The 1047703-nt window shown below is 39.1% G+C and overlaps 2 protein-coding genes across 6 annotated transcripts; one reads left to right on the top strand and one right to left on the bottom strand.

The window, feature by feature from the left end:
• The first annotated feature begins 35951 nt into the window (after positions 1-35951).
• TAFA4 (TAFA chemokine like family member 4) lies at positions 35952-202331 on the top strand. Its single transcript, XM_087431308.1, has 8 exons — positions 35952-36203; positions 76648-76783; positions 81290-81363; positions 82429-82544; positions 183362-183517; positions 192100-192165; positions 194167-194250; positions 200950-202331. Exons 3-8 carry the CDS (start codon positions 81359-81361, stop codon positions 201024-201026), a joined length of 504 nt encoding a protein of 167 aa, XP_087287434.1. The 5' UTR covers positions 35952-36203; positions 76648-76783; positions 81290-81358; the 3' UTR covers positions 201027-202331.
• Positions 202332-329320: 126989 nt separating this feature from the next.
• Positions 329321-815174, bottom strand: TAFA1 (TAFA chemokine like family member 1). Of its 5 annotated transcripts, none has more exons than XM_087431302.1 (4): positions 787957-788088; positions 447721-447861; positions 352718-352842; positions 329321-329419 (listed from the first exon to the last, which is right to left on the bottom strand). In XM_087431302.1, the coding sequence occupies exons 1-4, from the start codon at positions 788063-788065 to the stop codon at positions 329321-329323; spliced, it is 474 nt and encodes a 157-aa protein (XP_087287428.1). In that variant the 5' UTR covers positions 788066-788088. The 5 variants fall into 5 exon arrangements, with proteins under 5 accessions (XP_087287428.1, XP_087287429.1, XP_087287432.1 ...); XM_087431303.1 differs by having other exon boundaries at positions 447721-447858; XM_087431306.1 differs by lacking the exons at positions 329321-329419; positions 787957-788088 and adding exons at positions 346675-346995; positions 815057-815174.
• Positions 815175-1047703: the final 232529 nt, after the last annotated feature.

Raw genomic sequence — 1047703 nt, 5'->3', positions numbered from 1 at the left:
CGCCAGTAGTAGAGTGCGGGCACTTAACCGCTAAGCCACGGGGCCGGCCCGGAATTAGTGTTTCTGTTTTGCATGTGAAGGAAATCAGATGTTGTTTAAGGGACTTCCCTAAAGATCACAGGTCTTCTGATTCCACATCCGTCATCTTCCCTTCATTTGCTCACTTGTTTGTTCAATAAAGATTGATTGAGAAACGACTATGCACCCGTTACTCTTCTGGGTTCTGGGGATACAGCAGTGGAAAGAACAGAAAGAAGTCCTTGCCTTCATGGCGTTCCCATTCCGGGGGCGACACATAAACAACATAAATAAATAAAATATACTGGGTGCCAGATGCTGATACATGCAATGGGGAAAACTAAGGCAGGAACAAAGGATGTGGAGCTCTGGGGTGAGGTGGAGTCCAGCACACTTAAGTAGAGGGTCAGGGAAGTCCTCACTGAGGTGACATTTGAGTCAAGATTTGAAGTAGGCAAGGGAGGAAGCAATACAGATAACTGGGCAAAGAGCAATCCAGGAACCCAGAACAGTATGTGCAAAGGCCCTGAGGCAGGAGCATGCCTGGCGTGTCTGAGAAACAGCAAGGAAGCCACTGCAGCTGGAGTGATGGAAGGGCAGAGGAGTAGGAGATGAAATCAAAGAGGTAATGGGACTGGGGTCCAGATGGCTAGGCTCTTGTCTGATTCTGTTGAGGGGAGTCATTGAAGGGATCTCAAAAAGGAGTAATGATCTAACTTATTTTGAAGAGGATAACTGTAGCTATTGTGTTGGGAATAGACTGTAGAGGCATGACTTACGTCATGTTCTCTAGAAAACAGAGTCTGGGGTGGAGATTTGTGTGCGGGTGGCTCATTGGGGCAGGGGCTCATGATCAACACCTGTGAAGAAGTGAGGGCTCGGGCTTGGGTGGAGGGAGAAATTGAACTGCAATGCGGTAGCAGGTGAGGCCGCAGCGGGGGAGCTGTAGAGCTGGGTAGTCCTTCAGAGAGGTCCCCAGATGAGCCGAGAGATCCTCACATCGAAGACTCATTAGATATGGGCCATCCCCACAGAGGGTGTGACCTCGGGCAGGGGGCTCCCTTCAGCGAGGACAGTTCCTGGAAAGGAGCTCCACTGTGACCCGTCGGCAGCCAAAATTCCCAGCAGTCAGAGGAGCATCCACCTGCAGCGTCCACCATGGGCGAGGGTGGTGCCGTTTGGCTTGTTCCGGTCTCCCTACTTCCTGCCAACTGAAGGTTAGATCTAAAAGCTTCATTAGATTCAGATTTTATTTGTTTTAAAGAATACTTATGGTCGATACCTTGACCTTCATATCGTGGAGGGCTAGAGGAGCTCTGTGGGCCATATGGGTTCTCTGTTGCATATTATTATTTGTTGGTCCCCACCTCCCTCCCCGACAATCTTTTAAAAATGTAAAAATCATTCTTCTCGATGTTTAAATAGACAGCAGAGAGGTTAAGGAATTTGCCCAAAGCCACACAGCTAGTAAGTAAGAGACAGATTGGATATAGGGCTTTCTTTGTGAAGGAATTTAAAGTTAAACAGGGAAGTTTACACATAAGAAGGAAGGAAGGAGAGAAACTAGTTGGGGGAGATAGGGAGTGGAGAAAACAGTCGTTTTCTTTGAAACGTAGTCGAAGGAGGGAGAATTTGGAAAATACTTGCTTTTTCTAAACTAGAAGCATATGAGCACATCAGTTCAGGTATGATTGCCTTAGAGAAACCAGTCGTTTAAAATAACCTCTTCCCAACCGAGGGCTATTGCCAGATACTTTAATAGCTTCCTTCTCTTTTAGCTTACGGGGGCACGTCAAAAGATGTCATAAGCATTCTCGTCATGAAAGAAGCGGCTCAGGTTGTGTGTGCCCTCGCTTTGGACAGTAATGCACATTTTGACCACGAGGTGGCAGGCAAGCCCTTCCAAATGGCTTCTCTGCCGCTGGAAGCCGGGTGTAATAATCTCATTGCAGATTCTAGACAGCTGAGCGCTAGAGTAAGGCCTTGCTTTGGTGTGTGATGGATTTTTTCATTCCTGATTTGAAGGAAAGTGGGAAAATCATCATGGACAGTTTTCAGATGTTATTGTGGAATTTCTTCGCTGCAGCCAATACCTGAGTCCTGGGTAATATCTCCTGATCATCTCGTGTGAAGAGCATTTGGCCCCGGGGAAGATGATTTCTGGTGACAGCAACTGTTGGGTGGGTGCATCCTCGCTGATGTGCAAAGGAATTTGCTGGGGACATGAGCTCTTTAGGATCTGTAGATAGTATATTAGCTTCTCAGTTCTTTTTAGGAGCTAATTTCTTTCTTATATTGGCTTTATTGGTTATCTCATACACAGTTGCTGTTATCACTTAGTTTGAAAGGAACCAGACTGAAAGCAGAGGAGTTCATTGAAGGCTAGAAGCCCAAGCATTGTGCAACATTAATTAAGGAGTGCTTTTCAGCATAAATAAAGAGCGTTAATATTGAGTCTTTGATGGGTATGACCTAATGCAGTTCTCAAAGTATTTGGTATCGTTTATTCTTCACAACTTTGAGCCACAAAATTTTGGGATGTTTTTGCTGAAAGGGACCTTGGAGGTCCTTCATGGTATTTGTCTATTCCACAATGGTTTGTTGACTACCCACCGGTATAAGTCACTTCCAGACCTAGAGGAGGGTTCCTGGGAGAGGCATGTTATATAGACCAAAGAACATGGATATGGAAGTATTCTCAGCCTTGCGACACCTATGCTGTGTGACTGTGGGCTTGTTGCCTAACCTCGTGGAGCTTCGATTTTCTTCCTTGTAAATTGGTGGTAATATCTAGTAGGCAGGATAGATTTAAGGATGAAATAAGAAAATAAAGTCACATTTGTTTAGTGCCGGGCACATGGCATGTGTTCAGTAAATGCTATTATTATACAATGACATATAGAATTAGTACTATTTAAGACTCTAGTTCATGCAGAACATTTAAATTCTGATCTCTAGGGCTCTCCCCAGACCAAGTAAATCATAACCTCTAGGGGTTCAGTCGGCTGACTCTATTTGGTCAGATGTCTCCAGGTGGTTCTAATGTACAGGAGTTGGGAGCTGCTGGTCCAGGAGACAGCAATAAAGCTGGTGGCACTAGACAGTTCATGAGGTCTAAGTCAGCACTTGTCAAAGTATCCTCCTCTGGGTATCAATAAGATGTTACACAGAAAACGGTTTATGTATTTAGGGGATGCTGCCTCAAGCCAGTTTATTGCAGGCCTTTCGTATACTAATGTGCACTGCGGAGCTCTAAACATGTGCTGTTTCCAAGTTTATTTGACCTGGATCTTTTTCTCAAGGAGCGCGAGGATCAGTGTTGCAAGAATCCCCCTCCAGGCAGGCTGCCATAAGCATTTGCCATGCACAGCCCCCCTCTGGGGAAAGAGGTACTAGGCAGCGCTTTCAACGTGAAGTCGTTCTAGTCAATTGCACCTTGTTTGTGAGTTAAATCAATTGGGCTACCTGGTCACAGCTGATTGGATCAGGGATCAATGGCTGAGCCAAAGTCTGTCCAATCAGGAGGCTGTGAGATAAAGCGTAATTAAGTGACCCACTCAGATCCCTTCTGCAGGGGACATTTGGATGTGAGATGCAAAGAGAATGCCAAAGTCATTGGTACCAAGACACCAGGTCTGAGCTACAGGTATTTCTCTTGTATTGAGTACAATTATGAGCCCCTTTTCAGTTATCCGTTGGGCCACTTGTACATTCAGGTCATGAATTGGATGATCTCTTCCTTACAGTCTGGAAGGACCTAACTAATACAGCCATGCCAGCACTTCACGTATTATTGTCCCCATACTACACCAGGGAGATGGATGCTAACTGAAGTTGACAGACTTGGAGCCTGGTCTTCTTACTCCCAGTGTAATGCTATCCAGCTACCCTAACGTGTCATTGCCTCGCAAGTTGAGGTCATTGAATCAGCAGGACAAGTGTAGGTGAAAAGTAATTGTAGTTTCCAGAAAAATCTGGAAAATAAGTTACAAGGACACGATTTAGTTGAAGCGCCTATTGTCTTGGGTGGAAATCTAAGCGGGGCCCAGTGTTAAATAAAGGCGCCAGAGAAATCAGGCCAGTTTGATCTGAGGCAATTGGATGAGGAATCGGCAAGGAGTAGATGAAGTCAAAGGTGACTGTCGCAAATCCCAGAAGAGCATCCTCAGTGAAAGTGGGACGGACATGTCACTAAAGCCGACAACAAGAGCCAAATTAGGGAAGCACTAGACACATATTGAACAGACCCCAGGTGAGGCAGGGATAGCCCAGGATTACATTTGCAAGCCTGCTAAAAAGGAGGCAGGAGGAGGAAAATGGAAACGCTAAGGAAACACGTGCACATCGTGTAGCACCCTCCAACCTCTCAAGGCCGGCGGGACATGGGGAGGAAAACCAGCACTGATTCATACAAGAGCAATTCTGCACTGAGAGAAAAATATAAGTCCTCCAGAAAAGTATCTTTGTCTGTATACCATTTTTCAAAAATGTGGGGGCTGTTCAGCAACTTTCAGAGAAAGAATTTACGCAAGATGCTTTTAGCAGTGTTGATGGTTCACCTTGTAGAAATGGGACCAGGAGTTTTTCCTCCTCCAGTTTACAAGGATGTCACTACAACTGCTTTTCTGTAAAATTAAAAATAAGACGTGATGATGGAGCATCGCATAGGACCATCACCAAACCGAAACGCGGAGCCGAGATGGAATTTTGGTTCGGCCCGTCAGGCATTTCTATGCAAATAATCGCCTTTCAGAAATCGCTTCGTAATACGATCATATTTACTTTTTACTAGATTATATGTTCTTGGATAGTCTTGCTTTTGCAATTCAAATAGCAGTCTATTGCAAAGAAGAGTTTTATGATGGCAGCTACTTGGTGCAAGCAATAAATCTGGAGGACAAGGGAATAAAAGTAATATGCAGAAAAAAGGCCCCCGTCCTTCTACGGCTTTGCTTTCAGGAGGGCCAACAGCCGGGAAAGGTGTCACCGTCTGCTTTTCTTCGTCGTTTCGTTGCTTCTGCTTCTTTTCCTTCTCCTTCTTCCAACATTAGCATTTTAAATTCTGCTTTCTTGGTGAAAGGAAATAGCACCCATCGGCCAGGAACCCTGCAGAAGGGTCTTGACTAGTTGGTTCCTAGTGAACAGTGTCGTGTTGCAAGTGATCACCCATGGCGGTGAGACACTGCAGCAGGTTTTGGACTTGCTCTGTTGGGCTGTGGCTGTCCCCGGGAAGAGAACCCATAGTAGCCTGTGGGTAAGGTCGCTGCACCCACTGAGACTTCCTGAGACCCACCGAGGGTCTTCTGTAAGGTGATGACTTTTGGCAAGTGAACGCACATGAAGTCTTACGAGAAATTAGAGGGGCTTTACAGAGCCATGACGGGAGGCGGTGGCGTCGAGTGGTGAAGGTTACAGGCTCTGGCCTCAAACAGGCCCCGCGCCGCCGCCTACTGCTGGAGTGACCCAAGCAAGCCACTTATACACCTGGAACCTCAGTTTTCTCATCTGTAAATGGGGGCTATGAAGGGAGCCACTTCAACGTTGCTGTGAGGATTTATTTATTTTCTATCTGCAACACACTTTGCTGGGAAAACATTGGTGAGGAATAGAGGAGACTGATAGTTATCAGATAATCACAGGACCGAGGGTATATAAACTGAGCTTAGCGCCCTGAAGGGAAGGAACGTGCTATAACCCAGGGAAATGCTCCAGACTGGGGCGTGGAGGTATCAGGGAAGGCTATTCCCGGGGCAATGTAAGATAACACAATGTCCGGCACTCAGGGAGGCCTCAATAAACAGGGAGAAGAGCAGGGAGACGAGGAGAAGGAGGAAGAGGAGGCCGATGACGAGGAGGAAGAAGAAGAAGATACGGACACATAGGAAGCCAGAGTCACATGCCCGTGAGCACCAGAGAAACCTTTGTAGGTGACAACTTTAATCTGAAATGCCCCCAGGACAGTGGCCACCAAGGTCGGCAACCCGGAATGCTCAGTCCAGCGATGGGCTGACTGTCGAAGAGGCAGACACCCTCAGGGAGAAGGCCGGTGGGAGACCAGACGGCAAAAGACACATCCCTAGATGGAGGCTCCAGGGCTGGAGAACTTGAACTTTCTTCCCGTTGAACGGGTTTGTCAACATCACCTGAGAACCTCACCAATCAAAAAGGCATGAGTGTTAGCTGTCCCTCTCCTGGCCTCGGCACTCTCAGCTGGTAAGTGAGGAGTTTGGACCTGCTATCTAAACTATGCTTCTGCTCTAAGTCTATGACTCAGTGGCAAATGGTACGTGGATATATGCAAATATATGCACACATGTAAACCCACAGTTCGGTTCTGTAAGGTAGCCTCGGGTGGGCCTGATGGGAGGGTGGTTCTTCTCGACCTCATCCTAAAGTCTTTTTACAAAATGTGTGTGTTCTTAATCCTGAGGGGGAGGGAGGAATTCATTCATTTGCTAAACTGTTTAGGAGTAGACTGAGACTTAAAGAAATCCTGGTATAGCCCGAAGTTTTCAATTATAGGTAGGAAAATGAGTACCAGGAGTGGGGAAACCAAAGCTGGTTTTTTTGTTTGTCTGTTTGTTTTGAGAAAAGAAATAAAATGAATCGCTGTTGGGTGGAGGAGAGGAGAATCCTTGAGGCAGCTGTTATCACTGATGCCCATTGCTCAGGGGTATGTGGTAGAGAAGGCTACTGACTGGAGGCTAGAGATTTGACTCAGTGAAGGTCCAGCCTGCCTCTTAAACACAGAAAAAAAGTTCTTGACACGAGTGGGAAGTGCCTAATGCATTAACGCCTCTGTGGATGGTGACCTTGATCGGTATTAAGCATTTTGTCACTCTGGTCCTTAACATTACCAAGGGCTCCTGGCAAGTTTGCTTGGTGGGCCTTGAGGCCTTCAGAAGGCATTCCCTTGGCCAGAAAGGTTTAGATTTGGCCCACCTGAGAGATACAGGGGTGGATGATGGTACCTTAGGGGCAGAGTGTGACTTGGGAATGTGTAGACAACCCATGCTAAGGACAACGCCCCCATGGCTTCGATCTGGATGCCTTCTTTTTGCCTCTCTTGTCTCTGGGTCAAAGGAGTTGAGTTTCTGACTTGAATGCAGCAGCAGCAAATAGCTCCCAAGTTAGAAACAAACAAACAAACAAACAAAAAACCTTCCCAAGCAAGAAAGCAGAATGGTTGGAAAGTGGTATTTTGTTGCAATCACGTCAAAATGTGGACTTATGTCTATCTTTAATTGTGAAGTGGGTGACATGTCCCACAGTCATGGCTGACTTTATCATATCGCTGGCCTCACCCCATTCTGCCCTCCACTCCTAAACCCCCACCCCTTTCTTCAGCAAGTCCCTGACCCTGACCTCACCCTCCTAGTGTTACCCACCATGGAAAGAGCAGCAACGTCATTCATCACCCTAAAAAATGCTGCACGGAGCCCAAGGGCTGTGTGCAGTGGTGATGTCAATGGGAACAATTCATTATTCCATCAAGCACTTGGCATGTCAGTCAATGAAAAAATATGTGCTTTAGAACTGACAGCTCAGAATAGTCTTTTCAGCAATTGGCATGCCAAGATCTTGATAGTATAATGAATTATTCTTTAAACCTATCATTTCAACCTATCAATTTGTCCATATAGACTCTTCTTTTTGGGGGGGAGGGGCAGGACTAAATCATAGAAGATATCTAAAATAGCAAGCAAAATATGCAACCTGGGAACGAAAGACTAGACCTATGAGAGGTAGAATGTTCCTCAGGGAAGATATTGAGGTAAAACATACAATTACAATTCACAAAAGTATAAGAAAAACTCCCTAATTTTAAATGACTCATGGGCATGAAAAATAGTTTATTCTCATTGGCCACCTGTAGAATGACACTGGAATTTCATCCTCTTTTTCCATAGCAATACCAGGGAAAATATGAGATAATTTATTATTCTGTTTGCATTGTGACGCAATTGCTGAGCAATATAGTTCCTGATTATTTAGGACATGCAGGTGTTTAGGGCAGTCTTGGATTGGACTTTGAGCTTAGCTGAAAGATCAATTTTTCCCAGTTAATCTCCATATGTAGATTACTTTTCCCACACTTGATGTATGGTTTTTCTTATACTCATGTGGCTAATTAATTCTGTTCATTCTCAAATCTGACCTCTTCAAAGATCTGTACCCATCTCTTCTCTGAGTGTTTTGAAACCAGGGTGAGAAATTGCACAGCTTGTTGGCTTTATGGGGTGTGTTTAACACGTTGGCACACATTTTGGGTGACTTCTGAACACGGCGAGAGGCAGGTTTGGGTTTCAGCTGGTCAAATTGCTTTCATCCGAAAATGTCAGCTTTATTTCTAGGAACAGCAGCTGCCACATACAGTTTTTTTTTTTTTTTCTCAAATATCTCCGCTGAATTGCTTGATGTAAATGGTTATTTTCTGTCCTGCTAAATAATGCCCCGTTGCTACAGCAATGGTCATTTTAAATACCGTCACAAAATAACAGCGACACCAATTTGTTCTCAGGATTGGGTCTTAATTGCTCACCCATTGTTTGAAAATAGAGAACAGCCTCATTAATCCACTGCAGAATATGAAGCATTTCATTAAAATATGGCCTGGAAAGGAGAGTTACTTCAAATCCCCTTCATGTGTCCTTCACAGCCTGCGATATGATCTAGTCTGCATTTTTAACGATCAACCTGAAGAAAACCTGGGTATCTGTGACCTTTTAATTTGTGCTTCAAAGAAAACATTTCTTGATGTTATGTAATAAATCAATCATTACTTGCTTAATAATCTTAACGTGTGTCTTTGAAGTCAGCGATCCACAAGGGAGGCTGGGATTTTTAAAAATTGACAACTCTCTGGTCATTTGATGTAAACTGTGTTTTATTGATCAGCTGTGGAACAGTACTCGGCATTAGCTGCGTGGAAAGCCATGAGATCGTGGGGAACAATGAAAAATGAAGACCATTACATACATATAAACACATATACGAATATTTATCTATAGTCTCTGAAGTGCATAGGAAATATGACTTTTTAGTAGTTTAGTATTTGGAATTTGTCAGATAATACTAATTCCCCTTTAAGTCCATCTTATCTTTGTACATGAACATGTTAACATACACAATATTTATATCTGTTATGGTTTGTTTAATCATGAAATCACAGTTTTTGCAACCATATTTTGTATGTATTCTATAGATCCATTATTTAAAATGCAAATTTACCCATGTTCATTCAATCCTCTTGTATCTATTTGCCTTGATTTCTTTTGTTATCTCAAGAATTTTTCAATTTAGACATTTTTCAACTTAGAAACAATATCCTAGTCAGTTATTATTAATGCTCTGTTTATCATACCAAAAAAAAAACCCCAATCCTGGATTTTTGTGTTATTTTGTAGATGAGCTTCAGATAACACAGTTGCAGATCCACTGCTGCTTTAATGACTAACTGCTGAATTATAGGTTTCCTGATTTGTGGTGTATTTAGAAAAAGCAGCAAAATGCAATTAATCTGATAGTAATAGGAACGGAAGTTAATATTGGCCTGAAGCTAAACTGCTCGTTGTAAACATCTAGCCTGAATAATTTACAGTCACAAAGGCTCACTTCTGGTTCCTAAGACAGTACTTTCCTTGCCGCCTGCACAACCCAGCCTGACCCTATTCCTCTGCAGAGAATTCTGCCCAGATATTACCAAGGTCCTATCTTAGTCACTAACATGACAGCGACAACACCTCTCTCTTAGCTTTCGTGTGTCCCTCTTCTCTTCGTGTCGGAGAGTCCCTGAAGCATGGTGGTAAAGGGCACACCTCATAATCTCAGCTCAAGGCTACCAGCTATGACCTTGGGCTATGACCTTGAGCAAGGCATTGAACCCCCTGGGCCATGCTTTAGGAAGATCTATCCTGAGGGGCTGCTGTAAGGGTCAGAGAATAACTCTTGGCACATTGGGGAGTTCCCAAAAGCTCTGGCAAAAAAGAGAGAGAAAATGTGCTACAATATTGCTCTGGTTTGGCAGCCTCCAGTTGGCATGTTGTTACCAATTGTAGAGTGACCCTTCACTCTCCTCTCTGCTCCGTTCCCCGTTACCTTTTCCGTCATTTCTATTCAATAATTAATACTGAAAGGCTTTTGTGTATTGAAACAATACTCCCAAAAGGTTTTTTACATCTTCTCCAGGTTATTTCATTTTCCTTTTATCTGAACACTTGAAACACATTTAGACAGAATAGGTTTTGTGTGTTATGTTTGTTTCTTATTTTTTTCTTTTCTTTGCTTTTTGTTTTTTTTTGAGGAAGATTAGCCCTAAGCTAACATCTGTTGCCAATCCTCCTCTCTTTGCTGAGGAAGATTGGCCCTGGGCTAACATCTGTGCCCATCTTCCTCTACTTTATATGGGACGCCGCCACAACATGACTTGATAAGCAGTGCGTCGGTGTGCGCCCGGGATCTGAACCTGCGAACCCTGGGCCACTGAAGCGGAGCGTGCGAACTTAACCGCTTCGCCACTGGGCCGGTCCCTGTTTTTTATTTTTTATGTAGCTACTACTTGTTCATTGTAGAAATATATGAAAATACAGATAGAGGAAATAAATCATTTGAAGGAAACCATAGTATTTATCATTCCAGACCTAGGCTGTGCATATACCCCCAACACTCCCTCAAACACATACACACAAATTTTATGCACACACACACACATACACATGTATATAGATACAACTTTTTTGATGCTAGGCTATATATATATTCATACTATGCATATTTCTGGGTAACCTGCTGTTTACTCACAGGATTTAATGGACACCTCCTTATTACCATAAAAATATTTACATCGACATTTTTAATGTCTGCAGATAATTTCATTAAGCCAATCTCATATAATTGGACAGACTCTTTCTAACTACTTAATATTATTAAAGAAAAAAATGCCATGACTTGAATATCCTGGCACATCCATCTTTGTGCATCCGTCCAATTACTTCCTTAGGATAAATTCCCAGATATGGCATGTTTTGAGAGATTTGATTATTATAAGTTGGCAGGAGGGTTTTAAAGTAGAGTTGCAGGATTGCTTTTACACAGAAACACTGAGAGAAGAGGACATATTGGATCAATCTGTGTTTCATGTATTGAAACAATTCTAAGCACTCTGGTTAGCTAGGCAAGTTGCAATACTGATGTTCGTGACAAGGATCATGGCTGAATAGAAAGTATAACCAGCTCTGGAGAGCTGGACCACACACTGGGGACTATTGTTTTGATTGAATAGACCCAATAAAGGAGCAGTGGCAAACGTTAGACAGCCCAAGTGGCTGTCACTTCTCAAACTAGGTTAAGTAAAAAAGGCTACACAGGTTAATTAAAAGATAACACCATGCAGTTGGACACAGTGCCTAATTGTTTCTTCCACTAAGACAAGTATGCAATGCATATTACAGAGGACTAGGAAAAAAATAAACTTGTGTGACAAAGATGAGACATTCGTATTTAAAGCTGGAGTGCTTGCCCCGTATCCCCATGTTAGGCGTTTATAATGCTGGATACATAATGGAACATTTTGAAACTGTCTACGAACATTGAATGGCTATCCTGATCAGTAGGCTTGGGTTGTTTGTAACTGTATGAAAAAGATGACATTACAAAAAAACCACTTTTTGATTTGTTAAGTTTCAAATATACACAAAAGTAGAGTGAATAGTACAATGAACACCCATGTACCCACCACCCACTTACAACAGTCATCAATTTATGGCCACTCTTGTTTCATCTACACCCCACCCCCTCCTGCCCTGGATGATTTTGAAGCAAATCTTTGACATTCTATCATTTTCCTCAGAAATATATTAGTGTATAAAAAAGGTGATTTTGAGTGATTGGTCCTAATCAATTTAATTTTCTGAATATCTTTGTAAAATATTGATTAATCGTACAACTTCAGCAAAATTACTTGACTTCTCTGAGCCCCAGTTTCCTGTTCTGTAAAAGAGATACTAATAATACTCAGACGTGGTAGCAGTATTGTGAGGATTACAAGAGACAGGTAGCATACCATCAAAGTGATGAAAAATGTTAACTAAACATCATCGCCATTATCATCACTAGAATTCAGATTTCATAGGCAAATGACATGTGGGTGCTTTGGAAAGCTGAGAGATAAGATGTAGGGGCTTAAGAGCCTGCTGGGAAAGAAGAAGATGGAAAATATGGCAGGTGTGTTGGAAAAAAATGAGTAAAGCAGGAGATAAATGAAGGAGCATCAGCAGAAATAGCCAGGAGCCCAGGCCCGTGGGAGGGTGAGGGCGTGGGTGTTCCGATGGTGGTAGCCACATGGCTGTGCTCCATTTCTCAGCAACAGGATAGGAACTTGAGAAGAGGAACATCAGTGGAAGATTGATGAGGAGGAGACAGAGAACTTGACTTTCAAAAATGTTACATTCTATTAAAGGTCAAATCCTATCAGTAATACATACTATCACAATGGAGAAGTTGAGCTATACATGGAAACAATTTTTAAGTCTTGCCTGATGGGTCCCTAATTTCCAGAAATGATTGATACTGTGAATTTATATATGACCAATGCATATGAGTTATCCCTTGCAATTTATTTTTGGGAATTTGATTGGTTTTCTAGCTGTGCTAATCTTATCAAATGAAGACGGTTAGATGATTTCCTAGTTGATTTTGAAATTTTGGATCTAAAGTGGCTATCTCCACTGTTCCATTCGTTGGACACCTTTGTAATTTTTTACTAGTATCAGTCAGTATCTAATTTCTTCCTCCAAAAATGGCATATAGGATAATTTCACAATATGGAATCTCTCCAGATGCTCAAATATTTTATGTACATCAGTAAATTATTTTAATTGTTAGGCATCAGAAATGGCTCCAGTCACTAACTTAGATAACCCTTGCTTTTTTCCAAAACTTGTCTATCCTGTGATCCATCCCCAAAGGGTCAAATAGCCACAGAGATACTTTGATGAATGAACCCCAGTAAAGGAGTTAATAGCTGATAATTTGTTAATTGGGGGCTACTCCTCTTAGACACCATTTGCAATTAACAGAGACTTCAGATGCCTTGACTGGAAGGAATGGATAATATGGTCATTTTACTGGCAATGCCAATGAGAGAAGTATGTTGGGGCAGGAGGGCATTTGGTGTCTTCAAATCAAATCACACAAGAACAAAATTTGTAAATCACATTAAAGAGTTTGGATTTTATCCTCAACAATGTGCTTCCCAACTAAAATGGGAAGTGACATAATCATATTTGGATTTTAGAAAGGTCACTCTGGATTCTATGGAAGCAAGACAGGAGGCGGAGGAAGTAGGAGAGGAGTGTAGAAGTCTATGACCTAGGACAGTGGCAGTGAGGATGGAGGGAAGTGGGTGACGATTAGGAGTTAGAATCCATAGGCCTTGATTATCAATTTATAGCAGAGGATGAGGGTGAAGGAGAGATGAAGGATGATACTCAGGATGCAGATCTGGACAACAGAGTAGATGATGGCTTTGCTTGCTGCAATAGCGAAGGCAGGGAGAGTGGCACGTTTTGGAGGAAAGATGGAGTTCCATTTTGGATGTGTTGAGTTTGAGGTGCCTGTGAGGTATTCAAATGGAGATGCCTGGTGGATGCAGGAGTCTTGGAGCTTGGGAGAAGAGATGTCACTGGCATAGAAATGGCAGTTGGAGCCACGGGAATGGATAGGATCAAACACAGCAGTCAATCAACAGAGAACAAAGGCAAACACGCAGGTGCTGAGCCCTGCTTACATCATCCCTCTCTGGTTTGCACTTTCCCCCGATATAATTAGTTTCTCCTGATATAAGAGCTCCTACTGTCAGGGAAGGTGTCAGAGTCATGGGGCCACCTTTCAACATTTAAGTTGGAAGAGATTCTCAAGATCTTGTGGCAGATGCAAGATGGCCACACATTCTTTGAAATCTCTCCCAACTAGAGGTGGGGTCTATTCCTACCCCTTTCTTCCTTGCACTTAAATCTGGGGGGTCTCTGTGACCATTGTGACCAATCAAACATGGTGGAATAACCCTGTGCCAGTGTCTTGGCCGGGATGTTGAAAGACCGGTAAAAAGACCGGCAACTTCCGATTCCCATCTCTCAGGGTACTTGCTCTTGGCCGCCACGAAAGAAGTCTGACTACTCTGCTGGAGAGACCACGTGGAGAGGCCCTGAGACAGCATGGAGAGGGAGAGGGAGAGGGACCCGGCTGAGCCCAGCCTTCCAGCTGTCCCACCAAAGTACATGTGAGCGAAGCTGTCTTGGAGCCTCCAAACCAGCCCCCAGCTGAACACCACAGAGTGACCTCTGTGATCCCGGACCCCAGTCAGCACCACATGGGGCAGAAGGATTGCTCAGTAGAGCTCCCCCTGAATTCCTGTCCCACCACATTGTGAGACAAAATGAAAGGTTTGTTGTTTTAAGTTGCTGAGTTTTGAGTTGTTTATTTGGCAACAGAGACCTGAAACAGTTGTCTGTGCCACACTCTCTCTTAATCCAACTTTGTAATGTTGGACTGATGTCATCAGCTGAGTGTTCCTTTAAGACAAAGAGACCTATACGTTGGGATGAAACTTGTGTTTTCATCTGTAAATAAAGGATGATAATACCTGCCATCCCTTCTCAGAATTATTTTAGGGCTCAAGTGAGATAATATGGGTGAATGAACTTCATAAACTATAAAACACTCTGCAAATGTAGATGAATTTATAAAGATTGTAATGCACTCTACAAATACAGTTTAAATAGAATTTTATTGTAAAAAGAAAGTTTTTAACTGTTATGACAAAATTTAAAAATATTGTTAAATATACAGTGTTAATTAGTGTACTCATAATTTTAACTTACATTAGGATTAGTCAGAATTACTTTGACTCTCCATAAATTGATCTGGAAACTTTTTATCAGTTCTTCCTGCCTATTTAGTATTTTGATTCTTTGTAAAAGGATGGAAGTTTATTTTCACCTCTTCTTTCACCTTGTGTTGGTCTAAAAAGGGCCTTATTTATTTAAGGAAATTGAGCAGATTCATTTTGGTCAAGAACAGGAGTAGAATTGGATCCAGTTTTACACACAGCAGGTACAGACTTCCTTGGATGGCTTGGTGCTAGTTACAGCTGACTAGCTTTTAAACATTTGTCACATTACCTCTTTAGTAAATTGAATTACCAAATTAGCATCAATTGCTCAGCAATCTGGTGATCTGGTACAGTTTTCTTTGGAGTAATTGAATTAATTTGTGTAATTTAAATGAACACCAATCTTGCAATTTTTCCATCACGATGCCTTTGAAAAAGTGGGTGGATGGAGAGTTCAAATTGAATTGTGATCCTTAATAGAAACATAGGGAGGGATGCTTTCCAGTGTTTACCTTTAGTTGTTTGACACATGCCTGTAATAGCCAATTCAAAGCAAAAGCAAAATAAAGTCAGATGTGAGGTAGTGGTCAGCTGGGGTGGTTCCTGTAGATGAGATTTTCTCAACCTTGACATCATTGACTGTTTGGGGCCAGATAATTCTTTATTGTGGGGGACTTATGCTGTGCGCTGTAGGATATGTAGCAGCATCTCTGGCCTCTACCCACTAGAGGCCAGTAGCAACTTCCACCCTTCAACTCAGTTGTGATGACCAAAAACGTCTACGTACATTGCCAGATGTCTCCTAGGGGCCCAAATTGCCTCCTGTTGAGAAGCATTATTGTAGACAATAGAATGTGTTTCTTATACTAGGGAGCAAACAAATTTTGCCCTAAACTCCTCCCCACTTCCCACATCTACCTCTCCAATCCACAGCTGTACACATCACATACATTTCTGCTTAATCAGCCCATTTCTGGTGTTATTTTCCAGGGCAATGATCTCTTGTTTATCTCCTTGATGTTGGACAACAGACTGTTCTTCATTAGACCCGCTCGGAAACTGACATCCACATTTGAAGGTGATTTTTTAAAGAAGCGATCCTTTTAAAGGTCATAAAACACTTGGCATTAGGTTCTTAGAGTGTGTGATGAATATTTTAATAGTTAAAAATGTAGTCAGGCAGCAAAGAAATGATTTAATGTTGTAAATAAATCTCTTTGTGGGATTTAATGTGCAAAAATGGACAGCAATGGCTTTAAAAAATCATTTCCCAAATGATGGGATCTATACAAGGGTGCACTCTGTATGTTGGATCCATATCTGGAGACAGTATTCACTATATCTTTCTTAGATATTGGAGAAAGACACTAAGATCATTTTCTCTCTTAGGATCTCTATTTCTTTTCCTAAGTACTAGAAGCCCGTAAGGTCAACTTTCTGGGAAATAGTACTGATGCCAGACCCTCGGAGTGTAGCATTCATCACGTTCCACCAGATATTATTAGATAATAATAATAAATCATAACATGGAAGTGGTGCTTATGATGTGCCAGGCACTGGTCTAAGAGTGTTACATGCGTTAATATTCAACCCTATGAGCTAATACAGGAGTTGGCAAACTATGGCCTGTGGGCCAAATTTGGCCTCTGCCTATTTTTATACAGCCTGTGAGCTAAGAATATTACATGAAATTCAGCAAAAGACACATCTGATACAGGACTGTAATCTGAAACATACAAAGAACTCCTAAAACTCAATAAGAAAACAAACAACCCAATTAGAAAATGGGCCAAAGACCTTAATAGACACCTCACCAAACAAGATGTACAGATGGCAAATAAGCACATGAAAAGATGCTCCATATCATATGCCAGGGAAATGCAAATTAAAACAACAATGAGCCACCACTACACGCTTATTAGAATGGCCAAAATCTGGAACACTGACAACACCGAATGCTGACAAGGATGTGGATCAACAGGAATTCATCGTTGGTGGGAATGCAAAATGGAACAGCCACTTTGAAAGACAGTTTGGGTATTTCTTACAAAACTAAACATGCTTTTATCATACGATCCAGCGGTCGTGCCCCTTGGTATTTACACAAAGGAGTTGAAAACTTAGGTCCACACAAAAATCTGCACAGGGATGTTTATAGCAGCTTTATTCATAATTGCCAAAACTTGGAAGCAACCAAGATATCCTTCAGTAGGTGAATGGATAAATAAACTGTGGTACATCTGGATAATAGAATATTGTTCCTAAAAAGAAATGAGCTATCAAGCCATGAAAAGACACGGAGAAGCCTTAAATGCATAGTCCTAAGTGAAAGAAGCCAATCTGAAAAGGCTACATACTATATGATTCCAACTATATAACATTCTGGAAAAGGCAAAACTATGGAGACAGTAAAAGATCAGTCAGTCCAGGATTAGGAGGGAGGGATGAGTAAGTAGAGCACAGAGGATTTTTAGGGTGGTAAAAATACTCTGTATGCTACTATAGTTGTGGATACATGTCATTATACACTTGTCCAAACCCATGAATGTACAACACCAAGCGTGAACCCTAAGGTAAAGTATGGACACTGAATGATTATAATGTGTCAATGTAGGTTTCTCCTTGGTAAAAAAAAATTGTTCTATTCTGGTGAGTGACATTGATAATGGGGGAGTCTATGCGTGTGTGTGGGCCGGGGGTATACGGGAAACCTCCGTACTTCCCTCTCAATGTTGTAGTAAACCTAAAACTGCTCTAAAAAAATAAAGTCATAAAAAATTATATGAGATTCAAATTTCAGTGTCCATAAAGTTTTATTGGGACACAGCCATGCACATTTGTTTATATACTATGTCTATGGCTGCTTTCACGATACCATGACAGAGCTGAGTTGTTGTGACAGAGACTGCACGGCCCTCAAAGCCTAAATTACTTAGTATCTTGACCCTTGACCTTGACTCTAGCTCTGCTGACCCCTGAGCTAGGAACTATTGCTGTCTTCATTTTACAGAGGTGGAGATGAAAGGACAGAGAAGGAAGTAGTTTGTTCAAAGTCATGTATCAAATATAAGGCAGAAATAGGATTGGAACTCAGTCTGGATTCAGAGTTCCTTGACTCCACTGTGGTGCCACAATATGGTGACAATAAAACTTGCCAGGACAGAACTCCTATTTTTAAAAACAAACCAGCAGAAACAACTCCCCATATTTATTATACTTTACATCAGTTTATCGTTTATTTTTGTACTGAGGTCCCCGAGCAGCAATTACTGAATGAAGTGAAGAGCGTTTTGCACTCCTCAGGCTGTATATATATTCCCTTCAAGATTTTTAAGGATAAGTGTTTATCATTCTCCTTTTATCCAGTGGAGATTCCAGCCATACAAGGAAGCACCCTGAGGTGCAGTGTCCCGAGGGCTGGGAATGTAGAGGGAGAACTTTTCCTGTTAACACGGGAACTAGTGCTGAAGGAGGAAATGTCAAGGGCAGAGGACACCTTCTAGGTCTGCTGTAAGTGAAGTTTTAATGTCTATGGAGAACAGCTAGGAACTTAGAAAAAAAAGAATCTCATCCCACAGTCTGGCCCAGAATTGGCCTTGCTTCATTCGATTTATCCATTTCAGAGGATGAAAGGCTGCATCATCCGCCAGGATTTAGCATCCAGTCCCAGGGAATCATTGTGTTTCTAATCTGATGTTGGGGCCATGACGCCATCCCCTCTGACTGCCGGTCAAGATCAGCTTCTTTTTTTGTTATGTTGTTAAAAGGCCCTGGACGTGGACTGGTTTCAAACAGCATTTGGCTCCATAGGAAACCAGCTCACAGGTCTTTGGTTTTATTTTATTCCTTTTGGAATTTAGAGGGGAGTTCATTCCTAGTAGCAAAGGGCTGTAATAACTCTCATTTTTTAAAACAGCCACACGCTAAAATTAAGAGTATGGAATGTTCTAGATCTTTATTGGAGTGATGGTTCTATGAGTGTATACATTTGTCAAAGCTCATCCAATTGTATACTTAAGATCTGAGCATTTTACCTCAATTAAAAGGGCATTAGAGAGGGAAAAGCATGGAAACCAGATTTAAAAAAAAAAAAGAGTGAGAATAGTTAATTATAGCACCTGTCTGAGGCTGAGTAAACCCAGAATTACTCCCTAGTAATCACTTCTAATTCTTTAGATTTCTTGAATCCCAGATCAAGGTATCTCCTTGTGAGAGGCTTAAATTCATTCCCTCTAATTTGTGTTTTGCATTCCTTTGAAAGCAATCATTCTCAGGCCACATAAGGATAACTGATATTTATCCCTATAAATAGTCAGTGTCAGAAAGGTAATCTTTATCTTTGAGTCTGTATGCTATGCCACATTGAATTTACAATTAAACAGTGGTGGAAAATCTACCTGGGATGGGGGCCGTGAATGTATTTGATGCTTATTTCCTCCAGCTCGTGAGGAAAGTGAAGTGTAAAGATAAGAAATATGACTTTAAAATAAAAAGTCTTTGGTTCCAATCGTTCATCATGCCTCCGATACAGATTTCCAGTCTTAGATATAAATATTTCAGGATCAAGATGCTTTCATCTTTCTCTGCCTTGCAAGAAAGGAAGATTGGAAACAATCTTCCTTAAAGTAAGCAGCTTTAATCATTGTTTCTAAATCAACTGAACTGTGTTGGAAAACAAGAAGATGTAAGGATCCTGTAATCCTTGGTTTAGTTGTAATAAAATTGTCCAGGCTGAGAAGGGAGCAGATGGATTTTGATTAATTTCTACTAAGACCAGCAAGTATCAACCTCAATATTCTTTATAAACTCGTCAGGGTAAATGTTATACAGTCATAAGAGGATGAAGAAAAAAAAGATATAAAATAAACATGAACGATAACTGGGTTATGAATAGTTAAAGGGGATATACTTAAAACACTATCCTCAGCAACATGTCAAAATTCAGATTCATTGAATCAGAGCAATTTTTTCCGAGACATTTTCAGATTTAATTCCTTAAAAAAATAAAAGAATTTTCTCTTTTTTCCCCAAGAGAGGTTCCGTTGCCCTAGGTATCCAGTAAAGTGGGCCATTACGTATCGTGGGCTTAGCGGTAAGAAGAATGTAAACAAGATTCAGAGAGCTGAGAAGCTGTACCTCGGATTCGACATTTATGATTCCAGGATGATAATTGAAAACAAAGATGAACTTTACCAAGACATAATTTGGAATGAACTTAGACAATTCAGTTGCCACAGTTCATTAGTTTCATGGTTGATATTTAGGGTGCTGAGGGGCACATTCTCAGCTTCCCCTGCCCTTTGCGGGACCTCCTCACTTCTCCAGTCTCTCAAAGAACCTGCTGGCGAGGGGATGCAGGGAGATCCAGAGGCTTAGAGATTTAAATTTGGTATTAACTTGAAATTAGAACTAAAGATTAAAAAAAGGCAAAGAAGGAACCTGAAGCAGCATCAGTCCCGCATGTGCAGGGGGTACGAGGTGTTCACCTGCAACAGAAAATCAATAACACGTTTTAGATTTAAAAATAATTCTGCTGACCAGCTTTGTCTCTTCCCAGCATAATTTGACATCGTCCATTTCTTTCCGCTTGGTCTACGAAGTGGGCACAGACTAAGAGCTGGCTGAACAAATAGAATCCTAAATATAACCTTTAATATCATCCATACTTTAAAAATTGCCCATTAAAGGCAGTATTCATCATTTAAAAATTCTCATTTCTCATTTAAAAACAAAACAAAATGAAACAAACTCCATCCTTGCTTTTCGATACTGGGAGCAAACGTGTGATCCTTCTGAGAACATATAGAAAATGTTTTCTCCTTCACAGCTATGGAGTGCTATGTTTACGTAGAGGAAAGTGAGGATTATTAATGAAGTGTATGATTGTTGTGTCATCAGCCGCTGGAATGTGGTGACTCGTTAAATGAATTAGGCATTAATTCAACACTAGATACTCCATTTGTTTCTGTTATTATCTTGTCATCGTAGCTGTGACTTGGAAATGGGATCTGCTTAGGACAAGGACACTAGGTTCACTGTAACGGAAACAGCCTGTTTGGGAAATCTGACGCGAGGATCGTGATTTTTACTTGATAGTAGCCAGCCCTCGCCAGCGCTTCTGTCCATTTTCTGTCTGTCAGGTGTAGGAAGAAGAGACTGCAACTGTCAGAGTCCTGGCAGAAAAACACCAGGGCCGGCTCCTCTATTAGGCATAGCAGGCACAGTGCATACGGCCCATGAGACTTGAAGGAGACCACAAAAATGTTTTAATTTCTTTTAAAGTCAGGAGAAAAAAATGGATATAATCTACCCTGAATTATATTCATCTTTATACCAACGCAGTCATAAAATATAATTTTTAATAGCTTTTTATGGAGGAAGGAGCTCATGAAGGTAGAAGTGCCGAGGGCCCAGAAAAGTCATCATGTGGACCTGGAAACTGATGACAAACTCAAAGATTTTAACTGAAGAGAATGCAGCCAAGGGGCTCTTTGCGAAGGTGTGGTTTGGGGTAGGAAAACCCACAAGGAGTGAAGTGCCAGGCCTAGCAACCATGGGAACCGTCACCATCTTTGGGCCTGAATTGACAAGGGCAGGCGACCACTGGCCAAACCCAACCAGAAGCCAGAGGGGAAGGCAGCCCGGAGGTTCAGTCTGTAGAGGTCAGCCTCGTAGGGCAGAGCGCAGGGCAGACAAGAGCAGGAAATAGATTGGGGATGAGAGACGGGGAGTCAACAAGAATAACCAGTACTAGGACTCATATTCCAACCACTCCCTGTCTCTAGAATTTTTAAGTGGGTGTAACTCCTGCCTTTGTGTAGGATTAATAGATCTATGCATGAATTATAGAAGGAGGAACTTATTTTCAGCTTCAAAAAGAAAAAAACAGATTCACAAGGATGGTACCCCATCAAGTGGGAAGTGACCCAACATTTTTGCTCATTTGCTTTAATTTGAAAGTATCCGTCTTTTAGGGTTCCTATCCCTTCGCAATCAGGGCTCAACCTCCCTTTCTAGCCCAATGAGGGGACATTTTGTAGAAGTGGTCAAGAAAAGACTTTTGATTCAGATTGCCTGGTCTAGGATGGTTATTGAATAGCTATATGACCTCCCTGTGCCTCAGTTTCTTCATCTGTAAAAGTAGGATAATGGTAGTACATGCTTCATAGGGTGGTAGGGAGGATTAAATGAAATAATAGTAGAAAATATTTATATAGTGTTTACTATGAGCTAACCGCTATTCTGTTTTATGTATGTTAATTCATTTAACCACTCAGAGAAAAGCAAAGATTAAAACATGAAGAGGGACAAATTCATGATGGTATTATTTGGGTATCAGGATACAGTTGTACTTGAAACTAAACTACCACTGGATTTTTCATATATGTGAATCAATACATAGTCCCTAAATTTTTGAAGGGGTTCTAAGCCACTCAAATTGAATTTCTGTCACTTGCAACCAAGACAGTTCCAATAAAGTAGATGCTATATAGATATGTATATGTATACATATCTGTGTATATTGTATATATTTATATATACATAAATACATATTCATTAGCTAAATAAATCAAGGAAGAAAAATGATAGAACTCATAGGCTATGTCTCTAAATTTGGGGGGATGCTGCTATAGAGAGTCTTCCATTAAGAGAATTAATGAAAATAAGCTCAAATTTGTTCAATATCTATGGTGCCAGGGAATTTTGTGTATCTTATTTCCAGTAGTCCTCACAACCACCCAATGAGGGCAGTATTAATACTATGCCCACTTTATAGAGGAGGATATGAAGCACCAGACAGCTGGAATAACTTTCCCAAAGTCAGTTAGCTAATGAGTCAATTGAACTAGGATTCAAACCCAAAGCCTGTGCTCTTTTCCCATGACAGCCTTCCTCCCCCTGTTGCACTCAGAGCGCGGGAATGGGTGGACTGTGGGTCTGAGCCAGTGGGGTTCTTGCCATCTTCTTTTACTCCATCCGAGAAGGCTGGGATAACTGCAAGAATGGCAAAGGAGGATGAGATGAGAATTGTGGCGATGAACACAGCCCATAATGGTAAATGAACTCTGTGCATCAGTTTTGAAAAGGCAACCATCTCTCCCGCAGAATAATTGAACCGACAAGGCTTTCCTCTACCTATTGCTACACGCTGTGTGTGCATTAACAGCAAAGCTCTCCGCGTTTACTTCTGCGGCAAACTGATGGAGCAATTGTCTTATGGTGCTGTGTGCTTCAGCAACAACAGAAGAGTCTGATGTGGCACTTACTGGCCCAAATCCGGAAGCTAATTTCTTGCTCATGATTCCTATTTGTTAACAATCTTTCTGCCCTTATTGAAACAAAAGGGATGGTGGGTGGAGGTGGGTGGGGTAGAAGAGTGGACTGTATTTCCTGGGCCCAGAGCTTACAGCCCCTCGGTTCTCCCAGGGTAGGGGTCAGGGGCTGGTGAGTCTTGAGGCCCACTCTAAGCTCTGAAGAATTCAGCCTTTCTCATGTCCTTCAAATCGGAAATGATCAAGGGAGGAACATCCGCAGAGCTTTCCATCCCAAGATTCTCATCTCTTGGGGCTAATATCAAATGATTGCCTGTCAAACTTTCTCTGACATTCCTTGGGCCCAATTCCTTTCTCCTTCCTCTGTGCTTCCTTAGTTTTAACAGAGCACTCACTATATTTTTCTCTAATACTTTTTCCTTTAAAAAAAAATCACTTCCCTCTCTTTGTAATCTAAAAAGTAATTACATTCTAGACCACTGGAAGAAGGAAAATACTCATAATTCCATCATCCCAAGAGAATCATTATTAACATTTGTACTCTCTTCCTTTGTTTTAAAAAATATTTTATTTTCTAGTTAGAAGCTTGTGACTCTGAACGGCAGCAATCTCTTTATATTTTAGGTGGCCAGAGCATGGTAGGTGCAATATTTGTTGAATCTAGCTGGTTGAGGTGAGCACAGGTCCAGTGTTGATTTTGTGTTGCTTTTTAAAAACTTTCCAATTAGTCACATCAAAGTTGCCTGGAAACCTCATCATTCAACTCATTCCAATAAAGTAAGGAGCTTCTCTTAGTGACTGAAGCTCCTGTACCTCTCAGTCTCCTGGTTCTTTTCTTTTGACTCCTTCTGTTATGTCTCTGCCCGCTTTTCTTTTTAAAGCTTTATTGAGATATAATTCACATACCAAAAAATTCACCTGTGTAAGTGTACAGTTTAGTGGTTTTTGGTATATTGACAGAGTTGTGAAACCATCACCACTACTTAATTTTAGAACAATTTCATCACTCTAAAAGGAAACCTTATACCCATTTACCAGTCACTCCGTGTTTCCCTTTCCCCCAGCTCCTGGCTACTGGTTTGCTTTCTCTCTCTGGATTTGGCTATTCTGGACATTTCAGATAAATGGAATCATACAATATGTAGTCTTGCCTGACTGGCTTCTTTCATTTAATAATAAAATGAAACAATGTTCTCAAGGTTCATCCATGTTGTAGCATGTGTCAGTACTTATTCCTTTTTATTGTTGCTCTGCCTGTGTTTTCCTGTCCATTGGTTCTTCACATTCTTGGAGAGCTCCCACAGGTGCATGTGTTCGTATGGCCCCTGCTATTTGATATCTGCCTTCTTTGCACAAGCAGTGTCACATCTAACACATGCCTTTGCTCAGAACTCCAAGGACCAAGTAACAACCATCTTAGAATTTGCAAGACTCTAAGAAACTCTGTTTATTTCAGATTTATGTAATGTACCCTTACACAACTGGATATCTAACTATTATAAAGCAAGTATGTTTGAAGGTAATCTTACACAGAGAGAGACATGCACATATAGAACAGTTCCAAAGAGTAGATAGGCAATCAGAAAAAGTAAAATAAAACCTCTAGATGAAGCTGTCAAATACTTTGTTAAAAAAAAGTATGAACCTGTAAAAGAATTTTAATTAACTGGGAGAAGGATTGGCATCAACTGGGTTCTAGGAAGTAGAAAAGATATATGATGTTCTAAATTGCGCTCATTTTCTAGGTATTATTAGAACCAAGAGAAATTGGTTCCAGGTTTATCTGGAGTTTTAAAGTCTAGCCCCAAATCAGTGAGTGTCAATTACTTCAACATGTGCTGGCAAGAGGGTCACTTATTATTAACGGGTAGTGAAATGGATCACTGGGATGTTTGGATAATTCTTCATTATGAGTTCTGTCTCTGAGTACGATTGAGTTGTTTTCCTACCTGTATTTCAGAGGTCTAGGATATTTCTGTACCTAATCAACTCATCACTCTTTTCCTCTGCATATTATTAAAGCATTCATTAGTCTTCAATAGCACTGCAGAAGTTGGCTTTGGTTTAAAATTGTGCCCATGGTAGAAAGAATGTTTCTACAAACCACTTAAAACATTATTAAGTTGTACTCTTTTCCCCCTCAGAATTTATTTAATCTCATTAAACCTAAAAAATAGCTAAGCAGTGGTTAGCATTTTCATTTTTTTTGTGCGAATCAAAACATGAAAAAGAATGCCAGCATTAAGAGGTAATGAACGTTGGATGCACTCTCTATTTTAACTGTTCAGACTTAAAGCAACATAAAATACTTAGATGTCATTATCTAAAATACTTATGATGGGGTTATTTTTCGTTGATAAGAAATTAATCGGTAATAAATCTGTGTTAGAGTGTAACTGGAAGTAAAAACAGGTTGTACCGACTTAATTTGGCTTCAGGGATAAAACGAAGCAGATGTTGGAATTAACATTTTTAAATATTATCCCTCTAAGTCAGCATTTGGAGGTGAGATTGCTTGTGGAATTTTGCGTGAGAGGTGGTAGATTCACTCATCCAAGGTCTCGTAGCCTTGACTACATTTTGGGAGACCTCTGGAATCTACACAAAACTGTACTTAGAGACAGAACTCATAACCAAGAATTATCCTAACATCCTAGTGCTTACAAATTTGCACTTCATCCGTGAGCAGGGGACATACTAATCTTTGGATTATTTCAATTTTGGCAGTATATATGTTACAAATGTGAACACTAATAGCAAAAAGTCCAGGACTCAGGTGAGGTGTGTTTTAGTCCTCTTTTGCTAAACAATTGTGTTGCCATGAGCAAGTCATTTAACTTCCCTGGACATCAGTTTCCTCATTGGTAAAAAGGCACAGTTGGTAGCTGCCCTGCATACTTGGCAAAATGGAAAGCACTATGGAAAGGAAAAAGCAAACTATAACTTAAACTGGTGAGATAGTAAACATTGTAGATACAGCCCCCAAATAGCAGTTTTATCTGTTAAAAAAATGTCTTGGGAATTTGTCCTAAGGAAACAATCAAAGAAATATATGAAGATGTTCATCAGAGCATTACCAATGATGGTGAAATAGTGGGAATAACCTAAATGTCCAGCAATACGGGATTGGCTAATTAGATTATGGTGTGGCTATGTTAAGGAATGCTATACCTCTATGAAAATTCATGACATGTTGTGAAGTAAAAAAACTGCAGATTACAAAACAGTATAACATGTGGTTATATGACCCTATTTTTTGGTTTTGTGGAAATAAAATACATATATAGTAAAAATTGTGTGTAAATAAAACATTAACAATGATTATTTCTGAGTGGCTAGAGTATAGATGATTTTTTTATTTTAGGTGTGATTTTTTGTGTTTTTAAAGTTTCCTGTATAAAGAACCCAAGTATAACTTTTTTATTAGAAAGATACATGTGTGTATGTGTGTGTAATTCTCTCTCTCTCTCTCTCTCTCTCATTTTATCTCATTGGTTCTTAGTTGGGGGCAATTTTGCCTTCTCTCCACCCCACCCCCAGTGGATAGTTGGCAATGTCTGGAGTTATTTTTGGCTGTCACAAATTAGAGGTACTACTGGCATCTAGTGGGTAGAGGCCAGGGATGCTGCTAAACATCCTACAGTGCACACGCAGCCCCCACAACAAAGGATTATCCAGCCAGTGTCAATAATGCCAAGATTGAGAAGCCCTGTGCATTTCCATCCTAGGTCAGACTTGTGTTGTTGGTCTTACACAACTCAGAGAGAGCTGTCCACGGTGGTCTCTCTAGGTAACACTCACCCCTATCTTGCTTCTTTTCCATCTGTCTTCTCTTCCATCCAGCTTATGGAGTCTGTACCTCACCTGAAAGCTAGAGGGGAGGCTATTCTTCCCCAATATAATGTTCAGGGTATGCTGTGGCTTTTTCATAGTCAAAAACCTGGCTTCTGGGACTCAGAAACTCTTTCAAAACCGTTATCTCTGGCATGGGTTTCAGCGGCCTCTTTTGAAGCTCATAAGCCTTGGCTTTGTCTCTTTGTTCTCCGAGTTTTGCTTCGGTGTATTTTTCCCTAGGGTTGTAAGCCTACTGTCTAGCTGCTCAATTTTGCTGTGGCTGAGGATGGAAAGAAGGGTCATGGCGTAAAAGGAAGTACAAGGGAATATTTTAAAAATCATCCCAGCACATTTATTTATTCCTTAAAGTTTATGTTGGTGTGTGCTAATAACCTTACAAAAATAAAGTGCTGACATGATGAATCATACTTTACTTTTTATTTGCTGCTGTTAAAAACCTTATTACAATATTAGAATGTTCTGAATTCGCCAGGGGCAAAATCAACTCAGTGTGGAACCTTGTTTATCAAGACTGGGTGAAAGTGTCGCCTTCGGGGTCACCATATTCAACCTGACACCTACTCCTTGATGTTCTCCGCCTCCTTCTTTTCAGCCTGGCCCTAAAGGCCTGTGCTAATTTGCAAGGTTTGTTTTAGAAATTCACATGTAGAAGGGAGATTCTCTTGAATTTTTCAGACTGGAAACAATGTGAGGAGGATGCAACAAAAGCGTGGCAGGACAATTACCAAGTGTTGGAAAACAAACTGTTTGAAGTCTCTTTCATTTTATGGCACCTAGAAGCATGATCCCGGTTATCTCTACTAGTTGCACCTCAATCTCTCTTTTGCTGATAGAGTACATAGTGTGCAGAGCCCCGCACAGAGTGAGTGCCCGAGATGAGGGCTATCACACTTATTCCCTGGCTACGTTCCTTCACTTGGCAGCCTCGTTCCCTTCCATAGCTTTAATGAGTATCTCTAAGAGTCTAATTAGATGATTTCCAAATCCGTGTCTCCAGCCCAGATCTTTCTCTGCTACTCAAGGTTCTGAGGCAACTTGGAGTATATGGAAAGTGTTCTCGACTTAGAGAATTTCTAGCTTGAAAAATCACATTGAGGAAGATCAGATAGGTTCTCTGAACCTCAGCTTTACATCTGTAAAATGGAGAGAATAAAGACTTTCTCATAGAGTTACTACAATGAGGAAATGAGATAGTGTGAGTAAAAGCACTAAATGTGTTAGCTGTTTCTTACCTAGATACTCTACTCATATCACAAAATTTCCAGGCAGTGGAACTCCCAGTAAACTGAGTCAGCAACTCCCTCTCTCTCTCTTTCAGAGGTGATGTGGTCTCAGAGTCAGTGCTTCTCTCTGCGTTGATCTCTAGTGTCTGTAGGCCGGCTTCTTCATCACTTCAATTGCACATTGCCAATAATTGTCGGTCACGTCATTGATTTCAACTGCCCCAACTAAATGGCTCCGTCTCTTGGGCTGCCATTTTCAAATTCCAGGGGGAAAGGTCTGATTGGCCCATGCCACTTTTCCAGCCAGGCCACACGAGTCAGAAGTATTGGATAGATGGACAGTTCTTGGCTTAGAAGCCCAGACTAATCTAATTAGCTGTTGTCACATGGGTTGGTCAATCAGGGCAGTGGGTGGGGCAAGTCTCCTGCAATGGATGTTAGTTATCATTGTCTAACACTCCTTCTTTTGGAGGAATTTATAACTGTGTGATTAGGGTGGGACTGCCACTCACCTCCTCTGCCCAACCTGGGCATGGATGTGGGCTTGTGAAACAAGCTGGGCCAGATTTCTTTAATTTGAAGCCAGAGGAGAATTCTTGTTGCATTAGGGGTCACATGGCTTGGAGCTGTTGAAGGACATCTTCCTTTCCTTTTGGAAAAAGCCTCCTTTTGGTAAGAAAGAATGAGGCCAATCCATACGAAAAAACAAAGCCAAGAGATGGGGAAGACATACCTACACATTCATGCCCTTCCTTGAGTACCAGTATCCAATTACACTCCTAGAGCATCTCAGTTATATAAACGGATAGCTGCCCTTTTTGCCTATGTCAGTTTGTGTTGAGTTTCTGTTACTTGCCATCAACGGTTCTGGCTAGTCTGCTTTCTCAGAAGGGGATGTTTGGCAGGCAGGCAAATGTCTAGTACTGCAACTTGCTTGAAATCTATGGGATTTGAGGTCAGACTGATAGATTGGCTTTCCTGGTGGATAAGTCCCTGATCAAGAGTATTCCAAATGTCAGATATCCAAGTGAAGCCTCTTAAATCCTACTTTAACATTCATGACCTTTTACTAAATAATGTTTCAAGGTAGAGGCAAAAGACTCAAGTCTAAAAATAAAAGTCAAGCAGCATGTGGTTTTTGTTGCCTATATCAAAATAGGGTAGATGAAAAGAAAGTTGGAATAAAACCCAATGCTTGTTTTTCTGCTTTCTCCAAAACTTTGCACTAGAAGTCTAGGGGACTAAGTAGGGCAGGTAAGGACCGGAAGTGTGGTTACTGTTTGCACCCTTAGTTTTCCACAATATCAACGTGCATGATACAAACTCAGCACACTCAGAACCCAAGTTCCAGAGATATTCAACCATCTTCCTCATCTAGACTAAGTCTTTTCAGAAGAAGCTGAGTTGGCAAATGGGGAAGGAAGAGATTCTCAGTACAAGTCATCACTCAATGTAATGTGGGGTGGCTGCCTCCAAGAGTTGCAGAGTTAGAAAGAGAAGAGAACATTAACAATGGAGCCAGGCTAAGCCAATGGTGGGATATGAAAGTGACTATAAACCCTGTATTTCCTCAGAATATCATTCTTATCAGCCTATCACTGGTCAAGCATTTCTGCCAATAAGTCACTCCTGTTTTCACAAATGTCAGCCTCCTTTCTGAGTTTTTTGGGCCTTACCTTCCCAATTTTGCCATATGCCTAAATTATTATTATTATCATATATTTTTCTTTAATTGGAATCACCTTTTAATTTAGCCTCATTCTAAGTAACAATATGCATGAAACCACAAGTTCGATGTTCTTGTTTAACTTTTTTTCCTAATATACATTAAAATAAATGACAACTATTAAAATAATCCTTCTGTGATTCAGCTAAAATTATTTTCCAAACCATCTGTGGGATGCAAACCACATTTTGGAAAAAACTGGGTTAATATATTATTTCTTGTGTTACCGCACATATATGTTACAAATATGGGAGGGATCACAGTCAGAAGCTTTATATATGGATATTATTAGTAGACTTCAGAAGGTCACGTGTTAGAGTCTAGAAGGTAAGAACCAGTAAATTTTGATGGAGCAGAGAGGTTAGAGAAACAATAATTTCTTGTTTATTATCTTTTTCCCCTGTAGACTGGCAGCCCTGTGAGAACTGAATGTGTCTATCTTGTTCACCAATGTATCCTAGTAGGTGGCAGAGAGCCTGGCACATGGTAGGCACCAAATAAATTCTTATTGGAGGAAGAAAGTATGAACTGAATAAAGGATTCCATCCAGGTCATGTGGTATAGTTTTGTTAAGTTCTTTGAGGTCAGTATTATGAATACCTTTTACAACTGCATCTCAAGTGCCAAGTACAATATCTAGCACCCACACACAAAATTGAAACAAATTTTTGTCTACATGAAAATATGTTTAGTCTAAGTCTGGTAAGTTGTGATACAAATTGAATCACAACTCGCATTTTAAGCTTTAAAATTTTGCCATTTTAGATTGATCTAGAAGAATTTTCGCTAGTTTTTAAAAAATGTTTTAATTGTGGCAAAATAGGTGTAACATAAAATTTGCCATCTTAACCATTTTTAAGAGTACAGTTCAGTGGCATTAAGTACATTCATGTTGTTGTGGAACCATCACCACCATCTGTCTCCCAAACTTTTCATCTTGTGAAACTGAAACTCTGTACCTGTTAAACACTAACTCCCTATCCTTCCCTCCCCGCCATCTTCTGGCAACCACCATTCTAGTTTCTGTCTCTATGAATTTGGCTGCTCTAGGTACCTCATATAAGAGGAATTATACAGTATTTGTCTTTTTGTGACTGGCTTATTTCATTTAGCATAATGCCTTCAAGGTTCATCCTTGTAGTGTGTGTCAGAATTTCCTTCTTTTTAAAGGCTGGATAATATTACATTGTATGTCTAGACCATATTTTGTTTATCCATTCATGGACACTTGGGTTGTTTCTACCTTTTGGCTATTGTGCGTAACGCTACTATGAACATGGATGTACAAATACCTCTTCGACAAACAAAATTTTTAAATGAATTAATAAAAGAATCAATGAAAGAGTGAATGAATGAATGACAATCGCAGTCTTCTGTGTAGCTGGGGGCAAAATGACCACATTGGGAGATGTTGGCTGGAAGGAATGGGAAGAAGAAAGGGCACCAAAAGGAACATTATTTCTTTGATGATTCTTCCTGAGGCTGGTCCTGCTTGGAACTAGCTTGAATTGTTCCATGCAACAGATCTTGTGTGATCTCTAAAAATGCCCTCCCGCTGTGGTTTCATAAATCCTGCTTATGCTAATTTGCCCTGAAGTGCTGTTCTTTTCCAGGGGCATAAATTATTGAAGCAGTTGTGGTCAGCAAAGGGAAGGATAGTGAGACCCACCTGAGCCTTCCAAAGCGCGTGGCCAGACACCTCGTCTGAGTTTCAGAAGTTTAAAGCAAGCCTGACCAAGCCATCCCAGGCAGGAAGTCATTTAACAGCTAAAACGGCTGCCCACTTCCTAAGTGAGGCGGGGGAATCCGGGATCCAATGAGGGATACCTCACATCTTTTCACCATTGCAAGTTCCCTGGGCTTTCTCCCTGACCAGGACTGTGGGGAAGCCACGAGAATAGAAAGTGATTCTAAACGACCAGCTGAAGCCCTTTTTAGTTGTTCACTCTCAGGCAGGAGGATCTATTAGTATCTGTGTAAAGAGGTCCAGAGCTGGCATGGTGCATGGCGCACAGCATTTGGTCTGGCAGGGGGCATGATGTTCTCTATGATTTGAGTGAGGGCAGGGACCCCCTTTGTGTTGGGGAGCTGTCAATGTCTGAGATACAGATGTATGTCAAAGTAGGCTGAGCTCTAAGAAGCTTCACTCACATTTCCTCAGAGGATGCTGAAAAACAGATAGGCTGAAAACAAAAAATATATCAGTTGTTTCATTTATCAAAGTTCTTGTAGTTCCCAGTTTGAAGCAAGGGAAAGCAGAGCAAATAGCTGGCTAGAAAAGTGAACTTGAAAGCTAGAGGGCTGGCGTAAATTTAAAAAAGTTAGAAAACAGTGCTTTGAAAATTTCAAAGACAAATGCAAAGGAATAGACAAATGCTTTTTGCTTTCTGCTCACCCACCCCAGCATAAGCCTCGCAGCTAAAGAGACCGGCTCGAGGCATAAATCTGCCATTTAATAGTGGGTTCAATAGTGGGCATATTATTTAACCTCTTTTGAGCCCCACTTTGCTGATCTGTGAAACGGATGTTATAAATAAGAGAATTTACCTTGTAGGGTTATGAGGATAATAATCCATGGGAAGCACTTAGCATAGTCAGCCACACACAAGCTCCCAATTAATGTTAACTATTATTCTTATTGGTCTCCTAAGTAAAAATTATATTCAAAGTACATGAACATTGCAAAAATTTTAAAACTGAAGCTTCACTTGATACAAAGAGGATTTTATAAATAGTCCTAGGAGAGTTGCAATGTTCCTTCGCAGGCACAGTCAGCCATCAGCGTATTGATTAAGCACCAGGACATACCCAGTAGTGTTTCTGGATGTTATACAAATGAGGAAAATAAACACAATGTCCAAGTCACGTGGCCTCACTACTTACAAATACGGAGGCACGTCAAGAGGTGTTTTGTGAGTGTGTGTGCGCAAAAACCCTGTTGGCACGACTTTCACAGGTTCTTACATAAGAAGATAAATTTGACCCCATTTTTATGAAACAGACATTGATTGATTTTGCACAACCTCAAAAGATGCAAAATCGGTGGCAAAGGGAGAAAGGAAGGGTGTTATATAATGAATGGCAAGGATATTTTCTTACAAGAGGAATTGTTATCTCTGCCTGGAACAATTTTTGCCAGATCCTGGCCTGGATGGCTTTTTGTCATTGAGGTCTTGGCTCAAATGTCATCACCTCCTACGGCCCTTCCCTGGCCAGCCAACCTAAATTAAACTCATACCCCATTCTTTTAATCTTCTAGCCTTATTTTATTTTCTTTTAAGCACTTATTCTGCTCTGAAATTACCTTGTTCATATATTTGTTGATTTGTTTAGTGTCAATTCTCCCCATAACAATACACACAAGTCACATGACAGCAGGAACCACATCTGCCTTTGTCTGTCACCATATCCCAGAGCCTGGCACATAGCAGGTATTTGATAAATAGATGATGAAGAAATAATTGAATAATTGGGGCTCACTTAGCCTTTTTTTCCCTAATAATTTGCCTTTTCTTGTGGTGATTTGGTTAGTAAATCTCAATTCTTGCTATTGCACAAAAGACATCAGGCCATTGGAAATTTGTAGATGAGTCGCTTATCTGTACCATTTTACCATAGAAACATACTTTTATTAGTTTGCTAGGGCTGCCGTAACAAAGTGCCACAAACTAAACAACAGAAATTTATTGTCTCACAGTTCTGGAGGCTGGACATCTGAGATCAAGAAATTGGTAAGGTTGGTTCCTCTGAGGGCTGAGAGAGAGAATCTATTCCATGCCTCTCTTCTCTTCTGCTAGTTTGTCTGCAATCTTCGGCATTCCTTGCCTTATAGAAGCATCACCTCGATTTCTGCCTTCATCTTCACAGGGTGTTCTCCCTGTATGTCTGTCTCCAAATTTCCCCTTTTTATAAGGACACTAGTCACGTTGGATTAGGGCTTACTGTAAGGACTCCATTTTAACTTGATTATCTCTGTAAAGACTCTATCTACAAATAAGGTCACATTCCAAGGTATTGGAGGCTAGGATGTCAACATATGAATTTCAGGGACACAATGAAACCCCTAGAAATACTGAACATCCAGGATGGGAGAATATGGTATTAGGTTGAGCCACACAAAATTGCTTACATTTTTTTTCCCCCACCAGGACAAGAAAACTTCAGTCCAGGGAAACTTGGAGACATGAAAAACAGCAGGGTTTAAGTAAACGCACAGACCCATGCCAGAACCATAGCGTAGAATCAATAAACATTTGGTGAGTGAACACACGTGGAGTTCTTCTAAATAACTTGCTCCCTTAGCTCTTGCAAGTCTTTGTTGAACTGTTACCTTCTTGGTGAGAACTGCCTGACTGCTACGTTTAAAATCACAGCCTCCCAGCTCTCATGTCCCTTTCTGCACTTTCTTTCTCTCTGTAACACCTTCTACCCTACTCTGTACTTCACTTATTGCCTGTCTCTCCTCACTGGAAGTTAAGGTCCACGGGAGAAGGAATTTTTACTGTTTTACTTCTGTATATACCAGCACCTGTTACAGTGCCTGACACAGAGGAGGCCCTCAATTTCATTCAGTGAACGAATGAATGGCGTCAGGAGAGAGCTCTGGCATCTCCTTGCATGTAGTTTCAGGTTTTCCTTGGATCTGCCCTGTCCTTCATAGAATCTCAGTACTGAGGGACAGCTCAAAGATCAAGCCTCTGTCTCTGATGCTTGATTCTCTCTTAGACTGGTGACAACTTGGGAACACAACTGTCTTTGGCTGCAGAGCCCCAATTTTGATAATAAAAGAGCAAAGGATTGAAAATGTTAAATGATACACAAAATAATATGGTATGGGGTAAGTGCATATAGAACAAAGATGTGGGGAACAGAGACAGGAGACCTGCCAAAGATTAGTTCAAGCAGTAGGTTCAGAGAAGGGCAAATATACTTTGGAGTGCAACTGGCGGGATGATGCATAATTTTATATCAATGCAGAGTAAAAGGACCAGAAGATTATAAGACAAGCCAATGACAGTGAACAGCATAGTGGTATAGAGCAATGCGTCTTTAACTTTATGCATATACTAACCACCTGGGGATCTTGTTAAAATGAGATTCCGATTCCCTGGTGGGTTCTGCAAGTCTGCATTCCTAACAAGTTCTCAGGGGAAGCCTCTTCCAGACTACACTTTGAATATCAAAGAGCATGGATTCTGCAACCAAACTTCTGGGTTCAAATTACACCCAGTTACCACCGATTAATTGTAATCTTCAGTAAATTATTTAACCTCTCTGTGCCTCAGTTTTCTTATCTATAGGAGATCACATGAGGTATTCTCTGTAAAATGAATACTATTTAAGTGTCACGATTATTAGTGTTACTTCACTTGGGGGAGGGAGAGGCGAAGAGGGTTTGGCCTGAGGTGCAAGTCAAAGAAGTTTAGGCAGTACTTTTATAATTTTTAAAATAAGAAAGTATTCAGTTATTGACATACGTACGGATTTTCCTCCTCTCCCATGTAAGCAAGTTACATAAGAAGCTGGATTAGTTATGCGTCTGCTACGCTCAGGGCGGCTAAGAAAGCCTGTTTGCAAACTGCTTTGGGTCCTCGGACGGATTCGCTGTGGGTGGGGATTGTTTTCGATTGAGAGTAAACCCCAAGTTCCTCTCCTCCATGCGGGGCTCAACGTGGCTCTCAGGTATTCAGAAAGGATACCTTTCCCCAGCACCTGCGGAGCGGTGGCCACAGCGCGGCGCTCAAGAGAGGCGCCGGGAGCCGAGCGGCGGGGGCGCGCTGACCGAGCACGAGTGCGGGGCGGGGAGAGGGCCGGCCCACGTGGACCACCGGGCGGGCGGGGGCGGGGGCAGGGGCAGCCGGCCCGCCCGGCCAATCAGCGCGGCCCGCGGCGGGCCCGGCCCCCCCCGGCCGGCGCGCTCGCCCGGCTCGGCTCGGCACTGCTAGCTGCGCGCAGCCTTGGACGGGGCGCACGGACACGGACGCCTAGAGTGGAGTCGCAGCGGCCGCTTCGGCAGATGCTGCTTCTCCTGCAGCAGTTTCGGGCTTGTCTTTGGAGAGACGTGGGAACTTCCTTTCACAGAGAGTCTGCGGAGGTGATGGGCCACTCCCAGGGCGCCCGCGGGGAGGCGGCACGGTGAGCGTCCCCCCGCTCCGGTGCGGAGATCGGTGCCTTGCCCTGGAGGCTGCGGGTCCGACTTGGCTGCCGGCTGTAGTCGAGTAAGAAGGGTTGCAAGGGGAAAGGAGGGGACGGGAAGATGGGGTTGGGGTGGTCTTGACCCGGTGCTCAGTCTGTCTCGTGGGCAGCAGCTGCCTTTCGGGCGGATACCGATTTGACTCAGGACAGCCCCCCTCATCCCGGCCCTCTGGAGTGCGGGAGTGACTTCCTGTGCCGTAGTTGGCGTGCACCCCGAAGTTGGATGCCGCGCTTCGAAGTGAGGATGTGTGGCTGGAGAGGGGCAGCAGCCGCTTCCAACTTCGGGGTTCGTGTCTGCCCTGGATGCGGGAGAGGCCACTTGATGGATTGGTATGAGGAGGGGGAGGGCGAGCTCTTGTTTTGGAGAAGCCGGCTTTGGAGCTTCATCCCTCGGGTCTGAGCCAGGATCCTTGTAGGAGCCGGCGGGAGGGAGCAGGTTAGCCTACACCTGAACCCCTGGTTGCAAGGCTCTTGCTGGAAGAACGCCGCGTGCGTCCGGGACGCGTCTTCCAGCTGGGAGCGCAAAGCTTCCCGCCGTAGTGGAGAACTGGAGTGGGTCTGCAAGTTCCGTCTCTTCCCAAGTTAGGTACCTCGGATTTGTCCACCAAGCCGGCGTGTCTACATTTCTTCCCCTCTTTTTCAGACCTTCTCTTGCATCATTTGCCATGTCAATCCACTCCTGGAAGGGAGGGCATCTTTAACCCTAAGCCATGAGCTCATCCTTGGGGAGGATGGGAAGTGGAAAGACTGGTATCCCGCTTCTAGGGAGGCAGCCCAGGCCAGACACGGTGCCACTGGTGCGTTTTTCTCCTGAATCGGTATCATTTAACTGATTTAGGGGCGCCAAGGAGCCCTCTGAGAGCCTTAGCCAAGCTTTGAATCAACTCCCCAGCAAGATGTGTATGCACAGGTTCATGGACTCACTGAGACCTACCCATGTGCCCATGCCCCACCAAGATTTAAGGACACCCCTCCCGTGAAGCCTCTGTGTCCCTCTACTCTTTTCCTCTTTAACATTTCAATGGCCCTCCCTCCAAGAGGAGCAAGGTTGATGTGATGTGATAAGTGATCCCGGTGTGTGGGGATGGGTGTGTTGGAAGCCTTAGTCTGGTTCTTTCTCTAATATCCTTGGTACAGGGATTGTCCACAACAACCCGAAGCCCCCCACCTGCAGACTCAGACACCCAAACTTTCCCACGTTGATGGCTTAGCTTTCTGATCACACTGGCCCCCTCCAGACCACTCTCTGAGGGGTGAGGAGGTGAAGACAGTTCGTCTGTGTGTCTGAGCCCAGTTCAGGCAGGGCCTGATTTAAAAAAAAAAGGGGCTAAAATAATTTAGGAACATCCATTTCACAATATAATGAGTGTTTTCCACTCAGTCATTTGATAACAGATGTATGACTTGAAGAATTCTTCAACAGCTCACAGTGGGTTTTACAGTGAGAAGCATTTCTGCCAAGTTTGTAGTCATAAATCAGTGTGCAAGCCCAATACTTCCTTTGGATTGGAAACACAGCTCTTAATAAGGCAGCGTGTGAGCAGTTTTCAGACTCATTATGACTAACGATGACTTATGTCCTCCCAAACTGACCGTGGGAGTTGGCATTGCTCATTTGTGCAAAAAGCTTTCTTCGTAAGTGTGGACGTTTCTTGATCAATATTCTCACAGCTGAAAGCTCTATTTCAAGGTTTCCTTCCTCAGTTCTTCTGTCTCATTGTTCTGCTTTGCATGACTTTGCTCTCTACCCTCTGTACCATCCTAACTACCCTTTGACACTTTAAAATTTATTATAAGGTTTTAAGTCATGATTTGCCTTGGCCAATTTTCCCTGTTAAAAGATAGGAAAGTTGCCCTTCCCAGAAAAGCAGTGGCTGCCAATTTACTGATTTTTGAATGACTTTAATTTTTTTACTTCTTCCCCAACACACAAAAACACCTACAAATATCTCTGCTTGATTATTGAATATTTTCCATTGGAGGCAACCTTTCCATATTTCTAGTACTAGAATGTTTTAGGTCACTTGAATTTCAATATTCATTTTTTGCTCTTTTTAGAGATGTGTATTGTTTGATGACCTAGTTCCATTTAGTTAAAAAAAAAAAAGTCTTTGCTTCGTCCCCCCACTTCCTTTTCAGTGGCACATAGCCTTTCTCTAATAGCTGCTTTTATCTGCACAGCTCATTTATTGTTATACTTAATATAATACTTTGTTATGTAAATTATGTGTTGATGCATATGATATTAAAACTGCATTCACTGAGGATTAACCCATGGGTATGACATCATCACCAGCCAATCCTCTATCTGATTTGAACATGCATTGACAAAAGTCACATTATCATATTGAGCAAGGGTTTCTATACTGCCTATGATGAATGAGAAAAAGAGGGAAGTCTTTTTGGCTCTTCTTAACTCTCAATTAGCTGCCCGGTTGGAGAGTTTTGGGGATTTCTATACTAAGAAGCTTAGCTTAATAAGAAAATTCTCAGATTGCAGTTTTATAGATCTCTTTAGTATTTGCATAAGTACATTTTTCCTTTTATGCCTTCTTCCTCTTTGTGAGTTTTTCACCCTGCATTCTGGCTCTATTTCTTTACGTATATGGAGAGATGTCATAGTAAAGGGACTAGCCTTTTGATTTTTTTTTCTGTCCTCGAGATAGGTGGAACATATAGATGATGGACTAATTTGTTTGTGTACGTGTGTGTTTCATCAGGTGTTGGATATAAATCTGCTGGGATTAGCAAAATGACTTCAGGTCCTGAAGCCAGTCATAGATGATGGGGAGATCATTCAATGTGCTTTATTCTAATTTGTTAAGAAGATTCAGGATTGAGGATGGAGGACAGGCAGTGGGAAAAAGATGTCCGTAAAGGGATTGGTGAAGTGATCTTGGCCACATTAATCATTTCAGAATTATTTGTTTTGAAAATGTTATTAGAAAAAGCTCACTTGGGTCCTAGGCAGCCCTTACTTATAGATGTCAGCTTCAGCCTTTGTATGCAGTTGCACCTTGTAATAATACCCCACTCAGTTTGTGATCTCCAGCAACCCACCTCTCACAAGATAAAATTAACTTTGGCTTCCCGTCTATTTGATATTTGTTGAAAAAATAAAAATAACTCTTCCTGTTTTACAGTTGCCATTCAAGTTAAATCCATTTCCCCCCATAAAGTCAGTTAAAAGGGCTCTTGTGTTTTTTTTAAACATAAATTTAATTGAGCAATCTGGTTTAAAGAAAGACTCAAAGGCTTGCAGAATTTTAAATCTGGAAAGTATCTCAGAGTTCAGTTTTCTAGAAGATCAAGGGTAGGAGGTGTTGACTTGAATCGTTATGGTATAAAAAGAACTGAGATGAAAATCCCGGGGTTCTCACTCCTAGCCCAGTGCCTTTTCCAATAAAGACCTGCGGGGAACGGCTCTTGTGATGTGGTGGGACCCTCCATTTCAGCCCTCTCTCTAGAGGAGCACCACATCCTTTTCTTTCACTGTCAAGGCTCAGTCTATTAGAACATTGCACTAGTTGAACCCAGCTCATGGATGTGACAACCTTATGCATCAGCTAGCTTCCAGTGGCTGTCACAGTATCTGCAGTTCCAGAGGAGACATTTAAAGGGGAGCCAGCGGCGGAAGAGGATTGGGTAGAGTGACTCAATTTGGACCTATCTGAACACATGGGAAAAGACACGGATGTTAAAATGATGACAAGGCAGTTTTAGGTAATGATTTAAGATTTACTAGTGAAAGTGAACTCAGAATATTAATTGTGTGATAGTCTCCTCTTTCATACTTTGTGCTTTTTAGTTGCTGTAAAACCAAACTAATGGTTGGAATAAAACCCTATTTCCTGGCATGGTTGCAAATAATGAGAATGGCATCCTACATTTGTTGACTATTTAGCGTGTGCCAGGTGTAGGCTGTTGATGCTAGTGACACATTCTGTTTAATAGATGGCTTTCTCTATATGGATGAACTACTGGTTTTCAAAGAGTCGTAAATGTAAAACAACGTTGAACCTTTTTTAGTCACTTTTTAATTCAAAAGATGTCAGGATCTTACAGTAGCAAGTCATTGGCATGAGCATAAATAACTTTAATTCAGAAGTATGGTAGTGTCAGATATTAGGGGGTTCTTGTTGATAAAATGGCAAATAAAAAGATGCTGTATTTAGAAAGATAAAAAGATAGTAAAGATGTGGATAATTTGTCTCCTTTTATGAAATTGTGTTTAATATTGTTAGTGCAGAAGAGTGAAATATCCCTTTTAGAAAGATACGAAGATATCCTTATATTTCTTATAATGTAAAGATAAAACACTAGGCTTTTTTTTTTTAAAATAAAGATATGCCATTGCACACAAAATACTCTCTTTTGGCTTTGTTAGTACTATAAGTTCATTCCAAATTAGAAAGCAATTGAACGTTTTTCTGCAGCATTTCAATTTTCTTAACTAAACGTGAAACTGTCAACAGCTAGAGTTATCATTATTACTTTTTTTAATGGCCATTGAGTCTGCTTGGATTCTCTTAGTTTCAAATCTATGCCTTCTGCTTAAAGTTTTCTCTGAACATTCATGGTTTTATTTCTTTATTTTATTCATTTTCATATCATTCTTTGCTTAATGAATCTTGAAAATATTGACGAGTGCTTGATATACCATAGGTACCTCCTATGAATCATTGGGCTTAAAGCCTCAGACTTGAGATACAGATTCTAAAATGATCAAAGAAGGTTTCCAGCAAGAAAGAAGCTTAAAGGTCATCTAGTGTGGTAGTTCTCAACTGGGGGCAATTTTGCTCCCAGGGGACACTGGGCAATGTCTGGAGACATTTTGGGTGGTTACAACTTGGGGCAGGATTGGGTGGGTCTCTAGTGGGTAGAGGCCGGGGATGCTGCTAAACATCCTGTTATGCACAGGACAGACCCCACAATAAAGAATTATCCGACTCAAAATTTCACAAGTGCTGTGGTTGAGAAACCCTGCTCTAGTGCACCATTTTGGGTTCAGAGTAGTGAAATAGCTTATCTAGTGTCCCATCTGTTTTTTTCTAGACAGGAACCCAGGTCTCATGCATAAGCCAAGATTCTTTTAATCACTCTAAGCTTCCGTTTTGACGAGTTCTTTCTTCTTTTTTAATTTATAAAGATAATACATGTTTGGGGCAGAAAATTCAAACACTATAGAAGAGTATAAACAGGAAAGTGAAATACGAACCCAATTCTGCCATGGAGACAATTCCTTTTCATATTTCAGTAAATATATTTCCAATTCCCTCCCTCTGCTTTTATCTACATGTAGACATTCAGACGAAATCGTTTTAGGTAAATGGGGTCATATATCATATAATCTATGTCCTGCGTTGTTTACTTGGCAAAGGGCCACTGGAGGGCCTTTGGTGAACCCGTGGCTGGGGAAGGAGGCTGACATGCCTGTGGTCACATGAAATCCCTTTGATTGTGGAGACCTCCTGTGCAGTGGTGGCCATTTTCCGTGCATTCCTATGAGACTGTGATATGCTCTGGAGCCATTCTGGGAAGGATGAGAAATCAGTGAAAGAGCTACATGTCATTTTTGTTCATGGCTGTATGTTATTCTATTTAAAAATTCATCTTAATGTTAGTCATAAAACACCCAAAAGTTAAAAGGAATTTTGAGTTTCTTTTTTTTTTTTTTTGGTGAGGATATCAGCCCTGTGCTAACATCTGCCAATCCTCCTCTCTCTCTTTTTTTTTTTAGTTGAGGAAGACTGGCCCTGGGCTAACATTGGTGCCCATCTTCCTCCACTTTATATGGGACGCTGCCACAGCATGGCCTGCCAAGCAGTGTGTCAGTGCTCGCCTGGATCCGAACCAGCGAACCCCGGGCCGCCGCAGTGGAGCGCACGCACTTGACTGCTTGCACCACCCGGCCAGCTCCTTGAGTTTGTTTTTAATGCATTCCTCTTTGCCAAAGACAGCAAGTTTCATAATGTCAGTATTGGAATAAGTCCTTCAGTTCTACCTTTGCTATTGGTGTACAGTTTAAGATTTTAAGTAGCTTGAAAGCTAAAAATATTTCTTATAGTGGGGTGTTTAATTAAGGCCATCCAAAGAAAATATTATTGAGGTGAATTCTCTGCATGTGTCAGTGGGGGCAACAAATCTCCAGGGCCTGCAATCTTCCTTACTATTTAAATCATTTGGCAGCTCTTCCAGAAGCAGCCGGATTGTAATGTAAACATCTGTTACCTTTTCTCTGCTTTCAGAACTGATTATGCAACCCGGCTTCACATTGGAGACACACAGCTTTCTTCATCTATATTTTTGGATTAATTCCTTCTCAGCACACACACACACACACATCCACAGACACAAATCAAAAGAGCCATAAAATTGGTTACCATGGGCCCAGCTCTCCCAGGATAAGACTCGCATGTTCTTTGCACTCTCTCCTGCTCTTTGCGGACCATCGGGTCTGCTCAGGACACAGAGCTCTGTTAAGCAAGCTGGGGAATGGCTGTGAGTCTGTCCCTTGGTACCAATCTCGTTCTCTTTATGCGCTGAATTTCCACTCACCTCAATGCCTAGGGCCTGATGCGCAGCTGAGGAGATTTGGGAAGCTAGCTTAAACATCCCCAGTAAGGCCTCCTAATACCATTGGGGGTGGAGGTGGTCAAGGAGACATTTACATGGAATTGGATGTTAGACAACAAATGTCTCTTTCACTAGAGTTTTCTGTGGGTACTTGCCATTTTTTACATCAGGGAATGTTTGTTAAATATTTGCTTTGTTGATCTTTCAAAAAATTTATAGTAGCAACAATAGCTGTTGTTCGTTGAATAAGGATGTTGCTGGGTATTGCGCTGTTTTTTAAAAATTGTAGTAAAATACAAATAACATAAAATTTACCTACTTAACCATATTTTTTTGGTGAGGAAGATTGACCGTGAGCTAACATCTGTTGCCAGTCTTCCTCTTTTTTTGCTTGAGGAAGATTGTCCCTGAGCTAACATCTGTGCCAGTCTTTCTCTGTTTTGTATGTGGGACGCCACCACAGCATGGCTGGATGAGCAGTGTGTAGGTCTGCACCCAGGATCTGAACCTGCAAACCTTGGGCTGCTGAAGTGGAGTGTGAACTTAGCCACTACGCCACCAGGCCAGCCAGCCCCTACTTAACCATTTTTAAGTGTACAGTTCAGTGGCATTAAGTACATTCACATTGTTATGCTGTCATCACCTCCATCCATTCACATAACTCTTTTCATCTTGCAAAACTGAAACTCTGTACCCATTAAACAACGACTCGCCTTTCCCGCTCCCTCCAGACCCTGGCAATCACCATTCTACTTTCTGTCCCTAGGAATTGAACTGCTCTAGGTACCTTATATAAGTGGAATCATACAATATTTGTCCTTTTGTGACTGGCTTATTTCACTTAGCATAATGTCTTCAAGGTTCAGTGTTTCAGTGTGTGTCAGAATTTCCTTCCTTTTTAAGGCTGGGTAATATTCCATTGTATGTGTATTGGCTTCACATACAGTGGAATGTATTTTGGCTATTGGCTATTGTGAATAATGCTGCTATGCACATGGATATACAAATATCTGTTTGAGTCTCTGCTTTCAAGTCTTTTGGGATGTATACTCAGAAGTGGAATTGCGGGATCAGATGGTAATTCTATTTTTAATTTTTTGAGGAACTGCTATACTATTTTCCAAAGAGGCTGTATGATTTTACTGCACTAAACATTTTTACACACTATCTCATTTAATCTTCCTCCAAGCCCTACAAGGTAGATAGTCATCATCTCCCTTCTGTGCACGAGGAACGTGAGGCACGTTGGGATGGAGCCACACAGGTAGCTTGTGGTGGAGGCGCGATTTGAACCCAGGCAGTGTGGTAGAGTAAAGCTGTCAACAGATCATTCATTCTTTCAATTCAAGAAAGATTGACTGAACTCCTCATCCATTTGGCTCAGGTATGGTGGGGGATAAGAGATAAATAACAAACACGTTTATTCCAAGGAGAAGCTCTGAAAGTCCTCATCCTGCCACACTGAGGAATTTAATTGAGACACGGAGTTTCCGTGGGTCAAACACTCATTGTGAAATTGGTATTTTATCCAAATAGTAAGAGGCCAATAAATATACAGTGTGGTTATTTTGGCTGTTAATATTAGTGCTGCCTCAAATCCTCTGGCAGTTAATAACCAGGCAGCCCACGGTTTTTAAAATGCCATGCCAATTTTTGCTTCTCATTGGAGGTGGAGGGTGGTGGTGGGTTGAGACAGTACAAGGAAATAATGGAGACCAAGATAAGCCTGAGGTAGGATCTGAGTGACGACTGTAGTTTTACTTTACAGAGACAGTGCGCAGAGGACATGGGCATCTTTCCCACCAAAAAACACAGCTTAATGGAGTCATTGCAAAGGAAGGCACGTTTAGTCATTTATAGAATTAACAATTGATCAGTTTTGTGGTGCCAAGTCCTTTATAAGCACGCCATGTTTATTCATTATTGTGATTACCCAGTAGAAGCAGCTCTACTTGATGTGATGAGCACAAGCAAGATGCGAAGACATTTAAATACACTTGAAATTAACGTTTGCACAAATAGGCATCTGACGGGGTATTCTAATTTGATTCTAAAGGCCTAGAAATAAGCCTGTATCTAGGGGGGTTCCTCTTGGAATCCTAAGTCAGATGTGTGTAGCTCATTTGCAAGGTTCTGTGTTATTTAAAAGGAAAATGGCAGTTTTCCTTTCCTTCCTGCTCACCTTCGTCATGGGTGAGCACGGGGAGCAGAGAGGACCAGTAATTGCCATTGATCCTGGCCTGGCATATTGGGTCACCCTTTTACGATGGAGTAGCAAGCTCTGGTGTTCTTGACAGCAGGGACAAGTCAGCTTGTCCTGATATATTCCCGAACAAAGTACACTAATGATCCTACGGAAGTATTAGTCAGGAAAGGAGAATACTCTTCAAGTCTGAAAGTTAAGGTCACCCTGAGAAAAAGGACTGGCAAGATTCCTAGAAAACTCTATTTCTTCAAGACATTTTGATTCCGAATTTACTCTCTTCGCGTTTACAAAAGACTCAAGATCCCAAGTGTAAACTCAAATTCTGATTTGATGTGCAAATATTTCTAAACCATAGCATAAATAGACATGAACTTACAAGCAGTTGACTACATCCATGTACGAGTTTCATGGTCCTCATTTACTTATAAGTAAGTAATGAGGGGAGATGAATGTAGGATTTTAGGGGATTGCAGTTTTTTTTTTGTCCTCTGCAAATTCTGGATTTTTAAAGTTTATCAATCTTGTGTGGTCTGCTTGTCCCTCAATTCCACTATTATTGCAATTCTTAATATTATCACTTTGATCAGTGCATAAGAATTACCTGGAGGGCTTTGTTAAAACACGGATTCCCAGGCCTCACCCCCAGAACTACTGATTCAGTCAGTCTGATATGGAACCTGAGAATTTGTGTTTCTGATGAGCTCCTTGCTGACAAGCCTTGGACCACATTTTGTTCAACACTTCTTTTTACAGCTCATCTTCCAGAGTTAAAAAATTTTAATATGGAGATTTTCATAAAACAAGTTCATTTTGATTAGGTTGTGAGTTGCTCATTTTGTAATACACTGATAAGCTGGTCTAAATAGTGTGATTCTGAAGATTGATTTAAATTACTGAGCCAAAAATACAAATTAGTTGTTTGTGGGATCAGTGTTATGTATGAGAAACTGAATTTGATAATGTTCCCGAGTTTCTTTTAGAGCATAAGATGCATTTTCTGTAGTTGAGGACTTTAAAAAGAAGAATTGTATCGTTGTTTAAATGGATGTTGAGGCAATTCTGATGCACGAAGCACGTAACCAGCATATTGCCTACTTCTGTCATCTGGCTGATGTCTATATTGACCGGGAAAAAAAAGGAAGCTTCTATTTACATGTACTTTTGGGTCTGATTTAAATTGTAATCCTAACGACAGGTAACATACAGGAATTTCGTTTTTGTTCCTGTAGAGTTAAGACTCAGCAGATGTTAAAAGCTGATGTGGATTTAAGATTTCATCCGTTCTGGGAATAATTGAAGATTTAGCCAGGACCGGAAGATGGAGTGGTAGATAGAGTTATAGGACTTGAGGGGGTATGGAAAGTTTTTGCACAGATGCCTGGCTTGTTGCGTTCTCCTGCCACTTGGAGGAATAAGTTATCTTCTGTGTTTGCCTAAATGAGAAGCTTTCAGTGGATTTTACTTTGTCTTGCACTATTAAAAAACATTTAAAGTTTGTAAACCAAAATCGCTTCTGAATGAATAACAAATGTAAAGAACTTTATTTTTTTTGTAATCCTTACTCATTTTTAAAAATTGGGGTTTTGTAAGATTTTTTAGAGATAGTCTGACTTATAGAAATGTGTGGGTGTTGTCAGGAAGGTAAGAATTGGCAACCCCTAAGAAGCGTGGATGGGCTGAGTCAGTCATTTAACCTCCTCCGTCTCCAGAGCTGTGTTTTAATTAGACGGCTGGTTTGTGGAACTGTGGTGTATTGCTTATGACTAGGTTTGTACTAACATTTCCTTGGGTCCTGTCAGTCACTGTTGTCCCTTTGGCCAGTTTTCACTTTGGTCATCTCTGCCCAACTGTCGAGATGCTACAGCTCTCCTCCCTGGCTGCCTGCCGTTTTGCCCTTTGTCCCCGCTCCAGCACTCAACTCCAGACAGTTAGAAGATGAGGCTTCCAAGTTGAGTGGCAGACTAGGGCATGAAAGAAGATAGCTTACATGGAAGACTGAACAGCAGAAGCATCCAAACAACGAAATTGCCCTAATTTTTTTTTTAAGTACAAATGTCCACTTAAAAAAAACATGGCATTTGATTCACTGTAGAGCCTGGTGCGGGTGGATGGTATTCTCTGCCGGCTGGCTTTGTATCATATGGACGGTGATGCCACGAGTCGTAATACAGATCACAGTGACTTGGTGGAAGCCCCACTGGTAACATGCAAGTTGTAAAAAAAGTAAAAGAAAATTAGAGTAAGATAAAAAGAGCATAGATCACCTTTAACTATCTCTCCAACCCATTTCTATCCCTCCCTGCCCAAATACTTTTAAGAGTTTGGCTTATATCCTTCTGCACGTATTTAAAATATTTAATATACATCATGTCTCAAAGAAATCCAAACATGAAGAGGAGGAATGGACTGATGGTGTCCTGGTGGACTCTCTCTGCCCATTTGAAGTTGATTGGTCAATGCTCAGAGATCAGCAGAGGGAGGAAGCATATCTAGCATTTAACTTTATCTAAAAAGTATAATGTGGAAACATCAAACATCTTTTCTATTTATTGTCCTGTAAATATGTATGTTTACTAAATACATAGTATTGTGTGTGAATTTTTTCACTTAGATAGTAACATACTATGTATACGCTGGTTCAGTAATTTGCATTGTTCACTTTCTGTTGTCTTTGAGATCTATCCATGCTGATACATAACATAGCTCTTGTTCATTTCTTCAACTGCCATTGATCTTCCATTATGGATGTACTACATTTTATTTAGCTGTTCCCTACAGATGGGCATTCAGATTTTTCCATTTTTTTCTATTTCAGAGAGTATTGTGAGAACATTCTTGAACAAATTCATGCCTGACACTGAGAGGCAGTATTTACTGTTTGATGCTCTCTCATAATGACATATCTCTTTGTAGCTAAGTGCTAATGTTTTTCTGGAGTAGAAGTGGAGTCGCCAGGTCAGAGGGGGAGTTTTAGAGTCTCAAACTGCTCGACAATGCGTCTGGAACACGTGGGGACTGCAGAAAGTCTCTTTCATCATTATGTTCTCTTGGAATTAAGATATATAAACTCCAGAACAGATAAACAATCTCTTAAGTTCCAATAGAACTTTCTGCGATGAGGGAAATGTTGTAAAATCTGTGCTGTCCACTGTGGCAGCCACTAAGCCACAGGTGACTGTTAAGCGCTTGAAATGTGGCTGTTGTGACCAAGGAACTGAATTTTAAATTTTATTTAATTTTAATTAATTTAGCTTTACATTTAAATAGCCACATGTGTGTAGTGGCTACCATTTTGGACAGTGCAGGTGGAAGATATAAACCATCATAGGAGGTGCAGCTACTGTTGTACTTCGGTCCCAAAATGTTTTAGAAAGTGACTCATTGAGAGATGGCAGTGTAGTCTGTTTTGTTGAATAAGAGGCCCAAGACTCTTTCACTGAAAATAGATAAATAATGCCATGAAAACAAGACGGTGTCATTTAGATTTCTCAGGCATTTTCCTTCCCTCGATTAGAGACTCCTGTCTGTTCCGCCCTGGCTGGGCTGTCTGATGGGAGCCGCATGGTCCTACTGGGGCAGTTCTTTGTAAGGTGAATTGATGGCTATGTAAATACAGCCATTAACCTTAAGCACCTCAGACAGCTCCTTGGGCGCCACCGTTTTCTTGCCCTTGAAAATGCCGGTTGATGGATGCCAAGATATTAAAAAAAATGTTTTTCTTTTCCTCTAACTATTTGAAGCAGTGGACCTTCCAAGTTACAGGCCAAGGAACCAGTGAAATTGAGGGCCTACCAGGCATAAATACTATGGCAGGGGTTTGGAATTCTCTTGTTGCAGAGGGATGTTTTGAAGGTTTACTTTAGATATATAAGAAATAGGACCCTGTGTATTTGTATGTATATCTTATTTTTAAAAATACACAAATTGAGTTATAATTTGAAAGCACTGGTTAAAGGGAGTTTGTGGAAAATTTGCTTTTAAAGCAAATGGAGTTGTATAATTCTGCAATATTTTAAAGTTAGGCATAGTCTGCTATTAAAAAAATACCTTCTTTTTCTGTTCTTGAAAGATAGTTTGAGAAGTAGATTGAGTAGGGGTGGTGGAGACAGACAGAAGATAGATAGGATTCGCATGTTGAAAATGCATTTGGTTGTAGGAAAAGTAGCAGTTGTATTAGAAGTAGGGTCAAAAGATGGCAGCTGCCAGTGTCTTATTTTCTCTCTGATATCGTCTGAGCCCTCTCCCCTGTGCTTACTCTCCTGTAACCACACTGGCCATCTCTCATTTCCTAGAATCCACTAAACTCATTCCTTCTTCAGTGGCTCTATACTTGATGTTCCTTTTCGTGGAACGTGCATCCTCAATTTTTTTCCGTCTCTTTTTTGGCTGGCTCCTTCTTATCCTGTAAGTCTCAAATGTTATCTCTGGTACGTACGTCCCTTTACCTACTCAGAGCAACAGCACACTAGCCTCCTATAAAGCGTTGGTGGGAGTTTCCACTTGCTGACTATGTGGAAGTGCTTTGTAAACTGCAGCTCAGTGTATAAATGCACGTTGTCATTATTCCTGAAATTCTGCCAGAAGCCATGTGCCTTCTGCCATCCTGTAGTGATCTTCTGTAAGGCTGGGCATCAGAGTGAAAACTCAGAGGTGTTGAATTCAGAGTTGGGCTTCTACCTTCTCATCTGATCCTCGGTAAATGCCATCGTTTCTCTGAGCTTTCAGTTTTTTCCACATTGACACACAGGGGTGGAGGGCTCCGATTCTGCTCTTGAGTTTGGATGCGATAGAAATACTCATGGTTTTATAATTAAATTTCACAGAAAACAAAACCTCAAACCACAGAACACCTTAGTCTCATAATAAGTGCACTTGAGGTACTAATTACCTCTGAAATCTGTTATTATGTAAACATGATGAGGGAGGATGCAATACTGACCAATCTGAGGAGAAATGTCCAATCTGGGAAGAAATACGTCTAGTGGTGTATGTTGGAGTGGAATCTTTTGGGAGCTTCCTTGAAGTGATAGAAGGCGCCATGTTGGAGAATCTACATTTCGTTCATTTATTTAATCACTGATGGTCCATGTATATAAGGTGGATATATACAATGCAGAGTTGTGGAAGAGATGCTGGTTGCCTGCATAATATCCATCCTTCCCCCTCCCTTTGTAATGGAACCCTGATTTCTAGCCAGCTATATGCTGTACGGAAAAGGGACTGTTTTACGATGTTTCTGGCACTAGGGTGGCCATGTGAGATATATGGAGAATTGTTGGGTGGGGGATATTTCTGGGGAGTCCTCCTAAAATTGAGAGTGGAGCCCTTTGTGAATCTCTTAAGTCCTGGAATGTGATGTAGTAGTTGGTGCTCCATTAGCTATCTTGTCCTATGAGGTGACCTTGAGGGTGAAACGCAGATGGGAAGAAGGCAAAGCAGGAAGGTAGAAGCAGCCTGAGGCCCTGATGATTCTGTGGAGCTGAAGTACCTGCCTGAACCTGGCAAGTCAGGTCTACCATTGGACTAAGTCTACCATTGGACTTAATTTTTGTAAAAGAGCAAGCCATTTTGTGTTGAAGCCTTTATTTTCTATGTCATTGTTACATGCAGTAAGATGAAATGATACAGGCAGAATGCAGTGACAAGTAAGGTCAGAACCCAACCCTTAATGAATTCATAATGTGGTAGAAGGACGTACAGTCTGTAAATCCAGAATGGTGGGAGTTATGTGTAGACATAGCTTTAGTTCTGGAAAACCTGAGTGATGGGAAGGCAAACTAAAGAACAGATTTGAAACTGGAGGGATGACTATGACACAGATAGATACTCAGAGTCATTTCTGGGGAGAGTCAAACGGAGATACTCTGTGCTTTGGGGGCAAGAAGTGAAGAAGACTGCCAAGGTTGTTAAAAGCCATCCGAGAATTCTCCAAATTGCCAGTATTGAAGTTAGTTACAACTCATTCTCAAATAAATTGAAGTCCTATTCGTTTGATGTGTTTTGACAGGAAATGTATATTTACTGCCTGAAATGACTCCAATTGCTGAGCTCTGAACCACAGTATTTCATAAATGATTAACATTAGACAGAGGCCGTAGGAACCTCACACCTTTTCTTAAACAGCATTCCACAAGAAAGAATTTCTCACAATTGCAAGGTCTTTACTCTATTTCCAAAAGTACACATTCACCTGGGTAGGTTTGAACTTGTCTGTCAAAAACAGTTATTGCTTTTGCAGATAGGGAAATAGTCACTTAAAATCTAAGGAGATGAGCAGATAAATTCAGCGTATCTTGATCAATTCAATATTTATTGAATAACGATAGAACTTCCTCTAAGTTTCTTTCTTCCTCTATGTATTTCTCAAATCCCTATTTTGCATAAAGTGAAGAGGTGGGAAAATTCATCTTCTGTCACTGTTTCTTATCAGCCAATTCGTATCCCAATTATTTTCTGTTGGTAGATTTCCAACAACAGCCTTAAATGTTTATACTTTAAAGATACACAAATGGCTTGAAAACAGAAGAGTTGGTTGGCTTTTAAGCAAGAACTAACCCGAGGGCACAGTAAACATTCCAGAAAAAAATGGACAATTTTACAATGTGATACAAGAAATTCATAATGTTCGCTCGTGATAGTTTGTGGTTGTATTGTCTTTTGTGGCGAGGATCTTCTGATAGGCTCTGGTTACCATTGGGTCAGAACTCAGAGCTCGGACACATACTGTGAGCTTTACAAAGTCAGAATTTGGAGCCAAGGAGCTAAACACGGTCGGTTTTGAAGAACAGCTTCTCAATGAGAAAGGATTAGAGGAGTATGTGACTTGATGGGGCAGCATCCGTGGCAAAGGTGGAAGTTATCTGCTAGAGCTGAGATCAGCAAACTTTTTCTCTGAATGGCCACGTAGTAAAGATTTTACGCTTTGTGGGCCACATGGTCTTTGTTAGAGCTACTCAGTTCTGCCGTTGTAGTGGGAGAAGAGCCAGAGACAATATGTAAATGAATGAGCAGGGTGATGGTCTAATAACACACCACTTAGGGACATTGGAATTTGAATTTCATATAATTTTCATGTGTCAAGAAATATTATCTTTTTTGGTTTCCCCCAACCATTTAAAAATCTAAAAACCATTCTTAGTTTACAGGTTGTACAAAAGACAGACAGTGGGCTGGCTTTGGTCCTTGGTGTAATTTGTCCACCCCTGGACTAGAATAAAGGCCCATTTGACTCCCCTCCCTGGCTGAGGCATGCACTGCTCCATAGTCTAGTGATTTTCAAATTTCAGTCATTCACACACTGCCTTCATGTTGTTATTGTTATTTGTTTTGGTGAGAAAGATTAGCCCTGAGCTAACATCTGTGCCCTTCTTCCTCTATTTTATATGTGGGACACTACCTGCCACAGCATGGCTTGATGAGCCGTGTAGATCCACACCTGGGATCCGAACCCGCGAACCCCAGGCTGCTGAAGCGGAGCGTGTGTACCTAACCGCTATGCCACCGGCTGGCCCCTCGTGGTTTTTTTTTACCATATTTTTCTTGAAATAGACTTCTATTCAGTCTCATCTTAAACAATATCTGTGAAATAATGAGTTTGATGTTCTGATTAATCAAATACAGGCTAAATGCATCACTACTTAAATAACCTTTAAAACCATTAATTACTAAAATGGAAAAAATTTATCTTTGCACATAAAATCACATGTACCATACTGACTCAGTACTTTTTGTTAATTTTTAAAAATTGAGGCATAACTTATAATAAAGTGCCCAAATCTTAACCGTTAGAGCTTAGTGAATTTGCATATACATACACATCCATGAAACCACTACTCAGCATGCAGAATTGGCAGCACCCAGATGGGTCCCTTGTCCCCACTCCTAGTCATACCACTCCTCTCAGGTGACCACTAGTCTCCCTCTGCCAGCAGAGCATAGTTTTCCCTTTTCTATAGCTTTATATAAATGGAAACATACTGTATGTATTCTTTCCTGTCTGAGTTTTTTGGTCAACATTATGTCTGCTGTTGCATGTAGCAGTAGTTCTTCACTGCTGTGTAGTATTTCATTGTATTAATAGGCCACTCTTATCCATTCTAGTTTTGAACATTTGGGTGTTGTTTAGGTTTTGGCTACTATGCGTTAGGCTGCTATGGACATTCTCATACATGTTTTTGGTAGACGTACATACTTGTTTCTGTTGCATAGCCTTGTTTTTTTCAGACCGAATGAGCCAGAGCTATTTCTTGCCAGAATTGTTAGATAATAAGAATAAAACATAGTTAACACTTCTATAGCACTTATCATGTGCTAAGCACTATTCGAAATCCTTTGCTTGCATTAGCCCATTTAATTGGGGTGAGTAGGATTATTGTCATCATTTTACAGATGAGGAAACTGAGGAACAGAGTGATGAAGCATCTTGCCAGGGTCATACAGCTAGTAACTTACAGAGCTTGAATTTGTTTCTGTGTCTCATTGAGAATGTCTTTCAAACATTGGTCAGATTAGTAACATTGATTTCTCCAAATGGTCACCATTCTGTAGGACCTCATGCCGAGAGAGGGCGAGTGAGGAGCCGCACTGTAAACTGAACGCCAGCAGCTCATGACTTCAGCTGGAATTTGAACCGAGGCGGTCTGGCTTCAACGGCCCTGCTCGTAGCCATTCTGCTAAATAAAACAAGCTTTGTCTTTGTCAGCCTTTCTCTGTCCCTTCCAGGTTATCGTGTGCTAAGCACTATTCCAAATCCTTTGCTTGCCTCTTCCTGGGCTCTTTGCTGCCCCAGCTGCTGCTGCTGCCTTCCCGGTGCCTTCTATTCTGTTCCCTGATGGCCAGCTTTATTTTGCAGCCCTGCTCGGTCACCAGGTCTGAAAGTGGCAGAACTGGGTGGCCTTTAGAAAGTTGGGTCCTGGAGTCACTCACCTGGATTTAAATCTTGGCTTTAGTCCTAACTCTCTGTGCAACCCTGGGCAAATAATGTCAGCCCTTTCAGACGTCCTCGTCTATAAAACAGAAGATATCAGATGATAATTAGATAGGAAATGTATGTTTCAGGAAGTTTTCATTAGATATAAGCAGCCATTGTATTTTTTATTATTTATTTTGGTGGTGGTTATTCAAAATGAGTGTCATTAGGGCCGTTTAAATGAATGACTGAGCAGCTGAAAGTCTCTCATGGTAATTCTTCTAGGACAGACAAATCCTTCTAAGAGTTGATCTCTAATAGTCTGGCTGGGGAAATATTTGGGGGCAGGGTTCCTTCCCCCAGTGCCTTCAGTCACACCTTTCCCTGCAGCCACCCTGCCTTAGGAACCTGGATGAATACCTTGAACCCCCAAAGTGAGACCCACAAGTGGTTTAACATCTACCCAGAGGAAAATGTCAGAGAACCGAGAGTCTTTTCCTCTGACTTTGTTCATCTCTAGTGGTTTGCTGAAGCCCAGAGAGAGTATTCTTAGGGCTTTCCAATTTTCAGGCTCTAACAGAAGAAAAGCTGGGTTTGATCTCTTGGGGCTTAAAAAAAACGCCATGAGTCTGGGAGCACTTGAATGGGAGCCGACGGCACCTTGGTTCTCCGGTTTTCAGCTAAACCGGTTATTAATTCTCTCCGAATGCAGCGGCACACGCAGATGAGTGCGAGTTGATTAACAGCACGCTGCTTCCTTGCTCATCTGGTCCCAAACACCTCGAAAATGCAGCGGGATGGGGGTGGGGGAAACCAGAGGTGTTCATTGTGCAGAAAAAAAGAAGCCCAATATAGTGTTGCTCGTCTCATTTTGCATTAATGCTACTATTTTGCATTTAATTAATGGCCAGTAGTTAAGTCAGCCATCTAACCGTTTGGTTATGTCCTTGAGCTGCAATCTTTTAATCATGGCAGCCCCCCATCCCCTCTTCTTTTGATGTACTATTCTGCAGGCAAATAAAAAGACCCAGATTCCATGGGACTGGTAAAAGTGGAAGGGAGATTTTGGTTTGTAGGTCTTTCCTGATATTTCATGATTAAAGGGGCCCCGGCAGTTGTAGAAAAGGAAATTGGCTCACATACCCTTTAGGAGTGGGCTTTTCTTTAATGTCTTGGGAAGTAGGAAACAGACAACGGGGAAAATAATAGAATGGAAATAATGGAATAAAGGTGCGGGAAATGTGCTGTGAGCCTAGACCCAAAGAATGAAGGAGAAGGATCAGTGATTCGCTGGAACGTAGCGGATTGATCCAAGGGGCTTACGGGAGGGGAGTGATGCCTCGGAGGTGAGGTGCGGAGAATTGAAATGATTTCACAGCGCTTGGGCTGATGATGTGGGCAGGAGAGCCCTCTGCGTGGGTAAGAAACGTGTTACTACCAATAAGGGTTTTGAGCCAAGGCAGCCCCACCTGCTGATACATACATCCCAACTTACAGACGCCCTTCCCTGGAAGCTCTGTGGCATTTTATTTTTCTGTTTAACCTTTTCTGACATACTGCCGTAAATTAAGCCATCTTCTCTCCCTATCCCCTATCCGCTACCCCAAGACTACAAGTGAACTTGTATTTTTGTGTCTCTAGGTTTATCGGTTCTCTGGTTTATTTATAAGCCATGCGGCGGCTGGTGGTGTCCAGCACATAGACTTCCAAGTATTTGTTGAACAAATGATTAGTTTTGGGGATTCTGCTATGCTGGAGACATGCTCTATATTAAGGGAGTCCCCTCTGAAGTTCTAGTTTGCAGTTCCGGTTTGGAGGATGTGTGTAGTATGTGTATGTGTGTGTATATATGGCTTTGGGCAAACCATTTAACCTCTCTCGCAGCTTCTGTGTCTCCATTTGTAAAACAGAGTTGATCATACTCATCACCTGGGTGGATGTGAGGTATAAATGAGCTAGCATAGGGACCTTGTCCAGCACGGTGCCCGACACATAATGTGCCTGTTAATGTCCCCTTTCTCTTTACCCTCTTAATCCAAAATCCACAGGGAATGTAAATCTTTTAAAAAAGAACATTTGGCTCTTATTGGACAGCACCTTTTAATTGTTGATATTTTGTCTTTGTCTTATGAGAAGACGATAGAGACGTGGGGGAGAGCAGTAAGAAATCTCCAATGCAGTCTTCTATAGGAAAGAAAATGGATTATGGAGGATTAATCTGTACAGTTCATTTTATTGATTGGCTTGGCATAATTGCTCTCCTCTCCAAAATCAGCAGTGTCTCTGCTTTCAGCAGCAGGCTGCTGAGAATGTGAACAGTGCCCTTAACATGTTTTGGGGCTATAGTTATTGAAATGTGAATTCAGTGGAAGAGAAAGATACAGAGTTTGACCCTCTTTTTGGGAATGTGAAATTAAAATGAGCAAATATTTCAGGCAAAATCTATCATCAGATTTTTTTTACATGTTTAGTAATTTAATAGGAGGGAAGAGTTGATGTTTATCAAGCAATTAAGTACCGATCATTGTGTCATTGAAGTTTTATTAGGACAAACCTATAAGGTTGGGACAATGTAATCTGATTGCACATGGATTTGGTGCTGAATTAAGTGTGTAAAAGAAAAGTCATATATAGTCAGAATTAGTCCCTGAAAAATCCCATAAAATATTTCTGCCTACAACTGTGTAGAAGAGTTCTTATCCCTAAAGTTTGAGAAAGACCGAGCTAGTCCATAGGAAGGAACAAAGGAATGTCTACGTGCAGAGGTGTGGGCATTCAAATTTGTTGAATAAATGAATGTTGAATGAATTCTGCTTATAACTATCAAAGTTCTATAGATGGGTGATGGGCGGAGAATTCTTAAGTATTTCTCTGGCTTAAAGGGTTGGCTCGCTTCTCTTTTAATCTCAAGCCTCTTTAACCTAAATCTATCCCACTAGATTTGTTGTTGTGAAGTTTAAATGCTATTGTGGAGACAAACCTGACCCTGGTTAAATTCTCAAGTGAGTTTATATATTAAATGTGCCTCTAATGACTCCATTGTGCTATTAGAGGCCTCATTTTTATGGAGGAGAAGCTAGAGTGTGCCAAGTGACTCACTGTCACATACAGACACTAGGGTGGCCCTGCATGATCCCTGCCTCCTAGCAGTCACACCTTTGTGTAATTGCCTTCCCTTGAATGTGGGTGGGATCTGACTTGCTTTTAACCAATGGAATACAGCAAAGGTGATGGGCTGTCACATCTGTGATTGTGTTACATTATATAAACTCTGCTTTCTAGCAGGCTTGCTCTAGACTCTCTTTGATGTCTTGGAGAGGTAAGTGGACATGTTGGGGAAGCCCATGTGGCAAGCAAATGCAGATGACCTCTAGGAGCTGAGGGCAGCTCTGCCTGAGAGCCAGCAAAAAGCCCTGAAGCTCTCAGTCCTGCAACCACGAGGATGAGAAACTGAATGTTGCCAACAACCGTGAGAGTGGGGAAGTGGATTCTTCCCCAGTCAAGGCCAGATGAGAACCTAGCCCTAGCTGACACCCTGATTGCAGCTTCCTGAGATCCTGTGCAGAGCACCCAGCTAAACCGTGCCCAGACTCCTGGCCCACAGAAACTGTGAAATAATACCTGTGTGCTGTTTGAAGTCGCCAAGTTTGTAGTCATCTGTTATGCAGCAATAGATAGCTACTGTAGTCACACAAATAGTGTCAGGGTTTAAACCCCATCCCATTTGATGGTAGACACAAAGCTTTTGCAGATCTGTAAGGACCTTAAAGGCCTTCTCGTCCAGCAGCCTTTTGGTGGACGCCTGATCTTTCACAGTGTTCCTGGCAAGTGGTCAGCCAGCTCCTGTGGGACTCCTCCAGACTGGGGGAATTCATTGTCTTTTGAGGCATTTGTATTCCACCGGACAGCTTTCTATTTCATTGGTTGATTGATTCATTTACTTATTCAATAGAAGTATTTCCTGGGGGCCTCCCCTGGGCCAGGCACTGTGCTAGGTGCTAGGCAGTGAGTACGATGGCCATGGGTCCTGACCCTTAAAACTGACATTGTCATAATTATTAGAACTTATTTCTACATGGCCATGAATTTTATCTTACTGTAATTTCTCTCTCAAGTCCTAGTTCTGCCTAATGGGCTCCAAAGACTAGTTCTAATCCCTTTTCCATAAGACAGCACTTCAGATATTAACTATTGTTGTCATTTTTGTCCCCCTGAGTCTTTTTTTCAGGGTTTCTATCTTCCCAGTTACCATTTGGCATAATGCTTTGTCTAGAGTTCTGCAGCCCAATACAGTAGCCACGAGCCATAAGCGGCTACATAAATTTAAATTGATTAGAATTAAATAAAACTAGAAATTCAGTTCCTCAGCCATACTACACATGTCAGGAGCTCAATAGCCATGTGGGGAAGTGACTACGGAGGTATAGAACATTTCCTCACGGCAGGAAGTGCTACGGGGAGGGGCTGGGCCAGCACCCTGGCCATGGATGCTGAATGAAACCTGATTTGTCCGTATCATCCTTAAATTGAACTGAGTAACATAATATCCTTCATTCTGGTCTGACTAATTCAGAGTATAACCAAACTATCCCTTCTCTTGTTTTAAGTAATATACTTTTATTAATGAAACATAAGATCAAAGTAACATTTTAACAGCCATATTTTATTCCTCATTTTAAATTTAAAGTCAATTAAGACATTTACAAGCAATCTTTCTCTGTGTGCTAATGGAGAGCAGTGTTTCTTCCATCCTGTACTTGTCCATTTATGTTTTTAGACCCAAGCTTTATATTTTGCTTTTACCTCTAGAGAATTACGTTTTGTTAACTTTCAATGGATTGGTCACGTTATTGGAATTTTTTCAATTTTGCTTCCAACCTCTCAGAATCGTTGTTTTCCTGCCTAGCTTTAGGTCATCCCCAAATTTGAGTGGAATGCTGGCAACATTGGCATCCAAATTATTGATAAGAAGATCAACAGGACAGGGCTTGGATAGAGCCTAGTGGCATACCACTAGAGACTGTACTCTAAATTGACATAGAATAATTAACCAGCACTTTGAAAGGAAAACTTTTAGTGGGTCATCCATCTACTTATTTTCATTATATCTAACCTGTGTTTCTTTATATTTTTGCATTGAAATTTTATGAAAAACTTAGAATGTCTCGCTGAATTCCAGATTTTATGACTGACTGACTCTAACAGTCTCTTCATCATCAACTTTGGTGAGTATGAAAAAAGGGAATGAGCATTGCCTCGTATAAATTATTCTTAGTGATCCATGCTGATTCCAAGTAATCATTTTTGCTCCCTGCCCCCCATGTTGATTAATGGCCTTGTAAGGATTTTTTGTGAGATTGGCAGATGCTTACTGATTTCTGATAGGCAGAGCCTCTGTTTTCATTCCTTTTCATTTGCTGGTACAACTCCTGTTCTCTAGGATTTTTCCGAGTTTGCCAACGATGGTTTTGCCACCTCACACCTCGCACCATCAGTAGCATGGGGTTTAATTCATCAGGGCCAGAAGCCTCAGACTTATTTAGAGAGGGCAGGCACTCTGACAATCGCACCACCTATTTTGGACCTCAATTCCCTCTAATGGGTGTCCCCTCTACCCCTTATGGAAAGCATCTCATCCCTCCTGACAGAACACAGATGGGGACTGGTGGTTGAGTCATTCCACTTGCTGTCACCCGTGAGCATCACACCACTCTCTCCAAGCCTGAGACCTACGTCGTCGTCTTGTTCTCCGTGCCCTGAGCATAACAAAAATAGCCCTTCTGTAGTTCTGCACGTTTTCTGCTGGGCTCAGCTCATTCCAGCCTTTTGCCTTCCTGACACTCGTATCAGAAGCTGGAAGATTTTTCATTTGAGGATCGAGGCATTCTCCACAGCAGATGACTTTCAAGGAGCCAGCTAGATAGAAAGCTGTTGTATTGAGAATGACAGTTGGTGCATATCTTTGCCTCCACCTTCTGTTCGGACAATGAGCATTAATTTCTTTGACTACTTTGGGTATTAGTGGAGGATCAATTTCTCTAAACCGTCTCTCCCTTGCCTTTTTTCCTCTCTCTTCGCTAGAATCACTTTTTTGAGACCGTTTCATGGTGGGTGTAGTATACTGTGGAAACTGGGTTTCAGATGGCAGAGTTCTGTACAAGATACAGGCAGGCTTCCAGCACCTTCAAAACACCGTCACCACGGAAAGTCAGCTGTGCAGTGAACACGGATTTAACAAGCCCCGGAGCTTGTGGTTAAGAGAAGGATTCTGGAGTCAGACGCTTGCCAGTTCAAATCCCAGCTTCCCTACTTATCAGCTTTATGACCTCGGCCAAATGATTAACTTTGCTGTGTTTGAATTTCCTCTAAGGGGGTCCCTCCCTCAGAAGGCTGTTGGGAGACTCGAATGAGTTACTGTATATAACAAGTTTTCAGCCTAGTATTTGGCACATAGTTAATGCTAAATAAAAGCTCTCTAATCGCAACGATTATTATTTGCATACTGAGCCGTTCAAGGCTAAAAGGCTCTGAATAATTGAAATTAAAGGGCAGTCAGCTGGCGAGATCTTCAATTCTAATGCCCGGGGAGGGACATGTGAAATCAATACCTGATTTTCTGTTACGTCAATCAATGTATCATTGCCCAGGACATGAGGAAGAAACGGAGAGCAGAGCTGGCTGTGCCATCCTCAGGAAGGAAACATGCCCTTTGAGGAGCGTGCCATCTGCATCCTGCGTCCTTGTCTGGCCTGCTGTGTACACAGAACACTGTTTCGCCTCACATGTACCTATTCCCACTTGGCTTCTTATCTTCTCTTCTTGAGATGTGAAATTACTTTGTGGTTTACTTTCGTTTTTTGCTTTCCAAAATGCCCTGGGACCACAGGCAGTTGGGGATCTTTACTTTGGTTAGAGCCTGGTTAACACTGTGAAACTCTTAAGTTCAGTGATCTATGGATGAAAATGTGGTGAGAAAAAAGAAAAAAAAAGAAAAGGAATACTTTGGTTTGGTTGGAAGTTGGCCTGAAGTCAGGGCCTTGTATATTGTACATAACTTGTCACCATCTGAAAACGAATTTTCGCAGTATGCTTACTCCCTGATGGGTGAGAACTCCTGGTTGTAATAAATGCTCGCCTTCATCCACCCTGTGGGAGACTGCACTGACTAGCGCTCTAGCTGGCTTCTTTGCCCCTCAGGGCCTTTGGACGTGCTGTTCCCTCTGTTTAAAAGCTCTTCCTCCACATGTCCCACCGCTGGCTCCTTCTCATCATTCAGGCTTCAACTCAAAAGAACAATTCCTGACTACCCTTGCTGAATTATCCTCTCTGCCCTCTCCTCTTCCCTCGTCACTCTTTCTCCTATCATCTCTGTTTATCAATATCTAGAATACTCATTTTTCAGATGGCTGCCATCAGAATACAGGGTGTATGAGGGCAGTGACCTCGCCTGTCCCGTTCATTGCTGTGTCCCCGTGCCTGAGGCACGGCCTAGCACATAGCTGGGGCTCAGAAATATTTGGTGAGTGAATGAATTTTAAAATTCAAGGCAGGGGAAGCTACTCGAGAAGAAAAAAGCTCACATTCCACATTTGCCCTGGGCGGCAGATTCCTCTGATGTCTCATGTCATAAACCTCAGCCCCCACAGCTGCAAAGGACTGTTCCAGGCAAGTTCAGAGGTGAATCTGTGGGGAGCTGAGGGATGTAACAAGGTACCAGCTGGTATGAGTTCTGTCCCCAGCATTGGCCAGGCATCCTTCCGCTGTCTACCCGGGGCCTTCTCCAACTCGATGGTGTACAAGCAAAGGCAGCCCAGAAGAACCCGGGAGTTAATGTCCCTAATGGAAACCTGGTGGATAAATGCTTTCATCTCCTGTCCTTAAGTGGATGGTTCTAGAAGCCGTTCTCTAGGCTTCTTGGGAGGCCCTGGTGGGATCCAGCTGCCGTTGCTCCCATCAGCGACCTCAGTCATGCACTCTTGTCTTACATCTTTGTCTCAGGCTGTGCTTTGGGGAGAACCCACCCTAAGACCCCATTCAAATTGACAACTTCCCTGCATTGTTGCCTACCCTTTGCAGAGCCCGCCTAGACACTTGTGATATAAATTGGGAAACCTTTTATGAACCTCTTTATTAATCTTTGCCTGCTTGTATGTTTTATCTCCTTCAGGATGACAAGGGTCTCTTTGCCCTTGGACTTTGGACATCCGTTATCCTAAAGATCTTTGAAACCTCACCTCCCTTTTCTCACGGCTGTTCTTTGAGCCATCCGCTGGCCTCCAGCTCTCTCAGTTTCTTTCTTGAAGACACAATCACGGCATCCAGCTTGCTGTTATTTTCTCAGGCCATGCGTATTTACAGCGCTGGCTTTGAGACTGCGGGCTAACTTTCAGAGGTGCCTGCTTTGAAAGAGAATTTCTGAAGGACCTCTGTGGGGATAATGAGGCCATTTCTACACTCACGCGTTAGAATATATTAAGAAGAGTGGTTGCAAGAAGGGCTTGAAACGATGGTGCTTTCTATGCAAGGCAAATTGTTTTTTTTTTTTTGACCTTCCAAAAATCATTCTGCAACTGTTCCCTGGTGCTTTTGTGGCTGGTTTATGCCTTACACAAAAGTCATTGCATCATCTGTCCGTTTTCTTTCAAACTTCCTGTGTCCGTACCGGCGGAATTGGTGGGTGAAAGGTTCAGCTTACGTAGGGTGGGAGGGAGGAAAGAGAGAGAAGGCAGCTGTGATACTGCACGTGGATGAGAGGGTCCTGCCAGCTCTGCGGATGTAGATTCTTTAACCTCTTCTACGCCATGCGTCCCTTTGGAGGTTTGAAGCCAGTGGATCCTGTCTCTGTTTTAAACACAAAACAAAATTCATAGGATTACGAAGGAAGCCAACTATACCAAAATGTAGTGATGAAAACATTAAAGCAATCTGTGATGTAGAACGTGGGCTTCTGTATTAATACATTAAACAACACGATCTACAGGCAGATCCATTAACTATATAATCGTGAGGTTGTGATGGACACGTATTTTGAGGTATCTGCAACAAACTGTAATCTGACTTGAAAATACCTGTGGTTTCTATTTGTGATCAAGTCATAGGAACTACTGAACACCCCTGTGGTTTGTTGCCCACATACCTAATGGAAGGAAATGATGAATTTCAAATAGAGGTTAGTGAGAATAAAGATGTTATTTTTTTTCCCCTCATCCCGGTTCACAGATCACTGAATTCTCTCCAAGGTCCCCAGATTCAGAATCCCTATTCTCAGGGATTGGCAGTTGCTTTAAGGCCCAGGCGGAAGCTCCTGTTTGCTAGGTGAGTGGTGACCCTTTGCTGCAGCATCTGCCTCCCAAGAGATGCTCAGCAAATGTGGGTTGCAGGGAAGCTATGCCCAGCACCATGCCTGCCGTTATCACAGGTCAGATAAATGTTAAGGACGAGACTGGTGATGCTGAGATGTTATTGCTCAGGATTCCTGTCCCTGCTCTTTTTTTTTTTTTGGCTCCTTTCATCTATTATAGAAACGGCCATTGATTGGGAGAACCAATGATGTCTGAAATTACTTATTAGATTGAAAATACTTTGGAAAGTGATTTTACTAACTTGGGTTGTCAGGTTTTCTCAGGCAGGATCTGTTTGCTGATTACTACCTTGCATAATGTTGTAGGGTGAACAAGCCTGCTTTTTGTTTTGATATCAGGTGTTTTCATGTCCAAGAAGGTTCTCATACCCACATACGAAAATATACACATGCAAAGTAAAAATATTAGAAGAGAAAGCTCCAAGGACAAGATTATGACTAGAGTGTGCACACACAAAGTGAATGATACAAGTGTTGGCTGAAAAAAATGGTGGTGGGGTAAAAGAGAGGGAGGAGTGAATGCCCATTTTTAGATTTTGGAAAGGCAGTGTTGCCCGGTGGTTAGGAGAGAAGACTCTGGAACCTGGGTTCATTTTCCAGTTCTCCCACTTGGTAGCTGACCTTGGGCAAGTCACATTACTTCCCTACATCCAGATTTCCTCTGTAAATGGAGGTGATGATAGCATCTACCTCAAAGCATGTGGGGAGGATTACATAACTTAATGCATAGAAAACTCTTAGAGCAGAGCCCGGCATTTATATGGGCTCAGGAAGTGGTCGTTAGCTGTTGTTGTTTTTCATTCTAACAACTCATATTAAGTTCGGTGCCGTTTACAGAGCCCTTCCCTGTCCCCTGCCTCATTTGAACTTCACAGTAACCCAAGTAGCTATTTTAAAATCCATTTTTGAGATGAAGAACTTGAGGTTCAGAGAAGTCCAATGATTTGCCCGTTGAAAGGATGTGAGGCAGAGGAGACCAGAACCCAAGGTTTAGGATGGCAAGACCTACCCTTGTTCAAGTGTGTTCTGCTGCATTTAGTATATTGGCTGCAGTGAGCTTTTGCAGGTCATTTCAGATTTTTACAAACGAAGAGGACAGATCCTTCAGGGATCCAGCACTGTCCAGGAGAACTTTCTGCAATGGTGGAGATGTTCTGTACAACGCCATTCACCACATGGAGCTATTGAGCACTTGAAATGTGGCTAGTGCCACTGATGAACTCAATTTTAAATTTTCCTTCATTTAAGTTAGTTCAAATTGAAATGGCCACACGTGGCTTCTGCTCCCAGTCGGACAGCGCGGACAGAGTTGCTCTTGTGTCAGAAGGCTTTACCTCGGGAAGATAATTTCTGGGGGCTCAGTTTCCCTGTCTATGAAATGGGATAATTTGGATTCAATTGAAAACTCACTTCACCTAGGCCAAACAGAGATGAGAATTATTATTTTTTAAAAAGTTATAGAAGTTCCTGTGGAACCCAAGAGAAGGGAGGAAGGCAGGCCAAGGAAAAGCTAAAAATAGAACGACTTTCGGGGACTGGGTCATGCTCTCCTGTCTCATTTCTGCTCCTTGCACGTCTGAGTCAAGCTTGTCTTTGTGAAAACCGGCTTCCTTTGTTCCCCCTGCACGTGATGAGAGAAAGATGGCCACTCCACAACTCGCACATTTCTATCTCCCTCCTTCAACGCCTTATTACAGACTAGCTGTCTCTCAGGCTCAATTCTAAGTTCCAGGAAGAGGAAACTTCACTTGGCTTGGCTTGAGTTAGCCATGAGGGCTGAACTACATACCAAACTGTGCAGCCCTGCCTTCTCGTATGAGGTTTGATGGGGGCTGGAATGTTCTCAGCAAGAGCGGTAGTTGTGAGTTGGGTCCACACCGAAGAGTGTCTCCAGGTAAACATTTTGCCACAAGGTGGAAACTGTGATTGAGAAACTAACTTTGTTAGGGAAAGGAGGTTGGACATCCTGGTTAAATTTAGGTTTTCAGATTCATTCATTGATTCAACAAATGTTTGTTGAATGCCTGGTACACGCCAGGCTCTGTGCTAGGTCGTCTACTGAGGGCTAGAGATGAGATGCAGTGCTGAGACAAGACACCTGATCTTTGTCCTCTTGGAGCTTCAAGTCTCATGGGGAAGACCCATATGAGTGTAACAATGCAATTCTCAAGAATCAGGAGGAAAAGACTAAAATTTAGAGATTGTACTTAGTAATTAAGAGAGTATTTCCCTGAGGAGGTGATGATTGTCCTGAGATATGAAGATTAAGCAGGAATTAACTAGGTGGAGAAGGAGAGAAGAGTGTGTCTGGCTCTGAAAAAAAGGAATGGCATGTGCAAAGGCCCTGTGGGAGGAAGGCTATGAAGGACTGGAAGAAAGAGCAGGAATTTCATTGTTTCTGCTCCCTTTGGCCCCAGTTACCAAAGGTACTTTGGAATTGAATATAATTGATGAGTTTTCAGGTGACTTTATTATGTTATTTAAAGGTTAAAGGTTCTGAAGCTCCCAAAGATAAATCTGCATTTCATGTATTAACTTTTATGTTGTGCTGCAAATTATGATAATCTTAGTTTTTACATGCATTTCTTCCTTTGGAGGATGGATAGTGTGTTTATTGCCTTGAGGGCATAAACTCATGACTAGAAAGCGAGGTCATTCTTCTCAGCCTCCTGTGTTTTTCAGCTTTAGAAGTCTCCTAAAGCATGTGGTCCATCTCTTGTGTGTTGGAATTATGGGATCCTGACCTAATATTTCCTTATTTGGGCGTACTTGCTGCCAGAATGTTTCCCTGATGCCCAAAGTGTGATTAGTGAATTCTTGTGTGAAAATGTGGACTCCACATAGAAATTTCTTAAAACTCAGGTTCTGGTTGTAATGCATTACAAATGTGAGCTGTTTCTTTTTTAGATCCTGAATAAGAGGAATGGCTCACAGGCCTTTATCTGAGTCAGTGCTGTCAAAGCAGAGGAAGAAGTTAAAACAACTGCTGGGAATGCCAAAAGGTTTTCCAAATGAAGAAAAAGATAATCCAGACTCTATTGTTGTCTGTGGATGACAAGTGTGGTTACACCCATATGCCTAAATTTTTTTTAACTGTTGTAATACATTTTATTTACCCACTATATCTAAAATACTATTTCAACATGAAATTAATATTAAAAGTTGTTAATGAAGTAGTTCTTTTTTGGTACTAAGTCTTTAAGATCCAGTGTGTTTTTTACACTTAGAGCACATCTCAACTCAGAGGGTAAATTTTCATTGGAAATATTTGGTAGATATTTCATTTATTTCATAGTGTTTACATATGAAAAAGTAGCTATGTGGCTGACATTTATGAGGTGGGTTCTTTCCTCAACTACGGCCCGTTGTTGGGAGGACTGCTTCTTTTTTGCCAACTCCGTGCTTGACCTGGGAGACGTTCCGAGTAGGACTTACTATGTCGTGCAAACTCCGCTCTTCAGCCTTGACTGACACTACCTCCAGCCCCCTCTCTGGTTTTCCCAGACCTTTTCTATTTCACGCTCCCTTTTCCTCCCAGAGGGTGGAATCTCCCAGCCTAGTTTGGAATCTTGAGTCCATCACTTACCTGTTCCGTGCTCTTGGGTAAATGAGTGGAATTACTTATTTTCTCCCCCGTTAAATAGAGGTTTAAAATGAAACGAGACAAAACTGCCTTATCAGGTTGTTCCGAGAATTAAATGAGATAAGTCAAGTCCCTGGTCCAATGTTTGCCCAGAGTAGCCATCTACTAAATTATCATCTCCGTTTCAGATTCTTTGATTCTCTTCTCTTGACTTAAACAAGATGCAAGCAATCATATGGTTTTCTAGTGTTTCTAGGGCCCATGAACATTTTTCTGGGTTCTTGGATCACGCATAACATGATCTTAATGTCAGATGAAGTGATTGGGTTTGAATCCCTGCGGCCCAGGACTGATCTTTGTTGAAGCTGTAAAACGTGCGTCCGAGGGGTCCTTTCCCGTCCCCTCCCCTTTTCACCGTGTCCCTCTCTGGGTCGCCTGACTGCACTCCCTTCCCTGTGCTGCACTCACTAGACCTTGTTCCTCACTTTCTTAGTTACCTAAAAACAAACCTACCAGTCCTTTGTCCCGTTCTCTCACACCTTGCAGTCTATCAGGAAGTCCATCAATGGATCCCAGTGGGATTCTTTGCCTGTTAGTTCCTGTGTGGTATTGTCTAAGTAACATTTTCATTTTATTATTTGGAAATAATGCTTTACCCTGAGGTAACTGTGTCAAGGTGGAAATGTTGCGTTTTGGTCTGGCAAGTAGGATGGGTAGACGAAAGGGGAGTGTATGAAGAGACAGGACAAGTTGAACCTTAGAGCTGTTAAAGCGTATGGTGTTTTCTTTATATACTTGTGTATTTATATCTGTCCCCATCAAAACAGATTTGAGAAAGCCTTTAAAAATATGCAGTGAAGTAAGAGATAAAGGGAAAATAAGGATAACTAAGCATAAGGTTAGTATGTAAAATGCATGATGAAAGGTCCTATTTACTTACTGAAGATAGACTATAAATTTGGCACTGAGCTTCCTAGTAGCCAAAGTGAAGAGTGAAAAACAATCAATTGTAGGATGTACAGTGTCCATAAGATAAAAACTGGTTTTCTTGCTACCAAGACCTGAGACTTGAACCTTACAGGCTAGTGCATTAGTTTGGCTCCACGTGGAGTGTCTGAGATACCCAGTGGTGTATGTGAGAGGACATCTTCTTAAAGAGGTCTGACTTTATTGGTGCTCTACTCTTGAGACAGCTGGCCAAATTCATTCCCTTGTACTTGTAGGTTGAGACCTTAGTCTGTGCCAAACAAGCAGCTGATAAAATGTTTTGCCAGTTTTTCTTCTCTTGAGGGCACGGATAAGGCAGTTAGTAATTTTGCTGCACTTACCTGTAAGACAGACACCAGGCCTGAAGGGAATTAATGAAGGGACAAATGAGAGATTGCACAATGGGAGTTTGCTCACTCACGTACTTAAGCACTCATTCATTCATTCATAAACGTTTCTGAAGAACCTGTCGTATGCTAGGCGCTGTTTTAAGCTTTGCAACATCAATTTTTCTTAGGCTCGTCTGTCACCTGCTTCAAGCCATCGCCATCTCTTGCTTGGATGCTTGCGGTAGTCTCTCAGTTTCTACTCTTGCCCCCTAGAGTACGTTCTCCACCCAGCAGCTGGAAGGCTCTTTTGAAAACCTAAACCACCTCCTATTTCTCTCTTGCTTAAAACTCACATCCCATTTGGAATAAAATCCCGGCTCCACACTACGATCTGCAAGCTCCCGTGTGATCTGCCCCTGGGACCCCTCTGACGTCGCATCTCTCCTCTCTGCCTTGCTCTCTTCCCTCTGGCTGCTCAGACTGCCTCCCTGCTGCTGACCACACCGAGCGTACTTTGGCTTTAGGCTCCTGCAGGTCCGTGCTGTTTCTCTGGGAAACCTGGGATGCACTGCCCCGGAAGTCCACGTTGTATCATTCACCATCGTGGCAGAGTCACCTCCGAGAGGCCCTCCCTGAACACTCGCTCCACACAGCCTCTTCTCCTCCGGGCCCAGCCAGCCTCTGTCACACTATCCACTTTGGTTTTCTCTGTAACACTTATCTCAATCCACAGTTATCTTATTCGCGCTTGTTCACCTGTTTCTCTGTCTCCCCAGCTAGAATGGAAGCCCCAGGACACCCGGCGCTTTATCCGTCCTCTGTGCCAGCACCCAGCACAGGCGTGGTGTGGAGGAGTTGATCGAACAATACTTGTTGAAGGATTCATGCAGAGGGGCCCCACTGAACATGGAGACAGAACATGGGAGATTGCGCTCAGCTTTTCTGTATGACTTCCACGTGGTCAGCCCCCCTTACCTACCTCCTCTCCCTTCCTACTTTCTCCAGGAGCGGCCCTTGCACCTCCCCCACCAAATCAAATCAGAACAAAACAAAACAAACTCGCAAACACATACAGATCTCTCCCCCCACCAACAATAGACAAAAACAAAAATTTAAAAATCTCAAAACACCTCTTTGCTCCTTTCCCCAAACACTCCTTTATCCTTTTACTCCTCTCTGTTGTTGCCTATTCCAGGAAGTTTTCCTAGATTATAGCAGTCCTCACTGATCCTTCTCTTCTCGATGTTGTTCAAGTCTTTATTTTTATTATTCCAAAAGACAATGCCAGATATTAATGACCTTCTCTCTAAGTTGCTCCATGGATGTTTCTCTTTTCCAATTAGATTGTCACTTCTGGGTGGACAGGGGTTGGTCTTGTTCTTCATTTCCCCAGCATGTCCCGGTATAGAGCCAGGAATGTCAGTACATGCAGGATGAGTATTTGGAGCGTCTTTAAACAGCCCGGGGAGCTCTGATAGCTTGTAGCATGGTCTTGTGTTATAGAAGTAACAGGGAGAACCAACGAATACTGAATCCCTTTACGCTTTTGTGTTTCTTACGTGTAGTATCCTACATAAATAATTACCATTGCATTTAGAAGCTATTAGTATATTTGGATTTAACTTCTTTTGTAATGCCATTTAGTGTGATATTGTTGTTTAAGTTATATAGTATCTTATGTTTATTTAAGGAGAGTTTGTATTCTGTTGTAAATATGGCTTTATTAAAAAATTAAAACATATCCTTACAATAAAAATGTCATCAGTTAACGTTAGCACTGTCAAAGGACTTCCCTTTTTTGCCACAGGAGGGCACTGTTGTCAAACAAAAGATGATTTTAAGGTTGAAAATTTAATAAAGGTTTAGCTTAAGCTTTTAAGAAGCATTTATCCCACTAATGGATTAAAATGGCCAATATTGTCAGCAGTGGGCATTGTCTTGCTGTAATCCTGCTGCAGCTGAATTTACTGTGTCTTCATGTCCATGAGCTGTATGTTATCAACAGCTGAATCATACTGTATTTTTCCTAAAACACTCTGTGAGCCATTGTTACAGCTGGAAAGCACCTTAGTGGTCGTCTGGTTGGATTATATTAGTTTACAAGTGAGGAATTTGGGGAGCATAGAGGTTAAATGGCTATTCATTTGGGAGTGAAACTAAAGACTTATATTTATTCACCAATTTTTCAAAACATATTTAACACCCATGACATGCAGGACATTATGTTAGAGATTAGGGTAGAAGAAAAATAAGGTATCGTCCCTCCCCTCAAGAGACTTACATTCTGGTTGTAAGTGAACTGACCCCCCAACCCCCCATCCCCCATCATAAGGCTTAAAGTTATAGAGGTGCCATGTCAATATTTATGTCCAACTTACTCTATTTTTATGACTATTCTTTATGTAGAAGTTAGATCTAATATCACATAAAAACTTTTTAGCTAAAAGTTCAAGTGCTTGGCAACTTGTGGCTAGCCTCCAAAATATTATGTTGGTTATTTATTATGTTAATAAAATCCTTGGACACTCTGTCTTGATTATTTGAAAAATGAGAAATGAGAGGAAAATTTCCAATTAAAAACTGATCTAATTAAAAGAAATAAAGCCTCTGCAGTAAGGATAATTGGGCCTTGAGAGATTTATGGCTAAATTGCCATCAACGTTCACGTTTGCTCAGCCCCAGACCTGGGCAGTTTCTCTTGGACAGTGAGCTGTGGAGTCATGCTGGGTGTCCCTGAATTTGGTGAGTGCATTTTATCTTATGTAACTTGCCAGTTTGTTTTCTGTATACCAGCTCCAATGAACCGTTATTACTTGGTGATGGTTGCTCTTGTACTCTTCATGGTTGCGGGAAGGCTAGAGTTTTTCTTCATTAACAAAATGCACTGTTTGCCTATGCTTCCATTAGAAAGGAAAGTGTCACTGCACTTAAGGATGCTGTGTGGTTTTAAGGAATTTCTCAGTTCTTGAAATGACAGAGTGTGAACTTTATAAAAGCACAACACATCTGTTTAATTTATTTAAATCATCTCTGACTAGAAGAGCCTTTTTAAAGAACTCTCCACCACCTAATTTAGATGAGATGGTATTGGTAACACTTGAAATTAATATGCTATTTGTAAAATCCTTTAATATTTAATAGACACATTTATTGTCTTTAATGGCTCATTTACAACTTGCTTTAGCTTGCTGTAAAATAGTTCAGTAGTAAATTCTTCGTAGATGTTTTTAAGCAAGCAATAAAAAAACAACTTATGATGTGTATACCACGTTTTGGCAGAAAAATGTGCCCAGTTTAACACATGATGGTGAACATGCTGTAAATTATGAAGTAATTCCATGCATCGTGTGGTAATTATAAATGACAGCTCAGTGGAGGCATCAGCCAAGTATTTGTGCTTGAAATACGTCCACATAAGCATCAAGACCTATTAAATACATTTACTTTCATCAGCACACTCTTAAATATAAGAAGATCATTAACACTTGTCTTGTTTCAGAATAAATTTGTCGAGAGAGGTTACATTTGGTTTTGCATACTTTTGTGGAAAAGCTGTTTGAAAATTTCCCGAAGGCAATTCAGTGTGGTTGTTATTTAAGCAACTGGAAATGGGAACATCTTTCCTCGTTTCTGTCTGAAGAAATGATGAATTATTTTATATCGGCGATTTCCATTTTGACGTTTCCATTGATTATCAGACAAGACTTCACTCCTTGGGACCACCTTTTTACCCCTTTTCCACTCATAAAACCCTTTTTTACTCCCCAAACCCACGTTGCTAATTTTTGAAACATTGCTCACTTCTATCATCTTCGGTCTTGGTTGAGTGGAAATTAGTGTGGAAAAATGATTTACCACAATGTCTAAACTTTTAAGGGTGCCACCTCTTACATCATTAGCTGAAAGAATTATTCCTACTTGCGCCCTGTCCTTGAGGGGCTGAGAACCGGAGTCACAGCAGATCCCACCCCAGGAGGTCAGATGAACTGATGGTGAGTCTGGAAATAGCTAATTATTCAAACCTGCCCACTCTAGAGGTGATGCAAGATGGAGCTTTGAAACCTCCCCTGCGAGCAGTCAGGCAGGAAAGGGCAGTGCTGGTTAGCAGCATGAGGACTGTTTGTCTTGTTATTAAGCCGGTGTCTGACTTGTATTGTTGCAAAACTGCGTCTGAATTGGAGTTTGTCAGGAAATGAGTCTGAGTGGATGCACAGACAAAAATCCATTTTTTTTGGTTTTGTTTTGATGCTGAGTTCCTTTGTAGAAATCAACAGGAGTAATTTAGCCTTCCTGTATTATGTTCTGGCTCTGCTGTGTCTTCTCTGGAATGTTTTAGAGGGGTTCTGAGCTGAGTGCAGTTGTTTTCCATCTCTTTGGACAATGGCAGCTTAAGCGTTCGAGGTCTTTAGGATTCTTGCATGTTTGGTCTTAATTTGGAAAATGACATAAGCCTTTAATAAATCTACAGCAAATCAGGATCACTGTTTTTTACCAGCTTTGCAGAGATGAGGCAAAATTTTCTAGGGGTTAATATAAAACTTCTTAGGCAGCAAGCCAGGATCTGCTAGCAAATTCAGTCTAATTGCCTATACACATTTGTCCACAGACAGAATTTTCATATTCAGATTGATGATCAATGTCTTGAATCCCTGAAGAAAAATAGGTTTATTTTCAATCTGTTTACTAAAGCATGAAAAGGGACTAAGACTTTTTGGAAGTAATTTTACTGGCATTGAAACAGTAGGTAGCTTGGTGCCAGATGGCTTGAATTTTAATCCTGGTTAGCCACTTGCTGGCTGAATGACCTTGGGCAATTCTTATCCTCTCTATGCCTTGCTTTCCTTATCTGTATATCAGGATATAAATAAATCCTATATATATTTTTTTTTGGTGAGGAAGATTAGCCCTGAGCTAACATCTGTTGCCAATCCTCCTCTTTTTGCTTGAGGAGGATTGGCCCTGAGCTAACATTTGTGCCCATCTTCCTCTATTTTGTATGCGGGATGCTGCCACAGCATGGCTTGACAAGCAGTGTGCAGGTCCACGGCCGGAATCGGAACCCACAAACCCCAGGCTGCAGAAGCGGAGTGTGCGAACCCAACCACTACGCCACCGGGCTGGCCCCAGGAAATCCTATTTTTAAGTGAGTTAATATTTTAAAGTGCTTGACATAGTGCCTGACCCCTGGTGGGCACTATGTAAGTGCTTTTTAATAAAAAACAAAAACTTTCTCTGGGGGCTTGGGTGAATGCTCAGAGAGTGGAATTAACCAGAACATTCCAGCTATCAACTCTCCTCATTGTTTACGATTGGTAATAAACTCTAAATCATTTTAGTATATCTGATAAACTGAAGCCTTTTAAGTAAATATTTAATGTCTTATTTTGGTATAATTTCTGACTTAGTGAAAAGTTGATAGTACAAAGAACTCTCATATACCCTTTCCCCATATCGACCAATTGCTTACATTTTGCCCATTTTTTTTTTGTATTCATTCATCCAGTCATCCATTCGCTCTTCTTTTCTCCTCTTCCTTTCTATTTTTTTTTTTCTCAGAATCATTTGAAAATAAGTTGGAGACATTTGCCCATTTATTCTTAAATATTTCAGGGTGTATTTTTTTTTTAGGAAGATTAGCCCAGAGCTAACATCTGTTGCCAATTCTCTTCTTTTTTGCTGAGGAAGACTGGCCCTGGGCTGACATCCATGCCCATCTTCCTCTGCTTTATATGGGACGCCGCCACAGCATGGCTTGATAAGCAGTGCATAGGTCTGCGCCGGGGATCTGAACTGGTGAACCCTGGGCTGCCAAAGCAGAGTGGGCTAACTTAACCACTATGCCACTGGGCCAGCCCCTCAGGGTGTATTTTTTAATAACAGGACATTATCTTTCTTAACTACAGTGTTATGATCAATATCAGGAAATTTAATGTTGATACAACACTGTATTTAGTCTACAGGCCATATTTAGAAATTGTTAATTGTCCCAGTAATGTCCTTTATAGCTATATGTGTGTGTGTGTGTGTGTGTGTGTGTATATATGTATGTGTGTGGATATGTGTGTGTGTACGCAGTTTCTTCTGAGAATGACTCTGTATGTGTGTATTTTTCCTGGACCAAGATCCAATGTGGGATCACAATGGCATTTAGTTGCCATGCGTCTCTCCTTTATTGGGAGCAATTCCTCAGGTTTTTTTTGGTCTTTCATGACTTTGACACTTTTAAGAATTCAGAACAACCTTGTTGCAGAATGTCCCTAAATTTGAGTTAGTCTGATTTATTCTTATGGTTAGATCCAGGTTTAAGGTCATTGTATCTTTCGATTTTAAAGGGAACTGTGATATTTCATCACTGTAGATTTTTATAGTGAAAATATGAGGAGAACTTGAGGCTGTACAGATTGACATGCGTGCAGTGAGGGGAGTGTACAAAACTGACAGGAGAGAGATTCCGAGGGGGCTCAGCTACAACAAGTAAATAACTATATTCCAAAAGAATAATCCTCTTAGGGAATTCACCCCACCAGTGGTGAAGGCAACTCCATCAAGAGAAAAGAAAGGTAAAACCTTGCTATTTCCTTGATAAGAAGTCAAGTGTAGGCAGAATTCTTTCTTGCGTACAAGAGAAATAAATTAAACATCTGAAGAATGTTCTCCTCTGCCTGGGAACCTCAAAGTTTCTTGGAACCCGGATACATAAAGAGGCATTCTGCTCTTTTGTTGTAAAAGAGTGACTGTCTCCACGTAATACCAATACGTAAGGGGAAAGGTGGAGAATGGAGCCCAGCATTCAAATGCTGAGTCTTTTTAGTTCTTTCTGAGAATGACTGGACACATTAAAAATTTTTTTTTTTTTTTAGTCTAGATATGGGCAATGTTTTTCATCATTGAAAACACTGAGACTCTAAAAACAAATGGCTTTTGAAGGAGACTGATAGAAAGGACTGTGCTGTTGTTGGGAAACAACAGAGAGAAATGAAACACAGTAATTGCTTTTGGTGCCGTGCACAAAATTATTGATGGTCTTGAATGTACTAAAGTTTAGAATTGATAACAAAGAGTTAATCCTTTTAAGCAAGTACCTTGGGTACACTCTAGGAAAATCTGACAGAGTGAGTTGCTGCTTAGCCTAAAATTAAACTCCTGGCTCCTTGTCTGGCATACGAACTATTAGATCACATTTCTTTTCAGTGATGGATCCATTTTTTAATGAATTGGAAAAGAATCCCCACTGGTTCCTTTTGTGTGAAGAAAACAAGATAAATATTAACTAGGAAAGGTCATTTTGGTTTCCAATATGTCGGTAGTTCATTATGATGGGTTCTGATAAATTATACTGTGTATTTCTTTCCAATAACAGAAGGTCACATTGTGCCCTTGGATGGGCATCAGGACAAACATAGTTAATAAAGTTGGAGAATCTGAGGATGAATAATTTCCAGTGTTTTTTTTTTTTTTTTTTGAGTACCTTATATTTATACAGTTATTCAAAGCCACTTCCCTCTTGTTGAGCTAATCACTCAAAGCCCACTCTCTCCTTTAGCCCCAAAAGGATGGGTCTTCAAGTCTATCACCCACAGTGTTCTCTAGGCAAACGTGTAATTATCTTCAGGGGCATCTAAATAGGAGAAAAATCTTAATTGTGCTTTGTGGTGGATTTATAGTGGGCTCAACAGGATTCTAAAATAGACCGTGTTGCAAGGATTGTTTTTATATCATATTTGCAACTTTAATATTTATTGATGCATATCATTATTTCTCTCTGACCTCCACCACTGGGAGGGATGTATTTAACTTAGCAATGTTAAAAATGGTCTAGTTTCATGTTCCTTTTTTTTCTTGGGATGTCTTTGGTTTGGAGTCATCTGAGGCTTTCTTGTAAAAATGTTTTCTCTGAGTAGAAAAGTCCTTTTAGGTCTGTGCATTAAAGGAGTGTGAGTGTCAATTATGGCATTAACAAGTGGTCTTTGTATTTTGGTATGGTCTTTTATATTGGAAAGACTTTTGCCCTCTGCCTCCCATTAACCTTTTTCAAAACGCATCCTTCACAGATTGTTTAGCATCGTCTTCAGGTTTATATCAACCAAAGCTAGGAACTCAGATCTTCATGCTGGCTTTTCCATTGCTCTGTGAACTTGGGCAAGTTGTGGAACTCTTGGGAATGGATCATCTCCAATTCTGTTTTCATTGCCTAGTTAATGAAACGGGAGAGTGAAATTTTGCATCATGAATGGTTTGAGACTCTGTCAAATTTTGAATGCGTTTGCTGCTGAGGGAACGTCTACTTTAAAACTATATTCTGTTAACTAATATCTGGCTAGTTAATACGTGCAGAATTCTGTATCTTTTTTCTCCCTGTATATTAGGACACTTTATAAATGTGGATGTGTTTGACTATCTACCACTCACCTGAAACTGCAGGTGTCGTAGTAAAAAACATTATTTTGCTACTGGAAATTTGTATTATTTCAGCATTAAAATGCTAATGGCTTCCTGTCTTTTTTGTTTTTTAAATAGGTCTTCCAAGCTAAGATAATTTTTTGCAGCAGCAGAAATGGTTGGTCCTAGCTACAAATGGGAATTTGGAGTCACTCTGAAATACGTCCTGTAATAATTGTGTTTGACTGGAACCAAATCTTATCAAGTCTCCAAGGTAAAATGGCTTTAACACACGCCTAGAGATGATATCTTTACGAAGCGTTAAGAATTTAGCAAAACCAACTATCCTGGGGTTGATGATCCTTTGTAAAAGCCTTCTTTTACATTAAATTTTTGGAAATTTTGGGAATCATCGTTTTTTTAATGTTAGCTCTCATCTTTGAAATTATTTCAGTTTGTAAAGCAGTGTTTTGGCTATTCAGTAGGGTGAAAGGTGAGATATTTAAGGTAAACCAATTTTGTTTTATGTTTGGACAAAAACGTTCAATGTAGAAGAAATTGAACTTGAAGTATCGTAGTAGATGGTGGTAGGTCAGAAATCCCATTACTGGGAGTCTGGATTATTGAATAAAATAAAGAACTATTGCCAAATAGCTGCCCACTCGTCCCCAGGCATTTCTTCAGGCAATCATAGCTATTGTTAACTAAAGACTCGTTCTAGGCCCTGGGAACTTGTTGCTATTCACTCAGGTACGGGGTACATAGAATTGTTCATGTAAGCAGACAACGGGTCAGAGATCATTGCCTCAGATTTGGAAGGGCTGCCCTTGAGACTTTTGATTTGGGGTTTGTGTTGGGATTCAACCAGGAAAGCCGTTCTGATAATGTGGAACAGAAGGAATTGAATTCAGAGAACTGGTTGCACATGTGATGGGAGAATCAGAGAAGTCAAGCAGAAGATATGGAGGCAACCCAGAGATTTGTACTAGCAGGAAGCTGCTACCATCCTAGGGCTGGTGGGACAAGGGAAGGAAGTAGTGTTTGCCAGCGCCTAGGGGAAGGGACCTTCAGTGGGAGCAGGAACCATTGTGGGCCCTTCTGGTAGGAACTGGCCCCATAGAGGAGAAATGGCCACTTCATAGATCCTGCTGAAGACAGAGAAGATGGGGAGAGATACCCTGGCCTTTCCTTTCCACCCTCCAGGCTCTAGCCAGCGTCTTCTATTGGTTAAACCCAGCCAAAGGCCAGCTGACTCAGGAGCCTGGGAAATCCAGCCTAGAGGAAGGGGAAAGAATGGATCTGAGGGCAAAACAGGCCCAGGCTGGGATAGGGTTCATATTTTAAACCTCTTCCCATGACATTTTAATGAACATGGCAAGCACTTTCTATACAGAAAATGGGTCTTCTCTTGAGGATGACTCCCACAGCCCCATAAATTATGTGAATACCATGGAACCTTCTTTTTGAAGATGGGCGGTAGTGGACACTATGATGCACTGCCCAGATCCCACTTCAGGAATGAGGGATTTATTCCCTCAGCTGTTGGGAGTACTGCAGAAGGTGGCTTACAGCTTCTTTGAATTGTCCTCAAATCTCAGTGTCTCACTGGGGCCACTGAGAAGGGGCATCTTGGCTTTGGAACTCTCCATAGAGTTATCTGAGGCCTTTTCCTCCTCTGTCCTGCCTTCTTCCCTCCCATTCCCTCCCCTCCCTTTCCACAGGTGATGTCCTAAGAGTACCCCTTAATTAACCTCCTGCTCACTGATTTCCATCTCAGAGTTGGCTTCCTAGGGAACCCAAGCTCTGGGACTCAGATGATCTCAGATTTACTGTCCAAATTTGGTAAAATCCATCCAGAGAACTTTAGGTGATGCAGGGACTGATGAACAGATGGAAACTTGATTTCACTTGTAGGTTAGGTGGGTGAGATTGTAGCTCACCTGAAAGACCTAGTCTGAATTTGGAGACTCTAAATTGGATGGGACATTGTGGTTAGAGGCCAGGGGAGCCAACCCACTAAGCAGGAAAAAGTGTTTAATGATGGTCTGTGGAGGATAGAAGAGTTAAGAAGCCAATGGGAGGCCTGGGCAGCTGGAAATTGATTAAGAACAAGAAGGTGGATTTCAGAACCTGGTTGAATGAGATGGTTTTAACAAGGAGAGAGATCAGCTTAAACTCAAGGTTCTCAGGTTGCTCATGTCTCAGAGAGCAGATGGTGGGTACATGGACTGGGCAGGGGGTTGCTGATCTGAAGATCTGTCTGGGTCCACCAGAGGATGCTGGCTGAAGGAAAGGACAGCAAGGGAGAGTGCTTTGGCTTTGGATAACGTTTTCCTCAGAGTCCATTTTCAATGTAAATCTTGCCATTAACCTGTGTCTATAAACACTTATGCCAAATATATGGATTGAATACCAAGTTGGAACTTTGTAAACCAAATACATGGATAAACTTTTGTGAATGGGTTGTTTGCCCATTTTTGGTAGACAGAATTCTAAGATGGCTCCTAAGATTTGCACCCTCTCCTATCTATACACGGCCTGTGTTAGCTCCTCCCCTTGAGTGTGGGGAGGTTTGTGATACATAAGGTTATGGTTATATGGCAAAGATGAAGGGATTTTGTAGATGTAATTAAGGTCCCAAATAAATTGATGTTGAGTTAATCAAAAGAGTGATTATCTTGGGTATGAGTGACCTAATTAGGTGAACCCTAGCAAGGGATTGGCCTTTTCTGGAAGAAGAGATTCAGACTGAAGGGGCCTCTGGAGGGGCCACGTGGCCAAGATCTGCATGCCGCCTCTCAGAGCTGAGAGCAGTTCCTGGCTGATAGCAAGAACATAGGGATCTCGATGGTACAGACCTAAGGAAATGGCTTTTGTCAACCACCTGAGGGTGCTTAGAAGCAGTCTTTCCCCGGTGGAGCCTCCACATGAGGACACACCCAGATGACACTGTGATTTCAGCTCTGTGAGTCCCTGAGCAGAGGACCCATCTAGAATGTGCCAGACTTCTGACTTACGGAAACTGTGAGATAATATGTTTATGTTGTTTAAAACTGTTAAGTCTGGCCGTTTGTTGTACAGCAGTAGAAAACTAATACTCTGATTAGTTTATCTGATTCATTAAAATTTTCCCTTTTGGGGCCACTAATTGCTACAAACTGGAAGCCAGGGTGCCTGACCCAGCCTGCAAATGTGTTTTGTTTGGTCTGCATTGTGGGTTTTTTGTTGTTGTTGTTTGGTGAGGAAGATTGGCCCTACACTAACATCCGTTGCCAATTCTCCTCTTTTTGCTGAGGCAGATTGTCCCTGAGCTAACATCCGTGCCCATCTTCCGCTGCTTTGTATATGGGACGCCACCACAGTGTGGCTTGATGAGTGGTATGTAGGTCCGTGCCTGGGATCCGAACCTGCGAACCGGGCCACTGAAGCAGAGTGCGTGAACTTAACCACTACGCCACCGGGCTGGCCCCTGCATTGTGTTTGTAAAACAAAACAAATGGATTTAGTTGCCAACATATAAAATGTGCAGATTGCGTATCAGAATCCAGTTTCTCTTGAAAAGTTAGTCCTGGTGCCCCTGGGCTCGCATTTCTGCACCGCAGTAGCAGGCTCGGGTGGTAGCAGCTGCCCCTAGACAAGTCTTCAACATTCTTACCGCTCACCAGTGCCTTAGGCCCAGCCAGCCTGCTCATTCTCTTGTAGGCATTTGAATTTTTGACCCTTGGGTAAGAGAGATAAGCCTTTGTAACAATTAGATCAATAACTGAAATTGGAGTTAACAACTGGAATTTTGAAACATTACGGGTGGGACAGAGCACCTCATTCAAAAATTCAGCAAATATGGAATTTTGAAACTTCATGCTTTCCCTAATAAGTGATAAATTAATAATCACTTCCCTAAAATGACAATATAATTAAATAATAGCCCCTCAAGTTCACGTAGGCCCACATATTTTCTTTGCCACCTTTTGAACTGCTCCTAGGGTTTCTGTCTCCTGTGTGTGCGCTGAGGCGGGGGAGGTGGAGGAGAGACCCGGTGTTTCTGGTGCTTCCCTGTCAGTTGAGAGTGCTTGGAGTTTCCAAGGCGAAGGGCAAAATGTAGCCAATGCTTTGTGTCCGTTTTAACACCGAGTTCTTCCAAGACGATCTTAGAACCTTGTCTTGGCCTGGCTTCTTCAAAGGCAGACTGAGTCTTAAATCAGTGAGCAATATGATACCTTTTCAACAAGATCTATTTGACTGAATGGTGAGAAGCCGAGAGAGGGGGCTGGCGGCAGAGCCTGCTCCCCAGAGTGTGATGTGGGCACTAGGTCCCTGAGGCTGTGCTGCTCCTCAAGCATGGATTCAGGGTTCTTTTTTGAGACGCTGCTGGGTTGGCAGCCATGGGCCGCTAGACCCTGCCTTCCACGACTTCCTCAGAAGCTTTGCCTCTAGTCTCTCCAGAGCAGGAATCTGACCCTGTGGGCCGTGTCTGTATCATCTGCCCAAGAGTGTTTATACATCTTGTGTATATAAAAAGGGGGTTCCTTTCATTCACTGTGGTGGGTCCTTTTATCATAGACACCATGAGACATGTGCCAGGCAGACCCTAATGTCCCTGGAGTTTCAAATGCCAAGTGCTCTGACTTTTGCTTGAAAAAATTAATTAAAAAAAAAAAGCAGATGAAAAAGTTAATCAGGTTCTATCTAATTTCCCTATAATATCAAAAAGGTCAGAAAACTTAGGGGGCAATGCGTTTTTGATATTTTCCTTTTATTTATTCTTTTTTGTTTGTTTTAGAATAGACCACATAACCACATTTGTGAACTGAACTGTCTTTGAGCAACTATTTTGATACTGTCCATCCATATGAAGTTAAGTTTATTGATTTATTTTCTGGCTTTATTGAGATATAATTGACATGTAATGTTGTATAAGTTTAAGGTGTACAATGTATTGATTTGATACATTTATAATTTGCAAAATGATTATCATCGTAGTATTAGCTTCAACCTCCATCCCATCATATAATTACATTTCTTTTTTGTGGTCAGAATATTTAAGATCTTAACAACATTCAAGTGTATGATACAGTATTATTAACTATAATCACCATGCTGTACATTAGATCCCCAAACTTGTTCATCTTATAACTGGAAGTTTATACCCTTTGACCAGTATCTCCCCATTTCCCCCAACCCCTGGTAATCACCACTCTACTCTTTCTCTTGAGTTTGTATTTCTTAGATTCCACATTTAACTGATATCATATACTTATTTGTCTTTCTCTGTCTGACCTATTTCACTTAGCCTAATGCCCTCAAGTTCCATCCAAATTGTTACAAACAGCAAGCTTTCCTTCTTTCTCATGGCTGAGTAATATTCCATTGTTGTTGTTATCCATTCCTCTGCTGACATCCATATGACGTTGTTTATTTTGTATCCACCTGTACTTGCCTATATTCCCACCAAAGTTTGAGCTTGCTTTAATAAACCGTGAGGCCAGTCTTCCAGGCCAGAGGACCTTAATATACAGTCAGAGAGACCAGGAGAAAGGTCTTGGGCTGGGTGTGAATATTTCTGTGGTTTCTTTCAGAATCCAGCTCTAAGTGTGTAGCTTGTTAATTTCGTAATATACAATAGTATATAACCCTCATGTTCTATCAGGGCAACTCAAACTACACCCTGGGGATTCATAAGCAGACTTCTCACCGAGGCATGTTGTCAACTTGGAAAAGTCTTAATTATAAAAGGTGTTTATTGAAAATTGGGTTGATGCACAGTGCGGATAAGGTTTGATCAGCCTTCAGTTTCCTTGGGGGAAAAGAAGTCCAGCACCAAGCATCTCCGGCTGCTTTCTCCCACCTTCCCAGGATTGTATTTGCCAAAGAGCTTCGCCTCATTCAGCCCTTGCTGACTCCATCCTGCTCTCTCTCCAGGATGAAAGTCTGTGCTAAGTCAGTGTTGCTGTCACACTGGCTCTTTCTGGCCTACGTGTTAATGGTGTGCTGTAAGCTGATGTCCGCCTCGAGCCAGCACCTCCGGGGACAGGCAGGTAAGCCCTTTCAAGCTCATTATGCGCCGCTGAGATCAATTAATAAAACCCTTTCAAACGTCAGAGTCCACGTTTGAGACACAGGTAATTGACAAGAGCTTTTGATGATGTATAAATAACCAGAAGAAGCGTGGAATACAGCAGAGTAAAGCAGGTGAACGGTTTGATGCTTAAAGAGTGTGGTTCTGCACATCTTTTTAAGTTGTTCTCCAGGTTTTTCTTTCCCTGAATGCGCTTCCATTTTTGCAGTGATGTTTTCAAGGAATCCCGGAAAACCAGCAGCACTTTGTGTGTATAACTTCTGCAGCTGCCTTTGAAGGCAGAGCATCTTTATTGATAAACTTAAATTAACATTTATAGGGCTATAGCGAAGGGAGCTTTCAGATAATTCAAGACCCTTTTAAGATATGTGAGAAAAGATGATGAATGATTAAAAAAAAAAAGAAAGGAAAGAAAAGCAGTGGTAATTTTGGCATGGGACCTAAAATGGAATGTGTCTAAAGTTTTAGAGAATCATTCTGATCATTTCTAATGAGACCCATTTTTATGCTTTGCCTATTTCTAAAGAAAGATTAAAATAGTTAAGCATCTCTGTGTGTGTGTATGTTTCTTTCCCCCTTTCCCTGTTACATCTACTTTTTTTTTTTTTTTGTGAGGAAGATCAGCCCTGAGCTAACATCCATGCTAATCCTCCTCTTTTTGCTGAGAAAGACCGTCTCTGAGCTAACATCTATTGCCAATCCTCCTCCTTTTTTATTTTTTTCCCCAAAGCCCCAGTAGATAGTTGTATGTCATAGCTGCACATCCTTCTAGTTGCTGTATGTGGGACGTGGCCTCAGCATGGCCGGAGAAGCGGTGCGTCGGTGCGCGCCCGGGATCCGAACCTGGGCCGCCAGGAGTGGAGCGCACGCACTTAACCGCTAAGCCACGGAGCCGGCCCTACATCTACATTTAAAGTGACACAGACTTGGAAACTCCTCAATGAATTGTACTTTCCTTAATAATTTGAATTGTATTTTCCTTAATAATTCATATTTGTCAGCAGACTCATTGCCAAACAATTAATTTACTGTCTCTGCTTGGGTAATTCGAGGCGTGGCAGTGCCAGGCATGCTTCAACTTTTTAGTGAAAGAGTGAAGCTTGAACCCTAAACCGTGTGTATGTCGGAATTGTAAAGTCTTTCTCCCAGAGGTCTTGTGTATGGAGAAGTTGATTAGGTATCCTTCCCCTCAGTCCTATAGCAAGTCATGCTTTCTATTCAGTTATTCTCATATTTTAAGGTTAAGACATAATTTTAGGCTTAACATCATTTTTCAAATCTCTCATGACTCAATTTTCCTTCCTCAAGCGATAGGTTCAAGCAGACGAGAAAAATAATGATTGAAATTTGAATGAATCAGCATAAAATCAATACTATTTGGCTGCTGTGAAGTGCCCACAGCTAGCTGGTTATTGTGCTGTGCATCTTTTGATGAGCTTGTTGTCGAGGATGGAGTGTTCGAAGTCATTCATCTTATCTGTTGAATACACATCTCTTTTCTTGGGTGCAGGTTGAGTCAGGGTAGCAATCAAGTGAAGCATTTCAGTGGGGTGGGTTATCAACAGCAGATTTCTAGATTTCTGGGAACTAGGTTTGAGGGATTGTGTTGAAAAGTGATTAGAACTTGAAGGAAATAGAGAACATGATGGAACCTTCCATCTTTATCTGTGGGGCAGTCCTCAAGTCAGACCATAACCCTTTGAATTTGGAAAAGATAAAACTCTAGGGATAAATCTAAATTAAGGTTGGAATTGTATACACAAGAAGTGCGGACAGTATCTTTCATATAGGCAAAGACTTGACAGCAACAGGGATGGTGACCAAAGCTGTGGCAAATCCTGCTAAAAAAATGAAATTTTCGGGGCTGGCCTGGTGGCGCAAGCAGGTGCACACACTCCGCTGTGGCGGCCTGGGATTCGCCGGTTCGGATCCCAGGCATGCACCGATGCACCACTTAGCAAGCCATGCTGTGGCGGCGTCCCATATAAAGTGGAGGAAGGTGGGCACGGATGTTAGCCAAGGGCCAGTCTTCCTCAGCAAAACAAAAGAGGAGGATTGGCAGATGTTAGCACAGCGCTGATCTACCTCACACACACACACACAAAGAGAAATTTTCACCTTAGAATTTCCAGATGATTTTATTTGGATTCTCAGCACATGTCCTTCAGCTTTTGGTCTCTCTTTGGCTTTTGGGGGATTCCTCCTGCTTTCACCTTTGGAATTTAAGTCCCTCTCACCCTTCATCTTAGCAACCATCAAAGGAATCAGAACTGGTTCCTGCCTGCAGGGGGCTCTGTTCTCTGACTGGGCCTGCATGCTGCCTGGAGCATCTTCACAAAACGACCCTTTTCCTAACAGCGAGGACCTTCATAGGGGACCTTCTGGCCTTCTGCTGACAGTGTACCTGCTGAGAGTGAGGGCTCCTGAATCCTACTGTGAAGTCTTACCTACAGGTTGCTTAAGCTGTCCCTGATGCCTGGAATATAGTGGATGCTAAATGGATATTTATTAATAGGCTGATTAATTTTATCCATTTGTCACTATGTGATCAATTAGGTAGTTTTAGGCTGCTGGTGAAAATCCCAAACAATATAGGCAAGTGTGAAAGATATCCTTTTAACTTTTTGTTGACTTTGTATTAGGGTTTTCCAGAGAAACAGAACCCATAGGAGAGATATGTATTTATTTATTTATTATAAGGTATTGGCTCACACACTAGAGGCTAAGTCTCATGATCTGCAGTCTGCAAGCTGGAGACCCAGGAAAGCCAGTGGGGTAGTTCAAAGGCCTGAGAGCCGATAGTGTAGATTCCAGTCCGAGTCTGAAGGCCTGAGAACCAGGACACAGACAGCAGAAGATGGATGTCCCATCCCAGCTCAACAGCCAGACAAAGAACAAATTCAACCTTCTTCTGCCTTTTTGTTGTATTCAAGTCCTCCAGGGATCGGGTGAGGCCCAGCCACACTGAGGGGGGCCATCTGCTTTTTACTTAGTCCACCAATTCAAATGCTAATCTCTTCCCGAAACACCTTCACAGACACAACGAGAAATAATGTTCAATCAGATATCTGGGCAGCCCATGGCCCAGTCAAGGTGACACATCACAACTATTCTTCTAGAAAAACTGAATGTATATACCAGTATGTGTGTGTATGTACATATGTATCACTATGCATGCCGTTTTGATATTTTCCCCATTTAACAGTAGAGTTTGAGATCTCTTCATCTGAGTACTTAAACAGATCTGTATCACTCTCTGTAACACTGCACAGTCATCTATTGTATGGATGTGCCGTAAATTATGTGCTCACTCCCAGTTTTGGTGGATTTAGCTTGTTGTCTTATTTATACGAATATGAGTGTCCTGACTTCAGGTGAATTCCTAGCAGTGAAATCCTCAAAGTGCATGTGAAGTGTGAGATGGCTAATTGCTGTAGCAGATAGACCACATATGCACAATGGCTCCAACAAAAGTTTTATTTCTTGCTCGTGAGTCCTGGGTGAGTAACTATGTTGGCCGGCTGATCCTCCGCTACTGCAGTCTTTTGGGACCCTGAGTGGAAGGAAGCTCTATCGTTTTCAGCCTGTGGCTTCCAAGGTTGTTCTTGTAAGGTCTCCATTCCAGCCAGCTGGAGGAGGAGTGAGCATGGAGGGTCCATAAGCACAGGGAGGTGCTTATGAGCGGGACTAGGATGTGGGCTGCCTCACTTGCGCTGTCCTGCCACTGGCTAGAGCTTAGGCCTTGGCCACACCTGCTGCTGGGTGGCTGGAACATTCTAGTGGGCCGAGGTGGTGGGGGGGTGCAGGTAGAAACGGAGAACGTGAATTTTGGTGAGTATCCTGCAGCCTCTGACACAGCACATTAATGTTGTAAGAGTGCCACAGCGCCCTCCAACACGTTTGCACTTATTTATACTTCCACCAATGATAATAGTATGATAATGCCCATTTTCCCTATAGCTTCATCAACTCTGGGTGCCATCAAGTTATAATTTTTTGCCAATATAGTCATGAAAACTGTTGTCCGATTGTTTTGACTTGCATTTCTTTTTGACTAACGACTCTCTTCATGAGCTAGTGGAGTATTTTGTTTTTCTTTGAGCTGTTTTATCTTGCATCCAATTTTCTCTTGGCTCCATTGATTCTTTACTTGTTGATTTGCAAAAGCTCTTTGTAAACAGAGAACACTCTGACCATCATTTTCCTTCTTCCTTCCTGCTTGTCCTCCTACCACTCCCATTCCAGTAAGGCTGTGTATTCCAGGCCTAGTGTGTGTGTGTGTGTGTCAGTGGGATGAGGAGTGCTGTGAAGCTTCTCTAATGACCTTCAGGAGAAGAAAGTCCCTGATCTTTGCCATGGCCGTGTGCAGTTGTCTTCCCAGAATAGTGCTCAGCTGATGGGAAACTCAAGGATCAGAGCCAGTTGGAGGCTGTGCACTGAGATGCTGAGAAATTCGAGTCAGGCTTTTACTCCGCTGTGGGTGTATCTAAGGGCGCCTGACAGCGGGAGCAGGCTGCAGAGAGTTAACTGCAGAAGCCTGTGTGTGAGTGTCCAGAAGGGCTCCTGACACCGTCCCAAGGGCTTTGTGGTTATGCTGGCCAATTAAAGGAAGTGTGGCCCTAGGAAACCCTAGTTAGACGTTTATTGGATGCTTTAATGGTTTGTGTTAGGAGAGTGGCTTGTTGATGGTGTGTATAAACAAGGACATTTTTACAGCCCCGTCTCCACCCACCCCTCTAACATAGAGACAGAGGGGAAGAAGGTGGGATTCACCCCTACTTTGGGGAGTTGGAGTGTATGGTGTGGATTGAAGTTTCATTTTTGTTCAAGCATTAAAAAACAAAACAAAATAAAAACACCTATTTCACAGGGTGGGTGGTGGGAATCTTTCTTTAAGGCAAATGGCATTGATAAACTTCCCCCAGAGTCCAGAGGTAGTATTTTTTAAGGAATTAGAAAACACTAAGACCACTTTTGTTGTTTTTAAAATTCTCCTTGACATAATGATTGAGTAGGAGACCACATGGACTTCTGTAGCCTCAAGCCATCGATAAGTTGAAGGGGCCGTTTGGTAGGTCAGTTTCTTTTAAAAGGAAGGCAGAATTAACTCTATTATTTCTTCAACTAGCAATTTGTCCTTTTGTTCCTTTTTTTCTTTTCCTGTAAGCAGCATCGTTTCCCCACAAGAGGTCAGCAAATGTAACCAAGTGGAAAGATGCTGGCAGTGTCAGACATTTGAGTCATGTGGAATTAATTGTTTAGGGATCTTTGTGAAAGTTTCATCCGATGTCGACATGATGAGTCTGGGACACAAAGCACCCTACATCCTTGAGATTTATCTCTGGGAATATTTGGACACTTCAAAAAAATATAAATTTTCCTTTTTGAAGACAGAATCATAGTTATTTTTCTGATGTGGCTGAGAGACTTGGGAGCCTGGGTGCTGGTGGTTTACAAGTTCATTTTACTAGGTCTATTTCCCCAGAGAGCTTTAAGTATGACCTGGTTTGGGGTGTTTCAATTCCACCAAATGCTGTGATGCCCAGCTACTATTTAATATAATCTCTTTCAGTGTACAGCTTCCTATTTAATGAATTCTGGCCAGATGTAAAGGCCCTGAAAATCTGGAACACACTTGGGCACGAGGCAGTAAAGAGAATCAGGAGTTGGGGCTCTGGAGTCAAACATCATCCTGGTTCTGCACATCCTGGCTGTGTGACCTCGTCCAGGCCACTTAACCTCTCTGAACCTGCTTCATCATCTGTAGAAATGGAATGATATATATGCCTACCTTATGGGGTTATTGGGATGACTAAATAAGAAAAAGTAAGTGAAGGGTTAGCACATAGTAAACACCCCAAAAATGGTAGCTATTTTCATATTCAGAGGCATCTAGAATGAGGAGTGTGGAAACTTCCACATTCAAGGAATGGTTGAGGACTATGGGTATATGTAGGGAGATATGATCGATGCCTTAAGGGGTTGAAATTTTATCATGTACAAGAGCCAAAGATTCATTTTTCATTGTTCTAGAAAGCTGACTGTGATGAAGAGAGTTGCTTTATGAAGACAGGTTTCAGCTCAACCTTAAGAAAGAGGAGAGGAGCAGTTGCTAACAAACAAGGCTTCAACAAGCTGGGGACAGAGCCACCCAGGGGTGCGGAGAGCTGTTTTACACCCTGGCCTGCAGCTCGATCTTCTGGAGAGGGGGCACCTCACTGGTCAGGAGCTGGGTAGGTGTCAAGCAGTGTGAGTCTGAGATCTCTCAGAACCTGAGATTTCTGCCTACTTGCAAGCAACAGGTTAGCTGGTCACAGTTTCCCGGATCCTGGGAGAAGACACGAGACCCCTGGGTCAGAGACAAAGGATCTTATTCCTCAGGGCACAGAAAGGCATGAGCTTCAGGTTTGCTTCAGTTCTCCTTTCACAGTTGGGTTACTTACCAGACCTCTTTGGGACTCGGTCCCTTCTGTGTAGTGGGGATAATAAAAGATAAAAATATCTTCATAGAATTGTAGAGGAATCAGTTAATAGCTAGAAAGTGCTAAGAATTGCATTTGCACAGTAAGCGCCCATAAATGTTAGTCACCTTTGTTGAGATGTGCCTTCTCCTTTTGAATGTATTCTATCTTATAGAGGTTCTGTACTGTTTAAATTTATGGAAATTTAGGTTTTCCGTTTTCTCTTATAAATGATAATGCAAAATATGAGTGTTGTGATTGTGTGTTTTGGTGCTGTGTGTTATTTTTAACTTAGGATACATTGTTTGAAGTGTAGTTGTTGCTTCCAAGTTTGGGCCCATGTCTCTGTCCCCTCTAGTAGCTGAAATTTTGTAGGAATCCTGCAGATAACTTTTGATTGGAATGACTACTTTCAGCCTAATTTTCCATAAGAAACCTCTATTTCTTTCAGAGATAACAGTAGGGCGGGGAATATAACTTCCACTACAGGAGGTTTTTGTGAGGCTTAAATGTGATGTGTTATTTGTGAAAACTGCAAATAATAAAGCTGCATATGTAAGCTGCTATTTTTACTTTGCAGCCTAAAATGAATTGTACTTATACAGATGAAAAATGATTTGCTTGCATTGCCTGAGTTCCAACACGAGGGGGCAGGCAAGGCTTAGAAGAGTTAAATAGCAAGAGGCAGGACTTGATAGTCCGATGCATCGCCTTCCAGTAGAAATATAAGAGCCACATATGTAATTTTAAATGTTCTATAACTACATTAAAAAAGTAAAAAGAGGGGCCGGCCCGGTGGCGCAGGCGGTTAAGTGTGCCCACTCCGCTGCGGCGGCCCCGGGTTCGCCGGTTCAGATCCCAGGCGCGCACCGCTTGTCAAGCCATGCTGTGGCAGCGTCCCATATAAAGTGGAGGAAGATGGGCATGGATGTTAGCCCAGGGCCAGTCTTCCTCAGCAAAAAGAGGAGGATTGGCAGATGTTAGCTCAAGGCCGATCTTCCTCACAAAAAAAAAAAAAAGAAAGAAACAGGTGAAGTTAGTTTGACTAATATATTTTATTTAACTTAATGTATCCAAAATATTATCATTTCAACATGTGGCCACGGCTGCATTTCAAGTGCTCAGTATCCACCTGTGGCGAGAGGCTGCTGTGATAAACAGCACAAGCTAACGAATTTGGTCTTTGCATTACTTTCTGAAAGATTAGAATTATGAGTTATTCGTATTCATGGGTCAGTCATAGGGCACGATGTTTTATCTCTATTTCACTTAACTTCTTTTTATGTTTTCTTTTTTCTTTTTTTCCCCCCTAAATGACTACTTCTAAATTTAGGGAAAGTGCCGTGTAAGTGGGGTTTGTAACCTCAGGTCATAAGGAATGGGGAAGATCGTTCTGTTTCCTACTGAACTGTCTATGTGATCATTTTTTACAAGAGCATATTTTTGGGGAGAGAGAAGTGGCAAAATAATTTGAAATAGAGTGTGTGTGTGTGATGGCTTTAGCCATTAAGTCTTAAAGTTACTCCCTGTGAAGCTTATTTTGACTGATAACAGTATTTACTCACTGGAGTAAAAGCTGATGATACAATTTTTTTTTTTTTGCTGAGGAAGACTCACCCTGAGCTAACACCTGTTGCTAATCTTCCTCTTTTTTTTTTTTTTTTTTCTGCTGAGGAACATTCACCCCGAGCTAACATCTGTGGCCAGTCTCCCTCTATTTTGTATGTGAGCTGCTGTCACAGCATGGTTGTTGAAAAGTGGTGTAGGTCTGTGCCCGGTAACCGACCCTGGGCCGCTGACGTGGAGTGCGCCGAACTTAACCACTAGGCGACCAGGGCTGGCCCCTATGATACAATTTTAATATGGTTTCCTTTATAATTGTCCCTGTCTTCCCCTTTATTAAAAAGGATGTGGAATGGTCATAAAGCCTGTGTTTTGGTAATGATTGAAAAGGGCATCTGTGTGAGGATACTTGATTCTCTCTCCAAGGAGCTTTTACACTAAAAGACAGAGGCCCCACCATAGCTATGTTGCATCTGGATCTTGTGGTGTGGAGCCCAGGCAGCTGTGTTGTGTAACAGCTGCACTGGTGGTTATTCAGACCTGCAGCCAAAGATGAGAACCACTGATTCAGAAGGAAAAATATCAGAAGTTTGCCTCAAGCTCTTGTCAAGCTACAGTTTGATCCGACCGGTGGCGAGTCTCCATTTCAGTCTCACTATGCCAGACGAGGCTCAGGAGAGGTACATTTTCTCCCTATGAAAGTGACCTCCATCTCCAGCTCTTTGGAAGGATTGTGGAAATATTCATTTTGCCCTGGCATGGCCCTTCCTGGATGCTAAAAGCCTCTAGCGTGAGGGATTCCATTGACCTCCTTTGTACCCTACATTATTTTTCTCCAGTGCCATCTTGATGGGCTCATCACAATCTCGGCGTTTAATAAGAAGGGGAAGGAACAGGTTCTATGAGGTGTTAATATTCGGCTTCTTCTCATCTCCTCGGCTGCAAGTTCAAGTCCTAGTGCCATCGGCAAGGTCAGCTTTGCGAAATATCTGACAAATGAGCCTGCTTCACATCCTTTTTCGTGGGAAGGGAGAGTTGTTTCACTGACAGGGGAGCAAAGAATCTCAGTTCCTTAAATGAGCTTGTGAGCCATCCTGCTTGGCAGCAGGCTTCTTCTCTCGCCCCTTTTAGAGTCTTGAAGGCAGGTCAGGCCTTTGAAGAGTCCTCTGGGTAGTAAGGAAAAAGATTCTCCTTTCCCTTGAGAAGAAAGTTCCTCTTTCTTCTTTCAAGCCATGCCATTAAATTCGTCTAAACAAACCTACAATTTGGGTTTTAAAAAGCCACAGGTCAATATCTCATCTGTATGTCAGTGCTCTACGAGGAAATCAGAATCTTTTGTCCCATGTAAAGAAAATAAAATCATTGGTAAAATGCATCAGGAGGGGTAGAGACGGGGCAGGAGGAAAAATGAGGTTTTATATTTTCCTAGGCGTAGCATGGGTGCTCGCAATATTTTGGCCCGTATGGTGGTCTCAGAATAGCATTCTGTAAATAACAGTATTGAAGGGACATTCAAAAACCCATTATAAAGGATTAATTGATTGTGAGAAGACTGTGTGTGTAATAGTTAAAAACCGTTCCACTGCTAATGCCGTGTGCCGTCAATGCTTATGTTTTAGGGAATATCTGAAAGCAGATAAGAACTGTAACCAATTTAGATAGGACTAGGAGGGCCTGAAGGCGGTGGGCATCTCCAGCTGGGCTCTCTTTTCCTGCTTCTTAGCTGTTGTGGAGAGAGTAATGGGATCCTGGAGGCACAAAAGGAAACAATAGAGAACTTTGTTTTAGGAAAAAAATAATATGGGCATGAAATGAAATAAATGAATAAATCCACAGTATTGTTAGAAGCAGGTCGTTTTCCTGTGGTTGGTCCCTGATGCTGCTTAGCTACCTGCTAATGGGCTGGAAAGACATACCAGCAATCCAGGAGTGTGGGGGACTTGAACAGCTTGAACTTGGTCGTGAATGAAGGAGTACAAAGTCAAGGTGTGTGTTGTCTTCCCGGAAAACAAACAGAGGTAGAGACTTTGGTGTCTGGAAAGCATTTGCAAGGGATGGTGGAAGGCACTTCTTTCACGAGGACTTTTGAAAGCCTGGTTCGATTTGAGTCTGAGAAGTGAACGTATTGCCGTTTGCTCTGCTCACGCCTTCCCCAAATGTCCTGCAGTCGTTTACAGACTTCCAAAGACGTGTCGACCAGTGGAGGACAGTGACTTCTAACTGGGGATATTACATGTGTTTGAGCTGTCACTGGTCAGCCATATTTGATAGGAAATAATGACCATATGTAAAGTGAGAAAGCAGCAATCAACATCTAGTATTTCTCTAGTTAGCGTCTTTTTAGGGCACCATCTAGAAATATGAAACGTCTGCAGAATAGCTAGATCTGCATTTTGGTTGCCAGGTATGTGTGTGAGTGTGTATGTGAGTGTGTGTCTGTCTTCTCCTGAAGAAAATTTAAGGTGTTTGCTCTCTCCAGGTGGGAGCAAGGCTATCAGCCTGTCTCTTGTCCCCTGTGTTGTGCTGATCTTGAATTTGTTTTCCCATGAGCCTGACTTGCGACTCTTGGGTGTGTGACACGTCAGAACCTGGATTGTTTTTCTAAATCGCTGAAACCCTAATTTGAACCCTATTAATTTTAGAATTGGTGATGATCCTGAAGTGATAGGGCTGACATTTACCCATGTGTTGTCTGTGAAAAGAGATTTGCTAAGCAAACAAATAGTGTAAATATATTTGCCTGGCTGCTGTTTAAGTTAACTTAAAAAATTGTCGAGTGCTTCGGAAACATTTATTCAACATAAAATAAAAACGCCTGTGTCTTTGCTCTGTAAAGTCCTAGCTATGTGAGTTATTAGTTATTCAATCTCTCTGAGCCTCAGTTTCTTTTTCCTGGAAACGGATGTAAGAACATCCCCTATCTCAAAGTGTTTTCGTGAGGTTTAAGTGAAATAGCTCATATAAAGAGTTTGGTATTATGTTTGGAACTTAATGCATTTATTTTAATTTTTTTAACAGCTTTGATGAGGTGTGATTGACATACAGTAAACTGCAAATATTTAAAAGTGTATAATTTGATAAGTTTTAACATATATACACACCTGTGAAACCATCACCATGATCAAAATAATGAATATACCCATCACCCCTGGAAGTTCCCTCTGCCCTTTGTGATCCATCCCTCTTGCCCCTCACCCCATCATCCTAAGGCAACTACTGATCTTTTTGTCATTATAGATGAGTTTGCATTTTTTAGAATTGTGTTTAAGTGGAATTATACACTATGTACTCTTTTTTTGTCTGATTTCTTCCTGCATAATTGTTTTATGACTCATGCGTGGTGTTGAGTGTATTGATAGCACATTTCTTTTAAATGCTGAATAGTATTCCAACATATGCCATACACCGTTCATCCATTCACCTGTTGACAGACATTTAAGGTGTTTCCAGTTTGGGCTGTTACAAATAGAGGTGTTGTGAACATTTGGTACCAGTCCTTACGTGACATAGGCTTTCATTTCTCTTAAGTAAATACCAGGAGCAGAGTGGCTGTTCATATGGTAGATGTATTTTTGATTTTTAAGAAACTGTCAAACTGTTTTCCAAAGTGGTTGTACCAGCTCACACTCCCACCAGCCGTGTATAAGAGTCCCAGTTCCTTCACATTCTTGTCAGCACTTGGTGTGATCTGTATTTTTAATTTTAACCATTTCACTAGGTATGTAGTGATATCATATGGTGGTTTTAATTCACATTTTCCTAATGACTGATGACATTGCACGTCTTTTCATTTGCTTTTCTGTGTATCTGTGGGAAGTGTCTGTTTAGATCATTTGCCCGTTTTTTAAAAGTTGGGTTGTTTTCTTAATATTGAGTTTTGAGAGCTCTTTATATATTGTTGATACAATTCCTTCATCAGATATATGAATTGCAAATATTTTCTTCCAGTCTGTTCATTCTTATAACAGTGTCTTTTGAAGAACAGAAGTTTTTGGTTTTGATGAAGTTCAGTTTACCAATTTGCTCTTTTATGTATTGTGCTTTTGATGTCTTAGAAATGTGTTCACCTAACCCAAGGTCACAGAGGTTGTTTTCTCTGAAATGTTTTAATTTTAGGCTTTACATTTAGCCTGTGGTCCATTTTGAGTTAATTTCTGTATATAATGCACTTAATGCATTTTTAGTAGGTAAAAAAATATTGCTCATTATAAATTCTCCTTTTGTTACCTAGGTGAAGTTGCTGAGAGTACTTGAAAATAATAAAATCATAGATTTATTTTTAAATGACTTAGGCATTTTAATGAGCCAGATTGATAATCCCATACTAGTCTGAATTAGTGAGTTAAAATAAAGGGTGTGCAATAATTTAAACAAAATAGCTTTTCAGATAGGAATATTTCCAACAGATCACATCTATGCAGCTCTGAAAAATGAGAAGAACGCCAACCCAGAAGCCAGGAGACCAGCTTTTCTTTCAGACTTGGGCAATAACCAGTTGTGTAGACCATGACAAATTACTACGACAAGTTGTTTAATCTCTTGGCCTCAGTTTCTACAGCTGTAAAGCCCGGAAGATAGATGAGTTTTTAAGTTCACCATGTGTAGATTTGCATACTAAGGGTGAGGTAGAGTCTTACGGGTCCTTATATCCATCTTGGTACCAATAATTGACTAGATTGGATGGATGTCCCTTATCTGTATATACCTCATTTTTCAAGCATGTATTGATGGCATTTTGATGGAGAAAATAGAGACTGATTTAAAAGGGCTTTGACTTCCTATTAATGCTGTGTCATGTATGCATTTTCGTAATCAAAGGGTACAACAGTGCAACCACTCTCTGGTTGGGGATATACTGTGAACGTTATTCTTACTAGTAAAATGTAGTTTTAGTCATTTTAGCTGGTGAACCTCCAGCTAAATGATCGCCTGAGGTTCTTTCAAGCTTTGAGGTGTAATGAGGCCATGATGTAACAAATGGGTCAGCAGTTGTGGCTAGTGGGTTTCAGCATTGCTGAGATGCTGTGCGTTCAGATGGTTCCAGCCCAAGGTGACTAAATGACTCAACTCTGCTACCTGGCCCTGACAGCGTTCCTCACCCTGCTCTATCCGTGCCACTGATGGCTCAGAAGGCGGCGTGGGTGGTAGATAGAGGGATGCATGTCACTATTAGAATGTATTTGTAGTCCGGGCCTTCCTGAAGGGTAGAGTCAGATTCTCTCTAAGTGTCCTATTATATGTGCTAACTTGGAAACCCTCAGGAACGTGTTAATAAACAGGTTAATTAGGGTAACAAGAAACATCCTTGTAAGGACTGTCATCTGGTCCATATGCTGCTATATACCTATTTTTACCATCAGCTACATGTCTACACACACACACACACACACACACACGCACATGCCATAAGCGATATTTACAGACTGCTTGGCTTCTTAACTTAGAGTATTTTAATATAGCTGATTTCCTTTGTAATCCTATGAATTTTATTTTATGCATTCGTAATATTTGTTCTGAGAGGAAGTTCATAGGTTTCAACAAGGCATAAAGAAGATGAAGAATTGCTGTGAGTGTTTGCAACTACATCTCGGCCTACCTGCCGTTATTAACAAGCCCCCTAACTTGGTGAGGGTTGCTGGCAGCACAGGCATCCAGTGGCATCATCAGAGACTGTTTCCCCACAGGGATGTGATTTTATGGTCACGTGGGAAGCCGCTGTGCTGTGACCTCAGGTGTCTACAAAGATAAGCTTGTCCTGGGGCCAGCTGGGAAAGGGAATAGAGGAAAAATAGGCCAGCAAGAGGCAGAAGTGGAATCACTTGCGTCAGCTTGCAGCGTTGGGACAGGGAGCTTCTGTGTGACCAATTTGGGGCACATTAGGGAAGTTTTTGTTGCAGCATCCCGCCATCATGTGTCCAGTATATTGAATCTCCTTTACTCACCTTTGTCTTCTCAATCTGCGTTTCCAGCAGGTGGGCATCAGTTGACGGGTCACAGATGGCTTGATTTTCTGGTGAATCCTAATGTCCCTTTCTCCCCATTTGTGGAGAGAGGAGTAAGTGAATACCTGAAAACCTCCAGGGCCATGGTATTTTCACTGAGGGTGCAGCGCTGGGCCACAGGGAGGCAGGCTCACTCCCCTGCAGGCCAAGTTTGAGCCGCGTGTCCTTCCTTCTCCCGGCGTCCTGTGGGGGAGCCAGTGCCTTTGGTGCTTTCATTGCACGGGTATGCACATCTTCTGCGGCCTTTGTCACTGGGTATGAAAGTGATTTGTGTCTGTTTCTTTCCAAGGCAAGAGTTCCTCAAGGATAGACACAGGTATCTTATTTTTGTTTCACGAGGTACCTGGCTCAATATGATTTTTTAAAAAAAAATCTAACTGAATGAGTGAATATTGAATATAATAGGATATTTTCTTTCCTAAAGTAAAATTTCCCAGGGCCTGTCATCTCAGCTTTTCAGGATACAACTGGGAAAGATTTTGCTGAGTTAGTTCCTGATAGAGAACAATGAATGCGCTAAGATTCCAATGGCTGCGGAATATTCCATAGTGAACCCCCACCACAGGGGACTTCTTCATTTTCTTAGTAGTGGACACTTAGGTTGCTCTAGCTCTCCACTATCCCGAAACAAAAACAAACAGCAACAACAAAAAGGCATTGGCGATGATCCCTATAAATGTCCCTGTATGGATCTGGTCAGGGTGGGATGTATGTACTGACAGAAGGGATTGTTGGGTTGTAGGGGAAGGGAGTTCATACTTAACATTACAGAATACTAGCAGATGGCTAGCCACTGTGGCCATCCTCCTTTACAGTCCCAGAAGCTGTATGTGAGATGTCTTCTTCGAAAGGAAGGCATTTGAAGGCAAAAATTTTGGAAAATAATTTCTGTGCTTCGCTTGATCAGTTTCAGGGTCACCGCCTGGTGATTAGCATATGCAATTAGCATATTGGCTTAGGGACCCACGTGCTAAATAAGTACTTGTGGACTTGAACTATCTTTTAGAAAATTCTTTACAACTACGGGGTTCAAGCATTCTATGTACATGTTAAACATACAGTTTTAATTCTGTAGTATTATAAGAAAACCTGAAGCTAGGCTTGCCTACATGGTGGGTATTTGCCCCTGTGATTGGAATAGTAGATTCTCCTTTCATTAGAGTCACAAGTCTCCACACTGGTTGGTGAGCTCTCCTTGCCAGGCTTGTTTATGGGCCACCGTCTTGGTGCTACTTTCACTCCTCGGACGCAGTGCAATTCAAGGTTGATGCATGGTTGGGAAGTTCTGCCTAAATTATTTCCATTATTTCCTGAGTCTCAGTCCATTAACCAACTTGGTCAAAAGGCCAGGAAGAGAAATGGCATTCTTGAAATATTATTAGCATTTTGCAGTGAATGCTAACTACTGTACGTTTACAGCCGATTAAGTTTTGCTCTCTCTATTTTATTATGGATTATGACAGGGATTTTGAGACTGAGTTCTGTTAAATAATAAATGGAACCAGCAAGGTCATTTTCTACCTGACCAAAGGAAAACTTTGCAGCAAGAAGACAGGAATTAAGCAACAGGTTGAGTTAAGTGTCTCAAGGGATTCAAGGAATTCAGGTTTTCAGAGCTGCTCAAAAAGATATTGGCAATGAAATGTGAATAGTACCGATTATTTCTTGCCAGTGATTTGATATATTCTTTCCCACCAGAAATTCAGTTAAAGTATGGTTTGAAGCACAGGTCTTAAAGTGGTGCCCACATGTAATTGAGGCCCACAGATGTGTTTTGTTGAGCCCAGGTTATGTTTAAAAAGTGATTTTAAAATTGGTTGCATTGTTTGAAAACCACAAGATTTCACATAAAATCCAGATTTGGGGCAACTAGGTTTTATTTTTGCACTGCAGCAGTTTGCTGTAGCTGACTGCAGGCTGCCCCTGGCAGATGGGGCATTTTTCATTCTCTGTCACCTGCTTCCATCATTTATGTTGACTCCCTTGGCTCTGCAGTATAAGCATTGGAGTTTGAGAGCCTTGATTCACATGTTCCAGAATGAAGATAAAAATAACTAGAAGATATTATTTCAAGTTTCAGGCGTCTTTGTCACTTTATAGCACAATGGTTACGAGTTTGGACCCCGGAATCAAAATTGCCTGGAAACAAGTGCTGATTTCTCCCAGGCTAGCTGTGTGATTTTAAGTAGGTTACTTAACCTCTCTGAACACTAGTTTCCTCAGTTAAATCTGACGGACAGCAGTTATATCTGTCTGATAAGGTTGCTGTGAGGAGTCCATTTGCATCTGTGTGGATGTGTATCTATTAAATACAAAGACATCCAGACCACTTAGAATACTGTCCAGTTCGTACTAATCCATCAAATATTTTTATATACAATTTGGTTGGAAAAGAAAATTTAATTGGTAAATAAAAGGATAATTTCTCTTCCTTTTCCTGTCAGCTGAGAAAGGCAAGAAGTAGTATTTTTGCTTCACACAGGTGTTCCTTAAAATGGCAGGTACGCTAGGTTGATAGTATTATTAACTCCATTCTAACATTCATAACTATAAAAAGGAAAACTGTGAAAGCTGATGGACGTTGTCCTGTCCTTGATACCCTTCCAAGCGGTGAGACTTGAGGGGATGGTACGTATATACAGGATGCCAAGCATTTCTACAAAGCATTCTGTTCATACGGGCGAGCCTTGTTCCTTACTTGTGAATCAGATGGCTTCAAGCTCTGGCCTCCGCGCTCCACCTGAGGAGATGGAGATGGTGCCGCCCTGATTGAAGCGAGCGGGATCTGACAGTCCACAGAGCGGAGGAGAAGCGGATCGCTCTCAGTGGAGATGGCGTCTTGTGGTGCTGTTTGGTGTTTGATAAGCAGATGGAGAACCAGAAATCAGATTTAAATCGCTGGATGATGGAACGAGATGGAGATAAATTGGCCTGCTCCAGTCATTACACCCTCTCTTGACTAGAATCAGAGCTTAATATATTGTATTTCTTCAGCTAATACGGCTTTTCCCCATCCCCTCCCTTTTTAAAAAAATGTTATTGCCTTCCAAAGCTATTTAGCGTTAAAACTAAGTGCTATTTCTGAGGAGTTTTTGTCTCCGAATGAAAATGAATAACATTTAACTATAGTATGTGTGTATATATGTATATATAAAAATATATATACTATAGTTTGTATATATAACTATAGTTATATATTATAAGTAGATGTATATGTATTTACATTTTACAATGTACTTCTATATAGTTTATTTTTAGGTAACAATTAGTAAAGCAATCATGGTATGTAAAAGCCATTTTTAATTTCAATGATTTGAAAGAATTTTGATGTCAATTAAGAGCATTATCTGAGTAATTAAAGGTTGCCATTCATGGGTTCTCATTAGCTAACGTCCAACATTATTTCTTGTTTATCCTCTTTTCAAATTGGTTCCATACCTTACGGTACAGGCATTGTTTTTCCATCCTTGCGATGCTTGATGTATGCTTAATGTGCTTAGCCAGTCAACAGGCCGTGATGTTCCATTATTAAGGGAGACTTTGTCCTTTAGATGTGCTGTATTATTTAACAATTGTGCCACCAATATATGTGAGTTTTCAGAAATGGTTCCGTGGCAACCTTTGACAGTGCACGAATTGGAAGAAATCATTGAATGCCATTGTGAAAGGGAATCTGGTTGCCACACTTGGAACATATAACAGGTGCATGAAAGCTGATAACAAGAATGCTCAGGGAGATTAAGTTTAATTCAAGAAGAGTGTTATTTACATAATGATGAATTTAATTAATAGTAATAATTATGGCATTAATAGGCAGTGGGCCAAATCCTTCACCCTGTGAGTATCCCCTTTGACTTCCTCCCTGATCCTGGAGGTCTGTGCTGTTATCCTCTCATATTTGCACCGAGGCTCAGACCTGTTTAGTGACTTGCCCAGGGTCACACAGCCAGCAGGAGGTGGAGCTCGGGCTGGAGTGGTGCCGGTTTCCCTCCAGAGCCCATCTCCTTCCCCTCCAGAGCCCATCTCCTTCCCCTCCGCACCGCAGTGCTTCAGCAGTGATACGTTTCGTTCCTGTGTTGTGGTTCTCACCTGCACCTCCCTGAGAATGAGTGAGGGATAATTATTATTTATTCCATCCATATGAATGCTGAAAACTATATCTTGGGTTGAATGACTTTCCCAGGACCGATTGGTGCTGGGAGTGAAAGTGGAACCATAATATCTATTTTCCAGCTCAGGGTTCCTGCCTGAGTCCTTCTCTTATGAGTTAATTTAAAAATCGTGTGAAGGTTACTGCTGCATGTGGAGCCTGCAAAATCTGTTACCTCAAGGAGGCTGCTTAATGGGTTGAAAATATAGGTCAAGAGAAGTTTCCATAAGACTCTGGGAGAATGTTCCGAGAGGGAATAGTCAGACAAGCTAGGCGTGTTGGGGAGCATCTAATCTTTGGAGACAATGTTGTGTAAGGCAACCCTGGAGGCTGTCTTATGCCTCTGTCCCATATTAGACATGGACTCTCAGAATGATCCTCTATTTTTTAATTAAAATATAGCAAATATCTTGAATCATTTAAAAAGATGAAGCAGCCTTAGACCTGCCATCCTCTTCTCCCATTGTGCCCCTACCCACTTTTCTCCTCGGGGTAATCACTGCTTTCAGTTTAGTGTATTAATCACTTAGGATTGTGCTCATCCACATGTAATCAACTAAATTTAACCAAAGCAGCTTATGCTTTTCCTCCTAACAAGCAGTGAGGCAGGGGAAGAGAGGGGTTGGCCAGAGCTGGTACAACTGTGCAAAGACTCAGCCTCCTTCTTCCTTTCTGCCTCACCATCCTTAATTTGTGACTTTTATTCTCATGGTGGCAAGATGGCTGCTGTAGTTCTAGATATCGTGTCTGCATTCCAGGCAGGAAAAACAGGAAAGGGCAAAGAAAGACAGGTGCATGGCAGCTAATTCTGGTCCCTTTTGTCAGGAAAACGGTAGCTTTTCTGGTAGCCATGCCCAGTGAAATCTGCTCCCATTCATTGGTCAGAACATTGTCACATGACCACTGTGGAAAAAAGTCATGTTTCTGATAGTAAGGAAGATGGGGTGAAGGGATGTTGGGTTGGCATGTACCAGTGTCTGCTTATCCGCTCAGTCTTTTTCAAGGAATTTATGTACATGTATATGTACATGTAAAATCTCTCTTTTGAACATAAAAGACTTCTACTCTAGATATTGTTTTTCAACTTATTTTTCTCTGCTTGTCAGTTTGTTATGTTAGTAATTTATTGGGCTTCATTATAGAAATCAAAATTTCTTCTTATCTATAAAGTACAAGAGTAAATCAAGCTGTTCCTATCATATACCAAAACTTGGCTGATTTTAACCATTTTGCGTAGAAATCCATCTATACTGTATTTTACTGTTTCCTTTTTTTGTAAATTAAAAGATACAGAACATAATCAAACTCTTTGGTGTCAGCTACTTTGGAAACATGTAATTTTGAGTTTTGTAGTAGCACTCAGCACAGTTCTGTTGTGACATATTTTTTTCTTACTTAGGTTTCATATAGTCCTCTGTTACTTATCATTGTCAGTGTTCTGGCCTCTAAGAACTCCACTATCCCTATTATGATTTTTATTCCACTGTGGGTTTAGGACCAAGGGTGTTAGGATTGTATGTTAACCAAGAGTGAACTGGTGTGTATCCAGATAGTTACAAGTAAAATATAGAGATTTTGTGTTGGGAAGTTATGATTGATTCCTGGAGAGCTCAGTAGAATGTTTCTTGTTCTGTTTTTCAAGGCTGTGTTCCAGAAGCTTGAGGTTGATGGAAGGTGGACTTTTGTGAAGGTGAAATTGTTGTTCAGCTTTCTTTGAAAGTTGGTTAGGAAAAGAAACAAACCAAAACCACACACACACACACACAAAAACCATAGATAACATATTGGAGGATACTTGGTGATTTTTTTTAAACTGAGTCAAATGAGAGGCAAAGATCATTCATTCAATCAGCAAGGCTTTAATCATGTATCTGTTCCTTACTCCACGTAAGCTGTATGAGATTCCAAGTATTGTAAGACGTGGTGCATGCCCATAAGGAGCTCAGAGAACTCACAAGAGCAACTAGTGAACACACAACATTTTGACAATCAATGAAAATGTATATGATTCTAGTATATTCTCCATGGAGCATATCATGTCACTCCCTTGCTTGTAACCCTTTAGTGGCTCTCCGTGATCCTTAGAATAAAGCCCCTAGTCCTTCCTGGGACCTCCAAGGCCCTGGCCACACCCCTGACGTCATCTCCTGCCGTTCTCCTCCTTGGTTGCTTTCTTCCAGCCTTGCTGGCCTCCCTGCCATTCCTCGGAGAACATTCTCATCTCAGGCTTGTGTTCCCTCAGCCTTGAACCCTCGTTCATGTTCACTCTCCCATTTCACTGAGGACTTTTCTTAAATGCCCTCTCTTCGGGTGTCCCCTCTCCTGCCACATCATTCTCTCTCCCCTTACCCTGCTTTATAATGTGTGGAACTCATAATTGTCTGATGTCCTATTATATTTTCATTTGTTTTTCTACTGTTTATTGTTTTTCTCTCTCATTGAAAAGAGAGAGTTCTCACAGTTGTACCCCCTGAATGGTGCCTAGAACATAGAAGGTGCTTAGTAGATATTCATTAAATCGGTGAATGGATTCTCAGCTAGGAAAGTCACTGTGCCCTATTTATTTCTGTATTCCCTGAGCCCTGGAATATGCTTAGCAATAGTCATAACAGTAACAGCCAACATTTATTGAGGCTTGCTACTCTCCAGGCCCTGTTCCAAGTGCTTTGCAAGTATTAATTTATTTAAAAAGCCATTGAGGTAGGTCATACTACTAGCTTTATTTGTACAGATGTGGAAACTGAGGCGCGGTGTTTGGGCACCTAGCCCACAGTCATGCAGGTAGTAAGTAGAAAATTCAGAATGCCCCAGACTTAGACATCTTCCATCCATTAATCACCTCGCTGTACTGCCTTTGCCTAATAGTGGGCATTCAATAAATATTTATTGCATTGAAATGAATAACTAATGAAGGGCCGTATCATGGAAAACGATGGTCAGAGACTAGAGGAGAATATAGAGGGGTGCTAATTGTGTTGTATAAATTAGACGTAGGACAGGAATTAGCAAACGGAGTGATCTGGCAAGCAGAGGTCATGGCCCAACCCCTCCCTTAGCCCAGCTCCTCCTCAGGGGGGGGATGGGTCTCACCTGGATTTTAAGAGCAAGTCTCTTCTAGTAGGCAGAGAGGAGGAAAGGTGAGCATTCCAGGAAAAATTAATAATAAATGATAAATTGTGCATTTAAAATATTACTTAAAATAGACCTGAAGGTAATAGAAGAAAGATGGATATTATGGAGTCACACTTTCCTGTATTAAAAACACAACTGACTCATATCTATTTTTAGAACACTAGCAGGGGAAAAAATGTTTTTTTCCTTAACTCAGTAGTAGTTGATAATAATAATTAAGGCTAATAGATATATAAACATTGTGACATTCCAACTTTATTTGACATCGTAAATTAAAGTATAATTTACTTTTTCAGAAAGCACATTGCTTGGTACGTTATTACATGTTCTTGCAAAAGATTCAAGTGAATTACAATTGAACCTTCACATTTCTTATTTAAGAACCCTCAGTTTTCCTTTGAAAGGAGAAGAGTTTATTAAGGAGGAATTATTTCAGAACACTATTGGGAAACAGGTAGGGTTTTAAGATACAAAAGGATTATCTAGTCTGATCATGAATATGAGATGAGAGAGTTTTTCTTTTTTTTTTCCCCAGGCTCACAGGAACTGAGGGGCTCAGCCTTGCTGGTTTGCTTTCTTTTTTAGTAGATGACAATGCTAAATTGAGGGTGGTAGAAAAATGTTTGGGAATTTTGTTAATGAATTTCAGTGACTAAGGATTCAAGATTATTAAACCTGAAAAGAAATTGATCACAGTGTGTGTTGTCTTTTATGCTGAAGCTTGGCCAATTCAATTCAGAACTTTTAATTGGAGTTTTGGGAGGCCTGGTAAACTGCATCCCCTGCTCTAGGTCTGAACTGGTGGAGAGAGAGCCACAGAGTCAGGCAAGCAGAGATGAGCACATTGTGTTGTGCACTGTTACAGCTGGCTGGAGAATGTGCCTTCAGGTCTGTAGCCAACGGGGCTTGCTAATGCTTCTCCCTGGAGTTAGAAGGGCTTCTGTACCCTGTCGCTGGCAGAGTTGGACAACCACAGGCCCATCGCACAAGAGTAGCCCTCACATGGCTCAGAACTGACCAAATACAGGTATCGTATGGGAATTCAAGCCCCAACGAAGGCAGAAGGAAGGGGCTGGGCTTAGTTTATCCTCCCAAACTCACTAATTCATTTAGTCACTCCTCTTCAGATGTCTGGTCCCTCCTAATCTTATCTGGCATGAAATGGTCACTTCCTTCTAATTTTTTATTTTATTTTATTTTATTTATTTTTTCCCCAAAGCCCCAGTAGATAGTTGTATGTCATAGTTGCACATCCTTCTAGTTGCTGTATGTGGGACGCGACCTCAGCATGGCTGGAGAAGCAGTGCATTGGTGCGCGCCCGGGATCCGAACCCGGGTCGCCAGCAGCGGAGCGCGTGCACTTAACCACTAAGCCACCGGGCCGGCCCAAGGTCACTTCCTTCTAAAACAGCTCCTCTTGATCTCCCTATTTCTGTCTCAGCCTTACTCTGTCTTGGGACTCAAGTGTCAGTGCTGACTCATCATTTCTTTTCATCTTTCTCACTCAGATTATAGGATCTCAGTTAAGGATTCTCAAAGAGTGGTCTGTGGCCACTCGCATCAGAATCACTGGGAAGCTGTTAAAACACACATTCTTGGTCTCCTGCTCAGATATAATGAATCAGAGTCTGTTGGTCTGAGCCTAGGAGTCTGAATTTTTAAGATGGTCTCCTGGTCATTCTGAGGCGTGCTGAAGGTTGCTCACCCCTATCCTGTAGATATGACCTTGATACTATCTCCTGAAACTGTTTCCCCCTATTTCTGCTGCCTCCATCCCACGGTCCAGTCCCATCTATCTCTCCTCCAGGTTGTTTCACCTCTAGTCTTGCCTTCCTTCGATCTTCCACATCTACTATGACCATATCAGTGAATTTGAAGTCAGATAACCCCATTTCTAGCATACCCCTCAGTGTTTAGTCTAAATGAGTTGCATTTATTTGAAAGTATAAGAGCCCTTAGAAGATCAGATGGAATTTGAAGAGGAGGGCATAGATTATGGTTGTTTCACAGTGAAAGAGGCAATTTTGCAGTCCAATGGTAAATGGCAGCCAGCAAGCCAAAGACCCTCTGGAAAGACTGAAGAGTGGAGATGGCATGCAATTAGATGAACCTGTTGAGGGCTGATGAATGAGCTGTTCCATAGCGGATCCTTTGGGAGAGAAGAGGCCGGGTGGGACAATGTGAATGAAACTTGGGTTTTTGTGGAAGGACTGGTGTTCTAATTATTTAATGTTATGTAACAAACAACTCAAAAACTTAGTGACTTAAAACAGCCTTTTATTATATGTCATGATTGCAGGTCAGAAGCTCAGGCATAGTTGGTACGGGTTGGTTCTCCATATGGACTGGGTAGCTTGGTGCTATTTAGTTGACATCTGGGCTAGTCTGAAGGATTCAAGTGGCTTCACTCACGTTTATGCCACTTTGGCAGACAACTGGAAGGCTGAGCTCAGCTGGATTCCTTTGCATGTAGTCTCAGGACCTCTCCACGTGGTCTCCCCAGCCAGGTTATTGTACTTCTTAATGGTGGCTCAGGGCTCAAGGACAAGCTTTCCAAAAGCCAAGGAGAGGAAGCTGTCAGCCTCTTGAGGCCTGCGCCCAGAAACCGGCACAGTGTCATTTCTGCCATATTCTGTTTTTCAAAGCCGTCAGGGAGCACATTCATCTTCAAAGGGTGGGGACATAGACCCCATCTCTCCCTCAGAGGAGTGTCAAAGCATTTCTGGCCATCTTTAATTTGCCACAATGAGTTAACACCACCTTTTAGATCAATCTATTGGCCAAAAAGAGTTTAAGAGATCTGAGAAGAAGGAAATCTGGGTTTTTGAGCAAGAATCCTACTAGAATATTAAAGAAAGATACATAATAGAAAAACTATGTATGCATTATATTTGTCAGCAGGAGTTTTCATTGCTCCATTTCCCTGGAAGGATAGCTTGTGTTAAGAGGTAGGAAATCTATTTAAGGGAGAACTTTTAGAGAAGTGTCTTTACTTTCCTCCTTAGGTTTTTTTTTTTTTTTTTTTTTAAGTTGGCATTCTCCTTGGCAAACTGTTCTAATGAATCGAGTTGATTTTTGTTGGGTGAGCTAATGAGGTGGAAAGGAGACAGTCTGCCACATTCCATGTACTATGAGCTGTGCATATTCCCATCCTAAGACAGTCATGCTTGAGAAAGTGGCAGAGGGGCTAGGGATCTCGGTCTTGGGTAGGGAGTGGTGTAGTGCAGGCTTCATTTCCTGTGGAGCCAGCAATAGAAATTGTTGCCTGAGCCATTGCCACTGGATGTGGGAGATGTTAAAAGGGCATGGGGACTGTTGAAGGGATGCGGAAGTAATGCAATTCAATATGCCTGTCCATTTTTATCTTTAATCCAAGTTCATGGTACCATTGCCACCAGGGGGAGATGACCAACCATGGTCCATGCAAAGGCTGAACAGTAGGATGTAAAGGCTGCTGGAAGTTTCTACCTTATTGATTTAAGATACCTGTTTCCTAGGGAAAAGGAATATAGGTCACAGGAAACTCCAGTTACATCTTGTACTTAAAGGACTAAAAAATATGAGGCAGACCATTATTTCTTTTGCTGATACATAACTGAGAGCAGAGAGAGGACACTGTCTGATTCATTTTCTGTCATCTCATGTCTAGCATTAGAGCCATATGCAGGGTAGGGCCTCAGAAAATGCTGGACAGGTTAACTTTGCGTGTGTTCCACTTAAATATGGAGAAGATGCATTTCCACAGGTGTCACAAAGTGATATAGTATAGCAGTTAATGACACAGGCACTGGAGCCCAACTTCTTCTGTTCAAATCTTGGTTCTGTCATTTAATAGCTGTGGAAACTAAGGTTAGTTACTTAATCTTTCCGTGCCTCAGTTTCCCCAATTATAAAATGGGGCTAATAATAGCATTTACCTTTTAGTAGAATTGTGAAGATTAAACACATTATTGCATATAAAGTGGACATAGTGCTATAAAAGTGATAACTATTAGCAGCAGTATTTATCTTTTCTAGAGCAATTCCTAACGTTAATTCTTGGCACAAAGTAGGGACTTAAAAGTATTTGATGAGTGAATTCTGCATGTGTTTCACTTAACCTTTGGAGGACAAGTTCAAAGAAGGAACTGCATACAAAGGTGGCACATGTTTCCGAAACATGCTGTACACCTGGGAAATTAATGTGGATTTTATGACCAAGTGATCTCATACCTTACTTTGCTCAGATCCACTAATTTGGAGCTGGTGGCCTTTGAGAAGCTCAGGTCCTTTTAGACCCTTGTAGTAAATCAATTGGAGGTGACAGTGCATGAATTGTGTAGGGTGACAGTCACGCCTTGTGATTTCACTTGGGGGCTGGTGGCCTTCTGCTGTCAGGGAAGAAAGGCAAGAACAATGCCAGACAATTGTGGAACCACAGAGACTAAATGCAAATTAAAAGTTTTGTGTTTGTGTGTGTGTGTGTTTTGTTCTTTAAGACCGTCTTCTATTTAGACTTGTAAAGGAAGGATGGAAGCCTTTGAATGGTGTTAGATTTTTGCACTGATTACACTGTTATTGTCTTGACAGCACAGCTGGGAAACGTGAGTCAGGGCAAGTCCAGGATTAGAAAGAAACCACACTTAGTTCAGTACTTTAGGAAGTAATGGTAACTGAAGCAAGAGTAGTCGTTGGTCAGTCTAGCCATTGTTGGGGCAAGAAGCGTGGTGTTTGGCAAGCATGGTGGCGCCCAGGGGCAAACCATGAAAGGTTCCTCATGCAGGAAGGGTGTTTGCTGCTAAACCAACTATAATTTTTCCACACCGGGAAGGGCCAGGGCTCTATTTTCCCTTCTCCATTGCCGTATTGGGTGTGTATCAATGTCATCAGCCAGCTTCTCAGCTTCTGTCTTTGGGTGTTGAAGAAAACAGAATTTAAGAGTTTTAATTTATTTTTTAAAGCTATATATGTTGTATCTCTTGAGAATTTCTTGGAGAGAATACTTACCTAGCCTTAAAAATGGATTTTCTAAAACCAGTAAGTGACAAAACCTTGATTTCTGGCCAGGGGACGTTTACTGATGTGGCCCACACTGGCCACAAGATCCTTCTGTTTCACAGTCTCCATCTTTTCTTGAGACTTTAGCCTAAGGAAACTTAGGAGAAGAGACAATATCATATCGTAGCTTCTACCCGGAATCCAAGGGAGGTGAAGAAGAGAGTCTAAGAAAGCTACGTTTTTTTCTCAAGCTTTCTGTTGTGTATTAAATCTGTGGCCAGTGCTTCATTTTCATGGTGACCCATCAGTGGTCTCTCCCATTGTCTTCCCATCCCAGGCCAGTGGCTCTGTGACTACTGTAGCCGATGGTCTGTACTAACCTCTGAAACTTCTAGCTAGTTTACGGAGTTGCTCTCTTTCGATTTTCCCCCTTAACTGTACCCCCAAAGACCAGGCACCTCCTTTGCTACGAACTTCTGTAGTGAGGATCAACTGATCTCAAAGTTAACACCTCTAATGGATGAACGTGAGGTTGGAAAGCAGAGCGGCAGGCCATATGTCAGGGAAAGGAGGAATTAGAGTGATTTTTTACGAGGCAGAGGACCATTTCTCAATATGAAAAGGTTGTGAATCGCATCTGGGTGTTAATGAAGCTTGAGCTGGTGCTGACTTTTCCAGGACCTGTTTGAAGCATTCACATTTGCATCATGTCGTAGAACTTTCACTGCCTGCTTTAACTATTAATATTTGTGGCCTGAAGCCCATTTCGTTATGAATTACTTTTGTTTGTGTGTTTTGGACATTGTTTCCAATGTTCTCAAATGGTGTTATTGTTATTTCCCATGCTGATAATTTAACTTGAGCAAGTCTTGTAATATTTGAAAGAGGAATGCTCATTTCCTCACTTATTCAGGTCTCTGCTTAAATGTACCTTCCTTCGCGACTGTTTATGAAAAGCCGCCTTCTGCTTTCGCTCTTTATCCCCTTATTATTTTTCTTCATAGAACTTAATTGCTATCTACATTTTACTGGATTTATTTGTTTATTATATGTGTCCCTCTGCTATAGTATAATCTCCATGAGAACAGGGACATTTGTCTGTTTTGTTTACTGCTGTAGCCCCATCATCTAGAATAGGGACCAGTAAACTCCAACCCACAGGCCAAATCTGGCCCATCACTTGTCTCTGTACTGTCTGAGAACCAAGAATAATTTTTACATTTTTAAAGGGGTAAAAAAAGGGTAAAAAACTAAAGGAATAATATGTGACAGAGACTATATGTGGCCCACCAAAACATTGGCCCAACTCCTGACCTAGGACAGTGGCTGGCTGGTGAGCAGGTCCTCAACAGATGTTTGTGCAACGAGTGAATGTTACTGGGGTTGCTCAGTTTTAGACTCTTGCTCTACCTAGAATGATGCCTCCTCAACATCTGATGTTCAATGAAATTTCTTGAATAGGGCCATGAAGACATAAAAATGAATTCTTGTCACTGAAAACAGTGATTGTGGTAAAATATTTTTGGAGCTCAGAGTTATAGCATTTAACCCATATATAGCCACGGAGACACCGTGAGTCATTACTTTATGATAAACTACTGCCGACAAATCTGCTGGTGGTATTTTAAGTATCCAAAAGATAGCGATGGACACAAATGATACATCTTTTGCCCCAACTCTATTGGATATACAAGTATACTCTTTGAAAGTGATGTTTCCAAAGTGATGTCCCAGAGTCACTTGGGTCTGAATCTGCTCGAGAGTGAGTACTTGTTTAAAAAATGTGGATTCTTTGGCCCTACCTCAGACTCACTGCATCAGAATCACGGGAGGAGGCCCCAGGAGTTTATGTTTCTGACAAGCTCCGTATATGATTCTGATGTTCACTAAGTTGGAAAATCTTTGTTCTGAATTGAGCTATTGGCTAGAGTGGTAGGAAGGGGAAAGTTGAAATTTACCATATCAGTATAAAGTAAGAATGCGTATGTGATCATGGGCGCACGCCGGAGCAGTGTTTCCCAGGCTTCCATGTCATACAGATCACAGTTGGGGATCCTGTTAAAATGTAGATTCTAATTCAGGTCTGGAGTGGGGCTTTAGATTCTGCGTTTCAAACAGTCTACTGGGTGATGCTGATGATGCCTATTCTTGGACCTCATTTAGCATAACACGGGATTAGAGTAGGAGTTGGCAAATTTTTTCTCTGGAGAGTCAGATAGTAAAAGTACTAGGCTTTGTGGGCCATACAGCCTCTGTTGCAACTACTCGGCTTTGCCGTTGTCTTGTGCAAGCAGCCATAGATTATACATAAGTGAACGGGTGTGGCTCTGTCCCAGTAAAACTTTATTTGCCAAGATAGGTGGCCAATCAGATTTGTCCTGTGTTGCCAACCCTGGATTAGAGAATCATACCTATTATTATCACTGTTCTGCAGAATTATCCAGCACCTTCCATATGACAGGTGATTTGCGAGGTGCTTTCTTTCATTCATTTGCATCTTGTTGTAATGCACAAAACTAAAAATCTGGAAGGTTAAGAAACTTTCTCAAGGATGCACAGATACCAAATGGCACAGTCAAGACTTGAACCCTGACCTCTGGACTCCAGTCTGAGTGTTCTTTTTCCTATACAAAGTGGGTTCCACATTAGCAATAAATCTTGCTTTGGAAATAACTTCTCTTTTGAAAGACTACCAGAATGTAACCTCCATGAGGACAGAAATTTGTATGTTTTGTTCTCTCTGTATCCTCCCTGCCTAGAAGAGTGCCTAGAACACAGTAGGTGCTCAATAAACGTTTACTGCCTGGATGGCTATTTCATGATTTCCCACCTCTAATATTAGTGTGCTTATAGGAAGAGATTTCAGAGGTAAAGTAACACAACAAATGATACAGTGAATGAACCTCAGCGTAAGTCCTAGGAACCGGATCTTTTACACGGAGGCTCCTTCAGACTCAGTGATTCACTTCAGTTTGATAAGTACCATTTGCAGGGACCTAAAACGTTACCTTGTGGCTTCAAACAGACATCACCCCCTCTTAATTTTGAGCCTTCACTCCCTTCTCAGCATCGGGAATAAAGTTGTGTTTGGACAAACTATCCTGGTGAATGGAGGAATAAAGGATTATTCCCGAGGTAAGAGATCCCAGACAAAACCCCTGTCGTCTTGTGGTGGGGAGTTCCTCCAAGACCAAATCAGTATCTCATGCCACCAGTCAGAAGAAATAAGGGCCCCGACGTGGGGGTAATACATCCTTTTCTTCTTTTTCCTCTGTAGTATGTCATTTTAGGACACTTAATAAGATTTAAAAAATGAAAGCTGCAGACCTTGCTGGAATGGGTTTCTTGGTAACAATATTGCATATTATTAGAAAACACACTGTGATTTGCATGTGGTTCTTCTGACACAAAGTGAAGGGCAATTTGGTAGGTGTGTTTAAAGCATCACAGATAATTTTAGAGAGGGGTCTCTGAAGAAGGCAAAATAAAATGGCTGTCCTGAAAAGGAATTGACTGAAGTCATAGTGCTGCTGAGTGGCTGAGAGGCTGGCTCTTGATCCTGAGGAGGCAAGAGGGAAGGCACAGCTGCTGAGCTACAAGGAGACAGATTGGAGAAGTCATATAGATTTCTTTATCATTTCTAAGCATTCTTGTCCCCAGTGACCTAATTATGTCACCCGCAAGCCACCTTTGTACCTGTGCAAGACTGCCGCACGACAGCTAGGCTCTGTAGTGAAATTTCTCACAAAAATTTCCTCTCCGTGCTGCCCTCGAGCAGCTGACTTGACTAGTTTACCTTAGATGGAGAAATCACGACTTTACAATTTTGGGATTTATTTATTCGTAATATTTATGATTATCCTGCCTTCTAGAAGCCAGCTGGCAAGGAAGAAATACATTTGTTTCTGTCATGTACCTCTGCCTCATTCATTCATTCAACAAATATTTGAGTACTGACTGTGTATCAGGTGTTCTCATGCTGGGGAAACAAAGTCTTTACCCCCAAGGAGCTTTTAATGCCAGTGAGTGGAGATAGACAATGAACAAACAGAACAAAGTAACGTCAGATGCTAATGAGTTCTAAGGAGAAAAATAACTGACTCGAGGGATTGGGGGAGCAGGGGGTGTGGGGCAGGTAGCTATTTCATATAGGGACATCAGGGAAGGCTTTGCTGGGTGGTGCCATTTAGATAAAGACCTGAGGATAACTGGGAGCAAGTGTTCCAGGTGGAGGGCACAGCAAATGCAAAGGCTGTGAGGGAGGAGGGAAAGGAGTAGGTGTAAGTCCAGAGAGGTAAGTAGAGTGAGTGGTGCATTTCCTGCCCCTGGGCCCTGGGTGGGGGTGTGGATAGTATTGGGCCTCATAGGCCTTTGTGAAGGCTTTAGTTTCTACCCTGAGTGAGATGCAAGATCTTGGAGGGTTTTGAGCAGGGGGAGACATTATCTGACTTAGACTTTAGAAGAATCACTCTGGTTGGTGTGTTGATTTGTAGGAGGGTAAGAGCAGAAGCAGGGAAACCAGTTAGAAGGCTGTTGAAATACTTCCTGGCAAGAAGTGAGGGTGGCTTGGATGAGGGTGGTAGCAACAGAGGTGGCAAGAGCTGAGTAGATTCTGAAAAGGTTGTGAAATGGAGCCAACATAATTTTGCTGACAGATGGAATGTAGATTGTAAGAGAAAGGGAGGGTGCAAGGATGATGCAAATATTTAGGCTTGAGCAACCAGAAGGAAGGAGTTGCTGTTTCTGAGATGAGGAAGTGTATGGGAGGAACAGGTGTATGTGGGGTGGAAGTGGAAATTAGGAGTTTGATTTGGGGTATGTTGAGTTGAAATGCTTATTAGCTACTCAAATGATGTCAAGAAGGCACCTACAGTGGTGAAGATCAGGTAGGAGGATTCGGAAGATGATGACGATGGTAGCAGTAGCAGTTGGCGTCGGGTGTCTATTATTTGGGTTGTATGAGGACAATAAAAAACATTCTCTTCTATGTGTTTGAATTCAGAACCAAGTGATAAATTAAAACAAAGTTATACAGGTAGAGAATTGAAATGTCAACTTTATTGCCAATAATGGCAGGATTCGAGAGGGTGGCTTTGGGTCTGTGGCAAAGTGGACTTGCCCATACTTTACTCTTGAATCAAATGGGCTTATCTACTAGGCATAGTTGAAGTGGGATTTTTCAGGAGTGGTCCCTCACTGCACGGAACTGAGCAGATCAGAATGTCAGCCTCTGTTCAGGTAAGCAGATCCTAAAAGAGAGCCTACCACAGACAGACCTTCGAATGCTTGCTTCCTTCTCCCTAAACTTGCCAATCAGCCAATCAGCCAATTACATAAGTCATTCCTCCTCCTTTAGAGAGGGGTTCCTGATGTTTGGGGAGAGAAGCCAGGGTGAGCATTAACTCTGGCTAATGGAGTATAAGGAGTTGGGAATATGTCTCCCCCACCCATCTAACTGAGTGTAGATGCTTTACGCTAATTGTTTCATGTAATCTTCACACTGTTCTCACCATTGTATAGATAAGGCAACTCAAGCTTAAGGATGCCGCCTTACCTAAGATCTTATAGCTCAGAACCGGAAGACCTTGGTGTGCATTTGAAGCTAGTCTTTTATTCCTCTGTTATATTTGTAAAGAAATGAACTGTGAAGGGGGTGATCGTTTATTTTATTTTTTTAAACTATAGACATGAAAGTGTTTGTTTTTTGTTATCATTGATGGGGTGCTAAGAGTGGATGTCAGTTAAGGGAAACCTTGATTCAAAGTCACAAAAGAATTAAGAAAAATAGTTTTTAACCAAATTAAATATTTATATGCAATTTAAATGAACAAAAAAGATTGGACTATTTTTATTGGACTTTTTTTTTTTATTGATGTTTTAATGGTTTCTAACATTGTGAAATTTTGGGTTGTACATTTTTGTTTGTCCATCACCATATATATGACTCCCTTCACCCCTTGTGCCCACCCCCCACCCCCACTGCCCCTGGTAACCACAGTCCAGTTTTCTCTGTCCATGTGTTGGTTCATATTCCACATATGAGTGAGATCATACAGTGTTTGTCTTTCTCTTTCTGGCTTATTTCACTTAACATAATATGCTCCAGGCCCATCCATGTTGTTGCAAATGGGACGATTTTGTCTTTTTTTATGGCTGAGTAGTATTCCATTGTATATATATACCACATTTTCTTAATCCAGTTGTCAGTCGAGGGACACTTAGGTTGCTTCCACTTCTTGGCTATGGTGAATAATGCTGCAATGAACATAGGGGTGCATAAGCCTCTTTGGATTGTTGATTTCAGGTGCGTTGGATAGATTCCCAGTAGTGGGATGGCTGGATCATAGGGCATCTCTATTTTTAATTCTTTGAGGAATCTCCATACCGTTTTCCATAGAGGCTGCACCAGTTTGCATTCCCACCAGCTGTGTATGAGGGTTCCTGTTTCTCCACATCCTCTCCAACATTTGTTGTTTTTTGTCTTGGTGATTATAGCCATTCTAACAGGCGTGAGGTGGTATCTTAGTGTTGTTTTGATTTGCATTTCCCTGATGATTAGTGATGTTGAGCATCTTTTCATGTGCCTATTGGCCATCTGTATATCTTCCTTGGAGAAGTGTCTGTTCATTTCCTCTGCCCATTTTTTGATCGGGTTGTTTGTTTTTTTGTTGTTCAGTTGTGTGAGTTCTTTATATATTATGGAGATCAACCCCTTGTCAGATGTATGTTTTGCAAATATTCTCTCCCAGCTGGTTGGTTGTCTGTTCATCTTTATTCTGGTTTCATTTGTCGTATAAAAGCTCTTTAATCTGATAAAGTCCCACTTGTTTATTTTTTCTTTAGTTTCCCTAGTCTGGGTAGGCATGTCATCCGAAAAGATTCCTTTAAAACCAATGTCAAATAGTGTGTTGCCTATATTTTCTTCCACGAGTTTTATAGTTTCAGGTCTCACCTTCAGGTCTTTGATCCATTTTGAGTTAATTTTTGTGAATGGCGATAGCACGTGGTCCACTTTCATTCTTTTGCATGTGGCTGTCCAGTTTTCCCAACACCATTTATTGAAGAGACTTTCCTTTCTCCATTGCATGTTCTTAGCACCTTTGTCGAAAATTAGCTGTCCGTATATGTGTGGTTTTATTTCTGGGCTTTCAATTCTGTTCCATTGATCTGTGTGTCTGTTTTTGTACCAGTACCATGCTGTTTTGATTACTATTGCTTTGTAGTATGTTTTGAAGTCAGGAATTGTGATGCCTCCTGCTTTGTTCTTTTTTCTTAGGATTTCTTTAGCTATTCGGGGTCTTTTGTTGCCCCATATAAATTTTAGTATTCTTTTTTCTATTTCTGTGAAGAATGTCATTGGGATTCTGATTGGGATTGCATTGAATCTGTAGATTGCTTTAGGTAATATAGACATTTTAACTATGTTTATTCTTCCAATCCACGTGCATGGGATATCTTTCCATTTCTTTATGTCATCATGGATTTCTTTCAATAATGTCCTGTAGTTCTCATTGTATAGGTCCTTCACCTCCTTGGTAAGATTTATTCCTAGGTATTTTATTCTTTTTGATGCAATTGTAAATGGTATTATCTTTTGAGCTCTCTTTCTGTTAGTTCATTATTAGCATATAGAAATGCAACTGATTTTTGTAGATTGATTTTGTACCCTGCAACTTTGCTGTAGTTGTTGATTGTTTCTAATAGTTTTCCAACAGATTCTTTAGGGTTTTCTATATATACAATCATGTCATCTGCAAATAGTGAGAGTTTCACTTCTTTGTTACCTATTTGGATTCCTTTTATTCCTTTTTCTTGCCTAATTGCTCTGGCCAAAACCTCCAGTACTATGTTGAACAGGAGTGGTGAGAGTGGGCAGCCCTGCCTCGTTCCTGTTCTCAGAGGAATGGCTTTCAGTCTTTCCCCGTTGAGTATGATGTTGGCTGTGGGTTTGTCATATATGGCCTTTATTATGTTGAGGTACTTTCCTTCTATTCCCATTTTATTGAGAGTTTTTATCATAAATGGATGTTGTATCTTGTCAAATGCCTTCTCTGTGTCTATTGAGATGATCATGTGGTTTTTATTCTTTGTTTTGTTGATGTGATGTATCATGTTGATTGATTTGCGGATGTTGAACCATCCTCAAGCGCCCCTGGTATGAATCCCACTTGATCATGGTGTATGATCTTTTTAATGTATTGTTGTATTCGGTTTGCCAATATTTTGTTGAGGATTTTTGCATCAATGTTCATCAGCGATATTGGCCTGTAATTTTCTTTCTTTGTATTGTCTTTGTCTGGTTTTGGTATCAGGGTGATGTTGGCCTCGTAGAATGATTTAGGAAGTGTTCCATCTTCCTCTATTTTTTGGAATAGTTTGAGAAGGATGGGTATTAAATCTTCTTTGAATGTTTGGTAAAATTCACTGGAGAAGCCATCTGGTCCTGGAGTTTTATTTTTTGGGAGGTTTTTGATTACTATTTCAAGCTCTTTACTTGTTATTGGTCTATTCAGATTCTCCATTTCTTCTTGGTTCAATTTTGGGAGGTTGTATAAGTCTGAGAATTTATCCATTTCTTCTAGATTGTCCAATTTGTTGGCATATAATTTCTCATAGTATTCTCTTATAATCCTCTGTATTTCCATGGTATCCGTTGTAATTTCTCCTCTTTCATTTCTAATTTTATTTACTTGAGCCTTTTCTCTTTTTTTCTTAGTAAGCCTGGTTAAGGGTTTGTCGATTTTGTTTATCTTCTCGAAGAACCAACTCTTTGTTTCATTAATCCTTTCTACTGTTTTTTTGGTCTCAATTTCATTTATTTCTGCTCTGATTTTTATTATTTCTCTCCTTCTGCTGGCTTTGGGCTTTGTTTGTTCTTCTTTTTCTAGTTCTGTTAGGTGTAATTTAAGGTTGCCTATTAGGGCTTTTTCTTGTTTGTTAAGGTGGGCTTGTATCGCTATGAGTTTCCCTCTCAGGACTGCTTTTGCTGCATCCCATATGGTTTGATATGGCATGTTATCATTTTCGTTTGTTTCCAGATAGTTTTTGATTTCTCCTTTAATTTCATCAATGATCCATTGGTTGTTCAGTAGCATGTTGTTTAATCTCCACATTTTTGTCACTTTCCCAGTTTTTTTTTCATGGTTCATTTCCAGTTTCATAGCCTTATGGTCTGAAAAGATGCTTGTTATGATTTCAATCTTCTTTAATTTATTGAGGCTTGCTTTGTTTCCCAACATATGGTCTATCCTAGAGAATGTTCCATGCGCGCTTGAGAAGAATGTGTAGTCAGCTGTTTTTGGATGGAGTGCTCTGTATATGTCTACTAGGTCCATCTCGTCCAGTTTTTCATTTAAGTCTACTATTTCTTTATTAACTTTTTGTCTGGATGATCTATCCATTGCTGTAAGTGGGGTGTTAAGGTCCCCTACTATTATTGTGTTGTTGTTGATTTCTCCTTTTAGGTTTGTTAATAGTTGCTTTATGTACATTGGTGCTCCTATGTTGGGTGCATATATATTTATAAGTGATATGTCTTCTTGATGGAGTGTCCCTTTTATCATTATATATTTCCCTTCTTTGTCTTTCTTAACCTGTTTTATCTTGAAGTCTACTTTGTCTGATATGAGTATGGCAACACCTGCTTTCTTTTGTTTGCCATTGGCTTGGAGTATTGTCTTCTATCCTTTCACTCTGAGCCTGTGCTTGTCTTTAGTGCTAAGATGTGTTTCCTGAAGGCAGCATATTGTTGGGTCTTGCTTTTTAATCCATCCTGCCACTCTGTATCTTTTGATTGGAGAGTTCAATCCATTTACATTTAGGGTAATTATTGAAATATGAGGGCTGAATGTTGCTGTTTTGTCACTTATTTTCTGGTTCTTTTGCATTTCCTTTGTTTCTTGTCCCATTTGTTTTGGACTGCCAATTCAGTTTGGTTGTTCTGTCTTATGACTCTTCTAGTTTTCTCTTTGTTTATCATATGTGGTTTTGCTTTGATTATTTGTTTAGTGGTTACCTTGAGGTTTGGGCAAAAAATCTTGTGTATGAGATAGTCCATTATCTGATGGCCTCCTATTTCCTTATACTAAGTCAATTCAGTCACTTTCCTCTTCCCCTTCTAAGTTGTTCTTGTTATACCTTATTCTATCTTGTGTTGTGGCTGTGTGTTTACAGTGATGAGGTTAAATTTATTTTTGGTGAATTTCTTCCTTTGATCTTTGAATTTAGTATTTAAGTGGTTGCTAACCTATTCCGGTAAAGATCTACTATTTTTCTGAGTTTGTCTACCTACTTTTCTCCTTCCTCCAAGCTTTGTGTTCCCTTTCTCTTCTTTTTTTCAGGCCTGAGGGCCTTCTTGAGTATTTCTTGTAGTGGGGGTCTCGTGGCCATGAACTCCCTTAGCTTTTGTTTATCTGGGAGAGTTACTATTTCTCCATCATATTTGAAGGATATTTTTGCTGGATAGAGTATTCTTGGCTGAAAGTTTTTGTCTTTCAGTGTTTTGAATATATCATTCCAGTCTCTTCTAGCCTGTAAAGTTTCTGTTGAGAAATCCGCTGAGAGCCTGATGGGAGTTCCTTTGTACGTTATTTTTTGTTTTTGTCTAGCTGCCCTTAATATTGTTTCTTTGTCGTTGACCCTGGCTAGCCTTACCACTAGGTGTCGTGGTGAAGGCCTTTGTTTGTTAATATATATAGGTGTCCTGTTGGCTTCGCTTACTGGTATTTCCTGCTCCTTCCCCAGATTTGGGAAATTCTCAGCTATTATATCCTTGAATAGGCTCTCTGTTCCTCTTTCCCTCTCCTCTCCCTCAGGAATACCTATAATTCTTATTTTACATTTTCTAATAGAGTCAGATATTTCTCGGAGTCTTTCTTCATTTCTTTTTAGTCTTAGTTCTCTCTCCTCTTCCATCTGGAGTATATCTGTATTCCTATCCTCTAAAGTACTAATTCTTTCCTCCATATTGTCAGCTCTGTTCTTTAAAGATTCCAGATTCTCCTTTATCTCCTCCATTGTGTTCTTCATCTCCATCAGCACTGATTGGTTTTTCTTTATGATTTCAATCTCTTTTGTGAAGAAACTCCTAATCTCATTGAATTGTTTGTCTGTGTTGTCTCGTATTTCGTTGAGTGTTTTTATGATAGCTATTTTGAAATCTCTGTCATTTAGTTTATGGATTTCTGTGTCTTCGGGGTTGATTTCTGGGTGCTTGTCATTTTGTTTCTGGTCTGGTGATTTCATATATTTTTGCATTGTGGTTCCTGTGTTGGTTTTGTTTTTCCTCATCCTGGAAATCTCTGGTTGCAATTTCCACCTGCCGCCACTGTCTGGTGGTAAAGGGCTGTGTAGTCTAAGCCCCCTGCCCTCTGCCCCGGTTATTCTGCTGCGATCCGCAGTTTTGTTTTTTTTTTTCCCCGCTGTGATCCACGGGTCCAGTCGTTTGATCAGGTCTGCCACGGATCGCTTGGTCTGGTCTGTCGCGGATCACTTGGTCTGGTCTGCCGCGAATCGCTAGATCTGGTCTGGTCGGTTGAGCTGCGGAGTCCGGTTTGTGGGGAGGGGGGAGCTCTCTCTTTTGCCCTCTGGGTCCCTGACGTGGGAGGCTTCTCGTTTGCCCCTCTTTATCCGCTCTCTGGGGTGCTCAGATGTTGATGGTAGCCCTGTGGCTCCTCTGAGTCCTCTGTGTGGGAGTTTCCCACTGGCTGAGAGAGTCCGAAGAGCCACGGTTTCCCCGCCGAGGGCCGCCCCTCCTCCCTCTCTGGGAGCCCTGCAGACGGGATCGCTGATCTGATGGGGAGGGAGCGGAGTTCTCCTTACCTCTCCCCACTTCCTCTGGGGGCCCAGCACGTTCCGCTCTCAGATGTGTGGCAGTGTGGATCCCTCCGCTCTAGCTTTTCACTGTCTGGGATTCCGTTGTTGGTCTGTGACTGTTGCTTTTGTTGTATCTTGTCGGGGGAAGAGTTCACGGGAAAGCTCACTCCGCCATGATGCTGACGTCCTTTTATTGGACTTATTTTTAGGAAAATTTCTGATTTTCACTTTTGTTCCCGAGTGCCTGAATGCTTTAGATATTCAAAATAATCTTTACCTTGGTGGTTTTATTGGGGCTCCTTACGTAGACATGCTGCTATAGATTTGGGTGCTATATATCGTAGAAAGTCAAGTTTGAATCATAGAAAATTCTAGACTCTCTGTACCTTTGCTGAATCTGTGATTATTCTATGGTCTTTTGAGGAATAGGTAACTTCCTTTAAAATGGAAATCTTTGGAAATAATATAGAACTTGTTATTTTTTTTTTCATATCTGGTTGCTCTCATAATATTACTGAGTAAGAAGGAGGTTGAAGTAGAAAAGTAATGAGTCTTCAGAAGGAATGTGGGTTTTCATTCTTCTTGAGCCTCCTCAGACTATTGAGAATAATATTCTATGCCTCCTCTTCCCCTTCCTTTCCAGGTAATGCTCCCCCTCTGTGATCCTTCCCTCAAATTCAGATGAACGCTTATGCGGGCTCACTTAACATTATTTTACAGTCACACAGCACATAACAACATTTCAGTCAAGGACGGACCGCATATATGACGGTGGTCCCTTAAGATTAGTACTGTATAGCGTAGGTGCGTAGTAAGCTCTACCATCTAGGTTTGTGTAAGTATACTTTATGATGTTTGCACAACAATGAAATCGCCTAACGACGCCTTTCTCAGAACATATCCCCATTATTAAACGATGCATGACTGTATTTATTTTGCACGACATCCCTCTGAATTAGCCGCCCTCTTATCCCTTTTTATGGAGAAGAAAACTTGGCATAATCAAGTATTCGTGATGACACAGGTAGTGGCAGAACTGGCTCCTCAATCTTAGCCTTCCGATTCCACGTCCAGTGTTCTGTTCTTCTTATCTCACCTCTTCTTGTCAGCCCAAATCAAGCTCTTCCCTGCGCTATGCCATGATTTCCAGCCTCTGTGTTCTGTTCCTGCTTGACAGCCCTCCCTCACCCTTGAAAACCCTCTTCATTCTGCAGAGCTCCCTGCCTGTTCTGAAGGTCCTCCTGGTTAAAAGACGCTTAGCGATGTTGACCCCTAGCTTGGGTCTCTGACAGTGTCCCTACCTGTCTAATAGTTGGGTTTACACTGGTTGATTTCTACTTATTTCCTCTCGCACCCCTTAGGTTGTAAGCTGTTTGAGAGCAAGGATGCACACCTCTCTGTGTCCCCAGTAGAATCCAAGATAAAAGTCTTGCACAGAAGAGCAGAAATGGTCATTGAATTGATCTGAGATAACTCGTAGGAGGCTTCACAGATATCAAAGGGCATTCCCTTCAAAGGTTGCATTTTCGTTTTTGTGAGTTATAGGAACCAGGTTTATTGAAGGATAAAGAACATGCTAGGTGAGCCTCTCCTTTTTGCTTCCTCTCTACTCTGAAGTGTATTCATTAAGATAAAGTTGATATTGGATAAATAAGAATAAAATTCAGGGACTGACTGGGGACATGCCAGTGAAGGTACCAGGCCCCCAAAGGCCATGAAAGACAGCACTGAACTTTGCATCCAAGAGCAAATGAGAATGGATCTAAAGAATGTAAGACAGCAAGTCTTCACTTATCCTTTATCCTCTGTAAAGCATCTGATCCGTAGTAGATAGCTGGTGTTAGAGTCTGGTGGCTGAGAAGACTGAATCCTGTTTCTGCCCCTCCCTGGCTGTGTGATCTTGAACTCCGAACCCAAAACCTCAAAATTCTCATCTGTTACACTGAAGACGATATTTTCAAACTCATTCGATTGTTTTGCTATGTAAAGCATGGTTGGAAATATGTTTGTATGGTAGACAGAATAATGGTTCCCCAAAGACATCCATATCGTAATCTCTGGAACCTGTATGTGTGTCATCCTTATGAGGCAAAAGGGACTTTGCAGATGTGATTAAATTAAGGACTTGAGATGGGGAGATTGTCCTGGATGATCTGGGTGGGCCCAGAGAAATCACAAGTGTCTTATGCGTGAAAGAGGGAGACGGGAGGGTCAGAATCAGAGAAGGAGATGTGATGACAGAAGCAGAGGTTGGAGTGATGTGATTGTTGCCTTTGAAGATGGAGAAAGGGGCTGTGAGCCAAGCAATGTGGGCAGCTCCTAGAAGCTGGAAAAGGCAAAGAAATGGCTTTTCCCCTATCGCCTCCAGAAGGAACATGGCCCTTAACCCAGTTAGAGCCATTTTGGACTTCTGACATCCATAATGGTAAGATAATGTTTGTGTTGTTAAGCCAGCAAACTTGTGGTAATTCGTTACAGCAGTAGTAGGAAACAAATACTGTAAGTATTCCAGAATGATCTGTCTTCTTGTTGTTGTGGTTATGTTTTGAATAACTTAGAGCAGCCACTAATCCTCTCTAGGCTTAGCTTCCTCACTGGTACTAGGCATGACCCTGCACCACACCACTGGGGTTCTTTTGCTGAGCCATGGACCCCTTTGGCATTATGTATAGCCTGTGTACCATTCTTATGATTATATTTTCAATTCATAAAATAAAATCAGTTCTACAATGAAGGAAATCTATTATATTGAAATAACAGTTATCAGATATTTAAAAAGTGTGCATTAAAGTGATATTTGAACTTTAGTAATGCCTTAAAAAAGATCTTGTGGGCAGGCCTAATAACTCCTGTAATTTTGAAGTAGTAATGAGCATAAATGATATTTCAACACGTCTATAACAACTATGAAAATACCTCTGATTTCTTTTGGTGACAAAATCGCAGGTAATGCTGATACTATTGCTTTTCATTGCCTATATTCGTCATTGAAGGAACTGCTGGATTTCAGTTCTAGTTTAGTGGAATAAAGACCTATCCAAACTCACATCCTCCCCCCATGGCCCCCCCGCCCCCTACTTCTGACCGTGGACCTTTTGGGGCCCAAGGACCAAAGGTATGAATCCCTGGGAGGGGCATTGTGAAAAAACCGCAAGGAAGTGTGGTGAAGACCTTAATATTTATATTAAGAGTCACTATATGTATTCTGTAAATCCTTGGGGGTTGATGCTGCGATAGGTCTGTTAGGACAAGGAAGTGACTACTTGGCTTCATTTGGAAAAGGCCAACAGTATTCCTGTAAACCTGACTGAGTTTATTTAGGCCTCATGGTATGGAACATTATTTGTAAAGCCAACCTACCAGGAGAGAAGAGCTAGCAAATAAACGAGGAGCTAGCAAATAAACAATTTGAGAGTAGGGTAGGCTGGTGAGAGTGAAATTAATTTCATATTAGCAAAGCATTAAAAGACAATGAAAAGATTGAATAGTGTTATAAGAATTTCAGTGAACTTGCCTCTTAGAGGTAATTTTGCATAAATAATAGTGGTTAGAAAAATTTTCTTGACCAAGAATGAGTAAGAAGTTCCAGTAAATTGTGCTGACTATTGTCAATGAGCCGTATACACAACTGAGTTTCAATCAGAGTTCATAAGAGAGTAGCTTATTAGATAGCATATCAATAAAGTATTTGGTGAGTGTTTTTAGGCTTAAATCAGGTGCATTGCTTTGCACATAGTAGGCATGCAAATATTTGTTAAATTGGTTTGACTCAATAACATTTTACATCCTATTCACTGTTTGGATTACATTTTTTAGAAAAGTCAATATTTGTTTTCACTGGGTAATTTAGAAAGACAGCTATGGCAGCCACAAGTAAATGAGTAGCTTTTCAAAGCTGTCCACACCTGCCATATAAAAAAAAGCAAGCATAACATTTTAATTTTGTTAACATGTGGCTCAATAGGATTGCAAAATTAATACCAGTAGAGCTTTTCTACAGGCGGTTTCCGTTGCAGATTCACTGGAGAAGCACTCGCAAACATCTTTGTAAGTGATAGATTTGACAGCCAGGTCTTTAAATAGGAGACAGAGAGCTGTTAGATACTTACATGGTTTAAACATGTCAATATGTTCTCATTTTTCTTTAGGGTAAGAAGTTACATACGGGTAAAACACCTGAATGAAGTATAGTTATTAGGATTGTGCCCTCATGGCTCCACTCTTTGTGGCAAGGTTCAAAATTCAGGGTGGCAGTGGTATGGACTGCGGGGGGCGGTACCTGAGGAACTCACATAGTTCATAATGCACATCATCCAGGACTTGTTTTCTCCTGGAAAAAAAATCAAACGGGGTTGTCTTCATGGCTCGTAAATCTACAACCATCATATCTTATTGTTGCTTTGATTTGTTTATTTCTTCAGTGTTATCTCTTATAGCTCTGAGTTTGCACCTAAATTAACAGCATAGTATATTTTGGTGGTTTCAAAAGTTATTGATTTTGACCACGTTTTTCAGCATCAGTGAATGTGTGGATGAATTTATTACAAAATTTTAAAAAAGATTTTAATTTATAAATATTAATTGTTACAACAACAGCACAATAGTGAGTAAAATAATTTGCAGAATCGGTGTCCACAGTACTATCAAAGTCTGTAGGTATCTGCATACCAGCTAAATTGGCACCATCATGTGGTGTAGCATAAACACTTTATAATTCCCAGGGCTGGCCGGCCCCGTGGCTTAGCGGTTAAGTGCGCGCGCTCCGCTGCTGGCGGCCCGGGTTCAGATCCCGGGCGCGCACCGAGGCACTGCTTCTCCGGCCATGCTGAGGCCGCGTCCCACATACAGCAACTAGAAGGACGTGCAGCTATGACATACAACTATCCTCTGGGGCTTTGGGGGAAAAAAATAAATAAATAAAATTATATAATTCCCAGGGCTCACCAACTTTAAAAGGAAATTCTTCACATTTTGTTTAATTGTAGAGGGTTTAAGTTGTTTCTAATTTTGTACATAAAGTCAGACTTTAATAACATTTCATAATTTTCTGTTTCAAATTTTATATTTCAAAACTGCAAAAAAAAAAGTGCAACCAAATTATACTGGCAACAAATTATATTTCTAGACAAATAACTCTATGCCCCATACTGTTATAGGGAACTTTAAATTCATGTGCACATTATTTTGTTGTACTGAAATTTCATTGCATTGGTTAACTAAATTTGAAAATAAAGCCAATTCAAAAGAGGCTTTATTGGTTTGATTCATACTGATCTACTGTGGTTTCAGGGTTTTGACTTGTACTTTAAAATGTTTAAATCCACTGTGACCTTGATATTAGCATAGAATACCTACAAATGGCTTGTTGCTGACCATGAAACTTGTGAGGGTATACCTAGGAAGTGATCACTGACTATGCAAGTTGATTCAACTATTGTAGATTTTAATAGTATTTCAAAATATTTGTTGCCCCCCCCACCTCCTGTCTCATTGACATCATGTTTGGTCATATGGTTTACTTTGGCCAATGAAATCTGAGTGGAAGTGAGGTATGTACCTCCTGAGCAAAAGTTTAAGAGTTAGTTGAGGTTCCCATGTTATCTTTTCCTTCTGCCGATGATGAGCATCAATGTTTCAGATAAAGGCTGCTCCCTTAATTTGTGTCCTAGAATGAAGACAGTATGGAGCCAGAAGCATTGTTGATCTGCACTGGACATTTGACATAAGTGAGAAGTAAACTTGTTGTAAGCCACTGAGATTTTGGGGCTGTTTGTTCTAGTAGTGTGCTTTACCTTATTCTGACTGCTGTGCCACACTTAATTGCTCCCTCTGGGTTTTTAGAGGAAGAAATCATCACTTAGGGCTGTGCATATGGGATTTGAATTGAACCATAAGGGAAAATGCAGAGGTTAGAATTAGAGGTGAGAATGGGCTTTGTCATAGGGAAATCAGAGGCCAAAGGTGTGAAGGTGGGATTTGAGACTGCTTGTGACCTATTTAGGGAAAAAAGTAGATTAGGGTGGCTCATTTGAGGGCCTGGGTAGGCAATAAATTATGTGGGGAAGGTAGATTGGGTCTAGATTGTGAACAGTTTAAGGCAACTTGGAACTCTGGAAAGCTTTGAATAAGATGAAGACGTTAGTAATGCTGCATTTTAGGACAATTGTTATGGCAACAGGATGGAGAGAGGAGTCATGAGACAAGGGGCAAGAGGTGTTTCTGATGGCCTGACCTACGTGGGAGGGTTGAGGGCCCAGGACCTGCTGGAAGCTGTGAGTGGAAGGGCCATTTTTATTTTTATTATTATTATTTTTGGTTTTACTTATTTATTTTTTTTGTGAGGAAGATCGGCCCTGAGCTAACATCTGCCAATCCTCCTCTTTTTGCTGAGGAAGACTGGCCGTGGGCTAGCATCCGTGCCCATCTTCCTCCACTTTATATGGGACGCCGCCACAGCATGGCTTGCCAAGCGGTGCGTTGGTGCGCGCCCGGGATCTGACCCCGCGAACCCCGGGCCGCCGCAGTGGAGCGCACGCACTTAACTGCTTTCGCCACCGGGCGGGTGGAAGGGCCATTTTTAGGGGCTTGCTCATGGATGTGAATGGTTCTGTCTCGTGATACCCCGCTTCTCCTTTATGTTCCTTTGAAACCGGCAAACAGCCATTGATGGTTAAACAGCTAGTAACTATGGGATATGGGAATTTGCGAACTCAAAATGTCTCTGCCTGAATGACATTTTGACCCCCACCCCCACTAACTGACCAAAGGAGTTTGGGATGGGAGACCTGCCTGCAGAAAAGGCCATTACTATAGACATCTCCGGGTACCTGGGTGGTTCGTGCTAAACCCATTCTTGGTTCTAGTTACCCTTTATGAGAGACATTTACATTTGTAAAGAAAATTTCCATTTGTAAAGGTATCTTCTTCCCTGTACCGGAAAGAAGGGGGATGGCCTTACCTAGAAACTTATCAGAATCAAAGGCAAGGACTTAAATCTGCATGATAAACTTACTCATTGTTAACTGTGCTGTTAGGTTCCTATAGATGACATCTCCCTGGAGCCTGGGTTACCATGGTAGTGGGTGTTTGAGCTATTCTTTTTAGGAACTGAGCCCCTTGTCCACTTCAGGCTAGACTGAGACCACCAACCCATCAACTGGGCCCTTTTGACAGCAAGAGGTTGGAACTCCACCCTCGGCATGCTAATGCTGCCATTCTGTGAAGATGTGTCCTGCGAAGAGGCATGAAGGCTGACGCTTGCTCAGATCATCAATTACCTCATCTCTCCTCACCTCCAATCATTTCAGACCACCTTGCCCCCTTCCCCATAAATACCCCTGAGTCCCTATTTTCGGGGAGGCGGATTTGAGACTTGTTCTCCCGTTTTCCTTACTTGGTTGCCTTGTGATTAAACCCTCTCTCTCTGCAATCTCGTCGTCTCGGTAATTGGCTTTCTGGGCGGCGCGCAAAAACAGACCTGGTGTAACACCTTCTTCTCTGTTCTGGTTTCCTAACCCCTTTCTGTTCTATGCCAGTGGTTTTCAACCCCAGTAGACACAACCCTCTTTTTCCAAATGAATATTTTGCAGCACTTCCTTTATCGTTCTAAGCAAAATTCACAAATAATATTATCTACTTGTACATATAATTAAAAAAAACCCTTCCAATATAACGCCTTACTCTATTATAAAGGAGAAACAAAAAAGAATAAGACAGTTTGTATTTCAGTATGTAAATGCTCAGGCGCATGACAACACTAGGGGACACGATGACGTTATCAGACACTTGCAACGCTGTGTAGAATCTCTGAGAATGCAGAAACATCAGATGCAAATTGGCAGAGGCATATTAGGTTGGAGAACTTAATACAAAGCAGTCTTCTGTAGGTGATAGGTCTACCTGAAATGGCGAGCATTTCTTGTAAAGCTCTGAACAAAACGAAACAATCCTCGTTAGATTTACATAGTAGTGTGTTCCACCTTTATATGCAAAGTTGAGTCAGACTCTAAGCCCTGATAATTACAAACAGGTTTACATCTACATGATTGTCCTGCAGGGCACTAGAACTCATGCAGACCTCAGGACAATTCCTCATTATGCAGAACTTCAGGAGCACTGCAAGATATCAGGTGTCATTGTCCACTCAATTCTTGTGACAACCTGAAATGCCCCATATGTTTCCAAAATGTCTACCTGTGGCCCACAGTTGGGAATTATAGCTCTTCATCATTGCTTCTGCTTGCTCACTGTTTCTGCTGCATCATAACATCAACTTGCATTTGCCTTCACAAGGCCTCAGTATCCTCTCCAGAGAGAGAGAGACAGACATCATCAACTGTCAGCTTCAGCCGCCATTTCTAACTGCCTTTGTCTCTTGGTAGTACCTAGTTCAAGTCGAAGAGATAGAAGAAGATAAACCTAACTTAGTGTTGTTTTTAATGTCAGGCCAAAGGTCTTAGTCACTAGGCAGCCTATAGATTAGCTGCCTTAGACCCATCAGCTGCAGCAAACGAGGGGCTCATGATCAATTGAACACGAGCAGAGGGAGTAAGTGAGCAGGCCTCATGATTGACATGTCTGATGTGCTCAGCTCTTCTTGTCTGTCACTAAAGTGGAAGCTCATTGAGTGCAGGGACTTCATTTTGTTCACTCTCCTATTCCCAGCTCCTAGAATAGTTTCTGGTCCATGTTAGCACTCAGCAAACAAGTACTGAATGAATATTGGTGACATTTGTAAAAACCAATATCTTATATACTTTTGGCCAAGTACTGGATGTTAAGCTTCTATTATAAAAAGCTTAACAACAGGGTATATAATACGTGGTATAGTTATATAATATAGAATGATATATTAAATGGATGGGGCTTATTTGTTCTTCCTTAGAAATGTCACTTGAATTAAAACATTTTTCTTGTTTGTTGCTTTTGACAATTTTTAAAGCAGACAATTACAATGTGTGGAAACCAGTAGAAGTATCTTCTACCCACTAGTGAATTTGAAGAAAACTATTTTTCTCCTTACTTAGAAAGAAAATACCATGTCATAGACTTCAGAGAAAGTGTTTTCTCTGCCCCCTGATCACCAGGGCATAAACTATAAAATCAAATACTGCCTAGGTCCCTGGCATATTGTTTTTCTACAGTGTTCAGAATGTTTTGAGGTGCTTAAGGTCATCCACATTCAAGACACTGTATTCAATTTGAGTTATTTTCTAATAATCATGTAATATTTTTTTGTGTAACTAATGCCTTTTATGTAATGATTTATCCAGAGACCATGTTTTTAGGTGCCTTTGAAGTATAGATTAGTAGTTTCCGTAAAGGGTTGAATTGAATTCATGATGTTTCTTGGAAAAGCGGACCTGTTTTCAACTCATGGTTTAATTATATATAATGTGAAAAAAAACAATCAGAAGTAAAGATCCTGGAAGGCTCTGAGCTTCTTGAGGGCAGGAATCTTATTTGTTGGGGCTTGAGAGGTACAATGAATCACATCCCTCTTTCTTCCCACTTACTAAATCTATTGGAAAACAAACACAGGAGGCAGAGAAAAATCAACACATCAGCTTTACCTCTGGTAAAACTGGATTAGAGCATGAGACTCAGACCTCCAGCCCAGATGGACTTCTTGATACTTCTCTCCCCACCCTGAGTTTCTTCCTTGGGACTCACACGTGGTGGAACAGTTACCCAGCAACCTACATGAAACATCATGGCGGATCATGGCTTTTGTCATACCCCTTGAGCACAGGAAGTCCACATCAACAAGGTAATTGTGAATAAATGAACCTTGCGCAGGACAGAATTATGGACCAGTGGATGTTGGATGCTCATCATTTCATCAATCAAATCAATTCCTCCTTCTCCCATTTGGAAGACTAAGTGTGAGAAGGCAATAGTTTCAAACCAATTCTGTGGAAACACAGGGAGAGGAGTATTGTTCTCTCTAAATTATTATTATTTTTTGTGAGGAAGATCAGCCCTGAGCTAACATCCATGCCAATCCTCCTCTTTTTCCTGAGGAAGACTGGCCCTGAGCTAACATCTGGCTGATCTTCCTCCACTTTATGTGGGACCCCGCCACAGCACGGCCTGACAAGCGGTGCATCGGTGCGCACCCGGGACCCGAACCCCAGGCTGCCAGCACCAGAGCACGAGCACTTAACTGCTACGCCACAGGGCTGGCCCCTCTCTAAATTATTCATCTCTGTATTTCTGGTTATCTAGCACAGAACGTAATAGCCATTTATAAATAGATGGATGGATCTCACATGTATTTATTTATTGAAGCTTGGTAACTACAAACTATTATGACTGTGGCAGCTGTAGATATAAAATGAGCTACCTTTGTAATTCAACAATGAAAGGAATTTTCAATAAAGATCTCTTTGCGTGGCATTTCAGGTACTCACGTAGAAGGGAACAAGGAAGAAAGTCACAGTGCCTAGAGAAGGGTGGAAAGTTATACTTAAACTAAAGCAAACCATCCCATTAGACTTCTCCCTTGCATTGTACAGCTCTTCATCTTAATAGTAAGCTTGGCTTTTGACAGCAAGTTTCCAAAGAAGAAAGCACTTGAATTTCTATTTCAAGCTCTATATTGTGAAAATGTGGTAATTTAATTGAAAGAAAGGCTAACTTCCTTGCCTTGTAACTTTTAAAAAATGGGGTTGCTATATGTGTTACAGCTGCATGGAAAAGCTAGGTGATGTCTCAGATGTTCTACTATGTTTAGAAATCTTACTGTATGGGGGAGGGATTCTCATTCTTCTGTACGTGTCAGACGGTTCTCTCTGTGCCCTGTGTTGTTCAACACTGTTATATCTTGGCTGCTGTTCAATGCAGAGTACTTCTAGGGCTTACATATTTATGATAACTTCAGGCCATCTGCTGCTTGACTGCTATCAGAATGAAGAACAATTTTCAACTTAAACAAAGCCGTACTCATCACACCAAAGCACTTTTCACAGTATTTATCTTCCAATGCACTAGATTTTGTTGTTCTAAACTCACGTTGAATTATTACTTGCTCCTTTTTTTTTAGTATTATCCTTCCTGCCACCCCCCCAAAGAAAAATTAACATGCTGCCTTTTATTTCTGGGCCAATGTACAGGGCTCTAAACATGACAAAGATTCATTATGACCTTCAGATTTAGCATGTAAATTAGGATACTTGAAGCAGAAGGCTCCATATTTTCTTCTAGTTCATATGTAATGCTAACAGATTGGTATGAATCAAAATGGAACGCTTAGAAGCAGATACCATTTATAAAATGTCAATTAGATATGGCAAAACTGCATATAAAAGTTAGCTAACTGGTGATATTAATTAGAATAGTTTTCTCTATTGCTTAAAACCACTATTATCATTTTGCACCAGAGTAAAAATATAATGTAATTTCCATTCTGTTATTTTGAAAAACCTAATGAACATAGGTGTGTATCAATATTCCTTAGTAGCATTTACCTGCAAAATCCCCTGAAGATATCAGTGGCTTGTTTGCATGTTGTACCTATTATACTATAGATTTCTGGATTTGGGGGACAATACTACATGGAATTTTGTGTAAAGAATTTGAATGATTAAGGGACTAGTTCACAATTCAAATTATAGATTTTTCTTTCTACCTGTGAATAGACTTTCGTAATTATCTAGATCAGAGGTTGGCAACATATGGCCCTTGGGCTAAATCTGGCCCATTGCATCTTTTTATAGGGCCCATGAACTAAGAGGAATCTTTACATTTTTAAATGGTCACATTTTAAATTATTATTTAGGCATTGATGTAATAGTCTTGATTCTGCCACCTGGCCCTCAAACCCTAAAATATTTGCTATTTAGTCTTTTAAGAAAAAGTTTGCCAACCTCTGATCTAGATTATGGTGATGAGACTTTGCCTAATTGAATTGCCATGATAGATAGGTGGCAGGTAAAAAAATGCCTTTCTGGGCCACATTCATATTGTGGTCAGCAGATATTTTGTAGTAAGCAAGCCACCACCACGGTTTGTGCCCTGAGTGGAGAAGCTTTAAGAACTAAGAAGCTTCTTAATCTCAGTTTTTCACAGGAGCCACTGAATGGCCATCAGTGGTAAACAAGTATGAGTGGTTCCCAACCTGGACCTGTATATTCCCCGCAAAGGTTGCAGCAAAATTCTCAGATATTCCAGCGCTCATTCATAGCTACAAGGTGATGGTCATTTAGGCAAAGACAGAGTAAAATAGGGTTGCACCAGCAAAACGGTAATTCTTCCTAATAATTTGGCCAAGGAAGACATGGGTGTGAATTTCACTTGGAAATCTACATGCAGATGACAGTAAAAGAAAACAATATTTATTAAATCTCCTATCTTCATAAAAATAAAGCTAACGACCCTGGCTTGGTGGGTGACCTTTCCTGGAACTTAAATTCAGAACAGGTCTGGCTGGTCTGGGGTCTTGAGGGAGTGAATGATCATGCAAGTTAATGGTGGACTCTGCCATACCAGGCAGCTGTGGCCATTCGACACTTGAAAGCCCAATTAGCTTTGCAACTGTCGAAGGGGTGGCATCTGCTCTCTTACCCTTGGAGGTTTGCCATACGCCCATGGCTTTGGTCACAAAGCTAATGTCCTATCATTTTGATCTTATAGCTTTGCCCTCTCCACATCTCGTTAATGATGATTCATTTCTTTACGCGCTTCAGTTCTCATTAAAGTTGTGGAATACGCACCTGGCAGAAGAACTTGCGTCTCTTTTTCCCTTTAAGTTGTGACAGGCTTTCAAACACACCTTAATGAAATTCTTCAAAAGCAGCCTCTTCATCCTGGTGCCAGGCTCGGGAGAGCTGAGAAGCAAGTGTGGAGCAAACCTGTTAGAGGTGAGTGTGAACTGGGAGGTAGAGAACTCACACTTTCTGATTTGGGGCCGGTCACTTAGCCACTCTGTGGCTCAATTTTTTCATATAAGCAAAATTGGGGGCTGGACAAGATCCACTCCTTATTTCCATCTGTTTTGAAAGATTTGATTCCGTGACACTAGAATAGAGTGTCTATATGAAAATTGGCCTTATACCACAAACCTAATTGCTGCAAACAACACACATTTATCATTTTACAGTTCTGGAGGTCCTAAAATCAAGATGTCAGCGGGGCTGGTTCTTTCTGAATGCTCCAGGGGAGAATCCATTTCTTTGCCCTTTCCAGCTTCTAGAGGCTGCTCTCATTCCTTGGCATGTGGTCTCTCATCACTTTGCCTTTTCTCTCTCTGCTTTACTTGTCACGTTGCCTTCTCTCTGACTCTGAGCTTCTTGCCTCCTTCTTATAAGGACCCTTATGATTACATTGGGCTCACCCAGATAATCCAGAATAATCTCCCTATTTCAAGAACTTTAATTATACCTACAAAGTCCCTTTTAGCATGTAAGGTAACATAGTCACAGGTTCTGGGAATTAGGATGTGGACATTTTTTGGGGGCAGGGGAGGAGGTGGCTTTATTCTGTATACCATGTATTCCTAGCATTTCTCTGTTCCCAAACCCTAGGTTCCCTGTTGCCTAGAAAGTCAGGTATTTTCAACATGTGTCTTTCTTTTAAAATAAAACAAACAAGGACTGCAGTAACACAGATGGCAGTTCATTTTTTACCCGGATTACCAGAAAGCCCAGTGACATATTTAAACTTAATTACAATAACCATGTTGAAATTTAAATGTGCATATTTTATTATTTTCCTTAGTCCTATTTTATTTTGTATAACTTAATTTTACTAGTTTCGCCTCTCTGAAAAAGACAGTTTAAGATTTTATTCTGTATATGGATTTTTTGAATATTGGGTAGCACCCCTGTATTCTTTTTGGAAGTAGTAAGGTATCTGAACCCTATACTCGGGCATTGTTTCTCTACAGTTTGGCCAGTTTTTCTTTTTCAGCTTCATTCCCTAATCAGTGACCTACACTCCACTACAACCATGTGGTTTATTTAGGATCTGCAGAACTTAGCCTGGGCTTTTTATAAATTTGCTCATATAGGTCCTTATTTTGCTTAGGTCTCTTTCCACGAGACAGAAACTCACCCAGTTTGTCTCAAGCAAAAGGAGAATATGGTGGCTCTTGTGAAGGCTGACCTTGCTCTGGTTATAGCCTGATTGAGCTTCAAACAATAGCTCCAGGATTCAGTTTTTCTCTCTTTTTTGCCTCTGATTTCCTCTGGATTTTATTTTTAGGTTCCATGTGGTGGCAAGATGGCGGCAGCAGCTAAAGCTGCCGTTTGAGTTTCAGTGGCATGAGACAGAGCAATAAACTCGTCAGTTGGGTACAAGACCAGGTTAGCTCTGACTGGGCCTGCTTGGGTGGGCTTGAGTCATGAACTCATCACTAAACCAATAATTGTGACTGGGGGCAAATGCAAGGCATTGATATGTAGGTCTGGGTCATAGGATTTGTAACTGGAGCTGGAAGGTAGGACCGTACCTGAACCACAAGATTGGGAATGAGGAAGGACCTTTTACTAGAGGAAAATCAGGCTGTTACTAGTGTTGAGGGTATTGGATGCTGGGTGGCCCCCAAACTAACGACTGTTGAAGCCATCCCCATCTAGAATACTTTCTGCCCTCTGTCATTAGTATCTGCATCTGTTCTTTAATGTCAAGCTAAAATTTTCACCTCTTCTCTGAGTCCTTCCTTCAGTAATCCATGCTCAAAATGATCTCTAATTTATCTGATTATCTGTGGAATCTACCCTTTCATTTAACAAACATCTAAAGTATATTCATCTCATCAGACCTTGTGTGCTGAGCCCAGAAAGATTGATCATTTCCTCTGAGGGACTTACAATGTAGAGGGGGAGACTGGCATTTCCCTGGTAATTGTGGGTGTGACGAGTGTTACAAATAGAGGTGTGATGAGAGAGTTTAACAGGAACATTTAGTCTGGGGGTTCCAAGAGGGCTCCCACGAGGAGGTGTTATCTAAAATCCTGGAATTACCTAGACACAGGTGAGGATAGTTTAGGATAAGGGGAATGGAATATTACAGATTGAAGGAAGTAGGAAGGCCCAGAAACTTGTATACACCAGGCGTCCCAAACTCCTCTGTCTGGGAGGACAGAGAATCTAAAGAATCAGGCCAGAATTAGGACATGTGGTGGCAGGGGTTGTGAATCGAAAGGCTAAAGCCCATTTCAAGTGGCTTTGTCCTCTCAGCTCCACTCCAGGACACTAGATCTTCTGATTTTTTAAGAGTTTGTCATTCCATATTTGCCAATTTAAAAATTTTGGCAATTGATCAAAAATTTAAAAACACTGCATTGGCAAAATAAAATTCTGCTGTCTAAAGTGCTCCTATGTCTGGTTTGTGACTTCCACTACACGAACATGAATCTGTTCAGGTAGCTAAGAATTGTAATTTATGGACTCCACTCCCAAGAAATTCTGACTTGTGATCTCTGGGATGGGGCTTTATTTATCCGAGTTTTTAACCAGTGTTCCGTGTGATTCTTATGCCAGTGTTTTCAAGCTCATGCTTTGAAAAAACACCATTAAAGGAAATGATTTTAGATTGTAGAGCTTGAGAAGAAAAGAGCAGCAGAGTCTGGTCCTACAGGCCTGGTAGGATATGGCGAGTACTTTGGATTTTGTCCTGAGCTGAATGGGAAACCATTAAAGGATTTGAGGAGGGAGAAATGAGTGTTGTGCTAGAGTGGGCTATATACTGGCTTGTGAAAGCTGATTGTTCCTTTTTCAGAACTTTTGCAAGCAAGTTGTTAAACCATTGGTAGCTTGAAATCTGCCATGGTGGGACTGTTTACACCATGGAAATGGGCAAATGCCCTTGAGATGGTTGTTAAACACTTACCACACACCAATGAGTATTCATCAAATATATATATGTATGTGTGTGTATGTATATAAATAAAAATGTAAATATATATTTATATGTACATATAATATATATTAATATTCACACACATGTAAAATTTCAAAGATCATTCTGGATGCATTGTGAAGAGTGGATTGGAGAGGGCAAGACGGACGATCCCCCACAGCCCTCCCTTATCTGTGGGGGATGTGTTCTAAGACCCCCAGTGGATACCTGAAACCGCAAATAGTACTGAACCCTGTATATACTGTGTATTTTCCTATACATAGATACCTATGATAAAGTTTAATTTGTAAATTAGGCACAGTTAAGAGATTAACAGTAACTAATAATAAAATAGAATAATTATAATAATACAGTGTATTAAAAGTTACTGTAGATCTTAGCAACCTCAGCATACAATTTTTTTCTTTCCTTATTAAGTTCAAAACTTTTACTTTTTCACTTAAAGGAAGCACTTTATGGCTTCTCTTTGGCAGATCTGAATTGCCAGCAACACCGTTCTTGCACTTTGGGGCCATTATTAAGTAAAATAAGGGTTGCTTGAAAACAAGCACTGTGATGCTGTGACAGTTGATCTGACAACCGAGAGGGCTACTAAGTGGCTAATGGGTGGGTAGTGTATACAGCGTGGATACGCTGGACAAAGGGATGATTCATGTCCTGGGCTGGATGGAGAGGGTGGTGCGAGGTTTCATAATGCTACTTAGAACAGTGAGCCATTTAAAACTTATGAATTGTATATTTCTGGAATTTTCCATTTTATATTTTTGGACCACGGTTGACCATGGGTAACTGAAACCTCAGAAAGTAAAACCTCAGATGGAGGGGGGATTATTGTAATAGTCTAGGTGAGAAATTATGGTGGCAGAGGAAGGAGATGAATAAGTGGATATATAAGATGTAACTTCAAAACATGTGGCTTAAAACAATGGCCATTTGCTTAGCTCACAATTCTTCTGGGCAGTCCTCTTGGTTTGTGCCAGGCTCAGCTGAGTTTGACTGGACTTGCTTATGTGTCTGTGGTCACGTAATGGGTCAGCTAGGGGCTGAATGATCAGGATGGTTCCACTTACATGTCTGAAGTTGGCTGGCTGTTCCCTGAGTGATGGGGTGACTGGGGTTGTTCACGTGGTGACCCGGTTAAAAGAGCAGCAAGAAGGCAAACCCCAGTGTGCAAGCACTTTTCAAATGTTTGCTAGTATCCCATTAGCCAAAGCAAGTCACAAGTCCAGCTTTGATTCAGGGGTAGAAAAGACTCCACCTCTTGATGGGAGAACCTACAAAGTTATCTTGCAGGGACGCAGATAAAAGGAGGGGAGGAATTTGTGGCCAATTTTGCAATCCCCCATGATGGATGTATGAGATAGTTAAGGAGGTAATATTGTCAGGACTATTGGTGACTGACTGAATGTGGGAGTTGAGGGAGAGGTAAGAGTGAAGCATAATTAATTAGCTGGTGAGTGCATCTAATCTGCTTCCAACCAGAATATAAATGTAGGATAGGGAGCATAATGAAGTACAAAGAACTGTTACCCAACACCTTGGACAACGTATTTGTTGTCCAATTAAGTAAAATCATTCTCTTCTCAATTTTGCCACCTGCCTGGGTTTGACCAAGTCGCAGCACCAATGTTGCCACACGTGGAGTATTATTCCATGTTCTTCGTTTCTTTCCAAATAATCCTTGCTCAAAGTCTTCCCTGTTTCAGAAAGTCGTACCTGAAAAATAAAATCTGTACACCCTGGTTCTTTCCGCCATGATGCATTTGCTAATCTTCTGTTGAGACCTTACTCTTTGGCCTCAGTCCTTTGTGTGTGTATTTGTATAGGTCAAAATGGTTTGTAATTCTAATGATATACAGTGTTGTGATGTCCATTGTTACTCTCAGATTCATCCAGGGAATGGAGTAGAGAAGACTGTTTGCTCTGTGGGGACGGGGACCAGGTCTTTGCTGCTCAGAGCTATATCCCTTGTGCTTGTACAGCATCTGACCCCCAGTGTCTGATGCATAGGAGCCTTCAAATACCTACTTATTGAAAGAGGGAGCCCTTGGAATTTATTTTGTAGTTCATGCACTCAGATATCTGACTTGATTCTCTAAACAAGAGATGCGAAAGTACTTTAGAAAATGAGCCTCCAGTCTAAGTCTGCTTCCTTCAGTTCCTTGCTCTAATTCCTCCGTAAACTCCACATCTGAAGAAACACTTCTGCCAGAAAAGTGTATTTTATGCTTATTCTTTCTGTTACCTGCAATTCTTGTGCAAATCGCTATACAAACCCATGTAGGTTTTTAAGTGCTAGTAAAGCAATTATAGCACTATGAATTTAATTTTTCAAAATTAATTGTGATTTTGCTATTGAAGCATAAAAATGATTCAAAAGCAAAGGCTTAGTTTATGCTTTATAACTCTTGGTAGAGTATGTTTTTTCATCTGTATCTACACTTGGTTCGTCATTGGCTGTATTTTTAAATTCTCTTTGTCTTTTTGAAGGGGTCGGTTCCTTCTACTCTTTGCCCTAGTGGTGTTAAGTGGATGATTATTAAAAATAATAATGAAGAGAATCAGAATCGTTGGGTCATATTCAATAATCGGGTTATGTCATGCTTTGTGAGGTGTGGAGTGTATATAACCCCTCCCACTCCAAATGATTGACAAAGATATCTTCTCGGCTGTCAGTTGCCTGCGCTGATTATCTGCACGTAGGCCTAAGCTGTTCACAAGTGAGATCAATACATAGTGCAGAATTTTGCAAGTGTTGGGAGAGAGGGAGAATCTCCCTCTGCCCTTTTCCTTAAGGTTCTTATGGCTGGCCAAATAATTAACAAGACAGGTTAGCAGGAGAAAATATTACCAAGTTTAATAACGTATACATGGGAGAAACTCAGAAATGAGCAACTCGTCCCTCTGTCTAAGCTGCTTGCTTAAGTATTGCAGCTAAAGGCGAGGAATGTGTTGGGGGTGGGTAGTGGTCTGGGACTTCAGAGGGCAGGAAGACAATTCTTTTCAGGGTCATCTATAGGTAATGTGGTCAGGGAGAGACAGAGTTTTTGATAAAAGGGGCTTGGTGCCTTTCCTGTTGTAACCTCTATCCTACATTATCTTTACAGCCATCATGATAGAAGATCTGTTCCAGGAAGAAGCCACCATGTCAAATTCTTTAGGCAGTTAGTGGGGGAGGTCAAATGTCCCTTAGAGAAAACAATCAAGGTAAAGAGATATATTTCAGGGTGGCCAAATCTTGATCTCCCACACAAGAAATGTGAAGAAAGGAGGGAGCCATGGAAATCGGGAAGAAGTGACATGGAAGTGTTAAGGAGGTAGGAGAGGAGACCAGTGGTCAGTGGGGTGGTGGGAAGAAGAGAGTCATCTGAAGGCCAGAGCTGTCTCTGTTATTTTTATTTAATTTGGAGTGAGGGTCTTGAAAGTCGTCTTGGGTTACCTTGTTATAGTGCAGCATTATTTAACATGAGTAAAATACAGTGATCTTTACATACCCTATGGCTTTTAAAATTACAAGGGAAGAAATGAAAACAGCCAGGGTAGAAAACAGACCTCTCCGTGTTAATGACTAGTTCTCCAGGAAGGGGTAAGTAGAGGGGAAAAAAAAAATAACACAAATTAATTGGTGTCATCTTTGCTTAGCTTGTGTTCATGGACAGTCACTTCTTATCACATGAATTCAATGTTCTCATTGATGGCAAAGTAAATTGTCATATGCCTACCAAAGCTTGGTAAAACATACTAGAATTTTCAAGAACACCTTTTAGTCCAAAGAGAGGAATTTGAAAAAATAAGGGGTTACATAGGTCAGGATCCTAGCAGCCCCCCAGGGAATAAAAGGTATTTATGTCTCATTGATTCTGACAACCTGCCCACTTTTAAATGAGTCATCAGGGATGGGCTATATCTGGAGCAGCTTCTCAATTCCAGTGTCTTGACACATTTTTTGATTACACCATTAAACGTAGTAAGGCTCCATCTTGCGTTACTATATAGATCGGCAGGTAGAGATGGCGTTTTCTGAATTTCACTGTATCTGATTTGGAATCCCTCTTTATGTGCCTACGTTTGATTCATTGTTACAGAGTGAATTAAACTTGCGTCGTGATGAGTTTTTTAAATCCCTGACTCACACACAGCAATAAAAATGGCAGCTCCCTTTTTTAAAGAACTGGCTCAACGCCTCATTCCTGTTACGAAAGATTGTAATTGTTACTCTCCATGAAGTTCAGCTAACTGTTACAGGAGAGAGCACTGGTTCATGCTAAATGTTTTTAATGTTCTCTTGCTCAAATATAAGCTCAAAATTAAAATGCCATTTTTGCCATTTAGCTTTATGACTAATCATTGCATAAGTGGCAGTTGGATTTCCAAATTGGGCTGCCTAGCTATGAACCACCAAATGAGGTTGCTTATCTGAAACAGTTTGCTGCAAAACCAAACCCTGAAACGAATTACAAGTAAGCAATTAAAACAGAGGGCGTTTTTCAGTAGAGCAATGATCATCTGAGTACAGTTATTGGCCCTACATTCTCTTAATTATGCAGTCTGCTTAGTGGAATTTAAAAACAATAGGCCAATTTCCTTTTCTACTTAGTAAATGTTGGGGTTATGCAAGTGGACCATCTCTTTCTGAATTGAATCAGATGATCACATTCAAAGATCTGTCTCCCACTGTGGGATTTGGATAAGTCAGTTTCTACTTCCCTGAAATCAGAGAGCTGTTAACTGCCTGTATATGCCTGCCAAGGTTGAGATACTTCTCGAACTCAAGAATAATAAAAGCAGAAACATAGCAAAAATGTAATCCCACTATTAAGAGACAATATAACCCCTTGATCTCACAGAAGCAATAGTGCAGCTGTACAGGGATAATGAAGGGAATGAGGAGGCTTTTTACCTGTGTGTAGATGGCCATCAATTTAATAGAAATATGAAAGTATCAAACTCATTTCATTTTAGTGTTTGAGATTCTGCCTGAATTTAAGATGAAAGGCCTGAATTTCATTAGGAATGGAAACAAAGTTGTATCTATCTCCAGAACACATTTTGTTAGTAATAAGTGGCATTCTTTTAATCTAGTTAATTTGAAAACGTCTTAGATGAAAATTATTGCCATGCAAAGAACAATAATTACAAAATGACATGGGCAACTTTAGACCAATTTAGGAACCTAGAAGATTTTCATCAACCGAAATCAGGGCAAGAGACAGCATAAATTAATCTGATTTTTTTTCCTGAAACTTTGAAAGCTTCAAGGAGATTATTTTTGGAGTATATCATGTTTTGAATTTGAAATAGAGAATGTTATCCTAGTGTTAGAAAAAGTCCTTCATTCTGTTGTCTATTGTAGAGGTTTGCAAACTTTGCTGCAAGCCAGAATCACCAGGGGAGATTTTAAAAATCCCAATGCCCAAGCCATGCGCCGGACTATGAAATCAGAATATGGGCCACCAAATTTGAGATTTCAGTTTTGTTTCTTCTAAAAAATTTCCTTGACTCATTGAGAGAGAAAATGATTATCAATGGGTGTGTCCATATATGTAATCATAGCTAATGTTCTTAACCAAAAATTAGAAATAAGATTAATGATTGATAATTTCCCTCTACTAATGATGATGAGTTGAGTTTTTTGCCCATTACCCTCTTATCCTTGATAAATACTATTTAATAATGTGTTATTAGCCCAGCATTTCATTTTATGAGTGAAATGAGCTTGCAAGGATGGATGTTGATGGCATGTTTCTAAGAAAAATTAAGATTGCTTAATAACTTCAGAAAACCCAGACAACTAGTGAAATCCATTGGTAGGCCATTAAATGTTAAAAGTACTGTGACGTTTCTGCCATTTTCGGAGTTTGTTAGAATTTGAATCTCTGCCTTTGGGTGCAGGGGTGTGATTGACAGGAGGGATTGTAAGCTCGTGGCCGTGTGTGGCCCAAATGTGTGCTTCCTTCAGCCTGTGCAGTGTTTCACTGTCTGGGATTATCATGTCAGAATCCTAATTTCTAGTTTCTAACAAAAGATTAGCATATCTAGAGCTGAGAAGCTGTTGCTCTGTCTAATTGGAGACAGGGCTCCCATTTGTTTCTGTGCCCGATTAGGTTATATGGCTGCTTTTCTCATTTACCTTATAATCTTCTAAGCTTGAGATCTTTGCTCATACCAGGCAGTGAGGCAGGGTATGGTTTATTTCTTGGGTGTCTGGTCCTTCTGATGGAAAAAAGCCTTCTCTTCTCTTTTCTTCTCCCTGCCCTCCTTCAAATGATGGCATGTTCCAAAGAGAGGTATTGTTTTCCACTGTAGTAGTTTCCTACGACTGCCATAACAAGTACCACAAACTGGATGGTTCAAAACAACAGAAATTTATTCTCTCGTGTTTCTGGAGGATTGACGTCCGAAATCAAGGTGCTGACAGGGCCATGCTCCCCCTGAAGCCTCTAGGGGAGGATCCTTCCTTGCCTCTTCCAGCTTCTGGTAGCCCCAGGTGTTCTTTGGCTCCCTGGGGCTGCACTTTAGTCTCTGCCTCCTTCGGTACACTCTGTCTCTGTCTTCACATAGCATTTTTCTCTTATTAGATTAGACTTTATCTTAACTCGATTACATCTGCAAAGACCTTATTTCCAAACAATGTTACATTCATATGTGTTGGGGGTTAGGACTTCAACCTAACTTTTGGGGGACACAGTTCAACCCACAACACTTCCGATGAACAGAGGAGAACCAGAGTGTCCAATGGCCCCTGGGCCATGTGTAGTCAGGTGGCTAGGGTGCAACTCTTTTCTGGACCATGTGGTCTGAAATCAATCCATAGTAAGGAGGTGACTCCAGCACAATGACCTTGTTTTAGTTCTTTACCATGTTCCTTCCTATTTCGGTCACATGTCTTATAGAGTCTCCATCCATACACATCTGCCTTATCCTCCCACTAAGCCAGTGCACACATTGGGGGTTGCCATAAATACTTCAAAAGGAAGTCAGTATGCTGTTAGGAATTGGGCATGGATGCCAAAGAGCCAAAAATTACCAAAGTAGGGTTTCTGAGGCTTGCTTCCTTTCTTTATTAGTGCTGGGGTGGTACAAAAGGTAAGAGAGTTCCTTTAAGATTTTCACTGCTTCTCATTCATGCTCTCCGCACTTTCCCCAAGTTTGCAGATCCAATGATTGCAGCCATTCTGCTTTATTACTGGCATTGTAACAGTTTGTTCCCTGGTTGTGATGCGTCTGCTCTCATGTCTGATTTGAGTTCATTTGCACTATTAAGTCAGGGTATTCCCATCTCCATATGAATGTTGACACTTACATTCCACCTGAGAAGTTACTGTGTGATGCAAGTCACTTGATTATACTCAGCATGATTCTATTCCTCAACATGTGAAGGGTTCTTCTTATTTTGTTATCAGTATTCTCATTTTATCCAATCTGATAGCCTCTTTCTTTTAATTAGGGTGGTTAGATAATTTACATTTAATGTAATTATTGATATATTTGGACGTAGGTTTACTGTTTTGTTGTTTTCTGTTCATTACCTCTATTGTTCCTTTGTTTCCCTTTCTTGACTTCTTCCTGGGTTATTTGAATAATTTTTAATATTCTTTTGCAATTTATCCATTGGTTTTTGGCTTAGATATCTTTGTATTATTTTTTAGTGGTTGCTGTAGGGCTTAAAATGTACATATCTAACCTTTCACAGTGTACTTTAGAGTTAGTGTTTTGACACATTGAGCAAAATGTGGAAACCGTACAGCATTAGATTCCTTTATTCTCCTTCCATTACATTATACTTGTCAAATGTATTACATTTACATACATTGAAACTGCAATCAGATGTTATAATTTTTGCTTTTAATAGTCATACATATTTTTAAAATTTTAAGAGGAGAAAAATAGGCTAATTTACCTAGATATTTACCATTTCTGTTGTTCTTCCTTCATTGATGAAGTTCCACATTTCCCTCTGAGATGATTTCCCTTCAGCCTGAAGAAAATCCTTTAGCATTTCTCTTAGGGCAAGTCCGTTACTGATAAACTGTACTCTTATTTTAGAGGTGTGAGGTTACCACAGTTTCATTGATATGTGTGGAGTGTGTGTGTTTCTTCCCCACGGATACTCCTCAGACAATTGGTGATAGAGCAGTAAACACAACAGAAGAAAATCTTTGCCCTCTTGAGGCTAATCTCGTGTGTGTGGGAGATAGATGATTAATACGCAAATAAAGCATGATGGGTCAGATGTCATGAGTTCTATGGGGAAAAATAAACCAGGGGTAAGAGATGGACTTTTAAATTGGGTGGTCAAGTATGACCTCTCTGAGAAGAGAATGTTGGAGTCGAGACTCGAATCAGGTGAAGGAGCCAGCCCTGATGATATCTGGGGGACAAGTGTTCCAGCTGAGGGAATAGCAAGTACAGGTGTCCTGAGGCGGAAGGTGACTGGGATGTTTGAGGAGCAGCAAAGAGGCCAGTGTAGCCAGAGCAGTGAGGAAGGAGGGTGGTAAGGAATGCAGCAATGTGGCCAGATACACGAGGCCTGGGCCGTAGAGATGCTACTGTGAAAAAGAGGTGAGAAAGAGCAGCTATGTGTTACACACCACAGCACGAGAATTACGTAGGGCAAGCTGTTTTTGATTTTTGACTCTTCTGGCACTGTCACAGGGGTCAAAGAACTCAAACGCTTACGACTAGTCTTGTCTCTTATTGAAATATGTAAATGTAGGTCAAGTGTTGCAATCTTCCAATTTTACCAGACAAGCTGGAGACAGACCATCTAGTTAACATCTCTTGATCAAAATGAAAAAATTAAAAATTTTTAAGGGCCCTGAGACAAACACAACATCTGTGGGCTGGAATCAGGCTACAAGTTGCCAGTTTTTGAACACTGGCCTAGATGTTTTATCATACAAGCAGCTCCTTTCCATTACTCTTGAAGGAAAGCAGTAATATGTGCATGGATTACTTGAAATCTGATCTGTGTTCGTTATATCCTCTTTTGTTTAATTGAATGTTGTAGTCGAGGTCTGTGTACCATAGTGAATAACTTGGTGAAAAATATTTTATTTGCAGGTGTTGCTGCTTGTAGTGGAGATTAGATGTGACCTGGTGGTGTGAGGCCTAGGGCTCTGGTTTGCCAGTGGCTCAAGGCCGAGTCCCATGATGCAGCTGGGCATCTACCCTCCGCCCTTCTTTCCTGTTTACGTGGCGGACTTTGGACATTTATCTGACTTTATTGCCTGAGAGGTTTATTATACTTAGCACAGCTTTCTCCACAGCCTGGTGGTACAATTATGATTGTTATCTTCTCCTTATCTTTCCTCTCTCTCCCTTTTATGAGATGAAACCCTCTGGTATAAATATGTGACAGCGAGGGCATGGCTTTTTCATCTTCTCAGCCTAATGGATGAACAGCTGGGAGTTAATGAGCTTTTAATAGTGAATGTAGGGGGTTAGTTTGTTGCAATTTCAGTCTCCAATGAATACTCTGAGGTCTTGTTGTTTTTCTGTTTCCCCTTAACATTAGCTTTATTGATACCTGCAAACACCTGTTTAAAATTCACTTAGCATGGAGGGAACATATTTCTCTTTGGATCACCTTGGCCTCAACTGGCTCTCTTTTAATTATGATGCTCCTGTGGAACTTCACATGAGGTTTTTATCTTCGTTGTTAACGACCTCAAAAATGTTATATAGGATTAAATTTTAATTTAGCACACAAATGTAAAAAAAAAAGCTTTTGTATGAGCTTTTGTGTATTTTTCTTGACTCTCTATTTTTTTCTATTCTGACCTTAAAGGCAAAACAAGACAAAAGCCTTCTTCCACTAATACATTTTATAGCAATGTTCTTAGCCTTTATTTCTCATTTATCTTTTCCCCCTAAATTAAATTTTCCTCAGACCTATTCATTGTAAATCCTGGGTCATAAAATGATTTCCTATAGCTAAAACAAAAATCATGATTAGCAATAATACCTAACTTTTATGCAGTTTATGCATCACTGTATAAAGCTTACAAATCACTTTCATGCATCTGTATTTTCTCATTTAGTTTTCACAATGGCCTTCTGAGATGAGCTGGACAAGTATTATTAGCATTTGAGAAAGTAGAAAACCAAGGTACAGTATGTTATTAGTCAAGGTTAAATGGTTGTAAAAGCTAATACATGTACATGGTAAAATTTAAAACAGTACAAAAGATATACAAAAGTTTCCCTACCTAGAGGTAACCATAGTTAACCATTTTCTTGCGTTTCTGCCAGTAGTTTTCCACACACATTCAAACTTGTATCTACTTGTTCTTTTTAAACACAAGAGGAGAATGCTCTACATACTGTCCTGCAATTTGCTTTATTTATTTAATTGTATAGGTGGAAATGAAACATATATGATATCAAGTCCTGCAGATCTCCATCCTACATTGTGGGGACTTAGTGTAGTTTATTTAACCAGTCCCCTATTGATGGACATTTAGGTTGTTTCCATTTTTTTCGTATTACGAAAGAATACTGGTCTAAACAGACTTGTATATGATTTTTGTGTACTATACACTGCAAATATGCCTGTTCTTAGACAATAGAGAAATATGCAAATTCCTACAAGTAGAATTGCTAAGTTATCAAGTATGTGCGTTTAAAATTTTGATGCATATTTCTAAAAGTGTCTTAATACTTCATTACAATATTTACACAGTATAACAATTTACACGAAAGATTGTGCTTGCCCTCACAACTGCTCTAATACTTTAAATCATAAAGCTGTTTTTATTGCCAGTCTGAGTTGTTTTAATTTGCATTTTTTAAATTATTAGTGAGGTTGAACATCTTTTCATATGGTTATAAGTAATTTGTATTTCATTTGCAGTTCTCTGTTTATTCATGATTCTTCGGATTCTCAATGATCTTTTCTTATTGATTTTAAGAACTCTTTACGTATTGAAGAACATAGCTCTTTCTGTCCTATTGCAAATATTTTCCCTAATTTGTCTTTGTGTTTTGACCTTTTTTTCATTTAAAAAAATTAATTTTTATTGTAAGAGTAAACAGGATCATTATAAGATTAAACTTGGGAAAAATCTGAAAAGCAAAAAGAAGAAAATTAAAATCCCCATAATCCTGTTATTTAGTGACAACTACTTTTGTTATTTTGGTATGTGTTCTTTCCATTTTTTCTGTGTGTGGGGGGGGTGGGGAGGAGAGAGAGAATTCTTTTTTAAACTTTATTTTATCTTGCAAATTCTGGACCCATCTAGGGTGTCAAAAATCTTAAGGTGGGAAGCTCTGAAACAGACAGATCTCATCCACTTGTCTGTATCACCTCCCCCTTTCCATTTTCTTTAAGAAGGAAAATCCTCTGTGCTTGCAAGGATCCTTTACTTGTTTCTCTGAGTTCGCTCCTGGGAGGTGGTAAATGGGCCTCCCCTTTTTTAGACTTTGGTCACAACACCGAAGCTCCCAAGCTGGGTGGAGCTCCTTTGTCTGTGTTTGTTTACCTGATTCTGAGACTGCCTGCCCTTGTTTTGGTTTGTTATTGGGATGTAATTACTGGATTTTAGGCTCAATTACAGAGTGTCTCTCAGCCTGCATTTTTTTTCAAAGTTGGGTTTATTAAGACACAATTTACATATATAGAATCACCCTTTTTAAGTGTACAGTTTGATGGTTTTGATAAATGTATACAGTAAATGTAATCATCACAATGAAGACACAGAAAATTTCCATCACCCTCAAAAGTTTCCTTGGGCATGTTTGCATCCTACCCTCTCCCTCAATACCCACCTCCTGGCAACCGCTGATCTGATTTCTGTCCTTATAATTTTGCTGTTTCTAGACTGACATGTAAATAGAATCACATAGCATGTAGCCTTCTGCATCTGGCTTCTTTCAGTTAGCATAATGCATTTAAGAATCGTCTGTGTCGTGTGTGTGAGTCGTTCCTTTTTATTGTTGAGTGGAATTCCATTGTATGGATATACCACAATTTGCTTATCCATTCACCAGGTGATGGAAATTTGGGGTGTTTCCAGTTTTCTACTATTAGGAAAAAAGCTGCTATAACCATTCACATGCAAGTCTTTGTGTGGAAACATGTTTTCTTTTCTCTTGGGTATATATCTAGGAATCAGATTGCTGGGTTGTATGATAACCACATTCTCACCAGCAGTTGCTTTGTCATTTTTATGCTTTCAGCCATTCTAGTAGGTACCTACTGGATCTTATCATAGTTTTAATCTGCATTCCTCTGATAACTGTTGATGTTGCACAGGCTTTCATGTGCTTATTGGCCATTCATGTATTTTCTTTAATGAAGTGTCTCTTCAAATCTTGTGCCTATTTTGGGGAGGCAGCAGGTGTTTATTTTTTTGTCTTGCTATTGAGTTGTAAGAGTTCTTTTTTTGCAGGGAAAGATTCGCTGTGAGCTAACATCTGTTGCCAATCTACCTTTTTTTCCCCCTTCTCTCCAAAGCCCCAGTGCATGGTTGTATATCCTAGTTGTAAGTTCTTCTAGTTCTTCTATGTGAGCCGCTGCCACAGCACGGCAACGGACAGATGAGTGGTGTGGTTCCACGACTGGGAAGCGAACCTGGGCCACCGAAGTGGTAAAAGCACCAAATCTTAACCACAAGGCCATCAGGGCTGCCTCAAAGAGCTCTTTATATATTCTGGATTAAAGTCCTTTATTAGATATGTTTTACAAATTATTTTTCCCACTCTGTGTCCTATAATTTCATTTTAAGCAGTGTCTTTTGACGAGAAGTTTTTAATTCTGATAAAGTCCAATTCATCTATTTTTGTTTTGTTGCATGTACTTTTGGTGTCATATATATAATCTAAGAATCTGAGGTCATGAAGATTTGCCCCTCTGTTTGCCTCTAAAAGTTTTATAAGTTTCGCTCTTTTGATTTGCTTGTTTTTAAAAGGATTTTTCACATCTATGTTTATGAGAGATATTGGTCAGTAATTTTCTTTGCCTATAATGTTTTTGTTTGGTTTTGGTATCAGGGTAATGCTGACCACATAAAATGAGATAGTAAATGTGCCCTTCTCTTCAGTTTCCTGGAAGGGTGTGTGTAGAATATTGGTATTCTTCCTTAAATGTTTGGAGAAAAATCAGCAGTGAAATCATCTGGACATCTAGTTTTCTCTGTGGGTAGGTTTTAAAGTAAAATTTTGATCTCTTTATTAGGTATTAGGTACTCTGGTTATCTGTATCTTTTGATTGATCTTTGGTAGTTTGTTGTTTTTCAGGGAATTCTTCCAATATGTTATCAAATTTATTGTTCATAATATCCCCTATCCTTTTAATGTCAATAGGATCTGTAGTGATGTTTCCTCTTTTGTTATTGATATTTGTATTATGTAATTTTTGTTCTCTATCATTCTGGGGAGATTTAACATCTTAATTTACCTTTTTTCATATGTGCTCTTATTGTAATTTTCTTCCTTTGGCTTGCTTTGGGTTTAATTTGCTTTCCTTTTTATAGTTTCTTAATGTGAAATCTTAAACTTTAGACTTGAGACCTCTCTTCTTTCTTAATGCAAGTATCTAATTGTATAAATTTCCCTTTAACACTGAGTTACCTGTGTCCCACAAATTTTTGACGTTATGTTTTCATTTTCTTTTCATTCAAAGCATTTTCAAATTACTCTTGTGATTTCTTATTTGACCCATGGATTATTTAGAAATGTGTTGTTTAATTCCAGTAGTTGGGATTTTTCCAAATATCTTCCTGTTATTTATCTCTAGTTTAATTCCTTTGTGGCTGGAGAACATACTTTGTATGATTTCTGTCCTTTTAAGTTTTTAGAGATTTTTTTTTTATGGCCTAGAATATAATCCCTCTGGTGAATGTTCCATGTGCACTACAAAAACTGTGTATTTGTTGGATAGAGTTGTTTCATAAATGTTATTCAGTTGCTAATTATTTGTTTACTGATTTATTAATCACTAAGAGTAGAGTTTTGAAGCCTCCAATTATAATTGTGTATTTTTCTCTTTCTTCCTTTAGTTCCATGAATTTTTGCTTTGTGTACTTTGAAACTTTGATATTAGATACATACACATTTAGGATTATTATGTCCTCTTGATATATACTGACCCTTTTATGATCATAAAGTTCCACTTTCTACCTCTAGTAATATTCCTTTTTCTGAAATTTACTTTATCTAGTATTAATATAGCCACTCCAGCTTTCCTTTCATTAGTGTTTACATGGTATATTTTTTTTATCCTTCGCTTTTGACCAATCTATATCTTTATATTTAAAATGAGTTTCTAGTAGAAAGCACATAGTTGGGTTTTGTTGTTTATCCGTTCTAACAGTCTCGCCTTTTGATTGGTGTATTTAGATAATTTATATTTAACATAATTATGGATATGGTTGGGTTTAAATCCATTATATTACTATTTGTTTTCTACTTCTTTCATATGTTTTTATTTTTTCTCTTTTCCTGCCTTCTTTTCAATTAATTATTTTTCATGATTCTGTTTTTCCGTCTGTTATTACTGATTATTTAGACCTCTTTGTTTTACCTTTTTTTTAAAAAAAAACCTTTTTAGTGGTTATTGTTGGTCTGCACTGTCCAATATGGTAGACACTATCTATATATGGCTATTTAAATTTAAATTTTTAGTTAATTAAAGTTAGTTAAGTACAATTAAAATTTCATATTCCTAGGTGAACTAACCACTTTTGAAGTGCACAGTATTCACATGTGGCTAGAGGCTGGATGGTGCAGATATGGAACATTTCCATCATCACAGAATGTTTTCTTGGAGAGTGCTGCTCTATTAAAATATGTAATTTTAACTTCTCACAGTCTACCTTCAGATAATATACCGCTTTACGTATAGTGTAAGAGCCTTAGAGTAGCGTGCTTCCATTTCATTTCTCTATCCTTGTGTTATACTTTAAATCCTTTAATACATACCATTTTTGCTTTAGACAGTCAGTTATAACTTAAAGAGATTAAAAGTAGGAAAATGTCTTTCATACTTGCGTACATTTCTACCATTTCCAACATACTTTATTTCTTTGTATAGATCCACATTTCTATCTAGTGTCATATTCTTTCTGCCTGAAGAAATTCCTTTATTATTTCTTGTGTTGATCTGCTGGCATTAATTTCTCTTAGCTTTTGCTTGTCTGAGAAAGTTTTTGTTTTGCCTTCTTTTTTGTTACCATTCATGTCAAAATCTTTCAAATTTCTTTTGTGATTTCTTCTTTGACTCATTGATTATTTAGTAGTATGTTGTTTTGTAGGATTCCAAAAAGGAAATCCAACTCCAGTCTCGGGAAGGCGCGGACCCACAGACACAGGAGACCGAGCTTGATGCAAATGCACGAGGTTTTATTAAGCGGAGCTCCGGGTCGACACGTATCTCTCGCAGGAGACAGAGGGGTCGACCCCGAACCTTAAGGGGCAAGCTCTTTTATAGGATTCGGAAGCATAAAGCGGGAAAAGGTTGGCGCGGTCTTACATGATTGGCTAATTTAAAACATTTAAACAGTTACATTTTATGGCGCGAATTGCTATGGCGCGAAGCAATTATCAGGTTACACACACGCGTCCCCATCTGGACCCCCTCCACCCCGACCCTCCCAAACTTATCCCTCTGGAGCACTCTCTTGTTCTCAATTTTCCCCGAACAGTTTAGGGCGAGTCTTCTATGAATAGAGTCAGTCAGGATCGATAAACGTTCCCTCCTATACCAGGAATCCTTAGGGTGTGGAGGTGCCTGTCTCTAAGGTATTAACTTTTAAATTTTTAATATAATTTACTTCCTTCATTCCCCACTTCTTCTTTTGTCCCTAGTTCTAATCTTAGAACTTAGTTTTCGGTGTCTACTATCAGTGGCTCATTGCGTGGGAGAGCTTGGTAATGGCGTTGGAGCATCATAGCATGCACTGCATTGACCCTTTTTCTTATGAAAGCAGTAATTCTATTGAAAACACACGGTCCGAAGACCAAAAGTAGACAAAGAATCAGCAAGGGTCCTGCTAGGGAGGATAGTAAGGTCGTCATCCAGGGGGACTTAGTGAACCAGGATTCAAACCAGCCCTGTTGCGCCTCCCTGCTTTGCTGCCTCATGTCTAATCTTTTCTTTAATCTTTGCATTGAATCTCGGACTACCCCTGTGTGATCTGCATAGAAACAGCAGTCTTCTTTAAGGGCCGCACAAAGTCCTCCCTCTCTTAAAAACAGCAGATCTAATCCTCTTCTATTCTGGAGCACTACTTCAGACAGGGAAGTGAGGGACTCTTCTAGTTTAGAGATGGACTGTTCTAAGGTCCTGAGGTCTTCATCTATAGCATTGCTCAAGGCAGTTAATCCCCTTTCTCCTGTGACTAAGGCCGTAGTGCCAGTCCCTACGCCCGCGGCAACTCCCAGTCCCAGGAGTACAGCCAGGGTGAGGGATACTGGTTCTCTTTTCCATAATCTGGATCTCTGGTCAAATTCATCCTCGAAACTATTGGCAGTATGATAAGAAATTCTAGGCACCAACTGCACAAGCACGCAAAAATCTTGTGACGAATTGAATACGCTAGTTGAGATGCAGGGGGTTAGGCCCGTGGTGCAGGCCCACCACCTATTGGGTCCTGGTACCAAAAAATGACCAGGAGTAGTCGGAAGGCTGACTTCAATCTTATTACATAGAGCCTGGTAGCCTGGGGGAATTTTTCCTAAGCATAGTCCTGAACCGGTCCCCGACACATCCGTTAGGGTTAGCCGCCCTTCTTTGCCCCAAAGACAAGTCGTGTGGTCTGGGGTGTTATTATAGACCCCCATGGTGGCAATTCCTTCATAATAAGGGGGCTGACCGCTAGGCATAGCCAGCATGATTCGGTCATTTCAGGGTTGGAATCATTCAAGGCGTAGTAAGCTCCCCATACTAAGTTAAACAGTCTGTGCCATCTTTGCTCAGTAGGTACTGCGGGAGGTGGCGTAGATGGTGGTCGCAGAGCAGATCTGGTGACCATATCTACGGCCCCATTTAGGGTTATGGATTTTACCTGGGGGGGTTTGGGGCTATTTAACCCTATCGGTCTGCTGGCGGGGGATTTTTGGGACAGAGGGGGCCTCTGATCGGCTAGGATCCCGTTTGGCCCTATTGGTCTGCTGGCGGGGGGTTCTATTTTTAATCTAATAGAGAAGGTCAGGCCATCATCGTACCGTTCTTTGTACAATCTTATTCCCCATGAATGACCATTCCGATCCAGGTTTTAATTGTTTTTCCCTTCCCTGTGAACTGAATGGTTAAGGGGTGGCACCAGGTATTGCATTCTGAGCCCCGACTCATCTGGTGGCTATAATTTGCTCTAACCCTGATTAAATCCCAAGAAGAGGAGGGTTCCCAATAAGTAGTCCCACTGGTTTCACATCCCCAGTTTTTACAGTAGAAGTCTTCTTTGCCCCCGCACCAGGAGTCAATTGAACGAGGTCTGTGGTGACCGGGCACACGTAAAGGGGTATGCCTTTAGTTTACCCTTGCGATGGGGGAGTGGCATCCTCCGGCTTGTTTTGCCCCCTTCGTCGACCCATGAAATCCCAGTCGGGGTTCCTATAGCCAGTTTACAAAGGTCAGGGTGTAAGTCTGGCCACCATGTCCAAGGGGAAGCAGTTTTTGGATTGACCAGGTTATATCTCCTACCTGGGAGACGACTTGCCACGTGAGCAGTTGAGGAGCGTGGGGATTAGGATTGACGACCTGCTCGCCCGTTCCCATGACGCAAACGCAGCTTAAGAGGGTTATCAGTCTTTTCCACCTTCCAGAGATCTGCTGCATTCTGGGGTGCCTTCTTTACGTGTGTGGCGTGAACCCAAGAGGTTATACCGTCCACCTTGACTGCTGTGGGCGTAGTGAGGAGCACCACGTAGGGCCCCTTCCAACGTGGCTCTAATGACCCCGTCCGATGTCGTCTCACAAGGACAGAGTCCCCAACCTGGAATTGGTGCGGGATGAGCAGATCACCAGGCTGGTAGGCCTCTTTTAGCTGGTTCCAGATGTCGCGCCTGACGGCCTCGAGTGCTTTCAAGCGGGCTGACAAAGGTATAGAAGGTATAATGTCAGGGTCATGTATCCCTATTTGTGCCAAAGGGGGAGGGGTTCCATAGAGGATTTCAAAGGGTGTAAGTTTTAAGGGTCCCTGTGGGGTGTTCCGGGCGCGGAACAGGGCAAAGGGCAGGAGGGCTGTCCAGTCACTATCGCCGGTCTCTATGGACAATTTAGTTAGGGTCTCTTTAATTGTTCTATTCATCCTTTCTACCTGGCCTGAGCTCTGGGGTCTATAAGCACAATGTAATTTCCAATTGATCCCCAGTTGACTGGCCAGTCCCTGACTTACCTGGGCAACGAATGCAGGACCGTTGTCAGATCCAATTACCTTTGGGATCCCGAATCTCGGGAGGATTTCTTCCAATATCTTCTTGGCTACTACAGAGGCAGTCTCTTTTCGGGTGGGGAAAGCCTCTACCCATCCCGAGAAGGTATCTACAAATACTAGAAGATATTTATTTCCATACCGGGCCGGTTTGATTTCAGTAAAGTCTATCTCCCAAAAGGTTCCGGGCCTATCTCCCCGGAGTCTATGTCCAGTGCGGTATTTGGTAACTGCAGCATTTGTGAGAGCGCAAGCTCTACAATCCTTATAAATTTCCTCAGCCGCCTTTCTCAAATCTGGTACCTGGTACGGGAGGCCTCAATAATTTTAATTAGTTTCTGAGGGCTCAAGTGGGTTAGCCGGTGTAGATGTGATAGATATTCTCGCCCTTCTGCAACGGAAAGGACTTTCTCTTCTTTAGTTAGTTCCCCACCGGAGACAGTTTTGTTGACCTTAGCTCCCTGGAGAGTCAGGACCATAGGTCCTAGTGCCGCCCGCTTGGCTTCCAAATCTGCTAAGCGGTTCCCTTGAGCTATGGGGTCGGTGCCTTTCTGATGACCTGGGCAATGGATGATTGCCACCTTTTAGGCAAATGTATAGCCTCTAGGAGGCCCAGAATCTCTTTTTATTTTTGATATCTTTTCCGGCCGAGGTAAGCAGCCCTCTTTGTTTATAAATAGCCCCATGAACATGGGCAGGAGCAAAGGCATACCTGCTGGCCGGGGATATATTCACAGTCTTATTTTCAGCTAACCTTAACGCCTGTGTCAGGCGATAAGCTCAGCCTTTGTGCAGAAGTCCCTTCCGGCAAGCTGCTTGCCCACAGAGTCTTTTTCCCGTCTACCACAGCAGCCCCAGCCATCCTCTTACCTTCTGCCATAAAGCTGCTGCCGTCCGGTGTACCAATTAGGGGCCCCAGCCCATGGCTCATCCGGCAGATCGGGTCGGGTCCCCGCTTTCTGATGCCAAGATGTCGCCGCATTGGTGAACAGGTATTTCATCATCTGCTTCGGGCAGTAGTGTGGCCGGGTTTAAGATGGCCGGTGGGGCGAAGGTAATTCTCTCAGTTAGGAGCAGACTTTGGTAGTGAGTCATCCGGGCGTTAGTCATCCATCGATCTGGAGGCTGTCTGATAATGCTTTCTAAGGCATGGGGGGCTACTACGGTTATCTGTTGGCCCAGAGTTAACTTATCTGCATCTTTTACCAGCTGGGCAGTGGCGGCGATTGCCCTTAAGCAGGAGGGCCATCCACTGGCTACGGATCCAGTTTTTGATAGATATGCGACTGGGCGCTTCCAGGGCCCAAGGGCTTGAGTTAGGACTCCCGGGCGATTCCCTTTCTTTCATCTACATACAAGGTGAAGGGCTTGGTCAAATCTGGTAGGGCCAACGCTGGTGCCTCTAATAATGCCCGCTTTAGAGTCTCAAAAGCCTTCTGGTGCTCTAGAGTCCAGACAAAGTTCCCACTTTCCTTAGTCAATGGGTACAGTGGAGCAGCCAGGGTAGCAAACCCAGGGATCCACAATCGGCAGAAGCCGGCTGTCCCCAGGAATTCCCTTACCTGGCGAGCGGAGGTTGGGGCCGGAATCTGGGTCACAGTCTTTTTCCGTAAGGCCGGTTAACCACCTTTGGCCGTCCTTTAGTGTGTAGCCTAAGTAGACTACTTTTTCCTGGCACAACTGTGCCTTTTTCAACGCCCGGTATCCCAACTCACCCAACTCGGCCAGGAGGCGCTTGGTCCCTTCTTCACAGTCTCGGGGTTTCCGCCGCCAACAGTAGATCATCTACATACTGTAAAAGAGTCACTTGAGGGTTTTTAACCCTATAATCAGTCAAGTCCCTGTGGAGGGCTTCATCAAACAGGGTAGGGAGTTTTTAAAACCTTGAGGTAGTCTCGTCCAAGTCAGTTGTCCAACGATCCCCATATCAGGGTCGCGCCACTCGAAAGCAAAAAGTAATTGGCTTTTTGGGTGAAGCCGTAGACAGAAGAATGCATCTTTCAGGTCCAAGACAGTGTACCATTTTCGTGATGGGGGGAGGGAGCTGAGTAGGTTATATGGGTTTGGCACGGTAGGGTGTAAATCCTGCACTCTCTTATTTACTTCTCTCAAATCCTGGACCGGCCTATAATCATTAGTTCCAGGCTTTTTTACAGGCAGGAGGGGGGTGTTCCAAGGAGACTGGCAAGGAACCAGGATTCCTTGTTGGAGCAGCCTCTGGATATGGGGGCGGATTCCTTCTCTGGCCTCTTTGCTTATTGGGTATTGACGCACCCTTATCGGGAGGGCTCCGGCCTTAAGATCTATCACGACTGGGGGAATTCTCGTAGCCGTCCCTAGTCCCCCGCTTTCAGCCCATGCCGTTGGAAATTCGATCAGCCACTTATCGGTATTGAGCCGAGCTCTAGGCTTAGGCTGCTGATGGAGCCGATATTCTTCCTCTAGCTCCAGGGCCAATATCATGGTGGTAGGTAGGTGCGGACCAGGATACTGTAGGCCGAGGTTGAGCAAAATCTATTTGAGCTTTCAGTTTGGTTAAAAGGTCTCGACCTAGCAACGGGGTCGGGCATTCAGGAATCACTAGGAAGGAATGGGACACCCTTCCTTTCCCCAAGTCCACTGTCCGGGAAGTAGTCCATGAGTATTGTTTCTGCCCAGTGGCTCCAACAACCAGAGTCTTTTTAGTTTTTAATTTCCCCAAAGGTTGCTTCAGTACTGAATATTCAGCCCCAGTATCAATCAGAAAACTCATAGGGGTCCCCTCAACAGTTAGGGTTACCCTAGGCTCGGGGGGGGGGCCCGAGCCCCGTCCCCGCTATTCTTCGTCCTCTCCTAAAGACAACACCTTGGGTGTGGCCCTTTTCTTGGGGCATTCCCTTGCCCAGTGTCCTCTCTCCTTACAATAGGCACATTGGTCCTTGTCCAAGGGTTGCCGTCTGCGTGAGCCTGGTCGTGGGGCGTTGCCCAGGTTCCCTGACTGTCTGTGATCTGGCCCTGTCGCTTTTATCACTGCGGCCAGTATTTTAGTTAGTTTTTTTTCTCGTCTCCTGTCTCTCCTGTCTTCCCTCTCCTCAGCCTCCCTTCTCTCTCTCTCGCTTTTCCTCTTCACTCTCCCTTTTATGATACACCTTTTCAGCCTCCTTTATTACGTCCCGCAGGTCGTAGTCTTGCAGCCCCTCTAGCCTTTGTAATCTCCTCTTTATATCTGGGGCTGACTGTCCAATAAAGGCCATAATGACAGAGGCCTTCTGCCCTTCCGAGGACGGATCAAAGGGCGTGTACCTGCGGTAAGCCTCCATCAATAAACGGAGGGGGGTTCAGTGGGTCCTTGCTGAATCTCTCTTACCTTAGCCAAATTGGTGGGCCGCCTTGCGGCTCCCCGGAGACCCGCCACTAGAGCCCGGCGGTAAGCGGACAGCGACCCCCTACCTTCAGCCGTGTTATAGTCCCAGTTGGGTCGGTTGTGCGGAAACCCTTCTTCCGCCTCAGCTATCGTTGCGGGCTGCCCGTTGGTGCCTCGGATATTCTTTCTTGCTTCCTGTGTGATTCTTTCTCTCTCCTCCGTGGTGAAGAGTGCCTGTAAGAGCTGTTGACAGTCATCCCAAGTGGGCTGATGGGAAAACATTAGGGACTCTATCAGGGCGGTTAATCCGGCGGGGTTTTCTGAAAAGGGGGGATGGTTATTTTTCCAGTTATACAGGTCTGAGGAAGAGAAAGGCCAGTACTGGAGGGGTGACAGCTGGTTGGGCCCCGCAGGAGCTCCATACTCTCTTAGCAGGAGCGCCACCGTGGTATCAGGCCCGTCCGGAGTGGCTCCGCGGCGGCTTCGGGTTCCAGCGGAGGGACCCGAGCCAGTCGCCCTCCGCCCTGATTGCGATCCTGGAGCGGGGGAGGGGTAAGGGGGAGGCGAGAAAGGGGGCCATTCGGGAGGAGGCTCAATCTCAGGGTAGACCCCGGGGGGGGCTGAAGGGGTCTCCGACTCCGCTGTTCGAGTTGATTTCGATTTTTGCCGTGTCTCCGCATCCTGCAGCGCCAGGACTCGGGGGCTTAGTTTTTCTGCTTTTACCCATGGCTTAACCCACGGGAGTGGGTTCTGCACCAGATCCTGCCACACTGTAATATATGGTCGTTGGTCAGGATGGGACCCCGGTCTCTCCTGGAAAACAATAGCCCTCACCGCGAGGATAACAGTTAGATTAAACGTCCCCTCAGGGGGCCAACCCACATTGAGGGAGGGCCACTCAGAGGTGCAAAAAGTCTGCCAACGCCCTTTTTTTATTTCTACCGACAAATCGTGCGCTCTCGCTCTCACTTCAGTCCAGTGGTCTAAGGTCAAAGAGAGGGGGGTCGTCATAGTCTGTCCCATCCCGTCAAATGAGGTCCACGTAACGAACAAAAACAGAACAATGAACATCAAAAACACAGCAAGACAAAAACAACTTTGCCCGGTTGGTGTCTGTACAAGCCAACCGAAGGCGGTTTCAGACGGGAGGGGGTTTCGTGTCCTCCCTGGGAAAAAGAGTGCCGCTTCTTTTTCTACCTGAAAGGGGTAGTCAGGCTTTCCTGACTCCTTGCCCCTTGGGGCCNCCCCAGGGTTGCAGCCTGCAGTTCCCAGCACGTCTGCCACTGCAGCCGCTGGGCCCTCTCGGCCCGAAGCGGCGGCTGCCCAGATACCGAGACCAAAGCAATGCTTCGCGGCGCCGCACACACTCGCACACCCAGTCACTCAGGCTTACCTCCAAGGGGTCTTCGGAGTCTGGGGTGACCGCGCAGATCCCGGACGAGCCCCCAAATGTAGGATTCCAAAAAGGAAATCCAACTCCAGTCTCGGGAAGGCGCGGACCCACAGACACAGGAGACCGAGCTTGATGCAAATGCACGAGGTTTTATTAAGCGGAGCTCCGGGTCGACACGTATCTCTCGCAGGAGACAGAGAGGGGTCGACCCCGAACCTTAAGGGGCAAGCTCTTTTATAGGATTCGGAAGCATAAAGCGGGAAAAGGTTGGCGCGGTCTTACATGATTGGCTAATTTAAAACATTTAAACAGTTACATTTTATGGCGCGAATTGCTATGGCGCGAAGCAATTATCAGGTTACACACACGCGTCCCCATCTGGACCCCCTCCACCCCGACCCTCCCAAACTTATCCCTCTGGAGCACTCTCTTGTTCTCAATTTTCCCCGAACAGTTTAGGGCGAGTCTTCTATGAATAGAGTCAGTCAGGATCGATAAACGTTCCCTCCTATACCAGGAATCCTTAGGGTGTGGAGGTGCCTGTCTCTAAGGTATTAACTTTTAAATTTTTAATATAATTTACTTCCTTCAGTTTACTTTCTAAACAGTTTCCTGGTTGTCTTCTTGTTATTGGTTTCCAATTTAATTAAATTGTGTTCAGTATCATGATTTTTATGATTTTAATAGTTTTAAATTCATTGAGACTTATATGGCACACAATATGGTCTATTCTGATAAACTTACTATACATGCCCAAAATAATGTATATTCTGTTGTTGGATATAGTGTTATACAATATTAATTAAGTCAAGTTGGCGGATAGTGTTGTTCTGATTTTCTATGTCTTTGTTGATTTTGTCTTACTCTATTAGTTGCAGAGAGAAGAGGGTAAAAATCTCCAAGTATAAATTGAGAATTATCTATTTTTCCTTTTAATTCCGTCACTTTTGCTTCATGTATTTCTAAGCTCTGTTGTATACACTTTAATGATTTCTATATCTTTCTGTTAAATCGACCTTTTTATTATAATGAAATATTCCTGTTTATCCATGGTTATGCATTTTGTTTTGAAATATATTCTATCTGCTATTAACATAGTGATTCCAATCTTATGCTTAATTTTGCGTGGTATATCTTTTTTCCATTCATTTACTTTCCACTTTTCTGTTTCTTAATGTTTGTCTCTTATAGATAGCATAAATTTGGGCCTTGTTTTTATTTTGTCCATTCTGACAGTCTCTGCCTTCTAACTGAATTCTATAGTCTGTTACCGTGTACTCTAATTATAGATATGTTTGCGTTTGAGACTACCAGTTTATTTATTGTTTTCTTCTTGCTGCTTCTCTTTTTCTGTTCCTCCTTTCTCCAATTCCTGCCATTTTGAATAATTTTTGCAATTCTACTTTAATTTTCCTGTTGTATTTTGCCTTCATTTTTGTACATAAAATTCTGGGTTGACAGGTTTTTTTCTTTCAGTACTTTAAAGATGTTGCTTCTTTGTCTTCTGGGTCATTTTTTTCTTGACTTCTTATGTGTGTTTCATAATTTTTTATTGGATACGAGACGGTGTGTATAGAACAGGAAGCTGAGATAAATGTTATTTACGACCAGAAATAGACTCATCTCTTCTTCTATCAGGCCATGAGACGAGTCAGTCTAGTCTGTGGTTGAGCTGGATTTTTTTGTTGTTATTGTTCTTGTTACCCTCAGTGCCTCATGGCCTTCCTATCCCTTGAGCAGTGGACTGATGCTACCTTGTGCTTAGTGTGGGAGCTGTGTGGAGACGGTCTCCCTCCCTGCCTTGGTCCTCTCTCCAGTGGTAGACTGAGGTTTCTCATTACTCAGTGCAAGTCTGGTGGGGAGCAAGGATGTTTATGGCTCTTCTGCTCCAGCATCAGTCTTAGGCAGGCCCTGTATGCCTGAGCCTCAGGGGTGGGGCCTTCTCAATGCTCTTGCTCTGCCCCTCCCTCCAGGGGCAGCTGAACTTGCCCTTGTATCTGTTAGGGGAGGTAGTTTGGGAGGGAGCAGGTTTCCTGCTTTTCTTCTCCCCTCTCTCTCACCAGTGGCAGCAGACCTCTGCTTTTCATCATTATAGGATCCTGGGAATGAGTGAGTTTCCCTATGTTGCCTCCAGTGGCCAATGGCTTTTGTCTGGTGGCAGTGTGGGTAAGGGCACTGAGGTTTTCTACCTCCTTGACAGTGATCAACAGCCTTTGTCTGAGACTGCAGATAACTTTTGCATAGTATGTGAGAATGTTCTAGGATAATGAGTCATGTGTTGTTCCCAGTGACAGCTGATCACCCATCTCACACCTGTACAACCTAAGGAGTCTCTCTCTGTTCTACCCTGTCCCCAGTCTTTCTCTTGAGCACCCAGTGGAGGACTTTGGAAAGAGTGAGTGCAAATTTCTCTTGTGTCTGGGACTCCCTGCTCACATTCGGCCTTTAAGGAATGGGGAAAATTTCAGTTGTGTTCTTGTTACCTGCTTTTATGACAGGCACCTTTCCCCCTATCTTCTGACGAAAGTCAAATAGTTCACATCCTCAAAGGTACTTGCCATCCTTTGGAATTCAGTTCACTGGAATCCTTTGTGATTCTCTGACAGGCTCAAAAAATGTTATGATTCTGTAGATGATCTGGCTTTTTGTTTGTTATGGTGAGAGGGTTTCTTTTGTAGTTTTCTACATCCTAAGCACAAGTGGAGCCCCCTCCTGTGTCCAACTCTGTTTATTTTTATGTTTTTGCCACATGATTTCCTTTTCACACAGTCGGATATGTAATTTTTCTCCCTTATGCCTCTGAGTTTTATGTTTTGATTAGAAAGGGCTTCCCTACTACAAAATGAAAAAAAAAAAAACTCTCATTTTCTCATAATGCATTTATATTTTATTATTTTATGTTTAAATTTTCATCCACCTGGAGTGTGTATTGGTGTATAGCATTATATATTAATTCAGCTTTATTTCTTTCCAGGTGGCTATCAGGTTGACCCAATACCATTTGTTGATTATTTCATCTTTGCTCTACTGCTTCTCACATATGTGCTATTAAGGGGTAGAAGGCAGGATTCAGGTTGCATGCTTAACCTTCACTGGATTCCCTTTAATCACATTGTCTTGGTATACTTTCTGATGTTGTTGCTTGAGAGTACCGAGCATGGCATGGAGAAAGTATTCCTCTCCCCAAGCAATGCCCCTGTGTTTGTGGTCTTCTCTTTCTTTCCTTCCAGTTCAAGAGCTATTTCAAATGAGATAATGTGTATTAAATACTCAGTAAAGTGTAGTCTCCTAATGAAGTATGTGGTAATTACCACCTACCTAATCCTTGCAACAGAACAAAAGAATTCTGTAGTACTAACAATAACTGTAAATGTTTGGCATAGTTTGTGAGTTCCAGTGTTTTGCTGCTGATTGAGCTTAGCAGGTATTTCTAGGAGTGAACTCCTCCTTCCAGAGGCTTCCTTTCCAAGTATTGCGACCTCTCCTAGGACTGGAGCTTGGCAAAGGGATCCCTGTTTTTACTGCTAGCCCTTCCAATGTCTACCGCTAGGCCTAGCATGACCATTCTGGTTCATCTCCTAGATGAAGAAGCAAGGTCCATCTCTGTTTGGTATCTCCCCCCAGATGCTTTGTTTCTGGATAAAAACTATTCTTTTGGCAAAGACGTTGACAACACTGTTCTGATCTGAGGCCATCATTTACTCCTTGATCCAGTTCTCTCATTTGCTCTGTTTTCTTTCATCACTGTTCTCAGTCTTCCTTGCTTTCCTGTCCTCATTCCCTTTTCTTAAGCTCCCATACTCTTAATCTTCTCTCAACCCAAAATTTCATTAAAAATTTAATGAAATTGTATCTGTTCCACAATTTTAATTTGCCTGTTGTGGTATTGTTGTTACGTGCCGTCAAGTCAGCTCTGACTCCTGGCGACCCTATGAATGAGTGATGTCCACAGTGTCCTGTCCTCAGCAGCCCTACTCAGCTCCTGTAGACTCACGCCTATGGCTTCCTGTATGGAGTCAAGCCATTTAATATTTGATCTTTCTCTTTTCCTGCTGCCGTCTACTTTTCCCAGCATTATTGTCTTTTCCAAAGAACCGTTCCTTCTCGTGATGTGCCCAAAGTAGGACAGCCTCATTTTGGTCTTTTTTGCCTCCAGTGATGGTTCAGGCTTAATTTGCTCCAAGACCCAGCTGTCCATCTTTCTGGAAGTCCAGGGTGTCCGTGGAGCTCTCCTCCAACACCATATTTCAGAGGAATACATTTTTTTCTGTCAGCCTTCTTCGCTGTCCAGCTTTTGCACCTGTGAATAGTAATTGGGAACAGGAGGGTGTGGATAATCTAGGCCTTGGTGTATAATGACACTTCCTTACACTTGATGATCTTTCCTAATTCTTTTATTGCTATCCTTCCAATTCTCAGTCTTCTCTTGATTTGTTGGCTGCAGTCTCCATTTAAATTGATGACTGAACCAAGGTAGACAAAATCTTTAACAATTTCAATGTCTCCTTGTCTACGTTAAAGTTGTATAGCTCTTTTGTAGTCATGATTTTTGTCTTCTTGATGTTCAAATACTATCTTGCTTTGGCACTTTCTTCTTTCACTTTCGTCAGAAGTCATTTCAAGTCATTGCTGCTTTCTGCAAGTAAGAGAGTGTCATCTGCATATCTTAGATTGTGATATTTCTTCCACCAGTTTTCACTCCTGCTTCATCTGAGGCTAGCCCTGTTTTTTGTATGATAGGTTCTGGATACAGATTAAATGGATAGGGAGATAAAATGTACCCTTGTCTGACACCTTTGCCTCTAGGAAACCATTGTCTTTCTGTATTCTGTTCTGACGGTGGCTTCTTGTCCACAATACAGGTTGTGCATCAGGACAATCAAGTGATGAGGCACTCCCATTTCTTTCAGAGCAGCCCATAGCTTTTCATGATCTACACGGTCAAAGGCTGTACCATAGTCTGTAAAACATAGACTAACCATGTTCTGAAATTCTTTGGAGCACTCCAACAGCCAATGAATAATCATGCTTAGATCTTGTGTGCTTCTCCCTTTTCAAAATCCAGCTTGGACATCAGGCATTTCTTGCTCCATATAAGGTAAAAGCGTTTGTTGCAGCACCTTGAACATCACTTTCCTTGCATGGGAAATTAGAGCACTGGTTCTATAGTTACTGCACTGTTGTGGTATAATAAAGAATATATCTGATCTTTGTTCCTGGTTCCTGGCACAGGGCTTCAGCAACCCTTGGAATTTCCTGAGTGATAGGGCTTTGTTATGCTAATGAGGTGACTCATGGTGGGCCCCTAGATAGCTTCAGAATGGTGACTGGTCACCAGAGAGACCAAGCAAGTGATTAGAAGGTTGGAACTTTCGGATTTCTGACCTCTGGGTAGAGGAGGGGAGCTGGAGATCAAGTTTAGTGGCCATTGATTTAATGGCCATTGATTTAATCAATCATGACTATGTAATGAAATCTCAATAAAAACTCTGGACACTGAAATTTAGTGGAGCTTCCTGGTTGGTGAACACAGTGATGTGCCAGGAGGGTGATGCGCCCTGAATCCAAAGGGAGAGGGCATGGAAGCTCTGCATCTAGGACCCTTCCAGACCTTGCCCTATGTGTATCCTTTATAATAAAAATGTTATCACAAATACAGTGCTTCCTTGAGTCTGTGAGTTGTTCTAGTGAATTATTAAAGCTGAGGGGTTTGTGGGAACCCCTGAATTTGTAGCCAAGTTGGTCAGAAGTGCAGGTGACTGGGCTGAAGTAGACACTGTCTTGTGGAGAATTTAATCTTTATCCTGGGAGACTGTGCTAACTCCAGGTAAGAATTGTATTGCAGTGTGCCCCAGGTGGGGTAGAAACAGAGCACCTAGTCTTATAGAGGATCCCTCCCTGTAATAGAGGATACTATGTGCTCTTTTGGGGATGACTGAGCTAAGTTAACTGTGACTTTCTTTTTTCTTTTTTTGTGAGGAACATCAGCCCTGAGCTAACATCCATGCCAATCCTCCTCTTTTTTTTTTTTACTGAGGAAGACTGGCCGTGAGCTAACATCTATTGCCAAGCCTCCCCCGCCGCCCGCCAAAGCCCCAGTAGATAGTTGTATGTTATAGTTGCACATCCTTCTAGTTGCTGTATGTGGGACGCGGCCTCAGCATGGCCGGACAAGCGGTGCGTCGGTGCGCGCCTGGGATCCGAACCCGGGCTGCCAGTAGCGGAGTGCGCGCACTTAACCGCTAAGCCACGGGGCCGGCCCCCAACTGTGACTTTTTATTTCAGTAGATGCTCTCTTCTCTAGGTGATTGAGAGCAGTAGTTGTCTGGTTAACTGAAAAAGTCATTTAGAGAAGGAATTATTTAAAAAAGATAAGATAAAACATGTCTTAAATATTTTATTTGAACTTACTATCTATAAATGTACATTCATTTACCAGTCATTTGATGTAATATTAAGGTCATTTCTTTGCGCATGGATCTAATGTTCTGGATTCCACATGGTCTTGTTTTCATAAAGCTCACCTATTCTCTGTCACTCCTGAATTCCAGGTTCTTTGTAAAAGTGGAGTGTAGACCTTAGACACTTGTGAAGCCTTACAGAATTAAGAAAAAATTATCTTTGTGCTCGTGCCACATGTCGTTTGATTGCTTTTTTCACAGCTTGCCTTTGCCTCTTTCCAAGCACTCGGCTTACTTTTGGAGAAGAAACAACTTTCTTGGTTTACATAATATTCAATTAGGTCACATAATTCCAGTTACGGTACAAATGGTGTCAGTATTGTGGGGGCCCAGGACAGGACACCTCAAGTTGTCCCACAATAGCATATTGACTATTTTGAGTTAAAGTTACTTAAAAAGCAAAAAGGGCTTTCTGACACTCCTGTCTCTGTTCCCCCTGAAAGCAGGAAATAAATCTCCCATGTGAAAGGTGCTCTCCCTGCATCCTTATCACTAGAGCTAGGGAATTCAGGGCCAAGAAGCCTGAATAAACAAACCTTGCTGATTTACTACCTCAAGCCTAAACTCTGCTTGAATTCCTCACTAATTACATACCCCAAACTTAAGTTTCTTTGTCCTGTCAATTTGTCACAAATTTATGTTTCTTTGTGTCAAAGATACATATACTGCCTTTTTTGTTCACCCTCTGAGCATCATTTCTTTGTGGTCTCCAATACGTATGTATTAAACTGGGTTTTTCTCCTGTTAATCTGGTCTTGTGTCAATTTTAGTATCAGTCCAGCCATAAGAACACAAGAAGGGAAGAAAGGGGATTTTCCCTGCCTCGACAGTATGTTTGGTAACAAACTCGCAGTTTTGGTGAATATGCAGCTCAATTCTTGCTCCCTCTGTGTGAGAACATTCAGTGTGCTGTGGCAGTCCATCAGAATATTCTAGAAACTCATTGGGTAGTGTAGTGGTCTTCACACTTAAACACCTTGGAACACCTTTGCACATTTTAAGGTGACGTCTGAATTCTTCCTCATCAGTAAAATTTTATTGGAATTTCATCTGTTAATGAGATGAATATTGGGGAGGGGGCTTTCAATGACACCAAATTTCAAACTCACCTTTTGTTGGGTGTTAATGTAGAAGTGTTCACTGCTAGTACTATAGTGAGATATGGGTTGCACAAAAGTTATTCTTTCTTTGTAAAGTGGGAGAAGGTGAGTTGGGTCTGGAGAGCAGGCGTGTGTGTGCCTCCATCATAGGCACATCCTATATGTTTAGGTGAAAAACAAAACAAAACAAAACAAAAACGAAAAAAACCACAATGTATGGAGAATAATTTGGAAATTGATTCCTTTAAAGCTGTCTGTGGGTGTAACTTTTGGAAAGTCTTTGTGTATTTCTAGAGGTTCACATACTCTAGTTTGTGTGGGAGATCAAGATTTGGCCATCCTAAAATATATCTCTTTACCTTGATTGTTTTCTCTGAGGGACATTTGACCTCCCCCTCTAACTGCCTAAAGAATTTGACATGGTGGCTCCTTCTTGGAACAGATCTTCTATCATGATGGCTGTAAAGATAATGTAGGATAAATGTTACAAAAGGAAAGGCACGAACAAGCCCATCTTATTGGAAGTTCTGTCTCTCTGGCCACATTCTCTGGATGGCCCTGCAAGGAGTTGCCAGACAAACATTTACATTTATAAGGGAAATCTCCATTTGTAAAGGTATCTCCCTCTCTGTTTTGGGAACAGGGCGGGATGGCCTCATTTCTAGAGGCTTATCAATGTGGAAGGTGAGGCCTTAAATCTGCATAATAACCTTACTCTTGTTTACTGTGCTTTAGTGGTAATCTCCTGTAACTGACTCCCCCCACCCCCAACATCCTACTTTGTCCTTGGCTGAACATGGTATTTAAGACGAGAATTTCTGCTATTGTGTTGAGAAACGCAGTGTCCCTGCTTTCTCCCATGTATACATGTTATTAAACTTGGTATTATTTTCTCCTGCTAACCTGTCTTGTTAATTATTTGGCCAGCCATAAGAACCTTAAGGAAAAGGGCAGAGGGAGATTCTCCCTCTTCCCCCACATTTGAAAACTGTTGTTTCAGAACATTGGTTATGAGAGCTTCTACTTTTTCATTTTTAAAATGGTTTTTATTTTCTTTAATTATAAAATCAATCCTTGCTTATTCCAAAATTTCTCTTCCTCAGAGATAATCACTGTTAGCAGCAGTGGTATGTTGTACTAGATTTTTTCTGGGCATTTCAAAATGTGTTATCACCAACTTGTCCCGGGTGGTCACAAACTTCTACTCTTACAGCATTTAAAATGCATAACCCCCACAAGAACCCTATTCTTACCCCTAATTGGACATCGTTCCTAAAGCCATCATGTTTTTAGGAGGGAAGCATTTTTGAAAAAGTGTTTTTCCTTAGAGTTTTATTAAAAGCAAACAAAACAAAGATCCAAAATGAACTAACAAATCAAAATCCAGGCTATAGAAGGTTTGGCGTTTGAATAGGATTATATTTGGATTTTTTTTTATTTAATGAGTCTGAATCCATGACTAGCCTAGAATACAGTCACTCAGGCAAGGAAGTCTTTCCTGGGTTTTCATGATATAAAGGTATTTACTGGCTCAAGTTTGTAGGCCATTGATGAAGATTTTGTGTAACTACTATCTTCTAGTATTAATGTAAGCCATGTATGAAAAAGAGGATTAAGAGGATTAGTTCTTTCATTCAAGAATTTACTGCTTACTATAGGGATCCAGTCATGAATAAGGGAGTTGTGTTCCCTACCCAGATGAAGCGTATTGTCTAAGGGATGGTCATGCTCAGGAAAAGATGGTTAATATCAGTTAAATATCATTATACGTTCAGTGGGATTTCCACTTTAGTCTTAGAGGTTTTAATCAGAGTTTTTAGTCAGTATTTTCGTAACGAATTGTGTGTGCACGTGGGTGTGCGACTGCTTAAGTAAATGTGAAACATGCAGCACATAGAGATATACTATTTTTTTACTCGAAAATAACCTTAACATTATAGAAAAAACTTACTAAAAATAGAAAACTTTAGACATAGTTATCAAAGGTAAAGGAGTCAATTCTTATATGTGTATGCATATGCATAGGTATGTGTATGTATATGTATGTATGTATGAAAGGACTCAGCTCTGAATGTAAGATACTGTGGCTTTGGAAATCATCTGGGTGGTTAGGATTTCAAAATATGTAATTAAATTTATCCAAGTAATACTGGTATACATTTGAAAAATCAACTGGCTCACCTCTCTGTATCCCTAGTTCCACTCTCCAGCTGCAACTACTGTTTTCCTTTTTTATATCTCAGATCTATTAAGACCGTATTTCTGTATAATACACATATACTGAGATACTGATTTAATCCATTTTAGATCTTATCTACTAACCTTCTGTTATGACAGAAAGGAAAGGTGATCTTTATCTTGGTCAGTTTTATTCTTTCTAACTGCTTTATTTATTTGCATGTATAAAATATTTTTAGCTTAATGCTTCTTACCAGATTTCCCTTTCTCCTGAGATCTCTGGCTTCTTCTATTCTGGCTAGCTGAAAACGTGACCCGGTGGCTTTGTTTCACCGATCTTTTGGATTGGATTCCTTCTTTTCCCCTGTCTCTCTCTTACTAGCTTTACTCCTTTATTTTGCTACAGCATATCCTCCATTAAATTCCTAAATAATTGGGTTCGTGAAAATAAAAGTTTAGAGACAATGTCTGAAATACATTTTGTCTCACACTTTATTGATAGTTTTGTTGGGTATAGCAATCTTTTCCTTTAGAATTTTGAAAGCATGACCCCATTGGTTTTTAGCATACAGTCTTGCTTTTGAGAAGTCTAATAAAATTGTTTTATTCCTTTTTCCACATGTTAATATTTCTCCTCCTGGTTTCTCAAAGCTCTTATTCTGTTTATTTTTTTATTTTGTTGTTGCTGTTATTCTGAGAAGTTCAATTTCGCGGGGCTGTGTCTTGGTGCAGGTCTGCTCTTCATTCTGTGTTTCGGGGCACTGATTGGATTCAGGTCCCTCTCGTCTTGGACGTGTATCATCTCTTTGGTGATATCCTCACTGTGTGAAAACACAGTGTTGTTGTTCTCTATCTCTGGAGTAGGATATTGGGCCATGGGGATTGTTTCTCTAAGTATTTCCTGTTTGCTTTCATAATTTCCATCTGTTTGTCTTTTGAATTTTCTGAGAGATTTTATTTGGAAAAATTATTGGTTTCAGCTATTAAAAAATTCTCAAGAGTACTTTTATGTTGTCTGATTGATTTCATTGTCATAGCATTTTGCAGTATCAGATTATCTGGATTTGACATGTGTTTTTTTTTTGATTATTTGATGAATGACCTTGTGAAAATTTGTCTTTCTCTTATCTTACCTATTGTCAAAGATTTATTGAGAATATATATATCCGATAACTGTGAGATTTCATACATATTATAATTATATATATAAAACCAGTAAGGATATATATGTGTTTATTATATATTATATATATTAAAAATTAACAAACACTTAGAATACCTCACACATAGTGAGTGTTAATCATCTTTTCCTCCTTCTCTCCTCCTCTTTTCCTTTTGGAGTCATACTACTACTATTAGTAATCTTAGGTCCTTGTTTATTCCTTGCATTAACTTTCTGTCTGTCTTCCAGTTTTATTTTTTCTGTTTGTCTATTTTGGTCTTTTTCATACTGGAGATTTTCTCCAAATGTTGGACCTCATTATGGAAGAGTGGAATCTCTGACAATGGATAGGTCTCGGTGATAAGTGGAATTTGTTTTTGTGTATACTGGTGGTCAGCCAGGCTTCCTGCTTTCAGCCTCATGCCTTGAAGGACCTATTGAGGTTCTTGGAAGTGAATCACTCTTGTGCCCCCACTTCTGCCTGTATCAATCATCCATCTACTTTCCAATCAATCCATCTACTTTCCATCTTCCAAAACACTGTTAAATGTCTCCCAACTGCTGATAGCTCCACTTCTGTTCTTTGCCCTTGGGAGTTTGGATCTTTTGTCTTCCTTTGCTATTGTATTAGTAGTGTCTTAGGAAGGAGAGAAGATCAACATAGGTGGGTATTTTACCATTTTTAACTGGAATTAAAAAATTAAAACATCTATTGAAAACTGGTTTGGTTAAGTGCTGTTAAGGAGAGGTCCATGGTGCCATGTGAGGGTAGCAGTCTGATATTTTAATTCTGGGTTCAGATACTTAATGACATGCATAATTGTATCAACAAAAATAATGTTTATAAGAGAGTGTTTAAATAGCATCTAAAATATTGTTTAGGTTATGATAAAAAAAACATTATGCAGCATATTGCTGGAGTCTATTTTAGTTAGAAGTGAAATAGAACAAAATTTCCTAAGGGAAAAATGTTAAAAATACATATATACTTTTTATATTTTAAATGTACAAATGGAAGCTTATCACCAATTTCTACATTATATGCACATAGATTTATTTATTTTTGTCCACTGAGATGGTTTCACATGCAAATTTAGTAGAACACATAAGAAATCTATCCAACTGTGTATGAAATGTTGTTGAAATCACAAATACAGATATTGAAAAGGACTTGCAGGGACTAAAACAAGTCCTTGTGTTTATTTTTATCTTTTAACTCTCCATTTGGCTTTATTCTAACTTTAGTATATGTATAGTTTTTTAACAGGTTTTTTGAAGCTGAATACAGCAATTTCACTTCTCCTTCTGTCTCCTTTTTCTTTTGATAAATCTTCCACTTAGCTGTCCCCCTGACTTGTAGGAGTGCTGGGAAAGGGGGGCGGGCAGCTGACTGAGGCTGAGAGAGGAGGTGCCAGTGAAGCATAATGTCAGTTCTCTGCTTCATCAGTTACCTCCAAATGGAGAGGCTTTTTGCAGTCTCTTCTATGGCTTTGCAATTATGTTCCCCTTTCAGAAGAAAGGTGATCAGTATGATGCACTAAGCATGGGGAGCCGCTTCATTTGATTTCCTGTTCCCCAGTGGTCCTGCTGAGTTGAAACCTTTAAAAGTAGTAGGCAATAGTAAAACCAGAAGCCAAAGAAGCAGAAACTGGAGTATCTAGTATAGTCCAATGCCGTAGGGCTGCGAGTCATGACTCACATCGTTGGAGATGCCCTAAATTTGGAATCGATTGTTTCTATGGGAGAGCTCAGGGTTTAAGGAGGCACTGGATTGATACTTGTGGGGAAATAAAAGGATTCATGTGCCAGGTGGGAAAAAATTAAAAGAAGGATTGCTGACTATCTCTAATCTCAAATTCAAAGAATATCGGTTGGGTAAGGGGCCGTTGCAATGTCAATTTTCTGCTCCTAGAAGGCATTTACTTTTTCCTTATTCTGAGAAGTATAAATAATAAAAAAAAAAAAGAATCCAATTCTTTGCATTTCTTCCTAGATCTTTCTAGTTTAATAGTTGTTGAAGTAGTCTATAATAATATTAGCAGTAATAATAGTTATGATCATATTTATTTTTAATTATTATTACTACCACTAATATTTATTGAGCACTTTCTATACACTGGGCACCGTTCTCACCACTTTACATATATTACCATTTATCCTTTCACATCAAACCTCTGAAGGTTTGTTATTTTGCAGATATGGAAACCAAGGCAAAGAGAAGTGATGTCACTTATTGAAAACTTTACGGAAGTAGAGAGGGCAGAGTAGCTCTTTAAACAGAGGAGCCTGGGGTCTTTACCTCTCTAATGCTTTCTTTATTTCTTGTAATGTTGGCTTTTCCTCCCAGCTTCTTATTTGGAAACTTTTGAAATCTAAAGAAAGTTTGAAAGAAAAGTACAATGAACATCTTTATATCCCTTACTAGATTTACCACCTGTTACATCCTATTGTGTTAGAACTACCAATTAAAAACCTATCTGCCTATCTAGCTGATTTTGTTTTTCTGAATTATTTGAAAGGAAGTGGCACACTACATGTATTTCCTAAGAACAAGACCATTCTCCAATACGATTTGGCATTGTAGTAATCTACGTTACTATAAACTAAGGCAGACTGGGTCCAAACTACCAACAGTTGAGGACAAAGATCATGTCTTATAATTGGTATTTCCCATTGCTCTGTAATGAACTAGGCTTAAAAAGCTGATTTACAGCACACACACATACACAGGTACACATGGAAAGAGACTTTTTCAGAAACGTGAGTGATCCCAGAAGATTTCTTTTGCCCAATCGTGTTTCCAGCGTGACACCCCTTGATGTGAAGCATGTCACCTTTTTTTAGCCTATGAAGTTAGAATTAATAAGTGACAGTGTATTAGTCAACTCAGGCTGCCATAACAAAACACCACAGACTGTGTGGCTTAAACAACAGAAATTTATTTTCTCACAGTTCTAGAAGCTAGAAGCCCAAGATCAAGGTGCCAGCAAATTCGGTTTCTGGTGAGGGCCCTCTTCCTGGCTAGTAGATGGCCGCCTTCTCACTATGACCTCACATGGCCTCTTCTCTGTGAGTGTGTGGAGAGAGAGGGAACTCTGTGGTATCTCTTCCTCTCCTTATAAGGACACCAGTCCTATTGGATGAGGGCCCTGCCCTTAAGACCTCATTTAACCTTAATTCCCTTGCTAAAGGCCCTATCTCCAAATATAGTCACATTGGGGTTTAGGGCTTCAACATATGAATTTGGGGGAAACACAGTTCAGTCCATAACAGACAGTTTGATGGACTACTTCTGAAATATGGGAAGGTTTATCACACTAAGAAGTAAGTGATAGCTCAATGTAACATTTGAAAGTATATGTTTAAGTTTTAATTAATAAATAAATTTTTAATTAATAAAGCCAGCTTTTATATTATAATTAAAGTGGGAGTATTTTGTGTGTGTATATGTAGTCATATTTATTTATGTCATGCCTTCAAAAGACCAAGGTTCATTTATAATGAGATCCTCTCAGAGCGTTTATTCTGCGGTGCTTATCGTCTCATATAGATATGAATCTTCTAATTGAGGGTACTCTTGGTAAAGAATGGTAAACAGATAGCAGACTTTTGATTAAGAAAAATGTGGAGGGAAAGTCCTTAGAATAGGCATTGTTTTGAGTGGTGAGGGAAGAAGAATATTTTTGAGACTAATTAGGACTGCTGAGTATAGAAAGTTTTTAGGTATCTTAAAAACTTAAGGTAAGAGACAGGGTGTGTTGGATTAGAACATATTCTTCTTTTGTTTTGCCTTTCAATCAGTTGTTGAAAATTTTTGTTTGTAATATCTATTAGAATAGAACAATAGTAATTATTCCTACAGAGACAGAGTGTTTAGGCACTCTATAAGAATTTTTTCCCCATCAGCATACACGTATGCTGTAATAATTTCTCACATCTTAAAAAAATTTGCTAACACCTGTATACCCCATCAGTTACATTCTCATTTCTCTCCTTCTCTTTATTACACAATTTCTAGCATATTGTCTGCAATTTCTCACTTTCTGCTTTCTCTGAAACTCATTCCAATCGTGATTTACCTCCACTTTTCTACTGACATTTTTCTCGTTAAGGCCACCAATGACTTTAATATTGCAACATCCAATGGTCCTCATGTTACCTGAATTCATAGTAGCATTTAACGTGATTACTCCCTCATTCTTGGTACCTTTGTCCACTGGGCTTCCAGAACACTACACATTCACACTTGTTTCTCTTTTTAGGCCACTGCCCACTCCTTCTCTTCTTGCAAGCTCTTAACATTGCAGTGATTCTTTTCTTTATCTTCTGGCTACAAGTATTCCCTTGGGGATTTTATCCAGTCTCATGGCTTTAAATACCATCCACATTCCAATGATGAGCAAATGTCCATCTTAAAACCAGACTTCTCTCTTGAACACCAGACTCAAATGTCTAACTGCTTATTTGACCTTCCTCAGATTTCTAATCGGCATCTAAAACTTAAGAACCAAGCTCCTAGTTTTGTCTCATTTATTTAAGGGACAACCCCACCCTTCTTGTTGTTCCAGGCAACAACTTCGGAGTCAGCAGTGACCTCTCTCTCTTCCTCTCACATCTTACATTTAACCAATTGATAAATCCTGTCACCTCTTCCTTCTAAATATATTCAGAATCCAAACTTTTCTTACCATCTCCACTGCTGTGACCTTGGTGCAAGCCGTCATCACCTCTCCCTGGATTATTGTGACAGGAGTTGTGTCCCTGCTTCCATCCTTGCTCTTTTTTAGTCTGTTCTAATCATAATAGATCCTTTAAAAATGTATGTCAGATGGGGCCATTCTAAGTTCAAAATTTCCAGGGGCTTCCTATCTCATTGTGAGTAAAAGCCTGAGCCCCCACAGAGACCCATGAGGCCCCGTGTAATCTGCTCATTCACCCTCCATTATCTTTCTGGCATCATTTCCTATGAATCAATCTTCCCTTCTCTCACATAGCTGCAGTTATGGGGGCCTCTTTCCCTTGGATATGTGCAAGGCTTCTTCTCTCACCTGCTTTAATTTCTCACTCAAATGTTAGTTGCTTGGGCCCTCTCTATTTTAAATTGCATCTTTCCTGCTTTGTGTTTCTTTCATCGCTAAATGTGAAAGGTCCTTGAGCAAAAGGATTTTTTTGGCCTGTTTTGCTCAGTGTTAAGTTTCCATGTGCCAGGCAGAGTAAAGGCTCAACAAATATTTATTGAACAAATATGTAAACCAAAGTCACTTATTCAACATCTGTAGTGTTTCAAGTAGCTCACTGTATTCGTTAAGCACTTTAATTTAAACTTTATAATCATCATGGGAGGTAGATAATATACTACTTATGTATGAGAAAGATTGAGAGGCTCGCTAGAATTACCCAAGCCTAGAAGCTGGTATTCCAGCTCAGCAATTCTGACTCCACTCCAGTGCCCTCTACTTTGTCACCAGCAGGTAAGGAGAAGTCCATTTCCACCTTAGGAGAATTGTCCGATATTTCTACTTGTTGAGACCAGAGATGTGTCTCTCCTCTCTCCTTTATGGCTCTGTCCTCAACCCCAGCAGAGGGGCTGACACATGATAGGGGCTCAAAAGATATTTGTCTCTACAGCTAAGTTACCAAGTTTGTCCAGCTGATGGTTGCATGGCCACCAGAGTCTTAACTTCTCTACTGTGACGTCTCCATTTTTGACTGAAAGCCTTGGGGCAGGGATCAGGGAAGAAAGTTGAGAATTATAAGGGAACCACAACTAGGAATACTGGGCATATTTGCCCAAGGCAGTGACCATCCATGGCCTCATTTTCTGCTTTCATTTCATGAAATCTTGTTTTCAGCCTTTTCTTTCCTCTCTTCTGCCCCCATGGAGAGAAAGACTGAGAATGCCACAGAGAAAACCACACTCAAATCAAATAAATGCCTTCTAAGAAGATCACTGGAGGGTGAGGCTTCCCTTTGAGGGTGTATTTTCTCATGCTAGCAGGAGGAGGAAGGGGAAAAAGGATTTGAACAAAAGGAAAAGGATCTAAGAGAAATAATAGCATGAAGAAAGTCACCCTAACCTGATGCCTTCTGTCTCTCTATCAGCTTTCAAGTAGTTTCAACTGAAGAACTTCTATTGCAAATGAGGTTTTGTGTTTTATCCCTTTTACAATGGAAAGGCCCTGACTGCACTGGAACAAATGGGTATTTTCTCTGTTGTTTGCAAGGTTTCTTAAAAGCATATTGAATAACAAAAGAAAGGTATGCATTTAAGCAGTTTCCTCTCCAGATAAAGTTAATCCATCCTCTATAGCAATCCCAAAGCAATCAATTTTTGTTGTAAGGATCATCATAACACTCTCAATGGTGTCTACATTAACTATTTGGGTGAGTGGGGAACCAGGCATCTTACATTTTACAGTCCTGCCAATATTGTAAGTCACCTTTTCTGAGAAGACAATATGCAACCCGACTGCAAGTTCAGCAGGGTGGAAAGGAATTAAGGAAGAGTTTCAAGTTTTCCCACTTATAAATATGTCTCCAAGAGCACAGAGAACAGCATCTGGCACATAGTACACTGTATCTAAGTGTTGGTTAAATAAATACAACTAAATGCCCTCCCATCTGCCTTCCCAGGCAAAACCGGAAGGGAAATGGCCCAGCAAGTGACAAGGATGAACAGACAGCGCAAAGAGGAGAGTGTTTTGCTTTCTCTTTGGCCAGTTTCTTTCCAGAGAGCAGCTCCACTTCTGGATAACTCAGTTTTACCTATTCCAGTGCACACCTGGAAACTCTCAAGTAATCCCCATACGAGAAGTTTCAGCTACAACCTCTCAGTTATTGCGTGGGTCTTATGTACATGTATTGAGCTTTAGTTTTCAAGACCGTTGTCCAACCAAAGTGTTGCCTGCTGTTTAAGAGGAAAAATGCATCTTTGTTTTAAGTGAATTTACTCTAACTGGCCACTCTATGGTGCTAAGCCGATTGGACAAGACATCCCTCCTGTACCTTTTCAGAGAACCAAGTTTACCACGAAAGCCATTAGTTTCTTGTCTGTTTTCAGCTTTCATTTTTTCCCATCTAGCAACACTATACTACATAGTTGTGTGATGTTTGTGACCGTTAATTTTTTATGTCAACTTGACTGGGCCACGGGGTGCCCAGATATTTGGTCAAACACTATTCTGGGTGTTTCTGTGAGTGTGTTTTGGATGAGGTTAACATTTGAATTGATAGATTGCCCTCCCTAGTGTGGGTAGGCCTCATCCAATCAGTTGAAGGCCTGAATAGAACAAAAAGCTTGACTTTACCCTAAGTAAGAGAGAATTCTTCCCGCTTTTGAACTGGGACATCAGTCTTTTCCTGCCTTTGGACTCAGACTGAAACGTCAGCTCTTGCTGGGTCTTGAGCCTGCTGGCCTTTGGAGTGGAACAAAAGCTCATGATGTTCTTTCCCCAATACCATTGACTCTACTGGGTCTTGGACCCTTGGGCTCAGCCTGGAACTAAACCATTGGCTCTCCTGAGTCTCCAGCCTCCTGACTCACCCTGCAGATCTTGAGAATTGCCAGCTTTCATGATCAAGTGAGCCAATTACTTATAATAAATCACTTTGTGTGTGTATACGCATATCCTGTTGGTTCTGTTTCTCTGGAGAACCCTGACTAATACAATGTTATAACGTGAGCTGCTCAAGCAAGTATAATCATTGATTTCTGTGCATAGCCCACACTGGTTCCCTCTCTTCTGCCATCATTCCTAGAGCAATTTTAAGTACCTGTTTCTGAGTACCTATTTCCTGTGCCAGGAACTGTAGATTACAAAGAAATGAGGCACATCCTTATTCAAAGATCATAGTCCAGTGTCAACAGTAGAGAGATTTCTAGAGAGACTGCCTATCTGGAGCCCCACAAACAGTCATCAGGTAGAAAAGATGTTTTCAGTGGGAAACTGAGATGTGCCTTGTGACTTGCTGAGGCGGAGCTCCCATTTTGGTGCTACTTGGTGAAATATCAGCTACCATGGCTGCTACCCACCTCCCACCCCCACCATCCTGTGAGAGCATAGACACTGCCTGGGTTTGACTCTCTCCTCTTTCCGATTTCTAGTTGTGTGACCTTGGGCAAATTAATTTTTGTACATTTTGTTAAATGTAAAATAGAAATAAAAATAGTATCTACATCATAGCATTTTTGTAAGATTACATAGGATAATATTTGTGAAGAATTTAGAACAGTGCCTGCAACCTACCGTATTTTATCAAATCTAAGATGCTGTCAATTGTGAGATATGCTGCTATTTTGTGTATTTCTAAGAAAGAAAAGCAATGCCAATTATAATGGGAAGATGCTATCGGTTGTGACACCTCCTGACATCTTAAAAAATGAAAAAAAATGGATCCTAAAATCAATGAAGTACCATAGTCGGTGCTGTATAAATGAATAAAATCCGAGACCAGGCAAGCTGATTATTCAGAGACAAGTTTGAATAGAAAAAAAAAAATCTATTTGCATTTGTGTATGGTTATCTAAATAGCAACAAAATTCTAAGCAAACTATAATATTAATGAATGTCCAGAAGACTTCTTGACTATTCTAAGAAGTTACTAAAGCATATTTCTTTTATTTTGTTAATGAGGTTTAGAGCTGCCTTCATTGTAGACTCTCTAGGGTCATTTAAAATCTAATTAAGGCATGATGGCTGTTATAGAATGTTTGTGTCTCTTCCCCACCCCCTAAATTCGTATGTTGAAGCCCTAACCCCCAAATGTGACTGTATTTGGAGACAGGGTCTGTGAGGAGGTAATAAAGGTTAAATGAGGTCATAAGGATGGGGCCTTAATCTGATAGGGCTGGCTGGTGGGTGTCATTATGAATAAAAAGAAGAGACATCAGAGTGCTCTCTCTCTGCCATGTGAGGGCACAGTGAGAAGGCAGTTGTCACATGTCAGGAAGAGAGCGCTCACCAGGAACTGAATTGGCCAGCACCTTGATCTTGGACTTCTAGCCTGCAGAACTGTGAGAAATAAATGTCTGTTGTTTAAGCCACCCACTCTGTGGTACTTTGTTATGGAAGCCAAGCAAACTGAGACAATGGCCAACACAGAGGGCAGTCCTTGAGAGAGGACTGAGGATGAATTCACCCTGTTTCTCCCACATGGCTAGTCATTAGTTGTTAAGGAATGTTTGACCTGAAGGTGCTTATTTGCATTTGGAAACCAGAGAAAGGATCTCCCCATGAACTCTTCCCAGGCCTCACTTTTCTGCTTACTCAGTGCTAAATTCCCAGGCTACTTTACTGACATTGTAATTACTATTTTTAGTTACTTTTTTTTTTTACAATTGTATACAACTACCTATGGGAAATCAATTTAATTAGATTTATAGTTTTAATCACTTCTTTCATATTTATGCTTCTGTAGTAGATTGAAAACTTTCTCTCATGCTAGTGGTTTGATTCTCAGGGTACTGGTTCTGCTTTTATGTGTTTTACAAATGAAACTTTGCCTTAGTATTTGTTCTTGCCAGTAATTGAATTTTGCTTCCACCAACATTTAAGATAGTATGAGAGGAGAGGGCCAGGAAAAATTCAGAATAATATAGAGTTATTTTGTGGAAGGCCTGTCTTTATGGATTAAAAGGCTGAATTATGGAATGTTTTTAAATTAGTTTTGTTATTTGAAACACATGCACCAAACAACAGAAACCAAGCAAAGCACTAACCCATGAGAATCCTTCGGAAAACCTGTTTTAATGAGTAGATGAGATTGCTTGTAATTCACAGAACAATTTATATGTAAATGGTGTATCTGAAAATCATGAGGGTGCTCAAGGGTGCTTGAAAAGGTTGTCTCTCATTAATCATTTCTAAACATTGCCTCTGCAATCTTGTTTACATTGTTTCTATCAGAGCAAAGATAAGTCTCTCCATCCTGGTATAGCCAGAGTCGGTGTATTAGTTATCTATTGCTGTGTAACAAATTAGCCCAAATCTTAGAAGCTTAAAACAATCAACATGTATTATTTCACACAGTCTCTGAGCATCAGGAATCTGGGAGTGGCTTAGCTGGGTGGTCCTGCCTCAGGGTTGTCGGATTGCAGTTAAGCTGTTGGCTGGGGTTACAGTCTTTGAAGACTTGACTAGGGCTGTAGGATCTACTTCCAAGCTCACTCATGTGTCTAATGGCAGTAGACTTCAGTTCTTGGCCACACAGGCCCCTCCATAGAGCTGGACCCAACACAGCTTCCCCCAGAATGAGTGATGAGCAAGCAAGCAAGTACACCACTGTCTTTTATAACCTAACTGTGGGAGTGACAAACCATCACTTCTGCTGCTGTATGCTATTGGGACACAGTCCAACCCTGGTCCAGTGTGGGAGAGTGTCTGCTTATCAGCTCACTTATAGGGCTGTTGGCAGGAAACTTCAATTTCTTGCCGCATGGGGCTCTCTATAGGGCCATCCATTCCATGGCTTCCCCAGAGTGAGTGATCTGAGAGGCACAGAGAGAGTGGCTCCCTAATCTTGGACGTGACATACCATCACTTCGGCTGCATGCGATTGGTCATAAAGGCCAACCCTGGTGCCATGTGAGAAGGGATTGCACAAAGGTGTGGATACTAGGAGGCAGGGATGATTGAGGACCATCTTAGAGGGTGGCTGCCACAACTGACGTGACCTTGAGCAGAATGACAGACTCATAGAGTAAAATTATTCACTCAGGGCCAGCCATGAGGATGGTTCCACTTACCAGTAAGCTAAATTCTCTCTTGGTTCTACAGTCTCCTGATCATCTTCCAATAAGTTGTCCTTAGATTAAGGTAGCTCATATGGGTTTTTGTTGTTATAGCAAAAGACTCCTAACTGATAAAATGGATTCCAATGTAAAGTAAACTTAAACTATTGTCTGTTTGTTATAGGACTATGGAAGTCAAGTTTCTCATTATTGGTGATGGGAGATACAAATATAGAATTGGGGAGAAAGTAGCAAGAACCTGCGGTGCTAAGTTGGAATTGGAGGTATCAGTGTGAAGTTATGTTGAACACACACACACACTTCCTACATCTATCTACCCTTTCACCCAAAATCACTCCCTAGTAGCAATGAGTAAGCCTGTGTGCCAAGACCTTGGTTTCTATATCTGTTGCCCAACTGAAAATAATCAGGGTTCCTTGCAGAAAAATGGTGAGGGCAGAGAAAATATGAGGTGATTCTAGTACATCTTTTGAGCTAGAAAGTTAAGAAGATGTCAAAGAATAATGGGGATAGGTCAAAATGACACTGCTCTCAGTTTGAAGGGTCTCCTCCTGTCTAGATCTGAGAGAATATGAATACTAATATAGAATCAGTTTTGCAACCATCATAATAATTGATTCAGGTGGAAATCATTAATGCATGATAAAAATAGTGGGTAAAAGTTTGATGAAGGATGGGATATTTATATACTCTCACTATATCTCCCCGTAAAATGCTTATTAATTACAAAGGGAAAAATAGTACCTTTACAAATGGCAAAACCTGGCAAGAACCACCTTAACCATGTGATTAAAGGTAATAGGACCAATAATGGGACAAATGGACATCATGTGATCATGTACTGAGAAGAACATAGTGTCACTCTGGTGTATTCTGCTAAGAAGGTGTTACCTTAATCTAATCAAGGGGAAACATCAGACAAAAGCAATTGGAGGGATGTACTAGAAAATAACTGGCATGGATTCCTTAAAAATGTCAAGGTTAAGAAAGATAAAAACTGAAGAATAGTTTCTGTTTAAAGAAGGCTAAAGAAATGGGACAACTAAATGTAATGTAGCCCATGGGTTGGATCCTGAGCAGGGGGAGAAATGGCTAAAGGACATTATTGGGACAATTGGCAAAATTGACTATAGGTTGTAGATTATGTAATAGTATTGTATCAATGTCAAATTTTCTGATTCGTAAGAGAATCTTTGTTTTAGGAAATAAACACCGAAGTATTTAGGGGTAAAGGGGTAACATGTCTGCAACTTACTCTCAAATGGTTCAGAAAAATATGTGAAAGAGAGTGAATGATAAAGCAAATGGGGTCACAGCTAACAATTACTGAATCTGGGTAAAAGGTCTTGTGTTAGGTTGCTCTTGCTGCTGTGACAAATTACCACAAATTTAGCAGCCTGTTTCTGTAGGTCAGAAGTCTGGCACAGTGTGGCTGGATGGTCCGCTCAGGGTTTCACCACTGGGTTAAAATCAAGCTATCAGCAGGATTGCATTCCTTTATGAAGACTCTGGGGAAGAGTCCACTTCCAAGTGTGTTCAAGTTAGTGGCAGAATTCAGTTCCTTGTGGTTCTAGGACTAAGGTCTCCATTTCCTTGGCTTTTGGCTCCCTCTGTCTTCAAGCCAGCAGTGATGCTCTGAGTCTTCCTCATGCTTTGAATCTCCGACTTCCCCTTCGTGTCTCCGTTTCTAAGCGTTCATGGATCACATTAGCCCCACATGGATAACCCAGGATAATCTCACTCTCTTAAAATCAACCAATTAGTAATCTCAATTACATCTGCAAAATCTCTTTTGCTATGTAACGTAACATAACATAACCATGGGTTGAAGGTCTTAGGGGCCAAATTTCTTTCTACTGTAGGTTTCTAGGAGTTTTTTTCACTATTCTTGCCACCTTTATATAAATTTGAAACTACATCAAAATAAAAAAATTACAAAGATTCATAAGCATAGCACAGGAAGTTGGAAACCATAGTCTTGATGGTTCACGTTCTTGGTGGTTTCATTTTCTCCTAACAGCACTGTGTCTGTTTTTCTCCCCCAATACTTACCAGGTCACCACCAGATCAAGCAAGGGACCTGTGAGGTGGTCGCTGTGCACAGGTGCTGTAACAAGAACCGCATAGAAGAGCGATCACAAACGGTCAAGTGTTCTTGCTTCCCGGGACAGGTTGCTGGCACAACTCGGGCTCAGCCTTCTTGTGTTGAAGGTAAGACCTTTCTGGTCAGTTGCTCCAATATTGCACAAGGACCTAGAACTACCAAGAACCCCCCTACTTTACTATCTTTGCAATGCAAAGAAAAGTAGTTTCCTTCTAGGTCAGTGTCATTCCAAAAGTGAACATAAATATAACTCCACAAATTTCTTGATCAGTAAGGTAAGTTATTAGTGATGTCTTTCAAGAGGTACCAATGGGGAGTTCCATTCCCAAAAAATCAGGAAGATGTGCTTTGATTTCTTCTGGCCCAGCTGTCTCTGCAGATCTTACCCATCAAAGCAGTTTCTTCCCTAGACACGCTCTTATTCCCGTTCTCAAATTCTGTACTCAAAAAAAAAAAAAAAAAAAAAAAAATAGCAGCCTGGTTCTCTCATCTCATCTTTAATGTTGTAGATTAAAATTCTCTTAATTTCTGGTTTATTATTTTAACAAACATTTATAAAACATCTTCTTTGGAGCAACATCTCTGTGAATGGTTTGGGATCATGGATCATTCATTTGTTGTTTCCAAATCTTCCAGCAGACTACTGTGCCAATAGTTAAAAAAAAAAAAGAATGAATGTTGAATGTTGAATGTTGATGACTGTAGGTGGAGGCCTGAGATTGATTCCTTTTGATGCCCCTGGCTCCTTCCAGCAGATGCCTTGTTAGAAACAAGTATTAGTCCCCAGGGGAACAGATACAGGAGGTTAAGCCTTGTAGCAATTTCTCTACAGTGGTGTGAAACCTCCCTGAAAATGAACACTTCCAGTTTTATCTGATGTATGTCTAAAGATCAACAGTTAAAATACACACACACATTCTTAACCCCAGATCTTATTGCAAAATAAAAAATAATAGCTGACTTGCCCGCATCGCACCTCCCCTACCAAACACGGACACAAATTTATGGGCTGTATGATTACCAGTGGTGGTGTAGCAGCCTGATCTCAGCCACCTTTAAAGCCGGGAAGTGCAAGGGGAAAATTCCCCATTTATAGTTCCTTATCAGAAACCCTGGGGGCCAGATGTGTTACCAAATTCGAATTTTGTCATATTTTATAAAGGTAACGTACTACATATACCATCTATTACCTAACAAACCTAATGTCTTCTCCAGTGGTATCCATAACCACAGATATTAATATTTCTACAGTGAAATAAATGAATATTCATACAGGATGGGATAAAGCAAGGTGAAGAACCTCGTGTTAATTCAGGTCAGGTTTTGCTGCCATCTTACAGAAATCCTTTCCATTTTCAGAGCTTTGGGGATTTGGGGGTTATAGATAAAAGATTGTGGACCTATAAAAGAAGATAAAGATCTTTAACGTTAAAAAAAAAGCATTTAAAAGAAATTTGCTAAGTTCCTATCCCCCCAGCTGGGACAGTTTAATATATTTATTTTCTTCATCAACGAAATCCAAATCATACCCATTCCGTCTCCTTGCTCTCTCTCAAATCAGTCCACTTTTCTCTACCCCACGGTGACTTCCACAGTCTAGGGGCCAACATTACATCTTGCTGAGGTTACTCCTCCTAGTCTTCCATTTTCCACCCTGTAGCCAGAATGATCCTCCTAGAAAACCAGAACTGATCATTCTTTTTTTTTTTTTGTGAAGAAGATCAGCCCTGAGCTAACATCCATGCCAATCCTCCTCTTTTTGTTGAGGAAGACCGGCCCTGAGCTGACATCTATTGCCAATCCTCCTCCTTTTTTTGCCCCTCTTTTCTCCCCAAAGCCCCACTAGATAGTTGTACGTCATAGTTGCACATCCCTGTAGTTGCTGTATGTGGGACAACGCCTCTGCATGGCCAGACAAGCGGTGCGTTGGTGCGCGCCCAGGATCAGAACTCAGGCCGCCAGTAGCGGAGCCCACGCACTTAACCGCTAAGCCACGGGGCCGGCCCCTCACTCTCATTCTTAAAACCACACTTCAATGACTTCCCACTGTCTTTAAAATCAAATCTAAATTCTTTACCATGGCTTCTGAAGCCCTGCATAATCTGACTCTGTCTCACTTCTCTCTTTCATCTACTTTACTCCATCCAAACTGGGTTCCGTTCCATTCCCTTTCATCTCTGTGCTTCACCTGTCTATACCCTTTGCCTGAATCGCCCTCTTCCCTGCAACGTACATTTTGTCTACTTAATTCCTACTTTCCTTTCAAATCTCGTGTATGTCCTTGTATTTCCCCATACTTCCAGTTCATGACATGTATCTCATTTTGTTGTAAAAACTTGTGGAATGTGTGCCTTCTAGTTAGTCTGCGAGTTACTTGAGGATAGGAACTGGGTCTCTTATTTACACGTCCCCCCAGTTGGCTGGAGCATGAGTGAGTTTTAGCGCCGTGGAGAATTGATTCACCTTCACTAATCACCAATTGTTTTTTAAAGATAACAACTGCGTTTGCTTGCCTCTGTATACTATAAACTTCTACAGGAACTTATGAATCATAACATAAACTATATTTATACTTTGTCTTGCCTAAAATCTTTGGATATAAAAAGTCATATATCTAAATAATGTTTTACGACACTCAGAGCACTTTTTTTGGTACTTGGCAAGTACAGATAGGGTAGAGATTACTATTAGCATCTTGCTCTTAGTAAAGGAAATATTAATACCTTACGCTAAAGTAGCTTGTTTGTATATAGACAAAATCACCTTTGGCCACCACCCTAGGGGTAACTACATTTATCTTTTTGGTCAATATATTTTTCTGTATATTTGTATATTTAAGATAGGTCTGTAGAAAATGTGGTAGATTTCAATATGAATGTGTATTGTACACAAATGATATCACATTGGATATTTCTTAATCCAACCTGCTTTATTCCTATTAATATTAGGTTTTTTTTTTAATTGCTCCATAGCACACCATTGTATGGATAGGTCATAATTTATTTAGCCATTCCTCTACTGAAGGACATTTTGGTCGTGTCTACAGCAAAGCAAACAGACTCGCAGTCTAACTAAATGATTTGCCTATTGCCATAGGATTAGTAAGTGATGGAGACCAATTATTTGGTGTCTGAGCAGAGTCTGTGCAGTAGAACTTTCTGTGACGATGCAAATGTTCTTTCTATGTATCTCTATATCTGTATGTGATGATGTGTATGGGTCCGGTATGATTGGAGTCACAAGCCACATGTAGCTGTTGAGCATTTGACATGTGACTACTGTGAATTTAAATTTAAATGGAAACTTGTGACTAGAACCTTCTCTGTTGGACAGTGCAGGATAAGCTTTATGTAAATAAGTTTAGTGCCACATTTGTGTCCAGACAATACGAAACCTCTGAAAGATGGGATTGTGATTGTGTCTTCATATTTGTGCCCTCTGCACCTAGCATTGCCTGGCAAACAGTCGGTGTTCCATAAATGTTTATTGCATCAAAGTCACTGAAGAAGGTATAGAAGGTTGTAGTTGAGGCTCTAGTTAGGATTTATGTCTGTTTTCATATCCCGATGATCTTCTGTGCCTTATCTGAATATGTTTCCATTAGGGCTTTTTAACTTTACCTGCTTAATCTTTATCCCATAATAAGTATGCAGTATCATGCTGCTAATTGGCATGTGGGAAGACCCAGTCTCTGCTGATATGTTCCTCTTATCTTATTTGTCAATAAGAATAGAGAAGATCTAAAATATAAAATTTGCTTGAATTTACATTTAAATTAAAACAAAGACAAGAAGATGTTGGAGTGGGGCAGTAATTAATGTTGGCATAGAAATTGGAGTATTCTTAGGCATTTTTGTTAATCCACACCACAGATACTTATCTGGTGTTTTCATTGCTTTTCCATAAAATCATAGCTTTTATTTAGTTAAATAGGGAGAAAAACTAGCTGTTCCCCCCCCCAAGCTTTTTAATTATAATTAACTAAGAAATCTCCCTAAATTATTGAAATGTATCTTTAATATTCATTTGGGATTTGGGAGAAGGGATGGGGAATTATTTGACAGGATATGGTTACTTGGTCCTAAAACAAACAACTATTTAGCTGTTAAGAATTCTTCCCTTTGAATCTTCTACTGGTATGTACAAGGCTGTTTTGTGGTGGGAACTGTATTCTACACATTTATCAAAATACAGCTCTTTAGAGATAATGCTGAATGGTTTTATGATAAAATGAGATAAATATGTAATACAGTGAAGCTTAATTTATTTTGTCAAAGTGAATGCTTTCTAAACAGTGCTTTTACAAAAGATTAATAAGACAAAATTTCAGGAACGGGAGGCAGTTACTTTTTAAAGCTATTTTTTTTCTTTTGATGATGCCCAAATTTCTTCTATTTTTCTGAGATGTCAGAATTTGCTTAGTTAAGGCTGAGAGTAGCTGTTCGCACTGCAGACAACTTGCATGCCTTTATGGACTGTGTGATGAGACACAGAGCTGTCTTTAAGATGTAATTTCACAAGGTTTTCTTACTGGGTCTGTTCTCTGTGCCACCAAAAATATGAAGCAGCTTTTTGAGTCTTCTCAGAGGCCATCAGGTGAAGCACAGGGAGGTGTACTTTACCAAAGCACTTTGGGAGTTGGAAGGAGATGCACCTTGCCTATGTTGGTTCCTTCATCGTTTTAATTTAGCACCTTTGTACTTGGGATGTCCTAGATGCTGGGGGGTGGAGGAGGATGTTAATTAGACTCAAGTCCTGCTTTCAAGGAGCCCACAGTTCACTAGGAAAGATACACAAATTAAGTCTAGTAAATGAAGGCCTCCAGGAGACAGTAGAGAAAGGGATCAGGGATGGTTCCCCTAAGAAGCAATGGGTCTGACTTTACCAGGTAGGAGGGAACTAGAGAGCACAGCGGTGGAAAGCTTGTGAGCATGAGTGGGGCAAACCCGCGAACTGGGTGTAGCTCACGCTGGCTCAGAAACGGTAGAAGACAAGGCTGGAGATGTTAACAGAGCCCTTGATCGTAGAGGCCTCAGATGAAATAAAATTTTAGGATCTAATTCCTGCCTTGTGGGAATTTGTATTCTAGGAGAGTGGATGAAGCAGAATGTGCCAATAAGAAAGGATATGAAGTGCTATGGACAAAATTCATAGAAAGTACCCTAAGATTTCCGAGAAGGAAAAATGTGACCCTGAATTTGACAGGTCACCTTGTCAGCATAGGTTTCATGGCTAGTTCAGGATTAGCCAGGATTTGTGTGTGTGTGTGAGAGAGAAAGAGAGAGAGAGTGCATGCATGCAAACTTTAGACTTGTGGAACTGCCCCTGCTGGGGGCAGGAAGGAAGACATGACTAGTCCAGGCATGGAGTTTACCATGGATTAGCATTATTTTCACAAGCCAAAGCTTTGATGAGGTCTGATGAACTAGCACAGTCTCTTATTTTGGGGTTAGTACATCTGTGTAACCATAAATCAGTGTTTCTCAACCAGGTAGATTTTGCCCCCATGGGGACATTTCACAATATCTGGAGACACTTACGGTTGTGACACTGGGGCAGAGGGTGCTACTATCATCTAGCAGGTGGAGGCCAGGGATACTGCAAAATATCTTACAATGCACAGGATAGACTCCCACAATAAAGAAGTATCTCGCCCATGGGGCTGGCCCGGTGGCATAGCGGTTAAGTGCGCGCCTTCCGCTGTGGCGGCCCGGCGTTCGCAGGTTCGGATCCCAGGCGCACACTGACACACCGCTTGTCAAGCTATGCTGTGGCGGCGTCCCACGTGTAAAGTAGAGGAAGATGGGCACAGATGTTAGCCCAGGGCCAGTCTTCCTCAGCAAAAAGAGGAGGATTGGCATCGGATGTTAGCTCAGGGCTGATCTTCCTCACACACACACACACACACACACACACACACAGAAAATAAAACCCCCAAAAAAGAATTATCTGGCCCAGAATGTCAATAGAGTCAAGGTTGAGAAACCCTGCCTTAGAGGCCCCACTCTACGTGGATGCACTTGTGTGAGATGGTATTTAGTTGAGAGGACAAACCTAGATCACAAAAGATCGGTCTATACATATCTGTCCACTGCCACACTCAGTACTCCATGTACTTTGTGGAAATAACAACACTGTGTTATTTGTGAAATGTGTGAACAAGTAAAAGGCTCCTTTAAAATAAAATCAGAGTGCTCTAACTACTGCTTTTATGTGTGTTACCCGGGTCAGGTTGGAATGGACTCTTTCCTTAACGAGAAATATAAACTAGCAGGGCTTTCCACCTACCTATCTTGAAAGTTAATAAATGGCTTAATTTTTAAAGAATGCAGTGAGCACCTTGAAGTAACAGTGAGAAGAGCAAAATAGCTAAAGATAAAATACATTAATATCTCACAGCATATTCTTGTGACCATTCCCATTTTCTAGCAGATATATATTCTAGGAAGATGTGTTCTTAGTCTGACTGTCCATGCTTTCAGTATAAAAATACACTTTTCTTTAGAAAAGCTTTCACTCTGCGTAAATACAACTAAACTAAGTCAACAAATGAGAGACCAACTCTTGAGAAGTGAGCCTGTTTTTTTGTTAGTCTTATTTGAAGGTGGGCTTGTCTAAATAGCTATATAAATACATATGTGTTTTATTTAATGGGGTGATATTTATATGGGACTGGGATAGGAAAGAAAACTCAATCTATTTTATACAGCAGAGAGTAAAGGAAATGTACCAAAATAGCTAGTTAGTCATGTTACATTTTCACCTACAAAACATTATAGAAAGTACTAATCGCTACCACAAAACCATGGCTTCACTCTTTTTCTTCATTTTTGCATAAAACTAGAAACTCATTACAGGTTGGCAGCTTGAAGATAGGGATATTTTGTGTTTTCATAAGTCAGGAAGGCCTGGGGCTTTTTAAAGAATTTTATTTTAAAAATAGAAGTGACAAGACACTTTCTCATTTAAAGTACTATTATGGCATTTTGTAACAGAAAAAATATATAGATGCCTCCTACAAACTTACTTTCCTGTGGAGACGAGGCTCAGTTAAGTGGGCAGATGTTCTCAAGAGTTATTTTAATAGACTCCTACTTCTGAGGCCTTTGTCTCTGCTCATAGCCCGGCTCCCTATACACTCAAACCTTAAACTTCTGGACTGTTTAATTATCTTATTCACTGTCAGGTCAACCCTGGGGTTGGTTCTCACCTTAGCTGTGAGTTCCTTAGTCAATCTTTAACTCATTAAGGAATTTGAAACTTTTGTTTTGGCTACTGTGGTGACTGTTATTATGTCTCTCTTTTCTGAAAGAACATTTGTTATTAAGTGTTTCACAAAGAAACTCTATCATGGATAGTCTATCTACTTATTGAGGCACCTCACTCAATGTATTCTTCCATAAGATCTGAAAATGATTTTTTTTTCTTTGCGAATAGAAATATTTTAAATTTGAGGGCAGCTTGCTATTTTAAGGAGCCTGTTGTGAATCTTTCTTTAGAGAAATCACTCCATATTTTCTAATTAAATGAAAGAAAATTAGTAAATAATTTTATAAGCACTTGATCATATATGCTTCCTTTTATTTATTTAAATAAATTTAAATCTTTAAACAAAATACTAGGCAAATAACATTTTTTTTTTTATAGTTAAGAATTGACATATTTTTCTGTCATGAATGCCTGAATCCATCAATTTTTTTCCCTCAAGCTCCTTTTCTAGGTTTTGGCACCAGAATTATCTTGGGTCCCCATGAGTCCGGTAAGGAAGTACTAGCACTTCTCTGCTGTGATGTTGAGATAATCTGATTCCTTCTATTTCCTCTGCAGGGAATTTGTTCCCAGATTTCTCGCTCACACCTGGATTGGTCTTCTCTTTCAGACTCCTTTCTGTCCCAAATTCTTTCGTCATCCTCTGCCAAGCTGACTCTTCTAGGCTCACACGTTTCCCTGGCTGATTGCACTACCTTGTTCACAAACCTTCCACAGCTCCCCACTGCTGAGAGAATCAAGTCTAATCTTGACTTGGCCTTGAGAGCCCCTATAGGTTGCTTCCCAGAGCACCTTCCTCAGCTGAGCGTCCAGCGCTTCCTTGCCCACCCTCACTTCGGCCACACGGGGCTACTGGCTTCCAGGTGGACCCTTCACTGTCCCCACTGCCCCTCCTGCCTTCACTGGGACAGATCACTAGCCAGCTGTCGAGGCTTCCTTTGAATCTTCCATGTAGCTCTGATCCCTCTCAAGACGACATAGGCTCCCACTGCTGAGTGGAAGAAAGTTTGTCTAAGGAAGACTTTTAAAGATAAAAAAAGTATGTTAAATTCAGCTTTAACTCTGTGTAAATATAACTAAGCTCTGTCAACATTTATATAACTTTTCCAGTCCTGCAGATGGTATTTTAAATTGAGGTTTGGGAACCATCTCTTATTTATCTTTTTATCCACCTGGGACCAACCTAAGGTATTCAGAAAACAATGAATGACTGGTCAGCACTGTGAATATGGTCAGACTCGATGTAGCACTTGAATTAATCTTAACTATTACTGTAAATTGTGGTATAGTAGGACTGCTGGGTAGAGAGTACGAAGATGTAAATTCTAGTACCTCCTCTTTCACTTTACTAACTTTGCAGAAAGCTGTTTTTTTTTTTTTTTTTTCTGGAACCATCTGCCTCTCCTTGCTGCTTCTGAAGGTTGTGGGACAATGAAAAGAGCAACAGTAGGTGCTTTGAAAATGACAGAGCTCATACAGTTTTCAGGTGAGATTGTTGTGATATTTGGGGCTGAAAAGAATATAACCTTCTCAGGCTTCACCCCAGTGTGTCTGTCTACTCCAGTTCAGTGGCAGTCTCTGACAAAATAAATAACCCATTTAGCTATTTCCCTTTCTCAGTGTTGGCACCTTCTGATTTAAATAGCAAATGGTTATCCTCGATCAGTATTTGGCTAGAATCAGGAACGGTGGTGCATGTGGAGAAGAAACAATGTCTGGCCACTTGAGTCGATAATGAAACTATCCTGTGCCCTCATCATGCCATATTGCATTTTCTCCCATCAGACAGAGTTTGGAATGCACTGGCTTGCTGTTACCTACTTTGGTCGCTGCTTCTATACAAGGAGTTCTTTCTCCTAGAGATCTCAGGTGTGAGGGAGGGGTATGTATTTAAGGGTTGGAGGTGGGCTCTAGCGTTAGACTGCTCCATTCAGATATTGCTTGACTGCTTGCACGCTGTGAATTTGGGCAAGTCACTCAAAACCTCAGGGCCTCGGCTATCTCTTCTCTATAAAATACAGAAAGGTAACAATTTTTAACCTCCAGGTTGCAGTGAGATTGAAATTAGAAAAGGCAGGGAAGACAATTAGCAGGGTACCCAGCCCTAAAGAAAAAGTAGCTCTTAGCATTTATAAAGATTTGTTTGAACTTGAGTTTCAGACTTCTCAGGCAGTAGTAGTTAGAAAACAACCCCCAATGGATTGGACTCAATCAAAGTTGGTGTTTCAAAAACAAAAAAACTGGGCTAAACTACCCACCACTTCCAGCCCTGGAGCTCTGTCCCGGACCAGCCCATTGGCTGGGCTCACCTTTAAAAATCAACCTAAATCCTTTTTGTCCTTTGAATCTGTGAGAATAACCAACAACGTTAGGAGTGTCTCTTGACTTCTCTTCATCTGCCTCCAAACCAAGAGAACTGGGGTGCTAGTTTCTGCTTTATAGGCTTAAAACATGAATCATTTTATTGGCAGGGATGGTGAGGTAAGGAGGAAAGTGAACTCACAGGTAACCTAACTAGTCTAGTGTATCGGCATGTGAGGGAATACCAGGTCCTCCCATCTTCATTTCACACCTAGTAATTGACTTCAAGTTACTCACCACTTGCTGGAATGGCATGGAAAGATGGACACCACGTATGATGGAAATGTTTACCGCTTTTGGTCTTTGCTACTGACAACAAAGAGTACCAAATATAACAACTTTGCAATATCAAGATCCACCATTGTAACCTACAACTAAAGATGATGACCACAATAATAGCATCATTTTCTGACAACATAGTGACTGGCCCCAAGTCAGCCAAGACTTTCACATGGGTTAGCTTTATCCTCTTGATATCCTGGGGCCAGGGTCTGTTTTTATCCGCATTTTACAGATGAAGAAACTGAGGCTGAGAGGAGTTAAATAACTAGTCCAAGGTCACTGAAAAAAAAGTAGCACAGCCACATTCACAGGCAGGCAGGCCCACTGTAGAGCTTGCCAGCTTATTAACTGTATTACCGTTAGTTACCCAAGGGCAAAATGATATTTTATAGATTATATGGCTAATTGCATTCTTTAAATTTACCTATGGTGAAATAATTCTTATTAGCAGTCTTTTTTTTTTTTTTTGTGAGGAAGATCAGCCCTGAGCTAACATCCGTGCTAATCCTCCTCTTTTTTCTGAGGAAGACCGGCTCTGAGCTAACATCTATTGCCAGTCCTCCTCCCCCCCCCGGCCACCCCAAAGCCCCAGTAGATAGTTGTATGTCATAGTGGCACATCCTTCTAGCTGCTGTATGTGGGACGCGGCCTCAGCATGGCCGGAGAAGCGGTGCGTCGGTGTGCGCCCGGGATCCGAACCCGGGCCGCCAGCAGCGGAGCGCGCGCACTTAACTGCTTATTAGCAGTCTTTGAAGTCAGTTTCCTAATCTGTATTGAACTTTACGTTGTCCATATTCGGAGGAAGAAACAGGGTCACAAACGTTTTTTGGCCTTTCTTTTCTAGCTTCCATCGTGATTCAGAAATGGTGGTGTCACATGAATCCTTGTTTGGAAGGAGAGGATTGTAAAGTGCTGCCAGATTACTCAGGTTGGTCCTGTAGCAGTGGCAATAAAGTGAAAACGACCAAGGCAAGTATAGACAAAACACAACTATCACTTACAACTTCAGCACATTATTAGCTATGGGGTCCCTCCTTCATTTTATCCTGCCATCAAGAGGACAACATGATTTTATGTTGATAAACTTGCTCAGGCAATGCCACCCTATGACTCTGGCCTTCTGAAAAGCCCATTTCCCAGTGTCACCCTTTATGTCAGATTTCATAGAACAGTGATTTGGTGGGTGAACTTGTTATTTTAGGTAGGGCCACTAAATTCATTGTAGCTCCTTCTAAAGTTAAAGTTTCAGAATTGACAGGCCAGTGTATCATAATAGCATGGCAAGAGTCCATATACAGATGATTTGCTAAAGTAGAAATGCCTACTGCCTGAAAGGAGATTTAATGGTTGAAGACTCTAAATCAAGTCTTACACGTCAACCGTTTCCTCCCCAAATGGTCCTCTTTCCAGTTCTCCCTGTCTGTGAAGGGCACCATTGTCTCTGAAGGGCACCACTGTCTACCCAGTTCTTGAGCCAGAAATCTAACTTCTTCCTTATCTCCCCAGGTCCAATCTATTATTTTGTCCTTAGGATTGTTTCTCGCAAATCTCTCCATGAGTCTGTGTCACCATACTTACAACCCCCGTCCCGTCCACACTGTGTCTCATCTGGACTATTGAGTTGTTGCCTCACATCCGCTCTTGCTCCATTCTGGTCTATTCTCTACACGATGACTACAGTAATCTTTGTGAAATACCAGTCTTCTAAGCTTGTCCACTCCCGAATCTTTCAATGGCTTCTCCTGGCTCCATGGTCCACTAGCCCCTGCCTTCTGGCCCTTAATCGATAACCTGGCAAGCCGTCTCCCCTTCATTCTTTCTGCTCCAGTCTCTGTTGTACCTCTTACTCTGGTGCCTTTGCAGTTGCAAAGGAATGTGCTTCTCTCCTTTCTTTTCTAGTTAACCATTATTTCTTCCGGGAATCCGTCCCTGCTTGGATTCATGTCCCCTGTATCTCTGAGCATTTACCATGCTTACATTTTACCTGGATTGGTATACTATTTGCTTAATACCTAGAGCTTTCTGTCTTAGGGGAGAGCTGTGAAGTCAGGGCCCTTGTCTGTTTTGCTTACCCTGATAGTCCCAGAGCCAGCTAGTGTGTCAGTGACTATTTCTTGAATGGAAATTAATAAAACAGATCATTCTGGGGTTATTAGTATTAGACACACCGGAATGGAGTGACTCTTTAGTTCTGGTTTTTATCTAAGCTTTGCCCCCTTAGGAAGTATAATAATTCTTGAATGGCTTCTCATCTTGCTTACCTTTCCCCCTTTATGAGTATTTTGAATTACTAAACACTTAGAGTTCTCATTCATCTTCAGTCACTGAGGTCAAAAGCAGGTGAGTTCTCACCCTAAGTGTGTGTATGAGATATTGTAACAAGCAAGACTTTATAAAATATATATTTAAATATAATGCCATGAATATAATAAAAGATATTAAATCCAAAACATAAAATACTAGAAAGCAAGATTTTATAATAAATTTTAAATTAAATGTAAATTTCAGCTGACATTACCATACCCAAATTTATCAATAGTGTAGAAAGTCAGTTGATTAGTTCCTTATTATCTGGTTAAAAATCAAAATTTTGGGGTCGGCCTGGTGGCACAGCGGTTAAGTGCGCATGCTCCACTTCGGCAGCCCAGGGTTCACGGGTTCGGATCCTGGGCGCACAGCAATGTACCACTTGTCAAGCCATGCTGTGGCAGCGTCCCATATAAAGTGGAGGAAGATGGGCATGGATGTTAGCTCCAGGCCAGCCTTCCTCAGCAAAAAAAAAAAAAAAAATCAACACAAGAGAGGAGGATTGGCATTGGATGTTAGCTCAGGGCTGACCTTCCTCACACACACAAAAAATCAAAATTTCAAAATCAAGACTATTTTCAACATTAATTACAATTATCAACTAACCTGTCCTTGTTAGTGATATCAAGATGACTAAGATAAATGACCTGATATATGCTTTTATATCCAGGGCAGTGGAAGTTCATGGAGTCATTTAGTGGCGGAGGAAGGAAGTTAACACTCCCATCATTTCTAGCAGCTCCTCTTCTAAGCCACTCCCAATAGACTTCCAATCTGTGTAAACCCAGGTGTGCTTGCTAAACAAACCCTGCCTTAAGATAATTCCACATCCTTTCTCCATAGCCCCTTTCAGCCATTATTCCCTTCCTGAATAAAAATCTCGTAGTTGCCAATGAGGTAGGGTCTTACATCCATCAATGATAAAATTTTTCTTTCATTGTATTTCTTGTAGACTAAGAAATAACTTTTTGGAAGATTATATTTTTATTGATTCTTCCATATAAATATAAAATAAGATCATGAGCACCAGCCAACTGAGTTCCGGAAAAGCATGTGTCTAATCTCTTGCTATAACAGCTGCTTCTCTATTTATGTGCAGTTAGAGAGGGCATTTGCAGGAAGCAAACCTTTAGGGGCATTTGGCTCTGTGTGCTGGGAATACGTGTGCTCTAGCGAAATCCTCAACGGCAGTGACATTTCATTTAGCACTTTGAAAAGCTGAAGAAACAGAAGACAGGTCCCCAAGCCATCGTGATACTTAGCTGGTTTTTTAAAGAATGATACGCCGCTTGGGAATAATCTCGAAGTCGTAAAACTTTGTTTCCTTTATTAATCCAAGTCCGTGTGACTTGAACTGCATAAAACATTTTATGCCTTTTGTGGATCTTATGCACATAGAGTAAATTCATCTGTGGAGCTGTGACTGGCTTCCATGAAGAGCTTGGTGCCCACAGAAGCTCTATCTTTTTCTTAAAATCGACACTGACCTTACACCATAGGTGAGACAGAGGTCCTATAAAGGCAGAGCAGTTGCCTCCCTAGCGGGGTGTTAACTATATAACAAAATAGTTTCCATTTTCCTTAACAGTTCATGCATAGCAGCATCAAAACACAGAAAGGCTAAGAAGTAAGACTGTCTGCAGTAAGCCACCTATGTCAGAATTTTATTTTCCATTTAAATGCAAATATGAAAAGAGCTAGCAGTCAATTTGAGATATTAATAGCCTTACATGAAGATATGAAAATGAGAGGGGACAATTCCCTAACCAGTCATCTTGTCTTTCCCAAGTATAAAAGGTTGGCATGAAGTTTATTCTGCCTGTATAATGTTTAATATCCCCAGAGAGGGTGTAGCTACTACTTTTTTGTGGAAAAATACAACTAAGTCTCTGTCGTCCTGCCTCAATTTTCCTCTTCTTAATTTAATTCTGAGTCTTACTACATACACTGCGCTAAATAATTCTTCTGTATTTGAGTTGTGAGTATTAAGTCTCTTAACAAGTGCACAATGTCTTCTTCACACCAAAGCCAACCATTTGCCAGGGTTTTTTGTTGTTTGCAAGTAGAAGTAAATCGCATTGAATTTTGAAAAATTTTAGATTTTTTAATGTTCTTATTTTTAAAACATCTACTAAGGGTGAAGAGCTATGTCTTTAGAGCAGTAGTTCTCAACGAGAGGCAATTTTGCCCTGAAGGGGACATTTGGCAATGGCTGGGGATATTTTTAGTTGTCACACCTTGGGGAGGGGTGGGGTTCTACAGGCATCTAGTGGGTAGTGGCCAGGGCTGTTGCTAAACATCCTAAAATGCACAGGACAGCCCCCATCACAAAGAGTTATCTGGCCCCAAAGGTCAACAGTGCTGGGGTTGAAAAACTATGCTTTAGAGAATATTTTTTTCAGTGGCTCTTTGCAAGCATCCTAACTGTGATTGTCTTACTTCATTTTGTTCTTCCAAGTTCCCATTAAGTGTCTAAATGTTTCCAATATTTCATATTGGAAAACTAAAGGTAAGAGTTAAGAATTTAAACAACAGGCTTTCTTTTCAGTACCTCCCTAATCCTCAAGATCTAAGATGACCAGGTCCTTCTGGTATCTTCCTCAAATGGCTCTGTGTCTGTTGGGCTATCACCATAGGTCATCCTTATCCTCTTTTACCTCAATGTTAGAATTATTTGATCGTATCAGTGGCTACAGAAAAATCATCATGGGAACTTGTTAAAAACACACTGTTTTGAACCTCACTTCTAGGATATTCTGGTAAAGTCAGTCTGTGATGGGGATTAGAAAACCATACTTTTAAAAGGTTCTTAGGGTGATTCTGATGACAAGCACTATGCAGGAACCACTGGTTTGACTGAGCTCCCCACCTGCTCTCTGTTCTTGCCTTTAACTGGCTTATACTCGGCTTTCTGTGCCACCAGGGCAAACTCCTTGCCCAGATTCCTCGGCTGCTGAGAGACCATCAGTGGAGTCTCATTGGTAACTGATAGAAAATACAGAGTATAAGCATCTTGGGATGGGCCTTTACTGCCATGTGCCAAATAAGCCATATATTTCCATATCTCATTGCCTTCCTCTTCATCTCCTCCCTCTTCTAAAATTCCACTTGTCTTTCAAGATCTAGATGAGATTGCTCTTTACCCTGATGTCTGGTCTTTCCTGATCCCTACAGCCGGAGCTTGAAATATTCAGGGCACCCTGCCACATGACAGCAGGGCTAATATTGACATGTCAGCAACATTTTATCCACCAAAATTCCAAAATAACAATGAACTTTCCATATACAATCAGAAAAATAAAACTTGTAAGGGAAAATAAATCTGAAAATATCTTATCATCCAACTTTAATTGTAGATAGGCTCCAAAATGAGCTGGGCATGGAGAATGAGCTTCCTCAAATGAGATGCTTCTGAGAGTTACATCCTAGAGGTAGATTGATACTTGGCTGTAAAAACTGTTAGGTTGTATAGGATGCATGATAGATCCAGAGAGAGCTAAGATGACACTAGCCACCGTTTCCTGAGTGCTAACCCCATGACAGGCACTGGGCCATGTACTTCATTTCACGTATTTCATTCACTCTGACTGAAGGGGGTGGGTGCTATTTTTTCCATTTAACAGATAAAGAAACCAAGGCAGAGAGAGACAGTCCTCTCCATCTCAGAAGATGACCAACTCCATCGTCTGGTTACTCAATCCGAAGACCTTGGAGTTGTCCTTGATTCCACTTTGTCTTAGATCCTTTATCCTTCTTGTCACAGGTCCTGCTGGCTTCACCTGTCATCACTTCAGCCAAAGTGACCCCTTTAGGTTGACAGTCTGGCCATGCATTCCTTGTCTCATCGTTGTGCCTCAGTCAGAGAAAGGCCCCCTTGCATGGACCCTTCCCTGAACCGTTCTTCCCCCAGATAGTCAGGGATCCCTCCTTTCCTTCAAGTGTCTCCTACAAATATCTCCTTTCCCGAGAATCCTCTATGTAACAGCAGTCTTCTACCCTCCCTGCCCTAGTCTTTCTTTTCTCCATTATATTGCTTTACTTGTCTCCATAGCACATTTCACCTTTGGACAGACTATTTATTTACCTGTTTTTCCAGCTCTTTCCTCTAGAGTAGGAGTCAGGAAGCTATGGCTTGTGAGCCAAATCCAACTCTTGTCCTGGTTTTTTTTATGGCTTATGAGCTAAGAATGCGTTTTACATTTTTAAATGGTTGGAAAAAATCAAAAGGAATATAATATGTCGTAACACATGAAAATTATATGGCATCCAAATTTCAATGTCCATAAATAAAGTATTATTGGAACCCCAGCAGTGCCCATTAGTTTATGTATTGTCTTGTCTGTGGCTCCTTGCATGGTGTGAAGGCAGAGTTGAGGAGTTGTGACCGTGACTGTATGGCCTGCAAAACAGAAAATATTTACTGTGTGGTGTTTAAAAAGTGTGTCAATCCCTACTCTAGCTGAACTGCATGAGGACGGGGTTCATGTTTTGTTTGCTGTGGTATCCCCAGCACAAATAAAAGAGCAATTATATTGTAGAATATATAAATAAAGGCCATAGGTCAGTTAAAAGCAAATCTTTTTAATAAATACCTGATTGGGTTGAAAGCCCAGGCATGATGGCTATGCTATCAAATATAATTCACTTTGCAAATATTTTCATGGTATAGACATGTTAAAGTCTTATGCTTTTATTTTTCTTTTTCTAGCTGTGTATTGATTATCTAACCTGTAAAATTTCTTAGATGACCAAATCAAACTGCAGGTGTTTTCTTATATCATAAGTAATGACCCTGGGTGTTTAAAAATGGAAAAAACAACAACACATTTCTTAACGGATGTATGTTTCCACTAAATATGGAAGTTTTATAAAATAACCTATTTTTTAAGATGAAAGTCGACTGCATTAAGAACGTAACAAAGGCAACATTTTGATCTTGACATACACTGATTTTAATCAGCATTCATTTGAAAAAATGTTAGAGCCATTAACAAAGCGTGCTCAGCATGCATGAGTTAACTTGATGGGCAATGAATGTACCTAATCTGATGCGATTCTTATAACCCCACAAAATTCAAAGCTGGGTTGCATAATACCATGTTGTGGAAGCCTTTGTGCATGTTTTCTTTGCAACCTAAAAGCAAGAAATGTAAAGAATTTGATTTGAACAGCTGATTTGGTGAGGTTGGTTACAGATAAAGGTGCAAAATGCTCAACTCTGTACAAATGACACAGAACAGGAATGTACAGGTCCAGTAGCAGGAAGGATTATCTTTGATAGATATGGGATGTGAATGCTCACTTGTTTAATTTGTTTTAGGTAACACGGTAGCAAAGAGAGAGATGTGCTTCAATCTTGGAGGAGCAACGGGATGCAGCGCTCTCTTGTTTGAATGACAGTCCTGGCCAGTTTGCAGGAAATTGTCTTGGATTTCAGCAACATCACATTTGCGTGTGTGTGCTGTGAGGAGTGGCATTCGGTTAACTGTCCCGGCCCTCTCTGCTTTATGACTTTATCACATTGAATTATAACCATGAGCTGCCACGCAATTGACATGCTATGTGGATTCCCAAGAAACATACCTCCGAGAAACTCTGGAGGAGCAAACCAGAGACTTCAAAATGGATCGCCACTGAGGGAATATTTGCTTTTCAGCTTCCTTCCGCCTCTACAAATATATGTTTCACAGGGTCCTCCTTCTGTTCCTCTTTTGAACTTTTTCTTTAGCCCTTGCATTAAAGTGGTTTGAAAGGGGTCTAAATAACAGAACATTTTTGCAGATGTAGATCAGTGAACTCTGATAAACTGGTGATGAAAACTTATTTTATAAACTTTGAATAGAAGGACTTATTGTGTGTGCATTTGTATTTTTGCTTTTGGTGGTTTAAAGTGTTTGCATTTTAAGTTCCATTGTCAAGTTAGCAAAAATAAAATGGGAGCATTTTAACTTCAGGGCACCATTTTACCGAGCGCTAAGGAAGCTTATCAACTGCAGTATTTTATAACCAAAGCTCTATCATGACATATTCACAAAAGAAATAAAACCTGTTGGGATTTTTATGGCTGATGTGTAGTCATAGAGGTAAATCATTTAAAATATAAAGCAGTCTCTGTTTAGATCAAGAGTGATTTCTTAGATCCAGTTTCTGTCAAGTATATTAAAATATTTCGTTAACTCCTAGAAAGGAGTCTTTAAATGCAGAATTTTTAAACTGTAAATGAATTATTCTTAGCTCTTTTCCTACTTATGTGTTAGTCATCTTATTTCTTTAAATATAAGTAAAATCTGAGTCATTTTTTTTCTTGGTTTAATGATTTTGCAGCAGACATGTCTCCACATATTCTCAGATGCTGTCATGCAAAAACATATTACAGATGAAAAGCAACTGACCCAGATTTTAAATGCATAATCTTATTAAAACACATACTACTGTAATATTATGGGATAGATTTTATATATTAAGAAATGCCAAAAACATACTTTCTGCACTAAGTTATCCCGGTCCTTTCACAATTATGGGGAAAAATAGTACTATAATATTGTTTATAGCAGTAACAATTACATCTATTTGATTTTATTCTCGCAGAAGGAATGGAAATTGGCAATATCCATTTGTTTGCTAAATTTGGTTTTAGTTTGACTGATTAGATGCTTACCAGAATTGTTACTCTCATATTAAGTAAAAAATTGATTCTGCTGATAGCATAAGTTTTTGTGATTATTTCATACCGTAAGACTTTGTGTTAACATCCTAGGCTTGCAAATTTTAAATGTAAATGTGAAAAATAATTTTTTAAAAAATAACATTTAACTTTGGGGTTGGTTACTGTATGGCAAACTTGGTACCTATATATAGATCGCCGCTTTGTTTCTTCTCCCAAATCTATATAGCATTAAAGAGAATTTAAAATCTAGGGAGATTTAATTAAGTTTAGGCACATTGATGATTATTTACGCATACTCTGCTGCCTTTCGTATAAGACCTTACATTGTATGAAGAGAGAGTTAAAAAAAAAATAAGATTTTATGGTATATGAAACGTCTTAGTTTTTAGCCACACATCTGATGTTGTACCCTCAATAAGATCAAGTAAAAATGATACTGCTTCACCCTGAGGTACATTTCTGAGGTGTAAACTACTTCCAGGGAATAAATAGTCCATTTGGGAAAATGGCAGATAGCAAAGCTGTCATTTCATCCATTATTGCTTTAAAGTGTACTTTTTACCTAGTTCACAAGTTAGCCCTGAAATGGTGCCTTCTTTGAGAAGCATTTTAATGTTATCATTCCTACTCCTTTCCTGTAGGGAATTGGATAAGAGACTTTTCTGTATTTTTACAGAATTTAAAGCAAAGATACCAAGAGATGTCAGTCATGTCAGCATTAGGCCCTCTACTTGGGACATGTATGGTCTCAACACCCATGAGACCTTCAATTCTTATGTCTTAGAACATGGAGCTGCTCAGCTAGGACTGTGGGCTCAGCCTGAGTCTCTCCAAAGGGACTAGCCACCTTGTAGGTTTTAGAGCGCTCCCTCAGGTCCCTATCTGCTGCTCCAGACCATATGCACCTTGTTAGCACCTGCCCTTGGAAAAGTGGAACTCTATTCATATGTTAAATTCAACAAACAATGAATGAACCTTCCCCAGACCTCCCATGAGTTGTTGGGGGAAATTCTCCATCTTTATACACTAAAATCCATTTTTCTACTCAACCTGGGAAGTCTTTGTGAATATTCCCATATTATAGAAGAGAATTTAGGACCCAGTAAAATTAAACTTGCCCAAACTCTCACAGCTAGTTATTATTGGCAATTATACAATGAGGAGTCATGAAAAAAGATAGGAAATTGTAGATTTATGTTTGAGTATATTTTAAGTAACGTCTATTATTACCTGCTTTATCAGGGTCAGATTTGTTTGTGTCCAGCCCCTGCACTCTGCCACTATCTCAGAATGTGCCAATACACTGATGAAAAACATCATACTGCTAACATTTTAAAATTGGTAAAATATTCACAGTTGGATTTCTACTTGAGTTTGAAAAAGTAACCATATTCTTTATTTATTTAAAGGATACTGTTGGCCTGGGGTAATATGAAAAAAAAAATTGAACGGCTCAGTAGTTGGACTTAGACTATAAGCACCTTTAAGGTTATATATCCCCCTGTGTGCATTGGCAGAACACCAGCCCTTCTCTACACCATCTTTTGTCAGAGGCTACATGAGGGCAGCTGTAGCCCTAGCATGGGTTACGTGGATTTCCAAGGTTTCTTGAAGAAGATGATGCAGCAACTGAGCGCGTATTCTCCCACATCAACGCTATTGGACAGAGAAGAGGCAGTGGCCCCTTCAGTGGGCGGGCACTTTACAGTCCAATGCCATGACTCGTTGGCCAGCTCCCTCACTGGAATTTTTGCCCATACTATGGAATTTTTTTTGGAAAGAATTTGTTGGTGCACAAGCTTAAGAATTGACTCCTGAAAATGTCAATGGAAACAACCTCACCAAAATGCCTATTTCATAGATAAATTCTCCAGGATTGGAAAATATTTCTTCACAAAATTCTTTATGATGGGCTTTTAGGGACCCACTGACCAAGGATGAATCCAGTGCTAGTCTGGTGACTAACTTCACCATTTAGGGTCTCTCTGAAATAGGCAAAGCAGTATTAAGAGTTTTACCTAAAACACGTGGATTCTTCTACACTAGGAGTTGGCACACTGTGGCTGGTAGGTCAAACCCAGCCTGCCTGGTTTTGTAAATAAAGTGTATTGGAACGCAGCCATGCCATTTGTCATGTGTCAGCTCTAGATTTGCACTACAGCAGCAAAGTGGATTAGTTGCGACAGAGCCCACAAAGCCTGAAATATTTACTCTTTAGTCCTTTACAGAAAAGTTTGCCAATTCCTGTTGTACACGGCAGAAGAACAAGTTGTTTTTATGGGTTCATTGGAACACTGTAGGATAGTGGCAAAGAGTTCACGTGCTGGAGGAACACAAATCGAAGTTTGAATATTGGCTCTGCTCCTTAGCTTCCAAAGCTTTCTACACTCGAAGTTTCAGTTTATCTGTAAAATAGGGATAATGATATATATGCCTCACAGGAGTTTTTTGGTAAAAATTTTGTATCCAAAAAACTCTTAGCATGGTGGTTAGCAAATACTAAACTCTTAATAAAGTTATGCCTCTTGTATGAGTAATTTGTAATCCAAGTCGTTAACACCTGGAACAAAAAGAGAACCAAACAGCAGGCCCTCGTCTCAAAACTGGGGCACAAGGTTTAAGTGGTCACCTCTGACAGAAAACTGGGACCAGATAAGACTAGACCCGAAAGTGTTTTCTCGTTGTTTCAAGTCACTGAGGACTTTGAGAAAGCAGAGCGAGGACAAACTCAGAAAACTCAAGGAGCACTGCTTCCCCGTGACCTTGGCTGTCAATTTGGCAGAATGTTGAAAATGCTTGCACACTCTCCTCTCTCATGGACTAGTAAATGTCTTGGGCCTGTAACATCTATCTCGTGGAAGTCGGAGCACCACTGGAAAGAAAGACGTAGTACGCAGGAATCCTGATTTGAATCTGCAGCCTGCGATGACAGATGCAGCGCGCACACACACACTGTTCTTTCAAGTTATGCAAAAAACTCAAGCCCCATCCGGCAGCCATGTGAAAGGAAACAATCATTTTAAGTTACGAAATAATCTTGTAAACAGAAACTTTGAACAAAAGAGCCCGGTAAATAATTGATGAACAGTTACTGAAGCATGTTGGGCCGTCTTCGTGGTATTGATTTTGGGCTGTGAACAAAGCCGGGCTCTGCAGGCTAATAGTTTAGACCTTTTCTCTCCTGTTTGGTACTATCAATATTCAGAGCCTGCTTACATGTTAGGAATGTGAAGTGATGCTTCTTTTATGTTGTTCATTGGGGCCTTTTCTCTCTATGGATAGGGTCTCTGACCCATCCTTTAATTATCAGCTTTGATTCTCTTAATGAGGGGTTATCAAAATAGTTCATAACACTGAATTATTAATTGAATAACTATAACTAATGATCAAGGAATGAAAGCAAGCAAACGAACTTTGGTCCTCTACTTCCAAATCCTAAATCTACTCTCTATAGTTCAGTTTGGGTCTCTGAACTTCCCTGCCCTCTTTTTGAATTGCATCTCCACCCTTGCTCTGTTACCTATATTAAGTTCAACGTTCAGTGTTTTATAGACCATTCACAGACATCATAGAAAATAAAATCATGCCCTTGCTATTTTAGCATTGCAATAACTGAAAAGAAAACATAAAAAATAATCCATAGTTTCTCTCTTAAACACTCCCTCAGACACAAATCAATAGAGCAGAATGCTTAGGTCAGCTCAGTGGGGGCACAGGTTGAAATAGGAATCAGGACAATGCTTTGGAATATTTAAATATTTATGAGTGCTATATATCTCACAGAGAACTGAAACTGATTCTTAACGGCACAGTAAAGAAAGTAGAGTAAAACCACTAAGTCTCAGCTTGAGAAAAAGTTAGTGACAACTCTTGAAACTGTGAAAGTCAGAAAAATTGGTATTTGATGCTGTCGTATGCTATTTCAATCACTGTCTTTGCTGATTCACTACTAGAGCCCAGATGAAGAGTGGAATAGGGGAGATCTTTAAAAGATGCTATGTCTGACATTCTCAAGGGAAAGGGACCTTGCCTGTGGAAAATCAGTGCAGGTGACTCTGACTTGGTGATAGGGGCACTTGGGCTGTGGTCACAGAGAGTGAAGTAGAAAGAGATTTGAATGTGTTTTTGGAGGCCTCTTATTTCATTTCTGATTAGAAAAAAGACTAGTGTAGAAGGTCTTCCCCATTTGTTACTCATCTTCCTGTGGTGTAAAGAGAGCTCTGTTACTTTTTCCTTTCCCTCTTGACATCTCAAATGCAAAAAGGGGTCAGAATTGGAGAGGGGTCTGTTCAGGCTCAGAGTAGGGTCTAGAAGGCAGATCTACTCAACAGGAAAATATTTGTAAAAACTGATGAATTTGACTACATAAAAAGCAAAACCTGTGCATGGCGAAACCACATAAAGCAAACTAATGGTCAAACTGGGAATCATATTTACAGCTTATATGGCAGAAAAATTATTAATATCCATATATACAAAGATTTTACAAGCCAGTAAGCAAAAGATGAACACCTCAATAGAAAAGTGAATAAGAGATGTAATAATTCATAACATAAAAGAAAAAATGCAAAAAGGCCAGTGATTTGCAGTTTTTGAGGAATAGTTGAGATTGAACAGTCTTTTATGTATCAGTTTGGCCAATATTAAAAATAAGAGAATATTTAACAAGAGTTGCAGGGGTGTAGTGTTACACTGTACGTATTGCATATCAAGATCCTTAGCAGTGTAATACTTCTTGACTCAAGATTTCTACGTATAGGAATTTAATGAATTAAGAGGCCAAGTGGCATGAGCAAGAATATGAATCACAGAATTTTTCATAAGAGCAGAATATCAGAAATCCTAAATAACCATCAAAAGGGGCTGTACTTCTGGTTCTGAGCAAGGTGCATCCCATTTTACTTCTGCTAATCGCAACAAAAATCCCTGGACTAAACACATAAGTCACCTAGCAGAGGACTCAAGGATGGAGGAAAGGCAGACTGGCTAGGGATCTTGGGACTCAAGGAACAACCTAGCAATGAGGTCCTGGGTTTTTTTCCCTTGTGTCCTGTGTCCCTCAGCTGGAGTGTTGGAGAAGACTGCAACCCAGAAATGCCAAAAGGTGCAGAAAAAAAATAGCCCCCCTAAAGAACCTGCTTTCTTGCATGCAAAGGATGGGAAAAGGGCAACCCAACAGTGTAAAAGCCCTTAACCATACCTGCCTGTTCCTATGTGAACACCATGAAAACCATCTGCAGCCACCCCTTAGCCCAATGGGTACTACAGCAGGGGAGTCTGCAGGTGGAACTCTGTCCTTCATGCCCCTCTCTCACAGTGTGGAGTCTGTCCCTCCCCTGCAGGGCCAGTGGAAGAACTTGGACTTCCACTACCCTCTTGCAGTAGCAAGGAGGTGTGCCTCTCCCCTGTGTAGCTTATGGGCAGAGCCCTGTCTTCAATATCCCCTACAGTAATGAGGCAGCACCCCTTCCTCACAGAACCTGTGGGCAGAACTCTGAATTCCATGTTTCCCACACAAAGTAATGAGGCACTGCTCCTCCCGTGTGGGCAGAACTCCGACTTTTACCCCCACTCCACCACTACAGTTAACGAGAGGGCATCTCTGCCCTATGGAGCCTGTGGGCAGAATTTTGGTTCCATCTCCTCTGCAAGAACAAGGTGACCCTCTGCCAGGTGTATCAGTGAATAAAACCCTGTCTTCTGTCTCTACCCTGCCATAATGAGGCATGTCTTCCCCCTTCCCACCTCCTAGCTACCACTTGGGATATTGTAGGATTGACTCCTGTCATCTAGGTAACACACAAGTGGAGTTGAAGAGAAGAGCACTGCAGAGGCTTTATAAATTAAATTGGCATTTGAACCATGATCCACAAGAGTGAGCCAGGACATGCATTTTGAACCTGATAGGTTGACTAGCTCCCAAAATAGAAAATCTAAATGGGAACCAGAGTCTGATTACATAATATTCAAAATATCCAGGTTACAGTCCAAAATTACTCATCATATCAAGAAACAGGAAAATCTCGACTCAAATGAGAAAATATGATTAACAGATGCCAACGTTAAGATGACACAGATGTTGCAATTTTCAGACAAGGAATTTGAAGCAACTGTCATAAAAATACTCCAACAGGCAATTATGAATACTCTTGAAACAAATTAAAAAATAGACTATCTCAACAACGAAACAGAAGATATAAGGAAGAACCAAATCAAAATTTTAGAACTGAAAAATACATTAACAGAAACAGAAAAACCTCTCAGTGGGTGGGTTTCATAGCAGAATTGAAATGAGATAGGAAAGAATCATTGAACTTCAAGATAGACCAATAGAAATCATCCACTCTGAACAACAGAGAGGAAATAGACTGCAATAAAATAAACTGAGCCTCAGGAACTTGTGGTACAATGACAAGAGATCTAATATTCATGTCCTCAGAGTCCAACAAGGAGATAAGAATATGGAATTCAAAAAAATACTTGAAAACATGGCTGAAAACTTCCCAAATTTGGCCAAATACATAAACCTACAAATTCAAGGGTACATGTGAGAACATAAGTTTTTATTTCTCTGGACTAAAAACCCAGGAGAACAATTACTAGGTTGTATGGTAGATGTATGCTTAACTTTATTAGAAGAGTTATACTCAGACTTTTCCCAAGCTGCAGTACCATTCTACATTCCCACCAGCAATGTGTGAGAGATCCAGTTACTCCACATCCTCACCAGCATTGTACAGATGATTCTTGTTATTCATGGTATCTATGATCTATCAAGACACCACACACACTGAATTAATGAATACCTAATCATTGCTCCTGTGGAAAATACAGGACTATGTTCCTATGAGCCTTTGGTCACAACATTTTCATCAAGTGATCAATACATTACCTTGTTTTATGTATATTTCTGTTTAAAGACACCTTATTTAATATATTAATGTTGACTGATTAACATTGAACTCATGGCCAACAGCACTATAACTCGCGGCACAATGAAGCTTCTTTAACACATGTTGTCTCCATAAGGCATATTGCAGCCTTTTTATGCTTAGAAGCACTAGCCAGCACTTCAGTACTATGTTTGGGGGCCATCTTAAACTGAAATCACCAACAAAAAGCACAAAAATGCAAGAAAGCGTTGTGCTAAATAGACCACATAAAGGACACTCGTTTATGGTATGAGAGCTGAAACAACAAGACAGAGTGTCCCCGGGTTCAACCTCAGCCGGGAACATTCACGTTGAGTGACTCAGATTTTTCAACACTCTGTGCAGGCACATGTCCAAATGACTGTGAAAGCACTGTGAATATTGATTTTGAGGTCACAAATTTTAGCAAGTAGACGAATTCACAAATACAGAACCCACAATTAATGAGGACTGATTGTACCGCTATCAATTTTCTGGTTTTGACAATGTACCACAGTTATGTAAGATGTTATTGTTGGAAGAACCTGGGTAAGAGATACAGCAACTTTACTATTTCTGCAACTTCCTGTGAGCCTTAAACTATTTCAAAATAAAAATTTATTAAAAATGGGGAGATAGCTAAATATGTTATGATATCTCCAAGTAATGGATTATTTCAGAGCATTAAAATGGTATTGATTTATATTGGAGCCCATATAATCCCATTTTATTAAAATACATGTATAGCTTTCATATATAAATTGTTAAAAAGGAGGATAATGTGTGATTTTAACTTCCTTTTTTTACACTGTCCTTTTTTGAGACAGGTTCACTAATATATTTAATCTCCAACTGGGCTCCCTTCAGATATTCCCTTCGTTTACCTAGTCCTTTTAACTTAAACCCAGTTGTTATTTCAACGCAGGCAGGACAATCCAGATAGCTAGAAATGACATTCTGTTTGACTGTCAAGACTCTCTGAGATGATCACTCTTTCAATTTGATCTGTCAAATGTGAGTCTCGCCAACCTAGAGACGTCACATATCAGAATGTTTGGAAAGAGATTGGTGTAGCCATCAGAATTCATCTATTACCTTTCTGCCTGATCCCCTACATTTTAGGTTTTGATGCAAGCCTGAGACACCTTTGGCTCCAAGGTGCAGAAATCGCTAGAGAGAAAAAGGCAACTGTTATCTACTGAGCGCCCACTATGTGTAAGGCACAGCATAGTAGTGCGCCAGTATTTTCCAGATGAAAAGACTGGGTCTTAGAAAAATTGAAAAGCCATCTCGAAACTCACAAATAGTGTCAGAGCTGAGAGTCACACCTCTTGCTATGTTCCTCCCTAGTCTTTCTCAGAGGCTTGTAGTTTGAGAGTAAAGGTTAGTAAATAGTAATGTCAAAAACCACAAGTCATTCTCAAGACCTTAAAGCTTGAGCAAAAAAATGCAGAGATGACACTAAAAATAAAGCCATATCAGGGTGGTGATATTGGAAGTCAAAAGGAGAGAGATTTGGAACCTAATGCTATAATTAATTTTGTAATTACATAAGACTGTCCAGAACTGGGAATTCTTAAAAGTAAATAAATTTAAATGAGAATTACTTAACTAAAAATTTGATAAGGCACTAATTGATTTTAGTAAAAAGACATTATGCAAAGTGTAGTCAGCAAGACTGCTAAAATGAGGAAGAACGTGTCTTGGAGTTTAATGGAACATCAACCCAATTGCCAAGACGCTGTCTCAGCAGAAAATAGGAGGCAACAGGATGCTATTAGATAGAAGGAGGTTGTTTTTCACTGCTAAAAAGCCGGCAGGGCCTGGGGGGAAATCTCTTCTGGTTTTGCAGCTATGCCATTGATGACCAATTGCCTTCTGATCTGACTGCCAAACACAGGATTTCCTTGGTTAGTCCAAGGTTTCTTTGGGTTAAAGAAAGGTATCCCTTAAAGCTGGTCCACTACTCCATGTAATGGGCCAGAGAAGTAATGACAAAATCAAGGCCTGAGAGAAAAAGAGGCATCTCTTCATTTGGTCTCCAGTGGAGCCTTGAAGCCATTTATATTTTTCAATTAATATCCTCATTCTACTTTCTCCCAATCTTTCTCTAACAAAGGAAAATTCCCTTTATCTTAAGTTTCTATCTGAAAAGTTCTTCTTGTCAGAAAGAAAGTAAGTACTGTTATGAGCAATATCAAATCAGTTCTAATGACTGTGTTTGGAATAAAATATAGACAGCAGAAGGGCAAATTATAAAATCAACTCTATTTTATGGCATCCCCATGGAGAGACCCCAGTGGTTGTTGATTTACTGAATCAAAGTAAAGCATTTGTTTGTAAAAGTGCCTAATGATATATAATTAGACATTTGATCATATGTAACTGTTTGAGCCCTGTTTTAGTTTTTCAACGAACACGTAAAAGCAATAGTAACTCTTTGGTTCAGAGTTTAAAAAAACAGGAAGGGTCAAGAAACAAAAACATTTCTTTTACTTTTATTTTCTTGTGATCTTTGTAATATCTGTGGTGTGGTACAGATCAATTGCTAGAGATGCCTTTATACATCCGATGTATTCAACAGGTACGTTTTGATTCAGTCATTCAGAATAATTCTGTGCTCATCTAATGGGAGGTTAAGATAGCACAGCACATCAGCTTCAGTTTCCCTGCAGTTTTCATCCTCCAAATGTATCTGAAATTTAATTGTCTAGACAGCCCCAAGACGCTGAAGGAGACGAGTAGCTAATTTGTCCATTAGAATCTGAGATGTTTTGAAGGGTAGACAGAGATCATTCCCAGGAAACTTGACTCTTCAAATAATAGTGAAAGTTGTTAGTAAAATGGCATGTTGACAATCAAGCCCCACCAGGGTAAATGGATTTCCTTCGGATTTTATTTTTTAACTTTTTATTTTGAAGTAATTACAGGAGTTGCAAAGATAGCAGAGATGGGTCCCTTGTACCTTTCACCCAGATCACCCATTGGTTCCATGCTACATAATTATAGCACAATATCAAAATCAGAAATTTGACATTGGTACCATGTGTGGGTGTATGCTTTTAGATATAAAACTACTCCATTACCACAAAGATCTCCCTCATGCTATCCCTTTTAGTCACACCACCACCCTTGCCACCCACAATTCCCAGTCCTTGACAACCACTAATCTATCCTTCATCTCTATAAAAATTCAGTGTAATGCCCTTGAGATCCATCCAAATTGCATGTGCCAAGAGTTTGTTCCCTTAAAAGCTGAGTAGTATTCCAGGGTATGGATGGACCAAGTTTGTTTAGCCATTCATCTATTAAGGCATAGTTTGATTGTTTCCAGTTTTTGACTATTACAAATAAAGTTGCTTTGAACAATCAATCATGTATAACTTTTTTTTATTGATGTTTTAATAGTTTTTAACATGAAATTTTGGGTTGTGCATTTTTGTTTGTCCATCACCATATATATGACTCCCTTCACCCCTTGTGCCCACCCGCTACCCCCATTGCCCCTGGTAACCACAATACAGTTTTCTCTGTCCATGTGTTGGTTTATATTCCACATATGAGTGAGATCATACGGTGTCTGTCTTTCTCCTTCTGGCTTACTTCACTTAACCTAATACCCTCCAGGCCCATCCATGTTGTTGCAAATGGGATGATTCTGTCTTTTTTTAATGGCTGAGTAGTATTCCATTGTATATATATATCACATTTTCTTGATCCAATCGTCAGTCGAGGGACACTTAGGTTGCTTCCACTTCTTGGCTATGGTGAATAATGCTGCAATGAACATAGGGGTGCATAAGCCTCTTTGGATTGTTGATTTCAGGTTCGTTGGATAGATTCCCAGTAGTGGGATGGCTGGATCATAGGGCATCTCTATTTTTAATTCTTTGAGGAATCTCCATACCGTTTTCCATAGAGGCTGCACCAGTTTGCATTCTCACCAGCTGTGTATGAGGGTTCCTGTTTCTCCACATCCTCTCCAACATTTGTTGTTTTTTGTCTTGGTGATTATAGCCATTCTAACGGGCGTGAGGTGATATCTTAGTGTTGTTTTGATTTGCATTTCCCTGATGATTAATGATGTCGAACATCTTTTCATGTGCCTATTGGCCATCTATATATCTTCTTTGGAGAAGTGTCTGTTAATTTCCTCTGCCCATTTTTTGATTGGGTTGTTTGTTTTTTTGTTGTTCAGTTGTGTAAGTTCTTTATATATTATGGAGATCAGCCTCTTGTTAGATGTATGTTTTGCAAATATTCTCTCCCAGCTGGTGGGTTGTCTGTTCATCGTGATTTTGGTTTTGTTTGTCTTGTAGAAGCTCTTTAATCAATCATGTATAACTTTTGTGTGAACATTAGGTTTTCATTTCTCTGGGACAAATGCCCAGGACTGCAGTTGCTGGGTCATATGGTAAGTGTATGTGTACTTTTTCTTGAGAAACTGCCAACTATTTTTGGAGAGTGGCTGCACCATTTTATGTTCCACCAGCAGTGTATGTGTGATCTAGTCTCTCCACATCCTCACCAGGACTTTATCAGTGTTTGTTTTTAATGTTGAGTTTTGAGAGATCTTTATGTATTCTATATATGAACCCTTTGTCAGATATGTGGTTTGCAGATATTTTCTCTCACTCTGTTGCTTGTCTTTTCTTCACTGGATCTTTCACAGTTTTTGATGGGGTCCAACTTATCAGTTTTTTCTTTGATAGATCATGCTTTTTGTGTCATGTCTAATAACATTTCATCAAGCCCTATGTCCTGAAGATTTTCTTCCATGTTGTATTCTCTAAGTATTATAGTTTTACATTTGAATCTATGACCCATTTTGAGTTAATTTTTCTATAATATGTGAAGTGTAAGTCAAGGTTCATTTTTTGCCTATGGATGTCCAATTGCTCCAGTACTGTGTTGAAAAGGCTACCCTTCCTCCATTGAATTGCTTTTGCACCATTGTCAATAATCAGTTGGCCATACTTATGTGAGTCTGTTTCTGGATTCTCTATTCTGTTCCATTTATCTTTGTGTCTATCCCTCCACGAAATATACAGTCATGATTACTATATAGTAAATCTTGATATTGATAGAGTGATTTCTTCTGTTTTATTCTTATTTTTAGCTATTCTAGTTCTGTTGCTTTTCCATATAAATTTTAGAGTAGTCTTGCCTACATCTACAAAAATATGATTGTGTTAAACCTGTATATTAATTTTAGGAGAATTGGTCTTTACTAATTGGAGTCTTCTAATCCATGAACATGGAATATCTCTCCATTTATTTAGATCTTCTTTGATTTCTTTGGTCAGCACTGTGTGGTTTTCAGCATACAAGTCCTATACAGGTTTTGATAGATTTACAACTAAGTATTTCATGTTTTTGGAGTAATTGTAAATGGTATTGTATTTTTAATTTTGTTTTCCAAATGTTCATTGGTAGTATACAGAAATACAAGTGATTTTTCTATGTTGATCACGAATCCTGAGACTTTACTGAATTCACTTGTAAGTTCTAGGGGGTTCTTTTTATTGGCAGATTCTTTGGGATTGTCTATGTAGAACATCATGCCATCTGCAAAAAGGGGCAGTTTTATTTGTTCCTTTTTGATATGTGTGCCATTTCTTTTCTTTTTCTTTCCTTATGGTGCTAGTTAAAATTTCCAGTACCGGATTGACTAAGAGTGGTGAGAGCAGTCCTCCTTGCTTTGTTCATGATCTTAGGGAGCAAGCATTTAGTCTTTCATTATGAAGTATAATGTTAGCTGTAGGTGTTTTTCTATATCAATCTGAGGGAGTTTACCTCTATTCCTATTTTTATGAGTTTTTTTTTTCTAAATTACAAATAGGTGTTGAATGTTGTCAAATGCTTTTTTATGCATTGACTGATATGATCTTGACATGTTAAAGAAGCTTTAATCTGTTAATAGGGTGAGTTATGTCAATTGATATTTAAATATTGTGATAACCTTCTATCATTAGAATAAGCCCCACTCGGTGATAGTGTATATTTCTTTTCATATATTATTGAATTCTATTTGTAAATATTTTGTTAAAGATTCTTGTGTTTATATTCATGAGGGATACTGGTGAGTACTTTCCCTTTTTTGTATTGCCTTTATCTGGTTTGGTATTAGAATAATACTAGTTTCATAAAATGAATTGAGAAATGTTCCCTCCTTTTCTGTTTCCTGGGAGAGATTGCTTAAAGTTGGTGTTAATTCTTCTTTAAATGTTTGGTAGACTTCTCTGGTGAAGCCATGTGGGCTTTGAGATTTCCTCGTCTACACCTGTTGGTGTTTCCAGGTTACTGGTTTCTCCAGCACCCAGTCTGAAATATATATGAGGCAGAGAGAAAACCTTATTTTTTGAAAAAGTTGTTATTTCCTCCATTGAATTGTTTTGTCACACTTGTTGAAAATCAGTTGACCAAAGATATATGTTTTTTTTTTCTGGTCCCTCGATTCTATTTCATTGATTTTATGTCTATCCTTCAGCCAGTACCACATTGTCTTGATTTGCAGTAAGTTTTGAAATTTGCAAGTGTGAGTCTTACAATTTCGTTCTTCTTTTTCAAGATTGTTTTGATTATTCTAGGTCTCTTGCATTTCCTTATGAATTTTTGGATCAGCTTATACATTTCTGTAAAACAGTCTGCTGGGATTTTGATATACAAATTCAATGAAATCTCTATCAATTTGGGGAACATTACCATCTTAACGATATTAAGTCTCCTAATCTATGAACATGGGAAAACTTTCTACTTATTTATTTCTACTTTTTAAATTTCTTCCAATAATTTTTTGTGGTTTTCAGTGTAAAAGTCTTACACTTTTTTTGTTAAATTTATTCCCAAGCATTTATTCATTTTGATGCTGTTGTAAAAGGAATTGTCTTAATTTCATTTTTTTGATTGTTCATGGCTATAGCATAGAAATGCAATTGAGTTTTGAATATTTATTTTGTATCCTGCAAACTTGTTGAACTTGTTTATTAGGTATAATACTTTTTTTTGTGGATTCCTAGGATTTTCATTATTCAAGACCATGTTACCTTCATATAGAGATAGTTTTACTTCTTTCTTTTCAATCTGGATGACTTTTATTTTCTTGCCTAATTGCTCTGGCTAGAACCTCCAGGACAATATTAAATAGAAGTGGCAAGAGTAGACATCTGTTTCTTGTTCCTGATCCTAGGGAAAAAGTTTTCAGTGTTTCACCCTTGAGTATGATGCTAGCTGTGGATTTTTCATACATGCTCTTAGTCAGGTTGAGGAAGTTTTCTTCTACTTCTAGTTTGTTGAGTTTTTTTTCCCTTCCATGAAAGGATGTTGGAGTTTATCAAATGATTTTACTATGTTGATTGAGATGATATGTTTTTTTCCTTCATTCTGTTAATATGATGAACTACATTGATTCTCATATGTTAAACCAACCTTGCATTCCGGGCATAGATCTTGCTTGGTCATGGTATACAATCTTTTTTATATATTGCTGGATTTGGTTTGCTAATGTTTTGTAAGGGACTTCTACATCTATATTCATAAGAGATTTTGGTCTGCAGTTTTAATTTCCTGTGATGTCTTTGTCTAGTTTTGGTGTCAGGGTAATTCTGACCTCATAGAATGAGATGGCAAGTGTTCCTGTCTTTTCTCTTTTTGGGAAGTGTTTGAGAAGTGTCAGTGTTAATTATTCTTTAAACATTTGGTAGAATTCACCAGTGAAGCCACTTGCTCCTTGGCTTTTTATTGTGGAAAGTTTTAGAATACTAATTCAATCTTCTTACTTGTTATAGGTCTTTTCAAATCTATTTTCTATTTCTTCTTGAGTTAGTTCCAGTAGTGTGTTTCTTTCTAGGAATTTTTCCATTTCATATAGATTAACATATGGGCATATAATTGTTTATAGTATTCTGTTATAATACTTTTTATTTCTGTAAAGTTCATAGTAATGGCCCTTCTTTTATTCATGATTTTAATAACTAGAGTCTTTTTTTTCTTGGCCAGACTAGCTAAAGATTTGTCCATTTTGTTGACCTTTTCAAAGAAACCACTTTTGGTTTTGTTGATTTCCTCCATATTCTCTTCTGCTCTCTATTTCACTTATTTTGGCTGTAATCTTTATTATTTCCTTCCTTCTGCTTCTATTGGGCTTACTTTGCTCTTTTTTCCCCTAGCATCTTAAGTGTAATGTTAGGCTATTAAATCAAGATCTTTCTTTTTTAATATAGATGTTTACAGCTATAAATTTCCCTCTTAACTCTGTGTTAGTTGCATCCCATAAGTTTTGGTATGCTCTCTGTTTTTGTTTTCATTCATCTCAAAGTTATTTTCTAATTTCTCTTGTGATTTCTTTTTTGGCCTGTTGGTTATTAAGGAGTGTGCTATTATATAACCACATATTTATGAATTCCCCAAATTTCCTTCTGTTAATGACTTCTAATTTCATTCCATTATGGTTGGAGAACATACTTTGTATTGTTTCAAATCTTTTAAAAATTTTAAGACTTATTTTATTGCCTAACATGTGGTCTGTACTGGAGAAGGTTTCATGTGGACTTGAGAAGAATGAATATTCTGCTGCTGCTGGTTGGAGTGTTCTATGGATGTCTCTTAACTTGGTTCATAGTAGTGTTCCAGTCTTCTATTTTCTTGTTCATCTTCTGTTTACTTGTTCTATTCATCAGTGAAAGTAGAGTAATGAAGTACCCAACTATCATTGTTGAGTGGTATATTTCTTCCTTCAGTTTTGTCAGTTTTTGCTTACTGTATTTTTGGACTCTTTTTAGGTGCACCCCTCTCCTCTTGACACACTTTCTATCTTATTGACTCTGTTGTGACTTAAATGTAGATACAGAACTATTCCAAATGTATTTTGTATGTAATTGTCTTTAAAAAGGTAATTTAATAACTAATGTTCTAGATCAGGGGCCAGGAAACTTTTTCAGTAAAGGGCCAAATAATACTTTAGGTTCTGCAGGCCATATGGTCTCTGTCACAACTACTCAACTCTCTGCAGTTGTAGTGAGAAAACAGCCATAGACAACATGATAACAAGTGAGTGTGACTATGTTCCAGTAAAAATTTATTTATAAAAACAGACTGTGGGCTGGACTATATTTACCAACCTCTGGTCTAGATAAATGTTTTTTGGCAGTGTGATTTATTAACAGGTTCTTTTATCAATATTATTCTTTGTGTTCTTTTGGGCTATTTCCTTTGCATAATTCCAGCAAGTAATTTGATTTAGTGAACTTTACTCATATTACAGAGATTCTAATCTAACAACTTGTGATGAATTTATTTGCAGGAAACAATTCCTCCTTCTATAATGTCTTCAGTTCTGAAACATGGATATGAAAATATATTCCTATTTTCTTTACCAGCCATGTCTATGTTACTGGAAACTTGAATATTGACATTTGATGTATAATGAATCTGAGACAACATAATATTCTCATCCCAAACCAAAACATCTGCATGTGTGGATTCGAATGAGTCACATCTGTGTTCAGAGTAAATCCCTTCAAATCAATTACAAAAGAGCATCCTAATATGTGTCATATTTAGCTGAGAATGCATGAAACTGTGTGTTAGAAAATATTTGGCACGTATTGAGCCTTCAAGATTCCAAGAATACTCCTGAGGTTTCAGAGGTGCAGGGCAAGGAAATTGTGCCCATTCCAACATACAGGTGTGACAACAGGAAAATTGAGTGCTAATTGATTACTTGCTGTTCAGCGGTATGAAGCAATCTGTAGCAGAGTCCAAATGAATAAATAATCAAATCCCAGCTATAAAGTAATGGAATGATAGATTGCTCAGGAAGGGTCTGTTATCAAGACATGTTAATCAGAGCTGCAAGAATAACTTTATGTTCTGGGAGGAAACAAGAGACATGGATGTAAGGTATTTATCGCTATATGATTATCACATGACACATTTCTTCTAAGAATCTTGAATTGCTGCCACAAACTTCCTCAGTGAGAGGAGATGGAGGGGGAGGTTATCTTGGTTTAACAGACTTTGAAATGATGGCCCAGAGTGGCTTAGTGACACACTGGTGAGCTTGTTTGCTTCAGCTCTGGAGCCCCTCCTGGGATAAAATCTGGACAGCTTCCCAAGCTGCCTGCCTTCAACTGTGTTACGGCAACAAGTGTGTATCTGGCTTTGGCTGTGCCTGGTGAGGAGGATAAGGAGGATAATAGCAGCTACAGGTTGTTGCAAGCTTATCTGGTACCAGGCCCTGTGTTAAGAGTTTGACATGTGTTATCTCATTTATTCCTCACAAATAACGCTGTAGAATGATTAAAATGATCCTCATTTTAAAGATGAAGAAACGGAGGCTATAAGGGACTTGACCATACTGAACCTTCTCTCTCTGACTCCAAACTCTCTTTAAATACTCTCCACAGTTTGCTAAGCCAAGACTACTATTCTGGTCTGCCTGGCTGTTATATTTTGTGCCAAACAATAATGATGTCATTCTGGCTTACTGGCCAGTCTCTTCTGAATCTGGGCAGCCTAAATTAGGCTCTCAGAGCTGAATAGATGATCAAATTAAGTTACCAAAAAACGATAGAGGTGGCTTCTTATGACTCACATGAATGGACTGGTCCTTGGTGGGCAATAGCTGCCTACTTCTTGCCCCCTTTTCCCTTGAGTACAGACAATAACTGCTGTGGGAGGTTCTGGAAGGCTACATGCTATGGGAGCTTGGAAAACAAATAAAGTTGTGGAAGGCAGGATTCTAAGATGGCATCCCTGAGATTCCTGCCTCCTGGGACACACACCCTGTATAATCCCCTCTCCTGGTGTGGACAGGATCTCTGAGTATAATGGGATGGCACTCCTGTGATTAGGTTATATGTCAAAGGTGAAGGGATTTTGCAGATTAATTAAGACCGCAATTCAATTGGTTTTGAGTTAATCAAAATAGAGATTGCTGGGTGGGCCTGACTTAATAAGTGACTGGACTGTTCTGCAGAGACTGATTCTCCTGCTGGCCTTGAAGAAGTAAGCTGGCGTGTTGTGAGAGAATCGCATAGCAAGGAACTGCAGGTGCTGAGAACAACCCCCAGCTGACATCTATTAAGAAAACAGGGACTTCAGTCCTATAACCACAAGGAACTGAATTCTGGCAACAATCACCTGAGGTTGGAGGAGGATCGAACTCCAGAAAAGAATGCAGCTCGGCCAACACTTGGATTGCAGCCTGGTGAACCCTGAGTAGAAGAACCAGGTAAGCTATGGGAGGACTCCTGACCCACTGAAATTGTGAGACCGTAAGTGAATGATGATTAAAGCCACTAAGTTTGCATCTGTCTTGTTATGCAGCAAACAGATAACTAATACAGAAGCTTTCTTGGAGAAGGAGTGTATTAGTCAGGGTTCCTTAGAGAAACAGAACTGATAGGATATATATATCTCCATATATGTATATATATATATTTATTATAAGAATTGACTTACATGACAATGGAGGCCAGCAAGTCCCACAATTTTCTGTCTGCAAGCTAGAGAGCCAGGAAAGCTGGTGGTATAATTCAGTCCAAGTATGAAGGCCTGAGAACCAGGGGAGCTGATGACCCAGGGCAGGAGAAGATGGGTGTCTTAGCTCAAACAGAGAGTGAATCTGCCCTTCTTCCACCTTTTTGTTCTGTTCAGGTCCTCATCAGATTGGATGATGCCCACCCACATTGGTGAGGCTGATCTTCTTTATTCAGTCTACTAATTCCAGTGCTAATCTCCCCTGGAAACACTCTCACAGACACACCCAGAAATAATGTTTTACCAGCTATCTAGGCGTCCCTTAGCCTAGTCAGGTTGACACATACAATTAATCATCACGAAGAGCTTTCTCGCTTCTCTCTTGTCCCTCTCCAAACCCATGTCCAAGCTGCAGCCAGAGTGACCTTTCAAAACCGTACAGAAGATCATGTCTCTCCTTGCATAAAACCCTTTAATGGCTCCTTCGGAGCAGAGGCCACTTTAAACTCCTCCCACAGCTACAAGACCACGTATGGTGTATGACATGGCCCTTGCTCTGCCTGCATTCACTGTGCATTCTCCTCGCTGGGCCTACGTTCCAGCCTCCCAGGCCTTCCCTCACTTCTTACAAGATATCACCAAGCACTTTGCAAATCCAGAGCCTTCACAGATGTTCTTCCCTTCGTCTGAAATACTCTTTACCCTGCACTGTATCGCTTCATACTCATCATTCAGGCTACTTTTTCATAGAAGTCTTTCCTACTTCCCTATCTAGATTACAAGCCTTTATTTATAAGTCAGTTATTCTGTCCCTTAGGTATGCAACCTATATATTTGTGTGTGTATTTTTATTGTTATTTTTTTGCATAAAGAAAAAAGAATATTACATAAAGGTAAGCTGTGTTCCAAGAATGCAGAATCATATAGTCTAAATTAATAATAATTACAATTTATTGCTGGAAATGTGATAAAATACTTCATAAATATAATTTCATTCAAAGTAATCATCCCTATTTTACAGATAGGAAATATAAGTAGAGAAATGTTAGAAACTTACTCAAGGCAGAGCCAGGATTTGAACCCAAATCAGTCTCCCTCAAAAGCCCAGTTTCTTAATCATATTTAAAGCTTGGCTTAGGAGGGTGTGTATTTTTAATGATCCATCCTCTCTCCCTCATTAAATTCTAAGGTCCATGAGGACAAGGCACATGTCTACTTCATTTAGCACTGAGTATCCAGAACACTGAACAGTGGTGGTGTGTAATTCATTAGTGCTACTCACTGACACTTTTGTTTCTCCTCCTACAAGATGGGACAGTTCTATCTGACCCCTGGAATCTAGACGTGGACATGGGATTTACTTGGGCACATTAAATGTGAGACAGCATGGCGATTATTACTCCTGAATAGAAGCTTTTAAGGACCAGTATATAAGTATCCATGTTTCTCCTCTGGCAGCACATGATGATCTGGACTTATACTCTGCAATACAGTAGCCACTGGCCAATTGTGGCCATTAAAATTTAAATTAATTAAAATTAAATGAAAGTAAAAATTCAGTTCCTCAGTCACATTGGCCACATTTCAAGTACTCAATTGCCACCTATGACTAGCAGATACCATTTCGGGTGGTGTGGATATAAACCATTTCCTTCTTCACAGAAAGATCAATTACAGAGTTGCTATAGATGCTGGAGACTCTGTTTCTGAGTGAGGAAGCCATGGAGCAGAACCACTAGCCGACTCTAAGAGACATATTGTACAAGTAGGAAATAGTCTGTGTTATCATCAGCCACTTATATTTCAGGTTTGTTTGTTACTGCAGCAAAATCTAGCTTATCCTAACTGATAAATATAGTCATTAAATAAACATATGCTTAATAATTGAATTTCTCCTGGGGGATTCGGATGAAGAAGGGGGAAGGAAGAGCTTTCAAGGGAAGTGAGCAACATAACCAAAGGCTTGGATCTGGGAAAATAACAAGATATCTGGGAGTACTAGGGTTTATGTGAGGAAGCTTCAGATAAGAGAGAGGCCTGGAGAGAAGCAGAGAAGCTAAGGCTAAGAATTGGTGCATAGAAAATGAGGAGAGGGTCAATGGTAGACCCCAAACCCACATCTAACTCCTAGATCTATTGAGCAGCTATAGGTTACAGAGCCTACAACTTGAACCCATATCTGCCACTGCTTTGCCCATTTAACCACTATAGTATAGATAACTATAGTATGCTATCTTCCTAAACCACCTCATCTTTCAAATGGAGATAACATGCCTACTTTGGAATGTTATTATTCATTTGCTGAAGAGAACATATATAAAGAACCTGGATGATGCCTAGTACCTAGGAGGCTGTCCTGTTGTCCCAGAATTGTGGCTAAGGCCTGCAGCTGAAGAAGAATCCAGAAGTTTACTATGTACTAAAGTCAGAGTGAAGAGAGCAGCTATCTCTCTGCAGTACTTGCTTGCTTAAGGGCGCCATTGCAGAAGAACTAGCCCCTCCTCCCTGACTCAGCCTTACCACCCCGTTAACAAGAGAAGTCCAGCAAGAAGAGCTATTGCGTCTGCTTCTCGCCAGGGGTGTGTGGTGGGACATACTTCCTCACCTTGGAGTCAAGAGACAGTCCTCCAGGAAAGTCACTTTTAAAGCTTGTGAGTGACAGAACTATGGATCTCATAGGTTGGGGACAGGTTGGAGACAGGAGATTCTCTATGTTGGTAAGATTCAGGACTGCACACTAATGGGGCAAAGAGGAAAAAAGATCAGAATGACATTTAAAAACAGCAGGGACTGAATCTCAATACAAATTCAAAAGAAACTGTTGGAGTAAGTAGAAAACACCTAAAACTTATGGAACTGGGTTGAGTTACTAAGGGCAATGTTACTCAGCTGGGAAAGAGTGGAGGAGGTTTTACATATGCTCCTTGAAGGCTATTATTAGGAAAAAGTTTTCCCCTAAAAGTTATCCCTATAACTTGAGACTCTTCAATAAGCCAATTTACACTAGGATGATGCTGGCACCTAGCAAACCCTTGATAATCTTTCCAGGTGCTGCAGCTGGTGAGATGCTTTAAAAATTGGCTCTCAAATGCTCTTCACTTCCATCCCTTAAGCTCCGAGTTGATGAAACATAAAGTTGTCATTAAAAGAAAGTATGGGGATACAATTTGATATTCTTAGAGTATTTCTAGTTTTATAATTAATTCATGAATGAGAGAGCCATTATACTATAGCGTCCAGAAATGTGGAAACTATTCGTTTCAGACAAGCACCCCTGGTCCTGTTATAGTTTTTGATTAAAATGAAAACTTACCAAGTTATATTTCTTAAAACATGATAGCTTCATGGGCAATTGAAATCAGCTAGCTCCATTGTTGGGTTTCTAATTCCAGGGCTTATAATAATATTTTTTGGAGTCAAACATGACATAATGCTAGAACTCCCGGAGCTAGCAAAGATGATAAAGTGTTTTAGCCTCAGCAGGTGCCCTGCAAAATCCTTTATTAAAAAGAGCTGCCAGACACAGGCTCAGAGTGTGATGGATTGTGCCGAAATTAAGAGTGACATGCTGTGAATTTACAACATTAATTTTTTCCCCCTAATTAAAGCAATGGGAATGGCCTCCAAATGGAATCTGGCTGGAACTGGACAAGAATGATCGTATTCCCCAGGACTCCAGAAGAAGGATTCTTGACCCAGTGCTCTCACAATGAGAGCGCTTGAATTAAACTATGAGCTGGCGGCAAAGGTAACTGACATGATTTAATTAAAAGCCTCTCTTTTCTGTTATACCTTGACTCCTATTTTCAGCTTGATATGAGGACATTTTCCTTTTCTTAATGTGTGTAATTAGACTTGGTGATGTAGCTGTCCAGTTGACAGAGTAAAACCTCCTAACAGTAAGGGTGGCCGACTTCCAGCCATCAGAAGGACTCACAGAGTAATTCAGACTGGGACAGTGTGTGCATCAGCAGTGACTAAGAAAAGCTCGACAAGCAATATCTACTAACAACTCCATGATTGCTGGGGAAGGTGTTGAATGACTTTGCTTTATCTGTATGTTCATCCTTGCACAGAGGGAAACGAAGGTATGTGCATGTCTCCTGCAGGAGGTATTTAATGAGCCACAACTACGATGCAGCAGCAGACAAACATATTTTTCAAAGCCTTTGGAAGAAAAAGAATGGGCGGCCAGCTACCCAGGCCAAGTGAATCACGTCTGGAGCAAAGAGTTACTCAGAAACAATAATATACCCAAATAAATAATAGACCCTGCAGCTAAACAAGCTCGCTTCTCCCCAGGTGTTTGTTCACCTCCTAACTGTCAGTCAGGTCTTTCCCACACTGATCCATTCGGGGACAACTGAGTGTTTCCTTCTTCCAGGAAATTTGTAGTTTTTTTTCCCTTCCGAACTCTGAGGAGGACAAAAATAAGAAAACACAGACTGGGGTTGCCCAGTGGCGTAGCGGTTAAGATCGCATGCTCTGCTTTGGCTGCCCAGGATTCACAGGTTCGGATCCCGGGTGCGCGCCGACGCACCGCTTATCAAGCCATGCTGTGGCGGCGTCCCATATAAAGTAGAGGAGGATGGGCATGGATGTTAGCCCAGGGCCAATCTTCCTCAGCAAAAAGAGGAGGATTGGCAACAGATGTTAAGTGCTAATCTGCCCCCCTCCCCCACAAACCACAGACTTTTTATGTTTCCACACCACCCCCCACAAACACAGCAGATTTTAATTTCTCACTGTATTCCTTAAATACACTTGTATTTCTCATCCCCAAAATCATTTATTTTAATTACCTTTCTCTACTAGGGTGAACAGCATTGTTGTTATGGACTTCAGAGCCAGGCAGCTCCATGGTTTCCTAGCTGGGTGATTTTGGGGCAAGTTACATACTAAGTTTCTTTTGCAGAAGGAGGATGTTAGTAGTATCTATCCTCAAAGAGTTGTTATGAAGATGAAATGAAGTTACACATGTATATCTAGCATATGGGATGCACCCGGTAAATGTTAGCTATGAATATTTACCATCATGATAATTATTATCAATGTACTGAGACCTGAAATCACTCAAGCTAATAAAAAATTACGTTTGCAGAATGCTGAAATTGGTAATAAATTATGAAATTCCTTAAGGAAGACAAGAGAGGCCTCTTTCTTCTTATACTCCTCTTTTCAATAGTCTTAGTATTAGGGATGGATATGTCAGAAAGAGAGGTCAAGAAAAATGGGAAGAAAGAAAAAGTGGAAAAGGTGAATAAGTGAGAAGACGAAATGGAGAGGAGATTCCAGAATAAGAAAGAACTGGAGGCACTTAATTCTAAAACCACATTCTTATCTTTTCCCCCAAACCAGCAGCTTCTCTGACTGTTCCCCTTATTTTAATGAGGCACCAGATTCCTGCTAACATGCTTTTGAAATCTTTTCCAAATACTTTCCTATCACTATGATTTTAATGGTGTCACCACCAGACTTGAAACATCCTTCTTGCTGTGAAAATCCCATCTACCCGTTAATTAGTCCATTCTCTTCAAACAACTGTGACTTCTTCGAGTCCACAGTCCAACGATGGCAAATAGAGTTCATCTCAGACACCATCTCCCGTTGAGTGGTTATGGCCGTTTGCATTGCTATATTGAAAAGATTTCTGAGTCCATGCCAGGGTACAGCAGCAAAGAGGGACGTGATTCACGTTATATCTACCTTGAACATGGGAGTGGGGAGTGGAGGCAAGGTTGTCATGCATTGCCGTCCCTCGTGTGACCTTTACCATCCATATCATTACCTCAGTTGATTATGAATCCCATCCTTCCTTGAGTTTACTCTTGTGTAAGATCATTTCACCTATCCCCCAATTTTTTTGAGGAATTCAGAGAACAAGAGTAGTTTTTCTCCCTTCTATTAACAGTTCCATGTGAATGATTTGCTTGCTGTAAATACTGGGTAGTAATATATTGAGTGGTTGACACCCAGGAGCAGAAATTAAGGTGTTTGAGTAAGTAGAGGCAGCCATACGATATCGTCTCCTTTCTTCTAGAAATTTTTCTCTCTAATCACCCAGAATGTAAAATCTCACCAGGTTCCTTGGTACTTTTTGCAAAAAGACACTCATATATTTAAAGGAAGACATGTCTGCCAGTGTGCAGATTCAGTCGCTGGAACACAGAATTAACTGAATCTGTAGAGTTCAGTATTATTTTCTCTGTCCTGTAAGCCACTGAGAATGGCAGGCCAGAAAAAAGCAGACCTCTTGAAAGGGAATGTACATCCACTCATCTCCACGGGAACCACATTGAAAAGGGTGTTCAAAGGCAGAGCACGCAAGAGCTTAGGCTTGGCGAGAATCACAGCTAGCTTGGAAAGCAAGGGACGACTCATAGTGGTGCCATTTAACATTCCCGGTTCCCCATTGCTTCTCTCATTGAGCTCATTCAACAGCCACAATGAAAACAGGGCAGGGGTGTGCTGTCAGCAAGTTGGAATAATTAAGGCAACTTTTGGGCTGCCTTGATGTAGATGAGAGAGACAAGCTCTATGTTGAGGTTCACGAAGTGAGAGACAGAGAGTGTGTGTATGTGTGTGCCTGTCCACGTACCAGTGAAGGTGCAGATGGGATCAGCTAAGCCACCTCAAATTCTCAGGACTCTTGCTAATTTAGATCAAGCCAGAGAGGTATGCAACATCAAATATGTAGCTGAGATGTTGCTTGGGTAGCTCTGATAAGATCTAACAGCTAGAGGAATATGGATGTCCACACTTAAAGTAAATAAAAGGAATTTAAATTCTTCAGGCTAGACCAGGGATTCTCATCCTTGGCACTATTGACAGTTTGGGACAAATAATTCTTTGTTAGAGCGTGGGGCTGTCCTGTGCGTTGACGAATGTTTAGCAGCATCCCTGGCCTCTCTACCCACTGGATGCCAGTAGTCCCCACCCCTTAATTGTGATAACTCCAGTGTCTCCAGATATTGCCAAATGTTCCCTGGGGAAAAAAATCACTCCCTGTTGAGAACAACTGGACCAGATCTTTCTCTTTGAGTTATCAGAGGATGAGAGAGACATCAAATCAACATAGTATCCATTGGTGATAGTTTCATAAATTATATCATGTAAATTGTATTTTATCACTCTGTACTGCCTTAAGAGAAATTTGTATCTGTCCCAAGCAGCAATTGTGTTAAAAATGTCTTTAGTGTATTAAATACTCGCAAAGAACATAGGATTTTAATTTTGGAACATATCAGCCTACATTAGTCAGAACATTTTCATGTAGATAGAAGTATATATCCAAACACAAAGAAGTTATAACCATAAATCATGGCATAACTAAATAGGAAATGAGTCTGCAAAATGAATGAAAACAAAAACATATTATAGAATAAGTATGTCCTTTACTGCATGCTTTTTGGGATTGCTATAAATTGGAAAGAAAGGAGAAATGTCTACAGTGGGAGTTAGATTACAATACATTCCACGTGTCAAAATATACTAACACAAATAGATTTATAAGCAGGTGTAGCTAACTGCTGTCGTCATTAATCTGGATTTACAAACATCTTGACTTTCCAACGAAAAGGTGAAGAAAAGTAAATGAATTTCTCATCAGCATTAATTGGATGACAAAGCCATATTAAAGATGCACTGTATCACAAGCTTTCAATCAAAATCTTTATACCTTTCATTACTAGATAGTCCTTCTGTTTGTTTAAGAGTTGGCTACTACTAATTAGCTTATTAGAAAGACATGGTGTGAAAAAGAGGCCAAAGATGGGCAAATGACTTTAAGAAAGCTTTCCAGTTCACTATGTGTTTTCTTCAGCACAAAGACAAGCATTTAGTCCAATTGTTCTTGCCAAGTAAATTGACTGTTAATTTAGTATATCCAAGGCTCGAATAAAAGTTGTGTTAAGTATCCTTATCACTAAACAAGAGTTAGAAACACACAGAGTCACCTGCATATTGTACTTAGATTGGCTAATTCAACTGAGAAAGTAGTAATTCTATCAAATTCAATCATTGCACTGTTCTTTCCCACTCTAAAAGCAAGAACATTTTCTACCCAAGTTAAATTTATTCACAGACTCCCAACAGTTCTCTTGTGCTCACAGTTGAAGTCGTTAGTTCTTTTTCATTGTAAGGGAAAGCCTTCTTACTTTGCTTGATAAAATTGTGGCCTGTTTTATTCTTAATATATTTGGTATTTTGCTTGATAATTAAGCATCTACATAGAGGAAAATAATCCCTGCACTAAATTGGCACTCTGTTTACACTTCTATTGTGAAAGATAATCCCTTATTTCCTGAAATATCTGCCATGCCTCCATTCCAAGCATCAGCATATGAAAATACTGATGGAGTTTGCTCTTTCCAAAATGCAGCCAGTTAGTCCAAATCAACTGCTAATAAACTTGTGAAAATGTAAGGCATTTTATTTTGCTGACTGATGTTAATGTCTTCCATGAATCTGTACACATGATCAAATGACCAGAGATAAAAACAGAAGTCATCCCTCCAGACTCAGCTCAGAGAATACTGCTTTTATAAACCACCAGGGGAAGTGAGTCCATTCTTTCTCCGTGCTGTACCATTTTAAACATAACTTCTTTGGCATCTAGCCCATGGAATTAGGATTATTTACTTTCCTGTCTTTCTCCCCTAAAGACTATGAACTACTTGAGAGCAATAAACACATCTTATTCATTGGTGTATCTCTCAGAGATTGTCCTTTCATAATCATGTCCTTAGCATGATGATAGCAACTTGTCTAGTGCCTGTCTTCCCTGATAGTCTGTTATGAGGTGACAGACATTGATAATAATAACTTATACTTACATGGAACTTAAAATGTGCTTGGCACGTTGTTCAAAATGTGTTCATAAAATTAATTCTATCCTATTTAATAATCACAACAATATACGAGGTAAATACAACTATAATCTTGTTATAATGAAGAAACCCGATTCCAGAGAAGTTAAGTAAATTGCCTAAAGTAATCCAGCTGCTAAGTGACAGCGGTAGGATTACAACCCATGTAGTCTGGCCCCAGAAGCAATTACTCTTAATCATTACATTATACTGCCTATCAGGGCCCTCAACAATATTTAGTAGATGAACACAAGAAGAAAAAGGGAAGAAAAAATGGAAGGAATGAAGAAAGGAGCAAATGAACAAGAAACAGGTAGTCATTAAATGTTTGCTGAGTAACTGAAGAGTAGAATGTAATTGCCACAGCAAGAAAAACTAAGTATCACAAAATATATATATATAAAAAAGGGCCAGTCCTGGTGGCCTAGTGGTTAAGTTCAGCGTGCTCTGCTTTGGCAGCCTGGGTTTGGTTCCCGGGTGTGGACCTACACCACTCACTGGCAGCCATGCTGTGGTGGTGACCCACATACAAAATAGAGGAAGATTGGCAACAGAGGGATGACTTAGCTAGCTAGCTCAGGGTGAATCTTTCTCAGCAAAACAATAATAATGAATTTTAAATAATTAAAAAAGGAGAAAGTTTCTATATGCCCTAGTATAAATATAATATCCCTAAATGATGAAATATTGAACTGCTATTAAAAAAGATACTCTTGAAGAATTCTTATGGCATACAAAAGTGCCTATGCTGTAATGTTAAGTGAAAATAGAATATAAAACAGTATATATCAGCTGTCTAATAGAAATATTATGAGAGACACAGATGAGTCACATAAGTAATTTTAAATGTGCTCAAAGCCATGTTTAATTAAAAAAGTGAAAAAAATGAGGGAAGTTAATTTTAATAGTTTCTTTTATTTAATCCAATATAACCAAAATATCATTTCAACATGTAATCAACATAAAAATTATGAGAGATTTTACATTTTCAAAAAATAATAAGTCTTCTGAATCTGGAGCATATCTTCCACTTACAGCACATCTCATAAAAGAGTATCCACATTTCAAATGCTCAGTAGCCACATGTGGCCAGTGGCTACCATACTGAACAGTGCAGTTATAATTGTATGATTACTATTAAACATAGTTGGTTTGGTCAGCCCACCCCTCCATTTGCATAAGAAAACTGTTGGCAGGGAATGCAGTAATATGTTCGTTGCAGTTATCTTTAGGCTGAAGAGATATAGGTACTTTTTCTTCATTCTTTTTAAAAATATTCAAGAGTTATTATGCTCAGAATCAAGAAAACCATTATAGTCTTCACTTATAGTCTCTCAGGAAATACAAATGTAAAAAACGAGTAAAATGAACATGTGAGACACGGAAGAGTGAATTCAACATAAATGTCCTGAAACTAGCACAGTCAAGGTTCTGACAGAGTATGAGAAGGAGGAAATGAAAGAGCCACAGATGCTTTTGAGACATTTGGCCCTCCAAAATGGAAAAACTACTAGGGACTCCAAATTTTGGTAATAGAAAGCTAGCTTTTCCAGACACATTCTCCTATGAAAAACAACAAAAAATGCTGAATAAATTATAAAATAAATCCTTTTAAAAACAACAAAGAGAAACAGAATAGTAAGAAATTAGCAGGCCAAAATTGAAAGGAAAACTCAGAAGTCATAGAATTAAGCAGCAAGTGGAAGCAATGCCCTTGAAGTTTGAAAGGCTCTCAAGGAGAAGACTAAGTGAAAATGAAAACACAATATACCAAAACTAAGGGGACGCAGCAAAGCAGTGCTAAGAGGGAAATTTATAGCTGTAAATGCATAATTTAAAAAAGATCTCAAATCAATAACCATTTAATTGTACACCTTAATGAACTAGAAAAAGAACAAACTAAACCTGAAGCTAGCAGAAGGAAGGAAATACTAAAGATAGGAACAGAAATAAACAAAATAGAGAAAAGAAAACTGGATAAAAATCAATAAAACTAGGCGTTGATTCTTTGAAAAGATCAACAAAAATGATACATCTTTACCTAGATTGACTAAGAAAAAAAGAGTTAGAAAACTCAAATTACTAAAATCGGAAATTAAAGTGGGGATATTACTACTGATTTTATAGAAATAAAAAGGATTATAAGAGAATACTATGAACAATTGCATACCAGCAAATTGGATAATCTAGCTGAAATGGATCAGTTCCTAGAAAGACAAAGGCTGCTAAAACTAACTCATGAAGATATAGAAAATCTGAATAGAACTATATATAGTAAAGAGATTGAATCAGTAATCAAAAACTTCCCCGAAAAGAAAAGCCCGGGACCAGATGGCTTCACTGTTGAATTCTACAAACAATTAAAAAGAATTAACACCAATCTTTCTCAAACTCTTCCAAAAAACTGAAGAGAAGGGAACACTTCCTAACTTATTCTATGAGGCCTGATACCATTACCCTGATACCAATGCCAGACAAAGACACTACAAGAAAAAAACCCAAACAACTACAGACCAATATCCCTAATGAATATTAATGCAAAAATTCTTAACCAATTACTAGCAAACTGAATTCAGCAACATATTAAAAGTGGGATTTATTCCTGTAATACGAGGATAGTTGAACATACAAAAATTGATCAATGTAATATATATTAACAGAATGAAGAAAAAATCCCCACCTGATCACCCCAATTGATGCAGAAAAAGCATTTGACAAAATTTAACACCTTTTCGTGACAAAAACACTCAAACTAGGGAGATTTCCTCAACATTATAAAGGTCATATATGAAAAACCCACAGCTAACATCATATTCAGTGGTGAAAGACTGAAAACTTTTCCTCCAAGATCAGGAATTAGATAAAGATGCCTGATTTTGCCATTTCTATTCAACATAGTACAGGAAGTTCTAGCCAGAGCAATTTGACAAAAAAAAAAAAAAAAAGAAAAGGCTTCCAAATTAGAAAGGAAGAAGTAGAATTATCTCTGCTCTCAGATGACATGATTTTATATATAGAAAATCCCAAAGCTGTTAGAGTTAATAAATGAATTCAGCAAATTTGCAGGATACAAAAATCAACACACAAAATCAGTTGCATTTCTATATACCAGACATGAAAAATCCAAATAAGATGTTAAGAAAACTATTCATTTACAATAGCATCAAAAAGAATAAAATACTTAGGAATAAATTTAACTGAGAGGATGAAAGATGTACACTGGAAACTACAAAACATTGCTGAAAGAAATTAAAGAAGACACAAATAAATGGGAAGACATCCTACGTTCATGATTTGGAAGACTTAATATTGCTAAGATGACAAAACTATCCAAAGCAATGTAACAATTCCATGCAATCCCTATCAAAATCACAATGGAGATTTTTTTGCAGAGAAGGAAAAACATATCCTAAAATTGATACGGGATCCTAAGAGACTCCAAATAGTCAAAATAATCTTGATAAAACACAGAGTTGGGAGATTCACACTTTCAAAACTTACTACAAAGCCATAGTCATCAAAAACAGTGGTACTGGCCTAAGGACAGGCGTAGAGACCAATGGAATAGAACAGAAAGCCCTTATGGGGCTTTTAATTGACCTCACATGTACGGTCAATTAATTTTTGACAAAGAAGCCAATACCATTCAGTGGAGAAAGGACAGTCTTTTCAACAAATGCTGCTGGGAAAACTGGATATCCACATGCCAAAGAATGAAGCTGGACTCTTAACTTACACCATAGACAAAAATTAACTCAAAATAAATCAAATCATTCAAAATGAATCAAAGACCAAAGATAATAGCTAAAACTACGAAACTCTTAGAAGAAAATATAGAGGAAAATCTTCATGACATCAGATTTGGCACTGACTTTTTGGATATGACATCAAAAGCACAAGTAGATAAGTGAACAGAAACAAAAGAACAAATAGATAAATTGGACTTCATCAAAATTAAACACTTCTGTGCATCAAAGAACACTATCAAGAAAGAGAAAAGGCAACCCAAGGAATATGACAAAATGCTTACAAATCATATCTGATACGGGATTAATATCCAGAATATATAAAGAACTCAACAACAACTCAACAACAAAAACACCAAACAACTCAATTCAAAAATTGGCAAAGGACATTGGTAGCTATATCTCCAAAGAAGATATGCAAATGGCCAATAAGTACATGTTAATATGTTCAATATCATTGATCATCAGGGAACTGTAAATCAAAACCACAATGAGATACCACTTCACATCCCTTTAGGCTACTATTAAAAAATTGGAAAATAAGTGTTGGTGTGGATGTAGAGAAATTGGAACACTTGTGCATTGCTAGTGGGAAGGTAAAGTGGTGCAACTGCTGTAGAAAATAGTTTGGTAGTTCTGCAGAAAGTTAAACATTCTATTCTATTAACATAGAATTACCGTATAATCCAGCTATTCCACTTTCAGGTATATACCCAAAAGAACTGAAACCAGTGACTTGAATAGATGTTTGTACATCAATGTTCATAGCAGCATTTAAAAAATAATAGCCAAAAGGTGGGAACAACCCAAATGTTCATCAAGGAATGAATGGATAAACAAATGTGGTGTATCCATACTATGGAATAGTATTTAGCCTTAAAAAAGGAATGAAATTGTGATATAGGCTACAATACAGATGAGCCTTGAAAACATTATGCTAAGTGAGATAATCTAGACACAAAAGGACAAATATTGTATCATTCCATTTATGTGAGATACTCAGGATAAGCAAGTTCAAAGAGACTGAAAGTATAATAATAGAGGATACCTGGGTCGAGGGGGAGGGTGAGTGGGGAGTTATTGTTTGATGGGTACAGAGTTTCTGTTTGGGGTGATGAGAAAGTTCTGGATATAGATAGTGGTGGTGGTCATACAGCATTGTAAATATACTTAATAGTTGATATCTTTGTTGTGGTAGTGGTTATATGGATCATGCAGTTGTCAAATCTTATCAATGTGTACACTTAAAATGGGTACATTGTATTGTATGTAAATTTTACTTCAACACAGTTATTTAAAAACAACTTAAAGAATATTTTTTACCCAAGTAGTGTATTTCAGAATAAGGCATTATTGTAATAGACAATTGTGAATCATTTTGGCCATGAATGAATGAACCCCCTTCCTAAGTATGGAAAATTCCTTTATCTGGTCAAACAGAGCTTCTTTCCCACTATAAAAGATTCTCACCTGCAGCTAGGAAATGGGCGTATAAACTAGGATTGGCCCAGCATACGAATTCCCTAGCCACACCTTTCACACTACAATAAGTGCCTTTAAAGATTGGCTAAAGGAAGTTCTTCAAATAGAAAGGAAATTAAAAGAAAAAGAATTTGAGAGAGTCAGGAATGAAGAGTAACAATGGGAAGAACAGAAATAAAGGTATGTGCAATAGACTATTGTTTTCCTCATGAAAATAGAAATCATATCTGAAGGCTGAAACAAAAATTATAACACCATCTGATATTCACCACAATGATAATTAAAAATGGGAAGGTAAAGGAACCTAAACGAAAATGAGGTTTCCACAATTCACTTGAAGTGGTAAAATGTTCATACCAGTGGACTTTGATAACTCGTATATGTAAACTGTAATACTAAGCACAACCACTACAAAAATACACAAAAGGATATACTAAAAAACATTATAAATAAATCAAGATGAAATTCTAAAAAAGTTCAAGTAACCCATAGGAAGGCAAGAAAAGATAAACAGGAATGAAAGTCAGAGGAGACAAATAGAAAACAAGTAATAGAATGGCAGGCTTAAGTGCTAGCATATCAATAATTACCCTAAATGTAAATGGTCTAAATATACCAATCAAAAAACAGAAAGTTAGAGTGCATTTTAAAAATACATGATTCAACTCTATGCTATTTATAAGAAACCCACTTCAAATTCAATGACATAGGTAGGTTCAAAGCAAAGGAAAGGAAAAAGATATAACATGCAAACGTTAACAAAAAGTACGTATGGCTATATTAATATCTGATAGTGTAGATTTTAGAGCAAAGAAAATTACTAGAGACAAAGAGGGATATCACAAAATGATAGGATTAATCCACTAGGATAATATAATGACCCTAAATGGTATACACCAGTCAAAAGAGCCTCAAAATACCTGAAGCAAAAGCTGATAGCACTAAAGGAGAGAGAAAAATTCACATTATAGTTAGAGACTTCAACACTTCCCTCTGGGCAACTGATAGAACTACGAGACAAAAACCCAGCAAGGATACGGATTTGGACAATATAACAAACCAACATGATCTAATGACATAAATAGAACACTGCACCAAACATCAGTAGTATATACATTTTTTCAAGTGTCATGGAGCATTCACTAAGATAGGCCATGTGCTGAGCCGTAAACAAATCTCTACCAATTTGAAAAAGTTAAAATCACGTAGAGTGTGCTCTCTGACCATAATAGGATCATACCAGAAATCATTAACAGAATGACAATTGTAAAACCTCTAAATATGTGGAAATTAATCAACACACTTCTAACTAACATGTGGATCAAAGAGGAAATCTCGAAAGATTTTAAAAATTACATAGAACCAAATGAATATGAAAATACAACATATCAAAATGTGTGACATACAGTTAAAGCAGTGCTGAGAGGGAAATTTACAACACTAAGTGCTTATACAAGACATGAGGAAAGGTCTCACAGCAATAATCTAACTTCATACCTCAAAAAACTAGAAAAAGAAGAGTAAAATAAACTCAAAGCAAGCAGAAGAAAAGAAATGATAAAGAGTAGAAATGAATAAAACTGAAAAAACTATAGAAAAAAATCGATGTAAGAAAAAGGTGGTTCTTTGAAAAACAATTGATACAATTGATAAGCCTCTAGTAAGACTGCCAAAAATAAAAGAGAGATGACACAAGAAGAACATCAGAAATGAAATAGGAGATACCATTCCAGATCCTGCAGCCATTTAAAAGATAATAAAGGAATACTATGAAATATTTTATCCTCATAAACTTGACAACTTAGAAGAAATGGCTCAATTTCTCAAAAAACAAACTACCTAAGCTCAACCAAGATGAAATACATATTCTGAATAGCTGTATAATCATTAAACAAATTGAATTTGTAATTAAATAACTCCTCAAAATGAAATTTCCAGACATAAATTGTTTCTCTAGAGAATTTACCCAGAGATTTAAAGGATTAACAATTTTAATCCTTTCAGGAAGGATTAAATGTTAATCTTTTCAGGAAGAGATTAACAGTCTCTTCCTGAAAATAGAAGAGAAGGGAACACACTCCCCAACTCATTTTATGAGGCCAGTATTATCCTGATTCAAAATCCAGACAAATACTGTATGAATACAGAAAAATGCAGACCAATATTTCCCAAGAACTTAGATGGAAAAATCCCCAAGAAAATATCAACACAATGAACACAGCATCTTGTAAAAATAATTATATACCAAGACTAAATTATTAGGTATATAAATACTTATATACCAAGACTAATTTACTTCAAGTATGTAAGGATAGTTCAACATTTAAAAATAAACTGATATAATCCACCATATCAACAAACTAAAGAAGAAAATTCATATAATCATATCAATTGATGCAGAAAGACATATGACAAAACCCAACATCCATTCATGATGAAAACTCTCAGCAAGCTGGCATAGAAAGGAATTACCTTAACTTGGTAAAGCACATCTGCAAAAAAGACCTACAACTAACATCATACTTAATTCTGTCCCCCTTGTCTTCCTAATATCAGAAATAAAGCAAGGATATCTGCTATCACCACCCTTATTCAACATAGTACTAGAATTCTAGCCACTGCAATAAGGCAAGAAAAAGAAATAAAAGGCATACACATTGGAAAGGAAGAAGTAAAATTATCCCTATCATAGAAGATATGGTTGTCTACGTAGAAAACCAAAAAATCTACCCCCAAAATCCACCCCTCCACTATAATTAATAAATAGGTTCAGCAAGGCTACAGTATACAAGAACACATACAAAAATCAGTTGCTTTTCTATATACTAAAAATGAACGTGCAGAAAATGAAATTAAAAATACAATACCATTAACAGTCACAAAAAAGAAAGATAGAAAGAAGAAAAAAGAAATATTTAGGTGTAACTTTAACAAAACAGGTACAGAATTTGTATACTTAAAATTACAAAATGTTGATGAAAGAAATTAAAGAAGACCTAAATAAACAGAGAAACATATCATATTAATGGATCGGGACACTCAACATAGTAAAGATATCGTTTCTCTCCAAATTGATCTATATGTTTAGTGCAATTCCAATCAAAATCCTTGTAAGGTTTTTTTTTGTAGATACAGATAACACTATTCTAAAATTTATCCCAAAAGGTAAAGAAACTAGAATAGTTAAATAATTCTGAAAAAGCAGCATAAAGTGGGAGGAATCACTCTGATATTAAGGCTCACTATACAGTGGCAATAATCAAAGCAGCATGGTTTCACAAAGAGGTGGACACATAGATCACTGAAACAGAAGAGAGAAACCCTAAAATAGACCCATACAGATACAGTCAACTGGTTTTTGACATAGGAGCAAAAGCAATTCAATGGAGGAAAGTCAACCTTTCAATTAATAGTCCTGGAGCAACAGGACATCCATAGGCAAAAAAATGAACCTCAATTTAAACCTCACCTCTTATATAAAAATTAACTCAAGATGGGTTACAGACTTAAATGTGAAATGTAAAACTACAAAACTTTTAGAAAAAAACAGGAGAAAAAATTGGGATATAGGGCTATGCAGAGTTATTAGACTTGATACCAAAAGTATGTTTCATAAAAGGAAAAATAGGTAATTGGATTTACTTCACCAAAATTTAAAACTTTTCCTCTGTGAAAGCCCATGTGAAAAGGATAAAAAGACAAGCTACAGACAGGAAGAAAATATTTGCAAATTGTGTATATGACAAAGGACTAGAATTTAGAATATAAAACAACTTTCAAAACTCAACAGTGAAAAAACAAAGACACCAATTAGAAAATGGGCAAAGGACATAAAGAGACATTTCACTAAAGAGAATATACAGATGGCAAATAAGCACATAAAAATATGTTCAACACCATTAGCCATCAGGGAAACGCAAATTAAAACCACAATGAGCTGTTACTGCAAGCCTATCAGAATAGATAAAATAAAAAATAGTGATTATACCAAATGTTGGTGAGGATGCAGAGAAAATGGAACAGTCATACATGCTGGTGAGGTTGTAAGATGGTATTGCCGCTTTAGGAAACATTTCAGCAGTTTCTTATAAAACCAAACATGCAATTATCATATGACCCAGCAATTGCACTCTTGGAAATTTATCCCAAAGAAATGAAATTTAGGTCACACAAAAACATGTACATGAATGTATAGCTTTTTTCACAATAGCCCCAAACTGGAAACAGTTCTGATGACTTCAACAGGTGAATAGTTAAACAAGCTGTGGTACAAAAATACCATGGAATATGATTCAACAATAAAAAGGAACAAACTATCGATAAATGCAACAATTGGATTGAATTATGTTGAGCAAGAAAAGGCAATCCCAAAACATCATACACTGTATGAAGCCATTTATACAATATAATGACAAATTTTAGAATTGGAAAACAGATTAGAGGTTTCTTGGCATTAGGGATGGTGGGGAGTAGGGTGGAGACGGAGGTGGGTGTTGTCATAAAAGGGCAACCTGAGTGATCCTTGTGATGTTGGAACTGTTCATTATCTTGACTGTGGTGGTGGATACACAAACCTGCACATTTGATAAAACTGTATAGAAATAAACACACACACACATACATAAATATGTACATGTAAAACTAGGGAAATCTGAATAAGATCAGTGGGATTATATCAAAGTCAATATTCCGGTTGTGATATTATACTATAGTTTTACAAAATATTACCATTGGGAGAAACTGGCTAAAGGGTACATGAGATCTCTGTATTAATTCTTACATCTGCATGTGCATCTACAATTATCTCAATGAAAATTTTAAATTATGTGTTGTTTTTGATTAGTTTTGAGAGAAAAATGGCTAATAATGTAAAAATAGACTTAAAGGAATATAAAATTTGAGAAATGTAAAAAAGATAAAGGCTATTATGTTTGAAATATTGATCGAAGTAAGTTTGTTGTCCTTTTGGAATAAGGATAATTTTTAGTAGAAAAAAACGAGTTGGCAAGATGTTATCATTGAGAGAAACTGGGTAAAGAGTACATGGGACCTGTCTGTATCATTTCTTACAACTGTATGTGGATCTGTAATTACCCCAAAATAAAAAGCTTAATTAAAAATTAGTGGCAAATTAAAAAAAAAGATGAGACCTCATAGAGAAGGAGAGAAAATAGGAAGATAATACTATGAGAACTGCCAAATATTTTCAATAATGGGAAAGAGAGAGAAGCAAGGAGCACAGCTCCAGTTTGACCAAATAGAGAGAGCGAGAGAGTTACACCAAAGACTAAAGAGTACATATTGCATTCTCAGTTGCCTTTGAAATGGCCCAGATTTTATGATAATGATACCATAATAAGAAAAGTCATAGGCAAGTTAGGTAAAAAGGAAATCAAAATCAGCATGAACTGGAGTCTTATTACCAGTAATAATTATTGCCAGTAATTAGAGGTGGAGTATCTTATGTAGTGCCACACCTTGGGATGAGTTGGGGAGGCCTTTGGGCTGCATACAGAGGAAGAACTTGAGTTTATAGACAGATTCTATTGAGACTGTATGCCTCAATGTTTCTGGGCATTCCATATACCTGTATCCCTACAGGTGCAGTGTCAACGAGGGACAAAAAATTATGCAGCTGTAAAGCTGTTCTGTCATGACTGTACTTATAGCCGTCACTGAGGAAGGTACTTGGACAGAGGGGTGGGAAAACTCATTGTCCTGGTGACCTGTATAGACTTGTTCCTTGAGTCTGCCCAGAGAAAAAGAGGGGTACTAGAATAAAAAAGTCAATAGAAAATCTCAAAAATGTTTCTGAAGTAGAAGCAGTACAAGGCACATCCAAGTCCTATAACATAGAAAAGTTTAGCCAATTGGAAACTAAATCCTCTAATGATTCTTAGGTTAAAGAGGAAATCAACAGTGATTACAGATCTTTGGAAAGTATTATCAATGAGGCTTGTACTTATTAAAGCATATACGACACAGAAAAAAAAAAACCTCAAAAGAAAAAAAAATCCTAGCCTTCAATAGTTCCACTGAGAAGAAAAGAACAGCATCAAATAAACATTCAGTTCAATATAAAAAGAACAATAAAATAACCAACAGGAAGTTTGAAAGAATTAAGATTCAAGCAGAAATTAATCAATTAGAAAGCAAAACAGGCGAGAAATCTGTAAGAGCTAGATATGTAAAGGGCCAATAAAATATATCAGATTTTTACTAGTTTGAATTAAAAAAAAAAAATAAAGACAAGACAACTTTGGAATGAGAAAGAGCTAATAGCCATATCTGGAAGAGATTTTTAAATTATGAAAAAATGCCATGTAAAGTTCATGTCTATTTAAAAATCTAGGCTAAATGGATGATTATTTAGAGAAATATCATTTAATAAAATTGATTCAAAATCAGCATGTCTGCAAAGCAAGTTAAAAAGGGTACAAAAGATCTATGTGCTACAAGTGAAGCAGGAGAAAATATTTTGTTGGTGAGTCTGTAAAATTATTTAATATTTTTCAGAGTGCAGAAAAAGATGGTGTCATGGACTAAATATTATCCTTCCTAAATTCTTATGTTGAAGCCCTAACCAATAATGTAACTCTATTTGGAGATAGGGCCTTTAGGAGGTAACTAAGTTTAAATGAGGTCATAAAAGTTGGGCTCTAATCTGATAGGATGGGTGGCCTTACAAGAGGGACGAGAGAGTTCTCTCTTGCTCTCTCTCGGCCATGTGAAAACACAGCAAGAAGATGGCCATCTACAAGACAGAAAGAGAATCCCTCACCAGAAACCTAATGCACTGCACTTTGATCTTGGCCTCCACAACTGTAAGAAATAAATTTCTGTTGTTTTAGCCACCTAGTCTACGGTATTTTGTTATGGCAGCCCAAGCTGACTAATACAGATAGAAATCTTCTCGATTTATTTTTACCAAAGTAACATAATAGTGATTCCAAAATTTGACAGACAATTGTACCAAAAACTGATAGACCAATCTCCTCAAAGGTTTAAAAAGCCTAAAGAAAACATTACCAAGTGAATTCAGCAAAGTATTCAAAGAATTAACACTATGACATTGTAGTGTTTATATTAAAATAAGAATGGTTGAAGTGGTAATTTTATTAATCTAATACGTGTATGAATAGGCTAAAACAGGAGTCAGAAAACTTCTTCTGTAAAAGACCAGCAAGTCTTTTAGGCTTTAGGAGAAAATCAGTCTCTGTTGTGAGTATTCAACTCTGCCAATGTAGCACAAAAGTATGCACGGATAATATGTAAATGAATGGGTGTGGCTCTGTTCCAATAAAACTATTTAAAAAAACAAGCAGTGGGTTTTCTTGACCTTTGAGACAGGGGAGGAAAAAAAAAAGATTTAATAAATTTAGATGCTAAAAAGGAATTTGATGAAATTTAACATACAATACTGTAAATAGAAATCTTAGAAAAACAATGAATAAATTACTTTCATGAACATAAATACTGTATCAAAACCAGTCATCCTTTCCAGGGAAACACAAGAAGTACAGCCATTTAAGTCAGGAAAAAGGTTACTCACGCCTGGTATTATTGTTATTATTCAATGTTGTACTGGATGTCTTAGTCAATGGAATAAGACAAAAAATAAATAACAAATATTCTAATTGAGAAGATGACTTTTATGCAATAAATTATTCTATCCTAAAATACATGAAAATCAACTGAAAAATTATTAGAACAGACACAGAATTGGATTGTGTGATTGGATAAAAGATAAATATACAAAAAAAAAATCAGTAGTGTTCTTCTTTATAAAAATTGAGGTAAAAAGACTCCCAAACAACATCATTCTCCTAAACCCTGCACAATTGTGACAGGCCCACTGAAGGGAAACACAGATGTTGGGAGCCACAGTTAGGTATGAAAGTTGGCTGCATCCTTCAGATGGGCTACATAAAGAAGCAACTATTGAATATCACTTAAGAATGTAAAGAAGCCATTAATCAAGGGAAGTATACCTAGTTTCCCTGGATGGAAATATAGGCTGTTATAAGAATACTTAGTACAAAAGCATGCTTTTGAACTAGAAAAATCATTCATTCATTCATCAAATGATTACTTTAGTCACTCTGCTAGATACTTAGATTCATTAAAGAATAAAACAGGCAAAGGTCCCTGCCCCTGTGGCTGTTATATTCTACTCAGGCAAGATGAGTTATAAACAATAAGCATAATAAATAATATATTTTAGAGGGTGATGAATAAAGCAAGGAAAGGGAGATCAACAGTTTAAGAGCAGGCAAGGGAGTGCTGGGTTGCAATTTTAAACAGGGGGTTAAAATAAAATAGGTGTGCCCCTATTGAAGAGGCACATTTAAGCAAAAGTTTGGAGCAGGTGAGGAAGGGAGTCATGATGATGTCTGAGTGGAGGAACATCCCAGATAGAAGGATCAGTTAGTGCCCAGTCTCTAAGGCAAGAACAAGAATTAGAACAAGTAACACCAGAAAGAGCAGTGGGCAGCCTGGCTGGAGTGGAATGAGCATGTAAGGGACAGAAAAGTAAGAGATGATTTCTGAGAGGCCACAGGAAGGAATCGTATGGATCTTACATCATTTTGTGAATCTAAATAAAATGGTAATCACTAAATAGCACAAAATATGTATTACTGGAAATAGTTTATTCTAACATAGAAATTGAACCTGTTATGTAGCAAGTAAGTAAAAGGGCCTTAATAAAACAGAAGAAATAATGTAGAAGGAGAACCACATAAGTTTGATAATTTAGTATATGATAGATTTGGTGTTTCAAATTTAGAATATCTGGCTGTTTGGAAAACAAAAGTCTAGTTTAACCATAACCGTGGAAGAATAGGCAGGAGATTCGAAGTGTGAGATGGAAGTGACCCGCCATTGCTGGTTTTGAAGACAGAGGAAGCAGGTACTAGCCAAGACGTGTAGGTGGTCGCTAGAAGCTATGAATGGACCTGAGCAGACAGCAAGGAAACTGAGACCTCAGTCTTACAATTTCAAGGAACTGAACTCTGCCAACAACCTGAATGAGCAAGGAAATATTTTCCCCTAGAGCCCTGCCAACAACTTGATTTCAGCATGATGAGACCCATGTCAATTTTTCACCTACAGAACTGTATGATTAATAAATTTGTCATTTTAAGTCAAAAAGAAAAACATGAATTCCATCTGAGTTAAAGAATTAAAGATTAAATAATTTCTAGGAGAAAATATATGAGAATATGTTCATAGTGTTGGTAATGGAAGATCTTTCTTGGAATAAAAATAAGCTGAGAAATTGTAAGGCACAGGATTTCTAGTTGGACTATATGTAAAATAAAAATTTCTGACATAGCAAGTGGTATAATAAACACTAAGTTAAAAGAGAAACAAGAGCCTAGAGAAATTTTGCAGTATATATTACAATGTATTAATATTCTTAAAAACATAAAGAACTACAAATAATCAAGATAAAGAACAATGTCTCAATAACAAAATGCACAAAGGTAGAAGGTGGAAAGTTATAAAAGAAAAAATACAAACGGCCACCCATAGAAACATATTTAAGCTCACTAATCATGAAAGAAATTTAAATTAAGTAAAGTTTTTTTTCCTATCGGATGGACAAAGATTCAGAGTGGCAATCATGCTCAGGAATGGAGAAGGTGGAGGAGATGGGCATTTGCACAAACTGGTAGGTTGGTGATTATTTAAATTGATACACCTTTTCTTGAGATCATGAGGGCAAGGATGTCAAGATTCTAAATGTGTAGTTGATTTAGAAATTTCACCTCTATAAATTTATCTTAAGGATCAAGTATATAACTCTGTAGACATGTAAATTTTGTGAATATAATAAATTGTGAGTAATAGTAAAAATCTGTAAAAGTCCTAAATGTCTATCAATTAGATAATGGATAATTAAATTATAGAGCATTCATATAATTAGATTAATATGAAGCTATTAACAATAATGAACTAATTTTACATGCATTATCAGATAAATTTTTCCTTTACATGTTAAGTGAAAAAAGTAGGTAAGCAAGTAGTATGAGCACACTTATGAAACAATATGAATGTTACACATGTGATTACCTATGTATACCCAGTCTGAAACGGGACAGTCCTCAAATATGAGAAATATTTGGATTTGGGAAAAATAAATACCAATAACAGCAATGATCTCTAAGTGCATTGTATTGAGTGTTTCCTTTTTTCTTTTCCTGTATTTTCTGATTATTACTTAATGAAATATGTAGCATTTATAAAAATTATTTTATATAAAAATGTGTTAAATAGTAAGGAAGGAAGTGAACAGATGATAAAATATTCTAAGAAATCAACTATTGAATGCGTTGGGAGGCAGTGGGACTAAGGGAAATTTCTGTTTTCTTATTTTTCCTTCTCTTTGTTCTCTGATTTGTTTCTACATTAGGTACATATTACTTATGTATGTTGAAGGGGAGCAGAATATGCCACTTCAACATGTACCACTTTGGCAGGTGGATTATTTTGAGCTGAAGGGAATCAAAACCCAGCAGACTCAGGAAAAGCTCTTTACCCCTCCCTGAACTGCCTAAAAGAATTTAGATAGGGGGCCTGTACCAGAAAGAGAGCTATTACCAGACAGAACTTTTTGTGTGTGTGTGAGGAAGACCAGCCCTGAGCTAACATCTGCTGCCAATCCTCTTCTTTTTGCTGAGGAAGACAGGCCCTGGGCTAACAACTGTGCTCATCTTCCTTCACTTTATATGGGATGCTGCCACAGCATGGCTTGATAAGTGGTGTGTAGGTCTGCACCCAGGATCCAAACCCGTGAACCCCGGGCCGCCGAAGTGGAGCATGCAAACACAACCACTACACCACTGGGCCGGCCCCCAGAGAGAACTTTTTTATCTGAAAGACTTATCCACATGGCAGGGCAAACATCTGCTCTTCTCATCTCCTTGTGAATCGCCTTCCGCCCTTCTGAAGTGCCAGGCCCCTGACCCTTTCCTTCACTCAGGATAGTATATAAGCCTCCACTGCCTGACTGCCTTTGAGTTTCATATTTTTATGAGGTTCATGATATTAAATTTGTTTTTCTCCTGTTAAAAAAAAAAAAAAAAAAAAGAAAAAAAAAAAAAGAAATCAACTATTGCTGTATACAGTAACCTTGTTAAATACACCCAGAATTTGGGCAAAATAAACAGGTAAAAGTAGTGGGAGAAAAGGTTGGATACATGAATAAACACGTACGAGGAATCCCTGACAGACAATAGAACTGTTGGAGCAGAATGAGTAACAAAGAAAATCCCAGCTGGCAATTCTTCCATCTTTAAGAAAGGCCTGAAGAAAAACTAATGAAAAGAGATAAATGTCTAGGCTTATCCTGGGGCATCTTTTGAATTTTATGGATTTAAACAAGCATCTTATAAATAACCAGAAATAATGTGACTTACAAAGGAACAAAACTCTAGCTATATGTAGACTCTATAATACTAAACCTGGAAAATAAGTGAATCACCTATAACATTTGAGAAAAACATTTAATTCAAGAAATCCACTTCTGGCTAAATAATTTTTCACCTCTGAAGACAATAGCAAGATGGTCTTAGACATTTAATGGCTCAGAAAGTATACCACACGTATATCCTTCCTGAAAACAGTTACATATATACATGTATATAAATTTTCCATGTACATACACATTTAAATTTAGATATGTATATAAAACTTACATACGTGTAAAACCTCAAAATGAAATAGTTATGGTATAAGAACAATTAGCACTGAAATAAATAAACAGGAATTCTACATAACCATGGTTAATGTGGTCACAATACAAAGAAAAATTAAAAATAGATCTTGAAAGAGATTTATAATATTTTAAAAATCAATCCACTTTAAGGTCTAAGATATATTGTTAAAACTGGACAGCGGGTAAAGAGAATATATAAAAGTATGCTTAAGGACTCATCTACATAGAGCCAGATATTTTTTCATTTTCAATATTGAAAAATTCCTAATAATAGGTTAATTTTTTTATGTTAAAAGTAATCATTAGTTAGGGGGCAGGGAGGAAGAAAGAGGAATTCATATTATGCCTTACGATAAAGAAAATGTCAGCAATTTTCCAAAAGTTTTCTAAACACCTGTGACTACATAATAGATCTAATCCAACCAAATAGATGAATATTTATATTTCTCTTCCCACTGGTAATTAGAGTAGACTGTGTATTGTGTACTATTGTTTTTCCAGCAGATTTATTGAGTTGAGAATATAGGAATTTTTACCAATTATGAATGATGGAAATGATCTTAAACATTCACTCATGGTTCATTATCAATGAAAATGTCCAATAGGTAAAAAGAAGTAGAAGCCAGGATTGGGAGATTTGGTTAGCTGATGCCGGTTTTTCTCCCAAAGTCAACCCACCTAAAGGTGTGACTAGTGCATAACTGTAAAATAGGCTGACATAGAGAATTATACATTTAAAACATCTATAAAAACAGCAATAAACAGAGAGGATGTTTGGATGGGGCTTGCTTTTTCAGACTCTTGAGACCAAAGAGAAGGTGTTTCTGAAATGGTGGTAGGTAAAAGATCCAAGGATGGATTTTCAGACAACCTGTCTTCAAATTCTAGTGCTTTTCAAGGAGATAGCTCTTTGATGGAAGGAGTTTCAATCTCCATAGATGCACTTCTGACAGATATTTAAAAAGAATACAGAGAGCTATGTTGAGATCATATAGAAGGGAGTATCACTTAGAGAAGCAGTGTTTATACTTTAAAGAGTAAAGATCATTCCTAATTTTATGAATGTCAATTAAATGCATGAGTAGGCTTACATAAATGAGAAGAGGTGCTTATTTTGAGGCATCTGGACCTGAAAAGTCCTGCACTAAGAGAATTGCAAATTCCAAGACCTGGCCTAGGAGACTTGAGACGCCCACAGTCAGAAATCAGAAGGCTGGCTTCAGTTTCAGTGATGTTACTGGATGGCCCTGTGAAAGTTAAGCAGCCTTTCGGGGCCCTGGTTTCTGCAAACCCTGTCACTGTCTACTTTCTAGACACTCCAGAAAGAGCCACTGATCACACATCAGTGCATGGTACTGGATAGGAGCCTGGGGTTTTCATGTCCAACTACTTTAGCTCAAATCTCAATTTGACCACAGGGTACCTGTTAGACCATGAGCAGTCATAGAATTGATCTCTTTGCTTTTCATTGTTCTCATCTGCAAAGAGGGCCATAACTCTCTCTCTTTTTTTTTTTTTTTTTTGTGAGGAAGATCCGCCCTGAGCTAACACCTGTTGCCAATCTTCCTCTTTTTGCTTGAGGAAGATTGGTCCTGAGCTAACATCTGTGCCAACTTTCCCCTATTTTGTATGAGGGTCGCCGCCATAGCATAGCTTGATGGGTGGTGCAGGTCCGCGCCCAGGATCCGAACCTGCGAACCCAGGCCACCAAAGTGGAGTGTGCAAACCCAACCACTATGTCACAGGGCCAGGCCCAACTCCTATTTTATAGGTACATTTGGAATAAATAGATTTATATTACACATTACATAGTCTGAAAGTTAGATGTTCAGTAATTTAGTCTTACTCTCCTCCATTTTAGAAGGAAGATATTCTTGAAATAAGAGAACAATACTAATAAACACTTTCTTATTTGTATGGCAGGCACTTAATTAGTACCTACGACAACCCCATGAGAAAGGTTTTATTAGTCCCGTTTTTCTGAGCAGAAAACAGCCTGGAGAAGATAAGAAACTTGCTCAAATAGTAAATAGAAGCACAGAGGGGCCAGCCTGGTGGTGTAGCGGTTAAGTTCGTGTGCTCTGCTTTGGCGGCCCGGGGTTCGCTGGTTTGGATCCTGGGCGCAGACCTACTCACAGCTCATCAAGCCATGCAGAGGCGGCGTCCCACATCAAGGAACCGGAACCAGAAGGACCTACAACTAAGATGTAGAACTACGTACTGGGGCTTTGGGGAGAAAAAAGAAAAAGAGGAAGATTGGCAACAGATGTTAGCTCAGGGCCAATCTTCTTCAAAAAAAAAAAAAAGAAGCACAGAACTTCTATTACATCTCATGTCTAACTTATTCCAGGGCTCAACTTTTAGCCACTACCATTTAACGCCTTAACGACTATCTACAAATGTAAGATATTTTGCATACATTACACATTTTACCTAAAAATGACGCCATTAAAATAAAGTCTCAATTTTCCTTTCCTGATCTTAAATTGAGGTGACTAGTTAGATGGTGTGCAAAGCTGGTTCCTTAGAGAGTTAGAACAATTATAAGGCTCTAAGGAATCAGTAAATGGTGAAGTTTGTCAAAAAGTGAAATACAACAAAGGCAGTTGCTATTAATTTTTAAATAATTGCTGGATCCTAGTTCCATCAGCAAGAAGCGACATATATATTCTGCCTAATTTGATAGGGCTGAACTTCAAAAACAGATTAAGTCTTTTTAGTTTTTCACCTCAAACAAAGATAATTAGCTTGAAATACAGGAGATGAGAATAAATCACAAATACTGTTATTTCAAAGACATTTCCTTTCACTTGGTCCTGATTTGCTTGACGTCTCGATGCATAAAAAGTAATGTTCCATCTGTACACAAGTTTTGCACATTTTGCTCAGAAATACCATTCTTATATTTTAGCCCCTCGACAGTAATTTCCGAGGTTTCCTCTCTTCTCATGTGACAGATATTCAGTGATTGCTTGGAACCCGATGAGTATAAATAGCACATAAGGAAATGTGGTAAAACTGAGAAATATCAGGAGCTCACAGATGACGTGAGGGAATTTTTCTTTAGAAACTTGAGAGAAATGGTTAGTTCAATTTTCCTCGCTGTGTTGAAAGACCAGGAGCCACTCGTAAGCCTTTCTCCTGTGGCTTGCTTACCTCAGCTTGAGCTCTTGCTGGCCTAGAAGGAACCTCAAGAAGATACATATGTCTGCCTGAGAGTTTCAAGCAAGCTTTTACCCTATATAGCAACACGGCCACCTGGGCAGTGCTTGGAAAATTGAAATAAACCTGTGTCAACAAAGCCCAAAGTTTGCCTTAAAGGACTACATTTTTTAAAAAGTATTATCTCATTTCTAGCAAAACCTCTACTTTGTGACCATGTCTAGAGGCCCTAGACAAGGTCTAAGTTAATTTCTCCCTTGTGGCTTTGCCTGATGGGTCATACATCATTTCCCCTCCTAACTTGTTAACCCCGAGTTAACGTTTATTTTAGCCATCTAAAGAATTACTCCTAACATCACTCATGTATTTGATTCTACATATCACTAACAAAACACCAAATGGAATAATTTTCTCAGTTTGTCATTCTCATTGGATTCACCAGCCACGTACTGACAAAAGCATTGGTATTTGGGTCTACAGTGAACAACGAAGGCAAAATAGTAGTGTATACTTGCTTTGGAAAATTAGCCACCCTTTCACAGACTCTGGCTGCATATTGTTAATAAAACATTTCAAATATGACCTAACTGCTGGAAAGAATTTGTAATAAAAGCTTGCTTTTTGAATAGCTTCCCATTTTTTACCTCATTACTATGAGAAAAAGTGTATTAGTGTCTGAACATCTCATCAATTCTGAGAACTGTAGCTGTAGGCAGTTCATAAAATGGAAATTGGTAACTGGTTAGATTCCTTATTTGCATACGCACCACACCCATAACTGCACTGAATTTGTACACTGTGCTCAAATCTTAGTATGTGTACTGGGCCAGGAGTAAGGGGATGAGGGGTTGGTTGATGGTGGTGAAAGGAGTTGTTTTAATATAGTTTGAGAGTTGATTTGGGGTTGCTTATGCAATGGGTAAAAAACTAAAACACTGCAAAATATTGAATTATTCTAAAATAATATCTTACATGTCCTCAATTTTTATTGAGGTATAATTGACATGTAACATTATATTAGTTTCAGGTGTAAAACATAATGATTTGATATTTGTATACATTGTGAAATGATCACCACAATAAGCCTAGTTAACATCCATCACCGTATATAGTTACAAAAATTTTTTTTCTTGTGATATATATCTTCTTCTGATATGACTGGTATTTATATTCAAAATTCATTCTAGGTCTACATTGAGTGAATTATCTCCCTGTATGGATCAGACAACAGAATCATTGCCTCATTGCATATTTGAAATGTTTGTGTGAAAAACAAAATTGATCTATCAAGGTGAAATTGATCCAATTTCAAGAGGAGAAAAATCCACCCTAGTGAAAGAACTTCTTAAATACTAGGATTGGGTTAATTGCCTTGAGGGGATTGGGCCAGGTGGACTCATGTTTTAGATAGATACCAAGCTACTATTTATCTTGGTGTTGAGAAAATAATTCTTTTGTTATTTCAATGAGATTCTACCTTGATTTTTTTTCTCTCCTGTACCTTGAGAGAAGCAGAAAACTTATTCCATTCAATAGCCAATCGGCCCACAATTACTGGCTGACTGAGCCTTCGTTAGATTAGCCTGGTCACCCCAGGGAATACAAAACCATGATCCTCAAAGTGATTTCATCTGGATGGAAAAGGAAAAACCTTATACTCAGAAACAATGAAAGAACAATTACGTTTTACGAATGTTTTAGAAGAGCATTGCGTTCTGGGGCAACCAAAAAAATATTTCATAGAGTGTAAGGAATTGAGCTTTGAAAACTAAATAGAATTTAGATAGGCATTTGATTTATCTATTTATTTTAACATTTGGCTGGTTACACCATAATTTACCTGGTTGCATGTTGCTCTCTCCTCCTGGAAAAGCGAGCCTCAAACTTTGTGAGCATTGGAGTGATCTGGGGAATGTATTAGAAGTTCTGTTTGGGGCACTCTCTCAGCTACTTATGTGCCTCCTCACATTCAGAACTCGCTCTGAGCCTTACTCAGGTTACGTTCTCTTTAGAAGATAGTCAGGAATTATAAATAGTAACAATTGCTCCTCTTATAAACATTTAGCAATATTAATTCATCTCCACTACGACAAATGGATTGGAAATCTATCGTTCAGATAAAGATCCTGAGTCTGGGTTGTTCATCTTGGGCAGCTGGCACGAGGCTGGGGAGGAGCCTCTGGATGGGTTGCTGCTGAGAGCGAGGGGAGATGCCATAACTGTGGACGGCTAGATCAGGGAGAGAAGGGAAGGGACCAGGGGAATTTGGTGGGACAAATTTATGTCGGAAAGTGTGAATACTACAGTCTCTGTGGGGTTTGAATCCTGACTGCCACATCCTAGCCACGTGACCCTGCACAAGTTCCTCAGCTTTTCTGGACGTCAGCCTTAGATAACTAGATCTCAGCACTGATCTGAAATTGGTATTAACACGAGCAAGGTTTACTCAAAAGGGTTGTTGTGCGTGTTAAATAATTTAACATCTAGGAAGCTTGGTGGAATGAAAATCAATTAGATTTATTTTGTGGTTTTAGTTGATTTTAAAATTTTCAAATATCCCATATCATAGGGTTAAATTTCACTATATCATTAAAAAGTTTATATGGCACGTAGTACATGTGTTACATTTTCAATATTTAAAATTTTTTTTAATTTTAAAAAGGGGAAAAAAAACGAGTGCAATTTCGTGTGCCTTATCCTGAGAGACTCTAGTCTAGGAGCTGCAGGGTGGGCCTCAGGAACTTGCCTTTTGGAAGTACTCCAAGTATTTATAACACGGATGGTCCCCAAGCCGCCTTTTGAAAAAGCACGTATATTCTCCAAATTTCTCATTGCGAAGAGTACTTCGCAAGCCACTAGTATATCCTCAGCAGCTAGTACAGAACATGACGCATAGTAGCTGCTCAATAAACATTTGATGAATGACTGAAGGAATGAGCAGTTGAATAAAGAGGAATGCTAATCCAAATCAGAGTTTCCCAACCTCAGTGCTACTGACATTTTGGGTCAAATAATTCTTTGTTGTGGGGTCTGTCCTGAGCATGGTAGGATGTTTTGGAGCATCCCTGACCTCTACCCTCTAGATGCCAACAGCACTCTCTCCAGTTGTGACGACGAAAAATGTCACCAGACCTTACCATATATCTCATGGGGGCCAAATCACGCCCAGCTTAAAACCACTGTCCTAGGCGGATGCAACAGCATCAGGGAAAACCTCTAGCACAATGAGTGGTACATAACAAGCATTAAACAAACACTGGTGCCATTGCCTAAAACCGTTATAGATATTGAATCCCTGCAGATGAATTAAAGGAAGCTCAGACGAACTTTCGAAATTAAAGTGTTGTATGTTCTGCAAGCCTTCTTGTAAGTTAGATAATTATTTTCTCCTTCAGAATGGTCATCTGAGTATGTCATAAGAAAAAAATGAATTTGATTTTGAGCATCCCTAGAGGATGTCTGGCTCTTAATTTAAAAAAATATTATGTGTTGTAATTTATCAGTTTGATCCTATTAAGTCAGTGGGGAGTCAATGAATAAATCCATACATAAGACTTGAAAACGTAACCTCAGATGTGATCCACTTGTTACATTAATGAGAAGTATAATTGATTTCCTGTGTGTAGACACATTTTTTTCTCCCTCTTCCCCTTTAAAAATTTAAAGCCACACACACTTTGCAAAAGGAACTCACTTTGTCAAGAAAGCAAATCCAAGAGATTAGTGTCATAAACCACATTTTTACTTCATTCTTTAAACATATGGCCACTCCTATAGCTTCAAACAAACATTTGAGTTTCCCTGGGGTCAGGGGCAACTGACAACTGTGGCTGTGATTTGAACTACACGTAGATGTCACTTTGTGCTCTCCTTCATCAGAGATAAAAATGAGGATTAGTATCTGCATAGAAGCACGCGTGGATATGTGTCTCAGAAGGAATTCTGCCTTTTCTTGGGGCTCAAAGCAATGAATTGGGAACTTTAGTAAGAGAGGTAAAAAGAAAGAAATCCTCAATAGGGGATCTAACATGAGTCCTGCCCAAACTCTACAACAGCAGCTACTGCTGTAACAACAGTATCAGCAGCAACTGCAACATCAACAGCAGCCACAAGACCACAAAACACCACTGTCTCTACTACAAGAATGACCGCTAGCGCTACAAACTTCTGCTCTACTCCTGCTAATCCTGCACCATCACAACGAGCACTGTTACCGCTGCGTAGCTGCAACAGAAACATCGACAATGACAACAGTAACAACTCTGTTACTATTACTACTACTCTTCCACTATTGCTAGAAAATAACCGTAGTGAGAACTCATGATATTCCACGGACTTCAGACAAGCCTATGAGGTAGGTATTTTAACTCCATTTTCCAAAACGGAGGCTTAGAGTTGGACTAATGTGCTCACTGAATGCAGTGAATAAGGGTCCCAGGGAGTCCACTCAAGGTGTGAAGGTGTGATTCCGGATCTCCGGTTCAGTGATGTGCTGCTATGCATCCCAGCCAGATGACTTCACCTTCCTAGAACTTGGTCATCTTATTTCTAGAATGCAGAGGATGGATTAGATAATGTATAAGCAGTTCCCTTTCTTCCTTCTCAGACTAACTATATTACCATGTTATGCGAGCAACATGGCATTACACAGTGACATATAACTGTTCACATGTGTCCTATGGGTTCCCATGGGGACAGCTGGGTAGAGCTGTGACTCAAGTCAACAGGTGATAATTGAATTTGTCCTCTCCTGGCCAATAGGACAATGTTGAGATTAGGGTCCCCAGTGTCCTCATTAAGGCTGGCCGTATAGTAGACCATTTGTATTTGAACTTTGAGCTTCAAAAACATGGTGATTGTGGAGGCCCCATAGGTTAGACACCTTTCAAAAACATGCTTCCATAAAAGAAAGCCTAAGGGAGGATTAGAGAGTAGGAAGAACAGTTTTAGACCTGTTTGTAAATAACAGAATTGTGAATGACTGCGATATTCCTTGTAGTGTTGCTTCTTATAGCAAAAAATTGGACACCACTTACACGCCCATCAGGAGGGGGCTGGTTAAATAAATTATGAAACCTCTTTACAACACAATACTGTGCAGCCATTAAAAATGATGTCTAATTCTACATTTGACACAGAATGATACTCATTTTACATAAATGAAAAGATAAATTATCATAATAATCCCATCATGAAGAAAACTTCTCATTTCAAACAATATCAACAAGGAAAATTAAAAAAAAATAACAAAAATATAAATCACAGATTACCTCTTGGCAGTGGGATTAAACTTGATCTTTATTTTTGTCCCTATAAACTTTTAATAAGCAGAAAAAATGATATAAAGCTATTTCTAATTAGGGGAAAATCTATTTGTAGGAGGCTACAATTATATTCTAGTGGCGACTTTCTATCTCAATTTTGCAAATTGTCTATAGATGTAATTTACTTACCCTATTAGAAAATAAGTCCTCTTTTTAAAAACCCAAATCTCCTATCTGATCAGCTACATTGTTTGTTAGCTTTGATTCTGCACGACTGGTAGCTTCTTGTTCAAGTCAAATCCCCCCAGAAGGAGATGTACTAAGGCTGGGGCTGTCAATATGTTCTGACAGCGGCTCTTGTGAACATCACTAGAATAAGTGCTCAACTTCAAAGGCAACTAGTTTGAAGGAAACAATGCTTATTTGGATACATACATTATAAGGTGTGAGGTAAGAAAAGCACTTTTTTTTTTAAAGCACATATGTGAACACATAGAAAGATACAGTCAGCCCCCTTTTAGCATAAGTTTTATATGATTTTCAAATTAAGTCCTTCCAATCTCCAGTCTTGCCTCTCAGACCCGATTTGGTTTGCCGATCTATTTTCATCCTTCAATTTTCTCTTTGAGTACGGTGCATTTTGGGCTCATCTTTTCCTAGAGGCCTGGAGGCATTTTAATAGGATGAGTCAACAAATGAGCTTAATTGATCCTGTTGGGCCTTCGTTTATGTAAGAAGAGTGAGGAGCTGCTAGCTCAGTCCTCTTCTGAAAATTATAACTTTGGAAAAATTCATTTCCATCTAATTTTATTAGCTGAAGGGATAGTGATCTTTCTATTATTCAACATATATTGACCACTAGATTACAAGCATCCTCGCTTTCAAGGTCACGTTTCGCCAACACTGCTGGTATTAATGCTAGAACACCACTTGGTGATTTATAGCAGCTCTTCTCCAAAGAGGTTCAGTGGCTTTCAAATACCTTCTCACAGTTTCCCCCCAGAGAATCCTGGTGGTGTGAGGGCAAGGAGGAAAAAGCTTATTTACCAGAGGATTAACAACTAGCCCAAGGCCATATCAAACTTAGACCAAACGGTACAGCAAGACATTTTTTTCAGGTGCCTCCCAGTTCCAATTCTGCCTGCCAGGGTTTGCCCTCTCCACCATTCTCTTAGGCTGCCAAGACTCAGTGAATTCCTTGGTCTGTCCTGAACACATTCCTCAAAACAATGTCCAGTTCTGGAGATGTTAGCCTGTTTCCCTTCCTCTTAGCACACACACAGAAGAAAGTGACTTGATCATTTTCTTCTTTCTTTACCCATCATCTTGCGTTAAGCCATGTTGCCTGGCATTAGTACCACATTGGTTCATTCTCTCAGTTGCCTCCTGATTCCTCCCATCTCAAAATGCTAACGTCTCCTGCTCATCCCACTTAGCTGATGACCTTGCTGTTTCCTTCTTTGAGAAAATTAAAGCAATAACAAGAGAACTTCCACAAACTCTCACCTCCACATGGACTCACCTTTCTGTATGCTCTGCCTTCCTTCCTGTCACTGTAGGTAAGCCACTATGCTCCTCTCCAAACCAACACCTTCCCTTGTGCACAAGAGCCCATCCTCTCTCTCCTGCTCAAAAACACTGCTCCTGCAATTCATCCTTCTCTCTCCTACATCGTCAATGCTTCCCTCTCTGCTAGATTGTTCCCAGCTGTGTAAAACGACTGACGTATCTCCCACCTTAAAACAGTCTCTCTCGATTCCCTTTCTCCTTCCTCCTAGAGCTTCATTTTTCTCCTCACCTTTAGCAAACCTCCTGTCCGAATTGTTTTTGCTAATCATCTTCATTTTCCCTCTGAACTTATTCCATCAGTTTTTCTAGGCTTTCATCCGGACCACCATCCTGAAACCGCTCTCAGTAATGTCACCACCCAATTCCTTGCAGCCACTTCTAATAACCTTCTAACTAGTCTCCCTTTTTCCATCTTTGCCTCCCATACAGTATTGTATTTATTTATTTATTTATTTATTTATTTATTTATTTATTTATTTGTGAGGAAGATCAGCCCTGTGCTAACATCTGCCAATCCTCCTCTTTTTGCTGAGGAAGACTGGCCCTGGGCTAACATCTGTGCCCATCTTCCTCCACTTTATATGGGACGCCGCCACAGCATGGCCTGCCAAGCGGTGCGTCGGTGCGCGCCCGGGATCCGAACCGGCGAACCCCAGGCCACCACAGCGGAGCATGTGCACTTAACCGCTTGCGCCACCGTGCCGGCCCCTCCCATACAGTATTTTAAACTCAGCAACAGGACCTAAGTCAAATCATGTCACATCTCTGCTCAAAACATGTTCGTGGCGTCTCATTTTATGAAGTCCTGATAATTTTTTACAAGGTTCTGTGTGATATTCTCCCCCACCCCCATTAACTCTCAACCCTCATCCTCTCCTATTCTTCCTCTTGCTCACTCTGCCCCAGCCATGTCACCTCCTTGGTACTCCTTGAATAAGCCAGGCACACACCTGCCTCAGCCCTTTGCCCTGGTAGTTCGCTCTCTGGTATGCTCTTCCCTCAGCGGCATGCTGGCATACGCCCTCAGAGCCTCCAGGTGCCTGCTCAGATGTTACTCTCCCATTGGGGTCATCCTCTCTACTCCATTTACAAATGTACTTTATCTCCGCTCCTGGGACTCCCCACATACCACCCCCCCAATTATGTTTGATTTTTCCCCATATCACTTACCATATTTTATTATCCTATATAATTTACTTATTTATTGTTTATTGCCTGTCTCCTCCACTAGAATGAAAGCTCCTTGAAGGCAGTGATGTTTGTATTTCAGCTTTTAGAACAATTCTTGGCACGGTACACGGTCAGTAAATAGATGTTGAATGAAGGAACTAGCGGCAAAGTGACCAGTAGTATTCTATGGAACTGGGTCTCAAAGTACTTATAAAAAATGCAAATTCTTTGGCTCCTCACATCACTACTTAATTATAGTCTCTGGAGGTGGGCCTTGAGAATCTAGTTCATTCCTATGCACAACAATTCCTTATAGTGATGATTCTAAGAAGGGTAAGGAGCCAGAGCTACAGAATTCTGAATGGCTATTTGGGAGTAAACCAGGGAGAGGTAGGCCAGTCAAATGACTTGACTAGGCCAATTACCTCAACCAGGGGTAATTTTGCCACCCAGGGGACATTTGGCAATGTCTAGAGAAATTTTACTTGTCCAAACTGAGGTGGGGGAGTGGGGTGGAAGGCGTGCTACTCGCATCGAGTGAGTAGAGGCCAGGGATGCTGCTAAACATCCTATAGTGCACAGGACAGCTCCCAACAATCAATAATTATCTGGGCCAAAATGTTATAGTGGTGAGGTTGACCTCGGACTAAGCTGGTTCCATATCCTGGGCTCTTCACTTGGACAACTTCTGATCCCTAGCTCCAAACAAGAAGCTTGGCAGAGATTAACAGAGGGAGACCAAAGGTAATAAGGCAAAAAGAACATTGTTTTAGGACTAATCATACTGAATTCCCATCTCAGCCCTGCTTTTAATTATATGATCTTGATTATCTCACCTATTCATTCTATTTGGACTGGGTTATGCACCGAATTGTGCCCCTACCTCAAATATCATATGTTGATGCCCTAACCCCCAATGTGGCTGTATTTGGAGATAAGATAAGGTTAAATGAGGTCGTAAGGGTAGGGCTCTAATCCAATAAGACTGGTGCCCTTATAAGAAGAGAAAGAGACATCATGACAGTGTAAGCACAGAGAAAAGGCCCTGTGAGGACATAGGGAGAAAGTGGCTGTCTGCAATCCGAGAGTAGAGGCCTCCCAGAAACCAACCCTGTCAGCACCTTGATCTTGGACTTCCAGCATCAAGAATGGTGAAAAAATAAAAATAAATTGCTGTTGTTTAAGCCACCCTGGTCTGTGGTATTCTGTTATAGCAGCCCAAGATAACTACTATAGATTGCAAATGGACTTTGTGTTTATGCTGCATAGCATCCACTCCCCTTTCTTCTCATGGCAGCATCCTGATTTTCCTTTGGAGAACCACCTCAACTCTTAGATCACTCCCTGTAGTTCAAATAGAGTCCACTTCCCACCTTGGTCCCAAGGGCAGAGCTATGAACTAGGCTTGGCCGATCAGAGTATCTTATTCTCTTGACCACAGTGACTGAAACTAAGCGACAGAAATTCTGGTATTTTTGTTGGATCTATTGGAAAATTGGATCTTGGTTTTTGCTGGCTCGAAGCTGGGAACATGTGATACTGCAGCTGCCAGGCATCTTCACAAGGCTGCCTAATAGGAAGGCAGAACCAAGATACAGAGAGAAACCGAGTCCTGACAACTTACAACCAACTAAGTCCTGCCTCAAATTTCCTTGAATGTAAAATAAGGAGGTAGATTTACCTTACAGTTAAGAATTGATAGGATACACTAAATTGGATTGAAGAGCCAATTTTTTACGTCTCTGATGATAACCAATAATGATCACATGCAAGTTGAGCCTTTGCCCCCAAAGGAATGTGCACTGTAAATAAAGTTTGAGGCATACGGTGGAGATTAGAAGACATCGCAGGACTTTTGTCTTTGGTGAAGTGGAAACTAACGTTTGTGAGAAATTGAAGTTCGGTGGTGAGGCAAGCCAACTCTGGCCTAGTGGAAGAAGACAGAAGAAACACAATAGTAGTAAATTAGTATCTAATGCGTGCAGGCCAACTGGCTTTGCCGGTAAGGAACAGTGTATTACATAGAGTCCATGATGTACCCAGTGTGGAAACAGGGTTTATTGTCCCCAGGAGAAGACAGTCATAATTCAGAGCGATTAACAAAAATAATAGGGCTGGGGCCCTGAGGAGCTTTTCTTAGAATGCCTATGCACGTTCCACCTCACCTAATTTAAGCGATGTCATGAGTCAGAGCAGATCCCCATCAAGTCTATCATGCTTGTCATAACACGGCATTTGAGTAGAAGACATCCCTTCCCAAGAGATATTCCCGCTAAGGAACTGTGTTATTTAATGGAGTTTAAAGATTCCTTTTAAGTTTCAGGGCCTGTTTGTATGAAATTTGCATTGGAAAAAGCAACCGTTGGCTGAGCTCCAGTTAAAGGGAAATGATCTTTCTCCAGGCTAGGATTTGGAGGGCAGGCTCCACAGCCGTAATTAGCTAATGATGGCAAGGGAGCATAGCAGAGAAAGGAGGGGGGACCCTGATTTGAATTTGGAACAACAGATATGGTTTTTTAAAAGCTACCATCTGTGATTCTGAGTTACTTCCAAAATAACCCTGTGGTTATTAATGACAATGTTTGTATTTCATGGTGTCACCCCTCTGGATGAGGTGATTGGACCAGAGGTGGACATCTGGCCCAGTCTGGGCCATCAGATTCTCTTGGGATTTGGAAATGAAACACAGAGATATTCTAGTCTGTTTGTGGTTGTTTTTTCTTGAACTTGGGACATATATATTTCAAGAGACATAGGCTGATGGAGACCTCAGTTCCTCATTTCCATTTAGCTTGGAGGAAGAACAGAGTCCGCTTTGAAGCCTTTGAAGGAAGCCCTAGAAAAAGCAGAAAGGGATCTAGAGAGAGAGAGGGATCCAGTGCACCTAGAAACTATAGTCTCTGGTTTTCAGACCCATAGCAGATTCCTTACCAGGTTAATGATTTCAAGACTAGTCAGTCTTAAGGGAAAAAAACCTATCTAATTACTGAATCCACTTTATATATGCATTTCACAAAGCAGCATTCCAAATTCTTTTCTTTGAGTTCCTACTGGTAAAAAGTGACAGAAAAATAATGTTGTTGGAGTTATTTAAGCAGAGAATTGTTAATGCATCTTAGCCTACCCATCTTTAAATTCTTTCCTTCTTCCAGTCTAGACCTTTTCAAATGATAGTCACTTAAGACATATTTTTTGACTTGAAATGTAGGGAAATGAAAAAAAGTTGTGCTAAGTAAGAAATATTGCCAAAATGGCACAGTAGGATTCACCTTATATAATTCATGGAGAAGGATATCTGCTCACAGAAAGGTAGATATTGATTACAGACACAAAAAGACTAGCTTGGTACGTCAATCGTACCCATATATTGCTAGTTCCTAAATATCTGCACTCATCTTGATGTCATGGGCTGGGTCAGTATCCAAGTGATTCTTTATTCCTATGGACATAGCTTTCAAAGTTTTTGGCAGGGAAGTAACAAAAGAAATTTACATTTTTCACATCAGGAAAAATTTGTGAATGAAATGAAAACTGTCATTAGCGACCTTCTTTTCTAAATGCTCTGCCATATTGACTAGAAATAGTGCCAGCACATCATTCGGACCTTACACTTAGACTTCAGCTTCCCTTGATTTCTTTAATCCCTTTAATTTCTTTAATAATCATAAATTCGATTCCCAATTAATTTCTCCAAATAAAGAGGAAGACCACAAAGCCACCCCACTCCATCTAATAAAACACTTTATTTGGCATCTACTGAGAGTAACAGGCTTAAGGTGTTAGCTGGCTGGGCTGAGTAGATTAATAACTTGCCCTGGGTTATCAGCCAAGTCTCATCCATAAATAAATCCTGTCTGATCTCTGGGTACAAGCCATGAGATTATTCTATCTAGTCTAGAGGCGAGGATTTTTTGCCTTGCAATTGAGCAGCAAAATGACTCTGACTAAAGCATATTTTGTGAATCTCAGGATTTGGCTAACTTATGAATCAAAATCCTGGGAGAAAGATGGCTTGCTCACTGTCATCAGAAATTTTATGTTCAAGGAGCATATGATCAATCTAGAGCAATGGTTCTCAGCTGGGGGCGATTTTGCCACCCTTCCTCCACCAATGGGATATTTGGCAATGTCTGAAGACATTTTTCATTGTCATGACTGAGGGGAAGGGGTACTACTGGCCATCTAGTGGGTAGAGGCCAGGGATGCTGCTAAGCATCCTACAATGCACAGGACAGCCCTACAACAAGAAATTATCTGGCCAAAATGTTAATAGTGCTGAGATTGAGAAACCCTAAGGTAAATCATAAGCAGCCAAAGATGACACTTGGGCTTCCAGTTGGGTAGAATATTTTCTTAAGCTCACAGCAGGAAACACCCCTCTCTTTGGCAGAGGCTACTGATGAGGCCCTTAGTCCTTGTATTAGTTTCCTATGGCTGCTGTAACAAATTACCCTAGACTAGGAGGCTTAAACAATACAAATGTATTATGTTACACTTCAGGAAGTCAGAAGTCTCACTATGTACCTCTGGAGGCTCTAGGGGAGACTCTGTTCCTTGGCTTTCTCCATTTCTAGAGGCTGCGTGCATTCCTTGGCTTGTGACTTTCTTCCATGTTCAGCATGAGAAATCTCATTACTCGGACCTCTGCTGCATCATCACATCTCCTTCCCTGACTCTCTCTAACACTCTGCCTTGGTCTGAGAAGGATCCTTGTGATTACATTGAGCCCATCTGGATAATCCAGGAAAATGTTCCCATCTCAAGACCCTTAACTTAATCACATCTGCAAAATCCCTTTTGCCATATATAGGTAACACATTCACAGGTTATGGGGATTAGGACGTGGATATCTTTGGGAGACCATCATTTTGCCTACCACAGCCTACTTCCTTGGCTAGAAAAATCTATAGCCTGTCCCTGTTGTCTGAGACACCTCTGCCCAAATTCCCCTATATTACTGTGACCACAGAAAAATAAAAAGCAGTTCTAGAAAAACAAAACAGCAACATCCCTAACCAAAAAAAAAAAAAAAAAAATTCTATTAAAGAAGTTTCTGTTCACTTGTTCAAGCTACTAAGCTATTTCCACATATGGGTAAATACAACAATGATTATAATTTCATTTCATATAATCCAAAAAGATGAGACTGTTGAACCATTCTTTTGGGCTTCCATTTTTTCTTTATATATAGAGATTTGCAGTAAAATCTTATTTTTAAAATTTGAATCTCTAGTAGTTTTTATTTTATCAGTCCTGCTTAACAAAAATTTCCAAGAATGTAGCCACTATTTTGGTCTATATTAACATCAATGTCCAATTCAGTCCTTCATGGCTCCCCAAAGGTAGATGCTGAACTTGAAGCTCAGAATTCCCTGTGGAGTCTGTATTAATTGCATTGATCTGAGCACCTACATGCTTACCATTGTGCTTTGGAGTGAAAAAGTGAGTACCAGAGAAATGCCAGACATTCTTCCAGTGTTCAGGAACTTAAAATGTATTTGGCTCCATTTGAGGGGTTTAGGAACTAGAAGAACAAAATTTAAGCCAACTGAGTGTACACTTATGGAACATGTGCTCTACACCAACTTGGCATGAAACACTAGGATATAAAGATAAATACACAAATGCTTTTCTTGAACTTAGTACCCAGAAGGGATTTGCCCTAATCTTTCTCACTAGACTGTCTTTTCATAGATATTTCCATAATAGCAAGGCTTGAATTTGTCCCCACCTCTAAAAAAATTACATCTCTACCTAAATGTGACATGGTGCAAAAAAAATCACGTCACTTTCCCTATAATTGAGCCTTTAAATCCTAGAATTTCTCTTCAGGAAGGCACTGTGACATGGTGGAAAGTACACAGACATCAGGATGAACCCCAGTTTGGCCCCTTACTAGGCAGTAGGACCTTGAACAAGTCATTTACTATCTCTTAGTTTGTTTCCTCATTTGTAAAATGGGGTAAATAAGAGTTCCAACTCAGACACTTTAGTAAGGACCCGAAAAAATATTGGGAAAGACTGTACAAAGGAGCAGCCACATAGTGGGTGGTGGATGAGTGATGGCTATAATCCTCACGCAGTCTCTGGTCACTAAACACACTGCTTACATGCGGATTTCCCAAGTTCAAGTCAGTCACATACTTACCCTTTATGGCTTCCTCACCTCCTTTATGGGCTTGGAAAGAGCTTACTATGTGGACCAGTTACAGTTGCTCAAACTTCTCAGTTCACATTTGGAATAATTTTTTTCAGTATCTTTAAATGTAACTCACTTGTCATATAATTGGATGCTATAAAAGCCACTTTTTAAAAAGTTATTATTACCCAACTAAGTATCTTCTGGAAGGTGCTGACTCTACAGTTTTTAAAACCTATTACTAATGGAGTCATTTTTCATTTTCAAAACCATCCCTCATTTTCATGGAGTGCACAGGGCTGGCCACACAGCCAATTGGGAGCTTTTACAACTCTCTATTCCATTTATGCATCTCCCATTTGATATTATTTTGCCTAGAGAAAAAAATGGTACTGACATTTTGGATCCATCCCCTGCTTCTAGAAAATTTGAACATTGACATCTTCATTTTATGATGCAATATTTATGTGGTTTTGAGTTGGTGGGCAATTGAGAGATTGGGATCTGGAGTCAGGGAGGATATAATTTGAATTTCAACTCTGCCCTTACTAGCTGTGTGGCTTTGGGCAAGATACCCTTTCTGTATCTCAGTTTACTCATCTGCAGAATGGAGATTATAATAGAACTTCAATAACAAGGTTTTGTGAGATTAGACATAGTACTATAGTGCCTAGTGTGTATATTATTATTATTGCTGTCATTATTATTAATAATATCATTATCATTTATAATTACTATCTTTTATATTGCTATCATTTATATACTATTATACTTCATTTACTATGGTTGGGATGGATTTAGCTGTTAAATGTAAAGTGCTTAGCATAAAGTCTGGCACAAAATAAGTTCTTAGTAAAAGGCAAATATTATTATTATTTATTATTATTATTATTCACTTTTACTTATTGAAGGGTTTTATAAATGGTAACTTATTTAATCATTATCCTATATGTCGGTTCCATTATCCCCATTTCAAAGGTGGATAAACTGAGGCACTAAATGGCTAAATATCTTGCTCAGAGGCACACAGATATTAAGAGGCAAAACTGGGATTTGAACCCAGGCAGTATTTAACAAAGATCAGTTTTATTCATTTGGCTACAAGATTCTGCTCCATCTAAAAATGTCCCTGGTGTGTCACTTAAGTCATGGCCATGCTGAAAGGTGAGTGAAATGATCTAGAGCCAGGCAAGATAAATGAGATAATAAAAATATTACTGGGCTTAATGTGGTCCCTCCCCTTCCAGGGCAGCACACCATCTGGATGGCCCAGAGAAGGAAGGAAGTCAAATCCTTAATAAACTGGCTCCCTCACTGTGGAACACCATGAATTAAGCATCTATGGAAATGAGTGAGACACCCACTGACTCAAGCAGACCAGTTCTTTCGTAAGAACGACTAAACCTTTTAATTGTTTGGATGGCAATTTAAATAACTTCTAACCAGCAGCAGCCTCACTCTCTTAAGAGGAAAGAAGACCTTAAAAGGGAAGATGTGATTTAGGAACACAACATCTGATGTGAAGCTGAAGTGAGAGATTACATTATAATGCTGATTAGAGCCACTTGAGTTAGGGTGATTGGCTGAGAGAATTCAGAGGGTTCTTGGAAATCAGTGGACTGGATTACTCAATGCAAACCAACATGCTGCTTCTCCTAGATAACACTATTTGGCTCAGTGCAGTCTGCTATGCATGTAGCCCCAGCACGGTAGCCACTGCACGTAGCCAGTGCAATAGCAATGATGGATTTGACAATATAGTTCTTAGTGGATACCATTTATTGAGCATTCACCAAGTGCTTGGCCCTCTCCACACTAAATCTCACTGAATCCTCCCACCAGCCATCTAAAGAAAGTAGAACTCTTTTCCCCATTTCACAGATGAGGTAACTGAGACACAAAAGCTTGAATGCTCCCATGTAACAGAGTCAGGATTCAAACCCAGTTGGCCTGACTCCATCACCTGCTGGTCTAGTTACTCAGCCACACAGGCAGCTAAGGATGGTGGAAAGAACCAGATCAGAAGAATTTTAGCTAGCCAGGAGGTTTAAGGGATGGCACTTTGATTTTCTCATCTCTACAATGAGCAGTTTGTGTACAAAACATCCTTGCTCAGTCTCTTTGTCCTTCATAGAGATGTCCTGAGGAAGAGATATCGTTATATAAGTCAATATGTTTTGGAAGTATAAGGAAGGATTCTAATTAAGGCAACTCATCTGCTTTTCCAACTATTAGAACAAAAAGATTAAAGCTGGGATGAGGAATATAAAAACCAAATTCAGACCAGTTTTACTAAGAAAGGTATAGATCGGCTGTGGTACTGAAAACTCTAGAACAATTGTACTTGAGTTATACCAGCTGATTTTCTATCAGCTCACTGTATCAGTCAACAGCAGTGCTTCTCAAACTTTAGTGTGTATTTGAATCCCCCAGAGGGCTTATTAAAATGTAGATTGTTGGGCCGCATGGACAGAGTTCTAATTCAGGAAGTCTGGAGTGGGCACACAACAGTTGGCATTTCTGATCAGTTCCCAGTTAATACTGACTCTGCTAGTCCAGGGACCACAGGTTGGAAGCCACTGATCTAGAGACTGTAGTATATTTCAGGTGAGGCTTCATTCAGAGTCACACACAATGTCGCCAACACCCAAATGGCTCTCTTCTATTCTGCCATCTGCAGTTTCCTTCATCTTGGGGCTCTGCATTTGCCTTTAGCAACTCCTCCCTGTCTCTAATGGCAGCAGTATTTCTGAAGCAGCAGTAGATTCCATTATCTCACACCTCACTGTATAGGGGCTGAGAAAGCAAGGAAACACTCTGGAAAGACTCCCTCTTCTTCTAAAATGTTTCCTGTATCTTATTGGCTATGATCTGGTCAGGTGCTCATTTTTGAGCCAATCCCTTGGAAAGGAGGGTTGACTTAGGCCAATCAGAGGCTCTGACTGGAAATAAAAGTGTGAGGTGAACTCCACCTGAAATACATGGCTGAGAAGGGCTGACGGATGAATTCCCCAAAGAAAAATCAGGAACCTGATTTTTGGTGGGGTGGAGTGGGGATAGATATTGGAGAGATAAACAACGTAGTCTCAATTTTATAACATAATGGAATCCCTTGAGAAAGCCAGTGCTGAGGCCAGAGCTAGCCCTTGCCATACAGGTTATTTTGAATAGGAATTCTTTTAGGCCATACGCCTGAATCCATGAAGGTCTGCTCCATTTTTATCACTTAGTAAGTGGATATCGTGTGCTCAAAATAAATTTTATCTCTTCCTGCTTACATGGCTCCATAGCACTAAGAAAGAAAGAGACTTTATGATCAAAAGGTACAAACTTCCAGTTACAAGATAAGTAAATCCTGAGGCTGTAATGTCCAGCTTGCTGTCTATAGTTAATACTGTATTGCATGTTTGAAAGTTGCTAAGCGAGTAGACCTTAAAAGTTCTCATCACAGGAAAAAAGAAAAAAAGTTGTAACTATGTACAATGATGGATGTTAGTTAAACTTATTGTGGAAATAATTTTGTAATATATACATATATCAAATCATTATGTGGTAACACTTAAAACTAATACATTATATCTCAATTAAAAAAAGAAAGAGACCTTAAAAACTGGCAGTGTGACCAATCTTTCAGCCTACAAAAAAATCTCAAAGTCTTAAAGCACTTGCCACAGCCTTGACAATGACTGGTGTAAAGGAGACCCGTTGCTCAATTCCAGGTAATTATTTAGGCAATAGGCATACTTACCATGCAGCTCAGAAGGGTCCACAGACCTCAAATCCACTGTCAGAGCAAGGAGGAGAAATGCTTTACTTCAGATAGTGCTTTGGGTAAAGGGAAGGATTGCAGTTTGTTTTCTGTGTTCATTGCACCGGAGGTCAGCCTCTCAGGAGGCAGCCCTGGTGGGGACAGCTCAGGCCAGCAAGGGCTTCTAGTTCTGTTTAGGAGGCACCTGAGTTAAACAGGTAATGAGGTCTTTACTATGAAAGGCATAAGGGTGAGGAAACAAATAGTCCAGACTAAACACTATGCGTGTAGGTGAAATGAGAGCAAACGAAGGAGGTAAATGATAAATAAAATTACTAATTCCTATTTCCCGGGTAGAGAAACTAAAGTAAAGAAGTTAGTACTACTTGCCTAACGTCCCATAGCTAGTAAGTGGCATATGCTGCTTTCAGTCTTAGATTGGTGGTTCTCAAACTTTAGTGAGTAACAAATTCCCCCCTGGAGTGTCTGTTAAAACACAGATGGCGGGACCTCATCCCCAGAGTCTCTAATCATGTAGGTCTGGGATGGAGCCTAAGAATTTATATTTCTAAGTTTGCAGGTAGCACTGATGGTGTTTCCTAAGGGCCATACTCTGAGAATCATGATCTTAGATAGACAGATTCTGGAGTTTACACCCTTAACAAATTTGGGGTGAAAAGAATATTCATTGATAAATTATGGCACATGTTGCTTTGACTTTTACATTTTACACTCCTGGCATAGGATCCCATTTTTATGCCCAGGTACAGGTTATTTTCTTTCTCACCTCCAAGACCACAAGCATTCAAGTTGTGCACTACCTCAGTACTTTGTGTAGATTTCCCACAGCTGTAGTGTGATGTTGACTTTTCGTCCCTCGATTATTCATTCTCAGGGTAATTTGCTACAGTGGCCTAAGAAGCCCTATATTCAGTGGCCATCATTTAGTGATTGGCTAAATAAAAGTATGTACATCTAAACAAAGGAATACTACAAAGCTGGGGAAGAATGGTAGTCTTCCTAAAATCTATTTTCCACTTTTTATTGGCTGTATGGCTGGTCAGTTAGATAAATAATTTCCCAGCTTTGCTTGCAGCTGGAGTGGCCATGTGATGAACTGCTCCCCAGACGAGATGGAGGCAGCTTTCATTTTACTTTCTTTGTAAGAAAATTGCTTGCCACGCCCTTCCTTATCTTCTCCTTTCTGTGAGCTGAGATATAGACAGGAAAGCAACTGGCTTTGATCTCACAGATGATGACAGTACCCTAGGGGATAGCAAAACAATAAAACAGGAGGAGCCTGGGTCCCTGAAAGACTGTGTGGAGCAGAGCTTCCCTACCAGCCTGGGCCTCACATCTCCAAACTATTTTATGGGAAGGAAACAATCTTCTCATGTAAGTCATTGTATTTTAGGATTATCATTTCTTTGTTATTAGCCTTTGCAATAACTAACACAAATGACATATGATGGTATAAACTAGTTATCTAAAATTACCCCCAAACTTGGTGGCTTAAAGCAATAAATGTTTATTATCTCAAAGTATCTGTTGGTCAGGAATTTGGGAGCAGCTTAGCTGGATGGTTCTGACACAAAGTCTTTCATGAGGTTGTAGATAAGATGTTGACTGTGGCTGCAGTTATCTGAAAGCCTTACCAGCACTGGAAGATCCATTTCCAAAATGACTCACTCGTATAGCTATTGGCAGGAGGCCTCAGTTCCTTGCCTCTCTGTAGGGCTACTTGAGTGCCCTCCCAATATGGCAGTTGGCTCCCCTAGGGTGAGTGATTCGAGAAAGAGCAAGGAGAAAGCCACAATACCTTTTATGACCTAGTCTTGGAAATCTTACTTCATCATTTCTGCAGTGTCCTATTGGCACACAGATCAGCCCTATTCAATGTGAGAGGGGACTACACAATAGGAGGGGACTGCTGAGGGTCATCTTAGAAGAGTGCTACCACATGGTATGAAATTATCTCCAGGATAAACTCTTAGCAAGTAGAAATGAATGGTAGGCACAGTAAGCTGTCATTTGTTTTGGTTTTATGGATATACATGCATATCTGCATACACATACACGCGTATGTGCCTAGAGACTCTTTCTGAAAGGACATCTAGCAAACTGATAACAGACATTGCCTCTGGAGGTGGAGTTAGGGGACTAAGGGTGTGGAGTAGAAGAGGAATATCTATTATAATATATCATTTTGTACAGTTTGATCTATATATTTATTTGTAGCCAATGTTTAGTGAAAACAATATTTTTGTTAAAAAGCCAAACAAAATCGAAATAAAATGACAACAAAACAAAGAAAAATGGTTATCCAATTGTTATCCAATCCACACAACCATTCGTAAAAAAGCAAGCTAGTATTAAAATTCAACATTGCTCCTTTTTTCCCCTCAGACTAATAACTTACTACGAGTTAAACAGTATGTTTTTCTCTATGTAAAAAGCAGTTTTCCAAAGTGACAGTTTCCTTGAAGAGTTAATGTCCTTGCTGTAATGCACAAATATTTGGAAGTTGAAATTAGAAGTGCAGGAAAATACACAGTATTTTCAACAGTAAATGTATGCAGTAGGCAGAAATAACCAAGAAACATAATGAACTCCATATTTTACTTTTAGAAGAACAACTTCTTTTATGTCACCAAAGGTATTTAAAATGCTCCTAATTGATATAGTTTGTGTCTTGAAACAAAGCAGCCCATGTCTACAGAATCACAAAGTTGTTTGCAAACAATGAACAAACTGTTCCCTGGGAGGTTTTACTGAAAGTTCATTTTAGATTGTGTTCTTCAGAGGGAAAAGGGAGATTTTTTAATTAACTACAACAATGAGCAGAAATAATAACAATTCTTTGTTTAGGACATAAGGGTTGGAGTGATAAATGGGGTTTATGTAAATAGCTAGGAAAAGGGGGATCCACTTGTAACCATTCACAGCCTGTTAGCCACATCAGTGCATCTCAAATGATCAGTAGTGAGCAAAGTTTTTAAAACTTTCCAATCTATCTGTGACTCACCAAATAAGTTAGGCAACATCCAAACCAGCCTATTCCCTTTAAAACAAGGTAAGCCCAGTGAATACATGCTTGGATGTCATGGCAATGTCAAATTGCTATGGAAGTTTCTAAAAGCTTACTCTCTATTTCTATACTTATCGCATCCTAAACCTTGTCAGACAGTTCCCGAAAGGCATCAAGTCACCGGGCCAGACATTGAGTAATGCTGAGGTAGATCATAGTTAATGGGTGGGAGGTGATTTGGGCCAAATGAAAAATGGTTGGTTGTGGGCCTGGCGTCATGGCTAAGTGGTTCAAGTTCCTCAAGCTCCGCTTTGCTGGCCCAGGTTCGCGGGGTTCGGTTCCCGGGAGCAGACCTACTCCACTCACCAGCCATGCTGTGGTGGTGTCCCACATATGAAGTAGAGGAAGCTTGGCATAGACATCAGGTCAGGGCCAATGTTCCTCAAGCAAAAAAAAAAAAAAAAAAAAAGAGGAAGATGGGCAATGGATGTTAGCTCAGGGCAAATCTTCCTCAGCAAAAAATAAAATGGTTGGTCGTGTTTGTCTCGTATACACTGTTGTGTGTTGAATTGTGTCCCCCCAAAAAATACGTCCATGTCCTAACCCTGGTGCCTGTGAATATGACCTGATTTGGAAATAGGGTCTTTGCAGATGTAATCAACTTGAGATGAGGTCATACTGGATTAGGGTGGGCCCTAAATCCAATGGCTGGTGTCCCTATAAAGAGAGTGGGAGATCTGAAGACCAGAGGAGACACAGGGAAGAAGGCCGTGTGAAGAAGGAAGCAGGGATTGGAGTTATGCAGCTGCAAGTCAAGGAACACCATGGATGGCTGGCAACTACTAGAGGATAGGAAGAGGCAAGGAAGGATCCTCCTCCTCTAGAGCCTTCAGAGAGAGAGCCCTGCTGACACCTAGATTTTGGACTTCTAGCTTCCCGAACTACAAGAGAATAAATTTGTATTGTTTTGACTCCCAGTTTGGAATACTTTGTTACCACAGCCCTAGTAAACTAATACGTATATCAACAGTGGATTCTGTGGAATAAAATTTTAATATGTATTAGTTCAAAAAAAGTTTTTACAGCCAAATAAGTTTAACATTAAAATTAAACAGAAGAAAAGAAAAAAATTAAACAAAGTTGGAGATTTAATCTCTAGAACATTTCTCAGGGCTTTTGGCATAAAATTAGCAGCTCCTATTGACTAAGTGCTCTCTTCCCAGAAGGTGTGTCAAAAATGTTAGGCACATTAACTCATTTGATTGACACAACAACTCGATGAAGATGGGGAACATTACTCTCCCCATTTTACAGGTGATGAAACTGAGGCACAGAATGGCTAGAGGACTTACATAACTGGTGAGGAGTGGTAGAGCCAAGACTCAGAGTCTAGAAGTCTGAGTCCAGAGCCTGGGCTATCCTGGCATGTAAGGGGCCCTGGGTATCTCTAAGGTCTCCCACAGTGAAGGCAGGATCTTTTTTTGTGCAGAGGATTCATGAGATGAATGTGTAATGGAAAATGACTGTGGATCTATCATTGGACAAACGTTCTACTGCTGAGAGTATTTCAGAATTCAAGCAGTTTAGGGTCCCTGGGGAACGAACTGAGGTGATTATCAATGGCCTCTAGTGGAGCAGATATAGTCAAAGAGCTGAACAAGTTATCTTTATATCTAAATATTCCCATTTGGAATCAACTCCTTTTTTTAAATTTTTTCCTGTAGGATTTGGGATTTGAGCAGGGAGGCACACATTGGTTAGTGACAAATACAGCCTGACAAGAGCATAAGAAAAAAACCTGCGCCAGTGAATGGAAGGAGGAGTTGAATCAATGGGCCCTGAGAATTGAAGGGAAACGGACTCAGGAGTAAAGAAATGGCATGGTTGTGAGCCAAGCTACGTTGCCAAGAGAGTGAGCTCATTTAAAAAAATGAACAATACAAAATGGATCAGGGAGACCCTGACACGGAACCGGAGGGATACAACTATTGGAAAAGGGAAGGAAAGTGAGAAGTGGCCAATCACAAGCATTTAAAATCTACACATTCAGAGAGGAAAGAAGTCCGAGGTGACTACAAAGGAGTAAAGGATTATGCTCTTGGTGTTGGCAAGTCAAGATCTGTTTTCCACTCTCAGATGATGACCTTGCTTTTCATTTCACTGAGAATATAGGAGCAACCGGAAAACAATTCCCTCATATTTCCACCACCAAATCTACCACCCACCTGCATCTGTACCCATTTCTTCACTCTCTCTCCTGATACATGGGATAAACTGACCCTTCTCATATCTGGTCCCTCCCCCTATGCACTAGATGCCATTTCTTCTCACCCACTCTAGAACTGCCCTCCTGTAATCTTCTCTCCTTTTTGTCATTATTTTTTCACTCTCTACAGGATCACATTAATCAGTTTATAATCATACTGAAATTATTTTCCTCCTTAAAATGCTTTCCCTCGACTGTATTTCTCCCTCCAGCTACAACCCCATTTCTCCTCTTCTCCTTTATAGCAAAACTAAAGAATTCTTCAAATACCCTTTTTCCACTTCTTTACATCCAATCTATCTTGAAAACACTCCAATCAGGCTTTTTACTAGACCATTCCACCGAATCATTCTTGTCAAGTTGGCAATGACTCTGTCTTACCATACCTAATGATTACCTCTCTGTCCTCATCTCATTAGACCTTTCAGCACATTGACATGGCTAATCACTTCTTCTTTGAAACTCTTTCTTTACTGGGTTTCCAGAATACCAAACTCACCTGGTTTCTCTTTTCTTTTTTCACTGTTGTCTTCTTTTTAATCTCCTTTGTTAGATTCTCTTCTTTCTGACCTCTAAAGGTTAGGGCTCAGTCCTTGCAACTCTTCTCTTCTCTATCTATACTTGCTCCCTAAGGGCTCTCATCTGGTCCTATGGCTAAGTTGTTGTCTCCCAAATTTGTATCTCCAGCCTTGACCTTTCCCCTGAGCTCTAGGCTCATATAGAGAATTGCTTCCTTGACATCCCCTTTTAGCTGTCTAATAGATACCTTGCACATATCCTGTCTAAAACAGAACTCTTAATTTTCCTCTGTCTCTGCTCTCAAACCTCCTCATGCAGGTTGGGTTCTCTGGAAGTAAATGTTGAGATGGAGTTTGGTGATCAGGAAGTAAATGTTGAGATGGAGTTTGGTGATCAGGGTATATATTAGGGATCTACATCTGTGGGTGGGAAGGTGGAGAAGGGGTGAGAAGCAGAAATGAGAAAAGGCAGAAGTTTTATTGTGAGTCAGGCCCAACAAAGACTTGGCTCACCCCATGGGGAGCTCTGGAGTGCATATGAGCCATTAGAGTTGTCCCAGGTTGGGCCAGGCCTTTATACTCCCACTTCATCAGTTAGTGAATGTGGGCTGCCCTCAGAAGGGTGTCCTGTTGGATGATGCAGCTCTCTGCTGCTGAGCAAACCAAGAAGGCACTGACAGTTGGAGGTGTGTATCTCTGACTCAGTGTCTTTGTCATCACTGGAACCACTTTGGGTGACCTAACAATTTTCTAGAGCATATCTCCTTTGTATCCTTAATTTAACATGCAGCCCAACGTGAATCCAGGTATTTTGCTAATTTTGGATATTTTATCACAAGCTATAAGTATTCTTTGCATAATATTAGGACACTGTTTTCCCCACTCATTCTGCCATGATTACATTTTGATCTCGCCAATACCACTACCTACTCTACTATATTTTAAAGAAATTTTTAAAAGGCCCATTTATGACATTGAAGCTTTGCAATTGTAAAGGTCATACCTCCAGAAATGAATACTCAATCTGTGTATAAAGACAAGCAGAAATTAAATATAAGTAATTAATTCTGTACAGGGGCCTCTGCAAGTGTCTTAAACTAGAATTGATTGAAGGTCTTTCAGGCTAGGTTTTCCTCAAATGATACTTGCTTGTTCAAAATAAAGTAATTGAGAAACTTTGTAGGGACTTGTATATAAGGCAATTCCCTATTTTCTGAATGGTGAATTTTGAGGAAAATATCTTGCCTTGTATCAGGCACGTATGTTATTCAAAACCATATAAAAATGAGATAGATAGATCTGTCACAGTGGTTGAAGTAAACTTTACTCTATATACTAAAGCCAATTCCATGCAGGCTCAAACAACAAAACCACTTTTCTTTAAGCAACACATCTTGAGAAAATCCTGCATTCCTGTTTCACCTCTATTTCATTTTCCCCATAAAGCTCCTCTTGAAAACACAAGCACCTCATGGAACAAGTGACAGACCCTTAATTCAAGGCACAGACTTTAGTATTCCACAAGTCATGGGCCTAAGAAACCAATTTCATATTTTATAACCTACTTTTAGAAAACTTGGCCTATCTGCTTCTCTTCTGGGGTTGGTTTCCTCATCCAGGACATTCAGGTTGTCTTCTGAAGTCAAGAAATAATAATGAGAGTGCCTGGGGGACCCTTTGCTTTAGCACAGGTCTCTGAAGCCCACACAGTGCATTCGCATTCCAATGGAATTTATGGATATTCTGCCACCTCATTCTGCCACCTCACAATTTGTCAAGACCTCAGAAACAGATGAATATAGAATCGAGAAATGAACATGCAGAGTAGACATGTTCCTGATTAGTAAGTGTTATTTTAAAAGTTCAACAAACGAAAAACGTTTAAGCCATTCTCTACTTTTTAAAGCTATCTATTAAAAGAGACAATATTGTTTTCTGTTTCATTGCTGCTCTTTCCCCAACTTCATTCTGCCTGCTATTACCAAAATCTTAAATAGTAGTATCACAAATAGGAATTGATAACATGGTTTAACTTTATTCCATGATCTCCCAAGATGGCCTGAGGTCACGTGGACCACCAGACGGCATGATTGGAGGTCACCACTGCACAGCCTCATTTTCACATGACTTGCCTCCTACTTTATATCTCTCCCATAAAATCTTTTCATTTAAAAAGTTAAAACCCCAGTCATTATTGCAAAATAACCCAAAGAACATCAGCTATTAATTATTGACTATATATTATGTTTCAGGATGCTTTACTAAACTCTCTCTTTGTGAAGTAGACACTATTATTAAGCCCATTTTCTAGATAAGAAAACTGAGACTTAGAGAGAAGTCAAGATGGTGGTGTAAGCAGACTCTGAACTCACCTCCTCTCATGGACACAGCCAATTTACAACTACTTGTGGAAAAATTACCCCTGAGAAAGAACTGAAAACTGGATAAGAGGAACTCCTGCAACAACGGACAATCCTAACTGAGTTAGAAGAGGCAGAAACTCCCTTCTGGAGAGGAAAAACGCCACCTTCACAAGCCGCAGTGCCTCACAGCCGCCTGGGAGCAGCCCACCCTGGAGGTGCGGGGCCCTGAGCCGGGGAGCGCCCCCGCTGTGGGCATTTTGTGGACCCAGCACAATCGAGACAAGTGGCATAATATCTGACTTTGCCTGCTACTAAAACATTGGGGAGTACCCCCAGAAAAGCTGGTTCACAAAGACAGTAAAACCGGCTCTTAATGGGCCCACATGCAAACTCACCTGTTTCAGAAAGCAACCTAAAATCACCAGAAAGAAAGGTGCATAGTGCTTTGGTGAAAAGAGACTCACCTGATAGGCCCTGAGTGCATCTCGGTGAGAGGTGAGACCTCTCCAGGGACTGGGACATTGGTGGCAGCCATTGTTGTGGCCTGGTGAGAGGGACAGACGCCATTGGAGTTCTCCCTGAGGCCTGCTAGCCCAGGTCTGCCCCAACCACTAGAGCACCAATTTAATCCAGCTCAGCCAGGGCAAGCAGCCCTCCCTAGAGACTGGCCCCACCCAACAACAAGCCCTCAGGCAACTTGTGGGCCTGCATAGATTGGTGACTGGATTCTCTGCAGCCTGGCAACCGAGCCCACTTCAGTGGGGCAGGGCGTGCACAAGGAGCCGGTGGAGAGTGTGGGACGGTGGTGGAGTGTGTGGGGCTCCCGCCGTGGAGAGACTGGGTCGACTGCAGGAGGTCGGGGCGATAAGAGGGTAATGGATACAAATGCACAAAAAAGAGGTTAGATATGATATCAAAAACATAAAAGGAGGGAGGAGGGGAGTTAAAGAGTAGAGTTTTCAGACAGAGATCAAACTAAAGAGACCATCAATTCCGTATAGAAGGAGAAAGGAACAGAGAAGGACTACTAAAACACTGAGAGAAAAAAAGTTAAAAAATGGCGGTAAGTACATACTTATCAATAGCTACTTTAAACGTCAATGGACTAAATGCTCCAATTAAAAGGCATAGTGTGGCTGATTGGATAAAACAACAAGACCCATATATATGCTGCATACAAGAGACACACTTCAGACCTAAAGACACTCACAAACTGAAAATGAAGGGATGGAAAAAGATACTCCACGCAAATGGCAATGAAAAGAAAGCTGGAGTAGCAGTACTCGTATCAGACAAAATAGACTTTAAAACAAAAACTGTAAAAAGAGACAAAGAAAGGCATCACATAATGATCAAGGGAACAATCCAACAAGAGGATATAACACTTGTAACTATCTACGCACCCAATGTAGGTGCACCTAAATATATAAAGCAATTATTAACAGACATAGAAACAGAAATAGACAGTAACACAATAATAGTAGGGGACTTTAACACTCCACTTACACCAATGAATAGATCATCCAAACAGAAGATCAATAAGGAAACATTGGCCTTAAATGACACACTAGAACAGATGGACCTAGTAGATATATACAGAGCATTCCATCCGAAAACCGAAGAATACACGTTCTTTTCAAATGCACATGGAACTTTCTCTGGGATTGATCACATATTAGGCCACAAAACGAGTCTCCTTAAATTTAAGAAGATTGAAATAATACCAAGCATCTTTTCTGACCACAACAGTATGAAACTAGAAATCAACTATAGGAAGAAAATCAGAAAAGCCACAAATACATGGAGATTAAACAAAATGCTACTGAACAACGACTGGGTCAATGAAGAAATCAAAGAAGAAATCAAAAAGTACCTGGAGACAAATGAAAATGAAAATACGACATGCAAGAATTTATGGGATACAGCAAAAGCAGTTCTAAGAGGGAAGTTTATAGCAATACAGGCCTATCTCAACAAACAAGAAAAATCTCAAATAAACTATTAACAATGCACCTAAAGGAACTGGAAAAAAAAGAACAAACAGGGGCTGGCCCCATGGCTTAGCGGTTAAGTGCTTGCACTCTGATACTGGCGGCCTGGGTTCGGATCCTGGGCACGCACCGATGCACCACTTCTCCGGCCATGCTGAGGCTGCATCCCACATACAGCAACTAGAAGGATGTGCAACTATGACATACAACTATCTACTGGGGCTTTGGCAGAAAAATAAATAAATTAAATTAAATTAAAAAAAAAAAAAGAAGAACAAACAAAGCCCAAAATCAGTAGAAGAAGAGAAATAATAAAAATCAGAGCAGAAATAAATGAAATAGAGACTAATAAAACAATAGAAAAAATTAATAAAACCAAGAGCTGGTTCTTTGAAAAGGTAAACTAAATGGACAAACCTTTAGCTAGACTCACCAAGAAAAAAAAGAGAGAAGGCACAAATAAGTAAAATCAGAAATGAAAGAGGAGAAATTACAACAGACACCTCAGAAATACAAAAGATTATAAGAGAATACTATGAAAAGCTATATGCCAACCAATTCGACAATCTGGAAGAAATGGATAGATTCTTAGAATCATACAACCTTCCAAAACTGGATCAGGAAGAAGTAGAGAATTCGAATAGACCAATCACCAGTAAGGAGATCGAAACAGTAATCAAAAACCTCCCCAAAAATAAAAGTCCAGGACCAGACGGCTTCCCTGGTGAATTCTACCAAACATTCAAAGAAGACTTAATACCTATCCTTCTCAAACTCTTCCAAAAAATTGAGGAGGGGGGGATGCTCCCTAACTCATTCTATGAAGCTGACATTACCCTGATACCAAAACCAGAAAAGGACAACATAAAAAAAGAAAATTAGAGGCCAATATCACTGATGAACATCGATGCAAAAATCCTCAACAAAATACTAGCAAATCACATACAACAATACATTAAAAAGATTATACACCATGATCAAGTGGGATTTATTCCAGGTCTGCAGGGATGGTTCAACATTCGCAAATCAATCAACGTAATACACCCCATTAATAAAATGAAGAATAAAAATCACATGATCATCTCAATAGATGCAGAGAAAGCCTATGACAAGATACAGCATCCATTTATGATAAAAACCAAATAAAATGGGTATAGAAGGAAAGTACCTCAACATAATAAAGGCCATATATGAGAAACCCACAGCTAATATCATCCTCAATGATGAAAAAATGAAACCTATCCCTCTAAGAACAGGAACCAGACAAGGATGCCCACTGTCACCACTCCTATTTAACATAGTACTGGAAGTCTTAGCCAGAGCAATCAGGCAAGAAAAAGAAATAAAAGGGATCCAAATTGGAAAGGAAGAAGTTGAAACTCTCACTATTTGCAGATAACATGATTTTATATATAGAAAACCCTAAAGAATCCACCAGAAAACTTTTAGAAGTAATAAACGAATACGGTAAAGTTGCAGGATACAAAATCAACATACAAAAATCAGTTGCATTTCTATACACTAACAACGAAGTAGCAGAAAGAGAAATTAAGAATACCATCCCATTTACAATTGCAACAAAAAGAATAAAATACCTAGGAATAAACTTAACCAAAGAAGTGAAAGATCTGTACACGGAAAACTATAAAACATTGCTGAAAGAAATTGAAGAAGACACAAAGAAATGGAAAGATATTCCATGCTCTTGGATTGGAAGAATTAACATAGTTAAGATGTCCATACTTCCTAAAGCAATCTATAGATTCAATACAATCCCTATCAAAGTTCCAACAACATTTTTTACAGAAATAGAACAAAGAATCCTAAAATTTATATGGAACAACAAAAGACCCCGAATAGCTAAAGGAATCCTGAGAAAAAAGAACAAAGCTGGAGGTATCACACTCCCTGATTTCAAAATATACTACAAAGCTATAGTAACCAAAACAGCATGGTACTGGCACAAAAACAGACACCCAGATGAATGGAATAGAATTGAAAGCCCAGAAATAAACCCACACATCTATGGACAGCTAATCTTTGACAAAGGAGCCAAGAACATACAATGGAGAAAAGAAAGTCTCTTCAACAAATGGTGTTGGGAAAACTGGATAGCCACATGCAAAAAAATGAAAGTAGACCCTTACCTTATACAATACACAAAAATTAACTCAAAATGGATTAAAGACTTGAATGTAAGGCTTGAAACTATGAAACTTCTATAAGAAAACATAGGCAGTATGCTCTTCGACATTGGTCTTAGCAACATATTTTCAAGCACCATGTCTGACCGGGCAAGAGAAACAATAGAAAAAATAAACAAATGGGACTACATCAAACTAAAAACCTTCTGCACAGCAAAGGAAACCACCAACAAAACGAAAAGACAACCTAACAATTGGGAGAAGATATTTGCAAACCATACATCTGATAAGGGCTTAATCTCCAAAATAAAGAACTCATGCATCTCAACAACAAAAAAACTACCAACCCAATTAAAAAATGGGCAAAAGACCTGAACAGACATTTCTCCAAAGAAGATATACAGATGGCCAACAGACATATGAAAAGATGTTCAACATCATTAACTATCAGGGAAATGCAAATCAAAACTACAATGAGATATCACCTCATGCCCGTCAGAATGGCTATAATTAACAAGACAGGAAACAACATGTATTGGGGAGGATGTGGCGAGAAGGGAACTCTCATACACTGCTGGTGGGAGTGCAAACTGGTGCAGCCACTATGGAAAACAGTATGGAGATTCCTCAAAAAATCAAGGCTAGAACTACCATATGATCCAGCTATTCCACTGCTGGGTATTTATCCAAAGAACTTGAAAACACCAATGCGTAAAGATACATGCACCCCTGTGTTCATTGCAGCGTTATTCACAATAGCCAAGACTTGGAAGCAACCTAACTACCCATCAAGGGACGAATGGATAAAGAAGCTGTGGTATATATACACAATGGAATACTACTCAGCCATAAGAAACGATGAAATCCAGCCATTTGTGACAAGATGGATGGACATTGAGGGTATTACGCAAAGTGAAATAAGTCAGAGGGAGAAGGTCAAATACCATATGATTTCCTTCATTAAGTAGTAGATAATAACAACAGCAAACAAACACATAGAGACAGAGATTGAATTGGTGGTTACCAGAGGGGAAGGGGGAGGGGGGAGGGCGAAAGGGATAATTCGGCACATGTGTGTGGTGATGGGTTGTAATTAGTATATGGGTGTTGAACATGACGTAATCTATGCAGAAATAGAAGTATAATGATGTACACCTGAAATTTATACAATGTTATAAACCAATGTTACTGCAATAAAGAAAAAAAAAAAAGAAAACTGAGACTTAAAAAGTTAAGGAACTTCACAGATAAAGCTATTTAAGTGGAAGCCTTGGCCTATCTGCCAAAACCCATGCTCTTAACCTCTGCATATTGCCTGGTGCTCAGAGCTAAAATGCACCTAGCAGATTCTCTATTCCAGCCGCCTCATTTTCAGGCCAACAAAATGGATGCCCAGAGAGGCAGAGTGACTCATTTGAAGTTACACAATGGCTGGCCTAGATCACAGCCTGGATCTTTCACAGTTAAATCCTATGTTCCAGGTACAATATGATGCTGCCTCCAACATGATTAGGATTCTGGGAAATAAGGGATACTGGCTTTTGACTCAGAGAAAACTGGCTTGAAATTGTAGTAGAGTTATGCACAGGCAGCCACTTAGGAGAGAAAGTGGTGACTGTTTAGTTCCAGTTACTTTTCAGCTTCTTTTAATTCATTCCCATTATGCTAAATTGGCACCCTTCGGTGACACCTATGTAAAGTACTCTCATTGATTTGCTGTCTAATTATGTGGATATTTGGGTATGACTAGGAGGAAATCCTTTTTGCTCATCTCATCTTTTAGGACTCTGCTCTAACTTCACTCATCAAGCTTGTTTAGAAAGTGAGACCAATAGAGTCACTAAAATGAATTTTTGAGATATTTTGCGTGCTGAATCTTAATGATAATTTTTCAAGGATATATAGAACATTTTCCCCCTTCAAGCTTCATCCCTCCCTCCTTCCTCCCTCCCTTCCTTCCTTCCTACCTTCCTTCTTACCTGTACTTACATTTTTATTTCTGTAATGGCCACATGAGAAAACAGATTCACACACCAAACCAAGTGTGATAAAAGAGCTGCTTGTCTCATAGAGTTAATAGTTGACTTTCTACATACTCTCATTCAACCATGTTTTTGCTAGACTTTTGCTAAAACATTTTATTGAGCCTGATGCAGAATTTCAGAACCACTTCTGCAGTTGACTGCCAAACTTATGAATTAATAAAATTAGCAAGGACAGTGACTCCATGCAGTGTTGGCACAAGAGAGGCAATTTCACAAAGTATGCCACAGATTTTGATCTACAAAACTCTTTAACAGATTGCTTGGCTAGAGTTTCAATTCTTATTTGCCATGGCATTAATGTATACTATCTTTCATGGATGAAAACAAATAATTGTGTTGAAGAATAATTTGCCACCTCTTCTAGTGGAGTTTTATAGAACTATTCAAAGCCATGTGATCAATGAATTATTCATAAACTACAGTACTAACGTCTGGTAGCAAAGCTATTGTTAAGGGTCTGTCAGCCTTTCCAACAGATCTTGGCCTTTTTTTCTCTCCCTGAGTGTGGATCACTTGCCCATTTTAAATTGTAACAAGTGGAAACTTTGTGGAGAGAATGACATTTTATAACAAAAATTGCCAATGGCTCAGTAGATAGCAAAGAAAATTGCCCTGTCCCCAGTCACATTTAAACCCCCAGGCACACAAAGTTTGGAGATAAAGGAGTTGGAATAAGTATACATTTTTCTCAAGATAAAACCAAGGTGGTTTATTATCACAGAGAATGATATAACATGTTTTTATATAATATTTAAGGTAAGGTGAATATACAAATAAAATTCTGGGCAAACTCACTCTCACACTGCACTTTCCACGTTCATGGGCATCACTGTCCCCTGTCAAAGTCAGACCTACCCCCTAAATTCTCTCAAGGAAGCATTTACTAACATCTCCTTTTCTGAACACTTTGAACTGCGCAACATTAAGATGGGGAAAATGTGGTGCTCATGGCCATGGCAGACATCACTAATCAACTGCAGCACTATTACGGCCCTCTTTGCTGCTGAACCGGTCTTGGCCAACACGTAATTAACCTTTGTTAAACACAGATTGAGCGCCTGCCAAATGCCAGGCTTCATGCTAAGTACCAGGGAGCCAAAGTGATTAAGAGTCCCTCTGCTCAAGAGGGGAGAGTGGAGACATATAAACAAATAACTGTACAGAATGGTGTAGCTGGTGCGAGTAAAGTACTACAGATGATGACGGAGGAGGGTGCAGTAAATTCTGCTTGGGATGAGGGACTTGGAAAGCTGTAGGGAGGCAGCGACTGTATTGTAACCACTGATCTACCTGCCTCACTCCCTCTCTAGACCACCTTCATCTTTGTACTCCCAGCATCTAGTACAGGGGCTACATGGACACATAGTAGGTGATCCAGAAATATCTGTAGAAAGAATAAACAATTTGGACCTTAATGGATCAGTAGGAACCAGGCAGAAAAAATAGTGAGCACAAAGGCATATTTATAACTATAGCTCACACATTTCCTTGGCGATTCAGAATAAAGCACTATTTTTTATGCTTTAAATAAAAGAAAAACCTTTGTTAGTTGTCTATACACAGGTATTCACTGAGGGTTCACTCCACTACTCCCATTTTATTGGAAAGGTAAACAAATTTTTAAAAGTTACAAAGCTAGGACTGGAAGCAAGGTCTAAATCCTATTTCAAATCAGTTTAACAACTCTTCTAGGCATAATGGGAGAAGACAAGTATTATCCCAGTGCTCAGTTAGCTCACTAGACCACCACTCTACCATCTACCTACCTACCTATCTATCTATCTGTCTATCTATCTATCTATCTATCTATCTATCTATCTATCTATCTATATCTATCTAATCTATCTATGTATCTATCTATCTATCTAATCGTCTACCTTTTTAGAATGAAGGGCCTAGTTCATGAACGTAAAAGCACAGATGCTCAATGAATAATAGGAAAGAATAGAATTTGGACAGACAGGTCATGCCCTGGGAGTTTGGTTAAAAAAAAGTGGCCACTGTAGGTTAGAATGAATTGGGTTTCCCTCATTGCTCCCCAAATCCCACCAAGCCTACCATAATCTAGGCCATCATCATCTCCTACCTGGAATAATGCAATAGCATCTTAACTCATGAACTCTTAACCTGGGTCCATGCATAGAATTTAGGGGTGGGGAGGGGGTCCTTGAACTTCAATGGAAAAAAATACATCTTCATTTTCCCCAATCTGTAACTGAAATTGAGCATTTCCTTTAGCTGTGTCTATATATAGCAAACCACAGTACTGCAGGTAGAATCTGTGACCAATAAAAATCACAGAAATTTTCATGTTACAGATGTTGAAAATATCTCACAATAATCTTTGTGTTCATCGTGTCTTTGAAATTTTTGTAGATTCACCACCAGATTCAGTTATTTAGTGTCTTCACAAAGAGACATATATATTCCTCAGTGGCAGTTTTATTTTAATATTTTGCTAACTTCATTTTGTAGAACTGTTTTCTTTGTAATCTGATGTATTTTACAAACATTTGAAAACATTTTTCTGAGGAAGGGTCAGATGCCAAAGGGACACAAAAATTTTAAACTCTTGCCCTTTCTGGTTTCTGTTTTCACCTGTGCTCTCTGTAGTTTATTCTCCATGCTGCGATCTCAGTGATTCTTGTCAGAGGTTAGCTATATCATATCTCTCCCCTGCTTCTACCCTTCAATGGCTTCCCATCATGGGTGAAATCTAGAATCCTTGCCATGGTCTATACAGGACTCTATGTGACCTATCCCCCATCTTCCCCATCTTCTCAGATGTCATCTGCTATGTCTCTTACTCTCGCAAATCCCTCCACTTGAGATCTCCACATTGACCACTTTGCTCTTCCTTTGCACTTTCTCTTCCCTCTGGCTGGAAACCTTGTCCCCTGATTATCCTCACCACTCCCTCCTTACTTCTTTCAAGTCTCTGCTCAAATGTCTCTTTATCAGAGGGACCTTCTCCCACTACCTTATTTAAAATAGCACCTCCAACTTCACCACTCTCTTTCCTCATCCTGCCTAATTTTCTTCATTGTTTTAACACCACCACCGTATTATATACTGTTGGTCTCCCCCACTGGATGCCAGGCACTCAAATTTGTGTCAAAATAATGAATGGGTAAATGACATAAGGGAAATGAAGAGGTAAGTAATGCACAAGTAAGACACAGCAATGGGATGCCCAAGGGCCAAGTCAAGGAGTCTCACTATTTCTCCAGAGTCTCCTCCAGCCAAGGAGAAAATTCAGGTGATATGTACGATTTGACAATAGGCCAGGGGATTTTACCTGGGTCCTTAGCAAGGGGAATTCTGGGAGGTCTGAGCAAAATGAGCATGTGGCCTGCAAGAAGGAGGCATAAAATTTTGAACTGGGATGAGCTACACAACCTCTCAAAGGCCCACCTTTCTCAGCTGCAAAATGGAGACAATAACACTACCTAATCCTCAGGGCAGTTCAAGAGTAAGATGAGATAAGGCAGGTAAGAAGGTTAGCCCAGTCCCTGGCATGTGGCAAGTCCTCAGAAAAAGATCAATTGTTGCCAGTCTTATTCTTGTTTTTATTATGGAAATGAATCATCTATCTACTCTTTAGACCAAGGCTTCTTCTCCTGGGAGCTTGCAAAAGGCTTCACAGGAGGTTGTGATTGCCAAATACTTTTGGCATGAGCACATCTAGAATTCTTTAGAAAAGAGAGTATGATAAGCCCTTTCCCTTTCCTGTCTGCTGCTCACCACTAGAGAAGTCCAGCATCAAGGTGAAGACATAGGAAAGTGTAAAGGGTGGCATGGTGAGGGATGCACAAAGCTGCTGGCTCAACATAGCAGATGATCATCAATTAAAATAAGTACTAGGGGAAAATATTTTTCTCCATGGATCAAATATATTTTGGAATAAAAGACTAAATATTCATGAACTTTAGAGAGAAAACACTAGAGTTCAAAGAAATTTCCTACCATGGAGGCTTAGGATGATACTCCCATGTCCCCAGAGGGTAGAGGACCACTCACGGCTGCTAATGGGTGCAATTTAGTATAAGAGCGGGAAATCAACAGTGGTGTTTACATTTTACCGCATACCAAAATTCTCTGCAACGTGTGTTAAAATGCCCAGAGAATCTGATTCAGTGGATGAGAGGCGAAACCCAAGAATCTGCATTGTAATAAGCACACTAAGAAATTCTGATACAGGTGGTCTAAGCCCCACTCTAAAAACGAAGGGTTGAAAGGAAAGAGGTTAAAAAGCAGGCCTCTTAGCATATCTCAGCCCAGCTCATCAGGATCAGAGAGCATGAAGATTCAGGGCAAACTCTGTAGGTAATAATAAAGATATACATTTGCATGGAATATCTTTTCTATCTACAGTATTGGAAACCCCTGAGGTGATGGGAGGCTAGTTAAGGCTTGGAGATCTTTACTCTCTCCTCTTTGGGGACCTTGCTCATATCCACTACATTTTCTATGATTCCTTCAGAGTCTTTTTTATCCTGAAACACATTTTGCTTTGTCTAGTAATCTACACGTACGTTCTGAGTTGTCTCATGTAGTACTGGATTTAGAAGGAAGATCTAGGGTGCAAATGCTGCCAAAGAAGCAAAACAAAGTGTGGTAGGTTAGATTATTATCCAGCAAACAATCACTTGCTTGCACTCCTCCCTGGTCTCCATGGGAGTAGTATATTTCCTGCCCTGTCAATGTTGGGTTTGATCTGGTGACTTGCTTTGGCTAATATAAGGTTTGTAGATGTGACAGTGTGTGAATTCCAAGGCTATCCCCTAAGATTCTGCATATTTCTCTTCATCTCTCTGTGTGTTAGTTTTCTGTGGTTACTGTAACAAATCACCACAAACCTTACTGTTTAAAACCTTACTGGCTTAAAACAAAAGAATTTTTTTCTTTCACTGTTCTGGAGGCTGGAAGTCTGAAATCAAGGTGTCAGCAGGGCTGCACTCCTTCTCATCTCTAAGGGAGAATCTTCCCTTGCCTCTTCCGGCTTCTTGTGGCCTCATGCATTCCTTGACTTGTGGCTGCATCACTCCAATCTGTCTCATCTTCACAGTGCCTTCTTCTCTATGTCTGTGTCGTCTTCTCTTCTGTCTCTTATAAGGATGTTTGGTCATTGAATTTAGGGCCCAAATCTGGATTACAAATGGTGTTATCTCAAGCTCCTTAATTATATCAGCAAAGACCCATTTTCCAAGTAAGGTCATATTCATAGGTTCAAGGGGTTAGGACGGGGACATGTTGTGTGGGGGCCACCATTCAACTCATTACACTCTGGCAGCTTCTGACTTCTACAATGAGAAGAACATGCCCCAGTTCTCCAGTCTGGATCTCTATAGACCTGAACCCAACCCAGCACACCAGCCAATCTGTCAAAACTTGAACAAGAGATAATTGCTGATTACTGTGTGCCACTGAGACTTTGTGGTAGCTCATTATGCAGCAAAAGCTGACTAATACACGAGGTGTGAAGAACATACCCATTTATTTCCCTCCTGGCAAGAGGGAATTGTAAACTATGTCACAGACACAGCAACAGTAAGGAGTGACTTCGTGTCATGGAAGTTATTAGGGATGGTGGTTTTGGGCTCTTGTACCAGATGATTTACCCCTAGATTGGACTGGGAACTTTTGTTCTGCCTCAGGACTCATGTACAATGATATAAACTGCGAGTTTGGAGGGCGAGGAGAGGACATGATTTTAGCAGTTCTTACACACTTGCTTCTCAACAAAGCAAGCCACAATTGCAAACAGTGATAAGGATCCTTAGGATCATTTGCATTTTTCTTTACAGAGAGAAACAGGCTTTTTGAAATCTGATTATATGTATCTTGCTGCGACACACTTTTAGCTGAATATATACCATCCGTGGCTCTGCCATAAGAAAGGAGTTATTAGTCAGATTAGGGAAAGTAATGGATGAGACTGTGAAAAATGTGTTTGCCACCAAGCAAACAGGAGGCAATATATAGGAAGGGTGGAGGGACGCAGCAGTGGAATAAAATTAAAGCCTCACTTTCAACACATGGTTCTTGCCCATGGACTGAATTAAATAAGACATTTACTCATTTTCACAGCAACCTGTGAAAATAGCTCTGCAGAGTCTGTGAATTGAAAGAAGGGACCAGATTTTATTCAACTTTGTGTCCCCAAGACCTGACCTCAACTAAGTGTTAAATGGACACACAGGAGCCAGAGTGAACCTCTTAAAATGTAAGACCTATTGTGTCATTCCTCTGCTCGCAACTTTGCAGTGGCTTCCATCTCACCCAGCGATAAACTCAAAGTCCCTTTGATGACTTTCAAAGCCCTACATGGTCTGACCCAGAAGTCTCACTCTAACCCCATCTATCTTCTCTTCTCTGCAACTTACTCATTCCTCCCTAGCCACACAGTCCCCGCCTATGTTTCTCAAACTTACCAACCATGCTCCTGCCTCAAGACCTTTGCATTTCCCCACTCCTCTACTTATATTGCTCTTCCCCTGGATATCTGTATGGCTCACTTCTCCACTTCCTTGTGGTCACTATTCAAACGTTTCCCTCTCTGTTTAGCCTTCCATAATGACCATATATAAAATTGCAACTCCCAGCCTCACTCCTGAACGCTTCCTCCTTCTACTTACTGCTTTATTTAATTTTTTCTTTGTTCTTAACCCAATATAACAGTGGATATTGGTATATTTCTGTCTCTCTCCAGCTAGGCTGTAAGCTCTCCTGAATGAAAAGATTTTTATATTTTTTTGTTTATTGCTCTATCCTAAAACAGTGCCTGACACAGAGTAGTCACATGATACATATTTGTTAAATGAATGATAGAATGGCAGTTTGTACCACACATTGGGTGGTTCCATGAACAAAGAAATGCACCTTGGCAATGAATGCTGTTGCCCCAGTTTAGGACCAGGACTGTCTTCGCAGAACTCACTTGAAAGGAATGCTAGTCTTAAGACAGGTGGAAGGCATGTAGGAGATAATTCTTCAAGTTGTGATTATCTAACCTTGACAGCTGGAATAGTAAACCAACTTGGTGCTAATGTGCAGTGTAGAGGTAGCAAGTGTGTTTTAGCTCAATATTACAAACCAGTCTACAACTTTGTACTGGTCAATAGGAAACAGCCAGATGAGTGTTATAATTTATTAAATATATCTCCCTAATTAAGATAAAATATTTGACGCATTAATATTTTTTTTTGTCTGCTGCCTGAGTCTTAGGAAGAAGAAATCTAGTGAGAGATAAGCCCCCCAGATTCTGCAGAATTGCCTTGGAAGAGTGACTTGTGAAAAGCTGATTCTTTTCTGATGGAAAGGAGTAAGGAGAGACACTCTAAGAGTTCTGAGCTCTGGAAGAGAGTGTGGCTGCATCTCTGCCACTATAACCAGTCATTAGAGTCAGGCTCTGTGAACCAATGTTACCTCTCTGGTTCTCCCTGGATAGAAAAGATGGGGGCCCAGGTAAATGGTTCAGAAAGTGACATTAACATAGCATTCTTTCTAAGTCAAACAAAACCCTAGGGGAAGGAACCCCAGAGACTTATCTACCCTAAGCGTCTTCCATTTTGGGATCAGGGAAGGAGAAGAGAGGAGAGGGCTGAGATATCAGTTTTATCTTTACCATTTCCTGTTGCACACACATCCACACATTCCTTGTATAGGCTTTCTTGAACACTGGGGTTAAAGAATGCTTAATTTCCTAAAACAAACTGATGGGTTAAAGAGAACTCAAATGCACTGTAAACTAAAGTAATTTTGAAATAATCCAAATGATGGTGTATAAAATGATTAGGGATGTAGTATACAAAGGGAAAATTCCAATCTATCAAATCCTGGGGCATGGAGAGGAGGTTGCTCTGGAATTCAAGGAAGTGCAGATACTTACATTTATTGAATATTGGCAATGTATGGGCAAGGTGCATTAGGAACATTATCTACCATAATTCTCATTACAACATCATTAAGCAGGTAATATCATTCCAATTTATTGATAAGCATCACAAGGTTAATATAACTTGATTAAATTATTGTAACACTTTTTACCAATTAGGAAACAGTTGTAGTGAAGTTAGGTAACTTGTCCAAAGTTAAACATTTAGAAGCAGCAGAGCCATGATCTGAACCTGGGTCTTTCTCTTCCCAAGTCTTTGTCACTATACTACACTACTTCACCAGCAGCATGAGAGCATTGAATTGATAGCACCTCAAAGAGATAAAATATTACATAGACAATAGCCCATTGTAAAACTCATTTACTAAAAGCAGTATTACTGGCAAGCTCAAAGTTTTAAAAAAGGGTTCTGGATAAATTCAACTCTTACCCGTATCTTTGACTGTGAATAATATTTTATTTAACTCTCCAGCTGAATACTGTTTCTCACATTTCTCATCTCCATGCCTCTCCACGGACCTGGTTCTTTCACACTGGTTGCTTCAACTTTCAATCCAAATGCTACATATTTTCCAAAACCTAGATAAAATGCTTCTTTTCTTTGAAGGTATCCTATATTTACTCAGAAACTTAGGTACTTGCCTCTTTTTACACCTCATTGGGAACCAGGTTTGTTTCTGATTTATTGCTATGATGCATGGTAGATACCCAGAGCATGGTTATAAAATGAATGCATGAAAATAGATTACAACCTTATACTCCATAAGAAATGGAAGCCAGAGCTACTTTTGAGGACCTCACAAAGCATCCCAGATCAGCACCTTGGGGAGCAGCCAGGCCTACTAATATTTACTAATAACCTGGCCATGTGCGGGCCACTGGCCTCATCTCCTCTGACATCTGTGCATGCCCTTCTAAAAACTCTCTCACTTGTTATTAAGGAGGTACAGGTAAAATATAGAAGAAAATTTACAAAGCTGGAATTTTTTACCCATTGCAAAACATCACGTGCATTAAGCAATGTTCTGCCTGTCCTGGTTCATGTCCACATATGATATGGAATTCAGAGAAATGCTATTCTCCTAGAAGCAGATGAGACAACTTTATAGAAGGGAAATGACAAAGACATAGGAGTCAAGAGATCTGGGTTATAATCCTAGACATGTTACTCTGGGAAATCACTTAATCTCACTAAGCTCAATTTCCTCATTTGTAAACAAAATTGATCATATTTTCTCTGCTACTTTGGAGGGTGATTCTGGCAATCATATAAGAACATATTATGTCTGATCACTGTATAAGCATGGTTAAAATTTTTGTGCTAAGTAACAAAAACTCATAGCTTTTGTTAAGACAATCTTGATCCCACAAGCCCCAACATGAACTGACTAATCAGCCCGTTAGACAGCTGGGATTGTGTGGGGAGAGGATATCAAACCTATCACAAATTAGATTTCTTTTAAAAAAGTCATTCTGAATTTGCCTATGTACTAGTAATACTATGAGATTAAAATTCACAAAAGCTCTTTTTTTTTTAGGGTTTAAATATCTCACGGGTGGATTGAGAGGAAAAACAACTCCATGTTTAATGTGGTTACTGCTCCTCATGGTTCCAAGTCAGCATTTAAGATGCTGTCTCAAAAACCTTAATAGAAGATGAAACTATGCTAATTAGGATAATGGGAATTTTTGTATCTAAGTGTAAGGATCCTTTGGGGAAGGGGAGAAGCTTCCCTGGGCAGCTCCTCACACAGGTGAGAGTGGAAAAAAATACATTAGGAAAGACATAAAGGTTTACTACTCCATGAAAATATATTTAAAAGGCACTATTTTGCCCTCTGCTTGGGGAAGATTTAAAGGTGTGATGAGGACTCTGAAGGATTTCTCAAGGGTCTAAAATCAAAAGATACTCCCTTCTCCCTCAGGCTCTTGTGTAATTCTTCCTTTTCACACACACCCACACAGCCCCCACTCTGCAATGCCCTTTGGAACTCATTTTCCCCTTTAAGCCTGCCTGCATGAGGATAGCCCTGCATGTCATACAGAGCTTATGAGCCCTCTTTATCACCCTTTTTGTTGTTCCTCCCAAGAAAAGGGAATACTCATTTTATCGGTCAGATTCTAGGATACTGTGGGGCAAATTTACTAGTGATTGGAGTCACCACAATTTAAGAGGTCATACAGATGGTATTGAGGTATAATATCAAAATTCTTAAGAAAGTTCAGTGTTAAAATAGACTTTGAATGAACTAAAGCAGATTCTAAATCTAGAATTCTACCCCTAATATCTGTCTCATGTCTGCAAAACTAGATCTCTTTTAGTTGTCAGACAATGGCAGAATGAATTTTCTTGTTTTTCTTTCCTTCCCAGATAACTGGGTTTGATTTTCTCCTTTATTCATACTTTCAGCTCTGAGAACTAGTTACAGTGCACTGTAAGCAAGGATTTAGGTGTGTAAGGTGAATATGAATAAGTTTTCCTGTCTAGGAATTTATATTTTTGAGGTTTTGTTATTGGGTTCCAAGGAGTTTACTCTTGTATCTTTGAAATTTTAAGTGATATGCTTTCTCAGGCCTCCACCTCTCTCCATTCTGTCATAGAGACGTGGGTATTTACAGTCTTTGGCTGAAGGAGTTAGTGGGAGAGAGTTTGTTCCTTGTTATCATTTTGGAGTTTATAAAATCCTTGTGAAAGCCTCTCTCGCTGAGTCAGCCTGGGATTGGGACTTTTCTTGACTCTCATGACATGGAATATGCCACGTGGGAACAGCAAATCCCAAGTTCTGCCTGCCTAATGGTCTCTCTCTTACAGACATTGACTAGTGGGGAGAAGGTGGCACATGGATTTTGTCAGACAAGGCAGTTGGCTGTAGCTCTGTCTCTGCTTTTCTCTCTTCTTTATTTTACTTCCAAGATGGATGTGCATACAATCACTGGAGGGATTTTGTTAAAATGCAGATGCTGGTTCAGTAGCTTTTGGGGGAGGACAGAGATTCTGCATGTCTAACAGGCTCTCAAGTGATGCAGATGCTGCTGGTCTGTGGACCACACACAAGGACAGCTCTAAGCTTCATCTCAGCTTGCCAGGGAGTGCAGGCCTCGCTAGCATAGCAGGCACAAACCCACCTAACAGTCAACTGGTATTTTGCTTTCTTCCACTTCTATCCCTTGTATGTACAACTCTCTCAAGATTTTTTTTGTGAAGGGACGAATAGGAAGGTAGGTAGAATCTCCTGGTGCAAATACTACACTGATACCTTCAGGATGTTACGACTATTCCTGTATTCTACCATTCCATTTAAACTTCTAGATTGAAAACTCCAGTAGTGAAGTACTTACTATCCAGAGGATGAAGGCTGGTGGCCAGAAGGATATCACTGTCACTTTTATTCTTTTTCCTTGATTTATGTGTAAATTTCTTAAGACATCCAGTCTCCCTGGAAGCCATCATCAGTTAGCTTGCTGATATTTTTGGAGACTCCTGCGCAGGGGCTAGTAAGAACTTTTTCAAACTAATGACACTTGCATTAAATAACATTCACAAACACAACTTTACACACAAAATGGAAACTCAGCAAAGCTACAGAGGCACATCAGCCTGCTTACCAAGGCAGGCAGGGAGATAGAGAATTATTCTCGCTGGACTGAGGATGTTAGCAGCCTCTGTCGCATACCTATTCCTTGGTATCAGTAATAATACTGAATTCTCTTCCTTTATGGGATGGTTCTTCTATAAATGCTACTGAACATCTGCTTTGTGGCAGGGACCAGGTGAGGTACTGTGGGCATAACAAAGATAAATAAGTGCCTGCTTTCTGGAGATCTAAATGCAGGCCAGAACTAATATATTAATAACATGAGATTTTAAAGGATTTAGTAGGCCATTAATGTTTTCATCTGATAGATATTTATTAAGTCACTACCAGGTGCCAGGCCACAGTGGTGAAAATAATAAATACAGTTCCTTCTTCAATAAAGGTTATTAAATAGCCAATCACACAAAGAAATACGTGATGGGAAATTGATGAAGGATAGATAGGCTATAAGGAAGAAAAAAGAGGGACCTGGTTGAGAATGGGGTCACAGAGAGCTGCTCTGAGGAAAGGACATTTCTCCTGAGACTCTGAAGGATGAGGAGGAGTTTGCAAGGTAAAGAGATGGGAAGACTAGTTCAGGAAGAAAGAATAGTATGAACAGAGGCCCCGAAGTAGGAAAGAACTTGGAACCTTCCAGAACTAAAAGCAGGCCAGTGTGATCAGATGGCTGTGAGGGAGAGGGAGAGAAAAATAAGATGAGGCTGGACAAATAGGCAGAGGAAGCTCATGTTACAGCACACTGTAGGACCTCTTATGGAACCTGCATTTTCTTCTAAATGCAGTGGGAAACCCCATAATCCAATTTGCATTTTGAGAAGCCGATTATGACTGCAGACAGAAGAGGGGCACAAGGCATAACTGAGGGACCAGTAGGAATTGTCAGCTGGGTCATGCTCATCATCTTCTTCGAGAAGTTTCAACACTGACTCAACTACCTGAAGTCAATTTGGACACAAGTTTGGTCAGAATGTCTCATTCACTCATTTGGTAATTATTTACTAAGTATCTCTTATATGCTGGGCACTGGGGAAACAGAAGTGAATAAGATAGACAAAAATTCCTAGCCTCTTCCCTCCCTCCATCTCCTGCTCCTCCCTTCCTCCCTGCTTCCTTCCTTCCTCCCTCCCTCCCTCCCTTCCTCCCTTCCTCCCTTCCTTGCTTTCCACCTCCCTTCCTTCCTCCCTTCTTTTTTCCTTCCACCTTTCCTTCCTTCCTCCCTAAAATGTTGATTAAGTGGCTTTATGTGCCAGGCAGTCTATTAAGAGCTTGTGAATACTTCTTTACACGGAAATTCTTTGACTACATGTACCATTGGGTGGATCAAATCCGTTAGTCATTAACATCTACATTGGAATATAATGGGATGGTATTTCCTATAAATGTTTATCATTATTATTAATTATCATCAATTCCCTTGTTTTCCTCTGTATTTTCAGATCAGGTCCTCTGTGGGAATATGAGTTGGACAAAGAATTTTAGAGCATGTCCTCCAGTGAAGAATATGGGTTCTAGAAATGACCTAATTTTTACAATGTTATAAACCAATGTTACTGCAATAAACAAAAAATTAAAAAATAAATAAATAGAAGCTGTCATTTAAAAAAAAAAAAAAAAAGAAACGACCTAAAAAATATACAATAAATCTTAAGTTATCCTTTCAGGCAAGAACAATGCACCAGGTGTTGGGGGACTTGAGTTCCCATTCCCATTCAACTATTTGTAAATTGTAATCTTGGGCAGAATGCCTATTTTTACAATGTATAAAGTAAAAACATTAAATTGTGTAAGCTCCAAGGCCCCACTCAGCTATAAGTTTCTTCTGTAGAAATCAACAATGGGATTTAGAATCAGAGGGCCTGATACTTCACTAGCTTGTGACATTGGCGAGGTCATTTGATGTTCCTGAAGCCAGGTTCCTTATCTAAAAATGAAGAGAGAAATGATGCTATCTAGAATTGCAGACCCAGCATCTTAGCACAATGCCTGGCACTTAGTAGGAAATAAAAAGCTATTTTTCAATGGATGAATACTTTTCTACCTTGTAAAAATTAAAGGCGATCAGGCATGTGAAAGAAGCTTGGAAACTATATAGCACTATTTCAATCATAGTTTATATACTTATTATGAGTTTCGTTTACGTTATTAAAAAAAAACTTTCCCGTGTTCTGGGCTGAGCATGGCTCTTTATCCAGCATTATTTGTTAAAATGAGGGTACATCTCCAAATTCCTCAGCACACATTAAAACAGCAGAAAGTAAGCTGGAAAAAAATGAGTGGGCATGCCATTTAATGAGCTATTAAACTTCCCATCAGAAAGCCAGAAACCCAGAGGGAGTCCAAAATAGCAACTTCTGCATAACCAGCCAAATAATAAGCTATATTTAAGAGCCAGCAATCCATTCCTAACACGCCTACAGGATAAAGTAAACAGGAAAAAAAAAGCCAGCTTTGGCTCGGAGACTTCCCTGTAAGGTAACTTTATTCATCAACTTTAACACTTCCAATTTCCAGGCAACAGTCTCTTAATATGAACTTGCAGGTTTCATATGAGAATGACAAGTAATTTAAGGTATGAAAAGTTGACTCTGTTGCAGAGTATTTGTGTCAGGTTGGAATTTCTTTGATATGCTGGTTTGATTTCGACCTGTCAATGTTATTTAAATGCCAGGGTGGTTGTCAGTCTGGTCCCCACCCTCTAGCCCACCACTCTAGTTTTTCAACTGCTGCTTTCTCATTCTTGAAAGAGTTGTAGAGGGGACCAGCTATAGTTTGGTCTGGCTTTGATGTTCAGTAGACTTCTCATGTTTCCCATGAATGATTTCTCTCATTGAGAATTACTTTGAGCTTGAGGTAGAGTTCAATGTTCTCAAAAGACTAAAAAAAATTCCCTTAGGTATGTGATATAAAGAAAGAACATTGCCTCCTTATTTCTGCCCCAGTTCATCCATCCAGAAGGCAGGCCAGTGGGAAGGCTGGAACAAAGACCAGGCTAAATTGACACTCTGGTTCCAATATTTGCTATTTATATATTACACTAGGAAACCTGCTGGTGGCTTCCTGAGTGGGCTGGAAAGGAGAGAAGGCAAAGATGGCTGTGAGTAAAAAGGGCATGGTAGATAAAAGCTAATGTTTCCTCAGTGGGTAGTATGTGCCAGATAGTTTTTTAGTAAGAACAGCAGCAAAAATAGCAGCAACACCAATAACATCAAAGCAGCTACCATTTAACTGAGTGCCTAGTATGTATCAGGTACTATACCAAGGTTCATCATATACATTGACTAGCTTATTCCCTGAAAAAAAATGTGAGATTTTCGCAGATGAGGAAATGGAGAGGTTAGGTGATTTACCTAAAGTTCCATAACTAGAATAATACAGAACTGGGATTCAAACCCATCTTAGTCTACAGCCCAGGGTCTTTCCATCCCATCATGCTATGGAGTATCAAGAAGGGTCTCAAGGAATTTTGAATGGTAGCCTTATCTTTTTTAGCTCCCTTGATTTCCGGGGTCTATATGAGGGAAGACGGAGTTGGCTCAGGGCTGACAGTGTGACCCCTTTTTGCTAAGAGAATGAGAGAGCGTGGATTTTTTTTTCTGGTTTAAAGCTAAAACTAATCTGAATTGTGAAGTGTTGCCAAAAGGAAAGAGGAGTGATACTAAAGGTGGAGAGCATCCTGGTCATGTTTGCAAACTAGTAGCAGGTGCATATAGACCAGGTGCATACATGCCCAAAGGGAAAACACAAAGCCCATCCAGGCATTAAAGCAGAGATAAATTATGTCTGGTAGGGTGGAAGTGATGGGCCCCCAAAAGGCTTCATGGAGGAGGTGGCATTTGAGCTGTGCTTTGAAAGGAAGGCAGAATTCTGGCAGGCGGAGATGAGTATATTTCAAAAAGTCAAACAACGGAATTCTTATTAGTTGCATCCCAGCAAACAACATGATTTTTGGTAGGAGAAACTCACACCATTAAGGGAAACATCTTCTTGGCTAATAAAAAAGGTTGGCCCCAGCAGTCTGTTAGAGTAAATAGCACTAGACTCTAGTAGAAGAGCCTTGAACTTAGAGTAGAAGGCCTGGTTTCAAATTCTAATTCTGGCTTTGAGGTGGGGCTTAACCACTCTGAGGCTTAATTCCTTCAGCTGTAAAGCTGTGATAACCTCTGCCTTACCTTCCTCCCAGCTTTTAGAAGGTTCAAATGAGATAAAGTAGATGAAAGTGTTGCAAATGTGAGGAATTATCATTTTCTTTGGAAGATTTTTTCCCCATTCTGGATATTTTTGGGGACAGTGGCTTCCACTGGAAAGTTCCTTCAGGTTCCATTTGCTAAACGACTTGCCCTAGGCCATTTAATCATCTAAATCAAAGGTCACAAGGTGTTTGAATTTCTCAAACAAGTAAATGATCAAGATAAATTTTGAGCACAACTTTCTATATATCAGAGTAGGTCTTAAAAAATCCATCACATTTGCACACAAAACACACGTAGATGTGCACACACAAACACATACACACACTACGGTTCGTCCTCACCAGTCTTCTGTTAAAGACAGACATTTGGATGCCAAAAAGTAGGGAAGATATAACCTCAGTAAAATGTCAGTCCTTCAAATGGAATAAGTATGCCTTCATGAGAAATTCACTGCGTTATCCCTCTGCTGCAGAAGGTGAAAGGCTCATACTTTGATGGCATCCAGTCACATGGGACCCAATTTCAAACGTCCCATGGATGTTTGCTAGCAACAGTTTATTAATTTATTTTGGTGGTGGTTCCATAGGCTTGAGGATATGATTTCTAGGTATTGTCCTTCTGTAGGTTGAGGTGAAGTTTAAGACTCTCAAAGTATCTTTTTAATGTGCCTTCTTTCCTAGCTCCCAGCACCGTACCTGAGATGGAGCACTGAAGACAATGCAGGGGCATGGGGAGTATGAAAGAGAATTATTTTATTTATTGTTTGAAGTTTTTACGGATTTAGCAGGTAAAATAGGAATTATGGTGGAGATGGAGCATGCATGCACTTAATTTACAAGCTGAATTTAGACCTAATCTTTCCCAGCACCACCTGTTCCCCACATCTAGATTCTACTCCATCATCTCCTCAAATAGGTTCAAGTTAGGGAGGCTTAATGGGAAAATGGTACAAATTCTGAATGTGTAGGGGCATTTTATTGAGTTGTTCCACATACCTCATTTACTGCCAAGGATTTTCTAGTTACATTAGATGCTGAAGGATTTGAATGTCCAAGTACCCATATAAAGACTTTTCTTTTGTTTCTTCCTTCAGGCGTCCTCAAACTCTGATAAGCATATCGTTATAGAGTTGTGTACACAAAATCATGGATCTGAAATTTGGGGATAATTTGCACGTTTTTCAAGGGTATTTTTAATCAGTCATAGTTTCTGTCTTAACACACTGACTATAATGCTTTGCCTTTCCCTTCGAGCCAAATGATGGATCCACACTGTGAATCATTGGCGTAAACAACACAGGACTTGGAACTTTACTGGCAAGTAGAGTTCTTGCTAATACTGTGCTGAGGTGACCCAGCAAGTTCAGGAGGAGAATACTGAGACATTCCCTAAGAATTCACATGGAAACTGAAAAAGAACCTCTAGTTTGTGTTTGTGGTGGTGTATTAATCACCTATGGCCACAATGATGCCATGTAACAAATTACCCCCAAGCTCAGTGATTTAAAATAACATTCACTGGGGCCAGCCTGGTGGTGGAGTGGTTAAGTTTGTGCATTCCACTTTGGCGGCCTGGGGTTTGCAGGTTCAGATCCTGGGCGCAGACCTATGCACTGCTTATCAAGCCATGCTGTGGTGGTGTACCATATAAAGTAGAGGAAGATGGGCACAGATGTTAACCCAGAGCCAATCTTCCTTAGCAAAAAGAGGAGGATTGGCAACAGATGTTAGCTAAGGGCTAATCTCTCTCTCTCTCTCTCTCTCTCTCTCTCTCTCTCACACACACACACACACACATACACACAAATAACAATTACTTATTCTCACGCACTTGGGTCAGTGGCTCAGCTGATCTAGGCTGTGGTCATCTGGGCAGATCTGCCTCCAGTTGTGGGTCAGCTGGGGCTCTAGGCTTGGGGTTGGGCTCAGTTTGTTCTGTGGCCCAGGGTGAAAGGGCAGGAGCTATCTGGAGCATGCTCTTTTCATGCAAGAGGGCAAGCCACGTGAAAGCACAATTCAGGTTTATGCTTGTACCTTCACTAACTGCCTATTGTCAAAACAGGTCACACAGCCAAGTACAAAGTCAAGGGCTGGCAAATGCATTCCGACTACCGTGAGGCCATGGCAGAGGTGTGGATGTATAATTCTAACACAGAGGGTTAAAGAACTGTGATCAGTAACTTATACTACCCCAGGTGAGGAAGTCCAGATACACCATGGGAGGAAGGGTTTTGGAGGCTAAAAGGACCAAACGCTGCTTGGTGAGTTAAGTTCTCCTTCAGACTGTTAAGTAAGCACTCTTTCTCAAGGCAGTGGCTTGATGTTTTTTCTACTAAGTTTTACTTTCGTTGCCGGATCCAGGCTCTAGAGGCCGTGATTCACTTCCCCACAGCTAACATGTCACATAGGTAAGCGTGGAATAAAGGTTCACCCGTCAAACTGTGGAAAACCCAATCCTTCTTGATTTCTGTGATCCAATTCCTACCTCCAAAATAGAGCACTGATAACTTGAGACAAGTTACTTAACCTCTCTACGCCTCAGTTTCTTTATTGATAAAACAGGTCTAATAATGGTGTCTATTTCATAGGATTACTGAGAAGAAATAATAAGATAATGCAGGTGAAGTACTTATAATTTCTCAATAAATGCTTTTTTTGCTACTAATATTACAACAACTCTCAGGAAGTATATCCTACAGATGGACAAAGGAGAATGTCTCAGAACATATTACATCATGTTCTCAAGATGACTGGAGAAGAGAGAATACTTTAATGGTACTTTCAAGTGATATTGTCTGACAATAGAGCAAAAATAGATATCAAAATACAAGGACTCCGATCAATGTGGCTGCTAAAAATCAGCAGCTTCTCATTTCTGCATTGCATTATTATTTTACATGTTGGTTACATGCTCACTTCAGGAAACATTTGCTGAACATGCTGTCGGAGTTTTCACTGGAAGAACGAAGTGGCAGCTGGAAACGCTGTTCATAGGAACCTCTCAACTTCATCCTTTATTTTGCCAAGCTCGAAGCATTAAAACTTCGGAATGTGTTCATTAGTCTGAATTTGTAAGAAGTATCATTCTGGGAAATCTTTTCATAAGTCACAAACCTGTCTGGGTATGATGACTTAGGATATGGACAGCTCTCAGGCAATATCAGAGCTTTCTTCTAGTTTGCAGAATTTTGACCAAATGCTAGGCTGGGAGTTTGTGTACCAATATCACAGTCTATATGTTATTATCCCAGGAGCAATTATTGCTGTTTGAAATGAAAATCAGGAGTCCAGGGATAGTCCTTATTTTAGTGGTTCTCAAAAGGGATGTCACAAGATTACTAGTGTGCCATGAGTCCTTCATATGTTTGCCTTCAAATTTTGATCAATGTGTACAATTAATTTTTGTTACAACTGAGGGTACATATTATTATAGTGATTTCTGTCAGACATAATGTTGTGCTGAGTGAGACTTAGGAAGCTGTGTAGAGTAGAGAAAACCTGCTGATTGTAAGAAGAGGCTAATCATGATCTCAAGACAGCACTCCCAAACAGCTTGGGAGCCAGCCCTGATGGCCTAGTGGTGACAGTTTGGCATGGAACCATACCACTTGTCTGTCGGTAGCTATGCTGCAGTGGCAGCTCACACAGAAGTAGAAGGACCTATAACTAGAGTATACAACTATGTACTGGGGCTTTGGGGAGGAAAAAAAAAAGAGAGAGAGGAAGATTGGCAACAGATGTTAGCTCAGGGCAAATCTTTCCCAGCAAAAAAAAAAAAAAAAAGCATGGCTTTCTTGAAATACTCAAGAACTTTGCCATGTGGGTATTTTAGGGAGCTTAGTCAGGGAAGTAAACTGTTCTTCTAAAACAGTCTGCATTGGGTTGAAGGACAGTCAACAAAGAGGATAAAATGATAGTTATTTTGATAAACACTATGAAGTTTTATCCAATTTTAATAGAATTGTACTGTAGTTGTTACAGACTTATTTATTGTTGCTTTCAATCTCTTAATTGCTTTACTGTGTGGCCAAAATTTCTGGTATTTTAAAGATCGAGAATCACTAACTTAGCACCATAAAACCTTATCCTTTCAATGCTGGAGGGAGAGAAGCTCAGTATTTACCGAGTGAATGGGAATCTAGGATCTATGTGCTTATGTGTGGAATGTTCCAGATTCTCAGGAGGGCTCTGAGATTTGAGGAAGCAAAAAAATATCTGAGGAATGGCAAGTTTGGAACTTCTTCATATTAAAAAGTTGAGGGGAGTGATGACAGGATATCAAAGGTCTAAAAATAATAAAGAATAGTATGCAGCTAATAAAAAATTGCTACATAGAGGACTTCAAAGGGGCAGAATACCAGAGGTTGAATACATATTTGTACATATTTGTTGACTAGATAAACGAATGAATTAGTCAATGAATAAATAACTCTTACGATATATTGCGGATTGACTACGTATCATATATATATATACGATCTTACTTAAGAAGGCAGATATTATTACGCCCATTTTACCATTAAGAGTTTAAAGCAAGAAATTAAATAACTTGTCCAAGGTGAGCTAGTAAATTGTAGAGTTGGGATCTGAACTCAGAACTATCTAATCACCAAAATCTATTACATCAAGCTATTATTATTAAGCATAAAGCCACTGATCTATTCACTACATATGAGCCAAAATTTAGCCTTTAAAAAGGTTAAACATGATTGTGTCCTTCTCCTACTAAGGCCCTATGATGGCTTTTCATCACTCAGAGATTAAAACCCAAACTCCTCACCTGGGCTGAAGATCCCACATGACCTGGCCCCTGCCCACCTCTGGGGCCTCATCTTTTTTGCATTGGACTCCTCCGGTTTTTCTAACCAACCAAGCTTGTTCCTGCCCCCAAAGCCTTGCATTTTCTGTTCCATCTGTCTGGAATATTCTTCCCCCAAATCTGTTCAGATCTCTGCACAAATGCCACCTCTTAGAAAGGCATTCAGTGGTCACCCTGTCTAATCATATGCCCTACTTCTTTACCTTGTACTCACTATCTGACATTAGGTGTTTTTGTTCACTTGTTTATTGTCTCTCACTCCCAGTACTATGTGAGTTCCAAAGATTCCCTCCGTATTATCACTGTAGTCCTAGGGCCTAAAATAATGCCTAACGTATAGTAGGTACTCAATTAATACTTAACTGAATGAGTGGATTCATTGTCTGAAGCAAACAAAGACCTAGTGCTGCTTGTAATCATAAGAATATTTCTTTGTCTGGAAGACAAGTGACACCTTGGAGGGTTAGGGAGGTGAAAAATAATGTCTGGATAACATTTTGTCACTTTATGAAAGCACAAGATTGATCAAGGAACATAACCCCTCAGCTTATAAGAACAAGACAGCAAAAAAGATGAAGTTGAAACACAGAATCGAATGGGTTGAAAATTTGTGGTTATATTCTCACTGCTCAGGTTAAACTTCATGACCTCAAAATAGTGCAGGTAAAAATGAATTTTGGCCAAAGTTAGTTGATGACTAATGTGGCTGCAGGGTCACAAGGCAGGCACAATTTTAATGTAAACAATGTTCCATAGCGAGGGCAGTGTCTTATTTGCGAGTGAGTCCAATATAATATTTTAAAGGGCTGCAGCAATTTTGGCCAGACATAGAACTATTCAAGTCTCTAGCTAAGTTTAAACCACTGCAGAATTCAAAATTTTTCATCTGAGTGTCAATTTGCACACTCTTAGCTCTAGCAAGTTTTAGAAGATGACAAATCAATTCCTATTCAGCTACCTGTCCCAAGGTTAAGGTATCTCTGAGGCAAGATCTTCAAGACTCAGATGTAGTTTGGAATTTAACAGTTATTGTTTCAGGTTAGAAGTATAATCTAATGAAGTGTGCAGTAATATCCTGTGGTGAGCACCTGAACGTTAATCTGCTTGGAATAGGGCAGTGGATCTCATGCGACCTTGTCATCTGTATTGAATTTAATACTCCCAGTGAACGCATTTCAAGCAGCCCACCTCAAATGGATGCGATCTATTTCGATTTTCATTCTTCCTCCTAATAGTTTAATACAGCTGAGTAACTCCCGGGGCCTCGGTACAAATCAGCAGCGGTGCTTCCCGCTGCCAGTTATGTGCTGGTACATGATGTGGCTAGAAACTGACCTTCATACAACACCTCTCTATTTCTACCACTGATCCTAAGTCCAGGAGGTGATTGAGAAACCCAGCAGCTAGCCAATTCTACCCCAACGGTCTCCCCCAACCAGCCCGTGGAGGGCCTTGGCAGATGTTGGATATGTGAGAGATAGGAACTGGCAACATCTGTTTCCTTTCATAATTAAAGCTAAACTGCTTTAAGAAGTAGTTTAATACTGTGGGGTAACATTATGCAGTAGTTTCTGGTTTCCATATTTGGTAAAGCATAGCGAGTAAGGCATAATTCAACACTGATAAATTCCATTTTCCCAAATGAGCTGGTTACTGCAAACGATAAGACATGGCGTTCATTTTTCAGGATATGTGCATGGATTCTACTTCAATAACCCATTACAGACCCCATCTGAAGTGTGGGAAGAATAGCCTTTTTCTACACCCCAGCCAAGTAAATATGAGATTATTATTTAACTAACGTTATTACATAGGTAACTGGAGAATCTAGTTCTCAGGAAAAGGGCTGCTTACATGAACTCTGTTGAGAATGAATGTTAATCCAGAAAGAGGAATGGGTAACTCTGGGCAAAATACTCCCTTTGGATTTTATGGGGATATGATATTCTCTTTGTACAAATCAGATTAAAAAACCTCCATTTCTTCCTGATGTAGGTTACATAGTTTTACTCTCTCAGGCAAACAACTACAGTTTACCAACTCAAAAAGACAGCAAAAATGGAGCAAAATGTCACCTTAATCATTTATGGAGTATACTATGTGCTGGACCCTGAGCTAGGTTTTATAGTTAAGTTTCATGAAATCAAGTCATTTTAGAGATGAGAAGTGACTTTGCCAAGGTCTCACAGCTGGTCAGTAGCAGCACTAGGATTTGAAGCCAAGTTCTTTCTGACTCTAGAGTCTAATGTTTTCCCAACATCCATCTGCAATTGAGTTTTGAGGTACTATCCACCAGCAATGGGCTGACTCCCTAAATAGATGAGCTATTTCTGAAGTAGGGGCTCTGAAGTTTCCTCAGAAGATACTACATTATGCACTGAAATACTTTGAGGATCATTTCTGTACCCTCTTAATTAATTTCCATGAGGATGGGAATTCCTGTCTGTTTTTTTCACTATTTTATTCCTAGTATCTGGCAAGTAGCAGGAGCTTAATAAATAACTGAGTGCGCAAGTAAATGAAAGAACGAATAAACAAATGGCCCACACACGCAGAGTCTAAAATACTTTCCTAAGTAGGAAGATGTTAGATGATCAGATCTGAGTAAGGCACGCTAAACTCAAAAGCAGGAAGCAATCAAGAATATCCTTAGTTCAGGCTATCATCTCTGCCTGGATAACTCTACAAATCTTTGCATATCCGGCTCATTCTCTCCCTTTAGCACTCATTTCCAATACCATCTCCTCAGAGATGCTTTCCTCGACCCTGACTAGAGTTTACCTCAAATCTAGTCACTTTTTGTATCCTGATCCTGATTTATTTTCTTTATGGAGCTCATCATCGAGTCTATCTTGATTATTCATTCATGTGTTTTCTTTCTTTGTGTAATATTTTTTCCCCACCTTTACAATGCCAGCTGGCATCCTGCTTGTTTTCACCCCTGTATCTCCGGTGCCTATGCACACAGTAGCCACTTAATAATTTCTTGAATGAATGAAGCCAAATCCTGGAAAATGGGCTCGAATCAGGATTTCAGTGGTCAAGGTCCAAGAGAAGGGTCAAGGTCTAAGAAGCCAAGGATTAATTTATGCAACAGCACATAGCTGATTCCCGAAGCCCTACATATCTGTCTCTCTTGGAGCTGGGGAGTCTCCACACCATCCCCAGCCGTCTCTTAGAGTTAGCTTGCTCTCTAGCTCATCCTCCCCACAAAGACTGCTTGGACTTAACTATCTTCATCACTTAGCCTTTCAAATTATTCCCCAGTAACTGACACAGGGGTTCAGTGGTAGAAGAGATTCCACTCTACGACAGCAACATCTCCTGCCCTCAGTTCAGACGGGATAAGGTATCCATGCAACCAGTCTTTGGCTGGAGAGAACTAAGAACCTCGTAGGAGATACAGTGTGTAGTTTCTGTGTCCCTGAACTCCAGGAAGGTATCATTCTTCAGAATCACTCCATCCGGGGTCATCATCTTCTCTCTAACCGTTATTACTATTTTGATCCTTTTGGTTTTCTTTCATAAAATTCTTTTCATTTATTTCTCACAATCCTTCCCAGAGGAAGAAATGGAGGCTCAGAGAGGTAGGAGAACCTGGCCCACAGTCACCCAGCTGGAAAGTGAGGCTGGAGGAATTTGAATCCAAATTAATCTGACTTCAAGGATCATATTTTTCTGCGTCAACATGTAAATGAAAAGCTACACAGCTTCCTGATGCTAAATTTTTCGTTTTAGCCACAGTTACAAGAAGAGGCTGGAGGGGTAGCCTTCAGCCTACTTCAATCTGTGTCTTTTAAAAAATGTATCCTATGTATTCTGCTTTTTCCTTTAGCCTTAAGCTTCCTAACAGCACAGGTCATAAGATCCGACCAATTTTGAGGCCAGGATGCTGTAAAGTGGGAGGATTAGATAACTAAAAAGCCCCAATATTGAATCGTCAAAGGGTAGTTCGGCAACTTTCCCCAGGGATGATTTTCCTACACAGATCCAGCGTCAGGGGCGGGTTCCTCATGCAATGGAGCCTACTCTTCTCTCTTCCCCTTCCCTTGTTCCCCAGCCAGACAGATGGCTTCATCTTCCACTTCTGCTATCGCGCTGCGTTTCTCACCGCGGGATTCAATAAGTGAGTCTAACCAAAGTGAATCTGAGTAGGCTGACTCTGTATCAAGGCAGGAAGTACTGCTGTCTATCATTGTCTGGGCTTTTCCTGAGAAAGGCTGCATGTTCAGGGGAGAGTCTGTCATTTTCTAAAAGGCACATTCTGTTCTTCGAGGCAAGAGGGGAGATTTGTTTAAATCCAGATTGCCCTCGAAATAGTTTTTTTCTGGAGCCTGACAGACTAGGAACAAATAGGAATGTGTGAGTAGTGCATCGCTCATACAAGGTGAATTGATAATAATGATGATCGTGGTTAGTGTTGTCATTGCTGACATTTATCAAGTGCTGATTAAGCACCAGTCTGCCCTTTACATGACTCACTGAATCCTCATACAAACCTTCTGAGGTAGGTATTATTATCCCCATTTTCCAGAGGCTCAGAGGAATCTTCCCAAAGCCACACAGCTAGAAAGAGGTAGAAGTGGGACTGAAACCCAAATATGATATTCTACAGCAGTGGTTCTGAGCTGAAGGTGGTTTTGCTTCCCAGGGGACATTTGACAGTATCCGGATTTTTTTAAATTAGCTTTTTATTTTAGAATAATTTTAGGTTTATAGAAAAGCTTTGAAGATAGTAACAGAGTTCTCATAGATCTCACACCCAGTTTCTCCTATTAATAACATCTCTCATGTTAATAATTAGTATGGTACACTTGTAACAATTAATTAACCAGTATCAATACGTTATTATTAAATACGTTCTATACTTTATTAAGACTTCATTTGCTTTTATCTGAGGTCCCGCTTCTGTTCCAGGATCTCATCCAGGACACCACATCATGTTCAGTCATCTGTCTCCTTAGGCTCCTCTTGGCTGTGACAGTTTCTTGGACTCTTCTTGTTTTTGATGACCTTGACAGTTTTGAGGAGTACTGGTCAGATATTTTGCAGGAACATCCCTCAACTTGGATTTGTCTATGTTTTTCTCAGGGTTAGACTGGGGTTATGGGTTTTGGAAGGAAGACCAGAGAGGTAAAGTGTCATTCTCATCACGTTATATCAAGGGTACACACTGTCAACATGACTTATCACTGTTGATGTTGACCCTGATCACCTGGCTGAGTAGTGTTTGTCAGGTTTCTTCACTGTACTCTTGGGAAGGAAGTCACTATGTGCAGCCCACACTTAAGGAGTGAGGAGTTACACACCTCGTCCTTGAGTGTTGGAATTCATCTTTGAGGAGACTTGTCTATTATCTCCATTTATTTAATTATTCAATCATTTATTTATATCAATATAGACCCATGAATATTTATTTTATACTTTAGGTTATTATCCAATACTACTTTATTTTGTTGCTCAAATTGTTCCGGCTTGGGCATTTGAGAGCACTTCACTTGGCTCCTATGTCCCTTTGACATATCCCCGTCATTGATTTTATTTGTGCATGTTTTGATAATTTCCCTTTTTCCTGACACCACAAATTAGACTCATCTATTCCATCCAGACTCATATTCCTTCCCCAGTCATAGAGTCAGCTATTTCTCCAGAAACATTTTTGATTGTTGCGGGGGGAGGGTGCTACTGGCATCTAGTGTATAGAGGCCAAGGATGCTGCTAAACATCTTGCAATGCACAGGACAGCCTCCACAGCAAAGAATTATCTGGTTGAAAATGTCAACAGTGTCAAGGTTGAGAAATCCTGGTCTATTTCCAGAAGTTAAAACGTGTCATCTTGACAATTACTGCCTGCTCTTTATCCAAACCTTCTGAGTGAAAACGTAGGAAAGGTGGAGACACAATCCATGGATGCCATACACTATTCCAACCAAAATGAAAACATCAGGCTGATTCAAAGATTCTTTTGTATTTGCACAAATTTTTCTCGCCTTTCTTCTTGCTTTGAAGAATGAGATATATTTGACAAAAGGGGGAAAGATTTTTAAAGTAGAGAACATAAAACAGAAGGAGCTATGAATGAAAACATGAATTTAGCATCTGCTAAATTAAAAATAAAAGTTAGTGTCCCTGGAGAAAGCTCTGTTACCTTTCCCTCTTTCCCTTCTAGCAAATTCTCCTTTGTAAGAAGAAATAAGATGCCTTTCCAATCCTCCTCTGTGTGAAGACATTTTAGAATTCACCCTGGAGAAATTATACGGCTGGAAAATACAATGCGGTGTGTGGCACGAGGAGCAGGCCAGTGGCTTGTTTGTGCCTTTCTTGATTAAGTACAGTTAGTTCAGAGTGGGCAACAGTTACTGCCGTGTGTTTGGTTGTCACAAGTTCCTAACACTTGTTCACATCAAATTTATGTTTGGAATTGATTTTCATGTTATAATACTTTCGGCTGATAGAGCTTGCACGTTCTCTCTCATGTGCGCTCTTTCTCTCTCGTTAGAATAGGATAATTACTCTATGCGTCTTCTTTCTCCCACTACTTCCACTTATAGAGCATGCAAATTGTTGCAAAGAAAAGAATAAAAGGACAAAACTATGACTGAAGACAAAGCCAGGTCATTCAAAGAAAGTTAGAGCTTATGAAGTATGCCAGTTCAATCTCTGGGACACCCGAATGTGTCCTTAGCAGATCAAAACAGATTCAGAGAGAACAAACGACCATCTGATGTGGATTATCCTTACCCCTCACCCTCACCCCAACACACGATGATTCATGATTGAAAGGCAGCTATGTGCAGGGAAAGGCATTGGACTTAGATAACTTTCTATAGAAAATTTTCTAGTCTGGCTTGGTCACTGCCTAGCTGGGTGACCCAGGGCCAGCCACTTAATCTCTCTGAGCCCTTTGGATACTCATTCGTAAAACTGGGGTCTTTTAGCTACCTCACAGAGTTGTGAGAATTCAATGAAATAGTGAATATAAAGCTCTTTTCATAATGCTACATGTTGTTCCATAAATTTCACTGATTAGATGTACCTCTATACACACTTTATACCGATATGGTGATTCATAGAGGAATACATTTGTGAGAAAAAGTGAAGTTCAGACAAGTTAGTTCACTGCTATTGATCTTGGTTTCTTTGTTTTTAAAGGATAGGGTGGGACAAGATGATCTTTACACTTCCAGAGTTGCTAAAATCCTAAAATGCTATGATTCTATTAAACATGCATTGAAATAATGAGCATTAGCCACTTATTACTGATATACATACAAACATACATAATTGTTATTACTACTATTTATCATAGGACTGTCCGTAGATCTGACCCATCGTCATAGCCCCCAAAGAGAATGCACAGTTTCCAGCAGAAATTCTCTCTCCACACCCCCCTCTTTGTAATCCACTCCTTGCCTTCCCAGCCAGGAGATCTGGTGATGCAGATCTGGGAAAGGGCAGAGAAGGGCAGACCCATAGGGGCACGGGTGGAGGGGTACGACTTGGTGAGAGGGTCAGTGAATCCCCACACTGAAGCCATGGGGAAGAGAGAAGGCTGGATTTGCAGAGGGTGGGGAGGGAGTGGACGGCAGGCAAATGAGAGCGCCAAGGAGTTTCAAGCGAGCGGAGAGAAGAGGTAAGGGGATATAGCAAATGCTGAAAGTTTTGAATCAGATCTCTTGAATTGTCTTATGAATTTAGGTAAAGGATCACCTCTTCCTTTGAACTTGAAACAAGTATATGCGACTGCCTGCTCTATTGTCTTAGTCCATTCAGGCTGCTGTAATGAAATACTACAGACTGGGTTGTTTATAAACAGCAACGGTTCCTACAGTTCTGGAGGCTGGAAGTCCAAGATCAAGGTGCCAGCATGGTCACTTTCTGATGAGAGCCCTCTTCCTGGTTCATAGCTGGCACTTTCTTGCTGTGTCCTCACATGGTGGACGGGGCAAGGGATCTCTCTGGGGTCTCTTTCATAAGAGCACTAACCCCATTCATGAGGATGCCACCCTCAGGACCTAAGCACCACCCAGAGGCCCTGTCTCCTAATATCATCACATCCAGGGTTTAGGATTTCAACATGGGAATTTGGGGAGGATACATTCAGACCGTAGCATCTACTTTGCCACTTTGATATCTAATAAACATTTTAGCATCACCCGTCCAAAACTGAATTCCTAATCTTTCCCCTAAACCAGCTTTTCTCACCATCTTTCTTATCTCAGTTGGGGGCAACTTGATCCTTTAAATTGCTCAGGATAAAGACTTAGAGTCTATCCTACTATAATCTTTCTCCTACACTAATATCACATAATCAGAAAATTAAGGCAGTGCTACTGTCAAAAACTAGTTATGTGCCATAACTCTGGGTGTTTCTGTGAAGGTATTTTAGGATGAGACTAACATTTACATTGGTGAACTGGGTAAAGCAGATCTCTTTCCCTACTGGAGGTGGGCCTCATCCAATCAGTTGAAGGCCTGAATAGCACAAAAGGGCTGACCCTCCCTGAATAAGAGGGAATTCCTCCTCCCTAACTGCCTTTGAACTGGGTGAGACATTGTTTTTTTTCCTGCCTACAGACTCAAACTGAAATATTAGCTCTTCCTGGGTCTTGAGCCTTCTGTCTTTAGACTAGAACAACACCATTGGCTCTCCCGGGTCCCCACCTTGTCAACTGTGGATCTTGGCACTCAATAGCCTCTGTAATCCATTAGCCTATTCCTTATAATCTGTTTCTCTCTCTCTCTCCACACACACACACACACACACACACATCCCGTTGGTTCTGTTTCTCTGGAGAATCCTGACTAATACACAAAGTAAAATCCTAAGTTGTGACAGTGGTGTATAAGGCCCCCATCCTCAGGCCTCACTACCATCTGCTCATCCTTTAGACCAGGGATCAGCAAACTGTGGCCTGTTGTCTGTGGCAGGTGTCACACCACAACAACAGAGTTGAGTGGTTGTTATGGAGACTGTATGGCCCTCAAAGCTGAAAATCTTTTACTACCTGGTACTTTACAGAAAAAGTTTGCTGACCCCTGCTCTAGTCTCAGACTGGCTTCCTTGTAGTTCTAAGAAAGGCCCAGCACACTCCCACCTCAGGGCCTTTGCACTTACTCTTCTCTCTGCCTAGAATACTCTTCCTCCAGATAGCTGCATGACTCACTCCTTACTTCCTTCAGATTTTTGGTCCAAAGTCATCATCTCAAAGAGGCCCTCCCCTCTCAGTGCTCCCAATTCCTCTTCTGCTGTGCTTTTCTCCTTGTCACTTATCATGTAACTTATTACACATTTTATTCATTTTGATTTTCATCTGTCTTTCCCCACTCAGTGTAAACTCCACGAAAGCATCTTTTTTTTTTTTTTTTTGGTGAGGAAGATTGGCTCTGAGCTAACATCTGTGCCAATCTTCCTCTTATTTTGTATTTGGGATGCTGCCACAGCATGGCTTAAATGAAGGGTGTAGGTCCACGCCCAGGATCCAAATCCACAAACCCCGGGCCACAGAAGCAGAGTGCGTGAACTTAACCACTACACCACTGGGCTAGCCCTGAGAGTGTACTTTTGGTTTAGTTTGTTCACTGTTGAATGACTAGTGCCACGAATAGTGGCTGGCATAGAAGATGTTCCGTAGAAACGGTGAATGAATGAATGGATTCCATCTTAATCTATTTCCAGGCTGTTGAACGGTGCCTCCTGAGTAAGACACCACAGGCCAAACCACAGGGGTCACAGATTCAACAGGACTTCACACGCTTACCTAGCCCATGTCAGTGTGGATGAGCACAGAATCACACTGAATGAAATAGCAGCCCGAACAAAAATATAATAGAAATATCTTCCATTTCCTCCGAGGACACAAAACACACAGAGTGTATGCTTTAGGCATTACAAAAAATTTTCTTTAATCTTTTTGTGACCCTTCTCCCACTCTCATAAGCACGTGCTGTCCTTTGCTTACTCCCTTGACTCTCTGACCTTCCTTGAAATGACTACATTTGGTTTTCCTGGTCTTATTATCTTCTGATCCTCTTCTATTTATCCAGACCATCTCAACTCTAATCCTTTAATTTCATTTAGCAAATAGGAGTGGAAAGAATGAGAAAGAGGGATAAACCTCAAGCACAGAGATTGCGGACAAAAATAAGTTCTCACGAGGCACAGACGTTTGTCTCTTTTATTAAACAGCTCCCGAGAGTCTGCTGGGCAACTTTGCACAGTTGCTTCTTTTCATGGAAGCAGATATTCATTCATGTTGCGGATGGATGGAAGGATTGCACGGATTTGGTGACCTTTCTCTGAGATCCTTCATTATATTCATATTTAACTATTTGTATACTATTAAAAACCAATATATTTGTGTACCTCTTTCCTGAATGCAGTGCCACACCCCTATATATAGATACAGGTATAGACACAGACATAGATGATATATAGAGAGACGATATATATGATATACCTATTTATCACATAGATGGTGTATATAATCTATATCTATACCTATAACCTTAGGAATTCTATATCCCCCCAAATATTTATCAGATTGTGTGATGAATCAGTATCAGTAGAAAATAAATTCCAACTTCCCACGTGCTTTATTTAGTCCTTGCTGATTTGTATGGCAAGAAACTTGACTCAAACTGGTTTAAGCAAAAAGGAAATTTGTTGGCTCATGTAATGAAAATGTCCACTGGATGACTTCAGGCACAGTGTGATTCAAAGGCTCAAACTGAGTCAAATAAGCCCCCAGTTTCTTCAGAACCCTAATAGGATGACAAACCAAATTCCATGGTAGCAAAAGCTATAGTGGCCCACCCAGATCTCCCTTAGGTCTTATTTCAGTGCAGCAGGCCCTGATTTCCCAATCCTAGCACCTGTACCTTTTTGCCTGCGGTCATCCTTTTGTGGCTGAAACATCCACTCTGCTAGTACTCAAGGGCAGGCCAGAAGTAGCAGGGATGAACACCCCGAGGGACAGCCCTCTACCAATGACTGACCAATGACTGTACCTCTCTGGTGGGCTAACTCTGAGGCTCTTGTTCTACACTGGCTCCCAGAGACCCCCAGCAAGGTGAAGCTCCAATCTCCCTCAGCTGTAACTTGCTTGATAATATCAACCAGTATTTCCTGGAATCACTTCTCAAACAAACCATTTATACCCAAATCTTTGTCTCTGATTCTGCTTCTGGGGGCTTCTTCCTGGTGGAACACCTCATAAACCTTATCCTGATTGGACAAGTCGGGACTGCTCCCCATCTCTGCACTAATCGCTGTGGCTAGAAGGATTGCTGTGCTCATTGGTTAGACTTGGATCATATTCTCTACTCATGAGGCCAAGAGTCCAGCCCAAGCAAAAGCATGTGTACCGAGAGTGGAGTAATGGTTGTTCCCAAAGGACATCAAGGGAACTAGACTGTAAGTAGTCCAGAAACAAAACCAACAACCCCCACTGTTACTTACGTCTACTATATCCATCAGGCAAGTACATTTGTATGCCCACATTTTAGGCAACAAGTGTAATGTCTAATGGCCAGATCGACCTTCTTTAGTGCAGATAAGATAGACTGGAGGTTGGCAAACCATGGCCTATGGGCCAAATCCAGCTGCTGACGGTTTTTTGTAAGTAAAGTTTTATTGAAACCCAGACACACTCCTTTGTTTATGTAGTCAATGGCCGTTTTCATGCTATAACATTGGAGTTGAGTAATTGCAACACAGATCTTATGGCTCACAAAGCCTAAAATATTTATGATTTGGCCTGCTATGGTGTGAATTTTGTGTTCCCCCCACCCCCAAATTCATATGTTGAAATCCTAATCCCCTTATAAAAGAAGCCCAACAGAGCTCCCTAGCCCCTTCTGCCACGTGAAGATACCACTTGAAGTCTGCTACCTGGACGAGAGCCCTCGCCCAACCGTGCTGGCACCCTGACCTCGGACTTCCAGTCTCCAGAACTGTGAGAAATAAATTTCTGTTGTTTATAAGCCACCCAGTCTGTGGCATTTTGTTGTAGCAGCCTGAACTAAGAAAAACATGACCTTTTACAGAAGAAATTTGCCAACCCTTGAGCTACAGGGTAACCAATTTGATTTCCAGAAGTTGTCTCCTTAGTTCCAAAACAGCACACGAAGAATTGTTATTCTCAGCTCTTCACTCTCCTGTTCTGTTCCTTCATAGCCACCTCCTTTTAAGGAGTAGCACCAGAACAAATGGCGATTAATTTAGCAGACTCAACTGTCATACTTCCTTAAGCAAGAACTACGCATTAAATCACACAACCCTCCAGCGGATCTTTTCAGTAACTCGGTACCCATGGTACTGCTAATGGAATACGCTTAATACCCAAATACACTCTGAGTTCCTCCAAACACAATTGTCACAGATATAATTAGTTCAGTGAAATTGTCCACATTCAGTCTGAGAGAATGAGTTAGTGAAAGGCAAGAGTTAGTGAAAGGAACCTCAGGAGACAATCTCAGGTGTGCAAAAATTAACTTTATTTCTACGAAACTTTTTGATTTTCTGCCTCAAGAATCCCTCAGAAAGAAAAGTTAATCTAGTCTTTTCCAGGACTTTCTCAGGATTTCCCAGTCCAATGCAGTATTTAAGTTACTTCTGGGTTAAAACTCAGTATTGTTTGGAAGATCTCACACAGCCATCTTGAGGTTTTCTCCTTCTCCCTAATTCAGTCCTTATTTTAAACATCCCAGGGCTAAGACAATTGCTTCAAGATGACACTGGGGAGCCAAGTCCAGATCTTGGTCTTACTCTATTTTAGCACTTTGTTGGAGTTTTTTTTTTTGTGTGTGAGGAAGATTAGCCCTGAGCTAACATCGCTGCCAATCCTCCTTTTTTTGCTGAGGAAGATTGTCCCTGGGCTAACATCCATGCCTGTCTTCCTCTACTTTATATGTGGGATGCCGCCACAGCATGGCTTGATAAGTGGTGTGTAGGTCTGCACCCGGGATCCAAACCTGCAAACCCCGGGCCGCTGAAGTGTAGTGCACAAACTTAACCACTATGTCACCCAGCTGGCCCCCTGGAGTTTTTTTTGTTTTTTCTTTTTTGAGGAAGATTGGCCCTGAGCTAACATCTGTTGCCAATGTTCCTCTTTTACTTTTTTCTCCATAAAGCCCCGGTACATAGTTGTGTATCATGGTCATAGAGTTGTAGCTCTTCTATGTGGGACGCCACCTCAGCATGGCTTGATGAGTGGTGAGTAGGTCCGTGTCCAGGATCCGAACTGGTGAACCCTGGGCTGCCAAAGCGGAAAGCACGATCTTAACTGCTGTGCAACTGGGCCAGCTGCCCCCAACCCCACTGGAGTTTTTTAACATACAAAACTTGTCTTGCCTGAGTCTTGGGTGAGTTATCCAGCAACACTGCATCTTCAGATCTGTCTGTCTTTCTCTCTCTCTGACTCTACTTCCATAATCACATCTTCTTCTCTGACTTTAACTTCACGGCTAAGGTCATTGGTTTCTAGCTACTCTGTCCCCTGAGATGTTCAAGGTTTTGCCCTAGCTCTGATCCTTAGGCCCTGAGGTCATTCTCTGTCCTTTATGTCCTGCCTCCAGACTCATTAAGATTTTTCAGCCCAACTTAAGTCCTTCAGAATTTCTCCTATAAGTATGATAGTTGTCCCTCATCTTTTGGAGGTCCACAGGAGAGGTACAATTGCTCTTTCCCCCAACACCTTACTCCTAACTCTTCCAGACTACTAATGACCAGAGTTTGAGACAGAACAGGCAGGGTGCCAATCTTCTCCATTCCCAGATCCCCCAATTAAAATCACTTGTGAAGTGGTTTCCCATCTCCATCACCAGGGTTTATTCCAGGGAGTGGAGACAGAGTAAGTGATCTCTGCAATGTTTCTTCTCTCTTCTTATCCAAATTCTTTTCTCCATCTGCAGCTTAGAGGATCTTTTACAGAATCTAGAGACATGAAGAAAACATCTTTTCCTGCTCACTGTTCCATTTGGAGGCTAAGGATGTCACCTTTGCTCTCAGCAGTGGACGGTCACTTCTGCAATGGGTGTTCATCCATGTGGCTGCTAAAGATGGACGGTCAACAACTACATTGGGAGGTAGTAAGTAGTGCTTCAGTTAACACTTTGAAATATTACTCTGCTATATTGAGTAATGGGTTGCTTTTGACATCCAGAAAAGGCAAAGGATTATCCTAAATGATAATTATAGTTAGCATTTATTGGGTGCAAAGAATATGCTAGACCTTAGACTAAGCTCTTCATAAACATTATTTCATCTAAATCTCACATGTCCCTATGGACTAGGTGTGATTATAATCCTTATTTTTAGGGGGGAGGAATTTTGTTTTAAGTCATTTTTCTCTGGCATTTATTGTATTTAATAAAATACCTAAATGTCAACCAAATATATAAAAATGTATCTAAATCTTCATAAATGGCTAAAACAGATTATTCAGGAACAGATATAATGCAGACCATAATAATATAAATTGATACAATTTTTGTTTTCCTCCCCATGACAGAAGTAATTAGTGTTTGCTTACGAAGTTTTTTGTTTTTGTTTTTTCATTTTTTATTTCTTTTCCACTGTATTAAGGTATAATTGACAAATACGGATTGTATATATTTAAGGTGTACAACTTGATGTTTTATATACATATACATTGTGAGATAATCACAACCATCAAGCTAATTCACATATCCATCACCTCACATAGTTGTCATTTTCTTTTCTTTTTTTTTCTGTGGTGAGAGCACTTAAGATTTACCTTCCTAGCAAATTTCAAGTACGCAATACGGTATTGTCAACCTTAGTCATGTTGCTGTACGTTAGATCTCCAGAACTTACTTATTCTGCATAACTGAAACTTTGTACCCCTTAACTGACATCTTTTTATTTCCCCCTCCCCGCTGTCCCCGGCAACCACCATTCTAAGCTCTGCTTGCATGAGTTTCGCTATTTTAGATTCCACGTATAAGTGAGATAATGCTGTATTTGTCTTTTTGTGTCTGGCTTATTTTACTTAGCATAATGTCCTCCAGCTTCATTCATGTTGTCATAAATGTTAGGATTTCCTTCTTTTTTAAGGCTGAATAATGCTCCTGCCTGTGTGTGTGTATGTCTGTATACATGTGTATACACATGTCGACAGACACTTAGTTTCTTTCCATATCTTAGCTCAAATGTGAATTATGCTCAAATGAACATGGGAGTGCAGAGATCTCTTTGAGATACTGATTTCATTTTCTTTGGATAAGGGGGGAGGAGTTTGAGAAGGTTAATTTAGGTCATTTAAACAAGACCACATGAGCTCTATGTTGCAAAGATGTAGCCATATAAGGAATACATGGGCTTAATTCCAGGTCTCTGGCTTTCTAATGAGTGTCCTTAACTGCTAAGGGGCACTGGCTCCTCAGAGACACTATGGTCCATGTTTCTCCTTTTTACAGAAGTGTGCCTTTGTAGAGAGCTTTTGTGGATTCCAGTAAGACCTAGTAAGACCTGGCAGATGGCTCTTTCACATGTGAGAATAGCATCTATTACTATGGATCAATTGTTAGGTTTATATATGTCTGCCCTTAAGAGTGTCAGTTCCTCAGTGGCAAGAAAGTAATTTATCTTTATGTCCCTGGGACCTGGCGTGTAGTAGGTAGACAGCACTCGAGCGTTGCATGACTGAAGAAGTCAAGCATCAATAGAAGAGGCTCTATGAACTGCAGGCATCCTCACCTCTTGCAGAACTGTGTTCACACTTGCTGTATATAAACTTTGGAAACACCTTTTTAGCCACATTAATGCATTTGTTTAATATGGCAATGGATGCTATCATCTTCAAAGAGGGGTAGCAATGACTCCAAACATTTCATCCTTCTATCTATCCACTGAACTTCCAATGAATGCCTACTATATTCATGGCGGTCCTGGGATGGGTGCCAGCGACATAAACCTTGCCCTTGAGAAGCTCTCATTCAGTTGGAGGATCCAGAAAGGTAAAGAGCTAATTTCAATACAATATGATAAGTACAAAAGAAGAAATACGAATAGGTGGCAATAGGAACCCAGGAAAGGAATGGCTCCTTGTCTACGGAAATGTTCATGACAAGGTTAAAGAAGGCAAGTTTCCTAGAGAAAGTTGACAAAATAATATAGAAATTAAGAGCACTACTGTGATAGGCTTCCTAAAGATGTCTATTCCTAAATCCTGGAACCTGTAAATATGTTTCCTTACGTGGCAAAAGGAACTTTGCAGATGTGATTAAATTAAGAGTTGAGATGGGGAGATTATCCTGAACTATCCAGGTGGGCCCGACATAATAACAAGGGTCCTTATAAGAGGGAGGCAAGAAGGTCAAAGTCAGAGAAGGAGATGTGACTATAGAAGCAGAGTCAGAAAGAGAGAGGGAGAGAGATGAAAATGCAACAATGCTGGCTTTAAAGATGGAGGAAAGGGCCCTGAGCCAAGGAATGCTGGAAAAGTCGAGGAAACAGATTCTCCCCTAGTGCCTCCAGAAGGAATGCAGCCCTGCCAGCACCTTGACTTTAACCCAGTAAAATTCATTTTGGACTTTTGACCACCAGAACTGTAAGATAATGTTTGTGTTATTTTAAGCTTCTAAGATTGCAGTAATTTGTTACAGCAGCAATAGGAAACTGATACAGCTACTCTGGAGTCAGAATGCCCTGACTTGAATCCACTGCCACTTCCTGGACATGTAACCTTGGATGTGTATCACTTTCCCGAGCTCCAATTTGCCAAGTCTCTGATTCCTTCTTATGCCTAATAATAGTACCACGTCATAGGGCTCTTGATCATCACAGTGCTGGGCATACAGCATGCAATGAACAAATATGAGCTAACAAAGTGGTCCTTGACTAAAGCCTTGAGGCCTCCATAGGAACATCCCAGGCGAGGGGAAGAGTATACACCAGGCAGTACATCATGGGCATGCGGCGTGCAGTGAAACCATTTCTAGGGCTGCAGCGAAACATGCGCGGTGGGAAGAAGCCAGATATGAGGCTGAAGGGGTGGGAGAGGAACAGATTGTGAATGCTTTGTGTGGTATCTTAAGAAGTTTCAACTTTTTCCAGTTGACTAGGGAGCTACCAGTGATCTTTAAGAAAATGGGGGCAATGATGATCTTGGGTAATTAGAGAGACGGCTGTTTTGTTGGTGAAGAGTATAGGAGGGGGAGACTTGTCTGAGGGAAATAAGAATGTAAAATGCCCGCAGCTTTACAAATAATGATACAAATACAAAATGCAAGTATTTCTTGAGTGCTTACTTTGTGCAAGACACTGTGCTAATTGCTTTCTAAAGCTAATCTAATTTAATGATCCCAACAACCGAATAACTTGGGATATCATTACCCTCAATATATAGAAGGAAACACGTATTTAGAAAGGTTAAGTGACTTGCCCAAGGTCACCCAACTATCAAGGACTAGAGAAGAATTCAAGTCCAAGCCTTTCTGATGCCAAGGGTTATTGCTTTACCAACTGTGTAATTTTTCCTTTCTGTCTCTGTGGAGCCATCTTTTGATGAAATCCTTGGGTCCTTAAAAACTAAATACGGCTTCATGAGGACCCTTGCCCTATTCAATTCCATTCTTTCTAGATCCACACAAGAGCCAGTTTCTAGTGTAATAGTTTCTCTATGAGCTCATTCTTCAATCTAGCGGTCATATATGCTAGAGACTATTTAACCACTGGACATCTTTATTGCTGTGGATTTATGCCCTCCTCTGCATTCAGCAGATGAAATAACAGCCATTGATGAACCAGTGAAGCACTGCTGATGTTGCCACTCTAGAAATATAGCCAATTAAATTCATTGGGTAGAAATGAACCCTATCATAACTGTTGCTGGTGATAGAGACTGCTGTTTGTCTTGGTATAGGAAATAAATGCAACCAGCTTTTGCTTTCTAAAAGTGCATCAGAGACAGTATCTGCCTTTCTGGGCACAGAAGATGTTGTGATAGTGACTTGGGATCCTTCCTTATGGGAAATGGGTGAGATAGAAGATTAATGGAAGACCCTTGGGTTGGGGGAATTGTACTTTATTAGGGATTATTATGGAGAGCTTGCTCACCTTCAGTTTTACACCCTTAAACAGCAAGTGTACCCAAACCCCAGATAATCAGAAGAAGAAAGGAAAGTCTGAAATCCAAGTTTGCAAACTTAAGGCCAAAAGATATTGAGGAGTGACTTCAAAGACAAGAGAGGGCACTTATGGTTTCTAATACTGAAACATATAGAATAAGTTGAAAAACGAGAATTAGAAAAAAATTAAAAGGAGAAATAAGGAATTAAGGACATTAAGAGGTGAGTGGGAAGTTTTAGCTCATCTAGTCCAGGGTCAGCAGGTAGATGACATTTGGTTCATTGTATCCCATGCAATGTGCAGGGAGGGATCTGGGAATCAATACTCTGACCTCAGTTTTCTTCCTCCTTCCAATTTCCTGCTCATGCTGTCTGTTGGCTGAACCCAAATGACAGCCAGGAAATATGGAAACTTGCTAATGTCATAGATACAGGTTAGCCTTGAGGCAGAGAGGGGGTAGAGAGTAGATACAGAGGGGCAAAAGTGAGATATCTACAACTTTGCCTGAGAAATTGATCTCTAGTCTAACAATTAGAAAGGGATCCTGAGTCCCTACCGTAGTAAAAGGGGTGGGTGAAGCCATCTGATGACCTGTGTATTCCAGATATGTAAGCTGGACACACCAGGACAGAGACTTAGCTTCTTGGTAGCATCTCCCTCCTCACCTGTAGAGAATCAGGTAGCAGTCTGAAACTTCTCTCTTATTAAGCCAATAGCTCATCTCAATAAATACTTGGTAAGATTTTACTGTTATGCGTGAGCTAGACCCAAAGTCAGATCCAGCTGGTAGAAAACCATGCTGAATAAGTTACAGGGCCCGTTTGCCTTCCACAGTTGACAGCTCATGAGCTTCAGACATTTGGTCCCCACCACCATCTCCCCTCAGCCCTCCCTTCTTGGAGATTTCCTCAACACATCTCTACCAATCTATTGTCTCCTTTGGGTTAAGCTCTGTAGCCGTTTTCGAACATAAGAAACACTTTTAAACCTTTTGAGAAGAAATGAAATACTACCACATAATTCATTGAGCTGTACACTTATGAAATGCACACTTTTGTATATGTATGTATGCACACTACACTTCAATAAAAAGTTAACATTAGCTTGAAAAAAGGGATGTTTCCATATAAAATGTATACATACATTGTTTTGAAAATATACATTAAAATGTGGGTAATTTGATATGGGTAATCTAAGAGGATATATTTCTCTTAGAATCAAGAAATATGTTTACAGTGGACACATATATTTTTATCTCCTCAATTCTACTTTATTTTGAGGATCATTCCTCCTATTTTCTGTATGATTTTGCATGTGGCTGCCCCTGCTCCGTGAGCCCAAAGATGAGCATGTAATCAGTTCTGGCCAATACACCCTCTCCCTCTGGCTGCAGTGAGTGGTGTGGGGATGGATACTCAACTCAGATAGGCCAGTCACAGTCCTCCTTGGACATCTCTGCTGGAATTTTGGAGAATATGTATCCTCTTTTGCTTTGATCACAAATTGTGAGAAAGACTGACATACGCATAGGACTGTTGGCTGTAATCTATCCAATTACACGGCAGGAGAATAAAAAGGAGGCCAAAGCATATTGGAAGTAGAACTAGAGATGGAGAAAGAAAGGCAACTGAACATCGTCTGAGCCCCTGGAATCTGCTATGCCCAACATGTAATATCTTCTATGCCTGTGTCCACTCCTGGACTTCACAGCTAGATGAGTCAATACCTTCTCTTTTTGAGTCATTTTTCTGCCATTCTACCAAAAGAATCTGATCTATATAATGGTATTAGTAGTGCTACCATATTTAAAATTATTATTAGTGTTTTTCTCCCAAAGGTAGAAACATATTTTGGGTTTCTCCCTTTTCTTGGAGACAAAAATTAAATAATAACTGTCCCGATATCCTCCAACCTCATGGTGCCTCTCATTGAAGGGAAAATGGTCTTATATGCCTTGGCATACACTAAGCCCAGTTTCCATATCCAAACATCATTATCGTTTTAAAGGTAGATAAAGCCCTAACAAAGTCACAGAACCTTCTGGGTTTCAGATTCTCCCCAATGTTCTTGAGACTCTTGACTCAGAACTTGCCTCTGATACTATGTCTCTGAGAAGGCATTTCAACACAGTAGAACTCACCTCAACTCTCTGGGATTTCGAAAGAGAAAGAGAAAAGCCATACTCTTTCAGTTGGAGAAGCAGAGGAACGCTGGTGTGTGCCCTCCACTGATAGTCGAAGAAGTCAAGCCCACCAGAAAAGAAGACTCCTGAGTGCCAGGCAGAGCTGCCCCAGTCTACTGAAAATCAGCCCTCAGGAGCTGACCAAGAGCCTGTCATGACCACACCTGGCTGTTTCTTAGGCTCTGCCCATATCTACCTTCTGGCTACTGCCCAAAAGCCCTACTCTCTGGGAACTTCCTTGTTCTTTGGCCTAGACCCAGACTCTTTTTATTTTTCTGTCACAAAAAATTGCACATATGATTGGACTCTTTCTTGGAGTAGCTGCAAAGAGAAACCTTATTTCCTTCTCTCAGTTTGACTGGTTTTACAACAGGGCCTACGACTAACCTTCTAAGATGACACTTCATGAGAATATGGCCTTGATCTTAAAATAGCTAATAAACGTCTACCTTAAAGATGTTTACCCTGTAAGATATGATCTCAGACATTAAGACTTATTTTTTAGGCTGACCTTGGTCTTTCCCTGAGATCTGAAGATTCTTCTTGTAACACATTCTCATCATTTGTTGAATGAGAGGGAGTTGTCTATTGATCAGTGTGATGGAGTCTCAAAAGTGGTTTTCCCCTACTCTGGCTTTCTAGAGCATCCATTTCTTACTCTCTTGTCTTCATCAGTTCAGGCTGCTATAACAAATTACCATAGACTGGGTGGCTTAAACAATAAATATTTATTTCTCACAGTTCTGGAGGCTGGGAAGTCCAAGATCAAGGTTTGCCAAATCTGGTGCATGGTGAGGGTCCTCTTCCTGGTTTGCAGATGGCCATCTTTTCATTGTATCTCACATGGTGTAGGGCAGAGCGAGGGACTTTGTATTTCCTCCTCTTTTTTAAGGACATTAAGCCCCCACCCTCATGACCTGATTTAAACCTAATTATCTCCCAAAGATTCAGCCTCCAAGTATCATCACATTTGGGGTTAAGATTTCAACATACGGATTTTGGGGGGATACAAACATTCAGTCCATGATACATCCAACTGCTACCCCCTAGTTCTGGGCCACCATCATATCTTGCCTGGGTTGTGATCACAGCCTCCTAACTGGTCTAACTGCTTCTATTCTTGTGCTTATGTCTCCATGGTCTATTTTCAACAAAGCAACCAGAGGGATTTTGTTAAAAGGACATCAGACCATGTCCCTCTTCTGCTCAATACCCTTTCATGGCTCCCATCTCACTTGCAATAAAAACCAAAGTCCCCATTATGACCCACAGGTCTCACATAGTACAGGTCCTCATTATCTTTCTTTCTTTTTTTTTTTTTTTTTAAGAAAGGAAGACCATTCTTTTTTTTTTTTTTTTGTGAGGAAGATCAGCCCTGAGCTAACGTCCATGCTAATCCTTCTCATTTTGCTGAGGAAGACCGGCTCTGAGCTAACATCTATTGCCAATCCTTCCTCCTTTTTTTTGCCCCAAAGCCCCAGTAGACAGTTGTATGTCATAGTTGCACATCCTTCTAGTTGCTGTATGTGGGACGCGGCCTCAGCATGGCCGGAGAAGCAGTGCGTCGGTGCGCGCCTGGGATCCGAACCCAGGCCGCCAGTGGTGGAGCGTGCGCACTTAACCGCTAAGCCACGGGGCCGGCCCTCCTCATTATCTTTCTAACCTCATCTCCATTACTCTCTTCCTCATTCACTTTGCTTCTGCCGTGTTGATCTGTCTGCCATCTTTGAACTTCCTCAGATTTGTCAGGCATACACCCACTTTAGGGCCTTTCCACTTGCTTTTCCCTCTATCCAGAATGCCTCCCTTCAGATATTCTCATGGCTAGCACCCTCATTTCCTAAGGGTCATCTCTCAAGAGTCACTTTCTCATTGGGGCTATCTACGACCACCCCATCTCCATTTCAAGCCCCACCATCCGACATTTCATATTGCCCTTTCTGGAGTCATATTATATTTCACTTGGTTCTGTTTCTTCTACTAGAATGTAAGATCTATGAGGCCAGAATTTTGGTCTGTTTTTTTCACTGTTAAATCTTCAGGGACTGGAAGAGTACTTGATATATAGTATGTGTCAAAAAATATTTGTGGAATGAATAAACGAGTGGATGAATGTTTGAAATGGAAGATGGGGACATGTGGTTGAGAGCTAAACTGAAGATGTGTGGGGGAGATTTTTCAGAGAAGGTGTTGCTCCAAATTGAAGAGGGGGCAATGGCTCTATAGAGGCAGGGAAAATAGATTATGTATAAGATGCTATTAGAAGTTAGAAAAGAAGAGGCTGAGATAAATATGCTTACTCGGAACAATCTTCAAGATATACTATTAAGTAAAAAAAGCAAGTTGCAGAGCAATGAATAAATGTAAATTTATTTATATAAACAAATAAAAAATAAAACTATAGATATCTGTATGTCCATTTGCGTGTTCATATATGTATACACACACACACACACTCACACACATACACACCTAGAAAAAGGTCTGGACGTCTATGCCAGTGGTTAAACACTTTTCTCTGTAAAAAGGTGGACTATAAATATTTTAAGGTTTTGCAGGCCATATAACGATTTCTGTTGCGTATTCTTCATTTTTTTTGTTTTTAAATGTAAGAAAATATTCTTAGTTCATGGAATGTACAAAAATAAAATCTAGCCTGTGGGCTCGTTGGTTGTGCGCTCCTGATCTAGGGTTTGGTTGGTTATGGTGAAGATAGTGCCATTGGGAAGAGTAAAGGGAGACTTTAGTTTTTCCTTTATATGCTCTCTACTGTTTCAATTATTTTTTTCAGGAAATGTATGGGAAAAAATGTGCAATAAAATAAATGAATGGGAAAACCCCTGGTGCACAGTAAGTATTCAAGAAAAATTTGTTGAATAATTGGATGAATTTTAAATAAATGTATTTTAAATAAATGAATGAAATTTTCAAATGAATGAATAAATGCATGGATTCATGTGTTTCCAGTTCTTTTGCTATTTTTTGTGTGGAAGCAAGGAAGTGGTTTCTCAAGTTCTACTGCTAACTGAGCATGTTCTAAGATCACATAAGATTCATAATCCGAGCTACTAACTTTATAATTTTCATCATTATCAATTCTCATAATATTAGTACTGGAAAACCTGTCAAAAAGTCAATTCTTTGCAATAAAAACCCATTTACCTAATGCATTAATCTTTGATTTTCATCAGGTTTTGGTACAATACACCAGGGAAGAGTTTAAAATAATATGTGGTTCCACATTTTGTTCCAGACTTAAGTGGGCATTGGGCCACAAATCTTTATTCTTATTAAACCCACTTGTCTAGGTCGAGCTGCTTTGCAGGCTCAATATACCAAACATTTTGTGGAATAAGCATTTTAAAACTTCTTGGATTTTTCAAAAAACTATTGTTCAATGGCTTCTTTGCTAAAAAGCAAAACAAAACACATACACATCTGTGTATCCTTGTGGAGAGAGGAGACTGTCTTTACTTTTGCTTTAAAATGCTGTTTATATAATAATGGTGTAAATTTCAAATTGTCCTTGAGATTAGTGTCTAAATTGCTAGTAATTGTTTAAAACATCTCCCTACCATGGTTTGGTACCTGTCCCATGTGGTTTCACAAAATAGCATATTTATCATCATCAATATAAATCTCCTTAAAGACACACATTAGGCACCCATCTGTACACTCTGTTTTGGTGCTGTGCCAAAGGATTCTGGGAAGAAGGAAACCAATAATATAAGTCTGGAAAGTCCTTTAAAAGTCACTATCAAGATTTATTTTAATTCCTGCAAGATTTTAGTCTCTTAAATATCTAGATTTTTTCCAGTTTTATTCAGATCTAATTGACATACAACATTGTGTACATTTAAGGTGTACAACATAAGGATCTGATAATTAAATATCTAGATTTTTTTCCCCATGTTTGTAAAAAAGTTTTCACTTTCTACTCAGTTGAGTTCCTAATTTTGTTTTCAAAAAACAATTTGACTGAAGTCCACCTTTCACTGTTTTAGGCTAGAGTTACTGTTGTCACATGAGAGTTGCCTTGGGCTTTAATAGAGGCTGTAAAATTTGCTGCATTGAATGCCATTTAAAATAAATGCTAAAACACAGTATGAACTATCTATCAGCAAATATCTTACTACAATATGTGAAGTACCTAATATTTTCTTATCATACTAAAAAGTGTGAATTAAATTATAATAGAAGGAGAAACTAGCAGTTTGTAGTAATTCCAAATGTGGCAAATCTTCATCAGTGCATAAAAATTTTCAGTGACTGTGTAAAACAGCAGAACAGTTTGAGCCTTGAAGCTTTCTCCCAACAACCAAAAAAGACCCAAAACAAGCAAGCATAGCTAAGCATTTCATCCTGGAAGCAGCTTATTGAATTAATAAGATAAGTCAATTAATGTAATGCTCTGTTGCTTCAGGATAAAACATGAAAATGAAAAAATGTGGAGCTGTTTACCATATTGGGATCAAGCAAACAGGAACACTCTGAACAAAACATCCTCCCTTCTCTAAGTCTTAAAGAAACTTGATATGGCTTCTGCTATGGACTGCAATATGTTCTCCCAAAATTCTTACATGAAGTCCGAACCCCCAACGTGACAATTGGAAATAGAGCCTATAAGGAGTAATTAAGTTTATATGAGGTCATAGTAGTGGGGCTCTGATCCAATAGGGTTAGTGTCTTTATAAGAAGAGACACCAGAGAACTCTCTCTCTTCGCCATATGAGGACATAGTGAGAAGGTGGACATCTACAAGCTAGGATGAGAGATCTCACCAGGAACCGAATCAGCCAGCACCTTGATCTTGGACTTCCCAGCCTCCAGAACTGTGAGAAAATAAATTTCTGTTATTTAAGCCACTCAGTCTGTGTGTTTTGTTGTGGCAGCCCCAGCTGACTCCTACAGCTTCCAAAGGTCTTCTGTGCAGTGCACTGGAGGGGAGGTTGTGGTGAAGACTTGGCTGGGTGTTTGCCATTGGGTCTTTTTTCCTTCCTGGGCACACAACTGGACTGCGTTTCCCAGCCACTCTTGCAGTTAGATGGGCCGGGAGCCAGACTTCTGCTTCATGGATTGTGGCAGTTGTATTTTATCTTCCAGGCCTGCCCCTTAACACTCCAGAATGGGCCTCTGTGCTTGCTCTCTCTTCCTTGACTGCTAGTAGGAAGCAGAGGCTCGAAGGAAGGTTCCACAGGCCCAGAACCTGCAGAGCCCCTCAGGTAATTTTAGCTTTGAGCCCATGGACTGTTAGTCAATAGATAAAGTTTAAGGAGTCTATAAGCTTGGTTAGAGAAATATTACATCTCTATTTTCATGAAACTCTAACTTAAATTTAACATTTCCTCCTATTATGAGTGTAAGCAAATAACCACAATGATTTAAGCATGACCTATGACTTTGTCACCTAGAAAAATCACAGAGACTTCTCATCACATTACAGTTGTTGCAGATATTTCAAAATTGTTTTACACTTAACACTGCTTTAAAATTGTGATAGTTATTAAACCTGCTGCTAGATTTAGTTATTTAATGCTTTAATAAAGAAGCACATATAGTACTATATCTCACTTTCTAAAAAATATTTTGATTACTGAATTTTAATATAATTTTCTTTAAATCCTATGTATTTTATTTCATGCATTCTAAAACTACTATCCTGAAAAAGCATTGACAGGCTTTCTAAAGGGTACAAGACACAAAAAGGTGAAGAATCTCAGTGCCGGATGGAAGGAGACTGTGACATGAAGGAGAAATGAACATTTGTTGGCTTAAGGAATGGTTTTGGCCATTTGTCTCTTTCTTATTTTTTTCTGCTTTTCACTTTTCTTTTTTCTTCCTCTCAGTCTCTCCCTCCCTCTCTTCTCCCCTCTGTCCCTCTCCTCTTCCCTTCCAACACATATTTATTGAGAAACTACTGTGTGCCTATGAGGTACTTTTCTGGATGCCCTGACATTTGTATTGGTTTGCCTGTACATTGTCGTAAAAATTCTCAATTATTTTCCAACATATAAAAATAGGGAGATTTCACTGAACAATTAGAGGAGATGGTGACACTGGATGTTGCCACATGGTGACAGTCAGGTACAACTAAGTAACAGGTCCCCTTACACTAGGAGGGCGAGTTCTTTCTGCTTAGCCACATTCTTACTACTTCCAAACAACTTACACACGCCTAAGTCTCTCATGTAAGTGAAACTTTTCACCCTGTAGAAATTTGAGCTGTGACCTCCTACCTGAGCCACTTTTAAGAAAAATTTCCTATAATCTGCACCTTTCCTCTCAACCTGCAACTAAGTGCCAAATTCTCACATGAAAGCAAGATACTCTGTCATCATCTATATGAAAGGTCTGCAAACTATTGCTCACACACCAAATCTGGCCTGCTGCTGGTTTTGTAAATAATTTTATAAATAAATTATATTGGAATACAGTCCTATTTGTTTATGTATTGCCTATGCCTTCTTTCACGCCATGTTGGCAGAATTCAGTAGTTGCCTGCAAGTCTAAAATAATTACTTTCTGGCCCTTTACAGAAAAAAGTTTGCTAACCCAGGATCTAGCTATTTGGTGTAAGAAACCTGCATATCTAGACATCTGTTAAAACCTGGCTGATTTCATTTTTAGCTTTTCATTCAGATGTTTCATACTGTTGTGGCATCCACTTACTTCCAGGTAGCCCATTAAGCAATCCAGAGGTCCCTGGGTCTCTACTGGGAGAGAGCAGCTTCTGTAATAGGGAACAAATGTGGAGAGATGTTACTAGCATCTGTTGCTATTCTTTTACTGAAATACCCTTGCCTTCATATTAATTTGAGTCACAGTCATTTTTTTTCCAGTCAATTGTTTCTTTAGAGTCGCTAAGAGAAACATTATATTTCATCTTATTATGTAAATGTTACTTTACTAGGAGAACAAAATCATTGCTTGACTTTTCAGCACATTCCGGCTTATTCCCTACCTCACTGAACCGTACTGTGTAATAGGAACTGTGATGGAGGAAAACAGGGAATGGTTGAAGAGCATTAGAGCATTAGCACTACGATTGCAGCTAATCTACTTGAAACATGCTTAAGATATTATGCTTGTTTTATATCTCCAGTCAGCAGGAAAAAGATGCAGTTTATTGAGTTAGAGCAAAATGCTTCACAGTGGTAAGATACCTATCACAGGGCTTAATCTCTCCCAGGAAAAGCTAGTCTGACCTGAAAAAAATTTTTTTAAAGTCTCCTCTTTTATCTCCACCTTATTCCTAGTTCTGCTCAACCAAAAAGGGCTTGTTGAAATAAGACTTGCTCTCTATAAAGTGCTCACTCTGAGCACCTTCTCAATCTTCCTCCATCCTGGGGAATGGACTTTTTGATGAACTTTATGGACTGTGGTTCTAATCAAAGGAATATATAGCATGCTATAATCCACCATGTTGGCCCAAACCATGAAAATGTTCTGTGGGAAGGAGTAATAGTGTTGATTCAATCCCACATTTGTGTTTTCTAGTATCAAGAAGGTGCCTAAGATTGTTCTCAAGATTGTGTTGGGAATAATAATAAGGATGATATGGCTTAGAGTTATTAAGATAGTGTTAAGAGCCCTGAAATTAGAGGACCTGATACCTCACCACAGCTCTACTATCAAGAAGCCCTGGTGATCCTGGCAGAGTTGCTTCATTTATCTGGGCTGTGTGTCCTCTACTGTTCAACATGGACACCACCATGTACCGTCTGAAAGGTCGCCTCCAACGTTACTATGACTTTGGGTGAGTCCAAATGAGATGAAAGAGTGTTAGCACTTTGTGAAGCACTCTACAAAGGGAAGTTCGTAATCTGCTGCTCAGAAAGCCCTTGGAATTCCTACTGAAATTCCTTTCTGGTTTGCCTTTAAAAGTCACTAGTAAGACCTCAATAAATTTCACTTGGCCAAAGATGGAGCAATTCAAGCTTCAATAAGGACAATACATGCAAAGAATGAAGACACATCAAATATTTTTTACTTCCATCAAGTCATAATGATACTAAAAAATTCATTGGTCACTTCCGGGCATGCAAGTGAAACATCTCAATATTTTGAAAGCTGATAAACTAAGAGAATCAAGCATTTATCACGCCTTCTTATAAAATCTGTACCTCTACATAATGATGAGGAAAAATTCCTCTCTAGAGAGGTATTCCAGCTAATAAACAAAGAAAGAATGATAGAATTAAAAATATCACTGTCTGTAACTGCTAAGAAATTAATGGATCTGAGCAGTGATCATTGATGATGTATACTTCCATCAGGAGGCACATAATGTCTGGTTGTCTCTTTTTGTGATGTCATTGATCACCACGTGATCATCAGTGATCACATCAGAAGTATACATCTTCGCCTGTGAAGTAGTCTTGCCCAAACAAAGAAAGAATTAAAAAATACAGTGTGAATCTGATCCATCCTCTTGATCTAACTACTAACTTATAGGAAATTCAAGAGACAGAAGAATGTTTTAAACAATAACCACAAAGATGTAGTTCAGAAAATGAACACTTTGGGAAAATTCTACAGGACAGGGACAATCTACTTCTTAAAAAATTTTTTTCAAGGCAAAAAAAGCAAGACGGAAGAGAAACCTATAAAAGAGACTGGGGAAACATATCAACCAATTGTCATGTACAGAACTTATTTAGATCTTGACTCAAGCAATTTACTGAAAAATTATGAGACAATCAGAAAAGCACAAATATCACTGACTTGATATTTGATGATATTAATTACACTGTTAATTGCTCATTAGTTTTGATAACCATATTGTGAATATGTTTTTTTAAAGATGCCTTATTTTTTACAGTCCGATATATTTACAGATGAGATGATAGGATTTTCTTCAAAATAATCTGGGGTGGGGAGAGTTGGTGGGGATGTGGATGAAATAAGATGGGCTGTGTACTAGTATTTGTTAAAGCTGGGTGATGGGTAAACAAGGGTTCATTATACTATTCTATCTACTTTTGTTTATGCTTGAAATTTTCTATAATAAAAAGTTAAAAATGGGGCTGGCCCCGTGGCTTAATGTAAGCGTGCGTGCTCCGCTCCTGGCGGCCCAGGTTCGGATCCCGGGCGCTCACCAACACACTGCTTGTCCGGCCATGCTGAGGTGGCGTCCCACATACAGCAACTAGAAGGATGTGCAACTATGACATACAACTATCTACTGGAGCTTTGGGGAGAAGAAAGGAGGAGGATTGGCAATAGATGTTAGCTCAGGGCTGGTCTTCCTCAGCAAAAAGAGGAGGATTGGCATGGATGTTAGCTCAGGGCTGATCTTCCTCACACACACACACGAAAAAAGTTAAAAAATAAAAAAAAGAAGAAAAAGAGCTCCAGCATGGAACAAGAAATAGACCTAGGAATGCTCCTGTGTGTTATGGGTGTTATGGGCTTAGAGCTGGCAGTTCTAAGAGCTGGCAATTCTAAGAGCAGACAGGGTAAGGTGAGGGCCTATAAGAGTCACTTTTCTATCAAGTGCTTAAACTAGGTTTTGAGTTGTCAGATCTGAAATTCATAGAACTTCAAAGCTCCCTCTATAAAATCCCTGTGCCTCACACACGTACACATCTCAAATGTCACTGAAAACTGTTAAATATCTCATAAGTTATAAAACGAACATAATGATCATCATTTCTTGCAAATTGAAAGATGCTCCCCAATACATCTTTAGTCCATCTTGAGTTTCTCTAATAGTGTGTTTGATCTGACCCAAATCTGTTATTCTTTTTAGATATAATCTTGAACCAACATGAAATGCTGCGTGATCAATTTGAAAGCTAGATTTCACTTAATTCAAAGAAATAACTAATTATATGTTGAGATTAAAATATTTGACAAAAAAGAGTTTTTATTTACAGTTGTAGAATTTACTGTGCTTATGTTAGGAGACCAAATGGAATTACTAAAAATGCCTCTTTTCTCCTCTGGGACTATTGTCACTGTTTAAGCTGAATAATTGTTTCATCAAAATCCCGCCCCACAAGTGGGCATGGTTCACAGGAGGCTGTAGAAAGTCTTCTTGCTGTGGTATTGGCCAGTGCCCAGCAGGCTGGGATATTACTTTTGAGAAAGTCTGGGTTGCATTGCCCACCTCTTCTAAGTTACTCCGGGGGCATATTTTATTTTGAAAAAGATTGCAAATAAAAATGAAGTACTTGGAGAATTTTAGACTCTCCTTGAAACTGTTAGAGACGTCCTTGTGTGTGCCCAAATTTGGTTTAGGAATCACTGACTTAGATCCTGGTTTTAAACCTTCTGCACTTGCAAGGGGCCACTTCGTGAAAAGAAAAACTGAAAAGATTCTTTGCTGTTTTTTGTGACACGAGCAGCCCATGGTTCTCCTTCCATTCTGCAAGCAGTCAGCTACTCAGTTTCACGTTTGAAGCCCTTTCCATGCCTTGAGGTCCTCTTAACTGCTGTTTTTAAATGAAAAAATAAGAACAAAACATCTTTGAGAAACAGGAAAACATTCTAAATAGCTTGGAAGCTTTTATTTTTTGCTTTGTTTTTCACCCTCTATCTCAAAGTACCATTCAACTATAAAGTTGTTGAACTCCTTGAGAAACACACTATTATTGAACCTTAAGGGATGCTGCAAAATCTGAGAAATACCACACATCCTAATAATACTTATTTAGAAAAAACCTAAACAGAATCCTGCAAATATTTCACGGATCACTGGACAAGAGTACATTCTGCCCTGCTGTCTTAAAAGTTGGATGGAATGGGAGGGAGAGCAGCTGAAAGGGCCAACTAATACAGCTTGAATAGCCCTTGAAGTGGTCTCTAAGTGGTGGTAAATGGTGGCTCGTCACCAGTTTGGAAATCCAGAAAGTTGCAATGCAAGTTATTGATAGTTTTGCTTATTTTTGCATGCTATTATAACAGTAGTTCTCAACAAGGCCATTACCTTATCCTCTAGGGCCATGTGGAAATTGTCCAGTGATTTCTTGATTGTTACAGGGATTGTGGGCTGCTACTACTGTGTGGTGGGCTGGGAGAAATGCTATATGTCCTGAAGTGCATGACATATTTCTGCTCAAGGGAGAATTATTGTCCCAATGAATTATTAATTTTGCAGTGAGTGTTAATGTAAGTGAAAAACCTGTTTATAATGGTCTGAATCCAGAAGTGAATTCAGATTCAAAAAAGTAATTTTTTGTATGTTTTTAGAAAAATTGAGGCATAACTAACATTCCGTAAAATTCCCCCTTTTATAATTTTATTTATTTATTTTTTCCCCCAAAGACCCAGTAGATAGTTGTATGTCATAGCTGCACAACCTTCTAGTTGCTGTATGTGGGACACGGCCTCAGCATGGCCGGAGAAGCGGTGCGTCGGTGCGCGCCCGGGATCCGAACCCAGGCCGCCAGCAGCAGAGCGCACGCACTTAAACCACTAAGCCACAGGGCCGGCCCCAAATTCCCCCTTTTAAAGCAGTATACAAGTCAATGGTTTTTAGTATATTCATAAGATGCAACCGTCACCACTAATTCCAGACCATTTTTTATCAATCCCAAACAACCAATTAGCACTCATGCTCCCATTCTCTCTTCTCTCTAGCCCCTGGAAACTAATCTACTTTCTGTCTCTATGGATTTGACTATTCTAGACATTTCATAAAAGTAGACTCGTATAATATGTGACCTTTTGTGTATGGTTTCTTTCACTCAGTGTACTGTTTTCAAAATTCATCCACGCTGTAGCATGTATCAGTACTTCATTTCTTTTTACAATTGAGTAATATTCTGTCGTATGGATAAGCCCATTTGTTTCAGCCATTCGTTAATCAATGGCCATTTGTGCTGGCATGATTTTGATCTACACTAAAATTACTCAGGAGTACAACTACCACGTAAAGGGGGAAAGATTGCCCTGTTTTTTTTCTGCATGTTATCAACAATTAGTTGCCATTTTAGAAAAATTGCATTACTAATAGGAACATGGATTGTGGATTTGAGTCAGCAATAAACCTATTTGTTTTAGTTTTTATTTACAGATGTTGCATTCCTGGTTTTATATATACACATCTTTTCTTTTACTTAGTCTGTATTTTAAAATATAGTGTGTCAACTTCATCTGGGTAAATTTTACTTCTCTTAAATCTAAACTTCGTCATTATAAGTATGCTCAAACCTTTAAGTATTTCATTATATCTTCTAACCTTATGTGGAAGAGAATTTTCAAACTAAAATAAATATTTATTTATTTATTTTTTTGGTGAGGAAGATTGGCCCTGAGCTAATATGTGTTGCTAATGTTCCTCTTTTTGCTTGAGGAAGATTGTCGCTGAGCTAACATCAGTGCCAATCTTCCTCTATTTTTGTACATGGGATGCCACCACAGCATGGCTTGATGAGTGGCGCATAGGTCCGCACCTGGGATCTGAACCCATGAACCCTGGGCCACCGAAGCCGAGTGCACAAACTTAACCACTATCCCACCCGGGCCAGCCCCTAAAATAAATATTTATAAACTGATTTTCTTTCATTTCTCTTTTATATTATGTTTGTGAATTATATTACTTTCTTGGAATTACATGTATAGGGAACTTATATTATCCATGAATTTCATTTCAGGAGGGTAAGGTGATGTCTAAAGGGGGCATCGGATCTTGTAGGTTGACAATCACTGTATTAGGGCAGGATTAGAAAGAGATTATTTGTGGAGTGATGTCCCTCTGACATAGGCCACACATTTCCTTGGTGGCGTTTGTGTGCATGCAGGCATCATTCACCACCTTAGGGTATTTGGGACAAGTGATCTACATTTTGCTGTCAGACTCTAGGTAAATTTGCCACAGTGACAGGTTAATTAACGAAGGATGTGGCACCTTAGTTAAACACTGACTGTTCCCATTTAATGACTTTCTCCCACATAAGGAAAACAAAACTTGCAACAGAGCAAAGGAATATCTGATGGTCTTTTATTTAGATATTCCTGGAAAGAGCATTGAGCTTGTAAGTAGCATGTTAAAACTGGAATGAGAAATGGAGTTGAGAGACTTTTGTCTAGATGAATTTTCATTTATTGAAAATTACTACTCATACATGTTATTGCCTTTTAAAATCTAGTATATAATTAGATGATATCTATAGTCTGATAAATCATTGTAAAGGTAGTAGAGACATCCCTGGCTAAAATATTGAGTGACTTGTTCAATTTTACTTTTTTTTTTTTTTTTTTTGCTGAGGAAGATTCACGCTGAGCTAACATCCATTGCCAATCTTCCTCTTTTTTTTGCTTGAGGAAGATTAGCCCTGAGCTAACATCTGTGCCAATCTCTCTCTATTTTGTATGTGGGTCGCTGCCACAATGGCTGATGAGTGGTGTAGGTCCATGCCTGGGATCTGAACCCATGAACCTGGGCCACTGAAGTGGAGCATGCCGAACTTAACCACTGGGCCATGGGGCTGGCCCCTCAAGTTTACGTTTTTGAACCAATTCCTGCCTTCAACCATTTTGTTTTTGGTCCGCTTCCCTGTTATCCAACTTCCAGCTAGTTCATCCTTACAGTTGTAGTTATACCTGAGCGAACATCCTGAAGTCTTTTGGCCAGTCTCCATAACAAAGCGCTGTTGGTTTATTATAAAATTCCTATGACTCCAAGTTCTTGACATCATCACCCTGTTGTTACTGTGACTGACTGATTAATGCTCAAACTAACTTGCTCCAGGTGTGGCCGACTTACTTTGAAGAAACAGAAGCTGCTGAAATTGGGAAGGAGGACCTATTTTTGATGGTAAGCAATGCTTCTGGGGCCATTAAGGGACATCTGTACATCTGAACCAAGCAATCTGGATATAGGCAGTTTGAGTCGCTCTTCAGAATTTAAGAATTTGTTGTATCATAAAAATCTGACATTACAGAGCATCTCTAATTCTATTTTCCTATATGATAAGAAATCAGGCTCAGATAATCTCAAATTCTGAGAAGTGCAAGATTGCCTAGGCATGAATCCTTCTACAGCACTCCTAAGAATGAGTTCTTCTGGTCTATGTTTGAATACTATTCCTAAAAAGAAACTTACTACCTACTAAAGAAAGTCTACTGGGTAAATTGTTCTTATATTAAACTGAAATATGTTTAGCTATAAATTCCACACAGTCTTTAGAAACTAATTTAATCCCTCTTCTAAGTGACAGACCTTCAAATATTTAAATGCATCTTCTCATTCTTGATCTGCTTACTCTTTTCCCACAAATCTAAACATCATGTCCTTCAACTGTTTCTAACCATCGTAACTGCTTTCCTCTGCTGTCTATATGCTTGAACTTGATTTAACCATGCTAGGTTGTTGACTGTAGATCATTTGCAAAACTGGTCTGCACAGCACGTCAATACCCTCTTTCACACAGTTGATAATACAACACTGCACGGGACACGGCCAGGACAGAACTCAGGATTCTGCTACTAGAAATCTTTCTCCAGGATACAATTATTCTGTGAATTAGAAACATTTGAATATGGCTATTCATTATGGTTATGAGCCCACACAACTTTTAGTATCATCCAGCCTTTTCCATAGTAGACCAGAGGTTGGCAAACTTCATAAAGGGCCAAATAGTAAATATTTTAGGCTTTCTGAGTCATAATATCTTCATTGCAGTTATTCAGCTGTTGTTGTAATTTAAAAGCAGCAATAGCCAACATGTAAACAAGTGGCTGTTTTACAATAAAACTTTATTTACAAAAACAGGCAGCAGGCCAGGTTTAGCGTAAGCGCCATAGTTTGCCAATCTTTGGCCTAGCCTCATACTCTGCTAAAGTCTAGACATATTATGTCCATCAATTTTTAAAAATCCTTCAGACTAGTTAAAGAAAACAGTGGGGCCAATGGAAAAAAGTATCTAGGGGGGCTGGCCGGGTGGTGCAGTGGTTGGGTTCCTGCACTCTGCTTCTGCAACCCAGGGTTCGTGGGTTCAGATCCTGGGCATGGACTTACGCACCGCTTATTAAGCCATACTATGACAGGCATCCCACATATAAAGCAGAGGAAGATGGGCATGGATGTTGGCCCAGGGCCAGTCTTCCTCAGTGAAAAGAGGAGGATTGGCAACAGAAGTTAGCTCAGGGCTAATCTTCCTCACCAAAAAAAAAAAAAAAATGTATCTGGCGTTATTTTTTTCCTCAGCAAACCCAAGTTGGCTCCTGGTGATTACCGTTTCCCTAATTATTCATAAAAATTCCTTAAATGACTTACTCTGGAATCTTGCCCCAGGCTGACCTCAGGGTCACTGGTCTCCAGTTTTCAGAATCCACTTCCTCTTTTTAACAATGGTAACTATACTTAACTAACACTAGACTTCTAGTGGCTCTCCCAGAGATCTCAAAATTCCCTGGCATGAGTGTGGTAATTTTTTGGTAGTTTTTTTTTGGTGCGAGGAATGTGATTTCTCTCTTGCAGATAGCGATGTGCTGGAGCTGGCTCTCCCGGCTTGTGAGAGCCAATCACACACATCTCTCCCCAACTTCACATTGGTAGCTTGAAGTCAGCCATGATGGGAGTGTTTACGCCACAGAAATCAATACATAATACAAACCAGGACTTTCCTTCTTCCCCCATCACTGCACCCAGGCACTTGAATCATTGAGGAGAGCTAGATACTGTCTTACAAATCTCTTCTCTTATCTTGAGTTTATTTCTCTCTTAGCAATATTCCTTCCAGACTTTTTTTTGTCAGAAGATAATTTTTATTGACATAGAAAAGAGAAAACAGAAACAACACAGTTGCTTGAGAAAAACCTGAATTCTCTATTTTCTATACATTATTGGCTTCAGGCAGTAGGTGTGTCCTACTTGCTTTGAAAATAGCTACAAAAAGTTTTTTTAGGTTGATGGTAACATTTCTGGAAGTCAATTTTAAGTCATAAGTCAATTTAACCTTCCTACTATATTTTTAGAGGTCTCTGTCACTCTTATATATAGTCTTTCCTGATTATTCTGCCTTTGGCGAATCTTTTGCCTATGTCCTTTAAAATTCCAAACTGGTCCTTTAACTAGTTCATCACTTTTTCCCATTGTTATGATTTGCTGTCGTCTACACAGAATGCCATTTCTGAGAACCACTTCAAGAAGTTTAAGTGATTCCTTAAGTCAGGACTAGAAATCAGGGTTCTTTTAGTCCAATGCACTTTCTAGGTTGCCATGCTTGTTGTACCATTTGGTAAAAGAAAATACTAGATTAAAGACAAATTTGAAATTTTCTCATTAATAATTCAGTTTGAACTTTGTTCATCGACAATGAGGCTAGGTTTCTAGGAACAGGCTGAATCATGAGGGACTAAAGCTTTCTCACTAGGACTTACCTCTAAGAGATGCAGCACAGCCTTACTCTTGTTTCGTCAAGATGGCCTTAGATGACTGAGTCTGCGAAATGGCAATTGACTGATATAGCTGAGACTTGAATCTAAGCTGTCAGCTCCTCTATAAAAGGAAAAGCATGATTTACTGCTCTGTCCTCAGGCTTTGACAAGGAAGTGCTGCACGTATGTTTACTAAATACTATAACAACCTCCTTTCTGGTCCCCTCAGTTCCACTTGTGTGCCCTTCTCATCTTTCTCCATTTTGGAAATAGAGTGGTCATCTTAAAACATTGCCTTAGGTGGGTCTTTCTGTAGGAATGCTCTGAGACAGAGATTTCAATGCAAGTAGTTTATTTGAGAGGTGAATCCAGGCAATGCTGGTAAGGAAGTGAGACAGAAAATGAAAGAAAGCCAATAAAATGTGTGTTTATGAGTACGTTCTTACTTTGGGCAACTGTGGCTCAGCCACTTGGCACCTCTCGAAGACTGAACAGAACTGTGCTATCCAATAAGGTAGCCACTAGCCACATGTGGCTGTCTATTAAGTTAATAAAATCAAATCAAAGTAAAATCACTTTGTATGTCATAGTTGAGGCATTTCAAGTGCTCAATAGCCACATGTAGCTAGTGGCTACCATACCGGACATCTCAGATATAGAACTATTTTCGCATTGCAGAAAGTTCTGCTGGACAGTGGTGGTTTAGAACACGCCTTGGAATTGTCCCACTTTGGAGCAAGGAAGTTGGGGAATTTATACATCAAGTCTCATCTGTCAATGGTTAACAGTGGCTCTCCTGATTCCTTGGTACATCTGGTCTGCCCTGCATGTGTATGAAACTAATTGAGAGGATATGGATGGACACCAACGGAGTCTGCTATAAGGATAAATAAGATTGTGTCACCCCTTGCTTAAAAAACTGTTTTCATGCTTCCTGCTACAACTCAGATAAAACCCAAACTCTTTATCATGCTCAATGTGGTCCCATGATCTGACTCCAAGGTTACTTTCCAATGTCAAGCCACTTTGCTCTAATCACACTGCTTTGACAGCAAACTGAAAGAGACTTTCTCTCAGTGTTGCAAATATATCGAGGTCTTCCTTGGCTAGGGCCTTGGCACATGCTAATCTGTCCGCCTGCAACACCCCCACCTCTTCACCCCCACTCCCCATTGGCTCTCTGTGTGGCTGTTTCCTGCTATCTTCCAGTTCTCAAACTAAGTTCTCAAACTAACCTCTGCCAAGAGATGTTCCTTGACTATCCTACCTACAGTTCATGCTTCCCTTCCATTATTTATGTTCTTGGGTCCTTTTGCATTTATTTTATCATGATCTATGATTATTTATTCTCTTTTGTTTTTGTCTGTTTCCCCTAGAATAATATGAGGTCTGAAGTCATCCTCAGTATCTAGTACTGTGCCTGACACATAGTAAAGCTACAAGAGGTATTTGGTTATTGACTGAATGAGTGAATGAATGCATGAAAGCAGTCTTTACCAGTGAGGTGGGTGTAAGAGTGGGCATGAAAGGTCTTACCTCTGCAGTAACTAAGGTTATATGTGAATTTTCTTGAACGATTAGCCTGAACGACAAGAGGGCTGGGTGTGGGGAAAGAGTGGCCTGGTGATGGCATTATGTGTAGCTGCTAAAAATTGTCTTACACACCAGATGGCTCAGGCCATTAGCAATTCAGCTTCTGGATAAACATTCTGGACACCAGCAGGGTGCTTTCTCCAACATGTAATTACTTGCTTGTGTCAATGGCATTGATCAAATGTGGGTTATATTGGCATTTTCCAGTGGCTTAAAAACTTTAGCAGTGGTAACAGCAAATGGGGAATTCTACAAAGTTAGCAAGAGTCTGTCTAGTCTTTGAGCTTTCTAGAGAGAGAGTGTGAAATAGTATTTTGGCTGTTTTTTCCAAGTTTGTTTTTTTGTTTGCCTTGAGTGGGGCTAGCACTGATGAAGGAGCTTCTAGGTGACACACAGGAGGAGTAATCTATAATAATAATAATAACAGCTTACCTACTGCTTTGCATTTATAAAACATTTCCGTTTTCTCTATTTCCCTAATCCTCCCATAACCTTTAAACTTCGTACAATGATCTCCATTTTACAGACATGAAAACTCAGAGAGAGAGGGTACAGGCTTTTCTGGGTTGTAAGTAAAGGGCAAGGACTTGAATCTTTGGGGAGCTCTTTTGGCTTGTAATACTAGGGTTATTTTCAATATATATAGTGATTTTTAGGCCTGAAATGTGAAAGGGAGAAGAGGAACTATGACAATGGTGAGGTGAATGGCAGAGGTGAGAGGGTGAGAAACCTCGAGAGCTTCTCATTCTGGCCGTCTGGAGGAGGATCCAGATCGGGGACAAAGTAACCAAGAATTCACACACGTGGGAGGGTGTGTGTGGAACGTGGAAGCAGAGAGAGAAGGCCATTTTGATTGGGCAGCCAGTACCTAGCATTCTTTTAACTAAATGCACAAGCTTCTCAAGTCTTTTAGCACCAGCTGGTGGGATCTTCTGACCTTATACTGCATCTTTCCAGTCTCTAAACTTTGCTCCCACGCTAGCTTGGTGACTGCAAAGTTGGCATCTATGGAAGTTAATCCGTTTACTCTATTCTAGTACAGTGGCTGACCGTTTTTTGCGAACTTGGCATGCCCCCAGTTGAGGAAAACTGATGTCTATTCTGTACCCACAGTATTCTCAGAGGCAAAAGTAAGACAGGCTGCAGGTTATGTGCAATGGACTATAAACTAGCTCTATCTCCATCATTTTTTCTACCACCAGAGGAAGCACATGAGAATGCAAATCCATGAGAATAATGTAATTTTAGGCCAGATTTGCAAACTGGTATCTCATAGACAGAATAGAGTCTTTTTTCGTGTGTGTGAGGAAGATTAGCCCTGAGCTAACATCCGATGCCAATCCTCCTCTTTTTGCTGAGGAAGATGGCCCTGGGCTAATATCCATGCCCATCCTCCTCTACTTTATATGGGACGCCGCCACAGCATGACTTGACAAGTGGTGCATCAGTCCGCGCCCGGGATCTGAACCTGCGAACCCTGGGCTGCCGAAGCAGAACCCGTGAACATAACGGCTACTGGGCCAACCCCAGGATAGAGTCTTTAGCCATATCTTTTGACAAAAGTTCAGTGGCTTATAAATATGTAAAATTTGGAGATTTCATATAAACATCTGTGTTTCTAGATTTTCCTAAAAAAAAAAAAATTGGAAATTGGGCCACTCTAGTCCTCTAATGTTGCATGGCAACAATAGGGTGGGACCAAATGCTGGCTTCTGGAACCCTGCAGTGTGCCAGGTGTCTACCCTCAGCCCTGTGTGCTTAGGCACTAACAGGTGACCCTGGTTAACTAACTTGTGTTATCTGGCTAGCTCCTGTGGGCATATATGTCTTTTAGGCGCTGATTTACAACTACCCTTGAGCAAATTATAGTTCCTTTAAAAATATACTTGCAGACTTGATGAATAGTAAGAAATCACTTGCAACCCACTCCATGATGTACAGCCACATATCCATGTGCCATGGCCCAATGGTTGAGAACAACTGTCTAGTTTTCTTCATGGTGTGCATGTGAGTCTTTGTGGTTTCAGCCTCTTTAAGCAGGTGAGATAAGCTGGATAAACGTGGCCTGGTCTGTAAATATAGTCAGTTATGGTTGGTGTCCCGGCTTTCATGTTTAGTGATCAGTTATTATTATTTTAATAATGAACTAGCTACCAAAATAAATAAATGAGAGCGTAACATTTTTTGAAAATGAAACAAACTACCAAAATAAATTGAAAAAAAATGAGAGCCACTTGTGGACTTATAATGTGAGCGTGTTGTAACATCCACTGATATGCTCCTGAGATCTTTTACAGGGAAAAAAAATTCTGGCCTATTCAACATAAAAATTTTAAATCTTTAATAGCAAGGGATCTTTGGGAGGCATGTGTGTGCAATTAATGGCTTCCTCTTTATTTACTTTGAAATGTGAACATGATTCTATGTTATCCCTTTTGTATGCCCACAGGTACTAGGATATCAGATTCTATCACTGCTGCCACTGGTCCTGAGTCCTCACATTCTTCAGTATACTTTTTATCTTTTCTTATATTTATAAATGAGATGGAGGTGGCTTGAGCCCTAGAATTTGCTAGACACTAAATCTTTTATTTAGAAGGTAGACAGCTCCTGGAAAGAGACATGACATACTTCTTTGTCAAGCTAACCCTAACAGATTTTGAAATGGGACTGTCAAACCTAATTAAAAGAGAAACTCATATTATGACAGATATTTAACCTTCCAGGAGGGAGTACGTATGCCATGCTGGTGAGGAATGTGTGGATCTCCTCATATAAACAATTTCTATATCCTCCATAACTTAGAATATCAGCGACAATGGCAAGTTGGCATAATATACTGTACTATAAAATCACTATATTGCTTTGTGAAAGTTACACTGGATTTGATCAGAAAAGGATTTCGAATTGTGTGTGGGTGAAAACATTCTTCATCATTCTATAATGGAAAAAAGCCAAGTAGTAAAACTTCTCAATGTGCTTGCCAAGTCCATTAATAGATAAATCTATTTACACACCAAAAAAACAACAAGTAAGCTTTACTTTACTCAAAAATCCTTGTCTTACGAAATAAGCCATATTTTCCTTTTTACCAAAAGAAGGGCTCTGGATGAAACCCTTTGCATTTGCTCTAATTATGTTATAACATTATTCATCGTACTTGATGAACAAGCTCATATCAATATTAGTCATACCCCACTGAGCTCTTTATTACCAGAAATACGTGATATAAGTTTTTAAACCATAAATGTTCAGATTCAATAGGCAGATGGTAGCTACTGAATTCCCCAAACTGGTGCAAGATAAATTTAAACACAAGTGGATGGTTCACACATTTGTGTAAAGGACTTAGATAAATCCAAATTGAATTTGAAGACATTTACAAATATTTGCAGTTTTACTGGATGGTTGCTAGATTCTTATGTGGTCTTTTTTCTCCTTCTCTCTTTTTTCAGATCTTTCCAAGGGAGGCTATTGCATTAAGCGACCAATAGGAAATAAACAAACAGACTTGGACCTCTAGACTAGCTCCTTTACTGACTTACAGGCTCTGGTTACAGAATAGGAAAAGCTGTGAGCTCCACATACTGTGAATTATAAGAGGGGTCTGTATGCATAAGGCCATAGAAAAGAGAATGTCCTTTTTACTTCTCACTGGATTTTCTTTCAGGACCAACACTTTTAAACGGTTATTCCAGAAAACACTAATCTGACTGATAAGGCCACATGGTCAGGGAATTTTGGGCAACAACGATGCTTAGAGAGTTTTTCTTTTGTGTGTGTGTGTGAGGAAGATCAGCCCTGAGCTAACATCCGTTGCCAATCCTCCTCTTGTTGCTGAGGAAGACGGGCCCTGGGCTAACATCCGTGCCCATCTTCCTCTACCTTATATGGGACGCCGCCACAGCATGGCTTGACAAGCAGTGCATCAGTCAGCGCCCGGGATCCGAACCTGTGAAGCCTGGGCTGCTGAAGCAGAGTGTGCCTACTTAACCACTGCGCCACCAGGCGGGCCCCAGGAGTTTTTTTTTTAAAGGAAATAATCTCATTTTAGTTAATCTCATTTAAGAATGTTAGGAGATTTTATGTAAAAATACAAATTTCTGGTTCTCTTGAAAAATTGAAGGTATGACAATGCAATGAATATATCCTCACACAGAAATAATTTCTTGTAGCTTCCCATTAGGCAGGGAATGTGCTCTCCATTAGTGGAGTAAGCACCCAACATGCCTGGATTCTGGAAGCGTTTTACTTGGTTTCCCCTGTTCTAGTATTTTTTGAAGACACCGTGTCTTTTGGTGTATTAAAGGCTCTGAAAATTCCCTCAGTAAATATTTCTATTTTATTTTATTTAAACTTTTTCCCAAATGTATTTGATGATAGAAGTTTTTTCCTCCACATATTTAGATGTACTGTTCTAGATAATTCTTTGAGTTTATGATATGAGTTTTTGCTTCAAAGTTTACAGATGAAAGTCATTTTTTGATATTTTACTTGATACATGGATATGGACCATAAATTCAAGAAATTTTGATTTGCTGGTATGAATTTTATGCTACTTTCTGGTAAATATTTGTGAAAGTGTTTGGGAAGCCTAGATTTTGCAATGAGGATTCCATTTCCTTTTCTGGATGCTTTTATAGGCATTCAAGATGCAGAATCAATCTATCTAGTTAGAGTGTTGGTATATTCAATCAGACTTCAAGCTATACTGGTAGAAATGAAAGAGCTTCTGGATCCCACCTGAGGTTTAACTTAAAAAATTCATAACAGGGGACCCACCGTGCTGCTGATCTAATAACAGGCCCTAACAACATGTATTCCAGAGAAACGGCTTTGGAGAAAAAACAGATACACTTGCAGTATGATAGGGTAAGTAATAGGAATCTATAGTAATATTACGCTATGCTAGGTAAACTAGAACGTAAGTAGATACTTCCTTCTTATAAGCATCAGCTGAATAATTCTCAAAAAGAGAAGATGAACAAAAATTTCTTTTTTGGGAGGTGAGCCCCATATGCGACCACTACGGAAGCCCAATAACGGGATTTGACATTTAATCTCACTGACCAAGGACACTGCAGTTATAGTAATGAATTTCTGGTTTTGAAAATATTAGGGTTGGAAATATTGGCTGTGACAGCAGCAAAGACCTTGTGGAAAAAATTCTGGCTGACTGTGAATCTCTGAGTGGGGTGTTCTCTGAATTTGGTTAAAGCTGATTCAGGAAAAATAAATGACAAATAAAGAGGACAAGTAGGTTTAGAAAGAACTAATTTACCACTTTAATAGGGCTGTCCAACATTTGGTCACATAGATCATTCTGAAACCTAATTGCTTTAATGGTCTTCCTATCTCACCAGAAGAGATCTAAATACTCTTAGAAAAAGCAAATCAAACATAGAAAGAGGTGCCATGATAAGACTTGTTGCTACAGCACTATAGTACTTAATGATGCCAGACTTTGGATTTAACCAGAGGACATTTCTGCAGTCTAGGACAGCTATACAAAGCCTTAAGACATTGTATTTACAGAACTTATTAATACAGGGATCCATATTCTACTATAACTCTGCCAGAGTCTTAATAGCATGGTGGAGCAGCTCCCTCAAGAATCCTCATTTTCCTATCTGTGGAAAAGCTAGTAGTTCTAAAAATATTTTCCCGGAAGAGGTTAGAACGGTTATTATATATCAACTGAATATAAAGTATGGTTATGTAAGCCAAGCTTGCATGCTATTATTGCACAGGGTAAACAGCAATAAAACAGGACGAGGTGCTTCCTTGTGCCATCTGGTAGAAACAGAAGGAAGCTCTTGATTCCATATTGTTATGATGTCTCAGATTCCAGGAGTCCACCTGTAGCTGGCCTTCCAGTGGGAGTGTCATATTGAACTCTCAAAAGGGCACGTCTTCCTTGTGGATAGAAAAAGAAATGGCAACAAAACAAAACAAAACATTCAAAACTCAAAAAGTTACACCAGCCGCCTCAAACTGTGGTATTGTTCATTTCTTGAAGAGAATATATAATATTTCAAAATATTATATATATATATACATATATTTCAAATGGTACAAAGTAACTATAGATCCAAATTAGAAGATAGTTGATCGTTCTTCGTAATCCCCAAAATTTTCATTCAGAAAACTCTTTTTTTAAATCCACTTTCCGTGGTGTTGCCAAAAGCTTCGAGTCTTCTCACTGTGGGATACTTCGTGACACACAGTACAAGTATTATGATTATCTGGTAACCAGTCAAAGTGCAAATAAGAAATCCATTTGGCTTGTAATGTGTTAGATGTTTTAAATCCTTAAAATGTATTTTCCGCAGAGTTGGTTTTCCTTTACTACCACAACAAATGCTTCCCTTAGGTTCTTGGGTGAATCTGAAACCAAAGAAAGAAAGAAATTTCAGGGAGAAAAGTACAAAATGAAGGCACACAGAAAAGTGATTAGGCAGAAAATAAGGACAGCTTGAATTTTTAGGATGTTGCTTCTTTCAAGTGATCTGAAGTCAAAAATGTTCAAGTCTAGAGCAGTAGCTCTCAACTGGTGATTAAAGTGCATTGACAGACCACCATGTTTTTATCAATTCATTAAATTAATTTTGCCACAACTAGGTGATAGACTCTTGGAGCAACGTCTAACCAGAACCGGCTTCATGGGCATGGGACCTGCACAGTTGCACAGAGCCCTGTGGTGAAAAGGGCACTGCGCTTGGTTTAATGACCTGCTGTTGCCATTTTGAAATTATTAGTAATTTTTGAACACGGGACCCCATGTTTTCATTTTGCACTGGGCCTCGCCAATTCTGTAGTTAGTCTAGCGTCTATCTGATAAGAATTGGAACTAAGTTATTCCATGGCCTTGTCAAGTTGGCCTGTTGTAAGATTTAAAAGGGTGGCATAAGGTGAAGTCATTGCCAAGGTTAGACCGATTTGTTTAGGAATATAAGAGACCTTTGCAAGGTGAGGAAGTGTTCCACTCAAACAATGACAGAGGGTTCAAGGGCAATCAAGAGCATACTCCTGTAATTGTTGATGCCATTTAAGCCATTTGAATATGGTCCCAAAGACTCTACTATTTAAAAGGATGTGCGCACAGAGAATCTCTAGTTTAGAGCATCAATGACGATTCTAATAGAGTTGAAGCTTCTACTTTAGAATTCTAGGACATAAGGAATTTTTCTTCATCATCTCTTAATTCTTTATGGTCTTAGAAATTGAGTATTCTGAGTCCAGGAGTGGAGTCCATTTAAAACTTTCAGGGTTAGGTGGGAATAGTAATAAAAGTTTGCGTTCAAAACTTTGGCGCCCTGGTTGGGCCAGGGGCAGAATGTATGAGAAATCTTCATGCATTTATTTTTTTTTCTCTCCATAGAAATAATAGATCCTTCCAAACCTTGATTTCCTATATTTCAGTAGTGTTTACCACTTTCTGTTTTCACCGTCTTCTTTTTCACCAAAAGGAAGGAGAAAGTGACATTTACAAAACTGAACTGGAATTGCCTTTCTTTTATCTCTACTGACTCTACCTGCCACCCCCACCCCCACCACCCAGCCTTAGGCCCTATCCTCCATGGAAGACCCGGGGCTCTGTCATGTCCACTGTCACATCCCTAAGACCTTAATACACTAACTTTAGATAGTAGAGGCTTAAATATATTTATTAGCTAAAGAAAGGAATAATTTCACTTGCAACCAGGGGCAAATGTAATAGCATAAGTTCGTTTATTCTTCCTTGCTGCAATCTCTAAATATGTCTATTTCTGTATTTTAAAGGCATTTCATGCAAAATGGAGTAGAGATCAGGATTGTAAATTTTCTCAAAACACTTTAGACCTGCAGAATTTTGAGTGAAGATGCTGGAATGTGTCAAAGGTGGTACTTTACCCTTCAGTAACATAAAAAACACCAGCGGTGATTAGAATGGGGAGACATATGCAAAGTCAGAGTCCCCATTAGGACGATGAGTACCAGGAGGGTGTAGACAAATGATTGTGGTAGATTTGTGTTGGGCCAGTCACATAAAACACTGATTTGACCAGATGGCTACTATAGTTAGGTGTACAACCTGAGGTCTGCTAACTCGTCGTTTTAGGGAATGAAACTTGACCCTACATTGGGCACTAATTCTTGATTTTCTCACTAGTCTGAAAGACATGAACATATGGGGTTCAAGGAAATCCAAAGTTGCTTGATACTTCCCCAGGTATTATGCCAGTTATGTTCTGCTATTTTAATCTGCTAATTTTTCTTTCCAAGTGACTCGGTTTTCTCTTTACTTCATTCCCTTCCTTTTCCTGTCTCCAAACAATATTCACTCTTCACATATGAATTATTACAGCATTGTCAAACAAGTTATTTCCTCTTTGGGGAGGTCTGTCTTTTTTTTTTTTAATTTTTTTTTGCAGGGGAAGATTCGCCCCAAGCTAACATCTGTTGCCAATCTTCCTCCATTTTTTTTTCTTCTTTTTCTCCCTCAAAATCCCAGTACATAGTTGTGTATAGTTGTAAGTTCTTTTGGTTCTTCTAATGTGAGCCCCTGCCACAGCATGGCTACTGACAGATGAGCGGCATGTTTCTGCACCCAGGAACTGAACCTGGGCCTCCGAAACGGAGCACGCCAAACTTGAACTGCTAGGCCATCAGGGCTGTCTCCTGTCTTTCTAAATTAAGCCATTGTTTCTGAATACACAGAGTATAGATTTGTTCCTGAAAGCGTGAGATATAGCCTCCCCAACTTTCAAATTTATGTTTTTGGTATCTAAGTTTAAAGAAAAGAAATAAAGCAATAAGTATCTAAAACCGTAGGAAAAAATCTCTAGTCAATATTTAGATTGGTTAGTCTTGCTACAGACTACCAACAAAGTAATTTAATACAACAAGTGAAGCAGTGGTCAAGCAGAGACAGGGTTAAAATTTAGCCACGAAATGTCACCCAGATGTAACAAGCTTCTCCCCAGGAGGGTGTCTGTCACTCTCCAGCTACTCCAGGGCTGGGTTTTCGAAAACCTCTCAAGGGTGACAACTTCCTCTCTATAGGGTAGAATTCATTCAGGAAGGTTCTTCTTTTCCTAAGATTTATTCTTCCAAATGTCCTGAAAGGAAAGCCTTTGCCTAATTCTACCTATCTTTTCTCCTTCCTTCTGTGGGTTTTATTGTCACTCAGATCTAATTTCCCCAAGGTTTTCCTTTAGATTGTAGCCTCTTATCCCAGCTAGTCCACATTTTGGGGTGTCTGGTTGTTTAACTGAAACAGTGAATTTCTACTTTCCAACCTCCTTAAAAAATGAACATGATAAAAAATTAAACTAGATCACACTTTGAAGCATCTCTTGTTTATCTACATTTCAAGACTGCTGAGAATTTTTGTTTAGGATGATTGTTTGCATAGTAACCCATATCATAGCAAGGTTTTGAAAAAGAAGGATATCCCAGGAATCTTTCTTGCAAATATCTTTTCATTGGAGTTACTTTTTAAAATAGCTGTATGAAGGAAACTCTCAGTTGCCATTAACAATCTGGGTATGTTTCTTCAGTTTTTTTTTTTTTTTTTCCTGAGAGCACTTTTCCTTAAATTAATCTTACACATAAGAACAAAAGAGGTGATTTTCTCTACTTTCCCTTTTTACTTTGGTAAGAACTTGAAGAATTTTTTATCCTAAAAATTATCTCTTAGATAAGAACAGAATAGTAAGAATATATGATTCATAATTAAAGTACATTTATTAATTAAACTCTTTTAAAAGTTAAATTGCTAGAGTCAATATTTGAGGTGTGTAGGCATATTTATACTCTGATGAGGAAAAATACATAGGGCATGCCAGAAAAATTAATATAAAACCTACTTTTAGAGCATGTGATCTAAGGACTTGTGTTGGCATGCCATTTATACAGAATGGAAAGCTCCTGTACGTGTCATCTGGACTTAGTTGGTGCCTTTTGTGTTTAAAAGTGCTTATTTCATTGTGAATTTCTTGTTAAGGAAGGGGGAGAAAATGTAAGTCAGTAGTAGTGTCTGAGTCATCTCAAGGTTTAAAAAGTATAGCTTTTTCTAGTGTCTTCTTTTTCCTTCTCTAAAGACAGACTTGAGAATTCTTAGTTGACTGATGTGCTGCTCACATGGCTGTAGAGAAGTCTCTTGTTTCCTTGCTTGAAATGGATGCACACATCAGAACAGGTACATCCTCTGCTTTCAAATCAAGTGCAAGGGAAATTTATTTCTCTTGTACACTCAACTGTATAGGTTGCATTCAGCCCACCCAGGGCGGTAGCAAACACAGTGTGCTCCAGCCTCTATTACAATGATCAGGTTCTGCACCATATTTCTGTGATGCCAGAAAATGTTTAGGATGAATTTACAACATGCCTGATGGTTTTAAAATATACTCTACAGAGGCCGAATAAAAGAGCTACACAGGTCACAAAAAAGTAACATTAACAATTTCTCTGTGTTTTTCTTGTTTGTTTGTTTATATTCTATCTTCCAAAGAGTCTCCTAGTTGGCACTCTTGGAATGCCACATATTTAAATCCTAAAATAATTTCACTTGCATTGTTGTTCTTTACTGAATTTCAAGTCTGGAGGCACCATGATAGCAGGGCTTACCTTCAATAAAGGATGAGTAGTTATCATTTGGAATAGGGATGAGATTTGGCAGAAAATATATCAGCAACGTGTTTAAAACAATAGTTATTGGATTCCAATCATAATGGCCATAATCCAGAGTAGCTTAAAAGTAATTTGTGAGGGCATCTTCAAATTATTTGGTAAAATCATTTTCAGGCAAAATGTAACCAAAAGAGAAATGTGAAATCCATATTCCACCAGCTAATTAAGATGCTTTCTGAGGGTAAGTGGCCCGAACGAGCTCATTTTTGAATACTCTCTTCTGTAGGTAGTTCGTTGAAATGATCGTAATCCATGCTGAGCTTGTCAGGTGCATGCAAATACATGTTCACAAGCTAGGGTGGTTCAGGAATCCCTCCTGGCTGCAAGCCAGGGAGGTATGGCCATTTCCTGGTTAATATGGTCAATACAGGCAAGTAAATTTGACACACACAGAGTCTCCACTTATTTTACGTAAGAAAAAAAATGTTTTATAAGGTATTATGTTTTCTGCATCACAAAGCTTCAAGAACCAATTTTTTTTTTTTGAAAAGATAATGCTGAGAAGAAAGATCAAATTAAGACTCAACACAGGGGTTGAAATCAGAAGATGTTCTTTTAAATTTGAGTCACACTTTTGGAAGACCACTAGTTCAACATATTGGGATTTGTAACTGGTGGAGCTTGCTTTAAAAAATACCCAATGCATCAAAATACATACGTACATAACAGGGCTGATATTCACATGGTATGTGTACATATGACCATATTGGTTATTAAAATGTTGACATCCTTTTGCACTAGTGAATAAATACCATCTTAAGTGCCCTGAGCAACCCTCGCTACCCACCCCCTATAGGACTCTCAGATTTTCCTATGGTCAAGTATCTATAGGGTCAATGGCTGACCTAGCTGGGCCTCTCCCACCCGCTCCAGCATCATGACACCAATTCTGATGGGTTGGGTAGCCTCACCACACAATGGTGTTATATATTTTGAAGACAACTCTTGATTTAACTACAGAAATCAAGGAATGATTATTCACATCAAAAAACCTTTCACTTCCCTAAAAGGTGATCAAGGAATTCCTTTAAACAACCTTTAGAAAATGGCTGTACTTAAATGCAGATCTTTTTAGCAAACCATCTGGATGAATTAGGCAAGATCCTTATTTTATTATCTACTCTGAGCACTATAGACATTGGATGAATTATCTGAATAATTTTCTCACTGCTCCTCTTCCCTTTGGCTATGGCAACCTAGCTTTATTTATGAGCCAGTAACGGAAACACTAAACTGTTCAGTATGGAAAAGTCAAGTTCAATCTCCGACTTCTTGTTGATGGATGGACACTGATCTGAATAGTGAAGAATGGTTCTGTCAGGGAAAAGGCTTCCTTCCTTCCTGTTCAAAGCTTCTCTGGGTGCTGTTTGTACAACACAAAGGCAAATAGTACAATTTGTAACATGCGTGAGACATTTGAAATAAATGAACTTACTCTTGTGGTCTTAATTTTATTGCCTGTAGCGCACATCCATCCGGAATTATCGGGGAGAGTCTTACATTCTTCTCCTTCTAGACAAGGCTCCATCTCACACCACCATTTCCCAATCACTATGGAGGCTGTACAAAAACAGGAAACAAGTATGTTTGTCATTCGTCCAAGGAACCTGGGCACTGGTGCTGTCCCTCTGCGGATGTTAATGCTCTTTGAAACACATTAGGTCCTCTTTAACCTTCCATGACTGGCTAAGAACACTCTATTATGAAGAATAAGATTTTAGTTTATAAGTCTTACAATGCAAATATGATTATGCTGTCTGGTTTCATCAAACGACATTTTGTCCCAAATCTCCTTGTATGATGAAAACATATGGAATAGGGAGACTTACTTTTTGGAGGAACTTTTGTGTTGTTACTTTTTATAGATCAAGGATCTTGCACTGTTTCTTTTCTATGAAGGGGACAAAAGTCCTAAATGTTCTTCAGAGTGACTGAGCTATTCTTTTCAGAAAGGCCAGTTTATCCACCCAGCTTTAGGGTTTATCCCCCAGTCTAGGACCTTTGAGAATTTCAAAGGCCAACCAAAAGAAAAAATGAATTGACCAAAAGTACAAAAGAAAATGTGCAAAATAAAAACCGAGAGTAAAGATAAATGAAACTATTTGTTTACGGTCAAAAGTATATTTGATATGAGCTGTGGTTGCCTTTTAATATGTTTGATATCATGTGGGTAGAACTTTCAAAAGCTGAGCCTCTGACAAAACAGCCCTACTTTTCAGGGTGATAGCAAGGATGACCACCATAGGAAGCTGGCAATGAATTTAGTGGAGGTATTTATAGCACACCTCTTTTTTAATAATGAAATTTTATAAAACTAGTGACTAGATTCACTCAATACAAATCAAGAAACCCCACATCTTCTTTAATGCCCTGAGTGAAAAATTATTTCTGCACAAGCATCAGTCATTTCTGAAGTTCCTCAAGGCATTAGTTTTTCACAGATCCTCCTGGACGTCTCCATTCAAAATCCTCAAAATGTCTGCCAATATTTCTTTTGTGAAACTTTCTGATTGGCTGTTTTTACACTGGACCGAAACTCAAGTTCTTTAGATATTCACCTCTCAACCCCTCACATCCCAAAGATGAGTCCCTACCATGGTGTTTAATTCTCCCAATGACAAAGAAGCCAAATGACATCTGTTAACATCACAGAGGATTAATATTAAAATGGAATGGAGAAAACCCTGCAGTGAAGCAGAGAAACATTAAAATTCCCTATCTATCCAGTGTTCACTAGAGGGATTAGATTGCTAACTTAAAAGCAGAATGGTTTAAACATCTAGACATCTATCTGCACTCAGGTTTTCCTCCTTCTACACTCTCCTTACTTCAGTCTTTCCTTCTTTCTACTTTGAGTAAAAATTGCTATGCAGGATTATATATGCAAAATCATATCTACTCTATTATAGGGTCAATTTAAGGACTTTTTCAAGGGTAATGTTGCCTATATTTGATTTATACCTTATATGTGGACTGGACAAAACCATGTAAAATGCAACTTGATTGGATATGGCAAGCAAGTATAGGAAATAGAATCTTGTACAGTTGTGTGTCGCTTAAACGAAGGGGCTATGTTCTGAGAAATGCGTCATTAGGTGATTTTGTCATTGTGCGAACATCATAGAGTGTACTTACACAAACCCAGATGGTACAGCCTACTACACACCCAGGCTGTATGGTACTTATCTTAAGGGACCACTGTCATATATGTGGTCCGTGGTTGACTGAAACATCGTTATGCGGCACATGACTGTAAATAGTTCTATCCATGTGCAAGACAACATGATATTTTGGCAAAACAAAGAGAAGTAACAGAAGACACAAATTCTCCCCAGGGTACAAAATGACTATGAGAGTTTTGAATGTTTTCCTTTTTAATAACAGGGCTCTGCATCGGGACATGGAGTAGGGGAAGATTCTAGTCATGGGTAAAAGAGGCCTTATTTATGTGAATCAATAGGTGACAATTTTAAATAAGAGAAGCATGTATTTGGCAGCAAGAAAAACATATGTAGTGTTGAAAGGGAACAAAAGTAAATTGCAAAGCTTCTGGTAAAACATGAGATAAAAGTCAGGGTCTGGCAGTGTTTATTGAGAGCCTACAATCTGAAGCTCCTTTGGGCTTGTGCTCAGTCAGAAACAGGCCAGTCACATTGGCCACGCTTGTCCCCTTAAAGCCCATTAATATGTCAACATTGCCACCCTGAGTCTATGCCACGGAGAATGGAAACCCTCCGATTTTAGCTCGGAGGGGAAACTGCCTTTCCCAACAGACTTCAATTTAGCATTTGTCACTCTTTTTCACAGAGGAACACGAACAATGAACCACTGCTGGTGAGGTCAGCCTTTAGCATCTTTGCCTCCTTCTAAAGGACCCCGTTCCTTCTTCTTTAGGGTGCTCTCTGCCCTCTTGGAGCTGACCTACTTTGTCGCAAGCTAACAAAGCAGTTTCTCTCTCTCTTACGTATTATCTCCTAAATGAAAATGCAGACAGTAGGAGAAAGAATATGTCTTGAAACCCATTTATCACCTTTAATTTAAGGTTGTAAAGATCCACTGGCTCATAGGGAAACAGAAAAGGCTCTCTAAGAATAAGAAAGTCCCAGACCTGCCCATAGTCTCTACAATTCATCTTATAGTTGCCTTTTCTAAACAGAATTTGATGATTTGGCACTACCCTCTGTGGAATCTAGTCCATTCTCCCAGTGCTGCTTTTCGCAAGACGCCATTAGACATACTTGTTTCTGATTTGTGCATTGCACGGTAATCTTTTTTTTTTTTTTTTGCGAGGATGATTGGCCCTGAGCTAACATCTGCCAATCCTCCTCTTTTTGCTGAGGAAGATTGGCCCTGGGCTAACATCCATGCCCATCTTCCTCTACTTTATATGGGATGATGCCACAGCATGGCTTGCCAAGCGGTGCGTCAGTGCGTGCCCGGGATCTGAACCCACCAACCCTGGGCCACCGCAGCAGAGCAGGCGCACTTAACTGCTTGCACCAACCCATCTTAATACATATTATTTCATGTCCTAGTTCAAATTATAGTCTCTCATCTTAATTTTTTCATAAACTCATATTCCCTGTAATATCTTTAAAAAAATTCACAAAGAGAAGATTTGAAAACTGCCTCCTCTTCTCCCAAACTGGAAGCTACTGAAAACCTTCAGACAATTGGAAGAGGAATGATCAACTAGATTAATAAATTAATAAAATTAATAGATTAATCAAATGAGCTATTATGAATGTGATTTAACTTTTTATAAGTTTTCTTATGGAGAAACTTAAACAAGAAAAATGTAAATATAAATCATTCTTAAATGTCTTGAATTATTATGCTCAGTTCAATAATGGTATATATCAATAAAGATAACTGACATTTCTGAATGCTCCTTATGTGTTTCTGTATTAGGTACTTAAAATATATTATCTCAATCTTCAAAGCAACCTTATAAAGTGGGTATTATTATGAATTCATTTTATACATGAAAAAGTTGAAGCCCACAGAGGTTTAGCAACTTTCCCAAGCTTACACAGGTAGGAAGTGCAGGAATTAACATTAGAATTCAGGCCTGCTTAACCACAACATCCACATTTTTCATTGTGATAGGGCTAACTCATTCTAGTTTTGTGTTCAGGATTCATAGAGCTCTAAAAAAGCATTTATTGACTGCTGAGTGAATGAATGAATTCTCTCTGCTATATTATTATTGAAAATAAATTTCACGTCAACACACTTGTAGAAAACAGACATTTAGTTTCCTGTAACATTAAGTTTACTTAAAAAAATTAATTCGACCAAGAGCCAGTTTATATCACATTTGTTTCTTCCTAATCTGAGCTACACAGTGTTTGATTTCATTAGTTATAGCGTTTTAATAGAAATTTCCACTAGTGAACACTTTCTGAAGCCATGAGAAACTTGTGACGTAGATGCATAGCTGCTGTGAAGACTTTTTATCCTCCAGAACTGAGTTAATTAGGTATCAGCTGTAAACACCAACTCTCTCTCATCTCTCATCTGTAAGACCCCCTGAAAGAGGGTCTTAAAGGTCCTTTTTAACCCTAGGGTTCTGGGATTCACTCTATAAATGTGCCACGTTCAGGAAAATATCTGATCTTCAGCTATCTCAAGAATGTTCATCTTTTCTTGAGAGATTCTTAAAATCACTAAAGCCACTTTAATCACAAGGCTTGATTTCCCCCTTATACCAGGTCATATTGCTGTGAGCAAAAGTTGACTGTAAAAGGAGAAGCATCCATCTTTCAGTGATAAATCCTAAAAAGAGCAGAAATCCTTTTTTTCTCATTGTTGTTGCTCACTCTGAGGCATTTTCCCATGGGAATAGAATAAGGTACTAATAAGCCACGGGCTTAATAAACACAGCAAATACACATCATATTGTCTAAGACCTGCAGTCCCTTTCTATCATTTCAATAGATAACATTTGAGCCTCAATTGAGCAAACGTTCATCAAGCACTTTCAGTAGTCAGAGCACTACCTGATGTGCTGAGAGGGATCACATACTGAACCCGACATAGTCCCTGCCCTCAGAGCCTACGATTCAGCTCAGGGTTTCTCCATATGGGCGCTCTTGGCGTTTTGCCATGAATTACGGTAAGAAGGTATAAATGAGCGAAGTACTCCTCCAGCAGGAAATACGTCATTGTGCTAGAAGAGAAGGCTCACAATGGGGAGTGGGAAGAGAAAATCTTAGTAAGATTGTGGAAGTTCTTGAAAGCAAGGAGCTTGGGCTTTTTTTTTTTTTTTTAATGTAGTTTTTTAAAGGAATGGTAAGTCACTAAAGATTCTGTATTTGGTGAGCAAAGGGTAGAGATGATTATGGAGGTGGTTGGGGAAGGTGAATTGTGCAGTGAGGTGTAAGATGGAAGAAGGAAGAAGCAAGCAGCTGAAATGCCAGTTAAGTGCCACTGCATTCAAACACAGAAGGGATAAGCTCTTGATTTGGGTGCCTACTCTCTAATTGTGAAGAAGGGCAGAGCTGCAACTGAGGAAGCACTATGGCCAGTCACTCAACCACATTAACTCTAACCCTAACCACACTGGATTGTAATTATTAGCTCAGGTGCCTGCCTACGCACAAGGCAGCGAGCTCCTTGAAGGCAGGGATCATATTGCACGCATCTTTGAATGGTTTAGAGTAGCTCAAGACAGTTTTGCAATTTATGAATAAAAAAATGAAATAAAAAGAGAAAGAAAAAAGTAGTGTCTATACTAAAGGATTGTGAGATTACATGAGAAAAAAGCATTCAAATCACTTAGCAGAGTGTCTAGCATTCAGTAAATTTTCAATAAACTTTATCATCATCAGCGTCATCATTTTTATTATTCTAAAGAATAAAATCACTCCAAAACAGAAAAGGCAATTCTTCACAAAGTTAGAGAGTAAACCATTGCTCTTCGATATTATGCCAAACTCTCAGCTCGCTTCTATGACTTATGAGCATAAATTAAATGGTCGAACATATGATTGCGTTCACATTCCCAGAAGTAGGTTATAAATACATCAATCAAGACAAATTTCCAGGCTCATTTTTGTGCAACCTGTCATACAATTTAAAGCAATGGCTGGAACTCCATTAGCGGACTGGGACAGCTCTCCAGCCTCCATTTCTGCACAGGTTGTTGGAACAGCTGTTACAATACTCTTATTCAAAAGACCTGCAGTGACTCTCTGTGTGTTATGGTCTTTATCAAAGCAAACAGAAAATTCAAGGCATTGAATACCATTGCCCGCAGTCATTCCCAACTCCTTCTTTCTTGTGAGCTCACATTCAAGGATAGGATCCATGTGGAGGCATTATATAATGCTTAAGACCTTAAGCTTCTGGGTGTGTGATAGAGGGATCTGGATTTGAATCTTAACTCCACCACTTACTGGTAGTGTGGCTTCAGAAAGTTGCTTAGTTCAAGTCTCAGTTTCCTAAGTTATAAACGGAGCTAATAAAAATCACAACTGGTTATAGTGACTTTTAGATGAGATAAAGTACTTAACACCTAATAAACTTTATACTCAACACATGGCAATTGTTACTATTATCCATATGTCCTCTATCCAGCTATATAGGCATCCATCCAATTATCTTCATAGAGAGTTAACACCTTATATTTAATGGAAGCTTATACTAATACTGGGATGCATAGATTCATTTTTTACTGATTAGACTGTATTTCTTTGTAGGATCTACAATATATTTCAGAGACATACGTGGAATTAAAAGCAGATAATGGGATTGATTAGCACTGCTTTTCTTCTGCAAATTTTATTCTAGTGCTTTTCAAACTCAGGGAATTTTACTTTGGTGAGATAGAGGTGAGGGTGTGGATTGAGAAATGCGCAGTATTTAAAGACACAAGATAAGTGTGGTACAATTTCCTTGAGTGGTAATTTTCCTTGAAGGTATTTGAAGACAAAAGTTATCTTTTGTTCATTCAAAAGCTATTCATTGACCACTGTGCTGGGCATAAAATAGACACAGTTCCTACCCTCAAGTGGCAAACAGTCTTTTATGGGAGATAGACACTAAATGTCGTGATGCAATAATAGACACTGACAAATTGTGATATGGAAAAAGATATGATGTGCCATAAGGGAAACTAATAGGTGGATTTGATTTAGATTGTCAGGGTGATGGCAGTAAGAGAAATTTTCATTGATGACAACTAAGTAATCACAAAATTGTTTTCATTTTAAAGCAAATAAGTATAAATATTATGAGGTAACAGGCCAACTTCACATGAATTTTAAGATAAAACACAAAACATAAAGAAATCTTTTACTTGTCATGGGCTGCTGCAAACTGTCTTATCAGAATGCAGGGGTATAGTTCCCACTGCTTTGAAAAAAGTTGTCTCCTTTGGTGAGAGGAAATTTTCAGAGACTTTTTGCCAACTCGAGGGAGCACTGCTAATTGCCATCAATAATAATATTTTTTATTATGGGCTGGACACCTGGAGTCCACAGCTTATTCTGCACTTACAACACAAGATAACTGTATCCTCACATCCACTTATAAAACAAACCCTGGGTGTTGGTTTTGCTTTCACTAAATCGATGGTTTTATTTTAGAATTAAATTCAGCTATGTATTTTTTTGCATTTGTGTAGGTACATAATTTTAAATATACAGTTAAGAAGGAACACAAAGAACCATGGTTATTAATCAAATTTCCTACTGTGCATTCCTAGTATTCTCAAATATAACATTCTATGTTTAAAACATTTAAGAGTAACCTTTAAGTTTATAGATGGTAATTTGCATTGGTTTAGACACAAACATTTTAATGTCCTTATTTTTGCCAACCATTGACAACTTCACATTTTTCCTCCCTAATTTTAAAAGTAATATATATTCCTTTCTAAAGTTCAAAACATACAGATAATTAGCAAAAGGAAAATAAACAATCGCATTAGGCAGAGGTAGACTGCTACATTTGGGTCTGTTTTTCCCAGACTTTCTCTCTGATTATTTCTGACATATCATCCAGAGTGATCTTTTAAAATGCAAATAATTTCATATCATTCCTCTGCTTAAAACTCTCCAGTGGTTTCCATCACATAGAACAAATTCTAAACTCTTTACTACGGCCTTCAACATCCATGTCATTTGGCTTCTCCCATCTCTCCAACCACGTTTTCCACCATCCCCACCCCCTCCTCCCATTTGGTTCCAATCTCTAGGCCCCTCTAGCTGTTCTGCACACCTGTAAGTCTTTTCTGACTTAGCTCACCCTCTGTCCCGGCCTGTGTTCTCTCAGAATTGACATTAACCAGGTCTCAATTCAATTGTACCTCTTCAAATTGGCCCTTCTTGATAACTTATCTAAAATAACCCACACCCACCTGACCCTGCCACCTTCCCTTATATTTTGCTTTGGTTTTCTTCATAGCATGTAATTCACACAACATTTTTAATTACCTAGATATTTGTCTTTTCCTCCCAGTTGATTGTCGGCTCCATGAAGGTTTGGATTTTGTATTCCCAAGTGGCTAGAAGAGTGCTGGCACATTGTAGGTGTTCAACATATATTTTTAAAATGGTTGAATAAATGCATATACCAACACGTTTATAATATAAATTTTTTTGATAAAAGTAAGATCATACCACACATACTGTCTCCTTTCTTTCTTTAAAACCTAACTACTGGATCATAAACACTTTTCCATGCCTATAAATGAATGAAATGCATCATTATTTTAATGCCTGCATAATATCCCCTAGTAGGCTGCCTCTTAATTTATTTAACCAATCCCCTACTATTGGAAATTTAAGTTGTCTTTTTTTGTTGTTGGTTGGTTGTTTACTATTAGAAAGGATGCTTATATGAACACTCTTGCACACATATCTTTGCAAATGTATTTAATTATTTCTCCAGAGTGAATTCCAAGAAGTGAAATTTCTGCGTCAAAGGGTAAGTTTAGTACTTGTGAGATATATATGTATATGTGTCATCAAATTGTCCTCCATAAAAATTGTACTAACTGCTATTTCCCACCAGAGGTAACCATTTTTTCTGCACAGCTTCACCAATACTGCTTAGAATTCTTAATGATTTCAGTGATGTATGGATTTTACTCGTCTTTTCGGGTATAGAAACATGTTGCTTAACTAGCTAATGAACCCAGCCAACTGCTAGCCTTCATATTCCATCGTGACCACCTATAGAGTAGACTTAATATAGTAATAGAACCTCAATTTCTTTGTGAATAATTCCTCCTCAAAGAAATCCAAATGAGAGGGCGATAACAGAATAAAGAGAGAATAAAGACATCAAGAATAGTGAAGGCTCTAAGCCCCAAAAACCTATATTAGATTCCTTAGTGTAAACTGGTATTCCTTGGAGGTCCCTAACGAATGGGATGTACCTACTACACACATACGTCTTAGGTTTAGCCAACTCAGTGCGGAGAATCTTGCTATTTCGGAATAGAAAATGCATTTATGTTTGTTCCTTTGGAATTTGGAACCCCCTGTGGTTGTCACTTCTATTTGATCCATTTACATCCATGGCAACAAAATGGGGAGGGGGAGTAACCTGGATGTGGGTGTAGAGAAGAACTCCAAAACGGCTCTACATTTTAAATCAAACAGAAAATCAGATTAAAAAAATATATTTACAAGCAACTTTTAAGCCACATGCATGTAGATATATATATATATATTTTGAGTGCTAGCTCTCTGTGACCTTAAAACTTTAAAAATAGCTGCTGGGAGGAATATATTTGTATACAAGTATTTTCCAAATTTGAAAAAGTATGAGGTCATTATTAGATTCTATAATATAGTTTTTGCTAGAATTGCTACAGATTTATCATAATCAAATAATGTTAAAGTACACTTTCCTCTTTTCATATGTAAAGTAATCCCTTTTATGGTTATTGATATATTAAAATATCACTTTTGGTTGATTCCACTTTGCAGCTGATCCCAAATATTAAACTATTACCAGAAAATTCTTGGCATCAAGTTCCTTTGCAAACTAGTGCTGGCAATCTTGGCAGTAACGGGAAAGTTGTACACTGATTGTAAGGTCTTTCGTTTTATTCTCTCTCTCACTAGAGAAGATTGATATAAATAAAATTTAAATAGAAAACACATTTCAGATGCCAGCAGTGAAAAAGACTTTGTCAGCCTAATGAAAAGGTATCAATTTTCTCTACTTTATTCAATAAATTGTGAGTCATTTTCTAAATGGATTAGATTAAAGGAAAGTTCAGACTCCCAGTGAGATGCTCTTGGCGCTGATGGAGACTTTAGACAAGGGAGAAAGAACAGAGCACGCAAAACCTGTTAGGCCTCTTCAGATCTATAAAAATTGATAGCAAGTAGGAGAGAAGTGTCTTTAACCCTGAACTCACCTATTGTCTTAGAAGCCAAATCCTGGGGAATTAAATGAGACACACTGTTTCTCTTATTTTATTAGCATGTCATGGGTGCTGAGTGAATTACAACTGAGAACATGGAAATCTTAGGAGGGGTGAGGCCTGGATGAAAAAGCCTGTGACTCTCAATGCTTTATATGCCTGTCTCACAGATGTCTGATAAAATAAGAGAACAACATGCTATAATGCTATTATGCTCATACAGTCTCTGGGGGAGATTGATGCCTTCAGGTTTTTTATAATTAATTTAACTTCAGAAAACATAACCTGACTTTCATGTAAGGACGAAACGTGTAAGCCTTGATCACAGAGCACTCTTGGATCTAATTTTATTTGTGTGTCTGTGTTTGAAATGGCAAAATAATTTAATAATTGGTTATTTTTGTAATTTGGCGAGAACTGCCCAATAGCTCTTTGGCATGAGCCTTCGCTCACCAGCCCCTTGAGGAGTGGAAAATAATAATTAGCTGCTTTCTTTCTTTCCCTTACACAGTGCCACACAACTAGCATGGTTATTTTTGTGCAGTTGTCTGGATGGTTTGGAAGAGTTCAGCTTTATTTATCAGAAAATATTTATAGACTATCTACTCTATGCTTAGCACCACTTAATAAAGGCAGTCTGAGCCACATAAAAGCATGCCAGAGCTTTCATACATGAGTTTTAAAGTAGATGAGCAAATGAGAGATGATATAAAGTCCTTATTTTTAAATACTTAATTTCAATAATATCAAACAACTTTATTTCAACAACCAGAATGACCTTTTAGAAACTGCTAGCATACGTGGGAAAAGAAAACTCACAATTTGGCACTTTGCAATTTGTTTTGTTTATGTCAATGATGGCATCAGGAAAGCTAGAAAATCAAAGGAGACCAGGAATATAAATGCAGCAATGTTTCTGATGCAGCCATTTGCAAAAAGTTCAGAATCACAGTTCTACTGCCTCAAGCCACATATCTCCTCCTCTTCCTGCTAAATTGAAAAGTCGTAAGTTTAGCTTGGAACTAAATTGGAAGCAGGATGTAATGTGTTCCCGAAGTTCAACAGCAAAACCTAGAACATTACTTCCCAATCTGAGAGCTAAGGATCTCTGAAGGAGGTGGGAAGGGTTGTGTGGTCATGGTGCTTTGAAAATCTTTTTAAAATAGCAATAATGATTTAGTAATGCTAATTCATTTTTATTTTTCGTATTTACCTTCTCTTTACGTCAGGCGATACTAATTTTCCATTTTCCGATTATAGACATGGCCGCAAATTCTTCTTCTCCCTCTATGTCCACCCCTTTGCAATGTGACTTTGCTCCCCTCCCATCAAGAAGTGGAGTCTATTTCCCGAGCCCTTCTGTCTGGGTTTGGCCATATGCTTTGTATGGCTGATTAGAGATTACCAAATATAACACAAGAAGAGGCTTGAAAGTGCCTGTGCTTGGGGCTTGCTGCTCTTTGGAACCCTGGACTGACCAGGATGAAAGGTCACGTGGAGCAGAGAGCAGCTATCCCATCTGAGGCCCTCCTGGAGCAATCAGCCTGCCAACCATCAGATAAGTAACTGAGGCCATCCTAGACTGCAGCTCCACAGAGTCACTGCTGCCCTGGTCCACTTCCTGTCTTGAACAATTACATGACAGCTGCAACTTTAGTAGCTATCATGAAAGAAAGTTCAGGAGAATCACTGCGATGCTGGGACTTATGGCAATGAACCAATGTCACCAAACAATGTCACCACCTCTGGACTTCTTGTTATCGAAAAATCAATTTCTATTATTCAAGTTACTACAGGTGGGCATTCTGCTATTTGATGCCTAACATAATCCTAAGTAACACTGAAGGCACTCAATAAATATTTGTGGACTAACTAAATGAATGAATGAATCCAGATGTTTGACTACACCAAGGCCAGATCACTACCATTTCTATCCACTTAGTACTGAATATTCACAACGGCAGTAGAATGATTTTTATTTTTGACATTCAAATTCAGAAATTGAATTGACCTATAGACAATCCTGAGAGCGGCTTTCTGTCCTCATTATATGTCTCTCCACTTTGCATGCACAATCACACCGTCCTTCACAATGCACCAGATGCAGGGGATACAAAACTGGCATAGCTGTATGGAAATTAGGCATTTTCCCAGAGCACTTCTGTGTCAGTGGTAATGTTGAGTTTTCCTAATTACAAACGAGATATGCTCACAATGGAGTAATACTAACTGTTATGGTCTAGAGAAGCTAAATCCAATTTTACTAAACCATTAAGATTCATTTGGATATCTCTAGTTCTATTCGGACAAGAAGAGGAGAGCATATAGAAATTGCTCTCATGGTGAAGTATTTTCTGAGACTTGCTGTAGCACAAGAAAGAAATTAGGAGAGGACTGAAAATCAGCCATCAAAAGAAAGAGGGGAAAATAGCAACTAAAGAAAAGGCTTCTAATATTTATTGTTGATTTAAAATCATTTTCTGTCCTACCAGTAGCAGGCTGAAATCTATCTCTACCTGACAATGAGCGAGGGGGACAGAGTCTGAAAATCTTTTTGAATTGATGTGATTTGGGGAGAAGACAGGTCTAAAGAGAATGTTTTTTTCTTATGCTCTGAGTTTTTTATGTTGGGTCTAGCCCAAGTGCCAAGCTCTAAAACCATTTTCATTTCACTTTCTGAGATGACAACTTTTCTCAAAGTAAAAACAATCACCAGTGCAACATAGCTTAACATGAAATTCTGAGGAAGGGCTTACTGTTTTATATTATAGGATTTTGTTGGGTCATAAGAGCCCCTTTCTACAAGAAGGAAAATACCAAATTTACTTCCTTTTAATTATGAATCTTATTATGCAACTTGTCCTGAATAATGTCCCCCCTCGATTCAGAAAAGTAAATCATATATAGTAAGTCTATAATACATACATATCCTAATATCAATTCATTTCTGAAATGCATCATGCTCTGCAATGTAGTTGATACAAAACTATGAGGCAATCATCAGTAGTCTCCTAATTAGCCACTCCCTAGATTGTAGTTTAGACCAGGAAGCTCAACATCTTGAAACATATAGACACATGTATCAACTCATATTATTTGGGAATGGAAGAAGAATTATTGGTATTCAAAAACTAAATTTAGTCTCATCGTTTATAGTCATTACTAAAGTTATTGCCATGCAAAGATCCAAGAAGCAGGCTTTAGGAACAAATAAAAATTAGTCTGAAACCAGTGTTGTTCTTGTGTGTTATTGGGCCTCCCCAGCAATAATTCTGCTTTTTTCCTCCACTAGTGCTACTTGAGTTTATATCTGGGAACACAACCTCCTCTCACTCTCTTAATTCACGTGGTCACGTGACCCAGTCCCAACCTCTGCGTATTCCTTCCCCTTTACCTCAGTGATTGGTTCAGGTGTGAATGAAACTAGCCAATGAGTCAGTCCTAGGACTTTGATTGGCTCTTTTGGGAGACAGAAGCTCTCTTTCCCATGAGGTTGCTAGATTCATATCGTAAACCTGAAGTGTCCAGGATCCCTACATAAAGTGGTCCTGTTTGAGAATAAAGACAACACACAGGAAATCACAGCCAAGAGATGGTGACCAAGAGACCAAGTCTTGAGCGCTGCTTGATAGCCTGAGTCCAGATGTACCTGAAGCTAACTTGACATTTGGACTTTTCAGTAGGAAGCCACTAAATTTCCTGTTTTGTTTAAGTCAGTTTGGTGCCTCTGTAACTGACACATGGAAAGAATCCAGATTAATATAATTAGGACAGTTTTGATGCAAATAGTGGTATCACTGTGAGCTTTATTTAAAAGCTTATCATCCGAAATAAATTGACAACAATCTATCACACATACCCATAGATATCTACCTATTATATGAATTTCCTGAGTAGCAAATCATTAAAGCGTAGTTGTTAAGAGTGAAATCCGTGGAGTGAGATTCCTTTGCTTCAAAACCTGGCACTACTGTATGATCTTGGTAAAAACATTAACTTCTTTCTGCCTCAATATTTTTATCTCTAAGATGGGGATAATAATAGGACCTAGCTTCAAGAATTGTAGAATTGGAGAGATTAATAAAGCCCCAGAACAATGCCTGGTCCAAAGTAAGTGCTTAAAAACCTTAGCTCTTGTTATTATTGTATAAGTAAGCATCAGCTGACCTCATCCAGATGCAATTCAATTAAACATAAATGTATTGCATTCTTGGAACTATATTGGAGCTGAAGACAAACTGAATAAATTTCAGTCCACGCCTTTAAGGAGCTCTTGGTTTAATAAAAGATACTGTAATTTAATTGCAATCAATGTGGTCAGTGCAACAATAAATAATACTTTGAAATCATAACATTTATGGAGCACGTACGGTGGGTCAGGCACTGTGCTCATTGAATTGCATTGATTCTATCATTTAATCCTTATAATGGTCTTGGGTTGTAAGCACTATTATTATCCCATTTTAGAGAGGAGAAAACTGAAGCAAAGTGAGGTTACATAACTTGCCCATGCTCACACAGCTAGTAAGGGGCAGAATTGTGAATTGGCCAAAGCAACTTTCCCCAGAGCTGGTTAGAGGTTGGAAAAGGGATGTCTGAGAAAGTGCTCAGGCATGACTAGCAATTTGCAAAGTAAGCAAAGCAGAAATGGGTAACCTCAGCGGAGGTAAAGCTGTGCACAACTCAGAGCTGTGAGCTAGAATGCTGTGTCCTGGGAATTATTAGTGGTTCAGCATTCTGGAGCAAAAGTGTTTCCTGAGTGTTTGTGAGTGAGTGAGGGCAGGTGAGGCTGGATGTATTTTAAGTACTGTGGAATTTGATCACAGTCTTCTTAATTAACTAGGCTTTACACAAATGCAACTGCTATAGCAAATCAAAGATGCCATGAGGATAATGGAAATGATCACTTTTGATCTGGAGCAAGCTCTTTCTCATCTCAGGTGATACTGTTTCTCCATCAGATGAATTTCCCCTCCTGGGCTATGATTCTATATTTGGAAACTACAATTTAGTAGATGGCGCTGAGAATGAATTAATTCATTTGACAGAAGCAAGCAGTCTGTCCTCATCGAAGATATCCTTCAGTGCGGATCTCCATCAGATGTAGCCTGGAGGGTGCTTGTTCAGCATTTGTATCACTCCTCTGGTTTGCAGGCCACTTGACTACAGGACTGCACAGTCTTATACCCAGGTTGCAAAACTAAGTGGGGAGTCTCAGTTTATAAACAAGCAACCAGGGAAAAAGAAACTGCATAAGACCATGACCCAAGTAGAGAGCTCCACCTGAGTTTTAAAACATAGGATGTCACTTTTAGGAATGGCTTCTTTTACTTAAATGAACGTATATAAAAAGGAAACTTTATTTCCTTGCTATAAGTGGAAAATTGATATCATTTGCTTTAAGGTCAATATAAAAATAAGTACAATAAAAAAACTAGGTAACTACTAATTGGAAAAGATATATGCACCCTTATGTTCATTGCAGCATTATCCACAACAGCCAAGACTTGGAAGCAACCCAAGTGCCTATCAACAGATGAGTGGATAAAGATGATGTGGTATCTATACACAATGAAACACTACTCAGCCATAAAAAAGATGAAATTGTGCCATTTGTGACAAAATGAGTGGACCTTGAGGGTATTATGCTAAGCAAAATAAGTCAGACAGAGAAAGACAAATATGATTTCACTCACATATGGAAAACAAACAAGCAAACACATGGATAAGGAGAATAGATTGGTGGTTACCAGAGGGTAAAGGGGTGGGGGAGGGTGAAAAGGATAAAGGGGTACATACATATGGTGACAGATGGAAACTAGACTTTTGGTGGTGAACATGATGCAGTCTATACAGAAGCCGAAGTATAATGATGTACACCTGAAATTTACACGATGTTATAAACCAATGTGATCTCAAACAAAGAAACAAACAAGAAACCAAACAAACAAGGTTACTGAATCTAATTAGATACTATTGTCTTCCTAAGGTGAAGTCCTCAGTTTGTTTTTATTTATTTTTTGTGTGTGTGAGGAGATCAGCCCTGAGCTAACATCTGCCAATCCTCCTCTTTTTTTTTGCTGAGGAAGACTGGTCCTGGGCTAACATCCGTGCCCATCTTCCTCCACTTTATATGGGACGCCGCCACAGCACGGCTTGCCAAGCAGCGAGTCGGTGAGCGCCTGGGATCCGAACCGGCGAACCCCAGGCCGCTGCAGCGGAGCGCACCCACTTAACCGCTTGCACCACCGGGCTGGCCCCCTCAGTTTGTTTTTAAAAATTGGCAAAAAGCACATTTTAGAGAGGTGTTAAAGACATGATAGTAGCAAACTGAGATCTTCTCAAAGATAATAGACAGATTGAAGGAAATTGAAAAAGGAGCACTTATTTATTCTGTACTTCATTCTTATTTAGTGCCACGTCTGTTATTACCCAAATGACCTCCTTTATCATCAGTGGTATGACCCCTACACACTGAACACAATGAAACAATCTCTCTCTTGCTTTCTCTCTCGCTCTCTTGATTCCTTTTATTGCCTCTTCTAGTAGCAGAAGGGAGAAAGAACTAGTGCTGTCCTTAGATGCTACACAATATCCTGATTGCTTTCAACCCAAGACCACTTTTTTTTTTTTTTTGTGAGGAAGATGAGCCCTGAGCTAACATCCATGCCAATCCTCCTCTTTTAGCTGAGGAAGACCGGCCCTAAGCTAACATCTATTGCCAATCCTCCTCCTTTTTTCCCCCTTTTTCTCCCCAAAGCCCCAGTAGATAGTTGTATGTCATAGTTGCACATCCTTCTAGTTGCTGTATGTGGGATGCCGCCTCAGCATGGCAGGACAAGCAGTGCGTCGGTGTGTGCCCAGGATCCGAACCCGGGCCGCCAGCAGCAGCGGGGGGTGCGCACTTAACCGCTAAGCCACAGGGCCGGCCCCCCAAGACTGCTTTTATTTAGAGCAAATTTGAGAATTAGACCCATTATTGAAGAGATAAATAAATGAAACTGTAAAATATGAAAGAACTGCAACATAAGTGGCTTAAGCTTTTCAGCTGGTGTTCACATTAAAATCTGTATAAACCAAGGCTCACATTTCTTGAAAGACAACTCAGTTTCAGCCGTGTCTCCATGATGAAAAGCACCAGACTGAGAAGTCATCGGTCTGGTATTTTAAGACACATTTAATCGCTGAATTTGGAAGACAGCTTCCAGTATCTGAGTGTCCAGGAAAAAATATTAAGCAATCAAGTTTTATCAGTGATGACCCATAAAAGAGGAAAGCTAAATTCAGCCTTAAATTTCATTATTAAGATGGGTTAAGTGACCTCCAATATTCCTTAAAAGACCAATGGCCTTGAATGCTTAGGATTCTGAGGGAAATGAATTTTGAAGATGAAATAGGAAATAGCATGTCACTGCAAAGATGCACAGAGGCACTCTCTCACATGAACAGAGACTAAACTGTATCTGCTTTTATTGATCAAAGTGAACAATGTAAATTGCATTTTGAGAACTAATGGCCGGTGCAGCCTGTAAACAATGCTTGGTTTCTCTACATTTGAAACATCCCTAGGCTACTACATTCCATGCCACTATCAAAGGCATGCTAGTTTCAAGGGTAGCTCATGTCTACAGTTTAAGAGGTTTCATCAGGAAAGAAAGAAAAGGGAACAACATTCGTGGAGCAAACCTTAAGTTCTTTATATACTGTACTATATCTAATGCTTGCAGCAACCCTGGGCAGGTTATTATCCACATTTTATAGACAATGAAGGTAAAGTTCAGACTTTAAGTAATTGGCCCAAGTTAGTGAATGACAGAGTTAGGATACAAATTCAGGCTTTTATGAGACCCAAATTTTTATGTATTTTTATTCCATACTGCTTGTTGGAATCACAGGTTTGGTGAAGCTAGCATCAGTTTGTAACATAGCTGTTGTTTCTACATAGCCAGCGCCTTCTGGCAATAATACCCTAATTTTCCTTTGGGGAACTGTGGGTTTTACAGCGTTAGTCAGATGCTCCAGATGGGGCTAGCCCCACCCCTTGGAAACAGAGATGGCACATGACCGGGCTTGTCCAATCAGATCACTCCATCTCTATGAAGATTAAAGATGGCTGCAAAAATGAGCTACTCCTCTCACTGGGAAGTGAAGTATCGTTTTCCTTCCTGCTGAACCTGGATGGCCCTAGTAACTTGCTTGAGCAACAGAATGCAGCGGAAGTGACACTCTAGGATTTCTTAGGGTAGGTCATAAAAAGCCTTGCAGCTTCCACCCGGCTCCTTGGAATCCTCTCTCTGCGAGTCCTGAGCCACCTTGTTAGAAGACCACTGCAGGTCGTCAACCAATACCTATGCAAGACGGTGACAGGAGTGTATCTGTGCTTCTGACGGTGAGTAAAGAAAATTGCAGAGCGCTAATGACACTTGTATCTAATTTTTTTTAAAGTACATTTTCTTAAGCTGACTGCTCATTAGTCTTCATGTTGATAAATAGTCTCTACTTTTAAAAGTTAATCAACGATGTTTTTTGAAGAGTAAGTTTTTGGAAGTGCCTTGGTTCTACACTGTGGGGAATAAATCTAAGTCCACCAAATGATGAAAGAAACAGAATGAAGTTTCTAAGCAAATCGATGGGACTAGTTTTTGAGGTGCTGCTCTCCCGCAGAATGGAAAATTGTCGGTAACTGTGGAATCGGGGAGGCCTAGGTTTATGTCACCTTGATTAAGTCAGGTAACTTTTGTAAACCTTGGTGTCCTCTTACATCAAATAGGGATAATCACAGTGTTCCTACCTCATGGAGGTGTTGGGAGGATTATAATTAAACATCTAATATAGAAAGAACTTAGAAGAGAGGCTGTTATATATAATGCAATATATATTATTGATGATGAAGAGGATAGCCTCCATCATCTTTTATATTACTTAGAACCATTCCTGGTATATAACAAGTGCTTACTTAAATATTGGATATCACATTATTATTTACTGTAATTCTAAAATGATATATTTGGTTTTAATTTGAATAAGTAGAGTATATTTAGAGTTACAATAAAGACAGACAAATGATTTCAGTAAATTAAGTTTATGGCAACTAAGACTACCAGGAAAAGGTTGAAAGATTTTAAGTCTGATGAATATTAATTTGTATTTAACTAATAATATTCTTTTAGAATTTAAAACTACATTTTTTTTACCAAATCATTCTTCTTCTTCCTTTTTTTTTGGTGAGGAAGATTGGCCCTGAGCTAACGTCTGTGCCAATCTTCCTCCATTTCGCATAGGGGACGTTGCCACAGCATGGCTTAACAAGCGATGTGTAGGTCTGCATCCAGGATCTGAACCCACGAACCCTGGGCTGCTGAAGCAGAGAGTGTGAACTTAACCACTACACCATCAGGCCAGCCCCTACCAAATCATTCTTAATATTTACTTACTTAGAGTAAGTAAGAGACTCCTTAGAATCATTTTAGAGCATGAAAAACTCATCATATTTACTCAGCTCACACCCCATTGACTCTATTCGATTAATTCAGGTTTTATTGTTTTGATATAAGAAAAATGGTTACCTTTTCCAGTGTCTTTCTAATTGAGCTCTAGAAAGGATAAGTTATTTCAACTTGTCTGCCAGTAGAAATATATGATTAGAAGCCTACTGAAGCTATGAAGATAATTACGTTAACATTTGTGGCAACTACATTTGCTAATAGTATTATTTTCACATTCGTTTTCAGACCTATTCCTTCATGTTTAAATTCATCATGGCCAGAGGTTGAGCCTTATTTCCATATTTATTGCTATCCAGATATTTATACTATATGTTTATTTAAAAAACAGCAATGGGTATAATCTTGAAGGTGCAAAGCAAATGAAATATGATTGCAAAAGATCTAATGAGTTTTTTCCCCTTTCAGGGGCAAGAAGACAGCTAGCAGAGCGAAGAGATGCATCTGCGTTTGAGTCTTTTTAATATACTCTCTGCAAAATCAATACAATAGACACCTGCCCTTCCTCTTGTTCTTCTGAATAAGCAAGAACAGACTGAAAGCAGCAGATATAAAATCTTAAGGACTGTAATGAGCTGGTTTACATCAGGGAGCAAATTTCTAACATATTTACTTGATAGCCAAAGAAGAATAATAACTTGCCTATTTCTTCCATTTACTTTTTTGTAGAGCTCAATAAATCTGTCACCTTCCTGCATTTTTATTTTTGTTTTATTCATTTTTTCCCTCTGCCATGCAAAATGATACAGTGGAAAGAACATTGAATTGGGAGTCAAAATTCCCCAGTGTAAGTTGATACTCTGTTGTTAATGAACTGTGTCACCTGGTTTGACTTAACTTTTTTGAGTTTCAGTTTCTTTATCCTAAGAAGTGTGTGAACTCTAAAGTTTAGATGCAATATAAAATTTGGTAATATTTTATGGACAGTCAGGAGCATAGACGGCTGAGGCTTATGCGCTGAGACGTGCAGCTGGGAAACGTGGTGTTGCACCCGGTCAACTGTGGGTGACTCTCTGGGTTAGCAAGGATGCAAGCTACTCTTCACGAGACAGGAGGGTTAAACTGTGCTTCCTATAGCCCAAGGGGTATGACTGGGCATGAACTCTCACTTTGGGAAACTCTGCTTTCTGAGTGGAAGGAAAATATCAAAGAGGGTTATGTATAGCTCTATGTCTGTGTAAGAGTGAGTGTGTGTATGTGTGTGTTTGTGTGCATGCTCAATCACTTGATCACCTGAAAGCCTGCTAGCTAGTACCAGGCAAAATGCTAAGCCCTGGGGATGAAACAGGGATGGCCAAAGCACTGTCCATTCTCTTCCTTTTAGTTGCTCAGAGTCTAGTAGGGGTGACAGTCAAGTTAACAGGCAATTGTGGTTTAGTGTAATAAGTTCTGTTGTAGATTAACCAATGGATACTAAAAGCAGCACAGGCGAGGGGCACTAGACTCAGCTTTGGAGGGTGATTAAGGAAGATTTCTGTTAGGAGATAGTGATACAAAGTGGGATAAGAAAGAGCACTGGAGGTAGAGGAACCAACCTTTGCAAACGCCTGAACATGAGAGGAAGCATGGAGCAAGGAGATGGGGACACATCATTAAGAATCATAGAAGGCACAGTAATGGCATTAGACTTTATCCTGGGATAATGGGGACTCAAAGTTACGTATAATGTGGGTCTTCCCCACCTTGAGTCCAGAAAGGGCATAAACTAGGTGTAATAGCCCTCTGGAGCCAGGTGCCTCAGCAAATGGGTCCAGTTCCTTTCAGCCCCATTTTATTCTCCCTTTCAAGATCCTGTTTCTAACTGGTGTATCCCCCATCCTCTGCCTCCCAGGTGGTGTCCACATTCTTGGGACTGTGCTTTTCCTTGAGTAGTTTTCTGTCATTCTCTGCAAATGATGGAACCAGTAAATTACTTTCACATGGTAATGGCTGATAATGACTAGATGCATTACCCTTTCAAGGGGCTTTGGGTTTTAAAAACAAGGATGATAACAGTGATTTAAAAAAAAGTCTCCTATTTTTCATGGTCTCTCCTAGTCCTTGCTCATAAGCACATCTAATTTTTACATGATTCAAAATGAAATTCAGATAATATTTTGAATCTTTTTTGTTCACATAAAACTAGGAATGTTTTCATTTTATCTTGATAATGGCTTAACCTAGTGGACAAATGGAATGTGGAATTTCAGGAGACAGGGCTATAAGGGAGATATACCAGGATAGGACCATGACAGAAATCTGGCCAGTGTCCTTCAATTAGATCTACAACTGCTTTTTCACTTGACCTCTGTAAAGGGTAGAATGGACATGAAATGGACTCTAGTGAGGCAGCATGTACTGATGATATCTCACTGATTAACTTGTGTTCTTTCTTTTCCTGTGGGACCACACAACACAGGCTTTCCCCAGGCTTCTTTGGTAATTTATTTGTGACAATTAAACACAAGAGTACAAATAAAGCACCTCGCACTACACCTGACACAAAGCAGCTGCTCAATAAATATTAGTTCTCTTTTATACCTAGAGATTTACGATGACACATCAACACCTAGAGGCCTATGTGACAGTGATTATGAAGTTCAACTCTTGGGTTAGACTGACCAGAGTTTGATTCTTGGCCTCACTGTTGATCCTCAGACACACCTACCATGCTCCTGTCTTCAGGCCTCTGACCTTCTCTTTCTGCTGCTTCTAATCTCTTCTCCTGTTCATTTGCTTGGCCAAGTCTCACATCTCCTTCTAGTGTTTGCTCAACTCTCACTTGCTCCATAAGCTCTATCTGTACCACTTTATTTAACATTATTACTTACCTCCCATTCCCCCAGCACTCTGGATCTACCATAACCTACTCTATTTTTTCATGCTCTTGTAATTTCCTAATTTAGTATATATTATTGGTAGTTTTTTCTTTTGTCTGATTCCCCCCATTAGAATGCAAGCTTTCCAAGGCAGAGGTCTGATTCTGTTTTATGCGTGGATGTATCTCAGGTGTTTAGAACTGTGTCCGGTCACAGAGGAGAAGGTCAAAAATATTTGAGGAATGAATGGTTCCATCATGAGGCATGTCATCATTGGGCAAGACGCTTGACTCTTCTGAGCATCTAGTAAATGGGGATAATAAGAATATGTACCACATAGGGTTGTTATAAAGATTAAATAAGATAATGAAGAGGTTGACACCCAGTGAAAGCTCAATAAACATTATAAAACATGTAAAGGTAAACCCAAGACATCTTTCTAGACACTTGGGATTTTTCCATGTTGTTATGAGCTGAATGTTTGTGTCTGCCCAAAATTCATAAGTTGAAGCAATAAGCCCCAGTGTGGCTGTATTTTAACGTTACATAAGGTCATAAGGATAGGGCCCTTATATGATAGTATTAGAGTCCTTAGAAGAAGAGATACCAGAGAACTCACTCTTTCTGTCTCTGTGGGCATGCATTGAGGAAAGACCATGTGAAGACATAACAAGAAGGTGGCCATCCATAAACCAAGAAGACAGCCCTCATCAGAAATCAGAACCTTAATCTTAAACTTCCAGCTTTCAGAACTATGAGAAAATAAATTTAAGTCACCTAGACTATGGTATTTTGTCATGTCAATGTTGAGCTGATGAATACATATGTGTTTAGATTTTTTTTTTTGTATATTTCACAAAGGGGAGCTTCTAAATAAATATTACTTTGCAATAATATGACATCATGTTTCTTGCAGGGTCAAAACACTTTCTCATGACTTAGTTTATGTACCTTCACCATCTCCCCCATGCACTATAGGGGTCACACATTATTTTATCCTTAACGCCATTTTGCATATGAAGAAATGGGTTGAGGGAGGTTAAGAGATTCATATAAGGTCACACAATGAGAGATGCTAAGAATCTGGGTGTCTGATCCAAGGTGTCTTTACCACACCACAATGCTTCTTTAGGCAATTTACGACAATTTTAGAGTCTAAAAATCTGTGAGCCCCATAATCATTTAGTAGGACAATATCTGTTTCTCATTACAGATATTGCATTTTTCAGAATAGCTCAGTTGAATGGTAAGTATAGTTAGAGAGTACACTGAAAGGGAGAAGAGCTGAAGAATTCAGCTACTAGTTTTAATCACAATTGTTTGCTCTGATGTGACTATCTGGTAATCATAGATTATAATTTAAAAAGCATACTGATATATCTCATTTTTTCCATATAAATATTTCAACAAAATCTTTTTCTACTTTATCTCAGTCACACCAGTAGCAGAGATCTCTGGCTCCATCTGATATCATCATTGTTCTCCATCATGCTATTTGCTTTTGAGCAGATTATCTCATCTTTAGTTCAAGTTTGGGGTCCAGAGTTGGCTCCAGGGTAATGTAGGTTATGTAGCTGTCCAGATAATGGATAGCCAACGGGCTTTAACTCAAGTTCTAATCTAGTCATTGATAGTGGCTGCCTGGTCACAGTGTTTAAGATTCCAAAGCTGGGTCTAGACTTGAGGAGAATGAGTACTGTGACTGATTATCATGTCTGCCATGGGTGAGCAGGACAGAATGGCAACATGAAAGCTATGGGTTTGCTATGCATGGCCTACAACATCAAATATCCAAGACCCTCCTGGACCAGAGTCTTGCATGAGGCCATAATTAACACCCTTCCAGCCCAGAAAAACAATGTAGAATACTTTCTTGCTATAGGAGTACATGTTTCTGATTCATTTGCAGTATGGCTGCTTTGGGGAATCATTCAAATGAAATGAATGGGTATATTTCAGTCATTTCAAAAGGAAGGACACTTTCAGAAACATTTTATCTGGCAAATTCACTGAAATGGTCATTGTTAGGTACTAAGAGCAACCTACAAAATTAACTTCTATGGAAAATATTTAAAAATATATAACATTTTTTCAGTGCAAAAGGAGTTATTTTACCCTTATTATTATTGGGTATTAATGAACCAATCAGACCACAACCAAATGCAGACTAATGGAGCTCAGTATTGTCCTATGTCCACGTAGGGTTTATACCAACTCTCAGACAGTGGAAACTACCATGGAGTTTAAATTGATACAACGTATTTTCTGTATGTGTAGTGTGTGTGGGACACACCTTAAGGTGACCTAATGATTCATGTCCTTGTGGAATCTCCTCTACTTGAGTGTGGGCATGACCTGTTACTTGGTTTTAAGAAATAGAACACAGCAAAAGGGAGGGGGATGACCCTCCCATGATTATGTTTCGTTATATATGACTCCATCTTGGCAGACTGGAGAGAGAGATTCTCCTTCTGGCCTTAAAGAAGCAAGCCACCATGTTGTGAACTGCCTATGGAAAGCACCATGTGGTAGGGAATTGCAAGCAGCTCCTAGGACCTAAGAGTGGCTTCCGTCTGGCATATAGTAAGAAGCCAGGGCTCTCTGTCAGACAGCTGCAAGGAAATAAATTCTGCCAACAGCCTGAATAAGCTTGGAATTGGATTCTTCCCTAGTTGAGCCTCCCGATGAGAACATAGCCCAGCTGGCATTTTAAGTGCAGCTTGGTAAGACACTGAGCAGAAGAACCAGCTAAGCCAAGCCTGAACTGCTGACACACAGAAACTTCGAGTTAATAATTGTGTGTTAAGTTGCTAGATTTGTAATTTGTTATGCAGAAATAGAAAAATAATATAAGGTGATTGAGATGAATTTAAAATGGGACCCTTGAACTTGAATAATGTGGTCCTAAGGTTACTATATGGTTATTAATTTGAGTACAAGGTTATAGGTTAAGGTTATATCAAACTGTCAGGGAAGGTGAGAAAACCTGTTCAGAGACAAAAGCAGAAGACGTTGGAAGAATGCATCATGCACAGTCATGCATCACTTAACAATGGGGATATGTTCTGAGAAATGTGTCATCAGGCGATTTTGTCATTGTGCAAAGAACATAGAATATACTTACACAGTCCTTGATGGTATAGCCTACTACACACCTAGTGTATATGGCACTAATCTTATGGGGCCACCGCTGTATGTGTGGTCATCATTGACCGAAACCTCATTATGTGGCGCATGACAGTACAACTATCCCCTAGACAAAGGTTCTTAACTTTTTGTGTTTGCTAAACACTTTTAAACACTAGAAATTTTAGTTAAACACTTGAAAGGGTTTAAACTGTCTCTATCTCTGCAGTTATCTCATTATGCACCTGGGCATCCTCCAAAACCTTGTCGCTGTTTGAGTAGAGCCCTTTGCTGTCCTGACTCTGCTCTTTATATACATAGGTAGTAGCTCTCCCACGTTTCAGTAAACACACTTTTGCCTTTGACGTCCGAGCAAACGGACAGCGTGGAATGCCACACTTCTTAGCTTTTACTTGCAGCAAGATGCACTCTGTTTCCAATAACTCACAAATTTTACAATCTGGCAGCCTTTTCTTGTACTTTTGTTTTTGAGTAGATATCTTCAGTTTTAGAAGGAGTATTATTTACTTCTTGGTCATATTTTGATCCTTTGAAGGGATTGTGGTACACCTGAGTACCATAGCACAAGGCTGAAACCAGTATCCCTTGGCCTTGCTACCTTTGGAGACACTTTTATTTTCCTGGCCATTAATATTTTTGTTGATGCAGATGGGGAAATTTTAAAGCTTATTAGCTTAAATGATAAGAGGTTGGATGGTAAATTTTTAGTAAATGGATAAGAAAAGGATTGATAACCACAATTCGGATTTGGTAGAGGATTTCCTTCTCATTTTAAAGATACTGAGTCAGATGTGAGGACCCTTGACATGGGGTGACATGACAGGGACAGCTGCAGGTCTCTTGTGATTATGCTCTTGTGTAGACCAGGTGGAAATAATCAAGTCAGCTGAAAGTCCCAATGGCAGACACTGCAGGAACAATGTGGCTGTCACGCTTCGATCCTGGTGACAATCCTAGTTAAGATGCTCCAGAAACACAACCCGAGGCCAGGGAGCTCCTTCACAGTGCCCTGCTTTGCAAACAATCTATGCTTACAGTAACTCAAGTTAGGATGGCAGCAAAGGAGCCCTGCTGGTTTTCAGAACAAAGGCCTAGCAAACAGTTTCTCTCCGGCTCAACCTGGTGAGCTGGGCAAGGGAAGCTTGGAGGTATAGAAAAGATCCTTTTGGAAAAATGCCTCTAACAGACTAAGGGGATAAACCAACTCCATGGCTGGGAAGATTTACCCTTTGCTTTTTGTTTGGTTGTACATAAATGAGACTAAAATGTGGCTATTCATCTTTTCCTTATCCCTTCACCACAAATGTAATCTTTAAATATATAACCCTTAAAAAGAAAGCAATTAAGTATGCACTAAAATTCAGTTTGCTATATATTGGATTATTTTTTTTCTGTGATTATCAAGTTTATCCAGATTAGATGATGATGATGACGAACATAGCCATCATTGTCTTGGTGGTCATCATCATCAACTATTTACTTAATCATTCTATCAGCATTGAGCATTTAGTTCAAATACAAAAACAAATCTATCAGTGCTGTTTCACTGGCTTCCTTTCCAAAATATGTATTATTAGAAAATAATGCCTCTTTCTGGGGAAATGAACACGTATTAGCTTTTTACCAGAAAGGCCTCCCTATTAGGAATGATTTTTAAAAAATTATTAAGGTAAAATACACACAATTAAAACACACCTTTTTAGCCATTTTTAAGTGTACAATTCAGTGGATTTTAGTGTTTTCACAATGTACAACTATCACCACTATCTAGTTCCAGAACATTTTTATAATCCCCAAAGGAAACCCTGTACCCATTAAGCATCACTCCCCATTCCTCTCTCCCCACAGCCCCTGGCAACCACTAGGCTTATTTCTATCTTTAAGGATTTGCCTATTCTGGACATTTCACATAAATGGAATAATACAATATGTGGCCTTTATATCTGGCTCTTTCACATAACATAATGTTTTCCAAGGTTATCCATGTTATAGCGTGTATCAGTACTCCACTGCTTTTTATGGCTGAATAAGATTCTATTGTATGGATATACCACATTTGTTTATCTATTCATCCGTTGATGAACATAATAGCCTTTTGGCTATTATGAATACTATGAACATTTGTGCACCTTTCTTTCTGGTGATTTTAGGATGCTTTCTGGAACGGGTGAGTTTGTGCGCGGGCCCTTTAAGAGCCAGTTTTAGTTTCTTTGTGAACCGGGTTTTCTGGGGGTGCTACCCAATGCTTTAGTAGCAGGCAAAGTCAGATATTATGCTGCTGGTCTCAATTGTGCTGGGTCCACAAAATGCCCACAGCGGGGGCGCTCCCCGGCTCAGGGCCCCGCGCCTCCAGGGAGGCTGCGTACCTGTGAGCTGCTCCCGGCGGCCGTGAAGCTGGCGGCTTGTGAAGGCGGCGTTTTTCCTCTCCAGAAGGGAGTCTCTGCCTCTTCCACCCCAGTTAGGATTGTCCGCTGTTGCAGGAGCTCCTCTTATTCAGTTTTCAGTTCTGTCTCAGGGGTAATTTTTCCACGAGTAGTTGTAAATTGGCTTTGTCCACGGGAGGAGGTGAGCTCAGAGTCTGCCTACGCCGCCATCTTGACTCCCCTCTCTTATGTATATGACTATGAACATTTGTGTAAGAGTTTTTGTTTCAAACATGTCTTCGATTCTTTCAGGTCTTGGAATGATTTTAAGGCTTGATTTTGAGTCTTTGGACCTGGTTTTGACAACACTATAGCTTTTTGCATGTTGCATTTCTAAGAGCATCAAGAAAAAGCTGTTTGATTTGGGAGGATGAAGATGAAATTACATGTGGAGGAGTCAGGGAAGGAGAAGGATGCAGGAAAAGGAGCCTGGGTCCTCTCTGAAGTTAATATAATTTCTCATAATCTGCTATATTGGTAGTGTTTAAGATGTATCTGCTTGCCTATGATTATCAGTCTAACTGTCTCTACTCATCTGTGTTTCCAGGAATATGTTCTATGTCTATCAAGTTACTCAATGTTTAGTAATCCGTCAGTTGTCTGAAACGATTAGGACTAATGATCACAAATCAGGATATCTGGGCACTGTAGCCCAGGTTCCATTAACAACTATTTTGTGTTTGATGACAGTCTTTGTTTCTGTGTTGTTCTAATGCACAAGAAGACCCAAATTTATTTTTCCCTGGCAGACAATAGAAAGGGTAATTATAGTACTTATCTGTAAAATGGAGTTAATAATAGGGTTACTGTGGGGATTAAGTTACTTAATACGTTTAAATTGCTTAGAACATTGCTCTTAATATGAGTCAACCATTATCACCATTATTATTACTCATTCAATACACAGCAGCAAAAGATATTTTAAAAAGCAAATCAAACCATGTCACCCACTTGCTTAAAACCCTTCAATGTCTTTGCACTTTACTGACTCAGTACAGAATTTGCAAGTACTAAGGCCCTGCCTGAAAATTTGACCTCTAACTTCCAAAGGTTTTTGGAGTATTTTTCTTCTTTCTTACTCTGCTCCAACCGCATGGGTTTTCTTTCCTAGAACAGATCAAGATTTCCCTGCCGGGGGACTTGGCATCAGCTTTTCCCTCTGCTTGGGATGTTTGCTACATTCCTTTTGGCTAGTTGCTCCTCTTCTTGTGGAACTTTGCCTAGATGTCACTGTCTCGTAGATGCCTTCCTTGCTAAAAGAGATCTTCCATTATTAATCTCTATTTCTACTCCTTTTTGCTAGAGGCAAATGATACCTAATTATAACTTGCAGTTATTTTATTTAATTACCCACTGCTTACAGTTTTGTTTTCCTTTCAAGTCTCTTAAAAGAGCACAATGTTTAGATATTCATGGTATATATCTATTAAATATTTTCTAAATAGATATAATCTCCAAATAGTTTTCATTTCCATTTCTGAAAGGAGAGTTAAATAAGTATTTAATAAGTATAATTATTTTATACACTCTCATGGTAGGTATCATCAATTTTCTTATTATAATAACATTTTAAAATAATTTATTTAATCCTTTGTATATTTTATTCCTCTTCATCCCACAAAGGATTTGAGATAACAAATTCTACTGAGTCTTGGTTATGGCCTGAATTCACTTAGGGCATGTTTTGACTTTGCAGTATTCATTTTACATAGTAATTCATTTTTAAGTAGAGTCAAGAAAAAAGGAAATTAAGAGTAAAGAGATCTAAATTCTGTACTAGATATATTCTTCCTTTAGAGAATCATCCCATTCCTATTCTCCATCCATGCGCTCCAGGAGTAGGCATGTGACTTTTTCTTGGCCAATCATAAATCATGATCATCTGGTCACAGTGATTGCTTAGAGTAGGAATTGGCAAACTTTTTTCTACAAAGAGCCAGATAGTAAATATTTTAGCCTTGCAGGCCATATAGTCTCTGTCCAACTATTCTTTCTTTATATCATGAAAGCAGCCTAGACAATATGCAAAAAAATGATGTGGCTGTGTTCCAATAAAACTTTATTAACAAATGGTGGTGGCCCAGATTCAGTCTGTGGGTTGTAGTTTGCTGACCCCTGACTTAGAGCACTGCTTCTCAAAGTGGGACTGTTTGTTACTGCTCTGCAACAAGATAAGTACAGAAATTGAGAATAAGTCTTTAGAAAATTGTATACTAATTTGACAGAGTAATTTTATGTCTGTGAAGTCTAATAATAGTTTGGGCTTGTATTTTATAAATCTGTTTCCTTTGTTTTCATTTTTATACTAATTTGTTTTTAATTGTATTTTATAATATTATTGGTCCATGGATATTTAAAAACATAATAAAAAGGTCCTTTATGATGGAGAATTTGAAAAGCACTGGCTTAGAACACTATGACTTAAGCCAAACTTATCAGCCCAAACCAAGCTGGTCCCAAGACTAATATAAAAAGACTCATTTTCACCCTTGGCACTTAATCTCAGAAAAATGTGAGCCTGGAGCTGTTTGGGGCCACCTCAAAGAGTCGAGGAAGGAAGGCAACATAGCAGAAGGAGGATATTTCTGTCCACCAGTTGTTGAGTAGAGATTGAGCCTGAGGACGTTGACGTTATTTGAGACTATGCCTTGATAAAACCTGCAATTTACTTGTTACTGTTTACTTGCACTTTGTCTGTTTCCCCAACTAATAAGTTTTACCATTGGACTTTACTTATATATAAGCCAACAAATCTCTCCCGCTCTTAACAAAACAAAAGAATCAGTTTGAATTGAGTGTTCTGTCACTTATAACCGAGAGAATCCTGACAAATATAAATGTTCTTACCTTTTGCTTCCATTATCTAACTGTAAGATATTGGGAAAATCACTTCCTTTATTCATTTATTCATTTTCCCAACTACAAAAATAATGACGTTTTACCAAATAATGCCTTAGTTCCATTAGAACTTTAAAATGTATTATTACACTTACATTTTTATGGTTAAATTAAAGATATTTAGGTTCCAAATTTAAAATGTGAATTCAAGAATTTTAGTTTGTAGTGTGTATTCTAAGAAAGAAAGAAAGAAAGAACCTCAAAACAATAAACAAAAACAAAAATCAAAAATACCCTCCCTTCCAAGAATTCAAGATTTGGTTAAGTCATGCCATTGTCAAAATATATTAAGAATGATTTGAATGCTTCAATAAACAGTAGTTTTCTTTTTTAAATTAACATATAAAGAGTTCCGTGGAAAAGACTGCCGCAGATATTTGTTATTCCTATCAGTTTGGCCCTGACAAATAAAATGAGTTGCTTAGTATAAATGAAAATTATGCCTGAATCTCAAAAGATATTTTAATACCCAGGCTGCTTTATGAGAGGTGGGAGAAAATGTATCTCTTCGGTGATTTCTCCAGTTCCGTTTTAATGACATGAAGTTGACTACTTTAGCTTCTACCAGGATAAAGGGAAAAGATTGCTGCAAAAGTAGGAGAGAGAAAATTTACTTCTAGGCTCCAGCCGATTCATGTCAAAAATCCCATTTGCTGGAGACAGGCTCTCAAGGCTTCGTTTCCCTGTAAGTGTTAAAAAATATCTCCTGTACTCATGAAGGTCCCTGAGGACCATCTCAAAGTCAATCACCCTGGCAGTCGACCCTCCAGACATAGGCACTACTTCAAATGTTTCCTTCTGCACGGTGGCTACTAAAATAGTTTTCTCTCTCAAAAAAAAAAAAAAGCCACCAAAAAACTTTTAGAGGCATTTTTATGATCCAAAATAGGCTTTTTAAAATCCTGCACTCGAATCAGCTTTCGAAGTAAAACTATCTTTGTGTCCTCAAGCTGTCTTGCATTTCCAGTGACATCCTGGGCTCTGCAACATCACGTTTTCAGTCAGAGGTCGCCTTGGCCTTTTTTTCTTCAAATACTAAACTTCTCTGCTTTAGGGAGATACTTGGCCGACTTAGCCACAATGTGCTTTTCTAATTGGGCATTCATATTTTGCACAGCTGCAGCACTGTGCTTGGTTGCCAGCACCCGCTTATTATCCCTGTGATTTATAAGCCAACACTTGTAGGTTATAAGTATCTTTGAGAGTAGGGACATGAACTAATGCATCTTTGAATCCCAGTGTCTGGGTCAATATGTATATGTGAGATAAGTGATTACAGAATCATAGTAATTATTATTATTGAGGACTCCCTCCATTCTGCGTGCTATTACAAATACTTTCCATACTTCTCATCCTCACTGCAACCCCATGCCCATTTTACAGATAAGGAAACAGAGGCACAGAGAAATGATTTTTCCAAGGTCATACAACAACCAGTAATTGCTGAGCCAGGATTCAAACTCTGACTCAAAATCTCTAAACTATTTCACAATACCAAGGACTGAACCTCAAGCCACTGTTGGTGAAGAGTGTACTTACTACCAAGCAAGGTAAGCAGAGTTACCGATAGGTTATGCTCTCTAGAACAGCATCAGATCCAAATGGAATTTTTTGGAAAAATTCAATTAGTTGGCTACTAATCAGGGATAATTATCTAATGGTAGGTGACTCCTGATCATTTCTTTCCATCCCTGCCACCACTCTGTAATCCAGGTTATTATCCTCTTCCTCCTGGGCTGTAGCTATTTCCTCCAATGTACATACCTTCCAGTACTCTCTATATAGAGCAGTCAGAGCCATCTAAACAAACAAACACACCATTCTGACTATGTCACTTCCCTACTTTAAAACCTTCACTATATTCCAAATACCCTTAGGAAAAAGTCAAAATCCTTATCTGAGTGTGGAAAGCTCTTTGTGAGTGGCCCTGCTCACTTGTCTAGCTCCTGTCAAGCTTCTTTCCCTATATCCAGCCACACACTGCCTACTTTCATTTCCTGGAAGAAGCATGCTCTTTCCTAGCTCAGGACATTTCCTCAGGCTGATTCTTCTGCCGGGCACACTACCATCCTATGCCTCTACTCACTAAACTGTGTCACTTTGACCTGCTGGAACATTTCTACTCATCCTTCCTTTTGGTCTCAGCTTAGCCAGAAAGAATTTTCTTGATACATCACAAATGCCTGATCATATTAGATTCCTCTAATTTATAGAAGTATAGCTTTGTCTTGCTTTTCTTTTTTTTTTGTTTGGTGAGGAAGATTTGCCCTAAGCTAACATCCATTACCAATCCTCCTCTTTTTTTGCTTGAGGAAGATTAGCCCTGAGCTAACATCTGTGCCAGTCTTCCTCTATTTTGTATGTGGGATGCCTCCACAGCATGGCTGATGAGTGAAGTAGGTCCACGCCCAGGATCCAAACACGCCAACCCAGGCTGCCGAAGTGGAGCACGTGGAACATGAACCACTAGGCCACGGGGTCGGCCCCCTTGCTTTTCTCTTTTTTAAACTCTCACTGTACCCTAATAATTGCTAGTTGAATGTCTGCCTGCCTTCCTTGCCATATCCCCAGTATCTATCATAAGGTCTGTCATATTGCTGACACTCCATATATAGTTGTTGAATGAATTAATGATCATATGTGAAATAATTAAACCTGTTACTTCTAGGAACCATTACCTTAGAGATGGTAAATGGTCTAAAACACATCTTAAAAATTTGAATAGTTGGTAGAGTACTGGAATAGTTTACCCAAGAACACTGACAATCAGAAAAAAAATTGTATTATAATAATTGCTAATATATGCCTAGCATTTATTATATAAAAGCCACCGTACAAAGTGGCCATTTTTGCTTTTGTTTTTCATGAAGACCTAGTCAGAGATCTGTCTCTTTCCTTCTAAAAGCTGGTAAGAAATAACAACAATATCAAGAGTAGTGGTAGTGTTGGTGGTGGTAATAGTAAAGATGATGATGATGACGATGTTGGTGGTGATGTCCTACTATATGCTGTGTTTCTTATATGCAGCATAATCATATGTGGTCCTAAGGAGCACCCCATGAGATAGGTAGTATTATTACCCATACGATAGAGATGAAGAAACTGAGACACAGAAGCGTTAAGTAACTGTCTACATTTACATAGATAATAAGGGCAGAGTCAGGATTCACATCAACCCAGGCTTGACATTCGGAGCACACACTCTTAACCACTATGCTTGATAACATCTATTCCAGTTATCTATTGTTCAAAATTTAGTAGCTGAAAACAACAATATGATATCCCAATTTTGTGGGTTGACTGGGCTCAGCTGTGTGTTTCTTGCTTGGGTCTCTCATGAGATTGCAGTCAGTTGTCAGTTGGGGTCATCTAGAGGTTGGACTGGGCTAGACATCCATGATGGCTTATTTGCAGGGCTGGCAGCTGATGCTGCTATTGTCTAGGAGCTCTTTGAGACTGTTGACTGGGGACCTGCACGTGACCTCTCCACATGGCTTGGGCTTTTCACAGCATTGAAGCAAGATTTTGATAGGGATCATCCCAATAGGAACATTCCGTGATACCAGAGGAAGCTGCAAAGCTTCATGTTACTTGGTCTTGGAAGTTTAGAACATGACTTTTCTCATAGTCTATTGGTCAAGCAAACAGTGAGGATATTCCAGGTTGAAGGGGAGAGGAATTAAACTCAACTACTCAACATGGGGAGCAGCGTATGTGCACACAGAAGGAAGGAATTGATGAAGGCCGTCTTGGCAATTATCTACTCAACATGCTATCTTTTTTCCTAATTTATTCACACTTGGTACTAATACTCTTTAATTCTTATCATGCTGGGTAAGAAGGTAGGCCTTGCTACCCTCCTTCCAGATCTCATAGGAGAACAATTTCAGGCATTCTTTGGACAAACGATAGACACAGTGATATGTGATTTGAGAAGGTCTGTTGTTTGTCTTTTTTTGCTTGAGGGAAAGAAAGTTCACTATCATTCTATTTCAAGAGGCAAGTGGGAAAATCCTGCAGAACAAACAGGAGCACTTCAAAGGATGCCTCTTAAATCACTGTCCACAGAGATCACTTTTCTCTCTAAGCCTGTGAAGGAAGTTTGGCGTTGCCTAACTTGCTTTGATGTAAATTCCTTCCTCGATTTCCTTTCTTTCTTGATCCACGTGGGGCCAGGGGAGCATGTGTCCTGCTGCACCCTCACAGTCAACCCTGAGTTGCTTTAGATATCTGTCCTTGGGCTATGCCTGCAGCACTGTGGACTCTGGATGGCATTGAAAATGTGCCTCCTCATCCAAAATGATGGAAAATGGTAGTTAGAAGTGAGGTGAAAAATTCAGTGAAAGCAATAAATGACAAGTTGATACATATACCTCCTATACACATTAGTGTAACTTTAAACAACTAAATGGACATTTATTTGCCAATTTTTAAATGTAATGCCAAGGACTTTTCTTGGATTAAGAGTCCAGATTTTGAGGTTCCAAGTAGTCATTCTTGCAGAAGCCACATTTATTATGCATCATCCTTGATGCCCAGTTTTGTTTTCTTTAAAGTAAAATGAGAACTTAAGGCAGAGCACAGAATACTTCCAAGTTTTTTAATGATTTTTCCCACATGCAAAAGGGTAATGTTTCTCCTTTATTTAGCCTTTCCACATAGTAAATTACATATTTTACATAAAATTAAATGATGTATTTCAATAGCAAATACAACAGGCATGAACAAGTTTGGAAACACTGAACCTTGCTAAGTATACAACTCAATTGGCGAGAACGGAAGTACTCAGATGAACTAGAAAGTGGCCTGCTAACCAGAAGTCTCACTGTGTTGTTGGTTTCCATTGGGATGTTTACAGAGGGAATGGAGAGTACCTGTTCACCAGGTGTGTTGGTTAGAGGTCTGTTAAGAGAGCTTCTGCTGTGTTCCTTTGTTTTTCACTCTGGTTGTCACTTAACCTCATTGAAAATCACATTGTCCACAGTCCAGAGGAGAATCAGCATGATCTTTTTGTAAAGTCCTGTGGAATCCAAGCCCAGTTTATACAAAAATTATCATTTTTTAAAGCATGTTCTATGTGCCAGGCATTGTTATAAATGTTTCACATGCTTTATCTAATTTTATCCTTACAAACCCCTATGAGGTAGTATAACAATTAGGAATTGCATTAAGTTGCTAGTGCAGGAGAAACGGGGGCTTAAAAAGAAGTTTAGGTCTCTTGTAAGGAAAATGACTTCAAAGGTAAACAGCTCAGGGCTTGTGTGGTATCATTAGGAATTCATTCATCATATGTGACTTCCATTTTCAAGATTTTTGTGTGATTCAAGATGACTATTGGTGTCTTCACATCTGTTTTCTGGCAGCAAATGGTAGAAGGGAGGAAAGTTCCCTGGGAGACTTATCTAAGATCTAGAACTTACATTGCAAAGGCCACACTTTCTTTGAGGGAGGTTGGGGTATAATTTTTTAGCTGTGCCATTTGATACTCAGCAAAAAATCTGGGTTCTCCTATAAAGAAGGTAAAGATATTGGGCATCAACTAGCAGACTAGGACCCATATAATTCTTGTTACTATCTCTATTTTATAGAGGAGGGAACTGAAGCTTATCCAGGCTAAGATCTTGATCAACAAAGTAGTGACAGGTCTGAAATTTAGAAAAAGTGTGGTATTATATTTGACCCTTACCACCAACCTTGTGAGGATGATAATATCAGCCCTAATTTTCAGGAAACTCAAGCTTAGAGAGGTTAAGCCCACAAACAATTACACGGCAAGTAAGATCAGAGACTGAAATGAAATCCTGATTTATCAGATTCCAAAGCGGGAGCTCCAAACCATTATACCACACTGACTCCACTGGATGCTTTCAGGAAGAGTCAACACAAATCCCATACACCAGCTCATACCTCTGTGCATGAAGCCCCCAGGGAATGTTGCTCAGTGCAGGAAAACATCACGCATTTACAATATGCAATTAGCAAGATGGTTCACTATCCTTAAATCTGTTTTCAAACTTTCCAAGCACACAGTATCCAAATTTGTCTGATCATAAAAATTACCTGAAGTATTTGTCAAAAAAACAAATTCCTTATTCTTTTCCCTAGAGATTATAGTCAGTAGATCTGGGGTAGAGCCAAGAAATCTATATTCAAGAACTGCTCCAGCTCATCCTTATGATCAGGCTAATGTGGGAAAGTATATACCTTTTATATGGTTTAATCAAGTTCTTTCTCCTTTAATGCTGAATTCACAGAGAACTTGAAGGTGAAAATGTCTTTCCACAATAGGTTTTTTTTTTTAAGGCTTTCCTTCCAACAAAAAGAAAAAAAACCAAAAACAAAATATTGTTTATCCTTGGTTTTCTCCTATTTTCTCTACAGAATAAATATGGAAACATCACAAGCAAACTGTCATTCAAACTCCAAAGTCACTTATCTTGAAGCTTCAGGATTAAAAAGTCATCCATGAATAAAGTCAAGAATGAAAGTCTACAGTGAAACAACAGAGCACTTGAGCAAACACTCCTTTCTGATTCATTCATTGGTTTCTTCTTTCATTCATGGAGAGATCAGATGAACTCAAGAGAAACTAGGGAACATACACTATCAGAGAAGCAGCTCACTCAGAAATTCTCTCTGTAGTCTGGCTTCCCTGGGCTTTGCTGCCTTAACTTTTATAAAAGAGTCTCAGTGACATAGAAGCCTGCACTGAGTGTTTTGGAAAAGGCTTGATGCAGAAAGGGGCACTGGTTGAAACAGAATAGGACCAGAAAGAGGCAATGCTTCCTAATTTATCAAAGCTCAATCACAAGAGAGAAGGGAGTTTTTACGAAGCCTTTTTATGGAGTAATGCAATTATGACTGGAGACCCATATGGACCAGTCTCTACATATTGGTGCAATATATAGAACAGAAAACTTCTCATCCTCTAATTTTAATTTTTTGTGCATGTTTCAGTTTTTTGTCTAGAATTCATAAAATATTAGTATAGAAGAGCTAGAGTATAGACTAAGTATGTGTACATGAACTGAGAGTATATTCTCAAATTTTTTTACTAATAGGTAGGTGATCAACACAGTTTGCTGTAGAACAATGCTTTATCTTTAGTGAGCTTCAGAACAACCTGAAAGTCTTGTTAAAATGCAGATTTCTGGGACCTGCATCTAATAGATTCTGACTTGGTAGGTCTAGGGTGGGGCCCCCGAAACTGCATTTTTAACAATTTCCCAGGTGGTGCTGACAATGCTAATTCACAAACAACACTTCGAATAGCCCTATTCTAGAGCAGTGGCTATCATACATTTTGGTCTCAGGGTCCTTTTACACTTTTAAAAATGGTTGAGGATCCCAAATATCTTGTTTATCTATTGATACTTACTAAATTAGACATTAAAACTGAGAAGTTTAAAAATATATTTATTAATTCATTTAAACAAATAATAATAAACTCCACACGTTAACATAAATAGCAAATTTTAATGAAAAATAACTATATTTTCCAAAATGAAATAATTAGCGAGGAGAGTAGCTTGTTTTACAGTTTGTAAATCTCTTTAATGTCTAGCTTAATATAAGAAAGTTGGAGTTTCATGTCTGCTTCCATATTCAACCTGTTGTGATATGTTGTTTTGCTTGAAGTATATGAAGAAAACCTGGCTTCCATAGATATATAGTAGGAAAAGGGGGGACTATTATATTATATGATAATATTATAGTATCATAAGAGCCTTTCAAAATAATTGTGGATATTCTTCTTTGATACTCAAAACTCAAAAAGTAATTGTTTCTTAAAGTTTAAGTGCAATGTAGCTCTGAACCTACATCAGTGAACTTTTCATACTCAGTTACATGAGAATTCATTGGTCTGTCTTTCACTTTGAATGATCTTATCTCCATGCAAGATTCTGTAATATCATGAATTATCCATTGGAAAATATTGATTCGCTGAGTGAAGCAGATTTTCCAAATGTTGACGTTATTATACTGTGTTAAAAACTCACATTTGTTAATGTAACTACCAATCACACCAGAAGAGTCTTTAAGTATTGGGAATCTGTCAAACCTAAGTTTTCCAAAATTTTAATTTTTCACTTGAAAGCTTGAGCTTTGTCACTGGCAACAAATATCATCAGTTGTTTTCTTTGGAAGTGACAGGCTCTTTTTTTGAGAAAATGTCTGCCAAATACCAGATCTGCATAGCTATAGTTTGTCAGATGTTTGTTTAGGTAAAAATGGTGCTCCGTAATAAAGGTGGCCAGTTCAGATTGCCATTTTATCAATTACACTAGTCCTTCTAGGGAAAAGGACTTTATATAAACTTACCATTTCATCACAGTGACTATTTAAAAGATATGTGCTCAAAGGTTTAGATTAAATAAATGAATAATTTTTACTGCTTTATAAAGGGCATTCTTAAGTAAAACTGGCATCATTTTATTCTACGGTGAGCATGTGGTAGTGAATAAAACAATGGTTACTGCTATGTTTTGGCGAAACTGCCTTAATTCATGCTAAGGCAACGGCAATTTTACCCACCACTGCTTTTGCATCCTTAGTGCAAATGTCAACACAATGGAAAAAATAATATTTTATTATTATTGTGATAATAGTTTTAAACTTGCAGCTCCCCTGAAAGGATCTTAGGGGACCATCAGGGGTCTACAGATCGCATTTTGAGAACGACTTTAAAGAATAATATAGACCCAAGATTGCAAATTGAACTTGGCCTGCAGATACATTTTCTTTGGCCATCACAGTGTTTAAAAATAAATTGAATTAGCTGTAAACATTTAATAATCAGGAGATTTCATATCAAAATCTGGGTTCCAGACTTTTCTTGATAGATTATAGATCTGATAGCACTGGATCCTTATTCCTTCACGGTGATCATGAGTGTTGGCTACCCCTTTACACAAGGCAGGCTCCTCCCCAGTTGCCATAGTTCCCACTCAGCTTATTTCATTCATTCCATTTACCTTCCTAGGTACAAAGCAATTTGAGTCTGTAAATCGTGGTATTATGATAAAATGGTGAAATGCAAAGGCTTTGAAGTTAGGTAGGTAAGAGTTAAAATCCCAACTTTTCTACATACTAGCTATGTGACTCATGAAGTTAGCTCAATCTTTCTTAGTCTCAGTTGTCTTATCTTCGGAATGGGGATAATAATATGAAAGTTATGAAGATTAAGTGAAATTGTGAAAGTAAAGAATTTTTTTTCAAATCCATAAGTGCATAATACATGTAAGTTCTGTTGGTGATGCCAATTATAACTGAGCCATGTCTCACTTAATCTTCACAGTGACCCTAGAAGGTATGTGATCTCACTTTAGAGATGAGGATAATGAGGCACAGAAAGGCAATCAATAAACAGCAACTGTTCAAATGCCATCTCTAATAACAATGAGACAACAACAAATGCCGTGTACTGAGCACTTCCCATATTGCAGGTATTGTGCTAATTATCTACAACCATCATCTAAGTTAATCCTTACAAATCTCTGTGATGGAGGTATTTTATTACCATTTGACAGATGATAAAAATGAGGATTGGGGAATTTGAGGAATTTGCTCAAAATCAATGGTAGAGCTTGGATTTAAACCCAGATAGGGCTCCAAAGCTTTTTTTCTTAAGAGCCCCAAGTACTGCCTTCCATACACAATATTGGTATGAGCTGAAATATGCTTATAACCATCTCTACTGGTCACTGATTATCAACGGATGAGGGTGTCTACAAGGAGGAAATCCATGCTACTGACAGCAGGCCTGTGACTGTCAACCCACAAAGATGCTTCTTTCTGTGGAAATTCTCCAATACACACCAACGAAAAGAACAAGCAGAAACATCCACAGGCCTCGAAACGTTTCAATAAGATTACTCTGTAATTTATCACATCACCTTTTTGGTAGAGAGAACAGTTTGACACTGACAGAAGTTGTGACATTTACAGAAATAAACACACACTTGCACTTTCACAAATATGCCACCATTTGTGAATCATATAACGAAGCATAATTAACTGGCTGTGAAAAATTAAAACTGTGAACATGGTTATTTTTTCTTTTTGTCAAATATAGAGATTTTCAATAATGAAATAAATTCATAGTATGTTAACAAAAAAAAGATCTTGCTAGTTCCTGACTGTAATTAGAAGCACCTGAACTTTGCTGTAGAGTACTATCAAGTTTCCTAAAACCTTTCCTGACATTATAATATTTTGGATTTAGGTCACATTTCTGGGCAATTGACATTTTCTCTTATTTGCAATTAAATTCTCAAGTTTTCAAACACTCTCTGACCCATCATAAAATTTCCATCTTTTCATAAGTTTAAGAATGACCTTGCTTGGGTTAATTGGATCCCAAAGGGCTATAATTTCTAGTATTTTACTTCATTTTGTCCTTGGCTTATTGCCAAAATTTACTGAAATAAAGCAGCACAATAAACTCATATTTAGTTTTAAATGGTTTCAGACGTAACCATACCAACAACACATACAGTGATGCCAAACTGCCACTGAAAAGCTGTGTAGAGCACTGGTTATGATGACAAAATGCCAAGCAGTCAGATGACAAATAGGTAACTCAGCAGTCCAAATGCCCAGATGTCAAGACATCTGGGTAGTTAACTTAATGCTTACCTTTCATAAGGATTATTGCTGTGTTGATAACAGCAAACAAGGGCTCATTTCACAGATTTGAGAGGTCATCATCGTTAAATGCTTTGCTATGTGCCACGCACTGGGTAAGCACAATGCATTATCTCTTACAACAACTACTTTACACAAAGATGAGTTATTCTCATTTGATAGACGAGAAAACTGAACCTTAGAAAGATTAAGAAAGTTTTTGCAAATCTCTGAGCTAGTCAATGGCAAGGGTGAGATTTGAACCCATGTCTGTTTGATTCCAAAGCCCAGGCTTTGCTTATAGTGGAGGCATGGTGGCTCAGGGGCTGCAAATGGAAATGCTCCCAGGGGCCAGGCAGACAGCCTGAGCATGTGAACATGATCGTGTCTCAGACCACAGGGAATGGCCAGACCTTTAAGGAACTGCAGATTGCATGCCTTGCTAGATAGCTTTCAAGTCCTAAGTTCTAAAAAGCATTAAGTAGGAAAAGAAAGCATTATCACCTGCTCTTCCCAGTTCTTTAGTTTGCTGCTCCGACAGAGATAAAACAAGCAAAAACCACATAAATCCCATAAATACGGGTTTCTTTCTTCATTTAGCCACTAGTTGTGTAGGCAGCCAAAATTTGTTTTAATAAGAACTTAGCAATGAAAGAAAGGTTTCCATGTTACCAAATTTGAATGAAATATAGGCTAAACTTTCTAAAGCAGTGCCTGGAGTAGAAGTCAGTGATTCTGAGCTCTCCTCTTAAATCTTTATACCAGCTTTTTACTGTAGCAAAACGCACATTTTAGTATTTAAAGTTTCCTAGAAGTTATAGTTCAAGGTGCTAATCAGTGGTGAACTGCCCTCAGGCAAGTGGCCCATGAGAGGGTCTGAATCATCTAATGAATGACTAGCTGGACATTCCAATTTAATTGACTTGATATAGAATTCTTTATCAGGTAGACATAAAGCCTTTTACAATAATTATAATTTGCCTACGTTTATTGGAGTGTCAAGAGACAGAGAAGAATGAAAATATCTTAGCAGTTCCCTGGTAAATATGGTGAATATAGACTGGGTTTTAATATTGCACAAGAAGTAGTTTAGTAAATTTCCATCAGGTACACCAGTCTTATTATCTAAAACCCTACTTTGTCAGCAGGGGGAAAAATGGATTGATTGACTTTTCCTAATTCTCTAAGGAAGCCTGTGGCAAAGTACAAAAAACATTCAGATTTATTTTGGCCACTGTTACACGTGTAGTGTGGTTTGGGATAGAGTAACTTAATTCAAACAAGTGGTTATTTTGAAAACAACTGGCTGGAATCAGTTAAACATCTGGTAAAGCCAGCTGGCGAGTTGACAACATTTACCCTTCTCCCCCAGCTGGCTTGTGTGTGATAAAGCATTGGAGTTGACTACCAAGAGAGATTTTGTAGCCTGTAGCTGTGGAAATCGTTCAGAAGAAAAAAGACAGTTATTTGTTCTGGGTTAGAAGCCCTAGAGGCTGGAGACTGCAACCAATGAGCCCTTTCATGGCTTCTCCGCGTGTGTAGATACAGCCACACCTACGTCCTTGAAATTTCAATAATCCCTCTACGTTTGCAAGAGCACGTGCGGCCAAGGAAGGTAATCAAGGGATGGGTTAAAATAGTCCTGGTTATGATTCTTGCCTTGAAATTAAACCCCAGCAAACAAATTGTTTCCTTTTTCCCTGAGAAGATTTGAAATCCAATTTATTTGAGGTTTCTATATAAATTGAAAATACTGTAGCATCTCATGCAAAGTGAAATCAATCTCTTTAGAAATAGGAGGAGGAGAGGGAGAAGGGGAGAATGTGGGCCAAGTATATGTAGATTAAAACTTGCTTTTTCAAAGATTTTGAAATATGAGAAACTATTTCTGCCTATAAGATTGATGATGGATCCTTGGGACAGAACCACTCTGTTTCACTGCTTTCCTGGATGCCTAATAGCATCTCAAACTTAATATATCTAAACTCAAATTCCTTATTCTGCTTCTGCCTAGCTTCATTCTTTCCAAGGCTTTGGTCACTCAGAAAATGGAACCAACAATCTAGCTGTTTATATCAACCCCTAGAAATCATCTTTGATTATTCTCTTCACCTTACTCCTCAAGTCCAATTCATTAGACTTTATCTCCACAAAACACCCCAAATTGATCTCTTTCTGCTACTATTACCCTGGACCATCCCCTTTCATCTAGACCATTGCAACAGCCTCCTAAGTGGTTCCCTTACTTCCCATCTTATTCTTGAGAGTCCATGCCCTACACAGCAGTCAGAGTGACCTCTCTAAAACAGCACTATCCAACATGGCAGCCACTAAATCTAAGTGTCTATCAAGCCCTGGAAATGTGGCTAGTTCCAACTGAGATGTGCAGTACATGTAAAATACATACTGGATTTCAGAGTCTTAGTGCAATGAAAAAACAATGTAATATATCTTGTTAATAATTTTTATATTGATTACATGTTAAAATTATGATATTCTGGATGCATTTGGATTAAAGAAAATACATTATCAAAGTTAATTTCACCTGTTTCTTTTTACTTTTTGCTGTGGCTACTGGAAAATTTAAAAACACGTGTGTGACTCACATATTTCTATGGGACAGCACTATTATAAAATACGTCAGATCATGTTCCTTTCAAATCCTTTAACGGCTTCCCATGGCATAAAATGCAAGACTTATACCATGACCTACAAAGCCCTAAGTGACCTGGCCCCTGACCTCCTCTTGTGCCCTTCTATAAACTCTAGGTTCCAGTCACACTGGCTTTTTGCCCATTTTTTAAACATATGAGAAGCAGTCTTCTCTTAAAGTCTTTGCGCTTGCCGTTCCTTCAGCTGGGAAGTCTTCTCTGCCGGGAATTCACCTGTCTCAGCCCCACAGAACCTTTTCTCGGAGAGGTATTTTCCAAACCATTCCAGCTGAAGTAAGCCCCTGATTTCTCCAATCACGTCCCCCTGCTTGCCCTTCTTCACAACAGCCAGCGTTGTCTCCAACCGTCTCGTTGTTCAGTCATTTGTTTTCTGTCTTATTCCTCCACCCCACCCCACCCCACCCTACCCCGACGGGGACAAACAGCAGGACGGTGTGTGTGCTAAACGTAGCTTCACATCTAGAGGCTGCAACAGAGTCTGTTGTATAGCAAGCCTCAGCAAATATCTGTTGAATGGACTAATGGGCCATTTGTGAATGTGCTTTCTGCCCCACGAAGCGTTATATAGATCAGGTATTGGCTAACTATAGCCCACAGGCCAACCTTCTCCCACAACACCCCCCTCCCCGCTCACCGTTTTGTATGGCCCACACACAAAGCCACGCTCATTTGTGTGCATGCTATTTATCGGCTGCTTCCGTGTTACAAAGGTGGAGTTGAATATTTGTGGAAGAGACCATAAGCAGCCTCTTGGCCCACAAAGCTGAAAATATTCAGTATCTGGCCCTTTACAGGAAAAGTTTGTCAATCTCTAATATATATTTTAAAGTTATACACCATCCTTTATGAGCTGTGCCTTGTCTTTCTCAGCAATATCTTCTCCAGTCACTCCCTCTCTCTCATCCTATCCTGCAGCCAAGCCAGATCACGTGTGGAGGCCTGAGAGACTAGGAGCACCCTAGTCTCTCAGGGGCGTACCTTCCTATGTGTTTCCTTGGCTAGAAATGTCTTTCCTCCCTACATCTAGCAAAGTCCTATGTTGGTTGCAAGAGACAACAGAAATGGCCCTGATTGGTTTAAGAAAGAAGTTGAATTCGGTGGTTCCATTAACTAAATAGTCCAGGGATAGGACTAACTTTAGGTATTGCCCGGTCTCGAGGCTTAAACTGTGTCAACAGGATCTGTTTTTCTTTCTCTCCATTGCTCTGTTCTTGGCTCTGATCTCAGGCAGATTTTCCACTTGTGGTTGCAAGAAGGCTTCCAAGAGCTCCCAAAGCTGTAAGGTTCCAGAAGTTCCAGGGGAATAGTTACTGAATTGGTTCCAATTGGATCATATGCCCATGCCTGAACCTATCACCCTGGCCAAAGAATGTGTTGTTTTAATTGGCTCAGAACTAGGTTAATTGTCAGCCTGCAGAGTGAGGTCTGCAGACCATTCTACCAGAAGGCAGAGAGTAGGGAAGGTGATCTTTCTGTGGAAAATCAGGACTTCGTAACGAGAAGCAGCAAACAAAAGCTGTGTGGCAAAAATCATGGGTGTCTGCTACCTTGTCCTTGACGTCTTAGTGGAAACGCCATCTTCTTTTGGGAGTGTTCATGGATCCCTTCACCACTATTCCAGCTGAGTCTTATACCCAGTCTGGCCCTCTGTGGCCCTGGGCTTTCCTCTATGTCAGCACTGCTCACAACACATGGTAGTAATTGGTTAACTTGCCTCTCTCCTGCAGAGGCTTCTGGCTTCTTGAAACAGGACTTTCTCCTTGTATCCACGGTATCCAAACATAGTTCCTGGTATACAGAAGGAGCCCACTACATGCTGAACAAATGTTTATGAACAAGTACTTTAACCACTCTTTTCTTGAGTAAGGAATAACTAACTGTACAAAGGTTGTATTTTAGCAGGATTACTCTGGTAGTGACTTGTAGGGTAAGTTTGGGAAGATTGCAGCTAGAAGGCCATTACCACATACTGGAGTGAAATGAAGAGGGATGAGAGGAGGGGCTGGGCCATGGCAGTAAGAAAAGAGATGAAGGAACTTGATGTCTAGAAATTCTCTCTCCATATCACTGATCTAGAAACAAATTTCTAAGTTATTGATCAAAAGCTTAACCAATTTAAAAAGCTACTGTTTATTGATACTTGCCTCTGTGCTAGACATTATGTTATCTGCTTTATATAAATTAACAAATTAAAGACTCTCAATACTCCTTGAGGTAAGCAATATTCTAATTTTAGAGATAAGGAAAGAGTCTCAGCAACATTAAGCAAGCTCTCCAAAGTTATGCAGTAAGTTGGGGTAGATTCTAGATCTGAATGAAAATCTGTCTCCAAAGTTTCACTGTTGATAAGGCCAAAAGAGGTATGCAAAGTCACCCAATTCTTCTAAAGCTCTTTTAGTTCCCAAAATGAGTGACTTTGAGATTGAGGGTCCACGTCAGTTTTAACAATTTGTGCAAGACATCACTTGTTTGGGGTAATACTCTTCAGAAAATTAATAGATTAAAACACCCACTGTTATAGGCTCTCCAATGTCTATTGGCATAGTAAGGTCTCAGGAAACTTCTCTGGTGTATTCCAGAAAAGTCAGAATTCAGATCACGGTCATGAGTTGAATAAAGAGCTTATGGCTTTGTTGTCACTGGATCAAGTCTCAGATCCAGCAATCAAAGACCTATTGGAAGTCAATCATGCAGGTTGAAAAACATAATTGTTTATAAGGTAGCCAAGCTTATAAGAGATTCTTATAATAATTATGACCTTATCATTTGTTATATGAAGCAATATCTATTGACCATTAATTGGATTTCTGGCCTACTTCTTGCTCTCAAAATCTTATAAGCTAAAAGGAAGAAAAGAGACACCTAGGGTCTTGAGGATTTGAGAGGTTCATAGAACATAAGAGATGGAAGAGATAGTCCAGATCATTTAGGCCAATGGTTGTCAAACTTCAGTGTGCTTCAGAATGACCTGGAGGACTTTTTTGAAACACAGGTTACTGGGCCCCACCTTCAGAGTTTCTGACTCAGTGGTCCTGAGCAGACCCCGAGAATTCACATTTCTAACAAGTTTCTAGGTGATGCTGATGCTACTGGTATGCAGACCATTCTTTGAGAGCTATTGATTTAGGCCAAGTATCTCATTTTGCAAATGAGATAATCCAAGCCCAGAGAAGTAAAAGGCTTGTCCCAAACTATGTTAGCTAATGTCATAGCTGAAAATGAGGCAAATGGTAATTTGCGGGCTCCTCTCTTAAAGTCGAGGTGTGTGTGTATGAGTTTGTGTACGTGTGTGTATGTGTGAATGTCTATGTATGCGTATATGTATGTGTATGCTTATTTTTATTTTTTTTGGCCTATGAAGCATCCATTACTCCTTCGGGTCATAACATTCCTCCCCTCCTCTTAGTTCCTATGATTTGAGTGGAGTTAATATCTTGCCCACCTGCAAAGACAATCACATCAAAAAAGCCTGGAAATGTCTTTAAAATTTATGTAACTACTCTAATTGAGCATGTACATTTTCCAGAATTTGTCCTAAAAATATAGTCTTATATTATATAAAGACATCAAGTATAGAAGTTCATTCCAGCATTGTTTTAATAGAAAAAAGCAGCAAAGAACCAAAAGGTCCATCAAGAAGAGAGTGTTCAGGGGTCGGCCCAGTGGCGTTGTGGTTAAGTTTGCATGCTCTGTTTTGGCAGCCCGGGGTTCATGGGTTCAGATCCCAGGCACGGACCTACACACTGCTCATCAAGCCATGCTGTGGCGGCATCCCGCATGCAAAATAGAGGAAGATTGGCACAGATGTTAGCTCAGGGCCAATCTTCCTCACCAAAAGAAAAAAAAAAAGAAAAAGAAGAGAGCGTTCAGATGAATTTTGGTAGATGCCTGTAATGGAATCTTATGCAGCCAGATCAAAAATAAGAGAGACATACTGACATTGATTCATGAAAGTCTTGCAGAACTCTCATTTAAGACACTGAAAGAACTACAAGATCTAAGAAGTGAAAAGATATAAGCAAGATGTAACAGTGCATAGAGCTACCATTTATATAGGATATAGAAATATATGTATTCACATAAATACATACATAGCACAAAGTGTATATGTGTGTATGGAGCCACCATCTGTAGGCTATAGTAATATATATATTCTTATGTATATTTATATACATATATACACACAAATATACGACATATTAATGTATATGTAATTACTATGAGGTAATGTATATTTAAACATTTTATAAAATTAATTTTATTTTTGGAATTTTATAACATAGAAGTGCAGAGGTTGGTATTTGCATTCATGACACTTGGATGCATTTTTCAGGAAATCATTCACTCAATATTTTTTAACTACTATACACTTACATGTTATAGTTCAGGTTGACTTTATGTTAATGAAAAAAATGTGTTGTTTGCTTCAGAGTGGAACAGAAGCTGAGGACCACTTGTAATAATGTCTTAGAATTGATAGGTTCAATCTACATAAACTTACATTTATTCATCATTTCTCATAGCTTATAAACTACCATGGCACAGAGATGATTCCAGAATGATTATTTTAGCTTTTAGCATCTTATGGGAGGTGAATAAATATTCATCAAGAAAGAGTTCCATGTTTTGCAGATTCTAAACCTTACTGAAAATAATTTTTACTTGTCTTTTTTCTTACTTCTCCTTCATGTCATAGAAGATGCTAGATGTTTTTTTTCCGTCAAACAGAGTACTGAAAGTCTTGCATTTCTCTCATTTAGGAAGGGCCTGCTGACTTTCTTGCTGAGGAACATGAGCAGACCAAATAAACATGCACAAGTGTCCTGAGCACATAATAAGTATCACTGAGAATTCTCCTCAACTGTTCTGTCACTTTGCCACACCACGTTCTGATATGTTAGACAAAGAAAGTGGCAAAGTTGGGAGTACTTAACTAGACAGCAAATGCTGCTGCTGACACCTATGAGAAGTCAAGAATCACAGGGAATGTGTCTGCTCACAGCTCCCAGGACCAACTTCAGTCTTGATCTCTGAGACTCCTTCCAGCTCTAAAATTCCATCCTATGATTTAAAATGTTTCCCCCTTTTCTAGTGAATAAGGCACAAGATCCAAATCTCTCGTGAATAGACGAATGATCCCCAAGCCACTGGTAGAACTGTTTCCATGTCCCTGATGGTCCACGCTCATTCTAAACTCAAATTTTAAAACTCAAATTAAAATGACAGTGAGATACTATTATACAGCCAGCAATATGATTTAAAAAATAAATCCTAAACCTGATCATACCAAGTATTGGCAAATATGCGGAGCAATTCAAACTCTCATACACTGCCAGTAAGAGTATAAAATGGTAGAACCTCTTTGGAAAATTGTCTGGTAGTATCTTCTAAAGCTGAAAATATGCATATTCTTTTACCCAGAAATTCTACTCTTAGGTTTATATCAAATAGAAATATTCACATATGTTTGCCAAAAGATGTGTATAAGAATGTCTATAAATGTACTATTCATAGTAGCCTCAAACTGGAAGCTATTTGAATGCCCATCAAGAGTAGAATCAATAAAATGTGTTATGTTCATTCTGTGGAGTACTATACAGCAATGAAAATGAAGAAACAACTATTATACCTAACAATATGGATGGATCTTACAAACATAGTAAGGTAAAAAACAAACATAAAGGAGTATATACTATATAATCTCATTGATATAAAATTCAAAAAAGAGTTAAAACAAATATATGGTGTTAGAAGTTAGGGTAGTAGATATCTGTGGAGGAAAGTAGAAGTTGAAAGGAGACACAAGGGGGCTTCTGGTATGCTGAGAGTGTCTGTTTCTTCATCTGGTTGCTGGATATGTGAGTGAGTTCACTTAGTGTAAATTCCAGCATCTTTTTAGTGTGTGTGTTATACATTGATAAGGATTAAAAAAACAGTAACTATCATGATAGAATTCACTCATTTCATTGTATTAACTATACTGAAAATTCTAATAACTATAACTAACATTGATATAACATTTTTCAGGTTAAAAATGTGTTTTATATCTCCTTTAAAAAAAATTTGATCCTGGCCAAAAAAACATCCTATGAATCTGAAAGGCCACATATTAGGAAATAATCTACTCAGGGTTAATTGAGGTGAGGCCCCAGGTCATACCATATCTTGTAGCCTCAGCTATTGAATAAGCAACAAGTGTCTCACTATGAAGTCATCCTAAGCCAATTCAGAAAAATGATATTGATTGGGATTCCTTAATCATGTGAAAATATTCATTCTTACTCCACACTTTCAGATATATAGTGAATGGGGAATAGGTATAAAATTTAAGATGGTTAAACCTGAATTCTTCACACACTTAACATATCACCTCAAATTCTCCAGTGCCTGGTCTCTGGATTTTTAAAGACTGCTTGAGTTCCATGCTTCCCTTTCATAACCTTTGTGCCAAACAGGACAGGTTCCAAGCACTTTCTCACTGTGTTGAATGGCTGCTGGTTTCTGAAGACTGTGGCTATCTCAGACTTAACAGCTTAAGGTCAGGCCCTTCAAAACGAGAAGCCAACATTTAAAAAGTTGCTCTAGAGGGTGGGTCCAGAACCTTTTCACATCTGACCCTCAGCAAGAGGGGTTTTCAATTCCAACATCAATGGCAAACTCAAAGGAACAGAGCCTCTTTGATAAGGAAGTAGGACCTTAGCTAATCGGTTCAGTAGATCTTATCCCAGCTGTGAGAAAATCTCCACATTTCTAATATTCAACAGGAAACCCATAGTCATACCAAAACAAAACAAAACAAAACAAAACAAAACCCCAAAAGACAAAACCACGCTAATGTGATAAATAAGAACTTTGTCCCAGGCGTCAAAGTTATCTTTGCCACTTTCATTGCTTGTCTCTCTTGTGCTATTTTTTCACCTCTGCTAGAGACCATATCTTAGTGATGGTTTATTTGGCTCCCTCTGCCTTAATCTCTTGTATGCCTTTCTATGTATGACCCCTACCTAAATTTGTTCTCCATGGAAAAATAACAGAAATGGTCGCAAATATAGTTAGGGAAACAATTTTCATAAATTTTTAATTTATGAAACCAAGAGGCCGAACCTGCAATACGCCATGTAAACTTAGTTCTCTTGACAACCACTGCTCTCTGGAAGCTACATTTAACTATTTCTGGTCACTAGAGACCACATCTGCATAGTGAGACCATGCCTTACTGAGCTCGACTCTGGTGGCTTCTATCAAACAACGTCTAAAGCTTCTGGATGTGGATAAACTTCTGGCAGCTGGATAGCTCTGGCTTGTTCCTATGGATGGTACAGCCAACTCCCCAAAGTTTGCAGTAATGGGGCACAGATGTGGAAGTCCAACCTTAGGGAAAGCCTCAGATTCTCAAATGGATGGGTGGACAAGTGCTTCATTCCTATTGCCACCCGTGTTCGTAGGCCCTTCATAGTGGAGTAGTGGTGCAAATATAGGCTCTGGAAACATATAGACTTATATCCTGAGTAATTTTAATAACCTTGGTTTAGTCACTTAATCTCACTAGCCTTTGTTTTGTTGTCTGTGTATAAGATCAATAATACCTACAGAGTAGCATTATGATATAGAAAACACCCACAGAAAGTGCTTAGGAAATGGTTTGGCACTTAAATTGTAGAAAAGATTTATAATGATAGCTTGGCATTTTATTTATTTAGAGTGATACATTTTCTTGCAAATGTGCCATTTCATACTAGGCTGTAAGCTAGTTCACTTTGCCCATGATGACCTTCTCCATGAAGTCTTTCTTCATTCAACAAATATTTATCCAGCACCTTCCATGTTTCAGGTGCTGTTAGGCATCGGAGACGTAGAGTAGAAGAAGTTAGAAAAGATTATGCCCCTTGTGGAGATTATAGACTAGTGGGGAGGAGATAAAGAATAAACAAACACACAAATAAATAAAATGATTACAGATTGTGATACGCTCAAGGAAGGCAATAGACAACAACAATAATTATTTGATAGAGAAACTGAAGTTGGGGAACAGGCATGCTAACTTAAGGAGGGAAGAGCTCTCTAAAGTCTTTTCTGTGCATGTAGCAAACTGGAAGCCAAGCGATGGAGTCTTAGAATAACATTTTATTTGCCTGGGGCTACTTGCTTGCCTAGCCTAACACGGCAGACAGATTGCAGACCTGAGGCTCCTTATCTCAGGTAATCATTCTACCTTTGGCAAATTCCACTTGAGAAGGAGGCAAACCAAACAAGTAAGGCTGTTGCTATCTGGTGGCAGGTTTCAATAAGACCCCTAGATCTTTAGTGTCTGGTGATAAATGCCAAATATGGAAGTAGATGAAAAAGTTAAAAAAAAATATCTACTTAGCAATTGATGCAACCAGAGTCATGACAGAAAATTCTTCATTTTCTATCTGTCCTGGATTGTCTGTCATTGACTCACATCACAATCATCTTCATTATCATCATCATCATCATTGTTGTCTTCGGTGTCATGATCATCAACAACCATCGTCATCCCTTTCTACATTTCCTCTTTGTCACTGGGAAGAAGCTTAGAACTATATTTCTTAGAATCCCGTTCTCCATGTGTTTTCTGGTTAGACACAGTCAAAGAGACATTTGAGTTAGTTTTGGAAGTGTGAAGAGAAATAGAAGCAATTATTTTCTGATAAAAGTTTCAGGCAGACAGTTTAGATCAACAGCTTGCCTGGGCTACTGAAGATTCCCAGGCAGCTGAGATAATAGACACTGGTTTGCTTTATCATCTGTGGGTTCTTCTGAAAATCACCACTTTGGTCTTGAAAGCAGATAAGATAATTGGTTCTGACTTTGCAATTGCTTCAAGATTTCTTGAAAGTGGTCTCCTAACCATTTCCGCACTGCCCACACCTTAGCTTTCATATCATTTGGGTAAGCCTGTAATTCCTGTACTAAATGTCTAGCTAATCAAAATATCTAGAGTGGCTTCTATTTTTCTGTTCAGATCTTTACTGATATGTCATTTCTCATTTTGTATGTTATTGTGTCTCATACAGGAAGCAATTTTATTAGTGAAAGTAATTTATTAGCTAAGTAGGCACTTAGCTTAAAAGTGGCTATCATTTATTGAGGACTTACGATGTCCCAGGCATTGAGCTAATTACTTTATATGCACTTTATTACTTTTTAATTGAGATAATTGTATATTCACATGCAGTTGTAAAAAATAATATAGAGAGATCCCATGCACACGTTACCCAGTTTCCTCTAATAGTAACATTTTGCCAAACTATAGTACAAAATCACATCAGGATATTGATATTGATACAATCTATTGATTTTATTCAGATTTCTCCAGTTTTACTTGTATTCGTGTATGTATATGTATGTGTGTGGGTATTTAGTTCTAAACAATGTGTAGCACATGTTATATTATAGGCTTGTATATTCACCACCATGGTCAAAATACTGAACAGTTAGTTTCACCACCACAAGAACTTTATATGTTCTTTTAAAGTTCAATCCTTACAGTGTCCCTCTAGGTGTTATTATTATGTGATTTTCCAGATGAAAAAACTGAAGCTTAGACAGCATAAGTCACTGGCCCAAGGCTATGTAGCTAATAAGTATCAGAACCAGAATTTGAATCCAAGTTATTTAACATCAAAGCCAGTGGTTTGGCCCAGTAAGAGAGTGAAACTACCCCTGTAAGACAGTCACTGAAGTTCCCAATATCTCATTGAACATCTCTGTGAATTTTCAAAAGAGAAAATAGGAGAGCCAGCCTTAAAAATGAGCAAGAAATGATGGATGGATGAATTAAGCTTTTCCATAATTGACATGCCTCCTTTCCATTTGCAGAGCAAGTAAGTCTCCTGACCGTTCCTTATCAAATTCCTTCTTTCAGCATTTTAGAATACTAAAACAAAACAAAACAAAACAAAAATATTCCAAACGCATTCTTCTCCCTGATCTTAAGCCTTTGCAAGTTCTTATCTTACAATTGCTTGGAAAAGAGCTTCAATTCGAAGCATTGTGACATATTACTTACTTGTTTTTTTTTTCTTCTGTGACTTTCCAATGAACTAACCACTTTGACAAGGAATAATTTGACACCTTGTGGAATTCATTTCTTACTAAAAATGATGTAGCTATTGATGAGTTGGCAGTTTTTAAAGTCATGCAGGCAGCAAACATATGTCTTTCTTAGAAACCAAATTTGAAGATAATAGAAAAGTGCTGATAATGTGGGCCCATGCTGGGTGTAGCTAGCCAGTGAAGAAGCATCATAAATCTCAACACTATTGCCAACTCAACTATTGATGGTAATGGGGGTCTAGGAGAGCACAAATACTGTAATTGAAATCCACTGATAATCTAGAAACTTCATTTTATCCAATAGTTGCTGTGCCCTCTTGGGCCAAACTCTTGACAGGAATGGATAACCAGTAGTCAATGTGACTGATTTGAGTTTCATCTGCTTCTTCCTGTCTTGGCACAACCTAGCAGGAGAGGTGCTCAGCCTGGGAAAATGCAGAATGCAGGAAGCAGAGCCTGTCACTGAGAGGCTGGGAGCAAAATTTGGCTCATGTCTCACAAATACAAAGAACCTCAATTTAGACTTTTAAAAACATCTCTAAATAAAGTGTTGTACACATAGTCCCAATGTAAGATTGAAAGAAAAATATGTTCGTCATACATATTTAAATTTCCATGCTATTTCTAGATCACCATCTCCCTGGTCTAGGTACCATGAATTAGTATTTTTTATATTTCCTGTTATTATGGTATGAGTAACACAATTATATTGTGTTACTTTCATTTTGCATTAAAAGCTTAAACTATCAAATATGTCTTTAAACTATTCCAAAATTTTTGAAATGTTGTTTTAGTATCTCTTGAATTTTTTGTGTATCAGAGCCATCAAAAAGTAGAAGTGGCCTGTGGCGCTGGAAGAAAATTTAAGACAATTTGTGAGGGACTGGATAATCATTTCTTGACATCACAGTAAAGTGTATAGTTGTCTTTACTTTTCAAAAGACAGAGGTGACCCTCATGAAATCTTTACTTTAGTTATATAAGGTTTATGAACCTGTCTAGTTTTGGAATACTCATCTACCCATAGGCATGGTCTTAGTATGATTGTTCAGTGGTTAATGAGCTAGTGTTAAAATAAAAATATTGAAATTAAAGGATGTGAGGGTCCAGTAGGACTTGAAAAACATATAGTTTGTGCAACAGTATTTATTTTTAGGATAAACAAGTAGTTCAACATTTGAATCGGAGTGTAGAAACTGAAAAGATTCAAGTTTCCTTATCTAAACAGGATCCAGTGTTTCAAGGGGTGTGGTCTTTGACATGTCATCTACCTTCTCTGACCATATGAAAAATAGGGATGGTAATATTTACATTTCAGGGTTGTTGTAATTTAAGAGAAAATACATCGGTCAGGATTCCTGGGTCACACCAAGAGAACAAACAATACCAAAATCTCAGTGGGGGCAAGGGTACTGGAATTACTATGTTGGCTTAGGGCATCATGACTCCTCTCTCAGGGCCGGGGAATGGGTTGTCCTTCCTTGTGAGCAGACTGCTGCCCAAATAAAATCAGAATTCTATAGATTAAGGAAGAAAGGGTCTGCCTCAGTAGTTTAAGAATCTCTTTGATTTCTCCTCTACTTTTACACTTAGCAAGTCACATAGCACCATGCTTTTTTCTAAATATATAGAACTACAACATGAGAGGGTAGAGAGAAAGGAGATTTGATTACTGCTCTGCCTTTCATCCGTCCTCCTGCCTTCAACTTATTCTTAAACAGCAGACATTGGTTACATTGTTTTTAAAACAAATCATATAATGTTACTGCCCTTGTTTAAAACCCACCAGAAACTTCCCATTTCATGGATAAAAACATTCACATCTCTGAACCTGTCTTATGAGGTCCCACACTGTGTAACTTTGGCTTCCCTCGTCTCATGCCACCCTCTCCTTCTCTCACTGTGCTCCAGCCACAATGGACTTCTGAGTATTTTCCAAAAGTCACAAACTCATTCCTACCTTGTAGATTATAAACCTGCTGTCATGGCTCTCCACAAACCTTTACCTGATTGTCTCCTTCGTCTCCATTCTATTCTCACCTCAAATGAACCTTCTCTGAGAGATCTTCCCTGGCCATTCAGTGTAAAGCAGTTCCCTCCACTCCAACTCTTTATACCTCTATCTGATTTTGTTTTCTTTGTGGTAATTTCACTACTTAAAATTATCTTATTTATGCATTTATTAATTTTTTGCATCCTTATTTATTGTCCTACCCCCACTAGAATGCAGGCTGGATGAGAGCCAGGGTGTTGTCCACTTTCTTTACTTGCATAGCTTCAGCAAATAGACCAGTACCTGGTACACAGCAGGTGCTCAACAAATGAATGAAAAGTTGAGTGTTGGTGGTGGTATTCATGGATCATCCCTACCTGGCTGAACAAAATGACATAAAATCAAGTTTCCTTCGCCTACAAAAATGAAATGACGTCTTAGCTCATCAAGAGTGTGCTGACTCAAATCTTTGAAGGGTCAGGTGAAGCATAGTTGTTATTTTTGAAATAAACTGAAAAGCATAAGCCTATCCATTCACTTAATGAGTAACGCTATTTTTAATCCATGTAGCTCTCTCAAGTTGTTTAAAAACCAATATTCTTTTATTTTTTTGGTAACAGTGTGTATCTTATTAATGATGACTATTCAAGAGGCTATGAAATTGCCTGTTCAACTATGGCCCATTATTGAGCAGAAATGGCTCAAGGAAAATACAACTGCATGCCAATCCCTCAAATAAAAAAAAAATATGTCATCAGATTTTAATTTCACCCAATATGATACCAAACATCAACTGGCAGAGCTTGTTCTTGGGTATGTGGACACACTCAGTATTTTATATTGAGTTGGTCTTTTCCGTATAAATCTAGAACACAGGATGCAGATTCAACATGGAGATGGAAAAAGAGTTTTCAAGTGACAACAATGGAAAAGATAAGCAATCAATTCAACAGGCATGGATATCTGGGGATAGATCCAGGGAGAAAACCAAACTGATTATACAACTAAAATTCCCATTTGTCAAGAAAAAAGGCTAATCAAAAAACCAACTAAAATAAAACCTTTTGATAAAAACCTTGTCAATGACTGCATTTGAAGTGCAAGTTGTTTGCATCTACTCCAAGAAGAAACAGTGGTTTTTCCATTATGCTCCAGGAAATAGATGCTTGCTAAACAACTTCTTTAACTTTTCTCTGGCATCTATTGATTATATCCATAGAAATTAAGAGAAAAAAGCAATTAAGTTTAACATTTAATGGTGTTCTGCTGCTGTTAATTTACTGGCTGACTCAATCGATGAGTCACCCTGGATAGAAATCTATGCCCTCCTCCCATGTGCTAGAAAACTCTATGATGCCCTTTCAGCTAAAATTATAATAATCACAACAAACCAAAGAACTAAGAAGCAGGTACCATACAAAGAGGTGAGAGAGTGACTACCGTTGCTTACAACAGTCTAATCCATATTTTGAAAGAGGCCACTTAAATTGAAAATAACAAACCTTTCGGGTTTTTTTGTTTATCTCACTACTTGCCAATTTCGGAATTCACTAAATGGTACATAAGCTACACTCATAACAAAAGGTAAATTTTCCCTACCAATGAGAGCTAAAATATATATGTGCCATGGAATTTCAATTTGCTTGTCAGGAAATGAAAAGAAGTCCTGGGTATACGTCAGGATTTAATCTGAAAAATGCATGGCTACTCTCAAAGGAGATTATTCCATTTATCATGAGATATTAGCATATTAGATGAGCTCAAAGCTTAAACAATTCACTCTAGGACAATGAACTTTCTTTGTGATACAATTTAAGACAAAAGTAGTGGTAATCAGATATGTCTTACTTATTAGATTAGAAGTTCTTACTTTCCACAAAATGTATCTAGGATATGTTATGTATTATGTTTACCTAACTTTTGTTTCCTTTTAAATCATATTTTATTAAAAATTGTCTATGTATTTATGTACATGTATTCACAAATACTCCAAAATACACAAAAATGAAAAAAGGGAAAATCTTCTATTCTCCTAAGCTCTCTTTTTCACCTACCATTGTATTGAGAATTTTCCCACTCAAAGGCTTCAAAAGTGTAACTTTAAACAGCCAAAATATATTCTGTCTTATAGAATAGGATAGATAGCCTCACGATCAGTCATGTTCCTACTGCTACATAGTGTGATTTTCTCACTTTTGCTACCTTGAACTTTCTTGTTGCAACCCAGAAAATGGCTCTAGGAGTGATTGTATCTTTTTTCCAAAAGTATTAACCCATTATGCATTAACAGCCAAAAGTGCCCCAGAACTCTGGCTGTCATGGGCAGAGGAACCAGAAAACCGGCAGAGATGGATGTATTTACTGTCCTGCCCTGAGTCACAGGATGGTGCCGCTGGAATAACCTGCCATGATTTGAGTGAAGAAAGGCAAATAGGACCACAAAGACAACTGTCTCCTGCTTGAGAACAGATGAACATAATGACCGATCTAGGTTTTCATTCTTAGCGACATGATGATGATATGTTGTGGTAGGTTTGTGCTCTAACTTTAGAGTTTCCACAAAAACCATAGAGGCCATTCTATACAGAAGGGGTATAGAAATAAGGTGAGGGAAGTGTAGGGATCAAGGCTTCAATCCCTCTTCAACCTGTCACTTCTACCAAGGTTTAGGGACTCAGTGAGAATAGGCAAGGAAACTGAGAGCAGATTGGATGCTGGTAGGAAAAAGAATTGGGTTGCACAGCCAGATACAAGTAGCTAAATATCTTCACATGGATGTGTACATATGTGCAGCATAGTTCGTGGGGACCACCTGAGGACCCTGTGGCCAGGTTATTTGTACTCTTTCTCATCTCTGCCTTGGGCCCTGAGAGCAGCTCTTCTTTATTGGCTTTATATCTTGGGTTTTGGAGAAAGATTTCTTTTTAAGATATCTTCCTCTTTTTAACTATATTTTAAAAATTTTTTCAAAGTATTGTGGTTCTCATTGTGGGGTCCCCAGCAGCATCAGCATCACCTGAGAACTTGCTGGAAATGCAAATTCTCAGGCCCCAGCCTAGCTCTATGGAATCAGAAACTCTGGCAGTGGGGCTCAGCAAACTGTGTTAATAAGCCCCTCCAAGTCCTGCCGCCTCTTGTCCCCAGCAAATGTGTGGATGAATATTCATTCTCTGTTTTTCTGGGCTCCACTCTTGGGAAGGGGCAGGGGATGCTTTGAACCCAGAACGCAGAGAAGAGGAAGACATTCTCACAGAGATCTTGCCTCTGAATGCAGTTTCTAAAAATACAATCCAACTTCTTTTATTGGGATGGTTATGTTCCTGCTGGCACCTACCCTGTACCTTATTATGCTAAAAGTCTGTCTCTTCCCTAGGCCTGAGTGACAGTATTGAAAAATAAAAATCCTTTATTCGTGGAGGAACCAAACCCCAGCAAGTGGGTGTGAGGGGAAAAATAAAATCATCCTGCCCCCCTTGCATTCATTTCTTCCATGAGGTAAGAAAGAACCTTGATGCATCAGATGGGCTGGGATGGGACAGGATGCTCTAATATTTCCTTCCAATTCTGGAATTCTGAGGTTTGAAAATGTACATTTTGTCTCTCCCCCCACTCCCTTTTTTTTTTTTTTTTTTGTGAGAAAGATCAGCCCTGAGCTAACATCCATGCTAATCCTCCTATTTTTGCTGATGAAGACCGGCCCTGAGCTAACATCTATTGCCAATCCTCCTCCCTTTTTTCCCCTTTTTCTTCCCAAAGCCCCAGTAAATAGTTGTATGTCGTAGTTGCACATCCTGCTAGTTGCTGTATGTGGGACGCCACCTCAGCATGGCCGGACAAGCAGTGTGTTGGTGCGCGCCCAGGATCCAAACCTGGGGCGCCAGTAGCGGAGGGCGCGTACTTAACTGCTAAGCCACGGGGCCGGCCCCTTGTCTCTTCCCTTTTTTAACTCCACTACTGCCACCTTTAACTAATTTCTAGCTAAATTTTTGCTGTAGGGAGAGCAGGCATTTAAAAAAAAAAAAAAAACAAACCCTCATTTCCCATTTCCTTCTGAGACTTAAAAAAGTTATTTCTTATACCCAGTTGGAGATTGGGGGAAAGATCCTACAGTGTTCCTTTCAGAGATGATGGGGCAATTAATTGTCCCTCTCTCAAGTCCCAATAAAGGGTCATAAGTGCATTTGTTTGCCTAAATAACAAACCAGTGGTTAATTACTGTGTGAATCTGAACAAATTAATATTGAAAACACAGCCCAAGTTTAAAGATAATGAGAGCAACACAGCTTCATTATGTTTTCCAGCATTTCAGGTATCTCTAATTACACAAGAGAAGTTTATTTTTATTTATCATTTTTTTTTCCACTGGGGATGATATTACTTCATGAGGATTTGACTGGGGCGTCTTAAAATGAAAGTCTTACATGGGCAAACAGGGAATTAGGAAAAAAGCAGCAACGAGATTTCTTTGTATTGATCTTATCACTCATTTCAAAGAGGAGATAATACTTTCTATCAACTGCAAACATTTTCATTTAGCTCCCATAAAACTAGTATTAGTTCCATTTATTTTATCCTCAGAACCAGGATTTAGTTATATTTATTCAATTCTCAGAACTTCTATTTTGCAAAAATGAACATTCAGGGCTGAATCATTGCTTATTTCTCCTAGTTCATTAAAAGATAAAGAGAACAAAAAATCACGTGTCTGAAATTAGTCCCTGCTTAGAAATTTTTTTCTCTCTCTGAGATATAGATTCTGAACTGAAGATCAAAGTATAACAATATATTAATTTTTCAATAATTTCAACTGCCCTTAATATTCTAAAACGGGTCTATTATTTTTCTTTTTAAATGTTGTTCCTTATTGTCCTAAAGATTAGGAACTTAATACTTGTGGTGAATACTGTTGTGTGTGCCACCTGGATCCCCCATCAAGACCAAGATGCTCATTCTGTCAGTTCCTGAGATGGCTGATGGCTCACAAGGAATTGTTCTCAGCTGAAGGGAGCTTCCTTACCCTAAGTCATACCCCCTCCCAGAGCGCACCCTGCATTCAATGACTGGCAAATGTGAGGAGAGAAGGGCCTGGTTCCTTGCCTAAGTGAGAGCAACCCTGAAGAGCTATCCCAGTGGGATGGCTGAGGCTTTGCTGTGACTGTATCTCTGCTCAAGTCCTCCCTCTGCCATCCTTGTTTCCTCGCCCCACCTCTCCTACATTGTGGATCCTGAGGATATTACTCAGCACAGGAAGTATATTGAGTAATGTCCTTAGGACAATACAAGCAAATCTGTCTTAGAGTCTGTTTCTCAGGGAACTCATCTAACATATTACTTAATATAACATGGTTTTCCCTTTCCTGTAGGAGTGGTGATACAGTTCTTAAAAAGGTAGACGACACTCTTCAAAAATGTCTTTACCCCAACCAGATAAGATCTCACCCAAGCACATTAAGTGACCTACATATGGAGGGTTTGCACATAAGACATCTGGAAATGTCACAATAGTAGTTGCCATCATGTTATTTGTTCCCAGTTGAGAATCTTTAGAGCCTTTTAAGAAGAGTGGGGTGAATGATAAACAGAATCAAAATCCTGTGTCCTAGCATTGAATTGAGTCGATGTCTTCAGGCAGACCACTTAACTTTCTTGAGCCCTCTTGAAAATGATAAAACAGTGAGCAAGTAAGTGATCCTTGTGAAAAACAAAGCTGTAACTCTAGCTGATCAAATATTCATCTACTAACTCATACAATATGCTGCTATAGTAAAATAAGACCAGATGATTAAAATGCTTCATGGATTCATCTTACTCAAGAGTGATAGGGTAAACTCTTTCAAAGCATGGTCCACAGGAAAACTTCATCAGAACCACCCAGGATACTTGTTAACAATGCAGATTCTTGGACCTCCACCCCCAGCATACTGAATCAGAAGCTCTTGGGGGTGGTTGTGGGGGTATAGCTCAGGGGTGGAGCATTTGACTGCAAAATCTCTGGGGGGTGGTATTAGGGATATAGCATTTTAAGTAAACATTTTTGGTAACTCTTATGTAACCTGAACAGGGGTGGGTGTGGCCCAAAGAGGGAGAAGATCTGAAATAACGCTGTTATGGATTAGCAACAACAATAACAAAGAATTGCCACTGACAGCTCAGGTGGGGGTGGATGAAATGGTTTTACATAGTGTCCAAACAGCCCAAGACTTCTAGTACTTCTTAGAAGCTTGGGAATCATGTTGAAGGTAATGAACCCCTCTGTTAATCCAGACCTGGGAGCTTTATCAAATAGAATACAGTGAGGGAAAGTAGACATGGGCCGCCAAGTTCACAGTTCCTGTGCAAGGCTGTTTGAAACAGCTGATGCTGAGATCTAAGACTGGGGAGGAAAGACATGGAGACCAATCAGGGGTTGATAGATTGGGGAAATAGGGCGGGTCCAAAGGGTTCCCTGTGGTGGTAAAATCAAGTTCAGTAGAAGCGACAGAGTAGATAGAAGGAACAAAAGTTTAAAGACAGAGAACATTTAAGAGACAAAATATATGTGGCGACCCTGTTTCTTGTAAAGAGAATCCTAGAAGCCTGGAAAAGCTGCCACCATTCTTTTGCAATTCCCTGGTTGACTACAGTAGATCTCATATTTTGAAGTTGCAGAATGCTCACCTGACAACACAATAGCAGTCACTGCTATCAATTTATAAGTTGCTGTAGGTACCCCATTGGTACCAAACATCTGTTAACCTGATTCTGCTTCCATGAGCTGTGCAAAGAATTAATTTTTCATTTCAGTCCTTCTCCTTAAGTGTTATTTACTCAGATGCACCTGAGAGTTAAGTTCAGATTTCCAGCAGAGTGCCAAGGTGGGAAGATGCAGAAGTTTCTGCATCTTTATTAAAAAAGAATAAGCATGCAGAGGATTATGGGGTATGTGAATGCCTTGACTGCAAGGTAAACCTGTAGCTAATTGTCATTTAAATCATGGGGTTGATGAATAACATCCCAGGAATAATGAGTATTCAGCTTGACAAATAGTTCTTTAAAAATTATCTAACACAATTTTGGCATATTGCTGTTTGTCAAATTATTCCTATGCCAGATGCTTACACAAAATCTTTTGCCCATTGCCAAATGGCCTAGATGCACATTTTCTCATTAGATAGCATTGATATTCTATGCAGAGAATGTATCAAATATAATTGAGGACAAAGACATTCATATTTGTAGTCTACTCCGACAATGCCTGTTGCCACTCCACACCTCCACTCACCTGCTGGTTCAAGTCCACTAATACCCCATCCTCTCATTGTGGGCATCCAGAATGTACCAGCCACTGAGTATAAGACTACAGCTTGCATTTTGGTTATAAGGGGAGTGAAAAGTGCCTTGACGAAGAGTTGCCTTTATAATGTGCACCATTTCTGTCATGTTTGAAGCATGCTGTATTTTCTGATTGGAGACATTTCCACATCCTAATATAGGACCTGTCACTCCCCAGCACAAATTACATGAGGGTGAAAGGAGTCTGCAGTGGCTCTCTTGTCAAGACAGAGGGTTTTCGGCACCACCTTTGACCCGCTCAAACTCCATCATTCTTAAAAAGAATTCAAAAATCCTGAGTCGGGTAACTCTCAAGATTAGCGAGCGCTTACGTCTCTAGAAATTAATCTCGTTTTTCAATCTTAGTGAAATGAAGTAATGCCATAGCAGTGAGGGAAAAAAAAGAATATCTGGCTATATGTAGTGTTTCAAATGAATTTATATTATCATTCAGAGAGGTGAGTAGATGAGCCCATGACTTACAACTACAGTAGTCAACATTTGTAATTCCCTCTTCAGGGATATTCAGAATCAATTGAAAAAGAATACAGTGTTTAGGAACTACTCAAGGGTACTTTCAGTAAAATGCTTTAAAAAATGATTGTCCAAAGCTTGCTACACACTTTGTAAATGTCAGAAACACATTAAATATGTTAAATGGGCATGTTGAATATCTAGGAGACAACAGAAGTGATTTACAATTTCACACATGCTTAGGAATGTCTCCCTGATGGAAGACAAAAATGTCCTCCGATTGGGGTGCACCAATCTCAAGTCTTCATTTCGGTACAGTATTTAAGTTCACGTGGCTAGTCAACACACAATGTGGGGCATCATCTAGAGAGAAAGTTCTATGCTTTGGGGCTGAATAAAAGTTGAGTGTTGAGTATGGATAGTAGTAGATCCCGTTAAAAGTGGAGTGAAAGAGAAGGTAACTTGGCTCCTAGAAGTTAAATTTCTGTTCTCTGACCACAGCCTCTTGTCCTTCGTGCTTTCTTAGGCTCTTCCTCTCACCATCTCTACTCTTCACCATTATCAAGGCACTCAGGCAACTTGGTCCCTTTATTTTCTCCCAGCCCATCATCCCCTCCCTGGCGTCTCACTCTTTCTTGGGTGACCATCTGAACCACTCCCTCATAAGCCATCTGGATTCCTTCACAGTTCTATCTTACCATCACATATGTCCAGAAAAACCTTCATGCAGAAATAGCACTAAACTTTCACCATAAAATGTCTGGTCTCCAATCTTAGTTAGGTCATCAGAACTGCCCTTTAATCCTTTTATTTGTTGTTAGCCAAATCTGTCTCATTTTGGAGTGGTCATTGACTATTCCAAATCTCACATCTCTCCTCAAGCCTGCACAACTCTCCCTTAGCAGATGGCTCTGACCCCTGTGTCATGGGAAGAGTCTAATTCATCAGTATAGTCTTTCTTGACTTTCCATACTGTATCTTTATAGGTCTTTATACCTGTGGACACTTGCGCCTCTGTTTTTCCCGTTTCAGAAGTTGAGTTTTACTCCTTTTTTTCAAAGCCAACTCCTCTGTGCTTAGAACATTATAAGTACTCAATAAATATATGTTGATTGTACAGATGAATGTACAAATGGAGAGAGAAAATTATAGGAATATGAGTCTAGGGATAAAGGTCTAATAGCCTTTATTTTCTTTGTGATGTGGGAGTGCCTTCAAAACCATCTCTTTCTGCCTCTTTTGAGACATCACTGAAGTAGTCATTTACTTTCACCTATATTCCCTCAAGTTTATCCTCTACTGACAACTTCCTTTAAGTCTTATTAATATGTTCAAGTCTTTACCATGCTAGGTACCAGTCAATTTCTCTTCTCCCCTCATAATTAACATTTCACATGTATTCATTTAACTAATGTGTCTTGAGAGCTTATGAACTGTGAGACACTGTGGTTCCAAGAATTGTCTAGGGTCACAATATTTATTTCCTGACTGCCCATTCATCACATGAGTAGAGTGATCAACAGATATAATTTATCATCTCAATTCTGGAAAGGAATTTCTTCTAGGATAGGATGTTGGGACAACAGGCATACACTGGGTCACCCTATTTACTACTCATTGAAATATGAAATGATAGTCTAATAGTAATGAAATCAATAGCCTTGACTCTGAGGTAGACTGACTAGGTTGGAAACTTTGGCTCCATCACTTACTTACTGTGTTTCCTTGGGAAAATTATGCACACTCTCTGTCCCTCAGTTTCTTCACTGTAACATGGGGATAATCATAGTACATATCTCATGAGATGATTGTTTCAAACGAGTTAAAATGTAAAGCACTTAAGACTCTGCCTGGCATGTAGTAAGTGCTATGTAATTATTATTGTCCTTATAACTCTACTGAAATTGCTTTCACTAAGCTTAACAATGAATTTCCAAAATGGATGGACTGTTGTCATTTCACTTCTTATTGCATTTGACACTTCCTAAAAATCTACTTTCTTGGCCTCCATAATACCCTCATCTCTAGATTCTTTTCATTCCTGTCTGGTTCTTTTTTTTTCTGGGTCCATTTTGTGGGATCTACTCTTTAAATGTGCTGTTCCCTGGGCATCCACCTATGAGCCATTCTTGAACTCAGGCTTTCCTTGACTCATGGAATTCACTCTCATGGCTTCACCCACCAATCATCTGCTGCTGACTCAGTAAATTCAAACTTTTAACCCAGATCTTTCTGCTGATTTTATGTGCACATATTCACCTTGCTACTCAATATTGCTACTGTGGGTCCCAACTTTACCTCCAATTCATGTCCAAAACTAATTTCATCTTCTGCACCCTAAATCTGCCTTTTCTTTCTAATTCCCTTGGTTGATTGAACTACCAGCCGTCTCCAAGTACAAAGCAGAACGCAGGGAAATCATCCTTTTCCTCTCTTACCCTCAAAGCCAATGAGTCATGAACCCTATGATTACAGCACCTATGGATTGTTTGAATCCACTTCTCCTTTCCCCCCTTAGCACCATGGTTGTAACTCTCACTCATATCATTCCTTGCCTGGATCATAGCAATCACCCAACCGTTCTCCTTGTCTCCAGTTTTGTTCCATGAAATCCATCTTCCATAAGTCCATCAGTCCATGCTGTCCATAGCTAGAGGAGCTACAAACTCAAACGTCAAGCTTCAGGCAGGTATTGTGAGTTAGTGAGGAAGGCTAGAACAAGAAAGGAAATATTGTCTCTCCCATTTTTCTTGAAACGCACGGTCCTCTTGGTCTATCTTTCATTTTCCCACTTTTGACACAGACTTGAGTGCAAAGAAATATTTCTTTACTATAAGAAGAATGCGCTGTAAGCCTGGTGATAAATGACCACACTCTTACCATTCATTTGGCTTAGCACTGGCAAGGAAACAGAGGGTGGTGGGATCAAGGCCACTTGGAGAGCCCAAGTCCAGTCTTAGTGGGATAGTCCCTAGTCAGCTATGGCCAATAGACGGCGTGTGGAATCAACTCGGAGATGTTGGATCTTTCAATTTTTTTGGAGGGAAGGTAGTCTCCTGATTTTTAAATACAGGAAGAATTTTAAAAATTCAATATACTGGCAAAACACATACATAAGCAAGATGTTTCCAGAGGGTCACTAATTTGCAATCTCTTTCTAAAATATAAATCTGGCCATATAAATCACCTACTTGAAAGACATTAGGGTTTCCTATCCCCTATGGAATACTGGCCAAGATCCTTAGCACAGCAGGTAAGAACTCCCGTGTTCTGGCCCCTACCTCTCCCTTCTTATCTCTCAAAAATCTCTCTCCTCTCCAGTACACATCGTGTTCTGTCAATGGCAGACGGAGTCTCATTTCCCACATACATAAGCCCATATCTTACTTCTGTGCTACTTGTTATGCTGTCCCCTCTAACTGTAACATCAATACCTCTTGCTTTGCCCAACTAACTCCTATTCAACCCTTAAGGCTTGATGCATCACCTCCTGCAGGAAGCCTTCCCTGCCTCTTCTTTGTGCATTTCCTTTTCACTGCACTTCCCTTATGATTTTATGGAGATGTGTCTGTTTTTCTCATAGTAGACTCCAACCTTCTGGAAGGCAGGGGCCTGTCTCATTCATATTTGTACCTTAGGATGGAAGCTATCCCACTGTGGACACACAGTAGGCAATCAATAAAAGTTTTTTTTGTGTGTGTGTGAGGAAGATCAGCCCTGAGCTAACATCTGATGCCAATCCTCCTCTTTTGTCTGAGGAAGACTCGCCCTGAGCTAACATCCGTGCCTGTCTTCCTCTACTTTATATGTGATGCCGTCACAGCATGGCTCCACGAGCAGTGCGTCAGTGCGGGCTCAGGATCCGAACTGGCGAACCCCGGGCTGCCGCAGTGGAGCACATGCACATAACTGCTTGTGCCACCGGGCCAGCCCCAATAAAAGTTTTTTTTTAACAGTATGAATGAAACCTAAGTAACAGGCAACTTGAATTCTTGTACTACCTTGTAGCAGCTTCTGAAATAATAATCATGGCCTCTTAGATTTAATAAAGGGTTTTATATTTTACAGAGTCATTTTCAACTGTTATTTTTTTCTTCTTTACATCAGTACTGTAAGAGAGGTTTATTCCCATTTTACAGTGAGAAAATGAAACCTCAGAGAGGTTAGGAGACTTATTCAGGTTATACAATTACAAAGAAGTTATTAAATTCTACTTCTTCTGCCTTTCATATCCCGTTTTCCTTTTACAACATCAGAGCTACTCTTAATGCAGTTCAAAGTTTCAGTGTATTGAATTCAGAGGGTTTGTGACCTTAAAAGGGAAAAAAATACATCTTTACTTTCATTAACCTTTCACTAAAATTTAGCATCTTTTTCAATTATATCACAAGGCAATAAACCACACTAGAATCAGCAGCACCTGTGACTTGGTCACAAGTGGGAATCACAAAGATCCTCCTATCACAGCACAGTTGCTGCTGATTCTTTGAAATATTGTTTCTGCCCTTCATTATTTCAAAACTATAGCTGCTGTTAGACTCACTCATGGATCTTGTTATTTACTTCATTAATCAAGGAGCATGTGTATTACTCTTTCTGAAATTGACTTCTAAAAATATTTGAAAAACTGGATTACAATATACTTGACTTTCCTAGTTACCCCAGTCTTTTGTTTTACGCATTTAAAACATGGTTCTGGGAAGGGGTCCTTGGGTCTTACAAGACTGTTAAGGGCTCCATGGCATAGACACGACTAAGAAGCCCTGACACTTCCTTGTTACGTTGTCCCTTCACTAGCAGAGTACCCAGGGACGCAAAGGTCTGTCACACGCTCCCCTGCTCTCTCTGACGGAAGTGATCAGCCTCCATAGAGTCTGCAGCAGACTTCCTGGGCTCACATCCCAGCTCTGCTACTTAATAATACTGAATGTGTGGATTGGACAAATCATCTAACCTTGGTGCTTTAGCTCTCTCATTTGTATCCATCTTATTGGACTGTTGCAGGATTAACCAAGTTAATATATTTAAAACACTAATTTGAAAAGATATATGCACCTCTATGTTCATTGCAGCATTATTCACAATAGCCAAGACTTGACAATAACCTAAGTACCCATCAACGGATGAGTGAATAAAAAAGATGTGATATATATGTATATATACACAATGGAATACTACTCAGCCACTAATAAAAGATGAAATCTTCCCATTTGTGACAACATGGATGGACCTTGAGTGCATTAAGCTAAGCGAAATAAGTCAGATGGAGAAAGCCTAATACTGTGTGATATCACTCATATGCGGAAGATTAAAAAACAGTACAACAACAACAAACAAACACATAGATACAGAGATTATATTGGCAGTTACCAAAGGGGAAAGGGGGATGGGGGAGGGGTAAGGGCAAAACGGGTAAAAGGACACATGTGTTCGGTGATGGATGGTAATTACACTTTCGGTGGTGAACATGATGTAGTCTACACAGAAATTGAAATATAGTGTTGTACACCTGAAACTTATATAATGTTATAAACCATTGTTACCTCAATTAAAAAGAAGTGAATATTCCAATGATGATGCCTCAAACAAAAAAGCATTTAGTTCCATACGTGGAAAGTTGTGCGAGATGTGTTGATTCTTCTGATTACTATTTATAATATTCTTTCCTTACATAGAACAAAGCTTCAGAATCCATCTCAATAGAGCATTGCAGCAGCTACTAACAATTGATCAGAGGTCATTAGGGAGGTGAAAATTATTTGTCAACAGTGGAATTATTCAGGTTATGGGCCTGGGCATGCTTCTCTGTTTTTGAGGTACACTACACTATGAAAACATATACTTTTTAATTCTAAACTACCATCCATCCACCTATTGTCTATATCTTTGGAATGAACTTTCAGCTTGTGAATGATCACACCAGAAAGTAGAGAGTTTAGGAGCAATGGTCACAGGTACCTGGCGCAAGGGCATTTTCTGTAGAGTAGACAAGAGGCTTACCAGGGGAACACGTGGAACCAGAACAAGTGATGCATTATGGATGAGTCTAATCATCACATCCAGAAAATTTAGGGGTGGGAATTTGCATTGGGCAGAGCAGAGCAGCCAACTGGTTGGTAGTCCATAGTTCAATCCTGGCTCTGGCATTCACTAGTGGGGTGAACTTGAGCAAGTCCTTTCAGCTCTCTAAAGCTCAGTTTTCCTTTCATTTAGAATGGAGTAATGCCACCACTAACGTCATGAGGCTGCCATGATGTGTATTGGAGCTGATACAAATAAATATGAAAGCAGAACATGGCACATTTAGGGATATTCAACAGATGCTAGTTTCCTTTTCTGTCTCTCTCTCTTTTTTTTTTTTTTTTTTGCTGAGGAAGATTCACCCTGAGCTGACATCTGTTGCCAATCTTCCTCTTTTTGTATGTGAGCCACTGACACAGCATGGCCACTGACAGACAAGTGGTGTAGGTCCATGCCTGTGAACTGAATCTGGGCTGCTGAAGTGGAGTGTACCAAAGTTAACCACTAGGCCATCAGGGCTGTCCCCTAGTTTCCTTTTCTTTACCTCACTTTAAAGTAGAGGACATCATCCTAATACCATATAAATCCTTTTAAAATTTCTTACCTAAATAGTGACAGCAAATGACCCAGCACTATCAAAGAGAATCTGACTCCTCAACCTTTATTGTTGAACAAACTCAGAAATGCAATGGACAGATATGTGATGCCCCTGAGTAAAGTGCAGTGATCAAATCTAAGAAGATACTAGAATGGTATAGACCTCTCCCTTCTGACTATTTCACTCCACTGAAGATGACCTCATGGAGCAGTGATCGTATTCAGATTATTTGGTTCTGTCCAGTGGACACCATGTTTCACTTCTCTTGCTTCAGCTGCAGATAAGCATGTGTGTCTAATGCGCTGGACATGGCAGTGAACCGTCCATCACATTGATGGAGCCCCTCTGTCATCTGAAAAGGGAAAGCTAACCCCTGTGTCTTTTCCAGGACTGAAAGGTGTGAGAGGAAAGCCAACTTTGTGGTCCTTTTTAGATGTAAGTCTTCTATCCATCTAGTAGAAATTGGGTACTGAAGTGTGTAATTCAATTCCCTTTAATTTTCACTCTTTAATGACAGGCATATATAAGTGATTTGTCCTTATAATTGACTGTGTTGCTGGTGAGCTCATAGCTAATCCCTAACGCAAGCAATAAAGGGAACTTATATGAGGTACAGAGGGAAGGGAAGGGGCCAGGTCTCTTGCCATCCTCTTCCATATTCACTTTCCTATTCTTTAGCCAGGGGTCGGCAACCTTTTTCTGTAAAGGAACAGACATTAAATATTTTTGACTTTTCAGGCCATATCATCTCTGTTGCAACTATTCATCTCTGCCGTTATAGTGTGAAAGCTGCCACAGACAATGCACAAACAAATAGGGGTGGCTGTATTCCAATAAAACTTTATTTATAAAAATAGATGGCGGGTCAGACTGGGGGTGCAAGATGTAGTTTGCTGACCTCTGCTTTAGGCTAGTGGTTTTCACAGTAGGATCTCAAGAGCAGCAGCAGCAACATCACTTGGAGATGTTTAAGAAATGTACGTTTCTGAGCCTAGCTGTACAGAGTCAGAACCCTTGAAGAGGAGGTCCAGCAATCTGTTTTAAGAAGCGCTCTAGGTGACTCTGATGCGTGAGAACCATCACTTTAGCCTACGGGACCATATGTCTGATCGAAGTAGAATTCCCTCCTACCCAGTTTACAGCAGGAACTCATTTCAAAAAATGTTTATGCTGAATGCTAATTTTAATGTCTGCAAGTAAACTGGTATTTATATATTTGTTCACTATAAATTATCCATGGAGAATTTCTCAGAAAATTGGTTTGCCCATACTTCATTGCATAGATCATTTGTCCATTTGTTGACTGATTAAAGCAATAACCTTGTAAAGCAGATAATCCTTCGGTGCCAAATTCTACAAAGGTGCACATCCTACTACCACACAAATTTGGATCAAATTATGCACTGTTTGGTCCCCAGTCAGATTTTCTTCCAATTGGATTGGAGTGGTTGATATCACATTCACAAAGTGCAAAATTAAAAATGGCAGACATAGACAATGTATTATATATAATCTGCTAAGCAGGTGTCTTAGGAAATCAGCTAGTTTTGCAGTAAAAGAAATAAAATGCTCCAAATGCAGAGTTTATAAAGCATGAAATGCCTTAAAGATGTAAACATCAGCATGGCCTAGTCTTGTCTAGTTATCATTGGATTGCTACAAAAGCTAAACACAGATAGTGGCTCTAATTATCAAGATAACTTTTCACACATTTTAAATTACTGAACAGTTATTGGTTAGATAAATACATCATTTAAATATATCACTCAATAAAACAGCCATGTGAAATAGGTGCTGCTATCAATATTTTATACATAACAAAATGTGATATTCAGAAGAGGTAGAGCAATGCTTGAGATTATAGGGATTGCAAATGGTAAAGGTGGAATTTGAACCCAGATCCATCTTAACTAAAAGAAGAGTTAGCAGCAGTAGCATTTTATATTACATGTACATAGCGGAACACTCATATTCCTTCAAAGAGTCTTAGGGAGATATAGTTCAATGGTCAGCTCCTCCCTGAAGATTTGTACTGCCTTCCATGTGTAGTGCTTTTACTGGAAAGGCCAGACAAGGACTACATTTCCCAGGCTCCTTTCATTTAGGAGGGGTCATGTGACTACTCCTGGCCAATGGCATGTGAGTGGAAATAATGTGTGTCACCCGAGGGTGAGAAGCAAAGAAATAGAGCCGACTTGAGAATTGTTTCTAGGAAATAACACTGGAAATGATCACTGGGAGGTAGACGTTATGGGGAAAAAATAGATCAGAAGCCTTCTGAGTGTTTGAGGAAACTGTGTTGCCCCAACAACAAGAAGATCAGATTTTTTAAAAAAAGTATTTAGTTGTTTGAGTTTAAAACAACACTTGGGCTCCCAAATTAGTGTGAATAAGAAGTATGCTATGAAAGCTATAGAGCTCCAATAAGGGCACATTGCCTGACACTCCCTTCAGATGAGTCCATGAAGGATGATGGACAAGGAAAACCTGACAGAGGGCAGAGGCAGGGCCATGGAGGGAAATAGACCAGGGAGTTCTTCCGACACCACCAGGGCAGGGGTCCCTACAATGCCCACCAGGCAGGATTTCAGATTGTTAGCAAATGGTGACTGCAGTGTCTTTCTCTTTCCTCCCTGCTCTGACAGGGAATTTTTTTGATTGAATCTGCCCCTGTTACAACACCTATATGTTTGATATGTGGCTGGGGTGAGGGATGGATCACTCATGTTATGGTTTCTAGGAGCCCAGACTATGAGGAGGAGTCTCATCTAGACCTGATGAAGAAACTACTCACAACCTGGAGACTCCGGAATTTGGGTTGTCTCTTTCAGTGAGCGGAAGGGTGTGCTCTGTGTATGGGAAGATATTTGGTGGCTGGAGAGAAATATTGTGGGATAGACAGCTAGCTGCCTTCCAGAGCTCCATGTTCTGATCTTATAGAGGAAGGGTATGACTGCGAAGAGGCTGCCTTGCCAGGGACACTATTTTCTAGCTCCCTTGCAACAAGATGGGACCACTCACCAATGCAATATGAGTAGAAGTAATGTGGGCCATATCTGGGCCCAAGTGGATAAGAAGTAGGTTGACCTTCTACACTGCCTGCCACTTGTGTGACACCCTCAGTAGCCACACACGACAGAGCCACAACATGGAAGGATGGAGGCTTCCTGAATCACCACATGGAGGAGAACCACATGCTGTTCAGGTACGTGTGAATCAGTTTTTACGTGAGAAGTAAATTTCTATCATGTTAAGCCACTGAATCAAGCAGCTGGAGTTCTGTAGGAGTATAACATCAAATTACTGCCCCTCAAGTCTTATCAGATGCCTGGTAGAGAGAAACAGTCTTTAGGGAAGATTACCTATGGGATACTTAATCTATTCTCTTCTCTAGGCACTAAAATCTATTTCTGGTTCCATCAGACTAGCTGAGTGCTGATGCCTGCACCAGGTCATTTTGCACACACAACCTCTAGAATTTCTTTCATTGAATTGTGGGAGGCCATCAGCCCATGTTGAGGAATGTTGGCAAAGCATCTCATGAATTTTGTGGTCTATGGTACAGGTGCCCCCCCCAACCCCCAACCTTGCTCCTTCTTTCTTCTTCTTCCATTCACTCACTAAAGATGTATTAGGAGCCACTATATATCATGCACTGTATTGGGGTGTTGGGATGGGATGAAAATATTACTATTTTACACAGTATCCTCTCTAAACCTGGAGATACTTCTCTCTAGCATTGTGCTAGAAATAGCTGTTTCTCTCCTAAGCAATAGCCTGGATTAAGCTGGGAACCTTCTAAATCCTGTAACTAATCTTGTTTCCTTCTTTACATCGCCTGTTAGAAGGCTTAACGCCAATTTGTGGCCCACTGCTGGCATATTTATAGGCTCACATGGCCTTCTCTTGGTGTGTTCGCTTCTATCTAGGCCTCCTCTTAAGTGTCCTACTCTCATTTTCCCTGTATCCTGACTCCTTTCATGTCCATATTACATTTTATCCTTCCCTGCTGTGTTGAATACGTCCTTATAAGTTACATTTAATATTTTTCGGAATATTTGTAAATGAGAAAGGAAAAGAACAGTAACAATTTTCAACACCATTTAAAGGTTCCTAATAAAGTGGGCCAAATCTGGATAGCAGAAGTGGAGTTGGCTTGATCTGTAAATGAGAGCCAAGGTGTCACAAAGATGAGCATCTGTCTCCCCAAGCACCAGGGATTATTAACACCCAGTGACTCGCTGTTCATTCCTGAAGCTCTGCGCTGATTTAATCTCAACTTTTCACAGAGACATCTGTTGGTTCCACATTTGTGTTAAATTCAAATCAGAGCTCAAGTTTTGGAATGGATTGTGATCAGTCCTTTAATTTATTCTATTTTGTAAAATATACATCTGCTTGCCTCACATTTGCAGTATATGTTATTAGATGATCAATTAACGAACACTTGCTCAAATTTAAACATTAGCCTGGAACTCAAGAAAGCAATTTGGCCCCAACTTGCCTTTCTAAATGTTTTTTCCCATTACAGGCATATCTCTCTTTATTGTGCTTCGGTTTATTGCGCTTCACAGATATTGCGTTTTTTACAAATTGAAGGTTTGGGGCAACCCTGCCTCGAGCAAGTCTGTCAGTGCCATTTTTCCAACAGCATTTGCTCACTTCATGTCTCTGTGTCACATTTTGGTAACTCTTGCAATATTTCAAACTTTTTCATTATTATTTTTGTTTGTTACGGTGATCTTTGATTTTACTATTGTAACTGTTTTGAGGTGTCAGGAACCACACCCATATAAGATGGCGAACTTAGTAGATAAATGTTCTGTGCGTTCTGCCAGCTCCACCAACAGGCCATTCTCCCATCTCTCTCTCCTCCTGGGGCCTCCCTATTCCCTGAGACACAACAATATTAAAATTAGGCCAATTAATAACACTACAATGGCCTCTAGGTGTTAAAGTGAAAGGAAGAGTCGCACGTCTCTCACTTTAAATCAAACTCTAGAAATGATTAAGCTTAGGGAGGAAGGAATGTGGAAAGCCGAGATAGGCCGAAAGCTAGGCCTCTTGCGCCAAACAGTTAGCCAAGTTGTGAATGCAAAGGAAAAGTTCTTGAAGGAAATTAAAAGTGCTGTTTCAGTGAACACATTCATGATAAGAAAGCAAAAGAGCCTTATTGCTGATATGGAGAAATATTTAGTGGTCTGGATAGAAGATCAAACCAGCCACAACATTCTCTTAAGCCAAAGCCTAATCCAGAGCAAAGCCCTAACTCTCTTCAATTCTATGAAGGGTGAGAGAGGTGAGGAAGCTACAGAAGAAAAGTTTGAAGCTAGCAGAGGTTGGTTCACGAAGTTTAAGGAAAGAATCCCTCTTCATAACAAAAGTGCCAGGTAAAGCAGCAAGTGCTGATGTAGAAGTTGCAGCAAGTTATCCAGAAGATCTAGCTAAGATCATTAATGAAGGTGGCTACACTAAACAACAGATTTTCAGTGTAGATGAAATAGTCTTCTGGTGAAAGAAGATGCCATCTAGGACTTTCATTGCTAGAGAGGAAAAGTCAATGCCTGGCTTCAAAGCTTCAAAAGACAGGCTGACTCTCTTGTTAGGGGCAAATGCAGCTGGTGACTTTAAATGGAAGCCAATGCTCATTTACCATTCTGAAAATCCTAGGGCCCTTAATAATTATGCTAAATCTACATTGTCTATGCTCTGTAAATAGAACAACAAAGCTTGGATGACAGCACATCTGTTTACAACATGGTTTACTGAATATTTTAAGCCCACTGTTGAGTATTACTGCTCAAAAATATTTCTTTCACAATATTACTGCTCATTGACAATGCAACTGGTCAGAGCTCACCCAAGAGGTCTGATGGAGATGTACAATGAGATTAATGTTGTTTTCATATCTGCTAACACAACATCCATTCTGCAGCCCATGGATCAAGGAGTCATTTTGACTTTCAGGTCTTATTATTTAAGAAATACATTTTGTACGGCTATAGCTGCCATATATAGAGATTCCTCTGATGGATCTGGGCAAAGTCAATTGAAAATCTTCTGGAAAGGATTCACCTTTCTACATGCCATTAAGAACATTCGAGATTCATGGGAAGAGATCAAAATATCAACATTAACAGGAGTTTGGAAGAAGTAGATTCCAACCCTCATGGACAACTTTGAGGGTTGGAACCTTCAAGACTTCAGTGGAGGAAGTAACTGCAGATGTGGCGGAAAGAGCAAGAGAACTAGAACTAGAAGTGGAGCCTGAAGATGTCACTGAATTGCTGCAATCTCATGATAAAACTTTACCGGATGAGAAGTTGCTTCTTATGGGTGAGCAAAGAAAGTGGTTTCTTGCTCTACTCCTAGTGAAGATGCTGTCAAATTGTTGAAATGACAACAAAGGATTTAGAATATTACATAAACTTAGTTGATAAAGCAGCAGCAGGGTTTGAGAGAATTAACTCCAATTTTGAAAGAAGTTCTAGTCTAGGTAAAATGCTATCAAACAGTATTATATGCTACAGAGAAGTCATTCTTGAAGAGTCAATCAATGTGGCAAACCTCATTGCTGTCTTCTTTTAAGAAATTGTCACAGCCACTCCAACCTTCAGCAAACACCACCTTGATCAGTCAGCAGCCATCAACATCGAGGCAAGGCCTTCCCCCAGCAAAAAGATTATGACTGGCTGAAGGCTCAGATGATGGTTAGCATTTTTTAGCAATAATGTTTTTTTAATTAAGGAGTGTACATTTTTTTTAGACATAATGCTGTTGCACACTTAATAGACTATAGTACAGTGTAAACATCACTTTTTTATGTACTGGGAAACTAAAAAGTTCATGTGACTTGCTTTATTGTGATATTTGCTTTATTGTGGTGGTCTGGAACTGAACCTGTGGTATTTCCGAGGTATGCCTGTGCTCCCCGAAGCACCAGCCAAATGAATTAGCGCCCCTGGAACATGCCTTGTGATTTCCATCTCTCTGTCTTTGTTTCTCCTATTAACTGCATCTGAGTTAAGAACAATAGCTTATGTCTATGGAGCACTTATCTGTCAAGTATTTGCACATCACTTTACTTGTTAATTTATTTGATCCTTGCCTTGGTCTTATCAGGTAGATACTATTATTGTCCCCATTTTACTGATGAGGGAACTGAGGGCAGAGGAGTAACAGCTAAATTCCTTTCACGTCTATGTTAGATTTTATCTTCATCTTGCTGCGTTGGATATATCCATATACGCCACCTTTAATGCTTTATGGAATGTTTACAAACAAAAAATTAAAAGAGCGAAAATAATTCCGTTTCCAGCGAGAGCTGGAATTCTAACTCACACTGCCTCACTCCCCAGCCCATTCTTTTGGCCACTACATTCTGGTTCTTGAATCACTTTAGTATCTCTTGCGGAGCTTTTAAAAAATACAAATGGCCAGGCCTCACCTTAGCCCAATTAAGTAAAAATACCTAGGGATGTGGTCAAGACATTGATATTTTTACGACCTGTCTAGGTGATTCTAATGTGCGGCTAGGTGGAGATTCATTGTACTCTTCTGTCTTCCTAGCATGAAGTATTTCCTCTTTCCATAGTTAAGACATCTTAATCCCAGTTCTTCTCATTTTTTCTCCCTACATGGAATCAATTCTCCCCTTGCCATAGTGATCTTGATGCATTCCCAGAAGTTTTCATGAAGAACTTTGGAATCTCATCCAAGACCTTCTGAATGTGCACAATGAGGGGCTTTCCAGTCATATGGCTAATTAGATGCTAGGATTTCCTCTGGGAGGCACTTCCTCTTGCATAATCTTCACTTTAAGTTTTTGCTAGCAAAACTGTGACGTACCTTTGCTGACTGAGCATTGACCTAAATATCAGAAACGACCTGCATTCTTTCTGGCATTTCTTGGGTTTATTCTCTGTGTGGGGTAGAAATATGGGCCTAAGTATAATGAATAGCGGTTATAGTAGAAGCAATGTCTTTAATTCTTTTGCTAGGTAGTGATACACTCTAAGGTAATTCTAACCATATCCTTTATCAGCAGGAAATGCTTTAGTGCCTGACTTCATTGCTTTTGGACAGAGTTTCGATGCCTCAACATGGCGACCAGGGTGCTGCCTGAGCCCATCCTAATGACCACTCTGGTCTCACCTCTTTCTAGACCTATCCCATGTTCTTCTCTCCCCAGGCACACTGAACATCTTTCAGTTTCTTGGATTCATCTGGCTCCTTCTTGACTCTGGACTTTTGCATATACTCTTCCTTCTGCCTTAAACACTCTATCTCATCATTTACCTGGATATTTAGTGTCTCAGTTTGGAGGTTAATTCTGCTGGGAAGCCATCCAGAGCCCTCTCTCACCATGGATTAACACCTTCACCTCTGTTCTCAGAGCATCCTGGGCTAATCCCCATCACAGCACACTTTTGAGATCACACAGCAATTTGGAAATCACCCACTTACTATTGTCTCCCCTGGCGCTCACAATTGTCAAAGCAGGAACCATGTCCTATTGGTCACTCTATCTCTGATGCTCAGCATCTAAGAGGAGAGTCAGTATTTGTGGAATGAATCTTCTCATTTGGGCATTTTCTTGGGCCATTTGATGTGTCATTTTTGGTTTAGACAGAGGTAGTATTAGACAGTCTTCTCTTGAATGCTACAGATCCTGCAAGATGAAATCCTCAAAAATGACAGGTTTTAGACAAATGGTGCTTTGAAAAATATACCAAAATATCAGTTAGGCAGCAGGCTGCAAGGCCATGTGTAGAGTTTACCCATCTGAATAACCACTGAGTATATGGAATAATTCCACCTTTGATGAAAAGTTCTGTGTAAACTTCATCCTTATATATGTTTTGTCTCCACCTGAAACATCAGAAACAGTCAGGGACAGAACACACTTCTGCTTGAGCTCTTTTTTGTTTGCATTAAAATGGAATAAAAAATTCTCAGCATATGAACACATGGAAAGGGGTAAGTAGTGTCAATCTCTTTAAGGTACTTTAAAACAGTCATTTTAAGTGCAGGATCTGATGAGTTTCTATGGATGGATCTGTTTATATACCATTTCTTGTAAGTAGCAGCCAAGAGAATATTTACACTGTCTTCTAATGAGTGTTGCTTGTAACAAGCTCATAGCTAGAAGAGGCTGCATTTAGATAAACTTCCACAGAATAGTCCCGTAATTGCTGCAAAAACTAACTTAGCCCATAGCAGCCCCAAGTCACCACAGCACAGAACACCAGCAACTTGAAAGTAACAGGTATAAAAACTGAAGTTTATTTATTTCAGGTTAGATAAATGTTTAAAAGAGTTAATTGTCAATTTAATTTTGTTGATAGTGATTATTATCCCCTCTATGAGGTTATAAAAGCACCTGGCTTCTGACGGGCCCCATCCAGTGCAAGGACTTCATTTTTCGTCTGCTTTCTCCACGGGAGAAAATTCAAGGAATACAGTAGTTCAGTTGAATTTGTACAATACTCAGGTCCAAAGAATGTCTTGTTACATATAAACAACACATACTCAGATGTAGGTCTGGGAGTTGTTGCTGTGTTGTCTTTATTTCTCATATTAAGAGAAGAGAGCCCCAGAGATGGTCCACCAAATCTTCACCCCATACCAATCCTCTCAACTCTTAGACTTAGCACTTCTTGATAACTAATTCTGTGTTAAATGCTCTACATGCATTTCTTCAAATAATCCTCATGATCACACTGTGAAGTTGTCTTCTTAGAATCCCTGTTTTCAGATATGGAAACTGAGGTTTAGGATTATAGTAGAGCTGGGATTGGAACATAAATCTGCCTGATCCCACTACCTAGGTGCAAAAGGCATGAATTATTTGAAGATCTATTCCATGCATTGTGCTGGGCACTGGAGTACAGCCGTGAACAAGACCTGCATGTAGCATCTGTTGTAGAGCAGTGAAGATAGTATTGAAATGTAATTTAAAGTGAGAGTTATGTTATGAAAAGGGAAAAACAAAACATGCTGGTAGCATATGTCAGGAGGAATTAGATTAGTTTCTGGAGGCCACGTATGATAAAGGCTTCAGGCAGTAAGAGGGAAGATCTTTCAGTAATCAAGGCAAGGCATGACAATGGCCTGAGCTAGGTGGTTGGAAGTGGGGATGGAGAAAAGGGAAAAGACTGGAGAGATGTTTAGGCAGGAGAATCAAGGAAGTCTGATAGAATGGATGTGGGCCATGAGGAAGTGAGAAAAGGCAAAGATGTTTCCCAAGAGGCTGGCTTGAATAAGGAGCAGAGGCTTGTCTTAGTCCTTTCAGGATGCTATAATGAAATACCATAGACTGGGAGTCTTATAAACAGCAGAAATTTATTTCTCACAGCTGGAGGCTGGAAGTCCAAGATCAAGGTACCAGCATGGTCAGGTTCTGGTGAAGGCCCTCTTCCAGGCTGCTGACTGCTGACTTCTCGTCATAACCTCACATGGCAGAGAGAGGACTAGAGAGATCTCTGGGGGCCCTTTTACAAGAGTACTAATCCCACTTATGAGGGCTCCACCCTCACGACCTGATTACTTCCCAAAGGCCCCACATCCTAATACCATCACCTTGGGGGTTAGGATTTCAACATATCGGGGGACATAAACATTCAGTCCATTGCAATGCAGCTGCCATTTACTGATTGGGAACCATGCTTGAGTTACCAGGCTGGTAGCGATGTGTGCTCCATTTTGGGCATAATGAATTTGGGTGTCTTTGAGAAATCCAAATGGAGATGTCTAATAATTGCCTGAACGAAGCACCTGGAGTTTGGAAGAATGGATTAGGCTAGATAGGAGCTCTTTGGGTCTCTGAAGCCATGAGAATGAATGAATGAAGTCACCTCGGGAGAGTATCTATAGTAAGAAGAGAAAAGTCAGCCCTTGTGTGAGGGCTGAGAGAAGACCAACGCCAGGGCTAAGTCACTCTGTACCTAGTGAACCCTGTCTTCGATGAAATGCATACGCTTTGTTCCTTTCTGAAATCCATCATGCATATGAGATCTTTTAATCTCAGAGATGCTTGTGCGTACCAACAAGTACATGGAAAATGAGTGTCTTCTCTTACTTGGACTGGGATTAGAAGACGATGTCCTCAATATCTTCACTTCAGAATGGACAACAAGCATATCACACTTAACTTGTCTTCTCTCTTCATGCTTCAGACTGCTGTATCATGATCCAACCTGCTTTTGTTTCCCTCTACACATTTTCAGAAGCCTAAAAGCCTTGTTTTATGTTGGAGGTAATCAACTGAGGAAGAGGTATACCAATATAGGTATTACAATCAGAATTGCAGGGCTGATTCATGGTTTCTTATTTCAAAATCTAGAAATGCACTCATTAATAAAAATACAAATTTAGTATTGTTTTCTTAAAATATCCATGAGTTTATTTTGGCTAACATAATTGAGGACTCACTATATGCCTGGAGGTTGAATCACAAATTTGTGGTTTATATGAATTTTCTTACTTAATATTCTCATCGACTCTTTGACGTCACATTCTTTTCGTTCCCCTTTTACGGATGAGGAAACTGCAATTCAGGGAGAACGACACGCTGAAAGACACGTGACTAATCAGCGGCAAAACTGGGATTGAAATCCAGGTCTGTGTGTGCTCAAAGCTACAGCGATTCTATATTGCCATAGAAATTTTCCATTTGTCTGTGTGGAAACAAATGGAATCTTAACATCTTACATGGGTACTGCTATCGGACTGCTGAGATTGAATCCTGGCTCTACAATCTGGTAGCTGTGTGAAATTCGGCAAGCCTTTCTCATTTTGAACCTCAATTTCCTTATCAGTAAAGTGGGGATAATAATAACAGTACCTGTCTCATGTGTTGTAAAGATTAGATGTGAAAATGCTGGTAACATTCTCAGTGGAGCACCTGACGCATAGTGTTCAACGACTCTCAGTTCTTGCAGTTATTATAATAACTTTTCTACATGGGCTGTTAAATACAGTAGAGAATTTTTATAGTGTACATGTGGCCTTACTACATTGTTTCTCAAACTCACGTGCTTGAAGATTTTGAAGGGAGCGGGACTTGGTAATGTGAGAAACAACCATTTCTCCATTATCTCCTTCTTCATAAAATAGACTCATATAAGGCCTGCACACCCATTTGAATTTTACACACTACCCAGGATTTCAGGAATGGGTTGGTCAGGCATCCTTTGGTATAGGTGTTATGGAGGCTTTTTTTTTGGCTACGTAGAACATGGCATTTTCAATTCATAAAGAAATGAGTTCAAGTCAAGGAAGCTATGTTAATCAGGAAGAAAATAAACTGACATGAGCCTATCATTATCCACCACATTTAAATATATCCCCAGTTATTAGCCCTTTATCCTGATGCCCCTCCGTGTATAAAGAACCTACTAGTTAAAAGAGTATCTAAAGTCAGACAGTAGAATTGAAAAGCATTGACTTAAAATTTCTATCAGAAGGTTTTGTTTGTTTGATTTGGGTGTGTTTGTGAGGATCTTTGCCGCAGTGCGAGTGGTTGAGAGTAGAGAGAGCATGAGACATTCAGGTGACAGCGACCATGTGGGTAACAGCGTGTGTGGAAGGCGGCGATATCAAAAAGGCAATTTGATTTGTTTTGCTTTGGCACTGTCTGAAGTGTTAGCATAGAGGTTTTGAAAACTGTTGTCAGACACCACATACGGAGATTTTTGTCTCTGTAGAGGGCTTTCAATGCTGTCTCCTCACTCACAAAATTCCAAGTTGATTTACCTTCCAGTTTCCCACAGCACATCCTGCATGGCTGCCTTCTGTAAGTATTTGAGTAGCACAACTCAGTTTTAGGAAACGTATTAGGAACTGGAGATACATAGCTCAATTATGACACTATTGGTCGGCCTCACCTACACATGCCTCCTCTCACACATGATCTTATTGTTCTTTGGCTTTCAGCCCCAATGGTTTTCTCTCAAGTTCTTAATCACAACCCAAGGCTTTTACCCATGCTGTTCTCTACACCTGGAATGCTCTTCACCCAACTAGCTTGAGTCTTATCTCACATCTCAGACCTCTTGTCACTTCTTCACAGAAGTCTCAGCTTCCCCGACTTCTTCAGACTCATTGTTAGCACATCCTCTCAAAGAACTGAATTCTTTTCTTGCTGAAGGTACAGATTCTACTTGTACATTTTTACGTCTGAGTAGATTCAGGTCTCTCTCCCCTGCTGAACTGTAGTCTCCACGAAAGCAAGGGGTTATCATTGTTCGACATTGTGTGATCAAGTGTTTGGCATAATTCATGACACACAGTCAACACTCCGAAAATAATTGTTGAATGAAGGAATGAATGGGTGAGTCTCCCTAGCAGAGGAGATCACAAGTTAACAAAAGATTATAATACATTATGGTAAGTTATGATAAATGTAGTATGGGATGTTTCAGGGATGCAGAGGAGGGCGTCTACTAGCTTTGGGTGTGGTGGTTTGAGGGAGGATCTCTGGACTTGGTGATATAAGTTGGGTAATGAAGTCAGAGCCAGATGGGGTGGGGAAGGGATGTTAAGGGCACGTTTTAATCAGAGGGATTAATTAGGGTCAAGATAAGAGTACAGATTATGGCAGTACTGAAATTGGGGAATGCAGAGAAATTGATGTATTTGAGATATATGGGACATGAATGATGATGGTGTATGTGTTGGAGGAGACACTTAAGTAAGAGTCTAGCATGCCTGAATAGTGTCATTCTCCAAGGAAGGGAATACAAGAAGTGAGCATGTACTCTGAACTTCTCCTACCTGTGCTTCTGATGCTGTCTCCTACCCATCATTTATAGCAGTTCCTCATTTGGGGTCCCAGATCTACTGCTACCGTGTCCTGGAAGAAATAGTTTAACGTCTCTAAGGCATCAGGTTCCTCCTTTATAAAATAGGGGTAATAATAGTACCTATCTCATAAGGCTGCTATTGTGAGAATTACCTAGAGTAATACATGCAATACACAGGATTTGGCACATAGTAAGGACTCAATAATTATGAACCAATACAATTAGCAGTTTTAAACTAGTACTATAACTAGTGTCCCATAGAATTGAGAAGATCATTGCCAGCTGACATGGACAGATTTAACCTCCCTAGTTTGCAGAGAAAAGATAATGAGGCAGATATCCAGAGACAGCCCAAGATGAAAGGTGACATTATCTGTGAGACAGAGCTATGGTGAACACACATGGCTGGGCTCAGTTTTGGCTGCCTCAAGGCCCGCTATAGACTAGTATCTGCTCTTGAATTCTGTGACCCCAGTATATTCTCACAACAACTTCTCTTTTCACTTGAGCCACTTTTGAGAGGGTTTAGGTTTCTCGCACCTTGAAGAACAGTATGAGAACAGGTACTCAGCATAAAGCAAAATTATTGTGTAGTAACAAAGGGGATCATGAATGACAACTTCGAAGTTGGCTCATGTAGGAGATTCTAAATTTGAAGGAATGTGACCTTTCTTTGAATGAGTGGCTGGTTAACCACCCAATCATTTTACCAGCCTAAGTAATATTAGTTGACATTGAATTTTACTCCACTGAATTTTACCGTTACATTTTTTCAATGATACAATACTGAAAATACCAAATAATATCAGGGAATAGGAGTGAAATAGGCGGTTGGGGAAGGTGAGAACATTCCACCAATGTCTTAGCTCAGTTGGAGATTTTGACTCCATCTGGTCTTGTGTAGTTGGTGAATGAAATTTCCTCTGTATGTCCACCCCACTCATTAAGGAGCCCAGGTCCCTCCTCTTTCTTCCTTGGGTTTACAGGTATTCTGGAGGTCACTCTGGCAGGGTGGAAGGCTAAGGAGGCCTTAGGACACTGGAGGTTATAACTCCTGTTGGACAATCAGTATACAATAGGCTAGTTGCTGTTCATGGATGGTCTTCACTGGAAGGCAACCAAAAGGATGTGAGGGGGAGTGTGCTGAGCTATCATGTATGGTGATCTCTTGGTTGTTGGCTAGAGAGGGAGGTCTATAGGTGGTGACACAGCTCTGGTAGTGTTGGCAGAAAGCCTTTGCTCAGTGGACCTGATTTCTCCTACCCATGTAGTCCTTTATCTCCCTCCCTCAGGCCTTGGCAATCATATTAGTCTTGGAGCAGGAAAAAACCAACTCTTCAATCTTATATCTGAGTCTCTGAATGGCTTTTGAACTTAAGTACCAAATATTTGGTCTTCTGTTCTCTGGTTAGTGGGTGATTCATGTCTTGTTTGGGCTGGGGGTTGGCCCTCAAAAATTCAAGGAGCTTGAGAGGATGGAGGAACGAATCATTAATTTTTCCAAATATTATTCATCTGCATAAATTTCTACATAGGCCTCAGATGGGGACATGGTTTTACCACTTCCTTAGATAAAGTTATCAGAATCTTCCACATAGAAACGTACCAATAGCCTCAGCAGGTTCCAGTGCTGTTGCAGAAGGACAGGGCTATAGATTGTCCTGGAAGTGGGAAATAATTCACAAGACTTGCTCATTATTCATATGGACAGCACATTAATAACACAGGACCCTGGAATCTTGCCTTATCTATGCTAGAGCCCAGCTAGAGGGATGAGGAGCTGACTCTTTAGATTTAGAACATTTTTCCCCCTTTCTGAAAAAAAAAAAAGAATTGATTAAAAGTGCTCTCATATCAGACAAGAAGAGGTCTTTGAAAACACCTGAGCTCTTTGAAGATAAATGGAAACCAATTACTTTGCAGCTACTTTAGGGAAATTTTCTTATTGATGAATTTGGAATTCTGTGTAATCAAGAACATCCCAACTAGGGGCCGGCCCGGTGGCGCAGCAGTTAAGTGCGCATGCTCTGCTTTGGCGCCCGGGGTTCGCAGGTTCGGATCCTGGGGGCTCACTGAGGCACCGCTTGTCAAGCCATGCTCTGGCGGCGTCCCATATAAAGTAGAGGAAGATGGGCACGGATGTTAGCCCGGGGCCAATCTTCCTCAGCAAAAAAAGAGGAGGATTGGCATCAGATGTTAGAACATCCTAACTAGATAACTGACAAGGATTGGTGTGTGCCGTACCATGATTACACACACACACACACACACACACACACACACAACATACATACCATGACAAATATCTGTGCACAAAAATTTGTACCTCCCAAGTAACTACATAGATGGGCTTTACAATGGGACATGCTATAATTAGGTTGAAGAATTTGCACTAAATACACTTTCATAAAAACTTTTCCCACTGAAATGACATAAAAATCCTTACAAGATTTCCTAGATGATATCCAGATTCATGAACCTGATCCTGTGGAGGAAGTGCACGAAATTATACGTCCAAGAACTATTGCTAAATAAAGCCGTTGTAAGCTGTTACAATGCATGTAATTTGTATCATGTTCCCCAAACATCCAGTCTCATTACAAAATTTCCTATTTATTATATTCCCTTTTGGTGAACCAAATAAAGAAAAGTGGCTAACTAATTGAGTTTGTAAGTCGTTTATCACTGAGTATGATTTATATGTAATTTTTCTCTCCTGCCTCCTTAATACTGGGTATTACCAAACTTTTCATCTCTGCCTATTTGATTGATGAAACATTACGCTTCAGTGTTTAATTTACTTTTCCTCAACTGAGTGATGTTGAGCAATTTTCCCATGTTTACTAGCCATTCTTTCACCGAAAGAGTGAACCATTTAAGATATTTCCTTATGCTAAAAAATATAAGTTCAGACCATTTTTTATAACATGAGACCACTTTGATTTATCAAGTTTCATGTGTATGTATCCACAGGGCTGCATGTACGTAGATAATTTCTGTAACGATACACAGAAATCTGGTAACAATGGTTCTTTCTGGCATTTAAGATGTGAGAGGGTTGGTGGGAAATGGGAGGAGAAGGAGGATTACTCTTATTTTATTCTTTCTTTGCTCTTTTTGTATACATACATTTCTATTTTCACCAGGTTATTTACATTACTTTCATACCAAAGAGCAAATTTTTTTCCAAAAAATTAATTGGCTTATTAGGTTGAGAATAGTAGAGAAATGATTCTACAAGCCAGGAGCCATTCATTCCGCTGTCTTCAGGGATCAGGCAGGTAACATCGATGTGCCAGAGCCAGGGGTGATAATAGGGAGTGGTGAGGCCTGTGGAAACTGGAGTGTTCCATCCAAAGGCACACAAAGTCAATTTTTCCATTACTCTGCCAACCTAAGGAACAGGGCTGAGGATAGTTTCTGCCAGTGGGCTGTCAATTGGCAACTGCTCTAAACTAAAAAAAAAAAAATGATATTCACCCTTAGAGGTGTGGGCATATCTGAAGACTGAATTCATGTTCTCTTTATTATGAGAAGGGACAAATACAGAGACAGACTTTTTATTAGGAGATATAAAAAGCTTTGTCAGCTCGTGTCCATCCCTCCTCTCATTCTTCTTACTAACGCAGACTTGGATCCCTCACACAGGGATTAGGTGCCAAGTAGGGGAGCAAAAGAAAATTTACATATAATTCGGAAACTTTGCCTGAAAATGCCTCAGTTTTACTAACGATGCTATAGAAGACCCTTTTCTAGAAAGAACAATGGAATCTTCTTTCAGAAATGCCTCCCGATGAAGCCAATGGAGCTCAGCATTCCATTATTAAACAAGCTAGAGGCGGACTTGAAAGAGCAAGGCAAGTTTCAAACAGAGACAGTAATGAAGGGACCACAGACTGCTGCTGTGGCGTGCTTCCCCGATCCAACACGGCAGTTCATTATCTTGGTATTTCTTTGTGTGTGGACGACACGTAACAAATGGCAGAACCAAAATAGGTCATCTTCCCTGTCCCCTAAAATGTTTAATATTTGTGAATAAAAATAAGGGCTTCAGCTTTTCAATGCTATGTTTGCTCTGGAAGGTCCCTAGATGATTTCCAAACTGCAGTCAAGCCTGACACGTCACTGAGGTATTATAAATCACATTACTACCAGGACACATTGTGCAGTGTGTGGTCAGTCAGTCTTAGGAAAAACACTGAGCTATTGGCATAGGAACTATCAGTTGGTCTTGGAAAACCTAAAAATCATGCTTAGAAGCAAAAACAAAAACATAGTCCATATAGTCTATACCATCATGGCCCAAAGTCCATTTCACAGAACACTGGGTCTGCAGGATGTGAATGAGTATTACATAGACAAAGGTTCTGTGGTCAAAAAATGTTTGGAAAATACTGGGTTAAAGTTCAACAAGTTGCTTATCTGCAGAACTTCTCAGACCCTTTAATACAGTATCATGTTTTGGAAGGCTAAGAAGGGGCTATTATATGCAGTCTTTCTTATATATATTTCATGCTCTGCTACAGAAAACTGTTGCTGAATTTCAAATTTCCTTCAGCTCTCAGACCTTATTCTGCACCACAGCCATCTCTAGGGAATGTGATGGTGTGTAGTTAAGAAAATTTTATCATGTATTTTCTAAAGAAGCAGTCTCCAGAATCAATTTTTGCGGAGATTCTGGTTCTGGAATCTAATATAACGCAACTTGAAAAAAATTTATCTCAATCTAACAAAAAGATTTTATTTGGTTAAAATTAGTTATAAACTGTGACACTGAATACAAATAGTTTTTTTGGAAAAATGAATCAAGCCATTGTGTGGACAGATGTTTTAATATTCCTTCTGTGTGTCTATTGACTTATCTCTTTCTTTTACCACACTTTCTCTCTGATCTCTCCTTCATATCTTTCTCTGTATGTCCCTCTCTCTTTCTGTTAGTCTGTCTCCTTCCCTGTAAGTCAGTCTGCCTTCCTGGGTATGAGTCCTCGTGTATCTTTCTTTCTGTCTCTTTGTTCTTATCTTGGAGGCTAGTATGTGAGTCAGGAGCGGTGTCCTGATATATTATGAGTTTTTTTCTTCACAGAAATAGCCAAGAGTATGATGACTTTTTCATTATATTAACTGTACATTAATAGCTAAAAACAAAAAATCCGGGGTTTCCATAGCTATGAAAGTTAGAAAGTTTTGGAGTGTAAGCTGGCCTATTCTTGCTGCTCTGTCTGGCTGGTAATCTAGTCGAAGAAGACAAGAACACCAGGTAAAGTTTGCTAGGAATTAGAGTCACTGAAATAATCATAATTTACACTGAGTGAGAAGGAAAAGCCTATGAACTTATCATGGAGGTTTTTCTTAATTAGAGTGATGCTAAAACCTGCACTGTATTCCAACGGACCTCCCCTACTAACCAGTAGTTGAAATGATTTTATTTCACATATTTGTCCAAGCTAGAAATGGACATAAATTATACAAGAATAAAACCCTAAATAGAGAAAACTGCATGAAAATTTCCCAATAAAACAGTCATTTTATCCCCTCGTGCCTTAAACAATGAATCTTCAATCATCCTATAAAACTGAAAAAACTATTTACAAAAAAGTTTCTAATTACTTTTTGACAATGACCTTAGGAAGGACAATCAATCATCTCTATGATACATAAGGGGAAAGGGCAGGTATTGCCCAAAGTACTGGATGTTTCTATCAGTACAGTCGTGTGCCACATAACTACCTTTCAGTCAATGATGGACCGCATATATGATGGTGGTCCCATAAGATTAGTACCATATAACCTAGGTGTGTAGTAGGCTATACCATCTAGGTTTGTGTAAGTACACTCTGTGATGTTCGCACAATAACAAAATCTCCTAACGATGCATTTCTCAGAATATATCCCGTTGTTAAGCGATGCATGACCGTATCTACGTGGTTGAACTTTCTTCTCCTTCTCACTCATATATTTTGGTATCTTGCAAGAAAACCTTTGGAATATAACCTGTGTTTATATTAGATCCTGGTTTGCCTATGCTTGACAAATGGAAGGCCCTGGAGGTAGATAGCCCAGGCTGACCTTCTGGCTCTGCCACTATTGACTGCATGATTTTGAGCAAATTATTAAATCTCTGTCTCAGTTTTCTTATGGATAAAATGGAAATAATAGAAGGATACACCTTATGGAGTTGGGGTTAGAATTAAATGAATGTACAGATTTGAAGGACTTGTAAGAATGGCACATGATAAGCCTTCAAGAAAATGTTAGCCATTGTTTTTATTATTGTTATCATTAGTTATTCATTATATCCCATTATTTTTAAAACTTTGAGATTGATACTATTTTTATGCCATTATAGATCACTTAGAATAATAAGCTCCCTAAGAATTTATTTTTGTTTGTTTTACATCGTCTGCTTGGAAAAATTCTTCCCTTAAATAAATAATTATGTTTTGAGTCATAATCTTCTTGTTTATGAGTCTTTGATTTTAACTTTTAGTGCATGGGAAGTAATTAGAGATTACAGAAAGGCTGTACATTATATTTTTAGCTGGTCTCAACCAAAGATATTGAATAAGGTGCTCTCTCCTACCTCATTTTGGGTTAATTAATAAAACACAACAGGTTGTGAATTAGAGGGGAATGACTTATATTCCTTCAGAATAGTGCTAGGCACAAGTCTAAGTGTATAATGCTTTTTAAAATATTTATAAATGACTATCCAATCATTTAAGTCGTTGAGTGTGTATTTTGGTGTTTTTAGTTATTAGGCAATAGAATATCATTTTTAAACTAAAAGTGCACTCCTTAAAAATTTCTCCAAATATCATATGTTTTACTTTTGAATAAGTTGCTAAGATTTTACCCCAAAATCTATATCCCATTTTACATAATCTGGTCTCAGATTTTGAATCTTGAAACAGTCCAATATATGCTTTTTTAAAATCATACTGTTCCTCTGTTTTTGAAAACACTGTAGAAGGCAATTGACCTGCAATTTCCGAGGAAAGCAAACAACAGCAATTGGAACACTTACCACGGGAAATGTGCTATTTGTGACAGAATATGTTTAGGACAAATGTGGTGTATGGATTGTCAACTGTTGTCACGGAGAGAAGCTGGTTTCTATCCATTCTTAGGTTGAGAAAGAAAAATGCACAAAACATAGTAAATGTGCCAAAGTGGAGGGAATAGTTAAATAAATGGTGGTGTATCCACCCCGAAATCCTACGTAGCTGTTAATAATAATGTTTTTGAAGAGTATGTATTAAGTTGGGAAACGCTCATCATATATTAAATGAAACAAACTGTTGATAAAACAGTACTACAACATTTTAGTTCCATAAAATACATACTATGTAAGTTTTATTTAACAATGAGTTAAGCCTGGAAGGACATATACGTGTTACTTACAAAGCAATGATAATTTCTAAGCAATAATATCGTGGGTGATTTTAATGTATGGATGTATTTCTGTAGTTTTCAAAATTCCTATAATAAACACGCACTCCTGAAGGTGACTTACCAGCATTAGTGATATCCAGCATAGTTAGTTAGAAGCAGTTCCAAGAAAAGACGGTGCCTAAAATGCCACTGTGTTGAATTAATATGAAACAAAACTCTGTAAAACAATGTCTGTCTCTAAGCATTACCCACACATATTAGTAAAACAGGAAATAGATACCACCATTTAGTAAGCACTTGATGGGTACAAGACATTATACAAAGCACATTGTACACATGATTTCCTTAATCCTCACTACAACCTTATGAAGTAGAAACAATTATTATCCCCATTTGACAGATGAGGAAACAGGTTAGAAAGCAAATGTGACCTGCCCAAGGTCATTCTATTAGTAACTGGTACAGCTGAGATTCTGCTCATGTCTGTTAATTTCACAGTTCGTGATCTTAATAACTGCACTTGAATTATTAATTTATATCTACACTTCATATTTAATTTGCATGTAGAGATCTAGGCCATGAAAACAATTTTGATCGTAGCCTATACACGCCAGTGGATTGAAGGATTTTGGAGGAATGCTATGGAAACTATAAACAATCAGCTTGAAACTAAAGAATACTATATACTTTACTGACTTTTGTTTGAAAGATAGAGACTAACAGCCTCTTGTCTGAACCTACCACACTAAAGTGTTCAGAGTTTCCAAAGTCAAACAAACTTGTTCTGAGAGACAAAATGTTACCAATATGTGACTTAACTTCTCACAGAAAGTTCAGGCCAGATGCCATTTCCCCCGCTGCCAGCATAGACAGTGCATTGCTCTCAGTGTCTTGCATCCAAATCCTAAAGGTAATTCTATTTCTAGATCATTAGAGATAAAAATGAACTGGAAACAAAATGAAGATTTATAGTTTACAGACTCAATGCTTTCTTTGGCAGAGAACATGAGAAACTATCATGGTTTTATAATGTTCATTGGCTTCTAGCGCCAAGAGTTTCCTCTGTGAAACGGGTGAAACGGCTTTTCTAGTCTAGCTGCCTACCTTCCCTGCACTGGAATTGCCTTACTCTGTTGACTCTGATCTAGAACAAGTAACTAATAATTGTGCAGGTTTCTCAACCTCAGCTCCACTGACATTTGGGGCTGGATAACTCTTTGTTGTGGGGGCTGTCCTGTGCATTGTAGGATGTTTAGCAGCATCCCTGGCTTCTATCCACCAGATGCCAGTAGCATTCCCCCAGTCATAACAAATGTCTGCATCAAAAACGTCTTCAGATGTTGCCAAATGACCCCTGAGACTTTCCCTGATTGAGAACTACTGATCACAGTGTATTTCCAAACCTGGCTTTTTCATATCCTTTTAAAAAAGCTTGACATTCCTATGGTACAGAATGGGCAGTTGTACATGCCACGTGAGTCTGTCCCTCTGGCTGTGGCTGATTGGGCAAAGGTTGACATGTGACTCAAGCTGGGCCAAACGTATTTAGTCTTTTTGGAGAATGCATTTAAGACACAGGAATTGATTCCAATATATTTGGGTTGTACCACGATGCCGAGTGAGATTGGAGTTGGCACCGTGGAAATAAAAGCCTCACACTAGTCCCTAAGTTATAGGGGACCAAAAGCTAAAATCCTTAAAGAGGGAACCAATCCACACAGAGGAGAATGAGGGAGACAAAGATCAGACACAAAGAAAATAAGATTCCAGCTGCCTGAAGAATTTATGAATCCCACGAGGTTTGGCTGAATTTCTTGTAATTGGGTTCCCTGTGGTTCCTCTGTTTCTTAAAAAATAACTTCCTCTTTACTTGGTCTAGCTTGAGTGTGTTTCTCTTTCTAACCACCTAATGATTCATAATGAAAACACATAACACAAGCCAATCTAGAAGGTATTCTTTCTCATCTATATCTAGAGGCAGAACAACGAACCAAGAGATTCAGGTTCTAATTCCTGCTATGTGACCTTGACCAATGGGCTCACTTCTCTGAGTTCTGATTTTCTTACTGGAGAATTTGAAGATTAACTCACACCTGGCTCTAAAATTATGAAAGATAAAGATGGGGAGAGATATTTTTGGTAACTTTAAACCTTGGACTCACTTTTTAACAGAGCATCTAAAGTTGTTTTAAAGATAGCGGTCATGACTTGGTATTAGAGTCAGTTACTCTGGGCTCAAGAGTCAGTCAAGTTCAACTTACCAGCCATGAGACCAACGAAACATTACTTAACTCTTCTAAGCTTTAGTTTCTTCATGTTTAAAATGGGAGAGAAAGTGTATCTGCCCCAAGGATCGCTATCTCCTGCTCTCCTGGCCCTTGTGGTCTACTCCCACACTGAACATAGGGCTACTGGTATAACCAATAGGATATTGTGGACACAATGAAGTGTAACTTCTGAGGTTAGATCATAAAAGGTCTTTGTGGCTTCTGTATTTTTCTCTTCGATCACTCGCTCTGGGGGAAGCCGGCTGCCATGGTGTGAGGACACCAAGCTTCTACGGAGAGATCCACGTGGCAAGGAACTGAGGCCACCTGCCAACAGCCATGTGAGTGAGCCATCTTAAAACCATACTCCAGCACCAGTCAAGCCTTCATATCTTGACTGCAACCACAGGAGAGACTGTGAGCCAGAACCACCCAGCTAAGTTAAATTCTTGACCCACAGAGACTGTGAGACAGTGCTTGCAGTTTTAAGGCTGCTAAGTGCTAGGGCGGTAATTTGTCATATGGCAATAAATAACTAGCATAGGATGGTTGGGAGGAGTAAATAAAATAAAGCATGAGAAGTGTTTAGGACAGTGCTTGGCACACAGTGAAAACTCAGGGTATTTCTATCTGCTCACGAATGTATGGGAAGCGCCCAGAGCAGTGCCTGATATATAGTAAATGCTCTTTAAATATGTGTTGAATGAATGTTGGATATTGTTATCTTTACCACTATTATCACCATCATCATCATCTGTCATCTCAATCCAAAATCACTTCCCAAATGAGCTGGACCCTCAAATTTCTTGACTTGAAAAAATTCCTTTACTTAATCTTCTCTAAAAAATGTCAAAATAGAATTATTTGAAAACCCCAAAGCCAGAGACACAAGAATTCAAACTCTATGCTGAGGGCTGGCATTTGTATAACTTTCCAGCACTTTGGATGCACCTTGTTCATTATCCTGAGCCATATTTAGATGAAACAAGAGAATACATTATGCGTGGTGAACACTTAGAGAGAAATGTACAACCAGCTACTTACCATCGACACAGGAAGGTCGGTTTCTTGTCGTTCCAGCCACTTTCCCAGGTAGACAGGAACACTTTACTGTTTGTGACCGCTCTTCAATGCGATTCTTATTACAACATCTGTGTGCTGCTATCACTTCACATGTCCCTCCTTCTGGCAAGAGAGAAGGAACAGGGACACTGATTAGAAATGACTCAGTGGCTATTCAGGCCTGTGGGAATATGTGTGGAGGGGTTAGAGAAAGTGAGAGAAATTATAGAAATAGTTTCCATGAAGTATAATTACTAAGGGATTTTCTCACTATATACATATGCATATATATATGCATATATATACATGGTGTATGTATACACGTATACAAGATTATATACAAGGTATGTGTAATCTTGGAAAAGGCAGGCATTACAGCACTACACTTCAAATCCAACCAAGAGCACCAATGAATAGCTCTCAAGAGGTGACAGGTCCTTGCTGCATGTACTGAGAGGCAGTGGAGCAGTGAATGCCTGGAGCTAACACAAAATAAAGATGCTCCGTGATTTAAATGCATTATATTTTGGGAGCTCACTCCTGTGTTATCTTTGCATTTAGAATTCTCTGAGCTCCCGCTAATGACAAACAACTGACACTCCAGTGATACAGAACCTGCAGAGGCAGGAAAACTGCCCAGAAATTAGCTCTCTCTCCCACTGCCTGCCCACTCTCAGGGGGCTGAATAGAAAATGTCGTTGGAGAGTCATTTCCCAAATCCAGATCTCATCCAAAAATGATAGAAGGAATCACTGGAGAAAATGGGTCTGTGCTTTAAATGACATCTAAAATTACAGACCTAGGCACATGACTCTACTTGTGTTCCAGGTCAGCCACGCATTCATCAACATGTACTGGCAACCTAACGTCTGTCACTCTCCACTAGGTTCTTAACAGGTGCACTGCTGGGTCTCTCTAAAGGTTGGTGAGCATGCAGGTGGGTCTTGCCAGCCTGCAGGACATCAGCTAGGCCAGTTCTCCAGGGACACAAAAGATTCTCCAAGCAATCACAAACCAGGAATTATTTTCCCAGCATGAAGTTTTGCATGCAGGAAGAATGTTTTTCATTTGACAAGAATGGGTTGAGAACATCTAGGATTCTTGGCATTTAGGATGCAGTTGGCAGAAGTTCAGCAAGCATTTCTTAAGCAACCACTATCTACAAGTGACCGTGTTATCAACCGTGTTATCAACCGTGTTGGGATATGTATCCCGCCCATCCATAGTGGGCACTTAGGAAACACTGGAAAAGAGGAGAAGGAGGACGGGAACAAGGAAGGAGGGAAGACTTAAGACACAGCTCCACCCTGTCCTGAGAACTTTTAGTGTAATGCAGTGGTTCTCAGTGCAGAGGTGGGAGGTGGGGTGATTTTGCTATTCTCCCTCCCTACCATTCTTGGCAAAGTCTGGAGACATTTTTAATTGTCATTACTGGTGGAGGGTGGGTGCTACTGGCATCCAGTGGGTGGAGGCCAGGGATGGCGCTAAACATTGCACAATGCACAGGAGACCTACCACAACAAAGAATTATCTGACTCAAAATGCCAATAGTGCTCAGGTTGAGAAACCCTGGTTTCATATGAAAGAAACACTCACAAGAATCTCTGAATTAAGGCAGACTAATCCTGCCTCCCTCAATGGGAGGGAAGAGTTTAGGCTTTCAAACCAGCCTGTTTTAGTCTAAATCTCAGCTCTATCACTTACTACCTGAGTGCCTCAGTTTCTTCATCTGTAAAATGGGAATAAAAATAACACCTGCCTCCTAGGGTTGTGTGAGTATAAACCAAGAAAATACAGGCATAGGGGTTAGCACTGAGCCTAACACATAGTAAAAAGTCCATATATGCTACCTATGATAAAAATATCCAGTCACATTGATGTTATATTTCTTTGGGGATGCCACCCTCTTTTCTGCCTCAGAAACTTTGCAAATACGATTTCTCCTGGAATACTGTTTCCTACCTTCCATCCCTCCATCCTTCATCCCTAACTCAAATGCATTCACCCAATTAACTCTCCTTTGAACTGAATGCAAAGGTCAGTTCCTTAGAGAATGTCCTCTCGCCTTCATCATTGTTCATTCTCTGAGCACCCTACACATTTCCTCTTGCAATTGTAACCACATTGTAAGGCCAGGCAGACTGTAAGCTTGGTCAGGGTCAGGGTTTTGCATGTTTCCTCACAGCCCTAACATTAACAACTGGTGCTCCATAACTGTTGGTTGAATGAATAAAAGAAAGAATAAGTGAATTAACTAAAATTAACACTATAATTTAGTACCAAGTTCTGTGGACATCAGTAGAGGGGGAGACCTATTCATTTTTGAAGATCTAGGAAGGCTCCTTAAGTTATGAGTTGAAAGGTAGGGCTTCACAAGGCAAAGATGAAAGGGAAGAAATGCACTAATGTGAGAGGCTGGAGCATTTTTTTAAAAAGAATCTTTTAATTATAGAACAGTTTTAGATTTACAGAAAATTTGTGAAGATACTGCTGAGAGTCCCCACATATGCCATGCCCTATTATTTCCTATTTTATTCCCCTAATATTAACATATTAGTATGGGACATTTGTTATCATTAATAGGCCATTATCGATACATTATTATTAACTAAAGTCTACGCTATATTCAGATTTCCTTAGCTTTTACCTAATGTCCTTTTCGGTTCCAGGACCTCATCCAGGATACCACATTACATTTGGTTGTCTTATCTCCTTAGGCTCCTCTTGGCTGTGACAGTTTCTCAGACATTGCTTCCTCTTTTTAAGACCTTGACAGCCTTGAGCAGTGTTGGTCAGGTATTTTATAAAATGTCCCTCAACTGGGATTTATCTGATGCTTTTCTTGTGATTAGACTGAGGTCATGTGTTTTTGGAGGAAGACCACAGAGGTAAAGTGTCATTCTCATCACATCATATCAGGGGTACATACTGTCAACATGACTGATCACTGTTGATGTTGACCTTGATCACTTGGCCAAGGTAGTGCTTGTCAGATTTCTCCACTGTAATGTTACTCCTCCCTCCCCTCAACCCTGTCCCTTTTCACACTGTCCTCTTTGGAAGGAAGTCACTATGCACAGCCCATACTCAAGGGGTGGGGAGTTAAGCTCCACCTCCTTAAGGTGGAAATCTACATGAATAACTGGGAATTCTTCTGCATGGCAGATTTGTCCCTTTTCTCCCGTTTATTTACTTATTCAATCATTTATATCAGTATGGACTCACGGACATATGCTTTATACTTTGGGTTATAATCCAATACTATGTTACTCATTTTTTTGAATAAAGTGTTCCAGCTTTGGCCATTGTGAGCTCTTTCAATTGGTTTCTGGGTCCCTCTTTTTTAGAGGTGGGGAGGACTTCCTTATTTTCTGGCCCTAGAAGATGCTCCAGGCTCATCTTGTACATTTCCTGCCCCAGTCGTAGAATCAACCATTTCTCTAAGGAGCTGGTCAGGGCATTTTTAAAAACACATTAGAGTAGACGGAACTAAGGACCTGAGATAGGATTTAACTGGAGAGGGCTCGGTGTGATCTTATGTTGCAAGGCAGCATGATTGGGGATTTTGAAGCGAAGGAGTGATGTGATCTGGATATTACTCTAGAGTGACCGCCCCGGCCTCTCTGTTCAGGAGCACTTGGAGAAGTGTGAGGTGGCAAAGCAGAAGGAAAACAAAGGCCATTGAAAATTCTGAGCAGGAAGTAAGGAGGCTTGAACTTGGATCCTGAGAAGAGTTTCTCACTCTCACCATACGCCCATCACTGGGAGTAGAGCTAATAGAACAATGGGGCTAATTGCACATTGCACTCTTTAACCCAGACACCTGCCATCAGGTCGCTCTAGCTTATAATTGTCAGCTACAAGTACCCTAAGTCAAGTCAGGAATAGCTGGTTCTCTACTTCACGAGAAGACCACTAATTTTAAAGTCACCACTTGGCTTTAATACAAGACTGGAGCAACATTTGTGATTGAAAATAGCACAAGGCTTATGAAAGCTCCCAGGACGTATCTTGAATTTTATTCGATTTATAGTCAAGCCAGCAGACATGGTGACAGACACGCCAGATCGTCTGAGCTACTGCACTGAGTTAAATAATACAGAAGACAAGGTGGCCACGCAGGCCCCAAGGCAGTCCCTCACAGCACTGTTGTAGGTGAGCCAGAGGAACAGTTCCGTGTCGTCGCAGTGCTCACTGACATTTAGGAAGCTCTGACTTGGGTGCTGGACAGTGTTTTCAGAACTTGACCTACATTAATTATAAAACTCCCAGCAACTGTACAAGGCAATGTCCCCACTTTACATGATGCTCCTAGAGGTTGAATAACTTGCCCAGAATTACACGAGCGTGACCCAGGTTGTGATGGGTTCCAAAACTCATGCTTTTTTTCATCCTGTCACAAGTAGTTATTCTCTGTTGATGAAAAACTTCCGGAAGGATGTCTAACACTTTGCTTAGGATAGTTATCAAGGTTAAGTATCTACCTTGCCCCTACCCCCCTAAATCCTGTTTCTGACCTCGTTAGCTACCACCACTCTCTCCTTCCCTCTGCTCCAGGGACACTGGTGTCCTTGCAGGCTATTGCCTGAACATGGCGGGCATGATCCCTCTTGAGGGTGGCTCTAAACCAGGGGAGGCTTACTCTAAACAAGAGGCTTGTCTGGTCTTGACAAGTTGAACTACATACCACGTGGGACACTCTTCTGGGAGATCTGTGGCTCCTTCCCTCATCTCCTCCATATCTTTGCCCACACGTTATTTTATCACAGGCCCACATGACTACCCTATTTAAATCGTAATTCCCTGAGCCAGCACTCATGATCTCCCTTACGTTGTTCTACGCACCCCCGCCCCGAACTCCAGGGTACCTGTAACTCTGAAATATGGTACATAATTTATTTATTTATTATACTTACTGTCTATGTGTCTCCCACTGGAATATAATCTCAAGGACAGGGATTCTTATTGTTTTATTTATTAAACATTGTCTGGCATATTATTATTAGGGTTTAAAAAGTACTTTTAATACATATTTCATTTAATCTGCAAAATAGTTCAAAGATAGAAATAGGACTACTGTCATCACCATTTGCTAGTGAGGATGCAGACTTAGAGCAGCCAAACGACACAGCCACATAACTAATGGTAATAATAATAGTATTATAGGAGTTAACCATTTATTGAATATTTCCTATATGTCTGACACCATGGTAGATACATTATAAACCCTCAGTTCATTTTATGCTCACAAAAGCCCAATGAGGTTATGATTACTCAGAGAAGGCAACTGAGATCAAGACTTAAACGCTTGCCCACATTTTACCTAGCAAGTACATGGCAGCATCTGGACCAGAACCCAGATCCTCTGACCCCATATACAGTGCTCTTTCCCCAGTCCCACCATGGCACACATGCTGCCATTTCTCTGAAAACAAGAGGAAAGCTTGGTGACTGGAAATTGACAAGTGTTCCATTTTCATTAAAATCTTGTATATAAAGTCAATGACCCAGACCACATCTTCCTCTGGCTCACAGATGATGGATTTGCACACTGAAGCCAGGTAGGTATTGCTCTAAATAACAAGCTCATCTGGTCTTGACAAGTTGAACTATGGCTTCAATTACAGCTACTGCTCAGGTACGCCAATGTGGAGCCCAGAATCAGGTCTGGCAGGCCCACAGGACCCTAACATTTAGAAAGTCTGATTGGCCCCGCCATACCCAAATCTCTTGATTCCCAAGGTTTACATTTGTGACTGACCTAGCCACAGTCAATCAGAGCAATTTAATCTTTCAGTCTATCCTGACCATGGAACCCTGGTCCACTGACTTGAGTTGACAAGGTAAAAATATCAGATCTTTGATGGGAAAAGGCTCTCTTACATCTGTAGTCCTTTGCTCAGAGGTTTTCAAGTTACGCTTTGTGGGGCTCTATGGATTATCTGAGTGAGCTCAGCTACGTCCACCGGAGGAAAGTAGTCAGCAACTCTAGTTATGTCATTTTTAACACTGAGTATAATAATCTATTCTTCAGAGGGATTCCTCTGCTAAGGAAAAAGTAAAAACAATTGTACTTAGCTAATGAGCAGCTCTCTAAAGCTAATATCAAATGACAAGTATTTGTTGGATAGATGGATAGATGGATGGATGGATGACTGAACAAAATGAAAAATGAATTACAAATCTGTCAAGGATTTATGCACAATCAAATAATATGGAATGTACTGTTTCTTGAGAAGCTTGGATGTCCTTGGTATAGTAAGCTTGTAAGATATACTCTCCTCTCCCAATTTCTATGTGTTTTTTACTTCTTGACCGTATCAGGAGCCCACATTTACTCTGATCCACCCAAGACACCGTGAGAAGCTGATCAAATTCTGTGAAAAGAAATAAAATTCTATACTTCTGTTATACCCACAGGAATAGAAATTTTCAAGACCCTCTGGAACTGACTCTAAAGTCTTCCTTACCTATTGTCCTCATTAGCTGGCTGCTTGAAAAGGGGACAGGAAACCAAAACGTTCCCCTGCTTTGTCCCCAGTGAAAGAGAAGAGTTAGGTTTGTCATAATCCTTTCTGGGAACTAGAAAATTGGGCCTTTAAACCTATTTTATCTGCATTTAAGGATTACCTAGTGAACCGTCCTTTCAAACCTAACTGCCATGGTTACTGCAAAATCCTAATGATAATATTTGTCATGTAAATGTCTTTCAGATTTTTGTTTGGCGCCAACACCAATCCATTCTTAAATTTTGTCTCAATCCAAGTCAAAATGATTTCAAGATGATCTATAGCCTCTTAAAGCAAAGTCAATTAAGTGCTTCCCAGTTTTGCTTATGGATTATTTGGAAAATGGCTTCTTTTCTGGATTTCACTTAGCCTCTGTAGATCCAGCAAATAAGGCACGTGAAGTAACTTATTAGCTAATAGTAGAGAACGTGGCACAGAGAACAAGCCAGTATGCAGGTTGTCTGTGCTATTTACTATTCAGATTTTCCAGATTATTGTTCCTATTATCACTTTACTTTGTCTAGAGAAAACAGATCTAAGATAAAATATTAGAAATTAGTCTCATACTCTAAATCTAGCCTTATAAGGGGTCCCGCTGTTTTTTTCAGATTAGAAGGTAAATGCAGTAATTATCTGGCTAATGCAGGCCAATCTGAAAAAATTAGACAGACATCAATTTCCCGGTTCTTCCTCTACCACAAATTTTCAAAATGGTGGCCTTGCGTCTCACTCCCGTCGCCCACGTTGGCCCAGGTGGCAATGGGAAGGTCCTCTGCAGGGAAGCTCCACAGGACACGTCTCCACTTCTTCTTCTCTTTCTCTTGGGTTTGTTGGGGCACTGAATACATTGTCAAAACCTATTTTTAACGGGAAAAGCAAGTCTAATATCCAAAAAGGGAAAAAAAAGACAGCATTTCAAGATTATTTCTGGCAGCAGCAACTCACTCGGAACTGGAGAAGTTAAAAAAAATGCCAATCCCCATATGCTCCTAGCGATGATCTCTCCTTCCCAGCTCAATGCATCACTGTCTTGCCCTGTACAAGTGAGGAAATACAAAGAAGATGAATTGCTAAGGATAACGTTTCTTTTAAATGAGTCCCCACTGATGACAATTCTATGTCGTGATGGAAAAGGCAAGATGAGGTTAGGAATGACTGGCAAGCACATGGCTAAAAACTTGAAGGCTGGCATCGTAAAACAGAGTGTGCTCCCAGAATGGACATCTAATAGAATAGCACACACCAACCAACTGGATTGCTCTGGCTACAAACTGGGTCAACCGTTTAAGAAGGGGCATTTGTGGGAAATTGCTAATGTCTAATCCTTTTAATCTGCCAGCGAATTTGACGTTCAGTAGTATATTTTGGTGTTGATGGCTTCCTGTCCAAAACTAAACATAGCCAAGAGATTCAAAATTATCACAACACCAAGTTTTCTGGGAAAGAAGATGCTAAGGTAGAGTGTAAAGTTGGAATAGAAGAGAATTATCTTAAAAATAAAAAGAAAGTTAATGTCAGGCTAAACCCTGGACATTTTTTTTTTTGGCCCCTGTAGTCATAACTCAGTCTTCTTTAAGTGGTCTCCTTGAACCATGCTGTAAGTTAGATTCCCTTGTTGTATGATCCTACAACCTCATCTAATTATCCCACAATAATATTCCGAATGCATGATTTTGGTATTTTTAAACGATGTCTTGCTTTTCTTGTAAAGGCTAAGGGCAGCAATTTTTCTGTTTCATCACTGTCCCTAGTACTGGGCTTGGAATCTGGCCCATGTTGTTCTGTAAATATTTGTTGAATGAACCTCTTCCCCAAAGGCTAGATTTGACCCTCATTGTATGCTCTCTTAGCAAGCCAAATTTCTCTTTTGCAGCATGTCTCCCAGTTGGAATGATTGGTTCAGTGCCTGTCTACCCTGTTAGGCTAGACACTCCATGATGGCAGAGACCACATCTTGTTTATTTCTTTATCCCTACTGCCAGGTGTGATAGTAGGCATTCATGCATATGCTAAAGGACTGAATGATTAAATGACTGAATGATGGAAAAAAGGAAGAAAAGGAAGAGGCAGAGGAAGAAAGAAGATAGGGAAGGAGTGAGAGGGGAGAAAGAAAGATGAAGAAAAGAGAAGATAAGAGAAGGGAAAAGAAGAGAAGAAAGACTGAATATAAATTAATCCTCTTTGGGGAACTTTTCTTAAGTATCCACTATGTGGTCTTTTCCGAAAATGAACTTGAGTGATAAATGTAGCTTTTGCAAGGAAGTGACCTTCTAGTACACCTTCTACAGAAAAATCAACTTGGAACCTTGGTTTGGGGTAGATCCAAAATGTACAAAGGAAAAGCTTTTTATTCTAAGTGAAATGACTTGAAAATGAAACAACAATTAAGAGTAACCATAAGGAAACTTCAGTCCTCATTAATAGTAAGCCAGGATATATCTGCTTATAGTCAAGGGCAACTTTTGGAGGAAATGAATAAAACGTGATTAAGGAATGTTAAGACTGACATGATTACATGAATCCTTACATTTTCACTTTATTGCAACTGGTTCCTTTCTTTAAAAGCCGTTATGTGTAAGAAGAAGCACAGGTCTTTTGAGATTCGCTTTTCCAAAACTTCTTGATCAAGCCCTTATGAATAGCTCTCTTGAAATCTATTGTAGCGGATGTCAGAAATGCATATTTAAGACTGTGTTAAAAATGCTTTATTGACCCACTGGACTGGAAGGAAACTCCAAGTGTCTTTGTCTGTAAATCATTGACAGGAGAGATACTAATGGAACTTTAAGCATGTTTTGGTTGAGGAGGGCAAAATGGCTGCTTGATTTGTTTATGCTCAAGATTAAACAAATTACCATCTCCTCCCTCTTAGGGCTCTAAGGTATGCAAAGGACAGACAAATGTAGGCAAAAGGAATACATTCTGGGCTGGACAGCCATGTTTGAGGCAGGGTAGCATAATGAATAAGATTACAGATTCTAGAGCCGGGCTGCCAAGATTCAAATCCTGGATCTGCTGCTTCCTATTACTTTCCATTTTATACCTCAGGTTCTCATCTGTGAAATGTGGATAGTAATAGCCTTAACTTCATAGGACTGTTTTGAGGACTAAGTGGGTATGAGAAATAAATAAGTACAGGCAAAGTGATTATAATAATATCTGGGTCAGAGCAGGCTTTAAAAGATATTCTGCTGTTAGTACTATTATTGGAATCATTACCTTTGATTAGATCAGGATTATTACTGGGGAAAAAATGGACTCCTCATTTTTTCCCTCTTTTCACCAATGTGGACTATTCCTGACACCCATATTCCTACTCTCACTCCAGGCCAATTACTGGGAAACTAATTTTAGACCTCATTATCCCCCTGAAATAAGATTGCTAAAAGTAATAAACAATAGACAATAAAACAATAAATGATAAAAGTAATAAACACAACAAACTCAGTATCTATCCCCTAGATTTTTTTTTTTTTTAAACATTTTACTTTTTTTTTTTTTTTTTTTAAAGATTTTATTTATTCATTTTTTTCCCCCCAAAGCCCCAGTAGATAGTTGCATGTCATAGGTTCACATCCTTCTAGTTGCTGTACGTGGGACTCGGCCTCGCGTTGGACGGAGAAGTGGTGCCTCGGGGCGCGCCCGGGATCCGAACCCGGGCCGCCAGCATCAGAGCACGCGCACTTAACCGCTAAGCCACGGAGCCGGCCCTAGATTTTTTTTTTAAAGAAGAAAATGGCTTGAACATTGGATATGTTGAAACTCTACTGCAGAAATCATTTTTAATAACTGCTCTAACAACATGGAAATAAATTTTACTCAAAGATGCACCAATGAGGTTACAAGAAGAACATTCTTGATTCTTTACTGTTCTTTGAATACTACAGAACTTCTATTCTTTTCCAGCAAGGATGCCTTAGATAGTATTAGCGAGGGGAACCCAAGTAACGGTTTGGGTATCGGACTGCTTTTGTGCTATTCTGAGATCTGTCTGAGAATTTTTGTTAAAATAAGGCTGAGAACATAATATATCCATTTGTTTATATTCTGTCCCGAAATTTACTTGCCTGATCTGCAATTAACTTCAATACATTGCAAATTAATGCAACCTTGGAAGTGACTTATTGCCCAGCAGGGAAAGCCACTCAAAGGCTGAGTGGCTGCTCAAACAATTGAAGAGGAAGCTTCTATCTGAAAGTGGAACATTTACCCTGGATGTTGATGTAAGTTTCTGGAAACCGAATCACAGCATCAATGCCCTTCAGCTTCCTAGGTTATGATCTAAAATAAATAAGTTGTATTCTACTATTGTGATTAGGATAAGTTGGAATGAAATAAGGCTTAGAAAAATAGCAGTGCCTACTGTCCCCATCTATGGTACAACATTCTCAATCTAAATCCTGCCTGGATGTCCCCCAACCCTATGCTTACAACAAGATCACTGCTCCAGCTGGATGATAGTTTATCAGGTTTTTCTTCTCCATTGTTAGCCTTCAAGGCTGGGAAACAATTTCTAGAAAAGAGACAGGCAACCCTACTTCATATGAGCAACTCCTCTGGCTATCTTAATTTCCCTAAAACCATGTGAAACACTGACATGAAAGGTTGAATATATTAATATTTAAATGATATTTCAAGTAATTAGTATCATGTGGGTTACTAGCTGGGTGACTTAAAGCAAGCTGTAATCTCTAAGCCCTGTTCCCTCATTCCCTCACAAGTAAAATGCCTAATTTAAGGGATGCTGTGAGCATCAGAGATTGTATATAAAAAGTAATTAATACACTGAGCAGCACACAGTAGGTACACTATAAATGAGAGCTGACTTTTTTTTTTACTGAGGAAGATTCACCCTGAGCTAATATCTGTTGCCAATCTTCCTCTTTTTTTTTTTTGTATGTGAGCCGCCACCACAGCATGGCCACTGACAGATGAATGGTGTAGGTCCGCCCCTAGGAACTGAACCCCGGCTGCTGAAGCGGAACGTGCCGAACTTAACCACTAGGCCACTGGGACTGGCTGGAGAGCTGACATTTTTCTTATTATTATTAACACAAAAAAAGAAACCCAATTTCAAAAACAACACTGGAGAAGGTTACATCTGATATGAGTTTTGAAGGAAGGATAGAATTATGAAAGGCTGGAAAATGAAGGCATTTACCTTTCAGGCTCCATGACCTTCCTGCCAAATGTCTGAATTGTTCATGCAATGGTGGGTGGTCTAATACGCTCTCTACATTGCATCCTTGCTTTGTCTGTTCTTATGTCTTTATTCATTTATGCTCTAAGTTTCTGCATGACATTTATTTTGTGGCATACAAGCAGGAATATACTCTGAGAAGAAAGCCCAATAATTATGAACTTTCTAAAATTCTCTTAAAATGAGATTCTTCTGTTATGTTTCATGAGTAAGTGTAATGGATGTTAAAAGGAACATAGGCAGTGATTATACACAAACTCCATTACAAAAACATAAAAGTGCAGCCAACAAAATAAAGCAGGCAATGTGATGACTCCAAATCCATCCCCTTTAAACCATAACTATTTTATGACATTTTTTTTCTTCCAGCTAAACAAAACAACATGCCCGTGGAACAACATTGCTGAGTCGACTCAGAGGCAATGACAAGAATATCAAAATAAAATTGAGATAATCAAGGGAGAAGGGGCTGCATAATACTGTCCCCTGGAGGAAGCATTCTCACTTTAGGATCAGATGCCCAACAGTGGGTCCTCTTGCTGAGTCATAAATTGGTCTTAAATTGTAAGTCTTTCCTTCGGTACCTATAGGAGAACCACATAAAAATCCATAGATGTTAGCTTTTACTTCCGTCTATGGGCTAATTACTAGTAACTTCCTAAATGAATTATTAAGCATTATGGAAATCTGTTATACAAACACTAAAAGTAGTGTTTTACTTGTATGTACTGAATTCTATAGTTGAGGGTTGGTGAGGATGTGGTCTCTACAGTATCAGTGCCTGGGACTTTTGTAAGTCCCAGAGGGTCTACTTGTGGTAGGATGATTGAGGATAGTGTTTGAGATTGTATTTTGGAGCCATATTGGCTGGGTTTAAATGCTGCCTCCTCTCTTTATTAGCTGTATTTACCTCAGAAAAATCAGTTAAGCTTTCTGTTCTTAGTTTCTTCATCTATAAAATGGGGAAAATAACAGTACTTTCATGATGAGGTTGTTGTGATAATCAATGATTGATCACTGGCAAAGCACTTAAAATAGTGCCTGCAGTATAAGAACAACTCAAGTGTTTGCTATTAATATTCTTGCTATTATTAGCTTTAGCTGTGGTAGCCGTTAGGGCTGCTAAATGATATCTCTGGCTCTCCACCTCCTGGGCTTATGGTAGTTCCTAGTTCCCTTGTGGGAGGTGGAGCCATGTTACTATTTCTGTGTTAATCAAAGTGATGTATCACTTCCATGCTGAGCTTTTAACTCCCTGTGCAAGACCCTCCAGGGTTCTCTTCCTGCTGGTGTGGCAACCAGAACTATTTTAGATCAGGGATCAGCAAACTTTTTCTATAAAGCTCCAGATAGAAAATATTTTTGGCTTTGTTGACCATCTGGTCTCTGTGGCAACTACCAAACTCTGCTGTTTTATCATTAAAGCAACCATAAATGATATGTAAATAAATAAGTGTGGTTGTATACCAATAAAATCTACTTACAGAAACTGAAACTTGAATTTCATGTACTTTTTATATGTCTCAAAATATTCTCCTTTTGATTTTTTCCAGCCATTTAAAAAAGAGACCATTCATAGCTCACAGGCCATATGAAACAGATGGTGAGCCAGACTTGGCCTATGGACCATAGTTTGCCCACCCCTATTTTAGACGGTGGCTGCTCCAGCCGTTCTAGTCCCTGAGTAACTCCTACAAACACAGCCCCACTGTTGAACCACAATGAGCATGTTGCATGATCAAGAAATAAACCTTTGTTGTTTTAAGCCAATGTTATTGGGGGTTATTTGTTGTTGCAGCTTAACACAGCCTAATCTGACTAATATGTTATTCTTTAAGAAGATGAAAGTAAAAGAGGCATATTACTGCCTTAAGAGTGCTTAAGTAACTTCTGTAAACATGTTTAATGATAACTAGGATGGAACCATCTCCAAGGCTTTTACCCATGAAATACAGTGTTTCAAATCTATGCCTTCCATGACGAACTAGAATGAGACAATAGCCACTTAACTTCCTCCCCTGTGCATAAACCTCATCCAAGCCAAGAATCTGGCCCTTGTCATCTCGGTATTTTACTGGTTTAGCTGAGAGGTAGTAATAAAAGTATATATTTATATCATGAGATTGTGCCTCACATTCACAGCCAGGGAGATCAGAAAACACACATTTAGGGGAAAAGAAGGCAAACAGAAACTCTGATTTGTGTTACACATTGTAGAAGTCATTAACTATGACTCAGGTAGAAAAACTTATTACTTCTCTTTTTGACAGTGATGACAATTTAATAGTATTTGACTCTACCGTGATACACACAGCATCTAGAGGCATTGAAAGGGACAGTTTATCAGGATGATAAACAAGGTTTCATTTCCTCCCTGGCTGCATGGATGTGATCAGAAGCCTAAGGCCATCCGAAATCACTTTAGTCTGGCCACCAGGCAGACGTTACCTACTCAGAACCATCTGCACTTGAGATGAGTTGCACTTAATGGACCTTCTCTGAGCAGGTCAGCCCTGATGGAGACATGTTTGTGTGAGTTCATGAGCACCGGGGCACTCAGCGCAGACTTAGGGGCTGAGGAAAGGGTGTCAGTCCTACTGGAAAGCCTGCTCTTCCAGAATCTCATACTCACAAATTTCAAAACACAGAGCTACTTTTGACTTCTGGGTTGGGTAAAGCAGGTTGGATAAATTCTCAATATGCGAGGAATGTAGAATGAGTTTGCATGGGTAAGTATAATAAAAAACACTTTTATAAATTAAGCATTTGTTGTTAGTATTTTTTCTACATTATTGTTAGCTGTGGCAGTCATTAATGCCACTTGTCATTTCTACTCCACAGTAGAACCCTGTTCTTTCTGTCTGCCTAGCAAACATTCCCACTTCTATTGGTGACTGTTTCTTGATTTTCCTTGGGGAGTGGATGCCTTCTTTCCCGTTCCCAGCTCATGAGTTTGGGAGGTGCTGGTTCTACGTCTGATCCAGGAGAGGGCACAAGACCCAGGACTAGCAAAGTGGATCACGCATTCTCTAGTGACCAAGTGATTGCTACAAAGGCTGGTACTGGCTTAAGCCATACACAGTAAGATCCAATTGTAAAACTTTTATTCTTGGGTAAATATCATGTTTTCTACAAGTGTTTCTGATGAAAAGATGTAAATCTGAAGCTTGCCACTATCTTAGTACCATAATAGAAAAGCCTACAAGTGAATGAAGTCAACACAGAGGGAAGCCAAGTGGAGAAGTGGACTGGTTCCTGACACCATTTTTAGTGCTGCCTGATGCAACTGTGCCTGAAGCCGGAAGCTGAACTTTAGCCAGTACATGTCCTTTTTTTTTTTATTGAGTTTGAATTAGATTTTCTGCCACTTGCAATAAAAAGAGTCATGAAGTAGTTATACGAAAGGCATCAAGAAGATTCTCTGCATTTATCTTTTCTATAAATTTTATTGTATGAGGATACTATGGTAAGTGCCAAAATTGAACTAGATACCACCCTGTCTCAGTGCCAACTCCTTAGGGAAGTCTTCCTAACTTCCCTGATGAGGTCACTTATACCTCCTCCTTCCCATTCTTGACTCTCAAAGCACTATGACCTTTTCCACTTCAGCACATTACAACTGCAATTTTAATATGTTTGTCAAATACTTTTTATTATTGTGTGCTTCCTCTAATAACTTAAAAGCTCTATGAGGCAGGGGCCATATTTGTTTTCATTGACCATGTTATTCTGAGTGCCCAGCACACTGCCTAACTGGGAAAATCACTGTTACCAACTCAATACTTATTCTCTTCTTTTTCATAGAGCTAGGACAATAATTTTGATCAGAGTGACCATATGCCCACACTTTCAAAAATATTTTTCTTTTCTCCTTACAGCAATGGATGGACATATGACATAGTTCTTGTTAATGGGATATAAATGAATGGCTGCTGAGGCTATCCAGGAAGACTTTGCTTTCCTGACATAGTAACTGCTCCTTCCTCTTTACCATTTTCTGCTTCTTCCTGCCTGAAATGCAGCCTTGATGGCTGGAACTACAGCAGTTATTTTGTGCCAGTGATAGAAAATAAGGTCAAAGAGAATCACAAAGACTTTAACCCTGAGAGTGTTGGGCCACTGAGCCAATGCCACAAAAACTCTACCTCTAGACTCTCTATTGCGTGAGAAAAAATAAATTGCTTGCCAATTTGTTTAACTCACCATTTAGTTGGGGTTTCTATTACTTGCGAACAAATGCAGTCCTGATACACTGGCACATGTTATGATTTTGATAAATATTTATAAAATGTATGAACGAATGAAAGGAAGGAAGTATACTTGGCTTCAAAGATCTAGTCAGAGAGTTTAGACATAGAGAGAAAAAAATTAATATTTCAAAGTAGAAAGTAATAAAAATCTTGAGAGCCTAGGGATCATTATTGGAGGTTTCTGAGGAACCAGAAGATAATACCTTCATCCTAATGGATTAAGTAAGACTTGTAAGTATTTGATTCAGATCCTTGGTTCTTCGAGGATGATTTGTTCTTGTGGTGATGGGAAATGGGCATTTTAGGCAGAGAGAGCAAATTGAGCAAATGCCCAAGGATGGGGCCTGTGACAGGCAGACTCTAGAGTGGCTCCCAGTTCATGCCTGTATAATCCCCTTCCCCTCAGTGAGGGTGGGACTTTTAGAATGTAGACTATAGAATAGAATATAGCAAAGGTGACAGGTTGTTGCTCCTGTGATTAGGTTACATTATGTGGCAAGGATGATGTGATGTCACTCCCGTGATTATCTTTATATCAAATCTCCTTACTATGCACTACAGAGACTCTCCCTCCATTGCTGGCTTTGAAGAGGTAAGCTGTGAGAGGGTCTATGGAAAAGTTCACGTGGCAAGGAATTGCAGGCGGCCTCTATGAGCTGAGAGTGGCCCTAGGTCAGGAGTCGTACAACCACAAGGGGATGAATTCTGCCAACAACCTAAGGGAACTTGGAAGTGGATATTTACTCAGTCTCTCCTCTGATGAGGGTCTATGTGCCTGTCATCTCATTCCTACCTAGTTCACATTCCCTCAAATGATTAGGGATTAGTTAGGTAATTTCAGGTAAAAATGTCTACTACATTTGATATTTGATTCCAGTTACCAAGAGCATCTTCCAAGAATCAACAGCATTTATAAGATTTATGCAATGAAAATATAGATTTTGCTCTTTAAGAATCTGTTTGTTCAGGGAAGAAAAGAACTTAGTAATTTTACTTTACTAAGTCTAAATATAACTCTTTGTTCTCTTTAAAATTGTGAGGATAAGATAACGGAATGTCAGATTACTGGCATTCAAGTGCTGTTGGTTCCTTAATCAGGATTGGAATAAGAAGTAGAAGCAAGGAAGTTCTCTGGAAAATCTTACTTGTGTAGACTTAGTTTCTAGAGATTTGCTATGGTTTTGTGATTACCCTTAGAGTCCTTGGCTGGAATATTTGCTTTATGTCTTATTAATTGGTAAATTTGGACATGTCACTTACACTTCCTGACCCTTAATTTACTTGTCTATAAAATGGGGATAATGGTGACTATCATTTTCTGTAGTTGAAACCCACTGTTTTGCTTGCCTATGTCTCATTCCCTCTTCTTCTGATAACAGCATGTCAGGTTTCCTTTGGGGAGTGACCTATTTTCAGTCCATCTAGTGCAGGTGAACAAAGGCTCCAGGGGTGGAATTGTAACCTAGACCTGGCCAAAACACATAGTCCTTCCCCCAGTCACAAAGATTGGTTTGAGGATGGGCTTGTGATCCAAGTTGGTTCAATCAGACTAAACCTGAGGGCTACATGGAAATATTGGAGAAAAACTTTCTTTCTGATGAACTTGAAGATGTGAGCTGACCTTTGGAGAGATGCTGTGTGAGGTTGAGCTGAGGTGGAAGACAGTGGAGAGAAGAGATAGAGAGGGACCTATCTCTCATAATGCGTTTGAGCTGCTAGATCCAAAACTGTTGGCTCCACCCCTGAACTTTTTATTTAAGTGTGCCAATATATTCTCTTCCTTTTGTTATATTTGCTTTAGCCATTTAGAATTCTATGGCTTTTTTCTCATGCCACTTCTCCAACTCTCCTACACCAACTGTTATCCAACAATTCAACTCGATTCAATTCTGACACTAACTACCTGGAGTTAGTGCAGACCCCACAGGTTTAAGGGCTCAGTCCCACAAGACTGACCTCCCTTCAGACACCAGTCACACACCAGGTGCCCAAACCACCTGCACCTCTGTCTGACTTGGTGATTAGTTTGGGGGTTCCCATGACCCCTCCTCAAATCCAATAACTTGCTGGAATGACTCAAAGAACTCAGGAAGCCAGTTTACTTATCCTTACTGGTTTATTAAAAGCATACAACTCAGGAACAGCCAAATGGAAGAGATGCATAGGACAAGGTATGGTGTGCATGTTGCAGGGAGGTGGTGTTAAGTGGACCTTCCACACTTTTTCCGAGTGCTGCTACCGTCCCAGCAACTCAATGAGTTCACCAACCCAGAAGCTCTGCAAACCCTGTCATTTTATGGAGGTTTCGTTTCATAGGCATGATTGATTAAATCATTGGCTCTTGGTGATGAACTCAATCTCCTGCCTCACTCTTCTCCAGAGGTGGCCAGATGAGGCTGGAAGTTCCAACCTTTTAATTATGCCTTGGTCTTTCTGGTGACCATCTCCCATCCTGAAGCTATCTAAGGACACCCAGCCACCAGTAATCTCATTAGCAAACAAAGGAAACTCTTACTACTTCAGAGACTCCAAGGGTTTTAACAGCTGTTTGCCAGGAACCTGGGACAAGGACCAAATATCTTTCTATGATACCATGAGAATTAAGTTTTAGGGTTCTAACATTGTGTTTCATAGAGTCTTTGTGAGGACTGAATTTAAAAAATGCACATAAAGCATTTAACACGGTATCTGGAACATAATAGCACTCAAACTGTCATTTTGGTTACTATTATTGTTATTATGATAATTATTATCATATCCTTTATTATGAAGTGACTGGAATTTTATTATGCTAATATGCATATGGGCATGCAAGAATTGCTGAATATCTCTAATTTACTGAGAGCAATTGGGAGAGAGAACCAATTAGATACTGATTTTCTGGGACTTCTATAGCAGGCAAAGTCCAAGTAACTCACCATATTGATTCCTAGTAATTGATAGTTAAACAATCAGTTGAATTGATTCATAGTCAACTGGATGATTGAGCCTCGGTTGTTAAGAAATTCCAAACAGCAGAGCCATGAAAGGATTGGTAAAATAGTGTAGTAAAGTCTCTTGGGCTCAGTAATCTGCCAATTATGCGTTCAAATCCCAACTCTACTGCTTTTAAGTCATGTAAAATGGATACATTTCTAAAAGTCTCTGAGCTTTGTAAAATGGGATTATAAGAGCACCTCCTTCATACGATAATTGTGAAGAAAAATGGAGTAATAAATATGAACAGCTCATACAGTCTGACTCAAATGGTAAAACTTCATAGTCATCATCAGTTTTAATGTTTTAATTATATCAACTGACATGAATAAACTAGTTCAGCTCTAAAATGACATAAATTAGATCTTAACATTTTTATGGCCAAACAATATTGATTAACTGTCATTTGAGCAATGTAGATGCAATTGCATAGAAATAGATTAATTTAGACTAAGTTGTGTAGACTAAAGGAGAGAAAAATTTTCCCCCCAATGTAAAAGAATGCAATCTTTGAGATATTAAACTTATTCCTTTAGATAAGACGTACGTAAGGAATGAGTGACCCTGCAGTGAGAAGCCCGTAAAAAAAATAATCACCATTCTTCTTTGGTGAGATGTCAGTTTATTGGCAAACATGGGTGATAATCTGAAAAACAGACAAAGGTCACCAAAGTTGAGTCCCCTAAAGAAACAGTCATGTAAGCTGATGATTGTAATGAAATAACATTAGGGAAAAGCTGGCTGAAAAGTACATAAATTTCAACCTAAGGCTAAAGTTTTCTTCTCACAGCAAATTATATTCAGGTTAATGGTGTCAATGTGGGAATTGAGGCTACTGAGGAGGCCTCCTCAGCTCATACTAAATTTCCACTGTAGTCAACAAAGCATGAAAGACATGTAGAGGGGTGCTATTTCCAGGTAGTATTCGTGAAAATGCAAAGTCTTCACGAGAAGGGTCTTACAGAAGCAATGCTTTCTCCCTTTTTCCTCCACAGTTTTGTTTAGACCGTTGTCTCAGCCTAGAACGTTTTCCTTCCTACACAACCATGTCTCACCTTCCCATCCCCGATCCCTAATCTCACCACTTTGCTTTTTCTTTTCTCAGAACATCTTTTTTGGAAGCTTAGAGAAGCAGTAGAAAATGGGAGTCAAGAGGACAGAATCTGATCATTCAGGGTGCAATTTCACTCCCAGTTCTGGGACTAATTTAACCATGGAATCCTTGATAAATTATCCTAACTCTCGTTTTTCTTATCTGTTAAGTGGAGTTGATTTTAAAAAGCATGTAGAGGAAAAGGCAGAAACCACATTAGGTCAAAATTACCTTAGAAAAACATTAACTTGTTTGTTAGACTGGAGAGATGCTTACAGTGTAGGAGGCAACAAGAATTAAGAATAAGTGGAAAGGGCCGGCCTGGTGGCTTAGCGGTTGAGTGCGCGTGCTCCGCTGCTGGCGGCCTGGGTTTGGATCCTGGGCGCGCACCGAGGCACCGCTTCTCCGGCCATGCTGAGGCCGCGTCCCACATACAGCAACTAGAAGGATGTGAAGCTATGACATACGACTATCTACTGGGGCTTTGGGGGAAAAAAAAAATAAATAAAATTATAAAAAAAAAAAAAAAAAGAATAAGTGGAAAGCACAAGTCTCAGGACTCCCAAGATGTTATTTAAGCACCTACACAATATCCTCAATGTTGCCTTTTGGCCCACAAAGCCTAAACTATTTCTATCTTGCCCTTTATAGAAAAAGTTTGCTGATCCTTGTTCTAGCTAAATTCAAACTCTAACTTTGTACTTCAGCACCGGATACATGGAGTGATAGACAGAGGGAAATGAATATTTTTGCTGCTAAGTGGAAAAGGCCTGGTCTGTCCCACCCTTCCTCTATCTCAGAGAGTGTGCCTGAAGCTACAGAGCAATAATGACCATTAACACTGGTAGATCACAGTGGTTTACCTTTCAGACTCTAGTTTTTTTAATCCTACAAAAACTCTAAGACTTAGTCACTGTTATTACCCATTTTATAAATGGGAAAACTGAGACTCAGCAAGACTTACCCAAGGGGAAAGTCAGTACGGCTTGGAAATGGGACTCTAACCCAGGTCTATCATCTACAGCCAGCCATGGTAGTGAAGTGATGCAAAGTTATCATCCACTTTGGATTAAAATTTTAGCAGTTATTTTGCACAGGGTATGTTTGGTTGGAGTGGGGAGAGGATTGGGAGTTGCAGAACGTAGTAAGTAAGCCGTGTCAGAGTGGAGAGTAAGGCAAAAGTGAACGTACAGAAAGAGACATGCTGCATGGGAAAGTTGTAGAAATTCAAGTAGAAGAATTAAAATTTCATAGGTCCTTATTATTAGCCAGTGTTTCTAGGTACTGAGGCATGTAAGTGACTTTCATCTGTGCCTTTACACAATCATTTATTCATTCAACAAATATTTTGATGACTATCTACTGTTTGCCATCACTGTTCTAGGCAAGATGATACAACAATGTAAATATCCTCAATGTACTTACAGTTTGGTGGGAAAGACAGACAAATAAAAAAATCCACTACAGTGACATAAATGCTATGATATTGATAAGAACTTGAAAAGGAACTTAACTCCAATTTGGTGGGTGGGGGAAGACTTCTAAATGTTTTAAGACCTGAAAGACGGGCAAGATTTTGACAGGGCAAAGAAGAGTTGAGAATTTTCCAAGCACAGTATTCAAAGAGCTTTTGCTCCAAGCAAAATGGCAAGTAACTGATGTGGCTGGAAATTAGAGTGCTAAAGTCAATATGGGGGAAGGTGCTGTTAGAGATGGCAATAAGGAGAGAGGTGAAAAGATAGCCTGATGTAAAATCCTTAAAATCCATGTTAAAATATTCTCAGTTTATTCTAACTAAGGACATTGAGTAAAATGACATGATCGAAGCAGTGTTTTAATAGAATTGCTTAAACTTGTATGGAAAATTGTTATTCCTCTTCTAAGTATATACCCAAGAAGAATGAACACATTCATCCAAGATATGTTCAAGAATGTGCATTGCAGCTTTATTGATTATAGCCCCAAACTGGAAATAACTCAGATGGTCACCAAGAGCAGAACCAAATCATGGTGTGTTTATACGGTAGAGTACTACACTGCAGTAAGAAGGAGCCATCTACCGCTACATGCAACCAAGTCTATAAAAGCAGCCAGACAGAAACAGGATATAGTATATTAGTGAATTTAAATAAAAGGGTGTTTTGTTGTTTGCTGTTTAAGGCAAGACTAATCCATGGTGTTAGAAATTAGAAAGTAGCTACCTTGGCAGAGGAATCACTGACTGGGAGGGCTCACCAGGGATACTTTTGGATTGCTGGTAATGTTCTGTTTCTTGATGTGAGTTGTGGTGTCATGGGTGAGTTCAGTTAATGAAAATTCATTGAACTGTTCAACCATGATTTGTGTGCTTTTCTCGATGTATATTAAGTTTCAGTTGAAAAAATTATTTTCAAAAGAAGCAAACACTGGAAACTTGTAGATTTCCTACTTTATAAGACCCCCATCTCAACAGGGTTTTTACTCTAAAGTAAACAAAAAAATAAGAAGGAAAACAAAGACCCTCACTTATAACAAGGAAATGTAAAGTAAATCTAGAAATGTTTTTTCCCTGTCAGTTTGGTAAAAATGATAAAGAAGGCTAATATTCAGAATTGATGAGAGTATGCAGGAACAAATACTCTCAAATGCAATTGGGGCAATATTTACAGACTTTTTTTTAAAGAATACAATTTGGCAGTATTTACCAATATTTAAATGGACATACCCTTTGACCAGATAATACCAATTCTAAAAGTCTTTTCTACCAATAGCCTTGCAGAAGTTTACAAAGTTTTAGGTACAAAGATTTTCAATGTAGCCTTATTCATAATAGGTAGAAAAATGAGATAGCTATTAAAGATGATATAAAAATGAATAAAATATTTTTAGTTACAAAGAGGCCAAGCCAATGAAAGCTTTTTTTTGTTTTTCTTTTTGCTGAGGAAGATTTTCCCTGAGCTAACAACTGTGCCAATCCTCCTCTATTGCTTTTGTATGTGGGACACCACCACAGCATGGCTGGTGAGTGCAGTAGGTCCACGCCCGGGATCCAAACCTGCGAATCCGGGCAGCCGAAGTGGAGCACACGGAACTTTAACCACTCAGCCACGGGACCAGGCCCCAATGAAAGCTTTTTATGTGACTCCTCTGGTAAAAAATATATGAGCTTTAAAAAGCCCTGTCAAATGCCTACTATTGTTCACGCCACTCATGTAAACAGTAATCTTTACTATACATATTAAAGATTTTGTTCTTATTATCTTTAAACTAAATCAGGGTACAGGGCATTGCTCTGGTCTCTGATGCATATCTAGTAAAATAAAAGATCATCAGGATTTAAGACCAGATGGCTGCCCCACCTGAAGACCAGATGTCTGTCTCACCTGGAAACCAGCCCCCTATACAACTGGCCTGGAGTCTTTGTTCTGTAAGATGGTTCTTTTTTTGATATTAGTCAACTATCTTCCCCCTTGCTAGCAAGCTGTAATAAAACCCTTTCTCTCCTGTCACCTTGCCTCTCGACTATTGGCATGTCTTGCGGCAGGCAGATGACCCCTCCTTGGGTGGTAACACTATGTTTAGGCATAGATGGAATACCTGAAAAATCAAGGCAAAGCATATCACAGTCTTACAACTATACACAAAGTCTCCTTGACTCAAGGAAGAGATTGTCCAGGCTTGTTTTCCAGGATAGCTACCTACAAGTACAAACTTGGAAAATACAGAATTGTCCTTATCAACATGGACCATGTGCTAGTTGGCAGAATCCACAATTTTATTTTTAATTAAAAAGTTATTTGTACCCTTTGACCCATGATCAGAAATAGTTTCCTTACTTTCATTGAAGAAAAGGTTCACACAAAAAGTATGAACAAAGTGACCTGTATCATGGTTCCTTAACATTCATGATAAAAAAAACCTTTTCCAAACCACCGATATACTATGACTCTCTTGGGCCAGAAGCCCAGATAAATATCACTTAACAATGCAGAACATTACAACCTAATTTTCTACAAAACAGATTTTCGAAGTCAAGCTAAAGCATTGATGGCTAATCACATGGAGATCTATATTTCAGTGTGATAGAATTGTTGGCTAATTATTAAGGTTTAGAAAGACCATTCATGGGCCAGCCCTGTGGCTTAGCCGTTGGGTGCGTGTACTCCAGTGCTGGCGGCCTGGGTTCGATCCTGGGCACGCACCACCTCTCCGGCCATGCTGAGGCCGCGTCCCACATACAGCAACTAGAAGGATGTGCAGCTATGACATACAGCTATCTACTGGGGCTTTGGGGGAAAAAAATAAATAAATAAAATTTAAAAAAAAAGACCATTCAAAAGACGCTTTTACCCCTTAAGTTTATATTCAAAAGAAATCAGGTGCCATAAACTCTTTAAAAAGGAGCGTATGTTTATTAAGGATGGTTTGGTTAGTGGAGCTGTTGGTCATTTTCACAGTTTTGGAATATAGGCCCAAAGGGGTCCAAAGGAACTTGGCATGATGAAGATCCAGTTGGCACACTCTCTAAATCTGAAGATGATGGAGATTTTTTAGAAAGAGCAAATAAATAGGATGCTGGTGGTAAGATCCAAAAAGAAATTCATAGGCAGGATAATGAGCTGAATACAGCAAAAAGGAAGTAATAGAGGTAAATGTTAGATATGACACGTTAGAAAAAAAGATGCAAAAGTGTAGATGGAAAAGAGGTTTAGCAGTAGAAACGGCTTAGAAAAGAGAGCAAAGTTTAAATTGACAGTGAATTCAGAATGAGGTCTCTGTGTGATGTGGTTACTAAAATTTCTAATGTGCTTTTGGGCTTCATTAATAAAAGTTTAGTACCTAGTTTAACAATTCCAACCATTTTTTTCTTTAAATCCATACTACCTTTTTAAAAAGGTAAGATTTAAATCTAGTGATTCTAATATGCATTCATTCAATTGCATATCTCCTACAAACCCCTTCTAAGAACAATTTCTTTGCATATCTCTTCCAGCCAAGATTTCTTCGACTCTAACTTTTTATAATGTGAGTTAAGACATCAGGAATTCTATTCTATTTCTAAAAATGACATTGTATTGAAATGCTGAATATGCCTTTTCCAACTATATAGAATATGCTTATTATGTGATTAATGATTAATATTCATTCATAAAATAACACAATTTCCTTTGGTGGAGTGGGGAAATGTTACCTTGAATCTCAGGAATTAGTTTTAAGGATCTATCAGAAAAGGTTAGATACTTTAAAGAATACAATGATAATTGTTTTGTAGGAAAATCTAGAGCTAAATGGAGTGCATATTATAAATAACTTTCCAAAGTGGTGGTCTCAGAAAGCAGCCATGAGCTCCTCCACCAAAAAAAAAGAAAAAAGAAGTTTTTTATCTCACTGTCGGAAGCTGCATGTACTACTGATGATTCCATATGGGAATTCTTAACTACGGCAGAGAACTCACAAATGATGTCCTGAGCGGGAGGAAAAAGAAGACTTGCTAAAAGAAACAGAAAATCTGGGATAATAGAACAGCCTAATACACCCTCACACTTTTGTTTCCCCAGCACCATCGTAATGTCAGGTACAGAGTTATTTCTAAGTAAATGTTTGTTGAAGGTTGAACACAAGGTAAAATCATACCAAGACTCTTCATTAAGGAGTAAAATTTCCATGGTACACTGTCACAAATTACCATGCACAAATGTTGCCTGGATGGCATTATTTAATTTAATTCAATATAAAAAAGTATAAATAAAAATTAGGCTTTATAAACATTATATTTAATAAATGATCCTAAGGAGATGCTTTTGTGTAACTGGAAAACTCCAAAATCACTTGACAATCTAACGATATCTTTCTTAGTGTTTTGAAATAGGTCCCTTTTGCCAACTGAACTACAGACTGCCATTCTGATCCTAGCACAGAGGATATCAGATCTGTAAGAAATCTAATTATCACTGGAAGTACAACGTTTGGATTTATAGCCACTAGAATTTTTAGTCCTGCTTTCAGGCAAAAACAAAGATGGCCTTTGAAGCTGTAGATTTGAGATTCATTTTACCATACTCTTCTTATACTTAAGGGCTTAAGAATCTTTAAGAAAATGTCTGTATACAGATACCACAAAAGGAACATTAAGGCCTAGAGTGTATGGATTAAATTTCTACCTTTACAAAGAAGATTCTGAGTATGCTAGCTATCTAGATGTAGGGCAAGTGTATGTATTTCCATATCAAACCAACATACACACTAGAGAATGATCTTTCTTTCTGAACTGAAGGGTCTTGCAAATTGATCTCATGGGAAGTTTTTCCTAGGACCTAATTCTTATGCATATATTTCAAAAGTAAATCAAAGGGAAATGGTACATTCTCAAACCAAATAAGCTCCTGGCAGGCAAAGCTTTAGACACTTGGCCTTTCAACTGGCTCCATACCTGCTAGCTACTGAGCAGACATCCAAGAGGCCAACAAGAAAGAAAGCCGCAGTCTACAACACTAATTCATCAGCTACACAGCTGGCCTTCTGGAGGCAACGCTATTGGTGAAGGCAAATACTTCCCTCCTGGGAAGGGGAGGATGGTTGTCAACAAAGACAGAGGTAGGAAAACATATCTGTGGCCAGACCAGACTTACCCACACTTCTCAGGCTAGATCAAGTGCATAGCATCCTGCATGAGTTCTCAACACAGGTGAAATTGAACTGATTGGCCTGAACATGGACTTTTCAAATATGTACTCTTTGTGCTATATGAGATTAAAGTAAAACAGTAACTAGTAACTACCACAGTCACTATATATCGCTAAAGAACTACCTAACATAATCTAAGAAGTATGATTAGGAATGTGGATTTTGAAGCCATCAAAAAGTGGTTCAAGTTCTAGTTTTGTTATTTACTAGTTGTATGACTGGGCATTTTACACAATAACTCTGAGTCTTTGCTTTTTCTGAAGCAAATAGAGATAACAATAGTACCTACCTAGTATTACTGACGGAAAATATTTTTCATGCTGTGGGGATTAAATTTAGCACAATGCCTTGCTTATAACAGAGGTCAGCAACCTTTTTCTATAAAAGGCCAGATGGTAAATATTTTAGGCTTCAGGGGCCATGTGGTCTCCCTCGCCACTACTCAACCTGCCATTATAACACAAAAGCAGCCAGAAAAAATAGGCATGATCGTGTTCTTATTGAACTTTATTTACAAAAACAGGAGGTGAGCTGAATTTGGTTCACAGGCCACAATTTGTAATGGTTTACAGATATGCTTAATAATAATATTATGAATAAACCTAATGACATCAAATATTTGAAATTGTTTACAATATGCCACATATCATGCTAAGTGCTTCACGTTGATTAACTTACTCGGTTGTCATAAGGTAGAAACTATTACCATCTCTATTTTGACAAGATGAAACAGGCCCAGAGACATTAGGTAACTCACGCACAATTACACGGCTAATAAGCTGAAAAGCCAGGATTCAAACCCAGGTCCTCAGGCTGTGGAGTCTGCCTTCATAGTCACTTCTTATGACATTGACTAAGTAGGTAATTACCTACTAACTCTTCTATTAGAAAGCAACTAAATGCCAGGTGAAAGCCAGTTTGTAACTGAAGTTCAAACAAAACGCTAATGTAGTTCAATTTTGAGAAGATGCACCATCCATAATTATGATCAAGATCAGGTAGGTTGCGAGTTTCAAAGAATTTCAATTAGCTTTATCTTTGATTTCTACCATCACTACATAGTTTTCCTGGGCATGTGTTTTACGTCTAAGTCACTCTGTAAGTTTTCTCGATGTTGTGACATTATCACGATGATATTGATAAAGATGGAGAGGGCTGATCTAAATTATTTAAGTCAAAGAGAACTTCAAGAATGATTTATTATGGAGTATACCCCCTTAAACAAACAATGTATGATAGTTGATAATTTGTTTAAAAACACATAATAACTTGATTTACCAAGGACTTTACCCTTTGACCACGATTTATCCTAGAGACACCACTCTTTTTATAGTCATTGGAAACGGTTTCAAAATAAGCAAAAGATTTTCCTTCCTATGAGAAACAACTTGGAGGGCAGTTCTTTCCTTGTTCTTCATAACAGATTAGATGCATGCATTATCTCATTTAATCCCCAGGGGAGAAAAACCAGTAAGGTAGGCTCTATCATTACGTCCATTTCACAGATGACGAACTTGAGGTTCAGAGAGGTTAACTTGCCCAAGCTCACACAGTTAGTAAATTATAGTGCTAGGATACAAACCCAAGATATTAGATTCCAAAGCTAAATATTAAGGCACTTAAACTCTGCTGAAGTGTCCCTTTTCAGCTCAGGAATGTCATATAATCGAAAGACATTGAGGACTTGGGGCTCAAAGGCCCACATCCTGCTTAAGACCAGAAGACAAATAAAAGATACAATTTGAAATGGAGTGAAAAGTCATTGGAAAACATCATCTGATTAAGATAGCTGTTCTCAAACACTCACTGGGCAGTGTCTCCAGGAGGCTTTAAAAACATGTAGATGCTTAGGCTGCTTGTCCTGAGATTCTCATTCATTTTGGACTGAGATGGAGCTAAAGGCAGAAGTTTCACCCTCAACTGCACATTGGAATCATCCGGGGGATTTATATATATGTATAAAAAATAGGTTACAGTAAGGCTCTTAAACTTGGCCACACATTTGAATCACTTGTATATGTAAAGTATTTAGCACAGAGCCTGATATACAGAGAACACTCAAAAATGTTAATGATTATTATTGTTAAGAATGTTAAAAATGATGAAGCAGATTTCGTATCTGTTTTAATGAATTGAGTTAAACAAGGAAAAATGATTCGTAGTGCTCCTTGGAAATCATCTATAAGTTAATCTGATATTGACTTTTCCCAGACATGAGAGTTGACTGAACTTGTTTATATACAGAATGTATAGATCGTGACTGCCTTAAGGTCAGAGACAACATCTGATTCCTCTGCATTCTTTTTTGCTCAGTGACTTGTATGGAGTAAGTACACAATATAGACTCACTGAGTTGATTCCAAATGTGCTTTCAGGAAGTAAGCACTATATGATTTTAATGACAATAGGTTTAGAAATTATTCGCACGGTAATAGGTAATAGAAAGTCCTGATAGACGTTGTCATAAGATAACATTATTGACTGGAGTAGGACACACAATAGAAACCAGGCCTGTCCCGAACAAAAGGAAGCTCTTGCCTTTGATGACAAAGGCTGATCAGCAAGTGGAGTGAAAAACAGGAGGCAAGAAAGTTATTTATGTTTGGGAGGATTAGAGTTCAGGTGGGAGCACTGACAAAAAATCCCGTAATGTCAAAAGAGGATCATCTTCTACAAAGATTCAGTTTTGATAAGGTCAGGACCAGATAAATTTATCCCCAAATACAATTATTCTGAAATGTGATTAACCCATGGAGAGTCCATGATGCCATCACCAAGACAGAAAGGTGGTAGAAGTTAATGTTTTTCTTTTACTTTTCCACTGGAGGATGATTTCACAGGCAGGGAGATAAGAGGTGTTGAAAGTAACGGGATCCATAAAGAATGTATAGAGACAGAGCTCCTGAGATCCTTGAGATAACATGAAAAGGCTGAGCTGGAGTTCCTAGCATGGATGGGGACATTTATCTCAAAAGAAAGTATAATAAGTAACTAAACAACTAAGAGACCTGGAAGCAAGTGACTTTTGTCAATACAAAATCATAAGGTGAAGGCTTAACATGATGCTGGCATGTTGTGGTGATTTTTAGAAATAGAGGGGGTGGAATTATATAATATGGAACAGTTGTGGGAGTTTTTAATAGTCATTTTATGCATCAAGGTACATTAATTCTAGAGTGTTCAAAGAGCCAACTTGTAATAAATACGAGTCTGTTAAAACCTTTACAATCAGAAAACTTTCACTTCAAATTCTACTCTGTATTTGGTTGTACACAATAAGGATATTTTTATTTTTATACATATATACAGATAACAGCATAGATGGCAACCAAGAGTACTTAATCTGCTAAGAGCTCACTCTTCCTCACTCCCCTCTTCCTTACAGAGACAAGCCCCTTACTGCTCTGCTCTACTTATATGTTTACCGTGCAAGCAACCTTATTCATAAAATATGACCCCTGCCTCCCTAGTTTCAGTTGATTGGCCAGGACTGGACAACTCACCCAAGCTGGACCAAAGGGGATTTGGAATTCCCGCATCTATCTAGTTGGTCTCCTGAATAACTGGATTTAATCACAGAAGTTATGGATAGCTATGTTTCACCATGTGGGTTGAGAAGCAGAGAAAGCTAGTTTTCAGAGTAGAGAGATGCAGAGAGAAGAGTGACCCCATCTTTGGCCTGTTCCTGGGTGTTAGATGCATTCCTGCCCTCAGGTTCGAGAAGACACTGTATATCCTTGTAATAAATTTCCTTCTTGTGTTTTCTTCTTGCTCGAGTGGGTTTCTATTCCTGTCAAACAAGTCTGAACTAATACAGAAATGGGCTCTAGCTGTTTGCAGAAGCCATTCGCTTTTACTCAGGAAAGTGAGTCCTAACAAAATGAATGTTTGCTAGGCAGTGACCCAAGTTTCAGTTTGAATGCTGATAAGCATTTCCCTCTCATTGGAGTTAAATTTGAAAATCTTGTCTCAAATTAAGATTGGCATATCTGGTCTTCCAGATGGTGACTCGTGTCTTGATGTAAAATGAAATGACTTCTGTCTCTTATGGCAGCTCTGACATCAGCACTCATTACACAGCCAGAGCATGCTGGCGGCTGCTGCGTAAAACATGCTCAAAAGGTATTGTTTGCTAGGGCTTTGGTGAGGAAAACAAAGCAGGTATGGGGACTGTGGTATAAGGGCAGACAGGTTGGAATAGATTACCTGGATTTAAGTTTTCCGTTTCTTTGAATAGTTTAAGCCACTCCGTTTCTTTGAATAGTTTAAGTTTATTTGGGTGAAGCTAAACAGAATAGTATAAAGAAAGGTGTATGCTTTTAGAGTTAACTAGCTACCGATTCAAATTTCACTTTTGCCACTTTCTAGTCATGTGACTTTCAGTTCCTCACACTTTCTGAGGCTCAGTTTCCTCATCTCTAAACTGAAAATCCTACTATCGTCTTCTCTTCTAGAATTATAAGAAATACTGTAAGACCTGGGCACATAGTAGTTGTTTATCACACAGTAATTACTGTTATTAGGCCAGATTGAGCTGTTGGATTCAATGCATTTTTTAATTCACTTACTTATTCATTCAATCCACAAACATTTTTTCTGTGCCTACTATGTACCAGGCACTGTGTTAGGGGCTGGAATTGCATCCATGAACAAAAGCGATACCCATGTCTTCATGGTGCTTACAATTCAGTGGGCCTAAGAGACATTAAACGAACATAATGGAGGATCAAACTTCTTGGTCTTTGGAGACCCCGTCAAGGTAGAGACACCCTACGAGGTCCTGTCTGAGCACACAGTGGCCTCTCTTTGCCATCATTTTAAAGGCAGTGTACATAGACATACTTTTTTTTTCCCCTCTCGTGCTCATTCTTCAACCACTTGTATGAGAGTTTAACTATTTGGGCAATTTTCTCTTGGCCACAGCGTGCAAGGCTATGATCTTTATCTTCTTTGTAGGCAGCACCCTGGTACTCAATAAATGGTAGTGGAAGTGTACAATTTAAAACTGGAAAGATATATTAACTATGAACTTTACATACAGAGAGACAAATTTTTTTCCTACTGAGTCTGAAGCCAAACAAATCCATTTCCATCTTCAGTGGGAGATTTGCCCGCGGGCAGATTGGGGGCCTTGCACACTGGCTTCCTTTATAAACCTTGACAGTTTTTCAAATAAGTTTTGTCTTTTCCAACAAACTCCTGGGTTTAGCTTCTCATTGAGGTTATTTCTTTGCGTCTTTCACTTCTTTTTTCTAACCACCGATTTCTTCAGTGCTGGATTTATTTTTTTTCCATCTGATTGGTTGTGCTATTTCATTTTATTAATTCAATCTTTGTTGTATGCAGGTCTTTGCAGTTTATTCCCCAAATTGTGTTTTTCCAGTTCAGCTTTCATTTACCTCTATCTGACAACAAGGCTATGCTGTATTATGCCCTGAGATTTCTTTACTCTGCAATTTTGTATCACCTGCCGGTTCCGTACTGGGTTATTTGTCATGTGATTAGCAATTGGTAAAAATGGCATTTTGAGCACATGCCCAGAGGAGCACCAAAGATTGGTTAGTCCATCTCCAAAGCCATCCGGCGCTCTTCATCAAAGTGCTCATTAACTCAGAGTTTGGGCTTCCCTGCTCTTAGCTTCTAGGATTGATTATTGTCTGTTCGAGTCCGGATCAGCATCCATGACAGTCTTACTCTTTACTTGCATGTCCATTTTCTCACCAAACCATCACGCTGTCACCAGGGTCTAGAGGAGCTCCCAATAGTGCAAGGCTATGTTCTTCCTCTGGGGTTGGCCAGACCACAAAATTATCAACACTGCCCTTGTCGTATTTCAAAACAAATGACACCTAACTTGTGTGTTTCTTTGATCTCTTATTTTCAAGCTCCGGGGGCATCTTAAATAACTTAAATATTTATCCCATAATTTAGATAAAAGTGAGAGAAATAAGGAGGCATATTTGTTAAATACCTTCTATGTGTTAGTCTGCAGATCTCAAACTTCCTACAAAGCATTGGTCCATTAGATAGTGGCCTGCCTTGAGGTTTTCAAAAGTTAGAATTAGTCACAATCTAATTTCTAGTTTCTCTGAAAAATATGAGAATGTTTGGCAACAATGTGTCCCCAAGTCGCAATGGGAATAATTAGCTGGTGCTTATCCTGACTAGTAACTACTACCGCAATTAAAAATAGTATGTGCGGGGCTGGCCCATGGCTTAGCGGTTAAGTGCACGCGCTCCGCTACTTGTGGCCCAGGTTCGGATCCCGGGCGCACACCGACACACCGCTTCTCTGGCCATGCTGAGGCCGCGTCCCACATACAGCAACTAGAAGGATGTGCAACTATGACACACAACTATTTACTAGGGCTTTGGGGAAAAAAAAGGAGGAGGATTGGCAATAGATGTTAGCTCAGAGCCGGTCTTGCTCAGCAAAAAGAGGAGGATTAGCATGGATGTTAGCTCAGGGCTGATCTTCCTCACAAAAAAAAAAAAGTAGTATGTGCTAACCTGTTTACCACAGTCTTCACCACTCCCTTTTGTCTCCAATTTGGCCACTTTGGTTATTTTTTAATTTTCTGCATCCTGTGTGCATTTGAGGTTGCAACATCTGGATTAGGTGGTTAGCTTCATAAAAACCCCAAGACAGAAGTATTGTCTGTAGTTTACCAATGAAGAAACAAAGGCTCAGAGAGGTTTTTTCCCTAATAAGAGTGAACTCATGCTTATTTATATTGTATCAATGGGGAAAGGGAAAAAAAATCACAATCTTCTCTTAACAGAAGAGTCAATAAGAAAAAGAAAGGGTTTCTGGCTTGCTTGGCCTGTAAATGTCTTTTCTTCACTGATTTCTAGATTATTACTTTAGTGCAGTGTTATAGTTAGAGGGAAAAATAACCAAAAATAGCTAAAGGAGGGAAAAGGAAAAGCGGTGTAATGGAAGATTACACTCCAGAATATCTTCTTCAAACCAGAAGATTCAACGGCATGATGACAGTCAATTAAGTTGATATAGATTTTTTTTCTCCCTCCACTGGACCAGGCTGCCCAGTTTGTTCCTTCATTGGCTAGAAATTGGAACTGACTGGCAGGTGTCTTCACATACTATGCAAGGGAAATTATGTAAACCTCCCTTTTAAACACTCCTAGCCTTCTCCCTGGTACTCCACAACTTATTCAGTGATTACAGAAACCAGACAATTAAAAAACAAAACACAAAAAAAGGAAGGAGGTTTAACAAAGAGATCGGCCAAACTCCAATTTTCTAAAAGCATTTTTGTGGCTCTTACATGTGGTTTCATGAAGATAACTTCACATTCTTATAAGGTTTTCAACACCACTTTCCTTCTCCCACATATTCAAAAAAAAAACAACTCCATTACTCCATTTGTAACATCTATTTCCTTAAGTAGTCACCAATCTATTTAGATTTTTTGCAAGCAAAATTCAGCTCTTTCACTTTGGTTAAATTCAGGCTGCAAAACGTGTTTTTTTCCCCTTAGGAATGTTCTGTAATTTAAAGCAAGTATTTATTCAGCCATTAAATCTCTTGAGTGTTTTAAAAGCATATGGGTGGTCTTATTTTCTTTTCTATTGCCTTAAGGAAGGATTCTCTTGTTCTTGAAGGGGTGGCACTTGCAAATATTTTGAGAAGAAACCTGAGTTTGTTCTTAGTAAGAATTCTAGAAACAGGAGCTCTTGTTTAACAAGAAGAGTATTTGGAGAAACAATGCAAGAGGCAGAGCCAATTATATTGAGATTGAAAACAATGTGAGAGTGAGTGATAGCAAATCCCTAAGAAATTGAGGATTTAAATGGAACAAGAGCTATAAAAAGAGAATCAGTGAAGGGAGAAAGATCATTCAGAAACCAGATAGGACAACTGTCTTTGAACTGTGACTACTGTTGGCTAATAACCAAGGGGATAAAGTGGTTGGCAATACTAATTTTTAAATTTGGGTCTCATAAATATTTTGCCAATTTAAATCATTTGTTTAAATATATATACTTTCATTGCACGCATGATTTCTTTGCAAAGAATAAAAATTCACTTTATTTTTATACAATTTAGTTGAACTTCAGCGTTAACATATTGACATGTAATGCAAGCCAATACATCACCTTTTTCTTCACATCCACTATAAAAGAGATCTGATCTAAGGATTCGTCAAAAGCTCATCTCAACTGTTCCAATGGTTGTTGGTCTAACAGCCTTCCATTACAAAACAATTTATATACTAGACTCTTTACTTTTACTTTTGTTTGGTATGTGTGTGTGTCGTGCGCACACTTGCATGCTGGACTGATGTCCCAAAACGTCTTTCGCTTGACTAGGCGTGTGGTATTGAAGTTACAGCCCACTTTAGAGAAGTGAAGTCTCTGCTATAACAAAACACATGCTACATATTCTGATAACATCAAAAGTCCATATCAAATAATAAAATAGCTATTCAGATATATTTTTGATATCTGCTACTCAATAAATTTTATTTTCATCCAATGTTTTCCTTAAGTGATTTCATAACTCTCCATGACACACTCGTCCTAGGTCTACTAGGAAGTTACTCACAGAGGAAACAGGAAAGAATAAGTGTAAGCCATGAATCCAGAACACATTTCATGTGCGACGATGTCTTGTTTCTAAATTGTAGCTAACTTTACTGATTTGTCCCTAATTTCCCTTGGGTCCAGGCGAGGGGTTTGTTGGGGGAGATGTTGGTGGCACAGATGGAACAGATTTTTGTTTTGTGTTCTTCTACCCATTTGTACCTGTGCAACTAAGTAAATCTAATAACGATTCTTAGGACTTGAAGGAGAGAGTAGAGAAGACCGTCTACAGTTTCCATTTTTCATTACAAAGAACACTAAAAATCTCAAGACAGTCTCAGGTTACTTGTCAGCTTGACAGTCCAGCTGTTCTTATGAGGCACTTTGCTGATTTTCTGTAGAATGGGGTGTTCTTTCCTTAGACTATGTCATCTTTATGGGACATAGAGATGTAAGGGCTTTAGGCCCATCAGAAATGATTTCAAGGTCTCGTAATAAGGTCATCAGTACTTGTGACTCCAAATATTCTCTCTCACTGGGAACTGAGAAACACCTATTCTCTTTATTGGACCAAATTCTATAATGCAGTGCTTCCCTTGACAGAATGATGGGTGACCAGAGGAAATCTACATTAATCTAATGTTAATCTATTAGGTTTGTTTCATCTCATAAGTTTAATTTGATCAAGAGATCATAAGAGACAAGGGTGAGGTTGAACACATCTTCAAAGACTACCCAGGTGGTCTGTCACTTGGGGGAAAAATTACTGAGCTTTTTCACTTAGGAATGTGGACAAATTGAAAATTCCAGATAATTAACTGGCAGAATTGCATGTATATTTACACATAGGATGGCTTATTTTTCATAGTAATTAGCTTTCAGAGCATCCCTAGGGATTCAAATAAGTGTATGGGACTGTGTTCATATAAATGAACTGTTTGCATTTGAGTTAATTTGCTTCACCACCAGATACAGGCAGCAGCTAAGTGAGCCACTAATGTTAAACATTAGTTTTACAGACAATAGAACCACTCCCTCCATCCAAGCAGTTGCCCTTTGTTTTTTTTTGTCTGTATCCTAGAATCTGCCTTATTAGAACTTTTATATCCCATTTCTTAACCTTGGCTTAACATTGGAACCATCTGGGGAGCTTTAAAACAAACAAATTGCACCAACCCCGGTGGCGTAGTGGTTAAGTTCGGTGAGCTCTGCTTCAGTGGCCCGGGTTTGGTTCTCAGGCACGGACCTACACCACTCATCTGTCAGTGGCCATGCCGCGGCAGCGGCTAAAGTACAAAAAGAGGAAGACTGGCAGCGAATGTTAGCTCATGGAAAATCTTCCTCAACAAAAAACCCAGAACAAATCAAAAACAAACATAAAAACAAATAAACAAACTGATGCAGGGCCCCTACCACAGAGAACCTTATATTTTCTCTGGGGTATGGTTGGGCTATACTCTTATTAAAAAAAGCTTCTCAGATGATTCTAATGTGTGTCTGAGATGGTAGACCAAAAAATCCCAACTTGAGTTTCATCAGATTTTAGGAGCATCACCTTGATGAACACAGCTGTTCCACCATTGCCTCCTTGCTTACAGGTGACTTGTGGGGCCCTTGACGTGTTTATCCTTTGCCTCCTGATGGAGAAAAATTATAGCATATGACCTTTGATAGACACTGCAGAGGATTAGAATTTCATTTGATCTAATTTTTGTTTCCTTTTCCTCCATTTTAACCCCACCATTGCAATATTATTAAAGCCTAAAGAGACCTTGCACACTTTCTAAGACAACTGTATCAAGTTAAGCAAGGGGCTGCTAAATGGATCAAGATGACTCAAGAGTGGCACTGGTCATTTACAAGAATTCCGATTTTCAAAGGGGGAACCAGAAGGCAATAGACTCTGAGAGACTTCTGCGCCAGAAACATCCCAGTGAAAGCTTCATAGAGGACTTAAAAAATAGACAACCTGACCATCTATGTGCTGGCATTGCCCAAAGTACTTTAGTGTCACAATTCACTTAGCAATTACAACAGTCCTGTGAGGTAGATTACTCCTATCATTCTCCCTGTTTAAGAGGTGAGGAAACTAAGATTAACTTAGAATAAGTGGAAGATGTGGCCGAGAGTTCTGGAATCTTTGACTGAGTCATGGTCAATGTCCAGGGTGTAATAATTGACAAGTCAGAATATACACATCTTTGAATATGATCTGGCTTTAGAGAGGCGGACATGATTCCTGGTTTTTTATTCTAAATCTTGCTTCTAATAATAACAATGAGTCCTATTTTTTGAGCACATACTATTCGTCAGACACTGTACTAAGTACTTCATAGTCATTACTTCATTTAATTTTCACAATTCAAATAAGTACTATTATTCTTCTTGATTCACAGAAGATACAATTTAGACTTAGAGAAGTTAAGTAACTTGTCCAAAGTCCAAAGTTGAGTTTGGACTGTTTGGCCTTGAAGCTTGCGTTTTGAAACTCTGCCACATACTGCCTTGCTATAAGGAAGGGATTAAAACATTTGTATCCATTTCATTACACTACTTCCTGTGTCTTTACATTGCTACCCACTGAAGTCTCCATCTCCATTTTAAACATTTCTGCTTGAGAAGAATCAACACCACATTGGGTAATGGTTTCAAAACAGCGACTTGGTGTAAGGATGTTAAAGGAAGGCTATAAATTTCGTGTAATGGTTTGAAAACAGGGACTTGGTGTAAGGATGTTAAAGGAGGGCTGCAAATTTCTGTGCTTACACCAGTCTCATAGTGCCTCTTGCCCTTTCTGGAAGCCAGGATTCAAGCCCTTTCGCTTCATACTCACCCTGCAATAGTTCTCTGTCTGGCTCAGCTACTATTGCAAGAGAGAAACTGGAAAGGACACTTATCCATCTTTCTTTGAAATGTCCTGTGTGGGTAATTCACATTCTTGATGTTCTGGGTCAGTGTCCCCTCTCCTCCCTCTGCAACTTGCCCATGGTCAAAATGTTTCCTACATTCCATTTTGTGAGCATCTAAACCACCTGCCTTGCTCTGTAATTTGGAAGTTCCACAAATACTTTCAGATATAGACATGCCCTTGGTAGCCATTGTCCTTGCATTAGAAGTCACGTATAGCTGTTGAGTCTGAACTCTTCCAAGCATCAACGTTAATTCCCTAAGAAGCAACAATGTGGTGTCCAGAAAAAGGGGCTTTGCAGTCAGACAGACCCATAGTCAAAACCTGGATCTATCATTTACTATTTGTCTGATTTTAGGAAAGTTACAGAGGATCTTAGGAAAGAACTTCAGTTTCCCCATCTGCAAAATGAACCTAAGCATACTTACTCCACTGAGCAATTAATTCATAAGAAAATGCATATGAACAGCTAAGCATAGTGCTTGCTGCTACAATAAAAACAACTGCAGTCATTATTACTCTCCCATCCCCACCCCCCAATACAGAAGTCTTTCAGCTTTATGATCAAGTTTAAGGGCATAAGCCCTTTATAGACAAGCTGATTGTCATCCAAAAGAAAGGTATGTGTAGCAGAGATTCCAAAGCCAGATGTCGGGGTTCAAATCCCTGCCCTTGCTTTTTCTGTGTGACCTTTTATAAGTTACTTAAATTTTCTGTACCTCAGTTTCCTCATCTATAAAATGGGGCTAAAAATAATATCTACATTGTAGGATTGTTGTGAAGATTCAAAAGTTAATAAGAAAATTAACATATGTGAAATCCTTAGAATAGTGCCTGGCACATATTAAACAGTATATCAGTGTTAGCTATTTTTGTTATTATTTCAGTTAATTTTACCCCAAATTCGCAAAGGCAGGAAAGAATTGAAGAATATATAGTCTGTGATATTCTTAGGTATCTATCTAAGTTTCCCTAGAAACCTGTATGTTTATAGACTATAAACTTATATGCCTATAAGTTTGTAAGATAAATACATTTCTCTAGAAATATGTTTCCCCTGAAATGCATCCTTCTTTTTATTATCCTTACACTCTTTAAGTCTTTGCTTCAAATCCCTCTTTAAGATGCTCTTCTTTTCATTTTTAGCTTACTTTCTGAAATTTTAGAGATGTGTCTCTTGAGTCAAACACAGTATTTAGGCTACGAATTGTATATGAATTGCCATGGATCCCTGTTTCCTAAATTGTCTGCCGGGAATCACTGAAAGTGCTTGTGAAGTATTCAGACTACCTGGCCTTTCCCTGGGAAATACAGGCTCAGCAAGTCTGGGTTGGAGCCCAGTGATCTGTATGTTAAACAAACACTCCAGGATATTCTTATTGCTGGATCCCTCTGTCCTAACGGCTGAGGTGGGAGACAGCAACAAGGACTCCGGTTACATTTCATTCTCATTTCACTTCCTGTTATCACTCCAGCCCCACCGGGTACATTTCTCAGCTTTTTCCTGTGAGCTATTACTCTCAAACACACTGTGCAATCTTCATTTCCAAGATTCCTAACCTCTAGTAGCTCATGCTTGTGAGCCCCCCAAATCCATCAGCTAGAAACAATTATCATGGCATGTTGAACAAGACAGAAGCAATGAGACTCCTGAGATTCTGTAGAGAAGAGGAAAATAGGTAAAAATCTTATGTTGGCATCATTGTAACCTTGATATATCCAGCGAGGCCACCTGTATCTTAGTTTGGGTAGTCATAAGGAAAAAGCTGTAACTTGCCTTTCTGTTTGGATGCATTGGAGAATTTGGTTATTACAGGCAAGAAAAAGAGCCAATGCTTTAAAAACAACCAAGACAAGAACCAGGATAGGTCTTCTAAAGAAAATCAGGCAGAAGGAATTTAAAAAATTACAAAAATTTTTATTGTTTATGTTTCCTTCAAATTGTCTTCTCTCAGGAAATGATTAGAAGAGGTAAGGATTTCTTCCCCTTGCTCTTGGTAGGACAACATAGCTTAGAGGTCAAGAGTGTGCCACATTTCCATGTACTAGCTACGAAACCTTAGAAAAGTCATTCAGCTTCTTTGAAGATTGGTTTCCTCATCTATCAAGTGCGGACAATATTACCAACCTCATAAGATTTAGTGTAATTGGATTTTGGATTTAGACAATTCTACAACTCACTAGCTCTGTGAACTCAAATTCTTTACCCTCTCAAAGACCGAGTTTCATGTGTAAAACAGGAATAATAAGACATACCTCATAGTTTTTGCATCATCAACAAATGAAATAACATGCAAAATCACCCAACACAACAGGTTATAAATAGCATGTGCTCATGAAATGTTGGTTCTTTCTTTCACTTTCTTTCTTATGTTTTACCCAATTTTGTTGTGCTATAGTTTAATCCTGTTTATTCTTGCTCAACACCTACCTAAGTCAGCCAGTGGATACGGGCGACCCACGTACAACTATTTAAATAACTGAAGACTATTGTGAGATCATTCCTCAAATATTAGTAATTAATTTGAGTTTTCAGCAAAACTGTATTTGGCCTTATTACTTCTTTAGCATAAAATTGTACCATGCATTTGTCCATCATCATAATAGAAAAGTCTGGAAACAACATTTATTTCTTGTGAACGTTAAACTTATTGATTTAAGCCTCTCATCAGCCCTTTTAAACATTCAGTAAATAAGAACTGACATTAAGAAATGTTAGTTTTCACTAGAGTACTATAACTTTTTTCATGGATGCAATACATTGGCAACATGCTAATGTATAGTACAGTGATTTCTGTTTTAGTGTAAAATGTAAGCATTTCCATATGAGTCAATGATTTTAGCATTGTTGTGTCTTCATATGAGGCCAAGCTGTGAATTTAAATAGTAGCATATGTCATACTTATGTGTACAGACAGTATTTCAAGTGACTAACCATGACAATATTAGCGATACCAATTTGAAATTTTCAACCTACTGAGTCAACATTTGTGACTTTAAAAATCTAGACTAAATGACATAGCCACTGAATAACTAATAAGGTGAATTTTGCCCTTTTCCTTCTACCCACGGTCCCTTTGTCTGTAAATGTGTGTTGGGTGACAAGTGGAGGTGGCATCCTGCTCTGGGAGGAAAACTTGAATTACTTATGCCAACAATAGTGCTGGGATGCCATGATGTATATCGTGTCACATATTATGGCCGTAACTAGGCAAACAGCCTTGCAGAGAGGATAAGCACCTATGCTCTACTAAGCATTTAAATTGTAAGCATAAAAGCTTTGCATTTGTTAAAGTGGTTGCTCAAAAGAGCTGCTATTAGTGGTGCAGTCAGGATTCTCTGGATGCTGTAGACCTCTATAAGGATCTGTTGAATAAACATTCTCTGCCAAATCACCATGTCATTTAGCATTAGGAGGCGTGGAATTGAAGAGCCATTGAAGTTGGTTATTTACTCATATTGTTTAAGGGGGGAAATCTGTACCAGTATTGCAATTATAGCTGTGAATAATACACTGGCACGGATTGAATTCTGATAATATAAATTGGGGTCTAAAAAGCATACACAACTCCCAACCCCAGAATGGTGAACCCTGAGCCCTCTTAATGTAAAATTTTACAAGTGAGCAAAAACTTGAATTTTCTTGTTCTATTTATCAATGTTTTATTAATTTGCCTCATATCAAGGTCCCCACTAACAGAATCTACAAAGTGGCTCATTATGAAAATAGAAAGTTGTTTCCTCTGATGGAAAAAGCCCTCTGCTTTGACATTGAAATAATGTTTAGCTCCAGCCACGATTTGGTAATCTATGAAGGGGTATTTTGTGGCTGTATTACTTTCTTATTGCTGTCATAACAAATTACCACAAACTTTGAGGTTTACAGCAACACGAATTCATTATCTTACAGTTCTGTGGTTCAGAAATCCAACATTGGTCTCACTGGGCTAAAATCAAGAGGTTGGCAGGGCTGTGTTCCTTCCTGGAGCCTGTGGGGGAGAATCTGTTTCCTTCCCTTTTCCAGTTTCTAGAGGCTGCCCATATTTTTTGGCTCATGACTCTCATCGTCTCTCATCAAAACCAGCAACAACAGATTGAGCCCTTCTCGTGTTATATCCCTCCAAATCTCTCTTAGGCCTCCCTTTTCCATTTTTAAGGACCCTTGTGATAACATTGGGCCCACCCAGATAATGCAGGATAACTTCCTTATTTCAAAGTCAGCTGATAAGCAATCTTAATTCTATCTGCATCCTTAGTTCTCTTTTGCCATTTAAGGTAACAAATTCACAAGTTTCAGGGATTAGGAGGGGTGGTTATTCTGCCTATCACAGTGGCCAACCCAAGAGTTACTGGAATCTGGCAATTTCTCACAAACATGATTTTAAGAATATTTGCCTTTTGCCAGAGAACCTATAGGAAGAATTGCACATACATGCACTATGTGTGAGCAATAAAAATGGAGCTATTTCCATGGAGAAGGGTCCCATAATTGATATGCATCTGGTCTAAGAGTAGGCAACAGTGCATTGGATGCAAAGTTTATGCTGTCAACCAGTTTCATGCAAGAAAGATTTTTTGTTAGTGGTGAGACCCAGTTATATTTTAGAGGTGGATTAACCATAACCTTGATAGAAGAGGATACTCGATTAATTCCATAAGTTAAAGGAACTTCTGCCTTCAGCAGGATTAGAGGTAGATTGAGGTCTGGAAGCAGAAAATCAATTCAGACCACTCAACGGGTGCCAACAGCTTAAAATAACAATCGTGGAAGGATTATTGTCTTCTCCGTAATGCTATTGTGAGTTTTCTACACCTATATCTAAGAACTATAGCAATAACACGAATATACGCTAGAGGGGCTGTAATTCTGAAGGCTATAAGATTTATTTTAAAAGAGGGACAGCATTCACTCATAAGCAGTAACCACAGCTGAGGGCACTAGTTGGCTGCAGTGATGGGGACAGAGTTGACTAGAGATTTGGGGGTGGAGGATGAGGGTGATCAGGACAGGAATTGGGTCAGTCCAAGTTGTGGGGGAAATAATGAGACATCGATATGATGGAATAATATTCAACCATTTAAAAAGGGAAGCCATATACTATAGTGTTTTTGAGAGTCCATCAGCTGCTAGGTGTGCATCCTTGAGTAAGTTACTTGATCTCTCTAAGCTTCAATTTCTCTGCCTGTAAAATAGAGATAATGATAAAACTAGGATAATCCCTCAGATTTATTGAAATGTTAATATGATAATTGGTGTAAATATCTCAGTACAGAATCTGATATATGGTATGTCCTTAATAATTACTAGCTGTTTTGGGCATTAAAATTATAAATATTACTATTAGATCAATAAGAAGACATGGAAAGATACCCAGGATATAAAAGTAAGGAAAATAAAGATATAGAATCAGAATGATTTTAATTTTTTGATAAAAACAACTCAAAACTATGTATGGAGAGAATACATGTAAGTATAGAAAAATGTCTGAAGAAACACACCCCTAACTGTTAATAATAATTCTGGCAGTAGGATTGAATACAGGTATCTTTGATGTTTAGCTTTATTACCATAGTAAGAATAAAAAGCTTTGTTGAATGCTGGCTCCCTGAAATATCACTAAAACAACCTGCTGATAAGACAATCTACTTGACAAATACATAATACTTTTGTAAAAACAGCAACAAAGCACATAAACCAGCATGTTAAGTGTATCTAAGCACTTTTGTGTCATATTTGACGTCTTTCATAATCTGATATCATTCTATCATCTTTTTTTTTTTTTTGTGAGGAAGATTAGCCGTGTGCTAACATCTGTCAATCCTCCTCTTTTTTTGCTGAGGAAGACCAGCCCTGGGCTAACATCCGTGCCCATCTTCCTCCACTTTACATGGGACACCGCCACAGCATGGCTTGCCATGCAGTGCGTTGGAGCGTGCCCGGGATCTGAACGGCGGACCCCGGATCATGTGCACTTAACCGCTTGCGCCACGGGGCCGGCCCCTCATTCTATCATCTTTTAAAGACAAATCTTCTCCCCAATTTCCAAGATTCAAAATCTAAAATAAAATGGAGCGTCTTCCTTATAATTCCTTGAGAACCAGAACAAATGCAATTGGAAATCCACAAACTCAAAGAATATTTACATCTCCAGCTGGAACATAAAAACGCCTGGTCATTCCACCCTCAGGCTGCCTTTTGCACAACAAAGTTAGAATGCTTGGAAAGGATGCAATTGCCAACAGCCATTTTCCTCCGTTGTGTTCAGTCTCAGTAACACTTCTTTAACTAACCAATTGTTTAGCTCATTGTAATTTTCTACATGGCTGGCTTAGCAGAGAAACTTACATTGACTAGTGTAGGGAAATCTATCTTCACAATAGCAAGGGTGGAAATTGCCTAAAAGTAAATAAATGTTATCATAGCTTTTTAAGGAATTGAACAACAACAATAAAATAAAACCAAAAAATTACTGCTGGGTCCTATATCAGCCAAGTGCCTTTCTTCTTCCATATAGTCCTAGTTATCTCTCTGAGAACAAACAGACCTTTCCACCTTGACAACAGGCATCTATCAATAATTAAAGTGATAACAAATATGAGTGTAATGCATAAGGAGCATTGCTTTGCTTCATGAAGATGCACAAGGTTCTACTGAAGTAATTTGCTGAATAAGAAACATTTCTCGGTCAATCTGTCCTTTCAGGAGATTTACCTCCATTTACTTAGGCAAATAGTTATTTAATCCTTGTATGTTCTGTACAGTTCTGGGAGACATAGAAGAAAAAAATGTTACAGATATAATTCTTGTCTACTAAGACCTTACAGTACCATTGGGAAGGGGAGAGATATAGTTGGCATCTTTATCTCTGCATGACAAAGGTCATTGTGACATCACCCTTAAAGATTTTGCTCATGTGTCTAGAAGCACGGCGGTCAAACACCTGGTACTAGTCATCCAAACACTTGCATAGCTGGAAAAACCCAGGACCCTGTCACCGTAGCCGAATCAATGAACACAACGACCAGGGATCGAGGAAAAGAAAAATGGTTTAATTTTGCCAGCAAAACAAGGTTGTGGTGGGGCTTATGCCCCAAAACCCACAGTCCTCCTGAGGCATTCGGAGTCGGGGTTTTTAAAGGAAAGTCTGTGGGAAAGAATGTATCCTTGGTGACTGTGATTATTTCTTGGAGGAGGTATCCCAGCACTCTGGTGCCAAGCCAGCTGTTATCTCTATCTATAACAGATTTAGGGCTCCATCAGTCAATCTTCTCACATCACCCGAAATTTGGCCTTGGGGAGTGGATGGCAACTGCCGCCAATTAATGATTACAAAGTTTACAAGGTTTTAAATGGGGAGGGGGAGCTGTGGCTTTGCAGTCCTGTGTCCTCCGTTTGTCCATCCCTGTGATGAAGGGTGGATTAGGCGCCAGGAACCAGGAGTTGGGGAGCTTCAGCTTCTTGATAATTTCAGGATATCAGTCTCCCTGTAACAAACCTCAAGAACTGGTAATTAGCCAGAATTTTAGTTTGTAGCCACCTGGGCTTTTAACAATTTATTACCTCCATTTGTCTTGTGGAATTCAGGGACACAAAGCGTAAAACAACCAATATCTAAGTGTGAATGTAACTTAGAGAAGCAAGGAAGGGGGAATGAGTGCTTTTTGGTTTTAACCCCATAGATGTTGGGTTCAACGCAGGGAAACACATATCAGGGCCAGCATCACTAGGGTCCCAATACCGGCTGAGCTACTTCCTGCGTATGATTAATTAAACAAGGTATTTAAATCTTCAAAAATTTTTCTCCTGTAAAATAGCTATAGAATTTAATGAGAGGATGCATTAATGTTCTTAGCACAGTATCTGTCATATGTAGTAATCCCTATATATTAACAGTTATAAATTGCAATCATCGTGAGTCAAAAGAATTGCATTTGAATTTTGTATGCATCCCTTTACAACCTTGGGCAGCTCATGTAACCTCTCTAAGCTTCAGTTCCCTCAGTATGAGGACAGTCTGAGTAGCCACCTCACAGGATGGTGGCGGAAATTAAATGAGATAATGTGTGCAAGGAATTTAGCTCAGAACCCAGAACATGGTTAAGTGCTCACCGATAATAGCTATTGATTTTGGAAATATCCATCCTACTCTTTGGGAGGCTGACACCAAGTAGCTGCTTTGCTGTACTTGAGATTGCTGGTTCTACGTCTCCTTCCCTTCAGCTAAACAAAGAACCTGTGCATCTGTGAGTCTTGCTTTCTCCCAGACTCTGAGCCTGAATTTTTTCCATTTACACTTATAATGACCCTCTGGGGCAAGTTTTAATTATACAGTCGGGGAAACCGAGAGTCAGCAACAGTGCTTTGCCTGGAGCCATGCATGAGACTAGAATCCAGGAGCCCCTGGGTAAGTAAGCTTCATACCACTCAGTATCTCAAGTTTTTTCTTTATTCCTGTTCCGTGCTTCCTGGACTGGCCTTTCCCAAGTAACCAGATTCAGAAATCCGTACAGGACATCCCTCTACAATATGCCATTCAATGGAGGATGGAAAGGTTCTATGTCTGCACTGTCTAACTAGCCATTCGTGGCTATTGCTATTAGCACTTGAAGTGTAGCTAGTATGATTGAGGAGCTGAATTTTTCATTTCTCTTTTTTATTTTTGGTGAGGAAGATTAGCTCTGAGCTAACATCTGTTGCCAATCCTCCTCTTTTTGCTGAGGAAGATTGGCCCTGGGCTAACATCCATGATGATTTTCCTCTACTTTGTATGTGGGATGCCTGCCGCAGCATGGCTTGATAATGCGTGTAGGTCCATGCCCGGGATCAGAACCCGTGAACCCTGGGCTACCAAAGCAGAGCACGCGAACTCAACCACTACACCACCAGGCCAGCGCCTCATTTCATTTAATTTTGAACAACAAATTTAGATACTCACATATAGCTCATGGCCACCAATTTGAACAGCAGATCTACAACATCCCTGGCTGACAATCATCCAGTCTTTGCCTGAACAACATAAGTGACAGGTTGCTCATCACCTGACAAGCAGCCCATTCAATTGCTTTCTATCTGTGCACATAAGAAAGGCCTTCATCATGTTGAACCAACATCTGTTTCCCTCTAACTTTTACTTACTTGGTCCTAATTTTCCCCTGGAGCTACATAAAGTATGCTTAATCAATTTCACAAAATAGTAGCCCTTAATATACTTTGCCATGTACAAATCTTCATAATTACAAAGCATGCTGGGATCAGGGTCTTTTTATGAGGGTACTGTGAGGATTCAGTATACTGGGATGATAATAATGGTAATAATCATTACCATGTACTAAGCACTTACTACATACTAGGTACTATTTTGAATCCTTTACATAGATGAGCTCATTTATCTATTACAACAACCTTATAGACTGGGCTCTATCTTAGCCCAATTTTAAGAAAAGGGAACTGAGACAAAGGGAAGTTAAGTGAATTGACCAAAGTCATACCCTTGGAAGTGGTGAAGCCAGAATTTGAAACTGGGTAGTTCGAATTCAAAGTCCATGTGCTTAACCACGTGGCAATCTGGCTTATCAAGATGCAAGTTAAAGAAACGAAAAGAACATGAAAATAGCACTACATTAATTGAAGGTTTGAGCTCAGAACTCCTATATTCAGGCTGAGAGGGTTTAAAAAGAAAGCATTATAGAATCAGTCTGCAAGGATCTCATATTTCCCCCGGAACCCTGGCTTGGCTGAGAAACACCGATTCCTCTAATGGCCACAATGAAAGGAACTGGAAAAGCTGCTCTTGCCCAGAGGTTTCAAATCAAAACACATACAGAGGCCAGGAAGTTCATGTGAATGAGTGAAGTGGATTGGTTATTTAAATCTATCTTTATTTTCTCAAATTCATTCTTGGCCATTTTTTCTGGAAACTTGCTGTCAGGCTGTCTTTTGATTTCTCACTTTCCATGGAGATATGAGTACAATGAACGTTCCATAGCCTCTTGATTATACTACAATTGGAGGTGCCAACTGATGCTAATGGCTACTGTCACTTGGTCCCATTGTCTGGGAAGCAATAGAGAGTAGAGGAGACTTGTGGCAAATTAGAGGGCATATGGCCTATCTAAAGGGGCTATGATCAAGCTTATCAAGCTATGCACACAGGGCTCTTGTTGTCAGATCACCTGAGCTTTCAAGGAAAGTGTGAAATCTGGATCTTTTATGAGAAATATTTCACTTTTAAAATATTAGCAATGAATTAGATTTAAAAAATCACGCTGTATAAATGCATTGTGGTATCCTAAACTAGATCTTGGGATAGAGAAAGGACACTAGTGGAAAACAAATGAAATCTGAGTAAAGTCTGGAGTTCAATTTTTAAATAAGTTTAAAAAAAGATCCTGTGGCCAAAACTTGAGGGTCAGTTGATTCATATGCAGCCCTCGGGCTGCTAATATGCCGCCTCTAATCCAGTCCAAGTACCACATTTAATGATGAGGAAGCTTAGGCCCAAACTCACATGCTTTGCTTTGTCGTATGAATTAGTTGCAGCATTTTGTCTAGAAACTCCATTTCACACTGCTCGGGCCAGGACTGATTAATTCTGGAATTGTAATAGAACTTTCTCTTTTTTAGTCCCACTTGGAATAAAACAGGCCTCATGGATTTCACTTGTGAAGTTCACCACACGCAGCAATGTCCACCTTGCTGTTGATGAAGATGCTTCCTCTTCTTCCTTCCCCACTGGTCTTCCTCCCCCACTCTCTGCCTCAGGCTTGATTTTCTATTTATCACCTTTTCTTGAATATTTAGAGTTTTTCCTTTTATTGTTCCCTATTTCCCTGTAGCCACTGTTGCATGAAAAGCCAGATAACGTGGCAAATAGCGGCTATGAATACAAAACAACGCTCTTATCCATAAACCTGGTTCAGAAACACCCATTCCATTAAAGCATCAAGAAATTTTCAGACCACCAAATAAGAATTATTACTATAGTGCTCATGCCACACTAGTCACATTATATGCTTGTGCAACCGAGCATAAAACGATAAGGCCAGGATCACCTATAAATGGTGAACAGGATATATGTGTCTTCACTTAAGGAACCAAGACTCCCGCATGCAAGTCTATCTTGACAATGTGACTCTTAGGGAACAGAGAGAACTTAAGAAAGAACAGCCACAGACTTCTCTTTTGTCTAAACATGGACCAAAAGGTTTAGGTGAGTTACACAAAGCAGTTGGGAGACAAATGAGTGAAAAATCAGAGCCTGGGATAAGTGACTTTATTCCAGCAGAGGAGAGCAACACAACTATGGAGTGTGTTTTCTCCACTGGGCATAATTCAAGACCTGATAAGAGAATAATCTTATTTGTGAAAAGGCATAATTTTAGGGGGACAAAGAAGCTGTTTTCCAAGTGTGGTGGTTTACTACTTGGTCAATTTGGCTAAGCTAGAGCTACATTTTCCAAAGTCTCCTTCGCTTCTTGACGCTGAATCAGAGTTAGTTAGAAGAGAAGACTGAGTGAGATTTTGAAGGCTGTCGTGATTAGAGGGGGTCAAAGAGAGATGTGGGCTCCTGGTCATCCTCACTCTCCCCTGCTCCACTTCCGGTGATTCTTCCGAACTGCCAACCCTGCTGATCACCAGTGACCCCAGGCCCACCACTAGACTCTGGGACAACAGCCTTCCATGGGCTTCTCCTCCAGTGGCAGTGACAACTACCTTCCCATATTCCTGTGCCAACTCCTACTTGTCCACATTCACCAGAGCTTCGTGAGGGCTGGTTAGTGACTTTTCTCAGATCTTCCAACTCCTTCAGACCCTCACTTCTCCAGCTTCTCCCACAAATGTGTAGCCTTATTCCCATTATACATCCCATATTCCTTAATACCACTTCATAGTGGTCCTGCCTCCCACAATGAACTCTGCTTGATACACTAAGCAGCTCTCTGGGTAGTGTTTTCCCAAATCTACCTGATCACAGCAGTCACCGTGGTTGCTTATTAAAAACACAGATTCCCAGGACCCAGCCCAGGCTCAATGGATTGGAATGTTCAGGAGAGGGGCCTGACATCCTGGTTGTTTGACTAGCATCCCAGGTGACTCTTGTAGTCAAGTAACTTTTTGGCTGCACATTCAGTAACTTTGACTGCTCATTAGAACAACCTGGGGAGATGGAACAAGAAATACTGATGCCTGGGTCCCACATCCAGGGATTTGGATTTAGTTGATCTGGAGTGGGACATGGACATCGGGATTTAGAAGCTCCCATATGATGTCAACGTGCAGCCAAGGGTGAGAAGCCCTGCTCTGTTGGAATAAAGGTGAGCCATCTATTAAGAGGGAATAATTTTCTTCCAACTCGCTAGCAAAATATGACAGGCACCATATGCTCCAGCATGAGAACACTTTCATAGAATTTTAAAGTCAATGTTTCAGCTATAAGGGCCTCAGTGGTCATTTAGCAATGACCTCATTTCTGTCCTTAGGTTAGAATACTGAGGCCAGAGAGGTTAAGCGGCTGGTCCAAGGCCACACAGCTAATTATTAGAAGACCCTGCACAGAGTTCTTTCTGCCACGGATAAGCAACCTCTTCATCAATGCTTAATTGTGTCTGGAATAAATGCTCTTACACGTAATTGACTCTGTTCTGAAGAGGCATCCTACAGCTTCTCTGTTAAAAAGGAGTTTACATTATATCCAATAAGCAAACAGAAAGTATAATACCTCCACTTGCTTTATAGGAGTGGTTTTGCAAATTCTACCACACATAAGAAACACCTTGGAACCTTTTAAAAACGCAGATCTTGGACGGCTGATTCAGGAAATCTGTGGTGTGCCTAGCAATCTGCAGTTCCTATCCAGTTATAAGCATGCATCCCTCCTATTCCCCATAATCCTAATGCAAATAGTCCAGGGGCCAGACTTTGAGAAGCTCTGTCCTGTCATTTGATTCCAAACACTGGTGTAAAATATTTAAATGAGAACAGCATCTGGCTCTCATTATATATAACACAATACTCGACGTTTTGTTTTTCCAAATTTGTGCAGAACATTAAACTCGCAGCTCTTCTAGATCAGAGATTATATTCACAGCTTCTAAAGTAATGCTCTATCAAACAAAGCCAATTTAATCACTGACTGAGTACATATAAATTTCTTCCTAACTGCAGTTCTTGCCATCCACACTTTGGCTTACCAGATTTGTAAAATAATGTTTGCTATTTATATACCAATATTTTTGCGCATGCATGATTCGGTTTCCATCCCTTAAACCAGTCATAGACTCCAAATCCTACAAAGGCCAGAGAAGTAGTGCTAATGAATCAAGCCAACTGAGCTTCATAGGAAGCAGCAGGGACTGTGGCAAATTTATAGCTCAGGCTGTGTCTAAAAAGAACGGTTGTTATTTGGCTCAGAGCTATTATAATGATGTGGGAATATGGACTCAGAGGTGCTGATCTTCTGGTGTCTGACCCAAAGAGAAGGTGATAATCTGGATCAAGAGTTTACAAACAAAGACCTAAGAGCCAAATCCAACCCCTCATCTGCTTTTGCAAATAAAGTTTTATTGAAACACAGCCATACTCTTTTATTTACATATTGCCTATGGCTGTTTTCTCCCTACATGGCAGAGTTAAGTGTTTGCAACTGAGAACTATGGCCCTCAACACCTAAAATATTTACTATCTGGCCCTTTACAGTCAAAGTTTGCTGATTCCCTATCTAGATTTTTGTTTGTGTGAAATTTTAAAATGCCAGCTCAAATACTAAAAACACTGCATGTCCAAATAAAACAAACACACTGAAGGACTAAATAATCACTACTATTCACCCTTCCTCTTGCCTATATAGGTGAAAATATGATTCTATAAAGTACAGCAGAGACAGGATATTTATTTCTGCAATACCTTTTCATAAGAGAACATTGTGTCCAGAAAAATGGGCACGTAAGTACTGTGACATTTGTTGGGAATTTTTGGCAATTAGAAAGCATTTTGGTTGTGGAGACAAACAAAAAAAGCTGGCATAAAGGAGTTTTCAATTTGAAGACGGTGAAGACTGATTTAAGGGGAAAAAACCCTCAAAGAAAAGGTACGATCTAGATAACAGGGCCTGTGAGACAATCTACCTCAGATTTTATGATGCCCTAGAAAAATTAGCAAAATTTCCTGACCACATAGAGAATGATTCAGAAGTTTCCAGAAAGAAAAAAAATCAGTCTCCTATAAAGGAACAAGAAACAGGTTGGCATCAGCCCTCTAATAATCTTTTAACATCAGAAATCCAGTTTGTTTTAGAAGCAAAAGCCTTTTAGAACTTTTATCAATCATGTTTTAAAATTATTAAAAGCCATTTCTATTGCTTTTCCCCCAACCCTCTATTTTGCAAAAGTCCTTGATCTCTTCTACTGCAGTTTTTCCAACCATGCTACTTTTTATGAAGGAACTTGATCCCTGTGGCTGTTGGGGGATTGTAGTAATTCATTCTTACATTTCACGTTGAGTTTTAAAAATTGCTTTCAGAGGTTTTGGGAGTGGAGGAGAGAGGGAAGAAAACAAGGGTCATAAAGAAGCTCGGGTTGAAATATTTCAGGACTGTAGCAAGATGGAAGTCCTCTACAATTCATGGGTGTTTCAGGAGCCAAACTGAAATTTAACGAATAACTCAGAAAAAAAAAGTCCTGACTTGGGTCTTATTGGCCTAAATGTCCCTTCCTCTAACCTCTCAAACAGGGAATAAAATCAGGAAGATAGGTCTCTGGTAGCTTGCAAATGGTGTTCCATCCCCTAAATTTCTATCTCAAGAGAGCACATGTGTAAGATGAAATAAGCTGTTATTCAAGTAGTCAAGTACATTCGATGGTAGAAGACAAGATAAACAAGTCAAAGTACACTAGCAAGAGAAAGTTTAGATAAGGAAAAACTAAGACATACATTGTGTCTAAATCTGTACTCTGGCTCAGAATTTATGAAGCCTTCCACCAACATAAGTATATGGATAACTAAAAATAATACTTGTTAGTATAGATTATGTACAAAGCTCTGCGGTGAGCACTTTACATACATTATCTCATTTAATTCTTATGAGGTATTAATCTATCTTACAGGCAATGGCACTGAGGTTTAGAGAGGGTAAGTAACTTGCTGTAGATATGGCTCACAAGAGGTAGAGGCCAGAATGAAAAACTCCCACTCTTCATACTTTCAGTTTTCTAGAAGCCCTGGGAGGTATATCAGTTTTACAGATAAGGTGTGTAAACACTCTAAGGAATGAACATCATTGAGTTGGTAAATGCGAGTACCAGGACTGGACCCTAGGTGCTCTCCTGACTTTGGTGCTCTTTCCATAATGCCACAGCATTCCCCATCTGAAAATCTTCCAGTCAGTCATTACAAACAGAGACAGATACAGAGAAAGAATCTCAACAGGAGCGTAGCTATTTAGAGATGTTACCAGTGAACCAGTTGCAGAGAAGGATGGAAGTGGAGACCTCAAAAGGGACCCTTTCCAAAGGCAGATCATGGTTAACTATGGCTAGAATATATAATGTGATTAAAAAGTAAGGCTTTTACCCACACACATACAAAATAATGCCAAAGCTAGTGATTTTAGAGTGGTGATCACAAACTGTGGTCACATGAGCCAAACCCATCCCCATGGGCCAAATGTAGCCTAATACCTGCTACTGTAAATGAAGTTTGATTGGAACACAGCCACAGTTGTTCATTTACATATTGTCTATGGCTGCTTTCAGGCCACAATGACAGAGTTGTGTAGTTGTAGCAGAGACTCGATTGCCTACAAAACCTAAAATATTTACTGTCTGATCCATTACAAAATAAGGCTCCCAAGCCTTTTGCTAGAGAAATGCTAACTGTGTCATCCAGGAAGTGTTATGGTGCTGTACCACAGAGGAACCATTTCCACCTTGGACCTGAAGCAGGAAGTGAGGTTTCCTGCAAACACAAACAGAATCAAAAACTCTTGCTCTAGCCCTGGAGGCCTGGAGAGCACTCAGTCTCTGTAGATTGAGAGTGAGAGAGGAGGAGAGAGGACGCATGCAGGTGCTGTGGCATCATTCAAAGCACCCCTGTTAATGCGTAAAGCAGACAACTAGTATTTGCAGAGTGTGTTAAAAGGAAGCAAAATCTTTCATAAAGACTCGACAGTGAGGATTGTACATTCTACAAAAGCGTAAGCACTAAGAACATTCCAGAGGAATATGATATATAATAACAGCCATGACTCAAGAATTGGACATCTCAGTGCAGGGTGGCATGGGATGAGAGTAGGATCCCAGAACTCAGTGGGGAAAACAGACTGGACCAATGCAAAGACCCTTCCTTAATTAACAGATGTCAGCAGTTCTCTCGTAGGAAGATCTGGAGATTTTTACCAGAATTTATTACATGTTTTCTATAGTCTAATCATTTTTGTGCATGGGTTTGAAAAGTAAAATGTGTCCAGTTCTTTCTTTCTTTCTCTGTGCCTGAACTTAGAACTTGGGAAGTTACATCTGTAGGGGATCAGAATTGGCCACCCCAAAATGTGTCTCTTTGGTTAAGGACAAAAGAGTGAAAGAAACTTTGATCTTCTCCCTAACTGCCTAAAAGAATTTAAGATAGAAGTCCTGTCCCCAGGACAGGCCATCACCATAGATAACTCTGGGTATTGATAGACTGTGAGGGTCCTTGCTAAGCCCATTCTTTTTTTTGTGAGGAAGATCAGCTCTGAGCTAACATCCGTGCTAATCCTCCTCTTTTTGCTAAGGCAGACCAGCTCTGAGCTAACATCTATGGCCAATTCTCCTCCTTTTTTTCCCCCCAAAGCCCCAGTAGATAGTTGTATGTCATAGTTGCACATCCTTCTAGTTGCTGTATGTGGGACATGGCCTCAGCATGGCCAGAGAAGCGGTGTGTTGGTGCACACCCGGGATCCGAACCTGGGTTGCCAGTAGCGGAGCACACGCACTCAACCGCTAAGCCACGGGGCCGGCCCACTAAGCTCATTCTTATCAAAGTTCTGTCTACTAAACATTTGCTTTTCTATCTCCACGTGAGTTACCTTCCTCTCCTTTGAAGTCCCAGACCACTACCCCCAACACCCTCCTTTGTCTTTAGCTGAAGATGCTATTTAATGTGGCAGCTTTGGCCATTCTGGCTGAATTACTCCGATTTCCTGGGTTTTTCCCACATATACATGTTGTAAAGCTTTGTTTGGTTTTCTCCTATTATTCTGTCTCACGTCAATTTAATTCTTAGACCAGCCAGAAGGACCCAGAGGGTAGAGGAATTGTCTTCCTCCCCTACACATCTCACAGATCTTATGTGATGATACCATTTTCATCAGTCTTCCAGCTGCTTTTAACATTTTGCATGACTTTACTCCAACAGGCTATAAAATACACATATAATAAATAACATATATACTTTATGTTATATTTATATTATAGATACTGTGTTTTATTTATAATATATATTTTAGATTTTTTTATATTTATATATTTTAGTATATCATAGATAACATATTCATTATATCTAATTTACATATAAAATAAATATATAAATATATATTATATAATAAAATATATAAATAAAAATAATAAATATATTATATGTAATAAAATATATATGTAAAAATATATATTTTTTCTCTGTGTCTCGTGAGGGAAGGAAGTTAGGAGACTGGTATAGTTCATTATTTAAGACTATGGAGCAAGTCTAGTCAGAAAATTTAAACCTGTGCAACTTAACTTTGTGGCTTGAAACCTCTGACGTCTGCTTTGGCATTTCAATGGGATAATGCATATCAAGCTCTGTGTACAGTGAGGGTCAGGCAACAGAGGCTCAAAAAAAGGTTAGTAATCATTCTCAATCAACTTTTCTGCTGTCTTCATAAAAATTGCGACTTAAAGAACTCTCCAAGTGCTGTCCCTTGGAGATATTTATGCTGGGAGGTCCCTTTGTGACTATGGTGGTCGAGAATCTGGGGCTCAGAGAAAGAAAATGCCAGGTAAACTGCACCTTCTGCTGCATACTGGCTTACAAAGCTTAATTCCCTTAGGTGGGCTACCCATTCCTCTAGTAGCTTTAAATATTTTAGTATCTCAATTAGACAAATCTGGTCTATGTGCAGCTAGTGAGGTCCCAGAGAAACTGGGCATAAAGAACAGCAACTAAACAGCCAGCCAGTCCTTCTAGAAAAATTCTAAGCAGATTTTTGGTTGGTTGGTAGAGCCAGGCATGTAAGTTAACAAGCTGCTCTCCCTTACCAGTCTTTCCCATCTTTGTCTCTAAGAAAGAGAAAGTACATTTCATTATCAAGTATCCTCAGTACATCTTCTGACTCACTTTTTCCTACCTCCACCCTCTCCCACCAAAAAAATAGTGGTACAAATTTCCAGTGGCATACCCCCGGTTTTCCAGAATCTTCATTTAAAAAAATTCCAACACTATCATCTGGTAAATGTGATATTTATTGCTGAGGCCCATTTGTTTTTAGCTATAAGAACATTTTCCAGGCAAGGGCAAAAACTTGAATGAGATGGTATCTCTCTGCATTAACGAAATGTTTGAACATGATCTCCTGGGTCTCCCTGACAAGCTTAAATGTCACTCTACTGTTCATGTCAATGTATTGCTGATTTCTCACATTTTTCTCTGACTTCTTACACTCTGAGTGCTGTTAATCCCTTTTCTATTTTCCTTGAGTCAGAGGATTTTCCTGTGTAAAAGAGCAGCTCCCCTTCTATATTTGTCCCAGTGTATAAGGAGGGGCTGCAGTGATGAGAGCTACAGGCAGATGGGAAATACACAGCGGTGACTGCATGGTCCTGGATTCAGGTTTCTTCTTCTAGGCCTCTTTGCCCAGACCAGGTGGAGATTACATCTGGGCCTGGTTGCCCACTTTGTTCCAATCCATTGTGGCCTCCTGCCTTGATGACAGGTCTGCAGGGATTTAGCAGGACAAAGACTGTCTCAAGAGGTCAATAGTTGGTCTGGTCCAAAATAATGGTCTCTTCCAGACCCTGGATATAGGCTGTTAGTGAAGGCTAACATTTTATTAGACTCCAAATGATACCAATCTCTTGCAACCTAAATATGAATGAGGCACTTGATTTTACTTTTTTATGTTAAAGACTGTAAAGGAACTTAAATCAGTTTAGGTATCACTCTTGTAGTTAGTGATTAAGAGCATAAGTTCTAGTTTTGAATAGTCTGCGTTCCCTTCACCTCCCTATATCTCAGTTTGCACATCTGTGAAAGAGGAACAATAAAAGAACCTAACTGAGGGATATTTGGAGATTAAATAGAAATAATGACACAAAACACTTAGAGTGCCTGCCAGTTAAATGCTCTGTAGATATTTATCGCTAGTTTCTTTCTTATCTCTGTTATTAGCTAGGGTAGACTCAACTAAAACCTAGAAACACAGAGAAACTAAGTGACCTAGCCCAAGTCACACTGCTAGTTAGGATCCAACTCAGGGCTATGATCAAGGTTACTAGATATCCAGTTCAATATGACCATTCGTAGTGGGAGGAAAACTCTTATGCTAATCACTCAGACCTGAAGAGCCAGCTCACATACACACCTGCACTCTGGAATTCCTTGATAAGAGGATGATCCAAGAAGCATGTCCCAGTAGACAAAGCATGGAGAGGTAGGGAGCCTTGAGTTCATATTTTATTTCCATAAATTCATGTATTAAGCCAGAGGTTCCCAAACTTGGTCAGGTTGCATGGCACCCTTAGTGTCTCAGTAGTTTCTTCACAGTGCATGCTAGGCCCAAAGAATACTTACCATTTCCATTTATCAAATAGTCACTTCAAACAACTTAATAGATATTTATGTCCAAATAGCTTAGCAACCATTTTAAAATATAATACACAAACTGTGAAAGATAAAATATTATAAAATATATCATTTTATATAGAGTAAAATTATATAAATATTTTACATATTATATAACATTTAAACATACAGAATATATACAATATTATATATAATATATACAATATAAATATATATAAATATGTAAACATTATAAAACATTATAAAATAATATTGCTACACCACTTCTTAGAAGTTGGAATGAGATTAGACACCATTACTCTTATTTCTTGTTCCACATTGATTTTCTCATGGTACCTGCTTTTAATCGCAGCAACTGCTGACAACTCAGCTATACAAAGATACAACGACATCATCAAAGATATGTAGCAAAAAGTACAAAAGGTATGCAGTTTGAAATTGAAGTACCTTGAGCTAGCAGTTGGCTCAGTGTTCAAGAGATGTCAAGTGTCACTGTATCTTCATAGAAAATGCAAAATATCCTTTGGGGCTCTGTGAGATCACTACAGTGCCCAGGGGTGACTCAGCGCACAGTTTGAGAACCACGGACTTAAGCCACTCTCAGCCTTGTTGTCCTTACCTACAAATCTGGGGAGGCTGCTATATATATAGCATTTGTGAGAATAAAATTAAATAGTGAGACTGCCAAGCACAGAAACCAGTGGGTCTCAACCTCTAGTATGCGTAAGAATCACACGAGTTCTTTTTTTTTTTTAATGTGAATTACTGGTTTCCTATCTCCAGAAATTCTGACTCACTAGGGTAGGGGAGTGCCCCACGAATCTGCATTTTTATTCTCACCAGGAGACTTAGGTATAGGTGGTCTGAAGACGACACTTGTGGAAAAACTGCTTGAGATGTAACATTTATTTATTTGAGATGCATGAAAATGCCAGCGATTTAGAGAAGCGAGTTCACCTATGACATTTTCCTCTTAATGGGTAATGAGAAAGCTCAGAATGACTCCAGGGCCTTGCTAAGTAAGTCTCTTTCATCCAATTCCCTAGGTAATCAATCTATAGATTCTCACCCATGCTTACACGGGCCGCCCGATAGCACTTTGTTAAAACAACTAACCTATAGGAAATTTGATCCATGAATAATAAAAGGACTTGAAAGGAAAAAAGATGCTTTGAGTGTGTGAAGAATCTCCTATTAAATCTTAAAGGCTGCACTGCATAAAGTGAAATTATTGTTATTAAATTCTCCCCAGATTACAAGATAGCACAGCTCGTATTGTAAAGGCCAGATTGGGCCTTTGTGAGCCTAACGTGCTAAGTACAAGGGAAGCAGACTTTGCCTCTTGAAGGATATTTGCCTATAGCATAATACCAATAATGGAAATAATATCAGATCATATAAAGTTGAGGCTTTTATTCTCCACAGAACTGAGAAATGATGAGAGAAGTACTCTGGGAATTTTCCCTTTAGATTAAATATTTGAATCATGACTGTCTGAGACAATCACATTCAGCTCGAAAATTACTTTGCTATCTCAAGCATGCTGAGGATAAAAGACACTTTCGGTATCACAATTAAGACATGAAAATCTTATTTTCTACGGGATTTGTACAGTTAAGAAAAGAGAAAAAAATATTTGAATGGTATTTAACGTTTTACTAAATTTAACTAGCTCCATCTTGCTGCAGTGATACAGGAATAAACAACTTCGCAGTTTTCAGAGCTGATTGATCCTCTGTGGAAGCTCCCATCAGTTCTAAGCAAGATCGGACAAGAGAACAGAACAAAAGCCAACAGGGCAACCACTTTGTTGTTCTGCATGAGGTGCCAAACCTAAGGTTTTCCAGCATCTTCTTATGTTTACTTCCAAACTGGCTTGGATCTCAAATTCCACTGACATGTTATTACCAAGGCCTTGGAGGGCAGAGGCAGCACTTATCTTGTGGGTTTATTCCCTCTATCTTATTTTTGCCAGGGTCATTTGTCATTTCTTTTGGAGGCCACCCAGCTTTCAGAAGAATTGGTCAAAAGTGTGGACACACTCCATCCTTTCATAGCTCAGCTAGTCTGTGTGACCAGCCTTAGGAGAAGGTGGAAACCATTTGATGATGCGATTTCTTTAGCAAGATTTCCTTCCCAAAGTGTGCCCTCACTCAACTCTCAAGGCCGTTCATTCCCAAAACCACCTTAGTACTGAAGGTCCTTTTATCAAAGGTAAACTTTCATTCCATGTCTCTTCTTTGCCCCTTTTAAGCCCTAGCCAAACTGAAGAGCCAGAATTTTTTGGTGTGTATGCTGTAGTTCCCCATCTCCTTACCTCTGTGACTCCTTCTATTCTGGAAGACTGTCTCACTCTTTCCCAACTTCTACATGTTAACTTCGTACCCATTATTAATGCTACCTCTTCCAGGAAGGCTTCTCTGATTCCCAGCACCCCCACTGCGAAGTCTCTGTTTTCTTTTCTGGATCCATAGCACTGATCTCAATGTGCCCATTACTTTCCTCCTGATGTTAACGGAAATGTGGATATATAGGTCAGATTCCTGTCTTCCTCATTAGATAGTAACTTTTTAAAAGATCAAATTCACTTTTGCATCCTTCCCAACATATAAGACAGGGCATATAGCATGCTGTCAATGAGCCATAAATGAATTAATGAATTAGAGAAAAGAATTGATAAGCAATTACCCCTAGAGATCCTTCAAAGACTGTAAAGTGTCTAAGGTATAAATGATTGAGCTTTCCTTTTTCTATGCAAGGGAATATTCATGGAAAGAGACTAGGAGGGGAATACATAGAATATGAGGTCATCATCCAACTCTGGGGTCAGAGGTCAGTGGCTATGGAAGAACAGTAGCACAGGGAGACTAAAGGTAAACTTTACCTTGTTTAATTCTTTTGCTTAACACTTGGCAAAGGAGGGCCTATTTTGCGTCACTCAAATCCATGTCCATCCACATGAAAAATGCAAGAAGGCGTAGATATATCTCATATTGACCACATTCCCCAATGTAATCAGCAGTTATCTGCATTTCACATAGCCCACCTCAGATGGAACTGGCAGGTAGAAAAGGAGATGTCCTCCTGGTCCGCTGAAACCTTGGCTATTTAAGTTCAAAGTGGACATTAGTTTCTTTCTTATACCGTGAAGAACATGTAACAGATGACATGCTGTGATATCCTGTAATTCTATACTACATTCCAATGTAGAATGTGTAATTTGCATGTACATCAAAAACACAGTGGGTTGTTTTCCAGGCTACAAGCACAATATTTTCATACTAGTTTTCAAAAATCACTTAAGCTTGATGCATTGTTTTGTTGGTGAATAACAACAAACTCAGGATATATGAAGGAATAATTAGAAAAAAATAAAAAGGGTCAGAAACTCCTCAATGGAACAAACAGTATTATTTATATTAGGAGAGGTTTGTAGCAGCTGGCTCAAAGCAGCATTTTGTGAGTTGGTTGTTAAGCCATTGGTAAATAGAAAGCAGCCATGGTGGGAATATTTACACCATGGAAACTGGCAAACGCTACAAGTCAAAGCCTTTTTTTTTTTTTTTTTTTTGGAAGAGCTGGTTTACCAACATACCACTGGGTAGAGACTAGGAGGGTTATAGTTTACAAAAGAAGGGGGTAAAAGTAAACTGGGATATTCTTATTGATATTTTATTTCCTCAAACATCTACATTAAGAACAATATCAGTGACTACATATTTAAAAATACTGACAATGTTTAAGAAGAGTTGTACACATGGAAGAAGTACGGTGCTATTTGGAACAAGAGGATTATAAGTCATAACCCTACCAAATAAAGCATCAAAAGAGCTTTTAATAAAATGTCTTTTCAATAAACAAACGAATTTCCCCTGTTCCTCTTGTAGTATATTTAATATCTTCAAAGAATGAATGAATCTTAAACTTACTTTCTCTGTCATATTTGGTTGGCCGTTACCATTCATATTGTTATAATCATCTTTAAACAGTAATCATGGTATATATTGAGGCTGCTTCTAATAATACAGTTCTCTTTACCTTTATGACCAAATTTTCTGTGGTAAAAATGCTATGAAATGATAAAAGAATAATAATAATGATAACAAAATAAAATCCTGCTATACTTTGTAGACAAATACAGCTCTTCTAATACTGTACTCACTGGCATCCAGTCACATTTCTTTGACGGCGAGAAGAAAAGGAAGGGTTATTCTGTTATATTTAATCATTGCTGTGATTCTTTACACACCTGTCCCTCTCCCAGTAGTCACACTCATCTCCATACTTCCCATCACACTAATGTTGGTCTTGGCCATACAGAATGTGGGTAGAACCTACAGTGTGTCTCTTTTTAGTTCAAGAGGCACTGTGTATTTCTCTTCTGTTCCTGCCACTGATCACGAGAAGACCACGTCCTAGGAAGCTGCCATTCTTTAGCCTGAACCCCAGAATGAGAAACACGGCACAAACTTGAATCCAACCTACAGCCTGGATCCAAGCTCAGACAAGCCCAGCTGAGATCAACCAAACTCTGGGCAACTCACCAATCCATGAGTGAACAATAAATGCTATTTTAAGCCAGTGAGTTTTGACATAATTTGTTATGAAGCAGTATAGTAGCAAGAGCTGACTAATATAGTTACCAAACATTAGGCAGAAGTAGAAATTATTTGAATCTTCTTTTATGACAGTTTATATAAGTCAACCTATAACAGGTTTTGGAATGAGAAAACAAAACTTTGAATCCAGGCTCAATTATTTACAACTCTTCTAGCCTCAGTTTTTTCATCTATAAAAAGAGGACAATAATAAGAATCTGATACATAATAAAAGCTCAAAATTGATAGCTATAAGTACTATTTTTATCAAACAGCATTTATTGAACATTTTCTGTTGACAAATGCACTAATACTAATTGAAATCTGGAAGAGAAGCCACAAAGCATGTTTTTGGTTTAGAGTCAGAAATCACTAATAAAACAAAACCACCTGCAAGGCAACATATTCAATATTGACTGTAGAACACAGCCAAAGGCAATTGCTTTGGAATTAAACACAGTTTTGGAACAGGAATTTGTTTTTTGAACACCACTAAGCACGGACCATATCAAAAAGTCTCTGTAAAATTTGATGGATGAGTTCCATTACATAAGTAAAAATTAAGGCATGGCCTTATCCAAGTGTTGTTAACAACAGGCACTAAAGATCCATAACAGGTAGCCCGGAGCTCACCGGGGAGGAGAGTTTTCAACATCAGCTTGCACAGCAAAAAACAAATATCCACATCATTAAATGAACTCCAAGCCAAAGAACTTGAAGCCTTGTACTTTAACACAGCCTAATCTAATTTGACAGAAACACACTAAGTGATTAGAAAACTCAACCATGTGGTCTTCAGTGAATTAATAAAATTGGTGGGGGACTCAGTGTCTCAGACATGCCCTAATGCTCTTTTTCAGAGGGAAGAGAGAATACAGGTAAATAGTAGAAAATGTGAGGTTTAGGTGGATGGGTATCTCGCTTCACACAGCAATCATTCTGCTTAGAAGCCACAATGTGCCCTGTTCTTGTCTCTGCCAGATACTGTTTTCTGATTACTTTCAAAGGGCGGTACTTTAACTAGTCTAAGTTATCAACCATTAGAGGGCACAGAATCACCTGGAAAGCTTATTTAAAATGCATATCCTGCCCGGCACCCAGGTATCCAGAGTCAGTGGTCTGGAGTGATGACTGGGACTTCCCTTTTTTTGCCCATGTGTGTACCAGGTGATTGTCAAGCAGATAGGGTGAGGACCATACTTTGAGGAATACTGAACTAATTTTAATCGGAGGTCACAAACTCGTGGACCATGGCCAAAGATGTGCTTTCTTTGACTCACAGATTTGTTTTATTTAGTGTTTGCCAAAAAGTAAGAAATTGCACATAAACAGATTTCTGAATTTTCTTAAAAAATAAGGAGATATAGCAATTCCTGAGCCAGGTTTCTGCATGACAGAAATGCGCTGGAGGTGAGCAGTGTCAGGGAGGTCAGTTGAGAGAATTCTGAAAGCATGAAAACAAGAGACCAAAGGGATTGTCCCGGTAGGACAGGAGGTCAGAGCTAAGGCTTTCAGACTAAAAGCCCAGATCACATGGCATTGTAATAATCGTAGCTAGCATTTAAAGAATGCACGCAACCAGCTGGGCCTTCTGCTAGATGCTTTACATGTATTGTTTCTAATCCTCACAAACACCCTGCAAAGCAGATATTATGTTCTTTATTGTAAGATTAGAAAGCCAATGATCAGAGAGATTAAGTGTTTTACCTAAGGCCACACAGCTGGCAAAGGCTGGTGCTGGGCTTCAAGCCCAGGTCTGCCTGGCTCCGAGGCTCCCCTGCCTTAATGATCCATCTCTTTTCCAACCCAGTATATTAAAGAGGAAGAGAGGTGCAGAACAAATGTTGAAAACCGCAGGCTGGGATTCAGGAATTGCAAAAAAGGTTTACAAACCAAAACTTGACAAAGCAACTAAGAAATGTTTTCCATGATTAAACCTTCCATGTTGCCAGAAATATATCATGTAACTTTGTTCCTTTCTAAGGGCATTTTTGTTTGAGCACATAATTCAAAGACAACTTGGTGTTCATTCTGACTATTGACACCATCCATTATTTATCTTGTAATTTTTAGAATTAATGGAAATTCTTACAATAGGGGGACTCAATGACCTGTCAAGTTTGGAATATAATTATGTGTCCTCTGATGCCATTATGTGTGTTTGTATGTGTGTGTAAAACCATATGTCTTAAATCTTGTAGGATATCTTCCAATTTAAAAAAACTGGTCCCCTTCGGCCCATAAACCATTGGAATGGCATGGAAATTTCAGTTATTCAGCATCGACATTCCATTCTAATTCAACTGTTTTAAAACTAAAGGGGCACAAAATTCTTTGTAAGATCATGGTACTAACCATGGGTATGGAAAAGTTGCTCTCTGTATGGATAATCCATTCATCACTTGCCATTTGTCAGAGTTAGAAATGGGTAGTGGTGATATGGAAAAATTCACAAAGTGGAAGCCAAAATAATTGAATTCTAGACTTGATGTTCCCTTTCTGGAAGGAAAAGTGATTACCTTCTTTTTATGACTCTGACTCCCTACTGCTTAAATAAGAGGTTTGGAAATAACTTTTGCAATTCTTTTCAGTTCTAAAACTCTTATCAGTCTCTCAGAATTATTAGCTTATCCTATGAAGAGAAAGAAAAATCACCCCAAACTCTCTTGTAAATAGAAGGCATGTAACTAAAGATTAAGGCAAATGTATTTCTTGTGACATTTGTGAATAACTGGCATGTTCACATGATGAAACCCCATGCACAGTCCCTTAACATAAAACGTTACTAAGATTCCCTAGTATATGGTTCTGCTCTCCTTCTGAACATACACAGAACTACATTTCTCTGCTCCTTTGAAGTTAGGCATGCTCATGGGATTAGTTCTGGCTAATGAAATGTGATCAAAAGTGACATGGGACATCTTGAGGTCAAAGTATTTAATTGCTGTTGCTCAATTTTCCAACCCTCCCATTTCCCATCCTCAGATGGTTCAACTGCGAGGTGGTAGATGCTCTACTGATATGCGTCCCTGAGTGACTGTAGAGCTGAGTATCTCAGTGAACCTGCATCAGACATGTAACATGAGTAAGACACATAGCATGAATGTGCTTCAGAATTAATTTCTCCCCACAGCAAAAATGAAAGTGTGGGGTATGATCTAGCAGCTTTGGTATCACTTGGGAGGTTATTAAAACTACAGAATCTCAGGCCCCACTTCAGAACCACTGAGTCAGAGGCTGCATTTTCATAAGATTACCAGGTGATTTCTATGCACATTAAAGTTTGAGAAGTGCCGAGAATCTATTTTGATTTATACAATGCTTAAGTAATTTGTCCAATGTAGGTACATTTGAAAGATCAAGCTTTCCCTAGTAATCACGTCTTCTCTATTTAAGGATCTTCAACATGTTCCAAAGCTCTCTCACAAATGTGACAGATGTAACCAAGAAGTAAGTGAAATATAGCATGTCAGCACTGCGTCAAATACACCTAATAGTGTGAATGTTTTCAGTCCCCGTCCTGAAGAATCAAGGGAAACACATATCAATGGTCTTACTCTCACAAATTTCTTAATGACCTCCTATAAGACCAGTAATTTGGCTTCAGGTTATCACAAAGAACATGTTCCTTTGCAACAGAGGTGAGTAGAGTCCTAGTGACCGACTTACCTCATAATTTTTAAAAAAGCCTGTTTTCTCACTAGTATCCACTCATTTGTTTATTCAACAAGTGTTTTTTGAGTACCTACTATGTGCTTGGACTATTTTTTTTTATTGGGGTAAAATTCACACAGCATAAAATTCACCAGTTAGCCATTTTAAAGTGTTCAATTCAGTGGCATATAACCCATTCACCGTGTTGTGCACCTGTCACCACTGTCTAGTTCACGAACAATTTCATCACCCCAGAAGGAAATCCTGTACCCTTTATGCAGTCATTCTCTATTCCTCTCTCCTTGCAGCTCCTGGCAACCACCAACCTACTTGTTGTCTGTATGAATTTGCCCATTCTGGATATTTTATATAAATGTGGTCACACGATATGTAGCCTTTGTGTTTAGCTTTTTTCACTTAGCATAATGTTATTTAGGTACATTCCTCGTAGCATGTATCAATACTTTATTTCTTTTTATGGTTGAATAATATTTCATTGCAAAGATATAGCACATTGTTTATGCATTCATCAGTTGGTGAACATTTGGATTGTTTTCGTCTTTTAGCTATTGTGAATAGTGCTGCTATGAACATTTTACACAAATTTTTGTTTAAACACCTGTTTTCAATTCTTTTGGGTATGGAATCATTTTTAAACTGTGAGAAAAATACAGATCAAACTCCCTGTCTTCAAGGGACTTAAATCTAGTAAGGGAAAAAGATATTTAGCTATTGAAAGTAGAAAATGTCAGAGCCACTTAGATTAAGACCATTAAGGTAGTCTTTCAGTTAAATATCTCAGAGCTAAAAATCTCCAAAGTTAAATAAAACAAACAAAACAAAGTTAGAGGCTTAGTAGTTAGTTACACCTGATTCCAGGCCCAGTTCCCTCACTTATTAGCTGTGAGACTCTAGACAGTTTACTTAATTTCTCCATCTAAATTTCCTTCTTTGTAAATTGGAAATAATGATAACATATCCTGTTTCATAGGGTTGTTTTGGGGATTGAATGTGATAATACATGTAAAGAATTATAAGAGCTTAGCAAGTGGTCATTATTGTTATATGCATTTGAAAGCAAAATTGGGCTTAAACAAGGTAAAGTGAAAACATATGGAGGGGACCTGGTGTATTTCTTTCTCCAGGGCTCCTTCCCTACTTGATTACTGCAATTCTCTATGCAGTACGTAATGCATTTATGTGGTTTGATGAGGCTGGCCTCACTCACCAGTCACCTGAATGGGCACCTGAACCAGCTTGGCCAGTCTGAGGACTCTTATCATCTGGCCAGAGGGATTGCTTCAGGGAATGGCATGTGACCCAAACTGAACTGGAGTCTAACACAAGATTTTTTTTATAAGGACACTGGCAGAGAGAGACTTCTCTAGCATCTAGAACCATAAGGAGGATGTAACCTGTAGCTTCTTTTGTCCATTTGCCCATATCGTATGGACAAAGCCAGTTGTGGTAGGAAAGAATTAGGCCAACACACACATATGAGCGGTACTGAAAGATGGAAAGAATCTATTGACATCCTTTGAGCCTCTGGATTCAGCTATGTTCGCAATTAGATATTCATGAATGCTTCAGTACTGGAGTTCGTGTATGTATGTATTTACTTATTTATTTTGCTTAACTTAAAAAGCCAAGACTAATGCAAAATTTAACATAGCACCAGGTAAATTAACTTATTTACATAATTCTAAATTCGTGAGGCATGAGAAATCTGCTACTTCTCCATCTCTGCACAGAGTATCATCATAAATACGATGGTTCAGAGGTTACTCACACTGCCGCAGGCTGACTATAGTTCTCCTGTTTCCAACTTTACACATGTAAAACTCTTCCAAAGCATAGGGTTTATCAGCAGCTGGTACTGAAGATGTGTGCCTGGAGCCCGTAGAAAGCCAATGGTCAACATGCTAGACTGAGGGCACTAAAAATAAAACAACAGGGGCCGGCCCGGTGGCATAGCGGTTAGGTGCGCGCGCTCCGCTGCAGCAGCCCGGGGTTCGTAGGTTCGGATCCCGGGTGCACACCGACCCACCACTTACCTAAGCCATGCTATGGTGGCGTCCCATATACAGCAGAGGAAGCTGGGCATGGATGTCAGCCCAGGGCTAATCTTCCTCAGAAAAAAAGAGGAGGATGGGCAACAGATGTTAGCTCAGGGTTAATCTTCCTTAAAAAAAAACAAAACAAAGCAGCAAACACATGGGAGTTTGAGTAAAGCAAAAAAGCTCTAGTAGTCAAGAACTGTGTCCTCTGAGCTTTAAAGCCAGTCTCCAAGGGGCCATTAACTATCAACACCTAGTGCAGATTTATCCTGTGAAAGAATTTGCTTTGAATGGCTGTGCTGGCCCAGATTATCCAGGAGGGGCAGACTTTGGAAGCTGATGCACCAAAATTGGTAGATTAGTCATTAAGAGTGGCCGCAAGCAAGATTATATTCTATTCTTCCAAGGAGGCTTGAAAGAAGTAACTAAGGGAATAGATAGCATCAGAGTACTTAGCAACATCACAGGGTTATATGCTGTATTTTATCCACTTTACACAAAGCTCTGAACCAACCCGCATCTTTTTTTTTTTTTTTCGTGAGGAAGATCAGCCCTGAGCTCACATCCGTGATAATCCTCCTCTTTTTGCTGAGGAAGACTGGCTCTGAGCTAACATCTATTGCCAATCCTCCTCCTTTTTTCTTCCCCCCAAAGCCCCAGTAGATAGTTGTATGTCATAGTTGCACATCCTTCTAGTTGCTGTATGTGGGATGCGGCCTCAGCATGGCCTGAGAAGCGGTGCATCGGTGCGCGCCCGGGATCCGAACTCGGGCCGCCAGTAGTGGAGCGCGCGCACTTAACCACTAAGCCACAGGGCCGGCCCAGCAAACCGCATCTTGCTTTTGCCTTCCTACTTGGGTTTTTACTTCATGACATTCTGTCGCCCCTCTTGGTTTACCACTAACTCTTCTTAGCTTCTGTGTCGTTGTTTCCTACCATTGAGCTCCAATTTCTGGTTCAATATCATTTGTTTCTGCGCTTTGGAACTGTAAGGCTATGGACAGATTCATTATATATAAAGAGCTTATTTTCTGAAATGAATGAAGAAATAAAGAGTGTACAGAATGATGCTCAAGCAGAGTGAATTCCAAAGTAAACTGCACAATAAAAACTGGGTAATGTATCCAGGCCTCATGTGAGCTTGCTGGTTTATGCAAGTCCCTGCAAAATGCCCTAAACAATTTGTGATAATCTACCGAAGTTGAAATGTGCACAGGGCAACCACACAGGTTTGTTAACACCTCTCAGAAAGCAGCCAAAATGCTTAGAGTAGCTTCCCAGCCCAGCAGACACTTTCCCCAGAAATTTCAGCTCAAGGGGCTTCAAAGCTGTGAAATAACTACTTTCCCCAAACACAAATCTGAAACTAAATAGGATCATCAAGAAGAAGAGAGTGTCCTTCTGAAACTGGGGCGGCAATTGCCGTGTTCAATAGAAATAGCATCTTACACAACATCAAAAGCAATTTTATGAAATTGGTAATTTCAACACTCCACACAGCCCAGGCCAGACACAGGGGAATGTATTTGTGCGAGTGGCACAAAATCCCAGTTGATCATCAACCAGCCAATTCATAAAAACTAGGCATGTAGAGAATATCAAAATTGAGGCTAGCTTTCCAGTTGAGCCAGATGAGAAAAATGAGATGCTAGGCAGCTAGGAGTACCAAAGAGTAATATGCTTTTATACCAACAGATTCATAGGTTGATAACCTATGTTAACCAAGATGAGCAATGAATATGCCCTGGAAGACACCCTATTAAAAAAGTTAACAACCCTGTAATCAATTAGTCATTTCAATACCCAGATACCTCCATTTAAAATTTTCCTCAGGGGCCGGCTCCGTGGCTTAGCGGTTAAGTGCGCGCGCTCTGATGCTGGCGGCCCGGGTTCGGATCCCGGGCGCGCCCCGAGGCACCACTTCTCCGTCCAACGCGAGGCCGAGTCCCACGTACAGCAACTAGAAGGATGTGAACCTATGACATACAACTATCTACTGGGGCTTTGGGGGGAAAAACTGAATAAATAAAATCTTTAAAATTTTCCTCATATTATGAAAACCTATAGTAATAAATCTCAAGGATTTGGAGGGTATCTAGTTTGTAGATTATCTTGGTCCATGTATTTCTCCTGATGGAGACTGATAGTGGAGTATTGCAGCCCTATGTCTTGCTTTAAACAATATGACCCATTTGAAAAGACTTTTTTAATGAAAAGTCCTGTCACTCATGAGAGGTTGGAGGTGTTCATGCATTTTAGTTAATTACAAATAAATAATATGGAACTGTACACAGAGCAATAATAACATCCCAACTAATACCCTTGGTTGGGTATTTATTCTCTGCCCAGTGCTGTACCAAGGATTTATACTAATTAACCTATCTAATCTTCTCAACAAGCCTATGAAGTTAGTATTGATATTTCTACTTTACTGATAAGAGAATTAAAGCTTAGTGATGTTAAGTGTTTTGACCACAGTTTCATGTTGCTAATAAGGGGTGAAACTAGTACTGAACCCAGCTTGGTCAACATCAGGGCTGATACATAACTCATATTCCCTCTCATCAGTTATACATCCATTTCAGTTTCAAACTTTTGTAAAATTTATTTTTTGCTAAAACTCTAAATGGTAGGCCTAAAATTCCTGAAATAGTCTCCCTGTTAAAATCCAAGTACCCTTGGGAGAGGAAGAAGTTTTGGCAACATAGTCTATAGTCCAGAAGTTGGAACCTTATATTTGAAGATGCCCAAACTCTGTTTTAAGGTTTTGGGTTTGTCACACAATGTCTTTCAGCCCCTATTTCTTCATCTTTTCAAAGGAGATGATAATATGTACTTCCTAGACTTGTGAAGATTAAATGAGATAATATTCACAAATATCGCTGGTATTGTATGTATCCAGTAATAAGAGCTCTTTAAATTCTAATTTTCTTTCCTTCTGCCATGATCACTCTTATTACATCTCAAGATGAAAAGTTTATATATCTTCTCAAATATCAGATTCTGATAATGCACTGGCCATATAGATGGGGCAGTTAGCTAAAAGGAAGTATAGCTTGAGCAGGGTTATGCAGGACAGCAGAAAGGGTGTGTTGAATCAAATTCTCAGGTAGACATGCCCAAGACTGATGTGAATATACAGATAATTTGTATGGGATATACCTATGCAGCACAAATATGATTAGTGAACCCAACAAATTCCCAATGGTTCTTATTCTGTCTATTCTGTCATAATCCCTTCCCCTTCCTGGGCTTAATTTCCAAAGGTAATTGTCAATGACCACAAAGCAAAGCTCATTTAAAACAGCTGCAGAGGGTCGGCCCTGTGGCATAGGGGTTAAGTTCCACGCCCAGGTTCGTGGGCCCGGATCCTGGGTGCAGACCTACACCACTCATCAGCCATGCTGTGGTGGTGACCCACATACAAAATAGAGGAAGACTGGCACAGATGTTAGCTCAGAGCTAATCTTACTCAAGCAAAAAAAGAGGAAGATTGGCGATGGGTGTTAGCTCGGGGCAAATCTTCCTCAGCCAAAAAAAAGAAAGAAAAACAACTGCAGATACTTTTAAATCTAAATGTGATACAAGCAACACTTTACAAACTGGTTTTATTTAAGATTAGCATCAGCAAACAGGAAACCCAGTATTCTCTATCAGCCTGGAAATTTCCATTCCCTGTTTGTCATGTAAAAATAAGTAGCTTCAGGAAAACAGCATTTGGGATTAGGGAGTACAGTAAATTCCACTAAACTCTTTACTTATATGTTCTTTGGAATTGCCATTTTCTTGGGTTGTCAGACATTTTAACATGTTTCAAGTCTATTTCAAATGATCTCTTTCAACAGCTAAGACCAAAAATCTCATTACACCTATTGCCTCATATTGAGCTCTTCGTGTAGCAGCTCCACAATCACAGAGGAGTGATTGAGAGTCTGGGATCTGGGTTCGAGTTTGCTTTATCACCAGCAAGGTATGTGTCATTGGCAGATAATTTAACCTCTCTCGAGTCTCAGTTTACCCACTCAAAAAAGAGGGCTTAGAAGAGCCTTGGGAGCCTCAGAGAGTTATGAGAACTGAATAAAGTGATGAATTCAATATATGTCAATTATTACATATGATTAGTACAACTATGGATCTCAAAACCTCAACTGATTCATCTCAAACTCACTGCCATTGCAGCTCCTAGAGGGGAATTCATGAGGACGCCCAGCCCAGCATTTGAAACATAATAGGTGCACAATTAATAATGACAGTCATCTGCATAATCACCATCATCCTACTAGATACAAATGTACACTGAGCAATTCGCCCCCCTTCCCCTTTAGCTTAAGACAACTATGGACGTTTCAGCCTTGAAAAATAATTTTGATGGCCCAAGTTACCTAGTTACACATACCAGGACAGGCAATTCAATAAATTTTGGCCACTGAATTGTCAATCACTGACCTACAGTTAACTCAGATGCTCTTGCTTCCTCTTTGTAAAACTCAACATTTTATTTTGTTTGGTTTGGTTTCTAATTCCACTCAGGTTTTCTTTGCATTTGTGTTGGCTCCTATTTTCTGACTCTTCAACCGTTTCCAAGTTCTGGCCACTTGAATCTAGTCATTTCAGTGAATTTTACACAGCTGGGTAGGTCTGCAGGTGGCAGCTAATGTATTATTATACAGGTGGCTGCATAAATCCTGATTCATTTCATCTGGAGGAGATAGCGTCTGTCCCTGGGATATGTTTGGTTCACCTCGATCTAGCGCAGACAGCCTGGTCATGCTGAAGCCAATGTTTAAGGTGAGATGAAACTTAGCAAAATTACATTACCATTTTAGATAAGATTTATCTTTGAAAATATCTTTTAATATAAGCAATGGTACCTCTTCCCAGAAATTATGATTATAGGCCCTGATTTCCCTGGAGGTAGTGAGGCTGTGTGGTGTAATGGGAAGGTCTTGGTTCTTAGAGCCAGATACTTCACTTGTATCCAAACTTTTGTCTCTAACTATATAACCTTGATTGGGTAAGCCAAGTGACTCCTCCAAGTCTGGGGTTCCTAATAAAGTAGAGACAACTGCACTGACGTATTACAATTGTGAGAATTAACTAACATGATGACTCGCTGGGACTCTTGAGTGAAGTGTGTGTCTTTCTAAGGGTATATGATGGTTGTGAGAGGAACAGGTAGATATGGGCACAAACTCAGCAAATCTTACTGAAGCATCAATTTTGTTTTACTTAAACATTGAACTTTCAGTAATTTAATTACTAAATATTTTAAAATACTATTTTTATATTAAAATAATTATTATAGCATTGGAAGCAAAATGTGAATGCTTTCAATAAAGATATCTATAATACCGATCACAGAAAATTTTCACTTATGTAGGTAATTTTGGCTTATGGTCTCAGGCCCATGAAATTAGAAAAGTAACCTTCTCTGCAAATAGATATAATTTATAAAATTCCTTTGTATTTATAAAATACTCTGTGAGGTTCTGGAACAATCCTAAAGTATACATGGCTGTGGAAAAAGATCTCTCTGCCCTTGGGAATGGATGTGGTTGAGATGCATGGGAACTTATTTTAAGATGGAAATATATCTTTTATGAACGACATTAACCAGAGAGAGAAGAAAGTGAGTATTCATATTTAGGACCTTTCAGAAAACCTTGATGATGGCAGTTGGCTATTTTCTTTAAAATGGCAGACAACGTCCTCCTGTAGTTTTCATAGCCTCAAATTCCAGATGGAGATTGGAGTGGGCTGACAGAGGTAATAAAACTTAGAAGGCCAGGGGGCAGATGGGTCAGAGAAGCAGGGACCTGGTCAAGAAAAGAAGATGGGATAGATAAATAAAAGCAAAAATGGCTTCCTGTTAGTAGAATACTTAGAAGGCATGCGGCTTCCTGAAAATCCTTAGCATTTTAAAAATTTCAGTCCTGTTTTATTATTATATGACATTCTTTACTAACGATTCTTAGATAAATCAGAGCTGCTTGCTTAAGCCTGCAAAGAATAAAGGGTAAAAAGAAAAGTCTTGACTATTTGGTTGTTATATATTGAAAATTTTAATTTACTTATTTATTGACATACTTTTACTTCTTTCTTTCTCTCCACCATCAAGGGAACTATTGATTAAAGACACCTCCAAATGAGGTGACAAGAATAATAGCTAATTCATTGAGCATTATTTATGTACCAGGCACATACATTATCCCATTAAATTTTTTAACTAACCTATGACGTAGGGGCTAATATCATCCCCATTTTACAGGTATGATCAAAAAGAATAATAATCAGAGTAGCTATTATTATGGGGGGTTTCCCATGTGCTGAACAATGCTATAATTGCTTTTGTGTATTAGACTACATGTACCTCATAGGAACCCTATGAATTTGGCCACATTATCCTGTATTTTATAGAAAGAGATCTAAGTAAAGAGAGGCAAATTGACTTGCTACATAACACGGCCAGCAAGAGGCAGGTCAGAGATTTAAACCCAGACAGTCTGGCTTTGGAGTCCATTCATTTAAATATGGTCTATCTTGCCCCCAATGTGGAAGAAAAGTGGAAACTTCTATTCCAATTTCCTGGAGGAGATAAATGGGGTAGAGCTTCTTCAGCTTCTCTCTAGCACCTTCTCTCTTTGACCCTGTGGGAAGAGGGGGTCTTATCTGATCAGAGAACCTAGGGGAAAGAAATGAGCAGGAGCACTTCTTGCTCCCACTGAGGAAGAGCCTATTATCAGGGTGTGGACTTGCTTTTCTCAATTTCCTGCTCCTGTGGGACAACTTGGAGTTCTGGGTGACAGTCTTTAGAACAGGGTTTTCATCGGAAAACTGGTTACAGAGGTGAGGGAGGAGGTGTGAGGCCAAAAAGGAGAGGGGGATTGGCAGTAGCAGGGAGCCACCTCTGGCCCTGGGTCGGAAGGAGAGTGGGAGGTGGTGTTTTACTGGGGCCTAAGTCCCGGAGTCTATCAGTGGAAGCTGGAATGATGGCAGGCCTCTTCTACAGGATCTGGAACCATGGAGGGCATAGAGCTCCTTCAGAAGACATTGCAGAGGCAGAGATGGAGAAATACCCCAGTTTCTCCTTCCCCAACACCTTCCAACCTCCCATAGTGCTCCACATTGTCTGAACCCAGCTGGCACAGGAGCCAGGGAAATGTGGTCTGCGGTGGACAGCCTCACTACACAGAGCAGAGCAAGGGAAGGGTGATGAGTGGATCTGAGGGCAGAAAGATCCAGGACCCACACGGTGGGTACATTCAACCCAGAGGGAAAGACACAAAGAAGCCAGACTGTGGCCACATGCTTAAGCCTTGTTCTCCACTTTGCTTTATCATTAGCAAAGCTAAAATATTGTTATAATCTTCATTTGTATGACATATTATCTGTCAACTGACTTGGAATTTGGGGGAGACGAGAAAGGGTTTCATTAATTATTACCCTTCATCCCCAACCCAAGTGGCAAAACTTATGGTTAAACTGTAATAACTGAAGGTTTTTCTCCTTTCCATATATATACAGGCATAGCTTGTTTTATTGTGCTTCGTGGATATTGTTTTTTACAGATGGAAGTTTTGCAGCAACCCTGCATCAAGTTAAGTCTATCGACACCATTTGTCCAATGGCATTTGCTCACTGGGTGTATCTGTCACATTTGGGTAATTTTCTCAACATTTCAAAGTTTTTCATTATTATTATATTTGTTATGGTGATCTGTGATCAGTGATCTTTGATGTTAATATTGTAATTATTTTGGGGTGCCATGAACTGCACCCATATAAGACATCGAACTTAATCGATCAACGTTGTGTGTGTTCTGACTACTCCACCAACCAGCCATTCCTCCATCTCTCTCTTCTTGGGCCTCCCTATTCCCTGAGACGCAACTATTGAAATCAGGACAGTTAATAATCCTACAATGGCCTCTAAGTGTCAAAGTGAAAGGAAGAGTCTCACATCTCTCACTTTAAATCACAGACCAGAAATGTCTGAGCTTAATGAGGAAGGCATATGGAAAGCTGAGATAGGCTGAAAGTGAGGCCTCTTGTGCCAACAGTTAGCCAAGTTGTGAATGCAAAGGAAAAGTTCTTGAAGGAAATTAAAAGTGCTTCTCCAGTAAACACGCAAATGATAAGAAAGCGAAGTAGCCTCATTGCTGATATGGAGAATGTTTTAGTGGTCTGGATAAAAGATCAAACCAGCCACAGCATTCCCTTAAACCAAAGCGTAATCCAGAGCAAGGCCCTAACTCTTCTCAATTCTATAAAGGCTGAGAGAGGTGAGGAAGCTTCAGAAGAAAAGTTTGAAGGTAGCAGAGATTGGTTCCTGAGGTTGAAGGAAAGAAGCCATCTTCGTAACATGAAAGTGCAAGGTGAAGCAGTGAGTGCTGATGTAGAAGCTGCAGCAAGTTCTCCAGAAGATCTAGCTAAGACCATTAATGAAGGTGGCTACACTAAACAACAGATTTTCAGTGTAGTCAAACAGCCTTATATTGGAAGAAGATGCCATCTAGGACTTTCATTGCTAGAGAGGAGAAGTCAATGCCTGGCTTTGACTTCAAAGGACTTCAAAGGACTCTCTTGTTAGGAACTAATGCAGCTGGTGACTTTAAGTTGAAGCCAATGCTCACTTATCGTTCTAAAAACCCTAGGGCTCTTAAGAATTATGCTAAATCTACTCTGCCTGTGCTCCATAAATGGAACAACAAAGCCTGGATAACAGCACATCTGTTTACAACATGGTTTACTGAACATTTTAAGCCCACTGTTGTGTACCACTGCTCAGAAAAAAAGATTCAAAATTCAAAAAAATCCTTTCAAAATATTACTGCTCATTGGCAATGCACCTCATCACCAGCTCTGATGGAGATGTACAACGAAATCAATGTTGTTTTTATGCCTGCTAACACAGCATCCATTCTGAAGCCCATGGATTAAGGAGTCATTTCAACTTTCAAGTCTTATTATTTAAGAAATACATTTTTACAAAAAGACAAGAGGAAATCACAGAAGAAATGACTGATATAGTTAAAGACATAAAAATGAAGAATGTCATATCAAAATATAACATAATGGATAGAAAGTAGATTGCTGGTTGCCTAGGTCTGGGAAAGCGGCAGGGAATGGGGAGTGACTGCTAACGGGGACAGAGTTTCTTCTTGGGGTGATGAAAATATTCTAAATCAATTATGGTGATGCTTGCACGACTCTGTTAATATGCTAAAAATCATTGAATTGTACACTTTAAGTGGGTGAGTTGTATGGTATGTGAATGATATGCCAATCAAGCTGTTGTAAAAAATACAACATAATAGGGCTGGGCCGGTGGTATAGTGATTGAGTTTGTGCCCTCCACATTGGTGGCCCGGGATTTGTGGGTTCAGATGCAGGCATGGACCTACACACCGCTTGTCAAGCCATGCTGTGGCAACATTCCACATACAAAGTGGAGGAAGACTGGCACAGATGTTGGCTTGGCAACAGTCTTCCTCAAGCAAAAAGAGGAAGGTTGGCAACAGATGTTAGCTCAGGGCCAATCTTCCTCACCAAAAAAAGAAAAAAACCCCAAAAAACCCCATAAAATAAAAATGCAAATAAAAAAGCACCCATAAAAAAAGAGAAATACATTTTATAAGGCTATAGCTGCCATAGATAGCGATTTCTCTGACGGGTCTAGGCCAAGTCAATTGGAAACCTTCTGGAAAGGATTCACCATTCTAGATGCCTTTAAGAACATTTTTGACTCATGGAAAGAGGTCAAAATATCAACATTAACAGGAGTTTAGAAGAAGTCGATTCCAACCTTCATGAATGACTTTGAGGCGTTCAAGACTGCAATGGAGAAAGTAACAGCAGATATGATGAAAATAGCAAGAGAACTAGAATTAGATGTGGAACCTGAAGATGTGACTGAATTGCTGCAATCTCATGATAAAACTTAACGAATGAGGAGTTGCTTCTTATGCATGAGCAAAAAAAGTATATTCTTGAGATGGAAACTACTCCTGGTGAAGATGCTGTAAAGATTGTTGAAGTGACAACAAAGGATTTACAATACTACATAAACTTAGTTGACAAAGCAGCAGCAGGGTTTGAGAGGATTGATTCCAATTTTGAAAGAAGTTCTACTGTGGGTAAAATGCTATCAAACACCATTGCATGATACAGAGAAACGTTCGTGAAAGGAAGAGTCAATTGATGTGGCAAACTTCATTGTTGTCTTATTTTAAGAAAATGCCACATACCCCAACCACTACGCTGATCAGTCAGCAGCCATCAACATTGAGGCCAGACCCTCCACCGGCAAAAAGATTATGACTCATTGAAAGTTCAGATGATAGTTAGCATTTTTTAGCAATAAAGTTTTTTTTTGTTTGTTTGCTGAGGAAGGTTCGCCCTGAGCTAACAACTGTGCCAATCTTCTTCTATTTTGTGTGTGGGATACCACCACAGTGTGGCCGCCAACCAGTGGTGTAGGTCTGTGCCTGGGAACTGAACCTGGGCTGCCAAAGCACAGTGTGCCAAACTTAACCACTAGCCCATAGGGCCAGCCCAATAAAGTATTTTTTAATGAAGGTATGTACATTGTTTTCCTAAACATGATGGTATTGCACACTTAATAGACTGCAATATAGTGTAAACAAAACTTTTATATGCACTGGGAAGCCAAAAAATTTGTGCTACTCTCTTTATTACAATATTTGCTTTATTGCAGTGGTCTGGAACCAAACCCACAACATCTCTGAGGTATGCTTATATGTATATGTATGTATGTATATATATACCTATTTATTCAAATTGGACATGAAGTATCAGGTAAAATCATCATTTTAGAAGAAACATTGTTTTAGTAGTATTCTCATTACTTGCTTTATCAAAGCTAAAAACCATTCTAATGTTACTATGAAAATTCCAATTATTTTTATGATAATGAAGACTTTAAATAGCTCAGTAGGATAAATTGGATCCAAACCATGGCTTAGCCAGTTCCTTCCATCTTTGGAACACTAAACTAGAATGAAGGATTTAATCCTTCTAATACGGAAACGTCTCCTTTGAACTATAAAGAAAAAAAGATACTTCTCTCTCTCTTTTGAGGATGATAGATTAACTTTGAGATTGAGATGTGAACAAGTAATTTTAACCTGAGGGACAAAGCCTTAGTCAAAATCCTTAGTGGTAACAATGACAGACAACAGCAATGCGTGTCCACGTGATAAACCACACCCTCCTTGATGCCTTGGTTGGAGCCCTGAGGTCAGGGTGTCTTAACCTCACAGGAATTGACATTTTGGGCCAGGTGCTTGTTTGTTGGAGGTGGGGGCTGTCTTTTGTAAAATATGATGCTTTTCAGCATTCCTGGCCTCTACCCACCAGATGCCAGTAGCACTCCCGACTCAGTCGTGACAACCATGTCTCCAGACATTGCCAAATATCTCCTGGGGGGGGGAGTAGGGGGGGGGAAGTGGGGCAAAATAGCCCCCAGCTGAGAGTCACTGCTCTAGAGATCTACAATTGTCTCACTTATGTTATCATTGGTTGTGACTCTTTGCCACTTTTGTTGAATTAGTTCAACTTTTAGCTTTAAAAATCATACATGTTGAACTGGATTCTACTAGTGTAGAAATCATACCCAAGGATCAAATCTCTTTGTTGGATTAAATCTTTTCATAACTATCTATTATACATCCGTAACATGAACCAAAATTTCAGTTTCAGCATGCCTAATGGGACCCAAGACACCTCAAGTGAAAAAGATGTATTTGCTGAGGATGCTTAGGTAGGAAAGGAAGAGGAGGGGAAGAAAGAATAATCTTCACATAAAATGCTGTCTTCCGAGATTTCTGCATTAGAGTAATTCCTTTAAGAAGTGGACATTCGTTCATGTTGTAAATTCCGTTTGCTAACTATGAATTTAAATATTAAGATCCATTCCTTTTATGAGTAGGTGCATTACATAGTGCATCTTTATTGAAGAGGACATAATTCAAAAGGCTTCAATTCATTAATTCTCAAGTAAATAAGACTACTTAGACCAGATTACCTTCGAATCTGTTTAAGCAATCATAAGGAAAGATATATTCTACAGATGTGAAAAGAACTAGGTTTCACATTAAACAAATTTCTCTGACAGTTTAAGAAAAATATTTACCCTCCCCTGCAACTTCTAATGGAAACTGGAAACAAAAAGCAAATTAAACATTCAAGGAGGAATGAAAACATAACAAGAAATCAAAACAGTATAACATTAGAGAGACGATCAGGAGAGATGGATTCTTGTCAAGTATGTACCAATACACTATGGTATGACCACAGATACATCACCCTGTTTCCATGGGTTTCAGTTCTTCAGCAGTAAGAGAAGATAGTCAAATTAAAAGACTGCAAGGAAGGGAACCAGGCAGCTGGTAGGTCATGGGGTGGGGTTCTCAGGCACATGTGCAGGTCTGCACTCGCCAGCAAGAATCCCTGTGCCTGAGCAAGCTGGACATTAAATAGCAAATAAAAACACCACGACAAAGATAGGGGAAGGGCGGGAGAGAGAAAGACAGAAAGAGAGAGAGAGAGGTTGGGGGAGAGAGAGAGAGAGAGGAAGAAAGGAAAATACTTTATATTTTCATAACTCTGTACGTTCTCCCTCATTTTCTGAATAAAGGGCTCTGCATTTTCATTTTGCACTGGGCCCCACAAATAATGTAGCTGACAATGTAATCAAGAAATAGCTACTGAGCATCTGGCATGTTCCAGGCACTGTGCTAGGTACAGGGGACCTGATGGTGAGCAAAACAAAGCACACTCCAGACCTTGGAGAGTTTTCAACGATCTCATCATTATTACCCTACCTCCCCACACCTGATACTCCTTGTCAAGACTCCTTATAAAGACGTTCCTTATATGCTGGTGAGAAATTAGCAAAATCAGTTACTGTAGATTGAGTTACTAGCTTATCAAATATCTAATTTCCATCCCTGGGTATCCCTCCGATACCCAGGCAGAAATATACCTCGTCTCCCTAGTGAACTCAAGAGTGGCCATACAACTTGCTTTGACCAACGAATTGTGGGTGGAAGTGTTGTGTGTCACTTTGAGACAGGGGCTTGAAGAGCCAGCACATAGTTCACCAGGTCTCTTTTCCTTCTGCTGCAGTGACTGGCAATATTCTTATAGATGTTGGTCCTTTAGCCTGCGTCCCGAGAGGGAGGTGACATTGAGTAAAGCTGCAGCTGACTTGGAGCCTAATTGAAAAATATACCTTGGTTGTGGCAGGTAACTGACATACAGGAGTTGTTAGTTAATGTAGCATAATCTAACCGACTCTAGTCCACCAATTTATGGCATTTCACATGACCCGAAGAACCTCTATAAAATCCCCAGAGATTTAGCACAAGAGATGGGCCCTCTAAACACATAATGTCTCTACTACATTGAGAAAACAACAATCCTTCTTTTTTTTGTGTGAGGAAGATTAGCCCCGAGCTAACATCCATTGACAATCCTCCTCTGTTTTTGCTGAGGAAGACTGGCCCTAGGCTAACATCCATGCCCATCTTCCTCTACTTTATATGTGGGATGCCCACCACAGCATGGCTTATTTTAGCGGTGCATAAGTCCGTGCCTGGGATCCGAAACCGCGAACCCCAGGCCGCCAAAGCGGAGCACACAAACTTAACCACTACACCACCAGGCCAGCCCCAACAATCTTTTAAACATTGGGATTCTTTTTCCTAATAATCAGCTCCCTACCAATCATCTTTACAGCCATCCCCTTCCACAACTCATTACCAAATTATTGATTCTTCAATTAATATGTAGTTAGTGTGGTTAATTTTTTATCTTATCTAGAACTACCTATTTCAAATGTTAACTTGGCTCTGGGTCACTCACATGCCACCATCACATTGCAATGGAAAAAATATAGAAGGAAATAATGGAGGTATAAGGCTATTTTTCCATGAATCAAAACACTTGAGAAATGTTCATTCATTAACTATGTTCTCTCTACTTTTTCTCCATATGTTGGAAAAGCAGACCAGGAATTGACTAAAGCTACTGAATGCAAATACTGGCACATAGTTCTACTTCACTGATTCGTTCCACACATATTTATTGAGGCCTAGTATGTGCCAGTCACTACTGATCCCCCAGTGCCTAGTGTAGTATCAGGCATGTACAAAGCAGTCAATAAATATTTGTTGGAAAAAAATGGGAATTTAGTGAATTTAATATGCACTCAAACAACTTCATAAAAACTATAACATTTTTCAATATGTTTTCTAGACTTATTTCTTTGCCTTGTCTAAAAGGAAATGCCAAGAAAAAGGAAAAAGTCCAGACCATTGCAAGTTAGCAACCTAAAGGCAGAATGTTACGAAAAACCTAAACATTATAAACACATTATTCAGCAGAAGATTTAAATCTAAAGCAACATGAGACACTACTGGTAAAGAATTAGTTTTGTTTCCTTTTCGCCTGAGGATACACTCTGAGATATTTTAGGGCAGGTGAATTTTCTGAGCTACTGTAATTTTATTTAACCATTTTGGTCATTTCTAAGGGAAAATGCTCTCTCCAGTGGGGTGAACCTCCTCCTCACCTCCCAGGTATTGTTCAGTTTTGTCAACTTTACAAGCCAAGCAATAAAATGCATATTTAAAATAAACCACTTCAATATGCACATTAGTAAGGTAACGGAACAAAATAGTCTTTACTCAGCTTAGATTAGTGAATACCTCATTTAATTACAACTGGAAAGGTTAGAAACTTTTTTATCATACACACGTATTCTCTGGGAATTATCTGGCTCTGAAATATAATTAATCATCCTTTGTCATGCTTTCATTATATGCACTGCTCTCCAGAGCCTTGCTTTCTTCTTTCTTCACTCATATTCCTCTGACCTTCCTCCTTACTGTTACTCCAGACCTCAGCTGAATTTCGTCAACTGCTTAGAAATGACTGGATATTGTTAAACCCATTTGTCAACCACATTATCAGCTCACAAACATGAGATTTCTGCATATGTTTAGCCTTTTCCATATACAGCAGTCCAGGCATTAACATGGATGGCATCTGTCAATGTTGACAAAAATTAAATTTTGAAACTACTGTAAATAATAAAGCAGTCATACAAAGATTAGTTCTCTGGAGCATAAGCTACCAGTAAACACGATTTGCATATTGTGCTTACAGCTGTTTCAACATGAGCTGTTTGCTGTGGTTCATTAAAATGAGTTGATTTGTCAGATTTTAGGATAGTTGAAAGTCTGTATGTAAAATTTTTTAAGGAAGTTTACTGAAATTTTTGATTTTTAGAGTTGTGCACATACGACGTAAGAAGAAAAAAGTGAACTGAGTAACGCGTCTCCACGAGAAATCATTAGGGTTTTAAGGTATAAGAACTCATCATTAACTTAATTCCAAAGGGCTTCAGAGAAAACCAAGTTCTCTGTCCCAGCAAAGCTCACACACTTCCCACGCACAGCTCAGTGGAGTAGGATGGCTCGGTTACACCATTCTCAACTCAGAGTTGTGAGAGGACATGATGGTCTTCCATATCAACAACTGAACACGACAGAATCAAGCATGTGTTCACCCACCTGGGAACCATGTAAACTGACAGTTTTCTGTGGAATTGATTTAATTTGATAATTCTACAGCTCTCCTATTCCATCACTTTCCAATCAGAAATCATAAAATCTAATTGCTCAGTGGAATTGATAAAGGACACGGGCGTTGGCCTTCACTCCTCCAGGAGGAGCAGAACTAACTGTCTTAGAAAAATGGTTGGAAAGTCTGGTTTTCATGAATTCTAGGGAAGAATATTCCATGGTTTCTTACTTATTGAAGCCCTCTTTAACAGAGAAGAAAGCCTTTTTTTCATGTCTAACTGATGATTTTCTTAATATATTTTATTCTCTTATTCCAGGTTGATATACATATGTATCACTATCACCATGTATATAACCATCCTGAGACTCAAGAACATCCAGAGTAAGTCAAGTTTTAGCTGAGTTTTTCAAACTATGGACCTGAGTATTTCTTTAAATATCATTTGTGATCTTTTCAGTGCTGGAATTCTCCTGTTTCATTAAGATAAAGGGGTCAGGCTTTCTTTCACCACAGGTCACGTATTTAAAAAGGACTTTTAAGATTTCAAATGTAAAAGCACTTGCTAAATGCATTTCACACATGAAGTACTAATATCAGCGAAAAGTGACTCTCATTCATTGATGAGCAGTCGTAAATAGTGTTCGTGTGTGCGTGTGTGCAGTCATGTTCTCTCTTTCAAAAATCAATTCCATCAAAAGAAAAATTTACCAATTTTACCAAAATTGTTTTCACTGTATTGAATGATGTGTGATTTTGATATAGGAATAATTATTTGTAGACACCCATTTGTGGAGCATTAATAGCAGGAAAATCAAGTGTTGGGGACTGAGAAGTGACAGGAATGATTAAACGTCAGTAGCGTGACTTTGCTGTAACTCTGCTGCAAACAGGTGGATATTAATTTCTTTTACGAATAAGTATCCAAAGACAGCTCATCTCTGAACATATGATCAACTCCTCTACAGACGGGAACAGGTGTTCCTATTTGAATTTTATAAAGAAATGTGCGCGTGCCTACTCACCCACGTGTCAACTATTGCTATCTAATTGGAGGAGGTGTTTAATATACAGGGTAGTTTCTTCTTAAAGATCTTTAATGGGCTATCATAGGGAAAACAACAATCAAACACCAAACTAAACAAAACCTTGAAGCCTAGGAAAATAAACAAGAAGGACTGGAGTCATTTTAATCCTATGCAAGGAAAATCAGATATAACGGAGTGGAGACTGTGGTTTTGCTTAATGTTGAAAAATGGATTCCTTCCTACATTTCTACTTATGTTTGTAATCAGTCCTGCAAAGCACATTAGTTGTTTCTATAGGCTAACTTCACACCCCTTTCTTATAGTGGAAACATCCCTACACTCCTAGTCCGTGGGCTTCTACTGAAAGCAACTTTAACCCCAGGCCCTGAGAGTAGGCACAAGGCTCATCAGAATAATCCATGCCCCAGCCACAGTGATTGATTTAGGAGAAAGACCTAATTCTGGCCATTTAGGGCCAAATAGAGTGAGTAGTGGGACTTTTTCTGCACTCTTTTCAGGGCAGTTGTATACAGTTGTCCAGGTTGTGCACTGAAGAAGGGCATTAGATCCCAGGGGGTACCATTCATAGTGATACATCTCCATTATTTTGACATTTTTTCTTATTTTATCATAACTTCATTAACTCCAGTATAGGTGATTTATATCTTTATCTTAATTTTTTTTGGAAGATGGTGCTAAGCTGTCTTGTTCTAAGAAAATCAGCATATTAGGACAATTTTCCAACAGATGAAAGTAAAGACTATTGTTCTAACAGAATATATATAGATCATTATGCTTTGACTTATGAAAAATAAGCAAGTTTGAGAATTGAGACTGCACCAATATAGCATCAAAAATAATGTGTGATTCTAAGCAAGGAGCTTAAAAAGGAGATAGATTCTGGAATGCAAGACAAGACTATACTTCCAAAACTATTCACTTGCAAACGTATTTGTTTAGTATTAATTTTGTGTGATTTTTAAACAAAATTAATCTTATAAACAACAGAATGAGCAACCAAAATTCAGCATACATAAAGCACTTGAAAGTACTAAGAAAAATAAATTCTTTGAGGAAAGATGATGTGATGTTTTAAGTATACATACAATTGAGGCCAGCCTGGTGGTGGAGCGGTTAAGTGCACATGCTCCACTTCGGTGGCCCAGGGTTCGCAGGTTCGGATCCTGGGCATGCACCGACGCACCACTTGTCAAGCCATGCTGTGACGGCGTCCCATGTAAAGTAGAGGAAGATGGGCACGGATGTTAGCCCAGGACCAGTCTTCCTCAGCAAAAAGAGGAGGATTGGCAACGGATGTTAACTCAGGGCTAATCTTCCTCACATACACACACAAAAATACATACAACTGAAGGTATATAAATGTAAAATATTTTGGCATTAACACTGACTTCTTCAGCATAGAAAATATTAGACTCATTTCAAATATCATGAGTATCATGATTACACTTTCTATGATCCAGAACTAAATTTTAAAATACATTTCTTCTTGCATTATATTTTACATCAACATATTTTTACCTTTTAAAATACAAGTTTATAATAGTTTATGATACTGTTTGATTAGAGGTAACTTGAAAAATTGCAATGAACATAAACTACTCCAACAATGTAAAATATAAACTTGAAAGTGACCAAGGAATGTGATACTGAGGGGACATCAGTACATGGGGAGCTAAAATTATACATACATTTCTAATATTTAGAATGTCTCTTATTGAAGTACTGAAATATTTATGGTAATAATTCACCAGACAAATTTCCAAATGCTTCTATTTTGAAACATTTGGGATATATTTAACTTAGTCAGTATTGGTCACTAGTCAAGAACTTGGCTTCTCAAAAATAAAATGAAAACTACTTATGGTCTCCACTCTTACTGAGAAAGATGGTGAAGTCTATGGTATGACTGTTGGTACAGATAAGCTTGAAACTATCATATTTTGTTTTTCTGAAAGGAAGACGTAATTGTTTTACACCAAGTGATATGTAGTAGTGTCTTTGTATTCTGAATTTTGTGATTAAAAATTTACATATTCTACTATTTTATTTTCAATAGTATGATTTGCGTTATTTTTTAGAATGCTTTATGTATGTTCCAATAATTGTTATTGATAAATCATACACTAACACTGGAAATTTCCCTGAGAAAGGAGTTCCTTTCTCTAATTTGCACAAATGTGCCATATGGGCTGGCAGCAACCTGACTGCTGGGGAAGCAAACTTCCTCTTCCCACTGACATGAAAAACAATACATAATGCCTGGAGCTTCTAGAACTACCCACCTGCCATGTTAACATCAAGGAAATGGAGTGTGAAAATTGAGAGAAAAATTGGGTCCTGGTGACATAATTTGAGCACTCGATCAAGGCTCCTTTAAAGCCATCCCTTCAATCTGTTCAATTTTGTGGGCTGATACATTTATTTATCTTATTATATTTTTGCTCAAGAAGATTTAAGTGGAAATTTATGCTACTGCTACCAAAAATTCTAAATGATACAAATACCATGAAGAATATTCATTCACAAAATAACCATTTCTGGTGGCCAGAGGGAAAAGTGTTAGGTAGGTAAATTTGTCTTTGAGTCTCCCATTGTGCATATTCTGGGTTCCTCCCTACATTTGTGCATGATGTTAATAACATGGTTTTGTTATAAGATAGACATGGGTTCAAATCCCTCTTGGTTATTTATTGGCATTGTGGCACAGAGTTGATGTGAGAATTAAATGAGATAATTTAGGCGTAATATCTTGGTTTTACTAGGTGCTCAGTAACTTATAGTCATTATTATAGCTTATTTCTTACTTTCCTCCTCAAAATACTAAGTATCCATGTACACGCTATGATTGATTACTTATTTTACTATTGAATTATAAATTCATTATTACATTTGACAAATATTCCTTGATCACCGACTATATACTTGGTATGTTTTGGACTGAAGATACAGTGAGTAGGATAGACAAACCATGTTTTCCACTTTCACAGAGCTTATGTTAGAGTGGGTAAAAATGAATAAGAAAGCAAACTAACAAATAAAACTTCAAAGAGTGATAAACACTATAAAGACAATAAAACAAGATTGTGGGATTAAGAGTCTCGGCGGGGGTGGGGTGCAGCCCGGTGCTATAGTGGTTTAGTTTGCGTGCTCTGCTTCAGCAGCCTGGGGTTCACAGTTTCGGATCCCGGGCACGTACATACACAGCACCTATCAAGCCATGCTGTGGCAGGCATCCCGCATATAAAGTAGAGGAAGATGGGCACGGATGTTAGCCCAGGGCCAATCTTCCTCAGCAAAAAGAGGAGGATTGTCAATGGATGTTAGCTCAGGGCTAATCTTCCTCACCAAAAAAACAAAACAAAACAAAAGAGTGTCTGGTGTAATGAGTACCTTAAATTGAGAAGAATTTTGAGCTTCCTCATAAGTGATGAGGAAGAAATTAGCCATGTGAAGATCTATGATGAGAGCATTCCAGATCAAAGTCAAGGCTCTGAAGCAGGCTTGGCATTCTAGGGACAGGAGGAGAATGGTATGGCAGTTAATATACTGAGGAAGCAAGATGATAAAGATGAGACCTCTAGGCAGGAAGAAGAGCGTTAAAGCCATGTAGGCTAGGATACAAAATTTGGATTTTACTTTAGTATAACCAATGCTTTTCAATGACCTGCTACTTTCAGGTGTGCGTGTGTGTGTGTGTGTGTGTGTGTGTGTGTGTGATCGTTCAGGCTACTTACTACTTTCTAATAGCCCTTTTTTCCCTGTGTCATTGACAAACATATGCTCAAAATAAATGAGCATTATCCTCTTGATGGAATCATTTGGTGGGAGTGACAATTTTCTCATGCCAATGTGGGGGTTAATGGAAACAACCCCACCATTGCTGAATATAGAGTGTATCATGAGGTTTTATGAACAAACTGGCAAATGGGATTTTCTTTTCTACATTGTTATAAAGGCATCTACTTACTACCCTATCCATTTTATGTGGTCTGTGCAGGAGACAGCAAATTCACTGTGAAAGGTAGGAGGGAGTATAGGGAAAAATAAAAGTAGAAAAGTATTTCTATTTTATTATAAAATGAGTATAAGCATCTCTTTTTTCCCTGCAAAATAAAGGACCAGTAACTCCAGGGGTGGCAGTATTTTGATGAAGCCAGAATGCAACAGACAAGGTGGAATTTTGGATATCAAGCAGTGTATGTGAGATAATTACCTTAGGTATGAAGCCTTCCTGGAGCCTCTGAATTCACACAATTTATTGGTTTGTAAATCCTAGGTTTTCCGTACCTAAATGTTTCATCATTTTTAGGATTACTTTCAAATTAGAAAGTGAAATTTCTATTCAGATCACCAAGTATTAGACTTGGTATTTTGGGGAATGATCACACATATCTATTCAACACTTGGCAATATTAAAAGTGAGCACTTTCCCTTTAAAATAGATAATTACTTTGAAACATTTAAGAAGGATAACATAGTCCTATTAGAAACCAATGAAGTGACAGGGCAATTATGAGCCTCTGGTGCAATGATTAGCCATTTCTTAGGCAGCTTCACACATTCCCAACCCTGACCTCAGACTCACCTTCTCACATGGAGTTCATCCCCTCATTATGTCTTTCCAGTCCTGGGGAAGCCACTCTGTCATGAGTGCTTATACTCTCCAGATGAAACTAATATGCTAAATCAAGAAAGGAGTCTGGGGTACTTTCAAATCCCCAGTCCTTTCAAATGTTTTGCCCTGCTCAGCTAAACAAAGTAACAATCAGATAATAGAGATAAAATCTGAAAATTGTTTCAAGGAAAAGTAGAGGCAAATTTCCAATAAAAGCCACAAATGAGAACTGGACAAATCCATACACCCAGTTAATCTGAGAAAATGAAAATGTCATATTATGTATATGTGTAGTTGAATGTTACTGCTGAATGTAGTAGATGGTACTGATCCAAATACCATATTGCTGGAATTGTAGAATTTGTAGTTATTCTGTATCTATATACCTGGAGATTACCTTACCTACAAGATCATTCTAGATTGGCAATGGTACTAGAAAAATTGTTCAAACCATCCATCTTATTTTTCATTTTAAATTGCAAGATTCGGCAAATATTTCTTACTCAAGCTAATGGAAACAACTCCCAATTTTTGAATAATGAAGTACAAATAAATAATCTAAGTAATTTCCTTTCATCATTGTATTATTAAATGGACTTTGGTCTTGGAAAATGTGGGATGAGAAATAATAGCTACAGTTAGCAGTGTTGATTATGCACATTGCTATGTGCTGGGCAATGTATTAAATTTTTAACATACATTATCCCAATTATACAATTATTATTAGCATTTTACAAATGAAGAAACAGAAGTCCATAGAAGTTAAATGGCTTTCCAGAGTCATATGGTGGAGCTGGCATTTTACCAATCCTTGCTGGCTTCGAAGATCGTGTTCTTCACCACTATATAATCTACATAACGCTGCCTTGAAATGTCACCAAACATTTACAGAAAAAGGCGTGCAAATATTTGGCAGAAAGTGGTTGAAAATATGCAAATTATACCATAATTTGTCTCATGGGGAAGGATGCGGTGAGGTGGTGCTGGAATGTGGACACTCTAGAGAAAGATCCCTTCTCTTGAATAGTGGAGATTCAGCACCAAGGATAGTAACCCAGGTGGTATCTTGGGCAACCTGGTCCACAGGAGCCTGCAACTCGATTCAGACACTGTAGACAAATAACTCTGTGGTTGAGACAAGTTTTCACATAATATAGTTCCAGAGACCAGCTGTAGCTCTTCCGAGATCTGGGCCTATCCAGTGGGGAGACTCGATTTGTTTGAGATCAAATGTAAACTGTTCAATCAAAATATATTTTTGACAGTATGTAAATTTAAACACACACAAACACATGTACAACTGTATGTTTGAATTCAAAAAGAGTGTTTCTGCAAGTTTTAAAACTAAACTCAGGCAAACTTGGGTAATATACAAGTCTTAGATGTTCCAAAGTTAAAAACAGCCTGATAAGCACTGTCATTTAATTAAATTTTTGCAAGGTCAAAGTCAGAGTTTCTTGTTATTTCCCTTTAGGCACTAAGCCCACTGGGAAAAAGAAAAAAAAAACAGTAAAAATGAGATACAATGTCTTAAAGAAATGCAACCACCTAGGTACAAGCCATGAGGTCTCTCACTAGACAATTATCGGTTACCATTTAACTACCTCCAGTGTTCTCGCAACTGTTGGATCTTCTCTCGGAATCTGAAGTTCCCTAGTTTATATTTTCCATGAAAGAACAACTTCAGATATCTATCCCTACATGAAATCACACATTTTCCTCTTGTCTCTCTTCCCTTGTTCAATCATCAAAGGGCTTTAATTAGTAACTCACCCTAAGCCATTGTTTCCAAACACATTAAATCCATGCCTTACACAAGGTATTCTTCTAGGTATTGTATTTACCAATTTAATACTCACAACTGCCTTGTACTATTATTATCCCCATCTTACATGAGGAAACTGAGGCATGGAGACATCACGTAATATGCCCCAGTTCACATAGTTAGTAAGTGGTGTAGCAGGATATGAACCAGCCTTTTTGTCTCTTTAGTTGTGTTCTTAACCACTCCACTCCTGCCTCTCAATATTCATAATATTATGTATGGTCTTCTCCTGGTGATATTTATAAACCCTCTAGAATTATGTCTCCTTTTCTCCATTACCTCACCTAACTCCCACTCAAGAATTGTTGTGATTATTTGCTCTAGCTAGGAAATGTATTAGTATATACCTATAATTCCCAGGGATCTAAAGTGCCTACTACTTTCTTCTAGAAAATTATTCTTTCAAGGAATTTCCCTTTTCCCTAAGTCTTTGTTATGGGTTGAATCCCACCCCCCTCAACTCCCCCAAAAAGATATGTTGAAGTCCTAATCCTTGACACCCGTGAATGTGACTTTACGTGGAGATAGGGTCTTTGCAGATACAACCAAGTTAAGATGAGGCCATTAGGGTGGGTTCTAATGTAATATGACTGGTGTCCTTATAAAAAGAGGAAAACACCAGATGAAACAGACACACGGGAAAACACCGTGTGATGACAGAGATTGCTGTTAAGCAGCTGCCAAGTCAAGGAATGCCAACAATTGACGGCTACCACTAGAAGCTAGAAAGAGACAAGAACGACTTCTACCCAGAGTCTCAGAGGGAGCACGGCCCTGCAGACAATAGGATTTCATATTTCTAGCTTTCAGAACCGTGGGAGAGTGAATTTCTGCTGTGCTAAGCCACCCACTTTATGATACTTTGTTTCGGCAGTCCTAGGGAACTAATGCAGTCTTTCGTATTCTATCTTTGCACCAGTTTGCATGAGGAGAGGAAAAATGGAAGTAAAACCCCTGATAGGGATTATCTACTACGTAGTTTCATGCGGTCTACTCCTGTGACTTTTTGCCTGGCCGGACAAAACACACAAAACAAATAAAAATACACAACCAAACAACCAAATAAACCTTCCTTGGCAAACTTTTTCCCCAGTAACTCCATTTTTACTTCCTCTTATGAACTGACCAAATAATTCATTAACATCAAAAGGAATTTTATTTTCTTAGTTCTCCATTTTAAAACTGTGACCCTTCCAAGTTTCTCTTCAACTTCTTTAAGTAATTAGGCATTTTTCTATTATATTTCAGTGGCTGTTCGAAAAGAATAAACTGGAACAATGTTATACAAGATTTGTCTCACTTCCTGGGTACCACAGGAATGGCTATCACTCCGTTATTGGTACAAATCCTGGGAACAAGGTATTATCCTCAAACTTTATGACCATGCCAATTTCTGGAGGGGATAGGACATACTGCAGATCCAAATCCCACTTCTCATTCATGTTATTTAGAAAAGAGTTATATACTGAAAAATTAGCAATAATGAAAACATAAAATGATAACCAGGAAGACCTTTTGGCTCAGTTCAAATATAAAGAAAACTTCCAAAAGGTTTCTGAATGTGGTTAGATATTTGCTTGTATTGACTTGCGCTTTTACAAATAAAACCCTACAGTATTTGAATTTTGGATATTTTATTCTAAATGCAACCTTCTTCTTAACATATGCTCACATCAGGCATATATCATTTAAATCACACAGCTATTGAATATTTTCTACTTTAATGTGCATCAGGATGAAAATATGGTCAGAATGCTTCCATATGCTTTTAGACACCTTCATTTTGCCGTATTTAAATATCCAATTTCAGATTTCTATCATTTTGAAATAGCTCTGCCTTACTCTTTGTGGGTAAAACTATTACCGTACACTTCAATTTTCCACTAATATAATGTCTACCTTTGTTAAGCAAGCACTATATTGCAAGTGCAGCCCTAATATTTGAAATTCTAGTGGGTATATTTCCAGGGTAACACAAGGAAATAAAAAGCTTTTATTTTTTTCTTAAAAAAGTGGTTTTTTTTTTTCCCCCAAAGCCCCAGTGGATAGTTGTATGTCATAGCTGCACATCCTTCTAGCTGCTGTACGTGGGACGTGGCCTCAGCATGGCCAGAGAAGCGATGCGTCGGTGCACGCCCGGGATCCGAACCCGGGCCGCCAGCAGCGGAGCGCACACACTTAACCACTAAGCTACGGGGCCAGCCCTTAAAAAAGTGTTTTAATAAGGGGAAGCATGGTGGTTTTCTAACTGCTTTTCAAATGCTTGTCAGCAGACCAGTAGCTTTCTGTGTGAATTTCACGTCTTTGTGACATGTTTTGAATTCTTCTTAAGAATTTCCATAACCAGGAGAGTTGGACCAAAAGGCATTTTCTTTGTCCCCTCTTCAAACAGAGTAAATGGCTAACTTTGAAGCATTATGTTAGGGTCAATCAAAAGCCTCTTTTCCCAAAATCTCACTCCATTAGGGTGCCGGTATTTGGAAGGATCTTCATTATATCTATGAATTTGGCTGAAAGCACCAGGGTTCTAGAAGTCTCCTGCTGGAAGACAAATGTGTATCCTTGAGAGAGGTAACATGGTAATCTGGAAATAAATACCCCTGTAGCTCTTTATGCAGTAAAAGCACTTTCCTTCACTATATCTCATTGGATTCTCACAATAATGCTGGTAACAGAAGTGGCTACTATTTGTTGAGCGCTTACTGTGTACCGGGTACCCTGCTACAGTCTATGAAGGGAAAATGTTGTCCTCCCGACAATTCTATGAGGGAGATTATTAATATTTTCTCCATTTTAAAAATGAGAAAACTGAGGTATAGAAGTTTAGTAGCTTGCCCAAGATTATACACAGCTAGTAAGTAGTAGAGCTGGGATAGAATTTAGGTATTCTGACTCTACAACCCATATTTTGGGCCTGAATCATTAGTCTCATGTAGCAAATGCAGAAACTGAAACTTAGAGATTATTTTCCCTGCTGGTTTATATAGTTAGCAGATGTCAAAGTACGGACGGGAATTCAGATCTCCTGGGCTTCTGGTCAGGTGACCTTTCCTGTAGGCCAGACTGCCTCCTCTATCCCATTCACTCAGAAGTGTTTATTGAGCACTTGCTATGTGCCAGCCTTTGCCTTAGATGCAAGGGATGTGACAGTGGAGGAGACAGACAAGGACTCTTGGAACTTGCATTTTCATGTGTGAGGGTAAGTGGTGAGTAAACAAATAAGAGAACAGAGATTCAAAAAAAAAAAAAACCCAAAAAGCTAAAAATAAAATTTAAAAACTTGATATAGAAGTGGCTGGGAAAGCTCATTGCCATTGTCACCCACCACTACATGAACTCCACTCATTTTTCAGAGTGATTAGCTGTCATTTGGAAGTGCTCTGCATGACAAGGTCATCGTAAATTTTGGTAGGAGAGATTGGGGCATTCTTTGAGTAGGAAATTCCATCTTGGATATGTATGTGGTGCCTGACACATAAAAGATGCTCAATAAATATTCACTGAATTTAACTGCCTTTCTAGGGAACTCTTGGAATCTCTAAAGCAGTAAGAGATCACTGGGCTGGCCTGGGAATAAACACCTCTCCATCTCTACTACTGTTATTAATGAGTTGAGGTTTAATGTAATTATTACATTGGCCTTTCAAATTCCAACTAAAGATATTTATTTCCTCCTTTCAGTCAGGGAAAAGAAAACATCTGATCTTTGGTAGTGACCTTTGAATGTATCTTAAATGGATTTACTTTGTGTTAGTTTGTGTTAACTATGCATACATGCTCAGGAAATTATGGAATAAATTCTGAACACTTTTTATTTATCACAAAAGATTAAAAAATAAAATAACAATGAAATTTACAAAAAATGAACTAAGAATGAAAAGTTGAATAAAACTACCCCAAAAAATTTATCTCTAAAATATATACATTTAACTAATCCTATCGTTGTGAAATATAGTCTCTCTTTCAACTTGGCCTCGACAGTTAAGTGATGTTCTTTCCTGCTTTCCCACACAAGCACCAACTGTCAGGCATCTCACAGACTTCTGATAGTTGTCAGAGGGCTGGCTGAGTCTCCAGACCAGTTTTTAACTCAGTTATGACCCCATTATCTTAAATAGTTCAGGTGATGTTCTCTTTGATTTAAAAAAAAAAAAAATTTCCATCTTTTCAGCACAGAGGTGTACTCCTGCCTTTAATTCTGCTTTCTTTTTCCTGCTCCCAGCCGCATGGCCACTTTGCTTCTCACCATCTGGTCGAGCTGCCCCAGTTTACTGTGCACATTTGAACAGCTTCTCTTGAGCTTTACTGAGACTCTTGTTTTGTAAGGGATATTGCTTCTTGGTTTTTTGACATAGAAAGCCACTCCAAGATTGCCCAAGTAAATGAAAGGTGTGGGGTTTACCCAATGGGCTATTCTGCACCTATAAAAACACAAGGAACTCTTTGCGTGAAGATATGAAATGATCTCCAACATATATTAAGCAAAAACAGCAAGGAGCAGAATAGTTTATATAAGTGAGCTAACTTTTACGTAAGGAGGATAAAAATAAAAACATGGTAATTTTGCTTGTATTTTCAAGAAGAATGAATGGAAGGAAAACACAAGAAAATAGTAAAAGTGACCATTTATGGGTCAGGGAACAAGACGAATGGGGGGGGTTAGAATTTAAACATTTCACTGAATATCTTTAATATTATTTCGGTTTTTTAACCTTGTAAATGTATTACCTTTTAAAAAAGATGCAACAGATTTTGGTGGTGGTTACACGAATCTACACATGTGATAAAATTCCATTGATTTAAACAGCAAAAAAAAAAAAAAAAAAAAATGAGTGCATGTGAAAACTGGTGAAATCTTGGCTTGCTTACAGGATTAAAGATAGGCTAGTGGTGGTCTGAGTAGTCCCAACAACCTTGGTTAATGAAAAGGAATACCCTGTTGGAATGGGTATTAGAATAAAGATCAGATGAGATTGAGATTAAAGACTCAGAATACAGGTCACCATTTGTGACAGAGCCTACCAAGTCGACAGGGTCTGGCCCTGCCTATCCCTCCTGTATCATCCTGTCTTATACTCCTGCTTGTTCTCTAAGCTCCAGCTACATGGGCTTTCTTTGACTTCTTTGAATTTTCCCTGCTACCTTCCACCTCAGAGCTTCCATATATGCTGTCCCATCTACCTGGAAGTCCACCTTCCTTTTCTCTCCTCTGGCCCAGTTAACACTTTTTCATACTTTGGGTCTCAGTTCAATCATGGAAGTCTTCTTGACCTCTCTAATTAGACAATTCCCTTCCTAAAACTCCAATGTCAGTTTTCCTCACCTTTATATGTTACTTACCAAGGTTAGATTTGTCCATTTGGTCATTTGATGCACAGGTCTCCCCAGTGACAACAACTTCCCTAAGGTAGCAGCCATGTCTGTGCTTGTTCACTACTGTATCCTGAGCACCTAGCAGTGTCTGCACATGGACTGAATGTTTGTGTCCCCTTAAAATTCATATGTTGAAGCCTAAATCCCCAATGTAATGGTATTTGGAGGTGGGGCCTTTGGGAGGTAATTAGATCATGAGGGCGGAGCCCTTACAAATAGGATTAGTACTCTTATAAGAAGAGACAGGAGAGAGACGATTGTTCTCACTGCTCTGCCATGTGAGGATACAATGAGAATACAGCCATCTACAAACCAGGAAGAGGGCCTTCACCAAGAACCTGAGCATGCCAGTACCCTGACCGCAGACTTCTAGATTCCAGAATTGTGAGAAATAAATTTTTATTGTTTAAGCCACCCACTCCATGGTATTATGTTACAGCAGCCTGAACTAAGAGAGTAAGCATTCAATAATTATAAGGTATATTAATATAAAGGCACACAGGTGTGCAAGTTGTACATTGAAAAAGGGAGTGCTTCCATCTGGACAAGTCAATTCAACAGAGAACTAAAAGTAAGTTGGCTGAAAGCCAATACACGAGCTATTTTTGAGTAGATGTCTTTCTGAGCCCTTAAAAATCACTTGATACCTTATATTCTTTTCAAGGATAATCTGAATACATAAAGTTGATTCTGTCTTTCTGTGGCTGCTTAGCATGAAAACACCTAGATGGAGTTTCATCAAATTCCAAGGTAATGTTTGAGATATGTGGTCTAAATAGAGATTTCAAGGCATGTGTGACAGAAAATCATTTAGTGGGCTCTTGGGAGCAGTTCAACCAAACAGGCAATAATTTTCCAGAGAATCTAAAACTAAAATTCAAGAAGATATACACGTGGAGAGACATGTCCCATGTTTTAAAAGGCTGTAGATAAGAACAACAAACATGGATGCCAAATATGAACCCAAAGAAAAAGTTATGAGGACAGATGATCCAGATTGCCAGTACTAATTTGTGGTGGGGCTGCAGCTCACATAGGCCACTCTATAGAGCTGGGTTCCATGATGCGAAGTAGCTGTGAGTTATTAATTTCTCCGTACTAATTCCCATGAGCAAAAATGGGGCTCATTTTCCAATGGGCATTAACTTGATCTCTTATTGATGTAGAATCAGAGCCTTTTGCCTTGTATAAGATGATTTTTTTCATCAGTACTGGTTTTTATAACAAAAATAATACATGTTCTTTGTTCAAACTTGAAATACTAGATAAGTCTATAAAATAAAACAGGAAAGTCTCTTTCTTTTTCCATCCCTTTCTGTGGGGGTAAACAGTCTTAACAATTTGGTGTATATCTTTTCCAACACACACACACACAGACACACACAGACACACACAGACACACACACACACACACCCCACTGTGACCATATTGTCACTTAAACTCTTCTTTAAAAAACTTAAAAGTCTTTTTTTATTTAAAAAATACATCTTGAGAATTTATAATCGAGATGAAAGCATTGATTTTCCTAACAGGAAGTACAAAAAAGAATTGCTTTAAAAAGGTACCAACCCACTGAATCCTTTAGGATTTATAATCACCATTGGCAATAGAGGAGACGATTTCTTTCTACCTCTACAAATGTGGAATCTGATTCAAAATCCCTAAAAATTAACTCTCTCCATATCATTAAATTAAAAATACCTTATGTTTACATTTCATTTTACAGCACTTCCTCTTACATCATCTCATTCAACTCTCACAATAAATTTATAAGCTTAGGGGGCTGGGTAAAGGGGACATAACTGAGGCTCAGAGAAGGTAAGCAAGTTGCACAAAGACACACAGTAAGCAAATAGGAGAGACAGGATTCAAATTGAGAGCTTCTGACTCTAAATTCACGTTCTGTCCCGTAAACTTGTACTGTCTAATATGGTAGCCACTAGCCACCAATACCTAATGTGGCTATTGTGTATTTGAAATGTGGCTGTGTGACTCAGGAATTGAATTTTTTTGTGTGTGTGTGAGGAAGATCAGCCCTGAGCTAACATTCAGTGCTGATCCTCCTCTTTTTGCTGAGGAAGACTGGCCCTGGGCTAACATCCGTGCCCACCTTCCTCTACTTTTATATGGGATGCCACCACAGCATGGCTTGACAAGCGGTGCATCAGTGTGCGACTGGGATCTGAACCTGCAAACCCTGGGCTGCCAAAGCAGAGGACGCACACTTAACCGCCGTGCCATCAGGCCGGCCCCAGGAACTGAATTTTTAACTTTATTTAATTTAAAAATGTAAATTTATAAATGGAAATAATATAAAATATCTTTCCTCTAAACACAATTTAATTGTTTTGGCAGAACTGCATTTTACTTTTGCTACTGAAAATTGAGTGTCAGAATATAGATGCATCGTAGCGTAATAGACACACTGGATTTCAAGACTAGCTATAAAAATAAGAACGCACGATATCTCATTAATAAAATTTTGTATTGAGTATATATCAAAATGACATTTTGGATATATTGGATTAAATAAAATATATTATTACAATTAATTTCAATTTAACTTTTGGCTACATAAAAATTTAAAATTACGTATGTGACTTGCATTTTACTTATTTTGGGTACTATTGCTCTGAATTACACTATCAGTTCCTTTACCACTGGGAGATTTGTGTATAGAATATTAAAATTTGAATTTTTGTTGTTTATTGCATACCTTGACAATTACAGATATTCCAAAGTATTCCCTAAAATAGGGGAAGACCCAAGCAAGAATCAAATCAGAGGCAATTTTCTTAACTGCTAAGAGTATGTTTTGGTAATGTTCCTCTGAATGTATTTCACTGTAAATGAACAAAAATCCTAAATCTTAATTGATAGCTTTGCAGAGAGATTCTCTATGCTTTGATCAAGTTCTGCTTCTTTGTGTTTTTTTGGCAAGGTTTGCTTTTCTCCCTGACCTCATTCACAAGAGGGCTGGAGGGAGCATCCCCTGATGGGCCTTGAAATGAAATATAAAGGGCCTTTCCCACCACAGTTCTTGACCTGGAAATTGCTCTTCAGATTCTCCCAAAGGTCTCCAAAGACCAGCTTCTTTGCCCTGGCTTCCATTCCCACGGAAAAGCCTGAGACACTAAATAAATACAAACGCTTTACAAAGAGAATAGTAGCTAACACTGATTAAGTCCATGCGCCAGGCGACATGCTATTCTCTATTATATGTAATATTTCATTCAATCCTTATTAAGACCCAAAGATGTAGATGCAAATATTAACCATGGGACTAGGAGTGGATAGTTTGCCCATGATCACGTATCTAGAAGGAGGCAAGGATGGGGTCTGATCCTATGTCTATCTGATCCTGAGTGTATACTGTGAACAGTAGAGTGTCTACACACTCTCGTCAGTCCCCAAGATAGGTGAGGGGGTTGCTAACAGAGGTTCTTGGATAAATATCAGAAAGTATATGAAGATCCTGGATGTTGTTGCTACATTTTGCCAGCGTATGATGATTTTTCCTTAGGGAGAGGATCTAGAACTTTCATTACACAATTAAAGGGTCCAGTCAACCAGGAAAGGTTAAGCACCTTTGGTCTACAGAGAAGTGAATCTTTCAGTGAACTTTTTTAGCTATCAGGTTACAGTTGTTAGTAAAACATAAAGCATTTAAAAAGAGAAGGTCATACTTTTATACTAACAGTTGAAAGAAGGAACAAAATTGAATATGTAGCTTTCTGGAATTCATGAGGGAGTGGAAGGGAATTCATCAAAGAAATGCCTCAGTCTAACCTGTGGATGAGAATGGGGAAGTGATTATTTTTTCTTAGGAGCTCTCACAAGATGGAGAAAAAAGAGAGAAGCAAAAGATTATGAAAACACATGAAACCTAAACTACATGTATACGAGAATCTCAAAAGTTATATTTCTGGGAAGATGTATGGTAAATGAGCAAAAGAACACCAAGAAGAAAAGCCATGGAGAAGACAGTATGGGAAATGTGAACAGATGTCTGGCCCTTCTTTAAATCTCTAGGTAGGCAAGACTGAATGAAGATCTGCACACAGCTGCTAAGAATTATATATATGTAGGTAAACTAAATGTGGTTTAACGATGCATATGGATATCTAGAATATACAACATTTGATGTAATGTGTATGGACAAAACTATAAGTGATGCCTAGGTTGATTTTGGTTGGGAGAGAAAATAATAATGAGAGAGTATATGACATGAATAAAAATTGAAACCATATTTGCACAAATACAAAAATAATGTTCTAAAGATTTTGAAGGGTAGATTTCTCCGAAATTTTGCTGAAATCATTGTTACAATCCTTATAAAAGTTACAAGCCAAGGGAATCATGCAACTTTTTAAAGAATTTTGAAGAACTGGTTTTCCATCAAATGTCAAGTTCCTGTCCTGGGAACCTCACTTTTTCTCTGACTTCTGGTGGATCTGCCTCCAGACAGGCTGACTACCTGGAGTTTCCTCAGAACAGATGCTTAGTACATATCGTACTCATCTTCTTGTGGACAAATGTAGCTCAACTGTCCAATTAGCTTACCTCTTCTAATTTTATCCAGATGAAGAGCCATCTCTCCTAAAACACCTTCCATAAATGCCCAAATTCTCATTCACATTCCTCAAGGGTGGTTTTGCCACCTCATGTTTCACCTGTGGTTATATCCTTTTCTGTGTTGGTCTAAAATGACCTCATTCATGTAGCCACCGCCCATATATTTATGGAGAAAATATTATATGTCTAGCACTGTATTATCTTCACACTAGATTATTAGCTTTTTAAAGGCAGGGAAACACATTTTATTTCTTTTATTCTTTGGCAGCTGACCCAGGATTCTCTAAAGAAACATATGTTTATTTGGAAGGAAGTATTCAGTCTAGTGGGATTTATGGTTTTAGGGACATAAACATCATTCTGGTTTGTAATATTTTAAAGATTCTTTTTTTTTTTTAATATGGGAAATGAGATTGTATTTTTTATTTTTTGATATAGCAATTAAAGAGCATTCTAGATTATTTTTAAAATATTAGCCTTTATAATGCCAATTGTTGCTGAAAAGTGTATTGTATAATTTCAGCAGATATTAATATCAAGCTGTGAAAAACATTGTGATGGTCAGCATCTTGCTTTTTGAAGGAATTTTTTGTTGTTGTTTATTGAGGTAACATTGGTTTAGAACATTGTATAAATTTCCGGTATACTTCATCATACTTCTATTTCTGCATGGATTACATCATGTTATCATGTTCACCACTCAAAACTAATTACAATCCATCACCGCACACATGTGCCTAATTATCCCTTTCGCCTTCCTCCCTCCCCCCTTCCCCTCCCCGCTAACCACCAATCCAATCTCTGTCTCTATGTGTTTGTTGCTGTTATTATCTACTACTTAATGAGTGAGGTTATATGGTATTTGACCTTCTCCCTCTGACTTATTTCACTTTGCATAATACCCTCAATGTCCATCCATGTTGTCACAAATGGCTGGATTTCATCGTTTCATATGGCTGAGTAGTATTCCATTGTGTATATATACCACATCTTTTTTTTTTTTTTTGGCTTAAAACAACAGGAATTTATTCTCTCACATTTCTGGAGGCCAGAAGTCCAAAATTAAGGTGTGGGCATGGTTCGCTCCTTCTGGAGGTTCTAAGTGAGAAACTGTCCCATGCTTCTCATCTAGCTTCTGGTGTTGCTACAATCCTTGGTGTTCATTGCCTTGTAAACACATCCCTCTAATCTCTGCCTGTCTTCATATGGTCTTCTTCTTTGTATCTCTCTGTATTCTCTCTTCTTAGAAGGACACTGGTCAATCGATTTAGACCTGACCGTAAATCTGGGATGATTTCATGTCAGGATTCTTTTTTTTTTTTTAATTTTTTGTTTATTGCAGAAACATTGGTTTATAAAATTGTATAAATTTCGGGTATACATCATTATACTTCTATTTCTGCATAGATTACACCACCCAAATACTAATTACAACCCATCACCACACACATGTGCCGAATTATCTCTTTCGCCCTCCTCCCTCCCCCCTTCCCCTCTGGTAACCACCAATCCAATCTCTGTCTCTATGTGTTTGTTTGTTTGTTGTTGTTATTATCTACTACTTAACGAGTGAGATCATACAGTATTTGACCTTCTTGCTCTGACTTATTTCACTTTGCATAATACCCTCAATGTCCATCCATGTTGTCACAAATGGCTGGATTTCATCGTTTCTTATGGCTGAGTAGTATTCCATTGTGTATACATACCACATCTTCTTTATCCATTCATCCCTTGATGGGCACTTAGGTTGCTTCCAAGTCTTGGCTATTGTGAATAACGCTGCAATGAACACAGGGGTGCATGTATCTTTATGCATTGGTGTTTTCAAGTTCTTTGGATAAATACCCAGCAGTGGAATAGCTGGATCATATGGTAGTTCTATCCTTGATTTTTTGAGGAATCTCCATACCGCCTTCCATAGTGGCTGCACCAGTTTGCACTCCCACCAGCAGTGTATGAGGGTTCCCTTCTCTCCACATCCTCTCCAATATTTGTTGTTTCCTGTCTTGTTGATTATCGCCATTCTGACGGGCGTGAGGTGATATCTCATTGTAGTTTTGATACGCATTTCCCTGGTAGTTAATGATGTTGAACATCTTTTCATGTGCCTGTTGGCCATCTGTATATCTTCTTTGGAGAAATGTCTGTTCATGTCTTTTGCCCATTTTTTAATTGGGTTGTTAGTTTTTTTGTTGTTGAGATGCATGAATTATTTATATATTTTTGAGATTAACCCCTTATCAGATGTATGGTTTGCAAATATCTTCTCCCAATTTTTAGCTTGTCTTTTTGTTTTGTTGATGGTTTCCTTTGCTGTGCAGAAGCTTTTTAGTTTGATGTAGTCCCATTTGTTTATTTTTTCTATTGTTTCTCTTGCCCGGTCAGACATGGTGCTTGAAAATATGTTGCTAAGACCGATGTTGAAGAGCGTACTGCCTATGTTTTCTTCTAGAAGTTTCATAGTTTCAGGTCTTACATTCAAGTCTTTAATCCATTTTGAGTTACTTTTTGTGTATGGTGTAAGGTAAGGGTCTATTTTCATTTTTTTGCATGTGGCTATCCAGTTTTCCCAACACCATTTGTTGAAGAGACTTTCCTATCTCCATTGTATGTTCTTGGCTCCTTTGTCAAAGATTAGCTGTCCATAGATGTGTGGGTTTATTTCTGAGCTTTCGATTCTATTCCATTGATCTGTGTGTCTGTTTTTGTGCCAGTACCATGCTGTTTTGGTTACTATAGCTTCAGTAGTATATTTTGAAATCAGGGAGTGTGATACCTCCAGCTTTGTTCTTTTTTCTTAGGATTCCTTTAGCTATTCGGGGTCTTTTGTTGTTCCATATAAATTTTAGGATTCTTTGTTCTACTTCTGTGAAAAATGTTGTTGGAACTTTGATAGGGATTGCATTGAATCTATAGCTTGCTTTAGGAAGTATGGATACCTTAACTATGTTAATTCTTCCAATCCAAGTGCCTGGAATATCTTTCCATTTCTTTGTGTCTTCTTCAATTTCTTTCAGTAATGTTTTATAGTTTTCCATGTACAGATCTTTCACCTCTTTGGTTAAGTTTATTCCTAGGTATTTTATTCTTTTTGTTACAATTGTAAATGGGATTGTAGTCTTAATTTCTCTTTCTGCTACTTCGCTGTTAGTGTATAGAAACGCAACTGATTTTTGTATGTTGATTTTGTATCCTTCAACTTTACCATATTCATTCATTACTTCTAAAAGTTTTTTGGTGGATTCTTTAGGGTTTTCTATATATAAAATCATGTCATTTGCAAGTAGTGAGAGTTTCACTTCTTCCTTTCCAGTTTGGATCCCTTTTATTTCTTTTTCTTGCCTGATTGCTCTGGCTAGGACTTCCCATACTGTGTTAAATAGGAGTGGTGAGAGTGGGCATCCTTGTCTGGTTCCTGTTCTTAGAGGGATAGCTCTCAGTTTTTCACCATTGAGGATGATATTAGCTGTGGGTTTGTCATATATGGCCTTTATTGTGTTGAGGTTAAAGATTCTTTAAACATGATCCAGATTCTTTTTATGGGGAATGGACATGTCATGTCAATGTGTAGATCCTTCTCTGCTTCCACTCTTTTCATACAATGACTTATTTTCATAAGATTCTTTCCACAGTAGTACTTAGAGTGGTTAAGAGTATGGGTCCTGCAGGCCGACAGACTTAGGTCAAAATCCGCCTCCCCCACTTACTAGCTCTTTGGTCTTGGGCACATTACTTGGAGTCTCTAGGCCTAATTTTGAATTGTTTTTGATGTAAAATGCAGTCAACAATACTGTCCACCTCACAGGGTTGTCGTGGAGATTAACTGAGATCATGCCTGTAGAGGCTTAGCACAGCATGGGGCAAGTAAAAAGTCCTCTATACATGGAAGCCATAATATTGTTTTCAGAAGTGTCTTCTAGATCCACTAATTGTTCATAGTTATGTTGCCAATTGTATCTAAGGCTACATAACACCTTATGGCCCATGACTCTGTTTCTAAATATCTCTTAGTCTATTAATGTAATAAGGGAAACGTCAATGTGAGTTTTACGTTATTTCAATTGAACAGCTATTTATTGAGCCCATATTGCTGTCAGATCCCAAAGTCTTTATAACTGAGATGGATAGATGGCCCATTTTACATGGGCCAGATTCTGTTATCATCTTTTTACATGCATCTTTTTTATTTGATGTTCATTATGACCCTAAAACTATTATTTTCCCCATTCTCCAGATGAGAAAAATAAAGCTTAGCGGGGTGAAATAAAGTATGCAAGAATATATAGCTATTAAATAGAAAGTCAACTAGATCTTGAGGAAAAAAGGAGAGTTTGTTTTAAAAAAAGGATTCAATCCATTTTGAGTTGCAGTTTTTAGATTTATCTATTGTTGACATTATTGTGGTTGATAAAATGTGTAATTTCTTTTTATAATTATTTCTCACATGCAGATCAAAGGTTACAAATTAATAGTTAAACATACTGGGGAAGTGTGTATTCTTTTTAAAGCTGCAATATAGATATCAATTAAATAGCAAATTAGATATACCTTTTGACTTATGTGCAAAGTAGAGAATTACTACAATATTAAAGAGTTTTGAACTACGGGGTAGTCAGGTAATTAGGAAGCTGTCAAAGCTTGTTATCTTATCTTGTAGCAGTTGGTGTTCAGAATATTTCTTGCTACTCCTGTCTGAATGGGATGTGGTTAATATGCAGCTGCAGTCAACAAAGTTTCAAAGGGGACAGTTTAATTACGACTCTGTAACTTCTTAATTTTCAATTATTATGACATAGGGGAACTGCCCTTGAAAGGGCAGTTAAAAGACATTCTACCACTCTCATAAGATTGCAGACATAGACAAATCTAAATAAGAATAATGTTTACTGGTTGCATATTTTTTGAGCAATAGAGTCTCCAGTGTGGGTTGTGTGTGTGTGTGTGTGTTGTAACATGTTAACATGGTGATAGATTGAAGAACAACTTTTCCTAAAGATTATTCTACAGAACACTAATACTAGTTTTGTGGGATCTTAACAGGTCTTTCTCTAAGAACACTTTTATGGAAAAATAAATTGGAGAAATATTGGGTTAAATAAAGCAAAAGAAGTATTTTTTTCTTGCAGAATTTCTCAGAGACTTAAGTAATGTATATAATAAATCATCAAGGTAGTTAGCATATGAAATAACCCAAATTACTGGACCAGAAGATCTTTACTTTGTTTTTTGTAATACTTTGAAACTAGAGTTCAATGGAATATTCTCTGGGTTATGTTAGTATAATGGAAAAAAAAATCCTAAACATAGGGTCAAAACACCTAAGCGCTCTAGTTCTACCACTAACTTGCTTATTTATCATGGACAACTCCATTGGTTCACTCACTCATTCATTCATCTCCACTTAGATAGTCATCTCAAACTTAACTCGAACAAAACATAATTCTTCAGTTTGCTCTACAAATCTTTTCTTTTGTCTGCTCAATCATAATCAATAATACCATCACTTACCCAGTTGCTCAAATCAAGAACCAAGGATGCATCCTTGATTTCTCTTTTTGTCTCAGCCCCCAATCTGTAAAATCTTCTAAAACATATCTCAAATCTAACCACTCCTCTTCATTTTCACTGTCACCACCCAAATCCCAGCCATAATCATTTCTCATCTGAACTACTGAGGCAGAATATTCAAAATGTTCTCTCTGTTTCAACTCTTGTCCATCTTCCATACAGAAGCCAGAAAGGCCTTTATAAAATATATGCTAGCTGTCAATGCCTCTTCTAAGAATATTCTAGTGGCTTCCCATGGCTCTCATGCTAACAATAAAATAAATTTCCAGGTGAATCTAACTATGAAGGACAAGTGGTAAATTTTCTAAGAAGTCATAGTGGAGAGTATCTTCATGATTTTGGGAGAGGAAGAGATTTTTTTAAATAGGATACAAAAAACACTAACCACAGTGGAAAAGCTTGAGAAATTGGACGGCAATAAAATTAAGAACTTCTATTCATCAAAAGACAGCATTAAAAGAGAATATGCAGGGGCCGCCTGGTGGCGCAGCAGTTAAGTGCGCTCTCTGCTTCGGCGGCCCGGGGTTTGCAGGTTGAGATCCTGGGCGCACACCGACACACTGCTTGTTAAGCCATGCTGTGGTGGTATCCCATATAAAAAGTAGAGGAAGATGGGCACGGATGTTAGCCCAGGGCCAGTCTTCCTCAAGAAAAAAAGGGAGGATTGGCATCAGATGTTAGCTCAGGGCTAGTCCTCCTCACAAAAAAAAAAAGAGAATATGCAGCCTACACAGTAGGCTTTTATGAACACATACCATAGACAGGATTCATATCTAGTGCTTGTAAAGAATGTATAAACAACAACTATAAATCATATAAGTAGTGGAAACATCCCAGTAGAATATGGACTAGAGGCATGAATAAAGCGCCTTAAAAATATACTATTTCTTGACCATGGCAGTTATACACTTTGTGTTAATTCATTGAGCTATATTTTTATGGTATGTTGTTTCCACTTCAATAAATGTTACAAAAATGTTACAAAAATTTACATACCCAAGTACTTTAAGACATGAGCTAACTTCCTTGGAGACTGAAGTAACTTGGCCTAGTTTCAATACTTAGTCATCTCTATAATGGTCTTCACAAAGTAAGTCATTTTTTCTTTGAAAACATAGACATATTTCCTTTTTTTTCCCTACAGGGTAGTACTAGCAGAGCATTTCTGAATAAGAATTGCATGATTATATAAAGCCCTAGCTCTCCATATCATGGAACAGTCATTAATAAGTCATTGAATTGGCCCATACAGTAGCATTTAATACAAATGGAGGCTCACTGTTGTGTTTTGCATAAGATGAATAAACAAAGAATCAAAGAGCAAGGAGTATTAATATTTTAAGTATGATATTTAATTTGAAAAACAGGACAGGGAGACATTAGCATTGAAAGCAGATAGGGGAAAATGTCTGGATGAGAAATGGCGAAGAGACATCATTAAAAATGTGAGCTAGGTAAGAATACAAATACAAAGAATTCTAGTCTTGCTTGACAAACAGCCACACTACCTTGGTGCAAATGGTGACATAATCTTCCACGGGCCACTTCTTCAGTAAGCCGAGCCAATGAAATGGAAATTTCCCCGAGTCAATCTGCATTTTATTTGCCTCATTTCTGCTTTCCCTAACTCCTTTAGATTCGCCGCGGATATGAGCCCAAGGATAGCTCCATCTTAGCAAAGCTGCTTAAAAAAATAAATGTTTTTTTTGTGCCTGTGGCAAGGTCAGGGGTCACACATGGGCGCAGAACCATGTTCCGTTTTGCACTGTGACAGGTGAAGAGCAGCAAATGTGGGAGAATTGTTACCTCAAGGAGCGTATTTTTCTATTTCTGCTAATTATGGATTAGAAACAGCCATGAACTCAGCCCTGCAAGGAGAGGGGAGATCATCCATGACCAGAGGGAAAAGTAATGCGAATTGAGAGCAAAGGAGCTTTCAGAACCCAAGGAAAGCGCTTCACTGAAGAGACTCTGCGCTGGCTCCTTCACAGTGTCCTGTGGAAATTAGTGTTTGAAAAACAAATAAATAAAAGGCCCCCAATCATTTTGGGGTTCTAAGAAAAATAAAAAAGCAATTCCCTTCCCCCAAAAGCAAAACTGAAACCCACCCCCAAACAAAAATCTTCCAGACAGGAGAAATGTGCCTGGGGCAAGATCTAAAAATGTCGTTCACTCCAAGGAAATACGCAGGTTTAATTAGATTTCACAAATGGACCCTGCTTCAGGGCACGGCGGAGGGAGGGATAAACAGTCCTAATTGGAAGTGTATATAGTGTGTGACACAAGCCAGGAAACATCCACTATGAGAATCATTTCCTCGGATATGTTTTTAACACACTTGCATCTGGAAATATTAGGAGGGATCTTTAAAGCCCTTAGCAGGAGGGACAATGCAAAGCTGAGGTCCTTCTGTCTGAAGAATGTGATAAGATGGTCTCATAGGGTGCCCATTAGCCAGGTGTCCTGTTCTGGACTTCAAGGGACTTAATGCTGCCTGTCCCATGAAGGCAAAGAAAAAAATCTTGTTGCCTCTAACTCTGATTTTCATGCAAAATAACTTCAACTCCAAATGGAACTCATCTGTTTGCTCATGGAGGAGGGTGGGGGAGCAGCCAGGTCAGGGCAGAACAGCTGCCATTAAAACAAAGCGGCTCGATTAGGTTTTCATAGTTAGCAGGTGATGAATGAAGGGCAAAGAGAAGCCTGTTCCTCCTGTAATAGGGCAATAATAGGAGTCTCATTTGGGCTGCTATACTCCACTTTGGCTGGTGTCAGCTTTTCCATTACACACACAGCTTTTCAGGAAGGTGATAATTCAATTCAGGAGTCAGGAAAAATAAAACGAAAGTAAATTAACTGCGGGCCGAGACTTGGCAAGTGGGGTCTCCAGTTGGGCACGCAGAGCCCAAGGAAATATGAAAGCGGGTCACTTTTAATTCTAGGCTGGAGAAATGACTGTTTTCTGGCATTTTTCTTTGCAGTGTGGTCAACTGCAGGGCTCTGCAACTGCTGAGTTTTCCCAGCTTGAAATGCACTGAGCCTCTATTCCAATCACAGAGCACGAGTATGGCCCTGTTCAAAGCATGATGCCAAGGGGCCTCGCTCTCCTTGTAGGGTGGTCTCCTCTTGTTATATCAGCACAAGGAGTAGAGAGCTCTTTCAAATTTCCCTCACCAGCTCACTCTTCTTTCTCTCCTATCCTGCTGGTAAGAGTTCATACTTGATGTCTTGATTGCCCTACATTTCTGTGACCCTGTGCTTGCCCCCTAGTCCCCTAATAGTCTACTGGGACAGCCCCAGGAAGGTATCGGCAAAGATCTCTCAACAGCCCAATCCCAGTGCCTAGATAGTAGATGCCCAGAAAATGTTTTCTGAATGAGATTCAAAAGATGCCTCTTGCAATTCTTTACTTTCTTGAGCTTTCTGCCTTGTTCCTCCTAGTTCTCCCTCATTAAGCCTTCTTAGCGTCCTCTAGGAATTCTATTCCCTTCGTCTACTCTTTGAATGTTGAGGGTCTCCAGCCTCTGCTAGCCCTTTCGTTCACTCCAAATATTCTCCTTCTTTGATCTCTTTCCAACTCAGAGCTGTGACTTCAAGGAGTGGAAATCCTCAGATCTTTCTCTCCAGTCCCGACCTCAGTGATGAGCTCCTGGCCCACATAGCCAACAGTCTCCTCCTAAATGGCTTGTTGGAACTTCAAGCTCTGTTTCAAAAAACGGACTCATTAACTCACCCCTCATCCCACCATGATACTGGTCTATTATTTTTGTGCTACATATTTCAGTCACCGAAGTCATAAAACTGCGCTTCATTCCTAAAATTCAAAGTTTGGCCATTCTTGTTTCATCTCCTTTCTCTCTCTTATTGGTTGAAATATTTAATGCAAATCCCAATCACTCTATCATTTCACCTTGAGTCACAATATCATTATCACACCCAACAAAATAATAACCCTTAATATAATTTAACAATCAGCCCATGTCCATTTTTCCCCAATGACTCAAAAATATTTTCACAGTTTTTAAAAAAATCAGAACCCAAACAAAATCCACATTAATTGCATTTGATTGATATGTCTATTACATCATTTTTAATCTGTAATAGTTACCTCTTACTCCCTTTTTTCATGCCACATATTTTTTGAAGAAAGTGGGTATTCAGAATGTTGTTCATATAAAGTCGCTAATTTCTTGTGATATATCTTATATTAATAAATCTCTTCTAGTACAATAGATAGGAAATTTGGAATTTTTTGAGGTATAAGGTGGATATAGCAAAATCTAAAAATCTTTAAAGCACACCTTCATGAATGTTTACATATGAATGTATAATATTGGCACCATCCAGATCAATATTTAGAACATTTTCATCCCCCAGAAAGTTCTCTTGTACTCCTTCACAGTAATCCGCTACCCCCAGAGGTAAATACTGTTCTGACTGCCATCAGCAGAGATTGTTTTTGCCTATTCTTATGCTTTATGTTGATGGAATTATACATTATGAACTCTTTTGTACCCTGTTTCTTTCATTCAACACAATGTTTTTGAGTTTCATCCATGTTGTTGAATGTATTTGTAGTTTTTTCTTTTTTATTCCTGTGTAGTTTTCTATCATATGAACATATTGTAATTCATTTATCCATTCTCCTGTTGATGAACACTTAGTTTCCAATTTTGGCTATTGAATATAGCTGCTAAAAACATGCACATTCTTTTTGAAGATATCTACATTAATATCTTTGGCCAAATACTTAGTTGTAGGATTGCTGGTCTTGGGGAGGCATATTTTTGTTGTTGTTGTTAAAGACTGCTAGTTTTCTACAGTGGTTCACCATTTGACATTCTCACCAGCAAAGTATGAAAGTTCCAGTTATTCCACATCCTCACCAACACTTAATATTATCAATCTTTGAAATTTTGCCCATTCTGAAGGATGTGTAGTGCTTGATGTAGCATTTATTTTTAATTCCCAAAGCCCTGAAAAAAATTTAGAATAACCCAACAACTTTTAGAAATGTTGAGACTTAACTAGAAACACACTCTTTCAAGTGATGTCTTCTAACATCAATAGCAGTGTAGTTAAGGTTGTTGGGACTAAAAAACATAGAAAGAGAAAGATGCGAATCTCATCTCATTCTTCCCCCTTTCAAAATTCTTTGGCGGAAGTGGGCATCTGTGCAGATTCAATATCAGAAGACTGATGTCAACTCGGCCAGTTGTAGATACCATCACACAGAGCAGCAGGTGTTCACCTAGGGAAATCGCAGGTCTCGGCTCCTGGTTCAAGCTGATGTATCCATCCTTTTACTTATAGCATTTACCTAACTTGACAAGCTGTGCAAAACTGCACAACCATTATCCAAGAGGAGTCAACTAATCAATGAGTATTTTGCAAGTTATGCAGCTACACAACATATAAAAGCAAGGTAAGGGCAATGAAAACAGCTGCATGCTCTTGAACCTAGGAATCACGACCCATTCCTGTTTTGTGGTGTGGGACAGGCTGTGGGGATGAGTGAGCTGGGAAGAGAAGTAACCTTTGCTAAGTACTTACAATGTGCCAGGCATTATGCAAGACCTTGAATGTAGATATAGTCTTGAATCTAATTAGGTCCTCACTGAAAGACTTCAAGGTGGGTTTTATTACTCCATTTTACTGAGAAGGAAACTGAGGTTCAGAGGCATTTAGGAGCTCTCACTGTAAGTGCCTGGGCCAGGATGCACCCAGCAATGCAGTAATGCCGTGGAGTTTTATCTTACAAAGTGGATGGAGAATATATTAAATTTAAAGAAAATATGAAAATTATGCATAAGTTATTCTAAAAAATTCTTTGAATTGCCCACAAAGTAAGGCAAAGTGGCTTAGTGTATATAACCTTAAATAGTAATACTTATGCATAGTAAAGCTTGAGAATCAGTAAGTTTGACTAAAAGAAAGAACAAAAGATATCATATGTGGAATTGGTCTCTCTGCCTTTTTGCATTTGAAGGTAGTTATAGAATCCCTAGTGACGAATAAGTATGGCAGAACAGTCTCAAGCATTCCTGCTTGTGTGAAGGGTTTACTCATTTGGTTTAAATAGTAATCCTCTATAATCATAAAACACATCACATCTGTTTGTTGTTCTGAGAATTTTACAATGTAGTGGAATCACAGCTGCAAGGAAGGTTATCTTCCAAATTCAGCCAAAAAGTAAAAAGTGTATTCAATATGATTCCTTTGTATTCCTCTTGTATTATGAATAAAACTGATGTTCAGAGAGATTTAAGGTATGTGCCCAAAGCTCTCGTATGTGCCAGACAAGAAAGTGAACCCAGTTCATCTATTGTAAGTTCTAAGTTGAAGGCTCATTCCACAAATCAGCTGGCCAGTGGTTTAGCCACAGCAGACCTGGAATCAATTAACCTGGAATTTGATGTACTTCAGACTGTCTCACTGGAAACAAAAAGTGGAGGAGCTTACCCATGAAATTGTTTTGCACATTGGGCAAATACTTGATTCACTAGAGAATGAAGGTCCACACTTTACTTCACAGACAAGGTTCTTTGGCACAGCTCTTCCCAGCCTTGATTCTACTAAGATACTCATAAATGGATGGTGCTCTCCAGGGAGCAGGACATGCTGCCTAGTTTGTACCCAGGTTGTGGATTCCATGAGTTTGCTCTAACTACACCCCCTTCTCTCACACTCCAGAAAGCACATAAGAACACAAGGTAATTAAAACATCATTACCGACGGAACCTCAAAAGTTCTCAATTTTGTATTAAGAGGTGAGTCATCCACAAATGGCTGTCTTTTAACTACTATTAAAGATTATTTTATCTGACACATCCATAACTTATCAGGACACAGAACCTCTAGCTTTATTAAATGTGGCACCCATTCCTGTGACAATGATACTCCCATATGGACTTTAAATGGGCAACCATGAATCCTTTGAGGACAAGCTAAAGAAGAGAGAATAGAGTCAGATTTCTTAGGTTTAAATCCCAGATCTGTTTTGGATTACCTGTTAGACCTTCGACAACTTAGTTAAACTTTCTAAGTCATAGTTTCCTCACTTGTAAAGTGAAGATGACAGTCATACCTACTTCATAAGACTGTGGTGAAGACTGAATAAGAGAATATAAATAACATGCTTAGAGCACTTAGCACATAGCGTTAAAAGTGATGAGTAAGAAAATGGAGTATGGGAAAAAACAATTAAGGGAGTAGCTAGGAAAGGTGGATGTAACTTGCCATCTTACATCATTAAGAAGCAGCTACCTTCAGCATTAAAGAGGCAGCCTATGCATTGAAAAGGCCCTTAAAATAGTTTTCATTGTCCTGATGCACAAAAGGGTGGTTAGAATGATTTTGATGAGAAGGAAACCAAGTAATGTCAAACATATGATCATAAGGTCTCACAGGATCCTAGGGGCAGAAGAGATTTCCTCTGTAAGTACAGGGAGATGCCCATAGCTTTGCTTTATATTATTTCAGGAGACAGAGTAATCTAGTCCCTAAGAGAATGGGTGTTGGAGTTGAGAACTAGGGTATGAATCCCAATTCTACCACTAACCTGCTGTGTAAACTTGGGCAAGTCACCAAACCACCCTTTATTCTCAGTTTCCTCATCTGTAAAATGGGGATGATAACTGTAACTACCCTATAAGGTAGTTGGGAGGATTACGCACAAATATACATACAGTATTCAGAACAGTTCCTGGTCCACAGTAATTTCTCAATACCTGTTGTCCATGATCATCTCCCTCAGGAATAGGAATGAAACAATAGCAAAGTGATTTCACTCCCTTGTGTGGATCAGAAATAATATTGATAATTTATTTGAATGGAAAACAAAGAAGTAGAATCATGGGGCCACAAATGCATCCAGTCTTTCAAGGATCTCAAGCAATAGAAAAACTTCCCATGGAAGAAAAAATGCAAATTCGTCTACTCCAACAGAGCTATCACATCAAACAAAAGGTCTCCCTGCCTTTATTGAATGTTAGAGCTGATGACAGATTCTGTGTGAACAATGGCCCAGATGACTGAAGAATCTGAATGTGAACTCTTAAGTTGGTTGCAATTCACCTATATCACTATTGTGCTATAAATGAATAGAAGTAAATATCATAATTGCATTCTCCTGGTCTTCCTTTCACAACAGTAGCTATATGCTTCATTAGAATGGCTAATGTGGAAATTGGTGCCCAGCACAATCAAAACATCTTAAATCACTGATTCTAGGGCTTAATATCACAGCACGTTTTCAGCATTTCTGATCTGAAAAACACTAAAAATAAAATCTTAATATGGTATAAAGATAACATGGTATAAAGATAATCTCAAGGGCAAAATGGGGTAGTAGAAAAAGCACTGGGTCAGAAACTGAGGGTTTTCTTCCCATACCATCATTCCTTTTTGTGCCACTTTAAGTTGTTTTGAAATGTATAAGACTGCCAGTGTATAGCCACTCTTCTTTTTAACCTCCCTAAGCCTCCATTTACTCATCTGTAAAACCTCAAATAAAACATTTATCATGTCTATCATATAGGGCTGCTGCAAGAATCGAAGGGGACAATGTATATAAACTTAAAATGCTAACATCTTATAGAATATTTTATTAGAAATTGTATGGGTTTCTTATTCCATAAGAATACTCCAAAAGAATAGGAAAGAAGTTGCATACCAGCATCAAAATATATCTAAACATCCCACTGTGCAGCAGGGGAAAGACAACCAAATCAAGGAGCTGCTCAATGCATAATCAACTCCTTTAAAAGTGGAGGTAGAGTTCTTTAGTAATGATATGAAATTGCCAGTTTATATCCATGCTTCCCTTTAACCAGTATGGTATCCTGCCTAAAAATGACTCTTTACCACCTGAATTCCCTAATTCACTTACCAGGCTGCATTCATCAAGACATAGAACGTTGAGGCTGCCTAACAGTGAACCACAAAATAGGGCAGAAGGAATGCCACTAACTTTGTAACTTACAAAGAGTGATTGCCAGCCAACATTGTTAAAGGGATCAATGGTATTGAAAGAATGAGTTGTGGTGAGCAGAATATTGACCATTGAAAAGAGTGATGGACAATTACAGTCCCAGTCCAATATCAGTGTTATGAAGGTCACTGCTGAAAGACGTCTCAGTTCCCCCTTTTAAAAGTCCTTTTATGCTTGATTACAGTTCTTTTTCCTCCCCATTATTCTGTTTTCTCAAGTAGTTCTTTCAGAATCTTAATGACAGTGAATAGCACCATCCAGCAGATGGTAAACATATCACTTACATTATTAGCATCTCGTGATTTTTACACTGTATAGAAAGCTATATAGAATGAGAATTTGGGAAAATAAAAATGCTATGCAACACTGCAATTGGCACATTACATAAAATGCAAAAACTACAGTTGTACATCATTAAGGCTACAAATTGAAATTCCCCCAAAGAAGGAAGAAAGTTATGGTTCTCTAGGTGGTGTTCATTTCCCCACTGTTGTATGTACTGCATCATAAAGAGCATGTTGTGTTATACTTACAAACCTAGCTAGTAATCGAGAATACAACCCACGTACAAAGCCCATATTGTGACTTAACGTGTACATGGAAAACCATCACATTGGCATTTCTATGCTTTTGTGAGATTTCTTTTCAAAATGGGAAATTTCCTACTTGAGTAAATGTTTTGAATTTAACTTCCAAAAAGGAGGAAACAGAGAATGAGAAGAAAATCGTTTTCTTCTCTGACTTCCTATAGGTGTTAATTATGTTTGTTTTTTTTGTGTGTGTGAGGAAGATCAGCCCTGAGCTAACATCCATGCTAATCCTCCTCTTTTTGCTGTGGAAGACCGGCTCTGAGCTAACATCTATTGCCAATCCTCCTCCTGTTTTTTCCCCAAAACCCCAATAGTTGTACATCATAGTTGCACATCCTTCTAGTTGCTGTATGTGGGATGCGACCTCAGCATGGCCGGAGAAGCGGTGCGTCGGTGCGCGCCGGGATCCCTACCCAGGCCGCCAGTAGCGGAGCGTGCGCACCTAACCGCTAAGCCACGGGTGCGGCCCGTTAATTATGTATTTTTATGTCTATGTCTTTCACCAGATTATCAAGTCTAGAGAAGCAGGATCCTCTCTGATTCAACTTCTGGTTCATCTCTGCATGGCCCACAGCATGCAGCACAGTCAAGCAAAAGGTCAATGCAAATACGTGTGTCTTGATAAAATGGATGGTTTGGGGAGGACCAGATGAATCCAAGAAAGAACACCTGTGCATCATCTATGGCATGTAAAGTAGTGGCTCCAACACTTACCCGTGCCCCAGAACTGACAAAAGAGTTGTCTGTAAAACAGGTTCCCAGGCCCCACTCCAGACTCAATGAATCAGAATTTCTCATTGTAGGGCCCCGGAATCTAAATTTTAAGAAAAGTTTCTCAGTTGAATATTTTGCAGCCAGTCTGGTCCTAGTCTGTGGAGTGGTATTTAGGAATCTTTGAGATCATGGAAGCCCTTGTTTCTAGGTCAAAACCATCTCTGGTAGGGGCCATTGCAAATTTGGTCCATGGACCAGCAGTATCACCCAGAAGCTTGTTAGAAAAGCTGAAGTTCAGGCTCTGCAGCAGACCTACTGAATCAAGATCTGCGGTTGAACATGATCCCCAGTGATTCATATACACATTAAAATTTGGAAGCCCTGGTCTAGAAAAATGCTGACAAAGTGTGATATGTAGACAGGCACCCTCAGCATCAGCTGGCAGGTTGTTAGAAATGCAGAATCCTAGGTGCCAGCTCAGACTTACTGAATGAGAATCTATGGGGGAGGGACCCAGGAATGTGCATTTTCACAAGCTCTCCAGGTAGGCCTGCTAAATTTTGGGAACCACTGGTTTAAAGCACTGTGCTGAAAAGAGTTATAAGGATACACCTGGGCTTACTGCAAAAAGATGTATTAATCAATTAACGTCTACCCGGGTGCCAAACGGAAAAAGTGATGAGATTCATGCTACATATTTATTATCTCTGCTCTAGATAGAAAACTTGACTCATGGATATGATGCTTTAAAACCAAATACATAGGATTTTGGAAGAAATCAAAACTGGCACTTGGATGAGATATAAAAGATGAACAACCAAAAAAAGGGGAAGGGATGGCAAGAAAAATAAGAAAATGGTTAAACCTCATGCAGATAAAACAAGCATGGCAATATACTGGTAGTTGTTGTAGCTGCATGATGGGTAATGGGAATTTATTATACTATTCATTGTACTTTTGGGTATATGTGAAATTCTTCATAATAAATTTAAAAATAAATCAATCCAGAGATACATTATTGCCTATGTAGTTAGAAAACATTAAAAGATTGATAATATACATTGTTGATAAAAGTTGGGGAAAAAGAAACTCACATATATTTTTGTTGGGAGTATAAATGATTATGACCTTTTGGTAGGCAATTTGACAGTAAATATTAGAAAGTTTAAAAATGTTTCACATATATTGACCCAGCAATTCTATTTCTAGAAAGCTTATGTACAAAAGAAGTCATCCATTTGTGTATGTATACAGTACAAAGACATACACTGTGGCTTTATTTGTAACAACAATTTAGAGAGAGTCTATGTATCTACTAAGATAGGACAGTTTAATAACTGTGGTATATTCATAGTGTGGACTATTGTACAATTATTATTTCTAAATGACATCTCAATGTATTGATCTGGAAGGTTGCCAATGATATATTGTTGAGAATGGGAAAATGTCTACCATATCTTTTTAATGGGAAGGAAAAAACAAGCATGGCAATGGGAGAGTCCATGTGTGTGACTCTCATTGTAGGTACATAGGCAAGATCTGGAAATCTAATTCTAAGCAGTTAATGGTCACCTTGGGGAAAGAGCATGTCTACTTTTGGGAAGATGTCTATCACTTTTCACTTTGTACAATTTTGCACTATTCTTTTTACCTTTTGCATCTTGGTCCATGTGACACAGTTCCAGCCAACAATAAATGGTTGTCTCTGGGAAAGCTCTTTTAAGTTCTGGGGTGGTCAGATGCAGGTGGCCCCTGCCTTTTGCTCTTTGCCCTTCCCCTCTCTTCCAGTTCAGAACCTATATGTACACCTGAAGAAGGAGTAGCTGTTTTGTAAGCATTGGGCCAATGGCTCCATGCTTAGAAACGGCACAATGGAAAGCCAGATGGGGCTTCGGCTCCTGACAGAAGTAGGACTCACTGAACCAGCCCTGAATGGTTCTCTTTCAAACTTATTAATTTATAAATAAGATAAAGCCATTAATTTAAGTTAATATTTTTCAGGTTTGTGTCACTTACAGCCAAACAATTCCTGGCCAAAGCATTACTTAACTATCCAGGCGTCCAGGTTCATCTGGTAGGATATACATACTAATATATATGTAAACAGGCCTCAGCTAAAGAGGCCCCTTGTACATCTGTCCACCTTAAATTCCCAGCCTAAGCACAGTGCCTGGCACATAATTTAATGAAGGAGTAAATGAATCTATAGGAGAGTAATAGACACAGTTACCTCTAAATTGTGGAATTATGGATGATTTTAATTTCCTTTTGTATACTTGTCTATGTTCTCTGAATATTTATAATAACAAAAAACAAAGCTATTTTTAAAAATTATTAAAACTGTATAGGAAAGCTGTGTAGTACAGCTTAACGATCAAGTGAAACTGTGTTATTCCACAGATTTCAACATATTGCAAATCAAACCTTTTTCCCCCCCTTCCTCCCTCCGCAGACTACTTAAAAGATAGAATAAAATTCTGATAAAACTCAATATACAAGATGAGTATTAGTCTGATCCCCCATCAAGATGATAAAGGAGGTTTACTCCACAATTATATTACATATTTATAAAGAAAAATGTTGAAAGTGGTTTCTTTTACATTGATGGATGTCTGAACACTCACTATAAAAAATAATAAAAAATTAAGCATCTTTGTTTTCTGCTGCTAAGAATGCATGTATGATGTACAGTATTTCAATGCAGGGGACGTTTATCATACCTCTCGGGAAAACTTTACACACAAATCAGCTGAAACCCCTCTGGTGACACAACAACTTCTGCAAAGTTTTAGTAAGTGTCACGGCATTAATATTTCTATGCCAGTGGTCTCAATTGGGCCATATGGCAACATCTGGAGACATTCTGGGTTGTCACAACTAAGGGGATGCTACTGGTATCTAGTGGGCAGGGGGGCTAGCGAAGCTGCCAAGAAATGCACAAGGCAGCCCCCATGATAAAGAATTATTTGGTCCAAAGTGTTAATAGTACTGAGGTTGAGAAACTTTGCTTTATACTATTTTTATCCCTGTCTTGTTATTTAGGCTGTATCTACCCCTACAAGTAATTTGACTGCTGGATTTTTTTATTGGGTTATTAGATTGCTAATTGGCTAAATGAATTTCAACATTTAAAGTTATTTTTCTAGTCTTAGAATTTTAACACTTGGTATGTGGCCACTTTATCTTAGAGATTTCTACGTGCAAATTTTTACTGTCTGAGAAGTATTAGACATTGCCCCAGGCATTGAGTGTACAGAAATGTGTGAGCAGACATGGTCCCTTTGCACAGGTACGTACAGTGTAGTGAAACAGAAAACGCTCCTAAACCACAGGAAGCAGGAAGCCCCGATAGGGGATGGCATTCGAGGGCAGTGAAACGAACTCTGAATTTTGCCTCAAGGGCTAGGTCCAAATTCCAGTTAACCATTTCCTTCTTTCTGTTCATTAAACAAACAGCACAGTCCTGCCTCCCGGCCTTTGAACTGTTTACTTTTCTGCTGGAAACAACCTTTCTTCAAATCTCTTCTGTTGGATCTTTTGTGCTGTTCAGGTCTGTGCTCATATGTCACCTCCTCAGAGAGAATGTTCCTGATCATCCCAGCCATTGTCTCCTCTAAGTTTTCTCTGTCTCATTTCCTGTTTCATATATTTTATCTGAAATTATCTTGCTCGCTTGTTTAGTGTTTGTCTCCCCAACAATAACTTTTATGACTTTTGGAAAAAAGTCCCATAATCCTTCAAGGTCTTGGATGATCTGGGGTCCGAGGACATGGGTGGTCTTACTTGAACCCGTCCTTCTTTCCTTCTTTCTCCTTTCCAGCCACACTGGTCTTGCTCTGCTCCGTCACCAGAACATGCTCTTTCCAAGCCTTTGGATGCTCTTCTCTCTGCCTGAAAGTCTCCCTTCTGCCTCCTGGCTAATGACTATTCATCCTTCAGCAGTTATCTTTAAACACGACTTCCACTATCCATCAGGAATGCCCTCCATGTTTATCCCCAATATACTTATTACATTTTAATTATTGGCTTCCTTTGCCAGCCTTCTCTTTTGGCTATAAGCCCTACGATGGCAGGGCCCTTGTCTTCTGGTCCACTGCTACCACACCAGAGCCCACACAGTGACTTCCTTATGGTGCGCACTCCATGAACATGTATTAACTTACTCCATCCTGCAGACCTGAAACTGGTTTTTAAAAATTAAATCTAATAAAACATTTAATAACGCTTTTATCTTGTCCGCTTTTCTCAAGAAATCCTAACTTTATGGACCCACCTCTGCTATGCTTTTGCAAATTGCATGTGGACTAAATATTAATTTTGCAACGACAACAACAGAAATGCAAACAAGGGCTTTTGCTAACAGAATCATTTCTAGAGAATATAACTAAACAGGGGAGAAAGAGCAAAAAAAGAGAGAGCATGCACAGTCATAATCTCATTAAACTGAAGCAGAAGAACACAACTGAATTTCTGACTAAGGCTGGTGACACGCGTACAAACACCCCCTGCACACACACACACGCACGCACACACACACGCATGGAGTTATATGTGAAAAAAAATGCAAACACCAAAACCCTCACAACTTTTGTGAAGTCTCGATGATATGATTTATGGATGGTGTATCTATATAGCCCCCCAAAGTCCTCCCAGTGGAAAATATCGCTTCCCACAGCAATCCAGGCAAGTTCCTCCAGCAGCCAAAGCAGGCCATGTCTCGCCCTTGAGGATATTAGCTGCAGAACGATTTTTGCAGACCACAGTGTGAAGCTCACATTGATCTGCCAGCAGCGTTCGAATCCGCAGGCAGAAATGAACTTTGGCTTTTTCTCGAATATATGGGCATCCCACACTGTTTTGCTCTTCTATTAGTTTACCATTTTTATCTGAACACCAGAAAGAAAAATTTTGGAGGAGGTTTGGAGAATTTTCTCTTTCTAATTCCTCATTTAATAGAACTTTCATCATAGCTCTTTTTAATCTTCTCTACTTCTTCATGAAAACCATCGTCCTAAACACCATAGAGTGAAACTTAACATTCATAATCCAGACCTATGAAATTTATAGTCTGAGTTTGGAATTGGAAATTCATTTGCGTACCTGAGTGGACCATTTTGAAGCCATTCTGAGTCTAAAATAAAGAGGATAACACCATTTCAAGGTCAGCCAATCCCACAGTTCTCAGTGAAAGCTACGCTAACTTCTTATTTCTTTGGCCTGTCAACATTCCTGCATCTCTGCCTTGGGGGATGGCTGGGCAACTGGTGAGAGCAAATCACTGCATCCTACCAAAGCCTAATGGATTTGATGGACGGGTTGATCTGGCTTAGAGATATTTATAAACTGGAGCAAAATGTTGATCTAGGAGAGTCTTTACAGGTTGCGTTCTCCATGCTCTTGTTACAGCAAAATTGAGTTCCAGAGATGGAAAGAAATTTAAGCAAGTACCACAGACAGCGGTAAGGGTGAAACATTTCTTCCCGTGTGTTATACTGTCCCACCTAGTTTATCCCACCATCACCGCTTCTCTGGATTTCTCTAAGAGCTTTCTAACTGGTCTCCCTGCTTCCGCTCTTATATCCTCCAATCCGTCTCTCTATAGTCGCAAGACTGGTTTTAAATTATAACTTGTAGCACTCTAGTCCCTTGCAATATCGTCTCAATGCACAAAGAAAACAATGCAAGCTCTTGACAACACTGCAAGGTTATGTATGATCCAGCCCCTTCCTTTCTCCAATCACATGTCATATTACACTCTCTCCTCCACTCACTACGCTTCATCCATACTTGTTCAGTTCTTCAAACATATCCAGATCCGACTCACCCTGGCCTTTGCTCTTCTCCCCTGTTTGGAATGATCTTCTTTCTCTCCTTTGCATGGTTGGATTCTTTTTACTCTGTATCTTAGCTTAAGTGTCACCTCCTTTTAGAGGCCTTGCTATATGAGAATGAGGCTGTCTCCATTAGTAATACTTCTGTTTCTCTTGCTTTCTTCATTTTCTTCATAACATGTAGCATAATTTGCAATTATTTCTCTGTTTCACATTTTTACCCACTTCCCCTGGTTAAAACATAACTGTGCCTAGCACACAGTGAGGAACAGAGCAGGCCCTCATTTCATCCTCATAGAATAAAAGAATGAATGTGATGTGAATTCAAAGCTCTGACCTTTCAGACAAATGCATATCCAACTGTATGAAGCTGAAAGTATTAAAAGAAATGCATGTTTAATATTTTAGCAGTTTAAGCCACTACCAGATCATTGCTTAGCCTGACATAAAAGTTAGCTCTGTTTCAAAAACATTCAGGGTGTTCTCACAGTGCACAAAAACTAGAGCTACCAGAATGTTTTACAGAGAATTTTAGAGTTTTAAAGTTTGAGAGGATCCTAAAGATCTTATTTGAATCTCTTATTTCATAGATGAGGAAATTGCAGCCCAGACAGGTGAATTACCACAAGTCTCGCTAACACTGCTTATTTCCTTAACCTAACATCTGGTCTGTTTCTTTCAAATTCTGTCAGTTTCTCAAAAAATAGAAGTACTATTTTGCCTAACTTGCATTGAATTATTATAGTCCATTTACTGCATTCCCATATACCAAATAGCCACATAATTGCCCATCACCAATTGTTTTGCCTTTATAATACGGCAGGTTCCATATTTCACGTTTTACGGGTTTTATGTTATTTTGTCTTCATAACTCTCTACGTTTTAGGTAACTTCATTACAGTCATTGAAGAGACGAGGAAACTGAGGCCTAGTAAGTGAAGCAGGTCACCCAGCTGAGAAATGGCCAAGGATGAGAACAACATGAGGGTAGATTTGTGCCCAAGTGGGTGATTGTAAGCCCGCTACTCCCTGCCTCCTTGGATGGCACTCCAGTGGCCCACAGGAGCTAATGTGGTTTTCCTGAGTATTGTGCTTTATTACAAAAGGGCAGCTTTTCACCCAGTGAGAATAAGGCTCTTTTTATGTAAAGTGATTTTTATCTTTGGCAGAAAGCAATTGCAATACAAAGTCATATTTCACTCTGCTCAGAGCTCAGATCTCCTCATACATCTCCATAAGTCAATAGGATTGGGGAAAGAGAATTTTCCCTGAGCATCTATTTATAGTTACACAGTGCAAATTGCTATATACTTGAAAACCACTTAACCACATTTCAATCATTTGAGTAAAACCCTCTAGCTGACATCATATCCCCGTTTCTGAGGTGAATAAGCTTATTGTATGCATGTAAAAAGTGATATATGTATGTATATATATGCATATATACACATATATATACATACATGTAAGTGTGGGAGCAAAATCTGATAAGGAAAGTGACAGACAGAATACAGGTAGCTCTTATCCAAATGTTTCCCCCACCCCCATCTTCTGAATTATTAACTCTTTGGAAACTGTAAACTATTTGCCAAAAACACCTTATTTCTGACAGACATAGGGAATGCTGCTCATCCTCTTTGTTGCAAAGTCTTGGACTCTCTTCTCTTGTTCAAGTTCTTGAAAGGAATATATCACCTTTATTCCCTTCTGGATCTTAGAAATCAATTTTTTTTCCGACCCACAATTCATTCATTCTTTTTCTTGGAACAATACCCTGATTTTACTAGGGAAATCATCTCTGTTGCATTCTCAGTTATGTGGTTTGAGTGGGCCAGGCTTGGCCAATCACAGGTAGACAATTCCATTCCCTGAACCACATAATTGGTTGAGGGATGAACGTACAACAAAACTAGGCCTACCAAACTTGATTCCAGGATTTCTAAGGGTCCACCTGGGAAACAGGAGTTCTGTGTTTCATTGGAATTGTATGACCGGGTAGAAAATAGACCTGGAGTGGCTAGTGGCCATCCTTGCTACTGCGTGGAGAGATCTCTCCTGAAATGGAAACCAATCCAGAAGAAAGCAACACCAAGAGATGGAAGAGGGGAGACAGAGAAAGGGGGTGGGGAGGGAGGTGGAATATGACACTGTTTGATCCATTGCATCCTGCCATGTCCATGTCCTAAACCGGGTACATCCTTGCAAATTTCAGTTACTTACCCCAACAGATTCCTGCTCCTTTTTATTTTGGCTTAAGCAGTTTTGTTTTCATTTCTACCATTTTCAACAAAGACTCTTCATTCGCATGGATTGAAAATCGATGTTTTTAAGAAGTCTTCAATAAAAACAATAAATTCAGTTCTCTTTTCATCACTCTGTGAGTTCATTTTCTATAAAGCTCATCTATGCTAAATGGCTCCCATGTGCTTCCCCAATAAATTTTAAATTGAGGGTTGACTTTCCTCTACTGTTTAATCCATAACATACCCCATAATTGCTGATGGGTTAGTCTACCACACCTCCCAGGAAATGAAGTTACTTTTGACTTTTCTTCTGATGCCTTCATCCAAAAGATCAGCTGTCATGACAGAAGCTCCAGGCCAAGGGGAAGGGTACTTTTGGTTGAGAAAGCCTTTGGGTAGCCCCAGTGTATATTGCTATACTTGGCCCACAGATAACCTGGATCTCTTGAAAAATCCTTTCTACCTACAGGAAGCAAATTCCAAATGATTGTACTGACAGAGGAACCAGGCTGCATAAAAACATCAAGGGACTTGTGAATACATTGAGAAGTGTCTAACTTTTGTCCATGTAATATAACACTAAACATTTTATAAAGCCACGTATCCTCGCGATGCGAGAGATTTTGGAATGTTCTCTCATCTTCTTACTGGACACAAACACACCAAATTTGACAAGAATCACCTCAAAATATTAACAGCTCATATTTCTCAACTCCTGTGTTTTGATGCTTGTGAAGGGCCTTCACTGAGGCCCTTCCAGAGCCCCACTATGTAATTACTACCTCCACCTTCATTTTAAAAGGGCCTTAGAGATGTTACCTAAGAAAGCGATGGAGCAGAGATTCAAACTCACTTCTGCCTGAATCTAGAGGTCTTAGCCGCTTCAATACTGCAGCACAGCAGAAGGGAAGAATACATTTGGATGTGGTTCCCTGCAGCCTGCCTTTCAGGAGTGGGGAAAAGGGGTCACAGATTTCCCAGGGTCGGCATGGGAATTACTTCACCGAGTGAAAATCTAAGCAACAGGTTCTGGCAGGGCCTTTGGCTGTGTTTAAAACTGGCTATCTCTAACAGCACTAGGAATGAGTGGACTATTGTCTTGAAACTTCTCAAAGTGTGGTCCCAGCATCAGCATCACCATCCCGTGGAATACTGATAGAAAAGCAGAATCCCAGGCTTCACCCTAGACTTACCAAATCAGATTCTGCATTTTAATAAGACCCCCAAGTGATGCATTTGCACATTCAAATTTGGAATAGACTGGTCTGGAACATGCTATCAAAGTGTGGTTCTTGGACAGGCAGCATTAGCATCAATAGGCAGGCGTGCCTTAGAGATGGAGAAGAAAGGAAGGGAGAGAGGAAGGGAAAGAGAGAAGGAAGAAATATCCACCTTAAGTGGAAACTCTTACCTTCCTGATGTACTGGGGTACTGGAATTAAGGTTAGTTCAGTCAGGCAAGACAGCTTAGTGTAATGAGTTAGTGTCAGCCACTCTGAAAGTTTACATCTGTTTTAATGATCATGATTACCCAACTGACTGGTTTCTTTCTAACAGCACGAAAGTGCAGGGAGCGTGTAAGTTGAACAATACTAGCAGCCCCTATAGCACATGCATAAGGACAGCAGAGTGGAAATGTCAATCAGGCAAGAGGTGGATATTTTTGGGTTTCTGGAAGAAAACCAAAGGGCTTCGTTTGACCCTCTTCTCCCAGTGTCAGGGTGTCTGGCCTCTATCCACTATTCATCCATTCTTTTCCTCTCTATCCCTTTCACTTTTCATTTTCTCTGCCATATTTTCTCCCAGTGGGGGGAAAAACGATGATAATGCCCATCAAAGAGAGGTCAAGTAGCACAGGAAGAAAATATCTCAAGGCCTCTAATATTTAGCTGACAATTGAATTGCCCACCCACCCCCCTCCACTTCTCAGCACTCACAAGGGGTTGAATCATGGAGGCCAGGCATTTTTGGTCTCTGGTTTGGATCTGTTAAACCTCAAAATGTCAAAGTTTAGACAGTACCTTAAAATATATCTGTCCTTATTGAAACTGAAGTGGTGTCTCTCTTCTCTTATTTTCTTATACCCTGACCTGGCTGTTCTTTTTTAGAATATTATCTTTTGGAGCCAAAACTTTGGGCATCTTCTCAGAATAAGAAGGTCTCATAATGGCAGTCAAATACCTTAGAACTTTATTGTTGGAGCTGGTGCTATAAAAAAGAGCAACAGAGTGATTCTGAAAATATGCCTCACCTCTTAACACCTCTTAAACAGAGTCAGAAAATTTCAACACAAAGAACAAGTAAAATGCATTGTCTGGACTGCCAACAGCAAGAGAAGGGACTATAGCTCTTCTAATGAGTTCGTGAATATGAAAAACTCAGGAACTAAGTTATCTTTGCCAGTTCATATTCACAGCAGCATCTAGCAACCTGAATAATATCTGACAATTGTCTAGTAGAGATTTATCACATTCGGAGTCTTCCTAGCTAGCCTTGGTGGTCTAGTGGTTAAGATTCGGTGGTCTCACTGCCATGGCCTGGATTTGTTTCCCAGTCAAGGAACCACACCACCCGGCTGTCAGTTGTCATCCTGTGGTGGCAGTGTGTTGCTGTGATGCTGAAAGCTCTGTCACCGGGGTTTCAACACCAACAGGGTCACCCAGGGTGGACAGGTTTCAGTGGAGCTTCCAGAATAAGACAGACTAGGAAGAAGGACCTGGCCACCCACTTCCGAAAAAATTGGCCATGAAAACCCTATGAATAGCAGCTGAGTGTTGTCCGATACAGCACAGGAAGGTGAGTGGATGGCACAAAAAGGCAGGACAAGGTTCTGTTCTGCTGTATTACAGGGTCACTAGGAGTCAGAATTGACTCGACGGCACTAACAACACAATAAAGTCGTCTTCTCACTGCAGAGCACTTGTTTGAAGAAATAAGAGGATTCACAGAAAAAGCCCTCAGAAGAAAAGTTACATACTCAAAGAGTAATATAAGGCTTGGAACTCCCCACCCCCACCCCTTAAATATTAAAAAAGAAATCCTTCAAACCTGTGCAGGTAGAACAAAATTTCCAGGAGTTGACACAGATATATATATATATATTTTTGGTGAGGACTATTAGCCCTGAGCTAACATCCATTGCCAATCTTCCTCTTTTTTGCTAAGGAAGATTGGCCCTGGGCTAACATCCATGCCCATCTTCCTCTACTTTACATGGGACGCCGTCACAGCATGGCTTGACAAGCAGTGTGTTGGTCCGTGCCCGGGATCCAAACCTGCAAACCACGGGGCCCAAGGTGGGGTGTGGGAACCTAACCACTACGCCACCACCAGGACGGCCCAACACACACAGATATCTTCAGAATCAATTATCCTTTCATGAAGAAAAGTCCCCACACATATAATACAAAATTCACTTAAATCAAGGTGTTGATAGAATGCTTTCCATCTGTCGGGTAGGATAATTCCAGTGACTGCAAGGTACACAGGCTCTAGCATCCCACAGCTGCACTTCAAATTTTGGCTTCACATGTGGTTTTCTGTGCGAGTTGTGTGAGTTACTTGCGCATTTGGAGCTCAATTTCCCTACTGAAACAATGATGATATATCCACCACGATCCTGACACAGGACTGTTTTATTTGAATACAATAATACATGTTAAGTGCTAAGTATATAAGTATGGGTTCAGTAAGTCTTAATTGATGTGTTCTGATGGACCAGTTTAACCAATGGGTGGGAATAAACTGGGATTATTGTGAGGGGAAACTCAGTTTTCTCTTGTTAATTTATCCCCTGGGAAGGAGGATCTTTTGCATGCGGGAAGTCTATCACTGAGAAATCTGCTTTTATTGGCACCCAAAGCTCCCTGGACCTTTGGCAGTATTCACAGGAGAAACTCAAGTATGTTAATCCACAGAAGCCTCTTTTGCTTGACTGAGCAGGCTGGATGTGCCTCATTAAAGACCAGTCAGGCAGGACACATAGCTTCAGATTATGGTAACAAGCCAATTAAAACCCACACACTTACCCTGGGAGCTGGGCAGCCTCCCCTCAAGAGGAAGGTTGCAGAAGACAGAGAAACTGCTGGACAAAGGCAGCCAGATTCTTTGTCATTCCTTGCCCCATCCTCTGCATGTCACAAGAATCTGGGAACTATGCTTGTCTCAGCTGTTGCCATGGACCCCTGACTGTGTGTCTCCTGGAATGCCCCATGTTCTCAATCCACATAAAATAGTTTGCAGCCCTATGAGCTAGGAATGCAGAATTTCAAACCTGAAACAAGTCTTGGTTAAGGGAGAATAACAGTACTGTGTACGCCAGAGACATATAAAGATTAAACGAGTTTCTGTTTGTGAAAGCTCTTTGTAAACCACAAAAAATGAGCCAAATGTCAGTGTCATTATTGATAATACTGAAGGGGGGCAGAGATTTACTTAGGGTCAACCTGTTCATATCTCCTCATTTAGGTCAAGACAGTAGTTACATGGCTTACAAAAATCGTCAACTTCACAACACAGGTGATACAGATCTCTTCAATTAAAGATTTTTTAATATCTCAATCTCATTCTTTTAAGCCAAAGATCAAACTTCACTCTCCACCCACTGCAGGGACACCTTTATTACAGGGTATAAAAGTTTAAATGACCATCCCGGCTATAAATTAAATGGCACTACATGAAAAAGATGACAATCCACTTCTGTCTCAATTCAGCCCCAACACTGGCCACCCTCTTTCATGTTATCCTTATCACGGATGCTTTCTTTTCCTTACAAGGAAATGCTTTATGTCCTAAAGTGCAGCAGCCAGGCCCGTGAAAGAAGAATGAGAACTTGCTGACTATCTGGGGAGCCTCATCTAACAGCGCCATTCAATTTAGGAACGCAAGACATTAGCGTTCCACTGACTATATAATTTTCTTCTTCTTAATATTCAGAACATTTACTTCCAGGTATAAACCCTTTAAGACGACACACCAGAGCTATGAGGTGTCCCGGAGAAACAGCTCAATGCTACTCAGGGCTGGCACTTTAATTGGCCATGTCACAGCCATGCAGCCAGGCCTTTCCAGAGGGTTGATTTTGCTTCTTTGGTACTCAGCAGCGCTCACGGACCATGGGAATGAAGGGACTTGGGTGTCTGGGGCCAGTTCTATAACAAGCCTCACAAGACAGCTCCTTCAAACTGGCTGCGAAGCTGTGCTTTTCCCTTCATGTAATCTTTCTCGGGCCCAGAGATGAACCCACTTAGTTCAGGCTTCACACTGCATCTGTGCCCCAGAAAAGTTTCTCTCCCTACAGGGACAGATCAGAACAACTTTCTGAGGCTTTAGCATTCATAGAAATTCCCACTGGAAACATCAAGTGTGATATGGCCAAACCTTGCCAGGAGTCAGTAGGCTGGTCTTGGGAGGATGCTGGGCAAATGTGCTGGATCATCTGTAATTAACGAATGAGTTGCCCTTGATGATGAGAGTTGTTTTCACATGAAAGGACCTCTCAAATTAGGTTGATGTTGAAAGCAGCAGGGCCAGGGCCCCTTTGGAATACACAGCGAGAATGCTGTGGTTAGATTTCCTAGCAAGAAATTATTAAGACAAAGAAAATGAAATCAACACATGTTAATAATGACTGAGGAAAATTAAACAGGAGATTGAGATCTAAGTGATCAGAGCCTCAGAAAGGGTTTTTGATGAGACTCTTTTAAAAAGAGATTCCAAGTTAAACAGAACCATGATGAGGTGAAAAAAATTGGGATGATGGAAATTATACTAAATTGAACACATTTCTTGCATTGCCAGCTAAGCAGCATATGAGATTCTAACTTCAATATTACATAAAAATGCCCCCATTTTTGTGTACATTTTCATATAAATATGCTAATTTTATATGGAGAGACATAAATTATAGCAGATCTTAATAATTATCAATAAAATCTTAATGTCTTTTTTCAGCTTTATTAAGGTATAGTTGACAAATAAAATTGTAAGATGTTTAAAATGTACAACCTGATGGTTTGATATATGCATACGTTGTAAAAGGATTCTCCCTGTTGAATTAATTAACATATTCATCACCTTACATATTTATCTTTTTTTCTGTATGAGAGCACTTAAGTTCTACTCTCTTAGCAAATTTCAATTATACAATACAGTGTCATCAACTATAGTCACCATGATACACATTAGATCCTCAGACCTTTGTGATAAACTGCAGATTCTGACTCAGTGAGCGTGGGCTGGGGCCTGAGATTCTTAAATTCTAAAAAGTACTGGTTATCTCTGGACTGCATTTTGAATAGAAAGGTGCTACGATATCTTTGATGATATCCTAAGCAAAACATGCCCCAAAGGAGGTAGACTAGAAGGCTTCCAATATTAGGCATAAATTTATATAACTGTTATATGACTGAAACCACACCATCGGCACCTGGTCTCTCTTGTGCACTGGCATTAGCGTTATCTGGAATTTCGATGTGAAAATATTCACTGAACACTTAGATGCACCATGACAACCACTCAGTTAAACATAATGACCACAGTCATATAACAGTTTCTTAGGATTCTGAAAAAAATTATTTTAAAGAAAATACTCTAGCGCAAATAGAAAGATGGTTACAGGTTTTGTTTTTTTTTTTTTTTTAAAGAGACAGGGACGGTATAGCATACTTTTAATTTTCAAAATAGTCAACAACATGTCATGCAGCAGCTCTGACCAATGGGAAAAAATATGCTACGTCAACCTAAATCACGGCAGCTGTAAACAACCAGTGTGTACTAACTAAAGGTCAGCCCTGGTTTCTGATCCACTGTGGCTATCTTTAAGAATTTTTTTTTGTTTTGGAATAATTCTAGATTTACAGAAAGTTGCAAAGCTACTAAAGAGAGCACTCGTATACTCTTTACTCAGCTTGCACCAATATTAACATCCTATACAACCACAGTACATTTGTCAGAACTAAGAAATTAACATTGGTATATTACTATTAAATAAATTACAGACTTTATGTGGATTTCACTAGCTTTTTCACTTTTCTCCTTTCCTTTTCCAGGATCACACCTTGTATTTCATACCTAGTCTCTTTAGTCTCTGATCTCTGTTTCTCTGTCTTTCCTTGTTTTTCATGATCTTGAGAGTTTGGAAGAGGTATTTTGTAAAGTGTCCCTAAAATTGGGTTTGTCTGATGTTTCCTCATGATTAAGCTGGAGTTATGAGTTTGGGGGAAGAACATCATACAGGTGAAGTGCCTTTCTTATCACATCATATCAGGAGTCCATGATATCAACACATTAGCACTGGTTATATCGACTTTGATCACTTGGTTAAGGCAGGATCTTCCAGGTTTATCCACTTGGAAAGTCACAATTTTCACCATTTTTTTCCAGTCCATACTCTATTCTTTGGAAGCAAGTCACTAAGTTCAGCCCATGTTCTAGGGGAAGGGTAGCCACTTTTTAGAGGGATCTAACAGTCTATGTTCACTGTGTAAAGATAGATCATTTCCTCACTTGTAAAGTGGGGATTCTAATGATAATTAACTCAAAAGCTTATTCTGTGTATGAAATAAAATCATGAGTGTTGTGCACTTAGCCCAGTGCTTGCCACACAGTAGGTGTTCATTTGTCCATGCATTCATTGATTCAACAACTAGTCATTGAGTGCCAACTATGTCTGAGGCATTATCCTGGGAGTCAGGATACACTGTCAAAAAACAGACACAGCCCTTACCCTTATGGAGTTAATTGTCTACTGGGGAATACAGTTGTTAAACACATAGAAAAACATAGCACTACAAATTGGAATAAGTGATACAAAGGAAAAGGTCGGTATGCTAGGTCACAATGTTAGATTAATGATGGGGAAGGCTAATTTAAATTCTGCGGTGGGGTGGCTGGGCTTCAAAGAATTGCTAAGAAAGTTATGTTTAGCTGAAATTTAAAGGATAAGCAGGAGTGATGGAAAGTGTGAAAAGAAGATGTCCCACATAGAACAGTATGTGCATGTATTCAAGGGCCAGAGAGAGAGATGGCATAGTCAGAGTGTTTTGAGTGAGGGGAGATGAGAGATGAAACTAGAGAAGGAGGCAGGAGCTTGTTGCTTTCTATTTATCCAAAGTCCAACCAATGAGTGATGTAAAGCATGAGAGTGACATGAGGTGGCAGACACTCAGAAGAAATCAGGTGGGCTGCTGTGTGGAAAACAGACTGGCGGAGGCACAAAGAGTTGCAGGAGCTGTGACTATTGCGGCTAGTACAAAGATTCAGGGTAAAGATGGCCGCAGCAGAGAGAGAGGGAGAAGTGGATGTACCACTTGAAAAACACATAAACATACATCGTCTCCTCTACTCTTTTTTTTGTCATATTGCCTGGCTTGATTTATATTATAATTAACCCTCCAGGCTTATAATTCTAGAGTTGAATTTGCTGTTCTCCTGTCCCACAGTCTCCAAATAACATTCTTCACAATGCCAAGGCATTAAACTATGTATGAGATTAGGTATGTTAAAAAATTCAAAATAATTTTACAAACAGAATGCTCTCAATGACATCTTTATCTCTTAGGGTAGACACCTGAGACTTTTAACAAAGAGCACTGCTAATTAACTGAATAGGGAAATTATTGTCTCAAAAAGAAAGTAACAGCACATAATAACACCACAGGTCAAGCACTGTTTAAAATGTGACTTTATATTACAATGCAAAGAAACAGGTGCAAGGATCATCCCCGCTTTACAGATGTGGTAACCGAGGCTCAAATATATTAGTTAACCTAATCCATGTCTTGGTCTCACAGTCAGTCTATTTGCTCTGAACCAGTAGGACATATCTCAGTGCTAAGGGATAAACTAAGGGAGTTTTGGTTTGAGAGAACCCTTGCATTTCCCCTGTGGCTAAAGGAAGACATTTGGAGATGAGGAAGTCTATTTAGCAAATGTGGAAACTGTTTAGCAACCAGGCGCTAGGACCTCCTGCCAGAGGTCATCCGAGACCAAGTGAGAATAAAAATTATTTTATTCTACTCCGCTCCTGAAAGGATTGTTATAATGCCCCAACGTAAAGGTAGCTGGAGTAGCCATCTGGCCTGATGTTAGAATCTAATATATTTTAACACAATTTTCTGGTTTTGATAAATAGTATGTATTGTAGCAGTTAGAGCTAGCATTCTGAAAGAGAGCGACATTAGTAAGTAGATTCATTAACAAATTGAATCATTAGTAAATGGATTCATTAACTCCTTTTCTGTTAATTAAAAACATGTTTGTTAAAACTGAAATGACCATTTTTACAGATTTAACTGCCCGTCAGTGAAAATGGACTAGTCCTTCGCTCCCTATCAGCCTGCCTCCAGTCATCCCCTCTGCAGACACCTTGACAAAAGCAAATACCAAGAGGCTCTGGGTCCCTTAAACAAATAAATCATTATTCCTCACAAACAAACAGGCAAACAAACAAAAAAACTATCAAGATCTCTGCTGTGGGCTTTAGTTCTCCTTTAGTGATTCCCTATGCTGCGGCCATCGATCCTGGTATCCTCTGAATGGACATATAGGCAATAGTTAGTTGGCAATGCCAGAAATAAAGTGGGATATATAGGTTCCTTCCCAATAAATGTCACATTTAAGGAAAAATACTGGTAATTGCAGATTATTCACCAAGATCTTAAATAAGGTCCTCAATTCTCAGTACTTCTTTGGTACACTGAAGAGTTGGAGAATATTTTTCATTATCCAGATTTAATGATTACTTGCAATCAGAACCAAACCAATAAATGTAAATGGATTACATTTTTCTAAATTGGACACAAACAAGATTTATAAGATACAGGTTTTTAAGTCAAATTTAATAAAAGAAAAGCATAATACTTAATAGAAGGTCATTTGGGAACTAAAGAGTTTTCTTTATTTCTTCTCTACCCAGTCACATTTCTCAGATTGGATCATATTACTTTAATCTAATAGTTTGGGGTTGTAGATGACCTAAAGATGAATGAATATTCTTCATCTGTTTCACTAGTACTTATTTGATTTATTGCTTCCTTTTTGGCAAAATGGCCACTCTTTGGAGAGGTTATTATTTCCTATTGTAAAACCAAATATCTTTTGAGTGACAAGTAATTCATTACAGAATTCATTTCCTCCCCACCTTTTCAATTGGGGCCAAGTGGCTGCCACTTCCAGGGCTAGTTTTAGCTAGAGGATCAAATTACCTTTTCTATTTATTGCACTATGTAGGCTGGCACTGTTGTTTTGGCTTGCTGCCAGCAGAATTAATTTGGCATGCTCTGATCAATCAAAAAATCTCATTACCCCTTCTGCCAGCATGACACCATGGCCCTTGGTAGAGGAGAATCAGACATGAATATTCTAGAAGGTCAATTTCAGAAAACTGGGACTTAGATCCACTGCTAAAACCTAGAGTTATTTGCAATATTCCTATATATCTTTACTTTCCTCTACAGAGGTAATAACTATATCACAGGATCTCTTTGGTTCCCATATGGATGTATTCCAGCAGTAGTATTATAAAGTGGCCTCAGTAATTACAGCCCCATTCCCCACCATGATGGCATGTGGAAAAGTGTTTTATTTCAGAGATTTATGCAAATGATGGCACAGGCATCTTCCTTTCAGGTTTAAAAAATTCTTCTAAGATTTGACTGAAATTTAGGCAGGCATTCACTGGCATTAATGAAAAAGTATACTTTGAACCTTCCATCTCCAGTAACAGTCATCTTAAATGGTTCAGTTTGGGTGTAATTTATTTTCCCACTTTCCCAGCAACTATTTTCATCATTCCCATTGCATAATCTAATATATGTTGTATTCTCATGTTTGTCTTTTATCCATGTTGAAGACCAAGGCCCAATATGAACCATATTCATTTCTTAACATATACATACAGTTTCATGAATAACTTTCAGAACTCCAAAGAAACAGACTCCCTGGTCATTTTTACAAATTTGCCAATTAAGTTTGTAGCTTCTATACGGTAGGAACTAAATCACAACACAGCTGTCATATGATAATAACCTTCAATTTGAAACTAGTGTCACACAGTAATGACCTTCAATCCATATAGGTTCAATCAACCTATATTAGAAGAGGTGAAAAAACTGTTTTAACCCCATAACTATATTATTTATAACTGGCTACCTATTTCAATATACCACAGATTAGACAGAAACTTGACCTCCTAATTTGGTATATTTGGCAAAGAAGTGTCATGATAAAATTCTTCTCATGAGATTTCAGAAAATAAATTTTGTACTGCACAGCATTGGCGCTATCTGCGAGCAAGTTGCAACATGACCCAAACATCACCTGTCTTGCATCTCCATTAGGATTCTCCAATCTGTTTAAAGAGATTAAAGATCAGCACAAGAGAGTTAAATAGCAATGCAAAGGAGTAGATGAGTGTACAACACGTGGCATGAAAGATCAGAGCTAGAGGTATGGAGAGTAGTGAGAAGTGATGTCCAGCCACAGTGGCCAGTGAAGACTTCATAAACGGGTGAGATTTGGAGTAGACCTTAAGAGATGGGTAGGATTCAGTGATCACAGAAGACTGGATCCTTCCCATTTGGGAAGGAGGGCAGGGAGACAGGATCGTTAAAGGCGTGTTCAATTTGACAAGTATGCCAACTTAACCGATATGCAGCAGGAATTCAGAACAGAACCTCGAAAGTTAACCTTTATTGAGTGCTTTCTATGTTCACCCTTTGTTCTACATATTTTGCATGTATTAATTCATTTAATCATCACACCAGGGATATGAGGTAGGTGTCATTATTATTTACATTTTACAGGGCAGCCACAGAGATTTTAAGTAAGTTGCCAACATTATAAGATCAGTAAGTGATAGAGCTGGAATTTCAACCCCAGTAAGTTTAGCTCCAGAAAGTACTTATAGCCACTATTCTTAACTATTGCAAAAATATGTGTCAACGACTGCGAGGACCAGACAGGTTATGCGTGATGCCTGCAGATGTTTGACCGTAGGAAGTGGTGGAATCTGTGGAGAACTGGAAAGCTCGTGCTCCACACGAAATGGGAAACCACTGCTCAGCTTCAGGCTTGTGGGAACATGGGCTCAGTGTTGTCAGATGTGATTTTTTTAAAGAGAAGCCAGTACTTACTTGGTATGAAATTTTTTTTTTTTTAAAAAAAGAGCATATGGTCAAAATACAGCCTGCAGGTGACCAATTTGAGATGTCGAGGAAGAAGAAGGGGGGAAATTGCAAAGGGAGGCTGGTACCAGATTGTTGAGGGTTCAGAAATCTTGAGAAGATGCAATATACACAGCTGCAAGTTCAAATGGTAGCAGGACCCATGGAAAAGAAGGAATACAGCCCATGAATTTTATAAGGAATTTTTAATTGGATCTGTGACCAGAGGGGGAGACTGGGGAAAGTTGGACGAAGGAATAAAGTGAGAAATAATTCATCTGAGATTTTGAGTGATGGGATCTCAGTAGAAGAAATAAGTTAGTTTCAAGGGTTAAGCTTATTTATAAAGGCGATAACAGAGCACACATTCATGAAATTTTCTATTGAGTAACTGAAAAGCTATTCTGTGATTATGGATGATTAAGATTTTGGAATTGCATAGACCCCTGTTCTGGCTATGGGCTTCACATATGTAGATATCAATGAGTTACATAACATCCCTTTAGGTTTCATTTCTTTGCAGGTAAATTATGTCACTCCCCTGCTGTTATCCATGTATGGCTTCCCATTATTCTCACAAAGAAATCCAGAGTCTTTACCTGGCCCACAAGGCCCTAGTCCCCTCTTCCAGCTCATTTTTCTCCTACTCTTCTCAGCACATTTCATTCACAGAGGCCATGCTCTATTTTTCACAAACAATGTTTCCTCCTCAGGACCTTTGCCCATGATGGTTCCTATGTCTGTGAAGGGGAACAAAATTTGTCACCCTCAAATGTGTCCCTTTACCATGAAGATTGTTTTAAGCTGATTATTTTTAAGAAACAAAAGACTCAGAAAGTTTTTCTTGTTACCTCCCCCTTAACTACCTAAAAGAGTTCAGATTCAAAAAACCTGTCTCAGGAGGTGACTTATCACCTTAGCATAATAGAAACTAGGTAGTAGAAAGGGAGGAACCTAGAAAAGCTTGTTTATTGGGCTTCCCTCTGAGTTTCTCTGTTTCCGTGTGGCCAAACAAATGCTTGTTTTCCAAATGTTTGCTCCTTTTCACCTACCTGTGAATTGTCTTTCTTCCCTTCGAAGTCTGTGACTCTCCCCACCCACAACATCTTCTTTTGTCTTTAACTGAGGATGGTATTTAAGATGAGGGCTTTGACCATTTGTCAAGTTACTCAGTTTTCCTGGGTTTCTCCCATCCATACATATTATTAAACTTTTGTTTGTGTTTTTCCTGTGTGTCATTTTAATTCTTAGACCAGCCAGAAGAACCTAGAAGGGTAGAGGAAAATCTTTTCCTCCCCTGCAGTTGGCTGCCATGAAGGGACAAACTTAACTGGCTGGATGCTGCTTTGCTTCAGGGCTTCTGCAGCTGAGATACCCTGGACCTCTGACAAGAGGTGGCAGAGGTAAGCATTCTTACTACGTCAGTATCCTGGATCTCTGCCTGCAGGGTCCCATGGAAGTGAGAGTGGTGAGTTTTTTCTCTTCCTAAATTTAGAAGAGTAGCAGAAAATATTTGTGAAACTAGTTCCTTGGGCTTTTACTGACTCTGGCAAACTTGGTAGAGTACTCTTGGCTCTATTGATTTTTCTCCTCCCAAAGATGGTCACTGTTTTTTGTCCCTGTCTCTTGTGTTGTCTTGTTCTATGTCTTGAGAGCTTGATTTTGTGACCAGTGAGAATATTCTCTCTGATCTCCACCAGCCAGACGATGCACATACTGGTGTGCATCTTGGTGGCCAGCCAGATAGACTGGGGTTCCAAGACACACGGCACTCTTCAGCCATCCCAGCTCTCAGGGGAGTTTGTCATAAGGGTCCCAGTCCATAAAGGGTCTTTGCCATCTCAAACTTCATTGCTTTGTTAGTATGGAAAAAGCCCTTTCCAGTAGTGCCTGCCTGGTGTCACAGATCGGCGCGTTTGTGACTGGAGGTGTCTCACATTTTTGTGGGAGATCAGAGAGACTGTTTCACTATACCATCCTTACCACCTGTGCAATGAAGATCTTTGCTTTCTTAGACTATTTTGGGAGTGAACTTTCTGGATCTTATAAGGGCTGCAACTTTCGCATGCTTTTGTGGGACACCTCTTGTGTCCTTGGTTAAGTCAGAAAGAGGCTTATTGGTTTGAGTCACTATTAAGATCCTACTCATCAATGGACGGATAATGGATCCTTTGAATTGGCTATATTTGAAAGAAAAAAAATTTTTTTAGAGAGCTTTCATCATAAACAATTATTTTATTGGTACCTATGGAAAGACCAAATTAAAAAGGTAGTTACAAAGAAATACTATGACTAGCCTTAAAAACTTATTGAATTTGCAGTCTCAGCTTCCCCTCATGGTTCTTACAAATGCTAATGAAAACATTAGGTTAATTAACAAGAAAATGGGAAGAAACCAAAGGGAAAATGAAGGGACTCTTCTCAACAAGATGAAAAAATTTTTAAAGGATTATTGAGAAATAAGGTGAATAAAGCAAATATTGAAAGAGGTAAAACAAAGAGAAATCAGAAATCAGGAATCATGAAATTTGTCCCAACAGGGTAGAAACCTTTAGACGGTTATTTTAAAAAGTGGGATGAATAAAATGGACATTGATGGGGTTAAAACAAAGGTTTTTTTTTTTTTTTTTTGAGGAAAATAAGCCCTGAGCTAACATCTGTTGCCAATCCTCCTCTTTTTGCTGAGGAAGATTGGCCGTAGGCTAACATCCGTGCCCACCTTCCTCTACTTTATATGGGATGCCATATAAAGTAGGGATGGTTTGATAAGTCATGCGTAGGTCTGCACCTGGGATCCGAACCTGTGAATCCTGGGCTGCTGAAGCGGAGCGCGCAAAACCAAATGCTACGCCACCAGGCCGAACCCAAAACAAAGGTTTTACTACAGCACTGCCTAAAGTTGGGTGGGCCAAAGGGATTTCCTGCTGGTCCCCCCAACATTAAAGGGCCCCTAACAAGTCTGCTGTATGTACCCCAGTTTGGAGAAATTTAAAAAGCTGTAAGGCAGAAATTAGAATGAGAGTGAGAAACGTGGCTAACAACTACTTGGGACAACAGTTAGGTCAGTTAATCAAGTTAAAGATTGACAAAAGGGCCAGGGTCCCTTGGCTTGACCTCTCACTGGGAGCCCAAAGCCTTTCATACAGGAATGAGTAAAATGACCTGGGGATGGGGAGGAGAAATTTCTAGGACTCTTCGATGTGGGAACCCCACAATCTATGATACCAAAACCCATTGGTGGTACCCAGACTCAGGCTACAATTAGACTGAGAAAACATCAGAGTGTAAGGGTTGATAAGATTATAAAGTTTGGAATGTGTGAGTGAGTATTATGTAAAGGGGTTATGTCAACTTCGCCTGAGAGTTTTATGGGAATGGTTGTTATGTCTGGCCAGGAATGCTTCCCCTACCCAGTGTTATAAGACTGAGACTTATGGTGGGGTCTTAATGAAATCTATGGTTAGAGGTATAAGAGTCAACGGAAATAAGATGAAAGTTTGTAGGAGAAGTAGTGTATTTGAATGGGCTTCATATGAAGTGGTTGTATCTCTTTTGCCTGATTGTATTATGGGGATGGACGTCGTGTCTCACTGGGAAACATTTCCTTTTCCTCTGCCTGGTATTATAAAACAGAGGGCATGTAAATCTGCCCTTCAGGGAATGTTAATTAAATGTGCTCAAAGAAGGAAGTATTTGAAAATTGGGCAAATAAAAAACTCTTAAGTGTCCTCTCCACAAATATTAGTAAAAAGCTTTAGCAGGTAAACTTAACTTTTTCCAATTGCCAAAACAAAATTTGGATCCACCTGTTCTTTTATAAGCTAGTGAGTTTTGTATTGTACCTGATTTGTAGCAAAAATTTAACAGAAGATGTAGGGTCTCTGTCTGTGTCTGTCAGTGAGTTCATTATGTCTCTCTCTACATGTGTTGTACATTTGAGATATTTTTCTACCTCTGGATAGTATTGCCAAAGTTAAGAGCTCTATTTAATTGGGATAAAAGTCAAGTGCTTGTAAGGATTGGGCATTTTAAAGTTCTCAGAAATATAATACAAACTAATCCAAATATTTTTTCAAGTTAATGTGATATAAATAATCTTTGGTAAATAAGAACTAGTTTAAGTTTGTTATAGGCATGTCCTCCAAGTCATGCATTGGATATAATGCAGACATGCAACTTTTGTTCTATCTGAGTTATTAACCAAATAAATTCATTATATCTGTTATAAAATTTGTCGGAAAAAAATAAATATATAATAGCTTAGAATGGTGGCTGATTTTGTCTAATGTCTCAAGAAGTTTTGTGGGTGATCTAAACATAATTGTTGGGAACAAATTATTTATATAGATGTGAGATAAGAGTTTATAGATAAACGTTTTAGGAATAATTATATTTTATGGCATGTGTACTTAAAATAGCTTCCAAAATCTCTTTGGTAACATTTGCGCTTTGGTAAAGCACAAAATTTCTTGTACTTTATTGAAAGATTGTACATATGAAGTAGTATATGTTTCTGGAAATTATGAAAAGCAGTTATAAATTTGCCAAGCCACAGAACGTTAAAGTAAAAGATAGTTCATAATTCTTTACTTCTTTAGTTTTCACTAGAAATTAAGGTTTTTAAAGGTTAAAAATTCTAATATGAAGATATCTTTGGTTAAGGGAAGTGAGGGTAATCTATCTAAACTAGAACTTCTGGTTTTGAAGGACAAAGCTAAATGTATACAAAAAATTGAAAAGACAAAAAGAAAAAGAGACATTTACCTTGTGTGGTCAAGCTGGCTAAATATTGAATTATTATTATAAAAGTTTTAAAATTAAGCTTTAATATCAATAGTGTACTTGTGTAAGACTAGAACTTAATTTTCTTTCATCTGCTAAAAGGGAAGTTTCCTTACCTTTTTAAAGTGATCTGCCTACAAGACAAAGATTCTATGTTTTGTCAAGATAATTCCCTATGTTCAAAAGCTGAGGCCTCTTTATTACTAGAGCTAAGGTTTTTTTTTTTTCCAACTGTTTAACTTTCTGTGTTTGCCTTTAACTTTTTCTACTGTCACTTTGGTTAAATGGATAACTAAGCACTGTTTCACAGTGACCTATGATCCTATTTGACCAAGTGTTTTAAAACCTTCTGATATTTTTGACAAACTTCCCAAAATTCAAATTGTAAATAAAGTATTTTTTTGACCTGAAAATAATTGAGAATTTCCCAAGGGCCCTTGCAAACTCTCAAAGAATTTCTTCTGTCTTCTTGTAAAAAGGGAGATATTAAACTAATTAAGCTTATTGGATATGTTAAATTACATGGGAAGCATCGTCAAATAAGTGATGATAAACCTTATAAACCTTCTTGAGTTAAATTGCATGGGTGAATGTTACTAATATGTGTTCTAAAAATTATATGAAATTCCTGAAAATTTACACATTCTGGTATAATGTTATCAGTCATAATTTTAGTGACTATCTTAAAATGTGTGCTACAGAAATAACCAAATTTCTTTGTCAATTGTACTATAATGAAACATTTCTTATGTTTCATTATGTTTCCATCATGTTTTTATGTCTTTTGTCATTTATAGAGTTATTGTTTTACAAAAGTATTCCTGCAAAAATGCTTCCTCTTAAAAGAAATTCATAAAAAAAGTTGACATATACAGGTTTCTGATAACTTTCAGATCATAAAACTGAAGTTGGTAAGAAATTACAGAACTCTAATGGAGAAACGGATGACTTCATACAACTGCTGAAAAAAGATTAAGATAAAGTAATGATTACATTGGATTGAATCAACTGATGAGGATGATTAGAATTTTTAAGACTTTTTGTTTGAAATTTTGATTTTTTAAATGTTTTATCTTTCCAGATTTAAGGAAAACTTTTTCTCTTTTCTCTTAAGCTATGACTTATAGCAATTTGGTAAATTATACTTTTAAAAGCATAATTGAAACATTTATTTTTTTCTCCGTACCTGATCCCTCCAGAATTCAGAAACTCTTATTGAGTATTCCTATATTTTCATGGCAATATAGTTATTTACATAAGTTCTCTAAAAATCTCTTCTTGTAACAGGACACAATTTGAAACATTGGTTATATTACCAAGGCTTTCACTGGAATGTCACATTTGAGAGAGAGATATGCATAGACTCAGATATGACCAGACAGCTTTAAGGAACTAAGATTGACTCCGTGTAAGCCAATAAAGCCGCTTGGAAATACTGGCCTGGAACCTTGCTTACAGGGTTCCCAGCAATATTATCACATGAGTACAGAATGTCACTTTCTGGCAGGTGCAAGAACCTCAGGATATTTTGGGGATCAAGATGAGAGAAATTCACCCAAATCTAGGTAATGCAGGCAGAATCTGATGATAAGTCCTTGGCATGGCTTTCTTGGTCTCAAGGGGCCTTTAAAAGCCCAATCTGAGATTTCTTATGAAAAGTTCCAGGAAAGCAGATTTAAAACAACCTATTTGACCAATTGCTATTCTTGCTCACTTATGTAAATAATTGGGCCAAGTATATTGAAACTAGACTTATTTAGCAAGCAAATTAATCTTAATTTGGCTATCTTTGGAAGAAAAGGGGCGAGTTTAGAGAGAAAAATTATGTTTGAGTGGCAAGTATAATACATATTTGTCGATATTAGATTTTAGTTCTGTTAGTTGTATTTGAAGTTTTGTTTTCCACCTGTAAACTGGACTGGATCCTGAATTCTTCTAGTTTCTTCAAATATTTGATTACAACTCTCAAAACTAACACTTAGTTTTTCTCTCACTTTTGACTTGGAATCATTGAGAACTAAAGCTGTCCTTTTCCTGAAGCCCTGCAAACGAAACTGAACAGCTTAATATAAACTTCAGAGATCAACAAAACAGCCTATGTTTAGACAATCTTCATGCCTATCAAGCCACTCTGAAAGTTATCTGAACACTCGATGACATCATCAGAGACATTTCAAACCGCAAAAGATGCATCGACCCTGACATCTAGAAATCTTCTTGACTGGCTGCCCCCTGGGCTCAGAAACTGGTTTATAATTTGCTCCAACCATTAATCTTTATTTTCCTTTTGTTTCCATAGAAGTGTCTCATTAAGTACCTGATTGCCTGCTTACACAATATAGGCCTAATGTAGGAGCCACCTACATCACCGCCTCTTTAAATGAATTTAACTGGACTGACCTATTGTCAGGACTAAGAGACTGGTTCAGTGAGAAACAGCAATCTATCAACTTACCTCCTGCATTGTGAAACTTCTTTTTTGAAGTTTTAAAGGCAGGCCTGAAGGGAAACAAAATTTGCCATCCCAAAATGTGCCTCTTTAACATGAGGATTATTTTAGGCTGATTATTTTTAAGAAACAAAAGACTCAGAAAGATTTTGTTGTTACTTCCCCCTTAACTGCCTAAAAGAAATCAGATAAAAAAACCTGTCCCAGCAAGTGAGCCATCATCTTAGCAGAACATGAACTAGGTGGTAGACAGGGAAGAACCTAGAAAAGCCTATTTGTTGGGCCCCCCTCTGTATTCGTCTGTTTCTGTGTGGCCAAATACTTGTTTTCCAAAAGCGTGCTCCTTTTCACTTACCTGTGAATTACCTTCCTTCTCTTTGAAGTCCCTGACTCTCCCCACCCACAACATCTTTTGCCTTTAGCTGAGAGGATGGTATTTAAGGTGAGGCTTTGGGCCATTTGTCAAGTTACTCAGTTTTCCTGGGGCTCTCAGGAAATGTACACAGGAGGTATACATGTTATTAAAATTTGTTTGATTTTCTCCTGTTAATCTGTCTCATGTCAACTTAACTCTTAAACCAGCCAGAAGCACTTAAAGGGTAGAGGAAAATTTCTTTCTCCTCTAAACCTGGAACACTTCTTCCCTGAGTCCATACCATTGTTTCATTTAGGTCTCTGCTCAAATATAATCTCTTATCCCTTCTCCTTCTCCTTCCACTTATTGTCTTTCGCTCCTACTAGAATGCAAGGCTTTGTTTTCCTCATTGCTATATCCATAGCACCTAGGATACTGCCTGGCATTCAATGAGTATTCACTGAAGGGTATGAATGAATGGAATGCAAATGCCAAAAGAAGGGAACAATAGAACCCGTAACAGAGAAGTGGTATGTAGATTAAATGAGACAATGTATGCAAAGGACTTAGCATATAACCATAGGAAAAATTTGTGTGTGTGTGTGGTGTGTGTGTGTGTGAGGAGGAGTGGCTCTGACCTAACACCTGTTGCCAATCTTCCTCTTTTTGATGAAAAAGATTAGCCCTGAGCTAACGTCTGTGCCCAACTTCCTCCATTTTTTGTACGTGGGATGCCGCCACACATGGCTTGATATGTGGTGCATAGGTCTGCGCCGCAGATTCGAACCTACCAACTCTGGGCCGCCAAAGCGGAGTGTGCAAACTTAACCACTACGTCACCAGGCTGGCCCCACAAGCATTTTTTTCAATTGGCTGAGAAGGATAGAAAATGTCAAGATGAGAGCAGGGAACTGGAGGTGAGCCCTGGAGCTTGGATCTGAGATTTTGAACAGGCTTCTGGGCAGGTAGATCTGTATCCACTGTCACCACCCAAACTCTCAAGGGTCTATCATCTGAATTCTTGGGGAGAATTTTGAATATTATCCAATGAGAAGTTACTAGCCACAATGTTGTGTTATTAATAATTTTTTTTGTTTTGTTTTCTTGCTTAAAGATAACCTATAAACTGCCACTTATTGCTGATTTGCTGATAAATTGGAGATTTGGGAATGGTAGGTATTAAACTAAAAGCGATGAGAAGTTGAAAGAAAGCAAATAATTTTACCATATGCATTGTAGTTCTTTCAAAAATTACCATTACATTACCATAATAAGAGAAATAGAGTTCCTTTTCTGATTCTTATGTAATTATGCCCTTTATGAATAGTAATTGACTTGAAAATAGATACTTGTCTTGCAGGGTCAGGCTCCAGGGAAGAAGGAAATTGCTAGAAAAATGACTAAAGGATCACTTAGGCTTGCCCAATTTGGCTACAAAATTCTTTTTCTTCTCTGAATCCCCACTCAAGCAATTTTAAGTTTGCCTTAGGGGCTGGTTGCCTGGAAAAGAAATAGTAGATAAGAATTTTAAAATATGCAAGATAACTTGTAGCTGAGTCCATCAATGTTTTGAGAAGAGAGCCAGTCTCTTGAGCATAGGAAATATCATGAGTTATTCCTAGGAAACCTGGACAGACAAGGTGGCGGCCATTCTCAGAATAAAGTGTGTACCAGGGGCCGGGTTGAGATAGGAGTAGTGTAACTCCTGGTGAAGTTTCCTAGCCCCAGTATTGAGCATTGGTGTATTATATCTTCTTGCAATATAAGCAAGGATGTCTGATTAGTTCTGAGACCACTTCCAAATGAAGCCAAAATGCCCCAACAATCATTACAGACAATATGTACTTACCCTCTGTCAGGTACTGTGATAACACACCTCTGTAGGGGGTATTACTATTATCACCATTGAACAGATAAGCAAACTGAGAGCCAGTTTTTCCCAGGGTTACATAGTTAGCAGGTGCAGAAGTTAGAATTAGAGTCATTACACTGAAAAATGAGGCAGCTATGTGACTATAGGTGATGAGAGGGCATGATTATTCACTGAAATACTTTTTCCCTAGAATGAATTTATTGTATGCTTTAACATTAATAAAACAGTCTCAATGTACATTTGGGAGACAGAGAAAGCTGAAAGAACAATAAATGTTTAGAGAGCCATTTTTCATTGTTTGGTGCTATTCAGATATGCGGCCTTTGGAGGATATATGATTGAAACACATACATCATACTAAGGTGGTCCACACTTGGCTCTGGAGGGTGCTCACAAAACACCCAACAAATCTCCTAGTCAGGGCTTCACGTTGGGGCAATGCTGTGCCTCCGTGATCTTTGGCAGCCTTAATTTAATTCTGCTCCTTTACATCTGAATGGGTGAAACAGACCTCAGGGGGCCTTTCTCATTTTCCCTTTTCAGTTTCTTTTTCTTTCTGGGCCCTACTTGCTCATAGTTCTACCTTCTCCTAACCTATGCCTTTCAAATCCAGCCTCGGCAGATGGGGGCGGAGAACATCCGTGTTGTTTTTGTCTTCTGAGCAACCATTTCTCCTTTTTCTCTTGATGAACCTCAATTTCCTCTTGAAAACAAGTCTTCTAATCTTATGCCATTTGATACAAGGGACGAACAGCATTGAAATCAAGCCCTGACAATTGTGATGCTCTCAGGGATGGTCATTTGACCAAAAGCAGGTAACTGAGACTCAGTTTCAGCACCATTACTCAGACACCTGGGAAAGATATTTTCCCCCAGGCAGAATTGCTGAGCTAGTGGGGCTGAAGCCTGGAACTCTCCAAATATCCTATGACTTGATAGGAAGGTTCTGCCCAGGAGTGAAACCCACGTGAAAAAGGCAGAGTCAGAGGCTGGGAGAGATCGAGTCCCGATATCATCGAGTTCCTGGGTCTGCTTTTATTTCTGGCCTATTTTAGTCACTTGAGCTACTACATTTCTTTTGGAGCTTAAGCCAATTTGAACTGGATTTCAGAAGGCAGGTGGGTTGTGCGTGGGTTAACTTCTGACTAGACGTGTCAACTGTATTTAATAAGCTATTTACTTTGATGTCTGGTTTCAATCATTTTACGAATTTTTTTCTTTCCAAGAGATGTATTTAATCCTTAATCTTTTCTTAATAATTTAGTTTTATTTCTAGAAACATCAAGCCTAAGGCAAATTGAATTCTCCCTACTAATGATCTGCAATAATGTAGCCTTATCAAGTCTTTCCACTTAGTGTTTCTTATTATGGTTTTGTATTAACCAAAGTGGGAATTTCTTAGATTTATAAAATAAGTTGCCCCTCCCTCAGACTTTACAAATAAATCTTTATGTGATATTGCCACTGCATAATAGTTATTAGAAATTATGATGATGAATATTTTTAGTGTTTTACAATCATTTTAGCTTTTCAACAAGCATGCATTGAAAGTCAGTTATGTTCTAAAGGCTCACATTCACCCTATTCTCAATGCCTAGGTCCTAAAAAGACTTTAAAATGAGATTTTTATCCCCAACGGTTTTGCAACTAAGTATTCCAGAAAGAGTCATCTTTAATTCTGCCATTTAGCCAATAGTGGGTAGATACTCAAATTATCTTCAGTTTATAAAGAATATAAACCACAGCCTGAGAATTTGTCACCTTTCTAAAGTTATACTACATTGTTAAGAAGGACAGAATTTCTACTCATTTCCACACAAATGAAGAGAAAGAGTGATCAGGTTGTTGATCTGGGCTCAGTCAATGCGGAAGGCTGGAGAGAGCTCAGAGCCCAAGATGCCCACCAGGACTTGATTTAATCATCCAGTGGAGGGACTTTCTCCTTCACATTCTGTGGTGGAGTCACAAGCTGTGTTGCTGTTTTTAAAAAAATTATATATATATATGATATTCGTTTCTCTCTTACAGGGCTGCCTTCAGATCGTGGCTAAAAGGAACTTCCAAAAATGGAAAGAATCCAAAAAGTGTAAATAAAAATGGTGAGGGCAGTGGTGAGGGACAAAGTGAAACACGACCACCCTTACAGCTCTACAGAACCCAAGGACCCAGTGTGCATGGATCCTGACCAGCCTGTCACCTCCAGGCCCCTCAGTAAAACCTGTAGCAGGAGGGACTTCAGGTGGCTTCAGGCAAAAACCACGGTGAAATCGACAAGGTTCTAAGTGTGTCCATTTGAAGAGGTCTGCTAGAGTTCACCAGAGCTGGAACTAGGAAAGGTGTTAGGTCTGGTGACATTTTGAGACAAGAAAATAGAACCCTTGCACATGTTTGTTTTTGTTTTTGTTTTGAGCTTAAAGCAGGAGGAGAAGAAATTAGTGAATTCCTAGCAAAAAGAGAGAGAGAATTTCCTCCAAAGAATGCATATGAAAGAAACAGATTTAGTTAGTATCTGAGGGAATATTCCAGGTGGACTTTTTTCAAGATGATACACAACAAAGTTTTTCCTGTTTCTAATTACAGTCATCTTTTAAGATCCTGGGAGGGGAAAGGGAGGAAGGAGAGAGAACTGGGTAAGATAATAGGTACAGAGGGTAGTTGGAGGTTTTAATATTGGTAATATAATAACTCATATTTACTGAAATTCATTATGTGCAGGCATTTTGCTAATCATTTTATGTAATTTCATTTCATTCTCACATCAACTCCATGAGGTAAGGATCATCATCGTACGGCATTTAACCGACAGAGAAACTGAGGCAGCAACGAGCTCAGTCAGCAGCAGGGCCAATATTTGAACCCAAGCAGCCTAATTCTATGTTCTAATTTTATCATCATTCTGAATCCTCCGATTTACCCCATCTTACCCCCATTTTGCATATGGAAAAAAATGAGGCTTTGCTCATTTTCAAAGTATTTTAATCCTTGCACGAAAGCTAAGATTTGAACCAACCTGAGCAGAAGCAAAGCTGTGGTACCACTTCATTGATAACAACAGTAACAATCCTCCTTAGCATTGGGGAGAGTGCTTTGTCATCTGGAAAATCCTTTCACTGTAAGGTCTCATTTGACATTTACAACAGACCAGAGAGGTCTGGCGTTATTTCCTCTTTCTACACAGAGAACATTGAGACCAAGGGAGAGAAAGCAGATTGACCAAGATGATCAAAGACTCTTTTTTTCTTGGTTCAATTTTGTTTCCCCAGGAAGGCTGGGACCACTTGGGAGGTTTTTTGGGCACAATGAAGGCAACGGATGCCTGGGGTATGGGAGCATTGCCTTAGGAGGGAGTATGAGGTTTCAAGGCACACGTGGCTGATTTCACTACCCTAAAAGCTCTATGTAGAGATGTGGAAACAGGAATCAAAATAACAGACTGAGGAAAGCGCCAAGACATTGCTGCTGACTGGAGGTAGAGCAGAGAACCAAACACACAGTCCCCATCCTCAGAGAGCTTCCACTACCGGACACCGTTGTGTGTCACGTTAACTTTTACCCATGCTTATGTCTTGCCTGCTGCCCTAGATGGGTCCTCTCTCGGCTCTTGTAAAAGACCCACATAGTTACTCTTGCTTCCAAAAGACCAGCTTATACATTTCACAAAACAAGAAAACAACAAAAGCTGAGAGCAAAGCATTTATTTCCTTTGTGATCTGCACTCGCAAGGTGGGCAAGTTTAGAATTGAAGGCTGCTCAAGGTCGTTCAGCAAGTAATCAGCAGAGGAAGCAAGGCAATTCATCTTCTGATTTTTGCTCTATCCATGAGATTTTCTATTTGCAAAAGGTGACCAAGTACCAAATGTTTACGAAAGAAAGTAGAACTATGGTAAAACCCCCCTAACCAATTTCTTTCCAAGCAACATATGGCGCTAGGTGACTCTTTTGCTTTAATATGCAACATCTAATCAAGTCTCCATGAAATGAAAAGAAGCACATTAGAAATATATGTAAATTGAGGGCGTAACATGTAAATCACAAAGAAATCATTACTACTGGTTAATGTCCGGGAAAATAGCCTATCAAGGTTTTTTAAAGGAATTAGAGACTCAATAAATAAGGAAAGTCATCCTTAGCTACATTCAAATGAGCCTGAACATAAACCTCATACCTTTTATGAAAGTTAACTAAAAATGGATCATGGACTTGAATCCAAAACATGAAACACTGAAATTTCTAGAAAATAAATAGGAGAAAATCTTCAGGACCTAAGACTAGGCAAAGAGTACTTAGACTTGACATCAAAAGAGCAATCAATGAAAGGAAAAATTGATAAATTGGACCTTGTTAAAATTAAAAACTTTTGCTCAGCAAAAGATTCCATGAAGAGGATGAAAAGAGAAACTAGAGACTGGAAGAATATATTTGCAAATCACATATACGACAATGGACCTGTGACTAGAAGAGATGAAGATCTCTCAAAACTCAACATTCAAAAACAAACAACCTAGTTAGAAAATGGGCAAAAGACATGAACGGATATTTCACTGAAGAGGATATACCTAAAGCAAATGAGCACGTGAAAAGATGTTCAACATCATTAGTCACTAGGGAAATGCAAATTAAAACCACAAGGAGATATCACTACATACCTATCAGAATGGCTAAAATAAAAAATAACGATCACACCAAATGCTGGCGATGATTCAGGGAAACTGGATTACTCATACATTACTGTTGGGAATGTAAAATGGTACAGCCACTCTGGAAAATAGCTTGGCAGTTCCTTTAAAAAACTAAAATGGAGGGGCCAGCCCAGTGGCACAAGAGGTTAAGTGCACGCGCTCCGCTGCGGCGGCCCGGGGTTCGCCAGTTCGGATCCCGGGTGCGCACCGAAGTACCGCTTGGCAAGCCATGCTGTGGTGGCGTCCCATATAAAGTGGAGGAAGATGGGCACAGATGTTAGCCCAGGGCCAGTATTTCTCAGCAAAAAAAAGAGGAGAATTGGCAGATGTTAGCACAGGGCTGATCTTCCTCACATACACACACAAAAAACTAACTAAAAATGGACTTATCATCTGATCCAGAAATTGCACACTTGAGTATTTTTCCCAGAGAAATGAAAATTTATCTTTATTCATAGTATCTTTATTCATAACAACAAATAACCGGAAACTACCCAAATATCCTTCAGTAGGTAAATGGTTAAACAAACTGTAGTATATCCATACTACGGAATATTACTCAGCAATAAAAAGGAATGAACTATTGATACACACAACACCCTAGATAAACCTCAAGGAAATTATGCTGAATGGAAAAAGTCAATCTCAAAAAGTTACATACTGTATGATTCCATTCATATAACACTTGTGGAATAACATAATTATAGAATAGAGAACAGGTTAGTGTTTGTGAGGAGCCAGGGATCAAAGAAGGAGGTGGGTGTGGCTATAAAGTGGAAGCACAAGGAAGCCTTGTGACAATGCTAAAATTAAGTATCTTCATTGTGGTGGTGGTTCATGAAGCTACCCATGTGATGAAATTGCCTAGATCTACACACACACGCATGCACGCACACATACAAATGAGTGCACGTATAACTGGTGAAATCTGAATAAGCTCTGTGGATTGTACCAGTGTCAATTTCTTGGTACTGATATTGTACTATCATGAAGCACTAGGTTAATACTAGGGGAGGCTGGGTGGAGGGTGCACGGCACATCCCTCTACATTTCGTTACAACTTCCTGTGAATCTATAATTATTTCAAAAAAAAAAGTTAAAAAACTATGTTGATTTCAGTATCTTTAGGTAAGCACTTTCAAAGGCCTCTACTTTTTTTTTTTTTTTTGTGAAGAGGACTAGCCCTGAGCTAACATCCGATGCCAATCCTCCCTTTTTCTCTTGAGGAAGATTGGCCCTGGGCTAACATCCATACCCATCTTCTTCTGTTTTACATGGGATGCCCCCACAGCATGGCTTAACAAGAGGGTGCGTCGGTGCGCACCTGGGATCCAAACTGGCGAACCCCGGGCCACCGCAGCGGAGCCCACGCACTTAACCGCTATGCCACCTGGCCGGCCCCTCAAAGCCTTCTACTTTTATATAAAGTTCCAGAGTGAAACCTGAAGCTCACTGGTGCCAGTGCTGTTCAGGAGAGTAAACATCAGCCTAAAATGCTTCCTAGGAAATAGGAGACAGAAAATGGAGTTTATTTCATCACAGTTCTTCCATTGCACATGTACACACATCTCACATCGTTGTTTAAGTCACCAATGCTAAGTGTTACATACAACGCATATAGCGAGAGATACTTTATGTAGTCTACATCAAAATTACAGTTTATATAACAATAATGTCTGCACTTAATTCTCACCAATAATACTGAAATAGGAAAAAGAAACCACATTTTCAGTTCTGTAACTAAATTTGTGATGTTAGGCAAATCACTTCAACTCCCAAAATAGTTAAGATGGTGATTAAACTAGGTAATATTAAAGATTCTAACTATAATTAAATGACACCTAATTACTAGGAGTGAAAACTCATTAGGCTCAAGCGCTAGAGATGTACTACGCTTAACGTACAGTAAATCTCATTAATTTAGACTCCACTGATTTAGAACTTGTGATAACTTAGGGTGGTTGCTTTACATATCACTATTTTTAATATTTAAGCAAAGAAGGATTTACTATCTAAACAAATCGTGCAAAGAAGAGTCTAAGAAGAACATTTAAACAGTGCAAATTTTTTAAAGTATCAGCGACAGCTTGAGAAGTTCTCGTGTGTGTGCAAGAATGGAGGGGTTTATTAGAAACCCTTCTTATCTGTTCATTATGTCATAGGGGTACTAAGGATAGTGCAGGAGCTGGGACGAAACCTCAACAAAAGATTCTCCTAAACTGTTCATGCTAACAGAATCCCCTACCAGCTCCCACCTGCTGCCCTGAGAAGTATCTCCAGCTTGCGGGTCTATTGACCTGGCCTTAGGCTGTATTACTGCACACTCAGGCAGAGCAAGGGGTTGGTCAGGCCGAAAAACAGGGCTAACAGCGTAAAAAAACAAAATTAACATGACAAAATGCACAACAAAATCTTTGCATCCAAATTTTTATGTGGCACTACTCAGCTAATTTGCAAAGCTGCAGGCTTTTCCAATTACCAATTTTTTTATGTCTTCCTCTCACCCTATGCTTCCTGTTGGTCCTGCTTTTAGCTTTGGCTCCAAAATTAATTGGACTTTTTGGGTTATCATTTCTGCTGGGGAGGGATATATAAAACCTTTGAATCAAGCATTAAATTGAGTGTGATGCCCATGTGTCTGCCATGTTCTTTCCTCTGCCCATTCATATATTTACCTAGCTGTTGCCCCCCAAAGAGGAGTAAAATTGGGTCATTCTCCTAGAAAGAGTCATAAGGAAGTATAATGATCAGTTCATAGGAAATTAAGATGCAACAACATCCCACCCAAGCAATGATGGGAGAAGACTTATTACATCCTTGGAAAAGCACATTTATTTGGAGTTTAGGGTCCTGTTCTGTGTTTCACTCTAAAGTGCTAATTTCTCTTTGCACTAATTCATTTGTAAGCTGAAAAAAATTCTTTAAAAGCCATGAAAAGATGGACTTCTCAATTTAGTTTCTTCCATTACATACTGAATCCAGAGAGCCTTAAAAACAAAATCCCAGTGAAATCATATTATTTGTCCAAAAATATCCTCAGAAGAGAATTGTGCCATCTCAGGCTATCTGGAAAAATAGCAGAGAAGATCACCAAGCAACTACTGCATTCTTTTTCTTCTATTTAAATCTGTAATAAAGAGAGTTCACTTATTTTGTGCTCTTTCCGATAGGACCAAGTAGCAAAACTTTTAGATAGAATAACTATTTTAATTGGCAATTTTATGAAAAACATAAGTATTATTTTGCAAATCCAACTTTTTCCTTACACCTCTGATTATTGACCTAAGCATTGTGAAGACATAAAAATTTCATACTCTAGTTTTAAATAGGCAAGCAAGATGGTTTATATCTGTGGAGATTTTTTTCTCCCTCTTAATCAAAGAAAAATATGAGAATATGGACATCAGAGCTGATTTTATAGTCTCAAAGCTTTCTTTGGCAGAGATAAGTGTGGCCAAAACTCAGAATTATTTAATACTTCTTACAATGCTGTGTCCATGGCTAAGTTGCTCTCTGTCTCTCTGCAACAAAGCCTAGACTGAGAAACAGAGGCATCTCTGCCTTTTTCCCTGGTAGTTCAAATCAATAAGAGACTGTCCATGAGTTCTTTGGAAAAAGGTCTTTGTAAAAACATACAGCAGCTTCAGAAGGCACGTTGAACTCTAAAGGAGGGATACAACCAAGACTTTTCCTCTCCTTACTCGTTCTACCTTGCTTCTTTCCAAAGAAGAGTGATAAACACCTGACGGCTCAGATTCCAGGACATATACGTCTGGCACAGAATGGTCCCTGCATACCAGTGGGCAAGGCAAGACTTGCCTTCGTGTTGAAGAGAAAGGGAAAAATCCCCTTTGCCCCTAATTTATAAGAGTTCTGACTTGCTATTTTGTACATGCTCAGCCTCACATGAAGTGCTATTGTGGTCTTAAGCAACTTCCTCTGTTCATCTGCCTCTTATGGGGGCACCATAAAGTGGGGTGGGATCGTTGAAGAGAGGATGTGAGTATTCCTGGACCCTTTGGCGTAAAATATCCAAGAGCATCCCATTCCCTCCTTCGTTTCTAAAAGCACAGTAGAGAGAGCACTGGACTGCAGTCAAAAGATGGGAAGTTCTAATCCCAGTTCATGCACAAACTTGGGCAATCACTTTATATCTGTAATACTCTGTTGCCTCGTTTGTAAAATCACCCGTTTTACAAAAGAGCTGCTGTGGGCATTATATTTCAGAAAGCAGAAAGCCTGTTAGCGGTAAAGCACTATTTATTTATAAGGTGCTATTATGTATTTAAAAGGCAAGTACATTTCCAATGAAACCATCTGTCTTCTCATCTATGAATGTGTCAATGAGGTTGTCACTGGGACATGGGGCCTGCAAATGGTTCTGACTAATTGTCTGAGGGATTCGGTAGATCAGTTGGCTGCTCTAAATGGCACAAAAGAAGCAGATGGACTGTTTCTTTCCCCCTGACTAAACCTGCTAATTGTTTTGGCAGCTAAGTCTCTGAGAGATTAGAAGATATAAAATGCTACTTGAACTCTTCTACGTATGACTTGAGAACTGTCTAAGAGCATGGACTCATATTCAAATACTAGTAATATCATCATCATGGTTACTGTTTTTTATGTGGGGCTGGGGCAGGGAGAGGGGGATATAAATCACAGAGAATTTCAGATGCCTCTCCTGGGTAAAGAGTGGAAGCCTGGAAAAAAATATCCTCTTACTGAACATTACAGAAGAAAGAATGTCATCTGTTTTACCATAAGTTGGAAATTCAGCACAACTGAGAAATGGAAACTCAAGCATCTTAATTATAAATAACTGTCTGAGTTTAGATTCAGGACTCCTGAGTTCTAATGCCTTATTGATAAACTTTCTAACATCAGCTTAAATCCGCACTGTACTAATTCTTGGCCCTTACTTTCTTTATTATATTTATTAATACTAATTTCTTGACAAATGGAAACTGAGATAAAAAGGAGAAATGGAAAACTAAGAGGATTCCTTACTTCTCATTTGATCGAGGTATCCATAAAAGTTAATTTGGTTCAAATAAGTATAAATACACATCCCTACCCTGATTCAAGTCTATGACTCTCAAAATCACTCTCCAGCAAAAATTTAATAAGCAAAAGGCAATGTTTAGCTAAGGTATTTACATCTGGGGAAAACCTTGGAAATTAGCCTAAATAAATCCTTACAAAAGAAAAAAATAGGATATGTCTTAAGTTTTCACCCCAAAAGAACTCCATAGACCATTAATTTCATGTTTCAAATTTAAATATCTATCTAAGGCAAACTAAGCTTAATCTGTAGATTTAAATACTCATTAATAAGATAACATTTTCCTTCGCTGTAAATTTTCTCTTATAAAATTAGGTATGTATTGATTAGGGCCATGGAGAGAAGACAGAAAAAATGGATTTAATAGTACAGTTGTCTGAAATGTCCTTGTTTCTAAGATACTACAAAATATTTAATTATCAGCCATCAATTTGGCAAAGGAAGGGATTAACAAAACAATTCCACTCTTCCCTTTGGTATTTAGTCACTTTCTGCCAGCATTTGATTAAACAGTCTCATTTAACCCCCTACCAAGTTGTCATCATCAGAAAAATGAAATTTTCAAAAATTAGCTGAATTAGTGGATCACACAATGTATTACACACGCAAGATTAAAGCTTCATTTCCAGACGATTCACCTGAAGGAAACGTGTTAACTAGTGGTACACTCTCGCTGCCTGACCAATTCCTCTTCAGAGAAAATCCTGAATTTCTCCTCTACCCAGTGCATGTAACCAACAAGGAAAAATAGCTGGTAAAATTAAAAAGGTCCATGAAACTCAACAAGGTCTAAGCCAAGGGGACGAAGGTTCTCCTAGAGTGCTCAATCTCAGTCGTAAGGGTAGTCACTGCTCTTTATATCTGTTATTCCGATATTATTTAGGGTTCTCTTTAATTCTTAGTAGCCAATCCCTTGATACTATAATCTCCTATTAGAGTTTATAAAACTTTGTATTAAACTTCCTATTCCAATTCCTGTATGGCTTCTCTTTTCTAATTGGATCCTGACTAATTTGATATCTTTGTATAGACTTTTACTTTTTTACAATGAGAAAGGAATATATTTGCAATTGAACAAAAACCAACAAAGAAAAGTTTTAAAGCGAAAAAAAAACAATGGGTAGGTAAGAAAAATAAAGATCCCAATTAGATGCTTATTATTATGATATAATCTGCCTCTAAGATGTATCACTGCCAGAATGTCATGAGTCACATTCATGAGCACATGTATGAATACATACATACCTAGTTTTCCATTTTCACCTGATGCGTGAGTATCATTTAAAACAAACCAACTGGGAGTCTATTATCTGCTTGAGGATCAATAGTCTATGTTATATATCCTGTCTTACAATGCTAACATGTTTGTGATATTATTCAATGGTTTACTGTTTAGTAAACACAATCTCATTTTGATTAGAGCAACTAAGTCATCTCAGATTCCTGTTGAGGCCATATTAATTCCAGCACACGTTTTATGAGCTCCTATTGATGTGCTGTCAATAATCCTCCACAAAGGATTCCATGATCATGATCTCATGAGAAGGTGTTACTTTCCCAACATAACTCAGCTGGGAGGTCCAAGAAAGTTGTTTAAGGAATGTCCTTCCATGAAGCCACGTTTTTGTGACCAGACAGGGTCAGTCTAATGGACACTTAGTTTCAGGAATAATTAAAATCGACTTTAAAATGTACATTTTCCCATGACTAATATTAACTCACTCAATATGAAAGACTGCAATTTAAAAATTCAGTGCAATAGAGATGATTTCGACAACTCCACTCTATCATTTTTCCCACCACGTACTTGGCTAGATAATATCAGTCTCCTGAGTAGGTTGGGTCCATTACTATTTTCTTTCAGCATATCTTGTTGTCAGTATAACTTTGTCAGAGAGTACATTATCAAATAATGAAAGGCAGTGATTTTCAGTGGACTTAGCCCAGTATTTGGTCTATATAAGAATGCCATATCTAATTCCACTAATAATAGTAATTTATAATTTCATTCTGAATGAGCTGGTTTGTGGAAATATATTTTTTAAAAGTATAAATTATTGAAATCAACCTATAACCAAAATAATCTTTCTTGTTAGAATAGCAAATAAAAAGCTTAGAATATTACCCAATATGACCTGAGGAGTTAGAGGTGTGAATAATTAAGTGGCTCTAGAATTCCCATCTTTCTCGTAAAGTGACCCTTCCCCTTGGTTCTATTCTGCTTAACTACGAGCTTTCAGGTGTTCGGTCTTTATTGAGCATCAACCTCATACAACAAGGATAGATTAGCAGAGGAGGGTGGTGTAGTGGTGGTTTTACTACAGCAGTTTGTTAATCAAAACTCCCAGTTGCAGATGCCAAAAACCCAACTCAAACCAACTTAAACAAATACGGGAATTTATGGTGCTCTTAATGGAAAAGGCCTGGAATGGTTCTAGTTTTAGAGATGGCTATAATATACTCAACCCATGTGATAAGGATTCCATCTTTCTCTTTGTCACACCTCAGCTCTACTTTTCTTTGATTTATCCTCACTCTCAAGAAGTTTCAGTATGTGTAGTGGTTCTTGGAAACTCCAGGTTTATACCCTCACAGCTTTAAGTCCAGCTGAAAGACAGTTTCTCTTTGCCAACATATATACAAACGTCCCAGGTCTGAGTCTCACAGCTACTATGGGTCAAAGGAAGCTTTGATTGGCCAGGCAGGCTTCATCTACAGAGTGAGGGTAGGATCAGCACCATCAGATCATAAGGACTCCCCGCTTTCTGGGAAAAATGGAAACAGATATTCCATAGACACAAAGGTCTCTATTTCCAGCAGTTGTTATTTATTTTAGCTAAGTACTAACCTATAAAGCAGCATTTAATCCTCACAATACCAACTGTTTCTTAGAATCATATATATATTTACAGATGAGAAGGTTGGCGCTCCAAAAAATTTAAACAACATGCCCACAGTTTCATAACTGGTAGGTTAGAGGTGCTATCAACATAATAGAGACAACGTAATTACTTCTGAAGAGCCCCGTCCATAAGGATGTGATCTCTAAACTGCTTTCTATGACTAATGTGGTGCAGTATGGAAGGGGGAAGTGTTTAACTCAAAATAATTCACTTATTTTGATTTGAATAACATATTATTTCTACCTAAGTAACTGAACCTAAAGTCTCTCTACTAAGTTGCCCTATTTGAGGCAGTAAAATACTTATGACCCTGACAGAAGCAGCAAATAGCCCCTTCCCCTTGAACTGAGATGAAAATGCATATTGGCCTCTAAGAGTAAGACCTTCAAAACTCCAGGGAATGTGTGTGTGTGTGTGTATGTGCACATGCACGTGTGTGCACATTTGTGAGGAGGCAGGAAATCAGGAATGTTAAAATGTTTATTCGAGACAATAGAGTATTCCTCTGTACTCCTCATTCACTCACTCAAGGGTGTTTACTGAGCATCAACACCACCAGGAATTCAAAGCAACTTGCAGCAAAGAGACATTCAAGCTACATGTCTTGAATTAAAAGTGACCTGTTCTGGAGGCCGACCTGGTTGCATAGTGGTTAAGATCACGCGCTCCACTTCAGTGGCCCAGAAAATTGGCAGCGATGTAGGCTGGTGGCCAATCTTCCTCACCAAAAAAAAAAAAAAAAAAAAAAAGTGACCTGCTCTGCCACTTTGCCTTCAACCATGTCATTTTCAGGCACTGAGTAGTCAGAGGAAATCTGAGTACATTTACTGCAAACATCACTTATGCTGTGTTTGTTTGTTTGTTTTGTATTGAGTTTTTCTTTTTGTTAGCTCCCCAAGGCTGAAAATAAAGTACGGGAGAAATTAACCTGTTAGTGAAAAATGTGGGCAGAGATGACTCCATCTTGGAAAGCCAAGCAGAGCTTGGGTGGGCCGTGCAAAAGTCGTGAAAGGGAACCCAGAGCAGTGTCACTTGTGAATGAGTCAGGAGCCAATCTTTTTGGAAATAGAAAAGTGGGAACAGCGGCTGCACAGCATTTGGAAGGACTGGTGGTTTTTTATACTTTCATCACACCCAGAATGGATGAATTCTAAACACTCTCCTTTAGGTTAACATTGACAATTTTATCTCCAAAAGAGAAGATACTCAACATGCGAAGGTTGCATTCCTATTGCTCCCACCCCCATATATATATTTAGGGGATTTGATGTGAAACAAACCTAAATCTGTTTGCTTGGATGCCTGCCATAGAAGCAACGTCCCTCATCACCCGCGAAGCCGGCATCTAGCTCCTTTCTGTAGGAGGCCAATACAGAATGCAGTTTCCAAACACCTGCCATTGCTGTTCTTTGATTTCACTCTCAAATGCCATAGTGCGGAATCTATTCAAGCAATCACCACTGGATAATCTGTACATATTCCCCCATCCCATTCCACTGTTCCATGGAGGTACAGTGATATTCAGCAAAGCCAGCCTTGGAGCAGTGAGCAGAGTGATGGACAGAAGGGGTCTCCTGGCTTGATTCCACTACTATCATGGTTTTCCAGCCACTTCCAGTCTTCCCTCCTCCTCTTGATTGCCTCATTATTTCTCATCAATAAAATGGGAATGATTTAGTGCTCTAGGCATAAGGAATCAGAGTGAGCATAAAGTTAAAAAAAATTACAGAGAGATTTTTCTGTGCCATCTAACTTCTGCTTCATGAAAAAAATTAGGTCCCTCTAGTTTGGGACAGTTTCTTCAAGATCTTTTCAATCCTGGGAGTCATAGGATAGGAGCACCCCATGAAGACTTGTTATATTGGTTAAAACTTAGGGCCTTTAAAATCTATAGAAACAAAGTAGATTAGTAGTTGCCTGGGACTGAGGGTGAGAAGAGAGAATGACTGCAAATGGGCATGAGGAATCTTTTGGGGAATGATGAGAATGTTCTACAACTGGAATGTGGTGATGGTTGCACACTCTGTAAATTACTAAAAATCATTAAATCGTACATTTAAAACAAGTGGATATTATAGTACATAAATTATATCTCAATAAAGCTGTTAGCAAAAATAAGATGGATTGATGGATGGATGAATTGATTGAAATGTGGTAAAGCAAATATAATAAAATGTTAATTGTGAAAGCTATGTGTTGGTAATTGGTGTTCATTGTACAATTTTTGTACTTTTATGGGTTTTTGAAATGTTCATAATAAAATGTCAGTTAAAATATATGCGTACAAAAATTGTTATCTCTGGGCTTGTTGGAAAAGATTAGACCTTCCACTTTCTATATTTCTGTGTAAATATACAAACACATACACATATATTTAAATAAATAAATATGTGAACAAACCCTTATTGTCTTTGAGAAAAATACACTAAATATGTTAAGATTCTTGTGGTTAGAGATGGCACTCAGTAAATAGCGTATAAATGATATTTAAACAATTACTTATTAAGCCATTATTAAGCCACTACTATATCTCCTGTGTTGTTCTAAGGATTTTACATATATTATCATATTTAGTTGTCATAAATAGCTGCTTGAGGCAAGCACTAGAAATATCTCCATTATATAGATGAAGAAGCTGAGGTTTATGGGCTTTAAAATGCACGTGTATGTGGAGGACTTAGAACCTGAAACAGATCTGACCGGAAAGAAACAACAACTATACTCTGGTCTAATGGATGCACATTGAGAGCTGCTCACACACCAACGATCACAATTTTATTAGTCTACTTTTTCATCCACCCACCAAAGAGTATGTTTAATAATGTAAAAAAAACCTCAACTGTGTTACAATTAGTTTGGCCATGCTGTATTTCCAGCCTATATTTCTCCATTTTCCACATTAGAAATGTATTTTGCATCATTTACACACACACACACAAAGGTGTTCTGTGCTACTGCTTTGGTTCCTGTGGAGTATTTTTGCCCATCTCAACCACAAACCAGTGAGAATGTTTAAGACATGATATATTAGACTGTAGAGCAGCAGGTATTTTTATGTTTTGGAATAAGATATCCTAGCAAGAATTTACATTTTTCAGCTAGCATACAAGAATTTCTTATACACGTTTATTCACAGAGGTGAAACTGTTGTTTTTGAATACTGAAAAAAATAAGAGCGAGCGATAGGAAACCTTAGTTATCTGCTTGACTGCCAATGCAGAAAACCAATGAGGAAACATTCATTATGGCTTCCAAATATATCCCAACACAAGATGTTGCTAAGACTGTTGTGCCTATTTCGTTCAAAAATCTAAAGTCAGTAGCCAAGATTTCTCAAATTTGATGAATATCAAGCCACTGTTTTTCAAAAGTTGAGTCAGCTGCCATATTTGGAGGGGGCAGGGAGTGGGTGGCCATGGGGTTAGAGGAGGAGAGGTGAGTGGGAAGCTGTCTTGGGCAAAATGCACTCTTTGGGGCAATCCTTACACTTTAACCCCCACGGTGTCCCTTTTTCCTTCCTCTTCCTCCCAGTTCTCCCCCTTTATTTGACCTTCACTTAACCTTAGATCTTTAAGTAAGACTCCGTGTAGGCAGAGAAAGGGTGCCATTCTGGTCTATTTCCCTTGCAAGTTCAACATCAGATCAGATGGTATTATTCAAGTCTTGGCATATTTCCCAAAACAAGTTTTACTAAGAAGCAAAGAATTGCTGCTTTTAAGTCAGTTAAACTTGTGTACACTGAGAACTAGCGAGCGCCGAGCTCTGTGCTAGGCACTAGGAGTACAGAGACAACAGGAACACACCTAGTTCTTGAAACATTCATAATATAATAGGAGGGATGGGCAGGTAGACAAATTACTAGCCAGTTGATCCAGAATGAATGAAACAAGCAAAAGGACAAAGCCATATGGTACTGCTATATAGAACAGAAAATATATAGCAATAACGTATTTATTTTCTACAGAAATATTTTTGAATCTAGTTATTAGGCAGGCTTGACACACTACTAGTTAACATTTATTGAGGGTTTACAACATATCAGGTTAAGTGATGATGCTTTCTAGGCATTATCTCGTTTTATCTTGACAATAACCCAGTCAGATCACTACTTATATTTCCTCCATTTTTACAGATGAGCAAACCCCAAATGCATCAGCTGAAATAAGCTGTGTTCTGTCTTTCCATCCTGGAGGCCCAGCTGCAACCTGGGTGCTAAGCACTTGTCAGCCTGTCTCCAAGTTCAACCCTTGTCTGTTTTCTCCACAAGGCAGCCTCCAAAATAAAGTACATGCTCCCCTCTAAGTTAGAGCCAGTGATAAAAGGTTCCCTTTTGGGGAATCGCTTTTCACTGATAATATATAAACCTTGCTCCATGGAACATCTGTTGTGGGGAAAAAAGAATCATTTTAATGAAATAAAAAATCCCAGATGCTCCCAATATTGAGTGATAAATTCACACCCTGTTTGGGAATTCACCAAGGATTTAAGCCAGATCTGGAGAGAGAAAGTTAGTAGTTCTGACTGAAGTTGGAAAAAAACACAACACTCTCTTCTATACTAACACTCTCTGTATTATAGATACAGAAGTGATCAGCATTATTTTTCCCATTTTCCACTCAGCCTTTCACTTAACTTTTCCCCTTGCATTCGGTGGTCTTTTATGATCCAATATTTTCCCCGATATTGCTGTATGGAGTCTGGCTACATGGGAGGTGGCATTCTGAGACTGAAGTACTCATTCTCCACGTTCACCTGGAGAGGGGCTGTCTATGACTTGGCAAGGATTAAAAGGACCTGGCTGAATTCCAGCCCCTGCAATTATGTTCTAATCTGTCTTTATTCTCTCTCATTTTTCATGTAATGTTCTTAACACAGCTCAAACCACAATTTCATTGCTTTTTATCAGGAAGGGATATTAATGGATGTACTGTGAGATTATCTAATGACATATGATTTATTTTTAGTTCTACTCTTGTTAGATAAAACCTAAACAGAGATTGCTAGGATACAAGCTAATCTACATTTAAAAAAACATGTATTTTCTGTATGAATATTTGCAGATAAGTTGTACCTACTAGAAATATTTGCCTCCTGTTCAAAAAAAATTTTTTGAAATATATCAAGACTAAGCTGCATCAGTATCAATGACCACTTGACTTCAGGCTTGCAACAGCTCATTGGTTCATATGTGTGCATCTTGGCTCCTCTGTTGTAATAAACGCTCTCTAAATGACAGGCCAAATCACCTTCTCTTATGTGCCCCGCTATACCTAGGACAAGGCTGGGTACTCTTTTCTCCTCTGAACTTCTAGTCCACTTCCCAGTGGCACTCATTGGTGGTTGCCGTCTTTTCTAAGAATTGTTTTCCCAAGTATGTGCATGGCAGGTGTGGTAAAATCAAGAAGCACTGGCATTAGGAGGGGACTGAGCTGGGAAGTGACCAGTCTCTGAGAATTATTGGTTCTGTGATGTGGGCCAAATCACTTCTGAGCTTCAGTTTTCCAGACTTTAAACGAAAGTCAATAATTCATGCTCTGCCTACATCTCAGGGCAGTTGAGAGTCTTAAGTAATGTAATATACATGAAAATATCTGGTAAAATGTGCTATACAATGGAAGATAATATGAGGAAGAGGAGGGCACAGGAGAGGGGAAGAAACGGTTAGGCCTCCTCTCCCATTTAGGTTGCAAGCATCTTGAGGTCAAGGATAATATATCTCAAGTTTTGTTGTGTTAGTCCCTTGTGTCTCCCTATATTAGAACCTCACAGAAAGATAGACATGGGAGTAGATGGTGGAGGGGAGGAGGGCAAGTAAACATTTTGAAATGATAATTATAAGCCCATATAAAATTATGTCCCTGAGAAACATGAGCGTCATTCATTTGAACACGAAACAGACGGGCAGAAAACCTGTGGTTGTGATAACATAGTTGTTCCTCTCGCTTTGTTAATGGGCATGAAATCATGTCAAGCACTTCTGAGCACGTCGGCCTGCCTACAAGCAAAAAGCGTTTGTACACGGCACAGAATCATTTCATTTCGAGCTATAACCTGACCCCTTGTTTTTAATCGATCAAGAAGCACTAAGGGACGGTGGGGAAATGTAGACGGCTTGAGACTGAGAAAATCACATTTTTCCATCAATCAGTCTTTCTTTGAACATACGTAAATTGAACTCTGAAAATGGAAACTGAATCTCAATTCTCTTAATGACTGCATGCCAAATAAGTGTTTTGTTATAAATACTCCTTTTTGTGAAATGATTTTTTCAGTCATGTCTCGACTATATGCTGTAAATTTATACACGACAATGTCTCATCTCTCCATATTGCTGAATGGTTTTCAAAGTATTTTCATATGAATTATGTTTAGTTGGTGCTCATGGCAACCCTGAGATTCAGGTATTATCATGGCTTCCCTTTCACAGGTGGGTTATCTAAGGCTCAGAAATATTAAAAAACTTGCTCAAGATTCCGCAAATTGCCAAGTAAGAATAAAGACAAAGAGGAATTTAAGATGTGGAAAGTCAAGCTTGGAGAAATGAAATGGATTGCCCAGGGTTTCAGAGTTAGTAAGAGTAGAGGCAGGACTTGAACCCAGAGAGACTGACTTCACACTGTACTCTCTTACAGATGCTGGATGCCTGGTACAGAGTAAGTGCTTAGGAAATACATATTTCCTATCACTATTGGTATCTATGCCCTCAGAAAGAGAGGGTGGACATGTTTAGAGGAAATGTGACCTCTTCAAGGTCGCCAGCTGGTCCTCCTTCTGTGGCACATATTGCCACTACAGGCAGAAACCATAAGATCATCTATTTTAACTGTTGCTCTCAATGGATTCTTGTAGTATGAGTAAGTTTATTTTAAATGCATGACCCTGTATTAGTTGCTATGAATATATGGGCACAGGATCCTGATTAGACAATAGAGGTTGTTGAAAAATTCCCACTCCTGCTTCCTCTTGCAAGCAGACCACGCTAGGTTGAACCCAGTGAAATAAACTGCCGCCCAAACTACTAATGAAGTGCCCCACCCCAAAGGTTTCTGAAATGTGAAATACCAAGGAGCACAATCACAGGCCCACTCAACTGTGTCTTCACTACACTACACTTCTCTACTGTGTCAACCGCCCCAAGTCCAGAATCCCCTCTTTCTAACATTGACTATTAACATGAGTTAAAAGTCTTTCAGAAATCATTTGGGCTAAATGTCTCATTTCACCGATGGGGAAACTGAGGCCCAGAGCAATGAAGGGAATTGCTGAAAGTGAGAGCCTGTGAACTTCATCTGGGAGGATGACTCTGGCGGCCAGTCTTTCTGTCTGATGCTTTCCTTTCTGCCACGTCATGTACTGATCCTCATTTTGAAAGCCACAGGCCACAAAGTTTTCAAGAAACAAGCACACATCTCCAACTTAATACCCTTCTAAATTTTTGGATTTCTAGAATTCCAAAGGCTTTGCCACAGAAACTAAAATTAAATTAGCAGCCCTTCAGCTTAGATTACAAGAATTTTCAAAATAAGAAGATTAAAATGTATTTAATTTTCTGTGATTTCCTCTGTTGGAGCCTGGGCCCTAAAGGTTGGGTGATCAGAATAATCTCCTATGTTTGAAGAGGAGCTAAATAAGGTGGGAGTCAGAGTACTGAGAGGGAAGACCACTTGAAGGAGGTGTCATGGATAGTCTTAATTCTTTTGTATAAGTTAGTCTTAAATTTGCCTACATCTACCTTTATTTACTGAAGGTAATTCAGCCATGCATTTAAACCTTTCTAAAATATTTTAGATTTTATGTTGAATGTGAGCAGCAAACCATTAAACGTTGGTCAGGCAGGGAGATATAAAACACCCTAAAATACTAGCAGTTTGCCAAGATTCACATGGTTGATGGCTATAAAATTTGTGCTCAATAAATTTTATTCTCATTAACTGCATTTTGGACAAAGAAAACAATGGATTAAGGTTTAGTCAAATTAATGTATTTGATGTTGAGGCATTCACATAAACACGGCTGTATGGCCTTGCATTCTATTTTGAATGCAAAAGTTAAAAGAAGCTGGGTAAGACCCAGAAAGCTTTGATTAATTACAGATTTCAGCCCAAAATTGCTAACAACTTCAGGTGTGTCATGAATTACATTTTCCCTGACTAGCATCAGTAATGGCTTCAGATAAATAACTATTATTGCTAAGACACTGCCATTTGTCTAAATTTCTTTATCCCATCAATGGGCAAGGGAAAAAACCCTGGGATGGCTGAATGTTTGGGACATCACTTAGGGAGCTTGGAGGGTCTCTCAAGAATGGTATGTTACCCATTTCTTTGCGGGTAAAATTCTGTGAAGACTTAGATTTTTATTACAAGGGCACAGTGGTAAGAAATGTGCATAAGAGGCTTACGTGTACGTGTGTGTGTGTACACACATGCACACATACTCACTGAAGAAAATTAGAAATAGTTTTAAGTTTGCTTTATTTCTATGGCTCAGCTACCTTGAGTGTAAATATTGGATGATACTACTGAATAACGTAATATGTATAAAGTACTTAGCATAGTGTCTGGGACATAGTTAAGCGCTAATTTATTGAAAAAACACTTTGAGTGGGAACTCCACCTTTCTTATCGGCAGAGATTTCCTTTCAAGTGCATGTGGAAATATTGAGAGGCTTGGTAAGCTATCTCACTCTTAAGTACTACGGAAGTGACTAAAAAAATTATTTAATACGGCCTCAAGGAGATCACATTGATTATTTTAGCTGGAAAGAGGACCACGCATCCTGATCACCTACCTTAGCCACCAACTTGGATCTGAAAGACTTGCTTTCTTCCAAAAGGGAAATCAAGCCTCAAAGGATGAAATAATGTTATAATTAAGGATGTTCAATAGAATGTGAATCATATTTTAAAAAACAATTCTCCCTACTCCTCAAAAATAAGAATTCTTAAGGTATGATTTAGAGCAATGATCCCTCCATTAGAATGAGTGTTTAATCTGCCACATTGAGAGAGAAGAAAGATCCTGTACAAATAAACTCTGGAAAGTTAATTCATCCAAATTAATTGATCAAATAGATTCTAAATACCCTGCAGGTGGGAAAAAAAAAAAAAGACTAGGCTAGGAACGGCGGGGGTGAGAGGGCATGGAAATACAGAGAAAATTAGCCCCACCCTTCATAGAACTCAGAAGCTGTCAGAGAAGGAGACAATCAGGTAAGAAAGCTACTCTAATAGCCTTACTTTAAACTCTGCAAATAAAGATATATCAGAAGAAGGGATGGGAAGGACAATGTAGTGCTTTCCTATCTAGCATGAAATTTATCTTGTGAAAAGCACAATTATCTAAAGGCAGACTTCTTTCTAATGACATCGGATAAGGTTTGCTCTAAAGGGCAAGATAAACTACATCAGCCTTTACTCCTTAAGTATGTTGCAGTTCTTCTAAAAATGCATGGCATTGTATGTTGAACTTGCAACTTGTAAATCAGAACCACAAGCTTAAATAAGTCAGGCTTTCTCTTGCATTCCTCTCCCCCTCAAAAAAATCATGAAAATAAAATGAAAAAGTTAGAGGATTTGGGGCTTGCTCAGAACCAACAGTCATTCATCTGAGGGAATAAGCTCTCCACAGTTAGCCCCAAAGCATCTTCCAGATGTCATTCTCTGTTATATTTCAGTGTTCAACAAATATATCACGAATTCTCATTCTACTACAAAAATAAGTAACAATTTTTGTGTTCAAACTATACTGTAAATATTATGATTTTTAGTGGTGCATCTGAAGGGATTAAAAGAACCAAAACAGCACAATCCCATCATGTTTATTGTGTATCATATTCATTGAAAATCTTCCCCCATGTGTTTGTTCATTCTGTTCTCTTGACCTAGATACACTGCTAGTTGAAATACTATTTAACCTTCTTTGAAAAGATTTTTAAAAACATTAATATGCTTTTCTTCTTTTCACTTTGACTCTTTTTGACTTTTATCCCAGTTGTTCTAGTGCATCCATCTGTTTGGAGGTAGAAGAGGGAGCATATTAGGAGTGTAGGAACGGGAGGAAGAGGGGAGAAAGGTAACTTTTTGCTTCTGACATTTAAACAAAAAAAAATCAATGTTGTTGCAAAACAATTGCCTTACAAGCCAGGCTATTTTCTTGAGAAAATATAATTGAAATTATTTTTCTTCTCATTTAACATATCAAGAGCAATCTAGTTTCTTTATGTTAGGGTTTTATATAAGGAAGATCCAGACAAGCAGAGGAATAGATATAAACCCACCGTTTTTTTTAGGCTCTAGGAAATAATGAGAAGGAGAAAAGAGAAGAGAAGAAGAGCAAAATTGGGTCCCAATTTTGTTCACTCTAGGCCAAAGCCCAACGAGTGGAGTTAACTAGATAGGAAAATGAAAAATGGCATTTGGTAATGGAAGAAGATGGTCTTTTTTGCCATTTCCCACATCAGTTTGAGGACATAGTGTGTCACAAGAACAGGTAGAAGGAAGACCTGAGTCTTAGCATTCCTGAGCCACACTTGATTTTTGGGTGGTAGAGACAGACCACAAGCTGCTAAGGATCTGACTGGGAGGCTTCCAACAGGGGTGCTATAGCAAGAGAAAGGCAGCTCTGTCGCTAGGGCTATAAAGCAAACCATTGAAGCCGAGTCTTGATGGAAGTCACCGCCAGCCTGCAGAGGTGTCCACAGTACCAGGGGAGACAATGTAAGGTTGAGTCAGCCAGAAGCTCCATGCTCCAGTGAAGCCAAAAGAGGCCCAAAAGTCAAGAATACCATCAGCCATCCCCAAAGCCAGCAGCACAAACAAGAAAGAGATGAAGAAGGGACAATTCTCAGTGGACAGAGGAGTCAGAGAATACCATGACACAAGGGCGTCAACCCATCTTCTCCACAAAGAGACTGAAAGAGCCATACCCCTTCACCCACACATCTGGACACCATCTTGGAGAATATCTTGGAGGTGGTGGTAGAAATCTGAGATGCTAGGCATTTTTTTTTCGTGATCATTTTTGTACAAGAGACTGAACTCTTTCTAAAGAGACAATTTGTTTAACATATCAAACAGACCTGGAAACCTGATTGGACATTCACTCATAAGTATTTTTTTTCCCCTTCACTAACGACAGGGTGAAGGACTTGGGAAGAAGACTGTATTATTTATAGATGAATTAAAGAAAGTACATCTTCTCTGCACATCAAGTTGTAGTGAGCATTAAATTTGTTACCCTGCTCTGCTCCCAGCCTCAGCACAAATGCCCCCACAGCTACGAGAATTAACTCAGTTTGAATTAATCACTTGCTCATCTGAGGTCCACAAGATCTCACTTTACTTTAGCACTGACTTCATCCAGCCTTGTACTGCTGACAATGCTTAGATACATACCCATGTCACAAAATTATAAGTTCTTTGAGGGCACCTATTCCAGCGATCACATAATGTTTTGTCTTATTGAGTTAATACATTAACTGAATTTAGAAGCTAAATCGCCTTCCTTTCTAATTAAGAATGTTTTGTTTCAAAGGTCTAATTTGTGCTCTACTAGAGTTCATACTGTGACTTGCATAATTAAGTGGGGCCATGTAAAACTTACAAACCGATTTATCATATTAAATCCACAAACGATCAGAGAGGACATAACCTTCTTAGGCTTTGGTAACTGTTATAGCTCTTGCTTTCTGTTTGACCAGTATGTACGAGGGCTCCTACTTGTTCTGGTAACAAAGTATAATCTCCAGACTCATAACCCATGCTGAGCCAAACCTGGCACCCATCTGTGATGGGCAGAATTGAAGGTGGCCCCCAAGGTTCCTGCACTCTGGTGTACACACCTGTGGAATTTCCTCCCCTGAGTGTGTGCAGGATCAGTGAATACAAAAGGATGGCATTCCCTGGATTAGGTTACTAATCAGTTGACTTTGAGTTAATCGAAAGGAAGATTATCCTGGATTAACCTGACCAGATCAGGTGAGCCATTTAAAAGATGAAGCATGCTGCCTGGAAGAACGCAAACAGCCAGGTGTGAGAAGAGGCAGCCTCCTGAGGGCTGCGAGTGACCCCAGGCTGACAGCAAGCAGGAAATGGATACAGATGTAGAGGCAGGACCAGAGTGACAGGTTATAAAGACACCTGTATTTATGTACAATTGCTGTTGGAAGCTGAAAAAGAAGAATGACAAGGTGCTACAACATCACTACTTCCCAAGTACTGTGCTTTCTAAACTATATTTTGATATTTGATAATGTCTCTATTGGTAAACTACATTCACAGGTGGATTTAACTCCTCTGGGTTTTATTTTACTATGGTTCTTGTCAAATTAAAATACTTTTAAAAAACGTCTTTGGGTTATAAGGAAACCTCTTCTGGAGAGGAATATAAATTCATTCCTCACTGTCAGGCTATGCCTAAGATTTATTTTTTTAAGATATAATAGCTGCAGCCATATTTCCCTAGTGATAAAAAGAAATCCCCTTAGTAATCCCTACAAAATCCTACAGGGCTAAAATGCAATGAAGAGGATTTCTAATGGTAAGTTATAAATCCTTTTAGAAAACATCTTGGTTTAAAATAATTTCAAAAAAAAAAAGAATGCTTAGGAATTGGGTAGTACTATTTAGAAATCCTTCAGCCACTTCAAGGACACTCAAAAGAATCTCATATTCAGAGTTAAGAAGAAGAAATGAAGTTATATTTGTGATGGTCGTGGGCACTAAGAAACTAAAGTTACCAGAGAAACAAAATTGTACACTCTCAAAGCATGATGGAAGATCAGGGGCCATTCATTCAGGCCAACCCAAGTTCAGATACTCCTCTACACCAGCTATAGCAGCCAGAGATCTCCTCACCTCACACAGCAACGTGTGCCTCAGATTAATTAAGGAGAAATTTAACTCAATAAAGCAAACTTGATATAAGTTTTGCTCCCTGGCACTCTGGTGAATAAGTTCTACCTCTCATCTTTCTGGATGCACTTCCAATAGTCGAAGGCAGCTGTTACCATTCCTAGCTTGCATAAACTGAATCCGTATAGTTCAGGCAGGAAATGGCAACATAGATATAAAGATACAAGACAATGGGAGTGATGAGCATGGTGCAGAACTGTAAGACCAACACCCCATCTAACAGGGCAGCTGTGCTCAGTCTTCACCCACACTTTGTGACTTGGGAATTAGTCATAGCAAACCAGAAACCTGGATTATCAAGAAAAAAATTTTCCCCTTTAAAAGCTGTAATTAATTAACCTATACATTAAGAAGTCACATTTGGTCCTCCTAAACACATTCTTACATTAAAACATGCTATAAACTGAGACTTTAGAACACCATTTATATCTTAAAGCCATTTGTCATTCAGTGTTGAGAAGATAATCTGAAATCTATATCTACTTAAATACATAGAAATGGAAATCCTGGGACCCATTATTGAGTTTCTACAGTTGTGATCTGAAAGGTTGGAATTTTTTATATTGAATTAATGCTGGAATATTGAAACATCAAATCCTGTGGGATGCAGACTACATCTCTAAGGAACATATTGTGTAAAGATCCATCTGCCATAAAGATCTGAAGACATGGTGAGTGCTTTCGACACTCTTCCCAGAAAGCCATAGAAGTACATAGCATTTAACATATAATTTCTGAGGTTCAGCCATCTCCTTGAACGGTATTCATTTTTCTCCAAATCTAGATACCCTTGAAAAAATAAAAATGATAAGAATAATAAAAGCTAACACATATTAGGCAATGCAAAGGGTTATTGTGAAGATTACATGAGATAATAAGTGCACTTATCTCAGATAGTTGTAAAAATGAAATAAATCAATAATGTAAAATTTGGGAATGTATATTATCTTAATTATCATGCCAACCCTCCATTTAAAAAAATTAAATTTTTATAAACAGTATTAGATTTTCAGAAAAATTGTGAAGATAGTACAGAGTTCTTACATACTCCACACCCAGCTTCCCCTATTATAAATACCTTACATTGGTATGGTATACTTGCTAAAATAATGATTCAGTATTGATAAGTTATTATTAACCAAAGCCCATACTTTATTAAGGTTTCCTTAAGTTTTTCCCCAATGTCCTTTTTCTGTTCCGGGATACCATCCAGGATACATTACAGTTAGTCATCATATCTCCTTAGATTCCTCTTGGCTGTGAAAATTTCTGAGACTTTGTTTTTGATGACTTGGATGGTTTTGAGGAGTACTGGTCATATAATTTGTAGAACATCCCTCAATTTGGATTTATCTGATGTTTTTCTCATGATTAGACTAAGATTACGGATTTTGAAGGGGAAGACCACAGAGACCAAGTGTCATTTTCCCCTCATTATATCAAAAGTACACACTATCAACATGACATCACTCTTATATTAACCTTCATCACCTGGCTGAGCTAAGGGTTGTCAGATTTCTCCACTGTAAGCTATTCTTTTCACCCCCCCTTTTCTATACTGTTCACTTTGGAAGGAAGTCACCATGTACAGCCCACACTGAAAGAGGGGGAAGTTAAGCTCCACCTCTTTGAGGGTGGAGTACCTACATAAATTATTGGGAATTCTTCTACATGGTAGATTTGTCTGTTCTCCTCCCCCTATCTATCTATCAATCATTTGTTTATATCAGTACGGACTCATGGATATTTATCTTAAACTTTGGATTATAACCCACTACTGCTTTACTCTGTTGCTCAAGTTTTTCCCATTTTGGTCGTTGGGAGCTCTTTCAGTTTCAGCCTGTGTCTCTTTTACCCCATCAGTGTGGGATGTTTTCTTTTTTTTTGTGCACTTCCTCACTTTCTGGCACTACAAGGTGCTCCAGGCTCATCTGGTATATTTTCTGCCCCAGGCCTTGATCTAGCCATTTCTTTAAGGAGCCCTGGATCCTTTTATCAGATAATGGTATTAGAAACCAAGATCTGGGCACTAGGTGGGCTCACTGCTACTGCAAGGAAATATATATGTGTATACCAACCCACGTATGTACACATTTAACCCATAACTTTATCAACCAGAATACACTGCTTACGTACACTTTCTTTTACCTTTTGTTTTAGAAACTCCACTTATTTCCAAAATTCCTCATCAGCATTGTTTTCTCCCACTTTTTTCAGTGAGGATGTTTCACATATTTTAATGTGGTTAGGTGTGGGTTTTTTTGGTCACATTCTGCATTCATCCAGGATTCCTGACCAGTGAAATTTTTTATATTTGCATACATTAAGGTTACTCTTTTTTTCTGTAAAGTTCAATCAGTTTTTTTTTTTAATAATTTTATTTATTTATTTTTTTCCCCCAAGCCCCAGTAGATAGTTGTATGTCATAGTTGCACATCCTTCTAGTTGCTGTATGTGGGACTCGACCTCAGCATGGCCAGAGAAGCGGTGCATCGGTGCGCGCCCGGGATCCGAACCCGGGCAGCCAGCAGCGGAGAGCACGCACTTAACCGCTAAGCCACGGGGCCGGCCCAAGTTCAATCAGTTTTGACAAATGTATAGTGTTGTCTATCCACAACTACAGTGTCATACAGAATAGTTTCACTGCCTTAAAAAAATCCCCTGTGCTTTACCAATTCAACCAGGCCCCCTCCTGAATATCTGGCAACCACTGCTCTGTTTACTATGTCTAAAGTTTTGCCCTTTCCGGAATGTCATATAGTTGGAACCATGCAGTATGTAGCCTTTTCAGACTAGCTTCTTTCACTTACATGCATTTAAATTTCCTCCATGTCTTTTTGTGATTTGATAGCTCATTTCTTTTTATGGCTGAATAATATTCCATTATGTGGATATACCACAGTTTCTTTGTATATTCACCTCTTGCAGGATATCTTGGTTGCTTCTAGTTTGGGGTGATTATGAATAAAGCTGCAATAAACAATTACATGCAGGTTTTGGTGTGGACATAAACTTCCAAATCAGTTGGGTAAATACCTAGGAGCATGATTGTTGGATCATATAGTAAGATCATGTTTAGCTTTGTAAGAACAGGCCAAACTGTCTTCCAAAGTGGCTGTACCAGTTTTAATTTCCACCAGCAATGAATGAGAATTCCATTTGTTCCACATTCTTGCCAGCAATTGCTATTATCAGCTTTTAGGATTTTAGCCACTCTAATGACTTCTTGTCCTTTATTGGGTATTAGTTTTGCACATATTTTCTCACAATCTGTTGTCTTTCCATTCTTTTGACAATGTCTTTTACAGAGCAGAAGTTTTAATTTTAATAAAGTCTAGTTTATCAATATTTTCTTTTGTAGATCATGCTTTTGGTGTGGAGTCTAAGAATTTATCCCCAAACCCAGCATCACCTAGATTTTCTCCAACCCTCCGTTTTTCAAGAATTATATATTCCTTTTTTTTCAGACAGCAAAATTGGGATGTGAAGAATAAACAGGCCAAGCTCACATAGCCTGAATTTCAACTCAGATTGTCTGACCCCCAAGCCCTACGTTCTCAGCACATTTTCATGCCTTTTGAGAACCATGTTGTTTAGTGTGAAGATTAAATAAGATAATGCATGGAAAGTACTCTGGGCGTATTGGGTACAAGATATCTTTCTACTTATTATTTTTGTTGTTTTGTTGTTATTATTATTATTCCTGTTAGGCATACACATTACCCCAGGTTTTGATTTCTGTTATAACCACACTAATTCATAGTGAAAGCTCCTTGGCATACTGGACTAACGATGTGTCACTGAATTTAAAGTAGTTTCATGGAGCTTTATATTGATATGATTAAATAATGCAGAAATCTGCTTGCCCTTCATTTCACAGGTCAGCAACAGTATACACAACCTCTAAGCAAAACTATTACTTTCTTCCTTATAAAGACACTTGAGCTAAGATTGTAGAGATGTCTCCACTTACTCCCTGGGGTTTCTCTTTCCTTACCACCTTCAAAAGATAACATATGGCATTTATTATTTAAAAGGCAAGGGCAATGGATTCTCTTTGAATGCAATAAATAACCAAAGATGGTTTGTATAAGAGGAGACAAGGAACATCCTGTGAAGCATGTTGTAAGGGCAAACTGAAGTTGCTGCTGATAACTTAAAACAGTTTTTGATCTCTTCTTGTGTGCTAGACACAGTAACAAGAACTTAACACATATTACTTTACTTAACCTCAGTTATTATTATATAAAAACCTGGAAACAGAGGCCTAGAGAAATTAAGTAACTTGTTCAAGGTCACAAAGCAAGAAAGAAATGGCATGAGGATTTGAATTCTGGTCTCTGAACCCAGAATCTGTATTCTGAAGCACTGTGCTCTTCTGCCCAATGGATATCATGTGTTTAGAAGGCCAGAACTTTATCACGCCAAGTTTCTTGCAAAGGGAAAGACCTCACAGCTCCTAAGAAATTGGATGGGAGAATTTTAGAAGACTACCCAAAAAATTTTACCTATGCCACGTGGCCAGGAGAGTGACAAAGCATCACAACTTCTATACACAGAGTTCAGTTCCTGATCACTTTAGTAAGTAAGCTATATTGTTCCAAGAATGCTTGGCAGGTTAAGGAAATGATTGTTTTCTACAAATTAGTAGTAGAAGGCATGAGAAGGACAGACAAGCATCTGGATCATGTTGAATGTTGTCCATGTATGTCAAGGCAAAGACCAATGGCCTAGTTGATCGATTCTTTCTAACAAGCTAATCCAAGAAACCAATGCTAATGTGTTTGACTGGGATAGTCAGAATCAATGCAAACACAGCTACAATACTACCCAGTGGCAGAGCACAGTGACACATATATACACAGCTGATATTGGGAACGATATTACCTAATTTGAAGGTAACTCTTTTTCATAGTCATATGTTTTGTGTGTAATATACCCCTCTGAAGTCAAGACAGGCAAAAGTCAAAAACTTTTTTATTAAAATCAAGGTTGAATTGATTCAATATTGAAAGCATGTGCTAAAGACTTTTCTGGATTTATGCAAAACTTTCCAGATGGCTCCAACGGTAAGAAGATTTAAGCTGGGCACACCCTCTGGTCTCAAGTATTTACTGTGGGTATAATTCCTAAACTGGGGGTGATTATGCAGAAAGATATGGCACGTGACTTCTTGTAGTTTACTGATCAAATTACCCTGAAAATGTAAGTTGGGTGTATTCCTGGCTGAGTGTGGGATTGATAGAATCCACAGCCTTGATGACGTTTTCCCTAAGATTTAATATTGTTCATGTATCTAATACCCTACTTCCCAACCCTGTAGAGATTTGGGGGGTAGAAGAAGGGAAAATAAAGGACAAGCATGACTTTTGGTAACAGCACCCTATTTCCTTTTGGAATATTACTCCTCCAAGCCACTGCCAAGCTAGATGTGCTCTCTCTTGAGATTTTTAATATGAAGAAGAATGATGCAAAAAAGAAACAACAACAACAAAATGTGGTGGAGTCAATTCATTCCAGAAGTGACAACTTGAAGAGACTGTGCACTGGATGCCACATCTTAAATCGTGGACGGATGGTGATTTCTGGTTTTTGATTTTTGATTTTTTCCTTAAAGTTGTCTTTCCTATATTCCCTTCAATTTTCCAAGTGTCCTGTTAGTGATCCAATAAATTCATTTTCAACTTATATTAGGTGGTGTTGGTTTCTTTTTTATTGGTGACGAAGTATTGAAAGTGATCATATCACCCAACAGAATCAGGTACCAATTTCTGCTGAAGTGCAGAGGAACTGGTAAACTCACTAGGTTTGTGTCATATTTTTTCTCTGCCTAAAATGGTTTTTATAAGTATCACCATTTACAAGCGAAGGTTGCTGTACCCTGAGGAGGGTTATTGACAGAGAAGGCAGAATATCCTGGGAGCTTCTAAAAATGACAATTCCCCCTTTGGCTGGATGGTGTGCTGTAATCCCATCTAGCAGCTCAACGTCTGATCAACCACAGGGCTGAGCGTGCACAAACAGAACCAAGCAAAGAGGCTTACCTGGTTAAGGGATGAATATCTCCATAGCAACCACCCCCTTTCTCCAACCTCCCCACCATTGCCTCAACTTCTCACTTTGGCTAGCCAGGTTTAGACATAATTTTAAAAAAGTGATTGACGTATGGATAACACTAAGAAAAAGAACTCCAGGTAAAGCACAATTCTGAGATGGGGTAAAGTCTAAGAAAAATGTAAGAAATGAATAAATGGAAACACATTTATCATATTGTGTGAGTGATCTGTGGTTTTAACAATATTCTACTAGGAGGAGGAAAGAAGGGTGATTGCACATTCTCATTCTAAAGCTAAAGACATATGGTCCTATAAGGAGACAAAAAGAGGAACAAAGATATCAGCAGTTGAAACTCACCATCCATTTTCTACCTAGTGGCAAGACTGGTCAACCCAAAACGTGAAGAACATCATGTTGCTTCTCTACGAAAAACTTCTCAGTGGCTCTCGCTGCATTTAGAAGTGACCCACAGGATCCTAAGTGATCTGGCCTTTCTCTGTCTCTCTAATTTCATCTCTGCCTCTCTCCTCCCTACTCACACTGCTTCAGCCACGCTGATCTTTTTTTCGGTTCTTAAACAGTCCAACCTAGTTCTCTAATGGCTCCTGTCTTTGCTCTTTTCTCTGACTTGCTTCTCTTCTCCCCCCGCCCCACCACTCCCCATCTTCTCATCACAGTTTCCTTAATAATGTTTTTGGTCTTACATTAAATGTCATCTCTTTATCTGTGGCTACCCTATCCTATGTAACCTCCACTTTCCAGTTATTTTCTATCTCAGCACTTATTCATTTTCATTATGACATTCATTGTAGTATTGGTTTACTTGTTTTAGAGTCTCTCCCCCCTAGAATATAAGCCCCATGAGCGCAGGCATTCTGTCTACCTCAATCACCACAGTATCCTTGGTGCCCAGAATGGTGACTGGCAGATAGTATAATGTCAGTAAATATTTTCAAATATCCAGATTCAGGCAGATTCAGATGTAAGCATCATAAACGTGAAGGCATCAATCAGTATGTTCAGAATCTGCTCTCTTAGGTACATCCTTCAAGCCAGGAAACTTATCTAATAGTTGAGAATAGCATACAGAAAATATATTTCTGAGCAAAAATTGTATGGTATTCCTAATATACATCAGGATGTCATCTTCCAAGACAGCCTCATTGATTCTTCTCACCTGGTATTCATGCCCTTGTGTGGTCTTCTCCCACGTTGAATAGAGCTAACATGTATAACCAATAAGATATTTTAGAAATGGTGGTTTCTACATGATTTCTAAGACTAGGATATAAAATATAGAGCTATGACTGCCTTGTTCTCTCTTAGATCACATGCTTTGAGGGAAGCTAGCTGCCATGTTGTGAAGAGACTCTAGTAGTCCTGTGGAGAGATCCAAGTGGTAAGAAACTAAGGCCTTCTTCCAATAACCAGCATCAACTTGCCAGTCAAGCATGTAAGTTTTCTTAGAATTGGATCCTCTAGCCCCCATCAAGCCTTCAGATGACTGCAGCCCCCGATGGTATCTTATCTAGCACCTCATGAGACACCCTGGGCTGGAACCACCCAGCTAAGCCAGTCTTGGATTTTTGACCCACAAAAACTGTGTGAGGTAATGTTTGCTGTTGCTTTAACTGCTAAGTTTCAGGGTTATTTATTATGCAGCAATACCTAACCAATATATTACCTCATAGTGTCTGGAACATGATAAATATTACAAAAATGGCAACTAGCAACAGCTGCTGCATTAGTAGTAGCAGCAACAGTAGGTAGATACCTGAATGGGACTGGGGAAGAGTGGGTACATGAGCAAGGAAAAGGACTTTGGGGTATTTACAGTCCCGGTCAGCCCTGAGAAGCTGGGACAATGTGGATTGGACGTCAAAATTGACTACCTTCCTTATGCCAGGCCAAACGGTAGAGTTGACACAGTGGAACTTCGAGATGACTCACTCTGTTAGTGGGGTAATCCCATCGGACATGATCAGCTGGGAGCAAGGCCCAAGACTCCATCCCTCAGACTTCACTACTGGATGAGCAGCTAGCAAAGCCCCTGATCACAAAAGTGCCTAACGAATGTGTATTAATGCTGATGATCATGGTGATAATACCTAGATTCTCAGGGTGGACCCCTGAGTTGACATCTCTGTGGGCAAACTTTAATTTAGAGGAAAAACCCTAAGAAATAGGCCCTGTGACAAGTTTGGCTTTCCTGACTTGAGATATTTGTGATGAAGTCTTCTAAGTTAGATTCGGTTTCTTCAGGTTCTGATAACTGAATCACACTTCTAAGGTAAAACAAATGAAAGGTGTTAAATAACAGAAAAATCTTCAAAAATAGGACTTGGTGGTAATAGGAGAGAGAATTCCAATTATTTTCCCCCTTTCTCTTTCTCTCGAACACAAGCTCATTACAAATCCAGGACAGCAAAAAGAAAAAAGAAAAAAAGATTTGTCATGAAGTTTGATACTTTCAAATCATGGTTAACCATGCTTAACAAGAAAATTTAAATGATGTTGAGTTTAAAAGATAGACCAACAATTTCAGCTACCATAGGTTTCATGTCTATTAACTTAGACAACATATTTTTGAATTTCAGTCTGAGACAACAAATTATATATAAATTGTTTTGGGTTTTACACTTTTTATTACAGCTGTATCTGTATTATAAAAAAATTAAGTTCTCTAACACAGGAAACATGAACACTAGAAAGAAAAAAAGTCTCAAGGATGTTGCAGTATTTGTTGACAGAATGATAGTATTTCAACAATTCAAAAAAATTAAAGCATGCTATTGCAATTTTGAATCAATGTCTAAACACATTGGAAGCCAGAAAATCATGGACTAAAACTGCAGAGAACAGACGTATAATATAATACTGCATGTGGGAGCTGGCATGTAAACTGGTTAAGAAGCAAGAAGGGACAATGATAATAAGATATGCCACCCTCTTAATTTAATTGTCTATGAGAATCACAACATTTCTGTGTTGCATTCCATTTGTTATGAAACCACATTATCCAGGTTTTGTATAAGAGTCTTGGAAATTATTGCTACATAATGTAGTATTCTGGATGCAGGGTGAAGCACGTTCCAGATAGTTTTCTATTGTTGCGTAACAAATTACCACAAACTTAGTGGTTTAAAACAACACAAAGTGACCATAACCTCACAGTTTCTGTGTGTCAGGAGTCCAGCACGTCCTCTGCTCAAGGTCTCACACAGATGAAATCAAGGCATCAGCTGGCAGTGTCCTCATTTGGAAGCTTGACTAGGCAAAGATCTGCTTCCAAGCACCCTCAGGTTGCTGGCAGAATTCACATCCTTGCAGCTGTATGATTGAGGTTCTCATTTTTTGGCTAGCTGTCAGTTGGGGACTTCAGCACCTAGAGGTCATTCTTGGGTCCTTTCCATGTGGCCCTATCCATTAAATAGTATCAATAAACAGGAGGTGTCTCTGCAGCTTCAAATTTCTCAGGTTTTTCTGTCTTTGACCATTAGAACCTCTATTTTGTTGTGTGTGAGGAAAAGTGGCCCTAAGATAACACCTGTTGCCAATCTTCCTCTTTTTGCTTGAGGAAGACGAGCCCTGAACTAACATCTGTGTCAGTCTTTCCTCTATTTTGGATGTGGGTCACCGCTACAGCATGGCTTGATGAGTGGTGCAGGTCTGCGCCTGGGATCCAAACCTGTGAACCTGGGCCACCGAAGTGGAGCATGCCAAACTTAACCACTGCACCACCAGGCCAGACCCTGAACCCTCTTTTACAGGGGTCACCTGATTAGGTAAGGCCCACCCACCCTCAAGAGGAGGTGATTATACACTAGGAAGTGGGGATCTTGGGGGCCATCTATGCCTCCCATGGAGGTGCACACTTTGGAGGGAATTTTGCACAGAAGGGCAGCGCATACTACAAGCACGTCTATGCAACTGGGAGAGCTGGCTTGGTGTTTTTTATTTTTTATATTTAGGGAGATGAGCTTCCTGAGACATTGAAAAGATGGAGGTTAAAATATTGTTCAGGGACAATTGACATTACTTTCATCTCAAAACAAGAATGAGGCCTTGCTGGGGCTGAGTTCAGCTCAAGAGCCAGCCATTCCCTTAATGCAAGAATCCAAACTGTCTGAGTAGCTACTCCCAATTAGTGACAAAGGGACAGCGGTGCAGAGAGGATTTGGGTCTTTTCTCAAAGCCTGCAGGACTCTACCCACACAGAAAGGGTTCTCTGGAACTGTGCACCCTGGAGGGGACTCAGGGCCAAGAGAAAAAGTTGTGCCCAGATATACCGCACCGATAATGCCTGCTATAACCACCTTGCTGAAAGGAATGGGAACCAGGCTAAACCACCAATCCAATCAACATAGTGAGCTCTCATGTTAGAAGTACGTGATGGGCTCTGCTGATGCTGCATGTTACTGAAATAAAATGACCAGGTCTGCACTGGTGCTCAGGTCACAGACACTCTTAAACCTTAGTGTGCATCAGAATCACCCAGAGGTTTTGAGTAAGCGCAGACTATGGGACCCACTCCTCGAGTTTTTGATTCAGTAGGTCTGGAGTGTGTCCCTGAGAACTGACACGACATGCTCATGATCACTGTCTACTCTGAAATTTGTCACTAAGGGGATAAGGGACTAAGAAAAACAGTCAATCCAGGTAGTCATATGATATTCTACTGCACAGGTAAACTCTTAACATGTGATCATGGTTTTCACTTTTATGAGTTTTCCTGATGGTCTATAGGAACAGTGCCAGTTTTAATTAACAGTGACATTTTCTTTTCATTTCATTTGGAAAACGCACGGAAAGCATAATGTGTTGGATCTTCAAGCCCTGCTTCAAGAACAGGAAAATTCCAGACAACAGTAAATGTATGGATCTCAGTTACTGAGAAGTCCCTCCATTTTATTAAATAGAGGGCAGTTCCTCGTTTTTCGCTTATTTGGGACTGAAAAATATTTTCTAAAAACCATTAATGGTACAGTTTGGTAACATTCAGGGTAGTCCTCACCAGGCAACGTGGTATTAACCTTGACCTCAAACCTTTAGTTTACTAAATACATAAAATTTCTGGATTTTATTGATGTTAAACTACCCCACCTTCTTGGAAAAAGCATCCCTATCACTCTGGGGGGCAAGTCATCTCCGCTCTTTGAATGTGGTTTGGGTGTGACTGACTCCCAGCGTCCGTGGAGATCCTGGGACCTAGGTCAAGCCCATCAGTATAATCCATTCTCCCAACTACACTAGCTGGTTCAGGGACGGGCATGTAGCCGAAGTTGGTCCAATGAGATACACCAGCACTTAGCTTGGAACGACTTGAAAAAAAAGAAGTTCTTTTGGGCTCAAGGCAATTAAGACAGAATGTAAATCAGGAGCTGGGGATAGCTGTCTTGTCTTCATACAGAAAGACGTTGCCAGACAACAAGACCAACTCAGAGGATAGCAGAGCTCAGAGATGGAGTGTGATTCATGGTGACACTGAGCAACTGGATCCAACTAAACCTGAAGCCATGATATATTTTTTCATACATATGAGTCAATAAATCCTCTTTTTTTCTTTAAGCCAGTTTAAGCTGATTTTTCTATCTGCAACTGAAAGAGCCCTGAATGTCAATTGGAAATTATTTTTTTAATAAAACATGAGTGACAATATCAACATATATTGATAAGATTTTATAGCATTTCTTGACAAATCAGAGACATATTAAAGAGAAAAGAACTTAACATTTATTTCATTTTAAAGCTGTCAACTAGCTATTACCTGTTTGCCACTGGTTGTCATATTACATATTCATTTTTTTTCTGAGACAGTATCATATTCTCTACATTGATAGTGAAGTAAATTCAAATTAGCCATTATCTTACTCCCTTAATAAACACAGAGTGTGTCTCTTTCTTATGTCATAATATTAGACATAGTTCAAAATCTACCCCCAATTTTTTTATTACTCACTAAGGACTGCTGGTTATTTATGTGTAAATCTGTGGTTTTAAAATAAAACACAGAACAAGGAATGAAAACATTTAAAATCATTCCAATCTCCAAGTGACATGTGGAATGATAAAGGAATTTTAGACCATGATCTTAATCATATGGTTGCTGTGTCAGAGTAACTATATTCTCACTCCCACTGCAAAGGATTCCAATGCACTGTAACCACAGAATGTTTTTCCATGTCTCTTGAAAGCTCAATTTAACTGAAGAGAAAATCTGTACCATATTTAATTTTTACCTTTTCTCCATGTTAATATTTTTCTACCGAATATATTTTCTTATTAGTGTGAGGAAGACTTATCTTACGACTAATTGCTCTTTTTCCTTCATCCATCTTTAGGTGAACAGTAATTTTGGTTTTCTGGAGCACAGCTTGTAATAATTTATATTTCACTTATAATCTCTTCCTGTGGAAATTCACATCGATTACAAACAAATGTAGTGGTTTGAAGAAAAGATTATCTAGGCACGCTTTTCAGTTTCTGTGAGTGTCAAGTCAGGCTAAATTCACCTTTGCCTGGTTAGGGTAATTTGGCTACCAAATACTGATGGAACTGCCCAGCATGTGTGCTCTAAATATCCACACTTTACAGGTGCAGAAAGTGAGACTCAGAGATCATGCGCCCTGCCCAGAGTCACAGAGTCCTGACGGACTCCCAGGCCTATGTTCTTTTCCATCCCACATCCTCCCTCACAGTCATTTACCTCTCCATAAAGCTTTGAGGACAAAGTCTAGAGTATTGCCATGGATACTGGCAGGACAACATAGACTGTTAAGAGGGGCTGTGAAATGAGCACCGCCAGAGCCTCGTTCCTTGCAATGATTTCCATTGGGTTTATCAACTAAGAGTTTCAGCTCATAAAGCACAAACCCCTGATATTAAACTAATTTAAATCATCTCAGGTAGAGTGTGATGTCTAAAAATTACCCGTATCTTATAGAATAAGTTAAAAGAAATCCTCCCTCACATAATCCTTGCACTGCAGTGTTATTAAGTCATGGTTTGTTTTCTTGGGCTTACTCAGGTTATGGAATTCCAACACGTTACATACAAGGTCAGTTATATACTCTATGTAGAACTGCAATTGGCCAATCTACTTTATAATCCTGTAATAGGATATGATTTACTAAATGGAAATAGTTATGCTTGAAGTAAAATGAAAAAAAGGAAGTAGGTTTATAGGGCATCTGGGAGGCCAAATGATACAGTGGGAATAGGCTCTAGACCTGGAAACTGTAGATTTGGTTATCTCATAGATTAGTCATTAACTTACTGGATGACCTTGAGCAAATATTTCAACCTTGAGAATTTCCACTGCTCATAAGGGAGTTGGAAAAGTTCACCACCGAAATCAATGAAAACTCCATGCAAGAAGCTTATTAGAGGGAATATAGTGGACATCTGGACATCTGTGGTTGTTGCTTTTACTTCGTCCTTCCTTTTGGGATCTGCCTCTTTTCCACTCCATGTGAGTCAAATGGGCTGCCAGTTTCAGTTATACCGTCCCTGCACCAGTGATGGCACATGATTCAGGCTGAGCTATCAGAGTGTCTCTCTTTCTCTCCCACTGGACAGAGGCACTTTTGGAAATTCATGATGAAGGGATGAAAGATTGGACTATCTTTTCTGGGATCAATAATTGTAAGGCCAATGTAAGCATGGGCATTCCCAAGACCATCTTTGCTACCAGGTGAAGAGATTCTGTCTAAGAATTAAGCCAACCCAGAGGAAAGCAGAGATGAAAAATGGAAACAGAGAGGCAGAATCCAGGTTATATCATTAAGACCTCTGGATTCAGCTATACCTGAGGTCATATCTCCTCCTCTGAACTTTCCAAAAGATAATCCAATAAGCTCCCTTTCTTTACTTACAATAATTTGAATTGGGTTGTAGTCACTTACTACTGATAGAGTTCTGATTGGTTCATTCAGAAATTATGTTATTTAATCTCTAGAACCAAGTACTGTGCTACAATGAAGTAGTTGCTCATTAAATATGCATTGATCAATTGAATGAATGAACATATGCTATGAATGGTTCTATGATTCTAGGAAATATGTGTATGTCCAATAAATTTACATTATTAAGAAACATGTAAAGGTTTTCATTTTAAAAGTCTAATCACCATTCATTCATTCATTGAGTATTTATTGAACAACTTCTCCATGCTATGTATGCCCTGAGGATGCAGCACTGAACAAAACAGACAAAAATCTCTGCACCCACTGAGCTAACATTCTAGCAGGATTGGAGTTACATTATATTTAATTACATATAACACAAGTTTCAGAAATGTTCAATCTACCTATATTCAGGACCAATTAAACCCAGAATGCAAAATAATACTATCTAACTTACAGATCTCAGCTTTTCAAATGCTTTTCTCCCACCAGTGAATTTGGAACCAAGTTTACAATCAGAGCCTGAAGGTACATATTTGTTAAGTTTTTAAACAAGAGATCCTGCTTGCTGTTTTGACAAAGATATATCCATGCCTTGTCTGATTGCACATTTCTGTAGGACAATTTTTGAGTAGTCTCTGTCAACTAAAGTTAGATTTAATACAACCACCCTGCCAGCAATGAAAAAAAATGCATTGACATTTTCTTCTTTATAATTAGATGTTGCCACTGATATGGAGAACCAAAACACCATGGTACTGAATTTCGATTGTTTCCTGTTGTAATGCTCATTGCATTTCTCAAACCCGAGAGGAGCATGTCCTTCTGATTGAACTGTCATAAAATCTACTAGGTAAAAATCAGGTAATTCCAAAAGATACACCTGATCCAATGAAGGCATATACTCCATACTGCAGGGGAGAAAGAAATTTTCTTCTACCCCTCTAGGTTCTTCTGGCTGGCCTAAGAAATTAATTAACAGGAGAAAATCAAACAAAGTTTAATAACATATATACATGGTAGAGACCCAGGAAAACTGAGTAACTCACCAAAAAGACCAAAGCCACTACCTTAAATATCATCTTCAGCTAAAGACAACAGAGGATGTCGGGGGTAGTGGTTTAGGACTTCAAAGGGCAGGAAGGCAATTCACATGGTGATGGAAAAGCAAACATTTGGTAAACCAGTGCTGGCCATGCCATGCAATGGGTCATGGAGAGGACTCTGATCTCTAGGCCCTGCCAGTCTCCCCCACCACACTAAGCCCATATTATACTATAGTTATCTGTGGTGATAGCTCCTTTCTGGAACAGGCCTTGCATCTTACATTCTTTTAGGCGTTAGGGGGAGGGTCAAAGTTTCTTCCTCAGTCTTTTGTTCTTAATAATCAGCCCCAAATAATCCTCAAGCCAAAGAGACACATTTTGGGTTGGCAAAATCTGGTCCCCTACAATACCATACCCACTTAGTTCTCTTAAATTTCACCATTTTATTGTTAAGAAAAGCAATACAGTATGCTGGGAAAACATATTTTAGCAGAGCATAAATGTTCTGTTTATGGGCTAGGAAATTTTTCATGCACTGTGCTGGCAAGTCATCCTAAATAAACCAACGTGTTGGCAATACCTAACACAGTAAATTATTACACATCCTCTTCAGTTGGTGGCTATGTATATTCACCACTTACTGCTGGAGTATAAAGCATGATTCTAAGCCTTGTAGAAGAAAGGGGAAGTGACGCATGACGAAGATGTGATAGGATATCTGATACACTGGACATCCACTATGCTCTCTTGTACAGCAGTCTTTCCACACTTTCTCCTAGTGATGAAATGCCTCTTTCTTCTCTGAAATCCATTCCATGCAGTTGGCTGTGCTGTCTCTACCTCCCCTGTGGTTGGCTCTGATCAAATGATCTAATCCCCCTGGCCAAAGTGATTGATTCAGTTGCTGGTAAGTGACCCAAACTGAATGAATTCAAGTTCTTCTTTGGACTGTTGTAAAAAAGTTATGGGGCATGATTACTCAGCAGAACTGATGGTGGCCATCTTGCCCACCAGGTCAAAAGAGCCAGTCTGCGAGATGGGCAGAGATATGGGGCCCTGACATCAACAGTTTGAGCCCCTGGTTCCAATCACAAATGAAATGTAACATAGAAGAACAGAAAAAGGAGGATGAATGAGAGTCAGAAATATGACAATATATTTTTACTCCCCGTATGCAATTACACTCTGGGTTTTTGAAAATATTTGAAGCAATATACCTCCCTGTTTTCCTTAAACTAATTGGAACTACATTTCCTCAGCCAAAAGAATGATGAATGTATATTGGGAAACAGGTGAGCCAGAACAAAAATAACCCTCACATAAGTATCATCCAAATTGACTGATTGATTCATAGATTGATTGACTGCTAGATTCATTCATCCATTCAAACGCGTACCAAACACCCACCACGTTCCAGACTCTGGGGAAAATAAAGATAACTTAAGATATAAACCTTTTAGAGTTCAATGTGGAGAGGGAACAGCAGACATACTAAGAAGGTATTCTAATATAATGTGATGACAGCTTTAATTGCAGTGTGCAGAGTATCTTGAGGATTTAGGATCTGATAAGAGTATCCCTGGAGGCCAAAGCAATTAGGGAATGCTTCTAGAAGGACTGGAGCACAGAACAATGAACTAGACACAAGTTACCCATTGATATAAAAATATTACTACCATTGCACCCCTTTTGAGGGCTTGGGGGAAAGTAACAAGTGATGTAAAACACAGGAATGTCTGGGCCCGGTGGGGCTGCTTACATGCAGATGCAAAGGACAGAACCAGGTCCCCAATTCTTGACCAGCATCTACTCTGCTCTTGTTCAAGGATGATTTTTTCCCAAAACCTCAGCTCTGTGATGCGTGACCTACCTTCTAAGAACTCTGCTGTCTCTGAAATTATATGCATTTCTGATGCTATTTAAATCACCAGAAGAAAGAAAATATTTGTATATCTGTGAGTGGCAGAGTGACATGGGTGCAGGTCATTTTCATAGCAGTAGATTCTATCCATAAACAGTTACCGAACATTTACTACTTTCCAGGATCAGTGCTAGGAGCTAAAGAGAACGCAAAAACACATAACATTATATGGTAATGATCCTAATGAAAAGTAGAAATCTCTATGGCCTGGTACAAACACAACTTGATCATCTTGGGCATGGCTTACAGCAGGATTTCTCAACCTCAGCACTATTGACATTTGGGCCAGATAATTTTCTGCTATGTGGGGCTGTCTTGTGCATTATAGGATGCTGTACAGCATCCCTGGCCTCTAACCACTAGATGCCAGTAGCTTCCTCAGTTATGACAAACAAAAACACATTGTCATATGTCCCCTAGGGGGTCAATCACCCCTGGTTGAGAACCACTAGCCTAGAGGTACTGATGTTTAGAAACAGAAAGATCATATTCTGGAATCCCACCTAAGACACAGTCATAAACATCGGGGTTCAAGAAATTCTTCACCTCTAATTATTAAACTAGGATGTTGATAAGCCCAGGAGTTTGTAGAGTGTACTGGGGGTAGGGAGAACGTATAGGAATGAGAAGTCTCATGCTGTATCTTCCAAGGGAATGGACTTCCCTCTTCAAGATTTAAAAGGAAATTAAGCAATTTAGGTAGTAAATCAAAGCATTTACATTTAAGCAACTGCACATATATTACAGGGTAAACCCAAATTTAGTAGAAGCTTAAAAGAACATTTCTAAATGCTGTGGGCTATTTCCAGCTATAGTCCCAACACCTTCAAATACACTTTCACCCTCCTCTGCCATCAAGAGAACATTGAATAAGCACATGAGGACCCAGACACAGATTAGCATAAAGGGGACAAATCCACTTTACAGAGGTTTATAGGAAATTAAATGGCTGTACTTACAGACTGACTATTACAGAGAAATCTGGGAGAAGACAACTACCACTGATTGATGATGATGATGATGATGACAATGACGATGACAACTACAATGACAAAGCCTTACCTGAAATGAATACTTCCTATATGCCAGTCTCTATGCTACGTACTTTACATACAAAATCTTACACCAACCCAATGGGACAGCTACTGATGTCACTGCCATTTTAAGGAGAGGAATCTAAGGTTTATACACTGAAGTACTTTGCCCTAGGGCTGCCATAATAAATTACCACAAACTGGGTGGCTTGTAACAACAGAAATTTATTTGCTTACAGTTCTGGAGGCTAGAAGTCTGGAATCAAGTTTTTGGTAGGATCATCCTCCCTCTAAAGTATCTGGGGAAGAATCCTCTCTTGACTCTTCCTAGCTTCCGGTGGTTACCAGCAATCCTCGGCATTCCTTGGCTTGTAGCTGCAACACTCCACGTTCTGCCTCCCTTTTCACACGGCCTTCCTCCTCGTGTGCGTGTCTAACTCCAAATCATCCTCCATCCAAGTCCAAATCATCTCCTTATAATGACACCAGTCTCCTTGGAGTCATTGGATTTAGGGCCCACCACTAATCCCGTATGACCTCATCTCAATTTGATTGCATCTGCAAAGACCCTATTTCCAAATAAGATCTCCTTAACAGGAACTAGGAGGTAGGACTTCAAGATATCTTTTTGGGGGACACAATTCAACCCACTATGGCAAGAAAATGGCAGAACTGGGACTCTCACTTGGGACTTATCTGCATTCTCTACTTGTAAGCCCTATTATTTAGCAAGCACTTATTTTTTAACAACAGTAACAATGTGCTAGACCTTTTTCTAGGCATGTTCTAAGCATTCCTTTTGTTAATCCTCCTAACAGGCCTGAGACCCAGGTGCTATCGTTATCCCCACCTTACACAGGAGGTATCTGAGGCACAGAGAGTTACAAAACTTAACTAAAGTCTCCCTAGTCTGGATCTTACCCACTCTGCCATCCTGACTTCCCAATTTGCACAATGAATTATAAATTACAATTGAATTCTCTATGGAATTCTCTATGGAATTCACCTATGGAGGATCACTGCAGGTCAAAAATTATGTCTGAAAAATGCAATAAGAGTGTCTAGGTACATGGGACACATGACTGACACCCAACAAAACTTAATTCCTTTTGTTTTCTCAGCTCAGCTAACCCATAAGGTGACTCTTAGTCCTGACCATACCATTAGCATTTTTAAAAGCAGTATCACTCTCTTAAAGAGAATTTGAAGAATAAATTTATTCAGTACTAATAAAGTCTAGTCATGCTTGCTCACTCAAAAATAATACTCTTGACTTTGTTTATTACTCTGTGGGACTCGTAACTCAACCTTAATCCTGGTGAAAATGCCTATAATAGCTAAAAATGACAAGCTTGTTACTTGAAACAGGCTCCTGATGTTATATCATCTCTGAAAATAATTTATTTCTGATTTTACATTTCGAACTGATTTACTGTGCACAAATATTCTTTATCTCTGAAAGAACATTCTTTCTTAAGTGGATATTATGTGGCAAATGAAATCATATCGCTGGGCATATGATTTAAATTCTTTGAGTGCAATATATCTTTGATAATGATAGCACAGCATTTGCTGTTTAATCAGTTGTCATCAGATTTGCCATTAGCATATCTGGAAAGATAATTCTCTGGTTAGTCAAATCCTTTTAATTTTTTTTATGGTGGTTAAAGTGTTCCAATTTGCACACTGGAGTAATCTAAGTGGAGAAGGCAACAGAGACTTCCATTTAATGATAATTTGGCCACGAAGGTAGATTATATTGTTGTTCCCAATGCCTTACTTTCTTTCTGTGATGGAATTGTACATGCCCTTTATCATGTGGCTTGGTAGTGAGTCCTCTAACCAGAGACATAGTATGCATCCCTGTCCTGTTGACTTGGGGCTTGGCCATTTTACTTGCTTTAACCAGTGGGCAGAAACGTCAGTGTACCAGTTCTAAGCCATGGTTTTAAGAGGCATTGGAGGATTCCACCAGTCCTCTTGAGCTTCAGCCCTTTGCCACAGGAAGAGCACACCCCAGATAGACACTAATCTTCCCTAAGTCTCAGAATGAAGACATATAGAGCCAATCTGAACCTGACACAAAGCCTGAGCTACAGCCTAGCCCAGCTATATTCATCTAAGACCAGCTGAACCACAGCTGAACTGCAAACCTATGAACCTGTTGATAAATGTTTACAGTTGTAAGAAACTGGGATTTGGAGGGTTGCTTGTTACACAGCATTAGAACAACGGAAACTTAACATAGCCACCACATACAGCAGATACAGGGGAGATCTGTTCCTTTTTCACAACCCAACTTTAAAGCCTACATCACCTGGGAAACTTGGGAAAAACAGAATTCTGTAAATATAATTATGTTTTTCTATTGACTTACATAATCATTTCAGAGTTTTCGTCTAGGGAAAAATGTTGTCTTCAAAATGATAATGAAAGCCTCACTCCCAGGAATGCAGCAGACTCACCCAATAAAGCTCTGCCTAAGTCCCCGCGCTTGGCCCCGCAAGAAACTATTGAGCATCAATAGGCGCCAAGCGGAGGCGGCTCTTTGGAAGAAGACATAGTCTGGCTTTTTTGTTTTCTTTCTTTAAGTTTCAAAGGTAACTGTTCTGGACATATTTTCTTTCTGTAAATTCTATTCAACTTGTTGGTCTCTTTTTTGACATTTTTGGTGAAAATGTTGAAGCTAGGGCACAATGCTTTACTGTCTCTTTAATTTGACATTTAAAAAACTCTTTTTAATACAAAAGTAACATATGTTTGAAGGACAGGGAAGTACCTGAAATAAAAATAAGACATCTCTGTCTTACCAGATTCCATCCCCCAAGCACCACAGTTAATAGCCTGGTGTATAGAATTAAGACTTTTCCAAATCTTCTATTACCCTGACAAAGGCAGAAGTTTATTTTTTATTTAGGAGGAATAGGCAGGTACTGTAACTAATTTCTCATGTTTAAAATACTTCCACGGCTTTTCATCCCCAACAGGATAAAGCTCAGAATCATTAATAACGTTTAAGAACTCCTACATGATCTGTCCCTGCCCACCATCTGGGCTCATGCCAAGATACTCTCTAGTTGACTTGTACTATTTGCTTTTCAGCCATCTTGGACCTCAGATCATCCATCACAAACACCAGGACCACATCTTTTACTTCCTTAAACTAGATAAAGCCCCTTGCTATATGCTTTCAGAGCCCCCCTCACTTCCTTACTAAAACATTCATTATAATTTTAATCACATTTGTTTACTTTTTTCCAGCTTTATTGAGGTGTCATTTACAAATAAAACTATAATATATTTAAAGTGTACAATCTGATGATTTTATATATGTATACATCATGAAATGATTCCCACCATCAAGTTAATCAACACATTCATCACCTCACAGTTACCTTTTTTTGCTAAGAATGCTTACGATCCACTCTCTCAGCAAATTTTGAGTGTACAATACAGTCTTATTACCCATAGTCAGCTTGCTGTACCTTAGATGCTCAGAACTTATTCATCTCATAACTGAAAGACAGCTGTTCAGTTTTAATCGCAGTGATATCCATGAGAACAGAAGCTGCGTTGCTTATTCCCCTATAGACCTTGAGTCTGGCACATAGTAGTCACTCAATAAATAGCAATTGGGCTAGAGTAAACAGAACTCTCATAGCTCAGAAGACACATACTCAGGAATTAAAGCTATTGATACATTTAGGCAAGGATTTGGGAAGGAAGGGGGCAAAAGCAGAGAAACCAAGAATATGGAAGGAGAATTCACCTAAGAATGGTTGAAGCAAGGAAAATGCTTTCAATGGCTATTGTGATGGTGAGGAGATTACTAAAACACCAGTAAATCATGTCCTGGATAATGACTACATGAATCAGGCTTCCTAAATTTCCCACGGGGAAAACCAAATACTCATTATCACGTGGTTCATGGACCCATGAGTATTTACCCTAAACACATATGAAATAAAGTTTACCTGTCATGTTGGGACCTTAAGCCAAACAGTGGCCCCATTGTAAAAAGTCCTCTCTCCCCTTCTTGATTCTACTGTCTTTGCGTTAATAAAAAATTCTATGGTGACTGTAGAATTAGGCTGAACAGATTAGTGAAGTCCACCTTACTAGTATGGAACTTAACCTATCCATAAGCATTTCCTCAGACATTTCCTTCCATCAGTTCTACAGGTAACCACACTAAAACCAAACCAAAAAGACCCAAACGCAAACATATAGTCAGCCCTCCGTATCCGCGGGTTTCGCATCTGCGTACTGCAGCTGGCCGAATCTGCAGAAGTGAAACCCGAAGATGTGGAGGGCCAACTGTATTCATTGTACTAAGCCATTTCATACAACGGACTTGAGCATCCGCAGATTTTGGTATCCACGGGGGTTCCTGGAACCAATCCCCTGTAGATACTGAGGGATAACTGTAACTGGATACAACTTTAGCTTAGCATCTTTAGTGAAACCACAAGTTTCAGCTTCAATTCACCTGTGAAGGTGAATTGTAGACTTTGACTACAGTCATGGTTTTCCACTGCTTGAACAGGCTTAATGAATGTTTCCATGATGACAGTCCTATGTGTCCTGTGGGAAATGCGTTTATACTCTAAGTTAATGATACATGCTACCCTGAGTACTACTCAGCTCTTTGCCTTGTTGTTGGAGAAAGTACACCATACAGATAAAAAGTATTATAATGTGTTTGCCATTGAATTTAAAAATGAAAAAAACAGAACAGGGCAAAACTAAAACAAGCTAGATACAACACAGACTCATCATAAAACAGCTTCACTACTCCATTCTCTAAGTGTAGTTTGTGGTCCACTCACAAGGGGTTTCCTTTCGGGCATGTTTGAAGTCCCCACCCCAGACTAGCTGAATCAAAATTCTTGAATTCAACCAGCTATGCAGATGAGTTTTTAAAGTCTCTAAAACATTGAGCACTATAAAATAGAAACTATTAAGATGTCAATGCGAGGTGAGAAGTATTTGCTAAAATTGTGTCTTGGGATAGATAGTTTATTTATTTCATTCATCCTCTGGTCTCACTGGAAGTTCATATTGCTTTGTTTGAGGACGCCCCAGATACATATTAAATTAAGAATAAACGAAAAATTTAGATTTTCTTGGTTCATAAAGATATATTAAGAAAAATATTAACAGCTCATGTGATGAATTTCCTATTCCGCTCTCACAAACTCCTCCCAACACACACACATTTCTTCACTACAGTCAGGGGTTAAGGCTGTGGTTCTCAAATTTAATGTACAGCAGAATCACATGGGTGTCTGCTAAAAATGCAGACAGAGCAGAAGCAAGAAGACTGGGGCACAGCCTAGGATTCGCATGTTTTACCCGTATCCCAAATGACCCTGAGGCAAGCGGTCTGAAGAATGTATTTTGAGAAACACAGAGCAGTAGGGTGACAGACTCTAAGAGAGTACTACCTCCACCTCAATATTTTGTCTTCAGACAACAAAAATCATGGAAACCAAATTCAAATGGCTGAGTGGAACCATCTTTAGGAAATATTTGGAAATATTTTCCCAGTGACATGCTGGTCTCATCTAAAGCTTATTCAAAAGTGTAGCCAGCTTCCCCATATCAGAAAGACTGCCACGCTGTAATGTAGTGCACGCTAGACAAGTTGTGATCTAATTAATCATTTCTTCCACTACAGGGTAATGTAGCCATAAAAGAAGCTTTTGGTGACTGACAATGAATACTGAAGGAAAAAAAAAGAATGACAAAATGTTAGAATTCGTTAGTATCTCTTTCTGACACCATTCAAAGAAAAGAGCAGGCTGATTCCACATGACTAAAAGCAGTTCTTTTGACAGGATGTCCTTCAAGCGGAGAAAGACAACCACTGTAGCTTAATATAAGTATCTGTGAAGCTCGCCAGCTTCTTTTGTTCTAATCAATCCTTACCAAGCAATCTTCTTCTCTGTAACTGGGTCTTCAAAGTCCCCTCACACACCAGGAGACATTCCCCTGTGCAGGTGACTAACAGCACCAATGGTGCCAATAAGAATCACAGAAGGGGCAAGAACAATATTAACGGCAGTTCCCTTTGTGTCAGGCCCTTGTTGTGCATTATCTCATTTCATATTCAAAGCATCTCTATGAGGGAGGTATAATTATTACCCTTACTTTAGAGATGAAGAAACTGAGGTTGAGAGAGATTAAATAATTTGAATGAAAATCACTTAGTAATTAAGTGAATGGGCTATAACTCAGGCTATTTTTACCCAAATCTAGAATTGACCTTCTGTAATTCTTATCTTGCTCCCCTTTCCTTAACAGAGTACCGCTCATTGGCTCAGTTTGTGAACTTCTAAAGGGCCAGTTCTGGAAGTGGGAAGCTCTCACTGAGGCCATGAAATCAGGATGTTGGGTAGAGCTTTGAGTGGGCAGCCATATTTAATATGTGAACTGAAATGGGTTGCCAGCCCCAGAGCTGATATTTAAACTGGGAGTACAGAGCCAGGAATTGATGAAACAGAGATAATAAGAAAAAGGGGAGGGTTGAAAGTTATTAAAGATCAGTACAAAGGAACATTTAAAACAAAAATTGCTCTTTAGGGCTAGATCTCTCTTGCCAGGAAACAGTGGCATGTGCGTGAGTATGCTAAATTGAAAGAGCCAAGGATGAGACAGACATTGCTAGTTATTATATCTACTACATCACTCATTTTTTCTTTCATTGAGCTAACTTTTATTGAGCACCTACCATGTGCCTAGCCATTTAGAATACAATGATAAACAAGATGTAGACCCCACCTTCATTGATCTTCCATTCTATGATTTTACATTCCAAGATTTTAGATCACTCTCCAAAGATTTTATTTGGTGTGAATCAACCCCAGAGAATACAATTACTAGTGGTAATTCCACTGGAGAGTCTATCTAAAACTGATGACTACAGACTGGACCTAGAAATACTCGAGCACAGTCATAAACACTCTCCATCCCAAGGCATATGCCTGCTCCCACATCAGTTAAGGAAACAGAAATGGCAGGCCACAAAGAATATCCTTGACCAAAATTACCTTGAATAATAAAAATTAACCAAAAGTAGTTTCACATAAAATGTTGGTCACCGTCAAAAAGTCATCTTTCCCTACTCATCCATGGCTCTCTCCTCAGTGCCAAAGAGCATGGAATTCGGAGTTAAGAAAACCTACTGTCCTTTCTCTCTAAACCACACGATGCTTAGTGGAAACACAAAAACTGCTTTGCAAGATCCAGAGTTGCTTCTGTAAACATTAACACAGATATAAGAGATACTAGTTTCAAATGGCTATATAGAAAAGTATAGAGAGAGATTGCTTAAAAACAGGAAAGAACTTTAAAACATGCAGAATAGGTGCAAAGGGAAAATAATCCATTGTAAAATTCTTTACTTATGCCAATGACTATTAAAAATAATTAACCTAACAAGTGATGTGGGGAATCAACATTGCAAACTTACTCTTACCAATGTCTAAGAAAATTAGGGAGCATGGAATTTAATGTTTCCTAACTTAGAATTTCCTAAACAGGATGCAAAAGGTACTTATAAATGTGACTGTATTAAAGTTAAAAATTTCTATTCATTTCAAAAGCAAGCGAGAAATAAACACCCTTGAGACAATGAAAAGGCAATCCACAGAATAGAATATGCAACACAGATAACAAAGGTCTTGTATCCAGAATATAAAAGAACTTCTGCAAATCAATAAGACAAAGCTAGACAACCAAGTAGAAAATGAGCCAGAAAATTAAACAGAAATCTCACAAAACAGACTACCCCAATGGTCATTAACTACAGGAACAAGTACTCAACTTCATTAGTGATTAATAAAATGCAAATTAAAGCCAAAATGCTACCACGATATTCACTAAAATGGCAAAAATTTAAAAGACTGACAGAACCAAGTGGTAGCAAGAATGTAAAGCCAAAAGAATTATCATATACTGCTTCTAGCATAAATATAGACTTGCAGAGTATGTTGGAAAACAGTATTGGCATTTCCTACTAAAGCTAAGCAAATGCTTTGCATATAATGACACCAAATCCCACTCCTAAGGATGTACCCAATAGGAATACGTGTTCCCAAAAGACATACAATGAAGTTCATGGCATTTTTATTTATAACAGCACCAAACTCAAAGTTGACGTTACAGAGGATTTCTAAAAACTGTCATGTAAACATACCATGCATTGATGAACTACATCACCCAACATAATCAATTTCACAAACACACTACTGAACAAATAGAGCCCCAGTGTCTCATACAAAGTTCAAAAATAGACAAAGCTAATCTGTAGAGTTAAAAGTTAGGATAATACCTTCGGCCAGGGGTTTGGGTGATTAGGAGGGGCGTGAGAAAGGCTTCTGAGGCACTGCTAATGTTTTATTTATGGATCTGTGTGTGTTCACTTTGTGATAATTCATTAAGCTACACATTTATGATTTGTACACTTTTCTCTTTGTGTGTTGTACTTCCATAAACAAAAATTTGAAAGATACTTTGAGAGGCTGCTTATACACAGAAAATGATGTCAAATTATGTGGGGAGTAAACAAAGAGACAACACTCATGTTTTATTCTTTATCCACACCAAATAATGGTAGGCAAAATGAATTCAGCATGGAACTCAGGGCTTCATTACTGCAAAGATACTCCTAATTTCCATGCAAATTTGGCCTGAAACAAAGAGTGCAGACTTAAAGATGGGATGGATATCTAGGAAACTGGCCTGACTCATTGTCTTCACAAGTTCGCAAAAATCTGCTAATTACCCACAGAGGAAAGAAGGACAGATGATTTTTAGGGGAATATTTTGCGGGCTAGACCGACTGGTGTGTTTTGAAGTGGTCAGCTTCTAGCAAGGTGGGAAATTAACATGCCATTCCCAAAAAGCTTGAGTTTCCTTGGCAGCCTAAAGCAATTCAATACATCCCGAGCACTTAGTAAAGAGTCTGGCACACACTAATGTTTGATGAATGAATGGGAGGCAGAGAGGGGAGCAGGGAAAAAGTGGGGAGGGGAGGATGAAAAGAGGGAAGGAAATAGCTCAGGCACGCTAGGTGCCTGGATAAAGAAGGAAGGTAAATAAAGAGGTACAGATGCCTACACAATGATTTCCAGCTCCAGGTGGAGATGAGACAAAAATTCTTGGCAGTGGAAATCTGACCCAGAATCCAACACGTCAAACACAAAAGCTGAGTTGCTTTGGTTTAACCAAGTAATGAGAATGCAGAGCCCTGCTTCCTTAGTAATTGATGCCACCAAAGACTTCTTAGAAGCAATCTTAAATATAGAAATATCAATCTATTGGCAATTCAAAAGCATCTTTTCCTTCAGTACCAGAGAGAATTAAATGCATTAAATCTATGATTTTCAAACCTGAAAATGCACCCATTGGAAACCACAAACATCCACATTATAAACACAATGAATTTGTCCACTTATTAACATATATTTATCGGACACTTACTATGTGTCCATCCTTGTGCAAGTGATGAGGGATCCAATGGTGAAAGAAAGTAAAAAAAAGGCTAACTTCTGCTTTCACATCTCAATAAAACAGGTTTTACTCAACGGTCTATTATTATTCTAATGAGAGGTGGCTGTATTATGCTTTAGAGCACAAAATCACACTTGAATGTTGAAAACAGAGCATGGGAACTCAAAGACACTTTCAACTTGCTGCTTTGGCTTCAGGCTGTTCTGGGTACTTCTGTGGATGAGTTAGGGAAGCAAACCGTGAACTGTTTAAAAATCCTCCAACAGTTTCTATTTGCCCTTAGGACAAAATTCAAAATCTTTATGATTTATAATAATTATTCCCAAACAGTAGGAAATGTATTATAGAAGATCCTCAAGATGATATTAGATAGGACCCCAAAGGGGAGGTACATGGCTAAGGCACTAAATAACTATGAATTGCATGATGAGAAAGTGGTTCATTTTTCATCATTCTTTCCAAGGAGAAAGTCTCTGTGGGTGCCAGGAGAGCTTTCTCTCTTTCTTAACACTTGCTCACCTCCTGACATCAACAACACTGAGTTAGACCGTAACAACTTAATTTTGTTTCAGTTTAGTTCATTCTAAAAGTGACTTTCTGTTTATGTTAGATGATGCTGGTGTGGCATTTCCATAGTGATATGAAGCTTTTTTAAAAAATGAATTCATTTAAGAAAAGAAGTGAATAGATGTAAAGCAACATATGAAAGAAAGAGCAGTACAAGTGGTACTCAGGTGGGGCAACATCATGAAAATGGTGTGAAACTACCAAAGACCAGTGAACACAGTGTTATAGCATCCTGTCGTTTCCACCTCCTTCCAGTCAATCTCATGCCCCAAACTTCTCTTACTCCCTTTTCTAGCCACTAAGGCATTCTCTGTTTCAAATCCACCTGTTTTATTGACTCTGGCCCCACAGTGTAATTTTCTCTACTTGGTAACATCCCTTCCCTTTCTTTTCTCCTTGCCTTCCCTTGAGTGCCTCCTATTCATCCTTCAAGGGCCTTTCAAGTGTCATGTCTTCAGGGCTGTCTTTCCTGCTGTCCCGACTCAGATTAGTTCATGTGCATGTTTAGTGCATGTTCAGATGTCTAACAGCCTGGGAGCATCATGAGAACAGGGACTTGGAGACAACTGTCTGGGCAGAGCTCCTGTCACATAGCACAGTTAAATATTTACAGATTTGAATTGAATAGGGAAAAGTAGCATCCCAAGCAAGAAATAGAACTTATACCAATGGTTGTTCAAATGAAAGATGCAGAATGATTTCCTGGGTGCTTGTGGAGAGGACACTTTCCCAGGCCTCTGCCCCTGAGAATCTGCCTCATCACATTGGGTTCAGGAACCAATATTTTTACAAGTAAAATGGTGGTCCACAGGCCACTCTGAGAAATATTAAGTCTATGCACATGACAGTCAACATCCTTTGGGCCTGATATATTTTTTCTAGAGCAATTCCACATGAGTGAGTAGTTAATCTTTGCTCATTTACTCAAGCCTAATATTTATTCAACATCTGCTTTGTTAGCAAATGGGAGCTTACACATTCCCAGTATACATTGGAGCTAATCAATAGTCCTGATTTAGGAACAGAAGAAAAGACACCCCCAAAAATACTTCTGTAGCATTTTGGATTATTTTCTGGGGAAAAAGATAATTTTTATACTTACAAAGAATAAAGCCAGCTCTCATTCCGTTTTTCTTATACAGACACATACAGCCACACCCACATCCACACACGTATGCACACACACAGAGCTTATCATCTTAAATGTGAAAAATATGTTGGTACACCTTCTAGACACAGTGTTTCCAAAATATGAACTCTAATAATTTTCTATGCCTCTAGCCCCGCAAGGCCCATCAAACCTGATATTTGCCTTTGTGTAGGATTTAGGATGAGATTGCTGTCCTGCATCCTGTGGAGGTGATCTATTTCATCACCATATTTGTTCTCTGTCAATCATCTGAGTAATAAATGCTAGTGTCAACTCAGTCATTTGATTCCTTATTCACAGAAAGTCACAGAAAAGTTCAAGGAGAACATAGCACACAAGGCACTTTCTGCTGTCCAGTTCCTCTGTGAGGCCTATGAATGTAAAATGTCATGTAGACATCCTGGAGAAAAGCTGCTTAATGTTAGTGTTTGGATAAGATGTTTGAGTTTATTGTTTAGGTTATGGATTAGGAGCAATTACATTAAACTGAGATGAAGGGCCATAGCATTTTGAGTATATTAGCTTTGCATTACAGAAGATCGAGATTAGCTCATTATCCCTCATTGTGGTTATCTCTGAAGCACATAGCATCACACTACATGTTTGTGCATTCATTTTCCCTGACATGTTAACTACAGTTACGACCATTCTGTATGCATGGATTCCCATTCTCGGAGCAAAATGAAAACTATAGAACTGACTCTGATCTAAATACAATGTGCTCAACAGCAAATATGCTATCTTAATCCTTCGCATTACCAAAGTGGGTTTGAAATCACCACACAGGAAATGAAGGAATGGACAGTCCCTAAATTCAAAAGTGATACATGACCAAAAAGCTATGTTTCAAGGGACTGCACAAGCTGTGGAATGATCAAATAACCTTGTCTCTTGCGGTTGAGGGCAGCTAATAAATAGTAATAAAAGATAAACAGGATCCCATAGAGTCTCCCAAATTATAATAGTTCAAATCAGAAAGTCTTCATATCAAAAATATAGCTCATTTTCAAAATGGGAACTTGACCAACCTATTAATATGCACCTCACTTTATACCTCACTTGAGACAATACATCTGAAACATAATAAGTTGCTGGAGTGTTCTAACGCATGATAATGCATGCCTTCTAGTTCATTATTTCCTGATGTTATGACATTGCTGTCCAATGCTGGGGTGTAATGAGAAGCTCGAGATCTTATATTATCACTTAATGAAGTCCAATTATGAATCATTAACCTTTGATTTACTTTGCATACTTAATGGACAATGAGTGGTCCTGGGAAAACTTTAAAAGGTGAACTTGGGCAAGATTAGCCACTGGATTTTTTGAAGAGTGAAAGCCCTCTCAAACCACTATTTTCACCGGAAGCAAGGACCAAGTGATGCTATTGATTGATGATAAAACTATATACACACCCCTAGTTCAAATGTATTGAATATTGCAAGGATTTTATGATGGGATTTGAGAGGGTTTGTTGAACGAAATGACAATACAGAAACATGATTTTGACGATTTATGTTTTTAACATTTTAATCTATGAACTGCCTGAACCTAGATACAAATTACATTTCTTTTTATTTTCAATTAAATCCAACTCATATTTATCACCACTGTATGCATAAAATATAAACAACATTCATAATACATGACATTATTACTAAACAAGAAACTGAATTGGCTAAAATGACTAATAAACGTATAGAATGCATAAAGCAATATGCTTTATAGGAATGCAAGGTTTATACAAATAAACAGTTTAAGGGCTACAAGAAATTACATTAAACACATTAAAATGTGTGTGCGTGAATATCATTAAGCACTTTAAAAGGATGTTCAGGTTAATCTGAAAAATTCAATATTCTATAGGAGCAGAGAAACCAAGATATAACAGAGGTACAAGTTGAAGCAAGAACTTAGCAATAATAAATCCTAATTCCCGTTTTGACATTTGAATATATTAAGCTATTTAAAGTAGTTTGAATAAAATACTACTGCCTTATATGTAGCATTTAAAACTTAAAAATCACCACCTCAGAAGCTGAAGACACCATGCATAGCACTCTATATCTTATTCATTTTTATCTCCGAACTGAATACAGTAACTGGTACAATATTGGGGGGTTTACAAAGCTTCCTGAATACAGACATGACCAGTATCCTATTTTCCAACTGAGAAAGAGATATTGAGTAACCCACTAAGGGTTATGCAGCTTATCAGTAAAGAACCACATCCAGATCTTTGAAGTGTGTCTTAGCCCTGCTCTGTTTCTTTCATAACTTAGATTTGATCCTATTTCACAGATGAAGGAGTTGCAATCTCCACTCTTTTCCTGATGCTAACTAAGAGGAGCCCATCCCAGATGTCTGTACAGTTTCTAGTAGTCTCCTATAGGAGTCTGGTACTTGAAGAACATGTCTTGGTCGATAGTTTCCAACCTTTTTGTATCTGAGACATATTTCTGATAATCAGAATATTTGAAAGCACATCTGAAGGGACTTAAAAAAAGATAAACTCAAACAATACTGAAAAAGTAATAACTACCATACAAGCAATATTTCAGTATAACAGTCTCTCATGACAGTTAACTCATCATTAGTTACTCTTTATTCAATTCATAGTTACCTAGTACCTCCAACATTAGCCATTATGCTGAAACACAGTCACGGGAATATAAAAGTTCACTGCCTTGATTCATATAATTCCAAGCAAAATTTCTATGCTAGTCAATGCACCATCTTTCTTTGGAGAAACAAGAATATTATTTATCTATTGCTGCATAACAAATTACTGTGAGCTTTAGCAGCTTAAAACAGCACAAAGTATTTGGGGGTCAGGAACCTGGATCCGCTGCTTCAGGGCCTCTCACAAGGCTGCAATCAAGGTGTCAGCCAGAGCTGTGGTCTCATCTCAAGCTTGACTGGGGAAGGATCTGCTTCTGTGCTCATTCGTGGTTGTTGGCAGGATTCAGTTCCTTATGGGTCGTTGGACTGAGGGCCTTAGTTCCTCACTGGCTCTTGGTCAGAGGTCACCCTTTGTTCCTTTCTTTGAATGCTTATCCACCATGGCAGCTTGCTTCATGAAAGCAAGCAAGCTGAGAAGACTTAACAGAGAATGCCAGCGAGATGGAAGTCACAGTCTATAATCTAATCTCAGAAGTAAGATATCATCACTTTTATTGCATTCTGTTTTTTTAGGAGAATGTCACTAGGTCCAGCCCATACACAAGAGGAAAGAGTTACACAAGGGGATGATGGCTAGGAGGAGGGGATCATTAAGGGGTCATTTAAAAGCTGCCTACCACATTGGTGATATTACTGTTCCAGTGACCACATATTTAAAAGGCTGTAGGGGGCCATTTTCAGTTGAAAACGACTGAAGCATGTTAGATGCTAAGAGAAATAAGGAGTGATAGGGATTGTGGCAAACTCAGGGGCATATGCCTCCCTTAGTAGAGTAACTACTACTCGGTTCCTGCTGATTGTTGCCAAGCAGGATTTGAGGGCTTATTTTTGCCAACTGACTGATTTTTCAAGGGAGATTGTAAATCCTGGTTTCTGTGATAAATCATCTGAATTTCAAATGTTGGGACAATGTGGGCTGGCCAAACAAAACATGCCTATAGATCCTTGTTCAGTATCCTATATCTCTTATTTGCTACACACTCCAGTGCCATTTCTGCTCATGATTTGCCCAGCTCAATATGAGTCTTATAGTTATAATTAAAAAATATATATGTCTTCAGTTATAGGCATATCTTATTTAAGTATCAAAATTTGGTGTACCCTAATTGACTTGCTTATAGTCCTTAACCATGGCTGATGATTTATTTGCATTCACATAAACACACAAATGAATAAACTGGGTCAGGTGGATGAAGAACATGCAGGAGGCTATCCTCCCAGATTTCGAGAGCATACATTCAAGTCAAGTTGCCTAATTTGACTTCAAACACAATTCAAGAGAAGCTATTTCCTGCTTCACAGAGGTGTATCACCCAACTCACCTATCTAACAAATAAAGGGAAAATTCTAGCATGATGGGGGTACATCAACAAGAGACAGATGAGCTAACGTTGCTTTGGAAACTTTACAGAGAAAACATTTTCAGTGTTCTCTAGGGGCAGAGTTGCAAATAAGAAGTCCTTGAATAAAGCACTCGATAAGTGCTTGTTATTACATTATTACTTAATAATTCAGCAACACATGGAGTGCCAAAAAAGAAAACTCTCAGTTCCGTTTATACAACTTCAGTTTTACTAAAAATACAGGCCCAAGTAAAACGAGCAAAAAGGAAAGATGAACCAAATAAGCAGAAAAAACATGGTGCAAACCAAGAAATCCTAATGAGTCCCACTTGCACTCTGGGATATGGATGCACTCAAACTGAGTTCTGAAGGTCATTTAGTAGTACAGTGTTGTAACAGTCCTAAAAATATTTTCCACCTACAGAGGTGAAAATCAGAGAAATATGCTGATCTGGTGCATGTCCTTGAATTTTAAATTTTAAAAATACCAAAAGTGGTGTTTTTGTGCAGGGAAGGTGGGGAGATGTAAAATATAGTTTTGCCCGGGAAGTGAGTAAGTTATGACCTAATGAAATTATGAATGGTGAGGTGAGTTTCAAAACAATAGTAAGTGCAATCTTGAGTGGTCCAGCTATAAAAAGCTGCTCTTACTTACCAAATAAGTGCCTTCTGAGCCCCCCTCCCCCACTCTCTGATAGGTGGATAATGAAAACATCTAACATCTTAGAGTTCATCAGCTACAAAATAGCCCCAGGTATGGAAGTTTGGGGATTTCCCCCTTGATCAGTAAGGAGAAAACTCAGGGCGATACTGTTGATTTTCTTCAAGCTATTCCCCATCAGAGCAGCTTGACGTACCTTCTTAAACTGTCAACCTTATTACGTCATCTCTTCTAGGGCTTCTCTCTACATTCTAAACTGAATATAAACTTCCTGCAAGGGTAACAATGCCCTGTGCTATCTTGCCTTGTTTCCTTCTCCAAGCTAATCTCATCATTCCACCTCATCTTTCCTGTGGTCTAGCTAACCGGCCTTCTTTCAGATTCTTGGGCATACCAAGCTCTTTTCACCTCAAGGCATATACACCTGCTGATCCTTTAGCAGGAAGGCTTTTCCCTGAGCTGGTCTTCCAAACGCTCTTTGTCCCCATGAAGATATCAGCTTTATAGGCACTGCCTCCTGGAAGCCTTCTCTGAACATTCTGAATTAATTATCATGCCCCTCTCCCCCTTGTTAATTTCCATCTTAATCCCTTGCTTGCTTGCTTCCTTCCTAGCAACTATCATAATTCATAATTATATTTGTCTGATTACTTCCTTCCACCAGATTACCAGTTAAATGAGAAAGGAACTCTGCCTACCCTGTTCACCATCATACTCAGCATCTAATCAAGAGTGTCTGGCACATTGGAAACAATTGGTAAGTACGTGGTGTATGAGTGAGCGAACATGTAAATAAATAACAAATCGAACAGTCATTTTGGTTAGGCCACTGCATAACTTAATATAATAATAGCTACCATGTACCAGGCACTGTGCTTTGCAGGGTTATCTTTGTAAATTTTATAACAATCCTCTGGCGTAGCTGCTCTTATCACCATCATATTCTAGAAAGAGAAACCGAAGCTCAAAGGCATGAAGTTATTGCCCAAAGCCCAGACAGATAGTAAAGGGAGCAGGAACAGTGTTTGAACCCAGTTCCATCTTACTCAAGAATTCCAGCTTGAGACTATTACACACACCATTAACATTAAATCCCTTGTTGAAAATCAGGAGTTCCTAATTATTTAGATTGGGACTATATTTTAGATCACTGCCTAAAACCACATTTAAACTTGTCCCCAAGATGACAATGTATCTAATCACAAATTGACAATAATAGGAGTTCAATCCTACTATATTCTTGATCACTACAGCTAGAAGTCTCAGGATGGCAAGTTTCTCTCTTCAAAAGAGCAAAGTGATAGTAAAGGAGCTGAAAGAGCACAGAACCCCAGAATTTTTTTTTTACTTAGTGAGTTTTCCCTTTAGCCACTAGTTCTGTAGCTACATCTAAGGGAAGTCAAATGTGAATAGCAGTTTTCTAAAAGAACTAGATCTAAACTTTTCTGAGCATTAACGTTGACTTACCAATTAAACATCCCAGAGCAGTTCACAGGAGCATGCCTCGGTGTCTCCTTGGCAGAAATATACAGGCAACTAAGGAATTCACTGCATCCTACTTTGATGAAATACTTTACCATTTCTGCCTAATGAGAATTACTCCTTTCCCCTTTTAATTGCATTCCTATGCATATTTGTCCCCATTTATGTAATATAAACAGTGGCACCATCTGAGTTACTGTAGTATTTACAGTTTGAGTAAGGTCTGTGAAGACATCAGTGAAAATACCAGTTGTCCATGATCCCCAGTCCATAAAACATCTTAATTCAAATGCCACCAAGAATCAGATGAGCAGCATAGCGAATCATAAACAACCAAATCAATTTTCCCTCACATTCCTCCCAGATCTGGCAAACAATCTACGCCCAGGTTGAGCTTTTGTGCTGAGTTTCATCCCAGAGCACAACATTATGGCAGAGTTATAAACCCCTAAATCGCTGATATGCCTTAATTTTCACTCAGCTGGTGACATCGTTCTAATGAACTCTTTGCTATTTCATGCGGCCTGGGTATCCCAGAAGGAGCATTGTCTAAATGTACAAACACACTGGTCAGAGTTTAGTAGGATATTTTTGGAATGGAGTACTGGTAAATGTGTGTGTGTGTGTGTGTGTGTAGCTTTTAGCGCAAATATGAATTATGTAAATTTTAATGAGTATGACATCAAAATGGTGATAGTGTTTGCCATTATAGAAAACACTTGAAATAATATAAATCCTCCCAATTTAAAAATTTTGTCAAGGTTAAAAAAGACACTAAGTGATTTGTAAACTGTATTTATATTTACATTATTTCCTCTATTGCCATCGACAGCAATAATTTTGACTTTTAAATTGAAATACCAGCCACCATTTTTCAGTTCCATGCAAACCAGCACTTCTCAAAATGTGCTTACAAAGCACAATCCTGTTAAAATGCAGATTTTGATTCTGTATGTCTGGAGTCAGGCTTTGGATTGTGCATTTCTCACTAGCTGCTGGTCCATATTATTGTTTATTTGGAGTGGAATTTCTATAAGAGATTTTGGTTACCGTTGTACTGTTTTTATAACATTCAAAAATAACTTTGAAAATACGTTGGGTCCCAGATTCACACCCAGAAATATGTGTTTTCTTGCAAGTTGGAGATATGATTTTTAAAAAATTATATATCCCATAACTTGGCATCTAAACATTCTTTAAGTAGTAGTTCTAATAATGTTTACACAAACCTAAAAGCTTCTGAAAATCAATGACTTAAGAAATGACGGGTGTGGGGCTGGCCCTGAGGCTTAGCGGTTAAGTGCACGCACTCCGCTGCTGGCGGCCCGGGTTCGGATCCCGGGCGCGCACCGACGCACCGCTTGTCCGGCCATGCTGAGGCCGCGTCCCACATACAGCAACTAGAAGGATGTGCAACTATGACATACAACTATCTACTGGGGCTTTGGGGGAAAAATAAATAAATAAAATTATAAAAAAATATATATATATATAAAAAGAAATGACGGGTGTGGCTTAAAAATACCATGAAGAAAGACAAACAACCCACATGACATACCATGTTGCTAATTTAGGACAAGGATCCTGAGAAATATCAAAGTTAATGCTGAGAAGACAAAAAGCAGCATGGAGGCAAACACTTGTAGACCTACTTCCCTCATTCTTTAAATGTGCTCTCCTAGGAAATTGAGTCTTGAATCCCTTGTTTCTTAAGCGTCTGAGGTTTTCAAAATATACCCTCCTGCATAAATATATGGACACTTAGATATTTAAAATCTAGATAAAGATAAAACACGGCACCTAACAATGTCCTATTTCCTTGGTTCTCTTTGTTTCCTTTCCAGTTTGATGATGTAATATGACTGACTATGCTCTTTTGTAACATGAGGATATTCCATCACTTTTACGGAAAGTCTTAGAAGGAGGGTGGCTCAAAAGCTGTAGTCCTCAAACTCAATATGAAAAAGCATCTCAAAGGAGATATTAGGCCACATTCTGTGACTACCGATTCCAATTTCTACTCTGAAACAACAACTCCAAAACAGTAGACACAGACTACTGCTATTAAGCTTGGAGAATTTTCTCATAATATGTACCTTTATTCAAATGTACTGGGAGATTCAAAAATCAACTGCCAGAGGAACATGAAGAGGCCACTTAAGTGCCCTGTAGAAATGAATGTACATTCTGTTATATTTATTGGATGAATTACATCTCCAACTTGTCAGAAAACACATATATTTCTAGGTGTGCGCTGCCACTCAAATATTTGCAAAGTGGCTTTTGAATGACGTGTGATTCACAATGTTGACATTCTATCAAGTAGAATATTAGTGATATAGCAGCACAAACTAACTGGAATTCTATCTACTCAAAGTTTGTGGTAATTCAGACAGTTTATATTTTACCTTTCAGGGACAATGCAATTTTGTTGGGGAGGGGGCAATGCTAGGGTTTCAAGGAAAATATCTAAAAGACACAGGGGACTAGATTTAAATAGAATGGTCCTATAGAGAGACACAGCTGAAAAGCACTTCAGAAATCATCTGGTCCAGGGAGTTCTATATTTTCTTTTTAGCCTAGCAAAACACTGTATGATACATAAAACAGACAAAGAGAGAAAATCAGATTCACTCTGGTTGGAGCCCCTCTGCTCTCTCCAGTTCTTATACTTCCCCCATGGCGTGCCACCTTCTACAACTCCTGAAGATGATACCCTGAAGTAGACTGTTCCACCACTGGTCTAATTCAACCCTCATATTTCACTCCAGAGCTATGAAATGATTTGTCAAATAACACACAGGCACTTGCTGTCAGAACTCGAACTAGAATTCCAGCTGGGTTCTCCTTCCTAGTCCACAGCAGTGTGCCACCATGACACTGTGTCGCCCCAACTGACAGGACAGTTAGATATTACTATTGAGAGGTTTAAGTGAAGCATTTTTCTCAATGTGCGTACCAGGGCAGTGATTTCATAGCTTTGTTCTGCTTCCTGAATATATAATCTTGCAACTCAGGAAATCAGGTTGCCCACCACCCCTATATTACTTTCCTATTGTGACTGAAACAAATTACCACACTTTTAGTGGTTCAAAACTACACAAATTTATTACTCTACATTTCTCCAGGTCATAAGTCCAAAATGGATATCATTAGGCTAAAGCCAATGATATCCAATTTTGATACATTCCTTTCTGGAGGCTTTATGGTAGCATCTGTTTTCTTTTCTTTTCCAGCTTCTAGACATTACCTACATTACTTCACTCATAGCCCTCTTCCAGCTTCAAAGTCATTAGTGAACATTTCAGTCTTTCTCACATTGCATCACTGACACTAACTGTTCTTCCTCTCTCTTCCACATTCAAAGAACCCTTACATTGGGCTCACCTGTATAATCCAAGATAATCTCTTTATTTTGAAGTCAGCTGTTAGCAACCTTAATTCCTCCTTGCCAGGTAACACAAGAGATTCACAATTCCTGGAGAGGAGGACATGGACATCTATGGGGAGGCAGCATTATACTGTCTACCACACCTCCGCACATTTGCTGCTGTTGATTGGTTAAATGAGTTTCCTGGACTAATTATCTAAAGTCTATATTTTTTCTGTGTGTGTAGCCACTGAAGTCTCTGTTTGATTAGCTTAGTTGTCAGCTAGTGATTAGCTGAGATTTCCTTAAATGACTTAAACCAATAAATCTTTCAGTCTTTGCCAAGGGTCTGTGTGTGTTTTGGGGACAAGCCTCCAATGCTCTGGTATTTTACAACTCTGCCTTAGCCTTCATTTCCTGTTCTGTACTAAGCCTCAATAGCATCCAGAGATTAAAGCTTAGGGCCTTCTCAGTTTATTTCTGATGTGAGCATAGCCCTGCACATGTGTGTTGCCTTCTAGCCATTTGTTGGAGCAATTTTAAACTTGGGGGCATTTTAGAGCTGTCTGCACTGAGAAATCTGAGTCAGGCTGTTTAAAAACAAGTCCTCAGAATTTAGATTTTTCTGAGGAGCTACTGGACAAGGAAAATAGTGAAAATTCTGTAGGGATGAGGCTTTTGCAGGAACCCCAAAATATCTCACCCCCTCCAGTGGCTGCTAGACTGTTGGTTTTCACAAAAACCATGGTTGCAAGGTTATTGGTTTCCAAGGCTACTACAGATCTGGGACAAGGGGATGCAAATAAGGCAATTTAAAGTGTCACAAAGCTTTCTTTTCTTACCAATATTCAGCTGCTTTTCTTGAATAAGTTCTCCCTGGATTGTTCCAAGACGTTGGTTTATTTCCAAAGTTCTATGAAAGTTGATTTTGAGAATTTTTGCAAGTGCTCTCACTGCTTTTAAGAAGAAGCAGATTTTGGGGGTCCTTACTCCGCTGTTCTGGAAGGGCTTCCAGAAAGGAATTTTTAACTTTCAAAATCTACCTTTCCTACAGCTAACGTACTTTGTCATTACCGGGACTTCAAACCTTTGGACCAACCACTGAAGGCAGCCTGCTTTCAATCTCTTGTAAATTTACCTCAAATATAAGTTACTTTTCTCTACCTCATCATCATAATCTATTCTTCTAAAACCTAGTTAAAAACAAACTTTTCTCTAAAAATTTTCACATAACTAACAGAGTGAGATATAGACTCATGATTATCATGGAGTTTGGCATGCATCCAATAATTTGAACCTTTCACTTGTCATGCTCTCACCTTCGACCATAAAATTCTGTATTTGTTATCAATTGTTAAGTAAGAAATTACCCCAGAATGTATTGACTTAGAACAGTGATTATCACGTTTTAGCCATAAAATCCTGTCTATTAAGCAGATGTTTAGGGCTACATGATTAAGCAGCTATTGCTACATGGTTTCTGTGGGAAAGGAAATTGGAGCTACTTGGTTGGGTGATCCCAGCTTGGGTTCAGATGTTGACGGGGTCTGGAAGTTCCACTCCCAAGATGATTCGATTACAAAGCTGGCAGCTTGGTGTTGGTTTTTGTCAGGGACCTACGTTCCTCTCCACATGGACATCATCAAAGGATTTTTTGAGTGTCATGATAATACAGCAGCTGGTGTCCTCCAGAGTGAGTGATCCAAGAGAATAAGGAAGAAACTCCAGTGTCTTTTATGACCTCGCTTTGGAAGTCGTCCATTAACATATTTGGCATATTCTGTTGGTCAAACAAGCCAGCTCTGATTCAATGTGGGAAGGGCACAAACACATGGAGACACGAATTATTTGAGGATATCATAGAGGCTAACCACTATAATACCTATTTTGCTTAAGACCTCATACAGGATATATAATTTTATAAATATGACCAATCCCTTTAAAGAAGTGCAAATCTATTTACAGAGGAAAGGCATGCATTCCAACAACAATATTACTACTACGGATAGGTGATGTGTTGTAAGTTAAAGAAAGACTATATGCTCTGAGAATTGAGAGAAGGTAAAGATTGCATCCTGCTTCCATAACAGGGTTTGGATGGAGAGGGACTCTTGGCTATGAGCGAGAAATCAGAAAATAATTGTCTAATTATTAGTCCCAATAAATTCCTTTTCAGGTGGAAAGGAAAATATGCTTATTTGAATTGTATAAGTCAGAAGCAGATTTAGATTCCTGAACTAAGGTTTTGTAAATACTTTCAACCTTATGGTAGGCAAGACAACTTCAGAATATCAGGAATAATTTTTAACTAAACCATTGATACTAGAATTTACTGACCACAATTATAATCTGCTACCAGGATCCAAAGAAAAGCCAGTGTCTTCTGAATTTTAACATCCCTAGACTGGAATAGAGATTAGCCAGATCGTTTATAACCAATCAACACCTAAATCATGACTTTTTCCAGAAATGTAAGGTTGTATAGCTTTTAACTACTTGATTTGAAAGTTGGCAAATATATAAGTATACAACAGAGAATGAATGCATGGTTACTACATCATCTGCTTGAACATTCTAAAACTTCAGTGAATAATTTACTCCAATAATGCTAAGTCTGTTGAATTTGATTCATAGGTACATACTTATTCACCAAATTTTGAAATTAAAGAAGCTGTAGTTACAGCAAATGCCACCAGGCTAGGAGGAATAGAATCCAAAACCAGTGTAGTGGTTCCTATGATTTGCTCTTGAAGCAAACAAATCAAGCATATTTTCTTTTGTATCTGAAAATTTTATTAGGACCAATAAATAAAAATTTCTAAATTCATAATAGTTATCAGTTGCCCTTAAAATCAGAAAATTTGCAGTCAAAACAGAATAAAAAATAGTGGACATTGTCCCCTGACCAATGACGTTGAAAGCAACCTTTAAACCTACCTCCAAGTTTGGGATTGCAGTTTCTTAAGAAATATTAACGAGTGTTTTCCTTTGTTTTTAAGCTTTATCTTGGGAATAACTTAGACTTCTGGAACTTTCATTAAACATCTCAGCCTTTGTTAGGTGTGCTTTGGTGCAGCGGTTCTCAATCTTTTGTCTGTTAGGCATTCTCTTGCACTCTTGTTAAAAATGCAGATTTCCTGGGACCCAACTTCCAGAGAAGGTGACTGGGTGAGGTCCTACAGGGTCACTGTGAAGCAGTCATCTAAGACCACACTTTGAGAATTAGAGTATTACTGCATAGGAGTTACCCTCTCAGAGCATGGAAGGAACATCCTACATTTTGATTCAGCAGACCTGAGTTCATGTCCCAACCACAGCACTAACCAGCCATGTGACTTTGGGCGGTTCACTTAACCTTCCTAGGACTCTTCTGAATCATAGTGAAAATTCCTGTCATGTGTTGGTTAATGCTGAAGACAAAAGAGGCAGCATTAGTGAAAGCATTTATAAACGGTAAAGCCTCCGCAAATGATATTAAGAATATTCTTACTGCTGAGGCATCTGCCAGAGGTGGCCGGTTTACATCCTTGATCTTATTTATCATTCAGAAGATATTTACTGCATGTCTACTCTCTGTAAGGCTTCGTGGCGGATGTACTTCCCCTGGCCTTTATACAAGCCTATAAGGGGATTTCAGGACTCACAAACGGGCAATTAAACCTCCAGCCTCTTCCTGAGAGTTCTGCCCTCCATTTGATATGCAGAACTTTCCTCTGATGATTAAATTGGCACCTCTGTATGAAAATGTTCCCTTCCCACCCTCTGGGGAGGGGCACTTTCTCCCATTATGAGCCTCACAAGGGAGGCGTGTGGCAGGCTTTGCTGTATATTGCACACTGTTGATTTTTAATGTGGGAAGTCAGACTGCCCCGGCTTTCTTTATGGTACTGATTGTGCTGCTGGCCTCTCACCCGCTATGCGATCCACCCCTTCAGCTGCTCCAGAAAGGTGGCTTTACCTTGCTAGGGGTCTCAAGATGGTAAGTTGTTTAGTTACTGTCTGTGTAAGGGTGACACAGGGCTTAACTCTTCTCATTGGAAGGGACTGGTCTGAAAATGCCTCAAAGGGATGACGGTCTGTCTGACGGGCTGACAGATGAGGGACAAAACGCCCTAACAGGAAGGAAAAAATACCACCTACAATGGTGGGAAAAGTGGCTCAGGAAAGGAAGAACCCTGAAATGCAGATGGGTTCAAGAGCCACTCTGCTTAAAAATCTTTAGGTGTCTCCAATGTCCATTGGATGCAAAACCTCGTCCCTGGCAAATAAGACCTTTACGATCAAGTTCCAACCCACCTGTCCAGTCTCTGAGCTCAGATCCACTGAATTTCAGTATCTGGAATGCACTATGGTCTTTCACACCTGCCTTTGCCTGGACTTTTCCCTCCTCCAACTGGCATTGCTGCTTCCCCTCTCTCCACTTTTCCACCTCCTACGAACAATTTGAGGCCAGGCCAGACTTCTCTAGCCCCTGCAGACAGAAGGAACTATTCCCTCCCTAGTTCTCCCTGTTCACTTTGTCATGTAAATATTTCCCTTTTCAAAGCACTTGTAGCCCTTGTTTTACTCATAATTACTTTTATTCAAGTTTTCAAATATTTATTGAGTACATACTATGTGCCAGGCACTGTAGTAGATGCTGGGGGTACAGCAGTGAGCAAAGCAAAGCCATTTGCCTCCCAAGCTTAACTACTCATGTATTGTCTGTCTATCCTGGGAGACAGGAGAGCAGGGTCTTGTCTGTTTGGTTCATCACTGTATTCCCATAGCCTAGAGCAGTGCCTGGCACATAGAAAACACTTAATGAATATTTGCCAAATAAACAAACCTTTATTTTAATACTAAATTTTACTATAGGATGCTGGTCAGGTATCTGTTTTGCCTAACAGACTACAGGCAATTTGAGTGTAGAGGCCACATCTTCCTCAACCTTTGCATCTGCAGAGCAGAGCCAAGTACCCGATATGGAGCAGATGCTCCTGAATAAATAAAACTATCTAAGTTTATTGTTTTAGCTACATTCATGCACTTTATACTCAGAAACTAGTTGGCCAAGTTAGATAATTATTCATCCTGAGACAGTTTGAGATCAAAGTGTTACCCTAAGTCTTTTTCTAAATATAGGACTTCAGACAGACTTGGCAATGAACAGAATCTGTGTGGGTGGGAGTCTCATTGCTGTTGATTAGGCAGTTTTGAAGGGGGCAGAAAGGGCTTTGGGGGTTCCCACCTATGCCTTAGAGACTGCTGCAAATTGACCAATATTTTTCACTGTTAGGTGTGTCGGTTGATTCATCAGACAGAAGGTGAGATTCTAAAATTCCAGTAGTCAAAGGTTCTCTATGCACAAAACAGCGTAGATTTCTGGGCTGTCCACTTATTTTCAAATTCTCTTTCTGGCTGCTATACCGTGGCTCAAGCTTTACCTCCTTCGTATCCATTATGAACAATGGTGCAAACAGTTCATATATGAACAGCCGCTCTTTTTTTATTCACAGTATAGAAGAAAGGAGACGCAGACGCTACAAAGCAGTGGCATATGTACAGCAGTATTTAAATAATCAACTTTCAACATACTTTATGGAGCTTGGGGAACAAAATACATTCCTAAAATGATATAGCTCGGAGGATCTACAAAGGACTTTATAGCCACTCAATGTGTATTAGCAGGGGGGAAAGGAATCAATTTGGTTGTATTCCAGATGGATGGAAATTTCCAGAATTGCAGGAAAAATATATCACAGACAATCCACAAAGGGGATAACGATATGTGAAAATTTGAGAGCTGACTGTAAGCATTAGATATTAATTTAATTTTCCCACATAAACACCTCCCCACATAGACACACACATGTGTTGCAAAGAGAATGAATGTAGCAGATGAGATCGTGAGGCAAAAGCTGAGTAAGAGCAAGCGCAGATGGACAGGGGAGAGAGAGTGCAAAGAAAAAGAAGAGATTCTGCAAAAAGGAGAATTTGTTGAGCTTACAACAACTGGGAATATTCTACATGATATACCCAGGGCAATTACCCAAGGAGGGAGAAAAGGTTCTATTCAAACCCTGCCTCATGACACCTGCACGATGAAGTGTCAACATTTCAGGTAACAGCATAAGTTACAATGCCTTAAAAAAAGAGGCTCTTTTCAGAATTCCACTCGAATGTTTGTGAACTCCACAATAGTCCACATGTATTAAACAATGGACTTTGAGATTCAGTTTGAAAAAAATAATATTCAGAAGCGAGACCTCCTATGACAAGTTTCTACCCTGAGTGAATTTTTATGGCCAAATTAGAAACCCTGGAAAATAGAGATTGTAATGGAGGTGCTTTGAATTCAGCAGAGAATTGCAGAATGGCAATGGAATACTATTTTAATGATGCTAGAGCTGAAATGCATCATTCCTGAGATTAGCATATCTGTTAAAATATAAAAAATAAAAACATTCAGCAAGCCGGCTAAAGCATTTGCCAATGGTGAGCAGAAAAAGAATTTTTGCATAAATGGGAAGATTGGGAGATAAGGTCAGGAGATTTAAAAGGGATTATACAGTTTACAGAACTAAGAGTTTGAGCTGTGGAAGTCCAGACTGGATTCAGTCTCTTATGCCTAATTTATTCCAGAAGGGTGTTCTTTAGCACAGTCCTTGGCAGATTTTGACACTGCTTACATGATCATTCCCATCCTTCTAGTAGATCTTCCAGTTTATTGGCAAAAATTAAGTTTCTTTAACTAGCTCATCTATCAAATTCATTTAGCATCCACCATATACCCGGTAGTTGGGATACACTGATAATCAAGATGCAGGTTCTACTCTCACAAATGTCACAGTTTACAAGGGTAAGACAGCCAGCACAGCAAGTAATTTCAGCCCAGAGTGAATTATGCAACTATACAGATAAGTAAATAGACACGACTATGGGAATGCAGAGACGAGACACTTGACCCGGGCTGGTGGAAGTCAATGAAATAAAAGGTTTAAGCCTTGGCTGAAAGACCATAGGATTGACTCAGCCTTTAGCACACCTCTTCTAGAACGGTTTGTGCAGCATCAACTTTAGACATTAAAACCAGTTCAATGCCTATCTATGGGTAGAACAAGCTGATGAAGTGGAGAGAGTAAGCACTGGCCTTAGAATCAGACCAGGGCTGCAAGCTGACTTACTATTTACTAGTTGAACCACTTTGAGCAAGTTACTTAGCTTTGAGTTCCTATGAAATAGGAATAATAATACCAACTCACGTGAACTCTTTGAGATTTGAAGGAAATAGTGTGTGTAATGGAACTAATAGAGAACACCAAAACTGTACTTAATAAAAATGGTAGCTGCAATATTTCTGCTGCTGCTGTGGTTGCTATGCTTGCCAATATTATTAAGACATAAACAATTATGGTTCTTCAAGTTGAAGTCACCAAGTGCAAAAGAGTTTTCACGGCTCTGCATCTATTCCTACATTTCTTTTTTTTTTTTCCTTGTAAGGAAGATCAACCCTGAGCTAACATCCACGCCAAGCCTCCTCTTTTTGCCAAGGAAGACTGGCCCTGAGCTAACATCCGTGCCGATCTTCCTCCACTTTATGTGGGATGCCACCACAGCATTGCCCGACAAGCGGTGCATCGGTGCGCGCCCAGGATCCGAACCCGGGCCCCCAGCAGTGGAGCGCACGCACCCAACCACTATGCCACGGGGCCGGCCCCTACATTTCTTAATATATGATTGAAGGACTCTGTTCATCAAAATAATATAAGGCATAACTTTCTAATGAACTTTCTGCTGTGATGAAAATATTTACATAGTAGTCACTAGCCACATGTGGCTATTGAGTGCTTCAAATGTGGCTAGTATGACTGAGGAATTGAATTTTTATTTTTATTTCATTTTAATTAAATATTAATTTATTTTTATTTATTTATTTTTAGGAAGATTGAGCTAACATCTGTTGCTCATCTTCCTCCTTTTTTTTTTTCTTTTTTTTCCCTCCCCCAAAGCCCCAGTAGATAGTTGTATGTCATAATTGTACATCTTTCTAGTTGGTCTATGTGGGACACTGCCTCAGCATGGCTTGACCAGCGGTGCGTAGGTCTACGCCAAAGATCCGAACTGGTGAACCCAGGGCTGCCAAAGCAGAGCGCACAAAGTTAACTGCTACACCACCAGGCTGGCCCCGTTAAATATTAATTTAAATAACCATGTTATGGTCTGAATGTTTGCATCCCTCCCAAAATCGTATGTTGAAATCCCAATCCCCAAAGATGGTGGTATCAGGAGGTGGGTCCTTTGGGAAGTGCTGAAGTCATGCGGGGGAAGTCCTCATAAACGGGATTAGTGCCTTGTAAAAGGGGCCCCTGCGAGATTTCCAGACCCCTTTTGCCATGTGAAGCTACAAGAAGTCTGCGACCCAGAAGGCCCACACCTGACCATGCTGGCACCCTGATCTCAGACTTCCAGCCTCCAGAACTGTAAGAAATAAATGTTTGTAATTTATTCCACCACCCAGTCTGTGCTATTTTGGTACAGCAGCCTGAACAGAGTAAGACAAGGATGTGTGGCTACTAGCTACTGGATTGGACAGTGCAGTTCTAGGGTGATTGTTAGAAATAAAGATATCCGGATCTTATCGCAGACCCAGTTAATCAGGAAGAATGATGAGAATTTGTGTTTTCCTGAAGTATAACAGAAGATTCTTAAGAATGCAGGTATTGAGAACCACTGCTCTATTCCTCTGACTCTGTAGTTTTGATTTTACAGCCATGTGTTTGCAGAAGGGTCCTGAGGTATTAATTAAATAAAATTTATTTTCTTGGAGGGTATCCCTATGCTAGGCACTAGAGGCAGAATAGAACCTAGGTGTAGGGTCTGTTTCCTGTTTTAAAGACATTTTTAGTATTTTGTAGGCTAGTTAAGACTTATGCAACAATTACGAAAGAAAAACTATTTTAAAAGGGTGAAAAAATAATTCATACAAAAAGGGTTGCAAGTGGAGGGTCCCTCTACTGTGGGGTAATCAGGGAAGCCATCATAGGGAGGCAAGCATGAGAACAGACACTAAAAGGGAAAGAGTGAGTGTGGTTAGAACACAAATTTGTAGACAACTGGAATACTACTAAGAGCCTTTATTCTTCATCTAAAAAAAATGAGATACATTATAATTAATATTAATTGAGCACTTACTTCATGCCGAGACACTTTACCTATACTATCTCATTTAATTTTCCCAGTGACTCTAAGAGTAGATATTACTACCACCCTCCATTTCACATCTGAGGAAACTGAGTTAGGTAACTTTCTCAAGATCATGGAGCTTGACCAGTAAGTGGTGTCAACGTCAACCAGGGAAAATTTAATGGCCCCCAGATCCAGGGCCATTAAATCTTAACTGAACTGAATTGAAATACTCGTCTAATATTTGTTGCAGAAGATATATTTAAAACACACAAGAAGATGGAAATGACAATATCAACAATAAAAATAATAGGTATTATTTATCAAGCACTAAGTATCGCCAAGTACTCTGCTAGGATTTTATGTTCATTATTCACTGAATTCTCCCAACAATCCTCCAAGATAGGCGCTGAACAATGAGAGGATCAAGAAAATTAGAAGCATGTACCAAAATAGCCATGGGTAGGGAACATTTCAGATGAAGAGAAGTTTCTCTCTCTTTGGTTCACAAATATGCTCCTTAATTTAAGTCACCAGTACAGAAAAGCATGCAATACTCACGTAATAGTGCCGACATTACAGCTCGGTTAAAGCTTTGGCACTGAAATGACAAATGTATTGATTCCTTAAACACGGAGGCTGTGCCTTTCACCTCTGTGTCATGTCAGTTAGTGAATTCAGAAAGCTTAGGGGCAGCTTTGATATGTCAACATCTGCTTGTGGTTTTCCATTACGTGATATTAAGGGATTCCCCCCACCCGCAATACAGAAAACTGGGAACAGAGAAAAGAAATATCTATAAAGATTTCGGGTAAAAAGTATTTTTTTTTTTTTTGAGGAAGATTGGCCCTGAGCTAACATCTGTTGCCAATCATCCTCCTTTTTTCCTTTTTCCTCCCCAAAGCCCCAGTAGATAGTTGTATGTCATGGTTTGTACATTCTTCTAGCTGCTCTGTGTGGGACGCCGCCTCAGAATGGCTTGATGAGTGGTGCAAAGGTCCACACCCAGGATCCAAACCGGTGAACCCGGGCTGCCCAAGCAGAGCGCGTGAACTTAACTGCTACGCCACCAGGCCAGCCCCAAAAAGTATTTTTTTCAATAAGTACATAAATATTTATCTCTAAATATGATTTGTATAAGAAGAAAAACAATTTTACCATGACACTAATATACCTGGAAGTCAATTTCTTTTTCCCCACAATCTTTTGAGCATTAGACAAAGTTCTCTATTTAATATATTATGCACTGGATTTCAAGCAGACTATATAGTATTTAATCAGAGCTACATTCAGGACTCATGCTTTGACAGTGATTAACAGTAAATGTATTTTAACAATTATGATTGCTATATACCCACGTCTCCCAGGATTTTTTTTTAAAGGACAAGGCAAAGTTAAAACTTTCATTGTAATTTTATTGTCCCCAAAATAACTAAAGGGTAGCTATTCATTCTTCTAGGTTCTATCCACATCTTAACATGTGTAGTCTTTAAAATGTAAGTTTATTAGCAGGTCAAACTACAGAAGATACATAGGAAAAAAGCATTATGATACTACACACCTTCCTAGAACCCAGAGATCATCTACTTATTTATTGGCAAATAGTTTAAATTTATATAGCAGCGCCTATTCCTTGATATTAACTGCTTAGAACGCTGAATTGAGAAAAATTTTGAGATTGGCTCAGCGGAGAAAGAAGGTGCAGGGACTGACTAGTGATGTCTGCCATGGTGAAAGTGATAAGAGTGGTGGTACAATTGCTTTACATTACTTGCAAGTGACGTTGTTCACACTTTTACTTTAGTAATTAAGCAAGTGAGTCCCACATGGTTATGCCGCAGTCTACCCAATGTTCTACAGCAAGACCATAGCATCACTGGTATGAAGATGCTTGTTGGCTAGCTAACTCCCAGATCAACGGCTTGCCCACTGTATCAAGCTGCAGTCATTTTTTTTTTTTCAAAATCAACAGTACTTAGTTAAAATTCAGGGGCCAGCCTGGTGGCGCAAGCGGTTAAGTGCGCACGTTCCGCTGCGGCGGCCCGGGGTTCGCCGGTTCAGATCCCGGGTGCGCACCGATGCACCGCTTGTTAAGCCATGCTGTGGTGGCGTCCCATATAAAGTAGAGGAAGATGGGCATGGATGTTAGCCCAGGGCCAGTCTTCCTCAGCAAAAAAGAGGAGGATTGGCATTGGATGTTAGCTCAGGGCTGGTCCTCCTCACAAAAAAAAAAAATTCAACTAAACACACTGAAAAAGGCTGATCAATACATAGACAAAAGCAGTCCTTCAGAAGATTACACAGAAAGAAAAATGAATTGCTATGTCCTTGAAAGGAAAGCTACTTTTATTTAAGTTAATAAAGCTTTGTTTTCTAGCTAAGTTTATAGAAATTAAAAGTCTTGAGTATTTGTCTTTTGCCAACATGAATTTAAAAGTGGCTTTAAAAAAATCTCATTAACATTGTGCTTTTTTTTTCTGTCCCAAGCTGATTCAATACAAAACAGATTACCTCCTGTCTGTGCCACTAAAGTGCACATAAATATTTCACAAACCAATTTATCTAAAAATTTTGTCATTCTTCATTCTGAGTCTGGACACACAGCTCACTATAAAGCACTTTAGGTTTTTCAGATAACATAATCATTCAGCCGAGAGTGTATTATATTTCCTTTTTCGATTCTTGCCTGGGTTCAAAATATTCCTCTTGGAGTGTTTTCAGAATTTCATTATGTCAGATTAGTATACACACAGTTAACAGGGCTTCCAGAGAATGACTAGAAAATACTTAATTGAGGTAATTTAATAGTCAGAATACTGATAGAGTTCACACTTTTGAGCCATAGGGGAAGGAGAAAATAAACTTAGCTTTACTGATTCAGGTGGGAAAAATTATAGTCAATGTGAATGGACTGGTCTAATCCACTAAGAAACACATGCAGAGGAGAGTTGAGGAACTTTAAAGTTAGGAAACTGAAGGTAATGGCCCTCTCTTCTGTTACTTTATCAATCAAAAGTAATGTGAGATATCTGTTGCCTCTAGACCACTGATTGGCAAACATTTTCTGGAAAAGGTCAAATAGTAAAGAATTCCTGCTCTGTGGGCCATATGACCTCTGTTGTAACTATTCAGCTCAGCTGTTGTAGTGTAAAAGCAACTGCCCATAAACAATACTTACACAGATGAGTGTGGCTGTGTTCCAATAAATCTTTATTTAAAAAAATCAAGTGGTGGGCCAGATTTGGTCTACAGGGCTGTCATTGGCTGACTTCTGCTCTGGAGGACTAAAAACCATGGATCTCCAGGGCCTCCTCTACCACCCCAGGCTGCCTACTCTCACCCTTTATCCAGTCCTCACCGAGGTTCCTTCTAGTCACATGACTTCATTGCTGTCTACCAGCCCTTTCCTTCTTCAAACAAGACTGTGAGCTCTTTGAGACCAGAGTTTGTATCCTTCTCATCTCTGTCCTCGGTAAACTGAACAATACCTGTAGTATGGGAGGCACTCAGTAATGGCTTGTTGAATGAATAGGTAATTGAACAAAAAGCCAGGCCCTTTCCCAATGTTGGTGATTTCTTTCTTCAGTCAGCATCTGGCTTGGCTAACGTCAAAGATGCAGATAGTCCTCATTAGAACTACAAGATTCTCTCCTTACCTCTATACATGCAAAATGCCCTCTCCTGATACAAAACATATGTATGAAGTTATAACATACGTTTATTTAAATTACACAAAATCAGAGGTGCTTGATTTGTAAAAGAGAAAATGTGCAAATGAAAGAAAAAAGAGGAAAAAAATAATTTAATTTGGTTGCAAATTCCTGGGGTCCTCTCAATTTAGGCCATCTCCTCTCAGAGTAGGACTCCAGGGTTTCATGGTGTGTTTTTCATATGAAATGGCCCTCTATGCAAGCCAATGACTTTATCTCATATTCAATGGAAGAAAGAGTAAACTTTACCAACCCTGAAATCTCGGCTGGGTAGGACTTTTTGACTGATGAGCCCTCATATCTATCTCCAACCCGGCATCAATATGGCCACAATGTATCTAGTATCCATGTCACCAAGATTCAATGAAGAGAAATTTACATCACTTTCATGAGCAATCTATATAATTTACACATTACAAGTTGAATTGAAATCATCCCCTGCATAAGACGCCATTCCACTATACTGTATGTGTCACATATTCACTGTTGGCAGTTATGAATAAGAAGTAGGGATGCCCATGGAATGCTGGGAAGCTAGCTCCTTGGACCGTGCAATCGAGTAGGCAGGCACGTCTGAACTGGCAATGCTGCAGAGCAACTTCAGCAGGACAAAGGATGCCAGCGTAAATGATTTGCTGAAATCTGAAGCCTTATTTCCTATCAATCTCAGGCTGTCCAGAGAATAAAGGTCCAGCAAACCCATTTGACTGGGGCTTGGATATTTGGGCTGCTCTTCAGGGCAGATTTTGTAAAAGTGTTGGGTGAAACCTCATCACAGATTTTAATTTCAGCTGATACTTACTGAAAGATATTGACCTCTGGAACCTGTTAAATCTAAGGTGGAGAGGATGGATCTGAGAGTGAAAGGACTCAAAATGTGAAAATTGCCCAGATCGCACAGCGGCTCCCTGTGGGCCAAAAAACACAATACAATTTTTCATGATCGTAACTCAAGACTTTCAAACGAAGGAGACTTATTTTCGTTAATAAGAAAACCAAAGGTGATGTCTGGCTCTCCACCTAGCAGTGGATTATGCTAAAGATGGTTCTAAAACGAAATTTGCAGCCAGAGCTATTTGGAGATAAACTAAAGATGCCAACCCTATTTGGAAATGACTAAAGAGACCACATGTGAGTTTTTATTATCCTGGTTAAATAAATGGGAAACATAAAACCTGGGAGATGAGACCATAGGATTTCTTAGTCATTTCTATTGATTGGAAGACAGCTCCAAAACTATTTAAAAATAAACAAACTGCATTTTCCCCTATTTGTCTGCCTTCCAAGCAAGGTTTTTCCCCGCCTCTCTACAGCAGTTGGGAGAAATTAGTTTCCAGTAAAGAAAGAGCTTATTTGTCAGATGTTCTTGATAGAGCAGTGATCATCTTTATTGCAGTTATTTTTAACACCTCTTGGCAATGTTGTTCTACTTTCTGATTTAAGATCACGGACCTATCAGAGTAGCCCACCTGCCACTGAACACTGATCTCAGCACAGATTTCGATGGGGTGCACAAGAGTGAGTTTTAAAGCACAAAGACAGCAAACAAAAATAGAGAAAAACTAATCAATAAAAAAATGTAATAAATAAATATATATAACAATAATTTTCCCAGGTTCTTTCTGAAATATGCTCTGAATGCATATCTTCTGTAGCATACTGATTGCTTCCGAGGTCAATCTGAATTAAAATACAAAGGCTAGGCTACCATAACCTGGCACTCCAACATAAAAACTTGTTAATGTTGCAGAAAGGAACCTGAGAAAATTTCCTCAGGGTTCATAAAGTCAGAAAAACACAGTAGTTAATGGTGACGGAATCAAGATATCTGAATTCTAACTCAGCTACCTCATTTACTAGCTAAAAATAGGTATAAACCTCAGGTAAGTAACATAACCTCTCTGTGCCTCAGTTTTTCATCTATAAAATGGGGATGTTAATATCTGTCTCAAGGTTAAGCACAACGTGAATTCAAGCTAGCACAGGACCTAATGTTTTCTCTGGCATATAATTCATACTCAATAAATTGTGGCTGTTATTATTATAAAGATGATTGTAATGTTTATCATTTCAAAGTTTATTAGTTATCAATCATCCTAGCTCAAAAGGTAGGTCACTGAATAGTTTCCTGTTTTGGATACAATACAGGTAAAATAGGTTAATATTAATGGATCAATTTACTGTACAATAGACATTGTGTTAAGCAATGTGTGTGTATCTTCTCATTTAGTGGGCACCACAGCCATATTATCCATTGCCATTTTGCAGATGAGGAAACTGAGGCCTGGTAAAGTCATGTATTTTGCCTCAAGTCTAAAACAAACAAGAGAGGAAGAAAACAAACAAACAAAACCCTACCTGATTTCAAATCCGATGCTTATGACCACTAAGCAACATTGCCTACAATTTCAGATTGCATGCCTGCCTTTAGATCTTCATCCTTCCTTTCTTCCCAGAGAGTCCAGTTAAAAGGAGTAAGCTTGAAAGTCAAAAGTTCAGAGATACAATGACTGCTGGTCTAACAGTTTCTCCCTTCTCCAGACCTTATCTCAGGATCCTGGATCCTCTTCCCAGATTCAGCCTCAGTGAAACCAGTAGGTACTTGTGCTTTATTCACCCTTTCCTTATCTACTAGCCTATTCTACCACAGCTCTTAGTCTCTCCAAAAGAACCCCAGTGTCATAAATGGTACCCTTGGGCCAAAGGCAGCGTGCCTGACCCTGGTGTTTAGAACACCTGGTACTTGAAGGGGAAAAAAAGGTAATAACCTAATTATTGCAACCACCTGCCTGTCATCACTGTTGCATTCCTGACTGCTGCCAGGTGCTAAGCTGGCAGGCTTGGATCAATTAGTAACTGTAACTGAAGCTTAGTGCAATTAATTATATAACTTTAAGCTGTTCAAGCTTAATACCCACCCCCCCCCTCCAAATTACTTCATGAAGCTGGAATATAATGGAGAATTGCAGCAAATAAAGGAAAATAGCTATGAATAATGTTTCTGTAAGTATTTTCTTCAGAGTTGGATCATACTTAATCCTCAAATGTCATGTACATGCCCAACTCATTCTATTTACCCATTGCTAATAAAATAACTTGTTAATTTCCAACTTGTGGCCCCAAACTGAAAAATATGGCTATGCGTCTCATAGACCGTGAGGGATGACTTCTTCCTTGGGTAGGTAGGTCTTCAGGCTGTGACAGGTCTTCAGTGAGGCACAGGAGAGTAGATTATGGACTACTGGATCATAGGAGTTAGGGTTTGAGTCCTGGCTCCACCCTTAAACAACTGGGTAAGTGATAACCTCACTCAACCTCCATTTCCTCATCTGTAAAATAGGGGTAATAGTAATGCTGGAGAAAGTAAATGAGACAGACTGTACAAATTGATTGACACACTGTCTGGCACAAAGTCAATGCTTGGTAAATGCTAAAGTGCCACCGCTGTCTGCTAACCTTTGCTCAGTTCAGGGGATCAACAAGCCTTCTACTGAGGCCCTGTCGTAGTTATAGCTTCCCCATTGACCAGGCACTATAGTGTGATATAGCTGTCTGTGACTTAGGATTTGTCATGGACTACACCTCATGAGGTGAGTGTCCAGAGACCAGTAACGTAACTTCTTCAAGTCTCCGTTTCCACATCTTAAAATGAAGAGAGATGTTACCTAGTTCATAGGGTTGGTTTGATGATGAAATGTAATAAGTCACGAGCCTGATATATGTAACCATATAAGCAATACATTTTAACACTGATTTGTGGCATGATAATTGATTGAAATTATAATTTGTATTTTTTCTTTTGGTGTTCCTCTCTCTCTTTATTCCACAGTAGCAGCCAAGCCCTTCTATGCTTCTTGTTGCGGAGCTTTCGGAGGGCAAATAGAAGTTAAACCAAATGTCTCAAGTGCATTGGGAAGATAATACTAGAAGTCTGTGTGTGTGTGCAATGAAGGCTAGGGGAGGAGAAGTTAGGTGAGAACAACAGAATTTCAGGGAGAGAGAGGAGAACTACCTCCAGGACAGGAAAGAGAAAGGATGTCTGTGGGCCTCCAGAGCACAGAAATCCACATGTTCCTTGGCAAAGCCTAGAGTAGTAGCAAGACCACTGGGTGGATGGCTACACCGCCCCTCTAAGGAAGGGGGACCAAGGCATCATGTTCCCAGCCTCAACATGAATTCCCACATGGGGGTGATGGAAGAAAAACGAGAGCCTCAAGGCAACGGCATGGGTTTTAGGTAAGAGGATCAGAGGATTGCCAGCTGCAAACATAATAGACTTAAGAGGCCCCATTTTGCAACCAAGTTCCCTTGATTTTACTATAATCTAGAAGTAAAAAGAAGCCCCAGTAATGATTGTAGCAGGAAGTAGCTAAATACTCATTAAACCCATTTCCTTTTCTTGGGTGCACAGGCAGATTACATTTACCAGACTTCCTTGTAGTTAAGTTGGGGCTTGCAGCTAGATCTGGCCAATAGAATATGGACAGAGTGATGTACCCAACTTCCAGGCCACTAAACCCATTCAAGTATTGTGCCATGCTCTTTCGTTTTGGTCATTAGCTAACTGAATGCATAGGATGCGGTAGGGGAATCTCAGAATGTCTTAGAAAGGAAAGATATCCATCCTGAACCACAACATGAAAAGTCACTTCCCAAATATGCAATCAGACTGTGATAAGACTGAGAAATAAATTTATATGATATTAAATCACTAAGAATTGGATGCTGTTTATTAGAATGGCTAGCATTAATTACTCTGATTAATAAAATGCCTGACATAGAATTTTTCACCAGCCCTAAAATGTGGAGAGTAGAAAACAGAATGAGGGTGATATAGGAAAGTAAAGAATATATAACTCATACCTAAGTTTGTGCATGGCTTTATTATTAGGAAAATTGGATTTTCCATGCAGCAGTCGAAGTAACATGTGAGCAACAGGACTTACAAAAGGCAAGTATTTTATACCATGGTTTGTCCTAATAACTAATTCAGGAGAGTCTTATGACAGGGTTCTCGCACTCAAAAATGTCAAGGTTGGAGTGGCTGTCTCATAGCCATCTCACCACAAGAACACCATTGATTCATCAGACCAGCATCTGAATCTTAATCACCCAATGAAGTCCTCTCTGCAAATATGCATGATGCTAATACCTGGAGGTTTAAAACAAATAAAATATGAACACACAAAATAAACTCATCTTTGAGATCTCAATTCCTAAGCCCTTCAAAGCTACAGGAGAGCTTTACAAATTACACCTAAGAAACACCCTCCTCTCTGTCCCTATCTTTTAGCTTTCCCAAGAAAGTTCTCATTCTTTCCAGCCCCTCTTCTGCATTTTTTCAGTTTCTAATCATGACCTTCCTGCTCTCTCAAACCCGCAATAGATTTTAACTGGTCCTTGAAAGTGTCCTGTGACTTGTCATAAACCACTTTATCTGTTTCAGTGATTTGAAGCATCTGGGAAATAAATTCCATTACAACACTAATTGGGTCTGACGTGAATAGTTCACTATCGATCTATATGGAGACACACCTGACAGAGCACTGGATCACATCAGATATGATAACATTTAAAAATATTTGCTAAGAAAATTATGCTACATCTAATCACCTAGGAGAAAATGACAGCTGAGCTATGAGCAAAGAGTGTAGCTTGTTTTATCCAGTCATGTGTGAGAAGGATATCCATTGATTTGCCTGCCCAACATTCATTCCGCTTACTTGGAATATTAAGACACAGCTTTCCTTTGGGAACCAACCTCCCTCAGTCTCAGTTCATGTGAGCAGCTGACTCTACTTTTCTCTGTTTCTTCCCACCAGTTTCAGAATTGTGGACAGGATCCACATTTGGCCACACTTGGGGAGCATGCCATCCCTATGACTTCTGTGGGGTTCAGGGAGGTTACGGTAGTAATCTGAATCCAAGTCTCTAGGACTTTTGGAGTAATTATGTTGAAATATGTATTCTTCCCATTGGAAATTCTTACCTGGCAGAGTATAACCCTGGAGGTGGTGAGGGCCACCTCATTACTACTTGGAAGTGGCTACTTAAGAATGAAGCCAAAACAGAGGAGAGGTGAGCCAAAGCATGAAGAGAAAGGTATTCATAATGATTGTGTTTGAGCACCTGGATCTAGCTGTATTGTACATAAGCAAATGCTTCACCCAGTTTGAATTGGGTTTATCTGAAAGCATCAAGTCTACTATCATGGGACTGAATTAAACTGATAGCATCAGGATCAGATTTTCATAAAGGTGGTATATTCAGTCATAATGTACTTTTGGCTATCCAAAATTATCTTGCTCACTGATTGTACCAGTGTAACTATAGTAGTAGTTACTTCTTAAGAGACTTTCCAAAAGTCATGAGCTTTTTATCTGAGTAACAGTTATAGGGATTCCAAGGAAGTTGGGAAAATTGTAAAAATTGCAGATTCCTAAGCCTTATGTGGATAGATTCTGATTTAGGAGGTCTTTTGATCATTCCACCAATCAGCATTCTCAACAAGCAGCCTTGATGATTCTGAGACAGGTAGCCCCACTTTAAGAAATAGTATTGTGATGAGCAGATCAGAGCTCAGGGGCTAAAGTCATATACAAATGAATTTCAAATCCTGTTTCTACTGCCTACAAGCTATACTTTGGACAAACGACTTAATCTTTCTATGCTCTAGCTTCCTAATTTACAAATGAAGATAATAAAGCCATCACAGAGGGCTTTGTAAGATAATGTTTATAAAGAATTTAGCATGGAGTGTATCATACAGTAAGGCTCCAATAAATAGTATCTATTGGTAATTCATTTGTATGGATTAGCTTCTCAGATAAACCAATTATTACTAACTAGAATCTAGCAGCATATAAAACCTTCTAGCAATGAAGCATAGGATATATAAATTTTGGTGTGGAAAAGAGGAAGCAGGCTCTACTTCTCAGCTTGATAAATGTTCTGGTATATAAAGGACAGGAAAATACCAAAGAAAAAAACATCTATCTTACCTATTATCTTGCCAAAAGCCACTTAGGACATTAAATTTGCCAATACAGTTATACTCCTCACGATGAAAACTTTTGTACATTAAACAACAATGGCATAAACACAGAAGTTAGTAAGGCAATGGAACTGGTACAAAATCACAAAGCATTTTGCAGCTTGTATAACAGGAATAGCTATACAAGGGAGAACGTTAATGGTGAAAGTTGTGGAGGGAAAAAAGAGGATACCTATACAAGGTGTAAGTCTGTATGGCATCCCGATATGGAAGACAGGCTTTGAAGGAGGGCCAGCTCTCCTGGGTTTAAATCACAGAGGCCCCATTTACTAGATGAGCCATCACATTGATGAGTCACTTAGCTTCTGGTTCCCAGTGAATAAATTGTGGAGCATGAAGCCAATCTTGGTAGGTTGTGTTGAGGACTCAATGAAATAATTGATGTAAAATGTTTAATAGAATACTTGACATATGATCAATGCTCTACAAAGTAGCCACTATTATTATTTATTATTATTCTAAGTTGTTTCATTGGAGATCCTGTTTTCAAAAAACAACTGGCAAGATGAGGATAAGTTTTTGCAGAAAAGAAACATACAAAGCCTTTCATATTTCTAGAGGCATGACAGGAGGAGAAGAAACAATTAGAAAAAAACCCAAGCCATCAATTTCAATAAATGAGAAAAAAAGAAGAATATGGAGACACAAAACAAGTACTTCCCACCAGTCTAGTGTTGTACTGCCTCATTTCCCAGGTAAGGCTTTGGTTGGCCTTTGCCCAGGGACACGGCAGAGGAGCAAGAACCAACCAGCACTGATGTTAAGGGGTTTCCAATGGCTATCTCCCAAACCCATTTTTTAATAATTAGCCTTTGCTGCCATAACAGTTGCAAAAAAACTCAATTCTACAATTTTCTCGTTTTCCAAAATGCCTGGGCTTCAGCTGATAAACAATGATTTAAGTCAATGACCGAGGTGGCAATTTGAGTACGTTCTTAAAGGATAATCACTAGGATTCTTCTTGGGATGCATCTGTTTTTAACCAATTTCTCAACCTCTGAGTGTGGTAATTAAACAGAGAGGTGTAAGAAACATAAATAGTGGAAATTGAAAACTAGCTTCATTAGTTTCTGTATCTTAGGTAACTGCAGGTGTGTGTTAATGAATTACATGACTGGTAAAATAAAATTAAAGGCAGCTGCATGTGTTTACAAAACTGCAGCTGCAAATTACAGGTATCTGTAGCATCCATAATTCATTCATAATTGACAATTTTCATATTACTGGAATAAAGAATCAAGTCATGCAGATGATTACAGTATTTGCCTCTCAGCACTAGAGATTTTGCTTTGCTTCCTATGCAGCATCTCAAATGAAATAAATTACGGTTTTTCAGGTGGAGTGGGAAATCAAGGTAATGGACCAAAGTACTTCATACCACCTAGCCCCCACTTCCATCTCCCATGTCTCCAAATTCTAGTTCCTGTTGATAGAGAAGTAAGCCTACACACAAGCTTTAGAAACACACAAGCTGGATCCAACTTTAACAGTGCTACCTCAATCTAGAAGCCTGATATCAGTTTCTTAAAATCCTATGCCTCAATTTCTTCATCTATTAAATGGGATAGCAATAGTGCCGACCTCACAAGCTCTGTAAGTTTAATTGAGTTAGATTAATTGAATTAATGCATATAAAACACTTGGAGTGATGGTTGGCACCAAATAAGCACTTAAGTGAATGTTTATTAGTATCTCCGAGCCTCAGTTTCCTTAACCATAAAATGGGGATAAAAACACTTTATACCCCATATGGTTGTCAGGACAATGAAATGAGATAATGCATTTAAGTGCCTGGCTTACTTCCAGGCATGCAAACACTAGATATTATACTCATATATAGTAATAGCAGCAGCTGTACCTCAAATACATAAGATAAATTAATATTGCTAATTTTTTTAAAAGTTTCTTTTGTGTACAAATCCCAAGTCTTGAGCTTATAACTTATTTGGAAGAAGTTTTCTCATTCGAGTATTCTGATGCAGATACTATTGGGGACTGGATTTTTACAAAGCATCTTGGCCGTGCATATATTTAATCTTGATAAAAATCCCTTTATAAAAGGGTGTCCTGTGCATTGTTGGGAGGCCCTCTAACTCTACCTCTCCAGAGAGAGCTGACCAGAACTGCACGTGGAGCTCTTTGCCACTTGGTGAGGAGGAATAGGCAGGCTGCTTTAGAAAGCTACGGGAGTTGGGAGGGAAGCTGGACACAGCAGGGGACGTGATGGAGTCAGAGCTGAGAAGCTACAGGGACACAGGTCAAATGCTTTTCTGAAATCTCTGTGTCATTCTCCAGAAGCCACTTTCTCAAGTGCCCATCATGTCACAGATGAGAAGTGGAAGGTCTGCCATGATGTTAAGTGTTTCAGTTCCTATCACTGAAATTTAGGAAGATAGGACAATGCAAATATACAGGAATGCTAATGCGAAATTTCTTAGACAAACTGATCTGAAAATGTGTCAAAGTTTATTGCCCATTAAGGAGGGACCCAGCAGGTAGAAAATGCTCGTTCAAAATGACATGGGAGAATGAGGTTAAAAACATAAGCCTTCTAGCAAGGTATAGACAGCTGTGTTAACTTCAAAACGTCATAAAAAGTCATATATTTTTTTTCTATTTATTCATTTATTTTATTTATTTATTTATTTTGTGAGGAAGACCAGCCCTGAGCTACCATCCGATGCCAATCCTCCTCTTTTTTTTTTGCTGAGGAAGATTGGCCCTGGGCTAACATCCGTGCCCATCTGCCTCTACTTTATATGGGATGCCGCCACAGCAAGGCTTGACAAGCAGTGCGTCGGTGAGCATCCGGGATCCGAACCTGCAAACCCCGGGCCTCCACAGCAGAGGGCGCACACTTAACTGCTTGTGCCACTGGGCCAGCCCCCAAAATGGTCATATTTTTATCAGTATTAGGGTAAATTTGTGGCACAATTTGGAGCCATCTTCGGACATGACCCATTAGTCAGAAACAACGAGTAACCTATAAGAGAAGCAAATGATAAGCAAATTGACCTGTGGCTATTAATTAGACATATCAGATAACAAAGTTTCTCCTGTCTCTTCTGCACAGAGCCAATTAGCACCCAGTCACTGGGCAGAAGTCAAATACAAGAACACTGGCAGACACAGAGGACTGTTTCTTCTCAAACAAATTTCTGCAGCATATAATCAAAGATGCAACGTAATTTACTTAATTCTCGGAAGGAGAGATGACATTTTTGTTTCACAATAATAAGAATAGTTCATAATATTTTACATGTTTTTGCTATAATATTTTACCAAGTATTTCACATGGTCATATTTAATTTGCACAACAGGTCTGAGAAGCAGACAGGGCAGGTGCCAGCCCCATTTTATGCACAAGGAAGGTGACACCTAGAGGGACTAAATGTCTTTGCTCAAAGTCTATCTTTATGTGGATAAAAGAGCCAGGAGTGGAACTCATGTCCAATATAGCTATCAAAAATGTTTTTCTTTCAAATGTTTCAAGGGTTTTAAGGAAATTCTCAGGTCAGAGCCTATAACAGACGTAGATAGAGACATGCATTCAATAGCATGAAGGGTTTTAAGGGGTGTTTAAAAGTCCCTGTGCTCTTCCTCCATCCAATCTGTTAACTCCAGTCTCCCCTAGTTCCCAGATTCCTTGTCTAGAGCCTCGCTACACAGTGTGGTCCCTGCACCAGCCTCAGCTGCATCCAGAGAGATTGTTAGAAATGCAGAATCTCAGGTCCCATCCCAGACCCATTGAATCAGAATCTGCATTTTGACAAGATCCCCAGGGGAGTCATATGCATATTAAAATTTAAGATGCCCTGCTCTAATCCACCATGTTTTTCAACCCCTTCCCAGGTTTCATCATTCTGGCTTTGAGGAAACCTTTACCAATGTGTCAATAGTAGATCCTTCTGTAGCACATCTTCCACATTCCACTGAAGGGCTGGCAAAGCCAGGGCTGTGGCTGAACAACTCAGGAAGCGCCAGTCCCATAGAACAGAAAGTGGACAATATCCCCTAGAGTAGTGTAAGCCAAAAAAATATTTTCAAAATTGACACTATGCCATGTGGAAGACAGAGCTTTTGTATATCAGTTTTGTCAAAGAGCTTTAATTAATTCGAGTTATCAATAATAGTTGATTAAGTCCTTCCGAGCACTTAATAGGGTCTAGGCATCTTGATGTCACTTTACGGTCATTATTGTATATTATCAACATGACAATGCTCTAAGATATAACCTATTATTATCCCAACTTCTGATGAGAAAATGGAGGCTCCTGTGGGTTTATAAAACGTGTCATTCTCAAGATCAAAGAGCCTGAAAATAGTAGAACTGGGATTTGACCCTAAATCTAACTTCAGAGAGACCATGTTCTTACAACAGAAAAACTGGGTTTAAAAAACCCGTAGAATAGCTACAGGTGGGAAATAAAGGAGAGTTTAGGGATTGTATTTGAAGAGAGAGATTAATATAAAAAGTGTGACCAGAATGTGTTCTTAGGGGACATGGTCTTGGTTTTGCCCAATTTGAAATTAAGAACCCTGCATAAGTAGACAACGATGAAACAGACGTTTGCTACATGATTACAATGTCTAATCATGTTGACCAATAACTTGCATAGTAATTCTGAAATCTACAAAGAACTACTCTTTTGTTTTATCCTCACAGCAATCCAGTGGAGAGTTTTGCCATCCACATTTTTAGGGGTAGGGTAAGGCATGGAAATTTAAGGATTTTTTCCTGAGATCTTAAAGTCTGGAAGTGATGCTGATAAGATTAAAACACCAAGTCTTAAAGCTTTCAAATCCTTCCACTGTGGCACAGCTCCCTTCCAAACCATCAGTTGAATGTTTGGACCTTAATGATAAAAGACGGTATGTACACACCTCAGTTGGCCAGCCCAGCCTAGACAGCCAACAGACAGCAAATGAGAGGGCTCATGGAAATGAACTGATAAAACAACAACAAAATTTAGAAAATGCCTTCCAAGAATTTTTCACACTTTAGCAGACGTTTGGTTCTAACAAATGGTCGGTTACGGTACCTAAGAGCACAGAAAGTTATTTTTCCATAGCACTTATATTTTATTTTTTTCTTTCTCTTTCAAAAAATGTTTCTGCCAAGTTTTCTCCAAAAACACTTAAAAAAAAGAAAGACTCCTCTAGGCTTCCTGCCGACATAAAGGGCATGCTGGATGATGAGGCTGCCTGACAGGCACAATCATTATCACAGGCCCACGGGGACGAGGAGAGAGAAGAATTAGGCCAGGTCATGGCTAACAGTGTCCTAGAATCCTAGGGTCAACAGGGATCTTGAGGGGTGAGTGAGTCCATTCCTCTGTCTCCAGGAAGGACTCACCTCTCTCCATTAATTTGGACCATGAAAGAACAAATTCATTCTGTTTTGGAGAATAATGGGAAGCAGGTGGATCTATGAATCAATCTGAAAATGCCCCCTCAAATTTCACTCTTACACACCTACTCTTGGTCTTAGTTCTCAACTGGTAGTGATTTTGCCCTCCCTCCTCCTCAACCACCCACCCCATCCAGGGGACACTTGACAATGTCTGGAGACTGTTTTGGTTGTCACAACTGGAAGGAAGGTCAATACTGGCATCTAGTGAGTAGAGGCCAGGGGTGCGCTGAACACCGTACAATGCTCAGGACAGCCCCTGCAACAAAGAATTATCTGCCCCAAAAGTGAAGATGCTGAAGTTGATAAACTTCACAGAAGAGAGAGGGGAAAGCGCATCAATCTTTGTATATTGCTGTCAGAGTGTTGGTGGAAAGGCAGATAATGTGATGTTTGTCAGTACAGGGACCTACCCATAGTGGGACTAAATTTCTATGGTTCAGAAACACATTTCTTCATAAGCCAATGTAGAACTCACTATTTGTGTTCAGACTGACCTAACTTTCTACTGACCAGCTAGTCTTAGCTCTTGGACAGTAAGTTCCATGAGGGCAGAAACCAAGTATGGTTAATCTGTATTCCTCCAGGGCCTACCACAGGGAATGCCCTATAGTAAATGCTTAATATATATTTTACAAATCTCTAAGTAAAAATTTAAATCATCTAGTTATGTAAAAACAGCAAGATAGATTTTCACAAAATTAGGGGCATGTACTAGAGATGGTCTATCTTAAAGTTACAGGCTATTTCATATACCTGTATTTCGGGGGTCCCTTGGTGAGGCATTCCAGAAAGATGGATAGTCTTCCAGAGTAGTTGAAACCAAGGAGTCTTTGTGACTGTAAATGGGGCACAACATGCCATATGTGTGAAGATTTTGTAGATTAAAAAATAATTGTGGTTTCCAAAGTGAGTCCCAAAGTGAAAATCATAGGGACAGATTCTCCAAATTGTGGATGTTGCTTTGCTTTCCACAAAGGCAACCCTATTGAGTTGTGCATTGGTCCATTTCTTGGAAATGAGCCACCTCTGAGAGGAATGTCTTCAAGAGAATCAGAGCTGAGCAATTTATGGCATGGGGTGTATTTAAAGTGCTCTTGGAAAGCTACCAATTACCAATATCACAGACACAACCCATTTCTGTTTTAACAGGAACTGCTTTAGCCCATCCTGTTAGAGTAGGAGGTTTCGCCAACTTCCTTTAGACTTTAATTGATAACACACAAATCTGTTGCCACAGATGGTTGGGTGGGCAGCTCTGAAGCTGAGGTCTGGAAAAAGGCTTCCCACCCCCAGCAAATGCAAGAATATTCAAGAAATGTAGATGCATGGTGCATCATGGAAACAGAATTGAGAGAAGAACTCTGGCTCCACACCAAAGCATAAAAGGTCTGAATTAAAGGTGACCCTGTATGAAGAAGGATACAGCTTCCCAGTTTGCCTTTCTGTCACCTGCAAATAAGACTATATGGTTTTGAATCCCAGATACACCAGCTATTAACTGTGCGATCTTGGGTAACTTATTTATCTTCTCCAAGTTCCACTTTGCCCATGTGCAACAGAGATGGATATTAGTACCTCTCTTGAGACTTTGAGGAGCTTGAATGAGATATAAAGCAATTTTCTGTTAATTATTAGTATTTCCCCACGTATGAAAGAGAACTATCCTGGAGATGATCTCTATTCTCCTTGTCTTAGAAGATTTTTCCCGTTTCCCCAACATGCCATGCAGGACCTAGGGAATTCTGCCAACCTAGACGTGGAAGGGCAGAACCCAAGACTCAAGAAGCTCAGTGGTCTCAGATTCTTCAGAGACAACTGATGGAGTCTCACATCATGCGAAGTTCTCATGGGAAGGTAAAAGTGACCTCGGAGGCCAGAGATCTCAGAATAAGGATAAAATTTGCTGAACTGGTCTCTTTCACTGGCAGGTGATTATAAGTCAACTAAAACTGCCTGAAGGAATAAAGACATCTATCAACTCTCATCATAGATGAGAAGCCCAGTGGAAAGCTTCAGGCCAGGTGGTATCCAGTTGATCAAAAGAGATCATTGGGAATCTGTCTTTCCATCTCTTAGCTTTGCTTTCTTTTGTTTTGGCTGCATTCTCAGAAAGGCGCTCTGCAGTGGTGGTCCCCAGGAGCTCCAAGCAGGCATCCTTTTACTGTCGAGGTCAGTAGACCAAAACGTATCTTCCCCAATCACTCTGGTGAATGTCTCAGGATTCAGTCTGTTTTGGTCAGGCCTGGGTCATGTGCCTACTCCTGCAGTTGGCACCACACCCGAACCAGGTAGACGGAGAGGGCAGAGGATTAACCAGGAAACGGTGGAATAGATGCTAATGAGGCAAAAACAGAAGCATCCCCTGCACTTGTAGACCACCCAAATTCTCTTTCTTGATAAAGGGCTTACCTGCCTCCTTCCGTTTGCTATGTTATGTGGGTGGATGTGGAATTGAGTTGAGCAAGGGTTGAAACCAGAGTAGATTATGTACAGCTGGACTAGAAGAAGTTTCTTGTGAGCTATTTAAGTCTTATTTTTAAATGGCCACCTTGGAAATAGGTGCCACGGGCCATTCTCTGCAGCAGTTTGGCTGCTTGAGAAAAGCAGACTTTCACAAGTTCCTGCCAGCCACTGCCCCTTGGCTCCCCTTTAGTTATTCTCAGACCCCAAAACGCTAAGGCTATCAAAGCAAGAACAGGAGACTTAGCTTGTGTACAAGATTCTAAGCATAAATCTGTAGTCTGATAACCCCATAGGCAAGCAGAAATTTGAACTTATTCCAGAACATTCCTGCTATGTCTTTCTCCAACGCAGGTTTGATATATTTCTTCTGAAGCTCATTGGGGTCACTCCAACCAAGAATACATGGCTTTTAAGGATGATAGGCCCTGGACTCATAATTGTGCAGGGTGGATGCTAGAAGGCAAGGCAGTAGCGGGTCTAAATGCTGAGATTTTGAATGTAGGCAGAGTGGGCTCTAAAACCCTGAGAGAATTGTCTAACTGTCCTGTGACCGTTTCCTCTGCTATAAAATAGAGATCATGGTAATACTGGCTACTGCCCACTGAGCACTTTCAATGTTCCCCACGCTGCTCTAAATATGTGCTTTTACGCATAGAATCCTCATACTAAACTCCATGAGGTAGGTACCATCATCATCTCCATTTTTCAAATAGTGGCACAAGAGCTTCAGGAACTTGACCAAGGTACATCTCTAGAAAATGGCAGGAAAGTATTCAGCGCAGAGCCTCACACATAGTAGGCAATCAAAAAATGCTCACTGAGAGGAAGAGTTGGTGACATATGCACTTCCTCCATTAAGAAACGTGCGATCCAGAAGTAGTGGCTATCAGTCAAGATGACTGAGGAGGAAAGGGTATGATTCTTGAATAGAAAATGCAGTAGTTTAATCTGGAAGAAGAGATTTGTTTTGATATTCTAGTAAGAGAGCATCATACCAAGCTACCTCTGAAAAAGGCCCAGTCCTCTTCCTTCAAAGCTTTGGGTACAGATCAACTTTACATGCAATGAACAAAGAAGGGCACTGGACCCCACGCTGGCTGCATCTTCTGAATCTACTTTGTTGATCAATGTCAAGTGCGCTTATCACCAAATTACCCTCCCACCTAAGCTGCAAATAGACAGAAATTATGACAGGCCAGAAGACAAGACTGCTTTCACTCATGTCTTTTATGTGTTGTTCACATAAATGATGTGATGAGATGTAAGAGTGAAACTGAGCCCAAGGTACCATAGGAAAGCTAAGTTGGGTGACATGTAGTATTTATGGAGGACTTATTTAGAATTTCACATGCATTATTTCATTTGGTCCTGACAACCACCCCATGGCTTAAGTTATCCCCATTTTGCAGATGAGAAAAATGAGTCTTACTGAGGTACTTGGTCCAAGGTCACTACCTCGCTTACAGGTCGTAAGCAGAAGAGCCAGCCATTGATGAAGAGCTTATACTCTTAACCACCAGTTTCCCATGTGACATGGGTTGATAAGCAGAAGATGAGTGCAGATAAGTTCAACGAGGCTTACTATTGATCAGAAGGGAATCCTATACCAGACTCCAGGGATAGTCAAAATGTAAAAACCATAATTGCATGAGCTCAAATTTTTATGACCTTAGGGTGTCCCGGTCATGAAAAAATTACTGAGACCCCAGAAATTTTCAAGTTCATCCTATAAAAGGAAGCAATATAAATGTCCCAATTCCAATGCACAATTCCATATATTTAGTTTTTAAAAAAGAAGAAAATGAGAAAAGATATGGCCACAGACTCTGTCTTGATCATAACAAGACTCACTGTGCCCACAGTGAATCAATATTTCCCCATAATGTTACTTGTCTCCCACTAAATTCCTGGCAAATTCTACAGAGGAAAGTAATGCTTACAGTACATTATTACTTTCGTGTTTCAGGGAGAATTATTCATTCCCACATATTATTGAAACAGTGTTCACTTTACAGAACCTATTCCCAACTCTAATTTCCAATGGTGCGTATTTCTCCTCTTACTGCTGTTTAAACACACAATTAATTTCTAAGGTTAAGTGACCTGGTATTTGGTATGTCAGTGTTTGCATGTGTTAACATAAATAAATATTATATATAATGATTGATGTAACAATGCAGTAGAAATTCATTTCCCAAAGGAACTCCTTAGCAATTAAAACATGTTCATAGTTCCCAGAATTCTAAAGGTACATCAGTGAAAATCTAAACTATAGGACAAAAACAATCTGATCCTATATGGCCACACTCAAGGGCAGTAATCCACAGAACAGAGGAATTGTCACATCCTGGTTCATTCAGAATTTCTCCTTTTATTGGAGGCATTTAGAGCCCCAATTCCACTAGTCCTAGCAACTTCCAGCAACGTCAGACATATCCTAATTCTACCCTGAAAAGATTTGCATTGATTCAATTCCCTACTAAATATAACCTCACTGTTCTAGAAAGCAAATATCAGTAATAACAACAATAAGGACAACTGCCAATATTACTGAATACACACCATGTGCTCGGCACTAAATGCTGAATGCTTTACACTAGCTATTTCATATAAAACTGCTCACGTGTAAGGAGTTTCTATCTGACACAGGAAGAAACTGAGGCACTGAGATGTTAAATAACTTGCTCATGGTCCATCAGCTCTTAAGTGGTTGAGTTAGGATTCCAATCCAGCTCTGTTTAACTCCACAGTCTACAATCTTAACAATCGCTCTACTGCCTCCTTTACGCTAAATAAAATGGCTGAAGAAATTCAAACTTGGTAACAAATATTTCATGTTTATTAGTCAGGATAGAAGAAGATGTGCTGTGCTAACAGATTAATCCCAGAATCTCTGCCTTAACACAAGCCACAAAATCTGATGCAAGACAGGCAATTCTCCTGGACCTCTGTATTCCATACTTTTATGTATGTATTTTCAGTATGTATTGCATACTTTTCCCTTGTGGCTCCACCATGATTCCCACAGCAATGGAAGTAAAACCTGGGGGATCTTGCACTGGTTCTTAAATGCTTCAGCCCACAAATAACACATCAATTCTTCTCTCACCCCATTGGCCAAAACTAGTCACATGGTTCTGCCCAACTGCAAGGAGGTTGGAAAAAGCAGGGTTAGGTGGGCACCTGGATATTTGATGAACAACAAGTGTCTCTACCATGAAACTCTTTTCCATGATTCCTAAATAGGAGGAAACTTATACATTGGGCATTTGCAAACATATTCCATTAGGCATTTCAAGTTCTTTGCCCTAACTTTTGGGAGGTAAATATCTGCTCATTGAATCCACATTTTTTAATTCTAGATGGTAGCTAAGATTAGTCATATGTGTTAGCAGTTCGGATATTTGGCTACAAGAAAATACCTTTCATAAAGATAACTGTAGGGAGGCAAGAAATGGATTTGGACTCTTTGTGCCCCATTACCAACACAACAACACTGCCATTTCTTGCTAAATATCACAGCTCCTATTTTCTCTCAACAGGTTTTATGGGAAAACATCAAGTTTAAGTGCCAGCCAGATGAGAAGATGACCTATTCGGATATTTCTGTACATCCCTCTCATGATTCTGTCCAGGCCCTCGCTTTCTGACCACACACAGCTGACCAACACAAGTACAGGTCCAAAGGGCATCCATGTCAGGGGTGATAACTTGTGTGATATGCATCCTTTCCCTTTATCCTTCTTTACTTCACTCAAACATAGAGCCAAGATTTGAGAGTAGAAGAATCCCTGCATCCATAGACTTACTGGTCTTAGTTTCTTTTGCTTTTTGTATGTTCCAGGAACCCATCAAGTTTCTAGGACTTTCTATTGTGCAGTATTACACAGTCCCACCTCCTACTACTATTACAGGCATGCTGCAATGTGGAATATACTTTCTTGATTTAAAATCAAACTCTCTTTGGCTGAATATAATCTGATGGGATAAATTATTTAAGATAGCCACAGCATTGAAGGAAGGTCAATACCTTGTCAACACTTGCTCCTCCCTTAATCAAAAAGTTGAAAGAATAATGAAAAATAGAAGATTTGGGAAGAAAAAAAAATCAAGGCAATTATATGAAACAGTTTGAAGTAACTGAATGCTTGAGGGTTTTTGTTTGTTTTGTTTTTCTGTTTAGAGGAGTCTCAGCTTATTCCCTGTGAACAGAGAGATTTTCCTACAAAATACTCCTATCTCTAGACCTTGAGAAAAGAGTTTAGAAAACAATGTTCCTTTAACATAATGGAAAAATTATTCTGGTGCTTTCACTCTTCTCCTTCGAAAACTTACACCCTAGAAAACACTATTCTGAGATTTTCCCCTCAGCCAAATCCTCCAGGCCTGAGTGGCTGATGACATCATTAATAAACAGGTGAAAAGGACACTGAAGTATCCTTTGAAACTATAACAAGTCACCGAGCCAAAACTTGGTATAAACTGAGATACAAATTAATTGATCCAACCATATCTCATCAGGATGTTCACTGATGGAAGAGAGAATCCAATGTACCAGGTGATTTTTAATCATTTCTTTTTGACCCATATCCATCCAAGGAGGAGGCAAATTAAGAAAAAGAGGGCTGGCTCCGTGGCTTAGCGGTAAAGTGCGCGCGCTCCGCTGCTGGCGGCCCGGGTTCGGATCCCGGGTGCGCACCGACGTACCACTTCTTCGGCCATACTGAGGCCACGTCCCACATACAGCAACTAGAAGGATGTGCAACTAGAAGGATGTACAACTATCTACTGGGGCTTTGAGGAAAAAAAAAAGGAGGAGGATTGGCAATAGATGTTAGCTCAGAGTCAGTCTTCCTCAGCAAAAAAAGAGGAGGATTAGCATGGATGTTAGCTCAGGGCTGATCTTCCTCACAAAGGAAAAAAGAACAAAAGGAAAAAGAAAACAAAATCCTCTACTCTTTCCCTAGTGTCTGTTGCTCCCTCCCTTTCTCCATTTAGAGACTCAAAACATATATATTCCATTTCCTTCTCAATGTGTTCATTTTAAAAAGAGAGAAGTAACGAATGCACCCCGTGAAAGGGGTTGCCATGGAGAAGCTGTTCCAGGTAAAGAATAGTCACTACAGAAAAGTGACGTGCAACTTGTCAGCAGAAATGCTGCAGCAGCCCCAGAGTGCTCATAATTCTGCCCCCACTACTTTAAATACAACACGATTCCACTGGTCTCCAGAAAAGGCTCTGTCCTTCTGTGGGTGTGCCTTGCTTTACAGAAGAGCTGCGTCCTGACTATTTGGATTTAAATCAAAACACATTTCAAAAGCGTGTACGCAGTGTCATATTTAATAGAACCCTAATTGCAATCTTTTGTTTAAAGCCTTTTCCCCTCCTAAATAGGGTTCCAAGGTACTGGCTTTTCCTACAGTGGGATAAAATTGTAGAATTCTGACTCCTAACCTTACCCAGCGTGGAAAAAACACAGGTCCATCATGTGCTGCCCTAGTTATACATTCCTGAAAAGAGGCATCAGCCAAAATCAGAGGAATATATACAAGTTCATCTTTTTGAAGTCCAATCTTTTTCTCTGCTGGTTGAAAATTATTTAAAGACTATGTAAGCAAATTTAGGTTCTTTTATTAGACTTCAGTATAACTGCCCAGATTTTAATGAAAGGAAATATACTAATGTGCACATGAGATACACACACACATCCCAAATGTGTGTGAAACATACATCTGTAATCATACCTATGGATGTTTATATGTAAAATGGAAAGAAAAATCTTGATAGATTGAAAGGAATGAGGAAACAGTGATTGTGATTCAAAAAGACTTTAAATAAACTGCTCTTCAGCAATCCCAAATGGTCTAATCCCTAAAGAATCAGCTTCCAACTTGGAGCATACAACAAACACCACTGACATGTCTTAAGCATCTATTATGTTCCAAGCACAAGGCTAGATCTTTTATATTCATAAATACATTTGGCCCTCAAAGTAATTCTATGGAATGGTTCTTACAAACAAGAAAATAGAGGTTTAGAGTGGTTAAGCAACTTGCCTAAGTCTATCTTCCATACTACGGCCAAGCTGAGGGTTTGAACCTGTGTCTTGTAAACTTTAGAATCTGCCCTTCTTCCTTGTTGCCTGGACGTCAGCAAATGCCAAAATCCACATGCAGGACCTCAGCCATGCAAAGCACATGCCCCATTACTGACTACTGGGACAACGTCAGAGAAGAAATTATAGGTTTTGTTTGGCTGGAGGTAAGTACCCTGGAAATATATTATGGCAGATATTGCTCGCCAATTACCTGAAGTTCATTCTCCCTTCCTCTTTACTAACAGGTGGCAACGTGCCCAGCTAAACAGGGGCCTTTGCCAGGCTCTCTCACAGACACATGTGCCTAGTGAGATGTAATCAGAGGCTTTGTGGTCGGCTTTCAGCAAAGCTTTTTTAAAAGGTTTTTTTGGCTGACGCACCCTTTTTGCTTTTCCGCCTGCCTTGTTCTTACTGTCTAGATCACCCGGATCCGATGGCTGAACGGGGAGCGACAAGTCATAATCAGGAAGCCACTCAGAAGATAGAAATCACATGCTAAGAAACTTCACAGACCTGAAGACAATGATTCTTCAAGTCTAAGCTTCAAGTTATATAAAAGAAAATTACCTTATATCTTATTGAAGCCACTATTATTTGGGGTTTCTGTTATACAAAGCCAAAACTGGTCCCAACTAAAGCATATACTGTCAGAATAAGAGAGAAAAAGGAATCAGGGTTCATGTCCTATTCTTTCCAACAAGACGCTGATCTCCTGGAGGTTAGAAACCCTACCTCTTAGATCTCCTTTTATATCTCCCCCAACACCTAGAACTTTTCCAGATAAACAGCACCAAGTCTATCGTTACTTGTTTACTTAAACCAGTAGATATTTTAGAAGTGGTGCTGGGAAGGTCTAACTTTCTGGATGTCATTTTTTTAAAAGCTAAATCTAATGTGAATACTTTATAAGAAAACGTGTTCTGGACAGATTTCAGCAGGCCGCTAACACTGACGGACAGCAAGAACCAACTGTTCCTCAACCTGAAGAAAACAACCCAGAATTAAATTTGTCTCTCTAAATGACAGTGGCTAACAAAGGAGGTATGCGGCTCTTTAAATTACAGTTCGCAAAGAAACAACTTTTTATACGCACACACACATCAGAGGTCCTTACAGAAACTCATCCCATTAAGAATTTGAGTGCAACTTGAGTGTTGATCTCCTAATTTAACCCCCTCCTTTCTCTACAGAACTCACTGTGTCCTTGTTCCCCTTCAGACCATTAGATCTATTTGTTGTTGAATTCTCCAAATTCCCCACCACCCCAGTGCCTAGTTTGCATAATCACTCTTCCCTTTTGCGCATGCCATTCTAGAAGGCTTCCCTCTACAGCCATATAATCTTCTCTAAAGCCACAGTCTCCCCATTGGTAAATGGGAACTCCAAAAATACAACCTTATCTGGTTGTTGAGAAGATTCTATGAGGTCATACATTAACACGCTTGGCATAGCATCTGCTTCATGAGATGGATTCAATCAGTCAATATTGGTGGCCTTGGTTGTATGACTCAACCAGAAGTCAATTCCACAAGGTCAACCATTTTAGCTCTTCCTTAACTCCAATCAGTCAACCAGGGTTTCCCTTCCAGCTATCATCATTGTGCTGGTCATTCCTACTAATTCCCACCCCTGTTCTGAGGTCCAGCCCCAATCCCACACTCTCCAAGAGGCTAGTCCTACCACTATGATGTCAGAAATGTCTCCACCTTTTTTCATTCCTTCTCTCAACTCTCATGACTTGCATCTTAGAACTATCCTTTTCTCTTATGAATATCATGTCCCTTCAGTTAGTTTCTAAGATCTTTGAGGGCAAGGACCATGTCTTCTGCCTTTCTGACCCCTGCTGGCTGGCACAGTGGCTAATACTCAATAAGCTTTTGTTAAATAAGGGCAATTTGATTGTTTGCTTTGAGATCTACCTTCTTCAAAATTGAGAACAAAGCGGCTTCTGTGAGTGGGAAGCAGAAATATATATGATCCAAAGAAATGTCAGTGTTTACCATTTCCGAACTCATATTTTGAGTGCGTTGTAGATGTCAGCTACTGGGTTAAATGTTTTACATATGTTGCCTCTCAACAGATAGGGAGGTTCGATAATTATTCTTATTACACACATGGAGAAACTGAGGCACAAAATCTAAGTAACAGACCCTAGTCCGTATCTGGTAAATGGCAGAGCCAGGATTTCCATCCAGGCTCTTGGGCTCTAAAAACTGAATTCTAACCACGATGCTCCAGTGATTCTAAGGCATGAGCTGAATGCTGAAGGTTTTGTGCCACCCAGCCCCATGCAGCGGGACTCACAAACCATCCAACTCAACCAGCTCAGTAGCTAAGACCCGTACTTACTCTTTGAGGATCTAATAGTTCACAGCCAACAGCTAAGAAGTTTGCTTAATCTACCTTGGAGCAGCACAACTAAGCACCGCGGCAGACTGAAGACAGGCAGCAGCATGGTGGTGAGAAGTAGAAAAATAAAAAGAAGGATGCAGGAGGGATGAGGCTTGAAGGTAATTAACCTGTGCTTCTCCTCCAGGGAGAACAGAGGTCAACTAATTGGCTAGCTTAGCCACCTTAGGGCCTGACTCTCCTTTTTGTGACACGTGTGTGTGTCCAGGGCTGATTATAGAGCGACGACATTACACATCACCCAGAGCGTGGAGGAATGCAGGATCTCCTAAAAGGAGCTCTAACAGAGTCACTGAGGAGTAAGAAAAAGAACCACCACTTAATGATGGTTTCAAAGGTCACGTGTGTGGCCAGTCACATATAGTGCAAATATAATCAACTTGGGAGAGCATAATTCACCAATTCATTCATTCCACATGGATTGATTTCCTAAAATATTTATGAAAAGTCCACTATGAGCCATGCAATATGCAGGTATTAAGGATGAAATGGTGAACAGTCAGGAAAGGTCCCTGCCTTCGTGGGACTTGCCTTTTATTTGGGAGAGGCAGATGACAAAGAAGACGACCAATGAATGAACAAGAAAATAAGTGTGTTATGAAGGAAAAAGACAACGCATGGGCTAGAAAAGGCCTGGAGAGGTGACAGGGAGGGTTTTATTGGAAAGTAAGAATTGAGCTGAGACATCCAGGACAAGAAGGAACCATCTTTACAAAGATCTGGTGTGGAGAGAGGCTTTCAGGCAGAGACTAAAAGAGGTGCAAAGGCCCCGAGGCAGAAAAGTGCTTGATGTGCTTGAGGAAGAGAAATATGACTGGACAGGGAAATCGAGATGAGAGAGAGGAGGCTGAAGTGGACAGGAGTTTGATAGGAAGAACTTTGTAAGCTGGGGTACAAACTTGGGGTTTTATTCTAAGAAAAGGGAAGGTTTCAGACGATTACAAGAGAGAGCACTATGCTCTGCTATCGATTGTATTTTGGAAAACCAGGATTCGATGGAACAAGAAGAGAATTAGGGAGATTAGTTAGGAGGCCTGCATGGTTTTGATGGGTATAGCAGCAGCAGAAATGGAAATAAATGAAAGGGTTTGACCTATATCTTGGAGAAAGAACCACTTGTGCCTTTTGCCCAAAGGCTTCACTGCTCCAACTGTCAACAGCAAACTGCTCAAGTGCTTGAAATTTCTGGAATTAAATCATTTAAAAGATATGGATTATATTCAAAACTAATTTAAGATAGAGATTTTAGGTAGTTTTGCTTCCAGCTTCAGCTTCCTAAATGAATGGATGCTTTGCTGTAGGCCAACACTTTAATCTCACGGAGGCACAATGGGCTCTACATCCCAGGGCAATGTCTGCCCTGGTTACCTGGTGGGGTTGTTGTGAGAAATTAATTAATTGACAATAAAGTAAAAGCCTTTGATGTTCCATGCCAATATTTCCCAAACTGAAACTTGTTTGCTCAAAGAAATATGAAAATAAGCATACCATCAGGAAATACATGTATAGGTTTCTATATTACAGGACTTATCAGAGCCTTTAATGGGTTAATGTGTATGGTAGCTGCTAACAGTATACTGTATTTCTCAAACTTATTTTAAGAAGAAATTTCTTCCTTTCGGATCACCTGGTTACAACTCCCATGGAGTCCAGTTTGGCAAACACTGTATTACAGAGATGTAAAAGATTATTATTGAGACACTAGGTTACCTCCTAAGTCCAAAATCTTCCAGCAGGGAAAATATATTGCACACTTATAATTATCAGTGCTTTGGAGAAGAATTACCAGGTTAGGGAGCCAGCATCTTGCCTAGGTACCAAAAACAGAAGGCACAGGTCACAGAGTGAAATGAAAAGGGATGCTTAGGTAAGACGTCTTGGGAATGCAGTCTCCCTTAATGCACACAAGAGACATGTAAAGTAGCCACTATGATCCCCGTTAACAAAGAGAAAACTGGGGCTTGAAGAGGTTGAGCAACCTGCGTAAGTTCATCCAACTGATGTGTAACCAGCATGGTCCTTCTAACCATTATACCACATGGCTCTTTTTAAAGGTCAGGGTTAGATATAGCAGTGGTTAAGCTAGTGTGGCTGCTGTTCTAATTCTAACCACACGTGGCAGCAGAAAGTAGAGCAAGGCAGTCAAGGGGTTTAAATCCTGGCTTTACCACTTACCAAGTGTGTGAGGTTAGGCAAGTCTCCTAACCTATCTGAGCCCTGGCTAACTCATCTGCACCAGAGAGATAACAACAATGCCCCCTACCCATCCTTAGGTTTGTCATGAAGATAAAAAGGGAAATACACGTCAAGTACTTAGCCCAGCTCCTGGCACATTGGGACCCCCTGTTAAATGTTTAACCTTGCTTATTATTTTGTACAATATTGTATTTGTAATTTTCAGGGGGTGATGACCTCCTGGGGGGATGTTGGTTACCAAAAGACGAGGAACAGTTCCGCCCTTCTCAGAGCTTTGATTAGCATGATTTATTCTGGTGTCAAAGTCCAGGCTTAAATGACAAAGGACAAAAGCGGCACATTTTCACTTAAACTAGGGAGACTACCTGTTTCTAGAATCCAGCTTTAAGTAAAAGGTTTTCTTTTTTTTTTTTTTTCTGAGAGCACTAAGTTTGGCATTAACTCACTGAACCTGAGTAACATGAGGAAATTGGAATCCTAGTGAGAGATAAGGACTTAGCTCCTGACGTCTAAATGAAGCCCAAGACCAGGCTTCTGCTCTAGGTACCACAGATTTCCTCCTCATTGTGTGTATCCACGGTCTATCAGGCGGGGACGAGAACAGGGGGGACGGATCATGAGAATGTGGCAGACGATCAGGAGAGACATGTGTGCACATGTGTGGAGGGGGTCTGCTCTGACTACAAATAAAGCTGCTGATTTCAAATCATACCTTATTCTCGCCTTAGTTAAAGCTACAAGAAACCAGGTTTTGACCTTTAAAACACAATATCGTCTTATTCACAGTCCCCCTGCAAGTTGCTTGTCTACTTAATTAAATTATTGCCTGGCTAATAAAGTTGTGATTGAAGCCCTGCCTCTTAGCCATTAACTTCAGGATCTGAGCACAGTTTTCCATTCATTACACTCTTAAGTCCCTTAGTAGTGGGATATAGGGTCTTCCTTAGAATTGAATTTGGATGGTCTCTGATTTTGATGAGTTTAAACTGGAACACAAGATGTTAGATTAGTATAAAGACCATGTGGAATTAATTGTCTGGCCTCTGGAGTCAGCCTGTCTGAGTCTGAGTCTTGGCTCCACTATTAACTGTGTAACCTCTCATGTTTCTTCAGCTTTAAAACCTGAATAATAATAACGATAATGATACCTACCCTACATCAGCGAGTGAATATGAGGATTAAACAAGAAGCAGAGTGCCTGGACCATGAACAGTTGCTGTCATTATTGTCACCACCATCCAGCGCTACCACCACCACCACCATCACCATCATCACCACCACCATAACCACCTCCATCACCACCTCCATCATTACCACCATCACCACCTCCATCAGCACAATCACCATCATCACTAGGACTACCACCATCATCATCACCATTGTCATTGTCACCATCACCACCACCATCACCATCATCACCACCACCACCACCTCCATCAGCACAACCACCATCATCACTAGGACTACTACCATCATTATCACCATTGTCATTGTCACCACCAACATCACCACCATCACCACCACCATCACCACCTCCATCATTACCACCATCACCACCACCATCAGCAGCACCGTCATCACCACCACCATCACTTGATCTTCACCACCAGCACCATCATCATCATTATTACCTTCATCACCACCACCACTATCATTATCATTACCATCACCATTATCAGTAGCAGCAGCAGCAACGAAAATGTCATGGTCCACTCAGACCCATTAACCCAGTTCTTCAAGACCCACTTAATGTCTCTTTCTCTTTTTCTTGAATTCCAGACATTTTTCTTTTCTCCCAAGTCCATTTCTCCTATGCTCGTGTTTTCTACATTACAACTAAAAGCAGATTTAAAGCTAATGAGACATTAAGCAAAAGCCATTGTGGCAGCTAGCTGAGGTCTTTAACACTTTCCATTTTTCTCTCTTTTAGATAGCTTAATTCAAATGTTCTGCCCTTCATCCATTTTCTCTCTCTCATACGTTGTCAATGGCATTAACATTTTCTTATTAGTCACTAAATAAGACTCATTCTCTTTTTAAAATTAATCTATAAAGACCTCCTCCTCTTCTTTAGTGACCAAGTGAGTCACAGATCTGCTCAGAACCTTCAGAATTCTGAGTGGTGAATTTTGCTTGTGGTCTGGTCCAGTCAAAAGTCAGTTAACACAGCTCATTCATGAGTTTTCAGCTCGTATTAATTGTTGAAGCCCTGTTGTACACATTTTATATTTTCAGGCTAGATAGTAATATCATTATTCTAAATCAATATCTGAAAACACTGCATTCATCAGATTCTGCAGATTAAATGCTCTAAAACTCAAATCTTTCCCCTTTAGAGAGGCCGAAATTATGAACCTATTGTACTGAAGAATTAATGCAAACTGCTCTTGTATAATGAAGCAGGAACATGACCACACATTGAAGAGCCTTCTACATTCTCAAGTCAGGCTGGGAGGACTGTTGTGTTATTATCATCAGCAAGTGAGGCGTGTGGTCCAATGAGCCTTCATATAACATGATGTGCCTCGGCCTATAACGTCCTAGTGCCCAAATATTGCCCCATGATGTAGTCTTGACTATGCATCTGGTCTATCAGCTCCCTCTTGCAAGGTGTGCATCAAATAGTTCATCCTTATCCATTATTTCAGCCTGGGGCAGGCCCATAACAGAAGATCAATGAATATTTGCTGACCTGGAAAATATTTTTATCTTTAGAAATATATATTTTTTGAAAAGAAAGAGACCCATCAAATTCACCATTTTTTTTCCTTCAGGATTGCAGGGGAAAGCAAAATGCTTGCCGAGACTAAAGATGGAAGTAACCAGGCAAGACGTGAGAGCTCGCCAAGGAAGATTTTGACAACTCTTGCCGTGTTTCTGGTATAGCATTTAGTAAATAAAATGAAAAGTGTGAAACAGCTAATGAGATGTGGGACAAAGACTGAAACTCACACAGTCAGATTCCAGATTCTCTACTCACCACCTCATTCTCTCTCTCTAAGACAATGGAAAACCTGGGCATTTCCTCCTCATGACAATCATCTGCATCCTTTTCATATCTATTTCTACTTTACGTTCGAGTGTGTTCAGACATCACAAGAGCCTCAGTCAATGCCTGGTGGAAGCAGGGTTGGTTTGTTTCTATTCCAGAACTGAAAGGAAATACAGAGCTCATCCATTGAGACCCCAACCCTAACCTCTAAACCCCTTATCTTTATCCCCTTACCCATACTTACATATGTTCTGCGAGAGCAGATGGTCTGTTCTTCTGGGTAGTGACATGTCATAGCTGGGTAGTGACAAAGCAGGTCCCGAAATTCCTGTTCAGTAAAGGGGCTAGGAGCTCAGGCTCTAGACTCAGACTTCCTGGGTTCAAATCCTGACTCACCCAAGTTCTCCAAAGCATTGGTTTCCTTAACTGCGATATGGACATTATAACAGTGCCTAAAGTATAGATAATATTTGTAAATTCTATAGCACAGTATCTCAAACATGGAAAGCATTGGCTACTGTCATTTTTTCCACTGCCACATACCCTCTATGGAAGGAGCCCATGCTTTTAATTTAGAGGGTCATGGCTCCGTTTATGAGTTCATGACACTATGGACAGGCTTCCCTCACAAATGCACATATACACGTAATTTTGTACACAGTCTCATAGATATCCCAACCCACTAAGAATGCCTACGGGCCACACAGGGATATCTCTAGGTGGACTCTGGAAAGATATCACCCATATTGACCAGTCCACAGGAAATCTTACCCAAGGAAGTGTTTCAGAATGTACGGGATGACCACAGGCTGCATCAGCTGCTAAGAGCAGTGGAAACAGAAAGAAAAAAAAAAAAGAAGCTTCTCTCATTTTTTAGCCCCTACTAATTATAAAACCTCTATTACCACTGAGTCGAGAAGCTTACAACAAGCACAATTAAAATTTTAATTAATTAATTGAAGGCAAAATTAACTTATTAAAAAAAAAAAACCTCTATATGTGGTGATTAACACAGATCAGCAAATATCACAAGGATTTCAACATTAAAAGAACTCCAGACCCTCATCTTTCACTTGACTTGTCCAGTGATCTGACACAGGAAATCGTGACAAAACCTGAGAGCTCCAGGACAGTGATTCCTAAAGTTTCTAGCAAATAAACACATTTTTTAAAAAAGTCTTGTTCTTTATCAGAGTTTTAAAGCGGTGTAAATATTCTCATAGCACAGCTGGTTAAGAAAGCAAAGTAGCCCAGAGCATGGGTACAAATAATTACTCTTTATTATTAAATCTACAACCAAATTTCAGGTGAACAACTACATGGATTTAGAAATATTTCCAGAAGACACACCATTAAACCAGTTGGTTGTCAAACCAACTCCGGACCACGCCACTGTGTTAATGGGGAAGAGATGAACTCAAGCTGAATGAAATAGATTCAATCATTTAATTAAAACTATCATCAACAACAGGCTGTCTGCTATTTCAGACAAACGAAGAAGTCTTACCGGGCCTGGAGGTCACTGCAAACATGACTATCCACCATTTTGTCTCAGGCACACAATAGGGAAATTTCTGTGTTACCTCAGGCAGGATTCTCTAGGCCAAGGCAAGTTGTGCAAGAGGAAATGACTGTGTTCCATTCTCCTCATTTTCCTCTTCAATGTCTTTCATCCATCTCTTCCTTTTAGACAACATCTCTCTCAGGCACGCTGGGAAATATTTAAACTAAGTGGAGCCTTTGGCAAACCTTTAAATGACATCTTCAAGGCAGCAGTCCACTCTGTGTATGCTTCTCGTCAACTCTGCTGTCAGGTGAGTAGCTCTTACCTTTTAAACTTTTCTGCATTCAAAACTCATCTTAGCATCTAAGGAGGTGAACCTGAGAATGAGCTTGATGGAGGGTTGTCAAAGGAGAGAAATAAAACACATTTTCCTATGGCAAGAGGAAACTCTTGTGTGAGAGCTATCTGGAGTGGGAAAGGAAGGAAGGAAACAAGGAAGGAAGGAATCTACAGAAATATTTTTGAATGAGAAAGTTCTAAACCTTGTTATTCTCTTTACTGCTATTCCCAGCGGGTCAGCCCCCACTACCCAATGAGTCATGAAATTTCAATGAGTCATGAAAAGACACAGACACATACGTATATATAAATGCCATGAGGTAAGTTATGGTGAATAAGAACAACTGAAGTTTTAATATAAAAATAAATAAATTTCTCATTTATTTCAAGTTCCGCTTACAGAATTTTAAGCAACTTGCCTTTTTCCAGTCTTCGCGTTTTACAATAAATGCATAAACTATGCCAATGGCAAATGACTAGGTTTATCTGGACGCTGACTTTCATTAGAACATGGTCCTAAATTCACATTTAAGTCATTTTCTCTCCTTATACAGGAATAAGTGTTCCTGTCATGTGGATTGCTTGAGCTGCACATTATATTTAGCTCCATATAATCTTTTCATTCTATTATCTTCATCTCATTTACGATTCTTTTCCAATCCGCACTTCTCCTGGGACATACGTGATTATTTAATATTTTATAACCTACATTGCTTAGAAGACAGAACCCCCTCTGGGCCAATGTGTTTATAAATATTATGAAATCTATACATGACAAGGATCACCCCTCCCAGTATTGGTGTCATCGCCATGGAGCAGATGAAAGACTGGCTGTATCCTCGAATGGGAAATCCTCAAAATCATTAGTAAGGTTAAATTATATAGAATGCCTCAGCACTAAATAATATAAAGAAGATTTGTATCAGAGGCCCAGACATAGTAGAAGCATCATCAAGATTTGACTCTGGAGTTAAACGAAATGAAGTTTGAATCCCAGATCTGACTTATTCATGGACCTTAGCTTCCATCTTTGTAAAAGGGAGACAAAAAAGAATACCTACCTTATGAGATAGATGTGAACATAGAGTGATAACATACCTAAGGGCTTAGTAGAGTGCTTGGCACATATTGAGTGCTCTATAAACATTAGTTGGTATTATTGATAGATACAAAGGACTCAATATAAACACACTGCAATAATCTTCCCTCTATGCTTCTGAATGATGACTCCCTGCAAAATTCAGGCTCATATCAAGAATCATACTTAAACTTCTGAAGGAAAAGACACTCCATTTTGAATTCATTGTCATTTGTTGTTAGAAATCATAGTGTATGCTGTATTTTAACTTATCTAGATCACAAAGGTAAGATATTAAAAAAATAAACTATGATGTCCATTTATGTTAGCATTTTCACATTCAACCATGAACACTGCCTCATTTTGGAAGAATTGGAAAACACATGATTATTGAATTAGGGACACCATGGAGAACTTAGTATCCCAGCTGGTTCATTCGCACTCCAAACACACACTGTTCTTATTCAATTACAGCCCGTACATTCAGTTCAAGAGTGTTCTTCAAAAACCTTGTTAGTGAACTTCAGATTTCTTGGAACACCAAAAATAAGCTTGCATATGTGAAAAATCCACTGACACAGAATAATGAGTTCTGCTAGGCTTTTTAAAAACAGGGAAATAGTCTCATTTCCTCTCTATCATTTCATAATTATTGAGCTAGAATGTCCTGAGTTCATTCATGTGAGGACCTAGATCTAGCGAACAATATATATTTTTTTCATGTACAATATTTTGAAAACTCTAAATCGATTATGTCCTATGAATAATTAGGATGGAATACATTATAAAAATATTTTTCAGCCTACATGGAAACATTATTAGCAAGGGAACTAAAATATACTTTTATTTATTAATACTTGGAGAAATTTACATCCTGACTGGTCATCTCAATACTGCTAACTCAGTAATGGAGATTAGCTGAGACAAAACAGAAAGCTACTGGGATAAAGAAGAGACTATTGACTCCATGCAGGATTTGACTTTGCCGTTTAGCTCTCAATTCAAGCTACATATAAAATTCTTAAGTGGTCTTTAACTAACTTTTATGCATTTGTCCATAAAAAATGGAGCCACATCCTCTCATTCCTAAAGGTGACAGGTACTTGGGAAAAGTGTATTAATCCTTTTAGTACTTCAAACAGTCCTTTTCATTCTCTTAGGAGAAGTAAGTCTCCCAAGAATATCTCTTACCACAGGCTCTATAATAATGATCCCCAAAGACTGATGGAAAAAGCAAGCTTCCTCCATGAATTTTCATAAAAGAGTAGGCCCATAATAAATTTCTGTTGCATAGAAACATAAAAATGGACAAGGGTGTCTTCAAATGTTCCTTTATCCCAAGGTTATGAACCTTATCTCAGATAAAACAAGGCCATATCACCTCTGTAACTAACCCTCACTAGGGTGAACAGACCTAGACACAAATGTTAAGGCTATGGAGGCTTACTATGAAAACTGAGTGGCAAAATCTTGCAGGCAAAAAGGGCCACTTGAGTATTCTCCCCCTTCTCCTACTCCCCCAGTGTTAAGGATTTCATAGTTCTCTTAAAGGAGAAATAGATTGAAAACTCCTACCTGACATTTGCACATGGACCTCCTTTTTTCTCTTCTTTTAACCTAGGTTAATAGTCCTCTAACTGTGGTATACCTAAATTTTCCATATAGGGTTGCTAGAAACTGCACATATTAAGGTGGCCCAAGTAGCTAAAGCAATATTGAAAAAGAAGAACAAAGTTGGAGGTCTCACACTTTCTGGTTTCAAAATTTATTACAAAGCTACAGTTATCTAAACAGTGTGGTGCTGGCATAAAGACAGACACATAGACCAGTGGAATAGAATAGAAAGCCCAGAAATAAACTCTTGCATAGATGGTCAAAAGATTTTTGAAAAGGGTGCCAAAATTATTCAGTGCAAAAAGGACAGTCTTTTCAACAAATAGTGTTGTGAAAACTGGATATCCACATTCAAAAGAATGAAATTTTATCCTAACCTTAAACCATATTTAAAAATTAACTCAAAATGGATCAGACCTAAACATATAAGCTAAAAATATAAAACTTGGAAGAAAACATATAGGGGAAAGTCTTCTTGACATTGGATTTGGCAATGATTTCTTGGATATGACACCAAAAGCACAGGAAACAAAAGTAAAAATAGATAAATTGGACTGCAGAAAAATTATAAATTGCGCATCAAAGGACACAATCAACAGAGTGAAAAGGCAACCAACAGAATGGGAGAAAATATCTATAAATCATATATCTGATAATATCCAGAATATACAAAGAACTCCTACTATTCAACAATAAAAAAACAACTCAGTTAAAAAATGGGCAAAAGACTTGAATAGAAACTCTCCAGAGAAGGTGGACCAACAGCCAACAAGCACATGAAAAGATGCTCAATATGCCTGATCATTAGAGAAATGCAAATCAAAACCACAGTGAGAAACCACCTCACATCCATTAGGATGGCTAATATTAAAAAAAAAGACCAGAGCTGGCCCAGTGGTATAGTGGTTAAGTTCGCGCTCTCTGCTTCGGCGGTCCAGCATTCGCGGGTTCAGATCCCGGGTGCAGACGTACACACTGCTCATCAAGCCATGCTGTGGTGGTATCCCACATACAACGTGGAGGAGGATTGGCACAGATGTTAGCTCAGGGACAATCTTCCTCACCAAAAAAAAAAAAAAAAAAGAAGACAGAAAATAATAAGTATTAGAGAGAGAAATCGAAACCCTTGTTCACTGTTGGTGGGAAGGCAAATGGCGTAGCTGTTATGGAAAATGGTATGGTGGTTCTTTGAAAAATTAAAAATAAAATACCATATGATCCAGCAATTTCACTTCTGAATATACATCCAAAAGAATTGAAAGCAGGGTCTCAAAGAGATATTTGTATACCCATGTTCATAGCAGCATTATTCACAATAACAAAACTGTGGAAGCAACCCAAGTATCCTTCAACAGATGAATAAATAAACAAAGTGCGGTATATACACACAATGGAATATTATTCATCTTAAAAAGGAAGGAAATTCCAACATATGCTACAACATGAACGAAACTTGAGGACATTATGCTCAGAGAAATAAGCCAGTCACAAAAAGACACTGTATGTTTCCACTGATATGAGGTACCTAGAGTAGTCAAATTCATAGAAATAGAAAGTAGAAAGATGATGCCAAGGGCCTAGGGGAGAGGGAGAAAAGGAGAATTGTTGCTGGCGGTACGGAGTTTCAGTTTTGAAAGATGAAAAAGTGCTGGAGATTGGTTGCATAACAATGTGAATATACTTAACACTGCTGAATTACACACTTAAAAATAATTAAGATAGTAAATTTTATATGGTGTGTATTTTACCACAATTAAAAAAAACTGTACGGGTCACTTAAAGAAAAATCCAAGGTAATTTTGACTATAGGAAATTTTTCATTATGAAGTAACCCTTACATTAACCAGTGATTCTGCTATATTTTCTGGCTATTTGTTATCAAGTTTCCTATTTATAAAGCAATAGAATTATAAAGAACTATACGCGTCAAGTAACCTAGCTTTTTCTAGTTACTGAAGAAGAAACTGAGGAGGGCCCACTTGGAGAAGTGGCCTACTATCCAAGTTTATAGATAACTAATGGGATTATAAACCTAGAAATCAGTCTACTGTACTTTCTGTTAACTATCTACAAAAAGATAGTGTGCTTCATCCCTTGGTGCTGATAACCTATCACTAAATCCAACTGGAGATTATAACAAATCACACTCGCCACTAATACACCATATTCCATCCTTATTAACTTGGCTTTCCATTTAACTTGTAATCTGATACACCATTGCCACTCTTCTGAGAATGAAAGAGAGCTGGAACAAATCTAATAGTATGTAATTAATGTGTTCCTGAGAAGTTGTACTTAGATTGATTCTCATACTCCCGTATCTCATTGTACTTGAGCATAACCAAAACACCAGGTTGGCTCCAAGGGAAAACAAAAGGCACTTAACACAATGAAGGGAGTAAGTTTCCAAAGAGAGACCACACTATAACAAAACAATTAATTAAGGGTAACATGCCAAAAGAAACTTATTTGGGCAAAAGAGAGTTGCTTAGAGACACTAATAAATTATTATTTCATTCATTCAATATTCAGCAACTATGGAGAACCCACTATATTGTAGCCATTTTTCTAGACCAGGGATCAGCACACTGTTTCTATAAAGGAGCAGATAGTAAATATTTCAGGTTTTGCAGGCCAGACGGTCTCTGTTTCCAATTACTCAACTCTGCCACTGGAGCATGAAAGCAGCTATGACTAATATGGAAATAATGGGCGATGCTGTGTTCCAATACAACTTTATTTATAAAAATAGGCAGGTGGGCTGGATTTTGCCCATAGGCCATAGTTGTCAACTTCTGTTCTATATTTTGGAAGACAGTGGTGAAATAGGCCAAGAGGACTTGTTTTCATGAAGCTTATATTCCATCAGAGAGGAAAAGGGGAAGCAGAAATAAATAAATAAATGTAAAGAAAAATAAATTTCAGATGATATTAAGTGACGTGGAGTTATGTCCTTTTAAAAAGAGATTGTTCCAACATCTTCCAAATTAATGGTTTTCAGATCTGCCAATTCAATAGATTTTCAAAAAGATTTGTCAATAATTCAGATTACAGGGCTTCATCTGGGAAAGTTTTTGATTAAGTGGGTCTAGCATAGAATTTGGGGAGCATTACTTTTTAAATAGTTCTCCAGGTGAGACCTCTGGTCAAACAACCTTTGTTTCTGTAAGTATGGTTGAGAATAATTAGATTATTAATGTTAATTTCATTTATAGAGAAACAGAGAAATGGCAAAGTTGAATCAATGATCTACTAATGAAATAGCTTCCTCAACAGCTAAAGGCCAACACATGTACATTATAATAGCATGGCTGATTGGGAAACTTAGACTTCTCTTATATAAGAAAGTTAAATACATTTGCATTATGTGTATGATATAAATTCCATGCTACTCTAAGAATTTCTCAGACTGATCTATTTTTATTAGAGTTGACTTCTACATATCAATACCAGAGGGTAGTTCATCCCCAAATTTTGTTTTTATCCAGAATGTTTTATAGTGACAACAGGACGTGTTACACAAGTATTACAAGCAGTTCTAAATCATCCCTAGACACACTGAGCAGGCGTTGAATTAGATAAATAAACAATTTTCTTGTCACAAAAAATGAGATAGGAGAGCAGCACATGGGAATACACTGATAAAGTATAGGCACCTCCTGATTTGCATCCTGCTGTGTTTTCTGCTGACAAGTCTGTAAAACTGAGAGACAGGTACACTCCTTCAGCATGACTGAAGCCGCCCAGAGATCAAGGAGCAAAGTGCTCCAAGGGGTACCTTAGCTAATGTGGGTTGCTACTCAGATCACATCAATACCTCAACCTGGGCCATCAGATGTCATTTCTCACTAATTCTAGGGCTCATTATTTGGACTATATGTCAACACTGCTGTACCAGCATTATACTTGAACACAACATTGTGGAATGCTAAAGGAGGACTTAAAGCCATCTGGTCAACCGGCTTTTTTCTTCATAGAAGAAGTAGTAGTGGTACCAGCAGGGGGAACAGTAACAGGCTGGTTGGATTTTCAGCAACAGATAGACAACTGCTATTCTTGAACTCCCATGATGCCTCTCTGTCTCTGACATTTTCATTGTAAAATATAACATTCTCACAGCAAGTGCATAAAACATAATTGTACTAATTAATAAATTACCATATAGCAAACCTTCACATAATCTTCATCCAGGTCAAGAAATAAAACTTTGCCAGAATTCCAGAGGCTCCTGGTTGCCGCTTCCCAGTTACAAGCACCTCCCTCCCTGATATGTGTAACCACTATTCTAACTTTTATACCTATCACTTCCTTGCTTTTCTTTACACAGTCATGCACCACATAATAATGTTTTGGTCAATGACAGATCACATATACAATAGCGTTCCCATAAGATTAGTACCACATAGCCTAGGTGTGTAGTAGGCTATACCATCTAGGTTTGTGTAAGTACACTCTATGATGTTTGCACAATGATGAAATTGCCTAATGACGCACTTCTCAGAACACATCCCTATCATTAAGTAACGAATGACTGTACTTTTATCTCCTGTGAAGTATAAATTACATTATAGTTTAGTTTTGCCTGTTGATGAGTTTTGTATAATTGGAATAATGTAGTATATATTCTTTATATCTGACTTCTTTTGCCCAATATTCAACACGTGTGAATCATCACGTTGTTTCTTTTAATTGTAGCTTTTTTCTTTTTCATAATTGTATAGTATTCTATTGTGTAAATATATCACTATTTATCCATTTATAAATTGATGAATATTTGGGTTGTTTTCAGTTTAAAACAATTATAAATAATGCTGATATGAACATTCCTGCTTATGTCTCTTCGTATACAAATGCATGTGTTTCTTTTAAATATATATCTAAAAATGAAGTTGCTGATCCATAAGGTATTTGTATTTTCAATTGTGTTAGCTGATAGTAATCTGTTTTTCAAAGTGTTTTGTGTCAATTTACATTCCTACCAGCGCCATATAAAAATTGAAGCTGTTCCATATCCTTATCAGCATTTGGCATTGTTAATCTTTAATTTTAGCCATTCCTGTAGGAGTCTTATTGTAGTTTTGCATTTCTCTAATGATTAATGAGATTGAGCAACTTCTCATATGCTTATTGGTCGTTCGTATGTGCTCTTTTGTGCAGTACCTGTTTAAGTCTATTGCCTTTTTGTATCACTTAACTGTTGCTGAGTGACAATCTATTCCACAATTTAGTAATTTAAACTCAAAGGGAAAATTTTCAGTATTTAACCATTAAATATAATACCTACTTGTGTTTTTGGTCAATGTAAAACATTAGATTAAAGAAATTCTCTTTTTGTTGTTTCCTAAGAATTTTTTAAACTATGAAATAGCATTTAATTTTTGCCACTGTTTCTGCATTGATTGAAATGACTTCTCTCTTTTATTCTGCTACTGTGGTATTATTACACTTAATCATCAATCAACATTAAGCAACTTTGAATTTCTGAATAAACTCTACATGGCACGATATATGGCTGGAATCAGTTTGCTAATATTTGTTTAGCATGTCTGCACCTATACTTATGAATGAGACCACCCTATAATTTTCCTTTCCTGTAATTCCCTTTTTGGGTTTTGGATGGTTATGCGGGCCTTCTAGTATGAGCTGAGGATTGTTGCAAATTTTTATATTTTGTAGAAGAATTGGCTTGAGATTATTGTTACGTCTTCCCTAAATATTTGGTTGAATTATTTGATGAAACAATCCAGGCATCAAGTTTCCTTTTGGGAAGATATATTATTATCACTGATTGATTTTCTTTAATTGCTGTAGGGCCATTCATACTTAGTGTGAATATTTTCTGTCAGTTTTAAGGAATCGTATTTATATAAGAATTTTTCCATTTTACTTACATTGGCAAGTTTACTGGCATCATGCTTATAATATGTCCCTTAAATTTTTTTATATATCTGTAGGATCTATAGTGAGGTTCTCATTTTTATTCCTGATATTAATTACTTCCATTTTAAAATTAACCTCAGTTGAAGTTTATCAATTTTATTAATCTTTTCAAAAGACTAACTCTTGATTGCACTAAGTTCATTACTGTTGTTTGTTTTCTATTTTATTAATGTCTGTTCTTACCTTTATTATTTCTTTCCTCCTACTTTCTTTGAATTTATTCTGTTCTTTACTTCTATATGCATTCAAGGCTACTTTTTTCCTTTAAGCATGGCTGTAGATGCATCCTACAACTTCTGATGTTGGTTTCATTATCATTCAAGTGAAAATATTTTCTAATTTCCATTGTGATTTTTTTCTATGACCCATGGACTATTTAGAAGTGCATTGCTTAATTTTCAAACTTTTGGGAATTTCAAGTTACCTTTTTGGTCTCAATTTCTACATTAATTAACTCTAGTCAGAGGACATATACTATATAAGTTTAGTTTTCTGAAATTTGTTGAGATTTATTCTAAAATAATGTAAATTTTTAGAACTGTACTATATGTGCTTGGAAAAAAAATGTGTTTCCTGCAGTTATTGTGTACAGCATTAAATATATCCACTGAGTTTTCAAATCTTCTATACTCTTTGTGATTTCTGGTCTGCTTGTTATATTAGCTACTGAGCAAGAAGTGTTAAAATTTTCTGCTATTCACCAGAGCCCACTGATCGATCAATCATATGCCTCATGAAGAGCTGCAATAAAAACTATATAGCACCATACATGAATGAGTCTAGTCTAAAATAAATGGAACCTGAGTCAAATCAAGTCTCCAGAACTAGCTACCTACTTACTGGGAAAAGAAGGCTAGGAAAACAAGGTAAAAAACATTATGAAGAAGCAATCGGTCAAATAGAGAATATGGGCATTCCCCGGGAAGAATGATGCTTTATCCACCACAACAACAGCAGGAAAAACAAACAAAAAGGACGAGGATTGTTAGGAATAAAATATACCAGAGACAAGTTTTTAATCACTCACTATGATTGTGAGTGTGATTATTTCTGCTTGTTGTAACCATTTTTCTTTATGTATTTTGAGCCATGTTCATAAGTGCACACAATTTAGAAGTGTTATATCTTCCTGGTGAATTAGGTGTTTTCTTATGAAGCCATTCTCCCTTTTGTCTCTGGTAATGTTACCTTAGAGTTGGTTTTATATTAATATGATATTAATATGGCTACACCAGCTTTATTTGGTTAGTGTTAGATGGATTATATTTTCCTATTGTTTTAGGGAAATAACCATCTGAAAACTAATTGGCTTTTAATTGGGTCACTTAATGCAATTGTCGATATATTTGTGCTTTTATAATCTCTCTTGGTACATGCTTTAAATGTGTCCCATCCTACATTTCCGTTTTCTCTCCCTCCCTCTCTCTTTCTGTTTATTTTACTATTCTTTTTAAAAATTGTAATATATTTTTTCCAATTCTTTTAGTAGTTAAAGTAGAGATTAAAACATGTATTTTTAACTTATTTTAATCTAATGTCCATTGGTATTTTAATTTTTACCCTCTTCCCAAGGAATTCAAGACTTAGAATACTTTAGTCCAATTGACCCCCACCTGACCCACATGCTATAACTATTGTATATTTTAATTCTATATATACAGTTTCTATACATAATCAATTTACCATTTTACTGTTTATTCCTTGTTAATTCTCCAACTTACTCTCTAGGATCATTTATCTTCTTTCCGTAGAACTTCCTTTAGTTTTTAGTGTGGGTGTTAGTGACAAAATCACTCTTTGTCTATTAACACCTTTATTTTGCCTTCATTTTTTTTTTTTTTTATTTTTTGTTTATTGCAGTAACATTGGTTTATAACATTGTAAAAATTTCAGGTGTGCATCATTATACTTCTATTTCTGCATAGGTTACATCATGTTCACCACCAAAATACTAATTACAACCCATCACCACACACATGTACCGAATTATCCCTTTCACCCTCCTCCCTCCCCCCTTCCCCTCTGGTAACCACCAATCCAATCTCTGTCCCTATGTGTTTGTTTATTGTTGTTGAAGGCTATTTTTACTGGTCATAGAATTCATGATTGACAGCTTTTTTTTCTTATGTTACATTGAAAATAGTATTTCATTGTTCTTCTGGCTTCCATTATTTCTGTTGAGAACTCTATTAGTAGATCCCTCCTACCCAAAATGTGGTCCAGGAAATAGCAGCATATTATGTCTTCTTATGTGCCTAGTTATCTTTGATTGTGTTCTGGAAATTTCATTTAAAATGTTGTTTGTATAAAAAATTTGAGACCTAGAAATATCCTATATTTCTCCAGGAAAGATAATCATTTTGTTTTAGCCTGGCATCTGGGTCCTAGCAATTCAGGATTACATTAATTCTAGTGTTAGGGATTGATATTTGGAGGTGACTCAAACAACTTATACTGTGATACAGTCCATGTGATGCCTGGTTTACTTTTGGTTCATCTTTACCCCCAGGATGCCACGCTTCAGGATTCCAGACCAAAGCAAAAAAGGTTTATAATGGACTCCACCCTACCAGTTTCTGGACTCCAACGTTTTCCATCTCTTTAGTAGTATCAGCTGTTAGAAGTACTTCTCTGTCTGAGAACATTCTCTTCTAGATTGGAAGGTGGCCACAATTTATCTCGTTCTATCACACTCCACATTCAGTTCATCAACAAGTCCTGCATAATACCTCCAAAATATATCCATAATTCATGACTGCTCTCAATTTGCAATGCCACCATCACCTCTTACCTGCATGACCTCAATATCATCCTACCTTGTCTCCTTGTTTCCACCCTTGCCTTCCTTAGTCCATTCACCAAACAAACATTTAAAATCAGCCACACAATCACATAAATCAGACTAAGATGCTCCCAGTTTAATAGCCAGTAGCTTCCCACTGAATTTGGAGTGCCTTGTTTTTCCAACATCCAAACTTCTTACCCTGGCCTTCAAGGCATTCCATGGTCTCGCCCCAGTCTTTGTCTCTAGACATACCACAATCTTTCTTGGTTTATGAATAATCCAAATTAGTTCTTGCCTTAGTTTCTTTGTACTAATAGTTTCCTTTACCTGAAAAAACAGTTTCCTTGGTATATCTCATGGCTGACTCCTCTGTAATTCCATTTTTCCTGGAATGTACCTCTTCCAAGAGGCCCTCACTCACTATCCCAGCAAAAGTCCTCCTCCATGAGCAACTCACTTGTGCAGTGCTCCATTTAATTCTGTTCATAGCATTTACCTCTCTGAAATTATTCTTTTTATTCCAAACAACATACTTCAGCAAAAGTTAATATGAAAATACCTCTTTTTTATGTAGAGATTGCTTGAAAATGTCATAATTGATTATCAAACTAAGTCAACAAAAGGAAAGAAATAACAAATAAAAACATGTGGCACAATGAGTGACGTCAGCATCATGGCGGAGTGAGCTTTCCCGTGAATTCTTCCCCCACAAGATACAACAAAAGCAACAGCCACAGACCAACAACGGAATCCCAGACAGTGAAAACCTAGAGCGGAGGGATCCACACTGCCGCACATCTGAGAGCGGGACGTGCTGGGCCCCCGGAGGAAGTGGGGAGAGGTAAGGAGAACTCCGCTCCCTCCCCATCAGATCAGCGATCCCGGTCCGCGCGGCTCCCAGAGAGGGGGGAGGGGCGGCCCTCGGCGGGAAAACCGTGGCTCTTCGGACTCTCTCAGCCAGTGGGAAACTCCCGCACAGAGGACTCAGAGGAGCCACAGGGCTACCATCAACATCTGAGCACCCCAGAGAGCGGATAAAGAGGGGCAAACGAGAAGCCTCCCACGTCAGAGACCCAGAGGGCAAAAGAGAGAGCTCCCTCCTCCCCGCAACCCGGAGTCTGCAGCTCGACCAGACCAGACCTAGCGATCCGAGGCAGACCTGAACAAACTGGACTGGACCCATGGATCGCAGCGGGAAAAAAAAAACAAAACAAAACTGCGGATCGCAGCAGAAAAACTGGGGCAGAGCGCAGGGGGCTTAGACTACACAGCCCTTTACCACCAGACAGTGGCGGCAGGTGGAAATTGCAACCAGAGACTTCCAGGATGAGGAAAATCAAAACCAACACAGGAACCACAATGCAAAAATATATGAAATCACCAGACCAGAAACAAAATGACAAGCACCCAGAAATCAACCCCGAAGACACAGAAATCCATAAACTAAATGACAGAGATTTCAAAATAGCTATCATAAAAACACTCAACGAAATACGAGACAACACAGACAAACAATTCAATGATATTAGGAGTTTCTTCACAAAAGAGATTGAAATCATAAAGAAAAACCAATCAGTGCTGATGGAGATGAAGAACACAATGGAGGAGATAAAGGAGAATCTGGAATCTTTAAAGAACAGAGCTGACAATATGGAGGAAAGAATTAGTACTTTAGAGGATAGGAATACAGATATACTCCAGATGGAAGAAGAGAGAGAACTAAGACTAAAAAGAAATGAAGAAAGACTCCGAGAAATATCTGACTCTATTAGAAAATGTAACATAAGAATTATAGGTATTCCTGAGGGAGAGGAGAGGGAAAGAGGAACAGAGAGCCCATTCAAGGAAATAATAGCTGAAAATTTCCCAAATCTGGAGAAGGACCAGGAAATACCAGTAAGCGAAGCCAACAGGACACCTATATATATTAACAGACAAAGGCCTTCACCACGACACATAGTGGTAAGGCTAGCCAGGGTCAACGACAAAGAAACAATATTAAGGGCAGCTAGACAAAAACAAAAAATAACATACAAAGGAACTCCCATCAGGCTCTCAGCGGATTTCTCAACAGAAACTTTTCAGGCTAGAAGAGACTGGAATGATATATTCAAAATACTAAAAGACAAAAACTTTCAGCCAAGAATACTCTATCCAGCAAAAATATCCTTCAAATATGATGGAGAAATAGTAACTCTCCCAGATAAACAAAAGCTAAGGGAGTTCATGGCCACGAGACCCCCACTACAAGAAATACTCAAGAAGGCCCTCAGGCCTGAAAAAAGAAGAGAAAGGGAACACAAAGCTTGGAGTAAGGAGAAAAGTAGGTAGACAAAATCAGAGAAATAGTAGATCTTTACCGGAATAGGTTAGCAACCACTTAAATACTAAACTCAAAGATCAAAGGAAGAAATTCACCAAAAATAAATTTAACCTCATCACTGTAAACACACAGCCACAACACAAGATAGAATAAGGTATAACAAGAGCAACTTAGAAGAGGAAGAGGAAAGTGACTGAATTGACTTAGTATAAGGAAATAGGAGGCCATCAGATAATGGACTATCTCATACACAAGATTTTTTGCCCAAACCTCAAGGTAACCACTAAATAAATAATCAAAGCAAAACCACATATGATAAACAAAGAGAAAACTAGAAGAATCATAAGACAGAACAACCAAACTGAATTGGCAGTCCAAAACAAATGGGACAAGAAACAAAGGAAATGCAAAAGAACCAGAAAATAAGTGACAAAACAGCAACATTCAGCCCTCATATTTCAATAATTACCCTAAATGTAAATGGATTGAACTCTCCAATCAAAAGATACAGAGTGGCAGGATGGATTAAAAAGCAAGACCCAACAATATGCTGCCTTCAGGAAACACATCTTAGCACTAAAGACAAGCACAGGCTCAGAGTGAAAGGATGGAAGACAATACTCCAAGCTAATGGCAAACAAAAGAAAGCAGGTGTTGCCATACTCATATCAGACAAAGTAGACTTCAAGATAAAACAGGTTAAGAAAGACAAAGAAGGGAAATATATAATGATAAAAAGGACACTCCATCAAGAAGACATATCACTTATAAATATATATGCACCCAACATAGGAGCACCAATGTACATAAAACAACTATTAACAAACCTAGAAGGAGAAATCAACAACAACACAATAATAGTAGGGGATCTTAACACCCCACTTACAGCAATGGATAGATCATCCAGACAAAAAGTTAATAAAGAAATATTAGACTTAAATGAAAAACTGGACGAGATGGACCTAGTAGACATATACAGAGCACTCCACCCAAAAACAGCTGACTACACATTCCTCTCAAGCACGCATGGAACATTCTCTAGGATAGACCATATGTTGGGAAACAAAGCAAGCCTCAATAAATTTAAGAAGATTGAAATCATAACAAGCATCTTTTCAGACCATAAGGCTATGAAACTGGAAATGAACCAGGAAAAAAAAACTGGGAAAGTGACAAAAATGTGGAGATTAAACAACATGCTACTGAACAACCAATGGATCATTGATGAAATTAAAGGAGAAATCAAAAACTATCTGGAAACAAACGAAAATGATAACATGCCATATCAAACCATATGGGATGCAGCAAAAGGGGTCCTGAGAGGGAAACTCATAGCGATACAAGCCCACCTTAACAAACAAGAAAAAGCCCTAATAGGCAACCTTAAATTACACCTAACAGAACTAGAAAAAGAAGAACAAACAAAGCCCAAAGCCATCAGAACGAGAGAAATAATAAAAATCAGAGCAGAAATAAATGATATTGAGACCAAAAAAACAGTAGAAAGGATTAATGAAACAAAGAGTTGGTTCTTCGAGAAGATAAACAAAATAGACAAACCCTTAGTCAAGCTTACTAAGAAAAAAAGAGAAAAGGCTCAAGTAAATAAAATTAGAAATGAAAGAGGAGAAATTACAACGGATACCATGGAAATACAGAGGATTATAAGAGAATACTATGAGAAATTATATGCCAACAAATTGGACAATCTAGAAGAAATGGATAAATTCTTAGACTTATACAACCTCCCAAAATTGAACCAAGAAGAAATGGAGAATCTGAATAGACCAATAACAAGTAAAGAGATTGAAATAGTAATCAAAAACCTCCCAAAAAATAAAAATCCAGGACCAGATGGCTTCTCCAGTGAATTTTACCAAACATTCAAAGAAGATTTAATACCCATCCTCCTCAAACTATTCCAAAAAATAGAGGAAGATGGAACACTTCCTGAATCATTCTATGAGGCCAACATCACCCTGATACCAAAACCAGATAAAGACAATACAAAGAAAGAAAATTACAGGCCAATATCGCTGATGAACATTGATGCAAAAATCCTCAACAAAATATTGGCAAACCGAATACAACAATATATTAAAATGATCATACACCATGATCAAGTGGGATTTATACCAGAGACACAGGGATGGTTCAACATCCGCAAATCTATCAACGTGATACATCACATCAACAAAACAAAGAATAAAAACCACATGATCGTCTCAATAGACGCAGAGAAGGCATTTGACAAGATACAACATCCATTTATGATAAAAACTCTCAATAAAATGGGAATAGAAGGAAAGTACCTCAACATAATAAAGGCCATATATGACAAACCCAAGCTAACATCATACTCAACGGGGAAAGACTGAAAGCCATTCCTCTGAGAACAGGAACGAGGCAGGGCTGCCCACTCTCACCACTCCTGTTTAACATAGTACTGGAGGTTTTGGCCAGAGCAATTAGGCAAGAAAAAGGAATAAAAGGAATCCAAATAGGTAACGAAGAAGTGAAACTCTCACTATTTGCAGATGACATGATTGTATATATAGAAAACCCTAAAAAATCTGTTGGAAAACTGTTAGAAGCAATCAACAACTACAGCAAAGTTGCAGGGTACAAAATCAATCTACAAAAATCAGTTGCATTTCTATATGCTCATAATGAACTAACAGAAAGAGAGCTCAAAAAGATAATACCATTTACAATTGCATCAAAAAGAATAAAATACCTAGGAATAAATCTTACCAAGGAGGTGAAGGACCTATACAATGAGAACTACAAGACATTATTGAGGGAAATCCACGATGACATAAAGAAATGGAAAGATATCCCATGCACGTGGATTGGAAGAATAAACATAGTTAAAATGTCTATATTACCTAAAGCAATCTACAGATTCAATGCAATCCCAATCAGAATCCCAATGACATTCTTCACAGAAATAGAAAAAAGAATACTAAAATTTATATGGGGCAACAAAAGACCCCGAATAGCTAAAGAAATCCTAAAGAAAAAGAACAAAGCAGGAGGCATCACAATTCCTGACTTCAAAACATACTACAAAGCAATAGTAATCAAAACAGCATGGTACTGGTACAAAAACAGACACACAGATCAATGGAACAGAATTGAAAGCCCGGAAATAAAACCACACATATACGGACAGCTAATTTTCGACAAAGGTGCTAAGAACATGCAATGGAGAAAGGACAGTTTCTTCAATAAATGGTGTTGGGAAAACTGGACAGCCACATGCAAAAGAATGAAAGTGGACCATGTGCTATCGCCATTCACAAAAATTAACTCAAAATGGATCAAAGACCTGAAGGTGAGACCTGAAACTATAAAACTCATAGAAGAAAATATAGGCAACACACTATTTGACATTGGTTTTAAAGGAATCTTTTCGGATGACATGCCTACCCAGACTAGGGAAACTAAAGAAAAAATAAACAAGTGGGACTTTATCAGACTAAAGAGCTTTTATAAGACAAATGAAACCAGAATCAAGATGAACAAACAACCAACCAGCTGGGAGAGAATATTTGCAAAACATACATCTGACAAGGGGTTGATCTCCATAATATATAAAGAACTCACACAATTGAACAACAAAAAAACAAACAACCCGATCAAAAAATGGGCAGAGGAAATGAACAGACACTTCTCCAAGGAAGATATACAGATGGCCAATAGGCACATGAAAAGATGCTCAACATCACTAATCATCAGGGAAATGCAAATCAAAACAACACTAAGATACCACCTCACACCTGTTAGAATGGCTATAATCACCAAGACAAAAAACAACAAATGTTGGAGAGGATGTGGAGAAACAGGAACCCTCATACACAGCTGGTGGGAATGCAAATTGGTGCAGCCTCAATGGAAACGGTATGGAGATTCCTCAAAGAATTAAAAATAGAGATGCCCTATGATCCAGCCATCCCACTACTGGGAATCTATCCAACGCACCTGAAATCAACAATCCAAAGAGGCTTATGCACCCCTATGTTCATTGCAGCATTATTCACCATAGCCAAGAAGTGGAAGCAACCTAAGTGTCCCTTGACTGACGATTGGATTAAGAAAATGTGGTATATATATACAATAGAATACTACTCAGCCGTAAAAAAAGACAAAATCGTCCCATTTGCAACAACACGGATGGGCCTGGAGCGTATTATGTTAAGTGAAATAAGCCAGAAAGAGAAAGACAAACACTGCATGATCTCACTCATATGTGGAATATAAACCAACACATGGACAGAGAAAACTGGACTGTGGTTACCAGGGCAGTGGGAGGTGGGCACAAGGGGTGAAGGGAGTCATATATGTGGTGATGGACAAACAAAAATGTACAACCCAAAATTTCACAATGTTAGAAACCATTAAAACATCAATAAAAAATAAAAAATAAAAAAAAAAACATGTGGCACAATGCTGGCACATAGAAGATACTTTAAATATATTTGCTGAAACTGAGAACACAAAGCTCTGGATATCACTCATAAATCATTAATCTAGTCATGGTCTTATGAATTCATCCTTCATACAGCAACCTGATTTCCTTCCCTTTTATCCTTCATTCCAAATCTCTCATTTGATATCACCCAATTTCCTTCCCAAGAAAACAGCACTTTTTTCAACCAAAATAATCTGTTTTTAGTAACATACCCAAAGAAACAGTCACATAAGTAAGCAAATAATTGGGTACAAAAATGTGCACTGTAATAGGAAAAAAATGGAAAATCTAAATATTCTTTAAATTTGGCTAAGTAGATCACAATGTACCTTAGAGCCTAATTTTATGTTGTCTTGAGGAAGACCTGTAAGTATTGTCATGGAAGAAGTTAATTGTCCATTAAAAAAATTGTAGAAGTACAGTCATGCATTACTTAAAAGCAGGGATACATTCTGAAAAATGCATAGTTAGGTGATTTTGTCATTGCGCAAGCACCATAGAGTGTACTTACACAAACCTAGATGGTATAGCCTACTACACACCTAAGCTTTATGGTACTAATCTAATGAGACCACTGTCACATATGTGGTCTGTCATTGACCAAAATGTCATTATGCGGCAAATGGCATGATTGTAGATGTAGAATACGATAAAGCTCTTATTTTAAAAATATATTTATATATATGCATATATACATAAGTTATGTCTACAGAGTGAAATTGGCATTGGGCAAAGACTACTATTTTCTATTTCTACATCTTTATTTTAATATTTTACCTTACATATTATGTTTATTATAATAACAAAAGACCAACAAAGGTACTCAGAAATACTAAAAATCATATCCTATTTAATTTTGATCATTTCATTTAGTTGTATTTTTCTATCTTCATCTAATCAGCAATGATACTATTTCCGAGGTGTCAAAAATTACTAATGCACTTGTAAAGCCTTATGCTGTCTAGATTAATTTGTTTTTCTCCCTTCATGTCTAGTCTGGCAAGGTCTTCCAGGAAACTCACCACTCACTAACCAATGCTGTGATATTCTATGCCCACGAGGTAGGCATGGCAGCCAGCCGTTGGAGCATATCATAATGCTTAAGTCTACTGCATAAAAAATCTTCAAATCAGACATCTTTCCCACTACTTTATCTTGGCTTTATTACAGTGGACATTCCAGAGAGAAAAGTTACCTAATTTGAACATATTTTGGTCAATTTTTTTTCTGTTTGGGACCTATTGATGAGTTAGAAAAACTCACTGTATTACTTATTACAAGTCAGTTCATCTGGTATACTGCATTCAAAAACTGCTCCCACAGCCCTTGTCTAAGCAAGTTTCTACATTTTATGACATGAGATAAACACTTTGGAGGACAGAAATAATAATAAGCTATCATACACTATTTGACACATCAATCCTATAGAGTTATACAATAATTATCTATTAAAGTTTATTTTGCCAGAAAGATAAACAAGTGGGTCCTAGGCCAAATTAAGCCTGAACTATCACTGGAGGTAAAAATGACAAAAATGAGGCTGTCCTACTTTGGACACATCATGAGAAGGTAGGATTCTTTGGAAAAGATTATAATCCTGGGAAAAGTAGAAGGTAGCAGGAAAAGGGGAAGACCAAACGTGAGATGGATTCACTCCATAAAGGAAGCCATAGGTGTGAGTCTACAGAAGCCGAGTAGGGCTGCTGAGGACAGGACGTTGTGGACATCACTCATTCATAGGGTGGCCATGAGTCAGAGCCAACTTGACGGTAGGTAACAGCAACAAAGGTGATTTTGCTTTTACTAACACAAAATCGTTGAAAAATTTGGCCAGAGGCATTGGAACATAATATGATTAGAAAAAAATCCCATCGACATGTTAATCTCTCTATTTCCTCACCTATATATGTTAGCACTGAATCACCAGAGTTAAGTATAAACAGGTATTTTAGTGCTTAATAAGTGTTTAACAGAATTAGTACCCTAATGACTAGGGCAGAACCATCCAAGGGCCCCTGTAAAATCAATAAAAATACAAGTAGTAAATTGGAATAGACATTAAATTATGTGCTAAAAGACTTTAGCCCTTTGAATTCGGATTTTAAAACTAGACTTTATTATTTGATGCTTTTGTCCGAGTATCAGAAATCATAGGAATCAAGTCACCCCTAGGAACTTGATCAAGAGGGAGGATTCTGAGCTCAGTAGTCTGATTTAAGATATGACATGTCTCTGAAAACCCATTTGATGGATTAATAGCATCTATAGCCTGCCTGATAATTCAGGAGTATATTTCATGCTCAAAGAATTGGGGCAATGTGGAACCTATTGGAAAAAAGTATTGTAGATTCAGGTCTCAAGGGAAATAGCTTAATTCATGTTTGTAGTTATTTATTTATTTATTTATTTATTTATTTATTTATTTATTTATGAGGAAGACCAGCCCTGAGCTAACATCCCATGCCAATCCTCGTCTTTTTTGCTGAGGAAGACTGGCCCTGGGCTAACATCCATGCCCATCTTCCTCTACTTTATATGGGACGCCGCCACAGCGTGGTTTGTCAAGCGGTGTGTCGGCGTGCCTGGGATCCGAACCAGCGAACCCCAGGCTAGCGCATTGGAGCGCCCGCACTTAACCACTTGCGCCATGGGTAGGCCCCGTAGCTTTTTTTAAATTTAATTTTATTTATTTTTTTATTTTTTGTGTGTGTGTGTGAGGAAGATCAGCCCTGAGCTAACATCCACGCCAATCCTCCTCTTTTTGCTGAGGAAGACGGGCTCTGAGCTAACATCTATTGCCAATCTTCCTCCTTTTTTTTCCCCAAAGCCCCAGTAGATAGTTGTATGCCATAGTTGCACATCCTTCTAGTTGCTGTATGTGGGACGCGGCCTCAGGTTGGCCGGAGAAGCGGTGTGTTGGTGCGTGCCCGGGATCCACACCCGGGCCGCCAGTAGCGGAGCACACGCACTTAACCACTAAGCCACCAGGCCGCCCCTGTAGCTTTATTTTTAAGTGAGAGAAAGAGAGACAGAGACAAAGAGAGATCCCCTCACCAAACTCTCAACTTCTGTGTTGTGTTTACCCTCTCATATAAGTTTTCAGAACGGCTTCCCTGCAAGAGATCAAAAAATTACAACACAGATATTTTCCCATAGGAAATCTGTTCTTTTTTCCCAAGTGAGGTTTAGTGAGGTATAATTTAAATATAATAAAATTCACCTGTTTTAAGTGTATAGTTCTATAAACTTTGACAGAGGCGTATATAGTATATTTTCATTACCCCCAAAATTTCCTTGTGCCCCTCTGTAGTTACTCCTCTTCCCCCACTCCCAGCCCCTGCAACTACTAATCTGATTTGTGTTCCTATAATTTCACCTCTTCCAGAATGTTATATAAATGGAATAATATAGAATGCCACCTTTTGTGTCTGGCTTCTCTCAGCCTATGGCTTTTGAGATGCATCCATGTTATTGCATTTATCAGTAGTCTTTCCTTTTTGCTGCTGAGTAGTGTTCCATTTATGGATATACCACTTTTGTTTATCCATTCACCAACTGATAGATATTTTGTTTGTTTCCAGTTTGGGGCAAGTATAAATAAAGCTGCCGTAAACATTAATGTATAGGTATTTGGATAGACATATTTTTTCATTTCTCTAGAACTACAGTGGCTAGGCTATATGCAGTGCCATAATGATAAATATTTAATAATTGCCTCCACCCCCACAAAAAAATCTCTTATATGAAGCACTTGCCAATTCCTAGAGTGTAAATGTTCCCACTCTAGCCTATTTCAAGCCTCCAACATGACATCACTAAATGAGGAGTTGGAAATAGATGTGCACGGGTGGCTTTCATAAGCTAGTAACGACCGACTCCAACACAACACTGGTCACATGGTAAGTGTATATTTTAGTTTATAAGAAACTGCCAAACTATTTTCCAAAGGGGCTTTGACATGTTGCGTTCCCATCAGCAATGTATGAGAGTTCAGTTGCTTCACATTCTAGCCAGAATTTGGTATTGTTCAGTTTTTTGAAAAATTTATTTTAACCGTTCTATTACGTATGCAATATTATATCATTGTGGTTTTAATTTGAGTTTCCCTAATGACTAATAATGTTGAACACCTTTTCTTGTGCTTATTTGCCTTTGTGTCTCTTTTTGTTGAAATTTCTGTTCAAATCATTTGCCCATTTTGTTTTCTTATCATTGCACATTGAGAATTTTTTATATATTCTGGATGCAAGTCCTTTATCAGGTATTTGGTTATAAATATTTTCTCTGCATGAATTGTCTTTTCATTTTCTGACCAGTGTCTTTTAAAAAGCATAAGTTTTTATTTTTTATAAAGTCCAATTTATCGTTTCTTTTTTTTATTGTTTTTGCTTTTTCATCCTATATAAAAAATCTTTGCCTAACTCCAGTTACAAATATTTATTCTTGTAATTTCTTCTAAAACTTAGATGTCCAATACAATAGCCCCAACCACTGCAGCTCTTTAAATTTCTGTTCAAATTAATGAAAATTCAATAAAGTTAAAACTTGAGTTCCTCATTCACAGTAACCACATGTCAAGCGCTCAATAATCTCATCGGCTAGTGGCTATCATATCGGACAGAGCAGCTATTGAGTATGTCCATCATTGCTCAGTGTTCCTTCTGGAGAGCACTTGTCTACAAGTTCTCTAGTTGTAGGTTTTACATTTAGTCTCTGATATATTTCAAGTCCATTTTTGTAGATGCTGTGGGGGATGAGTAGAGTTTTTGTTTTTGCACATGAATTTCAAATTGTTCCAGCAATATTTTTGAAATCTACTTTCATTTTTATTGCCATGTAATTTTTGTGTGTGAAAGTTAGACACAAAGTCTTCCTTTTGGCACTTCTTTTATTCCTTTCTAAAGAGGCATACCTGGGGATACAATATTACATACTAAAAACTGTGGTAGAGTTAGGCCTCCCAAATTCACCCAGTGCCGATTGCATTCCCTGCTGCCCTTTTTTTTTTTTTAATTAATTAATTAATTTATTTTTCCCCCAAAGCCCCAGTAGATAGCTGTATGTCATAGTTGCACATCCTTCTAGTTGCTGTATGTGGGACGCAGCCTCCACAAGGCTGGAGAAGCTGTGCGTCAGTGCGGGACCGGGATCCGAACCCCGGGCCGCCAGCAGCAGAGTGCGCGCACTTAACCACTAAGCCGCAGGGCCAGCCCTCCCTGCTGCCCTTTGTCTCCTCAAGCAACATCAGTTTCTGACGTCCTGTCTACTAGGCCCTAAGGGATTAATCTGTGATTATCAGGCACATTAGGCCCAGTTTGCAAGGGAGGCAGCTCAAATGCAAGAGAAATTCTGCCTCTTGCAAAGAGACTATTGAACACTCTAATCAAGATGGAAAAACATCACTTTGCCCTCTTACCGTACAGAGATGGGCTTCTACAAATGGACCTTTGTTAGTGGCAAACAGATACGAGTGAGTTTGTTTGGTTTTTTTACTTTAAACAAATTTACTGTGTAGAAAAAAATCTATTTCTCACATGAACTTTGGTATTTATCTTTTCCCGTTTTAATTCTTCTTTAGAGAAAAAAGTAAATACGTGATTCTGATTCTTTATCACAAAACCTCCCATGGTTTTGTAGCCATCCATTTCCTTCTTTTAGTGAGTAAATTTTGATAGACATATTTTTTCTTAACAACCATAGGATTGAGATAACCTCACCTTGATTTTGTGAGCTTTTTCAAATCAATCCAGCTGATGATAAAGTAAAACATGTTCCTTTAACTGGCTGAACAATTGAGAGTCCTAAATTTGTTTTGACACAACTATGTTTTTGTCCATTTGGAAAGTCTCCAATATAAGGCGACTCTAAATTATTATCGGAATGTATATCAACCAACATTTCAATTTGGACAAATTGTTTAGCGCAGGAGTCCCCCAATTTTTTGTATAAAGGAACAGATAGTAAATATTTAAGTCTTTGCATGACAGACAATCTTTATCACAAGTACTCAACTGTGCTGTTTTAACAAAAAAGCAGCCACAGACAATATGTAAATAAATGATCTTTGTTGTCTTTCAATAAAACTTCGTTTATAAAAACAGGCTGTGGGCCAGATTTGGCGTGCAGGCTGTAGTTTGCCTGCCCCTGATTTAGAGTTATAGTTCTTCACTCCCACTCCTTCAAAAATGAGAAATTTCATTTCAATGCAATTTGTGTAAATATAAATGAAATGTACAGGTAATTCTTTTCCTTTAAAGGTGACTTTATACATTCTAGGAATGTGATATTTTTAACCACAATATAAAAGTAATGAATTTTTCCTGTTAATATATTTCACAATTTTTACGTATATTTGTATCATTTAAAAATTCTATATTTTACCATACATTTAAAAAAACAATGAAGACTTCATTGAATAATGTAATAATTTTTGGGGAATTGTCCTTAGATTTGTTTGATGCATGTTTATCACTTCAGTAGTTAGCTAGATAAATACAGTAGACCCATATTAGTATGAATGTTGGCAATCTCCCAAGCGTCTTAATGACCAGGATAGGAGACTGGTATAATAGTGGCTACTGAGTTCAGAATGTGACAATTGTAATAATAAGGGAAATAAAAATTAGTTATTATACACAAGATAGTCTAACATCAGACTTCAAATTCCAATAGTGCACTGGAGATGCGTGAATGATATATCGATAAGTTAGGTTGACAAAAGACACATGCAAATAAAATGGGAACACTAAGCCAACAAGAAGGAACAATCAGAAACCTGGGTTCACATCCTGACCCTAATTATTAACACTGTGATTTGGGAAAATCACTGATATTCTCTGTGTCTCGGTTTTCCTCAGCTTTGTAATGGGGTAATAAAAGGATCTACTTCATAAATTCTATGAGGATTGAATGATATGATCCATGTAAGGTGCTTAGAATAGAGCCTGGTTCATAGCAAATATTCAATTAATATCAACAATTTATTATTATTATCATGATTATTATAGTTCTGAAGCTCGTAGCTTAGAGATTCAGGAAATTCCAGTACTCTTCTAGACACTTACTAATTCACCACCAATGAAACTTAGTAATCCTGTGTGCTTTTACTCTGAGCCTTGCTAGGTGACTGGCTAATGGGAAAAATGCGTGCAAAGATGCTAATTGCTGCTGGTGAAAAATACAAATGTATTAGCATCCCCCAAGAATTATTCACAATCCAACAAATATTCAAGGTCTAAATTCAAGGAATGAACTGCTAAAGCTGGAATCACTGTGGCATATAGTTAGTAAGCATACTTGAGAGCAAAGAGACCTTTAAACACATGTCACAACAATTCCTCCTCAAAAATGTTAGGCTGCCCTTCCTGCAGCTAGTTCCCCTACACCTCCTCCTAAAGAGTGGGCATTAACAGGTCTAACCAAGCTGTCCCAACACTCACGGGGCCTGGAGTAAGAGTACACATGGAGACCTCCTCCCCAGCCCAGCTGCCTCTCCTTAGCCCTGACTCCAGCCTGCCCTGTGTAGAGTCAAGCAAATGATCTGAGGCACCAGAGCTCTTCATCTCCACCCCAGAAATACCCATCCCTTGGTCACCGCATGTATGCACACTCCCAGCATCCTTTCCTGAACTTGAGGAATGAACTCAGGGAAGAGAAAACCTGAAAATAGGTTCAGAGCCACTTGAGCTCAGAATCCTAGGGTCTCAAATACCTGAAGCATGGTGTGGGTGGAAGGGAATGGGTTCTGGATGGACACAGTCCTTGGTCCGAATAGTGCCACTGGAAGGGGCACAACCAGAAGAGGGCAGAGCTGGACCCTAAAGCCCCAGGCCTAGGGTGGGCCCAGCTAGCTGGGGTCCTAGGGTGGTATTGACTATAAAAAAAAAAATCTAAGAACCAGAGAAGTGACGTGACTGTCTTCCTAGCAAGCGGTTGAAGTGGATTACTAGCTGAGACTGCCTGCAAGTCCAGGCATCTTTTTCCTATCTTCCTAGAAACTAATCAATAAACTTCTGATAATAATAATACATAACAGCAAGCTGACTGATGTTTTTATATAAGTCCAAGACTCAGCCCCAGCTAAAGTTTTACGTGCATGTATACAGCAATTGAGAATGGGGAAAACCTTTGGGAGCCAGCTTTCTATGCATATTATTACTGTTCAACTGACATTAATACCTCTACCCAGTTTCCCTAATAATTAGGGCAGGATAAAAATCCTGCTTTACACATTGAATGGTTGGACGGAGCTACAGGATGTTGCAAAATTGTAATATCACAGTTACCTGAGAGGTAGATAATTAAATGGTAGTAAAACAGCAGCCTTTTAAATACTAAGCCCAAGGTATTCAAAGAATTGGAACGCGGTTTTAGAACTTTCATTGTGGGAAAGTTTACAACCTTCTAAACTTTGTGAGATCCCATCAGCCTCACAGCTCAGGCCAATCTTGATGTTTCTACCTAAAGTGAATGAGCACAGAGGGAAAGTAAGGAAGCATTTCCACTGACTCTAAAGCTATGATAACTTCCAGAGTCCAAATGTCAAAAAGTTACCAGTTAACTATAGCACCTCTCTTTATTCTTGTAAAATAGTAAAGCAAAATCTGTGATGCATTCTTGTCTTTGACAAGACACTTGATTGTAAACTTGGTTTGACCCTACTCCCACCCCAAAGAAACAACCTAGGCCCACTTAGCACTCCTCATGCAGGTTTCACCCTCTCAGAGTCATCCACTTTGAGATCTGTGTTAACTTGGGTCCCCAGAAAGTTTCTTCAGGAGTAACTGGCCACATAGGCATCAGGAGCTGTCCAAAGCTAAGGAGATGTGTGCTTGTATGTAGAGGAAGTGGCCAGAGTCTTCAGAGAAAGCTCTCAGACCCATCTGAAATGGCTCCACTCTGCTTGAAATCCCCTAAGAGAAACCGCCCCTAACAGAACTTAGCGGTGACACCACTTAGGTGATACCACTTCTCGGCTCTGTTTCTCAGTCTCAGCCTTCTCACCAGCCCTGGGCAGTGCTGCTATCTGGTTCTGCTTGTGCTCCCCTTCTCCCTCTGCTTCCACAGTGTAGAAGCCTCTTCCTACCGAATAACCACTATAAGCTGGCATCCAAGGCCTTTGAGATCTCACCTCCATTTAGGGCCTCACCTCTCTTCTCTCCCATTGCCAAGACAGTGTCTAACCCTCCAGTGCCAGGAGTGCTTGGGCAGGGAACCAAGCACATGGTGCTGGCTAGGTGTGAAAACACGAGCATACGTTGCTTCCCAGCCTTTTGCTTCTGCTCGTAGTTTTACTGTATGCTGACATGGGCTACAGTGATCTTCATTTTTCCTACATCATTTCATAAACTGGGAGCTCCTTAAGGGGAGGGATGGAATCTCACTTATCCCTGATTTCAGAGCAGAGTACCTGAGACACAATACATGCTCCGGAAATATCCCTTTATTGATTATAGATTGATGTTAGGTAAATAGATAGCTGGAATAATGAACGATGACCGACGAAGGAATGCTTAGAAATGATTTGACCTGGATGCAGTCTAAACATTCACGGCAGACCTATTGACAAACAGTATCAAACACTACGTTTAGGACTGGGATTAGGAAAGCAAATGATCCATCTGATGCACCTGACAGTCCCATGTTGAGCCAAGATCTTCTCTCTACATGCCCGTCACACTTGGCATCTCCCTCTTCCACAGGACTTACTATCCTCCCTTGCAATAGTTTGTACATGTGTCTGTCTCCCACTACCTCCCTACCACGTGCTCCTCCAAGGCAGATATCTGATCATGTGACTGGCATGATGCATTGCATATAACTAGTGGCCAATAAATATTTGGTGAATTGATGAACCAATGAAGGAGACCCTAGGCAGACATAGGTCTCCTAAAAAGTCTCTGAGATAGAGAAGTAAATGCCTTTATAAATTTATTTTTATTCTTTGCATTTTACAGCTTTTGGAACTGAAGCTCAGGGAGTTCCAGTGGCTGCCCCCAAGTCACAAGTGAGGAAGTAGCATAGCATAATAGAAGATTCTGCTCTTTTTAAAACACTAGTCATTTGGATGCATATAATAGAAACGTTTAAAAAATAGTCACACTTTAAAATGTCTTTAGTTGGGAGGTTGTGATTGTTTTTCTTTTTTCTATTTGATGTATTCAATTATCGACTTCCACCCTGATTCCATTAAGACAATGAATCACCTACAAAGTTTCCTTTGAAAGGAATAACATAATTTTGTGCAGTGAGAACCCAACCAGTCCTTCATAGTCAATGGCAATTACAGGTTTTGACTGCTTAAATTGGGCTGGTCCCTAAGAGCATCACATGAATCATTTACCATTTTACATATGAAAAAACTGATGCTTGGGAGGGATAACCCTTCAACTTTCACACGTAGCAAGTCGGGAAGCAGGATCTGGACCCACGTTTATCTGACAATGGAGGCATGTTCTGGACCACCGTGCTATGGGATTCTCTATCAGTGAGGCTCTCTATTCCCTTCCCCAGAGGAAATCGGTCTAGTACTATACATTTCCATGGCTCTCTGCTAATCCCTGTCTCATAGACCTTACTATACTTCACTGTGAATAGACTCACACAACAAGTATTTATTGAGCCCTTATTAAGTGCCAGGCACTGGGCACAGCAGTGAATAAGACAGATAAAATATCTTGCCCTGTCCTTCTGCCAGACTGTAAGCCACGTAAAGGCAGGGAACACATTTGCCTTCCTCCCTGCCCGATCATTACTGAAGGAGTGAGATAATTAAATCTACGTGGATTCAAAGCACTGAATAACTGTTCTGAGACAACAGAATACAAGCCCAAACTACACATAAAGAGACATTTCATCCAATGCTCGGTTTAGGACAAATGACTAATGTTTAGTTATTGGTGTACCACGCAGTGAACACAGGATCAAACACAGATTGGGAGGGAAAACAAACAGAGACAATAATTTATTTTGTTTACTCAAACATAAGTAGAAACTAGTTGCTCTTCAATCTGAACATAATTGTGGCGGCCTTGAGGCTGAAAGGTATTCATTTCAAATAAGGGTTATTACGGGCAACAAGCGTCGTGTGTAAAACTCTATGTTAAGGAAGCTGAGATTCTGTAATTATTATTACCAGAAACCCAACCCTGGGTTAAACTTCCCATTGTGATCTCTACTGTGCTTGTGTGTCAGACAATCATTTCTCTTAAGATATGCTCTTAGTGAACACAAGGACAGGAAATGCATCTATGGCAACAAAAGATACGATTTTTTTGCTTTAATAAGAATGATCCCAGAGCATCTGTTATTAAATCCCTCAGCTCACAGAAGCACAGTGTAGACAGAAAAGCACACTTAGTGAAAAAAGTATTCACTCTGGTCCCTAGACACCCTTTTACCTGCTAAGTGCGCCTGAGGGTAGACACCTGCTGGATGGTAATTAGATGTTTTCAAAACCTTCCAATCCATCTGATTGATCTCCACCATTATCTCTGAGAATAACTTTCTCAAACACTCACTTCTAAGCTATATAAAAGTGCTTTGTGATTATGACTCTCTGAAGGTGTAGGTATGTATGTGTGACTGTATAATATTGAGACATGTTCCATGTTAATGATAGTGTCTTTTTTGTTAGACATCAAGCTCCTATAATAGTTTAATCTAGAATTTAAGAGTTCAGACTTTGTTGTTCCAAATTCCAGCTCTGCCATTTACAAGTTGTGTGACCTTGGGGAACTTACCTAACCTCTCTGAGCCTTAGTTTCCATAGTGGGAAAATGTAGCTAATGCTCCTACCTCAGAGTTCCTAGAACAGGATAAGATAACGTATCCAAAACATTTTTAGTATGGTGAGAGATAGGAAATTCTCTGAAGTCTGCTCTACTATTTTGGCAAGTCATTTAGCCTCTTTGAGCTCAGTTTTTTTGTCTGTAAAATGGGGACACCAAGAGTACTTAATTCATAGGCCATTTTGCCAGGATTAAATTAATTAATGCATGGAAAGTGTTTAACATAGTGTCTGAGGGCCAGCCCTGTGGCTTGGTGGTTAAGTGCGCACACTGCAATGCTGGCGGCCCGGGTTCGGATCCCGGGTGCGCATCGAGGCACCACTTCTCTGTCCATCCTGAGGCCGAGTCCCACATACAGCAACTAGAAGGGTGTGCAGCTATGGCATACAACTATCTACTGGGGCTTTGGGGGCAAAAAATAAAATAAATAAAATCTTTAAAAAAAAAAAAAAAACATAGTGTCTGAGATGTAGTAAGTGCTCGATAAATGTTACCTATTCGTGCTGTTGTTACTACCATCATCATCATCATCATCATCATCATCATCTGATAATCTGTTGGCTGGCAGGGACCATAGCTTACTAACATTTCCTCAGCCCAGATTCTGGGGAGCTAAATATTCTTTAGTATTTGTGGAAGGCTATCATGGGAATTTGGGGGTGAAATCTCTACAGAGTGAAAACACGCCACCAGGGAAGGAGGGCCCTGATATTAAATAATCAGACATTAAACACATAATATGAAAAGCCAGTGAGTTCTAGGACTAATACAAAAAGCTTTTCCAGTCTTGAGTGCCCACAGGCTTGAATAGCACCAGACAAAGCTATATCATTGCAAAAATATCTCTGAATAGTACTCTTTGAATTAATAAAAACTATTTTTTTAATGGCAAGACCACTTAAAAGAAATTCAGGCATGTTTCCATTTGAACTGATATCAAGATCCAGGAATTCCATCTCGTGGGAGGTGAGAAATGAAAGAATCTGTAAGCAGCAGAGTTTAGAACCTAAGAGCTCTATCAAATGTGGGCAGAACAGGAGTGTCCAGGGAGCTGTGAACACACTTTGGAAAACAGCCAATCAGATCTCTCTGGCTTGAAGACGAAGGACCAGAATGCAGCTTGCCTGAGGCCAAACCACTGAAGAGCCTCTGAGAGGGTCACAGCCCATTTCCTGTGATGGGTGGCCTGGTACACTCTGCTGTAAGGGCAATTCTCTGGGACTACCAACAGTTACTCTACAACATGACTCCTCGTTAACCAGAGAAAAATGACCATCGAGAGCTAAAGCAACTTCCAATTACGGTTGAAGACCAGAGTCCATATTCAATTTCTTTTTCTCCCTTCTTTTCTCCAATATTTCACATCACCCTACAGGTTGTTACCTGGGGAAGTGAAACAGAAGGAAACTAACATTCACCGAGGACCTGTAATGTGTCAGGCACAACATTTTAGGCTAGATAACCCTATTTCCATTTTATAGATGAGAAGACTGAGGCTCATAGGGGTTAAATAGCTCTCACAATATCTCACAGCTAGTAACTGGCAGAGCTGGGATTAGAATTAATCTCTCATTCTCTCCTTCTGTGAGAACTGGTTCCACATTGTAACCTCAGTACCTAACTGACACTTTCTAAGCATTCTTCAATGAATGTTATTGAGACAACTTACTTTCTCACCTATACACAAGACTTGACTATCTTTTTAATATTTGTTGCTAAATGGGCATAGGGGAGTCTGTTACTTTTATTCATTCATTATTTATTCATTCAACAAATAATAATTATAAGACTCTACTATGTTTCAGGCACCAGAGATACATCAGTGAATAAAATAAAGGTCCCTGCCATTGTGGATCTTATATTCTAAAGGAGCAAGTAAGACAATAAGTAATAAACTCAACAAATAAACAAATTATTTAGGATGTCAGAGAAAGATTCACTGACTCGGAGGCGATGAGTGATTTGACCATTCACAAACCCATCAGAGTTGGAAATCCTGACTGGAGGGAATTAGAGTTTTGATAGGTATAGTATTTTTGAAAATATTAAACTGATATACTTTTCATTCATCTTAAATCATGATACTCTGGGGTCCCCCTACCCTAATGGGTTTCAGTGCCTCAGAGAAAGGGCAAGCATCACCGAGAATAACAAAATCCATGCTTCATGTCGACTGTCAAATTAGATTTATTTTGAGTCCATAACAAGATAATAGTTCTGACAGTATAGCCTTGTCAAAAGAGAAAAAAACATTCGCAAAGCTCCCTTTCCATATCAAGAGACAAGTCTGGTGATTGTATCCATGGGGCTTTTCTGTGTGCCGTGGGTAGAGAAAACTCGGGATAGAATATGGTGTAAGTTCCCATCTAAGGGGGGAAATAGAGAATGCTTCCAAGGAGGTCAGAAACTAGGGTTCTTATTTCTCATCAATCCCTACCCATCTTTGGGGACCAATCCTCAAGGGGAATAACAAAAACACAAGATATATTGACATGGGATGCCACAGCAGCTTTCCACATGCAACTCAGGAAAACGTACTAGCAGTGTGCACCCTTCCGAGATGGGGCAGCTGCCACAGAATATAAATGGCCACATGGCAGAGTTAGTCAGAAAGAGACTCCATCAGACTGACCCACTTCCCCAGAATCCACCATGGTACTTCATGGATTGCTTATGCTATAGGAAAGACCTGAAAGTATCTCTTGCGTACAACAAATGGCAGCTGATATTTAAGAACGAAGAACTTGCCATGGATCTGCTAGGGTAATTTTTAAGGTCTCTCTCGTACCTGAAACAAAGGGGATGGACATCAGTTTAACATTACCATAGCTGAGACCCAAGAGGATCTCCTAAGCCAGCAGGAGCCAAATGAGACTAAGTTATAGAGTGGGAAATGGAAAGTGGAAAGGAGAGCCACTAGGGCTCATTGTGTGGAAAGAACAGTTTCACCAGCTGTGAACTTGACAGACATATAAAGAAAGATGTTTAGTCACCAGACTAGACAAGCATGATCTCAATGGAGCCCAACAAGAACCCAGGTGATGGTCCCTCTACCCATACTCACTCTAGCTTTCCTTTCTCCATCACCATGAGTATACAAAAACTTTTTATCCACATGTAACACCATCTTGGATTTTGAGGAAGGACAGGGAAAACATTTGAGAGGAAATAAGCATATATGAAGGTGACTTTTAACCATTAATTTGTGAATATTTATCCAAAAGAGACTGAGCTAATCTGAAAGAGATTGTTTAAAACTAGCAGTGAATGAAATACCTACAATTCCGTTATTCCCAGCCAACCTTTTTCAGCTAGAGACAATAAAGCTGAGTTGTAGTGCATAAATCTTGATCCCTGGGTAAAAGGGCACAGACGCAGCTCTTATGATTTATGCTGCCTTATTCTGTCTACACATGGAACCAGCTGGTTTTATTTTGGCACACTTTGGGAGTGCAATTGCTATTCTGGTAGGTGTCCAGATATTAAGAGTTTCTGTTTATGATTTCTGAGAGCTGTTTTTTCGAAGGAAGAAGTGTTCTTTTGCCTATTGATGTATCAATAAACTCTTTGAGGAAAACTGCTTAATAAGCCCCATGAAAGATTTACCTGAGCTAGAAGGAAGAGTTTACTGGCAGAACATGGCTCGGTTTTCTTCTTCTTTTCTTGCCCATTTGTCACAAGAGATCTCTCAACAATCTAAAACTGTTCTTGGAATAAGTTGAAATCTCTCCGCATGCTGGTTTCTGTTCTTCATAGCATCTACCTAGACACATGTAGACCTCTTCCCAAATCATATTCTGATCTCCATCTGCTCAGAGTCTTCCTCTCTGAGTACCACTTAGGCCTCTAGATCTTTCTGACTTTTCCTGTGTAACAAGTTACTGTTGACTAAGCTATATTCCTCTTCATATATATTTACATTTTAGTAGATTTTATTCCAAATCTAGACTCAGCAATTCAATCACTAGTGAAATTTTTAGGAATCAGAAAAAAGTTCTGTCTTTCATTCACTTGTCAATGCCTTCAAGCCAAAGAGCAGCAGGAACACTTTTAATTGAACAGTCTTGGGTTTATTGACTTATTACAAGGAGGGAGTGCTCACACCATGGGAAACACCATGGGGAAGTGGGGCAGGGTATGAGAAAGGGCTTATTATAGGATTTGGAATTAGGTGATTTGGTAGATAGTTCAAGCAAATGGGACTTTGCTCTGCATTGGACACTGTCACGAAGCTGGGATAATTCTAGGATTGAGGATCAATAATTCTTACCTAGAAGGTGAGAACATAGTGCAAGGCTAAAACTGATAAAAACGCAGTAGTCACTCATATTAACTATTATAGAGAAACATTTGGTCATTTTTGTGGTTTGGACAACGTTCATGTTTTTGTCTGTGTTCAGAAATGATTACAGAGTCATTGTCTTGATCAATTACAGTCACAGAAAGGCCTTGCCTGATGTTGATGTTCTGTGAATTTCTTCACGTTCAACATGAGAAGACCAAGGCCCATCTGTATATGTGAGGCCAGCTCCTGCCTCTCAGGGCTGCTTTTCTCTTTCTTAGTTTGTTCATTCATTCACTTATTTGCAGTGGTTTAACAAAATTGATAATTATTTAATTCATTGGTTTGCTTACTTGATGTTTTCTCCATTTCTTCTATTAGAAAATAAGGTCTATAAAGATAGATACCATGTCTAACTGGCTTATCATTTCACCCCAAGTCACTGCTCAGCACTAAGGAACAAAGCACCCAGCAGACTGAGAAATTTTGGAAGGTCTCAAATCAGACACTGATAATTATGTTAAATCTTACGGCTCAGAGCATTAAAGAAATGAGAATGGATAGAAAGTCAGCCAGTTGTTCCAAACTCCAAAAAGCAAAACTTTTCAATGAAAAGTGCATTAAAATATACCATATGTTCTCAGAGCTAGCCATTAGGGTATATATCTGTATTAGACTATTTATTTTGGATAACCTGCCAAGCTGTTTAAAATACCCAATTATCAATGTTCCATTATCCCTAGAGAGAAGCCTGTGGGTGTCCTGGGTGATCACAAGGAAAGTTTCCAGAAGCATTAACTTGTATTGTCATTTAAGAGGAGAAATCATTCAGCTACAATTGTCCAGCTGATTAGAGAACCAAAAAAGTATTCTTCATCAAGAAAGCTATTCTGGAATAGATTGTTTTTTCAGGCTCGATTTCAAGACATTTCAATTGGCTGATCGATATTTAATGCAGATTGGATTGTTTTGAAGAAGAATAATTTTTTCCCATGTGTTAGAACACATTTGTATTTTAATTGTTTTGGTCACTGGAAATCTTTCTAAGGAGGACAGATTTGGGCTCAGAGAAGCAGAGGTCTTACTGACATTGACTTTCAGTAGCATCACCGCTAATATCCTAGTTTTCTATGACCTGCCACTGGGTAGATTAATTGCTTCTCTCACCCAAATAAAACTCATCCAGCCTCTCTTGGTGCCAGATACTTTGCCAGATGCCATAGAAACAGTAGTGAATGGCAGATGTAATTTTTGCCCTCTGAGGTTATAGTCACAAGGAAAGTTAACATTGAACAAGGAATTACTAGTGAGTGAGTGTTACAAAAGGAGAGGTACACAGGACCACTAGTACACATACAGAAGGCCTGTGCAGACCCACAGGCTCACAGCTGGAGGAAAAAGCAAAGGGAACAAAACAGCAAAAATAGCATTAGCTAAGATGTCTTTGCATGTATTTAGAGATGTTGTTTCAAATCTTACATCTGTAATTCTAATGATTCAAATCTTAATGTAATCTTAAGATTTCAAAACTTAATGTGAAAATGAATTGTCAACATGCTGGCAGTGATATTAACTATAGTTTTGCAAGATGTTTCCATTGGGGGAAATTGGGTAAAGGGTACACAAGATCTCTCTATATGTGAATCTACAAGCATCTCAAAATAAATGTTTAATTTGAAAATAGTGAAATATATGTCTTGCAGGGATTTGTTTGTTTCATGTGTTGGAGAGAAGACTCTTGAGTTATCAACCAATGACAACTCGGCCATCACAACTCCAAAAACCCTGAAATTCTCAGTGACTAGGACATCTGGCTCATATTAATTGTTCTTTACAGCTTTGGTTATTGAATGGATGAGGGAATTCTTAGTGAGTAGACAGGTTTAGACTGCTAAATTCAATTGCAAAGTCTTGGTCATTATAGTGAAACATTCACTTAGTGTTTAAGAGGGGCTCTTAGGAGGTCAGCCAACCAATTTCATTTTCAGAGATCATGCATATAATAGCTTCTCTAAGTCATGAACATGTTTTTTAACTAGAAATTATAATTCAAGCCAGGATTGTTTATATATCTCTCTTTAATATTTTATCCTTTATTCCTAGCAAGGCCTAGCCCAGACATCGAGGGACCATGTAAATACAGTTGGCTGAATTATTAAAAGGATTCTCTCTGAGCACCTCAAGGACTACACAAGGCTTTTCCAGTTAACATTTCCACCAGTAGGAGGGTCAGGACCACACTTCAAACACAAAGATTAGAGTTGGCACAGTCAACCGTGATAATATGGACCCTGGGATCCATGGCTCAGTTTTCCTGGAAAATGTGATTAATAACCCATATTTATTCAACATCTAATCTAAATAAATTTTAGGATCTGCCTTTTCTCCTACACCCTCCCTACTCTACACTGAAGCTAGACAAATACACATTTTCTCCATCCTCTCCAAGATGGGCTAAGCCTCTAAATTGGGTTTTAAATGTGTTCACGTTGATTAATTAATTCTTTGCCAATCCATCCATCCATCCATCATCATAATGAGGAGGAGGAGCTAATGTTTATTATCTACTTAACTATATAAAAGAAAGTGTGATGAAAATTTTATAAAGTTCATATTATCTCATTTAGTCTTTCCAAAAAAGCATTATATCCATGTTACAGATGATTAAATTGAGGCATAGCAAGATTAATTGCCTTGATTAAGATCATTTAGCCAATGCTGATAATTCCCAAGTTTAAATCGCCAGCTCTGACCTCTCGAGTTTTAGACTCATATATCTAATTCCACGCTTGAACATCTCCAGCTGCACATCTAATAAGCACTTCAAACACAGCATGTACAAAACCAAAATATGGCCCACCCACCCCTCCACCTCCATGAGAACCTTTGCTCCCTCAGTATCTTCCCTCTCAGTGACGGACAACCAGCATCTACCTTGTTGTTCGGGCCAAAAACTATAGCCGTCCTGAACCTCTCTTTCCCTCTCACCCTACATCCTAGCCATCAGCATATCCAATCAGTTCTATCTTCAAATAGAGACAGAATGTGACTATTTCTCACCATCTCAGTGATACTACTGTAATCTCTCACCTTGTCAACTGTAAATGCTTTAGAACTGGTCTTTCCACTTTCACATTTGACTTTCTACAGTCTATTCAAACACCCGTAGTGATAATAATCTCACAAAATTTTAAATATCAAATCACTCCTTGGCTCAAAGCTCTCATTGTATTTATTATTTTCTCATCCCTATCTCTTAGCATAGCTCTGATAGATGGAATCAATATTCATAATAGGGTCTCAGACCATTTCAGTGGTAAATTCCAGTAGAAACAATGAAAATCCACAGGCTCAGAATTGCTAGATTGATAGAAACTGAGAAATTACCTAGTAATATGTTCTCATCTTACAGAGCAGGAAACTGAAGCTCAGGAATATTTGATGACCTCCAAAGGTCAAGTACCTAATAAGTAATTGAACTCAGTTTCATATTGAGGATTCCCGGCTCCTGGCTAGTGCTGTATACATTATGTCACACCGTCTCCACCTACCTGGTGGCTGTGACTGGAAACCTCTATGTATGTCAAAACCATAAATGATCAGTAAAACCAAAATCAATGAAAAGATAAATTCTGTGTATTTGCCTGATATTATCAGTTCACTCTGACTGTGGAGACAGTCAGATAATACATCTGCTATATTATTTTTCAGTTAAATTAATTTAGGCTATGGATGCTCTGTGAGTACACATTGTTATTTCCAAGTCTACGTTACAATGTTATTTATATAGAGTCTTCTAATGACCTTGGAAAATAATAACCAGCAGTATTAACCTTCTAACTGATGATAAAGACTGTCTCAGTAAAAACAAATGTTATTATTCCAAGCTAAATTTAAATGATCTTATTTTATTTATTTATCATAGAAGCATAGGAAGACAGAAACAGGAGTTGTGTCTAACATTGTTATAGCCCCAGAACCTGGAACATAGTATCAGCTCAATAAATATTTATTGAATAAATGAATGAATGAATGCTGTTTATCCACAGAAATGTTTATAATAGACAAAAATTAGAAACAATACAAATGCCAAGGAATAAGAGATTGACTATATAATTTATGGAACATTGACACAATGAAATAAAGTTCTCATGAAGTGAAGTATATTTACTGGCTTGGAAGGCATTAAAATATGCTGCTTCATTACAAAAGCAGGTTATAAAAATTTTACACTTAATATAACACTACATTTTAAATACAAGGATGGATAGATGGACAGGAGGGAGGGAGGGAGGGAGGGAGAAAGGAAGGTAGGAAGGAAAGCAGGAAAGGAGATGAAGAAAAACAAAAAAAGAAATCTGGAAGGGTGTTTTCTAAAATGTTTTCTCTAGGTGATACTTATAATCTATTGGGGTTTTTTAATGTTTTTGTGTTAATAAAATGGATCGCTTGTATGAACATTAATCATTGTTTTAAAAAATGTCTAGCACAGAGAGTCAAATTTTATTGGCAACCTCAATATAAATAAATATGCAAATAAAATGCATATTTTATAAAATGCAAAATATTGACAGTAATTATTTTCTTTCACCATCACAAATAACAAAAAACCTTCCAAACCAAATGAATAGCTATTTCCCAGCATATTCAACGATTGTCTCAAAAGGATTTCTACTGAAGGATCTGGGTATGGGAGCTTTATGGATTTTGCAAATCAGATTCAATTCCTTTCTAAATGTAATTCCTGTACTACAGTACGTATCCAATGGTAACCAGGCAGGGTTATTTGAACAATGCATAAATATTTCATAGTGTGCGAAAAGCCACAAATGCCAAACGCTAAAATGTCTGCAAACATGCAAGATTTCCAGTTCCAAGAATGTAATTATTGTCTTGGGATTTGTGGGGTGTCTTGTTAAGACCCTTTTTATTTTGATAAAATGATGACCTTGCAAGGAGAATAATGCTCTAACATCTCATGTTAACCTCAATGGTCCTGATAAGGGGAAAGATTCTTTTTGTAAATCATTGAAGAGAACACTACCTAAAGCCTTTTGTTATCTGGTAACATCAAAGAATTCCTCTCCACCAGGCCACTGCCTGGGAAAACAGGTTTATATCACAAAAGGCTATGTGGCCACAAGTCTGACAACTTCAAAATCATTATTGTTGGCAACAAGCTGCCATCAGTCTTTAGGCTAAATTAAAAGTAAATAATGGTGGGGCCAGCCCTGTGGTGTAGCATGTAAGTGCGCGCGCTCTGCTGCTGGCGGCCCGGGTTTGGATCCCGGGCGTGCACCGACGCACCGCTTATCGGGCCATGCTGAGGCGGCGTCCCATATAAAGTGGAGGAAGATGGGCACAGATGTTAGCCCAGGGCCAGTCTTCCTCAGCGAAAAGAGGAGGATTGGCATGGATGTTAGCTCAGGGCTGATCTTCCTCACAAAAAAAAAAAAAAAGGAAGATCAGCCCTGAGCTAACATCTATTGCCAATCCTCCTCCTTTTTTTTTTTTTTTTACCCCAAAGCCCCAGTAGATAGTTGTATGTCATAGTTGCACATCCTGCTAGTTGCTGTATGTGGGACGCGGCCTCAGCATGGCCAGAGAAGCGGTGCGTCAGTGCATGCCCGGGATCCTAACCCGGGCCGCCAGTAGCGGAGCGTGTGCACTTAACCGCTAAGCCACGCGGCCGGCCCCCTGATCTTCCTCACACACACACACAAAAAAAGTAAATAATGGTATCTCATCTCCCCTTCCCCACGTTCTCATTACAGAACAAAGATTTTAAAAAAAATAAATCAGCAATTCAGATATGAATTTTAAAATCATAAGGGGAAATTATAGTCAGAATGCTCTTTCATGCAGTTGGTTGATCTTATGACTTAAGAATAAATGAAAATGACAAGCAAAAATGCTGTTTTAATACACAATAATTAGAGACACCTACAACAATCAGGCAATAGAGACATATAAAATACACATCTCACACTGCTGAAGTGAAAGGGCAAAGAGAAAGAGGAGACGCTCTGCAAGCTGTTGTGGACCACTCAGAAAATAACTTGCATCTCCAAGAAGCTCCAAACATACCCAGGACTCCACACAGTTATTAACAGCTGACACTGGTTGGGGCCCTTTCCTGGATGAAGTCAATGATCAGTGCCCTCAATAACCTGGACCATGTTCTGGAAGTGTCTGTGACCATAGAACACTTTGGGAAAGGAGAGGAAGTGACCTTAGGAGGTTTTCATTCTGGACTACCAATCAAATCATAACATCAGGTAATCCTCCAACTCCAGATGTCTTGGTTAATGACTGGCCATTTTAGTATTTGAAAATGGCTGTGCCTATTGTGAACAGAGAAAATTCCTTCAGGGCAGTAGGGAGAATTGTGGATTTCATCAAGTATCAGATGTTGGTTTCTTCATATACCAGAATTATGGCTCAGCTTCTGCAATAAAGATTAAGACCTCTGGCTAGAGCTTTTCATGTTGGTCACACCTGTTAAGGCACGGATATACATTGTGCTGCAGTTTCACTATATCAAGGGTGGAAAGAGATTTGGGGAAAAGAACAGCCCCACAAGAGTGCTTCAGGACAATATCTAAGTCCTCACATTGCAGGAGTTTACTGAAAACCTACTCAAACTATAGAATATCTAAGGTTGTAATAAACTTTTTTCCTAGTCTCTGAATGACTTGGTAGTTCTAATGAATTCTAGATATGTGACGGACACTTGCATTATTGGAATAGGTAGATACACTTTTTGAAATGAGTAAAAGCTAAAAACAAATGAAATTCACTTCTAAGCTCTGTAGAAAGCAATATCTTGATCTTCAGTCTCTTATAAGGGTCAGAGTAGTGACAATCTTCAAGAGCCATATTTGACAACTTACTAAGGAACTCTCTTTTGGTGAGTGAGCTAAATTTATGAAAATGCAGAGACCCTGAGGAAACAGAAGCTGAGAGAGAAAAATATCGAACAAAGATTGAATGATGGCTAGTTAACAATGGACCAGAAGCAAGAAAACACACCAAAAGAAGCCAAGACCAACAAAGTAGTTGAAGCGTGTAATTGCCAGAGTGAAGCGGGAACTACTACCGAGGTTTGTAGTGATGCTTTTCATTCATCTCCATCTCCCACGAACCTCAATGGCGTAACAGTGCCTGTTCACAGATTCTCAAGAGAGCCCCATGGGCCTATTGGCCATAAGCACTCAGGCAGTTGTACCAGTCTGAATAAGTCTGTTCCATGCCACTAAAAAAGCCTAAATTAAAACAAGTTTAGCATAAGAAAGAGCAAAGAAATCACATATAATCTCACTGCTCACGCATAATGATCATTTTGGGGTATTCATATCTAGTCCTTTTGATGTATAATTTTATTTTAAATGATGTTTACATAAAATCTATAGAAAACAGGCAATTAAAATCCAGATAGTTCAAGCAAAGTCAAAAGTGATTATCACCTAAAATATTTAACTACTTAGAAATTAACAGGTGAGAGTTAGGGGCTTGGTGCAGTTAAGTGCCTCAATTAATTTTCTTACTGCTTGCAATACTTGTTCTTCCTAGATAGAGCCCTCCTCGGATTTGAGAGGCACTCTCTCATTTGGTATGTGCGTGACATCAGGCATGGCCTTCACATTCTTTCATTTGGACTCCTTTATACTGGTAAACACTTTGCAACTACAAAAAAAGAAGTGAAATGGAAGGCTATATGAACTTCATTAATATTAAATATTAATCTCTCACAAATTAAGGTACAATTTGCCATTAAATGTTAAATGCACTTCTATTTATTTATTTATTTATTTATTTTGTGAAGGAGATCAGCCCTGAGCTAACATCAGTGCTAATTCTCCTCTTTTTGCTAAGGAAGACCGGCTCTGAGCTAACATCCATTGCCAATCCTCCTCCTTTTTTTCTTCCCCAAAGCTCCAGTAGATAGTTGTATGTCATAGTTGCACATCCTTCTAGTTGCTGTATGTGGGATGCGGCCTCAGGTTGGCCGGAGAAGTGGTGCATCGGTGCGCACCCAGGATCCGAACCCGCGGCCGCCAGTAGCGGAGAGCGCGCACTTAACCGCTAAGCCACCGGGCCGGCCCCTAAATGCATTTTTATAGCAGCTCTGAAGGGCAGGTAGGATACCTTCCCCTCATATACGGAAAAATGGATAAACCAAGAGGGGCAGCGACTTCCTCAGGGTCAAACAGCAGCATAATCAGTAGTGACAAGCTAGGCCTTGATTGCTCTTAAACTCCAAGTCATTCAATTCAGGCCTACATTTATTAGATGCCTCCAAGATAGCCGAAACTGTGTCAGTCTCTGAGGACACAACATGAATACAATTCACTCCTACCTCCAAGGCATTCACTCTTTAGTGGGATAGGCAGACATCAACAAATTATTATAGCACACTATACAAGGGAAATCATCGTCATTGTCATCATCACTATCATCATCCACAACATAGAGTATGCTTTAGGACTGTCTTATTTTCTTCTCCTGAATTCCATCTTTCAGTCCTCAAACAACCAAAATAGTTTAGGTAGTATCAATGTTCCCAGTTTACAGATGTGGAAACAAGACTTCGAGAGATTAATCACTTATTTGATTTCACAGAGCTAGACAATGTCATGCTTAGAACCTGAACCCAGGTTTAACCAGACAGCAAAGTTCAGGCTTATAACCACTGTGTTGATATGCCTCCTATATTTATGGTTTATATAAATTACTTCAGGAACAAAAATGAGGAAGTTAAGTAGGAAAGGGAAATAATACGAAGACTCCTTATGGCTTATCTGTTTTTGTGGGGGCTACTTTGGAGTCTTGCTCTCCTTTATCAAACTCTGCTCCCCAAAGACAACTAGACCAAGAGTGAAATCACCTGGACTCAGGTCCTAGCTTTCCCATTCATCTTTCACCAAGAATGCTTACATGGCAGTAGAATAACGACAAAAAACATCTCACAACATTTCTGTGATACTCATTTAATTCTGCTGATGGGGATTTTTCTTGGATGATTGCGAGAGATTTTTTTTCTCTGAAAGATAATGGTTCTTGGTCCATCAGCAATAATGTTGACATTAGCTTTACTTTTCTATCCACTTGAGACACTTGGAAGATGTCTAAGGGTTAGAAGGCTAACTTACTTAGACAACATCTTAATTGCTGCTTCTTCACAATGTGTAATAAAACAGCATTTACTTTTAACAACCCCCTTGTTAGAGTCTTTGGGAATTAAAATGGTGTAAAATGAAAGCAATTCATTATAATTCTACTGAAGCGTTCTTTCCTTTGTGGAGTTGAATGTGACATCCTAGTTAGATTTTCAAAATTCTTATCACAAACTACAAGTTGGCTTCTGAATCATCTTATGGAAAATGACTAGAAAGGAAGAAAGTTCATTGAAGGTGACTAATAGTCTATTAGCTTGGGAGTAAGAGTCAGAGTCACAGGGGTCCCAGAGTTCAATGGAAAGCCAAAAAGCAGTTAATTTTACCCTCAGTGCCAATTAGTAGAGAAGGCAGTAACTATGCAGCCCACATAAAGCAGAATCCAACTGTGGCCAGTCTCAATGCAATATTGCATGCAAAAGAAGCAGTCAGATTTACAGTTTTAAATACTGTTCCAATAACAGTATTTATTGACCCTGGATCTGCCTTCTGTGATTCTACTTTGTCTGGTCTTCAGTCTTGCATGCTAAATGTGCACCTTCTGTCAACGGTCAGTTTCCTGGGAAAGGCCAGTCACCCATGATCCGAAGGACTAATGGTTACAGCAGAAGCATCTCACTGCAACAATTCAGAGTATTCAGAAATGGAACATTCTATATGTTGAAAACTGTCCTGGAGTAACAAACACAAAGACGCCTAAATAAAATGTTTTTCAAGATTTAAGAAACCATTTTCAAGATCCGAGATTGACACAGTTTATCCAAAGAAACTGTATATTGTGGTTATGAACAAGCTAAGGAAACAGATAGACCTGGATTTGAATTCTAGCACTACCATAAAGCACACTTGTAGATTATTTTACCTCCCTGAGCCTCAGTTTCCTATGTAAAATGGGAACATTATAAAAGCCTCCCTCACAGAGTTACAGTTGTCAGCTTTGCCAGATGCTTTATACACTTTTTTTTTCATTTTAGTCTCACTACATCCCTTTCATGTACGCACTTTTATTTTTCTTATTTTTACTGGTGCGGAAATTGAGATTTCGAGAATTGAAGCATTTGCCCAAAGTCATATAGCTAGGAACTGGTAGCACTGGGATACAATCCCAGAAATTTGAACTTGAGTGTTAAAGTTTTCAACTATACTTCTGTACAGCCTCTTACGTATACACTGTCTGGCCTATAGACAGCACTTAATAAATATACATCCTCATCCTCATCCTCACCATCACCATCATCACCATTATTACTTCCACTACTGCCATTCTACTGTAGTTACTGCCACCACTCACTCCTGCTACCACCAACTGCTGTTGCTACTCCCACTGGTATAACTAATACACATTCGGGAAAAGGATGATTGTGCAGAAGGATGTGACATTTGTCTTTTAAATATGGAAACATTTTAAACCAACAGAATTTTCTAACCAAACTTTATTGGACAGTCTGAAACTAGTATGACATGTTTCTCTGAGGAGAACTTTCCAAGCCAACATGTCCACTCTGGTAGTGCTATATTTATTCATATTTTTCTGTTCTCCTGAGTTGTAAGGTAAGTAGTAAAAAGGAAAGAAAAGAATTAAGAGGTCCAAAGATATGTATATTTCTATGTTAAAAAACCAGAGTCCACATGGAACACTGGAGAAGCCCACTGTCCCAATCCAGTGGACTTCATTCCTAGTGCCCAGTCCTGTCATGTATTTGCTGTGAAATCTGGAGTAAATCTCTCAGCCTGAGGGGACTTCTTTTTTTTCACATATAATAAAATATCAGGTTGCTTCTAATATCCTGTAAAACTGTAAAAATGTCTTCTTCTTATAAGAAAGCCACAGGTATAAGCAATCCTGCCAGAAGCCCACAACAAATGGAAACGTCTATCCAAAGGAGATCTCTTCTGCTGGTTTATCTACTTATTTTCTAATTAACCAAGAACAAGGAGGTCCTGTCTGAAAATTTCCTTTGGAAGTCTAGAATTCAAATGCATGTCATTGCACACAGTATTTTCTTTTCAGAAATCCTTCTAATGAGCTGGGGAAGAGTATATTGTTGCTTTTAAGAAAAATTTCACTGGAGTTCTTTGTATTCTAACATGAACTAATTATTGCCGAAAACTGCAAGAATAGGATAACACTGCTCTGAATGCTTTATATTTGCAGTGATTTTTACAGTTTACCAGAGCTTTCGTGTACCTTAGGTCATGTGTCCCAAACTTCGGACCACACCAGTGACTCAGACTTTAGACCCATAATATCCAACCGCCTATAGACATCTCTATGTGGACATCCCATGGGTACCAGAAACTCCACAGTCCAAAAGTGAACTCACTGAATCTGTAAACCCTCCCTTACGCTCTGTCTCAGTTAGTGGCATTGCTGTTCATCCAATTCTCTAGGCAGAAATCTGACTTTTGTCCCTCTCTTTTTCTTCGCTTGTCCATATAAAATCAAGACCTACCTATTTTATCTCCTAAACATTTCTTAAATATCCTCTCTCCATCCTTTCACTAGTGTCCATGTTCCATCTCTTCACCATCTGTCACCTGAATCCCTGCAGGTCCTCCTAACTTGTCACCCTGCCTGTCATCTTATTTCAAACCCAAGCTCCATAGATCTAGCCAATGACATCAAAAATACTCCCCTCTGATACACCTGTGAAGATTCTCCATAACTTTAAAATCCACATTACAAACCCAGGGCCATTATGACCTGACCCCTACATACTTCTCTAGCCTCACATCCCAGACTTTCTGCTCCAGCAACATGAGGCTGTTTCTCATCTCTGTGTTTTTTTGCATGATGTCTGCACTGCTGGGAATGCCACCTGCTATTACCACATCTGGTAATTCACCTGGCAGATTCTTCCTCATCCTTTAAGCTTCAGCTCAAGGATTATACCCTTGAATAACAAAAATATAATGAGAGCAAATAATTACATAGCACTTACCATGTGCCAGGCAGTGTTCTAAGCAAATTACAGATATTAACACACTCCATTCTTCTAATGACCATATGAGTCAAGTGCTATTACTATTCCCATTTTACATATGGGAAAACTGAGGCACAGAAAATCTAAGTGACTTACTCAAGGTTACACAACTAGCAAGGGGCAGAGCAGGAATGGGAATTTAGTCTGCCTGGCTCCAGAGTTCTGTTCTTAACCACTACACCTCACCTTCTCCAGTGAGCCTTCCCTGATTTACCAGTATCACCCCACCCATCCCACTGGTAAGACATAGTTACTGGCAGACCCAGGCTCTTATTTTCTATCCCAGTAATTTATCTATTATGGTACGTAAACACCATTGTTTCCCGAAGTGCACTCCTAGCAACACCTTCATCAGAATGACCCAGCACGTATGTTAAAAACTGCAGAGTTCAAGTTATTCTCTTTCTTAAAACTAACAAAAAAATGCAGAGTCCTGCACCTCACCCCAGACCTACTGATTTGAAATTTCCAAGGGCAGAGCCTGGGAATCTGCATTACGGACAACCTACATAGTAGATTCTTATGTGCAACGATGTGGAGGATTAAATCAGGTAATGCATGTAAGGCACTTAGCTCAGGGTGTCTCATATAGTAAATGCTTAAAATGTTAGCTCCTATTATTATTATGGTTGTCTTTATTATTGTTTGATCCAAGGAGAATAAACAAGAACAACTTTTCTATTCACTAGGAACTAAGATGGAAAAAGGGAGACAGAATGCCATGCTACTAAAACCATAACATATGGGGTCTTTCTTGATCAGACAAAAAATCATTTTGGAGGAAATAAGAAGTTTGTGGTTTCCAGTTCCATGTTCTTTAGGGTTTGTTTTAGGTAAACCACAGGGGAAGAAAAGACACAGATACATTTTTATTTTAGCCGCTCTATTCCTGAGAATAGTGGCGCCTACTGAAGTAACATGACCCCAAGTACAGGAATTGGAGTGATTAAAGATTTAAAAGCTTAGAGCCATCAGCAGTGTCATACTATGATGTCTTAAGCCTCAGAACAGCAGAAATAGCCAGCTAATATAAACAAGAGGCATCTGTCTGAGCTAGAAATAGGTCTGATTCTGGAAGAGAAGATCTGCAATAAAGGTGACTTCATGAGGAGTGCATTCAAGTTCTTGATTGACAGAGTGGCGTCTTGAGCATGGTATTCCACAACTTCAAAGCCTTGCTCCATGTGGTATTTCTTACTTTATATGCATCGCTTATTGAAACCAGTTATTTAGGTGTCGAAGGCGTTGCTGTCACCTGAAGAACAGCAAAGACAGCAAATACCAAAGAAAGCAACAGGAACTGGGATGGCAGTCACAAAGCAGTAACCATGCCTATCTTCACACGTTTGTTTAAGGATTTCCTAATTCCTTTTTTTTGGGGGGGGGGGTGAGGAAGATTGGCCCTGAGCTAACATCTGTGCCAATCTTCCTCTATTTTATATGTGGGACTCTGCCACGGCATGGCTTGATAAGTGGTGTGTAGGTCTGTGCCTGGGATCCAAACCTGCATACCCCAGGCCGCCAAAGCAGAGCGTGCTAACTTAACCACTACTCCACTGGGCCGGCCCCCTAATTCCTTTATTAGATGAATTATGTTCCTAGTTATATTATAATTGTTTATGCATCTATGTTTCTGCCAGCTCTTCAACAGCAGGCCCAGGTCTCCTTTAACTTTGTGTCGTATCTAGCACAGAACAGGCTATCAATAAATGCTTGTTGAATGGGTGGAAGGGAGGAAGGAAAGTTCATTAACAGATGGTCTTAATGCTTAGAAATTTACAATTAATATTGATGAAAATTCCAAACTTTCAATAACAACACAATAAAAACAATTTTGTAAAACTATTCCCTCCACAAATAATGTAAACGCTTACCATGTGCCAGGCAATGTGCTAATTCCTAAACCTAAGAGCATCTATTACCTACCAAGCCGTGCACTTTAGTATCCAAATTCAGCTGCACATGAATGAGACAAGAAGAATGGCGAGAGCAGTCCATGTAAAAGATATTTAACAACTTAAGTTGGCCACAAATTCAAGATGTAAATGGTCAGTGATAAGCTGGCAAGTTGGACATAAATTCAAAAATGTGATATAAAAAATTAGCAAACACTTAGGTGCATCGATGGAAATATAACATCCCAAGTGAATGATGTTAGTGTTTTGCAAAAGACGGTCCATATCTAAAGAAGTGGGTCCAATTTTGTGTCCAGAAAACAGTGACCAACTTGTTAACTCATTCTTTTGATGAATATTTTCTGAGCCCTCAGCAGATGCAAAATACGTTGCTAAATGCTGTCAATGAACAAGAACATGATAACCACATCCCTTACCACGGAGCCTTCGGTTTTGAAGGGGGAAAGATACTTAACATTTAATTAAAAGTCAATTTCTTATCACAAGGGGGGCAGTACACCACGATGATGGAGTGAGTAACAGGAAAGCTGGTGAGAGAATATGAATGTATGTTATGAAAAGTAGATCAAGAATGGGGATGTTTAACCTGGAGAAAATTAGGAAAATCATAAAAATGCTCTGGACCAATTGAACAGGCAAATCCTAGAAATATTTAGGATGGCTACAGAATGCAAAACAAGGACCAAAATGTAAATGTCACAAGGAAAGTAGATTTGCAGTTCATTTGAGGAAAAATATTCTCGCTGTTGATTCTCCAACTTGAATCCTGGCCAGTGTCATGAAAACAATTAAATTCTACTGTAAGGCTCTATGCCATTCACCCGAAATCAAATCTAACCAGAAAGTCTGTTTCCCAGTTATCGTCTGTGGAGTTGGCTGTCTTTCCCTTCACCACCATTTGCCTCCAGGACGCCTGTCACTCTTCCATCCCAACAGAGATGCAGAGCCACGGGAGGCATCCCACTTGTAAACATCCCAGAGTCCCTCCTCCAGTTCTTTCCCTGGTGTTTTTTGCTTCTCTTCCTCTCTGCCCCTAGTCTATCAAATCTTGGTCACAGGTTATCCTGTCTCAGTTTACTGCTATCTCTTGATGCCTTTCTGTAATCTCACTGTTAAGTCCTAGAATCACCTAGCAGTTTTATCTAGGAGTTAATTCTATAGGGTCAGGTCCCCTCATGAAATATTTGGCTAATCTATCGTTCAACCCACAGTTGGATTCTCCTTCTACCTATTTGTTCTGTGTGACTAGGATGCTGCTCAGTTCTTTGTCATCTGGGTTTATTTTTTTTACATTTTTCAGACATCTGGCTTACACATCCTTCCTGCTCTATCTAGAGAAAGAAAAAGATGGTGATGAGTGTTTGGACAAACACATTCAAAAGAAGAAACAGAATGTTTATCTATATCTACAAAGAAGTATAAACCCATTCTTTGCATTTATTTATTCCTTAAACAAATATTTCCTGAGTACCTACTATGTGTCGGGCACAATTCCAGGAGCTGGGAATACAGCAGTGGGAGAAAGAGAAAATTCTTTGCTTTCACGGACCTCATATTCTTTGTTGGCAGAAAGGGGAGCACACATGCACACACATGTGCACACACATGTACACACATGCAAATGCACACACGCATATACAACTTTATTGACAATAAATTGAAAATATTTAGTGCATAATTTGATAAATTTTAGCATATGTATACACCTGTGAAACATTTATCACAATCAAGATAGCTTCCTCCTTCCTCTTTAAAATCCTTCCCTCCAACCCCCTCCCAAGTAACCACTGATCTGCTCTCTACCACTTTAGATTAGTTTACATTTTCTAGAAGTTTATATAAACAAAATGATAAAGTATGAACTCATTTTTGTCTGGCATAATTATTTTGAGATTCGTCCATGTTGGATGTACCAATGGTCCATCCCTTTTAATTGCTTAGTAGTATCCCATTGTATAGATATTAAACAGTTTATTTCTCTCTCTACTTGTTGACGGATATGTGGGATGTTTCCAATTTTTGGCTACTACAAATAAAGATATAGGTAGATAGATAGAGAGATCTATATATTTAAATATGTACATCTGTCTATCTATATCTATATCTCTACACACACACACCTGTACACACACATATATATGTATTCTTAATAGATTAAATGGAACGCATATATGTCTCCTGTTACAATTTGTAATTCCAGCACTCTAACTGGCTCTCTTGTGAGTTCTAAGTAGAAAAACGTTTCCAGTTGTGATATTGTGAGATAATAAAAAATATATATTTGGGGTCTGCCCGGTGGCGCAAGCCGTTAAGTGGGCATGCTCCGCTGCAGCGGCCTGGGGTTCGCCGGTTCGGATCCCGGACACACACTGACACATTGCTTGTCGAGCCATGCTGTGGCAGCGTCCCACATAAAGTAGAGGAAGATGGGCACGGGTGTTAGCTCAGGGCCAATCTTCCTCAGAAAAAAGAGGAGGATTGGCATCAGATGTTAGCTCAGGGCTGATCTTGCTCACAAAAAAAAATATATATATATATATATTTGGTCTTCATCCTCGGTTCCTGGCACAAGAGCTTCTAAAATCCTTGGAGTACCCAGAATGATGAGTATTTTTTTGTATGCTAATGAGATGCCTGGTGGCTGGGGGCTTCTAGATATTTTCAGGATGGGAGCTGGTCATCAGAAAAACCAGGGCATGATTAGAAGTTTGTAACTTTCATTTCCAATCCCCTATTCCAAGGATGGGAGAAGGGTTGGAGGTTGAGTTCAATCACCAGTAGCCAACAATTTAATCAATCATGCCTACATAATGAAACCTCCATAAAAATCCCAAAACAACAGGGTTTGAAGAGCTTCTGGGTGGGTGAACACATACATGTACCAGGAGGGTGGCATACTCCAACTCCACGGGGATAGAAGCTCCTGTGCTCGAGACCTTTCTGAATCTCACCTTATGTACATTTTCATCTGGTTTTCATCTGTATCCTTCATAATATCTTTTATAATAAACTGGTAAAAGTAAGTACAGTGTTTCCCTGAGGTCTCTGAGCCATTCTAGCAAATTATCAAGCCGAAAGGGTTGTGGGAACCCTCAATTTATAGCCAGTCAGTCAGAAGTATGGGAGGATTGGGACTTATGATTGGCATCTGAAGGGGGGGGGCAGTCTTGTGTGACTAAGCTCTTAACCTGTGGGGTCTGTGCTAACTCCAAGTAGTTAGCATCAGAATTGAATTGAAATGTAGGACAACCAGTGGTGCCCAGAGAGTTGGAGAATCGGTGGGTGTGGAGAAAATTCTTACAAAGTTAGTGTCAGAAGTGTGGGTGAAAACACTTTCAAAAGTAATAGCTTTGGGGGACCGTGAGTAAGATTTAAGCATTAGACAAGAAATGTTGCTCAATTACCTCAATGGTATCTTTAAACATAGAAGGCAAGACACTAGGGACCCTCTCAACTTCTCATTAGGTACCCTCATAATGTGTTCCCAAAACACCCACCTGAAAAAGTGCAACCCGACAATAATCAAACTCACACTGGGCACTGGGAGGTGCATTCTGCCCCTGGTAGGGATGGAAGCAATCCAGCCTCCCTAATTAATTTGAGGGCTGCTGTAATTTGGATAAAACACAACACAAATTAATTGAATATACGACCAACAGGAAATCATTTGCAGAGTATACAATCCATAGCTTTATACACATTTTTGCTCTCCTCTGTGGGTCTGGATTTCCTCATGACCCAGTAGCTCTAGGAGACAACATTGTGCGTGTATAAAGTACACTTACCACAGTAAGTGATAATTAGTTAAGATGCACATATCAAGGCAATTTTTTCCTCAAAAATGCAGATATTTCCCAGAAAGAGTAAGGAAAAAAGAATTTAAATGAAGAAAAAGACACTCCTAGAACTTGCATCTTTTTTTCTCTTATTAAATTTACGACATGAAACAATTTGATCATCAAAATTATGTAACAGCATAAACCACAATAGGATACTTCTCAGGCAGAAAATGAGAAAGAAAAAAAAAACACAAAATGTTTTCCAAAGAGTGAAGAAGCTTTCTTGGACAAGTTATGTTACAATAAAATATTAATGTGCGCTCATTTGTCATGTGTTAATTAGCAGAGTAAGCTGTAGGAAGTCCGGATTACCATGCAAATGTTAATTAGGTCATAATTTATGTGAAGCCTTTCTAAGTTTAGGAGCACCGCGTCTCATTTAGCAGCAGTTGAACTTTAGAAATAATTTGCATGTGCAACTGCTCGTTTTCAATTTTAATATGACAGTCACTTCATTTTAATAAATACAAGAAACTGCATTTAAATAATAGCAAATTCAGAGCTAATTTGGTCACAGTCAGTACATTTCCCTGGGAGATGGAAACTCTGTCCTTTAATCACCACTCAGGTAAAAAATGCTTCAGAAGATACTTTTTCTACATATCTAAGAGATTCCTCCCCACCCCCCAGCAACCCTGCAGAATATTGACACCCTCCTTCTTCATTGGAGAAAATGTGCTCTTAGACGGTTTTACATGATCCAGTTTAACCATCTTTAGGTCACACTTCATCATGTTTTTCTCTCTCCACTTTGGTTTGCTACAGACACAACCACACAGCAACATTCTGTCAGTTCTCTTACTCTGTTTTTACATATTTCCATTTAATTTGTTTAAAAAGCTTCCTTTTGTTCTGTATCAGAGTGATGAATGACCCAAACTACTCCTGAATTCCTACAAGCAACAGGAAATTCCAGGTGGAAAGGCTGTCCTTATCCCGGGTAGGAAAGCTTGCAGAAAGGGAAGCAATCTTGGTATCTCCAGGTAAGTAATCTTTGTATCTACTGCTACGCTGTTTCAGAGTAGGGCTTCTGAACTTTTCTCATGTCATGCACCCCTTTGGAGGTCTGGTGAAGCCAATGGTCCCCTGCTGAAAGTAAGTTTTTAAACCTTAAAATAAAATATGGGATTAAAAAGGGAACTAATTATAGTGAAATACTATTTTTAAAATATGTGACATAGTAGTATATGTGCTTTTTCATTAATGCATTGAAGAACATGATCCAACAGTGAGTCTGCTAACCACTGGGATTTCGAAGTATCTGTAGTCAACCTAATTGTTATTTCAAGCCATCTGCATGTCAACAGTATGAAAATACCTGGGATTTCTATCGGTGACTAAGTCACAGGGGTGCAGCTTATGTTTCTGTGGGTTGTCAACTATTTCATAATTGAAGGAAATGCTACATTTCAGTTAGAGGATAATGAAAATAAAGAAGTAATTGTGCTTTTGTTCAAGACCACATACTCTCTGAATTTTCTCAGGTTTAAACTACTGATTTGGAGGAATAAATTTTCTAAACTCTAAAAAGATTTTTTAATTAATGTTTTCCTAATTTAAAATGTTAAACTATAATTATGAAATATAACATTTGAAAAGAAATCATCTTTTTACCCTCAAAAACTATTTTCATTGTATACTTCTTGTCCACGTGCATGCATTTTTTTTTACATACTTGAAATGGTAGTGCATGCCAAATTTATTATATCCTCAGTGGTTTCCCATTACCAGCAGAATAATGTTTAAAACATGCTCTAAAACGAGAGACCCACTATTGGCTCAAGAAGAGGAAGAATGTAGACCGGGGCATGGGTAACCTTCCCCCACTCCCCAGCAGCACTAGGTTTATTTTACATATGGGCTTCCAAATAAGCTTTGATTCACACTTTTCTTTTTTAATGTGAATTTGCTGCCAACATTTAAAAACCATAACTTCCAAATAAAAACCCAGATTTCAAACTTCTCGCGGGCAACGCTGGTGCTGCGTTGCTACTTGGCAGCAATCCACTGGAACTGAGTCTGTTTTTTATCTAGACACAGTAGCCCCCTGTCCAGAATAATTTTTATTTTCAGGTTACCTGCCTGGTTCTTGTGGACGTTCGAGTTGGCAACCACCTGCTAGGCAGTCGAGCTCAGACTCCTTAGCCTGTCATTTCAGACTCTCAACAAATAGTACCTTCGACTAATTGATTTCATGAGCTTTTTACTCAAATCAAAGTGATGTAGCCATTGTCCCAAGAAAGGAATTGGAAGCTTATCTTACCACGGGGATTCGCGTCCCTTCATTCAACTCGTTAGGACTGTATCTTCACCTCTTTGTTCTTAACCAGGTCATATTCATATTTCAAATCATAATTCAAATATTACCTCCTCTATGAACCCTCCTCTCCTACTCCAAACTGAAATATTTGCCTCCATTCCCAAAGTGCAGCTAGCAAAGAGTACATATTTTGGCTATGGTTTAGATTTTCCAGTGGATAAACCCTAGGGTCCTGTACATAGATAGAAAGATATTAATCACTTGTTGATTTTGTTTAAATTGGTTTGGTCGAAAACCTGTTTTTTGTTTTGTTGATGCTTTGTTGGTGGGGTTTGTTTACTTCATATTAATTTCCCCTTTAACAGATTATTCTCCAGAAGTCACGATGGAGTGCTTCAGGGCCTGTACATTATTTTAAATGACAGAAAACATTCCTTCTTTGACCGTATTTCTGGCATTTCTTGAAAATATTTGTTCAGAATCACAACACTGGGCCTGCAGCCCCACATGGCAACTATTGGCTGAAATTGAGTAGCAGCAGCAGCATCCCTTAACATAAGAACATGACCTCCAGTTTGCTACAGTCCTCACCATTCCCTATTGTAGTACCTTTAATCCATGTCAATAGTCCATATCACTTGCCACCTGCCCTCCTCTGAAGCATCTTGGCTTGAGACCACCTAGTCTACATAAAGATAAAATTATCCAAGAAAAAAAACATAAATGAGAGTCATCCAAGAGGTTTTGACTGCTAGAAATGTCATAGCAAAAGATAAACCGATAGCTTCCAAAATGAAAAAAAATATCACTTTGTTATGCCTGGTATATGTTTGTTGGAAGCATTGGAACCTCTACCATGAGTTTGAGAACAGAGACTGTATTATTTGAGGTATCGTTTCTACATTTGACAATAAAGAGGAAAATCCCATTTTGATGAGGAATAAATGTAATATAACCAGGGGACATAAAAAGAAAGAAATCATGCTGTACCAGTGGTTCAACTTCCCCCTCCTTCTCTGAAGAGTGTTTCGTGGAGAAAGGTGACCTCATCCTCTAAAATAGGGATATTTCCTGAATGTTCTTAATGTACCTTTAGTTATCAACTACAGTTTTACTCTTCACTTATTTATCTGTTCTTCTTTGGAATCTACTTCTCTTACAAGGCACTGCACATGATCAATAGTGCTTACGACCTGTGTAAAATGCATCCGTTATGCTAGTCTTAAATCACCACTTGCAAGCTTCAAGTAAAACCCTCAGTTTTCAGGGATGTGATAAACAAGTACACATTTACCACACCTGGCGCCTCTCTCATTTTCTAATTTCTACTCAGACCTAGTATTCCTATGCTGATTCCCACTCTGCCTTTTCAGCCTGTTCCTGTGAAGAAACCACACCATCACGTTGAATTTATTCAGTCTCCTTTCTCAGGACTTATCCTGCTTTTCTCATTCTCCTCGAGGCACACAAACTGACTTAAATGTAGAATTCATGGTATAGAAAGCCCATATGAACAGAGGTTTTTTTTTAAAAATGTACTTATGACATTTTCATAATCAAGATGCAAAACCTAACTCTCAGCATGAAACTTAATACATGTCCTCAAATTCTGCTGCCAAATATATATCCTCTGCACACAGCACTGATGAGAATGACAGACTCACACATGCCATGTCACAGAGCTTTCCACTGGGAAGAGTTTCACTGTCTCTTCACTGGCTACTGTCCACTCAGTTTAAGCAGATGTTTACTTTCTACAGCTGTTAGCTCCATCTCCAAACAAAGCTGAAAAAAACCATCCAGAGAGAGAGAGAGTGCACACGCTAAAGAGGAATATGTAGTCAGTACAAATTTGAACCTATGTCAAACTGCACTATGGGATCAAGTTGAATCATCCACTCTGACAAGATGGTTTGTGACAGTGGGACTTGAAGAGGCCACATTTTCATTATATAGAGCCTACCCGCTAAGAAGAGCAATCAAAAGCCAGCTAATTGAATTATCCATGAGCCCATTTAAAGAAGAAATATTGCTCAATAAAATTATACAGCCTCTCTCAAGCCCGCCCCTCCAACTCTTTTATCTTTCCTCTAAGGCATATGCGCCTGACATCCATGACAAAGACCCACGGCTCAACAGAGAACTGGCCCAGGACGCAGGCGCAGTCTAAGCCAGTTTCTCCACATTCACAGTGGCCTAGGTAATGTTTTTCATAAGCAAAAAGGAAGTTCACTATAAAAATATAATGCACAGATTTCCCGTGAACAATCTACAATCTCACTAGCTGGTCCAGAATATTCCCCTCCACACCTGCCTGCTTCTCTGCCTGAAATTCCACTCTTCTAGCTTCAGTCCTTCAAGGTAAGGTGTCATGATCTTGAACAATGTCTTTTGAAATAAAAACATCCCTCATGGGTGTAACAACTTGAAGCTGCATTAGTCATTTGTACACCCAGTATCTGCACATGTGCCTTCCAACCAGCTGGTATAAGAGCCATGATGAGGGGAAGAGGAGGTAATTTGGGTTGCTGTATGTATGTAAACACACACACATAGATATGGTTGCACTGGTGGACTTTTGAGGCAGTGGAGCATGTAGGATAATGGGCAATATAAAGACATCAAAGATAAACATCTTTCCATCCCAGTTTTGCTTGAGCAAGCCCTGATTATCAAAGGAGCAAGCCCTCTTAAGCATTCAGGAGCAAATTCTCACTTTAGTTTCCTGAATGGGATGTGAATAGCTGGTTCATCTAGCCCCCAGATGACGAAGCCAGACACAAGCCCTTGGAGACCCAGGGTGCCTCACAGAAATGGATTTATTTGCACCCAGCAATTTAGGCTCAGGTGCTCTTCTGAGTAAAAACAATTACGCTCGCTCCAACATGGCACTTGGGTTAATAATTCCCAACTGAGTTGGTAAATCAAACAAGCACACTTTTACAAAGACCTTATTTCCTCTGAATCTTTAATTCATTTAGTTAGGGCGGGCCATTGGCTAGATTGTGGAATAGACAAAGATTATCCACAGGGCCTCTTCTCTCAGCTGGATTCCCTCCATTCCAGGCCCCTTCTGTCATTGCACAACCATATATTGAGTGCCCCTAGCTTACCACAGTGGGCAGGGACCCTGTCAAGGCACCTTAGCTGAGTCTGCGATCTCTACACAGCATTCCCTCTTCTTGCTCTCAAAACTCACCTGTCCTGTGTTCTGCTGTCTCAGAGATTTGTTCCCTACCTTCCAAGGGAACTTATTAGTGGGTAGGAATGTAGACTCTGGGGCCAGGTCACCTCAGTTCAAATCCCACTTCTGCCAGTTACTAACTCTGCGATCTTCAGCAAGTTCTTTTGCCTCTGAGTCTCAGTTTCTTCATCTATAAAATCAGACAACTGATAGTTTCCACCTTACATGGTTGCTGCAAGGAATGAATGTATTTATATATATAAAGTGATCAGAGGAGTGCCTGGCACCTTTCAAGCACTCAATAAGCATTGGCTATTGCTACTAATATTATAAATGCATCCAGTACAATATTCCTCTTATCACATGGTCTTCTTCTTCAAGCCATTAGCATGAATTTTCTCCAATACTTTTTCTCAGCTCCTATAGGAAACATAAGGTTGCAGGAAAGGAGGCACTTTGATATCATTTACACCCTGAAAGTGGTAGGAACAATTACTTATCACTCACTTAGCACATGGGGATTTTATATATAATAGCAAACATCTCCACAGCTTGCTCCCATCTTCAGCAATCACCGGGCGGCTTCTGATCCTGAAACTTCTCCACTGATGACATTTTTCTGCCACCAGAGCTCTTCTCTTTAGGTAGTTAGCGACTGAACCCAAAGATAGAGCAGCCATCGAGGATATTATGTGAGCCTTTTTCTATGGATTATTCATTAAAGAATAAACTGTAAGGTTTACAAAAGTCTGAAAACTTAGATGTCAGCATACAGCTCTGTTCAACAAATAGAAGCCAATCGTATTCTGAGAGACATTGCTAAATGTGTGGGGCTTTGCATGTGCCATGGTTTGAGCACATAATTATTTCCTTTACCTCTAGAATTTAGCCCTTATTTCATTATATTTTCAACATCAACTCAGGAATGAAAAAGAGCACTGGGTTAGGAAGCCACTCTCAGCTGTGCCTGTGAATAACTCGGAGACCTGGTGAATATCCATCATCCCCTCCCATCTCTGCATGTCTATCTGGAAAGGGTGAGGGAGACAGGAAAGGGGGAAACAATTTCATAGGATTCATTTAAGTTTAAGCTCACAGGTGTAAGGATACTTTGTAAACTTTGAGATCCTCACCAGCATGAAGATCATTATTGTTTTGTTGTTACAAATATAACAATAATAGTCAATGTTTCTGAGCTCTTACTCTGTGCCAGGAACTCTTTTAAATGCATTATATAGATGATCTTATTCAACGCTCATAATAACCGTATAAGATACATGTCATTATTATTCCCATTTTACAGGCAAGGGAACCAAGGCTTAAAGTTGTTACATAACTTTCTGAAGGTCACATGGCAAATAAGTGACAGAGCCATGGAAATTGAATTCAGTTACTAGACCTGTAGCATCTACACTAGACTTCCACCAGAAATAGAAACATCACTGCTTCTCCTTTAGCTCCAAAGGTGACTCTAATCTGTATACCCTATATATTAGTTTTCTACTGCTGCTACAACAAACTGCATCAGACCTCCTTCTCTGACTCTGACTGCAACTTCCCTTTATCACTTCTAAGGACACTGTGATTACACTGAGCCCACCAGATAATCCAGGATAATCTCCTTATATCAAGATCCTTAATTTATATCTGTAAAGTTCCCTTTGCCATGTAAGGGAACATATTCACAGGTTCTGGGGATTAGGATGTAGACATTTGTGGGGGATCCATTATTTTGCCTACCTCACCCTGCAATGGCCAAGCTACAAAATTACAAATAAAGAATTGTTTTTAATATAGAAAAATGGAAAGGAAGTAAATTTCTTCCATCCTACCATCTTTTCTGTGACAAAGATCTAGGTTTAAATGAGGCAATGAAATTCATGTTGTCTCACCAAGCTAGTAAAATGATTTATATGGTCAGTAATAGAGGTGTGAGGAAAATACATAGCATCATCTCTTCCAACACTAACGAGAGGAGGCTGGCTTTGAGTGGATATAGGAGCTCTGCTTCAAGTGAGGAGATAACATAGCTAACTATAAAATCTCTAGCTAGAAACCATTAGACACTAGTTCAGTTATCACAGTGGCAAATCTGTAAACTATAGATTTCTATTCCTGGCGGCCAGTTCAGGGTTGCAGATGACACATCAACTCTAATCCAGGAAAGGATGCTCTACACTCACTGGGAGAACAACTGAGACCCACAGAACTGCTGGCCAAGTGTTATAGGAACCTAAAATAGAGGGTAGAGGAGAGAGATGATGGACTTCAAATGCAGCTCAAGTCTAACAGCCAGGATTGTAGCTTTTTCCCGTTAAACCTCCTGTTGTAATTCGTGTCCAGCCACCTCCTTACTATGCCAAAGTCAGCTTAACATGGGTCATAAGTGGAGCCGAGTACTGCCAGGGGTGAGAGGTAACAAGTGTTGCATTGCCCCACTCATATCTTCCAGACCTTTTAGTGTCTCCAGTCAAATTCCAGCTGCTGATCTCTGCATCCCTGGGCCTGAAAGTCTTTTTTCTGGAACTACAATCAGGGCATCTTGACCATGGTCAACAGGCTGGAAGTGCCTGGAATTTAACACACTCCAGGACTAGCCCTTCCCAAGGACTCCCAGGAAATAGTATGGAAATCTCCCAGCGGCCTTGCTTCTCTACTGGGAAATTTCTGGTGTGTGGATTTTACTCTATTTCCCAGTTTCTCGCAAGATTAAGATCTGGTTGCTCACTGTGGTATCTGGTTTAATCATGTTGTCTTGATTGGCTGTCTTCCCTTCACTGTATCATGTTAATTAATGTTTCCTGCACCTCCCAAATAAATCTGGATCTACCTCAGCATCTACCTCTGCGGCAATAAGACAGTTGGAAATAGGGTAACCAACTATCCTAGTTTGCTTAGGATTGAGGAGGTTCCTAGAAAACGGAACTTTCAATTTTAAAACCAAGGCAGTCTTAAGAAAACTGTCCCACGTTTCTGGAACTGAGGGCTTTGTCAGGATGTGGAACTTTCAGTGCCACAACCTGAGAAAGTGCTGGGCAAACCAGGATGAATAAGTCACCCTAGTTTAACCCAAAGTAGTCCCAGGAAACAAATCTTTGGAACTGGTTTCTGCTGCTAGAAACTGGTAAAATGAAAACGCAGTCACCATTGCTGGTAGCAAGTGGAGTGGTGTGCTATTTTATCATAACTACTAAAACTTTCACTTGAGATTGAATTGGGATGGGACACAGCTAGAAGAGGATGCACCAGCTTATGCAATCTCTCTAGTGCTCGAGAGATATGGTGGCAATGGCCATCGGAAGGGCTGTGGAATTGGATAGTTGTGTCAAGTACCATCAATGATCTGAAAAAAGAAAATGACAAATTTGACTGAGCTGAACACCAAGCCAGGGCACAGTGGGAAAGCCAGAATACTTCTCTGACAGCATTTAAAGAAACTCTCATCTTATGTAGACTGAGGGAAGATCAGGCTGAAAATCAGGGCCAGGACCTGATAAAAGAGAAGAATTGTAGGGAATGTTTAAGTCACATCCTCAGCAAGCCTGCTATGTTGCAGTCAGGGCACTGATAAAGAAAACAGGGGACCCTGAGATATGGGATAGGGTCATCTGGGTAAACACACTCTAGACTCTTATACTCTCAGACTCCTCCGAACCCTCTGAGACTGCAGGAGTTACCTACATCCCACTGTTAAAAGACAACATCCTCTCCTTGCCTGGAGACCAAGCAAAAACTTCACCTGGGAGAAGGACTTGCAAGATGATACTTTCCTTCCTCAAGATCTGCCCCTACCTTCCCACGTAGGTCAGTAACTAGGGTCAAGTTTCAGTATGGCTTGACTACAGAAGTACTAACTCTGCTTCAGGAAGAAAAGAATTATTCAGCAACAGAGCTTCAGGACTTGGCTAATAGGTACCTGCAGAAACTGGGTAAACATGCCTGGTAATGGATCTTGAAGGTTCTGCACCTTGGGGTAGGAGAGGGGAGCAAAATAAAGTCCTGAATAAGGGGAGTTGATAGATACGGAGGTATGTCCCACACAAGGCAAGCCAAAAATGCTAAGAAATTAAAACTCCCCCACCTACCTCACACACACACACGCACACACATGAGCAGACTTCAATTAACGACTCTCGAGAGTTGGTATATAAATACCCCCACCCCTTAGGTGGGCCATTTCTGAGGTGTGTGTTTTGCACACTTACCGAAGTTTCCCCACAGGATTAAGCTCCAGTCACCCAGTATTGACTGCCTTCCCTTCCCTTGCTTACTTCCTTGCTGCTGGGGGTATTTCTTTTACCGTCTAAATAAAACATTTGCATACAAATTCTTGCCTGAGAGTTTGCTTCTGGAAGAACCCAAACCAAAACACGGAGGCAAATATCTCATTATTAAAATTTTAGAGCACATTTTTAAATCTATCATCTCAAAAATTAAAAGAAAAACGTATCTCTCATAGGGTTAGAACATATTCTAACCCTAGATCTTAGAGCAGTGTCTGGAGCATAGTAGCTGCTTATTAAATGTTTGTTCAATAAATGAATAAACAAATGAGTAAATGAAAAGATTAACTCCCACCAATTACATAACTAACTCAGGAGTTGGCAAAACTTTTCCTGTAAAGTGCTGGAAAGAAAATATTTTAGGCTTTGCAGGTCACACAGTCTCCATCACAACTATTCAACCCTGCTATTGTGAAGTGAAAGCAGCCATAGATAATATATAAACAAACGTGTTCCAATAAAACTTTATTTACGAAAACAGGTGGCAGGCTGGATTTAGCCCACAGGCCATAGTTCGCCAAACCCTGGTGCAAATCAAAATTAAAACGGTACCAAAATTCCAAATAAGCAAAGGGAAGTTCAGAAAAGTTCTGATTTCTCTGACGGCTATTTCAATACTTTTTAAAATATAAAATTATTTTCCAAAAAAATGGATTCTCTCATTTTTAGTGACCCTGCTTTGCTGGAAGATTAATTTACCATTTGGATAATTCTGTACCACACAAATTACTGCAAAATAAAATTTTACACAATGAATAGTAGAGACAGATTCCATAGGCTGCATATAAGTAAAATAAATACATCCGTTAAAGTATGGACACCAAAGTTTAGGAGGAGAAATGCAAAGAGATGGAGTAGCCTAGTAGGTAAATCTGCTTTTGTTTTTATTCCTTTTGGAAAAGGTACCAATGGAATGTACTAGTAGCCTACACTTATGCCTTAAATGTCATCTTTTCTCACCTGTAGAATAAGGTCTTTATCACGTCTGTTAAAATTGAAATAGGCAATCTACCAGGAGTGTTACTTTAAACGATTATCAGTGGGGTTCTCCTTGGCTCTCCCATCTAAAGAAGATTCCATCCCCACACAACCACCCTCTTTCACAGCACACTGCTCTACTCTGTCATTGCACTCATCATTATCTGAAATGTTTGTGTATTTGAAAATTGTCTGTGCTAGTGTTAGGAGAAGTTGTGAAAACTTTGAAATGAACCCTAGATGACTGCTGTAGAATGCTTGATGATGTCTAATGGATCCTCCAGAGATAGTCTGATTGGGTGGAGTATACACCTTTAACTGCAAATTAAAGCAAGGCAAATGATTCCTGCTTGTGGCAATGCAAATGAATGTTGTCCAGTAGAGATGATACATCTTCCTAAACCCAATTCTCATTTGAACCACTTGAAAATATTACTGGTTCCCTCATTAATTAATGAGTTAAATAAAATCTTTGACATATGCTCCTTTTGCATTTGTGTGACAGTCATGGCTTTACATTTTTGAAAATTTTCCTTTAACATTAGACACAAGATTCAAAAGTGAATCAGATAAGGGACTTTGTCTTGTTCAGTGTTGTGCCAGGCACATAGAAGGAACTCATAAATATTTGTTGGCTGGATGAATAAATGATCAAATAAATGAACAAGTAAAATAAATGGTGATGGCCCACCAGGATAGAAAGACAGAGGACAACCTTAGCTAGAATATAACTTTCAGGAATTCCTTGTAAGAGTGTACAAGTTGTGCACCACTCAAGAGCTTCCAATCAAGGCTCTGTGTTGGTTTATGGGGATGTATTTTCTCAGAGGAAAGGATGCCTTTCTTTAATCAGCCCAAATGTTCCACATAGAGTAGGGGAGGATGTGAGAACATTGTGAGGACACTGGAAGATTCAGAGTAGTCATAAACATCTAGGGAGATTTAGGTGAAAGTTGAGCACCAAAACAGAAGAAGCTGTCACTGAGAAGGGATGTTTTGATGGGGATGGCCTATGTAGAGCCACTTTTTTATAAAAATTCTCTAGCAAATTCATCTATTAAGTTGAGAGAAGATCTCAACACTTAAAAATAAGAGAAAGATGAGGCCATGGTGATTTCTCGACAGTGAAGAGCTATTAATCACTCCAAGGTGGTGAAATTCAGAATGGAAAGGACTTTGAATTGGGATAGTCCATTTCAAAAATCACGTTGTCATAATATTGAGAGTTAAACAGGTATAAATAATAGCCTTGCACACTTCTCATTGCCAGCTACCTCAGTAATTTATGGAGAAAAGTCTCCTTTAAATCACAACCAAGATGACGGATTTGGGAGGCTGTCCTCTATCATCTCAAATTGTCCTGGATTGATAGAAAGACATGGAATGTAAAGAACATCATTTGTATTGTGAAAAAGATGCTTCAACAGTTAAAACTGTTTATAAGCTAATAAAGTATGTGGTTTCGTCAACTAGGCACCTGGTGTATTTGTTTTAAATGACAGTGTCATTGGAAAAAAATGACACTTCAAGCCTAAATCTACTTATCCTGACAAAATATTTCCATGCATTTTTTTGAAGCCTGTGAACCAGACAGATCGTGATGACAATTTAAAAGTCATCTGAAATATTGTGACACACACTGCCGAATGTTAGAGGGTAAAAGTTCAGAAGTGACATAGCCAACCTAAACTAGGGTTTCTCAACCTCAGCACTAGTGACATTTTGGGCCAGATGAGACTTTGTCTTACAGAACTATCCCGTGCATTGTAGGATGTTTAGCGGCATCCTTGCCTCTACCTATGAGAGGCCAGCAGCCTCCTCTCCCCTGGTTAAGGCAAACAAAAAAATCTCCAGACACTGCCAAATGACCCATGGGGGGCAAAATCACCCCAGGTAAGAACCACTGATCTAAGCCCATGCAGTTCTAATAGGTTATTCAAATTTAGCTAGAAAATATTTGTGCCAGATCTGAATTTTAGTAAGGATCATAAGAACTATCCTGTTATCTTTTCCCCAACAGAATTCCAGTGGATTCTTTCAATGAAAAAGCAGAGTAGTGGTAGAAATCAAAATGAATGTAATGGAAACGTTTATTGAGTTCTGAATACGTGCTACATACTATGCTAAACGTAGTACATGGATTAACTTGTCTAATCCCCACAAAAACCTTATGAGGCTGGTATTCTTATCATGCCTATTTTACAGATCAGAAAACTGAGGGTTAGAGAGAATAAATGCGTAAAGTCACCAAAGTAGAAAGTATGCCAGCTGAGATCCAAAACCAGGCAGGATGACACAGACTCTACTTCTAATGTCTACGCTGTATTGTCTCCTGTGAAGTAAACACTGTTTTTGTCTCATATTAGACAGCTCTGGAAAAGATACTTTGGCTCATGGGCCAAATGATGGTCGATGGGTCAAATCCAGCCCATCACCTATTTTTGTAAGTCAAGTTTTATCAGAACATAGCCACGCCCATTCATTTACATTTTCTCTAAGGCTGTTTTCGCTCTAGAAAGGCAAGCTGAGTCATGGAGACAGAGACTATAGGGCTCACAAAGATGAAAAGAATTACTATCTGGACTTTTACACAAAAAGCTTTAGAGGCTGAGAAGCTGGCTCCCAAACGGGAAGTGATAGAGCCAGAACTTGAGTCCATCCCAACGGCACACCCAGGCTCTTACCCACAGGACTCTGTTGAACACAACAGGAATGCCACCAGCACAGAGCTACAGCTTGCCATGTGCCAGGCACGTGTCTAAGCACTCGTGCGTGTGCACTCATTTAATCGTCTGAATAACCCAATGAGGTATTATGATGTACACGGCAGACGCTGTTGGTGGCCAGCCCATATCCTGTCAGCATTCACGTCTACACGCTGAGGGCTTTTCCTCCCTTACCTTGGGAGCACATTTGGCCCAAGCACAGGGCAAGTGGGACGTGCCAGAGAATAAATGACATAGAAGCAAGCTTCAAAGGCTTAGTGATAAATTCCCAGAGTCTTTACCCCTGGACTGGGGTAAATCTGAGGTCTCTTCCACACTCACTCCCGAAGTTCCCAGTTCCCTCACGGTGGTAACTGGTTTATAATGCATCCTTTATTGGCTGTCTCCCTTCCTTCTCTCACGTCCCCATTTACCAACCTATGTTGCTTGGAAACATTTCCCAAATAAACAACCTGTACTTGAATTCTTATATCAGAATCTGTGTCTGAGGGAATTAAACCAAGATTTGCCATTGTTATAGGCAGAAAACTAAGGCCCAGAGAGGTTATGTAACTAGCCCAACGTCACACATCTGGTAATTGGTGGTGTAAGTATTTGAACCAGGCCATCTGGCTCCAGAGTCCACACTCTTAACCAAACCACTCCCAAGTAATAGCCATTTATGGAGGCGTCTGAATATTCCTGTTCCCCTTTCTCTTGTTAGCGCCATTCAGTCAATTCTAAGTCCCAGCCACCCTGTGTACAGCAGAGCAGAACCCTGCCTGGTCTTTTTGCACCATCCTCTCACCTTCCAGGACTATATCAGACAATGGTCTGCTGCTATTCATAGGGTTTTCACGGCCAATTTTTTCGGAAGTGGGTGGCCAGGTCCTTCTTCCTGATCTGTCTTAGTTTGGAAGCTCCGCTGAAACCTGTCCACCATGGGTGACCCTGCTGGTGTTTGAAATACTGGTGGCATAGCTTTCAGCATCACAGCAACATGCAGCCGCCACAGTATGACAACCAACAGAGGGATGTTGTAGTTCCCTGGTGGGGAAATGAACCCAGGCCAACAAGGTAACAGTGCCAAATCTTAACCACTAGACCAGCAGAGCTGGCTCTCCTTTCTCTACTGTGCAGGAAAAATAGATAACCATGAACACTATCTCAGAGGTTTTTCAGGGAGGGATGAAAATCATTTCAGGGGGAAACACACATACACACACACACATAGACACACACAGAATGCCTTCTCTCTGCTTCTTTCTCTCCCTATCTAGGAGAAACAGCCAATTTCCGTGCCAACACCCAAGAGAGGGACAGAGGCAAACTTTCCTTTCTCTAGTCTTAGAAAGCAACATCTATACACTCCCTTTGCCTGTGCTCCATTACCAGTCCTGACCCAGAATATTCCCTCAGGCTCCAAGTAAACAATCAGGGTTACCATTTCCCCAGGCCTTATAATAGATGTGAAAACTCTGTCCAGATTCCATTATTGAGATGCAGAACCCGTGTGCCCATGTGTGCCCACCAACAAAAATTGCATTTCTATTTCTCTTCAGTGTGGGAAAACAAACAGACTATCATCCTCTTTTCTCTTAGGGATTACGAAAGCCACACATTTGATTGATATACCACTACCATAATTCCTCGTGTGCAGCCTGCAACCCTCATATAATGAGAAGCATTGAAATCATGCTGTCTGTCATGCAGACATCCTGCTTGGTGGCTGAGTACGAGCTGCTCCCCAAGGGAGAAGTTCTTCAGTAGACACCCCGACTTGCTCCTACCCGAGGCACTATAGGCAAAGATTTGGGGTTTATTTTCTTTTAGTAGCCTAGGTGTTGTAAAAAGGAAGTTTCTGAGAACGTAAGTGGTCTTAGAAAGAGAAAATGAGGAATTAAGCCAGGGCCAAAACATACAGTTGTACATCGTGGACTATGTGATTGGTGCTCTCTAGAGTTGTGCAGTCAAAAATCTGTCCAACTGTCCACGGCAGCCATGCCATAAGCCCATCTCCAAGGTCTGTGAACCCCATATGTCTTGCCCACACATTTGTATAACCATAACTGTTATATTATTTAGTTTTAATGATTTTCAGAGAGAGTGTCTGAATGCGTCTACCTGGCGGTAACAGAGTACTCAACTAACGGGAGTTATATTTAATAACACAGGAAGAAAGGAAACAGGGCAGTTCTTGTGTTTTTTACCTTAGTGATTCCACGATATCTGAGCTCTGGGTTGATTTCTCTGCAATTATCCTGGCTTCTGCCTCTTAGTCACAAAATGGCTACCACAACTCTAAGTGTCATCCCTCATAAACATCTGGCCAACTTCATCCATTTGCATAATCGGAGATGCCCTTGCAGTCACTGAGTCCCCCTCTCTTGTAGTAGAGTGATGGAGTCAGAAGCTTAGGTTTCTGAAGTTTGCAGGGCTGTCACATACCTCAAATCACCCAATAGTTGGTATCTTCCTGAAGCCTGGATGTTTTGTTCCTTGGTTCTGTATATGTAAATCTTCTCATATATCCCCACCCCTCCCCCACCATTACTTAATATAACTTAAGTGAGTTTCTATTCCTTGTAACCAAATTGCTTAAACGACTCAGTTGGCTGCTACCAGAAAGGGATGTTTCTCCCAATACAGTTTGAATCCAGTGAAATTACGTGGTATTCCAAAAGAAAGAACAGAATCGACTAATTCTAGTGCAGTTGAGAGTTGAGGGCTTTCAGTCCTCATTAAACTACCAGCTACCCATATAAAATAAACTTTCCCTTATGGCTTTCCATGAAATTTTGGTTGTCTACTATGTTATTCCTTTGTGATGAGCCGTTTCTTGAATTTATTCATTTTTCTCATGTTTTCTGGGCATTTTATTTCAATGGAAGACTGTTTCAGAATTGTTTCAGACCTGGGTCCAGGTATGTGGGTTTATGTTGCCATCTAAAGAGGGTCATTTTGAAGCTGTACACAAGTTTCCTATGCTCAAAGATGCGATAGCACCCCATATCACATCCTAGAGTCATCTGAAGGAGAGGAAAACTCTTCTAAGTGTAGATACTTTATGAAACTTACATGTGCAAAACCCACAACTTGCTTATCTTCATGAGGATGGAGACTATCGAGGAGACAAAACTCAACTATTTTGAATAGTAAAACAGTTTTTCATAGATTTCACACTAGAATGACTAATGAGGCAAAAGTTTTTCCTTAAGGTTTAAGTACAGCACTTTCATAATTTTTCTAACAACTTCTGATGCAAGTGCTGCATGTTAATTGTACTTTTCTTTTAAAAATCAGTATGCCATATGTGATACTACTTACCAAGGATAAATTCATCTCATCAGGTGTACCACCTTACTATGGTCACGCTACCTACAGCAGCAGTGTCTACAGCACAGCTCAGGATCCGGAATCAGTCTACCTGCATTCAGGTCCCAGCTCTGCTACTTGTTGTGTCTAACCACCTACGTTACTCAACCTCCCTGAATCTTGGTTTACTTATAAATTCAATTGATGTTCCTATCATATAGCCTGTTGTTTGAATTAAATGATATAATCCACGGACCACACATATCATGATGCTTGAACATAGTAAAAACCAGTCAATATTTACCATCATCAAAGAATCAACATACTCGACATTGACCTTAACAGTAAGACAATTAGACCCTACCTTGGACAATTTCACTAATTTATTTCTGGAATATTTATTTATAACCAATCAATTGCTTAAAAAGTTGAAAGTGTATCATTGCAAACTCAAGAATCATTATGGGAGACTATTTATTAATGGAAACATTTTTTTAAATAAAATTGAAATCAAGTAAATTCTGGGATTAAGGAAGTTATAATACTTTCAAGAGTCTACTTAGCCATATCTTTGTTTTGAGGATGAATGATTTGATACTCTGCAATCAGAGTCACTTAAATATAACCTTATTATTACAGGCAACAATAGAAAAAAATTTATCTAAACCTGTATTTCAATTTTTCGTGTAGTACAGAAACTAAATAAAGATATGGATTTGTTTCAAATCCTGAAGACCACTGCCAAAATAACTGTATGCCATCCAACACTGCGGTTGCGAAAGTGAGTATCCTCGATGGGAATATGGCTCACATAAATAATGGAGATAAGAGGAAAATGAAGGAATTACTGTAAATCTAAGAGGAACTGTAAACCTATTAGGGAAAATATGCTGCCAATGGGGCAAGTTAATTAAAACATGCCGCTAAGCTAATACTCAAAACTTTAGTAATTAATTTATGACAATATCACTAGAATACTACTTTGGATTATTTACAGCTCATGCTCATTTATGAATGAAATCTTCTCTAGGATACAAGGTGTTCTCACCATAAGAATGTTCCCTTTTGTTAATTTTGGCACTTTTTTTTTTCAAAATGGAATAAAACTTGGAAAAATAATGAAATGAACGATTAGAGCTGAAAAGGACTTAACAGATCATCTAGTAGCTGAATAATAAATAATACATAATAAATAATAAATACAAGTCATCTGTGCCATCACTCCCCTCTCTAGTGCCCATGCTATAGACATAATCAATCTGAGTTGGCTGCTCCCGCAGCTCAGAGCAAAACCTCCCAGCCAAGATCAGCTGACTGCTGGTTACATAAGTGAGCCAGCTAAGATGAGCTATAAATAAAAAAATGTTAATATTTTATGCCCTGAGATTATGTATTTGTTACACAGGAGTAGCTGATTGATATAATTATGGTGCATCTGATGATAATTATTACCATCTCAAATAACTTCTATAGGCCAGGCATTTTGCCATTTTACGTCTAATCCTCACAACATTTCTGCAACAACAGTATTATTATTCCCATTTTAGAGATTGGGAAACGAGACCCAGAAAATTTTAAAAACTTTCCCAATGTCTAGCACCTGGTAAGTAGCTGGATTTGGTTTGAATCCTGGTCCAATTCCAAAATTCCATGTTCTTTTGTAAACATCACACTTTCTCTCTCTTTTTATCTCCTACCAAGCTATCAATATCAATATATCAATGTGAAACAATGAAATTCCCTTAAGAGAATATGTATGTTTCTTTAACAATAGGAGAACCCAGCTCAAAGCTGGAGTGAAGTGTGCAAAGGAGAAAGTAGAAGGACATGAAGTCAGGGAGATGAGCAGAAGCTGGGTTATCCAGGGCCTCCCAGGTCACCATACAAAGTTCAGATTTCACTCTGAGCACAATGGAGGGCCATGAAATGCAGAGAACAGAATGTGCCCATCCTTGTAATCATTCAGTAGATATTTAATAAGCACTTTGCTAGACACTGGGGTTTTGCTGGTAAGCAATAAAAGAACAGAAGTCTCCATCATCATTGAGTTTACAATGCAATGGATGAGAGCAAGACAGTAACTGAAGAAGCAAAATAAAGGTAAAAATATAACAGTCATAAGTGCTAGAAAGGAGAAGTACATAATTCTTTGCAAGCTTGAGGTAGAAACAAGTTGAAAGAATGAATAAATGAATGAATGAACAAACTAATAGAAAGGATTTCCATCCAAATTAAGGGCGTGACATGTTTGCCACGCATGGTACCAAATGTAGGTCTTCAAAGAGTAGAATCCTAAAATTGAGGGCTACGAATTTTCTCACCTTTATGTTTGAGTGGAAAGGGTGGCTGGGATGATGGGGAAAGGGTTCTAGGTCAGAAAATAGGAAGGAGTTTTCTTTAAAGAATTCCCATATGCATCCCTTAGAAATAGCTTACTTCAAAATAAATGCTGTCAGCAACAATGTAGGCAGATTTGACTCTGGCAAGCAGCATCCAGGAGCCTATATGGAATGACCCAGGAAGAAAGAAATCCAGGAGAGAAAAAAATGTTTAAATCCTGCAAGCAGCCCCAGCCTCTTTTAGGATTCGGAGGGGGGAAAAGCAAAACTCTAGCCTCATTTTTAGATGCTGGAGAAAAAGAACTCGTAGAAAATTCTATGAATAAAGAACTTGCATTTTTATTTTTCATGCTGTGGATTCAGCTTTTCTTCAGAAATGAAAGCAAAATCAACCTACTTTGAAGAATTCTGATACATATTAAAGGAAATTAGTTTAATTTCTAAAATAGACTAAATGTTTATGTGTTTTGGCATAGCTAATCTTTTCATCATCTTTCTTAAAACACGCATTAAAATAACTATATACATATTTCACCAAAAATAAAAAATCGTGAGTGATTTCTTTGAAACTGTATAAGATTGCCTATTCTGTCTGGTTAGTTCTTTACTTTTGAAGGAAATTCTTTGAGCAAGTTAATCTTTCAATCAACTCTTTAAAACAATTCTTCTCCTACTCCAAATAGAAGAACTCAAAGAGGCTCAGGGGACCAAGGTGGGTTTAAAATGAAGAGAAACGGGAAATTGTTGAGAAGACAATTTTAGCAGTTCTTTCTCTCTCTCTAGCATCACTGTCTTCTCCTTTGAGCAAGGAGTACAGTCACACAGCAGAGTGAGGCAAAAGACAGAACCTGCTAGTTTTTCACATGAAACACTGTACTCTCCTTCTGTTAACAGAAAAACTCAGAACAGCACAATATAAATGGTAACTGAAATGGAAATCAGTGTACGCTTGAAATTTTGGGAACTCGAACCAGTCATCAGCTTCTGCACCTCTCATTTGTGAAACAAGAGAAAAACAGTACTGTTTTAAAAGATGTGTTGTGAGGATTAAATGAGTATACACACGCATATCGGTTATGCACAGCTATAGCCAGTGCTCCATTTAAATATAAGTATGCAAAATTTAATGTTTTCATTAATCAAAATTGAAAACAATATCTGCTATGCATAACTCACAGGAATATAATCACTAAACAAACGTAAAGGTTATTATGATCTCAAACAAGTGTGAATATTACATGTTATTTAGGTTTCCAGATAGGAAGTTAAGGCTATAAACAGAATATGCTACAGGCCCAAGGCAGGTGGTATAAATTAGGGTCAGAGATAAGTAGTCATAAAACAGGGGTCTACGGTGAATTCCAGCCAATCATAGGAAAATGAAGGCAAGTGGTGGCCAATTTTCTCCAGAAAAACTGGAACTCTGGATTTTTCTGAATTTTTAAAATATTGGCAAATAATTCAAAATTTTTGAATATGATAACAACACTGAGGATATCTCTGTGAGATATATTTGCAACCTCCAGTCTAGGTTAATAGTTTTCAAACTTTACTATGGAAAAGATCAAGAGTAGGTTGGGAGACTAGGAATCATGTCTGTGTTCAACAAACCACCTTCTCTGGTTCTCTATACTCCCTTTTTCCAGAGTAACTCAAACTTTATCTTCTAGATATTGAACTTCTAGATAAGGCACAGTTTGAGTCAATGGGTTCCACTCATAAGAAGTTGGAAAACCATTGGTCTGTAGAGGGGAAAGTACTAGGGAGCACGGTTTTTGCCCATTTTGGACTAGAATCTCACTCTGTGCCTGTCCTGTCTCCTCATGCAGCCCCAGGACCTCGCACAAGGCCTAACATTGTAGATACTTAATAAATGGTTTTCAATGACTAAATGATATAATAAGCAAAGTGTTAGGTCCCAAACTCTTTCAACCCGGGTTCATTTTCTGAACCTCTCCATGTTTGAGTTATTCCTATTGTGAAAACGGAAGACAAAAAATGTATGTTTCACAGGGAAAGAGCAAAGTTGCAGGAAATAATCTATATGAGTGGCTTCAACTTCTCAATAAGAAGGTTTCCAGACAACTCAAAGGCATATGTGTGTGTTGTCTCACTTTAATCCATGTATAAACCCTTGGAGAACACATAAACTAAATTTTGGTAAACTAAATCAGTTAGTTTCATTATTTTTTAACCAGATCATTTTACAAGCAAGAAGGATATGTTTTATGTAAAAGAACCTCAACAACAAGACTATTCAGAATGTGAACCATCACATAAGATAGTAGGAAAGGGACTGTAATAAAAGATTTTTGGTTTTGGATTATAGATTTCTTTATAGTGAGGCATGTGCCTTTATAATTACTAACCATAATACTTGCAAATATTATCATGTCGTTCTATGAAAATAATTTAAAAGATATAATCATGAGATAATTATTTTGTATGGTTGCAATAATCCTTGATGTATTGGAAGAAACAGAGGCATTGTCAATACAATCTTCAAAATAACATTTTGTTTTCTCAGCATCACGTAACCCATAAATGTGTGGAGATTGAGGGCACTGAAATCTTTATTGGTGATGTGTTATTAAAGAAAAAAGAAGTTGTTAAAATGGAAAGGAATTTGCTATTTCACTCAAAAAAAGAAATTGTATTTTATAAAAATTAATTGGCCATAAAATCTTGGACAAATGTAAGTTTGTCAAAAGAACAGAGGTTCTCAAACTTTAGTGCTCATCAAAATCTCCTGGAGGGCTTGTTAAAACAGATTGCTCAGAGAATCTGACTTGGTGGGTGTGGAGGAGGGAGGGCCCAAGAATGGTGCACCTCAAACAAATTCCCAGGTGGTACTGATGCTGCTGGTATGACGACCACACTGTGTGAGCCGATGGACTAGAGGAAACCATAACACCATTTTCACAATGAAGCTCTAGTGGCTCTGGGTACATCATAACCCATCATTGGAGCACCAGCAAAAATTATATTCTATTTAGTCAGTATGAAAAAAGACATTTTCTTGGACACACGGGTTACATTCAGCTACAGAATCATTAAAGCAGTGACTGGGTTTCTTGACTCTATTCACTTGAAACCCACCTATAGGAGCAGTGAACCTCCCCTGGGAGAAAGTTACAGAGGTGGATTATTTATCAGGAGAGCCAGAGAGTGTTTCAAGACAATTAACATGAACGGCTGACTCAGCAGGAGAGGAAGCCCAAAATGAATAGGAACAGTTCTGGGTGGAACTGAACAATGGAGGAAGCCAGTAAGATTGCCTTGCAATAGAGTGTTTTTCCCAAGAAAACATACCCGGCCAAGACACAGGGCCCAGTTAAAAAATAACATAAAAATTTTTCCCGAAAATACTCATTAAAATGTGGACCTAAAGGCACAAGAAGGCATGCACAAGGAGGTTGTAGCAGATGTTCTCGATGCTCTGCCCATATTCTTTCAGCAGTCACCATTCCACACACCAATGGCTTCCTACTGTGAGCCCCTGATTGAGGACTTGCATGGACATAACGGCAAGGGCACGCCAGCCCGTTCACAGGAAGGATCAGAAGTGCTGTGGAGTCAATACCCCTGGGAGCAGCCCACAGCCAATGATAAGCTGGAGTTGGTGGATTCACACCTGTTTGTTCACCCTGGGGGCATGTTCTAGACAAGCCCCCAGAAGGCCCCGGTGGGATTGAGTCACAGTTGTTCCCAGCAACGATCTGCTTATAGAATCAACAGCATTGGCTTCCTTCCCTTTCCTGTCTCATTCTCCCACTCCCCTACTGGCATTTCCTGAGATCACCACTTGCCTCCAAGTAAACTATCTGAACTCCAATCCTCGTTTCAAGGTCTGCATCTAGAGGAATCCAGCTGTTCACTGAAAGATCGTTTAAAATAGTAAGAAAGAAAAATGAATTGTCCATCACGATATCTGTAAGATGAAATCCAACAAAATCATTGAGTGGGAAGACATTCATAGAATGAGAAGAACATGACATCAATTATATAAAACACATACACACAAAACGATAGTATATATTTCTATGAGTGCATGTATGTTATGTAAAAGCTGGGAAAGTGATCCAGAAAAATTCAAATCAAACTGATAACTATGACTCTCCTTGCAAGGAGAGGTGATTGGTAAAAAGTACCTGGGCCTTATTGGTAATGTTTCCATTTTAATATGGTGAATGTATTCACGTATTATTCTATAATTATTAATTACTAAAATAATTTAAAGTATGCATAATTCCTAATATTGATATGAGTGAAATCACTCATAGATGCTCCTGTGAAAAACATTTATTAAAGGTCTAAGATTCTGACAATAGAAGATTAAACAAATAAAGGATGGTGTATTCAGAAGATGAGAAACCGTGAAACTAGTAATACAAACAAAACAATAGTCTTTGATCAACCAGTGCTGATGCAGGGCCTGGATGTAGAGCTGAGAGCAAGGGAGGGACAGCTCCTGCCTAGAGTTTACAGTCTATTGAGGAAGGAAGACACTGAAGCAGAATCACATGTGGTGCAAGTTATATATGAATTAAAATGCAGCTATTTGTGACAGATCAGTAGAAAAAATAGGCTACTAAACAGTAGGTACAATAGCATCCCTTTTTTATAAAAACGAATGCAAAAAATATATATTGATGCATTGTAAAAAAGACAGGAGGTTATATAACGAAATGGTAACAGTAATGATCTCTGGGTAGTGAGATTCATTCAGAACCATCTTGATTAAACATCTACAAGGAACTAGAGTTGTTTATTTTTCTACCTTTAATATAATTTTTTTCCTACAGGCATTGACCCTTGTGTAGTTTTTAATTTTTTTTAAAAACATGGCCTCTACTCGAAACTACTTGTAGCTCAGAAGATTTGATCAACCTCCATCTTACCCACATCAGATTATAGCTTATCCTTCTCTCATCTCATCATTTATTCAAACCACTCAGTGGTTAGATCAACACTGCAGCCATGCAGGCATCATTCATTCATGCCATCGAAATGTACTGAGTTTCTGCTAGAGTCCATGCTCTATGCCACATGCTGTGGGTTCTGCTTTAAGCAGAGAGAAATGTGGCTCCTGGCGTCATAGAGCTTACAGTTCAAGAAAGAACACTGATTAAGAAAAGCATTACATAAATTATTACACCAACGTCAATAGAGAACTCTACATTGGTTATGCTGAAATGAGACCTTACCAATAACATTGACTAAGGATTCTTGTGACACAAAACATTGAGTTTCAAAAGCTTTTAATTATTTGTCTCAATTTTCCAAATCCCTTCTTTCCCATCACCTTCCCAAAGTGACTCATTAAAAAAACATAAGGAAGCCTTTTCAGATTCAGTGATTTATTGTTCTTAAATGCGACAATGACAGTCTTTAAAATTATGATAAAATATGGTAAAGTATTCTACAAGGCAAAACAAGAGTACATTAAGCTAAATATACTGTAGGCGAAATTCAGCATTGCTCTGGAATTTCCTAATGCTTCTTCTGTGGTCTGTTAATGGTACAATCAGTTGAGAATCACGTATAATATAATAATTCAAATGACATCAGGCTTTTATGCAATTATATGGAAAGGTTCTTGGTGGTTTTCTTTGTCTTTCTTTTCCTTATTTCTCTGTCTTAGAGAAAAGGAGAGAGACACGACACAATTTTATTCGGAGTGCATCCCCACTTGCATAGAACGGAATACAGTGAGAATATGTTTTCTTCCTCTGTCGTCCTATCTGGCCATAAGATGCTTAAAAAGGATTTGCTTAAATTGAGCCTCCAGAGCAGTAAAATATATCTTGCCAGAGACCTCCCCTCTCCACATTGCCTCTGGAGTGATCTTTCTAAAATGAAATCTCCCAGTGTCTCTTCCATGCTGAAAAGCATTTAAAAAGACCACTGCCGTCTACAGCAGGAAAAGATTCAGGCTGAATTTTTTTCCACTAAAACTGAAAATAGTTTTACCGAATCCCATGCATACTCTGTATATTCTTCCAAAAATGGATTACCTACTTTCTTGAATAGAAGAACGTCATTGGGAAAATTGAAGCTGCAGTTTACACATGAAAAGTTAATACCTAGACATTTTTGAAAAGCAGCAACAAGAGGATAGCTTTCTAATCTTTCAACCTGAAACTGGATCGTGGGCTCAGGTAAAGTCATATGGGACCTGTGGCTTGTGAGTTACTCATCACAGACTTACAAGATACAAATTTCTGGGCCTGATATACAAGGCCCTGCAAATCTAGCCCTCACCTCTTTGGCGTCATCTCCGACACAAGCCCTTTTATATTTCACCTTCCAGCAATTCTGCACACTCACATTTCCTGGAACATACTGTGCTGTTCACGCCCCAGTGCTTTTCCTCTTGTTCTGTGCCCTGTCTGGAGTGCCCTTCTTCCACCTCTCTCTGCCCGGAAAAAAATGTACTCATCCTTCAAGACTTAGTGCAGTTACCATCATCTCAGTTAATTCTTCCCTGACCTCCCCCAGGAAAAACTAATCACTGCCCGCTCATAGTTCTATGCAATTGCTGCAATTATCATTCTGCATCTAACCATTACGTCTGTCTGCTTCACCTAACTATGGACTTCAGAGGGCAGGATTTGGTTCCACTTCATAAGTTTCTAGCCCAGGACTTGACACCTACTGGTGTTAAATAAGTGTTCAATAATTGAATGATTGTACAAATGAAAAAAAAAAGGAATTCCAATGTGTCAGAAAGTATTCAAAATCCTGTTAATTTGGAAATGGCCACAGACTAGGTTCTTCTTATTTAAAGAAATAGTTTCATTATATAATTTTCTGGATTTCTGGGAACCGTGCTAGCAAAGAAATGGGAGGGATTGCACTAGAGGTCTATATCTTTTGGGGGATGCACAAAGTAGATTTCATGCTCTAACATTTACTAGGGAGAAAAGGGCTAAGATTTGGGGGCAGAGCAAAAAGATGACTAGAAGAATAAAGGTAAGCTGTCATCAACACTTCATCAATACATGTGCACCTAGCCTGACATCACAGATTTATCATGCTCTCCCTAGCTGAAGATCACCTACATCCAAACAGTGACACACCCAGGACTTGGTGAACTAAGAGTTTTACCCAATTCAAAAGATAGAAAGTCATCATAAACATAGATGAAAGGCTCCATGACTTTAGGCAAAATATACAATCAACTTATAAATGATGCCAGGGCATCTTTTTATTTTATATTTTATTCACTATTTTCAAATTTACTCACAGTAAAATTCATTCTTTTTCGTGAACTATTCTATGAGTTTTGACAAATTCACAGTCATGTAACCACCATTATCATCACAATACAGAGCATTTCCATCATCCTCCCAAAATTTCCTTATGCTGCCCTTTTGTAGTCAATGTCTACTCCCTATCCTAGCCCTGGACACCACTGATCAGTTTTTGTCCCTATAATTTTGCCTGTTCCAGGATGTCCTATAAATGGAATCATACAGGATGTCGCCTTTTGCGTCTGGCTTCTTCCACTTAGCATTATACAGTTGAGACTCGGCCGTATTGTTGCACGTTTCAGTAGTTTCTTCCCTTTTATTGCTGTTCCATTGTGTAGACACACCACAGTTTTGTTTATGTTCTCTCATCCATTAAAGGACATTTGGAGTATTCTCTGTGCTTAGCGATTGTGAGGAGAGTTTCTGTAAATATTCATGAATGGTTTTTGTGTGAACATAAGTTTCATTTCTCTTGGGCAAATACATAGAAGTGGGATTGCTGAGTCATATAGAAAATGTATGTTTAATTTTACAAGAAACTGCCAAACGATTTTCTGAAGAGACTGTGCCATGATTCATTCCCATAGAGTTGCTCCACATCCTCACCAGCACTTGGTATTGCCAGGATTTTTTTGGATTTTGCAATTCTAGTCAGAGGATGTTTGAGATGAGGTACTTGAAAATAGAAGGTGGGATTTTAAATAGGTGAACAGGAATTATGTGTAATATGATAAAATATGTTAGTAGTAGTAATAATATAGTAACAATAGAGCATTTCTTTTTACCAAATATAATAAATATTTATTCAATATAAGGGAAAATGTAAGGATATATATACATAGAGAGTCTAGGATTTAAGAAGACAGAGTACATCATTAGAGGTGGAGTAGAAGCTTTGTGCTAAGTGAGAGATACCTCAACATTGCACATAAGAAATAGGAGGTATTGGGCTGAAAAGACCCCAGGATGGACTGGACCACAAATGTCTGGAAAGAAAGGTCTGATTTCAGATGATAAATCAGAATGATGCTTGGCTTCTTAAAATCTTTCTGAGATGAGGCAAGATCTGGGAAAGGAATTACAATTAAAGACTTAAAAAAGAAAAGCCAAATTAGTGTCATGAGAGAAAAGAGAGCATGTCAAAGTCCACTGTATCAGCAGCCTTATTTTGTTGGATGTGTATCTTGGAGGCATAATCTCCAAGTAGAAATAAACAGAATTTAAGAGTATGCTCTAAGATGCCTCCAACCACTATAAGGATGGATGTGTAAACAACAATGAATACGTAACACACCTGTTTTGGCATGTAGATTTTTTTATTTCCCCTTTCTAAGACAGTATCAGATATTTGCCAGCCCACGTGTTCAGCCACACATTCATCCCAGCGTTCCTGCCCTCACCAGTCTATAGTGTTCCCAATCTCTCTCTCCTCCAAACTGTCACGTGGACAGGGACAGAAGAACCTTGAGTCCTACATCCTGGAACAGAAACTATTCTCACTCACCAAGCAAGGACATGAAAGGATAATTGTGACTTCTTCATCATCCATTCCAAGAAAGATAAGAACTAGAGGCAGAAAGTACCTCTTTGTAAAGAAACTCTCTTAGACTTAGTGCAATAGGCTAGGCTGGAGTAGAGTCAATTCAAGGTAACCTTCGAGAGCCTGGAGTCTGGAATCAGACTGCTTCAGCTCAAATCCCACTACCTCACATACTAGGTGTGTGATGTTGCTGGGCAAGATATGAAGAACTGTGTTGTAGGTTACTCTTAAGTAAAAGAGGGTTAATAATAGGAGTACCTTATAGGATCGTGGTGGGGATTAAATGAATTTAGACAAGTAAGCAGATTAGAATAGTGCCTGATAGATGTTAGCTCAGAGCCAGTCTTCCTCAGCAAAAAGAGGAGGATTAGCACGGATGTTAGCTCAGGGCTGATCTTCCTCACAAAAAAAAAAAAAAAAAAATAGTGCCTGAAACATGATAAGTGTTGCACGTTAGCTGTTATTACTCTTAAGTTGGTTATTATTATCATTATAATTACAATCATCACATATCAAGGGAAGGAAGTATTCTAGCGGATCGAAGTCTCCCTTCATGCTAAAATCCCGTGGCTTTATTTTTGCTATAAGCCCAAGGAAATTTTATTCGGCTGACTCTATATATTAGGTCACAGACACCAGAGGTAGGTTTGGGTTAGGAAGTGGGCAATTCTACACCTACAAAAGACACCACTGTCTCTGGTTTGTAGGTCAAGGGTGAGGGGTCATTTCACAATGGCTATCTTTGCTCCTGACTCTATTGCTTTGCTCCTTTTTAGTCTAATCATGTTCTTATTTGTTTTACAGTGACACTGTCACCTCACCATCCTGCTATTGAAAGGACTGATCTGAAAAGTACACCTAACTCCATACTGAAAGATGCTATTGTGTGTCCATTTGTTCATCTAGTCTAACCCAAGGGAGGTTCTAAACTATACTTCCAGCTTTATACACTGATAAAGATGCCCTCTAATGAAGATTTTTTGACAAGGAAACATATTCCAGTTACTTTTTCTGTAGAGAAGAATAAATACTGCCTACTTTTTAAAAATTCCTTATATGCTGATTTTTTCATTCTATTCATTGCCTTAGTAAGGAGGTGTCCAACATAGATTTAATCCAGCTAATCATGAACTGGTATTTCTCCTATCATATTGGCTTATATGCATACAAAAATACTGTGCTATCAGAGGGAGTATTAAACTTGGAAGGAGAATGTTCTTGCTTAAAAAAGAAACGTCAAACATATAATACAAAGTCAATATCAATGTCAGAAGCTAAATACTTGCATTGTGAATGCCTTTAAAAACACACATGCAAAAAACTAAAACTAAAAAGTAAGCCCCTAGTAATCCAATGCTCCTAAAAGGAAGATATAAAGATGAATGACTTCCAGATAGATTGTTCCAGATACATCAGGTGTGGAAGGTAAAAGTACAGTCCCCAACTGTGAGGACAGAGAGAAGGTGAAGATTGCAACAGCTGAGCAAGTTGGCAGAAAAGGAAGTATGAAAGCTCAGACATAGAAAAATGTATGAGTCTCCACTTTCATGCAATCAAATAGCAACTAGGTCAATGGAAAAATGTGGAAAATTACAAGAGATGTGACCGATTGTTGTTGAAAATTGAAGGCAATTTAGCCACTTTTTCATTATTGTAAAAGTGTTTCACAACTAGCCATTACCTTCCTAAATTACCGTTAAGTATATATATTTTTCATCAACCATATATTTATATGAATGTTTTTTCCTCTGACTTAATTTTAGTAGAAATGAAAGGCTATTACACATAGGAAGGGAAAGGAAGGGAATGAAGAATTGGGAGAAGAAGAGAGAAGGAGCAAAGGTGAGGAGCTGAAGGAGGAAGCTCAACAAGGACACAAGATTAATTTACAAGTATTAATAATCCCCCATGTTATTAGGTATGTGGGGTAAGGAAGAGCCTTTGCTTTACCGGGCAGGATGATATGAGGGTTAGGCTCAAGAGGAACAGATTTCTGTACTTGGAAATGGCTTGGAGTTCCCCTGAAGTAAACAAGAGAAGAGTCTGGAAGGGGAGAAGCAGAGGCAAGAGAGGGAAGGAAGGAGTAAGGAGGGAAACAGAGCCAAGAGACTGGGAGAGGAGTGGTTTGGGGTTTGGAAAAAGATGGGCAAGGATGGGGCCGGCCCAGTGGCATCGCGGTTGGGTTTGCGCACTCTGCCTTGGCGGCCGGGGGTTCACAGGTTCGGATCCCAGGCGTGGACCGACACACCTCTTGTCAAGCCATGCTGTGGCAGAGTCCCATACAAAGTGGAGGAAGATGGGCATGGACGTTAGCCCAGGGCCAATCTTCCTCAACAAAAAGAGGAGGATTGGCAACAGATGTTAGCTCAGGGCTGATCTTCCTCACCAAAAAAACAAAGAAACAAACAAAAAAAAACATGGACAAGGACACAGGCATCCGCTGGGAGGACGGGGCTGAAAAGGATGATTTTATCCAAGTCTCACTCTATGTTATCAGGTGTAATTCGTCTTGTATTACCTCTACAAGAGACCGTCAGCAAACTCCACATTACTTTCTAAAACTTTTGCCATCGGATTGGTATTTCTTTTGGATGTATTAGTGAGATGAGATGGGCTCTTAGGTGGGAGCTAGATGTCCACAACTTATATGGGACAAGGAACAGAGGGAGGGAGGAGATAAGGAAGAAGAGATCAAAACAATAGTAGACTAAACATGCTGTCATTTGATAATTTTAGCACATCTTCTTGCGTATTTCCTCTCCGTGTTTTAGTGCACCTGTTCATCTAGAGAGATTTGTCTACCTTCTAGAGCACTAAAAAAATACGAAAGTATTTTGACAGCTTCAACTAATGAACCTCAGACACAGACCAGATAAGCTCTTCGTTTGTTCTGCATAGATGAGGACGCTCAAACCCAAAAAAGACACAACACTACCGGCACGAAGCTGAAGATTAACAACACGATGAAACCTCAGAGAAAAGTAAAATACCAAGATGCAATTTTTACTGTGTCCAATAAGTAAAGAAGTAAATAAACCCTGGGGCTTAGAGAAGAAAAATCTGTAAGGAGATTCAAATAGATATAATTCAGAGATTAACTATGAAAACTGTGTCTCCTCGATTCTGACTCGGTTTATCGCAATGGGACATGACTCAAGCAGTATTTACATTAGAACTGAAAATAGAGGCCACGGGAAATATAACAGAAGATACAAGTCATTGAAACTAACACTCTGACAAAAATAGCGTAGCTCTGCATTATTGGGAATGGATGTTTACACAATAAAGCTAAAATGTTTTTTAAATAAAACTTTTTAAGTCACTTGTTCCATTTATTCGCTACTCTTTTTAATTGGCACTCTATGCTAGGCTTTGAGATTTATGACAAACCTGCCAATCAGGAACTACTTGACAAATGGAAATGATCCTTCTCATCTTTCCTCTGGGCCCACTCCTCTGACATCTACTCCACAAACGAGGTCTTCCCCAAATCTGGGTTAGAATAATACTTTCCTCTTCCTCACACCTCTATTCAGCACGTACATCTCCTGGCCTGGTATTATGGTTCATTCTTTAGGCATCGCCTACTACATCATGAGAACTTTGGTGATAAGGTCTACTTTTATTCCTTTTCTCCCACTACCACATCGATGTCGGAGGGATGAAACCAGAATCCAAGTAGGACACAAAATTGGTCATCAGCCATCAGCCATCCCACAAGAAAATTCCTTTAACACCAGTCTCTCAATATGGATAACTCCAGGCCTCAATTCCTACTGATTATTTACCCTTTCTCAATGATTATATTAAAATATTCCCAACTGAGACCTGCAGGTTTCTACTCTTAAATAAGCATTTTTTTCCCCTTAAAATTTGCTGGGAATTGATTCTGGATAGGAACTTTTGAGTTGATATAAGAAACAATTCCAAAGCTTGGAATTGATACATGCCAGCCAAATAGTAGCAACATGTTTTAGTAGCCTGACCATCTCGAAAGCCACAATATTTTTTGTTGGTGCAATTCTTGCTGGTATTGAATCTAAGCTCTTGTAATGTAATATATGAGCTGACTTGTGGTCTTTTTTAAAACCACTAAAAAGGGGACATCTTTTCTCTTCCTAAGAAGGGTACATTTCAGCCATGGATTGCTATTAGGACCAAACAATCAGCATCTTATTTGGGAAACCTCTCAGGCAAAATACACTATATAAAAGACAGATAGCTTAAAACTCCATTAAGTTGTGTGCTGGTCAAAAAAAAGCATGAACTTTTTTCATCTTTATAACTTGTTTTACTGATGTGATATTACTGTTTGCCATTATTAATAATGCTATCCATTTTATTTCCAGTTATATCCATTCTCTTGACATTTTAAGTATATTCTCTTATTTCTTCATCTTACAAAACATCAAGTTAACGTCCTGAAAAGAAGTTCATTAGAGGAACTTAGAAGAGCATTCAGATCACGCTTGATGGAAAGCTGAAAACAAAGTTCCACCAAGGTTCTGAGTACAGGATCTCTTTAGACTACATTGGCTTCTTAGCCAAACATTTTCAGATGTATTTTTCCATTGGTTTCTTTACCTATCATCCCACCCCAACTTCTGACAACTGGGGCATAGACAAGGTAAAAAAACCAACGTGAGTTCAGACAGAAAACCCCATGAGAGAGGGATCTTGTCAATCTTGTTTAGTACCATATTTCCAGGTCCTGACACACTGTAGGTACTCAAAAAATACTTGTAGAGAAAATGACAAAATTTAACACTACTTAAAGTTAACTCAGCATTATATAAGAAAGTACATCGGTTATTATGTATTATAATCAATCTTTAATAATTGAAGTAAGTTCTAGCACTGCATTGCACAATAGGGTAGCCATCAGCTACATGTGGCTACCAAGCACTTAAAATATGGCTAGTGAGACCAAGGAAATGAATTTTAAATTTTCTTTAATTTATTTAATTTAAGTTTTAAAACTAACATTTGATTTCTTACTAGAAAACTTTAAATATGTTTGGAACGACTCAAATATGTGAATCAATTTTTTCAACTTTAAATTATATAAATACAGATCAAGTATTTCCTATGAAAATTTAGTGTCTGACTTGAGATGTGCTGTAAGTTTAAAATGCACACCAGGAATTCGGAGTCAAGATGGCGGCGTAGGCAGACTCTGAACTCACCTCCTCCCGTGGACACAGCCGATTTACAACTACTCGTGGAAAAATTACCCCTGAGACAGAACTGAAAACTGGATAAGAGGAACTCCTGCAACAACGGACAATCCTAACTGGGGTAGAAGAGGCAGAGATTCCCTTCCGGAGAGGAAAAACGCCGCCGTCACAAGCCGCCAGCTTCACGGCCGCCGGGAGCAGCTCACAGGTACGCACCCTCCCTGGAGGCGCGGGGCCCTGAGCCGGGGAGCCCCCGTTGTGGGCATATTGTGGACCCAGCACAATCGACACCAGCGGCATAATATCTGACTTTGCCTGCTACTAAAACATTGGGGAGCACCCCCAGAAAACCCGGTTCACAAAGAAACTAAAACTGGCTCTTAAAGGGCCCGCGCACAAACTCACCCATTCCAGAAAGCATCCTAAAATCACCAGAAAGAAAGGTGCACAGTGCTTCGGTGACAAGAGACTCACCTAATAGGCCCTGAGTGCATCTCGGTGAGGGGTGAGACCTCTCCAGGGACTGGGACATTGGCGGCGGCCATTGTTGTGGCCTGGTGTGGGCGTGCTGACACAGACCCATTGGAGTTTTCCCTGAGACCTGCTAGCCCAGGGTCTGCTCCACCCGCTAGAGCACCGATTTAATCCAGCTCAGCCAGGGCAGGCAGCCCACCCTAGAGACTGGCCCCACCCAACAACAAGCCCTCAGGCAACATGTGGGCCTGCATAGATTGGTGACTGGATTCTCTGCAGCCTGGCAACTGAGCTGACTTGAGCGGGGCAGGGTGTGCACAAGGAGTGGGTGGAGAGTGGGGGGTGGTGGCAGAGTGTGTGGGGCTCCCGCCGTGGAGAGACTGGGTCCTCTTGGGGAGGTCGGGGCACTCACACGGGGCAGGACTGTGTTGACTGTGTGTGTGGACCTGTGGGCAACAGGGCTTGTCAGCTGCAGAAGAATTGTGCTTCTCAAAGACCCACATAGGAGGTTTGCCCCACCTTCCAAAGCCTGAAACAATTGGGTGCTCCTGTGCCTGAGGCCAGCCCCACCCAGCTGCAATCCTCAGAGAGCTGACAAGAGACCTAATAGGCTAGAGGTTTACAGCAATTCTAAGGCCCTGAGCCTAACAACCTGCCACACTGGGGGCCTACTCACTTAAAAGAAATACTGCAACACAAATGTGGTATTAGAACTTACAGCCAACTGTGCTGGGGCTCCCCACACCAGATAAAGAGACTGAAGGGCCCACAACAACTACAAGCAGCTGAGCATTACAACAGCTGGCCAGGAGCATAACTCAGCCTCCCTGGGCGCCTATAGGGAGAGCTAACAGGCCACAATAGAAGGACACACGTAGCCCACATAGGGGCCACCCCTGGAACATTGAGAACTGAGGGAAGCACACTGGAAGCCTCCTAAGGCATCACTTACATAAGGTCACCTATCCAAGAGCAGGAGACGTAGCTGACCTACCTAATAAGTAGACACAAGCACAGGGAAAGAGGCAAAATGAGGAGGCAAAAGAATACATTCCAAGTAAGGGAACAGGACAAAACCCCAGAAAAGGAACTAAGTGAAACAGAAATGAGCAACCTACCTGACAGAGAGTTCAAACTAAGAGTGTTAAGGATGCTCACTGATCTGGGGAGAAGAATAGATGAACTCAGTGAGAATGTCAACAAACAAATGGAAGATATAAAAAAGAACCAATCAGAAATGAAGAATACAATACTGGAAATGAAAAACTCATTAGAGGGACTCAAAAGCAGAGTAGAGGATACAGAAGAACGGATCAGTGAGCTGGAAGAAAGACTAGAAGAAATTACCCAAGGTGAACAGGTAAAAGAGAAAAGAATTAAAAAGAGTGAGGACAGTCTAAGGGACCTCTGGGACAACATCAAGCGCACTAACATCCGTGTTATAGGTGTCCCGGAAGGAGAAGAGCGAGACAAGGGGGCAGAGAATCTATTTCAAGAAATAATAGATGAAAACTTCCCTAACATAAGGAAGGAAACAGACATCCAGGTACAGGAGGCACAGAGAGCCCCAAACAAGATAAACCCAAAGAGGCCCACACCAAGACACATCATAATCAAAATGTCCAGAATTAAAGATAAAGAGAGAATCCTAAAAGCCGCAAGAGAATGTCAAGTTACATACAAAGGAAACCCCATAAGGCTATCAGCTGACTTCTCAGCAGAAACCTTACAGGCTAGAAGAGAATGGCACGATATATTTAAAGTGCTAAAAGGAAAAAACTTACAGCCAAGAATACTCTACTCAGCAAGGTTATCGTTCAAAATGGAAGGAGAGATCAAAATTTTCCCAGATAAGCAAAAATTAAAGGAGTTTGTCACCAAGAAACCAGTGTTACAAGAAATGTTAAAGGGACTGATTTAAGGGGAAAAGAGAAGACCACAAATAGGAAAAATTATCTATTTCCACGATTAGAACGTAATGGATACAAATGCACAAAAAAGAGGTTAGATATAATATCAAAAACATAAAAGGAGGGAGGAGGGTAGTTAAAGAGTACAGCTTTCAGACAGAGGTCAAACTAAAGTGACCATCAATTCTGTATAGAGAAGTAAGGAACAGAGAAGGACTACTAAAACACTGAGGAAAAAAAAAAAAGTTACAAAATGGCAGTAAGTACATACTTATCAATAGCTACTTTAAACGTCAATGGACTAAATGCCCCAATTAAAAGGCATAGGGTGGCTGACTGGATAAAAAAACAAGACCCATATATATGCTGCATACAAGAGACACACTTCAGACCTAAAGACACTCACAAACTGAAAGTGAAGGGATGGAAAAAGATACTCCACGCAAATGGCAATGAAAAGAAAGCTGGGGTAGCAGTACTCATATCAGACAAAATAGACTTTAAAACAAAAACTGTAAAAAGAGACAAAGAAGGGCATTACATAATGATCAAGGGAACAATCCAACAAGAGGATATAACACTTGTAAATATCTACGCACCCAATGTAGGTGCACCAAAATATATAAAGCAATTATTAACAGACATAAAAGGAGAAATAGACAGTAACACAATAATAGTAGGGGACTTTAACACTCCACTTACACCAACGGATAGATCATCCAAACAGAAGATCAATAAGGAAACATTGGCCTTAAACGACACCTTAGAACAGATGGACCTAGTAGATATATACAGAGCATTCCATCCAAAAACCGAAGAATACACGTTCTTTTCAAATGCACATGGAACATTCTCCAGGATTGATCACATATTAGGCCACAAAACAAGTCTCCATAAATTTAAGAAGATTGAAATAATACCAAGCATCTTTTCGGACCACAACGGTATGAAACTAGAAATCAACTATAGGAAGAAAATCAGAAAAGCCACAAATACATGGAGATTAAACAAAATGCTACTGAACAACGACTGGGTTAATGAAGAAATCAAAGAAGAAATCAAAAAATACCTGGAGACAAATGAAAATGAAAATACGACATGCCAGAATTTATGGGATACAGCAAAAGCGGTTCTAAGAGGGAAGTTTATAGCAATACAGGCCTATCTCAACAAACAAGAAAAATCTCAAATAAACAATCTAAAAATGCACCTAAAGGAACTGGAAAAAGAAGAACAAACAAAGCCGAAAATCAGTAGAAGAAGGGAAATAATAAAAATCAGAGCAGAAATAAATGAAAAAGAGACCAAAAAAACAATAGAAAAATTAATAAAACCAAGAGCTGGTTCTTTGAAAAGATCAACAAAATAGACAAACCTTTAGCTAGACTCACCAAGAAAAAAAGAGAGAAGGCACAAATAAGTAAAATCAGAAATGAAAGAGGAGAGGTTACAACAGAAACCTCAGAAATACAAAAGATTATAAGAGAATACTATAAAAAACTATATGCCAACCAATTTGACAATCTGGAAGAAATGGACAAATTCTTAGAATCATACAACCTTCCAAAACTGGATCAAGAAGAAGTAGAGAATTTGAATAGACCAATCACCAGTAAGGAGATCAAAACAGTAATCAAAAACCTCCCCAAAAATAAAAGTCCAGGACCAGACAGCTTCCCTGGTGAATTCTACCAAACATTCAAAGAAGACTTAATACCTATCCTTCTCAAACTCTTCCAAAAAATTGAGGAGGGGGGGAAGCTCCCTAACTCATTCTATGAAGCTGACATTACCCTGATACCAAAACCAGACAAGGACAACAAAAAAAAGAAAATTACAGGCCAATATCACTGATGAACATCGATGCGAAAATCCTCAACAAAATACTAGCAAATCGCATACAACAATACGTTAAAAAGATTATACACCATGATCAAGTGGGATTTATTCCAGGTATGCAGGGATGGTTTAACATTTCGCAAATCAATCAACGTAATACACCACATTAATAAAATGAAGAACAAAAATCACATGATCATCTCAATAGATGCAGAGAAAGCATTTGACAAGATCCAGCATCCATTTATGATAAAAACTCTGAAGAAAATGGGTATAGAAGGAAAGTACCTCAACATAATAAAGACCATATATGAGAAACCCACAGCTAATATCATCCTCAATGGTGAAAAACTGAAAGCTATCCCTCTAAGAACAGGAACCAGACAAGGATGCCCACTGTCACCACTCCTATTTAACATAGTATTGGAAGTCCTAGCCAGAGCAATCAGGCAAGAGAAAGAAATAAAAGGGATCCAAATTGGAAAGGAAGAAGTGAAACTGTCACTATTTGCAGATGACATGATTTTATATATAGAAAACCCTAAAGAATCCACCAGAAAACTTTTAGAAGTAATAAACGAATATGGTAAAATTGCAGGATACAAAATCAACATACAAAAATCAGTTGCATTTCTGTACACTAACAACGAAGTAGCAGAAAGAGAAATTCAGAATACCATCCCATTTACAATTGCAACAAAAAGAATAAAATACCTAGGAATAAACTTAACCAAAGAGGTGAAAGATCTGTACACCGAAAACTATAAAACATTTCTGAAAGAAATTGAAGAAGACACAAAGAAATGGAAAGATATCCCGTGCTCTTGGATTGGAAGAATTAACATAGTTAAGATGTCCCATACCTCCTAAAGCCATCTATAGATTCAATGCAATCCCTATCAAAGTTCCAACAACATTTTTCACAGAAATAGAACAAAGAATCCTAAAATTCATATGGAACAACAAAAGACCCCGAATAGCTAAAGGAATCCTGAGAAAAAAGAACAAAGCTGGAGGTATCACACTCCCTGATTTCAAAATATACTACAAAGCTATAGTAACCAAAACAGCATGGTACTGGCACAAAAACAGACACACAGATCAATGGAATAGAATCGAAAGCCCAGAAATAAACCCACACATCTATGGACAGCTAATCTTTGACAAAGGAGCCAAGAACATACAATGGGGAAAAGAAAGTCTCTTCAACAAATGGTGTTGGGAAAACTGGATAGCCATATGCAAAAAAATGAAAGTAGATCCTTACCTTACACCATACACAAAAATTAACTCCAAATGGATTAAAGACTTGAATGTAAGACCTGAAACTGTGAAAGTTCTAGAAGAAAACATAGGCAGTACGCTCTTCGACATCGGTCTTAGCAACATCTTTTCAAACACCACATCTGACCGGGCAAGAGAAACAATAGAAAAAATAAACAAATGGGACTACATCAAACTAAAAGCTTCTGCACAGCAAAGGAAACCATCAACAAAACGAAAAGACAACCTAACAATTGGGAGAAGATATTTGCAAACCATACATCTGATAAGGGCTTAATCTCCAAAATATATAAAGAACTCATGCATCTCAACAAAAAAACTACCAACCCAATTAAAAAATGGGCAAAAGACCTGAACAGACATTTCTCCAAAGAAGATATACAGATGGCCAACAGACACATGAAAAGCTGTTCAAAATCACTAACTATCAGGGAAATGCAAATCAAAACTACAATGAGATATCACCTCATGCCCGTCAGAATGGCTATAATTAACAAGACAGGAAACAACATGTGTTGGAGAGGATGTGGAGAGAAGGGAACTCTCATACACTGCTGGTGGGAATGCAAACTGGTGCAGCCACTATGGAAAACAGTATGGAGATTCCTCAAAAAATCAACGATAGAACTACCATATGATCCAGCTATTCCACTGTTGGGTATTTATCCAAAGAACTTGAAAACACCAATTTGCAAAGGTACATGCACCCCTGTGTTCATTGCAGCCTTATTCACAATAGCCAAGACTTGGAAGCAACCTCAGTGCCCATCAAGGGACGAATGGATAAAGAAGCTGTGGTATATATACACAATGGAATACTACTCAGCCATAAGAAACGACGAAATCCAGCCATTTGTGACAACATGGATGGACATTGTGGGTATAATGCAAAGTGAAATAAGTCAGAGGGAGAAGGCCAAATACCGTATGATTTCCTTCATTAAGTAGTAGATAATAACAACAATAAACAAACACATAGGGACAGAGATTGGATTGGTGGTTACCAGAGGGGAAGGGGGGAGGGAGGAGGGTGAAAGGGATAATTCGGTACATGTGTGTGGTGATGGGTTGTAATTAGTATTTGGGTGGTGAACATGATGTAGTCTATGCAGAAATAGAAGTACAATGATGTACACCTGAAATTTTTGCAATGTTATAAACCAATGTTACTGCAATAAACAAAAAATTAAAAAAATAAAATTAAATTAAATTAAATTAAAAAATATTCTATAGGTGTTAAAAAAAAAATAAAACAGAATAATTCCAAAAAAAAAAAAAAATGCACACCAGACTTCAAAGACTTAGCATAGAAAGAAAAATGTAAAATATCTTATTAATGATTCCTTATACTGATTATACATGGACATGATAATTGTAGTGGGCTGAATGGTGGTCCCCCAAAAGATATGTCCGTGTCCTAATCCGCAGAATCTATGAATATTGCTTCACATGGTAAGTGAGTGAATAACATTGTATATTATATATGAATAACATACCTGGCAAAAAGGAATGTTATCAAGAATCTTGAGAGGAGACACTTATCCTGGACTGTCCAGGTGGGCTCTAATTTCAATGACAAATGTCCTTTTAAGAGTGAGGCCAAGGGCCAGCCCTGTGGCCTAGTGGTTAATTTCAGCACGCTCTGCTTAGGCAGTCTGGATTTGGTTCCCGGACACGGACTTACACCACTCGTGGGCATGCTGGGGCAGTGACCCACATACAAAATAGAGGAAAATTGGCAACAGATGTTAGCTCGGGGCGAATCTTCCTCAGGAAAAAAAAAAAAAGAGTGAGGTCAAGAGAGATTTGACAGAAGAGGAGGAGGAAATGTCTGAGGCAGAGATTGGAGTGATGCAGCCACAAGCCAAGGAACAACAACGGCCATGAGAAGATGGAAGAGGCAAAGAAGAACGTCTCTCCTAGAGCCTCCAGAGGGAGGGCGGCCCTGCCTACACCTTGATTTTGAACTTCTGGTCTCCAGAACTGTGAGAGAATAAATTTCTATTGTTTTAAGCCACTCAAGTTGTGGTAACTTGTTACAGTAGCCACAGGAAACAAATAAAATAATATTTTGGATATGTTGGGTTAAAAATATCATGAAAATTAATTTTACCTGTTTTTTTTAAACTTTTTAAAATGTAGCTACTAGAACATTTTAAATTACATATCTGGCTCTCACTATATTTCTATTGTACTACGCTGGTTTAGACCAAACTATCAGATATTGTCTATCTTTCCAAAGAACATTTTTCATGGAATTTCCATTTCTTAGGTCACATATGGAAGAAGCAGCTCAAAAACCTGCTTAGATTCACAAAATGATGAAAGGTTGGCATGCTACCACCATTCCTGGAACCTGGTAGTGCTCAATTCATGTTTAGGGATTACTTTTTTAACATTTAACTTGTAGATGTCTCTATTTATTCAAAAACATTAAGCTGGAAAGTCTGGTTAATATGTTAGATGAAAGAATTAGAAATTTGAAAGTCTCCAATAAGATGAAATCTAAGTTGAAATCTAATGAGATAGAAAGTAACAGGGACAAATTTAAAGTCCACACTTGGGTCCAAATAGCCAGCTGTGAAAATAGAGACTTGAGGAGATGTTACTTCACTGTGGCATGTGTGAAAGAGACCTAGGGGTTTTCATTGGTGATAAACTCAATCTGAGTTGGCAGAGTGGTGGAGCTGCCAAAACAACTGTTGTGACCTTGGGCTGTTTAAACAAAAGTCAGGGTTCTACAAGCGATAGTCCTGTCCTAGCCCACCGCTGCACTATTTCATATGACAATCAATTAGCCTGGAAAAGGGATGACCTAGGAGAAACACATTGTCTTTACATCTAAATGGCCCTTCTACGGAAGACACATTGAGCTTACTCTGTAACCTGCCACAAAATTAAAAACAATCTAGATGTTCTTCTCCAGGATTCTGCTAAGTACCATAGAGGGAGAAATCTAATAACTTCAGCTATCCAGTATTGAAATTCATGACCACAGAGGTAATAAACTTCCCATGTCTTAGAGGAAACTCAGGAAAGTGGCTTCTATGGGGTCTGAGAATATTGTTCATGTTCCTTAAAAGTGACATCCCAAGATAACTGTGTACCCCTTTCCAGAAACAAGGAACACACAAGTGAGAGTTAGGAGCATAGACTGTAGATTCAGACTGCCTGGGTTTGAATCCTAGCTCTGTCATTACTAGCTGTGTAACACTGGGCAAATTACTTAACCTCTCTGAGCTTCTATTTCCTCATCTGAAAAATTGGGATAATAAAAGTTCTTATCTCCTCAAGTTATTGTCACAAGGTTTGGCCATGGGATATGGGCTTCAGGACAAACCCTGTGCTAAATCCCATGGCCAACAAAGTCATGCCAGTTCAGGGGGCCAGGACCACTGAAGCTACGAAAGAATTTCATTTTCAGCAAAGGGCTGAAAGCTGTGAGGGGAATATATGAATACGTATTTATTATATAACATTTGATGAGAGTAGAGGGAATAGTCTCTATCTCATAAGGTCCTAAAGATTCTCTTTTATTTATTCATTCATTTAGTCAATAAATATTTCTTAAGAGCCTTCTTTGTGCCTTTTGATAATCAGAGACCAAAACTGATAAAAATCTCTGCCCTTGTAGAACTTACATTCTAATGGGAAAAAATAAATAATAAAGTTAATAAACATGTGAATGATATAGTATGTTAAAAGGCAACCAATCTATTGTAAAAAGCAGAGCAGGGTGAAGGGGAGATCTGAAGTGCTAGGAGGAGGGTGAAATTAAAAATAAATAAAGGGGTCATGTGAGACCTTGGAGAGGAGGCGATATGTGTACCATGTAGATATCTGGGGAAGAGCTTTCCAGACAGAGCAAGAGCCAACGAACATAGAAGTTTGTCTGTCTTTGAAAGGACAGCAAGACCAGCATGGATGTAGGAGAGTGAGCAGAAAAGAAAGTAGAAGAAGCTGTCACAGAGATAACCAGGGGAAGGGTGGGGGCACTGTGTAGGGCCATTGTAAGGACTTTGACACTTGCCCTGAGAGAAATATGAAAACATGGAGGGTTTTGGACGGATGAGTGACAAGCTCTGACTGACTTTTTCACCTTACCATTCTGCCTGCTCTGAGGAGAATAGACTGTAGGGGGCAAGAGTGGAAGAGGAGACCCACCATAGGTTTCTGCAATGACCCACCTCAGAGGGAACGGTGGCTCGGCCCAGGGTAGCAGCAGTGGAAGTGGTAAGAAGTGGTTGGAGTCTGGATATAGTCTAAAGTTAGGGAAAAATAGTTTTTCTGATAAATTAAATATGAAATCTAAGAGAAAGAAGGGAGTTGAGGGCAATTCCAAGGTTTTTGATGGGAAGTATGGGAAAGATAGAATAGCCGTTAACTAAGATGATGAAAACTATGGACAGAAGAGTTTTGCGGGCAGGGGCAGATCAGTTTTATGATTAAAACAATTTTACCTAGGCCAAAGAAAAGAGTCCCAATTTCAACATGCCCCCAAACAATATGTCGGAGGATCCAACCTGTGAATCAACAGCCATTTGGCAAGGGATGTTTTGAGGCAAATGAAGTAAATGTCTGATGAAAGCTTGGTCTGGATGATTGCTAAAGTGGTTTCTAACTCTAAAGTTACCTAAGCATGATTTTTAAGCATCTTAACAATGAATAGTGGAGTGTGTGTGTGCACATGCATATACCAAAGAGATAGTCTAGAAAGGCCTTGACAAAATAATTGCCTCAGCCTTATTTCACCTCTAAGACGTGGGAGGTCAGATATTAAAGCCAAGTTTCACAAAAGTAAACCTGATATGTAAGCGTTGCCTTCCAGAACCATCCATGGAAAAGCAACACTTGCTAATGACATTTGTGACAGAAGTGTTGACAGACCAAGCTAGTCTTCCTATTTTTTCTTCTCTTCCTTTAGATTTGCAATGGTGAACTACAGTTTTTTCTGCCCATCAACACAGACTTTTTTTAGCTAATAGGGAAAAACTCTGTTCGTTAAATTACAGCTTTCAGGAAGCCAAACTCTCCCTACAACAACTTTTCTTCAGCTGAGGTCACTATGGATTATAAGAGCACTTAATTAAAGGAAAGGGGAGAGGAATAATATTATCATACTCCTAGGGTTTGAAAATAAGTTATTTAGCACCTAAAATTGCAATGTTCTCTGCTATCGCTGTTTTCCTAGCTTCATTAATTTTTTTCTTCCAAAGTCAGCATCCACCTTTACAAGCCTTTGTCTCCTGCTGTCATCAAAGCATTTATATGCATTAAACCATGACAAATGGGTGCATTTGATCCATAACTGATTTCTCTGTCTGCCAAGTAGAAACAGATACAGTTCTGAAAATGAAAATAAGCAGAATAAAAAGTACCTAGAATAATATAGAAATATCATCTACTTACTAAATATGCCCTATAAAAGTTTCATCTAAAGCAAACGGCAGCATCCCAGATAGTGTAGTATTGAACGCTTTGACCTTTTATTCACAGGAGGCAATTCTTCTTAAAACCAGGAATCAGTTCACAGATTAGATTCACACAAATGAGAGGGTGGAAGGAGGAAAGGAGAGAGTGAGCAAGCAAGAGCCTTAGATGTTTGCTATGGGAAAGAGACTCAATGGAGAAAAGGGCATGAACTCCCATAGCCTCAAAGGTTTGCTTCACATTCACTGAAAGGAGGAGTTGGGCCTTGTGACACCCATTCATTCAAAAGTCAGCTATGTGAAAACAAAACTGTGTGCTCGGTGTCACATTGTGTTTTGTTTTGTTTTGCTTTTTTGGATTCACTAACTGGATTATCACTCTACTGAGTGAAGTTTCTGGAGCCTTATCCAAATTCTGAAATAAGCTAAGATATCTAGGTGTGGATATCTGAGAATGGAAGAATACTATAACAAAGAAAATCTCATTTCCTAACCACTAAGGCATTGCATGGTTGTCATGAATGCTGTTCACCAAATAAGTCCTGCTACCTGCCTTCTCGGCACATGTTAGGATTGCAGTTTGTAGCCCCTTGCCATTGGGTTGAGCCATCTGACCAGTTCTGGCCAATGAGTTGGTGACACATGTCACTTCCAAGCTGAAACAATTATTTGCTAATGTTACCTTCAAAGTCTCCTCTATCTGCCATGATGAATAGTACAATTTCAAATATTTGCTGCTCCTAATTCTGGACTGAAGATAACACAGAGGCCAGCCTCCAGCCAACCTCAGTGGACAGTAGCATGAGCAACAAATAACTTTCATTGCCTTAAACCATTGAGATTTAGAGCTGATTGGTTACCACATCATCACCTAGCCTACTCTGAAGTACATTTATTTCCATCTTAATACTGTCCGTCACAATTAAAACTTATCATACTGGCAGAGGCAAAGAATTTCAGTATAACAGCCACTAAGAACGTGAATCTGGAACTAAATTATCCCAGTTCAAATCCTGGCTTCATCGCCTATTAGCTGTGCCCTTTGAGCAAGTTATTTAAACTCTCTGAACCTTATTTCTCTCGTTGGTAGAAAGAAGAGAACAAGAGTAGCTGCTTCACAGTAGTAAGTGGAAGGATTAATGAAATAATATGGAATTCTTAGCACAGTGCCAGGCACATAGTAAGTATTTAATAAAAAGCTGTGTTTAATATTTATAAACTCTTAGACACAATGGAGGAGGAGATGTACTAAATCAATTTTTTTCTTCCCAAGTCAGCTTCCAATCTTTTTCTCCTGTTGGCTTCAAAGCACTGACATGGATTAATCCATGACCAAAGGGTGCCTTTTTCCTGCTCTTCTGATCTTCAGATATTTCTAACATATCTTCCTTTCTGCCTCCAGACCTTCACAGTTTTGTTATCTTTGCCTAGAATTCTTTACTGTGCAAACTCCATCCCTAACTCTTAGTACGGCCCTTCTTACTTTTTCAGGTCTCATTTGAAGCATTTTTTTGCATGGAAGCCTTGACCCATATTTTAGACCCTTCCCCCCACCAAATATCCCCTCCAAGGAAGGAAAGGGGGATGGACAGATCGTCTTGGAGCTCCTCAGGGGCATAGTAGGAAGACAGGCGTGTCTGTCTTGGCAGGAACCCCACTATATTTACCTAACACTGGTTATAAGGTTACAAACACTATGTGAAGCTTCCACCTCCAAATGTTCTATTACAATGACAACTTTCTTGAATTACCATTTTTATATTGCTTTCTGTTGATGAATAATACCATACCCGGTAGAAAGAACTTTACACCAGATCTTACTCACAAAGATAAGTACATCAATAGAGCTTTTTCCTTACAATAATAATAAACTACCCTTACTCGTTTTCAACAATTTAATTAAATACAATTAACTCTAGTTTGTTTTGGCAACCAATTAATGTCACAACTGAATATCAATAGAACCATGAAAAGATTATAATTAGTAAATCTTTACACTACTGTAAAATTACTCTGATGCTCTGCTTGCCAGATATACTTAACAACATTTTTGAAGTATGTTAATGAGAACAGTAAAAAAGAGATAATAAAGTTTTATCATATAACTCGGCAAGGCTTCTATAAGGCTTTGACCTCTTCAGTAGAGAGCTCTTGCCTATTGGGTATGGTTCTTAACAGACTCTGAAACACTAATTGCAAATTTATCATCATCTTATAATATCTTTAATCCATGCTCCTAACAAGATAGGCTATTTTCTCATGATAACTCAAATTCCCTGGAGTCTTAAAACAAAAAACTGACCATCGGCATCTCATTTTCTTGTTTTTATTTTTGTTCGGGCTCAGAATAACAGACAACATGATACTTAGGCAATCCTTAACACACAAAGATACCATTTTGTATTCAGAGTAGAAAATATGGAGTACGCATAAGAGTACACAAAAATGGTACCCTGGGATGAGATCCACAGATGTTTAGGTACTAATGGGTTTATCAGTAGATACCTGGGTTTCTTCCTTTAATAGTTGGGTCCTATGATAATGAGGTGATGAGTTATTGTAAGGAGAACACAATTAACGAAAAGAAAAGACACCTGAGCAAGTATGGATACATGGTATAAGGTTTCAGTTGACTAGTGGCTCTTTTTTTTTTTTTTTTGGTAAGGAAGATCAGCCCTGAGCTAACATCTGACGCCAATCCTCCTCTTTTTGCTGAGGAAGATTGGCCCTGGGCTAACACCCCTGTCCATCTTCTACTTTTTTTTTTTTATATGGGATGCCGCCACAGCATGGCTTGACAAGCGGTGCATCAGTGTGCACCTGGGATCCGAACCTGTGACCCCTTGGGCCGCCTAAGCGGAGCGCGTGCACTTAACCGCCGTGCCACCGGGCCGGCCCCGATTAGTGGCTCTTTTAATAGTGTTATAATAGATTTATAATCCATTCTGAGAATCACAAAGCACCAATGCTGACTTTTGGACTGTTTCCCATTAATGAGTTATTGGCCAGATATTTAAATTAATTAACCAAAGTTTCCTATTATTTGGCATCATACAGACTCTACCAAACATTGATTAGAGCACCTCCATCAGTAATTACATATTCAACATGCTATTGGAAGGAAAGATACTGTAAGTATTGACCTGTTCTGATTGACCTAGAACTCATGACTAACCATTATGGATTCTAGAGTAGAGATTAGCCATAAAATCTCTATCTTGTGCCTATGCTGAGTACATGGATTTTATTATCAGAAGCCTCAGCGAGATAAGTGAGTAAATAAGTCCAAGTTGTAAAACTTCTACGTGAATCCTTTTTTACACAATAAAATATTGTGAATGTATGTGTTAGTATCAAGCATTCCTCCTTTACCATCTTTGTTGTGACATTTATATATTTACATAACAGTACAATGAGATGCCGTGTGCTAGACACCTACTGTATGGCAGATGTAGAACAGACATCATCTCTATTCCTTACTTAAGCCTGCAAAGTGGGGATTTTATAAACAGGAATCCCCATTTTATGGGTGAGGCAGGCAGAGTTACACTGACTTGCCCACACTTAGAGCTAATAGTGTAATAGCGATAGGGCTGGGATGTGAACTCCTGGTTTACTAATAGTGTGATAATGATAGAGCTGGGATGTAAACATTAAACTTGCTCCGATCCCAAAAGCTACTTTGGCCAAGAGTCACTGGTGGCAAAGAGGGTGAGGTCAGGTCAACAACCTGCAAGCAAGTCAACTTTTACCTAATTCCCAAAGACGTATGTAGATGCTACACACATGACATGTACTTAACCTGTTCCAGGAACCATTCTAAGTACTGTATATGTATTAACTTGCTTATCACATAAAACATTATTTTTAAATGAATAACATGGCCCACGTTGAGGGCAGAATTCAATTACATATAAGAACAGCCTATATCAAGAATGGACAATAGGTTTCATCTCAAATTAAACAGGTAAGTCCTTGTAAGGCACTTCACACAGTATGTGACATTGTAGGTGCTGGATGATGATGGTTCTGGGGGTGGTTATTGTGGTTGTTTTTGAAATTATTCCTATCTCCTTTAACAACTCAATGATTGGAGCACTATACTTGAAAAGATACAGAGATTGAATCTGGGTTCAGGTACAAAGTGCCATAATTGATTAGCAATATCTTCAATGGCATGATCATAGGAACAGTGGGCTGCGTGTCACAAATTTGTCATCACTGGTCATGGGAATATTTTGGAACAAAGGAAAGTATTTATTTTGATGATGAGAGGGATTTGAAAGGGAGACTTCAGGTCTGATTATATAAGCAATTTCTACCTAACATGTTATTGCACTGTGGGTCTACCAAGTTTTATTTGAAAGACAGCAAATTCCATATTTTAGCAAAAAGACATTCCTGCAAATGATCAAACCACTTACCAGAAAGGTCAGCCCACTTTACAATATTCTAGATAATTTATAAAGTCTCAACGTGATAAATGCCAAAAAATCTTATCAAAAAGTTAAATTGCAGTTAGAGAGAACTCTTTTCCAGTGTGAATGATTTATAACTTCATTTTAAGTAAAACAGAAAATCTACTCTAAGACTGAGTGTAATAAATGTAGATTTATCCTATGCTGCTGCTTCCCCACCTAGAGCACAAAAAGGATCTCCAAAGTCTAAAAAAATTTATTGGAAGACAATGGCCCTCTAAAAAATACTTAAAAATGAGGTGCTGTTAATCCAACAAGCAAAGAAAACATGTTCTCAGCCAGGCCTGTTTGCACAGCGAAATTAAGACTAAAGCATTATTCAGCCACAGTTCTCAAAATTATTGCACGATATAGCCAAGCCCAAGTAAGTTGCCTGCTGATGTAGAACAAGGCCCCTCAACATAGAAATTTGTTTTGTAACTTAAATACACCAAGACTAGCTTGCTAATATTCCTAAAAGTAGTATTGCTTGTGATGGAAAGAACACTTGACTGAGTCGATGCACAACCTAAGTTTTCCTCTCAGCTTTATAATCATTATCCACATTTCGCACAGTTTTGTACAATGAGGATAACAGAACTGACCATGTAGGGTTGTGGTACAGAGCAAATGTCATATCATAAGGAACAGCCCATCTTAGGGCCTACACACAGTAGAGACTCAGTAACCAGAGCCCTCATTCAGAGGCCGACAAAATTCCCAACTTGTCCTCCCAAGCTAGAGGACCTTGAACAAATCAATTAACTTATTCTTTAAGATAGTCTTTATGGGTAAAATGGAAAGATGTTCTATTTCACAAGGTTATGGTGAGGATTCAATGAAACATTAAATGCTTAGGATCATTCACTCATTCATTCTTTCAGAAGTTTTAAATTGCCTGTCATTCTGCGTAGCGTGATGAAATCTTGCACTGTCCCGCTCCATCCTGCCTGGGGACGTGAATCATCCCTTTGTCCAGTATATTTACGCTGTGTACGCCACCTCCTGCCTGTCAGTCACTTAGTAGCCGCTGGGTAATCAGATTGACTGTCACTGTATCACAGTGCTTGTGTTCAAGTAACCCTTATTTTACTTAATAGGGGCCCCAATGCTCAAGAGTAGCGATGCTGGCAATTCAGATAAGCCAAAGAGAAGCCATAAAGTGCTTCATTTAAGTGAAAATATGAAAGTTCTTGACATAATAAAAGAAAAAAATCATATGCTGAGGTTGCTAAGATCGATGGTAACTTTTATTACAGTATATGGTTATAATTGTTCTTTTATTACTCGTTATTATTGTTAATCTCTTACTGTGCCTAGTTTATAAATTAAACTTTATCATAGGTATGTGTGTACAGGAAAAAACCTAGTGCGTATATGGTTCGATACTATCCAACGTTTCAGGCATCCACTGGGGGTCTCGGCACGTATCCCCCGAGGATAAGGGGGGACTGCTTTACAAAGTGTCTCCAACTAGTTTAGGGCCTACCACTACCCAGTTCATCACTCCACCTTATGCCTCTTACCTGCCTCTAAGTCTTTACTTGCTCTGTTCCCTTGGGTTGAATAGGCCACTCTTGATCTTTTCCTACTAGCTGATTTCCTATCCAAACTTCCAAGCCCAACACACATCCCCCCCTTCATGAGGGCTTCCCAGATCTTCTCTGCTCAAAATGAATTGCTTCATGCTTTATGATCACAGAGCACTCTATTCGGTTAGAGCTCGTATCACAGCAGTTTTGCATCATAAACATAGAGTTAGAGAAGAGTGGGGAAAGGAATAAAAGATCATTTCTATTCCAAAAGTGTAATAAAAAGAAAATTTTACAACTCAAAGAAATCAACACAATTGTCTAAAGCTCCACTATCTCAAACAGTAGTTACTAGATGCGTGTGTCTATTTAAATTTAAATTTGATTTAACTACATTTTGGTTCATTTTCTTATTTTTTAATGAAATGTTTCATGGTGTGCATTTTTTGGATAGGAAAGGGTTCTGGAGATGGTCAGTCAATTAACCCACATCAAGGATGGTCAAAGACTCTCATCTTGCACGCCAGTGTCAATCAATTGACAGGCGGTGCCTGGAGAAGGATTGAAAAAGATTCTGAAATCACATCTAGGCTCTGTGGGAACAATCACTGTGATTGATTACCTAGGCCTGTGATAGATAGAGAACTGGAGATTGGCAGCCTGTACGCCATAAATCTGCTCTTACTTCTAAACAATCCTGGGAGTAGCTGTCAAAAATGTTGCCCTACAAATGTTCACCCGGTGACCTAGTTTCTCAAGCACACGTCCAGTACACGGCATCTTGCATTTTCATCAGATAAAGAGATGTAAAAAGCTGCAAAAACAATTCAACTAAATAAGACCTCATCTGGAAAGCTTTCAAACAGCACATTCTCCTGTCTTATATCTTATCATTTTATGTCAGAAAAACGGCTTTAGTCTTTTTATTTTTATTTTTGGCTATGTCACGTATTTTTAAATTCAGAGTTCTATGAAGGGCTGGCCTCTAGTTATAATTTCTTCATAAAATAGTGGTGTTCAAGCTTTCCTGATCACAGTATGCTGAGGAGGTGAACTGTCCAATTCCTACCTGTTTCCACTTCCCAGTGGAGGAATACTTGGATAATAAATACTTGGAAAGATACATTTATGATTCACTAATTATTTTTATAAAATAAGATGAGCCTATTAACATGCTCGTATATTATGAAACGATGCTCTATGAACATAAAAATAAACCAAAAATATTATTTACCTTGAGAATTATGTTGCATAGGTTCATAGGCAGTATATAAATAATGTCACTATATAAGTGTCACCATACAAATAAGTTTGAGGGTGATTACATACACATGTTTTGCAGTAAAGATATAGATGAATCATTTCTGAACCACAATTCATAAAGGTCTTAAAGTCTAGACTTTAGCAAATTTAAAATCCAACATATGCAAATATGCATCCTCACAGACTATAGGGTTAATGACACAGCCCACAGCAAACTTAATTGATAATGATGAAAGTAAACCAACACTAATTTATAATTAAAAAGCAAGGACCACAGCAATTGCAAATCACTAACAATTCAAACACTCAAGATACACTGATAACAAATTACCCTTCCCAAAATTGCATGAACTCTAGTTATTTGCATGCACGCATTTTGCAATGTTTCCAAGAGCTGGCAGCCAGTTTTCTTAGTGGAATACTGAATCAAGGCAACTCAGTAAACCTTAGTTACATGTCATTCTAGTAGAATGATAACTCAGTTGGTATACTAATTAGTAGCCTAATACTAACAAGTGTACTAATAAGTATTATATATAAAATGAATGCACACAAAATCTTAAATCATTTGCCCAAAAGAAAAACAGTAGCAAAAAAAAACTTTGGGTTTCAAGATAAATTTATACCCTACTAGTGAACTGCAGACTAGATTTTGAGAACTTCAATAAAGTACTAAATTAAGTGTTTTATATAGGCATCACTGTTTTGCCTGATGCTTCCCTCTGTTTTATTACATTTACAGATTACTGTTTCTCCCAAACTTTAATCTAAAGGAAAGTTAATTGACTTTTAGTTAAGATTCAAATGAGACCTCTGTTTAGGGCTTTGGCTTCATTTTCAAAATGCTCTCTGTCAGACCCCCAGTGATACCAGTTAGCTGCTTACAAAAGGCTCAGAGACACACAGCCTTATAGCATATGGGGTATAACTCAGGATAGAACTAAACTGTGGGCATAATTTTAAAGCAGGTCAAAGGAGATGTGCATAGAAATTCCCCTTTTGGCCCCACTGCCTTCCCCGTCTCTCTACCTTGCTTGCATTAAAGAATTTGATAAACTCCTTAGGAATCATAAAATATTGGAGCTAGAGATAATCTTGTCTGAGGTCACACACCGACAGCCCGTGGGTGGGATATAGTCCTGAGTCAAGTTTAGTTTGGCCCACCTGACATTTAAAAGATAAGGGAAATAACATATAAAATCTAGATTTCTGGCTTGCCTTGAACTATCGGATGATCTGGTCACATTGAGCCCATCTCAGACGTAGCTGAGGATGTGCTATGCCCTCTGGATGTGCATATGTTCTTTAGTTGTCACGGTTTTCAGCATTTTATAATGTCTGGTGTGGAGGTATTTGCCTTGTCCATCTGTGAAATCATCCAGAAAGTTTTCAAATAGTTTTAGCTGAAGGCTTTTTTAAATATACAAAGTTGATTTTATACTGAATCTTCCTCTATCAAATGGATAAAATCAGTGAACAAGATCCTTGGGGAACTTAAAGCTTTATTATGTGGTAGAATATACTTTACTGTTTGTGGAATGCATGGATCGCCTCCTCGGAGCTGCTGGGTACAACATGAAAATCGCCAGTTCCTTCCAACCCTCTCATCTGGAGCCTTGCAACTGACAACTTAAATGAGATCCTGAAAGCTCCACTGTCCTACCCCTACTCTGGTGCTCCTTCCTCATTACCATTCAATATAAAAAAGGCTTAATGTGGTGCTTTCTGATCAGTACTTGCATTTTTAAAGGATATAAAGTTCTTCCCTACATGATCAGAAAATACTTATTGAATACCTATACAATATTTATTCAGCGGGAGGGATGACCTGCCGGTCTGCTGACCCTAATCCAGGATATGTTGTCAATTCTAAGAGCGTTGAAGTGCTTTTTCTCCCCACTGGTGGCAGCTCCTCTAAATCTAGGAGCTGGCATTCTGTATTCACTTCAAAGCATATAACTCAATCAGTCCATTCTTCATCCAAGTGGGAAATCAGAAAAATCCTTTGGACATTTACAGACTTAGTTAGCTTGTATTTATTCTTGGGTAAAATGGAAGCATGCCTAGAAAAGAAGGTGTAGTAAGGGTGTAGTAAAGGTAAATATAGGTAATTACATCAGCAGAACTGAGGCTGAGGATGCACCAGGTCTTCCTCCCTGCTAGACTCAGGGGAAGGTTTGGTTTGACTCCTTTCCTGCATGGAGAAAGAATCCACTTAATAAGTAAGCAGATCACTCAGCATATCTATCCATCTTCTGAGAGAAAATTGCTGTGATAATATTATTTCTCTTTTCTTTTTCTGGATCTTTATTATATAAAGTCAAGGAAAGAAAAAGAAATAGTGGGCCAACAGGGTTCCCTAAGTGCTTTGAGGACATTATCTTTGGAGAATCCAATTAGTTTATACAAATTGTTAAGAAAATAATTCATCTTCTCTCTACCCCAAAGAAAGGAAAAATTGCTTATCTGGTGTTATTTTCTCCCTGTAACAAAGATCAAGTGAATTTTTCTCTTGATATCAAGATTTGAAAGCAAAAAGCCTTTCCGTATTTGCTAAGTGAAGTTTCTCTTCAGTCCCTCAAGGCCGCACCTATAATATTTTCTAAATCTCTAGGGCAAAAAAATATTCACACCGTGAATGAAAACTTTAGAGATTTAATTTTTTACTACATTTGTAAGTATATTCTTTGGATTATTTTCATTAATGGAATAGTAGTCAAATATTGAATGAAGTCAAGTATCTACTCAAAGATATTGGGCAGATACACACATACCTACACGCATATGTTACACTGACAATTTAATGTTTATATTACTCTCCATTTGAGGTATCTCCTAATTATAAACACACAAACAGATACATATGCATCCATCCATACATACACAAACACACACTCACACACAAGTAGTAACAAGGAGAGTGCAAGATTCCACCAGAACAGCCATTCCTTCTTTCCTTAATAATTTCACAAATATTTTCTAAACACCTAATATATGTCAAGTTCCTTACTAGAAGTGAGAGATAAAAAGATGAATAGCACAGGATTCCAGAATTATCTTGGCCCACACTTCTCATGTGATATAAATAGGCACTGTAGATGTTGACCAAATAAAAAAATGTTTGGAAAATTAGAGTTAAACTCAATCAGGTTTCCTATCTGCAATCTTTCCAGAACTTTCGTACACCTACGTGCGCTGCAAATCTCCAAGAGGAGAACATATCATGCAGTGAATGCTACCTCAACAGTTAACAGCTTTTTTCCAAGCAGCATCTTGAGGGACAGTGTTTTGTGAGCTGGGAAGTGCTAGCCTAGACATTTTACTGGATTAAGGCTCTGAGAACGAAAAGGCCTTCATGATATTTTCCTGTCTATACTTCCTTCTTTTTCTTTAAACTGGACATGTTGTTTGATATATTTCTAATTTTATCATAAAACTCTCTATAGCTAATATTTTGAGCTTTTTATTAAAAAGCAATATACACCCATACTAAAAATGAATCCAAAAAATACAGAATTATAGGAAATAAAAACTCTAAATTGTTCCAGTCCTCCTACCAAGTTAAACTAACACTGTATAAAGAAGGTTTACATATCGTTTCTGATATTTTTTATGCATGTGCAAATATTTTTGTTCTCCAAAATTAGTTTGAAGCTGAGTATTCTGTTTTTTGTTTTCTTCACTCAGCAGTATATCAGGGGCATTTTTCCACAATAGTACATATAAACATATCTCATCCTTTGCAATAGCTACATTGAATCCCACTGTGCGGATGTACCACGGTTGTTTTTACTGATCCCCTTTTGATGGAGATGAAATTCCCCTCTAACTTTTTGCCATTAAAATTACTGTTGCAATGACTAAATCTTCACCTACATCTTTTCACACCTGTCCAATCATTTTCTTAGAATAAGTGTCTACAACAGGAATTGCGTCAAGACTTTCCCTTTTACATTTTGGGAGATGTTGCCAAACTGTTTTTAAAAACTAGTGTGCCAATGTATACACTCAAGCTTTGAGATTTTTACCCAGTTTAAAATTGTAAGGGTTTTTAAAAGTTCTAGTTGTCATCTTAAATGAATTTTAAGAAATTAGCAATTGAAGGCTAATATTCATTTGTGCCGCTTCTAAATATTTGCTTGCACTGTCTTATAATATCTATTTTCCCTGACTACGAATTGAAGCCATAGAGTTGAGCTCACATAAGCAACAGTATTTATGTAGCATTGTAACAATTCTCTTATAAGTTCATGGGATCAACAGAAAATATTTATTTGCATCTCTACTTGGTTTTGATATTTTGGAGTCTTTTCAAATGTCCATGGCTACACTCTGACTCTAGGACAAGGTCAATCTGATCAATCAGATGATCAATGGATTATCTCTAGCACCAGCTTACACCAAATAACAACCTGTCTGTTCTGATCCTTAGGACAATTCACTACACTTAGCAACCTAGTACTGGTACAAATTCTTAAAAAGCCAATACGCAACCACTCTTGTTCTCACTCTTTCTATTATATTACAATTTTAAAATGATCCTTTATTGTAATGTACCATGGTATTCTAATGCATTTTCTTTAAGCAGTTTTCAATAAAGTAATGTTGAACAATAAGGTAAAAGTAAGTATAAGGCATACAAGAATGCTTTTTAGTATTTTAATAAAAAATACCACACCTTAAAATGGATGATGATGTTCAATAGGTAATAATGGTCATAAATGAATACCTTTAAATATATAGTTTGCTTAATACAGCTTTAAATCAGTCCAAGTATAAGTTACATAGACAATTCTATTCAGAGTAATCCTTTTATATACCATTTCCATACACCCCTGTCAATAAAATAGCAATGACTCAGGAGTAAATGATTAATTGGGCACTTATAACTTCTTGTCTCATGTAATTTATCTATATAATTTTAAATTACTGAAGAATCTCAAGGATCTTTTTTCATTGAAGTGTTTTGAAATGATCCATGTTTTATTAAGTTTCAAGGACAACCCCCACACACATATACCCACACACCCACACACTCAAAATTAAGTAACCATTAAAATTGCTGTCATGATTCATACATCCATAGGGGAAAAAAAACTAATCCTAAATTAGAAAGTTACATTTAGCAAACCATTCATCCTTTTTTACCTGTTACACAACAACTGATGATTACAAAGAGTTGAAGCTGTCTATTTTAATTGCCTGAAACAATGGAACACCACTATTGAGTTTTCACTGTTTAGTCTGTCTCTTTTAAATTGTGTCCTCCTTATAGCTTTATTGTATATATATTTTAAAAGGCACAAGTATTCTTCAAGTTGTTGTGGTAATTTCCTGCATCGTTCCCAAAATAAAAACTAGATTTAGCCAAATATTAAATTATTGATATTACAAATCTGTTAATCTATTGCACATTTTACTCATTTGTGTAATTTTAAAATTCGCTTTCATTTGATTGACTGTTTTAATCTTCCTTAACTAGTGAGTAACTGAAAATAAATGGTGCATTTCTAATACTATAAATATGAAAAATAGGAAGTACTTAGGGACTGCAGGAGAATACATTAAAATCAGTCAGTTTTCTACTTAACATGTTCTCATTCTGTTTGTGTACAAACCCACTGCATTGAGAAGACAGACCACAAATTCACGGCCTCACAAAAACACTGTCCGGATTTCATGTTTTGACAGCAGAAATTGGCCCAAATCTCTAACCATTTCCCCTAAAGGACCCTGGCTGGCTGGTGCCATTCCAGGTGCGCCACAGCATGAACGCGGGCAACATCACGTCAAATTCTACTCATCTGTCAGTGCAGTGGATTATTTCTTGAGAGACTGAAATTGCCTGCTTTGGATCAGAGCACCATCAATCTTCCTGTATAGGTGATGGTGAAGCTGCCTGTGAGAGGCTGACGAGAGGGGGGCCAGCGGTTCCTAAGCAGGTGGGGAGGCGGCTGTAAAGATTTCACTCTCCCTCCATTCAGGGCTCTGAGTGAAAGATTTGTCATTTTTCACATTTCCTGGATACTTGGTATGCATGCAGGGTCTGCCTGCTTCTGCTTTATGAAAGAGGCGATTTTTCAAGCTTAGGCAAATGTAGCAAAGCTCGGGGTCTGCTGGTGTCTCATTTTTTCTCATCATGTCACTTGTTTTAACTGATTTGAGAAAATGAGATTATGTTTTTCCTTTTTTGCTCATTTATCCAGCTACTTATTTATTTATTTGCTCATTTAGGGGTGGATTGTCACAGATAACTGGCCCTGATTTCTCTCTTGTTTTCATACACATTTCATTAGTGTCCCTGAAGATTTAAGACCCACAAAGGGAAACATCACAACTCTCATCAAAAAGAGCATATATTTACTCTTAAAATCAAAACAGAAGATGGTATTAAAGAAGATTGTATTTCTGACTGAAATAATCTAGAATATTGCTAGGTCCAAGATCTATAGCTTTAATCTTGGCAGCTATTGTAGAAAACCCAAGAAAGTTGAATAAACGTATTACACAGAACTGTTGGACTTTCAGTTTAATATCATTTTAAACTTTCCGCATCTAGAAAGGAGTATTTATAGTTTTTTAATTTCATCAGTGAATCTGAAGTGAGTTTCAAATGTATAAGCACTTGGGGTTGAAAGTGGTTCCATTGCTGCAGTTTCTTGGGGTATCTGACTTGGGGTATGGATTACCCACGCATTGGTGATAATAAGCAATTTCTAAGGGTAGACCATGGAGAAAACAAATACTGAGTCTAATTTCAGTCAGAACCTAATGATGTGTTTCTCCGTTTAAAATTACAATATGTTGATAATAAGCCTCATAAAGACATGAGTTTACTTATTACAAGTAACATAGCCATAACCCCCCACCAAAAAAATCTCATATTAACTGATTAATAGAGACAGTCTATGTGAAAGCTCATTGCAAACTGCACTATATTCCATGACTATATGCATAGAGCACAAAGTAAGACACATAGCATTTGGTGGTATAGTCTAGCCTGGTACCATATAATTAGAAAACAACAGCAAGAATAAAAACAACATTTTTGTCCTGACTGTATGGATTATTAACTGTGTGTACAGCAAAACTTCACTCATTCCACATCCCTGACATGCATGTTTGTAGTTTCTTAAGTGGAGATGTCAGTAATTCCTGATATTTATGAAGAGCTTTACAGTTTACAAAGCACTTTCATGAAGGTTATTTTATTTACACCGCCCACAATATCCTTAAATGGGAAATTGAGCTCAGAGAAGAAAAGTGACTTGTCCAAGGTCATGCCACGAATGTTAAGTGACAGAGTAGATGGCCAGTCCTGAGCCCTGCCATCACCAAGTGCTGCCATAGCCAGTTTTCGGAATGGCTTCACAGTTCAAATGAGTCCAGGTATTGGCATAACTTGAAAGTTTTCACAAATTATGCAAAGCGGCTCACACCTCCTCGAAGAGGCCACTTGGCATGATTCTTCTGTGCACCAGGAGATATTATACCCTACTTGGGAAACAGGCTCTGGAGGTGAAATCTGAGCAGCCCGACTTCCAATGGCAGTATTGGCTGTGTGGTCTCAGACAAGTCACCTAATCCCTCAGGACAAAAGGGGTGGGCAGATTTCACCTACTTGTATAAGGACTAAGCCAAACAATGCGAATTAACCTTGAAAGTTTGCCTAAAAGACTCACAATAGTTATTTTTATGTATTCCTAGTGTTAAGTATTACAATGAATGCAGATTTCCCACGTTATTTGTATGACTATTTAACAAGCCAAAGACATTTTTGCCAGAACAGATTGGTGATTGACTGGAGGCAACGTGGGACTTCCAAAACCCACATTTGTTTTTCCTCCACCTCGGCACTGAAGCCTCCGAGTCCGGCGATGCCCACTCCAGGCTCAGGACACACGAGGCAGCAAGACAAGCGCACAGCGGCGGCAGAACGGTTTCCATGCCCACCTGCAGGGGCACCAGCGCCCCCTCGCCTTCCCCCCGCGACCCAGGGCGTGGGGAACGAGGGTGGCAGGAGCCCAGAAGCAGCCCCCGGCCTCTGCCCCAAGCTCAGCCCCTCCACACACCCCTCCTTCCGGGGCGACCCGGGCTCCAGCAACCGGCAGGCTGGTGCGCTCGCCTGCAGCCTGGTGCGGACGCGCGAGAGGACCCCGGGCTGCACCCGCGCTCTCTGGATCCTGCCCCCAGCCAGGAAGCAGAACCCGGGGAGGCAGCAAGCAGCGTCCTGGGAGTTGTTTCTGAAGGCTAAGCGGAAGAGCCCAGGATCGGTGCCCAGGCCGGCTGCAGAGCCAGGGAAAGGCTGGACAACGCAGCTGGAGGAAGCCGGGCGGATGGGAGGAGGCCAGGAATGGATTTGGAGACGGGGATGGAGGGCTGGGAGCACTTGAGAAGTGAGGATCAGAAGCTTGGGCGCGCAACTGGTCCCCAGAGCCCGAACTTGGGGATCGGGTGGGAGGGGGAGGCGGAGAGTGGGGTGGATGAAGGTGGAGGGTGGAGTAAACGGATGCAAAGGCTGAAGCTAAACAGAAAATGGAAGGAAATCCTTCGGAGAACCAGGGCGGGTAAGGACAATCGAGCTGGGGGATAGTAATGAGAAAGCTGGAGAGGCAACGAAGGAGAGGAAAATCCAGACTGAAGAGTGAGGCCGTGGAAGGGTACGAAATATACTTTGAACAGAAAAACGAAGAAAGCAAAATGCATCAGACGCTCAAAATTCAATATGGGGGGGAAAAAACAAGCTAAAGGGAACTTGTCCCTGAAACTGCCAAGAGACAGAGAAAAAAAAAAAAAAGCCACCGAGCATACTGGAGGAACAGAGTGAAGAAAGGGGAAAGGAGACAAAGTAAACCAGACAAGAAATAGTAAGTTACTTTTTAATTTCTTTTTCGCTGGCAAACTATCTCCAAAGTTAATTTTGGCACTAACATCCCCACAAAATCCTTAGCCACATACACACCGAGATTATGGTATCTATCCTAGATAAAAATGCATCCCAGGAACATACACACAGTATTTTGTTGGTTGCAAAGATCATATTTTGCCTCCCTAAAAAAATCTGCAAGTCTTGAAAGTTATCCCACCTTTTGTAGAATATTTGGCTAGTCGCCAAGTATCCAAAAACAAATGATTTCTACTTTTTAAGACGTATGCAAGGGGGTGAGGAGACTCTTAGAGAAAATCACCTTTTCTGAGGAGTTAATAGAAATATCTCCAAGGCATTTTAGCATCCCCCCTTTCCCCAAAGCATCCAGCCAACAATATGTCTTGGAATTCAGAGGGAAGCTGCCCACACTATAGCACTTCTGTCACTTGCCTTCAACCATCTGTTAAGGAGACAGCGGTGAGACTGGAGGCTACAGTGGAGCCAGCTCCCGACTTACCTGGTCGGTGCAGGTGGTGCTGCTGGAAAGTGTGCTGAAGGGATCCATGGCAGAGCAGCATTGCACAAGCACTTATCCACAAATACAGGACCCAGGACATCGCAGAGACCATTGCCATTCTCTAAAGAGAACATTAAACAGGAAGGATTACCACTGGCTTCGAGCCCCCAGCTCAGTCAGTCCCACTGATGAGAGAAAGGGGGTCTCAGACGTCATGTCCCTTCGCTACTTTGCTGGCTGGAATTAATGACCCTGCAGAGGTCATGCCATGAAGTGAGATTGAGGGAAAGCACGCTCTAAGAGATCATGAATTCATTTTTGAAATTCTGCAAAAATGAACTCCAAGGATTGCCAAAATATAAAAATACATGAAAGTTTTTGACGATCAGTTAGGCAGTTTGAAACATGTATCCTGACTAAACATCCTGTTTTACACAATGATCTTTAAGCCATAGTTATTCCAGGCATTGAAAAGCTGCATGCTCCTGCTCATTCTAACTTCATTGCAAGTCTGACATAAGCCTGAGAGGAAAGAGTGGATTCTTTTTTTTTTAATTCTATAGTCATGAATTTTTAATCACTATGCTGTCTTCTAAACTAAGTAATCATTTCTCAGAGGCATGTTGTAATCTCCTGATAGAACCGGTCTTTTTGGCTGGACTTAAAATCAGAAGGAATTGTCTTCAGCCAGAATGAGTTTCAGATGCAAGATCTGTTTCTATCCTAGAGCGAGCTATAATTTACAATATCGCTTTGCCTCCTAAGATCCTATTGTGGGATTTGTTGTATAGTGTTGATGAATATGCATATACAGGTGGTGTATGTATTTATGGATGAACATACACCTTTTCTCAGGCGCTGAAACTTTGACAGTCTTATCTGCACCTATAAGGATTTTAGGAGCTACAAAAGCTCAACTGCGCTACATATTGTCCAATTTCTCAAACAACACCTTATGCTGCATTTCATATTGCCAAATTAATCAAACTTGAGGAATCGTCCTTACTCAGCCAGTGATATAGAAGCCTTTTCTACATAAGAATCCAGTTAAGTATATGCTTTTCTCTTACATAGAGAGAGCTTTGGGACCAAGATTCTTTCTTTCTTTTTGTTTTCCACTGTCAAATCATACACTTCAAGTATTTCAACCATACATTTAAAAGCTGCTAGTGACCTCCCAGTGTGGCTTCTTTATTCATGGAAATTGGTACTCTTTCAAAAACTGTGATGTTCAGAAAGCAAAAATATACATTTTGTGTGTGTGTGTGTGTGTGTGTATACAGGCATAATACAGGATAATTTATGGGTTTTAGGAGAGAGACATAGTCTTTGAGAAAGGTTTTAGGACTGTAATAGGCAAATGGTGACAACCGTAATTAAGTGCAAAGTAGGAAAACATTATTTTCAACAGCATGGTGCCTTTCATGCTCCAGTCTGTGATTCAGATGGACCATTCACTTTATAATTAGTTTCACTGCCCACTGTTTACTTTTGTATACAACAGATTTAGCCTCGTTGTCCTCAGAAGTATCAGTATAATATAGATTCATTCTCTTCAGTAGAGATAAATAGCAACCCCCCTCCTGTGAATCCTAAAAATGAATGCATTTTGGGGCCTTTTCAAAATACCCTGCAAATTATAGAAAGGCAAAACAGAGGTGACTGTGGCAAGCATTGACTGCTTGTGAATTTCAGTTAAAATGCACTAGAAATTCATCTCAACTTGAACAAAGGCTACCACAATCAAAACTTAACAGTTTTTCAATGACTCTGCTTTCTCTTGCTTGTTTCTTCAACCGCATAGATCTTAGCACTCAAAAAGATTACTGTGACTTGATGTTTGCAATATTTTCCTTCTTTTTCTTTTTTCCATTTAACTTTCTCTAATTCTCAGCATTACTTCCAGGGTTCTCGCATCTCCCTCTTACTGCTTACTCTCTCACCAAGAGGTTGTCTCTATGTTAATAGGTGTTTCCCCCCAAATAATGCATCCAGCCTTACATAGTTCCCTAGAGATCACTGAATAGGTTACAAATCTGCTTTCTGAATCTTAAATCCTTAAACAGGCTTCTTACCTGAAAAATCCAGCCAAGAGCAGAGTACTCTCTTAGTGTTCATTGGAAAGCTCTAACACTTTCTAAAATCCATTTGTGCCACAATTCGAGATTTTTTAAAAAGAGCTTCCCAGTAATCTTCTTTATCAGGATTTAAAAATATATTTTTCTCTTCCGATGCTATTTCCACAGTAAAGAAGACATCGGGTTCATTCAGACTGTATTGTCAGAAAAGGAGCCAAGGTTTGAGGGGTGGAAACCTTGTCATTTTCACCTTTAAATCATCTCCTGGCGTCACCTCTGCCTGACGAGACCTTTGAAGTGATGGTGAGATAACGTGCTGTTTCCTGATGAGAATCAGTTTATAGTTAATGACGGACCATCCCCACTCCAGTGCATTCGGGGCAGAGTAAGGCAGCAAAATGTAGGAGCCGGGCTGCTATACGGCGCTGTAAGTAGCAGTAGTCTGTTTCAATACATCCCTCCTCTGTAAAGTATCACATGTCTTAAAGTGACATTACCCTCTATTACAGCTATGGTGAATTGTAATACCTGCCGACTAACTCTTCAACAACTCAAGCAGCACTTTAACACTCTGTTGTCTGGTGTGCTATGTTAGACGTTTTACTGATACCATTCATTTGCCAAAAGAGTAAAGAGGGAAGGAGAAACAAAAGAAAAAAGCATTCTGCAAAATATTGATAGTGTTAATGAGTGCTATACTTCTAACACTAAATGAGAAAGTGAAATATAAGCCATTTCTTACCTCTTAATGTTCTTTTAACCAGTAAGTTAACCAAAAATATTGTTAGGTTTATATAAATTTAAGTCTATTGATTGTTTTGGCAGCTAAATCTGGGAATATGGTATATCTGGAATACAATATAGATGTTTATATGCATAAGCCCAATAAAAACCTTCTGAGTTTCTTGAACATGTTTAATGAATAGAAATATGTCATTTTCAGCATCAAACACTGGGTTTTGACAAAGAAATATGCTCAAGGCACTTTATTTTAAATTTTCCTCTCCCTCAAATAACATGCTGGGATGGAGAGAGGAAATACTCAGAAGTTCAATGTTGCGTTCCTAGTGCCATGGTTTGAACACTTTCTTCTTTGGAAATATAGTGTAATGGTACCTGCCATCAATGATGCACATAAGGTGACCTAGTTTTCACTTATAGACTGCACTGGCAATGATCCTCAGAAATACTCATTCAGTTATTTCAGGAATCACTTATAAAGCACCTAGTGTGTGTTAGATGTTTGGGGACACGGATCTCCACTATAATAGATCATGCTGTCTAGTCTTTCATGTTGTTTTCAAGATCAAGGTAGTTCTCATAATTTTCCTTCCCTGAAAATATTTTCAAATGCCTCAGAATACTCTTGCTCTTCGCAGGCATTATAAAGAAGTTTCCATGCGGCAATGCGTATTTGGAAGCCATTCTCTTTTCTCCTGTTACACAGAGTGAGAAAGTGAGGGACCCTTTAGACTCATCAGTCTCTCCCATTGGTCTTTCGCACTGCACAATACACACATAATAGCTCTTTGTAACATAACAACTGTTTATTAAACCTTACCACTAGACAAATCTCAAGGTAACAGTAAATGCTAATCTTACAGTTAAAAATAAGTCAAGAACGTCAAAGTTCTAGTTGGTATTGCGTGTTTCATTTCTGTGGTTTATTATTATTGTGTTGGTGAGTATATACAGAAAGTTTACACCAACTGCGCAATATCAAGACAAAAATAATACTAATAGCAGTAGCAACAGCTAATGCTTATTAAACCCTCACTATGTGCTAGCACTACTTTATAGTATATTGCCTGTAAGGTGTAAGTTAATCCTTTTTACTAACCTCATAAGATAAGTATTATTATTATTATCTCCATTTCATGGATGGGGAACCTGAGAGGGGACAGGGAGATTAAGAAACTTGCTTAAGGTAATATAGCTAGTAGGTGTTAGAGCAGGTCTCAAACCCCAATGATCTAGCTCAAGAGCCCATCTCTTAAACTCCTGGGTAAAATACTTTATGGAAAAAACAACCCCCCAAAATTAACCATTACATTTTCTTATTTCTTGAACATTAAGATGATCTCAAAAAATTATTGTTTATTCATTCACGAGGCATATATTAAGTACGTTCCAGGCATTTGAAATGTAGAAGTGTGGAATATAGTCTTTGCCTCATGATTTTTTTGGTTTTGTTTTTGCTATGCTAATGCATTAAAATTAAAAGGAAGTTCACATTTGCTAATAAAGGTTACCATTCTGAAAAACTGTAACTGTTATGTTCTTCATTTCTAGGGATTAAATTAAGGCTCAACATAGTTACCTACCTACAATTCAATTCAATTTAATAAACTTGAAACATGTGCTAATGGATTACATTCAAGGCACTGAGATAGGCATTGTTGAAAATTAGAAAAAAAAAAGACTGGAAGAAAGACCTGCTTTTTCAGGTTTAAGTGACTTTATATATATATAATGAAACAAGATATCAACACTGTTCCATTTTTTTCTTCCACATACTTTGTAGTCTGTTGCATAAAAGGCAATGATCAATTGTCCTAATAATGTAAGCATCAACAGATATTAACATTTAAGACTTTAGTCCATTCTCCCAATTCAAAACAAAACTACTCTTGTACCTTTCAAAGATGTGAGGCCTTTCCACCTTCTGCCCCTGGTAGAATTGCACTTCCTGATCACTTTAGGGTTGTGTGGGCCATAAAGTTCTCGCCAATGAGGTATCAACAGAACTGATGGTATTGCTTTGAGGCTGGAGTGTATAATTGTTGAAGCGACACCCTCCAGATCTCTCTTTGCTTCTGGAACAGGGACTAGCTGCACTATCAGCCTGGGTCCTTGAGTGACTACACAGAGCAGAGCCCCTCTACTACCCCTACCAACCCATAATGGATATACATAGTACATAAGAAATATTTTTTTCTTAAAGCAATTGAGACTTGAGGGCTATTTGTTATTGCAGCATAACCCAGTCTATCCTGACTGATGAAGACTTTAACCTGTATTATTCATGTATTAATCAAATTTTTATGTTCCATGTACTGGCCTAAGCCCTGAGGAGACAGCAGTATACACATCAAACCAAGCTCCTACCTTCATAGAACCCCCTGCAATAGAAATCCATTGGAGATTTTTTATCAAAGCAGAGATAAACCCAAAGCATTGACTATTGCAGCTGGAATTCTTCAGGGTTCTTATAAGCCAGGAGTTATAAACTGATCACTCATGTGGCCCACGATCATGTTCTGCTCAGCCATTTAGTTATGCCAGCACAATATTTCAAAAGACAAAGGACTATACCATGATCCTCTTAGCCCACCCAGTTTCATGAATACAAGATACCCTAAGCATTTGGGTGTTCAAACCATGATTCAGGCCAAACCCCTAAAGACACACATTTCAAATACACTATATATGTATATGCACATTTGTGAAAAAAGACAGAAAATCCTATTCACCAGAACTCCTCCCCTTGGAGAAACCCACATTTATTCAGAAGAAAGGCTCAGTGAAAATAATTGGAGTGAAAGCTGAAACATTCAGAATGATTGAATAGCCAAGAATATTCAGCAAATTTCCCTGCATAATAAAAGGCAGGGGGAGGGAGGAAAGGGGGATTGAGGATGTAATGAGGTGGAAACCTGGAGGGAAGAAAAAAACAGTGGGGGGCAAAGAGGCAAAGGATAGAGAGAAATACTTTAGAGGCTCAGGAAGAGAATGACTGAGGACAGAAATGTTCAATGGGGATATCTTGATGGAAAACTACATCCTGTGAAGTATGACTCCTCCCTGTGTCTGTCCAAATGATTATAAAAGTCTTAAAAAACAAAAACTCACATATACCTCATGTTATTACGTTACTTGAGAAACCCATTCAAGGGGGTGAATCCCACATTCAGGCCAAAAGTACCACCAGAAAATCCCTCATTCCCCTGATTACCACATTTTTCATTTCTTGGCATTAGAAATAAAAGCCATCAGTTTGTTCAGTTTAAGAACAATCCACTTAATAATTTAGCTAATTTTAATTTACAAATGTGTAGGAAAAAATTTGAGACATGCAAGATTTTATGTCTATGCATATTTCTAAATTGAAAAACAACTAAAGGAATTTAAATAAATTACATCTGGACTGAGAAACATGCCAAGTTTCAGTCCAATGCAAATTAAAGTGGCTCAGATATAGACCATTTAGATTAGTTCTAAGTGTTTCTTAAAATAACACATTTTGGTTGTGATTTCACAACCCTGAAGTTTTTTTCTTATTCTATTTCAGTTGGCTAATGAAAATGGAGGCATGGATGAAAGGATCACTGTCATGTCACCTTATCTCTAATCCATATGCCTTCTATAGCACTGAAGCCCAATTTCTCTCTTCTATAGTCACTGGGGCTACCCATCAGTTGGCTGACTACGTCTATTTTAAATCCCTGATCATGAGTAGGCTATAGATCTTTTCCCTAGACTAAGAAATAATGTTACCCTGTCTTTCTCCCATAGCCCAATTTCATAAATCATTTGTGTTGTATCCCTTTTTTTCTAGAAGTCATCTGAAATTTTCTCATCTACCATGGAGTCCTAGTATGCGCTCCATACCAGATACACAGCAACATCCCCAGCTCATCAGTTTTACCTTTGGGGTCTAGATAAAGTGTACATACTTGCCTTATTTACTTCTCTATTCTGTACCCTGTCTTGTTTCAAAATATATTTAATCTAAGAAGAGGAAAAGGGTGATTAAAAGAAAGCAGATAAAATATAACAAGAGAATAGGAGTTGATAAAAATGATGATGATGGTTGATGGTCATATAATAACTATGGGATACGTTCTGAGAAACGCATTGTTAGGTGATTTCGTCGTTGTGCAAACATCCTAGAGTGTACTTACACAAACATAGGTAGTATAGTCCACCACACACCTAGGTTATACAGTACTAATCTTATGGGACCACCATCATGTATGTTGTTGATCATTGACCAAAATGTCCTTATGTGGCGCATGACTGTACTGTATTAATAGCTATTTGGAGGAGGGTCTTTTTACATGCCAAACCCTGGGCTGAGCCTTTACATGCAAGGTCTTATTTAATACTCATAAGAGTGCTAATAGGTCCGTGTTACAGTAATCTCTATTTTATGGGTGAAAACCCAAATTTCAGAGAAGTGAAGCAATTGAACTAATGTCATACCTCTAGTAAGGTTGAAGAACTATGATTCAGACTCATCTCTGATTCTCAGAGCCTAAGCTCTAAACAATCAAATTCTAGGCAAGCAATATTAGAAAGAAACAATAAACTTTACATCATAAAGATAAAAGGCCAAATAAGCAAAGTAAGATGAGCCTGATGTGAAGTTTGAACATGAAATGCAAACCATCAAGTGATACAGAGGAAGCCCTGTTTTGAATTTAAGCTTCCTAGCAGTAAAAGTGAAGAAGGACCAATTATTTCTTTAAAATACACAGCATCCACAAGGTAAAAAACATAACAAAAGCAAACAAAGAAACAAACAAAAAACCAAGCTACTGCTCAAGAAAGAATAAAAATCATTAATAATAACAACATGAGCAGGAGCTAAATCATTTTCTCTAAAATTGGTGATGCTCAGTGCTAATTTGGATCTAGATACATCAGGCGGAATTTTCAGTGACTTAGAAAAGGGAAATGGAAGACAAGATTTTTCTTAGGCTGGAAGAAAAGATAACCTTCATATAGGAGTCTCATTTTTCACCTCCAGCAGCCTCTCTCTATAATTACTTTATCAATTATAACTCCTCATTGCTTATCTTGTGTGTCTTCCAGGCAGAAGAAAAAGAAAGAATAAGGTCATTTCTTTAGTTCTTCCGTTTCTCATCTCTTTATTCTCCTTTGAGAACAGAGAGAAAGTTGAAACCACAACAGCTTCGCTTTCTTCTCTCTAATCAAAGTAATAAATAAACTGCCATATTAGAGACCAAGTGGTCTCTTTATTACAAGAATATAAACATTTATTAAAAGCACATAAAAGTCATGAAAATAACTGCTTTGATGACAATAGTAAAAACAATAACATGGTTTGTTTGGTTTATAGAACTCTCAGATCCATAGCTGGACTCATAATCACTGTTCACCAAATCCACTGTGATGTAAGAAATGGCCCTTCACTTACTCAGTGGTTCAAGCAAGAAATGAAGACTCTCTTTGCCATCTCCCTCTCCATGGACTCCTGCATCCAATCAGTCACTTCCTATTGATTTGACTTCCTGTCTATGTCTTAAATCTGTCCATTCTCTCCCTCTCCATTCAAGCTCCCTTGCTCAGGCTACCATAATCTTTCACCTGAACTGTGATGATACTTTCCTAGCTAGCCCACTTGCCTTCAAATGTGCACCTCCCACCCATCTCTTCCCCACTCTGCAGCCAGAGGGAATGTGTTTAAGATGCATCTTGATCATGCCACTCCTATTATTTAAAAATCTCTCAGTGGTTTTCCGTTGAGCTTAAAATAAAGCCCAAATTCATGACCATGGTTGACAGGGCTCTACGTGAACTGGCCCCTGTCTAGTTCTCTAGCCTCATCTCTTATAAACACTCTCACTCCAGGCTCCTACTACACTCTTGGGTCCTTGAATGCGACAGGGAACATTTTTCCCTAGTTGTCTTCTGTAATGTCCCAAACCAGATCAAGTCACCATGGTATATGCTCTTACGGCCCTCAGGGTATCATCTCTATAGCCTTAACTACAATTGTAAATAACTATTTCTGGAATTATTTGCTTGATATCTGCTATATCTCCTTACTAGAATCACCATGAAAGCAAGGAGAACAAGTGTCTTGTTCACTGCTGTATCTTCAGAATCAAGCATATATATATATATATATATATATATATATATATACACTACCTGGTATATAGTGGATACTCAAATGTTTACATGAATAAATGAATAATAATGAATGAATTAAAAATAAAATATGAGTTCACTATCAAGAGGGCATGCATAATGAGCTGTTTTCATAGAAATATGTAGATTTTGTGTTCTCTCCCTGCAATAGCCTTTGCTAGTTCTTTTGGTAGCCAATAGCATACACTTATGAAGTGGTGACACATATTCAAGATGACTGCCTCATTCTGTGTTAGTCTATTGCTATGACACTAAGTAAAGGAAATTGGCCCATACGTTGTTTAAACCCATACCTACCTGCCACTAAATCCGCGTTGGATTATTTTGCTGGAAGAAAAAAAATGAAACTGTCCTGGATTTTTAGCCCTGGTTCTCAATATTTGATATCCAAATATGATCTGATGGAGAGCTCACAGCTGAGCCCTAAAGAATAAAGAAAAGTCTACAAATGTTAAAAATCAAAAGAAAGCACTTAGAATTTCATTATATTGAACCTAGAAAAGATGCCCCCCCACCCAAAGGCTCATAGTCCAGCCTCTCTGTTCTAGAGGAAATGAAAAGACCTAAGAAAGGGGAAGAGGCCTACCCAAGGGAATACAGTGAGTTCACTGGCAAGGGCGACATTAGAATACGTGTCTCCTCATCTAATGTTCTCTCTCTCTCTCACAGCATTATCCAGTAGAACTTTCTGTGATGCTGATAATGTTCTATATCTGTGCTGGCCAGGATGGTAGCCACTATCCACATGTGGCTATTAAGCATTTGAAATGTGATTAGTATCACCAAGGAAATGAATTTTGAATTTTATTTAATTTTAATTAATTTAAATTTAAATAGCCACATATGGTTAGTTGATACTGTGTTGGACAGCACAGTTCTAGAATATACCAGCTAAATCAAGCAAAACAAAACCTGTGACATCAAATAATTTTTAGTAAGCTAGAAGAAAGGTTTTGAATTACCTGATAGTAACCTTCCAGGACAAGGATAACGCAGAGAGAAGGAGGTAAAATGTGCTTGGTTACGATTAACAGAAAAAAACAAACAAAAAATAATTCAAACTGGAATAGAATAATAAAGAGGATGTGTGCTTTATTATAGGTTGACAGTCCACAGGTGGGGCTTCCCTCCAGGTGGGTTTGATTCAGCAACTGCACGAAGCCATCAAGGACCTAGCTCTCTTCCAACTCTCTCCCTGCCTTTCAAGGCATTGATTCATTGTAAGGCAGGCTCCCCACCATGGATGAAACATGGCTGCCAAAAGCTGTCTGGGCTATGTGCTTCCTCATCCACGTAATGGGAAGAGGAAGGATTGTTTCAAGAAGCTCTTTCAGATGAGTGAGGAAGATTCTTTCCTGGCTTCCCCCAGCAAACCACTTCTCATGCCTCATTGGCTTGACGTGGGTCACTTGCCCCTACTTGAACCACTTAACTTGGCCGGGGGAAAAGATTGCATTGTTAGGCTTAGAGCCACACCACACACCCCATGCCCAAATCAAGAGAGAAATCAGCTTATCCCAAAAGAAATGCATGAAGTGAGGGAGATGGGAAAAGTAAAGGAGAATTAGGACAATAATGAGAAAGAAGGAATGAATATTGAAGACATACAGTGTTGACTAAAGCTAATAATATTTTCATCTGTACTTTTAGGACTAAAGTACTTTGATATTTTTATAGTTTTTTTCTATTTATAAAGTAAGATATTCATATTTTTGAAAGGTAGAAAACTCAATATTTAAATAGAAAAATTTAAAAGTCATCTATAGTCTATCACAAGAGTTACCAGTACTCACATTTAAGAATACGTACTCCTAACACTTTTCCAAATATGTCTATTTGGTTTTGTTGCTTTGCTAAAAATTATGCTTTAATATGTAATATGTTTTATGATTCACTTTTTTTCTCTGAAAATATCACATTTTCCAATGTCAGTAACTATTCCTCTGATGATGACCTTAATTTACTTAACCAATCTAAAATACTTTCATTTCTCTAAATATTCCACATCCAATTGTTGCTTGTAAATTGTGGTTGACTTACTTTTATGGTAATAAATTTGTACAATGCAAGACAGAGAATGAACAAAAGGAATGTTTTTCTTCCTCTATAGAATCCTACGTGACACCAGGGGTTAACTACAACAGAAAAACATTAAGTGTCCTTTGCATGGTGTGGGCTTCAATCCTATTAACTTTTCTCAGCTTCCTAGGTTTGTATCTGATTTGCCTTCAAGTGAATTTCTCTTCCGGTCTTTGTCTTATTATTAATGTGTCTGATCATCTATTCTCTTTTATCTGGTTTGGATTTTAATTATGGGAAAGAGATAATTTCCAGAAACAGAAAAAATATGGAAAAATAGAAATATATATTTTAGTCCATATTTCCTTGGGCCTCCCTCCTTTTATTTCTTTATTTTTTTATTTATTTATTTTTTTGTGTGTGAGGAAGATCAACCCCGAGCTAACATCCGTGCTAATCCTCCTCGTTTTGCTGAGGAAGACCAGCTCTGAGCTGACATCTATTGCCAATCCTCCTCCTTTTTTTTTCCCCCCAAAGCCCCAGTAGATAGTTGTATGTCATAGTTGCACAACCTTCTAGTTGCTGTATGTGGGACGCAGCCTCAGCATGGCCGGAGAAGTGGTGCGTTGGTGCGCACCCGGGATCTGAACCCGGGCCGCCAGTAGCGGAGCGCACGCACTCAACCACTAAGCCACGGGGCCGGCCCCATTTCTTTATTTTTTGACTTGGTCAGTGAGGCAGCAAAACAGAAGAGCTAAGAGAATGGGCTCTGGAATCAGACTGCTTGGGTCCTTTTTTCAACACCACCACTTACCAACTGTTGGATCCTATGCAAGTAACTTCACCTGAGTTGCCTCATTGATACTGAATTCAAATGATTATTGTTAGGATGCATATCAGGCTGCCTGGCATATTGTAAGCATCTATAAACTTTTAAAGTTAAATTTGATTTCTATGCTATAACTAAGATTTTACTCTAAATTTTAAGATGCTTTCTTACCTGTCTATGCCTTTGCAGATTCACCTTTTTCTATTTGCAACATCCTTGCTCCCCTTCCATTTCCACTTGCCATTCCCTTCCTTCCTTCTCCTAAATCAACCCACTTTTCTAGATTTGGTTCTGGTACATCATTCCATATGGAGTTTTTCTTGGCCTCCCAAGTTTAGGTTAGACACCCCCTCCTCTACACTCCTATAAGATTTAGTGCCAACTGCATCCGCTACACATCTACTACTCTATGACATATTCTTCTATTTACTTGTCTCTTCACTTCACTAGACAACAGCGCCTTTTAGTCCCTCAAATATATATACCCTCCTTGACTCAAAGCTTTTGCACAGTCTGTTCTCTCTTTCTGGAACATTCTTCCATCTATTCTTTTCCCAAATGGGTTTTTTTAATCCCTCTGGTCTCAGAAAGACTTTCCCTGACCTTATCATTCCCTGTTTGAAATCATGCTGTGGTTTTCCAATGCACAGAATATGATGTCTCATTTTTTTTAAAACCCTAGACCACAAGGCCCAGCGTAACCAATGTCTGCCCATATTTCCAACCTAAATATCATTCCGTTCCTCCCTACCCATTCCCACATTTACCATGCTCCAGTCACTCTGGTCTTCTCTCAGTAACACATTCAGGTATTCATTCATTCAGCAAGTACCTATTCAACAAACAAGGTACAGAGACTCAAAGAACTGGTACACAAGATAATCATTGCCCCATCTCACACACTCCAAATACTTTCCAGATTCCAGAGCCTTTGTACATGCTGTAAGCTCCTATTTTATTCACCACTGTTCACTCACCATCTGGCAATGTGCCTGGCACATAGTAGGTGCTCAATAAATATTTATAGAATAGATGAATAAATGAATGTGAGAGTGAATGAATCAACACAGCCATTTCTCATTTATTCTTGTTTTAGGTGTTTTATGAATTTGTAGCAATATTCTAAGCAAGCGGTTGGCAGTGGGCTGAGCAGGGAGGAGGCTGGGAAGAATTTCAGATGATGTGTCTGTATGTGTATGGGTGTTTGTGTGGGAATCTGAGTCTGAGAATGCCTAAATGTGCATCTCCAACCACATCCCGTGCCAGAGAGAAAGGCTTTTTGCATTACTTCTTGTTTTCTCTCATCCACCCTTTTGTCCCTCTCTCCTAACACACCATATTGACAGTAGGCCTTCCCCACTCTTGGTTTCCACCCTCACATTCAGGGTTTTTTTCATACTGTAATGCAGAGCATGTGGTATCTCTGGGAGTCCCAGCTTAGACAGGAGAATCTAGCAGATACTAGTTTAGAGTAGAGGAGAAGAGAATTATAAAAAGGAGTTCAAGGGAAAACTTGGACGTGACTGAAGGGGGCAGGAGAATGCACTTGGGCATGCCCATACTTACATTTCCTAAATCTAAGATTCCCGAAATCTAAATCAGAAGTCTTCAATCTCGGCTGTGAATTACAATCACCTGGGATTTTTTAAAACTCTAAACGCCCGGGTCCCCACCAAGATCAAACAAATCAGGATCTCTGGAGGTGGGACTCAGGCAACAGTATTTTTCAAAGCTCCCTAGGTGGTTCCAATTTGCAGCCAAGTTTGAAAACCACTGTGCTAAAACAAAAGCTTACTGCAGTAGGCCTCTGGTCACTATGGCAACCCCAGAACTACCTGCGATTTCTTGTTAATTAGTTGTCAACTAAGAGGCATGTTCTCTGTATTTAACAGATATAAGGTTAGCCCAATGTATGCATCTTTGTTGAATGCTTACTATGAGCTTGATAAGATAATAGCTACCGTATAAAACCTCTATGTCATTAATTTTAGGGTTTTTTCCTAGCTCTTATTTAACTGCATAGATTCATGAACCTTAGGTGTTCCAAGCAATGGTTAGTAGACTTCGTGGGTGCCTCCCTAACATATATCCCCCTAGCTTGATTTTCAATCATTTGACTACAACCCTCCTTGCTGAGCTAACTGCTGGTTCTAGGAGTCTCTCCTGTGGCTCAGGGCAGCTCCATCCCCTGGCTATGCTCAGCGATGAGCACAAAAGTCAATTTGTGCCAATGATATTCAAGGACAGGTTTGCAGAGATCTCTTGGAAAGACACTTTCTCATTCATGTAAGTCAGCTTCAGGAAGTGATTTTCTCTTTTCACCCAGACCTGAACAAAGAAGTAGGTCATTGACTAGGAGTCAGTAACAAGCATTTGGAGATCTGAAGAGATGCCAACTTTAGCATGAGGCTGGTACCACGGAAAGCAGAAGAACAGTGGGGAAAGATATCCTTTGCTGAATCAAACCAACCCTAAAGTCCACTCAACACTTTCCCTGTTATAGTTTAAGGCAGTTTGAGTGGGGCTTTTTCTTACTTGCAACCAAAAGTGTCCTAATTAACCGAGCATTAAGAGACAGCTTACAACAATGGAAATGTAAAACTAAAAATATCCCAAAAGATTATTTATTCCCAACTCTCATTTTAAAAATAAAAAGATTAAGACCCAAACTGCTGAAGTGGCTTGTGCAAGGTAACACTTTCCACTGGCCTATGTAGAATCAGGCCTTGATCTCAGGTGTCCTCAATGCCCTCCCGTTGCTCATTCCACTAAACTATAGGCCTCTGTGTTGTGAACATTCACTTTAATTTTCCAATGTTGCTAAATTAGCTGTGAGGACCCTAATTTTTAAAATGTCACTAAATTTCCTCAGAAGGAACTCTCTCTAGAAATAGATATTCTCAGCCCTCTCTTACAAGACATACTCAAAGCCTATAGATACCACTTGATTTTTAAATGTAGACATAATGAAAGAATATGTAAAACTGTTGAAAACATATATCACACAACCTACCCCCAACTAAAAAAAATATTTAAAAGTTCTATCCAGCTAGGCTGTTTCAGTAAATGATGTTGCTGAATATATAAAATACTTGAATCTAAATTTAAAAATGCTCCCCCCTCCCCTTGATTAACCAGATTGTCCCCTCCCCTATATATAGGAACGCTGTGTGCCTGAGCCCACTTGCCATCTGTCACCACATTTTTCCAAACTTCTCTTCCACCCCCTCCTCTTACACAATCTTATCACACAAAAATATTAGATTTCATGGATTTGTATAATTTCATTAAATGTTCTGAGCCAAGTAAAAATAGAGGAAGTACTGGTATATCAAACTGACTCAGTTTTTGAGTGCCCAGCACATAACCATGGTAGCCAATGATGCCCTTTAGGTAGAATTTATGTGGCCAGAAATAACAAGAATCAGTTTTTTCCCCTTATTATAACATTTCATATTAGGAATTTGCAGGTGTTCCCCATATTGCAGAGATGACTTCGGATACCTTCTAGAGAGTCCTGACTCATATAGCATCATATTGCTTTGTTTATTACCTTTTGTAAAGTTTTTTGAGTTTTCTCAGATCAATAGAAAAATACTTACAAGCCAGTTGGGGATTATCTATGTTGCTGTCCCCCCACCCCCCACACACAGTTTGTGAAATTATTTTTAACCATCTAAATGCAGGGTACCTCTACTCACCCAAGTGCTTAGGACAGAAACTCAAGTCTTCTTTGATTGCTCTCTTTCCTGCTTCTCACATCCAATACATCAGAAATTCCAGCCAATACTTTTGTTTCCAGACCCACAGAAGATCTTTGAAGAATGACCAGGGAGATTGGCTGTAAAGTATCAAGTCTACTACTCAGTGAAGAATTGCTAGGTGTGACCCTCGGAACTAGGTTCTTTCCTGCCTCTCTGCGTATGTAAGAGAAAGGAGGCTTATCATGAGCATCCTGTTGTGTCTACCAAGCATCCCTCTTTCTTCCATCCTTACCCCTGGTGGTTCTGAAGGGCTCATCAATCCCACTGGCTCAACCATTCTCTGATCACAGGTGGAGTCACATGACTCAGGCCTGATCAATCGGGAATTCCTGTGTCCTGTCAGCAGAGATTAGTCCAAGTGTGGGCATACTACCCAAGGAAGAATGCTGGGGAGAAAGGAATTTACTTCCTTTATAACATAGACTTGGGGCTACTGATGGCCCTTTCTGTCATGAGGAAAAAAATCTGCCTATGGCAGCAGTGAATACAGTCTCACTCAGAAAAGAAAGAGACAAGCAAGGACTGAAAGATGGAAAAGGAGAAGGGAGGGGAGTAAGAAAAGAGTCTAAATCAGGGGTTGACAAACTATGGTCTGTCTCCTCTTTTTGTAAATTAAGTTTTATTGGAACACAAATACAGTCAGCACTCCCTATCTGCAGGTTTCTCATCCACGGATTCAACCAACGGTGGATCATGTACTTGGTTTATGGTTTGCAGTTGGTTGAATCCACAGATGCTGAACCCGCAGGTGCTGAACAGATACAAAGGACCAACTAAGGGACTTGAGCATCTGCGGATTTTGGTATCTGGGGGGATTGGAACCAGTCTCCCATGGATACTGAGGGATGACTGTACACTCATTTGTTTCTGTATTTTCTATAGCTGCTTTCATGATACAATGGTAGAGCTTAGTTGGAGCAGGTACCATATCTAATTGAGAATGCCTGAATGAGGACTCACAAAGTATCTTGTCCTTTTCAAAGATCTTATAATTTACTAAAGGGCCAGAAATGCAAACACATATTTATAGCACAATAAGATAATGGGAAAAAAACAAAATACAAAATAGCAAAAATCTAACAAAATAGCAATAGTAACAATGATCATAATAATGCTACTGATGATGGCAGCTACCATTTATTGATTACATATTATGTTACTACTTTAGATACATTGTCACTGATCCTCCAAACAACTTTGCACAGTAAGTGTATCAGTCAGGATAGGATAAGTTTTGCTGCAGTAACAAACAACCCCAATATCTCATGCTACATATCCATGTGGATCAGTAAAAGGCTCTGCTTAATGTTGACAGCCCAGATCCTAGAATGATGGAGTCTCCTTCTCAACACATGTTTGTGTATTTGCCTCATTGAGGGTGCTCACTGGTGTTCACACTTCTGTTCACAAGTGAAACACATCACTTCCACTCAGATTTCATTAGCCAAACAACTCATATGACCATGTCTAAATTGAAAAGTGCTGATGGAATGTAATACTACCATGTGCTCAGAAGGAAAAGAGCTGGAAATATTTAGAGAATACCAGGAATGTTTAGCCAAATAGGTATTGTTAGTCCTCACCTTCCCAATGAGGAAATAGAATAAGAGAAGTTGGGAGACTGCCTCAAAGCCATAAGCTAATAAGTAGTAGTGTTTGAATTGAATCCAAGTCACCATGACTCTCAATTCCAAGCTCTTTTATGTCTACCATGTCAATGTTCTTTCTCATCAGCTTTGTGTTGGAAAATAGTCAAGTTTACTGATGAAAGGAATAGTAGGTTTGCATGATGGAGGACCAAAAAAGACATGTAAAATACTTAGGCTTGATGAGCTTGGAAACAGGAAGCCCTTTAACCTTTTATTTTTTTTATTTTTTTTTGAGGAAGATTAGCCCTGAGCTAACATCCGTTGCCAATACTCCTCTTTTTGCTGAGGAAGATTAGCCCTGGGCTAACATCTGTGCCCATCCTCCTCTATACGGGATGCCGCCACAGCATGGCTTGACAAGTGGTGTGTTGGTGTGCACCCGGGTTACAAACCTGCGAACCACAGCCAGCCGAAGCAGAGCACGCGCATTTAACCGCTAAGCCACCGGGCCGGCCTGTCCTTTAACCTTTTTGATAAGGACATATACATTATATAAGCAGTATTTAAACAAGATATGGATGGCAGTTTTGACTAGAGAACTGGCCCTGGGGTGGGATGATTGGGGGGAGAGGAGGGCATTATAGAAGCAGGAATGAGATAACGCAATAAAGAAATGAAGGGATTGAAAGACAGAGAGAAAGAGAAAAAGAGAGAAAATGAGTAGTAGGAAGGGAGATTTTAGAGTGAAACCATTCCTGTTCTTGAGTTCCTTAAGTATAATTCTTTTCTAAAAGGTTCAGGTTCAAATATTTATGAGACAGAGTTACTATTCCTTTTAGAGGCTTGTCAAGTGTAAAAGAGGAGGAAAAATCTGTTTGTGAAGGGAGTTTACAATATACTTAAAGTTTATTTTAAAAATAAATAGGACTTGATAGATAGGGCAATAAACAAGGGCCCCCCCCAGTAACCTGCCAGGAGCATTAACAGGAAGCATCTGTAGGCTGCCAAGAACCAGAAATAAGAATGAACAGTTCTTACTGTCAGAGACTCACAGGAACATTCACAGGCAAAGAGAATATTTGGAGTACAGCATCTCTAAGCCGAGTTACTCTCTGTCATGAACACGCTCACAGTTTATATGGAATACACCCACACAGGTAAAGTCACATCTGAATCAGATGTTGCTGGCTCCCTTTGCTATGAATTCCGGGTTTTGTTTCAGCCTGAAATTGTGACATGGCATATAAAAATATGTAGAGACCTCTAGAGAAATTTAATACCACAGAAATATGAAACTTCGCTTGACCTCAATAATTAGGAAGTATATGTGACCAAAAATGAGTCTGTGTTCCCCGGAAATGTTTATTGTTTTAGTATTTATATTTACTAAATGCACATAGGCATGATTAATTATTTATGTGGGCCTACTATGTGCTGGGCACAATTACAGGGGCTGAGGATGCAGATGTGAAGAAGAGAAACAATCTTTACCTTCCTGGAATCTCTTACTTTAGTGGAGGAGAAAAATGAGAAAACAAACAAGGAGATTAAAGATTGGGTAAGTGATATATAAAGCTATGAAAATAATGATGTAATAGAAATAATGGTGCTGTAAAAGGAATACTACCTGGCGACTAGGAGTGGGACTGACTTTAGGCAGTGGTCAGGTAGACCTGTGGGGTGGAACCTTTGAGCTAGGACCTGAAAGGTAATAAACAAACCACAGGATGACAAAGTATGTTATATACTTGGCCCTGTTTCAATTAATAAAGACTTTCTTTCTGGAGACAAAACTGTAATAGAGCTGGGTTATAAAGCTCATTGGATGAGGACTCAAGAGATCTGAGTCTCTTTTCTGCCACTTAATAGCTGTATGCCCTTAAGCTAGCCACGTAAACTTTAGGAGCCTGGATTTCTTCATTTGTGAAATGTATGGATTGGGCCACAGGATCTCTAAGGTCTCTTTTGGCACTAAAAGTTTATACTGCTTCCTCTCCTGTTCCCACTGCATGTGCACATGAGCACATGAGCACGTGTGCATGCACACACACACCTACACACTGAACATGTGTATTAAGTCTTCCACTTTCTAATTGTTGTCAGAAATAGACACTGGGCAAAATGAGAAATGCTTATTCAATATGATTTCAGTATAAGTGAAAACCACCATGCCCACCTTTAGCCTCTTCCAAAAACTCTACCTTTGCTCAAATACCACATTAGCTATTCCATAAAAGTCCCTGGAGACAAATGTGACTACTTTACCCTACAGAATACACACACACTCCTCTCTCAAACCACCTGTCACTGGCCATAGCCTCTGATTCTCTGTGTGTGACTCTTCCTCCAAACTCTCCCCCAAGGCACCCCAATCCAGCTGCATCTGATTGGACCAGCAGTGAACACCTAACTCAAAGAAGGATCAACCATGGGCTGGCCACTGACCTGGGAAATAAAGAGAAAAGGTGAGTCAGGCCCATAGATTTGCTTCCAAGGAATTTGGATCTGGGATTGTGAGACATTGGATGGGTTGGTGCAGGGCCAAAATTTAAAGACACATAAAAGATGGCCAAAGCATAATGATGATAAAACATTCAGATGAAGTCTGTGGATTCTGTGACTATTGAGGCTCCCAGAGCTGTTAGGTCCAGTCACTCTCCAGTTTCATCTTCCATGAGGCCCTGGCATTAGAGTATTTCCTGTCCTCCCGATTTCTATGAAATTTCCCTGTGTCTCATCAACAACTCTCATTTCTACTTGAACTAGCTTTGGCTGAATTTCTTTCAGCCAAATTGTACTCACTAAAACAAAAGGTGGCTTATTCAATAAATAAGCTAAACTCCATGGATATATTAATGGTGACCAGATTTGGAAACAGGAGTAATAAATAAAAATGGGGGAAAGGCTCTGCTTTCAGGCAATAGAGGTCAGACGGCCATGAGCTGCTGGCAAAGGGAGATGTGAATGGTATCTGAAGTAGAAAATGGATTCCAGAAAACATGCAGTTTGGGGGATGCTCCAAAATTGGTCTGGGAGGACCTAAAAGAGACAACTAAGACTGGAAAATTTGACCTACAATTTTGCTAATGAGAAGTCCTCAACTCTGTAGGAAATAAACAGCCTCCAAAGCTCTCAGACATGTTTGTCTTTCCCTCCCCCATCTCCCTGCCAGCACAATACATAATATATAGTAAAAAATTAATACTTCTTAGTAGAGGCATGAAATTCTGTCTTTCACAAACCACATACGAAGACATTTTCTCCTAGTCATTCTTTAAAGAACATTCTATTTTTCCACCCCTGCATAACTCTTTAGAAGTTTTTCTTAACTGTATGGCTTATGCGCCTCAACTTAGGGATCATGGGGAAGCAAATCAAACTCGTCGTTTTTAAGAAGAGAGTGGTAAGGAGTGATCGTCCAATAGTCACTTCCAACTGCCATCTGTGACAAGTCTGTAAAACATTTAGTTTGCATAATATATGGGAACTCTATTAAAATACAGCACACTGTTACAAGAAGTGGGAATATTCTAAGTCAAATTATGTCTCTTCATAAAACCGTCCCCCTAGTACTGGCAACAAAGCAGAGTTCTTCTGTATTGCTTTAAATAAAAAAATCCACTGCTCAAGGAATTACCGAATAGACGCTAAGCCTAGTTTAATCCAAGGCTGTAGACATGTTGTGAAGTTATAACAAGAGTAAGGCTGAGCAAAGGTCGTTTAGCAGAAAGATGCCTGCTTGGATTGAACATCTTCTCTGCTCTAGGGGAAGCAAGGACAGTATAGCAATCAGTTTACAAAAGCAGGCGCCGTGTGCCATCCATAATGTAGACCTATATATCTGACCTAAAAAGGCCACCGCTCGTGTTTCCAGAATAGAAAAATGTATATCAAACACTTTACCTGTAAGAAAAGATCTTGATGTTCAGTCATAAGTAGGCCAGCATCTTGACAGCTTGCTGGAGAATCTAGCAAAGGGGATGGAGGCTGCTTGGACTTTCCATTCATTCCCTGCCTCAGCCTCCAAAACACAGAGGACATCCTTGCTCTAAAAAGGACGCTTGTTTGTCTAGGTCCAGAATTTTAAAAAATATGCTATTATTCTCACAGCTTCAAACCTGATTGTGGCTACAGATGTAGTTTTTTAAAAGCCACCAGGTTAGCAAAGACCAGGGTTGTTAATTGCCAATGGTTTGAGTCGCCCCCAACATCCTATTCAAACTTCCATGATCAACTGAGGGAAATCTAAAGGAGAAACAGGACATGGGAGGGTGGAAGAGGGCTTCTTACCTTCAGTGTTCTAATTAGTCCAGTCTAATAAAGTAATTTGAATTATCAACAAACAGCTTAAACTTCACTGTCAAAGCATTCCTGCTGAAATGCAAGCCCTGGAAATAACCTTAGGAGGCTTATCTAATTGTTTGGGCCCAGCTCTGTACAGACTGCTCAGCCTGAGGCTGGAAAAGCTTCTAAGTGATTTTCCTTCCCAAGCGATCTGAATGACAGCCACTCCAATGTCATACTTCTTTCAAGACAGATGGTGAGAGCACAGTTTACTGTTCAGTTTCAATTCACTGCTGTCTTTTATAAGGAAGATGGTTAAACGAGCTGCAAAAGAGAAAGTTTCTGAAGCCATTCTGACTAATTGTAACGATACCAGGATGAAACCTCATGCTTTAATATTATGTTCGCTTCTCTGTAGTGTTTTACGAAATTCACCTTAAGTTTGTCATCCAAAACTCGTAACTGATCAAATTTAGATGCTCTCCTAAAAAATAAATAAAAGTTTGTAATTTTCTGTGCCGTTCTTAACACAATTGTCCGCCTGTTGATTTGTGTAGGTGTTTCACATTTTCAGATCTCTGGCTCATATCGTTTTCATGGCTTCACCTCCTTTATCCTACGATGCCACTAAAGAGAAGCAAAGATCCACCAAATTCTTGTATATGCCACATCTGGATTTGTGTTTTCCTTTAATAAGCTTAATAAGTGCTCCCTGTGGACCAGCTGCTGTGCTAAGTGCTTATATTCTTTATCTGTGTTAATCTCACAACACTGAAAGATTAATGCCATTTTATAGATGAGAAAACAGAGTCTCAGATAGGTTACGTACCTTTTCAAAAGTTACACAGCTTATAAATGGCCAAGCAGAAATGTAAACTTGGATATAAGGTTTGAAAGCCCCACAATCTAATGTACTTCACTAATCAGTTAGCTCCTTCTTTAATTCCATGACTCAGGGGGCTGCTGGAACACTGACTTTAGTAAGAGGCCTGAGCAAAGCGCCTTACCTTTGCAATTCCAATCTAGGCTTCTATTTTGGTGTATTCCCACCTGGCCACCAAATTGTATTGTATTATTTTGTGCCTGGACTGGATGAAAGGAAATTGATTTTCTTTGGGGTGGATAAAAAGATAGTTCAAGCAGGTCTTGCCCCATGGAAAAGTAAATATACATTCACTTATATTTAATCCCTTACTTCAGTCCACGTTCCATAAGTTCAGAGACATAGTCTTATATCCCAAGTTGTAGCCCAGAGCTTGGCATTTAGATATCCAAGTATTTGTTGAATGAATTAATGAGTGAGTGAGTGAGCGAACAGAGCCTTTACGACCCAGGAATAAGAGATCTCAGTGTAGGAGCCTTTCACTGTGTCTTGCTTTGATCAACTATACTGCTGATATCTGTCCATTCCCTGATTCCTGGTTGCCAGTTTAGTTGTTAACCCAATATGATCCCCAGCTCCAAAGCTTCCCCCGGGGCTTTCTCCCGGATAGGAAGGACTATCTACCCACAAGCTTATCATTAGTTTCAGAATGAACTTAACTTTTCTCAGGGGGTACTCTCGTACTACTCTCTCCATACCTAGCCTCCAGGGGATGAAAAGTAAAGGTAGAGATTGCTTTTTGTGCTTTAAATTACAGATAAGTAATTAGACTTCTTAACAATGAAATGATGTTGTTAATGGTCTATCATTTTCATTCATTCAAAAATATTTATTCTCGGGCTGGCCCAGTGGCGTAGTGATTAAGTTTGCGCACTCCACTTCAGCAGCCCGGGGTTCACAGGTTTGGATCCCTGGCGCGGACCTATGCACCGCTTATGAAGCCATGCTGTAGCAGCATCCCATATACAAAATAGAGGAAGATGGACACAGATGTTAGGTCAGGGCCAATCTTCCTCAGCGAAAAGAGGAAGATTGGCAGTGGATGTTAACTCATGGCCAATCTCCCTCACCAAAAAACAAAAAAAAATTTATTCTGCACCTACTATGTGCAAAGTATGTTATAAGAGCTGTGGATGCCGTGAGGATGAAAACAAAACAGAAGAATCCTTGCTCTATGGAATTCCAGAGGAGGGAGCCAGACAGTAAAATGGATAAGTAAAACAAAGAGTGTGTTATGAGGTGATAAACAGCAGAAAGGGAAACAAACAACAGAATTGGGATAGGAAGTGATGAGGATAGGGAGCAATTTTAAGTAGGGTGGGTGTTATGGGTTGAAATGTATCCTCCAAAAAAAGTATACTGAAATTCTAACTCTCAGTACCTCAGAATGCAACCTTATTTAGAAATAGAGCTTTTGAAGATACAATTAGTTAAGAAGAGGTCATACCGGAGTGGGGTGGGCTCTTAATCCAGTGACTGGTGTCCTCATGAGAAGATAGTGTGAAGACACTCAGGGAGAGCGCCATGTGATGACAGAGGGAAAGACTGGGTTGATGCAGCTGCAAGCCAAGGAACACCAAGGATTTCTGACCATCACTATAAGATAGGAAGAGGCAAAGAAGGATTCTACCAAGAGTCTCAGAGGGGACGTAGCCTTGCTGACACCTGACTTGGGACTTCTAGCCTCCAGAACTATGGAAGAATAAATATCTGCTGTTTTAAGCCACCCAGTTTGTGGTACTTTGCAACAGCAGCCCTGGGAAACTAATACAGAGGGCGAGGAGGCCTCAACTGCGAGGATGACATCTGAGAAAAGACCTGAAGTTGCTGAAAGAACCACCCACTTGGCTATCTGGGGGGAGAGGGAACAGCAAGTACAAAGACCCTGAAGTAGGAGTGGACTTAGCAGTTTGTGCGGCTAAGGAGGCCAGAGCAGCTGGGGTAGGGTGAGGAGAGGGAGAGTGGTTGATGAAGTCCAAGGGTGATGAGATCTAAACACCATGGAGTCCAGTAGCACAGCAGTGCTCAAATTTTAGCTGGCCATCATAAGTACCCGGCAGACTTGTTAAAACACAGATTTCTGGGGTCACCTCCAAACCCCCAGAGTTTCTGATCAGTAGATCTGGGGTAGGGCCTAAGAACAGGAGTGTTGAACAAGTTCCTAATGCTGATAGTGTTGGTCCAGGGACCACATTTGAGAACCACTGTTGTAGGGCATCCTAATGACTGAGATCTTTGTTCTGAGTGAGCTAAAATCTATTAGAGGGTTAGAGCAGAGGAGTGACACAATATAACTTCTGTTTTAGTGGGACGCTGTGCCTTTTGGGTTGAGAATAGACTGTAAGGGGTGACAGGTGGAAGCAGAGAGACCAGGTGTGAGACTATTAGAATAAAAAGTGGATAATGTGAAGCACCTATTTAAAAGTAGATATGTGTTACATATGACCCAGGGTTTTTTGGAGGAAGGAGGAGCATTTGCATTAGTTCAGAGAAAACAAATATATAAATAAGAGATTTGAGTTACCTGGTACCTTGGAAGGCTTGGCATTCTCAGGGAACAACATTGATTTAATACGAGTTATATTACCTCTGAGTGGCACCACCTTCCTCTCCACTCACCTCCATGCACAGCCAATTCAGCAATCAATCACATGTCGCATCCTGAAATTTTTAATGGGCCCTGTGGGCCATCCACGGGAGTTTTTATTTCTTGGATTGCTTTTGAAAGAGAAAAGAGTCCCTTTCCTCCATCCTAACAACAACTCAGAATTCTCTGAATTTTAAGGGTTTTTGTTTGAGTAGCTAATGAGGACTCTAGTGCACATGCCTTGTTAAAGCTCTCAGCTCATTCTCAGAGTGACCTTTAGGAAGAGCCTAAAATAGACTAGAATATATATTATCTTTTTATATAAAGCCTAAATCTTACAGTGGAAGAAATTTCAAATGTGAAGAATAAAACAAAATACTAGGATTAATAATGACCAAAATGTAATATTTAGAAGAGAACAATACATCCAACCTTTTTAAAGCTTTTGATTTCTATTAACACGTTCTCTATCCACTCTGTGTGTGCTCTCACCTCCCTGTTGATCTATCATCTTGACAATACGCTCATAACATCTACCAGACTGCTTCAGAACATAATGGTTTTATTTCTCTGCTATTTGAAAGACATTCTGAATTTTGTTATTTGGGTTTTATAAATACCTTGACTTAAAAAAAGTGTAATTTTTTTAAATAACCAAAATCCTGGAGAAAGACATTAGCCTATGACCTTTCTACTCCAAGGGAAAAATTGAAGCATCTTCAAAGTCTTATTTAGACCACCAGAGTTCTGTTCCTCAGTTTCCATATCACTAAAGTAAAGGAGCTTGGACCAAATCATAAAGCTCCCAGTAAGCTCTAAAATTATCTGATTTAAATTATACCATTGTATCCTAGATTTATTTTGACTTTAAAAACGGGAAGTTACTTTAATTTGTGTCCTCTCTGATATTAAAACTGATATCCAAATTCAAATCTTATAGGTGGTAGGCTGGTAGCGTAAATGATTGAAGCAGATAAGGAGCAAGGAAAACCAAGAAATGGCCACCTATGAGAAGAAGAAGTGGTGACCTCTGACTGAAGGACATCTGATGCTGAGCTCTAGTCTCTGTGTGCATTGTAAGAATAGAAACCCAGGTTTGTTAGAGCTTCCGATGTTTTAGAAGCTTGAAATATTCATTTCGTTTAAAACATCTTGATCTTTGACAAGTAGTTCAAATGAAAAACATTTTCATCACTATGCGGACCAAACCAGCATGTCTTCCAGCTGAATCCAATCCACAAGCTATTAGTTTGCATGATGAAAGCCATGTTGTTTTAAAATTCATCCCTTCAGGGATTATTGTTGCATGCTAGGTTTCCATAAGGGGAAGATCAGGTTACATGAGTCCTTATCTTAATTAATTTTCTCTCTGAAAAATAAGTACTAATCTCATGCATGCCCCTCCCAGGAAAGAGTTAAATAAAGCATTTATAATAGTCAAAGATAGACTGACGGAAATACAGACACTGGATACCGTAAAAATGCCTACAAAGCAACACAAACTAGTTTTGCAGAGGAGCCTTAGCCAACTGAGATTTGAGCTGTCTAGGTCTAAATCAAGATATGTCCTATTACTGGTCAGTTCCACTGGCCAAATGGTGAACAGCAGGTGTCATGTTTGGGCTCACTGGTCAACCTGGCCTGCAGGATGGAAATTTGTTTCCTTTTTTTTCTTCCAATTTATATTTCCTCCATAGATTTCATTCATTTTCAGCTTCTAAGTGAAATTACTTCTTGGTCATAAATCACAAGAACTGCCCCAATACCCAAACCTAGAAAATAGACAAATGAGGATATAATTAACACTATAAATAGAATTTTTTCTTTGATGGAGAGATTAATAGGATCAAGAAGTAAGCATCTTTAGGATATCTAAGTGTTTATTTACTAATAATTCATTCAATATATGGAAGTCTGTAAAAATATTTTAAGAAAAGGTACTTAAGCTTTGGATTTTCTATGTAAATAAAATTAGATTTTTATCAGTTTGTCTCCTTGCTACTGCATCACAAAAAAATTTCTGGATGAATTTTCACCAATTTTGGAGAGTATAGTTGCCAAGGCCTGAGTGAAAATATAAGCTATATTCTGAATCTCAAGTTGTATTCCTGCACACAAAAAGCCTGAAACAAAGTCTTGGGTTATTTATTTGAGAGATGATTCCAAGAAGCAGGAAGAATGGAAGGAAAAAAAAGCCAAGTAAGCTGCATTATTGAACTGGTAATGGCTGTAAGCAACTAGGCTCATTCCTACTGGGGAATATCTGAGAACCACATAGAATGGGTTTCAGAATGGTCCCTCCAAAAACTGGAGAGGTTGGGACATTTATATATAGACTCTCATCCTCCAGCGGTTGAGATTTGCCATGAGCATTATCTTCCTTGTGTATAAGAACTGTCCATGGCTTTGGAAAAAGTCTTGAGGCAGAAGAGCAGAGAGATCCTGGGGGCATTTTAGGTAGGAGGCCATCAGCATCATAGGAACCATTCATCACATCTGCAATTACAGGTAGCCTACAAAAAAAAAAAAAACCTGCAAAATTATGTATGCAAAAATGGGACCCATAGAAAAGATAGGATGCCATCCTTCAGAGCAGCTAGAACTGAACTGAGGTGCAAACAGAAATCTATGAATTTGCCAATCAAGAGAGAAAATCTATGATCCTCATGATTGCCAGCTCTGTTGGGTGCTGTCTATGTGCAGCCGTGGTCCATGCATTTTAGATGTATCAATTCGTTTAATCTTTACCACAACTCTATGCCACAGGCACTATTTTTATCCCATTTTACCATAAGCAAACTAAAGATCAGAGAGATAAACTCACAACATTTTAATATGCTAAGAGAACAGAACACTAACTGTGGTTCAAATGCATGCCCAAATCAAGCCATAAAGGAAGACACCTTGAATCTCAGGCCATTGATCTGCCACAAGCTGCTTCACACATGGGCAACCCTAGAAAATATTCCCAAAACAGTAGCTGTAGGATATATTTATTGAATTATGGTTTCTGATTCTCTTAAGCAATGGTCAGCACACTAGCAAGTCACAAATAAAAAGTTTTCTGAACATGTAGTTAAATTCTCTGAGAAAACAGGATTCAAGTTAGAAATGCCTCATGGGTATTGAACTTTCAAGAAACACACCTACTTTATATCAAAAGATCCACTCATATACAGTAAGTGCTTATGCAAGTGTACCTGAAGAGAAATTCACACTAAAGGAAGTTATGTTCTCAAAACAAAGTATTTCTCCTGCTGAGTAGTACCATTGTGGGGATCTAAAAGAGAAGCAGGCATTTATAATTCGTTAACTCAGCACCACCACTTGGGTATCAAAGATCTGTATGCCCCACGCAGAGACCTTACTTCTCTTTCACGGCAACTAATGACTCCCCCACCCTCTGCTTTCTTGGTTTCCAATACAGGTTTTGAATACCATGGGGAAGAAAATGGAAAAACAAGAGAGAATGGAAAAGGAACTTCTGAAAAATAATGGGTAAAGTTATATCACGTTACAATGAGCATTTTTATTCTGATTCACATAATTTTGTTTAGGCAGGTCAGGTGGGTGAATACTGTGGGTTTGGTGGAATGAGTCCCAGTAGGTGAAATAATTTGAAATCCTCTTAATGATGCCAAATCAAACTGTAAAAACGTGCTGGTTGGCAATTAAGACATTTATCCACCTAGATTGATATTCTTTTCTTCGCTGTTCATGATAGACCTTTCTGTGATTTGAGTTTCAATTTTGGCTCAACTAGAGAGATTTTGTTAAACTCTATTCAATTCTATTCTATTAGTTAGCTAGTTAATGCAGTTTCCTAGAATATGAAATTGTACTGACAAGCCGATATATACACTGTCACAGCAATCCTTTCTATGTTGCTTAAAAATATAAAAGTGAATAAAATACAAAGTAGACACCTAGACAGTGTAGACATAAATGACAATGGACTTAGGTGCACTATGAGAGTTGGCTTGTCCAACCTGTTAACATATTGTCAGAGATGCCAGTGTCTTGCTTGGTTCCTTAATTTATCTTAGAAGGTCTTAATTTTCAAAGCATATGGTTCTATTAATAACCGGCCAAAGACTATTTGCATGTGATTTTTTTTTGTTAAATCAGAACCTACAACAGTGAGCATGTTTCTCCCTTTTTCATGATATTATAATTAGGGGGAAACGGATATCTCGAGATTTTGGCTTGATCTTCAGAACCTCCTTGACACCTTGATACTGTATGCCAAATTATGGGTAGACATAATCTTGGGCCAGGGTCCATAACTTTCATTAAATTCTCAAAGGAGTCTGGGACATTTTCCCACATCATACACACACACAGAAACAAGACCATGAGAAAATGAACAATCATGCAGAGATAATGTGATCTTGAATTACTTTTGTCAAACTGGTTTTAGCGATGAGCCACTGGCCTTCATTGAGAGGTATCAGAGTCATCCACTCTATTGCATGGTATCTGTTCGACACCAGAAAAATCTTTCTGGGTCTATTTCAGCAAAATGTTCCTCTTATGATCCCCTGGATGGTATTCATGTCTTGGAAATAGCCAGTCTTACAAAATGCCTGAATCTTCCTCTTTGCTTTGGCCAAGAGGTTTAGTGCCAAGTTTGTAGCGCAAGTGCAGCAACTATACCAGGCTATAAGATCTATATTTCTGTGATCTAATTTAACCCCAGAATGTAATAGTTTTCCTAACCTTATGCCCAAGTTCCTCAAATAGTTATGAAATTATTCCGTGCCTTGTGTATTTTTATAAGCTGCTTTAAATTCCCGTGCAAATTGAAATCATAAAGTAAAGCTCCTTGGGAGGAAAGTTAAACCTGGGGCAATTAGGTCACACTCCTATTATTTTTGACCCTGACTTTGCTTCAGTTTTCCTTGTGGCACTTATAAATAATTCCCTGACAGTGTATTACATATCAATTTGTTCATGAGTTTTGTGTGTCACCTCAATAGAAGATAAATGCCATCAGGCAGGGACGTTGCCTAACAGGTCCAGAACTGTGTCCCCAGTGCCTAGAACAAAGTATAGGACTAATAGGACCTCAGCAGAGATTTGCTGAATGAACTTAGTTATCTGAGTTCATTGAAAAGTTTAGTGACCAGATGTTCCCCAGAGCCCAGCCAGCTAACTCACTCCTCTCTGCTGTTTCAGTTTCTCCGGATGAATTCTCCAAAGTCTTCAAAAAGAATCATGTTTAAGTTTTGCAATCTCCTAAGTTTAAACAGAAATCATTCTATATACATGAATGTTCTCTATTTAAATAACAATATTATTCTTACCACTTGTTTTAAGTGATTCTAAAAGGAGGAAATCATTGGCTTTACAAGAATTTTATAATTGGAAATCTGGGTACATTTTAGCAAAGGCTAATGGATACATATTTATTTTTCTGTGGAGCTGCTTTTCTATAGTGCCTTGAAAGGAACTCTTATTAAACTTTCAAGGATATTCAAAACAAGCTTTATTTTATGTTTCTAAAGAAAACTGACATACTATTTGGAGCCTTATACCAACTTCAGTTTCATGGCCCTTAAATCATCATTTATATACTCGTGGTATTCAGCAAAGAACAAATTATGTGTCCCATAGAATTTGTGGTTTGCTTTAAGGATGCATGAGAGTACGGTTGAGAACCATGCAATTCATAACAAATTCAATCTAGACAAGACAGCACACCATTAAATGCAACTCCACCTATTTCTCCTTTCCCACAAGAGACTGAAGCATGGAAGTCATTCACTCCAATACGAAATTCATGAAACACTTTAATTCTGCGACAGCCATACACCAAGGACCAGAAAAATCATTTCATCTCATAATGTCTTAGAGACCCCAGGCAAATGTAAACAGTAGATGCTGTTAGACATTAAGGATTCATTACAAGTACTAAACAGCTAAACTGAAAATCTACTGGTTTATTTGGAATTTCATGGGATTCTGGTAGGAGATTTATTAAATTATTTACCAGACTTCCACACGAAAGATTATCATTTATTGAATCTGATTATACCACTTATAGGCTTATTTATTTCACAACATGGTTCATATTAAGTATAAAATACATGGTAAAATAACATCTAGTGTCTACCATTAATTCACCAGTAGTAATCCATTTTAATATGACTGCATTGCTTCTATGAGCTGACTCTCTGGTGATTAAATATTCCTAGGACCTTGTGATAAGTTTTGCCTTCTGTCAGTGAGACTTGTCCAGGTCCTAGAGGCCAAGGTTTGGTATTTATACAGAGAGAATGGTCCCCTGTCAACCAATGTCTTTCGAGAAAACTATCTACACAATTTCACCATAACTGGTTCCATATAATTCATCTCCCAAACTTTCTGAATATGTAGTATAAGTACTGGATATTATTCTTCTCTTAATTGAGTGTGTTCTTGCCAAATATTTATGTCCACAAATTACACAGAATTATATATGTGTGTCTGTATACACATTCAGATATTGTGCACATCTCTCCACACACCCAGGTATTGTGAGCATCTATATACATAGATATTGGGTTTGTCTGTACACACACAGACATTGTGAGCAACTATACATGTGGCAAAATAGAAATAGAGAGCTAGGATTAAGCCAGGTAACTCTATGAATAGCAGAAATTATTTGAAGAGGATGGAATGAACAATGCCAGTGGTGACACACAATCCTTATGCAGAAAAAGGATCCAACAGCATTATTGCAAAATTATGAGTTAGCCAAAAGTCCCAAGAGGACAGAGACCAAACAAATTTCATCTCAGATAAATCTGTTTCCTGGTAGATAAAGCCTTTTGGGTGATAATGGAGTATAGTAAAATGGCATGTCAACTAGATGAGAACAACACTAATTTAAAGCAGGACCTGGGGCTACCAAGACTTAATGACGGAGGAGGTGGGAAGAGAGGAATAGGGAAAGGCTGAACACAGGAGACAGAGATGGCACAAGTGGATTGTGTCTCTGCAGTGAAGGCTGGTTGCATCAGGGTCCTGATAAGTGGAAAAGGGAGGGAGAAGAGAGAATGTGTGTGTGCAAGTCAGAGAGAGAGAATTGAAGATGCTATTCTGATTGGCCTCCAAGTTGGAGGAATGGGGCCACAAGCCAAAAAATGCAGTCAGGCTCTAGAAGCTGGCAAAGGCAACGAAGTGGATTCTACTCTAAAGCATCCAGGAGCATCCTAGCCCTACAAACACCTTAATTTTTAGCTCAGTGAGATTTTTAGTGTACAGCACAGTAAGATAACAAATCTTTATTGTTTTAAGCCACTAAGTTTGTGTTAATTTGTTATAACAGCAACAGGAAACAAATACAACCGTTCTTACCAGGAGTAGCCTCTTTTCATGTGAATTTTCTATTTATCTTATTTTATACTCATTGGATCCAGTAAATAAGAAACAATTTTTTGGGTTTGGGTAAAGTTTCTTCATCTTCCATTCTTCCTTCCACCTCCTCAATTTGGGATTAAGTGATTTATTTATTTGTAGAGGATTTTTTTCAAGCTAGAAGGATACAGAGAATTTATGTCATCTCCAAACCAAATTTGGTTTTTCAACTCATCAATCCCAGTAGATCTCGTATTACTTTAGATAAATACTTAAGATAAATTTTAAAATAGTTTAATAATAAAGGGAGAAGTTGATTTTTTCATTTAAGTAGTAGGCAATTACATTAATTCAATTTTCTTTTACCCAATTTTAAAGTTATTTTAATCTATTAATACTGGGTCTGTCAGACTAAAGATCCTGAAATTTGTTTCCTAATTTGGTGATTCCCTTGGGAGATAAAAGTTAAGCTCTGGTGTCTCTAGACAGGGAAGAAGCATAAAGTCATTTTCACAGTCCATTTCACGTTCTGTCTCTGTTTGCTCCTTAAATCAATTTATACATCCCTCAAGGATGTGTGTCTATATATTTTGTCCATCATAACCCAGTTAATTCCTCATCCTGTATCTTTATTCCCAATGAGATGAACAGATCAAGAGCCTCCCTAGGGTGTCTGCCCAGGGCTCCATAACCGTGAATCTTGGCCTGCCTCATTTCCTAGCCGGCGTTTGCCAACAGTGAGAGTCTAGATCCAACAATTGCCTTCAATTCACCTTCATCTAAGACTGATCAAAAAGAGATAATTTGTTTGTAATCCCCTTATTTTGTCACTTTGCTTTAAAAACAAACAAGGAAAGCACCATAACGCAAGGTCAAGCCCACAAGTTTTGGAATCAAACTGGAGTTTATATACTGGCTCTCAGTCTCTCTGACGTGTGACCTTGGACAACTAACTCAATCTCTTCCAGCTCCCATTTTCTCACCTACAAAAGGAGAGAAGTAACAGCGTTAATTTTAGGTGCTTGTTATGAGGATTAAATGAGATTCTGTCTTCAAAGCTTTTACATAGCCCTAGCCTGTAGCAATTGCTCGATAAAATGCCACTATTACTTTTTTATCTCTTAAATAACTAAGTGCAAGACATGTTCCTTAACCTCTTTGGGTGGCACGTTCTTCATCTGTTAGGTAAGGGAGTGTAACTAAATAATAATCTATCATTTCCCCTTTAGTAGTGAAAATTCTAAGAACAATAGAAATATAAACTGCACACTTGCAAAAGTGAAGGGATATTTAGGTAAAAGGATATGAAAGGTATTTAGTATTTAGAATAGTGTATTTAGATATGTTTCTAAAACTGTCTTTTATTAATAATCACTCCCGTATTAGCTGTGAGGTTCTATTGTGCCATAGATCATTTGGGAATATATTGGTATGTGAGGTTTCTTCAATCAAAAGTTATAATAACATAAAAGCTATAATTTATTGTTCATGGCAGGCATTGTTCTAAGTGTTTTATATGTATTAATTCATCTGATCTTTGAAAAACCCTATATATATATATACACACACACACACATACACATATATACACACATGCATACATTGGAAAAGTTTTATATATATATAAATATATATAATACATATATTATCTCTAATGTGAGACCCTACATATATATAATACATACATGTATTATATATTATTATTTATATTATATATTAATGTAAATATAATTAATTAATCAAGACCCTAATATATATTATATATATAAATATAGGAAAAGTACATATATTAATAGACGAAGCAACTCAGGCAGAACTTTCCCAATGTAATTATTCAATAAAATTTTACTTTATCATTAAGTTCTCTCCTTGCAGGACAAAATTGATTTGTGATCTAACCCTCCCTCTCTATCTTTATACTTTTTTCTTGGAATGCACTGGACTTTTAGAACACACCTGAAATTCAAATCTGAAAGTCATTTCTAGGAATTTTTAATAAATTTTTAAATAACATGACAGGGTCCAGATTAAAGGGTAGAGTTACAAATACAGGCATTAAACAGATAACTATGTTCATATGAGACTCAAGTATTGGCAAAATTTCAATCATTTTGAAAGGGAAAACATACTAAATAAAGAGTGAAATCAGGGAAATATACCCAAGAAAAATGGAAACTCAGGCGCAATATTGTCCAATAAAAATATAGTGTGAAGCATACATGTGAGCCACATACATTATTTTACATTTTTTAGAAACCACATTAAATGAACTTTGAAAAACAGGTGAAATTAATTGTAATAATATGTTAAACACTGCATCCAAAATATTTCATTTCAACTTGTAATCAATATTAAAAATTACTAATGAAATATTTTATTCTTTTTGTCATATTAAGTCTTTGAAATCCAGAGTGTTTTTGATACTTACAACAGTTCAGACTATCTACATGCCAAGTGCTCAACAGCTGCATGTAACTGGTGACTACTAAATTGGACGGTACAGGTTTAGGCTCATCTGAACTGTGGCTAATGTCTAAAGCGTAATGCTAGGTTAATCTATGAAAATCATGTATTTACTTCTATTTTGAGGTTCAAGAATTGTTTTAATAAGTCACTTATAGTTTACATAGAATTCACAGCAGGTAATAGGTCTGAGTTGCACAAGTATTTTGATTGCGTGAGGAAGGGGAAAAAAAACACTGGGCCAAGAAGGCATGGAATAAAGTCTGGCTTGATTAAGTCACTTAAAATACATATAGCTCACTTTTCTCATCTCTAAATCGAGGAATGTTACATGTTCTATTTACTTCCCTGCATCGTTTTGAGGATTAAATGAAATAATTTAAGTGAACTTGTAGAGGAGAATACGATACAAAGAGTAGTAACCATGATTGTTGTTGAGATAATATTAGTGATGATGATGATGTCAGCATTGTTCTTTTTAAACTAACATCTATATATAATAATTGTCCCTTAGAAAAATAATTCTAAAAAACAGAACTGTACTTGAATCATTAAATTATAAAATTATTAAAAGTAGAATTACCGACCAGTTACATAACTATTGAATTTGCTTAACAGTTGCCTTTATTTCATTTATTCACCAAAGTTAGATCACTAGTTCTAAAAATACATCAAGAGATAAAGTAGGTAAGCATGAAGAACATAATGAGAATGGTGATTTATATTTCCAAGAGCTACATGATATGGAAGTGTATTATAGGCAAGGGAAAAGTCATTTTAACTATATTATCATAATAAATCGTTATGTCAACATATTTGTCATTGAAACAGGTAAACTAGAGAGATATATTTTACCAGGAAGCATGAAATTTTAAGAAGAAACAGTTTAATTAATTAATAACTGTCATTAGCTAGATTGACAACAATTCATTTATTCTAGATCAGTTTCTCATAAACATCAAATCCTCTTCTAAGTAAGAGTACAAGATCATATGCTAGAAAGTAGTTAAAGAATTTTAGGAAAAGCATGAAGTCAAAGACATAGATTGTTTTTAGGCATCACTTTTGGTGAGAGAAATATCAGGCATAGATTCATGAGAGTAAAGTCTGGACTAACTCATTTTTCCAGAAGTTTTTTCAAAACTGTTGTGTCTATTAGTCAAGGTAAAGCAAGGAATATTTACTCTTGATTTTAAAAACAACAACAGTATATTGTAAGGTTCTAAATCAAAGAATAATAAACAGGTAAAGCATCATATCTAAGGACAAAATACATCCTTCTTCCTTTGGTTTGGTTTAATTAGAATTGTCTTTCCAAATGAAATATTTTGTGGAACCCCAATAAGTAAAACAAACTGAAGTGACATTTTATTAGTAAATTTAATTTTATGCTCAAATTTATATTTTCCAATTAATATCCATCAATAAGAAGGTAGTTTTGATCAATTATAATATTTAAAATAAGCCTAAGATTATTATCAATCTTGGGGTCTCATTTTCTCTGTGTTTGTACCTTTATATATGTATAACTCTAAATATTAGGATAAACCTTATTAAATTCCTGATATTGACCAATTTTAACCAGCAAAAGTGACGACAACATGTAGTTCAACCTACTAGTAATAATTGTGCTTGTTTGTTTCTTAAATATCTCCACTTATGATCTTTCCATTCTCTTTAATTTACAGCATCCAGAAACTTGAAATAAAAATATGGTGAAATTTGTTTCAAAGTTTAATCACTGACAATATCAAGAATTTTCTCACACACACTATCATAAGAGTAGGAGTCATACAATCAAAACTTAGTGTTTTATTGAAGGTTCTGACTCTCACTAAGAAAAACTCTAAAGGGTGTATATCAAGCAAAAGGAAAATTATATCACATGGAAGGGCTGAGCTGCCTTCCATGAAGAAATGTGATGAGAAAAGATACTGGCGCATATGTGGGTAAATAAAAAAATCACTAATAGTATAAAATATAATAATATTGTCTAATTATGGGAGGGATTAAAACTAAAACACTGGATAATGGTAATATGTAAGTTGGGAGGGAGATGATCTGAGTTAACTGCTGTAAGCTCTTGTAGTATTCTGCAGCATGACAAAGATATTGATTAACTTCAGATGTCATTAAGATAGGCAGGCATGTCACAATAGCTTGAGTAATTACTAAAATAATGGACATACGGCATAGAACTTCCAAACAAATAAAGGATAAAATGGAATGAGGGAAAAATCCTTCCTCACTATAAAACAAGATAAGAAGGGAAAAAAAGAGAGAAAAAGCAAGATGTACAGCACATAAATAAGAAGACAGAAATAAATGAAAATATGTTAGAAATCATGTGAATGTAAATGGGCTAAACTCTCTAGTTTAGTTATTTATACAAAATTGGCATACTGGTTTTAAAAAATCCAGCAGCTATCTACTACTTACAGGAGATACATCTAAATATAAAGACTCTGAGGAATTTAAAGACAAAGGATATATCAGGTAAACATTAACTAAAAGAAAATGGATATAGAAATAATAACATTAGACAAAATAGACTTTAAGACAAAAATAACTCATACAAATAGTAATAGTTTAATACCAAGCATAATAGCAATTTAATTCACTAAGAAAGTATACAATTCTAAACTAATATAAATCTAAAAATGTAATTTCAAAATACATAAAGTAAAAAATTATAATTACAAGATTAAAAATTGGCAAGTTTGCCATCAGAGTGGAAGAATGTTGTACCTGTTACACAAGCAGAAGATGACTTAATAAGGATATAGAAAATTTAAACAAGACAATTAGCAAGCTTGATCTAATATACCCAATATCTACATGGTCTTGAATTCCTTGCCCTCCTTTCCAGAGGAAGGGGGAAAACCCACAGCACAACTCCCTGATTCCATGAACACACCCAGTCTTCTGTTTACATAGACTGCAGGAGAAGCGTGAGAATGATGGAGGCACAGTGGTTCTTAACAAGCCTCACATGGATACCCCCGGCTGGCTCTCCCTTTTTAACAAAGGGGTGCATAGTGCCCCAAAATGACACAAGTCAAGTCCAATTCCACATTCTACCATACTTAAAATAATTGCTGAAACTATCCAAAAACAGGACAGTGCCAACACATATTAAAAAATTCTTACCATTGCATTGTGTGCTATTCTGCCATTAGAAGAGCTATGCCAAAGAGACACCACTGGCATTTCATTGAGCTTGCTCTCATCTGCCTGGTGTTAAGTGAGCAGACAAGTGCACTCCTGAATTTTAATCCAATGACCCTGCGCAGAGTTAAACCATCCAATCATTAATATCTTCTCAAGACTTTCAAACACTGCACATGCATAGAAATAGGGTGTGTGGGTCAAGTGGTGGGCTAGTATGCACAAAAAGAGTTTGTTAACCTGGCCACGAAGGTTCTGTGTTAGGACTTTCAATGTTTTCAAAACTGGTTCACAGGTATTATGAGAGTGTGTGTTGGGTTTTATTAATTTTTTAGGTAGTTAAAAATACAGTTAAAAATAAAATCAGAATTAAATGTGCTAAAAACCCTTGAAGCGCTCTCAGCAGAGCACAGTTAAGGGACCCACTAGTCTGTGATACAGAGAATTGCTACATGAATACTTAGACAGGAAAAGCAAAATATGCTTACATTGTATATTTCCTACTAATGAGTTCATTTCAGCCATCACGTGTTTATTCATCATACTAGTCACTGTGAGGTCACATCCCTGCCACCAAGTATGTAATCCAAGAACATGCACAAATAACCAACGCACACACACACACACACCCGTGGACGGCTCAGTGTGGTTAAGTACTATGTATAGTAAAAGTTTCTGATGAAATTTATTCATTGATTGGTTTATTAATTCAACTAATATTTTTAAAGCTTCTACCAAGTGTCAGGCATCATAGTAGACACTGGAGATGCAACACTGACCCAGATACGCAAGATTTCTGCTCTCATGGATCTTGCATCCTAATTCAGGAGACAGGCAAAACAAGAAAAGAATAGACGAACTAGATAGTTTCAAAGAGTGACAAATTCCCTGAAGAAAATAAAACAAGACTATATGCTAGACGCAGTTTTGCAACTTCAGCACTACTGATATAATGTGCCACATAATTGTTGTTGTAAGGGCTGTGCTATGCATTGTAGGATGTTTAGCTGCATCCCCGGCTTCTACCCACTAGATACCAACAGCACCTTCTCAGTTATGACAACAAACAATATCTCCAGATGTTGCCAAATCACCTCTGGGGGGCAAAATCATCCCCAGTTGAGAACCACTGTGCAAGCATGACTGGAATGAGAGTGGGTTTTTTCTTTATTATTGTTGGATGGTCAGGAAATATCTCTTTGAGGGCTTAAAAATGGAAAAAAAAATAAAAGGCAAGCCAACCAGGAAATGATTTTGGATAAAAGCTTTCCAGGCAGAGTTGAACAGTGAGTACTAAGGCAATAGGTGATAATGAACCTGGAGTCGTGAAGGAACAGACAGAAGTCTTGTGTGAGTAAAGCGCAGATGTAGGAGATGGCATCAGAGATGCAGACAAGAATATATCACAAGACCACTTACAGGCCATGGCAGAAAGTTTAGATTTTTTTTTTTAAGTTTTATGAGAGGTTTCAATGAAGAAGGGAATTTCTGACTAGCTGTGAAGAAATGTTTCTAGCGAGATCTTTAAAAGTAGATAGGCCTGGATTTTTACAGGCTGGGATGAAAGACAGAAGTGTTCTAGATATAGCTAAGGGATCAGAGATGATAAAACCTGACTGGCGTGGGGCAAGGGATGTACAGAAATGGAATTCCAGAATTGTCAGAAATGTAGACTCTAATGCAGGAAGAAGGAAATTTTGAGGGACATCGTCCACTCCAACCACCACTGGGATGATAGCTCAGAGGAACTCTCTCGAGGAGTGTGTTCTAAGCAACATATTGGCAGCAGCTGTGAGCTGTGGGACTCACTGCGTGTGTATGGACTCTGGCTCAGCCCCAAACATGCCCCTTTAGGGAGCGAGGGCCCAAAGCCCAGTGCAGGGCCAGCTACTCTGACTCCTTTTGGAGGATGGGGGGCACTAGAGCATAGAGATGTTCTGTTACTTGCCCACAGAATCTGAAACCTAAGCAGTCTGACTCAAGTTCCATCTCTCAACCACCACGTAATACTCAGATAAAGCAATCAATATCATATACAGCTCAGATGAAGCAACTGACAGGAAATCACTTGCCAAAGGTCACACCCAGCGAATGTCTGTTTGAGGAACAATTGGTAATAAATTGCTAGTATTTGAACATCTACTAGTGCCAGTTATTTTTCTAAGCACTGTATATGAATTATCTTGTTTAATCGTCACAACAACCTATGAGAAAGGTCTTATTAGTTGTCTAATTTTATAAATGCAAAATATGAGGAGAGATCTTAAGTAACTTGTCCAAAGTCATACAGTCAGCAAGTAGTGGAATTGAGATTATAATTTAGGCAGCCAAATGCCCAGGCCTTGACCCCTAACACTAAATCATAGAACCCAGTTCTCTTCCAACAAGAAGGAACTGTTTCAGAAACACTTATAATCTTATTTCGTAAAAATAAAGTGTAAGTTTTTAAAAATGCAACATTATTTAAAAGAATTTCACAAACTAGGACATCTGATGATATTCTAAACAGAGGCAATCCCTTGGAAAGCCTCCATTACTTTGTTTCTGTTTGTGCAGAAGTTTTCAAGAAAATACAGTAAATTCATTCATCAATTCATTTCACATGATACCTTCATTTCCAAATAAGTATATGAAAAGAGCGCTTGGTGTGTTGATTGTGCAATCTCTTATTAACACATGGAATAGTTAACGAGTTCAGATATTTCCAAGTTACTTTGGGTAAAGATTTGTCCCTATCTCATCTGCACCCCCTACCTCCAGATCTTCTAACCAAACACAATTTGAGAAATCAACAAAGACTTAGAGTTCCAGAAGCTACCGTTTTGGAATCTGTGTATTTGTTTGAGTTCCAGTGACAGACTTCCAGAGTTCCAGAATTCCAGAGTTCCAGACTGTCTGAGTTCCAGTCTGATATAGAAATGACAGACTGCCCCATCTATGTGTTAGCACACTTCTTATGACACCAATGTGACATAAGAGATTGACCCAGTCTGTTGGTGACCCAGTCTATTGAAAAGTGTGCATTCTCAAATAAGAAAATTGGAGATATTAAAAGGCATCTGTGAAGCCCCAAAAGAAAGCCAGTAATTGACATCAGAAGTTGCAAATTTGAGTCTAATTGTATCATTCACAAGCCTCGTGGCCTTGGGCAAGTCACTATAACCGCTCTGAGATTAGAGCCCTTCATTACACAGGAGGCAGCATAATCCTGACCTTGGCTACCAGGCAGGTTGCAGTGCAGATCAATAAAACAATTTGTGCATAGGTGGTTTATGGACCATACAGTGCTATAACAGCAAAGAGAGATATTCATAACAGAGATGTCAAACAGCTAGTTACAAAGCTGACTCTACTGAACTAGAGTTAGCGTGTCTCTTCTCTATCCTCAGGTCTTCTTGACAATGGCAGTTTGCTGAAGCAAAGCTGATTCAAGCCTATGTGTTCTGGAGCTAGAGGAGAGACAAGGTCATGGGATGTAAGATATATATGCTTGCGGCAGCTGCTCAAGACAGAAACTGAAAATTCTCAGTGTTTGAAAGCATTAAATCCAACCTGTCTAGGTACAACTAGTGTGAGTGAGATAAACTTTGCAGACCCAGTAGCAACTATCTTTAAAACCTTTAATACCAGCAATAAGTATTATTAGAACAATAATAGCTCATGTATCAGTCAACTACTTTTGCAACCAGAATGGTCTAAGACTCATAGGCTTAAAGACATTTATTGATTCTCAATTCTCTAACTGCTTATTGGCTGGGGATTGGTTCTTCTAGACTGGGCTCAGACAGGCACCTCTGTCTCAGGCTACAGGCTCACTTGGCCTTGGCTCCTCATTATGGGTTGGACTCATGTGTGTTCCTTCTGGAGCCCATGCAAAAGCGGCAGCAGCCTCCTGGGGGCAAGGCCTGTTCAGGGCAATGGCAGAAGTGCAAGAGAGCATGTGTGTGAGCACTTTTCAGGCCTCTGATTGAATCTACCAACATCATTCATGTTCACTAGGCACTTATGTGTTCAAGCAACTGTATATTGAAAGCTTTACCCCCACTCTTGTGTATAATCTTCACAACAACTCTGTGAAGCAGAGCTCGTTTTTATCCTCACTTCAAGGACAAGGAAATGGAGGTAAAGAGAAGTTGAAAAACCTTCCCAATATCCTGCAGCTAGTAAATGGCAGAGTCAGGATTCCAGAGTAGTCAGTTGGACTCCAGGGACTAAAAGATTTGCCAGTACATTCTACCGACTGCCTAAATCTTAGTCCATCAACATAGCAATTAAAACGGGGCTAGTTTCAAAGTGTTGAATATATCTGGGTCCCCATACCGTGACACTAAAAAAATATGTGAATTTTCTTTTATTTATATCATGAAATATTTGCTATGTACAAAGCGTACATAACATGCATCTACCACACGATGACTAATAAGATGAAGACATGGATTGAATAGTGTCCCCCCAAAATTCATGTCCACTCAGAACATGTGAGTGTGACCTTATTTGGAAGTAGGGTCTTTGCAGATAGAATCAAGCTAAGATGAGGTCACACTGGCTTAGGGTGGGCCCTATATCCAATTCTTATAAGAGGGAAATGTGGACACAGAGAAAGGATACACAAGGAAGAAGGCCACATGGTAACAGAGGCAGATATTGGAATGATGCTATCACAAGCCAAGGAACACCAAGGAGTCCCAACAATCACAGAAGCTAGGAAGAGGCAAGGGATAATTCTTCCCTAGAGCGTTCAAAAGGCACATGAGCCTGCCAACACCATGATTTCAGATTTCTAGCCTCCAAAACTGTGAAAGAATAAATTTCTACGTTGTCAAACACCCAGTTTGTAGCAAATTGTTACAGCGGCCACAAGAAATTAATACAATGGTTAACAACTTTTTTGTTCTGAAAATTTTTTAAATCCTAAAACTGTGAAGATACTTTACATATTGTCTTCCACAATTTTAAATACTTACCTTCACATAAGTTTCTAATTCATCAAGTATTGATTTTATTTATGGGCATGAGGTAGGGATTTCATTTTATTTTTTATGTTTTGGTTTTGTTTTGTCTTTTATTTGGATAACAAATTGTCCCAGCAACATTTATTGAAAGGTTCATTTTTTTCCTCCATTAAATTGCAAAGCCTCCACCATATATGAAAGGGCTATATAAGTGTGGGTTATTTTTGGGCTCTTGAGTGTGTTCCATTGGTCAATTTGCCTATCACTCTAGTCTGTGCTAATTATTGTAACTTTATTATAGTTCTTCCTATCTGATAGAGCAAGTACTTTCATCTTCTTCCTCTTTTTTTTTCTTCAGAAGACCCTTGGTTATTCATGGGCATTTGGTCTTGCATTAAAATTTAAAACCAGTTTGTAAAGCTCCTCTTAAAAGTCTATTGGGATTTGGATTAGAATTTTATTTAATCTATAGATCAACTTAGAAGAATTAACATTTTTACAATATTAAGACTTCCTGGTGATAAAAATGATTATATAATTTAATTTTAAAATAAAGTAATGAAGTGTTTTTCTCCCTATGTCTTACACATTTATTGTTGAATTTATTCCTAAGTACCATATATTCTCTGCTGCTAACATAATATTATCTTTTCAAAAGTGTGTTTTATAAATTTTAGGTTGGTGTATATAAATGCAAATTTTGATTGTTGGTACTACATCCAATTTCCTAAATTCTATATTTATATTAACTTATTTATATATACCTCTCAGTTTTCTTTGAGGACAATAGCTTGCCAAAAAATGATGAGAAATTAGATTCTTCCTTTCCAATCCTTATGCTCTTTGCATCTCTTTCTTTCGTTGCTTGCACTGGCTGGGACCTCCAGTACAATGTTGTACAGAAGCAGTAAAAGTGGGCATCCTTGTTTTGTTCCTAGTTTTAAAGGTAATGCTTCTACTGTTTTACTGTTTACGTGAATTATGTCAGCTGTAGACTTTTTGGGGGGGTACTTTTAATAGATTAAAGAAATCCGTTTCTATTCATAGTTTGCTAAAAGTTTTATCACAAATGAGTGTGGAATTTATTAAGTGCTTATTTGACATCTATTGAAAGCATGTGGTTTTTATCCTTAAATACATTAATGTGGAAAATTATGTGAATAAACTTTTTAAAAACCACTTTACAGAGGTATGATTAACATACAAAAAGCTGTGCATATTTCCTGTATACATCTTGATGGGTTTGGAGATAAGCATACATCCATGAAACCATCACCGCAATCTATGTCATAAACATATCCATCACTTCCAAAAGTTTCCTCTTGCTTCTTATTTATCATTATTTTCTGTAATGATATATTCCATTCTATGTGCATACCATATTTTCTTTATCCATTTGTCTGTTGATGGACGTTTAAGTTGCTTCTGTGTCTTGATTATTGTGAACAATACTGCAATCAATGTGGGAGTACAAATATCTTTTTCAAGATCCCAATTTCAACTCCTTTGAATATATGCCCAGAAGTGAAATTACTGTATCTTGTGTTAGTTCTATTTTTATCTTTGAGGAACTTCCGTACTGTTTTCCATAGTGCACAGTATGGAAACATAAAGGGCTGCACCAATTTACACTCCCTGAAGTGTACAAGGGTCCCCTTTTCTCCACATCCTCGCCAACACGTGTTATCTTTTGCTTTTTAAATAATAGCCATCCTAACAAGTATGAGATGATATCTCATTGTGGTTTTGATTTGCATATCCCTGATGATTAGTGATGTTGAGCACCTTTTCATATGCCTGTTGGCTGTTTATATGTCTTCTTTGGAGAAATGTCTATTCGGTTCCATTGTCTATTTTTTAATTGAGTTATTTGGATTTTGCTCTTGAGTTGTAAGAGTTCTTTATATTTTTTGGATAATAATCCTTTACCAGACATACGGTTTGCAAGTATTTTCTCCCATTCCATAGGTTGCCTTTGCCTTTGGCGTGAGATCCGAAAAATCATTGCCAACACTGATGTCAAGGAGCTTACTGCCTATGTTTTCTTCTACAAGTTTTATGGTTGAAAGTCTTACATTCAAGTCGCTAATCCATTTGGAGTTAATTTTTGTGTATGGTGTAAGACAGTGGTTCAGTTTCATTCTTTGCATGTGGCTGTCCAGTTTTCCCAACACCATTCATCAAAGAAACTGTCCTTTCCCCATCGTGTATGCTTGGCAATTCCATCATAAATTAAATGACCATATATGTTTGGATTTATTTCTGGGCTCTCTATTCTGTTCCTTTGATCTGTGTGTCTGTTTTTATGCCAATACCATACTGTTTTGATTACTATAGCTTCGTAATATAGTTTGAAATCAGGGAGCCTGATACCTCCTTTGTTCTTCTTTCTCAAGATTGCTTTTGCTATTTGAAGTTTTTTGTGGTTCCACACAAATTTTAGGATTGTTTGTTCTATTTTTGTGAAAAAATGCTATTGGAATTTTGATAGGGATTGCATTGAATCTGTGGATTGCTTTAGGTAGTATGGATATTTTAACAATATTTATTCTTCCAATCCATGAGCACAGTATATCTTTCCATTCATTTGTGTTTTCTTCAATTTCTTTCATCAATGTCTTATAGTTTTCAGTGTATCGGTCTTTCACCTCTTTAGGTAAATTTATTCTTACATATATTATTCTTTTTGATGTAATTGTCAAGGGGATTGTTTTCTTAATTTCTCTTTTTGATAGTTTATTGGAGAAATGCAAGAGATTTTTGTATATCGATTTTGTATCCTGCAACTTTACTGAATTTATTTGTTAGTTCTAACAGTTTTTGGTGGAATCATTAGGGTTCTTTATATATATTATCATGTCATCTGCAAATAGTGACAGTTTTACTTCTTCTTTTGCATTTTGAGTGCATCTTATTTCTTTGTCTTGCCTAATTGCTCTGGCTAGGATTTCTAATACTATAATGAATTTAGTGGTGAGAGTGGGCATCCTTATCTTGTTCCTGATCTTAAAGGAAAAGATTTCAGCTTTTCACCATTGAATATAATATTAGCTGTGGGCTTGTCATATATGGCCTTTATTACATTGAGGTATGTTCCCTCTGTACCCACTTCATTGAGAGTTTTTATCATAAATGGATGATGATTTTTGTCAAATGCCTTTTCTGTATCTATTGAGAGAATCATATGATTTTTATCCTTCATTTTGTTAATGTGGTGTATCACATTGATTGATTCATGGATGTTGAACCATCTTTGCATCCCTAGAATAAATCCCATTTGATCACATGTGTGATCCTTTTAATGTATTGTTGAATTCAGTTTGGTAATATCTTGTTGAGGATATTTGCATTGATGTTCATCAGGGATACTGGCCTGTAATTTTCTTTTCTTGTGGTGTCCTTGTCTGTTTTTGGTATTGGGGTAAGGCTGGCCTTGTAAAATGAGTTTGGAAGTGTTCCCTTCTCTTTTATTTTCTGAAAGAATTTGAGGAGGATTGATATTAATTCTTCTTTGAATGTTTGGTAGAATTCACCAGTGAAGCCATCTGGTCCTGGACTTTTGTTTGTTGTGAGGTTTTCAGTTACTGATTCAATCTCCTTACTATTAATCAGTCTGTTCAGATTTTCTATTTAATCATGATTCAGTCTCGGTAGGTTCTATGTTTCTAGGAATTTATCCATTTCTTCTAGGTTGTCCAGTTTGTTGGCATATAATTGTTCATAGTAGTCTCTTATGATCCCTTGTATTTCCAAAGCATCAGTTGTAACATCTCCTCTTTCATTTCTTATTTTATGTGAGTCATCTCCTTTTTTCTTGGTGGGTCTAGCTAAAAGTTTGTCAATTTTGTCTATGTTTTCAAAGAACCAGCTCTTAGTTTCATTGATTTTTTTAATTGTCTTTTTAGTCTCTATTTCATTTATTTCTGCTCCGATCTTTGTTATTTCCTTCCTTCTATTAACTTTGGGCTTTGTTTGTTCTTCTTTTACTAGTTCCTCAAGGTGTAAAGTTTGGTTGTCTTTTTGAGATTTTTCTGGTTTCTTGTTGTAGGCATTTATCACCATGAATATCCCTTTTAGAACTGCTTCTGCTGCTTTCCATAAGTTTTGGTATGTTGTATTTCCATTTTCATTTGTCTCAAGGTATTTTTTGATTTCTCTTTTGATTTCTTCTTTGACCGGTCCATTGGTTGTTCAGTAGCATGTTGTTTTATCTCCACATATTTGTGAATTTTTCAGTTTTCTTCTTGTAATTGATTTCTAGTTTCATACCATTGTGGTCAAGAAAGATACTTAACATGATTCAATCTTCCCAAATTTATTAAGAGTTGTTTTGTGACTTAACATATGATCTATCCTGGAATATATTTAATGTGCTCTTGAGGAGAGTGTGTATCCTGTTGCTTTTGGATGGAATGTTCCATATATATCTGTGAAGTCCATAAGGCCTAATGTGTCATTTGAGGCTGATGTTTCCTTATTGACTTTCTGTCTGTATGATCTATCCACTGATGTAAGTGGGGTATTAAAGTCCCCTACTATTATTGTATTGCTGTCTATTTCTCCCTGTATGTCTGTTAATATTTGCTTTATATCTTTAAGTGCTTCTCTATTGGGCGCATAACCTCCTTGTCCCACCTTTAACTCCAGCCATAGACGTGATGTTGGTTTCTTCGAAGTTTTGACCAGCTTTGTGCTGGTGCAACCTCAAAGTGACTCACTCCTCTGTAAGTTTGGATCAGTTTCCAATATTTTATCCTTTGCATTTTCAATGTCATTAAATAGCTCTAAGATTTCCTTTAATGTGAAGTTTTTGTCACACTTCACATCCTTCTTGCTTCCTTCCCCAAAACTTATCTAAGACATCATGGCATGGGGTGCCTACAAGAAGCTGCCTAATTCCTGGAAGTGTGAGGTAGTTAACATCCATGGGGCTACTTCTGGGAGTAGATGGATAAATGTGTCCCCATCCTTAATTTGCTCTAGTTTGTTAGTATTGGTGGCCTTATAAGAAGAGAAAGAGAGAGAGAGATCCCTCTCTCTGTGTGCAAGCACAGAAGCAAGAGGTCATGTGATCATATAACAAGAAAAGAGGCATCAGAATGAAACCTACCTTGCCAGCACCTTGATCTTAGACTTCCCAGTCTCCAGAACTGAGAAAAATAAATTTCTGTTGTCAAACCACCCTGTCTATGGTATTCTGTTATGGGATCCCAAGCTGAGTAAGACAAGAAGACATTTTATTTCTTCGGGGAAAAAAAAAATTGTATCAAGCGTAGTTTTAACAGTGCTTGCCTTTCTCTTTTTCTCATAGAACTTATGATCCTGAGCTAGCATCTTTTCTATGCCTTGGCAAATTGTCATACTCCTTTCTAAGTATGAATCACCTTCCGACATTTTATCCTTGAGCTTTCAATGTCATGAAATATCTCCAAGGGTTCTTTTAATGTGAAGTGTTTTTGCTGATGTCACCTCCTCTTGGACATCTTCATACTTTCATCACAATCACTTTCTTCATTTATGTTGATAAGGTTGCCTTCAGTAAGTTCCTCTGACTGCACACCTAGGCATGTTAAAAGATAGAATTTCTATTGTTTAATAATTTGAACTCTGCTCAAAGCAGTTGCTATTTACCCATTAGATTAGAATACACTGTTCAGAAAAGTCCTGACCTGCATATGAATATGAATAGCCTTTTTTCATATAAGGAATAATTAAAATAATTAGTGGTTAAACTGTACATGGCTCAATACTTCTTGTGACTTTTCCATTAAGGTTACTAGAAATGAACCAACTCACACAATCAAGTCAAAATAATTAATATCATCTGCAAATGACTATATCCTTGATTTATAAAGCCTTTGAAAACGCAACACTTACAACTGAGAAATACCAACTTTTAAAGTCCTACCACCATTGTTTGTAGAGTGATACTGTCTTCCTTTAATTTCCATTTTAACTTTTTAAAATCTATTTACAATTTATTGAGCAATTCACAAAAATACTATTATTGGCTTTATAAATTACAGCTCCCTAACCAAATACTTATAAAATTTTAATTCTCCAAAAGTCACATCATCTCTATTGACTTACTGTTTTGAGAAATACTTATCTTTTGAAATGCAAAAGGGGAACTTGTATGTATAAGGAGGCTTCTTTAACTTAAGCATACAGTAAGAAAATGAAACCACAGATATTTCTTCTACAGAGAATTGGGTCTTAGGATTGTAATGCAAAAGACTGCTTTGAAAGGATTGTTTTCTAACTTTAATCAGACCTCAATCATATTTAGGAAAAAAAACTTAAGTAACTGAATACAATGGAAAAGAAAAGATTGTTGCATTAAAAAGTTTGTTTTTTTTTTTAAATGAATATAAAGCATGGGTTAGTCATTCCTAACAGTTTGATAAGGGAAGGGAGAAGGCCAAAAAATAAACACAAACCAGCTGTCATCACTTTTGAGTTAAACCTATAATTATTCTCTGTTCTGTTTTCGTGAAGGTGAGTTTCAATGTTGTTAAGAGGAACAATATCTTCCCTCTAATAATCAAAGAATTCTTTTAATAATTATCTTCTTGTAATTGCTAACCTGGAAACTTGAGATTATACAGATTTATTATAGGAAACTTCAATCATCACAATATTTTAAGTAAGAAGTAACTATACTGGCTAAAATGAAAGAGATGGAAAATACCAAGTGTCAAAAGCCCTGATATATTTCTGATGTGAGTGTGAACTGGCAACCACTTTTGAAAGCTTACATTTTCTACCAAAGATGAAAACATGCATGGTCCATGAACCAAAAATTCCACTCTGAGGTACCTTCACAACAGAAATGTGTGTGTATTACACATTTATTAGAAGGACATGTATTAGAATACTTATATCAGTATTATTTTTAATAGCCCCAGTCTGGGAACTACCCACATGCTCATTCCAGTGGAATGGATTAATAGTGGTATATTCACCTACCAGCAATGAGAATGAGTCATCTGCATTGTTACACAGTCTCATGGATCAACTTACAAACTTGATGCTGAATAAAAGAAGTCAGACACACAAAAAAGTCATACCATATGATTCCATTAAATTAAGTACAACATAGGCAAAATTAATCTTTACTATAAAAAGTCAGAATACTGGTTTCTCTGAGGGGTGGTGGGAGTCATGTCTGGAAAGGAGAATGAAGGGACTTCTAATGTGCTGTTTTGTGAGTGCTGTTCACACTGTGTGTGAAGATATATTGAGCTGTACACTTACATGTACATGTTTCTCTATGTAAATTATATTTCAATAAAAATTTAGCATTATAATAAAATCCTCATGATAATTTTGCTTGCTAGTGTCAATTTATATAATGTTATCCTTGTTAACTTTATGATAATCAACAGCTAAGTGTACTTATTAACAAAACTATCATCTTCCTTGCAGAATATTTTTTAAGAGTTAACTAGTGATTCATTCATAAAACATGATGCAAAATCTAGATCTTCTACAAAATGGATGGAGTAGTGTTTTTAGCATTGCAGTAGAACTTGTCATAGTTTTATCACCTATTTTTCTGATAGGCTTAACTAGATTAACGCACCTGAAGATTGCAGAGTAAATATCCTATACCCTACTTTAGAAAGGTATTTTGTTACACAAACATTAAAATCCATTTTTCCAAGGGCCGGCCCAGTGGTATAGTGGTTAAGTTCATGCGTTCTACTTTGGTGGCCCAGGGTTCACAGGTTTGAAACCCAGGTGCAGACTGACGCACTGCTCATCAAGCTATGCTGTGGCGGTGTCCCACATACAAAATAGAGGAAGATGGGCACAGATGTTAGCTCAAAGACAATCTTCCTCAGCAAAAACAAACAAACAAAAAAAAAGAAATCCATTTTTCCAGGTAACACAACATAGTTAACTGAATTTACATCCTATTGAACTTCAGGGTCAGAACTTTGCTCTTAAAATGAAAAGTATGTAGAGTCAAAATTATTCTTGAAAATTCTCCAATAATGTGGCACACCACAGATTAAATTAGAACTCACAGTCCATACAACATAGATGATTTTTCCTCTAACTCTAATTCAATCATTTTTTTCCTCTGATTGAACATGAGATAAAGGAGCTGGCTTGCAATTAGAGCCATAGTATTAAAAGGAAACAAAAATGTCAGAATCACATCAGCTTCAGAGGCCACTGGGAGCAGTAATGACCTGAGGTAAGAGCAGATTTATAGTGCCCAACTCAGAGTTCCTGTAGGACATACACTCATTGGGTAAAATGGCTGGCTTATACATATTATTTAAATTATTTTCTTTTTCATTCTCTTCCAACTCCCATCCCTGGCCCCAATGTGGTATACTCATAGTTGAATTCACAAAAATTAATTCCAGGTATGGGTCTCCACTGTACTTTGAAAAGACCTGAATATTATAGCCACACAAATCTGGAATCAACTGCTGGATCCTCCACTTACTGTCAACTGATGAACCTTAGTTAACTTGTCTGAAAAATGGGAATGATATCTAACTTACACTGTAGTGGTAAAAATAGGAGATAAACATACATAAAATACCTTATGAGTGGTAGAGTATCTGACACATTGTGAGTGTTCAGTAAGTACAGCTATTATTGTGGTAGACGACCATGAAAATAAATAAGACATGGAATTATTGTGCCACATTCCCAAAACAAAGTTTAAAATTAATTATTCGTTTTCAAATTGTCTGGAAAATAAAAACATTTTTAAATATAGACATTTCACCGAACTCGGGATCTTTGCTCCAAAGCTCCAAACCATGTGAACACAGTGGTTTCCCTTCCAGGATCCATTCCCCTGGCAGTATGGCTTTGAAGGCCCTCCATCAAGAGGCGGCGTCTACTTGCCAGCCCCTTGTATCTGGGTGGCTTGTGGCATGCTTGGCCAACAGAATGCAGCAAAAGGCGCAGAGTGCCTGTTCTAGGCTTGGGCATGTTAGCCATCCCTTTGTCCCTCGAGACTCTGCCTCCCTCATGAGAACAACCTCTGGTTAGCCTGCAGGAGGAAGAGAGACAATGTGGGTCAGAGGCCAGGCAGCCTAATTGTGCCAGTTGAGGTCCCAGATATGTGTGAGATCCTAGAGTAATGAGCACAGCCAGCCTGCAGCTCTATTGTGGTCACTCACAGCTGACCACAGACACATGAGGGAGACCAGCCCACACTAGAACTGCCCAGCAAAATCACGAGACAAGTAAATGCTTGTTATTTTAAGTCATCACACTTTGGGTGGTTTTTCACCCAACCATACCTAACTGATGCAGACCATATATTTTTTCATTAGTTCTTCAAAATTTTCTTTTAACCCTGGAGCATTAGTTGTAAATTTGAGGTTCAGATACAGTGTAGTATTCCTATACTATATTGTATGTTCAGACATTCCATAAGATTCCAAGGAGACACACATACACAAAAACCTATAGTTGGTTTTATAAAAATGTCTCTCATTGACTTATACCAGAATCTTCTACATTTCTTTCTCAACAGAGCTCCTAAAAAGTGACAAAGCTGATACTTAGATCCTGATTACCAGTGTAATCTGGTCATTTTCTGTCTGTCAGATTATAAATAAATAATTTAATCAACATATGCATAAGAGATTCTCGTCAAGGCATTGGGGTGAGCACGTTATTTCAGACTTGACGTATAATTAGGAGAAATGTAATTGGGGAGATCAGCTTTAATACCAACTTAGTATAGTGACTAGTTATATAGAAGGAGGTACTTTTAATCTTCTTTCTAAATTTAAATAGGCACATTTAGTGAAAATTAAATTTATCTTCTTCCCCTGTCTCATTCTGAAGGCAATCTCACTGCCAATTTCTTATGCATACTTTCAGAGATACTGAATCTGTTTGTATACATAATGTATAGGTATACACAAAAGTATACGTATGTGTATTTGTGTGTATGTATGTATACTTGCTCCGCTCCTTGCTCCTTGGAATTTTACAGTTTGTCTTGTAAATCACATCTTATCAATATATATAGATTTTAAGGCAGACCCTGAAACAGGACAAGCCAAGTCCAGGTATACGGAGGTTAATGCTATTGAGTGATTGTGACGGCAAGTCTTCCAGTGTCTGGAAGACTGTTAAACCTTCAAATTTTCTATTCAGCTTTCAAGTTTTTTTATTACTTTCACTGAAGACTGACAGGGTATGGTTGCCAGAAAGTTGGGGGTCATTAGAGACCACTTTCTCCTCCTCTCTTTAAACAACATTTGATGAACTAATACCGTGTGCTTAGCCCTACAGTAGTTGCTGATTTAAATAAAATCAGCCCTAAAATTTGACAGGGCACAGGGGCCGGCCCACTAGCATAGCAGTTAAGTTCATGGGCTCTGCTTCAGTGGCCCAGGGTTCGCAGGCTCAGATCGGGGGCATGGACCTTCGCACTGCTTGTGAAGCCACGCTGTGGTGGCGTCCCATATAAAGTAGAGGAAGATGGGCACACATGTTAGCCCAGGGCCAATCTTCCTCAGCAAAAAGAGGAGGATTGGCAACGGATGTTAGCACAGGGCTGATCTTCCTCACAAAAAGGAAAAAAAAAATTGACAGGGCACAGAGAGTTGGGCTTCAATTTGGATCAAATTCTTTTCAGTGTATAATTCATTTTTTTTTAAGTATTTTATTGCCTTAATGATATTAACAAGTCTTAATTTTCTAAGAATGCCTGTGTGGGGAATCAATCTATATCCTTACAAGAAAATTAGATGCTAAAGAAAGCAGCTATGCTACCAAATGTTGGAATGTCTGATTTATAGAGCCAAAGCCCGGAAATAATTAGATCAGCAGGAGAGGATGGTGCAGATACAAATCCTGAGTTCAAAGATCAAAGCTCATGCTTATTCAGAAGCCAAATTTATACAACTAAGAGCTCTGCATCTTTCAGAGGAATGTTTGTGGCTTGATGATTGCCCTTCTTGAAATTGCCCTTAAAAATAGCGTAATGCACCACAAACACATCTAAATTCCATTTAGCACCCAGTACAGAAAAAAAAAAAATCAGTGATATAGTTCCTTCAGTTTTTGAAACACTTTTCAGTCTGTGTTATATATTGAAGAAATACAGGTTGTTGGGGTTTTTTTGTTTGTCGTTTTTTTTCATTTTACCACCTATTTCAGATGACACTAGCTATGTCCTGAAGACATAAAGTCAATAAAATAGTAGCAAGTTATCATAAGAAATTGAATCTGCAGTTCTTTTTCTAATAATCAGATTAAAATCCAGGTGCATTTTCTATCCTGAAAATTTCAAAGCACTGAAAATCTGGGACAGATTTTTTCAGCAATGTTATAGGAACTAATGTGGGAGGAAGAAGAGGAGAGGGAAGACGAGAGCAAGGAGGTGAGGAGAAGAAGAAGGGGGCAGGATGTGGGTGGGAGGGGAGAGTAGGGGAGAGAGGAAGGAAGAGAACCAAGACACCTTACTCCCAAAACTAGTAATTCTGTGAAGAATCGATTCTATTAGAGAGATGCCCTTAGCTTGCTTCTGAGGACCAGAAGACATTCTTATCTGGACTTTAAATTGGAAGATTACTGTGTATGCTGGTTTTTTCAGAGATGAGGCAGCAAATTTTCTTAGATCACCAGCAAATGGGCTTTAGAGAATTATATACTGAGGACACATTGATTGCTACAAAAATAAACGAAAGCTTTTGGTTTATTTCTCACTAGAGGAGAGCCTGTAAAACACTGAACATTTCAAAAGAGAAATCTGATACAAAAACTCCATCTAAGGAAACATTAACTTGAACATCCAGGGAGGTAGAGGTGGGAAACAGTTCACACTATTTTTTCCCCCTATTATATTTTCTCTTCCTGATAATTTTGGGAATAACATCACATCCTATAGTCCTCCAGTTATTGTTAGTGCTCTGAACTTTCTGTTCCTGCCTGGCAGGGATCCATCAATCCATAATCTTTTCACTATTAAATCTATTTCTCAATATAGGTCACTTGAGTCAAAATTACTCAGTTATGGATAAAATATAACCCTCCACTAGAGGGACATATTTTTATCTCAACATTCAAAGAGTTGCCTTCTTAACATTCCTCAGTGTTAATGGAGGTTACACTCATAACTCTTCCAGAAGAGACTATAATTTAGAATTCTATTCTCCCCTTGATAATTAGGCATAACTTCTATTAACATAAAATGAGAATTATGTGACTTGGAGGAGGCAAGATCAGACCCCTCAGTTTAAACTAATGGTGAAAGTTGTGACTTCTCCATATTGTGGGGTCTCCTCTGAAAGCAAGCCAGCATTTATGAAAATGCCGTTATAACCCCATAACCATTGCCTAGAGCCCAAATAGTGAGAAAAAAAATTAAAAGAAGCTCTATATCAAGTCTGTATGGTGTCATACAGACTTTTTTTTTGGTTACAAAACTTCCCTCATCCTTTATTTTAAATTCTGGCTTGTTGTATTTCATAGTAAGGGAGATTCACTTTGCTAGTATATAGTTGACCACAAATGATAGATTCTTTTTTTTTTCCTCATTATCTGTTATTGTTGTTTAGAGAAGGGCCTGATGAAAACTTTATTCCAAATCCTAACTTCACTTTAAATCACTGTAAATTTGAACTATTTTACACATTTACCAAGCAGTAAATGGAAATGTGGGCATCTATGGGATGTCTAGCAAAGACCAAACAGTTAGACAATGCTGATTAAAAACTAAATTTTTATAATATTGAAAAATCCACTGTATATCCAAGTGCCATGCAGGTAGATATGATTTAGGGGTTTTTACATTTAAATCCTAATGTTTTCCTGCTAATATGTTACATAATCGAATAAAAGTCATATTATTTATATCACCTGTTTTAAAAAATATTAAATCCAGTCCCACCAGTTGAGCTCCTGAGGTTATCAGAGAGCTTTATGACAATAGTTCATTCAGGTAGAGACTTCTTTTTTTTTTTTTTTAATTGCAGTAACATTGGTTTGTAACATTGTGTAAATTTCAGGCATACATCATTATACTTCTATTTCTGCATTGATTACATCACATTCACCACCCAAATACTAATTACAATCCATCACCACACACATGTGCCTAATCATCCCTTTCACCCCCCTCCCTCCCCTGCTCCCCTCTGGTAACCACCAATCCAATCTCTCAGATAGAGATTTCTTTTAAGCAAATCCACATGTGAAATTCAACCAGAGGTGTGGAATTGGGGTAAGACCCCAAACAGAATCCTGAGGCACTAAAATGTATAAAATACACCAACTAATGTACTTTACTCTTAGGAACATGTACTCAGTAATGGACAGAAAATAATATAGCATCTGACACAAGTATTCAAAAAGTACAGCTATCTAGGATCAGTAAGGGCATCTCAGGACACCATTGTTGTCCACATGGTTCAATTATAGCAAAAAAGATAACTCTAAGGTATCTTACACAAAATACTAAATTTTGTTCAACATACTATTTGAGATGACAGAGAAAGCTATAATTCATTGTAGAAAGGCTTTTATTTTATGGCTAAGTTTGTTGCTGTTGTTGTTAAGGTTTTACTCACAGAAGAGATAACTAATTTGCAAGTAAGTCACCTATGAGGACTCAGACCTCCCAATATCATAAGGTAAACATGGGTATTGTGTGTGCTTTGATTATGAACTATCAGGAATCAATTTCATTCCACCCATATTGGGCCCCTACCCTAGGCAAGACACATGCTAAGGAAGATACCTTGGGAATGAATGACCTTATTTTACATATTAGTTCAATTTATCATCCATTCAATTTCATCAATTCATTAAGCCAGTGACTAATAATAATGGCTGTTAGAAAATTTTTAAACCTATGTTTTATATAATCCTCCTCACCCTATCAAAACACAGCTTCAACAAGGAGCACAGATGACAACAACAATAGCAAACACTTGTAGAGCACTGCTAAGTTTCAGGCACTGTTCTAAGCCCTTTACACATATTACTTCATTTATTCCTTACAACATTCCCGCAAAATAGGGACAATTATCACTCTTATTTTAGAGATGAGGAAACAGACAGAGAGAGATTAGGAAACTTGCTCGGGTCTGACAGCTAATAAGTAGCAGATCCAGGATTCAAATGCCTAAATTACCTGAAAGGAGAGAGAGATTATCAGTATACTCATGAATTTGTTAGTGCCGTCCAGTCAATTCTGACTCCAACTCCTAGGGACCCTGTATACAGCAGAGCAGAGCCCTGCCTGGTCCCTTTTATGCCATCCTCTCACCTGCCAGTGCCCTATCAGACAATGTTCCGCTTCCGTTCACAGGGTTTCGTGGCCAATTTTTCAGAAGTGGGTGGCCAGGTCCTTCTTCCTAGTCTGTCTTAGTCTGGAAGCTCTGCTGAAACCTGTCCATCATGGGTGACCCTGCTGGTATACGAAATACCAATGGCATAGCTTTCAGCATCACAGCAAGACGCAGCCCCCACAGTATGACAACCGACAGACAGGTGGTGTGGTTCCCTGAGAGAGAGCGAACCCAGGCCATGGCGGTGAGAGCACTGAATCTTTACTACTAGACCACCAGGGCTGGTTATATTCATGAATAAGGACTTTTAAAGTATATAAATGAAGTGTGTTCAGCATTATGAGTGCCAATTATCCTAGATTCAGAACTACCAACATAGTATGTCTAAGTTTAAATGAATATTTGAAACTCTCCAAAACTTGTCACGGTTCGTTCCAAGTGACTGGCCAAGAGTGTCTGCACTGCCTATAACCAGTTCAGATGCAAACTGCCTCCATGGGCCTGAAGGTCGGAAATATAGATAGTCTTGTATGCAATTGCCTAAGAATATTTTCTTTTAAATCTGGCTTATCATGCAATATTCAAAATTTACCATCATTAATGAACCATGGGAATTAAAATTTCAAATAAGTAGGACAAAATAAATCATAAGAAATAAAAACAATCGTGTGTATGAAAAAAAGTTCTTTCTAAAAGCAATGTTTGAACCACTGGATTCTTTTTCTTGCAAATGCCAGAAACCCAAATCAAACTAGTTTAGGCAAAGGGGGTATGGAGAACAGATTTTATTCAGTCACCAAACTAGAAATCACAGGTTCATCTGACTCTAGAAGCACAAACGAGGTCCCTAGCCTCTGCTGTACTTAGCTTTTAAATCTTCTGCCACAGTGAGGGCTGCATTCTCAGGCTGGGTTTTCTACAGGGCATAGAAAACACTAATGCCGGCATTCACCATCATCACTGAGTTACTAAGTCTCGGATAATTTTCTAGTTGGCCTGGCTTGGACCAAGGGCCCCTTCCTGTAACCACTGCAGCATAGAGATCAAATATCCATACCAGCCCTGCCTGAGTGAGTGTATGGGATTAACTGCCTAACTATGACCCCACTGACTGGGAAAACGGCAGTTGCCCAACAGAAAAATAGAATGTTTTGTTACCTGCAGAAAGGGAAGACATGTTGGACATGCAAAGACCACATTTGACTGCTACTGTCTTGATGCATTTTCCTCCATGGAAAAAGCTCAGATTTCATGAAGATAACAACTGCTTTGTACTTAGAACTGATTATGTGTCAAGCACTGTGCTAAGCATTTCACATGCCTCACTTCCTTTAATCTTTGTGACAATCTTGAGGTAGACACTACTGTTGTTATTTCCAGGAATGATGTACAATGATATACCAATTCACCTGTACCAGGTGAATTCACCTACACCAGGACTCTATAACTGGCCTAAGCCCCTTTCAATTGATTGGTTCCCATACATACAAGTTGATGTATTTTGAATGACCAATCTTGGTTATTTCCTATACTTCCATAACTCAACTGAGGCTCACAGAGTCTCACAATTAAAAAGAGTAAACTCAGGAAGTAAGAATCCACTAGTAGGAACTCAGTAAATATTATTCATTATTAGTGTTAATTACATCAGAGAATAAACATGACAAATACTGTAAGGTCATTATACCTTAATTAAGAGCTTCATTGAGGTATGATTTATGTATAATAAAATGCACCGATTTTAAGTGCACAGTCTGATGAATTTTGCCCAAATACAGAGCCTCGTAACTACCACCCACCTAAGACAGACAACATTTCCCCCATTTCCATAAATTTCCTCTTGCCCTTTTAAAATCAATTCCCTCCCCTCACCCCTGGCAATGACCAATATGCTTTGTCACTATAGTTTTGCCTTTTCTAAAATTTCATTTGAATGGAATCATAAAGTATACAATATTAACTATCTAAATTCTTTTGTTCAGCATAATGATTTTGAGAGTCAACTATATTGTTGCATGTATCAGTAGTTTGCTCCTTTGAATTGCTGAATACTATTCCATTGTTTGGATAACCCATATTTTGTTTATCCATTCACCAGGCAATGACAATTTTGGTTTACTCCAATATTTGCATATTACAAGTAATGCTTCTATGAATATTCATAGCAGCACTATAAATCCTAGGGTAAATCTATGTTTCATTTTTTCTAGGTAGATAACCAGGAAAGGAGCTGATGGGTCACCAAAACAAGTGCATATTTAACTTTATAAGAAACTGCCAACCTGTTTTCCAAAGTGGCTGTAGCATTTTTGCATTTCTATCAGTAATGGATTAGAGTTCCATTGGCTTCAAATCTTGCCAATACTTAGTATCGTTAGTCTTTTTAATTTTAGCCATCTAGTGGGTGTCCAGTGGTTGTTCCTTGTTAATTTACTTTTCATTTCCACAACGACCAGTGACACAGAGCACATACAATGTGCTTATTGGTCACTGTGTATCTTCCTCAGTGAACTGTCTTTTCAAATTTTTGCCCGTTTATTTTCGGGTTGCATGTTTTCTAAGTACTTTACATATTATGGATACAAGTTCTTAGATACATGGTTTTGCGAATATTTTTCTACCAATCTGTCAGTTATCTTTCTATTTTCTTAATGGAGTCTTTCAAAGAGAAATTGTTTTAAAATTTTGATGAAGTTCAATTTATCAATTTTTTCTTTTATGGTTCTTGCTTTTGTATCATATTTAAGAAACCTTTGCTTAAACCAAGAACACAGATTTTTTTTTCTGTTTTTGTCCATAAGTTTTACGGTTTTAGGTCTTACATTTAGATTTATGATTCATCTCCGTTTAATTTGTGAATGGTACAAAATAAGGACTGAAATTTCTTTCCCCTTACAGATATCCACTTATATTACTTTTCTATGGTTGTAGCAAATTAACACAAACTTACTGCTTTAAAACAACACAACACTTTATTGTCTTAAAGTTCTGTAGGTTAGAAGTCCAACCCAGATCTCACTGAGTCAAAACCAAGTTGTCAGCAGGGCTGCATTCCTTTCCCGGGGCAGTAGGGGAGAATCTATCTCCTTGTCCCTTGTAGCTTGTAGAGGTTGCCCACATTTCTTGGCTCACAGCCCTCTTCCTCCATCTTTAAAACCAGCAACATTGGGCCCCTTCATTCTCACCCTGCCGTCTCTCTGGTTCTCTTCTATCTCCTTCTTCCTCTTTTAAAGATCCTTGTGATTATATTGGGCCTACCCGGGTAACTTAGAATAATCTTCCTATGTTAAGGTCAAGTGGTTAACAAACTTAATTTCATCTGCAACCTTAATTCCTCTTTGCCATATAATCAACACATTCAGACGTCCTGGGGATTAGGATGTGGCCATCTTGGCAGGGGAAAGGGTGGTGTTATTTTGCCTGCCTCGTCAACTGTACCAAGAGCATTTGTTGAAAAGACTCTCCTTTTCTCCACTGAATTAACTTGGCACCTTTGTTGAAAATTAGTTGACAGTATGTGTGAATCTATTTTTCGACTTTATTCTGTTGCTCTGATCTATTTATCTATCTTTTAAACATGACCACATTGTCTTGTTCATCATAGATTTATGCTAAGATTTATACTGTCTTGAAATCAGGTAGTATAAGTCCTTCAACTTTGCCCTTTTTCAAAACCATTTTGGCAATTCCAGGTCCTTTGTATTTCCATGTAAATTTAGAAACAGCTTGTCACTTTCTACAAAAATCCTCACAGAATTTTGGTGAGAATTGCATCAGGTCTATGTATCAATTGGAGAACTGACATCTTAACAATATTGAGTCTTCGATTTGTGAACATGGTATTTCTCTCCATTTATTTAGGTCTTCCTTAATTTATCTCAGCAATGTTTTGTAATATTTAGTATACGGGTCTTACACATCAATCTTTGTTAAATTTATTCCTAAGTACTTTACTTGTTTTGGTTGCCACTGTAAATGCAATTGTAAAATGTGATTTTACTTTTAATTTCATTTTCCAACTGTTCATTATTGGTATTAGAAATACAGTTTATTTTTGTATGTTGACCTCATGCCCCATGAAGTTACTAAATTTAATAGTTCTAATATCTTTTTAAATATATTTCTTAGGATTCTACATACGTGATAACATCATCTGCAAATGAAGACAGTTTTCTAGTTTTCTTTCTCCCTTTCCAATACGCATGTCTCTTCTTCCTTTCTCTTGTCTTATTGCACTGATTCAGACCCCAGTACAATATTGAATAGAAGTGGTGAAAGCAGACATTCCTGACTCATCCCAGACCTCTGGCAAAACATGCTCAGTCTTTTAATAAGCATGATGTTTACTGTGAATTTTTTGTAGATGCTCTTTACCAAGTTGAGAAAGTATTTTTCTAATGCTGGTTTCATAAGAATTTTTATCATGAATGGTGTTAAATTTTTTCAAATTTTTTTCTGCTGCTATTGAGATGATCAAATTATCTTCTTTATTCTATTAATATGATAAATGACATTGATATTTGAATATTAAACAAATCTTGAATTCTTGGGATTCAACCCTCTAGCTTGTGGTGAACTATTTTTTTCTATAGAATGCTGAATTTGATTGGCTAATATATATTAAGGATTTTTCATCTATGTTCCTGAGAGATTTCGGTCTATAATTTTCTTTGCTTGGGATATCTTAATCTGGTTTTGGTATCAGTGTAATACTGGTCCCATAAAACGTGCTGGGAAGTGGACTCTTCTATTTTCTGAATAAGTTTGTGAAAGACTAGTATACCGTCTTCATTAAATGTTTGATAGATTTCACTAGTGAAGCCACAGGGTCCTACAGTTTTCTTTCTTGGAATATTTTTAAATTATGAATTCAATGTCTTTAATAGATATAGTGTTATTTTAGTGTTCTATTTCTTCGTGAGGCTATTTTGGTAAATTGTGTTTTTCAAGATATTTGTCCATTTCCTCTAAAGTGTTAAACTTATTGCATAAAATTGTTCATAATATTCCCTTTCATTGATTTCTGCTCTTAATTTTATTATTTCATCACTTCTTACTAAATTTAATTTCCTCTTTTTTGCTAGCTTCCTGTGATGCAAGTTTAGATCTTGATTTGAGAAGTTCTTCTTTTAAATACAAGCATTTAAATCTATAAAAGTGATGCCGAGCACTGCTTTAGCTACATTCCACAAAATTTAATATGTTTTATTTTTATCCCATTCAAAATATTTTCTAATTTTTCTTATAATTATTTTCTTTTTTCACTGTGGTAAATTATACATAACATAAAATTTGCCATTTTAACCATTTTTAACTGTACAGTTCAGTGGCATGAAGTACATTTACGTTGTTGTGTAACTATCACTACCATCCACCTCTAAAACTTTTTCCTCTTCCCAAACTAATACTGTGTACTCGTTAAACAATAGCCAAGCATTCCTTTTTTCCCCTCAGACCTTGGAAACCACCATTCCACTTTCTGCCTCTATGAGTTTCGCTACTCTAGATAACTCGTTTAAGTAGAATCATACAATATTTGTCCTTTTCTGTCTGTTCTGTTATAGGTAGAGAACATCCTCCATGTGATTTCAATATTTTTGTATTTATTGAGACTTGTTTTATGACCCTGCATTTGTGTGTCTTGGTGAATGTTCCATGTGTTCATGAAAAGCATGTATATTGTGCTGTTTAGGTATGGACTATCTTATAAATGTCAGTTTGGGCAGGTTGGTTCATACTGTTGTTCAAGTCTTTTATATCCTTACTGATGTTCTGTTTGTCCTGTCAATTACTGAGGCAGAAGTATTGAAACTTCTAACTATACTTGCTAGTAATTGTTAAATTGTCTATTTTTTCAGTTCTGTCAGTTTTTGCTTCATGTTTTATGGAGATATTATTAGGTACATAGATTTCTATAGTTGTTCTATCTTCCTGTTATATTGATCTTTTTTGGATCAAATATCTCTCTTTGTCTCTACTAATACTCCTTGTCTTAAAGTCTAATTAATATGATATTAATATATCCATCTCCTTTTTCTTATGCTTACTATTTAAATGTATCATTTTCCATCTTTTTACTTCCAATTTCTTTGTGTCTGTGTATTTAAAATACGTCTCTTGTAGACAGCATATAATTAAATCTTCTTTAAAATCCAATCCAACAAGTTTTGCCTTTTAATTAGAATATTTAATCTATTTGTATTTAATGTGATTATTATATAACAGAATTTTAGTCTGCCATTGTGCTACTCATTTCCTATTTGTCTCATCTCCCTTTTCTTCTTCTCTTCCTTTTCTATCTCCTTTGGTTTTCTGAAAATATTTTAGTATATCATTTTAGTCTCTATTAGCTTTTAATTTTATTTTTTGCTTTATTTTTTAGTAGTTGCATAGGAATAACAACATGCGTTGTTAACTCATGATAATCCACTTATATTTAATACTGAATTATTACTCTTATTAAAATATCAGAATCTCAAAACAGTATAGTTCCATTAACTCTCCCTCTTTTGTGCTATTGTTGTCATATACATTATATCAATGTACTTGTAAACTCTACACTGCCTTTTTAAAAAATTAAGATGAGAAAAAAATTACTTACATAATCTTTTACATTTCACCACGTATGTATCTTTTGCGTTGCTTCTCATTTCTTTCTGCATATCCATTTTACCATCTGGTGTCATTTCCCTTGAAACTAAACAAGTTTCTTTAGTATTTCTTGTAGTGCCAGTCTGATAACAATGCATTTTTTAGGTTTTGTCAAGAAATTTTATTTTATTTTAATATTTGCAGAGCAGAATACTTGCACTAGCTATAGACTTCTTGGCTGTCAGCATTTTTTGTTTTGGGGGTTTTTTTATTCAGCACTTTGAATATGTAAGTCCAATGTCTTCTGGCCTGCATCAGTTCTGGTAATAAGTCAGCTGTTGATCATATTATTGGTTCTCTGCATGTAATGCATCTTTTTTCTCTTGCTGCTTTCAAGATTTTTTCTATATCCTTGTTTTTCAGGTGTTTTACTGTGGTGTACTGAGATTGGACTGTCGGTTTTGTGTGTGTGTGTGTGTATCTTACTTAAGCTTCATTGAGCTTCTTGGATCTCTAAGTTAATGGGTTTTCTTTAGCAAGTATAAGAAGAGTTGACCATTCTTTCTCCAAATATTTTTTCTGTCCCTTTCTCTCTTTTTTTGCCTTTGTGATCCCATTTGCACATATATTAGACTATTTAATACTGCCCAGAGTTCTCTGGGATTTCAGTTATTTTTGCTAAATATTTTTCTCCATGTTGTTCAAATTGGGTAATTTCTATTGATCTAACTTTAATTTCACTGATTTTTTTTCTTATGCTATTTCAAATTTGCTATTGAGCTCATATAGTGTGTGGTTCATATCCAGTATTATACTTTATAGTTCTAGAATTTTCATTTGTTTTTTTCTTACAGCTTACATTTCTCTGTTGAGATTTCCTATCTATTTACTCATTAATATTATATTTTCCTTTAATTGTCTGAAGCTATTTTAACTTGCCTCTTTGAAATCTTTCTCTGCTCAATACATCATCAGGGCTCTCTCAGTGTCAGTTTCTATTGACCGTCACTCATAGTTAGGCAAAGAAGCACTTTCCTGCTTCTTTGCATATCTAGTAATTTTTGCTTTCAAACTACATGTTGTAGATTATACCTTGTAGTGACTCTGGGATATCCTGAGGATGATTGGTTTGTTTGTTTTACTTTTTTTTTTTTTTTTTATAGTAGGCAATTTACTTGCCTAGAATCAAGCTGTGAAATAGTTCTTCCTACTATTTGCAGCAGCAGGTGTTTGATCAAGTTCTTTGGCTTCCAGATGCTGCTTGTTTGGCTTGACCCCTGGAAGTCCCCCTGTGACTTCATAGTTAAGCTGTCAGCCAAAGATTTGGGAATACTTTACCTTCAGATTTTAGGGTTCACTCTTTCTGTGGTTCTTTTGTTTCTGGGGGTTTTCCTCTAAATTTCCAATTGTTTTTGCAGCCTCAACTTCATACCTCTGGTACCTAAGATCAGGAAGGATTCTAATGTCTGCCGCTTGAGTTGTGTGTGATTTGGAGAACACATTCAGTCAAAACTACAGCAAACTCACAAACCTCACCAGTAGCGGTTCTGAATTTTAGTGGTAGCTAATCCTCTAGTTTCTATTTCATTTTTTACTGGGTTCCCTTACTCCAAGCCTATGTAGTTTTGTGGTCAGCTAGGGATTTGGGAAGAGTTTATGCTCAGATTTTGGACTTCAGTACCTCTGCAGCTCTTTTACTTCCAAAACTTCCTCCTTGAAGATTGAACTTTTCTACACTCTGAACTCTATCATCTGTTCCTTCCAACTAGTAAGGGTGGTTGGGGTAGTTTTTATTGAGATAATTGTAATTTCTATGAAGTTGTAAGGAATAATTAAGCAAGTTCCCATGTATACTTTACTCAGTTGCCCTCAGTAGTAACATTTTGGAAAACTATAGTGCAATATCACAACCAGGATACTGACACTGATATAATATACTGATCTTATTCACATTTCCCCGATTTTATTTGTTTGCATGTGTGTATTGCATTCTATAAACTTTTTCACATGTGTAGGTTTGTGTCCACCACCACAGTCAAGGTACTCAACAGTTCCATCACCACAAGGATCCCTTTTGTTGCCCTTTTATGACTACATCCACCTCCCTTCTGCCCCTACCCCTTCTTAACCCCTGGTAACCACTAATCTATATTGCATTTCTAGAATACTGTTATTTCAAATTGCTATATGAATGGAATCATACATTATGTAATCTTCTGGGATTGACTTTTTTTACTTAGCATAATTCCCCAGAGATTCATCCTTATTGTGGCATATATCAATAGTTATTTCCTTCTTATTGTTGAGTAGTATTCCATGTAATAAATACATACACAGTTTGTTTAGCCAGTTACTTGTTGAAGGACATCTGGGATGTTTCCAGTTTTTAGCTAAAATGAATCAAGCAACTACAAACATTCATGTACAGGTTGCTGGTTTTGTGCGTGTGTGAACATAAGTTTTCACTTCTCTGGGATAAATGCCCAAGAGTATAATTACGGGGTTATGTGGCAAATGTCTGTTTAGTTTTAAAGGAAACTGCCAAATTGTTTTCCAGAGTAACTGTACCATTTGTCATTCCCATCAGTATGAGCGATCCACTTTCTCTGTATCCTCACCAGCATTTAGTGTTGTTACTATTTTTTATTTTAGCCATTCTGATGGGTGTGTAGTGATATCTCATTGTGGTTTTAATTTGCATTTTCCCGATAAACTCATATCTAGAATATATAGATAACCTTAACAAATAATCAATTAGAAAATAGGCAAAAGATGTAAGAAAACATTTCACTGGAGAGGACATACAGATGGTGAATTCTAGACATGAGTCTTTTTAAACTATTTTCTGCAGGAGGAATTATCTGTCATATTCATGCTGCCATTACTGAATTGAAATTACATAGAAAAACATGTATAGCATAAGCATAATGTAGAATGGAATTTCATTATATATTTAAATATATCACTACTAAAAACAAATGCAGGCTCTGTGTAGATAAAAGAATAAAAATAAATATACCAAAAGATACAATGATTATCTTTGGTGATACTGACATGAGTGATTTTTGTCTTTCTGTTTTCCATTTCTTTGTACTAGTGGATGGTTAGAAAGTTATCTTCTATAATTACTAAATTATTTCAGCATTTTTATTAGGTTACGACTTAATCATTGCTGAAAATGTGTTTCTCAAAGAGGTTAATGAAAATTTCAACTTGAATATTATGCATAGTCACGGGAATTTCTACCTATTCCCTGAACTCAACTTTGATAAGGTAATACATTTCCCTAAATCTCCTGAAACCACAAGTAACTTCAGATAAGAAGAGTATATAGTTTTTCTATTATAAAGCAGTGTTTAGGTAATGATTCCTAAAAGATTTAATGGTATCATCCATACAACTAACATGTACATAATATATTATTAACTATAGCAGCATCATGAATAATTTGAGCAAGTTTTAATCATCTCTTAAAATAAGGACTTCAAGGCTAGCCTCCTAAAATATTGACATTAGTATGCAAGTAATTAAAGTAAAATACACCTTAAGAATATTATCTAAATATGAAGTATATTTTGAGTTGAACATTTTAAAAAGTAGTTTCACATACAATAAACAAAAATTAAGTAATGACCTAAAATGTTTTTTTTATTGATGTTTTAATAGTTTATAACATTGTGAAATTTTGGGTTGTACATTTTTGTTTGTCCATCACCATATACATGTCTCCCTTCACCCCTTGTGCCCACCCCCTACCCCCATTGCCTCTAGTCACCACAATACAGTTTTCTCTGTCCATGTGTTGGTTTATATTCCACATATGAGTGAGATCATATGGTGTTTGTCTTTCTTTTTCTGGCTTATTTCACTTAACATAATACCCTCAAGGTCCATCCATGTTGTTGCAAATGGGACGATTTTGTCTTTTTTGTGGCTGAGTAGTATTCCATTGTATATATATACCATATCTTCTTGATCCAATCACCAGTCGAGAGACACTTGGGTTGCTTCCACTTCTTGGCTATAGTGAATAATGCTGCAATGAACATAGGGGTGCATAAGCCTCTTTGGATTGTTGATTTCAGTTTCGTTGGATAGATTCCCAGTAGTGGGATAGCTGGATCATAGGGTATTTCTATTTTTAATTTTTTGAGGAATCTCCATACTGTTTTCCATAGAGGCTGCACCAGTTTGCATTCCCACCAGCTGTGTATGAGGGTTCCTGTTTCTCCAACATTTGTTGTTTTTTGTCTTGGTGATTATAGCCATTCTAATGGGTGTGAGGTGATATCTTAGTGTTGTTTTGATTTGCAGTAATGACCCAAAACTTTTATGAATATTTAGGCAAAGTATCTTAGGATAAGCTGGGCCCTGGGCAACTCTTTCTAATTTGCTAAAGATGATACATTCAAGTTATAGTGACTCGGTTAGAATTTCCTATAAATGAAGCCGAACATTCTGGATTTGCTTAGACAAAATCCACATAATCCGTTTAAAATTTATTTTGGTTCATATTTCCCCCAGGACCAACAGAGAAATCTGTCCTGCCCCAAAATCAGTAGATCCAGCATATTAAATTCAGTCTTTTAGACTCAATTATTATATACCATATTCCAGAAAGTTTTACTTTTAAATTTCTAAAAGTTCATAAACATCTATAATTAAAACAGAAGTAAAAATGACTTATTAGATAATCAAGCCATTCTCATGCCAAGATTACAAAATTCTGAAATCCCTAGGTAGAACATACAAACCTTTCATCTTCACCATAAGGCCATTAACATTTAAAAATTGGCAAGGTTGGCATTTCATGTAGTAAATAACTTCTTATAATACTACCATCCACACATCAACACCCATCAATGGCCCATGTTTCAACTTTACCTGCCTGTTTATTGAAGTCGTAGAATATTACTTTTAAGAGTATTCCTTTTGCCTGGAATAGGAGTTGGAGAGAAAATCCTCAGAGTACAATATTAATAGTTAATGTGCTGATGATTAGTGTACCTTTAAGAGCTCATAAATTAGAAGTTCAAGTCATGAATACTGCAAACACTCCACTAACACATATGCTCCTAGAAACACAGTGGGTCGTAACGAGGAGTTGAAAATGGGAGTTTTTAAAATTTATTTATTATTCATTTCCCATAGGTTTTTATAACAAAAAAAAAAACTCCTCAAAGGAAATAAGCTGCCAAAGAAAATTCTGTAAAATAGTTACTATAAAACGTTTACTGTAAAACAGTTACAGTAAAGCCATCTTGGGGCTGAGACTAAATCAGGGAGTAAGAACATTTTTTATTAGTGCTGAAAATTCTGCCCCCAACAGATAGAGCAGTGGCCTGGATGTGGAAGTTCTGGTTTGCTTCCTAAGTCCACAGAGGATGAGAGTTAGGGATTTAACTTACTTCTTCTGAAAGGCATTTTAAGTTATTCAACAGGAGCAAAAATTGGCAATATAGTTGTACTGATATTACATACTTCAGACAGGCCTTCAAAGATTTCTCAGCAGCCAATATCCTCAATCTACTTCATCTAGTAAAATGTTAGTTTCTGCTTTAGGGACCTTATTTTAATTTGAAACATCACATTGAGTATCAAGCATGTATGATGAGTTTATGCCTGAGGACTTTTCCCTCTTGGTGCCATTTCCATTTTGGAAAATGTGGTTGAATGAGTACATGTTATATCTAGATAGAAATACCCAGTTGGCTGGTTGGAAGGTGGTATGCACTAGTATGATGCATTGGTCTCTTCATTTTTTTCAGCCACACATCTTTCAGCTACAGATGCTAAAGACTGGGAATGCACAAAATCCACTTCCATCAGAGAAGTCATGTTTTGGTGTATCAAGCTCTCTCATTATAAACATTTATGTTTATCCCCAATAGTGATGCCCACTGACCTAATGCTAGCATCCTATCACACACTTCTCTAAGAGACTCCAACCATAGATGCATGTCTTTAATTCCACTCCTTTCCACCCCACTGGCACTGTGACCTTGTAGGCAAATTGCTGCCACTGTCTGTTCTGTCAGTTACAGTACCACTCCTAGTTTGAGGTGAAATCTGTTTTTTGCAATAATGTTCAGGGAGATGGCCTATAAATGTCTTATTTATGTTTTTTAAGTTAATTAAAGTTCAAAATTAAGAAGTGGTGATCATTTTGCAATGTATTCAAATATCAAATCATTATGTTGTATGCTTGAATCTAATATGGTGTTATATGTCAGTTCTACATCAATAAAAAATAGATTAAATAAAAAGAATTATCTGTAACTACCCAACCATGATTGGTAGGGCATACTTTTTAAAAGGTGTTCACTCTTGACGGAGGGTTGTTTAATCCTAGGGAAGCAAGAGTGAGGGTGGTATATGACCAAGCTGGCCTCAGCTTCCCAACAGAACACAGCACAGTCACTCAGTATTCAGCAGCCATATGAGATGGCTGTGTCTAAGAGCAATCCATCAAGGGGAATAGCAGCAACACTATCTGCTTGTTCATTTGCCTCTCCTGTCACTTATTGGCCAAAGTTCTCCCCATGGCCTATTATCTTCCCTGCATCTTTGGATTATGGGTTCTTATCTTCCCTGCACCTTCTGGGCAGCTACTGGTAAAGCCAGAGCTCTGTGGTCCAGACTCAGGGCTGGAACCACTGTGACTTCTACCATAGTGAGCATGATGAAGTTCACACAGTAGTCTGGCTTTTGTCCCCAGGGGTGGGAAATCCACAAAAACTTTAGGACTATATAGACAGGAGGCTCCACAGGGGCCATTCTAACAGGAAGCCAGGCAAGCAACTGACGCCCACAGTTGGAGGGTGCAGGCAGGTTGAACAGGTACAAGGGGGCATATAACCTGGATCTTGTACCCCCACTGTGGATCTACATAAAGAAAACATAGTTGTTCCTCATAGATAGAAAACTTGGGTCAAAGATACTTTTTCAAGTATCCTTGTGCAACAAAATTTCTTGATTATATGGCAGCAAGGGCCAACTGCACTACTGTTTAGCCAATTTAAACCCTAGATATAGAGAATTGCAATAAGATTTCAACAGTCTTCTTGACTTTCACGGTTTTTGACCCTCGGAACTCTTCCCACACATCTAGTGAGTCCAAGTTAAGCATTTCTGTTTGCAGCGGCTGAGGGGCATGGCTGCTTGAAAGCAGGGGATGGATGCAAATGATTCTGCAACTATTCTATTTTTAAGAAATGTTGCAGACATTGAAATCGAAAGCAATAGGTAAGATTCTGCATAAAATATGTTCCACCAGCTGGTGCCACTAGTCAGTCTTTCTCTTACAACTTTTTTGCTTAAAGCCTCTTCAGGGTCTAGCTGGGCAAAGAACTGATTGCTGTGCCTGTGATCACTTTTCCAGCTCTCTTCCCAGTTAGGAACTGACCCCTGCCCTTTTCCACTAAAACGCACTTGTCTTTATCCTCCAATTGATGTGAACAGCTCACTGACTTAGAGACGTGTGTCTGTATTGACATGACTGCCTGAGATTTCTAGCTTCCTGCCTAGGTCAGTCCTTTGCACAATCAGGAGTTTAATGCCTATTTTTAAATAATGGCAAGGAAGCTGCTTTGGTGGTAGTGGCAGCAATGAAAATGGCATTAAAATTATTTGTTTCTTCATGTGTCTCGGGTTGAAAGATCCTCAAGGGCAGGAACCATTACTTGCTTAGCTTTGTATTCTCAGTGCGTGAGCAAGAATCTGCCATGTTGGAAGTACTCAATAAATATCTGTTGAATAAATGAATGGCACAGACAAGATGGAGAAGATTGGTCCTAAAAAACCACAAACTTAGACTAGTGGGAAGAAAATTCATATTTTTTTCATTATAATGTTATATGGAGTATTACATAAAATGCAGCTATGTGAATAAGTAGCATGGAAACTATATATACACACGCGGCAATTTTGTTTTAAAAAGCATATAATCACAAACACATGCATACACATATATAGAGAGGTGTAAAAGAAAACATTTAAAGAAAATTCAGCAAAACATAAACAATAGATATCTGTGGCCGGTTGAAGTATAGGTCATTTTTGCTGTATTCTTTATATTTTTCAGATTTTCTAAAATGAACATGTATTATAATTTATAATTTGAGAAGCGATGCTATAAAAAGTCAGCCCAAAATTCAATAGAGGAAAGAGGAGAGGGAAGTAGAAAAAGAAATAGTCATTTTATAATTTATTAAAATATATGATAAGAACTGTACCTACTAGGATACTAACACTACTAAGAAAAATGTATTGGACATCAGGGTGAGGCAAAGTAAATTCTTGGCCTAGAATATGCTTATGCTGTGTGGTTTTCTCACATCCCCAGACCTGTACCACAAGACTGGTGGGAGTGGAAGAGACTCCTCAAACAATCACAGAATGAGGATTTGGGGGAATAATATGCCCCGTGACTGCTCATGCTACACACCAAGGTAGGTACAATTCAGTGTCCCTAAACAGAGTCCTGCTGCTCCAGGGGTAGAAAGCCATGTGGTACTCCTTGTTCCAAATTCTTGTTCTGTGGAACAATTTGAAACCTTCTGCTTTTTTTCAAATCTTACACAACACAGAACCAAACAAGAGGATCGGAAGGGCTGTAGAACAGGCTGTATGATGTTAGATGAGTAGTTCTCAACAAGAGGCGATTTTAGGGACCAGGAGACATTTGGCAACGTCTGGAGATATTTTTGGTTGTTACAACTGGGGAGGGGTACAGGTGCTATGAGCATCTAACGGATCGAGGCTCAACATCCTCTAATGTACAGTACGGCCCACAGAACAGAATTATTTGACTCAAAATGTCAACATTACTGAAGTTGAGAAACACTACTTTATAATACAAAAGAATGTGTCCAAAGTGCAAGTTACAGCCTCTACCACTGTCAGGAAAGTGGGGCATTGGGAAGCCACTTGGAAGGGCCAACTCCAGGCAAGGACAGACACAAATGTCAGAAAACCACTGCCATCACAACTAGTGGTTTCAGAGCCACATCCTGCTTCCTAGATTCACACTGGCAAGAAGACAAATGAGATGCCCTTTGCTCTAGCCTGGACCACAATCTCATGATTACTCACTGAAGCATGTCAACAGAAAAGTCAAGGCTTCCACTGGGGTTGCGGGGGTGTGGGTGGGGGGCGACTGCAGGCAAAGAGAACAGAAGTCAGGAAAGTGTATACAGAAAGAAACTGTATTTCTGCTTTCTGACCCTTCCTCACTAGCATCCAGTTGGCATAGTCTAAATCAAGGGATGCTGGGAAAACCTACACAATCAAAGGAGTGCAGCATGGATGCTGACTTGAGTTGTCCCCTATATCTACAAGGACAATATTATGTTTATACTTAAGTGTAATCAGTGCTCCCCAGGGACCTCTTATCATTCCTGGCTTTGTCGTTCCTGAATTCTTAGTCTGATTGGTCTCTCTATTGACTAGCTTTGGTTTTCAAGATATTTTCCTCCAACAAGGGCTCATAGACTCTACATTCCCTGATTTCTTTCATGTTTGACAATGTCTCTCTGTAACCATTAGAAATAAAAGAAAATTTGCTAGGTAATATTTCCTTGGATGGTACTCTTCTCTCCGTCAAAATGCTAATGACATTGGTTTTTGTCTTCTGACACTGGAAGTAACTATGGAAAGTTCTGAGGCCAGCCAGAGTTCTTCCCCCACTACTTGATTTTCTTTTTCTGCCTAGAACCCTGAAGTACTGAATGTGCTCCTGGATCAGTGTGTGCTTATCGATCTGCAGATGTGGTTCTTTCTTATTTTCAGGCAAATTCTTTTATGTGATATTTTTAAATGCTTTTTTTTTTTTTTTTTTTTTTTAGTTTTTGGAGGACTATCCACCACAGAGAGATCAGTTATGCTTATGCTGGTAATTTTAGTCGCATTTATCTGTCGGCATTCTTATTTTAATCTCATCAGCATTCACTGTGGTTGTGTCTAGTTTTCCCTCTGTATCAATAATTCAATTTTCAGTGTTGATTGTCTTACTTAACATTTCTAATTACTGTATCTGTTCTATAATGACATTGTTTTAGGACTAGATTTGTTTCCTTAGGTCTACAAATTACTCTGTTGATTGTGTAACTGATGTCTGAAAAATGCTGGACTCAACAGGATACAATCACAAAAAAGTTGATATATTTCCTCCCACTGTCTCTTCCAACCTGTACTGCATGCTGATCCTTTCTTGTTCTTACCCGAAAAGTTGGACAAGTCCTATAGCTTCTCTGGTCCCTTTCAAGTCACAAGAATTGTCTCTTTTCAGTAACTAAAAGTTTCCATCTAAAGCACATTATAACTCTCCATTGTCAATTGCTTTCCTTCCCAAGTTCAGATCCACTTCAGGCAGAGAAGTCTACAGTGAGTAAAGGGGGTGTGGTTGGCTTCTTTTGTTCCCTTGCCCATCCTTCTACAGCTTCCTCACCAGATGGGTCTCTGAGGCCTGAAGATCTATCCCTGGAAGATGTTGTGGTTTAGTAGCCGAGCCTGGGACACTATCCCGTGCAGATGGAGGCTTCTCATGACAGCTCCCATGACACTAGCAATGCCTCTCTTCCGGCTGGCCACTTTCAACCTTTCCTCCTATTCCTGGACTTAGCGGTACCCATTCTTCTCTTGGATCATTTGCCTCCTCCTGAAAGTTCTCTTTGCTGGAGTCTCTTTCACAATGCCTCTGTGAAACCATACACCATTCCTTACTCTTTCCTCTACCACCACAGGCCTAAACAAGAAGGGACAGCTGTGCACCCCACTTAGTGTTCCCATTGCATCACATCTCAGTTGGGTTTGGGTAGAAGGACACACAGCCCTCCCCTCCCCCATGGGAGGATAGTGTGAAAACAAAAGGATGCACCACACCAACACTTGTCCTCGTCCATCCCTCCAACTTTACCTGCCTATCTAAGCCAGAGGTGGTATTCTCAAAACCTCGTAGAATCAGGTTTGCCATTGTTCTAAAGTTATACCCAGGATTTAATGTTTAGTGGCCTGACTGAGTGATGACACAGAGAGACCAATGCCAGTGAAAGAAGAATTTGTTACTTACATTTCTCAAGAGAAGGGGACACACTATGCCACACAGGGCCACGAGGGGAGCATCAGGGTGGTCAGAAGGCAGAAGCCAGGAGTGAGGGGAGAGTCTAGGCCACAGCCTTTATTGAGATTTCTCTGGGAAAGGTTAGGCAGGGCAGAGTAACCAGTTTAGGATTGGCTAGTTTGAATAATTCAGGCAGGCTTTGGGGCATAGGGGCTGTCCCTTATTGCCTGGTACCTAGCCCTGGGATGATTTAAGGCAGGGAAATTTGGCTTGGTGTGTGAGAGCTAGATAAAGGAGGTGGTCGGGGCTATAGATTTCAGATTGGTTGGTTTGCATGTGAGAGATGTGTTCCTGCTTGAGCCCTTTGCTCGCTCTAAGAATTGGCTAGCCCTGGGAGGGGCATCACTCCCTGGGTCTGTAAAGCCCCCAGATGCCAGAGCATCAAGAATACAGAAAATAAGGAAATATCATTAATTTAATTGGCCCTGTGATGAATGGATTCTAAATAGACAAATACAGAATCTAAGAAAGCCCAGTTAGAACAACCATCTCTAAGCATATCCTGCTTTGGTGATTAGCTCCTCATTTATGATATGAGGGTAGTTAGCATCTATGGTCTTTTTTAGGATAAGTGTGTCACATGCAATAATTGGGACATATTTTTACTAAAAAAAATGTTATTGCATTAGTTTTCTATTGATACCATAAAAAATTACCACACATATAGTAGCTCAACACAAATTTATTAGCTTAAAGCTCTGTAGAATAGGAATACAACATAAGTCTCACTGGGCTCAAATCAACATTTTAAGTGACAGGACTACAGTCATTTCTGGAGGCTGGTGGGAATCCCCAATGTGAGGAACATCTACTCCTCATTGTGAACACTGTTAATCAAGGTGCCTCGCCCTCCTCTGGCCAGTGAAGGATAATCAGACAGTTTTCCCCAAGTGTTTGAATTTTAAGTGGAGTAATTCAAGATTGGAATCCATTGGAGCTATTTCATCACATCTAAGGTGACCTGAAATGACTGGTCATTCCTCCGTGCCTCCTAGATCTCTGCCATTGATTTGCATCCTTTAAGTAGATATTCACCTATTCTCTTGGCTCCTCGAACTATATGTTATCCTTCCAAGAAGTTTTTTTTTTTTTAAACCCAAGTTAGCCAGGGTCCACTTCTACCGAATAAATGTCATATCTAGTGTTAATGTTAAACAGAAGCAAAGGGAAAAAGGCTTTGAACAGTAATTCTGTGCTGTCGATTTTACAGTCAAGTTGTGTTTCTGTGTTACTGTGACGTATTGGATACAAAGCATCACAGATCGATAATATCTTAGTAAAGTATAATACTTCATTTTGCCTCACTCAGGGAAGAATTCATTTTGTTTGGGAGAAGTCAATGAAAGAATGATAACTAATAAAAATTCAGTGTTTCCTTATAGTGATTTAGGTTTTTGCTGAATTTGAAATTTTTTTGCCAATACTCCGTGGGTCACTGATTTAGACAAATTAAAGGCATAAATCAAATGAAAGCTGTAATTGCCAGGTGGCTTGGTTTTCACTTTATATTTATAAAATCTATTTGTTTTGCTCTATTTTATTGTCTCTGCTTTACCTGTCTTTGTTGCTGTGCTAAAACAGTTTCTTCCTTGAGATAACCATTTATCTAGGCCCTGCTTAGAAACTGTGTTGAATCATAGGGCAGGCTGGGCTTTACCTGTTTGCCAAACAGCACTAACATCTTTAAAAGGAAGCCAGTTTTTCTGTGGTAACATTCATGATATTATCAATCCATGGAAAAGTCCTTTGGGAGATATCTGGGTTAGTAAGTACCTAGCCAGCATATTACAATGTGGAATTATTCTTTTAAGAGATTTGTTCCTTGCTTAATAACTAATTATAAATAATAGCTACTTTATTAATTTATTGGGCATTTTTTATAGGCTAGGTAATGACAAAATTAAATTTATTTTCATAGTAACCCTATGATTTAGGAATTTATCCTGCTCAATTTGCAGATAAGGAACCTGAAACTTAGGGACTGTAAGCAACATGCTTCAGCATTACACAGAGGCAGAGCTGGGATTTAAAACCAGATCTGACTGAGTCAAAACTCAGGGCTTCCAACAACTCTAACATTTGGCTTTACCTCAATTTTCCATTCACCTTCTAAATGATTCAAAATGTGTTTCTATTCATTTTTTACACTTTCAGCAAAATAAAAGCATAAATCTTTCTGTGCGTTATCATAGAGAACTCGGAAATCTCATTTTGGGGTTGACTCTCAAAACTCTGGGCCATCTAACCCATTTCAGACTGGTGGTTTGGATATTTACTGTGGACACCCTAGAATCTTTGTTAAATCAGTCAATGAAGGGGGCGTGTTGAAGCATCCCTTTGAGAACAATTCTCATGAAGGTGTGAGAACTGTCCACCAATATTGGCCCACCTAAACTCTCCTGTAGGGCAGCAAGAGGAGAAATTCCAGTGAGCAGGACTGACCCTTTTCTTGGCTGAATCACACTCATCTCATGGAAGAAAAGATTCAAGTTCAATGACAGAACTTGAGCAGGGAAGAATCTCAATACAGTCCATCCTTTCATTTTCCATATGAAAAAACTAAATCATATTTAATCAATATATACATTCTTCTTAGCATTTTATAAGTGTTTTTGTTTCTACTTGTGTCTGCACATTTGTGCGTTTATAGATGTGGTACAGTGGAGTAGAGTGATTAAGCACAGGCTCTGAGATCAGAACACTCAGGCTCAAATTCCAGCTCTGTCGCTTAGTTATATGGCCTTGGAGCATGTAATCTCCCTGCTCTGTGCTTTGGTTTCCTTATCTGTGAAAAGGATATTGTAGTTTCTACTTGGTTTCACAGAGTTTTTGAGGATGAAATGGGTTAATACTTGCAAAGCACTTATGAAATGTCTTAAGTTATTATAAATGCTTGATACATGTTAGCTATTATTTTTATTTTGTATATACATTCAAATGTGTCTCAAATTGTTGAGAGCATTTGATACTAAAAAAAAGTACCCTCAAAAAATGACTTCTAAAAAGAATCATACATACACACTAACCTATTGGCACTGACATTGGACTAAGGTATCAGTTAGCTTATGCTAATTTTTACTATTGTGCAAAACAACCCCAGAATTTCATTGGCTTGCAACAACAAAGTTTAAATTCTAGATAGCGCTTTATATCTATGTCAGTACAACTGACATTGGTCTTCACGTCGTCTGATGCATGCTTCATCTTTGAGGGAGCAGCCCATGTCTGGGACTTGACTGGCCTCATGACAGAGGGAAAAAGGGAGCATCAAAGAACGACTCCATGACTTTTAAATTTTTGACTTGAAAGCGACACATAGCACTTCCACTTGTATTTCACTTGCCAAAGCAAGTCACGAGGCCTAGCCTGACTTCAAAGGGTCAGGGAGGGAAGGGGAGAAAACATTCTGAAGAATAATACTATTGCTATCATACCTAATCATAATAATATTTATTGAACAACTACTATATGCCAAGCATTGCTCAACATCCTATTAGACACATTATATCTCATCTTCACAAAATCCCTGTAAGATAGTTGTATTTATTCCCTCTACATAAATGAGGAAACTTATATACAGAAAGTTAGATTTATCCCACCACAGTTTTTGCATTCAGCCCAGTGATGAGGTTTGTATTGCCCCCTCACTGTGGAGGTACAATGATGACTAGCAGAGCCACAATCTTTACCTGCAGGGAACCTGAGATCAGCAGAGGAGACTAGTTAAATAATTATTTGATTGCAATTGTGCTAAGTGCTCAAAGAAGAGGTACAGTATGGTATGAGAATAAATGCAGAGAGGAGTCAATGGAAGTTTCTCTGAGATAATGATCTGTAAGCTGAAAGATGACTGAAAGAAGGTAGCGGGACGAACGTATGGGCGGGCTTTACGTGCAAAGGAGGGAAATGACACAGTCCTGATTTCACAGCAGCAGAGTCACATTATTGATGGAAACGTCAGAAGTCACAGGCAGAAGATACAAACTCTTTAAGGGAAGTAAAGGGGAAGTACAGTAGCCTAGTGATTAAAAAAGTAAAAGCTCTGAACCCACATGGCCTGGGTTCAAATCCTGGTTTTCCCACTTACTATTTATACAAGATTAGGCCATTTATTTAACCCTTTGTTGTCACAGTTATCTCAATTACAAACGGAAATAGAAATGATACTTACCTAAGAATTTTGTTAAATGAATTCATTGTTTTAAAGCACTTAAAACATTGCCTTGTACACAATGAGTGGTCGGTAAATTTTAGCTTTTCTTATTATTGTTAAGCACACAGAACAGGAAACACAGTGGCATATCTGTCAAGCAATCAGGTGTCGAGGTGGTTAATTAGGACAATGAGCCAAAATGGCAATAACAATCAAGCCTTTATGCACTTAGTATGACAGTATGAGCAAGATGCAAAAGAGAGGTGCTGGCTCCCCATTGTTCCATTTTCCACCAGGAACTGTGCTGGGCGAGGATCAGGTGGATGCAGAGTAGATGGGGGGAATCATCTCTTGGCTGAGGAGCCCTGAACAAAGGCTCCTGAATCTCTATGGACTGGTGAGCTAGGGGAGGGGGACAGAGAAGGAGAAAGAAATAGGATTGGAAAGGTACCAAGTCCACGCGGAGAAAAGTGCCTCAGCCCTGGTCCCGGATTAGGAGGTCTCAGCAGAGGTGTCTGGGGCACTTCAATATGGAGACAGAACTCTAAATTTTTTTGGATTAAATTTTCCTCATGAAGTTTCCCAGCTGCTGGTCATACTGTGATTGGAGAAAGAATTGCAACAGGTCATCTGGAAGGGTCTTTGTTGGCTAGTCTTTCTTATTTTTGTTTGCTTTGTTTTAATAACCTGCCTCATCTCGACGGTTTTGGAGACTGACTTTCCAGCAGGTGGAAGTAGTTGCTGACACTGGACACCCAGCTCAGTGCCACTCAAGACGAATTTCCCAGGTGTATCAATCCCCTGGTACGCTGAGGCTTCAGGCCCACTCGAAAACAAATCCTGAGACTTATTTCAGTAAAACAATTGAAAGGCCAACGTGACTAAAGTAGGATTAAATGGAACCTGAGGATGAGGCTGTAAGACAGCAAAGGACCAGATCAAATTGTAAGTGAGTTGACCATGGTCGTATAGCTAAATCAATGGGGAGTCAAAACTCAAAGCCATGTGTGCCTGGTTCCAAAGCCTTGCTCAGTGCACTGAGCCAGATCAGAAAAAAAAATCATTTGAAGATGATCATGTTGAGGCACCTGCTTTGGTATTTCTGGAACGTTGTACCTGGAGCAAAAGGAGAATGTGGTGATGTTAAATCTAGTTCATTGTCAAGAATGGAGGACGTTTTTGCTTGGGATCCTAGAATCAAATATTAATCTTTTGGTCTTAACCATGGAGAATGAAGCTCGCAAGGCTATCGAGCTGGTGGGAACTGACAGACTGGATGAACGACCTGAATACAATAGTCTATTAGTGCAGATGTGGCTAATACCCTCTCCAGCATTTAGCTTTTCCATGCAACATAATGAGGGAAAAAGTAAATCTGAGTCAATGATACATCTGCTCATAAACTTCCGTTTGTTAAATATGAAGCAAAATTCTGACAGTCATAAAACAGGGTGAACAGTTGTGTGTTTGTATTAAAATATCATTGAGATAAGCAATAACCAGATATCCCAGCAAAGGAACATCTGCGATATTATCATGCTATTTCTGGCTGAGTCAACTCACACTGGGAGAAAACACAGGGAAATGGAGATATCATTTGTGGTATTCTTAATTGAGTTAAGAAAAGGCTGTTTTTTATCTTCCCAGCGTACGCCCTAGAGATGCAACAGGTATCATTTAAAAATAAATTTTTAGCTGATTGTTATAGTTCACTGCAAATCAGGCCCAGCAACTTACATAAAAAAAAAAATCTTCCCTGACAATTCCTGGAATAAAATATGACCACTTAAAATCTTGTAATTAATGACTCTGCCTCTAACTTTTAGTTTTGGGGAGGACTTTTTTGTTTGACTTCTGGAGAGAACAGTGCATGAGAAACATTTGATAATGCTGTTTCCCAGGTTCTTGCTATGAGAAAGCTTAACTAATAGGCAAAACTCCCTTCATAACAGGTCCTAATAAGATGCTCGTAATTTATTAACTAAATCTCTTGAAGAGGGATAAGGCCAAAAAAGACACTCATTACACGAATTACATTCTACACAAGAGTATTGAATTAATGGAATCAAGATTTTGTATTGTTGCAAAAAGTGCTGGAAATAATTTACTGTGAACCTTTCAGTGTGTAGATGGTAACCCACAGAAATGAAATCACCTGCCAAGTCTACACAATGAGCAGATAGGGGTCATAGTTTATAGAAAAATTTTGAGGTCCAACATGCCTAGATTTAAACATTGGATTTGTGACCTTGAGCAAATTATTTAATCACTTTGAGCTTCAGTTTATTCATCTATAAAAGAGGAAAAATTACTAGAGTCTTCTCTTGTAGGGTTCTTGCATAGAATAAATCAGATAATATATTTAAACTGCTAGGGCACAGCACTCTACTCACACTAGATACTCAATAAATAGTCCTTATTATCAGCTTGAGTAGAGCTGGAAAAAAGTGTACCCCACGTAGCCATTTCACTATATCAAGTTATTTCTGCATATATGATAAAAAAGAGCAAGTCAAAGAAATCTAGATCTTGAAACACTTTGTCAATTTTCCCAGGTGTATCTACCAAGCCCATGAGAAGCCTGTGCATCTATGAGTTACCAGTATACTTAAGACAGTCTACAATTTAAATCACAAGTTGTTTAATGAGACCTTTTCCAACCCAAGTCATGCAAAGAACAAAGCAAATTTCATCTGAGGATTGCCTGAGTGCAAAGAACTAACTAGATCGATCCGATGATCCTGCCACTTAACTCTCTATGTGGTAGAGAGGAACAGGTTTTTTATCCTTATTCCTGACAAGGTAAATCTTGCCAGTTGGTTTTGGTACAGCCATGCTTTGTATTCAGAAGGTCTGATTCACGAATGTCCTCAACCTCCCCTGATGCTTGCTGAAAGCAAAGAGCCCACAGCCCTAGAGTCATTCATACAGGCAAATTCAGAGTCAGACATGCAGATGTGATATGGACCAAAGTTTAAAGACAATGATCTCTGTGTGCCTCCATTAGATATGTAGATCCCTTTGAAAATTCCCTTCAAACAGGGAAGTACAAAATAAAGAGCTGGTAACTTGAAACAGAAATTTGCTTTTAAGTAGTACAAACTAGAGTCGTCAACTTAAATTTGTGTTCTTTAATAATATAAGCTGTAACTTTGTACAGTACCTTTTATCTGTACTTTATCGATCAGACAGCACATTAGAAGTACCAAACATTAAATAACTCATTAGAAATACTGAAAAATTAGAAAGGTTGCTATACTTTTAGTACGTGGCTTCTATTTAAATATTAACTACCTGATACAAAGATGTAATAAATTTATACCTTTCTTCCAATGCTCAGCCCCTTTACCAACAAATTGATCTTCATGACATCTCTACAAGGTGTGAATGCACGGGTGTTTTACCTTCATTATGTACACTGTATACTATGGGAATAATTACTTCCCAGTGTGAATGATATTTGTCAGAGCACAATGGAACTGGCGTCCCCTAGAGGTGTGCAGTGTGACAGCCCTGTTTGCTTCCCAAATGGTGGCTTCCTGTTAGGCAAGTTATCTAAAATTGTTCCAAGCTTTGTCTGTCTGTGCTTTTTCCTATAAACCTATAGTATCTATGTTCTTGCTTTGTGTGAGTTCTTACAGGCGTTGACTTCAGCTAAAACAGGAGAGATGTCCACCAGCCCTTCAAGTTCTAAGAGCCATGCACACCAGAGTTCTCTCTGCCCATCCAACAGGAAAATCTCGGAACCACATGGCCCTATCAAGACGGCCACTGAATATCAAGAGTTGGCTAAAATGAACCATCTGTACGTGTAAACCTAAACTACCTTTAAAATATCACAGGACTCACACTTCCAACATTTGCAGCCCCATGAGATATTTATAGTCAGTGGCTGGTATCCATAAAAATTTGTACTGACGTCACCAGAACACATCCTCTAGACATTGACCGTTTGGTTGTTAAGTGCTACTTTGGATTTTTGTTTTCATAAATATATTATTTAACATCATACAAGAACCTATTTGTCATCCTTAATTATGGTTTACATTAGCGTTTATATTGATTGGTTTTTGATTGACTCTGAACTCTTTGTCCAGGGACAAAAAAGTAATTTCCATGAGAAATTGCCATTAGCTACTTTCTGTGCTGTTTAAAATTTGCTTTTTAAAAATGCATGCTTTTATGATGACTGGGGCAACAGTGTAGTTTAACTACACCTAATCTCTAGTTCCTGGTTTATGTGAGTAAAATAATATAAAGTTTACATGTAATTTCTAAAATAGTTTAGAACCTATAGTTGCCAATTGGCATTAATGTTTTACAAAGTCTAACTGATTTTCCCAACAATGGAATTTTTAGTTTATATTGCCTCAAAACCTTTGAATTTATATTTATACCAAATGAACAAGAAACATGGACTCATGCACCATTTCTCCACATATGGTTTGGAATTCCCTGGAGGTGATTGTTATAAATCATGGGCCCCACTCCAGGCCTGATGAACCAGACACTGTAAAGTTTATTGTGATGGATTAGTGTTTGGTTTTAAAGCTGGAAGATAGATTTGGATGATTGATGATGATGATGATGATGATGATGATGATGACGGCCATTTTAAAAGTAAGGAAACTGAGGCTCAGGAGGTTAAGAAACTTGTCCTAGGTCACTTAGATATTTAGTAGCAGGGCCAGAACTTAAACCCATGTATGTCTAACAACAAAGCCTATACCCTTCCCCACAGGGCTTCAAGACATACCAAGTTTATATGAAGTTTATAAATTTACTTGAAAAATTCACAGAGAATGTAGACAAGAAAAACAAGAGAGACAAAATGTAAAAAGGCTGGAGGAACAGAAAGGAAATTTTTTCAGGGGACTCTAAAGAATTCATATTGACCCCAATTGTAGGGTTGGGTTGTAAGGTTTAACTGAGAGAGCAAGCTCCATATTGGGAAGCATCTTGAATGTCAGGTTGAAGAAAATGCTGGTAAGCAATATAGTGGTTTCTAACTAAAGACACTAGTCTGTCTACTTCTCCGGACACCCTCCATTCAGACCACTGTCACCTCTCCACTGGACCACAACAGCAGTCTAAGTATTCTCTCTGCCTTCATCTTGCTTTCCCAATGTATTTGCCATGCTGTGTTGATAGTGATCTTCCCCAAATGAAAATTTTATGTCATTATTTTGATTAAAACCCATCTTGATTTCCCATTACCGTCAGAACAATGGAACCCAAGATAGTTACCATGGCTTCCACAGCTTCTTAAAATCAGGCCCAACCATACCTCCTTACCTCTCCAGTCTTCACCTCTAAGGATGTCTTTCCTCAGTCTCCATCTCCACCCAGGCTCCCACTCACCCATTTCACTCTGACACCAGACACACAGACCTTTCATTTGTTCACAAGGCCGTGATCTTTCCTCCCACTTGGCCTTTACGTATCCTGGTCCCTCTGCATGGAACATTTTTATATCATTCCTGCACATTTTACTGCCGACTCTTACTTGCTTATGTACCGTGCTCCAATACCCCAAACCCACCTACCCAGGCACATTTACATATTATTCCCCATACTTATTCTAACATTTATCTCACTCTGTCATAATAAGCTTCGTACTTTTCTAGAAACCCCATTAGAGGTACTATTCCCTTAGGGTAGGTTCAAGCTCTATCTTATTTACTACGGAATCCCTATGCTTACTACATTGCCTGTAATTGCTCAACAAATATTATTTGTTAACTAAATGAAGAGATGGATGGATAAATGAATTATTGGGGGGAATATGACAGGGCAGATGAGAAAGGAGAAGAAAAGATAGACGTGAAAAACATAACAAAGCAATTTAGTCACCTTGGATACTGCAATCAAAGAATAGCATATTTAATACCACAATGTATCCAAGCATACTTTTAAGAAAAAAAAATTATCTGTTTCTTCACTTTATCTCTACTGGGCATCCATAAAGTCTGGAAACACAGATAATATTTTATTTCCTATAACTTGAAGATGTCTTTGATATTATATAATAACATATATATTTGCCTATGTTTCCAGACTTTTTGGACACCCATGGACATAATATTATGCAAATGACTTTCACAATCCTGCTGCCCCAATTTCTGCCTGACGTGGGCATACTTGCAGCCCTTTTAGTCAGGGAAAGGGGAGAATTAGTTTAATAGGAACAGATTGATCCAGAATTTTCATTAATCTGGAGCTTACTACCTATGGTATGACCTCTTCTATCAATGAGCTCTTCCCACCTCCAGCCTCTAGGGAGTTCCTGTGATAGGCTGGTGGAACACACTGGTCAAGAGGTTGGTCTTTGGTGCCACACAGACCTAGGTTCAAAGCCCAACAGGGCCAGTGTGACCTTGGAACATTCTAGGCCTCAGTTCCTCACATACAACTCTCCATACCCAAATACCATTTTTGCAGCACCCATGCCCTGGGAAGTAGACTCATTCCTTGATGTTGTGGCCACAATAGAAAGGACTTTTAGCAAGTGACAATTTTCCCCAAAGCCTCTTCCTGCTTTTTAAATACCATACTTTAAAATGAAACTCTAAGTTACTCTAGGATGAAGGAATAATAGGAAAGAAAACAAATTAAATAAAAGGCTTGCCTACCTAGAAATCAGAACAGTTGTTGATCACAGAACTAGAGGCAAAAAGGAAATAAAGATCTAGAAATTTCCAATACTGAAAGAGAAAATATTGCATGTAAAGAAAAGCATTCCTATGTGAATGCTACATATCCAATGTAACTATCTAAAATTATAGATAAATCACTGTTAACTATAGTTATCCTAGTGAGGGGAACAATTTTCATATTAGCTTCATATACTGTTTACACTTGTTACTTTTACAATGTATTATTATTATTTAAAACAAATGGAAAAGTACTATGGCAAATTGTTCTGTGAAAGTAGCGAGTTCTGTCTATTCTTAGCCCTTTTGCTCCAGGCCTGGAAATCTTTCCAGAGTTTCCTATTTTTTGTATTTTTGTGGCAGGATAATCACATTGAGACATTATGCTATATATTAGTTTCTTTAAAAATAACATTTCTCTATCAAATATTGAATTCTTCAGCTTTTCATTAATTTTTAGAGTATTTCGGGATTGTGGGTTATACTTCCCCCTTTCCAAGGAAAATCACTCTTTGCATCTTTTGCATTTAGAGCAAGAAACATACTCCTCTTCAAACTGCCTTTTTTATCTTTTATTGTTATGTTACAGCACAACCTTCTGTGTACAGCATACAAATGATAGGTGGTAAAGATGTTGTGGGTTTGCATGCATAATAAATATGGTTTCATTTCAGTACTGGTGAGTATTTCATAAGGCACGAGTAGAAAATGGGACAATTTGAATATTTTGGGAGGCTTTAATATGTATTCACTGTGCGTGCATATACATATTTACATACAATTTTCAACACTTTTATTTATAAGCAAATAGCCAAACAGGCAATTATTTGTATGTGAGCCAATACGACAATGTCAATGGTTTGGAAAATATGGGCTAGTTAACTAACTCATTATTGTAAATAGAAAATGCAAGTAAGGTATATCAGCTATTTGAAACATAAGCCACTGAAGACAGTGTAGTTCGCTTAGAATCAAATTTAGGAGCTGTGTTTAGATATAAGTCCTCTCATTTCTGTAATATTTAAGAGAATATGGAATTATGAAACATTTTGAAAAAGACATTTTAGAGTAAAATGTGGCCCAGCACCTTTCTATAAAACAAGCCAGCAAATCAAAACCAATACATTCCTTGTGATTTTACATTTTAATTCCTAGGAATAGTATGTTGGTTGCACTGCAGCTTCTAATGCAGTTAGTCACTTGAATGCAAATGGTAATACCTGTAGAGAGGTAAAACAAACCTAATGAGCCCTTATATTAGTGTCAGAGTCTCTGCCGAAGTCAAGTACTTGAAATTACTCAAAAGAAGCATAAGGAGGAGACAGACACGCTACACGATGTGTTGTTCTGGCGAGTTAAGGTGTCATATGTGTGCGACGGATACAGCCAGCACTCCATCAATGCCCATCCTGCTAAAACCGTGAATGAAAATGACTGATCTACAATTTGCATCCCCTTTTCAGTCCATCAACAGAACATCATTAAAACCAGTCAGCCAAAACCCATCAGGACAGCACTCACGTATGAAACAATGCCCAGGTCTGCTTGTTCCCCATTTTTATGCACTGCTACAGGACTATAAATATTCATCATAACCTAACTGAAAATTATTGAAGTGAGAAAAAAGAGAAACAGGGAAGCCATTTGCTTCAATTCATAAACAGCATCTGTTGGGAAGTTATTCATGGATCGCTTCAGGGCCTGCTGAGCAGCAAGCCCACGGAAAAGGATGCCATTGCAAGCAATTGGCGCAAACTGCATGGAGATGCTATTAGACATGATTCAGTGACAGCCAGGGAGAATGATCAGGCACTGGGTTGTTTTATGTGTTCTTTTATCACCGGGACACAGAACTACCCTCCAGCCAAAGTCTCACACAGTTCAAATTAGAAGACCAGCCTTCTAAGTGTATTAAGGCCTAACTAGCGGCTAGAGAAAGTTAGAACCAGCAGCCAAACTCCAGGTGATAGAATTTGTTCTTCTGTCCACACCTTAGGCTCACTTCAAATTCTGCCTGTACAACCTGGCGGATTTGAATATCCCTGGTAATAACTTGTCTATCAAAAATTAAACATTAAAGAAAAAAGTTTCTAGAAGATTGAAGCTAAATTTGTGGTGTGTTAGTCCTGAAAAGAATGAAATTGAATGCTCACTACTTACCAAACCAATGCTAAGAAGAAAACTTAGCAAGGAACACTTTCCAATCTGGCGTTAGTGGTGAAGTCATATTTCATCAAAAACTGGATTTATGGCTTCCTAGTCAAAGCCCCAAATTCAGTTCAAAGAAAATAAACACAGCTAGAGCTTTCAAATGTGAAGTGATCATGAATAAAATAGATGGGTTGATTTAGTAACTGTTTATACTTGTATATTGATTTATGTGTTTGTGGTAAAAAGGCGTCGTCAAGACTGAGAAAAAATATTTATCTCAGATTTTGGGTGTGTTATTTTTGGCAGTGTTGAATGTCATCCATTTCAGGCTGAACCCACTGATCAATCTTAATATCACCAAAAGAGAGACAACCAGACACAATGTGTCCCCTAATATGAGGCAATGAGAAAGTTATACTCTTCCCCACGAAAGACCCTTGCGCATTCATGTACACACACACACACACACACACACACACACTCACAGAGCCTAAATCAGATCAAACCTTCAGTGCAATTCCACTTGATAGAAAAAAAACAGGGGACAGGAGAACGCACTAGCAAGACCATAGAAGTGCAATTAGCAAAATCCAGCCTGTGGAAATCTACAAGACAAGTGACATGGTTTCTCAAACAAATAAATCACAAAGAAAATAAAGAAGATGAGGAAAGAAAGAGGGAACCTACAGATTAAAAGAGACTTACAAGCTATATCAACTAAATGCAACACACAGATCTTGTTTGGATCCTGATTTAAACAAACCAACTGTACACCCCTCCCTAAAATATACATATGCAATTAGGTAAATTTGAATGCTGACTGGATAGTTGGTTTTAAGGAATTATTGTAAGTATTTTTGTATTGTGATTATATTTTGAAAGTGTCCTTACCTTTCGGAAATACATATTGCAGTACCGGCTTCAAAATAATCTATTTGGGGATAGCAGGAGCAGGTGGGGTATAAATGAAAAAAGAATTTGCATGGTTTGATAATTACTGCAGCTAGGTAATAGGAACATGGGAGTCTGTTAGTCAATTCTCTCCACTCTTTGAAATCTTCCATAGTGAGTTTTTATAACTTCATAGTTAACTTATCCAGTGTTTTGCTGGAGTTGTTTCAGAAATTTTATGAGCCTGTTGTTAAAACATTGGTGGCTTGAAATCAGCTATAGTGGGTGTATTTACACCATAGAAATCAGATAATGCTACAATCAAAGTTTTTTTTTTCCTGAAGAATTGATTATTAAATATTAACCAGCACATCACTGTTTATGACCCCAAGGCCTAATGCACAGAAATCTATATGTAGTTAGCAAACTTTCTCAACAGTAGTACAAGAAGTTGGCTTTTCGTCTTAGGTTCCTCTCTGCTGTCCCTCCCCATCACCACTGTTTTTTAATTGCCTCAGAATCCAAAGTGTGACAATCCATGGGCCCACCCTGGAACATTCCATCTGGGCTCCAATCATTCCTTTCTTCAGGAAATCCTTACTGTTTCTCCTTCTCTCAAAACATTCAATCTGTGGCCCTTTTCCCTCAGGACCTACTCTGACATAGCACAGCTCGTATGATGAGATTAACTGATCCTGGCTAAGAAGGAAGGAGCCTGAACCCTTCAGAAATAATTTTCTTTGGAAATGTCTGATCTTTTGGCAGGCTTCATATTCTTGGGTAATCCTATACCACTAAAGCTCTTTCACATGCATTGGTTCATTTACTTATTTATTTGTTTATTCTTGATATTTATTAAGTGACTGCTTATTATATACAAGATAAACCCTCATTAGCACATTGTCTTATTAAGTTCTCAGAACAAAAACATGAGCTAACAAAGGGGTTGGAATTTTCCTCCTCTGACAAGTAAGGACATAATAAAATAACAGAAGTCAAATGTCTTATACAAGGCCACCTGGCTAGTTAGAGACAAATGCTAGATTAAACATAAGAATATATTCTGTCATGATCCAAGAATCTTTCTACAAACTACCACCTCGTTGATTGGGTGAACAAAGTGGATTTCCCTCTCCTCTCCAAAGGCAGGTTTGTATAAACATGTGGACCACAAAGGAAATGAATCCCAAAGGCATTTTTTCCTTTCCCACATACATGAGTGTGAAGGCTACTAGCTATGTAAGTCCAATCCATAAGCATTGACTAAGTGCCTAAACAATGAATGGAGCATCTGCTACATGGTATTAGGAAATGAAAACATCCTAGATTTTAAGAAAATGTGATGTTGGCTCCTTTAATTTGTAGTTAGCCTGGATTGCCAAAAGGGTGTGTTTTGTTTGAAATACCGTGATTTGCAAAATTATATGTTGTCATTACTGGTTTCTTCATGCATTTCCACAGAAGCCATGCCAAGCTTCCCTGGTACTATTCAGGAGGCTAAGGCTGTTGTCCCATTAACATCTAAATTTACTGCATTTGTGCTCTTCTCAAACTAGCTAAGACAAACAATTCCATCAACTCTTATGGTTTCCTTCTGCTTTCCTATGACTATTAATTCTAGCTTGAATCCTGCAACTGAGAAAATGGCTGAGTGTGGGGGTCAAAATGTGATCTCCATGCTAACACTAAATAAAGAAGACACATTCTGTCTGTGTGCATTCTTGGCAGAAATTTGAGTAGAAATTAAGTGTTCCTAATTGCTCATTAATTCCATTATCACTTTTTATTTGTGCATTTATCTATTTTATTATTGACCAGATGCTACATGCCAGGGACTATTATAAGAACTTGGGATATGACGCGGAAAGACCCTGGCCCCAAGGAACCCACAAGGATGTCAAGAGGAGCCTTGCAAGTAAAGATGTAAGCATATTAAAAATATGCAAAGTGCTAAATACCAAAGAGCTCAATGGGAGTACAAAGGAGGAACATCTCACCTTCAGCCTTGGGTGAAAAAAAATAATAATCTTAGGGACTGGGACATCTAAGCTAACACCTGAAACACAAAGAGAATTTTTCCAGTGAAGTCACTGAACTGGGAGAAGACACTGCAGACACTGGGAACGACATATGCTGAGTTTGGGAAGATCCCACCCTAAGATATTATGATTCAATAAGTCTGAAGTGAATCCCAGGAAAATGTATTTTTAACAAGCACCCCCAAGAGATTCTAATGCAAGTGATTAAAAACTCTGAGAAGGTCTGAGGCAACATGATAGTTTCAACTAGTTCGGAATGTGGTCATCCTGGAAAATTTGGAAAATGTCTCTCAGGTGTCCATGCTGCATCTTCTTTGGCACCATTTATATCACCAACGCAAGCCACATTGATTATGTATCGGCCTTATGTAAGCTTGAGAGGCTAAGAGTGCAGCTCTAGAGGTGGACAAGGTACTACCAAAGTAGAGAGAAGTTCCAGATGAGTGGAACACACAAGAAATATACCACAAGATGTATGACATGAAAGGAGGGCTTCTTGGGCTACAAGATACTGAACTAGGACTTATAGAAAGGATGGAACATGTAAGGGGAGGGTACAAGAATTTCAGGTAATTGAGATTTGTAGTTTCAATGTCTGGATTGAATCTAGGTTTGGCTTCTTCCTAGCTGTGACTTCCAGCAAGTTGCATGACTTGATTTTGTTTCAGTTTTTTCATGTGTAAAATGGAGTAATCATTTCAACTTGGCAAGACTATTGTGAAAAGTATTCTGAAATGATCTATCAAGTAAAATAGATATGGGTTCTGGTACATAGTAAGTGCTCACTAAATATTTATTGAATGAAAACTAGTTATTATTACTTTTCTCTCTAGAGGTCTCAATTTTGCTACAATCTCAAAAAAATATTTTACAAGCAATGACTCCAGATTTGGCAATCACCTCTAAAGAGCTTGTATGTTATGATCGAACAGTGGCTCTCAGCCTCAAGGGACTTCAAGAGATCATTTGATTCCAGCTCTGTATTTTGCAGTAGGTAGAATATGGTGAAAAGGGCAGAGATTTTGGAATTAAATGTATCTAGGTTTGAATCTTGGCTCACTCTTTGCTAGCTGTGTAACATTGAACATGTTTCTTAAACTCTCCTAGGCTTGGTTTGTTCAACAATACAATGTATGTATAACTCTCAGTATTGTTAAGAGGACTTATTGATTCATTTATTCAAAACAATATAAATTGAGTATTTACTAAATGTGAGAAACTGTTCCAGAATCTGAGGGTCAGCAGTGAATAAAATGAGAGATTCTTGCTCTTATCTAGCCTACAAGGAAAAGAAAAGGTAGGTGTATTTTTTCCTCAGGGCTCTGTAACAAATTACCACAAACCGGGTGGTTTAAAACAACAAAAATATATCCTCTCACAGTCTGGAGGCTAGAAGTCTGAATTCAAGGTGTCCAAAGGGCCATGCTCCCTCTGAAGGTTCTAGACAAGAATCCTTCCTCGCCTCTTTTAGCTTCTGGTGGTTAACAGCAACCCTCAGCATTCCTTGACCTGTAAACCCATCAATCCAATCTCTGCCTCCCCTGTCTCATGGCATTCTCCCAGTGTGTCTGCGTGTCTAAATTTCCCTCGTCTTACAAAGAAGATAGTCATTGGATTTAGGGCCCACCCTAATCCACTACCCCACCTCATCTTGACTTGATTACATTGAAAAGACCCTATTTCCAAATAAGGTCACATTCACAGGTACCAGAGGTTAGGACTTCAACATATCTTTTAAGGGGACCCAATTCAACCCACAACAGTAGGTAATGGACAACCAGACCAGACAATGTCTGGTAGGCCATCTCAAGATTATGGCTTCCAGGAGGCCTTCAAATAATGGATAATATAGGGTAACATATTTTGCTTACATTTTTCAGATAAGGCCCACTAAATATTCCTTGCTCGCCAAGAATCACAAAATCAATATAACGGAAACTAGAATTCTGTCAAATAACTCCTCATAGGAGGAAGGCTCTCTCCAAACATCAGTGTCTCCCAAAACAGGGTATTCATATGCCTTATGGGTCCTAAAAAAATTTTAGGTGTTAAGTGGACAATTTTTATTTTTAATAATTATGTATTTATTTTAATATGTGCTGGAAGAAATATTATCAGCACATTAAGCCCATGATTTCACATAACATTTATATGTGCTTAATATTGAGTTGCCATTTAAAACAATTAGATATTTAAGGTGAATCAGTTAATAGAAAAAAAAAGAGAAAAGAGTTTGTAAGTGGCTATATCAAAAAAGAATGCAGTGGTGCTTGGGTGATTCAAGTTTCAGAAATGCCACACTCCCACATGATGTTTCTTTGTTCACCCTATCAAATAAACTAGCATTCTTGGCTGCATGTCTTGACATGGATCCAATTCGCAAAGTGCAGTTTGGGAAATTCCCCAGCTAGGGCATTGAACATCAGATGGTAATGTGTCTTCTTATCAGCCACTTGTTAAACTGATGAACACTTCCCTCAAATCCACATCTTAAATGTCTCCTAAGCTAAATTTCAAAACTTACCATAAAGCTATAGCAATCAAGACTGCATAGTAATGGTATAAGGATATATGCATAGGTCAATGGGACAGAATTGGGAGTCCAAAAATGAACCCATACATGTATGGTCAATTGATTTTCAACAAGGGTGCCAAGTTAATTCAATTGGGAAATAATAGTCTTTTCAACAAATTGTACTGGGGCAACTGAATATCCACGTGCAAAAGAATGAAGTTGGACACCACCTCACATCATATACAAAAATTAACTTAGCATATATTAGAAAAGGGTATATTATTCATTGTGTGTGTGTATGTCCATGCAAATATTTTCTTCCATTCTAGGGGTCAGCTTTTTACCTTTCTTGATGGTGTCCTTTGACCTATTTTTCATTTGTTTGCTTGTGCTTTAGATGTCATATCTGAGAAACCATTGCCTAACACAAGGCCATGTAGCTTTAGACCCATGTCTTCTGAGTGTTTTATAGTTTTAGCTCTTACATTTAGGTCTTTGATGATCCATTTTGAGCTGATTTTTGTATACAGCATTCTCTCAGTTTTTGTTTATATCAGAGTGTCTTATTTCTCCTTTATTTTTGAAGGATGGTTTTGATGGATCTATTGGTTGACGTCTTTTTCTCTGACCACATTAAATATGCCATCCCACTGCCTCTGGCCTCCATGGTTTCCAATAAGAAATCAGTTGTTAATCTTATTGATGATCCCTGGTAAGTGATGTCACTTCTCCCTCGCTGTTTTCAAGATTGTTTTTGCTTTTCAACAGTTTGATTATGATTTTTCTCAGTTGAATCTTTTAGAATTTATCCTACTCAGAGATCACTGAGATTCTTGGACGTGTAGATAAATGTTTTTAATCAAATTTGGGAAGTTTCAGACATTATTTCTTCAAATATTCTTTGTACTCCTTTTGCTGTCTTCTTTCCCTCTGCAATTTCCATTGCATGTTTGTTAATGTACTTGAGTGTCCCATAGGTCTCTGAGGCTCTGTTCAATTTTCTTCCCTTTTTCTTTCTATTCCTCAGATTGGATAATCTCAACTGACCTATCTTCAAGTTCAATGATTCTTTCTTCCACCTGCTCAAATCTGATATTGAACCCTTCTAATGAATTTTTTTATTTCAGTTATTGTACTTTTTGACTCCAGAATTTCTATTTGATTCTTTTTTATAACTCCTATATTTTTATTGGTAGTCTTTATTTGGTGAGAAATTGTTTTCATATTTCCATGAGTTGCATTAACACGGTTTCCTTTCATTTTTTGAACATATTTAAAATAGATGATTTAAAGTCTTTATCTACTTAGTCCAACACCAGGGCTTCCTCAAGGACAGTTTCTATTAATTGCTTATTTCTTGTGTTTAGGTGATATATTCTTGCTTCTTTTCATGTCTCCTTATTTTTGTTGAAAACTGAACATTTAAATAACATAATGTGGAAACTCTGAAAAAAAGATTTTCTCCCCTTTCCGGGGTTTGTTTTGATAGCTGATTGTTGTTTGTTTCTTTAGTGACTTTTCTGAACTAATTCTGTAAAATATGTATTCTTTGTCTTATTTGGTCAATGAAATGTCTACTCAGTTAGCTTAGCGGTTGCTAATCATTAAACAGAGATTTCTTTAAGTACTTGAAAATAATAGGTGCCCCAGTCTTTGTCGAGGGTCCCTGTGTGCATATTGGGGCACACCATAACACTCAACCAGCTAGTTGACACCTTTACCTTAGTCTTTACATCATGCCTGCATAGAGCCCCAAGGTCAGCCAGAGGTGAGAGCTTAGAACATATATCTCAGGTCTTTCCTGACCATGCACACACCCCTGGGCGTGTTCACAGCTGTACATATGTAAATAGCTTTATAAATCCCCAGAAATATGCTGGAGATTTTCAAAGCCTTTATGGATTTCCCAGCTTTTCCTTTTAAGCTTTTTGGTTATTCTATTGTATTTCCAAACTCTTTCTCTTTGCCTCAGGCAGCCACAGAGTTAAAAATTTGCCTCTACATATTTTTGACAAATTTCCTCAGGAAAAAGGTGTTTTCTTCACTAAGGCTTTTTTCATTGGGCGAGCTGTAAGTCAGGTCAAAGACAGCTTTGCAGGGAGAATCTTCTTGGAAACTGCCAAGCAGGCCAAATAATGACAGTTCTCTAGGAATATGGCTTCGAAGGAGCTCCAACCACATTCTGCCCCCTCCAGCTGCTGCAAGACTTCTGGTTTTCACCATGATTGTGGTATGTTGGTTTTAAATGCTACTGTGGAGTTGTAGAGAGGAAAATGGGAATAAAGCAAGTTAAAAGGCAACAAATATCACTCATCTTATGAATATCCACCTGTTTTTATTGATTAAACATTCCCCAGATTGCTACAAGCCTTTGCTAATTTCCAAAGTTCTGAAAAAGTTGATTTAGACAATGTTTTCCAGTTGTCTCATTACTTTTCTGAAGGAGAGAACTTCTGGAAGTCCTTACTCCGTCATTTTCAATGATGTTACCTGTTACCCTTTCTTCGTCCACAAATGCAGTGTTGGCTTACTGTGCTGATTCTTCCTTATTTATTCCTTTTTAACTCTCTCCGTTATTTTACTTCTGGAAAATACAAAGTGTCAGAGTTGAATAAAGGCACCAGTGTCAGATTTGGTCAGTGTTTACAAGGTGAGAATCATTGAAGGCTGGTCATTTTTTATTCATTTTGTCCCATCCCAAATGGTGATTATTCTACTAACCATGTCACTTACACTAAAATAAAACTGTCTACTAAGCACATACATTAAATGACACTTATGTCTTGACATTGAGAAGGAAAGACATATTGAGATCATCACAAATGATCAAGGTGATGAACACAGGTTGACTGCCTCTTTTTCTATCACCTCAAGAAACACACGTTTCTTCTGCATGACCTCACCCCACCAATAACCCACTTTTCAACTTTTACTCAAATTCACCTTCACTTGGTAGCCATTTCCCCAAAGAAACAAATGTCTGTTACTGTGTTAATCAACTGATAAATTTTACTAAATATAGGAAATAGTTAAAGATATCAAAGCCTTATTTAGATCTTGATGTTGGGCAGTTAGCTATGCTCACTCACTAGCTAAGTGACTCATTCTTTCAACTTATCTGCGAAAGTTGAAAATTATTACCTGTTATGAACCTTTGAGGTCACCAGTGTATAGCTTAAAATCCGAATTTTTGAATAACAAAGACCAATACTTTTATGCAAACTTCAGAGATTTTTAGAGATGTTTTCTAGAATATGAAATAGCCAATGATTCGTAAGAACAAAAGTAGCATTCACCAGCTGTTTCGTATGCTCTTTCTCATCGGACTTGACCTTTTCCTCAATACTTCCCCAAATTCCAAATTCTTTTCTGCCTGAGGAAAGAAAAAGCATTTCCTCCTGCCAGAGACAGCCAAGATGCTACAGAAGCAACAGCTGGCCAGAAGTGATTTTCCCTTCCTGTGGAGCAAGTCAAGTCATAGAAGTGGATCATTATGTTTTTAGGTGAAAATCCCAGATTGGTAATTCTTTAGGCTTTTTTTTTCAACTTCTTTTGTTTGATGAACGTTTAGCACACTATCTCTCTATACTCAAAGGTCTAGCATCTATGTAACATAACCATAAATACATCTGACCAAATAGGATGATGAAAATTATTTCAATTGAGGCTACAATGTCAACATTAAGACAAAACTCACACCATAGTACCTTTCTGCAATTAACTCATAAAATCATGCACAAATTAAGGATGATTATGGTCCTGAGGTCTCACCGGCAGTTGGGAAATGGGAACTTATGTTTTGCATAAGAATTATTCACTAAGTGGAAACTTAGTGGTCCAAGTTTTACCATAGTTTCCAGTCGCATTAGGGAAATCATTTACCACTTATTACCTAAATATTTATGACTTAGAAATTTTGACTATTTGATTTTTTTACCTTGGGACTAAAGTGTGAAGAAAATTTACTTGTCGGCTTTTATTAAACCGTTGTGTTAAGAGAGGGCCCCTACTCCCTATCCTGACCAGAGAACAGCCCAGGCATTTCCTAACTGCTCAGCTAGGATATTTTGTTCTGTCAAAGACAAGGTCACCAGTACAAGTGGTGACTGCTCCACCAGACACATTTTTCTGCCTCTGAGTGTGGCCTGAAACATCTGGCTGGGATGGACACTCACAGCCACCTTGCTCATGGTTGCAGACAGATCCTCAATGATCTGGGTCTGGGGAGGAAACACACACCAATGTCCTGGCCACTTATTTTAATTCAAAAGGGAGATAAGGAAATAATAACCTTGCTCCTAGTGTGAATTCCAAGGAAGGAGCTAAATAAATTGCCTCTACTCTATCCAGACCACTATTAATCTATACAAATACTGGTCAATTAAATTAGATTACACTGGTAAAGTGCTTGGTACCAGGGCCTGACACATAGTAAGGCTCCAGTAAATCTTAGTGGCAACTAATAAATCATATTCTGAACTACTTAATAATATTTTTTCATGCATTTAAAATTCCAACAGAGAAGATGACCTCAGTGCAAAGACACCAACACAAAGTGCTCTTTGTAAACACATCAGGCATCAGGTAATATTTCACATCTCTGGGGACATCAGGTGTTCTGCTTTTGCACATGTATCAACATTATATGGGTGTATGTTTGGGGAGGACAGATAGAACACGACCAACTATGGAGGTGAGGGGTTGAAAGGCAATCATTTAATGAAAATGAAATGTGAAATGCCTGTCACTCACCTCATTTTTGGATACTGAATAGCCAAAGAACCAATAACATCTGAATCTTTGAAAAGCTATGGATTAAGCAAGGACATACTTTGTCTCAATATCCTTTGTGTAAGAACTTTAAGTTAATTTCTGCTTCAAGATTCATTTCAGGAAAATCATTGTCTTTATAGATTAATACACCTTATTTCTGTTTCCAGCAATCACAGTGACTCATTTGTTATATTTCTTTTGTTGCTTTAACAGCTTCAGAGTTATACGTATCTTTATCACCCAGGTGAGTAAAATCTACTCAACCAATATATGGAGTGCAAAACACATCAACTCCTTCTGCCTTCTCCAGATGGCTTACCCTACTCAGTGTTTTAAATTGCCTTAGTATATAAAGGTGTAAAGAATGGCCTAAAATAGCATTTATAAGAGAGCAACATGGCATAATGGTAGGTAAGTATTATTCACGTTCAGAAAACTAGAGTTCAAGTCCTACTTCCACCAGTTACTTGCCTCTTTAGTTTCTTCTTATCTATGGCCCTTTCTTTGTTTTTGCTCTGGTAGTTTGGCTGGCCGGAATGTCTTTCCCGTTTCTCTCCTCTTACCTAAGCCAAGTCATTAATCAAAGCCTTAGAGTTTCACATCGTTGGCAGGTCCTTTATATGTAGACAGCTCATGTCAATTACTATATTTCTGTCCCTCCAATGACAGTGAATCATTCAAGAGAACATGTGACCCCAGATGGTATTATCAAAGCAAAGTGCTTTAGCACCTGGAACTTGTGCTGGAAACACTGAGGAAGTGAAACCCTCTTCTCAGTAAGCCTGGGGCTTTCTGTTGGCCATACTGACACTCAAGAGGAAGAAGTTGCCTAAAATTAACACCAGCACTGAGGAAAAAAGTTTCAAGAGGTGAAGATACATATTCCTTTGAGTACTTGGATCCAGTCATGCCTGAAGCCATGCACCAAGAGACTTTTTAGTTACATTGAGCAATAAATTATCTTTTATGGTTAAGCTTGCTTGAGTTACTTTTCCCTCACTTACTGTTAAAACTCTACTAACTAACATACTGACAGCATGCTCAGCGCTGGGAATTCAACAGTGACCCTGCCTCATTGAGTCAACACTCTTGTGAGAGATACCAATTAGTCAACGAGTCATAATAACTGCTAACAGTGAAGAAATACAGGGGGCTATGAGAGCACTGAGCAGGAACACTTGACCCAATTTAGGAGGGTCAGGCAGGGGAAGACTTCTCAGAGAAGACAACATCGGATGGATTCCCTGTCATCTATTCTTCAGGAGTTAAAGATGCTACATTTTCATCCTCAATCTAAGAGCACAGTGAGTCAATAGTGTTGTGCCTAGCTTTAGGTATTATTACTATAACTCTAAAACTATAACTTTTCCTTAAAATTCTCACCCAGTAAGATGTCATCCCTTCATTCTATTTTAACAGCTAAATTTGAATTATTCATGATTATTGCCTCAAAAACATAGATTATCACAGCTGTTCAGCCATCATATATATAGTTTCCAACCCCACCACCCACTCCCAATCAGAATTTTGGCCATGGCCCCAGTTGGTACTGAGAGGGAACACATAAACGTTAAATACTATAACAATCTGTGGTAGACGGGAAAAAAATTCAGCAACTGACATGCTGCAAAACTGTAATCAGGAAAACAAAAATGTCTCATCCAAGTGCCCATTTTTTAAAAGTGATGTATGCTGACACAGCAATTCTTTGATAGGTTTAGCAAACCCACAAACATCTGATGTAATGGACTCAATAAAACCGTCCATTTATGGCTCTCTTACTGAGAAAATAGTAGAGTTGGCCAGGATTTGAGCAGTAGATTCAATATCAGTAAACAATGAGGGACAACATGAATTTCCATGCCTTTTATGTGTATGTGTTAATTATGTACTTGAAATTATAACAACTGAAATTTTCAACCCTTAGTTAATAATTTCAAACAAAGGACCAATAATATTAGATTGCTCAATATTTGGTCTTAGGAGTTTTTCCCAATCCATTTGCCTTGTGGTACTTAAGCACAAAAGATTTTATGAGGAATTACACTGCAAGAGATGCAGGATGGAATGTTGTTAAGCTGCCCTTCAAAACATCCTTATAAAGAGTGACTTCAGAAGAAAAAGTACAAAAGTAAAAAAAAAACCTAAAATGTAGAATTATAATTAAGCTCTCTTTGAGGTATTTCAAATTTGGAGGAACACTTGAGAGATGAATCCACAAGGTTGGGGCTGATCGGATGTGGTAGCCAGCCTCCAAGACAGGCCCCAGTGATTCTTGCCACCTGGTATTTATGCCCTTTGGTAGTCCCTTCCCACAATGAATAGGACAGGCCTAAAAAACCAATACAATATTACAAAAATAAAAGAGTGCGATTTCTGGGGTCAAGATATTGAGGCTTTTGCCTTGCTTTCTCTTGGATTAGTCACTCTCAGGAAAGCCAATTGCATTACTATGAAAACATTCAAGCAGCCCTTTGGCTTCCAAGAAGGAAGGAATTGAGGCTTTTCACCTATAGCTAGCATCATCTTACCAGCCATGTGAGTTAAACCACATTAGAAGCAGATCCTCTGGACTCATCAAGCCTACCGATGGCTGCAGCACTAATCAACATCTTGATTACGACCTCGTGAGACACCCTGAGCAGGACTGCCCTGCTAAGCCAATTCCAGACTCCAGACCACAGAAGTCATGAGACAATAAATGATTATTGTTGGAGGATCCAAGATGGCGGCACAGGAAGACTCTGAACTCACCTCCTCCCATGGATACACACAGAATCTATACCCATATACAGAGCAATTCCTCCCAAAGAAGAACTGAGGGCTGATTGAACAGCTTCTGCACAACAAGTGATAGAGGGACCACATAGAGATGGGTAGAAGAGATGGACATGCAATAATGGCAGCAACACCAACCCTGATCTAGCAACCTGCATCAGGGAGGTATGTCACTGAAGGGCCTGCACTCAGACTTGCCCACCCTGGGGCACAGGAAAAAATAGCATTTTAAAAGGTAGCTAGACTTACATAAAAAAAAAAGAAAAATCCACTTCCTAACCTTAGACCATCTGCCAAACAAGCGGGGAACTGCTAGAACTCTGTCCAAGACCAGAGGCTGGCAATCGTCATTTTAGGGATTTGCCCTCCACCTTGATAGGAAGGGCGGGAACATGACCAGGGCACTCTGGCAGGCCTGGTAAGTCTGCTCTACTGTGCCCCAGGCCCCTGGCCCATACCAGCTCCAGCCATCTTCCCAAAGAGGCCCCAGTCTGGGGCAGCCCCAGGATCCCCCCAGCCTGTACCCAATCCAGTCCCAGTCATCCCACCAGGGCAGCCACAATTGGAGTGCCCCAGAACCCTGGCCTATGCTGGTTCCAGCCCCAGCCATCTCATCAGGGTGGTTCCAGTGTGGAGTGCCCTGGGACACCTTGGCCTGTGCCTGATCCGGTCCTAGCCATCCTGATAGGGCAGCCACACCACAGAGCACCCTGGGACCCTTCAGCCCACACCCAATCCAGCCCCAGCCATCCCTCCAGGGCAGCCCTGGCTTGGAAGCCCCCCACCCTGGGACCACAAGGCCCATCCCTGATCCAGCTCCAGCCAACTAGCCTGGGTGGCCCCAGCTCAGTACACCCTGGGACGCCCCTGCCCATGATCACTCCAGCTTCAACCAGCCTGCCAAAGCTACCTAGTACATGCAGCCTACACAGAAGGCACTCCTACACAAAGCTACTTCTTTAAGACTAGGAAAGTTAGCTGTCTTGCTTAATTCATAGAAACAAACACAGAAAGTCAAACAAAATGAAGAGATTGAGGAATATGTTTCAAACAAAAGAACAAGACAAAACCCCAAGGAAAAAACTCTAATGAAACAGAGATAAGTCATTTACTTGATAAAGAGTTCAAAACAATGATCATAAATATCCTCACTGAATTCAGGGAAAAAATGAAGGAACACAGTGAGAACTTCAACAAAGAGTTAGAAAGTATAAGAAAGAACCCATCAGAGCTTGAAAATACAATAACTGAAATGAAATACACTAGAGGGAATTAACAGCAGATTAGATGATATGGAAGAATGGATCAGCGATCTGGAAGACAACACAGTAGAAATCACTCAATCAGAACAGCAAAAAGAAAAAAGAATTTTAAAAAATGAGGCTAGTTTAAGGGAACTCTGGGACAACAAAAAGCATATTAACATTTACTTTATAGGGGTCCCAGAAGAAGAAGAGAGAGAAAGGGGCAGAAAACTTATTTAAAGAAATAATGGCTGGGAAGATGGTGGCATAGGAGGATCCTGAACTTGCCTCCTCCCATGGACACAATAAACCTACAACTACCTGTGGAATAAAATCCTGTGAGAGAGATCTGGAAACTGGATGAAAAGAGCCTCCACAACAAGGGACAACACAGAGAGGGCTGGACGAGGCAAACATACAATCCTTCTGAGGAAAAACCACACCCTAGCCAAGGTACTTCACATTCACGAGTGATCTCTAAGGTATGGAGATTTTCCCAGAGGACTGGGACAGTCGAACACTACATTAGACACCTCAGCCCTTAGATTCAGCACAAGATAGAGGAGATCCCAAGACACCTGGCTTTGAAAACCAATGAGGAATATGTCCAGGAAAACTACGGAACTTCAGGGAGAAGAAAACCTGTTCTTAAAGAGCCCATGCACAGACTCACTCAACCTGGAAACCAACATGAAAACACCAGATACAAATGTGCATAGCCCATTGGTAAAAGAGACTGACATACAAAGGTCAAAGTGCATCTCAAAGAGGCAGGAAGTGGCTGGACCCACCCCCCCAGGGACTGAGACACTGGCAGCAGCCATTTTTGTGACCTAGTTCAGCTGCTAACACAGACGCTGGCAGGTACCATTGGAATTCTTTCTCTACCCTATTAGTGTGGGGGCCTGCTTTGCCCACTAGAGCACCCGAGGCAATCAAGCACAGCCAGGCAGCACGGCAGTCCAGCCCAGGGACTGGCCCTGCCCACCAGTGAGCCCACAGCTGGTTTGCACCACAGAGTCTCATAAACCATACAAGAGATTTGCCCTGCTCACCAGTGCACCCAAAATGGGCATGCACTGCTATGCTGAGGGTCTGTTCCACCCACCAGCACACCCGAGGCAGTTGCATACCCCCAGGCCCCACAGTCAGCCTGTTCCAAGGGCCTGCAACCCCACCACCAGGGCCTCTGAGGCAGCTGTGCATCACAAGGCCACATAGCCAGCCGGCACCAGAGGCCTGCCCCCGCCCAAGAAGGAGCTAGCAACAGCCACATGTCATGCAGCCAGACTCACCAGAGGCCTGCCCCACGCACTAGTGCACCCAAGGCAGTTGAGCACCACCAGGCTAGGCAGCCAGACACACCAGGGGCCTGCAACAGTTGTGCACCCCCAGGCCTAGAAACCAGCCACACTGGGGGCCTGATTGGCTCACTAGAAAACCTGCAGTAGTAATGCATTACCAGACCTCACAGCCAGCCATGCAGGGGGCTTTTCCTACCCAATAACATGCCTGCAGCAGCTGCATATGGCCAGGCCTTGCAACTAGCTGGCCGAGGGGCCCGCCCAGCCTACCCCTGTGCCCATAGCAATAGCAGTCCTTTCACAACAGAAGGGCACATGCAGCCTACCCAGGGGACATTCCTCGAGCATTTGGGACAGGTGAAAAGAAGGGAACATGCATCTGGGCCCCATAAGACATCTCCTACATGAGGCCACATTTCCAAGATTGGAAGACGTAGCTGATCTACTAATACATAGAAATAAGCTAGAGAAGTAGGCTACATGAGGAGACAAAGGAATATGTTCCAAATAAAAGAATTAGACAAATCCTCAGAAAAAGAACTTAATGAAACTGAGATAAACAATCTACCTGATAAAAAGCACAAACTAATGGTCATAAGGATGCTCACTGAACTTGGGAGAAGACTAGATGAACACAGTAAGAACTTCAACAAAGAATTAGAAAATATAAATAAGGACCAATCAGACCTGAAGAATATAATAATGGAAATGAAAAATTCACTAGAGGGAATCAATAGAAGAGTAGAGGACACAGAAGAATGGATCAGTGATCTGGACAACAGAGTAGAGGAAATTACCCAAGCTGAACAGAAAAAATAAAAAAGAATTCAAAAGAAAGAGGGCAACATCAAGCATACTAACATTTGCATTATAGGTGTCCCAGAAGGAGAAGAGAGAGACAAAGGGGAAGAAAACATTTTGAAGAGATAATAGCTAAAAATTTCCCCAACCTGGGATAGGAAATGGAAGTAAAGTAAGCACAGACAGTACTAAACAGGATGAACCCAAAGAGGCCCACACCAAGACACATTATAATTAAAATGTCAAGAATTAAAGGTAAAGAAAGAATCTTAAAAGCTGCAAGAAAAAAAGCAACAAGTTACATTCAAGAGAAATCCCATAAGGCTATCAGCTGACTTTTCAGCAGAAACCTTACAGGCTAGAAGGGAATGGCACAATATATTCAAAGTGCTGAAAGGAAAAAATCTACAACCAAGAATACTCTGCCCAGCACGGTTATCATTCAGAATGGAAGGAGAGATAAAAAGTTTTCCAGACAAGTGAAAACTAAAGGAGTTCATCACCACTAAACTGGCTTTATAAGAAATGTTAAGGGCAATTCTTTAAGCAGAAAAGAAAAAAACCACATAAAGGAATAAGTAAATTATCAAAGAAAAAATATTACTGATAAAGGCAAATATGTAGTAAATGTAGTAGATCAACAAACTATAAAGCTAGTATGAAGGTCAAAAGACAAAAGTAGTAAAATCATCTATATCTACAATAAGAGCTTAAGGAATACACAAAATTAAAAGAGATAAAATATGATGTCGAAAACATAAAATGTGGGAGTGGGAAGTAAAAGCATAAGGCTTTTAGTATGAGGTTGAACATAAGAGACCATCAACTAAATATAGATTGCTATATACATGGGTTGTTATATATGAACCTCATGGTAACCACAAACCAAAAATCTACAATAGATACACCAAAAGTATAGAGAAAGAAACCTAAACATAACACTAAAGAAAATCATCAAATCACAAGAGAAGAGACCAAGAGAAGAAAGAAACAGAGAAGAACTGAAAAAACAACCAGAAAACAATTAATGGAATGGCAATAAGTACATATCTACCAATAATTACCTTAAATGTAAATGGACTAATGCTCCAATCAAAAGACAAAGGGTGACTGAATGGATAAAAAAACAAGACCCATCTATATGCTGCCTACAAGAGACTCATTTCCGATCTAAAAACACACAGACTGAAAGTGAAGGGATGGAAGAAGATTTTCCATGCAAATAGAAACCAAAAGAAAGCTGGAGCAGCAATACTCATATCTGACAAAGTAGACTTTAAAACAAAGACAGTAACAAAAGACAAAGAAGAACATTACACAATGATAAAAAGGTCAATCCAAGAACATATAACAATCACAAATATTTATGAACTCAACATAGAAGCAACTAAATATATAAAACAAATTTTAACAGCCATACAGGGAGAAACTAACAGCAACACAATAATAGTAGGGGACTTTAATATTCCACTTATGTCACTGTATAGATCATCCAGACATAAAATCAATAAGGAAACATTGGACTTAAATGACACATTAGACCAGATAGACTTAATAGATATATATAGAACATTCCATCTAAAAACTGCAGAGTACACATTCTTTTCAAGTGCACATGGAACATTCTCCAAGATAGATCACGTTAGGCCACAAATAAGTCTCAATAAATTGAATAAAATTGAAATCATATCAAGCATCATTTCTAACCACAATGGTGTGAAATTAGAAATCAGTTACAAGAAGAAAACTGGAAAAACACATACATGTGGGATTAAACAACATGGTACTAAATAACCAATGGTTCAATAAAGAATCAAAGAGAAAATCAAAAAATACCTTGACACAAATAAAAATGAAAACAAAACTTTCCAAAATTTATGGGACACAGGAAAAGCATTTTTAAGTGGAAAGTTTATAACAATATAGGCCTACCTCAAGAAACAATAAAAATCTCAAAGAATTTAACTTTACTCTTGAAGGAACTAGAAAAAAAAGAACAAACAAAACCCAAGGTTAGGAGAAGGCAGGAAATAATAAAGATCAGAGCCAATATAAATGAAATAGAGATTAAAAAAAAAAAGGAGAAAAGATCAATGAAACTAAGAGCTGGTTCTTGGAAAAGATAAACAAAATTGATAAACATGTAGCCAGACTTATCAATAAAAAAAAGAGAGAGGACTCAAATAAATAAAATGAGAAATGAAAGGGGAGAAGTTACAAACCATATCAAAGAAATGCAAAGAATCATAAAAGACTACTACTATGAAAAATTATATGCCAACAAATTGGACAATCTAGAAGAAATGGATAAATTCCTAGAAACATACAATCTTCTAAGACTGAACCAGGAAGAAAGAGATATATGAACAGATCAATCACTAGTAATAAAATTGAATCAGTCATCAAAAAACTCCCAATGAAGAAAAGTCCAGGACCAGATGGCTTCACAGGTGAATTGTTCCAAACATCTAGAGAAAAGTTAATACCTGTCCTTCTCAAACTATTCCAAAAAATAAAAAAGGAAGAAATGCTTCTAAACTCATTCTACAAGACTAACATTACCCTGACACCAAAACCAGACAAAGACACTACAAAAAAAGAAGATCATAAGCCAATATTCCTGATGAACACAGATGCAAAAATCCTCAACAAAACATTACCAAACTGAATTCAACAATACATTAAAAGGATTGTATACCATTTAACCAAGTGGGATTTAGTCCAGGGATGCAAGGATGGTTCAATATCCACACATCAATTGATGTGATACACCATATCAACAAAATAAGGATAAAAATCATATGATTATCTCAATAGATGCAGAAAAAGCATTTGACAAAATTCAACATCCATTTATGACAAAAACTCTAAACAAAGTAGATATAGAGGAAACATACCTCAACATAACAGAGACCATATATGAGAAACCCACAGCTAACATCGTACTCAATGACAAAAAGCTGAAATCTTTTCCTCTAAGACTGGGAACAAGACAACTATGCCCACTCTCACTACTTTTATTCATCACAGTACTGGAAGTCCTAGCTACAGCAATCAGACAAGAAAAAAAAGTCATCCAAATTGGAAAGCAAGAAGCAAAACTGTCACTATTTGCAGATGACATGATACTGTATATAGAAAACCCTAAAGACTCCATAAAAAACTATTAGAACTAATTAACAAATACAGTAAATTTGCATGATTCAAAATTAATATACAGAAATCTGCTACATTTCTATAAACTAATACCAAACTATCGCAAAGAGAAATTTTTTTAAAAATCCCATTTACAACTGCATCAAAAAGAATAAAATACCTAGGAACAAATTTAACTGAGGAGATGAAAGACCAATACTCTGAAAACTATCAGACACTGATGAAAGAAATTAAAGATGACACAAACAAATGGAAAGATATACTGTGCTCATAGGTTGGAAGAATTAGTATTATTAAAATGTCCATACTAGCCAAAGCAATTTATGGATTCATTGCAATCTCTATCAAAATACCTATGGCATTTTTCACAGAACTAGAACAAATAATCCTAAAATTTATAGGGAACCACAAAAGACCCTGAAGAGCCAAAACAGTCTTGAGAAAGAACAAAGCTAGAGGTATTGTGCTTTCTGATTTCAGACTATACTACAAGACTATGGTAATCAAAACAGTATGCTCCTGGCACAAAAACAGACACATAGGTTGGTGGAACAGAATAGAGAGCCCAGAAATAAACCCATGCCTATACGGTCAAGTAATGTACAACAAAGGAGTTAAGAATAAACAATAGGGGAAAAGTATCTTCAATAAATGGTGCTGGGAGAAGTGGAGAGCTATATGCAAAAGAATGAAACTGGACCATTTTCTTACACCATATACAAAAATAAACTCAAAATGGATTTGACTTAAATGTAAGACCTAAAACCATAAAATATGTAGATGAAAACATAGGCAGTAAGCTCTTTGACATTGATCTTACCAATATTTTTTTGGATATGTCACCTCAGGCAAGAAAAACAAAAGCAAAAATAAATAAATGAGACTACATCAAACTAAAAAGCTTTTGCACAGCGAAGGAAACCATCAACAAAGCAAAAAGGCAACCTACTAAATGGGAGAATATATTTACAAATGATATATCCGATACGGGGTTGACATCCAAAATACATAAAGAACTCATACAACTCAATATCAAAAAACAATCTGATTAGAAAATGGGCAAAGGACCTGAATAGACATTTTTCCAAAGAAGATATACAGATGGCCAACAAGCACATGAAAATATGCTGGATATCACTAATCATTAAGGAAATGCAAATCAAAACCACAAAGAGATACCACCTCACACTTGTCAGAATGGCTATTATCAAAAATACAAGAAATAACAAGAGTTGGCAAGGGTGTGGAGAAAAAGGAACTCTCGTGCACTGTTGGTAGGAATGTAAATTGGTACAATCACTACAGAAAACAGTAAGGGTTTCCTCAAAAAATTAAAAATAGAACTACCATGTGATCCAGCAATTCCACTTCTGGGTATTTACCTGAACAAAATGAAAACAATAATTTGAAAAGATATATGCACCCCAATGTTCACTGCAACATTATTTACAATAGCCAAGATATGTAAGCAACCTAAGTGTCCATCAATAGATGAATGGACAAAGAAGATATAGTGTACATATACAATGGAATATTACTAAGCCATAGAAGAGATTGAAATCTTGCCATTTGCAACAACAAAGATGGACTTGGAGAGTATTGTGCTAAGTGAAATAACTCATACAGAGAAAGACAAATACCATATGATTTCACTTATATGTGAAATATAAAAAACAAAACAAATGAACAAACATAACAATATAGAAAAAGACTCGTAGATACAGAGAACAAACTAGTGCTTGCCAGAGGGGAGGCTAGCAGGGGATGGGCAAAATAGTTAAAGGGGATTAAGAGGTTAAAAACTTCCAGTTATAAAAGAAATAAGTCATGGGGATATAATGTACGCATAGGGAATGTAGTCAATAATAGTGTAATAATGTTGTATGGTGACAGATGGTAACTAGACTTAGCATGGTGATCATTTCGTAACATGTAAAAATATCAAATCCCTATGTTGCACACCTGAAACTAATATAACATTGTTATGTCAATTATACTTCAATAAAAAAATAAAAATAAATGATTATTGTTGTTTCAAGCTACTATGCTTTGGAGCAATTTGTTATGTAATAATAGATAACTAATTAACTAGACAGAAGACCTATTAATTTCTTTATTCTCTAGACTGTAAAGCTCCTTTTTATTTAATAATAAAATGAATATTCTTTTAAATATCCATTAATGCTGATTACTGTTCAAATACAAAGCCCATAATATTCATTCAATGCTCTACGCATTTCATGCTCGGGGTTTGACAGATTTCTAAGACTGAAGGCATGTGTAACCTCCATTCAGTACATATCCAGTTCCAGGACACACTGGCATTACAGACAAACAGCCCATCTACTCCATCTGCAAGAAACTGAAAAGATGCTCACACTTATCCATGCACCCAGAGTCTTTCTCTGCACCTTGACCTTCAAGGAATCATAAAGTAGCAAAACTGGTAAAAGACTGTAAATATCCTCAAATCCAACCCCTTTCAACATACCAGCTATAAGTTCTTCAAGCTAAGCTTGAACACCTTCAGTGACAGGAACTCATTACTCATCAGAATTCATTCCAAAAACTCAAGCAAATTTATTCAAGCAAAATCTCTCTCTCTCTCTGAATTCTAAATACTGGCCTCAGACACTAAGTCAGTCCTATCCCACTCTAGTCAGTCTTTCTGAATGAAATACTTCTGAATAAGGTATTATCTTCTATTTGAGTTCTTTCCTTCATAGGAAAAAGTATCCAGCTCCAACTCTTCCTCATAAGACATGATTAAACCCCTGATATCCTTGATGCTTTCCTCTGAACTTGCCCCAGTTTCTCTATAACCAGAGCTGGTCAACTAGCAACCTACAGGTCTGTAGACCCTTTCTTGTTTTCTTTTATTTTCAGAGGTTTAAATTTGGATACTTTTAGATGTAGCATGCCCTCTTCAGTTGCCACAAACCCCACAACTCCTTCCTGTCTTAAAGATCAGTTCCCTTCACCCATTCCTTACCTACATGGTCCATGGCTCCCAGAGCACAATAAATATTCCTGACTTAGAATGGATTAGAACTGCTGCTGCTCCTGTGCCATATGCCGCAGGTGGAGTTGATTGAGAAAGCTTCTCATGGTTATTTTTTGGAGAAAATCAGGGCTTCATCACCTTCTTGCCTCATTCTTAAGCATACCAGGTTAACAAGAATCTATTAAGCATGTCCTGAATGTCTCAAACCAAGAGTTGTGTTGAATAATACAGAAGATACAAAATTAATAGGTCTGTTTCTCAAGGCCAGGAGCTGGGCCTCTTACTCATCCCCATTTCCTCACACGACCTAGCATACAGTGATTACTCGACACACGTGATAAAAAGGAAGAACGTTAAGTAGATGTGTTGCTCTAACTGGGAAATGAAGTCAAAACCAGCAGATTTCAACTGGCAAAAGATATGCAATAAAAGCTTGTGAAATTTAATCAGAGGAAAGATGCCTATCCCTTGGTATAGTCGAAGGAGGGATAGGGAAGGATGTAAATTTCTCTCTGGGAAATTGTGATTCTGCTCAGTCCACCCCATGAGTCTCTTTGGAGAATGACCACTTTGGGTGTGTTTAATCAGTGCCTGGCAATAGCTAACTCTACCTTTGCTCCCCTACGTTGGCAACCTTAAGGACTAGAAGATTTTTTCCGTTGTTTACTGTGTGATTTAGTGATGATATAAATTTGGGAGAGTTAGATCTAAGGTCTCTTTACTTTTCTATTAAGTACAAAGTTATAGTGGGTCAAAAATGTAGGCAGTGAGTTGTTCTCAGTGAGAAATACTAAGGGGAAATAAAAATCCATGGCACACCTCAAGAGGTCTATTTTTATTGTTTGTTTCATGGTACACATGTCCTTGCAAGCCTCAAGTAGAATAATTATTTCTCTAAATATCAGCCGAATGGGGGACAAAAACCAGCATACAATGGCACTCGACTTTTAATTCCAGTGACAGCTAAAACACCATTAAACCGTACTTGAAGGCTTTGAAGTGATAAAAAGTTCAATCAGAAAATAGTATATAGCCATGTATCCAATTTAATAGCTAATGCAGTTCTCTTTCTCTAGTTGAGAAGAACATTCCAAGTACAAAGAAGTGGTGCTGAAAACTCTAAAGACCCAAAGTAAAGTAGCAAGCCTTTCAGAACAAGTTAAAAGGAATGTGGAAATCATAATCTCTTACCACTTCATCACCATTATCCAATTGTATTAGACACTCTTGAGAGGCAGTGGAGGTTATTGGTTAACAGTATAAGCTTTCTCCGAGGTCAGGGAGACCTCAGTTTGCCTCCTACTCTGAAGCCTACAGACTGTGTTGTCTTGGCTCAACCATCTAAATTCTATGACAGTTAGTTTTCTCATCTAAAAATGTACGTAATAGTAGTACCTACCTCATAAAGGTCTCAGAAGGATTAAATGAAGTGACATACAGTAATCATTATAACTCTCAGCCACTATTTATTTAGAGCTTACTATGTGCCAAGCTCACAGCTAAGTGGCACATTATCTCTTTTAATCTTAACAGTGGTATTCCCTTTACCACTTTAGAGAGAATACTGAAGAAGAAGCAAATCTGAGGGAGAATGATGTTCAATTCCCTTTACGACAGGTTGAGTATAAAGTACCAGCAGGCCAGAGGAGAAAAAGTGATTTCTACCTTGGTCTTCACATCTCTGAATAACATCCCCAAGTCTCTCTTAGATAAAGCCGTCCTAGAATTTTAGACTTTCCCACCTGTCAACAACTGCCTCAAGAAAGGAGGCCACATTCTAGATATAACCTGACGATATTGTATGTAGTGATCCGAAGGTCGCCTCATCTATTTAAGCAGCTACATTATGTAAGCAGTGTTCGTTGTCACCTAAGACCTCTATTTTTTTCCCCTCCTGAGTAGATTTTAATCCAAATCATCCCGATTTCATTCTTGGATTTTTGATGCCTCTGAACATTTATTGTTATCAGAATTAATCTTAAGGAAATTCTCCACCTTTTTAGCTTGTCATGCTAGATTTTCATTTTCATATTGGCATTTTTCACATTAACTGCCCCTCCCAACTTTGATACAACCACTATATTGTAAGGAGTCTTTCATGATGGGTTTTAAGAAAAAAAAATAATAACCACTTCCCTCTTTATATAAAGAACATGGAGAAGAATTTCTAATGTTACCTGGAGTCCAGTAACTGACATACCATGTCCATACAATGTCTACCACTATCCAGTGTACAGCAACTAACATACTGTCTACATCAACCTATAGTGTAAAACATTTGTACCACTATCCAGCCAATGCCTTCATTCTTAGGCCATGAAAGAAAATGCACAACAGAAGAACTATTAGTAACTTATAAGTGACAATTTACACCAGTTAGCAAAGACATGTGGTTATATAGCAACAAGTTGTCAGGTACTCCCTTATTTGAAAGTCTAGTTTTGTGGAAAGTGATGTTCAGTTTCTGCAGCTGGAAATTGCTAATCAAAAGCAGATTTCACTATCAGGTTTGTAAGTCATTCCTGTGCAAGTTGAACCTTGTATAATTAACTGTTCTACTTTGGATGTGGCTAGATTCTCTTATGACATTAAATACATATCTATTTGTTTCCTACACCATGACACAAGAAATGAAACAGGAAGATATACCAAGAACTAGTGAGAAGAAAATTTTTTTTTTTAAGATTTTATTTATTTATTTATTTTCCCCCCAAAGCCCCAGTAGATTGTTGTATGTCATAGCTGCACATCCTTCTAGTTGCTGTATGTGGGACGCGGCCTCAGCATGGCCGGAGAAGCGGTGTGTCGGTGCGCGCCCGGGATCTGAACCCCGGCCGCCAGCAGCAGAGCACGCGCACTTAACTGCTAAGCCACGGGCCAGCCCAGAAATTTTTTAACCATCAAAAATTTTCATGTGAAATGTGAAAAGCCAATAGCTGTTTATATAGAAAGAATAGTTTTCATTTCCTACAGGATCACAAAGTACTATGTTCACAGCTATTATATGAGGACTAAAATTATTTAAAACAGTTAACCCCACAGCCCACTAGATATTGAGAAATAAAGCTATGAATGGGTTATAAACAGGTGTTGGCTTCAAAATTTAATCAGTAAAGATACATATAGAACATATCAAAGTTCTTTTTAAAACTTAGAGCCAAAACAATTGCCTAGGTGTTTGTCTATAAACTATAAACAGAGAAAAATGTACACCATCCAGGACTATTATGGGTTTTATATATACATATATATATATATTTTTTTTTTTTTTTAGAAATTTGCATGGACTTCTAAACATTTTATTGGTTCATTCCCATAACAATCTGTGGAAAAGAGAACCTAACAAATTTTGACTTATGTTGGTTTTTTCTAAAATCCATTATTTGTGACATTTTTCTAGGATCATTTTGCCAAGAATACATCATGGGCCACGTCCTGCCCACTTCTAAGCTCAATGGACAATAGTAGGGTTTTATCCTCAGTCTCATCTAGGTTTGACCCAGAACTCTGCAGCTTCTTAACTCTATGACCTCTGACTTGTTACTTAAATTCTCTGAGCCTCAGTTTCCTAATCTCTAAAATGAAGATTGAAATGGTTTTAGAATAAGAACATTTATGATGTTTTAATAAGCAAAGTCAACTCCTTTTTCTTAGTTCTTTATGAAATTGGAAGATTAAGTCTAAGAATTTCCCTTCACTTCCTGGCATGGTTTCAAGTTTAAGTTCTTGATTTCAAAGAAAAGAGAGCTATTTTTTTTTTCTCAGTTCCTTATTATTTCTGCTGTGAGTTTGATGCCTTCCTGTCAACTGTGAAAGAACAAGAAGAGAAAATATTCCCAAAAAGAATAAGAGAGAGAAGGCAGCAGAGAGATCAAAGTAAAGTGGAAGAATTCCTTAAATTTTTTAAAAAGCTCTGAGAGGTGAGAATCTGATCCTGGGAACAACTGCCGGAAAAGATTGAAGATCATCTACCCAGGAAGATCCAGGTATGCAAACTCATGGAAGGATCACTTGGAGTGGCACTGTTCACACAGACCAGTGGGTCATGTAGGAGATGAGCTATCACGCTCATCACTAATTGCCCAGCCATGGCTGAAGGAAGAATGTATCAGTTGATCTTCCCTTGAAAGCCAAAAGAACAGAACCTCACCCATAAACACCCAGCAGGAATGATGTGTATTTATGGAAAAACACTTCGTAGATTTCACCTGATTTGGCCCAGTGACACCCCATGAATACACCTCTCAACGCCTTAGGGAAGCTGTAAGCCCCTCAAATGGTAATGAGACTCTGGACATTAATTAAGGTGAGGGGTAGGTGGGGTAAAGTTAAACTGAATAAACCCAAGATTCTCATGCTGGATCAGTGATTACACACTGCATATTATTTCCTACCTCATTGGGTTCTTGGAAAGATTCAGTGAAATGACTTACGTGAAGTTCTTGGTATTGTGAGGATTCAAAATGTTAGCAATTTTTGTCACCATTATCACAGCTGCAGTGCCTTCTTGTGTTATCAGAAACATGAGCAGAAATAAGAAAGGGGGATGAATGTGTGAAAGATGACATGAGCGGAGCCATAGTAAAATAGAGCCAAAGCAGCTGTTTCAGAGGAATTGCCTTGCGTGTCTTGTTTTCTTTATCTTCCAAACTAGATCAAACTGCCAACATTCTAAGAAGTCAGTAAAGACAAGAAGATCCTGTTTGTAAGGACTGATGAAACTGGACTTTGCTGATGACGGAATCACTAACCAATCACTGAAGTACAAGTCTAGCCTTTTGCCTGATGACCGAATCTCACGCCAATCTATGAAGTACAAACCTAGCCTTATCTCATCTAGCACCAATGGAATCTTCTTTAATATAACTTACTTCATCTTCCTCCCTTTTTCCCATAATTCTCCTGTAAATGGGACACTATTTGAGTTTCTACCTGAATCTGTGCTCCCCAAATTGCAATTCATTGATCTCAAATAAATACTTTGCCTCTTACTTGCCATTTTGTAAGTTGACAAATGGCAGGAGTACACTCTGGAACCTGGTAGGAGTTAGCCTTAGTCATCGGAAGCTGCTAGCAAATACAAGAGAGACCAGGAGGTCATTACAAGACAAGCTGTCCCAGAATTTTACATTTTTGACCTGGAATAAACTTGAGATCATCTAATTCTAGTTATAGATATGCAAACCACCTCTAGCAAACACTGGTGAGAGATCAAGTTTCCAAAGATGTGTTTTCAATAACTAATTACCTAGAATAAGGTGTATAATATATACTCCTGAATTTCACCAGCCTAGGCCTGAGGGCTTTGCTTTCAAGGATCAATTCCATTGAAAAGTTTTTTAAAAAAATCAAAGCGTATTAATCAAGACTCTTTTGAATTGCAAGTGAACCTCCACTCAAATTAAATGAAGTAGAGACTTTATTGGCTGACCTAACTGAAATGGCTAGAAAACAAGAGCTTCAAGCAAAAAAGAATTCAGTTGCTCAAACATGGTCATTGGGACTCACTTTTCCTCTATTAGTTTCACTTCCTTTGGGTTGGCTTCTCTTGGGCAGGTTCTCTCCTTTGGGTAACAGTCAATGCAGCAACCCTAGTGGAAGGATGACTTCCCTTTCACAACAAGTAGACCCAAGTGAGATCATGAATTTAATCCTTTAATAAATATCTGCCTATAATATGCCAAGATTGAGTGTCTTTGCCTATCTTGGGCCTTGTGCTCCATCTCTGAGTCAAGCATTGTGACCAGAAAAATGGTCCATGTTGATTACCCTGGCCTGGGTCACATGGCCACTCCTAGAGATGAACGAGTAGTCCATCCTCACACAAATCAAATGAATGAGACTAGGAAGTTATTCCTGGAAACAAATTGGGGTGCTGTTAGGAGGGGAAAAAAAGGGAAATAGATTCAGGGCAAGCAAAAACAACAGATGCCTACTAAAACCACTTTTATGAGAATACAAAGGATACTAGGATGGACAAAACACAAGTATAAATTCAAAATTCTTCAGGATACATTATTATTGTTTTCAGAGCACAGGCAACTGTCCAGCTCTTAAAGCACTTCCACAGAATGCAAAAGGTCAGAGATCTGCAGACTCTTGTCTCTCACTTCTCTTCATAGACTTACAAATACTAAATCTAGAATTCACAGTTAAATTATGGTTCCCTTACTATCTTAATGACCAGTTTTATGCAATCAAATTAGTCATTTAATAGATCCTATTCAGTTAGAAAGCCAACCCCAAACATCAAATTGACCTTTTCAGTCTAGGATTTTTTTAAGTCTGAGACAATCTTTCCTTCATTCTCATTTACAGTTTTTGCTTCCATTTTTTTCTTCCACTTTCTTCTTTTTCCACTCTTCTCATATACACCCTCACTAATATATATGTTCTCACATCACACCCTTGAATTCAACTTTATGTTCTCTTTTATTTTCTCTGAGTACAACAAAGGTCTTGATTAAATTCTACTCTACTCCTTTTATCCAACAAATTTCTGAGTTCCAGGCACTATTCTAGGCACTTGGGTCACAGCCACAAACAAGTCAGACAAGATTCCTGTTCTCATGGAATTCACATTCTAGTGTGGGAGACAGAAAAATGTATCACCTACTCGTGCTTCCTTCCCTGCTGCTATCCACCGTGAACTGTGGTCGTCATAAACTGTGGGTAGCTTTTCAAAGAATATTATCTGATTTAATCTTCCCAACTCATTGTGGGAAGTAGAGCAAGTTCCACTGACCCCATTTTATAGATATCATTGAACAGAGAGGTAAAGTGAGATCATGAATTTAATCCTTTAATAAATATCTGCCTATAATATGCCAGATACTATTTTAGGCTTTTGGAACAGTAATATTAACCTGGGCATTATCCTCATGAGTCAAGAGGGACATCAACAAATAAAAAGGCAACTAAAAAACATATGAGGTCCAACAGTAAATTAGTGGTGCACCTAAAATAGTTTTCAGCATTTCTGACTTGAGTCTGCTATACTCACATAGAGTATGACTACTCCCTGCAAACAATCACTTGACCAAAACTCCTACAAGGATGAGGCACCAGCAACAAAAGCTATCCTTACCTCAGTGCCTGCTAGACAGAACATTCCTAAAAAGGAATTCTATAATTCCCAATCAAGACAATGCTGCTACTTCACAAGGAACTCCACTGGCCCCACCTCTTCCAACCACCTCTACTGTTCAACATTGTACTAAAGGTCTTCATGAATGCAATATGATAAGATAGATAGGACAGGACAGGATAGGATGGGAAAGTGAATCCAGCTTCCATCTCAGGCAGTCTGGCTCCAGAGACAAATCTCCTAACCATTCCACTATGCTGCCTCTCACAAAGAAGCCCTTAATAAAGGAAAAATACAGTTTCCAAAAGAAAAAATTATTTGCTCAAAATAAAAAGTATCAGCTTATGGATAACATAAAATTAATATAAAGAAGCAAGAGAATACGAACAGCTATTTGTAATGCATACCAAATAGGAAACAGCATTCAGAACAGATAAGAACTTCTACAAAAGAGTTAGAAAAAGTGAGCCAAAGATATGAACAAAGTAGAAACCCAATTACCAGAAAAAAAAATGCTCAACTTTGACTAGCAACCAAAGTACTGCAAATTAAACTAACAATAGGACACCATTTTATACTCCTCAAATAGGGGGAAAAATTGTCTGACCTCACAAAGTGTTGATAACAATGTATACTTCTGGAAGGAATTGAGCTGCTGCAACCACTTTTGAGAACAATTTGGCAATATATTGGTAATTTTTAAAAAGGACATCTAGACCCAAAAGTTCCATTTCTAAGTATATACTCTATAGAAATTCTTGCACTTGTATCCCAGAAGACTATTTGAGAATGTTTACAGCAGCATTCATGAAATTGTATTCTAAACAACCTAAACCTCCATCAATAGTAGAATAGGTAATTAAGATGGAATGTAGTAGAATGTAAAATGAAAAAGCTATACTATTGATTCAACTAACATACACATCTTAGCACTTTCTTTCCCAAATTGTTTCATTCATTGTTTCATTTAATAAATATTCACTGAATGCCTATTGTCCACTAGTGCTACTCAAAGTGGGGTCCATGGACCAGCAAAACTGTGGCCCCATCACAGGCCAACAGAATCAGAATCTGTATTTTAGCAAGATCCCAGGCGACATATATTCAATTTAAAGTTTGAGGCACAGGTGTCGAAGTCTATGGGTGCCCCAGTCTTTTTAAAGGGATGCTTGGGTTTATATCCTGGTTCTACCATTACTAACTGTCGGACCTTTTACCACGTAATTTGGTTTACCTGAGGCTCAGTTTTCTCATCTGCAAATGGAAATGTAAGCACCTACCTCACAGAGTCATTGTAAGAGCTAAAAAATTATCTGCCTAGAAGCACTCAGCACAGCCATCAAACAAAACCTCTCAATGGTGTTAGTTTTTGTTATTAATTTAAAAATCTGAAAGAAATAAAAATTAGCCAAATGAAGACATGGAAAGAAGGAGGGGAAGGAACTGAGTCACTAGGGGAAGAGAGGGAGCCAGAGGAAAAATGGTATGTGGAGGTGGAAGGGTGCGGAATTAGGGCAGGGCGGAGGATGTGAATAAACATTGCCATATATTAATCCTGAAATAAATATTCTGTATCCACTTCTGCACCAGAACTTAATGCAACTGTATTTTTCTTCTTCATTCCTTAAAAACAAATTTTTGTTGTTGGTGGTGGTTTGTTTTGGTGTTCTATATTTCATGTTTTGTTTTTAAATGCTTCAACTGGAAAAATCCATGCATGTGTATAATGCAGGTTTTTTGCTTATGTTAGAGTATTCTGTCTACTCCTTTTAAACACCGGACATATAACTGAAGCCCTGAATAAAGTCCTATAGTCTTCTCTAGCGGCTGTCTCACCTCTCTGCATTTCATGGTGCTCTGTTCACGATGTTCTGGTTCCACCAGGGTTTAAGCCACATGCTCTGTCACCGGGATCATCTTCTACTCTTACCCTGCTGCTCTTCCTACTAAACAAAGTGACAAGAAGGAGATTTTAAAACAGAAATTCTGATGTTGTCACACTGCTTAAAACACTCAATAGTTGCCCATTCCTTTTCAGATGTGGGTGAAAATCCTGGCTGTAAAGATTGGCCCTTTACTGGCTTAGGTTTCAAGTCTGGTACTGCACGATTTTCCCCTTCAACTCTCTCTCCAGACCCAGCAGCCTTTCAGTTCTTCTGACATACCAGGACCCCCCCTGCCACAGACAACTTTTCACGCGGTCAACTTTCTGCTAGGACTGGCCACAACTCCATCAGTCCAACTCATCCCTCAGAGCCCACTCCTAGCATGGTGTCTTCAGCGAAGCTTCCACAACACATGCCTGGCCCACTTTATGCTAGATTATTTGGCTCAATGCTCTTGGAGCACAATCCTGCTTTCCTTCAGAATATTACCTTAGTTGAGGGGCTTAAATTCTACTGTCCAGTGTGTCTATCGATTCTCATTCAGGGTGAACTGTTCCCTTGTATGTGCTCTCTGGGAGAATTTTCCCTTTTTGCTCCACAAACAAAGCAACCGGATCTTTAGCACATGCTCCTCTCTCATTTTCAGGTTTTGTTTTTATTTTTTCTGGCTTCTGAGAATTTCTCTGATTTTTGGAGGGCTTCAACCCCACATTTGAAATGTTTCTTATTATATTTCATCCAGTGTTTAGGGTGTTTTGAAACAGGAAGATTTCTTGTTTTTCTGGTACATAATATTACAAGCAATGCAATATCTGTAGCTCAGAATGTAAATGTGTACTTATTCTGTTATTTAAGAAAATCTGTCCATTTCACTCCATTGTAATCCCCACGAGAGAAGGCAATGTATGTGTTTGACTCATCACCATTTTCAGTTTTTTTAAAGGTTCCTGGCACAGAGTAGGTACTCAAAAAACATTTTTTGAATGAAGGAACAGGTCAGAGCTGGAGGGTAGGGGGAGTTTCCTTGGAGCATCTTGCTGAATAGCAGGCTGATAAAATTTAACCAAAGGTGATATGACAAATTCCAAGATGTTCAACATTCTCCCAGGCATTTGCAGATGAAAGCCTCAGAGTCTTTGATCACCAGAAAATGTGGCTCTCCTGCTAGTATAATGTCATTAATCTTTAATGCATTTTTCACTCCATCCATCGTACACTTAAGTTTCCAAATTCTTCATTAATTCTGACATCAGCAGACTGAATTCCTCTGAGGCCCAAGGCACTAGAGCTCTCCCTTCAAATACCAAAGGCACATTTTTTAAAAGACAGGCATAATTTTTACCCACAAGATTTTGTGTAACAATATTACCAATTAGCCTCTTGTACCATCCAAATAAATTGCCTACTAGTCATCACTTTAAGGGATTAATAGACCATGCAAATACTGAGAGGCATAAAATTCTGCTGTCAAACAGAGACCTAGTTAAGGCCTCTTTAAGTATTTCTCCTTGGGAGCAAACTCCTTTATATTTTAATCATATTGTATAATTTGAATAAAACTTACAATGTCCACTTAGGTTTTTTTGTCCCTTGGATCATTGTCAGTTTATTTGTTTGCCATCTGGGATTGGCCAGACTTTCTTCAGAGATTTCACACAAAGGAAGCAGGATATTAGAAGGTAAATGTTAGAATTCCAGCTGGTTTTCCGTATTTCTCTTTGCACCTTGGAGAAACCAACCATGACAGAATTTATTCTGACTTATCTGAGCTATGGAAAGAGTCAGTGTTGGTAATGGGAGGTTTCTTACAGATCCTTTAAGTCCAGTGAAAGGTTAGGGAAGTAGATAAGGTAGTGTCTGTTAGGCAGAGTCCCAGCAGGAAATAAATGGCACAGTCAAATAGAATAACGAGGAGAGTTTTAATAAAGGACTTATTTACAAAGGGTGTAAGAAAACCAAAAAGACTGTAACAGTGCCCTGATGTTAGTGCCAACAGAGCTGTTCTCACCCCTTAGCTGGAAGGGGCCAGGAAAGAGGAGTTATGAGAACTTGGAAAGAAAGAGACAAAAGGAAAGGGCCTACTTCCAAAGATCTGTGATTTTCGTTAAAGTGACAGCCAGTGCAAAGTGATCCCTTAAGGAGGGAGCCAAAGGAATAAAATGCCCCAGCCTCTCCCTCCTTCCCTTCTCCCATATCCTTCCAGGGCTTTCCATTGGCTGTTCCCAATAGGAAGCCAGAAAACAAGGGAGTTCACCAAGGCAGTCCAGTCCATAGAGATTGGCCTTCTGAGAATAGGGCATGGTAAAAAAAAAGTTGAGTGTACATCTGGAGAGTAAAACAAAAGATGTCCAATACAACACGGATCAGATGCATCTAAGGAAGACTCACAAAAACACAGATTCCAGGGACACACTCCACTCTTACTGAATCAAAATCATAGCAAATTTCATAGGCACATGAATTTTGGTAAATCTGCATAGACAATTATGATGCATACTTATGTTAAGAGTATCTGGCATTTTTAGTTTAAACCCTAATTTTAACCTTTATTTTATAGTTCTTACTAGCCCCCAAAATTAAAAATCTTGGTGCTGCAAATTTGTTTTTGTACCACAAATGTCAATCTTCATTGAATATCCAAAGGAATGGGGATATTTAGGAACTCAAGCTTTCAACCTTTGTAGATATTCACCCTGTTCACAATGGTATTGCTGTGCCAGTAGTTAAGCTATTTAAACACTGATTGGTTGGTAAATAGCCACTGCCCTAAGCTCCCAAGTATCCAACCTCTACCCCAGCTGCCCGGAACTTCTTCAATCTAGCAGCTAAAGCATTAACACAGATAGACTAACACCCCAGCATCCAGTCTGATTAGACATTTTGAATACCACATCTTAGTTTTCAACAGAAGACTCGTTCTACTCTTCAACCATTCTTTACCTCTTAACCAAGAATTCCACAGTGTTAAATTGATAAATCTCTTGCAGAATTATTAACGAACCCAACAGCCAAAATCTGTCGTCCAAGAGACCAAAGAATCGACTACCGAATCAGCTGGACGGTTTGCCCCTAAGTTAACAGTAGTGAATTGTACATCTTTTCCCTATATCAGTGTTCAACATTAAAACCCAATAACCATCAACCTTGAGTCCAGAACAAGTGGAGGAGCCTAAACCCAAGAGAATGGCGTTTGCAGTCAGAATCCTGTGTTCAGGCTCTGCTCTGTCCCAACCAGCTGGTTGACCTTGGTCAAATTATTTAAACTCTGAGTCTCAGCTTCTTTATCACTTAAAGTCAAAAAGAAAACAAATAAACAAATAGCCTACCTCACAATGTTTCTGGCCAAAGTACACTAACTCAAAACAGATCTGATGTTTTGATTGTTCGGTTAGGAAGACCAAGGAAAGGAAGAAAATGAAAAAGTTAAAATGAGCAGAAAAAATAATGACAAAACATTCAAATGTATAACCATATAAATAATAAAACACCTGCCATTTATGTAGCTACTATGCTTAACCATGTGCATAGAAGGGGCTTTGCACATATTTAATTCTCACCGAAGTCCTAGTAGGTAGCATTCTTAAACCCATTGCATCAAAGGGGAGACTAAGCTCTGAAAGTAGCCTGTTTAAGAAGAGCACACAACAGCAGAAACCATCTCCCCGCTCTGGTTTCTTGGACTTCCAAGAGATGCTCTGACCCGCTATTTATGACAATAAAACCATCAATTTACGGTTCCATTATTATAAACAAGACTTTTAAAATTGCATATCAGCCAATCACTTCCCATTTCAGAAAAAAGAGCAAATGACAGAGTATTGGTTTTTAATGGGATACCCTTATGAAACTACCATTTAGAGAAAAGGACATTTTCTTAAGACCTCTTTATTTACCTGGATTGGCTGAACTATAGACTTCTAACATGCCAGAAAGGCTCAGTCTCATAAGTGCTTTAGAGATTTGTAAAAAAAACGCTATTGATTACTCTTTCTGGAAGACTTCGTTTACATGTTTATTAACACAATCGACATCAAAGTAACTCTTGTCTCAGGAATTCTAGTCGTAACAAGAAAGCATTTTCTCAGGAGACTGAAGGTTTAATCACATGATTTTGGGTCCTTCTAACTCTTTTGCATCCCCAAAGTGGGTAGATTTGATCTTCAAACCCCCATTGCATCTAGGAAAATGGCCTCGTGGAATCTAATAATGTGCTATTTAATAAAGACCATTATGGTGACAAGAATGAAATACAGTTCACTGACTTTTTTCAAGAATAGAGTTAGAGGAAAGTTAAAAAAAAAAAAGTCAACATTTTTCTGTTCTTGAAAATACAATGACTTTGGTTAGTATGTTTTAGAACTTGTAGAAAAGGCATCACTGTAACTCACCTAAATCTAATATAGGGCTCTGGAGTCCCCAAGAGCTTTTGCCTCCTAATCTCAGGAAATCCACACTCCAGCCACATGAGGAACATGTTACTACTGTCCCTGCTTTTTAGAGAGGTGTGGAGATTTGTCTAAGGTGGTAGATCTTAAGAATGGCTGCTTCTTAGAAAACCAGAATCTGGAGTTCCACCTCAAACTCTCAAATCAGAAACTTGGAGGGGATTAACAAGTTCTTCAGGTCATTCTGATTCATGCTCAAGTTTAAGATTCATTGACCAGATTTCTTACATTTGCCTGATAAAACTCACCTGGGATGTTATTCTTCAACCAGTGCTTCTTGCTGGCAACATTGTTAAGCCTCTGCAAATCCTTCCCACAGAAATTCTGTCTCTGAGAGTCTTACATAGTGTTATGGATTAAATTGTGTCCCCCCAAAATTCCTATGTTAAAGCCCTAACCCCTAGTCCCTCAGAATATGACTTTCTTTGGAGATACGGCCTTTGTAGAGGTCATTGAGTTAAAATGAGGCTGTTAGGGTAGATCCTAGTCCAATCTGTTTGGTGTCTTTATAACACGAGGAGAATAGGACACACAGAGAGACTCCAGGGGCATGTGGGCACAGAGAAAAGACCATGTGAAGAGACAGCAAGAGGCTGGCTCTCTGCAAGCCAAAGAGAAAGGCCTCAGGAGAAACCAAACCCAGCTGGTACCTTGATCTTGGATTTCCAGGCTTTCTGTTGTTTAAACCACACAGTCTGTGGTCTGTTGTTACGGCATAGTATCTGTATTTTCAACCAGCATCACAGGTGATTCTGCTACCCGGCAAGTTTGAGGAACTCTACCCTTCACCCTTTCCACTCGGATGTGATCCTCAAAACAGCAGCCTCAACATCACAACCACTGAATCAGAATCTGCATTTTAAGGAGATTCCCAAGGGATTTATGTGCATAGTGAAGTCTGAGAAGCACTGCCTGTACCACAGCTTAGGGTTACCATATTTAGCCAATAAATATTTGCAATATTTGAGACATACTTGTCCATATACACATACATAAGTAAACATAGTTATACTAAAATATATTCATTGTTTACCTGAATTTCAAATTTACCTGGGCATCTTGTATTTTATTTGGCAACCTCACCACGACAATCTCTCCCAGGGTACAGGGGGAACTGGATAGGTTCACCAGGATGGTATCAGAACAGGATAGTCTAAGACTTAACTTTGGTTTCTAAAAGCATCCTTTAGGATTGTGGGTTTCTTATCCCCAAATTGAATAATGTAACCACTCTCAAAAGAACTGACATTTCCATTAGTTGAAAGAATAGTGAATCTCAATGATCTTGTCTAATCTTCAGGTACTGAAATTTCTCGCTAGAAACATCTATATCAATTCTCACCCTTTAAGCCGACAGCTTGTTTTCTGGAAGGCAGACCTGAGTTCAGAGCTCCTCATCACCCAAAGAGTCTTAGAAACATCACGTGGTTATTTCTTGTGGTGGCGCCACATCTCTCAAAGTTAAAATGGCAGGTCATTTATTTTGTTATTTTTTAAAAATCACAGAATGTTATCACTGGAAAAATTCTTGTAAATCTCTGAGCTTAACCTCATGGTATAGTGATAGTATTCATAACAATTACTATTTATAGAGCAGTTTCAAAACATCAGAATAATTTACAAACATTCTTTCAAACTCCCAAGAGAGTAGGTATGATGGCCCCATTTTCATAGCAATAACATGGCTAACGTTAGTGATGATTTACTATATGCCAGGCTCTGTGCTCAGGGCATTACTATATTACTCATTCCATCCTCACACTAATCCTCTAGCGTAGATGTTATTTGCCCCATTTTACAGAGAAGGCAAGTTATTTTCCAAAGGTTCACAGAGCTGATAAACAATTGAGGTGAGACTCAAACACAGGCAAAATATCTCCAAAGCCCTCACTGCTAATGACTGAGAACATCACCTCACCTGATAGAGGAGGCAACTCACGATCAAAGACTGTAATCCATTTTCCTGATGTCTGAGCTGAAATTTGAATCCAAACCTGTCCTTTTAAACACCATCCTTTATGTGAGCAAATTGGAAGCCTTAAGCGGCAAAGGGACCAGACTACAGTCTCACAATGACCGGTGACATGATCAGTACTTGGATTCTGCATTGAAGAGCTCCAGTTCAAAGATTTACCCACCATATCAACACAGCAGACGCAGAGGAAAAAACAAAGGCAGCAAGGTCACTTGTCAATCCATGGTTGCCATGACTGATCAACTGGACCTCTAGTTGGTGGGATTGTGTGGACATAGCAGAACTGGATCAGGAAGAAAATTCAAGAGAGGACATATAGAAGTGTATCATCAGTGTGAGGGCTCAAGGACTAACATTTGCAGAGTATTGGAATATATTAGAACATATTTATTGACTGAGTGAATCTATTTGCCAAGCATTCACCCACTGTCTGGATAGTCGGCCTCGGTTTCAGTAAAATGACAAAGAGTACTTCAGACATACCTCTTTGACCATAATGGGAAATTCTCCTTGCACACCACCAAATAGTAGTAACCTCTTACTCTAAGTATTTAAAAATCAGTTTAAGTTTTATTTCACATGTATTATCATCTCTTGGCTCTGTCACCAACTAGCAGTGTGAACCTTGGGCAATTTACCCTGTCTGAGACTAAATTTCCTCATTTATAAAACATGGGTACAAGGAGTATCTAGCTCACAAGGTGGCTGTGAGGATTGATAGCCAATGTGTGTAGAGTAGTTAGAAGGGCGTCTGGCACATAGTAATTGCTATAAAGTGTTACCTAATACTGACAAGTAAACTGAGGTTCCCGGATCAGACTTTTTCAAGTTTGGTCCCTGGACCACCTGAGTTGAAGTCTCTTAGGGTGGCTGTTAAGAAAAGTAGATTCTTGGATCCTATCTCCTGAATCAGAATCTCAGCGGAATCTCTGATTATTACATGCCCTCCTTGCCCTCCAGGTGGTTCTTATGCACATAAATGTTCGAGGAGCCCTGTCTTGGAGGATAAGAGACTTGCCCACTTCTCAGTGGCAGTCTCTGCCACCCAGCAGTGTGTAAGACAGGCGTGTCCATCAGAAAGGACTCTGTCTCTTGCACATATAAGAGTGCAAAATAGAATGGAATTTTAAGTGGTTTTTCCAAGGTGACAAGTTACCCTAGTAACAGGCAGAACCAGGATTTCAATGGACATCTGTGAGTGTTAAGGTCTGCTCTCGGCCACCCCACCAGCAGGAGCAGAAATGTACCCAGGAAAGACTCACCTGCCTCTGAAGATAGAGTGGAATGAAATCTCTCAAAACATCTTTTCTCACGTTGGACTTCAGGCCAACTTTTTCGCTAAACCAGAGTGTCATTTCCGGCACTAATTTACGGTGGTCCCCCTTACCCGGAGGAAACTTTGTACTGAACAACGGACTCCTGAATCCCTCCTGGAAGGGTGAGCCTTCTCCAGAGAACTGCCAAAGCTAACCCTTGTAATTAAGGGCGTCTGTCTACCAAGTAGGGCCTCATTTTGGAGCAGCCCACACTGCACGGTGCTAGGTGCTCACACCAGGAGGGCTGCCTACAACCAGCATGGCCTTTCGGTCCGACAATTTCACTTCTGAGAATTTTCTTTAAAGTGAGGGTTTGTAATGATCAGAAGGGGAAAAGGTCAAGCGGCTTGGGCTCTTCAACAAGTCAATGCTAAAAGGGGGGATCAAAGTTGATGGGGACTGCTTTAGCTGTAAGACACTTAAGAGACACTAATAGCCAAAGGTAATTCAGGTTCTTGATTGGGTCCTGATTTGAAAAAAAATACTGTAAAAGATGTAAAAGGCATTTTGGACAATCAGGAAATTTAAAAATAAGCTGTATTAGATGATATTAGGGAATTTACTTAATTTTGTTATGTATGATAATGGTATAATGGTTATGTAGGAAAACATCCTCATTGTCATGAAACACACTACAATGTTAGGGCAAAATGTCATGATGGATGTGTTTGATTTTTAAATACTTAAGAAAAACATAAATCAAGCAAATATAGCAGCATGTTAACAGGATAAATATACGTGATAGCCATATATTAGTGTTCATTATACAATCCTTTCTAATTTTCTGTTGGTTTGAATTTTTTCATAATAAAAAGTGAACTAAAAAAAAAAAAACTTGAATGGGCCAGTTTGGGCCCAGCAAATCCACTTCCAGAAATTCACCAATATTCATCCGTTTATTGAACAAATGTACCAAGAAGTAAGAAAATAATTAGGCAAGTATTTAAGTTGATTATTGCAGTATTACATACAATAGGTAGAAACTAATTTTTTAAAAAGCTAAATATCCAACAGTTAGAAGCTGTGAAACAAATTGTAGTTCATGTATACAATGAGGAGGTGTGCATCTCATAAAGACAGTGATATAGGTGTCTGTTTCCAGAGGCATACAGAAAGATGTTGAACATAAAACCATTATGTGAAAAAAGCAGATTCAAAACAGCATGCATGGTGTTTTTGTAAATGAGACCATTTTTGTAAAAAGAATGTTATATTTACTTAATAGTGATTTTATAAGCTAATACGCATTGAGAACTTACTATTTCCCAGCCCCTGGACCATATTATAAGATTATTTCATAATTATCAGCATTTTCTAGATTGGGAAGTTGAGGCACAGAGAAGTTAAGTAACTTGCCCGACATCATCCAATGAAAAGAGAACTCAAACCCAGGTCTGTGGGATTTCCAAGCCCAAACCCCTTATGCTCTGCACTGGCTCCACTCAGGCAGACAACAGGACCCAACACCAGCACATTTACTCAATTCTAGTTGTGTGGTGGGATGAGGGGTAATTGTTTTTCTGCTATGTTTCCCTATAGCTTTTATTTTTTCTATAACATTATTACCTGGGGCTCTTTTTCATACTTTTAGGAACACATCATAAAAAAGATAGGAAGAAATGCAACAATGAGCAGAATTTTCCTGTTCTGGGCCAAGACATCCATCATCATCTGGCTGTGTGATGCTGTCTGCTTACTCTGCTGCAACCCTGGGAGGCTGTTTCTAGTTACCTCCTCTAAATTTCTCTGTTTACTTGTGTCTGGCTTAAACGCAGAGCCCAATCTCACTAATTTTGTCAAGGCTTCTTGCCTTGATGAACTTCCCTTCTAAAAATATCTTCCACTTTGTTGTAGATCATATTTTCCAAAGACGGCAGTAACAATATCTCTCATCCCACATCCTTTTCTTTTCTTTTTTTTTTTTTTTTTTTGGGTGAGGAAGATTGGCCCTGAACTAACATCTGTGCCAGTCTTCCTCTGCTTTATATATGGGACACTGCCACAGCGAGGCTTGATGAGCGGTGCAGAGGTCCGTGCCCAGGACTGAACCCACGAACCCCGGGCCACAGAAGTTGAGCGTGCAAACTTAACCACTACACCACCAGGCCATCCCCCAACATGCTGTTCTTAATATGTGTCTTATATGTGACTTTGTTACTTCTCCACCAAGAGATGGTGTCTACATACCTTCCCTTGAACCTGGTGGAACTCTGACTGCCTCCAATAGAGTATGGCAGAAGGGATTCCATGTGACTGCCCAGGCTCAATCATAAAAGACAATACAGCTTCTACTTGATTCTTTCTCTTAGGGATGCTTGCTCTTGGAACCCAGCCACCACGCTGTGAGGAAGCCCGGGTCACATGAAGAGGCCATGGGTTGGTGTTTTAGCCGACAATCCCACTGAGGTCCTAACCAACAGCCAGCATCACCCACCAGACACGTGAGTGCAGAAGTCTTTAAGGTGACTTTGACCCCAGCACTATCTGACTGCAAGCACGCGAGAGATCCAAGCAAGAACTACCAAGTCAAGCCCTGTCAACCTCCAGAAGCGTGGGAGATAATAATAAATTATTGTTATTTTACATCATAAAATTTGGGCTATTTTGTTACATAGCAATAGATAACATACGGAATTGTATAGTACATTGTAGTTTATAAAACATTTTTACATTCATTCTCACACAACCTTTACAATCCTGTGGGTATAGATAAGATAATAAGATTCTTTTTACAGAGAAAAAAACTGGGGCTTTGGGAGTTAGGAGTCTGAGATAATAAATATCAGAGACTTGGGTCTAAATCCTGTTTCACATATTTATGATCTTAATAGTTTACTTAAGTTTCGAAAGACTCAATTTCTTCATCTATAAAATGGGTATAATGTTACAGTCTTACAGGGCTGAGCAGTGGGTTGTCTACTGCATGTGAAGTAATTAGCACTACCCCATCTCAGTAACAGCTTCCCGTATTCAGGCCCACAACCTTGGAGGATCCTTGACTCCATTCCTTTATCTCACACAATCAACCATCAGCATATTCTAGTAGTTCCAGAATATGCACAGAACATCCATTATTTCTCCCAGTCTCCACCAGTCCAAGCCCCAGTCATCTCTCCTCTAGGTTGGGACAGTAGTTCCAATGGTCTTCCGGCTCTGCCTTCGCCTCCACATGAGTCTGTCTCCAATAGATACAGAAGTGGTCCTGCAATCATGGAATCACATCATGTCACGCCTCTTCTCAAAATCCCCACTGGTTCCGCATTCCATGCCAAACAAATGCCAAAGTCCTCACTGTAAACAGCCAGCTGTACGTGCACAATCCAGCCTCCGTTATCTCTCCCACCTCATCCACTTCAATCCTTCCCTCTGGCTCATGCCCTTTCTGCCTGGCTGACCTATTTATTCATCCTCCAGCCTCGGATCCTTTGCACTTGCTGTTCCCTCTACCTGGAAGACTTTTTCTCCGGGTGTCTACCAGGCTCACTTCCTCCCCTTCTTGAAGACTTTGCTCAAACGGTAGCTTTTACTGAAGCTTTCCTGAACCATCCTATTTAAAACTGCAACCCTTCTCACACCCCAGGATTTCCTATCCACCCGCCCTAATTCACATTCTCTGCAGTGCTCATCACCATCAGATATACCATGTACTTTAATTTATTGTTTGTTTGTCTATGTCCACCCACCCCTGCTAGAGTGTAGCCTCCATGAGGATAGAGATTTCTTCCAGTTTTGTTTATTATTGAAGTCCCAGAATCTAGAATAGTACCTGGCATACAGTAGATGTTCAATAATCATGAATGGGTGCCCGACAAATGGTAAAAACTTAAAGTACAGGTATTATCATATTATTAACCGGGATTAAAACCCAAGTTTTCTGACTTTATATCTCTATCTACTGTAGTGGGTTGAACAGTGGCCCCAGAAAAGATATGACCTAAAGTCCTGAACCCCAGACCAGTAAAGGTGACCTTTTTTGGCAAAATGGTCTTTATAGATATATTAAGTTAAGAATCTCAAGATAAGATCATCCTGAATTTTCGGTGAGCCCTAAATCCAATGACCTTATTAGAAGAAGTGTCCTTATTAGAAGAGGAGAAAATGATGTGAAGAGGGTGGCAGAGGTTGGAGTGATGCATCTACATGCCAAGGAACACCAAGGATGGCCATGCAGCCACCAGAAGCTAGGAGAGAGTCATGGAATGGATTCTCCCTCAGAGCCTCCAGAGCCTGCCAACACCTTGATTTCAGACTTCCAGCCTCCAGAACTGTAAGAGATTAAATATATATTGTAAGCCATCAAGTTTGTGGTAATGTATTACAGCTGCCTTAGGAAACTAATACATCCGCTATAGCCTGATGTCTCCTTGGACACTAAAGTGTTCTCCAGTTTGACTCAACACTCTGGACTTCACCTTCTTTTGCTAGCAAGTCTCATTGCAACCACATGCACTTTCCATGTGGACAAGCACGTTGGTGCAGCCCCTGCTCTAGCCTGGGCACAACTTTGGCCCCTTCCCTCACCATCGCAGCCTGGTCTCTGATCTCGACACTTCCCAGCTTGTTCTGACCATGGTTCGATGCTGCTGCGAGTTGCTGATAAGGCTCTTTGGCCCCGTCTCTCTGCCTGTATTTCCAGCTCCTGTCTCCAGACCTAAGTGGGCTGGATGCGATACAGCATCCGGAGCCAGAACTGCCCTCCTGAGCCCCAGCCTGCCTGTGGGGCTGGCTGGGAGTTACCCAGGACTCCATACCTGCTGGTGATCTCACTGCCCCTCAGAACCCACTGGCCAGACTGCATTAATAAAATGCTGGAAGTACCTTAGGTTCCTGTAACTTTTCCCAGCCTGATGTCTGCTGCGATGTTTAATTTATGTTGTAGGAAATAAAAGAAGTGCATTCCTTCCTGCTTAAAATGTTTACATCAGCTGAGATCTGGCACTATTGTTCCTGTGCCATGGAGACAAAGCTTCAGGAGGAACATTTTCTGTCTGAATCCAGAAAGGTTTAACCGCACCTTCCTGCCAACAGGTTGGAGCAGCATCATTTCAGATTTCCCAAAACCTCTAGATGGATTAATATCCCCCTACGCAGACAGGTAGCTGAATTTCAAAACCCCTTTATTCTCAATGTGCAAACAGGAATTGGCAACTACACAGATACATTTCAAAATATCTTTTGTTTTCCGCTAATCAAGCCACTGTGCCCTCCTTCCCAACCGACCCTAATTTGTCGTCTTCCCTTATCCCAGGCAAGCTAAAGTAGAGACACCCACCTCCTTCCCACAATGCTTTACACATTCACTAAGAGGGAAGTGGTCACTTCATAAAAATAAATAAACAAGTAAGCAGAGCACTCATTTAAGGGAGATATTTATCTCTTTGAGTAAGCGTAGGCTAAGAAAAAGAGTTTCCTGTCTGTGTTGAAGATTTTTTCAGTCCAAAAAATGAATTCCATTCAATGGAACCAAGGTGTATTGAGTACTTCTACGTACCTAGAATAGTTCAAGAAAGGCTAGCTCCTCCTAACATGTAAACTCCAAGAGGGCAAGGATTTTTATCTGTGCTCAATGCAGCCCTAGTGCTTCGAATGGTCCTGGCGCATAGTAGGTTCTCAATAAATACATGATGAATGTTGAATCCTTAGGAAAGAAAGCAACTGGAGATTCTGGGAGAAACTTTCAGAAAGTGTCCTAAAATTCCAAAGTAGCAAGGTTTCTTTGGGATCATCTAGTCTACATGTGAATTTTTATTAATGATAACAATAGCTAGCACTTATTTTGAGTGCCAGGCACTGAGCTGAGCACTTTAACTTATTGCATTATTTAATCCTGCCACTATCCTTATTATATATATAAGATCAGAGAGGGTAGATAACTAACCTAAGGTCACACAGCTGGTGAACAGCCAAGTCAAGATTCACACCCAGTTCTTTGAAGCCAGGGCCCATCTCTTTAACTCTGTGCTATATTGTCACCTTCTACAGTTCAGTAAACTGAAGCCAAGAAAGAGGAAGAGGCTGCCCTAATGTGCACAGCTAAAGAATAACATGGAGAGCTTAAACTTACTGGCATTACTGGATCTCTAACCCGGTCTTCCTGCCACAATATCACACTGCCTCTTATTACCGGTAAAACTAGGAACTTTAAAACTTCAGCTCTTCTCAGAAAAAATGCTTTCTCATCTTGATACTCTTCCCTCTGGTGTTGAGAAAGAAATCTGGTTGGTGCCTTTAAAGAAGAAACTTTTTAAAAATCAAAAAATTCTTTCGGGAAAAGGCAACATGTTTGATCGCCAAAAGAAAAAAGGCTTTTATTCACATAGAAAAAGTTAACCTGTTTAAAATATTAATATAGTGTTTATATACTGCCTTTCTTCCAGGAACAGAAAGAGTTTAATATAGCTCATTAATTCTGAGACTATTTCTGTGAGGGAAGAAAGCAAGTATCATTATCTATATTTTAATACGAGGAAACTGAAGCATAGAACCAACAGGAGAGATGGGAAATAGAGCAATTTCAGACTCGAAGCCAAACATGAAAGTCATGATCATCAAGTCGGACTATAGCTGGAATGTTCGCTGGATGTGGATCGCTTCTCTGCAGTACGTTGGTCTCTGTTGAGTGGTAGATGCCTTGAGAAGCCCGTGGCGTCATCGCATTAATTAGTGAGCCCTGTGATTTATAGCATTTTTCTTGAAGTGAAAGTCAAAGTAAATGAATCTAGAACTTGAGCATGTATTAGAATCACCAGGAGGAAGAAAACACACATTGCTGGGCCTCCCGCTCCGGAGTTTCTGATTCAGTAGATCTGGAGTAGGACCGAGATTCTGCATTCTACAAGTCCTGGCCCATGGACCACACTGAGAATCACTCATCTGAGGCTGTGCCATTGCAGATGGTCCCACAGGAGGTAAGCCCTCAGACCTGGAAGTAAAGCTGCCCAGGCCTGAATTCTGGCCCTGCCATGTACTAGCTATATGACTATTGATAATTTACATAATTAGTTCTTTTGTATTTCAACTTTTTCTTTTGAAAAAATGGAGATGGTGATGATAATTTTACATAGTGTGTGGCAGAGAGAGAGTGCGCAATAATTATTGGCTACCCTCACTTTGTCATAACTCAGGCTACACATGCTTAGCAATCTTCCTTGATGCTACAGAGCCCTCACTAACAAGGTATCATAAATTAGGAAATGTCCCTTCTGAGAAGTTGGGCAGACCCTGGGGAAATTAACATCAGGCAGAAATCTTAATTATGGGAATGATCATGAAAATCCTGGGTCCTGAAACTTTCATCAACGAGTATATTGCTTTAGGATGTGAACTTACAAGACTTTCTTTAAAAGTTCCATTAGCAAGGTTACAGACCTTGACTTTGATACATTTCCAGAGAGTTGAGTAACAAATTATCAAATTTTAATGATCCTGGAGAGGATAACCATGTTTGATGGAGGTATGTTCGGTAATATTTAAGCCTGAATTTTAATAAAGAGGTTTTCTTCCATTCCTAGGTTACAGTTGTTCCCCACCTAGAAGAAAGGATGCTGTGTATATGCTGAATGATAACGGGGTGCTGAAATTTTTACACAAGTTTCCACAATTCTTCCAGAGAAATGGAGGGTGTAATACTATATGTTTAAACCAAATCACCTAAAATCTCCATTGCTTGCCCCTTCAAAGGCATAATGGGGGAATTATTCAAATAATTTGTGCTAAACATTCATTTCAAGTTCTTAATAGCCTTCATGTTGTCCCTGGCACGTTATGCATGTGAACTGGTAATGCTGTGGATTTTTGAAAACGGTTTATCAGACAGTTCAACATCTGACAAAGGTCTAAGCCCAGACCTCTCCATACCTCACATCCTTCCCCAGCCTGCAAGGATGGGTGGACACCCAGTGCCAGGTCACTATCGCAGGGCATCGATTTCACATCTTTGTACGCAAATCAAATTCCCATAGGAAAGTGCATAAATTGGTCCTAAATTACAATACACAGAGCTGATGTAGTAGACTCTAATGACCCCTAGTGAATGACACTCCCGTTGAAATGAGGTATTCACACGCACTTTTAGCCCACTCCCCTTGAATCTGGGCCAGCTCTGTGACCAACAGAATGTAACAGAAAAAATGCTGTCCCTGTTTTGTGCCTAAGACTTAAGAAAACCTATGGCTTCTGCTTTTGTACTGTGGGGAAAGCCTGCTATCACATAAGATGTGATTACCCTAAAACTGCCACGCTTTGGAAGGCCAACCTAATCACGTGGACGTGCGTGTGGAAGAGAACCAAGCCCCCGGCCAGAAGCCCCAGTCAAGCTCCCAGCTGACAGCGAACACCAACTCGCCAGCCCTGTGACTGAGGCCGTCTTGGAAGTGGAGTCTCCAGCTCCAGCTGTGCAGCCCCAGCTGCCATCTGGGAGCAAATAAATAAATAAAATGCTGATTGTTTCAAGCGCCGAGTTTGGTGTATTTCATTAAGCAGCAGCAGATAACCAAAAGAGCTACTCAAAGAATAGCCCAGTGCCATTCAGCATACGTACACTGTGTAAAAATTCATCTTGATACAGCCTTAACCAGCCCACAATCACTTTCTGTGCTTTGTAAAACATATCGATTCCAAATGAGCAATTATGCATACGTTATTTGCTACCAGTTTCCAATAACAGTTTTCTTTTACTGTTCTGTTCTCATTCCTTTTGGTTTGATTTTTATATCCAGAAGAAACCCAAGAGGAGTTGTTTGTCTATCCGATTCTGACAGTCCAATAATCTAGGCCTGGCAGTTAGTTACTTCTCTCACATTTATTTTTATCATAGGAGCATCAGAAAAAAACTGTATGGTCAAATATACAAAGGTGATGACCTAAGTAACCCAATGGTTTCAGGTGCATTTAAAACTGCATGCACCTCAGTGCATTTGGGGTCTGATGACAAAAAGAACTGACTCCAAAATGACCCATCTCATCCTCCAGCCTTATGTCATCTGCCCCAGCAGAACCACACATTTCTCTAGGTTATAGGGACAACTGGGTACAGTGAAAATTTCTAACATTTCATCTGTAATGCCATTCCTTTCTACCACTAGTCTTTCCAAAATAAGAGAAAGCACACAAAATCCAAATGTACAGACCAGCAAACTGTCGCTACAAAAGTATTTTGTAAAATCTAATTTTGTTCTTTTTTAAACTCGGAGGGAAAACACGTATGTATCTACTTGTAACAACCAGAGGTTTCTTTTAAGAGGGTCTGAATTCTCTATGGAACCGTTGCTCCAGATTTTGCGTCCCCTCTAAATGTTTCTTCTCTCCAGAGAATGGCAGGTGGTTACATCAACTGTTTGCTAACTCCATCCAGCATCTAGGGAGACTGGAATACATATTAAGGTTGTGTTTACCTTTGCAACAGTGGAGTTTTCCAAAACTTCTGCAAACAGAGACTTTAACCTCATGAAATGTTTCATGGGAATTGAATACGGAAAGGCATACACCTACAAGGGAAATGAACCGCACTGTTTGCATAGCACATTCATCTCCTGCTGCCTACTGGGAGGCAGGGGGGAAAACACGCTGGGAAGAGACTCAGACAACTTGCACTTGGACTGCAATTAATTCCATGGCTTCCTGGGCGAATTATTGCATCTTGGATCCTCAGTTTCCCCATCTGTAAAAAGACACTAGTAATACCTCCCTGTGAATGAAACAGGATAAACAAGATTTTTGAGAAAGCACATTGACATGTGCTCTATAAAGACAGAGAACTGCCATTATTGTTGCTATTGTTATAACATTCTTAATCTCCTCTAAATACTAAGGACAGCTACCATTTGTTAACTATCTATTACGCACTCTCTGAATGAAAACATGTTTTCTTGCAATAGCAGTTGTATCATCTTGGACAAGTTATGTTTTCCTCCCTAAGGTGCTGTTTCCTCCCCACCTGATATGAAGGAGTTGTTTTGAGGATTAAATGAAATGACCTCAGAGTGTATCGCCGACTAATTTAGCACTCTACCTGGTACCAATGCTGACCCAAGACCCTGAGTGCTTCAACCAGGGCTTCTTCACCACAGAAGATTCTCCTACTGTTTCATTCCTTTTGAGTCTAGCTCCCAATATGGAGCAGCTGCTGTTCGTGCCCCCTCCTGTCCCATATCCCCTCAGCCCAGCTCTGAGTTGACCTGCCACTACAGTGGACAATTCCTGGCAAGCTGGTCATCTCCCAACTCTCATGTCTTTTTATTTCACCACCTGGGACTTTCTTTGGTGCCCCGGGAGCTTACTTAGCCCATGCACTAGGAAAAACTTCAACTAATGATGTATGGAAGTTGGTGGATAAATAGCCCAGCTTCTCACTGAGTCACTTCTAATCTGCTTTCTGGAAGATTCCTCAGATGGTGGTCAGCAAGATTGAGACTCAGTTGTTTATAGGCATAACCCACTCATCAACACTCCCTTTAGCGGGCTTTTCTCCACCTCCTCTCTCACTTTCCCCATTCCTTCACTTGAGTTTCTGGGGTATACTTCCCAAATAAACAAATAAGCCAAACAAATAAACATGTCTCAAGATGTGCTCTTGGGGGATCCCAAACTAAGAAACCACACAAAGTCTGGGGTGGATGTGCCTGATTTACCGAGTCAGTCATTAGCTGGTGGCCTAGCTGTAGGCAGACTGGAAACTTGAGTGCCTGGCATGTTCAGCTTCTACAGTGAGAGTAATCATGTCTGTTCTGCATCTGTAGCATCCTTATTTTTTGTATTCTCCAAGCGGCTGAAATCTTTTTAGATATATATACAGCCATGCATCGCTTAATGACAGGGATATGTTCTGAGAAATGCATTGTTAGGTGATTTCATCATTGTGAAGACATCATAGAGTGTACTTACACAAATCTAGATGACATAGCCTACTACACACCTAGGCTACATGGTACTAATCTTCTGGGACCGCCATCGCATACGTGGTCTGTCGTTGACTAAAACATTGTGATGCAGTGCGTGACTGTACTAAAAATTAACATCTACTAATCACTATTTCTTTTATCGACAGAAGGAAGTACATCTAGATGCATATTCTTGTGGCATGTAAATATGTTGTAAAAATTTAAACATCATCTTTGTCTCTATGCTATGGTTCTAAAAATCTGTTTATGAGCCCTCATAGTCCCTTAGCTCCCTATCCTCATGAGATTTCCAGGGCATTTTTTATCCAATGTTAGATTCAACCAGCAGACCCAATTTGTGCTAACACAAAGACTAGAATAACAAATGAGACACTGTCTTTGGCCCTCAACTCTCCTTCAGTCTAGTTAGGGAGACAGACAATCATGCTCACAAACAACTCTGATTTAAGGTGGACTCTAGCTAATGCTATAATGTAGGTACAAAAGGTGGGAAATTAGGAAAAGGAAGGATTTGTTTCCGAGGAGAGCATCAGGAATAGCTTGGGCATTTAGCCATTTACAGACCTTGTGACATCTCTCAAGAGATAGGCAACAGGGCCAACAAAAGCATAGCACTAATCTGAAAACATGCAAAAAGTACTTTTAGGCCCTGCAAACAATCTTGCAGCTGTGAGAGCATTTGTGTGAACAACGCAGCTTGTCATGGATTTACAGGGAGCTCCTCCATGCCCGTGTGCCCAGCAGTGACCCAAGTATGTCCCTGATTAAGTGCAAGGTCAGGGCCAGGTCAAGTAGGGGAAGATGCCCTGTACTTGACACGATGCTGAGGCTCTGGCGAGACACGAGATTCTTCAGGAGATTTGCACTGATGGTCATACCCCATGTATTTTTTTCGTTCTTGGAGAGAAGCAGCTTTTTGATTCACAAAGGCAGGGCTGGCTCATCTTGGTGCAGCAATGTTTTTTCTTTTTTAATAGCCATAGCTTACAAGTAACTGTAGGAAGCTGGTTTCACATAATGCTTTGGCAACCCTTCTATGTGCTTTCCCAGTTCTAGTGCACCATCACGCATTCAATCAGTTGCAAAAGCATGAGGATTCTATTCCTACTGCGAACCTCTACTCATTCTCTTCCATCCCTTACTACCTTTACCTTCCTAGTTTTAGATGTTGGTGGGTCATGTTTGGACTTTTGCCATCTGGCCTCCTGGTCTCCCGCCACCAATTTTTCCTTTTTAATCCAGCCATCATTCCTCTGCTGAGGTTACCTTTCTGAAGCCTGATTTCAAGCAATATAATGGAGTGATTAAGAGCATGGCTCTGGCACAGACAGACTTGAGTTGAAGTCTTTGCTCTGTAGATTCTAAAGACATTAAACGAGAGTGATGATCTACATCTGGGGTTGGCAAATCTGGCCTATCGCCTGTTCGCGCAATAAAGTTTTATTGGAATGCAGCCACTCCCATTCATTTACATATTGTCTATGACAGTTTCCTGCTACAATGGCAGAGCTGAGAAGTTGTAACAGGGATTTTATGTCCTGCAAAGCCTAAAATATTTACTATCTGGTCCTCACAGAAAAAGTTTGGCAATCCTTGATCTATATCACAGAAGTCCTGGAAGGATTCAATACAAAAATACACGAAAAGAAAACACTAATGTATCTGAAACATTGTAAATGCTTAGTAGATATAAGCTGTTATCATTATCATTATTTTAGGATTTCTATTCACTGACCTCCATGTAACCAATTCACCCAATTAATCAGCACTCTCCATACCGTGTATATAACACAATGACTGATGCTCAGGGCATTCTGAAAATGCTCAGCTAGTAGATCTCTCCTTGCCACAAAACTGCATTCCCCTTGCGGAAAGAGACTTGAGAACCACAACATTTATTCCTTATCTATTCTAGTTTATCGCATGTCTCCAGCTGTCTACTAGACAGTTCTGCTTCAAGGTCCAATCTTCAAATACCATAGGCCCCACAGTATATTCTTTTATGTTCCCTTCCAAATGAGCTTTCCATCCGGAATCCTAAATTTCTATCAAATGAAGTACTATTAATGCAGTCTGGAGCGAAGCTTAATGATTTAGAAAATATTGGAACTCACAAAACATTAGAGTTCTGGATTTTTAAGCCAGAAAAGAATCATATAGTTCAGCTGTCTTGTTTCTTATAAATCAAAAAGTTTCATTACTTCATTTAGTGCATATATTTGTAGCCAAATTGTATTTCTTTTTCTTTTTAAGTGTTTCTTTCTCTCATCAGTTTATCTACTTCCACCTGTACTGCCCCCTTTCATGCCAACGTTCATTCCTTTATCCACTCACGTCATCATTTATTCCTCTGGTAATTATTGAGCATCATTAAGAGACACGTGTTGAGTGAGGCCCCAGGGATCTGACAGTGAATAAGATTCTGCACCTGCCCTGCAAAGTTACAATAATATTATGGAACTAAATTTTCATTAGGAATAATGAAAACAATTAAATTCTAGCATCAGCAGTCAGGCATATTGCTCATTCACTTTTTCTCCTCTTGAGCACCAGAAGTCAGCTTTTCAGGGGGTTCCAGATGCTTTACATCAGTTAGGACATGTTCATTTGTCTCTTCTTAGATATGGTCTATGGGGAAACAATGTTCTTCTACTTGTACCATGAGTTTCTCACTGTTCGTCTCAAAAAATTGCCACTGGTGGTTTACTTTTATCCAATGGTTTCAAAAAGAAGCCTGTAGATTTCTTGGCATTCTACACATCTTTTTTTTTTCTCTCTCTCTTTTTTTTTTTTTTTCCTCTCTCTCTTTTTTTTTTTTTGTGAGGAAGATCAGCCCTGAGCTAACATCCGTGCTAATCCTCCTCTTTTTGCTGAGGAAGACCGGCTCTGAGCTAACATCTATTGCCAATCCTCCTCCTTTTTCTCCCCAAAGCCCCAGTAGATAGTTGTATGTCATAGCTGCACATCCTTCTAGTTGCTGTATGTGGGACGCGGCCTCAGCATGGCCCGAGAAGCGGTGCGTCGGTGCGCGCCTGGAATCTGAACCCGGGCGCCAGTAGCGGAGCACGCGCACTTAACCGCTAAGCCACGGGGCCGGCCCTCTACACATCTTGTTTGAGTAACTCCTGAGGGTGGGAAAGGAAGGGGAGCAAGTGGATGGGCTTCTCCCTTCAACCACAGCAATGTCATATTAATCCTGGTCTATTAATCACTTATAATATCTTGTAAAATGGGGCTCCATGACTTAAAAAAAAAAAAAGTTTTAAAATAACTAAATGTCCTATTTATAACAAAAACTTCATTTTTCATTCCAATTTCCTCAAAGTAATGCAAATTCAATAAGGAAAATAATAAAAGGTCTCTTATGAGCACTTATGAGCACAAAAGATCTCTTATGTGCTTGTTAATCCTCCCAACAACTATATGTAGTAGACACCATAATTATGCCTGTGTGTTCAGGTGAATAAGTTTAGGGTCAGAGAGGTAAAGTGACTTTCCCTGCATCCCATAGGTAGTAGGGCAGAGCCAAAAAATGAATCTTGATCTGTCAGGCTTAACACCATTGCCTGTAACCACTCTGTCTCCTGCCTTCTGTAGTTTATACACTGTTTTCTCCCAACACCACTCTGCATTATCTCTCACTCTTTTCCTCTGACAATCTCTTGCTTTTCTTATACTTTTTTTTTCTTGCTTGTTTGGTTATTTTGGTTTTTGTTTTCTTAACCAAAGACTCCAAATACATTTGCATGCCTCTCTGGTCCCATCTCCTACCCATCTGTCCCACACACTTATCAAATTAATCCACCCCAAATACCATTTTCTTCATTTCTTTGTCATATTTTACAATCTTCTAATTGACCCTACTACGTATAGTGGCATTATCCAAAATGTGTTCCTTGAGATGTTGGTAGATATTCTATTTAAACAAAAGAAAAAATACCTGGTATTTTAGTTTCCTTTTCTTAAAGGAGAAAGAAAAGAGAGAAGAATTTGAATATTAAAAAAACATAATTCCATAAGATAATTATTTTGGGAAAATGGTTTTTGGAAAAAAAAATAACTTTTTCTTCTGAAGCAACCAGACATCTTTGTTTTTATGGATAAAGTTTTGTGAAGAAAATTTCCAGAATCATTGAACTAAAAAGTATTACATTTGTTATATTACATACTTAAGTAATTAAGAAGCTTAAAATGTTACATAATTAGTGGTAGGTTATGGCCTAAGCATTTTCTTGGAAGCTAATAATTTAGTACTAAGAGATAAGAGTCTTACATTATTATCCAAGTTAAAGTTGTAGTCATCCACTGGGGTAGGATCAAGATAAGAGGGAAAAATCCTACAAAGAACAAGTTTAGTGTTAAAGATGGTTTCCTCATAAGGGCAATGGTGTTAACCACTAAAAAACTTTCAAATAGTATTAATTTGAGACTCTGTGCTAAACATGGTGGAGCCACAACATGGAAAGGACAGAACCCACCTCTCCACACGCATCCCTCAGATGGAGATGAGTGAGAAAGAAACTTTTGTTGTGTGAAACCATGGAGATTTTGAGGTGCTTTGTTATTGCAGCTAGTGTTCCTTACCCTGACAGAAACCGAGGCCCAGAAATGTGACTTGTCCCCATTTCCACAGTGAGTTAAGGGCATAGCAATCTTGTACTCTTTCTACCTAAAGATATTGCTTCATTTACAAGGAACTTCATCCTTCGATTTCTCTTTTTTTGTAAAACCAATTTGTAAGTTCCCTGTTTATAAGTAATCATTTGTTTTCTTTCATAGCTTACCTCAAATAAGTGTAAAAATTTCACTAAATGACCATGACGTTAAACCAAGTCATTATATCATAAAAATTACAACAGCAACTACTCAAAAACATTTAAAGCAGCTCTATAAAGCAGCACATTCAGATAAATGAAGTAACATTGCTTCAACTTTCTACTTTTACCCAGTAATAGAAGAGGACAGTCTGACATGACACAGTCAAAGGGTTCCACGGTCTCAACAGGAAGAATTTCATGTACTTCTTGCAATTATCTCTCCTCTTCTGCACCAGTTGTTCTGCTCTCAATTTAATTATATGGGAATTTCTTACTTTAACAATCCCACAAAGTAGGGCATAGTGTCTTTAAACACAGTCCTAAACAGAAAGCCTAATAAATCACTGTGCTTTGGACCACAGCCATGTCTACAGTATAAATTGGAGTGGAAGATAAATGATTCTGCAGAGGGACAACACCTAAATAGGTTTATCCTCAGTAACAATGACAATCCCCTGCTTGGGTTGTAGGAATATAATGGAACCTCCAGGGAAGTGGGAGAGGCGAGATGTCAGCAACGTGAAGTCAGTTCCTTCCTACGGAACAGCCATGCCTATGCTGATCTTGACCAAGAGTCGAGGATCTCAAACGCAACAGATGAACCAATGGAAACATCAGGAGCCTTTTATTATTTTTAGGTGAGCTTAAGACCAGGATGAAAACATAGAAATTCATATCTGAGCATGGAAAGGTCAGTAAACAAAAGGCAAGAGCTGGGACATAAATTTGACATAAGAGGTCAGATTTAGGACAGACAAGGGAAAGCACAGACTTTAGACCCAAAAGACTGACTAAGTCGGAGGAGAGAGAAAGATGCTTATGAGGGCAGAGGAGGGAGAATTTAGGACTTTTTAAATTTAAAAACCTAGATTTAAAACTTAATTCTACTACAATCAGGTAACTATTGGGAAGTCTCCTCTTGAAGTCTATTTCTTCATATGTATTATAGGGCTACAGAATTGCAACTGATAGGAGTTTATCTTATGCAAATTCAAATATAAGTGTTTAGCAAAGAAAGAGAGAAACAATTTAATTAGTACAAGAGATCTTCTAGCCATTAAAGGCAATGGCTGTGTGCTCCAGGGAGCCTGGACCATTGTTCCTGCGTCCCACGAGCCTCTCACGATATATGCTAAACTGTAAGCCTCATGAGGTCAAGAACTTATGTCTCTGGTTCACCACTGTATTTCAGTGCCTGGAATAATACCTGCCATGTAGGAGGTCATAAATATTTGTAGAAGGAAGGGAGGGAAGGAGAAAGGGAAGAAGAGAAACAGGAAGAAATCATGAGCATTTTGCTGTACTGTGTTCTATGTTTTCAGTATGGCACGACCCCAAAGAGAAGCCATTGTCTTCACCAGGTGTGAGTGAAAGAAACAGCAATGAATTCTAATACTTGTGGGAAAATCAGCTGTGTTGGGGATTTTGAGAGAGAGAAATCTCGAGGGTAATTCTGACTATACACTATTTTCTGCTTCTGTACTTTAAAATCCAACTGCCAAGTAAGATGCAAGTTTAACTATAATAATAATTGTAACAATACTTGTATAACCTAACTCACTAGACTCACATAAGAACTCATTAAGAGTAATGTATAGAATAGCATTCTGTATAATAGTGTTGTAGAATGCAAATGCCAGGTGAAAATACTTTGTATCGTTCTCTGACTCCACTTTCTAGTATATCCACTTACATTGAACTCTTTTACGTAGCACAACTACTGTGTATAGTTTCTGTACCCCCCTGACAAAGGGAATTTCTACAGTTGAACTACTGGAGATGATGATACCCAAAGGGCAGGAAAGTTAGCCAAGGAAGGAAACATCTGCTACTCATTCCATCAACCAACTTAGCCTTGTAGTATTATTGACATTCCCATCTCGGTTCTGTGGGATTTGTCAATAGAGATGTTCACAAACAATTAAAAGCTGTGGCTACCGTTGTTAAGCTTGTAAGCATGTATTCATTACTATTTGTAAGGAGTTTTATAATCTAATGACAACTCAGTTAGTCAGTCATTGCTAAAATAGTGCAAGCTAATGGTTAAGGGGGGCATCTGGGTCTTCAGGAAGACCTGAGGTCGAGTTCAAGTTTTCCACTTATTGGTCATATGACTTTGAACACTCTCTGTGTCTTCTTTCACAACTATAAAACAATGTGTCCACCATGCTTCTCAATTTTGATAGGTTCTAAACAAAGCTCTGCAGTTCCCACTCTAATGCTCATACTGCAGTCTGACCCATGTATATGGCATCCCTCTAACGCCCAGGTGATTAAGACAAAAACTTAGGAATCATCATTGATGCCTTCCTTCGCTTTACCCACTCCTAACTTCCAAACATCACCAAGTTCTGTAGCTTCTTCTTCCAAAATACATTTCATTTCTAACCACTTCTCTCCATCTCCACCTACCATCATCCTACTGTATACCACTATAACATTTTTTGAATTTCAATAGCCTCCTAACTGATGTGTTTACTTCTCTCAGCCGTTGTCATAATGATTATTTTTAAACCTCAAATCAGAGCATGCCACTGCTCTTGATAAAAGCCTTTTAAAAATTTTCCTTCCAAATTCCCATACCAACCCCTACAGAGAGATTATGCATATTCTGACAATTGCCTCTGTGACTTCTTCTCCTACCCCTCACCCATCACTCGCTACTGCCCAAGTAGACTGTTCTTCTGTTCCTCAAATACATCAAACATTTTCCCAACTGAGGTCTTTGCCATTATTGTTCCTCCTTCTGCCTAGAATGCTCCCTGATCCCTTTCAACAGATTAGCTCATTCTCATCCTTCAGGGCTCAGTCATTTCCTCAGATAAGCTTTCCCTGACCACCGTCACTGAAAATCTCTTACTCTTTTTCATCTCAATAATCCCAATCTTTCTAGAAAGTATCCTACCCTGTAATTATCTTGTTTATCTATTTAATAATTTTTTCATTCACTAGAAAGTAACTTTCATGAGATGAGAGACCATGTTATCACTGTGCCAAATAAATAAAAGGTGCTCAACAAATATTTTTGACTGAGGAAATGATGAAGTGAATGGTGGAAGAGAGAGAGAGAGAGAAAGGAGAAACTGGCTGATTTGTACTTATTGAAGGATGGAAATCCTAAGGATAATTTTGACTATACACAGTTTTCTCCCTGTATAATTGGAACCCATTTCCTAAGCAAGATATAACAGCATGGCAATCATATTTGTGTAACCTAACCTATTAAGTTTTTAGGAACTCAATGAGATTAAAATGCATAATAGGCACTTTTTAAAATATCAAGCACTCTGAAATGTCATATGTATTTTATTATTATCATATTTTGATTCATGGTATATCCTCTTATATTAATACTGGTATATAACAAAACAAACAATATTTATGTGAGAGATAGAATGGTTTTGCAGACAAGGAACGGAGAACCCATCTCAACCCAGTTTAAGGGATAAAGGGAATTTATTGACTCACACATCTGAAAAGTTCTACAGATAGGGCAGACTGATCTGGACCCAGGCTCTGTTCCTTCATGATTCTCTTGTCTCTCCCTTTTTTCTCCCTGTTGTCTTTGTCCTTGAGTGGTAGTGAGAAGACTACCATAGTCTGACAAGACAATGTCCCCAGCCAAGGGAGGCCATTTTTTTCCATGGCTTTCTCTTTTCCAAATGCCCCCGGCAAACATTCCGTCCTGGCTCCTCTACTTGCACTGAGTCGTATGCCATTTCCTGAACCAATCTTTTGTCCAGTAATAGTTGGTTGTCTTAGGCTTGAGTTCCCGCACCAATTACTGTCAAGGAGCTAAGAGACGAATCAGACTCATTTGGGAGCTGGAGATAGGCCCACTTCCCCTGAAGCATTGGTGCTGCAAGGAGGAAATGTAAATACTTAAAGGTAAATCAGGCAGGAAAGAGTGATACGTCCACTAGTTTTATGAAGATTAAATGGCTTAATGCAGGTAGAGCACTTAGACAACACCTGAGGTATGGAAAAATGCTCAATAACATTAGCTGCTCTTTTGTTGAGACTAAAACTAACTAATCTACTTTTCTAAATAAAATTCTACCAGTTTGGGCAACAAAGAATTTATGTCAAACCAAGAGAAATTATGGTCTCATATAAACCAATTTGCAGATATTTTACTTGACCTGAGATTAGGTATTATTGTGTATTTTCCAATTGAATTTTGGTCAATCTATACGTTTTAGTATCTACATCATGAAAGAAACAATTTAAAATGCTACATAAGACATTGACTCTAAAATATGGCTTCCTCTAGGAGCTGAGAAGCTAACACATAACATATATTCTAACTCAACATACAATAACAATGTAAGTACTAAGTGGAGTTATGTCAACATGTAATAATAATATAAGTTAAATACTAATATTTGTATGTCACATAAATATGTGTATATATGTAATACATACATAAATGTATATATGTAATACATTTATATAATAATAGAAATACTGAATAAGTGGTTCACTACAGTAGTGTTTAAGGGCCTAGGCATTAGAGCCAGGCAAAAGAGGGTTTGAATCCTGGCTCTTGGATTAGTATCTGGGTGATGTTGAATAATTTATTATTCCTCTCTTAGCTTTAGTCTCCTCATCTGTAAAATGTAGCTATCTCATTGGGTTGTTGTAAAGGTTAAATTAAATGAGCTGATGCAAATAAGCACTGTCACTGTGTCTGGCATATCATAATTGCTCTATAAAGGTTAGCTACTCTTAGAATTACCATGCTCGTTATGATTCAGTCTTATAAAATTCCAGAAAAAGAAATCAATTAAAATAGATGGGATTTGATCTCATTCTTAAAGGAAGTGTAGGAATTCAAACAGGAGAGGAGATAGCTGACCATGTAATCACAAGTCACGCTCAGGAACTCAATAAATATCCCAAACTGTATAGGAGGAAACATCTAACAGATCATATTTGCACAGCATTGCCTTGCAATCCTTCCATTTATAATTTAAGAAGCTATTATCTTCCCTTGCCCTCATCTACAACCCAACTCACAAATCCCTTCTTTTTAACCAATAGGGAAACCTAGACTGGTAGTTAAGTACCTCAAATCCATTTTCAGAACGAGGTATGTTCCAAGAGGGAAGAGAAGTGTTCTTATTCGCTATTGAAATTCAAGAAAGGAGCACAATGCCCAGCATATTCCAGGTGCACATGAATAACTGTTGCATGGGCGATGATGGGGTAAAAATAAATGAGTTAATAAGATAATTTGCTTAGAGTTCTTTGACTAGTAGACAGCAGGGATAGACAAGAAATTGGGTCTCCTAACTCCTTTTTTAGAAGGCTTTTTTTTTAATGTTTCCTATGATACCCTAGTCCTTCCACATAAAGGAATTATGAGAGAGAAGATTGGTAAGGAACATCTCTGAAGAGTGCAATGGTTAGAAGCTCAGGTGAACACGTGAGGAATTTATCCATAATTTAACAGAATTATGTTCTAAGTGCAGTGGGGAAGTGCACACGTCCGGCTAAAACCTCAGTTCCTCCTCCGCCGTGGTTCTGTGACCTTGGATAAGCTATTTAACCTCTCTGTATCTCATTTTCCTCATCCATAAAAAGGGAATAAAATAATAGTGTCCATCTCATTGAGTGGTAAAGATTAAAGGAAATGATGCACATAGACCACATAAAACAGTGCTTAGAACATAGAAAGCGCTCAGTAAATGTTAGCAATTATTATGTAGAAAGACAGAAAGACTTGTATTTTAGAATACTGCTGTTCATTTCCTACCCCCCCGACCATTTGCATTTGAATGTATGCCACCTAGTTATGCTGCTCCCTGTCAGAGCCTCTGATGTTTGCTTCTCCAGCTCTAGGAAAAGCGCCCTCAAAGAAAGGAGGGGTGTGGTCTCTGCTTCACTGAAATCACTCCACGGAAACAATCACCTACCACATCATTCACGTGATTCAAACTAAGGAAAGTAGCCAGTATTCAATTTCCATGAATCTGATACTCAGGACTGGCTACATAATTTGTGGGACCCAGTGCAAAATGAAAATGTGAGGCTACTTGTTCAAAATGTATTAAGAATGTCAAGAAAGCCACAGCAAATCATTGAACCAAGTATGGGGCGCTTCTGAGCACATGCACAGGTTTCACAACCACGAATAAAAAGCAAGCCTTGCTGATGCTTTAAACATCCTACTTCTCTCCTTCTCGTCTTCCTTTGTAGTCATCTTTCTGCTACTATTGTCCCAAACACCTGGCAGGAAGTGTTCCTCTCTCCCTTGATCTTTGCATTAAACTTGCTTTGCGTTTTGAAATCCAACTACCTGGGTTCAAATTTGGATTCCACCCCTTACTGGCCTATATAGCCATAGGCATGATGCTTAACTTCTCTTTATCTCTATTTTCTCATCTGAAAATTGAGGATAATGATAATAGCAACCTTATAGACCTATTATGAGAATTGAATGAGCTAATAATTTAAACACTTTTAAATAGTATCTAACACAGCAGTTCTCAACCCTGGCTGCCCATTAGAATCACCTGGGACATGTTAAAAAATATTATTGCTTAGGCCCACGCATGACCAGCTAAATCAGAGTCTTTGGGGATGAGGTTAAAACAATGGTAATTTTAAAAATCTCCCCAGGAGATTCGAATGAACAGGAGGGTTGGGGACCGTTGGTCTTGTATGTAGTGAGTGCTCAATCAAAAATAATAAGAATAAATAATAAACGTTATAATAAATAATATAATACAAATATAAATAATATAGTAATAAATAATCAATGTCGGCCAGTTATTATTACACAGCTTAGCTAAACAGAGAAGGAAAATGTTCTGTATTTCAGTTCTTCCCCTGGATCTATTCTGCATCTGGCTTCTTTCTCCCACTCTTATCTGCTTTGATCTAGCATGTACCTGCAACCAATATAAATCAATACCAAAGATGTCTTACAGTGCTCCCACTGAGACGAAGGTGCCTTTGAATACAGGTCTTTCCATTAACCCAGAGATGAGAGGGGAAATGTCAACTCCTCCAACAGAGGTCCTTCCTTTGATATCAGAGTGGTGTATATTCCAACAGCTCGGCACACTGTGGGTTTTGGGGGGCAGAGAGGACTTCAGTCAAGTCACCAGAGATCCCTAAATAATGCAAAGCAAAGAGAGACAGGGCAGTGGCGAGAATGTTAATTTCTTGAGCTTGTATTTCTCTCCTGTCAGTGTGGATAATCATCTTTTTGAAAATGTCCTTTTGTCATATTTATGATGGCGACACATCCATTATAAATACAGTAGCTCGTTTGTAACATGACCTGACAAATATTGGATGTTCTAGGCTACATTTAATTCCAAGGTAACTAAAATCATTTGTTTCTTAGCAACCAGAAAGGGTTCTGATCACACAAAGCTAAAAACAGTAAGGCCTTTTATGATTCGTCCTTCACAATGAATCCACCATCCAGGACCTGGACTGAGGTTGGGGTAGGAGCTGGAGGAGCGGTCAGTTGAGTCAATTTGGCCTCAAGATTAGGAGAATCGCAATTTCTGGCTGAGGTTCATGGACACATTGTTCGAGAGGAGCTGGGTGAACTAGTCACAAATGGTTTCTTAACTGAAATCCACTGCACATCTCCTCCAGGTAAATCAGGGAAGAGGGTTACAGACCCAATGCTGTTGGGACTCAGAATATAAAAGCTGACTTGTAGAAACTCAGAGGCCCCGGTCCCAACACCAAATTGTTGAATACCTGCTATATTTGCTGGGACCGTGGATCTAAGAGTACGAGCAGATCCTGCCCAGAGCTATTTGTATTCTCGTTAGCTCCCCAAATCCTAAACACCTGGGAAAGCAACTGTTAAGAGATATTATAAAATAACATAGGTTTAGATGGCAAAAGAATCATCATGGTGAAGACACTGTTTTTAATAAGTTTTGTAACCATTGTGAGCCCTGAAGTGAATTTAGTAGATCAAGAAAGACATTTCTTTTTAGAATAGAATAGACGAGATTGAACTAGACTAAATCAGAATGCTTTCCTTTCAGGTGATAAATTGTTAGGATTGAGTATTGTTTTCTAAAAGTTTTGTTTCGCGTGTACGTGTTTCTCTGTGTGCGTACTAGGTTGTGACGTAAAATGGAACTTTTTGCTATGGTTCAAAGTCTGAAAAGAATGAAATTCACTGTATTAGGAATGGTGAGTCTCCTCAGGGCCGAGTTTACAAACTGGTGACTCACAGGGTACATACAGCCTGAGAGGAGTAAGTAGATTGGGGGATTTATTATTGATGTTTTATTTTGCTTTGCAGTTCAAGAAAACAAATTTGGAAGAAAGAGTTGATAGCCAACAGTTAAAAGTCAGGAAGTTTCATGTTTTAAAAATACAGATTTCTCAGCTTCTTTTCAAATAGCAGAACATCTGGAAATAATGAGACTCTCTTCCCATAGTCCAGGTAAACTTTTTTCCCAAAAAGGAAAATGTGTGATAGGTGAATCAAGTGGATCCATTTCTACATTATTTTCTATCCCTGGGTCCTTTGGCTTGACAATGATTTGGAGTGGCCACATGTTCCTGGCTCAACCTACATTTCTGGCCTTATCACTCACCCACTTTCTGTTCTAGCCAAACTAGAGGGCTAACTTATCCAAGAATAGTTCTCACCATCCTCTGAATATGTGGCACTCTCTCCACTCCAGTCCCTCTGCCAGCTGAAGGAAAACTTTATCAAGCCCAGTTTAAACATGTAGACCTTCCAGAAAGCCTTTCTGCATCTTCCTCTATCTCTCCTGGTAGTTCCCATCTCTGAATTCTACTAGTACATTGAACCTCTCTACTGGCCTTGCAGTACCCATAAATCTCTAAAACATATCATCCTTATTTATCATCATCCGTCTCCCAGAGTAGGTCATGAGCTCCCTGAATGCAAGAACCATATTACATTTGTCTCTGCTTTCCCATCCTATTGCCCAGACCAGTGAATTGCCTATAGCAGATATTCAATAACTATTTTGATGAATTGGATTACAAAAAGACTTCAATATAAGGTTATTCATTACAGCATTGTTTGAAATAGCAAAAAATTGAAAACTATCTAACTGTCCATCAGCTGAGTTTGAATAAATCACTTATGCCACCTCCACACAATGGAATACTCTGAGACTATTCAAAACTATTTAGATCTATATTTGGTGATATAGAAAGATGTTCAGGACATATTACTAAGTACGAAAGCAATTGACAGAACCATAAAGAAAGTATCATCCCAATTTTTTTAAATAGATATTTCTATGTATAGAAAAGATCTGAAAGGCTATTAATTCATCCATCTCACAAATATTTACTGATTGCCTACTATGAGCCAGGGATATATGTGTATGTTTGTACATAGATTTGATTAAGCAAAGCAAAATCTCTATCCATATGGAGTTAGCATTCTAGTGGGGGAGAGGGTAGAAAGAAAAACCATATTTAAGATAATAATAAATGTAACAAAGAGAAATAAAGCAGGAAAATTGAATAAAGAGTGATAGGGCTGCTGTGGGGAGCATCTCCATAAGGTTGTCAGGAGACATTTCCCTGATGAGGGATTATTTCCCACAGAAACTTGAAGTAGAGAGTAAGCCTTGTAATTATCTGAGGGAAGAGGATTCCAGGTAGAGGGAACAGCTGGTGTAAAGGTCCTGAGGTACAAGTGTACTTTGTGTGGTGGGATAGAGTAAGTAAAAGGAGAAGTGGTAGGAAATGAACTCAGAGAATTAGTGGGAAACCACATTATGTAATGCCCTATAAGGGACTTTGATTTTTATTCTGAGTCGAGCAAGAAGACTGGCAGGTTTTAGAAAAATAATCAAGAGTTTGGTAATGAACATGTTAAGTCTGAGATGCCTATTAGAGCTCCAAATGGGAGGTAGACAGTTGGATACATGATCTAGAGTTCAGGAGTGAAGTCTACTCCTGAACGGGTCTAGGCTGGTATTATAGATTTGGTATAACATATGAATGGCATTGAAGTCCATTTTCTAGGTAGGTGAGATTACTTTGGAAATGAACGTAGAAGGCAAAGAGGTCTGAGGACGGAGCCACGTGGTATTCCACCATTTCAGGGTCTGGAACATTAGGAGAGTCCAGTAAAGGTTGCTTAAAAGAAGGGACCACTGAGGAAGGACACAGAGGAGAGAGCTCTGTGAAGGAAGCCTAGTGAAGAAAGTATGGTTCTCTCAAAGAGAAGGATGAGATCAATTCTATCGTGCTGAGAGGTTGAATAAGAGGAGGACTGAGAATTGACCGCCGAGTTTTGTGATGTGAAGGTCACTGGTGATTGAATGAAAGCAATCTTGGAAGAACGATAGGGACAAAAGTCAGAGTAAATTAGGATCTCAAGAGAGAATGGGAAGGCAGAGCTGACAGTGAGTTTATACAATTCTTTCAAAGCCCTTTCAAAATAAAGAAATAACAGATAAATTGAGACACATAGTAGAAATCAACTAGCCTCTTCTCCACAAAAATGTCAATGTCCTGAAAGATAAGGAAAGGCTGAGGAAATGTTCCAGATTAAAAGAGACCAAAGAGACATGGCCACAAATTCTACATGATTCTTTTTTTTTTTGGCTTAGGAAGATTTGCCCTGAGCTAACATCTGTTGCCAATCTTCCTCTTTTTTTGCTTGAGGAAGATTAGCCCTGAGCTAACATCTGTGCAAATCTTCCTCTATTTTGTATGTGGGGCCCTGCCTCAGCATGAGTGACAAGTGGTGTAGGTCCGCCCCCGGGATCTGAACCTGCGAACCTGGGCTGCCAAAGTGGAGGGTGCTGAACTTGAACCACTAGGCCATGGGGCTGGCCCCTATACGATTCTTCACTGAACCCTGCATCAGGGAAAATTGTTATAAGGACCATTACCAAAAAAATTGATAAAATTAGAACACGGACTGCATTTTAAATGATGGTATTGTACCAATGCTAAACTTCTCAAATTTGATCACTGAATTGTGGTTATATAATGGAATGTCTTTCTTCTTAGGAAATATATCCTAAAGCACAAAGGGGTAAAAGGGTATGAGAGATGCAACTTTCACTCAAATGATTCAGGAAAAAAGGGTCAATATATACACATATATATGCATATATAAAACAATGGACAGATATACATATAAAAATATGTATGCAGAATATAGAAAAAAAATATATATATGTGCTGTATATAAAATCTAGGTGAGAGGTACATGGGAGTTCTCTGTTTTATTCTTATAACCTTTCTGTAAGTTTGAAATTATTTTAAATAAAACAAATGTTATAGTAGTTACTTCTGAGTAATGAAATAATAAATTTTTTCCTATCTCCTTATCTCTATTTTCTTTTTCAACAGCAAACAGGGATCAATTATGTAAAAACATTATTTTTTCATGATAAGAAAATACTTCAACTAACCTTATCAACCACTCAGAAGGGAAGTGTTTTAATGATCTGATCAAATACTAACCTCATGAGAAATATTTATCAGATTTTTTGAAATTATAGAACAAGATTTATGACAGCTCTTTAATGATGAGATTGTATACTCACATATGATACCTTGTAGGCCAATGTTCACTTATCAAGAAAGAAGTTAATAAATTGAGATACTGCTTTAGGTGTTTTAATATTAATTATAATGAGAAAGCACCGAACAAACTGATAATTTTGAATTTTCCTTAACTCAATTGCGAAAGCTTTCTTTAGAGCTTAAATTATTATCCCTATGTTTTATGTGTTGGCTTGACCAACCATAGAGGAGAAATCTCAAAAAGCAATTCACTATACCCTTTAGTCTCTCTGAGAAATTCCTATAGGGAATCTGTGAAAGAAGGGGCAGGATTAGGGGAATCATAGAAGATCTGTTTAGTCGGATTCTCACCCTGGGGAAAATCTGGTTTAACACTCATGGCAATCAGAACAATTTTGCCATTATCACAGTAACAGATTTGTTGATTAATAGCCACTTGTTGATTAATTGGCAAGAAAGGGAAGAGAGTTTATATCAGAAACAACTTGACTTTGCAAGATCTAGCAAGGTTAGCATCAACTCTCACTGTCTCAGAACGTATAGTATAAAGTCTGTAGTGTTAAAAGGCTGAAAGAAATTTTTTTAAATGTCAAACCGTCTAACAAGAAGGATGGGATAACTTTGTTGACCACAAATTAGAGTACTTTATTGACTTAACAGCCAAATAAGGAAGAAAAATGAGGGTAAAAAAAGGTAATCAAGTTAACAGAAAAGTTAAAAAGGTTGAATGGCAAGAATTTTGCTACCAAGATTTGTAATTCAATTGAACTAAGTCATTTAAATTAAGCCTTTAAAAATGAGTATAGAGATATCTTTTTAAAATTATTAATATTGTGTTTTGAAGCTGTTTAAAATACATATATGTATTAGTAGATATATCTCAATTTTGGTTTCTGAGGGGATGGCAGACTAAATAATCTAACTGACCCCCTTGATTACAACCAAATAAAATAAAAATAAATCTGAATATCTATTTACTGCATGGATAAATTGGCAAGATGGTAAGGATTCTCTGGAGACCTACAGTTAAGGGAAAACAGGAGTCCAACATGGTAAGTGAGGACCAGAGCTCACTTTTACCCTGAGGGTGTCTTCTGAGCCCAGATGACTTTGGGTTTCACTTTTCATAGCCTCATGGAAAGTGAAGACATGAGAAAAATCTTTCAGAGTGGGAAGCTTCATAGGAGATTCTACGTATATACCTGAGCTAAAAATTACACCCTCAGCAAGCAAACTAGAAATAAAACTGTACCTCTTAGGAGGAGAAAATAAAATTAGCTATCTAAACCTTGTTTCTGGATGAAAGCCAGAAGGAAATATCTAAAAGTTAAAAAGAAAAGAGCACCCATATACAAAAAAAAATTATATTTCCATATATGATAAACAGTTGAAACATGTAATTTTTTAAAAGATAGCATTTGCAATAGCACCAATAAATCAAGCTAACCAAAGATGTACAAGACCTTAACAATATCAAACACCTGTGAAACTTTATTGCAACATATTAAATAAGAGCTAAATAAATGTAGAAATTTACCGTGGTTCATAGGTAGGAAGACTCAATATTGTAAATATCACTTCTCCCCAAACTGATCTGTATATTCAATCCCAATTGGTTTTACTTTGAAACTTGACAAGAAGACTGTGAAATTTATATAGCAGGGCAAAGACCAAGAACAGTCACGACAGACCATAACAGGAAGTATATAGTGGTGATATTTGCCTTACCAGGTATCAAGAGTTATAAAAATCTAATATTTATGATATGGTGGCATTGGCCCAGGGGTAGAGGAATAGACTGATGAAATAGTATCAAGAATCCAGAAATATATCCACACATATATGGAAGTTTGATTGACTGATTATTGGGAAATATTGATTTTTCTATAAATAGTGCTGAAACAATAAAATTGACCCCTAACTAAAACAAGACAATTCCATATGAATTAAAGACCTAAATGTGAATCACAAAGATATAACAATTTTAAACGACAATATAGAAAAATATCTTCACCATTCCATTCAAGGAACTCTATTTTTTCTGGAGTTGATCTTGGAGTGGGGAAGAATTTCTTAAATATGATAGAAGTTGAAACATAAAGAGAGTTAAATTCAATTAAGTTACAATTAAGAGCATCTGTTCATTTAAAACACTATGTGGTAGAGACTGTGAGTACTCCCAAATATCAGTGTGCTTCGTTACACCTCCCAGCCTCCTTTAGGACTTCATGATCAGATGCCATTTGGACACTAGTGACATAGCCACTTCTAGGCCTAGCACTTAAAAATAAGAGAGCAGTGCAGTCCTCCATCTCTGCTTCCCTTGCACAGCAACTTTGAAGGCCATGTGTTTTCTACAGCGCAGCTTCAAGATGGAGGACCACCCTACCAACATCAGGCTTTGTTATTCCACTGAGATTCAAGGTTTATTTGTTACCCTAGTTTAGCCTATCCTATACTGATTAATAAACTCCACAGAGAAAAATGACAGCTACACAGTAGAGAAGACATTTTCAGCACATCTAATTGACAAAAGATTAGTATCCAAGATATTTTGAAAACTCCTATACAAATTAAGAGGAAAAAGATAAACATCCCAATAAAACAATGGGCAAAACATTTGAACAGCCTCTTTTATAGTGGTCAATAACCACATAAAATGATATCCATTCTCTTTAGTAAATAAGAAAATGATACCTCATCATTTTCACTCCCACCAAGATAGCAAGATTTTTTTTAATATTTATCTTGATGACTGAGTGGTCTTTTGCTGGGAAAGATTCGCCCCGAGCTAACATCTGTTGAATATGGAGATATTTTTTAAAGTCTGACGCTACCCAGTGTTAACACACATGTGGAGCAATAGGAATTCTCCCCCGCTGCTAATGGCGGTATAAATCAATTTATACTCTGCCAGCAACTCTGCTCTGACATGTATACTCTCAGCCAGTGCTGCTCAACAGAACTTTGACAAGGATGGAAATATTCTACAATCTGGTTGTCCAATATAGTAGTCACTTGCCATATGTGGCTATTGAGCCCTTGAAATGTGGCTGTGAGAAAGGACATGAATATTTTATTTTATTTTAATTCATTTTAATTTCAATTATAATATCCACATGTGCCTATGGCTAATGCATTGGACAGGGGGAAAAAAATCGGGGACACTTATGCTTTTGGGAAGAAGGAGTAGATGTAGCTTTTCCTATTCCTCTCCCTAAGTATAACTAAAATTCTAGTGGGGGAGGAAGAGAGGTATATATGACTCTGCACAGAAGAGATAAGGCAAAATTGCTGAGTCTTAGGGACCCTATTAAGAAGATAAAAAGACAAACTAAACATTGGGGGAAAATATTTGCAAACTACATATCCAACAAAGGTTGGATATCCAAAATACTTAAAGAATTCTTAAAACTCAACATTAAAAAATCAAACAATCCAAATAGAACATGGGCAAAAGACGTGAAAAGACATTTCACCAAAGAAGATAGATGGTAAATAAGTACGTGAAAAGATACTCAACATCATTAGCCATTAGGGAAAAGCAAATCAAAACCAAAATGCAATTCCACTCTACGCTTATCAGAGTGGATAAAATAAAACACAATGACAACACCAAAAGCTGGCAGGGATGAGGAGAAACTGAATTACTCAAACATTACTGGTGGGAATATAAAATGGCACAGCCACTCTGGAAAACCGTTTAGCAATTTCTTAGACAACTAAAGACATAATTATAGGATGACTCAGCAATTGCTCTCCTGGGCATTTATCATAGAGAAATGAAGACTTAGATTTACACCAAAACTGGACCCAAATGTTTATAGCAGCTTTATTTATAATAGCCCAAAACTGGAAATACCTGATGTTTCAACAGGTGGATGGTTAAACAAACTATGGTACATTCGTACCGTGGAATATAACTCAGCAGTAAAAAGAAATGAACTATTGTTACATGCAACAAGCTGGATGAATTTCCAGAAAACTATGTTAAGTGGATAAAGCCGGTCCTCACATGCAGGTTATATACTGTATGATTTCATTTATAAAACATTCTTGAAAAGAGAAAGTTGTAGAAAAGGAGAACAGATTATTGGTTGCCTCAGTTTAAGGACAGGAGTAGGGCTTGAGGGAACTGAATGTGATTATCCTTGGGCTGATGGAAATTTTTTGAGAAATCGCTATACTATTTTCCATAGTGGCTGCACCAGGTTGCATTCCTACCAACACTCTACAAGGGTTCCATTTTCTCCACATCCTCTCCAACATTTATTATTTCTTGTCGTGTTAATTATAGCCATTCTAATGGGTGTAAGGTGATATCTTGCAGTTTTGATTTGCATTTCCCTAATAATTAGTGATGTTGAACATCTTTTCATGCGCCTGTTGGCCATCTGTATGTCTTCTTTGGAAAAATGTCTGTCCATATCCTCTGCCCATTTATTGATTGAATTGTTCATTTTTTGTTGTTAAGTTGTATGCGTTCTTTATATATTTTGAAAATTAACTCCTTGTCTATATATAATTTGCAAACATTTTCTCCCAGTTGGTGGGTTGCCTTTTTGTTTTACTCATAGTTTCCTTTACCTTGCAGAAGCTTTTTAGTCTGATGTAGTCCCATTTGTTTATTTTTTCTTTTGTTTCCCTTGCCTGAGTAGACATGGTATTCGAAAAGATACTCCTAAGACCGATGTGAAAGAGTGTACTGCCTATATATTCATCTAGGAGTTTTATGGTTTCAGATCTTACATTCCAATCTTTACTCCATTTTGAGTTATTTTTATGTATGCTATAAGATAATGGTCTAGTTTCATTCTTTTGCACGTGGCTGGCCAGCTTTCCCAACACCATTTATTGAAGAGACATTCCTTTCTCCATTGTATGTTCTTGGCTCCTTTGTCGAAGATTAACTGTCCATAGACGTGTGGTTTTATTTCTGGGCTTTCAATTCTGTTCCATTGATCTGTGTGTCTGTTTTTGTGCCAGGACCATGCTGTTTTGATTGCTATAGCTTTGTAGTATATTTTGAAGTCAGAGATTATCATACCTCCAGCTTTGTTCTTTTTCTCAGGATTGCTTTGGGTTCAGAGTCTTTTGTTGTTCCATATAAATTTTAGAATTCTTTGTTCTGTTTCAGTGAAGAATGTTGTTGGTATTCTGATTGGAATTGCATTGAATCTGTAGCTTGCTTTAGGTAATGTGGACATTTTAACTATGTTTATTCTTCTAATCTATGAGCATGGAATATCTTTCCATTTCTTTATGTCTTCTTCAATTTCTTTCAATAATGTCTTATAGTTTTCAGTCTATAGATCTTTCACCTCCTTGATTAAATTTATTCCTAGATATTTTATTCTTTTTATTGCAATTGTAAATGGGATTGCATTCTTGACTTCTCTTTCTGATAGTTCATTATTAGTATACAGAAATGCAACTGATTTTTGTATGTTGATTTTGTACCCTGCAACTTTGCTGCAGGTGTTGATTATTTCTGATAGTTTTCTGGTGGATTATTTAGGGTTTTCTAAAAAGTTTAGTTTTAAAAATACTAGAAACAACTCAAATACCTATCAACAGTAAAATGCAGAAATAAATTGTGATATATTCATTTACTCACTGGAATGCAAGCAAAAGCAAAAGAGAATAAATTAAATTCAGGAGAGAGTATTACCTCTGAAGGAGAGAAAGAGATGATTTCAGGGATGGGCACTTAAGGGGATTTCAAAGCAAAGGTAATATTTTTTTCCCCATAAACTGAGTGGTGGGTACGCAGGCATTCATTGTATAATTATTCTTTATACCTTACACATGTTTTATAAATTTGAAAATACTTGCTTAAAGTTTTAAGTCTTCTTTTCAAAGTAAGAAAAAAACTTCTATTTTAATTTGTTTTTAAATTAAATTTTTTAAGAAAAAATTTTCAGTAGACCAATAAACTAGAAATTAAAAAGAAAAAATCCACACCCATCAGTAATATGTGCTGAATAATCTCCATAAAAAGGAAATAGTGCATTTAGCAATAAAGATTAGAATTTATATTCTGCTTCTGTACAAACTATGTCAGACAACATAGAAAACTGATTGGAATGTAGTTAGAGACAAGGTAGCAGTGAGATATGAGATGAGAGATGAAAGCAGACACATAATTTAAGGTTAAAAATGAGGCAATCAAGGGCCGGCTTGGTGGCATAGTGGTTAAGTTTGCACGCTCCACTCTGGCGGCCCAGGGGTCGTGGGTTCAGATCCCGGGCACAGACCTACACGCCCCTCGTCAAGCCATGCTGTGGCGGCATCCCATGTATAAAATAGAGGAAGATTGGCATAGATGTTAGCCCGGGGCCAATGTTCCTCACCAAAAAGAAAAAGAAAAAAAATGAGGCAATCACTTTCTAAACGCATATAACATGATGATGTTGGGCTAGGTCTTAGGACAACACTGAGGAAAGGTAAAACCTGCTGATGCTCAAGAGCAGATGGGGCTTTACTATTTTGGATGGAGAGGACCCAGGAGGCTCTAGCCATCCATCAGATGTGCTAGCACCTCAGTGTATGAGTGGCTGTAAGGAAAAAGAAGAGCATTTTAGAATACAACACTCAATGAAAGAAGAGCCTAGGGAATTCTGTGAATGACGCAAAACCAAATCATTAGGGCAGAGAATACTAAAAACAGAAATTTAGCGGAAATGTTTATCAAATTGTGAACAAAGTTAATATGGGGGAAGGAGGTTAAGTCAATAGGTGGCACTGTTTTCAGAGTTAAATGGAAATTAACAATAATAGCTGACCCTTATTGAGCACTTACTGTATTTCAGGCATGATGCTAAACGCTATACATGCATTGGTTCATTTAATAATCACAGAAATCCTCTGCAGTGGGGCTATTATTTTCCTGATTTTATAGGTGAGGAATTGGAGACTCAGTGAGGTTAAAGGCTTACCTGAAGTCTGGCCACTAACAATCGGCAGAACCAAGACACAGCCCCAGATCTGTCTGTCAGACTCCAGAGTCTGTGCTCTTAACCACTGCACATGCTACTTCATCATGAAGAAATGGGAAGAACAAAGACAAGTTGCAATTAAGGGTGTCTTCCTGCTTAGGAGAAGAATGGAAGGCATATACAGTAGCCACAGAAGTAACTTAACATTGATCTACCTTAGTCAACTCCCAGAAAGTTCATCTGGCATAAGCTTTCAATTGTTGACGTGATTCTATGGCTAAGACTCCCATCCTTTATTCTTGGTCTGTTTTTTTCTTTTGCTCTTATGTGTACCATGTTGCAGATGGGGAAAAATAAACCATATACTCTTTGGCTTTGCATGCATGTTGTTGCACAGTGTTAAGCAAGTGTAAGGGGGAGGGGCTGTAAAAAAACCAAAAAGTATCAAGTAGCAACATTTTTGTTGACTGCATGACAGAAGACTTAACATGAGGAGAGAAATGCTAGTTCTGAAGTGGTCAAGGAAAGAAACCAGGATTTCTGAAGCAAAGTTCTTAACTTACGAATCTGTGTGAAGGTTGTAAATCACCTTTTTTAAGTATTTTGAAGGAGGGCAAAAACGCCCCCAAAATGAAAAGCTATTTTTCCAAGCTACAACAGCACCCTGAAAAAGTAGTTCTCTTCCCCAAAAAGACAAAATGCTTTCTGAGAGCACAAAACTAGCTTGCCCTTGGAGTAATTTAGCAATGCTTCTACCCATTGGCAGAAATAGCAACACATTTCCTGCAGATCAAATTTGCAATTTCTCTCGGAAAATATCTTAGGTTTTGTATATGCATATTCATAAAATGAAAATAACTTGATTCGCTGGCACTCTGGGCCTGGAAGCAGAGGGGTTTCGGGGAGAAATATTCCTAGGGGTTCAAGAAAAAAAGGAGGGCCAGAGATGGCAAGAGAGTGGAGTGAAAACACAGGTCAAGACTCTGGAAAGAGCAGGAACGTACAGATGTTAACCATGCAGATGTGCTGAGAAAAGAATACAGTTTTTTTACTCAAGATACTATAGTATGAACTTAAAAACCCCGGCTGCCTGACCCAGATGGTGGAGACTCGCACGTCTGCCAGTGCAGAGCTGAAGGTGTGTCTGGAGGCAAGCTGCCTGGGACTCCAGCCAGGGAGACAGAAGTGAAGCTGAGAATGAGAGGGAGGCATTCTGATCTTTTCTAACCGAGGTGCCCTTCAGAACACGGTTCCTGTCTACTTCGGTGGCAGCAGCTTGTAGAAAAGCAGGGGGAATAATCTGGATAGTCTTTGTTCTCCCCTCCAGTTCCACTCTCTGCCTTTTTCTCTGTTTTTTGGGGGGGGCGGGGGGAGACTTCATCCTGTTTATTCCCCAGCTCCTTCCCTGCAAAACTATGAGGCAGCAGTGGCCGTGTTCTTCTTCCAAGGCCACCGCCGCTGTCGGGCGACAGTAACTGCTCCCTGCGGTTGCTACCCACAGGGTGCCCCACCATCACTTCTGGTTTCTCTTAACGCTGCCCATAGCTGTGTAATGATCCCCTCATAATACTCAACTCAAGTACCCCATTTGAATGTTTTATCTGTTTCCTGCCAGGACCCTAACTTAGGCAGTTAATTTGTTCTGGCTAGTAAATGCGTTCCAGAAAGGCAATTTGAAGAGGAGGAAAGAGAGTAGTAGTGATGATGGGAGAGAGAGCTCCAGGACAACATGCTGTTTGTGGTCCTTGGCTGTCCTCTAGGAAAGCAGCGCTGCTACCGAAGCCATCTGGCTTAGGTTATGGTGCTGCAGAAATTAAGAAAATGACATTGGATGTCATTGGGAGCATGGAGATGGGAGACACTATGAGATTATGAAATAAACACAGGCTTGAGTTTATTAACCTGGGTCTGTTACTTAGTACTTTTGTAGCCCAGAGAAAGTTACTTAAACCTCTGAGCCTCAGTTTTTTCATCTGTTCTAAAAGATAATAGTACCCACATCTTGGGGATTTTGTGTGATGGTTAATTATTAAGGTAACAAATATAATGCATCTAGGACAGGGTCAGATCATTGCAGGTTCTAGGTCAATGTTTGTCCTCTTCTTCCTTCTCTGCTTCCAAGCCACAGGAATGGGATGGGAGGCCAAGGCCTGGGAAAGTAGATGCTTCTAGTGGGGAGAGGTGATTACAGTGCTAGCCTCTTGCTTGGCTGATAAAAGGCTGTGGTACCCAGTGGAAGGTGCATAGCATCAGATCTGGACTCAAGGTTTAGATTGTCCACAAGTCAGTTGACTTGGTGTAAGACATTTCTTCTCTCTGAGACCCAGTGTCCTATCAGGAAAGTAAAGTGTTTGGGCCACATTAGCTCTTCCTAAGGTATAGTCACAATCTAGAATTGGGGGAGGGACTGGGGAATAAGGAGGGGAGCATGTGCCCCTTCCACTTTCAAAAGGAAAGCACAGAAGGCAACAGAAATGAAAACAGTGCATTAAATTACCTATAGCAGAAATAATGTGTGGGCCATAAGCTAGATACATTTGCAGATGTATTTTCTTCAACCTTGTGCAGTGATGTTTTAAAATTTCACATTATTTGATAACCTTTAAAAGTCAGGAGACATCAGGGGCTGGCCCAGTGGTGTAGTGGTTAAGTTCGCACGCTCTGCTCTGGCAACCTGGGGTTCGAGGGTTCAGATCCTGGGGGCGGACATACACGCCGCCCACCAAGCCATGCTGTGGTGGCGTCCCATATGCAAAATAGAGGAAGAATGGCATAGATGTTAGCTCAGGGACAATTTTCCTCAAGCAAAAAGACGAAGATTGACAACAGGTGTTAGCTCAGGGCCACTCTTCCTCACACACACACACAAAAAAATGTCAGGAGACATTATATGAAAATTTAGATTACCAGCTTCTTTTGAAGGTCTGGCCATAGTCCTTCCCCTCCCACACAACTTCTTACAGGGTAGTGGTGGCCTGGGCTGAGTAACTCAGCCTCTCTCAGAGAGAACCTACACTCTCCAGCTGGCCACAACCTTCACCTGAGCCACTTCACTGGTATATGTTACATACCAGGCTCCCAGAGACATTTGGGGGCCTGACACCTAAAAAACAAAGAAATGTAAGTCCTAATATTAAAGGCTCTGCAATAACTTAAAAATCGCTTTTTATTTTCATTAAAATAGAAAAAAATAATAAAAACCAAGAGTCCATTGGTATAATACAACTGATAATTGACTCAAGGGACACTTCAATGACACTATTTTGCCAGCAGGAATTTGATTGTGTCACCTCTTACATTGATGGTCACTTTTGCCAGGGAAACAGCCACATTATTTTGAAAACTAGTAAATGAGGGGGAAAAAATCAAAAATGTATTCTGTCTTTTTTATGTGAACTCTATTTCCAGGTAACCAGTAGTTGATGAGCGGAAATTTTCCTTCATAGAGGTATTTAAGCTAATAATTGCTGAAGAAGTGAGGGCCGGCCCCGTGGCTTAGCGGTTGGGTGTGTGTGCTCCGCTGTTGGCGGCCCAGGTTCGGATCCTGGGCACGCACCAATGCACTGCTTCTCAGGCCATGCTGAGGCCACGTCCCACATGCAGCGACTAGAAGGATGTGCAACTATCACATACAACTATCTACTGGGGCTTTAGGGGAAAAAAAAAAAAAAAAGAAGTGATAGAATTAGAATATCATCATTTTGTAACACCTGATGAAATAATGATTTTGATAAGCATCAAAAGTCACTAACAATACAAAATAAGGCAAGACCAGTTATTATGGGCTCCTGATAGATGCACACAATACCACTTAAAGTATTCTTATCAAAAAAATCAAAACTGGGGGCTGGCCCAGTGGCGCAGCGGTTAAGTGTGTGTGCTCTGCTGTGGCGGCCCGGGGTTCTCAGGTTCGGATCCTGGGCACACACCTACGCACTGCTTGCTAAGCCATGCTGTGGCGGCGTCCCATATAAAGCACAGGAGGATGGGCACAGATGTTAGCCCAGGGCCAGTCTTCCTCAAGAAAAAAGGAGAGGATTGGCATCAGATGTTAGCTCAGGACTAGTTCTCCTCACAAAAAAAAAAATCAAAACTGAATCTAATCAAATCTATAATTTTAACAATCTCACCACCCACTCAAAAATACAAGCGACAGAGAAGCTGGTTAAATGATACCATGGGAATACAATCAGCAAAATCTAGACCTAGGAAACCTCATTAATTTAACAAATAAATACTAAGGAAAAAGTAAGGGGGGGGTAACCTATGGATTAAAAGAGACAGTACGAATCAACTAATGGCAATGGATGGACCTTGTTTAGAACTTGATTCAAGCAACTGTAAAAATTTAAAATAAATTCATAAGGCAATCAGGGACATTTAAATATTGAGTGGATGTTCAATGGCATTTGAGAACTTATTGTCATTTATTTGGTATAAGAATCACACCGGTACTTTTTGTTATTAATAAACTTTATCTTTTAGAACAGTTTTAGATTCACAACAAAATTGAGCAGAAAGTACAGAGAGTCCCCATAAACTCCCTGTCCCCAGACACACACAATTTCCTTTGCTATCCACATCCCCCACCAGAGTGGTACGTTTGTTACGATCAATGACCGTGCATTGACACATCACCATCCAAAATCCATAATTTAAATTAAGGTTCACTCTTGGTGTTGTACATTCTATGAGTTTTGATAAATGTAAAATGGCATGTATCCACCATTGTAGAATCACACAGAATTGTTTTACTGCCCTAAAAATCCCTTATGCTCTGCCTATTCATCTCTCCCTCCCTCCTATCCTCTGGCAACCACTAATCTTTTTACTGTCTCTAAATAGTTTTGCCTTTTCCAGAATGTCATATAGTAGGAATCATACAATATGGAGCCTTTTTAGGTTGGCTTCTTTCACTTAGTAATGTGCATTTAAGGTTCCTCCGTGTCTTTTCATGGCTTGATAGCTCATTTCTTTTTAGCGCTGAATGATATTCCATTGTCTGGATGTACTACAGTTTATTTATCCATTCACCTGGCGAAGGAAAGCTTGGTTGCTTCTAAGTTTTGACAATTATGAATAAAGCTGCTATAAATATTCATGTTCAGGCTTTTGTGTGAACATAAGTTTTCAACTCATTTGGGTAAATACTAAAGAGTATACTTGCTGGATCATATGGTAAGAGTATGTTTAGTTTTGTAAAAAACTGCCAAACTGTCTTCAAAAGTGGCTGTACCATTTTGCATTCCCACCAGCAATGAATGAGAGTTCCTGATGCCTCAAATCCTCACCAGCATTTGGCGTTGTCAGTGGTTTGGATTTTGGCCATTCTAATCAGTGTGTAGTGGTATCTCATTGTTGTTTTAATTTGCATTTCCCTGATGCCATATGATGTGGAACATCTTTCAGATTTGTCATCTATATATCTTCTTATTGAGGTGTCTGTTAAGATCTGTGGCCCATTTTTCAGTCATATTTTTTTCTTATTGTTGAGTTATAAGAGTTCTTTGTAAATTTGGGGTAACAGTCCTTTATGAGATGTGTCTTTTGCAAATATTTTCTCCGAGTCTGTGGCTTGTCTTCTCATTCTCTTGACACTATATTTCACAGAGAAGAAGTTTTTAATTTTAGTGAAGTCCAACTTATTAATTATTTATTTCATGGATTGTGACCTTGGTGGTAGTGTCTCTCAACAGTCATCACCATACCCAAGGTTAGCTAGATTTTCTGTTATCTCCTAGAAGTTTTGTAGTTTTATATTTTACATTTAGGTATGTGATCCATTTGGAGTTAATTTTGTGAAGGCTGTGAGGTCTGTGTCTAGATTCTTTTTTTTTGTTTTTTTGTTTTTTTTGCAAGTGGATGTCCACTTGTTATAGCACCATTAGCTTAAAAGACTATCCTTGCCCCTTTGTATTGCCTTTGATCCTTTGTCAAAGATCACTTGACTATATGTATATAGGTCCATTTCTGGCCTCTGCATTCTCATCCATTGATCTATTTGTCTATTCTTTCACCAATACCACACTGTCTTGATTACTCTACCTTTAGAGTAAGTCCTTAAGTCAGGTAGTATCAGTCCACCAACTTTGTTCTTCTTCAATATTGAGTTGGCTATTTTGGGTCTTTTGCCTTTCCATATAAGTTTTAGAATCAGTTTATTGAAATCCACAAAATTATTTGCTGGGATTTTGATTGGGATTGCAATGTATCTGTAGATTAAATTGGGAAGCACTAGTATCCCGACAGTATTGAATCTTCGAGTATGAAATCTCTCTTCACTCATTTAGTTCGTCTTTGATATCTTTTATCAGAGTTTTGTAGTTTTCCTTATATAGATTGCATACATATTTTGTTAGATTTATACCTAAGTACTCTATTTTGGGGAGTGTTAATGTAAATGATAATGTGTTTTTAATTTCAAATTCCACTTCTTCATTGCTGCTACATAAGAAAGTGATTGACTTCTGTATATTAACCTTGCTATAATCACTTATTAGTTCCAGGAGATTTTTTCTTGATTCCTTTAGATTTTCTACATAGACAATACCGTCATCTGCAAACAAAGACTTTTATTTTTTCCTTCCCATCTGTGTACCTTTTATTTCCTTTTCTTGTCTTTTGCATTAGCTAGGATTTCCAGTACAATGTTAAAAAGCAGTCATGAGGGAGGACATCTTTGCCTTGTTTCTGATCTTAGCAGAAAAGTTTCAAGTTTCTCATCACTAAGTATGATGTTAGCTGTTGGCTTTTGTAGATATATTTTATCAAGTTAAGGAAGTTCCACTCTATTTCTGGCTTGTTGAGGGTTTTTGTCATGAATGAGGGTTGGATTTTGTTAAATGCTTTTTCTGCATCTATTGATATCACCGTGTGATTTTTTCCTTTAGACTGTTGAGGTGATAGATTACATTAATTGATTTTTGAATATTGAACCAGCCTTGCATACCTGGGATAAATCCCACTTGGAAGTATTGTATAATTCTTTTTACACATTGTTGGAATCAAGCTGCTAATATTTTGTCGAGGATTTCTGTATCTATCTTCATAAGAGATATTGGTCTGTAGTTTTCTTTTCTTGTAATGTCTTTGGTTTGGTGTTAGTGCTGCCCTCATAGAATGAATTAGGAAGTACTCACTCTGCTTTTGTTTCTGGAAGAGATTGTAGAGAATTGGTATAATTTCTTCATTAAATGTTTGGTAGAATTCAGCAATGAACCCATCTAGGCATAGTTCTTTTTATTTTGGAAGGTTATTACTTATTGATTCAATTTCTTTAATAGATGTTGGCCTATTCAGATTATCTAGTTCTTGTGTGAGTTTTGGCAGATTGTAGTCTTTCAAGGAATTGATCTATTTCACCTAGGTTATCAAATTTATAGGCATAGAGTTGTTCATAATATTCTTTTATTATCCTTTTAACATCCATAGGTTCTGTAGTGATGTCCCCTCTTTCATTTCTGATACTAGCAATTTGTGTCTGCTCTGTTTCTTTTTTAGATAGCCTGCCTAGAGGTTTAACAATTTTATTGATCTTATCAAAGGACCAGTATTTGGGTTTGTTGATTTTTCCTATTGATTTCCTATTTTCAAGTTTATTAATTTCTGCTCTAATTTTTATTTCTATTAATTTTTGTTTCTTTTCTTTTAATTTACTATTTCCTTTATTACTTCCCTTCTTTTTCTAGTATTCTAAGATGGAAGCTTAGATTATTGATTTTAGATTTTTCTTCTTTTCTAATATATGCATTCACTACTAGAAATTTCCCTCTAAGCGCTGCTGTCATGGCATCCCACAAATTTTGATGAGTTGTATTTTTATTTTCATTTAGTTCAAAATATTTTTTAATTTCTCTTGCAATTACTTCTTTGACCCGTGTGTTATTTAGAAGTGTGCTATTTAATATCCAAGTATTTGGGACTTTACATCTATCTTTCTGTTATTGGTTTCTAGTTTAATTCCACTGTGGTCTGAGAGCAGACATTGTATGATTTCTACTTTTTAAATTTGTTAAGGTGTGTTTTATGGCCCAGAATGTGATCTATATTGGTGAATGTTTTGTCTGAGCTTGAGAAGAATTTGTAGTCTGCTGTTGTTGGATGTAGTAGTCTATAGACGTCCATTATATCCAGTTGATTATTGGTACTGTCAAGTTCAATTATGTCCTTACTGATTTTCTGCCTGGCGGATCTGTCCATTTATGATAGAGGGGTGTTAAAGTCTCCAACTATGGTAGTGGATTTATCTATTTCTCCTTGCAGTTCTATCAGTTTCTGCTTCACGTATTTTGATGCCCTGCTGTTAGATGCATACACGTTAAGAACTGTTATGTTCTCTTGGAGTATTGACCCATTTATCATTATGTAATGCTCCTCTTTATCCCTGATAACATTCCTTGCTCTGAAGCCTGCTCTATCTGAAATTAGTATGGCTACTTCCATTTTCCTTTGATTAGTATTAGCCTGTTATATCTTTCTTCATCCCTTTACTTTTTTTTTTTTTTAAAGATTTTATTTATTGATTTTTTCCCCCCAAAGCCCCAGTATATAGTTGTATGTCGTAGCTGCACATCCTTCTAGTTGCTGTATGTGGGACTCGGCCTCAGCATGGCCGGAGAAGCGGTGCCTCGGTGCACGCCCGGGATCCGAACCCGGGCCACCAGCAGCGGAGCGCACGCACTTAACCGCCAAGCCACGGGGCCGGCCCTCATCCCTTTACTTTTAATCTATACATGTCTTTATATTTAAATTGGGTCTTATTTTTTTGATCCACTTTGATAATCTCTGTCTTTTAATTGGTGTATAGAACATTGACATTTAAAGTGATTATTGAGATAGTTGGATTAATATCTACCATATTTCTTACTGATTTCTGTGTGTTGCCCTTGTTTTTTTTCCTGTTTTTGTTTTAAACTCTTTTTCTGCCACTTGTGGTTTTAATTGAGCATTTTATATGATTCCATTCTCTCTCCTTTCTTAGCATATCATTATATTTTTTAAAAACTTTTTTGTAGTTGCCTTAGATTTTTTTGCAATATGCATTTACAACTATATATACATATATATACATAGTTCATTATATATAGTTCAAATATATATATTTGAATACATTTTTGCTATTATTTTGAATAAACTGTTATATGTTAGATCAATTAAGAATAAAACAATAACAGTTTTTATTTTACTTTCACTTATTCTCCAATGTTCTTCCTTTTAATATGCAGATCCAAGTTTGTGACATATATAATTTTCCTTCTCTCTAAAGAACTTCTTGTAACATTTCTTATAAGGCAGGTCTACTGTAACAAATTCCCTCAATTTTTGTTTGTTTGAGAAAGTCTTTATTTTTCTTTTACTTTTGAAGGATAATTTCACAGGGTACAGAATTCTAGGTTGGTGGGGGTTTTTTCCCTTAACATTTTAAATAGTCTACCTCACTCTGTTTTGGCTTGCGTTATTTCTAAAGAGAAGTTGGATATAATTCTTATCTTTGCTCCACTGTAGGTGAGGTGATTTTTTTTTGATCTGGCATCTTTCAAGATTTTTTCCTTTACCTTTCATTATCTAAATGTTGAGTATGATATGCCTAGGTATAGGGTTTTTTGGTATTTATCCTGTCTGGTGTTCTCTGAGCTTCCAGGTGTGTAGTTTGATGTCTGACATTAATTGGGGTGGAAGTTCTCACTCATTATTGCTTCAAATACTGCTTCTGTTCTTTTCCTTCTTTCTTTTCCTTCCGGTATTCCCATTATGTGTATGTTACATCTTTTGTAGTTGTCCCATAGTTCTTGGATATTCTGTGGGTTTTGTTTTGTTTTGTTGTCAGTCTTTTTCCTCTTCCTTTTCAGTTTAGGAAGTTGTTATTGTCATCTCCTCAAGTTCAGAGATTCCTTCCTCAGCCATGCCCATGCTAATGAGCCCATCAAAAGTATTCTTTATTTCTGGTACAGTGTTTTTGATATTTAGTATTTCTTTTGGATTCTTTCTTAGAATTTCCAATTCTCTGCTTATTTTATCCACCTATTCTTGCATGCCATCTACTTTTTCCATTAAAGCCCTTAGCATAGTAATCATAGTTTTAAAATTCCTGGTTTGATAATTCCAACATTCCTGTCCTACTTGACTCTGGTTGCTTGCTCTGTGTCTTTGAACTGTGTTTTTGCCTTTTAGTATGCCTTATAATTTTTTGTTGAAGAGTATGCATGATGTACTGGCTAAAAGAGACTGCAGTAAATAGATCTTTAGTGATACAGTACTAACGGGGGGCGAGGGAGGGAAATGTTCTATCGTCCTATGATTAGGTCTCAGTTTTTTGGTGAGCCTGTGCCTCTGGATTATGAACTTCACAAGTACCTCTCAGGGATTTTTCCCCCACTTAGGTGAGGGAGGATGGCTACAGGGGGCTAGAGTTGGGTATTTTCCTTTCTCTACATGGAAGGCTAGAGCCATCTGAAGTTGGGTATTTCCCTTTGCCCAGATCATTTAGGCTCTGATAAAACCTCAGCTGGTTAGGCTCTAGTAAAATAGTTTCTCCTGAGGGCAGGCTTTGTTAAAAACAGAATGCCCTGGTGTATTTCAAAATGGTTCCTTTTCTCTTCCTCCTGCCAGAAGCATGTATGGATTTTTCTCCAATATTCACTGTGAGGACCTGATAGAGCTCCTGGAGGTAAAACTTACAAAAATGTGGTGGCCTCTCACGTGACTGGGTCCGCCTGGAGTTTTTAACTCTCAGAGTTGTCCGCACTGAGCCTCTAGTGATGTACCAATTACAGTTTAGTTTTTCCTACCTGGCACTGATTCCCAAGGAGGTTTCTACTTGTGGGTTTCTGCTCTAGTAAGTTATGATTCTCTGTATCCACTCGTCTGTCTTTTCGATTTGGGGACAATGGTTTGCCTTGTGACCTTACTTCTCTGGCAGATATAAGAAAAGTTGTTGATTTTTCAGTTTATTTAGCTTTTTATTTGTTGTTGGGACAGAGTGGCAACTTGTAAGTTCCAGATCAGAGACTGGAAGTCTACTTTGTTTTTAAAAACAGTTCTTATCTTTTAAAGATACGTGTAGAAATATTTATAGATGAAATGATCTGATATCTGGGATGCTTCAAAATAATCTGAGAGGATGGGGATACAGATGAAACAAAATTGTCCATGAATTGATCATTGTTGAGCTGGGTGATCAGTACATTGGTATTCAGTATATTATTCTCTATACTTTTGTATTTGTTTTTAATTTTTCAAAATACAGTTTTTAATGTATCCTTTTTTTTCCTCCCTGATGAACTTCCAATAGCTATACTCTCCAATGACCAGATCCATTTCTCTCCCTCCCTACCTTCCTTTCCTGCCACCCTATTCTCCAAATACCTTATAAATGTTGAACATAGCTCGCTGATGTCTTAAGAGAAGGAAAAATAACTATGCCTTAGCAGTATTTCCCATACGTCAATTCTTTACACTTCTTCACCCACATCTTGACTACCCCATTCTATTATTTCCTTTAACTTTATTTTAAATTAACTTTTTCTTAACTTCACCCTAAGAATATTATTCATGAAATCAAAAGAATTGAGGTTCTAGCAATATTTTAATACATATAAAAATAAAACCTTAACCAATAAAATAAATGCATTGGTTCAGGTGCTTTAAATCAACTTGCATTTTACCAGAAGATATGTGTGCTATGCTCTGGGAAACACTACACCACCTTGAGTAATGATCACAATCATAGAAAGAGACTACATAGACCCCAGAGCACCCTCAAAAAATTTAAGTCATACCTCCCCTTTCTTGCTCTAACATTTGGAAGATGGTTAAATGGCAGAATTAGGATCTCTTACTTCTCCAGGATAGCAGTTTGTCTTAAATCTGACTTTCTAGGAGAAGTTGCACCACTTTACTGTGCAAATTCCCAATGTTTTCAGAGACTTCAACTGTTGTCCTAGCTGTCCATCGAGTGAGGATGGTATAAATGCATGTTTGCTTCTTGAGAGATGTTTCAGAACTCTAGCTAAAAAAGAGAGTGGCTGCTTTGGATTCATTTTGTTTTTAATTTATCTGAGAAGGGAAATCTGAGTGAATTGATCACAGAGGATGGTATTTCATTTCTGAATGCAGTCATGTAAAAATCAGTGTACATATAAATGTGGCAATCCATTTCAACCGTGCCTTGGAGTCTTGCTTTCTCTTTCGCCTCCTAGATTGAGTTTCCTTCCATTGGATCAGTGCTTTAGAGACCTTGAGAAAAAAAAGTAGAAGAGAGTGAAAGTTTGGGCTCTGATTAAATCTTATAGAACTTGAAAAATGACAATTCTTTGTTTCTTTGGTCATTACAATGCAACAGGACCAGCAGCTGAGCAATTATAAGAAAATAAATGCAGCAATAAATTGGCCAGGTACTACCACTGCCATTAAAACCTGAGCATTTACTGCTGGGAACCCAACAAAACAAAATTCATGAAATCTATGTAACAAAAAGCTTCTGAAAATTGAATGTCTATTGAGTACTGGAATTTTATAAAAAGCAGCCAGGAAAACTTCTATAAATACACCAGGCTTTTAAATTAGCCCTAAAATAATGAACATCAATTTTCAACTTTTTTATGCTATTTTTATATCAAAGAATGTGATGAATGTTGCAATATCACTTTTTATTTTAGTGCAAAAAAATATCATTCTCTGTAGACATTGCAACATAAAACAAAAATGCTTTTATTACCAGTAGCAATGATGTGACAAGCCTGATAAATGCAAGTTTAAGATTCCTTTGGGTTTTGGCATCCCTTCACACTTATTTTCAAGTTACTAATAGATTCTGTAGGTTTGACTAGCCATCATTTAAGAGAGTCATTTAGTCGAAAACGACAGAAAAGTAAAGCGTACTTAAATGTCCAATTTTTCTCTTTTCCCTGACCGATTTGCTAATGACTAAGAGTAATATCTTTTATTCATGCTGTCTGAGTGATGACACGGTCGTTGCCAAATGACGAATATCAGGCAGAGATGTTTTCACTTAACACTCTTGAAAAAAATTTTAACAGAAATCTGGCTGCTCTGTTTTCTTGTTGGTGGTTTTTTTCTTTTTATAAAAAGACTTAGATTGACAGATAAATTCTTGCAACTGAATGGGCCTTAAATATCCCTCATGTAAAACCTAGATATGTGAACTCTCCTACAAATGGGCTGGCTTCAGGCTGATTAGAGCATTGAAGGCCAAAGCATGGTTTTACTGTTTTTTCTTACACCAGGGAGGTTTCTAAAATGGTGACAGTTGGGAACCTAGATGTAAGTAGTTAATGACAAAACAATCCATTGCTTTCCAAGCAGCCTTTTCTTTGAAAGTTACGTGATCATATTTGAAACACCACATAATAGCCACATTAGCCATCTCTGGGCTGGTTACCATGAATTTTGAAATGTAAATGACCAGCTCAGATCCCTCAGTGTGTCTTGGAGGTTGAAATATAACTAACTCTTAATATTTTGACTTGCTATTTGGCAAAATATAAGTTTTCTTTACAAACAGTTCCAAAGAAACATTAAGTATCCCAAAGTTTGTACAAAACAATGCTTATCGGGTGTTGGAAATTTTCATTCATTCGTTAATCCAATCCGCCCCCCCATTTTTTTTTTAGTTTCAACTGTATGCCAAATACTGTGTTACACACACAGAGAACAATGCTTAACAAGGCAGATAGATCTCCTTTTCTACAAAGACTATACCAATGGGGATTTAAATAATGGACAATACATAAGGCAGATTGACACAGAGAGAGAGTGGCAGAAAGGGACAGGAGAATGGAGTGCTACTTTACATAGAAGGGTCAGCAAAGTAATTGATGCCCATGAGCAGTGATGCTCAGAATGTGTCCTCCGGACCAGCACTATATGCATCACCTGAGATCATGATGGAAATGCAAATTCTTGGGCCCCACCCTTGACCTACTGAATCAGAAACTGTAGAGGTGGGCCCAGGTGACTTGTTTTGACAAGCACCATCCTCCACCCCTCAAGTGATTCTGATGCACTCTTGAAATTTGGGTGGGACCCTGCAATCTCATTTTAACAAACCCTCCAGGTGATTCTGATGTGCCTTCAAGTTCTAGTGACTCTTAATTAAGTCTACCCTCTCTTGCCCACACAACTGCCTTCCCACCTCTGAGTTATTTCCCATTTCTTTGTTCCTCAAAGAGAGTCAAATTCCTTTTCTCACAATCTTTCTTAATCCTACTCCAATCCAGTTTATGTCTATACTACTACATGGAAACTGCTGATGCCAAAATCACCAGTGACCTCACTTTGCTAAATCCAAAGGATTTTCAGTGTTTCTCTTACTCGAGTTATTCACAGCATTTGATACAATTGACCAACCTTCCTACCTGAAGCACTTCCTTCCCTTGGCTTTCTCCTACCTTGCTAACAGATCCTTTCCCTTGGCTGCCCATTATCTGCTCCACTTGTAAATTGCAGTGCCTCGGAGCTTAGACCTAGGACCTCTTTTTAGACCCTATCTACAGTCATTTCCTCAGTGATCTCATTTAGTTTCATGGTTTTAAATACCATCTACATGCTTTCAACTCCCAAACTTAGATCTCTATCTTCCACTTTTCCCTAAACTTCAGACTTCCACTTTCATAGATGTCTAATAGGCGTCTTAAACTTAACAAGACCTTAATAGAACTTATTCTCTCCCTGAAACTTGCTTCCCCATCTCAATAAATAACAACTCCAACCTCTGAACTGCTCTGGTCCCAAATCTTGGAGAGACCCTTGACTCTTCCTTCTTTTCCACCCAACATCCAGTCTTTCAGTATATCCTTCCTCTTGGCTTTGCCTTCGAAATATATCTAGAATCCAACTACCTGTCACCACCACCATCACCACCATTCTGGCCCAAGCCACCGTCATGTCTCATTTGGATAACTGCTCTAGCATTCTAACGGGTGTTCCCGCTCCCACACTTGCTCCCTACAGTCTGTTTCCCACACAGCTGTGGAGTCATCCACCCTACTCAAAGAAAAAAGCAACGTTTTTGCAATAAACTACAAAGCCCCATGTGATTTGGACCCCTGCTACTGATACCAAACCAAGTGGGCTCACCTCCTGGTGAGTTAAATAAGACTCTACTCCAGTGGAAGTTGTCTCACAAACTAAAGTGTATTTGCAGCAAATGGGAGGCCATGAGTAATCATTTCCAAAGTCATGGCGTCCCCAAACAAAGGGAAGCAGGAACTTTTACTTTGGATGGGGGATGAATATTCAAAAGGGAGAGGCAGGTATTCACTTGCGCAGACTCAGTTGGAAAACGTGCTTCCAGATACACTGCAGATTATGGTAATGAGGCTTACTCTCCTCCTGAAGAGATCTTTGTATTAAAATTAAGGCAAGGTCATGGGCATGGCTCTTGTAGGGAGGCTTGGTTAGCTTCAGGGTGGTTGCTGGCTGTGTCTTCTTAACATAAAAATAGTTAAATGCTTCCAAACCCCTCCTTGAGTTCCTCGGGGCACTAGTCGGTGACACTATCTCTCAGAGATTCTCTTCTACCACCCTCTCCCTGGTCCCTTCCACTTCATTCCCATTGGCTTCCTAGCTTTCCTCAAACAAACAGGTGTGCTCCTGCCTCAGGGCCTTTGCATTTGTTTTTCCAACTGCCTGGAGTGCTCTTCCCTAGATAGTCTCATGGCTCATCCATGACACCCTTCAGGATCTGCTCAAATGTCTTCTTAGCAGTGACATGTGCCCCACTTTACTTTTATCCATATGTTACTGCACAAAATTGGGGTTCTCTTGCCCAGTGTGCATAAACGGCCAATTAATTACAGCATCAGCCTTTGGGAAGAGATCAGCTTTATTCTGTGAGATCTATCTGCAGGGAGACAGAGGTCATGTGCCCTCAGATCTGTCTCCCCGATTCAAGATTTGGGGCAAAGTTTAGGAGGTGAGAGAGAACAGGCTGGCACATGGAAATGCTGGTGGGACAGGTTCTGATTGGTAGGATTCAAGCATTTATGGTAAGGTTTTAAACATTCATGATGAGGTTCTAAACTTTTACGATAGGGCTCTACACATTTACGATGAAGTGCAGAAGGAATTTTAACACTTTCCTGAATGAAGATCTTCCTGAATGAGGGACCCCTCGCTTCTGATAAGAGTCCAACTTTCAAGTTGCAGTCATGTCTGAGTCCTCTGGTTCCGGATCTTTGGTTCTGTGGTCATTTCAGGTCAAGATTTCTTCTTCTGGGCATGCTCTGGCTACATGACTTTGCACATATTCTGAAAGACAATTCTTAATCACTCTGTTGATAAGAGATGGGGTCAGTTGAACTGGTCCTGGAGGGCCTGTGGTTACACATAGAAGTCATCACCCTCTGAGACAGTATGTAATTGCTTACATATGTGCTTATTATCTATCTCCCCTCACTAGAACTGAGGGCAGAAACTGTCAGTGTTGTTCACTGCATTATCTCCAGTGCCAAGAACAGTGCCTGGCACATAGCAGGTTTTTCAGTAAATATTTGCAGAAAGAATTAATTTAATGCTTCAGGTCTTAGATCAAATACCCACCTCCTCAGAGTGGATTAATCCATCCAAAATGCCCTTTGACAGCCCCACTCTCCAGCCTATCGCCCTGTTTATTTCTTTATTGTGATTTAGAAGATCTGTGCTATCTTATTTACTAGGTTATTTATTTGTATGTAATGTCTTCCTCTCAAACACACTAGATTGCACATTCCACTGGAGCCAGGACCTCGTGATGTTTAGCGTAGCGCCCAACACAGTGGCGCACCTCAAATATTTGTCATACAGGTGTGGAAGGAAATAAGATGCTTTCTCTATGCTCTCTTGATATCATCCTATTTAATCTTTATGGCAAAGGTCTGAGGTATAGGATGTCATCTCCATTCTATTTATGAGAAGACCACAGCTCAAGGAAGCTGATCACTTGCCTGATTTTAACACAAATAAATAATAAAGATATTTAGCCTATGGGAGAAAGATGTTTAGGAAAATAAGGCTTTCATTCCCTTTAATGACTCCAAAATTGTAGCTAATTTTTTGGACTACATCTATCCTTAAATTCCTACAATAGCTCTGTGAGGTAGATTCTGTTATTAGGTCCACTTAACTGATGAGGAAACCGAGGCTTAAAGGAGTAACTCGCACACAACTTATAAGCACCAAAGTGGGGAGGAAATAAGCGGCTTAGTCAGTTCAGGCTGCTATAACAAAGTACCACAGATTTGGTGGCTTAAACCACAGAATTTTATTTCTCACAACTGGAGTCTGGAAGTCCAAGATCCCGGTGCCAGCATGGTCAGATTCTGGTGAGGATCCTCTCCCAGGTTGTAGACTGCTGACTTCTCATTGTACCCTCATGTGGTGGAAGGAGGGTGGGCAAGAGAGCTCTCCGGAGTTTCTTTTTTAAGGGCACTAATCCCATTCATGAGAGCTCCACCTCATGACCTGATTCCTTCCCAAAGGCCCCACCTCCTAATACCATAACAATTGGATGTTGAGATTTCAACATTTGAATTTGGGGGGGACACAAATGTGTAGCCCGTAATAATAAGAAAGTACATTATGAAAAGAAAAGCACTGTACAGAAAACATGTGTGGCTATACATTCTTTCCCAGCAGAATTTCCCACAGGTGTGAGAACAAACCCCTTCTTCTTCAGGGACCCGGTCCTCAAAGATCCTCTATTCTAGAGTTTCTCAATCTTGACACTATTGACATTTTGGGCAAGATGATTCTTTGCTCGTGTGGGGAGAGGATTGTTCTATGCTGTGTGTTGTAGGATATGTCATAGTATTCTTGGCCCCTACTCACTAGTTGCCAGAAGCACCCCCTGAAGGTGTGACAACCAAAACTGCCTCCGGGCATTGCCAAATGTCCCCTGGGGGGCAAAATACATCCCCCACACACACACACAATCACTGAGTTGGAGGCTTCCTGCTCAGAGACTGGAGCTGTAGTGGCCCCAGATTTACCCTTCCTGTGACGTCCTCTCTTAGTTTCTGGCTCTCTAATAGCAGATGGGCTCTGCAGGGAAGTGTACACTTTTACAAAGCCTAGAAAAAAGTTGTAGAGTATTGTGTCTAGTATACCATTTGGTTTAAAAACATTAAAACCTATCTACAGCAAAAGATATGAAAATGTACTCACCAACCTGTTCACGTTCATTACATCAGGGATGTGGGCTGAAGCAAGAGTAGGAGAGAGAATGGGATTTTTCTAAATGTGTTTCTGCTGTGGCTTGACTTTAGAATGAGCAAAACTTTTCCAAATATTTTTTCAAATAGGTTTATTGATTACAATTAAACAGGCAATAAAAATTAGTGCATCCAGTATGTGCAGACCCCAAGTTAGACACAGTGAAGGAGACCAAGATGAAGCCCCTAAAGTCCCTGCCCAAAGCCACCAATCCTTTCTGGAAAGATCAAGAGGTTTGAAAAGCCAAGAGAGTGTTCTCAGAACGTTCTAGGAATATTCTCGAGTGTTCTAGGGATGGGCACTCAACATTGTGGGCCCTAAAGCAAAGCACCAAGCAAGAAACTAATTCTGCGTGCATCATTGCATTGCATTCTAGCAGTCCCCAATCAATATCTTTTCTTGATTACCTTGTAATCAAGGTAACCACCCTGCCCATTGCTGAGATCCAATTCCTAGGTAACAGGACCTTCATTCCCTACTTGAATAAAGAGCTGACAATCCTCTTTCCCTACTTACTCCTTCCTTACTTCTGCCGTCTTCTCCACTCCTGCAGGGCAAGATAAGTTCTGCCCCAACAGCAAGCAGAAAGAATTACTGATTGTTTATGCTCCCTCGTTCAATTAACATCAGCCACTAGGGTTTAAGTTCTTTGAATTAAGGACTATATTACTCAACTCGAGAAGCCTGTAAACACCCAGTACTGTTCTCAGACTAACTAAATAAAAATCACTGGGATCCACACCAGTCCTATTTTTGCACACAAAGTGTAACATTTTTTATGCAGTATGCATTCAGTAAATATTTTTTAGTCGTTTTAAATTGATTCAGATGAAACCAAGTGAATCCTTCACTGAATGCTAAAGTATAAAGAGATGAGTTGAAAAAGCGCAAGCTTTTTGAGCTTGGCAATTCTCTTCCATAAACCTCTGTGATTTGGGTAAAAGCAGAGCAGTTTTCAAATTAAAGAGCAGTCTAAAGGGCTTTAGAAATGGATATGACTTGAACATCATGGCAAATGGCCCTAAATTCCAGTAGACTTTGGAATTTAAGTCTAATGTCTGGGCTAACTATTCCTGTGAGAAGTGTTTGAGAGCAAATGATTATTAAAAACATCACCAGAAGGTCATTTCATCGCCTTCCTAGTTTCGTTTTAGAAGATCTGAATTTCCTTCTACCTGGATGTCTGCCTGGAGCAATCAACTCCTCTCCTTGCCAGTTGGGTGAAGGGGACAGATATGTGAACACACTTCTAAGAGCATCTGAGCTTTCAAGTTTTAAATCACTGAAAGTTTCAAGCCATGTTCTAACTCAAAAGGGATGTGTTGTAAATTACAACATACAAAGGGGAAATAGGAATGTCTCTTTAAAACCAACTCTAGGGGCCGGCCCAGCGGCGCAAGCAGTTAAGTGCGGACGCTCCGGTGCGGTGGCCGAGGGTTCGCCAGTTCGGATCCCGGGTGCGCACCGACGCACTGCTTGGCAAGCCATACTGTGGCGGCGTCCCATATAAAGTAGAGGAAGATGGGCACGGATGTTAGCCCAGGGCCAGTCTTCCTCCACAAAAAAAGAGGAGGATTGGCAGATGTTAGCACAGGGCTGATCTCCTCACAAAAAAAATAAAATGAATTCTAAAAGAGAGATGGCTAAAACAAATGTAAAGGAGATTTTTCAGCACACAACAAACAAAAGGAAATAGATTTAAAACAGTAAATAAACATTAATTAATCTTTATAGGAAGGTTGTTAAAATTTACACTGAAACGTTGAAAATTTTGGAAAATGGTACACTAAGGCCTTCATTTTAAATTATAAATTTTCATCTAAAGAGCAAATTGTCTTAAAGGCCCCATTTTATTACTCAGCACTATTTTCACTTTATGGAATATTTTGCATTATATTTTAATTAAAGTTATAATTACAGAACTAAATATAATTATCTTCTTTCTTCAAAAGACATTGGAAGTGAACTTACTTTATTAAATTTTCAATTTGTTTCCTGCAGTGTTACATAGTTTATTCTAATTAATTGAAGGAGAGCTCGTAAATGTTTTATAAACTTGGGAATGTGATTAAACTCAAGAATTTTTCCCTTGATTTTTTTTTTTTATTTTATACGCCTGATATTTGGCTTGTGCCCAGAAGTATGGAGATGAAGTAGAAGGACGAAGCCTGTTGATATGTTCCCTCTTGATCTGATGCTTAGCATCCAGGTTGCTTGAAGCATTTATTCCTCCCTTTTCTTTCCTTGTGGATTAGCATTTTGAAGTCTCAAAGGAAATTGACGGACTTTACTCATCTTTCCTGAGTGGATATAATAGTGGATACCAGATGTCACTACTGGACGTGATATTTCTTTGTGCCTCACTGCCTCTCGAAACCCTCCTAAAATATGAATTCCACAAGTACAGGTACTTCATTTGTTTTGTTGGCTGTCCATCCACAGCACCAAAAACAGCACCCAGAACACAGTGCTCAGCTAATGTTTATCGAATGAATGAATGAACTCCAATTTCCCAAAATTTGTCCCCCTGAAGACTAGTTCTGAAAGATAAGTAGGGGTACATCATGTTGACTTTATATACGTAGACGTTGTGAAAGGAATCCCCCCATCTAGTTAATTAAGACATCCATCGCCTCACATTATTTATCTGTTGTGTGTGTGTGTGAGAACATTAAAATTCTACTCTCTTAGCAAATTTCAATTATACAATACAGTGTTATCAACTGTAGTCACCGTGTTTTACATTAGGTCCTCAGACTTTATTTATCTTACAGCCTTTTATCAACATCTCCCTGTTTCCCCACTCCCCAGAACTAGCAACTACTTTCTACTCTCTGTTTCTATGAGTTAAAAAAAGAAGCCAAACTCATAGAAGCATACTTAGTTGCTTGAGAAAGACTTCCAAGAAGAGGATCAATTGCGTAATGTTTCCCATTCTTATTTGACCTGGAACATTTTTTCCACTACTGGATATTTCATGAGACTAGTGTTCTTCAAAACATACGTTGGAAATGCGGCTGTATGTCTTTGGGGCTTCGGAAAAAAATATTTTAACCTTAAGCACCTATCACTGACTCATGGTGCAAGGCCCCATCTTGATCAATTGATTGATCAATCAATTCACCTTTCACTCCATTCCCTTCTAGTTCCCCTATAAACAATGACACCATTGTCCTTAATGTGTACTTTTGTTCATATGTGTTCTCATGTTGAGCTGGGGAAGGACTGGAGGGGATATGGAAGGAAGTGATACCTCTGAATATTCTTTTTTGTATATAGTTTGCCTTTCTGAAGCTTTTAGTCTTCTATAAATAAATAAATAAATAAAGAGATAGTTTAAATAAATAAATAAGGATGGAAAGAGAAGGAGACTAAAACTAAAAGCAGACTGAACCACATAAATTCACTTGTACTTCAAATGAATGCCATAACCACCCTTAAGTGAAATAGAGAGAGAAGAAGGGAGGGAGGAAGGAAGGAAAGAAAGAAGGACTAATCCAAGTAACTGACCATACCCCCTCATTTTGGGGCAGGAGGGGGTGGGGTGTTGAGGGGTGAGGGCAAGAATTGCAAACAAATCCTGAACTGTTTTTAATAAGGCTTGTTTTTTATAGTGGTATGGGCAAAGCAATTGTGAAACTATCTTAGATTAAGATTGAACAAAGGAATAAATTTAATAAATTAAATTTCTCAATGAGGAAGAAGGTACTACGTTTGCTTTGTTGGCTGTCCATCCAAACATGGATTGGGAAAGATGAGCAAAATCCCTGTAGGGATGGTTTAGAAATTGGGGATATTGATGTGCATTCATAATTTCGAAGACATGTGTGTGTGTATACATATGCATGTATATGTGTACATATTTAAGCATATACGTATGCAGGCATATGTATATAAATGTGTGTGTGTACGTGTAACTATTTCCTAGCTCTGTGCACTGAAAGTGCACTGAAAAGGCCAAACGCCACACCTCAGCAGTAATGAGCACACCTGGTGCCTAGAGCTAGGTATTTAATACCATTCTCCACTAAAAGGAACCAGGGATCCTTAGAGCAATGGCTGATTCCAGGGCTTGGATGAATAGGTACAAGATGAGCCTGCAATACCTTGTTATGCTATAAAGTAAGTGCTCAAGGAATTGATGGGGGCATGTCTAAGAACATAGATGTCAGATTAAAGATTCTCCCACTAGCCAAATATGGGACAATTTTAGCACCAAAATAATTAACTAACAACCATTTTGGGGGAAAAAAAGGAGTTCATTTTTCCATATTGATAATAAATATACAACAAATAAATAAATAGGAGAAGGCAAAAGCTCTGGCTTATAGCAGAATGCCATGTGCTACCTAATAAATGTGGAAGGAATACTGAGTTAGTTAGAAAATCGGCATTTTTGCAATCATTGTGGTAAAGATTGAGTCAGGCGAGGTTTACGACTGGATGCTAAAATCTAGGGAGAAAACTTGATGAGGAGTAGAATATGTGCGTGCTCTCAAAATATCTCCCCGTAGATTGTTTATATGTTGCAAAGGAAAAAATATTGATTATACAGTGGAGAAATCAGACATCTTCACTAAGTGATCAAAATTAGCACCCCCAGTTAGGGGCAGATGGGTGCTCTGCCTCCAAATGTTTCTCTCACACGTGAGAGAAACATGACATCACATATGCAGTGTTCTGGCCAAGAATGCATGACCTAAATCTAATGACGAGGAGACAGTAGACAAAGTCCAAATGGGGAGTGTTCTTTTAAAACAAATGAGTACAGAGGAGGATCATAGTTTTGAATATTTTTAGTCTTTTGGGTTTTTTTAAATTTTATTTTACTATTATTTTTTTCTTTTTACCTCCTTACCCCCTTCACCCATTTCTCCCACCCCCTCCCCACCCCCCACATTTGGCAACCACCAATCTGTTCTCTATGTCTATGAGCTTGATTTTTTTTTAGATTCCCCATATAAAAGAGATCATACGGTATTTTTCTTTCTCTGTCTGACTTATTTCACTTAGGATAATGCCATCAAGGTCCATCCATGTCATTGTAAATGGCAAGATCTCATTCTTTTTTTATGGCTCAGTAGTATTCCATTGTATATATATATATGCCACAATTTCTTTATCCATCATCCATCAGTGGACACTTAGGTTGTCTCCATATCTTGGCTATTGTAAACAATGCTTCAATGAACATTGAGGTGTAGATGTCAAGTTACTGTTTTTATTTTCTTTGGGTAAATACCCAGACGTGGAATTGCTGGATCATGTGGTAGTTCCATTTTCAATTTTTTGAGGAATCTTCATACTGTTTTCCACAGTGGCTGTACCAATTAAAATTCCCACCAACAGTGTACAAGGGTTCCCTTTTCTCCACACCCTTGCCAACACTTGTTATTTCTTGTCTTTTTGATAATAGCCATTCTAACAGATGTCAGGTGATATCTCATTGTGGTTTTGATTCACATTTCCCTGATTATTAATGATGTTAAGCATCTTTTCATGTATGTGTTGGCTATCTGTATGTCTTCTTTGGAAAATTGCCTATTCAGATCTTTTTTTTTTTTTTTGCTATTGAGTTGTATTAGTTCTTTATATATTTTGAATATTCGCCCCTTATCACATATATGATTTGCAAATATTTTCTCCCATTTGGTAGGTTGCTTTTTAATTTTGTTGGTGGTTTCCTTTGCTGTGCAGAAGCTATTTAGTTTGATGTAGTCTCACTTATTTATTTTTGTTTTTGCTTTTTGTGTCAGATTAAAAAATTATTGCCAAGACCTATGTCAATAAGCTTACCACCTATATTTTCTTCTAGAATTTTATGGTTTCAGGTCTTACATTCAAGTCTTTAAACCATTTTGAGTTAATTTTTGTGTTTACGGTGTAAGATAGGGGTCAAGTTTAATTCTTTTGCATATGATTATCCAGTTTTCCCAAAACCATTTATTGAAGAGTCTGTCCTCTCCCTGTTGTATATGCTTGGCTCCTTTGCTGTAAATTAATTGACCATATATGTATGGGCTTATTTCTGGGCTCTCTATTCTATTCCATTGACTATGTGTCTGTTTTTATGCCAATGCCATGCCGTTTTAATTACTATGGCTTTGTAGTACAGTTTGGAATCAGGGAGCATGGTGCCTCCTACTTTGTTCTTCCTTCTCAAGGTTGCTTTGGCTATTTGAGGTTTTTTGTGGTTCTATACAAATTTTAGGATCATTTGTTCTATTTCTTTGAGAAATACCATTGGAATTTTGATAGGGATTGCATTGAATCTATAGATTGCCTTGGGTAGTATGGACATTTTAACAACAGTGATTCTTTCAATCCATGAGTAAGAAATATCTTTCCATTTATTTGTGTCTTCTTCAATTTGTTTCATCAATGTCTTGATCAAGTGAGATTTATTCCAGGGATGCAAGGATGGTTCAACATCTGCAAATCAGTCAATGTGATATACCACATTAACAAAATGAAGGATAAAAATCATATGATCATCTCAACAGATGCATAAAAAGCATTTGACAAAATTCAACATCCATTTGTGATAAAAACTCAATAAAGTGGGAATAGAGGGAATATACCTCAACATAATAAAGCCATATATGACAAGCCTACTGCTAACATCATACTCAATGGTAAAAAGCTGAAAGCCTTTTATCTAAGATCAGGAACAAGACAAGGATGCCCAATCTCACCACTTTTATTCAATATAGTATTGGAAGTCCTAGACAGAGCAATTAGGCAAGAAAAAGAAATAAAAGCATCCAAATTAGAAAAGAAGAATTAAAACTGTCATTATTTACAGATAATGTGATGTTACACATAGAAACCCTAAAGACTGCCTCAAAAAAAATTAGGACTAATGAACAAATTTAGTAAAGTTGTGGGATACAAAATCAGTACACAAAAAAACTGTTGTATTTTTATACATTAACAACAAACTATCAGAAAGAGAAATAAAGAAAACAATCCAATTTACAATTGCACCAAAAAGAATAAAATACCTAGGAATAAATTCGACCAAGGAGGTGAAAGACCTGTATATTGAAAACTACAGGACTATAGTTTTTAAAATTGTCAGCATTGTAAGGATACAAAGAAAGGCTGTGGAAATGTTCCATATTAAGGGAGGCAAAGAGACAGGGTCCTGTATTGGAGGAAGAAAAATGCTATAAAAGACATCTTTGGGTAAATTGACATGCTTGGAATATAATAAAATTGTATGAGTATAAATTTATGAAATTGATAACTATATTATGGTTATGTGAGAGCATATCCCTATTCTTAGAAAATACACAATGAAATATTTTTGAGTAAAGGGCCATGACAGGTATAAATTATCCTTAAGTGGTTCAAAAAAAGAAAATGGTAGAGAGGAGAGGGAGAAAGAGAGAGAACAAGAGAGAGGCAGAGGGCACAAGTGCCAATGGTAAAGGTAAAGGTATAAGATATTAACAATAGGTGAATCTTTGGGTATTCTTTATACTATTCTTATTCTTGCTTGAAATTATTCCATTTATACCACGTTATTCTATATTATTCTACCTATACTATTCTTATTTGCAATTATTTCCAAATAAAATTCTTAAAATCAAAAAGAATATGTTTCTTAAAGGAATGGTCTTTCCAGAATAGTGATAATTTTGAAGCTGGATGATGGGTGTATAGGAGGATCAATATTCTATTCTGTTTACTTTGTATACATTTGAAATTTTGCATAATAAGGACGTTTTTTGTTTTTCAGAAATAGTTTGACTCATTATTGGTTTCTGTTGAAACGATTGACTTCCTGTGTTGACCATGGGCCATTTAGAAGAGTAACTCTTGTGAGATGTCACAAAAGTGATATCTCTGGCACCAGATGAGTGAACATCCATAGCCCCCAAAACATGCCTTCAAAGCTGCAGCTTGCATAGCCCTCCAGGGTCATCTAGTCCAACGCTGGGACTCTGATCCTTGTTTTTTCTCATTGAGCCCATTCAATCTCTTTTTCTCTCTCTCCCCTCCTTCCTTCCCTCTCTCTCTTCTTCCCTCCTGCTCCGTCTCTCTCTCTCTGAAATTTAAAGACATTTGTTCTTTTGGGAAGTTCATGGTGGTGTCATAAAATAAGACACCTTCTGGCTTTCTCTTCTCCAAGCTGTTCTCTCACTTTGTTCTAGACTTTCTCATTCTTTTTGTCACTTGTTTACTATTACCTTATACTGCTATAGCACATGTTTTTCAAAAATCCATCACATACAGAGCATCATAGCATCTGTAACCATTCTATGAACAGATATATATAACCATGTCAACCTGACCAACAAAGAACCTGATGAGGTAAGTGGTGGATCCAATGTCACCAGGAGCAGTAATTTAGAACCCAGCCCACTCTTGACTATACACTTGCCCAATTAACAGCATGTGACATCATGAAGTCTCAGACAAATGGCAAAATTATGCATGGTCCTTGCCTATTAATAGTTTCTGGTATGCTTTTAAACAACAATGCAGGGCTTGTCTTGAGCTTATGATCCACTCTGACACCTGCGTCTTTTTCTGCTGTAACTATGCATAGCGCAGCTTTCCCACTCTTGGAACTGTGTCTTTTGCATTTGTCCATATTGACTTCACTTCCATATGAAATATTTACATATGTTTATCTCTTTGTCATCATTTAGCATGGCATCTGTTTGCTGAAAATGAGTCAGGTCTCAGCCACAGCAGCTTGTTGGATTGGCGTGAATCTCCAAAAGGAAGGGGAAACTGCCTTTTGGTAGATTTTCTGAGATGTGGGTTATTTTATTAATTATTACCTATTTCATTATTTTACACTCTCAAATATGTTTTCCATGTTTTCCTTCATTTCAGTCTTACAACCATGTCAAGTCGGTTTTATTATCCTATTTGGTGGCTGTGAATTCAGTCTTGGAAGGTAAAATGATTTGAAAAAGATCACAGGGTTGACACCACGGTGACCCAGGTCTCCTGATTCTTAGACCTGTGGTCTTTTCATCAAACACGCTGAGTCACATCGTTAAAATAAATGCTAAGATGTGATGGCTTTTCAAAGATGCTAGAAATTAGTTTTTAAATTAAAATAACAGCTGTGAGTGTTTAAGTATTAATTTATATATATAAAAGAATATTAAACAGAATGTTTTCTGTGGCTTCTGCAAATCAACTAAGTCCCAAAGTCCCAAGAGGCAATAGGTAACCCCTTATTCAGAAAACGTGGCCAAACGGGTCCTTTCAGCCTCACCCCATCTCCCATCCAGCTCACATAAGCAGAAGACTAGAGTTAAGAGAGATTGGTTGAATCAGGATGATTGTTGGCCCAGTGGCCATTACACAAGCCAAGTGAGGGGGTTTCCAAGAAGAGATTGGAGGCCGCTTATAAGATGGGGAGACTAGCATCTCATTCCCTGGCAGATGGCTTTTAGATCTACAGAAAATCTTAGCATTCCCCACCTCTCTCTCCCACACTCGTACAGAGCTCAGTGACAAGATTCTTAAAGGAGTTTTACATGTGTCCCCTATGTTCGGGAGCATATGTGAAGCAAGAAGCTGATGTTTGCTTCCTGTCTAAAGTTTTCTGGAGGTAAGAGAGGAGGCTGGCTGTAGCCAACCCCAACAACACGGAGAAGAGAGGGCAGCAGTGGGAAGAACCTGCACACCTACCTAGTATGGCAAGGTTTCCGTGCACCAAGGAACTTGGTTACCTGGCTCAAACCATCCTGATTGGGCTATGCCCTAGATCACTCCATGAGGGGAGCAGGGGAACCCCATCAGAAACAGGCTGTGATGTGGGCCACAGATGGCAGCAGCTGGTCACTGTCACCAAACCCTCAACCAATGCAAGATGAGCCTTGCTGAATAATTGCCCCCAATGTCCCTGTCTTAGATCAAGTTCCCTAGAAGAAGAGATTGAGACAAAGATTTAGATGCACAGGATTTACTGATGGAGACGTCTCAGGAGAGACCTGTAAAGGAAGGAATGCAACAGAATAGGGAAGTGGAAAGAGTCAGGTAGGTGTGGTCACAGGTGAGTCTAGCCTTGGTCTGAGCCATGGGGGGAGGAGGGCTCTGTAGCATAAACTACCTAGCAGAATTGTTCTCTAGTGTGGCAAAGGGCTGGCCTTCTGTATCCCTATATTAATTAGTTAATGGCTATTAACAACTGGAGTGAGACAAGGGGCTCAAGTAAGGACAATTCTCAGGAGAAGGGGTGAGGAGCAGCTGTAAGCCATCCAACATCAGGGTAACTAGAGGATGTGTGCGCTGGACCAGTAAAGGGATCCAGTTGGGGAACCAGAAGCATCTACTACACTCCTATTTCCCTAAAGAGAAGGTTCTAACTTATGTTCCACATGGTATTTCAGAAACTGAGCCCTAGTTATTCAGAGTAGCGACCTGCTCATAACATAGCTTTTCTTGGCTTTTCTTTCTTTCCTGTCTCTCTTTCACCATTTCTTCACTTGTGCTACATGGACCCACTTCCCAGATAGACTAACTTTACCCAAATTCTTGTCTCAGGGTCATTTTTGGGGGGAAACCCAAACTAAGACAATTACTAGCAGGAAATTATTCTTATTACTCATTGTTACCTATAGCTATGGGTTTCAACTAGATAGCCTTAAAGAGCACGGAATCAAAGATTATGTTTGGAGCAAAAAAGAATAGAGCTCTTTTCTGCTTGTACCTCCAAGAAATTTATGTTGGTTAATAAATTGATACCCATGCATGATTTCATTTTTATCCTCACAGCAACTTTCTGAGGTAGGTGTAATTATCTCCAGTTTACACATAGGAAAACAGAGGTTCAGAGAAGGTAAGTGTGTTGCTCAAAGTTTCTCAGCTGAGATTCAAATTCAAGTAATCTGATTCTAAAGCCAACGTTCTGATCCACTAAACCACACCACCTACCTTAGGGTTTTAGAAACATGACACAAATATTCATTTGCTCATTTCTAAAATTCAATGTATGGCTCCTAAAACAACTCTTAAGACAATAGTGATGGGAAGTACAACTTTTCATGTGATAAAGGGGCCCATTTTTCCTTTTCTGATATATTCAGGAAGATGTTAAGGGCGGATAGCATGTTCTGTTGTTAAACTGACAACATTATTGATATTTTTCAAATCATTACAAGAAGGACCCAGCATTCACATGTTTTATTTAAGGTAGTTCCTGCACTGTTTGGACATTACATTATTTATATCAAAAATGGTATATTGGATGAACAATTATTCACCCAATAACATTTATTAGTTACAACCAAGCAGTTTTAAGACCAGAATAAAAGATTGGAAAAAGGAGGGAAATAAACCAGTGTCTTCTTTCTCTGGCACTCTTCCTGACATGTAGAGATTTTGTTCAAGTTATAACCTACATTCCCAACGTTTGCTTTATAAGGTTGACACAACTCGCTAGGCAGCTGGCTTCTAGGAATGTGTATTAAATCAGCCACGTTAGTGAGAAGATGTCAACAGTTTCCATACAAGAGGCCACGCTGTATGGTGATTAAGTTACAAACATTGGGGTCACACAGTATTTGATTTAAACTAGACCTTGACACTTATTAGATATTCAATCTTAGACTAACAATTTATGCTCCTTAAGACTCAGTTTCCCCAAATGAAAACTGGAGACAATAATGGTAGATCCCTGATAGGGTTTGGGGTGGATTAAATGTGTCACGCATACAAAGGGGTTACATGGTATCTAGAAGCAGAGTGAGAATTCACTAAATGTTATCTATAATCAATAAAATATTTTTTTTCTGATTAGAATAGAGGAGAAGGAGAGTACTTTGATGAAAACAAATACAGTTCATTTTGCAAAGTTTTGGCCTATGTAGTTCCAGTCTTAGGCACACCACACTTTCCTGGAGGCCACTAGCTAAATGCCATGCACAAATGCATTGTGCAATGTACACTGGGATGGCTGCGTTACTGACATTGTGTATCTGGAACAATGCCACTTATAACATTCCCCTGTTTTGGGGATTAACCCTCTCCCCTGGGAAAGCAGCAGAGGCAGAGAGGGATTGCAAACACAGTGGAGAGAGAGTGTCGATACAGAGTGCTGTAAACTTACATTACAATGAATCTAGGATGACAGCATAAGTCACAGGAAGGGAAGCGTCAAATGAATTACACAGGCCTTCCCTAAGAAGTGGCAATAAAACAGTGGAGTACGCTTTGCCATCCCATATTTCATTTATGCCAGATAAATTCAACCCAAGAATTTTATCCTAATTTTTCCCCATTTTTAACCTCTTTCTTATCCCCCCTGCCATATGACTCTAGGATTTATTCTGGCATTTAACATATATTTGTTGAATGCCTTCTCTGTTGTATAGAAGTCCTTGTAGGGCATTGTCAAACTGTAAGTGCAATAAGAGATATTCATGGATATCTCACAATATTAAATTGTTTTCCTGTTATAAAGGATGGAGAGCCAGGTAAAAAAATAAATGTTTATTAAACATCATGTTTAACCACTCTCTAACCAACACCATTATTTTATGTAAATTAAGAATAAATATCAACTGATTTCATGGTTGTACTTGTGAAAATGTTAATATTATAACAAGGAAGGTCATATAGCAGAAACTCAATAATCATAGCACAATAAAAAGATTATTATTATAACTATAACTATTTTATTTATGTACCCTAAGTCACTCTACCTCTACCATTCATCCCCCAACTCTTCTGCCCTTCTGCCCTTCAGTCTATAATGAATCATGGTGGATAGACACGTCATTAAGAGTAGTTGAAAATGGGAATTGAGGATCCGTTAGAGTAATGGCAGCATGGAAATTAATAATATCTTTTGGATCAGTTTCATAGGCTAGTCTCACAAAGGCATGTAGTTAACTTCTGATCACCTAAGGTCCCACATTTATAAATTAGACATAAAAAAATGCCTCCTTTGTAGGCTTATTTTGAGGAGTGCATATAATGTACAGTCACACACCACATAACTGAAGTTTCAGTCAAGGATGGACTGCATATACAATGGTGGTCCCATAAGATTCATACCATATAGCCTAGGTGTATAGTAGTAGGCTATACCATCTAGGTTTGTGTAAGGACACTCAATGATGTTCGCACAATGACAAAATTGCCTAACGATGCATTTCTCAGAACATATTTCCGTCGTTATGTGACACATGACTACATATAATTTATCTAGCACAGCTCCTGGCACATAGCAGGCACTCAAAAATGGTGGCTGTGACTATAAATGTAATAATTAATAATATGTGCTTATTGTTCCAAGGATGAAAAGCAAAGATTGAAATTTATCTTGAATTCCAAAGAGTCCCTCTGATGGGAGATGATGAAGGTGTGATACATTCTCTCTCAACATCCTCACCTCCACTTGCAGCCCATCTCATCTTGTCCACATTAGTAGTTCTAGGACATCAAGGCAGGTTTGGGAAAGTTAACAACCTCAAGGAGAGCATCCAGCAACTCTAGATGCAGTGTGCTTATAAGCACCTGTAGGTACACAAGAATCCAGGCATAAAGTGGGCTGTTCAGCTCACAGGGAATTAGACCTTTGATTCTTTACATTTCCCCCTTGATCCCATAGCTTTTGTTTTAAGTAAAGCTGAGTCATGTGGATTTTTAACAAAGGCTTAACTGAAAATCCAAAAGAACTATACTCTGTCTGTTATTACGTAGCCTCTTTTATGACTTTATTATATAGAGAGGTTTAAACAGGATTTTCTCTTCTCCAAATTAGTACAGAACATACTTTATTTTGTCCCAGCAAGGTTTCTAAAATCCTTCCTACATTGTGCTTCATTTAGCCCAATTAGAATTCCATGAACAGAAGATAAATCACAATATTTAAAAAAGAGAGAATGTAAAATGGTACAGCCACTCTGGAAAACAGTTGGGTAGTTTCTTAAAAAACTAACCATGCAACTACCATATGATCCAGCGGTTGCACTCCTGCGGAAATTTCCCAGAGAAATGAACATTTTTTTCAGCAAAAAACCAGTACATAAATATTCATAGCAGTTTTATATTTGTAATAGCTAAGAACGGAAATCAGCCCACGTCCTTCAACAGGTGAATGGTTAAACAAACTACAGCACATCCATGCCATGGAATATGAGTCAGCAATAAAAGCGACAAACTGTTGATATAAACAATAATTTAGATGAATCTCAAAGAATTATGTTTAGTGAAGGAAGCTAATCCCAAAAGAGTGCATACTGTTGATTCCATTTTTGTAGCATTTTTGAAATGACAAAATTTTAAAATGGAGGACAGACTAGCAGCTGTCAGGGACGAGGGCAGGGTGGGGTGGGGGAGGGGGTGGAGAAGTGGGAGAGAAGAGGAAGTTGGAGGTGGTTATAAAAGGTCAATATAAGACTTCCTTGTAGTGATGGAACTGTTCAGTACCTTGACTGTGGTGGTGGGTACAAGAACCTACACATATGATACAATTGTTTAAAATTTAATACACACAAACAAAGTGTAAATAGAACTGGGAAAAGCTGAATAAGATTGCTGAATTGTATCACTGTCATTACCCTAGTTATTATATTATACTATAATTTTGCAAAATGTTGCCATTGGTGGAAACTGGAAAAAGTGTACATGGAATCTTTCTATATTATTTCTTACAACTCCATCTTAGGCTGCAATATCACAAATTTTTTCAATTAAAAAGTAAACTAAATGAAGCCATTAAGAAAAGAAAAAGGGAGGAGGCCAACCTGGTGACGTAGTAGTTAAATTCGTGCACTCTGCTTTGGCGGCCTGGGGTTCGCAGGTTCAGATCCCGGGCGCGGACCTATGCACAGCTTTTCAAGCCATGCTGTGACGGCGTCCCACGCGTAAAACAGAGGAAGATGGGCATGGATGTTAGCCCAGGGCCAATCTTCCTCACCAAACAAATAGAAAAAGGTAAAAAAAAAACACTTCGCATAATGTCAGTTGAAAGGAAACTGTAAAGTTCAAACCCCTAGAAAATTCTTGAATTATTAACTAGTGATTGCTTAACCTTTATTTACTTAAACCAAGAATTTACCTCCTCCTGAGGTAATCAGTAACAGTTTTCCTCAACCTGAAAAGTTCTTCCTAAATTTGAAAATGGAATCTCTTTTAAAGAATTTGCATCCATTGAGCCTGCAGAACGACAGTGAGCCCTCATATGCATGGTAGCCCTTCAAAATCTTAGAGAGAGCTCATTATTTTGCTCTGAGTTTGATTTTCTTTATGATAAATAGCCTCAGGTTTTTTTCCTCATATATCATGCTTTTCTGGTCCTTTCCCAACCTAAATAAGTCTTTTCTAAACACGTTCCAATGTCACTAGCTTTTTCTTAAAGCAATTGTAGTGTTCTAAGTGTGATATAAACAGCAGAGTAGGGAGGCTGAGGCTACCCAGGTTAAGGACAGGGAGTGGGGGAAGGGAAGTAGGTGCAGTTATGAAAGGGCACCTAAAACTAGGGTGGTGGTGGAATTGTTTTGTAGCTTGAATGTATCGAGGTTAATATCTTAGCTGAGACACTGTTCAGTTTTGCAAGATGTTACCATTTGGAGAAACTGAACAAAGCGTACATGGGATCTCTCTGTAGTATTTCTTAAAACTACGTATAAATCTACAGGGATCTAAAAATTAAAAGTTTAATTAAAACAAAGGCAGGAGGCAGAGCCTGCCTCAACTTCTAAGCTGTCATAGAAGGCTGAGTACTTGTAAAAACAAAACAAAACAAAGCAAAGACACCCAGATTCCAACCCACTCCGGGTAGATCACAACCACATGTTACCATCTGCGAGTATAAGCTGGAGTGGTTTGTGCTTGGTTCCAACCGCACGCCAAAGACAAATCAGTATATGAACTCCGGCGTCTGAATATCTGGGGGAGCGTGCATGTTTGTAGTATTTGAAGAAGTATTGCCTTGTCTTCATGCTTGGGCTTTCCAAAATTATAGCCAAACACACCCAAAATCTTAGAGTTCTCCTTGAGTGTTCTTTTTCTTTTACACCTCATGCCCAATCTATCAGCAAATTCTGTTGTCTCTGCCTTCACGATATACCCAGAATCCGACCACTTTTTCATCAACTGCACTGTTACCACCCTCTCTTACCTGGATTATTCTAATATCCTCCTAAATGGCTTCTATCATCTCCCTGTTCCTCCACAGTCTATTTTCAACAAAGCAGCCAGAATGATCCTTTAAAACAAGTCAGATCATGAACATCCCTCTCTTCAAAACTTTTCAATGGCTTCCAAACACAAACACCATCACGGAAAAAAGTCAAAATCCTGCCAGCACTTTCCATGTCCTACCTGATATGATTCCCGTTGTAATTCTCTGATCTTGTATCTTCTACTCTACACCCCCTACCCCACTCCATCCTTCAGCTCCAGCCTTACTAGTCTCTTTGCTGTCATTCAAATATGCCAGTCAAACCCCTGCCTCGGGGCCTTTGCACTGGCTGTTCCTTCTACTATAGATGTTCTTCCCTAAGCTATCCACATGACTAACACCCACACTACCTCTAGGTGTTTGCTTGAATGTCGCATTATCACAAGCTCCCTGTTCTTTTCCCTGCTTTTTTTGTTGTTGTTTTCTCGTAGAACTTAATACCACCTGCGTATTACTTACATATTTATCTTATTTATCAGTTTCCCCACTAAGTGCGTATTTTGTTCACCAGCACCAAAAATATTGCCTAGGATGTAGAAGGCCCTCTATATTTACTGAAAAAACTCAATGAATAAATAAGTAAAATAAATGATTAAGGCATTTCTATAATAGGAAATTTAGTTAGAAATTTTGATAAAATTCTCTTTCTTCAAGTCTGTCACAGTCCCCCTCTATCCTGCATGTTCCCGTCCACAATGTGCAACTCCTTCACCAAATTCATAAACTCCCCCACAACACCCACTGCTTCCTTTTCGTTCTAATTGCTCCATATGTGGCTTGTGTTCTCCAGTAAATTAGAAGCTTGGGCGTAAGAGCCATGTTCTAGTTTTTTATCCTCCCCCATTACTGGCAGAGAACAAAGCACTCTACAGGTATTTGGGAGATAAATACTGCTTGACATTTCCATCCCTGGATTTCGTGATCCCTCCTATACTGTTCTCACTTTGATATCTATTTTATAATGTATTTTAATCTTATAATGATTATGTCTCTTTTCCAAAGGTAATTGAGTGCTAACAGCACTCTGCCTGCTCAAGGTTTTCCACTGAAGTGATTGAATATAACCTTCCACCCCCCACCCTACTCACATTCCCCAGCAGTAGAATCTGTCAACATGTTCTCGTTATTAGTTGACTTGGAAGGTAAAGGCTGTCACCAAGAATAGGTAAGTCACAAAGGAAAGAGATTTCATGGAAAGTTCATCATCAGGGAAGGGGGAAATGCTTTGTAGCTCGCAGAAACAAGGAATGGTTTCAATTAAATCCTCCTGACTGGGGATTCTGCTTTGCCGTGCATAAGGACTGAAGCAACCATTTCCACTAGACTTTAGAAATGCAGATTCAGAGAATTCATTTTAGAGCAAATCAGAAACTTATCTTTTCATCTGACTGTTTCTATCCTTAAATGTCACTCTGAGTTTAAAGCTCTTGAATATTGTTTTATGTAGAGTCCTTAGAGATACCCTTGTGTATTGCAAATTTGATTTGTATAGCATTGAGTTTGAAGAAAAGGACTAGGGCAGTAAGAAAAACCATAGGGAATGAAAATTCATAAAGGAGATTCTACTGATAGAAAAAAGGGGCAGGCAGGAGAAAACAAACCATGTTTTTGTGAAAGATAATAAAATACAGTAAGCGCTGGGGGGAAAAAACCCTAAAAATCATTTATTTCAGCCTCTTCATTTAATGCAGGCAACACTTCTGCCTAAAATGAAGAAATAAATTGCCAAATGTCACACAGTGGTTAAGGACAAAAATATAATTAGAGCAAGGCTCCCCTAGCTCCATCCAAATTTTTTTTCTTCAAGATCAGGATTTCTCAACCTTAGCACTACTAATATTTGGGGCCACATAATTCTTTGTCGTAGGGAGCTGTCCTGTGAGTTGTAGGACACTTAGCAGCAGCATCCTTGGTCTCTCTCCACTCATGTCCCTCTCCCCAGCTGTGACAACCAAAAATGTCCCCAGACATTGCCAAATGTTCCCTGGGGGCAAAATCACCTCACCACTAGTGAACAGTGGTGTCAAACCACTATGCCACATGATCAACGATCAAGAATAATTGAGAGGTTTCCATTTCCAGTGCAACAATCTGTACAAGATTCTACATCCAACAGGTCCTTGTGCTAGTTAGCATTCTGTTTGAAATGACAGAAATCATCTGAAACTAATTTAAACAATGTGGTCATTCACTGGCTTGTGTGAACAAAGCACCAAAGACAGGGACTAGGCTGGCTGGCAGTAGACTGCATCAAGGATCTCGCCATTGCTCTGTTTCTTGCTTTGGTTCTCTCTTGTTGACCTTATTTTCTCAGGCCCTTCATCTGAGAGTGGACACAACTCCACAGATCTGGAGTAACTTCCTTACAACTCAATATCCGTGGGAAAGAAAGAGTAATCCTGCCACCTCCAGTCAAGAAAGTTCTAGAAAGACAATGATTGGCCCACAGTGGGTCATGTGCCTAACTCTATGGTCAGGGTATGGCAGCCCTGTTTTCACCAGAATGGGGAGGGGGGAAGGTGAGGGATATTGATCAGCAGCATAATAATAGCAATGATAATAATAATGTCTTCTACAGTGCTGCGAAAATCATAGGAAAGAACTTCTAATTTACATTACCGTTTCCTTTAAACCCATTATACATTACTACTTATGTTGGCAGTTCGTTCAAACCAGATGGAAAGTTCCTGCCTCTAATGCCCTATTTCTCAGCATGGGTATTTTTGCTATTAACAAGCCCTGCCCCTAATATTGACAGGGTCCAGAGTGAGATTACAAATGGCGGCCCACAGATCATACAGCTAAATATTTAAATCTCAAATAGCACACTAAGTGTTAAATAAATATATTCTCTCTTCCTACACTGACAAATGTATCCTCATAAAGACCTAGAAGGTCAGGTTTGAATTTAGAATTCTCAAAGTCCTTGCTGTTCTGAAGCAGAAAGTGGTTGCATGGGGAGAGGCAACCTCCAGCCCCGAAGCCCTGGCCTGCTCAACCTTCTCTCACCCACACAGCTCCATCTCACACTGTGAGGGCTGCACATCCAACCCCATCAGCGCTCCCTGCAAATAACTGCCCCTCAAATACCCTTCAGGTCTAGGGTTTCCATACTGGCAGCACGGCCTATCCTGGACAGGAGAGATTCAGACAGGAGCTCACGCAGGCTCTGTAAGTAGAATCAGGACCATCTGGCCAGGGAGTTCTAGATCTAGGTACCAAGAGCATGTTCTAGATAAAGGGTGTACGAGCCCCATGTAGACACATCCCCCTAGCCACATGATCTCTCACCTGGGGAGACCCAGAGGTGGGCCTCTAAATCATGGGGCCCAGGGCCCCTCTTGACAAGACCTCAGGGTGGTACTAGGTGGAACATGATATGTACTTTCTAAGCAAAACTTCTGTCATCTATAAAATTGTACATTAAAAATAATGCACTTGTGGAAGAAAGTATAGTTAAGGGTGCTCCAAACCTATTCAACTTCATAAACAAATCAATAACAAAACAACAGTTGGTACCTTGGAAGAGAACTTGAACGTCTCAGACAGGCAGCTCAGTGAAACGGCCTTAGAGGAATTGAAAACGAACAAGAAACAATACAATATGAACGCTGGCTTGTGAGCAGAGACAGTGCCGATGGAGAGGAAATTCTGAGCCAGTGGGGCTGCTGCTAAGGTGCGCATGGGAGGAAGTGCAACCTGCTACAAGACAAGAGCTCGTCAAGGTTGAAGGGCTTCTCTCCGGGGACAATGTTGGGTGCAGGCATTTATTTTTAATTTTCTTTGAAATGGAGTTGAAAAGTCTCCTGCATGCAGAGCGGATGAACTGAAGGCCTTTCCCTTCCTGCTGAAGGTGATAGTTCTACTTTCTTTGTTCCAGCCTCCCTTTTCTAAGAAAAAGCACTTACGGCTCCAACATCACTGTCGTGTTAAATTGACATCATTCCCTGTCTGCAATTGTGTGTGAACTAACTAGTTTATGGAAACACATATAGTGGCAGAACAGTCTCCATAGCTCATTTATCTTTGTTATTGAAATAATGATTTCATTGATAATTATTGAAAGAGTGAAATGTAGTCTGTCACTCAATTGAAAAAGGTGGATTTCCAGCACACAAATTCATGCCACACTAATTGTGCTCCTTGTTCAAGGCCCCATTCAAAGGCCACCTATTCGGGCATGCTGTCTTTACTGTCACAAGGATAAAGTGATCGTGGCTGCTCCTACAGTCTTTTTGCACCCTTTCCCTACATGTTCTTTAAATTATTTATACAGCTGTATGATCTCCTCGAGGGCAAAATTTAGGTTGTATTCATCTTTCCATAGGTCACTGTACCTCATCCAGGGCTTGGCTATGGGACGTGTTCAATAAATGCTTAAATAAATAAATAAAATCTGGGATCTGGAAGCCACAATTCCCTGCTCAAACTCAGTCTTGAACGATGAAAATTAAATGGTGATCTTTGTCTTTATTACCCATCCACTGTTTGCCTGCCCTTGAGAGGATGAACATGGCTGGAGAAAAATAGACAACAATACTACAACACAATAATAATTATTATTATAGCAATTTTAGAAAATCAGGCAAGAAGCTAAGTGCATAATGCACATTAGCTCACTCAATAACCATCCTAAGGGTCGTGGCAACACCCTTATTATATAAATGAACAAGGTGATGCTCAGAGAGGTGAAGTGATTTGTCCAAGATGGCGTAGCGGAGGTGATGAACCTCACTGGTAAATCCTCTGTATCTCAATTCCTCATCTATACAATCGAGACAAATATTTTCCTTGCAGACCTCATAGAACCACTGTGAAGTTGAAGTGAGCTGCAAAAAGACCAAGAAAATATTAATTTCTTACATTTACAAAAGGCCATTAGAGGTTTGTAAAGTGCTTTCATATGCATCGAGCATTTAAAAAGCCCTAGGGTTCTGTGTAAATGTAAAGTATTATTAATCTCTTATACTGTTTTTAATCCCTTACATGTTTTAGGCACTACAAGGTAGTAATAGTATCAACAGCTAATATTAAAATATGCTAAGCTAAGTGCTAAGAGCTTTACACTGATTGTCTTAATTTATACTGAAAGGAAAAAGGAGGTTAGTATTCTTAATAACTAACTCACTTTATAGGTAAGAAAATATATGGAAATTAATAAATTTGCATAATTCATTTTTAGTAGATTAGCAGATCAGGATTTAAGCTTATAACACTGTTTTAAAAAATAACTCATTTCATAACAATTCATCCAAGATATCTTATGACAATATTGTGTAGAATTCAATGTACGTGTACTTGTCACTGCTTATGATAACCCACAAGTATGAAAGATTAGAAGAGATGCTTAATCTTTGAATAAATCGTGTCCTCTAAAGCATAAAAAAAAAAATACTGAATTCTCTTGAAAAATTCTATGTATGTCAATCATTTCCATTCAGGAATGTCTCAATTTGCCCAGCAGTTATAATACTGTAGATTTATATATTTGCAAGTAAAATATTTGTAAATAAAATCAGATTGTGGATGTGCTGGGTAGAGCAGTTTATCTTTAAAGAAGCCCTTAAATTAATAGTTTTATAAAATAACAACTAAAATGCAAATTACTCTTCTACGTTGCACCATAAGTTAATATTACTGTGTATCAAATTTTCTCAATGATATACATGTTTTTTATTAAGAGATTTTATTTTTTAAAACAGCTTTAGATTTACAGAAAGATTGAGCAGATAGTAGAGTTCCCATATATTCTCCCCACCCAGCCTCATATACAGTTACCCCTATTACTTGTTTCCTGCAGTAGTAAAGTACATTGGTCGTAATTCATATACCAATGTTGATACACTATTATTAATTAAATCCCATACTTCATTCAGATTTCCTTAATTTTTACCTAATGTCCTTTTTCTGTTCCAGGATCCCATCTCAGCACATTAGATTAAGTCGGTGTGTCTCCTTAGGCTCCTCTTGACAGGGACAGTTTCTCAGACTTTGTTTTGATGACCTTGACAGTTTTGAGGAGTACCAGTCAGATATTTTGTAGAATGTCCCTCTGTTGGGCTTTGTCTAATATTTTTCTCATAATTACACTGAGGTTTTGAGTTTTTGGAAGAAAGACCGTAGAGGTGAAACGCCGTTTTCATTACCTTGTATCAAGTATGCATATTATCCACATGATTTATGGCTATTGATGTTGACTTTGATAACTAGGGTGAAGCATTGTTTGTCAGGCTTCTCCCCTGTTAAGTTATTCCTTTGTTCCTACCTTTCCATATTGTACTTTTTGGAAGGAAGTCACTATGCACAGCCCAAACTTAAGGAATAGGGAATTATGGTCCCATTTCTTTAGGGTTTAAGACTTACATAATTTCTTTGAATTCTTCTACATAGGAGTTTTATCTATTCTCCCCCGTTTATTAATTTATTTAATCATTATTTATATTATATATATACTCATGGATATTCATTTTATATTTTGAGTTATAATCTAATGCTATTTTATTTATTTTCTTGCTCAATTTTTTCCAGCTTTGGTCATTGTGAGGTCTTTCAGTAGTCTTCTGTGTTCCTTTGACATACCACCATCGATGTGGTGTATATTTTTTTGAGCACTTGCTTACTTTCTGGCTCTACAAGATGCTCCAGGCTCATCTTGCATGTCTTCTGCCCCTAGCTTATAATTAGCCATTTCTCCAAGGAGCCCTTGTGACTTATATTGTAAGAAAATATTAGAAACCAAGATCTGCATTCTAAGTGTGCTCATTGATACTGGGGTGTCATTTCTTTTAGACCATCTCAGTTTATGGAGTAAAGAAATATATGTATACACATATATATATATACATATACACTTACATATATACATACTAACCCATGTATATACACATATCTATATCTATTTCTCTATGTAACCATCTATAGCTATATAAGGTTAAACATTATGTAACTCTCACTAATGTCTCCAACTCTAATCCATTACCACATTGATCATTCTAGCCTTCTTCCCTAGTTTATCTGTAAATTCTCACTCCAACCGTGAGAAATCTCACTCCCACAATTTGTCACCCTTGAATTAATTGTTTGGTTTAGAATTGTTAACCAGAATCCCATGAGAAACAACTTTGTCAACCAGAGTACAGTGTTTTTGTGCAGGTCCTTTTGACTTTAACCTTACAGACTCCAAACACTTCCAAAGTTATTTAAATTATCATCTTTAACCCCCACCACCCCAGTAAAGTTATTTCGTACTTTGTAATACAGTTAGATTCTCTTGTCAAGTCTGCATTGTTCCTGGGATTCTCTGACCTCCTAAATTAGTTTTTAAATTTACATACATTATGGTCACTCTTTGTGTTGTAAAGTTTTATGGCTTTTGACAAATGCATGTCATGTAGCCACCATTACAATATCATACATAATAGTATCACAGCCCCCGAAACCCCCTGTGCTTGACCTATTCTTCCCTTTCCCCATAACTCTGGAAACCACTGATATTTTTATTGTGCCTATAGTTTTGCTTCATTCCAGAATGTCATATAATTGGAATCATACAACACATAGCCTTTTCAGACTGGCTTCTTTCATGTAAAAATATGCATTTAAATTTCCTCCATATCTTTCCATGGCTTGGTAGTTCAACTTTTTGTATTGCCAAATAATATTCCATTATATAGATGCACCATAGTTCATTCATTCATCTATTGAAGGACATCTTTGGTGCTTTTGGTTTTTGGTTACTGTGAATAAACCTGCTATAAATATTCATGTGCAGGTTTTGTGTGGACATACATTTTCAGTTTAATTGGGTAAATATCTAGAAGCACAATTGCAGTTTATGTGGTAAGACTATGTTTAGCTTTGTAAGAAACTGACAAACTCTCTTCTGTAGTGGCTGTACCATTTTACCTTCCCACTAGCAATATGAGAATTCCTGTTGCTCTGTATTCTCAACAGCATTTGTTATGGATTTTGAAATTTAGCATTCATAAAAGGTATGTAGTGGTATCTCATTTTTTTAATTTACTATTACCTAATGACATATGATGCTGAGCATCTTTTCATATAGTTATTTGCCATTTGTGTATCTTATTTGGTGAGTTTCTTGTTCAGATATTTTGCCCATTATATAAAGTTTTTTGTATACCTTTGTATGTTTTGGATACAATTCCTTTATGAGATATATGTTTTGCAAATATTTTGTCTCAGTCTATGGCTTGGCTTTTCATTTACTTTAAAAATATCTTTTATGAGAAGTAGTTTCTAAATTTAATAATGTCCAAGTTAACCATTTTTTCTTTCATAGATGATGATTTTGATGTTGCAGCTAAAACTTCATTGCCAAACCCAAGGTCACCTAGATTTTCTCGTATGTTATCTTCTAGAAATGTTATAGTTTTTTGGTTTACATTTAGAATTATGATCAATTTTGAGTCAATTCTTATGAAAAATGTAAGGACTGTGTCTAGATTCATTTATTTTATTTTATATTTTTTTGCATATGGATATTCAATTTTTCAATGCTATTTGTTGAAAAGACCATTCTTTCTCAATTGAATTGTCTTTGCTCTTTGTCAAAGACTATATTGACTATATTTACTTGGGTCTATGTCTGGCTCTCTCTTCTGTTCCATTGATCTATTTGTCTATTCTTTCACCAATATCACATTGTTTTTATTCTGTAGTTTTACAATACTATTTGAAATTGGGTAGTGTCAATCTTTCAACTTTGTTCTTTTTTATTTTAGTATTGTGTTGACTATTCTGGGTCTTATACATTTCCATATATACTTTAGAATAAGTTTAGCAGTATCCACAAAATAGGTTGCCAGAATTGATTGGGATTAGATTGAATCTATAAATGAATTTGTGAAGAATTGATATGTTAGCAATACTGAGTCTTCCTATCCATGATCATGGAATGTTTCTCCAATTATTTAGATCTTTCTTGATTTATTTCATCCATTTTATAGTTTTCTGTATATAGCATAGATCTTGTGTATATTTTATTAGGTTTCTAAGGGTTTTTTTGGTTTTGTTTTTTGATGTAAATATAAATTGTTTAATGTTTTAAATTCCATTTTTTAATTTTTCATTGCTGGTATATACAACAGCAATTGACTTCTGTATAGTAACCTTGTATCCTACAACCTTGCTATAATCATTTATTAGTTCCAGGAAATTTTGTTGATTCTTTGGGATTTTCTAAATAGACATGTTCACATGTCACCTGCAAACAAAGACAGTGTTATTTCTTTCTTTCCAATCTGTATACATTTTATTTCCTTTTCTTGTCTTATTGTACTAGCTAGGACTTCCAGTAGGATGTTGAATAAGATTGGCAAGAGGGAACATCTTTGCCTTATTCCTTATCTCAGAAGGAAAGCATCTAAGTATGATGATAGCCACATTTTTTCAGATGTTCTACATCAAGTGGAGGATGTTCCTCTCTATTGCTAGTTTTCTAAGATTTTTTATCATGAATGGATGTTTGATTTTGTCAAATGCTTTTTCTGCATCAATTAATATAGTCATATGATTTTTATTTAGCTGGTTAATGTGATGGATCAGATTAATTGATTTTGAATTTTGAATGTTAAACTAGTCTTACATACCTGAAATAAATCCCACTGATCATAGCATACAGTTATTTTTACATTGTTGGATTCAATTTACTAGTATGGTGTTGAGGACTTTTGCATCTATCCTCATAAAATATATTGGGCTATGGTTTTCATTTCTTGTATATCTTTCTCTGGTTTTGGCATTAGGATAATGCTTACCTCATAAAATAAGTTAGAAAGTTTGTCTTGTGCTTCTGCTTTCTGGAAAAGATTGTAGAGAACTGGTATTATTTCTTCCTTAAGTGTTTGGGGAATTCACCAGTGAAATCATCTGGGCCTGGTGATTTCTTTTTTGAAAGATCACTAATTATTTATAAATTTCTTTAATAGATGTTGATCTAGTCAGTCTATTTTTCTTCACATGAGTTTTGATGGTTTGTGTCTTTCAAGGAATTAGTCCATTTTATCTAAATTATCAAATTTGTCAGTGTAGATTTATTTGTAATATTCCTTTTTTACCCTTTTAATGTCCATGGGATCAATAGTTTCCATCTTTTATTTCTGACATTAGTAATTTGTGTCTTCCCTCTATTTTTCTTGGTTAGCATGGCTATGGGTTTATTAATTTTATGGATCTTTTCAAAGAACCAGCTTTTGGTTTCACTGACTTTCTCTACTTATTTTCTCTTTTCAACTTCATTGATTTGTGCTTTATATTTTTATGTCTTTTCATCTGCTTGTTTTAAGCTTAAATTTCTCTTCTTTCTCTACTTCTCTAAGGTATAAGTTTAGATTATTGATTTCTTCTCTTCTAATATATGTGTTTGAGGCTGTAAATTTCTCTCTAAGCACTGCTTTCACTGCATCCCATGAATTTTGATGTTATATATTTCATTTTGTTTAGTTCAAAATATTTTAAAATTTCTCTTCAGACTTCTTCTTTGATCTATGTGTTATTTAAAAATATGTTGTTTAGGTTCTAAATATTTTGGGATTTTCCAAATTTCTTTCTGTTGCTGATTTCTAGTTTAATTCCATTGTGGTCTAAGAACATACTTTGTATAATTCTTATTACTTTACATTTGTAAAGCTAGGTCTTTTGGTCAAGAATGTTCCAGGTGAGCTTGAGAAGAAAGTGTATTTTGCTGTTATTTGATTAATTATTCTACAAATGTCAATTAGATCCAGTTCATTGATGGTTCTATTCAGGTCAACTATATCTTTACTGATTTCCGCTTGCTGGATATATCAGTTACTGATGGAGGAGTGTTGAAGTCTCCAACTATAATAGTGTATTTGCCTATTTCTGCAGTTCTATAAGTTTTGTCTCATGTATTTTAATGCTCTATTATTACATGCATACACATTGAGGATTGTCATTTTGGAGAATTACCCCTTTATCATTATTTAATTCCCCTCTTTATCCCTGATAATTTTTCTTTTTCTGAAGTCTTCTTTGTTTGAAATTAATATAGTTGCTCCAGCTTTCTTTTGATTAGTGTTAACAGGGTATATCCTTCTCTTTTGCTTTATTTTTAACCTACCTGTAACTTTACGTTGAAAGTGGGTTTCTTTTCTCCTCCATTCTAGATAGACAATCTCTACTTTTAATTGATATATTGAGACTATCCACATTTCAAACGATTATTGATATAGTTGGATTAGTATCTACCATGTTTGTCACTGTTTTCTATTCATTCCACCGTTCTTTATTTCTTTTTCTATCTTCCTCTCTTTTTCTGCCTTCTCTGGTTTTAACCGAGCATATTTTATATGATTCTACTTTCTCTCCTTTCTCAGCATATCAATTACACTTCTTTCTTTAATTTTTTTCATGGTTCCCCTATAGTTTGCAATATACCTTTATAACTAATCATATCCAAATGACACTTTTTTGCTTCCTGGGTAGTGCAGGTGCCTTGTAACAGAGTACTCTTGCTTTCTCCCTCTAGTTCTTTATAACATTGCTGTCATTCATTTCACTTAAAATGCCATATTTTACTTTATGCATTCTTTCCCCAATACTCTTCCTTTCTTTATGTAGATATAAATTTCTGACCTATATCTTTTTCCTTTTTTTCTGAAAAACTTATTTTAACATTTCTAGTGGGGTAAGTCTACTAGTGACAATTTCATTTAGTTTTTGTTTGTCTGAGAAAATCTTTATTTCTACTTCACTTTCGAAGGATAATTTCAATGGAGATAGAATACCAGATTAGGGTGTTTTTTTTCTTTCAGCACTTTAAATACCTTATTCCATTCTCTATTTGCATGGTTTCTGATAAGAAGTCTGATGTAACTCTTAGCCTTGTTCCTCTATAAGAAGGTAAGGTTTTCACCTCCCCCATCACTTCTTTCAAGATTATCCCTTTGACTTGGGTTTTCTCCAGTTTGAATATGATACGCTTAAGTGTAGTTTTTTGGTATTTATACTACTTGGTGTTCTCTGAGATTTCTGGATATATGGTTTAGTGTCTGTGATTAATTTTTGAAAACTCTTGGACATTATTACTTACATATTTCTTCTGCTCCTTTCTCTCTTTCTTCTCCTTCTAGTATTCCAATTATGCCTAAGTTATACATTTTGTAATTGCCCTACACTTGTTGGATATTCTAGGGTGTTTATTTTTCATTCTTTTTTCTCTTTGTTTTCCAGTTCATAAAATTTCTATTGATATATCTTCAAGTTCACTGATTCTTTTCTTGTCTGTGTCCAGGCTACTGATGAGCTCATCAAAGTATTCTTCATTTTTATTATAGTATTTTTTATTTTTATAATTTTCTTTTGATTCTTCTTAGAGTTTTTATTCCTCTGCTTAAATTACTCATCTGTTTTTGTATCTTATCCATTACTTTTTCATTAGAGCTCTTAACATAATTAATCATAGGTTATTTAAAATTCCCTATCCTATTATTCCAATTTCTATGTCATATCAGAATCTAATTCTGGTGCTTGCTTTGTCTTTTCAGACTGTGCCTTTTCTTTCTTTTTAACATCACTTCTAATTTTTTTGTTGAAAATCAAACATGACATATCAAGTAAAGGGAAATGAGGTAAATAGGCCTTTAGTATGAGGTTTTATGTTAATCTGTCTAGGAACTGGGTTGTGTTTAATGTTTTCTGTAGCCATAGATACCAGAGGCTTCAGTTTCCTGGGTTATCCTTGTTGGTTTCCTCAACTGTTGGATTTTCCTAATAACTCCTTCTTAAATAAAGTCTTTGTCTTGCAGCTCTTTCTGTTATTATTCTGGAGCCTGTTGATGTGTGGTAAGATGTGGGGGAGGGGAAGCATTCTACAATCTTATTATTACAGTCTTTTAGTGGGTCTGAGTCCCTGGGTTGTGACCTTCGGAAGCGATTTTTTAGCTTTTTTTGTTCTTCCTTTAGGTAATACAGGAAGACTAGGTGGGGCTAGAGTTGGCTAATCATCTTTTCCCAGGTCAAATAAGGCTAGCAAAGTTGTTTTCCTTGGAGAGTAAGTCTTTTTGTTATGGAGAATGCCCTGGGAGTATTTCAAAAGTGTTCCTTTCTCCTTCCACTTGACCAAAACATGAGGGTATTTCTCTAGAATAATCACCATGAAAATCTGGTGGGCTACTTGAAGGTAAAACCCATGAGAGTGTGAGGGCCACCTTAAGACTGGGCCCCCCCAAAAGTTTCTTACTCTCAAGTTAGTCCACACCCAACCTTCAGCAATTCACTCCTATAGTTTGTGGCTCCAGAGTCTCCTGCTCCAGGTAAGTTAATCTTTACTGTGATTCTCTGTATTCTTCTGTCTCTTCAGATTTTGAGATGGCGGTTTGCCTTGGGACCTCAATTCTCTGACGAGTCTAAGAAAAGTCATTGATTTTCAGTTTGTTCAGCTTTTGTTGTTATTGTAAGGATGGGAGTGGTTGGTAAGTGACTGCCAAGCACTTTACATGTTGGAGCTGAAACCAAAACTTCATGCATTACATTTTTAGAGCACTCATTTTTTTATTCTTTTTGGAATCTTTTTTGTGTATTTATGATCCTAATTCACAAAGCTGTTGATCTTTAGTAATTCTTAGTAAGGGTGACTCTGAAATTATAGTCAGGTCCCTTTTAACTCCATTATTCTAAAATTCAATCATGCACAACAAGTCTATGAAAAATTTATTACAAATGAGAATGCTGATGTTCAAGAAGCTAAGCAACTCAACCTCAGTCACATAACTAGTTAACCCCAGAGAAGAAATAGAATCTCTAGGATCCTCTGGACTCATGTCCAGTGGTAATATCTCTGCATACTTCAAGGTCTAATTTTAGTCTATAATTTCCTTTCAAAACAATATAAGACGGTAAAACTACAAACCTAGTGCACTTTCTGTTAATGTTTTATCTTGCTGCAAAAAAAGAAAAAAAAGAGAGAGAATCACTGTAAATCTACGTGATCCAATGTTACACACACTTATTTGGTCCCCTTCCTTGGAGACTCCAACAACTTATAATTAATGATAAAACCATTTTAAGGTATTAAAAAAGTACTTTTTGCTCGAGTAAAAGTGAATATGATTAACAACATAAAATCCCATTTTTTTCCATCAAATGACCTTCACTTTAAATAATCAAGGAGTCTGATTTCATTCCATTGGCTTTTAAATAATAGATACTTCCTAAAATCCAGCTATTTATTTATTTAGTCTGTCACTAAAGAAAATTGCTGAAATGATAAGAGTTCATGCTGGAAATGTATGCAGTATTTAGAGACACATCAAAAAAGGTATGGAAAAGAATGTGTACTAAGCCAATGGTGTGTCTTTGAAAAGGAGAGTTGATTTGGGACAGTGAAGATGTTCATTTTGAGGCACCTTAAAGTCTGACCTATTAAGAAGCTGTACTCCAGGATCAATGTTGGTTTTGTCTCCCACCCCTTCACAGACAGATTTTCTTTGAAATCAATTCCTCTTTGGGGCTAATTGTTTAAAAGCCATGACTTCATTTCCAGGTTAAATACATGTCTGCACCATTCTCAGAATTTAAAAAAAAAAAAAAAAGAAAGAAAGACAGACAGAAAAGAAAATCAGTCTTTGAGTATTAAGTTCAACTTATTGAAAAATGTCTAGAATACTAAAGTATTTCCAAAGGCAAATCTGTGGTGTGATAGATGCGTAATAACATCCACAAGCTAAAGGGTCTTTCTTAGAAAAGCATCCGGTAGCTACTTCAACAAGAATACTGAGTATCATCTATAATTCATACAAGTATATTGAAGCTTTCTGCTGTCATCCAAGAAAGATGATTTTCAAAGCTACAGAGTGCAATAATCCAATATTCCTTGTAGAGAGTTCCCTACGTCTCATATAGATTTTACTCTGGAGATCATTTTCATTACGAAGTCCTCAAGAACACAATGTGATTTTTTTCAGAAAACACAAATTTATGCTATGTGTTATTTCTGCAGGTTTGGGGAATGGCCATTAGATCATCAAGTTGAGTATGTATTTCTAGTTAATCCTCATCAACACTGCAGTGGTCACTACAAAACGAATGGGTATCTAAATGCTTCAGGAGCTTCATTTTTTGTGTTCAGTATCTTTTTCAGTGGGAAAATAAGTTTGATGATCAGAGTGTACTCCTGGTGGAAGGCAAAATGACCATGAGAATAATTCAATCATTTATTTTAAAGTATGGGACTTAGGAAATGAGATCAACTTCTGTTGAGTTCTGTTGGAAGCCAAAAGAGGTGAGCTTCCTAAAGTGGCTTAATTATTTGCCACTATCAGAAAATGATAATGCCATAGTCAACCAGTAACAAGCACAAATTGTAAGGTCTGAGTAACACTACAGTGCATTGGAAGACCCTGTAGTAAAAAAAAAAAAAAAAAAAAAAAAAAAACCAAGTAATCAAAGCCATATTTAATGAATCAGTCTATGCAATATAATCTATAATCGAAATATAATTATAGGAAATTCTCCATGCACAGTAATCTTCTAGTAGCCACCTCCCCCTCCAATACTTCTCTCCTTTCTTTTATGGATTATACCAAATGGCATCAGTGTACTGCTCTGCCCTAGAATTCTGGACTACCCAAAATGGTATACAACTTCTTCTCAGTGGCGTGCCTGTTGCTGGATAGAGAAGTTGTCCATTAGAGCTGACGAGCCTTAAGACCTAGAGCTATGCAGCCACATAGTAGACATGAAAGAATGTTTGTTGAATAATTAAAGATATAAATAAATGAACAAATAAACTAATGAGCTGATGAATTGATTAATCAGTGAATAAATAAATTTTCCTCTATTTTGCTTTTCCCATTTTTTTATTTCGAGGCTATAGGGTTTTTTAAATAAACTTTTTGTTATAAAATAGACTTAGATTTACAGAAACGTTACAATGATAGTACAGAGTTCCCATATACCTCATATCCTTCTTCTATTGTTAACATCTATGTCAGTATGGTATGTTTGTCACATTTAATGAACCAATATTGATGTGTTAGTAACTAAATCTCATACTTTATTCAGATTTCCTTAGTTTTTACCTAATACCCTTTTTCTGTTCTAGGATTCCATCTCGGATACCATATCACATGTAGTTGTCATCTGTTTTTAGGCTCCTCCTGGCTGGGACAATTTCTCAGCAAAGTTTATAAAGACCTTGAGTGTTTTGAGCAGTACAGGTCAGGTATTTTGTAGAATGTCCTATTGGGCTTTGTCTGATGTATTTCTCATAATTAGACTGGGGCTACATGTTTTTGAAAGAAAGACCACAGATGTAAAGAGCCATTCTCATCACATCACGTCACGGGTACATGCTGTCAACATGGCTTATTAATGATGATGTTAACCTTGATCATTTGGCTGAGGAAGTGCTTGTCTGTTTTCTCCATTGTCAAGTTACTTTCCCCGTTTCCATGCTGTGCTCTTTGGAAGGAAGTCACTGTGCACAGCCCACACTTACAGAGTGGAGAATTATGTTCCACCTCCTTGAGAGCAGAGTGTCTACATAAAATATTTGGAATTTTTTGCACAGGAGATTTCTCTATTCTCTCCAATTTATTTATTTATTCGATCATTTATTTATATTGGTATGGACTCGTGGATAATTTATTTTGCACATTGGGTTGTCATCCAATGTTACTTTATTTTTTTGCTCAAATTCTTCCAGTTTGGGCCATTGGAAGCTCTTTTATTTGACTTATGAGTCCCTTTGACATACCCCATGGTTGTTTTTTCTTTTTTCAGAGCACTTCGTTACTTTCTGACTCTACAAGATACTCCAGGCTCATCTTGTTTATTTTCTGCCCCAGTTTTAGAATAAGCCATTTTTCCAAGAAACTCTTGTTCCTTTTTTGGAGAATGGTATTAGAAACCAATATTTTGACATTAGGTTCAATAGGGTTTTTTATTATTGTTGTTGGTAGTATATGTGTTTGTTCATGGGACATTGATAATGCTTCCTCTGGCAGTCACCATATGTAACTTTTGGCAAATTACCTGGAAAATGGGAATAATAATTCCTACTGCATAGGGTGGTTGCATATTTTAAATGGAGTCGCTATCACAGTGCATAGGGTAAAAGCAAAACAAACAGTAGCTCTAAATGATATTATTATCAGTTGACTAAAAATGAAACAAATAATAATAAATTTGTTTCCCAAAGTATATTTTAATTCTCTAGAGGTTTTATTTTTGTTTTGATATGTTTTCATTGGCTATTTAAATAGACAAGAAGTTAAAGACTCCAATTCTAGGCCTAGCTCTGCTGTTAACAAGAATTTTGTCAAATCATCTAATGTCCCCTTTTCTATAATGGGTACAATACTATTTGCTCAGTCTAATACCACAGAGTTAGTCTGTAGGTAAAATTGACATAAATCAATGTTTATACTAATGTAGATAGCAATGTTACTATCATTTTTGTTCAGTATCTTTAACTTCTGACTCTTTCATTACTGTTTTGCTACTTTACTTTTTTCTCATTTTCCCAAAATGTATTGGCCATACTATCTTGAATCTTTCCCATAACTATAAATTTGAATTACATTTTTAAAAACTGGTATCCAAAATAAATGACAATTGCTTTCAAATTCTTTTACAACAAATCCACATTGGATAACTATTTTAGATACTTAAATTTTATTTAACGTTTTTCTAACTTGTCCACAGATAGTATTTTAAGTTGATGAGCCCTCTTGTTTCTTTCTTGAGAAAGTTTAATTAAACCAAGTGAGTTAACTAAGTGCACTGAGTTACCAGATCATAATGAATGTGGAAAGGTAGATGTTTGGCACAGCAAGGGATGACAGAAAAGTGTAGCATCTCGAAAATGCCCTCATATCAAATTATTGATGCAAAGCAGTTCACTACTGTCGAAAGAGGCAAGGCCATCAACTGTCTAGACATATCAGATATCAAAGTCGACGGGTTTTACAATCTGATTATCTTGATTTTCTTTACCAAGGTAAAGGCAAGATGCTTTGCCATACCTGATAGACAACAGACAATATCAGTATGACGACAGGAGCGATGCTGAGCTCCTTAGGATGCGTCAACCTCAAGAGATAGATGTAACTGTTTACTAGTCTGTTTGTTGGGGTGTATGGGTTAGGAAGAGTGAATATCTATCTCTAAATCCTTTGAGCCTCACTTCCTCAAAGACACCAGTCATATCCAATGTGAAACTCACTCTAATTGATCTTAAGACTTAATGGCATCATGTTGAAAGGAGAATTGAACTAGATTCCCATGCTTGATGTGTTAAAAGTCATTGCTTTCTTGCTGATTTACTTTTATGGACACCAAATTCAAGTTTAACTATTTGTAGGCACTAGCTAATGTTTTTATTGTTGGTATAAAATCTATTTCCAAGTCAGCAAAGTGGTTAATAAAATATTTCCTGTGCATTATCTGATCTCTTAGCCCTTCAGTATATCTGACTTCTAAAGAGCCAAATATATTAATAACCTGAGATGGATGTAGTCTTATTTATTGATGTATGTTTATTTTAGATTTGCCATTTTAACTGATTTGTCAATTTCTATTTCTTCCCAGTCTCCTGGCTATCTACTTTTTTAAATTGATAATGAACTTCCCTACCAGCATGAACTTCAAGGATGAATTAATGTCAAGGCCAGGTAGAGAGAGAAAGGCTCAAAAATACACATTTACATGTTTTACCTGGAGGTGAAGGTAGATTTCAGAAGAGAGTGGAAAAGACATTTTTCTCCTGCTGATTATAAGTGTCGCATTTGATTTACATCTTGCTGCTAATAGCAGTGGAAGAAGGGAAGAATTTGAGAGTTTCTGAAAATACTCTTCAGGCAATTCCCTAAAGAATCTGAGAGCCTAGAAGTCCCACTGTCTGCTTTTTCACAATCGGAATCAGTGATGCATTGGTTTCTTTGTCTGGGCTTCTGAAAGATCATTAAGAACCAACCTGAGGATCATCAGAGATTCTGGTGGACTCGAGCAACAAGTGACAGTGCAGCACATCCTAGGGCAACCTACTTTAAAAGGCAAATCGAGAAGATAGAAAATGCAAGGAATTCATCCATGCTGCCTATTTTAAATTAAATATCCATCCCTCTCCAACTCTCCTATTTTAGCAGAGAAGAGGACATGAGCTGCCACTCCGAGCTCATGACTGATGAAGTTGCGCTAATAACAAAGGCCTACTTAGGAGAGTCAGAGGAATTCTTAACTGTCATCCAATCCCATAATGCCTGGGCCTTCCCATTCGTGGAACAGCAAGCATACTGCTGTCTTGACGTCCAAACTGAGTGTTTCAGCCAAGCCACAGTCTTCAAAAAGCCACTATTTTAAGTGACAAAGTCCCAATTCAAACACAGATTTAAAAAGATATTGGCAACTTATATTTTCTCAAAAAGGACATATATTAAGAATATACAAAGAACTCTTAAAATCAATGAGAAAAAGAGAGAAAACCCAATAGAAAAATGGGCAAAAGTCTTGGGCACTACATCAGAGAAGATATTGAAATGATCAATAAACATAAATAAAAGGTGCTCAGCTTCATGAGTCATCTGGGAAATGTAAACTAAACCACACTGCAATATTACACCACCCCTACCAGAATAATTAAAATGAATAAGATGAAAAATACTCAGTACTGACGAGAAAGTGGAGTAATCAGAACTCTCATGCATTGCTGGAGGAACACTATTTGGCAGTTCTAGGAAAACTATTTGGCAGTATTGAATAAAACCTAATAAATGCATTCACAGGAGATTCACTGTGAGGTACATACCCAGTAGAAATGTGTGCATATGTTCACCAAAAGATATGTTCAAGAATGTATCACTATTCATGACAGACAAAAAACTGGAAATGTCCATCAACTATAGACTGGATAAATAAATCGTGTTAATATTCAGACAATTAAAAAGTATGCAGCAGTGCAAATGAATAATCTACACCTACATAGTTGGAGAAATCTCATAAGCAGAACGTTGGATAAAAGCAGTCAGGTGAAAAGAGTACGTAGTATATGATTACATTTGTACAAAACACTAAAAGAGAAAAAGCTAATACATGCTGTTAAAATTCCAGATAGTGGTTACCTCTGGGTTGTTGTCAAAAGGAGGTAAGAGACAAGGGGTTTCCAAAGCTGTGAATGTTGGTTTCTTGACCTGGTGCTGGTTACATGGTTGTGTTCAGTTTGTTAAGATCCATCAACCTTTAGACATATGATTTATGAATATATGCATAAAATACAACAATTGGTTCTTATAACAACTGGTTCTTATAAATACCCAGGATTCACCCTCACGAATAGCTCCATACGGGTAGTCAAATGTTGCTGTCACTGGTTTCTTTCTCTCTCTCTCTCTCTCTCTCTCTCTTTCTCTCTTTGCTTGTCTGCCCTGCTTTCTTCTTCATTGGTTATTGTCTTGGACAGGCTCTTCCTGCATGATGTCAAAATGTCCACTAGCAGGCCCAGGCTTACATGCTAGTGAGTTAGAAACATAGCAAAAAGAGAGCTCCTCCACTCCTCCTTACTGTGAAGATCTAGGAATTGAGTCTTAATGGATCAATTTGAGATGCATGTCCATCACTGTACAAAGCAATATGGACAGGGTGTTAAACAGAGTGAAAGACCAGAACTAGATCATATGCCCATCCCCTCATCTCTCAATTCTAGAGGTTGACTGCACTCAGTTAGGTTGTTCGTGGAGGGAGTCTCGCAATATGGTTGCAATCAGATAGATGGTGGCTAGGCTGGACTCATTTTGAAGACTTCCTCCTCATATATCTGTGAGGAAAGACTTGGGCAGCTGGGTCTCCTTGGGCATCTCCTTCTATCTCTAGATAGTCTTTCCTCATAGCCTCTCCAGCGTGGTGGCTTCAGGGTAGCTAGACATGGTGGCCATATGAGAGAATGAGATGCCAAAAAAGATATATAGATGGGACAAGTAAGTATATGAAAAGATGCTCCACATTGTATGCCATCACAGAAATGCAAATTAAAACAGCAATGAGATACGCTACACACGTATTAGAATGGCCAAAATCCAGAACACTGACAATGCCAAATGCTGACAAGGATGTGGAGCAATAGGAACTCTCATCTACTGCTATTAGGAATGCAAAATGGTGCAGCCACTTCAAAAGAGAGTTTAGCGGTTTCTTAAAAACTAAACATATTCGTGTATAAAATCCAGCAATTGTGCTCCTAGGTATTTACTCAAATGAATTGAAAACTTATGTCCACATAAAAACCTGCACACAGATGTTTATAGTAGCTTGATTCATAATTGCCAAAACTTGTTCTTCAGTAGGTGAGTGGATAAATAAACTCTGGTACATCCAGACAACAGAATATTATTCAGTGCTAAAGAGAAATGAGCTATCAAGCCATGAAAAGACATGGAAGAACTTAAAGTGCATATTACTAAATGAAAGAAGCCAATCTGAAAAGGCTACGTGCTGTATGATTCCAACTACATCACATTCTGGAAAAGGTCGAACTGTGAAGACGGCAAAAAGATCAGTGGTTGCCAGGGTTTGAGAGGAGAAAGAGAGGTACAAGCAAAGCACAGAGTATTTTTAGGGCAGTGAAAATACTTTGTATGATGCTCTAATGCTGGATACGTGTCCTTATACATTTATTCAAATCCACAGAATAACAATGCACAACACCAAGAGTGAACTCTAATATAAACTATGGATTTGGGGGGATAATGATGAGTCAAATGCAGGTTCATCAACTGTAACAAATGTACCACTCTGGTGAGGGATGCTGATCACAGGGGAAGCTGTGCACGTGTAGGGGCAGGGAGTATACAGGAAATCTCTGCATCTTCCCCTCAATTGTGCTGTGAAACTGCTCTAAAAAATAAAGTCTATTTAAAAAGAGAGAGCCAAGCAGAAGCCATGTCATCTTTTACGGCGTAACCCATAGGTTGGCAAATCACGGCCTGTTGATCAAATCTGACCCTCCACCTAATTTTATAAAGTTTCATCAGAACACAGCCAAGCCCCTTGTGCTACATCTTACAGTAGCCAAGCTGCATAGTTGTGATAGAGACCATAAGGATATGGCTTGAAAAGCCAAAAATATTTACTATCTGGCCCTTTACATAAAAAGTTTGCCAACCTCTGACCTAATCTCACATGTCATGCAGTGTCATTTCTGGTGCATTCTATTCACTAAAAGTAAGCCTCTGAGGCCAGCCCATGCTCCAGGGGAGAAGAATTTGTGGATATGTTCTAAACCACCCAGAGGTAGAGCGACCTAATACATCCACATGGAGGGGACGGTGAGGGCGCTGTTGGCTAAAGAGGGGCACAAGGATACTGAGCTGACCCAGAGAACTCTCTCTGAGGTGAGATGTATGTTTCTAATTCTCTGAGTTGAGAAGATAAAGTTGATGCATTCTTTTTCAAGTTAGTTAACACCATTGCCCACACCAGGGGGGTAGAGCAGAACTTGTTCCTCTTCAAAATTATACCTATTGCTCAGGGGCATTTATGTTGAAGTCATTCTGACAACTTTTATAATACTCTAATTGAACTGCCTGGGCACAGAAGAATTGCTTCTTGCTAAAGGAAAATAGCTGGGAGAATTACAAAAATGGCATATCAGAAAAAATGCAACATATTCGCAGGCTTTTGAAATGTCAGATTTCTGGGCACCAATTTATCTGACTTACATTATAGGGCTGCAAACAGTCAGCAACTCCTATTTGGCCATTTTTCACAATAAAAATACATTTCTAAATGCTATTTTAGCTCAATAATGATTGTACAGATCTATTTATTTTGCATTTATGTGTGTGTATCTTGGGGGGAGAGGGTGGTACCCTAAATAATACCTTGCCTTTGGCAATGTTGGGAAACAGAGGAGAATGTATTATATTAATCAGATTGGACCACTTGCTTAGTGAGAAGAATGTAATCTGGATTTTAACAAAATGCAATGCATTCAAAATCCACATGTAAAATTTAAGCAGTCACTGAGTTCCTTCCACAGGAATATGACACTGACATCATCTCTCCAGCTCTAGGGTAATCGAGAAGGCTGAAGGCCATTATTATAATCCTGAAGAGATTTCTTTTGATTGTGTTATGCCTAGAGAGGCACCTTAAAAGATGTGCTGGAAATGAAGGGGAGTCCATCACTGCAGGAGAATAGCAGACTTCTTTTGATTGGCCATGCTTCTCACGTCAGTAAATGCACACATAGCGTCTTAAGAGAGAAATACTGGCCAGCAGGACTTTATGAAACACAGACCAGATGTTGACAGAAATGGTATTTTTGTCACTTATATTTCAAGTGTTAGTGTGAAGAGGAGATTTAAAAAAAATTACTTTTCCTCAACAAGCTCTTTATCTCATGCGATATTTGGGCACATGCACAACCCATTATAACGCAAGACATAATGTGAGGCTGGCCTGTCCCAGTGTGGGAGCTCAACAAATACATATTGGGTGAGAGCTGACATTTATTTACGGCTTATACATAGCAAGCAATATAGTAAATGCTATACATGCATTCAATCCTCAGGATAACATTATCAATTGTATAATATTATACTTGTTTTAGAGGCAAGGAAATTAAGGCATTATAAAGCCAAGTAACTTGTTCAGGCTACATTAATTTGATTTTGGAACCTGATTTTGAACTAATGAAATCTATTTCCAGAACTTCTGATCTTACTTACTATGTATCATAACCAATGAATGGATAGATGGATGGGTGGGTGGATAGATGGCTAGACTGATAGATGGACACCAAAGAGAGATGATATAACCAAAATGCTATGATCATGTAGGGGACAGAGTAAGTAAATCTGACCAGCTATTAGGGCAGGCTAAACAGAAAAGGTAACGTATGACGTGAGTCCTGAAGAAGACAGATGTTTCCAGGTAGAAGAGCTGGAGATGAACTTTCCAGGCTGGCAGAGGCACAGGAGCCAAGACACAGACATCCAAGTCTCCATGAATGTAGCGGATGACAGGTGGTCCTGCATGACTAGGGCACAGGTCCTCCAAGGCAGCAGCCCAGAGAAGAGGCTACTGAGTGGGACTACATGGTGAAGGGTCTGGAATGTCATGTTGAGAAGTTTGGGTCTTCTTCTGCAGGCAGTAGAAAACCTTTAAAGATTTTTTTAATGATGGATAATATTTATTGATGGCTTAACTTGTGCCAGCCACAAAATGGTAAAATCCTCACAAGAACTTTACCCAGGTAGGTGTAGCTATTATTCCTTTATTTTACAGATAATGAAGTTGAGGTTCAGAGAGGTTACATCATTTGCCTAAAGTCATATAGTCTAGAACTATTTGTATCAGGATTTGGACCCAGGCAGTCCTCCAGAGCTACAGAGCTAAACAGACCAAGAGAGTAGCATGATTTTATCTGTGTTTAAAGAGATAACCATAGCAGCAGCGTGGATGAGGATGAAACAAGCTGGAGAAACTAATTAGGAGCCTGTTTATGTTTAGAGAAGGTAACCTGTGGAAATGAGCTAAGGCAGGGTTTCTCAACCTTGGCACTATTAACATTTTGGGCTGGATAATTCTCTGCTGTGGGAGCCTGTCCTGAGTATTGTAGGATGTTTAGCAACATCCTTGGCCTCTATCCAATAGACGCCTGTAGTATCTCCCTTCAAATTATGACAAAGGAAAATGTCTCCGGACATTGCCAAATGTCCGCCTGGAGAGCAAACTGTTCTGGTTGAGAACCAACGAGTTAAGGCATTGATGGAAGACTGGAAAACAAGGGATATTTCAGAAGTAGGATGAACAGGACCAAGTGATCAAAAGGTGGAAGGCTCAAAGTTGTGTCCAGATGTGTAACAGTCATGGTAATGGTCAAGGCAGTAAAAGGCACAGAGGTTCAGAGCCTGAGGTCTGGATTTGGCAAATCTAGGTTCCAAAGCCAGCTCTGTGATCTACCACTAGGTGAACGTGGGCAAATTACTTACACTCTCTAGGTCTTTAAAAAAGAACCTAGCAGCATTTACCTCAAAAATCTGTTGTGAAAATTAAAACAGGATACTACGAATCAAGTGCTTAGCAGAGTTTCTGGCACTTAGTAAGTGCTCAATAAATGTTACTACTGGCCAGTAAGGGAACCATAGGAAAGCTCCTTCAACCCCAGTTTGTGGAGTTCATAGTTTGAGAGTTTTTAGTGAGCGGGCATTGTGAACTCCATAAACAATTTTCCATTCAACGGAATATTTCCCAACTCATTGAAGTCAAGTTAAAAAAAGAATATATAGCTGAATATTTGATTTGATACCAATTGTGAGTGTCTGATATATATATATGTATGTGTCTATGTGCACATCTCTGTGTTTCTAGGTATACTTGTGGGTGAACATGTGTCCATATTTAAATTAGATCATTGGAATCACAGCAAAATAGTAATACCAATTATTAGTGGATGGTAAGGTTATGGGTGAATTGAATTTTATTCTCTATTTTTCTATTGTCTTTTATATTTTTCTATAATGAGTAAATATTACTTTTATAAATAGGAGACAAAAGTAAATGTTCTAAAATGCCTTCCTTTAAGATATATTGGTTGAGAGCCTACTATGTGTGCCAGGCACTGTGCTGGAAACTTAGGATATAATAACGAGAACACACACACACACACACACACACACACACAGGAGCAAGAGCAATGAAAATCACAACAAACCGGGTGTGCATACCAGAAAGCTGAAACTTAAAAAATCACGTTCAAATGTAACTATGATACTCCAAAAGCAATGAAGACAGTGGGTTTTGGTGACATCATCCTAATCGTGTTTTTAAGTCTGACAGAAGATTCAAAAGAATTTTCTAATTCTCCTACTTCCCAAGTGGTTCGGTAGAAAATACCATCGTCCTCTTGTTTTTAAGATTTTGCTTCCCTTATTTAGTAATTCCTATCTTGAGGGAACATAATACAGTTTTGCAATGTCCAAAAAAACCTTGATTCTAATTAGTAGAGATAGCTCCCCTGGAAACTGTAGTTTTCCAGAGGAAGACTTATTGCAGTAACAAAGGCTTTCTTTAGACAATATATACGGGGGTTTCTATTTCAAAATAAAAATCCTTGCCTCCCTGCACATTCAGGGAAATTTAAAACAGTATGTATTTTTCTGAGCTCCCACAGACTTATGAAAACAACAATTTAGGCCTCAGGAAAGTTCTCCAACATCCTAACTGTGTTTAAGTAAGATGGAAATGCCTGCATTTGACTCACTGTAACCAGGAGATTCTGGCTCAAAGTTGTCACTCTCAGTTTCAACTGGTGTCTGTGTGAAGAGTAAGGGAAGGACCAATTGAGGATGCTCACTCTACCTTCTGCCTCCTTTTTAATTAAGTACATACTGAAATGATGGACTTTATACAGATAACAGTATAGGATTATGTGTCTGCCTCTGTCATTCTTTCTCATTGCTGTATTTCTGGAATTAGGCTTCATGTTCTGTCATCTTGAATATTTTAGTACTTTACTGATCTGGAATGTATTTAGCTATAGGAGGACAACAGTAAAATAAAATTTTATAGCCAACAAAGTCCTTTAGTACCTAAAGTTTATTGTACATTTTATATTTTGTTTAATGACACATGGCTCCTTGAGACTCTGAAATAAACATAGCTTCCTCAAGTTGCAGTTTTCCTGTGTTCTTTTATTCTTTATTGAGAGTTGATTCCACTATCAAGATAGAAAGAATTCCTGATAATTGGCCAGAGTGGCAGAAATTCTATCAGTTAGGTTCTTCTTTCTCTAAAAATGTTAAGACAACTTAAAAGGTATTCAGTACTAGAAAAATGCCCCATTTTTATCTTTGCTCCCAAAATACATGCATTCTCCATTCAAAGTGACTATTTCCCACGGACTTCCTAATTTTCCTCAATGTGGTGAGGATTTCATTCCATTTCAATCAACAAGCCAGGGAAAAGTCAATTGATAAAATATGAAGGAGCCCATTCACTCATCAAGTAGTTGATATTTTGCAGCAACAAATTTCTTGTTTCTTGGCTAGGGTCTGTAAAGTTTTATAATAGTTACAAAACTATTGTTTTATGTAGTGACAATTTTTTAAAAATAATTAACACTATCTTATAATTGCTCCTCGGTTTGCAAAGTTGGCATGTTGCCCTAGAAATGAATAAAGAATTTTAATATGGTACAAGACATTAGAGTAGTTTCTATTTTTCCAAGACTGATCTAAATAACTGGTTTTGGGTTTTTTGGTTGTTGTTGTTGTATATAGGAATGAAAAGCAAACAAGCAAAAAACCTCTAGGTTTTTCTGGCAAGTTGCAGAGAGAATTGGCATCCCAGAAAAGAATAATGTAATGAAGACATCATTGTACTGGCTTCAATTCCCAGTTCTGACACTATTATTCAGATGACCAAAAAAGAGAAGTTATTCTGTTGCCCCATGAGTTAAAAAAAAATGAATTAGACTTCATTTCCTATCCTACTCCAAGTCTTTACAGTTCTAAATAAAATACATTAACCTGATTTGACCCCAACTATATCATTGTCAAAATTTCATTTATTCATTCACTCATTCATATCTCCTACCAAGGTTTATTAAACAACCAACGTCCATTAAGACCTCAATATCCTGAATTTGTCTTTACCACTAACACTTCCTCACTGGATATATTTCAGGATATTTTGGGGAGAAAGGCTTAAAAAGAATGCTAAGTGTCACACAGAAGTAAAACACTGATCTTCTTGGTCTTACTGAGCTCTTGACCTATTTTCTTGCCTTAATGGCCAGGAAAGAAATTCAAAAGCCTTTAACCGTCCTCATACTTAGAAACAGAATCTAAAAATATACACATCTGATAGAAGTTCCTCACCATCTCTTCTTATCTCCCAGGATGAGATCACTGAGTCTTAGAACGGGAGTGGTGTTAGAGGGGTCACCATTTCTGGATCCTGACTTCGGATTTGCAGGACTCTTGGGCCGTTGCCGTCAGATGCTGAGTCTTCTATAAGGCCATCTTAAGAACTGAAACATATCAGAAAGAGTGGAGTTTAGTTCTTGGATTTTTTAATGACTTGTTCCCCCTGATATCCTTGTGGTCAGAAAGTTCATTCAATTGTCTACCTTCTTTGGCTTCAGTTTAAATATAGTTTTTCCAGTCTGTCTTCTACTGAGATGGAAATAATGCCTCCTATGCCCCTTTGAACAGCTCTCTTACCCTTCAATATGGTTGTTAAGGTGCCCTTCAACTATCATTACAGTAAGCCGTGTATCTTTTGCAATAAACATAATTAACAACTGCTCCAGGGTCTTCTTAAAGCAATGTGAGATTTTTACGTTTTTATGCCTAGCGTGGGTGATGTTAAAGCAAGTAGTACTGGAATGGGAAGGTAGGAGGGACGTCAAAAGATACCTTCCATCCTCAACACTCCCTTGATGGAAATGACAGCCTTGTTTGTTTTGTTAACCAGTGCAAAATTAAAAGTCAATATTCAAGATCATAATAAAAATCTGTTTAACTACACATGTTGTGAGACTGAGGCTTGGAAGGAAAATCCATTAAAACACTGCAGTGTGTAATTTACAAGAAATCAGCAATAAAATGTTTGCTCTTGACATTATCTGCAAAATGGTCTGTATATTACCAGAATAAATCCATATTACTGGGAGGTTGTAGATAAACATCCATAGGCAAAGTTCACATTGAGGTTATCTGCCTCATACTCTGAACTGGGGAGTGCTATTTAGAGGAGATAAATTGTAGTTTACTTCTCCAAGTCTCAAGTACATCGTGCAGAAATGAGTTTAGTTCCTGAGAGGGTATCTGTCATACCTAAAAAGGAAAGAATGCCATTACGGAGTTGTGCCCATTGCAAAAAGAATATAGCTTTTGTCCTCAGTGGGAAACAAAAAGAAGATTCTTAACAATTAAAGTCCTGAATTCACCTTCTGTTCACACACAAAAAAGGCGATATTTGATGCTATGGGAAACACTGATTCATACAGCAGTAGCGTGATATCTTATTTTAAGTCACTGGTGAATTCGCTGCTCATGTATATGAAACTGTTCATGAAGCTGTACCTTGGATTCTGAAGTAGAAATAATTTCTTAATGCACAGAAAAAAATGTAATAGCAATAGGATGGGACACTGAAAAACTCTAGCAGAGTTTTCATGAAAGACCCAATACCTTTTGAGACAAGAAAATGGGCACCAGCTTTGGGTAATATTTGATTCCCCACAGTATGTAAGGATTGTTGCTTTATGCCATTTAAATTAGACTCTAAGGTGGTGTTGGGAGAGTGAGGCTGAGAACATTCTATCTCTTTATTGTCATTTTGTCTCCTTCCCCACTCCTTTGTCACCTCTCTCCAGCAGGCAAAGGGACTTATCCTATCTAGTGATGCCTACTGACATCTAATAATGGTAAAACCTCAGTTTTAGAACTCCAGGCTTTGCTTTTGATATGGAATGGAAGCTCTGAAATTTATAAATCCCCCTCCTTCTCAGTACACTTGACTTTCAAGACTATTGTTCCTCTAGAGCAGTGGTTCTCAAAGTGTGGTCCAAGGACCAGCAGCATCGATACCACCCGGGAATTCATTAGAAATGCAAATTCTTGGGTCCCAGCCCAGATCTACTGAATCAGAAACTCTGGATGAGTTTCTGTAATGGGGCCCAGTAATCTTTCTCTTAGCACACCCTCCAGGTGATTCTGATGCTCACTAAAGTTAGAGAACCATTGCTGCACAGACTTCTGAATATCCTCTCTGAGGCTCAGAGCCCAGCAATGATCTCTTTGTTCTGGACGGTACCTGTCCTCCTAAGCCAACAGACGCTGTGGATTTCATGGGTGGGGAACCACAGAGCAACAAGATTTACTTAAATGAAAAATAGAACTATATTATATTTCAGAAACATTAACCTCTTTATATGTGTCCTGTCCTGGAAGAAAACTTTAACAAATCTACTGGGTCCCTATTTTCACCAGGATTTCTTGTTCCCACAAACCTATGCCTCATTCTCCTTCACTGCTGCCAGAAAACAAAGTTATTCCAAAGTCGTCTGCAGCTCTAGACTAATTTGACATTATTCGAATTAGAGAAACAATATATTGTACAGTACAGCTAATATAATACCAGCATTCTGTTGACATAAATCTATAAACTAGGCCCCACTGAACTCACTAGAACCATGTTAATAAATTATCATGGTGAGGACCTCAAGATTTGGAAGTGCTTCTGAACCATGAAAAATAGAAATACACCAAGCTACCTTGACTCTAGATTTAAGCAATAACTGTATTCTGTTATCCTCTCCAGATTTGATAGTTCATTCCCACGGGTGTAGTTCAACTCAGCATAATTGATGTTGATTCAATTTATTGGCAACTCTCTGAGTCCACATTTTTGACTCAGGAGAATGCTCCAGTCCCCGTCCAAACCTGAATACAGAATTTGGAGATTGAGGCAATGGATATCACTAAGAGGACGACTCTTGTACCTCAGTGAATAGAGAAAAGACAGCTAGGGTCCAGTTCTCAGACTGTGCATGGAGCACTACAGCAAACACAGGAGGGTTACAGGGTATTTTAAATTTGTAAGAGAAACACAGTGATACCCAAGATCTGCCACCGCTGCATGAATTAATAGCTTGTGGTAGTTCACAGCTTCAGCATTACCCCCAGCTCCTTTTGATGGCACCCCACCTTTGCAAAGCTGGGTTTTCAGTGGTTGCTGTGATAAAAAGCCAGTACCATGCAAAAATCACTGTGAAACAGGAAATAAGGGTGGCGGTATCCTATTTGATGCCAAGGTTTGAGAAGTTGTGCAGTACCCAACAGCCACACACATCCATCAGTAAACAACTGCAGTTATTTAAGAATGAGATAATTTTATTTTTGTTGTTCAGTGTATGTGTATTTTTTCAAACAGCTACTACGTTGTTAGGACATAAATACTTTATACCTTTTAAATTGTTTGGACCTAACTACTTAATAGACAAAACTTGTAGGCATTTCTTTTGGTCTAGAAGTACCATGAAGCATGAAAGTTTGTGAATCTCTGGGCTAGGGGATTTTCCTTGTTTGGAGTTATACAGATTAAGATGTTCACCACAGAGGTGAAGACAGGCAGAAGGAGCCAAAGGCTGTCATGCTTACAGACAAGGTCAAGAAAGCAGGGCTACAGCTCTCAGGAATCTTTCCTTGGCCCAAAGCTTGTACTTCCAGCATAGCAACTGTTTCCCTCTGCCTTGTATTTTAATGAATTTTTACACATCAGTCTCCCCCATTAGACTGTAAATTCCTGGATCATTTCTTGTTTCCATAATCTCCCACCAGAACTTCTAGAACACTCTCTGAGAGCCTCCTTTGGAATCAAGCAGCTTTTAGATTCTGGTTGGAGATATCCTTTCAACCAATGTAGCTGTACTTGGACCTCTCAGATTTCAGGCAAGTTCAACATTTCTGACCAGGCCTCTTGCTACTCCCATGCACATTTGTAGCTGATCAGATGTCAAAAGTCAAGGTTCTTTTAAGCTTGAGGATTGGGGACCAATGGCCTGGCTGGCCCCACCTTTCAGAGTCCTATACCTGTGTATACTTAGTGCATGTATGGATGGATGGATGAATTAATGAATTCTCCCCAAAATGTTGAACCGTGTTTCAACATCACTGCCATCAGTCTTGTAAGTCAGGAAACCAAAGGTAGCAGACAAGGCTGACCAATACAAACATTGCTTTTCTGTGCCCCTAAGAAGTTCTCTTCTGAGAATTCTATTTTTTAAAGGGCTTCTCTAAAGCCATCAGCTCAAAGATTGTGCCTGTCTTGAGTCATTAAAATCTTTTTATCTTTTTAGAAACAAGAATTCCTGATAAATTCACTGAACATGAGAGTACTTCCTAACATCTCCCTATAGTCACCAGGAAAGGAAGTGAGTTCTGTTTAAGGCTTGGTCATCTCAAGGTCATCTATACAAATAAGCATGATTGACCCAACTGTTTTACGTCTAATCATATCTGCTGTGACCTTGCTCCAGGAAAATATTTGGTTATTAGAGTAAAGGAGGAAGACTAACTTAATCAAAATGATTCCATGTAATTAAAGTTCATTGATGCATCTGCTAGATTTCTTAGCAGTATGTGTTGCAAATGGATTGTATTCCAATAGTTCATTTGTAAATCAGTTGCATGGAAAATGAAATTCATTTTTCCATTAAAAAATAGTTATAAAATGTGGTTAGGTTTCCAGCCTAGCCCCTCAAATTTATTTACTTATTTATTTGTAACTTTGCTAGAATAAAGTGTATTCACAAATGGGTTCATATTGCCTTGATGTTCATAGTTAAAGCAGAAGAAATAAAATTGAATAATAAATTTCTCTTTATTTAAATGTGTCTTGAAGGCCCAAGCTTTGAAAAAAGCAGTTTTAAATAAAAGAAATGAGATAGATGAAGACTTTTAGAAAGATTCTGAAACTTTAGGATTCTATCTCCAACTCAGAAGAGATACTTAGGCCAGCAATAGCAAGGATAGCCTTGGTGTTGATGGAATTAATTCTCCCCTGACCCGATTCTATACTCATATTATTTCCTCCTCTATGGGCAATAGATAGAAGTTGATCTATCTTCCCAGCATCTCTTCCCTCTTCTTCTGATGATAGCATCTCAATTCCTTTAGGGAGAAAATTCCCACCTTACTCTCAGTTCACAAAGTTTAAATAGAACTGACGCCGTCTCTGAGGTTAAGAAATGTGCCAGGAACTTAGTCCTGGGTTGGCTAATCAGAGCATTCCAGCCCTCAGCTCATTTATTGGTCTAGAGATGAGCACATGACCTTAGCAGTTCCAATCAGAGCTGATGTGCATGACCTTCACGAAGACTATTGGGAAAAAGACCTTCATTTCCCTAGAGTTTCTAAGCTTGTAAGATGCAAGCCTGATGGTGCTTATAAAAAAAAAGTTGAGCCTTCTTGGAAATTAATCCAACACAGGAAGGCAGAGCCAAGGGATGTAGAAAGATAAATTCCTGACCACAACTTTTTGTGTGTGTGTGAGGAAGATCAGCCCTGAGCTAACATCCATGCTAATCCTCCTCTTTTTGCTGAGGAAGACCGGCTCTGAGCTAACATCTATTGCCAATCCTCCCCCTTTTTTTCCTCCCCCAAAGCCCCAGTAGATAGTTGTACATCATAGTGCACGTCCTTCTAGTTGCTGTATGTGGGACGCGGCCTCAGCATGGCCGGAGAAGCAGTGCCTCGGTGCGCACCTGGGATCCGAACGCGGGCCGCCAGTAGCGGAGAGCGCGCACTTAACCGCTAAGCCACGGGCCGGCCCCCTGACCACAACTTTTAAACACCTGTGCCTCCAGCCTACTTTTTAAATACATGAGACAGTGACTTTTCCTTTATGTTTCAGGCATTTTTAGTTGGCTTTCTGTCACTTTCAACCAAAAGAGTTGGTTTATTTTACAACAATGTCAACTAACAGTATACATTTTAAACTACTTCTATGGGAATACAAAGGAAGACCCACCCAACCTCTTTCCAGATTCTGACACTAGATAGGTTGGATTCCAGAGATTTCCAAAGGGATTTAAATTAGAGGACACTGGTTACTTTGTCATATTTCACTTATCTATGTATGGCTTTCCTTTTCTTGATTTGGGTCTATTCCTACCATTAATCACTCATTGCTGGTGATATTTTATTCCTCCCTCCTCTGCCTCCAGGGAGATTATAGAAATAAAAAGAGAAAGAGAGAATTATAGAAATGTAGCAAAGACATAAAGAATTTTTTGTTAGAGAACTGGAGTTCTTATTCTCTCTTTCCACTATTAAATATACATATCTTAGCAAAACCAGTTTAATCTCTCTAGGTTTTTCTTTCCAGGTCTAATCTCTCCAGATCTCTCATATGTGTATCAGAAGCAACTATAATTCTGATATTTGAAAGGAATCGTGGACCAGGGTTGAAACAAAGGCATAGTACCAGTAAGAAAAGATTTCCTGAGGTGTCATTAACTGAGCTGAAAGCAGTGAAAGACAGGAAAACTGGACATGCCTCATGGAATCCCAGTGAAGGGACAGACAGTGGTTGGGAAAAGACACGGAGTCAAATGATTCCCTGTGGGATCCCACTGGCAGTACCATCAGCCCTAGACAGGGACTCAGACATCAGGTATTGCAGATTCACAAGGAGTTGTCCATTGACTGAAGGCTGTAATCTTCATTTGGATGAATGCACCCAAGAAGTCTGTGCTTAATATATCTGGTCATTTATGTGACTCCTATAGTAAAACCCAGATGAGAAAACACTTCACTTTTTATAACCAAGAGGTGAGAGGGGAAGAGAGATTTTATGACAACAGATTTTTTTTCTCTAGGAGTTAACATGACCCTGGTTAAAATGAGCAAGGATTTCCAATTCACTGGAGTAATTAGTTGACATTTGGTTATAAAACAAACCAATTTTATAGTGCTGATTTCTGCTTTTTCTGCAGCTACTTAACATCCACAGAAAGGTTTTAATTCCAAATGGAATGGGTTGCTGGTAGTTATGTTAACAAGCTGGTAGTATGTTAAAATATAAAACCACAGATTTAAGTGCAGCAGTATACAGTCAGCCTTGAATTGTATATATAATATATTTGTGAACATATTCCTTTTGGGAAACTGTGGTGTTAATTTTATTGCCAAAGGCCGCTTGACATGTGTTCTAGGGTGCTCTCTTGACTCAGGTGATAAACACATGAAAAGAAAATCAACGGTTGTTTCATGTCTAATCTCGAAAAAACAAAATGCACATTGTAACAAATTAAAAATCATTAGCCATTAGAATGATAGAGTTCAGTGGACTTCCATGGCAGGGATGATGGAGTAGACATACTTTTTCCTTTTCCTCCTGCTAACTACAACTAAAATCCCTGCGCATTACATATGAAAGAAACATAAGGAGACTCTGAAAGGCAGAGAGAAGACCAGTGAGGGCCTTGGAACCCAAGGCACAACACACTGGTAAGTTTCCTGGTTTGCCTGGTTTGGGTATTTTGGAGTGTGTTTTTGTTTTTTTGCTTCATATATTCCAGACAGAAGAAACTAGCAACCCAGAAATTCTAACAGGTACAGACAAAAGAAGTCCCAATAAAATTCCTCTCTCTCCAGCCAAAGGCCAGCAAAAGGGCAGGCTAGCAAGACACAAAACTTTCAGAAAATAACTGTTCTACTCCAGCCACACACCACAAATAAAAAGCAAAAACAAAAACAACTGTGGTCCCTTCCCAACCGGCAGCAGCAAAGGCTGATGGGGGAGCCTAGACGTCACTCCTGGCAGGCTGAATAAACACCCCAAATCCTCTGCTGGGGCAGTATCTAAAGGCAGAGCAGGTAGCCAAGACTTTTATCGCCACAAGGGCAGTAACATGATTCCTCATCATACACTAACAGACCAGTGGGGAGCTGGAACTCCCACCTTGCCCAGTAGTCTTGGGGAAGGCAGCCAAAACAGAACGCTTAAATAAGATTCAGAGTCTCATAACATAAAATCCAAAATGTCCAAGTTTCATTCAAAAAATCACTCATCATACTAAGAACTAGGAAGATCCAGAAACAAATTTAAAATCAATAGATGCCAACACTATGCTGACATAGATGTTAGAATCACAAAAATTTTAAAGCAGCCACCACAAAAATGCTTTATTGAGCAAATAAGAACACACTTAAAACAAATGAAAAAATATAAAGTCTCAGCAAAGAAATAGAAAGTCTCTCCAAAGAAGTAGAAGACATAAATAAAGACAAAATGGAAATGTTAAACCTAAAAAACACAATAATCAAAATAAAAAAGCTCAATAGATGGCCTAAAAATCAGAATGGAGAAGATACATGAAAGAATCATTGAACTAGAAGATAAAACAGGAAGAGGAAGTCAAGATGGCAGCGTAGGCAGACTCTAAAGTCACCTCCTCCCGTGGACACAGCCAATTTACAACTACTTGTGGAAAAATTACCCCTGAGACAGAACTGAAAACTGGATAAGAGGAACTCCTGCAACAACGGACAATCCGAACTGAGGTAGAAGAGACAGAAACTCCCTTCTGGAGAGGAAAAACGCCACCTTCACAAGCCGCAGCGCCTCACGGCCGCCTGGGAGAGGCCCACAGGTCCACAGCCTCCCTGGAGTAGCGGTGACCTGAGCCGGAGAACACCCCCGCTGGGGGCATTTTGCGGACCCAGCACAATCGAGATGAGTGGCATAATATCTGACTTTGCCTGCTACTAAAACATTGGGGAATACCCCCAGAAAAGCTGGGTCACAAAGACATTAAAACCGGCTCATAAAGGGCCCATGTGCAAACTCACTCATTTCAGAAAGCAACCTAAAATCACCAGGAAGAAAGGTGCACAATGCTTTGGTGAAAAGAGACTCACCTAAGAGGCCCTGTGTGCATCTCGGTGAGAGGTGAGACCTCTCCAGGGACTGGGACATTGGCAGCGACCATTGTTGTGGCCTGGTGTGGGCGTGCTGACACAGACGCCATTGGAGTTCTCCCTGAGGCCTGTTAGCCTAGGTCTGCTCCACCCACTAGAGCACCAATTTAATCCAGCTCAGCCAGGGTGGGCAGCCCACCCTAGAAACTGGCCCCACTCAACAACAAGCCCTCAGGCAACTTGTGGGCCTGCATAGATTGGTGACTGGATTCTCTGCTGCCTGGCAACTGAGCTGACTTCAGTGGGGCAGGGCATGCACAAGGAGCGGGTGGAGAGTGTGGGGCGGTGGTGGAGTGTGTGGGGCTCCCACCCTGGAGAGACTGTGTCCGCTTCGGCAGGTCGGGGAGCGCACATGGGGCAGGACTGTGTTGATTGTGTTTGGACCTATGGGCGGCAGGGCTTGTCAGTTGCAGAAGGCTTCTGCTTCTCAAAGACCTACATAGGGGGTTTGCCCCACCTTCTAAAGCCTGAAACAATTGGGTGCCCCCGTGCCTGACGCCAGCCCCACCCAGCTGCAATCCTCAGAGAGCTGACAAGAGACCTAAAGGCTGGAGGCTTATAGCAATGGTAAGCCCCTGAGCCTAATAACCTGCCACGCTGGGG

The sequence above is a fragment of the Ceratotherium simum genome, chromosome 5 (assembly GCF_057802395.1).
Source record: "Ceratotherium simum simum isolate JZ-2026a chromosome 5, ASM5780239v1, whole genome shotgun sequence".
Taxonomy (NCBI): Eukaryota; Metazoa; Chordata; class Mammalia; order Perissodactyla; family Rhinocerotidae; genus Ceratotherium; species Ceratotherium simum.
This window is presented reverse-complemented; position numbering and strand designations above follow the sequence as displayed.

What these genes read in the sequence shown, in the direction of transcription:
- TAFA4 (XM_087431308.1), top strand. An exon ending in GCACCTCCGGGGACAGGCAG is followed by an intron (nt 82,545 to 183,361) that starts GTAAGCCCTTTC and finishes AATACTTACCAG; the next exon opens with GTCACCACCAGATCAAGCAA. An exon ending in TCAGCCTTCTTGTGTTGAAG is followed by an intron (nt 183,518 to 192,099) that starts GTAAGACCTTTC and finishes CTGCTTCTGAAG; the next exon opens with GTTGTGGGACAATGAAAAGA.
- TAFA1 (XM_087431302.1), bottom strand. Translation starts at nt 788,065, where the DNA reads ATGGGTCTGTGTCAGCACGCCCACACCAGGCCACAACAATGGCCGCCG. An exon ending in ATGCACTCAGGGCCTATTAG is followed by an intron (nt 447,862 to 787,956) that starts GTGAGTCTCTTG and finishes CTCTCTTGCCAG; the next exon opens with AAGGAGGGACATGTGAAGTG. An exon ending in CCGACCTTCCTGTGTCGATG is followed by an intron (nt 352,843 to 447,720) that starts GTAAGTAGCTGG and finishes GTTTTTGTACAG; the next exon opens with CCTCCATAGTGATTGGGAAA.